This window comes from Vanessa tameamea, chromosome 16 (genome assembly GCF_037043105.1).
Source record: "Vanessa tameamea isolate UH-Manoa-2023 chromosome 16, ilVanTame1 primary haplotype, whole genome shotgun sequence".
Taxonomy (NCBI): Eukaryota; Metazoa; Arthropoda; class Insecta; order Lepidoptera; family Nymphalidae; genus Vanessa; species Vanessa tameamea.
Window position 1 is genome coordinate 2,519,505 of NC_087324.1, and position 1,033,540 is coordinate 3,553,044.

The 1,033,540-nt window shown below is 32.1% G+C and overlaps 24 protein-coding genes and 1 pseudogene across 33 annotated transcripts; 13 read left to right on the forward strand and 12 right to left on the reverse strand.

Annotated features, from left to right (window-relative positions):
• The first annotated feature begins 29,510 nt into the window (after window positions 1–29,510).
• Window positions 29,511–669,037, forward strand: LOC113393943 (prolactin-releasing peptide receptor-like). Of its 2 annotated transcripts, none has more exons than XM_064217318.1 (3): window positions 29,511–29,696; window positions 94,151–95,684; window positions 669,017–669,037. In XM_064217318.1, the coding sequence occupies exon 2, from the start codon at window positions 94,370–94,372 to the stop codon at window positions 95,672–95,674; it is 1,305 nt and encodes a 434-aa protein (XP_064073388.1). In that variant the 5' UTR covers window positions 29,511–29,696; window positions 94,151–94,369; the 3' UTR covers window positions 95,675–95,684; window positions 669,017–669,037. The 2 variants fall into 2 exon arrangements, with proteins under 2 accessions (XP_064073388.1, XP_026486850.2); XM_026631065.2 differs by lacking the exon at window positions 669,017–669,037 and adding an exon at window positions 100,489–100,945 and having other exon boundaries at window positions 94,151–95,680.
• Window positions 76,862–77,571, reverse strand: LOC113393944 (magnetosome-associated protein MamJ-like). Its single transcript, XM_064217313.1, has one exon. It carries the CDS (start codon window positions 77,569–77,571, stop codon window positions 76,987–76,989), a length of 585 nt encoding a protein of 194 aa, XP_064073383.1. The 3' UTR covers window positions 76,862–76,986.
• Window positions 212,327–213,559, reverse strand: LOC113393977 (myosin, light chain 1, alkali; skeletal, fast-like). The gene is made up of 2 exons (XM_026631126.2): window positions 213,304–213,559; window positions 212,327–212,955 (listed from the first exon to the last, which is right to left on the reverse strand). The coding sequence occupies exons 1-2, from the start codon at window positions 213,472–213,474 to the stop codon at window positions 212,377–212,379; spliced, it is 750 nt and encodes a 249-aa protein (XP_026486911.2). The 5' UTR covers window positions 213,475–213,559; the 3' UTR covers window positions 212,327–212,376.
• On the forward strand, window positions 217,089–221,766 carry LOC113393898 (SUMO-activating enzyme subunit 2). Its single transcript, XM_026631008.2, has 7 exons — window positions 217,089–217,362; window positions 217,435–217,589; window positions 217,825–217,972; window positions 218,612–219,106; window positions 219,534–219,705; window positions 219,921–220,088; window positions 220,685–221,766. The coding sequence occupies exons 1-7, from the start codon at window positions 217,219–217,221 to the stop codon at window positions 221,227–221,229; spliced, it is 1,827 nt and encodes a 608-aa protein (XP_026486793.1). The 5' UTR covers window positions 217,089–217,218; the 3' UTR covers window positions 221,230–221,766.
• LOC113393899 (phosducin-like protein) lies at window positions 222,939–223,938 on the reverse strand. The gene has a single exon (XM_026631009.2). It carries the CDS (start codon window positions 223,771–223,773, stop codon window positions 222,967–222,969), a length of 807 nt encoding a protein of 268 aa, XP_026486794.1. The 5' UTR covers window positions 223,774–223,938; the 3' UTR covers window positions 222,939–222,966.
• LOC113393900 (small nuclear ribonucleoprotein F) lies at window positions 224,417–225,218 on the forward strand. The gene is made up of 3 exons (XM_026631010.2): window positions 224,417–224,523; window positions 224,594–224,781; window positions 225,110–225,218. The coding sequence occupies exons 2-3, from the start codon at window positions 224,607–224,609 to the stop codon at window positions 225,199–225,201; spliced, it is 267 nt and encodes an 88-aa protein (XP_026486795.1). The 5' UTR covers window positions 224,417–224,523; window positions 224,594–224,606; the 3' UTR covers window positions 225,202–225,218.
• On the reverse strand, window positions 226,097–233,475 carry Tgs1 (Trimethylguanosine synthase 1). The gene is made up of 10 exons (XM_026631029.2): window positions 233,317–233,475; window positions 232,744–232,888; window positions 230,748–232,123; window positions 230,288–230,498; window positions 229,664–229,934; window positions 229,461–229,596; window positions 228,936–229,096; window positions 228,247–228,422; window positions 227,454–227,576; window positions 226,097–227,241 (listed from the first exon to the last, which is right to left on the reverse strand). Exons 1-10 carry the CDS (start codon window positions 233,445–233,447, stop codon window positions 227,146–227,148), a joined length of 2,826 nt encoding a protein of 941 aa, XP_026486814.1. The 5' UTR covers window positions 233,448–233,475; the 3' UTR covers window positions 226,097–227,145.
• Window positions 234,510–243,219, forward strand: Ns3 (Nucleostemin 3). The gene is made up of 10 exons (XM_026631030.2): window positions 234,510–234,717; window positions 234,901–235,124; window positions 235,201–235,422; window positions 235,698–235,818; window positions 236,065–236,655; window positions 237,325–237,477; window positions 237,972–238,110; window positions 238,388–238,587; window positions 241,006–241,094; window positions 242,988–243,219. The coding sequence occupies exons 1-10, from the start codon at window positions 234,622–234,624 to the stop codon at window positions 243,112–243,114; spliced, it is 1,962 nt and encodes a 653-aa protein (XP_026486815.2). The 5' UTR covers window positions 234,510–234,621; the 3' UTR covers window positions 243,115–243,219.
• LOC113393945 (THO complex subunit 1) lies at window positions 268,964–274,645 on the reverse strand. The gene is made up of 10 exons (XM_026631070.2): window positions 274,434–274,645; window positions 273,676–274,353; window positions 273,205–273,464; window positions 272,458–272,630; window positions 271,847–271,979; window positions 271,310–271,395; window positions 270,695–270,834; window positions 270,319–270,414; window positions 270,133–270,213; window positions 268,964–269,399 (listed from the first exon to the last, which is right to left on the reverse strand). Exons 1-10 carry the CDS (start codon window positions 274,476–274,478, stop codon window positions 269,088–269,090), a joined length of 2,004 nt encoding a protein of 667 aa, XP_026486855.1. The 5' UTR covers window positions 274,479–274,645; the 3' UTR covers window positions 268,964–269,087.
• Window positions 275,353–278,723, forward strand: LOC113393934 (uncharacterized protein). The gene is made up of 3 exons (XM_026631055.2): window positions 275,353–275,575; window positions 276,270–276,450; window positions 276,939–278,723. The coding sequence occupies exons 1-3, from the start codon at window positions 275,556–275,558 to the stop codon at window positions 277,092–277,094; spliced, it is 357 nt and encodes a 118-aa protein (XP_026486840.1). The 5' UTR covers window positions 275,353–275,555; the 3' UTR covers window positions 277,095–278,723.
• LOC113393933 (opsin-3) lies at window positions 282,046–294,485 on the reverse strand. The gene is made up of 8 exons (XM_026631054.2): window positions 294,268–294,485; window positions 293,533–293,724; window positions 291,194–291,409; window positions 290,788–290,918; window positions 288,856–288,995; window positions 284,037–284,230; window positions 282,860–282,961; window positions 282,046–282,650 (listed from the first exon to the last, which is right to left on the reverse strand). The coding sequence occupies exons 1-8, from the start codon at window positions 294,318–294,320 to the stop codon at window positions 282,536–282,538; spliced, it is 1,143 nt and encodes a 380-aa protein (XP_026486839.1). The 5' UTR covers window positions 294,321–294,485; the 3' UTR covers window positions 282,046–282,535.
• Window positions 317,997–701,800, forward strand: LOC113394003 (tyrosine-protein phosphatase Lar). 5 transcript variants are annotated; one of them, XM_026631162.2, is made up of 26 exons: window positions 317,997–318,255; window positions 338,993–339,043; window positions 489,832–489,937; window positions 586,489–586,605; window positions 594,391–594,522; window positions 602,555–602,734; window positions 643,801–643,995; window positions 657,662–657,772; window positions 672,465–672,590; window positions 673,038–673,187; window positions 679,921–680,054; window positions 680,277–680,427; window positions 681,111–681,134; window positions 683,132–683,232; window positions 683,512–683,574; window positions 684,214–684,343; window positions 685,075–685,225; window positions 685,958–686,094; window positions 687,045–687,341; window positions 690,829–690,968; window positions 692,736–692,938; window positions 693,071–696,200; window positions 696,499–696,609; window positions 697,076–697,245; window positions 697,827–697,962; window positions 701,302–701,800. In XM_026631162.2, the coding sequence occupies exons 2-26, from the start codon at window positions 339,023–339,025 to the stop codon at window positions 701,368–701,370; spliced, it is 6,285 nt and encodes a 2,094-aa protein (XP_026486947.1). In that variant the 5' UTR covers window positions 317,997–318,255; window positions 338,993–339,022; the 3' UTR covers window positions 701,371–701,800. The 5 variants fall into 5 exon arrangements, with proteins under 5 accessions (XP_026486947.1, XP_026486948.1, XP_026486950.1 ...); XM_026631163.2 differs by lacking the exon at window positions 681,111–681,134 and having other exon boundaries at window positions 317,998–318,255; XM_026631165.2 differs by lacking the exon at window positions 687,045–687,341 and having other exon boundaries at window positions 318,000–318,255.
• Window positions 701,801–717,816: 16,016 nt separating this feature from the next.
• Window positions 717,817–724,292, reverse strand: LOC113394004 (exonuclease 1). The gene is made up of 11 exons (XM_026631167.2): window positions 723,904–724,292; window positions 723,698–723,817; window positions 723,242–723,293; window positions 722,517–722,726; window positions 721,487–721,702; window positions 721,096–721,255; window positions 720,660–720,799; window positions 720,067–720,278; window positions 719,353–719,986; window positions 718,951–719,114; window positions 717,817–718,115 (listed from the first exon to the last, which is right to left on the reverse strand). Exons 1-11 carry the CDS (start codon window positions 724,062–724,064, stop codon window positions 718,097–718,099), a joined length of 2,088 nt encoding a protein of 695 aa, XP_026486952.2. The 5' UTR covers window positions 724,065–724,292; the 3' UTR covers window positions 717,817–718,096.
• A 241-nt stretch (window positions 724,293–724,533) lies between these two features.
• Window positions 724,534–726,073, forward strand: LOC113394005 (mitochondrial cardiolipin hydrolase-like). Its single transcript, XM_026631168.2, has 2 exons — window positions 724,534–725,020; window positions 725,165–726,073. Exons 1-2 carry the CDS (start codon window positions 724,675–724,677, stop codon window positions 725,578–725,580), a joined length of 762 nt encoding a protein of 253 aa, XP_026486953.1. The 5' UTR covers window positions 724,534–724,674; the 3' UTR covers window positions 725,581–726,073.
• Window positions 726,074–726,328: 255 nt separating this feature from the next.
• Window positions 726,329–727,677, reverse strand: LOC113394006 (mediator of RNA polymerase II transcription subunit 10). Its single transcript, XM_026631170.2, has 3 exons — window positions 727,411–727,677; window positions 726,984–727,067; window positions 726,329–726,639 (listed from the first exon to the last, which is right to left on the reverse strand). Exons 1-3 carry the CDS (start codon window positions 727,530–727,532, stop codon window positions 726,450–726,452), a joined length of 396 nt encoding a protein of 131 aa, XP_026486955.1. The 5' UTR covers window positions 727,533–727,677; the 3' UTR covers window positions 726,329–726,449.
• Window positions 727,678–729,015: 1,338 nt separating this feature from the next.
• On the forward strand, window positions 729,016–730,246 carry LOC113394000 (mitochondrial thiamine pyrophosphate carrier-like). The gene has a single exon (XM_026631160.2). It carries the CDS (start codon window positions 729,118–729,120, stop codon window positions 730,093–730,095), a length of 978 nt encoding a protein of 325 aa, XP_026486945.2. The 5' UTR covers window positions 729,016–729,117; the 3' UTR covers window positions 730,096–730,246.
• A 730-nt stretch (window positions 730,247–730,976) lies between these two features.
• On the reverse strand, window positions 730,977–735,621 carry LOC113393940 (uncharacterized). The gene is made up of 3 exons (XM_026631063.2): window positions 735,211–735,621; window positions 733,107–733,285; window positions 730,977–731,903 (listed from the first exon to the last, which is right to left on the reverse strand). Exons 1-3 carry the CDS (start codon window positions 735,296–735,298, stop codon window positions 731,067–731,069), a joined length of 1,104 nt encoding a protein of 367 aa, XP_026486848.2. The 5' UTR covers window positions 735,299–735,621; the 3' UTR covers window positions 730,977–731,066.
• A 7,089-nt stretch (window positions 735,622–742,710) lies between these two features.
• On the forward strand, window positions 742,711–746,820 carry LOC113393986 (zinc finger protein 25-like). Of its 2 annotated transcripts, XM_026631139.2 has the most exons (3): window positions 742,711–745,043; window positions 745,543–745,613; window positions 745,964–746,096. In XM_026631139.2, exons 1-2 carry the CDS (start codon window positions 743,372–743,374, stop codon window positions 745,590–745,592), a joined length of 1,722 nt encoding a protein of 573 aa, XP_026486924.1. In that variant the 5' UTR covers window positions 742,711–743,371; the 3' UTR covers window positions 745,593–745,613; window positions 745,964–746,096. The 2 variants fall into 2 exon arrangements, with proteins under 2 accessions (XP_026486924.1, XP_026486923.1); XM_026631138.2 differs by lacking the exon at window positions 745,543–745,613 and having other exon boundaries at window positions 742,727–745,043; window positions 745,964–746,820.
• Window positions 746,821–751,477: 4,657 nt separating this feature from the next.
• Window positions 751,478–758,549, forward strand: LOC113393982 (putative sodium-coupled neutral amino acid transporter 10). Of its 2 annotated transcripts, none has more exons than XM_064217342.1 (10): window positions 751,478–751,696; window positions 751,836–751,953; window positions 752,873–753,029; window positions 753,397–753,520; window positions 753,656–753,777; window positions 754,383–754,531; window positions 755,620–755,756; window positions 756,312–756,551; window positions 756,625–756,790; window positions 756,963–758,549. In XM_064217342.1, the coding sequence occupies exons 1-10, from the start codon at window positions 751,613–751,615 to the stop codon at window positions 758,426–758,428; spliced, it is 2,763 nt and encodes a 920-aa protein (XP_064073412.1). In that variant the 5' UTR covers window positions 751,478–751,612; the 3' UTR covers window positions 758,429–758,549. The 2 variants fall into 2 exon arrangements, with proteins under 2 accessions (XP_064073412.1, XP_026486918.2); XM_026631133.2 differs by having other exon boundaries at window positions 756,315–756,551; window positions 756,963–758,548.
• Window positions 758,550–759,420: 871 nt separating this feature from the next.
• Window positions 759,421–779,894, reverse strand: LOC113393980 (serine/arginine repetitive matrix protein 2-like). The gene is made up of 39 exons (XM_064217372.1): window positions 779,552–779,894; window positions 779,351–779,480; window positions 778,960–779,252; window positions 778,358–778,749; window positions 778,048–778,200; window positions 777,526–777,661; window positions 777,209–777,325; window positions 776,877–777,044; window positions 776,461–776,645; window positions 775,962–776,087; window positions 775,801–775,892; window positions 775,592–775,695; window positions 775,190–775,352; window positions 774,615–774,734; window positions 774,243–774,404; window positions 773,766–773,877; window positions 773,091–773,418; window positions 772,636–772,780; window positions 772,247–772,404; window positions 771,801–771,883; window positions 771,571–771,695; window positions 771,273–771,492; window positions 770,773–770,891; window positions 770,085–770,229; window positions 769,585–769,679; window positions 769,156–769,452; window positions 768,765–768,830; window positions 768,527–768,619; window positions 768,036–768,161; window positions 767,773–767,841; window positions 766,722–767,688; window positions 765,949–766,393; window positions 763,927–765,700; window positions 763,329–763,399; window positions 761,535–761,597; window positions 761,085–761,165; window positions 760,667–760,806; window positions 759,772–759,860; window positions 759,421–759,559 (listed from the first exon to the last, which is right to left on the reverse strand). The coding sequence occupies exons 1-39, from the start codon at window positions 779,646–779,648 to the stop codon at window positions 759,517–759,519; spliced, it is 8,292 nt and encodes a 2,763-aa protein (XP_064073442.1). The 5' UTR covers window positions 779,649–779,894; the 3' UTR covers window positions 759,421–759,516.
• A 2,321-nt stretch (window positions 779,895–782,215) lies between these two features.
• On the reverse strand, window positions 782,216–787,063 carry LOC113393985 (mitogen-activated protein kinase 9). Its single transcript, XM_026631136.2, has 8 exons — window positions 786,793–787,063; window positions 785,515–785,616; window positions 785,175–785,436; window positions 784,638–784,920; window positions 784,228–784,335; window positions 783,619–783,812; window positions 783,297–783,481; window positions 782,216–783,168 (listed from the first exon to the last, which is right to left on the reverse strand). Exons 2-8 carry the CDS (start codon window positions 785,581–785,583, stop codon window positions 782,224–782,226), a joined length of 2,046 nt encoding a protein of 681 aa, XP_026486921.2. The 5' UTR covers window positions 785,584–785,616; window positions 786,793–787,063; the 3' UTR covers window positions 782,216–782,223.
• A 25,125-nt stretch (window positions 787,064–812,188) lies between these two features.
• LOC113393991 (protein N-terminal asparagine amidohydrolase) lies at window positions 812,189–870,592 on the forward strand. 2 transcript variants are annotated; one of them, XM_064217308.1, is made up of 9 exons: window positions 812,189–812,206; window positions 845,709–845,761; window positions 858,219–858,269; window positions 863,558–863,751; window positions 863,922–863,987; window positions 864,436–864,618; window positions 865,970–866,187; window positions 867,243–867,404; window positions 869,169–870,592. In XM_064217308.1, the coding sequence occupies exons 4-9, from the start codon at window positions 863,565–863,567 to the stop codon at window positions 869,292–869,294; spliced, it is 942 nt and encodes a 313-aa protein (XP_064073378.1). In that variant the 5' UTR covers window positions 812,189–812,206; window positions 845,709–845,761; window positions 858,219–858,269; window positions 863,558–863,564; the 3' UTR covers window positions 869,295–870,592. The 2 variants fall into 2 exon arrangements, with proteins under 2 accessions (XP_064073378.1, XP_026486933.1); XM_026631148.2 differs by lacking the exon at window positions 812,189–812,206 and adding an exon at window positions 834,861–835,013.
• Window positions 870,593–873,530: 2,938 nt separating this feature from the next.
• LOC113393994 (membrane protein BRI3-like) lies at window positions 873,531–878,516 on the forward strand. Its single transcript, XM_026631152.2, has 2 exons — window positions 873,531–873,690; window positions 875,122–878,516. Exons 1-2 carry the CDS (start codon window positions 873,627–873,629, stop codon window positions 875,445–875,447), a joined length of 390 nt encoding a protein of 129 aa, XP_026486937.2. The 5' UTR covers window positions 873,531–873,626; the 3' UTR covers window positions 875,448–878,516.
• A 79,206-nt stretch (window positions 878,517–957,722) lies between these two features.
• Window positions 957,723–959,167, forward strand: LOC113393993 (uncharacterized; annotated as a pseudogene).
• A 2,672-nt stretch (window positions 959,168–961,839) lies between these two features.
• On the reverse strand, window positions 961,840–1,013,549 carry LOC113393989 (GTP-binding protein Rhes). Of its 2 annotated transcripts, XM_064217305.1 has the most exons (5): window positions 1,013,424–1,013,549; window positions 993,370–993,827; window positions 975,756–975,949; window positions 964,284–964,464; window positions 961,840–963,012 (listed from the first exon to the last, which is right to left on the reverse strand). In XM_064217305.1, the coding sequence occupies exons 2-5, from the start codon at window positions 993,720–993,722 to the stop codon at window positions 962,562–962,564; spliced, it is 1,179 nt and encodes a 392-aa protein (XP_064073375.1). In that variant the 5' UTR covers window positions 993,723–993,827; window positions 1,013,424–1,013,549; the 3' UTR covers window positions 961,840–962,561. The 2 variants fall into 2 exon arrangements, with proteins under 2 accessions (XP_064073375.1, XP_026486928.1); XM_026631143.2 differs by lacking the exon at window positions 1,013,424–1,013,549 and having other exon boundaries at window positions 993,370–993,912.
• Window positions 1,013,550–1,033,540: the final 19,991 nt, after the last annotated feature.

Consider the following 1,033,540-nt stretch of genomic DNA (forward strand, 5'->3'; position numbering starts at 1 on the left):
ATACTTTTACTTCCAATTTTTTTTTATGACATCACAATGAACCATGTACAAGAAAATAAAGAAAAACTGTCGAAAACAAAGCAGAAAAAGGTGCTGCCTTTTTGTCCTAGTCTATTTAGGTATAGATATCTAGATATAACTTGTGTAAAATAGTACATGTAATATAAAAAAAAAAGTAAAGCCAAATAAATAAAAGCCTGTAAATGTCCCACTGCTGGGCTATAGTATCCTCTCCCTTTGGCAAAGGATCGGTAGTAATTCCACCAAACAAAATAAAATAACGTTATTTTATACACATGTGGTAGACATTTATTGAAATTAGACACATGCAAGTTTTCTCACGATGTTTTCTATCAGAGTCAAGCACGAGATGAATTATAAACACAAAATAAGCACATGCAAATTCAGTGGTGCTTGCCTGAGGTTGAACCAGCAATTAACGTTTTAGATGCACGCCTTCTGAGTCTGTTCAATTTCCTAAACTATTATATAATAACTAAATGAACCAAAAATTTTTATTTTATCAGTAAACTAGAATATAATTCTCGAATTTTACGTTAACTTTCTTTGAGTTTATTTTAATTGAAGACTACGGAACATTTGTAATAGCTTTAAGGTAAATAGTCATTTGATTGTATTGAGCGTTTCAAATACAGGTAATCAGGAGAGATCTAAGCAGATCCCTGATCAACTGTCTTCTACGTTTCAGTAAAAACAAATTGAATTACGTCCGATTAAATTTCGTCAGATTTTCGAAATGAGAAGTGTTTCTTTTTCAATTTAGCATTATTTAATATAAATGTGTTCATCCATTTGATTAATCAAGATAATTATTTAGAAGTATTGAACCCTTCGATTTAATTCCAAATTATATTCTTGCTAAAAATTTGTCATTCGGACAACATTCAAGGCCTTTTTTCACTCCTTGCTAGCTCATCTTATTTATGAAATACATACATACATTACATTAGCGGCCTGTAAATTTCCCACTGCTGGGCTAAGACCTCCTCTCCCTTTGAGGAGAAGGTATGGAGCATATTCCACCACGCTGCTCCAGTGCGGGTTGGTGGAATAAACATGTGGCAGAATTTCGTTGAAATTAGACACATGCAGGTTTCCTCACGATGTTTCCCTTCACCGCCGTGCACGAAATGAATTATAAACACAAATTAAGCACTTATTTTATGAAATGTTATATTATTATTACTGTGATAAATATAGTATTTATTATAGAAACTCGTTGGTCTGGTGTTTAGCTTAGGTAAGCATAAGGCTAGCGTGAAGTAAATTGGTTATGACGCAAGGATTGTAGGATTTTTTTGACATAAAATTATCAGTCTGGACTCTGGAATACAGACATTGTTTACGTCAAAATTCGTATTTTACGTCAAAAAGGGATATAAATTCATGGGCCTTGTTTGTTCTCTATCTAGTTGAGTCAACTCAATATCTCATACTCTGTGTCTAGGCTGTTAGCTACTTACCCTAAAGAATGACTGCCTTAACTAAAATTAGACAAGACCATAATCCATCTGTAGATCATGAAGGTTTTACGCATTATATAATATTATGAAAAGTACAATTTTAAATGATTATATAAATGTATCTCCGATTAGGTCAGAGGTTACAAACTTTTCACGTTACGGTTTCAGATACAAATGTTTTTGAGGAGCTCAACCATATTTAATGTTAATTTATGTTATGTACTCGTAACTTAAGATTTGAAATTCTCAATATATTTATTTAAATATAATTTAGTATTATAAAATCACCTTTATGGGTCTGAGAGTTGAGAACAATCCACAAATCAATGAGGAAGCGACACGACCTCACTACATTTCGTGTTGACGTGCATCGAGATATAATATCGAGATACTGTATTGTTAGAATGAATATAACTATGTCTCGTGGGCATGGCTACTAGTCTCGGTTTTTCTACAATGTTGATCCCATTAATGTTGTTTCAGCCCCGAGCGCGAAAACCAGCACTGAATTATCGTCTATCAAAGCAAACGTATAAATTATTTCTTTTAAACTTTTGTTCTTTATAAAATTATGTATGTGTGTGTTAAGTAAATAATTATAGCGATACAATATTAAAACGATACATTGAAATGTGTCAACTTAATTTGTGGCTTTCAGTGGATTTTTGTTAATTCTTGTATGCTGTCTCAGACTAGATTATATTACTTGGTATGTAACACCTATTCATTAAATATTCTACCGCTAAACCCCAATGCTTAGTATTTTTGTATTTCGGTTTGATGGACGAGTGAGCCAGTGTAACATTGTATAGGTACAAAGGACGTAACAACTTAAATCCCAAGGTTGTTTGCGCATTGGCGATGTAAGTAATGGTTATTGGTAAATATTTCTTACAGCGCCAATCTCTATGAGCCATGGTGGCAACTTAAGAATGCCCATATGTTTATCATAACATGTCATTTTTTAAATATTAATTTGAAAAAAAGTCACAATTTCTTTAGAAAGTTTTTTTTAATATCGAAAAATGATAGTTATATCCTTCAATATTTTAAAATGCATTATTCATGTTTTCTAAATAAATAAAATTGTGAATAAGTAATTTATATATTTAGGTATGGTTTAAATGTGCGTAATCCTAAGAAATACTTTTATTGTATCTGTAAATGACGTGTTCACAGGAACGATAAACAACCGACTATCCAATCACGTTTCGCATCCCGTGAATCGTTTCGAATATAAATATTAAGGATTACAGTCACTTCTTCGCGTGTATTTTTCATTGATTCTTAAATATAACGTCTCCATACAAAAAGATCTCGAAAATTAAGCGCCTTAATCAAAATAATCTTAAAATGTGGCAAAGTTTCATTCAACTATTATGAATGAATGAATGATAGTGAACGAAACTGTTTTATTAAATAAACATTGAACTGTAGTAAATTTTTTCAAGAACACATTTCTTTCTTTTTGTCACGAGTAATTTGACATTTGAAAGAAGAATACAGAGTGTATTTACGACGATTATATATAAGGGCATTATAGTATTAGACGGTGAGTGAATTTCAACAAAAATTTGGAGGTAATAAGTAATGCTATTGACGTAAATGCATCGTAATATACGCGATATGAAAGACGTCACGAACACATCACTAAGCCATATGATGAACGAATAAAAGAACGACCATTGAGGGCATGAACGCAATGCAGTTCAACGCAAACGTATAATAAAAGTTTGCGTTAAATTGCCTGTGAATGTTTTATTGTCGGGCAGATGCAGGCTTTGTCATTATATTTACACAAATTAAGCACTTGAAAGGGTCTAACAAAGGTTTGTTCAAGGATTTGACAATCTAAATTTAAGATTCAGGTGTTTTAATCACTTGGCCAAATCGGCTCGTGAAATAATTTCATCAGATATAAATCAAATGTAATCACAAAATTTTTTTTTTTTTTCGTAACACAAATAAAATATAAACATTGTTTAAATAACATTTTTGTGATTTAATTTTTTTAATGTTATAATTCATACTCAGCTTTAATATTTTAAATTTTAAAATAAAACAAATCTGAGTATCGTTAATAAATAATATAGCGTCTGAAAAGCCGCTTCACTTTATAAACAGTGCGCAAAGTCCTCCAGTACGCAATATGCTAATTTGTTCGGAGTGTGTTTGACATATCAAATTTGTGTGGAAATAAAACCACAAAGACGAATACATATTCAAAATTTTGTTATAATACTTTCAATGGCCGTTAAATATTATACAGTATATGTATAACTTTACAATAACTCAATCCACCCACCATGAGATCGTTTCTAATCTTTACTTTTTTGAGTTCCGTAGTCCGAATATGTTTTTCATACGCTGTGTGAAGTCGCAGTTAATCCTACCAAATGATCCGAGAAGGCTGATGATTGAATATATTTATTGTCGACCTTGATTTCCTATGTATGTTCACCGCTATCTTGAAAAAAGGGTTGAATTTTATTTTTTTGTGATAACTCGGCTGTGCACTGTGACAAGAATTATGATAAGACACTTTTTGTTGCTAGTTCTACAATTGAAGTCCTATACATTTTTAACCTACTGTTGATGATTATTAAGATATCATTTTATTTCTCGACTTTTTTTGATTCGATTTTTTTTGTATATAATAACTGGACTAACACATCAATAAAAATGATATCATCTATCACATATATACAAGACATGAAATTAACGCTTGTTATTACCTGATGGTCTAAATTTAAAGCGGGTGAACTACGAAGGTCTTACTATTATAACTTAGGTCTTTAGGAAGTGATATAGCACGTTTTTTAAAGGAATTACTTCATACAATATATAAAGAAAAATATTATCTTTTAAAAATATATATTAATATTCAGTGCAAAATGTTTGACAAATGCAAAAGTATAATGTTTATTTAATTTCGTGATAAAATAAGAGTTGAATTCAGTTGTTTAGATTAATTTTAATATCAAAACAAACGAATTGAGCCAAGTTTATAAACATTTCAGGAGTTAATACTTACTCCCAAACAGCGCCATCTTACGACGCCACTTTGTACTATGAAAATTGGCCTCACGACGGTTCCTACAAATGCTATACTATTTTATAAATTCTCTTTTAACACAATGAGGTCGCTACGTGTAATGAGCCTTAATAAATGCTGTGATGAAAAATTGTGAAGGGTGCTGATTTGACGCTTTATTTATTTATGTATACCTTCTAAACGTTTGTATGTTATAAGCTCCTCTTTAAGCGGCTGGATTTTAATAAATATTTTTGTGTAGGTATATTTAAGTGGATCTTTGGTGGCTTAGATTGAACCGGGTAGGTGACGCTGCGATCGGGAAATTAATAAAAAATTTTAACACGTCAGGGCAGGCAGTTACTCGTATATACATTTTTTTGCTTAATTAACTATTTGTGTTTAATGAATAAAAAATTGTTCGTCTATTTTCAAAGAGAGTCGAGGCGGCGCGGCGTGGATAAACGCGTGAATACACGCGAAAACAAAAAAACATTCCGTTTCTGCTTTTGTGTAAATGAAAAATTATATTTGGAACATTCGATCATTGTGATCGTTCAAAAATTATTCACCGTTTAGTTTTTAAGTGGAATATTTGTTTTATTTTTGTCGTGTATCTAATAAGTGGCCAGTTGTCTTGAGTTAGATAAAAGTATTTATATATTATTTTTTATTTTATGTTTTGGTAGTGTTATAGTCATATATGAATTTTATTTTCGGTTCTATTATTTCAAATATAGTTCAATTAGTTATGTCGATCGTGAAATGTCAATGTGAAATGTGACATTGAATAGAATAATTGTAACACTTAACAATATTGAATTTTCTATACAAAGTGTTAAATAAATAGTAGTCCATTGAAATGTTACAATTTGAGGACCAAACTGAACATTATTTAGAGGACGCAATTTTATTTATGGGACATGTAGGGGGGCTCATCACAAGCTTAAACGCAATTTTGTGGGGTTGCCGATCTTGTCTCCCGGCCGGTAAAATTGCGTCCTCTGAAAAATGTTCAGCCCGTGTAACATTTCAATGGACTACAGGTGCGTAGCTTGTGACGTGAGTGATTACTGACTATTAATTTCCTAAAAACAAGGAAAATATATCGATAGGTCTGAAATAAAGAATTACCATTTTCGAATTATTAATACAATATAATTATTTATATAATAATTATTAACATTAGGCCTTAATTATAGATATACAAAAATAAAAATTAATAATTGTATCAATCATGAGGGCGCGTAGTTGTGACGAGAATGCTAGAGTATTTCCCCATCAAATCGATCGTCTTGAATTCTGATCCTCTTTTTTTTTTCTTTACTTTACTTTTTTAAAATATTATTTACCGTATTAATCAGAATAAAACAGTTTCTTAATTGATTAAAAAGACATAATTGTATGAAAATAAATTAACAATCCAATCATTTGTAATTAAATATCTGTTTAGCGGCTTTAAATAAAACAAGACTCTTGTACTAATAAATGGATAAAGTAAAGTAAAGTAAAGTAACTTTATTATCCCCGACGCTGCTCCGATACGAATTGGTTGATACACGTGTAATAGAATTTTATGTAAATTAGACACATGCAAGTTTTCCTTCACCATCGAGCTCGAGATGAATTATAAATCGTTCAATGTCAATTAAATATAAAATAAAATGCAAAATACTCATTACTATTTATTTATAAAGATCTGAACGATCTCAAGATGACAGACGTTTTGCACACATAATTTTGTTTATACGGTCATATCTTTTGAATACAAACCGTCCAAAGTTATATTAGAATAGTTTTTTAAGAAAATATCAATTGATTTATTTGTAATTTCAGTTTGATCTCAAAGAGTTTTTCTAAACAGATAATGGTGAGATTATAGCAGCTGAATATTATATAAATGTTTATATGGGTCAAGGGATTTTAGTTTGCTTTGCAGAAGGCTTCAAAGTGGAGTATGAGTGAATCATTTAAATTTTGTACATTTTTTTAAAATTTATTTATTCATTAAAATGCTTTATTGTACAATAAATAATCACACTGAAAACATAAGAGAAATCAAAAACTAATATTATTTAACAAATGGTGCGCAAAGGCGGTCGTATTGTTTATAGCGATCTGTCACATATAATCTTTGATGACAGAAGCATAGTAAGAAAATAATGGCAGATATGAGATTAGAGATATACCTGAGAGAGAGAGAGAGAGAGAGATAGAGAGAGAAAGAGAGAGATAACTATAAAAAATATATCTAAAAAAATGTATAGGCGGATAGGCAAATAAGTCAAATACTGATAAGTGGTCATCACTGCCCATCGTAATTGGCGCTGTAAAATATATTAGCTATTCAATTCCGCCAAAATTGGAAACTAAGATAATATGTATCTTGTGCCGTTTGTTTTGCTCGCTCACCCTTCAAACCGGTACACATTACTACTAAATATTGCAGTTTGGCTGTGGTGGTTTATGTGATGGATACTACCTACCCAGACGGGATAGAACACAGTTCAAACACTGAACTTAAGTTAATATTGTTATTTATTTCAAGTATAAATATAATACATTTACAGTTTCTTTATTTTTATGGATTAAAAGAATTATTTATATATTATTCATTATGGATTAAGTATATATTATTTTAAAATGAAAAAATAAACGGTCAGTGTGGGCCACGTCTTCCAAGAAATCGACAAGCTTGAAGTCCAACGAAGATCTGCTGATGTTCAGTAAAAATATAAAATACAAAACGTCAAAATAAAAGTAGAATGTAAAAAAAGGCACGTGCAACTGTGAGCCCGTGGATGTTTTAAATTAAATAATTAAAAAAAAAGAAGTTTCTTTAGTCGAACGGTCGAACGCAGGCAACCACCACTGAATTTGAAAGCAGCGGAGACCTTAGTCATTTATAGGCTGTTAGTTTAAAAAAAAAACTAAACTCCCTTCAATTAAAAAACAAAGTTATAAAAAAAACGATGGTAAAAACTTTTAAACTAATTTCGGCCAAGACGTTAATTCTTAACTCAAACGATCTTAAGAACAAATTAACTCAATCGTGAGTGTTAATACAGGCCTCTATTCTCTCATCATCGATGTCATAGTACATGGATGAGTCTTCACTATAATATCTATAATATCTACTTGGTGGTAGGGCTTTTTGCAAGTCCCTCTGGGTAGGTACCACCCACTCATCAGATATTCTACCGCCAAACCGCAGTAGTCAGTATTGTTGTGTTCCGGTTTGAAGGATGAGTGAGCCAGTGTAACTATCCGCACAAGGGATATAATATCTTAGTTCCCAAGGTTGGTGGCGCATTTGTGATGTAAGCAATGGTTAATATTTCTTACAGCGCCATTGTCTATGGGTAGTGGTGTCCACTTACCATCAGGTGGCCCATTTGCTCGTCCGCCAACCGGTATCATAAACAAAATAGTAATATATAAATACAGTAATTTCATGCGAAACGGATATAAGAAGCGCGGCTTTTGTGAATCCACTCTACATCATCGTATTAAATACTATCAATAGGCTACTTTTTTTATAGCGAAAATCCACGACCTAAATCTTAAAACCTACGACATTTTTTCATTTTTTTTTCACGCAGTGGAGACCTTCATTAAGGTACAGACACCCCAGGGGTGGACCGGGTTATGTGGGATTCCTACCCCCACTAAAACCACTGCGATAGCCGTCCGAAGCGCGGATTGGAGAGGCTGCGAGCACGCGTTCACGGCCCCAGGGTGACATCCTATCTTTTAAGCCCCTGACGTCTGTGGGGCTGTATATCCTACGACTAATCTTATGTGGAACCAAGATTTGAAATTGAATCAATATTTTACGTGCATTGCGTATATAGCTAACCGAGCGGACATATATAATGAAATTTCATAAGATAATAATGTCTTTATCAAATGTGAACACTCTGAAGCTCGGCACAATCCTTCATTCACATATTCATATCGGTGCTTCGGCTACAATTTAATCTCGACCAAATGTTACGCGTTTATCAATCATAACTTTTGCTGTTTAATTTTGAAACGTTTTCAATATCCGCTGTCGTACTGAAAGCTATCATTTATACAATGGATATGTATCAGTTGAACTATTTTAATATGATTTTTACATATGATTATACGTTACTTGTCCTCTCGTTTATTTATTAAAGTAAACATTATTTATTAGTAAAAGTAAAACGTATCTACAGTATTTAAAAAAAAAAAAAAGGAAACATCTCTAGTATTTTCATTCTTCATTTATATATATTGTTAGCGAGTAGCCCTAGCCTCCAATACGGTGTTACCTCATAGGATGTCATAAGTTATTGTTAAAATTAGTTGTTTTATAATTTGTTAAACTTTAATTAATACTATTTTATTTGGCACACTATTTAAGACTGGCACAAATAGATATACATACTTCTTTTTTTTTTTTAAATATTGATCTGTCACCAAAAATAATGAGATGACTGCAAGTTATTGAAAAATATATTTGTTGGACAATTATTATAAAACGTGATTTTATTTTGTCATCTTAAACTACTGAAATTAATTTTATATATATATGTGTGTGTAATATTGGACTGCCAAATACGATCAGATAGTAAATGGTCACCACTGCCAAAATACGCGTGGCGCTTGGAATGGTGGCACGAATGCTAGCAGCATTTCCCCGTTGAATCGCAGTCGCCCGTCACAGGGGCCACTCCTCGTTAGTAATAACATTAATAATTATAATATCAACTCATAATAGAATTATATTATTATCCTACTAAATTCAAATGAATGCACTGAATTAATTTATTGCATAAAATATTTATGAAAAGATCAGAGGATGTGTGACTTTTATAATTCGTAGGTAATGAAATTCAAACGATATAAATTTCACCAATAAAATATCACATTTGGCTCGCATTCAAGTTTTGTCACTTATGTGGAAGTGATAGCGAGTGGTTCCAATAAGTTGCTCGTCCATAAAACATAGTAGGAATATTTCATTGATTTTTTTCATTTCTTACTCATAAGTGCCTACAGTATTTGTCGTAGCAAAATAGTAGAATACATTATTCAATTGGTAGGCAAAAATAATAATATTGTTATGTTATATTAGTAAAAGCAAAAAAATATGTTATTTATAACGAGTGGCGTCGGCCACTTGGTTGGAACGAAGTGGCTCTCGCTATGTATTATGTTTTAAATAATAGACACAGTGAAATAATATTAACAACGTTAATGTTGTAAATGAAATGACAAGTAAAACATTTTGTTATTAAAAATCCAGTTTAAATTGAAATAATAACAAAAAATAAGTTTTAATAATGATAACTAAAAACTAATATATTATAAAAGAGACAGACAGACAGAGGCGACCTTTCCATAACGCTTTTACCTTACGTGAAGATTTCTAGCAGTTCGCTCTATTGTAAGTCGCTTATAAGAACTTCGTTCCAAAAAGCTAGCCAATGAAAGAAATAATTCTTACAACATTAACAGCCCGTAAATTTCCCACTGCAGGGCTAAGGCCTCCTCTCCTTTTGAGGAGAAGGTTTGGAGGAAGGTGTCCTTCACCGCCGTGAACGAGATGTCTGGGTTTGAACCCGCAATCATCATTTAAGATGCACGCGTTCTAACCACTGGGCCATCTGGCTCTAATATGGAATAAGTCTTAACAAATAACTAATTAATGTTTTTTTTGTATGTTATTCTTCAAAGAGTTCCTAAACCTTTCATGCGATCGTTATGAAAAATTTAAATGAAGGTTGCTTGTGTGTGTGAAGGTTGTATGTTTGTCCTTCAAAATAATATTTTCTGTTACTCTTATTCTAACCATGCTAAGCCGGTACGGTAGCTAGTAGCTAATAAAAATGATATTACATTAATAATGAACTTACTTTGTGGTAGGACTTTGTGCAAGCCTGTCTGGGTAGATAACACAGACTCATCACAATATATTCTAGCCCTAAGCAGCAATGTTTACTATTTTTGTGTTCCGGTTAAGAGTTAGTGGTAAACTAAGGGTTAGTGGGCCAGTATAACTAAAGACACCAGAGGCATAACACCTCTGTTCCCCAGATAGCTGGTGAGTTTTCAACGTACGAACCAGTTAATATTTCTTATGGCGCCAATGTCTATGAGCAGTGGTGACAGTTTAACATCAAGTAACATCTAATAGACCGTCCCATAAATATAAAAAAAAAAATCTTAATTAGTAAATTACTTAATATTAACCGTCTTAATACGTCATGCATGATGCAGCTAAAAGTAAAACGCAAGCAGGTGTACCATAGCTTGTGTCGATGTATTCATATACGAGTATAAATTCGTATCTATGTATATTGTTTATTTTTTAAAAAAAGGCATATCCTCCACATAGTGTCAAAACCGTAAACACTCGAAATGAATAAATAATTCATTGTTTGCAGAAAATAAACTGAACTGTGGACGCATGTCTTGTCGATTTATTCGTCTTTGCATCATATTCTGCAATCATTCATTTTTTTTTTTTTGTATCTGGATTGAGTATTGCTGTTGGCCCTACTGGCCTTTACAGCGTCACCGAAAGTTGGGGCGAGTGTTAAGACTCTGCCTTAAGGTGAACCCTTTTGGGCTCGAGAGTGACATTCATCGTGAGGGTGTCTCCTATGAGATCGCACCTCGGCTCAGAACGTAGTCGGTGGGGTGTGAATTTAAGCACTGATAGAATTTACTGACGTCACGGCCGCCTCCGTGACATCGCTAGTCTGGGTCCTCGTTTCCGCCGGCGGACCCAATCATTCATTCTCACCGTTATCTTTATATAGTATTAAACGAACACGTTTTTCACACATATCTGTCTGTACTCATACTTCCAAACTGTTAGATGGATTTCAATGTAGTTTTTAACATGATTCAAGTTCTTCGTTGAGGTTTATTTAATTAGTATTATTCGATCTCCGACTTGGGCCAGAGAATAGTTATTAAGTTTTTCTTTTAAGTAATACTAAATCACTCGCCCATTTAGAAGTTGGCAGTGTGTCCTCCCAAGACTCAGCAACCGCAACTGATCTTCAGACTATGAGAATAAGGGAGTGTGTACATTCTTACTTTAGTATTATAATATTGAGAAATTGGATATTTTCCGTGACCGAAAATTACGTTTAAGAAATCGAGGGTATCTAAAAATTATTTATCTTATAAATTTATTTACAAACGTTTTTTTGTCAGTTTGTCTATGTTTGATGGCGCACTAGGTCGACTTAAAAATAACGTCGATCCTGAAGTCAAACGTAATATTTTGAAGAAAGCTAACTAGTATATTAAGAGCAATACGAGGGCATGGAGTCGTAAAAATAAAATAGTTTATTTTAATAATAACACTTATTTCATGAACGCTAAAACCAAAAACACACAAACACTGATTATCGACTTAACATCAGTTAAACATATCTTACATAGATTTTAATCTCTTATCTGTTTCCGCTGATAAAAAAATTGTCATTCATTGTTTTAGAGATTTATATTATTTTTTTAAAGAATTTATTATACGAGATATTACTAACTTGCATACGAATAATAAATCTATTATGGATAAACGTCATATATTTGCACCGAGGAGTTAAAGTGTAGTGTGTAGTTATATGTACAAGGAGTCCAAAAAACTTTACTTTAAATTAATATAATATTTATTAAAGAAGCAACTAACTAATTTTTGGTATTTTCTTTTTCTTTAAGGTATAGTCCCTTATTTACTATATTCATATTTTTCAAACATATACATAAAGGAATGAGCAGGAGGCTCACCTGATGGAAAACCTGAAGAAAGACTGCCATCATCCATGCACATATTCTACAACACCGCGGAGCTTGCAGGCGCGATGCATGCCTTTGAGAAATACGTAGGCACTTTTCTTGAAGATATTTCCACAGAATGAGGCATAAAATGACTTAAAGTCGCGCTGTTGTTGCATATATCTAAAAAGCATATATACGTATCTATAAAGAATAGAAAAACACTGTTTTTAAATAAAAACTTTTTTGTACCTTGCCAAACATGAAATGTAACATAACATAACATAATCAGCCTGTAAATTTCCCACTGCTGGGCTAAGGCCTCCTCTCCCGTTGAGGAGAAGGTATGGAGCATATTCCTCCACGCTGCTCCAATGCGGGTTGGTGGAATACACATGTGGCAGAATTTCGTTGAAATTAGACACATGCAGGTTTCCTCACGATGTTTTCCTTCACCGCCGAGCACGAGATGAATTATAAACACAAATTAAGCACATGAAAATTCAGTGGTGCCTGCCTGGGTTTGAACCCGAAATCATCGGTTAAGATGCACGCGTTCTAACCACTGGGCCATCTCGGCTTCAACATGAAATGTAATATATTGTAAATAAAACAATGTATCTTACTATCCCATATTACCATGATGTCTCGTTTAGATTATAAACGTGCAAACTACTACTGTCCATTGCCATTGACACCGTAAAAATTTTAAGCATTCCTTACATTGGTAATGCGCCACCAACCATGGAAACTAAGATGTTGTCTCTTGTGCCCGTAGTTACACTGCTTGGTGCTAGAATATATGATGAGAGGATGTTGCCTACTGAGACGAGCTTGTAAATAGTCGAAAAATAAAATGGCCGACACCACGTACTGATACTTTTTCTATAAGATTTATTTATACATGATGTCAATTAATTTTAAAGACTTTTTTATCCCGGTCACAAAACTGAAATATCAGATAACTTAAAAATCATCATTTTTTACTGTTCTAATACGTTTTAATGTCTATAAACGTCGGTGAAAAGCCGTTCGCACACTGAACAATCGATGCGATGTTTATCAGGACTTAACTCTCATTATATAAGCTGCCTCTTTGTAGTACCTGCTATAAAATAATTAAATCGAAAAAATCATTTGTTTGTCCACGATAATTTCAGTAATTAAAATGAAGCCTAAAATAATGGTATTTATAAATCAAGAGATACTTTATAAAACCGCGAGGACAGAAGCTTTTTAATATATAATATATATATATATATATATATATATATAACCTTAGTTGTATATTTATTATTTATTCAATCATTACATGAAGGTTTATTGATCATATTATTGTTATTAGTAAATAAATGAATGCAGTACTAAAATAAAATAATAATAATCATATTAAATAAATTACACACACAATCGTAATATAAAAACTATAAGATATATGCTCACAGTAAATAAACAATTAAGAAAGATTACTCAGGAAATATTCTCGCAAACGATGTCTAAAACTGAGATTGTTTCAAAGTCTAACAGCACGAAAAATGAACGAATTAGATAGAAAACCAGAGCTATGTTCAGGAATCGAAAGATCAAAAGATAGAGTTCTAGGTCGAGCAAATAAAATTATGTCAAATCTACGTCGAGGAATTCTCAATAAGATGCAATTACATTATTGGGAAATTCGATAGATGTAAATAAGGTAATATTAGCAAAAAACGATGCGTCATTTCTGATATAAGCTCGCTAGTCTCGTGAAGACTTTTTTTAATAAGCTATAAATATTGACATAGAACATATGAAACGCGTGTTTATGACGAAATACAAACAAACATTGGTGACAATAGTTAATTTATTTTAGATTCTCCAACGGATTAGTATTTCCTAGAATACGAACTAATTTATGCGATGGTAATTTTATTTCACAGCTGTAAACATTTTTAATAAGTTACCGAATGACATTGAGAACAATTATATTGTAAAAATAAACTTGAGAATTGGTCAATAATTTTTCAAAATCAAAAGTATAGTTAAATATTGAATTTTTTACAACAACAGCTTTGAAAATAAATGAACATTTATTCGTTTCATGATCAAATTAAGATATTCTTTATTCAAGTAGGCTCATAGAAGCACTTTTGAATCGTCATGTCACTGTGTTTCTACCAGCGGAAAGTAGATTCTATCGAGAAGAATCGACAAGAAACTCAGTAGTTTCTCTTTTACAATATTTTAAATACAGAGTATGTCGATAAAGTAAAATTATATTTATAAATACCCTGCCTAGAAATCAATAAATGTTAACTCTTCGCTTTTTATCATTAATATAATTTTGCGTTCAGTAATATGCTTTATTAATAAATGTTTTATTGACATGAGCTCTAATTGTTTATTAGTAAAGTAATATAACCAAGTTAATAATAATGATGATAACAAAAACATTACGTTCGTACAATTTTATTTAAAGAAAATAAACTGAATGTAAAAAACGAATACGTTATTTCCTCAGTTTGTGGGAGATTAGTTAACATTATTACAATCCTAATGTTGCTATAATTCTCTTAATAAATGGTTAAAAGCTATATTCGATTAAAACAGATAGGTAACAACCTTAATATCTGATTAAAAACCCGGACTCTGTAAAAGTGCGTAATCACGTGCTCCAGGTTTTCATTGTAATATTCCCTTTGAATATTTTCAATTTAAAATTTTAATTATAATTTAATTACTTCATGAGAAAAATTTTACCCTTATTTTCGTATTTGATTTTCTTGATTTTATTTTTGTCGACGTCATACATCTTTTGACGCGTTTTGAGTGTGAACTTTTATGATGTGTGCGCACAGATGAACATGAAAACTACATGATGAATTGCTCGAGAAATCTGCAGGTCCTCAGGTTCTGGCTTCAAGCCCCGGGTCAAGTTGATAAAAGCATTAGGTTTATCTAGTCAAAGATTCCCAGAAGTAACTCGATGATTTACACTTCCGGGCCAGGGAAAGCAATCAAAGCGTCATTCTGCGTTTGGGCACTCTACTCGTGTCTATTTGTCATACTGTCCTGGTATAAAAGTGCGGGTATACAGTTAAATGGTAAATGATGATGTCAGGAAAATGATAATTCATTCTGAACGATTTCAAGGTACGCTTACCAACTGCGTATTACATATTATTATATGTAATATATGATAACAATTATGTATGACAAATGGGCCATTGGAGGGTAAGTCGTCACCACGCATCACAAAAATACACAGAATATACATATGGTGAGTCAGCGGAACCTACTCAGCGAGCTTGCACAGAGTCCTACGGACATATATACTTATTGTATAAACACATATCCAATGTGCCAGCGAGCATCATTATGCAGGGCTGTCTGGAGATCACTACTTCAGTGATAAAACCGCCCTTTGCATGTTTTTATTTTATATTCATGGTCCTAAGATTTTTTATTGTTTTATATATTTCTTCGTTTGGGTGCAATAGAGATGTTTACTAACTATTATTATAATTTCTAATAGATATATATATACAATTATTATTTTTTTAAATATAAGTTGGCAGACGAAAAATGGTCATAATTTCTAAATATAACTTATGAAAAAGAAGATATAACCTCAACTTAAATGGCAATGGATATAAATATATCTATTGAATAGACGTTTATCTGGCCGCCAGAGAGGCAGATAGATTTATTCCTCAGTTAGGGATATATGTTATCTGTGTATCTGTCAAATAAGTGCTATCTAATTGTTTATCTGAGAATAGAGAAATTGGAACTTATTGTTGAACAAATATATATATATATAATATGCATTTTATTCTGTGTATGTTTCTCATATACGTAAAAAAATGTCTGAAGGGGAACTTAGAATTGGTTTGAGTCATAAATTTCATAACATAAAATAGTTTTGTTTACTTATTGGAAAAAGTAATCAATGTATGCTCGAACTTTTATATCCAAAAAAAAAAACGAAACGATAATTCAACGCTTTCCTCCCTCGTCTCTTTAACATCAATAATAAACATTTGTTTGTTTTCGAACGTATTTTTATTATTTCTCTTAAATACAGACAAACTATCCTCGGAATACTTTTTTCACATAAATACAGAACTTGAAAACTTAGAAGTACTTTCAGTTCAAGTAATAAATTAAATCAAATCAAAATACACTTTAATAATAGCAGTTTCCTTTGCAAGTCCTTTCCCATGAGTATAGCGTGAGACCGAAAAAATTTTAATACTTGATTCGATCCATTTTACTGACGCTCATTTATGGTATGCGTTAGCTTTAGAATGATATAATTCTGTATACATTTATTTACTAACCAATAATCATAACCAAAAAAACTATATTATCAGTAAGTATCAATACTAGTATTTCCTGTCGTCGATTCACCAATATTTGCACGAAATACGACCAAAACAGTTCGTACACAACTATCAAGGAACAGCATGCTGCTGGCTCAAGTCTACCTCTCCTCACGAATAAATTTTTCACCACTGATTATGATATAAATATAAGAAAAAACACAGTAATTCCCGGCTATATACCCGTAAACTTTAAAACAAGATTTTTCTTGTAACTCTTTTTTTTATGAAAAAGAATAGGCGAACAGCGAAATAGGCTACCTGATGGTAAATGGTCACCACCCCTTTTAGACATAGGTGCCGTAAATTGTTTTAATCGTGTCTCTCATCTCCAACGCGCAACCAATCTTGGGAACTAAGTTATTATGTCCCTCGTGCCTTTAGATACACTAGTTCACTTCAGACCGGAACACAATAATACAACGTATTGCTGCTTAGCGTTAGAATACATGATAAGCGGGTGGTACCTACCCAGACAATACAAGACTACTCACAGAAAACTCTAGGCATAAGTTCGATTCCTTCTTTTTGTAGCTGATAATAGTAGACTGCATTTTTAGTACAATTTAATATTTAATTTGTATTACCAACACCCAACACTGAAGCACTGTAGCAGTACTAGAAGTCGAAGCCGCAATTACACTTGTATGGAAGCAAACTCCGCTGTTACACTAGAGATTTGTTTAACGCAATAGTATTGAACTTACAGTAAGACAATTGTTAAGTGAACTCCGTCTAGAAAGTTACAGTTTGAAATGGTAGTTTCAATTGTGTTGGGAAAGAGAACAGAAACATGATTAATATGTTAGTTACTAGCTTCGGTTCACGGCTTCGGTCGTGTGTAAGTCGAGGTAAGACGTCATTAGCAAAAAACGTAGCAGATTTCTTGGGACTCAAGGTTGCTTCACATGACATTACATCAAATTCGGATAAGTGGTTTAGCCTTGAAAGCGTAACAGACAGAAAAACACACAGATGAAGCATGGATTAAGCAGATCAAAACTCAGTAGTACTTACCAGATTCGAACCAGGATTCATCAGTTAAAAGTCACACGTTATTGCCATTGGGTAATTTCGGCTTATATTACAAATGTTAATATAATTAATGTTGTGACGTTACTATAAATATTAATTAATTCATGTCCCATTGTGTGAAAGACGATATGGTTAGAAAGAATGTTACTTGTGAGATGACGTCCGGCCGAGAAGTATGGAAGAAGAAGACATGCTGCGCCGACCCCAAGTAAAATTGGGATAAGGGCAGGAGGATGAGGATGATAATTAATTCATGTCATCATCATCATCATCAGCCCACATTCGTCCACTGCTGGATATAGGCCTCTCCAAATGCACGCCACTGTGGTCTTTCTTTGACAAATGGTAAACACAAGTAATTCATGTCGCAGTACAGAAATTATTCATAAGATAAGCTCATTTCCTAGTGTTGCCATCGTATCGTATTTATAAACTGTTTGGCTTATTATTTAATTTAGTTGAGGACATTCAAGACAGTATTATACGACTAATTGTTTCCTATTATCGAAACAATATAGAAAATATGAAAGGCTCACGAGATGCCTGACAGATGTAAAACATCGAAATGAATTATTGAAGGACTTATAAACCAAGAAAACTATTAAAAAAAAACAGTGTTTCGTTAGTAATATCATCTCAATATATATAATCAAGTTCTGTTCATTTCTCTTATTAAAACTTAAAAACGTCTTGACTGTTTTGGATTATTTTTGCCTTGTTGGCTTTTATACAGCTATAATCCAAAATAACAGTTAAATAATCGAAAAATTATAATTGATTTTCTATCTATATCGGTACATCATATTCTTACTAAACTAACGGTACAAAACTATCATTTCTTGTGATTGTATGTAAAATTGATTACATTATAAATAGTTTGTTGTTATTACGTAAAAAAGATAAGACTTGGTTAAAACGAATTTAGGTTAGGTACACTTTGTAGGCTTAGAAAAATTCCGGCGAAAAGACGAACATAATAAATTGAAATCAATCATATATGTCTTTGGAGTAGTAATGCAAAAATTTAAAAGTAACACATCGCCTTATTTACTCCACTGGCAGGAAGGTTGCCTATTTTATGTATACGAAAATAAATACCCAACTTTTCATTATAAAAAAAAAAAAAACTTATACCAATAAAGTACTTAGCAGTAGTGTTTACGAACAGACAGAGCATTAGAGAGCAGCAGCGGTCGGCGGAAACGTGGTATAACTGTTTTCCGTCATAGCAAACGAGTCAACCTTATCAATATAGAACGTTCGAAGTAAGAAATCGTATAAACCATAATACTCGTACTTTTATTTAATATTTTTATCTACAACGTCTGTTTCTATACGGATTCTCCCTAATGTTCCTTAGTTCATGGAAATTGGTCACATTCGCATTTGCACAAATTTCTTTAGAAGTTATACATTTCATTTGTTAGTAAGAAACAGTGTGATTGGCTTATAACAAGATACTGCGTAGTTTTAAGGTGGGTGATATGAATTTAGAATACACAATGAGAAAGAACTCTTTGCTAAGTTTCCGTCTGTTCCTAAGAAGTATAAGATCTTAAATCCCTTAATATTATGAGTATTATTCTCGTCAGTAGCGTTTCTCATATTCGTAATTAAATTAATTAAAATGAGAGGTAAGGTTTTATTTTCTTGATTATCGAAGTTCTTCTTTAGGAATAATTTGATTTTTCAAATATATTCAAAAATATTTTCCTTATAATGTCTAATCACTCTGTAGGCTGTTATCAAAATCACATGACATTAGTAGGCCATGCGTGTAATTAATAATTATGATTATTAAGAACTTTGCAATAGTTCTAAGATAGACCAATACTTTTTAATGATTACTAAAATGCAGATTGCATTTTAGTAATCATTAAAAAGTATTGGTTTAATATACCGTCAAATAACTATCATCTCTATAAAATACATTTATTATATAGATCTTTCGTATAGTTGTATTTTTGGAGCTATTCTTTGATTAATAAATAAAATGCTACTTGAATTGACTCGCGAATTTGATTTATAGCAGACATCAAAATGCGTTCTTCAATAATTTTCTTCACAGGTCGCGTTGATAGATTCTGCTTTTCTTGGAAGATCTATTATTTTGATTGCGTCTATAAAATCTTTGAGGTCATCGAGTAACGTTTACTGACTGTATGTGTTATGCGGTAATTTTCTTGTAGGTTTTCAATAAACGTTTATGACATTCTGTTACAATGCACTTCGTATATCATTCGTGAAATTTAAGGTGTAGGTAGTGTATAGTACTAGGTATATAGGTGTATAGTACTTTGTAGTTTTCGGGTTATTTTAGAGGCGTGTATGCTTAAGGGCGAAAACATGCACATGTCAACTCAGATTCCGTTAAACGTCACGTTATAGTGCTTACTGACTGATGAGCATTCATCTATAATTTAAAAATATAAGATTCGATTTTGAGCATTACGTTACAGGCGCCTCACTGACTGACGAGCATTTGTCTGTAATTTAAAAATATAAGGTTCAATTTTGAGAATTACGTTACAGGCGCCTCACTGACTGTCGAGCATTTGTCTGTAATTTAAAAATATAAGGTTAAATTTTGAGCATTACGTTACAGTACTGCCTCACTGACTGACGAGCAGGTGAGGGTTCGCCCTAATGTGTAATTGTCGCCTAATGTCGCTTATCAATTCCTGATATTCCATGATTGTCTTCAACGTCAATTTCCGCGTTTGTTGTTACAGAATAACTCGACAGTTCGTGATTGTTAATAAAAAAATAATATGCTATTCAGATTAGTTCTACAACAAAAGTATAATAAATTTAAGCTGCACATATTTAATAAACTTTATTTAAAAAAGAATAAAGCTAATAAAAATAATATTTTTTTTTTTATGAGATCGGCTGGCGGACTACCAAATGGGCCATCTGATAGTAAGTGGTCACCATCGCTCACAGACAATAGCTCTGTAAGAAATATTAACCACTCCTTACATCGCCAATGCGTAACCAACCTTAGGAACTAATTTCTATTCAAACCGGAACACAACATTACTGAGTACTGCTATTTAGCGCTAGAATATCTGATGAATGGATACCAAGTAAACTAATATATATATATATATATTAAAATCCTTTGTATACATTAATATGTACATTCATTTCAATCCAATATCGTGACGATTCAAGTACTTATAAATAACTCTTGAATGAAATATATTTTGATTTTGATTGATTTCATAATATTGATCAGTTGATAAAATCGATGGTGTTATCAGAAATAATCTGCTTCGTTGTAATCCATCAAAATATTATTATAATCTGTAGCTCATACATTATGAAAAAACAGCTTGCAAACAAACTTATCTCAATAATTATTTGCGTAATCAAATATGTAAAGCTACTACTTTTTACTTGATTTATATATTTATGTAATGGCTGTCTCAAACAGACATAGATTTTTTTTATTACGTTATATTTTAAAATTAAAAATACGTTAATTTTTACTCAGACTTAGGGTTTTTAGAAATAAGGATACTGTCGACTAACTTTTATATCATACTACCTAAACGTCCTGGCTTTACACGGGCACAATAAAGGTAGATAACCAAGTTTTTTTTTTTGAAATGCTCAAAGATGATTCAATATACAAATTGTGGTATATTGAAGATCATTTCTAAAAAACTTGGTTATTTTTTCTGGCTAGGAAATTTGAAATTCTCTACTACTGTAATATGCATGTACATTTGAACTTTCCTCTTGAATCACACTGTTTATTGAGGGAAACCGCATTAAAATCTATTGCACTGTTTAAAATATCTAAACGTAAAGACGGCGGGAAGCGACTTTGATATGTGGAAATAAAATTATTTAACGTAAATAACTTTTAGTGTTTGATTAAGATTATTTTTTTCTGTTCAGAGCATTTAAATAGTTTTTAAAAATGTTTTACAGTATTAAATCATTAATCAAAATTTATGATACCCTGTCAAACTAATACTGTAATACTCAAATCTACTGTAATCTGTAATAATCAGTAGTGACACTGTATTATATTAATCCAGATTTTGTACAATGATAACTTGTCAGATTATAATAGACACGATTCTTATTCATTATTCTTCTGAGATTTAAGACATTCTTTATTTATGAGGATAATTTTATCATAGTAACAAAGTAATATCTTTTAATAGCTTATGAGTCCATTATTTCGTTATTGAATTCATTGTTCTGTCGATCCAAACCAATCACAGTCATTTATAATATTTACATAGATGTATGGGATTATGCGTGTATTTGTATTAATGAATTTGATTGTGTGCGTTTATACTAATATTTATAATAACTATTGGTTCATTGCTTAAGGTTTAAGTAAGGTTTTAGAACTCAAAGTTCTCAATTCAAATTCCGAATCAAGTAAAAACTCTTGAGTCAAATTTCAATTCTCAGTGGCAGTCTGGAATTTGGAAGTTTGGCAGTACTTGCAGTTTTACCGAATGTATGATCAATTGCCATCTCATCATTACACAATTACAATAAATACACTAGTAATCTCCGTTAAGAATACCGTGAAAAAAAATATCAGGAAGACATCATCATATGTACGTGAAATAATAGTCTTATCGGAGTAAAAACATCGCTGACTTTTGCTTAATTTTTTATTTAAATCTCATTACTTACTATATCATCATTTTAATATTTCATATTACATTTATATATTCATAGCGTAAGACGATTTTTGTCCCAGTGATTATGGTACGATGGAGCTGCGTATAAAAAATCAGTTATGGTCTCATTTTGAAGAGCTCCAGCCGTAGATGTGCAGAAAATTGAAGAGGATTCTTGATTGCAATTTAATAAATAGTTACGATGTAAGAAATAATTAATTTTAGATGCCGCAAAAAGTTACAGGCGACTATATTCAAAATAATCAAATGAAATACGTGCGGACCTAACTACGACATACGTTGTTCTTTGTTTTGTATCTTAATAAAAATATTTTATAGGTTTATATAATCTGTAGTCGTTAGTGAAGATGTTTTAACACTACGAGAATTTTCGTCGCCAAATATGATGAGTGACTTGGAGCTTATAATAAAATAAAAACAAAACCTGACATAGGTTTCGAAATTTGGGGTACATGTCAGTCACCTCCTCGTGGTGTACCCTGGGCAACGGGGCCGGCTTGAGCTTGCTCGTCGGCCACGGCTAAGACTGGCGGGAGGGATGCCGCGGTGCCGCTCCTGGTACGTCCCTGATCGGCGTCAGGGCGAACCATGTGAGTGGCCTCGTTGGCTAGGAGGGAGTGGGAGGGCTCGCTACTCGAGCCTCCCAGGTGTTTTACACCGGCGGTCAGCGGCGGAGCCTACCATCTTATCCGCCGCAGGGCGTCAGCTTCGTTGACGCCCAGCCTCCAGTGACGGACTCGGGGGAGTTCGTCACATTCCCACATGGAGGATGAGGGGGAAGGCGCGCACTAGGCGCGCTTTCCATGTATATTCAGCCGCCTTACGGCGGCTGCCGCTGGTGGGGTCGCGGTTGCATGCCCTTGGCGATCCCGTAGCCTCACCACTCGGCGGCATGGTGGAAACCCGAGGATGGTTTTAGTGGGTAGGACAGGGCATTAGCATTAGCGTGCCCTGGCACGGGGCATTAGGCCCCGGTTGAGTCCCACATACCCGTCCCGGTCCCCCGACCGGGCGGCATGCGTAAATGCATTTTTCCTCCGCGTTAAACAAAAAAAAAAAAGGTTTCGAATTTAAAAAAAAAAACGTTGAATAAACGCGAAGTTTCGCAGGCGACTCACTGGTATAAGTAATACGAACAATAAATAACACGATACGAATTATTGTGTACATGCTTATTACGTATAAAATACATTATAAAAACTCCGTTTACATGTAGATGCGATGTACTATGGAAGACCTTGTTTAAACGACGCCCAGTAAGCGACCGAGTGCTCATGACGCAGAAGTTCACGGGCACAGATATAAATAAATGAACATGAAGATATGTTTATTTTTCGAACTAATTAAAAAGTTGCTAATTTATTTGCAATTTGTTTTTTTTATTTGAAATAAAACTTCTATTGCTAACATTAACGACGTAACGAATGCTATTTAAATTCCGCTTTTAAACCAATTAGCTAATGGTAAACATGACAGACGGAGCTAAAATAACCCAGCAGTGCTATTCTATGAGAACTCACTTATGAAATTTTACAATGTGACTTATGTTATTTTAATCGAATTCTTAAAAAAGGAGGGAGTTCTGATTACAATCCCGTCATTTATGACCCGATTTGGATAACTTTTTTGGTTTGAGAGGGACCAATTCCCGTTCCGTCGCAATTAAATTAAAATTAAATTTGAAATAAAAAGTACCACCGTAGGGATAAAAATACGGAATGATTTTTTTGGTAGAATCTAATTTTATTTGTAATTTATTATCCCCGGGAGAATACTTTGCTTAAGGTTGGTTTGGTTTTTTTTGATAGAATGATATTTTTAATTCTCTATTACGATAATTGGTTAGTTGGAGCAGTTGGAGAAAAAAATCGAAGTTCAGTCTCAGAAATAGCAATCATAATTAAAGGCTATCATCATTTTAGTCATGAGTCACATCGCATATATGTTTTTTTATATAGATTTAATTTTTTTTTTTTTTTTAGATTAAGTTAATAGTTTAAATTAGTTTATATGTTTTTTATTTCTGTTTTCTTTTTTTAATTTTTTATACTTTGTTTCTTTCATATCACAATCGTCTTACAGATTATATCATATACATTTTTCAGTTTCGAATCCAAACTAACATTTAGTAACTTTCAAATGCGCAATTTATTAACATCTATTTTACCGCATGAAAACTCTGACGGTACCTCCGTAATGTATAATGCTATTTACCGACGGCGAAACAATTTATGACGCATGATATTAAAAATACGTTGAGGTTTACTGTATCGTTGGTCTAGTGGCTAGATATCAGGCCGCAAGTCCCTAGGTCTTGGGTTCAAGCCGTAGGTTTGACCGATAAGAAAATATTGGGTTTTTCTATAGATTTTTTTTTCAGTTCAGCCCGCAGTCTATATGTTGGAAGTATGTGCACTCCTGCGTTCGAAATATGTGAGTGGAAGATGAAACAGTACTCCTGTGTTTGTGCACTTGTGCACGATAAGACGGCCTGTGCAGTGGTCAACCACTGTGGCAGAAATCAGGACGAAATTATTTTTATTATATTATTATTAGGTTATATTCCACCTTTAATTTAATAGTCAAAATAAAAAGTATTTTATATAGCTAACAAAAAAAAAAAAATTTACAAATATATTTTTTTTAATTTATATACGTAATTGACTTGATTATAAATGAATAAATAACAACAAATTAATTACCTATTTAAAAGATATGTTTTATGCATACGAACTTAATATTCACACATTTAATAAAAAAATGGGATGATGTATAAACAGGAATGAAACAAGAATGTTAGTACGAGTTTGAAATATTAAATAAAAATCGAAACGCATCGCAAAAGCGTATACATTCATAATAAAAGATAAGCCGAAGGATTAAGGTTTTTACGTGTTTTTTGATGTTCGGAAGTGTAGCAGGGAAAACTTTATAAATTACAGGCTGATACTATGAATTTCGGTCAACAATAATCCAATATATTTTATTGATTTGATCTCTAATTCTGATCTGCAATTGTTTAAACTCAGTGTTACACGAACGATGCATCCGCTTTCAAATTTATTTGTATATTTGCAAAACATCATAGGAAAAACCTACTTTGATTAGGACCTCTTTACAACGAAGTTTCGAAAATGTAATATATGTTTATTTAAACATTTTAAGCCTGTGACCGATTTCAGTTCATTCGTTTGTATCACGATTGTCAACGCACTTAAGATAAGTTGTGATATTAGCTTATCTTTTGATTTGTATACTTTAAAATATAATAAAGGCGCATGTTGAGTGAAAAACACCGAACATTCGACATTTCAAAAAGTAATATTTAAGTCGACTTCTTAAAAGAAAGAGTTTCTATATTAATTTATGTTTGTCACTGTTTATGTTTGTGTGAGTACACATCGCCGATAAAAAAAAAAAAAACATATAATTTAATAAAATATATGTCATGATACAAATAGATCATAATTTATTTTGAATTAAAAAAAGTCCAGAATCCTGCTCGAAATCGCCAAAGTCAAAACTTTCCCAATAGAGATAAAGTGATCTTAAAATCATCCTTGAAGAAAAGAGACATTGTAGTTTTCGAGGAGCTGATCAAACGGAGTGCGTGATGCCTAATTCAACCTTACTATACGTAAACGGGAACGGCGACTGTTTCACAAATATATACCGTCAAGAAAAATGTTATGTTATAAACGAATAAAATATAATAACACAAAACCTCTTTCTGAAACAGGAACGTTATGATAGAAAATTGAAAAGACTAACATATCAACAAAAAATGTTATAACGCTAAAGTCGTTTTTTATTAACTACTAGCAACCAGCAGTATACAACTTTAGATTGAAGAACAAACATAAAAAAATACATATATTCTTATTCTTTCCGACTAGGAAAGTTTCTATACTCGGCTATTTTATAATATGCATGTATCTTAACCGATGATTACGGGTTCAAACCCAGACTACTAATTAACCACTAATTAAGCATACTAATTATGTCTTTATTTCATCTCGTGGTGGGCGATGAAGGAAAACATCGTGAGGAAACTTGTACGTGTCTAATTTCAACGAAATTCTGCCACATGTGTATCCACCAACCTGCATTGGAGCAGCGTAGTAGAATATGCCCCAAACCTTCTCCTCAAATGTAGAGGAGGCCTTAGCCCAGCAGTGGGAAATTTACCGGCTGCTAATGTAATATAGAAATTGGTTACGTTTAGACTTGAATTACAATCAAGTCAACTTAAATATGTTTTTCTATGAATGGAATTCAAAAGATAGATTTCAATTTCAAATATATTTTTAAATTAGTAACTTTTTCTTATTATACAAGTAGGAGGACGAGCATGGGAAATGGTATACCTAATGTTAAGTGGTCACCACCGTCCATAGGCAATGGCACTGTAAGAAATATTAACCATTCCTTACATCGCCAATACGCCATCAACCTTGGGAAATAAGATGATATGTCCCCTGTGCCTGTAGTTAGCAGTGGGAAATTTAAAATGGGAATTATACATTTAAACATTCCTTTTAAATCATTATGTTAATTGATGAAAACCGTATTAAAATGCGTTGTTAAGTTCAAAAGATCTAAGAGTACGAACGGTGAGAAGGGACATTGTTTAATGTTTTGTAGAGATTATAATACTAAATAAAAATTGGCGTTACATTGGAACCCCACCCTCGAGGCGAACACATATAATACCCACCAGACCAATTGATCTTGTAAGAACATTTTTCGTTTTCCGTATAAATTTCAAGACTTTAATTTCGTGTACGTTTTGCTTTTAATCTCGGAATAAAACCTTATAATCTGTATGAAGGAAAGGGTAGGTTTATTTGTTGAGAGATAAATAAATATTTCTTAATATTAATAAGTATTTCTGATTTTGTATTCAAATGTAATTTATTTACATAATAAATATCAATATTAAGGCCTTATTTAGTATGTATTTTAATATATTGATTTGATATATGCGATTCATTTATTTATGTGTACGTTATCAACAGCGTAACATATCATTTTAACAATAATATATGTATATGAGTATCGGTATAACTTAATCCAAAAGGTTTACACTAATTAAAAATTACGCATTTTAATACGATGCTAATGACCAAGAACTATGTCGAACTAACTATATAACGGTTAAAATAAAACTAAGTATGTAATTGTATGTGTATGTAATATTCTTGTGTATGTAATATTCTTGTGTATGTATTACATATATATATGGTATGAGAATTTAAAGATGATTTCGCTAACCAATTTTGATTCTCGTTTCGTTTGGTTCGATTTTATTGTTTTTGTTAAAAATGTTTTACTGGATTTTTAAATTTACATCATTTGCTCATTATACTAAGTGGGTGTTTATTTATTTATGTTATTTATTATTATAACATAATTAGGTTATAAAGATTATGCAACCAATTCGGAGAAAATAGACAGAGACAAAAAAACAAACAGATAAACACTACAGCGATCGCACAAATGTTGTCTTTTTAATGTGCAACTAACGGAGCGAACTAATACGAGAAAATTAAAATAAGGCACGGTCGCAAATATCCGACGCGATAAAAATATTCATAATGAAAAATATTACAAATAACAATACTCGAATGCTGCCTGATCATATTTTATTTACGTGAACATCTTATCTCTGAGCTTTCCACCAATGTGTCAGTGATTCCGTAAAAAGGGACGGAAGTGTGTAACAGGAAGCCGAAAAAGCGCGCGCTATTTGGTTTGACCAATAAGTGCGCGGTAATAGTACCGTCAGATGGCACCAAACACTTTTCCAAGAGGATATAATGTTGATGTTTCTTTTAGATATTTGCGACAACTATAACAATATACAATTTGGCAAATAATTCTTATTTAATATTACATATTACGTAGTAGTGTTCGTTTCCGTAAATAAAACGTTATGCTTATCTCAAAAACGTTAATCTCCAGACAAGATTATAAATCTTACAAGAAGAATGAATTCAAAGCTAAGTTCAATACATAATTTTGATATCACCTTTGTTTATTTGCTAGTATTTGTAGTTTGTATTTGAATGTGATAACATTTTTCAAGGTTGAATTTGGGTGCAACGTTTTTCTTTAAAACGTTAAAAATGAAACGTTTCTAACGCTAAGAAATCATATATGTCTTGGCACAAGGTCACAACAATTAAATTTATAGTTACAGACATTAATATTTTATGAGCTCCTTGAAATTTCCCATTCATTTAAAATCCAGCGTAACTGTTTATAATCAACAAGATTTTAAAATAAAACCTGTCTGGTCTTTCAATGGCATTATACGGAGGTAAAGATAAACACTCGGCTTCAGATCAACTGTACAATGTTTTTTACGAGAGAATACATATACATTATAGTAGGGCTACGTGCTAGCCCGTGTGGGTAGGTACCACAGGCGTATTCTATCGCCAAGCAGCTTAATATTTTAGTATTGCTATGATCAGGTTTACATTTAATTCAATACTGTAACATGACGATTCAAATGTACTTATATGAGTTTACTTGAGTAAATAATATCTTGATTTAATTTCATTTGTTTGAAACGTGCATAAGTCAGTGTAACTACAGACACATAACATCCTGGATCTAAAGGTTGGTAGCGCGTGTAAGGAAAGGTTAAAAAAATTACGACGCCAATGTGTATGGGCAGGTATGACCACATACCACCAGATGCCATTTGGCATTCCTTCTCCCTATGATATCAAAAAAATGAGAAAAAGAAGCTATGCTTAGTCAATATTGCATATTAATTTCAAAGTGTTCTAAAGCGACATTTCAAACAAATAAACATTAGAAATCATATTATACATATCAGAATACGAATATACATAATGATGTAATGTCCAGAAAAAAGATTGAGCTCAAAAAAGTATTAACTTAATATAGAAGTACGAGATGAAATTAATAATAAAAGAAAACATCTTTGACTCCTCGAGCTATATTTCTAAACCAATAAAAAACTCAATAATTTAACTACGGCGTCAAGAAACAGGTTAATGCCTTTGTTGACTTCTATATCTTGATAAATGTTGACTATATTATTAGTAATTTATAACATTATACTACTATATTATTGTATTAAAAAATTAATATATTATCTCCAGTATCACTTGTAGACGGGCCAGTCTCATTCGGACCATCGCTGTGAATACACGACGCGCTTCGCAGTCTTTTCCTTCCCGCGAAAATACGTATGTTGCGAAAATTTTAAAAAAGGAACTTTTGTGTTGCGTTTTTTTTTTTCATTTGAACTGCATTAAGTTCGGGATTGTTTTGTGATTGCAATTTTATGAATAAAAACTTTTTGGTGAGTAATATTTTAAAATTTTATTTTATTTCAATAAATATCTTTGAACTCTAAATGAATTTTAGAAAATTAAACGACAATTTTATATAGAGAGGAAAATATTTATGAAAATGAAAAATGTATATTCATAAGAAAACATTATTAGGTACTATTCTAATTCTAGAAAGAGGTTTCGTCTCGCAAAAGATTAGAACTATAATTATATAGGAAATATCTTTTTTACTAGTAAATTCTTCAAGTAAATAATTTGATAATAACAAAGACAATAATAAATTATTTTCGTGAGACATTGTGGGCTACAGATTATCTTATCATTTAATGGTCTTTTTTTTCATACATTTTATGGACTGGGATAATATTTGAAGTCTTATTTTCCTTTACATTTAAGAAACAATGAATAACTTTTATAACCAAACGGTAAGAAATTTTGACAAAAGGAGCCATTTCGGTAGGGTTCAAAATACAGGTATTATTTATGTATACACAAATGATTTAATAACTAAATCTTACGATTTTAAGGTAAATTGTTAAATGTAACCAACCCGATAACAGAAAACTATGTTTATAGTTATTATTGCAGCAACATTCATAGAGTAACAATATCAGGACAATGATTATTAGTGTAAAGAAATTTCATGGCACCTTTTTGCTTCATAATATTGCTTTGCTCTTTCAAAACTCGATCGATTTTTCTGTGGATTGGTCTGCAAAACACGATCCATTATGCAATTTTTTGGTGTTCTTTTTTGTATCTTCTTTGTCCTAATCTTGGCTAACCACAATATGATTCTTTATTACTAGACTGAATATTGAAACATTTGATAAAGATTTATATTACCATCGGGACATAGTTCTGCTATTCTAAATTTAATAAACCGTTAATCGTAACAGTAGCAAAACTTTGTGCATTAATTTCAGCTAACTCGGCTTAATCAGCTCAAATGATTTAAAATTCAGTTGCAGAATTTGATCTACACTTACTAACTGTTGAAGTTAACGAATGCATATGTACTATATGGTATATAAACTCAGAATGAAACTATAAATCACAGTATGAAATAATATAATATTTTTCTTTCTTGTTGAAAGTCTAATCCTTCTCTTTAAGAGGAGATCACTTTATCCAATGGTGGGACTTTAACAGCTGCGTCTAATCGTAAAGAAATATAAAAATGTTTTTCTTAAATAACGTCATGAAACCTAAAAGTCACGCTGACGAATCGTTTTTATTTATATCGTATTGTACAGACCAGCTTAAAATATCTAAGGCGTGATCGAAGTCACTATTGAAATAGTTTTATATTATTTATCGCATTCAATGAAATCGTAAGTCTAAATCGACCCTTGGCTTTTGACTGTTTTATCGCTGGTACTTGTTTCATATCGACGACATTAGTTTTTAGTAATACGTTCCATTTGACGCTATTGTAATCTATAATAAATACATTTTGCTAACTTATTAAATAAAATGATTATTTATGATATTACTAGCGACCCGCCCCGGCTTCGGACGGGCGCAATGCTCACTATATACTACGGAATGCCTTACAACGTTCACAGAAAAAAAAACGCATCAAAATCCCTTGTGTAATTTTAATGATCTAAGCATACATAAGGACAGACAGCGCTAAGCGACTTTGTTTTATACTATGCAATGATGATGATTAAAAAAATTATTTTTATTATATTCGATTTTTTAAATTTTATATTTATTTTTTAATCTGTTATTTTAAAACTAAACTACAAAAGTAGTAATACTCTTTGTAGATAGGCATATGCTATCGAATTTTTCTAGACATATCGGAGACAATATATAATACAAAATCTTTGAATGTAGTATGTTATTTTAGCATCTTGGTTTCGAAGGCGTCTGGATCGACAACTCTCTGTTCGACTTCAGCATATTAAACGTTACCGCAACATGTCAGCATACGAGTACTTTAAAGCCTATGTCCGTAAAAACATTGTATAATATGTTATTGATATATTAATCGGATTCGTTTTAACGTTAATCAGTAGAAGAAAAACAAACAAAATATGCATTTACGTATTTTTATGAATACACGAAATTAAATACGGTTTGGTTTCTAGATACATATACAGCTAAACAACAATACAATCATTGAAATATATCAGTAAAAATATACTTATGTGTATGGTACACACCCAAACGGAACCTGCAGGAAGTTCCACCACCAATAATAGTTATATATTTGTAAAACAATAGCATAAAATAAAGTCGCTTTCCGCTGTCTGTTCGCTAAGATCTTTAAAATTAGGCAACGAATTTTAATGCAGTTTCCATCAATAAATAAATCTAGAGGAAGGTTTATTTGACAATTCATATTATAGTTTAAAAAAAAGACTAGAATTTCGACTTTCCTACCCGTAAAAAGAACAACTTCTCTTTTTATGTTTGTTCTTTTATCTAATACTTATATATAGACCGATATTACAAATTTATGACGCCGGAACAGTTAGCCAGTTTATTATCTATGCTTATACATACTTAGATACAAATAATATAGATAAAATTAGGAATTCATATCATAGCAACATTATTTGCCTTTCATTACGCGGCTATTTCATTATATTTGATTTCAAAATGCTTTACAAACATTTTAATAACAAATTTTTGGTGAATAAATGATCCGGAATAAACGTAGGCAAATTTTTAAATTACATATTATAGTAAAATTTTGCAACGGAAATTTAATTGGAAATATCTAATCATAATAATATTACATACGATAAATCGATAACCAAAGGCTTGATAAAGCCTAAAGGTTTAAGCCTACATAAATAAAATAGTTAATAATTCCACTGTAATCCGCATCTGTGGCGCTGATAGATGAATAGAGAGACAGGACCACAATAAGAAAATCCAATATTTTAAAATTAAATTTTAAGCTCTGCACAGAAAATCGCAAACTTCATAGACCGCTAAAATTTCAGTCTTTGCCGTTGAAATATATTTAAATTGATAAACAAGATTTATTTATTTTGAATTCGTAAGATCTCGGAAGCTGAGCATATTCCATCGCTTTGTATTTAAAATCATTTGAAAATAATCTCGAGTGAATAAATTTCTGAATTGTTTAACTATATTTTATAAAATACACGTTTCCTTGTTTTCAAGTGAATTTTCATATAACTTAGGAATTATATTGAAAGACATAATTATTTATCGTTTCAATATTAAAATACGTAATAATCAAGTCCAACGGTTTGTATTATTTCCAAAGCGGAATATGTTTTATTTTTTGTATAAATGAACGCAATGTTTATATGCTTCAATGACGTAGCTGGTACAAAACAAGATCATATTAATATGATGTTTCACATTTGATTGACTGGTAAAATTATTGGACTACTTACTCTCAAATTTAATTCAATCTTAATTCCAAATTTGAAAACGATAGAATTGATCTCCATTTTCCATAATGAGTTGTCATTTTTTTTTATCATAATCAATGAGTTGTGTCATTTGTTAAGTCAAAAACATGGTCAATATGTTATGTATATACATGTTATATATACATAAAAATAATGAAATTAAAACAAATAGACACATTGAAATAAATATGATATATTACATTAGCAAATAAAAAACTTGTCCTTTAGTTATTATAATTATTTCATGAAGCATTAAAGTTACATGAAATAAATATGTGCCAATTCTTATCGTGATCGGCCTAGAAGTATATTAATCACAAACAGACGTAGCAACATTAATTTATATATACTTAGTGGTAAGGCTTTTTTCAGGTCCGTCTGGGTACGTACCACCTACTCCTCATATACTACCCCCAAACAGAAATACTTAGTATAGTTGTGTTCCGGTTTGAAAGGTGAATTAAGGGTGAAACCAGTGTAACAGCAAACACAAGGGCCGCAAGATCTTCGATCCCAAAGTAGGCGGCGCCTTAATATAATGTAAAGGAGGGTAATATTGCTTACAGCGACGGCGACCACAAAGCATTAGGAGGCCCATTTGCCCGTCCGTCTACCTAATATATAATATATATCATAATCATATGTGTCAATGGCACAGATACGTACCATTTTATATACATTAATAATTGGAAAATATAATATAAAGTATATGTAATTTTCAATTATAATTATGATAAATTTTCAACTAAACACTAGTAGGAATATAGGGACTATATAGGGACGTACTATATATTCACATATAATACGTTCCTATATATTATATATGAAAATATAAAATCTATTATAAGTGGTATTATTGTATACCATTATGTTAATTATATGCAAGTAAATATTATGCTAAGTGTCATGTCATTGTTACATGTTTGTCTAAAATAAAAATAAAAAAAACGTTTCACTGAAAACGCAAAGGTCATTATAAAGTTATGAATAGAATCATATTTAAGTGTGTTCATAATTTAACTGGAAAAGACAATTTTCTTATGACGAATATGCGTCGTTTATAATTTTTCGACAGCCTCCAATCTTTGCTAGATTTATTGTAAACGAATGGTCCTTAAAATTATCCGGTAACATACGTAAATAACTGTGATAATATTTGTCTATTATTAAAGTAGTACGGAAATTTTATTTGACCTTGAAACTAAATCCATTTAGCACTATCCGAGATTAGTCCGAATGTATTTGTAAATAGAATATTTTATCATGTAATATTGTAAATACTATAACGTAATATTAAATAGACATTTAAATCTGTTGGAATCTAAACATAAGCATATGTTGGTAGTTGAACGAGTTTTTAATGAATCGCCGACGAAGCGAAAATTTAGATCCATGTGAGTTTAATTACAGACACGTGGCATTCATTTAGAATTTAAAAAAAAGCATTTATTTGAATATTCCACCTTCATGTACGACAAAGGTGATAGCTGACAAAGCAAATAATCTTTCAGTTCGTGAAATACAAAGAAAAATGAATTGTAATCCAAAGATTTTTTTTTAATAAAAATACAGATGAATACCTCTGAAAATTTACCTTATTGTTAATAATCACCATCGATCACACTCATTTGCATAAACTAATCTGCTCTAATCCTTACACTAAAATATTGTATTTTTAGTTCATATAGATCCACCTATCGCAGCCAGCCCGTTCGGCTAGTAAAAACACGTTAAGCAAACTGAGTTCAAATCCGATCAAACACCAGTGAATTTTCAGGCGTTTATAATTCATTCCCTCCCTGGCGGTATAGAAAAACATTTTGAGAATTACTTGGTTTGGCTTATTTTGTCTCCTGCGTGTGTTAGATGTGGAGTTCACTGGCGCTGAGTGTACCGGAAAACCCACTAAAAAGTCAGCATTAATCTCTCGGCTCGGGGGGAGCGGAGGGGTTATTGGTACAATGGAATCACTTACGTACACACCCGTGACGTTCCAATGGTTCGACTGCCTATGCGGGCTTACAATCTGCAAGGGGTTTCTGGAGTACAGAGAAACCCTAGTCCCTGCGTCGAGTTTTTTATTCAACCATAAAATCAGTACCAACTAAATACAAAGGACAGAAGAATAACTGGTTAGATGGTGGTACGTACCCAGATGCGCTTGTACAAAATCTTTCACCGTTAATTCGAATAAAATATAAAGTTGATTTTCACTCGTACCTACTCGTACACGCCGATGTAACTATGTCGTAAATACGTGACATCATTTGCAGCTTATCTCTGATATATTAAAGTGCTCTATTTGATCGATATATTTCGGGATAAAGACGTAAGCCTTTGATGCAATTTGAAATTAGTTTCATATCAGCTTGCGATTTTGTACTTGTCACATTTTTAACGATACGATTGAAACTATTTATCTTTTGAGTACCTATAAAAATATGACAATGCAACATTGGTAAATAACTTACGTATATAAATTGGAATTGGGAAGGAAGCTGCATAGCATTGTGTCAACTGTACTGGTGTCAACGGTGGTCATTGTTATGGGCTTTAGTTTTAAAACTAAAACCCGTACAATAAATTCCATTACGTTTTCATTCTATTCTGAACAATACAAGCAAGCTATATTTATATTTATTTAAAATATGCGAATATTATCTATATCTAATACATATATGTAACTGGAAAAGATGATAAGTCTCTTTTGATAATTCTTTATAAAATATTCCTTTGAATTATTAGATCCTGCTTCAAATGAAAACTGAACCATTTCATTGTCAATATGGACACTGTTGTAAAAATATCGTTCTGTACTTTCTGGAATAAATGACAGAGCAATTTCGAGAGTCGAATTGGGTGCGGGGTCATATAATATATCGCAATTACAGTAATTATTTTTTAGAATAATATTACTGATGTAATTTTTTTTTATAATGAGTAGGAAAATGGGCCACCTGGTGGTAAGTGGTTACCATCGCTCATAAACATAGGCGTCGTAAGAAATATTAACCAGTCCTTAAACATCAATGCGCCACCATCCTTTGGAACTAATATTTTATGTCTCCTGTGTATATTGTTAGACTGGCTCACTAACCTTCCAAACCGGATTAAAATGATAATGAGTACTTCTAATTGAAGATAGAAAACGGCAAACGAGCAGGAGACTCATCTAATGGAAAGTGACTACCACCACCCATGAACATCTATATATATAATTGGGATCAAATATAATTGTGGTTACGTATCAAGAAATACCCAATAACAGTTTGGAGTCAAGAGTTAATAATTTATTCCTATGTTTCAGTACGCATGTAACATCTGATCCTGAAGGCAAAGGTATCTGCTTCTTGTTTTTTCAATGAAATTACTGAAAAGCAATAACGTCATACTCGAAACGTCTAGATATACTTTTAGATATTTAAAGTTTTTGTACCAGTCTTCAGCTAGCAACTCCAATGTTATGTGAGCTTGGATTTCTCTTGGAAAAAACTTGACTCTTGGATTTCCCGACTTTTGGTATAATGCGATCTTTTATATGTTATAAAGATTGTTTTTATGTAGAAAGTTATCTCCGGAAGCAATGACCCAATTCTAAAAATGTTTAGACTAGAGAGTTATATTATTGCTGTACGCTAAAGAGTAAATTATAGTTATATATATATCTCTAGTAGCAATACAAAAGGGCTTTTTTCATTATTGATGCTCTAATTTTGATTACTGGAGTTAGAGCAGTGATTACAGGGAATCTAGTGTCACTGATTGTACACAGGGTCGGGCCCTTTAGACTACAGTTGGAAGACATTGAAAAATTGTCAGTCAGGGCGTTAAGGGCAGACGTTTTTTAATACTTCGTGTGAATTGGTCCTATATTAGACGTTAGATAATCGAAATAATTCACAGCTGTGTAATTTGGTTGTGTATAATTTAATTAGAGAGACTTAAGAAACTCGTTAATCTTCACAAAGGGTATGTAATTGCACTTTGTTCGATTATCTATTCTGTCTTCCAATTCGAATATAGACTTAGCAAGCTGTTAATCAATCCTCCTCTCAACAATGCTAGATACTATTTGATGTTTATGTTGTAACGTCGGTCAAACATGCAAATCTATCTTATGTTAGTTCCACCCAAATGTGAGATGTTTATTTGCAACTAATTTAACAATGCATAAATAATTATAAAATCTATAATAAATTTACGAACAGTAAAAAGACATTCAAAGTTACCCCTACCATTTTCATCGTCAAGTTGAAATTTTCCAAAAAATCTTTCGTATCAGATGCTTACAACGTTACGATGTAATTCATAAATATTTGTAACGTGATTCAGATAACTAGATTTAGTCGTTTTGATAGTGCATTGATAGTCAGACATAATAAACGATTTATGTATTATATCATACACTAGCTGAACCTTCGGCTATACCCGCGCGAAATTTACAAAACACAAGTTTTTTTGTTTCCAGCACGAAAATCTCGTAACCAATAGCGTGTGTACGGATTCTTTTCTCATTCATCGCTTTTAATTTAAAATCAAATAAAAGCATATAAAGAAACGCTTAGCCTTTAATTATTCCCGGAGACCTACATTTTGTTAATTAAAAAGTTCTAAATTCATTCGATTCATTCAATCTACTAATTAGCAATTGTAAATTAGAATTGCTAATTAGTAGATTTTCTGGTACTACATACACTTGAAACCATAGTAACGCCGTTTGCTGATTAAAAGGTAGCAACATGATTACACTTACTGTCCACTTTAACGCAACTTGAGTCGTACCCTTATATTAATGAACAATAAAATTGTTCCACATTTGTGTAAATAATAACGGCACAGTTGTAGTATTCAATAAGTAATTGTATAAGTCGCCGATATACATGTGTACGCAGCTTAATGTTATGAAATTTAAATTTGGAGCAAAAAACAATGTAACCCAAATCACGGAGTTAAATGTCTGTGGTATCTGTGGGGAAAATAATTAATAAAAAAACGGCTTACGTAAATGAAGATTATGTACCTAGTTCTAAATTTAAATTTTTAGTTGAGATAATATTAATTTGGGAAATAAGAACTTTTTTCTTTGTTAAATATTTAGTATCAGTGGAGGATATAGGCCGAGATACACTATCTTTGTTAAGTACGTACGTCTCTCTCCGGTCGAGTCGGGTTGCTGTTTGCGCAAATATTTACGTGTGTAATACAATATCTAAGTAACGATATAATGATTAGTCTCCGTTGAAAGTTGCCATCATGTCTAAAATCAGAAAATATTATCTTTACTAATATTATAAATGCGAAATTAACTCTGTCTGTGTGTCTGTTTCTTATTGCCAAACTATTAAGTAGAATCTATTGAAACTTGTTATGATGCTCTAACCTCCAAGGCTTACTTTTTTATGCCATAAGACATCAGGTTAATTATTGGTTTTATTATTAATTATTTTTGATTGAAAGTATTTTTTAATTAATAAGGTGATAATATTAAACCTTAGTTAACTGAGGATTAAATAATAAAAAGGAAACTCACGAAGACAATCAATATATGCTTTAGAAATTATCGATATTTTGGGATTCTAACTATAATATTTGCTAGCATTCCTGCCGTTTACTGTCATGTCGTACGTGTAGGTCGTACCATCAAGGCGCCCGAATAGATGTATCACTTAAAACACATCCATTTGTATTCGGTAGCCGCGACAATATTGACTTTCAAATACCGATAATCAATCCAATCTATAATATATACATTGAGAAATAGTTATCCGCGAACAATATAAAAAATACCGCCTTTCATCAGCTGAAATAATATCACTTTTCCATGAATAAAGATTATGCGATATGGCGTACGGTTTTCTATACAAAATAAACTCACCTTTTATAACTTCGGTATAAAAAAACTATATTATTTTGCCTATTTTGAGTGTAATTTATTTTGAAAAGTAATATTAAAATAGTACATATATTTTATAGTAAATTATAAAACAATTTATTTGTATTCATTAGTAGTGTCAACCGAATAGGCTCTAGATACTGAAATCCTATTTTCCCTCTGAATTTTGACATTGAAGTTTCATTTTATTTAAAATAGGTATACCGAATATACCACCAAAGTCACCAATTGTAGATACTTGTATCCTTATCCTTGTATGAAATATTAATAATCAATTATAACCAATGCTACTGTGGTTCTGTAGCCACACTGGCTCACTTTAAATAAGTCTGTACTTTATTCGATTAGGCTTTTACAAGCACTTTTGACTCGTCATTTTACAGAGCTGTATTTACCACTGGTTTTGAATGTAGATTTCACCGAGAAGAACTGCCATGAAATTTAACCTTTAAACCAGATTACAACAATGCTTAATTTTGCTGCTTGACGGTAGGCTATGAGATTTATTTATTGTATATCAAATTAATCTCAGTAGTGAAGAATAAAAGATTGCGGAAACATGCATCAACAAACAGCAGCAACAAACTCTTCCTTCCCCTTTAATAGGAAGGGAGACTCCACCCAGTGGTGGGACATTAATGAGCTGTCAGTTTACCCTGTGGGCTAGCAAAATATGCTGAGTTAACAACATTTTGCGACGTCATGATAACACTGCATTTAAAATTCAACTATTTTTACGATATTTTATTTAAAACTCAACTATTTTTACTATATTTTAATTTAATTATTTTTACTATTGTTTATTTCATGTAAAAAAAAGTCCTATAAAATATGGAAAGCTAGTTTCTTAACTCCGATTTTGGTAATCAATACATCCTGACAATTACCATTATTACCATACCCTTCCCGACTTCACATGGGTACAAAAGGGACTTATATACATTTAGAAGATTAAAGAACAAACACAAAATGAAAAAATCATATTTTTCTCCAGGTTAGTCAGGAAAGTTGATATTATCTGTTTTTCTATGATATAATATGCATAATTATATTTATATATGAAATCCGCATTAAATCTGTTGCGTTGTTTATAAGATCTAAGCGTACAGACGGCGGGAAGCGACTTTGTTTTATTGTAGAGATTTCTATCACCAAATCTAAGCATACACTTTGACACAATAATTTATAATAATAAAACCTCGGGTGCTTTGTTTAAATCTAAAACTCAAGTTCTTTATTCAACTAACAGTGTTCAATAACTACATATTCTTTGAAATTTAATAAGCGAATAATCAAACTTGTCAAATGCAGATTTTAATAACGGTATTGATGTATAAAGGCATTGCATTAGTCAATATTGTTTTTTTTTCATAATTCTGTTTTACGCGTAAAGTTCGCAAATATGCAAACTTAATACTGTCCAGGTTGAAATGGAAATGCATGGAGTATTTTCTCTGTATAACTTATTAAGTTCAGTTATTCTGGATTGGTTGTGTTATGTGTTGTTTGTGATGTGATGTGATAGTTTTAATTTTTTTTTTCTGTCTTAATTGCATCTAGTAGAATTAATTAGTTAATTGTTATTTTTTGTATGCATGTATTCAGCTTAGTTATTGTGTCAAGTTTTTCAAACGAAATCAATGAGGCTATATAATATCTTTTTTTTAGCGTAAACTCTGTTCTGTATGGTATATTTTCAGTGTGCTTAAGTATGTAATTATATCACATAAACTTTATAAATACACAATATACATATTTTAAGTCAACGAGACGGAACTAATGTCGAAAACGATGCCTTTAAACACGTACTTAATATTTTCTTTTAAAAAAGTTTGACTATAAACACATTTTTAAATTTTTTAACCAAATTTTTCAAAACATGTTCCGTATAAAATTTCATTTGCAGTTATTTATTACAAGATGCTTTGAATCGTGGGTTCACGGAACTAAATTTAAACACCTAACAGTTCAAATAGATTCACAAAGAATGATATAAGTTACTCTTTAAATTTCAAACAATATTAAATTGTATATTTACTATAAAAATATATTAACAAGATAAAACTTATTCAATTAATTTTATTATTATATTAAAATTCATTTATTTACATAAATATATGTAGAAACATAAAATCAAAATAGTTGGTGTATTAAGATAAAAAAAAACACTTCGTAAAGACATTACCATATAAAATAATTAAAATATACATTAAATTTTATAACTTTAATATAATTACACAGTTACGTCATTATAGTAAAAAAATTAACAGGCAATTATTATTAATAATATACACATATTGGATAATTTCACAATTACGATTCTCATTTATAATTTTAACGGCTTATTATTAGTGTCAATAATTACTTTGATATAAATAATTGATGAATGACACTAAGGATTCCAATTAAACGTGATAAAATCATACACAAACAAGCAATATGCTCTTGCTGTCAGTCATGCATAACAGGCTATTTGACTGGGTTTTTAAAATCCATTATATATTATTTAGTAGAGGTTAAGGAACCCAGTAAAAGTTGTTTAAATTCTAGTACATATTTGCTGAAAAACTAAAAAAATAATAATAAAAGAAAAAATCCATATTTAAATAGCGCGCGAAAACGCTACTTTGACAATATGGCGCTGCAATGAGGTCGGTGACGACACTACTTACGTATTGTAATCTGTGGCATATATAATCCACATACAGCAGGCAAACAAGGTTAACAAGCAAGTGACGTCATCATAAGCCCGACCAATCAGGAGCGTTTTGTGTCACGTGACAAACGTTTAAAAAAATGCATTTTTATTTATGAATAAATTAATTATTATTTTCAACTTTCGTTAATAAATAACCATTTTTAAACTCAAAATATATACTGGTTACAATAATTGACACTTTATTTTTTAATAGCCTATTATAATATCATACACAGAGTGCACATATCGCAAGCACATGTGCACTTTCTATTACGTTGTTATCTATTATCTTGTGCATTATATGCTCTGTGTAGTTGGCTGGTTTCCCTTGATATTGGCCAATGTTGTTGAAATCGGTCATCATCATAATATGTTCCTAAGCCATTCGTTCGTCTGTGATGAATCTGTAGTGAGTAGTTCTGGCCTTTTTTTCATTTGTCTTTCAATATAAGCGTATGTAACCTTATTCTTCCTGTGCGAAACCAGGACCAGATGCTGATTACATATAAAAACAGTTTAGCGAAATAATATTTAACGATTAAGTCGTATAGTTTAATTTATGCTTTTAATGCGCTGACATAAATATTTGCCCTATTTATGAATGTGTTTATCACAGTATCACGTCGAAATTTGTGGACGGATTCAAAGAAGGCTTGAGAAAGGCAATGCAGAGTTTGTTTTAATTATCCTATATAATATCACAATAGGTATATAAATTCTAAGGCAGTATGGAGATCCACCGAATTAGATAAGGCATATTGTTTAAGTAACTTAAATCTATTTTGAAATCTATCCTGGTAAAAATAACTATAAAATATGATGTACGAATGTAAAGATAATTTGCGTGTAGGTACGATCCACCTGATGGTAAGTGGTCACAACTCCCCTTAGACAATGGCACTGTAAGAAATATTAACCATTCCTTGCATCACCAATGCGCCACCAACTTTATAAAAATTTTGTAAATAGCAGTTATTTTAATATTACAAACGGACATTCCAATTTTATTATATGTATAGATTTATCTTGTGATTTGTTGACACTTAATAATATTCTACGCAATGTAATAAATATTACTTATTCTAAAAATAAAATATTAAAACATATTTAGTTATAATAATTCATTATTTTAACTAAAAATTTAATTATATTTCTTTGTTATTGAAGCGTGAGTTTTCAAATCTAAATCTCATCTATTTGAATAGACTTATTTTATTTTTTTTAATTAAATTTAGGTAAAGATATTGTTTAACATCGTCATACATTTAATTAAATATTTCAGTAATACAACATTGCTTAATATTCTAATAAACGAAATAATCTGATATTTTCTTAAATTAATGTCTGAACCTATTTAAATAAATACAGCCTTAACAACGTTTTCTTAATCAACACCTCCCCACAACTTACTATAAGCAACCCTCCTTATTTAAATAGGAAAGATAAATATATATCACTATCTTGTTGTAGAATAATATGTAACATATATTAGTATATATGTTTTAAAATAAATCCTTCCACTCAAGGGCGCATTTATGGCGCATCAAATTGTAATTTCTTACTTACAGTTACACTAGAATTAATAACATTAAGTACTTAAATATATACAAATATGAATTAAAAATAGTTACTGTATAATTCTTGACATAACTTGAAAAAATTCTTGAAAACAATTTTCTTATTAACGACGATATACGACTTATAGGTTTTAATCACAAATATATTTATATTTATGTTACGGTGATACGTAATTACCGTTTAGTTGTAAAATCTATTATATTCCAAATGGCAAATAATGATTGTAAATGAAATTAAAAAAAGTACAACCAAATATTCGGCACGTAAGCTTACCCGAATTATTAGGCAATTCAGATAGACATCGCTTCACCCCATTAGGCGTGTAATCACCAGAATTTGTGATTACTGCTTTATTAATATCCTTATCAGATTAATCCTTGCGCAAAACATCAATGAAAATGACATGAATGGGTATGAATGACACGTTTAATCCGCCTTTAATATAACGCTATCTGTAGGACTTTCATTACGGAATGTGTCATATAACTTTCTATGACTGACACAGGAAATTACTGACAAAGAAAAACCAACAGGTAGCTATGTTTTTTTTTTTTTAATAGTTAGTATTTTGTTTACATTTTTTTTTATAACTTTAGTTAGGTTAGGCGCACGGGCAAATGAGCCAAACTCAAATTCAAACTCAAATTCTTTTATTCAATATTATAGAAGCATTACACTTACTTATTGGTAGTCAAAGTAAACACAACCACCGGTTCGGAAAAGAAGATACCCCGGCCTGAGAAGAACCGGTGGTAGGAAAGAAACTCAGGGGGTCTTTTTTTCGTCAATTTTCTATTATTTACATATATTGAATATGAATAGAAATAGCCAGGAGGCGATCGTTTCCATCCGAAGCTGTGCTATCAATCATAAACTCACCAATTGTATAATAACCTTTCACACACAAGCGTTCCTTAAAATCAACAACAAAGATCATATTTAAATGATTCTTAAGTTGAAACATTACAACATCTAAAATATACTTATTATTATTAGTACCTTTTATCAGCTTTTAGTTTTTAGGGTTCTGTAACCAACGGGATCCTATTACTAAGACTCTGCTTCGTCCGTCTGTCTGTCCGCCTACCACCAGGCTCTATCTCATGATCCGTGATAGTTAGACAATTTTTTTTTACAGATGATATACTAAAAAATAAAATAAAAGAAATATTTATGGGGGCTCCCAAACAACAAAAGTATTTTTTTTTCCGTTTTAGTGTGTTTTGAGTGTTACTGTTTTTTTCGGTCACGACATTTTCTTGCGTCTGAAATGTCTCCAACTGTATCTGATATATATTCTTTCGGATTATAAAAGTAAGGAAATACATTCAGTTATGGATAATATTCTCATTTAATCGGCTATTTATTGAGATTGGATAATGTGGTTGAAATCAGGCAATTGGACTACACTAATCCACTAATATCTTCATTAATAGTCCGAGTCAATACATATTTACATTGAAAAATTGAAAAAATATACAACGCCGTATAATTACCAAACTCGATGTAAATAAAACACATCATTTTTGTTAATGTTAGCAATTATCTAGATGTCCTTTTAATTTTAACGTTAGATTCCATTCCGTGGCTATAAAATTTTTAGCCTTAATGGCTATTATTTGAGCCAACAGGCTACTTACTGAAATCGATATTGTAAATTTAGTTCTCAATAAAGAATAATACTAAGTAATGCAAGTTATGATTAAATACAGTCCTTAATACCAAAACATAGGAGTTGTATTCGTATGACAAAATCGAGCTGATTGGATTATTATTTATCAAAAAGCTCGATATTCATATTATAAATAAGGAATACAAGCGTCGTCACAATAACAAATAAATTTATTATTTAATCTTATATTCATGTTTTATGAAGTTAGTTATTTCATTTTCATTTCCCATAGCGCGGCCTTTTTAATAATTTAACATCTGAAAGTTTTACCCGAATAATTCGTGCCGCTTAAATATTAAAATCGTAAGATATTATCAAGCATAAAGTAATTTGATTATATTATTTTTAAGAGACCACTTAATGTAAAAACGACTGTCTCTCTCATTATAAAAACAGCATTTCACACAGAAGTTAAAAAAAAAAGAGCGAAGTAATTATTTTTTTGTGCTACGCGCAATTACCTATTATCATCAGTACGGTGGGTCTGGATACCCACAACAAACAACAACAATCATAACAAAAAGGATTATCATGTTTGCATTGAGCAGTAAACATTTTTAGTCCTTTTAATTTCAGTAATATGGAATTAAGTATTACGATATTTTTGGAACGTATTTATTTTACACAGCTTACAGCAGAGAACTAGCAGATCGTCACGTGAGACAAAAGCTTTGTTTCCCCTGTAGGACACCTTTGCCTCTCTTTCAATCTCTCCCTGTTTTTTTTCTATACGGTTTTATATAATAGTATTTAGTTTTATTGTTTCAACTCAAACGAGGTTTTAAATAGCAATCCTCACAATTTTCATTTAATAATTTTAAAATATTGTTCATTTATTTCAACGTGTCTGTAATTGAATACATAATATATAGCAAAAACAACTCTGTTTCAACAGTTTTTTATTTTACTGTTATTTTGCATACACACGACTACTAACAACTGTTCGTGGGCTTTGTGGTTGCTTGATAAAGTGCTGCATTAATAGCGTCCGCCCAACATTATTTAGTAATTAATTTTGTTGTGCAATAAATTATATTTACATTAATAAACGAGGTGCCGTTGGTTTGTCACACCTAACTGAAACACTATTCATTAAACTTTAGCAGAAGATGCAGCTCGTCTCGGAGAGTTAGTTTTAAATACATAGTTAAGCAGTGCAAAGTCGACAGGAGAGGTTTACTTGTGATTAAATAGAAAATTAGCAAAGCAAATTCATATTTATTGGTTAATATAATGATTTCATCGACTCCGACTTTATTGAGATATATAGCTAATTAATTAGATAACTTATTCTGACATCTGTTTAATTACGGTAAGTAATGTTTGTTTTATCTGTAATATTTTTTTTTATTTATACGCTGTACGCCCTGTTGCCTTGAACTGTAATTACACCATGGCTTTATAAAAAAAAATACTATAGTGCGTCAGTTTTATTTTGCCCACAACTATTTCGTAATAACAATAGAATATAGATTAGAAGCATTAACTACGGTGCTATAACTATAATCACTAAATATTGTTCAAAAATTGCTGACGTGGGTATACCATTGTTACTAAATTCACTGCTTAGATGCTCCTAACAGCTCAAGGAAGCTCACAACATTGTCCAGTCTTTGCCGCATATTATTATTTTAATAGTGTTGCCATATCTGGCTTCCAACAAAGGACTGATTAAATAATAACTAAGAACACCAAAATAATTGTAAATCCGTTTATTTAAAAGAGCAACTATGCGAGTTTCTTGCAGTTTCTTCTCTTATGATTTAAAAATGCTTTTTTGTAAAATTTACTTTAATAAAATGCAATTATTTTGCTGACTCCGCGCGTACGTTTTCAACATTGTCCCGTGTAATATACAATCAAAGTCTACTAAAATTATTTAGAAGCGTTTACTTTATACGATAGATATTGTTATTTGAACACTTCTTATTTTTCGAATATTTCCATGATGTCAATATGGTGTTTACTATCCGAGAGAAGATTAACCAGCTTTAGATTTGGCGCGAATGATAAAAATGGCGCCGAATAAAGTGTCTGTGATTCCGTAATTGTTTTGAACAAAATATTGTTTGTTCGGGATTTTTTTTATTTAACTTATATTTTTGATAGGCTTTTTTAATGAGTCAGTTTAATGTAAATCTTAATATTATCGTTACAATGTTGTAGTTTTAGCAGAATAGAATAGAGTCCGAAATTCACACACAATAAAAAAAAAAAAAGCTAAGTGTTATTTTTAATATTTTTTTATAATTTTTATTATCATCAGCACTGTGCTTCAATAATTTTCATGACGTTGGAACACCACAAACAAAATGAATGTTATATTATCGAAAAGTAATAATTTTTTAATACTTTTTTCTTGCAATGTAACATAAACGTAAAGCGTAAAGGTACAATCTACGTTCCGAAATACCGGTTTGGAATAAATAAATCTATCGAGAAAAGTTATCCAGTATTATTAGTTATACAGACTCAGTAATTAACTGATCATGATTACATTTTTTTTATGGCTTTGGTTGGCGGACGAGCATATGGGTCACCTGATGGTAAGTGGTCACCACCGCCCATAGACAAAGGCGCTGTAAGAATTAACCATTGCTTACAACACCTGAGAACCAAGATGTTATGTCCCTTGTGCCTGTGATTACACTGGCTCACTTCACCCTTCTAACCGGAACACAATAATACAGAGTACTGTTATTTGGCGGTAGAATATCTGATGAGTGGGTAGTATCTACCCAGGCGGGCTTGCACAAAGCCCAACCACCAAGTAAAACACGTTAGGGTTACATGGGCTACTAACAGCTGCCCACTGTGTTTTGGGAACACGGGCAAAGCTACTAGCCAAAACAAGTTTTTTTTTTTTTATATATAAAGCACACTTAGGTACACTTAATCGAGTAACTTACATAGGAGTGACAATATAAACATCCGATTCTAAAAAAAACTTAGGTAAATAAATTCGTTGCGGAAAATATAACACGCCAGTCATTTCTTAATCGAAGCTCCTTTAAGATTCATATGTTCAAATGAATTGATACAGCTACATGGAAAATGTATTTACTTCTAGAGTGGATATTTGAGTTCATTATTCGAAACCAACTAAAATACAAGAGCCTCTATATATCCTACTTGGCAAAGATCTTCCCTCCCCGAGGAGTGACTTGGTAGTACACCAAGCTCCTCTAATTTTATATGCTTGTCACGATGTTTTCCTTCATAAACAAAAATTAAACATATGAAAACTCATTGGCGCAACGGTATTTTTAAACCTAATTGACTAAAGAATATTTTGATTTACATTTTGAGTGGGGCTTCCCCGAGTTTTAATCCGTAATCTTCGGTTATCTATTCAACTACATTCAAGCAATATTACTACGAAATGTATATTAACGTTAATAATATTAATGTAACACTGTGTAATTTATCAGTCACTCCCCGACGAGAAAGATAGAAACACGAATATGATACAAATACGAAATAAATACGTCGAGGATTCCTCGATAAATAACGTTAGAGAAACCGGAAAACATTTAATAATAATAATCTTTGAGTATTTTCTTAGATTTGAGATTGAAGATAGATCAAACGAAGAAACGTTTCTTGGAGATAAAGTAATCTTATATATTTAATTTATCAATATCATTACATATTTAAAACAAAATCTCCTGGCCGCGTGTGTCTGTCTTAACGCAATAAACTCAAAAAATACCGAACAGTTTTTATATGGTTTACACTAATGAACGGATGATGATTCTTGCTGAAGGTCTTAATTCATTTTATGAAAATTGACTAACATATTAAATTGAAGATTAATTTAGTTGAAGATGTAGGAAAAAAACATTATACCGATAGTTTATTGGGGTGCGCCGTGTGAACGTTTAACCGTATCTATTCGTGTGAAACCGGGACGGTAGCTAGTGTATAAAATATAAGTTTAAAAATTCAGAAAAATTATAGTGAATTTATGAATTTTATTACAACAGTCTCTACGGGATCCTTAAATAAAATAAAAAGGATCGGACATTAAAGTTTTCGTTCCGAAGTATAACTTGCGAGCACGTATTTTATTTTGAACTCCTTGGTCGCTTGCTTTCAAACTTTTATAGTTTAGAAGCTGTACATATTTCCATTTAAAGTTTTTCTTATAACGTGCTGAGGAAATTTCTTAATACTAAAATAAGTTAGTTAACATTAAATTTACCTACATATTAATTATAATAATCAGTTTTAATAATAAAAAGTTTGCTTTTTATGTCACAGGCAACACAGATGTTTAAAAATAAAAAAGATAATAAATTTTAAAATAGAATACCGAAACTAAGATATCTCGAAATGAAATTTCAATTTATTAAGGTATTTAATACGTTCTTCAAGTAGTTTAATACGCTCCCAACAAAACTTACATAAGTATATATGTATATTAATATACATATATGTAATCACATATTATATGTAAGGTGTGATGATAATTTAATTATATTATTAAAAATAAACTGATAAAAAGTGTCATGTTTCAAGAAAATTAATAATATTATGTAAGCAATATTGCTGTTGTTAAAATTATAATTAATTCACTAGGGAACCATTTTCATAGACATTAAACAAAATTCATTCGTTTCAGACTCTAATATGAATAAAGGTTCAAATCAAATTTCTCTGTAAAAATTAATAATATTTTAAGGATAATAATTAGGACTGTGTAACATTTATTTACATTGGGTTTAACATTTTCTATTTTTTACGATTTAGTTAGACGGACGGGTAATTTATCTGATGGTAATTAGACACCACCGTCCATTACGCTGGCGCGGTATGAAATACCATTCCTTATATATACTAATGTCATTTGTATTCTCTGTAAGTAATTCTTAGCAAAAAAAATCTATTCCTGCTCCGATATAAATGATGAAATTTTTTTTTTGAAAGTTCATTCTCTGTAATCATTCATAAATTATTCACCGTTTAATTTTCCCGGGAAATATTTGTATTATTTTTGTCGTGTATCTAATAAGTGGCCAGTTGTCTTGAGTTAGATAAAAATAACTGATTATTACTGTTTGGCGGTAGAATAGCTACCCATACAGGCTACTTGCACAAAGCCCTACCATCAAGTAAAACGTTACAAAGTAAAAAAGGAGAAACTTATATAGCTACGAATTATAAAGTCGAATAGAGTCGTGGCTGTTTATTGCAAATTAATCTCTCTTATTCCGTCTTCTTTTCCTCCATTAACAAGTTGCTTGTTAAAATATATTGTATAATTATCTCCCATACGTGTTATAAATTTAAATATAGTTTTCGATTCCGAAGTTTCAGTTACAATTCTGAAAGAGAAAACTCGAAACTCGCCGCAGAGCACGATCATGAAATGTCTAAGTATATTCGACATGACAATAACAACTATTATATTTAAGGATATACTCGTGAAAATAGCGTATCATGTATCACCGTATGTCGATTTTTAACATTTCACTAATGAGATACGAATCGTTAATACAATAGTACTGCATGTTGATTTTACAGCTATTTATGTATATAGGTATGTACTTAACCTTCGGTTCCTTGATTCATTTATTCATCAATAATTAATATGTATATTCAAAGTTATATATAAAAAAAAAAAATTTATTAATTTCATATGAAATATATTTTTACTAAATAAGTAAAATTTATTATCTTTACCTTAAAACCATTCAAATTTGGAATATCAAACAAGTGAACAACAAAAATGTTTAAGAATAATTTCATAATGGATGTTTAAATTAATTCTTATTTGTAAAATGTACCAATCATATTTTTTTCACTTATTCTTGCACTTATAACCGTATTGTAAAGAACAGTTCCATTACGTCCGCTGGCAATATATATTTGACCTTCTTTCAAAGCAGCCTCTCCTGACGTTAGTCTGTTTTGTTGTAGGGATTGACCTAGAAATATTTATCAGTAAATAGCTTTTCAGTAGATGTACGAAGAAAAGTAAAATTGTTTTTCTAAATAAGTAAAGTGAAACTTCTTTCGGCATAACGAAACTAATATTTCAAGATCAAATGTTAAAGCAACGTTTCTATGTGTAACATTTCTGACAGTTTTTTTTTCTTTTTTATATTAAATGGCTCTGTGACCAAAGGTCCTTAATGTATATACGAGTATACTAGTGAAAACCCAGCTTCGTCCGTTTCGTCGTTGAAATAAATAAAACTATACAAATACGGTTTATTCTTTACTTTTAATATAACGTATAATTTTTTCATAAACTTTGATCTATTACTTATTGTAGATAATTTTCCATCGAGTCTACCGGTACCCCTGCACAAAATTATTATTTTTTGACTTTCTTGAACGCACCCGTAAACGTCAAACATGGCCGCCCGTTGAATTGTCATGTCATTGAATGTTATGAATTTAATATCGAAATAAATCGATTATTCGAATTTTGGGGATATATGTTGTCGCCTAAAAATAATTATTTTTTAACGATCTATAATTGTTGATAGGTTTCGGTAGGGTATATCGTAGACCTTCACTAAATTATTAATATAGATATATTATTAATGTTTCCACTATCTGGTTCTGAGAGAACATAGAAAAAAAACACTTACAATAAATTAATTACATTATGCTTTTTATAAGTTTTATAATTTCGATGATTTTTTATTAATAATATATAAAAGAACAATTTAGAAAAACGAGATTAACTTTTAAATTTAATTGGTATATAATCGTAAATACTCTGCTTATTGTCCGATCTTCTCGGTAGAACGGTCACTCCGTACCGGTGGGTACTTAAATTTTAATTCAAAAGTGCACGTAGTAGGAATTCTTGAGTAAAATATTTTTTCATTTTGTAGCTTAATAATTTTGATATGAAGTATGCAAGTCACGTTAGTTTAATGTCAAATTGCTGTCAGCGAGGCTTTGCAATTTGGGATGGGATACGGAGACAAGCTGTCGATTCTTGAAAACGGTTTGGTTTTGGTAGATTTCGGAAAAGCGATGAAAAAGCGAAAGACGGTTTCAATTTATTCTTAATAAAATTATTATTCAAATAAATTTTCAAGCACAAATTTACGCACGAAATGAATACAAAAACAAACGAAATTACTAAAACTATAAAATAATTACCTTACATTTTCGTCCACAACATAATAAAACGATCATTTTAGGTATTATGATATATTTATATTAATTACCTTTTAAAGAAATATTTAGATAACATATAAGAAGTTACTATTATTAAGATATATATACATATTATATTGTGGTGATATGAGAATTATATCGAAGACGATTTATATTTTGTAATTAAAAACATATAAAAATTTAAATTGAATAGGAACATTGAGGTGCCAGGACACATCACACATACAATGTATTTAATTATTATACGACAAAGAAAACAAACATGTTTTATTCAAAATATTAAATGTTTTGTATAGAACGCTTCAGTAGATAAAACGTGGCGATTGTGAAATCTGCTATAAAAACTAATTGGAAAATATAACGCGTCTGTTTCGCTAGAACGCGTTTTAAGTACCACTATAAAGTACATTGTACCGCAGGCGTTTGACTATATTCAACTCGAATATTTTTTATATAATTTTGAACATGAATGTTTGGTTGCTTGAATACACTTTTGGTAATAAATTTCCTGTAAATATTCGACTGCTGGACTATATGGCCTCTTCTCTCTCTGATGTTTGGAGTTTATTTCACCTCGCTGCTCCAATGAGGGTTGGTGGCTGCACATGTGAAGAATTTCATTGAAATTATACAATACATGTTTCCTCGCGATGGTTTCCTTCACTACCAAGTACGAGATGAAATAAAAACAAAAATCAAGCACATGAAAATTAAGAGCTGAAGTGAGTTTGAAGCCGCAATCATCAGTTAAGATGCCCGTTTCTAACCACTGGGCCCATCTCCGTTCATTCTTATAATGAAACATAATCGACATGATTTTAAAATCAAAAGGACAATTTTATACCTAGCAGGTTAGCCTTACATGCGTTTACAAGGTCGTAATCATTTATCTCTAGTATGTAATATTTTTACAAGATGAGGGGCACTGATGATACAAGTATGCTTAGTACTTTTTACATATTAATGTCTATGAGGGATGGGATATTTGTACTGCTCATTTGCCCGTCTTCGAATTTCAAATTTATAAAAAAAAATACGGTGCGTTTTTTAATAATAAAGCCGAACATTATTTTTAATTTACAAATAAATTAACAGTTTAGAAAAATAATAAAACTGACATTAAAAAAAAAGTTATTTGGTTTGTTTTTTATTTGTATAATATTTAATTTAATTTAATACTTTTTATAGAATAGTGTATATCATATTTTATTTTTATTTTTGTTTCAAGATACCAACTTATTGTGTTCGTATTATTGTTGCTATTGGGATCTCCCAATAGCAAAATCTTAATCTTATTAAGATTCTCACAACCAATATTAGCCTTTGTTACTATTAGTAACAAAGGCTAATATTGGTTGTGAGATATTCATAATAAATTAACACAATATCACAGGGATCTATCAATCCCATGGAATATTATACACTTTGTGGAATCAAACTTATGCATAAAGCCATTGACTATTCTATTTAGTATTTAAATAGTATTCGTTAACATTTAAACCACAGTTAAAGAAGTTAATAAGAATGGCACTTTAGAGATTTATTCTATGAGATTGAAACGACCTAACAACCATTTTCAAATTTTACGACGACTCCAATTCAAACGATTTGACATGCGTTAAGTGACGTTTCAACTGCGATGTCTTCTCGGAGTGACAGTTAACTTGTACTTAATAAGACTCCACTCGACTCTTACAAACGTTTTCAAGTGACATTTGCAAGTTGAAATCTGTGTCATAGCGACGTATGAATCTATTTCTGCAGTGAAAGTAATAGCGTACTTTATACAAAAGTTGTAATCTTAACGAGGGGTTATCAAAGTAAAGATTCAAAAAATAACAGAGCATTAATAAAGTAAAGGGGCAATATTTATTATTATGATTTAAATATATCGAACTTAAAAACTACATTTCGAACTTTATAACTACATTAAATAAATAAATAAAAAAAGATTTATAGTGTACAACGAAATTCAAAAATTAAACAATCATTCATCATAATAAAGTTCAGATTGTGGCGGGAAAATCAAAAAGAATATAAGAAAATGATAACAATAAAAAATATATACTAAATACATATACAAGTCTATGGTCATTTGAGAAAAATAAAAAAAAAACGACCGAGCCTTACAGTAGTCGCATATAATAATATAAAAGGCAACATTAACTTTATATGCTGTCGAAAAATGGCGAGGTATCGTCTGGCAGCCAACTGGCCAATAAGCGCGTGCGATGCACCGCAGCATTCGGTAGCACCGTACGCGCTTATTGGCCAAATCAAAGAGCGCACGCTTCATCGGCTTCCTGTTACAAATTTCCGTCCTCTTCGAAAGAAAGAGGAAAGATGTTACACACCAAAAATCATTCAAAAAAGTCCATGAAGACAAAGATAGCGATATTCTCTCATGAAGAATTATGTCTCCATAATTGAAAAGGAAGATCCCTACTGTATACTCTCTAAATAAGGTATGCAAAGTTATCGCGGATACAGTTATACTTGACAATCATCGTACCTTGCGATACGCGCAGTATATGAAGCCGCAGTATATGTTTGTGACCAAACTAGGATAACCGGCAGTAACTAAGTCTACAGATACGATTTACAATTAAGTTAATAGTCTTTTTTCCGAGGCATTTCTTCCCTTGGATGTTTCGGAGTGGCCAATCTAAGACGAACGTATCTTGAGCATATAATAATTAGCAAAAGGTATCTTCGGCAGTAAAAAAATATATTCAGTCTTTTTGCCTTTCATTGACCAACATCAAGTCAAAATGAGCAAAATGTATCTCATAAAATGATAGTCAATGATAGATACAGTTGATATTTTATCCGTATTATCAATGAAATAAATCACACAATGAAAATAATGAACGCACTAGTCCATACTAGTCCAGTCCAAAATATTATATATTGAATGTTTCATGCAATACAATGTGTTCAAGTTATACGATTCGAAGTGTAAAGCCATGAGCGACAGATTAAATCTCATTTTAATGAGAAACTAAAGTTTTAGTATGTCGAAGGTATTATGGAACACAAAAGCACACCTTCTATTAAACATCATGGATATTACCTACGAGCTGACGTAGCTACTTTCCCAGGAATATTGAAAATGAGGAAACTGCTTCTGAAATATTTCCTAGAAATGCATACGAGGATTAGGAATATTAGTAAAATTTTAACGTTAACTTTAAAAATATTTATTTGAAAAAATATTATACAAATAGAATACTATTTACGCTTTAAAATTAATTATGAAATAACATTGAATATGATGAATACTTGTACTCAGTAGTCATTAGAAACGTGTAAATATATTTTTCTATCCAGAGAAAAAAACGCCTAAGGTATTCAAAGTGAAGATTTTTGTTGAATTTCTCAGATGTTCCATATACGTAGGTAGTTCATATGTGCAGCATACGCGCCACGCATATATGGTGGACGCAGGTGGTACGCAGAGTGGTGGTGGTCATGACGGTATTAGAGAACGTACTGCTGTTTTTTTTGACGTAACCGATATGCGATCCGCTTTTATCCCCGAGGCAGACCAATAGGTGACCTGTAAATACGTTTTTGATGTTCGTATTATTTTCGTCAGTACAAAATAACATAAAAACATATAATTTTAAAAATACTTCAATGAATAAATAATTTTCATTACTACCTTGTTTTAAAGTATTGTAAAACAAAATTGAATCTTAAATTCAAAAACACATTCTGTATAAAAGTTTATATGTATACTTAAAACTTGTTCCATGCTCTAAACTAACAGCTCGCCTTCGGCTCTGCTCGCAAAATATAAATAAACAAACTGGAGAAAAAGCAAAAGTCTAATTAGGCAATGTAAACTCAAACTTTTTTATTATTTTTTACTTGGACGTAGCAAAAGTTTTTATCCTTTTACATAATATCGTTCCGCCTTAATTTCGCACGAGTACTGATTAATCTTATTTATAATAATGAATGTTGATGTATATGTTGAGTTACTTAGAATAGATCAGATCTGAGCCGAGATTTCTGAGTGGTTAAAACGCGCGCATCTTAAACGACAATTGCGTGTTCAAACCTAGGCAAGCATCACTGAATTTTCATGTGCTTATAATTCATCTCGAGCTCAGGAAGAAAACATCGAAATTAAACCTGCACGTAATTAATTTCCACCGACCATCATTGGATCAGCGTGATGGAATAAGGTCCAGTGATGTGTATCCACCATTCATTAGAGTAGCGTAATGGAATAAGTTCCAAACATTTTCCTCAAAAAGAGAGGAGGGGTTAGTCGATAAAACACTTACCGGCTGTTACTACTATGACAGATAGATAGACATTTCATAAAATGTTGTAAAGGGATTCAAAAGTACTTTCAAGAGCAGATATCACTGAAGTATATTAATTTTGACATTTAAATCGGTCTTAGAATACCAATGCAAGATTCAATATTAAGACTCTCCTAAAATGGACTCAATATAATAGGATACGTCGCTTTATTTGCAATTAGGTTTACTCATCATACAACAAACATTGCTAGTATATATTATATCAATTCTAATTAGTATTTAATGAACCCTACCATTATAAATCAAACAAAATAGATAATTCCCTTCTGTAATCAAGATAATAAACTTGAAAAACATTGACTTTGGGCAGCCCAGATAATTGTTATAACCCTCTTTGCCAGAGGAAAAGAGAGGAGGACGTGCTGTTGACAGGAGGGCTGGATTATTCATGGCTTTCGTTTCGCCGTTCAAGGTGTTCGTGAGTTGTATAGTAATTAATTTCTATAGAGTTATTTCATAAGTATTAAAATAATTTAATTATATTATAGTTATAAAAATATCACATATAATTAATTTTTTTTTTGTAGTTATTGGGTAAGTTTTATGAACAAATTTTATTTTCATCATAATAAAAAAATTAGCAACGACAGCGCTTAAGTTCCTCGGAACATTTGACATCAAAATGTTTATGACTATGTGACATAAAGTTAATTCGTGTGGTTTATTTAAACTAACTTTCCATATAACAAGTATTTAACATTATAACCTCACAAATATTTGTAGCACAGTTTTATAGCTACATGATGTATATTATCTAACGTCTAAACAAATTCATTTCGAAAGTTTGTATAAGCCCCAGATGGTCTTAAGGCTTAAGATACCCATACATATATTTTGTACCACCAAACAGGAATACTTGGCAATGTTGTGTTCCGAATAACATCTTAACTCCCAAGGTTGGTGGTACATTGCGACGTAAGGAATTATTTAATATTTTTACAGTCCCAATATATGTGTATGGGCGGTGGTGACGCATATGTCCGCTAGCCAACCTAAATATTAAAATTAAAATAGTCATTATTTAACATTACCACACATAATTCTATTTATATCATTCTAAATATAATCTTTAATGAAAGTACCTAATTAAATTTATTTTCATACTATTATTAAATCAAAATAATATTCATCCCACAGCTCACGAGGAGTTATACAATTTAATTAAGCATAATTAATTCTCTTCTTATAAGACATTCGGCTGGTGAATTGAGTATATCATATTATAATTGGCACATATTAATATCAATGTAAGAGCTGAGATGGCCCAGTGGTTAGAACGCGTGCATCTTAACCGATGATTGCGGATTCAAACCCAGGCAACCACTGAGTTTTCATGTGCTTAATTTGTTTTCATAATTCATCTCGTGCTCGGCGGTGAAGGAAAACATCGTGAGGATGCATGTGTCTAATTTCAACGAAATTCTGCCATGTGTATTCCATCAACCCGCATTGGAGCTGCGTGGTTGAATATGCTCCATACCTTGTCCTCAGAGGGAGAGGAGGCCTTAGCCCAGCAGTGGGAAATTTACAGGCTGTTAATGTAAATGTAATGTAATATCAATGATAATCAAACATTTACATTGTATGAGATTCTAGACAAGCACGAGGTACAATTATAAATACCAATTCCTCGACGTCTGTTAGCTCGACGTAACAGGTACAAAGGATATTTAATGCTGAGGTTGGTTGCGCAAAAACGGCTCCAGTTGTTAAGATCATCGTGTACATTTGTTATGAAACCTCGTGTATGTATGTTATATATAAAAACTCGTGTGTCTTAAAACTATATTTAAATGACTCATTTGAGTTGACGCTTTCAACGCCTTATTTCTTATTTAATTTCCAAACAAAATCCGCAGAACTTTAACAAAACATCATTTAACTTTTGTTTCCTCAAAAACAATGGACATTGATCAGGGACATTTCAAATTGTATTTTTCTTTATAAACAACTCAAAGAAAATAAAAGGAAAAAAAAAATCTCTTTCAGCTCATTCGCTTTGATATAAAAATAATATTAAAATAATCTAAACTGATTATTTTCAAACTTACAGATAATAATAACTTCACTTGGTGGTAGGGCTTTGTGCAAGCCCGTCTGGGTTGGTACCCACTCATCAGATATTTTACCACCAAACAGCAGTACTCAGTATTGTTGTGTTCCGGTTTGAAGGGTGAGTGAGCCAGTGTAACTACAGGCACAAGGGGCATAATATCTTAGTTCCCGAGGTGATGTAAGGAATGGTTAATATTTCCATCAGCGCCATTGTCTATGGGCGGTAGTGGCCACCAGTTACAAGTTACCAACAGGTGAGCTATTTGCCTACCGATATCATAAAAAAAAAAAATAATAAAATAGTCTGTCCTAGTCTTGCTATTTCCTGACCGATTTCGGACATAGTTATGTTAACACAGTCAACAGACTTGCTGAAAAACCGTATAATGGATTTGTTGACACGACTCGGTGATTAAACCTGAGACTTCTAAAAATGTGTCCTTGTGTGTCACAAGTTCTGGTCTAGCGGCGAGGCATTCAAAAGTTGAGACTGAGGTCTCGGTAAAAGTAATTAAATGCATTCCTTAATTTGTGTTTAAAATAAGACGACATAACGGTAATAAAAATAAATGAGATTACGTATCCACTTAGATCTCTAAGATACCTAAGAAAGAGGACTATTTTTAAATGTCCCACTGCTGGCCAAAAAAAGGCTAAAATTAGGTCAGGTACTAATAATGAAACTTCTTCTAACATAGTACTTTAGTGTGTGGCAGAATTCCTGCTTTTTTCATCACTAAGCAAAATCGTGATTAATATTACCTTTATAAATACAAATTAATCAAAATTAACATCAACGATTCTGTAAATATTATATATATTTATCAACGCGATAATCTTGGCTACGTTAAAATATATTACATTTATGCAAAGTAAACAATATCAAAATGTTATATAAACTGGAAGCTTACGTCAATGTGGCCGATAGACTTGTATTCTTAGTATACTGAGTTTCAAATTAATATATAGTTGCAAACTACACGTTTATATACTGTAACCACAACAACTGTTGACGCGGATCATATGTTTTAGCTGAATGGATCATTAATTTAACTCACAAAGCTTAGAGTCTACAACGTAACTCACGTTGCTGCTAAGCCTGAGGTCACAACATAATCTTGCGACTAAGTTAACTAATACGAATTCATTTGTTCAATGTAGAAACATTTATAAATAGTTCGTTTTCCACAACTAGCAATATGATTTTTTAAATTAAACACATGAAAATGCATTGGTGTATTCTCAGGTTCAAACTTGAGATCTTTGGTTAAGATTGACGTATTTTAACGACATCTGGCCCTACTATATCGAAGAAGAAGAACCGACTTAAGTAACTCAACGGTTTTTTTTGTGTCTAAGTTCGGAATTTTCCATATAAAAATGAAATAGGAAACGATCGATTCAGTCTCAAGGTGTGCGATCCATAGTCTTACATGAGTATCCTTACAAAAGAAGCAAAGAATAAATTATTTATAACAATAAAATAAAGGCGCTTAAAGAATACTCGTTTAAAAAAACAACTAGAAACGAAATACTTAACTAAATAAGAAATAATTAGTTGAGTATAAAGCTGTCTGGAAAAAAAAGAGTTTCTTTGTGGTAGGGCTTTGTGCAAGCCCATCTGGGTAGATACCACCCACTCATCAGATATTCTACCGCCAAACAGCAGTACTCAGTATTGTTGTGTTCCGATTTGAAAGGTAAGTGAGCCAGTGTAACTACAGGCACAAGGGACGTAACATCTTAGTTCCCAAGGTTGTAGGCGCATTGGGGACGTAAGGAATGGTTAATAATTCTTACCAACGCCATTGTTTATGGGCGGTGGTGACCACTTACCACCAGGTGGCCCATTTGCTCGTCCACCTACCTATATCATAAAAAAAGGAAGTTTGCAAATTTTGTTAACCAAAAGTTTCTGCAATGAACTCAAGTTTTGTATAAAAATATAACAATTGCGTTATTTATGGTAAAAATTTTGTGTGCACTTTTATTGAATTTGTGTTATTTATTTCGGCTCCCTTGAGCAGTAAACTTGTGTACGTGACCGAATTGAAAATAATTCGAAAGATGAATGAAAGATGAAACTCTAAGACTACGCTACTTTGGTGAACGACGTTCGCGGTACATTATACTATATACTAAAATGACTTGTCTATAATGCACGATTAACCAAACATATTATCTCATACACTCCTGCAAGAATTTTCTTTGCCAAATATTTGTTTGTGCATCGTATGGGTTGAGTTTTATTTTGAAATTATTTGATGATTTCGAATGAATAGATTGGTTGCTATTGTCAACGAGCATGAGGGTTTCCAAAGTTACTATGAATTATTATTGTTTGTCTGTTCATAGTATGTATGAACACTTGAAACTAGTATAACCAACTCACTAATGATGTTGGTGGAAACTTAATAAAGTTACATAACTAAACAGTCTCTGTACAGTCGTGTTTGCGCGTGTCAGAATAAGTTTTTTTTTTTTGTTTTGATATAAGTAGGGGTACGGACAGTAGTGGCCATTGGTCATTTACATTGGCGCTCTAAAAATATTAACCAGTCCTTACATCGTCAACGCACCACCAACCTTGGGAAGTAAGATGTATCCTTATGCCTATCGTAACACTGGCTCACTCACAACTCAGACTGGAACACAATAATACTAAGTACTGCTTATAAACAAAAACTTGTTACTCCTGTTGCTGGACTGCGTAGAGTAAGTAACTCTTTTGTGGGGCAATGTTTACGGTTGTACAACAGGATCCCGGAAAGCGTTCAAAATGCCTCTGTTACCAAATTTAAAAAATGTTAAAGAACGCTTGTGTGCGAAAGTTTATTATACAATTAGTAATGTCATGGTTGAAAGCACACCTTGGGAATGAAACGATCGCCTCCTGGCTCCTTCTTTTGATATTGAAAATTTGTAAATGATAAAATTGACGAAAAAAAATCGCCCCGATGAGTTTCATTCGCCGGTTCTTCTTATGTCAGGGTATTTTCTTTTCTGAACCGGTGGTAGTGGTTATGTCTTTATATTGAATAAAAAAATTAATTTGATTTGATTTGATTTGTGATCAGACATGACCAGTCTTTATAATTATTATACTATTGGTCCTGATTAAACCAGTTATTAATTATTAAAAATCGATACTTAAAATATCTTAACACATACAAGTGTCTTTATTTGAAATACTAAAATAATTTAAATAGGTACTTATGATTATAATTATCTTAACTTATAGGTTAGAAGGTTTATCAAATTAAAACCTTAATTGAAGCATGTATTAATATTAAAATTACAATTAACTCGTATTAGAAAAATAATTCAAACCTGCGTGATGGACTGATTTGAATACGTGCGCATGTCAGTCGAATTTATGTTTTAAGTAGATTCTGACCTTTATAACAATAAATTGAAAACTATAGCCATACACCGCAATTCTCTAAGAGACCTTTCTGTCCCTTAAAATTGGATTTTCTTTGTGGGAAAAAAATGTATTACAAAAGGACTTAATGTTTTACATCCACATAAAACATTAAGAGATTGTTTTTCCATTATGGAAAAGCATTTTCACAGAAAATCGTCTCCTTTTACGCCATATTGTATTTGGTGTGACGTCACATACTGGGATTTTTAAAAGTTACGCTCGAAAACGATTCAAGGAAACTGTAAGTTTTGAAGTAAAATATTGTCACATTTTGTGAACTCAGTTTCACTAAAAGCAAACGTTATGCAATGTGACTTAATATCCTACGGACTAAAAGTCAGTTTCGTCGGTCTAAAGTGTCAATTTAAACCTTTATTTTGTGTACAAGAAAATATCTTTAATTCCTTTTAAAACTAACTGATGTAAAATAGTATGAGACGTTTAAATTTAGTTCGGCAAGAAATGTACGAGTATAATTTCCTACAAAATTCATTGAAATCATGATGAAAAAAAAAACTTACGACCATTGTATTGTAATTTTTTAATCAAAAGTGAGATAATTTAAGTTATAATCTATTAATATTACTAATTAATTATTTATTAATACTTGTAGTCTACTAGCGAGCCGCCCCGGCTTCGCACAGGTGCAATGCTGATACTAAATATACTACAGAATGTCTCAGAACGTTCACAGTTTTTCAGTCATTAGAGTGTACAAGTCGCTTAGTCCTTCCTTTTTGAAATCTGTAATATCTTCGAAAATATTCATTTAAATTACATTCCGGGACAAAGGGCCATATTGTCTATATTAAATGCACAATGTATTTCAGGTACTAAATTGGATAATTAATGCTGTATTGCTTAAAATCGCTTCGAAAATAAGCCATTATTTCTCTTTTCTATATTTCTATTGTTGTGAGCCATCCCTAAGAGATAGACATATACCATCGCGGAATTTTTTTGAAGACCCTTTTAAGGTGTACAATACTGTAGTACATTATTTTGATCTATCTTGTTCTGCCAGCATTTGCAAAGTAAGCGCAAAAAATGTGTTTAATTACATCACTTCAGAAACCTCTAAAATAATCAGTGTTTCTCTACTATATTGTGCATGTATTATACATATAAATCTTCCTCTTGAATCAATCTATCTATTAAAAAAACCGCATCGTAATACTCTGTGTAATTTTAAATATCTAAGCATACTATGTAATGATACGATCACAAGCGGAAAAAAGGCAAATAAACAACATTTGACATCGGATTGACGCGATATCATAAGTTGGAGGAGTTGAATAATCTATGGATTCGCGAATAAATTGCATTTTGAATGTTGACAAAACTGCCTTCGGAACTAAACTAGAATTAAAATAGATATAGTAAATAAGTGAAACAGTAATTCTATATGACATATTAATCAAAAACTATTTATAGAGTACAATATAGCAGAGCTATGATCCAATACCAAGGAAAACGTTAATCTATGGTTTAGTTATATCTTTAATCCTTCTTCGATTGGAATATGATATCAATCAAATTCTAAATTCAAAAGATCCTTTGCCAAATATAGAATCATTTTTTTATTATAAATTAACCAGATTCTAATCTACACGTTTATACCTAGAAATTATTTGAAGTATACGTAACAGTATCATATTGGATTTAAATAAATTAGTACCCAATTGTTTATTACTTTGGTGTGGAAACAATGGACAACATCTCGTATTCGCTATGTCACTTTGAAGAGACCTACACTATCAGACAGACGATCGCCAAGTTGAAAAACCTTTCGAGTTTATATATAACCTTGAATATTTCTACTAACTTACATATGATTTAACCGGTCATTAATAGTATAAAATTCATCTTTTGTGTGGTGTATATCTCTAAAATAATTTGGTATATGGTATAGTTACCTTGAACACTAGTGTCTCTAATAGCGCGTGAAGTTGATTTGGATGTCTTTTCAGTTGAGTTGGATTGCCGTCTCATCAGACTATGAGTTAAAGAAAAATAAAATCCTATAGAGAATACACTTGTTTTTCCAACGAAGTATTTAATTATATCATTTAAAATATATATTTTACTGTAAAAGCTCGAACTACGGTAAATCTTAAGATTTTCCAGTAAAACCTAATATTTACCGATTATGAATGGTAAATCTTAGGATTTACATGTTAGGTTAGGTTAGGTTGGAATGGTAAAAGTCCGAAAAAGTCGTCCCTTTATAATAAATACTAACATTTAAACCTAATATTTACCGATTATGAATGGTAAATCTTAGGATTTACATGTTAGGTTAGGTTAGGTTGGAATGGTAAAAGTCCGAAAAAGTCGTCCCTTTATAATAAATACTTACATTTACCAACTCATGTCGGTAAATCTTAGGTTTTACTGGAAAATCTTAAGATTTACATTAGTTCGAGCTTTTACAGTAACATATACATTTAATATACACGACTGTGGCGGAGTTTAGTGAAGAGGACATTTTGACGAATATTTTACTTGTATAAGTATAATATATTCAGAATTGTAAAATACGATCCCTTCAAACAATTGCTTCCATAGAATACAAAATAATTCACAACAGATATATTGAATGAAATCGATTTATTTACTTTGTTTCTAATATTCTATCGAAGAACTTAAACAATACAATTACTTGAGGAAATGTTGTGTTTATATTTAAATTTAAATTAGGTCATAACATTATTCAAGTAGAAATTTCTCAAGGAGTTGCCATTTAAACTTAAAGCTAACACCAAAATTCTATATTAAATCTTTTCCATTAATTAAATTACATATATATTTGAATTAAATAAAATAAAATCATTATTTAATCTGATTAAAAATCAATGAATGCCTAACTCCATGGTTCATCATCTATAAAAAAATATATATCGAGCAATTAGCGATCATTATATTTTGTTTCAAATAAAAGAGTACCAGAGTAGTTTTGATTTTGCAGTTGAATATTTGGTGTTATAGATAACCTTACTGTTGAATTGACATGCTATAGATTCTATCATGCTATATATTTGACGACCTCCGTGGTCGAGTAGTGTACACCGGTTTTCATGGGTACGCTACTCTGAGGTCCCGATTTCGATTCCCGGCCGAGTCGATGTAGAACAAGTTCATTAATTTTCTATGTTGTCTTGGGTCTGGGTGTTTGTGGTACCGTCGTTACTTCTGATTTTCCATAACACAAGTGCTTTAGCTACTTACATTGGGATCAGAGTAATGTATGTGATGTTGTCCAATATTTATTATTTATTATTCTTATCTGAAACACATGCCAAGACGGACAAGGTTATGTAAATCAATGTAATGTAATATCCTTATTCAGTATAGAAACGTCTTTGTTTATTGATAATGAAAAATCAACCTTGGCAACTCAGCATAAGACCTTTTATACTAATGACTATATCCATATTAATACTAATTAAATGTATTAAGTAATAAATGTAACAGGCTGTCAATGTCCCCTGCTGGCCACAAACCTTTTCCTGCATGTTACGTCATACTAAATGGATTACTAAATGTGGCCTTACTTTGTTTATTATCAAATCATACCGATTGTAATTGTATCTGTAATAAAAATCTGAAACGAACAAGCGATCCAAATATTCGTCTCTTATTCCAAGTTATGTCTTGGTCCCATTTGCAATAGAAATACTCGGAGTTGTAGTGCAAAAACCTTCGATAAAACCTCACCTCTTTGCGTGCACTGGTGACTGGCTGGTTCATTTTTTTGCGCAGAGGATCGGAATTGCGATCAAATGGAACATTTCTAGCATTCTTATAGATACCATTTTATACAATTAAGGACGTTAATAATTCTTATGTCAATAAAGATTGTATTCGTAATATATTCGACATTCTGTTCAATTCAAATCAAAACAAAATAGAATATGTAAGTTCTTCAGAAATTTCCTCACAATTGTTTCAATCGAGACGTTACGTTATAATCATCCGAATTAAGCGATATCATAAAAAAAATATTCAAATTGCTATTTTTCGTGTTAGTATAAATAAATCGATAAAGAATATTAAGCATGGTTTCGGTAACAACTGGCTAGGGTTGTCACCTGCAAAAACGCTTCAGTAGTGCTATTTTCTAAGATATGTGGAAAATACGCTATGCTGATGCGATTACCACTGCGCTGCTGTAAAGGTATAATTTAATAATAGTAAATTTCGCAGTTTCTCTTATTTGACGATCTTGTGCGTAACGTCTTTGTTACGAGCATAATATTCAGACGTGATACTAGTAACAGAACTTAAAATTTACATATTTCATTTTGTAGTAAATATTTCGAAAGATCGTATCGATATGCCATAAAAAATTAAGGATCTTATACCTGCATCATCACAGCTATACAATTTCACTTGACTTGTTAAGAAAAAATAAATACTATGAATCCTTCGTTTTGGTATTATACTTGAACTTATAATCCTGTAAAAGATGTGGTTCTTGGGGAAAGCAATACGTCTCGCTGTACTATCAATACAATAGAATAGCTCACATTTTTGTTTATATATATTTTAACAACATAATTATTTACCATGCTATCTACATTTTCACACTTTATTATAAAGAAAACAATTGTGTTATGTGCTTCAAATATGTGCATTTCATAACGTAGCTGACGTTTCAAATGATTCTTAAAATAAATGATGAATTATTATATATGGCCGAGATGGCCCAGTGGTTAGAACACGTGCATCTTAACCGATGATTTCGGTTTCAAACCCAGGCAAGCACCACTGAATTTTCATGTGCTTAATTTGTGTTTATAATTCATCTCGTGCTCGGCGGTGAAGGATTGGTGAAGAAAACATCGTGAGGAAACCTGCATGTGTCTAATTTCAATGAAATTCTGCCACATGTGTATTCCACATTTTTTTACTGACAACCCTAGTAAGATCACAGCAAAAATATTCATTGAAAAACAAAAAACTGAATATATGAATACAAGTGGTCGACTTAAATTTACATTCAAAAACTGTCTTTTAAAAACATGAAATTCTAATATATTTTTTATATAAAAATAGCCATGATAGAAAGATAGACCATAGAGACAAATAGAGATCAGTCAATATTTGACCGTGGATTAGATTATGATTCTTGAATTGCCAGTGTATATTGACAAGGGTGACCATATTATTAATAAATCATTTTAGTCATATTCCCAAAAGTAAATTGATATTAAAAAGAATATGTTATATGGTTTTTGTCTGAGATGAAATTTTCTTTCCTTAAACAAGTATTCTACTATTATATGTAAGCCTATAAATTATTTTATATAAAATATTTATAAATAATCATTTAAGGTTGTATAGCTTTTAGCTATTGAGTTATATTCAATCACAGAATTATATAAATGTGATGAATACTTTTTGGTTTGACATTTTTATAATAAAAGTAGAGGAAGAATATTTTTGAATTTGACATGGGAATTGTGAATCTGGGTTGAAAAGCGGAAGATAATGGATGATTGTAACAAAACTGGAAAAATAAATATTGTAAACTATATTAAATATTGTTAATTATTTGACGTTCCTATATACTTGAAGCTGGGTCTTCATATATAACCCAAGTAAATTCACATGTAATGTAATAAGTTTATTTGTTATTTATTTATATAGGTAGTCGGTATGAAAAGGGCGGATCGTATGTGATAACCAACATAGGCGTTGTAAGAAATATAAGCTAATGCAATCTTGGAAAGTTATGATGTCCTTGAAATTATACTTATGATATTAAATATTTAAAAAAAAACATTCTATTTATCAGTTTAATGTTTTTTTTTTAGAAATTTGTGCAGAGTATTAAAATATACAGTTATAATCCTTAATATTTCTCCACGCATGTCTCAAAATAGCTGACGAACAATATGTAAATCATTATAACGATGACAGGAACATTTCAAGATAAACCAATCCTGACGTCGCAATATTATGTCAAATATTTATAACTCAGACTCAGAACAAAGTTTTACTTATAGAATTATAGACCTAATACATATGAAGATAGAGGCGTGTAACGCGTGTATATCATGAATGTAATTTCGTACACAGTATTGAATAAGAATGCAATTTGAAATTTGTACAGTAAAAAGCAATATTAATATTTGAATACATATTTGAGTTTACCACTGTCGCCAGGCCTGCCGTGGGTGACCCCAGATCCTCCTCCCATCGGATGATCAGGGCTTGCTAGGCTATAGCCCTGATTCGCCCGACCTCCGCCGACCCTGGACGGTCGCCGCCGTTCATCGCCTCCGCCCGGAACCGGTACACCTCTGCGAGCACCTCCGCTTGGAGTTCCCAAGGTGGATCACCCGCGAGAAGTGTCGCCGCAGTCCATGACACCGTACGGTACCCTTTTATACCTCTCACTGCTATGATCCTCTGCGGTTTCCGCAAGAGAGCCCGATTGCCAGCGGTGAGGGCGTCTATCCAAATCGGGACACCGTACAGCGCCAATGACCTCACTACACCGGCATATAGTCGCCGGCATAGCGATCCCGGCCTTCCCACATTTGGTAGGAGGCGTCCCAGGGCGGCAGCGGCGTTGATGAGCTTCGGCCCGAGTTGAGCGAAATGCTGCCTGGAGCTCCATCGTCCGTCCAGGATCAGGGTCATGTACTTCACCTGGGCCTGCACCTTGATCACCGTCCCTCGAGGGGGTCCCCTTCGTGGACCGTGGAAAAGGAGTGCCTCCGTTTTCGAAATGGAGCTTGACGAGCTCTCGATCGACCTGGCCGAGAGACCACCTCGGCAGCGTAGTTGGCACCCTCTGGGGTTCCGTCAGCCTGCGAGAGGTGAAGATCTCAAATCGGATATAACGGTGGTCCGATAGTCTCCACCTCCTCCTCTACTCTCCAGTTCTGCACTCTGCGAGCCACTACAGGGGTGGCGAACGATACGTCCACCACGGAACCCCCCTGTTGGCGCACGCAGTTGTGAACCTGCCCCTTGTTGAGGAGGGACAGATTGGAGAGTAGGGCCCACGCTTGTACGGCCCTCCCTCGCGGATTCGTGGCAGGGTTGCCCCAGGCACGCGATTTTGCGTTTAGATCACCGAGAAGTACTGTCTGTTTCGACGACTGCCTGGTCACCGCAGCTCTGACCGAGCCGAGATAGATCTCGAACTCAGCCAGGCTTCGGTTCGCGGAGAAGTATATTCCGACTACCACGTACTCCTCCCACCCCACCACTACGTAGCCTGAGCCCCTCTCAATGAGTGAAAGGGGTGGACCTATTCCGCTTCTCGTGAGGACCGCTACGGTGCCGTCCACGTCCCCTAACCAATGAGTTAAGGGAGGAACGTAATAGGGTTCGCAGGCCACAGCCAGGTCGATTCCTCACTCCGCCATGGACTGCAGCAGTAGGTCCTGAGCCCCGGCGCATTGGTTGAGATTCGTCTAAAGGAAGCTGAAGTCTGCGCTCATACTGACATTGCAGCTTCTTCCTCGGCCTGGCGCCGTCCAACGTTGGTGGTGGTCTGGGTATCTAGGACCACCTTACCTTTCGTGATGGGGGGGGTTCCCCTCCCTCGACCCCATCACGTGCCCGGAGAGCTTGCCAGCGTCTGAGCACACTGCGCAGCGCAGCTTCCCGGTGCATGCAGCCGATTTGTGGCCATCAACGCCGCACCGGTAGCAAAAGCCTCCTCGTTCCGCACTGAATGGGCAGAGCACCTTTATATGGCCAAGGCCCATACAAGTAATAATATATATATATATATATACATATATTATTAAAGACCTATTCCACGACAACAAAAACCAATCCTTAAACAAAACAAGTGTCCATATACAAAGCAAAAGGTCCAGATGTTACGCGTCTGAGATAACGAAAACCAGTTTACAAGCCAGGTGTCAAATCGTAAAATCTTATCGCAATATTCAACACAACCCCAGTCGAAGAGGTCCGAACGGCGAATCAATTACTCTATAGCCTATTCCAATGGAAGAAGGAAAAAAGATAAACAAATCTTAGATTTACGTATTTCATGCGATTTGCTAATAACTCCGCTATATTGTGCATTACTAAGAGTTTATAATTAATGTACCTTTATTTATAATACAACACTATAACACTTAACTACTTATTTTCACTTTAATTTTACTTCCAGTTTCGTTGGCGTTCAAAACGCCATTTTTTCGTAAATCCATAGTAAATATCATAGATTAATTAAGCTCTCAACCAATGATATTGCGTCAATTTGCTATCAAATGTTGTTTATTTGACTTTTTTCCTGTTATGGTTGCAATGGAGTGTAGTTCACTGATAAGGCTGGATTACAATAATATAAACATTGCTGTTTCTACCCAGAGACTTGTAAATTTTCTTAACATTTATTAAAAACTTTTCTTTTGTCTACTGAGACATTTTAACTTAACGATTATTAATAGGTTCAATCAAGTGATTGCAAAAAAAACAACCTGTCTCCTTTACGGGTTTTAACCCGTGTAGCAAGTGTTGGATTAAGCTTTAGCTTATTCCAACACTTGCTACAATGCAGAATGTTGGATTGATATGTGGTATCCGACAGGTGAAGATTTTCTCCCGATGTCTCGTTAGACCAGGTTACACCAGGCACGATATGAAATATAAACAAAAATTTTGAACATGAAAATATAATCGTGCTTGCCACTGTTTTAAACCATAATATACAATTAAAATTTATGTTTAACTACAAAATTTTTGTATATAAAATATATTTGATTAAAGATAAGTTATTTTTGTTAATTTAATTAAATAAAGTACTAAAAAGGTGACAATTTTTCTTTTTTATCATTTTCCATTTTCGAAATTTTATAATTAATATAATTGAGAGCATTAACTACATATAATCTATAGTTTACAATCTCGCGAGATAGATTATAATCTAACGCTATTTTATGGTAATATATATAAAAAAAAACTAACCTCTAAAATCATTAATAATACAATATAAAATAACTATTCACTCTGAATTTATTATTCACACTCAAAGATATACGTGACAGATTAATCAACATTTAATTTTCAAAAATTTAGTATTAGTTTCAAGTGTAACTTAATAAATTAAAATAAATTGGCACCGTTCGTATATTCTGCAACTATGTGTGTATAGCTCACTGGTTTTGATTACAATTGCTTGAAATACATACTCAAAGATGGCTGTCTCCTTTAAACAAAAGACGACATCGAAAATAGTTTACTTGAATTAAGCTGCACCACAAGTTTATTTTAAGTTGCTGTTGATTCTTTTTCGTATTCTCTATTCCAACTACAAGAGGAGAAAATCCAAATAAATAAAATTTGACAGCTAATTGACGCGATGTCTTTGGTTGATTAATTTGACTTTGTGACCAGCTTGATTAATCTACGACATTCACTTATGGATTTGCGAAAAAATGGCGTTTTGAACGTTGATGAGACTGTTATCGGAATTTTGGAAGTAAAATTAAAGTGGATTTAAGTAGTTAAGTTTAATAGTGTCGTATTATAAATAAAGATATATTAATAATAAACTCTCAGTAGTGCACAATATAGCCGAATTCTTAAGATATACGTAAATCTAAGGTTTGTTTATCTTTTTCCTACATCCATCGGAATAGAATATACGTCGGTTTGTTCTAATCCCCGTTAAATGAATGAGTTTAATTTGACAGCGGAGATGAAGCCTGTCAAACGTTCGTCTTCAACCATATATGCAACAACTCGCACTTAAATTACTCCAAGCGGAACGACCATGTTAACCGATACTACTCCTCTCTTGTGGGTAGTAATGTGTTGTCATTTAATACACCAGCTTCATCAGCCTTTCTGTTATTCTGCATTATTTTTCCAACATCTTCAATGATCATCATTTTATTTCAGCCAGTTTACAAATAACTTTAATGAATTATACAGCTAAAACTCTCTCATGAATAACCTCGTCCATTGCTGAAAACTGTATAAAAACACGTTCATTCGTTTTTGAGGTTATTGCGGCGACTTTTAAATGGACTATCGAACGATTTTTTTTTTCTGTAAATGGATCAATAACTTCTGAGATTAACGCAACCAAACAAACAAATGGTACTGGTTCATAATATTAGTATACTAGGCTAATTATGTCGATACAATCTTTAATTGATATATTTGTTATAATGAATATTATTATCACGGTATAAGATCTGTTACTATTCTACTTCCGGATTCCAAACCGCCAAATTAAGCCTTAAGATATAGAAGACATATTCGTCCATAAACATTGTTAGAATTTTAAATCATTCCTTATATAATCATTGCACCTGCACTTTACAATACAACCGTTCAAATTGTTATTTAAAATTAAATATCCAAAGACTGGGATAACCCAGTCTTGTAAACCCAGTTTGATTTTCACGTTACACGAGAAATTCTTGTCTAACAAAGAATTCTTTGCGCAACATATGAAAGCGCGGTGATTGGTTCACGTTTTGCTACTCTATTTTATGGATAGATCGCGGTTTTCCTTCGTGAATCATTAATGCCATTTTATTCTTAGCATGCCCTAGTTTTTCGTCATTTGCATTCCAAACACCTATTTCGTCTTAATCCCTCGAGATAAGGATTTGAAAGTTAAGAATTCCAGTCTTTCGTAAACGAACGGTATTCTAAACTTAAAACTAATTTCTTTTCATTTAAAATTCAGAAGTAAAATTTTCCACACGAGTGCGAAACGCAACGAACAGTCGTTTCAATCCAATTTGCACGTATCTCTACATTAGTTCGCCTTTAAACTGTTAAAGTAAACTCGGAGTCTTTTTATTACCACAAGTGCGAAACCATTCAATGAAGAGAAATGAGACTGTCGGACACCTAGCAGGTTTAATAAGTTCAGTTTAAATTACTGTTTTTTTTTAAGAAATTACTTCATAGTACACTTATCGAATTGGTTGAAACTATTATTAATATTCGCTATAACCATCATTTGCTATAACAATTTAAAAAGTTGTAAAACAAATAAATATCATCACTAGTCATTAGAAAGCAATTCGCTAATTGTGAACACATTTTCAATTTAATAAGAAACGATATTAAGTATATCGATATGAATGGAGCGGGAAATTTATTGCAATTTTTCCAATTACTTAGACAATGGCGGTGCATGTATGAAAAGTAGTATTGCACATTATGAAAACGTTTACATAATGTAAGCGAGTACTGTTTTTTCAGTAAATTAAACTGTCAATATTATAAATATCGATTTAAACGAGTACATTATGTTACATTTGTAATCTAATCGAATGTTTGAGTGAAATGAAACGTTCATTGCTTAAAATAATGTTGGATGAATAACATAATACATTGTAGTTGTATTCGTCTTCTTGTACTTCAGTTTGAGTACCTTTTTTTTTTTTTTAAATAAACCTCTTCCAGAAAACAACGGGCAACGGTACAAACACCTTATTCCTCACTATAATTACTTTTTTTTTGTTATAAAATTGTACACAAGTAAAACTTACCAGTATCACTAATATTATAAATGTAAAACTTTGGATGGATGTTTGTTTGTAACTCTCTCCAGAAACTCTCCAGAACAGCTGAACGGATCTGAATTATATTTGGAAAAGAGATATATTCTGAAATAGCATATAGTTTACTTTTTATCCTCCTCCTGCCCGCTGGATAATTGTCTTTTTCGTTATTTTTTTTTCTACTTAAAACTATCAAGACGCCATTTTGTTTTTGGTGTGTAGTGAAGTCCCTGGATGAGTTAAATTTAACACTGCAGTTGACACAGCATTAATATTTCTCCCGTTCGAAGTCACAATGTCTATCTAGTAATAATGTATTATAATTATATGAGGTCAATGTAGGGAAGTCCATTTGAAAAGGAATTCCGTTTACATGTTCATAACGCTCGGACATGCAGTTATCTATGCAGCAAATCTTACGAGTACATCTTGATCTGTAAAGCAAAATATAACGTTTCTATTATTAATTAAATAACAAAGATAAGCTATATTGTTTTATAAAAATGACTTTTCTCTTTTATTATATTAAAGTATTCAATACGTATATGTACCTAAATAAAATTTCGTTTTTCAAATTTTTGCCGTTGTATATTTTTATCTTCGATAATAATTCGTATTTGCTGACTTTACACAACATGACATTAAATTGCAAACCAAAAAACCGTTTCCTTCGTATTTTTCGGTCGGTTGACGAAAAAACACAAGTGAGATCCGAAGACGACTCTTACCATATTGCACTGCTAGTTCTGCTGTGATAGACTGGCAATTTCTTTAAATTTATATTGTTAAACTAGCGACCCGCCCCGGCTTCGCACATTCACAATGCTGGTGCTAAATATACTACAAAATGTCCTTATATAAACCGTTCACAGTTTTTCAGTCAGACAATACAAACCGATATGTGTCTGCGTTTAAAATCTGTAATTAGAAACTATATTGCATATATTATACATATAAACCTTCCTCTTGAATCACTCTATCCATCAAAAAACCGCAGCTCAATTCGTTGTGTAATTATAAAGATCATAACATACACAAGGACAGACAGACAGCTGTAAGCGACTTTGTTTTATACTATGTAATGATACAGACAATAGCAGCGTATGTGAAATTAGACTATTAGTGAGTAAAATGATAAGTTCTAAATGTATCTATCTAAATCTAATATACCTTTGACCCAAACGAAATTTGTAGTAAATTGGTAAAGGGTATTATCAAATTAAACTACTTTCTGTATTGATTTTATTTTACTTACCTTTCCCAAAGTTCAATCAAATCCTTGTATTATAAATTTTTATTTTAATAATTTTAAATAAATATAAAATTATATATATATATATGTAACGATCACTAGTCACTATGACTTATTTAAAAATTATAATTTACCGCTGAAAACTAATTTGGTTCGATAATTTTTCATTTACGTTACTTGAAATTATATTTTGTTTCCAAAATTTACAAAAATATTAAATAAATAAATGCTTACTATATGTTTCTTATGCTTTCCATATTATATATTTAAAGAAAGCAGAAAGAGCTTACCACCACGCTGTTTCAAAGAGCATTGTTGGATACACACAAATTTGTCCCTGACACTTTCTGGTTTCCTCATGATGTTTTCAGGTCTTTATCGTAAGCTAGAAAAAAAAGTAAAGTAAAATATTTTAAATGTCCCACTGTTAGGCAAAGGCGTCATTTCCATTTTGAGGACAAGGTTGTGCAAGTAAATAAAAGAATGCAAGATAATATGAAACATTGTTTGAAAACATAAATTTTAAACACAAATAATTGAAATAAACAAACCGTTCCACCACTTGTCACAATTAGTATAACACGTGGAAAACGCTGACGGCGTCCGCAAACGTGATCTAAGAAAAACAACCGAGTGTCTATTTAATTTTTTTTAAGTCACAATAAGTTAATTTTCATAAATTATCAGGCAATTAATTTCTTAACAAATTCTCCATAAAAGATTATAAAACTTACCACAGATTATTATAATTATTATTTGTTTTATATCAATATCCGGAATCCATCTTGATTCAAGCACCGATCTTTCTGTCTTAAATCAGCTTTTCCTACTTCCTCTCCGTTAATGGCGAGCCCTTGCTTGCTTTAAAATTGTTACTAGATTACGCATTGGGTGACGTTTTGTCATTATAGCGTCGTTACAAATTGCCAGATTGCCATTAATTGTCAACTTGTTAGAATCAATCGATGGAATCGTAACATACTCGTTGGTATTTCGGCGTTTTCCTATTCTACAAACGCAACGATTCGATTGCCGTTCAGTTTAAGTTGGATAGGAATAAAATCAGGATCGTATCGTAAACGATATGTACGATATAAATAAGTAGAATTGTAAAAACCTTAGTTACGATTGAGCAGAGGTTAATGTTTGTGAGGAATAGTCAAACTTAAAAAGATAGTAGAATTGCCCACAGTTCGCGTGAAGAACTGTGCCACCTACTTACTAATGAAAGCGCGTCCCGCTTCTTTTTCTCGCTGGTAAAACGCATTACGCGTGTCCCCCGTATGAAGTGGGGGGATATGTGGGACTCGGCGGTAAAAAACCAGCGGTACCCTCGCCGTCTTTTCGGTATACGCCATAGGATCGCTTTCGCATGTTACCGTGACGAGCGCGCGACTCCACGTCAACAATTAATTGTGTTTATAAGAATGTAAAGCGAGTTTGAATATTTTGCTCGATTACGACTAATAAATAAACAATATTTTATTTTATAAACCCAAAACATTCAATGCGAAATATTTATTAATATATCTCATAATAACATAAACATAATCAGCCTGTAAATTTCCTACTGCTGGGCTAAGGCCTCCTCTCCCGTTGAGGAGAAGGTATGGAGTATATTCCACCACGCTGCTCCAATGCGGGTTGGTGGAATACACATGTGGCAGAATTTGTTTGAAATTAGACACATGCAGGTTTCCTCACGATGTTTTCCTTCACCGCCGAGCACGAGATGAATTATAAACAAATTAAGCACATGTAAATTCAGCGGTGCCTGCCTGGTTTTGAACCCGAAATCATCGGTTAAGATGCACGCGTTCTAACCACTGGGCCATCTCGGCTCAAATATATCTCACCAAATCTAATTTTTAATAAAAAAATTAAAATCTCTAAATGTTAATTCAAATGTACCCACTTTTAAAATAATTTAAATTTGCTTTATATTGCGAAATGTTTATCAAAAATATTTTTTAATAAAATTTATTAATTTCGTAATTTCAATTATTACTACAAATAAAAATTCTTTATTAATTTCACCAAGTATACAATAAGTATCCCTAGATCGCTATAATTATTAAATTATAGCGTTAGAGATTTATTATTAAAATAGTATTTAAATTATTATAAACAAATATGTATTTTTTATGATGGGAATGAATAAAGACAATTTTAAGTAAAATTTTATTAGAGCTGAAGTTTGGAACAGATGTTAATAATCAAATGACGTAACATTTTAGTTGAGGATTTCGGGAATAATCACAGGGACAGGCACAATAGGAGCTACGATGATAGGCTCCGGCTCGATGATCACAGGAGCGACATTAACGGATTCGGACTAGACATCTGATTCCTCGGGGATGATCACAGGAGCGACTATGATGGGCTCAGGTTCAGCGGCGGATTCCTCGGGGATGATCACAGGAGCGACTATGATGGGCTCAGGTTCAGCGGCGGATTCCTCGGGGATGATCACAGGAGCGACTATGACGGGCTCAGGTTCAGCGGCGGATTCCTCCGGAATAATAACAGGAGCGACGATTACTGGATCAGGCTCGGCCATAGGTTCCTCAGGAATGATCACAGGAGCAACGATGACTGGGTCGGTTTCTTCGATTGTGTCCTCAGGAATGATTACAGGAGCCACAATAACAGGATCAACTTCGGGATGATCGACGGACACGGGTTTGTCAGAGCCAGACTTAACGTTAACGATGATCTGGACTAGAGGTGAGTTCACAGGCGAGGGAACGATGGCAGGTCCAACAGAGATGGGTTCGTAATCATCTTCCACGATTGCGGGTCCAACGGAGATAGACTCGTTTTCAATAACTTCAGGTACGACGATGCCGGGTATAGCGAAACGCGCGGGGCCAGCAACGGCCACGGCAATGCAAGCGGCAGCAATCAGGAATATTTTCATTTTGACTATAAGGAAAATATGAAAAGTATAATAACAGAGTATAAATGGTTCCGCTCCTGGAATAAGGCCTTGACTCTGCTTGAGAAGAAAATCTTATTCCACGATACTGATCCAATGTGAATCAGTACACATGTGGCAGATTATCATCTGACACGTGCAAGTTTCCTCACGATGTTTTCCTTCACCGCCGAGCACGAGATGAAATACAAATACGACATAAGCACATGAAAATTCATTGGAGCTTGTTCGGGCTTGACACAATTCATTGGGATCCACAATCTTTGGTCAAGATTTCGGTTCAACAAAGAAAATATAAAAACAATTTACTTTTTTTGTTATGGTTTTAAGACATTAATTATTATATGTTAATTATTATTCGAGTTCAAATATTTAAAATTATTATAATAGACTCGATTTAAAAAAAAAAAGAAATTATTCATTTAAAAAATAATAATACTCACTCTGTGTTGTTTTGCAGTATTTGAAAACTATAGATACTTAGGCAAACGACTAGAGTTTTATACTTAATTTTATCTCAATTTGATATTGTAAAAATAATAGATAAAATTTTAAATAATCTGTATCATATAAGCGTAATCCCCTATACAGAGAATTGAGATTATAGGCTACAAGTTTTCTCGTAATTATATTCATTTTATCTAAGGTTTTTAGAAATAAAGTTAAGTTTAATTCTAATGAATATTAAAATACTATTTGTGTTTATGTGCATAATTTTAGAATTAATATGGTCCTTATAATTATAATATGTAAAACAAGAGTATATAATATTATGTTAAATATATTTTTTGTGATATACCTTAAATTTTCTATCGTATAGATTTGTCTTCGGCTGCACGTTAAAGCGCGTCCTTCCGCTTAAAATTATCATCGGTATGCATTATACTTAGTGAGTGACGCTCGATGTGTTCGTGTGCATGAGACGACTAAGTAGAGACAGTTAAGAAATATACATTAGATTATATTTATTAAGTTTCTTTAACAAAAACGCCGACGATTTAAATTTTAGGTGAACGCCTTTGTGAGTGAATTAGATCTATATAAAGTTTTAGGGTCGGTGATCGGTAATCGGTAGGAATATATTTAAATGTTTGGAACAACACATACACACACACACATGGGAGATATATAGGGTAAACGAAAACCAAAGTACAGTGTAGCATCATCATATTCATCGACAGACAACAATGGAATAGTATTAAATATTCCAAAAGGTTATAAATAATAATTATTTCCCTAAATTTATATACGTGTTTGGATAAACTGTGAGTGTGTGAGTACTTTAGTAATTAGTATGACGTGTGGTGAGTGTCAAGCGTAGCTGTCACGCACACTAAGATAATCAAGTTGGCACGTTTGTTTTAATTATTTTCTAGTGTGACGCTCTATATATCTAAACATATAATAGGTATTTTTACACGTCTATTACTTTATTGCATATTTTTCCGTATTTCACTTTCATTTGACGTTTTATCTAATTACATTCCTTACGTTACCTTTATCTCAATTTTCGCTAAAAAATAAATGAAAACGGAAACGTGAACAGATCGTAGTACCACTTACTAAAATAAACAAGCTGAAACCAATCGTAAGCTTAATAGAGTTTTTATTAATCCGATGTAAACATAGCCCTTATACTAAAGGACATAAAGGTTACAATCGAATGTTATCTTTTATATTCTCGTTCTGAAGCTTTAACCCAAATTCGAATTGGTTTATAAGCGTGTTTTATTTTGCAACAATTTTTTTTTTTTATTTTAATGTTCAACGAGCACATCAAGATTAGGAAAAATTGTCGCCAAAGTATTTTGGTTGCATTTGTTTCTCGCTTTGAAAACACGGTAAATTGTATTTTGTACTTTTGTCTTTTAGCGTTTGAAGCTGAGATTATCATTTTTTGTGGGTCTGCGAATTATTGTTGACTCTAATCCCCTTTACAATATCACTGGACGGGGAAGCAAGTCATATATATTCAAACCAGATGTTGGGGGCTCACTTAAGGGCTCAGAATATGTGCGTCCTAAGGGTGGATCCTGTGAGGCGGATCGTTATTGTCAGTTATTTTAGTACCTTGTATACGAAAAAGATAACAAAGTTCATAAGTTTAATTATATAATGTTTCTTTTAAGGCATAATGAGAGACAGGTTAATTAAGTTCTTTATCAAATTTGCCAAGAAAATACGTAATAACTTACCCATCGTGACGCAATCGTCTGTTCTTGTCTCCAGTTTAATTTTTAAATTCAAATAATTTCTTTAATTTTATTTTATTCCTATTTTAAATGTACAGTCAGACAAATTCCAATCCACCTCGCATTGACCTAAACATGCTTTACATTGCAATATACATTGGTATCAATATTATCCTAACACCAAGTAAAATATACCTTCTAATTTTAAGTGTTTAAAAATTTACGTTTTGCATAAAATGTTTTTAAGATGTTACGTCGTTATTTTTTATAAAAGCATATCTATGGATGTGCTTGCGCTAAGATGCATTTGCAAAACTCCCGAGGGAATAAGCTTGCTGTCCTAATGCCGGTGTCGTGCAATCGATGGCCCTCTAAGGGGTGCCCGTTTAATTTTACAGATCATCGTCCGACCACAGAACTAAGCTCAAGGGTCCGCAGAAGCGCAGCTAAAACAGTTTACGCAAGGGTTTAAATGGCTAAGAATTCCAACGCCCCGCGCCTTTTTGACTAATATCTGCAGGAATAAAAAATTGTATCTATCAAACTTTTCTATTAGCTTCACTTGCCACACAAGTTAATCCGAAAAGGTACTATCCACTCATCAGATTCTACCGCCAAACAGCAATAAGCATCGTTGTTTGTTAGTTTTATAGGTAATTGTACCAGTGTAAGTATATACAGCCAGAACGGACATAACATCTTAGCACCCAAGTTTAATGGATGTAAGATATGGTTAATATTTGTTATAGCGCCAGTGTCTATAGGCGGTGGTCACCTCTAACCATCAGGTCTCCCATTTACTTCTGCATAACAGAACATACCAAAGGGTAATTAACTTCGTTAGAAATAAGTACTACGTGAATTTATCTAAAATTATTGGTAAAATTATCCTGATGTTTATTCAGAAAATTGGCCACAGATTATACTGTTGCAGTTTTTTCTATACATGTTTTAACACTTGCGATATTAGAGTAGCAGTAACATTAAGCTGACTTGCTTAATAGCTGCACATGAGATCTTCTGAAAGAAATTCCCTGAATCATAGTTTAATCGCAATTGCTTAAAAGATGTGAGAACATAGGACCAATGTGAGAAACATCTTTATTTTGAAATATATTAAGATTTTTTCAAATTTTTATATTATCAAAAGTAGCTTCAAGAATTTGAATAGCTTATTAAATATATATTTTCTAATCAAAATTAATAACTTATTCAAATTAAGGGTTTTTTTACGGGCCATTGGCCTCATGGAAAGTAGTCACCACTACACATAGACACGAAGACTAGACTGTAAGAAATTTTAATGATGTATCGAGCATATCCAATATGCCACTAACCTTGGGAACTATATTATCATGTCCGTTGTGCCTGTAGTTCCACTGGCTCACTCACCCAAAATACGGAACGCAGCAATATAAAATGTTGCTGCTTAGCGATATAATATATGACGAGTGGATGGTACCTACCCAGACGGGCTTGCACAAAGACCTACCACCAAGTAAAAATCAACCACTTAGTATTGCTGTATTCCGTTTATGTATAAATACATATTTTTTAACACTTTTATAACATGTGAACTTACCTTTAGTACGATATTTTCAATTTTAAACTTTATGACCTCTTTTATTATTTATTCTCAGTAAATAGAATTTGTAAAATTTCCGAAGAAAATATTAGAGATATGATAACGTAAGACATAACTAGATTAATAAATATTTATTACTAGCGACCCGCCCCCGCCTTCGCACGGGTGCAATGCTGATACTAAATATACTACAGAATGTCTTACAACGATCACAATTTTTTCAGTCATTAGACAATACACACCGCTATGTCCCTGTGTTTTAAATTTGTAATATCTTCGAAAATATTCATTTAAGTTACATGCAATTTATTTATGGTACTTAATTGGATAAGGATTAATGCTGTATTGCTTAAAATCGCTTCGAAAATCTAATTCTTGATCTATCTCGTAGGGTTCAGCCAACGTTTGCAATGTAAGCGCAAAAAAATGTGTTTATTTACGACATCTCTTCAGAAATCCCTAAAATAATCAGTGTTTCTCTACTATATTGTGCATGTATTATACATATAAACCTTCCTCTTGAATCAATCTATCTGTTAATAAAAACCGCGTCAAAATCCGTTGTGTATTTTAAAGATCAAAGCATGCACGGGGACAGACAGCGGTAAACGACTTTGTTTAATACTATGTAAAGATAATTATACTATATTACCCTCCATTCCAGTAGTTTTATATTGTAGTATACCGCATAAGGTATAACCTACACCTTAAGGTGTACACCTTAAGGTATAACCTGTTCGATTTAAAAATCGTTTTATCAGATTTAGTTGGTGCTGGTATATCATCCTCGTATAATTATTATACTCTTTTTATTACAGACAATTTTGCTACTTAAATTATTTTTCCTTGTTCTGTTTGAGATTTTATATAAAAAAAAAAGTTTTAAATTTACGGATATAATAAAGTTTTATTATTATTAATATTGTAAAAGCGAATAATTGCTTCAACACTTGTCTACTTCGATGTAGAATTCATGCCGTGATCGTGTGGTCCTGTTTCAGCCACGCTGGCTTATTCGGGGAGTAGCCAACTACGTGGACAATTTATAATGCACTAATGTGAAAGAAAAGGAGGAGACACAAATAAAGGTGTATAATACAATTATTCGTTTACACCTATAATAAAATAGTACGGGAAACTCCACACGACCAAAAAGAGTTGAGGCGCAAGACCAGCGGTTTTACGTGTTTTCCGAGGCACGTGAGTGTACAAATTTTCATCATCCCAAACCCAACTTACAATCGATTGGAACCCAGGAGCCCGGAGTCTGTGGCCTTATATCTAACCACTAGACCAACGAGGCAATCAGTTCGTGCCGCACTGTTTATACTAAATGTTAACAAGAATACGATAACTATAACCTTATCATACGTAATCATCTGATATCCTATATAAATATTATTGGAAGCAAGTTAACACATTGATTATTAAATTAGATTTCTTTGAAGTGAATCAATTTCGTGTAATCAATAAAAATTAAAGGTCTCCGATAACATGAAAATCGTTATCAATTACTGTAATTCATATTTTTTATCCTCAATTAAGTTTTAGAGATCATATTAAATTTAAAGATAAAACAAAAAGATACAAATAATACAATAAAAAAAATATTAGATTTTTACATTCTGGAAGAAAAAAAACAAAACGGTGACTGCACTTTTTTAATAATAATAATAAAATTATACATCATCATCCTCATCCTCCTGCCCTTATCCCAATTTTACTTGGGGTCGGCGCAGCATGTCTTCTTCTTCCATACTTCTCTGTCGGACGTCATCTCACTAGTAACATTCTTTCTAACCATATCGTCTTTCACACAATCCATCCATCGTTTCTTGGGTCTTCCCTACCTCTATATCCATCCACATCCATTTTCAAAACCTTTCTCACAACATGGTCCTCATTCCTCCGCATAACATGCCCATACCAAGGCAGCCGGTTTCCAGATAGCTTCTCGGTTACCGGTGCCACTTTCAAACTTCCTCTTATGTACTCATTCCTTACTCTATCCATTCGCGTAACACCACACATTCCTCTCAGCATTCTCATCTCCGCCACAATAATCCGCAATAATAATAAAATTATGATATTACATATTATGATACATATTATGATATAACAGCGTGGGCAACTTCGTGCTTCCTTAAAAAAAATACCTTTTTGTGTGAGTAAGAAGATATTTTGAGAGCAGGTAGGTATGATTATAGCCTATAGGCTTATATAGGCTTATAGCCTACTTGAATAAAGAATATTTTAATTTTGATTTTAATATATAGAATAAAAATATTTAATTATAAACACAAATTAAATAAATATATTTAATTTGTGTTTATAATTCATCTCTTGCTCGGCGGTGAAGGAAAACATCGTGAGGAAACCTGCATGTATCTAATTTCAAAGAAATTCTGCCACATGTATATTCCACCAACCCGCATTAGAGCAGCGTGGTGGAATATGCTCCAAACCTTCTCCTCAAAGGGAGAGGAGGCCTTGGGCCAGCAGTGGGAAATTTACAGGCTGCTAATGTAATAATGTTATATAGAAAATGGAATTCATAAGAAATATTACTTAATATTTTCATCGATATCAAATCAAGAACAAAATAACTACTCGGTTGAAAATATCACAAAATAAAAATCTTGGTTACGAAATCTCGAACTAAAAACCACGTAATATTATGATCGATAACGACTTCAGCGGCAACTGTGAACGGGGAATAGTTGAGGACAACACAGAAAATATTATAGACCACGAATGTCCGCAAGCACAGATGTGCTCCATAATCCATCATTCATAACATGATGAGCATTCCGAAACGACCGCACAAAACTTGGGCGCAGGACCAAACTCTACGCCCCTTTCAAACTCCGGGATGCTACTAAAAATCATAGAAATACTCAATTAATCTTTTTTTTATTGATGCGACCAATATTTTGATCGCAGCACCTCACCTGTAGCATTAAATACTAGCCCATAAATTTAGACGATATGCGTATCAGTATGAGTTCAAATGTCGCCCGCTCTTTTCCCGCCTAAATAATTACCACAAATGTATAAGATATAATCTTAACACTCACATAAAAATGTTGCAAAACAAATACATTATCGAATAGAAAAACACATCCATAAATTTGTGGAGTTATCTCGTATAGACTATAGTTATTCAACACACACAGAGACAACTAAGGGCATCTTAGGTAAAGCAGGTTTTCGTAATATTATCGATACTTTCTTATTTTTGCTTTGGATAAAACAGTACACAACAGGAATGAATATATTTTCTAAAAACATGATGTAATTATAAAATGAAAAGTAATTATTACATAATTTTTTATTTTATTAGATTGCTATTAGCAATCTATATCATTTATAAGAATGAATGGATAAGAACTTGACATCAGGAATCGAGCAAATGTATTACATGTATCGATAACATTTCGGTGCACTTCATTGCGCAACACAACTTTGGAGCGTTGAATAATCCGCTAAAAATGTTTAAAAATAGAACACGAATTTCACTGCCTATTAAACGAATAAAAACGACATTTCTGGTTAATATTCATATTTATTGTTATATATTTTTTTTAAATAAGATCAGAATGATTCGTCATTTAAGACGAAGGCAGCCCCCGGTATCCGTACAAAACTTCGTTTGAATTTTAATCACACAATCTTAATTTCTACATTCTCATAATACATACGAAATACTGTAAAGATATATATTATTCTTGCAATACAAAATATATAGTTCATAATATTGGAAGATGTAGAAGGTAGAGTGAAATGACAGAAATCGTCAAATAAGGAAAAAACATTATGCCCACAAAATAAAAACGTTGACGTTTTCTTTTTATAAGAAAGAGAAAGAGATTCATTTAAACTTATTTTTGTTATTGATTTAATTCACGTGTGAATTTTTTGTGTTTTTTTTCCGTGTAATTATTCTCATACGTTACTAATAAATAATTTATTCCATAGTGTTTGTTGTTTAATGCATGTTTACATATAAATATATAAATCAACCTCGTTCTCACCGGGTGTCCGACATATCTCTTTTTTTTAATAATTTTCAATACGTTACATTCGTCAACAATAAACTACCATAAAGCATTCGATGTCAAATCTAATTTCCTGACCACATTTTTGTGTCCTTATCTTATCACGAAACGTTTTTGTGTACGCAGTTCTTAATGCTGTCAACAGAGTGCTGCCCTACTTCATGAGTTCATGGGTACAATTGTCAGCGTAATTTTGTCTCTGCAAAATGGCATTCGTTACGACAAACATACTCTTTGACGACCTGCCAAATGAGTATAGAACTACATAGTAATTAGTTACTAAAGTAGACCTAAATGTATTCCAGAATATTGATCCAGCTTTGATAATCGATAGCACTTATTTCAAACAACGATGCAATTAATTAAGCCGACAGATCCAACCATTTCAAACTAATGAATGTCACAGGATAGTCTTTTGAATTTAATAATTATACTTTAGTATTTTACTTATCAAGCCTGTCTTTTTTAATTCTGATAGAACTAATGGTCCCATAGTGGTGGATTAATAAATTACCTGAGTATTAGCCGAGGATTGTGGCGTCAAACTATGTCATACTCAACAGCACACGTGTATGCCACATATGCAATAAAAAAAGAAAAAATCGCCAATGTGCCACCAACCTTGGGAACTGTGATCCCTTGTGGCTTTAGTTTAACTGGCTCATTCATCCTACAAATCGGGACACAAAAATACTAAGTATTGCTGTTTGTCACAAGAATATCTTACGAGTGAGACCAAAAATACGGGCTGGTTCAAAGCCCTACCACCAAGTAATTTTACACTGGTTGTTCGTGAATAAATGAGCATTTTAATCTACCTTATGTTTGTCTGAACCATTACATCACAGACAACGTAAGCAATAAAATTTTAAATATAGGTTAGTATACAGTTCAACCTTCAATAAAATAAATTCCGTTCGACGATTTCAAAGGACAAACATTCAACTCCGGCTACAAATTCACACAACTTCGAAGCTAATTTCCGTTAATAGTATATCGCTTCGATAAAAGTTTTCCTGTTTCTGTGTGGAAATCCCCTAAACCCGAGGATATTTTACTACCAATAAGAAGTCATCCATGACTACTGTGGCAAATACGGTCGTACTAGTGACATCGTAGTTACTAGTTAGTATTTACTGGTTATGTCGTTTACACGAGTATTTACTCGTATTATTCGACATTCACTTGTGATGAAATGAAAATAATTCTATATTAAAAATCAGACGATAAACTACAAAATGAAAATTAATAACTCATTTGAGAAAATTTATTTCACCAATGATCTCATTGGTTAAAAAAAAATATTAATATTTAAGAGTTGTACAACAAAGACCGCGTGTTTTTCACGCATTTTTGTTTAATTATATAATTTAGAAAATGATTAATTACACTAATATTTAACTCATTCCTTCGTTATTTTTTTAATTATAAAAGTCAGTACAGACATGTTGTCACTGACTTTGAATAGACATTTCAGAGATCCACAAATTTCCCATATAAAGTGTATCTGTTATAATTTTGGCAGCGGGCGTTTCAAAACCAACTATGTCTGAACTGAGATACAAACTAAAATTTTATGAAGGTTATATGTAAATCGGATTAGTAGTCAGAAATATGAAACTAAAAAAAAATACATTTATATAATATTGTTATATACGATATATGAATGCATTCAATATAGACAGTGTCGGATTAACCATGTAGCAAGAGTAGCAAATGTTATGGGCCCCGCACAAAAGGGCTCCCGCATATTTAAACCCTTTTTTTTTTTGTTTAACGAGGAGGAAATGCATTTACGCATGCCGCCCGGTTGGGGGACCGGGACGGGTATGTGGGACTCAACCGGGGCCTAATGCCCCGTGCCAGGGCACGCTAATGCTAATGCCCTGTCCTACCCACTAAAACCATCCTCGGGTTTCCACCATGCCGCCGAGTGGTGAGGCCACGGGATCGCCAAGGGCATGCAACCGCGACCCCACCAGCGGCAGCCGCCGTAAGGCGGCTGAATATTCATAGAAAGCGCGCCTAGTGCGCGCCTTCCCCCTCATCCTCCACGTTGGAATGTGACCAACTCCCCCGAGTCCGCCACTGGAAGCTGGGCGTCAACGAAGCTGACGCCCTGCGGCGGATAAGATGGTAGGTTCCGCCGCTGACCGCCGGTGTAAAACACCTGGGAGGCTCGAGTAGCGAGCCCTCCCACTCCCTCCTAGCCAACGAGGCCACTCACATGGTCCGCCCTGACGCCGATCAGGGACGTACCAGGAGCGGCCCCGCGGTATCCCTCCCGCCAGTCTTAGCCGTGGCCGACGAGCAAGCTCAAGCCGGCCCCGTTGCCCAGGGTACACCACCAGGAGGTAACTGACATGTACCCCCCGCATATTTAAACCCGCTCATCTCTGCCTGAGCATACAATTATTCTTTTCATATAAAAATTATTCTGAATTGCCAGGCAATCTCATCCCTGACTCTTTGCACTTGTCAGGGGGTCAGGGGTTAGCAGGGCCTATAGAGCTCTTTAAAATTATTTGCTACGGGCCCCGCGCTTGCTTAAACCAGCCCTGAATAAATAAGTTGTATATGGAGTTAAATCATTATCCGCTGATAAACTGTTCCATTCCATTTGAAATGTAACGCATTTAGTACTTCGTATTAGCCTGATGTATATACAGATAAAAAAAATAAGTTATAATATAATTCAGTCTGTTATCGACCCAAGATTTAAATTTGGAACCTCGGTATCTTTAGCTTTAAATAAGCGGTTGCTAGTTTATATTTGTACTTATAAAATAAATCAACCTTTTTCAACGTCAGTCCCTAGTCTACATTATGTTTTCATACGTGACATGCTACCTACGTCAAAAACAAAATCAACAAAACAGTATCTCCGTTTCCGACTTATTTATGAACTTACTGTGCAACTGAAAAGGATTGAGGGTTTAATTATTAATATTATGTAGTGGCATACGTTACCAATCAAATAAATGGGCTTAAATAATACTTTGGCTATATAATTTTGATTAAAAATAAATACTTGAATCAATTATTTTATGGTCATGTTTTCACTTAGGTCGTTGTATGTAACCTTGGAAGCTAAGATGTTATGTCCGTAGTACTTGTAGTTGCAGTGGCTCTCGCATCTCACTCAGTGCTGTTTGGTACTCACACACACAATGATTAGGTAGTTTAGAATCTTGCGACATAGATTATAATTAAACGATACAATTTTACGGCGTGATATAATTTATACAATTTATGTGAAACAAATACAAACCTCGGAAGAAATAAATCTCAATTTATCATCACCTAAGGTTATTACTGTTGAAGTTCAAAAAGAAATAATATCAACTGGGACATATTGGTATTAACATAAGCCATTATACGATTCCCGTCCCTTGTCATGTATATCGGCCGACACGTGTTTAAAACTGAGTCTAAGCCTACATCAACTATTATGGCAAAAAATTACACTGGCAAATATGACGTCACTGATTTACGAACTGATAACAATCGCTGGTCTATATATTTAGATATATTTTTTAGGCTGTATTGTCACTAGCTTAGTCCTTGGTAACGATGTTTCGTAATTTAAAAAAAGAGTCCAGCGAGCTGCAAATGTTTTTATTATAATATTACTAATCGATGTATATTAGTTTTGGTTAGAATTACTAAAAAAAAAAAATATATTTGAATTTCGAATGTTTCAATTGTAATATGATTTAGTAGAACAATAAAACAAAAATAGTAGTGTATTTTTAACGGTTACTTTTTTTACACTTTTTATTTAGCCGTTTTCAGCGGCATATAAAAACTATTTTATTTCCTGTATTTATTTGAATCACTTTTCTGAGTTTTTGTTACTGAGAACGTAGACCAAAAGAAAATTGGAAAAGTTTTTAATTCAGTCACACTTTGAGCAAAAGAAAATTTTCTTAACTATATTTATTTTAAAACGAAATGCGTCTGCTTTTTATTTTATTTGAAAAAAAAAAAACAAATATATTTAAATAAAGAACGCTTTTACACAGAAACAGTTTAATTTGTTTTAGAAAAAAAAAACATAATGGAATATTCGTGATTTTATTATTTTCATATAAAAAATATGGATAGATCATTAAGCTGTTTATAATCTGTATATCGCGTGTCAACACAGCACTGTTTGTTCAATTACAACACTCAGCTTGCAAATTAAATGTACGGTACACACTGCAACAATAACATCAATTATTACATACCTAGTAATTACACTATAATAATTAAATCGAAATCTAAATATACTTTATTCAAATAGGCTCTTGCGGGCACTTTTGATTCATTCTACTTGTATATATTAAATTAAAGCCACCACTGGTATAGAATGTAGATGGCTCCGAGAAGAACTGGCAAGAAAGTCAGTAGTTACACTATTCCGCCAATCAGTTACATAGATTATTAAATCAATTCATTCATTCATGACAGCCGAAGGACGTCCACTGCTGGACATAGGCCTCCCCCAAAGATCGCCACAACGACGTGTCTTAGACAGCCCGCAACCAGCGGCTTCCCGCGACCTTCACCAGGTCGTCGGACCACCTTGTGGGGGGCCTACCCACGCTGCATCTTCCGGTCGGTCGGTGACTTAGTTCTTCTGCGGATCTCCTCATTTCTGATTCGATCTCGCAGAGATTATTAAATACAATATTTGAATTAATATTTATCCATCGTCGAAATCAACGAATGCTATCCCCACACATTTCTTACCATCTGCATAATCCTTTATCCAGTAAAATGTCGATATATCTAATACTACTGGATTTCCGTGTGCCGAATTGAAAATGCCTTGAGTTTTTGAGTGTACCCATTTTTTTAATAAGCATAAAAATAACATTAGCAAGATAATGTTCTATTTGACTGTACATCTAAAATCAATAAGTCAAGTCAATCCCACAATTGAAATAATAAAAACTAAGATTGGGAAAAAATATTCTCGATTTGTTTGCCGTACGTAATTAATCAAATATCGGTATGATTGATGTTACCGCCTTCACTGATTATACAATGCTCGGTCTTTGTTAATATTACATTTGGTAGTCTGATCGAACGACTTTATTTCGTAATTGCTTCGACCCAGACGCGTAAAAAAGGGTTATGATCGAGGATAAAATGAATAATGATTAATATTTATTACAGCGCCAATATATCAACAAATTGGTGACCACTTACCATCAGGTGGCTGATTTACTCCTCCGCCTACCATTAAAACAACATAATAAAAAATTGTAAATCGTAACATACTGCATACAAATTAACCTACTATTTTTACGGCAGATTATAATGTATCGAAGTTAAATTGAAAAAATGAATAACAACTGAAAAGTTAAACTACACACTATGTAACTAATATTAGTTTACAAAATCGAATAAATTTAAACTTATTGGATTTTTATTGTAAGAATCGATTAAAAAAAATCATCAATTTGAAAATTAGCTTTTCATTAAATCGATTAGTTCAATCGATTTTGATAATGGTACTTGATCGATGAAAACCAACTCGTATAGGCGCAAATATATAAGAATACCGAACACAACAATTTTAGACTAATAGTTAAAGTAATAATAATATAAACGAATTTATAATAAAACTATATTAATACATTTGTATCGATAAATATTAAGCTAGCAGCAGCTACCTCACTCTACAATTATTATACAGAATATTTACTGGAAATAACATTACATAGTTACACTTAAAATTTAATTGCAAAACATTACTACAGAGTTGTTTCAATTTAGCCCGATTGAATCAAATCCAGCTAAAATTATTAATTAACTGAACAACGATAACTTTATAATTGTTAAAACAAAGTAACTTAATATAATTACCTTTTGAACTTCTAACTTAGTCTTTGAAGTGCCAAGAAACCCATATTAATATACCAATCGTTTTGATTACAACAACATATTAATTTATCTCAATATGACGTGTTTGTTACGATGCTGGAATTATGAACTTAAGATCATTTGTCTGACATTAAGGACAGTAACTTTTGATAGTTTCTAATTACAATGATAAACGTTAAAGTCTATCAGCGCGTAAACAATGCTAGTTTATGATAGTAAAATGACTTGACGATAATTCATAAATCATCGGTCATTAATTGAGATCATGTTGACAAACTTTGCTTAAGATTTTTGTAGCTATTAAGCTGGAGAACATTTTAGGTAGGCTTTGCTTGATGGTAGGGCATTGAGTGAGCCCGTCTGGGTAACACCCACTCATCAGATATTCTACCGCCAAACAGCAGTAGACAGAATTGTTGTATTCCGGTTTGAAGGGTGATTTGGCCAGGGCAACGACAGGCACAAAGGAGATGTGTGGGGCGCATTGGCGATGCAAGGAATGTTTAATATTTCTCACAGCACCAGTGTCTATGGGCATTGGTAACCACTTACCATCAGGTGACTCATTTGCTCGTCGGCCAATCTATATCATAAAAAAATTGTCATTGTTCAAGCCCGTCAGAATAGTTTATCCACTCATAACTTGTTCTGGCGCCAAATAGTTTTATTTTTTCTATGTACAGGTACAAGATCTTTGACGACCTCCGTGGTCGAGTAGTGTGTACACCGGTTTTCATGGGTACGCCACTCCGAGGTCTCGGGTTCGATTCCCGGCCGAGTCGATGTAGAAAAAGTTCATTAGTTTTCTATGTTGTCTTGGGTCTGGGTGTTTGTGGTACCGTCGTTACTTCTGACTTTCCATAACACAAGTGCTTTAGCTACTTACATTGGGGTCAGAGTAATGTATGTGATGTTGTCCAAAAAGATCTTAATTTCTACAGTTTATGTTTTCAAGAAATAGTTAATATTTCTTGCAATGTTAGTATATATAATTGATGACAGTTACCACTTGCCATTAGATGGCAAATTTGTCTGTTTTATTTCATATACAAAATAGTACTCAATATTTAATAGATTTTCGTATTCAATCCAATAACGACTCATTTTTGCAAATGAAATAATCATTAGAGATATTTAGTTACAAACGTTTTATTAAGTTCATTTAAAACAGATTCAGGTGGCTGTTCCAATTTCAAAACTGACCTCCATTCATATGATATCAGTATTATATACTAGTTGTGTATTATACTTCTGAAATTGATCGAATAATATATCACTTAATACAATAAGCTTAATACGACGATTTAGTTTGACAGGGTAATTTACAGTATTAACAGAAGCGTTATATCATTTACACGAATATGTAAATTTCCTTAACATCTCAGTAATTTAGTTGACAACTTGCTATCTTTACGGCCATTTAATCCGTCGTAAAATTGCACTTGTTTAGATTACCTAATCATTTGTTCCGTGATTGGTCGTTAGATGGAACGTATCGTGACTGATAGGTTAGTGAGTACAATTTAAATTGATAAAATCCTTTTTTTTTTTATTGAAACCTAGTTTTCATTTATGACTTTTTATACGTTAAGGGAAAGGGAGCCGAGTTGGCCCAGTGTTTAGAAAGCGTGCATCTTAACCGATGACTTCGGGTTCAAACCCAGGCAGGCACCGCAGGCAGCAAATGAAAGTGCTTATTTGTGTTTATAATTCGGCTCTCGTGCTCGGCGGTGAAGGAAAACATCGTGAGGAAACCGGCATGTGTCTAATTTCAACGAAATTCTGCCACATGTGTAATCCACCAACTCGCATTGGAGCAGCGTGGAGGAATATGCTTCAAACCTCCTCAAAGGGAGAGGAAGCCTTAGCCCAGCAATGGGAAATTTACAGGCTGCTAATGTATGTATGTATGTAATGTAATACGGTAAGTCGTAATCACTGTCCATAGATACTGGCGCTGTACATATTCACCAATGCGCCACCAACCTTGGGAACCAAGATGTTATGTCCCTTGTGATTGTCACACTTGGTCATTCCTTCCTGGCCTTGGCCTTCCAACCAAAATGCAATATTAAATATTCTGTTTGGCGTTAGAATATGTCCTGAGTGGCGGATGCCAAGACTTTGCACAAATTGAAAAGCTTTATTCGCATGAATGTTTAATATGTTACGTCATTGATGATTGTTGTAAATAAACCCATGTCCTTTCCCAGGAGTTAACTATCGCCATTTTAAATTTTACCTTCGTCTGTTTAGTCGTATATCATTAGATACTATCTACAAAACAAAGTAGCTTACCGTTGTCTGTCCCTATCTAAGCTTACATCTTTAAAACTACACAATGGATTTTGATACGGCTATATATCATTAATCCTTATCCAATTAAATACCTTAAATACATTGTGCATTTAATATAGATCAAAATGGCCCTTTACAGCATGTAATTTAATCTGCTTGTATTGTCTAACGACTGAAAACTGTGAATGTTGTAAGACATTCTGTAGTATATTTAGTGGCAGCATTGCACCTGTGCGAAGCCGGGGCGGGTAGCTAGTTTATAATAAAGAGACAGACACATGTCATTTATAATATTACTAAGGATGATAATTTAACAGTGATAGGTAATTCCGATGAATTCACTACGTACAAAATATCATTATTCGAAAGAAAAAATTCGGAGTGACTTTCAATACAAACTAGTACTCAAATTTTTCCTAATTTAAAAAAAAACGTTGAGCCGAACTTAACTTTTTTCTTTGTAATATTATTTCACAAAAAAATGTAAATAGGCCTTTTATAAAACAGTTATGTTTATTTCTATTTTATTGATTATTTTTATTTTGTTTCAGATATTGAACACTTGAAGAGTATGACTAATAGAATGAATAATATTTCGCTTAACTACTAAACCGCGAAAAAAACTACGTGAAATTGGAGGAAACAGCATGAAAAGCAAATATCTTCAAGTTAGAAATAAAAGTCTTAAACAGTACCACATATACCAACATGATAGTACCAATAACGAACCCAGACGGCTTATGATGCTAAATTAAATAGACAAACAAATTATGCAGAACGAATGGACAGCCAATGAAACGTGGTACAATTACAACATCAGCGCTTCCAGCAATAACAGCCAAAATGATAATATCACATCAACGCCAGACCCAATCGAGGATAAAGTGATTCAAGCCGCTTTTTGTACAGCTTACACGATTATTTTCGTAGTTGGTATCTTCGGTAATGCCCTTGTTTGCTATGCGGTAATCAGAAACCGAGCCATGCAAACCGTCACTAATCTATTTATCACGAACCTCGCCTTGTCTGACATATTACTTTGTGTATTTGCTGTACCATTTACTCCTCTTTACACTTTCTTGGGTAGATGGGTATTCGGCGGCTTGCTTTGCCATATTATGCCTTACGCACAAGGATGCAGCGTTTATATTTCAACTTTAACACTAACGTCTATAGCTATTGATAGATTCTTCGTGATAATATATCCATTTAAACCTAGAATGAAAATTAAGACTTGTATTGGCCTCATTGTTTTCATTTGGGTATTCGCACTATCAGTAACTTTTCCTTACGGTTATTACATGGCACTTCAAGATGTTTTTTGCGCGGAAAAATGGCCCTCGGATCAGATCCGAAAGGCGTTTGGAGCAGTTACGACTATCATGCAATTTGTTTTACCGTTTATCGTTATGGCATTTTGTTACACTTGCGTTAGTATAAAATTAAACGATCGACTTAAATCCAGGCCTGGCAGTAAGAATAGTAAAAAGGAAGACGCAGAAAGAGAAAGGAAGAGACGAACAAACAGAATGCTAATAGCGATGGTCGCGATATTTGGTCTGTCGTGGCTGCCTTTGAATTTGATTAACATAAGTAGTGACTTTTACTCCTTCGCCGAAGACTGGAGATACTACATGGTGTTATTCTTCATAGCACATTTTATAGCAATGTCTTCCACTTGTTACAATCCATTCCTTTACGCGTGGTTAAATGAAAACTTCCGCAAGGAGTTCAAGCAGATACTTCCTTGTCTTGGAGCATTCGTAACAAAAAAACCAAAGAGAAATTTCAACCAATCCGAGAGAACAGGGATGTATCGTTCAGAAAAAACCTGCAATGGAAACGATACGATCCAGGAGTCGTTGTTAACTTCCACCGTAACGAAACCTTCAGTTAGATATAAAATAGAGTTTAATGAAAAATTGAAGGTATATGAAGATGACGGTGAAAACATAAGTCCAGATGAAAAACCAGAGGACAAACCTAGTCCAAATGAAGACTGTGTTAAAATGTATATGTTTGTAAACAAGACCATGGCGACGTCAGATAAGGAGCCGATTGTTTCTGCTCTTTAACTTTTAGTAAGTATACAATTGTTTTAATAGTTATATTTTTTTATGATATAGATAGGCGGACGAGTAAATGGTGCACCTGATGGTAAGTGGTCACCGCCGCCCATAGACATTGGCGCTTTAAGAAATATTAAGCATTCCTTATATCATCAATACGCCACTAACCTTGGGAACTAAGATGTTATGTCATTTGTGCCTGTAGTTACCCTGGCGCACTCACCCTTCAAACCGGAAAACAACAATTCTGGCTACTGCTGTTTGGCAGTAGAATATCTAAAGAGTCGGTGGTACCTACCCAGACGGGCTCACACAATGCCCTACCACCAAGAAAATGTTTAGATTTTAATAGATTATTGCACATTAAAGTTAACATTTTTATATTATTTTTAAATATAATAAAAATGGTGACCAAAAACATTGTATGTATAATATATGTATATGAATCGATTTTCATCCAATTTTCTCTAAATTATAATAAAATATTTATTTTTTTTTGCTATTTATGCATTCAATAATGTGCAATTTATTTTTTCATAATTACATAAATCGTTTTATAGTTAACTTATTTCTTTTACGTGAAAAATACTCTACTAAATTTTTGAACAATTATAATTTTAAGTTAGGAATGCCTATTTGTCGTCCTAAATAAACTTTTTCTCATATTCATAATAATTTAAAAAAGTTTTAATTATATTATAATTTCAAACACAGACGTCAGCTAAGTTAATAAACGTAGAAAAAATATACCATAAAACAGAATTTTTAATGGAAGATCAATTCATAAAGTTCTGAATCCACAACACGGAGTACATTGTCGTATATTTCAAGTTTTATGGTAAAAGGCATTATAAGCAGAGTATATAGTGCCTATCCTATTCCCCTATAAACTGCCCTGAGGAGCCTATATTTCATGAAGTAGTGTTTGCTCTTAAGAAGACATCAGACCATACTAGAGGACGTATTTAGTTTGTACAAACTTTTCTTATTGTATAATAATAATTCTGCCAAAGATATATTTTCTGAGTTTTAGCATCAGTCTTTTATCTCTTTAAAGACGTTTTGCAATCTCGAATACAAAGAGAAGTAACAAGGAATGTTAATCGTTTTATTAGAAGATTTTATTTGCAGCTATTTTTTATTTTTTTATATGTAATGAATAGACATTTTTGTTCCGGAAATGCTTGATTTGAAAATATTGGATATATTTTCAAAATAAAATTTGAGAAAACTTTTTTTTAACAATAATATAAGTGGGAGGATGGATAAATGAGCCACTTGATGGTCACCGTCCATTGGCGCTGTAAGAAGTATTAACAATTCCTTACATCGAAAACGTGCCACTAACCTTGGGAACTAAGATGTTATGTACCTTGTGCCTGTAGTTACACTGTAGTTTAACTCAACCTTCAAACTGGAACACAGCAATACTAAGTATGCGATGAGTGTATGGTACTTAACAAAAAGCCCTACCACCAGTAGAATAGTAGTCAAAACACATTTATTTTATATGCCATTACAATAATTTAAATCTATAAAAAAGTTATGTTACATTTAATTTAAGTAAGATACAGGCTAATACTAATTCAGAACGCAATCCACGCTATGGCTATGAAATTCATTTACAAATCTTATTTGCTGATATAATCTACTTCGTCACCTCAGGTGTTATAAACACAATATTCACGTTTTACACATAGGGTTGCCAATAACATACAAAAATTATAATTTACAAAAAAAAGTATCCATCGCGGGATCGCCAACAGATGTCAAACATAGAAATTGATGATAAAAAAATTAAAAAAAAAAAAAAAAACATTTAGTGAGGCATAATAGACTGTCATTTATTTATGTTAGCTGTCACGGCATACAAACATTAATTAACAGACAAAAGAAATATGACTAAGATCGCACCAAAAGCCAAAATAAGTTTGAGCATTTTTATGACGCCGCTGCCAAAACTATAACAAACTATTTGTCAGATAGAAGGATAAAAAGACATTGTTGCTTTTGCATTTATAATGTTAGTGTAGATGTGCTTTGAGTTAATAATGATGAATTATATAGATCTAGATTCTATCGCAATTAAAAAACATAACACGCTTGAATGTTTCGTCACTGAAAACATTTTCTAATATTTCATTTATAATACCAAAACAAAATATATCAACTAGAGCATTCAATCATGTAACTAATGAAGACAAAATATCAACTAAACGTAAATACACTCTTCGGTTGGGACAGCTATCAATAATCATTACCGTGGACATGTTTTTCAGATGTCTCATGTTTATTTCAAGCCTGTAGGAATACATTTAAATCCGAGCGCTTTTTATCTTTCTGGCCCTTTTAGAACGTTATTCCCGTGAATCATACCGGATACCAGTATTTATATTTACAGCCTTATATTCATAAAACAGTCGAGGATCAAATATAATTCAGCTCGTCTGAAATCAGGGCGAGTCTTTGTCGATAAACAGAGTCAACAAATTTTATTAACTTTTCCTCCCTATAATCTATTTACTTTTTTAAATTTGCACTTATTCGTGCTTTGAATTATTAATTTGTTCCATTTTCAAAAGTCGACGACCCTAGATCGTCACGTTTTACGTATATTATTACTTCCTGGTATTTTTATTAATCCTGACGTTGTATTTTTGTTTTTACTTTTCCTCTCTTAATTTTATGAGCCTTAATTTAAATGTTTGAGATAATTTATCATTTAAATAAAATATGTTTATATAATATAATATTTAGTAAACGACTTATTTAGTTGAATGTTCTATAAAGACATTTTATCGAGGATATTTAAATAACCTTCTTTGCCATTTATTTGAAGTAAGATTAAAATATTTATGTTAATATAAGTCTCAGGAATAGGTATTAGGAAAATAATTAAAGCTAAATGTAACTAATTATTACACACCGATACTAAGTTTAAATTAACAAAAGTTGAATGAGGTGCAACAGGCGGCCTTATCGCTAAAGCAGCGATCTGTACCAGGCAACCATTGGGCAGAGGACTGATTGTAAAATAAATGTGAGAACAATTAATTTGAACTGCGAATAGTGCATTGCAAATATAATATACACATGTACACAATACGCACATAAATATGAATATAAATACATAAAAACATATGTAATATTAACACCACAAAACTGTGGATGGCAAAAAAGCACATACGACTTATTAAGCGTGGAAGTATCTTAGCGTTAAGGAAGTTACAATTAAATTCACCTTCAACTGCTACTTTCATGGTATCTAAAATAGTTATCAACGCGATCAAACGCAATTGGTATGCATTCGATCGGGAAATGTACCCGATCCGGACTGTAGAGTAGTTTCTGGATAACAAGGTATTTGTAACTGCAACAGTGGGTTCACGAGATGATAAAACAACAGTCAGATTATGATATTATTATTATTATTTCGACATGTTGCTGTACTACGCAGCTACAAAAGTAATCATAATAATTTACTTCATAATATTCTCTTTGATGCTGATCACGTCACTTATTCTAAATCGCAATTTCACATGCGAATAAATCACTTCAACTCTGGATTATCAACCGCCGATCTCAAGTTTAGATCCACTTAGAAATCTCGACTGAATGTAGAATAGATTCTCTGAATACAAAATTCCGTTTAACATCAATTTAATTTAAATTCAATTTAGAAATAGCATTACTTATTAATGTATTTGATTTAAATTATAGTTAACAAAAACTATCAGATATATATCATTATCAAAAATTTAAAGCAGCCTTAAGATCAACAAGTTAATAATAAAAAGGAGAGTCAAAAGTTGTCTTTTGGTCACTAAATTCTATGGAGAAGAAATTAGATAAAATTATATTTAAATTTTATTACATTCGAAATACGAACTTCCTCAACAATAAGCCTCTATGATCTCCACAGATTGGTTTCATTTTTAACAACAATATTTTTCCACCATTACCAAACCACTCAAAAATTACTCGTAAATTTTTATATGCAATAAAAATATCGATCGTCGATCGTATTGCGTAGTAAAATATGAACTCTGGTTTTTAGTAGCAAGTAAAAATAAATTTTATATTTAAAACTCGGCCTCCTGAAGGTTATGGTCAGTTTGAGGGTATTACGCGCCTCAATTTTATTAAATTCAAACACAAAAATGTATATTCAAGTAAGATTGTACAATTATTTTAAGCGTAAAAATATCGACAGAATTTGTGAAGCTTCTATGGGAGAGCTGAGAAGAAGTCTTCGGTTACTTTTTTGAACACATTTCAGTATATGACTTCATAGTAGATATATTATAACCACTATGCCATGCGGCTTCAGCTGCAGAAAATTAAAAATATATGTATATATATTACTACAATTACAGAGCAATAAAAAACATTCCATTTTTAGAAACTATATTTATTGTTTTGGTGCTAAAGATAAACACACTCACACGTTGAACGAATCTATTGGATGAAATTAAAGAAACGGATCAGCGTCCTTAAAATTAAAATTAGCAAGGTGGATATTAGCCAAATTTACAATCATATTCGAAATTTTACTAAGTCCATCTGCAATATCTATTTCAATTGCCACTTAAAATATCTATTTCAGTGTAATGTTCAATTATAACTAATTTATCTAATTGCGTATATAGATTTTCCTTTCAAAAGAACCGTTCATTATGTTACTGATCTATTTTCGATTTATCGAATCGAATACTCACCATGTTTTGGGAATAGGTGTCAGTCGACGTGATAACCACGCGCATGCGTATTAATGATGAGGACATAACACATAACTAATAACATTTCAATTTTATTTTCAGGTATTGCCATGGAAGCGAATTAAGAACACGAAGCCATTAAATGCGACTAATCATCACCAGCTTTAAGCTATAAGTAATGTAAAATATAAACGTAGTTTCATATTAAATAAATATTAATATATAACAATTAAAATTAATGTAACAATGTAAGGATAGTTAATCATGTCATTCGATGTTCACCCTTAAATGTATTTAGTACTAGGTCGAAAATTGTATATTTCTGTAAATAAAATATATAAAAAAGCATTTACGTCAATTATGTTCTGAGGAACTGTGAGCCCATTGGCGGATTTGCTTTTTGTTTAGAATTTAATGTTAGTGTAAATTATTTTTTTAAATATTCTCAAAGGATTGTTTAGAATTATCATAAGATGCCTTGTAAGTAACTAATGTGTCAATGATGGATGAAACTTGTGCAATTCGCTGTCATTATATTAATAAAGTGTACCAAAGATTACTATGACATTTTATTATTGACCAATCAACATCCAAAATTAAATGGAGATAATACAAATCAACCAATCAGATTTTACAATGTAATATAGTAATTATAAAACTAAAATTATTTCTCCAATTGAATTTCTACCAATCAAAACAGACCGATATAATTATAATGCCTAGTACTAATTTAACCAATCAAAAAATAATACGTGATATAATAGAAGGTTTTAAACCAAAATAAAGATATAAATACAGGAAATTCATCCAACGAATATGTTAAGCCGCAGTATTCATAAAAATATTTAAAAGCAATCTATAAGACTAGTTCTCTTATTGCAAATAAATCTTCGACGGTACAATTCCGAGGCCAATCCACAAAATATTTTAGGATGACGCCACGACCATTGAAAATGCAATTTGTATGAAAAATAAAAATCGACTGCAGCCGCTATAGCGACAGCAAACGCGTAGATTAAAATTGTAAAAAACAATTCTTTGCAAAGGCAGTTAGTTGACTTTTTAATAACTTTAAAAAAACATTTTTCGAAAATATTGAATTATACTTAAATTACATATATGTTTTCCTTTATAATATCCCCTTTTTTAAGATTTTAAATTAACATGGTTATTTTTATTACTACAAGTATTTAAAACGAGATACTTACCGTGTTTTTTATTTCTCGATATTTGGGGGGGCTCGTTCTCATGAACAAGACATTCGTAGTGTACATACATACATAATGTCGAAATGTTGAGCTCGACCAAATAAAAATAAAAAACACGGTAAATATCCTCTTTTTTTTAACGTAAAATACATTTTCTTTTATTTTTTCAAGATAAAATCTTACATGAAAACAAAGAAATAGTTAAATAAAAAAAACACCCTTTTTCCAGTTACCCTTGATACTCGCTACTCATTATGAATATAAAAAGCTTTTTTTACGGATGGTGAGGCCAGTGTAATTATAGAAACAAAGGACTTATGTCATACATCCAATGGTTGGTCGCGCGTTAATGGCATAACAGTGATTTATATTTCTCCTCAACAAGTTATGATTAGTAAAAAATATTTTTATAAACATTAGTAAATCAATGTTGTATTTCATAATTAAATGAAATATAAAATCAATTAATCTGTCTGAAGTCGATGACACCGCGTGAAAGATAAATTACTAGTGTTTTGCAGAGCCAATATTGTTGAAAAAGAGTAACTACTGAGCTTCTTGCCGGTTCTTCTCGGTAGAATCTACATTCCGAACCGGTGGTAGCATTACTTTAAATAGTTTGTTAAATGACGATTCAAAAGTGCTTGTAAAAGCCTACTTGAATAAAGTATATTTTGATTTGATTTGATTCAAGGGGAAGGTTTTTTTGTATAATACATGCACAATATATCAGAGAAGCACTGATTATTTTAGAGGTTTCTAAAGTGATGTCGTAAATAAACACATTTTTTTGCGCTTACATTGCAAACGCTGGCTGAAACCTACGAGACAGATCAAAATAATGTACTACAGTTCTGTACACGTTAAAAATAAATAAAAAAGGTCTTCAAAAAAATCTGCGATGGTACATATCTATCTCTTAGGGATAACCCTCTGTAACCATTTTTTATCCTTTACTTTTTACGAGAAATAATGGCTTATTTTCGAAGCGATTTTAGGCAATACATCATTATTCCTTATCTAATTAGGTGCCTTACATACATTGTGCATTTAATATAGATCAATATGGCCCTTCACAGCATGTAATTTAAATGAATATTTTCGAAGATATTACAGATTTAAAATGCAGGGACGTAGAGGTTTGTATTGTCTAATGTCAAAAAAGCTGTGAACGTTGTAAGATATTCTGTAGTATATTTTGTATCAGCATTGCACCCGTGCGAAGCCGGGGCAGGTCACTAGTAAACTGTAACTTGTAAAAATGTAACTCAAAACCCGTGAATAAAATTAAATTAATAATTATACAGACGTAAGATTCGTATAAATTTCTATATCATTGGTCTATAACCGAATAACCGGAGTTCGAAATTCAAATTTGGTGGAAATATCTAATATCAGGACTGAATGGTTACTAAACAGCTTCATATTATACAAAGCCAAGTGCAGGAATTTGTTACCTCGGTATTCGGTATCTGTACTTCAGAGAACTCGAAACTTAAATGCCTTTGAAGCTGGAGTGAATCGACATGTCAATGGGTTGACGCCATCGTCAATAACATCACATTAAAGTCTAGATGACGAAGAAATAATCTAAATTCTACTCAGTTCCTGGCCGGTTCCGAGAAGAATCAACTTTCCGATCCGGTGGTAGCTTTACTTTTAATACATTTCTGTAAATTGACTATATAAAATTGCTTGTAAAAACCTGGAATAAATAATATTTTGATTAAAAAACAAGTAACAATATAAATAAACTATCTTACAAAAATTTTAAATGCGAAGGATGTTTGTTACTCGATAACGCAAAGGCAATACAGGCAGTCCTCGTACTAACGGCATGTTAGCTTCTCGAAATACGCGACCTAAATCGAAACGACGTAAGTCGAGACATATTAAATTGCTTCGTTTTTTTTTCTTCTTGCTATGACATTGGCCTCGCGACAAGAGAATTCTCCTATGCCGGAAATCGTAACGATTGACGTATGCTTGAGGAATAGGGTCAAAACATTGTTCGACGTAATTCGAAACGACGTAAGTCGAGGGCTGCCTGTACTCATTAATAATGAATAGTCTGAATCAGAACACAGGTAATGTCAGTCTATAATGTCAGTCAGTCTCAGAAAAATGTATCTAGTTCACCTCCCCAATCTCTTCCTTTAACGTTACGCTACGTTTTTTACAGAGTTTGCTGCTTGTTTTAATTACAATGCACCATTGTTCCCAAGCACGCTGCATGTACCAAGCTAATTAAAGCGATCCAACGTTTTTGTAATAAACGAGATGCTGATCATTGTTTACACAAATAACACCAATCTTTATATTTCATTAGAAAATAAGACAATATTCAATTCTGATTTTTTAATTACCAATATATTACGCACAAGCATATGAAAATGGCGCTGTAAGAAATATTAACCATTTTTTACATCACGCCACCTGCCTTGGGAACTAAGATGTTATGTCTCTTGTGCCTGTAGTTACACTGGCTCACTCACCCTTCAAACGGGAACACAAAAATACTTAGGCCTGGTGTTTGGTGGTAGAATATCTGATGAGTGGGTGGTACCTATCCAGACGGAATTGCACAAAGCCCTACCACCAAGTATATTAGTTTAACTGTGTATGATTATAATGTTAATAAGTATCAATAACAATCAGATACTCTTACATCACCGCGTTACAGCGAGTGATGTTCATCCACCCAAATAAGTGCGATACAAATATATACAATTCGTTTTTGTCTCACAAATATTTAAAAATAAATTCTTTTAAAAATCGAAGGTTCTGGAAATTCCCGTGAACAAAGTTAAGTCAATATCCTTTTTAAATTTTTGAGCTAAAAACCTTTAATTTAACTTAATCTTTAAATTATCAAAATACTTATTCCACGTAAAAAAAACCTTACTAATCTTAAAAAATACAGTCCTTATCGCTAACTTTATTTCGTCTCCTTTATTTAAAACTTCGAACTTTCTTTTTTTTAAAGTCATTAAGCTTATCAGTTCGTCGCTTTGATTGCCTCGTTAATTCAGTACGTAGTTTATAGGGCTGCAAATCCGAAAGTTCTGTGATCGAATCCCGAGTGGAATTGATAACACTTTTAGGATTACACATCCCCGTGCTTCAGGATGTAGTTGAGACTAATGATTTTCCGACCATATCGAATTGCTACCATATTTATAATATGTTTAAAGTGTGCGGGGAGCACTTATTCACTGCTAAGTTTGGGATTTTTTAACCCAAATCGGTCACGAGGACCTAACGAGTCAATTTTTTTAACATTATTGTAGATAAATCTAAAATCGGCGTTTCGGTGTATTAACTTAATTGTAAGTACTGTAAACTGTAAGTTTTGCAAATAAACAGTGATGTGTGTCTATCTCTGTTCACTGTTCATCAAAATTCAATTTTATTTTTCTATTATTACAAGATATCATTCGAATACGATTCGCGAAGTTCGTGATTTTCAATTTTATTTATCTATTGTGAACCTAAGTAAGAAATTCCGCTCACGAAGTGATTTTAGATTGAATCTCAAATTTCAATAAACTCTAGTAGTAAAGTAAGAATCTCTTGTTGTTGTTGTGTTGTAGTTGTATCCCAATGCTGGGCTAATGCATCCTCTCTCACTAAGGAGAAGGAATTGGAGTGTGTTCCACCAAGGATTTGTGTTTAGTATATCAATTTTAATAAAATTATATTTGTACGACGAGTCTTGATGTGCTTAATTTGAGTTCATAATTTTTATCGTGCTTAGCAGCGGCAATATCGTAAGATAATCTGTAAATTATGTTGGATAAAACTCAGGCACATATTTGGCCACCAACCCTCGACCGCATATGATGAATTCTAGAAGACAAACTAATATTTGCTTAGCATTGAGATATTTGGAGCCTGAGATATTTGAGATATTAGGTTTACGTACATATATATCATATTCGGAATTTTCCCACGATCGTTACCTCTATAACAATAATATAAAGGGGTAATATTGGTTTGTCTAATTCTAAAAAAAACACTTAAAGAAAACTACATAATTCCTGAGCGTTATTGGGTATTAATTATAGTTCGCTGGTATTTTATTGTTTTATCACGTTACAGTTAATAACTTCACTAAAAAAAAAACATCCCATTTATTTACTAAAAATAAATTCTAAATAATATTCCTTTCACCATCCAACTAAGTCTGAAACTTGATGTAAGTGCGATAATTAATCCACCGGTCGAGTTCGAAAACTGAATTCTATGATATCACATAAGTTCAATCAGCTATAGAAGTATGTACCTTCTCCATGAAAGGAGACTGAAGACGTCTAGTGGGCTGTAACATTTTTCCTTTTCAATCAGTTAATATAACTTGGATTGGATTTTCTTTGCTGTTAATTTAGTAACAATGTAATACCTAACAAACTAGCTTTGTACATTGATTGAATCAAAATTGGATGAACACGAAGTTCCTCTTGTGGACATATTGAAAGCTAAGTATGTACATATATTTTCTTGAATAGTAATTCCTTTGAATTAAAGAAATCTTTTTTACTATTTAAAGAGCCTTACGTAAGTGTTCATATTATTATGTTTGTAATAATTTTTTACAGTTATTTGTGGAAATAGTTGTAGCGTACTCAATAAGGAAATCAGGTCGATTTCGTCCATATGCTCCATGTTGAAATGCCCTGCTTTCCTGAATTATACCAAGGATTTCTTAATAAATAACGTTACAAAAATTGGAATATTAAATGAAAATAAATGATATTTACTCCTATATTGTTGAAATCACAAAAGTAAAATGATATTGTTTTATAAAACATATTCCCCTTAACAAATAATATGTTTTGTATTTATATAAATGAATTTGTAAACCTATAAACCTCTATCATAAAAAATAAATAAAAATAAAGCGGTGCGATGCAATTGCGATCACCGCCGCGTCTGTTATAGACCGAGAGCAAGATATACTCGTCGTTGTAAGTATTACGTATTAAAAAGTAGCCTTCCTTGAGTTTCAAACTTGATTCATACTAAGTTTCATCTCATACAGTTCAGTGGTTTGGCCATGAAAGGGTAACAGACAGAGTTACTAAGTTACTCATTTATAATATTCGTATAAATTGACGCTGTCTTGACGTTGATGGAAAGTAGTTGTGCTCTCGTTCAAGATATTAAATTTGGACGATATAATGGAAATTGCATCTTTATTTATTTTTTACTGCGTGTTTACTGCATGTTTATTAAATATAAATGAAAATTTATTAAATATACTGTGGGTAGCTAAACTTCCAAATAACTGAACTAGTTAGTATTAAACAAAATGGAGATTTATCATTTCCAAGTGTTTAGAAATTTGAAGGAAAAAGTAAAATGTAATTTGAAAAGAATATATACTAAATACTACAAAATAAAAAAGTTCTAAATACAAATAAAAAATATCTTCATTTACCACGAAAAAATCGTGGAACACGTTACGAAAATGTAACATAAGCTTTGAAAAATTTCTAAGTCCAACATTACGACTCGTATATATAACTAAACCATTTTGGTTCCTAGACTATTTCTATCGCCCATCGCGTTGCCGGACACTCGTGCGCTTCGCGCGACAACATTCGCAAATCTCGCCGCCGATCGCCGCGCCGCTTACCGTGACTTGCTTAGTAAATTTCAACACCTTTATTTCAGTCGAAAGATGCGTTCGCAGTTCGCACCGCGCGAATATCCGTCACGGCAATTTTCCCATGACCTGGCAGTTAAAATTAGACAAGACAAGTATAAACTGAATATTGACTTAAAGTAAATAAAGTATACGTAAGAGTAAATAGAAATAATACATGATATGTGATGATACTAATGAGTTATAACTCACAGTTACATGATCTATTTAAAAAAACAACAACAATTTATTTTTATTAAATTATTATATTGAAGATATTATTATATCTCAATTTATTAATTCGAATAGTTAATTCGAACTGTCCCGTTGGTGGTTTTGGAGCCATTAATCTGTTCAAAGTTACTTACTTACTTTAAGTTTATTAGTCAGCAACTGCTTGCTTTAAAGACATTGGATACCAAAGTTTGAATGAATAATTACAATAGATTCACGAATATATGAATCTATTCTAGTTGTAACAGAATTCCATTCGAAAAGGGAAGAGGGAGATATTCTGTCTGCTTTCTCCACTGCTGATCATAGGCCTCTCCCAAGGTAAGTTAAAGTTACCGGTGCCTCCAGTCGAATGCTGCTATTTTCCCAAGTCACTGCTCCAACCGCCACCGGTCCTGTTAATCAAGATATCTTGAAAATTCCAATTCTTAACCGCATAACCAAATCTCCGGATTATTTATAATTTTACGCGCAAGTCCGTTTGCCAAATGCAAGAGACTTTCAAAAAACGTCTCAATAAAAAAACGTAAGTCCCATTGATGTCACGTATAGAAACGACTTTACGGTTCGTTACGTATCGTATGAAGTACATATATCGATAAAATCAATCTATACTTAATACACGGATAATAATAATATATTAAGAGTTTTTGTATTAACGGTTTAAGTAATTCTAATTGATATAATTAGTAGGGATGTGGATTACTTAAACAACTTGGTGTAATATTATAATATAAATGTTTAATAGAGTAAATTCGAAGAGTTTAAGAGAGTCGAAGTTCTATTAAAGAAAATGTATAAGATATCATTCCGTAATATGTTATTGAATTTAGACATTTAATAGTTTTACATTCCTACGAATAATTACGTTTTGTTTAGTTTATTTTCTAAATAAAATGTTTGAGAAGCTGATAACATTTCTGATTCAATTTAATAACAATCTAACCTATAATCCAATTTTCAAAAGGAATTTAATAAAAGCGTTTATTTTTATCTCAATTCAATAGATTTTGTGTTGAGGAACATATATTATTGTATATGTGTATGTTTATATGGATGTGTGCGTGTTTGTATTATGTGTATCTGTTGCAATGTAATATTTTACTATTATTGTCAATATCATCAATATTTAATAATAATTACCATTGATAAATTATAACTATGCTTAGGAAAATGTCGAGGATTAAACTTTGGTGTAGACATAAAGAATACTTGCTCTCTTTTTTAATATTAGTAAAAACTTAGTCATCTAGAGAATCCTTACAAATTATCAAATTATACATACATTTCTGAATAATATTTTTAATAGTATGTCGAATATAAATACATTTTTAATTATATTGTAGTCACTGAATAGTGTGTTTATATAAACTTGTTAGCAATTAAACTTTAACAAACGTTTAATTCAAGTCTACTGACGTCTCGCTCAAGTGTAATGAACAACTCTCTTTGTTCTTAATTCGATTCTTTAGCGAGAATTTCTCGTCTTGTTACCGAAGAATTTATACAAATTATAGACGATTGTTACGCAAGAAGTGTAGCCTGAAAGAATCACCAACATTTTCTCCTTGAAGGACTCCCAGCGGTGGAACATTTACTGTTGTAATATACTACTTGAAAGGATACAGTTAATTAAGCCTTAAGAATCATTATTCGGTTAACCTTCGTACAATTTGGGTATTGAGTCAATTGGTTTCCACCATATGGTTCTCGATATCAAAATTTACTTTATTCAAGTAGGCTCTTGAAGGCACTTTTGAATCGTCATTTTATTGATTAAATTAAATCAAAGCTAACACCAGTTCTGAATGTAAATTCAACCAAGAATAAGGACAAGAAACTCAGTAGCACTCATTTTTGGCATTCAGCTACATAGATAGTTGAATTATTACTGATTCCATATGGAAATCAACACTCCACACTCCTTCCTTTCTCAAGTAAAATTCTTGATCGAGTAAAAAGCCTTATTAATCAAAACTTTTTTTGACACAGTATATATAGGCAGTCCATTTTTAGGGTTCCGTAGCCAAATGGCAAAAAACGGAACCCTTATAGATATGTCATGTCTATCTGTCTGACCGTCCGTATGTCACAGTCACTTTTTTCCGAAACTATAAGAACTATACTGTTGAAACTTGATAAGTAGATATATTTTGTGAACCGCATTAAGATTTTCACACAAAAATAGATAAAAAATCCAATAAATTTTGGGGTTCCGCATACTTATTTATTTATATATATAGATATGACACGCATGGATTAAGATAAAATAGATTGATAAATTCTATGGCGATGGCGCCCGCCACGGCAATTGTATCACTAAATGTATTGAAAACGCGTAAAGGATCCATCCTTTAAAACATTGGTTCAAATAGAATTGAACGTAAACCTAAAAAACCACGTGAAATCCGACGCTTAAAAAGAGGAAACGGTAAAAAATATACTTTTTTCCATTGATTGAAAGTAACTTTTTTACTCTACGAACTAAATTCGAACCAAAAATTTAAACGATTCGATCAGGAACATGGTTTCACATTTGTTCAAAAGTAAGGATAAATTGTGTTCCTATTTGTAAAACATCGTAAAATGAACAGTTTTGTTTTATAACTTTTTTTATATTGACAACGGGAACGCATAATATTTGCCAGCCTGCCTTTAGGTGATAAACTCCGGTTACAGTGATTTTTTTTATGATTTAGGTAGACGGACTAGCAAATGGGTCACCTGATGTTAAGTGGTCACCACGCCCATAGACAATGGCGCTGTAAGAAAAATTAACTATTTCTTACACCGCCAATGCGCCACCAAGCTTGGGAACTACTTTGTTATGTCCCTTGTGCCTGTAGTTACACTGGCTCACTCACCCTTTAAACTGGAACACAATAATACTGAGTACTGCTGTTTGGCGATAGAATATCTGATGAGTGGGTGGTACCTACCCAGACGGGATTGCACATAGCCCTACCACCAAGTAAAATTAAAAAAATTGCATTTTATTCTTTTACTACAGTAATAATTGAAATAAATAACTAAACGATCAGCGTATTATGATTGTGTAATAAATAAATGTTGAACAACCAAGATGGTCCTGTAGGGATAAGTAGAGTATCCATGTGCTCAATTTATATTTAATTTTTTTTTAATAGCTAGCAGACATCGCACAGCCTAAGTTTTTCCTTATGCGATGCAAATTAAGGGGCTTGAGAAGAACTAAGGGGCAATACAATCGCCATTTCTGTAATAAGTATTTAGGTTTCAGTTCAAATTTAAAGACAATTGTTAAAACTTGCATATATTGGAACAAATTCAAATTGTATCTAATATAATAATATACAGAACACTGGACCATATCGGTTCTCCAATATATAAAATTTATTTTAACGCTACGTTTAACTTAGAGTTTAAATTTAAAAAAAAAACCGTTAAATAATTGAAAAAAAAAAAAAATTCTATCACGTTTAAAAATAGAATACAAGTCGCAACGAAAAAATTCAAGGGTCCCCACGTGACTCGTTACTTAGACGTTATCACTAAATGTCGTTCAAGCAAGAAATGATTCAGAAAAGGGTGAAGTCAAGTCAATTGAAAAAAAAAACCTTTTTAGTTAAAGGTGAATTTAAAATAGAAATGTTGTAAAAATACTCTAGGTACAATAAATATTCAAGAACACGTGATTCTTAATCATAAATTGTGGGTTCAAACCTAAGCATACACCATTCGTGTATTTAATTTGAGTTTAGAATATTAAAAAAATCTTATCCTCAAAGGGCTTGGACGCTCGAGAAGAGGTCCTTAGTTCAGCAGCAAGATATTCAAGGTTTTTTTTACATGAAATAGTTATTGACGATGTTGTTTTCATGAAAAATAAATTCGCAAATGTATAGATCATTTTTTTCGAGACATGTAAGGAAACCAAACTCCGATATGCTAATAAGCAAGTCTTTATTAGACTTTGAAGGCGACACAGAAGAAGACTACGGCCCTCTACGCCGATACCTGTGGATCTTCACTACCATGCTCGCATGAAGAATTATCATCAGACTTCGTGGATAAGCCACTGGATCAAGGAGGCAATCGAAAAGTCTTATAGAAAGAGCGTGTATATAAGAAGTTCATTACTTAACATCGTAATGTAAAATAAGTACATTTGCTACATAGTTTGACTACATTTCAAATGTACATTTTATTAACAGCAATTGAATGTCAATTAATGTAATGTAAAACTATTTAAAATTAATTTCAGCGTTTTATCCAAATTAATGTATTAATTCTGGCGTTTCGTAAAATTCGCGGTGAATTTATTTGATGAATGGATGATAAATGTGATCTCGATGAATTGAAAGCTTGCGGTACATTCAAATGAATATTTTTGGTCATTTTTAACGTCAATTTTATTCTTGTGAAAATAGTGAACTGAAAAATAAATCCTGAAGCTAATCTATATAAATACGTGAGGTATTTATGTATTCTCTTACTCCGAAAAACTACTGCACATAAGACTTATACTGAAAGAAGCAACGCGTTTCGAAAACTTTATCGATATAAAATACATGGCAGACGTCTGCCGGCGGTTTTACTTCAAATCATGCAAACGAATTGGTCGTTAACGATATTAAATGACGATGGCTTTATTAAAAATAAATAAATAAATAAATATAAATATTGGACAACATCACATACATTACTCTGATCCCAATGTAAGTAGCTAAAGCACTTGTGTTATGGAAAATCAGAAGTAACGACGGTACCACAAACACCCAGACCCGAGACAACATAGAAAACTAATGAACTTTTTCTACATCAACTCGACCGGGAATCGAACCCGGGACCTCGGAGTGGCGTACCCATGAAAACCAATTATTAAAAAATAACGCAATAGCAAAAAAACCTGCACAGCTAGTTACTCTTCAAGATATCTAACGATTACGTGACTAAAATTTCTTAAGAGAACATATATAACCTAATCCAGAAATAAATTACCGGCCAGAAAGAAAACCACTTGACAATCAACCAGGTTAAACCTGGGCGCCTGTGGTAGTATAATTTGGTGATACAAGAAAAAAATTCATGAAACCCGATTCGTACAATACAATATTTCTCATAATAAGTCGAACATGAATTCCTTGTATGAATTAAATAAATATGTTCAGCTAGATATTTGGTATGTAATGAGTGTCAATTTCTACCAAAAATTACGGCAAACAAACTGAACTGCAATTATCATTATGCCAATCAGTCAGTTAATAGTTGGTATAATTACAGCTTGTTTTAACAACATGATAGACGGATTAACCCTTTCAATTAAGGGTTACTTGTTTAAAGCTTTATTATGTTGTTCACAACACAGAAATATATATTGTACAAAAGGTGGATATTTACCAGGCAACCTTAGGAAGTGTAGGAAATAATGTTTTAGGTTGGAAACGAAATAATGCATTGAATTTAAAAGAAAACTAATTTAGTCCTAATTATAAAAGAAAAGTTATAGCCTGATAACGTCCCACTGCTGGACAAAAACCTCCTGTTCTTTTTAAAGAGACAATTTGGAGCTTAACCCGCCACGCTGCTACAACGCGGGTTACCACACGTGTCAGTTTCTCACCCACCACGTGCTGGTTTCCTCACGGTGCTTTTCTTCAGCGCCGAGCACGAGATGAATTATAAATACAAATTAAGCATATTAATACAGTGGTGCTTATCCCGGATTTGATTTCAGAATCATAGTTAAAGATTCACATTTAAATATATGTATATACAGAAACATACTCGTGATGTAACAAATTAGTATCCATACAACGTCACATTTTACAACAAATAGTTAAAAATAACATTGTTATACGAATGCTACTCATAGAACTTATGTAGGCATTTCTAAAATTACGATTTAAAGTACCATTTATACAATCCAATTAAATTGCTTAATTAACATTCCCATTGAAATAGTACAATGTAACAATCAACAAACCTGCCTTTATTACATTTATTGAAGTGTTAAATAACAAATGAATCTAAGAATTAATTTTTCGCTGTATTAATATACAGGTAAACGTAATAAACCATTACATTTTGTATCATTTACAAAAACATTTATTTCATGAACCCCTGACATGCTATTTTAAGCCTTAACCCTATACAAATAAACCGCTTATCCCACGTAAACGTAAGATAACTTGAGGGCGTAAATTACAAAGGTATATTGTACAATGAACACAAACGAAAATAGTATTTACAGCTATTGTATTAAGATTCAATTTAACAGCATAATAATATTTGTTAGCTCTAAAAGCTTTCAGAGTGTTGAATCATTCGTATACACAAGTTAAACAGTGTTACCATAATCTCAGATATTAATAACTGGCCTTTTTAATTATACCGGTATCTAAACTGACATGACAAATATTTTAACTATTGGAGGGTTTTTTCATTAGTAGGCGCGCTTTGATGTCATTCATTTGTCAGATCACGTCATACTGACTGAGTCGTAAGTAATTGAAAGTGTACTGATTTCAATTAATTTATGAATTATTTAAGAAGTTCTTTTCAAATTAGTTCTTCATTCATATTGTAACATGTAAGTGATGATACTACTGTAACTTTTAAGAAGTGGTTTCGTAGTATCAATATGTACATAGAAACAATGATCATCATTGTCAGCTATTCGTTGTCTGCTGGTCATAGGCCGTTCGTAACGTTCACCACAGCTTCTTACCTTACCGCTTTCCACATCGCGCCACCTTTTGCATATCCTTGTTCCACCTGGCTGGAAGGCGTCTTACGCTGTATCCAGGTCTGCACTGTAATACTCGTTTACTTCAACGGCCATTGATCCTTCATAATACGCGAGCAGCCCACTGCCAATTCATTCTGCTAATTTCAAGCTTTGTCGATAACTCTTATTCTTCTCCGGATTATCTAATTCAATCTGTATCTAATTTTATCCTTCAATGATTCTCTGACCATAGCTCGCTCAATAGAACGCTGAGCGCCCTTAAACTTTTGGACTTGTTAATAACCACGGCTCGGCTCTCTTTGTCATAATTATTCACTGGTTTGTAAGGCTTTGTGTATCTGAGAAGGTACCCACTAATCATATATTCTACTGCCAAACAGCCTTATTTAATATTGTACTTTTCCAGTTTGAAGGATGAGTAAGTGAGCGTAACTACTAGGGTAAGACTTAAGAGATATCATCTAACCAAGGTTCTTGGCGCCTTGGTATTATTAGGAATGGTAAATAAGTCTAACGGTGCCAATTTCGATTGGTAATGGTGACCACTTACCATCAGGTGGCTCGTTTGACCGTCCGCATAATGTAAATGTAGTTATTGTGACCGCTACAGTGGTCCAGGCCCAGATCTGATAAATAAGTATTTTATATTTTGTATATAAAAATGACTGAAACTGAATTCCTATAATTAAATAAGATTTTACAGTATAACAGCAAATGTAATTTTGGATAGGTCTAATAAAAAGTATATTAAAGTTCATACGCGTACAAACGTCAAAGAATCTAATAACTTTCTTGACAGCCGACAGCCGACATCCGGTCGTTAAGAAGGTTAGAAGATAAAAATTTTACGACTCCCCAACCGCTACTTAATAGGTCTTTTATTGGATTACAATCATTACAAAATAATAAGAGATCAACCGAGAAACTGAGATCTTCATTATTAATTTAATTACTGATTCACTGAAATCCAAAGATGGAGATTTATGAAGGATAAATATGCCATTTAGCAAATTTATGTATTTCAAGTCGTAAATATTTATGATTCTAATTGTTTTATTCGAAATGTTACAAACACATTGCAATTATTGGCCTTGAAATGTTACTACCAACAAATTAACTTTAAAGAAATATTTTGAAATTATGAAATACCATATTCGTACAAAGTTAATTGTGAGTATTTTCATACGCTTTCAAATACTTTAAATTAACCGTGCATTCAAAACCTGAGAAGCGCTACTGAGTTTTTATAATGATGAATTGAGATGTTTACAATTCATATCTTGTTCGAGGTTGAAGAATAACATCATGATGAATCCTGCTTATTCCGCTAAAATTAAAACGTTATTATTCCGAATTGTCAGTGAATCAAGCACCAAAACATTCCCATTTCTAAACTTTAACATTTAGCTTTGTAGTTTTAGTCGTTGTTCATTCAAAAGATTACCTAGGTCAAATAATTTACACTTGTTTAATAAAGCAAAGCATCGCACAAATCTTAAACTACATTGCCCACTTTCACAAATGTACAATGCTTATGATGAATATCAAAACAGTGTCGATCTAAATGTTACGTCCATTGCGTCCATGAAAAAGATCGTACTGGGCAGCAGAAATAATGTCTGAGTTGATACATCCTTGTATTTTTATTACATAGTTTTTTTTTTTTACTTTTATATACTTTTAATTAGATAGTTATTTAAACAGTTTTCAAATTAGGTTAAGATGTTGATTGTTTTCTTTTTGAGCATGCTGTGTTCTTCTTTAAGTAATTGTGACACTTAGAATATAATTTTACTTTGTTATATTATATTATTATAATCAGTGTACACATTGTTGGAGAACCAAATAAAATAAAAAAATTACAACTGAGTCTAGATACAGAAGAACTTAAAAGACTGATTATCCCAGTATTGGCATGTAATGAACGAACGAATGGACATATCATAATAAGATTGCTAGGGAAAGGTATTGGCTAATAAAGGGCAACAAAAAGGCCAAAAAACTAAATGCTATATGAAGGATAACATAACGGTCTTGTAATGTAAAATATGAATTGGTGTCAGATTAAATGCAAGATTTTAGTGGTTACCGAAACACGAAAGTGTAACGCTGACAACTTTTTGAAACTGGACTCAGTAGCAGATTGAGGAAAACGGTTATCATTCCTTTATGGTTACGCCAGTTTCTATCCCAGTGAGAGCCTTGCGAGGATCGACTTTAATAAAAATCGGGGAGACCACGGAATATCTACTAAATTACAAGGAATGGATGAATGAAAAAAGAAAATATACTATCCGCACCAAATACAAAAGCCTGTTGCGCGTCGCAATCCTTTATAGCGTTGAAGAAGTTTTTAATCCAATACTTCTCTTTTTCGTTAGAATAGTTCTGAAACCCAACCCATTACTTTATTCCCCAGGAAATTCATTTCCGCTTCACTTGATCCTTTAGCGTTTTTCACTAAAAAAGATCTGATAAATCACGGAATCTTATTTAGCGCATCTATTCAACCATTCACTAAAGTATTTGATATAAATGCAAATCCTTAACAGTAAAATGCACTTTTTAAATTTATTTCTTTGGAATCGAAACCTGTTTCTTCCAATATAAATGTAGGAAATTTTTCTCTTTAACGTTTTATAGAATTTCTGGGAAAGATGTTCTCGTGGTATATACCAAATGCTGTCTCGTATTAGATACATAGAACGTCTTAATATTTCATTGTCAAACGTCAAATAAAGTATTTCAAATAGAAGTACAATAGTTTTAAAATTATTGTTTTCGTATAATAATTTTGGTATCATTTATAATCCACATTCAACATCTGTATCAATATAGCAGTGGAAGTAACTTTTTAATGATGATAAAATGAATGAAGATATTCATTACTTATGACACAATTTATTTTGTATGTAAACATTCTTTGAATAATCTTAATTTAAATTTCAACGATGAATATGGCGTACAAAATATACAATCAAAATCAAAATATTATCGTATCACTTTTGAATGAAATGTTACAATGTTATACAAATACAAAAACATTTCAAGATTTTAATTACATTTCAATAAAGTACTATTAAATTTATATACCAAAAAAAATAAATCCACTTTTTTTCATTAATATAATATTTTTTTATATAACCTTTAAATTTTTCATAAACCAAGTAAACTTTCCTTTAAAGGCTTCCTTTAAATATCAATAATAACTTAGCATGGTGCATGCTATCTACTTAATAAAATAGTCTAAAAGCAATGTAGACCCGGGACAGGTAAAATCACATATTTAATTTTACAAGAGTATTTAAATACTCAGTGAGAGTCAGATGGCTTTGTATGTCAAAATATATTTTTTTCGACAAGGTTTAATTTAATGTAAGGCCCGGTTGAAATGTCGATTCAAAGTAAAAAATAATATATTTCATTATTTTATTGAATATACATTAAAATTATCCCTCAAAATAAATATCACTGTTGTGCCATCTATCAAAATGACTGACCACAGATAAAATATAGGCTTAATATCAATAAAATAAAGTCAATTCGGATTCACTCTAAATAAAACGTTTTCTCGCAAGGTAATTCATATAAAAGAAACATACTGAACTCAGATCCGATCAATGTTATTTTGAAGGGAGAGTGAGCCAGTGTTAGTTATACTATGCTTACTCTCCATTCTAACCGAGATAAGGGACATAACAAATTAGTTCCCAAGGTTAGTTGCGCATTGGAAATGTAAGGAATGGTTCAAATTAGTTAAGGCCGCAATGTCTATGAGCGGTTGTGACCACTCACCATTCGGTGGCCTATTTGCGCGTCCGCCCTATCTGTGTCCAAAAAACACGACGCTATTTCGTTATCATTTACAAATGTATACAATTGTTTTATAACAGATCATATTATAATTTGAATCCTATAATGCTCAAATGTATACAGTTATTTTTTCTTTTTTTTTATGCTATCCGGAAAGGCATATGACTCCCGGAAGCGGGAGGCGGACGCTGCTGCAGACCCGACCCGGAAACGCGTAATGCGTCCAGCGAGAAAAAAAAGGCATATGACTCCATTCCACTTGATGGTAAGTTAAAGTGGAGTCCAAACCCGAAGTCGCGCTGCACTAGTCGCCCACTGATATATATGAGGCTCCATTTGCGCATCCATTGGCACAAACTTGAAATTTGGCAGGTAGGTTCCTAATAGGGTGTAAGCATCCGCTAAGAACGGATTTTATGAAACTCCACTCCTAAGGGGGTAAAGCCTTGAAAACGCCTGGATGAAAACATTTTTCACACAACATTGACCTAATAAGCTATATTAAAATAAACAGACAACAGAACATGTCTGTCTTATAATTGAAATATGGATTTTAACTCAAATGAACCAATAGTAAATACTCCTTGAAATATTGGTATCATCGTAACCTAACTATCATTACGCTGACATTTTAAACGTTACTGAAAAACTCAAAGCGTATAACGTATTCTCATAATATAAATCCAATGCATGTATTAAGTACTTTTGACTTATTACAAGATTTTAAAAGGAAGACGGACCTCAAATAACAAACATTTATATTCTAAATTCAAAATTATAAATTACCACATATTATGCCCGAATACCGTTAATTTGAGATGACGTCGCCGTCGTTATCAATAATATCGTAAGAAAATTTCCTCATCTTCACGCTTGAGAGATGTTAATTAAATCACATGTCAAACTGTCGCTTATCTTGCGACGATTAATTACTCTTATTTATAGCTAATATTAATAACAATTAATTAAGTTATGACACTCGATGAGAACGCATTATTTGACTAAATTTTTCTCATTTACATAGAATCTAAATGTGAACTTTTTAAAAGTGATTGATCAGACAAATTAGTTTTCTGATTGTATCTGCAACAACAATATACCAGTGTCTGTTACAAACATACTGAGAAAACTTGCAACGGATATACTATAACGGAAATTCCATCTTAAGCGGTACATTATTATTGCTTTTTAACCCACGATAGCGTAGCAGTCTTCACGAATACGCTACTCAGATACAAGACCTAACTGCACGAATACAATTAATGTTTGAGTAATGTTCTTCCTAAGTTTATCTGAAAGCAAGTGTGGGTTGAAAATTTCTCTATAGGAATTAAGTAAGTTAAAAGGTTATTTTGATACATAGTTTTCGCATTACGCTTTATGATATCGAAACAAAAGAGTCGTCCGCAATTTAAAGTTACAATAGCTGAAACATTTCAAGCAGGAAATGTGCCTATTTCATAGCCAGAGGTTCTTTACAAATTCTATTTACGCTTGAAGTAAATAAAGAACAAGCTCTGCCTTTGTACCCAGAACTCTATCACTATATTAAAATCTTGACGAGAACAGAAATGTAAGATCTAATGTCATGTTACATGTTGAGCGTGAAACATATATTGCTTTCGTTTTTTAATCTTGCAAAGTAGTTGTACTTGATCCGATTCACCGCTTTTTTTTTAATCATGACTTGTTGTCCTTGTTTTTGATGTGTCTAATCTTTAATTTTTTTGTTATGTACCTGTATATTTTTATTAACAGGCCGCATCATAACTTAAGTTTAAAGATTCTTTTTTTTAACGATGCATATCATAATATTATGTCTGCGAAGAAGTCGTCGATTCTCTTTGAGTTTTAAGGCTTGGCTTTTATATTTAAATCTTTTTTTACTTTTGGGTAGTCCATGTGATTTGTTAATAGCACTGCTGTATTAGGCACTGAAACTGATCTTGATTATAATTATCTTTAGTTATAACACAACACTATTTCGCTTAGTTACTTATATAAACTTTTTGTTATTCTCAAAATTCAGATAACAACTTCGGTGACAGTCCAATGTCCATTCAAAATGAAATCTTTATTTCTACTATTGGTGCTTTTTTCTCCCGTATTTAATTGCAATTTAATAATTAATTTAATTTAATTAGTTCAATACAGTAGCTGTTAATGGAAATATTGAAAGGGATCATCTTCAGTAAGTTGGCTAATGGAACAAAATTTCGTCTTTTTCTGTCAAGTATTTATGGTCCTTCGAGCAGGATTTTTGAGAAATAAGAGAACTTAGGTGACGCATGTCAGGCCTCATATAGAGAGAGACAAAACACGGTCTTATTTCCTGACAGTAAAAGAAAACATTTACTTTTTATGTACAAGGGGAGCTAATGATAGCAAGCACAAGAATAAAGAAATAAGTACTGCCATGAAAGACGTTATAGTTCTAATAACAAAACCAATAAAATCACTTACTGGGCATCGTTTTAAGTAGTTTATCATTTTTCCTCTCAACTGTACGTTATTTCGTTCTTAAATCATATGTATTCAATATTGTATTTACCGAAAGTAAGCATACGTACTTACGTACATATATTTTTTCATAAAAAGATTCATTTTATCAATGTCAAATATCAATACGATATCAGCTATAGAATCGTAATCCTTTGATGAAACATTTGTGCCTACTATGAATGGTTTTCGAGGGTTTTCCCAGAGGATAAGGAATGAATGCAGTGTTGAGTGACGTTCGGTTCAATCGTCCTTCTTTAAATATTTAAACGACCGTATGTGTTTCACGGCTTTAATTCCGTTGTTTCTATTGGATAAATGATATCGTATTGTATTAGGGAATATTTACTTTTATTCATCCGCGATAGGGTAAAATTCCTGATAGCGATAAATAAAGGGCTCATAGTATTGATTTTTACGGGCTTTCCTTTACTAAACCGAGATGACCTAGTTACTAAAACACGTCCTCCTTAACCGAATACTACGGGATCAAACCCGGGCAAGCACCATTGAGTCTTCATGTACTTTATTTCTGGTTATATTATGCTCGGCAGTGAACATTAAGCAGCGTGGTATTAATCTCGAAACATTATCTTCAAGAGAAGAAGCTATGCCTAGCATTGCACATTTACAAGATGTAATTTTACTTTTTTTCGAAATCAATCCGGCACTGTTTATGGCATACGTTTTTTTTTTTTATTTCTGTCATAATAAATTAAATTTGATCTTTTCGTGGAAGTGTTAGCACGAAAATCATATAAATCTTCAAAACATCACAATATTTATTTTATTCTATTCGTTGTTGGTTCGTAACGTTGAAACGAACACTATATAGAGCTTAATAAAATTCACTTGCAGACTTTAAAAATAAAAGCAGACTACGACCAACGTGATGAGCGTCGTGTTGACAGAGCAGTTGAATCGACGTTGCTGCTTCACTTGAATGCGTTGCGCGCTGTAATAACCGTGGTGTATTTTTCAATATTCTCTGAAACGGAATGATGATATTGCTTACTCATAATATACAGGCTGTCTTTTAAATATATTCTTAACGCAGTATAGCTTATAGCCGTTCTAATATATAAAAAAAAATACTAGGATATATTTTTTTATTTACATACAAACATGAAATACTTACCTAGTATTATTGTACTCCTGTTTGAACTATAAGTGAGCCAGTGTACCTAACTGCAGAAACAAGGGACATAATAGCTCTTAAGATTATTGCCAACTTGGTGATATAAGGTACAGTTAATATTTCATACAGTGTCAATATAAATGGACGGTGGTGACCACTTATCCTTACCTGGCCCATTTATAAGGCCCACCTAGGCATGCGGTCGATTTTCGTCTGTTACGTGCATGTTTACTCATCACCACATATGATATTAAATACAAACAGAATTTAAGCATATGAAAATTAAATTATCCTTAGCAAGATTTGAACATAGGGGAGGATGGGGGAATTGCGGACGCGGGGTAAATACGGACTAGCAAGTATCTACTCATTCCCTCCCCCCTGCGGCAGCCCGGTGCTGTCGTCTGTTTCATTCCGCTATTTTAGTGTCACACAAAAACTTACGACAGCCGGCTGCGCACAGTTTGAAAGGTAGGTAAAATAAAAAAAAAAAGTGTGTATTGATCTAATTTTTAGTGTTTTTTAATTTGAGGGACAGGTCTGTATACTAAGTGATGCTAAAAAGTGATATTTTCTATGGATAGCTTTGTCAATGGAGTTTGAATCGCCAAGGTTTGTTTTTATGGAACGTTTTCATAACCTACAAATTTCTCTCTTTGATTTAAAAATACCCAGTTGGGTTAATTGCGGACACGGCTTGTGGGTAAATACGGACGTCCGCAATTACCCCTAATTCGATAAACTATTATGAAATTAATCAATAACTGCTCATTTTTAGATGCCTCGGAAATATATAAGAAAAACAGAACAATCATACACCATCGAATCATTACAAAAAGCTGTACAAGAAATAAAAGATAAGTCATAAGTCGAGTGGACCCGATGGCATCCCTCCAATCGTGCTACGGACTTGTGCTCCCGAGTTGGCGCCGGTTTTAACGCGTCTTTTCCGGCAATCCTACGCATGAGGCGTCGTCCCGAACTCCTGGAAGACTGCTTTGGTGCATCCGATCCCTAAAAAGGGCAACCGCTCAGACCCGTCCAATTATAGGCCTATAACCATCACCTATGGACTTCCCGGGAAATTACTCAATTGGATTACCAGTTTTTTGGCAGATCGGAGCATCAAGGTCGTTGTCGACGGTGCATGCTCCGACTTAAAATTCGTCAATGCTGGTGTTCCACAAGGCTGCGTTCTATCACCCACTCTGTTTCTTCTGCATATCAATAACTTGTTGCAAATCAGTAACATTCACTGCTATGCAGACGACAGCGCCGTAGACACCTCATACACCGGCCGTGTTAATATTTCTCGGGAAAACGTCGAAGAAAACCGGAACAAACTTGTGTCTGAAATCGAGTCTTCATTAAACAAAGTCTCGAACTGGGGTCGGCTAAACTTAGTCAATTTCAACCCCAAAAAGACCCAAGTTTGCGCGTTAACTGCTAAAAAAACACCATTTGTCGTATCTCCACGATTCGAGAACATTCCGTTAGCCGCCACAGCTAGTATCGGAATACTTGGCGTCGATGTTTCGAACCTCGTTCAGTTCCGCGGTCAATTGGAAGGTAAAGCCAAATTGGCATCAAAAAAGCTCGGTGTGCTCAGCAAGGCAAGACAGTATTTCACGTCGGCCCATCGTCTAAGACTATTCAAGGCGCAAATTCGGCCTCACGTGGAATACTGCTCTCACCTCTGGGCGGGTGCTCCCCAGTACCAACTCCTTCCATTTGACCGTATCCAACGTAGAGCGGCTCGAATTATCGACGATCAAGCCCTTTCCGATCTGCTTGATCCTTTGGCTTTGCGTAGAGATGTTGGATCGCTCTGCATCTTCTACAGAATTTATCACGGGCAATATTCCGAGGAATTGTTCGAATTAATCCCGGCTGCTGAATTTCACCTTCGGACATCTCGTCAAAATTCCAAATATCACCCGCACCACCTAGATGTCCGAAAATCCACAACAGCGCGATTTTGAAGACATTTTCTGCCTCGCACAACCACTCTGTGGAACCAGCTTTCGCCGACGGTTTTTCCGAACTGATACGACTTGGGAACCTTCAAGAAAAGAGCGTACTCTTTCCTGAAAGGCCGGCAACGCACCTGCAAGCCCCCCGGTGTTGCAGATGTCCATGGGCGGTGGTAGTCACTTTCCATCAGGTGAGCCTCCTGCTCGTTTGACAAGTACAGTGATCCACCCGCCGAAGACTGGATTATGTGTTCAAAGTGTAACAAGTGGGCTCATGAGAACTGCACTGCAGGAAGTTCTTCTAAAGGCTTTACTTGTGATTTTTGTCTTTGATTTTGACCTTGTCCGTAAATACCCCATGCTGTCCGTAATTAACCCAGGGTCAGTCCGAATTTACCCCGAGCGTTACGGGTAATTACGGACAGACAAGGTTTTGTTTTTGCTAAAAATATTCTATTTGTTGATTGATCTCGTTTAATAAGTATAATTGTTTTTGTAGATGTATAACTAAAGATTAATAATTAATAAAGACAGACTGATTATTACTAATAGTACGAATGTTGTGCGTTATTTCCCTTCAGCGTCCGCAATTCCCCCATCCTCCCCTACAATCTTCAGAAAATATTTACGTATACTAAATATTGGATCATATTGGCCTAAACATAACTAAGATTTAATTTACGCCGAACTAAATGTATGAGTAACAACTAGAGTGCTCATATAAATAGCCTCTTTTCAATTAAACATTTCTGTCAGCGAATTTTATATTTTGATTGCAAATAAAAAAAAAAGAAATTGGAATTTAAATGTAGTTCTATATTTGAGTAAATCAGAGATGACAGGCCATTTGCCTACCCAATGGGGAAGTTTGAAATAGCCTCACTCAATCACGAAACTTCATCAACAAAAAATATAAATAATAGCTTTCCATCGCTCAGAAATTTAATTTAAATGGCTTTAATATGAATTAACAGGGACTTCAGGAAATTTACATTTTAATTATACCATGAAATATTAATAATGTTTAAGCTATACTAATATAATCACAATTCCATACCGTCTGTCCGACAAAATCGTGTATTCTGAATACACTTCATGCATGTATATTTTTCTTTAGAATTCCGAAAGCGAGTGCAAGAGCATTCTTAACGAATTGGCGAAGTCCGGAAAAACTTGAAACGTGTCTGATTTGTCAATAGAATCCTACAGAACTTCACATGGTAATCCCGAATCGGAAATTGCATCATGGAAACGAATGTATTGCTGGCCTCATACTTTGTTATAAAATACCCTTGGTGAAGAAATCACTAGCGAATCTTGTTATGCTAATATTTGATAACGTCCAGTTTTAATAGACCTATCAAACTAAAAAGTGAATGCTATTGAACTATTTATCGAGATATGAACAAGAATCTTTATAAAATGGTCCGTGCAACCAGGATCGATGTAAATGGATTAAACCTGGCGGATAATTCCTTAAAGCGATTTAACGTTCATGAATAACGTAGCCTTTGATATAACCAATCGTTTAAAGTTATTTCTGAAGAGGTTTGATCAAGTTTTTCATCAGATAAGCTATTTATAATACATCATTTCGATGTCGCCTTCGCTCGCGTAAACATTGAATCTTAATAAGCTTATTGGAATTCGTTTTTTTTAAATTGTTAAAATCAAGAATCACAACTTCGTTGGATTGATTTCATCAAAATCTAAATCGTTTGTTGTTTTCTTAATAACTGATGAGGAATTGATTATCTTCTATACAATATGTATTTAACATTTTTTTTTCTTTGTTCGTCTCGTTCGTATCTAGATCGAGTCTATTAATTTTTTGAATTGATCCATTGATCCTTACCGACTTTTTATTTATTCCCAGCGAAGCCGATGGATCACTGTTAGTGTTTTATAAATTAAATACATTTAAAATACCATAAGTTAGCTGATGGCTGTAATTTTTTTTTCGAACTTTACTACTACGATATATAAGAATACTTATTTAAAGACCTTGCTATATTTTATGTCTATTGCAACACAAATATGCAAAATATCTTACATAACATTAGTACGACGAATTTACAAATATCCTAATTTGTAGTTTGAAATTGCTCGAAACATTTCTGGGTGCATGCCAGTACGCTGCACTGCCTGCTATGTATGAGGAAATTTACGACTCGAACGAAAAGCTCTCGAGCTATGTAATAACCTTCGTACTTTATTTTGTAATTGTTAAAACTAATGGGATTTTAAGTGGTCTATTATATTAAATACCTATATGTACATAAGTATTTTTTGTATTATATAAATTGGGCATGATAGTATTGCTGATCGGCGGTAGATTATGTAATGAGTAAGTATCTACCCAGACGGGTTTGCTAAAACCTCTACCAACTACCAAGTAGGGTTAAACATTCGTAGCGTTTCTTTCAATGGACAATTTTCGCTCCTGGATTGTATTATTTATTTCGTCGTATCAGTAATGTTTCTGTATGAAAGCAAAATGTAAATATCTCAAAATGTTGATGTTCCATGTATGATATCCCATACTTGGAATGTATGATATTCCAAATCCAAGAACGTCGCATTCATTTTAAAATCCTAAAAAATACGGTAGGTTAATCTTGATTTACATAAAACGTATTGTTTAAAACCCATTCGGTAAAACGGATTAATGGCCCCTGCATGGATAATAAAACACGTTCAAAAAAACACCGCGATTGTTTAAAAGGAATATTTTAAATAAAACTTTACGGTATTGCGAGATAAAATATGTGGGAGAATTATAGGCAGAAGACGAATAGGGCCTGTAAGTGGTCTCGTTAGTCTGCATTAATATTGTCTTTCAGCAATCATTTATATTAACTAGGGGGTAGACAAAATATATTTCAAGAATCGTTTTCGAAACGATTAATAATATTTTGACTTTCAGGCAGGGCATGTTAAATATTAAATAGCTTTGTATTTAAAATATTGGAAAAGAGTAACTACTGAGTTTCTTTCCGGTGCTTCTCGGTAAAACTTCATTCCGAACCGTTACTAGGTATACGTTTAATACCAATACTACGAATAATATATTCTGTAAAGTGAAGATTCAAAAACGTTTGTAAAACTTACTTGAATAAAGTTTAATTTTAATTTTGATTTTGAATATGAAATGTATGGTCAATTTTATTAACCGGGCAGCATATATATTTTTTATATAATACCTTTAGTAAATTTTATTAAGAACCCAGGTGGCCGTGGTTGGAACGCGTGCATATTAACCGATGATTGCAAGTTCAAACCACTGAATTTTCATATAATAAAAATCGTGGCGAAAGGAGAAATCGTGAGAAATTTTACATGTATCTTATTTCAATGAAATGCGTATGCACATGTGTGTGCACAATCTGCAATGGAGCAGGTTCTTAATGATCATACTAATATTATAATAAAGCAAGGTTTTTAAGCCATATACATATTTTTTTTTTAATAAAGCGTAGGATTAGGTCTCATAAATGGGGCTGGGCAAATTACACATCACATGAAATACTTATTAATTACTAGCTGTGCACGCGACTTCGTGCGCGCTTGTTTTTAACAAAAAAGTTATTATTGCAGCCTAAGTTATTTCTTATTAGCTCCTTATCCAGCTATCTGCCAGTGAATGTCTCGTCAAAATCGCTCCAGAGATTAGCAAAATAATAATAAAACAGAATAAACAGGCAGACAGAAAAAAAATGTAAAAATATTATTTTGATATATGTACCCTGTATGCTATTTTATTATATGTATAGATGTACCAACGAGATGACGCCAATCTATTGAGTGTCACATTAAAAAAACTGTATTGACTGATTTTGAATGAAATGATAATTTTATCATTCTTTTGAATGGTTTTGCGGTGTTAATGAAGTTTTGTTTGAAGCATAATAAGCTATTACAATATTTATAGTTTCCAAAGCACTCAACATAAATCTCGCTTACAAATAAAGTATATACTAAGTCTAGTTATTAGAACAAAATTATAAAAATATTTAAGTCTCTTATTTATTGTATCCTGTCATAAAAAATGTTTTAATGCCCTATTAATATGGTTTTAGGAAGGACTTAGTATAAACCAATTTAATTTCATTTGTTACCAATAAATCTCAATCGATAGATTCTAGATATTTAGTGGACACTATTTACACGGACGTCAGGAGTACTTTTGATAAAGAAGATCACTTAATATTACTTGAAAAGATCAAGTCTATTGGTTTTGATGCCTCAATTTTGGACTGATTTATATCGTATCTACCCGATCGCCCTCAAACGGTATCCATTAAGGGGAATGAGTCAGTTTTATATTACGATAAATCTGGAGACCCTCAAGGTTCGCATCTAGGACAATTGTTATTTATGGTTTACATCAGTGATATTGCTTTATATATATGCCATAGTAAATACTTTGCTGATGATCTCAAAATATATTGATCAATAAAAGCACTCGACGTACATTTGATTCAAGAAAGTTTCAAAGGAATTCAAAGATGGTTAACAACATGAAAATATTTATTCGTTTCACCAAAAAAATAAAAATTTATTCAACGGTCTATACTATTGAGACTCCGTTCAGGAGGTTAATGATATTCAGGATCTGAGGATTATAATTGACTCAATGCTTACATTTACACCTGATATTGAAATCATAATTAAGAAAGCAGCACGGATTAGTTGGTTTTATACAGAGAAGGATCTAAATATTTTAACATAAAAACTAACTCACTACACAATGCCCTACTTCCAAGCCTTCTTGAATATGTTTCCTAATTATGGAATCCATTCACATAAAATATACACCGTGTATTCACTAGACATCTATCCTACAAAACACCATATAAAACGTGATAGGAATTCTTTAAAATGGAAACTTTGTTTAATCGTCAACAAATGCATGATTTATTTATGTTTTGTATAAAATTATTAACGAGGTGGTTAAAAGTGAGCAACTACTATCGAATATTAATATTTCAGTTTCTTTTAGACCTAGAAATCCAATTGCGAAGATATTTTACAAAACGGTTCTCGTACAAATGTCGGCCATAATTGTCCGTGAACAGACTTTGTGACTATAACATGTGATGAAAATTACGAATTTTGCCATTTTTTCAGAAGAATTCATGGAAGAATTAAAAAGAAATTAAGAACAATTAATACTATAATTCATATTATTGTTTATTCTTAGTTACTTTATTTTCATTTTTATTTAGAGTCTAAATTATCGTATTAGTTATTTCGAGGACTGACCCTGGGAACTATCGTCCTATATCGGTTTTGCCCGTTCTATCAAAAGTATTTGAGCAGGTTTTGTACACGCGTATATATAATTATCTCACTGGAATAAATTTTCTTTATAAAGGTCAGTATGGGTTTCGTGCTAAATCAAATACTCTTGCAGCTACAATTGATCTAATTTCTAAAATAAAATTTAATATAGATCAGAAAAGGATAGCTTTAGGTATATTTATTGACTTGAAAAAGACGTTTGATACCGTCTCACATAATATCTTGCTTCATAAATTGCAAAAAATAGGTGTATCTGGATCAGCTTTTAGCGTCCTTAAGTCATACTTAACGAACAGACAACAAATAGTAAAAATCGAAAATTTCAGAAGCAGTTCATGTAATATCAATTGCGGTATACCTCAGGGGTCAATCCTAGGCCCTCTATTATTCTTAATCTACATTAACGATATTGGTAATTTAGGATTACACGGAGAAGTGTCATTATACGCAGATGACACATGTCTGTTCTTTTTTGGAGACTCAATACATGAGATAATATCGAACGCACAAACAGATTTAAATATACTAAATGAATGGTTCCAATACAATTTGCTGAGTATAAATGTTACGAAAACCTCCTATATGCTTTTTACTGCTAAAAATAAAAAAATCCCTAACTACGAATTCCTAACCATAAATAATATTAAACTTAAAAAATCAGAAACAGAAAAGTATCTTGGTTTACTCTTAGATTCCAAACTATCATGGCAACCTCATTTAGATTATTTGCAAACTAAAATAACATCACTGACTGGAGCTTTACGCAGGTGTGTCCGATGTATTCCATATAAAGTTCGAACTATTATTTATAACTCATTAGCTAAATCCTCACTTGAATATTTAATAGAAGTATGGGGATCTGCACACAAAACTAATTTAAAAGATTTACAAATATCACAAAACAAACTATTAAAAACACTACACCAAATGGACTACCGCTTTCCAACCAATGAACTTTACAAGAAAACTGATACACTATCTATAGCACAATTATACAAATACAAAACATGCATACTTATAAGAAAAATTCTCTCAGGATCTATACACACACAAACTACTTTTAAGACTAAATCACATAAATACTATACACGAAATATACATAAATTACAAATACCTAAGTCTAGAACTAAACATTATGGTAACAAAACTATACAATTTGAGGGAGCGCTAATGTACAATAATCTACCGAAAGAAATACTTAACGAAAAATCTTTTTTGAAATTTAAGGCTAAATTAAAAACATACTGTCAAACTTTATAATTATATTTGAATGTTTGTATAAATAAGGTCACCATTAACTATATATATATGTTTATTATTATGTTGTTACTAGTTTAAGTTTCCTATGTAAGTGAACTCTGTTCTTAATGGGAAATAAATCATCTCAAACCTTAAATTGTTTAGTTAATGAAAAAGATAGACAAAAAAGTTTTTAAGCAAATAATGTGTATATCTTTAATTGTCACTCACATCAGATCTAAGATTTTGTTGTAAGTGTGACATAGTTGTAAGTTTTTAATATGTTCGATGTTGATATACCTATAAATAAATTTAAAAAAATTACCTATGGGACGGCCTGTAGATGAAAAACTTCGATGGTTATTAAAATTAATTATAGAAAGCCAATAATAAATACAGAGAAAAATAATCAAATGCTTCAATAAATAGGTATACTTTTCTTCTGCAACTAGCGCGTCATGTATATGTAAGCGGACATGATGGCATAAGAGAACGCCTCGACGTTTCACATCGATAATTTGAAAATTTTAAATGGAAAACTTCTCTTTGTTTAGAGCACAAAGGAGAAAAAAAAAACAAAAAAAAAAAAACATGAAAATAGTGTAAGAGCGGTTTTAGACAAAACAAGCAACTTCATATGACCAGTGTAGCTTCCTTTATTTTCGTAAATTTATCAGACTATTTTAATCTTTGTCAAGAATGTATACAGACGATATTCGCTTGTACGTTTTTAGTTTGTCGGAACCTTGGTTACAGAAATATTGTGATTTTTTTCGTGTCACTATATTAAGCATCCTTCATCGGATACGCAAAGCACTTTATCACACACCCGAGTGTTCCTCCCCACTATCAATCTGTTTTCTTTCACCGCAGACAAGTGACAAATTATATCGAATACTTCAACTCTAGTTCATTTTTATTTCGCTTTTTAATTTGACGTTGCAAAAATTATTCTATTTTTAAAGCGAGTTCACCTAAATCTAACATTCAAACTATCATGATAACAATAGAAATGACCAATAAACTATATAATAATAAACTCAGCCCACCGCTTTCTTACTTCTGAATTTTCTGCCATTGCTTCCGCCCTTAAACTGTTTCCCTGTCAAAATCAAAATCAAAATATACTTTATTCAAGTAAGCTTTTACAAACACTTTTTAATAGTCATTCAACAAACTATATTAAGTGAAGCTACAGCCGGTTCGGAATGCAGATTCTACCGAGAAGAATCGCCAAGAAACTCAGTAGTACACTTTTCCAACATTTAAATATACAAATTCATATTAGTTAAACACAATTATATCTGTATGTAATATATCCTGCCAGGAAGTCAACAAGTGTTAGCTCCACGCTTTTTAATCATCTATATAATCTTGTATTGCATAATATGGCTTAATTGCCAATGTATTTTTTTAAAATATGATTTGAATTTATGAAACGGCAAAGTTAAAAATGTCTGTGGAATTTTATTATAGAAACGGATACCTTGCCCCCAAGAAGGATTTATTGACTTGACAGACATGAGACGGGAACAAGGTGTAAAAGCGATTTATTATAATTGGCATCCCATATTATATATACATATGTATGATAAAGATAATTAATTTACACGGGTATACGACCTCATTTATTAGAATGACAATAACACACAACGTGATTAATGTTTTTAAAGATTGTCTGTTGGGAGATGTCAATTGTAAAGAATATAAGACTGGCACGTATTATGTTACACAGCCGACTGTTGGAAATATAAAGATTTAATGGTATATCTGTCAGTGTGTGTTCCTTTGTTGAGTGAGGCCCTTGGTCTCTTGGTCTTGGGACACCGCCAGCGCCAGACGTGCGTACTGACTGAATTAGTACAATCAACGTCGGACGACAATAGTAATCGTTTAGATGTCTATCCATGTGAATCTCCGACATATACATATATAGTGCAAGTCCGTTCTCGAGAAATCAGCATCGATCAGGTCTCGACTCGCCACGACTAATTCCACACTAACGAATAGTACAGGAACGTCGATAATCACAAGAGCCTTTTTTAATTAAATTTATCATTATACGAATATTATATTCTAATATCACAATTGATGGAAGAATATAAATGAAGACACTGATTGACATTTACTGGATATAAACTGACCTCGTGACCGAAGACAAAACATCCTCTAGAACTTCATTTAGCATTAATTAATTTAACCAGTGCAGAAATAATAAATTACATAAATGAGCCGTAGAGCTGCTGCTATAAGCTATTCTATAAGAACAAACTCGACATTCACCACAGAACACGATCTCGAAATGTTAGATGTCACACGTGATGTACGACATTGACTATGATAATTATAAAATTTCAAGAATACATGACACAATATCATCACGATAGAGTAAAGTGTCACCCGAAGTTGGTTATCAACATTTCACGAGTGAGATACGAAATTAATTTCAACATAATAGTAACGTTATTATAATAATAACTTCGGTGGTTGCCTAAAACTAATATATATTGTAAATAATTCACGTACATAAATATAGAATTATTAGCAAAATAGCGAGTAATAATTGACATTGAAACATATAGTTTGAAGATTAGAAGATTTAGCAGACAAAGAAATGGTACGTAAGTTGACTTGGTGGTAGGGTTTTGTGTAAGCCCGTGTGGGAAGGCACCACCCGATCATTAGATATTCTACTCTTGTTGTATTCCGGTTTGAAGGCTGAGTGAGCCAGTGTAACTACAGGGGCATAACATCTTAGGTCTAAGGTTGGTGTCGCATTGATGATGTAAGGGATGGTTAATATTTTTTACATCACTAATGTCTATGGGCAGTGGTGACCACTTACTAACAGGTGCCCTATTTGCTCGTCTGCCAAACTATAACATTAAAAAATAAACTTAGTAGACTTAAACTTCCCGTCTGGGTAAGTACCACGCAAACTTCAGATATTCAAACACAATAATACTTTATTATTATAGTATTATTGTGTTCCAGTTTGAAGGATAAATGTGCCAAGCAGAAGGGACATAACATCTTAATTCCGTAGGTTAGTGGCGCATTACCGATGTAAGGAATGGTTAATATATCTCACAGTCCCAATGTCTATGGGCGGTGATCACTTTGAATCAGGTTGCCTTCTTACCCTTCCGCCTACCTACACTATAAAAAAATCGCCTTTGTCATATAATTATATATAAAATCCAATTACAATATTTTTAATATATATTTTTATACTCTACGGCTTTCCTAAATAATTAAACTAGTTATGATGAAACTTGGTTGAGTTATTCTGTGCGACCGCTGAAGTATTAAGTCCAAAAAGCAGGATTATTACTTTGAATCTTTTTAATTTAATATAAACATTTTATGTAAACCCTTATTCTACATTTGCGAAGACGATACAGGCTAGTTATAAATCTGACAATATGTATATTTTGCTCGACTCTAAATTTTATGTGGTTGTTTGTGTTTACGTCTTATTTATTTTTCTAAATGTGTACCTTTTACCTTCTTGAGTGTTATTAAAGAAATCTCTTTGTGGTATTAATATGCTTTTTATCCTTAGTAATCTTTTCACGTGTTTTGAGTGATACTTTTATCACTCAAAACACGTATAATAGACAGTTTTCAGTTTTTTTATTTAAACGTTTATTTTATTTATGAATTATTAAAATTGAGGCCTTAACTATATAAATATAAAAATTTGAAATCGTTAATGTACAAAGTTATGACTGTGTGAAATGGTTAATATATTCAAATAAATAATATTTTTAAATGATCTTATCTTATGAGGTCAATTAATTACATTAACACGTCACATTATCGATTTTGTGTGATCGCGTTAGGATTTTTTTTAAATCCCATTCGTTTTATTTTTATAACGACAAAAAGCTTTTGTCGCTTACAACATTTACTTAATGTGAAAAACCACATCTCTCGCGTGTCAACCGTACCTGTAACATACATTTTATATGTGTTACTTAAACCAGACGCTACATCACAATTGAGAGAGGACTACGGAATAAATTGCGACATTTATTATATATGATTAGTAATAACTCTCATATTATTCTTAGAAAACATCCACCATATTACTATTTGCCAGTCAGCCTACCTATTTACCTACCGATACATCTCACAAAAACATACATAAATATTAATAAATTAATATTTAATATATATGCACCAAACCGCATTAGAGCCGAGTGGTGGCGAGTAAATTCCAAACCTTCTTCCTGGAGGAAGAGGAGGCCTTAGCCCACCAGTGGGACACGGGCTGTTACTTTACTTTTGTTGACGTTTATGTTAATAAAATAATTACTTTGTTTTGTTGCCACTAGATGGCATTAGTAGGTCTTTAAATCGCGCTATAGTTGTCTTCGATTTGTTACTTGGTAAATCACTGTTCAAATTAAAAAACGAGTTTTCGTTAAATTATTTTTTTATTATCAACCGTATCATTAACAGGCATGAAATACACGTTTACCTACCCTGTTGTCTAACACTTAATCATGCTCATAATATATTTCACTGAAAAGATAATATTTTATCCTTGATAGTGACAAATTGTTGTATTACTAAAGTTACATAAACGCGGTCGTTAATATGTATTATATTAGCAAGTTAAAAGTTATATTTTTATTGTTTAATATAATTGTACTCAACATTTATTTAGTGGTTGGACTTTGTGCAAACTTTCTTGGGTAGGTACCACTCATCAGATATTCAGATATCGCCGAACAGGAGTATCCAGTATTGTTGTGTTCCAGTTTTAAAGGTGATCGAGCCACTAGCAAGGGTATCTACAGGCACGAGAGACATAACGTCTTAGTTCCCTAGGATGTAAGGAATGGTTGGTATTTCTTACAGCGCCATTGTCTATGGTCGATGATTATTTACCGTTAGGTATCCCATAGACCTGTCGGCCTCGAGAAATAAATTTAAAAAAATGTTTTTAAGGTTAAAATCTTCAGGCTACACATATAATAATATTAAACTAGATATAAGAATAAATTTTATCGTTTCTGTCTACTCAAACCAATATATATAAAACGTAATAGAAGTAATATCAACCTGCTATTGAGGCGTTTGAAACCACGTACTGTTTATTACTTTAATAAAAACAGGGTTTAACGTAAAATTTTCCACTATCCGCTGAAAATTGCAACTATTTGGTGCACAGTGTGCAATTAAGAGATATTATTAGATTTCTTAAATTGCTTACAAAGTTTCCTTCCAGAATGTTTAAAATTGATTCTAATATTATAAATGCGAATGCCTTCAGGCTTAAAACGTTTTAGATGTAATTTGGTATGGAGACAGGTGGTGTCCCGGAGAAGGACAAAGGGTACTTTTTTAATTCACCCCTCGAGGGGGTAAAATGGGAATGATGATTTGTGTACTATAGGTAAAGATTTATAAATTACCCACGGGTAAAGGCACAGGTTCAGCTAGTATTCTTTATAATACTATCAAGGTTTTAATTATATGAATTTTTAAACACTTGAAAATATTAAGAAATTATTTTGCGATGGACATAGGCCTCTATATTATTTAATATTTCATTTTTATGGGTTTTACGATCACTAGCAAATAAAATTTGATCAAGACAAGGTCTTGTCTTCGTTTATTTATTATAATTTTTGGTGACATGATGGAGGGCTGATTAATTTTTCCCCAGAAATCGAATCGGGATTGCGATTCAACAGAGAAATGCCGCTAGCATTCTTGCCAACATTCTACGCGGCTATGATTTGTACAGTAAATGTAAAAACATTTTTCATTTGTATATAGTTAAAGCCTTAATATTTATTTTAATTATTTTCCTCAAGGAGATGTTACAAAAGCCCACCAATAATAATAATGAAAACGAGTAAAAAATAAAATATTTTCTGTACTTGCTTTATTTACTTGCCTCGAGTTAATGTAAGTGCTTTAAGGTGACAAGTTAGGCATCAGAGTGGCTTTAAGAATTAATTTATTATTTAAAAAAATATTCGAAAAAAATGTAGCAAGAAGAAAACCGGCCAAGTGCGAGTCGAACTCGCGAACGAAGGGTGCCGTACCATTATCTATAAAAACTTATGATCACAAAAAAACTTATGAAAAAACATCACGTTTGTTGTATAGGAATCCTCCTTATATATTTATTTTAATTTAACTATTTATTTTTAAATTGAGCCGTTGCCGTTATCAATATCGAGCAAAAACGAGCAAAAAAATAAAAAGTCACTTCCGTTTTATGGGAGACCCCTTAAATATTTATTTTATTCTCCGTTTTAGTATTTGTTGTTAGAGCGACAATAGAAATACATAATCTTTGAATGAAATTTCAATTTTCTAACTATCACGGCTAATGAGCCTGGTGACTGGCGGACAAACAGACGGACGGACAGCGGAGTCTTGGTAATTTTGGGCGCCGAAACCTCATAATAATAGTGTATATTTAAATACAAACATTATTTTCCGTAATAATTAAATATTAGAACTATATTATTTACTTGCCACTGTTCTGTTCACGTGTGTCGAACAGTTTTGCTATATAGGCTACTGGTTATCCGTAAAATATAATAAATTTGAAGTTAAACAGAATACGGTTTCGGAAATCTCGTGATAAGATGACGGGCTATCTCATACACTATAATATCATATCTAATCAGACTGGTAGATCCTGAGTTTAGTGCATTCAAACAAATAAACTCTGAAACATTATAATATAGTCTATACTGTAATAGTTATATATCAAGAGTTCATGTTTAACTATTCAAGAGCATTGAATAGACAAGTAAAATCCCAGTACATTTCAAAGACCATTTAAACAGACGACGGAATGACGGCTTACTGCCGTGAACTGATCTCATAAATTAAAGATCCGCATTGGATCGACTTACTTGTGTCATTGTTGACCGAAATTAACATTAAATATAAATTAGATTTACTCGTTTCGAGAGAGAAACGAATTAACGAAATAATTTTATGTTCGTTACTTTAAGGTCACATAATTATTTACAAAGATTTACGCATCCTTTTGTTTTCGATACAATGGTAAAAGTTTTCTTGGTAAATTTCTTTGGTAAATTCTTTGTTATACTTTAAGTTAAATTTTTCTTGGTAAATTTCTTTGGTAAATTCTTTGTAAAATTTCAAGTTATGTAATGGAATTTCAATTGTTTCAGTCTAGTCGCTAACTTGTCTGGCTTCAGATCATGAGAACTCGGGTTCGAATAACGGTTACTGAAAATAATGCTATTGGGTTTCTACCTTAAGAAGTTCTCAGTAATAGTGGAATTAGAAGGTGGACAGTTGTTATTTTCCTCTGAAAAAATATAAGGCCATTGTTGGAGACACACTTGTGCAGTGTAGTATTTCATAAGAACAGTTGACATGACGAAATTTGGTCAGAAGTACATGATATATAAAATAAACAATAAGTTACTTGTCTCAGTAAAAATAACTATTGCCCAAGCGCCCAATAAATTGGACTATCCGTACTGTTTTGCTTCGCGTATAAATTCAAAGCTTAATTTACATAAGAAAGCGTTGTTAATTTTTTGGCTTCGATTTAAAAGAAATCCCCAATACTATATAGCTCCATTATTTAAGTTGATAATATAACTTACATGACAATCTGTATTATCCTTCGTTAAAATCCAATCAGTCATGAAATGGAAAGGAAATTACTGCTTTGAGAGTTAATGTATTCAATCTAAGCTGTGGTTTTAATTTGTTGGTCTGGTGGGATTGTATAATATATAAATAGAATTACTGACTATATATACACTAAGGCAGCTCGTTCGTTAATATCACGTAATTCAGTTGCCATTGGAACTATATACAAAGATTATCTCTGCACGAAATAAGGCAAATTAATATTTATCAAGATTTTCAATTTAATATGGTGTCATTGGATTGTGATTGGATATACTCGATATAGGAATTGGACTAGTCGTTGGAGGTATTTTGCCAAATAATTAATAGTCATTTGTAATAGTTTAGATTTGAATCAGTGAGCCTGTGAGCAGGCACAAGTCATGTAACATGAGAGTTTACTTGATAGATGGAATTGATTCATTCATTTCAAATATAAATAAAAAAAGAAGGCAAACAGAAGTTTAATTTTTTTAAATTAGTGGTAACAGAAGTATGAATATTTTAAACAAATTTATCTAAAAGATCAATCATTTTATTCAAGTAAGCAAATAAAAAAATCAGTCCCTGAAGTGTTCTCTGCTCGTACTCTCTCATATAATTACTCCTAACGAAGGAGGCACTCGAAGCAAACCTCTGATTTCTTAATACAGATGAGATTTTCAAGTACACACCATCTAAAATTCATCATGTCTCTGTCACTTAGGTAAGACTTGAACTTGCTTAATATTGCATAAAGAGCTTTTTTACTTAACACTTCAAATCTACAAATCCTGAAACGAAGTTGACAACTTAAGACGTCTAAATTTAAGTCTACTGACTTTAAATAATACCACAATAATTTGATTGTATTATAGACTAGCTGTGGCCGCAGCTTCGTGCGCGTTTGAATTTAACAAAAAATATATTGTTCAGTTCGCAGATTTTACTGTAACTTATTAATTCTGTATTAGTCAGCTTTTGTGATATTAAGTCGTTGGTAGGAGGCACCCAACGTGACGGCGGCTGCGCGCGGTACTGGACAGTATTTGGACATTGCAGCGTGACTTTATATTTTTTTATATATAATTCTAAACTAAAGTAGCTTAAGTTACCCTTTGTTACATCAGCCTGCCAGTGAATGTCCCGTAAAAATCGGTTCAGCTCCACAGGTAAGCCGGAATGTAACAGACAGACGGTAAAAAATTGTAAAAAAGGTTATTTTGGTATATGTACCGTGTATACATATATATGCATTTGGTAAAAATGTTTTTTTTTAAATTACAAACAGACTTCATTACTCTAATTTCATTATATGTATAGATATAGATGTAAACTGGAATTCTATTGTTATTTATTTTTTTATCTGTCATGTTGATGTTCAAACATTTTCAGAAGTTGTTTTTATGAAGAGCATGTTTTAGTACAAAAATCAGAACCTTCCTCAGAGCTATTAACATAATTTTAGCGTAAACTTTTACGATAGCACCCCGAGGACGTTAAATTATTGGTTTAATGAGTCGTTAGAAATATTACAAAGATATTTCACGTAATTATTACATAACAGATACATACTTTATTTAACTAGTATGAAAAAGTATTTCGAGCTAAAGTTATGAAATTATTGGATCTAGCTTACTTCCTTACTCCTCAAGGGTTATTTTACAACGAATTATTGGTTTAAAAATTGGTTTTGCATTAGAGATAAAAGCCCCTGAATATCCCAACACAAACCTATGGCAATGGATGGAATGATTTTGATTTTTCACCAATGCCATCAAACTTAGGAGCCAAGATGCTGTGCTGTATACCAGTATACCTGTGATTATACTTACTTACGCATCCTTCACTGGAACACAACAATACTAAATATTGCCCTACCAAGTAAAGGCCTACACCGAAGCACTTAACACCGAGGCAAGCACGGTTTTTTTATTAGTATCATTTTGCAATAAATACTCATATATAATATAACAATAATTATAATTGCTAACTACACATATGTTAAATCAATTATTATATATTTTCTGGTAATTGAAATTTAATAGCCCTTTAATTGCGGTAGAGCGACATTTGACACAACATAAAAATATAGACCACAGATGACATGTGTGTCGATCTGGTTTAAATATTAAAATATAATTAAATATAATTATAAACTTATTTAAAAATAATGAATATAATATATTTTTTTAATTATAATGATATTGCGTAAATGCATACCAAAAACACAAGCTTTAAACAAAATTCCTCTTATCTCTTTAATATATCGATCAATCAATATATTTTGAAAATACAGATAATTAAATATTATTATTTAATTATATATAAACACTTTAATGTTATGTAGATAATAAGACTAATTGCTATTAGTTTAAGCCGGAACAAATATAGAACGAGAACCATCGACTTCGAATTAATTACTTCTAGCCCACCAAGCGTAGATCTAATTTCCGGTAATCACTAGACGGTCGTATCTTATATACACAGTTTTGTGGGAGAACAATTATACTACAAAGATAAATAAAATTATATTATTATTGTAGCTACAATTGGAAGGTCGAAAATAAAAACAAATTTATATATACGTAATACCTTTACAAATTAACTGATTACTTACTCGATGTAAGTTATTCGAATGATAAATTATAATAACGCATTTCAGCTTCGATGACGACAACGTATGTTTATTATACCAAGCGAGGAAATAAATAAATCAGGGATCCTCACGGAGCATGTGTATGTATCCAATGATTTGTGTAACAATCAATTTAAATAAATATAAAGGATACACATCCGTTTAGGCCATACCGATCAATTTTCGATTGATTTCAATTTTATATACATACGAGTATGTATCTTGACGCGCAAATTATTAATTTACGTGTTTACCGCCGAGCATGACACGATTATTTTTAATGTTGCTAGTTAGGCGGTCAAAAAATATTACACCTGATGAAAAGTGGTCACCCTTACCAATACAATAGGCTGTAAGAGATATTAAACATTCCTTACGTGATGATTTATGTTATGTCCCTTGTGGCTGGTTGTGAAACTGGCTCACCCTTTAAAGCGGAACACAACGATGCTAACACATGAAAACACAGAGGTATAAGATTCACTTGACATGACCACTAGTCCATTCCACCATTATTTATTAATCATAATATATTTTATATATTTCATAACACTCTATACAAAACAAAATAACTAATTCTCATAGATCGTGGTTCGATAAAAATTTTATAGAGCATGTATTTGAACATGAACATTTGAACAAGATATCCTAATGCCATAATGAATTATTTATATCTTAATATTACATGAGGCATGTTTATTTGTAAGTATTAAATAAATAACTTAATGGTAAAATTATTTTCAACAAGTTAAAACTCAGCGGTTTGTAGGCGTGCAAATGAAAAAGGTTAATTAATTTAATAAACACGCATTACAATTACATATACACGCAGATACACATAAATAAGAAAAATAAAAGCCTGTATATATGCCCCAGCTGAACTAAGGCATCTCCAATTAAAGCGAAGATTCGAGGCTGACTCCACCACGCTCTTCCGATTGAGTTCATTCGTTCTTTGGTATTAATGAGGTACTAAATGAAGCTTATTTAATTCAGCCCGTACATAAAGTACCTGTTTGAAAAATCAATTTGTTCTTAATGAAATTCAGATTATGCATAGCAACGCAGTTGAAGAGCCAACTCTAAATTAAATCAGAGTCGAGTGTGGTAGCCAATATATTACAGAGATCCGTAGTAAAAAATATGCCTTTTAATTTCGTCGTCTCTGATTTGTTTATGCAACTGGCTGTCAAATTTGTATTTTAAATAAAAGAGTTTTTATATTTATTTTTATGAATAAACTTATTTTTTTATATAATAGGAAGGTTGCGGTTGGACAAATGGATCCAATGGTCCCTATGCCTTCAATATAAAACCCAACCACACGAAGTATTGCTGTTTAATGGTAGAATATGTGACTAATGGATAACACCTACCCAGGCGGGTAGGCGATAGGTAACCCATAAACTAACTTAAAAGAAACTAAATAAAATATTCAATATTTTATTGTCACGCGCATTACAATTACATATACACGCACACACAGAGATTTATACGTATATATATTTTGTTAGAAATTTTGACTGAGCAAGCAAGTCATTATCTTGCAAAAATGTACATATAAATACACTGGCACTCACAGACACATACTCGTAGATACTATACAGGAGAGCATTCTACACCACACAATTTAATGTTTTAATTTTTCATACATAGTTATAATTAATAACTATTGTTCTGTTGGAGGTTCTGAATAAATAAATACCACATAACAAGGATGAACGGCCTGACTGTTCCACAATGCAGAAGAGCATTCTGTTAAAGCAAACGCAAAACACACGGCAGAAATTACACGGTTTGTAATTCTAATTAATTATTGCCTTGGACCTCGCCTCCGTATAGGCTAAGAAGTAGAGGCTAAGTTAAACTACAGGCTAAGCTAAATTAGACTAAAGAGGTAGTTTGTTTTAACTAAATATTACTAACCGAGTTAATTTATATAAATATTTTTTTTAAGTAAATATTTTTTTACAACATTAACAGCCTTTAAATTTCCCAATACCGGGCTAAAGCCTCCTCTCCTTTTGAGGAGAAGGTTTGGAGCATATTCCACCACGCTGCTACAATGCGGGTTGGTGGATACACATGTGGCAGAATTTCGTTGAAATTAGACATATGCAGGTTTCCTCACGATGTTTTCCTTCACCGCCGAGCACGAAATGAATTATAAACACTAATTAAGCACGTGAAAATTCAGTGATGCTTGCCTGGGTTTCAATCCGCAATCATCGGTTGGTTGACGTCATAATCCCTCTTTACTCTCTATATAATTCGTTGTTACATATTATAGTTAGGTAGGTAGGCAGGTACCACCTACTCATCAGGCATTCTATCTATCGAAGGGTAAGTAAGACAGTTTAACTACAGCCACAATGGACATAACATCTTATTTCCATGCATTGTCGATGTAAGAAACGGTTAATATTTCTTACAGCGCTCTTGTCTATGGGCAGTGGTGACCAATTACCATCAATCCACCCGCCGGTCTTTATAAACCAAAATCATTTATAGGTTTCCTTTTATAATACATTATTTAAATCACCATTCAATTACTACAATTATTATCTGCCGGTCTCGTAACAGCCACGCTTTTTTTCAAACCAATAAGTTTATCATTCTTCCACAGAAGAATTTTATGCAAACTAATTATATGCTTAGAAATTTAATGATACAATCTAAAACCAGTATCAAAGTCTTTCACGCTTACATTCAACTCCCTTGACCCAGCGTTGAGCTCGCATACTACGAGCTGTCTATTTTCCTGTTCACTGCCGTGGAAGTAGCTGAATGTAAACGTGATGTATTGCTAACTTCATCGAGAGAGTTTCAGGGATGCAACATGTTGTTTATTTATTTAGAAGCCAACATGATGTACAAAATATCTAATTGTTTATAAACATCAAAATCTTTAATCGAATCAAATCAAAATATACTTTATTCAAGTAGGCTTTTACAAGCAATTTTGAATCGTCATTTAAAAAACTATTTAAAGTAAAGCTACCACCGGTTCGGAATGCAGATTCTACCGAGAAGAACCGCCAAGAAACTCAGTAGTTACTCTTTTTCAACGTCTAAAAATAAAGTCATATTAGTTGAATACAATTATATATGTATGTTATATTTAATATATTACATTGCGTGATTGTCATATTTCTTACAAGCTAACTCTTCAACAATTAAAAATAAAATGTTACGCTACTGTGACAAAGAGAAAACTATTTATTATACTTTAAATTGTACTTTAATATATTCTTAAGAATATTTAAGACAACCGGCAACAACCGTTTAAAGTTCACGTGTTCTAACAACAGGGCAAACTCGGATCTTTTTTCTAATTATTAATTTGATGTAAAAACAGACGAAATTTATACGATTTTTAAACATAAAATACGAAATTAATAAAGTGAGATTATCTTACTGCGCCTAGGTACTTAATTTGTATTTAAAATTAAGCCTCGATGGCTTAACGATATGCGACCCGTGAAAGTGGCCTGTTTGATGTCCCCCTCAGCTATTATCGTAGCCATTTTTATGGAAGATTAATTAAAGGTAATCTGTTAAATTAGGCAAAATATTAATATTATGAAAATTTTATATAATTTTTTCTACAACAATAATTTACAAAAGTATTGTAACATAATTATATCTAAAGTAATTAATCGTAATTTAGACAAAATTAATTTTTTTTTCATTGTTTCTGTTTATATATAAAGGACTTCGTAAAGCCTCAAGGAACGATGGCTGCCGGCAATGAGTACCCGACATGCAAACTTATTCAAAGGAGATTTTATAAATTATATTCAGATAATGTCCTTATGAAAGAAAATGAGGTAAATGTACGGTTTGTCGTGGTAAGTCGTGTTAAATAGTACACTCAATGCCTTGAAACGTTCTCATTAACATGCCAAAATATAAAAAAAAAAACGTGCGAGCCTTACAGTAGGCGCCTATGACCTTTAACATCTGACGTGTCACCTTGGTAATAAGCAACATTAACATATAATCTCGGAGAATGGATTCGTACTAACTGAAAATCAACACTAGTACCGCGCGCACTCATTGGTCAGTACAAATAAAGCACCTTTCCAGTTACACACTTCCGTTCCTTTTTATGAAATCACTCCCACGAATTGCAGGAAAGCCAGGAGAAAGGCTAAAATTTTGCAATCGTCTTAATATTATAAGGCTGAATAGTTTGTCTTTTGATTTGGTTATTTATTTTTGTTTGTTGGTTTGAACGCTCTTAGCTTAAGATCTATTTGTCCGATTAAAAATAAATATTTTATTTATTTAGCCCATTATTGAGAACATACATACTACACATGACATATAACATCACACTACAACCTGCGGATGAGCAACTAATGTGATATCATCATCATCAACATTATGTCAGCGGCTGGACGAATTACGTCCCCAAAAGGATGTACACCTATGTCGGTCTTCCGCTATCCGCATCCAAGGGCTTCCCGCGACCCTTACGAGATCATCGGTCCAACTTAAATGCTACATATTCCGCTCTCTGTTCGTGGTCGCCTCGGGTATTTTTCAGACTACCAAAGTATATCGTAGCCCGAATAATTGTTGAATTAAAGTATAGTACTAAAAGTAAGAGGCACATCACTCGCCGAACTGATATATGCATACATACAAGTCATATACGGAAGTATTAGCTAGAGATAAATTTTATAAGGTGTTTACATATTATAAAAATCTTTTTTTTTTTATGGCATTGATTGGCGGAATAGCATATGGGCCACCTGATGGTAAGTGGTCACCACCGCTCATAGACAAAGGCGCTGTAAGAAATATTAACCATTCCTTACATCACCTATGCGCCACCAACCTTGGGAACTAAGATGTTATGGCCCTTGTGCCTGTGATTACACTGGCTCACTCACCCTTCTAACCGGAACACAACAATAAATCTATTACAATTACAGTACGATTTCTTTCTTGTGTAAAGACATTTGCGCAAGATCTGAATCTACATGACAAACTTTATCTTCTGACAAATTAATCTTGATGCCCAACAACAATACTTCACATTTTTGTATTCCAGGATGACTTGACTATATTGAAAAAATAAATATACATTTAATATATTACATTCAAGTTTTAATCCCTTTTTGTTATTCTTTTCCTCGAACAACCGACAGAGCTGCGCTTGTCACGTCAATGTTGCTCGAACGACAAAAACGCTTTTGTTTTCAGACCGAACTTAATTTATTTGAAATGCTTTACGTTGGCATACCAAAGTGTGACAGATTTGGTTATTCTTATTTAGTATAAAATGTACACTGATTCAATTTTATCAGAACAAAAGATTGCATCCAATCGAATGATTATTTTACTCAAGAATAATAAAATATATAACATAAGCAATCGGAGAATGGTAGAACTATTAGAATGTTATTCAATAATGAAAATTCTATGTAGAGAAATACGCTAGCTATTCAATAAATATTTCTAATAATCAGTCGGTGAACCATCGCCTTCATGCAAATCATCTTTTCATGCAGACATTTTCTATAGCTGAACAAATATTGAGTCTATTGAATTAATTTCTTCTTCTGCACAAATTCTCGGAGTCGACAGTCTGACCTATATATTTAATATTAAGTTACACCACAACTTCCTCGAGAATTGTATTTCAATGAATTTTTACGATCAAATAAAATGATGGTATTGTTGAAACGTTCCTTCGTATAACCTACATTGGAGTCCAACGATTATAACATAATACTGAGCTTATTAACGAAGGTAGTCGGTAAAAATATTTCTAACCAAGTTTTTCCGGTTATTAAACGACATGTTTGGTCCCATATTGCTTACGAAAGTAAGCAATATGTGATATCGAAGGCTTCTGTATGATTCATCACGTGCATTAGTGGTATCTATGAGGTGAAAGATATGTACGAACTATAGTTCCAAAGCTTTTGATAAGGTACCCTTTTAGATTTTACTTCATGATTCGATGCAAATCTTGTAACATGATGAAATTATTCGTGGGTTTCCTTCTTACTTATGCAAATTACGTCGAGTGAAAAGAATAAAAGATATTACATTTGCTCGTCTTCTTTTAGAGTTTCTTAATAACTACCTCAGAACCGTAACAAACAATATAAAAGTTTGCAGTTTGCCAATTTTTTGCATTAATTTATATCACCAGCTGATTTTACATGATATTAAATATTTTTAAATACGTAGTGACGTATTTTTTTGATTAATAATACGTTTGCCTTTATGTAATTTATAAAAGTAAAAATTTTATTTAAATAAATGAAATTAACGTCTAACATAACTTTTGCCTATTAAAGATAACAAATTAAACTGTAGCCAGTTTGACTTTGATTCCCCAGTATTTCAAGTCAAAGTATATACATAGCATAGATCTAATTTATCGGTTCGTAGAGTCACGAAGCTCGGATCAGACTTGACTTTCAGTAGCGTAAGAAACGTAGGGTCCCCGTAATTTACAACACTATTATAAGACTTAAGAAAATTGAATTCGATAACATATAAACCATTTGCGTAGCCAAGATTAAATATCACACATCATCGAAATAAATATCACTTTAGACAACCTTTAGGGAACCCTGTAACAAAATTTCCTTAATGATTTTGTTCATATGATATAATCTATCCCTGATAAATATAATATCGAAATGATAAGTGCCCAGTGTAGCATAGAGAAACCGTTAGTTTCATGGAAGGCTCTTTGACATTCTCCGCTAGAATGTAATATTTGACCTGACGCACGAGTTTCATAGAAAGGTTACTTAACTCAATATTTCCTGGCTTCAAAGGAGAATCTTTTTTCAATATATAGGCTTTACACTTACTTCAATCCGAGTCGTTCAAATAAAATCAAATCGTTTCCGAACCGATGATAACATAGGTTCGGAAACGATTTATAATATGCTTATGCAAATATTATAGCCCAGGTATAAAAATATATTAATATTTCATAACCTAGCTAGAAGTACAGTCTTTCACCCACCTGATTGGAATTGAACTTTACAAACCTTACATTAGCAGCCTGTAAATTTCCCACTGCTGGACTAAGGCCTCCTCTCCCTTTGATGAGACGATTTGGAGCATATTCCACCACGCTGCTTCAATGCGGGTTGGTGGAATACACATGTGGCAAAATTAGACAAATGCAGGTTTCCTCATGATGCTCTCCTTCACCGCCGAGCACGAGATGAATTATAAACACAAATTAAGCACATGAAATTCAGTTTCTTTCTTGGGTTTGAACCCGAAATCATCGGTTAAGATGCACGCGTTCTAACCACTGGGCCATCTCGGCATTCAAACCTATTTATTAATATTTCCTACATTAAATCTCTCTGTTTTGAATAAAATGTTTTATTATAATCTTCTATAAAATGCGGGTTTAATATATTTATATACATATATAGATTTTAAAAACTCCGAACTCATTCAACACGATAATTTGTACAAATTCAAAGTAAGATTAATTAATTAATTTTGTTTAATTGTTCCTTCATGTCCGAGTATTTTATGTAGTACTAACATACGAGTTCTCAAACTAAAGCGGAAAGGTATCCTCAAGAGTAATTAGAATTAATGAACACATTTCTGTAATATATATTTGAGTAAAGGTATTTTTACTTTTAAAATGAACTTAAAATGTCAGTTCGTTTTTGCCTTCTTTTTTTTTAATATGCATAAAAAATGTCAACGAAATTGATGACTATTGAAAGTGTTTTATAATTAAAGAAAAACAATATTTATTGAATAAAATATGAAACTAAAATTTATTTATTTATTTATTTATTTAATCCATTAACAACTTAGTTTAGTATTAATATTTACAATAAATACATATAACAATTATTTTACATAGTAATGTAACTCTAAATTATTAAAAATATAATGTAATTTAACTAAAGCAATGCTAAGCAACTCAAGTTCGATGAATATTACCCTCCGTAAGAAGAATTTTCTGTTTTTTGATGAGTTAAGTTCTTAAATGAATATATTTTTCTTATTATTTTTATAATTTATAGCTTCGAAGTATACAAATGTACGATACACCGCCGTACACAAGAAATAGAAAATTGAGAGCAGTAAAGACGGGAACGACGACATCAGACAGAGATGCCGATGGCCGCCACGGCATACGAGACAGTCTCACTGCCAGAGCGTGCCAGTACATTATTCACATAAAAATTAGAAAAAAAAATATAACGTAAATTAGTGTACATCAAGTTTCATTTATATTGATGTTTAAACTTCATATATCAAACGGACATGCCATGCACGGGTAAACACAGAAATGTCCAACTGAAATAACAATTTTCACCGTGTTTGAGAACGCTGTGTTATATTTCAATATAAAGCGAATCTACCTAATGCGAAACAAACTGTTGTATGGGGCAGCTACGGTTATATCCACGTTATTAATAATACATAGCCTCTGGGGTATTAAAGCCCCATGTCGGTTCTTTTGATATAAAAATATTTTCGTTCGATCCTGGTCTCTATAAGTATCAAGGATCCCTTTGGTCCGATTAAGAGTGAAGTAAAATTACTCAGACTTGAGAAGAACTGCATAAAAAACTCACTGTTTTTTTGTCAAAATTTAAATAGTAGATACAAATAACCGAGAAGTCATCAATTAAGTCTCAGAGTGTGTTCTATAAGCTTATTAATTGTATAATAATATTTTACACAGAAACGTTAATTTTTATTAAATTATCTACAGATGTTTTCATTCTTGAAAACGTATTTTACATAATCTTAGAAGGCTTCAGTCGTTCAGACTTTGATAATTTATGTCTAGATGTCAATCTAGATGTATCTGTCAAAGCAGAGACAGCGTCGAAAAACATTGTGGCTAACCATTGACCACTACTTGTACACGCACACTATTAAACGTTTAGCGAGTGTCACTCACACCAAGATAATTATGTTGACTCTTTTATTTTAGCGACGCTCTATCTATAAACAGTCTAAGAACTCAGACTAAAAAATGGTAAGTCGAAATAATAATTCATTAAATTATACTTAGTTGATTATGAAATATAACAACGGGTATTATTAAATTCTACACATTAACCGAAGTTAAGCAAACTTTAATGAAGTCGGAATGAGAGCTCTTCACAGCCTTATCTCGTGTTATTGTTAGACTAAGGATCCTGTTGACTAGAATTGATTCAGATTTCAAATATATTGAATAATCGATTAATTTGAAGTACGATACTCATTTTGAAAAGATTCAAACATCCAGTCATTATTATCTTCTTCTATATATATAAAATAAAAAGTCCTGACTGACTGATTTATCATCGCCGAGCGTAAACTATTAAAGTTAGGACCTTGAAATTTGGTGAGTAGGATCGTTTAATTGAGTAGACACCCTAAGAAAGGAATTTTGGAAATTCAACCCGTAAGAGGGTGAAATAGGGTTCACGTAAACGTTCACGTTTGTATGGAAGTCCGTCATTTTTTAAGTTTACTTATATTTTTAAGTTTAAGTAAGAAACATGAAACATTATTTTTGGGATACTAATTAGAAATCAGTAGATATATATTTAAGCGTTTCTGCAAATTCTACCCCTAAGGGGATGAAATAAGGGAATTGCATAGAATATGATTCTTACAGTGCCAGTTACATCTATTGACGACAGTGCCTACTTAAAATCAGCATTTTTGTCTACTTTCCGAATAAATATATATATATATATATATGTATATCTTTGTAGAAATTCAGCTGTGGATGTCTAACCTAAAAGCGCCCACGTGCGTTTCCTACACATATCAACGTCTTCCCGAGATTGATGGCGCATCGGCGTTGTAAAACTTCTTACAGCGTCCATCTATAGGCAGTGGTCATCACTCATCATGAGGCCAATTTACCCGTCTGCCTATTTTATAACAAAAGTATAAATTTTAGTAAATTCTCCTTGAAAAATTGCCTACATGGATCTGCCAACTTTCACGGTGATCGATCAAACAGTGTCGAAGTTAAACGAAAACCAGTGGTAATTTTGAGACGTATAAATCGAATACCGTATTCCACGAAGAATATATTTTCTTGTGGAGTCAGTGATGCTCACAACATCAATTAAACTTTAAAGTACGTAAAATTAGTTTATTCAGACTTTTTTTTAAATTCGTTCCTATTGCTTGCCACTGATAACATACTCCGATTAATATAAATATCCAGGCAGTTTCTTTTATATTTTCTTAGAATGAAAATTTAATGCAATAAGGACAATTTCATCTTTCGTCTATCATCCGGTTTTGCTACTCAAAGGACAATAATTGCTAGAATTCTAATCACTATATTTTGATATGATCTTAAGTAAATATATATTTGTGAATTATTTATAAGACAATGTGTACTATTGAGTCGAGATGAACCAATAGATGAGCACAATAGATTCTATTCATCGAGGGTAAGTAAAATACAACGAATAGATATTAATTAATCTATTCGTTGAAAATGAATCTGAGGTATTATCGGTGGAGCTGTTTGTATTTAGCTTGGTATCTGTTTTCATATAAGAAACTTTGCAAAACAATATTACTACAAAATTAATGTTAACATTCATTTAACTATACAATGTTCTACTTATACATCACCTTAAAAAGAAATAAGAAACAATAAAAAATAAATACGAAAAAGGCGATATTTAAGAATTGATCTTTAACTTTCTTAAGGTAACTTTGGTTTGCACCAAACTTCTATAAGTGCGTCGGCGTCTTCGGGATAAAGTTGTTTCAAGTTTGCTGCACACGACTGGGAACTGGTACTTGCCATTGGTTGTTGCGTAGTGAGTCGTTGCTAATACAAGAGTAAGTACCGCTTCCATATTACTCCGCAACGTGTAAGTGCTATTTTCTTCCGTGGACGACTTACACTTTTCCACTTCTGATAAAGGCGGTTCTCCACCTCTATCAGGATAAGCCATTTGTTTGTTGTTTTTTATTAATAATTAAATTACATTTACATAATATAAAAATTATGTGGAATAAAGGCGATTTGTCTCAGATATGGTGGTGCATAATACTATAATCTATATAATTATGTATATTTCCCTAGTATACGTGCATTGATATATAAAATAGGTAGGCTGTCTGGTAAATGGGCTACATGATAGTAAAAGTCACCACCGCCCATAAACATTGCTGTTGTAAGTAGGTATAGCTTTTTGGCGGTAAAATATTTGATGAGTTGAATATACGACTCAGATGGACTTGAACAAAACTCTACCACTTTGTAAATATCCGAATATATAAATGAGATTCTACTTCTATCATAATGTGAAAATCTTTGTCACAGATATTAAAGGTCATAACTAATAAGTTAACTTAAATAGTATCATAAAGAGTATTGAACATACACCGAATAATATTTTAAAAGTATATAAACTAAGTTTTTTAAGACGACTAAGTATTCATAGTGAAGGCTTAACGTAACAAACAATACACTGTACCTGTACCATTTAATTCATTCCTTTATACAATGTTCAAAGCGTCCACAAGCACTTCGTATTATTTCACGAGGAGTTTCTCGGCATTTCAAAGGTATTTTGACCCAATTCTAACAGTATGCGAGATCACATTACTGGTACATTTAAGAGGACATGGAACTTATTATATCTCTCGTTTGAATTGACTTCCGATGTAAAGATGAAGATAACAGAAATGACACAGTCGTTAAAATTCAACGATCTTAACTGAAGGTCGCCAGTTCCAAACCAGATAGCATTTCAAGCAATTTCATTTGTTTTATTTACGTTTATAATTTACATTTCGTGAACGTGAATCTATTTATCTATTAACGTGAATTGGCAAAAAAGTTGAAAATGAGTCAATTAAGGTAAGTTATTTTTTACCGATTTGTGATAATACGTTAAATGGAACTTAATTATACACGTAAATTCCACTATAGGATTATAGTAGCATGGAAATGGCAAACCCATGACGTATAAAGTTTATTCAAAAAAATACCGGGTAAATTTTACCACGCACCTTGACAGTGATCAAAAACAAAATATTTCGTTACAAAGTAGGTACTTGGCAGGGGTCAAAGATTAAAAATATAATTTATTTGAAATGGATTCCCACTGTAAAATCAAATCGAAGATTAGGAATTTTAATAGCTCTTAAATGACTTGTATAATGGAGATCTTATTTATCGACATTCCGTGATGTTACTTAGGAAATTGACAACGTTTTATAACTCACAGACCAATTTATCCGGTTATTATATAAATTGAGCACATTTCAACTTTAGCCGTAACATGAATTATCATATACTTAAGACACTGCAGTCGTACATAATAAGATATGTTGCCGATCTCAACTTTAGAGTATCGTTGAAGTTCCATTAAGTATTCTACGCCTTCACGAAGTTCCTGATATTGTTGCTTATCTCGTTTGTATAATAATAGATTATTATTTGCCACAATTGAAGTCATTTGATGCTCATAAAGGGGATACCTGGAAAGTTTCCCAGGATTTTTGTGGTATTTTCATACCTTTGCTGAGCTGAGCCATTGGTTGGTTTTCAATACCTAATAAAAAAAATCATCAATATATTTAAAACGCATGTTGAAGTATAAATCTGTATGTTGTTTGCTGCAATCATATTCAGAAAATATTATTTTAAAAATAAAAGAGTTTTATATAATTTGTAACATATTTTCTTTAGTTTTATTTTTCTTATTGAAGTACTGTCAGAAACATAAAACATTCAAAGGATAATTGTAAAAAAAGCAAATTATAAAGGCGCTTGAACAATTCAATATATTACTCAAGCTGAATATAATAGTTCAAAGTTATTAAGTAGATTGCTTGTCAGCAATCACTTAATTTAATTGCTATAAAAGTATTAGGTCCTTACAAATGAAATTAGCGTTTTGTCGCTGACCACTTTGATCTGAAATATCTCCTCTTTGGTTAAGAATTCCAAATTCAAATTTATAAATTCATTTAGCTCGTGCATTTGAGTTTTGAAAACAATCATTCATTTGTTTTTTCCTCATTATTTATTTCTTTGGCGTCGCTTATTACCGCACAATGGAAAACATGAAATGTCGGTATATTCACGACTACGAGTTCTATCGTGGCACCAGTGCTGCAGAAACAGCTTGCAGGATTAATGATGTGTAACGGCGCTGGTGTCGCAAAATAAAGCACAGTACGTATTTAGTATCAACGTTTTCGTTCTGGAAATTTCGACCTTCAGAACCTACCCCGTGGACGGCCGGATACCAAAGTAAAGATTTTTGACTTTGACTTTGACAGGCGAAATCGCACCCAGGCCCCAAGTAAAGCTGACCATCATTATCATTTATATTTCACTGAAATGAGATTCAGCCATAATAGTAAATTCCCAAAATCACCGCACATTGGACGAAATCTACGAATTAAGATAGGAAGATTTAAAACTGCTATTGTTCTAAAGTATCTAATAATTTGTACACAAGAAAGAACATTTTGGAAAGATCTAAGTTATAATTTCATAAATCAACAATTTTTAAGAAGACCTTCTTAAAAATTGTTGACAATAATTCAAAATTATGGATGTAAAAAAGGTGATTTTAAGGTAACAATACTATACTGCCAGTATTTTTTTTTTTTTGAAAGGTTTTTCTAATTATCACCGGACTTTGATGCTGAACTTGCTTGAGCTTTGATGTATTTTTAGTGAATACTAATTTGTCCGACTTATTCGAATACGTTCCTTATTTAAATAATGTTTCTGATTTTAATAACATATTTACATCATAATTCTTGTTATTAAAATTTTTCTTTTTATGCTATTATTAAAGATCTGTTGTGTATTTAACAACCATGGTCTATATACACTTTTTTACCGTAAATTAATTAATTTATAGTCAGTGCCTTTGGGATGATCTTAGGATTCTCAGTATACTCCATACGTCCAAATATGTTTAGGCATTTGACAATAGTGGTTGAAAAAATAAACATTATACCTAATTTTTAAGCAGTCATACTAAGCAGTCATACGAAAATTATTATTGGGGAATGTTGATGTTTTCCTTTACCATCGGGTACGAGATTTATTATAAACACTTATTAAGAAAATGAATATTGAGTGGTGCTTGCCCAGGCTTAATATTAGAATCATAAATCTAGATTTACGTACTCTACCCACGGGGCCATCACGGCTCATATAATAATAATATATTCCAACGGCAAACGACATTTTTCCGTTTTTAACATAACACTAGTGAGATGCGAAATTAGTTCTTACATCACTGTTAATTGTTAAGGTTTTCTGTAAGAAGATATTCGAAACTCAACGGGAAAATTGAGCGTGAAATGTCAGTACATCTTTAGGATACACGTATCAAAATGGCGTATCACTGTAAATCGGTTGTCAACATTTCACGAGTAAGATACGAAATTTATTTTTACAGAATTGCACTGTTGGCGAAATAAAAATTTGGCTTTGTTTAATTAAGTTTTAAGAATACGTTGATTTGCAAATAGTTAAATAGATTATACCGAAATAAATTTTAAGGTATTTACCTATCATGAATAAATTATTTGTCTAGTAAATTCAAAGGTTCATTCATGCACCAACTAGCTGTGTGGCGGAAGTTTTAAGCCTCAGACTTCGCAAATAACATTTTTAATGATATGTTATACTATTATTTTTTATTAAATTTATTTTAAATTACAGTTATTAAAATTTCACCATAGGTACATAGGTATTTTTATTGCTTGAAGTTTACCAAATTTTCGACGATGTATTCGATCGATCAAAGTATTTTATTTTTGACTCCGTCCTCAAATAGCTCAACATCAGTCTAGACGCTATCGATCATTGCTCGTTATCAGTGCCCTTATAAGCCGTTAGTTTATGGCTCACTGGCTAAGCACTATAAATTCTATACAATGGACATTAGAACAAAAAAGGTATTTTGTTTAAAATTGGACATAATGTCATGTGAGCAATTTATCTATTGTCATTTTTATGAAACAGGACGTTATGTTTTCGGTTACAAAGGGCTATGTACTTATTTATATAATATAGCGCACTAAGAATATGGCATGTCAAAGAACCGAGATGGCCCAGTGGTTAGAACGCGTGCATCTTAACTGATGATTGTGGGTTCAAACCCAGGCAAGCACCACTGAATTTTCATGTGCTTAATTTGTGTTTGTAATTCATCTCGTGCTCGGCAGTGAAGGAAACCATCGTGAGGAGACCTGCACGTATCTAATTTAAATGAAATTCTGCCACATGTGTATCCACCAACCCGAATTGGAGCAGCGTGGTGGAATATGCCCCAAATATTCTCCTCAAAGGGAGAGGAGGCATTAGCCCAGCAATGGGAAATTTACAGGCTGTTACTGTGATGTGTCATTTGCAAAATAACTTCAAATGGCGACAGAACTGGTAAATACGAATTCAAACCAGATTATACAGAGAATGGCGATACAGGTCATTCTCAAGGTCAGAGAGGAGAGATATTATAGTGTTCAAGTACGCACAAAGTCGCCCTCTCTATTTTTTTACTCTTATAAAATAAAACAATATGACAAATATGAAAAAAGAACAATAATATGGTAAATATATAATCAGATACGACCGAAGTCGACCGAAACAAGAACAGACCTAAAATAACAACCAGAGGCAGAAAAAACCCTGTCAAGTTCCTCACTTTGCTACTGAGACTGACAATTTTACCATTTTTTTTAAGTTTACTCCTTCCAGAATTCACATCCGGGTCTCGGTATCTGTAGTCGTGTAAGCTAACTAAATCAATACATTACATATACATTTCTTAAACCTCACTTAGAATTATTTATAAATGCTATTAATAATGCAGACAATGGTGTACGCGTATATAATAATACAACGGAATATATAATCAATTTACCATTTAAAAAATTATTAATAAATCTTATTATTCATTAAAATAATACTTTTTAGGAAAAAAACGCCTGGATTTAGGCTCGGGTTCCATCACAGGACTGATTGAACACTAATTTTGAATTATAGCATTGCATATTTGTTCATTTGAAAAGAGCCACTATGCGAGTTTCTTGCCGTTTCTTCTCGCTCGAGGCTGCATTCCGAAACTATGGTAGTCTTTAAATATTGAAGTATAAAAAAATGCTTCATTGTATAGTTTACTTGAATAAAATACATATCTTTTGAACGTTTGATGGTATTCGAATCTATGCAGAAAACTATATTCCTCGTATTAGTTCCAAAGATTTTCAATAAGCTAATAGTAAATACTTGTAAAAATATAAATGGCCAGCTATGCACCTGAACTAACTCGGCTATTCGACCGAGGTCGTATGCGCGTGCGATGCGACGCATGACGTCTTTGAACCGAAACCGTTTTCAATTGTATTTATATCTGCGCACACTAGAGACAAAATTGTATTGTTAGTTTTTTTATATATATTATTTCAAAACGATATGAAAGATTGAAAGAGTTTTCATTAGAATTAAAAACTTGAATTGTGTTTAATATTTGATACGCGAGTTTTTTACCATTTCTTATCACTCGGCTGATTAAACTTTACAATAAAATATTTAGTTTATTAGATATTACAACTATTGCGTTCATGATAAAAAAAATGAATATCATGAATTAAATAGACAACCACCGCATACTTTTGATAATTAAGGTCCTAATTCTAATTTAATTTTTGGTCGGCGTTTAACCGTAACTTTGTGAAAAACCTTTTACGTGTCTGATGATAATTGAGAAATCTACATTCATGACGTATTGGGGAGCCGCCGCCGTGTGGGATTAAGAACCAAGCCTTCATAATATTTTAAAGATAGTTGGAGTCCGGTGAGTAATAATTCCCACTGCATTCAAATTGTTTTTAATAATACATAAAATATTTATTTTAATAAGAAATACCATGCTGAAAGGCCATGCTGTTTTAGGATACATTTTAATTATGGTTAGTTATAGTTATAAATACATATTATTACTTTTATTACTACAAAGAAAAAAGGTCGAGTATTATTTTTTTTCACGTTTTGCTGCATTTTGTTCTATTTTTTATTCAATTCATTTAAATTTATTATTCATTAAAATATTCATGTTGTTAGAATTTATTTCGTGACAAATATTAGTAATTGCAATTAACATGATAAAGATGTTATTAAAGCATTATTTATTAGTAAAAACTGTCTCGACGTGTGCGCACATCTTTACAGTAATTCGTGATAGTTGAATGAGTGAACAGTAGGTAATACTACAGTGGCACAGTTATCACGTGAGTTATAAAGCTATTATACATTTCTGAATATCCAGCGATGCGTTTTAGTTTACAGTTAATCGTAGTTTTTATTGTGCTCGCGACTATTGCGCAGTGCCAGGACTGTAAAGTTGGTGGGAAACTGGTAAATTGATATTTTTAGTCAATTTCAAAACGAAAATGTTTGCTCTTATAAAGATAATAATTCTTTGTATGTATGTGTTTGTGTGTGTACGTGAGTCGATATCGTCGTTGATTTTTATGATTCTTTTTTTAAATTGAATTAGAACCTGTATTTTATAAGATCCTCATTCTCAAGAATGGTCCATTTGAATTGAAAGATTATTTACCATTTCGGATAAGCATAAGTGTGCAAAAATTCATCACATATTTCCCGTAAAAATCGTCACTATAACCATATATAAAATATCAGCTCCCCTAAAATACAGCAAAATTATATAAAGGATACAATTGAATGAATATCAAGTATTTAGACTTGACCCATTAAAACAAAGGTATGTGAGAGTGACTTGTGAACCTGCACAGATTACTTAGCTCGTGGTTTTAAATGAATACCTCTTTACTTAGTGTGCCGATCACGAGCAGTGCTGTGGCGGATGCTGCTTTAGCGGAGAATGCATAGATAGTAAGTGATATAGAACTATATCTAACTAGAATAATAATAGTAGTAACATAGTTATCAATCAATATATTCATAATATTGACCGTGGAATTATTATGAATGAATATCGAATACAAAAATTTTAAGTATTGTCATTAGACCCAAGAATATGAGCAAGTATCAAGTCAAACGTGTTGAATGAAACTGTTATAAAGGGTATCGCCCTTGTGGGAACGATCTCAGTACCTTGATAAAGATCAAGGACGACCGTCGCAAGAGTTTAATTGAGTAAAAATCCCACATAAATAGATCCCTAAGCGAACAGAGTAGTTATCGAATTTAAATTGTAAGTTAGACATATACACATCCACTTATTAATATGTAATCCACTACAATGTTTTTAATTTAAGAATATTGTTTTTTTCCAATGTTCGACGAAACACGCCGCATCATCTGGTGTAAATTTAATATATCATATTTGCGAAACAGTTTCTTGAGTAAGTTATTACAAAAAGAACGTTTCATTTATTACCATACAACTTAGTGGTAGGGTGTTATATAAGCCCGTTTTAGTAGATACCACCCACTCATCAGATATTCTAACCGCATACTTGGTATTATTGTGTTCCGGTTTGAGGGTGTCAGCCAGTGCTATGGGCACCAAGGATATTAGTGCTGGTTCATTTTTTGTCCAGAGGATCAGAATTGCGATTCATAAATATCATGACTACGCGGTAATTATTTTTATTTCTTATTTTTAGTTTAGTTAATTATTCTTATGTAAATAAAGTTTTTTTACTTTCTAAAAAAACTTTATAACCTAAAACTCAATAAATAAGACGGCTGTTGTTCCTCAAACCTCGATCTTTGTTTTGTTTCAGCTTATCGATCGTGTCTCGGAGATTTGAATGTGTGCAAAGACCATGTCTGCAGAGGTGAAGAGAACTGCGTGCCCTACATGCCGAAAAGATGCATTGGCTGCGAACCGCTGCCGTTGTGTCGTACAAAAAGATAAATATACTGAAATGAAAGTTCATTTATTGAAAAGTTGGACTCGCTCAACTTAATAATCTCCCGTGGATATTGAACGTTTTCTTATATTTTTGCATAATATTTCATTGGATCAAGATGTTACAGCTTGTCTATGTTAATAATAATAATTAATAACACTGTACATTATATTAGTATAGCAAATATTCGAGCCAAATTTCACTAAAAATACGCCGAGAAATCAAATTACCTCTATTTAATATTTTGCTCTGGATAATACTGTATTATGATTTTTTTTTTAAATATAGACTGATAAAGATGAAATTCCAAGTAAATACGTACAAGTAGGTTAGTAATATAACTTTTTTATAGATTAAGATAGACAATATATTTATATTATGGCCATTATAAAGATGTTTGCTTCATGTTTTCGTATGTCTTTTATTTAGTAGAAGCCTTTTTTTTTAATATAGTCAGGCGGACGGGCAAATTTGCCACATAATGATAAGTGGTCACTTAAGCCATTTATATTTTATATATGTGTAATTAAAACCTGGGTTTATACAAATGAGGCGTGAAGAGTCATCTTGTATGGCATGGCGAGGGCGACTAGTGCAGTTCATTCTCTCTGACTGAACTGGCCGTGTTCACGTTTGGACTTCAGTATCACTTACCAGTGTAGTGAAGTCATATGCCTACTCGGTTTGTATAAAAAATAAAAATAACAGGTAGAATATTTGATGAGTTGATAAAACCTACACAGTTAACTGTTATCTGCGTTGGTTTCGTTTTAAATAAAACATACTTCAGTATACGTATTTCCAAAATGTACGGTACAAGATTATTTCCAAAAATGAAGGAGAAACACATAACGTGTTTGACGCACTTGTTCTCTTTGTTACCGATTACTCAAAAACGGCGAAACCGATTTAAATAATTTAAACTTCACTATTGAAATTGGCTCTAATGACTAATTGATCAAAAACAACAACAAGAACCATAAATCCAAAGTAACCAAAATTGTACGTCTCTTTTATTTCCGCTGTATCCATACTGTATATATTTATTTGATCTTTGTGGTGTACAAATAAAGTATAAAGTAAAGTTTATCCTTGCACATGAGTTCAAACGTAAAGTGAACACTGAAACAAATTTATCAAAAATCCATCTCCTAAAAGTGGTAAAAGGATACAGAATGGTATGTGGTAGCGTCAAGTAGGAACGTGGCAATATTATACACTGAACATTAAATACTAAAATATTATGTTCAGTATATTTGACTTGCAAATTAATGATGCATTAACGTCTGTCATGTTTCATTCATGGGCAATTAGTTCAGCCAAACGCGAAGACTATCCATGACTTCATTACAGACGTAACAAAGGATGATAATATTTAAGGTCATTTGAAAGATTTGCATTGTTATGAAAGTTTAGTAATACATGTTTCATAATTATTAGCTTTACAGTAAAATTTATCATTATTTTTATTATATACTAGCAGCCGGCCACGCCGTGCCATAGTTACGTTATGCGTCGAATAATATTGTTTAGGTTTCGCTTGCGTTTTAGGAATAGCTCGTTATGTTTTAGATATAAAAAGTAGCCTATGTCCTTCCTTGAAGTTTAAGTTCGTTTCATACTTCATTTCATCAAATTCAGTTCATTGATATGGCTGTGAAAAAGTAATATACGGACAGACTTACTTTTACATTTAGAATATTAGTATAGATGATATTTTTTGCCAAAAACCTTCTCTAAACACACACAGAGTATAATGTTTATTTTGTGTCAGAAACATAATACAGAGATCTTTATATATATATAGATAGATAAATCCATAGAAAATCAGTTAAAGGTCCTAGTGATGTGAATGATCCAATGATCGATCCTGTTTTTTACTTTTCTACTACTATTGTAAGTATTAGTAAGATTCAAGTAATATACTATATATATACTATATATAGCCTTTTCCAACCGAAGTAGAAATAAAAATAAACAAGTCTTAGATTTACGTATTTCATGCGATTTGCTAATTACTCAGCTATATTGTACACTTAGAAGAGTCTATGATTATTATATCTTTATTTATAATACAAGACTATTATATCCACTTTAATTTTACTTCCAAAATTCCGATAACAGTCGATGTTCGAAACGCCATTTTTTCACAAATACAGAATGAATATCATAGATTAATCAATACATCGCATCAATTTGCTGTCAAATGTTGTTACAGACATTTTGTTTTGATCAATTTCCCTTATTGTTGTTAAAAGTAAGGGTTATGCAAAAAAATCTCCTTAAGGTCATAAGCTTATTAATTATTTTTTAGCAATGGAATAATTTCCTAAGCAGTTTTTTTACCAAAAATTTAGTGTTAAATTCAAAATAAAGGAATGGCCGATATCATAATGATTGATTCATTAGTATTCGCAACATTAACGTACAAAAATGATTTAAATTATGTTTGTACCCTCATCTAAATGAAAAAGACTTCCCTTTGGTTCCGTTCATTTATTTTAGGAGTAATTCAGTGTTGTGTTTTGAGTTAGTCCATTATGGAAGGGCTTGTTAAATTATAGTTTTTGTTGTTTGATGAGTTTAGTTACAAGCTAATTTAGCGTTATTTGTATTAATGACGACTGTTTTAGGGTCGGTACATAATACAATATCTCCCGACTCTTGTCCACTTGACCGATTACGTAGTAACTAAAGAAGACTGACAGATTGTCTTGAACATTCTCTTTTTTATGAAACAGGTCGGCGACGGGTAATTTAGCCACCCGATGGTAAGTGGTCACCACCGCCCATAGACTTTGGCACCGTAATTTAATCATTCCTTACATCTTCAATGCGCCACCACCCTTGGAAACTAAATTATTAACTATACGCGCTATTTAGTTAGTAGCGCTTGAACCTGTAGTTACACTGGCTCACTCAACCTTCAAACCGCAACACAACAATACTGAGTACTGCTGTTTGGCGGTAGATTATTCAATGAATGGATGGTACCAACCCAGACGGGCTTGCACAAAGCCTTATTTACTAGCCATAGTTATAGCCGTAGCCGTATGCTTTCCGTGAGGTTTCATGATGATGTTATATTAATTAATTTTAATTCGAATTTCATATTTTATTTAAATCTTTAAACTAATCTTATATCATTGAATGTTTTAAAGTCATTATTATTGTGTCATCCTATATTTTTTTTAAAATAGTGTTTCAAAGAATCAAATAACTTTTTTTCGATTTTTTTTCTGAAGTGTATACTAAAGCTGACATATTTATTTAAATAAACAAAGCTAAATTGTAATTACAACTTTATTATAAGTATTAAAAATAAATTATTTTTTTCAGCACTATTGGTTAAATATATACCTATATGAAAGAACTACCAAGACAAGTAATTATAATTGTCTTGATAGTTATTTCGCTAAGTTTATAAATAAATAAATACTAAACACTTAAATCTTATATAATTGAGTTTTTGCTTAGGAAATAAACCATTGAATTACGTTCACACGGAAATTAAATCATTCGAAAAATTTAACGTTGATAGAACGCCTTTTTGTCGACATTCCCTCGTTCCTTGATAACAAAAGCCTTTAATTAATGACCGCTAATGGCTTACCGAATCGATAAACTAATAATGATCGGGTCCTTTTTTATCCAAATAACTAATTCAATTCGTGTAGTATTGAACCAAAAAAGTTTTATACTGTTTATAGATGGTACCTTATTTTTTAGTAAATTGGTATTGCTTTCGAGTATTAAAAATTGTATTTTTTTTCTTAATTAATAACATCGAATTGCAGACTTTTGATCTCCTTAGGTCTGACGTCATCATAGGATATTAATCTTATCTTGCTTATTTATATTTACTTTATGAATAAGTACAAACTTTTATATTAAATAAATATATTACAGTTTAAATTTTTCATGTGCCTTAATAATAAGTACTTACAATTGTGGAGCTGGCTGGCTCCCCGTCTAGTATATGAACTATTTATTTATTTAAATTTACAATAAATATGAGAAAGACTAAACGTAAGAAATACATTACATATAATGAAATAAAAATAAATTTGAATTTGTAAATCGTTCAAAACGATTGTAATTTCAGTAGTTTAAGATGTCAAAATAAAATCACGTTTTATAATAATGCTACAATATTTATATTTTATAATCCCTCCCAATCATGTTATTATTTTTAGTGACAGCTGAATATTTAAAAAAAAAAAAGAATATCTGTATTTATTCCAGTCTTAAACATGCCACACAAAATATTATTTAAAGTTCAACAAATTATTAAACAACTACTACAACAATAATTTTATAAGTACAAAGTGTAATATAAATAGTTTCGATTATAATCATTAAATCATGTTAGAAATACTTATTTATGTAGTTACATTTATATTATAATTATATATTTAATAAACTCATATTTTGTTATTGTATCTGATTTCATAAAAGTATAATCGATTTAAGAACGTCATTCGTATGGCTTTACAATATAATACAAGATGCTTTCCCGCGCAAAAGAATTATTAAAAATAAAAAAAGGGAGTCGCGCATGGAATGATATAGCTGATTTTTGTGAATTGGATATTTAACTTCATAACTATAATATTTATAAAATAAAACAAATAATAAATAAATATTCTGTGTACTGGTGTATTTATTAATAAGATATAATTAATTATGACATGTGACATAATTAATTATGACATTCTATGACGTAACACCGTATTGGGCTAGGGTTACTCGCTGACACGATAATAATCATTCGTCTCGGCGATGAAGGAAAACGTTGTGAAAAACTCTCTCCTTGTCGGATGAAAATCAGACACATTTTCGGGGGAAAGAAAATCATAAAGCCTTTAGCTTTATTAAACAACATATCGAAGACCCAGCTTCAAGTAAATATGAATATCAAATAATTCAAAAATATTTATTTTTCCAGTTTTTGTTACAATCATCCATTATCTTTCGTTTTTCAACCCGGATTAACAATTCCCATGACAAATTGAAAATATTCATTATACGATGTTACTACTTTTATTTATAAAATTGTCAAACCAAAAAGTATTCATTACATTTATATAATTCTGTGATTGAATATAACTCAATAAGTAAAGCTATGTAACCTTTAATGATTATTTATAAATATTTTATTTAAAATAATTTATAGGCTTACAGCTAACAATATATTAAACTAATAACGTCATGATTTAATTGTTAACAATACATTATCTTTTGGCTATTATAATTAGTATATATATTTGTAGTTATATTATAGTTTATAGTACACAATAGTCCAAAGTTTATATAAAGATTAATTAAAATTAGTCTAGTTACCTTGATAAGTAATTTAATTGCGATGCTTGAACTGCAAATGATGAAAATGTTTTTTTTTTTTTTGCTGTCTTTACTCATGACCGTCGTCTCACGCACACTAAGTCATCTGTAAACAAGAGTGTCACTCAAAACTAATGAATGCCAGTAACTTAACTGAGAGGGGCCTCGATCGTGAATTAATAGATCTAAACCGCTAGTTCTTGCAGTTAATTCTACCAAGAAGAAACGGATTTAAATTCCGAATTCATATCAAAATTGTAAGTAAAAATGTTATTTTTAAATAAACCGTACAAACCTCTTTGGAAATAGAAAGCAACTGGCACAAGCAGCAGTAACAAGCAGAAAGTCTCTGAAACTTTTATAGGGTGTAAATGAGCATGAAAATGACAGCGTCGTTTATATGATATATTAGAAAGCAATTTAATTTATAATAGAAAGCAACAACTTTGATATACGATTTCTGTATTTGATAAATAAATACTTTTACTAATATTTGCCTCGTTGGGTTAGTGGCGAGCATATATGGTTTCCAAGGTACTAAGTTCAAGCTATGATTATATAAAAAGTTATTCTACCTCACTTCACCTTTAATATTAATCTGTAAAAAAAACAAAAGTGATTTTTAAAATCTTGTTGAATAAAGTGTATTTTGGTTTTTAATGTATTTCATTCTTATTGCATTTTTTAGTAATAATTTATATTAAAAATAAATATATAATTTTTTTTTAGATTGCGAAATAAAAAAAGGTACAAATTGTCATTTAATGTAAGAAAAGAAAACGAAACATATATATGTTTCGCAGGATTTTCTTTAGAGGTCGTATTAATGTCGGTAAATCGCGAGCATCCGACTTAGAACCGAAGGATCGTAACGACAGCTTAGGGAACTCCAAGCGCGGGATCCGCGGCTGTCAATACGAAAACACAAAAAGTAATTTATTACATGCAGATGTCGGTATATATTAGTTAATTGGCTATTATCGAAAAAAAAAACCACAAAAAATGGCACAAGAATAAAATTAAATATAGTTACTGTACAAATCCGAGAAAAATTGAACCGAGATGGTCCAGTGGCTAGAACGCATGAATCTTAACTGATGATTTCGGGTTCAAACCCAGGCAAGCACTACTGAATTTTCATGTGCTTAATTTGTGTTTATAATTAATCTCGTGCTCGACGGTGCAGGAAAACATCGTGAGGAAACCTGAATGTGTCTAATTTCAACGAAATTCTGCCACATGTGTATAGCACCAACCCGCATTGGAGCAGCGTGGTGGAATATGCTCTATATATGTATATGTATATAACTATAAAGTAATGATAAAATCTCCCGACTCCTATCAAATTCATTACTTAGTACTAATAAACAAAATACTCGAACATAAAACGTGTTATGTGTATTTGCTTTTTTTATTATTATCATTCGTTCATTACACCTGTAAAGGGAATTGTCTATGGAAGATAAGAATCATTCATTCAATTGCGATATTATTTTAATAAGTTCATCTACAACTTTTAACTAGTTCAGCTAAATCACAGAAGTTTTTTTGAAGATATATCATATGTAGATAGCTTTAATTTTAAGAAAGAACTATTTATAACTACTAACACTAAGAATGTAAATATATTCTATTAAACCTAAATAAAGAACAGCTAATTAATTATCTTTTTACGCATAACATAACAATAATAATAATATAAGTTCATTGCGGAACGTTTTCTCGTTAATACTGTAAACTTCAATCTCCACAGACATCTGAGATGAACTGCAGGAACGTAACCCGAACTGTCTCAAATATAATTAAACTTAAACGTGTCGACATTTAAGTCAAAGCCATTTGCTGAATACATTATCGCACTGACGGTCCATCTGTCTCACTACAAGAATCCAAGCGGCATCGTCAGGTGAATAACGCTTGATATAAACGATGGTTTTTGATAGAATATTATAAAGTATTGTTAAACCATAGAAAAAAATTATATTCTAGGTGATAAATATTGTATATATGTTACTGTAAAAGCTCAAACTATGGTAAATCTTAAGATTGGTCAGTAAAACCTAAGATTTACCGATTATGAATGGTAAATGTCCATAAAACTTTGGGATTCGAACTTTTACCATCATTCACTTGGTAAATCTTAGGATTTACATGTTAGGTTAGGTTAGGTTGGAATGCTAGAAGTCCGAAAAAGTCGTCCCTTTATAATAAATACTTACATTTACCAACTCATGTCGGTATATCTTAGGTTTTACAGGAAAATCTTAAGATTTACCTTAGTTCGAGCCATTACAGTAACATATACATGTTAAAAGTTCTTACGTTTTAATTCGTGTGAAGGGCTTCTGGCGTAACGTTTATGTCCTAATTTTAAAGTGCTGTGAAGAAACCACTCAAAAAATGTTAGTCGTAAATTGACCAGGGTTAATAACACATGTGAGGCAATGTATAGGTATAATTGTATATAAAAGTTAAACACTACTCGACCACGGAGGTCGTCAATGAACCCTAACTATTAACATAGCTTAAGATAACCATTAATTGCTCTGGCAGGGCGCCAAATATGAGTAAGATTTTTTTCTGTGAAGGAATATTCATGCGGGCGGAGTTCGCAAGATATCAATATAAGTACTATACTCCTAAGGTTCAGGAAGCACGTAAGGCTATTTGGTCCTGCGCAAGAATAATCTCCGGTCGTGTCAGATTACCATCTCATTGGATTATGAAATTGTCGTGATAGATAGTGCGGTGCGTGCTATTTGCGTACACAACTGAGCTTTATATCTCAGTATTGTTGTCTCCGCTTAAAATGGCATAGCTGGAATAGATCAGTATAATCAAATCTAACAATATAATTTTAAACTTTAAATTTATCTGAATATGTAGTAATCTTACTATATATATACTAAATATACAAAATAAAAAATACTGTTGTCTGCCGGCAACACCGACCAGTTCAGTGTAGCTGTGGGGTTGCACCAAGGATCGGCTCTAAGTCCTTACCTCTTTCTGCTAATTATAGACGCTCTAACGGCGGACATACAGGAGGAGGCACCCGGGTGTATGCTTTTTGCCGACGACATTATACTGGTTGGTGAAGATGGACCTGAGATCCAGAGCAAATTGAAAGATTGGCAACAGAAACTGGAGAATGTTGGCTTGAAAATCAGTACAACGAAGACTGAATACATATTCTGCGATTTCGGCGGTCCTCCGGTCCTGAAGCCATAGCGCTTGATGGCGTGGCCCTTCCAGTCTGCTCCGACTTCCGGTATCTCGGTTCACTCATTCAAGGCGATGGCGATATAGATCGAACGGTGGAGCACAGGATTAACAAAGGGTGGATGAAATGGTGGCAGGTTACGGGAACAATATGTGACCCCCGTAGATCTATAAGACTATGGTCAGACCTGCTGTTCTATATGGATCAGAGTGTTGGGCTATAAAAGGGATGACTGAAAGACGATTGCATGTGGCGGAGATGAGAATGCTGAGAGGAATGTGTGGTGTTACGCGAATGGATAGAGTAAGGAATGAGTACATAAGAGGAAGTTTGAAAGTGGCACCGGTAACCGAGAAGCTATCTGGAAACCGACTGTCTTGGTATGGGCATGTTATGCGGAGGAATGAGGACCATGTTGTGAGAAAGGTTTTGAGAATCGATGTGGATGGATATAGAGGTAAGGGACGACCCTAGAAACGATGGGTGGATTGTGTGAAAGACGATATGGTTAGAAAGAATGTTACTTGTGAGATGACGTCCGACAGAGAAGTATGGAAGAAGAAGACATGCTGCGCCGACCCCAAGTAAAATTGGGATAAGGGCAGGAGGATGATGATATATACTAAATATATACATCATTAATGATATATTTAATGAAATGAACTTTATATATTTATAACTAGTTGTCGCCCGCGGCTTTGTTCGCGTTTTAGGAGTTGGTTCTCATGTGTTAGGCAAAAAAGCCTAAGTCCTTCCTTGGAGTTCAAGTTTGCTTCATACCAAATTTTATCAAATTTCGTTCATTGTTTTTGTAGTTAAAGAGCGACAGACTGACAGACAGACTTACTTTCAGGTGTATAATATTAGTATAGATTTATCAAAAGTTTTTTTTTAAATATCACACCTATGTAACAATCTGTTTTCGCCTGCAACTTTGTATTCGGCTTCGATAAATAAATAATTAGGTATATATTCTAATAAAAATATATTATTCTTAGAATATATATCTATTAAATATATTATCACCTTTTTTATTTTATACAAAACATTAAGAAAACAAGGACTGAATAAAATATTAGACATCGACAAAATGTGCTTAGGTCTGTACCTAAAAACAATTTGTAGGTATTTATTTGAGTCTGAAGGTTAAAAGACGCCGGTGAAATATAACTTTGGAGTTGGAAGGAGTTTATACACAAAGGCAAGTACGTTTGTTCGTAAAATACCTAATCTCACTAACTTTGATGCGGGCTACACACTACGATATTAGAATTTTAATAATGATGATTATATGGTTGGTATACGTGAATTCGCTAGGTAACAATTATCAGTCAATGACATTGTAGCTACGATAAAAATTAAAGTACCTTGTGACTTGTCAAAATATAAATAGTTTTTATAGGGACGCAGTTAGTCTTTATATTTTATTTTTTAGAAGTTCGGAGGTGATGGCTGGTAGAAAGGAGGACGAGATAATTTAACTGGTAAAAGATTAAGGGGATTATTATTAAAGCTCAGACAGTAAGTAAATATATGAGGAAAAAAATCAACAAGAACTCCTTGTGAATAAATCATAAATAAATATAAATTGTAAATATACGTCTTGTAGTGTGAAGACGGCGTTAAATCCAGCCACTTTCAGAACATCCTCCGATAGTTTTTGCGACCGATATTACGATCCATTTCGAAACCGTAAACTGTGTTATAACTTATTCACAACTTTACAAGCCTATGAATCTAATATTAATACAAACATTTGTAATAATACTTCGAAAGTGGAATGTTATATTTATTTAATGTATATTTATAGAAAAAAGGGTACATCACATATTATTTGGGTTATTATAGATTATTAGTTAATCATAGAGCTTTTTGTGTGCCTATTTGAATAGGTACCACCCACACATATGTGCCTATACGTATATTTGAAGGGTGAGTGGGTAAGTATAATTACAGGCACATAACATCTTAGTTTCCAAGGTTTCGGCGCGTTGCCGATGTAAAGAACGGTTAATGTCTCTTTCTGGTAACTGGTTCTACATAGTGGTGACGCTTAATATTTGGTGGTCCATTTGCATATCCGCCTACCTATATTAATATATATCTTAATAAATAGAACAAGAACTTCCGAATACATTGCCTGATTACAAAGGGTTGGTAGTTCTCTTGTTGCTTACGGGACAATACATGCTAAATATGCGTTTATAGTATTATACCAGAAAATGTTAAATTATTAATCAAACTATTTTTATAAATAACGACCGATTATACATAAGAGTAATAACAAAAAGTAAAGATAACGCCTCGTAGCCAATACCTTCAAATTCAACTAAATAGTACTGCAGATGTTATTGACACATTTGCGAAGGCTTTGACATAGAATACGCTAAAGGAATGATTTAGATCAGTATTCACAAATAAATTACAGTGTAAACAATAATAATGGATACAATTTTTGCCAAGTTTCATCTCATGCTCGGTTAAATAAAATGAATCGTCTTAGAACATAGAGCGGAAGACATCGCTAAACGTATTAAGTTTAGAAAAATTCTCTTTTAAAAAATTTATAAGGACGAATTTATTCCGTGTATACGTATTCTGTATTTAAAAGCTACGAATACGTTTTTTTCATTTTATAATCCAATTGTCTGACTATGGGGTCTAAGATTATTTTTATGAACGTAATCTAATAAACAATACTTAAAATCATAATTTTCCAATCAAAAGATCAGTAATAGTTGATAAACAATTCTAAATCTACGATTTCTGTATGAATGAATTATTTGTAATGAAATTTATTGGCCAATCAGCGTCTTTTCGAGCTGCAATCAGTCCATACTATTCATTATCACTTCGGAGAAATATGGCGTCTTAAATCGTGGCAAATTTACCGTCGGAAGTTCGCAATTGTACCTACAGTGAATTAATGCGGTTAATTGGTAGTAATTTGTTGTATTATTAATAAATATACATTGAATTTTTCTTGTTACATAATATAGCAGGGATTTACTTATCGCGTGATGTATCTATATCAAAGCCATCAATATATATAGGCAAAAATATACTGTATTCAATTGGGCATAGACAAAAGGATTAGGCAAAAAAAAAATGCTTTATTCATATTTAATACCAGACTTGAAAATTTGTAGAAGTAAGTTATACATTTATGGAACACTGATGTATTAGATAGGAGTTTTTTTTTTAAATTAGTTTATTATATCTGGCAACTCACGCACACAGAAAGTTGTTGGCTATTTTGCTTCATGCATTCATGCTTCAATAATCATTAAATGCTGCTACGTCTGGGGGACTAGACAAATTGCATTCGACAATCAATTGTCGAGGTGATTTTAAGCTTCGCATTCCTCTATTATTCAATTTAATACATCAATTCTTGAACACGCGATAAAACGAATATATGTTTCCATAAATTTAAGCCTTTTCTACAAATGAAATCGTCAAAAGCTATGTGACTTTGTCTAGCCCCTTAGTATCTTCGATATCGTCTGACGTGGTATTAACTATGAAATATTATAAAAATAAATCAACATAAAACAAATGATTATACATCGTCATCTTGTTTATTTATACTTGTCGGAAAAGAGTGTCAATGATCAGGGCCGGATCTACCATATGGCTTTTTGGACTTCAGCCCAGGGCCCCGTAGATCAAGGGACCCCTATCTAAGTCAAGACAAAGTCAAAAATAGACAATAATTAAACCCATTTAATTCAAATCTACATTCAGGTGTGTCTTCGGTGGCCCCCGAGTAGTATTAGCCCAGGGCCCCCTAAACTCACGGACCAGCCCTATCAATGGTAGTTGAACGGCGTTCTAATGAAGCCTCGCGTCGTTGGTGGCGGCCATCTTGGATCGAAGGTTACATTTAAGATTTTTCCCCGCACCACGTATGCGATGAATCGCTAATTTCCGACATTATCTTTAATTTTTTTGTAGTAGATTCTGTGATTTATATGTGTTTATGCGTATGTTATATTAACGAAACGCTATTGATGACTATTGTGAATTTATCTGTGTGATTGGTTTGTTTAATTAAAAACTTACTGAATTTTTGAGTAATAATTTGAATATACGTCCACTTATCATGAATAATCCTGATATTTTCAATAAAATGTCTACATTTATAATATCCGTATGAACGAAAATCAAAGGCTCATAAAGTGACTAGGCAAAAATCGCGATACCGTGACGACATTATCATGAAAAACACTAAAAGCATTTCGTTTTATGTTTTTACAGTCACATTCATTCCTTATGGCCACATTTTATGAGAGAACGCACATTTTTAGGATCGTTTGACGCATTTCATTTGAGAGCCAACGTGGTTTTGTTTTTCAATTTTTATATTATTTACGGATAACATTTATTTGCTATATCAGTCTGCATCTATGAATCTTAATGAGGAGTACATTTTTGGAAAGCACTTTTAAATGTCAATATGGAAAAGAAATTACTTCTTTCATTTCAAAAATATAGTAAAACCTTTTTGCAAAATTTATTGGTATGATGGTATTTTTGTCATGGTATATTGCAATGACGAGACGTCGTAACGTTAAACGATATCGAAACGTACTAAGTCACGATGTCGTAACGTGCTTAGGGACGTCGTTAACATGCTTAAAGGATTTTATTCCGTGATATTTTTTAACTAATTAGATATAAACATTCATCGAGCGATCTATTCACCCGTATTGTGCTAATGGGTTGCACTTTTTTAAGATATAGGTGGCAACGAGCAGAAGGCTCACCTGATGGAAAGTGACTACCACCACCCATGGACATCTATAATAGTGGGGCTTGTAAGTGCGTAAAGCCTTTAAGAAACGAAGTATATTTTTGTCAGTAACTCGAACTACTGGTTCAATTTGAACATTGTTTAAAACAAATGTCATTAATTTCGATAAGGATTAAAACTTCATCACAATCAAACTAATTAAATAATTGACGTTATTCCTGTCCCTCCTGTAATCTCTTTTAAACACAAAAATGTTTGATATTAATAAATAAATATATCAACATCTATATATCTTTCATACAAAAAGGTTTTGTAACGACCATATAAAGCATATTGTCTACATCAAACGTTTGTACTAACTTTGAAAAAATCATTTATAAGGTGACATGTTTGTATTTGTATAAATAAGCGGACTTAAATTAAACCTGCTTGTTCAATTTGTTACTTTTTCAAATTGAAAACTCTTTACATTTTATCTCTTTACGGATAAATATAAAATAAGTTGGAAAATGAATTTTCTTACACAAGAAACATTTTCAAGGGAAACTGTTGAATAATGCAAAAATATGGCGTCTCTCGGCACGTACCGTAAAGAATTTTCCTTTTTGAAGTTTCCTTAGTGAAGTTGCATCACGAAACTACAATTATTTGCATAGGTGGGACATGCGCCACATTTTTATGCGACATTGCATATGCTAAAAAATAAACAAGATACTGGTATTTTTAATTAAATTCTACAATAAAAAAAAAAAATCTTTGTTAGTGGTTGAATAAAAGCTTATAAAATTGGCACTTTTAAAATTAATTTTAAAATCAAAATTTTGAGCTCGTAAAAGTCCAACTGCTTCTCCTTGCTCAAGAAGTTTTGGGGCTCATTCAAGCACGCAGTCCACTTAGAATTACATAACATAACATAAACATAATCAGCCTGTAAATTTCCCACTGCTGGGCTAAGGCCTCCTCTCCCGTTGAGGAGAAGGTATGGAGCATATTCCACCACGCTACTCCAATGCGAGTTGGTGGAATACACATGTGGCAGAACTTCGTTGAAATTAGACACATTCAGGTTTCCTCACGATGTTTTCCTTCACCGCCGAGCACGAGATGAATTATAAACACAAATTAAGCACATGAAAATTCAGTGGTGCCTGCCTGGGTTTGAACACGAAATCATCGGTTAAGATGCACGCGTTCTAACCACTGGGCCATCTCGGCTTCACTTAGAATTAGTAGTAAACAAATATTGAATTTTAAAATAACTTAAAATAACTCGCAATTATTCTAAACCAACCGTTTCATTAAATATCAAATGATACAAAGATTGAAGCTGAGTTATTTACACAAAATAGTATACAAATCAAGATCACGTCCTAAATTATGATTTACTAGCGTCCCGCCCTGACTTCGCACGGGTGCAATTTATTAATAAAGATTGTGACATTGTATAAATAGGATTTATACCGTATAGCATGATTATGTAGCGTTCTACCAATGAAAGATTACCCCTACACACAAACACACAGATTTTACCTTTTTATAATATTAACACAGATTACTTAAATAGAATACTTAAACTATATATAAATTAATAATAGTGTCATGAAGATTTGTCACCTTTAAAAAATTTTAAGAAATGCTTTATTAATTTTGGGGATATTGGGAATCAGTAGTACCCAGAAATTATGGTGGATTTGGACAAGAATATATATGTAACGGAAGATTAATATTGGGCCGAGGTGGCCAAGAGGTTAGAACGCGTGCGCGTGAACCTTAAGCGATGATTACGGGTTCAAACTCAGGCAACCACTGAATTTTCATGTGCTTAATTCGTGTTTATAATTCATCTCGAGCTCAGCCTTGATGACAAACATCGTGAGGAAACCTGCAGGTGTCTAATTTCAACAAAATTCTGCCACATGTGTGCCAATGCCAACCCGCATTGGAGCAGCGTGGTGGAATAAGTTTCTAACCTTCTCCTCTAAGGGAGAGGAGGTCTTAGCCCAGCAGTGGGATATTTACAGGCTGTTTCTGTTGGAAGGTAGTATTGAAGAATATAATTAATATAATCCAATTTAATCATGACGATCCAAAAGTGCTTGTAGTTGTATTTGAAAAAGATTTTAGTTATTCCTGCTATGTTATTCTGAAACCACGACATGCCTCTACTAAAATAAATACCCTTGTCTGTATCTACGACCTATGTCAAGCCACTAATCGGTTTACCATTATATAAAGTAGAAGGAATATATACAAAGATGAATATTTATGCATTATTTTGGTGAATTAAATACAAGACCGAAATTCTCGGCCCAGTCACTAATCTGCTTAAGACCTTCATTAATACTCAAGGCAGCAGATGCAACCATCGATCCGTGATACATTAGTTGTGTTACATTCTAAATCCTTGGAGTAAAGGTGGAAAATGTTATTATTAAATATTTAAAATAACAAAGAATAAAGGCACAATTTCTTGAAAACATTCGAACCTGAAGTACAGGTACCTAAGTGAGTGAAATTCATGAGAAGAATCGAACCATCGCTTACAGATATGTATTAATATTTCAAAAGTATTATACGTACGACTCGAAGGTCCAAGTGTTTCAACTGCAAAACGGCACAAATGCATAATTTGAAATTAGCGAGGAATATTAACGCCGTTTATTCACTTTCATCGTTTTCCGCGGCGACTCAAAGATAGCTTGATATATTTTATTATCTTTCAACAGCAGCTGATTTTATCTAAATAAAAAAACAACAGTTTAAAAAATGGTTAAAAGTTAGGAAGAAACCATCCTACAGTCAATTGAAGTAGAGCAGAAGTTAGAACTTTTATTAGGCGGATCAGTTGAGATATTTTACATGAAGCCGGAGAGCGCTTCGTATGTAATAATATTTTGTGGTCCAAAAGTTCGCTGCCTAAACGGGCAGTATATTCTAGTTTCAGTTTTTCGGACGCATAACAAATAAAACTTCACCTCGTTTAAAAATAATATTGATACATAGATAAATATAAATTTAATCTCGTGCATTGTAATGAAGAAAATTCTCGAAACGAGTTGATAAACATATTTTGGATATATGTTTACCGTTGGTCCGCAGTAAAACAGTTTCAGCTTGTCATGGACAGGAAATGAGGTATTTATCCCGTCGATCATTTATAGGTTGAACATGGAAAATGTAAACGGAGACAATTTTGATACAAATTTAATGATATATGCGAATATTACCATTAGAATATTATATGACCAAATTAAATATCACGAGGAAATAATAAATAATAGTAAATTAATATGAAGAATGAAATAAATTATTAAATCAAATCAAATCAAAATACTCTTTATTGTACACCAGTAAACATAAAGTTGAATCACATTTAAGAAAGATGCACAAGAGGCGGCCTTATCGCTAAACAGCGATCTCTTCCAGGCAACCTTAGGGTAGAGGAAAGAAACAGATATAGAAAGAGGTAGGTAAATTAAATTTACAATCAAACTTCGAGCATTATTAATAATAACGAATCTGCAAAACATTTGTGAAAAAGGTGTATTTTGTAATCATATTAATGATATATTAAAATCATATAAAATCATTAAATTAGCCTATACGGCTAAGCTCATTATACTAAAATTCACGAATGTTACTTAATATTACATTAATATTAATTTGATCATTTCTTTTTTCATGTGTGTCACGACCTAGTAATTCGAACTCGAGAATCTTATCCGAAAATTTCGAAGAAAACCCCTAAATTTTCATTTGCATAATTCATTTGTGTGTATAATTATTTTACTCATGCGGAACGGTGAAGGAAAACAGCCATTTATTGGATAAAATTCTACCACATGGATATCCTCTATCCCGTCAGCTGTCACTGTCCCATCAATACACAAGCTGTTACTTTACCTCTTCTAATAAAATACAACTTTTTTATTCAATTGTTAAATTCAGTAGAATAGTTGGTAGGATTTGGAGAAGTATCCTTTTATATTTTTATCAGGTAACGCAATAACGGGATAAAAAGTCTGTTGCAAAGGGTTATAACAAACTCGCAACAGATGGTAACCTCAATATAGCTGTCAGAACTTGTAATTAATACCTACTGTTTCTTTAACTCGCACCATTTGGCAGAACCTCATAATTGTTACTTGATTTATAAGTAATATTTGTTACATTAAAGCACAATGAAACTACACTTGGGCGTAATTACTAAATAATGTTTTAATCTAAGTTTATTATTTGACCAGACTGACCGTCAGATCTCACACGACAATATCCTTTGATTTATTCTATAAATAAATATAAATAATAAGTCCTATTGTATGTGTACACATGAAAGAAGTTCTGAATTTCTTATCGTACTAAAACTTGTACAACAAGACGGCCTTGTCCTATAATGGCGATTTCTTAAAAACATTTTAGAGTTAGAATCTCGCAATACGAGATGTCATACGGTACAATAGAATTGTTGATAACATTTTGAAATATGTGTATACAAACAATACAAAACACAATATTTCAAGTACATATATTATACAAGCACATACATTAATAGAATTAGTTAAACTAATATTATTATACAATTAAAATCGCACCTAGCAACTTTTACCAGCAACCATTTGTGCGCTACAAACGCAGTACTAATACGTATTAAAATTTACTCAGTGCCTTATCTGTTTTTCATGAGTTTTTAATTTCCAGTACTGAAACACATTGCAAAATATATACTGTTCTATTTTAAAACGAAACGATGGCTACGTTTTAAACGTTCGCTACGTTTTACCCACCGTTCCTTAAAATAAAATAATCTCTGAGAATTATATTCTTCTCAAGTAAGAAAAATTATCAACTGTTTTGATTTTAAGCTTCTTCTATGCTCTATTGTTGGTACGACAACAGCACAAGGATTTATGACTGCCTGAGTAGGTTATAAATTTTCCTAATATATAAATTTACTCATACATAGAGAGATACATTAAATTCAAGCGAGTTGAAGAGAAACAATATCATGAATAATGATACTCGTAGAACACAACACGAACACATTCGAATTACATTCGTGACATGGATACATTCGTCAAGCATACATACATACATTATCAGCCTGTAAATTTCCCACTGCTCTGCTAAGGCCTCCTCTCGCTTTGAGGAGAACGTTTGGATCATATTCCACCACGCTGCTCCAATGCGAGTTAGTGGAATACACATGTGGCAGAATTTCGTTGAAATTAGACACATGCAGGTTTCCTCACGATGTTTTTCTTTACCGCCGAGCATGAGATAAATTATAAACACAAATTTAGCACATAAAAATTCAGTGGTGCTTGCCTGGATTTGAACCCGAAATCATCGGTTAAGATGCACGCGTTCTAACCACTGGACTACTTCGGCTCATTTCGTCAAGCAGTTGGACTTATTTCTCAATTTTTATTAATATTTTAGCACTTTAACAAAATAAATATACCGTACTGTCTTCATAGTAAGATTAAGTTGTTGTTCTGACAGCTAGTATAGGAGCTAACAAAGCCACAGATCCCGAGGGCTCAAACACCACGTCAATTCAAATGTTGAGTTTTACTTTCGAGAAATTTTTACACTATCTGGTAGAAGTCACGAATCCTTTCGTCCTACGCCCGAACTCCGCGAACTTTCCAGTCGTATTGAATTAGCTGTCCCATCGGATTATGAGAGTAAGGAAATGGAGAATGGACATCTGTCTGTGATCAAATGATCAGATGACAAGTATTTACTTGTTTTTTGGCTAGACTAGGAACTAGACTGGCTTTTCACTTGGTGGTAGGGCTTTTTACTTGGTGGTAGGGCTTTGTGCAAGCCCGTCTGGGTAGGTACCACCCACTCATCAGATATTCTACCGCCAAATAACAGTACACTGTATTGTTGTGTTCCGGTTAGAAGGGTGAGTGAGCCAGTGTAATCACAGGCACAAGGGACATAACATCTTAGTTCCCAAGGTTGGTGGCGCATAGGTGATGTAAGGAATGGTTAATATTTCTTACAACGCCTTTGTCTATGGGCGGTGGTGACCACTTACCATCAGGTGGCCCATATGCTCGTCCGCCAACAAATGCCATAAAAAAAAAAAAATGGTCATTGACCAATATTGGTCATCGCCAAAGTCATCCTTTCCATCTAATTAAAATAAATATATGGTATAGGTAGAAGGACGGGCAAATAGGCCAACTAATGGTAAGTCGCTACAGGCTATACTATTGTTAGAAGAAAATTAAAGTCACAAATGGCAACACTACGACCGGATATATAAGGACGACGGTTGGCGGCACTTGTCTAACCGCTTAGCTGTACGAATATAGTGATTGCCTGATATAGAAGAAAAATATCTGTTGGCCGCCATTAAAATATTTTTAAAAAAGATCATTTTCATTTTCTGTTTGTAACACTATATATATTATATATTGGCCAATATATATTGGCCCAGTAAAAAAATTAACTATTCCTTACATCATACCAATACGTCACCTACCTTGGAAGCTAAGATTTTACGTCCTACTTGTAGAATATCTGATGTGTGTATGGTACCTACCCAGACATGCATGCACAAAGCCCATCAAGTATTTTTTGTGTGTTATTTATTTATAGGCCATTATAGCTTTTTCTAATTGTCTCAAAAACGTTGTATTGTACTGTGAATAGTAGGTACAGAAGAATTCAAGGACCAAACCAATTACGACACCATCCCCGAAAATCCGGAATCGCTAACCCTATAAATATAACAAAATGTTTGTTTGGACCATTTCTCGTTTAAAAACGCAAATAGGACATTCTTTTTTTGTACAATAAAACACAAAATGTCTGCACAGTCTGTTATTGAAATCCTTGTTTGAAATTCCCAGTTATTTGATACTCGTATATATCTATCGTATCGGGTCTAGCAAGTGTTGCTTTGACGAGAAGTAACTGCATTCGAGTGTAGAATTTATCGAACATGTCACTGGATACGGGAAGAGTAGTTTCGATCTTTATTGCTAGAAAGTCTGAATTCAAGCGAATCTCAGTCGATAATAATTATTTTCCGTCTGAAATTTCTCTAACTAGTTGAATCAATTTACCTGCTTAAGGTACCTACTTGAATTCAGTTTATTTTGAGTTTGGATTGATGGTTATGATAGAGTGAATTAGTCTAAAAAATAAAATAAATTTAGCAATATAAACCTCATAATAACCTGCAAGGTAATCTATTTAACGAGTGACGTTTAAACGTCACCCTAAGGGTTCAATAATGTTGAAAATCTATGAGAAACTATTTTATAGATATTGTTTTAGCTTATCATTTTTATTAGAAGTGATTAAACCCATATATCATTGAATGTCATATTCTGTATTTATCTCGTAATTTTAAGCAATATTATAAAAATAATAATAATTATAAAATACCTTCTAAAAAATATATTATCTTTTCCTCTAATAATAGCTGTATAAAGTTTTGTTAGCAAATCAGTGCTGATAGAGATAGAATTTGGGTGATTAAAATTATATCTACAAATTAAGTTGATCTTCGCCCCGAGTACCTTTAGTGGATATAGTCTGTCAAGAACACTAGACGCCAGCTATCAAGGACATTTAATTAAAGGAATAAATTAAATTACCGCTAAGTTTTAATTTTTGATATGGAAGAGTCTTAATTAAGTTCAACTTATTACTGAAATCTTTTTATAAGGCTTCGCTTGAAAATTTTTCCTTTTTTTTTTTTGTTTTTCTTTTTTATATTACTTGTATGATCCATTAATTTATATTCTAAATGACTTTGTGTGTATATTTTACTGTAAAAGCTCGAATTACGGTAAATCTTAAGATTTTCCAGAAAAACCTAAGATTTACCGATTATGAATGGTAAATGTCTATAAAACTTTGGGATTCGAACTTTTACCATCATTCACTTGGTAAATCTTAGGATTTACATGTTAGGTTAGGTTAGTTTGGAATGATAAGGGGTGCATGTCAGTCGCCTCCTCGTGGCGTACCCTGGGCAACGGGGCCGGCTTGAGCTTGCTCGTTGGCTACGGCTAAGACTGACACTGAGGGATACATTACAAAAGTCATATTAATTACTACTTAATCACTAACACGCATCGAGCTTCTATTATCTAAAGATAAATGTGTTCCGAGTGTCATTGTTGCATTGTAACCTTTATTTGGTTCCTGGGTAATTTATTTTCGAAGAGATAGCTATTAAAACGTTTCAATCTTACTTGAAAACACGTGCTTTTGTCTGGCATATTCTTTTCATAATATTTGGTAAAAGGGCTTTGTCAAATCCCGTTTGAAAGCCACCCAATCATCATATAACCTCCCGCTTGGTAGTAATATTTAGTATTGTTGTGTTGTGGTTTGAAAGTTGAGTGAGCTAGGGTACCAGAGACAACTGACAGTTCACAAAGTTTATAGCTCATTTGTTATGTAACACATACACATAACATTAACTGTAAATTTCCCACTGCTGGGCTAAGGCCTCTGCTCCAATACGGATTGTTGGATAAACATGTGGCAGAATTTCGTTGAAATAAGACACACACAGGTTTCCTCGCGATGTTTTCCTTCACCGCCGAGCACTAGATGAATAATAAACACAAATTAAGCACATGAAAATTCAGTGGTGCTTACCTGGATTTGAACCCGCAGTCATCGGTTAAGATGCACGCGTTCTAACCACTGGGCCATCTCGGCTCTCGGTTATGTAAGAAATGGTTGAAATGGGAAGTGGCGACCACATACCATCAGATGGCCATTAGCACGTACACATACCGATGCCATAATAAAATCTTTAAAACTAAATTTCCGTTGTTTAAATATTATTTTAAATAAAACATCGTATCAAAATCGTAAATTAAACATAGTAGGAACTGCCTGCAAATGTCCCACTGCTGAACAACACTACCTTTCTCTCCTTTCTGAGTGGCCGTGGCCGATATATCTGGCACATGCAGGTTTCCTCACAATGTTTTCCGAGTAAACCCAAATTAAGCTCATAGAAATTCAGACATGGAATTCTTACCCGTGTTTGAAATGGGAATCATCGGTAGAGATTCAACGGCGCAACTAAATTAATCAAATCGAAAAAAAAAATATACTACAGTTTCTTATATATATTAAGAACCATCATTAGCTCACTAATGTACGGACCACATCGAAAAAAAAAAGTTCTCGCCTATATCGGCTACTGCTGGGCATTTCTCTACGATACTTCACGTACGTTAGTAAAAATGTTTTTCTATTTTTTCAGACACATACGAGTATATTCATGGTGTTATTCTTCACCGCCGATTTTAAAATCTATACTCTATACTAATATTATAAACGCAGATAAATCTGTCTGTCTATTGCACTCCAAGGAACCTCACGGGCGTCAACTTGTAGTTTTTAAACACATAATAAACACATGAAAACTAAGTTATCCTATCCCGCAGTCGAATCCGTCTCCTATCAAGACCCACGTACATTATTCACAAGGTCACCTCGACTGTAGATAGGTCCTAACAGCTGACAACTAGTGATGCAAGAAAATTCCTATCAAGGGAATTAATTAATTAGACTAAGTATTTAGGTGCGCTAGAGAATGCTAAGAGCGTAATTTATGAAGTGCTATTCATTTATATAAAGAATTTTATTATCAGAATCATGCAAGATATAAAGCATTGTTCGTATCTACTACATCAATGTTTTTTTTATTGGCATGACAAAGGTACAATGAATACATTCTACGAAATTTTAATAAATAAAAAAAATACTTTTAATTACTGTTAGCAATGTGTACACACTTATAACATAAAAAAGGCTAACTAATTATGTTAAAGTAATTACGGTTATCAACCTAACAACAAGGATCACGTGAAACTCTGACAAGAAATCTGCGCAATAAATTTATCTTGAAACGTTGCAATGAATTTATTGAAATATCTTTAAATTTTAAAACATTGACAATTTTTTTATTTGTTTTAATTTGGCAAAAAGAAAATCGGCTGTTTATGGTAATACTATACTTTAGGACATAATAAACGTGATTGTATAAAACTACGGGATGGCCAATATTACATATGTTCTCTATAATTTCACTCGCTTACAAAAACCGAAACACAGAATAGTTCGCGACAGTGTAATGCAGAAGATTGACTTTTAGAACAATAAAATCTATATTTAAGTTTTAAAAATAAAATTAGTAACATTGAAATTATTTACTTTAAAGGTATGTCCCGGAAGCGAAGGTTTAACATTACACACCGATGCAACTACAGAGGCCTACCTTTAGTTATAAAAGTTTCACATACACTCCAACCAGTAAAGTTGGTTCATACGTCAAATTTAGTTTGCACATACTTTATGAATACATTTCACTTTGTGGTAGGGCTTTTTGCAAGCCCGTCTAGGTAAGTTCATTCACCACCCATTCATCATATATTACTGCCAAAAAGTAATACTAAGTACTATAAACACAAACATTTTAAATAAATATCAGGAGTTCACCAATTTTGTTGAGTTTGTGGCATATTTAGTGGTTAAGTTTTTCGTTCGAAACCTTCGTTGAAACCAAACATCTTTTACGAATTCGCCTTAAGGAAATTCAAGTTTTCACAAAGCATTTATATTTTAAATCTAAATCATTGAAATAATAAATAACAATAGGCACGTATATATATCACTGATTTAATCGATCTTGTATTTTTAAGGTGGACAGAAAGTGACATGCGACATCTTATATATAAATAAGTTCGTGCAGGTCTACGATAGACCGAACCGAAACCTAGCCACAGGTATAGAACGTTAAAAAATTATGATTTTTTAGTCGACAGCGTATATCCGCAAAATTCGTACAATCGAAATACCTAAATAGAAAATATAGATGTTTGGTAATCGTAATGATGTTTAAGAAAAATTTATATCTATATACATATATGAAAAGTATGATAAATCATTTTTTTTTTAACTTTTTTTAATTTACAATATTTTATTTTATAATAATTAATTACATAATTGAGTGTAGTGACTGCTGAATTTTGATAGAATGGTTCTGGTAATCACCGAACAAATGTTATTAATGCTAACCAAAAGTTACGAAAAAAATTGATATGAAAATATTATGACAGTGTCAGAATTGACAGAAGCTGAATAATTTGTTTAAGAAAATGATCGGTTCGACCCCTCTCCAAACCGATATTGTCAGATTACCATACCTTAAGATACATAATTCCTATATATTATCTAAATAATATCAATTGTTCATGCATGTTTTATGATGATGTTTTGCAACCTTACATATTTGTATTTTAGTAGCAAGCTAATCTACTAGAAAGAAAGAACTAGTTCACTCCCTCATAAATAAATTTATATATGGAAAAAAACTCAAAAGGTCAATTACAAATACATTTACATTACAAACGAAATTTTCAAAATTAAATATAATTCACAACAATGTACCGATATCTTCTGAAATCTTCAGCTTGTCTAGTTTCTCTAAGACTTTTGCACAATTCCTGCAAACTGTCTGGCTGATAAGCGGTCAGCTCGGATAAGCAATAAGACGGGATCAAGTTCTACTTAAACGAGATAGGTTGAAATAAAATTGAAATGTTCTGCTTTGATATCTTAGGATGAATTGGTTTTTGGACTCTACTGTTATTTATAAACTAGCTGCACCTCTCAGCTTCACACGGGTGGAATAAGGGTTTATATGAAATTATTGTTTGTTTTTATCAGAAAATTTCCCGGTCACTCAGGAAGATTTCTACAATCGGCTGTTTACAATGATTAAACAATTCATAGAGTACAAACACACAAATATACTTTTTTGTTTATTTAGATGATAAATAAAAAATAATTTGAAAAATTTAACTCTCCGGTCATATCAAAATTATTATAGAATTTAAAGCACGAATTTACGATTTTGTTCAAATTGGACTCAACTTCAAAATTGTACAGGAATTTTAACCACAATTCCCCGATGTCATGGATTGTACTTTTTTTGTTGATCTAATTTAAATAAGTACGTACTTTAATTTTCAACTTTTAATTAATATAATTAATTTTATTTTTATTTTGACAGTGCAATATCGGTAGAAAAATATGAATTATGCATTTGGTAAAACATTTTAGAAGAAGTTCGAAGTTAAAAGAAGTTTTCGATCAAAAAAATCTTGCTGACATATATAAATGATAAGATTATCTTATTAATTTAAACAAAAATAAATAAACGATCCAAGAGTAATAATCGAAGTTTTAATTTAATAACTTTTTTAATAAACGTTATATGTGTAAAAAGTTTTTATTGAAAATAATATTATTCGCACAGAACAAATCAATTGAAAAATAATTCCAACAAAACACATTAAACGGATACAAACAATTATTGGCTTATAAAACTTGTTTGCGCGTAATATCGAATTGTTTGTTCGTGATGCATAATTGTTTGCACGCTCGATATATCCATGATGAGTAGCACAGTACGGTACAATAGCCGGCTAATTGATGACTCAATATGCAGGACGTAATCTGAAAGCTGTATTGAAACGCAATTTGATTGTAAAATGTGATATTGCTGTATAAATGCTTCCTTTGTAATAGTTTTTTTTTTTTTATTGAATCTTCAAAAGATCGTATTGAATGAATAGATAATAAATAAAATTTATACTATTTTATATGTTTTAATTCTTTTTATTATTCTTTAGAGCCAAAATGGACCAGAAAACATCCATTTGCCTAATTTATGTTTTTAATCATCTCATACTCATTGGAGAACTCTGTATTTCGTTGTTGTTTGCCATATGTGAATCCACCCACATTGGTGCAGCCTTGTGAAATAAGCTCCATATAAATTCTAATAATTTATACGTAGAAAAAAAAAGACTTATAAATTACTAATACCTACCTACCCTTTAATATATAATTTAAGAAAAGGACATTCTATCTCAGTACAAAAATACTTTGAAAATATTGCTACTATCTTTGTATATATTAATTATTTCATCTGTTTTAAAATATTTAAAGATAAGATAGATAGATAAGTAAATAGTATCTTAGAGGCTGAAAACAAATTTAATTTTGAGAAAATATGGTTACACCCAAAAAATGAGGAAAAGAAATTCTACTTGAATAAAAGTTTGTGTCCCTTGTTGGTAACAAAAATGTAACATCTGTCTCCAGTTGATTAATGAAGGCTTGATTTAGAAACGATATGCAGATCTTATCCAGATTATATTAATACTGTTTTAGAAATGCAAATGAACTTCAAACACTTCCCATATTTGCCTAAAAGTATAAATCTTATAGAAACGTATTCACGTACCTAAAATACAAATGTTTCTTCGTCAAATATCTTTGCAAGGATACAAAAAAAAAACAATTAAATTATTTAATAACAAAAGTTATGCCCCATTATTAAAGATGGTCAATTTTATTTTCTGCCTTAATATCTTATATTTAAAATGTAATCATAACAAAATACCCGACCATACTTCTCAAGTCCCAGTGTCATTGTTATATAAATTATTATCTGTAACAAAGGAATATATTAAAACTTTCAGCAATTCAGAGAACAACATTATATCCGTTACAAAAGTAATCCTTTTATACGGAAAATACATCGCTGAACTAAAAGAAGACTATCCATTATATTCTCTTAAACGATACATCTTTTACAAGAGTAGTGATAAGATATAAAATACGACAATCTCGTCGCGAGCCTTTGAAAGAGAGATAAACGGGGAAATCGAGAAACTAAAGACTCGCTTTGTGAGGAGCTGAGCTCTTGAATTAACGTCATTACAAAGTTATATGTGATATCATTTCATACAAATTATTTGTTATGTTACTTAATGACTAACTAACCTATATATAAATCTATATGAATACTATAAAGGTGGAGAGTTTTCTGTTTGAATGCGCTAGTCTCTATATTTTCATTGCAATATACAATATGATTTTTGATGTTTCATAGCCCGTACAAAGTCGACCAATTCAAGCTTAATGCGATTAAATCCACGGTATGCTCTATGCAACCTAATTAAAAAAGGAGGTTTGAAATGCTAAATTATCCTTAACAATAATTTATATAGCATCTCGTTTTCCTTGTTGAAAAGCAAAATCTTGAGAAAACCTGCATAATTCGGAAATAAATCGGATACAAGAACATTTATCTAATAAACTGCAGCAATATTTGTTGGTAGGTGCAATAATTGCAGCAGCTTGTTAAAATAATGCACAAATCTTTATTTTAAAGGGCAGTTTGCTCAGCATGTATTCCAAATTTTATTACAACAATGTAAGGCTAGCATCAAACCTGCGTGCAAAATTTGATCCTGAAACCTGAAAGGTTTGGTTAAAACTAGTTTTAAATTTGTAAAAAAAAAACGACAAAAATAACTTACAAGGAGGTCTAACTGACTGAATTTAATACACAGATAATCGTTACTGCATGTTTGAAACCAACTATAACTATATTGTTGAACATCATGATTAGTACTGTCAAACCTCAATTCCGAACCCTTATTACAGAACAAGCGGGTCTGATGATCCAATAAGATTACATGATTGAATCGTTTTGAGGACTATCTCTGAGGTATAACAGTAATTTATATTATATTATTTATGAAGTACGTACCTACATCATTTGATGCTAAAATATTTTAACAAAGTTACAACTATAAAAAAAAAATACAAAAAAATTATCGTCATTATTTTTTTTATGATAATGATCTTACAAACTCGACGTGGGATTTTAAGTAATCAGTGTGTATTTTTTAAGAATATATATTTTAATATTTAATTAAGAATTAAATGAACGCGAAATTCTAACGTAACTGCTGTAATTGACAATAATTAACTATGGAATTATGTGAGTACCTCCTACAAAGCAAACTATGTTATTATCATTTGTAAGCGTTTAATTAAAATGTCCCCGAGAACACAAGAACACAAGAAACTTCAGTCAAAGACAAAATAGAGAGATAAACAAGAGAGAGGTGTCACGTGACACCAGGTTGGAACGAAGTTTCTATCGCTGTATATTATCTGTTAAATAATAGACACACTAAAATAAATTAAGAACGTTCGGAAATATTGAAATGGCAAATACAAAATTAATATTTATTTATTGAAAAGAGAAAGAGAATAAGAGAAGGAAATATCGCCTAGATTGCATAACGTTTCTTTCTTAAGTGACCATTTCTGCCAGTTCAATCTTCTGTAATCCGCGTAAAAGAACTTCGTTCCAAAAAAGCAATACAACCTACAAAATATGTTAAAATAATATATACGATGTATACAAATAAATAAGTCAACTGAAGGTTTTAGCACGTGTAGCCTTTACCCCTGAACTTTCTCCGGTCGTGTTTGTGTAATAAAAAAAATGTCTCTTACTATAAGGTAGGTTACTGTTAGCAAGTAGGTCCAATATTTCTACAAATACATTTAATTCATTAAACAGCCTGTAAATTTCCCACTGCTGGGCTAAGGCCTCCTCTCCTTTTTTGAGGAGAAGGTTTGGTGCATATTCCACCACGCTACTCCAATGCGGGTTGGTGGATACACATGTGGCAGACACATGCAGGTTTCCTCACGATGTTTTCCTTCACCGCCGAGCACGAGATGAATTATAAACACAAATGAAGCACATGAAAATTCAGTGGTGCCTGCCTGGGTTTGAACCCGCAACCATCGGTTGAGATGCACGCGTTCTAACCACTGGGTCGTCTCGGCTCTTTCATTTAATTTCATGGGGAATTTCAATTCAATGGGTGTTTGTGTGGGTCGCATATAAAATTATTGTCTTGAAATTCTTATCTCTACTTGCTACTCTTGTCATATTAGAATTGGAAGTTTATAAGCAATGGCTGAATTTACTTACTAAATTTATAACATAATTTATAAGCAACTAGCTGATCTTCGTACTTCGTAGAGGTGAAGAAGTACGTCTACGAACTTACGAAGTCTACAAAGAAGTAGAAAGTCTCTCTCTCTCTCTCGTTGTCTGAAATGTTTCCTAACCCGTTCAAAACCATCCAGTGATCTATTATAACTCTCATAAAAAATATATCAAAATCATTCCAGACATTTAGGACACGTAAATAAATCAAAATATATTTTTCAATAAAGCTCTAGATAGTATTGAGTTCTAAGCATATAAAGAAATGTTTATTTCGTTATATTTCAAAAACAATAGAATGACAAAGTTTTCAAAATGTTGCACAAAATGAGCTTAGTTTTATTTTCGTTTCCGAATAAACTTCATATTATATCAATTCATATTGTAGATTTTAACTTTTGTCACGACGTCAATTATACTTTGATATACGCAAAGTCGAATTCATATTCGTGGAGGCACCGGGATAAGGTGGAGGTCCTAACTATTATTGTACAAATCAATTTGAACATTTTCATTTCTGTCAGTCAGGTTTGCCAACAATATGTTTAATTTAAAACAGTTAATAATATGATTATAATTTGACTATCTCTAGATATCTAAACATATATTGCATTAAATCTGTTAACTCGTCGGAATTTCTATTATGTAAGGCCCCGTTCTTGTAGAAGCCCCAGGGCAGTTGTTCCGGCTGCCATTCCCTAAACCCGGCCCTGAATTTACCGTCCGACGTTACAGATCTCAAAACACTACACGAAATTGCACATAGCCTTACCATCAAGTAAATTTACTCATCTGTTGGTCATCATGTTAATAAAGTAAAAAAGGGAACCTTCATGAATCTTCGAAAGATACAAAAAAACCCACGCATTCAGCGTAGCAGCCAAAAATAATACCTCCTTCATTTGTAACTTGGTATTAACCGTTACTTTTAAATTTCGAATAATGAATCTCTGATCATTTCTCATTGACGAAACAAAATAAAAAATTATTCGTATAATATTTCAGTCTTCAATTTGTAAAGCAAACTATTTAGTTTACTTTATAAATTGATAGTCAACAGTAAGTTTCTTCAACCATTAAAATCCGAAATTTTACTTCGATATTATTTATCATTTATGAATGTTTTTAAGTAGAAATAGTTTTTCTATCTTTATTAAGATCATCCGTAAATAATTCGGCAATTGATTATTGAATTAAACCAATTGCAAAAATTCAAAGCTATTTTTAAATGCGACGTAAACGTATTAGTAATTTCTGTTTCGTTTTTTTTCTCCAATTCAACCGAAAAATATTTTTATAAGGTAATGAATATGAGACAATTTTTTAACGACCTACTCAACGCATGCGTCTTTATAAATATACACTCTACACGAAGCAATAATTACGAAAGGTCAGGCTGAGATTATGAAAGTGATGAAAATTGAAAATCAGAGCCCTGGAGAGAAATTAAGTTTAACGTGCTTCATATTTATGTCACCCTGGTACTTTACGATAAACCGTTTTCGCGATCATTAACTTTTATTACATGCGAAGCAAATAAGAAGGTCATGAAGTAAAAATAACTGACTCACTTTTTATGTTAAATATTTTAGAATAAATTCCTATGTTTTCTTTTTATATTTTATGCACAAATTTTTTGTTGTTCTATAATATTCTAGAATTTATATGAAGTTGCTTTCGGTATATGTACATATATATACAATAACAGATCAATCAAATAAATTAACTTTTGAGATAATTCAATGACAATAAACTATCTGATGTAACACAATGTTACAATCAGACTGAATGAAAATGTGTTGCCACATAATTAACCTGAACTATGAAAAATAAATTCCCACATAACTAACTCGAAACTATGAAAAATAAAAGTGTCCTATTGCTGGCTGACGCGGCGCCACATGCCTTGCTTGCACTATACTGAAAGCTATGCAATATAACTAAGTAATAACCCAGGTGAGCGTATTGTTGTATTTATTATGTAATAATGTAATTTGACTTAATTATTTTATATGGAATTCATTCTAAACTGTTTTTAGAAATAAGTATAATTACCTGCTATTATATTAAATATACTTTGTTTATAAGTAAATTGATTTTACTATTTATTTTGCCTCGCATATATCCAAAGCCTGGACAACAACTTTCGGGTTTTACTAGTATGATATACACACTAATATTTGAAATACTACTATTGTACAATTAGTGTTGTTCGCTGTATGCGGGTTTTTGTTTATTATTAGCAATAAAAAATGGTCTACTTTTTTTATAAAACATTTTTATTAATACAAAACCAGCATAAGTTTTTAAAAAGCAGCATAGTACTCCAAAAGTACCTCATATTCATTAGTCAGCAAGCTAAACACCCCCTCGGGAATAAACGTATAAACCTAAATTTTAGGATGCCGCACAAGTTCGTGCTTTCAAGCTGATGTTTCAGCAAAGTGTAGGATCGCCATGATTTTTTCCGTCAGTTTATAATAAATTGTTTCATTTATAAGTAATCAACTATTTTACAATAACTATTGGTTTGTTTTTGCATTAATTTAGTTTGTTAATATATTAGAATCATTTGTCGCAACTGAATTTAAAAACAGATCTTTGTGACTTTCGCTAAAACTTTGTAATAACGATTTTTTTATGCGGTTTTCACTAAAGAACGGAGTGATTCATGAGTAAGGTTTATAATTCATTATGATTTTGCATAAATTGACTAAAATACGATGATTATTGAGTTGTATATTATGAAAGTAGAATGAGGTTCTATATAAACTTTTTATATAGAACCTTATTCTACCCGTGCAAACTTGAATCTAATAGCTAGTATATATTAAAATACGAATTATTTATATCGACGATTTAAATAACTAAACACTTATTTATTAAAAAATACTACCATAAAAATCATGACCACGTAGATTTTATTTCAAGTATAACTTTGTAAAAGCGTGATTAATTAAGTATTTTCCAATATAAATAGAGTGCAGTAGATTATATGTGTAGTCTATGACTGTGACGAGGAAAAATAATTTATTTATTGATAGATTTAACTTTATTTATTCTTAATTGCATACAACTTACCAAAAAAAAACTAAAATAACTGGTAAATTATAAAATATGCAAATCCCTTATCACTTAGAGTAAGTAACCTCTCTTCACTTCCGGGCAACCTGTAGTGGACTATTAATTGACTAAGTAAGAAAATTACCGTACATACTTTTATTGCATATTATTGAATAATTTAATATTATATATATTTAAGAGTTAGCAAAGCCGCTTACGTATATTATAAACTGTTCTCTGAGCACAGGCATCCATTCATCCATCCCATTCATCCATCACAATGGAAAGACGCTCTGGCTATTCCTGTTTATAAAAATGGAGATCGTAGTATCATTAGTAATTATAGACCAATATAAATCATTTCTGTGTTCGCCAAATTATTCGAACTAGCTGTCTATCCAGTTTTCTTCTCACAATTTAAGGCAAACATTGCCCCGGAATAGTACGGATTCTTGAAAGCGAGATCTACTATAACCAATCTTATATCTTTTGTCGAAGATCTTGTTGAGGTGATGGATGCAGGAAATTCTGTTGACGCTATCTACACTGATTTCAGTAAGGCCTTGGACACAGTTAGTCACAGCTTTCTGCTACAAAAGCTTGAGATGATTGTTGTGACTGGCAATATGCTAACTTGGTGTAAATACTATCTTCATCTAGAAAATCTATAGTTGTTATTAATGGTTACTCTTCAAAATCATTTATTTCTTCTTCTGGAGTACCTCAGGGATCTCACTTGGGGCCTCTTTATCCAGACATTGACATTTTTAATGATATTATACGTTGTTTTAAGAAAAAAACAATAGTGTATATAAATTATAATTCATAGCCTGTAATAATTCAGTAACTCCAAATGGTTATCCTGGTTTTAAGATGTTACATACAAACTGATAATTAATATTCCTATGTATAATTCAAACTTTATATTTTAATTATGACATTTTATAAATTCTAACATTGTGTTTAAACTCACAATCGACAATTTTGCTCAATTTAATTTATTTAATTTATTTTTATTAATTTTATGATGTTTTATTTTATCAATTACCTTTTTACAATGTTGACTTATATTTCAATTTCGAAGTAATCTCAGAACACCTGTAAAAAAGTAGGCAATTACCCATTTACTTGTTATGACTTTTGGTTTACTGTGTATTTTTGTTGTACTACTTGTTGGTGTTGTCAAATAAATAAATATTAAAACGTTTTTTTGATTTACTTAAAAAATATTAGTTGGGAATATAACGAAGACCAACGTTCGTGGTCACCCTATCTTTGTAAGATAAATGGGGTCAGACAAATCACGTGGACGTTATAATTTCCATTGTAAAGACCGAATTGACTGTGAGTATTTGTCAGGTGACATGGGATACTTCTGAAAAAATATTGTAGCACATCCATCAAGAGGATATTTCAGACAATCTATACTCGGAATTTTCGTAAAATATAGATAGGTTTTATGTGTAGTTGACTTATTATTATTTCGACATATAGAAATGGTGGATATATAATATTAAAATATATACACTAGTGTAAATATATATGCCGCTATTTCCCTTATTTAAGAAATTAACAATAACGTAATAAGAAGAGTCCAGAAAGAAATATGAAAAATATTAAATAATGCTGAAATAATATCAGGATATAATATAGAGAATAGTTTTTATTATATTAAAGATGAAAATGATATCCATGTAATAAACGTATCATGTAATTAAAATTAATTCTGATTTACAATCAATGAAATCGATCTCCATTCCACGAATGTTAAAGGATATTTGTTTTCTTTGATACTAGGGTACAACCACTTAAAAAATAAAATGATATAAATATAAATTGAAGAAATTTCAATTCAGCATGTGTTGCCTACACTTGGCATAAATTTCTTTGTCTTAAGACTTTTCAAGACTTGTTCATTGTAAGACTTTATACATAAGAGCTATTTGATTTAAACCTTTTTAATCTATTTGTTCACCCTCAAGCCAAGTCGTGTACCGTCAACAGCACTTGAGATCAAAAGCACTCTTTGCCGTTCATTTTCCTTAAACATTATAAACAACCCTCGAAAACCCTTAATACGGATCTGTTTCGAGCAACCTGATAAAGAGATGATGAAATATAACGATTGAAAAAATATATAATTTTATAATTTAATTTTTTAGGAGCTAAAAAATTAAATTATAAAATTATATATTTTACATGTATAAGACAGGTCATAGACACGGAAAATATGGTGAAATCGAGTCGGGATCGTTAAATACACTGAGTATTTCAACATGCTACTCCAATTCGGATTGGTAGACAAGTGGGTACAAGTGTTAGACCCACAATTTGAATGGGTCTAACACATACAGATTTCTGCACGACATTTTACTTAATATTCAAATACGATATATTTAAACAGATTATTTATGTTTACATGTTAATATTTGGTAATAGGGCTTTGTGTAAGCCCGACGGGGTTTGGCACTTGCGAGTGCTCCCTAACGACCCACTCATCTGATATTCTATCGCCAAACAGCAATACTTAGCATTGTCGTGTCCCGGATTGAGCAGCGAGTGAGCCAGTAGAGGCACATAACATCCAAGGGACATAACATCTTAGACCCTAAGGTTGATGGAGCTGTCGATCTAAGAAATTATCAATATTAATACAGTGTCAATCTCTATGGGCGGTGATGACCACTTACCAGCAGGAGGCCCAATGGCTGCCTACCTATATCATAAAAAAAGTGTTACTCTCACTTATAAAGAGTTTAAGCAATGAATACAGGACCGGACAGGGATTGTACATAATATGAAAATTAAACCTTTTATCAAAAGGAGATAATTAGGTTGAGGGTCACTTTCAAGAAAATATAATTAAGGGAATATTAGAACGAGTACACTGTTTTAATTATCATACAAATATTATGAAGAGGTTTTATGTAATTTTCTTCTGTATAAATTTGTTTATATTTTTTTTTTTTAATTTTCTGATATCATTATCGAAGGTGAAAATATTATTAGAATTTTAATTTCAAGTCGGACAAAGGTCATTCGTTGCATAATTACTGAAATAAAACGTAATATATTGACATAGTCGGAGACAAAATTGTCAGTCCAGAGGCTTTTCAAGCGAACGCTGCAAAAACTATTATAAATAACTTTACTTGAGATTTTTACATCGTCATATATACCTAACTTTTATAAATAACTGACAGTAACCATTATTGTGTAGTTCAGCTTAATCTCTCCAAATCCTTATCGAAATAAACTATGTAAATCATAATTTGAAATTCGAACAATTTTTTTTTTAATATCACAAGTAAATATCGCACGTGCCTTTATCGTACGATGCATGTGCACTATTACTAACGCGAATAGATGAATACTTTCGTGACTTAGTGAATTTTTTCAGCTCCCAAAGATACTAATGAACGATTTCTTTTTATTCGCTGATATTCAGTCCTTTTAGTTTGCATAAGCCAAAGTCAAGTCAACGTTGGAGAATATTAATTAATAAAGTTTTTTTTTTTTATGAGTGTGTTAGATGTTTTTATATAGACTTAGTACATTACGTTAGAAAATATTAAGAAGAATTTATATTTCTTTATTACTTTTTTATTTTAATGTTATAAGACAATAAAAGATTATATGTGGCACAAATGTTTATTTAACCATTATAACAGCTGTATATTAATACTAACTTTGTATCTTGATAATTGCGAAAAAGAATTAATATATTATCAATAATTTAACAAACAAAAACAATTATACTTTATCACAAAATTATACCATACCTTAAATGTTAACACCTTGCTGCTCCAGAAAAAAGTAAAGTCTTCTATAAGGAGCTCATCACTCACATATATAAGCCTCACTACAAATAACATGATTCACAATAATGAACAGAAAAGTACCCTCTTATTTAATATCATTGTTATCAATACAATTAAAAAATAATTTAAATATAATTATTATTATTTCAGAATTGATTAAAATATACAATAAATAATGTAAACGTTTTTTTCTTGTAATCGTCTAATTGTTTAGTAATTTCTTACTTAATCTGTCACGTGCATGGAACATCTTCTCTGTCGTGAAGGAAAACATTATGAGGAAACCTGCATGTGTCTTATTTAAATTCTAGCACACTTGTATTAATAAGCTGCAAAACTCAAACGGAATGCAAACCTTTGCGTGGTATATTTACTGGTTTAATGTGTGTGAGATACTTTCGTTTTTCATCGAAATCTACGTCTAGTTTCAAGTTTGTTCTTTTAGAATAACAAACAAAGCTGTTACATAATATTACGTCATATCTGTTTTGAATTCTGCATTGAGTTCATAATGGTTTTTGCGTCTTACTCTCTTTGAAATCTAAGGCATATTATTCGATACAAGATTATAAAAAAGTGTGAAGTTAATGCTTGTTCACTTCCAGGCAGGAGACATAAAATACATATATAATTGTATTTAACTAACATGACTGTATTTTTAGATATTGAAAATGAGTAACTACTGAGTTTCTTGCCGGTTCTTCTCGATGGAATCTACATTCCGAACCGATGGTAGCTTTACTTAAAATAGTTTGTTAAATGACGATTCAAAGGTGCTTGTAAAAGCCTACTTGAATAAAGTATATTTTGATTTTGATTTTGAATGAGACGTCGTATGTATATTATCCAACATATTGTACGTTAGATATTTGAAAATTAAGTCGAATCGATCGACGATGATTAATCGATAGAGTGAGTGATCAAAATTATATTTAGACTATATCTTTGGCTAAATCATTGTATAAAAAGTCGCTTCCCGTTGTCCGTCAGTCCCTGTATATGCTTAGATCTTTAAAACTACGCAACGGATGCAGTTTTTTTTAATAGATAGAGTGTTTCAAGGCGAAGTTTTATATATATCATACATACATAATATAGAAGAGAAACACTGATAATTTTAGACGTTTCTAATGTGATGTCGTAAATAAACACATATTTTTTTCGCTTACATTGCAAACACTGGCTGAACCCTACGAGATAGGTCAAAATAATATACTACACTATTGTACACCTTCAAAAGGTCTACAAAAAGTCCGCGATTACATATGTCTATCTCTTAGGGATAACCCACAATAATAATTTTTTATCCTTTACTTTTTACGATAAATAATGCCTTATTTTCGAAGCAATTTTAAGCAGTACTGCATTAATTCTTAACCAATTAAGTACCTTAAATATATTGTAGATTTAATATAGATCAATATGGCAATAATGCAGCAAGTAATTAAAAGGAATATTTTCGAAGATATAATCAGCATATGTATATATTTAATAGACTAATATATATACATATATTTGTAATAAGCAACCTCACGCCTTGTGAAATTCTTTGTTACATTTGTAAGATACACCTTATAACAAAATAAAGTAAAAATAAATACAATAAGCCTAAGAGTAGTACATATTCTGTTATTCATGAAAATGGCCGTCGTTCCAGTATCGCCGGTTACCCTTCGGGGCTTCTCTTTTACGACACATTAAGCAGATTAGCGAAATGTATTTGTTTTTATGCGAGAAACATTTGACACGTGTTTTTTATACTATTTAGATAAAGGAAAATACGAAAGTAATTTGATTTTTATGAACGATCTTTCAAACATGACGTTTCTTTTTTTTAATTCAGAACAATAAAGCAAACATAGTCGATTTGACTGCCTGATATTAAATACTAAATAAAAAAACAATCAACAAAAACTAGACCACTTTCTTTCAAAGCGAGACACAGAAATACTAACTAATATTTTTTTGTTGGTGGTATGACTGATGAGTGGATGGTACTTGCCCAGGGACATGTACAAAACGCTTCCACCAACAACAATGACATGTCTTTGTTTTATCGCCTTCGAAAAATGATGTTTCCAATTCGGCTATTTTATTTCTCTATGTTAAGCAATATCCATTCCGATTGTGAACAGACGTGCTATTCTGTATAAACTCACAGTAATATTTCTGCTTGGCCATAAAATGTGTGATGGTTGGGTGGTACCTACCCAGTGGGGCTTACATAAAGCCCCACTGGGTAGGTACCACCAAGTCAGTAAATAGTTTTTCTTACGAAATAGCTCTACACAAAACGGAGTATTATAGTATATATATGTAATGTACATTTAACAGTTTTTATCCGACTCATGCAGATTTCCTCTCGATTTTTTTCCGTACGAAATAAATTATAAACACAAATTAAGCTAATGAGAATCAGCGGCTCCTCTTGATTTCGGCTAAGATTCGTTCTTTCTAAAAAGTATCTCTATTCTTACCATAAATAAAAATCCTTTTTTTTATCAAATTTAATCACAATTCTTATCTTGTAATATTGTCTGAGCCATTTTGATTGATACCAATACAATTGGAGGCCTAATGAAATGAGCTGAACTAATTCTGTCATTTATACTGAAGTCTCTGAACGGTCAGCGTAATAAAGGTTCGTACTGCGAAAGCAAAACTGCTGAGATTTGAAAAAGAAATATTATTTAAATATTATGTATAGGATAGAATACTAGTAATATAGAATTATAGTGGCTACAAGGTATGCAAATTTTTCTTTTGCATGTATTATTATTATTATTAATTTCGCTTTAGAACTCTTATGATACAAAAATATTTTGTTAAAAAAATTATTACCTTTTTGTTTTTTAACGCTTTATAATTTTTCTCGTGGAACATTCGAAGTATTTTCACAGAAGACGCTTATTTTCATGATAAAAAAAAACTATTACAGATAATAAATTCGATATCGCTTCGCGACAATTAAAAAGATTATAATGCATTATTTTACTATGGCAAGGATGATGGACATGTGCTTATATACTAATTTAAAAAAAAACCTTAAATGTCAATAAACAAAAAAAAATTTAACCGTCGTTTTTATAGCACAACATAAAATATGTTAACGTAAATTTTTGTGCCTCATAATACCTGGTTTGAATTAGCGAATAACCCTTTTTAAGGCGACATGACATCAGATATGGTTATTAAACAGAAACTTAAGACCGAGGCAGCTTAACGACTTTTATTACTTTTAAGGTTATGTAAGCTATATAGCAATACATTGTACTGATGTTTGACATATCAATCATAATTAACAGAGATGGTTCAGAGGATAAAACATATGAATCTTAACCAAAAATTTTGGTTTATTTTTTCGGTAATTAGATGTGCAAATGCCTCATTTTAAATCGTCACCACAGCTCATAAACATTTGCGCTGTAAGAAATATTAATCATTCTCTGCATAGCCATACCACTGAGAGATCTCAATTTTTTACGCACGAGACAAGGAGATCTTTTTTTTCATCATTATTTAAACGCAAAATTTTTTAACCCAAATACCGAATAACGTTGGTAAATTATTTTCGATTATTATAAAGAAACGAAAAGAAACGTCACGGGACGCCCGGTAGATGTGAAACATCAAAATTGATTCTGATTGAGAGATAAATAATTAAAGAGATAAGTATAATTGGAGTCAAATAAATAAAAACATATAGTTTAGACATATACTTTAAACATTTTTCTCATTACTTTAGTATTATGTAGCAACGAATCTTTTTGAAACTAAATTTTCTTTCAGTCGAATAAAAAATATTTTTGCTTGTAATTCGAAAGAGGTAGGGGTGTACAAGGCAGATATAAACATAATATATGAATACATTACAGTGAAATAATAATATATTTAAAATAAAATAATGTACAGTACCTGGTAGCTAACAAGCATACATATTTGTATGTATCTCACTAGATATAAATTATATATAAAATGAAACTAATTTCACTGGAGTCTTGTCTTAACAAGCCGAAGCATCTTAAGCAGTGTCTTTTCTAGGTTTAGTCAATTTGTCAATGAGTTTGTATGCACATAGACTTTTGAGACCGATTCACTGCCATAAAATTCGCTACATCATGACGGTATAAAAAATACGTGTGCATCTCGGGACACCCGACAGAAGTGATAACTTAAAACGTCTACCGCTGCCATAAGCGTAAGAAAAAGGGAAGCCAGACAGATTGGCGCCGTAACGCGTTACGTAACGAAGAGATATACCTTCCCATAAGAAGTTATCACTTCCAAACTGTATCAATAAACGTTATTGTACAGATTTTTTTCGCGAAATTATGAAATCATTGCTTTAACACTATCAGCCGCAACAGCAACCCTTTTCTTGAAGGGACTGTCAGCGAATATAACATTAAAACATTGTAAAAACGTGCACTTGTACCACTCAAACCGTTTCCTTATTTAAAATTATCATCAATCGAAATGATCTTCGTCATCAATTATAATGTCTGTCGTTCAGGTATTCCGAAGTTCTCACGTAGATATTTGGCCTTAAAACGCATCACCTTCGCTCGTATTTACCCTACAGATAAAAAAGACAATCCATTTGAACTTAACTGCGTGGCGATGATATTAATCGTAAGCCAATGCAAAATTGGTAGTAAATATAAAAGCTAAGAGTTTGTAAAATCGGTCTAATTATTTTACATTCTAGACAAATCGACTGAAATTCATAAGATGTTATACAATAATATTGACCTACAACAATAAAAGCAAAGGATTTGCTTTTAGCGTTAACTTTCCAATAAACCCGTTTTATGGCGAACCTCCATAAAATAATAGCACATAAAATTTGTAGTTGGAACTAGGCAACTAAGTTCTTACTTCCTTTAATTGAGAACGAATCAATTTGCATAGAACAAACATATTCTGTAATATATTAGAATAATTATTATGTATGACGGATTCCCAGGAAGCGATACGTTGACATTGACCTCCAAAAATATAAACCAAACTAACCTATATAAAATAATGCAATTAAGACATACAAAAATAAAATACTATACTAAAGAAAAATAAAAAAAAAACAAAATTTAAATATATTAGTTGTAAGTTATGAGATTGAACTATGAGATTTCATATATTTTTAAAATAGACTAGACTAAATAGACTTAAGGTAGACTGATAAATTATCCACCTGATGGTAACTGGTCAACAGCTCATTGGTATTTTAGATTGGCACTGAAATAAATATCAGTAATCTCTTGCATCGCCGATGGGCAATCAATCTTGGGAACGAAGATTATATGTCCTCTAACTCACCTTTTATAATGAAACACAACAATCCTTTTAAACTGAAACACAACAATACTTAGTAGTTTGGCGGTTGACTGGTGATTAGTGCTTGTTACCTTGCAAAAAGCCGTACCACCAAATAAACAAAGTTTATATATATAGATTAATGTGTTAATTTTTAATATATTATTATAATTATTCTTACATCAACATAAATGTGAAATCGAAACAATAAAGTATCATAATACGAGGTAGGACGAGGTGTGGTTATGTTTGAGTAGCGCTAATTGTGGCTCGCCTTGAAAGCAAACAGCTACAAGCAAGACTATACACTAAATACCTAAACGATATGTGATATGTCTAGTCAAAAAATGCTGTTTAGTAAATTAGATCGATTTATACATATATGTGGGTCAAAATGACCCAGTTGATAGAGCGCGGTAATCACTGGTCAATAACTGAGTATCTGTTATGCCCAAATGACCTTTTATTTGCTTATTTTTGGTCGCAGTTTTATCTGCCTAACGGCGGAATTCTTATTATAATTTAATAATATATAATATAATAGATGATATATTTAAAATAATGTATATTATTCGTAACTCATTTATTTCCTATTATTTTGTTTTCCTTTAGCATTCTTTCTTATTTCTTGTTACTCGACTACCAAATTGTCTCGTGATCTTTATCCTATAATATTTCTCAATAAAATCAGAATATTTCAAATCCGACTCACAATACAGACTCTTTAACTTAATTAAATTATTATTATTATTTATATAATAAAATTAAATAATAAAAGTATCTAGATTTATTTATAATTCATATCGTGCGAAGAAGAAAACGTCATTAGGGAACTGCATTTTCCATCAATCCACAGTAAAATAGCGTTGTATAATAAATTCCAAATTTAAACGTTAAGTAGAACTTAATTAAGAATTGTAAGATTACACTTTTTTTTGCCTGTCTCTAAAGAAAATTAAAGATAATGAAATACAAACATTTATAATAATAAACAAAAACCTTCTTTGGACCTTAAAATACTTTTAATAATACTTCTAACAAATTTCAATTTTCTTTATATTTTGTATATAACAGTGTGTTTATATAAAGAGTGCCTTGGTACTATTACACTAGCAGAGTATGGCGTATATGGTATCGAGCCAGCCATCTGATTTTGTTTAAAATCGGAATGTCACCATCGCATCATAACAGCGGTCATTCCATATTTAAGTGTTTTTTATTTAAAACTGCAATAATCTAAACATATTGCAGTTTAATGTTGGTTAGTTATACTGATTAATTCCTGGGTCAGAAAAAAAACAAAAATGCGGTCCAAGAGTTAGTTTGGGGCGCCAGACAAGGGGTACATGTCAGTCACCTCCTCGTGGTGTATCCTGGGCAACGGGGCCGGCTTGAGCTTGCTCGTCAGCCACTGCTAAGACTGGCGGGAGGGATGCCGCAGGGCTGCTCCTGGTACGTTCCTGATCGGCGTCAGGGCGGACCATGTGAGTGGCCTCGTTGGCTAGGAGGGAGTGGAAGGGCTCGCTACTCGAGCCTCCCAGGTGTTTTACACCGGCGGTCAGCGGCGGAGCCTACCATCTTATCCGCCGCAGGGCGTTAGCTTCGTTGATGCCCAGCCTGCAGTGGCAGAATCGGGGGGGTTCGCCACATTACCACGTGGAGGATGAGGGGGAAGGCGCGCACCAGGCGCGCTTTCCATGAATATTCAGCCGCCTTACGGCGGCTGCCGCTGGTGGGGTCGAGGTTGCATGCCCTTGGCGATCCCGTGGCCTCACCACTCGGCGGCATGGTGGAAAACCGAGGATGGTTTTAGTGGGTAGGACAGGGCATTAGCATTAGCGTGCCCTGGTACGGGGCATTAGATCCCGGTTAAGTCCCACATACCCGTCCCGGTTCCCAGACCGGGCGGCATGCGTAAATCAGGTTTAAGAGTTTATTCTCAAAAAGACAGATTCACTTACATGAGAACAATATAATAAATGTAACAATAAAATATTCGCCTTATTGGTACTCAGTTAACGGAATAGAATATAATTAAATCGCTGTATATATTTTAATCGCTAGAAAAGTGGGTATTCTCTAAAATATATTTTGAGAGTTGAGACTTAAACTCAGTTTACATTTTTTATATAAGAAGGTAATTTGTTATAAAGTTGTGCTCTATCGAAAATATTTGTTTTTTTTTTGCAAATTTTGTTTCTAATTTTTGGGAGAACTAATAAGCTTGGTCTACGGGTGCTACGTTTACTGCTTTGTTTTATAAACGTCAAATTTGAATGTATCGATTTATTAATAATTTTTCTAATAAGAATACAAGAATTACCGAACCGTAAACCGTAATTATACCCATAAAGTTGTCGTAAGTTCATAATTTTTGTTTCCTTGTAAAGTGTAGTTGTTGATGTCAAGGGTGGATATCGAAAAAGTATTTTAATTATTTTATTTTGTTTTCTTTGAAGTTCTTGCGGTTTTGTTTTTCCAGTATTGCCCCATATTTCTATTAAATACAATAAATGCGATTTTACTAGAGTATTGTAGATGTTATACTTAATTTTTTTAGGTATGCATTTTGAAATATTTGCTAATGATCCAATTAAAGACGATTTTTTTTTTGTAGTCTATTTGATATTTGAAAGTTAAGTGATTGTCTATTCGTAAACCTAAGTATTTTTCACAGTTTTTCTGCTCCATTGGAAAATTGTCAACAGTTAATGGATCATATGGTGCAATCATTTTATTTTATAGTTTTAAATACAATGTAACAAGTTTTGGAAGCGTTAATAGTTAAAAGATTATGATTGAACCATTTATGCAGAACATCTAGATCACGTTGAGCTTGAAACTATATAAATTTATGTTACTACCGAAATAAAACAGACAGGTGTCATCTGCGTACAAAGTCAGATGACCATTTAGTTTCAAAGATGCAATATCATTTACATAAATTAAAAAGAGAAGTGGTCCCAAAATTGAACCCTGTGGAACTCATGTGGAAAATTCATTTCCTCCTCGTAAAACAAAATAAAAAAGAAGGGGCGCCAGACAAACTCTTCACAAAAGACGAGATCAAACAGTGCGATACAGGAAATAGAATGATTTTGACATATACATATACACGCTTAACAGGCAAAATAGTTTGTATAGATTACCTATATATATCAAATTTTCCTAGGGATATTGTTAAACTAGTAAAATAATAAACCTTGATAGAATGTAATGTATATAAAATATAGTTCGTTTACTTAGCCAGCATTATTGTAAAGGCCGAAATAAACTCTTAATTGAATCTGTAATAATTAGATTAATTTATCTGAACTATTTTATTATTTCTCAAAATAACCGTTATTGGGTTACTCGAAGACCCTGAGGCCCATTGAGATCCAAAGCCCTAGAGCATCGTCTTAATTTGCTTTAGGAAAGCTATACTAAATAAATAGACACTCAGTAGTAAATCTATTATTATTTGGACCAAATTGAGATTTATTTTAGAATTTTTGCCGAAATCGCAGACAGAAATACTATTTATATTGAGTGAAAATCAATCTGAGCAAATAAATAACTGTCTTTATGATAAATTGAAAATAATATAATTTGAATTTGGAAATCATAGTTGAATGTTGAATTTCAAACTTGTAAGTTTTCATAGATACACAGGTTCCTGAATATACTGTAATCACATAAAAATCATAAAATGTAAATTAAATTAATTTCATAAATAAAATCAATCACGTGTGTGGTTTTAATAGTAAAATTTTATTACAATATTGGCATAATTACGTAATCGAAAACATTTAAATAACTTATAAAAAAAGCATATATTTTTATATCTTACTAGCTTTGCCACCGGCTTTCCTCGTCGGCTTTCCAAACGATGACGTTAATGTAAGAAACAATAATTGACACATTCCATACTAATTATTATATCATAAATGGGAAAGTGTTTGCGTCTGTCTGCTGTTGCTCTTTCACGGCCAAACCACTGAACTGAATATGATGAAATTTGGTAGGAAGCACGCCTGAATCCCAAAGAAGGCCTTTTTTATGGCTAACGACCAACGCACGAAGCCGCAGGCGACAATTAGTTACAATAAAATATCTGACTTATTAAAGCCTCTCTGGTCGAGTGGCTAGGGTAAAAGGCAGCCCCGGGACCCCTCAATATCAACGAAACGAACGAACGTATTTGACAGTGCATTTGTTATGCTATAATAAACACATAATGCTTCACAATTCACAATGCATTGTGAATTACTTTACGCTGTTGACTAGTCCTACAAATTTAATCAGGCCTTCAATTAATAAAAAAAAAAAACAAACAAAAATGATCAGGTGTAAACCTGCTTTTGATTTGGCTCTAGATTGTGATAATTAAGAGAAATAACAGCTATTCAGATTCTTACCCCATTTTACCGTTTTACACCGGAATCACAAACCAAGCTATAAATTCATAAAATTGTCAGTAAATATACGACTTCACCCTGTTACGAGTCCACTTCTTAATTGCCTTTTTATTAGGTTACGGCCATTACAAAATATAATAATCGATGAACCGTGAATTTCATTTATTTGCCGATAAGTTAACGTTCCTTTCTATAGGATATTATATTTCTTCCATCTCTGCAACAAAGATAATTAAATGAATACGAATTAATTAATTCATTTTATTTCTCCTTATTGCAGTCCAATCAACTAAATATCTTACATAGTTGAATTAGCTACAGTATCCCTAAGGGCTTCGCTCCGCTCGGTGGAGACGAAGAAAGTGTCGTCTTGGCCCGCCCATTACCCCGACGCCCGGGGCTTAAAAGATAGGGCGTCGTAAACGGTAGGGGTCCTTACATTTCAGACGTCCTAAGGAGAACAGCAGCTGAAATACCCTTGTGCTATCATACGCACTAGCAAGTCATCTTCACCCCTAAAAAGAGTTCCACTGAGACACAACCAGTGCAAAGCAAAGGCCGTGGATACGCTATATCGACGTGATCCCGCAGCCTCTCGACTCTGTGTCAAAGACGGCCATCGCGGTGGTTTAGTGAGTAACGCTAATATAAGGTGATGCTGACTGAGGCAACGTTAAATAAATAAATAATCTATATAATGCGAAATCGATTTACATGCCCTTACTATCACCATTTAAAAGAAAATAGTCAATAGGAAAGGACTAATTATATGAGGCGGTTGATATTATCAGCTTCATTTTAGCAGCCAACAGGACCTAGTAAACTTCTTACGAGAATGTTATCTCGAAACCGTATATATCTGCCTCACATTGTTTAAACCAAGATTCTTAATGGAATTAAGATGTAGCGCGGTACTTTCTATGTAATTTTGAAGTAAATGCAAACATAGCGTGAGTCGTCGTGCGTGAGTGAAATTTAAAATGAAAACACCAGGCGATGAAAATTGCGTTAGACGATCCGAGCTTCGTGCTCAAATGAGACAATTAACACAATTAATATAGTATTTTTCAAATATGTACAATAAACCCAAAAACATGCCTGCAAATTCTCTTTAAAACAGATTTATTGATTACATATGTTGTCGCTACGAGTTTTGAAGCGGGCAACATTAAAAAAAAAACATTGGCGGGAAAGTTGAGCTCTCTTCTGGATACGCTGGAACCGGGACATTGTTATAAAATTATCTTATATTACTGTATTGTTTTACATTCATTGCTTAACTTAACCAATAAAGAAAAACATTTATTAATTAATTTCGACAGTGATACAAACAACTGATATGAATACACCGTACAAATAACTAGCAGAAATTAATTAACAAATAAATTTCTTTTACACATACATATTTGTAAATATTTGATTTAACATCATTTTCAATGTATTGCTGATAAACTTTTCATTGACAAAAAATATATTATATTACATAAATATCATATTATTCATACTTACATCAATTTGAAGGAGTAGTTATTCGACAAGAATAGTCGAATTATCGCCTAATTTTGTATGAATAAACTTGATATCTCTCTTGAAAAACTCCTATACAAAATTCTGTATTCCGAAGAACGAATTAGAATAATGACAGTAATCGACCCAATTGGCTAAATTGACGTCTATATTTTGGACGCCATTAGATTGCTGTCTAAATAACACTCTTGGGCTTTCCAATGTACCACAGTTCGAGTTTATTTACGTCTAATCTATCTATCGATACAACATATATTGCCAATGCGCCACCAACCTGTAGTTACACTGGCTCACTCACCCTTTAAACCGAAACACAGCAATGCAAAGTATTACTGTTTAGTGGTAAAATATATGATGATGGGTATACCTACCCAGATGGGCTTGATCTAACGACATACGCTTCCCCAATTCGCTTGCTTGCGAAAGTACGTATCCTAAGCAGATCACTGCGTGATACACCGGGCATCCGTACATTGTCCAAATTAAGATAGCAGGTAGCATAAGCCGTTCCGGGTATTATATGCCTATTGTTTGATTAGGTGTTTGCTAAACTTGCCAAAACTCACTTTGATTGTCGATACAAGTGTATCCGTTTCATATATTCACTTCTTTTTTTTTTCTGATCTCCGATTGACTGGCCGTGACTAACCTCAGACATTGAGTTTGTCTTATGCATTACATTTATTCCTTAAAGTAATAAAATTAAAATACAGATAATTTATTAAATTATATTATGAGTCCAAATTCTATGGGTTTACAAGCGGACATTTTAGTGTTAGGTCTCAGGCTTCGAGCTCCATGAGCACATAACTTCGGTAGTGGCGATATTATTGCATTGTCATTGATGTTGATTTATATCATTGATAAGTATGCATATGCTCAATTTAATCCGACGTTTTGAAGTAAGTGAAAATCACGGTCAAAGATTCCTTTATATACTTAGATTTATAAGTAGATAGATACATACGAAGGTAATAAAAACATATTTATAATTTAACTCTAAAAAAGGAACTGATAAAATAAAAGATAATTACAAATTTTATATATACAAAATTCATTAAAAAATAAATAAAAACAGCCACATCACAATTCTGTAATAATCCTGTCAATATTTTTGTGTATAATATAAGCTGCTTAGCACGACCTTTTTGTTCGTTTACTTTTATCATTCGACGTATATGTTTATATTGTGAATTATATATTTACTTTTGGTTCGAGTGAAGGCGTGTCAGCGGCCTTGCCGTGAGTGAATAGATTTATAAGTTGAGGAAATTTTGTTTTAATTATAAACTTAGTATTAAAATGAATACCAATATTGCAACGCAACGACGACGTTGATGGACTACATTGCTCGTTTTCCCTTCTAACAATAATTTAAGAAGAAAATGTTTGTAATAAAAAGGTTAATATATAATTTTAGTCGAAATAAATTATTATGTAATTAAAAAAACTTACCTCTAGAAATACCATTAAAATATTCAAAATCACGTCTCAAAAATTTCATAGCATATTCATAAGCTAAACACGATTCGACTTTATTAAAAAAACAACAAATGTATTTAATTAATTTATATTTAATCTGTGGTTGAACGTGTTTGCGCATAGTGTAAACTTTCTAGCAGTAAAATTACCATAGTTTTACATGCCATCTAGAAATTAAAATTTTAACCGTTGAAACATTTGCAGCTAAAAATAAATTCTGTACACGATCCAAAATTTAAGCCGAACTAATTATGAGAATTTTATATTTTTTATTTTATGTGTAGTATACTACAGTAGCTCTCTATTTTATTAGATAGATATAAGTACAGATATATGTAAATAAGAACGTGAAAATAAAATTAATATTTCACCCACATAAAGTCGGGATTAACAGATGATGGTAATTTTTTCCGTGGTAAATCTCTCAATCGCCCGGAGTCTGGAAATTAGAAATGTGTATAGTTCCGAGCTTCAGAAAATGCAAAACCGTGCCTAGGCTCTTTCCTATCCTGTCAGATTTGCAATTGTCTTATTGGATAATAAGAGTAAGGGAAAGAGTTCACTTATGCTTACGAACTCACTTGTCCACAGTAATATGTAGTTTGCTTACTTTAGATTGGCCGCGATAACCAAAACGATAAGGACGGTCGGTCAGGACGATCATCACATTCTCAAGTTTTAAGTAATAAGGTTAAATGTAACAATATATCTATAAAATGTGACCAATGCAAAACAGTTTCACTTATTTCATTGTTATTTTCAAAATAATTTTTGTGATACCAAATTATAAATTTAAGTTCATCATAATTTAATTTAATAATAAGTTTGTATTCAGCCTTAAGCCGTATCTTTTGTCTAAGTTTGTGCTAGTTTAAGCTTTTATTATTATTAACTTTTTATTGAAATTCAATAGTGCTGTAAATACCTACCTGTAGTAGTGTATCACACTGCATTGGTCCGTATACTTTTTATTGTATTGTTTTTGTGAATATGCCGATGGTGTTTCAAATAAATAAATAAATAAATTATACAGGTTTATTCAAGGACAATGAGTAGTTATTTCATTATCCAGTAGAAAAGCCTCTTAAACAATGTTTCATTAAGAATAATGTACCTTTCATTGTTATATATTGTTAGCGAATTCATGAGTAATTTGTAACTTCGTGTAACATACCTAGTTCGATCAAAACAAGCTTGTTGAATAAAACATTACTTATGAACTCTTACTTTGAATTATTTACTTATCTGAAAAATATACACTTAAATATAACACGTCACACTTTTCAAAATAGGTTTTAAGCCAATAATTGTTTTTGTGGTAAAGCTAGTCCAAATTCCTAGAAGCCATTATAAAGTTTTAAGGCATTTGTCTATTTATCTCTTAAAATTTTCATAAAAAGTACTATCTATATAATCATATACTAATTAAATATTTAATTCGGAAAACCGTACAATAATGTATATTTTTTTCCAAAAAACCCTGACTTGATAAGAACCAGCAAGAGAATTCGTTTTTGTCGATTTGTATCTGTCTATGATTTCGTTCCTATAATTGTCCGAATCCTCTTATTTTGCAGCAAGATTATTTTTAGGTTTAAAATTAATAATCGTAACCTTCTTATTATAATTTAAAATTCGCCGTATTGCTGTGTCTTATATTAATTACTAATACACAAAACTTAATATATTACCGATAATACGATGGATTCATACACCAAATAAGATTTTATTGATATTTATTTATTTTACGGGATATAGATTTTATGCGCAAACATCATAATATATTGAAGCCACGCATTTAAGATTAACTGTAATTAAATATTATTTTCAATATATAATGCGCAAACAGCAGACAATCAATAAAAAATGAATAAAACCGACCAACTGCTCAAATTCAATAGATTTTTCGTGGAGGTATTAGATTCTATAATGAAATTCGCATATGATCTTAAAATTTGCAATTAAATCTTACTTTTTTAAAAATATTTAATAAAATATCTTCGATTTTGAAATAACAAACAGGAGTTCTAATAAATTCTCCTAATCGGAAACGGAAACGCATCGTGATCGTAATAACTAAGAAGAATTGACATCCGTATAATCCCGGAAATTACACGTTCTTATTTTGGCTAAGCTATGGTTGATGGATAAATAGCGGTACAAAGGTTTTTTTTTTTAATTTTGAAAGGTTTAATTTTGAAAAGTCAAAATGAATAAAATATTTGATTTGTTTCGATATTTAGGACACAAATAAAATAATTCATTTTGATTACATTTTGTATAAATATTATAATCCTTTAATAACCAGTTTTGGATAAGCGTATAAGACACAAGATTATTTTCCGTTGAAAAATCTACGCAATCCTGTGTTATAGATTTGTCATAAACTTTAGATGTAAATAGAGAATTACGGTATTATTTATGCTAAAGTGTTATCACAACTTTACTTGTTTGTAGGGCCATCTGAGTAAGTACTCATCAGATATTCTACCTCCAAACAGTAGTGCTTTTTATTGCTTTATTCCGGTTTGAAGGGTGAGTGAGTCATTGTAACTACAGGCACAAGACGGACAAGACATCTTAATTCTTAAGTTTGGTGGCGCATTGGCGATGTATAATGGTTAATATTTCTTACAGCGCCATTGTCTATGAGTGATGACCACTTACCATCAGTTGACCCATTTGCCTGTCCTACCTATATAATAAAATAGATACCTACATAAATTTATTTTATTAGTTAAATTATTAACGTTTTTATACAATATTTCTCCACATTATTTAAAAAACATCGTTATCTTATTGTCTTTATTGTTAAATGTAATTTATAAGAGAAATGTCAAATATTTATTTTAGGAATATTCCTCGCCGAGGAAATACGATACGATAACCAAAATAATCATATATATTTGGAGTTAATATTGGCCAAATCGAGACGCGGCAAATCTATTTAAGCGTCAGTTCTAAAATGTAGGTTAGGTTAGTTAACTATTCAAATAAAAATAGTTTAACATATTACTCATAATATTTTCTAATGCAATAAAATATCAATTTCAAGCGTTAAGTATAAAATAATTCGTAAGTAAGTAAATCTAAATAATTTAATTTTAATATTTTTCCAAAAAAAATCTTATATTATTTTCTGCTAATAAAATTCCTTAATTTATTATGACAGATGTTTCGATAATTTTACGCCCTACATATCTTAATCACAACGTTCCATAATCTTCTTCTAAACAAGACGCGATGCGAAAAATATTCAAATTATTTTCGGTCCATTTCTTTGTTAGACAGAAATTATGCAGACTTGCTTTTAACGTTAGTATGAATATGCAAGTAATGGGTGTTACATTACGATATGGCTAAGTAGACAATACGATACTGCTATACAGCAATAGTGCTTGGCATTATTACTAAAAAAGCCGAGATGGCCCAGTGTTTAGAACGCGTGCATCTTAACCGATAATAGCGGGTTCAACCCAACCAAGCACCGCTAAATTTTCGTGTACTTAATTTGTGTTTATAATTCATCTCCTCCTCGATGGTGAAGGAAAACAGCGTGAGGAAACCTGGATGTCTAATTTCAACGAAATTCTGCCATATGTGTATCCACCAACCCGCATTGAAGCAGCGTGGTGGAATATGCCTAAACCTTTTTCTCAAAGGGAGAGAAGGCCTTCGCCCAGCAGTGATAAATTTACAGGCTGTTAATGTTATTAATAAAAGTATATTTTTAAATAACACAGCAAGTTATAATTTTTCTTCAATATGATACGTTGTTCGAACCAATAAAGAAAAGTCCAAAAAGAAACAAGAAGAACAGAAAGAAAAAAACCAAGAAATAAATACAAGATTTTCATGAATAACATTATCTTTGCATAAATGAAATGTGTATACATTATCCTGTACAATTTTAATCTATATAGATCAAAATATTATTATTTTATATTATTAGTATATATTATTTACCGTATTGAAAGGAAAATCTGTATTATTTCAAAATATTACCACCAAGAGATTTAAATGAAAACAACATCAAAGCAATTACAAAGTCATTAACCTACTGTCTTTCTCTTGAGAAACTGTCACGAAATTGAATCGAATACAAATTAAATGTATTCCAAGAATATTGCGATTAATGGAATGTGATATTGAATTATTTAAAAATAAATACATTTTTGAATTCTACTTTTATTCCCATTAGCATCGAAAATTATAGTCACCGTTTGTATATAAATAACGACAACATCTCTAATCTGGAGGTATTAAACCTTCAGCAATCATTTTTTGTCTTTTAGCTTCATCTTTAGCTCGTTTTTCTGCCTCTTTCTTCTCCTGTTCTTCGCGTTCTTCTTGAGCCTTCTTTATTGCCATCGCAGCCAACGTTTTCTGGTCCAATTTAAAGAAATTAATGGGCTCTTTTATATATTTCTCATCTTTGGCGTTCATATTCTCAATAAACTTTACATAAGCCAATGTTCCGTCTTCAGGATTATAGGTTTTATCCTTAAGGGCTAGTCGAAGCCAATCGACGAATTCTATCTCTAATAACGATTCTCCCCAAGTCATGAGCTCTTCGCGCAAAAGTTCCAAATCAGCCACACCAGTTTCAACATCATCATGACCTAATGCAGCAAAAGCTTTAGTTACTTCTACTTCAAAGTCATCACCCCAGTTCATCTTTGCTTCAATCATAAACAACCATTCATGATATTCAACTGTATCGACGAGATCATCTTCAAGAAATAATCTAAAAAGTTCTTTTATTTCGGCTCCCTTTGGATTGAAACCTAGTTTTCTTAACATTAACGGAATCGCTTCTAATTTAACCTGGAAATTATTGGTTGATAAGAGTTTGTAACATCAAATATGCTTCAAAACAATGGTCTATAATATATAAATTATAAATTATACTAAAAAATCTAGATTAAGTCTCAATCACGCTGGCAAATCAATCAATTGTACAAAGGATGACAATAATATATTTCTGACTTCTTTAGTCATGTCGGACATTCTCAGGGTATTATAATGCAGAAGTGTTCTTTTCTTGACAGAAAAACTCAATAGCACAACAATATACAAGCAAGCCACTAGAGTCTATTGAGACTATCGATGCGGTTAAAGCAGCAAAGACAAGTTCAGAAAACTTTAAATATTATCTAGGTGGTGTAAACATACTTTGTCAATATTATCTTCATCATGAGCTTTGAACATTTCTTTAAATTTAGCTAAATCATCAGGACCAAAGCAAGCAGGTGGAGGTGGAGGTTTCTTTGGTTTTGGTGGAGGTCCCATTGCAGCCTTTGCTGGTGGTGGTGGCTCTTTACCTTTTCCTTTCTTCGGTGCCATTTTGATATTGAATAAAAATATAACCTACAATTTACATTTCTATACCATCAACAGTTGTTTTATATACTACCAAAGTCCATATTTTATCAAGATTGATTGATTTGACATTCATAATTAATGGTACAGATTATTTAGAAAGACAATATACTATTGCCAATGAGATTATTTTTTCCGAACTATTCAGAAATTAAAAAAAAATTATGTTAGGTACCTGTCTACATAATTTTTAACATTATTGACATCATAACAGTTTTATTTGCCTTGGTATCATGAAATAAATTATTTTTAATTTATTTAAAAGAAAGACAAGACTTCTAATGCATTCACGAATTTTAAATCTAAGTGGCCTAATTCAAACGTTCCACCTCGAAATAACAATCACATTAGACCGGCGCGTCAAACCACGGGGCCGATCCGACAAACAGCCCAACTGGAAAATAGTGTTGGTCATTCCCAACAAATCTAAATGACCACTTTACTGTGAGCCCTAATTGTCAACAAACCTTACGTATTAGGCGGCTTAGACAAATTGGAAGCATTGGGATTGGCGCGGTTCTTTAATTTGATTGTCGTGGGCCGTGGCTATAACATCTCATTTCGCTTGAGGTCAGTGTGTAATTATAGTGAATAAAGTTCAATAAATTGGTAGGTAAGCCCGTTGCGTAGAAACACTGTCTTACTGAAATAAGTAACTATTGAAATATGATCGCAAATTAAAAATCTAGTAAAGTTTTTTTAGATATTAGTAATACCAATAGCAGAAAATAGTCAACTTGATATTCATCGAATCGATAGAACGTCGATGGTCAAATTAATTAAATTTGGGAATAGTACTAATTATGTAATGAAATTTCACAGACTCTGTAACCGAAAGATTTTTAATCACGAAACTATTCGGACACGAAGGTTTTTAAAATTAGCCGCTGTTGTTATCAAATGTTGAGCAAAATGAAATTCTAAAACTAAAATAAATTGCGTGCAAAGCCGCTTTTTCCCTGTAGGCGAACTCTTTCATACGACCTTGGGTTCTACCGTTACTTATTTAGAGATTATGTTGCAATGGTACGGGCTGGTTGTTTTTTTTTTTCAAAATCCACAGAATAGAAGCTTTGATGCACCTTGGAGAAATCCATGTCCTGCAGTAGATGGCAATTGGCTGGTAATGATAATGAAGTTCATATATACTAAGTTTTCCCAAAAATAATGAATCATTATTAACGGGCCCTGAGGCTCCTTCTGGCTATTATTTAATATTCTAAAGAATTACAGAACTTTCTAATTTGGCTATAACGCACAATTCGTTAATCTATCCTGTGCTTAACATAATACAAGTGTAAGCTACAGATTCAACTTAATTCAAAAAACATAGAATATATAAGAAGCAATAGATGCAAAAAACTAAAAAAATATTTACTTACTTCTACATATACTAGCAAAATAAATATTATTCTGGTGCTAATTTTTTATTTAAATTAAAATAGAGGTATGTTGTTCATCATTAAGTAAATGTCTAATATTTAGTTAAATATAATTGTTAAAATAACTTAATAAATTTGATATTACATGTTACTCAAACAGTATTGTAATACCATTTTTACGGTAACGGTTTTGCCTTAAAGTATATAAAAAACCTAAACAGTACATAATATTTTGTTTGTTTCAGATTTTTCTTTGATATATTGAATACTGTAAGAAATTACAAATTTTACAAGAAAGCCGCTAAAATTCTGCCACAGGTTCTTCTCAGATCATGTCATCATCTTAGATCATGGGGTATGTTCTTTATTTGAATTGACAATTAATAGGTAATGTTCCTGGCTATAATATTGGTTTTTTAAAAACCCTCATGGGAGACAAGAGAGTTTCTTCTTTAGCAATATTCTATTTTATTATTATTCGTTTGACTTATAAATAACATATTTTAAACCAAAGTCGATTTTCTCGTCTGTCACAACACAATTTATTTTGACGCGGGCTTTACTACAATTTCTACAATATATTTTCCTCTTTGACAGTTTTAGAAACTCAGGAGGTAAGGATTATGCTTGAGGTGTTTTACGAATATGATTAATTATTAGCTTGTGTGGTTATTTAACGGTATCACTACAGTAATAACGATATAGATACTAATGATATACTAAATGATAAATGATATACTAGCAGAAATTGCTGCCTGTTTTCTAATATAATTTCTCTTCTACGAAGAGCAAGCAAAAAAAAATAAGCTATAAAATTTACTTATTAATTATACGAAAAAGCGATTATAACCTTTGTTTGTTGCTTTTTATAAGCTTTACAAATTAGGTCTACATATACTTTTTTTACCTACCGTTGATCGTAAATGACAAAGCTGAAAGAGAACTTGACTTTTATTAAAGTAATAAGGACCTGAAATAGAGACAATAATAAATATTAAAAGAAAATAGGACTCGTTCCAATTTGGCTGTTGTTAGTTAGAGATGGGCAAGGTCTCCTCATTCGTTTTTTTATTTCGCTTGCAAAACGCGTTACATGTTTCTCCCACGTAGAAGTGCGCCCCGGAAAAATGAAACCCACTGAAAAGCTAGCGGTATCTCCTCCGTTTCTTCGGCGGGTGCCACGGGATCGCTTTCGTATACTACCGTGACGGGGCAAGGCCTCCACTGCCTTACTTCAACCAACAAACCAACGACTACCTATTATGCCGTATAAGTAAACGGACTGGCAAATGGACAACCTGATGGTCAACATTGACCATCGACATTGATATTGTAAAAAATATTAATCATTTCTCATATAACCATCATGTTTGATTATGACCGCTGTATCTGTAAATACACTGGCTCACTCATCCTTCAAACCGGAACACAAACACAAAAACGAACTGAGTATTGTCGTTTGGTGGTAGAATATATGATGTGTGGGTGGTACTTACCCAGACGAGCTTGCACAAAGCCCTACCACCGAGGCAAAAGTAGTATGTAATAGCTTTACTGTCTTTAATGACATAGTTATCAGTAGATTAATTTGACTTTATTCATAATTTCCGGATTATTTAAAAATGCACAATATGAATGGTCAATATTATAAAAAATATTGAAATAATAAATCGTTCGGCTTTTACGAATAATGTGTTTCACCTATGTATGTGTTTAAATTATTTTAATGATCTTATATTTTTTTACACAATAACAAAATCATATTAATAAGTCTTAAATAAAACGATAATATTTTCTAATTGATTAATTTTATGTAAATAACGTGAATAGTACTTAACTCTCAATTTCCAAAAAATTCAGTTTGAATATAAATCGGCTGTTTTTTTATAAATATTTAAAAAGAACAGATGTTTCATTCAAAGTTCAGTCAAGTTCAGTTTTACATGCATGTATAATATGCAGCAAATTGGTTCAGCACTCATAGTGGTTATTAATACTACATTATCAGTGAAACAGGATTTTTATTATCTAGGGAAATTTAGGAAGAAAAAAAACTTAGATGGAAATTCATTAATTTGTTTTAAAATATATAGTCTTGAAGTTCTAATATTTATATTTTATTCTGTATTTAATGAATAACTGCTTCCGGAACAATTTAGCAAAGCTCGTCTATGGTTCGATGAATACAAAGTAGCAACACCGTCTGACGCCAACTTTGACAGTTGTATTGGTGCCGCAAATTCCTCGTCGTCGTATTCAATTAATAAATATTTGTAAAAATCTATTAGAATTTGTAGCAACTAAGAGAAAATATATCGTAAAGAAAATGGTAGCACGGGTAGCAGGAGTGTTCGATGAGAAATTGACGGAAGCTATAGCAAATTCTAAGATTCTAGTTGTTGGTGCCGGCGGAATAGGTTGTGAAATACTGAAAAACCTTGTTCTGACCGGCTTCCCTCAGATTGAAATTGTATGTGTAGTATATAGTAACTTATTTACAGTGTTTTTTTAATAAATATATAATATTACGTTTAATTTTCAGATCGACCTTGATACAATCGACGTAAGCAACTTGAATCGTCAATTTTTGTTTCACAAGGAACATGTTGGGAAGTCGAAAGCTCAAGTTGCTAAGGACAGTGCACTTAGCTTTAATCCAACCGTTAATATCATTGCGCATCATGATAGTGTGATCAGGTTAGTAATTTATTAGGTTATAATCGTCATAAAGGTAAATGAACCCAGAACACTGTCACTAACATCCATTCTTTTTTTTATACTTAGTATGTTATTTTGTATTATTATTTTTAAATTAAGTATTTGTATTATAAAAATAGTTTGATTAATACTAGTTAGCAAATTTTCAAAAAATATATTCTGTACTATATTTTCTACAGCTAACAATGTATATACATGATTATAATGTTTTCAGCAATGATTATGGAGTAAGTTATTTCAAGCAATTCAATATTGTCATGAATGCATTGGATAATCGGGTTGCCCGAAACCACGTAAATCGAATGTGTTTAGCTGCTAATGTGCCACTAATTGAAACTGGAACTGCAGGCTATGCTGGACAGGTAAGATATTATTTTAAAATTCTTTATTTATTTGGCAAACAGAATGTGAAGAACATCATCGACAGTTCTGCCTGAAAAACAACAAAAGTCTAAGAATAGCATGATTATGTTGAATATATTTATGTCTTAATCAATATGCAACTATTACAATGTGAAAAAATATAATTAATTGATACACAAATTTTTGAACATATAAAAATATAAATCTTAATAGTATGTACAATGTACAATGTACCTGCTTAATCATTTTATTAGATTGGTATTAAAGATGCTTTAAATGCACAACTGTTCTTCATCTTAATCACGTGATAATAATTAAAAGCGAAAAATTCTCATTGTGTTAGTATGATGATTTTGAAATTTAAAGATACCAAGTATACAATATATTGGTAATTAAAATGTATCCTAAGCTCAAATTACCTAGAATCTGTCAATTAAAAGTTTATTTTTAATTGTATAATCAGTAATATATTTATCATAGTTTCACATGATTTAAGAAATAATATTATTAAGAATTAGAAAATCTAGTCAAATATCTGTAGAAACTATTCATAAGTATAATTATTGATGATATTTTGACAGTTCTCTGATGTGATAGAAAAATTAATGTATAATAATTTGAAACTTATAATTCAATAGGTGGAGCTTATCAAAAAAGGTCTAACACAATGTTATGAATGTCAACCAAAAGCACCACAAAAGTCTTTCCCTGGCTGTACCATCAGAAATACTCCATCGGAACCTATCCATTGTATAGTTTGGGCTAAGCATCTCTTCAACCAACTCTTTGGTGAAGAAGATCCAGACCAAGATGTAAGTCCAGACACTGCAGACCCTGAAGCAGCTGGAGATGCAGGTGCATCTGCATTGTCATCTGAGGGAACAGCAGCGGGCAATATTGAAAGAAAAAGTACAAGGGCTTGGGCTTCAGACACAAATTATGATCCGGAAAAGTTGTTCTCAAAGCTCTTTGGGGATGATATCCGTTATTTGTTGTCTATGGAGAATTTGTGGAAGAAACGTCGCCCACCCACTCCTTTAACATGGGATAATCTGCCAGGAAAAGACAATGCACCCACCCAACATTCAGGATTACCTGATCAAAGAGTCTGGACAGTACATGAATGTGCACAGGTAACTTGATATAATATAATTTGAAATGGGCCACTATGGTAAAATGCTATATTCAGAAAGCCACTGTAACAAATATCAAAATCAATTCTTACATTGTCAATATACCTCTTAGATTGTTATGTCTTGTGTTTCATGTTTCACTGACTTACTAATTTAAACATATTTAACAAAGGAATACTCTGTTTGGCAGTAAAACAACTAACATATAAAAAACAAAATATTCTGATACAAATTGGTATAACTGCATTGTACTATATCGCATACTGCAGTGTACTATCTGAAATGAATATATCTGAAAGTCAATCTTAAGTCAGTCAATACTTAAATTAAAGACTGTAAGAAACTTTCCTTTTTTTAACGAACCATCCGTCACCTTAAATTTAAATAAGATTATCATATTTATACAATTTATACTAAATTTGCACAGGTATTTGCTGCCAGCTGCAAAGCATTACAAACAGACTTGAAAAGTCGTCCTGATGGTGATCATCTTGTTTGGGACAAAGATGAAAAGAGTGCCATGGACTTTGTGACGGCCTGCGCGAACATTCGTGCCCACATCTTCAACATACAATTGAAGTCCCGCTTCGAAATAAAATGTAAATAAAACTTTAAAATCTATTTATTTATGTATTTTTAGTATTGTTAAAATTGTGAGTTAATCAGGCTCTGTTAATCACAGGTTTCACTATTGTTTAGTGTCAATAGTTCATTTATTATGATTAATATAGTAAATAAAAAAATGGTCTGGTTCTTCAGCATGGGAAACTTATAAATCAACTGTATAATACAATTTATGTAACCTTTTTTTTAGCAATGGCGGGGAACATCATTCCAGCAATAGCAACGGCTAACGCGATTGTAGCCGGGCTGGCGGTAATACGTGCCCAAGCCTTGCTCAAGGGAGAAATCGAAACATGCACAAGTGTTTATTTAAGACCCAAAGTTAATCATCGTGGACAATTGTTTGTACCGGAAAAAAGTAAGTAGAAATACTTTTGCAGCCTTATTTGATTAGTATTTTGATATAAATTTTGCTATAAATTTTGCTATAAGAATGGCTGAATGAGTTAAATGTGACGAGAAAGTTGACGCGGCTACTCAACGTGACGTGACGTAACGTTTTAAATAATTATATTACTTTTATTGCTTTATTATTTACAAAAATAATTTATATAATTTGACGAACTCCGTGGTCGAGTAGAGTGTACACCGTTTTTATGGGTACGCCACTCCGAGATCCAGGGTTCGATTCCCGGCCCAGTCGATGTAGAAAGAGTTAATTAGTTTTTCTATGTTGTCTTGGGTCTAGGTGGTTTTACCGTCGTTACTCCTGATTTTCCATAACACAAGTGCTTTAGCTACTTACATTGGGATCAGAGTAATGTATATGATGTTCAATATTTATTTATATATTTTTATTTAAAACAGAGAAAGAAGAAATCCTTTATTGAAGGAGGTATTGTCCTGAGTTGAAATAAAAGTTTTGTCAAATAATTAAACCCCTTCATTATAGATTAATAAACAGCAACAAGTGCTTGTGAAATAAATAAATTTAACACATTATTTTATTTCCAGCTTTAACTGCACCAAACCCTAAATGTTATGTATGCGCACCGAAACCAGAAGTCGGTCTTGCTTGCAATATCAAACAACTCACTCTTAAAGATCTGAACACTGCCTTTAAAGAAGGACTCAACATGCAAGCTCCAGATGCAACAGTTGAAGGCAAAGGTCTCGTAGTGTTATCTTCAGAACCGGGCGAAACAGACCACAACAATGAAAAAACTCTTGAAGAGATTGGACTCAATGATGGTTGTGCTCTGTTAGTTGATGACTTCTTACAAAACTACGAAGTTCGTGTCAGACTACAGCAAGAAGATGATGAGAAGTCATGGCGCCTCGTAACAGATACAGATACACCAATGCCAGCCCCAAAGGAGGACAAAACAGCTAATGGCTCTAACGGTGCAAAGGAACCAAAGCCTGGTCCATCTCGTTCTAAAGAAGATAGTGATAGTGACATGGAAATAATTGATGAAGATGATGATGGTGAACCAGCCCCGAAACCACCAAAGCGCAGACGTACTGAAATAAGTGATGAAGTAGTTGAACTCTGCTAGTTAAATATCACCATTGTGTGTAAATTCTTATTTTTACATGCAAATGATATTAACTAGTATTTATATTGAACTCTTTAAAGTGTAAGTACAGTAAAAATATATTTGTAGTAATTATATCTTTGTAAAAGTATTGTCTAAGATTATACATTTACTATGGTTATACCTTTCTACGAAGTATCAGATATTGATACTTCGTATTTTTATGATATTCGATTTTATTCATCAATTCAAACTATAATTGTTATTAATAATATAACATGCAAACACATGGTTTGCCTTGAGTATTGAAGCGAGTAAATTTTCTACCTTTGTGTATAGTTACTAAGATTGTGTCAATAATATTAAAAATATTGTATTAATTATTGTTCCAAATAAGCTAGCACAAGTGGTTCGAAATCAATTAACAATAGAATGATTCTCAAATACAATATTACTTTAAAGTTCAATTAAGAAAATATTTGTAATCTACTGAATGAACAACTCATAATTTATAAGCATTTCTAAATGTTACTTCTCAAAAATAAATAATTACAAAAATATTTTTTCTTATGTCATTCCAAAACCTGCTACAAAGTCAAAGATTTGTAAGTGATTGTTGATTTTGAACTATGTTATTAACGTAAATTTTATTTAATTGCAACTAATCTCTTGCATTAATGCATAAAAACAGTATAAACAAAAACACCATAATATTTATTTAGTTTGTTAAACCCAAATTAATCATTATACCCATATTAACTAATTTAGCACAAAGTAGTATCAATTTTATTATGACAAAATTAAATCGCTTTTGCCTTTTTAAAATTACATGCAATGGTTAATGTTGAGTAAATATTGTCATTTGTCAAATTAAGTATACATAGAAATCCTTCACCACTGAACTCAATTTTGTTTTAAAAAGTGTCTAATTTGAGAAAAAAATTATATTTAAAGCAATACACCTCACCAGAAGGGAAAATAAAACAATCTTTAGTTTTGACCTTCCATTACTATAGTAAACATGGAATTATTTGTGCACTGACCTGATTGTGATATTTATAAAGTGCCTACTAAATAAAACAAAACATTTATATTCATTTTTGTATTAATATCCTATTGACAAAAATTGGTGGGTTAATGTATTCATAATTAGCTTTTTTGAAATCCTTTTAAGTGAAATTCTCTTTGAAAAAAATTATAAGATAATAATACCTTATAAAATAATATTAATAAATAAATCCAAATTAAAATTTATTACATACACACACATCTTATCCCAAATCAGTGCCTGCACTGAAGCATATAAGATTGAGACAACATAAAAACAATTCATACATAAAACAAATAAAACTTTCTCATGACAATTAACATTGCTTAAGAAAGTGAGTTTTAGAAATACAAATATTTCATAGCTCGAGTGATTGATTACAGACATTAAGTGAGAAATTATGTTACTCAGAATTTAATAGCTAAATAAAAAGACTAACTTATATAATACTAACTTAATGCCTAAACTTTTATATTAAAAATGCAGATTGATTTTATTTTATTTTTATTATAACATTGCAGTGATATAAATGAAGGATGTGTTTTTTTTATGTTAATTGATGTGTATAATCTACTACTAAAGTAATAGCTTTCCAAATTTTTTTTGTATATTTTTAAAATCTCTAATATTATAAATGTTAGTAGACGCACAACAAAACTACATTTAAGTACATTTTCATTTATAAGCAATGTAATATTATCAAAAAAAAATTAGTTTTCTGGTAACATTCCATACTCTATTAAAAATTTCTCAACATCAGTTGCAAAGAAATCTTCACCAAGTTCATTTGCAAGTTTTACAAAATTACCAATTATTTGTCCCCCCTTATACACTAATAAAGCTGGTACTCCATCGATGCGGAAGTGACGACTCAGTCCCGTAATATCAGCAGCTATCCTACAATATTTCACAGCTGGATAATCAGGTGCTAATAACCGTAGACAGCCATCCATACTCTCACATGCTTTAACACCATTATTATAAATATGTACAATAATTGTAACTTTGCTGTCTTCTTTATCAATAGCATTTAAAAACTCTTCTTGGCTGTTTAATGTTAGTACCTTCCCAAATTTAGGTGCTTTTTGTAATTGAGCCATTAATTCTTGCATTCTCTGTTGCTGGTATTTCATCAAGAAATCCTCATCCATTAGCTCATTTAATTCATCCTCTAGCTCATCAATTTCTTTTGCTTCTTCTTCTTCTTGTGCTGTTTTTACGGTTAAGGTAAGTTTCTTAGCGAGAGCAATACGCTCTTTAGCCAATTCTTTACGGTTTTCAGCTTCTAACTGTTTAAATCTCTTCCAATCTTCAAGTACACCTTTTGGACCAGTGTTGGTGGCGGAACCGTTCCAGTTATTAATAGGTGGAGGTTCTGCGCGCACCGAACACATTTTAGAAGCATTCCCTTCCTCATCACCGCTTTGACTGTCTTCATCACCAGAACCCTCATCTTCACTGCTGCTACAATAGTTTTGCAATTTCTCACCCAGAATTTTATCTTCCAAAGTAGCCATAATGTAGAAAAATTCTTGATAATTCACCAATAGGGTAAAATTGTTTTGATAAAATTAATTACAAAAACAGCAATAATGAATTAATTAAGCCTTTATTATTTACTACTTCAACATTTACTGGTAATCACAAACTAATGCCAATTGCGAATGCAATAAACCATAATTAGCCGGACCCGTAAAAAGTTTATATTATAATTATACCAGAAGTAGAGAATCGAGAATTACTAAGTAACTACGATTATTAAACTCTTTGGCTATTGGCTAATGCTATAATATAGACATAGATAATACATATAGACAGGTACTGGACTGGAGAATAGATAACATATTTAATTAAAAATGTTAAAGTAAAATGTCATTTAGACAAAATACGATATCGAGAGATTTGTTGTATGTATAACATACAACAAATCCCTCTCGATATCACATAAGACATTGCCCACATCATTTTATTAAATAACCGGTTTCTCATTAAAGATTTATTAAATATTTTTAACAACCACAAAAATTAAGCTATCATTTAATAAATTTCAGCTATCAATTTCAAAATCGGAATCAAGTAAAATAAATAACAATCGGGAAATATGTAGTTCAAATATATGCGATATTCTCATAATTAGTTGTTTATGGTAATTTGTATGACAGCTACATCACTGAATATTAATTGTCATTGTCACTTTGTAATCTTTGCTTCCATACAAAACGACGCGGCTTTTAGCAATTCGCGGCTTTTAGTTCATTAGTACTAAAGTAAGACTTTTCTTCTAAATATTTATGTGCTGTTACATTTAAATAAAATTAATAAAACTTTGCCTTTCAGATAAAACACAAAAATGGCGGCGGCTATGCCTATTAACCCTAAACCATTCCTCAACAGCCTTACGGGCAAGTCAGTTCTTGTTAAATTAAAGTGGGGTCACGAATATAAAGGCTTATTGGTTTCAGCAGATGGATACATGAACTTACAACTAGCCAATACAGAAGAGATTGTTGATGGATCTTGTACAGGTTAGGCTATTGAAGTTTTAATAATTATTATAACCTCTTTTTGTTCTCAAAAGAATTTAGAGATAGATAGTTTTTTTTATGGGCGGACAAATTAATTTGTTATTCGAAACCAATTTCCTTTTATTCGTCCTTCATTCTGAATAGTGTGATTTTTTTTGTAATTAAAATAATTTAAAAATTATATTTTTATAAAGTGAATGATTTCAACACTAATGGCATATGCATTATCTTTAATTCAAATATAGAATACATTCTATGGTACTTATTTTGTGTACTAAAAATTGTATTAAAAGTTCTATTTATTAAGTTGTAATATCATTTTTTATAGGTAATCTTGGTGAAGTTCTTATAAGATGCAATAATGTGTTATATGTTAGAGGAGCGGAAGAAGAAGATGAAGAAGGTGAAATGAAAGAATAAATTTAGATATAATTTGTGTATAATTAAATTAGGAATGTACATTTGAATAATTTTATCCATACTACTCTCATATAAGTGAAAAAAGCCCTCTAATTGATGGAGAATAAGTTGAAATACCAAATTATTCAACAAAACTAACAATAGTCACTATTTGAGTGGTTGAAATAAATATTCTAAGTTGTTAGTTAGGTCTTTCATCAAGGTGAAAGTAATAATAATACTTAAGTTGTAACTCTTCAATGGATATTTTGAAAATGTGATTTTTCCACCTAAATATAAGATTTAAATATTGTTTATTTTTTATTTCTTCTATAATGTAGAAGGACCCAACATAAGTTATGTGCATGTGTAAATGTTATACTTTCATATTTTAAAGTAAAACTCATGGACATCATAAGAATATTGATAGAATAGTATGGAATCAGAATGGAAATTGTTTATCTAACAATTATCTGTAAAATTCACATTTCAAACTGATGATAACTTAATCCATCCATATTTACCAAGACTATTCAAAGTTTTTGCCTTTCAAACATAGCCAATGCATTACCAACCTTGTGAACTGAGATTTTATATCCTTTGTAGCTGTCATTATTTTATCTGGCTCAATCACCTTTCAAACCAAACACAACAATGAGTACTGCCATTTGGTAGTAGATTATCTGTTGAATTGGTTGTACCTTCCCAGACTGGTTTGCACAGAGCCCTACCACCAAATTAATGACAATGATATGAGTAGATACAAGCACTTAGTGAAAGTTAAATTTCAATTGGATTATAACTTTATTTGGCTTCAGTTACTGTTGTAACTATTAAAAAATGCTAGATCATCGGTTATTCAATATTTTATGTCATATTCTTTGATTTAATAAATTTGAAATGAGACAAAAATCAATCACAGTTGAAGTTGTATAATATCATCAACAAATATTTACAGAGATCACAACATTTATGGTCACACACACAAGGCCTACAAATAGGTATTCATCTATAAATGCATTCAATCACATACATATCTGACTTTAGTTATAAATTTTTAAATTTGAGTTTTCAATACCAGAATATCAATCTCATCAAATACACAATCAGATGTCTACGTGCCAATAGGCGATTTTCAAATTTATTGTTTACATAAGTACGGTAACACTTAAAATAATACACAGATAATTTTTGACACATGAAAATTAATTTCTACAGTGCATTACAATATATTTCTGCTAGATAAAATATCTATCTATTTACTAAATGCAAGTTGAAGTAATTTGATACACAATAGCTTAAGGACTGCGTAAAAAGATTACACATTGTTTTTTCTTCAAAAAGAGAACATATATAGCAAACCTTGATATAGATATAAATTGATGAAATTCTTAAATTTTATAATAATATAGTACTCTTATTTTTATTTATTTTTAAAACTGTAGCTTTCAAATTTTAAGGCAATTTACATATTGTTTTCATATTGCGATATACATCTTCTATTTAAATATATTTATTTTAAAATACAATGTTAGGTAAGAAAAAAGTAGTGTTAACCCTATTAGTATAGTTATTGCTTGTTACTTTTTATTAAAATAAAAAAACAGCGCTGTTATATGTACTGTGTAATATGTACAAAAAAAAGCAACATTGAGGTAATATAAAAATATTGTAAAATTACACTATATTCATATATTTGTTAAGACAGTTTAAATGCAGGTAACTCGGAACATTACAGAGCTATATACTGAAATATTTATTTGAATATATTTTAAATCTATTATAAATATTAATTATAATTTGAATAATCAATTAATTTTGAGACATATTATTTTCACTTCTTAATGTAATCATAAAATTTTAACAACATTTTTTATTGATGAAAATATGGGATGCTTAAAGCAATTCATGAAAATTGATATACATACTTGAAAATGTGTGATGTATTCAGTATTACAATTATTTCTAATAAAAATAAGCAGTAAGTGCTATAAATCTTTTATCTAAATAACTTTGTTCTATCTCTACAGAACCACCAACTTCTTGAGCAATGGAAAGTATCTGCAACAAAATATTATCATTATAACTTTTCTATAACCTACCTAGGTTAGATAAAATAACAGAAATATAATTTAAAATTAATTGAAACACAAATTATTGTAATTTGCAAACATAATATTTATTTCTTCTACTGATAATTTAAGTAATATCAAGTCAAGTAAAGTTAACAATTAATTATTTAGCTTTCAAATGTTAAACAAAAGATAAAATACCTGATCCATTCTTGTGTTTCTCGGTAAGTACAATGCTATGTTCGAGTTAATATCCCGAGCAATCCTCATTAATTCTGATGCAGGTTTGGGTTCCAGCATAGTTTCTATATCATATTCATAATTCTGAAACATGGAAATACATGTCTGTAAGTATAAACTTTACCTACAGTTAGCTATCATGTATTATAGTTACTTTTAAAAGTTATTTAGCATTTTTGTTAAATATTGATTTTTCTTTCTGTCATCATTGATTAGTCATTTGAAAGAAGAAGACATAGCATTATTTATCAAACCACTTGAACAACATTTAAAGGTAAAGTGGTTGTTGCTTAATATTAACAATTGTGTGACATAGTGTTGCAAATATTTCAAAATCAGAACATACTCTTATCAATGAGACTCTTACAAATTTTGAATTGTCATTTGATTAGAAAGGATAGAATGAAATTCTTCCACCGGTTTGTAATGTCGATTCATTTAACGAAGTACAACAAGAAACAAAGAACAAGTCATTAAACTATATTTCTTCAAAAATATATTATAAATAATTAATATACTGGTGGTTTTTTTACTTAAATTATTCAACTGCCAAGCATAAATAATTTGTGATTCTGACATGATCCAGTTTTAAAAAAAAATAAGCCATTGTAATTTTTGGCACTAGGATTTGCTATCCCTTAAATAAGAAAAAGACAGCATTTAGTCCTGTCGAATTAGCTAAGAAATTGTTTTGGAAGTATAAAATCAATATCTTAACTTAAGTTACACATTTCTATATAGCATAACAACTTACATCAGAATAATTCGGCCCTCCCCACGGAGGGCTTAAAAACACCATGTCCGCTGTTAGAGTTGGTCCTATTTCAAAAAAGTCTCCCACAATAAACTCTATTCGGTCTGCTACACCATAAACTTCGGCGTTGTGTTTTGCCATTTCTATCTTCGCTGGATCGATGTCTATGGCGGTTACTGGCAAAGTTAAAACAGGGGGTAAGTTGGTGTTTTTATATATTTTAGTTCTAAGTAGAGAGGGAGGTAGTAGTAATAACTACACTAACATTGCATCTTTTAGTCAAATGTTGTTATTATTTTATTAAAGATAATTTGTTTAGTAAAGTTGATTAGACATAGGCAAATGGACACAACATGACAACATTAACAGCCTTTAAATCTACTGCTGGGCTAAGGCCTCCACTCCCTTTGAGGAGAAGGTTTGGAACCTATCCCACCACGCTGCTGCAATGCGGGTTGGTGGATACACATGTGGCAGAATTTCGTTGAAATTAGACACACGCAAGTTTCCTCACGAAGTTTTCTTTCACCGCCGAGCACGAGATGAATTATAAACACTAATTAAGCACATGAAAATTCAGTGATGCTTGCCTGGGCTTAAACTCGCAATCATCGGTTAAGATGCACGAGTTTTAACCACTGGGCCATCTAGGCAAATGGACACAAACAAAACAAAAACGATTTATTTACCTCTCTTGCACGTGAGCGCGAACTGTATGGTGTTCCCGCCGGCGCCGCAGAAGGCGTCCACCACGTGGTCGCGCCCGCACTTGTCGGCGATGTGGCGCGCCACGCTCTCCGGCGTCACGCTGAACCAGCTCTCGCGGTCCAGCTGAATACCGTCGTCGAAGCTGCAATTGTAGACGCTTTTAGTAAACTATTTAATATATTATCCTATGAAACGTTTCGTACCGATTTTCTACTTAAACGGCAGACCAAAAATTTACTTTTCTTATTAAACTTTTAGTTACTTGGCATTCAACCGAGTTATACCCAGTCACTATATTCAAGATACGAATAAAAAAAAGGCGTAATACAGAATCTGATCCCTAATTAAATATTTTTCAATGCAAATTATAAATCTATGTCTAGTCAATTAAACAATTCTACTTTTTAAAAAATAGTGGTATTAGTTATTGCGGGTGTGTAACGACAAATTTGTACCTATAATTTTACAAAATAGAGAAAAGACTATGAAATAATATCGTTTCTTACCGATGAAACAGTGAATGTCGTTTCTTCCAATACTTAAACATTTTCTCATCTCCTTTGAGTTCAATTGGCATATCTGTTGTATCATAATCCTCCATTCGAGGATATCTTTTCGGTCGACGCCTGCGTTTGTTTAGACCTGAAAAATAATGTATCAGATTTACAATATTTGTTATTTAATGATAATATACATATAGAAAACTTACTTGTTATTTCGACATGAACATCCGTTTGTTCATCGTTTTTGCTTTCAATAACATCACTCTGCGATTGTTCTACGTTCTCTTGTAAAATATCTGCTGTATTTTCAGATGTAGCTTCGCTTTCAATCTCTTTATCTTTAGAATCATTGTTTTCTGTATCATTGTTTGTGCTTTCTTCTAATTTGATATCTGAGTTATTTTTCTCACCATCTGATTGTAGTTCTGGACCATCATAATCGGTAAGCATTTCGCCTTCATCTTGTGATTCTTGATTCTGAAAAATATTATAGTCATCCTCACTTGCTTTTATATGAAAAAAATTTTTGCTGAAGAACGCCCGATAGCACGTTTAGAATGCTTGCTCATAGTTGAAGTAATCGATTCAATTATGCTCTTTATATTATATCTTAATAATATATTTCTACTAAGACTTTTCTTCAAACTTTAGTTCAGAACAATTGAAAATATATGTGCTTGATTGATGGATACTCTTTACAAAAAGCTTTCTAGTCTAACTTTAAACAGTTCATACGAAATCTAGGGCTATTCTACTGTAATAGATTCCTAAGTATATAAGATAGATTATTTGCTAATTAAAAAGATTAAGAAAATAACGTTAATAATAACCTGTTCCAAGTGATACGGTTTTCCTTCATCATCAAAATATGTTTTCTTCGACGCTCCGGATCGCTTGTACCGTGGCGGACGCAATCTCCCTAACCGCTTTCTATAAATAAGCTGACCCTTCGGCATCTTCTCTGAGTCGAATGAGAAACCCATGATTTGGAATGTTGATTTTACTTTTTCTGAATTCACCTCTTCGTCATCAATTTCATGACTGGAATATAAAATAATTAACTGAATTATATACTTATTAAACGAAAAATGTTTAAGCATTTCATAAGATATTTTCAATCTAGCAATAATATTTATCCGAAAATAATAAAACTCGTCCAAAAATTTTGTTTCCTCTGCAACATTTAGAAATCTTCAACATTAATTATCGAAATCACTTTCGTAAATTGCGCGAGAGGAAAAATAAATGTTTTTATAACTAATTGAAAATTATTCTAATATTTAAATTTACCTTCTCTTTAATGAGACCGGCTTTTCTTCAGGCGGATCGTCGTCTCCGTCATAATAATCGTGTTTGGAAACGTTGCTGTTGTTTTGCAGATTATTTGATCCAGTTGTATTTTCATTCTTCTCCATTACCAATGACTCAGACTTTTCATTATTAGTTGTTCCATCTTCACCATCAAAGGCTTCGTCGAATGACTTGTCCTTTTGTTCTTTGAGTAAATTTTGTAGCAGTACACCCACGGAGCTAATGATACGATTACTTGCATTTTTAGTCCTCCTTTTTGGCTTGACAATCTTTTCTTCTAAGTTAATTTTATCGATTTGGGTTTGAACTTCAATAACAGAAGGCAGTTCCTGTGAATTCCCTTCACTATTCTCACACTCATTATCCAAACCTTTCAATTCTTCAATTTTACTTTCTTGTACATTCAAAGCAGATATTTCTCTGTTTCTTATTTCATGACATTCAATATAATTTGCGTAGTGCAAAGCATATTGTTCGCCAAAATGTTTCTTCCATAGGAATTGCCAATATTGTTCAGTATCTAAATCTTCAGATGGCATTTGTTCTGAATTATCATCAATATTTATGATTCTTGTCTGATCATTTAATTGATCGTCAGATGTGGAAGTTGATGATGAAACACTATAGTCATCTGTAGGCGTAGATTCTGAGGTTACATGACTGGAAGTAACATTATAACTCGAAAGAGTTAGTTTTGTTACATTTGTCATGGAATCTGTCCCTGGAAGTGTTCTGGGACTTACAATTCCATCATGTTCAGAGCAAGATCGTCTTCTACGTGCAGGAAGCCACATTTCATCTTTGTCACTTACTTTTTCACTTCGTTTATCATATTTATCTTCATAATTCTGGTCTTTACTAGTCTTTTTGTAAGGATTGACTTTTGAATCATAAGAGAATTTCCTCTCTCTCATAACCTTAATGTCATCATTTTCTCTGTAATCAACTATATCCTTATTACATAAAGGCTCAGCTGAGTGCTGTTTGGGAATGTTGTTATCATCCATAACAAGATCATGGTTTTCATCTAGATATGTGGGATTTATGTAGTCACTGTACTTCTTAATCCAGGAAGCCCAAATTAGTCTTTCACCATTGGTAGCCCAAAATTTTTCCCATGTATTATCTGATAGGTAATTCTCATTGGTTTCAATGATATCCTGTTCCATTCTTTCTATTTTGTCAAGTGTGGTGTAGTCAGAATGGCAGTCCTGATATGTGAGGTCAGCCCCACTGTCGCTTGGTTGAAGAGCATGGGATGGGAAACCATGTATTTGAGTAGGATCTAGTTCATCATTTGAACAATAGTTGTCTGTATGTGATGCACTACAGTAGCAACTGGCGCCTTCATCTTTCTGTGAGTAGAATTTTAATTTATTTTTAGTTATTTAAGAATCAAATGTTAAAATATAACATTTTGAATACAGTGTTAAAATATCTAAATAAAATTAAAAAATTAACAAATTTACCATAATATGTTATTACAGTACATATGATTTCTGTGTAAGAGTTATGTTTAAGTGTCAATAACGCAATAGTATTCTGTCCACTTGTCGGTCCTGTAAAAAGTTGCTGGATCTATCCTGACCCCTTGAGCTATTTTCATCCCCACTCCTAACACAAGTGATAAGCTTAAAGGGGGGTATAATAGTAATTTCTTAATTAATTTGGGGCATTGATATTCCTCTTTTGGTAAAAAAAAATGGTCAAAACCTAACTTTAATTAAATATGTATATTTTATTTCAATTTATAAAATGTCCCAAAAACTTGTATATGAAGAAGCACTGCAGCACTAAATGCATTTTAGGCTTGTTAAAAATCATACCACTTTATACTCTGCTATCTAAGCAGTTTTATCAAACGCCTGTTTTGAAAATATGTGGCAAATGGTTAAGAATAATGAATTATTATGCACTAAAAACTTAAAATCGATTAAAATATAAAATAAGAATTTTAATCATACAAAATACATACCTCACATTTAGTCTTGTAAGAAGTGTCAACAGAGAAATGTACGTGAGAATGATCGTCAATATCCTGTGATTGAGAGTCGGCTGCAATTTCTGCTTCACTTTCAGTGCCATATTCCTTTTCAGCGTAATAAGTTCTTATTCCATCTCTATGATTATTTTTTTAATTACAAAAAGTTTATTAATTTATTATGAGGATATTATCATCTGCCAATATTTTTCTATATTCATTTCTAAAATCTATATTAATTTTGTATAGCTGAATGTTTATTAGTGATAGTGCTCAGTACTGACCAATTTAATTATTCAAAATATACAAAATACTGATTGTATTATTTTTATCAACAACCGAAATTTTAGTACTACTTTGAACAAACTACTACACAGCTAAATATAAAAACCATTCATTGAGTAGCTACAACATAAAAAAGATTCATAATATTATTATATTGAAGTTGTTTTTAGGCAAATTTTAAATAATAATGGGAAATAAAGAATAATAACGAACTCCTAAAACAAACGTATCTTGTATTGATTTTTTAAAAACTATAATAAATATTCTAAATCAAGCACTAACCTTATTACAGCTCGACTACATAAACAATAAACGTAATTGTCGTCGTAAAATTCCTCATCATCGTCAAAAAAGAAATGAAATTCGGCTAAGGGCTCCCAACGATGGTAATGATCGTAATACTCCGACATCATCACTAAAAGAAATATATTTTTGTGAAGTTTATTGATATAGATTATGTTATAGTTATGTTTTTATTTTATAAATTAATTTAACTCGAATCTGCTCAAATTAAATCGAAACTCCCTTAGTACTAGTAGTAGTACCAAACTATCAGTAGAAGTACTTACTACCTGCTGCTTATTCTTTAATTTGACAGTTATTGACAAAAATAATGTCATCTACATATTCCACAGGTTAACTCAACTTTGAAGAGAAATCAAGGAAGTAGGTCAAAACTATATATAAAGATATTTTAAAATAAAAAATAAATTATACATCTATGTAAAATAATTATTTATCACTCTAATTTATTTTTCTTTCTCTTGTGCATTATCCTTTATTTAACCCCTTTTCTTACTTCTACTCTATTTATGTTGCTTAGTTAACAGCAGGTATAAAAAATAAAGGCCTTCTTTTACCATTTACGTTTAGATACCATTAAAAGAAACATAAATTTTAAGATAATAATTGAGATCAGAAATTATGGATCACAAGAATCAATATATTTCCGCTTTAATTGTGTTTGTTTGTCTGCACTGTGCCAATAAGACAATAATAACAAAATATTTTATTGTTAATTAGTGCGTACGATTGTTAGGTACTTGGAAAATTAAATATTTATCAATTAATTACTGTTTTTAAATAGAAGTTTATTACGAGAGCTATGTTAATATGAAATGATAAAAAATATCTAACTTTAGCTTTTGTTAAGGTAGTACGAAAAGGACCAGTTTTTTTGCAATATATATGATTTTGTGTGTGTACGCTGCTATCATTTCGATTACCCATATAATATTTTCTACCATTTTTTAATTTATTTGAAATTAGGTAACATTATTATATACATTTATTTTAAAAAAGTCTTTATAATTACTGCCACATGAAACAACAAAGCTATGTATAAATTTAAACTTACGATTACTAACATGAATTCCTATGGAGATGAGGTATTATATGCATCGATTTACGAACCAACATTAAACGAATGTTAAGCTGTCAGTGTCAAGTAACTGGACAGTAGACAATCTTGACATACCAATAACCAGACAGGCAGACTTTTCAGACATTAGTCAAAACCACGTTTATTTGTAACATTAAAAGTTTTTTAAAAGTTGTTGTTGCTATTTCTGTTTGCTAATTACTACAATGGGAAAGAAAAATAAAGAATCACTTGGTCGTGCTCTTATTAAAGACAGATTTGCTAAAAATCGACACCGCCGACATGTAGAAGACAATACTATGGTAAAATAATATTATTTATAATTATGCAAAAAAAGTTTTCCCATATTTTTATGTATATCAAAACCGTATATCAAAATGGCTAAATGTTACAAAATATTTTATTAGTTAAATAGTTCCACTTCATATACCTTTTACTTTTTTGTTATTTATGAAAATTATAATTTTCCCTTATTTTTAAAATAGCTCCACACGACAGAGGTTCAGGACGGATATGATTGGGGCCGTCTTAATTTACAATCTGTCACAGCCGAATCCTCACTCCAAGAGTTCTTGTCAACTGCAGAGCTAGCTAACAGAGAGTTTATTGCAGAAAAAATGAATGTTAAATATGTTAAATCAGCCCCCTGTGAAGTTGAACTAGCTACCTCACAACCAGACTTTGATGAACCACTCACAGTTCCCAGAAGGTAAACCAATATAAATAAATCTTATAAGAAAAAAAAACAGCTTCAGATTAAGTTAACTATATCAATATTTTTTCAGACCTCAATGGAAGCCAGGTATTACAGCAGAGGAACAGTTAACAAAAGAAAGGGATGAATTTCTTGATTGGAGACGCCATTTAAATGAACTGCAAACTAAACTGGGTGCAGCGGTAACACCATATGAAAGAAATTTAGAACTTTGGAAGCAATTGTGGAGAACTTTGGAAAAGTCTGACATAGTTCTAATACTATTGGATGCAAGGAATCCACTTTTGTTCAGGTTAAATTTAATTATAATAATTATATTGCTGTTAACAAAGTAATTTAACATCTTAGTTAAGAATGAGAATTTACAATGTTAGTTATGCTCCCTTTGTCTGTATACTGACTAAAACAAAAACTGTAAAGAAAAGTATTGAGATTTGATATTGGAATAAAGTAGAATGTGTTTTTTTTTCAACCCAGAAAATGTTGTAAGAAGCCCTCCAACATGTAACTCCAACATAGTTGTATCCCTTCATTGGTATAATATGTCATATCCCAATTATATTGCAGATGTACAGATTTAGAAAAATATGCAAGTGAGCAAAAATGCAAGATTTTTTTGTTATTGAATAAAGCTGATTTAACCACAGAGTATGGCAGGAAATGTTGGGCGGAATATTTTGCTAAAGAGGTAATTGTTTTATAATTTTTACACATAAAAGTGTATTTGTACATCACCAATGCACCTTGGGAGCTGTAGTTACATTGCTTCACTCACACTTCAAACTACAACACAACAATACTTAGTACAGCTGTTTAGTAGTAGAATATATGATGAGTGGTTGATAATTATTTAGTAAATTTATATTTATATTGATCAGAAATTATATTTTCTTTACTAAAGTTTTTATTCTATTTTTAATATATATATTTTTAGAACATTTCAATAATATTCTTCTCTGCTGCAAAAAGTACAAAGGAAAGGAAAATATCTGAAGAGAGTAATGCAGCTAAAGGAGTTGAGGATGATGAAGATTCAAGTGCAGAGTCTGTAGACCCTGAAGAGGAGTGTGACAATCATAATGCTTTAAATGATACACAGGATGATATTGAAATGTTTAAAAAGCAATTAGGAGATCTTGGTCAAGCAGTTAATAACACAGCCAATAGAATAGATGCAATTCAAATAGCTTTAGATAAGGTACTAGAAAATCTAAGAACAGATAAGCCTATAGAACCTTTTCAAAGTATAGAATTAACACTCAATAATGAAACATCAGCACAACCAACAGAACAATCAGAAAAACCAGATTCAAATACTGGTTCAGAAGCTGCTGATAAAGTAAATGAAAATATTGACCGAGTTACAAATTCACATGAAATTTTTGATCGTGATAGATTGATACAAGTTCTTAAAGAACAGAAGATTAGCCAATTGAAGAATCCACCAAGATTGACTGTTGGAATGATTGGTTACCCCAATGTAGGAAAATCAAGCTCTGTCAATGTTTTGATGCAAACTAAAAAGGTATATAAAACTAATAATTACATTCAAAGTAACATCCTATAAATGACAAACTGTTTGTCAAAGTTCTCTTTAACTCCTCCTCCACTTTATCCACTATACTTCTTCCTCATCCTTTTCTCAACCATAGATAAATTTTATTTTTTCTAATAATAAGATGAGTGTATTGCTTCTACATAAATGCTTTTTTTTTTCTATCAAATAAAAAAGTAAGTAGAGTAGTAACTAGCAAGTAAGCAGATCGCTAAATGTGTCACGTGATAGTAAAAAAATATTAGAATTAATTCTCTAGAACTAAATTAATTATAAAAGTCTACTTAAATAAATGTTTACTTAGAGTCGCCATACTATATAATAAAAATTAAAATCTCGTATATATATTTAAATATTATATTTATTTAATGATACATTATAAAATAATAAAAATTAGTCATGATGATATGTGATTACAACAACCCTTTGACATTGGTGCTCTAAGAAGTATCCACAATTCCTTAAATCGCAAATGTTTCACCAATATTGTGGATGATGTTGTGTCCCTTGTGTCTTTAGTTACACTGACTTGCTCACCCTTAGAACCAGAACACATTGATTCTGAGTAGTTCTGTTTGGTGGTAGAATATGTGATATGATTTGAATGAATTGAGCTTCGTCCATTTTTGTTATTAATAGGTTAGTGTCAGCTCAATGCCGGGTCACACAAGACATATTCAGTCTCTGATTTTGGATGATGATTTAGAACTGTTGGACTGCCCTGGACTAGTATTACCGGCATATGCTGTAGCACCAGATCTCTTGCTAACGGCTGTGCTGCCTATTGATCAGGTAAGTCCTATTGACCTATGCATTTATAGTCTGATATACATATTCAAGTATTCATAAAAATTTTAGTGCAAAAAATGCGAATTGATTGTAATAAAACAATACATTATTAATTATATTACCTTTTTTGGTTCAGTACTTTTCACTTTCTTGGGAAGGTTTGGAGCTGATTCCACCACTCTGCTCCAATGTGGATGGTGAATACACATGTGTTAGAAATTCATTGAAATTTGACACATGTAGGTTTGATCACGATTTTTTCCTTCACCATCGAGCATGAGATGAATTATCAATACAAAATAGGCACATGAAAATTCAGTGCTGCTTGCCTGGACATGAACCCGCAATTCAGATGCACGTGTTCCAACGACTGGGCCATCTCGGCTGTTAATTTTCTATATTTGGTGTAAAATATGAAAAAGTTGTAGTTGAACATGAATATTAGTGAGGTTTTCTAACAAGGTACATTTCCATATTTCATAGATCATCTGTTTCAGATGCAATCTCACGATGCAGCAATGGCTCGTCTGTGCCAGCTTGTGAGTCGGTACACATTCCAGCACAAGTATGGACTACTTCTACCAGAGTATGAAGGCAGTGAACTTGAGTACAGAAAAATATTGACTGCGCATGCTTGTAAGTTTTTTTTAAGTATTTAAATAAACCAACACATCATTATGTTACATTGCACAGTATAATTTATCCTTAAGTGATTTATTGCAGTGACAAATTATGAGTTTTATTTTAAAAACCAGGTTTTTGAGCATAATTTATGTAGTCCGTTTTTTATCTAGTGTCCAAATAAATTGTCATTTTTTTGAGTTACTTACTATTTTTCTATAGGAAATAAGCTTAGTAAAGGACGATACTAATACCATACCTTAGATTCTAATACGATTATATATTTTTTCAGTTAATAGAGGCTTCATGACAGCAGCTGGTCAGCCAGACCAGTCGAGATCAGCTCGACTTTTCCTGAAAGACGCAGCCAGTGGACGTTTACACTGGGAAGAATTACCTCCTGGATATGAACCACCTCCTGTGGATGATCTGATTGAAGAGAAGAAAAACGAGACCAGGAAACCAACGCCCAGGGAGGCTAGAGCTGTTGAGGTAACTTTTAACTAACTTTTTACTATTTAAAACATATTTTATCAGATTAATCCGTTACGTATCGTGTTGTAATCGGGAACGCATTTATGTTCCACGCGTGCTCCAATGAGGATGCCTCCCTGATCACTAACCTAACCTCCACAGTAAGGCTTCTCTCCAATAACGTTTCATCGGAACTATCAGGACAAAGATATGTGGACATATTTCTCCTTATAGTTCTCATAGTTTGTCACTTCTAATATCTGGCTTAAGACACGACTGGGGTTCGTCAGTGAGTAATTATCAATGTTGATACATTATCACAATTTTTCAATATATGTTAGATAATTGGACGGAGCTCTTCGATGACTTGTAGCAAATATGTCCCCATTCAAGCCTTTTCTGACTGTCCGAATACGATTTGTTAGAACTACAAAAACCTTCTGTCCTCCCCATTGCAACTTTGCCCGTGATTCTCATATACTCCAGTCCGCTGCATTTATATTTGGCAATTCGCAATGACAATCCATATAATTGTTAGCGTACAACAATTTATGATTTAAAGTTAATTTTGCCAAATTTGATCATTGCCGAGATCCGATTATATCACGAAACCAGCGAACTTATTTGCGCCTCGTATTGACAGTGAAAAATTAATTCAAAGTATTAAATAAAAGACGATCACAATCCGACATTTTTCAAATGATGTGAACTAATATTTTCCAGTACGTGAGATCATATAATTTCCATAATCCTTTATAACTTTAGGTGTATCCAGTCACTGTGTATTTACAGGTAAATACCACCTGTCATCTCTAATCCCTTTATTTGGTGAACCTAAAAAGGTTTCCGCTCTCGTAAATCTGCAGTTATGTGTTGTAGAAATAGTGTTATGCTAATTTGGATTATTTGGACGAGTCTGTAAGATGAGAAAAAATAAGTGTTTATTAGGTTGTTTAAATTAGTCTGTAGGAGAAATCGACATGTTTATTTGGATTAATTAGGTATAAAATCTTGACCATATCGCCGGTTGAAATTCTTGGCAGACATCACGATTTCAGTTTTGTACGCTTTTGTGTTTACAATTCGTTTCATTCGGGATGATTAAGATATAAACGTTGGAGAACCACTGGTATCGGAATAAAATCTGAGACATAACAGTGAAACCACAATTAAAGAGACTATAGGTTTTAATATATATTTGGATAAGTATATGAATATACAGACTCAGTATAAAAGTATGTTACAAATAATGGAGTATATATTCATCAAAGAAACGGACAAAATGTCTTTGTTTAACTGTGTCTGTGTTAAAGTTTAACAATAAAAAAATAACATATGTCCATATAGGACTTCTTGTTCTTGTACTTCAACAGCATGTCTCATTTTTGGGCTCTTCTGTTAACGAGAATGCTTCGACTAACTTGCTTGGTACACTTTGTGTTGTTGGATATATTTATTGCCGAACTTTGCAGGCTTCCGTACGATATTTCCCTTCACAACCGAGTACGAAATTTAATATTGTAAACAATTTTTGGACCGTGCTGTGCAGAAATGTACCAACCCACGACACTAATAAAAATTGTTTAGATTTATATGCGAAATGCAGATTTTTTTATTTGATGTCATAAAATGATCTGCACATAATATTTATATATACATGCAGATCCGGCCATGCGTTGCTATGGTTACGATAAACGTTGAGTTATGTTATATTATATGATAATTTTTATTTAAAAACCTACTCAGAAAGACGCTGATTATAATGATACGAATTTCGTGTTAAATATTCAGAGGTTTTAGCGTGATGCGCGTTAAAAACAGCGAGTTTTTTTATAGATATATAGCAGAAGTAACATATCAGGGTTACTGTGACTATATAAGTGGTTTTTCCCTTACAAATGTTCACAAGTTTTATTAGCGTCTCTGTGGGTCCCAATTATGAAAAAATAGTTGTCGCCCACCGCTTCGCTTATCTTCAGGGGTTGGTCGTCTGGCGTCAGGCGTAAAAATCTTTCCTTGGAGTTCAAACTTGTTCTATATCAAATTTCATTAAATTCGGTTCAGTGGCTTAGCCGTGAAAGACAGACAGTTACGTTCCCATTTATGAAATTAGAATAGAGGAAATTTCAATGGTGGACTTGCCCAGTTATCGTCCAGTTTTTCAGATGTTTGTGTAACATTCACTGTGTTGTCAATTCTGTCGTCGTCTATTGCTCTGTTGTTAACACACTTTGGAAATAAATCACGTGATTGAGGTTTTTAGCACAAGATTTTATTAAAAAAGTGCTCATCAACACCCACTTTAAACATTTCATCAAACAATTTTATTACGTAGTTTATCAAAGGCATTATTTTATTTAAAGATGTAGAACAACCTTGGTTTATTTCAACAGAGTATTGAGGGATCTGTTTTAAAGTGTTATGTTTTTTTTTTAGGGTTGGATGAATAAGTCCAAGGAAATCGACAATACGTTTTTCGCTATGCAGAAGGGCGGCGCTCACGTCAAAGGGAAACCAATTTTGGGGTACGTATTGTACAAGTATTTGAAAAATTTTAAATGGAATTTTTAATATTATTTTATGCAACACATTTCAATTAATATTTTTTTGTGTTTGTGATTTGTGAAAAACAAATAAAAGTGCGTGTTCGCGAAAAGTTCTACTTCATCGGGATGTATAAATATAGTTTTTAATTGCATGAAAATAAACTTGAAATAATGAAAATCCTAAGTAGTGTGAGCCCAGGGCCCCCTAAACTTACGTTCCGGCCCTGGGTATAATACAACTGATTCCTCCGTAAGAGAATTATATTATAATCCCGCGGACGTAGACGTTGTGCTGCAATCATTTACACGCATTGGAATGTGTGTATATTTAACGTTTCCGTTAATTTTCTGGTTTGTCCGGTACGCTAAATTGTTCATGTCAGTTTACCGTCGAATGTACTAACTGGTGCACTTTTGTTACTTATAAGATTCTGGATCTTGGTAGATGATGTATTTTTTATGTATATTTTTCTTTTAGGAACACAGACGAATAAATTAACCATTAGCCTATTCCAATCGAAGTAGGAATAAAGATAAACAGACATAATCATTTGATTCGCTAATAGCTCTGCTATATTGGGCACGACTAAAAGTTTTTGATATATATCTTTATTTATACAACACTATTAAACTTGACTACTAATATCCACTTTAATTTCATTTCCGAAATTTCGATAAAAGTATCGTCGACGTTCAAAACGCCATTTTTTCGCAAATCCATAATAAATATCATAGCTCTCTACCAATAATATCGCGTCAATTCGCTGTCAAATGTTGTTTATTTGACTTTTGTTCTCATGTGGTTAGAATAGACTAGATATAAGTTGTCATATTTACTAGACACACTGAAAAATGTAAAAACCATTTATTGTACCCTCTGTGATTTTGAAAAATATTAAACGCGGAGGAAGTTGGATTGGCCTCACACGTCCGTCATCAATTATAGATTCTGACCATGAATCGGTGAAACTTCACTTCGAGCATGGGACATGCAATTTGCTTTTATTGCTACACTGTCATGTTGCCCGATGCGAAAAAACAAAAACGAAATTTTTAGCGGGAAGCCTACGTCGAGTTATTTATTAATAATCTGTCTTGGACCCATGTCTTTACAAACTGTTTTAAACTAAGTGCAATTCAAAAGCGTTACCTTTAGTAATGATCATAATATTATCACCTATTTAAGTACGTCATTTAAATCAGAAGGGAAAATTATTATTATTTTATGACAAGAATTGCTTCAATCTATTGGAGATTTAAAAAAGAAACATACAAAACTTTCAAAATAATATATATTATAATAACCTACATCTATCCATATAAATTTCACATTCAAACATAAGACGGTGCACACATTATTGCGTCCGTATTTACTTTAAGAGCAATTTTCATGCTCGTTAACTCCCGGACTACTCGTAAAGCAGTTAAATTTTATGAATTAACGCTTGGCCTCGGTCCAGGGTGACTATTTCGTCTCCGGGAAGTTTATTTAGGTTTCCCTTAACTAAAATTGATAATTTTCGAACGAGATCTCTTTCATCTTGTTGTGGAAATGTTTGGTGAATCACTCTCGCTGTTTTGCAACTGTTGAAAATTTTTATGATTTAACATTTGTAACTATTGAAGATAAATCTATTGATTTTTAATTAATAATTTCAATGAATTCTAGTTATAATTAAATAATGATATGCTGCTCGTTTTAGTATTTTTATATGAACTCTTTTGAGACATGTAATTTGTGTAATGTACACAGAAAAATAAAAACAAAAAAACAAAACAACCTAATTTTATTATTTTAACGTACACTATATAAGAGAAACTAATTTAATTATAATACAAAAATATATTAATTTGTTCACATTTTCTTTTTAGAGTCACAGCGCCATCAGACGTTCAGAAGCCGATCGTTGGAAAACCCTGGAAACACGAAAAGAAACATGCAAATAAAAATAAAAGAGAAAAGTTGAGAAGAGTCTACGCTCATTTAGATGAACATTAAATACCACAGATTGAAAATTATAAAATACAGATAACAAATTTGTAGAATTAATTTATAAATGTGAGAAACTAATGTCGATATTTAATAAACTTTGTTACATTCAAATCGCTTTTAATTCATTTTATACTGAAGTTGTTTTAAGGATGAGAAATATCAACAGTTGTTTAAAATTAATGTTTTTTTTGTAAACACTCAAAATTTTACGAGTTGTAGAAAAACGGAAGCACAATTTGTATCTCTCATTTCTTAAAAAAATATCGAGTTAGTATTGGATTAATACATCATTCTTCTATCCGTTCCGATGTCAGCAAATCAATAAGGGTACGCCCTTCCGAGGTCTCAGGTTCGATTCCCGGCCGAGTCGATGTAGAAAAAGTTCATTAGTTTTCTATGTTGTCTTGGGTCTGGGTGTTTGTGGTACCGTCGTTACTTCTGATTTTCCTTAACACAAGTGCTTTAGCTACATACATTGGGACCAGAGTAATGTATGTGATGTTGTCCAATATTTATTTATTTATTTATAGTTACCTATGTGTATATTATATAAAATAAAACCATTTAGTAAAATACTTAAAATCGATTGTCACTCATAGTAACTGTAAATTTTACGGTGCTTACGATTTCTTGAATAATTTTAATATCAAATTTTGATTATAAATGGCATCTAAATTATGAGTTCATAAATTTTGTTATTGACTGCAATTTTAACTGCATAAGCAAGAACTAGCGTGTGCACGGGACTAGGAAATACGTTTTAAGTCTCCAGACATTGTACTGTGCTATTTTGGCATATTGAGTGTCACAGATACTGAATTAAATTCATTAATAACATGTAACGGTAACGATCAAAATAAATAAATATATATGGATCAATGAAATGTCTACTTTATGTGGAAAGCAAACATCGTAATTTAGTTGGAAGTGGTGCTTATAAAACAAACAAAGAATTTAAACGCAATAAATTTATGTCCGACGATAAATAATGGCGTTGACGTCATTTATATGACATGAATATCTGGGTGTTTTACCTGCGTGAAAATGGGTAGGAATACTTTAAAGACAATGAAATTCAATGAAGAAAAAAATTTACGTTAATTTTAACTTGTAATAACTTTTCAACATCAGTTGGATGCTTAATTTGTTCGTTTAAATTTTTACACGACTGCCTCAAAAAAGTAGGGTAATGTTTTCAGGACTTAAAAACGTAGGCATGTTTCTTTATTCCACCATAACTTTAAATTGTTTGTTTTGTTGTATGGTATATCGTAAGAATTCTTAAATCACAGATACTGGCGTTATCAAAAAAAAAAAACAATATGGCAATTTTTTTTATTTCCAAACATTTTCGTTATATTATTTTTCTTGGAAATTCAAAGGCATATTGTCTCGTCTTTAATACTCTTTTTCTTAATTCCAGTAAAATGTGAATTATTTAGCCAAATTTTCCATAACTTTAAATTATTTTGTTGTAGGATTTTTGTTAGCCAAACGTCACCTTAGCCCAAATCGTGGTATCTGACATACAAGTTGCGAACGTGAAATCTAGCACTTGTCTTAAATTAGCGGGCGTTGTAAATCAGAAGATTCTGGCCAACATTACGCCATAGGATTCCGCGAATATTTCAACAGCTACGCACAGAAAATGTTTATATTATGAATGGCGGGCTCAGGGTTAACCTTATTAAAATACTTAAATCTGTTCGATTTTAGTGATTGCAATTTTCACAACGATAAATTATTATAAACATAGGTTAAAAATATTTGTAAGATTCATTTCTATGGAATTTAATATGATATTGAAATAAAAATAACATCGTGTTCAATACATCTTAAATTAATTGATTTCTTATTTTTTAAATAAACAACAATTTTGTTTATCTTTCACAACCATAACCCTTTCATATGGGATAAACTATTTTTTTAAGCTATGTTTATTTTGTAGGTATTCATGATATATATACATTCCCTGCTATTTATATAATAAATTGAATGAAAAAAAAAACAAGAAAAAAAAAATATTTTTTATGTAATCATTAATATATTTGAATTATTAATATTTAAGATTACTAAACTTGGTAATGTGCCATATACCCTTAGTGCGCCATGTCGCGAGCAAACTGCCACGCGATAAAGTTTTCTATGCCGTTTTTAGCGCCGCGTCTTGTCGCGTATCTATAACGCGCATAGAAATCGCGCGCGGTGCAGAACCGCGTGCAACCTGTCGTGCCGTAGGTGGGTTATGGCTCTGACACATTGAAAAATTGTATAACAAATATCAACCTAAAATACAAATCGACGCTTTGTTTTACGATTTAGATTTTTTAAAATAAAACAATTTATAATCAATACAATCAACAATGCCATTCCACGCACAGACCAAAATGAAAATGTTTATAAACAACTTTAAGTGTAATTTATTACATTAACCAATTTGTTCAACTTATCCAAATATGTTTTTTTCAGCGGCGCTTCTGACGAAGGACATCTTGCAGAAAGCTCTGATAAAGGAGACCTTTTCACTTTGCTGTTGACATTCTATAACAATCAGCAGCAAAGCGGAAAAAGACAAATCTATCGAGAACTTCTTTTCTTCCGCTGTTTTCAGTTTGTTCTTCTCATGCAGAATCCCTCGAATCTTGCACTATTAAAAATATTTTCAAGCTGTAAAAAAACATAATGACGCTTTTATGAGATAAAATTAATTCAACAAACAATTGAAGTTCATAAAATAAGTAACTTGACAAAGAAAACAATTGTAGCATAATTATATAAACATATATACATATAATCGAATAAGGCAAACAGTAAAATAATAAGAATATAATCTATCTATTTAAGCACTAATTTCGTTTAAATGGAAGTTAATAACTGATAACTCTAATGTACCTAAAGGTTTAGATTATGAAATGTCTAAAACTAAACAGTACGTTTTTCGAACGAATAATATTCTGCCTTACTCGCCCTCTATACAGAAATATTTATACGTAGTATTTTTGGAAGAATTCAATTTTGTTATTTTAATGCGTCACACATCATCAAATGTTTTGTAAAATTAGGTACTTCTAATGATCATGATGTTTTAAGTTTATTTGCAATCAAATTCACACCTAAATTAATTTTCAAATTTAAAAACACTCTTGTGTCGTCCGCTAAACTTCGCGTTTATTCCAAAGATTTTTAGGAATTTCGAAACCTATGACAGGTATTATTTTGATTTAATTTCATTGTAAACTGACGACATCTGTTTGCACGTTTTTCATTTGTTATTTTTTATACCTACCGCCATTGCGGCGCTTTGTACGCGGCCACTAACTTTTTTCCGCTCTCTAAAATTAATTATTTGTTAAATCGTAACAATTTCTTAAATTGCAATTAAGAATTATCTTTATTTTTCTGCACATCTACAGCTGGAGCTTTAAAATAAGACCATAACCTATCTTACGTGCAACTATCGTGTCATAATCACTGGGACAAAAATCCGCTTACGCTATTAATATATATAACATTTGTGACAATCTTGTATTACCCACATCTAACAGACTAATAATAGTTAGGTATTCTCAAAATAGTAAGTATGCGTACAATAGTCGACTGTAGTCATCTTCGTAATATAGTGCTAAGTTAAAATCATAATTAAATATTCTAATATTTTTTTGAAAGATCTATAGAATCATTAATGAGGATATATTTACTTCTAAAATTACAGCATAAAGTACCTACGTACTAGCTAATTGTTTACCGCGGTTCTTAGGTCTTTTAGTTGAGTCTTGGCAAAGGATGTCAGTTATTTTAAACTCTGCTTTGTACCTATATCTTTGCATAGAAATAACATAAACAAAATTTGTGTTTATACAAATATAACGTCCAACTTCCAAAGCAGAATGTTGAAACACTTGAGTCTTGAATGTCATTTCTATTTAAATATGATTTAATTTTATATCATACTAAATTAATTAACGTACGATGTGTTTAACCGGATATCTAATAATTAGCTCCTATATCTCTTCTGTACGTAGATTGAATATACAATACGCGTCTATGAAAAACACTAATAAATTCAGTATTATAAATTTTAAACAATATTAGGTAATAGGTGTATCTGCACGTAAGATTCACCGAGGAAGATGATTTTTTAAATTTGGAATAAAAATATATATATTTTTTTACAACATGTATTTTGTGGTCGAGCAAATAGGGCACCGGATCATCAGTGGTCTTACATCAGTTATGCGTTACCAACCTTGGGAACTAAGATGTTATGTCCCTTGTACCTGTAGTTACATATTAATTAACACAACATTACTAAATATTGCTTTTCGGTAGTAGAATATAAATTGAGTGGGTAGTACCCACCAAGCTTTTACAAAGCCCTAATACCAACTAAATAATTGGATTTTACCAAAGAGTAATATTTTAATTTCTCACAGGAAAACTTGGGCACATAACTTTCTCGTTGATAAGAACTGTTTGGGGTTTTATACACTGCAGCAAATTGCAGCGGATTTAAATGGCTACGTGATGTGTTTGTTTGAAACCGAATGTGTTATCAGGATTCTTGAGGAAATACAAATCTTTACCTTTCGAGGTTTTAGACGTAGAATGAACTGATAGATAGTTCTTGGCAAACGCTCAAGTCGAGAAATCAAACATTGACTCGGGAAACAAATATGCGTATGAACACATTATCCATTGTTGTGGGAGGAAGTATTCTTGGAAATAGTTGATTGATAAATAATAATTCTGAAATACTGAATGCCGATTGAAAGTAATGAATGATGTGGGGACTCGGTTGCCGGTTTCTACTCGGATAATGTTTTTTTTTTTAATATAAATTCGTCTACAATTTTTAAACACCAAGTCGACTAAAAAAAAACTTTTTATAACAAAAATACGACAGATTATACGTTATCTTTCTAGTTTTTCATCTTCTAATGGCTATATTTTTTCAATTGTCAGTTTTCGGTATAGTCGTTACCGATAGGCAATTCGATTGTGCGTCAACCTCCAGCGTTGCAGTAGCATATCATAGCATATGATCCTTCAATGCTTTGAATGTACGTATGAGGTAGCATAACAGATACTTTATGCGTATATAGGTAGGTATAATATAAATAGTACGAAATCCTAGTGTACTAAAACAAAGCTTCATACGAATCATACCTTTTCTAAGTTATCGATAAATTTAAAACTGTAACATTACAGAGTAATGGGCTTTTATAAGCCTAATCGAATATAGAATATTTAGATTTTTTAAAACTGTTCCACAATATCTTTCTGTTAAATAAATGCATGATCTGTGATATCAACTTTATTTGTATAAGAATTATTAACAATAAGGCCTTATATACAAATAATAATAATTATGATTTAATCTTTAAAGTAATTATATTTTTTTAATTAGCTCAATCATACAAACGAAAGTCTAAAATTAATTAATAAACGCAATTTTCTTTAGGATTATCTTTGAATTTATAGTACGATATGGATCTATAAGTGAATGGGATCTATGTATTCGTCTATTTATATTTAATGCAAATACAGTTAGCTCAGGGGAAGAAAGAGACCCAAACAACAGATTAAATTAACAGCCATAGTAAATAAAACCGAATACATAAAACCACCATTTATCGCTGTCCCCTCACGATTGAAAGTCTACTCTGGGAACTGAATTTCAGTGAAATGATTAGTGATTTGTCGTTGAAATAAAGCTCTCAAGGGTCTTGCGTTAAATAAATATAAGTATATATATATTTATTAATATTTACGTGATATAAAACTCTGTTTACGTCTGCAAAAGACATATAGAAATAATGTTTAAATCTCAAAGCAGGTTTTGTGCAAAAAATATGCGTGTTCTTACATTTGGTTTTTATTTCGAGTCTGTTAAAATATGCATCGTTTAACAAACAGCGAAACGAGCAGTTTATCAGGTCATAAAGTTAAAAGAATTCGCATTGAGTTTTATAGAACAAAGAAAGATGTTTTATCACCGGTATTTATTAAAACAGGCAAGTTAATGAGCTGCCGAAAAAATAATACAGTATAATGTTGTCATCGCGAAGTTTATTTGGTTATGACGAAGAATCACGTCGAGTTTTACGACTAATTTAATTCGATTAATGTTTACGATTTGTCTCCAGGAAATTCTACAGAGGCGTAGTCGTAAGTCGACCTCTTTCTGACAACTTAGGGTGATTTTATTTTGGTTTAGGTGGGGCCTGTCCTTATTTAAAAACTGTATATACTCGAAATTAAATTTCAATGACAGCGTCTTGGGGAAATTGAATCGAATTAACATTCGCTGACCGTCAGTAAATGAAACTCGACATATTTTTTAAGATTTGGTCTGTTGCCGAATAGGTATTTAAATAATATATACTGACTTTTAACTTTAGTAATAATCTTTTTTTTTATTCAGCATTCGGGAAAATGTATAAAATAGTAACAAATATATAATGTAATAATTACAATTAGTTTAATTTGTATTATATGCTTTTTTATTGTTATATTTGTGTCTCTAAAGACATGACCGTGCCCTTGGTGTATCTTTTAGTGTACCATGCTTTTCTTAGCAGGAATCTTCACAGTTTTAAACTTCAATTATTATGTGGGTCATTTATATTAAGCATTAGAGCTTTTAATTAAATTACAAGTAGTATATATATTTTGCTTAGAGTATATTTTATAGATATTATTAATAATAATACATAAATAATGATTTTCTGAGAAGACGAATTTATCAAATGGTGTAATTCAGAATTGCTCAATTAGTGACTGAATTTAGTTTAGTTGTAAGCCATTAATACAAATGCCTTCAATTGCGGTAGTGACAGTTGTAATTTGTTACAAACTCCACTACAAATAAAAACCGATAAAAGATAGACTCAGAACATTATCAGGACTGTATCTTTAAATAGCTATGTATATAAATTTTCTGTACATGTGTCACTGAACTCCTACATGCTACACGGTTGAAGTAAATAAAATTCTTATTTCATCTGGACGACGTCGGGACGGAAAGCAGCTATTTATCCAAAAATATGAATGACAAACGAAAAATAAACTCTTTTTTTATAATGTTTATTTTAACTTAAGCTTGATTAAGGACTTTGGGTTGTGGTCTGTTCAATTTGTAGCCATGTTTCCTGTATAGCGTTATCGTGAGCCAGTTTTGGCCAGCCGTCATAGAAATTTCATCAGTTCATATTTTTTTAGGGTTGCTTCTACTTTTGGCCCATATACTTGATCGAGTGTCACTTTTTGTTTTCGTGAAGCTACGCACACGTTTCCATTTTAGCTTTTAATTATAAGGTAGGAATATTATTTGTTTCAAACATTTTCAACATTGATTCGACGTAAATTTCGTTTTTTATTTCCGTACATATTTATTTTTTTATAGCGGAATGATGCGACATTATAATTATTCTATTTAATGTATCTATAGTTATTTTTTATTTAATTATGTTATGAATAACACTTTGCGTTCTTTGGGTTTTTGCGTTTAAATATAAACTTTTATATAGGTAGTATCTTCATATTTTTAGGCATATGTATCTCTTATCAGTCTTGTCTTGGGTTTTATTGTTTACTATAATATTATATAAATTGTAAAAAACGATTCATGCCTTAGTTTTGAAAATCCAAAGGATAGAATATTTGTATTGTTTTAAATTGATTGTTTGAGGTAAGCAATGCTAAATTCTCAATGCGTATTGAAGTAAGAAATATTAGATATTAAAGAAAGCAGTTGGTCATCTTTTTGCTCCTCATATTTCCATTCGTGAAAGTGTTTCAATTGATAATTACTTATCAAGATAACGTTTTCCTATTATATAATGAACATAAATGATATTCGTTTTCTGCAAAGCTATTGTTCTGTTATTATTTGTACTAAATACCTAATATTGTTGGTATTTATTTTACATTTTAGTAACAAGTTTTTACCTCACCTTGTCAATCTTATTCTGTGCTCCTCTTGTCGGTTTTTTTGTTTAAACAACATCTACAGACAGACACTTGTCCGTGCCAATTTTTACTTTTACATTTATTTTGAATTGACGGTTTTATTATATAATTTGTAACTTAAAGATCTTATTGGTTACAAACGTTTTTTTATGGACTACACATCTGCAGTACTTCGCTGTGTCCGGAGATCTTTTAAATTACTAGTATATTATGTAGCATAATTCGAATAGTCATCATACTAGGTATATACATTTATATTAATTCGTTTGTTCATTAAAGTTTTAACGGGTTAACATTTTTTGTTGCGTTTAATCCATCTTAGCACTTTTGTCTAAGTTAATATAACAATGAAATGAAACATGCCAAAAATAAACCTTTTACTTCGCTTAATATTCACGCTAAGCTTGACGTCTGAATGTTTATGTCATCTGTCTTCTTCAACTTATATATCTGTCTTTATAAGAAAAAATAGATACAAAATATGTCATTCATATACATATGAACATTCTACTAGATCACAATCTGGGTCATGTTGTCTATACTAATACACTAGAACTTATATTAATAAAAAGTGGTACAATTTCTTCGTTTTTAGGGGGTAATCTTCGGAACTAAATATTCAATTTAAAAAATATATATTCCAGAGCAATATTTTTATCATTCATATTAGCCGATATATCACATATTTATCTAATCTCTCAAGTCGGGAAGTTAAACCTCTTAAAACTGTATATTAAAGCACCAATTCCAGATTACGTGCATCCAAAAAATTGTTCACTGCAAAACAGGCAGTCGGATAACTGTAGCACTAGGATTTTGCCGTTTCTTTATAAATAAATAGAATCTGCGCGAAGCCGGGGCGAATTTTCAATAATATGGAAACTAGATGAAATTGAGGCATGGGCATAGAATTTAATTAACACAGCAGTAATGAAGCGGCAAAATAACACATATTAATTGCTAGTAGGGCTTTATTATTATTGCTAGTATAAGCCCGCCAGTTTTTGACCAACCATTCAACAGATATTCTACAGGCAAAGAGCAGCACTCCGTATTGTGTTCCGGTTTGAAGGATGAGTGAACAAGTAACCACAGGCACAAGGGACATATCATCATAAGATGTAAATAATTTGGTAACTAAAAATATTTCATAACTTCTATACAATTCTGAACCAACTGCGCAACAAATGCAAAAGTGTGTGCGCAAGGAGAGGTACACTCTCTGTAGTTACATGGTGGTAAAGCTTACTGCAAACATATCTGAGTGACTACCCACTCATGAGGTATTTTACCGCCAAGAAGCAAAACTTTCTAACATTGTGTTCCGGTTTGAAATGTGCATGAGCCAGTGTAAGGATTTAAGGCATGATATGGCGATGTAAGAAATGGTTAATGTTTCTTACAGCGCCATTGTTTATGGGCGATGGTAACCACTTACCATCAGCGGCGGAAGAGCAAGTGAGCGACTCTTTTGCTCGTACGCCTCCTTACGTCATCAAAGAATAATTTACCATAAATTCGGTTACATGTATAATAAATTATTGAGAAGATTTTCTTTGGCAAAATTTCACTTCTAAATGTGAGTTAGTATTTCTTTGTTCTGTAAAAACGACCAACTACTGTGAATATGAAAGTTAATTATATTTCTGTCTAAGAATATAAATAGATTAAAGTCGTATTATCAGAATCTACTAATCTGAGTCAGTTACAATGTTCAGTTGAATCCCAAATTATAGTTCTTATCAACTGGCTTTTATCCAAATCGAGCCATTACAGGTGTCGGTTATAACGCATCGTGTCGATTTTATTCGTAAGCTTTTAAATTTGTTCGAATTATACTTTAGTTTGCGTCTGTTTTATCGAGGGTAGAAATAATACAAGGTCAGTCTCCAAATAACCAACGGCTGCGAAGAAAAGCGTAGGATTCGTGAGTGATATGTTGTTTGGGAATCAATTTGAAAAAGTAAATCGTGAAATCAATAACGACACAAGAAAACACAAATTTATTAAGATGATGAAGATGAATTGATAATTAATATTAATAAGTAATTCATCTTTCACATGTATAATTAGTCATCATGTAATAATAAAAATATAATTTAAAATCAATTGCAGATTTGTAGTCGTATTTTAGCCTTTTTGTTTTGACTGAATAGGTTAACTAAAACTACTTAAAGCCTATTCCAATGGAAGTGGGAAAAAAGATAAACAAAATGCTAATAACTCGGCTACATTGTGGACTACTAAGAGTTTATGGTTAGGTTAGGTTAGTACTTATTTCCACTTTATTATTACTTTCAAAATTCCGATAACAGTTTCGTCGACGTTCAAAACACCATTTTTTCGCAAATCCATTCATATCGATGATAATGCGTCAATTTTCTGTCAAATGTTGTTTATTTGGCTTTTATCCTGTTATTTTTGGAATAGAGTATAGCTCAATTATTTTCTGCTTCTTACTAGCTTTGGTATGGCCGCGATCAGAAGTTTTACTTTGAAAATTTGATATATATTATTAAACATTCCTACGAGGAATGTATAATTAAATTTATTCAAAAACTTCGATCCTATTGTAAATTTCGTAAACATATTTTTACAGAATTCTATACGGAATACTAGAAAATATCTATCGAAGCTAATATAATAAATCGTTTAACAGAAATAATACTAAAAACTATTTTAAATACATCGAACTATTTATAATTTCTAAACTGAAACTTGCGTCATTAGCAGTTTCCTCCGCAGCATTGCCAAAACATAGGAAAGAGGCGGAAGCTCTGGTAATTACTCGATTTGTTTCGAGTAATTAATATTTGTTTGTTTAAGAAATGTTGTAGGCGTGAAAAAAAAATAATGAAAATATTCTTATTTTTTTTAAATTAATTCCTATTCCAGCAGTAAATATTATAATAAAATTTTATTTACTTCTTCAAGTATTAGGAAATATATTATAATGTAATTAATTAAAAAAACGCAATTTTATCATCGTTTCCAATGTTCTTTAGTTCATTTACACGCATAAAATTATAACATAAAAGCTTTCCACTGAATTACATGTCCAAAACTATTTATAATGATTGAAGACAAGACACCATTTCAGCGGCAATAAAGTTTTAAAACCATAAAACTACGACGGCGGATGCATTTGTTGTTATAAAACATTATTTTTGGAAAAACGCGAGGTTGATATATTTTCTTTTAAGTTGCATTGTTTTATAATACTATTTTAAATATAATATATAGGGATATAATGATGAAGATGATCACGATTTCAGCCAAGGAGAAAAAGATGCACTCACACAATCCGATGGAACAACAAATCCGAAATATAGTAAATATTGGACAACATCACATACATTACTCTGATCCCAATGTAAGTAGCTAAAGCACTTGTGTTATGGAAAATCAGAAGTAACGACGGTACCACAAACACCCAGACCCTAGACAACATAGAACACTAATGAAATTTTTCTACATCGACTCGGCCGGGAACCGAACCCGGGACCTCGGAGTGGCGTACCCATGAAAACCGGTGTACACACTACTCGACCACGGAGGTCGTCAATATGTATGAAATGACTATGTATAATATGAAATGACTGGAAAGAGTTCAGGTGTTGGTAGCAACGGCTTTATGTGATTTCCGAGGCACGGGAGTGATCACATTTCATCGACCCGACCTGACAGATACAGAAGTCCCGACTGGTTTGAAGTCAGAACTTCTGGATCTGCGGCCTTAAAGGCAACCTATATTATGGTAAAAAATATATACACCTAGTATTCTCTAGTAGTTACTTAAATATTGAAGATTTTTTTAAGCAAAATTGAACAATGAGTAGAGAAAATATTATTTTTGAATAAAACCCGATTAAAATTAGTTATGGGTGTTCGGATTGGAAATTCTAAAAAAGGCAATGTGTATAAACTATTGATCGAGAGGATCCAGTTTGTAGAATACGTAAATCGTTATCATGAGCTAAAGCTAGTGTTTATAAGCCATTAAGCACTCGGCGGTGAAGGGAAACATCGTGTAGAAACAGACTGATGAATTGCTGGCACGTGCTTAACCACCAACAGTAAGAATGAACGAATAATAGAATACGACTTTAAGCTTCAATCTAATTATGAGGAAAGGAGTTTGTCCAGCTGTTATACTGTGTGTGAGTGGACTGTGTTTCTCTGATACTACAAGTCGTCACCCGCGGCTTCGCCTACTTTTTAGGGGTTATTCGTCAGGTGTTTAGCATAAAAAGTAGCCTATTATGTCTTTGAAGTTCAATTTTGCTTCGTACCAAATTTTATCAACTTCAGTTCAGTGGTTTGGCCGTGAAAGTGCATCAGACAGACAGACAGGATTACTTATTTATAATATTCGTTTAATTATTGACTATGTAATCGCAAATCATACAAACATATCTCGATCCTTTCTGATTTAGGATACATAAATTAAATATGTAATGAATAACTGATAAACTAATAATTTTAATCGATAATGGTTTGTCGTACTTCTTGACTTAAATTTGTGTACAGATTAACTTAGTGTAAAGGTTCAGTGGAAGAAGCTTGGCTTGAGGCGGCAATCTTCGGCTTGAGATGATAAAGACTAGCGCTATCTATGTCTATCTGTTTATAACTCGCTACCCAACCCCGTCTTAAACACAACTAGTGATGTACAACCAGTAAAATCCGCAAAAAATATTTGATAACAACAGTTGCTATGCTCTATCCGTAATAGCCCCATAGAAACCTTATAGGGCGTCTCACCGATGCTTTATTGCATCCCCGTAGCCTGGCTTAAGAGGCCTTGTTGCCATCCGGCTATTTTGTGTCCCAATTTTGACAACGAAGTTGTAAGTAAGGCGAATAAGAAATTCCACTTCCATTACACATTCCACGAGCTTGAAAACACTCTAAATGCAAAATAAAATTATTTTCTTTATCTTTGCCGTCTTCAATTTAGAAACATAAAATTTGTTTTAATGTAGGTGATCCTTTAAAATATCTCGTAACGTTTGTTTTCTTTACTTTTAAAGTGACATTTATAGACCATAATGTGGTGATACGGCACCCATTCGTTTTCTCGCCGCCAGAACTAGCTAACATCAATTTTTATTACATTTTAGCAATACTTTAAGACACATTTTGTATTTTACACCCAGTTAATTTAGCTACTTTGTGTTATTGAAGAATTATAATGAAAATATTCAAGCAGTATACATGACATAAGCCCCCCAAAATCGTCATTTTAGAAGATAATGGACGTTTTTGTTGCATCGGAATTTAATTGTAAATTAATGTATATTTAACATTTATTAACTATCATTTAAATTTTTCATTTAAAAATAAACTAATAATTTCTATCTTCATGCAGTTTCATCGGGTATATTCGAGAGGTACATAATAATATAAGTAGGTCAACATATATTATATACTTATATATAGAACCAATGAGGAGAGAACACTTTTACTTAAACCTGTAGAAGCATCAATATTAAGTTACTTGTATTTTTTAACTACATACGTAATTATTATAACAGAGCTATAATGCGAAAAAGACCCTACTCTTACAAAGCCTTCACACGTAATGTCAATTTGTCAAATATTCTAATCAAAGAGAATGAGATTTAGACATAGACAATTTTACTACTTTTTACTAACTTGACATAATATTAAAAAAACTCTAGTATAATATTATTATCAAGTACTTAAAAAAAATATCACTGAAAAATCGTAAGTCGGCTGAAATATAATAATTAGTACGTTATAAAATTAAAAAATAAAGTTCTATTTACAATATTATGAAAGTTTGGATACAGACGCGCGACTTATAAACGCTGTCAAACGAGGCTAATGATGTCGTTACGGATCTCGAGTTATATTTTAACGCCGTAAGTTTTATTCATTTTGAATCGGCTATATCTCAGTGTTCACTGATTTATATGCACCTAGTTTAGATTCGTAGCATAGAAATGTTTACAAGAGCTCCGGCGCTCCACTTTACGAAAATACACATTTGAAAATCGTTTGAAAAATGGGCTGCCGAAATTCGGTCTGCAAGCCCTCATCGACGGATGTTTGTGTGGTTTAAGAAAACTTTGTACCGAGGCTACAGTTCAATAATATACCCTACATTTATTAGTTTATGGAGTGAGATTTAACACCATGTAACTATTTCCGTATTCAAAGATCATAAATGTATATTTATTATTTATTACGAATTACGATACAAAGTTCATGTGTACCTACTTAATACACGGATATTATAGCGGTTATTGTTTAAATTTATATCGTTAATCTGACATTATTTACTTTGAACTGTTTAATATTTTAGTATGACTGTATGTGTTACTTAAATTAATGTTATGTTGCATGTCGCAAATGGCTGGATATATATCGTTGTATAATTTTCAAGACGATAAATAAATGAGGAGGAGGAAATTTGTAAAGCCTAACTGACATAACTATTTAACCGATACCTACATATAAAATACTTATACCAGAAGATGGAGCGCTTTGCAAGGGTTTTAGTTTACTATTTATATAGGTAGTTTAAAATTTAGACTATTGCCATGAAAAACGTAAATTTCATGTCCATATGTTTTGTCTATACTAATATTATGAAAGCGAAAGTAACTCTGTATGTCTGTTGCTCTTTAACAGCCAAACCACTGTAATGAATTTAATGAAATTTGCTATGAAACAAGCCTGAACCCCAAGGAAGGATATAGGTTACTTTTTGATGCCTAACATTTCACGCTCAAGCCCTATAACGCGACTGTAGCCGAGAGTGACAAGTGACAATTAGTGTCAAATAAATGGACTGTGAATTGATATTGTTTAATATCGAGACTTTAATAAAAATAATGTTACGGCGTATCGACGTAAGGATATCATCGACTGTAATTATCTTAAAAATAAAAACTTAGACATCTCAGTAACCCCTTATATTTTGTGATAATATATCAAGCTCGCCACTAAATAACGTAGGTACCTGGCAGACATATTCGCTTTAATTCGGATTGTTTGTCTTTCACACGAGACATACGATGTGAAATATTTATTTATACGAATCTCCACATTACGCACGATGTCTCGACAGCGTGTTATTTAAGTATATTTATTAAATTATTAATAATATACTTTTCGTGTCATCTCGGAATTAAAACAAGTTTTAAATATTATATGTAATATTTCTTTTGTTAATTTAATAATTAACAAATATTTTTTTTTATCTATATTAAGGAAACCAATCCTACAAATGATAATTGACACTTTTATTAATTAGGCATATTCCTAAGATTTAATTTATAAATGAACCATTTTTATTTTTTTATTTTAAGCAATTTCGTTTCGGCAAAGAAGAATAGAGCCGTCCCATCTCAAGCTCATCTTTGAATATTATCAGAACTCGAGGTCGGTGAAGAACGAAACCATAAATGTCGTCTTGAACGATTTCAGTTAGACGGTGTAGGAGATTATAGGGTTGAAATATACTAAGTGTACTATTTGTAACCATCTCATTTAAAAATTGGTGGTAGAGCTTTGGTAGTAGTAGTAGGTACCAATTACTCATCAGATATTTTACCATCGAACAGTATTCAGTATAGTCGTGTTCCGGTTTGAAGGGTAAATGTGCCAGTGTAACAACTAGCACAAGGAACATAACATAATAGAACTTAAGGTTGGTGGGGCTTTGGCGATGTAAGAATTGGTTAATATTTCTTACAGACCACTAAGCATCGGATGGCCCATTTGCTCGTCCGCCTGACCATATCATAAAACAAAATGTCTCATAATTTTCAGTCTGAGTCGGTACCGTATTCAGAGGATAGGTGCAAGCAGATTATTTTGAAACGATATCTATCTCATAATTTAACGATGTGTAAGCCGAAATAGCACAATAGTTGGAATACATACATATTGGCTTAATTTGTGTTTATAATTCATCGCGTGATCGACGATGAAGAATAACATCGTGAGGAAATCAGCGTCTGTATTAAAAGAGTTTCCTACATGTTTATCAGCTGACCATTTGAGCTGCGGGATAAGCTCTAAAATGTCTTCGCATAAATAGACGAGTCTATATCCCAGCAGTAGAACAGTTTTCTTAATTTAAGTAAAATAAATAAATAAATGGTGACAGACATTGGAAAAAAACTGCTAGGTTAAGAATTATATGGTGACTGCGTACGAATTTAGACAAGAAAATAATTTCAATGACGTTCAATCGTGTCCATACATTTCGTTTTGATATCGGAATTATTGCTATAACACCGGTTAATAAATATCGGCATCAATGTGCGCGGGTCTCACGATATAAATGCGTAGATGTAAACCGAATCAGTCTCACGCAGACCAGACTATAAACCTCATTCTTCAACATATACATGTCTAACGATTTTAAATCAAGGCGTAATCGTATTTGTAGGACAGGTAAACGATATAATTGTATAAATAAATAAGTCTCAGTAAATAGTCCTGTTTTCATTTTCTCCATCTGTTATTTACTTCGGATATAAATATTTATGATTTGAAACACGGTTTTGATAATTGAACATTCAATTTGATATCGATAACAATAATAGTTCTTATTGCATTTACTGCAAAGACGATTCAAAAAACTTTTGCCAGCGGTATTACTTAAAGGAACTAGAAATTCTAAGCCAATGATAATATAAGTTACTTTTAGTTGTGTCACGAGGATACGGATGTCTTACTCCAATTTCATCTTCAACGAGAACCAAAAATGATCATAGACAAGTCAAAGTCAAAAATCTTTATTCAATATAGACGTGTTTACACTTGCTTATTGATTGTCAAAAATCTACCACCGGTCCGGAATTTAGCACCTCGGACCTGAGAAGAACCGGCGAAAGAAACTCAGCGGGATATATATATATATATAAATATATAAATATATATATATATATATATATTTTTAACCATTATTATGTACAATGATAATTATATTTTAGTTATTTGAAGCAGCCTGGAGGCGATCATTTCATTCCCAAGGTGTGCAGTCAACTAAAAAGTCATTAGTGTTGTAATATCCTTTAGCACACAAACGCTCTTTAACGATTCTTTTGAATTTTATAATTGAATAATTTTGAACGTTTTCTGGGATCCTGTTGTAAAAACGTATACATTGCCCCAAAAAAGAGTTACTAACCCTGTGTAATCGGGTACTTGGAGTAACAAGTTTATTCTTGTTCCTAGTGTTAATAGAATGTACGTCACAATTTCTGGGAAAATCGTTTATGTTTTTGCGTACATACATAACATTATCAAAAACAAATTGAGAAGCGACAGTCATTATTTTAATTTCTTTAAATTTATCTCTTAACGAATCTTTTGGGCCCAGGTTATAAATTGCACGAATAGCCCTCTTCTGCAGTACAAGATTAAAAGATTAAACAAATGTTAATAATAAAGACAGCTCATGCAAAATACATGAAAATAAATTGTTTAGTTAATAGTTTTATATTTGAATAAAAACAATAATAAGCTTTTATAAGTGTAAATCTTAAATAGAGGTCTTCACAAATATTTTTATTTAAAAAAGTTCTTTTTATTTTCTGGACAGAAAATATAAATGGCATTTGAACATTACCGAGAAGGGATGTAATTAACATTTGGATGACTTTTTAATTGAATGACGCGCGCTTCTATGCCTCAGGAATCAGGCGCCAATTTCAACACACCTATACGCTACCAACTTTGGGAACTAAGATTTTATGTCCCTTCTATTAGTTACACTGGCTCACTCACCCTTTAAACCGGAACACAATAATACTAACTATTACTTTTTTGCGGTAGAAAATCTGATTGGTGGGTGGTACCTACCCAGCTGGGCTTGTACAAACTCCCAACACCAAGTATTGAATATATTAGCTTAATATTATTATTATATATTATAATAAGTGAAATATTAGCGTTTAGTTACTTAAAAGTTTTTTGTATTATTTTTCTTACATGAAATAAGTTTTGAAAAAGCGATAATGATCAAAAACTAAATAATTTTGCAATAAATCGTTATCACGGTGTGCTCCCATTATTTATCTGTTTAACAGTCAGTCGTGATGTCGCTATAAATAACGTACGTCTAACTGCATTGGCCAATAGCAATTGTCGGTTGAATCAATTTCTTCGCGAATGTTTATTTTCAGAGAAATTTCCTCCGATTTTTGTTATTTTTTCTCCATAAGCTTGCCAAAGAAATATTTTATTTAAGGTTAATTACTATTTGAATACATTTTGAATATATTTTTAATTATATTTATTTTGATTAAATAATTATATCATTGTGTAAAATCCGATAGACTTGGAGAGACATGAACAGTTTTCAAGTAACCTCCCTAGTCATTACAATGCATGGGCTTGATTTAGTAATAATTTTCATTGATCGGATTCGATAGGTAGTTCCATTATTTTTGTCGGGTTCGTTTTACCATTTGACGTAAAAAATTATAAAAAAATGACTATGAAGCCACCTGAAGCTGATTATCTTATAATTGTCGCCAGAAGTTGCTGCTACTAGATTTATATGATATCACTTCTATTGACATACAAAATAAAACGCAGGTTTTAACGTCCCTAAAAAGAGATGTCTTATGTAATATGTTAATACCCACTATATTTGGGATATAATCTAGTAAATCTATTTGGCACAGACTCCAGTAACACAAATTATCTTTGTTTGTTGACTACTTAGTAAAAAGGCTTTGCTGAGTGTTCCAAGTGATAACACTGGAAACTTGGAATTACAGAATTTAACTAATATGTAGTGCATAGATCTGCTATGAATTTGTTTTTAATATATTTACAAATAAACTTTAAACATACCGCAGCGAAAAATGCCGAAGTAAACGATCAGCGCAAATAAGGTCTCTCATTATTTCTAATTCCAAATTAAAGTCAACCTCTGAGTAATACGACAAAAAGGTTTCTTACTCATATACTATACATATATTGCCTACACTGGTGACAGGATCTTCGGAGCAATTTTCACTCAGTGAATCATAATGCGATTCAACTGGAAAATGCTAGCAGGCATTCTTGCCACTATGCCGGGCGGTCGGGATTTGTACAGAAGCTATTATTAATTTTGTTTTGGATAAACTTACTTAAACCCTCAATGTATATAGTTCTTATGTAAATAAATGCTTTATAATATACTTAAAATAAATAACACGCTTATAACATGCGCAACAAACAATCATCAACCAAACTTACATGCTCGGGTATGTATTGTTTATTTTCAACAACTTTAGTGCCAAACGTGTTTTAGAAAATTGGTTCAGTGTTGAAATGCGTTACATTATAGAATAACATTTTTGCAGTTATATAATTAATAATAAAAAGAGATAAATATCAATTTAATTCAAATTATGAGTACTTTTTATTTCGTTGATGGTTCAAATCCTGACAAGCATCGCTGAATTAAATAGCCCTCTTTATTTGCTCATCGTTTACTTTTAGTAGTATGTTACGTTAGCTTTTAGTTATTACTATAGAGTGTGGAATTACCTAAGGAATAATATCTCATGGTCTTGACCCGAAAAACTGTGAACCGAAATGTCTGAAATAAGGGTTCTATAATTTCGTTCCAGAATGGTACTCCTGTAGCTAGAGCGTAGGGTAGATACCCATTAGGTATCAGGACTAGATTTATAAAATTGATTTATAGAACACTTTGAAAACAGCGCTTTTACAGACGGTATGTCTAATTATTCTATAATTTCGTTTACTGGAGTATCTATTAACACATTTCAAATTCACCCTCTAGTTACGAGGCACCATTTTAATTTTATTCATTTCGAGGGACTTTTTAAACACAAAGCTATTTTTACTTACCTCCATAATTTTTGCAAAAGGTTTAGCTCAATGTTTACAATTTTATATCTATGAATACTATCCGTTTAGAAATCAAAATAGAAGTCTTATCTTTTATGTAATTTAATAAAATTAAAAAGTATTCGTTAATAGATTTTAATATGCCTATGTTCTACATAATTATTAATTTATGCATTTTGCAAATACTTACATTTCCAACTCTTTCAAAATAAATACATCGTGAATCTAGGGATCTAATTAATAGTTACAAATATTTTCACACTAAACCCTAGATGAAAATTTAAAAAACTATATTTTACATTGAGCTTGTTTTCACGCAAATGGCACGAACTATAAACAATTAGAATTACGAGCTTTTTTAATACCGTTTTTTAACGAGTTGCCGCCGTGTCGGTGTCGTTATTATTTTGAGGCTTTCTGAGTTTAAACTTTTACGTTCAACTTTAAATTTCTAATTTTTGACAGTCCCGGAATCCAAGATGGAACCTTCAGTACGTAGGTACATTAATTTTACTTGTAAGCATTATAATATATATTATTTGCCACAGTATTTTTTATTCTTTACATTAATAGAACGATGTAATGTACTATTGATGGGTTTTGGAATAGCTCAAATATTATGTTTCACGTATTAGGTACAATGAGTTTAATACCTTCAGAACTTTAGTTTGCGATTTTGACATGCAATACTTTGATTCTTATTAACTACCCATCCCGCTTTGGGTATAATAAGAGTCTTAATACAACGTTTATATTGCAAGAAAAACATAATAAACAAAGATTTTTTTTGTTTTTTAGGGAGTACATTCACTGGCGTACGTAGTTTAGGAACGCATTGAACAAGCAATGATTAAATTTTTTGTCAGATATTTGATATTATACATTATTTGGGATATATATTTACGATTAAGTAATTAATGTCAATTTCTGTGTATTTTATAATCGGTAAAGAGTAAATAGGCATATTTGTTTTACTTTAATATACCTACTAAACTCCCATAAATCAATTTATATTTTAAGTAAACATTCAAGCTATAAATTAGAATTGTTTTTTCAAGGTGATGCAAAATTTAAATTTACGAATTTAGTGAGATCATTATTATCGTAAAAAATTTATGGTATGGCGTAGGACCGAATGCGCTGAAAATATCTCAAAGCTTTATTCGCGAATGTTTTCAAAGTGTTTCTATGAATAAAACTAAAATCTTATCCATTTCTCTGCTCACATATTTGTCAGGGCTACATTTTTTAACATAACTTAATGACGAACATTAATCAACTAGATAAAATTGTAATTAATTAGGTGTGATTGAAAAATTGACAGATTCAAAATTTGCCCACGAAGTTTTCATTATTTACAGGTAGTAGTCGGAAAACATTCAAATTATAAATCGATACCGAAATCTATAGAGAAATTTCTAGTACTATACTTATAGATATTGTACTTTTCTTAGGACACAAATATTTGCTATTTTTCGCTAGTTTTTGAAATATTCAATTTATATGGCGTTAATGTATTTAATGCTAAAAACCCAACAAAGATTGTATTTACTTACAGCTATATTCGTATAATTCACAAATTCCGAGCCAAAGCAACTCTTGCGCACGCACGTCACGCCCGTTGCCGTATATTTTTAATATAAAAATATCTAGTCTCGTATCGAATCATAAAAATATAAATATTTTAGGATCGACCGCTCGCGCAGCACTAAGCTTCGTCTACCCATTGACGTATTCGTTTCGAACTAATTTCGGTGCAGCGACTATTCCGCGATTCTGTAAACATCGCAGTGGCGATGAAATGTGTCCAATATAAACTGAACCGTTAACCTCTGTATATTTCTCAGAATGTATCCTAAGCATTGAGCTACAAAAGACACTCCGTGGACCAATTAAAAGTGGTTGTTGTAGTGACTTACAACTTTATAAACGCGGTTTGTTTAGGCTTTAAATTAAGGTAGAAGAAGATGTTTTTGCATGTACGGCTACTTCAGCTTAATTTTATAAGTAATAAGTTCTGTTTTAGGCACACTGTGAGTCAGCCGCGATGAGGAAATGCGTGCAAGTTATAATTTCGGAACGGCCGACATTGTTTAATGGTTTTATAAATCTCCTCCGTACGCGTTTCCTTCGGAAATCAATGTGTGAACATATGCTATGCTAGCTACGCAATCTTCGTGTGATAAATATATCGTTTGTATGGCTTGGTAGACAGAAACATTTATAACAACAGTATGAATAATACCCGATCTCATATTGTGCACTATCATATCAGCAATATATCGATCCAAAAAAATACCTAATAATTATTTTTTAACGGAATGAGTATAATCTTGAAAATATATAGGTTTATAAATAAGCTTATAATTATAAACCGATTCTAAAATACTATATCATAAAATGTTTGCTCTCTAACTAAGATTTTGTAAGCACTATAAACATGCCATGTAACAATATAAGAGGTATTTTTCATAACAAAAAAATATGTGCTAACACACTTATACTATACCTAGTATTTAAAATATTATTAGGTGTCCCGGAAAAGGCTCCGACTGAGCATGCTGTGAATCTAACTATATAAGCGTTTTAATTTTTAAAAGTCAGTTATATAATCTTTTCAATAATAAATCTAGTGAAAATAATTCACGAAAAATTGTAGATAATTTTGTAGGGAGGTACGCAAACATACATTAGTTACAATATTATCTTCAGCATTACGATATTTGACATTCGAATTAAACTCGTTTAACTAATATTGTCTCGAATAGTATTAATAATAGAAAAAAAAAACTGTCAACTTAAACTGTTAGATAATATAATTTCCTACAAAAAACATACTATTTTTATCCTGTGCTTCCTGAGATATTTACCACACGTTTTTCAAGATGGCGGCTATTCGAATTGATATTTAAAAAATAATTCTGGTAAAAGACAATCAATATTAAATACGTATGAATTGGTTGTCTTTATTTATTTGTTTATGCTCAGTATATAAATAAAATTACAATCTTTATTGAACTCGATCTTAGATTATATTTTTATTACCAAACATCTAGTAAAAACAGATTTTTTAATTTGAGCTATTAAACTTTACGAGCTCTTTTTATCTTGAAAAAATTAACTGTCTATACCAGTGTTCGTACATAATAAAATGTCTAATATGATACACGAAGCCTGCCGCTTCACTATATAGTGTAAAACAAAGTTCCCGCAGTCTGTGCATAAAATGTACTTATATTTAGACCTTTAAAATTACGCAACGAATTGTGATGCAGTTATTTTAATAGAGTGATTCAAGAGTTAGGTTTATATGTATAATAAATGTACAACATAGTAGAGAAACACTGACAATTTTAGAGATTTCGAATGTGATGCGTAATTAAATATATTTTTTGAGCTTACATTGCAACAGCTGGTTGATTCCTACGAGATAGATCAAAATAATGTACTACAGTATTGTACACTTTAAAGAGGTCTACAAAAAAGTCCGCGAAGGTATATGTCTATCTCTTAGGGATAACCCACAATAACCATTTTTTATCCTTTACTTTTTACGAGAAATAATGGCTTTAAATAATCGAAGCGATTTCAAGCAATTCATCATTAATCATATCCAATTAAGTACCTCAAATACATTGTGCATTAAATAAGTGTAGATCAATATTTTCCTAAACTGACAGAAAAAGCTGAGAATGTTGTATATAAACACATTTTGTAGTATATTTAATATTAGCATTGCACCCGTGAGAAGCCGGGGCGAGTCGCTAGTGTTTTTATATTTCACTAAATAACTTACACCTCGTCAATGATAAAGCCTGATCAAAATAGACATTTCAATAAAATATAAATAATCATTATCGATACTACGTCTGTCTAAAAAATCTTTAAGGATAAAGATTTAAAGTTACGTAGGTTAAGACCGGATTAATATTAACAGTACGTCTGTATATCAGTCTACTCAAGCAACTTATGCTGAAGCAATTTAGGTATGCTTCATGCGAGAAACAATCTCGTTTTATATCAAACCGGGCTATTTTTGACGACTGTCCTTGTGATTCATTGATACTGATGGCAAAACAAAATTTTATAGGAAATTGCATTCGTCTGAAATAGAATGCATAATAAAATGCTATAAAAGTAGAATTATGTGTGGCGTATATGTATATATTGTAGCGTCTATTAGATTATCATAACGGGCAGGTACTCTTTATGTCGTCTTGTTGGCGGGTATCTTGAAACAGCTAAAGGATAGGCGTATAATACTTGAGTTTGACAAGACATGCTGGGAAAAAAAAGATTGGGAGTAAATTGGATAAAATAGACGATTTATGTATTTACATATACATGGCGACTCTCAGCACATCTATTTTTTATGCCATAGGTGGCAAAGAAGCAGGAGGCTCACCTGATGGAAAGCGACTACCACTGCCCATGGACATCTGCAACACCGGGCGGCTTGCAGGTGCTTAGCCGGCCTTTGAGAAATTTGTAGACTCTTTTCTTGAAGTCGTATTGGTTCGGAAATCCGCCAGTGAAAACTGATTCCACAGAGTGGTTGAGCGAGGATGAGGATTTTTGAAGATCTAGTTGGTGCGGATAAAATTCTGACGCGATGTTCGAAGGTGAAATTCAGCAGCCGGGATTAATCGAAACTATTTCTCGGAATATTCCTGTTGAAAAGTCAATAATCCGAGCCGCTCTGCGTTGCACATGATCAAATGGAAGAGGCTGGTACTATGGAGCTTCCGCGTAGAGGTGAGAGCAGTACTCCATGTGAAGTTGAATTCACGCCTTGGTTAGTTAGTAGTTTTAGGCAATGGGCTGATGTGAACCGTACCGTCTTGTACTGAGCCCACCAAGCTTTTTAGATGCCAATTTGGCTTTACTTTCCAATTTACTACGGAACTGAATGAGGCGAAACAGTAACGACAAGTATTTTGAAACTAGTTGTGGCAGCAATGGGAATGTTCTTAAATCGAGGAGATACGACAAATGGTGTCATTTTAGCGATTAACACGCAAACTTGTCTTTTTGGGGTTGTATTAGACTACATTTAACCGGCCCAAGTTTAATATCTCGTTAGCTTTCTAATAACCTATATATCGATGTTTATTTCATGTGTTAGAAAATTTGTATGTGTCAATTCCATTATTTAAATGTCTTTTTTATTTAAGTTTTACCCAATGTCATATGTCCAAATGCATAATGTGAGCCGTTCTACAGTCCTAGTATCATGACCGCCCGCTTGCTACCCTTAAATAATATGTATTTCACGAAAAAAAATGCCAATGTACGGTCAGCAAGCTAAACTCACTCGTCCACGTTCAAAAACGCAAAAATGTACACATTTTTTTAGGACCTCGTTGAAAAGTTTATCCGTTGAGATGTTGCGATTATTACAATGTTTCAGGGGATAAGGGAGCGGCAATCTATCATAGATCTAGAACAACGAAGTTATCGAGTCCTCCCGGTCCGTAAGCACGTACTTGCCAGACTTCATTCGCTCGTAATTGTGCGACTTAGAGTCGAGAAGACTAGAACAGACTTGTTCTCTGATTAAGTCAATATAACTATATGAAAAGGGCTAACGACGAATACAACGAAGACTAATAACTTACGAAATTATGTTTTGGTTCGCAATTATTTCGTTAGACTGTACAGGATCTTAATTAACATTTTTATTAACTGTACCGCATTTTTTTAGATAAGTTCGAAATCGTAAAATTGTATTGGTAATTTTTAGGCAGCTAATAAGATCATCGGCTACAAGAGGTAACGTTTTTCTCTCAAGATCACGCCTTGACATAATTATATGCAAGCGGTTATTTCAGTAAGAGCATAGGTGGGACCTACCCTCTTTGGTTCCGTTCAAAGGAATTGCCACAACATCGAAAACTCCATTCTGCTATTTAATGTCTTTTAAAATTTTACAAACTCTCTCATTCAGTCTCAAAACTTCTCTTTAAAAACATTTCCGGGCTATTCGTATTAGTTAAAGCATTTCTAAACAAAAATTAAAAAAAAAAACTAAAGTAAAAATAAAATTTTATTATCCGTCACAAGTTTTACCACAGATAAAAAATATTGTTCAGTTGTCACTTTTTCACCATATTGACATGATTTCAAACCTTTCTCATGACACTTCATGAATGTCATTTAACGGATTTAAGTGTGTCACAGGCTTCTGTCATTTCCAGCCCTTCCATGATATAAAGGAGATTCTCCACCGATGCATCTTCGTCATCATCAAACCACAACTGTAGCATGTTTTTAGCTCTAGCAATATCTGTTGCGTTTTCTGTTTCGAAGAATTGTATTTCATCAGGTTTGTAGCCAAGTTTCACCGCTAGCTTCTTCCAGTCCGTGAGGCTAGTAGCTAGGGCGTCTAGTTGAGTGGAAGTTATCATGGTGACTCTTGATCGGTCAACTTTATCTTCTTCTTCTCCATGTGTGGAGTCTGGAACCTGAAATTGACATAAATTAAATTATTATTATATGTGAAAATTTTAATCTTTAAATTTAATTTTACATAAGTAGAAAAAAATTTAATAGTTGCAGGTAAAACAATTATTTACACAAAATACTCATATGTGCCCCCATCCCCTATAAAGTGTACAATTTTGAGGATTGGAAGATTCAAGTCTTAATCGTAATGTCGAGATGAATATTACAGACTATTCTAGTGGCTCTGTGAGTCAACTTATATATAATAAAAGTATTCATTTAGAGCCAGTGACCATATCATCGACGTCATGACGAACTATAATAATAATAATAATTCGGACGACACGCGGAGTATCCACAACACGCGCAGCAATTCGGGGAAAGGCAATAGTTCGCTTTTCAAATTAAAGAATAATTATTAATAATTAAGAGAATTAATATTGTATTAATTTAAAAATAAAACATATTTTGTTCCTGTCTATATCTTAGTGTGTTCATACGAAAAAATATTTCATTATATAAGAAAACGTTTAGAAAACAGTAACAGTGCACCTTTCCGAATGCCTGATTTCAGAGCGAAAAATTTACAAGCATTGAACTATATTTATGTACTGAAATAGAATAAAACAGAATACAATTATTTATATTCAAATTTGTTTAAAATTAAATTACATGACTAAAATACATATCATACAAATAAATCAATTTTTTAAGCCACATAAAATATAACATATATGTTTTGTATGAGAGTACCTGTTCCATGTCAGTGGTATCTTCTTCCTTTATAATATCAGTTTCAATTTGTTCTTCTGCCATTTCTTCTTCGCCCGTTTCCTTTAAGAATAAACACAAACATACATTAAATGATTTTAAACTTTAGTTTTATTTAAAAAAAATAATGAAGATATATATCTTTAGATTAAAATTTGATCAATTTACCTGTTTAATAGGTTTCTCATTAGAGCCCCCTGAAGCATCTCCGTTTGTGTTGTTCGAAGCAGCATTTGCGGCAACTTCGCGGGTTATTCTTTTGACCTATTACATAATTATGATGTATTCCCACCAGTAGAAAATATGAACAAATCTGGTAATTTTAATAAAAAAAAGTTTACAAGAGCTCAAAAATCTCAAGTTCGACGCTAAAGGAGAATTAGTGCATTCATTTTCAGCCACAAAGAACATCTGACATGATCAAGAGATTCGAATATTAAAGGAAAACAGGAACTGACGAAGGTAACAATCGACTAATGTTTCTAAATCTATGTTAGATGGCAAACGACCCCCATTATATATGAGCGGGACGAGCGGGCCGCACCATGTCGTCGAGGTAGTCGGGCAGGCGGCCGATGGGGTTGTTGGTGTGCACGAAGAAGTGCGGCGAGCGGCGCGCCAGCAGGCGCAGCGCGCGCCAGCCCCAGCCGCCCGCGCGCGCCGCGCCGCACACCATGTACGACTCTGCGGGCGGGGGGCACAAAATTAAAACATGTATAAACACGGATAAATTAAACCTCTTCATTTCATTTGTACGATCATTAAACCGGTACACTCGTTCCGATATTCCCTTAATTATATTTTCTTGAAAGGGACCCTCGACTTACTGAATAATAATATATTCAATTCTTTATGAGAGATAAGAACTCCATTAATATACATCTTTTAATTCAGAAAAGTATAACTGAATTTCTAGTGCTGAGTTTCAATTAAGTTTACGCTCAGCGATGATGAAAAGCAGGCTCAAGTCAGTTGAAAATCTGCTAACTTTGTACGCAGCATACCATATACAGGAGGCAGCAATAGTGGTGAAATAAGGTATAAATACTAGTCTTTAGAAACTCTCTCCTCAGGCCTCTACCCAAAATGGAAGAGGTATTTTAACCTTAAAAATAATAGCAGCAGAAAAAACAATAGCAGCCATTCACAATACACTAACCTAGCGATGGCATAAAGTCCCTTTCTTTAGTTCGGCAAGCGGCGAGATTGTCCGGGCAGAGATTCCACAACTTTGTCAAATCATTGCTGAAAAAATAAACAAAATGTTTGCAATGAAAAATAATACATAGTTTTTTACACATAATTTTAGTCTTTTAATTTACTATATTTTGATAAACAAACAATTAATCAATCATTTAATTATAGGCTTTGCTTACCACATGTACAGTGTAAATAAAATATTATCATTATTATACTAGTAATAAATTATTAATTTAAAATGTAATGTAATTTATAATTTATACTTATTAATTATTTTGCACTGCATCAAACAATATAGAAAAATGTAGTCAATTAATTTGTATATAGTTCTTAATGTTAATAATTTTTTATAAGTGTTATTAATTTATATTTCTATGGATAAATAGTTATCATTATAATATATACTGTTAAGTTAAAAACTATATACATAGCATACATTACGTCCATTATTTTAGATATATCGAAAGTTCCTCTACTCTGTATATATATGACTTACTTCCCCATAAAGAATTTGTCTTGACTTTCGTACTCTTTTATTATGTCACCAACAGGACGCCGTCTTTTTTTCGCTCTTTTAACTTCCTCATTATTGTCTGCTTGAACTGGTGGTGGCTTAGGTTTCTGAAATTCTACGAAAAAATAATAATGTTAATTATTGTAAAGAAGGTAAGCGTAAAAATATTTGCAAATAATAATGTTATAAAGAAGGTAAGAGTTTAATGTTTTTGGTTAACTAGCACTTTTAGGCAGTGAACATCCAACATTAAAACCACGAGAGGAGTAAGCCCAAATTAATTACTTTGACATTGAATTGACGAGATGACATTGGTCTAAAATTGGAATAATCATTGATATTTAATATTTTCTCGTGAATAATATAGCATATATGTGTGATTTTAGTTATTAACACAAAAACATATAATTCCAGTTATATTCTTATGTATATTCTGGTATAGGATTGTTTATAAATAAAATACTCTCTAAGTCAAACTATTTACATTACCTGTATATGTGCTGATAAGTATATTTCACATAATACACATGCACATGGACAAAGTCATGGGCTAAAACCAGTTTTTTTTTTATATAAAATAAATTAGCACCAACCTGGACATCCATCATTCTTCCATGTATTCCAATGTTCCTCTCTCTTTAATATACTTTTCACACATTCTGCAAAACGTTTTCCGTTTGGCGGTGTTTCCGCTAGCAAGCGGTATACTAGTGCTGTTGTTTCTTTCACCCAATCGGCTTGATCAGATTTTAACTCTTGGGATTCCCTAGAATTAAATATAGTTAATTTTATTCATAGTTTAGCGCAAAAGGAGTTTATTCCTCTACTTTAAATAAAGTAAAATAATGCACTGACATAAAAAAGTTTAATATATTGCTTTTGCGCCTACAAAAGTTGCTATGTGTTTTTCTTATTTTTAGTTTTTAATGCCGTTTTAATCGTTATTTCAATTTATGTAGCTTTCGATGTATGAACGTCACATAGTTAAATTTTTAAATTATTGAAGTTATCACAAAACTGTTTTTACAGTATGTGTATATTGAAATAACAATTAAAATGGCATAACAATCTATAAATCCATAAAATAAGAAAAAAACACATGCGACTTTTGCTGGCACAACAACGCTATATAAGAATTAAATCTTATTAGTTTGTTGATAAGTGTATGTAAGTCTATTTAAAATAAGCAATTGTCTAAGTTAAAATATCCCTTTTTAATCGGGTTATCATTAATATCACTCCTTGAAGTACATAATAATTAGTCCTAAGTGTGTGGTGGTTATGTGGTGTACCTATTGTATTATAATTATTATAACAATAACAAATATAAAATACATTACATTTTAAACTTCACTGTAGATGTTAAATATTGAAACAGAATTAGAAATTGAATCAAAACGCATCTTCTGAAATTAGAATCTGATAATTGTAATTCTAGAAGTTTCTGGTTTGTGAGAAACTTGGCAAAGTAGTGTTGCTCTTTGCTTTCTTGCATTTCCACATCTGAATTGACTGCTTTCAATCTGTTAAGTTTTGATTTCTGTAGTTCGACAGCTTCTAGCTTGTATGAGGAAAACGCTGATAATACACTTCCGGAATGCTAAAACAAAATTGGATTCTTATATTAACATGTATCCAATCACAAACAATGTTAACAATAAAAATCATCTATAGTTTTCAATAAATCATATTATTAGCAATTTTGTGACTAAATTATAGGCTTCTTTGGTGGTGTATTTATATGAAAACAAACAGTAATTTATCAAGTGTTTTTTAGAAATGTTTATTTTCTGAATACACAGACTACTCACTGCAACAAATGTTTTCCATTGAATTTTATTGTAGCATGTATTCGGGTTACGGAAAAAGTCTTGTAAGCTCCAAAATCTGCAGTACAGATTGTAATCTATCAAAAGCTTATTCTTGTCATCATCAACTACCATCTCTTCATCCAGAGCGTCTTTAAGTGTGCTTGAGTTATCAACACCGAACTCTGTTAAATTTTCTAGGTTAAATTCCGATACTATGTTTAGACCAGAGCGTTCAGAAAAAGGAAAAAATTTTGCCAAAAACAATAATATTCGACCACAAAATACGGTATTCTGAGATCTTGATAGCCTTCGTAGCAAATCATTGCACATTCTCAGTAGATTATTCTTACAAGCTACAAAGAATAATTCTTCCCTCCAAATATTAACACCATTTTCCACATATGTAAACAACTTTTCGCACTTGTTCAAAGTTAGCGCGTCGAATATATCACCGAGAAGAACTACGGGCATTGTTGGCGTTACCATCTGTCGCCTACAAGACTCTATGCAAAAACAAACATAGTTCTCTAGGGTGTTGGGTTCTTCTACCAACAATTCGAGAAGTTTATCTCGAAATGCTTGGTCCATTGCAGCTTTCCGGTCCGTTTCATTGGCATTCTTTGAAAAAGATTCGAGTAATTCGATATTATTTGTCACGAAGGCTTTTGATAATACATCCTGCAAAATAAATAATTTGCTTTTACGTAAATGAGCAAAATATATTTAATGAATGTTATTAGTAAGGTTATATGAGGGACCTTATATTTCACCCGTAACTGATCAAATCCATTTTTTTCAGACATTGTTATTCCGTTATTAATACAATCGCATAGCAATCCTCAACACTGATTTGCACTAAAAAACTATTACAAACTTAATACAAAAAAAATGTTTTATTCATAAAATTGCTTCGACATAAACAAAAAACAAATTCTAAAAGATATTTTTATCATCAGATTCAGGACCACAGGGCACAGATATATTAAAATGTCTAAATGAGAAGAGACAGTAAATAATTGACACTATACATTAATACTTTATGGTAGCAACTTAGCAACTAGTTATACAGTAGATAATACTTGTAAGCGAGGGAAATCATTCTTTAATTTTATTTTTTAAGCTAAATTATTATTTTTGTCAACTGTGCTTCAATGTATGACTAAAATATTTTTTATTCGTATATTGCTTATTTTTTAATTTTTAAAATTATCTCTTATGTTGGGAGGAATAATTTATTATTATTTTTTTAGGTTTATTCAAATTTTGGGTCAATTAATATTCTTTTTCGAATTTCGCATCTTGAGCTCTAAATAGACTTCAGTACAGTATACTGTGAATAGAGATATCAAAGCAGGTTTATAAAATAGAGCCTCAAAGAAAAAAATCAATATATATAAACTCAATTAATTGAACCTGTATAGTTATATCATTTTCATTGAAGATTATACATATGTCGATTATGAATTAAGGTAGTAAACCTATCGTTAATTTAATAATAAAATTAACATTGATGTTGCTTATACAATTTTAAAATTATAATAATATTAATAATGAGTCTGTGAATCAGTCGATTTTTATATGGTGAATAATAATTGATCATGATTGGCTAAAAGGACTAAATGTTGAATTTTAACCAATCACATTAGATTAGTAATGGAGGATAGACAGCTGTAACAATGTTGACAGATAATTGAATTGATGTTTTCTTGTCGTATGTGGCGTCTTGTGTATTTATCTTTCTTTTTAATATTTTAATAAAAATTGCATTTATTTAGTGTTTTTTATATAACTTTACGTTTACTTTAAATGGTTAGGTGTAAGTGTTCATAATCATAAGGAAATAGTAAAGTAGCGCTTGAATTCAGTTTTCTAAGTCTAAAATGGATAGAAATAATATGAGGTGAGAACGATGCTTTGTTGTACTAACGTTTCTCTTGCAAGCCTTTCACATATATGTTACGTGATCATTGAGTTAAATGAGCTTACTTTTTGTCAATAAAGTCTATAAATATGAAACCTAATATATTGATCCCATTTTTTTGTCTCGCAACAACTCGATAGGAGGATCTAATGTATCGCTAATCGCTATTTATCCATATAACGTGCTTTTAGACAAATATTATCTTTTAAAAATAATATTTTTAAATTTTGTAACGTAGCCGTTTTCATACAGCGATTTGTTTTATTTATGTTGTTATCAATTCTTATCTCGTCACTAAACACGAAGTCACGAATAGTGCACGCACACTCCATGATATCATTAACCGATAGTCATATTCAATTTTATTTTGAAATCGTAAACAATTGTATTTTAAATTAATAAAGTGTAAATTTCGAGTAAGTTATTTTTCTGAAAGGATAATAAGTTCAAGAAGATATTTTTTTTTTGTTAAAAAAACTTGAATTAAATACTTTTTTAATACATACTTATTGTACATAAAACGTGTTACAGGAAATAAGTAATAATTACATATCAACTTTTTTTTTAACTATATTGATGATAAACAAAAATATGTTTTTGTATAAATTTGTTTTAATATTATTAGAACAAAATTAGTTTTTCAAAACATTGTATATTGTTATTATTTTTTCAGATCAAATTATGTGAATAGTGGACCTAGGTCTCTACCACACATGGGAGGTGGCAAGCGTCACAATGGCAATGGTCACAATGGGTCCCGGCTCAGCCCACCAGCACAGACTGCCAACAATAATCACAATAACAGCAATCACCATGATGATCTGATTAATTATATTTTTGAATCCTGGAATAAGGTAACTATGTTATGATATATATTATATTATATGTGTATGAATAATTGAATAACATTTTGCAATTATCATGAATAACACCTTTGAGTTAGCTATCTAGAATATGATTACTTTTATTTATAGATAAAATCAAAGTATGTTTACTTAATCTGAAAGTACTTTCTAACTTCTTATGAGGAGAGTATAAATTTGTAACAAACCTGCATAGGAAATATTAATATTATATAATAATTTAACTAATGAGAAGGACAATTAAACTTATTTAAAATAATTTTTTTCCTATAAAACTTAACTTGTGGGGATAGGTTTGATAGAAATATCAAAATAATGCTAAGATACTATCTGAAGTCATTGTAAAATTAATTCTTAAATAATTCTACATCATTTAAAATATAATAGAGTAATGATTGTGATCCTAATGCAATATGTAATGTTGGTTAGTTGGTTACTTGTATTAGCAATGTAAGTAATAATAATACTTTATTTTTCAGGTAACTCGTGAACTAGAAAGAGGCAACGATGAAGCAAAATACTATCAAGACGTTTTAGGTCCACGACAGCTGGCTAATTTTAGACCATTTAACCTGGAGGAGTGGTGGGGCCGTCGTGTTATCCAGAGCATAAATCGTAATAAGCATCGGTCTTAGTTCTTACAAAGTGGCGAGTTATTGATATCTCATTGTGACATCATGGCTTCACTATATTTTCTTCTGATCATACTTTTGGTACATTCTTTGACTAGTTTTCAAAGTTGGTATTGGTAGATTGAAATGTATAATATTTAAATATAATTACATCATTTTTCATATTATTATGTGGGACATATTTATTAGGCATTTGTTAAATCATGGGAAAACCATAAATGTGTTATATAATATGTTTTTAATAACTCTTTTGATGAACAAACAATTATTATAAAAAGAAGTAATAAGTTAGTATAATTACGTATGCTTTACAAAACTATTTTCTTCAATTAATGTAACTTACATTAATTTATTGACAGAAATAAATATAATTCAGGCTAAGTACACTAAACACATTTCTAGACACGATATTCACTAAAGATCACTATTGAATTTTTCTAAATAATCTTTTTTATTTGCACAATAATTCTCACATACAATATTTAAAAAAGTATGTACAAAATTTATTGTATTGTACACATTAAAACAAATTAATCAATTCTATTCTCACATTAATTACATAGAAATATTTTACAAGATGGTACATCAAAATTTTAATGCCCTATTATTAAAATAATGTAATTGTTAATAGAAAGACATTTGTTATTTGAATTCCATTTTTTTTAAACATATGACGTACAATACTTATGCGTGATTAATGATGGCAATAACATTACATTTAACTATTAAGATGTACAATGAGATATTTTTAACCTTATATAGAGTGTGTTTGTAACACTGATCTTCGTTTTCCAACATGTCACTACGAATGAAAACTGCGAATTATAAATTTACATAATGTTAAGTTCAAAAATTTTAAACTTTGATAATATTTCTCTGTGTTGGAAATATCCTGGATTTTTAAAGCACGTAGGAGATTATTAAGTAGGTTTTGTAAAAAAAAAATTAAGTTAGCATGAATATCTATTTTTACTTGTAATTATTATAAGGAAATGTGTTATAACCATTTAGAAACAGCTAGATATTTCGTGTTTTATTCGTGACTTGGTCATTTTAAATTGTTTTTTTTTTTGTGTTTATATAAATTGTAATTTGTCTATGGACAGAGGAATAGCAATATTTATTATATCTGCAATTTAAATGACATCACATAGTGTTTAAGGAGTTGTCACGGATGAATAGAATGACGTTCTTTAGTTGAGTTTTGAGTGACAAGATTTAAACTAACCCTATTGTTAGTGTATTCTGACAGCAATAATGTATTGAGCAATATCAATTTTTACTTAACATAATGATAACACCGAAATAAACTACAATAGAGTTACATTTAAAATATTGTAAATTTTAAACAAAAGTATTATTCATTATTTATATTATTATTATTTAAAATGTACAATATAAATATCCGATAAAAATAAGCAACTAATTGAAAATTAAAGGACGTACTTCTATGTGTCTTTTATCCGAGTTTGATAAATAATAATTTTTATCTATTACTTCAACATATTATTATTATACAAGTGACATTCCATTCATTTTGTCTTGTACTTAGCGTTTGAAATAATTGTAAATATTTTGAAAAACGACAAAACAACAGATCACGGAATTTAATAAAACATTTTTAAGAAAACTCATTTTCTTTTATTTAGTAAATTATTATGGTAACACTGATTTATATTACATTTTAAGAATATCCATAAATTATTCTAATGTTCATCAATACTTCATATTGACGTTGGTCAAAGATTATGAGCTTAATTTTATCATGCTGTTCAATTGCTGATGGATTATATACTCCAGTATATACTGGATTTAGAATTAGATTCGAAACTCAGTTTGGAAGTCTCAATTAATCACTTCAAGTTATATTGGTGCTTGCCGCGATTGGAATTCGATTTCACGTTACGCTGTATCTTGAGAAAGGTACTTATACTATTACTTATAAGTATATAATTCTAGTTTATAGTCAAACATTATATAATTATAAAATAACTACGTTCCGCGCGGGGGAGAGGCGTAGGAGTGAGGTACACTGTTATTTTCGGTACTCCAATACCTGATAACGCGTATGCAAAATTTCATGATGCTCGGTCGAATAGTTAGGAGTTGAAAGTGCGCCAAATAAAGACTCAATTTAGTATTCATAATATTAGCTAGGATAGCCATCAGCGCCGAGAAAAACAAACGATAATAATTAGCATTGAAAGTGGCCTATAAATTTTTATGAATCATGATTTATTAGCATAGACATTGCAATCAAAAATACTTTTAATATATTTGTGAAGAGAGTTATTTTTTATTTAATTGTGTTTACTCTTTTGAAACTTTTCGCGCTGACTTGTTTCTTGAAATTAACTTTTTAAACTTATCAATAAAACTAAAGTAATAGTCATGTAAATATCCCGTTTTAGTTAGGTTGGGTTTAGGGATTGCAATCCGGAAAAACGGATCCAGTAATCCGGCGGATCCGGCAACATTATACGTCTACCGGATCCGGTACCAATATACCGGATCCGGTGCTAGCAATTTTGGCAAAATAATAGAACTGTTGCATGAGTAGACACTTTAAATGCGCTTAATTGTTAAAAACTCTTTAATCTAGGCTTGATTAAATTACATCGTTAATGTACTGCAGAACATACTATCAGCACTGCTTAAAAAACTTCGGTTTTGATACTGAACTGATATTATTGGCATGAGCAAGAGTCATGGTCAAAGTAGGTAAGCTTATGAATTGTTATGAACAGCTGTGCTTCGTACATTAGCTATGATTAGATAATATGGTCGATATTTTATATAAACAATACATCTGCCTTCTCGGCAGATGACCGCCTAGCAACAACGCCAACACCATCAAATGAATCAGATACAGATGACGAAGACACAACGAATGATGATAAACAAGGAGTAACAGTTACAATAACTGATTCCCGTTATCCTTATCTTTCTAAGGCAGAAGTAATTCTTAGATACAATGAGTTTCTTCAATAAGTGCGAAAAGTGGTAAAGTTTTTCAAAAGATTGTCTACTAAAAACGATATGTAACTGCAAACGTATCTGACAGACGAAACAGGTAAAGAATAATGCCTTACTTTGGATTACCGCTAAATACCTAAATATTTTTTTTTTACCGTAAGTTGTTGAAACTGAATTTTTTAAATTATAATACAAACTCATCATTTTGGTAATTATGCCACTCATTAGACAGATTTATCAAATCGTATTTATCTGAACCGATCCGGCCGGATCCGACCGGACTGAAAATGACGTCGGATTGCAATCCCTTGTTGGGTTAGAATTAATTTTGGTTGGAGCTTATCATATCAAGCTGATCTGATGCGAGTTGGTGGCGAATTTCCATATATTTATAACGAAACACTTAACTACCACGTCAAACATAATAGGTTGTCGTAGTGTTGTTTTTTCAAGTTTAGTAGACAATGAGAGGCGAACAGTTTGATAACACTTCATTAGAAGCCTATTCTGAGAATTCATATGCGAGCTCCGGTCTTATGTCAAACAAAATGTACGTTCAAAGCGAAGTATTTATGTAACGGCCTCGAGGCTTACAGCCAACTACGACCTAATGAGTTTGGCGAACTTCTCATTCCTGAAGTTCAACAAGAAGATTACGTCGACTTTGCTGTTTTTGCGGTTGTGTTAGATAGTATCGTAGCAAAATTCATTTTTTAAATTTAATATTATTTAAGTGATTTTTGACTTTAAAATCTGCAAATTTTTGTTTTGTTAATAATTTTTTTTGGGATAATTAATGATGAATTAATAAAAATAAATACAAATCCGTAGTTAATTTAATATGTATTTTTGGGTAGTACATTTATATTATTATTTATAGGTTTATTAAGATAAGTTGATGATTAGAAGATATAAAATATAATTTCTACTTTAAAATATTTTTGTGAGTTAAATATTTGTTAAAATATGTCTTTGGAAAAAATAAGTAGACTAAGAAAATGTACTTTCCGTCTCTTTAAAGCTACAAACAAGGATTACGTAAAATTGAATGCTGTTATAAAAATGTCTATCGACGTCTTAAAGTTCATTAGAGTGGCCGGTGATTCCCCGATAAAAGAGCCTCTGTAAGCTGCTTTGTGCTTGGCTTGCTATTTGCAAGTCAATGCTCTTTTTAAAAGGCCAATGAGATATTGATAGATGCAGTTGAAAATGTGTTTTTTTTTTGTAAGAAAGCTTGAAAAGCTTATCAGAGGAAGTTCTTTCATGGTATTTTTTTTGTTTGTATAAATGCTTTTGGCCCTACTGACCTTTACAGCGTCGCCAGGCATAAGGGCGAGTACTAGACTCCGTCTAGAAATTTGATCCTTCTCGGGATCCGATGTATAGGGTATGAGATAAAATTCTCCTCTGAGAACAATCTCATAGAAGAATCTCGTCGTTCTGTACAACAGGATGTAGAGGATGTAGACAGTCAATGACACTGGCGTGAAATATCAATTAGCGCGTCTTGGGAAGTTTTGGATAAAACCGACTAGTAGACCGTAAATAATCGTACTAACGGTATGACGCTGCCTTGTGTGTATATGCATCTACTTTGTTGTCATATAATATTGTTGTAATAATAATATATTTTAATCTTCGTCCATAGATCGTTAAGATTTTAACTATAGAGTATTTTCATATAGATGGTTTTAACACAGAAATGGTATTTAAAATTAATTTATGAGAATTTCGCTAAGTAAAATCTTAGTTACATCATCTTATGTGTATGTAGACTACTGAAAAGATGTGATTATTGTGCATTTAATAAGTAATTTAAATCAACCAATATGAAGCAGTATTTATATAAAGGAAGTCACGTATATATATAATATGTACTAGCCATGTAGTACCTCAGGTTATACTTTTATATATATAATGATAATATGTTGAATGGGTATTATTTTATATAAGTTTAAGATAATAAATAAAACCGCAGTTTACAATAAATCTCTTTATTCGTCAATATTAAATATTCGCCTGAGTCGTTGGGGTCTATCCGATTTTTTTTTAATTTTTTAAATTGCTTTTGGCACAAATATAACGCAAAATAGAACGCTTTTTCACAAGATACTGATCGCTTAAACTAATAAAAAATTGTTACCTTAAAAACAACTAGAAAAATATACACGATTAATAATACAGTGTAAAAACGTTCTAATCTACTTTCCATTTCAGAAAAGTTTTTAATATAAAAAGAAAAAGGCGTAATCCGGCTATCGCGCCCTCATCATTGCTTCCATAAAACGAAACGTCAATTCAATTCAAATTTCCCTTCAATTTGTCAAATACTTCGACAGTTACTTACGTTTAAAAATTAAAAAAAATTTAATGTCACAATTTCTAATCGTGTCGTTTTACGAAAGGATTAATGAGTTTAAATTTAAATCAGCTTTATCATTGTTGTAGTAAGGGTCAGTTTAGTTTATTCACGCTTCAGCTGTTGGGTTCTGTGTCTGCGCTGTAGCGCCACTGGCGCTAGACACACTGTCCGGGTCCGATTCTCGAACTCCCATCCATGGTAATCTCTTTTGTAGCTCCGCTCTGAATAAGTGCAAAACAGTTTATCGTATTTGAAAATATTAAATCAAAATTGAATTATATTCTTAAACATTTTCTAAATATTGTTAACGTTTACAACATTTAATACTGTCGAGTAATTGTCTATAATTCGTTTTCGTATATCTTCAGTAGATGGATCCCTCTACGATATGTTACACAAAATCCTACTCGTAATAAGTATAGTTTATTACCTGTATCTTGGGTGGTTAATAGCGTATACCCATGGGTCGATGCATGATACGATTTTCGCGCACACTGCCGGCACCATAGTTGCCACTGGTGTTAACAAACCCCTAAAACAAACAGTATCCATAAAAGAGGTGATTGTATGAGATTGATGGTGTATGTATGTGTGACGCACATATCATATAATTACTAACAATAGTAGTAAGTAGATGAAAATTTTCTTAATATTTACAGAAGCCACACCTCGAGGTAGCTCCGAGAAGAGCTAGTTGGATATTGTAGAAGGACAATGAAGTTTTTAATGCTAATAAAAAATAATTTCAATAGAAATTATAATTTTTCTCAATTATTTAATGATCAAAATTACGTTTCAAAGTTATTTAGAATATAAAAGAAACGAACAAAAAAAAAAATCACTGCTCCGCGGTTCCATTAATGGTTTTATTCATTCTTAAACGTTAAATTACATTGCAATTATCAGTATATAGACATAGGTATGCGACTTGTCAATTAAAAAAAGTCTTAACAATAATAAAACGGCTACCGGTTGAGAGTACAGACTGACATTTTTATTTTCGTATCCTTTCGAAGGTATTTTTCGGTCTCACGTGGAGAGAAATTAGCATATTATTCTCATTACGTTGATACGAGCTTTAAAAGAAGAGATTATTACTAAATGTAAATTAGTGGGACCTGTTGGGGGAAATATAGACATGAAAGTCGCAAGGAAGCCGAAATGAGCGAAAGCAGTATGAATAAAATCTTCCAATTACGTTCATTACTTATTGCAAATGTTAAGGATTATTAACAGTGTTTTATTACCCAGTTATAATCAACATTCATTATCCGGAACAGGATTTATAATTCAGATTGTTTTGTTATTGTTTTATAAAAGTCTCCAACCAAACTTAAAATATCTGATTGACTAATGACTTGAAACAAATCTATTTAACTTTATATTTTTAAAAGTGTCTAAATTGCTATAGGTACAGTTAAAAGCTGTCAAATGTCTAACATCTAGGTAAAGATCTGCAGCTTATTCAATTACTTTCTCCCAATGCAATGACAATTGAATCCCACGCATACATGATGCAGGTTTACTCATAATGTTCTCTTTCAACGCCTTGTACGACTTTACTACAAACACCATTCGTTCAGTTTGTTTATTTTTATGAATATTACCTGTCTCCAAATGCGCCAGTCATCGTGACAAAGGCGTATGGTGTCCATGAGCACAGAAACAGGAAGAAGATCGTGAAAGCGACCTTCGCGATTCTTATTTCAACGCTCTTGCCCGAGTCCTCTTTGTTCGCGGCGAGGGATTTCACGTTCATCTTCTTGGCTTGTTCTTTTAGCATACGCTCGTGAAGACGTACCTGTATCGATTGTATGCACAAATTATTTCTTTAATCTTTTTTGGTTACTCTCCCTTCTGAATGGCTACCGTAACCGAAATTGGTTATGACGACATCATCATTTAGTTTTTGATTACCATGTTATGTTTAATTGATAATAATTTTGTAACAAGTTGCTGTCCATACATGATTGCGATTGTTTATTAAATTTTTAACAATTAAATGAAATAGCGTATACTTATAAGAATTGGTTATGTATTATTTAATTTGTTCTTAAAAGTGTATTTCTTATGAAAATTAATCTATTAAATAATTGATCATTCTAAGACAATATTAATGTGGAAATAATTTCGGTATATTTAACAGGAAACCTTTATAACTCAATGTTTTGTGTCCTTAAAACGATTAGGGCTGCTTCCGGCATAATAGCGCCCAATCCCTTTGATGTCAGAAATAAATTAATTTCCATGAAACCTCAGCGTTTCTGAAAGATGAAAACGATTTTTACGGCAGTCTCATTCCGTATGAAGCAATGATTTTGTTTTAATTAAATTTCAACAAAATCTTTATCTCAATATAATTCACTTCAACCTTGACAATTAAAATTTTATTTGCTTAAATTTCGCGACTTTCCTTTTAATGTGTTCCTTAGCATGCTCCTTATGACATTGATCATTAAAATGTCGTTTTATTTTCTTTCAACGACATTAAATTTATTATTTTATTAATACACCTAAAAATAATATACAAAGTAGTATTGTGAGTTTTATCAAAAGCAAAGATATACGACCCAGTCCCGCAAATTAAAAAGCGTTGAAGTCCAAATTGTTTGAATGTAATTAATAGTATTTGAAAACCGTTCTTTTTAAAAAAAGGGTTTTAGTCTTTAATATTTGTAAAGTATCTTTATTTGTAATGGTCTTGATATCGCTCCGCTATATTTATATTCCATAAGAAAATAGTATATTTTTAATCGAATATGCTTAACCAGCTCGGAAAAAGTATGGTCTAGTTTCAGCAGCTGCATATAGGTACTGACTCGAATTTCAATTCCGCAAACTTTCCTACCAAGAATAAAGTATATTTGAAAGCAAATCAGCCTGCAGAAATATTTGAACGGAAGGGGCTATCGGTCGATCGTGTGCCCCAGCTATATTGACTTGTTCACTTCACTGACCTAGTGCCCAAGATTTCTTGAGTTTGTGTAAATGTGTTAAAACTTTACGTATGTTCTAGAGATTTATAACTACTACATAAATATGATATTTAATTGTATTTAAAATGTATTTCTTTTCTAATTGAGTGCTTAAGTTCAGGGTTTATTTTACACTTTGATGAGGTGTTTCTCTTTTAGCGATTTTATTAAAATACATGACGAATGAAATGTTTTTATACTTTGGCATGGGTTATAGAAATATGTAGATTACAATAAATATATTTAGATTTTTAAAGATAAAGCAAAGCACTTTATACAATTAATCCATTAATAAAATATTTATATTTTGACAACGTATAAAAGTCTTAGTTTACGAGGCTTAGAAGCTACATTTGCAACATTTATAAGCCTTTTTAAAGGATATCCTGTAATTCGTTTTGAGAATATGTAAACGTTTTATGAATACTGATTCACAAATGCTTGGTTACAAAAAAGTGTAAATTATATTTGAAAAATATCACGTGAATGGATACTTCGGTATTATGAGATTTAGTCAAAAATCTGTATCAGTTACTGGCGCTCAGAATACGAACAAATAAAATATGCCGTTAAAACTTCGAGCCGAGTCAGTATTTTCCGTTTTTTATAACATTCTTTATCCATTCCGTCCGATTCTATTCGATTTCCTCTCGTATTGGATAAGTACGCTTTAGTAAATTCCCACAAATTGCTCTTATTTTAACTAGTTAATCCTGTATGAACATCTGGACGATACAATGGAAATATTGAAGATTCGAAATGAGTATTCTATTCGATATTTCATAGGCGATTTTTTAAGGTTTCAACATTCAATCTATTGTGTGTGAGGATTTGGATGTTTGTATGAATTGTTGCGAAAAAAAATATATATTTAAAAAATCGGCTTAGAATAGGTACAAGGTAATATAATAACGTATTACCAAGAAAGACAAAGGGCTAGACATGTTATATAAACTATTAATGCATCTTTCATACACTGATTCATTCAAATGCATACTTGTTTATGTTTCTACTAAAGGGAAATCTTTAAAAGAATTTTTAATTTTTATTTATTAGCATCTTTTAATCTTCGCGGCTTCAACATCTAACCGGCGAGGAGGAGTTAGGAACTCATTTAATTGTTACTCAACAAGTTGAAACTCTTTTGAGTGGATGCTAATTTAATAAAGGCGACGGGTCCGCGACTAATTGCAGTAAACCACTGTAGTAAACAGACAGATAGGCATTACTCTACCCCAGTATGGTGCTCCGTATATTCCAACATTCATCTGAAATAATAATTATACCTTGCCCAGCCAGTTATGTCTTAGAACGTTAATGTTTTTTTAATATATTTCGTAAAAGTTTATGTTTGTTTAATGCGTTATTGAATAAAAATATATAAATTTATTTTATTATCTTATTTAAAAATTCCTATATACAATTGTACAATCCTTAATTTCCTTATATTACATAAACAAGATTAATTTACTAATAATAAACATAATGCCGGCAGCATAATATAACCGGCAGCAAAACAAAGCTAATTTTTTTTTTTATTTTATTCAACGATCAAAATTGCTATCTTTACTACATATCCAAATTACAACCAAAATAATCAAAATGTTACGTTGCCGCAATCACTAGTTCCCTTCCGTTTGGCAAAAAGTGATTAACTGTTTGGACAGGATATAGATATTGCGATTATTACAAACACAAATGAAGCTGATAGATTTGATTACCAGTTTAATAATACTGTATTGTACAATCAAAGTCGACTTAGAGATAAATTAATATTTTGAGCCTTTGTAAATATATCATTTATTTTATAATATGTAATTAATAATATTAAATATATAATAAGAGTTACTCGATGTTTCATAAATTCGATCTCAGACTATCATAATTTAATCAATAAAGTTATTTGTGGTTTTATCGTATATTAATGTAGAGGTTTATTATTTTCTAGAATCGAATCCTTAATCACTATAAACTGTCAATTTTCAAAGTGAATCTGAAATATAAACAAGGTGACGCCGAAATGGAGAGCAAGATCGGTATCATGGCAAGAACCATTGTGTAACTTTAATTGAAATTTCTATGAAATGGACATTGGACTTGGATCTTAGAAAAATAATTTCCAATATATAATAACACATAGATGTGAAAGTAACTCTGCCTGTCGGTTTGTTGTATATTCACGATCAAACAACTAAAGCAAAGTTAATTGAATGATATTTGGTATGAAGCAAACTTGTACTTTTAAACACCCGATGTCCAAGCCTTAAAACGCAAGCGAAGCCGCGGGTCAACTAGGAATATATATTTTAATTAATTTTAGAACGTATCATTTGTTCGTAGCGTAAGGCCGTGGGGTTACGAGCAAATGTACTAGATTTTATTCGTATCCGTATTTTATTACGGTCCAATATTTACGGGCGTCAGGGGAGGTTATGAAAACTAATCCTTAAGACGTGTAAATTTAATTGGCATAAATTTGTATAAATATTAGTAGTATTAGTAAAATATTCTTTTTAATTATGAACTTTTTGGTAGTAAGTAGTTATCAAATAGTGGTAAATACATTCTATCCATAGACATTGTAACTACGAGAGGACTTGTTTATAATTGACATGATAAATTTGTATTTGTCGCCGGCAAAGAATTTATTGGAATTAAGTTCATTACTTGTTTACACATCTGAAATAACATGGTTGGCATTGATTTCCAGCTGTGCCAAAGTCTATGGGCGAAGGTGATTCCTCACCATTAAGTTGCCTATTTTCTCATCTTTTATTTAAAAAAAAAATGTTTTCAGTTTTAATATTTCTTACTGTTACTGTTACTATTTAATATTTTGATCTGAATGGATTTTATTTTGCCAAATAGATACGCCAGTAAATATAAAGTTTCCAAGTCATATGGAAGCGTATAACACTTTCGAATCATATTATACTTTTAGTACAACAAGAAACCTGTTCAAAAGAATAGTGACAATTCACTTAAAATAGGGTAATATTGAATAATGAGAAGCTTTCAAGTGCGCGATACCCTTACAGTAATTTACATATCCATAAAAAAAAAGGTTCGAAGGTGGCATTCAACGAATCTCTTAAGACGAATCTCAATCGGAATATATATTAGAAGCGAAGGGTTTTATAATATTTTGCATGTGAATATCTGAACCCTTACAGACTTAGCCGATCGCATTAAAAAATCTTACGTATTCAATTTTTTTTACAAGATTTTATTTGACTTCACCTCTCAGTATGAGTGTGACGTATCTTACAACTGAATCTTATTCCAGTTTTGTTCAACCCATAACCATAAGATACTTCCAACATACGTTTGGTGCAGGAGACGATATAATTTAGTAAACTTATTACTTTCTGATTCTGGAAATTAGTAAAGATATACCTTTGTGATCAAATATTCAAAAGTCATTAAGAAATGAAGATAGAAAAATACTTACAGCACCGAACAGTTTGGAGTAGAAGCAACAAATGAAAACCATCGGGATGACGTAGCTCCAGACGAAAATGCACATCACGAAGATTTTAGTGTCCTGGTCATCCGTTATGTAGTCAAAGGAACAGGTAGTGAGAAAGCCCTCTGTAATAGAAATGTGACACATTGCGTTATTAGTGTATAAAAAATATTTAAATTCGCATCAGTATCAAAATGGTGGCAGTCGATTTTGGTTAACGTGCCACCCGGTCTTGATTTCTTTCATAAATAACTCTCCATTTTCATTCTATCATAATAGTCATATTATTAAAAACTGTAATATCCACTATTTATGCAAAATTTTATAAAGTATTTAACGTTTTAAAAAATCTACCACTTTTTCTCAGCTTACGACTAATAAATTATTATTGTTATTTATATATAATCGTTACGTCCATTCAAAAATTTTACCAATTGTTTTACGATACATTTTGCTCGAACGGGCGATTACTCATCGCATTACGGTCAGTGCTTTGTGTTAAGCAATGGCCTTTCAGCGGATGAGCACAATTTCTTGCTAAATTGTTCATAATAAGTCGTTAATCTTGGTTTATATACGCATCGCAACGTAATCCTTTAATACGATGTATTATGTTTAAGTAAATAAACTACACTCGTTTAATTTTACACGTTATGATTGTAATCGATATTAATAAAGATATCTTGTTTGTATTCCTCTTAAATTAGATGCGATTACTGTGCGAGAAAGACATGATTAAGTCTTATTCATACACTTTTAACAGTAAGTGCTGATTTAATTATTGGGCCGACGGTTTTGTCGCTGGCTGGCTCTTAACTTCACACACGATTCATTTTGTCTGAACCTAATTGAGAACTAGATCGCTGTACTAATACTTTTTTTAATGATCTTATTGTAGCAAGCTTAGCATCTTATAATAGCAAGAAATATAGTTTGGTCACTTTCGGCCATATACACTGTAAGAAATACAAATCACTTCTTAGACCGTCAGTGCGCTCTCAACCATCGTATTTAAGGAGTTTTATATCTTGTACCTATAATTACATTGGCTCATTTAGCCGGAATGTGTTCCGGTACAGCAATACAGAGTGCTAATGTTTGGTGCTAGAATAATTAATGAAGGTGGTACCCATCCATACATATAGGCCCAGATCTACATAAAGTTTTACTAGCGGGTATATATTGAGCCAACTGGTAAATCATGGCAAACATCCGATAGATATGTCGGATGTAATCGGATAGTGTTATTGAAATAAATTTGCAAATACACATTTGGTCTAATCGAGCAGAATTGTGACATAGTGGTAGGTAAAGTGAATGTTACGATTTCATAGTAATGATATACTGTAATTATCATTTCAAATTTAACTTTAGTTATTCTTAATATTCATTTAAACATGTTAATGTTATATGAAAATTCTACCACAATTAATTCTATGACAAAGTTGAAATATGACGCTCGGCAAAGCGTAGAACATAAAACTTCAGAAAATTTTCCAGCATTGATATTTTATGTTTTGAAATATCACATCTAACGTATAAGAGTCACAGATTAAAATTATTTTAAATAAAAGTAATTTATCTTTCAAGCATTATAAATGGTCGTTTTTAAAATGTTGTCCTTTAGTTGGATTTAAGCACCCATTCAATAATTCATTCCATCTTTGTTAAGAACGTTTCAAAAGATTACGTTGCTCATTTTGCTAGACAAATAAATTATACTCATTACTCTTTTTCTTATAAAATTTGTAGCGTTTTTGAGGTAGATTAGTCCGTCATATTTATATGATCGCTGTTGATAATTATTTACTGTATTTGAGTATTAACTACAGTTCTTAGATGTAGATTTTCTGATATTAATTAAAATGCTTTACATCATTTTAAATTGTAGAGATTGTGAAAGATAATTCACAGTACCTGGCACAAATCGTCCCCAGACCTTGAAAGCAGGCAGGAAGGTGAACGGCAAGGCCCACAGCCAAGAGAACAGAATTAGTATAGACGCTTGGACACGGTTCAGTCTTCCATCTAGTGGGCTTGATATTGTCCTGTAAATGAAAAACAGTATGCACTTGTATATATTATAGCATTTACTTTCTTTTACCTTAAACTAATGATGATTTTGATAAAAAAAAACACAATTCAATACATAAACAAGGCAAATGAACACTGTATATTACAGCTCAGTTGGAGGTTGGAGAGGAGAAATGCTAATGGATTCGATTTTTAAATAAGTAATATTTCATGAATTATAAATAGTCTTAGAACTGCTCAGGGGTAGATATACAAAATCATTTAGCATTGGTATTTATAAAGTACTTACTTGTATCTATCAAAGGCGATGATGGCGTTCGTCATAGCGCCGCCAATGCCTGATAACGACCCTAATACTGCGTATACATCGCAGCCGAGCTGGTAGCCCACTAGACGCTGGTAGAACGAGTTTACGACGAGCAACGGCATTTCTAACATCATCATGAGGTCAAACACTGCTAGGTTGATGACGAACATGTTGCTTGCACTACGCAGAGATTTTGAGCTGAAAAACAATTCATTGAAAAAATATATCCCAAAATACAGTGACAACAAAATACCTAAAATCTGAATAACTAAAAATCTTATTCTTCTTTTATAATAAAAGTATGAGTCGATCAAATTTTGTAATAGAAAGAATCCCTTATTTTTCAAGCAGACACCTAGAGGGTAGGAACAAGTTGAGAGGAATGTAGTGAACAGAACAATTCCAATAACGTCAAACTTTCGCGCGATTTCCCATATCGACATGAACTATGTTATGTAGTTTCATAATGTTACTTTTACCATAAAAAGATAAGAAAGAGCATTAACGAATAGCATTTATAATTTATGTGCTATTCATAAATTATTGAAGTTAACTCTTTTGAAAATGAAATCTCTCATAGGAAATCTCTTATATTTAAGTTTTATTTAAAGTATTACGATGAAAGGATTTCATTCAGGTAAGAGAAATATAAATGTTGGTTTATTTCAATGTTAAATAAATATGATTTGCTTTTCATTTCCGATGGTTTTGTCAATTAGTATGTAAGAGCTGATTTTAGCTTATTGCTAATAAAATAAACAAAGGAGGTTACATATATGATTCTGATTTCAGCCCCTTACACGAAGCACAAATACAAAAAACACTAAGTATATTTACTTAGGATGGCTATTCAATTAAATTGGCCACTGTGACCAAATATGAGATATCTGGATACTCGTATAAGACCCGGTTTGTTCTTAACATTCAGACAATAGTTGATATTATATGTAGTCGTTAAAGTTAGATAAAATTGTAAGTAAGGTGTATAAAAACCTTTTTAATCACAAATTTAGTAGAATAATTTAAACTACTTTGAATATAATTTAATATCGAAAACACTAAAGCTAACCCTAGCATTAAGTACTAGAACGTTCGGTTGTTAAAACTAAAATATTAGTTATTTATCAAAAAACAAACAGCGATATTCTAAATTAGAAATGACACAAAATATCAGGAAACCTTTTTGTATTTATCGACTCCATACCAAATGACACAGATACGGAGCGAACTGAGGATGATAAAGAGAATGGAGTAAAAATGCGCGATGCCCGATGAACATCGGAAACGTTTTCCGAACTCGTAGAGCGGTTCACAACTTTGCCCGTGACACTCGTTTTCAGATTTACCTCGATGTACGAATACAATAATAATTTATATTTATATTTTTATATTTTATATGATCGTGTTTTTGACGACTTTTTAAGGATTTGTTATGTTTATTCGGGCAACTATTGTACATTAAATTATTATTCTTGTTACGAAACAAATATAACCTTTTCTGTGCATAAGTATTTACGAAAGTGGTTGATTTTTATACTTTTTTTTAATGTCACTGCTAATTTTCTATTTTAAGTAGTAGATATAAACGAATATTTATTACCGACATCGTTCATTTAGAATTCCGACGTTCTGTTGCGATCGGGATAAATCTGTTACCTTTGTTAGGAAATCATAACAGATAACAGATTTATTTATTGTTTATGAAAATTAAGATATTTTTTTCATGAAATGATATAAGCGTTTTTGTTGCCATTCCACGTGGTCAAGATCTTATTTACAATTTGGAATATATATGAATATGCAAATATAGTATAAATAAATAACAATATTTTTTAAGGTATCCCGAAAACTTTAAATTGAATGTTGATAGGTAACCAAATGTAACTCATCAATATTCAAACATACTTTTCTTTTTTTAACGGTATAAGGAAGTAATAAAATTATACAATAAGAATAATTATTATGCAATGTATACAATATAATTGTATATTTTCTTAGAAGCTCCATGATTTTCAAGATTTTCGCGTCGCGGCAAGTGCGTTTACAAACTTAATTAAATCGGCAGCAGTCAACGGCACTCGATCGCCGAATTGTTCCACGTTATTAACTTGAGCCGCTTCACGTTTTCGTTTGAAAACATTTAGATATTTAGAGATTAATAACGGATGAAATGATGGTGAAATTTTTCTTTAGATTGGTCTTTCAGCTATAGCGAGAAGGTAACGATAAGAACATCATCAGGCATGGCAGAAGATGACGATAAGAAACTATTCAAAGCACTTTTATTGGGAGGTGAAAAGTATTATTATTTTGTCACTTACGTGCTAAAAATCCATATAACGATCCCATTCCCTGACAACGATGCGAGCATTAGTAAGGTATAAATAAAAGCTAAACCGTAGTGCCAATATTTGCTGACCGCTGGAAAGTTCCTCCAGTGTTCGTGTACGAGGTCTTGATGGTCTTCAGGAATGTTCCATCCCAGCATATGTTCTACGACCTCTTGTGTTACCCTGGAAAGAAAAAGTATTATATACAAAACAAATAAATTAATAGCCTTAACATTTTATATAAAATATATTAAATGGTACGTTATAGGTATTTCTTTTAACTTTTTAAGAAATTCGGTGCATCAAAAATATGTATTAGTTATTCAGCCAAAAAAAAAATCCTGTAAAAGCGGGCCTTTTTTGTTAAAACAATTTGTAACATTTTCATCAAATTACAACTTTTGTGGCAATAATGCGGATATTTACAAAGTTTACTTCAATTTCAAGAAAGTCATTTAAATTAACCAATTTGTATTCGTTACGGTGTTGGGCGCAGCAGTGGGACCAAAGTTAAAGATTTTCTTATTTTGTTTTAAATATTTTAGAAATGAAGTTTACTTGAACTTTGTATCGCTTTTATGATAATATACAATTAAATATATAAGTGTTATACTAACTTGACAACAGTTAAGGTCAAAATCATTGAATTTAAAATATTTTTTTAAAAATCATATTGAACGAAATATTAATAAACACAAATAAAAATATATTAATATTAATACTAACATTTTCAATGGGTAAGCCACAGGGCCGATGTCATCTGTGTAGTTGGTCGCCATTTTGTGCACTTTTTACACCAAAATGGATAATGGCCGATTTTGTATGAAAACTATTTTTGCATTTGATAAAAAAATTTGAAAGTTGCTAATGTTAAAATGACTGTTGTTTTATGACGAAGTGAGTAGTCCGACGTAGGCAGTCGCTTCTCACTTGTGACTCCTTCTGATCAGGGTATTCTTTTATATCGTAGTAACGTGCGTGTCTCTTAATTCCTTAATTTAATAAAATACTAAAGCTTCTACTTTATTTGGTCAAATGTATTACATGTTCTGTATTCTTAGTGCGCTGTAATTCCCTTTAATTTGATTGTTTTTATAGAATTTATGCTTTAGTTCGATGAGGTAACGACGTACATTTTTAACTTTGTAAATAATTTCTATAATGTATTGGAAAAACAATTATAATTTTGAAGAAGATGAAATTATTTGAAGATATTTTGTGAGTATTGTTTTAGTGTAGATGTAGAACTGTGATACTTTGCACATTACAATTACACATTACTATTATGATTAAGTAGATGTAATATTTTTTAAAATGTTTTCCCGTTTTGAATTACGTAAGGATGTAAGTATAACAGCTAAAAGGTTTTCATAAAAAAAGTTTTATTTTATGTTATGTTTTTAATCTTTTGTAAAGTAAATAATAGATATTATTTTAAAAAAAATACGCCGTATTATAAAATTTGTTTATAATATATTATGAAATATACTGGTATACACTACAAAAATTGCAACATTAGTATAACAGGACGTAATTACAAAATAAATTATAAAATTACTCTTATTTTATAAAATTAATTTATATAAGTGAAAATATAGCACAATTTAAAATAGCTGTTTAAATTATAACCGCATGGAATGGTGGCATAAATGCTAGCAGCATTTTTTGTTTTTAAGCAATAAAAAGACTAAGGTATAATGATAAATGGAATGTAATATATTTTAGTTAATATTTTGTACAACCATATTACTAACTACTATTAGCCAAAAAGAATTTCAACTGCAAACGGAAAAAAAAAACATAAAATTTATACGAATATTTACGTAGTTTATTCATATCAATAATATTCTTCAGTGAGTATTATAAATCCTTGTTTAGATGGTGCTTTTAAAAATTAAATAAAATTAACGATAAAAACTATATTATAAGAATAATATCACATAATATGTCAAAACTAACGCAACAACGATCTCGTCATTACAATAATAACGAGATTGTAGCCAAGCCCCGTTCGGGCGCCATGAAACAGATCCTACTGCGGCACGTGATAAGAATGTGATTTGCTCAAAGTCGAACACACATTTATTTTATATACTTAAAAAAATGTTTCCTCATATTTGTTAATGATTTCATTCGTATATACAGATATAGATATTTATTAACAATTACTTTTGTCATATTTTTTTTTAAGATAGGCCCCAAATTAAATTGATTAGCGACACATCACTTACATACCCACGATGATATCTGCATAGTATAAATTAATTAACATCAAGATTATAATTAATCAGAAAAAAAAAATCATTGTGCATATGTTATTTCAAGTGATAGTTATTATTTTTACTTGTAATAAATTAGAAAATTAATTATAATTTTTATACCACCATTACGTAAGAGTTAAATAATTAAAAATTGGTATTCGTGTTGCGTGTTTGAATTTTAATTAAACAACATAGTCAAGTCATACTGTGTGCTATTGACGAAGACGTAATTAAAGTATAAATATTGGGGGAAAATGTCCTATAATTAGACGTTTTTATCGTTTGAAGAACAGATTTGTAGAAAATGAAAGAGATCGCGCATCAATTTTGTTAATATTAGTTTTAAAAAAATCTCCGTATTATGTACCTATATAGTCATCAATCATCATTATTCTACCGCCAATCAGCAACATTGTTTATTGTTGTATTCCGGTTTGGAGGGTGAGTGAGCCAGTCTAACTGGCTGGTAGGAATGATTAAAAAAATCTTGTAGCACTTATATGCATGGGCAGTGGTGACCACTTAACATCAGGTGGCTCATTTGCCCGTCCGCCCAACTATGGTATAAATAAATATATGTATATCACGATTACAGGATTGACTTGATCCTGAAAATAATTTCTAAACAAAACTAATTTAATTGGACTCAAAGTATTGATATGGTTTCTCATGTACCTATTAAGTTTAAAATTGTAGCGAGTGTTCTATCGTTAGAAATGAAATTATCTTCTCCAAACTATTTAAAATAAAAGTATAATTTTATGAACCATGCTGTAAAGCATACTGATGAAAAACAAATCTCGCTGAGTTTCTTTCGCCAGTTCATCTCGGCTTAGGTATTTATTTTCCAAGCCAGTGCGGTGGTAGGTTTCGGTTCATTAATTTTTATTAGTATATACACGTATGTAATAATTGTTATACTAACATAAATTATTATTGTATTTATATTTGTTTTGGATTGCAATGGTTATACAACCCTCCGTTAAAATAGTCGTCACGTAATTTTCAAAATTTTATGAAACAACTGCAAGATAGAATAAATAAATTTAAACCTGATACAGCGGGCTTGTATCGAGAAAAGTTTCGCTTTGTGAACGTTAGTTGCAGTTCTATATTAGATTATATAAAACAAGTATGCTTAATATATGGAAACATAATCTTAGAAGATAGATATCGATAATATCTTGGCACGTCATCCAAGAGCCATGGCAGTAAATCCAAGTCGATGTTCCCATATCGCTATTGTTGAAGCTAATCTCTATAACCATTAAAGACAGTGCCAATAGACCATATAATATGAGTACTATGTTTGATATTATATATAAACTTATTTTTTTCATTTACAATATTTAGAATAAATAATCTAAATTTCTCATGTAAATAATTGTTATTATTATGTAAAATTTAGTAATTTTATTCTATACTAATATTATAAATGCGAAAGTAACTCTGTCTATCTGCCTGTTGTTCTTTAATGGCCAAATCACTAAAGGGAATTTGTAAAATTTTGGTAAGAAGCAAGCTTCAAGGAAAGACAGACTAAACACCTGCGTCTTAGGGGTTGCCCTAAGACGCAATCGAAACCGCAGGGAACAACTAGTAGAATGAGTAGAATATAAAAATAAAATATCATCATTTATTTATTCACCGCTGGTAGGGTTTTGCGCAGTTCTGTCTAGGCGAGTTTCACCAACTCACCAATAATTCTACCGCCAAATAATAATACTTGGTCTTGCTGCGTTCCGGTTGGAATAGTAAGTTAGCCAGGGAATGTATTTTGTAACTAACCATATTTGAAATTTACTTGCAAAATATTTAATAGTATTATTGTAATATGTAAATAAAATAAATCTTATTCTAGATTTGTCTATTGTATTTTCTTTTGAACGATAGTTAGTTAAAAAGATTATGTAAACAGCCTATATTTATTAAAATAAAGTTTAATTTAAAAGATAAAACATAGTCGTTTACAGTAATTTTTAACTCTGGATACAATTATGTAATCCCGTTTAAATGGTAACAATAGATGGTAGCCTAGATTTTTCCATTAAGGAATCCCTCTTAAAGTTATGTCAGTACTCTTTTTTATGCGTTATACAGGTTTTATATAAGAGTTCATTTATCTATCATTCACACAAAGTCCGACCTACTGGCGCCCGTTATATGAATTGTGTACCCATAAGTATCTCGGATGAGAGAGCGAATATTATAAGTAGAGTAGAGTATTGTTGATTAGACAATATCACATTCTTGGGTACTTTGAATCGTATAAAATATGAAAATACGTGCACTATCTATAAAAAAACATGGATCAAATTAGCTCTTTCTTCGACAATTAATAAATTCTTCAAGGTATTTTTCGATTTTCATATTATTTATAGAATTAAATTGAATATAAAAGTATCACGAGTTCGGAGTGTAGATTCTACGGAAAAGAACCGACAAGGAACAGAGTAGTTAATTTTTTGTTAATTATATCCAATCACTTATAATAATTATAATATAATTTATGAAAATCAACGTAAATATTCCTGTAAATATTGAGTCACATGGCTATTTATTCATAATTTTTGTAAATTAGGATTTAAATGAATGAATTTGCAAATTTTATATCTAGCTAAGGGGTCGTTTCATTGCTAGTTATTATTATTATAATAAAACGATTGTGTATTTATATAAACGAGAACCTAACCAGTATAATGATCTAACTTTCCTAATTTCGTCTTAAAGTACAGAACTGGGCCTTAAGCCGTGACCTCAGTATATTAGCTTTCGTCTATGTACAATGTACATATGACAAACTGTAAATTGCCTGCGAAGTTTTGTTTACTCGTTTAGAATTCAAATCTCTATCTATTTGGTTTATGAATCAATTTCAGAAGTATGAAGACTAAAATCGTTATTAACGTATTTAGAACGCGTAAAAATATATTTAAATTTAATTTATTAAGTACAACATTTAATTAAATATTTAAATTAAATAATGTATATTATGTATATTTTAAAATTTTGCTCGTTATATTTTGTCTTTGGATCGGTGCAAAGCATCAGCATGTCATTGATCAAGAATATATGTATCTAATGACTTTGCCGACTTTTATTAAATTAAGGTAATAGTTCCATTATATACGGCTTCATTAGAAATCTATTATATAGATAATATGATTGCGTGAGTATATATAACGTTTCATAGCTTCTGATAACCTATAAACCGAATGTGCCATGTGCGAATATTCCATGCCAACATAGTGTCCAAAACCAATTATCTTCGCCACTTGGCACGCGATGTACGAGCTGCGAGAATTTATGAATCTACTTCGTGATCTATGATGTCTTTGAGTCTACATCGTTATTAGCTAAGAAATATTTTGAGGTCAACGTTATGTATAGTATTTAGACATATGTTAATTTTTCTTGTTTCTTATAGAAACTTATAAAACTCCTATACACGTCTGTTAATATTGCCAACCGCTGGTCAACCTCATCACCCTTAGGAGAAAAAATTAATACTTGGGAAGTATAGATTTATTTCTTTTGTCGTGGTTTCATTTGTTTCATAACAAAAATAATTAAAAAAATCGTAAAACATTGGATTACGTGAAGTAGTATAAACAGGTTTCATACAAAATATTTTCATTATCAACTCAAAAGAAAATAAGGTCACATTTTTTTGGAACAAAGCAGAGCTAATGAAAAAAAATATTCACAGAAATGTAAGTCGTAAAATAATACCGCCTTTGTAAAAGATCTTCCATTCATTAAAATGAAATGTACGAACTACAATGGGACCTACGAAACTGCAATATCTTAAGCTGTGAACAGCCGACGGTACTGTGAACTTGCGTTGTACCCTCGTTTTGTGTTTCATTAAAAGGTTTAGTTCGTTTGAACTTGAACTATTTCTGTTTGCATTATTATTTCTTTGCCTGTGGGTGTAGTATGGTGAGCATAATAGATTTACCTTGGCATTTCGCTTTTTCAATATTCTAAGCTGACTGCAAATTTGTATTATTATTAATGCTTAAACATGCAACTGAATCATGTTTACAATGTATCATTAACATGGTTTATTTTCGACGTCATTTATAGTTAGTTTATACCTTTGATAGAGCTTTGATTTGCCAGTCTGCCTGGGTATCGTCCACTTACCAGTTATTCTATCGCCAAACAGCAATCCTTTGTTTTGCTGTGTTATCCGTTTGGAATGACAAGTTAGCCAGTATATGTACAGCTACTAAAGACATAATATGTTAGATTCTGTGATACTGTGTTACTACATTAAGGGTGTAAAAGGTAGTATTAATGTCTTATAATTAACAGTGCTACTCTATGCACATTTATGGATCTAGGTAACTATTTACCACCAGGGAGTGCTTTTTTAGTCTGATAGTCTCAAAAAAAAAAATGGAAAGTATTTAATAAAGGTTATAATGGAATAAGGAGATAAATTCTATAAACATAAGTCTATAAATATGATTACAAATGTTTCTTGATTAACGAGACATCAGATAACAATATGCTTACTTATACCCTTACCCTTGTCTTTCAAATAGCTACCCTTCGTTATCTCACACTTTATAGAGAAAGGAAAGCAAAGAAATCATAACTATTCTGCAAATACAATGCAAGGGGTGGTGAACCATAAAAACCGCGATCCATTTACAAATTGCTCAGACGCTTAAATGGAAATTCAGCGGAATTCATGCGGTTGTATAAATTTGAATGAACGGTGGTTAGAGGTTTGTATGGTGGTTATGTTTTTCTGTATTAAACAATCTAGTGGTTTTGAATTGTAAAAGAAACCGTGATAGGTTTGCTTAATTTTTAAAATTAGTTAAAAAAAAATTGAAATACACCTTCGTATAGTATAAAATATTTTAAAGAATGCTTTGTTTAAACTTATATAATTACTAATTACTCAAGGAAAGTTATCTTATATAATACGTGATTAATTATACCAAAAGTAAAATATATAGCTAAAGAAAATATAATTAAAATGAGGCTAACCAACTAAATGAATCATACGAGCAATTTGTCACCGACAATCATTCGACGAAGTAGAAACGTAAGAAATTGGAGAAATCGTTTCGACTTATATGAGCGACGTTGACTTATCGCAAAATTGGTAAATAATTACTGCTTATTTTTACGTAAATTCGTAAAAATTATATGTTCATTAAATTTTTAATTGGACATTATTTTTTCCAATACTTATTATTCGTTGTCATCTAATGTCCAATATTTCCAAATGTGTTACTTAAACAACGACTTAAGTATGTTAGTAATTTAATTGTATGCTGTTTAATTTTAATAAGTTCTTGTGAAATGCGATTTTATTTACTTAACTAGCGACCCGCCCCGTCATCGCAAGGGTGCAATGCTGATACTAAATATAAGTACTACAGAATGTCTTACACAACGTTCACAGTATTTTTGTCATTAAACAAAAATACTTTAAATCTGTAATATCTTCGAAAATATTCATTTCAATTTCATGCTACAAAGGGCCATATTGATTTATATTAAAAGTACAATGTATTTAAGGTACTTAATTGGATTAGGTTTAATGCAGTATTGCTAAAAATCGCTTCGAAAATAAGCCCTTATTTCTCGTAAAGAATAAAGGATAAAAAATGGTTATTGTGGGTTATCTCTAAGAGATAAATATATACCATCGCGGACTTTTTTAAAGACCTTTTAAAAGCGTACCATACTGTAGTACATTATTTTGATCTATCTCATAGGGTTCAGCCAGCGTTCGCAATGTAAGCGTAAAAAATGTGTTTAATTACGACACAACTTCAGAAATCTCTAAAATAATCAGTGTTTCTCTACTAAATTGTGCATGTATTATACATATAAACCTTTCTTTTGAATCAATCTATCTATTAAAAAAACCGCATCAAAATCCGTTATGTAATTTTAAAGATCAAAGCGACTTTGTTTTATGCTATGCAATGATAAAACATAATTTGATAGCTGCTTATTTTCTTTCAGCAGACCTTTCTAGAAGGGCAAAATAATATATACAACGGATTAAAGTTTCTTATACAGTTTCAGTGGTAACAATCGCAATCTTATAACAAACTATTTAGAGTTTTAACAAACGTAATAAACTTGAAAACAGCCCTCGGCGCGGAATTCCGCAAGTTCTACTTAAACTTATAATGACATTTAGATATTCTTGTCATCAGGGTCGCTAGGAGGCGGGCGGGGTGGCGAGCCTCGTGAAAATTATCGAATAATATTTCTGAATTTTCAGCCATTTTGACATGTAATTTAGTAGGACTTCATCTCGAAAATGATTTGAGAGTGTTATTGTCTGACGTTGACTTGAAATAATGTTATTGGAACTTCTTTCGCCCGTTTTATTTCTTGGATTGAGTGAACGTCATTAGAGCGGGTATTTAATTTGAATGTTTTATCGATAAGGATAAGAAGAAAGAAATGCCGACTTTTTTCATTAAGCAAATTGTTCGCGTAAATCTTGACAAACGCGGTCGGTAATGAGCGTTAAGAGTCGCGCTCTTGAATTATGAGACGGAGATGATGTATATGCATACCTAGTATAATACTGTGAAGTTTTTTAACTCCTAAAAGGTTTTCCCGTCTGACGCTTCTGACACTAGGGGGCGTAGCATCCTGTTTGTCATACTGCCGTGATACACTTCGCCCTGCACACTAATATAACAGTCTACAATATTTACACCCCGTTCCGTGACGACGTCGACTTTAGTGTACCTGAGTCATGCTCTAATACATATTAATGGTGTTGTTGGCATTTTTCTGTCTGAGAACTATGTCTTTTAATTGAAACTATAGTTATAAGTTTGATCAATGTTGGGATTATAATTTTGTAAAATTCATTCATCATGACTTTTAAAAATAAATGCTAATGAATAAATCTATTTCTGAATAAAATAATGTTCCAATGTTTTATCTGGTGCTATATTATAATTATGTTAATATTTCATAGGCTTTATTTATGCTGTACCTAATTAGTTTAGACACAACAGATATTGCAATCAATTTTATATGTAATTAGATATATGTATTTATGTTATAATATATTAATGAACAAACGCATCTAGTCTATTTGAAAAAAAAGAAGCTAATTAAATTTTTTTTATCATTATTTTTTATTGTATTTTTGTGGTCAATGAAGTTTAGGTACGGTTCTTAGATGTACTTATCTGCTTTTAAGCGAAAGCCATACATTTAAAGTACCATGCAATTAGTTTGAATGCGTTCTCTAAAGAACGACTATGCAATCATAATATGCAAGTATGAGTATCAGTTTTATAAATTAAAACTTTGAGTTGTCTCTAGAATTGAAATTATTTTTATAACCAGTTCCAATCAAAGTAGGATAAATAAACGTTAAATTTACGTACTATATGCGATTTGCTAATATAGATCAGCTATATTATGAACTACTAAGACTATTTTATTAATATATCTTTATTTATAATACAACACTATCTCATTTAACTACTTACATTTACTTAAATTTTACTTCCAAAATTCCGATAGCAGTTTCGTCGATGTTTGAAACGCCATATTTTTGCAAATCCATAATGAATATCTTAGATTAATCATTCTCTTGACCAATGATGTCGCGTCAATTCGCCGTCAATTATTGTTTATTTGGCTTTTGTCATCTGGTCGCTGGAATAGACTACATATATACTTGAATAAATTAACATAACACATATATGCTAGTAATTTATTCTAGTAAGTTAAATTTTATAAAATATATATGCAATAAATGTTATAACATGCAATGATATCTAAAAGTATAAGCAGGTACTATAAATTTCTATAAAATATGAAGCTTTAAACTCAGTTTGCAGTTCAACCGCATAGCATGCAAACATTAGTTTAAAAAGCTTTTATCGGCCGTGATGTCATTGTTCCCGAAACTACATACTTTGGTTAAACGTGTCTGCATCGTTCCATCATACTTGTCCCATGAATCAATTCCGAGTGCATCCTAACATTACGTATAGACTAAGTAGCGAACAAAACTGTTATCGTTTAAACACACTGTTTTGAAATACATTGACGATATTGTTAGACTCGACCAAACTAGTGTCGCCCACAGTAAGCATTGAAATATTACCGCAACATAATGTAAAGAAAATATGTTTCACCTGAATACGGTAGTCGGCGAATGTGTTAGCAATAAATGCCAATATTGGGCGGGAAATGTGAAAAGCGGGGGAACATGACGTAGCTGTCCAAGGTCCGCCATTTTGTTTGTATCATATTGAATGGTTTGCGACCTCTTTAAAGAATATATTTATAGGAAAATATTATATTCTTTTTAAAATTAAAAATTGCAAATTAGACACACGAGATAAAAAAGCGTGTAATGATTTTTGTTTTTAGTTTATCTTGGGTTTCTTCAGAACTCTGACTATTTAATCATCTTTAAACCTTATAGAAAATATGGAATTCTTTCCCTTATAAGTCAACCAAGGATATAAACATTGATTTTTTATATATCCAGATAGATTGTCGAAGCTAAAACGCGTCGAAAATAATAGTAGCCAAGAGTTTGCAACTATGTACACGCACATTACATGTACATCAGTAAAGTGAGCCGAGATGGCCCAGTGGTTAGAAGGCGTGCATCTTAACCGATGATTTCGGGTTCAAGCCCAGGCAAGCACCACTGAATTTTCATGTGCTTAATTTGTGTTTATAATTCATCTCGTGCTCGGCAGTAAAGGAAAACATCGTGAGGAAACCTGCATGTGTCTAATTTCAACGAAATTCTGCCACATGTGTATTCCACCAACCCGCATTGGAGCAGCGTGGTGGAATATGCTCCAAACCTTCTCCTCAAAAGGAGAGGAGGCCTTAGCCCAGCAGTGGGAAATTTACAGGCTGCTAATGCTCAAATCAAGTTTAAAATTATTTACATATATCATTATATTGATTATGAAATTTACCAACTTAATATTTTCTAGCGAAGCTGACTTCTAATGACGTGTGTTTTTACTACACAATCTAACAATAATATAAATTTGAAATTTATTTTATATATAATAATAAAATAATCCATAATAATTTTGCACGTGATGAACGTTATAGATACTTATCTATTTTTTACATATTTTTTTCTTATCAAGTGAAAATGTAACGTATACGTTAATATGATAAAATCATGTTCACTTTTGTCGGAGACTTGTTTCGTAAAATATAATCATAGTAAGACGAGATCAGATCAACCGTTCTTTTTATTTTAAAGTTTCAATTTTATTAATCTAATCAGCCAGCACACAGTTGTGTTATTTAATCTGTTGCTCTAAAACGAACCAATCAATACTAATAAACTTTTACTTTTTTTTTGTAATGTTTAGCTGGATAAACTGCGCAACAAATGTCTTAAAAGTGACACCAGAAGATGCAGTTTTGAAGAAGGTTTTGCTGTATAACATTATTATATAAATAGCAACACTTTGTAGTTTCACCCGCTTCAAATCTAGACAATTCGCGACGAGCGTGAATTTCATGTACTTGTAAATATATATTTAAATTAACGTGGGTTGAGTTGAAGAGCTCACTTATGTTCTATGTATTATTTATATAAATAAATACATAATAAATTCAAATAATACATTCAAATTATAAAATCTATAAATAATATATTTGATTAGTTTTGATCGTTCATACTTCATCGTTCTGGAGTGAATGTCCATTTAATGGGAATTTAATGATTTACGATATTTTTAACATTTAACGCTCTTTAAATAATTTAAACCGGTGACAAGGATTTTAGCTTACATTATCTATCAGTTTTCCTTAAGTGGTTTAGTAACTAATTGGTATCTGGATTAAGTCAACATAAACCTCGGATTAGAAGATTAGTGTGGATTTCGTCAAGTGTATTGAAATCGTTTTATTTCCATTGATCGTTAAATAAATCCAGTCTTTTGTTGGATCGTGAGGTCATTCACTCGCGCTATCATTATGTCTTGGAGTGATAACAGAAGCTGTTATCTTGAATCTCACGGAAAATTCATCATTGAGAATCTTGTTACTACCTACAATATAATCAAAGGTAAAGTTGTTGCATGTCATTTTTGTCAATTGTCAAAATAAATAAATAATATAACATTCGTTACATTGCATTGCATAATCGATCTACTTTCTAATCGGAAACTCCACTTAAATACGTTAAATACGGTAAATTATTCAAACGGTTCTATACTAAAAAGGTATTTTTTTATTTTAATATTAATAAATAATGAAAAGAAAATGGTAAAATCATTATGATTTGAGTCACGTCCCGATACTGGTAAACTGCGGAGTAAGAATACTATATTATAATGATTAATATACAAAGTTAATTGGTTTAAGGAATAAGTAGTTTCAGGTTATGTCGCTAAATTAATTTTCTTCTACAAAATTTTACACTACTGCCTTTACAGTTGTGATTTATGTTTGATTGGTGGTAAGGCTTTGTGTAAGCCCGTCAGATTAGGTACCACCTACCAATCACTTATTCTATCGCCGAAAAAAGCTATACTGATCGTTGTTGTGTTCCAGTTTGACGGATGAGTGAGCCGTAACTACAAGCGCAAGGCTGTGTGCACAGGCAAGTTCTTAGTTCCCAAGGTGGCAGTGACGATGCACGGTATGGTTTATATTTCTTACAGTTCTAACATCTACGGTCATTAGGGTCCACAATGCACACATTCTTATGCAAATATTCAACCCGTTTTTACCCCCGTTAGGGTTCAGTTATCAAAATGCGTAACATGCGTAATGCGTACATCTAATTTTCATAACTCTAATTTGTTAACTAATTTCTAGCAGGCTCCGGTAAGCTGTATGTACTTTGCAGTATGTTCATATCATAGTAGGTATGGAATATAAATAATCATTCTTAGTGTTTATTTTGTTTTATAGGAATACTTAAGATGTCAACATGGGTGTTGATCAACCCGTCAATCAAAACATGTAAAAAAAATACCATTCATATTAATTTTTGATACGTTTTGTTTATTTTTTCTAATACATTGTTGAATAAAAAATATAATAATTAAATGAACTAACAGATATATTGAGTAAAACATGTTTGTTGAGACTATAAATACACACAGTTAAAAAAGTAAATGCTCTCTCTGTTGATGAGCATCGATTTTCTCATTTCCAGGACCCCGTCGCGTCACTTCTTAATAAGGATTCTTTCAACTTTTCATCTATCTCATCTCTTGAAACTGAGACGCTTAATTAATCATTTTGCTTTGCTTTATTCTCGGATGCTTTAATGAGAATTACATTTTTCTTTGCGTTAATACGTTACAATATGGACAAAGGTATGTATTATAGTTATGATTCAATATATATCATTATTATTATATATATAGTTATATAATTATTATAAACGTTTAAATTTAGTGTAAATTAACTGTTGCCATTGGTTAAGTATTATAAAATAGATAGAAAGATAAAAATGTTATTTCACTCAATTAAAAGCAGAGTTTAACGAAAAATAGAAAATAAAACTGCTATACTAATTGCATACAGAATTGGTGTAGTTTAGAACTCTCGTCCGGAAATGACGACGCTGACGTTGGAAATCTTATGAGTACTTTTAAATAAGTTCAAAACTGTTTACGTACAGTTTTATATTGTTATTAGAAAATTATAATAGTAAAACTTATAATCTTCTGCTCGGTAGTGAATGAAAATATCATGGTAAAACTTGCATGTGAGATTAGATCTCATCTCTCTCTGCAAATTTAGGAGGCCTTGCCGATCGGTGGGATATTTAGATCCTGTTACTTTTTACATTACACAGTTCGTTAGGTCAGTCGATTAAAAATACGCCTGACATTGACAGTTAATATAATCTGATCACCTCTCTAAGATACTAAGACAAATTGCATAAATTACTTATTCATATTAAATCGTGTCGGTAATATATATAGAGACTTGTAAGACGTGCAAGAACTTGGTGTAATAACTATAATAAATCATTTTTAAGTCTATTCGAGTCCTGTTGTAAATATTTATATTTATGCTAATACTGCTCCTAGAAAATCTCATCTATCAGAAGTCAGATTTGTAATATAAAATTGTAATTCATATTCCACGTAAATAAACAAAGAAATACAGAACGTATTCATAATTTATATTTAAATTGTCTGCTTTGAATTTCAGTCTGCAGTGAGACAGCGTGTTATCCAGAACTTTCGCTCCATTTCCCGATGGTTCCTGCCGATCGGAATGCAGAGACGCCATTTTATAAGGTTCCCTTGTGAAAAGTAATAAGAGCGCCTCTCGATACGATTGGAGACAGATCAAATTAATTAATTTGAAAGAAAAATACGAGCACAAAATGAACAAGCTCGATTAATTGGTTTGTTTGCGACCACGAAAAAGTAAACGAAAAACACACGCCTCTGATTGGTTATAAACATATAGATAAGAAAAATAAATTATAAATAATAACAATATAGGCCCTGTTGAATATAATCGGAATGAGAGCCCCTTGCTTGAAAATATGAAGTTAATACGAGCGTTGCAATATTATAGTGTTGATGATATATTTTATTTCAATGTTGATGATATATTTTATTTTACCTACATTGAATCGCCACAGGTAAGGTTTGTATCGATAATTTGACTTTATACTAAAATGATATAACTAATATATTATATCAAATGTTAAATATTTACATTTAAGGTTAAGCGACATCGACTTGACTTGACTACAAGAACAAAAAGAGCCCCTTTTATTTGGAGGAGTTTATAGCAATTGCATAAAAATGATTTCACTGCATTGGATTTTATCATTAAATTACAATTATTTGACAACAATTAGATTTTTCAATTAGAATTTTCAAATTATTATGTTAAACGTTATTAATTTTGCTATTTAACTGTCTTCAAATTTCGAAAAACCATGAACGTAAATATAAAAATTCAAGCAAATATATGTACTGTTTTGGTTATAAATGGGATTGAATACGTATTAAAATGGTATTTGTTTAAAACATGCCTTTGTAATATATCACGAGCTCTTTTAACCCCGTTTCTATTTGCTTACATCAGCCTTATTGTGTCTTCAATATAATATGTAAATTACTTAGATTAAATGATGTTCAGTGTAAAGTGTAGGCGGTATGTAGTAACTTATAAAAGTATCCTAAATTCTATAAATAAAACAACGTCGCAAACAGTGTAAAATGGCTGACGAATTATAATAATTATTTTGATACATAAAAGGATAATAAAGATAGTTTTGATACACGTAAGCAAAGTCTATAATTTCATACAGACTACCACGAGGACGTCCATATAGCTAAAATGCTTTACAAAAAACAAATGAACACAAAATATTTGCATTGTTTCACGCTAAGAACCTTGCCTAGGTTGTAAATCCGTTCAGATATGGAAACCAGGTTCGACGAGGAGCAAAATAATTCTGACGTTCACGCAATAGTCTAAGATGCTTCGAAACAATCTTATTTTAGAGACCACCTTCCACAGGCGGATTAACGAAATTCCACAAGAACTCTAAATACGTCTACCAACTGTAGACCAGCCAGTACAGTCTGGAAAAAGTGTCCCAGGACTTACAGCAAGTGGCGTGTCATTAATAAAAAGCCAGAAAAGCTAGAAGGAGCAAAAACTTTAGAACCTTATAATCTTTCCCAGCCTGCTAGCTTTACACAGAACATTTAATAAAAACATTTAATGAGGAAAGCTCATTAACGTTGAAATGTATACATAAAAAAAGTAATTCATCTAAGGATAAAAATAATCGAACATCCACAGTCCAGAGCGACAACAATATTCCCAATCAAGTCAAGCTCTCAGAAATTTGGTAAGCTCTTATAACGCACTTTTTAATAGTAATATTACAGTACTCAATTAAATGTGAAGCTACTATTGGTTCGGAATATAGAATCTACCAAAATTATACGATGAAAAATTCAGTAGATATCAATTTTCAACAATTTACAAAGCTATGTATAATGAAATACAGTTAAACGATTATTCATCCTTAATGGAAATCAACGAATTATTAGTCCAAGATTTTATGTCATCTATATTATTGTTATTTATCAAGTAAAATAAACCTTATATTTTAACAGTGGTTGTAACATGATATTTAAATTTATTAATAGACCAAGTCAAAAATATCGACGGAATCCAAATATAGAAAGAAATACTCCGGGAATGATGTATTGAGTTTCTAAAATCGGAAACTTGGTGTTAAAACAACCTTTCATCGCTGTTACCTTTAATACACTTCAACATAACATCTTACATAAATTAGTTTTTTTTCTAAAAGCGTATATTGCGTCGTTGAGTTTTTCTATCAGGGACTATAAATGAGGATTCCATTGCAGTATCGAGACTAAAGTGATTTCTAAAAATACTGAAATAACGGTTATATATTAGTCAAAAATTTAACTTTTCATATCAGCTAAAATAAAATTTAGCATTTTATTTTTTAGCATTTAGCAACAGCTGTGTATCGAATTTGTCTCCTTTTATCAAAATGAATACCGTAACATAGGAAGATCGTTGATTAGACTAGATAGAAAAGGAGCTAAAATCCTTATGGAACAGCCATCTTAAGAACGTATAAGAAGGTTTCATTTCTGGCACGCACAAAAGGTGTTAAAGTTGACATTCGAAGAAACTGATGCCACCATCCACAAAAGCCAAAAGGGCAATGAGAGTCAAAAGCAAAATCCTATTTTACGAACGAAATATGTATTACGAGTGTTGGCTGAATGTCATTTAGGCCGCTGATTGATTTTGTCCATCTCGGCTCGAGGCTCATCAACGCCGCCGCCGCTCTCGGCCGCCTCCTATCGAATGAGGGGGGCCGGGATCGCTATGCCGGCGTCTCTATTCTGGTGTAGTGAGGTCGATGGCGCTCTACGGTGCCGCGATCTGGGTCGACGCCCTCACCGCTGACAATCGGGCCCTGCTGCGGAAGCCGCAGAGGGTCATAGCGGTGAGAGGCATCAGAGGGTACTCTAGCCCAGCAAGCCCTGATCGCCCGATGGCAGGAGGATCTGGGGTCACTCACGGTGGGCCTGGCGACAGTGGAGGCGATCCGTCCCCACTTGAGTCGCTGGGTCGAGAGGAAGAAGGGCACACTCACCTTCAGGATGACACAGGTTCTTACCGGGCACGGATGCTTCGGTAATTACCTGCACGGGATAGCGCGGCGGGAGGTGTCACCCTCCTGCCACGAGTGTGGTGCGCCAGTCGACACGGCGCATCACACCCTGAGTGAGTGTGCCGCGTGCCCCCAAGTGGGCCCCAGAGGCACTCCTTGGCGGCGTCTATGGGCGGAGACCTCTCGCTGTCGAGCATCGTTAACGAAATGCTCGATTGCTGATTGAACTGCGCCTCTTAGTGATGAAGCTAGGCTGTTGAATAGGTAACTAAGCCCAGATTACTATGTTCACTATATTAATATGTAGAGGACATAGTCGTTTGGACCAAAAAACGAGACTCAACCATGGCAAGATAACAAAATAAAGAAAAAGATAAGGTTTTTTGATGTACAGAATATCTTATACGGTTACAAAAAAAATACATTTATAAGATTCAATTATTTTATTTTATTCAACATAATGATATAAATTAATATGACTTGTGTTTATGGCTTCTATCTGTGCATGCATATTTATCTCGGAATTGAGGGTAAACGTAGTTCCCCTACCCAAGACGTGTCTGCATGCTCATAATTAATTGTATGACGATGTCATTACATCGTAGTTGGTAATTTTACTTTAAAAATTAACAAACAATACCTACCATTGTTTAATAACATTTTTAAAATGGTAGTTTAAATATTAATAAATTTTAATAATTATGTCGCAAAAGCGTTAGACCTTGACGTACTATTTTATTTTTGATATATTAATATTATATCTGCTGCCTAGACAAGAAACTAATTAAATTTATGTCATACGTCATTTAATGTCTAGTAAACGTTTTCTTCTTACTTCTAGTCATGATTAAAGTGTTCTTTTTTTAATATAGTCACATATATATATTTTACAAATTCTATGGCCGTGCGTTCATTTACTTCGACAGTGAACTTTTGATATTATAGAGAACATTATTATTTTTTCTATTAAAATGTACACTTTAAACTTTGTCCAAAAAAATTCAGATTTTTGTTTAAATGTTTCATATACCAATATATTCTACAGTATCAATAATGAGTTCCGACAATAATCGCTTTATAATATGTAAGGCCGCAGGTCCAGAGGTCCTGGCTTCAAACCCCAGGTCAGGGCAATATAAAGTTGTTGGGTTTCTTTAACGAAAAATCGGTCAGGCCAACTTAAGTATTTAGATCACGATGACGAAATTGACATTACATAATAACTAAAACGAAAATTACACTCCTCGCTGTATAGTAGGTATTGTTCTAGATGTATGTAGGTTTGCAACTCAACTATGAGTGCAGGCAATATTGTCGAAGAGGGCTTCAAATGCAATTATGAGGAAGTGTGCATCGCTCGGGGACAATCGCGTCCTACACATTCACATAGACACGACCGTATGTGATGGTAAAGATAATTTAATTTATTTGACGTTTTTGCAGTCATAAATAAAGCCTTTCTATCCTGTGTATTATGTATCATTAAATCTTAGCTTAGGGGTACCTACAGCGACTTAATGCTGAAAAAGTAAACTTAACGTATGACGTACTTAGCGTAAGTATCGTCAGAGCGTAATCGACGGCTGTATTACAAAGCCTTAAACCTGTATTAATAAAAGTAATTATTAAATATTAATTTAGTCATTAATATATATATACAAATAATATCTAGTTACTTCATTGAACTATCAAATCAATATATAATCAAAAAAAGGGCAACGGACGTTTTGTCATTGTATTGATGGCGGACGAGCAACTGGGCCACCTAATGGTAGGTAGTCATCACCGTCCATAGACCATTGTCTAGCTGTAAGAAATATTAACCATTCCTTACATCGCCAATGCGCGACTAACCTTGGGAACTAAGATGTTATGTCCCTTGTGCTTGTATTTACACTCACCCTTTAAACCGGAACACAACAATATTGAATACTTACAGAATATATGACTAGTGGGTGGTATCTACCCAGAGTGGCTTGCACAAACCTCTACCACCAAGTAAAATATTTTTATAAAATATTTTGTATTTTCAGTTCTAAATCTTTGTCCTAAAACATTTGAAATAAATTTAACAACTATAAACTCTATTTAAAATTTACGTTACAATTTCCAGTTTTTCCATTTATAACTTTTAAATCTGAAGCAGTGCGCTGCCACTTGATCGACTTTTAAACAACGATAAACTCTGAAAACTTTAACGGCAACCCTATCTATACTTTTATATATATTTAATAGGCTATTGAATTTTGAAAGTTTTTTATTGGGTTCGTTGTTTTTACCGCTTTAAAAATGTTTAAAAATTAAATGTAATTTGATTTAAAGAACGACGAAAAATATCATCATCATCATCATCATCATCATCATCAACCCACATTCGTCCACAGCTGGACATAGGACAGGCCAAATGCACGCCACTGTGATCTTTCTTCGGCAAAACGCATCCCGTTGCTGTCAGCCGTCTTGCGCAAATCGTCACTCCACCGTGCCTGAGGACATCCTACACTACGTTTGCCGAGACGCGGTCTCCACTCTAGAACACGTTTTCCCCAACGGTTATCGGTTCTACGACAAATTTGGCCGGCCCACTGCCACTTTAGCTTATTTATCCGGTGGGCTATGTCGATGACTTTGGTTCTCTGACGGATCACCTAATTTCTGATGCGATCCCTCAGAGAGAATCCGAGCATAGCCCTTTCCATAGCACGCTGAAAAATATATTCACCTAATATTAATAATTCACTTTTACTCATTGGCTTTGCTCGAAATTGCATGCATTCCTCGCGTCAATATAACGCTAATCAACGATTTTAGGTGTTATTGTCCATGTGTACCCTGGCACATTATAAATTAAATAATCAATAGCTTCGGAAAAAAGTCACCTCCGATAGATCCTACGCAATATACCAGTCCCGGCTTCGCGTGGGTAGGATATTGCATTACATAAATTAAACATTCGGTAACTGATCTATAATCAACAGTGTATAAACAAAAGAGAACTATAGGTGGTGTAATTTGCCCCTTTTTATATATATGTATATAGACATATCAGCGTTCGTGCCTGTACCTGGACCGACAATTTTCGTTACGGCTACGTTAGCATATTAAGCTATATCTCACAAAATATGCAACATAGAAACATACTTTTATATATTATCCTACCCACGCGTTACTAATTACCCTATTTAAACCCTGAAACTATAAATTAATGTAATAAAAAGTTAGGTAGAAAACGAAAATAACAAAATTTACCTATATAGATATATATTTCTTTTTATTATTAGTAGGTATCTATATATTTTTAGAATTACCGATAGTTTGGAATATTACGTGAGTGTACATACGCGATACATCAAATATCAAGCAACGAATGGCTACAAATTCAAAATGTAATAAAATAATACCTCAGATACAAGTTCTGTAACATTTACAACAACTTCTGTAACATCTTACATGAAAGAGGTAAAAGGTCACCTCGTCAAAAAGGGGACGGCTCGGGACAAAATGTTTGATTGGATTGTAATATTGGTATCTATTTACCACGTTGCTTACTGGATTGAAATATTTGTAGCTTTCTAAAACAATAGATGATAGTATTATTTAACCGTTTCACTCATGCATGATCAATTTTGTACCTTTAATGGAAGTTGAGAGTATGAGCCGAGATGGCCCAGCGGTTAGAACAAATCTTAGGAATTGTGGGTTCGAGCGCTTTATTTTTCTTTTTAATTCGACTCGTGCTCGGCGTTGACGGAAAACATCGTAAGGAAACTTACATATGTTAGATGAAAACCAGCTACAGTGAGACACAACTTTAGGGTCATGATTAAATAGTTTCCCATACTCTAGCTTAGAAGATAATAAACAAATATACCCCTCGCCTACTCTTATTGTTATTTAAAACGACACGTTTTTCGATACGGAACCAGTGTAAGTTAGGGTGATACTTGGGCATATTTCCCGAGGGCACTATAAGCACAATATGAGAACGCAGGGATTCATCCTAACTAATGCACTTCAAGAGCTACGCGCAATCAAACGTGCTATGGTTTCGAGGAAAACCACTCAAAGACAACCTTATAAGAAGCTTGTATGATGAGTTTTTAACGAAAAAAGACGAAGAGAAAAATAATCATTAACGTTATATTCAGAAAAATACTTATATAATATTTTTATTTTTATTTCCAATATGGAGATTATGTACGTAGCGGAAATATAAAGCATATATTTCTTGTGATATATAGTGGCACCCTTTGAAAAAATTAAACAAAAGAAAACCTTTAGAAATTTGAACTTTAATCAAGACTCTAAAATTGCTACACCAGGCTACGGTTGTATACAATCATCACGGAAAATCTATTATATTGTTACTAATAAATAATAATATATCTACTACTAGATATTACTACCTAGTCTAATCAAAATGACCCACATATTACTAAAATATATATTTATTGGACTAATTAATATCGGATTCCCGTTATCGTATAAATTAATTAGGTATGTCCCGAAAGCTCGAAATGTTGTATCGAAATATAAAAAGGCAATTGATGTGTGTGTTTGTTAGTAAGTAACTTTATATCCCTTATCTTTTCCACAAATTTCTCCTATCGAGGCCGTGACAAATTTTAAAAATAAAAATAAAATTATCAATATGGACATTTCTGAACAAAAACAATGTAAGAATATTAAATCGATAGTAGGAAGGTCGTAGACTCAGATATCAATACTTTATATTATACTTTATATATATAATCACGTCACAAATTATATAAATGATAATCAGCATGGATTTATAAATAAACACTCTACTTTGACCAATCTGTCGCTTCATGTTTCTAATATTTCTGAATGTATTGATAGTGGCCTTCAAATGGATGCCATATATACGGATTTCTCAAAGGCCTTCGATACGGTTAATCACTGCATTCTTTTAAATAAGTTGAAATCATATGGTAGTTCAGATCGACTGCTGGAGTGGTGCAAAACTTACTTAATGGGTATAATCTCAAGAGTGGTAATCCATGGACACCACTCTAAACCATTCGTTGCTTTCTCGGGAGTCCCACAACGATCGAATTTAGGGCCATTGTTTTTCAATATATTTATTAATGATATTGTACCAATATTTAAGAATTGTCACGTGAGTTTGTACGCTGATGATCTAAAATTAACTAGAGTAATAAAACAATTTTCTGATATTGTTTTATTACAGGAAAATCTATGCAAATTAATTGAATGGTGTGATAATAATAAAATGATCTTGAATATTGACAAATATTATCACATAAAATTTACTCGTAAAAAGAAAATTATACCATCCAAATATTATATAAAAAATATAGAATTAAAGGAAGTTGACAGGATTCGTGACTTAGGCATCATATTGGATAATAAATTGAATTTCAAACCGCATATAGATAAAGCTCTTGATATAGCAAACAAATCACTAGGCTTTGTTCTAAGGTGCTCCAAAGACTTGAAAAGGAGTGAAACTGTTTTAAGTCTCTTTAATGATTTCGTGCGTAGCAGATTAGAATATTGTTGCTTAATTTGGTCACCGTGTTAAAAATTGCACATTAATAAAGTCGAGAATATACAAAAAAACTTCTTCGTCAACTATCATATAGATTTAGGATAAATTCTAAGTCTTATAATGAAAGATGCAATCTGTTCAATATACAAAGTCTGGAGAATAGACGAAAAATATTGTCAATGAAATTTTTATTTAATTTATTTAATAATAATATTGACTGTTCGGAACTTTTATCAAAATTCTATTTAAACGTCCCTCACATTAATTCCCGTAATATGAGCCATTTATTTTATACCAGATTATATAAAACGCAACTAGGTAGGAATTCCATCATATCGAGATTATCATTGTTATACATCACCATCAGTACTAAAGTAAAAGATTTAGACATATGTCACGATAGTCGACCTCCATTCGATCGAAAAATAAAGAATTTTATTTGTGCTCAATTCTAATCATATGGTTTATCTTATTAATTATTATTTATTATATAATAGTTTAAAAAATGTATTGTATTTCTTATTTTTAATTATTATGCTTATGTTTAATTCATATTTTCAATAATTACATTGTGTAATATGATAATGCATGATGAGACTACCTGTAAATAGTAGAACTTTTGCCTTGATAATTTTGAAATGTAATTTTTTATTTTTATTTTGGATGTGATATTGTATCTACTGTTGGTTGTCCTAATAAAAATAAAATAAAATAAAATATTAAGAAAAAAAAATATTGTAAATTAAAATAATCGTATTGGAAAAATGTCATGTTTATTCATTACTCTCGAGTTAAATAAAACCTACTCGTACGTTACGAGTGAATTAAGAGGTCAAGAGCGGAGTTCCAGATTAACGTAGATTTTTAAAAAGAGCGTTTATTTTTGGTTTCATAAAATTTTAAAAAGAAATAAGTGCTCTATTTGTATATAATTTACAGACGGCGTAAAAAAATAAAATTAGTTATATGTATAATAAAAAAATTTTAGCGGTAAATGATAAATGTAATAAACTTTAAAATGATATTATAAATATTGCAATCAATTATAATTAATTAGTTTATAAATTAATTTGTTTGCGGTTACATGAAGAGCGATATGAAAAAGCCACAGCTTAATAAAATGATAGCCTAGTTAATGCAGTATCTTCACAGAGGACGTTGACATAAAAAATATATTTCAGTCTGTCCCTTTCACTCATATATCTATACTCTTCCGTAAATCGAAATCAAAGCTCGTCGGGAATCAAGCGCTCTGAAGTTGATACAATATTATGAAGTGAGCTGCGAATCGGGGAACGTTCGGAATACATTTTCGTGAACTTCACTTCTATCCAACTAAAAAAGTTTATAATTTCTACGTAAAATTAATTACGAATGTCATTGATTTCATATACTTAGACAATTTTGTATCGAAAAATAACTAATTAAATACTTCATCACATTGCATTCAAAAATATTTTAGATTCGTTTTCATAGAAATGACAGCTTTCAAACGAAGTCACTTTGAGCCGAGTAAACGTTTTCAACAATCAGTGAATACTTTGCAATCTCGTATGTGCGGAACGTACCTGCATATGGCGGACGCTCAGTTTGTGTTTATGTCAATAAAAAACTGATTTTCGTTTGCGCGGGTGAGGATTTATTAAAATTTATACAATATTATGTGCAAGTGGAACCTGTGAATTGTGTGTATTTTTTGTGATAATGTTTTACGTAACTGGACTCAAAAGCAACTTCATATCTTCATTGGACTTATAAGGGTATGTATTTTGTATGTTTCTTTATATGTTTAAGGAATGACTGAAAAGTTTATGGGTTAGGGATTAGGTTGGTACGCTTAGATTACGCTCTGACTTTTGGATATCCATATTTTGTGAATACAACGAGTAAAGCAGAGATATTAGTCTTAGACCGATTGACCCTTTTCTCGTAGGTTATCAGACAGATGATAACTTTTTGCATATTATTGATGTCGCTATTGCAAAAAAGCACAAGATCTCAACGTATTTTAAACTTAAAAACAAAACACGACCTCTTGTTGGGATACCCTTGAAATTTAATTGTTTGTTATTAGTATGTTGGATGAAAACACTTATCGTATTTTCTATTATAATTTTTGTCATTTCGATTTTAAAAGAATTAAAATTCCATCTTATGATTTTCAGATAAAGTAAAATAAGCTATTTTTTTTAATTCAAATGAAATATTTGATTATTCCTTCTATATATATTACAATATAACATAATGATATGTTTTAATAAATTACTATTAATAAATGGGAATTGAACAATTATAAAACACACTAATGTTTTGGTTGGATTCTCACATAAGTAATGCATAGCAAGTCACAATTGTTTAATGAAACAGCTGTCAGTATTTCCAAATGAGTACTTAACTATGAAAACAAACAATGATAAGTTTTTATTTATACAAGAAGTCTAATATAGAACACTGGTATGTTTATGATTGGCCACATGTGTATCATGTCTTTATACTATGATTCATGTGCCATGTGTGGCCAGTGATTTATGATTACCTAGTTTTAATTTTGAATTTCAAATATGGAAGCCATTCAGGATATGGTGATTATTCAAATAAGAGATGGCATTCTTCCCTGATGTATCACCAATATGACAGTCTTTAAATTTTATTATGTTTTTACTAATAAATTCTAATAATGTTTAAATAACTATGCTACTTTAATAAGAAAATTATGGTAACCAAACCGTGTTTAAAGTCAGTGTATTCTAGGCATGTCTTAAATAGACATTACATATCAACTTGATGTTGTTACTCAACATACTTGAGCCAACATAAAGATAACTTCTATGATAGATTTAAACATTAGTTGAAGTAAATAAATGTAATGAAGATAGATAGAAAATATAATTGTTAATAATATGTAGTAATATAATTTGAACAAGCTATCCTGTATTGAGTTTTCTTATATGAAATCACATAGAATACTGTTTATTATAAGTTAAAAAATTAAAGCTAATCAAGTATATTTGTTGTTGTGTATTAAAACACTATTAAAATGAAATAAATGATTTATACCATGAACTGAAACATGTCAAATTTTGTTCTAGATTGTTTTGTCAAAAGTACTAATATTGCTAAGTTTTGGTTCGTTCGGTTGAATGAAAATGGCTTAAATTGAGTTGAAAGATATCACCCACTCATAATAATAAATATATGTAAATAAAAACTTGTAAATTATACCACAGTATGTAAATATTATTTGTTACATTCTATTTATTAGCCTAGACTGCGTTTGAAGCATATACCTATAAGTTATTACAGTTGTTTCCAAATGCTTTCAATTTAACAGTTACCATTATTTAAATGAGTTAGTGTTTCTCAATATTCTTCAAGTAGTTATGAAAAAATTGACTGATTCCGACTAATGTTTGTTGTTGTAGTTTATTTTTTATTTCCCTAGTAAATACAACTTTGTGTGTGTGAAGTGAAATGATTAACTAATTCTAGTGAAATGCTACTTTAAGGATTGTATTAAGCACTCAAGTATACAGTTACCTGCTTTTTTAGTATTACATGTAGAATATCATATCATCACATTAAGAATATCTATGTCTCGAGTATGTGTTTAAATATCAAATATAATATGTTTGACCCAAGTTTACGATGAATATCTATTCGTATTAACTTCATCACAAATGGTGATTGAATCCACGATCGTTCCCAGCAAAGCCTGTCGCAGTGATCACGTTCTTAATCAGTTATCTTTTATGCGTAATAACAGAATAGATCTCATTATAAATTATAAAGTTTAAAAAGTCTATATAAAAATAACGTAATTTTATTCTTTAGTATTCAAAGTTCTCGAGACTATATTCTAGATCTAGACTAGTTCCATCGATGAACTAAAATTAAAGAACACACACACGATAAACATTTAATCAATTCCCTTCCAAACGGAAAAGTAAATTGTGAACATGTTGAAATTTTATTTATTTATTTACTAATAGTTGTTGCCGGCGACTTTGCTCGCGTTTAAGGAGTTAGTCGTCAAGTATTAGGAGTTCAAGCTTGCTTCATACCAAATTTTAATCAAATTCGGTTAAGTGGCTTGGCTGTGAAAATGCAACAGACAGACATACAGACAGAGTTACCTTTGCATTTATAATATCAGTATAGACTTCAACCTGCTGCTTCGCCTGCCTGGAATACGTATACAAACATAAGAAAACAATATATTTTTACTGAATATTTAGGTGACAATTCAAGACATCATCTGTCTTTATATTTTCTGTTGTTTTTGTCGTTGTTGATAGTGATCTCACACTATTATATAGTTACTCAATTATATACCCGTTATTGTACTGATAGCGCATAGTAGATGTTACGTACATGAAACATTACTATAGCCGATTCGAATAGCAGAAGGAGTCAACATAAATAAACGATATTGACCTTGAACTGAGATGACACCATTGGACGAGGTGTTAAATAATCTATGATATTAATTATGTTATCGTGAAATGTTTCGCGAATGTTATCGGAGATTTGAAAGTAAAATTAACACGTTTATACACAAATAGTTCAACGGAAAAGAGGTGAGTTATATATAAATATGTATTAATGAAGTAGAGTTTGTAGTGCATAGCTATTAGCAAATCGCATCTAATGTTTAAATCTAAGGTTTATTTTTACTGCATTGCTAAGAACCATTGGAATCTCAACTAATAATTTATAATTAAATACGAATGTTAGTTTGTTGCGATTTCACGTTTGAAATACGCAATCAGACATGTGTTTTTTAAAGAATATAACGCAGGTTAATATCGACCGCGACCCCCCCCCCCACCGCACGCAGGGGAAGTCAAGAGTGGAAACTATACTAGTTTACAATATACAGTTATATGTTATTGTTTTTATTGATGTAGTTATGTAAAGGTTATTAATAGTACAACTACTGATTGCTTCGAAACAACATTCAACCTTTGACATTTCCAAGCATTAAACTTTATTTACGTGGAAGAAAATACTTCATACGAAATATTGAAACGGTGTCGGAGGTCGGAAATATAAAGTGATGCCTCCACTACACTCTTGCCGTCAGTTTTATAGGATTTCTCTCCACCTCTCTCCTTATCAAATAAATGGTAAATAAATCTGTTTGTATAAATTATGGAGTAAGCGTGTAATATTTTATGTTAACGTTTTATTTTCTGATTTGAATATCTTTTTTTTGTTAGAATTGCGGTTATAATCTATGTACATATGCTACACGCTAGAATTCTTAATAATAAACTATATGACGCTTGTATACTCCAAATTTTCAGCGCGCTAAACCACGGGGCACAGTTAGTCTATCCTTATGCCCATCCGCCAACTCATATAAAACAAAAAACTCAAATAATATGGGTTGGCCGAGAGGCAAATGTAAGTCACCATCGCTCAAAGATATTGGCGCTGTAAAAAAAGTTAACCATACCTTTCGTCGCCAATGCGCCGCCAACCTTGAGAACTAAGGTATTATGTCCCTTATTATGTCTATGCGTCGCTCACCCTTTAAACCGGAATACAACAATAGTAAGTATTGATGTTTAAAGGTAGAATATCTTATATATGAGTCGGAATACGCTCTAATAAACCTGCGGTACCCACTCTTCGGGGGGCATCACGGGATCGCTTGCGTGCTAGCGTGACTAGTCTAAAATAATAGCTAGATAAATGTACATAAGAAAAACAAGTAAATAAATTATTTTAAATACAGTTAAATCTTTATAACTCGAATCTCGTTAAATATTACTAGCTTTTGCGCAATTTCACCCGCGTTAAACGTTACTTGGGGCCGATATGGCGTAGTGGTTAAAACGGGTGCATCTTAACCTATAATTGAGGGTTCAAGCCCAGGCAAGCACTTAATTTCTTATCGATATTTATTGCGGCTTACAATATTATTTATATATATTTATTGTTGCTTATAATTCTGGGGTCCATATATAGTAAGTATAATAATATGGTAAATTGAAGGGTACCCAAGTATTATTAAAATATATTAAAATACTCGTGATGAATGAATGAAGTACAAATCGTAAAGTAAAAGAAATTTAACCATTTACATTAATGACTTATATTTTTTTACATTAATGACTAACTACTGTCCGCTTCGGTTTCGTACGTTTCCATAGCATTGAATTACATTTATTAATAGAGAAAATGATATAATATTTTTTTTATAACCTATAGCACTCAGGAATAATGTAACTTTTTAACAGTGTTTTTTTTAGAATCGGATAGTTATTACCCACCCCTACATAGATACAAACAAATTATTCCTCTTTCTAATATTAGTATAGATAAAAAATATCTTGCTTAAATATAATACATACGTAATTGCAACTCACGGTAAAAGCCATCGAATTTCCAAAATAAATGTATAATGGATTAGCTGCGACTTCGCAAACTAAGGCTTTTACGTGCTATTTTTTAAAGGATAAGATAGAAACATTCGTTAATCAATCGTATTTGGTCGAAAAGCAGCATCCTCCCCCTCTCTGTATTAAAATTCTAGTTCAGTAATAAATATCTAACATTTATAATACTCTGATATATTATAAACATCAAATACAAACACTTGGTTAATATATACATATATTTATTTATAAAGACGCTGTTCCACTTAAGTACTTTTATATCTTTAATTTTATTACAAAATGACAATTTAGCCGACATTCAAAATCCTAGTTTTTTAGGAAACCATAATTAATTCGATTTCGTCTAATCATATCAAGTCCGTTGAATTTCGGGATTTATTTATTTGTATTTACTTCTATGGCTAGCCTATATATAAAACGTTTCAAATTAGCATGTTGTAAGTTTTCCTTTTTTAACATATAAGTGGTTATTGTTCGATATTTTAAAAGATAGAAGATGTTTTGGTGAACTAAAAAGTTCTCATATACTTACGTACTATTTACGTAAATTGGGAAATACATAAACTTTCAGACTTCTTTATAATCCTAGTATGATATTAACTTTGATTAAACGTAGTCGTCTAATAAAACTGATGGTTCAATAATATGATCTAGTGATGGAAACTGAATTCCATAGAGAGCAATATATCGTACCCGAGAGATAAAAAGTCCACCCCTATGCTATATAAACAAACCGGTCCGTCAGTTAATTGCAACAAGAAACTATTAAATTTAACTAAGCTGCAAAATTCCCATCAGAGGAACTATGTACATAATAAACGGAAGCCAGCTTAATAAGCTCCCGAGTAATTGGGTTAAAGTACGTTGTGCGGGGCACTCTTCGCTGGTGCAACACAATAGAAGCATTACGCGATCATATTTTAGATTTTGTGTTTAAATGTCACCTTATAGTGTAATCAGTGCCTAATCTAAGTTTTGTTTCATAGAACTTTTTGTTCGAAGCGATCAGTTTAACTGTTCAGGATTTTCTATGTTATTTCATTGAATGTTTAAATAAATAGCCGATATAAAATGGGACCAAACGGGAAGTTTGCCCAAACATATTATTTTTTCAAGATTAGTTCATAAATGACAGACTCAACAGACAGAGTAACAAACATTTTAAAAATATACAACCGAATTGATAACCTTCCATTTTTTTAAAGTTGCTTTATAATTTTATAAAACTTGGGTTGTGACTAGTTTTAATAACGGCGTGATAATCTATCATGCAGGTAATCTTAATATATTGCTGTGTTTTTTTTGCTATTAACATGGCTACAGAACACAAAACTCAGTCTGACATCTGTTCTTATTTTTTTTTTTTATTTTGACAGCTGTAACAATGAAGTTTAATTGGAACTTTGTTATGGTAAAAAAACCTCAGGTTGAAGGATTATTGTATTAAAAAATTCAAATAAATGCAAGAAATGTTGACGCATGATTTTATTATCAAATTAAATTATTGATTTATGATTATCAAAATATAGGCTGATGATGATGATGATGATGATTATAATTATGTTTTATTTTAATTAGTGTACATACGTTTTATAAAACTGCTTAAATAATTATTACGACTTTTTTTTTCTTAAAGTTTTAAATAAACTTTTTGTTATTCTTATTACTATTATACCCATTATTGAAACTATATATGTGTGATCGGCGATAGGCATAGTAGTATATGCATTGATTTAAAGATATCGAAATTTTAAATAATTTCAACTTAATTACAATTGATCAATTAGAAATCACATTCGGTAGATTGACTTGCAGTATCTTCTAAGGCTGTAGTCTGATTGAATGTTCATACTTTACCTAAAAGTTGGTATTTAATATTTTAAATTGAAGAAAAATCTCTCTTTCGCTCTAATTGTCACAAAGGTCGACTTTTACGTTACAATAAAGCCACAGAGAAAAGCATTAATAACAATAAGTATGATTGTACTATTTTCTCGGAAGTCCCTTAGCGATTGATGATTATATTAGGTATTCTAAATATTATAGGTACATGGAACTACTAATTAATGGAGGAGGGAAGGGTCCATTTCAGTTCTATGACAAGTACATTCCAGGAAATTGAAAAGAAAGCTTTTATATCTGTATGATTGATTTGTTAATAGCCAATAAAATTATTAATTATTTATTTACAAGACCAAGAAGTAAAATAAAAAGAGTTTGACGAGTCAATAAAAAAAAGTGTTTTTATACAAAGACAATACGTATTTGTGTTGAAGCATCGCGTGAATTAATAATAATTTTAAGTCCCAGGTGTACATAAATATATGAAAATTCTCAGATAATATTACGCAGAGCATGTTCACAGAGTTCAATGACTACGATTGACAAATATATAATATGGTAATAGTCTACCAAAATCTAAATTGCTAATAATCAAAGTAAGTATAATAGAATTGCGTAAAAGTACTATTTAGCTTTTATGTTATATTACATGCAGCAGCTATGTAAATAACCGAGCCAAATCATAACTGTGTATTAATGGATTTGAAATAAACAAAAGGTAAGTAAAAAAGTAACATTGGTAACTACGATATACATAATATATTTCTGATCTATTTATTTAAACACCTAAATTATTGATGATGAGTTTTATTTTAAGTTATTACTTCTTGAATCTAGTAATATAGACCTCTCTTCAAAAAGAAAAACAAAAACTTTTATCATTTATTTCTACTTATTTTTACGCAGTATATTGTATTCTGTGTACTTAATATCGATAAATATAATAAAAATAACTTACATCAATATTTTGTTTCAAATTTAAATGGTAATAAACGGGAAGTTTTCCAAAAAAAATTAAAATTTTTTGGAGTTATTAGGTAATAAATATAAAAAACAAGTGAATTGATTACCTCCTTCTTTTTTTGAGGTCGGTGTAATTTTTTCATGTGTATTTCGTTAATAAAACAGCAAGGCTTACTTTCGAATGACTCCATTAAATGGAAAGATTCAATCATAGACTTATATCTTGAAGAAAGGGCAATATAGTTTATATACACACATATTCATTAAATAGTACATATTTAGATTATAAGATATATATACGATAACTGATACGTAGGTGGTTCTCAATTTAGACTAGACTATATATATACATCTATATATAAAATCATATTATATAATTTTTATTAGTTACATTATTTCATCGTATCAAATACATTTTTTTTGTTTTTATATCTATTTCGTTCATAATGTCACCAAGAATTAATATTTTCCTTGTTACAGTTTTATTATATGCTTGAGCGTATTATGTAGGTACGCCGTAGTTACCAATTATATTAAATAGCTCATCAAGTGTAACTCATCTCGTCTGTATGACGCTGTCAAGGTTGCGAGTTCCTTGTACAATCTTTCGGCTGTTTGAATATATTAATACGCTCGTTCGTATTCTTGAAAATATGTTTTTTTTTTAATGTAAGAAATAAGATTAAAAACCCACTGAAATTAAATATAAACAATAATAAAAAAATCAATAATATTGTTACGAGCCTGTGGGGAATTTATTGCTGTTGAAGTGATTTATTTGCAATATAAATTTGAGCGATATTCTCTTTCTCAATAGAGTAAATTTAAACTATTTATACGTTTATATGAAATACCTATTGAATGATTTATTTAGTAAATACGGCGGTAGTTCATTATAAAAAAAAATATAATGAATTTCACTGCATATATACCGACTATACTTTTGGAGTTATTGATGTATTAATAAATTCGCGATGGCCTAGTGGTTAGAACGCGTGCATCTTAACCGATGATTTCGGGTTCAAACCCAGGCAGGCACCACTGAAATTTCATGTGCTTAATTTGTGTTTATAATTCATCTCGTGCTCGGCGGTGAAGGAAAACATCGTGAGGAAACCTGCATGTGTCTAATTTCAACGAAATTCTGCCACATGTGTATTCCACCAACCCGCATTGGAGCAGCGTGGTGGAATATGTTCCAAACCTTCTCCTCAAAGGCCTCCGCCTTAGCCCTGCAGTGGGTAATTTACAGGCTGCTAATGCTAATAATTTCATAATTCAATTTGTTATTTAATAATAATTATTATATAAATAAAGGCTATTTTTGACTTGCACCCAAAAACATACACTTAGTTTCAGTTTGTTTTCAAGCTTAAATTTACATTTATATAATTTGTGATGTGTTTAAAACAAATAACATCTTAAGTCCTTTATATAACAATGTTCTCGTAGTTTAAACCAACAGCATAAGACTAACTTTAATGTTTATATGCACTGTTATACTGAAATAATTCTATGCGCTTAGCTTAAAACGATATCATAAACTTATAATAAACAAACTTACACATTTAATATCTCGAATGTACGAATTTGCTGGTGATATTATATGTATATATATTATGTAGATTAAATACCTTTTCGCTTTTTATGATAAATAAATCTTGAATCTGAAAAATGGTAACTTATATCTGCTGTTAAATTCGTTCTGGGGGCTACCATTCACTCGTCTCTGTGGGGTGCCACTCAATATCCGCTTATTTTACCACATGACAAAGAATCACCTCTTTTTGGGCCTCTCGCCGGCAGCAGTCGCCTGTAATTGAAAGATCTAAGATACGATTTTGAGCATTCGCTTGGTATCGAATCAGTTGCTTAGATAATGTTATTTACGTAAAACAAAAATAAACGAAATGATATTAGCGCCACAATTTATTTCAAAACTGTAACAAAGTATAGATTTTAATGATTGAACACTCAATAAATCTCAATCACACAATAATTCTCTGGACCATTTCTTAAAAATATATACTAACTACATATATATCTTTCTGACACCTCGCGTGTCAACTTTACAAAGTGCTAAATAAATCGTACTCTAAACGCCGAATAATTTTGAACTTCTTATTTCGACATCGGACGACCGTCCTTTATGTAGCATTAATTCCCGATTATTTTGTATTCACCCGCTAAAAAAGTATTGGCCAAGTGATTGCTTGTAGCCAATGAAATTTAAGCAATGGCGATAGTTTGTCCTTGGAGTTCGATAGAAATATCATACCTAATGGCGGCCATTCTTGCGACACGTGCTCAGGAGTTGACGGCACGCAATCGACGAGGTTAGTAAAACTTAAAATATTTTCATTAAATTCACTTGTTTTAATGATTTTTTTACAGAATTTCTAATTAGTAAATATTCTTTGGAATTGACGTGCTTTTGGGGAGAAAAAATAATATATTAAATAAACCGTCGTAAATAAATTAAACCTATAGAAAGTCACTTCGTTCGTTATTCATATTTTAAATATATGGAATTGATCTTATGTATATCACATTCGGCGTTAATACTAAAAGTAACGTAATATTATTTTCAGCGTTACGAACCAGCGATATCACGGAATTGTTAAATAACTCCGAGTTTGAAAACTCGAGTGAGGATGAAAATTTCGCTGAGGCTTTTATCAATGAATCCCGCTCATCGGCAGATGAAGACATGAGCGACAGTTGTGACAGCGTTGATAGCAATTTGTCAAGAGGTCGAAGTGGTTCTAGTATCCTCGGCAGGACTACTGGTCGCCGAGGTCGGGGCAGACGACGTGCTGGTTGTCGAGTTCGTACACGTGGTGGTACTCTCAGTCACGGTTCGAGAAGGCCACAAGATGGTGCTTCGTGGAAATGAGCTAAATTCGACGTTGATTTGCCAGGTTTGTCTTCTCCCTCTTACTTACCATCCATTCAGGATCAATCAAATATCCACGAGTATGTGGAAGAATACGTGGATGAGGAACTGTACAAAGGAATTGCAGAAAAGTCTAACCAGACAATTATTGAAAAATCTGGTAAGCCTCTTAGGTTATCTATTAAGGAATTCAAAACTTATGTGGGTATAACTTTGCTAATGTCATGCATCAACTACCCGCATTTAAGGATGTACTGGAATCGTAAATACGCTATTCCCATTATAACTGAGGCCATGTCTCGTGACAGATACTTTCAGCTACGGAACTCATTGAAGCTAGTATATGATCTCGATGTCACCACTGAAGTATAACAGAGGGATAAACTTTGGAAAGTTCGACCTATTTTAGATCGAATAATACAAGGTTGTCGCGCACAAAATCGAGAACAAAAAATATCGATCGATGAAATAATTATTCCTTTTACGGGTACTTGTGCAATTAAACAATATTTCCCGGGAAAACCACATCCAACTGGATTAAAAGCTTTTGTTCTCGCAAACCCTAATGGATTGGTATGTGATATTTTGGTTTACCAAGGGAGTACGACATTTGAAGAGTCTGGATTTAAACATTCTATGTGTGAGAACGTAGTTTTAAAATTAACTGAAATCTCGGTGCCTGGTCATATCATCTATTGTGACCGATACTTGACAACTTTTAAACTCATCGAGGAACTCAATTCAAGGGGGTTTATGGGTGCAGGAACAATCATGAAAAATGGAATTCCAGGATACCTGAGAAATACTCTCGAAAATGATAAATGTCTTTCACGCAAAGGTCGAGGTAGTTATGATGTCTTAGTGCGAGAGGATAAAGCCGTTGCTGTAACAAAATGGTATGATAACAAGCCAATTTTGTTTGCTTCGAGTGTCCATGCCGCGGATACCATAGATATGATTCAAAAGTATGATAAAAAACTGAAACAGTATATTTCGATTCCACGGCCAGAAATCGTCAAACAATATAACGCTAACATGGGGTGAGTGGACCTTGCAGACAGGTTGTTGGCTGTATGTCCGTCACGAATTCGTACCAACAAATGGACGGTGAGGTTTATTTCCCACATGCTAGATCTCACAATTGTAAACTCTTGGATAAAATACAAACAGGATAATCGAGCATTAGGAAAACCTATCCATAGAATATTTAAGTTACGAGATTTTAAAATGGAGTTTTCTGAGTTCTTGATACTCAAAAACACATACACAGATTTGACATATGATTCTGAACCTGGAGAAGAAGAAGAGTATCGAAAACATGGCAGATAGTTTACGAAACCCTTACCTCCCATGGCTAAACGTCTTCATGCAGCTAATCATTTGCCTGACATGCAATCAAAACAACAACGCTGCCGAAATCCTTCTTGCACCAAAAAAAACGGTAGTTTGCGTCAATTGTAATATGCATTTATGTTTGACACCAAACTGCAATTGTTTTCTGGACTTTCACAGTTCCTTATAACTTTATTATTATATTGTTTTTATTAATGTTAGAAACCGGGATTTTTCCAGAATATTCAATCAGACATGATTTAATTTTTATTTGGGTTTAATTTTTTATTTTACAATTGTTGGCAATTGGCATAATTTTGTTCCTATTTGTAACGAATGATCTCCATTTTACCAATGCAGAATCAAGTTTTGATAATAGATATATTAATATATAATTAAAGACATAATTCATTTAATTTTTTTATTAATAATATATTAGATACTTAGAATAACATTGTTCCTGTTTGAAAAGAAAGATCTCAATTAGATAGAAATATTTAAGTTGTTTTGTTAAAATAAATTATTGGAATTTAATTAAAAGTCTCATGAAAAATAATAAAAACTGATTGTTGATTGGGTAGTCTTATAACTATTTGTTATTATATTGATAAAAATAAATAAATATATGTATGTTTGGTACTTAATTTGTGACGTTACATTAAATTATATGAACAAATGTAATAATTTGTTTTATTTATACAATTAACCTGCTTATACCTTAATGACCTAAAGTCCTTTATGAAACACAAAAAATATCTAAACAAATGTATGCTCAATGTCTTTGTCAAATAATGTTAAGAAACATTTGTTTTAGACAAAACTCGGGAGAACCCTTAGTTTATGTTTTATTTAACTGACAAGGTCTCGGCCTTTGCAACAAAAACAGTTTATTGCTATGTAAAGTACATTCGGCCGTTGTTGCAAGTGAACTCAGTAAATTTTTAGGTGTCAGGAGGATATATATTGTTTAAGTTCTTAAGAACCTTAAAAAAACTATTAGGCATTAATATTATTTGTTTTGTTGGTTTTTCTTTTTTTTTTGTTATAGTTTTAAATACTTTTTTTTAATCAACAGTGAAAACTTTGTTGGCTAATGTAACACTTTTTTGGTATCAAATGTTTGTGTAGTATACTATGCTGTATGTTTCCCGAAAATAAAATAAAATAAAAACATAAAAGAAAGCATGCGATTGTGCCCAGTATTTCTCGTTTCTTCATTCTGTCGGATGTACTGTTACAAATTGTAACATTACAGTTTACGTATTGTAAAGCTCAGTTCTTCTCGCCCACTTATGTAATGCTCGAATCTAAACTGTTATATTACAGGCGAATACTCCCGTCGAGGGATCGATCTTAGTAGTAGTTGTATTCCGATTAACACTTGAAACATAACATCTTAGATTTTGTAGTTGATGCCGTATTGAGAATATATGTATGTATGTATGTATAGACGAAGGTAACCATCATAAAGCGAATTTGCTCGTATGTCTTCAAAATAAAAACGATACTCGATAAAGCAAAAGCGTATGTAAAAGTATCAAAAAAAACAAGGCAGTTTTTATTCAGTACTGATTGTATGCACGAAATATCAATTTAATTGTAAATAAATAATATGTGCTCTGTGATTGTTGAGTTTATTGTCGGTTCTCCGTTTCTTTTCCATTGAATTTGCTTTTCAAACTGGTGACTTCGTATTAAATCGATACGATAGATGGACTTTATATTTTAATTGAATAACGTATTCTTTTAATTTTATATTTATTGACAAAACTTCACTTACTACGTGCAAATTATAATATATAGTTTATCATTCGTTTAATTTTCATCTCAACATGATATTGTTTAGAGTTAAAATTATTTTTAAATATACCGGACGTCTAAGTTTAGATTATTACATTATAATAGTGATAGGAGCTTAATGTAGCTTTATCATTTAAGCCTGAGTTTATGTATGTTTATGGACGAGGATGTTACGACATAGACTTAGTACGTTTAGTTTTTGACGAGAAAATCTTAAATGCTTAGAAGATCAAACATGTCTGTGTCTTATTACATACTACAGATTATCAGAGATTAAAAAAAGTTTATATAACAAACGACTTCTGTTTATTCTTTAAAAACGTGGTTATTCTTCCTAATTATTTGTTTGATTTTAATTTAGGATAAATAAAATGTATTTGATGAACATACAAATGTAATTTTATTGTTGAAAATAGTAGCTACTGAAAATCTTTAATCCGAATAGATGCTAACTTCGACTTCAATGTGCTCGCAATCTTGCTTGCGTACTTGAATAAAATATATTTTGATTTGATTAATGAACTTCCTTAATAAAGTTTGTATTGAGATCGTACGGCTACACTATACAAACCTATTTCAGAATGTCGAATTAGAAAACGAGAAATTGCGTGTAATGTAAAATTTACCCGTTATATAGTTTAATAGGAAAACCGGAATTAAAATGTGCGATATAAATTCATCTTCTAAACCAAAATTAGCTGACGTTGAAAGCTCATTAAAATCCTTCCTTAATTGTGCGCAGTAAACAAATAAAAATCCTGTAATTGGTTTCTTTGTTTTCTGAACACAATGGACCTGAAACAATGGATTTATTTATAATTTTTGTTAATATATTTTTCTTATACTTAGTCCTTACAGAATGGTAACTCTTATATTGAGTTAAAAAATGTTTTCGAGTCGATTTATTATGTCTCCACGTAAATAAACGTATTTAAAAACTTTATAAAATAGTTACAGTGAGTAAAGCGTCTCGTATCGCGTATAAGAAAGTATCGCTATGGTTCCATTAACTAGTAGAGGTGGAGTAGAGAATCGCCCGTTCCGCACGTCCGCCTTGGTGACTCTAACATTCAGTTGGGCGTCCGCAGTTGCAGCACTAAAAAAAGCAAAGATCGTAGCGGAGAATGGTCATCCGCATAGTGCGGGGATATCGCATGATGTCCAATGTTTGCTGTGGCTACAGTCTTAGCGCGCTTTCCGCCTTTGGACATTCTGATGCGTGAGTCGTATCAGCAGACTTCGTTAGGACGGACAAAGCGCGTCCGAGTGCGATCGTGGTGTTGAAGCGACGGGAACACTGGAGAGCTCAAGTGACGCGTGACCGTCTTTGCGAGGAACGGCAAAGGCTTCGTTTCATCGACCGACTTACACAGGGGACCGGTCACGAATGTTTTGGAGAATATATGTGTAAGACCGGACACGAAGCGACGACAGTGTAACACCACTTTGGCGTGGACCAGGACAGCCCCCAGTATACGCTGGAGGCGTGCCCAGCGTGCAACGCGGAAAGACAGATCTTGGTTGACGAGATTGGACGAAATTATACACTTGAAAAATTTTAAAAAGTGTTGGCTTCAAACCCATAGGTTTGAACCCAACATCATCGGTTAAGATTCTCATATTTTAATAACTGCTCCATTTCGGTTCTTAGGCATTGTATGTTTTGTGAAAATAAGAAGACATAATTAAAAACAAACGTCAAGTGCTGTCGTTGAATTTACAACGATGATTCAAATTAAAACAAGTTGTCTGATGCATCCGTTAATATGAAAATTCCTTTATAAACATAACAGATACATTTTTAAGTCACTGATCTTGCACTATTGTTCAAGCTATATCTCAAAACCGACTACGAAGTTCATGTAAAAATACAAGAAGTAGTAAGTCATTATTTTGGCGGCGTTATAGTCAAAAGAACTGGTAAATGAAAACTCGACGCTGCTAAAATCACTTGTGTCTACACTTGTGCGAGGGTTTCCTTCAACAGCGTCGATTTGCAGAACCCCGAACCCTATTTCATGTGGGCGCCATTTTATTCCCCCAGGCGCTGTTAGACTGGAGTACATTCGAAAAATCCAGACGAACATACCTACCTATATGCTTGGAAACTTTTTATTAAACTTTAATATGCAAATGTCTGCGGTGAAATTACTTTACTAGGTGTTGAATACAGTTTTATTTATGTGTCTAAGTGACTTCAGACACCTCTTAAATATGATAACGAAACATAACATACAATGTCTCACAATATTTTAATTGTTTCGTACTAGTAAATAATGTAACGGTGATCAGTGTATTTAAAAGTTTATCTTTATTTAAGCTAAAATATTTTGTAAGCAATCTATATATATGTAAGATTAATGTAGTATTACAAAGCATTTTCGTTTGTTTGCTTACTTTAACTATCTAACTACTTATTCTTTACGGTTGTGAAACGTCGACGTAAAAACGATACATCTCGAACGAGATGATCACGTGTATAAAAATGATCGTAAAGCCGAAATTAATTCCGTTATCCTGTATAGCTGGAGACGGCTTCGAGATCAAACGAGAATAAATACACCGCTTATCTTTGTTTGAGCTTTTCTCGGTCAACTTTGAGATCACTGAGATGTGCTAGATCCAGCGTCTAGATAGATGTTTGTGACGTCTCCTAATGGCTCGGATATAATACTAAATACGGTTACATGTGCTGGGAATATTTATGGAAACGGTTTTATTTATAGCTATCATATGTTAATATTTAATAAATTTGAATTTGTTTACATGATTTAGTTGTGCAGTTTTTGATGAACGTGGTTGTATGTTTTCTTTGTGTTACGGACGGCTTATTACGTTTTAATTGGTTGTTAGCGGCTTTAAAATGTTATAAAAATTCAACCTCAAGTTTCGTAACATAATTATTAGCAATTATACATGGTTATACATGATTTTATAATGATTATTATTAAAAAGGCACGTAAGACTTAACCATCTAGGCGAAAATGGCCGAAACTCGTGCAATAAGATACCAGCGGAACGTTAAGAGTAGAATTCAGTTATCATCTCTTGGCAATCGAAACTATACGAAGTTAAAAGACAATTTAAATGATATGTAGGTTACTTTTATTAGATTTTTAATTCTATATTTAAACTTTAATTCTTTTTAAAAGAAATAATACTTTAAAATCCGCTTAATTTTGACAAAGTGTACCTGATATATACTTGATGATACTTTATACTTATAGGGTGATACTTTTTTATGGCATATATATATGTGTCACCATCCCACGTACATCGTATTGTACATATGTTAGCATTTGTCCGTGTACAAATGTTCCTCCTTCGTATCAATGTCCTTTAGAATTCTTTGTTGGCAACTAAAAGATATCGCAGTCTATTCTCGCTCTCGTTAGGTTTTCAGAAGTTATTGACCTCCATATAAAGCTTTTTGTTATTCTATCGTTTATATTTATTTGACCGAAGATTTTGTTTCATAAAACGGTTATTGTCGTATCGCCTGAGTTAGTAATGAATTGGCTCTTATGCTTTATTCATTTCAAGCGAAATTGGTACCGATTTGTAACGAAGGGAATTGTACTTATTATACGTGAGAAAGTTTATTCGTATGAATGTTCAGTACAATCGCTAAAAAAAAAACTTAAATTTAATTCCGTTAACAGCTATTAATTTAAGAATAAACTAGCTTAGTTTTATTAAAAAACATGTTCTAATATTACAAAACTGTTATATTTTAAAACACAAGATGATTCGCACACGCGTAGTACGTACGGGCGATAAAAAACAAAGTTTGGCTTTGAGCGGCGCCTGAAATATTTACTCTCATTGAAGATATTGGTGTGTATGCTTCAGTATTAATATAAGTTGGTTTTTGTTTTGGATTCAAAGTTAATTCTTAGTCCGTTACGTTTTTATCATTCATGAAAAATAAAAGTATAAATACCAGATTCTTATTTTGAATAGGTTGTACTATTCCAATTAAATTAGTTCATTTTTTATAGCAGTTGTTTGTTAATAAAATTATTATGTAACGCTTACTGTTATATATAATAATATATAAATTATAAGCGGAATCTTGAAAGTATTTGATTGTTATTGGTTATTTAAATTTTGTTCTTTGTGTTTTGTGTTTTCACGGAAATTAACATCACAGCAGCAAAACATTAGCAGGATCCTGTCGAGCTGTTAATACGTTTATTGATCCCGTACCCGGATTGCATTTCAATTTTAAATTGCAGATTGTAGACTATGCGTACATATATACGTTGGGTCTTTTCTTAATAGTATTTTTTTTTATTAATAACACACGAAGTGTTAAAATATTTTAATACTTTATGTAAATAAATATGTATATTGATATTGTTTTTAACTATAAACTGTATAATTAAACACACCACACACACACACAACCACAGGCGAAAGCTAGTATTAATTATATAATACTAGCTTTAGCCTGTGGCTTCTCACGCGTGGTCGTTTGTTTGAGGTAGTATAAAGCATATGTCCTTCAAATTTTATCAAATTCGGTTCAGCGGCTTAGCCGTGCAAGCATAATATATAATATAAAACGTAATGTTAGCATTTATAATATTGAAATAGATTTATAATACTTCACTGAATATGAAGAATACTTTATGGTTCTGATAAACATTATGTTTGAATCGTTATTTTGGATGAAGTTTCTAACGATACGGAACGTTGTATAATGGTTTCTTATCTTTTTTATTTATATTTTTTTACTAACACAGATATTGATCATCTTAATAATCAACTTTACGTATGCTGCACGATAATCTATGAATTATAACTTAACGCTTTGTTTTATAGTCTTGTATATAATAATATGTCTCTTTATTATTATTATTATTTATCGTAAGTTTTAAATTAGTTATTGATAAAGTTACAACTATCTGAACGGGATTTCATTATAAAATCGAATACTTTACTCGCTCAAGGAAGTATATATTGACGTTGCAGAGTCGGAAAGTTGGTGGTACAAGTTCGTATTCACTTCTCGTGTTAATACAAAGTTTATCACGGTTTCTATGTAAATAATCAACATTGCTGTGGGTTTAAGTAATATTGCTGTAAGTGTCTCGTACTATATTATTTCAAAGATCTCGAAAGGACTGTTCGAGATTGTAAACATACTAAAAATACAATTCAATACTCTTGCAAAGAATTAGTACAGTTAATAGTTTTGATGTCTGAAATTGTGCCCTGGTACCAAAACTGGTATCGTATCTATATATACTATGATAATAACTAAAATAATTTCATCGATCCGTATGAGTGTCTGTTAGTTTTTAAACTTTAATAACCTCGTAAGTACCTATGCTAGTTAACGCATTTTATTTCAATAGATAGACTGAGACAGACTGGATTATAATATTTTGTAAATAATTTGAAATGATCGCAATGCATTGATTGCGTTACAGTTTTATTTTGGGCTTGTCATTATATAAATTGTAATTTCAATACATATCTCATACAAAGGATAATTTATGTTTAAAAAAATGTTTAAGATAATGTCCAGAACACTTGTTTTCGTATACGAAAACTCGTTGAGTTATTTTCTTAAGTATGAACTAAGAAGCTTATGCGCATCCCAGCAACGAGACGAAGAGCTTTCCCTTTAACACCGTAATGGTTATCTAAGTGTGTTAGTATTCTCGCTTTTCCTACACATCGTTTCTATGTTTAACTTACGATATTTGCGTCACAAACCTGCCCTTAAAATTATGTGAGGAAAAGATTTGGCAGATTTTGACGACTCGTCAAGTTTATTTGAAAATGCTAATACTGGTGGGGTTTCCCATCATCGTACAGATCGATGAGCGCGTTTGACAAAACAAAAAATGCTTAGTCAGTTCTAATGACTCTCACGGAATATGATGGGGTGCCTATATTCTGCTCTTCCGAAACGAAACGGTTTTTACAGGTAAATCAATAATATTTGGAGACCTTTATTAAAACGCGATACCTACACTGGCAAAACAAATAAAATAATAAATATTTCTTTAATATAAGTTATTGCTATAAAACACGGCAATAGTGACCCTGTTTTGGTGTAAACGCTGTTTTCCAAGCGTTTGGTTTTTAACGAATATTAAAAATGGTGTTACATAAAACACAACATTTAAGAATAATGGTTTAAGTTTATTTCCCATAATATACATATGTGTACTAGCTGAACCTGCCGCTTTACTTGCACGAAATTTATATAACTTCACCTATATCACAGAAACCGTCACCCACCCACTTTTTCTTAGCTCACGAAAATTAATTTGTCATGTCACTGCGCTTTCGATGACGTTTGATGCGCGGGAAAATTTAAATGAAAATATATTTCATTTTTTCTTTACATACATTGTAAGTATATAAAAGAATATGAAAGATTGCGGTTGATATTTCGACGTTTTCTACATATATATTTCACATAACATCTTTATTTTAGAAGATATCGGGATCGTTATAAACACACTTGTAAAACAGATGGTAAAGTTTTTAGACATGTCAAATTGGCTCGTAGATCGGTACAACTTAATAAGACATACTGTTATGAAGGTTTAAGTTATCTAGTTAACACTTCAGTATTGAATTTGAACATTTCAAACGCTGGAATACTGAACAATTATTAGTGTATATATATATGTATGTTCAGTTAATATGAGGTTTAAATACTTTTTACTTATAATTTTTTTTTTGTGAGTTAGGTAGGCTAACTGGCATAGAGACCACTTGATGTTAAGTGGTCACCAACGCTCATATAAATATCATTCTTCACATGTCTGATGCATCGCCAACCTTGGGCACAACTCATTTCTCTAGTAACTATAGTTACACTGGCTAACTTACCCTTCAAACCAGACCACAACAATACAAAGTATTGCTGCATGGCGGTAGAATATTATGATGAGTGAAATTATTTTATTTGTGCAATGCTATGCGATGATTATGACTTTTCATTTTTAATCTGTTGAATTAAAGTTGAATAACATATCGTGTGTGTTTTTTTTAAAAATATGAATATAAGAATGCATTGACCTATTTGCCTGATGCCTCTCTAAATAATGAAATGCTGGTGTACTACGTGTGTATTTTATGTTGTCTTTTAGGGTGTGTAAACAAACCTTTGATCAAAAACAAAAGAGCGGTACATGCACTCCTGTGTCCAGCCTTTGTTCTCGATTACAATGACGCTTGCCTTTGAGGGCATTTTTTTCTTTTCGAAAATAACTTTTTTTTTTCTCTTTTCAGACATTTAGTTGAAAAACGGTGCGGGCCACGATGTTTTCCGAGACCACACCCGTGAGTATATTTTTCTTTTTAAATAAATTAATATGAAGAATTGCCACATACATATCACAACCCTATTTTAGAAAAATCGTACAGTGCCATCTATTGTAAACGTCAAGCGATGCATAAAGCCTTTATAAAAGCTTGGGTTTGACTTCGTAACTGCCGTAGTAAACGATAGATGGCGTTGTTGAAAAAGGTTCTCTGTTGTTGTCACTAGGTGGCGCGATTCGCCGACAAGAGTATTGTAAGGAATTTGAGGTTCAATTTTAAAATGTATTATTTTCACAACCCTCAAACAGATGGCGTTACTGTCTATGTTTTAGGTAGTATTTTAGAACGTACCCTAAAGATGTCACTGAAGTGCATATCACTGTAACTTATTAATTTTTTATTTTATGCAGCACATGTTAAATAAACGTCGGAATAAGTATCAAATAATTAAGATTAATGGGTCGAACTTGGTTGTAAATTTATATATGAAAGTTATATGTGAACTTGTACGAATCAAATAGGTATAAAAATATAAATACGAAATAAAACAACTTTGCAGTTTAAAACAAAAACAAAATCTAACCAGTAGCGTGTTTTGTAAAAAGATATTAGTATTCTATTTTGCGATTAAATAAGTTAAAAGATTGCGTATGAGCCAAGTCTCATGGGTGTATCCATTGTTCGAGGCGCGATAAACCATTAATTTATAGAAAGCGTTTCTGGTTCAATATTGTTCGGTATATTGGTTCATTAATAAAATAGAATATGCTGTTACACTGCGAACAACAATAAGCGTCGATAGGTTTAAATTGTTAAGTTCCATATGTATGGCGGTTAAAATATTAAACATTCGTTAAGAATCTTTCAGACGCGGTTCCAAATAACTAAAGTTTAGTATGCGCCTATTCACACTAGCATGAACGTACATATTGAATGAAGTCTATGCAATAGACTAAAATCCTACGTGTCTGCGAATAAAGCTTTGTCGTAAATTTAAGCACGGTGCGAGGAGCTCCGCCCCGGGCGAGTCGCAGAGCGGCACCCAGCACGCCTGTTCCGGATATTCAACGTTACGAATGGCTTTATTAAGACTAAATATTACAATTTCCCAGCAACTATTGCGATAGTTGGAATTGCTAATGCGACGACGAAGGAACCGAGTGAAAAGATGCGATTGCACCCGGCCCGCCCGACGCTGCCGGTTTCCTGTTTTATGAACGGCGAAATTGCAGTTTCACGCCGAGTTGCTAACTAAAGCGGGATGTTGTTCTTTACACTAATTTAAACTATTCATTTCCGCGGCTGACAGCGTTGAAATTGCTCAGTTCGGATTAAATGCTTAGAATTTTTCCGCGTCTGAGATAAAAAAGTAACATTACTTTTTTGTAATTCCACTGCAACTTATCATCGTAATCGCTGAGAAGAAGCAATAATAATGTCTTGACGCGCAGTGAGATAGTCTGTTAGAAAAGGGGCCGCGTTTCGCAACCACAAATTACTATGATTTAATATTGCTTAGTTATCTGCGGGTCGGTAATTTGTTAGCGCGCCTCTCGGGCCTGCGTTGGGCGCCATTGTTGCTCCGCCGCCGTCTTTTGTTCATCGCCTGCCCTGCACGATACGATCTTGAGTTATTATGATTAGGATTCTTTGCCGAGTGAAGCCGACTCGCTAATTCGCTAATTATCGCTTAAGTTTTACTAATTTGGAAAGTGTGCTGCTATTGTTTTACGATTGTGCTTGTTAAGCAAAGGAAAACTTTTTTTAATGTTTTTAAATTATATTACAAGTTATTTTTTGTCGTAATATAAATGAATAAATATAAATAAATGCACTAAACTGTGATACATGTTAAATTCATAAGCTATGTTTAATATTGAAGTGACCCTTCCATTTGGTTTTGAAAGAAATATCTCACTGAGAGATGTGCCCAAATTATAATACTGGATTACAAAAACTTCGTCTCTTTATAAAATAGTTAAAATATTCTTAAATGAAAATGAGCACTTGCAGTCAGTAGTTTAAACATATTAACTAAATGCACGAACGTCATTTATATGCAACACCGTGCTTACCTTAATTAAAACATAGATAGATAACGCGTGCAGCGTTAAGTGTCATTTCATTAACAAAACACGTATGTCCAAGTGACCGGCTGTATTAATAAATGTCGCCTTGGTTCATGAAGTCGATGGGGTTAATATATCAGCTGGCGTCACGCGCTCGACATTCATTTCATATAGTGCCTGACGAATCGATAGCTGGCTGGGTGGCTTTTTCAATTAGTGAAAACATCCAATTGTCATTGTGTTCATAGTGTAATTGCCGGTTTGTTATCCATCCATCTTGACCGGTGTAATGGGAGCCCATCAGGGAAATGAATTGCTCCGCCGTTCGTCGATCGAGCGATTTTGTATAAGTCTGCAAAATTGCTTTTAGTTTTAATTTCTAATGTCTAATGACATTAGCAAACTCGCATACTTTTAACACACACACACACACACACACACACACACACACACACACACACGCACACGCACACGCACACGCACACGCACACGCACACGCACACGCGCAGACGCAGACGCAGACGCAGACGCACACGCACACACACACACACACACACACACACACACACATATACATACTTTAAAATTCTTGTCACTAGCGAACTCTTAGTATCGAAATTTGTGATTGTTTATAATATTGTTTTTGTAATGGCCTAAATATTTCATGTCTGAATCTGAAACAATAGGAAAAGGGATTTCTATATAAAATTCTACCTTAACTTGATCATAATTTTGCGATGACACTATGCCGTAGTAAAAACCTAATAAAATGATATCAAAAAGAAGAATATCAAAGTGTTAATGAATTATTCTTGTTTATATAAAATACATTTTCATATACAAGGTCATATATAAAAATGTGTTTTATATCTAAATTCAGCTTATGTACCATCCGACAAATACTAATGAAATCATTTAAATTTACATAATGAAATCTTATAAATGTAAAATAATCGTTAATCATCCAGATCTGGATCTGATAGGTCGAGTTATAAATAAATTCAGCTTAGTTTATATTTTCGCAGGCAAATCCGTGACGTGGTTCGCTACTGAATGTATAAATTCCATATGTTTCGGCTCGAAGTATGGTGCTGCAGGCTTGCAGCCGTCGAGTGCTTCCGCGCATTTATCAATCCGCCCACTAGATGTTAACTTCTTATACTATATATATATATATATATAGATACTAAAATGCGTATTATAAATAAGATATTTAACATAACGTAATGTGTGCAGTTCCAGATATCTCTGACATGGCCATTAGATGTGCGACGTAATCTTACAGCTTGCTCGCCACTCCCATTCATTAGTCGTCGAGTGCTTCCGAGCATTTGTCAATCCACTATGTTTTATGTATTTACTTTTACTAAGACGAAAAACGTTGCATACGACTTTAAGTAGCCAATTTGCAACTCATTGTGATAAAGTTTAAACATCTTTTTAAATATGTATTTTGCTTGTTACTCGTACTTGATTTGAAAATTATTTTTTCTAAACATTTCTTTAAAACTTTCTTTTGATTTTTTATTGAGTCGAAGTTACAATAAAATATGTAATAGTAATAAATATATACAAAAATAGTAATAATATAATGTTATATTTTTTCATAAATTGAATTTAGCATAAGGCACGTTATCGGTGTGTGATTTGAATGTATGTTTTTGTTGCATATTATACGTCTTATTGAATATTCAAGCTCTGCACAGGCCACTGTAAACATTGACTATGCATACGCTGAAATGTTTATATGTATGTAGTAAGAAACAAGATATGGCGTCCCGATGTTTATTAAATATATCAATATTTGTTAGATTTAATCGTCAATTATAAATAAAATATTTCGTATAAAATATTCAAATTAACTTTATATTTTTAATCGATGATCATTTTTACACGATAAAATATAAATCTAAATATTTATCTTAATAGTACATAACACTGTTTTATATATATGTTACTGTAAAAGCTCGAACTAAGGTAAATCTTAAGATATTCCAGTAAAACCTAAGATTTACCGACATGAGTTGGTAAATGTAAGTATTTATTATAAAGGGACGACTTTTTCGGACTTTTACTATTCCAACCTTTTTTTTTTTTTTAGTTTTACGAGGAGGAAATGCATTTACGCATGCCGCCCGGTCGGGGGACCGGGACGGGTATGTGGGACTCAACCGGGGCCTAGTGCCCCGTGCCAGGGCACGCTCAATGCACTGTCCTACCCACTAAAACCTCCTCGGGTTTCCACCGCGCCGCATAATGGTGGGGCTACGGGAACGCAATGGCTTACCACCGCGGCCCCGCCTGCGGCGGCCACCGTAAGGCGGCCAAATACATGAATGCGCGCCCGAAGGCGCGCCTTCCTCCGCTGCCTCCGTCCCGTTAACGTAACGGACTCCCCCGAGTCCGCCACTGGAGGCCGGGCGCCAAGGGCTGACGCCCTGCGGCGGATAGGATGACTGGCTCCGCCGCTGACCACCGGTGCACTACCACACCTCCGACGCTCATAACGAGCCCCCCCCTTCTTGCCAACGAGGCCGCTCACACAGTCCACTCCGCTGGTCGGAGAAGTACCAGGAGCAACCCCGCGGCATCCCTCCGCGTCAGTCTTAGCCGTGGCCGACGAGCAAGCTCAAGCCGGCCCCGTTGCCCAGGGTACGCCACGAGGAGGCGACTGACATGTACCCCTTACTATTCCAACCTAACCTAACCTAACATGTAAATCCTAAGATTTATCAAGTGAATGTTGGTAAAAATTAGAATCCCAAAGTTTTATGTACATTTACCATTCATAATCGGTAAATCTTAGGTTTTACTGGAAAATCTTAAGATTTACCGTAGTTCGAGCTTTTACATTAACATATATATTGTTAATGTTCATGACATCGATATGCTTCTAATATTCAGATACTGTGGTATAAATCAATATCTATAAGTGATCTTCCGAGAGGCTGAGCGCTCTACCAGAATACTAATGAAGCGAAGAAGTTAAAGGGTACAGAGAGTTCTTATTAAATTAAATTCTAAATTATCATATTGTGGTGTACATTTTATTTAAAACGATAAAAAGTAATTTATAGTAGATTAGTTTAACCATTTCGCGAGAACACCTGCGTCAAGATTTTCATTGTTACCGCGTAAACCCGTAGATAATAATTGAGCACTACTCATTAAGGCCGCTTGAATTTGAGTAATCGAAAATTGATACTTAAATAATCGTTTACCCGAATTGTTTCTAAAATGTTTCAATGTTGAATAATTATACTTAATTGTAGTTTCCTTGAAGTCGAAGACAGAGGCATGTTTTGTTATTAATTTAGTTTTCTTGAATAAGTTTATAACCTATGTATATGTGCCTATTGGGTCGTTTTTACCCCGTACAGAAGAAAACGAAACTCAGACATATTCAAAACTTAAATTTAAGCTTAAGATCTTTTATAAACAATATGTGAGAAAACTTATAAAACTGACGACAAAAAGTTCTGGCCATCTTATATAGGTAAACATCTTTTATCTAAGTGTTCTTATAAAAATCTTAATTGTCCTTAAATTCATTATTAATCTGCTATTGGTTATTTTTAGTTTTTACGACCAATGACCAATAGAGCATATGCTTGATCGGATTGTACTCATCCAACCCAGTGACTCTTGTTAATAATTATTTCAACCGAATTATACCTTGAAGATTCTACATCAGCTTGAGATACGCTCTTATTTCGTAACCGGTTAGAGCGAAAGGACCACTTAATACCATCTGGTATGTTTTTAGCCTAGTCCTTTGATCAGCGACGTGTGTGGAAGGGTTGTGATTTGAATATGTGATTGACAAATACAGCAACAATGTTTATTTTGTGATGCAGTTTTAATTTAAAAAAAAGGGATTTTTTTTTTATTATCCTGTACAGTTTGAAATCTTCATCAACTTATTCTAAATGTATATGTTTTTTACTGAGGTGGGTATGTCACAAATGTTATACTTGTGTTTAACACACTCGGCTCCATTGACTCCTCTTGTAGTTCGTATAATCCTGAATAATGAATATTACTCGTATTACATTTTTCATTACTCAACTTCTTTTTGATTGCGGCTTTGTTTGTTGTTACCCTACAATCGTTCACAATTTCATGGAACTGTCATTCTTACGGTGACAGCGTATTTTGATGAATATATGTCATCCATGAAAAAATATTTCACCGTAAAAAGGCTTAAATTAAAATAATTTCAACTTAAAATGTAACGGTTCACACGAAATAATTTAAGTAAAGCTTAATGAATAAAAAAGTCATCAATTTTGGTTATCTAGTTAGACCGATTTGCGGGTAACCATTTGACCGCCACCATACTGTAGCCGTACGGATCATAGATAATATATTCACCGATTAAGCTCCGTTCGTTCTGAGCCCAACTCAAAGCGGCTGCACAGCTAATGGCACCAATTTAATTACCTCCTGGGGTTACAGGACTTAATTTCCGTCGTGAAATCTCAAGATCTCTCAAGTTGTAGTATATTAAGTTCCTTAATCGCCGCTACTTATTATCGCCAAACGTTATAATAACATTATAACATTATTACGCAACCATTTGAATTATACAAAGGATAGTAACATACATTCTATATTTAGTTTTCTTATGATATATATATTATCATAAGAAAACGAAAAGACGAAGCCCAGAGATCAGCACATCTGACTTCTGATATGTTTCTGTATAGTGTTGAAATTAGGTGTAAAGTAGATCAAATCAGTCTTAATAAAAAAATAATTAATCGTTGCCATTGGATTAATTTAATATAGTATGTAATTACTTGGTTTAATATATATTATATGGATTACGTATGTTTTATGCTTTAACTTGGATTAATAATTCGATTGATTACATGAAACAGAAGACTCAAAAAACAGTTTAATAACTCTCTTAAGAGCACTAAACATAATCCAATATTTAGCGCTAAGCGTTATTTATTCAGCCCCTACAAAGTAATTTTAAAGCGGTAATTTTAGTAGTTAGGCGGTTCATACTGGACACTATATCATTGTAATCCTACTCTCATAGTAGATTTTAATATCTATTGCCTGATGTTATCTTAGTTTCTGTTACCAAAGAGATACGATACAAGGGTCAATTCTCATTTAATATTCCTCGTCCACCTCGGTAATGGAATATCGTTGTGAACCCGACGCCCGATACGATCGATGTATATTTTATATTCGTAAATTGCACGAAATGATGTCCGTCCGTAACCCTTGTCAAGCCACTAAAATCCATCCAACGTATGCATTACTTTTCGTCCACAATCACCGGTGTTCGTTTTTTTAGCTGCCCCATATTGGGCGCCAACGCAACGTAGTTGGTAGAAATATTTTAATTGCCTGTACTAGAACAAATTGATTATTTTTATTTTTTTTTAATTTAAATACATTGATTATTTTGTATGTTGAAAGTTAAAATTTTAATACTTGGCTTAAAATGTATTTAACGCTTTATTGAGCCGTTTCAAAATTAATAACTTTATCAAAAAATTTACTACATTAAACGCTTCATTTTTTTTGTATATGTTATGTACGTGTAATAATTTTATTATAGCCTATCTACACGTTCTCCACATAATACAAATTATGTTCCATTCATGTTCTATTCTATGTACGGGAAATGTTCATCACATCGCATTGATACATCGGTTAAAAGAATTGTGTCCCGCAGGAGCCGGTCGCAGATAAATTATGTGTAAAACACGACTCGACTGCCGCCCGTCGAGCTCTTATTTCATACTTATTGAGCCACCATTTTTATCTTCCCATAAAGCGCAATAATGCAGGACGCTTTTAAAATTATATGCACTGCCGGAGGTGGGTTTTATTCGAAGAATATTATTTCACTAAACACGTACAATGTACGACACAAACGTTCGTCGATAAAAGTTTTTTGTCAAATATTTTTTGAAAGTAAGGTTTCGGTTAGTAAATTAAAAATATTTTACATATAGTAATTTTGTTCATTTTCCGTACATTTATATAATAGTTAAATGTTTTTGATTTAATGTTTAATTTTGAAATATATTGATTTATTAATCAACATTAGTATTCGTTTACTATTATTTTTTATATATAAAGACCTCCTTAATACAAAATCTCTTTCGTGGTATAATTTTAAGGATGTGTAAAACGTTACATAAGTAAAGAAAACATCCTCCTATTTCGTTCGTTTACAGGGTAAAAATAGAGTTAAATCAGAGGCGTTAACACGTCGCTCAAGTCGGGATTGCAGTGAAATTGTTTCGCTGTTATGTAGGGCGTTTAAGCGTTTTTACTCGGTTTGCTAATGGACGCGGACTTTACTTACCGCCGTTCCGTTGTGCGCTTGTTTAGTATTAATTGCGCCTTTTGTCGCTTACAGCTGCTGTCTCGACAGTTAGGGGATGCTATTGTGGTTATGGTGCGAGTGGGACATCCTTTTAGCCCCTTAACGGCGTGTAGACGAACAGTACAAATTGGTCCGATTTTACCGTTTTGTTTCTTTATATAAAAACGCATTATCGCCTACTTTGTTTACAGTACCGGAGGAGCAAGCCTATTTTTCGTTTTTAACTTTAACTCATTATTTTTGTCGCTTCTGTACAGCATCTCTTAGGCAATTTAATTATTTCGTTATTTTTGTTTGAACAAAAAGCAAAGACCATGTAAAAGACATTCATCTTCAGTACGGATTATGTAATTAACTTTTAAAAAGGAGTTTGTTTTTCGTATGCTTTTGTTTTTAACTTGCGGTGTCCTGAATGCGCAGCTGATGTCACTGTTGCTTTTTTCTGCGACAAAATAATTTTATTTATCGTCGCCAGGCTCCGCTGTTTCGGAGCTGTTGATACTAAGTTTTAATTAAATTATTCACTTGATAATTGTTGTACCGTTCCGATAGTGTCGTCGCTTATGCATTGTCGGCGAGTCTGACACGAAATACTGGGTCACGGTATATTATGTATCTTATAATTACATTTTTATAAAATTAAAGAGTTTTTTTTTAATTTTTGTTTGTTTAAAATCCTACTTTTCGGTGTAACACTCTTTTGAAATATATTTAAAAGACAAAGGATGTCTTTGTAAGAATTGTGGTAGCGTAGACTTAAATTATCAATGATTTTCATGTAGGTACGTTACTTAAATTTATTTGTGTATAGATGAATTATGTAATTTGATCGTTGTTAAGAGTAGGTACCTAATTGGCGTGGTAACTTCAAATTTTTAATTTAATATCATAGAATGATTCAATAGTGCTTGTAGGATTCGTACTTGAATGAAGTGTAATTAGATATTTATTTAAGGAGAATATTTAAAGTTTATTCCATCGCCATATTTCACCGCGGGTACGAAATTATAACGTTGATATAATATTAACTAGGTGTATCATTTAGTCTAAAATATCTGAATTTACATCTAAGATGATTAAGATATTTCTAATCTCATAAACCCTTTTTAACTTTACACATGAAAATGATAATTATATATCAATAATAAAAGTACAACTCTAATAATTTGTTTTCTTGATTAAAATGATATTAAAAATATTTTCTCAGATATTCTATAAACAGGTGCTTCTTGTTATATGGTATAGAAAATCATCAGGTCATCTTCGGGATTTTAATAAAGTAAAGCTTAAATCATAAAAGTTGGGAACGCTTTTTGAACATAAAACGTCTTCAGTATGAAGTTGGTTACATTTATTTTTTATTATCATTTATCGAGTAAGTATTTTTTAGATATTATATATAATTATTTGTTATTAATCAAATAGAGTTTACGTTATTGTTATAAGTAAATATTGTGAGGTAAACATTTTCGTAATAAGGAATAGCGTTTAACAAAGCCTATCACGTGATGTATAAATGGTAACTGTCGTAAGTTATTCCCGCTACCATACGAGTTATTGAGATGCTAAGTGGTGATAGTTTTGATGTATGCATCTCATATAAAAAAAATCAATTAGTTCGTCCCACCCTCGGTTTGAAATGCGACCCCGGCTCTGTTCTCCCTTGAGAGAGAGTTTAGCCGAGCTTCGAGCGGATCGTGGCACTGTGGGCGCAGCAAATGCGTACCTATGTGAAAACGATCCCGGAGTCTCTCCGATTTGCGCGATATAGTAAAATACATTCAGCGCGGTCGATATGGTATAAAAAAATCGTATACTTAGTTATAAAAACTGTTGACATTCAGGTGGAACTAAATAAACGATTACTTTGAAAATGCAACGGACATATATTGATAGCACATACGTAGGTTACAATTACAAGATTACAAGTTAAACACAGATTTAGACAGAACAAAAATGTTGCCAACTTATAATAAATATGGTTGCGTTGTTATATGCCATCTGCCATAAAATATATCAATGTAATTCACTTTTTAATTTGAAGTTGTCTTCTGGAAAGTGCATTTTGTAAGTGCAGGAAACTTGTTGAGCTAAATAAATACAAACTGCCGGCAGAATGTTGTCGCGATAGAATAATATACATTAACCGTATCCTGGGTTATTTATTAAGCTGTGCGAGTAATAGACTACACGGCCGGGTAATGGCGCCCGAGGAAAAAAAAACAAAATGGGCGACGAAGTCTGGACACCTGTCGCCCTGCGGATGTTACTTAGAGTTGCGAGGGAGGGAAAAAAAAATTGGTGTCTTATAAAGTATATTTGTCAAATGTACGCCGAGTGGTTAATTTATGTTGAATAGTTGAATAGTTAGTGTAGTGTAAGGAGATCGTATTAGATTTTAATGTTTATTTATGACGAGGTTTTTTTTTTAGAAAATATTATTTTTTAACATTTTAATTGTGATATGTACCTACTGTAAATATGCGTCCCTTTATAACTATGAAAGAGTATCATCAAACAGGACACTTTCGATTGAAGCAATAATTACATTTTCTTTTACGCCGGGCCGGTTATGTAGTAGTAATTCGATATAATAATCACTATATAATATTCTTTGTAAATCAAATTTATGTAAATATATTTTATTCAAGAATGATTTATGCTTCATTTAAATAAAATATTTAAGAATTAGTAGTTCCTGTTACAGAAGTCATAAAAAAGCACATACAGTATTATTTGTACAGTATAATTATCAATGCAAATTGTTCTTGCATATTTTGTAAACGGTAATGTAAGGCTTTGTGTCGGTCCCTTGTTCTCACTTACCAATTGGACCGTGTTGTGCAGATATGTTCCAAACCAAAGATAAATTAATTACAATTAAATGTTCATTAAATTTATTTTATTTAAATTAAAAGTTATTAAAATTTTTAAGAGGAAATGTTATGTCATCATCATCTCAGTCGGAAGACATCTACTGCTGGACAAAGGCCTCCCCCAAAGATCTTCACAAAAGCCTGTCTTGCGCTCCTCGCATCAACTGTCGTATACATTCCAAAAACCTTTAAAATACTCACGTACTGAATATTTCATTAAGGTTCTTTCATTATTACCAAGTAACGGAAAATATATATATATCAATATAAGTTGGTAGTAACTACGACAAATATATTTCGATGAAAGGCAGGTAAGCGTAAATTGAGCGTTTCACTCTTTATAAATTGAGTATTACATGAATATTTATCAACTAATGACTCTCTATAATAATATTAACATCTTAGCTTCCCTTTAAAATTTTAATGTCACATCAATGAAACGCTATCGCTTCTGGGAATAAGGGAATATTTTATAAATAAAACGGTCGGCTTTAAGTGCACTTTTATCTTTATAAAGATACTCTATGTCGCGCGCGGGTGGTTGATTGTTTGGTGTTAGGCATAAAAAAATCTATTTTCTTCGCCGGGGTTCAAGCTTTGTTTATACCAAATTTCATTAATTACGGTTCAGTGGTTTGACCGTGAAAGAGCAACAGACATACAGACAGACAGACATAGTTGCTTTCGAATTTATAATATTGTATATTGTATTGCCGTAAATGTTACCACGTCTGTACATAGTAATGTATAAGGAAAATAGTAACCGTTTTTTTTTAAAGTTTGCTCAAGCACGTCTTGTTTCGATCCACTTATCATATATTTTTAAGTGTGAAGGGTGAGTCATCATTAATTCCAATTTTAAAATTAAAATTCAGTTACAATCAAATGCTGATCATAGGCCTCTCCTAAAGTGCACTTAAGCTCCCAGTTCATCGCCATCCGTATCCAGTAGGGTCCCGCCATCTTCTTAGCGCCCTACGCTGCGTTTGCCGATTCACGGCTCATCAATGAGAATTGGTGACCACTAACCATCTGGTGGGCCATTTGTCAGTTTACCTACCTATATAACATTAAAATATACAAAGAAATACCAAGTTTTCCTAGGTTGTATGTTCGATATGATGTAAAAGCCACTTACATGTAGAAGCCGTTTAATGGAAGGTAATTACATTTTCAAAATGTTTCTTACTCAACTCTAGCCGGCGGTATAAAAGTAACATAGAACGATAACATTGTATTAAGACTGGTTAATGTTAAAGAACATCATACCGAGGAAGTGGGTACTACAAAGTAATTGCCGTCGAAAAGGCAATTAACAATGAAAGTTTGGGACATGAAAGGAAAACTTCCAATTAATTAATACAATGTAGGCTTCAAGTGTCGTTTGGCACGCAATGTTGTCTGTCGTTGAGGTTTCGATGACTAAACGACTTGTCGTACGACTTCTTTTAAATAAATTTTATATAAGTAGGACTTCTTTGTTTAAGAAATTCAAAGATATTTATAATTTACCTTTAAATAAACATGATACGTTAATAGTATCTGCTATATATTTCGATAGTGAAATAATAGTATTGTCAGTTTGTATAGTAACACGCAAAATAGCTCCCTAGATAGCTCGCCGACCGTACGTAATAGATGCAGAGCTCCATGATTGATTTGTTATCGTCAGACGGACGGCGTCGATCTAGGCTAATGATTTTGCCGAATTTAATACTTCCATCGATCTAGATGAAATTTGAACCTAATTACTGAGTATTTGTCAAGAAACTTTTATTTTTACTTAGACTCAGTTACTCCAAGAATGAGTTTTTAAAATATAAATTATAAAAAGAGAAAGAAATCCGACATTTAGTTGTTTTTTTTTTTACTATTTTATTGGATAAAAGGTGGCCTTAACGCTACTGTATTCTGCCAAACAGAGGCAGAAATTAAATACTCATAACAATGAACTAAAATTAAAATAACTCATTATGTACATACACATTGTAGAAATGAATTCGAAATGATTTATATGCATTTTATCTGCATTTTTATTACGGACTCTATAAAAGTTGTGGAAGTTTTTGTAAGAGCATCAAGTAATTTGTAGATAACACACATAGATAGTCGAGTAAAGAATAAACAACCAATATAGTGTAAAAGAATATTCACATACGTCAAACGACAAATCGTCGAGTGTGCAGAAGATCCGTTTGACAATTTCTGCAGTTGTGTTTAGGAAATGTTAGTGGCAATGTTCGATTAAACGTCGCCTTCGTGATCATCAGCAACACAGATACAGCGCAGCTGCCAATACGTGCGGTCTGGTCGACTTCGTAATCTTGTTGTGTTCGCCATTCGACGTACAATGGTTCCTTGTTGATGAACCTATATTCGTAACTTGTAGGCCCTGAATTAAGTTGACAGTATGTTTAATAACTTGATTTGATTATTAATAGTATAAAACTTGCTTATTTTTAATTTCCTTTCCTTGTGTTATGCGAATTAACTAAATATAACCTAACCAGGTTTGGGCGCAAATGATAAATGCCCATTCGACAGATGCTGAACGAGAACAAGAATAATCTAAATAATAAAAATATATTTAAAGTTTATAAAATTAAAACAATGTTAATGTATTATATTATTAAGAGTATATTAAAGTTCTATTTATCAAGTGGCTCCGTCTTGTACTCGCCTTACGGTTTATTATTATTATTACTTATTTTATTTCAATTATTGTAGCTGTAGTATTAAATATCAGAAGAATGTGACGTGCTCACAAACTTCTGTGAGTATAAGAATTATTAAATAATATATATTTAAAATATTAATATAACTATTGGGTATATGATATTTTACGTATTAATTATACTTTAATTTTAGACTAGACTAGTACTATCGGTAAAAACTTAATGTTTCACGTGCGAAGTAGTGAAGGGGAGCTGATATAAAAGTGTATCTGTAGTTCTTTCAAAGAGGGATAGTTGTTTTCTAGTCAGTTCTGGCTTACGATATAAATAAGGTGCTTTTAGACAACAGATGCGTGCTAACAGCCGACGATTATTTCTTCTCGACTCATCCATTAGTGCTGCATTCACTTCACTACGTTCCTTAAGATGTGTCCAGTTCAGGCGTTGTGTTATATTTGTACTAGTGTTTGAACTATTGTCATTTAATACGTCTGTGTGTGTGCGTGTGTTTGTATTATATTTGTGTTAGCGTTTAAACTGTTGTCTGTATTTAATATGTCTGTGTGTATATGTTTCGTTTATGTGTGATATTTTATTTTATAAATATATTTGTTTGTTTTGTTTTTTTTTTTGTTTGTTGTCAAGTTTATTTAATCTTTTTACTAAAATAATCTAGGACAATAAAGAATATAACGCATGCAGCTTAGTCTCATTCTGACAAGATGATGAAAGTTTAAGGAGTACCTAGACATTACGAGTTTTTAAGGTTTTCTTGCATAAAAATAATAGCATGCTAGTTTTTAAGGTAATAATACAAAATACTTTAAACATAATACAGATTAATATAGTTATTAAAAAAAAAGTTATCTCGATGAGACACAAATTCTTTAAGATTGTATGATATTGTGTTTCTGTTACTTAGTCAAAATCAAAATGTCCTTTATTCAAGTTGGCTTCCAACCAGTAAGTTGAATATGTAGAAGAACTGAAAACAATCAGCCAGAAAATTGTGATTAGTTACTTTATAAAATAAAATCTATCTAGAATTTTTAATTATAGGATCTCATCACAAGCTAGACTCAGGAAGAGGATTAATATTAGAACTATTTCCCTTATATATTAATATTCATTCTATGTATGTTATTATATACGTACTATTAAATATAAGTTTCACGTTGTCATGTTAACGTTACATCGAGTTGAATACACATCCATCGCGCGAAAACAAACACACTAACGTAATTACGTGTACGACGACCCTTGAGATCGTCGAGTTAATTAGAATTTTATAACGTCATAACAAACTTACATGTATACGACCGCATGCAAAAATTTAATACAACTGAAAACTTTACTAAAATACTCATTGCTGGAAATCTAGGATCTAATGGAATATGATCTACAGAAAGGTACGTTAAAATGTATATTGATTTTTTAGTTGTGGTAGGAATTGAAATTTTTATTAATGATGATGTCAAAAATGAAGCTTTGTAAATATTGGTCACGAAAACTCAGTCATCAGTGAAGTAAGTTTTAGTGGTGTATGTTACGTATGTTCGTGATATGATTACAATTAGTACTAGTTGTAGTAGGTACTATTATAGTATTTCAGTAAACCATTTTTAATTAGTAGTTCGTCTGCAGTTCTATACACCTCTAATATGCTGTAAAATATTTGACGATCTAAACTAGTATTATAAATGCGAAAATAACTGTCTGTCTGTGTGTCTGTTGCTCTTTCATGGCCAGTTCACTGAACCGAATATAATGAAATTTGATGCGAAGGAAGTTTGAATCTCAAGGAAAGGACTTCATATGTCATACCTAAAACACAAACTGAGTCGCGGACAACAATATTTTTTTTGTCGACTCAATGTGGACTCCTGGATTGTTTCGTAGAATAATTCAATTTGATGCTAAGATCTGTTCTGAATAATAATATGATCAAGTATTTCTGTAAACATAATATATTTTTCAATTGCGATTCAGCGGAGAAATTCTGCAAGCATTCTTGCCACGATTCTTGGCGGTAATGATTTGTACCGAAGCAATTTTAAATTTTGATCTTGTATACTTACTTATGTCCTCAATGTCTAATCATATTTATTTGAAGTTATGGCCTCGGCACTTATTATTAATTCAGAATGTCCTTTCGACGTTAACAGATTAATACATCTTATATGCTTTTACTAACCGAATATTCGCTATTTAACCTTTGACTCAATATCTCTTGATCGTTACACCCCGTGGGACGAATACCTAACGTCCTGTGCAGCCCATATATCACCCTCAACATTCATACGACACGTTCGCTTTAAAACGCGCTATACGGTTGCAGTTAACCTACGAACTGCGACACTTACAAAGCATGCAATACTTGTATATTGAAGCGTCCATTATCCTGATGAGACGCATCCACAGTTACGACGCAGATACTCGGATCATTCACATTACATGTTCTTACAAACGGAGCAACGTATGTGTTTCGTATTGTTCTTATATTATGTAACAACGAACCTTCCATTATTTGTTAAGGTTCGAAATCATTATTAAAATGTGACTAGTATTGAATGACTATACACATGAAAAAATATTTTTAATTCAATGCTTTTGTGATCATTTTGAACACTCAATAATTCATTTTCAAATGTCACTCAAAACAGTGAAAGAGAAGTAAAGTTGAAATTTATTATTATTATAATAAAAAAATTATGTACGAAATTACCTGATGATTATGTTATATATCTAAATATAGTCCAATAAAGAAATATTATGAATGACGTTTTCTATTTCTTTTCAATGTAGAATGAAAAAAAAGAAATTACTTGAGAAGTGTAAAGTGAAATATAATTATGACGTCATTATGGCTCTATTAATAAATGGAATAGTCAGTGAAAACATTTTGCAATGTTTGGATAAGTGACACGTTATATCTGTTCTTGACGAGTCTTGTGTTATTACAAAGGACAACCTTTAACTGAAATAAATATGATTAATTTAAAAAAGTTAAATATGATTACTTTAATAAATAAATAAGTATGGAAAAATATAATTTGATGTAAGGTGTACGGACTGCGCGTTATTCCTTATGAATTATGGTTCGAACAGTTCTTGTTAGTTATATCGTAACGAAGAATAATAGGTTTCTTCTACCGCGTCAAATTATCAGGTAATATTCAAATTTGTGTGAAATTATTTAAAAATGGTAGTGGTGATTTTTTATACAGAAAAAGCTGCAGTCGTATCCGATGAATCCAAATGAAAAGTTGCAACGTTTTGTATTACCGTTTATATTTACTCTTTTTAATGAACGTTTACTTTGACGGCGGGAAATTGTGTTTTTATTTATTTTTTTAAAAAGAAAGGAAAACAATACCAGTTTAATATACTGTGTAATTCTAGTATAAAATAATTCATTAACGTTATTCAATTCTTAGGAAGTTTTCTAATTGATATCAAAAATCTTTAAAAAAATTAACAGATTAAATCAAAAGCACGTAATAACATAAGTCTATATGTATTGGTACATGTTTGAGGAGACAACAGAGTGGTATAAACAATTTCTTTCCCGTACCCTTCGTGTAACATCACATCGGTGTAAACAAGACCCTCGAGGCGGCTAATTAAAACTTTACTCACATTAAACATAGAAAAGCGATTAATTGATCGGTTATACATATTAAATATTTAATTGTATTATAACTTAATTTTTTTTACGATACAGGTCGGTGGACGTCACCTGATGGTAAGTGGTCACCATTGCCCATAGACAATAGCGCTGTAAGAAATATTAACCATTCTTTATATCGGCAATGCGTCAGCAACCTTGGGAACTATGATGTTTTGTACCTTGTACCTGTAGTTACAATGGCTCATTCACCCTTCACATCGGAACACAATAATACTAAGCTAATATTGCTGTTTGACGGTATAATATCCGATGTGTGGTACTACTTACTCAGACGACCTTGCACAAAGCCTTAACATCACGTTGAATTCATTTCATCATTTGCCATTTACTTGCACTTTTTTTATAGCAATAATATTTATTTCACGAAAAATACACAGTCACTAATCGAAATATAAAACAGGTACTTGCTATCCTAGCTGGGCTAATTCTCTACCCTTAAGTAGAAATGATGACTAACATTCACATGAAGTTCTTGCTGTTTGCACAAAGCCCTATGACAAAGTAAACCTTATGCGTTTTATTTATATTTGGGAAAATAATATTTTATATTTCACATATAACATGAAAAGCGAAATCGTTATCCTGTACATAATTAATATGTAAAATTAAACGCACACACTACGTTGATATAAACACTTTGTAACATTTTGAAATCTTATGTAGAATATTAAATGATCTACTTAAACAAAATAGAAAAGTTTTTACAATTGCCATTAAATGTTATCATTATTTAGTTCTCTTATCCTTATAAACACTTAAGTATACCCTCGAGTCTCGACGAGCGAAACTCTTTACAGTAAGGTATAGTAACTCGGCTACTTTTTCTCAGACAGAATGGAATACGAATACACAATTATTATTAATTAAATTCTTGATAATTTTTTTTTTGTTTTAAAAACTTAACAGACTTCTTGAAATAAAGTGTAAATTATATTTTAGCATAGAAAGTTAAAGTGTGCTTACCTTTAAATTGATAATCGCTTGTGATATCAAACAATTTATATTTTATTAATGTGACGCATACTTATAATTTTGTAGTTAAATCGGAATGTCTTTATTTAAATATATTGTTTATTAATACTCTGGAATCAGTGAAGTGGTCTTAGTAAATGAGCGTTTTTTATAAAAACGTCACCGCAAACGCTGTCGCGTATTGCCTGTGACCACAGCCAAACGTATCTTAATCAGCTACATGATTAAGGGGAGCACGTGATCGCGGAAGCTGTTGGAGCGGTCACAATATGTGAGCCTGAATTAACACTTACGGTTTACTTAGTATCAGCGATGTAAAGTTGATTCTAACAATAACGGCAAACTAAACTCCTTGATATTGTCTTGGGAGAAACTTTGGCAAGACTTTTTATAATGCTTGAACATGGCCATTGAATTGTATTTGAATTAAAGTAATTTTGGGTAACTTTGAATTTGAGTGCAACTTTGAATGAAATGAAACAGACTGTTTAATAATTTTTTTCTAAGCTTTTTTTGTAATTTTTCCTCCTTGAATGCGTAAAATGGAACGACCAATAATATGTTTACAAGTCTATGGTAAATAAATAATACGTACCTCAGATTTATTTCTAATTTTTTACAACGGTAAAAAAATCGACTGTGGCCGCACCTAACAAAATATTAAATAAAGCTGATGGAAATAGCTGATATATGACAGCTTATACATTTATCGTATTAAACGTGTCTAACACAGCAAAAATCTATCTTAAAGCTATAAAAATAAGGTTTTTCGTCTCCAAAAATTGATGATTCAAAGTTGCAAAAAATTTGTGATAATTTTGAACCCCCATTTGAGATTAAATTTTCGGAAGTTAATCATCCTTTTTATGATTTTTTTCTATTGTGTGTGATTAACAAGCTAATGGGAACACCTATTAAATCATAAAATTGCTGTGTGCACATGATAATATAAAGTAAATCACAAAAAGTATTCAATGTTACCCGAATTGACTGTATATATAGTTAAAATAATTATTTTCATTATGAAAAGCGCAAGTATAGATGCCACCTCGCTCGGCGATCGTCACTAAAAGATGAATGGTTGATAGTCTGAACACTCACGGTTCATTCATTGTCTTATTCATTGAATAGCGTAAGCCGATTTTTGTCCCAGTAATTATGGGACGCTAGCTGCACATAAAAAACGGTTATAGTCTCATTTCGAAGAGCTTCAGTCGTAGATGTGCAGAAAGATAAAGAGGATTCTAGATTTGCAATTTATAAAAATTGTTATGATTTAACAAAGAATTAATTTTAGAGAGCGGAAAGATTTCTTGGCCATGTAGAGAGCGGCGCTTGGGCTGTATATAAAAAAAAAACAAGTGTAAATCGTGCGAACAGACATCGTCAGTTTACAGTGAAATTAATTAAAAAAAAAAAAACCTCATTTGTCTCGAAATTTGTAAAAATCTGTTGAATAAACGAGAATTTTCGCGTGCGACCCACTAGTTACTATATTAACTGCTTTTATTAGTATCATCTTGAAAAACGATAATTAAATCTATATTAATATTCTAAAGAGATAAAAAATTTTTGTCGGTATATATTGGGTCATATACGCAACTAATTATCCAATTCTAAAAATGTTTTCACTGGTAGAAAGCTACATTATTCCAGAGAACTATAGTGTTTAAATTATACTTACATATATTATATCATTTTCTTTATTAATAAATTGCACCCGTACAAAGCCAGAGCGGGTCGCTAGTAGCACGTAAAAGTAATGTAAGTATGTATAGGTAGTATGATTTTTTTGTCGAAAGTACCAAAAAACTTTATATTAAGAATTGCTCTTACAATTATTTCTTAATGCAAGTTAGAACATTAATCAACTTTAATCATACTGATGATTTGTTGTCTGCTGACAGTTATCAAGTCAGCGGGTAATTTGTAATAAAAAAAAAATATTACGTGTGAAACGGAATAGATTATTTTTTAATTTGGCCAAGTGCTCACACGCAGTAAATGAACTAATCACTCTTGGCATACGCAATCAGCTGTGTAGCGTCGCTTGATTGTTACTTTGCACGCTAATTCGTCGCAATTGTTACACATTTTAGCCTAGATTATAGAATTATGGTTAAATATTTATCATGGCTTTGTAATTAGTAATAATTATTCCCCTTTAATCTGCGGATATTACATCATCATTTTCTAAGTTTATTTGTAATTCGTTTGGTTGTAAATATATTTTGGTAATATGCATATATTTTAGTTTTTTTTTATCATTTCGAATGTTTTATTGAAGCCATGAAATAACTACGGAGTAAAATATATAAAAAGATATAGAGTTTCGAAATATTCACTCTGTTAGAATATGTAGTTTCACCGTAACAGTATTTTAATTATGATTGCCCGTGTCTATTTTCGGCATTTGAACCTACAAATTGTGAATGTAAAATTTTGTTTAGCCGATCAAAATCAATATTTCAACCTTAAACCTTAAACCTATTATCAAAATTTTCCTGAATAATAAAATAATTTTAATTCAAAACTGTTTTATTGAATTGGGGATAAAGTATTTTTAATCGTTGTTTATTTCTATTTAATATATATTACAAAAAAAATCTGCGATAGTAGTTTTGTAAGGCTCTCTCTTGATGTTAAGGTAACGCTACATATAGAATTCTGAAAAGACCAAAATAGGTGAAAATCGGAGGGTGCAAGATCATGATCTAAGCTTTGCGTTAAGTCCAAAAAAGAGGCGTTTTTTTCGTGGCTTAAGTCGCGTTTTACCCTTCTTTTGTAATAAAACTTCAAAATGTATCGAATTTCTTCATTATAATCACAATTTTGACGAGCAAAAAAACTATAGAAAATAGCGGAAAGTAGATTTTACTTTTAATTTTCCTATTTTTAAAAGATTATCTATTTAATGGTATCAAAACAGATACAAAAAATACAACCACTGTTTTATTGCAACTTTTTACTTATAAAATACGAAAATAGTTTTTGCCAGACCTATTATAATTAAGGGAAATTAAGATTTTATAACAGGAATGCTCCCATTCGCAGCAAACAAGATGTTTCGTATCTAATTATTGGTGTAAGAACAAAGCTTGTATTCAAAAGTCATTAATACTCGTATAAGATTATATAGGTTTAGGTAAGTTATTATTCGTCGATTTTCATGCGACGTTAATAAATTTGTTTTTATATAGTTGATGTATGTAATTTTATTGTTGGAAATCGTAACTACTGTTCCATGTTCAGTTTCTGCTCGGTATAATCGACATTTCGAATCGATGGTAGCTTGAAAACTTCTGCGTTAATTGACGATACAAAAGTCCTTTAAAAGACTTCTTGAATGGCGTTTATTTTTATTTGTTCGTTGAATTTATTTAAAACGAACGTATTGTTGATATTTTTCGTATGAACCTACTGAATAATTGTATTATGTTTTGATTTCATATGTAACTATTATATGGATGATAAATATATCCTCCATATAATAGTTAAAATTTTCTGAATAGGTACTTGTAAAGTTATAAACTTAAGATTATAAATAAATTTTTGATTGACTTGGAATGATGTATTGATATTTTTTAATTTATTTATATATTCAAGTCGTCTACCCTTTCATAAGGCATGCAATCATTTATCTTTTTTATTATTATTATTTAGCAAATAATAGCAAAGATACTTATAAGTTTTTCGATAAATATTTTTTGAGTCCAATGAATACCAAGTGGTTAGCCATCTCATGTCATGGATTTATAGCATAACGACATCTATTTTCATATGAATAAAGATCATAATGAATTGTACAAATCCATAAGGTGGACGATATGTTGACGAGCACTCTGATGGTCGGTAAACAACGTTATCTCGCGTCACTCCACCGTTTAATGTCAAGTGTCGTGATGTGACAGGGGGCCGGACGTCTCTGTCATTATGTGACGTAATGATAATGACATTTGCAGTGTCTCGATAACGTTCCGCAATGAAACAGATTCAGTAGTGACGTTTTAACAACGATCATTATCATTAAATAAATTTGATTGTTGTTAATCTTAAATTTATGTAAACTTTAAAACAATGCAAAAATACAAAATAGTAACAATTTTTTACTTATATGTCTAAGTGACAACTGTGTTATTAATTTCGTCGTATTTTATTAAGATTATTTTAATCTATTTCATACTGTATCTGTGCATATCAATTCGCATTATTTTATTAAAATACACACTCGCGTCCTGATATACTTGAATTATTATTGAAGTTGCTAAAAAATACTACAGAATAATTTTAAAAGTCTTCCCCATAAATACTCTTTGTACCTTATGTATTACTGGCTAGTTCAAGACCATTTTTTTTCAACTAATATTTTTTTAAATAATATTTTTTTGTTATTAGAAACATCCAACCGAAAAATGTTACTTCTCGTTTGAGTACTAAAATGTAGATATACATCTGGGAATTATCCGTCCGTTCTGGGGTTCTACGTGAGATGAATAATCCCGAAAGTTCTAACTTAGACGTTGTCATTGGATGATGGTTTCTCAGGCGGGACACGTAGCCTTATAAAGAAGTGAGGCGCGGTCGTATAACATTATAATAGTTTTATCGTATTATGCTACGCCTACAAATTAAGTGTCAAGTATATTATTCGCTGGCTCTCAGCGATCCTCTGCCTTGTAGTAAAATAAACTATAACTTAAGGTCTAAACGTACATTACGTTATAAAACTTTATTTTATTCAAATCTTGATATATTTTTCTTAAAATACTAGCGTTATTGTACATTTCGCGAAATCCATTAAAGAGATAGATTTATACTTACAGCTTTCACTTTTACAATACAACGTCTGTGATACATTTTAAGTGTATTAAAAAATTCTGTAAAAAGTTTCATAGTATCTTAAATAAAAAGCATGTAAAAAATATAAACATTGAACAACTTAAGTGAGGAAAATCTACACTGGTCGTTCACCTTTCAACGGCAGCCTCCTTTTCAGGTGCCCCGCAAATTTGAGAGCAGGATAGGTATTTTAAATTGTCTGTCTGCTCCCTAGAGGCCTGTGCCATTAAAGAGAGTGCGTTTGAAGGCCTCGCTACCTAGGGGAATACCCGGAATATGAATAAACGCGGCACGGATGGGTGCTTCTGCATTAATCTGCCTTGCCTACGCTATTTGGACGAAAACTGTATAAGTAAATATAAAGTATAATTAGAAACGTGACTATTTATTAAAAGTAGAAATATTTTAATGAGGTCTTATTTATTATAACAGATTTGTTTTAAGGTATGGTTCAAGAAGTCTACATTATGATTTTCCGTCCATATGTGGTAATGTACTCATATGTAGTAATATCTGAAGAAATCGTTGCTTCGTAGAAAGCTGTTGTAGATTTAAAAAATGCTATATCCTTTGTCAGGGGCTAACGTCAGAAGCTCGTTCGGCGTAACAAGTGTCTCTAACTACGTGTTGGAAATGTTTTGTCAACACACGCTTTACGTCCTTTGATATTATCTGTACTACTATTATAAATGTATGTTTGTTCGTTTGTTGATCGAAATTCCAGAACGTTTCCAGTTTTTGTATGAACTTATGAAATAATTAACTACGAAGTTGATTCTGATATTTTCAGAATTGATATATTGAAAACTAAGTACCTTAGTTTGGAATTATAGAAATATTTTCTAGAAGCACACGTTATTTCACAGACGGCTAAACGTTCTAAATCTTATTCCTGTACACAAGGAAATTGCTCGCTAAAAGTTGTCTAATTTATACGCTATTTCAGCTTCCGAGCGAGTGGAAAGGATTAGTCTTCTCGTTGCTTCCTGCGGATCGGTTGATAACTCCTCGCAACTTTTATCTTTATCACCTCCGGTATTTATGTCTCTCACCCTTGCAACTATATCACTAATACCTTTGAACAGATTGGAAATGGAAACTTCGACGTCCTTTAGTTCAAACGACTTAGTGTACTTTTTATAGAACTTGTTATGTTCTTCTAGCGTTTATTAACACAATGGTGAGCACCATCAAAACCGTGGACATAATGTTTTCAAATCAATGGTATTGTTGCCAAAAATATGTGTATAGTTTTGTGTTTATGTACAGGGAAAGGATAATTAATTAATCGTTAGAGTAACGTGATTAGTTTTTGTACTGTCGTATCGTCGTCGCGTCTATTTTCGCGTCGCGTTTATTTAAAACGATATTATTTCCGCACTATATTAAAATAAATGGCTAAGCTTTAGATCTATTACGGTTCCATATCTACGTTTATGCTATACTTATACTAAAGGTTTTTTGTGTTTATCGAATAAAACCATTTGTGACCAAATTAGGAATATCTTCTTTACTCAAGTAGCATTAAACGTTTTCTGAGACATGATACTTCTGTAGTCATCATAATAATTATACACCCATATACATTTAGCTTTTATGTCTACTCTCTCAAAGTGTTAAGGTATCATTTCAATCAACATATTACCGGATTAAATTAAAGTAAAGCTATCACCGGTTCAGAATATACTACCCATAGGAATCGGCAAGAAACTCAATAGTTAATCTTTATCTCGAATGAAATACGATTCAATTTATATGCCCTGTATGGAAATCAACGAATACGAACTCCACGGTTTTTTATGTTTATATATTCTCATTTTATGCAAAAATATTATTATTAGGCAAAGTTAAAAATATCTGCAGAATCTTATTATTGAAATGAATAAATTCCTGGCCAAGGAAAAGATGTATTGTATACATTGACTTTGTGGAGTCGGAAACTTGGCGTTACAAGTTTACTTTTACTTTTCGTCTTGTACAATGATTGTCCCTGATTGTATACATTGAACTGTATTTACTTATTTAATGTTTTTGTGAACATTTATGGTTAATATAGTCTTGAACATTTTTTGATGCAATTGTAACTATTCCCACAGTTAGATGAATGTTTAATTTGTTTATTGCCAAATTATAAATCTCTTCGTTCGTAGTTCGTAGCATCTGTGAGGTAATAAAGTCAAGTCGGAATATTCGCTCATGTCATTTCAACGCATAGTAGGTACACGAGCTAGATCATACGGCCTTGTCCGCCCGGGTTGAGTGAATCCAGCTATACTTGAGGGAACTCCGCAATTTACATAATTAACTAACTTCCTAGCGACTTCGCATCAACCTTCACTGGATAACATCTAGTCTTTTATTCCGTACATATTTTACTCGGGCGCGTCGTCGGGAACGTCATAAAATGTTTTCGGCTTTAGAGTGAATTTTAACGCATCTCGCATCTTTATGATGCTGTTTATGTTCGATCGAGCTTTTGGGATGCGGTCTTTATTTTGTAAGGATTATCTCAGGAATTTTCGTTTGAATACAAAATTAAGGATATACGGATGTGAAATTTTAAGTAAACCCTATTTTAGGGTATTTTTAGATTGTAGAGTTTGTTCTTCTTTTTTTTTCATTTGATAGAAAGGTTGAAGCGTGATCTTGTAAATGATTCATTTTAGTACGTCGAATTTTAGACATAGATTTGGAAGCGTTGACCTGAATGAGGATGCAACTTGAGTATCTATAAATCTTATAATATCACTGCACATGAAATTAGTCTACGTTATATCGTAATACAACGCTGTTTATATGTTTAGTACTATTGACATTACTACCGACATATTACCATATCTGGTACATAAGCGGGTACATACGTAGTACATAGACTGCATTTAGATTAAAGTCAACAGGTTAAGATAGTCAATATACAATATCGTATTGAAATAAAACATAACAGTTTAAACGCTAGATAATCGTAAGTCACGTATCCGGAAACCAATTTAAAATTCAGCATTGTCACGCTCAACTTATCCGGGATCTCGAAACAAACTACCAAACAAAATTTCGCCGCGACAACGAATGAGCGAAGTTGGTACTCATTCGCGATTTATGATTCCCTGAAAAATATATTTAAATACGGACCGTGATATACCGTCGGGGCGGAGTTTGGCAAAGTTACAGGAATGTCCGATGCCACGGAGTTACTGCGTGCTGGAATAGTAAAAACGGGACGATGTGGCAAATGTAGATTATTTATTGTTTTTATTATATCATTTAATATGTTTACTGTGTAGTTTCCATTTACCTATTACTGATATAACATAAGCGCTATTTTACACAAAACTAAAACACAACTACAATGCATCTGAAAGATCTAAAATATCTGATAAAACTGATTTTATCATAAAATTTCTTATAATTAAAGGAATAGGGACAGACTTTGTCTGACTTATTGATTTAGTGGCTACCTTAGACCCCGTTTTCGGACTCCGGGTCAAGACACTAAAAGTTATTTCCTTCCAATTGTGTCACTTGCAAACGGCACAATTATATAATTTGAAATTTGATTAGTACCGTTTATTCAATTCAGCATTTTCCGCTGCGGCTCCGGTTCTGAACATTGTTTCCCTAACATGAGACGGGGCCAATGTGTCAAGGCTTGTAGCGACCCTCGAAAGGGTTCGTCCCTTGTACCAAGAATGAGCGTCAGGCGATCGGATATTTTGCTCTCATCACATTATTTCAAAGAGCTCAATTAAAACAGGAATACCGATGGTAGTTACATACCTGATTAAAATAAAGCTGGAACTGCTGGAATGAAAAAGAGAAAAAGTTAGAATTACTAGGCTTAAGACCGAACGTCGTACAGCATTGTCCTGTACTTTTCAATACATAAATTATCATGCATATAAAATTCACCATTTATTAGTAAGATGTTTTAGCGTAAGCCTTATCTATGTATAAATGTAAAACTTTTTTAAATCTGTCTTAAACGAACTTACGTAGAATAATTTTGCGACATTCTTATTAAAGATGTTTCAGTCTCGGCGGCATTAATTTGGTAGCAACTCTCGGCTTTTTAAAAATTCATTCTTAATCTCCGTTGCGAGTGAAGCTGGCTTCGGGGCCGTATTCGAATCTCGCTGGGTATTCCTTGTTGAAATAATAGTACTGATAAATGCACGATACTATAATTTGTTTGTCGCTGAAACAGATATGGTTGTTAAAATAAATGCAATGCCTGGGAAATATACCTATTTATATCTTATGGATTTATTTAAACAACCTACTTAGATTTGTCGATAATTTCGCTTGTATATATTTAATAGTTTCTAACCTTTGTTTATGTTAACAGAAAATAATAGTGAAGTAAATAGTTTAGCCTACCCTTCAATGTGATATTGCATGATAATTCAGATCCAATTCGTGTTAATGAGCAATTAATCGATAGTAATATCGAGTAACATATATAAGTCTCTGAAGTTCGCCTGCCTGAGAAACTATCGCATTTTAAATAGTAAATATATCGGTCATTGACTATGAAAGTAATATTTAATCGCAGTATATACTTAGAGAGCTATGTGCATACTTTATATCAGAAGGATTCCCCTACAGCTTTTGTTTTTAAATACTATATCTACGCAGCCATTCGTGACTAATTTCTGACCGGCTAACTTCGCTCGAATTCCACTGTGGATTTCCTTTGTATATTATAGTAGAAGTATAAATCGTCCATTGTACATTTATATTTAAGATTGTAATCGATCGTGAAAAATGTTTAAATATTAAGTACGTAAGTTTTAAATTATTTCAGATCATTCGCCGGTCGGAATTGAAATTTTATCAAACCAACCGTTAAATTTGATACAGCATCGAGTTGATCTATTTTATTCTCCTAGGCAATTTGTACGTGACCGCTGATCTCAAATAGTAATAGATATATACCGATTGAAATTTTATATTTAATAAAATTTGTTGAATAATATTTGAACTGTGTTTTGTATATGGATTAAAAATATTCTTATATACGATATATTTTTGTTAGATATTTTGATTGAATCTCAACGTACTTAACTGAGATGTTTGTTGATAATAGAAATACACGTTCAATTGCTTGTTAGTTTATTGCTAAGAAGAATGTTTCCCGTAGCAACGGAATAACAATAAATACGAGCGTTACTCATAACAACACGTATGACATATATCACGTTAACGTTAAACGAACGTGTCCTTTTTTATCTCAATAGCTATTTTTTTATTATTAAGTAACATTGATACAAAAGTAACTTACGATTGAAACCAAATAAGCAGCTCGTGTTACACAATACGTCCCGTTATCGTATCATTTCGACAAAATTTTCTATAATCAGTACGTGTTATTATCGTAAGTGAAACCGAAATATTTAATGCTATTATTAGTAACGAGTGCGGTTTAATTAGTAGTATAGATATGTTAGAAGTCCTTTTGTTAATTGAGTTCCATACAATATATATTGTATTAATATTAATTTATGTACAATTTTCGAAGGTAATGTATGTTCTATTAGACTACGCAACACTGCGAACGCTTTGGATTTGGTTTGAACTCGGGCAGGTTGATATATGATTTTTTACTCTTATATAAAAATATAATAAAAATATCTAAAGATAATCTTAGGTATTAAATAAACGGTATTAGCTATATTGTAATGTTGTAAGCAAATAAACTTTTAAGAAGATTATTTATGTACAACACTATAATAATATTTATAACTATGAAAGCAAAATAAATGTTCTATTTATTTTATGTAAATATTATTATTTAAAGTGATTAAATCCAATGACAACGTAAAATTAACAAGTAATGTACAAGGTTCGTACCCTTTTAAAAACCAATCAGGCTCTCATTCCCGATTCGATGGGCCCCAATTTTTGACGTGATTTCGTTTTGAAAGGGTTCCACGTCGCACTTTTTGTTAATTTTTCGTCCGATTTGCTCTAAGTCCAATTAAGTGCTTATGAAAATTAATGAAGGTGCTTATTTAAATTAATCTATCGAAGACTTTATTTTAATTTATATTTTTAAATATTTAATAGAATACATCTATAATATTTTTAATGGCTCTTCACCTAAGGTAAGGTAAGGCTTAATAGCCTTTCTTAGTATATTTTAATTCTAATAAATACTTTTTGTTTTTTTTTTTAGAAAATAATTAATTTCCGAATATAGATTATTCAAGGTGGGTAGTTTTAGTACAAACCTGTATTTTACAGGGTAAAATTTGATGTAAAGCTAGTATGGAATATAAATTCTACCATAAAGACAAGACGATAATCAATAGTTACTTTTTTTTATAAGTCGTGTACATTGTACATACATGTTAATTAAGATATACTATTAAATGTATGTATCCTGTTTTAACAGAAGCTCGTTCAAAAATCAAAGAATACTTTATTCATTCCAATTCGGAAACTCGATTCTACCGAAAAGTACCGGCAAGAAACTCAGTAGTTACTCTTTTTCAACTTTAAAAATACAAAGTTATGTTAGTTAAATACAATTATATATGTATATAATATATCCCGCCTGGAAGTCAACAAGTATTAGCTCCACGCTTTTTTATCATCTACATATATAATCTTGTATTGAATAATATGCTTTTTTTATTAATGTATTTTTACACAAGATTTTAATTTAAGAATCGGCACAGTTAAAAAAATCTGCGAAATTTTATTATAGAGATAGAAACGGATACCTTTCCCCAAGAGAGAATATACACTATTTATTAGTTCTTTTTAAATTTTTAAATCGATGTTTATTTATTTACTAGTAAATGTAAAAATATAAAGAGTAGGTATTAGGGAATACAGTTTTACGTAGATATTATATGTAGCTTCGTTTGTTCCCTCGTTACATTCATCAATCGATTTATCGTACATTGAACATCGTACGAATGAAGTCTGTTTCTCTTTAATTCTCCTAATGGAACACTTCGTTTGTTATGTAAATTGTTTCCTTTCCACTTAATATAACATAGATCACTTTGTTTCATAGCAACAACGTAACAATTTGACTAACGATTATTTTTGTTGCTTTATATCTGGTATTTGTGTTTAATTCGTTTTAACAGTTGTAGGTATGTTTCGTCAGATCGTTTTAACAGTTGTTCATATGATCGATATATTGTAAGCAAAATTATATTATGTAAGTAAATGAAAGTCTCCACTAATAGTCTAGTCTCTTCTAAAATAAGTATAAATTAATTTAGACGTCATGCCTAGTCAAAATATAAACATCATCGCGAAGGCCTCATAGACAGCAAAATTAGTAGTGTTTGTTTGAATTTGATTAAAAATAATTTATAAATATGAAATTCGATAAACTTAATTCAACATATCCACAATATGGGTGGCCGTGTCAGTTTTTGTTGGTAGCGTTTCATAACAAACGTCAGGCCGACGTATGCGGTTAGTGCGGCGAACCCAAACGACACGGTGACCGCAACACTCCGATGTAGATGTGACCGGATCCGGCTGCTTAGCTTGTGTACTGTTTAATGTCTTGTGTACCTTGCAGTTGTGTTATATCATATTTTATTTTAATACTTATTGCTACAGATTTTCGTATGTTGATATTTGCCTTATGTATATGTATTATTCTTTTGCGATAGAAGAGCATGAAGTATTGATTATTTTGTCGTGTTTACCCTTATCAGATATTCTACCGGCAAACAGCAATACTTGTTGTGTTCCAGTTTTAACGGTTGGTGAGCCAGTGTAATGGCAATCACAAGGGACATCACATCTTAAACTTAGGGTGGTTTTGGCGCATTGATGATGTAAGTAAGATTACAGCGCCAATGTCAATGGATGGTTGTGAACACTTACTATCAGATGGCCCCTATGCTCCTCCGCCTACCTATAACGTTAAATAATAAATGTAATTATTAGTACCTATACTGTTTTTATTTTTACTACTTTTTGGTTGGGAACTATTTTTTATGAAAATTTCAACCCCGACAAATTGAAAAATACATAATAATTCTGTAACTTACGTCATTTTGCAGTAATTAATTGAATTTTCATTTTGAAATATGACCTGTTCCACCGACAGCGACGTTATACTGTTCCAAGATTCTTATTTGGTTGAAAGTTCTAGGTTCGATTTTGACGAAACAAGATTTACGCTTAGTAGGAGACGTCATTATGAATAGAAGTATTGTTAGTAGGCTTTAAAAATAATTATGTTTTTATTGCACCTACGCTTCAACTTTTCGAATTTGTATTTTATCTAAAAATAAGCGTCTATTTTTTATGTAAATTTTAGTGTAAATATGCACACTGTCCCTTTATCATGTGACCAAATATAAATCTGACGCTCATCTCGTTTTTGCGGCAACTTTACAAAAGAGGAAAATTCAGGATCCCACAAAGAGCAGCCGACCCTTTACCCGAAACTAGCCATGTCTAAAACACATTTCCTTTCACCCACCATAGGATTAGACAATGCATGCGGGTCGTTGAGGAATCATAAATCACGTCCTGATTAATGAACTGTATAAGAATGAAGCCACGCCTGATAATGTGACCGCGAGTGTCCTTTGCGTTACAGTTTTTATAATATGTCACGGTGCACGAAAATTTAGCCTGAGGGATCTGACGCACGATTGCGAAGTCACTTTGTTTTAATTATCCCGCTTGGTCGCACAGATGCGATCGTAGCTTTATAGATGTCACGACAGGATCGGTTTTCGCTTGATCGCACAGGTGTGATTACCTCTTGAATGTAACAATAAAGGATTTTTTTTTGCCCTAAACGCAATTTTATTCTAGAATAGAAAATTTTGCGGTCATAAACGTAATAAAATATTCTTATTTCAGATAGGCTCAAAAAGTACTTTTGAATCGTCTTGTCTCAATGTTGAATTAAATGTAAAGCTTCCACCGGTTCGAAATGTAGATTCTACCGAAAAAAACTGGCAAGAAACTCAGTAGTTCAAGCGTCAATAGTGCAATGGTTTACGGGCCGCCTAGCGATGTAAAAAGTCGCAGGTGCGATCCTGTCCGTTGGGCTGTAGTTGTCCGCACTTCTAATACAAGTGAAAAGATTAAAAGGAAGAGTAAATAGGAATATTAGTAATTCCTTAATTATGTTTGGGGCATTGCTACTATTATTTGTATTAAAAAATAAATAAAAATAGTTACTTTTTCTACTATTTTAATTACAGATTTTTTTGACATGAGGAAATAATTAATATAAGTAGATATTATTTTTTCTCGACTATAGTCGTATAAATTATGATTATATATATTTTACTACAAATTAATTATATCTTAATCATTCCTCCTACTAAATTATATTTGTCATGATTCTTTCACAACCTTGAAAATGTAGGTTAAATGTGTTATAAAAATATAAAGGTAATTTTCAGCTTATTTAAGCAATTGACATCGATGTTTATAATCAGAAAATTTATCTCCCTATATATTGCGTGTCAAATAAACAACGTTTTTTCGTCCAATTTCCTTTTTTTGGTAAAAAATAGTAGAAGATCATATCTACTTTTCTTTAGGCAAGTTTGTCGTTCGGGATCGTCCTATGTGCGTGTAATTTATACTGGTGTCAAAGATCTCGCCGGTCCCGCTCAGTTTGCCAGACAAGAGTAAAAGTTACAGCAATATATTGTTAAACTTAAGGTTCTCTAACTTTTCTGGAATGACCCTTTCCGTAGATATGAAAGGTATCGAAAATTTTATAGTTAAGAGATAAAAATGAATTTTAATTAATTGCGTTATAGTTTTGTGAGGAATTATATATGTTAAACTAATTTTATCGTAACTCTATTAAATATACCGCGAAAATATTGAATTAATAATCATATTTATTTTGCTAGACTATATTGTTAACATAACCAAAAGGGTGTGCAAAATTTTGGTTCAATCGGTTGAGTGGAGTGGTTTATGATTAAATTGCATGAGCATTCCGATAGTAAAAAAAAAAAAATACCTCCTACGGATACTAACAGGAAAATTTTATCCAAGCTTGCAATAATTGTATTCTAATTTTATAGTCATTTGTGACCTCTTCATATTACATACTATGATATATGATTTGCATATTGTTCTGTATTATAATCAAAACTTACAATCTCATGCAACGAAATCGTTAAGTTTAACTCATCAAGTTAATCGAAGCAGAAAGCAGACATCGATCGATGGAGAGACATCAAGCTATGCATTCGAAATCTATGAACTGATAACATTAGGTCTCTGTTCGTGTCGTCAATAATTCGAACGTGGCCGCCGTGACAAACAGTGGCGCTTCGGATGTTTCCAATTTCCTACTTCCGTCGCAATAGCTGCTAACGCTAATAAATGATTCGGCTTCGCCTCACGACAGAATTAAGTTATGTTAAATTGATTCAATTAATGTTACTGTGCTGATATATTTTATTATATTATATAGAAGCTAAGTAATAGATTAATTCAGAATATAGTTAAAATTATTTACGTGATTAGGTATTATATAAACGTAAATGACTATTTGTTGGCCTGGCAAACAGGAAATAAATAAAATAGGATAATCATATGATTTTGCGAACAAGCCTTGATTTTGAGAGGTGCAATAGCTCATTAAAATAGAAATATCGCAAAATATTCCTTACAATCCTACGCTATAAAAATAAAGGTCGTCTCCAATATTCAAGGTTCGTTTATTATAACCGTGTAACGATAATGACAATAAATATGAGATTATTTTTTCGAAATGCGAAATTTTGTTTTTGTTTAATAATAAGTTACATAATGTCCTTCGACATTCAAAAGCAAAAATCTTAAGCTGGTCCTTCCCGGAGATCGGATTTTTAAGGAATATAACGGAAAATTCAATATGAGCATGTTTTCGGTGGTATTCTTATTTATTCTTGTAATTCCTTACTCTCGGACAGATTCTCGTCGTAACTATGAATAGAATTCAAATCATATAAATTTTTATATGCTATGCAGCAATTTAAACGTGAAATTGTAAATTATCGATTTTTTTGAACTCTCAAATACTTACGTTTTGAAAATATTGTCCTCATCAGATTGAATATAGTTTGAGAATCACTCAGTATTGTAAACAAATTATCTAAATTGATGATTGATCAAAAAATAAATAACAATACTAAAACTAAAATGTACTAAGTAACGCATTCAAAATTGGCCTTTAAATTATTAAAAAATTTAGGACAGACTGGACAAAAGTTGCACTAATAAATAAACTATGGAATATAACCTTATTGACTACCAAAGAAAAACTTAAACTACATATTTCATAATAATGAACGGCTTTATCAAAGAAGTATTACTAATTTTAACCGAACTATCCGAGAGTATTTTTCACGATCGATGCGGTGCACAGGTAGACTAGGTTTTTGCCATTGGGTTACTCCCAATTAGAGTCTTCGATTTTATTTCAGGAAATTCCAAAACATAGTATGGATATTTCCGAGATGTATTACATTTACATTATAATAAGGTTAGTTTCGCTTCGAGTATAGATAGAGAGATGGGTATTTTATTTAACTTTAAAAAATTTTAGTCTGCAAGCACTTTGTACGCAAGTTATTCCATAAATTGCACTCCGTTTGATGGGCTGCGTTAAAAATTTAGGTGAACCTGCGGTATAGCTCTTACCGAAGTAGATGCTATGAAGGTAAACATTTTCGAAGCAATCTTTAAATTACAATTTTTATACGACTAAAAAATAACCCTTTCACCTTAGAGTAAAGCATAACTTTTTTTTTTAAATATTATTAATTAGATACGGTATTAACCGTAGTTTGTTTAGATTGTCGATGATTTCCACATCAGTTTTTTATTTCTCTCAAAATCTTAGTGTTTTTCCATTTAATGATCTTCGTTAGAATAAGTAGTGAAGTTGACTTCATTGCTAGTTATTGTAACATTCCCCAACGACGTCATTGTATTTCTATAATAAACGCTTAATTATAAAATAAATGAAATATTTCACTCTAACATACAATATTGTGTTTTTTCCCAGAGGATATTTAACACGATGAAAATCATTTATTTTCACACAACAATCGTGATGGGTCTATTTACTTTTAACACTAACTACGTTAGGCCTGATACAAATTGTATTTGTTTTGTTATACGAGTCTCGAGAATGTATGGAACTCGCTGGGGACCCCGCGACCTGATGACATAAATATGGAGGTAAATAACCCTTCCCACATGTGACATGGGATTATTTTGACACATGCCAAGTGTGATTTGTGAGGGCATGCATTAGCGTTTTAATTACGCATAAAAAACGCACATATATAGAACAAAATTAAAACACACATTCGATTTTTAAAATTAATAACTATATTTCATTTACGATTAAACAATATGTTTTAAATATAAAGATGATTAATGTATAAAACTATTGTGAAAAAAATATATTTAGGGATACGAAAAAGACATAGATATATGTTATATATATATATGTAAAACACCAAAGACCGATTTTATATCGCTCATGATCTTTTATCTACAGAGTTGAATAATTTGACAAAATTTTCAAATGTATTCAAATATTTATTTATTTTTTCTTGGCATAAGATATTTACAGTCTTTTTTGTCTTGTAATTTCTACCTTATATTTCGTGCAATTTCATCATAAGTTATAAAGTGATTTTAAACAAATTTTCAAGAGCGTAAAATAAAATTAAGGTACTAATTTGTTCCATTCAAGTTTGTCTTCGAGTTGAAATTGTGAATGTGTTAAACATTTGAGAAATAAAATGTCTAGTTCGTTACTTTTAAACTCAGTCTCTTGGTGTATTTTTTATTTTGTGTGTTTATTGGTGCTCGTGACTTTGAGTAGATTTTGGAATTTTTTTGAGTATTAATTTTGTTTTATTGGATTAAAGAGAATCTAACGTTAACTTTCAATACGAATTTGGTTTGCTAGATAATGTAAGATACATCAATACGTCTATACAACATACATGCATCATTTGAAGGCTCTTTATTTAAAATTGTTTAAAAATAGAATCTTATACAAATTTTCCGCTTGCTAGACTGATTGGAGCCGTTTAATGTTAAAAGATACTTATTGTTAAAACAGCTTAATATGACTCTATATTTATCTACTGAAAGTATATGATAATTTTAATTTAAATGATTTTATTGTATTCCGATAGCCACTCGGATAAAGAGCTTGAGGAAGTGACGCAAGTAACGAAATCGTTTTTTTCTCATAGGCTTGTGTATATAGGCAAAGATCGTAATTATTTTGTATTGCCATTTTGGTCCTTTGATGATCATAATCCGACATCTTTTCTTCATTCATTCTTCTTCACTTCCTCTGCCAACCACGAGATTACATCGCTGGTTCCTGTAATTACCTCAGTTCACTCACTCGTCAAACCGGAATACAGTTTGCTAAACGATTGCTGTTTGAAGAGCAACTGATGAACAGTAAGTCACAGACGAGTCAGACAAAGCGCTACCATCTATTGATTTACATTACAGCCTTTCGCGGCCTATAATCATGTCTTTCTTTATTGTAATGCGATTTTTAATATAACTGAGTTTCAATTGTCGTCTGTCCTTTGAGAGTTATCGAGATTGAAGGACTTGTTGTGTAACTTGAAATATATTCAGGTAAATTATTGGAAAAATATTGAATTAACTCCGGGCGTAGGTAGCCGTCTAACATATTTATCCTTTGAGTATTTATAAACCTGTTGTTTAATAAAATTGGGATTTCTATATTGAGGCGGTATTTAATTTTTTTATAAAAAATATCTTTTTCGTATCATGTAATATTTTTGTTTATTCTAGAAATCATTTTTCGATTCATTAATTTTTTTTACAGTGTCATGTAGGTACTAGAGATTTTTTATGGCAAACCATAAGAAGTTTGTGATGACTTAATCTTTTGTTTTAGTATAGTTCCACGTTCACTTCAGTTTGAAGAGATACAATCTGTCGATTAGAATCTGTTGTTCTTGGAACCATATTATTGAAAAAACATTTTTGGGCGAAACTTGTAGTTAACAAGATGTAATGCATCGTGCTTAAACATTATTTATTACAGACAATAAAACGAATTTAAAGCAGACTACAGAGTACTTGAGTGTCATCGAGCCAACGCGGATTCTGAATATCAATTTTAATAAAAATAAACTCAACGGTGTTCTTTTCTTACCAATGTTTTATAAATATTCTTTACCGGGAAAATACACAGAGTGTGTATAGTCATTTTTCATTACGTAAACGTAATGTGTGATATATTTGCTAGTATAGAATATGTTGGCTTATCATCTTATACGTAGTATTATTTTCTAAGAAATTGGTTAACACTTCTGGTGACCCACGAGCTGAAGACTGAGTCTTGCAATTCAGAGAGATAATAGTACTAGCATCCTGGGTTCTATGCCTCAGGACAATCTTTTGGATGGTGTTTTTTTTCTATAATTTATATCATGTCTGTATTGTTTTATTGGAACGAAGTTCTTTTACCTAACGAGAGTATCTAAAGCGAACTGGCAAAAATTACGTTATGTCCCTTCCAGGCGACCTTTCCGCCTCTTTCTCCTTCTCTATGTCCCTCTATTTTAAACGGTTTCATTAAATATTATTCAAACTTAAAAAAAGTTCGAATATAATTTTAATTTACAATGGATTTTTGTCATTGCCATTTAATTACTCTCAAAATTTGTTATTAATACATAATATACGTATATGCGAAAGTATCTTCGTTCTAACTCGGTGTCCGAAACGATATTTATTTTTTTGTTTAATTTAGTTTCGTTTTTATTATTATAAATTTCTATTCAATATTCTATAAGTTTAGGTTTGTTAGCAAATATTATAAGTTATAATTAATATTATAACGGCTTATCAGAATGTCTCACTAAACTATGTTATGTTTGTCTTGTTTCATCATAATCGTGTTAAAGCGAGCACGCCGGGCAATTGCTGCAATTGACATTAAGTGGATCACACATCGATGTGTTGTACCCGGACAAGTAGATAAATACTAGTAAATGGATTAACTAAAGTAGCTTGGATGTTTTGTTGCTTATAAAGAAAGGATTAAGAAGCCATTCTTCTAGAATGTTCGATGGGTTTTTTATTGCTTAAAAGTGGGTTAGACATGTGCGTTTTTTTAAATATTTACAATAAAAGTTTAATAGATAAATGGCCTACCATAACCTAGCCTATGGTGGTTATATACATTGGCTCTGTGAGATATATTAAGTAATATTTGTGTCTTTTGTGTCTAATTCCACTGGTTCGATCACGCGTCTAATAATTTTATCTAATGCTATAGTTGGACAGTAGAATATGAACTTTTTAGCGAAATATTAACTTGTTCTATTTGGAATTTAATAACAATTATGAATGAACTAATGCTTAAAAATGTGGTAAATTTACGACTATCGTTGATTTAGACCATATGTTATAGAGAAAGTGCATTAAAATTTATTTCTCTTTTATTAAAGCTTTTATTAAAAATCATAAATGGACGCGCTATATTTCATTCTACACAAAATAACGGATGGTAAAAGTGTTAAGTTAGTATTCGTTAATGGAGGATGAATAAAATATATCAGCAAATATACACGTATACATTTAAACTATTGTAATATACTAACGGCTGCGGCTATCGGTTAATATATTTTTTGTCAGTTTTTCTCTGTATGTTCGTAAAGGTTGAAACAACTCGTATCGTTTTTATATCTTTAAAGACGGATCGCTTTGAATGTTACCTATATCAGTTGTTAATTTTAAGTGTTTAGTGATAAGTTTGTGTAACTTATGTAATAAATAAATAAAGCAATAAATAAATAGCTCGTTGATATGACGCGACAGACTCGTAAAATTTGTCTGCTTGATATTCACGAACAGAGATAGATGGCTTAGTGAATGGAACGCACATAGATCTTAACCGCAGTTAAGATAAATTTTATTTGCTGAGAAGTAAGCAGCTCTGAACCTTGTAAATGTACAGAAATAACGTAATATAATTAATATATCCTCAAAGATACAATCAAATTCCAAAACACTCAAGGATAGAAAACCTATTAAATAGCTTACTACTAGAAAGCATTTCATAATAGACTAGGTACAGAGCTCCGAGCTACCACTCGATAGAGCATCGAACGCACTCCGAGCTATAAAATTTTGATGGCCCTATAAAAACATAAGTGCATTCATGTGATATGTGTATAACTTTGCATTCACGCTGTAAAGTACATTAGTGGCATTAGGAGTACTTTGTTGATTGCTATTTCTCTCAGTTTTTTCTCGGTTTTTAGAAATTACACTGTCGTTTCGAAATAAATTGTTGATTTAATAAGTAATTACTATTGGGTAGTTTATAGTGTTATGGAAAATTTTATAGCGAAATACAAAGCGATTTTAATGAGTAATATATTAATAAAATAATTGTAATAGTGTGATGAATCAAATCTTGGTTTTGTTACTGACGTGAATGTCTATTTTATTTGCGTAACTATTTTGCAATAAAATATTGAAATAGAATTATTTAATATATTTTGAATACACTTCTTTCTTTCTTCGCGTTTAATTTTTTCTCGTGCAAATAAAAGCAACGTGTGAATGTCCAATATGATTTAGAAATGTCGCTTTGGCGTAATGTTATTTTTTTTTTTTATTTTAATCACTTTTGCTCTTTGCTTTTGCTGCCTTTAAATGGAAGAAATATAATTATTTTTTGTACGATTTTTACATTAATCTCGTACAATGCCATAATAACGAAGGAGAGGGGAATGTTGTAAAATTTAACGGTTCATTAAGTCGGGAGTGGTTTGACGAAAGTCACATTAAAAGTTAAATGAACTGAGCCTCGGGCACGCAACTTTTGTCTATGATTGGATTAGAGGCTCACTGGGATACTGGTAACAGGCGATTTGTTATTGGAATTAGCTTATATTTCGTAACCGGTTACCGGAGGCGTTTTGCTTTGCTCCGATTACGTAGGTATCAATTGATGTTTTACTTTGCTATGTTAATTTTCATGCTATTAAAACTTTCCGTTTTCATATGACAGAATGCCCCGTTTTGACTAAAGAGTTTTTTTATTTATATGTATAATGATATTAAAAATGCTTCTATCACCAAAGGTTGTCTGTGAGAGATCGATACAAGCGATAAGACCGCCTTTGTGCTCCATTTGTCACGTGTTTTTCGTTTCTCTAATGTACTCAATAATTGTTGTGTTATATATGTTGGGCAATAAAGTATTTTAAATATATAAATAAATGTATTTTAAGTATATATCTTGTCGTGTTCATTTCAATGAAGTTTTTTATTTGGATTTGTAATGTTTGCACAAATATATCGATTTAAATACATACGTTTGTATTCGAACACTAGAATCCGACATTGAGTTATTGCTTACGGTGGAAACCTTGACATTTTCTAGACACTTACGAAGAAAACTGTCAATGGAAAAAAGGATCGACTACTACGTAAACTACAAACTGCCTAGTACGATCAAAAATGTTAGTTCAAGAGTATAAATCATGCTCTAGTTAGTTCGGGTTTGGTACAGATAGGCTGGCGTTATTTGACCGAAGCAACTCAGTCTGATTTCGCACTTAGCCTCAATGGTTGGTTGGGAAGACCGCTTGAAACATAAATTAGCGTATCCAAACCGCAAAACGGTGTTCATCTTAATTCATTTCACATTCTCAAGTCCTCGTTGAATCTAAAATAACTCATGGAACCCTCATCATAGCTAAATGATTTTAATACGTTTTGTAAGACCTAATAAATTATCACCTCGGCTAACATCGTTCTAAACCTTTATTAACACAACATGACATAACTACAAAGACATTACGCCATAAAGGTTTTTAATTGTATTAAAGATAAGAATACACTTAATTACTAATATACAATATATTGGGCCTAGATGGCTCAATGGTTAGAATAGAAATTCAACGGAAGCTTGCCGTTTCAAATCCGGGCAAGCATCAATGAAAATTGTCAGAAAATCATTCAGTTATTCAAGAGGTTATCGTGTATTTGAATATGCGTGGGTCATGGATGAATATGTGGGCAAAACGAATTGTCATATTTCGTCAATAAATGTAGTTCATTAATTATAGTTCAAATAATTCAAATTTATAATTAAATCAATATGTTTTATTGTACATCGATGATTTTTCTCTATGAATATAATAGCAATAACGTGATATGCCTCGTCATTAATGGGGCTATTAATATATTTATGACACTTTAAATGGGTCGCTGTGGCGCCTGTGAATAATAGATTCGATTTGTTAACAACATATTATTATACTTGACATTTATTACGGTTATCGCTGCGAAGATAATAATTAACACCAAAGTATTCCGAACGTACCATTTTGAATTCCTTACAATGAATGTATTAAACTAGTTTTGCCTCGTGGTTTAGCCGTATTAAATTTTGATTATGCATGCCCGTAACATACATGTTGCTATATTGTTTGACGTTTATGGTCACTGTTCCGCTTCTTATGGTCGTAGCGTGTAGTTATATCGCTTATACCTTCCTCAATAAAGAATTGTTCATATCAACGTGGCTGTTTCTGATGCAAGAGCGTTCGGCCATACAAACTATTCAGCTATTGTAAATAGAAATATAGATTAATTGTTACAAAAATGCAGCTACGAAGACTATAGCTATAAATTATGCTTTTTTTATACGTTTCTAAGCAGTTGCATCAATTTTCAAATCATCGTGGTCAAAGTCAACTGTCGCCAGACTATTTCAAGTGTGACGTTAACATAATATACTCTGGCGTTTCGAAGCACTATGTTGTATTAAGGCTGGATTAACCATGTCGGGGCCCCTAGGCCATGCACGTCTCGGGTCTCCATTACCATTTTCTTGCTCCCTACAATGTATTTTATCTTCCACAGCTCAATTTTGTTCAGAATTAGTTACGATGTTTTTTCCAAAGAAGAGAAATATTTCGATTCAATAATTTCATTAACAATGAGGAAATTCAAAAGAGAGGCGATACTATCTGGCCGATGCGAGCTTCTAAGCAGTATCCATTCTGCCTAGCTGCATAGAAGATAATCCTGTCCTGGTTGCATCATGTGTTATTTACAAGGATTATGGCGCTCCACTCGAAACATCAGAACACCAGAAGACCTGTCATGGTCAAAGTATCGTTTTTATTCGTTATTTCTACATGCTATGTTTTGAATGTGAGGATATTAATATTAAATAATGAATCAATAGTTCAATACATCTGAAGAAATGTGTTTCGGATATGACATCGGTATAAATTATTCGTTTTCAAAAAAAAGCGACGTCGAATTTCATGCTTCACTTAAAAGCGAAGTGACTGACGTCACCTTTGTGTGCCCTTTAAAGATTACTGGACACTGTTGCTGGCCGTTTTTTTAATGACTACATCGAATCCATCTATCCGTGCCTCAACACTGACAATGGATATAAAGGCTTATCTGCGAGGGATAAATAGCCCGTGGCGATGAGATGAAAGGGACTTAACAAGGACGTGTGAATTTCGTCCTGTCTGCATTTATATTATGTTCAAATGTTATTGTACCTTATCGTTGTAGATTGAAAATTATACAACGCTTTGAGGTGTACGGTAAATAGGATTATATTCCATCGTCTGCAATTTCAAACTCTGCCGGTTTAATATTTCGTTTCAACAATAATACGGAGGATACAGATGATTTAATTGCACATTTGATTTATGATTTCAATTATTAGCAATAAATTAAACGGAAATATCACTAAGCAACTAATAAATAAAATTCATTATAATATATAATTTTTTAAAAAATTTCGTATCTTTGCGTAAATTTTATAATTGATTCGCTTCTCTCTGAAATTAAATTAAATCATTAATTAAATTAAATTAAATCTGAAATTAAAAGATTCAAATATTGTTAAAAAAACGTACCTCTCATTAAAATAAATATAAAAAATAAATTAAAACAGCGGTTAAGGGCGGATATCACCGCTATATAAATCCAGTCAGGGGCAGGTAAACAAAATTATGGTTGTGGGCTTCAATAAAAAGTCATATCTGATTTATAGTGAGTATTACTTACGGGGTGCGGGCGTGAGATACAGCTACTAAATGTTGGTTTTTGCGTTAAATTGATAACGCACGATCTTTGGCGGTTGTGGGGAACCGACTGCGGTCTTTATGGATATTTATTTTAATGTTTTCAATTTAGTGTTTGTGAATATAATTCTTATATTTTCATAGTTTGTAATAGCGATACTTTATTGTTTATTAGTTGAATTATTAATAACGTGATTATGAATGTGCTTTTTAGCGTGCCTTGAAATAGGTTTGTTTTAAGTTGCTTATTTAATATTTGACATGATTTTTTAAATTCGAACCGAGCTCCCTCGAGTCATTTCGCTCAAATGTGCTTTGCTACAACATCGAAAAACTTTGTTAATTTAACTTAGTCGAAACAGTTTCTAATTTTAGTATTATGAAGGAATTCCAACCCTAGTTAGACGTGCAACTAGAATTAAAATAGTAATTACAAAGCACAGGTAAACGCAGGTGTAAACTACCTATGTTATTGAGTAACATGTTTGAGATAGTTGAGCGTATTCGTGTGTTTTATGAACATGTTAACGTGACCGTGATATCAAGTCACATACGGTAATTGCAAGGGATTTTTTAAATTTTCGAATGGAGTTTATTCACTTAGGATATCAATGTTGTGAATACATCCCGGATGTTCGGTTATATTTAATGGTTTTGGTCTCTGTATTGGGTATTTGGTGTAGGTATGAGTGAAGTTAATCAATTCAACCAAATTAATTAAAATGAAGGTGAAAATACGTATATATTGTAATAGGAAAGCACTGCTTGTTCGTGCTCAGCCATAAACAGTCTGTAATGATTCACAATTTCTCGTCCTGTAGCGCATTTGAGAGTCCCTTTAATGTTTGAAAAATATTACGACTAATTAGATATTCTAACGACAACACATTGTGTGCAAACCGAATAAAATTACGTCTCTCGTTTATCTTCGAATAGTAGCTGTTAATCTGCACTGGGACGGATTGTGTCCGTACGACGAAATTATAGACAATTTATTTTGGAAAAATATATTTCTATTTTATTTTTTATTTAACATGAAAACAGAGAAACATACGTGCCTTTTGAATTTGAAATGACTAATTTGAAATTTAGTTAAAATCAATTAATTATATATATATATATATATATATTTGTATTAAAAAGCCGGTAAAATAATAAAATAAGTTCTGTTAATACAATAACATACAGAGGGCACATTCCGCAAGCGCAAATTGCTGCGCTCATCATCCATTTCCCTTGCTATTATTATAGCGATGCGGTATTTGCTCAATGCAATTTGGTATTTAGTTTTGATTTAGTTAGCTCTTAATTAGAACATTAGTGTAACTTAATTGTATAGAGAATGAGTTCTTTTTGTAGCCGTTTGATATTTCTTTTATTTAAAATGGTCTACGATTTTGATCAAAATTAGATGTGATTTAATTTTTAATTTATTTTTGCATGTTTCATCTCTAAAAGCGAATATTATCGGAAGTTTTTTTGATGTCAGCCGTTCTTTACACGATGTATAATTTATAACTATAGATGAAATCATTATTTCTTACTACGCTGTTTTATATATTTTTTTGTTAAATAAATTAGGTCAAGTTCGATTACTTGAGTATCGGCGTATTTTTCAAACAATTCTAACGTAACAAGGCATTGAAATAGAGAAGGTTTTATTTTAAGTTAGTTAATTAGATTACAAGTCATTATGTATAATAATAAAATTTATTTTCGTAAGTATTGAAATAATTCCTTAAAATATTTTAATAAAACACATAAACTTCTTGTGGTGAAGTCCAATATCTAGCGAAAATATATTAAAATCTAAGAGTAACTGCGGTACGGAAACTCCAAATAAATTAAGTGCTTAGATTAATATAACGAACGCCATGGGATGTCTGGGACCTTAAACGTTCGGGATTCCACGGGCAAATGAGCGAACTATCGGGATTTATTGCAATTTCCTCGGTTTATAGCGGAATGCCGTATCGCTGCTGCTTACTTTTAATTTACGAAACCAAGTTTGCTTTGCTAGCGCCGAAATTTGTACCACGTTCTCGTAGTTTTTTTTTTTTGCGGATTTTAGAACGCTAAACGGTCTTTTGTAATATTTATGACCAGATTTCGTAATTTTTATGAGCGTGGTTTTATACCAGTCGGTGAAGTGAATTAATGAAATAATACCGACGGGTTGGAAGTTAATCGAGTCTTTAATAATAGTTTATTAGCTGGATTTGTGCTTTCTTATCGTTTCAGCATGCATGAATCGAATTTAGCTTTATTATATATGTGCTCTAAGAAATATTCGGTAAAAAATTCGGCGAATTCAATAGTACAATTTGCATTATTGCTCGTAGCATTGGTTTTGCTTTTAATTATATTTAACGAAAAATTACTTTTACGATAGTGTTGCGCTAGTCATCTACGAGATATCTACCTCGGTAGATACTTGTATTTATTTAATGAATAATAAGGTTGAAGTGACCGCTTCGTTGATCTAGTGGATAGTTAAATGGCAGCGGATCTCGTCTGCGCTCAAATCTCCAGTTGGTTATCGTTGGTATATTCATAGTTATAGTTGGTTATTATTTGGTGTTCTTAAATTAAGAAATTACCAGTGACAGCTCGGATAATTTGCTAGTATTTAAATTCCTGTGATCGTACATACTTACAGTCATAAAATCATTTGTAGTCGTGTCAAATTGTTTTAAAAAGGCACTTTAATGTGAATTATATTAATTTGATTCGATTGATAGCTTCATAAAATAGACAGACCATACAAGAAAAGTTTCCACTAAATTATAGGAACTTGTAACATACGTCTTTCGCTCAATTTATAATTTATAAGCAAACTCATCGCGGCAACTTGTACAATGGTCTCGGAATTAACATTTATATCCGAGCTGAGAGCACAAAGCGCGATCGTCGAAACCCTAGAACAAGTTCCCTGTCTTGCTTAAATTATAATGTACAGAGCCGTGGGACCCGGAGTAATACAGATTTGTTCCGGCTGCTGGACAGAACACTTTAGTGTTGACTCCGACTGTTTCCAAAAGTTTTTCCAGTTATCTCTAGGAGATTAATTCAACTTATTCAATTCAATTTTATAACAGATAGGTTTATAATTGACAGCCAAATTTGTGTCGTAACTTAAAATTTAAATTGTAACCCTAATATCATTTAGTATGTGTGATGTTGATATAAGGCAAATATGGCAATTAATATTTTATCAATCGATTTTATCAATTGATCAATATCAAAATTATAGGTACCAACAATACTACGGCTACACGTTATCGCCTCCGAGACGTTATTGATCCAAACATTTATAGCGACGATGATTTTATTGAATGCATTCATACGGTCTGAAGCAATTGTAGCGTATTCGCCGAATCTTTTAGTAACAAGGAAGAATAAAATAAATGAACTTTAGTATGTCAGAATTATGCGCGTGTTAGATCACTTGTATGTCTTCTTGCTAATTGCGTGTATTTTTTTTTATCATTTAGATGTAATCTTAAGAGTTAGAAATGAATGAAGTTAAGTGAATCGCGATTTTCATTTTTTATAGATAAACATAAGCAATTGACATAATTTATAAGATGCTTTTTGTATGACTTGCATATTTGCAATCAGTATTTGTCCTTTCCTAATTATGTATTCCGAAAAATCTAGTCAGGACTCAAGTAGGTACAGGATATTCGTAAGATAATAAAAAATATCGGACAGATGCATCAAGGTACATAAATCACGCAACATCCCTTTTTTTAATTCTTATCCTTTTCATTGTATTGGAGTGCTTTGCTGTATCTGAAATGGGTCAAGTAATAAACCGTCCACAATCCCCTTATGATCTCTCGTATTTACAATACTTTTTCTTTGAATCCTCAAAGTTGAATACGACAATCGGTCGGTTAGTTGTATAGCAGGCGACTATATAGTTTTCTTTATAATCTCTTTTATGAAATGTTTTTGCAAAATGCAATAATATTCTAGAACTATCGTCAGCCTGCAAAGAGAGTAACAATGGAAGACTTCTCTTTCTTCCTTTTGTTGTTTGAGGCGGAACTGATTTTTAATAGTTTTGTTTATAATTTTACGTAACTTGTAAGTTATTTCATTTGTATTCTGTATTGAACAATTGCATTCCTTACATTGTTTGCGTAAATTATTTGGTTAATTGAAGTGATATGCGGTTTTTGTAAAATCAGGTCAAATATATACATACATACGAATACAATGTCTTGTAGTTCCGGCAAATTCGATTAATCCTCACCGTGTGCATAGATTTATTTTTAGTATATTCAGAAATAGTATTTACATATGAAGGTTTTTAGGGGTGATTTGTTAACTCTTTGAAGAACAGTACACTAGACACAATAGCTAAGGTATTGTAATGATGTCTATATAGATGTTTGCTGTCTAAAAACACTATGTTTATAATATTATGTCTTCTTCTTTCGAATATCAAATCGATCATGTCTGAAAGATAAAAATCATTGTTTTACTAAATGCCCGGCTAAGCAAAGTTCATAAGGCCGTTAAATTTAAAGCCTAAGCTAAATATTGTGACGGTGACCAAACTAGCATTTGCATCAGGCTGTTGATTGAAATACGTGCAAGCGAATGATGATTATATTAGAAAGTATGTTAATTATAGGTATAAAATGTCACCACAATGTAATGCTTTCAATAAAATGGAAAAATCTAAATAGACCGAAACACTAAATAAATTAGCTCTATCTCATACAGATAATAAACAAAATTTCCTCGTTTTCATAAATTTAAACCCACTAAACTAATATAAAACAAATGATAGTATAACCAACATTCGAAGTGAATACTAAAATCAGCTTATGAATACACAAATAAAACCACATTGATCTTCATTTGACAGTTCATAATTAAAGTTGTAAATATATTTTACAATATACCCGTGGAACTATGGAAGGTTCCACATAAAAAAAAAAGTATACCGGATAATCATGATGCACGACATCTGGCTGCCATCGATCATTCCCTGCAATTTTCCAGAGCCGCCCAAATCTCGCCCTCGTCGGATTGGTCTGACGTATTAATGCGTCACTTTTACTCTTTTAACACGCCGTATATTTTACGCGTATTGTTTATATAACGAAGTTTTTATAAAGTTATTTAGATGCATTTTTCACTTTGTAATATTTATTTATTCATTAAGATTTCGAAAATCCGACCACTGTTAAAAAATATTGTTCGTTTTAACAGATTATTCGTGCTTTGTATATATGCGTTATAAATATTATATGTATTGTATATGGATTGTAGTAAACATTTTAACGTAAGTGAAATTTGTTTGTTAAAATCTAAAATCGCTGTAAAAATAACATTTCAGTGGTTATAGTGAATAGCAGTTGCGATAGAATATTCTAAAGGTTTCTCGTAACGGTCTAATTTCCACGCTCTTTGCAAACAAAGGCGTGTTGAAAAAAAAATGATTTAGTTGCATTTTATGTCCGTTCAGGGAACCATGCGAGAAATTATATTAAAACTAAGGTGTTTAGGGAGCCGTATTTAAAAGAAAGTAGTTTTTATGACACGGTTATAATTGCAAAAGCAAATTTTAAATTATACTAGCTATAGGAAATCATAATTATTTATGATGTTTTTTTTTTGTAAAATTCAATATATAAAATTGATAACATTCGATTTACGTAAGAATCGATTAATAGCATAAAAATGATTCGAGAATGAAGTCGATTTAACACAGCGTTCTTTGTTTGTAAATTTAACATCTCAAGTTGACATACCGTTTACCTCAATAATATACATATACGCCGTACATTAAACGATAATAACGTTTAGGATATTAGCATAATGTGTCGTGGACCATTTGGCGATTTGTATCAGAATTGAGCATTTCTATGTAAATACTAATCGTGATTGTTGCTTGCGTACGATAGTGGAATTGACTATGAGTCCTATTAATTACGGTGATTGAATATATTCAGGTTAAGTTATTGCGATGTTTGGACAATAGCGACGTGTGTTTGATCAACAAATTGCTATGTGATTATGATGTGCGTTAAATCCTTTTAAGTTTCAAATGATCTTACTTTTATTACTTATATTATAACGAGTAGGTATAACTTTATCTCAACGTTTTACTTCTGATGAAACAAGCAATATGATTTCCATGCACAGACTGCGATTGAAAGTTGAATTTACGCCGAACCATCAATATTCGTAACAAAAACAATTTCAACACTGGTTGAATTTTTTGCAGGAACCGCTCAATTATCGTGTGCTTAATTTGTGTTTATAATTCATCTCGCGCTCGACGTTGAAGGAAATCATCGTGAGGGAACCGGCACGTGTGGAGTGAAATTCTGTCACATGTGAATAGACGAAACGCCGATGGAAGTCACGTGATAGGATTAGATCCAAATATTATTTTAAACAGAAATAAAAGTAATTTTCCTCAGCAAGTTTACCTACTGTTAATTTTTTTTTTCGTAACTTTTAAAGCAACGTTAATTACCTTATTCCAAGATATGTATGAGTAATTAAAAGACCCTGATGAAATAATTTTTATAGTTTTAATGAGATGATAGAAACGATGATTCGAATTATTAACAATTTTATTCGAAGGTTGGTAGTTTTGGAAGTATTTAACAGCTACATTAAATTAGTAGCGCAGCGCGACGTCGTGCCTGCCGCCCTGTCTCGCCGGTGGCTGTCTTTTGCTTCTCAGTTTTCGTAAGAGTAGTATTTGAAATGATAATAATGGAAAGATGATTAAAAAGCGCTGTTGTGATGAAAATGTCTACGAGAAATTAAATACCTAAGAAAGTTCGAGACAGGCGTGTATGATGTTAGGGGAAAATGTAATCGATGTTTTAAATGAAGAACAATTAATAGAGAGACCGGAAAAGTATGTCATTATTATTATTAAATATTATGTTTGAAATATAAAATGTAAGAAATTGTTACATCTAGATATTGTTTACCATCGATCTACATAAATTGCGGACTGTTGACTGTTGCTTTTATATTTATTCGAAATGATATAATGTAAATGAAAACATTCGAAAGACTGGGTATTTGTTGACAAAAATTAAATGGCACTTGTGAGGGTCACAAGGATCCTAATAACTTCGGTTGACGGCTATCTCGCAGGGTTGACGTTTAAACTTAACCCGTAAATGTTTACAGCGGCTCCCAGTAGATGCCACTTACGGGACAACACATAAAACTGTCGACCTAAAGACGCTGGACAAGCTACGTACGATTCTTCACTGAACTTTAGTACTTGCTTGCTCTTGTGCGGTTGTTTCGTACATGTTTTTTTTTGTGTAAACTTGAATTATTAAAATATATAATAACTTGTGATTAATCGACGGTGAATCGTTTGAAATTGTTTAATAGTTCAAATTTATAATGATTATATACAGTCAAATGGATACGTGTAATATTTTATCAGGAAAAAATGTCTATTAATTTTAAATTAATACCAATATACATTATTTCCAACTCGGAATATTAAATATATTTTTTTACATTATTATGTAACGGATACGACGACTGATTTAAAAACATTTTCATTTTTAAACTGTGATTTCTTTAGTTACTTCCAGAATTATATTTCACTGTGGAAGCTTTAAGCAGATAATTCCGGCTAGTTGCGTCTGAGTCGTCACCTGGGGACGCCTAATTGCTTCAACACATTTCCCAAATGCTACACGCAGTGTTTTACTCATACTTGAAATATTTGAACGAGACACGGTGTACTTTGACGAGATTTCATATTTTTTATTCGAATAAAGATTGAGGATTATGTCGTATTATTAGCTTGTTTTATAAAAATATTTGACATGCAATGAAAAATTATAATAGTAGATCCTTTTTAGGTTAATAATTTACGACCCACTAAAATCATTGGCATTGCAATCCATAATACGATAGAAATACACTAGTTTACATTTTGACTGTGAAAGTATTAATGTAGGTTATATCGTTGATCTGTGAAGTCCAATTTCAAGTTTTAACATATATTTTCTTTACAAACTCTAGATAAACCAGAGGATACGCCAATAGCATTTTCTAATATAACGTCTCTTGATATGTAGTTTCAAATTTCGTTCAACGCTATTTTATTAGTAATATATGTTCAAGTTCGTTCAAGAAATAGATTTAGATTGCCATGAGAGAATTTTTATCTGCTAATATCGATATAAACAATTCTATATGATTTTATAGAAATAGTTGCTGAAATAAGGCGAAAAAATTTTTCGAACGAAAAGCATTCTCTGATGCTTCGTATCATGAGCCGTGCAATTATGTCATAATAAAAATAAATTATTTGTTTACTTAATGTCAATCCTTGTAAACGGCCTCTAAGTCTCATTGGAAGATGAGAATCCTCTTCATGAAGCGATAGGATTTAAACATGACAGCTTGTCTTAATATACTCTTATTTTATTAATGAAAGTCGAAATATACTTTATCCGAGTATCCTAGCGTAGGAAGCACTTTTATATCGTCATTCTGAAAGATTAAATTAAATGTTAAAACAGGTTCGGAATGTAAGAGATTTTACTGGGATGAACCGGCAAGAAGATCACTAGTTATTTTTTTTAATCAAACATATATATGTGGTAAAATGTTTATAATATTTATTTTTAGTGGAAAAATTTAATTGTATATAAGAATTCGTTTTGATAAATTCCTGGTTTTCTACTTCCTATTTACAATAAGCTCTGGATATTCCTTTGTAATGGAAAGCATAAATCTAAGAGACAATTTAGGGTCGGGACAGCTGAGGCGACCGCAAGCTAAAGACATGGCAGTGTCCAGCTTTAATGCTTCTTGACAACGCCTTACTCGCTACGCAAACATACTTACAATCGTTCCCTATTTTAATTGAGATAAGGTTTAATTTCGTATGTTCTCAAAACAAAACTACTGCATATTTTTGCAATTTGTTTTGATAAACGTATACATGTAGATATCTACAGTGTAATGTCAAAAGCGTTTAGACATGAAAGCACATTAACGATAGCTTGTTAGAACCTACGATTAGTGTAAGTAATACCGTTTGGGTCTCGTATCGTTACCCCTAGCACTGGTTCTTGACAAGTGGATTACCGTTGTCATTTCAGAGCTATAATAATAGTTCTTTTTTTGAATGTTTATTTTAAATTTTGTATAAATAAGCGTTTCAGGAATTGCACCTTTTTATTTTAAGGTTTGATTAATGAAAAGGTCACTTTTTTATTATATCATCTCTAAATACATGTTATAAGCGCACGTGACGTACCAGTGTATTGATTATATAATATAATGTTAAAAGTTACTCTTAGGAGTTTTTACACAAATTCGATTGCGATGCTTTTGGACAAATTGCATTTTTTCTCAAATAAATGGGAAATCTGTAACGAAGTTTTATACCTGTGGGAACAGGTCTGACGGAAATAAAAAGATAGAGAGATGCGGCAGTCCGTCGCTTTCATATGCTCCACCTTTGCGGCAATACCGCTGATTACGATGTAAGTCTAACAGCAATCCAGTAATCAAACGGTTAAACTCCGCATCGTATTTATTCTTTGTTTGTTTTCTAAATGTATACACACGTACAAACGATTATGAGGCTCAATCAACATGCACTAAATGTAATGTTACAATGTAAGCGAAATCAATATTGCCCTATTTTACTTAAAAATTGCTTTAAATTCTTTTGAGTTTCGAACAGTTATCGTCAATTTGACACATAACGTTGATCATGAAGCAGAAGACGTTCAATTTGGCGAAATTAGAGTTTGAACTGCTAGCGTATCTGCCTTCAAAGATTTCTAAACTGCGGATGTGACTGTAATTCACTATTAAACGTCATTGTTCTTGCCGTACTTTCACAAGAGTCAGCAGTTTCACTAATAGGTTGATGATCTTCAGTTCTGTTAGCTTCATAACTTTTTGGCAGTAAATTGATCATTTTTTATTAATTAATTTGCTTTCAAACTTCACAAAAAATGGAATGATATTTTTTTACCATAAATTGAATCGAATTATTCTTCTTTGATTAAGAAATCAATACTCTTTATTCGAGTGGAAATGTAATAACGTTATAAAGATTTTTTATTCCGTCGTGTCGTATTTAAAAATTATATTTGACATTATTATATAAGGATATCATATTTACTATATGATAAGCGTATCGTTGTACAAAAGTGCTTAACAAACTATAAGTGTACGTTTACGTTTTAGTTCACAAGTTGCATTATTCAACTATCATGCCCTCGGTGACGTAACTGAAACTCGATGTTATTGTCCTCGGAAGTTTTCTACTTCGTGAGTTGGAATGCGTTCCTTAATAGTGTGTCTCAAACGTGCTCCACTGGTATTTGTTAATTTCGCGGCATGTTTACTTTGCACGTTTCTCTGTATTAGATTTAGCGAATTTATCCGCTTCCATACGGCCATATGGCGCTAATTTCCTTTTTGCAAGATAATCTCGGATAGTACGTGTTTATGTTGTTTCGGGTTAACGAATGTATATAGTGTTACGGGAATGGATTAAATGCTAATTACGTAGCAAATTATAAATTTTAGATGTCGAAATTGCAACGTGCTACAGAATTTTACCGTGAAATTGCAATAAAAAATGATGAGGGTAAGTGATTCACCGCCACCAATCAAATCTTTAATAATGGGCTGGATTGTTGCGCGCTGCACTCTTTCCAACTATGCAACTAATAACGGAGCACTATTTATGACTGCCTCGCCGCAGTAATTGCAACTTATAATGATTTGTGGTCGCTCCTGTCTTAAAGTTCCTCCATAAGCTTACGTGTTCCCATTTAATGTGACGAGTTTATTCCTTTAGTTCATGAACTATTCGTATTAGCAAGACTACTCGTGTCAGTTATCGAAGTGTTTCGAGCATTATCGGTATTAATTGAGGACGGTTAGGGAGTCGAGTATCGACATTCGGTTAATGTAGCGTGTTAACGTTTACGTTTAAATTCTAGATCTCTTAGTAGAAGGTTCTAGTTAAAATAAAATTCGGCATATTTTTTTAATTGTTATATGAATTCAATTTAGACATATTAAAATAAAGCGTTTTCATTTGAAAAGGCAGAGAAACCGTCTTTCCCTCTCACTAATTCACTGGTTATACTTAAACAATTGTTCTGTGGGACTTTATTATGTTATCTTTCCCTTTCCATTTGCTACCCGTGTAGGGCTGATTGCCTCCCCATAAAACACCTCGTTCTATGGAGATCCTACCTGATACGATCTCTGATGCTCCATTTCGGTTTATTGACTAAATAATACCGCTTTGTCCCCTTATAATTGTTTCCCTTTCTGTCCTTTATTTGCGTGACTGCGAGCTTATGAGATGGAAGACGAAAGTTATTAGATTTATTCGTTATAGATAATCAGCGTTGATGTTTTATTTGATAAACTTGAATAGTTTTTTGCGCATAGCTTGGCAAATATATTCGTTATTAATTGATCAACATTGTTATAAGTAAAACACATTATTTTATACGTTAAGGACACAATGATGGTCATTTTATAAATGTAATAATAAATTAAAAATGTTTTCGAAATTAGGAGATTTTTCTCATGTTCTCGTCTGGTTAGGTTTTAGTTAACGATTCACGTGTAAAGCGGGTTAGGTTAAATGCAGCAGCTATCGGACACCTGCGCTTCGATCTATAGCGGGGACATGACTCTAATGTATTGGCTGGGCCACGCTTAGAACGAGTTTTTAGGATAATGGCTTAATTTAGATAATGCTCTGGACTTAATTTTGTCTTCTAAATGTACCATTTTAAGATAGTTTGCTTCTAAATTTTTAGACGGTGTTCCGTTAAATCTTATGGTATCATTTGTAACTATTAGTTGTCTTCTCTTAAATCTATAATGCTTATAATTTTCTAGTATTCTTAATCCTTCAACAGATCTTTATTCAATGCGAACAATCTCTTATTTTTTTATAGTTACTTGGTCTGCACGCAGTGAACGAAATTCGAGTCTAGCGCATTGCTAATAAAATAAAAATAGTCTTGACATTCATAAAAGATGCTTACTTACTGCATAAGATAATTTTTTTCCATATTTAATTTTGAGTTATTTGAAAACAAATTGAGGCTTAGCCAGTAAAAACTGGTATTTATGTAAGAAAAAAAAACAAAACAAATAAGTGATCCACAGACTATTATGTGTTTGACATGGTCATTATGAAGACTTAATACTTTTTTTTTAAATTCAATATAGTCAATGTAAAAAAAAATATATTTAAAAATTTTAGATCACTGAAGTTCTACGTATGTATAGACTTTAACCATACAAAATCTCACACTACGGTACGCGCAAATATGTTTAGAAATGGTTCCACTTTTCTCCTTATTTTAACATATGGTTTTCAATGTATGAATGTATCTAGTCATTAACGTCCTGGTAACGATTGAGTTTATGTTATTTGAAATAATTTATCGATTTCAAAGCATCCCTATTTTATTTATTAACAAGCATCTCAAACGTTCGAGATTACAGGACTTGTCTTCCTCGTTATGCCCTGTTATACTCGAACTTTTGAGAGTCATACGATCCACTTCTTTTTCATTTCAAATAAAATTTTATTTCACCTAAATTAAAGGAAAATAAACATCAAATATTGCTAAATCAATCAAGTTTTGTTTTTCTTTTACGGAGGAAAATAAATGATCATACATTACATGCGAGTCATACCTTCGTTTCCCAATATCTTAAATTGATATTTGACATAGTATCTTCCTCTGGGTTACGTCGTGACATTTACGGTTCCATGAATAGTTATACTTATATTATCTGAATTTATGTTTATATATTCTGATGATGTAAAACTAAATATGGTATTAAATTTATTATGGTATTAATGAAGTAAATTTAAATATAATTATTATGACATTTTAATATTATAATAAAAATAATTGTACATCAAGATGACAAAAAGTAAGAAACAAAAAAAGATGTGCTCTTACATGCAAATTTATAAATCAATGTTAATTAAAATAGCCGAATGTACCCGATTAATGAATTGTGATATCTAAAGATCATATTAATCCAATTAACTACGTTTCCCTTAATGTACGAAAAAAAAAAATAAGTTAGTTACCCAAGTTCAGATATTGGAATATATGAAATGAGTATATTTTTTCAGTCACGTACTGCTCTCGAATAGAAGTCACCTTAGGTGGGAAAAGTGCCAAAGATGTTTTATGAAAGAGATATCTAGAAGTGTATTACGATCGAGAATGCGCATTTCGATTCGAAACGTAAGGCGTTCATAAACATCACACGCGATCACTCTAAAGTTTCCCAATGCCGCGTGGGGCTCGTTATTTTCCTACTACGCTGCAAGCGCTTGCAGGTCTTGTCACATTCTACGACATTTCCTGTCCTTCTCTTCACCGTGCAAAAACCTGAAATAGTTGTTACTACACTTAATTTTTACTCAATTCTCGGCTCGCACACATTACGTTAATTCGTTCCAGGGTTCTCAACACTAAGTTAAGGCAGATGGGAAAGTTGTTTTTCTTATTTAATTATCCTTCCATTTGTACTGTAATCCGTAATTTTATGTATAGGAATATTGTAAAGGCGAAAGTAACTCTGTCTGTGTCTCTGTTGCTCTTTCACGGTTAAACCACCAAACATACGAATTTGATGAAATACATAGCTACTTTTTAAGCCTAGCATCAGACGACCAACCCTAAAACGTGACCGAAGTCGTCGGTGACGACTAGTCTTTACATAAAATTATTATATGCATTAAGTACAAATGTCTGTTTTCTTCTTTTTTTGCTTGAATATATTTAACTTTTTTTTTAATATAGAAAGAATATTAGGAGGGTTTTAATGGAAGGCGTTGAAGTTTTAATGCACAAAATGAACACAATCTAGGCGTAAAGCTTACGGCGTTCGTTGCACAGAATATTGCAACGCTCGATACAAGTACGTTGCAATGAATCTCTGAAATCTAAATGTTTTGGATAAGGCACGCTTGTGATTTTATAATGTTATTAAATAATAAATATTTGTATTCTATATTTGCGTTGGACACATAATAATTATTATTTAATATAATATATTTTGCGTCGTCTAAAAGTTTAAGTTAACTAAAATTATGAATATTTTTAAAGTTTTGCTTGTTTATTTAATGATTTTATTTTTCTAGATCTTTTTTCTATGATTCTTTTTTGAAGTAAAGTATCTTGAACATTTAGTTTAGTAACCAACGAATCTACTTCGCTCATATCTTGTCTAATGTTTTCTACCTCCGAGCCTGCTTATTAGTACCGGCTTCCGCTCACTCATAAACGGTGTTCGCTATTTTCTTACTGCACCGCGCAAAAATAGGTTTAACGTGCGTTCAACCCGGCTTACAGGGCGTTAAGTTTAAATGAGAATCACCTTTTAATGCGCTACGTTTAAACCACCTTGGAAGTGAGTGCACGGAGTATACGGAGTGTTAAAGCGTTCTGATCTCGGAGTCTACATATGGAGATGACCGCTCACCTAAAGGGGATTATCCTCTTGTCAGTTTTCATTTCTAATAAAAGTCTAATTTTAGACGTTATAAATGCGTGTGTGTGGATTGTTGTATAGAGTCACTCGATTGGTAGATCACATTGAACGATGAAGACCCAATGATTTCACAATATTTTTAATGCAGTTAATGCTATGTTATATTTTTGATCTGAAATGCTTAAGTCTATTTGTAGTTCCATGTGTGTATTCGACGATTACTTTATTTGGTAAAAATATTTTAAATTTTTTAATTTATAATCCTTTCCGGCTTATGCTTCATTAACATATATTATGTTCTAAGTTTATACACAATCGTGTGGTATTTAATCGTATGTTTTTTCCTTTTTATTTCGCTCTAAAGTAATTTATTAATGATAAATTAAATGAATTGTGATACTTTGAATACGTTCCAATAGGTCCTGCCAATACTACTGTTATAATCGTAAAATTTTATTGCATTTAAATTTTTATCCGACTGTGATTGTTGTTTTATTTTATGAATGCTTAAAGTTTATTTTTATTGTATTTCTACTGGTTTTACAAGTTCTTACTCAAAAAATTTAAAATGAATCCAGTCAGAAAAACGCAGTAAGTCATTTAGTTTCCGTATCATTTGTTTAAGGAAACTCCGGATAGATTTCTTCGTTTCAAAAGAAGTTTTAGAATAATACATCGACATTAAACTCGAGCCTTACTTAAAGTAAAAGCAGAGCTTGAATGCTATAAAAAAAAAGATTCATAGATCTATGCGTACCTCCGGATTTTCAATAGAGAAGCTCAGACGGCTAATGTGGGGTTTCGAATACACAAATGAAATTCTTTTGTTCCCTTGATACTTACAATGGCTATTATATGTTATCAAGGCCCCGTGTTACGTTGAATATGATCTTTTTATTTGCCGTTTGTTTTAAATGCCCTTTGCTCGGCATAAACTGTTATCGTGCAAGCAACAGGGACTAGACGTTTAGATTTTTTAATGGATTTAACATGATTTCGCTATGTAAACATTAATTGATCTTGAGCATTAATGTTGTTATAGAATAATAATTTAATAAATTTTTATCATTTCCTTTTAATGATCTGTGATTTTTAGAGTTATCATTTGAAATACTTTTGCTCTCCAGAATAAAAATGACTATAATTTTCAACTAGATCACAGTTATGATAAATTGCGGCGATGGCGCGGGATTAAAATATTAATTAGTAGTTCTTGGGAAAATGTAGGTACGCACAGAATAAAAATTAAAAATACTGCATTTGTTATTTGCAATTGCATAATTAATTGTCGACATTTAATCAAATCTTTTATATACACATAGCGTAGTATAGGTATCGTGTGGTTTCTTTAGGTGAATATATAATGAGTTAAAAGTGCTAGTATGCTACGTGCTAAAAATAAGTCGAAAATGGGTTAGCATTTTTTAGCAAATCCCTCTAGTTTTAATTAAAAGTTGGCGCTAGTTGGGCGAGAATCATATTCATTGCGTACCGTAACCGTCCCGGAAGGGGCATTAGATGCAACGTTGACATTTATTTCGAAAAAAGAGGGAATAGTTTGAAAAACGTATGGTTGTTAAGACTTTTTATACATTAACAGACGAGCAAATGGGTCACCCAAGGTTAAGGCATTTCTTCTCATATATATTGGCAGTGTAACGAACGTATAAAAATACATATATAAGTACCTTAAACTATCTACTGACGAAACATGTCGTAAATTGCGACAATTGCTCATGGCTCTTGGCTGCATTGCTGGGCTTACCCCTATCCCGTTTAGAAGCAAATTTAGGAGCATGATATGATCGAGGCAAGACGAAATGCTTTTTAAACCTTCGAAAATGAGATTCGAATTCCTGACATTCATCATATACCATCCATAATTGTATGTACAGAATGATATTGAATTCATAAATTGTGTTCTATCTACCCCTGTATGTTATTGTTTTCAATAAATAATTCATGTATAGATAACACTGCATTTTATGTAGATTTGAAGTAAAAATTCTAAACATTATAGCTATATGTTACGCAGTTACATGTTGTTATGGGCCGTTAACATTTTCAATAAAAAATAATGCGCCCGTTGTCTCTACTGTCCAGTTTTTGTTACGGTCTGACCGAGATTACGTGATAAAGTCTGAGCTTTATGTCTAGATTACGTCTAGATAAAAACGTTTATTATGAACATTGTGAGCCAAAAGGCTCAGTGGTTAGAACATCTGAATGTAAACCAACGATCACATGTTTGAATCTGGCACCACTGGAGTTTCAAGTAATTTTTCTTATGATGTACATTTGTTCTTGTGAATGAACCTGCATGCCACCGAGCCGCATTGGAGCAGCTTGCTGGAATAAGTTCCAAGACTTCACCAGTATGCATTAACCGAACCAACCATGTGTGCTATCGTGTTACAGTTGTAATATTATGAAATTATCCAATACCAAGGATAGATGATGAGTCCCGTCTCGCGTACCGAGTTGGGATTTCGTTTATGCTTCGTATTTTCGAACTATATCTAACATAGATACTGACAAATATCGATACTCCATACTGCTGTGTTCAGGTTTCAAGGGTGAGTGAACCGGTTTAATTACGGGCACAAGAGATATAAAATCTTACATCCCATAGTTGGCAGCGATGGTTGAAAAAGTAGGTTAATCCTTGTTGCGGTTCATAATTTAATATGTTCGTTGTCCTACGATATAAACAAAAAAAATTTGATTATTATATTGCCTTATTTAATTCAAGTTTTACCACTTTAATATTATATATACACTTCAACATTTTTTTTCTTATACAAACTTGATGTCGAAATTCGGCTATGTATTTTTTGTTGTTGTTTCATTTCTTAAACACATGCTGCTATTTAAATAGATTTTATTTGAATGCTGAGTTAGTCTATTATTGGTATATACTTTGTAACATTATTTTTGTATACGTTATAAGTTTTGTATTGACTTCCTAATAAATAAAACATTTACATAATTCAATACGTTAATATAAAATAAGACTAATTCATTTCAAGTATCAAGTAACAAACTCTCAATGCTTCTAAATCATTTAGATGAAGGGTAACATGAAACTGTTCTAAGCACTGTATGCTTAACCCGAATTCATTCGAGCCAATTTCCACTATATCAAAATGTCACGCACGTCCCCAAGCTAGGTTGCCTTAATTCATCAGGCACCAAGTACACACCGATGCTGTATAATGAAACAAATCCAAACTTGGAATACCTCTAGGCCACCCCACAAAGGACTGCCCAATTGTTGTCAAATGAAGATTCGATTGGGTCATAATAAATTAGTTCCCATCCAATGTCCCTTCGTTTACAATCGCAGGGACTTTAGATAAGCGTGTCTCATTGTTATTGGTGTACGCATTCGAACATTATTTATTGAATAGGTTTGTTACTTGCGCAAAGATCAAATTAAATTGAAATATTCAAATTCACTTGAAGTACTTACGTTTGAATCTTTCAAAGAACTCTATAAATTCGATCTTTTTAAAATACGTTAATCACTATTTACTCCACTTATTCAGTTTGAAATGAATAAAGAACCTTCTTTTATCAATCTGTATTTGAAATACTCGAATGATTCTTGACATTTATTAAATTTTTATAACTTGAGATTTTTAAAGAGACCCTTGCTTTTTATTTATTATTCACGAAATTCAGGTAATTTTCGAAGGTCAGTTTAAATTCAACGCATGTCGACATTTTGTTTTATCAAATACTAGGTGTGCTGTTTGTCGATTAATTTGCTTACATATACATATATGGTGAGCAAAAGCCTAAAATAATTTAAAAGCTTAAGCCATAAGTATTTTATAATCTTGTTTAATAGATACATTTCCTAGACCAAAAATAATCTTTAAAATCGGGATGTTAGTTGCTGAGATTAAGGCGTTCAGATTAACAAATATATTATGTCAGTATATATAACATTTATGTATTATAAAAAGAATGCGTGGCTTAGCTTAGTAAGTAGAATAATAGAATTTATTTATAGCTTAAAGTGAACGGCTTGTGTATTATGGGATCCGATATTAATGCTTTTGTCACATATGTGACAATGACAACTATATGGGCGTCGTCATATGTCTTTTTACAAATGTTTGTATGTATTTAGAGTATAATATATACGTAACAAGGGGTGGAAAAAGATATAAACAAGTATCACATTTAAATGTTAGTTTTTGATGTGGGTATGATATAAGTTTCATTGATAGAAAACCTTATGAAACTACAAATACTACTTGAGTAAGTGTACTGCTGGGAAAAGGCATCGCATTCACTAGACTTGGACCTTATTTGCCTAAAAAACGCGCATAGGTTATCTCTCCAATGCGGGTTGTTGGTTACACATTTGGCAAAATCTCACCCGGCGTTTTATAGTGATGTTTACCGAGTCACCAAATTCGAGATGAATTATTAGAACAGATTTAGCACATGAAAAGTCAGTTGTGCTTGCTTGGGTTAAGATTGTTCGCGTTTTCTAGGCGTTTGGCCAAAACGGCTGAATTTATCTATTTCTCTATTTGAAAAAGTTTGATCTAAATATCATTCGGTAAAGCAACATATTTGAGAACACAAATAACGAGTTACGTAGATTCGTATATTAAAATAATATTCGTTATAACGAGTCGTAATAATAGTATGTGTTATGGTAATGACGATTATAATAACTGCTTCGAACGTAATGTTTAGCGCTTTATATGGAAATTCGAAAAACACAACGCAACGCTCGGCTGGACCACATAAGGCGACAGACGAATTTATAGTCTATTGGCGTATGTATTTAAACAGCACTCTTCTCATTAGTGCAATCCGTGAAATTATCGGCCACTATACATTTGTCGGACGTTCTAATTCGATTTAAATGTTGTGTATGGATATTATTAGCAGGCTTACAAACTGCTATTTCTTAACGCCTGTTATCGGTAAAAATACATATGTATATTGTACATACGTATGTGTGAACTCGAAGTGCCGACAGTCGGTCACCGATAGATCTGTCGGCGCTACCTATATGTGAATCAACATTAAACATTAACAGCCTGTAAATTTCCCACTGCTGGGCTAAGGCCTCCTCTCCCTTTGAGGAGAAGGTTTGGAGCATATTCTACCACGCTGCTCCAATGCGGGTTGGTAGATACACATGTGGCATCATTTTGTTGATATTAGACACATGCAGGATTCCTCACGATGTTTTCCTTCATCGCCGAGCCCGAGATGAATTATAAACACAAATCAAGCAGATGAAAATTCAGAGGTGCTTGCCTGGGTTTGAACCGCAAACATCGGTTAAGATGCACGCGTTCTAACCACTGGGCCATCGCGGCTCTCATATGTGAATCGACTCGTATTTATTTAAACTTTACGATTAAAGGAGCGGTTTGCTTAATTAGTCGTTTTGTCACTTGTAAGTCAGATTTGAATTAATACCATTCAAATTCTTCGCATAGGTCTCTTTGCCTAGTCAATGGGGACGACGCCGTCCATTATTGCCTTTTGAACAAACATTAGGGGTTTACTTCGCTTAGTATTATCTCTTTTGTCCTCTATCCTGATGCTGGAAACAATTGCCTTTTCTATATCTAGTGGCGTCCGAAAATGTTACTTACGGACTTAAGTATCAAAAATATATATTAATACGACAAATAGATCCTATTATGGAGTCGGTATAGGGGTGAGATGTCTATTGGTACGTTTCGTACAGCTTTTCGATTTGTTTTGCATGATATATTTGTTTTTTAGAAGGCAAAAATTCTTTAAAAATATTATTAGTTGGTTTGTAATCGCTCATGCTGAAGAGGAAAAGTTTTCTTTTTTGTGAAGTTTTGAATATACTAACTATATACAAAATATATACGTTACTTGCCGGTTTTTCGACATTTCAATACTTTTTTAAATCCCGTTTGACAATTCATTTGCCGTTCCCTCCATGTTAACTTACACAGTCACTCACTGACCGAGTGCAAGAGTATTCACTAAAACCAGCAGTTTTCTCTCCGTCTTAAGCGACGTGACACGTGATCGCTTGCGCATGCGCCGAGCCTTATCAAACCTATGACGATCGAGGGATTGACAGTGCTTGTAATTATTGTACTTGAATAAATTATGTTATTGTTTGAAATGCGAGTTGTTATGCTTTGAAATTTGAACAAAGTGGTCGTCAGAGCCCTAGAATTGTTAGTCTTTCTAAACACTTGAATATACTGATTTAGTTGAGCCATTATTTTGTTATACTACGATGCATGCATGTATCCGGTTCATCAAAATTATTTGGTGATTCCATCGTATTAATTTTAAATATTTATCCGGAGCGAATAATACTTCATTCTCGTTTAAAATCAGCATCGTATGTCTGTTTGAGCGCGGCGGTAATATTTATAGCTCATAAAGCACGCTCCAGCAGAAATAATGACCGGTGTCGGGTTATATATGCTATGTCACGCGGAGCAGCGGTTTGTAATACACAATTCGCTTTAAAACAAAAATTGTTATTGTTATTTTTTACCTTAGGCACATTTGTTATCGAATTGATGTATTAATAGCGACTTAAGAAATCTTAATGCAAAGATTTATTAAATATTTTTTTGAAACTACCTCGGGCACCAATATCCGCAGATATATCATGTTCAGCTGATAAGACTAGATTTTATATCCTATGGGGAAAATAAATTGATTCATTTATTCATAATGCATGTACATGGCAGTGTATTACCCGCAATTATTTTAACCGGTGATTGCGGGTTCAAACCCAGGCAAGCACCACTGATTTTTCATGTGCTTTATTTGCAAACCTGCATGTATTTAATTTCAACGAAATTCTGCCACATGTGAATCCACCAACCCGCATAGGAGCACCGTGGTGGAATATGCTCCTAACCTTCTCCTAAACGGGAGAGGAGGCCTTAGCCCAGCAGTGGTAAAATTTACAGGCTGTACATGTGTATGTGTGCATGAGCATGCAATTCAATACGCGTGGCACGAAGTAACATATAGAAACGTTACAGTCAAATTCGACCTTGAAAGTATAAAAGAAACGGTATGAGAACCCTCTCAAAAAATGTATTGGATTCAATACTCAATAGGAAAATATATTTTTTAAAAACGATGAAACGTAAAGCAATATGTATGTGATAAACAAAAATAGATCAAAAGATCTCGACACAGACCGTTAATGAGGCCGTGTAGATGATTGGTAGTCTGCACTGTATTGCTTCCCATAAGTGAATTGTACAGCCCACTACGCCAAGAGTGATGAAAAAGGTTCCAATGTCAATAGTTGCCACATAAATATCAACGGATAAGTTTATATAGCTACTGAGATTCTGAAGAATAACTTCTTTGAGCGGAATGAGAGCGTTTCAAGGTCATATCGGATTCGATTTCGATGCAATGTTCTATGTTTATCGTTTTACTTCTGTGACGTATTTGATTATAATCAAGAATATTTACGGGTAAAAAGACACATTTTTATGAATTTTTGTTTAAAGTCCTGGTATTACTAAATGATATTTATTGAAATAGTTTTTGATGCAGGTTTCGCATTATATAATCGTTTATGTGAAATTCCTTCCGATAACTTAAATATTTTCTTTGACTTGTATTTAATATTTTTCATTGCTCATTTAATATTTCTTAAATAATAAATATTTTATTTGTAATAAACATATTTTATTACGTCGCGTTAACGTTATCGTATATTTTAAATAATTCTATCGTCTAGACAAATATATTATTTCGTTAAAAATACTTTTAAATTAAAAGTATTTAGTCTAAGGATAATATTTTATTGCTTTTCAGAAAGCATAAACTTTTTAAAGGTTTTTGGGTGAAATATATTTTTTGTTTCAATTTAAGGCTTCTTTTCTTATTGTTAGACAAAAAAGATTTTTTTTTTCAACTTTTGCCTTGTTAAACATGTTTTATTCATATAAGTAACTTTTGAATAGTTTAAAAATAGATATGCTAATACGGTTAAGCAAAAAATGTGTGTAATATTCATTATTCAATTTAGATTTTTGAAGTATTTTAATATAAGCAATATTATTATAGTATCAATACATACATGTATAACTAAAAGTATTTTTACGTTACATAGATATACGGTTACGCGGGATAAATAAATGTTGCGACGATGGTAGTGTTAAATGTATAAAAGTAAAGATTATCGTTACATAGACTGAATTAATTTGTTTGTAATTTAAACTCATTAGTAATTCGAACTAAATTCTTATTAGTAAAAGTTGTGTAGCGGGGAAGGAAACATTTAAAGACCGAGTTCTCTCTTTCTACTATGAGTAATTTTACATTCGATAGACAAAGATAAACCGTATATTGCTTAAACAATGGCTTTGTAAAATTTGTTAGTAAGTTAATACATAATGTCAAACAATAACGACACATTCTGCGATGTTATTATCCTGATGTGCTTATCTATAATAATCAAAAAGTAGTAATCTCCTTTTTGATTATTATAGATAAGTTTCTCTCAAAATGTTGATGGAAATGAGATCGCTATAAGGTCGCCTATGCACACTTTTAGCTTATTCTATATCCTGTGCTGATGTTGTATTTTGTTTGTGTGTAGTAAAATTTATAAACACAATAAAAGAAACAAATTTCAGATAATGTTACAATACACTTTAACTATAACAATAACTCGAGCTAATCATGCAATTCAGATAATATCAAAATTATGCGTGGCAGTGCCGCCATGCCTCACTCGGTATCGGTTAGGAAGCTTGCCAGTTTCTTTGCTGGTCGTACGTCGTATGGTAATTTTACCTTCCTTCCATGTGGCCGCTAACATAAATAAGGTGCCAGCCACTGGCCTCGTTGAAAAATTACCAACTTGTACGGAAACAACGGCTTAGTCTATCTCGATGCAGTCGTCTAATTCACTTCGTGTGATATATTGTTATGTTAATTATATCTATGCTCTTTTTAAACGCTGTATAATCAATACTAATATTAAAAGGCTGGAATGTTTGTATGTTTCATACTCTACTGATAGGGTATTCATAAATAGTAATAATCCGTCCAAATTTAAAAGACACAGTCCGTTTATTATGAGAAGACATAACTGGAGAAAAATGAACATTAACCAGTAAATTTTAATACACAGCTCGTACGTAAGTTATCGTGTGTATGAAATATCTATAATCTAATTTCAATGCGGTTGGATTTTAAAGCACAACTGTTAATTGTATATTTAAAAAGCAGTATCTACTATTTCATCCGCAAAGAAAAGAGTATTATAATTATCTACATACCTTAGATAAGTGTGATCACATAATTTAAATTAATTATTTAATATGGTTCTCAGAGGCAGACTATGTTATCGGAAGACGAGTCCACGACGATTATGTTGATTATATTTTGGTTAAGTCTCTAATGAAGGCGCTTTTAAATTTTACAATACTATGAATTTAAGAAATGGGAACACTTAGAAAGTAATAAAACTCAGGAGTCAGTATATACATAACAGTAAAATTCGAATATTTCAAAGCGTATTGCGAGCGTCGAAATGAAACAAATTCTATTTTTTTTAATCAATACTTTCGTAATCAAAATTACTCTCAATATAAACACGATGGTATTTCACAAATATGTTTGTAAACGTGTTAAATTAATGAATGAAAACAAGAAATAAATAGTTACTCTACAATTAAACAAACATGTATTTCAAAAGTAAACGTTCTCTTTTATCGTACGCAGCCTTTATTTGTTATAATATAATTCAATGAACACTCGTTTGAAGGTAATGATTACGCGTATAGAGTGTCCCATTTTGTATAATATGACAACTTTTTGATTGTTCAAAGTTCGTTGCTAATAAGGCAAGTTCGGTAAAACTTCGTTTCAGCCCTCTGGTTGAAGAGTTAACCAATTTTACGACTTGTAAATCAAAAATTATGGACTTCGTATGAAGTATATCCTTTGTTTAAAATATTGTGTTTCTTTTATACGAATATATAATAATACGTTTTCACATGATGTACTAAGTTAAATTATTTCAAGAGGTTGATATTTAGTTGTGTACTAGCTGCTCCGCGTGGTTTTATCCGCCTTAAAGATGCATTAAAATAATATAGATTATTTTATAAATAAGATACAATAAATACAATTAACAAATAAAAAGTTATGTTATATAGTCTCAAATATATTTCTTATTTTTTTTCAATTTTTTTAATTATTTTCAAATCGAAGTATGTACTAGATTCTGAGAGTATCTCGCTTAAACAAAAAACTATTCAGATTTATAATATTAATATAAGTCAAATACTAGTAAACTTCATATCTGATATTAAGATATTTACCATACATTCATTCCACCACTATAATATTTGCTTTATTGTAATCCCTATAAATGACTAGTAAACTGGTGGACCAGTGTAACAACAGGCTGATAACCATAGTAATATAATTGCTTATAACTAATACAATAACAATTATATTATCATGGGCTACATTAGCAATCACCGTAATACTGTAATAATCGTAAGAGTCATAATAATATTCTTGTTATTAACTTATAAAAGGATTTATCGATAAATAATATAATGTGGTCATCTATTGATAGTTTGGTATCTTAGTGAGGGATATATAAATAAAACTAGTTAATGAACTTCAATTATGAAGTGACGCCAAGTTTACTGAGATAAGAAAGAGGAGCTTCGGCCGTCCAAGGTAGGATGGGACGATATGACGACAAAGCCGAAGTTTAAATCTGCACAGGATTAGCGCAGAACTGAGTCTTCGTAGGTACATGGAAAGGGACTTATACCAAACATTGAGATAAGGAAGGCCTTTGCCTTCCTTATAGTAACAACCCTTTGGTTGTTATAATATTATTCTCATCAACACCTCTCATCACCTTTAAAAACTGTCTTTCCATAACTCAAGTATTAATAACTCAATTTCAGATACCCAATATTGTATGTCAATAATGAGGTCGGTTATAGGTCATTGATCTGGTATTCTTGTCGTTTGTGGCATAGATTAATATGTATTCATATATTATGTTTATATCTGCCTTGTACACCCCTACCTCTTTCTATATCTGTTTCTTTCCTCTGACCTAAGGTTGCCTGGAAGAGATCGCTGTTTAGCGATAAGGCCGCCTCTTGTGCATCTTTCTTAAATGTGATTCAACTTTATTTTTACTGGTGTACAATAAAGAGTATTTTGATTTTGATTAATATGTTGATGATTATGCAATTATGTTTTCTTAACTCCGTACATGTTAAATAAAGTTTAGTTTAGTTGAATCTCCGGCTTTACCCTCAACTTCAACCCTTACACCCTCAAAAGATGATTTTAAAAAAGTTAGCCTAGGTCGTTAGCCACTATTTAAATTATATCCATGTATGCAATTTAATCTGAATCGGTTCAACAGTTTAAGTTTGAAGAACTAACAGATGGAGTTATCTTCGCATTTGCAATATTAGTGCAGATATTATTTTTCTTGTAATGAGATTATGTAATAATGTTACCAGAGAGGCTTAAATTGGACGTAACAAGTAAATCATTGATTCAAGTAACTAATGACTTTAATTATATCAATTACAGTAATGACGGAGTTTTAGTTTCAATATTAACTAAAAGCACAATATAAAAGGACTTGGATCTATAAAAAAGGTACCACATACCATATAAGATACTATTACTATAAATAAGTTGTTTAGTTCCAAATCAAATTTATGTTTATTTTAATGAAGTAATACTAAAGTCGTCGAGAGTCGAAGGATTTATTACCCAAAGTAAAGACACAATTCCGGAAAATGCAGTTGTGTTTAGATTTATTTTGTAAGATTTTCATAGAAATTTACGCTACAACCAACGACATTCCAACTGTTATTAAGCGCCTTAAGAATATTCTAATGAATAAACATGTCTACATGACTCGCTGTATACACGTGCACGAATAATTCTATCTTAAGAAATAATGCTTTGTTAAAGATCTTCATTATAAAGTAAAATGTTCTTTACGTATAAGTATACACCTATTCTGCTAAAACAGATTAAATTAAATTTTACATTTTTTTGTTCAGTCTCCTTCTATTACAGTAGCGTCTTCTGTTAATGATGATGTCGTCCTGACCGATTTCGGTCACGGTGACTAATCTCAAGGGAGATCAGTCAACTGTTTCGACAGATCAGTCAAAAGTTTTTGCGCAAATACAGATGACTATAATCCGATGGGATGGCAAATACTAGACGATCGGAAAGAGTTCAGGCGCAAGACCAACGGCTTCACTTCCAACACATACTGAGATTTTATCGATTGAAAAATTTAATAACTTTGTATCGGCTCTGGGGTTTAAACTCAGGACCTCGGGATTTGCCTTATATGCAGCCATTAGACCAACGAGGTAGTCTCTTCTGTTAATATAGGTTATGTAAACATCATACGAGGCACTGGCTCTGATCCAAGCTTTCTCTCAATGTATGGCACAAAGAAAAAAATCTCCAATACATGTGTTACCGTACAGAACGTCCCACTAAAGTCGCCGATATGCAAATCTCTATTAGCCTTCGGAGATGCCTAGCGCTCGTTGCTTTTTACAGCTCCAACTGTTAAGGTTAACTGCATTTCTTTCCTGTTTAAGCAAACTTAGGCGGCCTTAGCATGAACGGTCCCTTTGGAAACATTCTCATTGGTGATTATGTCCATACCGTTGTAGGTTGAAAACTATCCCGACGCTCATGACACTTTCTAAGTCTTTAGCTTGTTTAGTTTAGTTAGTTACATTTATATCAAAAACAAAGTTTATATCAAATTATATCAAAACAAATTTTAAAGATGGTGATTATGATAATTTTACTAATATCTAAATGGGATTAATGAAGGTTTTTTTGTTGCAAAAAATGTCGTACGTAAATACTAGCGTAAACGACGATATATTTAGAAATAGATTTAAGAATAATTGCCTAAGTTTAATTTGCCTAAATTTAATTAAAACAAAATATACAAACTGTTTCTATTAAAGCGTTTGCAATTGCAATTCCAAATATAGTTTGGTATTGATCGGAAACAAAAATGTCTCCGTCGTGTATCCCAATTAGAGCTGACATTGATTCCGTCTGCAGGCTTCGGATGGCTGGACCGAAATAAACGCTGGATCGATACAACTCGCTACCGAATGTAAACTTTATGAGTTAGAAAATTCTAGCCGGGAGGCCAATATCCGGTTTTAACAACAGAAATAAAGAGGTCGTACCTCACATTTCGAACACACTTTTTACTTGGTTATGAGTAAACCGTATCGGATCTACAAACGGATTGCCAAGGTTTTTACTGCGTACAGTCGAGGCAACATTTTCGTTTCAAGTTTCATTTTAGTTTTCTGTCCGTATTGCGCAAAATATTAATTTTATATGAAAGCTTAACTCCTTGTTAAATTATCTGTAGCATTGTCCGTGTTGGACGTAATGTTAAAAGTTGTTTCGTCTACTTACAGTTTACATTTAAATTGTTCAGTTTTGTAGAAGTTGTAAGCGGTTTATTAGTTGCTCATTTGGTAGACTGCTGGTGTAATTCGAAATTTCAGGAATATCAAAAGCGTGGCATTCTTTACGCGCTCCACACAACCAATTGTTGGGCAATTTCTCATTCACGCAAAAAAAATATTCGAAGTTTGTTCAACTATGCTTTTTCATTGCGGATATATTTACACACATTTGTTTTATTGAGTAGAGCATTAACTGAGCACATTAAATTACTTATACGCCGACATCGTGACCTTCGAATAACATTAAATAAGTCCTTACTGGAGTTAATTATTCAACCGCCAAACAGCATCACACTCTGTATTGTCGTGTTGCGGTTTGTAGGGCGAGTGAGCAAGCGTAATTAAAGGCGCGCAGGATATAATATCTTGGATTCCATGTTTGGCGGTGCTTAATGGTCTAAGAAATTGTTATGTTTCAAACAGTTGGTGCTGAGTTTCAGTTGAGATCAGGTTGTCGTTTGGCCGGCTGTATTCAAGACAAAAATTATAAATATCAACATACCTCCAAAAATATTTCATTAAACTATGAATAATTTCATAACTTTTTGGATTCTTTATAACGCAATACTAAAATTCCCATTTTTTCTTAAAAAAGTTATGTCTTAGACGAAGTGGATTCGTTACATCGAAGAGATTATATCAATAGCAAATCACTACGTATGCATTCAACATTTCAAAGCAATGAAAGCCACATATTGAAGCTGAGTTTCGATTGGAACTACGCTGCGGTATATCTGGCTTACGTATTTGAACAATACCTTTAAAATACAAAGCAACTTGCAAGTACGATCGCCCATAGTTAACGCCAATATGACTCTTATGTTATAAGCTCTATGAAATATTTGTTTTGTTAAACGGAATTTTACGTTTGTATCGACAACATAGTCTTTATGTTGGCAATTACGCTACACTTGTAATGTTTTCTACGAAACAATTTTTAGATTACCTATTATTACCTACATTGTTATTTGAAATGGTGTGCCTTCGGTAAACTATTTCTTTATTTAAATAAGCTGATCCGTTTTAAATCGTTTGGAATATATTATATAAATGCGTATATATTGAGCACGGAGAAATTATCATGACATCAGGACTTTGGGCTACCAAATACGTTAGAACGTGTGGTGTATTTTTCAAACGATGTCCTCATCATCAAATTCCTTTCATCATTTGTCATTTACTTGCACTTTCTTTATAGCAATAATATTTATTCCACGAAAAATACACAGTCACCAAACGAAATATAAAACAGGTACTGACTATCAGAGCTGGGCTAATCCTCTACCTTTAAGTAGAAATTATGACTAACATTCACATGCAACATTCAACATTGTTGCTATCTACTATTATTTCTTGTATTTTCTTCATCTCCTATTTCTGTCACTGGAAAAACGAAATATGTCAAATCGATGCGTTTTTGCGTACACACAACATATATATACATAGTGTTATATATATATATAACACTATTGCAATAATTATATATCCAATGCAAAAAAAAACTGTATTTTTATATCGAATAATAAAAAGCAAGCACGTCATGAATACACATTTTACGATACTTACACAAACATTAAAATAAAAACATTTGACTTTATAAAATTGAATATTCCGGTCGCATCGTCACTGATGCAATTGTAACCACGAAACCACTTCGTTGTCAGCAAATTAACGTTCATTGTAACAAGCTAGTTATATTGTTATATTGTTTTAAATGTAATTATATAATAAATAAATATTTATAAAATACATTTTATTGTTGGTACGTATTTTGATTATTTAAACATGCAATTCAGTTTTGTAACAATGTTCTTCTTGCTCCACTGGGGACACACATAAGCCGAAATTTCTCTCTCCTGACACATGTCGTTTAGGTCTTTTTACGATGTTTTTCTTTAGCGGCAAACGCGAGTTGTTTTTAGTTACACCTTTTTTGCGCATCAAAAAGTCAGTGATCAACCTATGGTTGAACCCATTTTCATCAGAACTGATGTTACGTCATGACAATATTAAACGCTTCCCGTGATGTTTTGTTTTTATTTAAATGTAATAAGTGATTAACAACTTCAATATTTTACGCATTGTTTGATAGTGTCCAATTATATTATTAAATAATTATCGAAGGCCGTGTATTAGACATATTAAAAAAGAATTACTATCTATTATATTATCTTCCCTATTGTTTTCGTTATGTGAAGGCAACAGTTTAATTATATAATTTTATGATTCAGTGCTTAACGTCTGAAACATTAATTAGATTCCAGAACAGCATTACGCATCGGTACGACATCGGCGCGTTACGGGAGTCAATGTGGTTTACTTTTACTTTATCGATATTTGCTATTTCAGTTTCTGTACACGTTATACTCTATCTGTAGAGGTAACACTGTAGTACATCCATAGTCTATGATTTAATCGTGTAACAGTCGCTTCGAAATCACGTCGTCGTGATGATAATGGATTTCCGAAACTTGCTGCATATTCTTAGATAAACAACGTTATTGGAACTAGAACGGTCAGTAATGATAATATGAATTAGTAGATAAACTCCATAGTCGATTTTTCATCGATACTTTAAGTACATATAGCAAATTTAACCGATAATAAACCGACACGAGCGTTGTCGCTTTCGCAAACACTATCTAATACTTTAATATTAATAAGCATACAATTTTCATTATTGTCAATAGCGAAGTACTAAATCATTCATCCATATTTGAAGTTCCATAATAAATGAGCTACGTTAATATATCAGTAAATATTGCAGGTTATAGTGATCGTAGTTTATTTATCTAGCCGAAATATAATCCTCTATTTGTTATGTATAGTTTATTTAAATATTGCCCAGCCGTTTAAACAAAGATATGTCGTATTAAGCTAATTTTTTTAATTAAGTTTATTATTATCGTTTGTACTATTTGTATGGTCTGTAGAAATATCTATGCTGTATCACTGTATCTGTGTTTCACCAAACCATTGAACCGAGTTTGATTAAATTTGATATGAAGCAAACTTATACCCGAAAAGGCAGAGGCTATTTTTTTATGTACGTAGGCCATGTGTGGGCAATGGTAAGTGGTCACCACTGCTCATAGACATTGGTGTCGTAAGACATTTTAAGCGTTCCTTACTCTTCAATGCGCCTCCAACTTTGGGATCTTCAAACTTCCAAAGTTATGTCCCTTGTGCTTGTAGTTACACTGGTTCACTCACTCTTCTAAACCGGAACACAGAAAACACAAGCTATTGTTATTCAGCGGTGGTATATTTGACGAGTGGTACCAATCCAGATTGGCTTGAACAAAACCCTACAACCAAGTAATAATTTTATATTATATATAAAATTAAATTCATACAAGCAGATATTGTTTTTATATTTATCAATGGACGCTATTATGTAACTATCTATATTATATATCAGGTGGCCGATTGGCCCGTCCGCCTACCTATGTCGTAAAACAAACATAAATATCTCCTTATTTTACGCGAGTGTAACGGAATGTTAATGCCTTTGTAAAAAATATTTTAGACCTTCGTTATTGGTTTGATGGTTTTGACTTAAAACGATTACTTGCTACTGGTTGCAGTAGTTACTTAAAATTATTGTGTTTTATGCAGAAAAGCTGAAGCTATGAGTATTTTTTAAGGAATGATAATTTATAATAAAATTTAATTACTCACTTCTTGCTGGTTCTTCTTAGTAGAATCTACATTCCGAACGAGTGGTAGCTTTTACGTTTAAATTAATCTTGTAAAGCGTTGCTTCGAATTTAAGAGCCTTCTAAAATAAATTATATTTTGATAATGGTTTCTCATTTAAATTATTTATTTTGTTTATATATGCCCTAAAGCATATAATATATAAGTGCACTAAGAACAGTGTCAAAAAAAAGTTTCAATATATAAAATACTTAGTAAGTTCATTCACGTAACAACTTTGTGACGCTCCATTACCCACACTTTGATATTGTCTTTCTTTATATATAAACAAGGGCGTAATGTCTTTGTGATATATAAGAATACGTAATTTAATATACATAAATACATAAACGATCCTGATGGAATGTCGCTTCTAATATTTCATTCTAGGTTATGTGGGCGTGTTGTTTTGTGTAATCTCTTATCTTTACAATAAAATGTATATCATTTCTGAGTAGTTTGCTTTTTGGGTGAAAACAAACCAAGATTTTAATAACGTATAATGTTATAATACAGTACAAATTGGTTAAGTCTATTACGTCTCGACGCGTAGACAGTATTCTCTTTACAATGCTTTATATATTAGGATAAGCTTATGTAAATAAATTGTTGAAAGCAATGCAAGTGATCAATTTCAAGCAATGAAATGGTCATATAAATTATATTATTAATAATCGGTGGCAGAGCGTTTAGCAGGTCCTACTATTCTATCGCTTAGTTAAATCGATTGATCACAAGATAAAAATCAACTACTAACGCTGTTTATTTTAGAAAGATATTTGTTAGATTTTTCAGTTTCAACTCGATTCTCGTACGCTATTACGCTAGAGGATTGTGTTACAATGTTTTAACAATTTCAACAAGCATTAAGTATTTTATTTGTTAATGGGTTTATTGATCTGTCTGTTCAGTAAGGTTCAGCGTTTACGGTTATACTGTCGGTTTCAAAATTCAATTCTTGCCTATAAGTTGTATTGAATAAAGGCACTATACATATGTGTGAGTTCCTTTAGAAGAATATTCGAGATGTTATAATAATCAACGGGAACTAATATACCTATATATTTTTTATATTGCGATTTATGTTGGTTGTATATAAATGTAAACAAAACAAAATAAAACTTTTTTTAAATTAAATACATGTAATATAATGACATTAGCTGTGTATTTTATTTACGTATTTTATTTTCTGTTATTTAACTTTTTATATATTTATTTTTTATCTTATAATTAAAGCATTTTTTCCAAAAATTAAAAGAGAAAAATTGCTTGTAAATAATGCTTTTTCCAAAAAGAGAAAAACTGTTTAATATTTATTAATGTTAATAGAAACATGTGAGCGACATCAATTTCCAATTTTGTTCCATCTGCCAACATTTTTAACGATAATTTTACTACGAAATGGCAAATTTAACTGAGGATAGTCAAATATTGTATCTTCATATAAAACTGCGACGCAGTCTCGAGCACATCGCTCGTAGTCAAAACGAATTTGTTTAAAGTAAAGATACTACAAGTCAGTTATATGAGCAGTAATAAATTTAAAAACGTCATGTATGAATTATAGCATAATAACATTTTAATAAAACCGGTTAGAAAGCACCGCGTTAAATTCAGAAATGTTAGAATACTAGTCTTAATTTAGTGCATGCTGCGTTCCAAAATTGGAAACTTGCTGCTAATATCTCTCGCTGAGATTACCGATCTCAGATTAATAATTGAAAACAATAATCATTCTGTTTCGTGTAAATGTACCTTCATTTCAAAGGACTGTTTTTTTTTAATTTATTAAAATCGATGTGAAAGAAATTGAGAAGCTAATTATTATAGAATTTCTGTCCGTAAAAATATTGTTATGTGGAATAATTAATACTACTAATATACATAAGGTATTAGATTCTATTTAATTACGATAGCTCAAATATTCAAACATATATTATGTCAAAGGCTCGGGCTACAAATAGTACGTATTTTACTAAATTTTTAGAAAACGCATATTTTCTGCATAAATCTAGATAAATATATCTAGATAGATAAATCAAACTATGGCCTTACTGCCAATATATAAGAACAATTAAAATTTAAATTCATCTTCAGCTTTGGTTTATGTATTCTTATTTAAAATATTATTCTTCAATGAAAAATGCCATTTACACATAACTAAGCTGTCATAAGTCACCTGAAATTGCTTAGGACAATTCTTCTTTTGTGTTCTTTTATAGAAATTACCTTTTTTGGTTCCACTTTACTCACACTTTTAATTTAGTATGCCTCATTTATTAATTATCCTTATTCACCTTAACATTATATCACACGATAATTATGCTATAATATTTAAGATTTTGTAATAATCAACTGTTTAATTAGTTGACTGATTTAAACTTAAATTAAACCCAAACTAAATATAATGTTGTGACGTTTAATTTCACAACGTAATGAACTACCGGCGCCCACTGTGAATAGTGCATCAGTTGATATGTCACATACCGAAGTAGTGCATGCCAATAAATCATGTATTGCTGATACACAAAGAGCTATTATTGCATGTTTGTATTTGCTGTTCAGCTATTCCTCGCAGACTACAGTCCCAAATATAATTGCGTCGTTCGCAGTGCCGGTTTTATTCAGTTCTATCCGGTTCGTACTGGTTTAAACCAGTTCAAACTGGCCCGGAGCGGTACGTTGGGTCCGCGCGACTGCCTATCGGATTGACATGTAATTTGTGATCACACAACTTTGTTATCTACATGTCCTGTGAAAGGTTTACTTGGAAGGCGAAGTTTTTTTCTATAACATGTTTAAATAAATAATAATTGAATTGTTTAAATGTTTCTTTCAACTTTACGTTTCTTTTAACTTTACGTTTTTATTAATTTTATTGGTACGTAGAGTACTTTCGTGTTTGAGTTTAGTTTTCTTAAATACACTCGAGTAAAGACTTGAGATTTAGTAAAAATAAATCTTAAATCAACTGTTGAAGTTTTTTCATATTTTATTCAAATTATTTCTATTACTTATAAAACCCCAGAGACGACCTGTAAAACTGAAAGTTACAAAATTATGCCAGACTTATTTTTATTTCGATTTCTTTCATCGTTTGGGACTTTAATAATTTTCTTAATTTGACATTTAAATACTCATTTTATTAAACAGTATAGAATACAATGTTTTAAATGTCTTTATTACTAAGTAGGAAGAGTAATTTCTCATTTTCGTAAATAGCAATCCTTATTCCTTTCTGAACAGTCCCTACTACAGTCATAAGAAACGTTCCCTTGTACTGCGAAAAAATGAATCGACTCGAAAATGTTTCTTGTAGTTCATAAATTCTTACCGATAGTTATATATTTATATTCTAGAAAAGCTATTCTGGAATTTGCATGACCATAGAAGAAACCTAAGTTGCAATTTTAAATAAAATATAATAAGTGAACCTTAAAAAATAATAAGAGGATAGATATTTAAATAAAATGTTGTATAAGAATCATAAAAAATATTTTTTTGTCCAGAGGATCGGTATTGCGATTTTGCAAACGAAGAAAATGTTGTTGGAATTCTGGCCACTATTCCACGCGGTCATGATTCTTACAGTAACTAATTTTTAATATTTATTTGTTAAGAATATTAAATATTGTATATATTTTTTCCATTTTAGAATAACTTTGCATTGTTATAAAATTATATGAATGATTACAAGCTCTAATCAGTTAGAAATAGATTTTTTGTATAATATTGTATTCGCAGAAAAAGAAAAAAATATCTCCATGTCTAACTAGACATGGAGATATTTAAAAAAAATGTATTAGTTAGAAGACCTATGGAATAGCGTTATTTAGATAACGATATTCGTTTCATGGTACTACAGTTCCGTCACTAGTTGATCTATTTATGAATTAACGTAATTATTAAAAATGCATTCGTTCTAAAGAATTAATATTGAATCAAAATTATGCAAATATGTTTATTATGCTTTTTATCTTATTAACCACAAGCCGTACCTGCGACTTCGTGCGCGTTTGAATTTAACGAAAATGTTATTGTTCAGTGCAGATTTTACTATAATTTATTAATTATGTTGTAGGCAGCTTTTGTAATGTTAAGTCGTTGGTGGAAGAAACCCAACGTGACGGCGGTGGTGGTGGTGGTGGCTCGAAGGCTGTGCGCGATACTGAACAGTATTTGGACTTTGCAGCGTGACTTTATTATTATTTTATACATAATTCTAAAGTAAAGTAGCCTAAGTTACTTCTTATTATATCAGCTATCTGCCAGTGAAAGTCCCTTTAAAATCGGTCCAGCCGTTCCAGAGATTAGCCGGAACAAACAGACAGACAGACAAAAATTATAAAAAATGTTGTTTTGGTATATGTACCGTGTATACATATGTATTTAGTAAAAAGTGGTTATTTTTATATTACAAACATACACTCCAATTTTATTATATGTATAGATTTATAAACAAATAATTGATAAAAAGAAACATTCCTAATCTTAATGACACAAAAATAATTGACGATGTTAAGTCTGTTGATGATATTACAAGGAGTAAAAGCTATTCATTTGGAATTGGAAATATGGATACAAATGGAATAGATGGAAATTGAAATACGGTGAAATAAACAGTATAAATAAAGTAATAAAGCCTTTTTTCTTTACCAGTTTTTGTAGTACACATAGACAGAACTTCCTTTTATAAGAAAAAGATTCGAAGCTTTTCACTTAATCCTCGCGATATTTCTCTACGAGTTTGCGGCTATAAGAATGTTGAAGTTTTTAAAATACCCGAGAAATGCGGGTAGTATCATAATAATACATTGACCGACTTTATGGCCGATAATGTTATTCGAAAATACCAGAATAAAAAAAAAAAGAAAAGTTATTCGAAAATTGAAAAGAAAAACATCTTTGGATGCAATGAAATCAAATTCATGGTCACATTTTAGTAAAATTTTCTGACGCAATAAAATATCTCTGCAGTGATAACATGCAGTTTTTTATTATATTAAAATATAAAAATTTTTAGTTATCTCACTGTACGTCATGTTTACTTGGTTTTATGGTACACGTACGCCACTAATTATAAGTAAATTGGTAGGTGTATCTGGCATCGTGTATCGGTGGTAGGGGTGAGAGCATTAGGTGGATTACACAGAGAGCGCCCGACGCGCGAAATGACAACTTAAGCACGTGCGATGAGCAGTCTTAATGTCGAGGCGAAAACATATCCAGGGGAATGATAGAGAGCTATTAATAGAGGATTTAAAACACGAAGTAATGAGATAAACATTGCTAAATGCATTTGTTTATTCGTAATCGAACATCAGCTTCAAAGTTACGAGACGTTACACGATCTATTTGAAGTTGGAAATAGACACCCGTTAAATACTTTCGACTGATATTCATTATTATTATATTATTCTATTTATTTGTATAGTGTGATTTTTTATGAACCTAACTAATATTATAAAAGCGATCATGAAATTTTACACACACGATGGCAGGAGTACAAAAAAAAAATTGTGTACATAACACATGCATCATACGAGACCACTGCGATGCGGGCTAAGTCGTGGGCGGTTAGCTAGTTATAAAAATAAATATTGTACTAAAAATACCTAAATTTATACGTGGCTTATTTATTTTAAAGTTGACATACTATTGTACGTTTTCCTAAAATATAAATAAATATACAGTAATACATACTTAACCTAAGTTTTCACTGATAAAAGTTAGACAATCATTAAAATTTAACAAAGTCATCATATAACATACATCAAATCAAATAGGTATCTCAATATTAATACTCTTTAATATAATTTTGGCAGCCACGGTATAAGACGATAGTACCATTACTTTTCTTCTTTCAAATCGCTACATCAAATAATGGCTATGTTTGCTGGTCATAATAAATAAAACTTGTAACAATTTTTCTATAGGATGTTAAAGTACTAAAATAGCGTTAAGTAATCGAATTAAACTGTTATTTAAAGATAAAGTAATTAAGGTTCCTTTTTAATAGAACAAGTGCTAAAGCAATTTTCGTCTAAGTTGGGTTACCTTTTACCCAAAAGCCAGGATCCATTTACTATTGAATGTGAGGTGAGCTTAGACATAAGGTAGATAAATGGGACGTTTTGCTAAAAGCTAGGATGGTGTTCTCTTAAGTATATGTATATACTGAATTCGAAGTGTAAAATTTTAATCAAAAAGTTCCTCACGCCTAAAAAGACACATAAAGTATTACAAAATATGTTCATAAAATGTTAAATAAAATATGTTTTTGATGCTCGTTTTAATATTTAGGCGACCTGGGGTTGGTATTTAAAAATATTTCTAAAAAATATGATTCAAAGAGCGATCCCTAAAAACAAGATGTCTCATGCCTCGCAGCCACAAATATAAACGGTTCGGTTAGTTTTTTCGTCGTGTTAGTTTTCACTTTCAACTTTATTCGTTTATAAAATCGCACAGAGCGTGACTTTTAAATAAGATCGCGTTACACGGTGATATTTTCCGAGGAAGCGCCCTCTAGCGGCGTGCATTGTTTCCATATGCAAATCGAATGCAGCGTCGGAGTCATGACGTTTCCACTCTACTCTCAAATGCAAAGGATGATAGTTTTATTGTTAAAATATTCTATATGATTTGAATGAATTTAATTTTCAGATTAATATACTTTTAACATGATTCTCTTTATGATCAAAGTAGGAGTACTAGCCCAGCTGTGAAAAAATAATATGAGCAGTTGCTATTGTATTATTTTATGCAATGGCTCTGTGCAGATGATTTTGATAATTTGTATTTCAGTGTTATGTTTGAAAGTTGAGTTACTCAATTATAATAACAGACTTGACGGAGAAGAAGGAAGAGGAGACTCGGCTTTTCTTAAATAAATAACTAAAAAACACCGTCTGATATGTATGTATATACACAAAAGTAAACATTAGACAATCTGATATAATATAACTTTCACGTATTCTAGAACACGTGTAAACTCTGAACAAAAATGGTTTTCTCACGCAGTTTGTTTGTTCAAGTGCTTAACCCTTGCCGGATCAAATTTAGTTACAATAAATATTTTCACACCAACTTTTGGTACGCGTCTCGTGTCGGCTCTCAAGTATATATTTTGATGACACAATGATGTGAACGATGGAAATACGTATTATTTGTTTCCATGACAATTTCTCACCTTTGTTTCTGTTATATATTTCAGTAATAGTAGCGCTCTACACAACTTTTGTTGATCAGTCAATTTTAATTTCTAGGAGACGTAAATTAAGTATTATATTTAATTTCTTACTGTTGTATTTAAATAAATTATATAATTTAAAAATACAGTTATGTTTGTAATTGTTTTTCCCCTTTGTCTTCCATTGTTCCAGATTGCTATTAATATTAGTGTCATTAAATTATTAAAAATATTATATATGTTGTCAATGCTGATTTTTGAAATTTTTGAATATTTAAGTGATGAATGTTGCCGTAATTAAAATATGAAGTAAATAAGAAACTTGACATTAGTGCGGATGACATTTATACATAATATTTTTTTTTTCAGAAAAAATTCCATATATTTTTTTTAAGATATATAGATACCCATTATCGTTAATACGCTATATCAAACATCCTCGTCGTATAATTATATATTTATGATATACTTACACTAATTAAAAAAATATTGTTTCTTCATTCTTAGTCAAATATATTCGATTTAAATGTATGTCACGAAATTGGTAGATCGTTAAACGACAACTTTACGCTATTTGTAGAGTTGAATTTCAACGTTATCGAATTTCTACTACATCAACACGGGCCCACCCTGTACGAAAAACCTACAACTTTATATACACTGGTGAGGAAGTTGTTGAGCCTTTGACCTCCCATGTTTTAGTACATATGTATCTCCTCTGCGCAACGACATATTAGGATCATATTTTGACAGGCTTTAGTGGCTATCGTTAACTTTAAGTTAATGTTGTTAATAATCTTAAATAGGATCTTAAATAATATTACTTTTAAATATGTTATCCCGCGCTTTAATTTCGGTAAAAAAATATTTAAAAAAGTATAAAGTCTGTTAAGAAAACTTTCCCAACAAATAATAAATGAAAAAATAATTTCAAACTATTGTATTCGATTTGTGTATTTAGATAACCATTATCAAGAATGGACAAATACACTTTTAAAGTAGATCCTAAATTTTAAAGTTTTAGAACCTAAATGCCTGACCTAAGTGGGCTTTTACAAGCATTTATAAATCATCATTTGACAAATTATATTATGTGAAGCTACCACCGGTTCGGAATGTAGATTCTACCGAGAAGAAAGGGCAAGAAACTCGGTACTCTTTTTCAAAATCTAAAAATACAGTCATGTTAGATAAATACAAGGATATATGTCTATGTATCTATTTATCGTTAAGTAGTATAATCTGTTCATCGTTTAAATGGTTTAAAAATAGAGAATTTATTGAATTCATTCTATGAATGAACAATAATAAAACCATTTTTTAAAGTTCGAAGGTGCATTGCAAATTAAAAAAAAAAACGTAGTCAGTGAATTAGTCCTCATGAAGCCGGATGTCTGAAATTGAGTTAGTGTCAGCATTGGCGACTCTTAGATAAAGTTCCAGCAATATCGGATGCTGTAAGATCGTGTCTAATGATAAAATTGTTTTGTACAAAAAAAATGTTCTCATTAGACAATAAAGGCAATTATTAAAACTATTGTAGTAAGCATTTGAGATTAAATTATATAGTTTGTTGTTGCAAATAATGTTTAAAATTGGCGGATTCAAATAGCCGAAGGAGACATCATTGATTTTCCTTTCAAAGACTTTTAATATTTAAAAATATCCTGAACATAACAAAAGTAGCCTCTACATGACGCACTGTTCGACTAAGGCCTCCTCTTCCTTTGAGAAAAATATTTGGATATATGTAACTCCATCGCGCTGCTCCAATGTGGGTTGATGGATACGCATATGGCCGAATTTCATTGAAGGCAGACGCATGCAGGTTTGGTTACGATGCTTTCTTTAAATGACGAACACGAGATGAATTATAAACACACACGTGTAAATTCAGTGGTGCTTGTCTGGACTTAAACTCGCAATCGTCAGTAAAATACAACAAACAATAAAGAACAATTTCTAGATTGCGCTAAATACTTTCATTTCCTTTTTAATTTGTATTATTTATATATAAGTAAGGTCTTAAAGCAGCTTGGTACTTATCTACCTTACTAAATATATATTGGTAATTATTCTTTATTTAATAACGTTTCATGAACAGGAAACTTAGTTATTTAACTCGGAGCTTTCCTATAGAACTTTATGTATTATGGATGACGGGACTTGTAATAATTAGGCTATTCAAGCTCGCCGTAGGCGTACGTAAGATATCTTACACGGGAATTATTAAGAAAAATTGCTGTTTTAATATTGGACTGATGATTCTTATGGCAAATTATATAGACGGAGTTAAGGATGATTACATTTTTATAGCTTTTGTTTGATAAATTAATTTTGTATATAAAATTATGTTTATTTTTATTTTATTGCAATTCCTCTTTATTTTACTATGCTTTGCCAGAATTCTTAATGATATTGCTGATATCGTTACGATGTATCAATTAATCGTATGAACTATGCTTGAAGAATCGATACGAGACATTATATATATATTTTTTAATAATACACTTTGCTAAGCAAGATATGTAGTTTCAAACAAAACAGGGCAATAGTTACACGTTATCATATGGCCTGTCCACTCAATAATATTCACCGACTTTTGAAACATTCGTTTCACCAGTAATGTCGCTATCACACGGCGCCACCAGCTGTTTTTTTTTGTTATATGGCATCATATTGTAGCTTAAGCCCATGTGGAATGTGTATCAAACAATCCTCGCTGGTTCATTTTAAAGCATTTTAATTTAACACTGTGATATTTTAATAAAAAATTGGTAGAATCTGTATTTTTTATTCGACGCAGTTAAATACACGTGACAGATAACGTGAAACGCTAAACTTTACATATAGAAACATTGCACTGAAAACACCACAATACAAAAAAATAATACTTTGGAAAATAACGTACAAAATAAGATATAAAAAGATGTTTTATATGATATTTTTTAATTATCAAAATGTACCTGTTTTTTATATGTTACATCTTTCCTCGCTATCCTGCAATCTGTGGAAGTGATTTCGTAAAAAGGGACGGAAGTGTCTAACAGATTTGACCAATGAGAGTGCGCGGTGCTGGAGTTAAAGTGAGATGGTACTTACAAACCCAATGGTACTTAAAAACCCAAAGAGAATATGCTATCTTTATAATTGTCCTTTTACAAATAATTGTTAATATAAGGAAAAAAAGTAATAAAAAATTACCAAATCTGATGAAGAACCAAACCACAGTAAATAGAATCGTAGGCTAATTATCCTGTTTCAAGGAAGAAAGGTATTGGCCAATAGCCGTAGGGTGTTTTAAGAACTATAACAATAATACGATACAAAACCTTACAATATATTCGGTATTTTAAAAGAATAATCGTGGTAATAATTTATTCAACATCAGATAAAAATGTAATAAAGTCTACTAGTATTTAGTGCTGTAAACATTTTATTAGTAGCCTGTTTTGTATTTTTTTATTCATAAAATTGTTAGCCTACGTTTATTGAATGTGTATTTGTCTGTAAATATTTTAAAAGTTAGGCCACGTTCAGAACTCCTTATCATAAAGGACGCATGCATAAAATTTCTCACTGAATAAGGGGATTTATATCAGACCTCGCCGTTGCACTGTGGTCACAGCTTTACCGATGGGTCGCAATAAACCGCCGGCTAGCGCTGCATATCAGAACCGCTCTCCATTACCGCGCATTATGTATTAATGCCCCGAATCCACTGCCGCTGCATATTGAGCTCGACGAATATAACCCTTCATGATAGTGTTATTAATTGAGAACGTATTTTTTCATGAATATTCGAAATTTAAAATGTCATTATTTTGCTTTGAAATAAGCAAACGTTGATTTTTTTTTTTTAAATATTTGTTGATAGCACCATAATAGACAAAAAAATGTGGACGCGTTGCAAAATGTGAGATTTTTCATAGTATGCTGATTCAGTTGAATACCCCTTTGGAATTTTTCCGCCGAGAAAAACCATCATGAAGATTCACAGATTCTTCTTCTGTAGTCGACGCTTCACGATTATGGACAGTCATTCGGATGTCAAGTTTTGTCTCTCACGATCTCACGCGATTATTGACTTATTTGAGTTGCTGCAAGCAAATCAATGATGGTCTTAAAAACTCTCGATACTGAGTTATTTTAGAATATAAATGTTTGTGCGGTAACCTGAATATAACTCAACTAAAAGTATTAATATAAACTTACTTGATACTCAATAAAAATAAAATATTTGTTTTTCTTCAGTATACGCCCATTAAATATTAAACGCGACGAAAAAATGTCGTCATTGTTTTTAGCTTAAACAAATTTTCATGAAATATTTTTTTATTCAACGCAATGTGTATCGCTTTCAGCGTTATCGAAGGAACGGATGAAATTTCACATGTGATGTATTAAAAAGATGAATCGCCCCCACACGTCCCCGTGGAGGAGTGTAATAACGTCATTATACATTATGACTTGCATTATCCATCGAGATAAAATAATATGGATATAGCCTTCTTATAAAAAGGTGAATAGAAACAAGCTTAGGCTGTAGATCAATGTTTTCAACTGCTGTGCTGGACTTCTTCTGACTTGAACTGACTTCGCTCCTTTTAAGAACAAGGTGTAGAACGTATGCCTAACATGAAGTTTTAATACAACAAGTTTGTAGTAAATAACAATCAAAAATGTATTTTTATTCGTACGTTATTAATATGTTATATACATTGATTAAATAATTATTCCTTTAATTAAGAAATGTAATATTTTTTTTGTGTTGATAAAAAGATAAGTTCGTTGCGTTTTGCGTTTATTTTACGTAGAAATGAGTAATCGCACTTGGAAATGGCAGAGTATCGGTCATGTATTTAACGTCGTCGTCGTTTTATTAACATACAATATAATTTAATTGGTGGTAAAGATAATTAATGAGATTCTTGTCGGTTATTTTCGAACGGTCGTAACTATATCTATACTTGTATTTAAAACGCGAAGGTAATTCTGTCTGTCTGTCTGTTGTTCTTTAATGCGGCCAAATCATTAAACCGAGTTTGATGAAATTTGGTATTAAGCAAACTTGATACCCAAAGAAGGGCATAGGCCCTGACGACCAATCCCTAAAACGCAAGCAAAGCCGGGGGTGACATCTAGTATTTTATATAAAATAGTCTTGTAAATTGGCGATTCAAAATTTCACGAATAAAGTATATTCTGATTAATTGATTGATCCTATCGTAGCGAAATATAAATTAAAATTTTTGTAAATAACAATATGATCTTCCTATATAAATAGGAGGGAAAAGTAAATGCTAATTTTATACGTTTTGTTTACTTTTATTTCGTATTTTCTCTTATTATCCAAAATAATACTGTATTTTTAAATTAGAAATCGGACTATTCATTGGTTGTAAGTGATCAACATTGATAGTGAAAGAAATATTAACCCTTTCATCTTCAATATCAAGCTTATAATGGGAACCACGCTGGTGGTTGTGTATATGTACCTATAATCACGCTAGGTCACTCACCTTAAAATATGAATTTACTAATATATATTATTAATATTAAGCGCCAGAATAATAAATAATGACTGACCTATCTTCACCGAAAAAGATATATTTGTTAAATTATGTATATTGTCGTTTTTATACTAGCTCCGATTAGACAAAAATAAATTCAAATGATCAATGTATAAGCGTGACTTACTAACACGTTTTTTTTTCAGTTTTGTTCGTGTTAATCTTTGTTAATACATTTTTATTTGAAACGTATCAAATGGTATATTTTAATTGTGGCTCTAAGCATCCGTCAGTTGCTAAAAACAGTTGGTTTCATCTCAGTTTTCTATGTAAATCGGATCCGCGGAGCTTAGGCGGCGCGGGTAAACAATGAGGTTTCCTCCATATAGCGAGATGCGGAAAAATCGAGAAATATATGCCGTTGCTTTGAAACAGTTTTTTGTTTTCTGGGATTTATTATATAAATTTTTTTCAAGTATGACATAAAATCTCTGTTTAAATTCTAGAGTTGCACTGTAATAATATATTAGTATGTAAATTAATATATTGAAAATTAATATAGTTCTTAGCTCTAACAGATGAGGAAGCCTGTGTGTAAATTTAGAATATTTGCGGGGTAAATTAGTTTTTATGTTTTTAGTTTTAGTATACATCAATTATTACATGACTTTTTAAGTTATTTAGTGGAAATTAGAATCGCAAGTCGAACGCAAAGAAGCGTCGTGCTAAATTACCGTTATAAAACATAAATAGAATTTGTTATTTTTGTATTGTGGTGGAGAGAATGGAATCCGTATTGACCAAAATAGAATGTAAGCAAAGCAAAAATTTAAATTATTTTGATTGATTTGATTGGTGCAATAGTTAGAGCTGCTGGCTGCTCTAATAACTTTTGTGAGTTCAATTTTATTTACGCTGATGGAAAATACTGGATGCCATACAGTTGACATGGTTTGGATGTCAATGTCTGCTTTATACATATTTCGTTCAAAAAGACTGTAGGCATATTAGTCGACATTGGAAAATATATATAAAGAGCTGGGTACGGTTATACTGTTATGTAAGAAAGAGGCGAAATTATGCATCGAAAAATTGTATAATATATAAATAATCGTTGAATGAAATACGCGTGACATTTTCTAAGACAGGATGTAGTTTCTTTCATTTTCCTTGAAATTTGAGTCGATCGATCGAGTCGACCCTGAATGACGTCCATCTTGATAGCGTGCTACGAGGTCGCAACTCGGTTTACAAAGTGGACGGTAGGGTGTCAAGCGCATCTGCTCGTAACGTTCGGCAATCCCCGTAACGATTCATGCGTTCCTTTTGTTCGATGGTCTAAGTCATAAAAGTTATATTAAGAACCAAAATGGGTATTGAGTTTTAAATCGATATTATCTAGATCTCGATAAATTTATTGTATCGTTTTTATTTTTGTAAGCGTCAAGACGGTCAAGATATAGATAACGCATGACTGGAGTTAAATTCTGTTATTTTTATGTTCACCAAGCCATATAAGATCATCTTGAAATTAGTTTCAAACCTACTCTTAAGATTCAAGGTAAGGAAGCCTTAGACCACCTGCGAAAATATACAGGCTGTTACTTTACTTTACTACTTAGTTTAATTTTAGAGTGTGGAAAAAGTACTGGTAGTTAATGTTTACGTCAGAGTAAGGACTTATCATACGAAGAAGTTTAATGACTTAGAAGTAAAGTCGAGTGTGGGAAATACGTAATTATGGCGCATTATTAAACACGCTTATATAACATCTTTGGTAACTTTGAGCCTTTAAGAAGCGTTTATGGTACGTTACCTCAAATAAGATTCGAGTATTAAGAATTTTAGAATATTTTATCATAATAGCAAAAACTTATTTTGTGTATGAGATCTTGTAATGCGACTCGTAGTAAATGTTTTCGTAATGTGATTAAAGAGACTATTTAGTCATTAATTATCAGTATAACGAATGGTTTATCAGCCTTGGAAAACGTATTTACAGGACAGTAATCTTTCTATTATACTTTCTTGCCGGTTCTTCTCAGTAAAATCTACTTTCCAAACCAGTGGTAGCTCTACATTCAATTCGAAACTGAAACAAGACGATTCCAAAGGCTATGCAAGTGCCTACCTTATATACGGTCATATCCTCATGTAATAATATCATGTGCTTTCCAAATTCGAAACTTTGCGCTGATTTTAATTATTTCTTACTAGAAAAACTCAACCAATATTACTTGCCCGACCGGAAATAGTAATTAATTTATAGTATGCCATTATAAATATATTTTCATATAATAATACTGTATATAAGGATAATAAGGAATAATTTGATATTACACCTACACGTTAACGCGTCACCATTAAGCTAATGCATTTCGCGAGATTATATTAAACGCTACTTAAGCCCTCCGTATCCTGGTATTAGGTATCGGAGGTAAACAAATGGTGCATGTGACATGTTTTCCTAAAGAGCTTTCTGAAATGACAGCTTTATAATACGACGAAAGTGACGATGTCACAAACAATGAGATATCATTTCTAATTTATGATTTTTCCCTTTAGCTTAATTAGAATGTTCAAGTCATTCGTGTTTACGTATTGAATAAGGCGTAACAATAGTAGTAGTTTTGTTAGTTTATATACAACTTTAAGTTTAAATCTGAATATGAGATATACCTACTCCTATAATAATTATAATGTTTATGTTAAAGGTAATGTCAATGTAACGTAATGGTAATTCTGATTGCGATGGGTTACGTTCAATATTATTGTGATTTATTGTAACTAGCAAGTTTTTTGCTCTTCATAATATCGAGTGAAAAAGTCATTATTAGAAGGAATAGTGAAATATTAATGAATACCATAACTTATACAGGAAATTAAAACAGCTGTTCGCTAACGAACTCGCCGAGATAATGACCGTTGCATCAAGTGTAACGAACTAATAGTTGTGGACGTTTAATTGAAGATCCAATTCAGGAGCAAACTTCCCAGCTCCGGGCAAGACTATGAAAACTACTGGCTTTGCAAATCGTGAAGTTATCGGGTGAAGCGCTAAATGGTTCTTCCTAAAGTAAAACACTAGCAATTCAAAACCGCCACAAAAATTATTTCACTTAAGACTGAACATAAAGCCGAAGTAAAGGGTCAAAAGTAATCGTACGTTTGAAAGGATGAAAAAATATAATTTCAGGAAGCTTGTTTCGGCATTAGGTAATAAAAGATACTGTTATTATTAAAGTCGTAGTTATAATAATTTTGGTCGCATCTGCTCTGAAGTACGGCAACATTGTGTTTCTACCCTCGTATCGATAATAACTTTAAGTTTGTGAGTTTTAGGTGCCGTGGGCCGGTATATTATTATAGACAGAATTGCGTGAGGACGATAGTAAACATGTCAATGAATGAGAGTATGTTGTTAATGGTATTTAGTAAAAAAAATGATTTTATTGAGTACCGTTTGCTTAGAATATTTTATAGTAAACGTATTATATATAGGTATATATATCAGTTCGTTATACATCCTTAAAGGTTATTTATATGAAATACATTTAAAGTATAAAAATGTATTCTATGTGATATAATTTAATGTGGCTCTGATAACGTTTAAGACGCGAATCAAATCAAAGGATCGTTTATCATTGTCCAAGTGAGACACAAAGCACTCGTCGGTCTCGGCTTATCATCGCCAGTGATATGGCAATCTTAATTACGATCGTCATCTCTGAAATAGGATAGGAATAATAAATTACATTAATTAAGATACACAGATTTTTTGACTCATGTTATTATAGAAACAAAGTATTTTTTTTATGATATCGGTAGGCGGACGAGCAAATGGGCCACTTCAAACACAACAATACTGAGTACTGCTGTTTGGCGGTAGAATATTTGATGAGTGGGTGGTACCTACCCAACACACACACAAAGTGCACAAAGCTCTACCACCAAGTAAGAATAAAAAAAAGTGTAGGTTTATGTATATATATATATATATTTATTAGAACTTCTATTATTTTCCAATTGCGGTGTTAGTTAAAGAACATTTTTGAAAAAAAAAAACAAACTGAGGTTTAAGGTAAGCAAATTGTGTAATCGTAGTTTCTATGTAACCATTTTATTGATGTATTAACTCATAAAACCATCTTTCATGCATTACAATTATATTATACATATTACTCAATGTCGACTTTAGATACAAACACATATTTTCATATTGTAATGTTTCAAAATATTTGAGTTACGTAAATATCATAAAACTTTTTTTTCAATTTCATGAACATTATCATTATTATTTTATAAAACGTGTACACCAGTTGAGGTTACCGTTTTTAAGAATATCAGTCGGAATTACTTATTCAGTCGGAGTGCTTATTTTGTTAGTTAGTTTAGACCGTGATTCCAAGATTTCAAGTAAATATAATTCAATTACGTTGTGAAACATATTCGACAAGAACCTAACAGTTATAATTTATTCAGGCGTAACCGTCTCTCCTATCGTCTTAGTTTCCACAGTTGATGCCTGATTTGTACGAAATCACCCAAGTATATAGAATGCTTCGGGTGTCATAATGTTTAATGTCAGAATAGGTCTAATTTCTTATATATATATAGATATATAAGAAATTAGATATTTATATCGATATTTTTATATATATTTGCATATTATATAATATGATATTTGTATATATATTAGGATATTTTCCTAAAAGTCATAACTTACGCTATACCAGAGTTTTCCACCCGGTGGGTTACGACTCGGCTTCGGACGCGAATATGAAATGACAAGTCGAAGTTTTGTTTTTTAAATCATACTTGTAAATGTCCAAATTACGCTGGAAGGTGTTGGAGCATTAAGAAAGGAAATTGTTTTTGAATATTAAGCATCCAAATGTTTTTATACACACTAAGACATAAAACCATTAAAAAATATATATCTGGAAATGACTTTACAGTGCACAAATTCAAAATAATCTCAACTCAAGACTCTAAACTGACTCTAGTGATGAATAAACATTTGAAACACATTCATTACGTCTATATAATTATACATACGTAGTAATTTGGCACTCGGGGATCGTTTGAACGTTGATTTGATGTTATTATTATGTGCATAGTTAGCATTAGTGAACGCTGGCACAACACATAAAAAACAAACAGCTACGTCATAAAGCGATGGTTCACTCAAAATAATATTACCAATCTCTACATAGTATAAAACAAAGTCGCTTTCTCTGTCCCTATGTCCCTTTGTATGCTTAAATCTTTAAAACTACGCAACGGATTTTGATGCGGTTTTTGTATGTAATACATATTGTCTATAGTTAAGTAACACTGATAATTTTAAAAGTTTCTAATGTGATGTAAATTTATACATTTTTTGCGCTTACATTGTAAACGGTGACTGAACCCTACTAGATAGATCAAAATAATGTACTACAGAATTGTACTCCTCAAAAATGTCTACAAAAAAGTCCGCGATAGTATTTGTCTATATGTTAGTGATAACCCACAATAAAAAAAATTTTTCATTTATTTTTTTACTACAAATATTGGCTAATTTTCGAAGCGATTTTAACCTATACAGCACTAATCCTTATCCAATGAAATACCTTAAATACATTGTTGATTTAATATTGGTCTATATGGCCCTTTACAGCATATAATTTAAATGAATATTTTTGAAGATATTACAAATTTAAAAATTGCGGAACGTAGCGTTTGCGGTGGTACCGGCCGGCCGGGGCGGCGGGAGCGTACTATAGGCGCGTCGGAGGCCGCGGTTCTCTCTGTAGTACTTTGAATTTAGCAGCGATCGGACGCGGTTATTATCGGAGCTCTCTAGCGAGGGACCGTCTGTCTGTCTGTCTCGCTTTCACGCCAAAACTACTGGACCTATTTAAATGAAATTTGGTACACAAATAGTCTAGAGTCTGAGAAAGGACATAGACTTTTTATTTGGATAAAAGTGCTGTAAAGGGTTGAAAAGGGGGATGAAAGGTTGTAAGTTGTTGAAAGTATTGTCATGTTTAGAATTTTTAGAACTAGAAGCATAAAACTTATATTTTAGGCTGTACACTTATAAAATAACATATCATGACACCCATTCATGAGGGAATTTTAGATATTCTACCCCTAAATGGGTAAAATAGGGGTTGAACGTTCGTATGGATTTTTTTAAGTTAGAAACATGGAACTTTATTTTTGGGATACTCATTAAAAAGGAGTAGATAATTATTTAAGTGTTTCTGCATATTCTACCCCTACGGGGGTGATATAAGGGTTGAAAGTTTGTGTAGAAGTCCGTCATTTTTAAGATAGAAACATGAAACTTTATTTTTGGGATACTGATAAAAAATGAGTAGATACGTATTTAAGCGTTTCTTGATATTTTACGGCTAAAGGGAACAAGTAGAGGTTGACATTTCGTATACAGGTTAGTCTGGAAGTCCGTCATTTTTAAGTTAGAAGCATGAAATGTTTTTTTCGGGCTACCGATTAAAAATGAGTTGATTCGCTTTTAAGCGTTTTTGGATATTTTACGCCAAAGAGGAGAAATAGAGTTTGACATTTCGTATACAGGTTAGTCTGGAAGTCCGTTATTTTGAAGTTAGAAGCATGAAATTTTATTTTTGGCCTTCCGATTAAAAATTATTTGATACGTATTTAAGCGTTTCTGGATATTCTACCCTAAGGGCTGAAATACACACCGATGTGGTATACAAAGAGATATTACATTAACGTAACATTTTAAGTTAATTTGTAAATATATTCATATTCTACGTGGGCAAAGCCGCGGGTAACAGCTAGTTAAAAATAAGAAAGGTACGGAATTCAGTTTTTACTCTGTTATTAAAACTTTGTTTGTTTGTTTTTAGGCTGTGCCTTTATCTATTTTTTTTAAAAGTTTGGTCTTTTTTTTTTGTTATACAGATCTATTATATACAATACACTGCTTTTTTTTGTACCTACGTAACAAATCCGATTATTAGACTAAAATCTATTTTTTAATTATGTATTGTTTTTATTTTATCCTAGAGAACTAGGGCAAGCTGTAATTGAATATAGAATACTTTTCTCCGAGAAAAGTAATGTAAGGCTTCGCTGGAGATGGTAAAAACAGTATACGTTACATAGCCACATGTCTAAAGCTAACATGAACGAAGAACCGGGAGGTTGAATCTCGTTTTAATAGCAAAACGGTAAAGTTTATTGATTGATGAAAAATGCTTGAATGAAAATACACTATCGCAGTCTTCTTTACTCTTTTAAATATATTTTACTTTAAAGTAAAAGTAAATTTATAAATTTTGTATTATTATTTATACTTATAAATGTTTTAAAATGTGTTATTAAATGTCATGCCAAAATAACACAGCTATAATAGAAATTGAACACAAGGAAAGTATGTAAGTCCTCGGTTTGAGCTTTGCGCACCCCGAGTACTCTATGAGATTCAGCATAATATGAAACTTTCTCGTTACTAAACCGCGTTGATAATAAACAATAAGGACTTATTTGCCCGTCCGCCCGTATCATAAAATATTAAGAAAATAGCAGCTCTGAGACAGCACACTCGTTACTAAAGATCGAGTTTAATATTATAAATGCACATATTATAATCGATTTAAAACTGACAGCGATGAATATTAAATTATAGGTTTGGTTTTTTCTTATTAATTGAATATATTCGTATTACAGGCCGAGTCCGTTGCAATGCCTGCTTTTTTATTTAGTTAGTAATATTTAATATTCGTGCGCCTCCTATTTTACATTGATGGCATCAAAGGTCAACCACATCTTCAAATAATAACTAACTGTACATATTTTGAATTTAGTCAGATGAACGTGTCCGTTCAGAATTTTAATTTTATAATATTTAGAAAAACAATCATTTATAGTTGCGCCGTGGAATATTAGACTACCAAGTCATATGTTTTTTCGATTGAAATACTCATTTATAAAAATAAAGACAAACATTATCTATAAAATATGTATATAAAATGTCATACAAATTCACTCAGCTTTCGCGAGTGTTATTATTTTGGTAATCAAAATACGCGTTAGAAAGTGAAATGTGATAACACCATACACGGATGTATAAATACGCAAAAGCGAAACAGCCGAATTACAAAGATCTTCAAGGGATTCACTTCAACCGAAAATGGCTTCTGAGTTGAGAAATATTTCGTTTTCAACGGAAAAAAATCCGGACTTAAAATGACTTATTGTGGTCTCAATTAAAATATAAATAAAATACTCGGTAATTCCGTGGTCCGGTGAAAAAGGGACGCGGATTTTAATTTTTATACGGATTCCGAAAAAAAAATCACAATCCGCGGCCGCTGTATTTGTCTCAACAGTTTCTTACGTCTGTTGCTCGAAAAGCCTCTTTCCGAAAGCTGAGACTGACAAAAAAAGGTTTTGAAGGCGATTCTGTGATGGGCGTTCTTTGCGAATCGTTATTATTTTACTCGATCGTAAATATAGTTCCTTTGTGTGTTACGGAAGCTTGTCAAGGAAATCGTTAATCCTTTTGAAATCTGGAATTCTCGGATAGTGAAAAGTTTTCCGTAATCTGCTCTGATAGCAGAAATCGTTGAAAAGTCAATAGTTTTTATTGGTATTCTACGTTTACTCATCTTATTCGAAAAGGCAAAAAATGTCTAATTAAAATCCAGATAGGGTTATGTCGTTTATTTTAAGGCCTCTATATATATTTCTAGTAGAAATATTATATTAAATTAAATTATCATATTAAATTAAAAAAAAAAAAAAATTGTGAAAATAATTTTCTTGAAAACTAATAGCTAATATTTATGGATGATTGTGTGATATAATTATTGTCACCAACATTTTTTTTCTTCGAAAATATGAACGCTGAGCCGAAAGATAAGTTATAATAAATCCCTGAGCTGATCTTAAGCGCAGCTCAACCCATTTCAAATCGGCTTTTAACTTTTATTCAAAGAGTCCTCAAAACCGAAAAAAAACAAATTCTCTATTTTTACTGACACTGAAGTTGAGACGGGACTCATTAAAAACTCGCAGGTCAACGTCGGAAGTTCTATTTAAATCTATATCTTTCGCATTGAGATAGGCATATAATTGTAGTTCTTATTGCGATCGGCGTAAGAGGCATAATGGTGTAAAAAACGATACTGTTAGCAGAAAGTCTCAATCGTAGCAGTTAGTGAAAAACCGCAGGCGAAGTACAGGCAACCACAACTGACAACAAGATTATCGGGTTGCAGAGTTAAGAATTGTAATAGAACGGCCATACCAGTATTTATATTCATTTTATTTATGTATTCAATATTTCCGCGGTGATCATTTTATATTCAAAATTAAAGTTAGAAAACAATTACAGATTTAATCAGCAATATTAGCAGCAGCAGAAATATTAGTAAAGTTAATTTTCATTATTAATACTTGAAATAATTGTTTTTGTATCGATTCGATTTACTAATTAATACTAATCAATTTCTGTGGTAATAGATCTCAGATAAGAAAGATTTTGCTTTAATTTCTTGAATCTTAAGATGTCACTGGGTAAATATATCATTCGGACGGCTAAAACGTTCATCTGTCGTTTTTTCAGGAATTAGTGAGATTACTGAAAATGTGAATGAGGACACTTTGAAATGTTTTGTATAAGATATACCGAAGTTTACGTTTTATCTTGTTTTATTTTATACTATCACATTGATTCGTATAATATCATTTTAAAAATTCTGCAATATTTTTTAAATATATGTTTTTGTCCGTGGTAAAATTCCATAAAAAGATAAATATTATCTAAAAATATTATCAAAATATATGCACTGGATTTTTGACGAAATCGCTCTTTCAATGACACGAAGCAACAAAGCAGTTAATTGAAACAGTGAGCGAGCGAAGCTACGGGCTACGGGCGGCGGCGTCAGTGCTACGTCGCTCGTCGCGTGGAACGCACGCTGCTACGCCGTGCTCCTACGTAGCTGATAGAATAGTGTGTGAACGTGTTATTACATGTAATGTGCCAGTGTAACCGTGGTCGGAGTTGGAAAGCGCATTATTTATAACCAATTATTAAAGGAGGTTTTTGTTTTTTTTTTTAAATGTGTATATTAAAAGTGAGGTTCGATGTGTGATTTCGGATAGCTATCGGTTTTTCAATATAGGTATGATTAAATGTTAAAACTATATTCGTATAGTTCATGAGCACGTTCCCTTATAGGTTTTTTTTTTATTTAATTATGACGTTATATTCGACGTTGGGCATATTTACTTACTGATAAAGTTTTTTTTTTTAATTATGAATAAGTAAATTATATTCGATAAAATATGAATTACTTTTTTGTCTTAAGTATTTGATGGTTAAAATATCATATTTTATATAATTAATAAAATAACATAAGTTATGTTGTTTGAACAAACAATTTTAAAACATCAATAATCTAATAATGTCACGTTAGCTCTTCGATATTACTCATCAATTCGAAATTGCTAACACTCAATAGCAACGGTAACTGCAATCGGAACGAACGCCAATTATGGCGTGTCAGTGGCGATTCAAGCGCTGGCAAAATAGCGAATTACTTGAATCGCCTCGAAAATGTTACTAAAAAATAAATCACTTGCTATTCAAAAGAAATGGCTATAGGCTATTAGATAAATTAATTTTCTTTTACATTTATACCTTACTCTTAAAACGAAATAAATTGATACGATTTTGTTGTACATTTTATTTTAATATGCAATGGGTTAAACGTATAAAAGTACAATAAAAGTGTTCTTTTTTTAAAAATTATAAATTAGTCTTTCCAAAGTGATTAAAACGAATATATTTTATTCTTATATTTGGAAAGATAGATCGATAGTAATTTGGTTTTAATTTAATTTAAACAACGTTACGCTCAATGCGTTAGTACTTCGAACAATTTTTCAGACCTTCTGTTTGAGCTGATTTTTAATGTGGCAAATGTCAAATGCTCAATGCATTGATAAAATTGATAAAATTGTTACGATAAAATTACACAATTTTATTAATGTTCATTGATATTTCCAATCGATTTCGTATGAATTACAAATAAGAAAAAATAAAATAGATCTGCTACGTATGACAACTTATAATTTGATTATTTAGAAAAAAAAACATCTAAATTATTACTGCAGCTGTATACGCGATTCCGTAATTAGTAACGCAATTAAAACTCGTTCAAATGATTTTATTTCAAAGTGTAGTAATCGTTATTACCTATGGAAAATACTATAATTACTTTTATTTTATATGATGTTATGTATATTTGAAAAATGTTAGGCGGTAATTAACATTACTTAAAAAAAAAAACATCAAGTAAAATTGATTACATTCTAATGCATATTACTGTATTTATTTATATTTGTATATTTCGTTTTATATATCATCGTCTAAATCTTACTTCGTTGCGAAATTTAAAATATGTAATGAACGAAGATTTTTGTAATGATAAATGCTGATTTAAATATTACCGATATTTTTTTTTATTTAGACGTCAAAACTGTTTCTTTTATCTTCGTTGAATTATAACTATTTTCACCTTATCTAAGTACAACTATAATACTGAGAACAGTGAATAGGTCAGGGCCGGTACTTAGAGTCGAGTCAAGCACCGAAGGCGTTACTGAGTTGCTTTAGGGTCGATACACAAAGCACGCAACACTTGCTGTTAATCCTGAAAAACGATACGAGCTTTATTTCTTTAATTTTCGACGTATGTGTGAATTTAAAAATGAGAAGAGTAGTACCTGTAGCTTTTATTTAAAATGGTCTAAAAATATTCTTATATTTTTAAGTCCAAGTTCTTTGGGTACGATTTCGATGTCAAATTTAGCAGCAGCGTTTCAAAATAAAACTATTTTGAAGCTAAGTTTCACTTTTGTCACGTGTACGATAATTCGTACGTATGGTCTTTTTTATAACTTGAAGATCTTTTGAATAATATTTTATTTAAATATAAGATCTCGACTTTAACGTATATTTCTAACTGTCAGTTTACTGCGACACAAGATATAATGAGATAGATTTTTTTATGATGTTCGCCACATTTTAAATGTCAATATGTGAGCGTTGATGACGTCGAACATCATATAACCCATTGAAATCTATCTAGTGATTCCGTGATGCGTATACAGACACTTAGAGTTTACTTTATTTTTAAATAAAAAAAACGCAGTTAATTCGATTTCTATGTAGATATATATTATATTACTTTGTTTTCATAATTAAATCTTAAGAAGGTTTATAACATGACGTAACTTCTTGCGATTTAAATAAGTGGTTAAAGTCTGCTTAAATGATGTAACCGTGCAGATTTTATTTTGTTAACATTAAAATATTTTGTGGTAGTTTTGTCTCGTATTTTAAATCTACAAATATTTTATACATAACTTTCCACCATAAGAAACGATACGTCTTTCTGCATCTTATATTTTCAGTAACTTTTTTGCCTTCGTTAGTGGAATGGGCGCGCTCTATTTTTAAAATTGCAACTGCTTGGTAGTTGTTATGTTTATTTTAATTTTTAAATACGAAATTTTACATTACTTTTTTTTTGCTTTTATAAATTGGAGGTCCTTATATTTTTATCCACAAGATATTAATGAAAAAAAAAAACATAATTTGTTATTAAATGAAATGTTTACTTAAATAAAAATATACAATATAATTTAGATTAAAGCATGTACAAAATTATTTTAAAATTAGACAAACGAAAATAAAATGCGATTACTTTCCATGTAAACATGAATCCAATATATGTAGGTACATAGAATGGATACTTGACTATTGACTGAACGATAAGGAAAATATTTATAACGCAAATCTCTTCCAAGGAAGTTTAAATATACATACAAACTACTGAATACATTTTTATAAAGATATTAATACTAAATATTTACATAATATTTTTCAATTGTAAATAAAATTTATTATGCAAAAATTTTTTTTTTAATTTTGTTTATTCGAAGATAATCTGATTAAACATATGAAAACAAGAAAGAAAACATAATATTATTTTCATTTTGTCATGCTCTTAGTTTATATTAACGAATCGACAAAGGTCATCTTTGCCCTTTTTAACGCTTAATATATTCAATTATAACTTATATTTCACCATAGCAATATTATCTTTAGCAGGAAACTAAGAGCAGTTAATCGTTCTATATTTCGTAAACTGATACATTTCGTATAATTGGTATAATATTATAGTAAAAATTACACCGCTATCAGGATGGGGTCAGGCGTGATATTAGTTCATAACACGCAACTTACAATGAGACACGCGACGTTTCGAATCTCAAACGAAATTTGTAAAAAACGTTTCAATATTACACACATTTTAATAATTCATTTACTGAATTTTCACGCCTTTTATTTATCTGTAAGTAATTGCTATCACATTTTATGTTACTGTAAAATTTCGCCTCTTGGCTTATTAATACGAATATCTTTTCAAAACTATTCCCATGATCGATATCGGCCTCGGCAGTTATTCTTCGGAGAGCTTAGCCAACTATGAGTGATATAATAAGTTATATGTGTTTCCTCAAAGAGATGCACTATCTTTTCTTTACCTTCATGGTCCGGTTAGACGACAATTAACCACGATCAGTGAGACCTTACATACAGTTTAGCGTTACTTACTTCCGAGACACTACCAGCTTCAAACTAGGCTGCTACTAATGACTTATCGTCAGTAATAATAATAATATATAATAATAAGTTTACTGACCCGGAATTTGAATCCGGGACTACCAGGATCTGTGGCCAGTTAATCGATCGTCAAGGAGTCGTCTCGTAACTATTAAATACATTTTAAATAAACTTGGTTTGGTAGAAGCTTATATAATTGGTAAATGAAACACTTTATGGTATTGAAATAGTTACCGTGAGTTAAATATTTAAATCAACAAACATCGTATAGTATAAGAAATAAATATAAAATTTTGATTTTAAATAACACAAAATCGTTAAATAAACTTACATATTAAATATTTCTGAATCTTCTTAAGAATATTGTGTCTATAATGTTTTCTCTTTTTTTAATGTAGAGAGATTAAAATTTACTTGTTTCGCTACATAGAGTAGGTACGAGCGGTGTACAGTTAGCGGTAGCTTTTAAAGATTTTCTACTAACTTATTTACGTGCTGTGCTTCTTTAAAAGAGATTTATTGCTTCACGTTACTTTTTTCAGAGAACAATAATATATATTGGTTTTAAAACCTTTAGTTTTTTCTTTAAATTATTCTTTATAGGATAGGATTTTTGATAGTATTCGTTTGTTTTTACTTGGGATTTGTAATACCTAACAGTTACGGTATCTAATATAAGAGTCGATTGTGATGAAGTGGATGAGAGTTGAAAAAAGTTATAATTTTTTACGTCTAACAAAGCGGATGGCTCGCTAGCCGCCCTATTGCTAGTAGTGTTATCAATGTGATGATGATATTAATGATTAGCGAAGAGTGTTCTCTGGTAGTTGTAACTTGTAAATTGAATCCCTATCAGTCGAAGGATCGTTAATTAAAGGCAAATAAAGTGAAAAATATAAGTCTAACACGCATTTATATTTTTGTATTTTTACACCATGATGTTTTTAATGAGATATAAAACGAATTCTCAATAGAATCAGTATCGAACCAAGCGATTTATTTGCGCATAGTGCTAATAATAATCTTATCGTTAGCGCTTTTTTTTTACGCTTTTTTCGTCGTATATCCGAAAGTTCAGATCTAAATTGTTAAGTGGTTGATAAATGGGAATTTTTATGTTCAGAAGTCGGTATGTATTTTAACAAAAAAAAAATACTTTACATATAAGCCTAAAAATCTATGTATTTATAAAAAAAATCAAAAGCGAACATTTTTTCCATATATTTTTTTAATCTGTTTCTAGTAACCTATGTTTTAAATGTTTTATGTTAGATTAAAATAAAATATGTAATTCTGAATAATAATTTATTTTTTAAATAATTTGTGCGTATTATTAGTACTTCCGTTTATGTGAAGAATATTATAATAAAGTTGATGCTTTGATCAAACATTACATTAATTTCTCAAAAAGTTTTTGTGATTTACGTTTCGGAGATACGCTTACTCAGATTAAATCGAGTGTTTTAAGTTGTGAAATCGGACGCTTGTCAACAGATCGCTTTCATTCACAATCAGTTTTGCATACACACAATCTACTCTGCACACACATAAATTGTTCGGCGGGATCTTTGTGTGTTGAGGCTAATTGATTTCGGCTGGGCCCTTGTTGAATACAATAGCCCGATTGCCCTTCTGTGGAATAATTAACACCAGATTATGGGCGCGTTCCATACCCTTCGTTTACTTACTTAATGTATTTCAAAATTGCATTCTTTATGGTTGCTCTGGTCTTGTATTACTCTGTTATTAAAATGAAAGGATTTTCTTCATTTCATTTTGTAGTCGTTAATTAAGTTAGGTATGAGCGCGCTAATAAAGTACGTTTATGAGGGAAGAGATCTATTTTAGGCACTACTACACATTCTTGAAAAATATAGATATGTAGTTTTACAGTTACATTACTTTGGCAGAGATTGATGAGGTGACTAAATAAATACTAATTTTATTCATATAATTTTTTTTTTTAAGATATAAGTAGAAAAACTCGATAACATTAAATCTATATATTGCTATTCATCTGATATATATTTTATATTTATACAGAATTTAAAAAATGCAAATAAATTGTTATTTGTTATTATATAAAAGTATTTATTTAATAAGGTAAGTTATAAAAAGTTAAATTCGAAAATTATAAATAAAACATAATATATTTACTATATATAAAATAGTAAAAGTCGGAAAATATTATAAAATTGCATAAAATACCTTCATCATAAATTAAAAATAATTACAACGTAAATCATGACCGCGCGGAATGGTGACAAGAATGCTTGCAGCATACAATCCCGCCCGTTGAAACCCAATTTCGATTCTCTGAGCCAAAAAATGAGCTGACTCTTGACAAATAGTGACATTTTTTGTAATACTTTTAGACTTTAACTTTAAATGGTATAAAATTAAAGTGAAAATTACAATAAGTTCAAAATTAATTATTCATCCACCTACGTATGTAAATAACCCATTTCCATTGTAATTATATTACATTTCATTATTTTTTGTACAAAGCATTTTAAAAAACGACTTAAAAAATACCTTTTCTCTGAGGTTCATGACATATATAAAGCTTTGATAAATTTTCGTTGAAAAGATCATAATAATTTCGTTCTAACATATAAAAATACTTGTAAAAGAATGTTTGTGTGACAGCTTAGAAGGATTTTTTTTCAAAAACGTTGGGCCGCTTCGCCAAAACAGTAGTTATCGTTATATAATTTTCTCTGTTGCTACTATTCAACTCTTTCAAAACTTGAAAGTGTTGGTTTCTTGGCGAACCCCTTCTGTGAAAAATGGTTTGATTGATAAACCGACGAAAACGAAGTTTCTCATATCGTAAATCACAGTATGACCGTGATTTTTAAAAAACTACACGACAGACATAGATTAAATAATTGTAAAACAAAATATAAATCAGTCCTATTAATATATATATTAATTTAATTTAGGTTTGAACTAATTGTATTAAACGAACTACACGCGGTAATCCACATATCGCAATGAGGTACTCTGTCAATCAAAAGCTCCTCTGAAAAGCAAACATGTCAGAGATCCGACAAACCGGCTCTAAACATAGTATGTTTTGTACGCCAGTCACGTGCGATCATCTGTAACCGACAAAGGAAAGGGGACAAAAGCCAACCTTCTTTATACCGGGATGTAATTTATAAGCTTGAAGCGGCGCTTCGAAGGCATTTCTATTCGTTGAATGAATTTATAATTACACGAAAGCTTTTTTTATCGTGCAAATAGGGGTAACATAATATCCGTGATGTGAATTAATGTTTCTAGTGGTGTTCAAAAATGACAATTTCTATAATCGGAAATGTTTCCTAGTATCATGAATTGTTAATATTTTATAATTATTGGACGCGAAGGTGAGGCATTCGCTCTCAGCATCTTTCTCGTATTAAAAATAGACAAAGACTTGTCAAAATCACTTATGATGTTTAATAACTAAGTACCATAGTAGTTTATTAAAACATGTTTTAACAAATTTTTTTTGGCAGAATAGCGTATAGAATTAAATTATTTTACAAACTCGTATATATATACTCGTATGTACATACATTTTATTAATATTTATTAGACACTATTTTGCGAGCCGTTCAGTGTAAATATATATTTAATTTCTTAATTATAAATTTATAAATGTGAGACTACTCAAAAATCATAACCAGTGATTTATTCCTCGCTATCGGCTACAGCTCGGGCCGATTGCGTACAAATCCGCCCGCAGTAGGCACTTTTGCTCTACCTCTATACCGTCACGGTATTGTCTCTGCTGCATTATCGTAATTGTGAGCGCATCCTATGGGATCGACATCAGCCACCGACTCTGGATATATACACCATTAGTATAATAGAGATTGCTTCATTAAACGATGTCAATTCTCCCGAGGGTTAACTTCTTCGGTACGTTAACGTTTCATAAACAGTGCGGTAGCGTTTGGAATCGAGCTCCGGGTATCACACGCTTCACTGGGCATTCACAAATAAATGCAAATTAGTCAGTTATAGTTAATTATGTTCGGTTTCAAAATGAATTCGAAATGTGTTTTGAAAGTGAAACTTTGAGATGACCCATTCGTCGAGTGGGCGTATGATTTTATATTCATTTGTGGCCTTTGATGTCCGACCACGGACTTAATAAATTCAGCTTGTTTTCTGTATTAACTTTATTATTTTAAAATTTTTCTTTGAATCATCCTTTCATGCGTAACTCATCTTCGTTTGTGAGGATAAAGGTTTTAGAAAAATTAACAATAAATATATTTCTTTTCTTTAACTATAATTTTTGTTGGAAATATTTTTTCGGCTATGTATGTATATACTTCATAAAGCCTAAGTATAACCGTTTTTTATCCATTCGCATTTTTCAACAATTTGTAATGCACAGGCTGCGAGCATGTAGTTTCAGTAAACATGTTAAACTCAAAACAGGGTCGTTATTTCAGACGTATGTATATACGACATATCGGTACTTCGCAAAGATGGGAGCTAGAGACAGGTGCGCTCGCGTTCGGTCCAAATCGTTAAGCTTGAACTGCTCGAAATAATAAGTAGTTCTATCGTTTGAGTTGCGGAGGACGTCGCCGGCAATTCCATTCAAAGGTAGAATGAAGATAAATGGTGGAGTCGGCTCTATAACGAGCCGGAGTAGACTGTTTTCAATTTGCCCACGCTCTTGGTTCGATTTAGTGTAAATTCGGAAATTTTCTTTTCTGTATGCTAGATTTAGAAATTGAGTTTTAGTATTTTATGTTACGTTTGCGATTTGGTTTTGCTTTCCTTGTATGTTTTCTCTATGAAACCTCAATTAAAAAAAAATATTTTTTTCTTTATTCGTTACAACAATGCATGTAACGAATCTTCGGATTGTGTTTTGAATTCATATTCGAACCAGTATTATATATTGTTTCTTAGATAATACAAGACCTTTTTTCATGATCGTTCGTTTGAATTAATAATTAAACAATAACTTTATTGAATTGTATATTCATTCGACTACATTTGTAGTAATAGTTCTTAGCGAGTTCATTACTTAGTCGAAAAAGGCCAATTAAAACGAATGGGATCGACGAGGCGGATGAAACGTTTCGTGTCTCGGCTAACCTGGGATAGAATAAATGCCACGAACTGTGAATCGATCAATACATGTATGTATAACTGCTACGATAATTATTGCTCTCCGAGAGTATTGTTGCGATATTTTGACGTCACGAAAGTACTCGAGATATTTCAGCGATAAGACTAGTGCTTATTCGCATTTTTTATAAACTATTTAACAAAAAATAACAAAAATAAAAAGCTATAAAGTATGAACTTCGTATCGTATTTTAATGTATTGCGTAATAGTAAATAAATTTAATTGTATTGCATTTGTATGGGTTGATATTATTGATACGCATGTCCAATTCATAGTTATCCATCCATCCTACAATATTTTAACAAAACACAATATTACATGTTTAAAACAATTCGTTAAACATATGTTATTTTAAGGAAATATTGTTGAAAAGTAAAAATCGATCAGTCAGAATTATTCAGTGGGCACCCAGCTATAGTCTGGTGCATAATTCATCTCAATATGGGACGAACGGAAGCTGCTAACGAGATCTTTTTACACGTCTCGCTTTGTGGGCGTTCGTTTGTTTCTTTTTGCGAGTCTTGGAAACGTTTAGGTTTTTCAAGTAATTTTTATGTAGTATATTCTGTATACGTGTTGTAATAATTTATGCGTATATGAATATAGTATTGCTTGTGTCTTGTTATTTATGATATTCGTTTTTGTTTGTTTATTTATTTTATCATATACATTGTTCTGTATTTCTATATATTTAATTATAAAACATCTATCTCCGTTTGCAAAAATCGCTCTGTCGTATACTTCATGTTTATTGAAAAGGGCTGTATAAGTACAAGATAGTCGATCTACGACCCTCAGTAGCGGAACTGCTCTAATAGGGTAGTAACCCTAATATTCAACCAACCTAGCAAGCTACGCAAGTCCTCGTCATCTATAAGAAGGAATCATGAATAATAATTGAAATTTATCTCGTGTGAAACAGCTTTCGCTTATACACATTTTAAGCGATAGTTTGTAAGTCTAACGAATATGTCAAGTTAGTTCGATTACATGATTAAATATGTGTAATTCTTAGTCTACAAATGTTTATGTATTTTTTAATGTGAGTAATTAGTGATACCCTTTTGTGGATAAATGTCATCGAATGATCCAAAAGAAAATTTCATCAATTTATATTTACGAATATATAGTATGTAGTATGTAGCGCACAGGTGTTATGACAGTAAACATTTTATTTATATTCGTTTACATATTTAGCGATCGTTTTTAATTAAAAATTTAATCTTGTGAAAAATGATTTCGATTTGATTCAATCATAAATCATGCAACTGTGTTCAAACGTCCCCAAAATTCGTCATTTTTTAAATACCTCACCCCGTAATCCTGCACGCGATCATACGTGAAATTAAGCGCCACTTTCAATTATCAACGAAGGACTTCAAACGCCCTGGGCTTTTTGGAAGCTATGAATTTGACGTAACGGGTCCAATCTTGAAAACTAATGATCTGTAAAGTATCTCGTCGGATCGAGTAATTTTTCTCCGCGACCCGTCCCTTCGGCTTTTAATTAGGATTATTATGTTTTAATGGGTTCATTGTTATCTGAATAAACCACTGATTTAATAGTTATATTTCGTTGTACAAGCGTTACGCATGTTATACCTGTTCTGATTAAGTTTGCTAAAATATACTGCTCGTATGGCTTTGTGCTTGTGTGCGCTTGTTCGTCCACACACGTCGCACGATTAGTTTCGGTTTAAATTGTGAGTGGGCCAGTGCAATTATAGCCACATCGTGTGTGGTGCATAAATTGTTTTAGTAATAGTTTATATTAACACTTAAATATATCAGATCCCCATATGCTCAACTTAAATGAAAATAATGCTTAAGGGGGGTACTGAATATTAAATTGAAAACGTACTATATCCGTTATTTGAATGTGTTATTTAAAATTGTATGTAATGATTGCTGTTGTTTGGTGTTAGTTATGATTTCATTGAGATTTTAATTTTTAATAATAAATAACCATTTCACTGTAATCAGTAGAAGTACGCACTGTTTTCATGTAAGTCCTACAATGATGAATGCTCTCATCTTTTCCATTCGATCCCTCTTATAGTGCTCACTTCTATCATTGTTTCGCAAACGATTTTCAATCATATCATCACAGCATCGAGTTCATTTTCGTACACAGCGATGTTCATAAGTTTATTCGCTACCCCAGACATTGAGGCAGTTTTAGGCATTGTTATTTACTTAGGGTCGGGTTGGTAGCCTCAACAAATACAGTAGTGCTTGAATATTCGCTCCGGTAGCAAATGTCAAGTATAGTGTATGTAAACGCAGCGAAAACAGGAAAAGTTTGTATTGTGTTTCTACGTAATCGTATATATTCTAGAAAATACGGTTCCAGGACACATGAAGTATGCATGCATCATTCATTAGGTATTCATCGTATATTCATCAATAATATTTTTATGAAAATATTAGAATTTAATATTAAAATTTAATGTTACTAATTAGAGGGATGGCATATGACCGCTTCTCACTCTATTTTAATATACTGTAATACTAGAAAAAGTTAAAAAAAAAAATTCATATACAATATGCGGAAAATTAAAATAATTGGGAAGATAGTATTTTTATTGAGATGACTTATAATAAATAAATTTAAAAAAACTTTAAATTTACACGAATGTCGTTATAAGTTCTGAAAAATTTATGTTTTGAATTATAATGCCTATGAAAACAGTTGTTGAACGTAGAATTTTAACAAGGTTACTAACAAAAAGCTTAATTAGTGGAGAGCAGAGGTTTGTTCAGATAGACAATGGAGTCGTGGCCTAAAAACCACATTTTTTACCGCAGTTACCAAGCCCTGGGGACCACATACTGGCAAAGCATTAGCAGTGCGCTTGCTTTGAAAGACTTTTGTTCATTTGTCAGTATAAGACTTATGTGTATAGCGCTTCATGAAACATAACTACCTCACATCTCATTTCATCGATGAATTCAGTCTCAATACTATCAAAATATAAAACATAAACCCTATTATTTATAAAACGTCTGGAAATTTCGATTTGTTTCAATGAAATGAATTATTAATAGATACGAACGAGCTTCCTTAGTTTTGCGTTGTTATTTTGAGTCAGAAATACAAGTAATATTTTATTTATATTCGAAATTTATCGGGTACGTCGTCTGTTATTTTTAGACAATTCTAAAAAATAAGTTTTTTTTAATAAAGTAAATTATTAAAGTATATGGTTATTTTAAAAATATTTTTACAGTAACGTCTTGAGTTTATCGTTGATTTAAAACGAATAAAACGTTTTCAAGTGTAACTTTACTGTTTATTCATTTTCATAATGGAATTCGCGAGTCACGCTGAGATATGGAAGAAGTTGCGTTACTCTATGTCCTACAGAATATAGTTTAAAGGAAACTTAAAATATAGAATTTCATCTGATAAGTTGTATCAAAACTATAAAGTCATGATCTGTTCTTTTAAATCAATATTCTTTATTCGAGTTCGTTCTTAAAACTTTTGAATTGTCGTGTTGGATAAAATGGAAAGCGACGAATGTAGAACCGATTTGAAACTATTTTTATTCTTTATCTCAAATGTAATATATAGTAAGCTTTATACTAATGTTTTAAATAAGCCGAAGTGACTCTCACTTTCTACGGTTTTCTAAAAGTAGGCTCGAACCAGTTCTAAACTGAAGAAAATAAATCATTCATCGCTAATTTCGCCCACAGGGAAAACTGAGAAAATCCGAATTCCGTGTCGGTAATTAGGAGTAACTTGGTAACAAGTAAGGTATAGGCCGTAGTTACGTTGGATCAAACATTATATGTAACTAACTTTATGAACATCATCCTTATCCCCCTGTAATAAGAAACAAGAAGTTGCACGTACTCGTTCAAAAGGCACAAATCTGACCTTTTAGTCGGACACAAATGTGGGAACGTGGCTAATACTAACATTTTCAGTTGTGCGATGCTACTTTGGCTTTATGTTATGTATTAATTAAGAACGCAGCCAGTGGCCTGCATATTTTATTTCGGATAGTAGAAGGTTCGTATCTAAATAATCTTCTGTCTATATATATATAAATGCGAAATACCACTCACTGATTAATCACGAAATCTCAGAGACTATAACAGCTACTAACTTGAAATTTGGCAGGTGGGTTTCGTATACGGTGCAGACATCCGCTGAGAATTTTACGAAACTTCACCCCTAAGCGGGTAAAACGGGGCTTAGAAATTTGTATTTTATAAGTTTATTAAAGCGCGCGGGTAAAGCCGCAGGTTAAGCTTGTATATCATGTTTATATTTAATATTAGGGTGTGGTTATTTGTTTTTATGGAAACGCTACCAAACATATGGTTATAATTTTAGGATAAAAGTTCAAGACAAATTAATATTAATAAGATAATTTCCTAATCAGCGAAGTGTTTGACGTTATTAATATTATGCATAAAAACTAATATTTTTATTATAAATATTTTCATTGTTCATTAAAAGACCTGTTCGCTTTCAGCGAAAACAATTTACCGCGAACCCAGGAATAGTAACGATAGTCGTTAACGTTTACGACACCCACGAACGTAATAATGGCAAGTTTATTACGTTTTTACTCTCAGTCCGTTATCAAAATCATACTTAGCTTTATTAAGATAAACGGCTCATTTGCTTTTACGACTAGCATTGCTATTACAATTCGACACTTTAAATACCTTTCTGCGTTACTAAAATTTTAATCCGTAACCCAAATAATATCAACATGGATCATATATCGTAACTAGTCATTTGAAAATTAGAGCCGAAATTGAAACACGACTGAATGTTGAACCGCTTGTATTTCTTATAATTTTGATCTTTTGTTCAAACTTGAAAAAACAATTTCGAGCACTCATCATCACAACCACTTGACATCAATCAATCAAAAATTATTAAAAAAAAAATTTAGAATGTTTTGTATCCATCTCTCAAGAGCCAATTTGGTATGTTTACAGAATTTATTTTGGTTACAATATATATTACTTTTTATACCATGATATTCTTACTCGAAGTTTATCAAGATTTGGTTAAAATGACAGGTACCATAATATCATCATGGTTTGAATCTTTTGATAATGTCAAAACCTATTTATTCATTTTGTTTCGTTTAGAAAAGACTCTCAGTTTTGTGTTGTTAATTACTTGCGTAGTTGCATTTCATAACATGCACAAGAAGTTTAAGAGATAGTTTTCCTGTTTAACTAGCAACTCAAAATTGAAACTTAACCCGAAGGCTACTTAACTAAGCGTGTGCAAAATGAAACAACGCAAAGTAAGTATACTAAAAGGCAAAACATGATACGGCGTAAAATCTTCACACGTCCGCATAAGAAGTTGAGAGGCACCTCGTTAGTACCATTTTGTATAACAAAGGCAACAATAAGGCTACTAATATAATATATGTAACAAGAAATAAATAATTCATATTATGCCCATCATTTTTAGATAGTTTCAAATTACTAGTCATATATTCTTAGTATTGTTGTGTACCGGACTGGAATTAACTCTTAAGGTTGTGATTCGCATCGCTCACATCGCATTGGCGATGGCTGGTTAATATTTCTTACAGTGCCAATGTATATTGTTTGTGGTGACCATTTGCAAGTCTGCCAATCTATTATTATTCAAAAAATAAATAGTCAAGTTTTATTAAGAGCAGTCCTTTGTACTATTTTATTTATTGGAACGACAATCTATCTAATGGTCTGTTTTAATGGTCGCAAGACGTCAAAGAGTATGAGTCACTTCCACAAATGCTTTCTTATCTCTTACCTTACGTACATCACGTTAGCAAGAAGGCAGATTTTACCTTATTTTGTGTTTCTAAGATATCTTCATTCGAACAATTGAGTTTGTTATATTTTGTACATGTATGAATCAAGATTATGTGCGATTTTATTGATCATATTTTATTGTGTTTTTTTATTTGTCACGAGTAAATAATGGAGCCAAAAAATAGTTCGTTAGGCTTCGAAGTACGCTTTAAGATAACGAACAATTTCTCTTTGGTAGCGGCCGTAATCTCTCAATACCTACCCAAACAAATTACAAGCACAGGCAATACAGTCAGAGGAGTGAAAAATAACCCCGACGTAATCAGCCGGTGGATGGGACGAACCGTGCTTGAAAAGAAACAAATTAGATCCGTCTCAAGAACACTGCTTTTCAAATAGATCTGGGGAAAAAGACCCGCACTGCTAATGAAGGGTTAGCTGACGTACGTAACCGAGAAATACTCTTGTAATATATAACAAAAATACAGAAACCTTTTTTTAAAACCGACGTGAAATATCTTCTATCTATTTTTAGTAGGAATTTCTGTTATTTTTTTACTTCCCATTTAGGATATACTTGTCTGACCTACCCACTATCGTTATCAAAAATAAGTTTTTATATAAAATTCTATTTATATATATTGGAAACCTATCTCTTGTATCGTTTCGGTATTTATAATTGCTTACCCATACATCGTGAGTTGTAAAAAATCGTAACATTCGGAAACACAACGTCTTTATATTTATATCATAAACAAACCACCTAACGAGCCATCATTTAAAACGTTTGAGAAACAAATACGAGGGATTCGAACAGAAAAAGAAAATATTGGTTTATACTTCGAATAATATTTTATGTGGAAATAAGTTCTCAATTCCGGTAAGGCTTCGGCGTAGTTATCGGGAGCTAACGGGAACGTTTCTCACACAGGAGATTTCACGTCTCGATACATCGAATGACGTTCTTGATGTATTGTTGATGAAATCGATATCGTTACTTTGCTCGTTGAATTTTGTATTAAATATGTTATTTCTCGTATGCAGTGACAATTTTATTCGAAGGTGCATTTATGCAAGGATTGTCGATGTTATTCAGCCAAATATCGGTGGGTTTATATGCATTTATTAGCGTACCATATCACAAGTGTAATTTAGTGGTTATTAGATGTTTCGTAAGGAATGATGTCGTAAAAAGTAATGTCAGTAGAGTCATTCATTTCTAAAAAAATCATTACAATAGAATCAAATCATTTTCCTCTCGAAAGATATTGCATTCCGTTGAAAACCTTCGGATTTATATATTGGGTGGATATCGGGGCTGAATTACAAAAATGAGAGAGACGATTCTAAGGAAAGTAAGCCGGAATAAATTTAAAAGTTTGCCGAGGTCCGGCGGAGTCAATTCAATGGCGAATCATATCGCCCCAATTTGAGGATTTCTTTCGGATTTTGTTCATGAATGGAGTATTATTTAAACTCGCTAATTGAGCTACCCATTAATATTGCAAATTAAATATTATTTTTGCGGAAAAATATTGAACAACACTTTTTGAAGATTTATTTAACTATATGATAACATTTTCATTTTTATATTTATTTATAAGAATTTTATCGGAGCAGGGAATGTATAATTAATAAATTTTCTGCTTCATTGAGCGCAAATTAAACCGTGTGTACAATCAATCAGAAAATACTAACAAGAATACAACATACTACGTGTATGTGTTTCCCAATATCGTATACGTTTATTGAAGCTTATAGTCGTGTGGACCAGATGTTAGAAGAATCGAACCCTATTCGATGATACTAACTTAAAATCTGAGGCAAACATTGCTGAAAGTACGTGTTTTATTTGTTTTTATAATTCATCTGCTTGGCGGTGGAAACCAACATGAGTGCGATGAAAATCTGCTACGTATATCCAAACAACCCGCATTGGAGCAGCGTGGTGGAGCAGGCTCCGAACCTTTTCTTCAAAAGGGAGAGTGATTTGCCTAGTAGTGGAACATAAACGGACTTTTAAGATGTAACAAGATTGTTGACGAAACTTAACAAATATTCTAGGCAATTTATGTTTACGTAAAAAAAAAACTGTATCAAAATAATTTTAATGACTTCAAGTAACTGGTTTCCATTAAAATAATGCGATTCATGTATATTATTACCATAAATCAGTGTCTGATTGTATTGAGGTTTTCTTCCAACAATGTAAATTTTTACTAATCCGCCGAAGAAGATAAAAGAAAGATTGACGTGTGATTGCGACAGGGATAATTTTTACTTTGAAGAAGGTTAACAGCAGTACATGGCTCAGGACCGTAACCGTAGTGGAAATATTGAATTATTGTTAGAGAACCGAATAGCGTCCATTTTCGAATGCGCTGCGGTATGTATCTACTACCATAATAACTTCAGTAACTGAAAGCACAGACATTTTTTTTTATTAAAACACGTTGTAAATCCTATGTATAATACTAAAGCTGCATAAAAAATTTGGTTACTTTTATTTGACTGTCAAGTTTGTGAAATTATTGATTGATATTTTGTCGGGTGATTTGTTGTATCGATATAGTAATAAATCACGAATCAAGTGTCTTTTAATGAATAAAATGTATCTCTTAAAATTATTTTGAAAAATGGATTATTGATGCAATATTATAAAAGCAAACCAGATGAGAACAAATGTTGAAACGTTTATTATATGATATTGGAGTTTTGCACGAACCATCTCCAGGCTCTATATTTAGATTAATTCTATGAAATTGTATCATTATCCAAACCATAATGGTAAATGTATATTAACTCTAAATTACAATTAACTTTCTAGAATTCATTACATACATATGTATACGCATATATGTGAATAACTTGTTGAAATGTATACATTGTTATGAATTATTTAAATACAAAAATGAAAAGAAGATAAAATATAATGTAATATTAATAATAAAATATCACTACGTTCGTTCAAATTAACGTTAATATTTTAAAAAATCCATATGGAGTTTTTGTTAAGCTTGCTTAGTTTAATTGTCATATATTATAATTTCAACTCGGAAGTTGTTATTCTATGATCATGTGATGTAACTTTTTCTTAATTTCACTCACCTAAAGGTTATAGTCGCATGCTTCATGCTGTTGTCGTTTTATTTGACGTTTATGGCTTAGCTACTTTATCTTACTTACTAAGAATGTTTCAAAAATAACTTGTTCTATCTGAAATTAGCGTAATCAACGAAATAAAGTATCCAGCTTTGGAAAATAAATTAATAGTAAAATCTATAGAAGTTTGGTTGGTGTGACTACAAGGTTTTCAAAGGAATAAAGTTCAGCATAACTCAGCATGCGTAGATGTTGAATATAAAAAATATATTTTTGATACCAACCTTAGTATTAATTTTCTGTACCACCGTTGCTAGCATAAGCATTTTAACGTAAAGTTTTATTATTCTTTGACGAAAGAATCCGTACCTTATTGGGACAAACGAACTTAGAAAATGCTTAATTTAAATCAAAAACTCTTACATATCGATACTGTATTCACGGCTCACAATAAAATATATTTTACAAAATATTATGATTCGCGTGGCAACGACTACTTACCGCAGCGGACGGCCACCGGAGCGAAGTAGAGTGCAGGAAAGCTTCTAAAGTGAGCTAAGCCAATCCCAAATGATGTTCAACGTAGCCGTGAATTTTTCTCTAAAATATACGATATTTGCTCCACCAACTAAATTGTAGCAAACGTGTTTTACATCGTAACAATGTAAACTTTTGAATGAATGAATAATATTTTGTATAAAGAGTATACACTTGTAACATTTATTAACGAATGACTATGTTTATTTATTTACACAAGAATTATTAACTTAAAAATATACAAATATGAATTAAAAATAGTTTAATTAAAATAAAGATTTATACGGTAAATAAATCTTGAGCGCGTGGAATGGTGGCAAGAGTACTAACAGCATTTATCCTCTGGGCAAAAAACAGTCAATAACTTTTAATGACAATATTTGTACGACAATGTCATTATTAGCGAAGCCAACAACATTGCTACTTATTATCTCGGATTAATAAAAAAATATTTAAACATAATAATAAAATCGTTGTTTCAAAGTAGTAGCTCAACCTGCAGCTTTATAAAACTTTACCCATAGCACACATGCCGTCATCCACTATTTCACCCCCTTGAGGAGTGACTTAACAAAAGTACCCTTTGTCCTTTTCCGGGATTCAAACTATCGCCGTACCAAATTTCATCTAAATAGGTTCAGCGGCTTAAGCGTGAAAAACTAACACTGTTACTCTCGTATTCATAATATTAGTAAATAGAGTATTGATTTTAAATATCTTATAACGAATTTTCATTCATAAGCCAAAATCCGATTATTTCTTCTTAACGCTATTAAAAAAAAGATGAGAATATATTGAACCATCTTCGTAAGAGCCTTGCATATTTAAAATTTCATGCTTGTTTTATTCTAACATTTTAACCTTCCCGAGAATGTATTGCCTGGCTTCGTCAACTTAACGTTTAAGTACTTTAAAGTGGAATTTATGCGAAATTTTACTGTAGTTTATTTTAAATTAAAACTATAGTAATAATTAAGTAATTTTATGTTACTTTTGACGCGAATCTTTTATACGTATCATCTAAACTTTTAATTATAATCTAAGATATGGTCAATAAAGGGTTGATAACTTAATAAAAGCAACGACAAACACCCCCTAAGTTCACCGATTCACGATTCACGTTACTGAGGTTGTTTTAACTTTAGATTACTTACCTTCGAACAGCAATCTGTGTTACACAGTACTGGGCGGAGACAACGCTCGTATTTGTATTAAAATCTTGATTATATTTGTATTTATATAATTCTATTATTGATTCCAAAAGCATATTCGGTCGGTAGACTTGTCTTAATGGCATTGGAAAGATAGCAGTTATTAAAATATAATATGTCCAGATAAACCATCCCTGTAATTAAAGTGTTTCTTTGGAAAATACTACAATATTCGGTTTCAAGAAGTTCGGTACTTCATTCGGTTAAAGTTATTTTTTTGTGACTCTACCAATCTCGCCTATGGCAAAAATGAACATACGAAACATATTTTATACCATAAATACTAATTGGTACCCGGTCTGCGCTACAAAGCATCATCTTTATATAAAGTATTTTCCTATATGATTCGCGACATTTATTGTGCTTCGATGGTAAATAAAGCGTCATTTGTAAATGATTAAAGTAATGGAAATTTTGAATAAAAATGAATTTGTTATTTAACATCATAAAATATAACTAAAGACCAAAAATTTTTACTCTTGAAATTATATAATGATAATAATAATGAAAACTTCATTGCGTAAAACCAATTATGCACAGAAAAATGTTGCCCTAGCTCTTGAACTAGATAACTGTGTTTCAGGAACCAGTAACTTCAGTCAAGTTACAAAATTTAATAAATAATAATATTAATAAGCATGTGTGTGGTTGTATTATGTTGTTTAGTGATATTATTATTATAATTATAATAAATATAGTAATATTATTTCTTTCTCCCTCGAAAGTTAATATACAAAAAGTCGCAGATCTGATATCCATTTCCTCGCATTGACAAACTATTATCTCTTTTATTTCCCGTATCAATTTATTTTCGTATTACATTGATTTGGCTTCGGTTCCATCTCATTGATGACGTCTCTTTTATTTGTGTATTATAATAATTTTATTATTTCGTTCCTCGTTGATTAATATGGTCGAGATAATGGCTGGTGTATTTTTATAATACAAGCCCGGTTTTTGATAGTTGAGATTCAATAGTGCCGAGTACAGGATAAACATTTCTTATCATTGCGTTTTTAAATACTTTCTTGTAATCGATCGATAAATATAAAAATAAATCGATCTTAAATTTAATTTTAAAACTCTGATTCGTCATTAAATTTTTTTATATAATATATAAAATAAGAAATAAGAAAAAGAAAATCTGTATTTGCTATATATTATAATAATTTGATATTCCTATATAATATTTTTCTCATTTAATATTATATATAGATATATATTCGAATTATTTCCAAAACAATATTAATATATAATATATAAAATAGTGACTGTGCGTCAGTAATTAGTATTTTTATAAAGTTATCAAAAATTTTCATTTAAATATAATTTGACTAATGACAACAAACACACGTGTAAATGCGTTTTACAAGCTATATGGTTGTAACGTCAGGGGTAACTCGTTTGTACTCGTTTAATATAGAGGAAAAAGGGCCGATAAGTAAGGCAGCGGCAAATTGAACGACTCGTGTGCGAAGGATGGGTTACATTTTTCTTTTGCGGGGGTTTCATGCAATCTAAAATGCGTATACTGAAATGTAGCTATCGACTCTCAGATGGACGATGGCTCATTGTTTTAGTTAGTTTGTGTTGCATACTTAATGCAATAATTAATAATTTATTGTTAATGTAACTTTATTTTACATCAAAAAATATCTTCCAAGAGAGCAAAGGTTAGAGGAAAAATAGACAGGTTACATAACTATCTATAGTTTATAATTGTATACAAATAAATAAATAAATATATTCAGATAGAGATCTGATCTCACTCTGCTTAAGCCACTTTACCAACCCAATGGACTATATAGATCTGTTTGCACACTTTCTTCTTTAAGATCGCATCTCTGCTTGATTTGGATCGCCAAACCGAAATGAACTAAAGAGGACATTGTACATTTGAATAATTGTAAAATATATTTCTAGGTTAACGATATTGACAAACTTAAAAAAAAATCTTGTCGGGGAAACCTAATTTAATACTCTTTTAATTTTTTTATTGGTATGGCTTTATATCTTACATTTTTGAATTTATCAAACATGGGCCAGACGCGAAAATGTACGAAACAAATTAATATAAATAATAACCTAAAACCTTTTTGCATATGTTGGTAACATATGGATTGTACAACTAAAAAGTTATAAACTTGTCTTTCTGTTTAACGGTAGTATTTCAATCTAGCATGTCTGTGGTGCCTCAAAATCTAAGGCACACATAACATACATTATTAAAAGGATCAATACATCACGAATACATTACAACAGCTCACTAAGATTTGTGTTCGGGAATTAACAAAGTAATGTGATCCAAGATTTTATTCAAGAAATGATTTATGTATTGTTGTAAAATAAAAAATAAACTATATTTATTAACATTTGGAGTTTTGGTAGCTCAAGCTGACCGAAGCAAGCGATACAGAAGCTGTAGGTATTAAACGAGATCTGGACATGAGCAGCGTAGAACAGACAAGGGTTTAGTTCAATCCAGCGACAATCAATTAAGATATTATTTAAGAACTAAGATTTTATAGGTGGTATAGTATAATGTTCAATTCTTTAAAGTTTCGTACAGGGATTTATGCGTAAGATTAGATTAGTAGATTTGGAACGAACTTGCTAACAAAATTTAAGCGTGTAAATTTCTGACTTCTTTATTGCAAATTTAAAATATATATACCTATGTATATTTAGCCCCCAAAATAGTGTCAAGCTCTGTTTGGATTCGAAGTTTTGGCGCGGACTGAACAGTTGCAAATGCATTGGGTTATCGTAGTATCAATACGTCACTCGAGTTCCCGCCTGTCAGTTACACGAAATTGCGCAAGAATTCAGCGAGAGTCTTTTGGATTATGAATAAAAGACTTGAGTATTTTCTCGTTTTTGGACTATCCCTAAAAATCCTTTTAAATAAACTATTGTTTAAGATGGTGTAAAGAAGGGTCTCACTTTAGGCTCGAATTAAAATATTTGTTCTTTGATACAAAGCAGTTTAAGTGATACACAATCACCTTGACGAATAAGTACTTCAACAAACACTTTTTCAAATATTATATAATATAATAATAAGATAAATTAACAAAATACAAAAATATCATCAAAATATTTAAGATAAAACAAAAAACCGAAAACTAATTTACAATACAATTCAGTGTAAAACCACAGCTGCACTTTAACTCGCGCTTGATACGCGTCGATGTACAGCGTTTAATTTAACTTCGCTCGCAAAGTGTTCTCAAAGTTAGAGTTAGACTTGTATTAATTATTAGCAAACATTTCCTCTCTCTATTATTACAAGAGAATTAGTAAGATTTTCCTGACGTTTAAACAAAACACGATTCTTTAGGTAAGTGTGGTATCATTGTTTGTATTGCGAATGTTCCTTATAGTTATATATTTTTCACGATAAGAAAATAAATGAATAAATTCTAAGTCATTTAATAAGCAATTTTGTGTAAAGATCAATCACCAAATCGCAATATAGAAGCGTGATGGATTAGGCTCAGGCTAACTTGACTAGACTTGAAGGATATTTTACATCATCGTCACGGCTTACAAAATATTAAAATATAAAATCTCTTCGGACTTACAGACTCATGAATAACACGGGACACGCCTCGCTTGTTATGTTTTGAGCATTTTTTTTATTTTCTACTCCATTAATAGGACGCGAAACTGACGATTTAGCGCGGGACCCGATGAATAATTAGGCGGGATATCTTGCCTGTCACGTCTCTAATGAGTATAAGAGCGGTCTCGGTCGAAAAAAAATATTCGAAAAGAAATCAGCCGTGGTTTACCCAAAAAAAAAAATCGTTAATTAAGAACGCTGAAGATAAATAAGTCACTAAGCACAAATTTGTACATCCGTCCCGTTTTTGCTTCGGCTCCCCGTGTTACTTAGTTATTGGGTAATTTTTTTTCTCGGCCGCGGCACGATGAATTATATTAGTCGTTTGTGTGCGTCAATTCCGTTGAAACAGCCTATTCACTGTGTGTTCATTTAGAGTAAGGAAATAAACATTAGCGTTCTGAGTAACCTTGTTATAAAACCCAGCTAATAAAATTGCTCAGCCGTAGGCGCATTTCACATATTCGTGAGATCACATACGTGAGAAAGAAACGATACTTAAGAACGCACCTTATTTAATTTACTCGATACATTTGCCACAAACAGCACTGTGTATATTTAACAACATAACATAAAATAAAAAGTATTATTTTCTATTTTTATATACAAAGAAACCTAAAAGGGAGTTACAAATGCAAAAATAAATTATCATCAATGAAAAAATATTGGTTGAATAAATCAAACTGTCCCCAAAATAAGTTATCTGTTATCGTAAACCCCGAAGGTAAATAATATATATGAAGACAAACACGCATTCATGTTTGTAAAGGTTGGACCCGCAACAAAAGATCGTATTGCTATTATTACGTCATCGGACAAAGGGATATAGCCCGGCCTAACTTGAAAAGGTTGCCGATTATAAGTGTTTGTATCTATTCAAACTTGTCGGGATATGAATAAATAAAAATAAAAAAATGCAATAGAGATAGTAAATATTTATTGAATTTTCTTTACCTACCTTTAACTATTGAATGATCACGAATTATTTATAAGCGCAATATCAGTACAACGATATTCCATATTTGATTCTAATATCATAAAACAATGTCGACAGAATTTCATTAAACGATTTATTAAATAATAATTAAGTGTAAATATATATGTATATACTTATTATATATTTTTATGAGTGCGTTTATATATATATCTCGTTCCTCTAAACGACGGCTTTCCTGCTATCCTAAGTACGGGATGGCAACGCAACTAAAATTTCTAATACTGGATTGCTGCTGTGACTTTTTCTAGAGAGAAGATCACGCAATTTCATTATCATTAGGAAATCTATAACTATGGTCTCGGGATCTACAGCCTTATAATTAGTCACTTTACCAACTGGGCAGTTGAAATTTCAAATGAATATGCTTTATATAATTAAAGAGCTGGTATCAATATTTACGCAGTTGTCAATTTAGCTATTAAAATACATATAAACTAGCATTACAGCAAATGTTGGTATTGATAATGTTTGGAAATATTTACATAATTACACACGTGATCATTGTGAATATTATACGATTTTACAAGTTTTATTACATTTACTTTGTTAAAAATGTGTATCTGAGCAATTATTCTAACGATTGCGATGTTTTGACAAGATTTGGAGCAACTTCGAATGAAAAAACTTTTGGATATATCTGTGCGGTTACAGGCACTTGTTTTTTTTTTCTTTCGAATAAACAAATAATTTTTCATATTATTCTATAAAGCGTAAAGCTTGTGCTCGAAGAGAAGAAGACAATTGACGAACCTGTGACTTTTACATCGTCATGTTAGTTAGTTATTTGGTCTGTACCGAATGCTGTGATAATTTACCATCAGACTTGATATTTTTACATCTGTCTTCCTTAAATAAATTATTAAATTTAATTAATGGTATTGTACCAACGGGGCTGGGATTATTTCACCAATGTTACGCTGGAAAAATAAATCTTACTCCTCTGTGTATTTTTTCCACGACCTTGACATTTGAAAAACATCAATTTTTAAATCAGATTCTCGAATCGGTCCAACTGGGTCCGACTGAAGCTTTTCTCCAAAGTTATTCTCAACAGAAACATATTAGGAAGTTGAAGAGATCCTGTGCTTCAAAAAAACGTATAGCGCCTTACATTCTCCGGTCGTGTGCGTTTGTTTTTCTATCGGAGTTGGGACGGCGCCTGTGTGGGCGACACATTCGTACACTACATTATGGTAGTTAGTTTCTGCATGTTGTATAGTCGCCGTGGAAAAATTTTGTCAGGATGTTTATTTGATGTAGCGACATCACGTGTGTACAAATATTTGATAATCTGCTTGCGAACCCTTTCATACCTTTAATGAAAGTCATGTGAGTCGAATGTGAATATATAATGTATGGTACTCATTCACTAGTTTCATTTAAATCCGCAACTACATGATTAGATTTTAAATCCTATGTCGAATTCGCTTTTCAATCTATAAATGATCCAGATCTCTTTTGTTTACGGAGTTTACATACATATATATATTTAAATAAAACTTTAAATAATTTTCTTTTTAATCCTGATAATTGTTTGTGAACCAATGTTTAAGTTCGTTCTTATGAGTTATAGATACGTCAATATCTATACTAATATTGTAAATGCGAAAGTTACTTGCTGTTTCCGCGCTTAAACCGGTGAACCGATTTAGATGAAATTTTGTGTGAAGATAGTTTAATTCAGTGGAAGGACGTATTATGCTAGTTTTTTTAATTTACGCCTCGAGGGGTAAAATTGGTGACGGTTTGTCTGTATAGGTGAACTTTGATAAATTTCGTGCGGGTAAAGCCGCATATTCAGCTAGTAAAATAATAATTCTGTATAAAAATAATGTAGACCGTTGGTCAGATATTTTCCAAATACTCTTAAAGCTCAATATGTATATTATTATTTTAATATTACCTCACGGTTTGACAGCGACCATGTAAATTGATGGATGAGTTCTATTATTTATGAATACGCCAAACTTTTTGATGTAGACGTCAGGTTTAGGATGGCCTATTTACCGATTGCGTTGGTTAAGCCCAACGACCCAATTACTTTACAGTATGGGTCTTCAATTGTGGTGTAACTTGTATTTGTAACTCAAGGCTTAATTGCGATTGCCAGGCCGTAAACTCCGAGACATTGGCCAATAGGGCAAGGAGAATAAAAGATAGACTCAAAGATATTAAGGGGATGACTATATCTGTAAGACAGACAAAATAAGAATATTATTATCAAGCGGTTTCTTTTTAAAACGAAAATAACAACCTTTTCACATTATTATTTAATATTTATTACCTGCCATTGTTATTGTAAATTAAAATGAATCTTTTTTTTCTTTTGTGGGTAACATAAATTATCCTATTGTTTGAATTTCATTATCAATTTGAATCTCCTCAGCTCTTTTGATGTTCAGTAACGATATTCCAATATTATAAATGAGATAAAATCAGTAAAAACAACGACAAAACAATATAGAAACCGACATCATCCCGTAGGTGAAATAATTTATTTCAGCTACGGGATGACTATGTTAAGACTGGTCCAAAAAAATAATACGGATATTTTTATATCATCATACAAGATTTATTGATTCAATTATAAATTGTTAAAACATATATTTTCTACGGTATAAAAAAATAAACGCTGAGTAATCAATCATTTTTTCTTGGTAGAATCGACATCCGGTTCGATAGCTGTTTCCTATGTTATAAGCTCTTAAAATAAATTCAATAATTTAAAATCTTCTTGATTAATAATTTTATTTTAAAGTCTATTTCAATTACCGGTTATAATGTTTTGCGAAAGCGAATTTAGCGCAATTTATCTATATTAAATTTGAATAAAACTACAATCGAAGTATTAAATAATTGAGCACTAATATATTATAGATATATAAAATAATATATCTTGCTCTATAAATCAAGATATACAAGTCATGTACGGAAATGTTACGTGGAATACTAAATGCGAATTTCAATTTTTACTTTCAAAATCTTCGCTCCGCATAAATCTCGCGGTGAGCTGTCGTAGATAAACGTGTCGGACGTTACGTTTTGTGACGTCATGCCCGAGATACGGAGCCCTGTGACAATACATTTACAGTTAATTGATTAATGGGTTTTTTTTAATTTAGTATGATTTATTATTTATATAACTTTTGAAAGGATATTTAAAATAAATGCGGTTTAGCATCGGGATCTATTCCAACCGAATGATACGATTGAAATTATTGAATACTATCGAGTTGTAAATAAATAAAATATATACACGAGTATAGTCATTGTACATATAACCTGCGTACTGTTCTTTTAATAAATATGTGTGTGTGATAATACATATGACACACCAATAAATGACGACTTAATAAATTCCTACTTAACCATACAAACCAGTTATCAACGGACACTACGATATTTATACAGTTAGACTTGGATATCGTACTCTTCTAAAGAAAATGCTAGACCAACGTAAAACTTTTGTCATTACAAAAACAACGTCATAAACATCTTTTCGTCGCATCTGTAAGTATCATTATGTTTATCGTTATATTAATACAAGAGGTATTAAACCCGACACATGAATAATAATTCTCTTATGAATATGATTAGTACTCTTTTGTACTTCAGAAGATTATGTAAAGTAGAATTTATTTATAAAGTAAAATTTTTAGATCAAAGTTGAGGGAGCATGTTTGTATGCAAAGTTGGTAATTGCTTCAAGTAGGTAGCTTGATATATGTACTGTGTGGTTGTTTTGAAGCGTTAAGCATTTAAAGTATATTTGACGTGTATTTTTATGCTAAAAACTTATTGAGACCGTGTCATCCGTCCTTTGGTCATTTTATCACACAAAAGTATTTTAAAAATATAGTAAATCATTTTACGCAATACATAAACCTTGAGAAAAAAAAATATATTTGGGCTCACTTATGAAATTACTTATGAAAGTATTAAAGTACTATTAAATTATGGATTATATTTTCTTCAAACTTACAATAGGCGATTTAGTCTAGTGATAGATCCACGTGGATCTGAAACGAATATTACGGTGGGTTTAAACGTGCTTAGTTTGCGGTGCATCACGAGCGAGGCGGTGAAGGAACAGGTCGCGTGAAAAGTGTGTGTGAGATGTACTTTACCGTAGTGGCCAAAGTTCTCAACTCGAAATGTTAATGTGTATTTCCTCCGAAGAGACTAACGAAAACTTAAAAAAACTCGTCAGTAACCAACGTTAAACAAATCTAGCTCAACACGCTATTTTGGAACAAAAAGTTCACGTCCCGATGGAACCTCATTAAATAAAAGTTGGGTAAAATATCAGATTGCTCTTCAAGGAAATAGCGGTCAAGGATGGATAATTAGGTATATATTTTCAATTGGTTTTGGACTGTTATCCAGTATGTTGTTGCTATTTCTTCTTCTTCTTTCGAATAACAAATTACTTGTGATAGAAAGAGAGAAACAGTTGTGTAACGACTCACACACTTACAATTATTATTATTTTATTTTTTTATCAAGTTCGTAAGGTAGTTTAAAATTGAATACCACCGTTTAACTTCGTACTGGTTCCAAAATTAAAATCGAATATAAGCCGATATTTTTTGTCTGAAAATTTTACATGAACATGATTTTGTAGTTCAAAGTTAAATTTTTCATGTAATCTGAGACTTAAATTTTTGTTTGAGCCAGTCGATATTGCATACTTCGTATATTTCACACACAACAAAGATACAATTTCTATTTTTAATTTATTTAAAATGGACTAAAAAAATCGTATATCAATAATGATTGGAGTATTGTACAGTAAATAAAAGCGGAAACTTTTTTAATTACGTTATAACAGTCATATTTGTTCTGTCGATTCGTTATCAATATAATCTATTTTAACAAATGAATATTCAATACGAATGTTTTAACTGAAACTAAAATTAACATTCATCAAAAAAAAAACATATGCCAACGCTTTGGAACGAGTATAATATGGAATGATTCTCTAACAAAACTTAGGTACATCAACAACAATATTTATTAACGCCTATTATATTGTTAGTAATCCTATAATTAAAAATATTTATACGGTTTCAATTCACATTGATCGTTTGTACGCAGAATAATTTTGGTAGAATGTTCGGTATATTAATAATAACATCTGCTAGTGTTAATTTTTAAAATATATGGTCGTTTGTAGTCGTTTCCACATAAAATAAGCGTATTTACTTTAACGAGACGATAGTTTAATATTGAACAAATAAGCGTTGTGATCAAGTACAAGCTATTAACATTTGTTTAGTACTTTATTTCACGAATAAAGTATGCACGTGTCATTTTGGTGAATAATATAATATGTAAATGTGTTATATAAACATAAACCGTTTTCTGAGAGAGCATTTGAAGACGTAACGTTAATGAGAGAAGATTTTATACCTCATTACATAACATAAAGTCTTCAATGATCATTTGGAGCTATAAAAGCCTGTTTACGTTGCCTGCAACGTATTTCATTCCAACCTAATCTGATTTTATAGCGACTTTATACGTATACACTCGAAGGATGGAACACATGTTACTCGTAAAGCAGATGGCCCCATGGATAACATTAGTAGATTAGGTAGACTGCTTAAACAATGATCTGGCACATAACAGACGGTAGCCAATGAGAGCTGATAAGAAGAGCTTAGTTTTAAAATGTTATAAGACCAGTAATGTTGACCAATTTTTTTATTGTAATATTTTAGCGTTCGATAATTTTGAAATGGATTCTTATATTTTAACAACTATGACTAATCTAGCAATTGTAGTTTACAATAATAGAACTAACAGTTTTAGTTGAGACCGAGTTTACAAGATTAGTATTATTATTTAAAAATAAATCTGTACTCAAATTTATCAGATTTTTTATTTTAGAAAGATAGTACGCACGATCATACTAAAATAAATACATGATAATATATAAACATAGTTTTAGATGAAACATAACTCAGTGGAAATTCCATTTTGGGGAGTGTGTACCGTGTCTTGGATAGTTTTTAAGGAATAAAGTTTAGCGAATTTAGAGCATGTCTCGTGCCGAGTGAGATTCTGTGATCTGGGGCGTGCCACGAGTTTTGAATTTTGAATCGTGTTCGTTGAATACTAGACTGTGAGTTTCGTATTGTTATCGAGTTTATTAACTTAAAATAATTTAATTTACAAATAAAGGAAGACAAGGCTGAAAACCAAATGACATAAAATTTATTTAGCAATAAAAAAAACATTTTTATGATAATAAAACTTATTTTATTATTACCGTAAAAAATAGTCAGTTTTATGAATTTAAAAATATAGTTCATCGAACTTTCGTGCAGGACTCACGGCTATTTCGCATATTTGTTTTAACTTAACCCTTGAGTCCGAGCTGTAGCTAAACATTTGCTTGGACGTTTTCATTACCGGTCTCACACCAAGTTTCATCGCTTGCTCGCCTCTAAAAGCTTTCTCAATTGTGAATAATTAAACCTATTATTGCAAACTCCGAATTGGCTTAATGAAATCCTTCATCCCTTACTAATTCTCTTCTTTAATTTTTCCTTGTTTCGTATATTTTTTTTTACCGTCACGCAATTAATTTATCTCGTCTCTTGCATTAATCAATAAACGAAATTGATCAGATTAGAATTGAGAGTAAGTTGATGATGTTTTCTTGTTTTGAATAAAATTTATGTATATGTCTATGTATGTCTAATGGTTTCAATTTCAAGTACATAAGTTTGAAGACGTGTTTTTAAAATGAAGACGACATTTCCCATCGGTGTGAAAAGCAATAAAATTGTTCTATCTTATAAAGTAGAATTTTTTAAATATTTATTTTTAATACTTTTAGGTAGACGCTTATTCAGCGTCCAGAGCTAATTAAATTCTTGTCAGGTCCGTTGACACCCCTCTCCTAAGCCCGATTCCCACTTTCTTTTAAAACTCCATAACTTGTGTTTTAATTTAATTATGAATATTATAATTTTCGCCTCGGGTTCACTCTCGGACGTAAATTGGCAAAGTTTATTATTTATTGTCGTGATCCGTTATGAAGTTGCCGCGACATCAACGATATGGTGTCTTTGCCAGGGTGACGTAAACAACGATAATTTTTAAGTAAATATATACTTGATTACTATTGGCCTATTAAATAAAAATAACTCGTATACATCAGTCAATCTGTTAATAGTCAATCGTGTAACTTATTATTAATAGATTTAAATTTTATCTGGATAAGGATCCTGTATATTTATACATACTAAAGCTAACATCATGTGCTACTTTTGAATCAATTCAATGAATATCCCTCGAACGATCAATAGTCCTGTATATATTAGATATTATACATACATCGTATCAGCTTACTTTTATCCATCTTCCTGATTAACTAGGGAATAGAAAACAGACAGCATACATATTATACGTATGTATGTATATGCCAATAAGCTTTGAGAAGGCAATATCCTGCAGATAACACTGATGTATCCCCCCGTTATGCCCCGGCTGCTCTTAATGTAGGCCTGACAATTACTGTTGATATTCTTTATAGAAGCCTAAGAAAAAGGTATTATCTTTGTTTTTTTATTTTTATTTTATTTACTTCTTCTTAGTATTAAGTAAGACGAGCACTTCGCATTTAGGGTTTCCCTCCAGCTACTAGAACAACTGCTCTTATAAATAGGAATTGTAACTATAAACTACTAATGGTCGCCCGCGGCTCCGCTCGTGTATTGTCTTGGTCATCTGGTGTTAGGTACATAGAAGTAGCTTCCTTGGTATAACCTTGCCAAATTTTATCAAATTCAGTGCAGTGATATTTGGCCCTGAATGAGCAACAGGCAGACACACAAACAGAGTTACCGTTGCATTTATAATATTAGTATAGATTATGTTCACTGCACCTACACGTGTTCTGACCATGATGTTTGAGATGCGACAGCAATATTAAAATAAAATCAACATCTTGTGCGTTACTCATTTTTGTATTGAATTCAAGTAATTTTAATTTTAAATAATAGTTCGAATTCGTTGTAGAACCTCGACAAACGTCTAAATAAATATTTCTAAGATTACTATATTTAACTCATGCTATTTATAGTTAGATTAGTTAACATTTTAACTACTTTAGAATTTTATTAAAACGAATTAGCAGCATCAATTATCATTCGGAAAACTCAATTGAAGGCAGGCGAAAATATAACTGTTTAGAGTTTGAGATTCGCCGCGAACTGTCATACACATTCGTCATCGTCAATGTCACTCCGATGGCCAATATTGTTTCAAAACTATTCTCGTTTTTTTTTTTTTTTAATCTTTTACGGTTCTAATAGTATTATGAGTATTCCATAATTTTTTGATAAAGTTTTATTTATTATGAGTTATAGATAAAACATTTTGTTGGAGAAAATTTATCCATCGTTTATTATCGTTTAAAAATATTAAAAATATCGGTCCGATCACTCACAAAAATATCTCGATAGTACCAATAATATGTCTGTCAAAATAAAGTCTATTTTTATGGGTAAATTTTAACCATCCTATCAAAACCTTCCGAGTATATTTTTTGTCGGGGAGTGTTTTGTTTCTTTGTAAGGGAAAAGTTGAAGCTGGGCAGGTAAGTGTCGAGAGTTTATATAACTCATGGATTTATAGAGGCCACCCGGAGAGTTCTAAATCTATATATTTTCTCTTTTTCCTTACAACAACATGATGTACGATTCGAGTTCCGCGTCATTTGAAATTCTAATTGATCCTTTTTCTATTATTTATATATTTTTAGAACTCTCTTTTATTGTTGGTTATTTAAAATATTTAATCAATGTATTTCATTAGTTAAAATATTCTAGAGGACGATAAATAATCTTCAAAATGATTTTCCATTTACCTACGTTTCCATAAAGGTCACTCGGTATGTGAGACGTTAGCATAAAGTTAACTTCTTTATACTCTCATTTCCTTTTAAAGGCACATTAACTATCTCAGGCTGCCGTTATGTAAAGTAAAAATCGAGTGAAATCATTACACTAACGTAGCGAAAAGTCCCAGGGTCCCTCGTTATAAGTGTCGATGCATATAACTTAAATGACGATAGTTCCAAGTAAAGCTCTGGAAACGACCATTAGGCACCAAAGTTGGCGCATCTATGCGCTGCCTCCATTTTACCGTCTTCCTTCGTTCCCGTCGAAACGCCGACCAAGTTTTTGGAATAACTTTTAATATGGTTTCCTATAACTCTATTCTATCTGCATTACGCGTTGCTATGCTTTTGAAAAGTTAATGCCTAATTTTGTTTTGTATGTTTTCCATTAAATATTAATCCACTAACTTGTATTTCAATAACAAATCAATTGAATTGAAACGAATCGAATTTCGATTAATTATTAAGATATACTTTTGTAATTTATGTGTATATATGTATAATGGAATTATCATCGTAATTTTTAAGAATTGAGTTTGAATTAAATTTTATAGAATGTCGACCTTTCTGAAATGAAATATAACTCCAAATAATTATATTAAAATCTTGTAAAGTAAATAGGTTTATCTTTATTTCTGTGAGCAATTGAAAAGTATAGTAGTGTTGATATTTGGCTCGCGGCCACGGCTTAAGATCCTGCGCCCAATAATAAGCACCTGCAAGGAAGTTGTGGGTAGAATTCCATTTCAAATGTTCAAAATGCATGAACTGCTATATTTTATTGCTACTCTAATGCGATTACTGCCGGGCCAATAATTGTGCTAATTATATTTGTTATATGTAACATGCTCCATGAATTTGTCTTAGGATATAAATTGTTTTTAAAAATAGTTAACAAATCCAAAATTGGAAGTAAAGTTTTTTCTATCTTCAATGTGAATAATAACGTTCGAATCATTGTTTCACAACATTTCAATTATAGCAACTATAGCTAAGAACAACTTACCTGTAATTCAATTACAGTTTGCTTGTTGCAGTGTTGTTTGTGATAGGACTGTATCAGTTTTTGCTGAATAAGGGGAGCTCGTTTATTCTCGGAACTCGACTAATTGTTACGCCTGAAAATTTTCTAATTCTTACGGTTACTGAATCCCATTATTTGCTGGTAATATTAAATGTTTTCTGGTAGTTGTAATTTTTTATTTATAAAAGACGGATAGAAGGTCAAGTGTTTCTGTGTGTGTGTGAGAACAAAATGTTCTGCCCCAATACCCTACATTATAAAAGGATCTAAGTTTATTTCTCCAATTAAAGTCGATTATTTTCTTATTTAAATATTTTATTGTTAACAATTATATTCTACAACAATGGCAAGTGCCTTCTAGTTTATTCCCGCGTTGCCATAGTTACATAATTAAAATAATTCAAAGTCAAAGTCAAAAATCTTTATTCAATATAGAGGTGTTTACACTTGCTTATTGATTGTCAAAAATCTACCACCGGTTCGGAATTTAGCACCTCGGACCTGAGAAGAACCGGCGAAAGAAACTCAGCGGGATATATATATATTTTTTCTTTTTTTTTTAACCATTATTATTATTTATGTGACTATGGCCAGTTATAACTTATGAATTTGAAACTTATTTGTGTATATATTACATAGTATTAAATAAATACATCATAATATAATATCTTGGCTAATTAACCTTACAATTAGCCTATCCTCGAAAGTCACACTTCAAATCCGACTACGGAGTATCTATGTTCTTTAGCGGAATGAATAATGAGTGTGTGGTAGCTCAGCAGACATACTTGCATAAACTTTACCACTAGTATCATCCCCTGGGTTCATCAATACATGATTTCATTTTTAAACATTTAAATTTTTAATTCTTCATCAAATTAAAGGCATTTGCATTTCTGCAAATTTTCTCCTAAATCTGTCAATATGGTCTTATCGTTACCAAATTTTAGTTCAGTTGAAATTTTTAGTTCCACAAACTTTTCAAACAATAAAACATTTGAACGAGTTGGATCCACAGACACTAAGTCAGACTTATCGAGGCGTATCTTACTTAACCATTTATTTCATTCTCGCCAGAGATTCTATCGTGTTTGCGATAGTGTCAAACACGGTTGCATGCGAATTTCTTACCACGTACCGTATGTATGTAAATGGTAACGCTTCATAAAATTTACGTTTTAGTTTATTGCTCTGCTGTTGAAGTTTTAAACTATTCTCGGAATTGTTTTGAGTTTGCTTGAATGTTATAGGTCTGTTTGAGTGAATTGTACATTTAGTGAGAAATGACAATGTGTTTAAGTGTGCGTCCTGAGTGACGGCGCCGAACACGCGGATCCGCCAGCATAATGCAATTGTCCGTATGCGCTCACAGACCGGACAGGCTCAAACATTTCGAGTATTTGTTACGTTCGCGGCGAATTCGCATACGTCATGTGGGCAAATTTATATTAAATTATTTACAGTATATGTTTTATATAAAACTAGATATAAATATATGCCAAATGGAAAGATTATTCAAAAACTTGCATTCATTGCAATATTAAAAAATATGATTTAGTTGATTTGCTTCTGTTAATATTTTACATTAGTATGTGAGGATAATTCCAAGACTTGGTCTAAGCTTAATGCCTTTTTAAATGTATTTTATATTATTATTCATATAATGGTGCCTTTATGCTAGACGTACATTGAATGAGCACGTTATGGATATTAACCAGATTCACCGACTCGTACAATTATTAACATTACGCAAAGCAAATGTTAACAGCAAATTAACCGTTTGTTTCGAATCAAAGAACATAACAGTATCGAAGCAAAACATGTTCGGAAAATCTGCGTTATTGTTGTTTGTAATTGCTCACGATGGTTCGAACTGAAGTGGATACATAAGTACCATAGTAGAGTATAAACTCTAATTATACGAAAATTATGGAGCTTCTTAAACGAAATTTGCCCTTAGCCGATTTCAATGACAATTTGATTGCACATTATTATATTATATTATAATGTGCAAACGTTTGCTCGAACACAAGTGCACCATATGCGCTCACTTTCACAATCCGATGGGCAATCCGACGCGATCACTAAGAGATCCGACGCACGGAAGCGTCAAATTGCGATATGTATTGCCAACTTCGTTTCCCAGCTCTTGGGCCCTATTGTTAAATTTTTCGGCCAACTTGGCCCAACATAGAATTGGATCCAAGGTATTTAATCAAGCTATTAGGACAAAGAGGCAGTTGAATACACTTACACTAATGCATCCGTAAATTCTGTCTGTGAAGTCTTCATGGTTACATTACCGAACTGATATGAAACTCGAAATAGAAGACCTATTTGTTACGTCATTATAAATTCTATATGGGTGATGCAAAATTCATGAATTTACCTAGAAAATATATTTGGCGGTTAAATTACGAAAGTTGTACTATTGTAGAGCTTATTTTGAACCATATATTATAGGTATTTTGCTTCGATATAAATTAATTATGAAGAGATCTTACTTGGTTGTAGGGCTTTGTGTAAAACTATCTGGGTAGGTTATTCATAAGATATTCCACCGCCAAACAGCAATACGTGGTATTGTTTTGTTCTGGTTTGAAGCGTGAGTGAGCCAGTGTAACTGCATGCACAAGGGGCATATTATCTTAGTTCCCAAGATTGGTGGAGAATTGTTGTGATGTATGGAATTGTTAATATTTCTCACAGCGCCAGTGTCTATAAGCGGTGGTGACCACTTACCATCAGGTGCCTATTACATTTTTAAAAAAAATATACAATTACGTGATTAGTTGTTTCACTAAAATATAAGTTTAATATAATAATTATATATACAGTAGAACCTCGTTAAGTCAAACCTCGATAAGTTGAAAACCTCCAAATCTCGAAAAAATGTTCTGTTCCCTTCCCTCCAAACACCAAAACCTCCATTATTCGAAATCTCAACCCTCTATTAGTCGAAATAATCAGTATGTTTTATTTTACAACCTTTACAACACCATTATTTGATTTATGACCTCTTTAGTTCGAAAAAATAAAATAAGTTACCGAATTTAAGAATTCGCCGACAGTGTAAGTACACAATTGTTTTTAGAAACCAATTTAGAGGAGTATACAGTTAACAGAATAACCATGAATTTATGACTAACGTTAACACGTGTTTGCTTGCTTGGTGTCAGGTGTTGCATTTTATTAGTTTTGAATTTCATTTGAATTTTAGCAAAGCACAAGTCATTTGCAGTGAATATTGTCAGAATTAATTTGAATTAATTAATTATCTAAAACAAAAAAAAATTACCGATTTTATTAACGCCATATTTTTTGTATTTTAAGGATTTTAAGGATGTTGATTATATACAAATAATAAATAATAATATGTGTCACCTCTGCAACTTTAAATTTTATTTATTTTACCTCTCTAACTCAAAATTTATAAGAATGAATCACAACCTCTTTATGTCGAATCAAAATTTGCCTAAGGCGAAATTCTTTATAAGTCGAAAACTCTATAACTCGAATTTTTTGGGGTCTCCCTTGATGTTCGACTGTATTATATATATGTGTGTTATATTAAACGGTCCATGTAGGTATGTAAAGTCACTTCAATACTAGTATTAATATTATTCGCAATGGACCTACTGTCTATTTTACCCTGCCTCGTACTGATATATCAAAACAATGAATGCTAGCTACTCTGCTATTCAAGTTAAATGACATTATCGGGACGAGAAGTCTTGTTGTGTAAAGCGTTTATTGTACAGCCGCGAGTAATAAACATGCACGATTTAAGTTTATATGTTTAGAAATTTTCATGTATTTATTAATTTAAGAAAATAAAATATTTATTTTTGTTCTACATGAAGTTGTTTACATATATTTACTATATATATATTTACTTGCGCCTTTACCCGCGCGTTTTAAACTCGTCACCAGTCTCGAGGGGTGAATTAAAAATAGTAGCCTATGTCACTGGCTCTCAAACTATCTTCATACCAAATTTCATCAAAATCGGTTTCGTCGTTTAAGCGTAAAGAGGTAACAGACAGAGTTACTTTTTTTTTTCGTCATCGTCGTCGTCTTTAATTGTTTCCTCATTTTTTTTTTTGGAATCGTGCCTTTTTTGAGTATCCTTTTTGTTTTTGATTTTTACTCTGTGTATTTTTTCATCTACAGTAATATTGTAAACGCGGAAGTAACTCTGCTGTATGGATAATACTCAATACTAGATTATATTAAAAGAAAATAAATTAATGTTATGCATCAGTATGTAACCAGACTGCATTAATATTTAATAATTATCTTCGAACTTTACTTGCGTAACTGAACTTCCTGAGAATAGAGATATAATCTTCAGTCTAGTCCAAAGCACCAAAGGTTAAATCCTTAAATATAAGACGTTGGTTTTGGATCACGGCCCAAATTGTGTTACGTTTAATCTAGGCTAATATGCCACGAAAACGTTGCCTCCGGAACGACTCATTCTCAGTCAAAATTCGCTTTGCTCGTTCGCTAATTGTCAAAGTTGGTACCGAGACCTCGGGCGTTTCTGATATCAGTCGTATGCTGAATAAAGTTTGGCAAAATTATCGTTTGTATTGCAATAAATTCCTATAGCGTGATATTGGGAATAAATGATGCATATACACCTGAACGAGGGCTGATGAAGCTTTGTTACGCAACTCGTTTGTTGCCTTTTTAATTTATTGTAATCGAGCTTGTCCCCGCGACTACGCGAGCGAGCCTCGAATGCGAAAATGCATTTTTATCTTCGGAAGCCCTTTCATGGACCTATATATGTAATTCGCCTTCAACATAAAGTATTTTTCGTTTAATAGAAAAAAATTTTTTTTTTTTTTATCCATGAAGATTTTTGTGTAACGCATTTGACGTCACAACAATATGTTTGCAAGTATTTATTCATTTAAGTACACGTATTTTTTTCATTTAAATCAAGAATATATTAAAGTAAATTTGTTTCGTTAAACCTAAATAGTTGTCTAACACCGATTGACTTATTTTCTCTATGAAAATTCTCTATACTTGAAAAGTTATATAATACAGAGCACTCACACGAATTCTATACCAACTAGTAAAAAGGCCAAATGGTGTAATGATCGGCTGACCGCAATCAAACCGGTTTTATATCCCGCATATTGCTCCATTACCCGGTACACACGTTCTCACATACTATTTAACTACCTTACTTGTTGTAAATAAAATCTTGCTGATTTCGCAGGTTACTTTAACGTGAGAGTACTTCGAACTTTTATATGTAATACTTTTGTAACAAGGTTGATTATTATTTGACTTTTTTGTAAGTATATAATAAATGGAACTGAAATATTTATTTATTTGTTAAATTAAGCATTAATTTGAGATCGTATATATCGAACACATTTACGAAGATCTTATTTATAAACTGTCCGTATGCACCGCTACACTAAGCAAACGATCATCCGTAATCAAAAGTGCATATGCAATCTTGGATTTTTGAATAAAGTTTTCTATCTGCTCTATAAAACTATAAAATCTAATTTTATCCTCAATCCATCGTGTAGTAAAATTTTTAGCGTTCTGTCTTTGTAGCGATTTAGTGCGTTGATATATTTTTATTAAATTCAATCGTATATTTTCTCGCAACAATAGCGATCAAATAATAACTTTGGTGTGTTTTATTTTAATGTTAATTTTCTTATCTAAATTTATTTGTCAAGTTGTAATATATAATAATGTACTAATCTTAAGTACGTAGTTTTTAGTTTTAAAAGTTTACGTATTTTTGTTTGAGTTATAAGATATATTATTGTATTAAACTAATTATCCAGAGAAAATCTGAGAGAAAAATAATAAATAAAATACATTATCTTATTAGAACGACAATATACAAATTGAAGTCGTAAATCTTTTAATCTTAATATAACTTAGCGAAGTTAGCAGCAGCTTTTACGTGAGCTAATAATTTCACATGGAATAGTATATGAGAGTAAATTTGGAGCACCATTAGGCAAAATATTATTATCTTCATACGACCGAAAACAAGTGTAATTACGTGTTTGAATCGAGCAAGTTTCGAGTGTGTAATAACATTGGAGATTGTGAGAAGAAATATCATTGCCGTCGTTGAAACACCCGTTCAACATCACGACGTTATTATAATAATAATGTTTCCGTTTCAAAAGTTTTTTTTTTTTTTTTATATTCTTTACGCGTTTTTTCGTATCACGACATCTCTCATTAAAAATAAAGGGGGACACATAGATGAGTCCAAAATTTAAAAATAATATTCTTGTTATGTCTAAAAATTATCAATAAACACGTTGAAATAATAATTACGTCGTTTCACTCAATCAGACTTTTACAAAATGTATTTTATTAGGTGGCCAAATACTTTTGAGCGGTAGTGTACGTTTTGCTTAAACGTCTGGAATGTATGCAAAAAACGACGTCTTTTATTGTATTAAGTTTTAGTACTGAGGATTATTAACTTTTCAAAATAAAATAAAAATGTTTAGTATAATCCCACTCCAGAAACGTGACTCTCTTATCTAATATATATTATATATATATATCTCTCAGTATATCTCGTTAAAAATATTAATTTTATCATAAAGTCTTAAAATATGTTTTACTCTAATTTTATATGGATTTAATCATATATATGAAAAATAGGCATATCGATAATGTATATCGTGCGAATTAATTTAACCTGACGGTTAAGTTAAAGTTTAGCAAAAAATATTAAAACATAATATTAACTCTTAGAAAATATTAATTGATGTATTGGTTAAGAAAAATATATCTATAAAAGATAATAAAAATAACGGACGTAGACTAATGTAGCATCAGAACATGTTGAAATAAAGTGTTAATGAATTCATCATATGAATTATCAAGAACTCCACACATATTGTGTATTATAGTTTAATAACTAAAACTATGAATTCAGGTATATAATTAAATACGTCTAGTTGAAGGAATCCTCTCGGGTTAGCACTCGTTTAGCGAAATGTTTGCATACGAATACCGGGTCTCATTAAAATAACAAAGATCACGTCTTCAACAGACTTACTCAATTAATCATTGTGTTTACTGATTAACATTCGTATTCAGACAACTTATCTAGTTAGTGGATTTACATCCAGATGGAATATCTAAGTTGTTCTGCGATTCTCGAGCCTCAATTGTTGTGAACTTTCGAAATAGACACGGTAACGCTCTGTTTCAAACGCCGTCTCCGTCGTTCCGTCTGGTACACGTACATCCAAGTACTAAGAGTTTTATAATTAAAGGTTTATATATAACCCAATACAAAAAAAAGCTATAAATCTCGTTCCATCTCATTCGTACGCTATTCGCATCTCTCTTGCCCTTAGGATTCACATAAAAAGATTGCCAACATAAATCAGTTCGACTATGTGTTTCAAGTGCGACTTGTTATTGATACTTACTTATATCTTGCTTTCGGTTTGCTTGTTCTGTTGAGTTTTGTAATTTGTTATTTTTATTAATTTCTATTAAGACTCATTCCTTGTATTGTGTAGTTGAAGAGGAGAAATAAATATTTTACAAAGACAATATTACCATCCATGTAAAAACATTGTTACTAACTCAATTTATTTGATCGTAGATCCTAATTCAAAAACGCCAAAACCAGCACAAACTATTCTCAGAATAAGCGTGTACTATGAATTATAATATAATGCTATTTATTAATTAAATCAATAATGATAATGACAAGTAAATAATATTTAAATTGTTTTGTTGTCGCTTCTACTAATGAATATAAATAGTATCCATCATTTATACATCGTTTCAGTACAGTGGTATTTGTTTCATTCAAATACGCTAAAACGTTTTGTTATAATTATATATATTAATTCAAATTTTTATTAAAATTGATGAAATAGCTTATATTTAATCAGTACTTCACATTTAAGGTTTGTCATATTTTTAAATACATTTTTAGAGTCGCAATCTAGTCGTCCTCTACTGACACAATTAAAGAATTATTTAGGTAAAGTCTACTAATTCTATTAGGCGGCCCATAAATAATTTTGCACAGTATTTTTATTGTGCCTACGTTCAATAATATTTAGCAATAAGATTGACAAACCATTCACGTCAATATTTTCAATAAATATTAATATTTTTAAAATATTGCGCAATACTAACCCTACACAGTACAGAAAATATATATTGCGCAATTTTTCAATATTATCCCTACACTGTTAATAATATTGTACAATTAACTATATTTTGCAATATAATTATAGATGTACGAGCCGCTTTATAAAAACCATAAAAGTTAAAAAGGTATATAATACTGTCAAACGTGCAAAAGTTGGAATTGATTAATGCTGGTAAGAGTTGTAAGAGACTGTTTTGATGCGATTAAGACTTACTGTTCCGTTTTTCCGTTTTAATTTCCTTTGAGGTAAAATAACCCGACTGTTACCTCCTTTTACTTCTCTCCTGCCTTCAGGTAAGTAAAATGTTGCGTCCTTCACGCCCATGCTCCATCAATGGGTTAATGGAATATTAGGCAGCTTTTCGTCCGAAATATGCAGGTTTCTTTACAATGTTTTCCTTTACCGCCGAGAACGAGATGAATAGTGAACACAGATTGAACACACGATTACTCAGTTCTGCTCGTGGTGGTGCTGCGGGCTTAAACTCGCGGTCTTCGATCATGATTTGGGTGTTATAGATCAACTCTCTCAATTCCGTAAAATTCGTGAACACTGCTCCATTTCTTTCCTATAACAATTTATAGATTACAAGTAAAATGAGTTAATGATTTACTTTTCTGAAGTTTTGTTAAACGCAAAGAAAGTTGTTATTGCTTAAGGATACTTTACATCTAAAACATTTGTTCTTGGAAACTTTACTTAGACCTCCTCGAGATCTAGAAGTTTGTATAGCAAGTTTTGTATGTATCTAAAAAAAGTGTTTACTTAGCGTTAGTCAAATGGTATATATTAGACCAGTAATCAGGTAATTATGATTTATATATAAATATATAAAAAAAGTTTCGATTTTTAAAATGATCAAATACAAATATATATATTTATATGTGTAACTATTTATAGTATTACATGAGGCATACACGAAAGGACTATTTTGTTAAGCCCTCTGTTAGACAAATAATAGCCTTCATTAGTCTCTGAAACCAGTAATAACGTAAAGCAAGTAAATAAATCTCAATCCGTAGCATTGTATTTTTACTGCATTCCTCGGGACTCTTGGACGGATATTGAATTTTCATACAGATCGTTTGTTATTGCGATCGTTTTTATTTATCGTACACTTTAACCGGCACGAATGTTGACAGGAAATTAATGCATCGGCTGATTCAATTTGTATTAACGAATCGAAATTTTGCCTCATACATTTTAAACCATTGTATTTGATAGCGTTTGCTTTATATAGAGACGTAAACAAGAATAAACACATCCACACACAGACTTGTAATATGTAAACTATTGAATCTTTATTTATAATCAAACGCCGGTATGAGTTTGTGGATGGTTGAATTCAGAAATTAATAAAAAAATAATAATACGTAGGTACGTGTTTCGAACTCTGGTACCTCAATGAAAAAGTCCGTCCATCAATTGGCCAGAATGTCACCATACTGTAAATATAATATTTATGCGTTGAAATTATTCGTACGGATTATTCAGAAAGGCGTCTCCGAGTTTGAGAACTGGAGTGCTTAATTTAAATATTTTTTGCGAACTGCGGTAATAGCGAATACCGTGAGGAATTTGCATGTCTTTAGACTTAATCTAGGATTTGAACACGCCAACAGATAGTGGGTTAATGTTGTGTACTATTAATAGAGAAGTTTGTGCTTCGCTAAGATTAGTTCGCAGTTTACGAATGGAGTACAAGAAATAACATTATGTGTGAACTTTAAAATGATTATCATACAAGCATATGTTAGAATGATTTACTCTATGGTAGTGCTTTGTCCAAGTCCCTCTGGCTCGGTACTACCCACTCATTACCTTTTCTACCACCAAATAGATATATTTTTTTATTGTTGGAATATTCGGTGTAATTTCGGCAACACAAGGGACATAACATCTTTTTATGAATGTCTTTATTGATACTAGGAATTGTTAATATTTTTTGTGGACGGCAATAATCACTTACCATGAGGTGACCGGTGTGCACGACTACATTCTTATGTTCAATTAATAATAAAAATAAATTACTGTCTTTATAAAAACGACAAAATAAAGCTGAACTCCTTTGCGTTATACATCAATACCCAAAATTAATAATTTAATCTCTCACCTTAAATTATCAAATGTTATCTTCTACCTTGTAGAGATATTGTACATGCCTATTCGTAAAATATACCGGCACCCAAAATTGACGCACCAGTTAGTTCGGCCGATAGGTTGTTTTGTTAGACAAACAATAACAGTTGTTACTTCGTGTATCGTGAATGCATCAGTTTGGAAACGCTGTTAAATATATGCGTACAAACAGACCGCTGACGTGGCGATGTATCGAAACATGTCCCCGTTCCCACGCACGGTTACAGTGTTTTCCGAACCGGTGCGCACGTCGTGCTGTCACTTTCAATGGTAAAGGAATGTGATAACGGCACGCGCCGTCCGTAGTTTGTCATCTGCAGCGACTGTGTCCTGTTAATAGCGATCTAGATTCATTTCGTCACAAAATAATATTAAAATTATTTTTATAATATAAAAAAAATATTATTTCTTACTCCGTGTCGCAGGTATTCCTTAAACTTTCAATAGATGGTGTTTAGATACCTTGGATCGAGGCGTTTGACATAATACTAACAACCACTGAATCAAAATATACTTTATTCAAATAGGATTTTACGAGCACTTTTGAATCGCCATTTTAAAGGTATTTTTTCATACAAAAGTAGGTACACGAGACACGAAGTATCAGATTAAAAAATTACTCGTTTAGTTACAATATTAATTAAATTATTGTCAATAATAGAATAATATTAATATCATACGTATGAAACATAGGTTTCTAAAAAACTTCAAACGGTCTTTATCCGTCGTGTAACATTCAATGGCAACGATCAGTGTCCCGATCAATCATTTAAAGCGAATTGGTCATGCTGGCAATTACATATTGTCAATGGTCGTCTACCCACTTATACCTAGATCAACATTAACAGGCACGATCTCTTCAAACGCAACACCGCAACTAGGCCTCAGCCAGCTACAACGTATGTCATACCTCATTAAACACAAACAGAACACGGCCGCCCATGTGAGTTGTCTAAAATGGCTCGCATGTCTAATGGTGCATAAAATGGCTGCCAGGATGGCTATTAAACTACGCTGAAGTCGCTAATAGCTTATTACTATGACCTATTAAGATGCATATTGAAGATGGCTTTCAGAGGTCTTAGTCTCTGGAAGATTAGGGAAATGTGTCAGACCTAGTGAATAACGATGGAAACTTAAAACTTGATAGAAGAATGATGTACATTTATAATCTCTATATATTTATTAGATTTATCTTTGTTTCGTACGATGTACCGACTTAAATAATAAAAATATATAAATATTTAATGACTTATATTATGATCCCACTATATTTCGAAAATAAAAGGGATATTTGAGGTGGGTCAAATATTTTAGGTTTTTGACCATTACATTAGCAGCCTGTAAATTTCCCACTGCTGGGCATAGGCCTCCTCTCGCTTTGAGGAGAAGGTTTGGGGCAAATTCCATCACGCTGCTCCAATGCGGGTTGGTGGAATACACATGTGGCAGAGTTTCGTTGAAATTAGACACATGCAGGTTTCCTCACGATGTTTTCCTTCACCGCCGAGCACGAGATGGATTATAAACACAAATTACCATTTTTTGACCATAGTTAATCTTTACACTAAAATATTATAAGTACCTTCCAGAGTAGGTAAAAAAGTAAAGAAAAAAACTAAAAAAGTACAAAACTAAAAAGTTTTCGCTTCTTTCTTTCTTTCATCAGATCATTCTATACGAGAGTATAGAATTATCTGATTTTAATATTTAAGTACTTTCTATTTTCTATACGAGTTTATATGAATGATTGAAAAGCGTAATATTAGTAATGTTCATGCATTTTATGGAGAAAATATAGATTTAATCATCTTTAGTTTGATATATTTTAATGTGATGTCTGAAAAAAGTAACTTTCGAGTTTTTTCCGAATCAAGTTCCAGGAATCGGAGGTAGCTTTATATTTAATTTATCTTGTATAGTGAATATTCAAAAGTGCTTGTAAAAGCCTTCTAAAATAAAGTTTATTCTGGATTGCAATTACTATTATTTTCTAAACAACTCTTTTGAAATGAAATAAAAATATATAACACAATATTCCGAAAACTTGTTTCTGTAGCTTCATCGGTTAATAAAGCGACCCATACTCATATTAAATTTCTATCTCGTATTCCTATGCATTCCTTGGAAATATTTGCACCAAACAAACTTTAAACTCCCGTTTTACCAATTAAGGTTTAAATTTCAATAAACCCTTCAATAAACTTGGCTTACGTACAAGAAGCCTTTGTATAATTATCTGTTCCTTTCCTTGACCCAGCAATTTGGGATACCGTTAATGTCATTTAATCGGCCCGTCAAATAACTTATGCTATTATAAATATACTGATGTGTGCAAAATTATAGCTAAATCGGTGACGTAGAATTCATTCAGATTTGACATCCACATTTACTAAAAGTAAAAGTAAATAGTAAAAATATTTGTAGCGTTATAAACATCATTACGTACAAGCGTAGATGCAATATAAGATTAGTACTTTAAAAAAACAATATTATAACAATACTAACTCAACAAACTTGACTGAGTAAATGAAGAAATCGTCGTATTAGAGTTCAATGCAAACCAAATAAAAAAATTCGGATTGTGATGCGGCCTGGCAATAAAATGCAGGCACATTAACATCATAAATAATATCTACATTAATGTTGCATATATTATATTAACATCCTAAGATATACTAACATAATAAATATCTGGTTGATTATCTCAAACAAACGCTAAATCAAAACATACTGTATAAGTAACTAGTTAAAATTAAAAAATATAGAAAGCCTCTTGATTGCACTGCGAGTACAGTAATTATCGCGCGTAATACAGAAGTAAAGCGATCCTGATAACGACGATATCGAAATATTGGATTTATTTACGATTCGTTTATTTTTTACGCCCGTCATCAGCATCACCTGTCAGATCGACTACTATTGTCATTGGGAGTGTTTTCGATTTGTCTGCAGATTGTGAAAAATAATGATTCATATATTTGAAAATAGAAATATTTATACGATTCGGTTTTACCCCGAAAATTTCACGAAAAAAAAAACGTACGTACTCGTACGTCAGCCATCGTAGTTCCCGTATTTGCCCTGATAATACTGACAGGGAAGCCTAGGATTAGCCGCGGCGGTGACAGGTTGACATTTGTTTTCCACCACGAGATAATGTACAGCATCCCCGCGAACCTGCGAACCAATTTATCATGTGAAACATGCCTGACAGAAACAAAAGTCATATGCAATTTTAGGTTGTCGTAATTTGATTTATGATATAAATGTTGTGATTTTTTTTTGACATTTATTTAGTTGTGACGTCAGTGATTTTGTTTGCGTATATTTTTTTAATAACACTAGTAAAGTTTTCATTCGAGGCATTAATGTTATTACTTTTATCACTCCAATAACAACAGTTGGGAACTTAGGAAGCGAGTCGCTTCGCGGCGGCGGATTCGAATACCGTTGACCTATAGAGAACTATAGAGACTTCTTATTTCATAAGGATTAATAAATTTGGTACATTATTTATAGGTACATATAATAGATATGTAATAAAGGTCTAAAAATAATGGCTAAATCTGTGTGTCCTTAGATTTAGACAGAATCAGTCTACTGGCAAATGGGCCATCTGATGGTAAGTGGCCACCATTGCCTATAGACATTGGCAATGCAGGAAATATTAATCATTTTTCAAATCCCCAATGTACGACCAACTAAGGGGACTAAGGGACACATCCCTGAGATATACGTTGTGCCTATAATTACCCTGGGTCACACTCTTTAAACTGAAACAGAATATGATGAATGATACCCAAACGGAAGCTTACACGAAGTCTGCCATCAAGTAAAAGAAGAAAAGATGTATAAGAATGTATGTGGCTACGATGACATAATTGGTATTCAGAAATTTAAAAAATCAATTCGTGATTGATTAAATAAGCGACTATGGGATATCAAATAGTTAATACACTATCCTAAACGTCATAAGAAAATATGAAATCAAAAATGTAGTTGTTATTGAGGGAGTTCGCAAATGAGGTCGTTAGTCAGTTAATTAAGATCAGGCGTGATTAAACGTTTCCAAGTTGCCGCGTGATAGATGGCCTGAGCAGTTTCGTTCTTATTGTTAGGGAGTTGTTCGGTCAAAACTAGTTTTGACATCATATTTCTTGTTAGTTTTCTACATCATGTAATTTATGACTTTGATAAAAAATAATTGGTTAACGAATTACTGAACCAGTCATGATGTTTTTGTTTAGATTTACTTGCTCAACCCACAGGAGCTCAATTAAACTATACTGATTTTTATATGCTATCTGCATCGCGAATAATCTCTGAATCGTGCATAGATATAATTATTGATTTTTGATCAATATTATTTTAAAAATGTAATTTCACCGTAAAATTTTAAATACCATTAGATTGTAATCTATCTCAAGAGATCGTTAACTAGCGGAATATCGTTATCTATGATCTTAAATAAAATAACTAAAAAGTGTTGCTCAAATATAACTTAAAATTATTATTTATTATTTATTTACAGTGTCTGGCTCGGTTTATATAAAGAATATATATTCATACTCGTTGTAACCCGCTGCTTTGCTCGCGTTTTAGGAGTGGTTGTCAGGATTTATGCATTAAAAATTACTTACTTGCTTACTTCCTTACTCGGAGTTCAAACATGCTTCGTACCATATTTCATCAAATTCAGTTCAATGGCTTAGCCGTGAAATAACAACAAAGAAACAGACAGACAGAGTTACTTTCGCATTTATAATATTAGAATAGATTGTTGTAGATATCTACATAAAATTTCCATTCATTGATATCTTAAAATCATGTAAAAATAATATCTATTAAGACAAAGAAAAATAAATAATCTTCGCCACAAAAAAACAGCCATTTAGGTAAATTAATAACCAAAATATTTACCTAATCTAACGTTACCTTGAAAGAAGATCTCATTTGAACGACGAGGTCGTCTTTTGTAACATAATATAATTTTGTATTTATTTGTTTTCTCTGTAATTGTTTTGTCTCGGTATAAAATTAAGATTACAAATATTACTAATCTTTGACACACAGGCAGCAAACAAGTCATCCGAATATTGTTCGAATATTTACTTTAGCAGCCGTTTCGGTCGAGTACGTTTATAATAAAGGCGAGTTACTCCGTGCTATGCAAATAGCTCCAGTCGCCGGTCACACCTGGTCCGTTCTTATTGAAAGTTATAAGTCGTGCAAACTGTTTCTGTCTCTATCATTCAATATTTAGTTATATAACTGTCTCGTTCTAACCGTGAAACTGAGAATTCTTTATTGAATTCCAAGGTGAGTTTCGTACTCTCGCTAGCTGCATTTATTCAGATACGAGAGCAAACTTGGATGAATGGTGGAAGTTATTTCAACTCAAACTTCAGTTTCCATAAATTATGGTGTCATCGGAATAGTCCTCGATATTGAGAGGGTGAATGGAGAGACTTTAAAATATAATGCTTTTCGATTGCTTTCTCAAACGATTTCATATATCATTCGTACGATCGAGGGTACATTTTAGTTTTATTTTATGAGTCTAGGACTTTACACGTCCCGTAATACCCGTTGAGTGTTTAATTCTAACGTCCAAGTTGTTGAGTTATATATATATATATTTAGTATGATTAACAATTTGTAAATAGATTTTTTTATATTTTGCCGAATCACGTAATATTGAGAATAAATAAGATGTAATTTATTTTCAATATGTTGAAACATAGAGTAGAGTATACTTAGAGTATGAATGGAATCGGTGACGCTGATCGCTTCGAAGAGGTACAGTTGCACATTTTATTTGGAAATTTAACGTACTGGTCCTAATCTTGTTTTATATATTTAATTAACTATTTCACCAATGACAGGGCTTTGTAAGGAGACATATGTGTCAGTGGCTACCGCTCATTCATTAATTATTCTACTGCCATATATCAAAACCCTGTATTTATGTATTCTTTTACGAGGGGAGCGAGCTAGTGTAATCACCAAAGAGGTATGTTAGTAGCATCTCATATCCCAGAGTTTGGCAGTGCAGAGAGCCAGACGGAGTAGTTTATACATCTTGGAATACGATAAACAATACCTATAACCATAAATCTTATCATAAAAAATATTCTTATTAAAACAAAACGTAATAAATTTGAAATTTAATTAAAAGTGCAACATTTCGATTAAACAAACTTTGCTCATTATAGCGAAATAACCTAATAGTCGCGCGCCGCGATCACTGCCCTACTTAAGATCCATTGGGAACATTTCTGACTAAAACTTTCTTTAATTTAACTAACTGTTTCGCGTTGTTGTATACCTTTTTTGGAATACACCAGAAAGAATGGAGTGATGTATTGTTTCGAATACTTTTATTTTAAGTTTCACCCGCACCACCCAGATGCCCGAAAATCCACAACAGCGCGATTTTTAAGACATTTTCTGCCTCACACAACCACTCTGTGGAACCATCTTTCGCCGGCGGTTTTTCCAAACCGATACGACTTGGGAACCTTCAAGAAAAGAGCGTACTCCTTCCTTAAAGGTCGACAACGCACATGCAAGCCCCCCGGTGTTGTAGATGTCCATGGGCGGTGGTAGTTACTTTCCATCAGGTGAGCCTCCTGCTCGTTGGCCACCTAAGACATAAAAAAACATAATACTACGAATGACTTTTTACGTAATACAGCTAAATTTGTTTTCGAACCGACCTCTTGCTTACTCATTCATTGACGTCTCAAATTCTACTTCGTCGTCTTAATCTTCGAAGATAAAAAAAAACGAGTCTATGAAGAACTATAACTATATAAAATAAAGAGAAAACAAAGGTATGGTTTTGATAAATTTCAACTAGTCTTCAAACCAGAGTCGTAACAAAAACATACGTCAACTTATGTTAGAACATTTTAAATGAAAACATAATTTCAATAAACTACAAGATATATGTATGTTAATAATATATCGACAATTGTTTCCGATACATAACTATCTGCAAGTTGTAATTAACTGTCAAAAACTAGTTTTTTTATAGTTCTCGTTTCCATTTTTGGTAAATTATCGCTCTTTGTATGATTTGCGGGGTCTTATCCTATTTATTTTAGGAGTCGACTACATCATAAATCCCATTGCCAGCCTACATTGGGATTGCTTTTGCTGGTGGGTTTTTGAAACGCAGATAGTTTTGATGGATTTGTTTAACCGAAAAAACGACTCACCTGAAACCATATTAACGTTTCGTATTATATCTTATAATCGTGATCATCATATTTATTTTCGTTCCATAATCTTTACATTATTTTAATTTTAAATCATGTTTAAAGGTTTGTTGGCTGTGAAAGAGTACAATTTGTATTCACATTTCTTTGAATCTGACGGCACATATGTGATAAAATTTTATATTGAATAGGTTACGTCATAAACGCCTACGAGTGCTACGCACGTTGCTACAATGTATTACGTTGTAGCACATTGCTACAAGTGACTTATGCATGCGCTACTACGATTCAACTATTACCGATTTATGATTCAATACATGCCTTTGCAATTCATGCTGCCGTTCACGTCGAATTTCACTTTTATTTTATAAAAATCACAAAACCTTCAAAATCATTTAATTAAATAAAATATGAAACAACCATGTGAAAATATTGCTAAAATGTAGAACGTGAAAAAGCGCTTTCCAATTCCGTTTTTTTTAAATGTCACATATCAGCGAGAAACATGATCATTAATTTCTGCTGACGTGTTACAATCGGGTCAATCTCGTTACAGGTGCGACCTCAGGAGAGCAGCGCTTATGATTTTTATTTCAAGGAATAAAAAATGTGTTTGATGAAAAGAAGATTTCGCTGTAGTGTTAATAGACGAACGTACAAGTTTTCCGTGTTACAAAGATCCAGTTGAGAAGACAGAAACGCAATAACAATGGAATATGGTTGAACTATCGCTTTCATTTCAACCGAACTGTGCTTCCGGAAAATGATTACGCGCAGTGAAATACTCCAGCGTAAAACACGATATATCGAAGAACAAATAAAACGAAATGAAATATAGTTGTATATAAATTATATAGTTACTAATCGTTGTCCTTTACAATACTCTCTTAGCCTAATATTTCGAATTTTTTAATCATCGAAGCGGTTGTCGTATTTTTTGTGATATAATATTGTTAGCGTAAATTCTTGAAAGTTTATCGTAAGTGGCAAAACTCGGTTGTGATGTGTATAGTGTGTAAGCAGTAAGTAATCTCGGAGTATCATTATTTGGATCAATTTTGCTCGATTGGGGAAAAATTGGTGGGTCTTGGGGCAAAGCGTTTGGGAGGTTTGGAGCCTTAACGAGGCGCGGGAAAGCCGCGCGGTGATGTTGGGTACGGTGCATTGTCACGTGGTATTTGGCGCAGGCGCAGCCCGGCGCCAGTAAGATGCGAGAGCGGCGACGCGCGCACCACCGCACCGCCGCTCTGCTGATCGCCTGCCTATTCTTCCTCTCTCAAGCCGACGCTGCTGGTAAGTTCTATCCTATTTTAGTTAAGCGATGACTCTCATTGTTTTCGATTTTAATATCCCTTGATATGTATTTTTCAATTAATTACTGCTGTGTTACTGATGAAATGTATGTTTCATTAAATCTAATTGGCGAAAATAGTTCGTTGCACAAAAAAAAAAAAAATCTAATGAAATTCAAGTGGATTTCGTTAAATTTCCATGTAATTTGGGCTACCTAAATACATTTAAACGATCAAGTGAAGTCGAAATAAATGTGAGTCTCACTAAATCGCATGCTATTATTAAGTTGTTACAAAAACACTTTTGGTATGTAAAGAACGAACTGACGACGTAACAACACGACATTAAAATAATAAAAGTAATTGCGGCCAATCATTTAAAAATAACACACACAAACGTAAATTTAAAAAAAAATGTCAAGGGAACCAGACATTTGTATCAAATTAACAAATAAATATTGATCTGTGAAATGTTATTAACGTTACATTTATAACTGGTCATCGTTGAATTAATAATTTTAAACCTTGTAGGTAAAAAGTAACTAGACATAACTTTAAAAATAATACTTTATAAAAATCGGCCATTGGTCGTTTTGGAGGAGAAGAAAGTAATATTAATATATAAGGATGAATACATTAAAGTATTTTATTTGTCGTGTAAAATAGTAAATCACAGTACAGCCTATAAATATCGGACTCTGACTCTCCCTTCGAATAATAAAGTTGTGTAAAACTTTATTATTCAAAAGTATTGTTAAATGTCAAAAAATGACGACAATCGTCAGTAAACTTGAGACTAAATTCGACCATAAGCAATACAAGTATTCTATAGAATATTGGCTTCAATTCATTATTTATTCTGTTTTTGTTCGTAGTCATGCGGAATAATTGTTAGTAGAAATATTTTCTTCGATGAAATATTTTTACTTTCAGTATCGTAAATATCAAAAGATGTATCATTATTCTTTGCTATATTCTGAGAGATAATAAGTTTAATTTCCCATCTATAAAATCCCTTTCCAACGAAGAAATGCTACAATATTAGCTGAATAATAGAAGCTAATCAGTTCGCTACTTATAACGATGCTGTTTGAAAGTAATTAAGATATTACTTAATATAAGTGGATATTATAATATATAAGTATGGATATTGATATTTCTGATAAATAAAAAGCTTTGGAAATGAGGAATGCTCAGTTCTGCATATTTGTTCTGAAAAGTTTTGAATTGTTTCAATTGAATAGTTCATTTTATTGAACTTCGCTTTCTCCTTCATCGAATCCAAAATTAATATTACCTTTTTTAACTATATAATTTAGCATAGTGTTTCGTATGAAACGTCACTTAACAATTATGATGATATTCTACTGACTATTTCGGACACGGTGCCGTTTTTAAGTGAGACCAAACTGCACCGGACATATTATAGTGCACTCAGAATCCTATGAGACAGCAAATTCAACAAGACGGCTGGATGTGCTTTCCAAAACACGGGAGTGTACAGCAACTGAGAATTGTTGATGGAAAACCTTGATATTTTATATTAACCTGACCAATGACCCTAGTCACTCGGTATCTAACGCAATATGTGCTGGCAACTAGAACAACTAGGCAGTCAAACGTCCGATATTCACTCATTAGCATAGTGAGAAGGTTTTATTAACATAAAACTCGAACCAAAAATCGCATCCGTGTCCCGGGTCTACCCATTCCTGCATAATTATGTTTCACTGCTTTATGAAAATGATATGTTAAAATGGCTTCACGCTCTGAAATTAAACGTTGAGTTTCAGATACGAGTTACCTTGTAACGGATAAAAATAAATAATGGTCCCGGTCTCGTACACGTCGATTACATGTGAAACTCAGACCAAATGAAAATTTATATCACAACCAAAGCGGTAATTGGAAATTGTTATTCTTTATGAAATACTCATTTGCGATACTTTCACGCAAAGAATTCGACACTCGTAAATATTATTCAGAGAAAAGTAATGACATATATTATTCAAACGAAAGTTTCCATGATGGAATTATTTATAGTATCAACCGCTATTTTGCTGATTCGGAACGATAATCGTATTTATTTATTTATATTATTTTTTATTTATATAATAAGCTCGATTGTAATGGGTCCTTACATACCCTCGACATTGTTCTTTAAGAAATAATCGTTCCTTGCATCTTCAATACAACGCTTACCATGGCGATTAGGACGTTATTTTATTCATGTATCTTGTAACACAGGTTCAGTTGCTTGGAAAGATAATATCGTGAGAGATTTGGACCGGAGAGATCCAGCAGACCAGCTTGCCTTAAACCTCGTTAGCGCCAGAAGAGAAATAGAATTATTTCAGGCAGGCTCTCCAATTATAAGAAATACAGTACCAGTACCAGTGTATAGAGAGAACACTTATTGTTATTTTAGTTCTTAAATTGTTATAATGCCATCATTACTGACACGCGGTGTCTCGTTTGCATAAGCGGCCCGAGCCGCGGCTGTGTCGGCGATAAAACGACCCACACCGAACTTATGAACGCAATTAATGAACGAAATGATACAACAACGAAGCCAACTTCACTGAATTACCCTTTTTGCAAAACCCTATACAAATTACACTCAGTGCGGCTTCAACATTATTTTTCGATTAAGAATTTTATTGCGCTCGTAAAGGCCGTTAAAAAAAATTCTTTACGTGTGCTCACATTGGAATAAGTAAAAAAGATTTCGTATTAGAACTTTACGACAGCCAGAAAATATATTACAGACGTGACTATGTTCGTCGGTCTCGATTACGCCCGTCGATTCGATTCGACGAAAAAATTACGCGTCTGCTAGCTTTGATTTGCATTTTAATATGCGCAAGAGGATAACGCGGAATGAACCTGTCATATTGTACCAGAGTGATACATTATAGACCGGCCGATTACAGTTAACCGTGTGTAATTTATTGAACCGTGGACGGGTTGCGCTTGGAAATAAATTGTATGCAAATTTACTTTTATTTCGTTACAAATATCACTTTTGAAATCAGTAGCTTATATTTAAGTACGGTCGATTTGAGTTTGTCGACAATGTTATGTACTACGATATCAGTGAAGTTATGTGAACAGAACTAAATTTTACGAGTATATTCAGTAGTACTCAGTAATTATACTCAAGAGAAGGGGCGTCACGTTCCCCACATGAAGTAAAGCACAAGAAATCGATAAAGTAACACATATGTTAAAAAATGTATAAAGAATCAGTCACACGTGTGCGATCAAGGGAAGCGAACGTGGAATTTGTATAAATGCGAGTAAGTCCAGACTGTGGGACTCAGTATGTGAAGTAAGACTGGTAGGTGACAGAGTATAAAAATTGCATAGTCTATGTTTCCGTTAGGTATTAATTCGAATTTGTTACGGGACAAAAAAAGAGTGGGTTATCTGATTTTATTAGAAGTCACCGTTTAAAGACATTTTTTACAGTCAACGGGGAACTGCCAACCAAGAGGACCTAGATATTTTACCCCTTGTGCTCAAATACTATCTCACTCTCCCTCTAAACCCAAACATGCCAGTACTGATTTCTGCTAAGTGATGGTTCTAAAATAATTTAGAAAGTCTACTGAAAGAATAATCATATGTTTTTATCGGTTTATACATATAAAACTTTTAGTAGTTCTGGTTGGCGTGGGTTAGAATGAACTTTTCAACATATTTTTTTTTTTGTAAATAATTATTTGTACGACTCACGTAGCATATATTGTAATATGTCAAAAAACTAAACAAATGCTAACCAACAACTGTAGGAAGTTGTGACTATTGGATACATGGTATGTAGATATAGGAACGTGTACAGCGCAAATGAACATTTATATATATACATTTGTATATAGAAAATAAAGTCATAACCTGAATACGATACATTTTTCGCAATATATAAAGGTATTCGTTTTAAATGAAAATGATTAATACATTATATATGTATATAAAAAAATGTATCGGTGTGAAAATAATTCGTAAGCTAAAATAAAGCATATTCCAAGGAACGATGTGCGTTGCAAAGATAATCTAAATGCTAATACACCGTCACGTCGTATCAAGGATTTTGAGAGCCATCGACTGCCGCCTTGTTTAGACGTTTCTGAGATTTCGCGTCGGTACGTTCATTGAAATTCATTAATAAGAAAAAATATGAATATTTTTCATCAATGATATGGAAATATATTTGATTGATACGATCAATTGACGGTGATTGGACGGAAGGTGTTGTGGAATATGTGAGGAATTTTTGATGTTTTAATGTATTTGTATCGCATTGACAGCCAATATGTTCCAGTGGACCGAATACCAGGACTTTAACCGACGGTCGCAGATTTGAATCCTTGGAAGCACTATTATTTTTATATGTGATTAAATTTTGCTGATAACTTATCTCGAACTCGGTGAAAGCATATGTCAAATGTATCATCTACTGTGCTCTGGAAAAGTGTGGTTGAGTAACATCAAAAACTGTTTACCCAGTTACGTGTAGTTAGCTGAATTACTTATGGAGAATTTACTGATAGGCTGATAGACGTACAATTATAACTTTACAAATATAAAATAGATTATTCTGTGTAGAATATTTTTGACGTATCGAATAATAAAATAATGTAAATTAAAAGAAATAAATAAGAAACCACGAAGCTAATAATTCTAAATTCTCCATAAGCAATCACAGCTGTATCCCAAATATCCCCTAAATATACTTCGGGGGTCCCACGAGCCGCTCCAAGCAACAGATTCATGAATATGTAATAGCTATAATTTCGACGTACTTTTAGGTAAGTGTTATTGTTTCCAACACAAATCTCGTATCGATGAAGTGTACTCGTATTTTCGCTCGAGGCGAAATATATTGTTGTAGCGAATAATCATATGCGTGACTTTAGTCGTCTATTATAGAAAGTAAAGCGTGATCGTGTTAATCGAGCAACTAGACCGCACTTATGTAATAATAAATATTACTACTACTATACTATAAGAGCCTGTAAAAGTACCAATGCTGGGGAGCCATAAGTAATTCCATCAAGCTGCTCCAATGTTGGTTGGTAGAAATACATATAAACGTGTGGCAGAAATTCCTTGAAATTAGACACATGTAATTTTCATAACGACGTTTTCTTTAATTATAACCTCAAAATAAGCACATGGAAATTAAGTGGTGCTGTCTGAGTTTGAACTCGCAGTCATCGGTTAAGATGTCCGCGTTCTGATTACTGGGTTATCTCGGCTCCTAATATTACATGAGCTAGCAATGTTATTAAATTATTAATTGTACTTTTTTTCTATTATGGCTTCCAGCAGACTAATTAACCGAAAGACTGAATTAATAAATTAATTATTCTAAATGAAATTTTATAAAAATGATGTTAATATTCTCTGTTTGAGATTTCGACCCTGTCTGACCGATTACTATAAACGTTGGAACAGGTTTTTTTTTTATGAAGAATATTTTATAATATCCATTTTGTTGCAACGGTGAAATTATATTTTTTTATTAAGATTGAAAGAGACGGCATATAATTTAAATCTAATATCATCTTGTAGTTGCATATTATATATTAAAACATCACACTTATGTAGTTTTGTTTGCTAAAGATATTTCTTACACAAATAATGAGATATAAAATATAGAATGGTCGTGGATAACTCACGCGATTTAAAACGAATTGCAATTTATATTTTTAATAGATTTCTTCATTTTTGTTTTGTTAAAAATTAAAATATATTATTTTTAATATGTAACCATTATTTTGGATATTATACTACCAAAAAAAAAATCAATCTGTTTCCGTCAGTAAACTATAAATATTTGACAGTTCATATCTTAAAAGTTAGTTGATAAGTTTAAATCGTATTTCCTAAAGTATATTGGCGGCATCCAACCTCACAGTACACAACAATCTTGTCTAGGTTAAAAAACAAAAATCGAACACCACAAAGGATTTATCGTGAAAAATCTCATCTCGAGCGTCTGTCGGCACACCGACCGATAGATATTAATCCTGGCCCAATAATCGCTTCTGATAAGAGAGATTTCCTTTCAATCCCCAGTAATAGAAAGTTTCAGCTTGGATGGTCTTGCTTATGTAAAAAATATCCCGGAAAATCAGTTGACTGTGATATTATTTTATATTGATATTATAGATAGGTCGTTTGTTTACCCTTTGCTCTTAATTTTTTTGTTATAATAATCAGCTTTCGGAGGCGAAGGTCTTTTTATTTCCTCGTTATTGATGTACTATTATATTTATTTATTTAAAAACAAGTAAAACTAGCGGCTTTGTTTTCTTCGAAAGTGTGAACAGCGCATCTTTATGCATCATTAAGATAATAAATAATTTCAATGATAATATCAATAGTTGTGTGATAAAAGGTAAATCAATAACATTTTCAAGTGGCATTAAAATCTATTATCTCGCGTTCGTCTGCGAAGTATTACTTCCAGGCCATTAATTTTTCATTTCGTTCTCAAGTGTCCCATTGACTCGACTCGGTATTTGAGCGACAATCATCCCTATAACTTGTTTGTTTTAAAACGTCGATATTAAAGCGCTAAAATTGCTTAAGGCAAAATAGAAAATTATTCGTTTCAAAGACGTCTCTTCACAGATACTATCTCGACTTGCGTTCGTAATTACCAACTAACGTTGGAAAAATTGGCGAGCGGTGAAAAACGGTGGGTCTTTTACGGAGGCAGTGAGCAAACAAGCCCGGAGATAAGGTGCATTCAAGGCAAAATTGTGAAAGCGTTCAGAGTTCTTAACAAAGAATCTTATTAACCTTATACTAACTAACGAACAACGATAAGGTCACACAATGGTCCGAATGACGAACCAGAAGACCTCGGTAACGATAATATCGGTACAGTCATTTTAAAACCATCCCGACACACATTACGCCGACCCCTCTGCAGCGCAACGTTATCCAAATTAATAATATTCATTTTTAACGACGACTTTATTAGAACAGCGTTATCGTGAAAGCAATTTGTGAAGCAAATATTTAACTGAACAATATGTGTGACATGCAATTTTCCAGCGAGAAAGTGGAGTGGTCGAGTACATTGAATGTGATATATTAAAGGGTTAATAGCCGATAACTTTGTACAAAGCCTTCAGTGGTCCTCCATAATTCAATTTTAATTTAATTTTGTATCGATGCGCAAAAAACGGCAATATAATCTGATTGTTACACATTTTCCCAAAACAGCGCTGTTAATGGGTTCGATTAAAAAGGAAGAAAGTAATGAATAAATTCTTTCTATATACCAAAAACACAAATTCGTTCGAATAACTCATCTCATTACATGGTTTATATTTAATGAAACACATGAAATATTTTCTCTTGAGATATCTTGACCATGAATGTGCGATAAGTTTAAAGAATCGAATCGACCCCGCGCTTCCTCGAAGTCTTTTCAAACCGCGCTATTCAGCTTCACAAGTGCTCGTAGTGTGAGGCTTGTGGGTTGAAAGGAGATGTAAACACGATACATGCATAGTTTAAACTGTCTTCACTTTGCCAAAGTTAATGGGACCGGAGGTGCATCGCATGAAAGAGTGCCCTATCTGCCCAGCTAAAGAGCCTCGCTTGAGTTGTGTTGTCGGGCGTTTTAGTGCCTATGAATAGATGACTATGCTAAAATGTATTTTTAATATATATTTTTTTATAGAGATTCGTTGGCAGATTTGGTATCGATATTTCGTTCGTATTTTATTTTTATACTTGTAAGCTTAAAGTAATACACCGCAAGGCTTTGCAAGCCTTTGCAAGCATTTCTTATAGTAGTTAATATTTCTCACAGCGCCGATGTCTATGGGTGGTGGTGACCGCTTACCATCAGATGGCCTATTTGACCGCCTGACTTGCTATATCATAAAAAAATTGTAGAAAAATGTGATGATGTTCATGTATTATAAATAAGTTGGCACAATAATAATGTGATAACTATTTAATGTACGCTTACAAAAAAATATCGGATTTGATTCTATAGCGATATAACATACACATGTATGTAAATCACTATGATATATATATTATATATTTATATGTATAAATTATATAATTACTGAAGACCAAAATTAATAATAAATATTCTAATCTAAAATCGCTAGATTTATAATTAAAATTAATCCAAATATGTGCGTAGTAAACATTAGTGTACGTACAGCCTGCTCCAATCGAATAACAACAAATCCTAGATTTACATATTCCATGTTAATAGCTCAGCTATATTGAGCACTAATGACAGTTCTAATATATTTTTATTTATAATACAAGATTTTATTCCACTTGTTTTTAGTATCGATAACAGCTTCGCGCACGCTCGAAACGCTATTTTTTCGTAAGTCCGTTAATATATCAATTATAATATCATAATCGTTGGTTGGATATTAGGTTTTGCATTAAAAAACTTTAGTTTGTGTGGGATAATAGGATATCGATTTGGACGCTGAAAAAAATATATTCCTTATACGTTTGGTCTTAATTTTTTATATCTTATTATTATTAACTGTAATAATTTCTGTTTGATTTAATAGTAATGGAATATTTTATTGTTACTAAGATCAAATGACATCAAAGAAACGCTTGAGCAAATCAGTAGTTTACCGTATTAAAGTTGTTAAGATTTTTTTCTGTTGGGACGAAGATTTAAGATCGCTCTATCAATTAATTCATATCGAAGACCGATTTAAATCTTCGACATAACCTTCGTTTCAATAACGACTCGGAGAGCTCTTTGTGCTTGGCTTAAAGCCTTGTCATCTGTTGAGGAAGTTGTTGGAGCTTATTCAAACATATCGCTTCACTGCAGATAACACAAGTTTCAGAATTTCATAGAATAATGGTGAAATATCAGAGCTACTTACTCAGGTCTGTACCCGCAATGATCAGCTACAAGTTACTCGTTTAAACTGCAAGGCCATCACAGTTAAATTAATGAATATGATGTTAAAAGGAATTAACATGAGCAGTTCATTCCACGCGAACTATGTTGTTCGTCTAAAACTCAATATAACTTAGACGATAATATTTGTTATGCGAAGGTTATGTAGCTTAAACTAGCAAAACCCGAGGCTATAATAAAGTTTACAAAATAATATAGTCAACTGGTGAATGTGTTTCTGCCACCGTACCCACTTTCTGCCACAAGTGAATCTAGTGAGCAAATGTGATGGAAATGACTCGGAATGAAACTAAATAAAAAATCTGGCTTGAGTTGTGATCGTTAGAAGTTACAGACGTGTTAAGATTTGGTCGATTTTCAGTTTGTTAATATTGAGTATTTAGAAGATTAAATTCCAATACTTCGCTATTAAAGTTGTGGGATTATAGTGATTGAAACGTTTTAAAAAAAGTGATATTTCTTTAATAATTTCGGAATTAAAATTAACACGTCTTACCTCGGGTTACATTCTATGACAGCTGTCCAGTGCCATCATACTTATAAAAAATAAATCCTCTAGTAAGGAGGTGTAACATTAAAATAATTAACCTAAATATCTATTAAATACTATAATTGGATAAAGGTGACCTAATGGCATTAGAAGTGCAACTATAACTGGCTTGTAGTTCTAGTGTTTATAAGACCGTCGTTACTTCTGATTTTCCATAACACAAGTGTTTTAGCTACTTACATTGGGATCAGAATAATGTATGTGATGTTGTCCAATATTTATTTATTTATTTAAGACTATAGATCTCGAGGTCCCACTTTAGAGTCCCAGATTAGATTAGTTTTTCTGACAAAGGATTCTCAGTAGCAGCACGGAGTTTGGAAGTTGGCAATAATATCACATAAAAATTCTCTTTATAGAAATTTCAGTAAAATTTCAGGCGGTAAATTAATATCTTATTCTTCGCGTACCGTGTTACTTTTTTTAACGTTATCGCAATACCGCGCTAAAACCTCGGACGGACTTTATTAAAACGAAAAGATTAAAGTTTCACATAACATCTTAAGTTTCGCTCGAAATTCTTCCGTAATAGAGGGCGTAGATCATCTTGAAATATTGTCGGTTCTGTTCTCCGGCTCAACGAAATAGATGAAACAAGTGCTGTGCTGGTTGCGGGGAAATTTATTATTTAACAGGGAATTAGAATTGCTTCGACTGAACGAGGAACGGTCAAATAATCTAATTTGACAATATTTGCTATTCCTTTAACGCCATGCGTAAGATCATATTAATAATATATAGGCAATTGATCGTTTCGAAATTCTATACTAATATTATATAAGCATTATTAATAGTTCTTATATTATAAAATAATTTACTGTTACCTAAATAATAATGTGTAGATTACACAAATAAATGAAGATTTATTGGATTTTATCTTTATATCAGACGTTCGTATAAAAAGTTATTTGCTAAACTTAATATGTACATTGTACAGGGATAAACATATGTATGTATAGCCTTAGTCAATAAAGACGCACTACAGATCTAGTCATAAACCTTACATCTAAACGAATGTACGGATCTCTTTGTGCTTTAATTACATTATAGACTTCAATCGTACATACAATATACGGTACGTTTTTAAACCGATTTTAATGACATGTTCCGGCTCGAGTGAGTGGGTCCCGTATGCGGTGTTTATATTCAGTTATAAATACAGCCAGCGTTATTACATCCAGACAGGTAACATTTGTGCCTCAATTAAAACTTGTAATCATTTCGTGATTATTTTATTTTGCTTATTAACTGAACGAAGGATCCCTGTTGTAAAATATTTTTTGTATCTTTTAAGTTGCAATGACTATCGTCTTCCTAGTTGAAATGTTTTGGATACAAGATTACTGGCAGACAGCAAATCAATAGTTCAATATTATACGTATTTCGAGTATAATGTGCAAGTAACAGACGATTGACAATAACAGACAAAAAAAAAAGATTAACTACTGAGTTTCCTGCCGGTTCTTCTCGGTAGAATCTACATTCCGAACCGGTGGTAGCTTTACTTTAAATAGTTTGTTAAATGACGATTCAAAAGTGCTTGTAAAAGACTACTTGAATAAAGTATATTTTGATTTGATTTGATTCAGAGAAATGATTATAATTAAAGTCGACTCGTTTATGTATAGAACGTATGTAATTTCGACGTGGAATTATTTAAAAAAACTTTGCGTGTTTCGTAACGGATGGCTTCCAGACGAGTGCATCGTATATGTATTATAACTACGCCAACTACTATAGATGTAATGTGATTGGGTAGCTGTTGTTTCATTAATATTCAATTACGGTTTGATCAAGGTCCGCTTAACACGCTCTATTTATAACCGTAACTAGTCTTCCGTCCCGACTTTGTACGGAAACAATTCAAACATAGTTACCGTTCTCACTTTACTCCCTTGAATTTAAATTTAGTGAAATTTAATTAGTGATCGTCTTCGCGAAAGGAATAGCTGTGTTAAGTTTTGGGTCAGTCGTGCCTACAGTTCTGTAGATCTCGTGAGACACTCAATCGTATTCCCTTATACACGTGTACTAGCCTCACTCGCCTTCACACGGGTACAATAAGTATCTATATTATAACTTTTAGATTGAAGAACAAGCATAAATAGAAAAATTCTTTGTTTTTTCCAGCTAGGAAAGTTGCGATTCTCGGTTTTATTCTGCTAATATGCGTGTATTATACATATAAACGTTCCTCTTGAATCAAAATATCCATTACTGAAAACCGCATTAAAATCCGTTGCATAGTTTAAAAGATCGAAGCGTACAGATGGCGGCAAGACTTCCTAACGTTCTTGTTTTAATAATAAAAAGAAATGAAAGCAAAACATTGTTGTTCCCACCAAAAGAATTTCCTAAAGAACATGTCGTACAAACACCAACTTTCATAACCAACGTAGGAAAATTTCATTTACGACTTTATTCACAATGACTGTAGCACCAACTTCTAGATTCCTTAATAATAATTTATCTATCATAAGAATTTATGAGTAAATTTCACTCAAATGTTTTTAATAATCCACTAAAAACATATATTTTATCAAAGTTTTTATAACTGTTTTATAATATTAAAATTAAACGCTTGAACGTGAGTAACGTAAGAATTTGGGTTACGAGATGTTATAAATAAATAGGTAAATATTTTATTAAAAATAATCTCTATCACATAACACAGAAAGAGGCACGTCAGCATACTATCTAATAATTCCCCGTGCTCACGGCGCGTGTGATTGTTTACGTCACGGCTTACTCTGTTTACCCACTAGGATAAGGCTTAAACTTTACAATATGCTAAGCGCTTCTGAAAAACGTAAACTTAATTTAATCAACTATTTTATTATATATAATATTTCGTACAAATGAAGTATAATGTTTTTTTTTTTTTTATTTAAATTAAATATATGATTTTTTTTTAATCGAATAAAATTAGTAAATAATATAATAGTATGCCAACTGGATTGTGTTTAAACAAACCAAAAGCAAATATTCCTATATTCTCTTATTTTATTAATTTTCTCAACGTTATGTTTTGAACGGTACTCTTTAAATATAAAGTAATGTAATTCTTTTTTCTGTATTTACTAGTTAGTTACTTATTTAGGAATAGTAGTACTAAATAAATTGATTATATTATCGTTGTAAGTATGTGTAAACAACGCGTCAAACAATTTTAATTTTGCTAACGTAACTTTTATAGCACTAACTCAAAAAAATAGACATAAAAGTCTACGCAGTTTGATACAACCTTAACCGACAATATGTACCCAGTAGCAGCGATTAGCAGCTTTAATTAAAAGCTATTCCTTTTTAAAAGCTTCGTTAGTGATGAGCGTCTTGACCACGATTTTAATTATTCGTGTTTTTATTTGGATAATACAAAGTTTATGGTCAGTTTTAAAAGTAAAAATCACTTATTTAGAATATAAATTTCATCTATATTTTGAATATAAAACCTTTTTTTTTTATTTGAGACTTTCTATTTAGACATGTTAGCCACATAATACCTAAAACTATAAAAAAACAATTGTAAAAATTATAATAAAGAGTCGCTGCGACTAAGTAGCTATCGAACTTTTTATTCTTCTGCAGCTTCACAGATACAGAGTTCTTTACGCACTACCTATTGAAGACCCAGCTTCAAGTAAATAGGAACGTCAAATAATTACAATCATATATTATCTTCCGCTCTTCAACCCAGATTCACAATTCCCATGTCAAATTCAAAAATATTCTTCCTCTACTTTTATTATAAAAATGTCAAACCAAAAAGTATTCATCACATTTATATAATTCTGTGATTGAATATAACTCAATAGCTAAACGCTATACAACCTTAAATTATTATTTATAAACATTTTATATAAAATAATTTATAGGCTTACACTATTATTGCTTCCTATTAGAGCTTTTTCTTTATGCTTTATTCTTAGTATGTTTACTTGGATTTAGATCTCTGTGCAAGCCTGTCTGGTTATTTACCACCCTCTCATCATATGTTCTACCGACAATCCGCAAAATTTAGATCGTTTTGTTCTGGTTTGAAGGTAGGCAGGACTAGTGTTACTACAGTCACAAGGTATCTCAATCCCAAGGTTGGTGAGGCATTGGCGATGTAAAGAATGGTTAAAATTACATACGGTGACAATATCTATTGGCAGTGATGACCACTTAATACCGGGTAGAGAATAAATAAAAAAAAAATACACTTTTATGATATTAAATACAGTAAACACAAAACGTAAAATGTATATATAGCTTCGTATAGTTTAGTAGTTGAAATAAGTATGTTACTTAACATACGCTGTAACCACTTTTGGTCAGAGTACGTCGCACTCTGGAATTACCTCTTTCGTCGTAAGATGTATGACGTAGGCGTGGTGGGTGACCTATTTAATTATTTCGTTTCGAGTGATTACGAAGCAAGTCGTACGGAATAATTTGAGTTTATAAGATTTCCTTTATAAAGTTTTTCGGTTGAGTATTTTTTATAACATGTAAGTAATGTTCAAGGAAAAGTTTGGTACGATATAATCAGAATTTTTTTAAACATTTGAAATTTAATTTCCGGCATTTATTTGTCTTTTTGCATTAACAACAGGTTTTAAGAATTAAGAAATATTTGTTAAATTTTTTTAGTTTAAACACATGGATTCAAATTAAGTTTGGTTCCATAATACGCTTTTTATTTTATAAGGTTCTTTTTTAATGAGAATTATTGTGCATGAGATATTTTGTTGTGTAATGACCGCTTGGCCTCATGAGCATAAAATATTGACTTTGTGGAGCCGGAAACTTGGAGTTATAAGTTTATCCTTACTTCCCTAGTTTATCCAACGTTTCTTTCTGCTTTTATCTATGGTGTGTTGACTCCAATTTGTGTTGCATACATACTTACATATATAGAAGAAGAAAATATGATTTCTAAGACAAAAACATGAAAAAATAATATTGTCAGTCATATGTTACTTTTGGTATATATATATATATTAGATGCTATTTATATTAAATAATATTTTGTTCCTAATATCTCAAAAATAATAAATGTGACGCCAATCAATAATGTCCTCAGTTTATGAGTGACCTGACGTCATCGTTAGGAATGCATGACATCACACATCATGACAACAGACCAATTTTAGTTTCAGTCAACCAAATGAAAATCTATTCAACAATGCTAACTTTAATATAAATTTAACACTAGTTCGGAGATAATGTAGTTATAAACGTGAAGAATCAGTTACATATCTTTTTTTTTATGAAATAGATAGGTGGACGGGCAAAAGGGAAACCTGATGGTAAGTGGTCACCACCACTACAAAGTAAACAATGAAACTGTATTTTTAAATTTATTCCTTGCATCTCCAATGCGCCACCAACCTTGGTAAGATGTTACGTCCCTTGTGCCTGTAGTTACACTCGCTCACCCTTCAATAATGAGCACAACAACACAAAACATTGCTTACAAGCGGTAGAATATATGTTGAGTGGGTGGTACCTACCCAGACGGGCTTGCGCATAACCGAGTAAATCCGCTTTTAACTGTAGCAATCACAATATATACCAATTGTATATATCGTCTAAGAAAATTAACGAAACATAGCTTTACGTTTTACACATGATTTTAGTTTATTGAACGGTGTAAAATATAACTATCGATTATAAAAATAATTGTTATAGTTTTGAAACGATCATATCGTTGCAGATAAATGAGGTGCATTTGCAACGACAATACCGCCATTGACCAATACACGAGCACGTCAACGATCAAACACAGACTTGTATTAATATTAATCATTTATTTCACAATTGTTTTAAATTAACTTTTCATAAAATATGGAAAATTAATACATTTTAAAACTTGATTAACCAACCAAATATAATTAGCATTTTCAATATGCAAGCATTTATTATACTTACGTTATATTGTTTACTGAATGAGATTTAATTTGTTTTATACAAATATCTATAATGGTTTAATGTTATATTAATATTGGCGACGTGAAGAACGAAGATAATTTAAATACGTAAGTATTACTGCTTTCCGTACTGGGGACCAACCATTCCTCTTTTTTTTTTTTTTTTATGGCATTGATTGGCGGACGAGCATATGAGCCACCTGATGGTAAGTGGTCACCATCGCCCATAGACAAAGGCGCTGTAAGAAATATTAACCATTCCTTACATCACCTATGCGCCACCAACATTGGGAACTAAGATGTGATGTCCCTTGTGCCTGTGATTACACTGGCTCACTCACCCTTCTAACTGGAACACAACAATACAGAGTACTGTTATTTGGCGGTAGAATATCTGATGAGTGGGTGGTATCTACCCAGACGGGCTTGCACAAAGCCCTACCACCAAGAACTCCTCCTTACCTAATTCAAATTTTAAATTGTTATACAAGAAATTAGAAAGTATCTACGAATGTTATTTCTTAATTAAATCAGATATAAGAATTAATCAATTAAAATCTTAAAATTGTATTTTAAATAAATGCCGTTTTGTAAAAGGTTTAGTCTTACATCAGTATGCAATTTTACTTATTTTAATTTTATTCGCCTTCATTTCCCGAAGCCATCTACGAAGCAGTGAAAATAAAAAATAAAATATATTTTGTTTTTTTCTTTAAAGGTTTTTATTGTAAATTGTTTTCGCATGCATCAAACTAGGTTATTTCGAAAATTGAGCCAGTTAACTCAAATTTAATTTTATACTACGTTCAAATTTCGTCTACTTCATTTATGAAATTAACATCTGCTCGTGTTGCTACGAGTGAAAAATATGTAATTTTGTACATAGTGTATGTAGTGCTCAGACATTACAAGCCATTGTAAAGAGAAGTTAGATTACCCTATTTGTTCATCAAAATCTTCTTTCTCAGTTACACCAAAACTTTTAAACGATTCGCATGTTTTTACAATTTCTGTTTGAGTAGTATGTATTTGTATTGACTTTGAAATAGAAGGATAATGTGTTATGTAGATGTTAAGATTGTAAACAGATCTTGATGATACTTAGTTTATTAAATCAATCAAACAAGATCACCTTACAAATGCATCGCTTGCTGTATCATTTGGGTGGCGCTTCTATAAACTTATCTTCGGCGTAATATAGTTATATATTATAGTTTTCAGTTGTGTGTTAATTGATAAATTATTTGTATGTAACATGTTATATAAACCAATGGCTGAAATTCGTTACCTAAAACTATTTCATACTTTAGTATGATGCAGAAAATACTACGTAAGTCATTTGTATTGAGCACAATAATTACCTAACGTATAAAATATAAGTTGAGGTGAAACATTTAACCGGAAACATACATATATATGTCGGAGATTCATATGGATAGCCATCTAAACGATTACTATTGTCGTCCGAAGTTGATTTTACTAATTCAGTCAGTACGCACGTCTAGCGCAGGCGGTGTCCCAAGACCAAGGGCCTCACTCAACAAAGGAACACACACTGACAGATACACCATTAAATCTTTATATTTCCATCAGTCGGCTGTGTAACAAAATAAGTGCCAGTCTTATATTATTTACAATTCACATCTCTCAATTGACCACCTTTAAAACGTTAATCACCTTGTGTGTTATTGTCATTCTGATAAATGAGGTCGTATATTTATTATCTCTGACATATATATATATATTAATTCACTTAAATATAGACCTATTAATAGAGTTACGTCATCGTAATCATATAATAAAACCTTTTTTGTAGTTTTTAAAACAGTTGACATTTAGTCGCTAGTTTGGTGGTTTTTTTTTTGTACGAACTTGTTCGATTGAATTACACACGTGGAGACTTTTTTTATATAATTGCTACTCGATAGGCGAATGGGTCACCGATTACCACAGATATTGACACTGTAAGAAATTTTAACCATTCCTTACATCGACAATGCGTAAACCACACGAACTAGGATGTCATGTCCCTTGTGCCTGTAGTTACACTGGCACCTCACCCTTCAAACGGCAACACAACAATAATAAGTACTACTGTTTAAACTCGTGGCGTTTTCTAGTTTCTATTTTATTTTTTTTATTTTTTTATTTATTTATATTTTGGAAACAAACAGTGCTATTAATAATTATAAATGTTGTACATAATTAATCCTTAAACCAAAACAGTTTCCTATGACAATTAATACATAAATAACTTTCAGAGTGTAGAAAGCATATTAATAATTACTATTATAAATTATACATTATCATTATAAATATTATAATTAAAACTTTAAATTGAAAATAAAAATTATTGCAATATATAGTTAGGTATGTTAAAATATAATTGAGATTCATTCAATAGAAATTTTACAGCAGATTTAAATTGACGGAGAGAGAGATGAAACATATCCAATTTAAAGAACATCTTGTTATGTTGTTTTGCACTTCTAATAATAAAACCATTTCCTGCAAATTTAGTGCGGGTATATGGTATATTAAAAATAGGTTTACTTCGAGAATTTAATCTTGGACAGTTAAGATCCAGTCTAGAGAGAAGGTAACTGGAGTCGATTCCATGGTTCAGTATCTTGTATAACAATATTTGATCTCTTTCGATCCTTCTATTACAAGGCAGTGGCAGTTGCTTTATAGTTATATTATTACCAGAGGTTCTATATTTTAAGTGTTTTTTAAATAAATAATGGACTTTATTTATTTTTTCTATATAAGTTTCGTATTGAGGATTCCAAACAACTGAGGCATATTCAAGTAAAGGTCTAACAAGTGTTTTATATAAAAGAATAAGGGTTGACATATGCCTAAATTCCTTGGATATCCTCAACACGAACCCCAGTACTCTGTATGCTTTGGATGTAATATGAGTAATATGATCATCAAAAAGTAGTTTGGAATCCAAATAGACACCAAGATCTTTAACGACTGAAACCCTTCTTATGCATCCATCCTCTAATTTGTAGTCAAAATTAATTATACGCTTTTTACGGGTAAATGTTATAGAATTACATTTATTAAAATTCAGATAAAGTGAGTTAAGGTGACAATAATTATTTAAAGAGTCCAGATCTTTCTGTAGATCCAAGCAGTCCGTTTCATTTTTAATAATTTTGAAAATCTTTTTGTCATCTGCATACAGTAAGAAGTTGGAATGCCTAAAAATGGATTTCACGTCATTTATATAAATGATAAAAAATAATGGACCTAAATGAGACCCTTGTGGTACACCAGATGGTACTGGAATAAAAGACGAACAGTACCCTTTAATTGTAACTGCCTGACTGCGATTGAACAAGTAGGACTCAATCCATCGCAGGAGGTCGCCGCTTATGCCGATATTCTCTAGTTTCTTTAGGAGTAAAGTGTGAGAGATTTTGTCAAAAGCTTTTGAATAGTCGGTATACACGACGTCCACCTGGTAACCATCATCCATAGCTTTGAGGACATAATCCGTAAACTCGCTAAGATTACTTTCTGTTGATCTTCTATCAATAAATCCATGCTGTTCAGTGATAATTAGGGGGCGTATAACTGGAAAAATTTTATCATATATAATACGCTCAAAAAGTTTGGGGATACAGCTGAGCTTAGAGATAGGACGATAACTTTTTATATCGTGCTTATCGCCATTTTTAAAGATAGGAACAACAAAAGATCGTTTCCAGATAGGTGGTATTACACATGTGCGCAAAGATATAGAAAATAAAATATATAGTGGTTGACATATAGATTTATAGCAATTTTTAAGAAAAATAGGAGGGATTCCGTCTGGACCAGTACCTTTTTTAGGATTAATAGATTTTAAGTATTTTTGAACAGTTGACATGGATAAATTGATTGAAGATAAATTAAGAAGATGTTCGTTTACAAAATCCCTTTGATTATTACGATAAGCCATGGAAATGGAGTTATTTGATTGTTCAAACGAAGAGAAAAAATATTTGTTAAATAAATTGCTGATCGCTTGCCCGTCAGAAGACGAGACACCTTCCAAATACATCCTATCGGGTATTTCAGTGGTTTGCCTTTTAGATTTAACGAATGTCCAAAAATATTGAGAATTTCTTAAAATTTTATTTTCCGCCGTATCGATGTAATGTGCATAACATTGTGCCTCTACACGCTTTTGTTTCTCACGCAAGAGACTAAAAGTTCTGTAATCACTGTAGTTGTTATAAATCTTCCATTTTGTGTGAAATTTTAGTTTTTCTTTAATAATTTTTCGGAGAGACGCAGAATACCATACAGGATATCGATTATTGTCAAACACTACTCTAGAGGGGACATAAGTTGTTATGACATGATTCAAAATACTATAAAATGTCTCGACTGATTCTTCAATATCAAATTCGTTAAAGCTAGTTTTCCAGTCTGTTTCAAATAACACTTTATTTATTACATCATAATCAGCTTTGTGAAAAAGTCTAACTATGCGTGGGGCGTTTTTAAGGCAACAGTTATTTATTTCAGAAAAAGATGTATTAAGAGCAGGATGATGTACATCCTCAGTGATTAGCGGCGTACTACAGCGTGTGATAATGCAATTAGAGTTACTGATCACTAGGTCAAGACAACGATTATTCACATTAGGTATTAAATTATACTGTTTAAAATTATTAAATAATAAAAATGAGGACAAAGTGTTAACTAACATGTGTGAATTTACATTCCTGAGCTCAGCTGATTTAGAATCATTTGATAATGACCAGTCAGCATAAGGGATATTAAAATCTCCAATAATAACAACCATATCTTTAGGGTGCAAAATTAAAGTCTCAGAAACTTTTTCATAAAAGTCAATTTGGTCTTCCAACTGGTTTCCACATTGTGGAAAATAACAACAATAGAGTCTTAAATCCACGGTTTTGTTGGTATTTTTTATCCTAATATGTAAAGACAGTATATCACATGAACGAGTATCGTTTGAAGGCTGGTTACTTACCTCTTTTACAGTTATACCTTTACGAATTGCGATTAATACCCCGCCACCCATTTTGTCTTCACGGGACTCGTAATCACGATCACAACGGTATACACTATAACGATAGTCAAAGATTTCGGAATCGTATACTCCTGGTAATAGCCAGGTCTCAGTTATACATATAATATCATAATCTGAGTTCAAGACATTTGTAAAAAAATCTTTTGTTTTTGTACGGATACCTCGCACATTTTGATAGTAAATTCCTAGATTCATAAATTAATCATAATTAAACTATAACATGTATAAATTACAACAGATATAAACTCAACAATATATATATAATTAAGTTTAGTATGATTTTTTGTAAAATTAATAACTGTTACTAGTGCATAATAATCGATATCAACTTTGAAATATAAAATCATGAATAAAAGTTTCATCTCTCTCCACAAAGAAATTAAGCTATTTAATTTATAATGATATAAAAATAAAATATTAAAATTGATTTCTAAACTAACGCAAACAAGCATATTTAAATCACTTATTAAAGTTTTTTTAAATCATTTTCTGCGTGGATATGTAAAACAGGACTCGTATCGGTTTTCCTCGCCATTATTGCACAGTTTTTGACCCATACATAAACATATTTCTTCTCTCGCGCTAATTCTTTAGTTTTTCGTAATAACATTTTATTGAAGCTTGTAAGGTGGTCGTTGAAAAATATATGGTTGTTGTTACCTACGTATCCCAGATCGCATGCTCTCAATTGCTTTTTGTCTTTTAGCCTTGCCAGAAAATCGTCTTTTTTGCAACGGGACATAAAACGAATTACGATAGGTCTTGGTTTTTTGGTGTCGTTATGCTTTGGGGTGACTCGTGTAACAAAATCAATATCGCTTTTAATATTGTGTTGGTAATTGATAAGTGTGGAAAGTCCCGTAACGATGTCCATTAGGTTTTCATTTTTAGACTCCGGCATGCCAATAATTTCAATATTAGAACGACGAGACCACTGTTCTTTTTTGTTCATATCGGCCTGTATTTCGAGCGCCTTTGAGTTTAAACTATTAACGTCCGATTTTATCACCTCGCTAGACTTCGCCTTAGCTTCTATAGTTTCTATCCTTTTGATAAGAGAATCATATTTATCGCTCATAAAATTCAATGATTGCTGTAGTGACGAGATTTCACTCTTGAGGTCTTCCATAATAGTATTAAAGCCCATAAACGCCTCTTTAATTTCTGATTTTATAATGTTACGTATGTCATCTACCGTTACCGTTTGCTGGTTAACATTCGCGCTTTTGGAATTCGTAATTTTATCGGCAGAAACCATATTTTTGTCGCCTTTTTGTTTCATTCGCCTTGTTACGATACGAACAGGAGTTTCATCTTTATTATTTCGCGGCGATTTATTTTCACATGAAGGTGATGGGCAGCGCCAAGAGTCCCTTATATCCTCGGTTATTAAGGACGCTGTTTTGTTTGGAAATACACACGCGCGATGATATTTGCTATCGCATAATGTGCAAACCAATGGATCTTCCGGTTCATATGTTGTTCTATTACAGCAGGCAAATTCCATTTGCGATATTTATCTCAACAGTTAGTAATTTAGATATAAATATTTTTTAAATTAAAAATATATTGCGTATGGGTCAAAATTATTTTTGCCGATTGTACGAGGATTTGAACTCGCGACTTCGATGCAGACAGTAGACAGCGCACCACTAGGCCACGAGTTGACATGCATGTACTGCGAAAAATTGTGGTCGCTTACAGTGTGCAATAGTAGACCATTGCACTGTCATTTGTTCTTTACAAAGGTCAATGACATTCACACACAAGACACTGTCTGCGACGTAATGGGCCAGCTGTTATTACCTTAGAAATCACTTTGTTTATCTCACTTTGAATTCAAAATTTATTAATGTTTTGCACTATTTTGGTTACACACTTATGTAGTTCTGTTTAGTTTAAGTTTATTTTTATTATTATCTACAATATGTTTATTAATTTTGTCGATAACCGGGAATAATTATTTTTAAAGTTGGACAACAAAGAATATGCGTATACACTCGAGTTCTTCAACACAGTGACTTTAGTCTTATGTGAGATATGTATGTGGTAGTAAGTAGATAAGCCAATGGGTTGTCTGATGCTATTCGGCCAGTTTCGTCGTATACACTGGTACTACGAGACGTATGAACCGTTTCTTAAACCGACAATGTGCCGACAACCATTATATCTTATTATACTGACAAATTAATATCTATTTTGCGCTTTGGTACTAGGATAAATAGTAAAGCGCGGTATCCACCCAGACGTCCAAACGAAACGAAACCTGTACTATCGTTGTAAATCCGTTATGAAAAATTTAATATGACGACCTCCGTGGTCGAGTAGTGTGTACACCGGTTTTCATGGGTACGCCACTTCGAGGTCGCGGGTTCGATTCCCGGCCAAGTCGATTTACAAAAAGTTCATTCGTTTTCTCTGTTGTCTTGGGTCTGGGTGTATGTGGTACCGTCGTTACGTCTGATTTCATTGGGATCAGAGTAATGTATGTGATGTTGTCCAATATTTATTTATTTATATAATTAATTATTATCAGTCCGATAAGTGGTTACCGCAAATACAACCTTTTCACTTCGCTGCTCGACGCCTAGATATGCCACGTTTGCGTAATGGCGTACTGATATATCGTTATCTATTATTTCGTACATCCGGTCTAGATAAGTGGTCTATGCTCCACCTCATCGTATAATATACATATAATCAGACTGTATTATAATTAGTATCTATGAAATTTAATATTTTATCATCAACTACGACGAGCAAGGACACGGAAAGCTACTTAAATATAAAGTATTAATTAGGAAATAAAATAATACTCATAATTAACATGAAAGTTTCAGTTAAATTTTGTATAACATTCGTAATTTTATCCCGACACCGCTCTAAATAACAATAGCTTTAATATTTAACGCCACACCTGAAGTCTAGAATTAAACACACCAATCCATTTAGAACGAAAATAACTCGCTCAGCCATCAACGCGATTCAAACTCGTTTCCGCATCCATTAAAATTTATGAAATCACACAACTCAAATGTTACTCGTTCGGTGTGCCTTTATATTTATATACGCGGTTTAGCCGACTACAAAATACGAAAATTAAATATTCTATCACCGTTCGAAATATTTAATTACAAAAATAATTGCCCCTGAACGAGCGTAGTTAAAAAATTTAAGAAAGAATTTTAATTAGATGTTTTTGTAAGACGCTTCGAAATAACGATACGATACCAGTGTAGCTAATGAATTGGAAAATTTTGTAATTTTTTGGAAGAAGGACTTCGTTTCAATCTTTACTCATGATAATATCATTTAAATTCATGAATAAGATAAAGTTTAATGTTTCGAATTTTTTGAATAATTTTTTTTTTTAGTATTTTCAGTGTTTATTTTATTTCTTGTGTGACTTTTGTTATCCGTTTACTTTCTATCTTTGAAATAAACATATTCTAGTCTACTGCTGGATCTTAGTCGGTAGTCCGTCTTCTAAACTCAGTCGGAGCTCACCCACAGACATAATATACCTTCGTACAGAGTTTGATTGAAAGCAATTCAGTCATTTTGTAGCGATAGCATTGCCAACATGGAAATACTATTGCATTTATAATATTAATAAGTAAGATACGAAGCACTGTCGCAACCTTTATTTTCGAACGAATAAATCAGAATCTACTCACATCTATGGTATTCTTCTATATTTATCATTCTAACTTTCCATTCTGTAAATATCGCAAAGTTTTACTATTAAAATGACACAATGTTCTGAACTATTCCGTGCGGACGCTTGTAAACGAATTATACAATGCGCATGTAAGCGTGAGTATAACATCATATGGATTTATATGTGTGCGTTTCGCTTGTTCTATTGTTCAGTTACCAAGATTTATGTTATATAATATAATAAGATCTCCATAATGTAATATATATTATGTAGAACATATTATACCAATTATAAAACTTCTATAGCAACTCAGTCCAGGAAATTAATCAACCATAGTAGAAACAGGAATTATGTCAGAAATAATAACGCTAAATAATAATGCATTTCAAATACAAACGAATCTTCGAGACTCGTGTGAGGAGAGCGCGTTTTAAAATATGAGTCGGCAAGTCATATCTATAAAAGTTCACAACAGGTGGTAATATTATCCAGTAAATTGTCTGACGCCTCACTCCTTTGAGGAACTGATGATATTACCCTGTACACGCTCCTGAATATTATAGCCCATGTAAAATTCTATAGTGATAAGAGTCTTATTACTCTGTTTTATATACCTACTCCGTGCTACATAATAAATACATTTATATTATGTTCTAGAATATTCTAAATTGTTACAGTAATTTCTTTAATGGATATTTTTTATCTTAATAATTGTTTGTGTAACAAATATTATTTTACACGAGGAGCTGGTTACTATATGTGCTAAGAAAGACGTTTTGTTTTATAACATAGCTATAAAATGATTTAAAGTTTTTAATACATTGGTAAATCAACTAAAATAACAGCCAATAAATGACCCACTACTGGGCTAAGGCCTCCTCTTCCTTTGAGGAGAAGGTTAGGAGCTGATTCCACCACCCTACTCCAATACGGGTTTTGTGGATACACATTCGGCTGAATCTCATTGAAATTAGACACATGCAGGTTTCCTCACGATGTTTTCCTTTACCGCCGAGCACGAGATGAATTATAAATACAAATTAAGCACATGAAAATTCAGTGGTGCACGTTACCAATGGCACAACTCGACTCAAATTGGTAAATATTTATTTGAAAATAAAAAAGTAATAATAAATTAAAAACAAGGTGATAATCATTTTATAGCACATTTATACTTCCATTTTTCTGAAAGTTTACTCGACTGGGAGCCAAACAGATCAGATTTGATCTAAAATCTAGTCTGACAGTATCTGATATTAATGTTAAATTTTTTATTAATTTTATTTAAATAAAAATAATGCACCGTATATTGTCTGTATAGAATTTAACAAGAATTTCAAATATCTCGTAACAAAGGTAACTGCTTAATGGTATATTCGAAGAAGCGAAAATGTCGTTTAATATCTGTTATTAAAATGAAATTTTTAGTTTATAAAAGGAAATGTACATTCGCAAGAAAATTATTTAGTCGCGTGTGTCATTAGTTCTCGACAGGAAGACGTTGCCTGAAAAATTGCATGACTAAAAGTTTTACTCCTTTTGTCAGCTCAAAAGAGTAATGCGGTACAATTATGCGACTTTTTTATGGTTATATTTAGATATTATTTTAAATTGGTTCAAAATTACAAACAGTATATATATATAAACAGTAGTTTATTCAAGTAACATTTATGAATAATACATAAATACATTGTAAGATTACATTGTATATGAAGTTGCTTCGGAATTAAGGTCATATCAGGCAGAGTCGACAAATACTGTTGTCTAAGATCTAGATCTAGGCAGGCTCCCTAACCCCTCAAAATAAATACTTTCGGGGCGTACATTTCGCCTCTCCGCCAGTATTACATACCTATAGTTTAATTAAATTACATGTAATTCATTATTTTTTCAAAGAGTCCTGACCTTGTACATTGTTCCAAAGTATATCGTCATGATAAGTTTCTTAAATAAAATCCTATTGAAGATTGCAGAGACAATGAATGAAAAAAAACAGTATCGATAATTGCAAAATATTTGACGACGATTAATCTTTAAAAAAATATATTATGTGAATAAATTTCTCGGTGTAAATTATGTTAATTCAAAAATATTTAATTTTTAAACGAATCGGTAAAGGTTTATTGCATTATATCTATATCTAAAGATAAATAACCCAAGATTGTATTAGGTTATCGGAGGCGAGGTCGTCCGGTGATTTCCCGCCAGATAACCGGGTAACTAGGTAAAACTGTGTTAAGGGTTTAGCTAAACTCCTTATTGGGTATGATTACGCCGTCGACGGAATTAAATGTAAATATTATATGTCATGTTATATCGGATATATGAAACATGTACATGTACATTGGAAGAGTATAATTATTATATAAGTATAGTTATGGTTAATGTGTGGTTTTATATTTTGAAATTACAACGCTCTTGGTTATACGAATTATGTCTAACGCGTCTTTATGCGAAATTCAGTTCAGTTTATGGTGAACTATTATTAGGAATGCGCTTACGCGTCGAGCGCCAATCCATGTTGTCTGAGATAAGTTTACTCAATGCGAGCTGACGAATGTTGCATCACCAAGCAAAACACGTATGAGAATTCAAACATTTGGGGAGAATCGGAAATGCCGTAAAGCCTACAGGGAGTTTGAAATCTCGAAACGTTCGAATTTAAATTTTGCGTAAAATAATTCAAATGATTGGAAGAATTAGCCATGATTCAGCACCATTTTACTCGTTTAAATCAGACCAGTTACCAAAAGGATAAATGTCTCTTTAAATTTATAATCTATAGTTAGTGGCGGTTCGGCATAGACTTTTCCTAAAAAGCAAACACTATATACTCCATCTCACTTTTATTTTATAAAAATAAGTTAAGAAATGATCATCTGGATCTTCCGCTGGATCAAGTCGAGTATCAGAACTTACGGTTCAAAATTAGTTTTCGGAGCTCAGTTAAGATACGTCGCATTTGCACGCGGATCACGTATCGAGATACGGAGATACGAGTAAATCGGAAAAGCATATGGAGGTTTCTCGGGAGATAAGAATACGTCATCGACTTCTTTGAACCCGATGTTGCTTTAAGTGAGCGAAAACATTCAAAAACATTGGATATAAATTTTTGTGATAGTATCTTACTTGTTTGGTGTATTCATTTACTATTTGTAAGACACGATAATTGAAAGCGAATTAATCTCACTTACAAAGTAAGTAGTATTTACGTTTGTAAATACTACGAGACTTATAGATTTAAATGAATTGATTAGCTGAAAATATTTTTGTCTAATTTCAATACAATATGGGAATAAACATAGTAAAGGTTCAAATCCCGGGTCAGTAAATTATTATTGTTTTTTTTGTCAAAAAATTCTTAATAGCGAACTGGAGTTTCAAAGCTGTTATTCCACATTCCTATATCTTAAAGAGCACGAAAGCTCATTTTTGAGAGTGCGGGAACCGATAGCGCCACCTGTGTCTGTGCTGACACTTGTGCATCATAATATCACCTGCAGGCTAACATTATTTTTTTTATTTAGTCTAATTTTGTTATTAATATTGATATCTCAGAGATCTTAGAGTTATTTATCCTGCCTCAGTCTATATATTTAAAAGTTGCAATTTCCACGCGAACGAACACGGGGCAAAGCTTGTGTAAACACAAAAATTATATTGCTTTAATCTATCAAGAGTGACTTTAGAGCAAATATTTCAAAATTTGATGGATCACATTCCTCTTTATACGGTAAATTTTCTCAGATCTTTCAAATAGTTCCAGATTTAAAAAAAAAAACTATAATGTATCGTTTTTAAATAAAATTTCACGAAAATTATTTAGAAACACATATCCCAAATCAAATCTCACGTATTTCGTCGTTTGATTCGATATATTTTATAAAAGTTTAACTGAGAGTACACAATAAAGTAAAGCAAGCTAGTCGATCAGTCTCAAAACGCTGGTGACTAAGGCTGTAACGCGAAGCTGACGCAGAGTTTTCAAGTGAAAAGCTAAATAGCTGAATTCACAGTGGCTTTGTGAACATTTCACATATTTTCTCGTACAGTCAACGGATATTGTTCTCGATATAGCAGCTGAGCCAACTGAATTGCCACGACTTGACGAATGGGTAATGAATAGTTAACGCGTTTCGAAATGGATGCATTATGGATACGCTATTGTCCGGGGATTTACTTACCGATACGAATACAGTCGGAAGTTGAGAATTTTAATTTAGAAGATAATATTTTTTCTTAAATAAATTATATTGATGGTTAAATTACGAACGTTTTTCAATGTATTTTTTTTTTATGATGCTCTACCACCAAGTACGTCAAGTATTTAAAATTTAAATCGGTATTGCTGTGATATATCAACTCGGTCTGAAATTTAAAATTAGGCTCTAAGATCTAGTGAACCACAAGGAATTAAAGTAACAAGTTTGAATTACGATGTAGCATGACTTTAGCGTACAAATAATTTTGTCACTAAGCTATGTCGTCAAAATTTTTAAGACGATTAATTTATTCTTAGACAAAATTTTATTTCAGATTAAGCTTGGTCAAAATGTTTAATGTACCCGTGTTGATTAAACAAAATCCTCGCTCCTATAAATTTATAATAGGAATTTCTTATTAAAGACATTCCTATTATAGATTCACATATTGAACTCAAATTCGAAACCAATAGGCATACAGGAAAACCTAAAGATAAAATAAACCAGCAACATTTGCAGTAAGCTGAAATCTCGCACTGCTCGAAACCGAAATACTCGAAAATATAATTACTAGTGACGAGATAAAACAATGGAAACTAAAAATAAAAGTGACCAAGTGACCATTTTGCCACTTGAACGGCTTTTGTTTTTATTTCTCGTTAGTTTTATAGATCCACGGTTGGTCGGATCGGATGTTTTGCTTATACAATTGTACTTTTTCAACCGTGACATTCGAATAGAATATTCGGAATCCGTTATTCAAATTTTCAATATTAGACGGCAACGTTGTGGAACGCTTGGACCAGAGCCAGGTACGATTAAGTAATAGTTAGACCCGTATACATTTTTTTATTTTACTTTTTAATAATCCGCTTTTTAAGAAGCTTCCTTGTGCGGGACAAGTAAACTTCTACTAAGTTTTTCGAAAACACGATTAATTATTAATTTTGCTAATTAAAATTGTTTGTCGTCTTACTTATTTATGAAAAATGGAATCCTTTTCTTTTACTGTTTCTCTTTGACATAGCGAATAATAATTGTCCAAGTCGTTACGTTTATATTAGTCTTAAGCAGAAGTCGTGAATAAGATACTCTTATTAAATTTTATTATAGAACTGTGATTCGTCATAAACAAAAAGCTTGTGCCAAATTGCCCATCCACAAAGTCCTTACTCGTTTTAACAAAGTTAAATATTATATATTTTTATTTTGCTCTCTTCCGTACGCTCCGACCCTGTTATTACGAACTCTCGAGCATTTCGACACTTCTGAAGAAACATTACTTGACTCTTATTAATCACGTCCTGTTTCGCGATTTTTTTCTGACCGCAAGGAAGTAATATTTTTTGGCCTAATTTGCATTTTGGTTTTATTGAACAAATTTCTGCGTTTTTTGTCATCTTATTTTTATTAATTTTAATAACCACCTACATTCCTTATCTGGAAATGCTGAAAATATGTGTTACAATAAAATTTGAAGAAATAGTAGTTGTGTGAAAAATGATTGTGATGGAAATGTTTTTGAATTCATAGAAAACGGAATATGAAAGCTTACGTTAAACGTGCTAGAAAAATGGATAGAAAAATAAATTTTAGAAGCAAATCCGAGATAACCGGTCAGCCGTTCGATCTCATCAATCATTAGCCCGGCCCAGGGGCTGATAGATGTAGCCCTGGACGAGATTGCGGACCTCCTTTGACGTATCAATTTATAAGACAAAGAATGAACTGTCAGTCTCCCAGCGGATTAGCGTTGAACGTTCACTCAAACGACGCTAGTTACTTCCATCAAGACACTAAAATTTCATAATGCAATTAATTTTTCAGAACAATTTTTTTTTATTGCATACAACGAAATTAATGTCAAACTGGTTGACTCAATTCGTAAAAATGTTAAGTTTGGGCAATAACCCAAATCGAGTTGTGTAATTTTCAGAGGATACTTTATAATTCAAATATAAACTTTCTTTAAAACGAAGTCTTTGTTTCATTTTGTAATAATTAATCTTTTAATTTGTGTAATTTTCAATCATTAATATAATATTATTTTGTAGATCAAAATGTGTATCCATGTACCTAAAAATAATAATGTTTTTATGATAGCACCGTTTTGAACATTGTTACTATATTCTGAGAAGATACAAACCTTTTGGCTTCATCGCATATTATTGTAGAGGTTACTTGTAAAATATTATGTTTCCGCACTTCCGTGGCTTTAACCTGCGGTTTCATCTATAAACTTAGTTATTCAACAAACTCGAACTCGTAAACAGTGCTAACATTATTACCTATGCCGCACATAGTTCGAGAAAGCTGGTTGTATTAAAAACGCTTTTTAGTCGGAACCGAAGTTTGGATAATGTTCGCGTTTCGAACTTATTAGTATAACAGCAATGAATCATCAGACGTTCGCACTCCGCATATATCATCTATTTTATTTATCATGTAAATTTCAATTATTTCCAGAATTGTTCTATTTATTGTATTTCTATGTATACAAATACAATAAGTATTTGACTTATTCAATTATAAATAGAATAACGGATTATTAAATTATTATTATTGGAAACAGGCGGGATTTGGTAAACATCCGATATTTTCGAATATTTTCGGAATTATCGTACATGGATTAGGTTTCTATAAAGTTTGATGTTATCAATGCAGTGAAGGTAATTATACGATAAGGTCAAATTTTATTATGGTTACATGTGAATATTAAAATTATATAAAATGTTCGATTTTTGTTTAAATATATTCGTATTAACAGCGAGTTAACCCAAAACTAAATTAAAAATATGCGTCATCCCCTTTTTTTTTAAAAAGACAAAGTTTGTTCCGTGATCTGTCACTAGGTTGCGTTCCTTCAAATTTTGGTTCTATTCAAGCAAAGTATCCATTTAATTATTTACGCATCGCAAAATCAGTTCAGCTCCGAAACTATTTCAACGGTATAGTAATATCAATTCTATACCTTATTTTTTGAGATCTTAATTATCTTTAAAAATGTAAAATTTATTTTGTCATAGGGCTTTGTGTTCCCTCCTGGTGAAAATCGGCAGGCAGTGATGACCACTTATCATCTAATTACCTGTCAAAATTTTCAGGTCTCCTACTTAAGAAATAAAAAAAAAATCTTCTTATTTAATAATCCTCCTTCAAGTTCGATTATATTGTAATATTCCCTTTGTAAATTTTCCCATAGCATTTTGGATTCCAGCAATTTATGCCTGGGTCCATCCAGTCTCTTCAGATAAAAATTATCCTGTCTTACAGACAAAGTTGGCAATCAATTTTATTTAAAAAAAAAAAAAAAACATTAAATTTGACTGTCTATTTCAGACACAAATCGTTACTATAGTAAATCGGATTTATAGGAAATGTTTAAAAAAGCAATCAAATCTCAGCACATTTTGTAGACGATGAACAAGTTAGGAATAAAAGAAAGATGGTAATGCTACGGACATTTCCAGGAAATGTAACAAGGAAAGATAATTGTTTTCTTGATTAATTCTGAATACGAAACTGTTCTTCCATTCCACGAGATCTGTCTGTTTATACTGACTGAATTGAAAGAATCAAAGAATGTTTTCTTTGACAAACCAAAAATTTGTTTACATGAAAAGGCCATACCTTTTCATTCAGCCCGATATGAGTCAGCTCGGTAAAGAGTCTCGATACTACAGAATAGTTTTGTTCATTTCCTGTGATTCCTCTGAAGTTAATGCTTTTCCTGTTTTTTTTGAGTTGATGATGAACTATAAACGTTCGAAATTTAACGTTAAATCTTTGTTACCTATTAGTTTTTTTTTAACTTAAAACACCCACACACTCATCTTCTTATCTTCCTTCGTGTTCTGTGTGTGTGTGTGTGTGTGTGTATGTGCTGATATGTGACATGATAAAATATCGAAAGCAGAAATGTTCAGTTTGGTGTACGTAACAATACAAAAAATTGCACATTTCTGTATTTTGAGATCATATTGGATATTAATCCAGACCGACATTCAAATAACCAGCCAGCGACCGATGATTAGCCTTTGTTCAGCTGACTGCTGTGGTTGTGACTATTATTCTTTTCGACTCGAGATTGTTCGACTTTCGACTCGAGATTGTTCGACTTTCGACTCGAGATTGTTCGACTTTCGACTCGAGAATTGGAATCCTTTTTTGTAATCGATATTTGTATTTCTTTAAAACTATTCAACATTGTCGAAGTTTATTAAAGTAACAAAATTTATGAATGAATGTGAGTACAAAATGTAAACGGTTGGATGCTATTTAAATGTCAACGAATGCTTTCAGGCTCATTATCGTCCTTAGAATATTTCTATACATTATTCTCCATATACGTACATATATTCGTCAAGACACATTTTTCTTAAATGGAAGTAAGACGGCATTAATCTTATTTTTTCCCATATTATTTAAAATTATTCAAATAGATTTCCATTTCCGATACAATTTCGACGTTACTATAAAAACATAGCCCATTTGGCAATACAGTCTTTGTTTAGTAAGTTTTCCGTCTAGCTTCAAAACTTAAACTTATGCTAACTAAATGATGTCGTTGAAACGCAAGACTCAATATTTTGATGCTCGATACTTTGTGAGCGAAACAACTACGAAACTGTTTGTTTGTACGTGAAAATGGCTCCGTATCTGTATGATCAGAAGTTTTGCAAGCATATAGCGAGCTAAAATTATTTGTATGATGTTAACGTGTTTGTTAATTGTTCATAGCACAAAATTTAAATTGCCGTAAATTTTAAAGTCTCATTACATCTCCTATTATGAGATCTTTTTTTTTTTTAATTAAATTAGTTCTTCAATTGTCATTAGGGTCGTTCGAAATTCAAGTGTCCTAAAGTCTTTCACATTTTACTCACACTTTAGACAAGTGTAGTAGTCTTAGGTAATGTTAAAATAGTTTCAAGTTCATGTTCGCAAGATTAAATAAAATATTTTATAAGAAAAAATTAAGATACTAAAATAAGTAAAGTAAACGTAAATAATCCAGTCGAAAATAGAAAAAACTAACGCTTTTTTAGGATGATACAGGTGAATTCCTTGACTGAATCATACTAACTTTACCAAGGTCGGGTTCGGCTTACACTTAGCGTACAAATGGCGGGTAAATTGAACTTCCTAAAGGAGGCTGGAATCCGCAATTGAATGGTCAATTCAAGGGCTAGTTATGATACGGGAATAGTTAAACGATAAGATGCTCTTAATCTTAAATATTACCTCCAAAAGACTAATCACTTGGTCGTTACTGTTCATCTAGACAATAAATAACACATTTAATGGAAAAAATATTTTATTTTTATCGTGGATACAATACAATATTTTAAATCCATTCACTATGTAAATATTTCTATATGATTAGACTCAACTTTAATAATATTTGATTATTGTATTCGAATATCGTTAAGCGTAATTTTAGCGCTATCGCTCCAATTGAATGTGGCTGTAGATTTTTATGTGCTGTTTCGCGATTACTATCAGTTTTATAGTTACCGTTTGTATAAATAGGCCCTTATGTTATCTTTTATCGGTTGTTCCACTTTTGTCTACGTCCAATACGCTTCGATAAACATTATGCATTTTGTTTAAACTGTTCCATCGTGGTGTATCAATACATTAATTATTAATAGCTTTTGTTGTTACTAGTTGGTAAATTACCATTAATGCTGTTGTTCGATATGTTGTAATTTAAATGGTTAGTTTTGAAAATATCTGTTTCAGTTTCAATGAAACGATTTCGAATCAATCATAAATAATAGAAAATAATTACCAAATTTAAAAAACCTCAAAATTTTTTTATAAGAAAACTTGGTCGATCTTTCAGTCCTTCCGTACAGTAAGCATTGCATTTGCACGTAATGGGAGTCAGCAACGATTTAAATAAAGTTAGTCATAGCAACAATGACACGATGTGCAAGCCTCGTAATAACTACTATTTTAAAAACCACAATTAAGTTATAAATTGTCAATTGCCACAAAAATAGAAACAATTGCTGACCAATTGCCAATTCGTGCTCAGAAATCTCTAACCGTTAATTAAATTAACATAGCTGGTACTAGTTCAGCGTTTCGAGTAAATTTTTTTGCGGGTCACTCCTCCCTTTACGATCGCCCATAAAAGAGAATGGTCAATAGTAACTAGCTCGACCCGCGAGCAGTATCTAGTTTCTGTTGGAAAATTGCAAGTGTCCAGATTCAACTTTTTGTAGCCCAGCGTGAAATTTGTTACACAAAACTGGTACTGAGTGTTCGTATTTCGCTTCTGTTATCTCTTTAGCCATTAGCAAACGTTTTATTGTTTTCGACTGCATATTTAGTGCTCAAACTTATATTTGTTCTAACTTTTTATAGTTTAAATTTTTTTTATTCAATCGTTTGCATTCTATGTAACTACTGAGATTTTGGTGTTGTTTTAACTTATTACAACACTAGTCGTGTAATATCCAAATATACAAATCTTGATTTCCTATATTTATATTTAGACTCTAAATTCCTATTAAAATTAATCATCCCTTTGGGTTATGAATTTTCAAAAACGCAGTGACATCTGATTTAACTCATTAACACAAACCTAAATGATAATATATAGTATAAGAGATGACAAATTCCCATGCAGACTTTTATGCTCCATTTGACGTCCTTAATTGAGGAATTTCAAAAAATCCTCTCATAGTGCTCTTACTAACGTTCCTAAAAAAATCCTGAACAAAATTTCATCCAACGGTTTAGGGTGTGCATTGTATGTCAGTCAGTCGTTTTAGAATTTTATTAAGAACATAACCAGATGTATTATAATATTTAAGTCATAGGGTACCATTGGTTTTATCGTTAGCTACTGATGTTTCGGGTTTCCATCGCTAAATTAATATTAAATCACTGCCAACATTTCCCTGTTTTAATGAAACAATGCGATCTGCCATTACGATTCATTTCGCTTCGGTAACGTACTTTTTTTCTCCTTGTAGTGGTCGTTACGAGTGGCCATAAATGGAATGGCCACAGAAATGGGCGGTCGAAGTTGCCTTATGGACTTTCGATGAACTCAATCGTTCCGCCTTTTTCGTTTTCAGAAGAGGGATAGACAGTTCGAGGTGATAGCGAGTTGAAATATTAATACAGTAGAATAAAAGCATCGTCTGTACGTGAACGCAATTTTTGCAACTACTTTGGGAATCTAAATTTGACGTCTTTCTCAACATGAGAAACATTACAAAATGCCAAACCAACGCAGTATTTTATTGAGTAAGTATAATATTGCTTATTCCTGTGTTTACAGAAGAATGTAACGCGTCAAAATTGGCTTTAACATTAAATCAATGGCTTCTTGAATGTACAATATTTTTACTGTCACAATAAATGTGACTATTACATTATTTTTATCTTTTGCAAAGTATATAATAGCTTTATAAGGAAGATTGTTTTTAATGGCAGGGAACAGTAATATAGTCACTACTTATCTGATCAATGATTTGTATTAGTCTGTTTTGGCAGATGATAAGTGAACGTATTTAATGGCACCAGTAACATACCATTGCCATTGTTATAACGAAGACGTTAGAAATTTATATTTACTTTTAATTGTTTTCCTGATGCTTTTCGTCTTGAAATTGGCCTTTGTTAACCAAAAGTAGCCATCAAAAGTAACCAAAAACGCGGGAGATATTTTAGTTTTCAAATTTATGCTCCAACAAAGGTGCACTGTTTATTGTCTCTCATAATCCAGCGCGGCAATCCGATACGGCCCAAGATAGTTCTGGCGCAGCACCAATAGCTTTATTACGTGCTTTGCAAGGCTGGAAGAATAAACATATTACACTTCCAAATTCCATACGACTATTAAGAATATCACAGATAAATCCAATGATTTGTTACTGGTTGGATTCGATTTTTAAAACCAGGTCTTTAAGATTATGTCTTGTAAGCTAGCCACTAATGAGCCAATTATTTTTTACGGCTAATGGTTAAAAGAACAAGCCGGAACCAGTCAGAATATTTTTATGTTATTATATAGTACATTTGCTCGTCTTTGTCCGGCCTATAAATAAATTATTTAAATTATTTGGGCCAACCTTTATTTATTGATAAACGTACGTTTTATACATAGTTCACTCAATCATAGCATGCTTAGATTAATAAGAAAAGATCACTATTTCTAATGGATCGAATTAGAAAACAAGTGATATTTCAATTTAATTTTATATGAAGATTTTTCAAATTTTTTTTATAAAATTTACGTCGTTTGTTTTGTGCCTTTGCGGTTATATACTTTGCATATATATTAATAGCTTATACTCGGCACGTAGCCAATGTGTATCTCTTATCATTTGAATTCACAGTCTGAAGGTTGCATTTTAACGTTATCATTAAATGTATAATAAAGCCACCTGTCAGCTAGTTAACATATGACAAGGTATATTAATTTTGACAACAACTACGAACACGTGATCGTTTTAATTATATGACGTCACATGATATATATTTGATTCATCTCTCTTTCAATCAAAAGTACAATGTTTTTTCATTGTCTTTTTTTTATCAGGAAACATGATTTTAACTATAGCCCCTGTAATAATCTATAAACATGTACATAGGCAGACGCTATGTAAATATTAGAAAAATCAGTAAATACATTCTTGAAAGTATGATGTCGACTTGTACATTAAGCTAATTTAAAACTTTTCAAAATGAAAGTTACTTTTTCGTTAATGTACTGAATTGATGGAATGATGAAATGCTGTAATAAATCTCTTATCGAAAACTATACCGAGAACCCATAACGTCCAGTTACCACCTAATCAATTGGAAAAAGGAGATGGATTCGCCCTGGGGACTGTACCTTGCCACGAAATCCATTACGCACTTTGTACTCTGAGACATTCTAGTTGTATACGATCAATGTGTATAACCTTTATCTTTGAAAGATCATCCATTACTAAGATAAAAGGTTTTATTAAGAAAGCGAGATTCAAAGATACGCGTTTATGTATCGTATATCATTTCAATGATAGATTGTCAATTTACAGAAATAAGTTGGAGTACTACCTATTTGTTAAGAATATTCGAGTAACAGGCGAAAATACCCAGTTTTATTAATAATGGTGCTAGTTTTATGACATGACTTTTCAGTTTCGTTTTATTCATTCTGTGTAAATACCATACCAATAACTAAGTGTAAATGTAAAATGTTTATAAGTACTCGTAGCCCATATAATATATTCGTATTCACTATGTCACGCCTTTAGATATAATGTCGTTATTGACCATATTCTGCTACAATGCAAATCTGACAGAATGTCATAAACAAAAATTTACGAAGTTGCATACACGCTCTGGTGACTCGCTGCCTTATTCAATTTTAGTCTCGACTTTTGGCTCCGTGCCCAAATGAAACGACAACCCCGCGAAATCCAGTCGCATTTTTATTATTTATTTTAAAGAAATCCATCAGTCTATCTGGTTCAACATAACACATTTATCAAACACGTTCATTAATCATAAAACTGCAGGATGGTATAATCTATTTATGCAATAGCGTAGAACTAAAATGTTGATAGCAGTAAAGGGTTTTCTGCCATTATATATAACGTTATTATTAAGTAACGGTAAAAGTAAAATATAGTACATATGTATGCACATGTAAGACCTTACATAAGTTTATAATAATTTATCTGTCATACGATAAGATGTACAGCCGGCAATATTATATAATAACATTTTTTTTTTATATTATAGGGTAGGTTATATTAAGAAATTAGAATTTTGACGAGATTTATCCAGAGTCGAGTTCGCCGCGAAGAGAGAGCCTAAAAGATCAGCTTTCTCCTTCGCGCTATGGGCCAATGACTCACCGTCGCTGTGCAAAGATGGAAAAGAGGGCTGTCAGAAATTCCCTAAGACAACTTTAGCGAGAGACCAGAACGCACGTGTTCCTGAAGGGAGGCGCACCAGTCTCTCGCCAATTCTGCCAATGTACTCCGTCTTCGCCTTAGCAATCACGTTTTTGAAAGACCTAGAGGCAGAGTTATATTCCTTTCTGAATGCGCTGGTATTTACATCACGAGACGCCGATGCGTTAGCCCAGGCTTAGTAGCGTTCCGAAACGACCAAACCAGGGCTGGGACTTGCCACCGATGGGGACCGCAGAATACGGAATAAATAGTTTCATACCCTAAAGTACCACATCGGCGACAGAGTCAGCAACAACGCTCGGATCATCCGGCGAGAAACGAACTTGCCCCCGTGGGTAGGATGCAAAGAAGGACCGCATCCCATCCCAATATGCTGACTTGTAGTGCCACACGCGGTGGCAGCCCACGAAACGAAGTCGTGAGTACCGCGCAACCGGCACTGTACTTCGGATGAGACAGTGGTCCGACGAGCCCAGAGGGGGATCGACGATAACCTGATAGCTATCCGGATGGGAAGTCAGCAGAAGGTCCAACAGGGAAGGTGTATGATAATCCACGTCTGGTATTCGCGTTGGCGAGGTGACCAGTTGTGTCAAATCATATGCTAAAGTGAAGTCGAGAACAGATCTACCCGCATGATCGGTAGTACGTGATCCAAGCCATTCGGCATGGTGGGCATTAAAATCGCCAAGAACTACGATCTCTGCGGATGGGATCTGCTGCAGCACGGAATCTGTAGCCATTTGGACGTGCTCGACCAGTCGATCGGTTTCGGCATTACCGCTATGGGACCTATAAAGGCACGCGTAGATTCGCGGATGGTCGTCGCAATCTACACGCAGCCAGATAATCGATAGGTCCTGCCCTTCAAGGCTGCCGAGGCGTCGAGAGCAGATATCATCTTTGACGTAAACGCACACCCCAGCTCGTGGTACAAAGGAATGTTCCAATTTATACCCGGGGTAGGAAAGAAAAGTCGTTTCGGCAGGAGAAGATATCTGGGTCTCGGTAAGAAAGAGCAAGGCCGGCTTCGCCGTCTCAAGGTGAAAATGAACGGCGTTCAAGTTCGAGTTAAGTCCCATTATGTTGCAGCAGTCCACAGTGAGGGTGGTAGGGGTTGCCTTATGATGCCTGCTCCGCTTGCTCCGAACAAAATTGCCCCCCAGAATTCGGAGGGCAGCCTGGGCATCCCTGATCAGGTGGTGTACGTCCTGAGCATGGATGCTCAGAGAGGGATTCTCCACCGCAGTCGCTGATGGTACCCTCATGGGGTAATGTAACCAAATTCTGCACAACCATCATGTTTGGGGGGGAGAGGGGATCGGGCCTCCGGGACTCTCACATACCAGACGAAATGCGGTAGCATAGCTGCCACTTTACGCCGGTTTAAGTGAGAGAGTGGTACTTCCCCGGGCGTGCCGGCCCATTCGGTGACCCGAAGGTATGCAGTGTGGCACTACCAATTGACATGATATAATATGATAATTAGACGTAATGTAAGTGAGACTTGATTTAACATGCGTAATTACAAAGTTCATAGACGTCGTAGGAATGGCTACCGCAATATCACGCAACCCGTATTCCCAGAATTAACTTTATACAATAAGTTTGTAAAATGCCTCGTCTATCATCCGAACTCACAAAGCCTTCTCAGTACTTTAGAAGTATTTAATGGTATTTTACGGTACATAACTTCTAAGCGAATGGTTTCAATCTGATTTTTATGTTCACATTATAGTAATATCAACGAACCAACTACAATGTATTTGGAACAAATTAAAGATATATACCAATTTAGACGTACGAATAGCCAAAACGACCGCGGATTTATTGATTTCCAATATAATAATAACTTTGTATATCAGTTAATATTGCTTGCGTTTGACTTCCAATTACCCTAATGAGTGGTTACAGTGTGGTTTACATTGTTGCTTTCGAAAATTGACCGCTGCTTATATGATAACATAGTACCGTAGGAAATGGTATTACTTTTTATTACGTAAACGCAACGAAGTACGTAAGAAATACCAAATTTGGCACTTTATTTTTTTTTTTATCAGTTTAATGTTTATTTGAAAAGAAGACTAATTGAAAAACATTTAATAATCTATATCTAAAATTTTTGTTACATTTAAAAGATTCAAATAGTATAACGAAAGAAAACGTTGAGTTTACTAATCATACATATATGATTGCATAAAATAATCTTATTTAGAACGAAATTATTTTAACGAATTGATAATCGTTCTTTTATCAAATATAGTATCAATTTTTTTCCATACATATAAAGTACCTAAACCAGCGTTTCTTTTACAAACACTTATATTGGCGCCCAGACTGGGACACGCGTTAAAAGAGTAGATATTAATTCAATTAAAGTACTTCAAAAATATAATTATTTTATGATTTATTTTGATAGAGCCGCGGAAATTATTTAATATGTTATTTGAACTGAATTTACATTTGGATTTCCAGATTAATTGCTAAACGGTAATAAAACAGGAAACTATTAACGTCCTTATTGTAATAGAGTGACATTTTATTATTAACGCGTACAATTTACGTGATAATAGTTTTAATGTTTTGTAATAAAATGTTTGTACAGGGTTATTGGTTAAGGCATTTTTGTGAAAAAAAAAATCAAAAAAATATTCAAATAATATATTTTTCCGTCTCGCATTTATAAATTTGGACCGATAATTATTGTTTTAATATTGTCAAATAACCAGTGTTTATTAGTTTTTATAAATCAGAAGAAATCATATATTTTAGTTGATACTTTTTTTAAATAAATTTTTGAAGTTGCATTTTTGACTTATTTTGAAAAAATCTAAAAAACGTTATAACTCAAAAATGGTTCACTTTTGCACTATGCATATGGGGTTTAAAGTTATTGCAAATAATCACCCCTATCACCTCCTAACGGGAATACGTCGAATTACCAATAACCCTGAATAATCAATATGCTATATTAATTGGTTTATACGCTATATATATATAGTGGTAAAATTTTAACTTAATTTTTTAAATTATGTTAAAATTTTACCACTCATATTTTTTCACATAAATTTATTAAAAATGTATAGAAAGGTAATTAGAAATGAAACCGTCGTATAATCACATAGATTATTGTCGGTAGTAAAAGTCCAAGGACACTTACAATACAAGTTGAAAATTACGAGTATAGTTGTTTTATTTCACTGTAGTCGATCGCTTATTATCATATAAATAATATATCAATAGAACATTGTTATATTTATGAATATTACAGTAACAATAGTACTTTAAGTTTTATTAGTTTGTTTAATAATGCGAAGCGTCAATAGAACAATGTTTTACGGTCCGACGGTTAAAAAATCGCAAGTTCTATCCTGACCCTTGATGAATTCCTTGAAACAGAGGATTGCTGTTATTATTTTAAAAAATGCTAATTTTTAAATCATCTTTTCTCTGTCGTTTAAATCAATTATACTCCATACTTCATGATGATTATATGAATTTTTGATACGCCAAAATTATCGGGCACCATTAGGCAGTGCAGATATATATATGAGAACTAACAATTTCGGAAAACTGTAAATATACATCAACTGGTATCGCTGTCTCAAAGACAAGACCAACCCTTAGTCAAAGGTAAAGAAAGAAAGCGACGAATCTAATAAACGGGCCCAACGTCCATTCCGTTTGAACCGACGTCCACGATACAAAGATCTTTGGGTTACATCAATTTACTGTTCGTTAGCGTCTATCAAAATGACTTTACGGGATCGTGGTGGGTCAAGTTAGGTTGGTGTCGATACACGTCCAATTCTACGAAATGGAAGGATATACCCTGAGGACGGGCTTTCACAATAGACCTTTTAGAATGAGGTCCATTAATTCGCGTCTTTGTTTTATAAAACCCGATGTGACAAGAATCGACGTTATGTGAGCTCATTTAACGATAATTCAGGCTAAATGTTCTCACCCAAAAAAAAAACGTTTAAAGCATCCCTTTTGAATTAATCGTATCGAAACGCAGATCCTAAAAGCCGAGTTACACGGTCAAATGTTTTTCACGTTATTGTTGCATAAAACATTTAATGTGTCGTAAATCAAATAGAAACGAGCCAAAATATAATCTCGTTTTCAATATGTCCGTCGGAATTACTATATAAAATTATATTATATGGTACTCATTGACGGGCATAAATTGTCGTTATATTCATCGTCGACGGACTTTTCAATATTAATTTTTTTCGATTCGTGTTAAAACGCACCGAAAATAATTTTCCAATAATGATAATATTCATATAGTGCTTAAAATGTATTAAGAACAATTCGATTTTTATTTATTTACCAAAAATATTGTTCACTCCGTTTATCCAAAAAGTAACGATAGTCAAGACTTAATAACCCACTTTCCGAAATGATCAGAAATTATCTCAATACAAAAGTAATCCATTCGGAGATTATCTGTCACCAGAACATGCCATCCAATAGGACACGTTTATTGAAATAAATTACGTCCACAACGAACAATGCCGTTCCCGTTCACATGTATCCGTTTTTTTATTAAGCAGGACGACGGTCCAGGCCAATGTTCGGGGATTTACGACTGTTTGCGGAAGGACGAATCTGTTCGTACAGACCCAAAGTGGCCCACGCGAAGGAACATAAAATTTGAACTAAGATTGACTAATACGATAAAAAAAAGTTTTATTATCTTTTGGGACTGTGATGACTTATTCGGTATTGGAATCTCGAATATTTTTTATTCGTTTAATTATTTGTTACAGTGAACGTTAGTCATAATACAATTATTTAATCGTGTATATATTTAATCCTGTACTATCTTCTTTAAGAATCTCTTTAATCTTTTTAAAGAACATATTTTTTTATATTATCGTGTATTATAAAAATCGATATATATTGAATGATATACGAGAATATTCACATAATACTACTGTTTAACAGAAACGGAGAAGCGTTTAAATCTTTGTATTTAATGAGTTCGGAAGTTATTTCGAGTTAAAGTGAAATAAATAATGATAGAATCATAGTACTATATATCAACAGCGTGTAAGAATTATACATCATGTCAAGATAAGTTATGAATACCGTAGTAACTTGAAAAATGTGGAGAATCGAGGACATATTTACTGAGATCTCGGAGCTGAAGTTGAAATTCGATTAAGCGATTTCATAGAAAACATAGTTAATTTTTTTGATTTATGGTTTACCCTCAAAAAGACAATACTTGTAACACTATAATAGAACTAAAAGTATAACCCATCTGAATAAGTCAGTCGAGTTAGATGTATGTCAGATTCTGCGTAGTTTTCTTAGTAGAGTTCTTAGATGATATTTATTTTCAAAACTACATTCGTTGTTTATATTCAAAAACTATTTTTGAATATAAGGGATTTTTGCCTTTAAGGGATTTCGCATATAAATTGTAATGAAGATATAACATATCTTAGTATTCTGCTGATACAGGTTGCAGGTTATACAACTTGATGTCATTAACCAAATGCGAACAATAATAACGTAACCTAAGCTAAAAAGCAGAACAAATTAGGTATTTTATACACGTTTGCGTTTTGTGCAAGCACGCCTAATCAGATATTTCACTCATCAGATATTTTACCGTCAAATAGCAAAATTTAGTATTGTGGTCCGGCTTAAAGATTTAGTGATATAGTGTAACTGCAGGTACAAGGTGTATAACATCTTAGTTACGAAGTTCAGTGGCGCCATCTTACCATCTCGTGGCCTATTAGCCCGTCCGCCTACCTATTATATAACAATAGATAAATTAATAAAATACCATCAGGTAAATAGCAAATGATTAATTGTAAGGCAACAAAATAATAGACAGAATAATTTAGCAAACTTTATATATATACGAGTACTTATTGAATCGCATTTTTAAAAATCAGTATATATATATTTTTATTAACAAAACTCTTTCTGATCAGCTTGTATGTGTACAAAGTAGCGAATTTGCGTTTGTCCAAAAAACAGGAAATAGGACAGGGGTTGAATAAATTCCTTTTTTTTTCAGTAACATTTTCGCAAGTTTTACGGAGCAAGAATTTATTATCAAATGTTTCTATTTTCATACGATTATTTTCATTCCTATATTATTACATTTTGTTAAAGATTTCAAAAAAACAAGTACATATTTGTATTTGTGATTACAGTTTTAAAAGATTAACAATCGCACCGAGATTGTGAAATTATTATTATTAAGTCTAATAGCAAAATTTAGTATTGTGGTTTGGAAATAGAGATTTCTTTCAATAAGCGATTTACTTGTTTAACTTAAGCTAAAAATATTTAAAATTATCCGGGTTGAGAGGACCAAAAAAGATTTGTCTTTTTATTTAAATACAATCATAAATATAAACTATAGTATTTTAAATTCTTATATTACTTGTTGTCTTAGATTTGTATTTCAATCTTTAATTATTTAATTTCAATTTCAAATTATTTTTTACCGTCAAATTTCAAAGACTAAACATCTCTATGCAAATAAAAGACGTGGTTTATATTCTCTACATTTATGTTCCGATAAAATATATTTCACATACTCGTATGTATTTGTTTGCATAATTCTAATATTATCATATTCACTAACATACGCAAAGTTCTCCAATATGAGAGAATTCGATGAGATTGTTCTGAGAATTTATTAGTACAAATTTCACCCTTGAATCTACATTGAATCTCAGATTACTAATGAGAGGGTGCTAAAGGAAACGAGTTCGCATCACTTCCTACCTCGCATTCGATAGAGTAATGGAGCGTTGGTTTACGCTCAATATACGCCAAATAAGACTTTATCATTTCGCCAATATTCCACATCCGAGAACGAAATATGCTTCTTGACACACTGCCATGAATAAATCAGATTGAACCCGCAGTAACCTTACGTTTTCTGATCCTTGGTGTTCATTCAGTGTAACTCTTAAAACTCTTTTATTGTGTATGTTAAAATTTACATTGTTTTTCTTTTCGTTTCTTATAATTCAAGTTATAAATGAAAGTTCATGTATTTAATCAATAAAACATATGTAGGTACGTTAAATACTCAGTTTGAATTTGATTCAGAGCTAAAGAAAGCTTCATTATGCCGCGAGTTATTCCCGGGTTGTTACCCAACTATTGTGGGCATAGTCTGCATCTAGTGTGAATAACCACCAGATAGTATTTGCATATTGTTTTCACTTGTTTTTGAGAATTTACATTCCGCTTAAACAAATATTGTTGAACAGCTTTTATGTACTTTTCACAGTAATAAAGCGTCGAATGAATTGCACGAAGATCGCATTATCTATTGTATTTGTCTAGTTATGATATTTTAAATAAAATCCTGAGTAGGTAACACTCACCTATCAGCTATCTGCTCGAAACTTAGTAGTTTGTAGTGGTTTAGTCTGTAGTTTAGTTTTAGGGCTAGTAAGCTAATGTAATGAAAAGATGAAAAAAACTCAGATCTTATAGCTGGTGGTGGAGCATTAGCGGTGTAAGGAATGATTTATTTTTGACATAGGGCCAATACATACATATGTAGGGTAGCGGTGGCCACTTACCCTTAGATATTAAATTTTCTCGTATTGTTTTTATTGTATTGCTGTTGATTACTGATAATAAAAAACAATTAATCATAAATTTACTGTGGTATGGATTTTCGTTATATTTCTTTTTTATTTATCTCTAAAAATAATTTATATTTAGTCATAGTATGTGGTTGAATACATTAAGTTGCGTTTTAAGTCTATTATCAAAAGTGTTACGCGGGAAGTATAAATCTGTCTTTAATTTTTATTCATATTCTACTCAATGTAAGAGTTCCTTACTTTTTATTATTTTCAACATCAACACGAGATGAAAACTTTGCCGAGAGGCCTTCGAAACTTTTCACAGACTAATCCCGCGGCGACCTCGCTAAATTCACGATTTACTTTGTTGCACAGTTCGGGCTTAGTCGACGCCATATTTTTAAAGCTATGGCAGAATTTCTATCGCGGATTTAACGAAACGTTTGTTATCATTAGTTTGTAAACTTCGCTTCCTGTTACCGTCTCTACTTGCGTATCCCGTACAATAATTGATCGCGGTCGCAAACTTCCAACGCCGGCTCACATTTCATTTATACCTCACTACACACACCGAGCAATTTGTAAATATGTCCAACTAATAAAACTCGCTTCCGCTCGAGTTTATAAAGAGATACAGTCCCAAGGTGAAATTACTTTCGGACTTTTATTGAGAAACTGAGCGAATCCCGACCGTAACAAAGTTTGAACTGACCGGCATCCTGCTGTCCAACTTTTGCGCCAGTTCCCGTTATTGATATCGGGGAGCTTGGGAATGTGCCTATAAAGCTACAGATGCCACGGAAACGGTCCCAATACACGGTCTAATACCAACAATAAATAACGCGGAAAATTGTCTCCACTTACGCACCCCCCATTTATCATTTCTAGTCTATATCATCTCGTTGTCTCTCGGTTTACGTAACTTTGCACCCGGAATGTAATACGGTCTAGCAAATAGGGCGTAGTCTGTTTATTTTTATTCTGGTACATTTAACGTAAAAAAAAAGTTGCAGGATAGGCTTTTACGTATATGAGGTAATATGAAAGCCTCACATATCACGAACCGTGTCATGACATTTTTCACACACAGTTGCTGTACGTAAGCTTTTACGGAGCACTAACCTAGCTCCGCCGCCATTTAGCGATACTGAGTTACGGACTATTTGCGAAGAACATGCGATGGTTCTGCTTAGAAATAGGAAACGTACAATATTTGGCCGTATTTGTAAATAAAACAAAATACTTTATGATACAGTAATGGAAACAATTTTTCGTGTAAAACTTTTTTGGTTGCTATAAGAGTTAAATAAAATTGTATAGTCGAATTTTAGTGCAATTTTTCTGTATGAAACATTTATAAATAAATTTAACGAATAAATGTTCACTGAGTTTGCAACTACACGTTTTTTTTAACTTGTTGAAACAATTTTAAAGTAGAGAAAACAATAAGCAATCTTTGATCTAAATCTACAAGAAATTATATTTTCTGTTTTGTCAACGGTACCTTTATTTCTCACTTGAAGTCGTTCTGTTTCCCTGCCGCTTGCACGTGCCGATTTGATTTATGACCCACTGAATAAATAACTTGGAAGACTACAGATTTTTTTCACAATATTAAACGGTGTACATTTTTATCAACTCATCAACAATACAGTCACGCACGTTGCGGTAAAGCAGAATTCCCTTTGGAATTTGTGTACATGCCAAAATAAATTATGTAACTGAGAACGAAATGAATAAGATATTCGGTAAACAATTCGGTTTCAATATACTTTACATGAAGGCTTAGTAACATGCAGGCAATAGTACATAGTACATGTTCGTTTTTCATAAGACATTGCCGAAATTAAACACTTTGGCAGTCTTAACAGTATCAAATCATTTTAAATTCGTTTCGCTTTACGTACACTTGGATAGGTTTTTTTATGTGATATTGGTAGGTGGACTTGCAAATAGGTCATCTGATGCCAGCCAGGGTCACCACTAATATTGGTATTTTAAGAAATATTAATATGAATAGTTCAATTGTTTTACAGCTTCATTTCCGCAACTACCAGTATATAACCAGTTTTATAAAAAAAAAAACCGAAATCTTCAAATAAATTCACGTGTTGTAGCCGCATCCGCTCTTGTCGTTGATAAAACGAAGCATGTTTTTAAATGTGTACGATTTGCACTCATTGCGAATTCTAAAATAATTGAAACGTCACATATGTTATTGAAACAACATTTTCCAGTCAGGAAACAAGTGCTAACAAAACATTTGAACAACGTTTCACCTGTCATTTCATCGTATTCGATGCGGAACCGTTAAAATGTTTCAGATGGGCATTGTTAATTGATATCAGATGAAATGCCTAATAATTTAACCGAATATAATATCGCTTGGTCGCTCGTTAACCAAATCCGAATAATTAATTTACGTGGCGAATACGTCAGTTTAGCGCACAAAATTAATTAGTGCGGATGGATTGTTTCGATTTCATCACGAATAAATGGTGTTTTTTTATTTTATTATTTAATTCTAAGAGAATATGCGGTTGTTAAAATACTTTTATAAAATCAAAAAATATTTTTGTCTTATTTATTAAATTTAAGAAATATTCGTTTTTTACAAAAGGTTGTTTGATTGATCGAAATGTCTGTACTGTTTCTTTATATTTTATTATTATCATGATATTGTTATTGTTAACAATAATATATTTATAATAATTGCAATTTCAAATTCAATCAGATCTGCGTTAATTATATTTTTATAATGATTATTTATTAATGAATATTTGAAAAAAAGTATAAATGTTTTTCCACTACGTACAAAACATAAAAGGTACGCACATTAAAGATATTTCTTACATGTTATTACAAAACTTGTAACGTAATTTTATTTAGCAATTGATTTTAAAAATCCGCCGCAAAACGATCGTATGCATTTATACCGTAAATAATTCATAACTTGGCCAAAGCAAACTCGATATTGGAAGAGTTACTGAACCGTATCTAAATAATGTTTGTTTACTTTACTTGACTTTGCTCGACTTCTTCGAAATGTTCAATTTACTTTAAAGGTAAATTGCTTTTGACTGTTAAATTAAAAATATAAAGTTCAACCTTCTTTTAGAAATCTTTCCTTGTGTTAATATTGGTTTTATATTCAATTTTAAATAATTTATTAGTGTTCTTTATGTATATAAATAAAATGTATTTTTTTTTAAATTAACTTTGAAGCTAAAATCCAAATTTGTTTAAAGGATGTTTTTTAACAAAGGTTTAGTTGTTTGACATGAAATGCGGGTCACAGTTTCACAAAATATATCGCTTTAAATTCATTATGAAGCTTTTAAACAACATTAAATTGAAATTTGACAACACAGAGCACTTTTTTATTAAAGAGCGTATTTCTGAGAATAAATATTAAAGCATTTTCATTTGATCTTTGTCAAATAACATAACCAATATTAAGAATACTAGTTCTCAATCATAATATTGACGTTTGTTAGAACAGAAATCGTATTTAAAGGAGAAACTCTTTTTTTTTTAAATCATAATGGTATGGTATTATTATTGTTATCAGATCGTATGTTTTTTGATCATGTAAATTATAAATTGTTCGATTTATTTATGTAAAAATCAACTAGTAACTGCTTTTAAAATAAAACTGAATATCTAAAACGATTGCGTTGTATTTATCTTCGTTAGAAAGTTGAACAAAAAGAGCTGTTATAAAAATAAAAAATAAACCTTTCATACAGCGAGTAGTTGCATAAAACTTCATGTGTTACATTTACACATACATACGTGTCACTTTGGTAATGTAACATTAACTCATTCAACTCAAAATACTTACGCATACAGACGAGGGCGCTCATTGGTCAAATCAAATAGCGCGCGATATCCCGGCTTTCCGTTACACACTTCCGTCCCTTGTCACGAAATCACTCCCATTACAGGAAAGCGAGTGGAATGATGTTACATATCAAAAACATATTATAACTTTGAAATCTACATAGCGAAAAGTTTGAGGTGAAAACAAATTAACATTTACGTATTTTGTTCCCTTCGATCAATCTCAAGGATTAGCTTGCTAACTGCGCGCCAAATATTATGAAATATATTTTCACCACGGACCTCTCAATCCTCAGACTTATAAGCTAGCTAAATAATAACTAGGCAAATAAAAATATTAATATAATTAATAAATATTGATATATTTTTGATATCTATCTTAATCAGCAACTAACATGCCGAATGACTACAATACAATAAAACATACAGTTTGATTATATTAGCGATTTTTTCGAATTTGCATTAATCTACGTAACCCTAATTCATATTGAGTACAAATACTATTCACAGCATTGTCAGGTAAACGTTTTCTATTTACCCACCTCTTTGGGTGATTTAAAATATGTTTTGACACTCGTTTCACCACTTTGACGCAATTTGTCCCAATTTCCCCCAATACCTCTTATTCTTGTTGCCGGCTGTCGTGTCAACGTACTTATCTGTAGTAATATTTTCGACAACGTAAGGTTTTAGAGGAACAGATAATGTTTAAATATTATATCACATCGGCAGACATAACAAAATGCATTTTATTATGTGATTATCTGTGTATATAAATAAATAAATAGATGGCACATTTTGTAACTTTTTGATCGTAAATACTTTAGTAATTATTTCGTAATATTTAATTAAGATCAAGATAAATCTTTGCTTGAGAATGCTTTGAGCAAGAAGCAGTTTTCCGGTAATTACCTTGATTAAAATAAATATTAAGCTACGAGTACCACAAGCTCGGAATACAGATTATATCGAGTGGTAAAGTATTAATATAATATTTACTTGCTAAATATAACAGTTTCAGGAATTGTTTAATAAAGAAAAGAGTGTTTATTCTATTATTATTAATAAAATTGCTTAATCTTATATATATTTTGAAATATTCAGGTAGAATCAAATAAAAAACGATATTAGTTTAGTGAGAAAAAAATGTGTGATAAAACAAAAAACTGAAACGACAAAAGGAACATTTTTAAAAGACAATATAAATAAACAGTATTTAACGCAATGGAACCTTTCGAAATTTATAAAAATAAAATGACATTGAAAATTAATTTTAACTGAACAATATAAAATATAATATATGTACATTTAATAAAATGCTTATTTCGTTAGGTTCACAGCTAAAATTTTATAGCCTTCTTTTATACGTGACGGAAGGAAAGCATGCATTTTCAATTGCAATAATCGCTTCGTGGATTAACCTCATTGGCTGCGATATTGCCTCTGCACAAATATATATAAATCTAAGAAACATAAAATTTCGAAAACCAAGTAATACTTTATAAAAAGTTTATATGTTCCGCGTAAGTTATAGAAAATAATATTGTCAAGGGTTCAAACCTCGACAGTTCCCGTATAATTTTTAGAAACATCTGGATTTCGTTTGTTGCACATGCCTTCTTTAACTATTTAAATCGATGTCGTCGTTCTATTTTCGACTCTATTGTGTTGAAGCTACAGATTATTTTAAATTGGAAGTAAAATAAAGATTTAGACACTCTTACACTTGAATATTGAGTCTCGACTCGAGAGAATTGGTAGGATAAAGTTCTGCGTACATTGTTCAAGACCTACTTTTCAATAAGAATACATACATTCAGGTACGGAGAATATATCTTACTTTTTTTATATATATTGTTAGCTTGTAAGGAAAGACGTAAAATAATCTTATTGCTGTTATACTTATCCATACTTATCCAATTAAGCATAAAGCTCATTATAGGAGCGTTGGGTTGTAGCCCAAGGGGCCGGATTGAAACAGCAACTCATACAACGTAATGCGGCTCGTATGAAATTAAGCTCTTAAGATTTTGTTGCAACATATAAAAGAATTAAACTTTTTTTATTTAAGATAATATTTTAATAGTGTCCGACCGAAACCGAAACCGAATTTCGGCAACGGTCTCGGTTTCGGTTTCGGCCGAAACTTTCTTACAGGAGTCATGTTTAGAGGGAAAATAGAGATCTAAACATAATGATAATCAGTCTGTTTTAAGTTTTAATTTTTTTTTTGTTTATGACAAGTATGCTTGAATGGTTGTCTTAATTTGGGATAAACAATCACTGTTCTCCACACCAAAGGTTCCTATTAAATTACAAGTAGATTTATCATGGGCGTACCAAAGCCCTTCCGCCTTTTCGGGAGACGATATTCTAGATGAACAAGATGGCTGTGATTTTTCAGAATGTCAGTTTTCACTTATTGTATAAGTAACATCGTCCGTGTAAATCCTCAAATGGTTTTCTATTTCTAAGGTGGCAATGTCAACTTCATCAGAATTCAGATATGTGCTTCTAAATCTTGGATCCAGTAATGTTGCGGTTATTAGAACAGGATGTCCTTTGACGTATGCAAATCGTCGATTCATTGATTCATGCAAGCGTGTTTTCATGTTTTTCATTATTTCGCTTTCATTTTCGTCTCTAGTTTGCAGCTTCCTACTTAATAGTGATATCAAAGGAATTGCAAGGGAAATGCATGCGTTATCATATGACAGATCAAGTGTAACTTCATAAAAAAACTTTAGTACCTCAGTAAGATTCTTTATAATATCCCAGTCCCAACTCACACGGTCGTAGTTTCGGCAAGCTTACCGCCGAAACCGAAACTAAACCGAAACTCATTTTTTTGCCGAAACTCAACCGAAACCGAACTTTCGGTCGGACATTATATTTTAGTGATTTATGTAGTGGTTAGATCTGTGGAGACATTTCTTTACACAATACCAATTAATAATACTATTGTGTTTATTTTACGTTCACTGTTTAAAATATATTTGTTTATTTTTATCATTTTACAATTTTTCGTCAAATCATTGTTAGTTTATTATTATTTTATTCAATTGAAGCTATTTTTTTTTCGAAATTTCAGCTTCACCTATCACTTGTCAAATGCTCGTTAGCCTTTTTATCTATACATATAATAAAATTGGAGTGTCTGTTTGTAAAATTAATATAACCGCGTTTTACTAAATGCATATGTATGTATATACGGTACATATACCTAAATAACATTTTTTACAATTTTTGTCTGTCTGTCTGTTTGTTCCGGCTAATCTCTGGAACAGCTGGACCGATTTTGACGGGACTTTCACTGGCAGATAGCTGATTTAATAAGCAGTAACTTTACTACTTTTATTTTAGAATTATATGTAAAATAATAATAAAGTCACGCTTTTTTAATTAAATTCAAACGCGCACGAAGTCGCGGGCACAGCTAGTTTTATATAAAAAAATATGTTCTATAGTTCACATATTATACATATAACTATATTGTGTATATATATATATATATATATATATATATATATATGTACAATGTACATTGTTATATAAATTTTAATCGTTACGATGTCAACGTTATAAATTTATTGAACTAAATATTAATAGGTAACGCTGTAAATTGCGACGTATGTAGGTAATTTTCTTTCAACGTAACGTAATTATGTTCCTGAGCCCGGTAGAATATGACAGCAGGTCGCTTGGGACCACAGAGACTTCAATTGTAACGAGTCTGAGACCAGATTCGTATACCTGCGCTTTTAAATCATCTCTCGAACCGACCTGTATACTCAGCACGACTCTCTCCCATTGCCTCATTTCGCTTAAGCTAACAATTAAAACGAACGTTGTCTGTGTAAATGTTTGCACAGTTTTGTTTTTTTTTTTTGTTTTATAAGAGTTTTCAGGGAACTTTATGATTTTTTTACATTTATAGATCTTTAAAAATGCATCATTCGACTTTTATAAGGCTGGCACTTAAAGATGTTTAAGTATGATGCGACGTTTGTGGACGTTGGAATATTTATTTAATTTGAAATATACTAGACGTAGCTACATTTTCAACTAAAATTTATAGAAGCAAGATCAAGTTGGGTTTGTTTTTTTTAATATCTTGATATAATATTTATTTTTCTTTATTTAATAAATAATGCAAATATAGTTTTACAAAAAGTTTCTGTTGCCGAAATCATAATTAAAAATAATTCTAGCAAAGAAATTGATATATATAAATATATAGACACTTGAGGTCATAATAGTTAAGATTAATACGGGATATTTGTTTTTCGACAATCGGAATACTGAAAGCGGAAACCGTCAAACAAACCCGGAACACCGGTACATTCGGTAGCCGTAACAAAGACAAACGCAATTTCGGTCCATTTTCACGGTTGCGTACAAAATCACTCCGCACCGAGGACCGTTAAATTTATATTGGATTACCCAATTAATTCAGCGTAATCGCCGGACAAACTAATTAATATAGCACTTCATACACGGATTGAAATTTAATAGCCTACACTGATCATGAAGGACGTTTATCCCTTCAAAACTCGTAATGAGCTTTGAATGCGTTTCGTAATAGATGTAGACGATATGAACGCAAAGGATGTTTATTTTTAAAATCATTCATTATATCAAAGTTAATGATAATTTTAATTAAATCATTCGGATCGGTAATTTTCTCAAAACTATGTATGTATGTAATTATGAAAATAATAAAAAATAAATTCGCTTTAAATGACAATTAAAAAATTATTTACCAATTTTAAATGGTACCTTATATTATATAAATAACTTTATAATGGCCGCCGATGCAATCTCTGTTCTTTTTTTTGTGTAACTAATCGATACGACGCTCGTGCCTCTTGATATTATGCCAGAAACCCTCACGCTAATAAGATTTATAATTTTTTTTAATTTAATCCAATTAATAAAGCGTGACGGTATAATAGAAAAACCACTTTACAAACAGTAATATTTATACTTACATTATACGTCATAAGCAAAAACCCAGTTTAAATATAAATCAAGCATCGGACAAGCGTAAAGAAATTGACAGGCGTTTTATTTATGAACGCGTTACATAACATGTTCCGTTCCCGGAGTCTCTGAAACCCCCATTAGAGCTATTAGCTTAATTACAAGGTCCCTTAGTTAAATACGGCTAAAAACCGGGCGTGTAGAGGTTTGCCTAAAATAAAATTGACTCTTCCATTCCCTTTTCATACGACTATATTCGTGATAGACGTCACACGCGGAAAGTACTTCTGTTTTGACCGAATTCAAAAAAAGGAATACTCTCTATTTTTCAAAATAACTGTACTTGCGCAATTTTAACAGAAGCGATTTTTATTTTTTCTTTTCTCTCGTGTGATCTCTGCATTTACAACAATAGTATTCGTATAATATGATAATGTTATTCTATACTATTCATTCGTATAGATACATATTATACTTACAAATTGATGTTTATTATGTATATGTGTATGGTTACGTGATATACATATCGTAAAAATATTTTTTTTATAGATTTTAAAGCTACCATAATTTTAGTACACTGCATATATGTTTGAACAGAGTTTATATTAATTGCTACATCCATATATAATAAAAAGCAAAGGCCACGTGTAAACACATTTTTATAAAATGTTGAAATATGTTCCACTTTGTCGAATGGAATGCAAAACATAATAAAAAATAACCCTCGATAAAAAACGTAACTTTTTTTTTTATTTGCTTGTATAAAAAAAAATCAAATCTTTATTTGATTATACTGCTAATACTGTCTGTATTATGTAACTGTCTTTTTGGTCTAGTAGTTAGGTTATATCGCTGCAAATTACGAGGCCCTGTGCTCGAATCATGAGTTGTCCTAAAAAGAGGATTTTGTTTTTATTTTTGACAGCAGTAGTTACAATCCCGTACTTTGAAAAATACGTACAGCTGTTAGTCCTTTGTCTGAACTTTTCCCCGCGTGCTTAATTTGCTGTCTGATCATATAAGTGATATAGAGTGCATTCATACATGTCCTGCGCAGATGGCTTTAAATGGTCTAGGTGACGTTATCATCGGTTATGTACATGAAATACATGATGATCACCTTGGACTAGTACTTTTATAAATATATAAAGAAGACAAGTTCATAAGTATAATTTTATATCAAATAGTTATATAGACTATCTGAAATTAATTTATTTGAATATTTTGATAAAAGTGTAAACATTAAGATGGCTTCTAATTGGAGGCGATACTTTGGCAGATTTATTACTTAATTATTCAACCCTTACATGCTTCGGGAACTTGGGTAATTTGCTAGCTTTGTTCGCGGTGAATTTTCAAAGTTCCAACTTCATTTCGAAATTTAGAATTATGAGCAAGTATCTGTTCTGTTTAATAATATTAATGCAAATTGTAACGTGTTGTTTTATAAAATTATAATTTTATATAAAAAAAAGGGTTGAAATACGTTCTTTGCGATCTTCTTTTTATCGCAAATTGGTGGCACATTGTTGACGTCTAATGAGCAAATGTAATGCTTATTTCTATATTGAATGAAGAATATGCCTTTGACTTTGATATTCGGTTTTGTAAATGAGACATTTATTGAACTGTTCCGCCCATGTCTCGGGCGTTTGATATGAAAATAATGTTTTCTCTTTTACAATTCTATTCTAATTTTTTTTTTGTGTAATTTATACAGGACATTGACCTACGTACAAAGTATGAACCGACACGCTTTTACTAAAATTTAACCAGTGACTGCGTGATGCGTGCACAATAGTAAGGCAGACAATGTCAATAATTATTTCTTGACACGGAGCTATTCTGTTTTAGTATAAATGTTTCTTATAATTGCTGATTAGTTTGTCGAAAATACTTTTATCAACAACGTAGGAATGACACCTGATCATACTTCTTTTTCTCCTTACAAAAGGTTTAGAACTTTAGTGCGCTGTCAAGGACAAACAGCTTAAAGACAAATTTTATGACATTTAAAAAAAAATACAAAAGTGATATAATTAAAAATTTTTGCTTCAGTTTATTTTTATATTACATTTTGAAAAAATTAAATTCGACCAAAGAAGTTTCGCTTCTATATTGCGTAAGGTACGAACTAGTTACTATCTGCATGTGTCTTGTCTTAATCTTTAGATAAAATTGATTCAATTATTAAGTGAAACTATTTAATATCTTAAAACCAACTAATAATTGTCTAATTAATACAAAAATATAATCTTTCTCTGATGTCTGACATGAAACCGAAGATTATTATTTGTTTCGATAACACAAAATTAATCACAGCGACCTTCCAATTCAGTAAATGGTATTTAAGACATCTTAATTTATATTTAACGGCAGATCGTAATACAATTAAATACCTCTAGCATGAACCTGAGATAGTTTAAACAAAGCTATTTGACTATTGTTTGAGTATGGTCTGTTTGAATTTATGTATAACTCGCTGGTCTTCGCTGTTTCACTCGCGGTAAATTTGGATTGTAAATATCTGATTGGCTTTAGAGCTGTACCCGCCTAGCAGGGCCTGCAATATATATATGCAATATAACAAATGATTTACTCCCACATCTATAATGTTTCATAACAACTATGAGTATAATTTTTATTTCGATAACTCAGTAGGGAGCCAGACCAACTGGCGAATAGCTCGTCTAACAACTAGCGTGCCATATTGGTCCGTTTTTACTACATGTGTAATCTTAAAATAAAATTGTATCCTATGCTGACTTACTTCATTACTTTTTAGAATTGTTAAAATAAAACTAATGTATAAAATACACTGATGGAAAGTTCTATTACAGCTAATTTTGTTTTGAACGCTCATTATCAAAACAAAATGTAGTGCTTATCGTACGATAGAAATGGCTCAAGCCAAACCCATGCAGTTCTTTTAGGATAAAATTTGTTTTAAAACTACAAACCTCCAGTAGAGTTCTCACTTGATATTAAATCAGCCACATTTGAACTCAGAACCTCGGGTACTATGTCGTTAATTCCAGTCACTACCAACGAGGTAGTTTATATGCATATACAGGGTTATTGGTAATTCGACGTATTCCCGTTAGGAGGTGATAAATAAATAAATTCCTAGTTTTTATACATTTTCGAAAAGCTAAGTAAACGATTATGTTTTTAAAATAATCTGCAGAACAAGTTTAATAATGATTTTTTTTGTTTTTCAGGCATATTTGAGGGGAAAAAATAAAAAAAAAATTTAAATAATATCGTTTTCTGTCTCGCATTTTTAAATTTGGACCGATAATTATTGTTTAAATATTAAAAAATATCCAGTATTTAATCGTTTTTATAAATCAGAAGAAAAAAATAGATTTTAATTGATACTTTTTTTAAATAAATTTTTGAAGTTGCATTTTTGACTTATTTTGAAAAAATCTAAAAAAACGCGATAACTCAAAAATGGTTCACTTTTGCATCATGCATATGGGGGTTAAAATTATCGCAAATAGTCACCCCTATCACCTCCTAACGGGAATACGTCGAATTACCAATAACCCTGTATATAAATAATAATATTATCTATATCCACAATCGTGTGGTTAATGTGATAGAAACGGTGACAAATACTGTATGACCACGACGATTAAAAACAAACTCGTAACACTAAGTTTCCGTCTCTGCGAAGTTAATTTATCCTTTCCTGGGGAAGGTCCTCGCTTTTAAAATAAAATTCCTTAGATATTTGCGGCTTTTTATATTAATAAATTTAATTAGCATGTGTAATCTATACATATAATAAAATTGGAGTGTCTGTTTGTAATATTAAAATAACCGCGTTTTACTAAATGCATATGTATGTATACACGGTACATATACCTAAACATTTTTTCTTTTACAATTTTTGTCTGTCTGTCTGTCTGTTTGTTCCGGCTAATCTCTGGACCGCTTTTGGACGGGACTTTCACTGGCAGATATCTGATGTAATAAGGAGTAACTTAGGCTACTTTATTTTAGAATTATATGTAAAACAATAATAAAGTCACGTTTTTTTATTAAATTCAAACGCGCACGAAGTAGCTGGCACAGCTAGTATATAAATATAAACAAGGTGAATTATTATTCGTTAAATTCTTTTAAAGGACTTATGCTTGACGTTTGCATTTTATTTTTGTAACTCCAACAGTTTCACTGATTCTAGCTGTTTTCCACTGTCTTCTTTAGGTTTGGACCAGGGACATCCTGTGCACCTTTTTTCATGTCGGCCTTGAAAAAGAAATTCTTTAGACATATTAAGATCTTTTCGATTCGATGTTACTGTTGTATGTTATTATAATTTTTCCGCAGACGTACTGTTAATGCCGTTGTTATATCATATTAATCATAATGTTATTTTAACGTGTCTGCATTTTCCAGGCAACATCAAAATCAAAATTTAGATCGTACGTAACGAAGTTTTAAAAAAAATGTTTTTATTTGAAGTGAAAATATATATTTTAGGTATATAACGTTGAGTTAAAAAACAACTTAAGTATTTCAAACGTTTTTACTATTTCCATAGGCCGATGAAAATAGCGACGTTCGGAATCGCATTACGTCGGAAGAAAACGCGGATTAGGTAAACGAGATCGTCGTTCTATTTAAATTCTCCTCTCACTGTAATTGAAATTAAATTCCGGTTTCGACTTATCTCAGCCTCGGTTAGGCTGATTCAGAGGGACAGACAGCGAGGACCTATATCTAATAACGCTGGCTGCTGTTCAATTTTATGCTATTTTGAATGCAAAAGAGACGTGTGTTATATCAGATTTCATGCGATTGATATGTAAAATAAAATGTTTGAAGTTATTGCTTTAATTATAATAAAATGCTGGTGTATTTAAAATGAAATAATTATATTTATTCTAGTTTGAATTAAGCCTTAAGATAATAGTTAAAGTATTGCAATCGATTTAATTATACAGAAATAAACTATTTTGTTAATTGGGATCGTGTAATACTCAACTAGTTACTTGTTATATTCAAATCACTTGTATTTAATATATCACTTATTATTTAATATATATAATAATAATTATTATATACGTTTCACGCCTCATCGAAATGCAAATGTGATACAGACAATATACTTTAAAAATCGTTTTTATTTACGGTAATGTTTTAAAGGTAGCGCATCATTATACTTTGATAATAGATGAAAAAAAATACTGCAAATTAAGCTCCATTATTAGAACTAGACCTGCAGATATTTTAATTAAATTGTACTGGACGTTAATTGGTTAAATTAGATAATCGTTGAAACCTGCTTGCGATTCTAAATAGTTCGGACTGTTGCGTTATCTATTTTCCTACTCGTTTGTAATTATAGATTAAATAATAATACGTGATTCATATTATTTTTAGTTTGAGCATGTAACTATTATATATAAAATATGAAAGTATGAAATCGCGTCACTCAACATCAACATCGTCAAATAACAGTACACTGTATTGTTGTGTTCCGGTTAGAAGGGTGAGTGTGCCAGTGTAATCACAGGCACAAGGGACATGACATATTAGTTCCCAAGGTTGGTGGCGCATAGGTGATGTAAGGAATGGTTAATATTTCTTACAGCGCCTTTGTCTATGGGCGGTGGTGACCACTTACCATCAGGTGGCCCATATGCTCGTCCGCCAACCAATCCCATAAGAAATAAAAAAAAACTCAGAAAGTCAAAATGGTTAGACAAGAAGTTTCAGCGTATATTGCAGTATTAAAAATTAATGATCGCTTGACGCATAGTGGTAACAATGATTTTATTTTTAATACATAAACGTCATTTATTTTTTACACTCTCACTCTCGTAACTCAACCACTAGCCAACTAGCGATAATGTAATGCATTAATATGTGCCCAAACACAGGTGCGCTCATTATGTAGTGATGAGAAGGCACAATGGCCTGAGAAATTTTAGGCATTGGACTAAGAGCTCTTCGTGATTTTCGAGAGACGGAATTGACAACGCTGCCAGCTTATCCGGACCCCTACAGAGAATTGCCTGAAATTCCAATGACTTTATTATTTAATGTGAACATCTAATGCGGCAGGTCGGACCGACAGTTGGCGAGGCGACTGGTGGCCAGATCATACGTCGCCATGCTATATGATTATATGAAACATCTAATACGAGTCACCTGTGCAACTCTATTAATGTCGATGTTTCACATATGACGTAACTAATAGCCTGGGCTCACAGATAGTAAAATATTAAGAAGTCTTCTAAAAGAGATAAATAATATAATATGTATAAAAAAAGATATCAGTCCAGCAGCTTATCCAAAAAACCTCTTTCGATCCTTTTATTTGAACTTAAATATGCAACCTCTTTGTCTCCTCTCGTTTAATATCCTAAGTAAATTCCACTGTTCCTATGCTTTTTTCTCTTTATCATGCTTAAAATACGAGTATTAGCCTTAGCGTTAATGCCTTTCCCTAGAAATTTCGTTCATTCTTTCGACTAGCGCTTAATGTTGTTATTATTCACTTTTATACCGGTAATAATGGAAGTTTTTGCGCTTACTCACACGATGTCTTCACCTCAAAGCAGTTTTATTCAAAGATAAAAGTTCTTCTGTTTTAATTTATACCCGTTGTAGTGTTAGATATTGTCGTTCGCTTTTAGAGACTCGGAATAAAAAGTGAACTAAAATTGACTGTAGTGGAACACATATTATTTGAAACTATATTTTATACCTCATTTAGAACTTTTAAAACCCCAAACACAGAATTCCGTAAGATAAAGGTTGATAAAAATGTACTATATATAATAACCCTCTTAAAACTCATCGGTCGTCTAACGTAAATCAAGGAACACTGCTGTACAACATCATGTAGGCTCAATTATAAATTTCATCCAACATATTACATAACAGTCTTACTTACTGATTACTGATTTTTAGTACAACAATAAGAAATTGTCCGTTATAAACCTCTCTTATTATTTTTAAATGAATATTACATATTTTCATGTAATGACGTAAGACGGGAACCAGTAGTTTGTTAAATTCAAACGCCAAAAATATTAGCTTCGCCGAAAAAATATATCGCGCGCGGCTACGCATAAATTGCTATCATAAATTTGCTGCTTCGGAACAAACATCCCGAATGCTCTCCAATTATGGAGATCACTCCGTCTTTCTTCCAGATAGGTGTTTTATATCACCTTGCTCGCTATATTTTTCTTTTATCTTGTATCACTAACGAAAATAATCCATCGACCTTCACTTTCCGATCGCCTACCGTCGTTACGGTTACGGCTTACGGGTTTTGTTTCAAAAATGAATCAATTATATGAAACAATAATATATTTCATCGGTGCTATTTCTCTGCTCTCTAACACCGTCGTGATGTCTTAGTGACATCTATCGTAAATAAGTGACTATTCCGTGGCCATACATTGCTTGTAATGAAAACTATTGCAAAGTTAGAATGCAAAATTAGTTGCAAGATTTGAGTTGGCATAAGATCGATAAAAATATTTTTCTAAAGCATTCAAAATAATTCAAGCATTATATAAAATACTACTCAATATAGACGAAAGTTTGCAATTTTTTTCTTAATAACCAAGAGATATACGATGCAGTTTCCAACCTTACTTGATCTTCTTTCGATAGCTAAATTCAACGTATTGTATTCATATTATATCAGAGCATCCGAAACCACAATTTCAAAATTAAACAAACGAGTGCATAAACAACGTCTGCATATAATATTACACTATAATTTAAACGCGGACCAAAACATTATTATATAATAATAATTATTAATCGTGTTAATATATTAACTTATACAATGTCATTTTAAACACAAAACCTACCAAAAAGGTAAAAACTGATAAAATATCAGAGCTCTAAGACAAGCGTCTAAAATGTATAAGAAAATTAAATAGATATTGTTCTACTTTTTGTTCTTTTTTCAAAACAGATATAGAAGAATAAATTTTAAGATATGTTAATCTTTTGAATTTACGTAACAACACTCATACGTTATACCTTACTCCACTTGAGCGTGCTCTTTCCCTGACCAGTCCCCCAAAGCATAACTAAATTAAAGATGCTTATCTGAATTAATTGAATTCAAAGACTGAAGTTCGCGTGTTTACATTTACTAGCTATCAACGAAAATTTACATTTCGGCCCTTCTTGGGAACTCACTTGAGCCTCTATGAATTGTACTTTCGTTTTTTTCACGCATAAAGAATTCTATGATATACTTACTATTTTAATATTTTGGTAAATATTGAATGGTCATAAAAAATTGTGCGTAAATAGGCAAGATGATAACTACGTGATCCTGGTTGATTTTGACACTGCAGCTAGAAACGGTACATAACGGTGAAGGTGCAATGCAGTCATAATGAAGGAAGTGACATTAAAGTACATAAGTATGTATGCAAACACAGGGGACTTTCTATATACGTCAGTCTCTTGTTCTTTTGGGGCAACGTACCATAATAGCAGATAGATCAGGCACAAAGCACGACGATAAAAACATGTGCTACTGAGTTTTTCTTAAAAATAAAATATTCTAACTTTTCTTAATACCATTCGCAGTGCGCATTGTGGTACGCGTTTGTAGACTTTATAGGTACCAATACCAATATATACCTTTACATATTTCGCCCTGAGATTGTAGCATAATTATAGCCAAAACAGTTTTTTTTCGAACATACGGCTAGCGATGCTTTCACGATATAGAATATAGCTTACATTATATTTCGTCTAATTGATATTATTACTAGTAATAGAAATCTGGCGATTCATATCCGGCCACCGAACGGGAATTGATCACCTGACTATGGAAGGAGATGTGGCATTTTTACACCACGATGAATACCTTGGATATAGAAGAAGATAATGTTAATTATAATATTGCTTGTAACAGTTACTTTATAACATTTTATAAATGTTTACAAAACGTTTAAAGTATTATACGTTCGAAGCATTTACAAATACTAATCGTGTATTAAATTTGACATTTAATTTAAAAGGAAAAATATAGCTCTAAAAAAAAATTTTGAAAAACACTGAACTGGCCTTGTTAATTTCCTCTCCTCGGATTTTATAAATCTCAATACGGATTATAGATTTAATTTGAAGGGAGCGTTGTTCCGTTGCCTTTATCGGGAGCATTGTCGGTGCGCTTAGCCAAATTAAAGGTAAACTAATTCGCAAATGGAAACGCGAACGGTGAAAGGACTGAAAGATATGCGCCACATTTAATTAATAAATTTTCGCCGTCTGTTCGGAGACGTTCGGATTATTAAAAAATGAAGGACTGTCATTTTGTTCCGTTCCGTATTATTCGGTCTTCGATTTTCCCTTCGCGTTGCTTCGTAAATGTTTAATTAAAATATATATATCATAGAATTTATCGATCGGGACGTCGGGGTACTTCTGAGTTATTACGTGTCCTTTCTGTCACTTACGAACCTAACTGCATTTTGGAAAGCTTTTGTGTATTCGATAGGAAATGGTGCCTTTATTGCACTATCTTGAAGCACATCACGATTCCCGACGACGTTCGGTGGACTTCCTCGAAAGTTTACGATAGTAAACACAATAGATAAAAGGACGAGGTATTAATATATATATATTAATATTTTTATAAATTTTGATGTAGTTTCTTTAGAAGGTAAGAGATCGAATAATACGTAACTATGGCAACGTGCAATAACAATAACTATTTATTTACAATCATTTTTAATTAATTGGTAAATTCAAACAAAACTAAATAGCAAGTACTGGTCCGACTAAATCGGTATTTATTTCAATTCTGTCATTAAAACTACGTTGACGTTGACTTTTTTTATTTTGCAATGAATAATATAACTTATCAATACCAATACATTTGAAAACTTTTCGTATCGTTATAAAGCGGATTTACGTTTAAAGAACTTCATACCGGAAAAACCCGTATCGGTTGCAGTTCTCGTTGTATTGTAATCGAGAAATCGATACAAAAACTTTTGTTTTACCGATCAAATACATAGTATAGCATATAAATAATATATAGAATACTAATACAGTAGTATTTTATAGGTAGTTACGACATGCATTTTATTAAAAAAGATATATAATTAGTTAAACAATATATATATATATATACATTTTTAATATTTTTTCCTGAAATACCTACATGTTTATATTTATATTGTTATGGTATTTACCATACAACTGTAAATGGAAAATTGTATGTAGAAATAGATGTTAATACAACACGTGAGGAAGCGGGATGGATATATTAATGGTAGCGGTGTAACGAGATTTGGAGCTGAAGAACTAATATGCGCCTGACCCTACGCTATTCAAATAAATACCTATATAATTATACCTAAGAGTGAATGAGATGGATGTATCGTTGCTGATTGCTGTAGCTAGGCTGAGGCTTCCTCTATCGAGGAGAAGGCTTGGAATTGATTCTGTTCCAATGTGTAGATTTACATCAAACACGTACAAGTACAGGTTTCGTATCGACGCTTTCGCCACGGATCATGAAATTAATTATAACACGTTTAAAGCACATGAAAACTCAAAATCTGTCAAAATTGTCATCTTTAAAAACAAAAGAAAAAACTAATTTTAATGATCATTTAACATTTTGCATATAATTACTAATTTTGATCATAATGTAAACGAAAGTTATTTGTTAATTAACCGCTGCTAGTTATTTGTACGGTGTATTTGTATGAGTCGTATGTATCGCTCTCGAAATTAATTAATAACGTTTTCTTTATTGGTTAAGTGAAGCAATTAAAGTAAAACAATACAGTAATGTAAGATAATGTTATAACAATGTTCCCGGTTCCAGCGTATCCAGAAGAGACTTAAATTTCCCGCCAATGTTTTCTTTTTTTTTTAATGTTGCCCGCTTCAAAAATCGTAGCGACGACAATAATACAAAAATATTTTTCCGTCTCTTAAATATAATAAAATTTCTTAAATTAGATTCTCATTATATGATACGAAAGTATATACGTATATGTTTGAATATATTCATAATATTGTTGATAAGTGTCAAAATGTTAGTGACAATGTCAAATGTAAAGGCAACATGGCGCCGCTAGATACGGTAAATGGTCGTATTCTCAACGGCCTTAAGTGTGCTGAAGTTTAAAGCGCGGTTCTGTCTCACTTCGTGTTTAATTAAATCGGATAGTTGTAAGCCTTTGTCACGTTTTATGCGAGAAATTGCCACAGATGTTTTTATCTACTCAATTCATCAGTATTGTGTTATATAACGTCATTTAATACTTTGTACCCGTATGGCGTTAATTAGCCTTTTGTTATTATTGAGATTATATATGACGTTATTAATTTAAAAAACGTATCGTGTTTGTACGTACGTTTCATTGTTTTTATTTTGAAAGTTTATATTGAAATAATCGTTGATAGATTTATTTTAATAGCCTGAAAATATCTGACTGGGCTATGGTACTCCAAACCTCGAAGATGGGTGGTCTTTGAGGTTTGGAGTGAATTTCACCACGTTTTTGTCCAATTCGGGACACATGCATGCTTTCCCACGACGTTTTCCGAGTACGAAATGAATTATTAAACCAAATCAAGCACATGAAAATTCAGTGATACGCAATCTTCGAATGAGTACAGCTCATTATTATTATTGTTAGGGTATAATTTTGCACTTGTAAAATAATTTCCAATCACAGATTGAGCCAGAAGCATGAACAGATGAGATGAGACGACATTCATGAATTGCAAACAGTAAAATATATGACAGATTACAAAGCAATATTGAGACATAAATAATACTTTTTTTATATAAAATGATCACAAACGTAAAAAGTCGCACACACCAAGACAAAAATAAAATAATAAACAAAAAAGAACGTTCCAGAACAGGACATAATTTGACTCAAATAAAAAGTTTCAGAGCCGAAAATTACAAATGTGTTAAAGAAAACTTGACCGCATCTTCTTAGTAATTACGGTCGCCTCAGTGGCAACAATTTAAGTTTTTGACTCCAATTACAGTTGGCTCTTAAGTGAAGTTGTTCATTAAGCTAATTGTGGCCCGCGGCGCTGTGCACATTTTTCTATTAAAAATGTAGGACTACAGTCTCAAAGTTTTCGTGTCGCTTCAAAAACGCTGAACTTAACCATTAAATTTTCCATTTGTTTACTCATCATCGTGCCTTGAGTCGCTTAACTTGGAGCTTAATGCCAGACTAAAGCTAAAATACACTGTCTTATATAGCAAGAATGACATCCGATAAAAGCTAAAAGTTTAATTTTATATAACATAGTTAAAATGCATACTAAAAGAGATACTTTTTTCCGTAATAGCTAACTCTAAAAGATACAGAACAAATATCCATAAAACTTATACCGGAAGATGAAGCGATATATATGATATTATTTAAACGTGGAGTTTCATGTAATTGTGTGAAAATAATGCACGTGGTGAAGGAAAGGTCATCTTAAAAGGTATCACAGACGATCTATTCTGCAGAAAATACCAATGCTCGTGTTGTCGCTTTGTGTGAGAATGTAATGCAACTGAACTAAATACGAGGTGCAGTCTTGTTTGAATTAGGTATTGTGGCCAGCACTCCGACAACGTACGGCTAAACTTACATTGCTAACAACTTTTGTTAGATAATTAACGTCGAATCTGTTTTCTATTATTTTTAATATAAAAATACTACTAATCCGTGTATTCACATAATGATCAATTTAACCTGTTAAATTTCCTACGAAAGTAGAAAAACGAATATTCTAATTTTTCTTATTGTGTTAGTAGTAGACGACAACAGTCCAAGAGATTCGAATCGTACTTACGACTTTAATATAATCATTTCGCTAATGAATATACCATTTGGCTAATGAAGCTTTACATTGTAATATGATTTTTTTATATATTTTAAATTATGTCCACATTTTGAATTCTGAATAATAATAGTGTAAAACAATGCACACGAGACCATTAAGTATGCATATTATGCAGAAAGTTCTATTATATTTTACCATCGTACATTTGTAACTAAGTACCTAATATATGCATATAATAATTAGATCTAATAAAAAAGAAGGCGCGCACCTCAGAGTTGAAATATCGGCGTGAATTAACAAATATATTATGATATTTTGTTTTTTTTTTTTTGCTCACGTTACGTCACTCATCAAACGCATGTCGTACTAAATATTGTTGTGTTCCGGTTTGAAGGGTGAGCGAGCCAGTGTAACTACAGGGACATAACATCTTAGTTCCCAAGGTTAGTGGCGCATTGGAAATGTAAGGAATGGTTAATATTTCTTACAGCGCCATTGTCTATGGGCGGTGGTGACCACTTACCATCAGGTGCCCCATATGCTCGTCCGCCAGTCTATGCCATAAAATAAAAATAATAATTCTTACGTAAATAAATGACTGGTGATATGTTATTTCTTATGGATATTGGTCAAAGGACAAAGAAACTGCTTTCAAAGCGTTGTGGCATATTTAAATTAGTTACAAACATATGCTTCGTGTGTCTATTTTTTGAAGGATTTCCTTGTTTACTCTATTCGCTTGGTTAGGAGGCAAGGTTCTGATTTTCGGTACGAATAATAAAAAGTAATTCAGTTTTCCTGTTCAAATATTCTTAGAAGTATCTTCGAGTTCTGGAGTTGGCAGCGTACACACCGGCTCCTCTCCGATCTGAATCCCCATCGGATTGTGAGTTAGGGAATAGAGAATGCATGTGTGTTTGCGGTACACGTCGCTTGTGCACTAAAACATGCCTTCGCTCGCCTTTGTGATTGGCGCCCAATTCGTTTATGTGCCCTTTGCATGGAAATGCTTTGCTCTGAAGGAAAATGGATCCTTTTTTATATTAATAGTATTTAGTCTTGATATTGAGGTCCCTGTAAAACATCTCTATTACACGTCTTTTAACGGACGTTTCTGATAAACGGTTTGAATAATATTCATATATTTTATTTACAATTTAAATATATAATAATATAAACGAGATATTTTGCCCTTAAACTAAACCTTGAGGGTACTTTTAAGATTACATCACCGTCTCGATTGAAGTTTAATAAAAAAATTCAATTGATTTTGATAACGATGCTCAAACGAAAATTTGTCTCTGTATAATTATTTGGTCCGAGATTACTTCGAAATTAATTAAAAGTCATGTCCTATCCCGAACGTCCCTCGAGCAGCCGAAGTGCCTCGTACTTTACTTACATCTGCTTTAAGGTGATCGTCCAATACCTGCGCGATTAAATGTTGAGCAACGCGAACTCGCTACAACGTCGCAAGTCTCAAGAGACTTTCGTAGAACTACGTTTTATGCGCATTATTACTATGTCAATAAAAAAATAGTTCATAAAAATTTATTAGTAACGTCAAACAATGAAATATTGGTATACTGACCGGACAAAAAATGTTTTAAAGAAATGCATTTAGATTTTAAATGTTATGAATTTATTTTTATTATGAAAGCTTTTATAATTAAGTCACACTACGGTACGAAGAAAAGTGAAGTATTTGCATTGCGCATTTGCTGTCAGTGGATGTTCACCTTAAACAACATTGTACTCCTAACATTGTTAGACCTTACCCACGTCGAGAAAATTTTATTTTTTCATATAAAAAAGTATTCCCGTAAACACTTAGCTCTCTCTGTTGTTATAGGTTAGTTGTATACGTATTTATAAAAGTTTATTTTTTCTTTATTCTCTTATAAAAGGCCCTCGATCAAGTTTCTTGGCAACTTTTAATGTGTATGAAAGCATCGGCCGTCGCTTTTGAAAGTATGGAGGGAATATTTTATCGCCTTTCGCAGGAGTTGTTTTTAAGTTGCACGTTATTATTTATGATTCTTGTCTTTTACTGTTTATATGTTAAACAATGATACCGTTTATTTTTCTTTTTGGAACGAAGGAAATGGAACTAGAGTGTACTGCCAGAAATCGTCGCGCCCAGACGACTCCTCGACGATTTCGTCTCTTTCCTTTCTCTCCGTCTCTTTCTAATATAAATAATATAATTTAAATTTGTTTGTTGTTTTTGTTTATATTTATTGTATGATTATATGTATATATTGTATCCATAAGAAATATTCGGTAAAAAAAATTTTTCTTGTCTTGGAAATATTCTCAAACTATGTTTTTTAATTTAATTATTTTTTATTTAATAAATTATATAATATAGCGAACTCCCCTCTTCTTTAATATTCAAATGTTTTAATGTTCTACCGGGCCTATCGTCTTTAGATAATAGAAAATCAGAACGTTTGGTTGAAATAATTCAGAGGTCTATCTTAATTTGTCTTTGATAATCTTTTTCCTACAACGTCTGATCATTAAAAGTTAAATTTTTCTTAGCATTAAATAAAATTATAAATTCCAAGACGGAACCCCTGTTAATAAGAAACGACCATAAGATCAATTGAATTACAAGTTTCCGAACAGACGTTTGTAGACGTCACGCGCTGTTCGTCTTTACTATTCATCAAACAGAGCCATCTGACATACTGCTGTGTCAGTCCTTTTAAAATTCATTCTAGTAAAAGATAATTACGATACTTTAAAAATGTTAACTTGGTGGAAAACCTCTAAACCTGGTCTAGGTAGTTGTCATCCTATATTGTATTCTACCATCAAACAGCAGTACTTAGTATTGTTGTGTTCGTATAATTATAATAAGCGATTATAAAGTACCACTCGACTCGACTCGACTATTTAATTGAGAATCTAAGACTAAATTTATAAAGTTTCTATATAAAAAAGATATACTCTAACATATTTTAAAATTTAATAAATGTATTTTTTTCTATCGATAGACGTTAATCGATACGATTTGAATAGATGTTGTTTAAAAATATAAATACACACACAGGCATAAACTCAAAACTTAGATTTATGTAACGGTATGTAAATATATATGTACTATTTGTCGCCCGTGGTTTCACTCGCATAGAAGGGGTTGTTTCTCAGGTGCTTGCCATAAAATGTAGCCTATGTTCTTGTTTGGAGTTCAAGCTGGCTTTCGGTTTGTAGTTGGTTTGTAGTAGTGAAAGAGCTATAGATAGACAGGGTTACTTTCGTGCGTTCTACTTTCGAGCTGTGTGTATTTTATCTGATTAAAAAGGAAGTTTTTACGCAAGACAGGCACTCCTGCTTGTCAACGTTTTCTCCTAAAATCGCTCGTAAAACTTTCCTTAGGGGTGCCTTTCATCTAACTTGTATCCCTCTAATTAATTCTCTCGTTCGTTAATCCTAAACTTTTAACTTGGAAGGTCCATGACTGTATCGTTTTCGGTTCGTCGGATGATCCATTGAACGAATGTTAAAAGTCGTTTTTAGTAAAAATAAAAAACCTTTGAATCTTTATACGGGTCAACGTTTATCCTACACAAATGTTATTGAGTCGACCTATTTCTTGTCAATGATTAAAAGTGTATATCCAAGTGCAACGTCATGCAAGAATCTTAATTTGGTTATAATAAACTAAAATAGTGTAGCAGTTTTAGTTGGGTCAAAAAAATACTAGTTAAATACATTTTACAAATTACAAATAAAAAATGTTAAAATAGGTGTATATTTTGTAAATATTTACAATACAATTTGTTTGTTATTATTATATATAGTATTAATATATTACTTTAAGTTGAAAATCTAATTCTATCTTTTACCAATCTTATATTTAATTAAAAGTCCCTAAAAGTTCAAGATTATCATTTCCATTTATGAATTGTTTTATTTTGCTGTATAATTGACTGTGTGTAGTACAGCTTATTAAATACCTACATTATATCTAACGGTTCAAGTTACAGTGGTTTCATTACAATCTTTTGTATCTACAGAAGCTCAATGTTCAGCGCGATACTTAAAAAACGTAAATACAATCTTACATTTATATTATACTAACTATAAATCCAATAATTAATATGAATACTTTGTTGTTTTGTATTAGGAACCTGCAGAGCGACCTTTAATGGGATTGTTTTTCAATTTGAAAACCTTGGAAAATCAACTCCGCTTGAACAATAAGTTTCTATTAAAATGAGTACTACAAAAACATTCTAAATTAAGATCCGGAGCAAATCACATCGCCCACAATCCAAGTCCAAGAACAGTAATGAGTCAGCAGTTCTTTTCAATTCTAAAACATTTTTAACTTCCATTCTACATTCTACGACGTCTTAAGACTTAAATGAATTGTCTGGGACTACTCCGTTCCCGGTTGACAATCCCTTGACGTGTTTTATGTCCTAATTTAAATTGCTTTTTATCGCGAACATCGCAGTTATGCGTACCCGAAGCTCTTGGTTTAAACCTCCATTTTTCTCGACTTCCATAAGAAATCACTGTCGTTTTTCCAGTGTCTGTTTTGATATTGTTTTTTTTTTTCATGAGAATTGCTTTGACCTTCCGTTCCTTATTGTAACAGAAAAACATTTTATCGCTTAGAAGTCGAGTCCTTAACAAAAAATATGTGTTATAAAAGGTCAGTGAAAAATAGTATTTGCTTTTATTAAACTTGTTCAAGCCATACAATTTTTCCTCTAGCTTCAAGATAACATTATATACGATTTATTTCAAGAATAAGCGCTAAAACTCAGGTTATGACCACATATAGTTTTATGTCTTTCCTGATCTAGCTCGTAAAGATATGATATTGGGAGATAGTTATATAGGTACATAGATAATGTATCTATCTCATTCCAATCTTATAATATCAAGCGAAACAAAGTATCTGTTAAAAGATCGCAATCTGAAACCAACTCATACTTATTCATATCAACAGATATTTATAATAAAATCGATTTAAATAAAGTAATATCTATTACATAAATATTTATATTCAAATCATTAAAATCATATCATCAATAATTTTAGAAAATGACTTAAGTATAAATAAAGTTGTGTAATGGAAGGAAGATACGATGTCGTTGTCGATGGAGTAATTTCAAAATTTTCAAGATATATTTTATATGCAAAGTTGATACGGTATCAAAACAAACCTTGGCTTTTACATATCCTTTGCGAATATTTCCAAGCGGCGTAGATGTAAAGAAGGAGGCTCTAAAGAAACCTATCGGAGCGTGAATTCAGAACATACTTCATTACGGCCTGTGTGGGGTTCGCCTTTTTTTAATATCTACAACTACACGTAACCTACGTTCGCGTAGGATTGATTTCTTAAAAGGCGTTTTAATTTCGAAAGTCTCGTTCGACGTTCGTTCGATTTCTTCGTCATTAATTTCAATAAAACGTTTTATTATTTATTTATTACATGATTTTAAAAATAGAATTTATGTCAGATACGATGATTATAAAACTGACTCTGCTTTTTCTCAAAATAAAATTGGTACACAGACAGGCAAATGGACTACCGAATCGGAAGTAGTTACTACTGCCCACATTGGCGCTGTAAGAAATATTAACCATTAGGTTAGGTGGCGCGTTGGTAATGTAAGATACATTGCCAATGCGCCACCAACCTTGGAAACTAAGATTTTGCCCCTTATGTTTTTTTGATATCGGTATGCGGAAGAGCAAATGGGCCACTAGATAGTAAGTGGTCACCACCGCCCATAGACAATGGCGTTGTAAGAAATATTAACCATTCCCTACATCACCAATGTGCCACCAACCTTGGGAACTAAGATGTTACGTCCCTTGTGCCTGTAGTTACACTGGCTCACTCACCCTTCAAACCGTGTTTGGCGGCAGAATATCTGATGAGTGGGTGGTACAGAACCACAAAATGCCAATGCTAATTAATTGTCATAACTTAAATATTAATAAAATATTACTTGCCTTGTCAATATAAACGTGCTGAATTTTTTAAAGAATGTTATTTGGGATAGGTGTATTGCGATTCCATTATGGACCATGAAGACACATACTGTTTATGTCATAACACGTAAACGTTTTGTACAATTTTCATTTTACTTAGGAAAAGTCTCTCCTTTAATCAGTACTTTTACAATTCAAAGGCGAACAAAAGACGATAAAATGAAACATGAATATTTTGTACCGTTTTAAGTAAATGAATACACTGAGATTCTGATTAACGTCAGAACCCGTCAATTTCATCAATGGATTAGGTTTAATATTCGTGAAACCTTTTGTGAAATTCGAGATTTTATAATATACTTGTTACGTATATTTTATTATAATTTGATTTTCTTAATTAATTTCAGTCGCTAAAATTGTATTTTCATTACTTTCTTTGGATTCTTTGGATTCCAAAGAGTTCATATAAACTTTGCGTGTTACGACTTAAAGTGTATCAATCCGACCCGCTCCTTACTTGTACGGTCCCAGATGCTAACGTACGGAGTACGTAGTACGAAGTATGAACGAACAAAGGATCTCGTAAAGTAAACAGTTCGACGCAGGTGGCATGCAAAGCGCTTTTATATCGAGCACTATCGATTCCCTGTAGACGTTTTTAAAGCCCTCACATAAGGAGCAAGAAACTTGATTTACCTTCAAGTTTATGTGCCGGAAGAATAAAGTACCCCCTTGTATTACTGAAACGGTCCGTTTGATTGCTTTTTTTTAGACCTGCGGATATTTTTCCATACATGTGTTTTAAATCTATTTGCATATATTCCATCCAATCTGTAATAAAACCGCGTCGTACATCGACGTATGTACACACCTCACAAAATCGAACTAGCATTTGTACGATTTGTTTTCTTAATATAGATTACGGATTCCCTTTTAATATCTGATCAGCTCCATAAACCTATAACTGATCCCCGATATAGTTCGAATTTTGTTAAATTATAAACTTAACGTCATCAAGCCCCATTATAAAAAACGAATGGACAAAGTTTTGGGCGCCGAGCGACCTCAAATCCCGTTTGAGTTATGCTATCACAATCCTCTGCAGATTTTGGCTCAGTCGATATTAAACCGGGTTCGATCCTGATGAAAATATACGATCAAGCCAGAATTAGTGGCTTTGTTGTACCCGTTTTAAACCGTAAAATGTTTCTCTTCAAAATGTATTTGTATTCAACTAGATTTTAGAGGAGTATGTTTTTATCAGTCAAGAATGTTCGACCTACTTTCCGCCGACATTGTCGTTAATGTCATTCTGTTTAGTTATCTATTTCGTATCTCTAACATTAAATGTAATGACTGTCGCAGGTGAATTCGGCTTGTCCCATAAAAATGTAATTTTAATATCGACTCTGTTTTCACGAAGATCATGAAGTCGACGATATTAAAACCGTTACCTAATTTACTGGGTTAATTTATTCTGTGCGCTATTACCGTCCCTACTGATATTTTGCCTTGATTGGACCTGATATTGTTTCATTGTAGCCACGTCAAGGAGTATTTAAGGATTAAGTCATATCATTTCATTCAAGGTTAAATCATACCTTAGTTTCTTGTATTTGTTTAATTTGGACGTGATTCGTAAGAGGTGTGAATACGAATTGTATTTTAGTATTATTTGGAGTATTTGAAAAAATTACTGCTATAGGAATATATATAATTTAGTAAATGTGTTCTATGTTATTTGTTTAATAACTAATGGAAGGAATTTGTATGTAAATAATTTCTAGATTTTCATCAATGATAAAAACTCATCACATATACAATATATATGTGATATTTTATAAGTATGTAGGTATGTAATATTGGATTTAATAAATCTTTACTATTTTCAACAATTCAAAATCCGCTTTATCTCATACTAGCGAGCCGCCCCGGATTCCATTTACAAGCCGCACGGGTACAATTTATTATAATAAAGAAAATTATATGACATACATATAATTCATAACTTAGAGCACCAAGAAATGATTTAGCTTCCTGTCATTGGAAATGAAAATAGAATTGGATTATTAGTTTCGGAGATTAACCTCAAAATACAAACAAAAAAAAAATACCTCTTTATAATACTGTTACATATTTTGTTATTTTTTTTTGTGCTGTGTAATTCAATTAATGATGTCAAGGCAAATTAGACATAGTCAGCTCTATCCATTTGTTCCGAACTTTAATGCCGTCGTCCTTATTATTATAGTGTCGAACGCAACACCGCCATTTTTACATTCGTCACGGAAGATTTGACGTCACGTGATGCGATGATTATGTCGCTGTTATTCTTTGTGATTACACAATGTAATCTGACTTTACATAAATCGTAGCTGTAGTTTATGGTTGATTTTATTTTATAATTGTCTCCGGGGACACGCTTTCGTTATTATTATTTTATTTTCTTAGTATCATCTCGACTTCGAATTTGATTGTTCGCATATATTCGAATAACTTAATTCTTATTTGTACAATAATTACATCTACATATATGATTACATCTAATGTGCTTGACATAATATAATGTATATAAAATTTACGTTTCGTCTTTATGAATCTTGATTTTACATTCAGTGTTTTGATCTTAGGATAAATTAAGTAATATTAGTTAGTATGACCTCCCTTAGTTAGAAGTACTGTTTATGTGATAATTATAGGTCATTAGTTATGTATCTGTCGTGTCGAATAATCATTTTAAAAACATTGCGGGTGTAGTATATACATTAAATGTAATCAAGACCTGTTTTGTACAAATATTTGGAAATTACAAGTTATATTGAAAATAAAAATTTGTCACATATTGCCGACTGGTGGCACAGTGGCACTCAAGGGCGAGTGAGCCAGTGTTATTTCGTATACATGTGATATCTTTGATACCTTTGTTAGTGATTGGTAGTGTAATATATATCAAGGCAAGTAAATCTCAGTGTGTGCAGTCTTATCAGGTCTTATCAGGCTCATTGAGATGTCTGCTTTCTTGATATGATAAGTTATGACGTTATAAGCATTATATATACGCAGTATCGAAGATTTGTGTTTTTTTTTATCTAAGACTAACTACATAGCTGTACCCATCTATTTATTATGACTCCAACATTTTTATACATATCAAAGAACTCACTCGTAAATTTATAATAAACATATTTAACATACCTTTTGTTAAGAAAAATATTATTATATATTGACATTTTAAAATTCAGATAAGATATATTAATTTTGTCTGAAGGTGTTTTGTTATATATAAAAAGTAGAATCAAATCAAATATCTCCTTCGCACGAGTGTAAATAAAAAATCGACGTAAATAACTTCAGAGCTCCCCAGCTTGTATTCTAATGAGTTAGAGGAGGCTGGGGTAAAATTGAAACCGGTTCCCGAATAAACCATTTGTATTCAAACGTTCAGTCCGACCGGCCGCATTTTAATTTACTTACTCGAATTAAAACTGCGCGTGATTCGAATCCGATCCGATTTTTATTCGATACTTTATTTTTATCGTTGATTGAAGACACCGGGACTAGACTGTTATTATTGGAGGTTTTCTTAGGATTCCACTCGGAATTCAATTGTATATTCGACTCGGTCCGTTCCGGTATACTCGTCGAATAACTCGGCTCCGAGGCATATTTCGCAAATTGACTATAAGTCTTCCGTGATGAAGTCAATTGTCTTCAGTTCTTTATTCTTTCAATTTGTGTATTGAACGTTCTCCGCTGAGACGGCGGGCTTCTGAGTTATATTTCCAGTGCTATTCACTTTAAAAATAAACTCAGAATTCGATTTATAACAAAATCTCAATTGAATGATATTTAATACATACAATCGGTTTACTTTTGGTCATATTAAAACTCGTTTTTTTTTTGTTTCAATTAAAAATAATGATTGTCCGCGTAAGTATCACATAGCTCGGTCGTGTGAAATAATTATTATTCATATTACATTTTCACGTAAAGTAAAAGGTTAATAAAAAATAAACCTTCAAAAAAGCGAAGTAAACACTATATGTACATTGCACATATTATGTGGACGTTTCGTTTACGTAAACAAATTAGTTAGTAATTAAAGGGGTAAAGATATTAAATACGCTCCACTATCCTTCTAATATTATTAACGCAAAACAAAAGCAACACGTTTGTGCTTTCGGTGCCCTTTTTTGGTTTCCTTGTGCCGCTTTTATCGGGGAATTCGATGTTTATATTTGCACAACAATCTCCTGCAGCGCTGCCGGCGCTTTGTTGTGGTAATTTCATTAGACGGTCGCTGGCCGCTGAATATTAATTGATGCCAACGCGACTGTGCTTCCTGCACTTTTGCTTTTACGTTATCTTTTGTGAAGCGTTTTTTTTTTAAATATGAATTATTTTATGTGCATCGAATTGATATATTAAATCTGTATCTGTAATACTTTTTTTTTCTTGAATTACCGATAATTTAATTAAGCGTACCTTTGTTAGAAGGGCCATTATCAATAACTTACTTTTGGTAATCAGAACAGAATCAATGAACATATATTCGTTGTGTTATATGACATATGGGCATATTTCCGTAATATTGTGGGTATTGATAAATTTCAATTTAAAGCTTATGTCGTCTTACCACATATGAATTTATTATTTTTGATATGTTTTGGCAAATGGCAAAATGTGGTTTACTCAAAAATGCACTTTGGCCTTTTTAACGCCCAAGCCACAGAATTATTTTGAAAATTGTTTCGTTTTTAATACTGAGAATGAAATCAAATCGAAATAGGAAAATTATCATATTGAAATGTTGGTATATGAAACGTAAAGATACCGGTTCGAAAAATAATTGGAATAAAATTCAGCAGTTACTTTTAGCAATAGTTACCGAACAAGAGTTCGATCTATTACAGTTATTATTTATTAACCAATATTTGCAATTTAATTGCACGTCCTGCATAAAAGTCAACGAATAATAAATCCTTGCCACTTAATTGAATAACATTTAGTATCGCTTTTTTAATATATGATTTGAGTTTATCATGTGCGAAGTAAAATAAATGTAGTCCCGGATAGATTGTTTTGACTTGGGGAGTCGGAAACTTGGTCTTGAAAGTTTTTATGTGAACTTTTTAACTTCTCACGCTTAAACCGTAATTGTCACTATTTCTATCAAATGATGTCATTGTTGATATATAATATTATCTTTATATCCATTACTAATAATCTATATCAATAGATTTCTAGAGAAAATTATATGTGTATATATTTCACGATAGATTAATATAATATCTTTTGTCGATTGGAAATGAAGCTCTGGACCGCATGATCAACGGCTGTATAAACTTGCCGTTACCAACGAGATAGGCCGTGTTTTATGAGTTTCATGGACATTTAAAAGTCCGATGACTTGCCTTTTTTTATTAAAAAAGGCTTTTAGTATTAATGACTTCGTTACCGAATGATAATGATTATTTTAAAAAAGTGTATTTTTTTTTTATGAATACTTACTTAATGAATGTTAAGCATTTTATATTTTTAAAATATTGAAATTCGAATACATATTAATATATTGTTACTCCTTTTTTAAATTATTTTCATGCTTCATACGATTTTTTAAAAATTATATAATGAAATTAATTATTAATTTAATATTAATTTAATTTTAACAACGAAAGAGCGTGAGCCTTTTTTAAACATCATTGCAGAACACTATCTGTTTATATAATTTATCGGCAAAAACTTTTAGTCGGCAGACGGTTGTCTGTCGTGTATTATATATTTAAACTTTCTCCAAAATGTGATTCGTCTTCTGGTTTAGCGTGTATACGTACTGATTCAAATGTTGAACATAGTTTTTTTATTTAAACAATTATATATAAACACGTAAAAGTCAAGTGAATTTACTATTCATGTATGCTTTAAAAGACGGACATTATATTATTGTTAAAATTTATTTTCTTCACTCTATATCGACAGTGAAATGTGACGGACGATCTTTTGAATAATCATATAAAATACCACTCTTTCACATCGTCATCCTTCTGCACTTATCCAAATTTTACTTGAGGTCGGCGCAGCACGTCTTCTTCTTCCGTACTTCTCTGTCGGACGTCATCTCACAAGTAACATTATCTCTAACCATATCTTCTTTCACACAATCCATCCATCGTTTCTTTGGTCGTCGTCCCTCTATATCCGTTCACATCCATGCTCAAGACATTCCTCACAACATGGTCACTCTTTCACGTCATCCATAATATTTTGATGTATTTAACAAGCACGTGGTAATCGGTAACGTTAGCTTACTTACATTTTTGTATTATAGTATTCTTTATATGATTCATAAGCTAACAATATAATTTATTTTGTCATTGTCATGTCATTTTGTACAAAATCGCAATAAATCGATGTATTTGTTCGGTTGTAGCAAAAATCTAAACACATACTTTATTTATAATAAGTAACAGTGAGGTAAGTATAAAACGATGTTTTATAAATTAATTAATTATCCAACGCAAAAGTTACCGTTACGCTAGAATATCTTGAACGTGAAACATCCAATTAGGATTTTATGCTAAGTACAAAGAAGCAAGATGAAGAAAGATGAAGCAGGATGAAGCATGATGTATGATCTCACGTCGAGGTAATTACATTCAACAGTAAACACTCCAACAGCAGGTGCTCGTAATGTACCCATCACACTGATGGAACGCAACGATGTTTTGGTTCTTTTTACCCGATCTTGAGATACCAAGGAATTAAATTCCTGTCGGAAAACTAATCTTTATTAATATACCCGGGAAAAAATTAGGAACATAATTTCTGTGCGATTGTAAAAAAAAATCCTTATTTTTTGCTAAGATCATCGTGGTTAATTTTCAAAAATTACTTATTATACTTATAAATGAAAGTTTATTTGAAATACTTCAGTAAAAACTACTGATCCAATATAAGGTGTACTTATACTTATACCAGAAGGTGTACAAATTTTCGTTAGGTGCAACAGGTCCCCTTATCGTTAAAGCAACGATCATCTAGTTATGCGTAAAGGGGTACAATTTAAGATTAATTAAAATGGACAGTCACATATAAATTAAAACATCACTAAAAATATATATTAAAAACACATTAAGTGCATATATATAAATACAAATATTCCTACTAATTCTTTGCATATACATACATGCATTATTAGGAAAGTGACGTCAGCATTTTAACCCGACAAAAACGGGAGCAAAGCTACGGGTTAGAACTGCTTTAAAAATATATTACAATTATATTTTTGTTTCATTCATAACTGAGCGAAAGAGATTTTTTAATCAAAAATTTTAATATTTTTTTTCAATCATTGTACAAAATTTAATATGCTTACCTTACTTAAGTTGGTGTTGATGATGAGGAATGTTGAATATTCCCTCGTTTTAATTATAAACAGAGGTAAATATTTCGGTATCAGATGTTGCTAATGTACTTACGTCAGCTGAGCACATAACGGCAACGTTCAGGAGTTTTGAATTTCAATGGCCTTAATTGAAGGTCTTTCCTCGCTTGAATATATAACTTAGACTACGTTAGGTTTTTAATCAAAATTTCTTCAATTTACCTCTTAAATTAATGTGCTTATTAAATCTGTAACGGAATATCAAATGTTTATAAATTTTCGTTGAAAAAATAAAGTTGTGTGATTATTATTTTGGATGAAAATATTAATATAAATAGTAAGAGCTCTTATTTTACTTTATATTGTAATGTAAGTGTAGTCTCCATCCATCCATTTCTCAAATTCAATATACAGTTTATTCAATACAGTATTAAAAAGCTGTACGAGAATTTTGAATCGTCATTTTATACGATTATATTTAATGTTAAATCACCACCGATTCAGAATTTAAATTCAATATATAAATATAATAATAATAAAGATACTCAATAGTTTCTCTTTTTTTAACAATTTACAAAGTTATATTAGCCTTTAAATTTCATACGATGCTGTAGAATAAATGAAATTTAAAGTTACTTATAAGAACCTACTTGAATTTGATATATTTTGATTTCGATATTTACTTTTAGGTGTACAAAAGTCCTGCCTCGAAATGTCATTAAAATAATATTTAAATGTAATAAAACGTCACTAAATATGAATTTCAAATTCATCGTTGTGTGGGTAAATGAAAGATTAAACCGTCTGTGTCGTTAGGCAACAAGCAACCCTAAGATATGTAATTATGACTGTCTGATGAGGTTGTCTGTCGTGCAAGAGACGAATACTACGCGACCATCACAAGTTATCAGCGAACTAAAGCTATAATATTACGATCAAACCATTATAAAACCTCTTTGTTGTATAATTATATGCAACTCGCATATAATTGCGCACCGCGTTCGCTTTCATTCGTTAAAGTAAGAAAAAAAATTCATTCTTACAAATAAAATAATAAGTATTGGATTCTTAAAATAGTTAAATGTGCTTTTCTACTGACGATCAGATGCAAAACAGAGATATAGATTACGTCTTGGGATAGCTATTTTAATTTCAAATTGTTCTTTTCTGTTCGGATTTCTGCTCAACACAATATGTTTTATTTGATTTTGTTGGTTTGTACAATAAAAGTAAACAAACCTCGCAAGAAGAGTGAGACACCCAATTACTAGACGAGGAGGGGGTTATAGGCGCGCTGTGTTTTTGCGTCGGCGTATTAGCATGCATATTGCATGAGAGGCAATAAGGTGTCAAAGTTGGGAACCAGTGGAAAAATACGCGGTGAAATATCGCCGGCTGTTTGAAAAGACATCAGCAAATATGATTTTAATGGGATATCGGGAAGGAGGAATTAGATTTTGCAGGGATTTTTTTTGCTTTGTGTGCCAAGAACTCGTTTCGGTCATGGAATAAAAATTTTTTTTTTGCTGTATTTTATGATAGGACAGAATCAATATAAAACTCGGATTTCATTGTATTCATTACGTTAAATATTTTCTTCGTAAAATACAAATATATTCGTATATAATTGAAAACGTGTCTTACTTCTCGATATAGTCGACTTCTATGCAAAATATTTTTTTGGAATCCAGCGAGGTCGATTAACAAACAAACCGATGTTTGCATTGACAGAATAATTAAAGTTTTATATACATCACGAATGGACGAATCAATAAATGAAATCTCGACGGCTATTAATCTGTGGTCGGACTAAAAAAATATATCAAACATACATGAAGAACGATCCTGAAAATTGTTCATCAAACAAATGCAAATTTAAATAACTTGCAACGCTTTTTAACTGACTTCATAAAAGGTCAAAATTCAATTCGGCATGATTTTTAATGTTTATTGGTTTTATGATTGAGAATCGATTTTAATAATTAATTCTTTATTACATTAAAGGCGTCGTTGGTCTAGTACTAGATATGCAACAGATTGCAAGGTTCTGGATACAAATCTCAAATTGGGCCGATAAAATTTATTGGATTTTTCTGTCGTAGTGTCGAAAGCGCGTAAATTGGTCCTGCGCCTGAATTCTTTCCTGTCGTGTCGGATTTGCCATCTCAACTGATCATGAGAGTAAGAGAATATCGAATGCACCTGTGTGTGTGTGCACACTTGTCCACTATAATACATTTTACCTAGTTGCCTGGTCGCTATCTCTATAGGCCGCTGTGACCGCATGTGGTCAGGACGACATAATCGTCGTCATCATTATTTGCATAAATAATATTATGATAAATAAATAATAATTACACAACATCACATACATTACTATGATCCCAATGTAAGTAGCTAAAGCATTGTGTTATGGAAAATCAGAAGTAACGACGGTACGACATACACCCAGACCCAAGACAACATAGAAAAGTAATGAACTTTTTGTACATCGACTCGGCCGCGAATCCAACCCGGGAGCTCGGATTGGCGTACCCATGAAAGCCGGTGTACACACTACTCGACCACGGAGGTCGTCGATGATGATGATGTGATCTTGCTTACATATAGTATTGATTATATATAGTATTGTTATTCATAGTCCTAACTAGTTTAAAAATCCTTACTGATAATATGTCATGTCATACATATTTGTTGACGTTCGTCCGTGTACGCAGTCTGCAAAAACTATTGTATGAACTCGTGCGGTACACGTGGCAGAAAACTTTGCACGAAAAACGAATAGAAATGTTGTAAATTTATTCTGATCGCTCCCAAAGAAGTTTTACTTCAATATGAAAAAATATTCACACATTGTAAGTCAAAAATTTAATTTTGAAACTTAATCCGTAAATTTCATTTTCTACAAAAGTCGATAATATTTTCTTCGATAAATACGAATTTAAATCAATAATGCTAAAAATTTACTTGTTACATACGTTCTTGTTTGAATATTTAATATCTACTGTATTATTTATGGTAGCACTATTGACTTAAGTTTATTTCGTAATGAAAAGCAAATGTTTGTCGAATGAATCTACCTTTAACCTCGACTTATTTAAAAAATAATCAGAACCACTTTTTCCGGAAACTTCTCTATAACTTCGTTTGTTTTATTCGAGTTTGAATTGGTAGTAACTGGAGGCTAGAGCTGTCAATATTTATTTATTTTTGTTTTAAATCGCATTCCGACACTTTGATTGATACAAAGCGTAGTGTTTCTATATTTTATAGAAACAAATATATTTCATAAACAATATAAGTCGACCCAAAATATAAAGCATCGAAAATTCGATGTCTTTGAGGTAATACTATAACTACCATTGCTGACATAATTCTAATTTGTATTTTTATTTATTTTTTGTTCGTATGTTCGTTTCATGTTTAAATATTTATAATAATCGCACTCTCCCTTATTCCAATTCGAATTTACGGCGTCTATAAACCGCAGACAAAACGTGGTTAGATTTAATTTAATAATGTTTTAGAATATACGTAGCTTGCAATCCGGATTAGAGTGTAAATAATAATAATATTTTAAAAATGTTAAGAAATAAATCATATATAGGCTTAAAATAAAAATGTAACATTTTAGTATGAGGTTAAAATTAAATGCCACGTCACATTATACATACATTCATGTTCAAATAACAAAACCAGTGCATCAAAATGCATCTTCATTCATTCATGAAGTCATTGTTGCGGAACATAAAACTAGCATAAAATTAATGCACAAAAGTAATTTTGGCAGCGAATGTACACGTTCCGGTGCTACACTATAATATTGTTTATGGTAAGCAGAAAATCTTGTCACGCCTTTATAAGCCGTATATATTCGTATGTTTAAATGCAAAAGTCTTCACTTGAAACGGAGGGACGCGTCGAGTTGACTTTGAATACCTCTTTGAAATATTGCAATATCTTCTATTTGTATTTTTATTATTTTCTACCTCGTACCCCGCGACTTCTGGGCAAACTGTGCTATTTACGACGAGTATAGTTTTTTTACAACGTATTTCAATAGTTATATTAGATTACTAGGATCGAGGAATTACTTTAAATTTAAAATAATCCTTAGACCGTCGCAAATTTAAAAAGTCTTATAGTCAGTGATTGTTCTATAAAAACACAATGCGTATCTTACTTGTGATATGTTGACAGCTAAGGTGATATTCTATTTTGATTCGTAGGTCATTTAAATTTTGTAATTATTCTTTCTTTTTTTTTTTTGTTGTGGCTTTTATTTGTGCCAAGGGGACACAGATTATTTCGCCAATGTCACGTGCATAATTATTCTAACCAATATCGTATATCACTTTCTGACATTTCGCGGTGACTATCGAATTTGTTTTTACAGCATAGCTTTATTTATACAAACAGATACAGAATACGTTGGTTTTTTTTTCGATAAAAACTGTATTATTGGTATAATGATTTTCTTATAAATACATTATTTTATTGTAATTTTACTACGAATTCATTTTTTTTTAAGTTTGTACTAAATGGGTGGAGCGTAGCGTTTTAGGTATCGTTTTCATAATAACATAAAATTTGTTTTTAATTTTAAATATATTATAAATTTTTATATCCACGTGATACAACGTGGATGTAGTTGATGTATATGACTCCGTGTCAATATTATTCTTCAGCGTACATAAAGCGAATAAGCCTTATATAAAATATGGAGTGTACCCGTTTCATATTCCCACCATCGCTTTTTATTGTGACAATAAACAACCGACACGTAGTTCGTGTTACAGGGACGGAAGAAGAAGGTGTTTGTTGTATTTACATAATACTAGCTTTCTTCAGTCACTCTGTTTCAAAATTCAACTGATGTACTGCAAATATGTTCTAAATAACGACGTTTTCCTTCGCCACGAGATTAATTATGAATACAAATTTAAACTCTTGTCTGGATTGGCAATATTCACGCGGTCTATGTCCCGCCTAATAAATATAGTAATTGTTGATATAAATATTATTGATAAAAATTCAATAGTAAACTTAATGCTAGTGCATTTGTAGGTAGAATTCCAGAAGTACTGAGTGCATTAGTAAGCTCAGACATTGGCCGAGATAGCTGCCAGCTCTCGAGCCCCAGTTGACGCGATAAGTCGTTTTGTAACATTGTAATATTATGGTAGCATTAGATCACATAACCTCTGATGCTAATGGAAAATGTTATTAACCAACTTCTAAAAAAGGAGGTTACCAATTCGGTTGTAATTTTTTTTGTAACCTCTGAACTCCGCTATTTATGAACCAATCTGGATTTATATTTCTGTTTGTGATACTTTCCAAAAAGTTTATGATACAATAACTACCCGAAAACTCCTTAAATTATACCGTCAGCGTAAACTGGTATTAAACGAACGACACTTAATGTCACTATGATTGTCACCTAATACACACTAAATAAATATAAAAGTACAGAAACATTTTATATATATAAAAAAAAACTTTTACCGTATGAATAAGTTGAACGTTGTCAGTTCTGTTCTAGTCTTGTCTATTCGAAGTCATAACTTTGTAAATAAGTTAATAATTTAAGTTAGTTTGTAAGAAATTGTTCGTGCTCAAAGAATAACGTTATATATTAATGTGGACATTGTTTTGTAACATAAAAGGCGTATTCAGTTGATATATATATATATATAATTTATTATTTATATTCTTTATATTTATTATTATAATAAACTTATTTATTTATAAATAAATAAGTTATCATAATTTTATTTTATGTTTGTTCTTGAGTATTTAATTTTTCGTTTGTATAGTCATTATTTTTCAGTATTGTATTGTAGTATACAGTAGTGAAGGTAAAAATTACAACGTACGAACTTACACTGTAAAAAATGTTACTATTTCTTATAATATTATCAGGAGACGGACTCGTATTAAAAACATATCACTATTTATTTTTACTTGATATAAAATTGATTTGTAAGTATTATTCGGAATGTATTTTCCAAGTAATGTTTCATGTTTGATTGCATTATGACATTTAATACGAATCTATACGTGACGCTTATGTTCTTTTAATACTACGTTACTTTCTACTCCGTGATTTATACCTTTAGGTGAGGTTTAACTCTAAGTAACGTGTAAGTAATGAAATATACGCTTACTTACGTAATAGATTTAATTAAAATTGATGTACTTTTATTCTGGTCAATAATAGTGAAGTGATTTTAACTTGGTGATAGGAGTAGGCCGGGCTTTGTGCAAGCCCGTCTGGGTAGGACCCACCCAGTCATCACATAGTTTACTGCCAATTAGCAATATATAGTATTTTTGGGTTCCGGTTTGAAGAGTGAGTAAGCCAGTGTACCTACAGGCGCAAGGAACATAACATCTTAGCTCCCAAGGTTGGTGGTGCATTGACGATGGATGAAAAGCTTAATGTTTCTTACAGCGCTTGTTACTATGGGTGGTGGTGATCACTCACATCAGGTCGTACTTGCCCGTCCAGCTATCTATATCATAAATGTATTATACAATGTGAGCGAGTATTTTTTCGAAAAAATACTCGGTAGTATAATGTAATATAAAACATGAAATCTTATAAATTACAACGTATGTTTCCATGCACCTGATATTTTTTCAGCTACGCACTATTTCCTTGTTAAATCCAATTTAGAAACATATATGCATAGTTTGTCAGAATGCGACACTTTCCGTGCAGTTCATTGCACATATGAAAATAAACGTTAAATTCTTTAGTAACGGAGCCTGACCACGAACTGCGACGGACTGCCTTAAGACCATTAATCTTGTTGAATGCATATTCTACGCAGGACTATCTCACGGGAGACCGCACGTTACAGTTGTAATCTAAAGATAAACAATACGTGAGATGATATTATAGCATTTTTTTTAAAGCAATTCATTTTTATGCTCTAATCATCTCGTTGGTTTAGTGACAAGCTTGTGCAGTACAGCGTAAACATTTAATACGGTTTTGCGTTGTCCCTGAAAGAGCGACAGACAGACAGAGTAACTTTCGCATTTATAATGTTTGTATAGAAGTATAGATTAGCCGATATATATACTTATTAAAAAGATGGCACTGACAGCCGACCTCGAGAAGCACTTAGACTCATTGATGCTGTGGCAAAAATCTTCAGTCGTGTTATTTTGTCGTCTCATTGGACTATGAGAATGTGGACCTTATTAACTATTATTTTTAAATTTTATTACCAAACTTATGCAGAAATTAAACAATTTTTCAGAAACTGAAACAATTTGTAGAAGGTACATAACAGAACGTAACTAAATCTATTCCAGGTTTTTTATCTTAATACGTAACAGTACAGATAACATAACAAGTACCTACCACTAATATTATTGTATTCGTAATAAAAACGTGAACTTGCCTTGTCCACATTTGCACTCGATTTATTATTTTTACTTTTATTAATACTCCAGTAAAAAGGCTTAACATATTTGAATACATCAAAGCGTACATACACCACTAAAAGCATCGCTTACATCGTATTTTTATTGATAGCACTTTCGCAGTAAAAACTAGTTTTAAAAATTTCTTTTCTCTTTAGTGTGATATGAAACTATGTATACATTAAATTTACATTGGCCTGAAAAATTATAAAATATTATTATAGCACAACGCGGTATCCCGTTGTGGGGCTTTGTGCAGTCCCGTCTGCCTGTATAATTAATAATCAATTAATTCTATCGCTAAACATCTATACTATGCGTTGTGGTTTGTAGTGTGAGTAAGCTAGTCTAAAGCACAAGGAATGGAATATCTTAATTGAATAGTTAGCAGCATATTAACAGTGCAAGGAGTGTTTTAACTGCAAGGCAGTGTCTAAAGGTACCTCTTACTATAATCTAGTAGGCCTATAATTATAAAAAATTTAAACAGACAGACAAATGAAAACCCTATACTAACTATAAAATACTTTTGTAATGTATGTAATGTGTATATTTAAATATATTTTTTTCCGAAATAAGCTTTTGTGGGTAAAATCTAAAAACAACGTATCCACCCTTCGTCATCATCGTCCATTCTATCGATCTGAAAATTCATATCCGCGTCCGTATATACATATAGAAGTACGTAAATGTATGTTCTAATATATGAAGTTGAAGAGTTTCTTTGTTTAAACGCGCTAATCTCAGGATCAGAATCTACTAAACCGATTTGAACGAATATTTTGCGTTAGATATTCCTTTTATTGGAAAAGTTAACGGACTATATATGTATATATGTCTAACAATTAACGTAATTTTGTAGAGCAGCTAGTATAATATATTTTATTTCTGATATCTTCAAGGCATTCTTGCCTGATGTAGCCTGCTTTAATACTTTACATCAAGTTCGTTTACAAGTACGTAGAAAATGTAAGTGTTCTTACGCAAAATTTAATTTCTCTCATTGTGTGCATACTATTTTTAATATATTGTCTATGTAGCACATATCGGCCGGGGAATTACTGGATTGATAATAAAATATATTTTGACTAATAGGAATTTTTGTCGAAGAAATAGTAGGGCTGACTTAGTATAGTTAAATACCTATGCTGGTTAAATCCCAGGCTTGGCGATTGTTCAGAGAATATTTACGAAAAATATGTTTACTAACGAAAATATAAATGATATCAGGACTAACGTGTATGGAGAGAAAATTATGAAATGTTCTAATTGCAGAATAAGTTAATGCGAAACCTCGAAGGACTTGATTTTGAAAAGAAGCAATTATTTCGTCCGATTAATTAATTATATTATTAAATATTTGCCAACGTAATACGATAAAAATATGTATTTCGTAACTCATCATAATGTTTAAATCTATACATATAATAAAATTGGACTGTCTATTCGTAATATTAAAATAACCGCTTTTTACTAAATGCATATGTATATATAAACGGTACATATACCAAAATATTTTTATTTTTGTGTGTCTGTCTGTCTGTCAGTTTGTTCCGGCTAATTTCTGGAACGGCTGGACCGATTTTGACTACACTTTCACTGGCTGAAAGCTGATGTAATGAGGAGTAACTTAAGCTACAAAAGTAACTTAGTACGCGTTTGAATTTAACAAAATTAAATTCAAACGCGTACTAAGTCGCGGGCACGTCTAGTTTATATATATATGTACAATAATACAATAAGATAACTTGAAAATAAACCCTCACGTTGTCGATCATCCCCGGAAATTGACCCAATGAAGGCCCTGGCTCGTGTTTAATGGCCTCCGAAGACGGCTCTATTAGTTTCATACGATGTTTCTGATTTATGCGCCATTTTCTTGTATGTATGGAAATTCTTGCGATTTTCGCTCCGCTAGATGTTTATTCGAATATTCTAGTTCTTTTAGTCTTATTATATATGAATTATTTGGTTTTGAATGATTAAAATAATATTTTGAACACACTTTGTATTGAATTCGAAATAAAATGAAATTCAATAATTCGTCAGTGAATCGTCGTATAATTAATCTCAGATATAAAATATATATGTATATAACAGTCCGCAAACGTTCCGCAGCCGACATTTGCCAAAGACATCATGTCCTCTTAAACTTATCGCTCGTCGCTGGACTTCTCACTCACGGGACTTCACTTAGCTCGCTTGTGAGAATTCTTTAAAAAAGATAAAAAAATATCCCAAAAATGTATTGTATCGTTATGTACAAAAAACGTAATTTCACTCTGCAATCAATGTGTCTTCATTAAAGCTTCATATTTCAGTGTATTTTAAACGGACGCAAGTATTATTTCCTTCCGCGTCCGCAACACTCTGTGACGATTTTTCCGCTTTTCCCGACGTTTTTCACAACAGATGTCCTTTGATGCCCGCATTGTTTGCTATCCATTGTTTGTCCCTGTTTATTCCCGTGGTCTAACCACACTTTCGCCTGAAACGACGAGGCGATACCCGCGAAGGAACGCCGTCCAATTCAATTGCAGGCAACTTTATTTTTTTTATTCGGTTACAGTTTTTACTAAAACAAAAGTACTTGATTTTATATTTTTAAATAACCGTGGAACTTATTGTTTCAAATGTAAATTAGAAACACGTTTTGAATATTAATGTAATATTTTTTATGATTTTAAGTCGTGTTTTAATGCGTATATTTACGCTTATATTATAAATTCGAAAGTTACTCTGTCTGTCTGTCTGTCTGTCTATTGGAAAATATTGAATGGAATTTGATGAAATATCGTTTATAGGAAGGACACTAACTATACTGTAAATAAACTAGTCAGTCTATACTATAATCTTTAAAAAATCTACCAGAGTCTAAATCAAAATCAAAATATATGTTATCCAAGCAACTACTCCGTAGTCCCATAAAAGTAACAAAAAGAAACTCAGTAGTTAGTTACAGTTATGATCAATTATTTAATAGATATACATAATTTTATACATATATATATAAAATATATAGTATTTTCTTGTCTGCTTTCCTTTCGGCGCCTCGTAGAAAGTAATCTCACATTAATTTTTTTCCTTCATTCATTAGTGGCTTTGTTAGGCTTTCGTGAAAGTGTTTTAAAGGTGAAATATAACGTTCGCTGAGTTATGGTCATGACTACTTACTTATCTTGGCCTTTTCCTTTTTTTTTAAATAAACGACTCCTCGGAAAACGGAATTGTATATGACCCAAGAGATTGTCTTTTTCTTAAAATTATTCAAAATAATGACTTTATTTTCTTTACAAATATTTTATTTTCGCTACAAATTTTGTAATTATTACCTCATTGTGTGTTTTCTCGCATCGAACGATATATTTACGAAAATATGCTCACGTACTAAATAACATGGATTTTAATATTAATGTAAACCATGAAATAGTTTGCGCAACAATAGAACACCATTAAAAGAAAAATATCTTACACGATGTTGAAATTGGGTAACATTTCTATTCATTGAAAAATATTTTCTTAAATACAAACTTAAATATATTGTTTGCGCTGTTTCTCTCATTACGTGCAATTTCATATTGTTGGCAACCAAAACATGATTGCATAAAATGTTTAACACCCGAGTTCCGACATTTGAATGCAAATGAGAGCTAAAAACTGTGAAAACAGTTGAATTCTTTCGCTGGAAGCGAGAGGAAGTCTCCTCATATGTTAAAATGGAACTGTTTTATTACATTTACAATATAACAAAGGTTTTTTTTTTTTATTTATATAGAACTCATTTTCACTCGCTTTCTAATAAATAGGAATATATAACATTATATAATAAATATGTATATAAAAAAGACTACAATGTTTATAGGTATCACTTACAAAGTAAATGCCTGTATCTACACTTAACGGATTAATTAATCAAATTCGAAATATACTTCATTGAAGTAGGCTCTTACAAGCACTTTCGAATCGTCATTTCGCAAGATAAAATTAAATTTAAAGTTACTACCAGTTCGGGACTACTGAATAGTTACTCTTTCCCATCAATTAAATTATACAGATCTTTTAATTAAATACAATTAAATTATTATTTATCCCGTATAAAAATCAATGAATATTTTATCACACGTTTTAGATATTATATTGAGTTATACGTCGTCTCGTACTTATGTTATACGTGTATAATATACACTTTATTTTTTCGTCTTTTTAAGCAAAACAAATGTTCTAAAAGTGTTTTAAATAATAAAATTAAATTAATCTTGTTTTTATTTATTATTTTTAAATGTATTTATTATCGAATAAGTTTGCCTCACAACTTTCTTGTTTCGTTATTCTAAGCAAACACATGGCTCTAAGTTTGTGTTTGGTTCTGAGAGAAAACTATAAAGATTATCGATAAAGCTGTCCATCACTATTAAATATGTATTATAAACTAGCTGAAGATTACAGCGCTTAAATCGTTTTCACATTCTTCACTACGTTCCCGATAAAAGCAGCCTCCAGCCTCTAGTATTCTTATACACAATGGATGTATGAATAATGATCGAGCTCTCTTCACACCGAGATATAAATCTCTCAATAATCGATGTTATGTTGTTTATTTATTGTATCGATATCGTATCGAGAACTCAGTTTTTCTCGACTGTAACAATGGGCTGATTTATGATTTCTTATTCATATATAAAGAAAGAATAAATTTAAGGCAATGGCTGAAATATGAGAATTTATATTTATGATTTGAAATAATAGTGACCAATGTATTTTATTATTCTGTGTAATATAAGATACTTTGTAGTATGTCTTTGTACAGTCGGGGTAAGAAAAGTATGAGCGATAACCTGCTTTACCGATTGTGTATGACATATTGCGTCGCAATGTCATTATAAGTCGCATCTAGCAAAGAGTATAATAGCGTTTAAACGCTATAATAATAAGAAGAAGCCGTCAATCAGGATGATAATTACCAACTTTTCACGAAACCTCATAGCCCTTCGTGAATGCTCGTGTAACCGATGTTACTTATTGATTAGGACATTGTCTTGTCTCTTATAAAAGAGAGTGCATAGTAGTAATCCTACTTCCTACTAATATTATAATCGCGAAAGTTTGTGTGTATGGATCTGGCTGATTTTTCTGTGGTATGGATGGCTGTTTGTTACTCTTTCACGTAAAATTTACTAAACGGATTTGGATACAATTTTGCACACAGATAGAGTATGTACTGGAATAACATATTGGATACTTTTTATGCCGGGAAAACATAAAATCTTCGGGAACCTGGTTGAAACCGCAGGACGGAAGTAGTAAATAAAATAGTAAAAATAAATAGTAATTATGGTAAAATTTATACATTTAAAATCTTTTTATATATTTTATTAAAAACGAGTACCTATATCCGCCATTCGTATCAATCACAGCTGTCGCATTGATCCAACAAGGCGAGAGCATATGTCGGTTCCTCTGAAGCCCTCCCAGACACTTCGGCAATGTTCTACGATAGCTGCTTTGGTTCTATCGTTATTATTTATCCACCGCTGCACCATCAAACCCCACAAACTTTTGATGGGGTATATCCGCCGCTTTTGCAGGCCAAGGAATCGCTACCACTTCCCGGTGCCGATGGAACCATTCATCACACATCACGTCATTACATTAACCGTCACTCAAAATAACGGCCGAATAATATTACAAGCGTTTTTATTCTAATTGCTGTAAAATTGCAAGAAAATATATGACACTGACAGACTTTGACAATTCAGTAGAAGATATAATATCTAATTAAAATCTTGTAATGACTAATTAGGCCATTAAAAAGGTTTCATGTTGATATGACACTAGACGTAGTCCAAAGATGTTACACTATTTTGAAGCTATCATATTATCTTAGTTTAATTTAATATGCAGTTGTTTGTTTAGTGCTTTAGATTCAAAAGGTACTAAGAGTTTACGACTTGATAAAGGAATGAATTTGAAAACTGACGAAGGTTTTCTTACTCTGACTGTACAAGTCTGTCTCGGTAGGTACGATCCACTCATTAAAAGCATATCACCAATAAAAGTGTTATTGGGAATTTCTTTGTCTAGTAATGATTCGTGTTTGATTACACTATGATGTTTTAATAGGAATATATACGTAACGTTTACGTTCTTTTAATACTGAACCACGGAACAAAAATTATAATAATTTTTGTTCCGTGATTCATACTTTCAATTGGAGCTTGACTCTAATTTACGTGTAAGTAACGGAATATACGTTTACTTGAGTAATATGTGTAATTTAAATGTATGTACATTTATTCTGGTCAATATTATTGAAGTGATTTTAGTTTGTGGAAGGGTTTTGTGCAAGTCCGTCTGGGTAGGTACTATATCTTCGCCCACAGACATAAGTCTATGGGCGATCGTGACTTACCATCAAGTGGCTAAAGAAAAAATACTAGTAATTGATCTTCGAATCTTTGATAATATCTGTCACTTGACACATAGGCTACTTATCGATCACGATCGATTATAGATATATTCTTGAACATAAATGGTAAACGTGAAATGTTGTTAAAATTTTCATTACATTTTAGTTGGGGTGATACGTATTGATTTTACCGTCTGTTGATTTGAAGTAAATGTCAATTCGTCTCAACCGGTATTATCCAGTTATAACTTGCAATATTTGTTAGGCTATTCTGTATGAACAAATTCGAAACTCACAAGCTTGAAATGTCAGAATTCGATATACGACATTTACTATAATCATTAGAAAATTTATACGATACACGTATCAAAATGGCGTATCAGTGTAAGTCAGTTGTCAATATTTCAAGAATGAGTTACGAAGTGATTTCTTACAGAATCGCACTGCTGAAATCTATAGCAAATAATTTAATCGAATACTTGACCAAACTTCGTCAGTATCGTTTAAACGAAAGCTTAAAGTGGACAAGACTTCCAGTACTAAAATTCTCCGAGGATAACTTTATCATCGATACTAATATTATATAACCTCTTCACGCTCAAACCGGCGGACCGATTTAGATGAAATTTGTTAAGGAGATAGTTTGTGTTCCTTTGGCTTCTATTTTTAATTCTTCTTGGGGTTAAATGTGGATTGACGGCTTGTGTGATATAGGTAAGGTTTTATAAATTTCGCGTGGATAAAGCCGCAGGTTCAGCTCGTATAAATATATGTATGTAGCTGAATAAATATAATTTGTCTGTGTACAATATAATGCTAATAATAAACAATAATATAATAGATTATGTGTGAATATTATAATTGTGTTTATATATATTCCATATACTCAATAGCTCTTTCGAATGCATACATCGAGGCGTCACGAACTTAACCGCAAACGATCAGACAAAGACAGTTCAATCGTGTTCGATTCGAGATTAACAACTTTCTATCACCATGCCTCAGTGTATAGCTACTTGTTTCTTACGACTCGACTGTCTTATTCGTCTAGTGGCTGGTTTATATGACCGAAAAGCCAGGATTTGGGTCCAAACCCCGGTTAGGGACTATAAAAAGTAATCGTCGTAACATTCTCAATAGGAGCCCAGAGTCACAATTAAGTACGAAAGGCAGTGTCAACAATCCCACGTCTCGGAAATCGCGTATATACCGGAATAAGTTCAATCTGTGCTTATTCTGATTTTGTTGAATTTATTATCTCATTACACAACCCCCCCGCCGCCTTTAGATATTATCTGGTTCCTTAAAACGCGTTCGATTTTTAAATTTAATAAACTTAAAATACGCGTATATCTTTAAATCTTTGAACTCCCTCGATATTAAATGAGTCAAATAATAATGCGTCCTAAAGCTTATTACGATATATGATATGTATTAAACATATAATATATATGTTATGTATGTTAGAGTTATCTGGAAGACTCTACTGTAAAATATATATAATAATTTATATAATGTTGAATATTTCTTACAATTGTTCAAAATGTCCTCCACATTGTTTAAATAATAAGGTTGTGACACGATACCATAAAATGGACTCCTCGTAACTCTGCTTCTATAAGAATCTGGAATATGTTGCATTTTTTATAAAATCTGAATACGTCTTTTATGTTTTTGTTTTTTACGTTGTTTAAAATATTAAGTAGATACTTTAAGAGGAATAATGTTTAATTGTCTATTTATATTTAATTATAACGTAAAATAAGGTAGTTATATTTAAGATGTAAGATTTTATTTATAAATTATGAAAAATACGACAACCGCTATGTTTCACAAAAAGTTAATTATTCTGGGACAGACGAAGGAACAGAAGGAACAATACCTCCATTGGATATAGTGACAGAAGAACCAATAATCGGGATACCCCCCCTCCCGGTCAACGATACTGGCAATATATTTATACAGTACCTAACACGTAAGTTACATATATAATACATTCTTCTGTTTCAGAAATGTTTCGAGCATCGGTGACTACGTCTCAAGATGATAATGTTGTGTTTTTTTAGTTGTAAAAATAATTATTGTTGTATTTTTTTTTCAATGAATTTCAGTTACTTATACGAATGGTAAAACTGTTATCGAACGATCCAATTTTATTTTAAAAGCACGAATAAGCGTAAGTAACAAAATGTTGTGAAGTTATCTTTTCTGTGCGATTCCAAAAAATTTATATTTTCAATCTTTCGAATAATTTCACGCGTCACGTGATCTACCTCTCAAATTCGCAGCTCTAAAATATTGTCATTGAAATGATGAGTAAAGGCGTCGATAAAAGTTTGATAACCTATCGCGTTCAATTTGTTATACACAGTTAATGGATATTGAACTCGCTTTATTTCAGTCTTTCATAAAAAACTTCATGATACCTCTAAATTAACATCATTGACATCACTGCCAAGTTAATGTAGTAATATAAAAAATCTACTACGACTTTTATCATACTTCACTGATAAATTTTAGATCTGATCATCAATTTATAGGATAGGTTTTTTTATAGTATAGTATAGGTAAGTGGTCAACACCGTCTATAGACAGTGCTGCTGTAAGAAATATTAACCATTTTTTACGTAACTAATGCACCACCAATCTTGGGAGTTAAGAAGTTCGTCTAACTGGTTCACCAACTCTTCAAACCACAAGCATAGTAAGCATTTCTGCTTGGCGGTAGAATAATGAAGAATGGGTGAGGGGTAGTACCCACCAAGATGGACTTGAACAAAGCCCTACCACCAAGCCAACTATTTGCTGGAAGTACAATTTAGTCGCCTTAGCGCTTCTTCACTTCCGCTGATGATATGCTTAATTAGTAACATGTACAGCCTGTAAATAGGCTAGGCTAAGACCTTCTCTCCCTTTGAGGAGAAGGTTAGGAGCATATTCCACCACGCTGCTCCAATGCGGATTGGTAGCTTAATTAATTTTTATATTTAATTTTGCTCTTTGCAAAGTCACACATTATAGATTTTAAATTATAGAAGCATTACTTATTTACTGATTGACTAAATAAAAATTAGCGCCGTTTGTAAATGAAAACACACTGACTTGAGAATAACAGGCAAATGTTTTCGATATAACAAAGAATTAGCCAAGTGGCGCTCGTTCCATTCCATGAACTCAACAATTGTAAAATAACCCAATGGATACAAGTTCGTTCTCCTACAATTTATTTTAAAATTGCCAACAGAGGTATTTTGTACGCTTCCTGAGTTCCTTTTGTAAAACCGAATATATATGGTTTACAACATATGGATATATAATGATTAATTATTTGTATAATAATGGAATATAACAATAATTGATTACTGAAGTTCATAATCAATATTGATTGTGAATATGACAAACGCTTGCAAAGTGAATTCTCTTTGTTAATATCAATAAGGCAATACATTCTGGTGTCCACAACTAATGTTGATTCACAGTGACATTTGATTTCAGCGAAACGATAATCAAAACATACGACCGATATATTCGTTAAAGATTTACATATTACTTGCGGCAAAAGTTATATGTAAATTCTTGGATCCCAAGGTTGGTTATGTGGTGCCAATGTTTTTAGACGGTAACTACTTCACTGTCTTGTTGTCTTGTGACGGATTAAAAATATTTCAAACAATTGAATATGATAATAATTTGTAGATTAAAATTTAGAATTACTAAGATTATTAAAAACTAACTACTAATTCGGTTGTTTTAGAATGTTTAAATTTTTATGCATGAAGTTCAAGGTAAGTTATAAACTTTATATGAAAATAATAAGTATCTACTTATAAAGTATATAAGCTATTACTGGCGACCCGCCCTGGCTTCGAATGGGTGCACTTAATGAATAATGAAAATGATATATCATTATAGTTTATACTTTATAGCACTCGGCAATATGGTAGCCTCCTACCAGTGAATACAATTGTATCAATACATCCGAAGGTTACCTCTTCATAGTCTCAGTATAGATTTTGTGATAGACCTAAAGATACATGTCCCTAACATTATAATAACACATTTTGTTTTTTATGCCAAGAATTATTTTCTTCATAAAGTAAATTCAACACAAATCGCTATTTGTTAGTGCAATTTAATGTTCATTCATATATTAATACGAAGCTACTTTGTAATATAATGTAGAAATATAAATATATGTGACGTTTAAACACCAGATGGCGCTACCCGCTTGAAATATGTAAATGCATCGTCAATTTAATACCTGGGATATAATAAATTTTGCCCAATTTCTATTTGACCCTAACCTAACCCTGTGGCCGAGATTATTGTCATAAATTCTCTTTGGGTAGATTGCATTGTATGCAGGCCTAATGCGATATATCGAATAATTGCTAGTGCTGTGATAGTTATATCGATGTAAAAATCGATATATTTATAAATGAAAAAATTTAGAACGTCTACTAGAGGTTAAATGTAATATGTATTATATGTATTTTTTTTGCGATTATAGAGATATAGTGATATTAATGATTAGGTATTTTATCGATAATTAATCGATGTTTTGTTGCCACTTTTGATGCTCAATTCGGTAACCCCATTTGAGCTATAATTAAATGTTAGCCGTAAAATTAAATTAAGGCAACGATACCATGAATCGATTATCGGTGAATATTGGCTTTTGTGATTATTGAATCGCTTAACAACTGTAATGACAGCGTTATTTTAGATTTGCAGCAAAATCTAAAATCTAATTTGACAGAACAATACTTCCTATCCTTTCCAACAACGTGCGTGAGAAAGAGAGATTGTATTTTGAAGTCTTTTCGAGTATACTTTTTTATTTTTATTACGTTGAGCAATCCCTCGCGATAAATATGCATCGCGAAAGTTTAATGTGTGCAATATTTAGTGCGGTCAAGTTTTTTTAAGTTAATAAGGAATACTTGGACCATGGTTTGGTAAACTTCCACTTCTACCCAAAGTAATGAGCCATTCCATATTTAAAAATACTTCTAATGCCGCTAATGCATCTAAGATTATATAAACCCTTGTGTCTGTTTTAATTACACCGGCTCATGAACTCATTGAAACTGGAACACAACAATACAAATTATTGAACGGTAGAATGACGGATGAGTGGGTGGTACCAACCTAATCGGATAAACAAGTCATACCACTGGTAAAGGTAACTTTTTTCAATACAAATATTGTACAAGAAAGTCTCGTAGCTTAGATTTAGTGAACAAGTCATTAAAAAATTATAGTTGGTTATTTATATACATTTTTATAGAACGTTTTTACTATCTCACTGCAAAACTAATTAACTACCAACGTAATTAACTTCCAATTGAGTTCATAAATTAAATTTTGAGTACAGTCGGGGTAAGAAAAGGTTCGTCACCTTAAGATCTATTTTCGTGCGCTCAGTATGAGCGATAATCTGCTTTACCGATTGAGTATGATATATTGGGTTAGAAAAGGTTCCTCACCATAAGATCTATTTTCGTGTGCTCAGTTTGAGCGATAATCTGCTTTACCGATTGAGTATCACATATTGCGTCGCAATGTCATAATAAGTCGCATCTAGCAAAGAGTAAAATAGCGTTTAAAAGCTATAAAATAAGAGATAGAGTAAAATAATATATACTCGCATCTAGTAAGCCTCTAATTGTTCCAGTCGACTGTCGGTCGCCGTCAATCGGGATGATAATTACCAACTTTTCACGAAACCTCATAGCCCTTCGTAAATGCTCGTGTAACATTGGAGATTAGGACATTGTCTTGTCTCTTATAAAAGAGAGTCCATAGTAGTAATCCTACTTCCTACTAATATTATAAACGCGAAAGTTTGTGTGTATGGATCTGGCTGATTTCTCTGAGGTATGGATGGATGTTTGTTACTCTTTCACGTAAAAATTACTGAACGGATTTGGATAAAATTTGGCACACAGATAGAATATGTACTGGAATAACATATAGGATACTTTATATCCCGGGAAAACATAAAATCTCTCGGGAACGTGGGTGAAACCACAGGACGGAAGTAATAAATAAAATAGTAAAAATAAATAGTAATTATGGTAAAATTTATTAATTTAAACAAATCTTATTTATTTTATTAAACATGAGTATATCCGCCATTCGTAACAATCACAGCTTGTAGTCGCTGTCGCATTGATCCAACAAGGCGATAGTATATGTCAATTCCTCTGAAGCCCTCCCAGACCCTTCGGCAATGTTCTACGACATCTGCTTTGGTTCTATCGTTATTATTTATCCACCGCTGCACCATCAAACCCCATAGATTTTCGATAGGGTATATCCGCCGCTTTTGCAGGCCAACGAATCACCACCACTTCCCGGTGCCGATGGAACCACTCATCACGTCACGTCACGTCACGTCATTACATTAACCGTCACAGCGTTTTTATTCTAAGATTGCAATATATTGCAAGAAAATATATAAAACTGACAGACTTTGACAATTGACAATTAAGTTATCATATCCAAAATATAATTGAAATTTTGTAATGACTAATTAGGCCATAAAAAAGTTTTTATGTTGATATGACACTAGACGTAGTCCAAAGATGTTACATTATTTTGAACCAAGTTATCATACTATGTTGATTTAATTTTATATGCAGTTGTCTGTTTAGTGCTTTCGTTTCAAAAGATAGTAAGAATTTACGACTTGATAAAGGAATGAATTTGAAAACTGACGAAGGTTTTCTTACTCTGACTGTACATCGGCCTTAGTTCATAATTACACGTTTAAATTGTTCATTTATTTACGTTTAACACAATGTTTTCGTAACGTATATTTAATAACAAGAATGTATTTAACAGTAATTCTATTTAAATTATAAATTTCTATATGAATAACGAAGCCCTGTAAAACTTATTTAACTTTGATGTTATTAGGTATTCAGAAAAACCAAGCGGAATTTTTACGGTACAAGCTTTGAGAGTCAGCGAGTTGATCGAGGAATGCATTTTTTTTTTTAAATTACAAACGACCAACAACAAACGCAGAAAATGAATAAATATTTCAGAACTCTATTCTTGTTATTATTATTTATTCTGATTCCATTTAGGTTATTTATTGTAAAATGAATAGTAGGGCAACACAATCGGATTCGTCGAAGTCACTCGACGACGAGATGTCAAGTTAATTATAATATTGAAAGCGATATCCTCTTTACCCGTACTTATATTTGTGGTATTACATTGCCCTATTCGAATAAAGCGTAGCCTGTTTCAAGACTTTAGAAGTTTCCCAAATCAAAGTTAAGATTTCATTGGTTTCTTTGAAACCTGTTACAGTCAATATTATATTACATTTTAACTAGTAATATAACGCCGTCTATACTTTCGATCGTTTTGAAAGCCCTTCATAATAGTTACTTGAACAAACCCCTACCACAGGGGTTTGTTCAACCCCGTCTGGCTGGGACCACTCAGCATATATTCTACAGCCAAACAGCAATGCTTAGTATTGGTTTGTTCTGGTCGGAAAGGTGAATGAGCTAGTGTAACTACAGTCACAAGGGACGTAACATCTTAGTACCCAAGGTTTGTGGTGCATTAATGACGTAAGAAAAGATTATTTTTACGTTGCAATTGTCTATCTGGTGGTGACTAAATCACATCAGGCGCGTCACTTGATCGTCCGCCCGCGCCTAACTAAAGAACACAATAATAATAATAATGATTAAATTTAAATTTTACCCACAACGAAGACGATATGTAAGCCCAGTTATGTCAGAAAACATTCTGGATTCACGATTTAAGTCATGCTGATAAGGAGTTGTCGCGGAAACGCTATAATCGTTAAGGCAATTACTGACCTATTTGCCCCCAAGAAAAAGCGCCAAGATAATAGCCACAAACTGACCCAGTGACCCGTTGGTCAGATATGAAGGCTGGAACGATACAATGTTTGTTCTACTTCAGTTATGTGTGGTGCATGTAAACTATTTTACTTGCAACTAACTAACGTAGTGCCGTTACTTTGCGCCGTTATTTAAACTATAAATGCATCGTACGATAAAATATTTTTTATTGTATATTTAAAAAAATGTAAGTGGATCATATAATTGACTTTGTTTATTTTTATTTTAAAATAGAATAATAGAAGACGTATAAGATAATATCTTGTCTTTGAGGCTGACAAAAGCGTCCAGGTCTAGTGCTATGACGTACTTGAACCAAATCGAGTATTTAAATTTCTCGCCATTAGATAGCTGACCACCTTAAAAATGAGACTGACATTAATCTGATTATTATTATTTGCACCATTCAGCAAGTGAATAACAAGTTTACAAGGAAAAAGTGCCGACTCATACTTTGGGGGCGTTGAGCAAAGCGCGAAATCGCTTCCATGAAGCAATTTAATTTCGCACATAGCGACGTCTAGGCTTCGCGTAATTTAATCCAGCTTGGTTGGCGCGAATAGCGTAAAAAAAATGGGCGACTTTTATTTGTATTCCTGCGTCGGCACGTCCTGATGCCCGTTTCAATCCCGCGTACATATAAAACGTGACCATTCACATTCTCATCCGTCGAGGAATAAACATAATCTGTCACACATCACGACCGCCCCCCCCCCCCCTCCAATGCTCGACGTGATTCAAAAGCAAATATTTGAATCCTGACAATTCAGATAGTTAACGAGATCGCTATCAACGACTTGTAATTGGACGTCGAGTGGCGGTCATTAAGTCCGCGCCGTGACGTCGCCACGAATATAAATTGCGTTTCACTCGAGGTCGGGGACGGCAATTATGTATGTGTCGAAATCGCCCGATATGATTGTTTTGTTTTCGAGCTCAAAGCTTATCCATCTTTTTTTGATATCTCTAATCTCGTCCCAATCTCTGCGGTGGCCGCTCCATGAATATTTTAACTCTCTGTGTGACAGTCTCCAAAAATACGTTACTGGCGTTCGTTTATTAATGTCACATTGATTGCTGGATAGTCACCCCGGGGGAGAAGGCTCGGATACGTATAGAGAACTAAATGGGATTTCATTTTCTAGTTCAGGAATCAAACGCTCCCCGCGGCGCGGGTCCAATGTTCTCTCCGAAGTCCCTTTAGACATTTTTGTTCTGGTTCGCTTGATGCCGGGATTCGCATCGCCGGCAGAAATTCACGTATCTTCGCGAGTGTAATTGTTTCGGGTCTCGACGCGCATTTTTCGCAAAATACCAAATACAATTAATTTCACTCCGGGTAATGAAAATGTAGTACAGCGCTTGCACTCATTATGCATGAAGACATTTCTTTCGCAGAATTTTCACCGTCACTCATCCGAACTTTTGTTAAACTTTTAGGCATCTCGAGAGACAAAACTTTTTAAGTGAGGAGTTAAGCGTTTTTGAGATTTACCTGTTCGTATGATGATCTTAATGTGGTTGGTTCATGTGATTTGTTTACAGACGAATTAATTTTATTATGAAGGTCTTGGTTATAAATTTATTCGTAATAGTAAAATTAGATCTAATGGAGTTTGTAGTAGCGATCCGCTCGGGACTATATTTTGCTCCCATTAGGATATTTGAAGAACCAATTGTAAGCCAGTAAATAACTATAACTCTATACAGTATAACTACATTCGTATGAGTAAAGAAATATTTATTTGATATTATTTAAATTTGGTGTTTTAATTTTTTTTAAATTACATGACATTTCGTTTTTGATATTTAATCCAATTTAGTCTTTATACTGTAGTAATAAGGTTTTTTTTTCTTATATGCAGATCCGCCCGAGATCACAATCCGACCACGCAATCTGCAGGTTCGCGCCAACGGCATCGCCGCCTTCTACTGTGCGGCTCGAGGCGACCCCATACCCAACATTCAGTGGCGAAAGAACGGAAAAAGAGTTTCTAGTAAGTACACGATACATACATATTATATGTATATATTGCTTATAAAAAATTCGGTGCTAGAAATATTTTCATCAGTATCAATTAACAGGCAATTTATAAGCATACAAACGTCAGATGAAAATATACATAACTAATAAGAAGAATAATTATTTTTAATTTTTAAAGTATATTAAAAATTAAGTTAAGTAAACTTTCTTTTACTGACTTTTTCAAAATAACTTAAGCGATGTATTTGGAATGGAAGTGCTTGGCTACGTTAAATTTTCTGTGTTACAAAGTACCTAATATTCAATATGTATTATCCTGCCTAACAAAAGTCATTCGTTACGGTATACGTAACATATACATTTATATCGTCATCAGTCAAGGTACGGAGTGACAAACGCGCTACATAAAAACACAGACCATTGAATCCGGGAATACTGTTCGTGATTGAAATGTAAAAATGGCATTTTTAGGCCATAAATATGTGAGACCGGTAATGACGTCTATAAGCCCGGAGCAATGAGCTGGAAAAACGTATAGCCGCGGCCACGCACGCGAAAACCCCACCCATAAAACCATTCAAGCCCCCCCTAAATAGTTTCATCGCCCGCTATGAAAAATGTAATGTTATCAATCATATCCGGAGTGCGAGGAACGTGAAAGAATAAGGGTCACGATCACCTCCGCGCTTTCCACGTCCTATCCGCCTTATCAAACTTTATTCTCGATTTGTCTATCTGTCGACGCCAGTGATCTATCAAATCGAGTCCCTGACTCGTATAAGCGTGTGACGGAAAAACATTCGGGTAGTGATACGGGGACGAAGATATATTAAGAACGGCCCGACTGGAAACTCCATGAATTAATTATTCGCTGAGAGTATGGGAACGGAGTAGTCCAAGACCTAAGTAACAGATAATTGAATAACAGAAATGTGTCAATCTTTTGGACGGCGGATATTTTTAAATGTTTCAATGGAGGATGGAATGTAAAAAAAAATATTCATGCTTCGGTTACATTCCACAAAGCCTGCTCAATACAATATAGTATAAAGTTAATTAGTAAAAAAATCTTTATAAATATTAAATTTTAAAGACAACGCATTTTTGGTTTTATTATATTATTAGGTATCTAAATTAAAATACGACAAATAAATATAATCTTTCAGTAATACATGATCAGTATAATATATTTTTAGTTTATTCGACTCGTCATAGCCGTTCTAGAACTTTTGCTAATACAATTTGACGTAAACTTTACTGAGGTTTATTACATCTTTTCATGTCATAACTTCGACGATATGCGAAATAAATTATTCAGAAGTTATTTCTAAAATAAAATATATTTACGTGCATTTTTTTTTTTATATTATTAAATCGTAATATTTTTTTTATAATAGTAACACTTAACATATTAATAATACTATAATAAAAGGTAAATTTTTTGGTAAACTTATTTTATATTCACGTCAAGACTGCTAATCAAATCATAATAGGCCAGTCAATAAAGCCCGTGAAGGTCAAGTAATTAGTATCATTATGATTTTTTGATATGTGGTTTGGGAAGTTAAAATAATAAAAAATTAAAATTTTCAACCCTCTGGGGTGAACGCTAGGGGGTTGAGAGGGTGAAAAGCGTTTTTGCTTATAACTTTGTGAAAAAAATTGTTAGATGGTTGAAAATTGGACAGAAGGTGTAAATAATTATAACTTACCTTGTATTAAAATTTCAAACTTTTTGTTTAGTGCAAAATTAGTTATTAACAAAAAATAATGTTTTTTGAACAGTGGTACCTACGCCGGGTTTACCCACTAAAAAACCAGCGGTACCCTCTCCGTCATTCGGCGGACGCCACGGGATCACGGGAATTTTGGTATACAGAATATGACATACTATGTCTCTATAGTGAACGCTATCAAAACTATCAGAAATTTAACGAAATATTTGTATCAGATATTTAATATTAAAAACGTCTGCAGAAAAAATATTTTAAATATGTTTTTCACAATTAATTTTATGATAAAACGACTAAATCTTGATATATTTTGACAACATACATAAGTAATTGAATATTATCTGAAATAATTGTTCATTATTCAATAACGCTTTAAATGGTATTAGTAAGGGATCAATATGATTATTTGAACTAAATATATTTAACAATAGAAACATACATCACGTGTGCATCTTCATAAAAAACAGAGTTAATAACTTGTCGAGACTGAGTTTTTAACTTCTGTAAGTAAAATCGATTACTATTAACCCTGAATACAAGGAAATTAATGTATTTCATTAAACGACATTTATTATTAAACTATTTCAATATAAGACTTGAGCTTCTGTTTGTTCTAAATAAACAACGTGTCGTTTAATACTTGTTTTATATTATTTTGTTAACTCGATGTGTGCGTGTGTGTGTGTGTGTCCTGTGTGTATATGTGTACATACCTTCTATTTATATTTCCGAACTCGCGATGCGTATCTTAAGTAAATATTTGACCTGTTTCCTATTTGAAAGAAATTAATATCGATATTATCGAGAATATTACTTGTATATTGTATACAATATACTTATATCCTTATTAAAAAGGTTTTTTTTTATAATAAATACATTTCTTGAATAAATATTTAAGATTTTGGGTTGAAGAGATATAGGTTCCTTTTTAACGTGGAAAATCGTGGGTAAGCCCGCGTGAGAAGAAACTCAAAACTCATTTTAGAAGACGCACGTGTAATGTCAGAAATTGATGTACGACATTGACTATAATAATTATAAAATATATTGGACCCACGTATTAAAATGGCCTCACACGTTTCACGAGTGCGATACGAAGTGAATTTCTACAGAATCGCACATCGCACATCGTATTTGTAAAGGGAATTACCCAATAAATGGTTGTAATGGATAGAAACTAATAACTATCAAAATTTCTAAAATCTATTTAGAATGGACTATGAATAATTAAATTATTTTCAAGTTAGTTGAATTAGGGAGGAGAAAGATATATATGTTTTGGTAGTTCATTGGTTGATACAAACCGCAATGTTGACATTTGGCGAAACAGAAATCGACCTCAAACAAATTGCTTAATCCGTAGTCTTGAATACGTTTGGGTCCGGTTTCAATCCAACGTGTATATTCGTATACAATTATTCGATGATTTATTAATTAGCTTTTGATGACGAATGTATCAAAAATGTTTATGAGTATTTTCTCAGTTATTTAAACTTTATAATTTAAATTGTTTAGATGTCCTTCGATTTCAAGTAATTAATTTTTGTCCAACTCTAGTTTTTTTTTTGTACGGCCGTTGAGGAGTGCCCTTTTACCGCGGTTAATTTTGCTATGCAGAACTCAAGCACAATGGAAATACTATGATTGTGTCGTTGAGAATGCATAATGTAATCCACATTATGTACAGAAGGGATTTTTGATATGTTGGCCTAGATAATTACCCGATAACGCGTCTCATAAATTACTATTTTTGGCTTTAGTTGTATAAGAAAGCGTTGTAAAACAATATCAATTTAAAAAACGCATTATTGGTACTTAATATATTTATTAAAACTGTTCACACATTTTATTTATTCTACCGCCAAACATAGATATTTTTTTGTTACTCTGTTCCAGTTTAAAATGTATGTTAATCAGTGTAATTATCAACAAGGGACTGGACTTCTTGAATTCCATGGTTAGCAACGCATTTACGGTTTAGGTATTGCCTTATATTTCTTACCAGTACATATGTATGTTGGACTACAGGCGAGTCACTATCATATTGAATATTTATCCGTTAGTCTTAATATTTACTACGATAGTTTATCGACGAATATGAGACTATTCTAATGAATTCTTTAAAAAAAAAATGTGTCACTTAAATAATATGTATTTTAATACAAGAGACCGCATACATTCGGACGCTATAAGTAATGCTAAACGATTTCTCAAAGCGGAATGAAAAGTTTTATTAAGTACACAAAACCTCTGTTTTTATTCCCGAAGCAAGATAATAACCGTTGAAATAAAATAGAACTCGAGAATATGCATTATGCTTGGAAATTAACATATTTTTATCGTCGGAATGAATAAATCCTGGTTATGTTGGTTCAAATAAATTGTTGCCTCAGCTCCGGGTTGAAGTAAAAAGCGTCGTAAATACAACACGCCGTGTAGGAATGCAGGGAAGATTTTAGTGAGTTCATTTATCGAATTGTAGAATGTTTGCCGTATACATTAGCTATACTAACTTCCTTAATAGTAAGCATAAGATCACATATTTTCGTATAAAGAACGTAAGGCTGGCAAACAATTCCTGACAAAGATTTGAATTTCGAATGGCATTGTCATACGTGTGTCACAGTATAAAAAGTCTTTGTATATAATTAGAATTGTCAAAAAACAGCGGTTTAACTTCGCTTTGATATGTCATTCATTCAACCATTCGTCCAGTCAACATGTTCTTTTATAAACAGCTGACATCTCGTCGAAAAATACGTTTCGTATTGTTTTGTAATATCAAAGAAATAAAAGATATAGTTAATTTAAAACATGGTATATTTAATCAAATTCGATGAAACGACGATGACACGCGTATTTTCAAAGAACACCAAAGTATAGAGAATAATATTCATGCCTTCGATGGTATGTACATAGGTATATTTATTTTTTAATTCCTTATTTTCCTATCGTTATGTAATAATATGTGAAAAAATACTTAAAAGAAATAGGAAGCATCAGTGACTATATATAATCGTCGTCAAGCTGGAAGTTCTAACAGTATCTTAGCATTTTATAAGTCCACTAAGTCCAATAAATAAATAAAATAATACCTTAGTATTATAGTTTTATTAATGTGACGTCAAGTGTTTTAAAATATACGTTTGTTAAGATGATATTGTTTTAAATGTATGTACCTAACTACGAGTCTGTTGATTTGCACATAAGGTGCAGCGGTCAGATCTGATTTTAGGATCGTAAAGATCAATACAATCAATGAATTGTTTATGTCGTCATATATGTTATATTTATGATGAAGAATATATGGAGTGTAAAAATGTTCGCTTATAAAGGGTTTGATTTTGTTTGATTTTGTTTCAAAGAATGGAAGTACTTTCTGCGTCACAATATTTTTTTCAACACACACACTTCGTCGTAGCGACCTTCTACGATATCCTCTACGAAAGTGAATACCTTGAATTATAAAAGAGTATTGTGTGAAAATGATTATATAAAATGTTTCATATTTCTATATTGTTATTTTCTTTTTGCCTTACCATTACCATTTCTTAACAAAGAAGGTAAATCCAAGCAAGGCATTATCTTTTTAGCAGCGATTGTAGAGACAACGATTACTCTCACTTGTTGTGGAAATACATTTCTCTGGCACTTAGTACGAGTGGCGATTTAGCTTAGTCCCACACCAACTCGTATCCGACCAGCTTTAACAAACCCAACTCGTTACAACGACAAGCGAATATGAACTTTATGCCATTCGATTAAGAGATAAAAGATAAGAACGGCAAGTCTCTGGTGTTGTTGTTTTTTACTGTCTCGTGTTGCAAAATGCAAACGACGCTCTGCAATGAATCGCGAACATTACGTATAACATTATAAGATTCTTCATGGAGGTGCAATGGAGAATATTGTTCACACGAAACGATATACTTACATACCTTTTGAAGCTGCTGTATAAGTTTTAAAGAAAATAATATCCGGCAGGAATTAAAAATAAACACATTAGATAAAAAATATTGTATACTATTTTCGAATTTTATGATACGACCGTTGAGCTATGGTTTTGAAACGACAGAAGTGAGATAAGGGGTCCACGACATTAAGTACTTTGCGAAGCATGGGACTGTATCTCCGCCAACTTCCGTAGGCTTAACTTCGTTGGTCACCCGTTGATCAAGACCGTGTTGAGTTGTAGAGGTTTGAAATAGTTTTTATGTTTATTCGGTACTGGTACGTTATTGTTACACTGCTACGACTAAACACTTATTTTTAACTTTACAGTTATTTTTCTTGGCCTATCAATATTTAATTTAAAACTCATGTCGGCCAATACTCCTAAAGAATATATTGATTTGATGTCATTTTGACTAGCTAATGTGATAAGATACATTCAAAATCTATCTGTTACATAACACAGCAGATGCATGAAGTTTTTGTAAAAAAGTAAGCAATCAATGAACAAAAAATATTTGAAATCGTTTGAAATATGCACTAAATTAAAAAAACGTTTCGTGGTCGTTTCCAATAAGTACTAGTCGAAATTTGATTGCTGTATATTTTCTAGTTGACTTTTATATTTCCGATTCATCACTCGGCACGACAACCGCATATAATAGATTCGCAAAATAGCATTTTACAATTACGTTTTTTTTTTAAATCTTTATTGGTGTGATTAAACCTTGGTTGAAAGCGAAATAATAATATCATCGAAATATATATAATTTATTTGTTTATTGTAGCCGGATTTATGCGAAAATACTAATCCGATTTATATTAAACGCAGGAAATACACTATACAAACAATGTCCTTAAACGTTAGTCTGTCATAATCGACGCACTCGTTTATTAGTAGTATATTTTTGAGTTATAGCATATTATGTCAACGCAGTCGGGGTATGCCGATCTGGTTATTCTCCGGATCTCTCTTTCTGTCATCATTGATCTGACAATCGAAAGAAAAAGACACAGCATTGTTTAACTAATCAGCCCATAAAATATTTCATTGAATTTGACTTAATATAAATATTAATAACAATAGGTAATTGTTAAATTTGAGCTACACTGACCGACCCAGTATTATGTTTGTGTGATAGTAATTATTAGAACCGATTAATTGATAATTAATCAATTAGTTAATCAACTAAATAGATGTTCTCATATTTGGTGTATCATAAAATATTTAACTAATAATTCCTTTATGTAAACAAGGTAGTATTGCATGATAACGTAAGCATATAATTCCCAAACGAAATGCGGGTAATTTTTTTATCGGTAATATATAAGTAACTACACTTTTCTTATTGATTGAGATTTTGAAATAACTTTAAATCTTATACTCGACGAACACATTGATTTTTTTAATAAAATCACAAATTAACTTTACATAGAATCAAATTCTTATTATACTGAAGTTGCTTCTATAAAACAATAATTTCGTTATAATTGTATCTAGTTGCCCCTTCAAAGTGCCGTCTCTAATTGCACTACATAAAGTTGAAAATTCCAATAATCCTTTCTTAGCGGAATCTTACGTTATAAAATAAAACTATATTCAAATTATAGCATTCCATATTATGTAGTTTTGGCTGAGTGTTGATTACCATTCCATCAATTTTAAGAAAAAAAATTGTTTTTTTTTATTTTGATCAATTTTAAATTGTTATGTAAATTACCCTTAACTTTAAACCTTTCACTTGTGCGATTACTATCAGCTAAGCCAAGTAAGTAAAATCCTTGTTAAATAAAAAAACAAACAAATATTAACATGAACCATAAAATCACCTTAAATCATTTCTCCTATGTAACTTCTAACGATGGCAGCTTGGTGAGAAATTAAAGGCAAACTGAATAACTTTGCAGTTATTTTGACGACTGAAAATGTAGCTTAGTCCAAAATCTAATTATTTTACAAGGTTTGCGGACCTGCAATAGAGCAGCGTATTTCATTAATAAGCAAAGATAGACCAGCAATGAAATATTAATTTAACTTATAGCAAATAAATTTATAGTAAGATTTTCAGTATCAATATAATTACAAAATATATAAATCAAACGATACAATGTATCTCAACGGACAGATTGTCGAAGTTTTAAATGCTTTTAATAATTTAGATCGTGCTCAACGCTAAAGGCAAACACTGTGAGTAAAACTAGTGTGAGGGAAGTAAGTTACACATCTATGTAGCCAACCCTCGGAGTAGCCTGATGGACTGGCTTAGTTTAAATAAAAAACTCTTCAAGAAAATAAACCTTTGGCAAGAAGTTTTTTATTTTATTAAAATCGTTTACACTTAACTAAAAATATTTCATCAGGTATGCAGTCCCGTTACCAAGTGTCTGGAATGGACTCGGCTGCCGGACCGAATGCGAATGGCGCAGTGCTACGGATCGAGCCGGTTCGAGCGCAGCGGGATGATGCTACGTACGAGTGCGTAGCAGAGAACGGTGTCGGCGACGCGGTCACCGCGGTCGCTACACTCACTGTTTTTGAAGGTAAGTTTTTGCCTATAACTTTTGTAACTTATACATAAGTTGGTGTTAAAGTACATGAGATAAATTTATACATTATACATATTATACAAATTATACATATATTTTACATATATAAAAAAATTAAATTAATAAAATTATACTAGTAACGTTTACATAAAAATAATTCCAAATTGCGAAACGAATGGAAATATTTCTCTTATTCCCAACATATTAATAATTGCGTTAAGAACTTTATTTGATCATATAAAAGCTCATTAGTGCCCGTTCATCGCGTATTCGACTCCATGTAATCGGATTGGCCAAGCTTGCAAGCAACCACACGAAATGAATAATATATAAGACATTACCAGAGACAATACTTGAGTTCAGAAAATTTTCGCATAACCATTGACCGCATAAAACAGTCATGGCGACACTTTGATCCCGGCACTAACTCCGATGAAGACAACCTTTCGATAAATAAGCATTAAAACCGATCCGACTCCGATCGCCAGAACCCTAAATTGGGTAGTGAGATCCCAAGGAAATATCAAGACAATTCCGATAACGAGTTTCAGTTATTACAGTGGCTTAACGCTTTACTTCCTCGACGGGTAATAGACGATTAAATCGCGATAATTATGTCATAATTCAGCTGTTGGCGACACACTCCTTTGCATATATTTGCGTGGAATTACGACTACAGTTGCGGTGTATCTCGGAACGTTTGCGACAAGGAATTTAAGAGGTTAATTGCCTCGTTTCTTGTTTATACTGTTTGTTCGTGTTTTGTTACTGGTTACGCTTTAATATTTTGCGCTTTCGTATTCATTTCACGAAATATCATCTGTTCATGTTTCGTCGTTTTTTGGAGGAATTGATTTCAACGAACCTTGTAAATAGTATTATAAATCATATTAATTTCGAACGAATCAAAATATAATATTTAATTTGTGTGTTTTATACTAAAATATTCCTGAAATATACACACAATTTTTAGTGACGAAAGATTATGAGTCTGAAAATATTATTTGGTTTCTTTTTCTTGGAAAGTTAAGAAAATTTAGTCTCGAGACGAAATCTCGAGTCCACCTTCAGTATTTAAACTTTTTTTATAACAACATTTTATTTTGTCTACTAATTACAGCCCGAGGCTCTTATGCTGTAAATGTAATTGTGATAACAAAAATACTACTTAGGTACGAGTATTACCAGATGTGCAACTCGACTTTATCGGCCATACTTTAGAATTTCAGTAAAATAAATTTCAATTTCAATTTTCAGTTTTATTAAACAAACATTGATTTTTATTTGCAATTCTAGACCAATGTCTCGATTGGGAATTAATCGCAATTAATGTAATGAAAAGTTATTATTTCAATAAAATAAAACAGACGTTCTTCAACCCCCGTAGCGTATAGTCCATCTCCTTTTTTCTCTACCACTACGCTACCTGTTCCGAAATAATATCGTTAATAATATATTGAACATTAGAATAATCGTACTAAAAATATCTTTCAAACCTGTTCTCCTTTTACTTTATGTTACCATCAGAGCAAGACCACCCTTATCTATAATTATCTATACTAATATTATAAATGCAAAATTAACTCTTTGTCCGTCTGGTGCTATTTTACGATCAAACAACTGAATGGAATTTGATGAAATTTGGTTATTTGGTGAAGTATGAACTCCAGTAATAGACATAGGCTACTTTTGAATGCCTAACAGCTACAATGCGAACTAAGTCGCCGGAGACAAGTAGTTTCTTATAAATTAATTTTATTGACACGACTTTACGAATCTCTAACACTGAACAACTAGAAACAGTAGGTACCATAAACATTGCCTGAATTCGAATAACGCATGGCATATAATTGCGATATTATTATTCGGACGATATAATTATATATACTAACATTTGTAATGACATTCGGATATGTGTAATTACTGGCTGTGCCCTGTGTTTAATCCGCGTTAACATTGGGTTATACTAACCCAATGTTAACGCGGATTAAACACAGGTATGCCTGTTTCATACTGTTGGTTATGTCGATTAACGTTATGGTTGCAGTTTCGATTCTAAGGGCCTTATTTAAGTAGTTAGCAACGAACTATCGAACACAAAAATAAGTTTTTTTTAATCGGACTAGCATTAATCAATCGGAGTAGTACCTAGCATTAGCGAGTTCCAGCATACAAACTCTCTGAGATCTCTTCTTTTGATGTGAAGATTCGGACGTTTTTCCAGCAAGCTTCTTCAATGAGTGTGAAAGAAAACGTACCATATATTTTTCCGAGACGTGCATATTTTCTTACGAAGTTTTTACATTACGTGATGAATTATAAATACAAATTGGTGATGTGCTTTTCAGGGTTCCTCTTCGCCTACATATTCTGAGTCTGATTCTATTATATATGTATATATAATAGGTTCAGAACACGGTTGACTTCATACCTAAACAGTAATCTGTGTTTATATTGTATAATACAATATGCGGCCTTTAGCATAAACACGCAGTGATACAGTAATTAAATAAGTAGTACCTACGTCAATTCAATTGCACGCTATACTATTTTAACTTATACATGGCTGAAACTAAGAGTTTTAAACTTCAAACAGTAGCTCAGTCGAAAAGTAATTTTTTCTTATTCATATGTATATAAAACTAGTTTATATTCCAGTAGTCGCACGCGGCTTCGCTTTCGTTGTAGGGTTTGCTAATCCGTCAAGCCGTCCTTCCGTGGAGTTCAAATTTGCTTCGAATTAAATTTCATCAAATTCGATTCAGTGGCTTGGTCGTGAAGAGCAACAGACAAAGAAAGTTACTTTCGCATTTAAAATACTAGTATAGATTACAAAATTTTTATATTATTCTCAGAGTAACGGGTCTATTCAATGAAGTCTCAATAACTTCAATATAAAATGTAATGTAGATGTTAATATTTGAAATGATAATAATATTTTGGGACTAATATACTTCGATGACGTTTGATTGATCACCATGTAAGTTAGCACGTATATTTTTTCACGGAGCAAATTTTATCGTATCGACATCGTTAATTGCAATAGATAATTGCTATAAAAAGCTGTGTATATATGACCTCTGATAATATTTAATCGCAAGTCATATCTGATAACAGTTTACAAGATACATTGCGACGCACGCCGGGCACCATCTGGTGTACAATGAAACTAATCTCAATTTCGACGATAAATAAATAAACATAGATAATCTGATAATGTCCTCGCTGATCTATTAAGGAATGGCCTTATTCCTTCCGCTTTTCTCAATTCGACTTTATGTGACAGTCGAGTATAGGAACGAATTGTACCAAATAACATTACCGCTTGTTACGCAGCTGGTTAAGGAAGACGGGTAAATTTAATTTGAACCGCCGTTGAGTTAATCTTACTGCATTTATAACAAAGGCGCTCTTAACTGTATTATATGAGTTTGTGATTTATGGTTTATTACGTGAGTTATTGGATGCAGGTTGCTGATTATACAGTCGCGTGGACTTGCACAAAGCCCTGTCAGCAACTTCATATAGTTTTCATAGTTAATCGTCACCCTTATTTATATTTCTATTTATACTAAGTCACTCTTCTTTACTGAATGAAATTAATATTAAATAGCTTTATGTATTTAATGGCTGATATATTATCGGACAAATTCATCGCATTAGATACGCTACACATTCGCTAAGGTAAGTCGACCGAAGGGCTTATGTTGTCATGAATAGAGGCGATGGCGAATTTTTAAATAGCTAGTTATAAGACGTGACTGCAATATAAGAGGCGTTATGGCCCAGTGGTTAGAACGTGTGCAAATAAACCGATGAGTGCATGTTCAACGCCAGGCAAGCATCGCTGAATTTTTAGCAAACCTGCATGCGTCTAATTTCAATTGAATTCTGCCACTTGTGTATCCCCCAACCCGCATTAGAATAGCATTGCAGAATATGCTCCAAACCTTCTTCTTAAAGTGAAAGGAGGCAACGAAAAGGAGGATATGACTAATAAAATTGTTCGGTTAGATTTGCTTTTAAATGATCTTACGCCATACGGCCTTGTGAAATATTTCAATATATCTATATTAAATAGATTTAAACTTACAATAACCGTGTTGGATTTCATCGCCGCCTGCGAATGAGATGCGTAACCACTAGTTCGGCATCTTCATAATTTGCGGTGTGTGCATTATATTGCGAAACTTATAATTACAAAATTACGTACGTACGGACGTATATGTAATGATGTAGAATTCGAATGCAGATTACAAGTGTAAATTTATTATATTATCTGTCTCATTTCGAACTCGCTCATAAAATAAGTACAGTAACGAGCGTGAGTTTTATATTGAATAAAATATAACTTATCAAATACTTCGTCTTTTTCTTTCGAATAACAAATTACTTATGACAAAAAGAGAGGCGTGGTACTAATGTTGATTGGTAAGGTCGTAATGATTTTCATTCAATGGTATTGTTGAGTGTGTTGAGAAATATTATGACAACTATCGTACAGCAACTATACAATCCCACAATTATGATTCCAAATTCTTATTGAATCTATTTTTTTTTTTGCTCAATTTAATTGACACGATTCATTGCTTTCGATCATGTAGTCGTTCGACTACAATCGAGCCGTATAAGAATTCAAAATGTTATCAAAGGAAAAGTTAATATGAAATGTTAAAGTGCTCAACGAAAATAAGGTGATTGACCTTTTAACCCTAGACAGGATGATCGAAAATTACAGCAGGTCTTCAAAGCAGTTAGAATCTTTTTGTATGTATATAAAATATACAATGTTAAAAACGCTATACGAAAAATAAGAGGTTGAACAATATTTTTATAAAAATCACTTTTTAAATAAGAGTATAATGTCAAATTGTATAAAAATCAATATCTACGATAGGTTCTATTTACATAAGACCCCTCACTTGCGAAGTCGTGAGCAAGTCTAGTTAGAAAAATGGGAGAACTTCTGAAATCATAATATATAGGGAAGTTTTTCGATTTTGTACATAAAGAGTGCACACTGTATTCACTGGGGGAGGTAAAGAGGTAAATAAAAGAGGAACCGTGTATCTCCCGAAACCAAAGTTCTTCGCTTTAACTAACAAAGTAGGGAACGGATATTTTACGTACTCAAAACTTTTACTCCATAACTTCGTTTGGCTGATCAAGGCATGATTCTAAAGAACATGCTGTGTACCATCTTGTTTGTATTTTGACAACCTCCATGGTCGAGTAGTGTGTACACCGGTTTTCATTCGGATTCGATTCCTGGCCGAGTCGATGTAGAAAAAGTTCAATAGTTTTCTATATTGTCTTGGGTCTGAGTGTTTGTGGTACCGTCGTTACTGCTGATTTTCCATAAACAAGTGCTTTAGCTACTTACATTGGGATCAGAGTAATTGTATGAGATGTTGTCCAATATTTATATATTTATTGTATAGGTAGGCGTACAGGCGAATTGGCCACCACCATAGACATCGCTACTGCGCCATCAACTCTGATGTTATGTCCCTTGGACCTGTAATTACCTAACTTACTCACTCAAGTATTGCAGTTTGGCGGTGGAATATATGAACGGGTGGTACAAACCCAGACGAGCTTGCACAAAGCCCTACCACAAAGTTAAATAGCATGTAATGTGTATTCATTAAATTTATTATTTTACACTTTAATATTTTCGTTTTTCAAATATTCTGTATATACATGTGTATTTTAAAAGGATATTTGCTTTAAGGTAATTTTAATATCCATAGTGAATTATTTATTGAACATTGTAATTAAATTGCCCGTGATTTTGATTTAAAGATATTTATGAAAAGTTTAAATACTACAGTCGTCGTCGAAACATTAAATGTCAGTTGCTAGTTCGACTCGTGACAAACATTTACATGTAAATATTTGTATGTAAATAATGTGCGATATTATTTATATTGGTATTTGTCACAATGTTCTTGTTAAACACATATATAGGTACATATATTTCCGCAACATCAAAGTAAATATTTTCAAGTGTTTTTTATTACAACCCATTACTCATTTAAAAATATGTTACACAAAATGTAACCAGAAAAACATATTTGTGAGGTAAAGTTCTGATAGCGCTTTAACGTTACTAATATACAAACGCTGTATAGCGATCGTATGTTTACACAATATTCTATCTTCTTCTTTCGAATGTCAAATTACTGATGCCAGAAAGAGATAAATCTATTTTTGAATTAGAATTGGTAACGCAGTGTTCCTGTTATTATTATTTACTGTATATTATATGATTAATTTTGTAATTATTCAATATATTTTAAGCCCATTATCATATAAAGGCTGTTTATTACTCGGATCATATTCAAACTAAAGACACCGTGGACTAGAATACATAATAGACGAAGATAAATAACACTTGTGCGAACATTGCCTAAACTATTCCAGTGCTGGATCCCGCATAAATCCCAATAACTGCATATTGAAGTCACGTACGGTGTATAATAGAGAGCCGTAGAAACGCCACGCCCCGCCCACCTGGCTTTAATCTGAATATAAATTATCCATAATTAAAGAGGACTCGGACACGGGGAGAATAAATGCGACCACTTGAAACAAAGCCTCGGATAGCGGTGCAAGTGTGAAACGAATTGTTATGAAACTTTAATACATTTTAGTATCTTGCGTTCTGTGTCCTATATTTGAATGTGTCATGAAGTTCGATTTTTTTTTAATCTGTTTAATATATTCCATAGAGTTTTATTGAAGTATTTTAATAAAGTAATCATTAGTTATTAGGTAATATTAAGAACTGTGTTTGATTTATCTTATCTTAAAATTTTAGATATAATATTAAATATTCTTCTTCAGTTCTTATTTTTAAGGCTGTCGCATAAATAAAAATATTGAGATTATTTCTTTGGCCCTACCACAGTTGGCCTTGGCCTTTTAAATAAATAACACTTATATACTGTACTGAAAAAAAATTGTATCTTACATCAGTTACGTTGAACGAAATATAGTTCCCGCTTTCCTCTCTAGCCTTGTACCGATCATAACCGACTAGGCCCTTGTAACGCGAGCTCAAACGGCACCATATTTTTTCGAGGAGCTTTGGAGGGTAATGGTACTAAATTCAGCCTTATGAGGCTCCCTGGGTGACAATAAGATAGTGTTACATTGTAACTAAAAAGTCAGTCTCTAATTTGACCGTTTCGTACAAGCTTAAAATCGTTCTCTCATTAGTTTTTAATGAAATAAAATTGTTAATATGACTTCCGTATTTGAATAAGTTCGTTAATATTTTTCTTTTACGTTTTTAGATCAAGCTGGAAGTTTCGTAACTTAATCTCACTGAAATGTACGACTGCTTTAGTTAACTAGTCTTATTTTGTTAAGAAACTTTTTTTTCATCAAAGAGTATTTTTTAATAAAATTTCAATCATATTTAAAGTTCAAATAAAAATGACATAATATGTACCTATGTATATATCACTGCTGGGCGAGAACTGTCTTTCGTGTTAAAGAGAAAATTTTCAGTTTATTCTATCACGCTACTTTAATGCGAGTTGATGCATCTCATCCGATCACACCCGAAGTCTAAGTGAATTATAAACACAAATTGTATTAAATCAGTGGGTCTTTTCATTTGAGCTCGTGACCTTCGACTAAGTTCCAAAAACCATTGATGGCCCATTGATTACAACAAGGGCCATCATTGGTTTAAATATACAAATCACTCTAAATATACTATCTGTATATTCAAAAGTATTTTGAGATACATAAACGAATGTTAGGTAGCTTATATAGGTATTTATGTATGTGTAATGCCCAAAAAGGCAGCTGGTTTCCACGTTTCCACTCTGAATATTAAGGCTATTCCATTTAAAAATGTAACTATCTCTGCAGCAGATAACTCATGGAAATGAATTACATGATTATTGAATTTTATTTGGCGTTTTTTATCACGACTGCCAAACATAATGGATATTAATTTAAAGAGTTGAAGAAAACGGCGACCGGTTAGACGAGGCAGTGCAAATACTTATGCCCTGCTCAGGAGACGAACCTAAACCCCAATCGTTTTTGTTACTCTAGTCCAATTGATTTCACAGGAAGATTTGCTCGAGACATTTCCTTCATAATCAATTGATTAATTCTCAATCCGAAATAAAAGTCGCCATTGCGATTATTATATACACTGGAATCGTAACTTCTGATTTATTTACTTTGATCATTTTTTTTAAAACTATTTTTTTTTGAATGAGTATGAATACGCGTTCGAATGTTTGTTTTCACAAAAACGGATTGTAAATATTTTGGCTCTTAGATCCCCGGCGCGTTCCGAACGATTTCCATATAAAAGATCGAGTCAACAGCGCCGTAGTCCGTTACACTCCCGAGTCTTTTGTACGGAACAAAGTGTACATACGTGAAAGTTATCGATCGCGCGCCGAGCAAACTTTTAAAGCTGCATCTCTCAACATATTTTTCGAACAAATTCCCGCTGCGAAATGTAGAACAGTATCGAAACCGTCGTATTTTCATACGAATGTTTTTAATAATATTTTTATGTACGATATCTATTAAGTAACTCGAAAAATACGAGTACGTATATCCATCACTCGCTTTTCTGTCTATCTGCTTTGTATTTACATTCGCCACAAATCCATCGCAGTTCATGGAATCTTCTCGCGCGGTTTTACATACTCGAGAGTGTGTAAGCCTGTGCGGTTTTACTCCATTTCCTATGTAATTTATAATATGGCCCGACCGTCTAGTCGGTGGCTTACCTATTGACCTATACTTTTATTTTGGTCTCAACCTTACGACTGTTTTTTTTTCACATTTCATCCTCAATAAGGATATCTTATTCCAATTGTAGAAGATAACCAAACCAATGATTTATATATTTCATCATTTCATATTTGTTCTTTATGTAATAGGTATGCAGTCGGGAAAATAAGCCACCTGATGGTAAGTGGTCACTACCGCCATAGACATGAAACCAATGTGCCACCAACCTATGGAGCTAAGATGTTATGTCCCACGTGCCATCAGTTAAACTGTCTCACTCGCCCTTCAAACACAACACAACAATACTAAGCTCTGCTGTATTGTACTACAAACAGTAGATCTCTTCTGTAACACGAAACTCGATAATCACCGCAGAACAGAGCGTGAAATGTCATGATGTGATACACGACATTGACAGTTATAATTATAAAATTTATACGACACACGTATCAAAATGACGTATCACCGTGAGTAGGTTGTCAACATTTCACGAATAAGATACGAACTCAATTCTTGTATAATCGCACTGTAGTTCTTGATTAACATATCGTTATTACGACATTTCAGTGTCGAATTTATTTATTTATTTTTACTCTGGTAAGCCTATAGGCGAATAAGAAAATTTAAAATGTAATCGTATGATGACATTATTTGCCATTTTACGGTTATTTTTATCTGACGAAGGCGCAGCCTAGAGTGTTTCCTTGAAGCCTGAAAATGGAAACCATAATGAGTACTAGGCTATAATTCATATTCTCGTAAATGATCATTCTCTATATATTTAACGTATATACTTCTTGCAATCTATATAACCTACATAGAATGATCTATATATTATAATCTCTACTAATAATTATCTAAAGAAGTAAAATTTGTTTTGTCGGGTAATCCCCTGAACTTGATTTAATTCTAAAAAAATTAAATTTTAGAAAGATACGTTATTCTTAAGTGCTATACGGTATTAATTATATTTATGTAATTTTCTCTATTTATAAGTTGCACCCGTGCAAAGCCAAAGCGGGCGCTAGTCTTAAATACATTGAGAAAACGATTTAACAATATCTTCCGAGTTGTTTTTCAATCATGACTACCGCTGATCTGGTAAGTTTAGACGCCTTGGTTGGCAAAGTCATATCCTTCTCCTTTGCCTCATTACGAAGAAAACTCTGCTCAAGTCTTAGATTTTTGCAAAAAGGGGCAGATTGCAGTGTAAAGCCCACAATCACGCGTTTGAAACCTTTTTGTCGTGTCATGTCGTGTACACCTGTATTTACTAACACAATTGGTTTTTATTATATATCCAGCTCAGTTGACAATGCCCCGTTTGAAAACGATTGCTTACCGTCTAATATGTTAATATATCGATACGAAAAATCACAGTCTTTAGGTCGGGTCAATACCTAGTGAAGCGCGGTACAAAACATATTTGCTCAGTTTTTACTGACGGTGCACAATAGATGCATAATGCACAAGCTTGCTCGCGGTTACTCGAAAAACGAGCGATTGTTGAACGCTGTGCATTGATTTAATCGCGCCACCAAAGCTCAAAGTAACGCCTACGAGCTACGAGCTTACTTTAGTTAAACTTATTGTGCCGTCTGCTCTTATGCTTCTGAACGCTATACTATATATATATATATATCATTGAATATGTTATGTTAAAATAAATATCATTCTACTAGCACAAGTTTAAGGTTTAGTTTTTATGGTATGTAAAAAAGGCTGCTTGTCTGATAAATAATGCGTAAATGACTTTATGTCACCTTTTCGAACATAAATATATGTTCGAAAAGTGCAATGAATAATTGTAATACATACAATAGCAGTAAGTGAAAAAATATTCTTTAAAAATTATCGCATTTCGATCACCGAAATTATATCGTACCGCAGACAATGAATCAAATAAAACTAAAATCGTTCCAGCCAACAATCCCAGACTATAATAAACAATTTAAAAAACGTATGTATTTTTTTAATATTGCAACACCGTCAAATAATATTTTTTCCCGTTTTATTAGGTAATGTACGCAAAACAAAGAATATTCAAAATATTCACACTCGTACGTCGCAAAGTACGACACGTAGCTACAATAAAGCCGGTTTACATGTATATAAAATATGACCGCAACAAAATTGCTTTTCGATTGCATGCGGAACATCATCTCTTAAATTGAATATATAAAATGTGAATTGAATAAATGTACCACTTGTGTTTGAATATAAAATGAAAATGTATTTAGTGTAAATAAGTGATTTTATGAGATGCACTTTATTATAGGTATCTATTTATATTACACGGAGAATGGTCACTGGCCTGAACTTCTTTCTTACAAGTACGACCACTACACGTGATCCTTAAATGACGTTAGTGTAAACGAAGTTTGTACAGTATTGATTCCAATTTGTCTTTGGTGACATCTACTAAATAAAGTATGACATGTTTATTTTAAAATTTTAATAGCTTGTACAGATATTCAAAATACCGAGATTAACTCGCAAATATAAGAATGTATTGCTGAGTAGCTACTGAATAAATCTTTCTCGTAATTAAACTACGGTTATATCATATTTCAATATGACTATTCAAAGAGCCATTTAATAACTATCAAGACAAACCCGTTTTTATTATTATAATGTCTATAAAAGACTAACGACTCGCCCCGGCTTCACATGGGTTCAATTTAGTAATAAAGAAACTTATATGATATTTATATAATTTATAACCTATAGCTGTCAGGAATAATGCAGTTCTCCATAAGTGTTTATTTTTTGGAATTGTGTCATTCGTTCTGGAGCTTTCCTCTTACATACAAACAAACCAATGTTACCTATTTATAATATTTGTATAGATGATCACTAAAATGTAGTTTTATTTGATATTTACAATATTCATACAGATTTATAATATCTAAGCTCTACTTACATTTAGATATATTATTAAAACCTTACAATAGCTTGATACCTCGTCTTATTGCCTCCACTGCTGACAGGAAGTCTGGTTCATTTTGCGCCCAGAGACTCGGGATTGCAATTCAACTGGGAAATGCTACTGGCATTCATACCACAAATGTAGTAGCATCCATTAATTTTTATCTATATACATTTAGCAAATATTCTTTAGGTGGATTAATTTGACACTAACTCGAAGAAAGAGATGCAATTTTAATAATTTTGGTTCATTAATGTTAATGATTAAAATGTTTTTATTATATTATATACCTTATCATGTTTACATAAATCACAAATTAGAATACCTGTATACAGTATGATACAATTAGTTATATTTGAATTATTATTTGAGGCATAATACCTCTCTGGCCTATTTCCATTGAAATCATCTAATAAATCATAAACAACAATGACCTTTATGTGAACGTATTAACAACTATATTGATTGAACGCTTTGTTACAAGTGTTACGTATAACGTCGTCCTGTATACATTCGCTGATTCAAAGTAATTAATTCACAAACGGATTTCACATTAGGCAATGGAGTATTTAACTTGGAATACGCTTTCGTATTAACCAACATTATGTTTGAATCATTAATTTTATGCAATCGCCTTTACTAGGGATAGAACATAGGTTTGTTTTGAAATACTTCTTCATAGCAAATCAATGCAATCGCAGAACCGAAGTTGTTGCAGATATAAAGGACATAACGAAGTATCCCTAGATCGAAGGCGCCGTGCCAACGCTTGGGATTTGGCAAGTTTTGACGATTGCCTCTTCCAAAGCTTTAATATTACGTATCTTTGTTTTTAGAAATCGTAAACCTTTAAGAACATTTTTCATACAATTTCGCCGTTTCAAATGCTTCATTATAAATTCAATATTATTTTTATTGTCGCAAGTAACATAGAATTTATTGTATGTAATTAAGAAGACTTGTGGCGCGTACTCACATCCGACATGACTCTAGATGAGTCCCGTTGTAATAAAGAAAATAAAATTTGGGACACTATGATTGCAATTTAATTAAAGGCTTCCAATTACGCGTCTGCCATATCTTGTCACGACCACAAACCACCTTGGATGAAACTCAAATTAGTTAAATCCATATATACATATACTTGAAAATATTAAAATACGTAGAATAATTAAATTATTAATAACACAATTTTAACGGGAAATTGAATAACACCAGTAAAACGGATTAACGTTAATTAATCTCATAAAATGATGACACAGAATAACAGCCTGTAATTTTTTTTGCAATTTTTTTTTTTTTGTTTAACAAATTATTAAAACACGGTAGCTTTGTGAAATACTGTGAGATTTTATATTCATATATAGAAATTGATAGGTGGCGATGGACCAGTCGATTAAAACGAGTCGATTTCGAGCATAGTAGTCGCGTCTCAAATCTGGGTAAGCAAAATCGAGCTTCACACGAGCTGTGCTCATATTAACTCAAGTGGGTCGTTAGGAAGACTGCATGTGTCAAAAGAAATTCTGGGTAAATTCTATAATGTACTCATATAATGTAACCATTGGGGAAGCAGCTTTCTAGAATAAGCTCGAAATCCTTCCCCTTACCAGTAAAATAGCTAGGAGAGAGTCGTACGTCGTATCCAGTCTTGTCGGATTAACGTAACATCGGATTATGAAAGTACAACCTTTGTTTGCATAAACATGCCTGCACTAAAATATATCCCGAGAAATCGTTTTAATCGAGGGAGAACCGTGCTCGGAATGTCGGTTAGGAGTTGTATTCAATAGTAAGATATTTATTTAAAAAAATAATTTCACTTCACTAATCAAATGATTCGTTGGTACAATTTATGTTTTCACTACACTTCTATATTTTCTTTAAAACACATATTTTTCGTGATGTTGATATGTTAGCATGTCGTTTTTCAACAATATTTTACACTTGCAGATAGATTTAAATCTCTGAACTCGTGTCTAGCCGTTTATATCGTTATAGTAAAAAAGTATAAGATTTCAGAGAGATCCTTCAGTTACATAAGAATAATTTTCAATATTACTATAACCATGTTATAACTATCGTTTAACTTACTTAAAAATAAATACGGATACACATTTTCACTGTAAGAAAAGGAATTTTACTAAATTATACATTACATTTTTTTTTACATTAGCAGCCTGTAAGCTTCTCACTGCTGGGCTAAAGGCCTCCTGTCCCTTTGAGGAGAAGGCTTGGAGCACATGCCACCACGCTGCTCCAATGCGGGTTGGTGGAATACACATGCGGCAGAATTTCGTTGAAATTAGACACATGCAGGTTTCCTTACGATGGTTTCCTTCACCGCCGAGCACGAAATTAATTATAAATACAAATTAAGCACATGAAAATTCAGTGGTGCCTGCCTGGGTTTGAACCCGAAATCATCGGTTAAGATGCACGCGTTCTAACCACTGGGCCATCTCGGCTCATACTAAATTATATATTATCGGCTCATACTATATTATTTATATGAGCTCTTGAGTTACTTGATTGAATTCTCCAAAAACCGACAACAGAAAGGCCCGCATCACTTACTTGAAAATTATAAAAAGAAATAGGTAGTCTCTCGGTTGTTTTATAGAATTTTCCGTAAAAGCGAAACGTGAGATTGAAGTCAACCAATCCAATCCAATTTTCGTTAATGGGTTAAAAAAAAAACAACAAGGCGTGAACGTCGTTCACCCTTTGACGGGCTCGGTTATTGGAGACACCTTCCTTAGGATGTTAAAGAGATTTTCAAGCGAATGACAAAGTGTTATGTTGACTATATATTTTTTAAAATATATCTGTATTATATAAGGTCTATATTTCGATAATATGTTAAGAATTTCAAGACTATACTTTAACTACCTGACCTGAAGTAAGGCAAGTCAGCTTACCTAATCATTCCTATCTAAGTCAAATACATAACATCGACATTGATTTGATACGTTACCTTTTGTCGACATCTTGAATAATCTATGGTATTTATTATGCATTCGTGATAAAATGGAATTTTGATTGTACGTTAAGTCGCTAACAGAATATTTTAAATAAAATCTAAGTAATTAGGATCGCATGGAATATGTAGGCGTTGGCTTTTTATCTCTACTTCTGCGATTGGAATAGTTGTATACTTGTATATATTGTCGTGTTCCAGTTTAAGATACAATCGTTGGAAAATAGGACATTCACAAGTCTTTTTTGTACTAGCCAATTTCCAATAACATTTATTCAATATCCATAAATAGTGCAACAGGAATAATTAGCCGTTTTCTCTCATAGCACATATGCGTAGAGCATTATATTCGTTGGTAATTTCACTTGTATTTGCTTCTCGTTAATAAAATCGAAATTCAAAAATATTAATATATTACGTTTGTTCCCCTTTTAAATTATAAAAAAAAATGTACAGTACGTTTTTGCTTGATTCTACATCGTGATTAATGAAACGCGTTCGTTGCCTTATAATTTGTAAAGCAACTTATATAATATTCATAGAGGTAGATGTACGTCGGCATCTTTAATCGATTATAAAACGACGATTTACGTACCATTCGATGAGATCGACATTGCTTTTGCAATTTTTAGAATTTGTATCGGCAGCTCGAATCGTTCAAATGCTTTAAAGTACATTTCGAATAATCGTTTCCTTAATGGTTTCCTACTTCACAAAAATGTAATTGAATTTAGAGTGTGTGTTTAGCTTCATTAAATTGGTCTCTACTTTAATATACAATCGTTACGAAATAATTTTATACGTAAACTAGTATTTGCACGTAGTTATTCCCGCTTTTGGGGGGGGGTCTCAATATTACGTATGCTTTTTCTATACCCCTGACATTGTGTCTGATCATTTCAGTAGTAAAGACGTGAAAACGCAACAAATTCACGACACATTAAATAGGATTAGGATGAAGTTATAAAATTCACTTATCACTTAAATGTAATCTCTTTGAAGAAGTCAGATGAGCAAATAGGACCTTCATTCGTTTATGTTCATTGAAACTCAAAGAAATATAAAGCACTTCTCAGTCTTACACTACAATATATCATGTGGGCTCACTGGCCATTTCATCTGGAACATAACAAAATAAAATAAAGCTGTTTGATGGCAGAACAACTGATAAGTGGCTTTAAGATCGCATCTGATCGTGAACTTTTGTCTAGAACTGGTCGAGATCTTTGATTCTGAGTTTAGCGCAATCGCACACACGGCCGCGGTTGAAATCTTCAATTTTTAATATAAAAGATAAATACAACAAAAGACTTTATATAAAATAAGTAAGTCGCCAAATAAAATGCATAAATCTATTGATTAACAGGCTTGTTTTTTTATGAGTGACTCATTTTTCATATCAACATTCTGTCATAATATATGTATGTCAGAGTAATGTCGTTCGTACAAAATCATAAATCTCTCCTAACAAATCCGCTTTGGTTTCAACAAGACTATCCTATTAGCCTCTCGGTGACTTCAGTGTAATGTTTATTTATTCATAAATCTTCCTAACTGAGACTAATCGTATGACTAGGGTGCGTATATCCATAGTGAAAAATTTCAATGGCCTCCAGACTTAAATCTAAAGATTGTAATATTTGAAAAACTAAAAAGCGCGTACTTCTTTCGATGTCACCGTTTTGTATACATGTTACTAACGTTTTATAATTCATTACATATATATATTATGTTCATATCACAAATAGGCAAAGCAATATTCATTCGTGAACAATATTTGATTTCAGTAACAATGCTTTCAAAATACACACGAATCTAATAAAATAAAGTGCGCTTGATTGAATTTAAAATACATTTTTCAAAACGGAATCCGTTCGATGCGTCGAGTGCTCACTGTCAGCCAGTCTGAGGGTTTAGAGAGCAAACAAAACATACGATTCTAGTACAATTGTTGTCATAGATGTTGTTTTGATTATGGATGCGCGTCTGAATTTTATTTTTTTATTACACTTCCTTTATGTACACATTTATTATTTTCTAACAGAACTACCTTTCTGGAAGGAAAAAGTGCAAGGACATCTTTGCTCACAGGCATAAACACTGTAAGATGTGAAAAAAAAAAATGGAAGGTCAACATATCGACAATTACGAGAACTTTGTCGTAATGACTGTAATTATAATGACTTACTCGAATTTCAAACCATATGCAAATTCTTATATTTTGCGATAAAATAACTTACGAGTGGGCGGCTACCATCCTGACTAGGTTGAGCAAGTACTACCAATAAATTCTTCCAGCCCGCTACTCTATTAAAACTAATGTCTCGATCGTAAAGTTATTGGAAGATCGCCCTTTTAGTAATTAAATTGATTTTTACTTTGACTTCCGTCATTACCGGTGTACAAACTACTCGACCACGGTGGTCGTCAAATCTTACTTATATATATTTTACCAATGTGACAGTGTATACAAATATTTAATCATTTGTTCGTTCATTCAATAACGCGCTGATTTTAATAACATTCGACATATAATTCGATTAGTTAGACTATAATAAAACTGTGTTTTTGTTTATTTTTTTTTTAATTTTCAGATAAAATGAGATATTTTAATGTCGGTCATAGAAATCTTCAAAAAGAAATACCGTTAATATATTTTAGATTGGTTTCTTTTGTTCTCGAACGTACAGTCGAGTGCAATTGCGTCCGAACAAAATGTCTGTCGACGGCACTAGTTAACACTATCTCAATGGGAAGAGACGTGTACATTCAACAGCAAAACACATTAAAATAGGTTTTCCTTTTTTACAAGAAACTAAAAGATACTTTGTAAGATGTAATTTTAGGTTTTAGTCGGAAATGGTAAATCCATTTCTCGTTCTTTGATCTTTTACCGACAATAGTTATTCCATTGTTGTGTTTTGATGAAACCTTTTGAAAATCAAAGCTAGTGTCTGTATATTTTTATACCTATTTATTATTTGCGAGCTTCTATTTTTATTTTTAGTAACTCTATCTATTCTAGTAATGAAAAGACGAAGAAGAAGCTCTGCTTCGCAGTTACACACGATTTAAATTTAGACCATTCACATGACAAGATTGGATTCCGTGTTCTAGTTTTTATTAAATGAATATATTAATTTAGTCTCAATGCGGATACTGTTCATAACAAAAGGTTTTGCCTATCGATGTCAATTAGCGAAGGCAATCACTTATCATCAGATGGCTCGTCGTATTATATTACAGCGCCCGTCTCTCGTTCAATGGAGCTGACTCCGTTATAAACAGGATGTTCTAATAATAATCGATTTTAGCGCATTTCGTCTATCAGTATTTCAAAATACTGATTCTATGTTTTATGTGAATTTTGTCTAAAACATGTACATGTATAGTGCTAACGTTAACTATATGATCGATTATTACCAAAGTATCCGTTTGTTAAATTATCCGCAACGTTTTATTAAATATTTACATCGCGAAATCGAAAAAAAAAATCGTTGACATAGAAAATTCGTCACGGAGGCCATTGTTTAGGGAAACTAGGCAACTGTTTGGGTAATGTTACTGTGCACAAGTGTCTGCGGAAACACAAGTACACTCACCATCTGCTAAATCTCATAGATTATGAGACTTCAGTATAATGGCAAATCTATCAACCGCTAATGGTTTACGGCACGGGACACACAAAAATTTCGTTTATGCTAAATAACCGCAGCATCCTACGGAAATATTGACTATCTATATATTTATAAAATTATTGGTTATTTACACTTTGCAATTTTAAGTTGGAATGTAATGATTGAGCTAAGAAAATATAAATATAAAATTGGTAAATGGACCATCTTGTGCCTGCGGTTACATTGGTTCAATCGTCCTTCAAACAGGAACACAACAATACAAAGTATTGTCGTTTGAATATAGAATACGTGATAATTCGCAAAAACTCTAAAACAAGGTAAATTTGATTTAAAAAAGTACTACATTTCCAATCTTTTCGTAAATATTTTAATAATAAAATAAACATTTTATTCATGTACCAAGGCTAAAAAACGATATTTATAAAAATAAAATAAAAGTTCGTGATTAAAATAATTTGAAGTAAGATCAGTTTTTTTTTTTTTGTAATTTATATTTTAGTCTCACCATTATTAAGTTTATTCTTGACCTTAAGTCGGATTAATAAAACAAAAGTACAAAATAATTCTTACAGAATTAAGTTAAGTTAAAATTAATACTTATTTTTGTTTAATTCTACTTTAAACTATTAATACTATGTTAATTAACAGTATTTTACGTAAACGTATTTCTTTTGAATATGTATTCTAACTCACAATGGTATTCTTTAAACTTTATTAAAGTAAGTGAAAATACAAAAAAATGGTATAGTTCTTCACTGGCCCAACCCAGACATTTTATCGAGACTCACCTTTTAAGCTTCTATCTACGCCATCGCAGTAAACATACTAAACATAAACATTAAACACAGTAAACATACTGAACTAAATTATAAAATAAAATAAGCTTTAATTTCGATTTTATGATAACAAAATGGGAATTATTATTATTAAATGTCCACGAAAGATATACATTTCAATTGATTATTTCATATAAAACTTAACCAAAATGTATTGAATAATAGAATTTCCTCATTCCAAGAATATTTGCTTATTTTGTTACAAACGAAGTTTTCGGTTTCTATGTACAAGACAATATCATAAATTTCAACATTTCTATTTGAACCTTAGAAATATTCGATAAAGAAATTTTGTTTTACATTTTTGTTCAAAACAGTTGTTATGTTATGTAGACTCATAATTAAACATCCTTTTTTCGGGCAGATGAAGGCAATACGTGAATTTCCTAGAAAATATATTTAGTTTCGTAAATCCTTATTGTATGTATGTTTATTGTGCTTAGATTATTATTGAGAAATGTGTTTTTATATTACATATAAAATCGTAACTATTCTCGAGATCATATGAACAATGACGCTTTCCCTTAAGAGACACAAAGATAGAGCCGATGTTGTCAACCAAGGATATATATGTATAAAATAAGTTTTTGCCCGCGGATTTGCTCGTGTATTAGGGGTTGATTAACAGGTATTCACACAATATGTTTATAAATTATAGCCTGTGTGTTATTTCGATGTTTATGCTATATTATTGTAAAGTTTCAATAAAATCCATTCGGTAATTTTCGCCTGAAAGATTAACATACATACAAACTTTCGCTTTTATAATATCAGTAAGGATGTATAGCGTAATTATACTAAAATTAGGTTTTGACTTTCTACTTTTCTATTTCCCGGATCAAAATTAACATTGTTATCTGTTGACTCCCGCTATGCTGTCATTAACGGGAGTCCTTGAAATTAAATCAATACGTCCTCCATTCATGCAAGCCATAAAAAAAAAAATCTTGAATTGATTTTCGTTAAAGGAGGTCATCTATTTTATATCTGAATCACGTTTTTATTGTTGTCTGTGATGATTGCTGTATGTATAATTAACTTTTAAAGCCAGAGTTCTCTAAGTAGATATGTTACTGCACTGGGCAAATTAAGACATATATATTTTCGTATATACGTATAGTAATCGTCATAAAACTGTAAATACTAAATACATATGTATTTATTTTTACATATTAATGTACCTATGTAGTATATATTAATCAATCAAAAAGTCAATTACTTTCATATATTATATGTTAATTTAAGTAATGTCTGAACCTCGCCATAGGTAACGACGGATTGTATACCTACGTGAAATATTTTATTATTCGAAATGAAAAGACAACAAACATTGACAATATAAAAATCTACTTTAACCGGAGAACGCAAAATAACATTGGTTTGTTTTTTTATTCAAAATCGTGTCGATATATTTTTACGTATTAATGTTTTTTTTTTCCATATATTCCTTGCGGGTAAATTGAAGGTAATATTAAGCCTGTTTGCCGACACACCAACGCTTTCAACGAGGTCTGAGCTCATATCAGAGCTTTGCTCTGAACCGCTCTTATACCCAAATCAAATATCAACAGTCACGTTCCACTGTCTCGTCTCGAATTACATGTGTTTTAACTCATTTGATGTTTATTTAAATATTATCTGATGTAAACGCCCCCCACCTCTACTCCCTCCTTTGCTAATATTGTTTCGACAAGGAAGTACAGATTTTAGACTAGATAGAAAAGATAGATAGATAGACACTATTTTAGGATGTAGCATATATATCACCATTTCGTTTCCAACCTTGGGATGATGAACAAGATGTTACGCGCCGCAGTTTCACTGACTCGCCGGATCAAACCGGAACACAACGATGCCGAGTATTGCTGTTTGTCGGTAGAATATATATTGAGTGTTTGCTACCTATCCAGGCGGGGTTGCACAAAGCCTACAATTATTAATCAGTAAGTAATCGACTCAATATGTGCACTAAAGAACAACAAAGATAACAATAAAGATTATTAATAAATGTCAATGAACTATAGAAATGTATTTATTAATAATTTTTGATAATGTTTCAATAATTGATTAACAAATCATTTTTTATTTTATTATCTAAATATATTTTACAGTTCAGAATTTCTTACAAAGATATCCTCGTATGAGAGGCAATTGTATATTATTATTTGCATTCATAACATTTACCGAGACTAAATACATAGAAACAAGTAAATGTTTTTCGAGATTAAAACCACATGTGTCATTTGGAGTTATCGTAATATTATTTTTCTCTCAATTTTTCGGGATAAAACAAAATCTCTGATAATACGGAGTTTCAAGGCGTTATTATGTTTCCTTATCAAACCTATACCTACCTCGGGCGGGCATAAGCACATATTCATTTCCATACGAGATAATACTACAAGCCCCTCGGGCACGAACGTTTCGCTACAGTTGTACGTAATATGAATTAATGCAAACATTACTGAATACCGTGATAACAATATTATGCAGAGTTAGTTTTTTTTTTTACCGTTACGACTGAATCCTTATTTTTTAATGATTAAAATATTCTGTAATATTTGCTTTAGTCGCATTTGTAAATCCGTTGAAACGAAATAGGAGTATTTTTTTTAATACCATACAAATCTGATTTATTAAACTGAAGATAAGTACTCCAAGGATACATTAAGTCAGTAGTCTGGTAACCCACACAACAGACACGACGAACCGACATTCATGAATGGAGTTGAATCCGCATATTTGGTGAAGAAGCCAGTTGTCTAGCTACTCGTAGAAACTACTGTAACAGCTAATCAAAGTTCATAATTTTCCATAAATGAAATATAATTAATAATATCATAATTCAACATTCGCTAGCAAACCGTCGTCAAAGAAGTGTGTTTAAAAAAACTTTGTCGGCTCTTATGTTACTCACAGATTAAGTAGGGGTGGTTCTAGTCGTATTCTACTATGGTAACCGGAAACGGAAGCGGAAGCGGAAACCTCAAAGCCCATATATGCAATTTATATGTTATATATAAAAAATATATTTATAGCACACATATTAACCCGTTATATATTTTCAGGTAATGTAATAAAACTAAAAGTAGCTTTATATATTTGTAAGCGGAATCCTAAAACCTTTAGAAACAACAAAAAAAATGTAAATGTTTTATTACAACAAATTCGATAAGAACCAAATGTATCGTGTATACTAATAAAATATCACATATAAATATAAACCTTATATCCTCATAAAGCGAACTCATATTTTATTCTACAGCTAAAAGAGTAAACATTATCCAATTTCTGTCGAGATGTACAAAGACAATGAGTCGCGATATTGATGCCGTTCCGCCGAATTGAGTTATGCCTCTTCTTTACAAAATGGCGGAATGATGTCTACGTTATTTCCGCTGCGAAATCAGATACAAAAATCTCATTTAGTTATTTAGCTGAGATTGTCTACTTGTGTATGTCTTGATACTTTGTAATTTGTTTGTTTGTGATAGCTGTAGAAAAAAATCGTTAATAATAATCAATAATATTTTTTCTAGCTAAGCCTACTGTTATTCATTTTATATCACACATAAATAAAATATAACACAAACTCGAAATTTAGAAGATTCTCCATAAAGGCGCTTCAACGCCTACCTCGGTGTACCTCGATCTATCGACGGTTACTTGTAGCTTATGCGATTCTTAAGCTTCTCTCCAAGTTACAATCACATGACAACGTAATTTTATTGGATACCATCTCACGTAGGCATACAAGGGAAGGAACAAGTAGATGTACTAGCCAAAGAAGCTATATCTGACGGTGTTGAAATCTTTTTTACACCTTCTTTTGAAAGCTACTTGCCCATGCTAAAAGTGCATTGCTATGATTTGTCGAAAGAGAACTTTGACGAAAGAGCTAAGTAGAAAGGTATTTAGTACCGTACGATCCAGCCTCATCCATGCAGATATCCTTGGATTGAGAAAAGTAACCTCAATTTTAATGAAATTAAATTAATTCTGCGGCTTCGGTCTGGGCACATCTCGTGCGATAAGTTTGCATTTCTGATGCGAAAACATCTCCGAACTGCTCAACTTATAATGTACCTGATGATCTTTTACACGTATTGATGGAATGTACTTAGAACGAATCAGTTAGAACTAGACTTACTTTAGATGTCTGTTGGACAATGCAATGTTATTCTGGCAGATCCAACGTCAAATCTCACGAAAATGTTAACCTTTGATTAATTAAGATAGTTTTAAGTTTAATATATTTTATTTTTGTATCCTCATATAAATCCTTAACCAGGGCGGCATGTTCGCTTATGCGAAATTTTGAATAAAAAAAAAAATAGAAAAGATTCGTATATATATTACGTATATATTTTAATATACGAGCGCACTTTAATAGAATTTAGCGGACTTTTGGTTTTCCAAGGGGTAGACCCTTAAATCTTCAACTTCACCCAATCGATATTTGTAAAGTGTCTTTATTTCAGCACAACAAGATAAATAAATATTCTATATTTTCAACACGCGAATACATTTTTTAACTCACCGTATATTAAAACATTGATTAAGATAATAAAATAATGTGTCTGGAGTTTGTTTTGTTTATTAATTTTTTTATATCATCTGTGTAATATTTTAAAGAGAATATACTATTTAATTAACGTTAGAACACTAAATTACGACTGACAAAGAAGCGTTGTTAATACTGCCTACTTAGTATTGTAGATCCTTCAGTCCGGACTAAAAGCGCCGTTGCCGCGGAATTCGAGCGAAATGAGGTTATGAGTGCAAAAAGCAGGGGCTAATTAATTTTTCATATTCGTTCATAATAATGGATCTAATATATTATATTTGCATAAAAAGGGTTTTGTTATGTATCCTCGTAACTTAAATATGAACGCGCTCTAGTCTATACGATATTACATAAATAATATATTCCAATATGAAAATTTTACGACTTAACTATTCAACCAATCATCATAAAAGTTTTCACTTTGCATATAAGTTGTCAGGGGTCCAGAAAAGGTCATAGGGTACTTAACACCTACCCATCCCTCTTAGATGCGGGCGGAACCGACGGAACGAAAACAAGGGAAAAATATTTTGATACTCAATTAATTTACAGTCTTTGCTAATAATTTTGCTTAATAAAAATTATTTATCTGTTATAATTTAGTTAATATATTTTTTTAATCGTAAAATTAAAAAAGATGTTTAAAAATGGAATGAAGATTGAGTTCTTAATAGAAGTGATTTCATCCTTGCTTCCAAAAAAAACATTCAGCGCTTTCAGCTGAATCAAACATGACTGTTCAGGTATATTACTTATTCAATTATATTACTTGTACATTTCAATTTTATTGCTGCTGTTGAAAGTAACCTTAATTAAATCCGTTTTAGCTTACATGGATTATTTCATACTAAATCACAAACAAAGAAACATAAAGGATTATCAAGAACAAAGACAAAACGCGTTCACGAAATCTCTGAGATCTCGCGTTGAAAAGAATTTTAGGCGCGAAAAGCGTTATTAACTCTCACATACGTTTGTTTTATTGTCCAAGAAACAATTGTGTTCTGTCACATGGAATTAAGAAGCGATAGAAATATTTATATTATATATAAAAAGAGTAACATATGTAATAAAATGTTTACGTTTATGACGTAGACACTGAAATATTAAAAAAAAAAAAAAACAGAAAATATAAGACCCAATGAAAGCAATTTTACCTAAGGTGTGGCCTAGCTTGTAAAATATATTTCCGTCATCTTGTCATAAAAATATCGCGTCATTACACATCGACCCCACGTGAGGAAGGTATAACATACGACGTGTGTCTCCAAGAAACATGATATATACTTTGACACCGTCATTTCGTAGTGTCACTTGACTCGCTAAGCACGTGTATTCGTCATAATGTAATCCCTTGACGAGAGCCCTGAAATTGCTCTTCACGTTTCATAGTTATTGTTGAGATTTGCACCGGTACCTGAGATGACCCTAACGTGGATAGAGCGCCTTGCTATGCTGCGTTCGTATGTGAGGCAAGTGGAATGGAATAATAACCACTGATAAAGATTAAAATTATTAAATATAAAACATTATCACAAAAATATCCAAAACTATACTTCGAAGTGGCTATGATCACTTCGTTATTATCCAGTTCTTTTGATCTAATTCTCAATTGTCTTAAGTTTGAATAACAACGACATTAATATGATTCCATTGAAAATTGAGATTAAATTCTCTAGCCTGTAATCTAAATACATAATCTGGATAAATTCATATAAGCATTATTCATAAAGTTTTGCTATATGTACAAATTAACACTGTCCACTTGAAAACTGTATGCGACGCGAACGGAAGGGGAACCTTTCAGGCTTAAAACCATTATTCATTACAAATAGTTACCCTCACAAAAAATTATAATAACATTAATTGCTCATTTAAATAATTGTTTAAGTATGCTGGCTAGTTTGAACAAAGCATAACTATAACTATGTACGAGTCAATTGTATGGTAGAATATCAAGTTGACGTTGTACACATGTCGGGACGCCCCCATCGTTGCGACTGTAATGGACATATCGTTCTTTATATTACCCTACTGACGTGAATAGCTCGAAGCAACATGTTAGTGCTTTGTTTAATTTATTAGACTTTAGAAAGGAGCGAGGAAGAATACTTTCGTACGAGGCATCGTTTGTCGATTTTGACGGATAATTTCGAACTTCTTGATGTGACCGATTTAAATTGTCATATTGTCTTTTTTTAGTGTGCGTAACTTTGTATATATGCATATGTATTCGTGTGTATACTCATTTAGTTATAGTATTCGTCCGAAATTATAAGTATGGTGAGTTTAAATAGGCTTCATAATTAATTAATTTAATTGGATATTGGTAATTTTCCATTGAACAAATAATATAATTTCGGATGATTTTTATTAACTTAATATAACATTTATTTCAAAATTTTAATCAGCAAAGTAATCGTTTCGAAAAATCGCGGCATATTTTTTTGTAGTTTTAATTATTGTTTGTACGTTTGTATAAAGGTGACTGTACAGAGTTAATTATTTTAATAAAAATCAAATTACAAACGTAAACAGATGAGAAAAGCTTAGTACTTTTTGTCAATTGTTTTTTTTTTTTTTGGTAGGTTACTGCTCGCGAGCTATAGGCATTATCAAAAAAATATCTTAGAAGTAATAGAAGAAAAATATTTCGAAGCACGTTGAAATTCATATGTTTTCCTCAGATTTGAAACGATGATTACAGCCGTATTTCGAATTCTGCGCGAATACTAATGAATATATATTGATAAGTATCATCGAGCGTATGATATTATTTTATCTGTATCACAATATAAACTGAAACAAAAAGCTCACGTCGCTATTAAGCCGTGGAGAAGATGGCGTCACGATCGACGAAAACGAAAATTAAAAGTGGGACAAAATAAAATCGTTCCATTAAATCCCAGTAACGCGATGCCAACATCGAATTTGTCCCGACATTTTAATATCCAAATCCTTAAAGTACGTATCGGGTTGCGTTATTGTTAAGACGTACCTATTACTCGAATGTCGAATGAAACCCGAATATAAACCCTCGAAGAATGTGAGCCCTTGAAGTAATACGATTCCTATTGATCTGCTCGAAGGCATTGAATTGTATAAAAAGATCCTGCTACACGAATTGTTTCATCCTGTTCCATCGGGTTTGAACATTGTAGATGGATGTAGGAGAGAGTACATCCGTGATCGCACTAACACTTGTAATTTTTTTTTGTGATATTGGTAGGCGGACGTGCGAATGGGCTACCTGATGGTAAGTGGTCACCACCGCCCATTGACAATGACGCTGTAAGAAATATTAACCATTCCTTACATCACCAATGCGCCACCAACCTTGGGTAAAATTGGGATAAGGGCAGGAGTATGATGATTATGATGATGTGTAGCTGTGTGTAACCACCCACTCATCAGATATTCTACCGCAAAGTCGTATCGAATATTTCAATGTTTTATTATTATTGCTTAATACGTATAACACTTAAATACAAACGAAAAAAATATTTTATCTAAGTATGTATAAAACTATAGAGTTAATTTTTTACTCGATCAATTATAGGCATTGAAATGACACGACGTATAATTGATAAAGAGAAAAGCTCGGTAATTATAGCCTTTTAAAATTACAGGGTCTTGGTATAGCAGATAATCATAATGTCGGTGGACGCCTGTTTATAGGCACAGACATAAACCACTTGTTACGAGTACACACGACGTTTTACAATGCACAGTCAATGGTGTTTTATTTGAACTTGTTTATTGCTGAGATCTGCAAAATTATACGAATTTTCTTCGTTTAATCTTGAGATTATCTATTAAGGAATAACCAAAGCTTGTAGGCAACGATTAATGCAAAAATAAAGGATCAACCACACCTAAGAGACGCAGAAATGTGCAAATTAAGTTACATTTTAGACCGCAGCTTTATGTATATTCGCTTTAAAAGGGAGAGTAGTTAGCAATTACAAGAAATTGCTTCCACATAAGTCGGTATTAAATCTTTGTACTTAGTTATTTTTATATTAATTAATCAAATTATATGATATTTAAATGCATATAATAAAGTAAGAAATTGACAAATATTCAGATTAATACTAGAGTATGATTTTATTCGAACAATATAATTTTTTAATATAAAACAATATGTTAAAATTTAATAACCTCATCATCAGGGTAATTGAAATCGAGTTTCGTCCTTTAATAACTTAATTAATTTTAATAACCTAATTAAGTATACTTTTCATCGTATTACAATGTCGAAAATATTAATATAACAAATGTTAACTTAAAATATGTTAAAGCCATTATCTGTGTTAATAACAGGGGAAGAACCGTAAACGTTTTTTTATTCATGAATGATGTGTCAACAATCGATGTCGAAAAGTGGGTGAATTACCATAAAATTACTTTGAAATTTTAATTAAAGAGGAATGCACTCCATACATCGCAGAAATTAAATTGTATCGATCGGTTCCATTCTGCTAAAACATGTAACGTAGCCCGTATTGTTTATGACATAAAGTCGATAATGGAAACGATGTTCTCGCGGTGCTTACCATCCCTATTCATTTTTATAAGCAATATTATCGTAACTCTCCCAATGATAAAAGGTGATTCAAAGCAAAAAGTTTTTTTTTTTTTTATAATATAAAATGTAATTAGATTATCAATAATTTAGAAAATGTTTGATACGTTTTCTAGATAAATTTAAGTCGGGTATTCCCTAAAGATAATAATCTGATTTCTTGCTAGGTTCACCTTAGGCCGTTTATCCGATAAATGTGTGAACCAACACGTTGCTGGAGCTTATAAAGCCCGGTGGATAGAACACGTGAATCAAATCCTGGTAAGCTTTACTGCGTTTTGCTGAATGCGTGTGTTTATAATGTCCCACGCGACGAATGAGATAAATATAGTCTATTCCAACCGAAGAAAGATAAACAAACCACAGATTTATGTATTCTATGCAATTTACTAATAGCTCAGCCATATTGTATACTACAAACACTTCTTGATTAATATATCTTTGTTTGTAATAAAGTACTTTATCACTTAACTACTTTTATCCACTTTATTTTTCTTTCAAAATTGTGATAACAGCTTAGCTGACGCTCGTAACGATTTATTTTTTTCGCAAATCCATAATGAACATCATAGATTACTCAAGCTGTCGAACAATGATATCACGTCGATTCGATTTCAGATGTTGTTTATTTGGCTTGTGTCCGCTTGTGGTTCGAAAAAAACTATAGGACACATATAACTAACACCACCTATGTTGAATGTAAATGTTTTGAACGACTCCAATTCGCAGGCCATTTTATGGTACTAACTACCATCTTGCATCGTACCGCCCAGTTAAAATTTATTCCTTCACCACATAGCATCATGTCTGTTGGCTCCCGATTTGACATCTTCGAACCCACCGTTGACGACGTATTAACAGGGATAGTAATGGGGTTGATGACCTCATATCATCATACTTAAGTAAATATATATTTCATTTTACTATTAAGTATCCTTACTATATGTATAGTTTATTATGTATAAAACTTCCGTTACCTTTTAAAGTAAATTTGGACCTTATATATTTCTTTAAAAATATATATATATGTATAATAAAACATTTTAATCAGAATAACTTATTATACAAAATTTTATTTTATATAATATTGTATACAAAGAGATATAAAAAGAATAATAAAAAAATATAATCTCCCGCCAATTTTAAATTTAAAACCGTACTCGGTAGAACATTCTTTTCTAAATTAAGCCACGTCGTGCCGCAAAAGACGTTGCCGCCATTTTCTTTTTTCCACTCACTATCTGGAACTTGCAGCGTTCTTAGTATTTCATCGCTTTGTTCCGTTTCGTATTTCAACATTTAATTACTACTGTAAGTTCGACGGGAATTATTTATTTAATTTCAATTTATCCGTTAGGTTTCATTTTTAGGCTACAATTCGTATCGTACACGTTTAATCATCGTGTGTAGCAGTTCTGTAAGGAACAGACACTCGACGTTCGATCCGGTGGCATAACGTTGTAAATAGACTTACGCTATTTGAGTGCCTCGCATGCGTCGTCGTGCTATAAATATTATATTTGTTGAAGTTAATTTCATTTAATAACACGTTTGGACATATCACGAACATGTTGTTTTTTAAAATATAATTCATTTAAATCAGTGATTCCCAAAGTGGTCCAGGTGGACGCCCAGAGGTCCACGGGAGGCTTGCTGGTGGGGGTCTACTTAGGCGTGAATAAAAAATGAGGGTCCATACAATGTTAATGGGGGTCCACGAAAATTTATCTGCTTTTGATAGTAAAGAGCAAAAATGTAAACATAGTTTTTATAAGGGCCTACCTACATTGTTTTAAGTACCTAACTAAGCAGATAATATTTTAATAAGGCAAGCGACTGTTACTTGTCCAAACTTGCGTATTCGATATTACGTACAATTTCGTGTACAGACTTGCAAAGCGCTATCCGGGCGACAATGCTTAATGCTTGTTCAGACATGAACTTGATCACCACTATAAATACTTGATGCCAAACCTACCCCTTTTTTTCGTTTTTTTTTTTTCGTCATCAGTTTGAGAGAATCACTAACAAATTCATAGATTTTAATTGCATAAATACTCGTAGGGTTACTAAGGATAGAATTAAAAGCACCAATATTAAACAAATTTAAATTTAGTTCATATTTTAGTGTTTCTCTCAAACTGTGGTTACGGACGCATGCCAATAGGTGGTCCACGAGAAAAATAAGTTTGGGAACTACTGATTTAAATAATGACTGTCAATTAGTCGAAGTTCTTTCAGGCCGGTTTGTCACTGTGTTATTATAAAATTAATAAGTTTTAAATACGCTACACTTATATTTATTATAATTACTTCAAGTATTTTGTAAAATTGACTGATTTGTTGTAACGATAGCGTTTATGACTTTATACTGTTTTTTTTTTTAAATGTACATTGTAGATGATGTTGATAAGATTTAAGTGTAATTTGACACGATTTTAATTTTAATTAAAATAAATACGAAACCCTTGTTGAATGTGTAAATGTTCAAGCATGTGCCCTGAGAAACTAGTGTTTTTTTTTTATTTTTTATTAAATGGACCACCTGACGCTTAGTGTATCGCGGCAGTGTAAGGAAGGTTAATTATTCATTCTGTATAACACCAATGAGCCACAAACCATGGGAACAAAGATTATATTCCTTGAACCTATAATTACACCGCCTCACGTAGCCTTCATACCGGAATACAACAACACAAATTATTGCTGCTTGGCGGTAGAATAGTTGATGAGTGGTTGGTATCTAACCAGAGCATCTTGGCCTAGTGCGAAATGAATCGTATTTCATAATTTTTTTTAAACAAATACATAAATAAATAATATATAAATATTGGACAACATCACATACATTACTCTGATCCCAACGTAAGTAGCTAAAACACTTGTGTTATGGAAAATCAGAAGTAACGACGGTACCACATACACCCAGACCCAAGACAACATAGAAAACTAATTAACTTTTCTACATCGACTCGGCCGAGATTTCGAACTCGGGACCTCGGAGTGGCGTACCCATGAAAACCGGTGTACACCCTACTCGACCACGGAGGTCGTCAATATAATATTTATAGACTGTATTCTTGTATCCGTATAAAGTTTATAACAATACCTTCTAAGAATATATCCTCATTAACAATCACACAAAAACATTCTAATTGGAGACGATATTGATATCCTCACATGTATCAGAAAATTTAAAAAAAAGCTAAAGCTTCGGCTACACTAGCAGTGTCAAAGAGAATTTCAAGATCAAGTACTGCACATAGGTCTTTGTTGCGGCCCAGATGGCTCATCATTTTCCCTTTTACATACAAATTGCATTTGAATAGCTCAAGGCATACGAGCTTTTATGCATTAAATAGGTCATCATTCTAGACGTCTAGTTGTATGAAATATCTGTGTAATTGCTCGATATGTTATCTTACAGTGTTTGTCATTTATATGGATTTGAGATTCGAAGCCATTTATTTCTCTTATAAATAGACAATGCGAAAATCCACTTAGAAACTTCTATTAAAAGCCATATAAAGTTGAAAAAAATTGTCTCGGATACAGTAAAAAAAAATTTGTAAAAACTTTGTTTAAAGAAGGTTGTGATAGAAAAAAATATCATATAAAACTAAGAACGCAGCGTATAGTGGTGAGACCACATTAACTAAAAACTATTTTGTGGATATTTAATTGGGAGCTTCTTAAACGTAAGTAATATTTTAATATTAAGTATTAAATCGGGTAACTTATTGTGCGTTTACACTCCTTCGAACATATTTTTTTGTCCTCCCCTCCACTTATCTCCCACTGCTGGACTACAGCCTCATCTTTTCAGGATAAGGTTTGGAGATAATTGAACCACGCTACTCCAATACGGGTTAGTGGATACACATGTGGCAGAATTACATTGAAATTAGACACATGCAGGTATCCTGACGCTTTCCTCGATATTATTAATTATTAGGTGCTTGCCTGAGTTTGAAACCGCAATCGTCGTTTAAGATAAACGCGGTCATTTTGTCTTTTCTCTCGTAGTTTTAATGTTTGGCAACCCTTTTTTTATCAACTCATATTTTGTTTTTTTTTGTAAATAAGCGTATATTTGAGTATTTGCTGAGTGATTAATTATTTTCCTAATGAATATTTAAATGAATTCACTTCGAACTTTTAATCAATTTCGGTGTCCCTGTATATTTCTGTTCGCGACAAATAATTGTATTTGTTTAGTGCTTTAAATATTTTGTGATCTGTTGATTGATCTCTTTGATGTCACCTAGAAACATTATTATTCGGCATTGATTTTTTCCAGTTTGAATGTTGAGTAAGATAGTATTTTAATGTAATCGAGAACGTTCAAATCAAAGACTCCATCTTCTTGAAGTGTCTATTGTTATATGGAGATATAAAATCGATATATATATATATATGTATAAGTAATGTTAACGATTCCGAACACGGTCTAAGCGCATTGCGCCACCGAGATGTAATGTCCTGTCATGTAACGGCGATCACACTGGCCTTCTTAACCTTCATATCTGAGTACAGTAATAAAAAGTTAGACGATAGATAGATTGACGTGCAAGTTGTACCGACAATGTACATTATTATATAAACATATGTATGATATACATATGTGACACTACTAAATATAACATACCTCATATCGTACTCAGACATGTTTATCAATAATAACATACATTTTTTTTTTTTTACATTGGCAGCCTGTAAGTTTCCCACTGCTGGGCTAAGGCCTCCTCTCCCTTTGAGGAGAAGGTTTGGAGCATATTCCACCACGCTGCTCCAATGCGGGTCGGTGGAATACACACGTGGCAGAATTTCGTTGAATTAGACACATGCAGGTTTCCTCGCGATGTTTTCCTTCACCGCCGAGCACGAGATGAATTATAAACACAAATTAAGCACATGCCTGGGTTTGAACCCGAAATCATCGGTTAAGATGCACGCGTTCTAACCACTGGGCCATCTCGGCTCTCAATAATAACAACGTACGCTTTTTAACGTACACAATATGCACACAAATGTATCGTGTAAGTTTATTTTGAAAGCTTTCTCATAAATATATAATATAAAGAATAAATTTAACACAAAAATTTAATATATAAAAATAAAAAAATACTTATACGTAGGTTAAGTAGTAGGTTTCTACAAGCACTTTCTATTCGTCATTTTACTGAACTGTATTAAGAAAAGCTATCAATGGTTCGGAATACAGATTCTACCGAGAAGATCTGACAAGAAACTCGGTACTTTTTTCTTTGATTGAAACATGATAAGCTTGTCCTTTTTATATAAGGAAATTAACTCAATCGGAATCGGAAAATCTTAATAAAATCAAAATACTCAGTGAACTATAAGCTTTACTTTGAAGTTATTCTTTACATATCGTAGGTCTCTTCAGAAATAAAGATTGAATTTCTTCAATTAAAAAACCCCAAACCATCTAAAAAATTGAGAAGAGACTTAAGCCCAGCAGTGTGGTATCTACAGGATGCTACTTTATCTTATTTACTATATATATATACAAATAAATATCGTTCTTTAAATGTTACCCGCGTTGTTTGACTATTCCGCTGGCTATTTGGGACCTGTTAAAAAATACATACGAAAAATTTCGCATAACGAATTCAACTAAAACTTGATGTTATGTGATTATTTTATTGCTTCTTAATTTTCTTATAACGCGATATAATATAATCATACATCAGTGGTAACTCGCTTATGAGCTAACACACACACCCGCTCATACGCCCACACACGCATAAACAAACACGTTTATTTATTTTTAAAAGTCTTTATAGTGAGTCGCGTGATGCGATACCCGAACTCGTATAATGGAAGCGTTATATTGTCTACGTGTATACGAGTATGCCGCCCTATCCCTTTAAACCTTTGTATAACCCAGAAATACACATCCCCGGACCGTTACAGCGTTTCCGTGAAATGAGATGAAAATATTTAATGTTAAAAGCGAAACGCAATATTTCTCGCCTCATTTTACAACTCACCGACCCCAGCCTCGACCTTAAATTATAATATTGTGTAGTTTAAAAATGAACAAGAAAATGCTATAGATGTTTACTAGCGGTTAAAGTGAACGTAGCTCGGTTCGCACTTCATGTTCATAGGTACTATGGCTATCACACCGTGTCATGAATCGTATCGTTGTTATAATATTATACTAACTAAATAGCGATGTACAGTTTTCCTGCTTTTGTATTTATGTATACCAATTTTCATGACGATCGGTTGAACAGTAGATTGGTTGATTGATAAGCTGCAACACCATCTAACAGTGTTACATTAAATGGCATTCAAATTTTGAAATTAAACAATACATATAATAATAAAAATATATATATATTTTTTTTTATTATTATTATTGTTTGGGTTGAGTTTCTTCATTGTTCTTCTATTACTGTGTTGTATGAATCGCAAGACATTCTTACTTCTTTCTTCCCATATATGTATCCACCAGCAGCTAGTTTAGCTACAAAACTTCTCAAAAAGGAAAAACCTTAGGCCAACTGTGGGTAGGCAGTTGGGCAAATGTTTCATTCGACAGGAAGTGATCACACGATCGCCCTGTAATATTAACCATTCACTACATCGCCAATATGCCGCCAAACTAGGGAACTAAGATAGTGTGTCCGTAGCGCCTGTTACACTGGCTTATTCATCCTACAGGCCGGAACACAACATAAAAGTATGCGACGAATGGGTTGTACCAACCTGGGCGGGCTTGCACAAAGCCCTACCGCCGAGTAATTCCAAGTCCAAGTATATTCTAGGTGTCAACTAGTTATAAATGAATATACTTTGTATATTTGTATTTATTAATAATAACCGTATAATAATTGTATAATTGTACAATTTAGTCGACTTGTCTGTCATTCGATTAGTTTTGTCCACATTCTCAAACTAACTTTTGATTATTGGTGACTCCATATCGGTTCCATATATTATACTGTTTGGTATTTTCAACACGTGTCGACCATGATTTTAATTAATCGAACGGCAAAATTAATTTCACGTTAATTAATTTACGAAACCTATCAATTAAGACAATATTATAAATTTTCTTATATATCGTATTTACAGCTAAATTGTAGAGTATTTTTTAGTATTATTACCCAGCTGTGGGGAGTTTACGGATGGGTAGATTTACTTTATTTCGTCTGAACTTAAATTAATTTGGAATCCCATGTCAAATGAGTCAATTCAAATTTCAAACTTTAGACACATCGCACCGAACGTTGCTTAGAATGTAAATAACAAGAGTATACGTTCTTATATTTTAAAAACTTCAGTGATAATTTTAACGTAAACTTAGTTTCAAATATGCATCTATAACAATGCTTCAATATTTTTTAAGTATGAAATGCAAACAAGAGTTATGTGGAAGTTCATCATTCTGCGGTAAAATTCCACTCAGTCTATATTTTTAGAACCTAGTAACCACCACGTAAGATTCGACTTACAGTCACATGTAATAAGGATCAAGATCGCGTGATCGTTTAAATTTTTAGAGCTAAAGGTTTAAATTAACGTCAGCCTTATCATTAGGTGTTAGGGTGCATTATCATAAAACTTCGCACGAGTGATAAATTTTACCCTAACTTGATATTAATTACGCAGCCTGCTTCCAGACTGGCCGCAAATTGTAATATATAGTACCACGCGTTATATTAACTGGCCATATAAATTAATCTATGATTGTAACATTGATACCGTATTGTTTGATTTGTTCTTGTATTACAATAGTAATATTAAAGATTTTTTTTTTAAATATTAGGATTAATTTCATTTATGTAAAGCCAAATTGTTCTAAAGAAGTTTGGCGAGACAGTACTAAAGGTCGGCGCATCGCTTTAAACCTTCGAAGGTGCAAATTCGGATCCCCATGGAGTACAGTTGTCATCTTTGGGCGGTAGTTCTCCTGTACCAGCTTCTTACATTTGACCGCAATCAATGAAGAGTTGCTTGAATTGTCGACGAACCAGCTATTTCTTATCGACTTGATATGCGTACGTATGTGGGAGCACTCTGCTGATCTTTTATTGCACTTTTCACGGGGAACTTCCGAAGAATCGCGTCGGAATTCCAAATTCCATCCACACAACTTCGATGTCCCGAAATCCACATCAGCGAGTAGGTACCTTCCCAGACTGGCCTCCACGTAGAAATAAATACTCGTAATGTTGTCGACTATAATGAAAGACTCCTTAAAATTGCATGACGATAGTGACGTCACGTTATACATATAATAAATTATTTATAATTTATTATTTATAAATTCAATAATCTATACGTATCTTTGTTGTTCAAATAATTAAAACTTCGTTACATAAATATTCGACTAACATCATCGAATTCTTTTTTTATTTGACACAATAATATTTATTTAATCATAAATAAATATATCGCGACGAATATAATTATATTTAATTAATAATAACTTTATCGTAAATGTACTTGTATATTACTATTTATAACTATAATACGGTTTTCTGAAGCCAATTAAATGCTACTCTGACATCAGAAGGAATGAATTAAATAAATAATCCTTAGTAACGAAGGTAACTACTACGGTCATACAAGGAAACCAACTAAGAATTTACGAGAATTAGCGAATAAATATAGTTCGACTACTTCTTTATAATATATTTTATTTATTTTTAGTCAGTCGTTTTTTTTCATCTTAAAAGGATAGTCTGCACACGGACCATTCTCCTTTATTTTAACAATTCAGGTTCGAGCATTATATCCAGTAGACAACCTGTTAAGTAATGTAAATTATTCAATTTGTAATAAATACATCAGCGAGGAAAGAAAAGATCATTACAATGTAAAACCAAGAGACTGAACTGCAGGTGAAAATCTCAAAATCCATTCTTATATTGTTACATTACCGACGAATGTTCTTCAGGCAGTGAGGCGGTGCTGTAACGTAATGCTCAAAACCGAATATTAGTTTGTGATTGTATATTACAGGCGAGTATTGTCGGTGAGCGATTATAAGGTTCTTCTAAACATTAAGCATGCACATTATCACAAACATCAATAGCGCTTCCACAATCTCAAACTCTATATTGTTGCGGAATATCAACCCATGAAGATACATTGCACAGATTTTTATGCTTAAATATATTATTATCAATTAAACATGCCACATGTTAGCTTTAAAAGTGATGTATAATTGTTTAGTATAATAAGTGTATAAGTGTATTCAGAATTAAGCTATTTTTGTAGTAGTTCTGGTTTCTAACTGACGTATCGTACACAAAAAACCGACGGTTGATTGGGTTCGACGTCTATTTATATTAATATTAGACTCTATTTTCAAAGAGTTTTTTAATAATAGCATTCGTAAATATGAAATAGGTTTCGAAAGGATTAATCTCACTCCAACGCAAATTTTTTCTTCATAAGCAGCAGCTAATAAACTTCTCACTACCGGTGAAAGGCCTCCGATTGAAGTTTATTGCACCACGCTGCTGCATTGTGGGTGGGTACATGAAATAATTTGGCAGGTTCAACACTGTCACGTGTCGGGGCAATTATAGACACAAATTGAGAACTCGGTGCTTGTCCGGATTGGAACGTGATCTATCATCTGCCATCTTGTCTCAATCATTTCATCAGCGGATGTCTCATTTGCGTGTGTTAAAACTATCCTGTAACCTTGTCGATCTATGTCAAGGACTTACTTGGTGTCAGGACTTTGCGCAAGCCCGATTGGGTAGGTTAGGTTAGCCACCTACTCATCAGGTATTCTACCGCCAAACAATTATACTTTGTACGTGTTGAGTGAGTGATTAGCGGCGCATTGGCGATGTAGGAAGTAGTTAATTATTTTTTACAGTGCCAATATCTCAGGGTGATGGTGAACATTTACCAATAGATGCCAAAATTTGCCCGTCCGCCTAACTTGTAAAAAAGATGGCCATCAAAGAAATTTGAATGGGTACAAATTCCATATAATCTGGACCCTCCCGAACCAGAGGTGTATGCTGACATCTCCCACGAAAAAAAATTGTCCTCGCCGGCGAATGAAATCATTGTTATTAAACCTGCATGTGATGTGTGAACACATAGTGCCACACACATCTATATATCCACCAAAAGACACTTAAGCTGCAAGCCTTCTCAAAAAAGGGGTTTTAAACCAGCCGTGGAACATTCACCGGATGTTACTTTATGCGTTATTCCTATAACGCGCCGTTGTCGAGTAAAAAGTTTTCAATAACGAAGTTACGTGCACTTCACAAAGCACCGCGTAATACGTAGATTTAACCTAGTTATCCGATCAGTTGCCATGACAACGAAGTATACGTACTCACACGACTTTATCGTGTAGAAATTTGATTATCATAGATTGTTTTTGCTCAAGATTGTTGTTCAATATTACTTGTTCCTGTGTAAATTTCCTATACTTAATTAGTAAGCGGTCTATATCGCTGTCGTAATGGAAACTAACATAACTCGCTTATCAAATTGCGATTGGTTATTTTCATTTGTTTTTTTTTTTTCAATTAATTCATAATCTGTTTATTTTAACACAATTGTAAACAAGTTTGCCAGTACAGTTCGCAATGTACAAATATCAATGTTCATAATAATAATTGAGTTTTTAAACAGATCGTTCAGTTTCTCATCTTTTTTTTTTAATATTTATATACGTTGTTAGTATCAACATATAGTTATGGTATATATATTGTTTAAGTGTTTAATATATATCTGAAGCAAATCTTAAAAAAATGTAATATTTAAAATTAAATTTAGTAAAAACTATATTGACGAGGACCTCTTCTGAAGTAAGGGCGTATGAGCCGAGATGGCCCAGTGGTTAGAACGCGTGCATCTTAACCGATGATTTCGGGTTCACACCCAGGCAGGCACCACTGAATTTTCATGTGCTTAATTTGTGTTTATAATTCATCTCGTGCTCGGCGGTGAAGGAAAACATCGTGAGGAAACCTGCATGTGTCTAATTTCAACGAAATTCTGCCACATGTGTATTCCACCAACCCGCATTGGAGCAGCGTGGTGGAATATGCTCCATACCTTCTCCTCAAACGGGAGAGGAGGCCTTAGCCCAGCAGTGGGAAATTTACAGGCTGATTACGTATCCGTCGTTAATAATTCAAAAGTTAGTAACGATAAATCGTTAAGAAATTGCTATACACAGAAACCGCCTAGTTACAGTTTGATTATACGTATAGATGTAATTACATTGTACATGACCCGTTATGTTAATGATAGCCAATGACAATGGCCAGGATCAGGCCTACACGTTATTACCCCATTATATATCGTCACTTGTAATTTAAACCTTATACTCATGTCGTAGAGTCTAATGTCGATAACTCGAAATATTCTTCGGGTGATCGATTGTGAAATATAATTCAGAAGACATCTTTAGTTTTTTTACTTAAAATGAACCTAAAAACAATACGTATATGGTTTATATTAATTTTGAAGAATTTATATAGATTTAAGATTTACGGTCATTAATGATACCGAATGAATCAATTTGATTATATTCAATGAAGAAGAATGGAGAACGTATATTAAATTAGCCAACCATAGACTAATAGAGAAAAATTGTCAAAAATGCATTGTCTATATAATTAGTGAAGGCGTAATAACAACGTAGACTTACGTAGGCGACATTATTTTACTGAAGGATTAAAGAAGCATCCGCTGTTCTATACTAACTCATCCCACCTGAGCGCTATTTTTTTTTCTATAAAGTTGTTTTGTTCTATGTTTATCGATTCGTGAGATGTGTGTGTGCGTGTGTGCGTGTGTGTGCGTGCGTGTGTTCATATTAATTCATCGAACTCGGTTGGAGTAAAGGAGCGTAGAGGAATATTGACCGAAAATATGTTGTTTTTGAATTTTGTCGAACTGATGCCTTAGTATTATTGTAAATTAAAACCTGATTAATCTTTTAGTATTATTATTATGTTTCCATTGTCCTAAGTGAAATTCTTGCAATAAATATGATTATTATCATCTTTAGATGATATAGCTTAAAATATTTAAATTTATTTTTATAAATAAGGCACATGAGCTCTTTTAAAATTAAATATATGCAATACCTAAGTATTCATTACCATACAAAACTTTCGCCCAATCGACCAAGATTCGAAATTCAGTTCAATATATAACTAAACTTAACCGGTGGAAACGAGAGAAATAATGTCAGTTTTGTTGCTTAATCAAATTTCGTTCTGTTCGACCTAGGGTGGAATTTCATTTCGGGAATTAACATTTCACTATATTCATTTTACTGGCGTTTTAAGATTTGGGAAGATATTTCCACAATTCGCAACTCGATGTAGGATTGTCTTGCAAATCGCTTTTCGGAATTCATTGTTTCGCTCAAGGTTTTGTACTTTGATTATGAATTGTGCATTCTAATCGAGTACTGAGTTAAATGTAATCATAATTAGTTCACAAGATAAGAATTATCTATCTTCAAATTTACTTACATTCCAACAAACAAACACAAACATTCTTCTATAAACACATATTCAAACTTGTACGATCTGAAGACTTCTTGATTTCCAATTATCAAAGTCATTTTAAGTGACTTTTAAGTTTAAATAACTTGACAATGATACATACAACCATATTATCAATACATTTTGATGATTTTGAACTTTTATTGCTATGTTCTCGTTTTCTGACTTCACCGATTTTAATTTAACTAAAAGTAATTTCTCTTTACAGCCGATAAGGTTCCACCAGGATTCCCCAGCATCGTGCCGCCCTCGTCTATAATGGCGGTGGAAGTTGGTCACACCGCGACGCTGCCATGCCAAGCCAGTGGTAGCCCTTCGCCTCGTGTTCGCTGGCTCTGGAACTCGTTGCCATTGGACGTTGCGTCGAACCCTAGATATGCCCTTCTGAATGATAAGATGCATGGTAAGTACTTTAATATGAATTAGTTATATAGATTAATGTGGTGTTATGAGTAGATGTCGGAAGATCGTTCTTAAGGCAGACTAGCTATGCTGCTAGATAAAACGAGTACAAATTTATGCCGGACAGTTTGGAGTATCTGACACAGCACGATGACTGATGTTGTAATAATGTCAGGAATTGCAAAATAATATTTTATTAATTTTCATGCGTTATTTTGAAGCTCGATAATTGCTCGCTTGCTTTTCAGACACTTGACATCGAGTATTAATAAATTTTTCGATAAACATATTTAAACACGTTTTCCAGCCCATTAAATTAATTTAAAGAGAGAGACGATCCCTATACGATTATCCATGAGATTACGTAACTTTTTTCAGATTTCGTTAAATAAAAAAGCTGTCCAACTCTTTAATGACGAAAACATTTGCCCCGAGTCAACGTACAGAACAACGAACAGACTTTAGTCGGAGAAATGAAGCAGCTCCCGAAAGTTATACAAATGCCCATCACCACCGTCCGCGCCAACGCAATCTAACATCTCATTAAGAATAAAATGTCGTAAGCTGTCCCGTAATGAGACCGTCGTTATTAGTCCGGCACGATTAATGAATCTATAAAATTCCTACAAAGCAAAACCCCGATATAATGAATATTCTCTTGATGAGGTGAAACTTATTTTTAATCGAACTTCAAGTGATAACTCTGACTCTTTTGACCGTAATATTAAAAGGCTATTTAAAACGTTCCTTATTAAAATTCGACTTCGTCACCTTGTTTGATCAACGCCATCAATTAATTACATTTAATTAGTGAAATGAGGTATAAAAATGCCTCAGGACGAATTTAATTTTCGACTCCTAATAAAAGTCTGCCTGCTTTCGTGATTCCGTCGTAAGACGGAGACGACAAAATATTAATTATATCATGTTTGCGGGGAACAAGTCAGTCTGCTTTTCGCTTTGCGCCCTTTAAACGTTTACTAGTAAATAGAATAAAAATATAAATTTTAATATTCCAAATAAGCCGCTGCACGCCCGCTATGTAACATTTTGTACATTTTGGTAAATTACATAATCAACTCCTATAACAAAATTTCATTATAGTAGACACGTTCAGTCGTACGTTTCAAGCTTCATTCATTACTAAACGAACAAACATAAAAATCACATATTTTTATGCGTTTTCCATTCGTTTGGTTTTACTTTTTATAATTTTACTATATTAGATTCGAGGTAAGTGCAATAATATTATGGTAAATCAAATTCTTTGATTAAAATAATACTGGTTTTAATTTATCTTCAATAAAATATCGTTGAATAAAACATTCAATTCCATGTGAAAAAAAAACTAAAAAAAAAAAATGATACACCGTATACATCGACTGTTTTTCATTTAACGATAAATATTTATTTACCAGACATTCATTTAAATGATTTACGCGGCGCTCGAACTGAAGTGTCGAAAATCCGCCCCATATTCGTCGGAACGTTGATAAATTTAATTTTAATACTATTATGCACTTCACAAGAGGTAAAAGTAATTTAAATTCAGTTAGAGCAGGCCCACAGACTCGCCTTGGGCTCTTTTAATCTCATTAATTTTAATTTATTCGAGTGGATTATTTCTTCGGTCCCCAATATTTCATAGACACTTTATAAATGACTCGTATTAGATTGAAGAATTCACGTTACGGCCTATTAGTCCTAAATCCCGGGAGATAAAAGATATATTTGAAATGAACGATGTTTTAGATTGGATGTTCGAATCTTATCAATAAATTATAAAGATTGACAAATCATTCATCTCGATTCTAATACCGCGATCGGGGGAATTAATAAATTATTTAAATTAATATAACTCATTATGAGTTACAAATTGCTTACTGTAAACACGAAAGCGAAGCGATTAATCACTATCAATAAAAAAAGATGAATTTAAAGTGTATATAAATTATTTTGTTGTAAACTAAAATATAATTTAAAAAAATTAATAGTTTCTAGAAATTTCGTTAGAGATTTATTATTTTTTTGAATACTCATTACGTGTTTAAAAAAAGCAAATGACCACTACTAAACATGAGCTATGTGGGTGAACCAGTGTAGCTACAAGCACATGAGACATTATAGCTTACTATCATACCCATTTGCGAATCTGCCTCCGTATTTTAAATGAAAATAAAATAAAAACAATTTATTAATAAATGATTATTTTAATTAAACAATACAAACAAAAGCAATACATTGAGCAGTTATTGAATTAAACACGTAACGAGTAGAAATGTACGCCCAACATGGCCCCTTGGAACGCAACCGCCATTACTTTTATAGGGAATTATTATTTTATTATCTGTTATTGCGAGCCGTGTGTAAATTATATGCGGAACAAAGACATACTGGTTTTACGGTCTTTCACATAGCGGAATTAACATCTAAAGTTGTATACGGCTCTTATCCACGGATGTTGAGCCAATAGATATGTTAGGAATCTTTTACGTAATACTTTTTCGGGCGCAATGAGAACGATATTTCAAAGTTGAATTTTAATGCAACGGTTTTGTGTAACATTTGAATAAAACGTTTTTAAGATGAACAGGTATCATTTCTGTTTGTTGTTTTCATTGAGTGTGACTTACATATGAGTCAATTTATTTTTTGAAATATTTTAAGTGATAAAAAAATAAAATACTTATTGTATTACAGAAATTATTGAAATATTTACTTAATAATATATATTATTTAAAAAAAAAGGTATATAAAATATGTAAATAATTAAATCTCAAGGACGATGTCAGTTATCCACAAGAGTAACATTTTAAACTAAGCACTTATTATTTTTTAAATGATATAAAAAAATACTAAATGTAAATGTCACTTCTTAATTGAGCACTAAAAGCCAATAAATATTCCTAATTAATATTATTAATAACGCTTTATGATCGTATCCAGCCAGGTTATTATCATTTATACACACCCAAGGTAGGTAGCAGTGATTGCGGCCTACGGAGCGAGATTACAATTCATTTGCATACAAATGCCGAGTCCCTCCAAGTTTGAATGAGACGGTATGGTCGACTGTTGTTCTAGCAAAAAGCGGGTCTTAACTCGTACAACAATAACAGTGGCATGGGCGTGGTCTGACTTGATTGAGATCGTATGTCCTCGCAAAACCACGCCCCGTGCCGCTTCCAGATGGGGTAGTTTTTCTAAGCCTTTGTAAACTTTATAAGTGACACACTAGCTATAAAGGCTGAGTTCATTCGAGTTTGGACAGGGAATGGGACATTTTGATTTAATTACAGTGTCACTTAGTGGTCAGGCTTGGAAACATCTGTTCCCTGTGTTTATGATACGGCTATGTCGAGTTGATAAAGGCTCTCTCGGGGTTACCAGCGTAGTTTATAGACAAGACGTTTCCTCTCTCGAATATTCGAGTATGTAATATTAATGTTGTACTTCCTTGTCAAATCATTACAATTGCAAAGTACATTTATTTTAATTATTTAGTGTAATGATTGCTTAATATTTTTTTAATAAAATCTTTATCTGGCAAGCCGATTAAATCTACTTCTAAGTTTCCTGTTGATTTGAAACTTTGCAAGTAGTATATGTAATTCGTACGACAATAATTTGACGGTAGTGGATCGTAGAACTCTTCAATGACTAGTAAAGCCCTCGAGTTAGGGCTCGTTCAATTTGTTTGGTCGAATTAACGAGTCCCGTACATAAAAATCTGCGTGTTATTTTAGTTTATTTTTTGAACTAAATTTCATGATATAAATTTTTATATGACTCCATACGAATAAATTTTTGGTAATTTTATAATAATAAATGTAATCGGCCCACTAGTTACTAATATAAAACATTATCAAGGATAATATTATTTTAGATTTAGAATAACACACAAATGTGTAACTAATAACGGAGCGCGTTCGCGTTACGGGTTCGAAACGAGAAGTCACAATGAAAGATGACATTTTCACGCGAAAAAAATGGGAACCATAATCACAAACATGTCAGAGCCGGTCCAAATCGCGGGCGGTACCCCTGAGGCTTTCCCTGTAATCAAATAAAACAGCGACGGCTACGTGGAGGGACCCAGGGATTACAGTAAGCCACGAGACGTAGGAAACTAAAATAAAGAGCACGCCGCAATGGTCTGTATTTTATTTATCGTAAATGCCCGAATGGCTTTCACGATTCGACTATTTGTCACATTTCCGATGTGCCCACGCGCTAAGGTGATTTCGAGTTGCCTTTTCATGGGGAATTATTTAACTTGATTGTGGTTAAGCGGTCTTACTTTGTTCAATATTTTATTTTATTTATATATTATTCAACATTTAAACTTCTTTTGTTTTTTTTTTAATGAAATATGTAGAAGGACGGTCCAACGTGCCACCAAATGGTAAATCGTGACCACATTGGCGCCGTAAGAAATTTTAATCATTCTTTATATCACCGATGGGACTCCACGCTGGGTACTAAGTTATTATATCCCTTGTGCCACTTGTTACACTGACTCACTCACCCTTTCAAACCGAAACACAACAATACAAAGTGTTACTGCTTAACGGTAGAGTATGTATGTTATGTAATTATAATAAAAAAGAGAAATGCTAAATTGTCCATCAAATTAAAGCTAAGTCCACCACGCTGGATAAGTGTCCACCACGCTGGATTTTTTATTAAAAACACAAATTAAATACATAAAAATTAATTTATTCATTTATGCCTGTGCGGAATTAAATCCACCTTCTTCAGTTATATTTCACGCGTTCGATCCACTGCACTCGTCGACTCCATATCCGTATTTATATAATTTATATTTTATTGTATTTTTTTATTTTTCATAAATGAACACGGTTTTTTCTATTTTAATACTAAGTACTAATTTCGGAGTTTTTTATTGGTAGGGAATAGAATAAAGCCGTGTGAATATTTCGTCGTAAAGTTTATTTTATCGACAGACAGCCTATAAAACACCGGGGAGCATAGTAATAATAAAAAATATTTTTTTCGTTTCGTTTCGTTCTCTAAAACCGGTCGGCAGTTATTTTCATTTTTGACATGGCAGCTCGGACGCGGAGTACACTCGACCCACAAACAAACCAAGCCAATTGTGTGTCCATTGGCTCGCCTTCTTTTCAACACTTGGAACGTTTCTGTCTTTTAAAAAAAACTACTTTTAATGTTTTATTTAATGGGTATTTTTATAGTCGATACTAATGACATTTTATTTCAGTAGTCTCTTACAGTAACAATTGAATCATTAAAAATTAATTAATCATCTAAATTAAATAACCAGTAAACTTGGTATGTACGATGAGGATAAAACTAACCTTACAAGGCTACGAACCAAGAGGTCCTGAATTCAAATCCCAAGTCGGATCTTTTAAACTTCTATGATTTTCCGTCAATAAATTCTTAACATCAACCTGTAGTAGGTAAGTGTTACTGGCAGTTTTGCACTACCGTGCTCTGTAGAGCTCTTAAAGACGTTCTACGTCTGATCTTTCTCCGGCCGTGTCTGATTGCCGTCTTGTTTCATTATGAATGACACTTGTGCACTAGAATCCTTGTTACATTACGGAATCTCTGTTTGGTGTGGTGTAAGCAGAACGAGCTGTGAGCGCTATTTCGAAGGTGCTGTAGAGATTATGTGCATCACACCGACTTAGTATATAAAAACAAGACACCACAAGATCAGACAAGACAATGTATATGATCGATCGTATAAGTTTGTTTTCATTAAATCGTTTCATCTGTTATAGGTCCGTATCTGCATTATAAATATCTATGTATATTAAAATGCAATCTTAAGGGAAAAGTTCATAAAGGTATAACATATGATGGTACTGAAAAATTGTTAAAATCTGACTTAATTCCAATAATCTAGCTCATCTTAAAATAAAATATTCTGCACTTACACATACAATGTTGCAGTACTAGTATAGAGTTCCATTAAAATTGTCTCTACCTATTCATATTATTTGTTATAAATGAGCGAAATTTTTGATTGGTTATAAATAAATAAATAAAAAATAGTGATATGGAATTGGCTAGTTTATTTATTTGGGAAGCCAATGGAAAAATATTATCATGTACATCACTCTTACTGGCTAACTTATCATGTAAGACAAAAAATAAGTAAAGAAACAGACAAAAAATTCTACTGTGCTTATTAAAGAACGTATAAATAAATATACAAAACTAATAAACAAAACTAATTAAAATGATAAAGTAAACATCTAAGAAAAAAAATACATTATAAGAAAGTTGGCTGGTTAAAATTCGAACTTAATGTGACGTGAAATGCTGCCAGTTCAGATAAATATATAATAATTTAAATTTCAATTAATTCCAAAGTTGACAATGTTTTGTTACTGCTATAAATATCTTCAATACATTGTGGTAAAGAGGTATGTTTGAATATATATTTATATATTTTGTCACGATTAAACAATTGTGACGAATATTTCGTTCACGTTAAAAATATTTGAATTTTATAGACGGACTGCTTATTATTAAAAACGCCGGCTCATGAGAACTTAATATATAAATCCTCTTTTAGACAAACGAAAATAGATTTTAATTAATTGAAACACTGGACGGCTCTTTGTTTCTCGTTTAAAATATTTTCTCATAAAAGTGTCAAAACTGATCTATCTTTGAGAATAACTTTATCGAGAAATGCATGTTATATAATGAGTTCGGATTGAATTTAAAGCTAAACTAAAAATATAAAGATTAATTAAGCAAGCAGTATAATTTATTTGCTTTTTTCAGTTATATTTCGGTTAAACAACGCTTGTGGCAGAGATATTATTCTGGGGGTTTATTTTCAAAATATGTTTTCTTTGTATATCATACTATGTGTGCAAGGGCCTAATCGATATTATATAAAAAACGTATAAAAACTTCATTTGTTACAAAAATATTAATCATAAAATTCAACAATCACTTACGAATCGACATTTTACAAGATTAAATTCAGCACAGTTATTATAATCCCTTGTGTTTAATTATGGCGGCTCAGTCATCCTTCGAACCGTAATGAATACCAGAGTATTGATGTTTGGCGGTAGAGTAATATAATTAATGAGTACTACCAAGCCGAGCACAAAGTGATTATACATGATGTTTAAGTTTATTGAGTCAAAAAAAAAGTATATTCAATGACATGCTAGCAAAATTTTATCGCGAAAAATTTAGACGGCAAATCCTAATATAAATCTACTAATAATAACATCAGATCACATTAAAAATATTAATGACATACATATAATTTTTTATATCTAGTTCATAGAATATCACAACGGATATACAGATCCAGATAAAATGTCGTTAAATCGTTGAAATAAAACAAAGCTACATTCCATGACGAAAATCTTTTTCTCCTCCACGTCCCGAGTAATAGAACATATAATATTCAAGTATAGTCATATTATTTGCGCATTACTTTTCAATTCATCATCCCCCGCTGAGAATTGATACGCATAAATTTTATCCTCGTGCGCCTAGAAAAGGTCTTGTGCTCGCTCTCTATTTAAATAATAGTATAGCATAGCGTTGGACTAGCTTTTATTAAATAGAATAACTTTCATTTACTAGACGTACAGTTCCATGTAAGTTGTATAATTTTAATTGTATATGATTCTAACGTCTAATTTAAAATTAAATACATACGTATTATTCGTATAAGATCCTATATAGATAATGTATATCTAAATATAATATGAAATTATGTTATTGCTATCAGCAATGTAAAACGAGGCAATCTTTGATGAAAGGATTTTCGAAATATTGTTAATTTTATTGTAATTATTGAGTTTCCTGCTCGTTTTTCTATTTAAAATCTATATATTGTACAACAACGATTCACGGTTCTTATGGAACGGCTTGAATATTATTATCAGTGAACAAAAACAATGTCTTTCTGTCATTCGACGTTCATTTAGTATTTATTATAATAAGTTATTATCTATGTCTTGTGTATTTATTTTCAGTATAATTAATTAGTGATTGAAACTTTTTATAGTGTTATAAAAAATATACATATTTTCTGACTCGAAATATGTATATGTGATAAATAACATCGACAGCAATTTAAAATAAATATACGTTTTATTTTGTCAACAATATGTATTTTTATGGTCAACAAACAAATTATATTTGAATAAGCACGTTATTTGTTTATATTGCAACAGTTTTGAACATTTTAAAAAGTTGCAAAAAGTATAAATAATTCATAGCGATATTCCTATCTATCTTACATCATATCCGGTAGACGGCGAACCTAAATTTATTCGCTCCCGCCCAGAGACTACCATATTTTTGCAACACCTTCGCAATATTAACTCGGGATGAAATAGTGTACAAAACTTCACTGAGAAAAATTGTTATCTATTTACTTGGTGAAGGGGCTAATCAGAAGCGACATTTCTGAATATGAAAAATATTCAGAGTATCCTCTGGTCTAATTCTAGTTATTTCAATGTACTGGTATTTTTTTCTGAAACTGATAACATTTATTTGAGGTTGTTGTTGTAAAAAGTCACATCGAATCTTCCTTCTTCCTAAATACTTACTAGTTCCCGTCCGCGGCTTCGCCTGTGTGTGAGGGGATAAAAAGTACCCTAAGTACTAAACCAGGCTAAAATCTTCTTCATTTCATTTAAATTCGATCTGGAATGATTGAGTAACAAACATACATCCATCCAAACATTCATTAATGCGAATGTGTAATAATATGTTTGTAAACAGTTCGTCATAATACTATCTGTATGAATAGGAGTTTCATACAATAATATTATGTTGATAAATATAATAAAGAATCCTCAATATAAATCTTTTTGCTTGTTTTCTGTGTTTACGCAACGTTCATACAATTGAGTTAATACTTTATACAGTTATTGTTTGCATATTAGCGTTCTGCAGAACGTCTGGGATGTTTGAAATATTATACTTCGTTCGTAAAATATTCTTGTGTTATATTTATAAAAGATTACATTCTTATTTATTCATTTTTTAATATCAAACCTGATGTCACTCGTCTCCTTTTATGTTCAACTGTTAAAATATTTTATTATATCTTTTGATTTCTGGCAAAAGTTAAAATAAATACAAACAATTAATCAACGCCCTCACCATTATTGACTTTTTTGAGAGGCATTGTTAAAGATTTCATAATATTCAGTCATACTGAACAGTACACTTGAAATGAAAATCAATGCTTAAAGGTATTGCACCTGCAAGGCCACGATGTTGCAGATATCCATGGATGGTATATTGACTTTTAATCAGATGAGCCTCCTGCTCGTTTAACACGTATTCTATAAAAATCAATGCTATACCGTCAAGGGATGGTTTGTAGGTTAGTCGACCAGGCTCTTGTATAGCCTAGTTGATTTCATGTGTCAGAATATTATTCGATACATGTAGGTTGTCTTCCGAGCACGAAATTAATGATAATCACTCATCAAGAGTATGAAAATCACATTGATGCAGAAAGTATTTCAACAAACCAATAGTTTTTAGTTAAATTCACGTGTCTATCCTCTAAGCAATATTGTCTATATTGTATACATATAGGTATATTATTTAGGACAGTAAAATTTAATAATCAATATCAAGGTTGCTAAAACTAATAACTTTAATTTATTTAGAATTAAACAATGAACATGCGACATGATAATTTTTAAATTAATTCATTAATATAAAATATATTATATTTTAGTGTAACAAGCTATGTTTAAAATAAATTAAAAGTACTGGATATACATCGACATATGTATCTTTGTCTCGAACAAAGCATATATTGAATACTAATGATGCGGTCTTTAAGCAAATTATGACGAGATAGACTATAGAGACGGAACTAAGCACACAGTACCGATGCAATAACCGGCTTACACGTGTGTGTACATAAGCAGAGATATGGCAACATTTAATTAAATTGTCTACATAACATAATAACGCATCGGACGACGTTAATATGCGAAATGTACTGCCGGCCACGGTCTGAGTTTGCTTTCGTTGCATTTTATAGCTATAAATACTGTAGTTATTGCCGACGTAATCGAATTCTATTTGCGGCTAACTATAACGAATCTTTACGTTTGAGATCGAATGGAACGTAATTATTGTTTTCATTTTGTACTTTTATCAAAAATTTTAAATAAATTATAATATATTTATATTAATAAGTTATTTGTATTTATTATAATAAGTAACGTATCTATGAATTTCTTTTTGATTTAGGCGAAAACTGGATAACTATTAAATAAAAAACAATGTGTTGATTTTAAACAATGTTGCAAGACGGTTTTATGATTTTTTATATAAGCAAGTTCTGTAAACAAATTTTATAAGCAACGTTTCAGAGTATCGTAGTTCGTATCACATTTACGATTATTTTCGTACGTAATTGATCAGATTGATTAATACACTCAACTGCCTCTGAATGATATGCATTTGAATTACAATTAATATAAGCTCTTGCGTATATTTGTTTCAAATAATCAAACGATAGTATTATTTCATATAATTACAACTGTTGTGACTTTGTTGAACATTTGCCTAATTTAATACATTTTATATAAAATAATATTTAATCATTCTAACCCAATTGAATTAATTAATAATCGAATAATTCAAACACATAAATTAATATGTATATGTACACTCACGGTAGAGACAGCAGGGGACATATAATTAAAAGAAAAATAAGTGCTATTCATAAACGTCCAACGGAATAGCCGGCTCGTACTGGCATTACACGCGACCAGCTCACTTCGACCCGTGTCGGCCCTGTACGTTTAAGCAAACGGAACGTCGATGTTCGAAGACGTTAGATATCCCTGGCTCACGCGTGAATGGACAAACACGCTTTATCATTGAGGCTCATCTAACGTAGCTCTTAGGTCGACAGGAGGTAAGGTCGGTTTACTTTACCGCAGCGTTTGATTAAGTGGTTACACTGATCTCACGGGGACACATATGAGCTGCAGTAACTCCTAATGAATGACGTAAATGATTATTACGTGTACTGATTTATGTCCCGAGCGAAATCTTAAGACGGCCCTCAGAAGTCGTCGGCATTAGACGGTCGGCGCTTAAGCCGAAATGATTCGGAGCATCCTCGTCGGATTTGACTGTAGTCAGCTCCCATATTGTTGTCGGGATAATATGTATTAAGAACAAAGCTATGATGAAGGATAATTGTGTAATGAATAAAATATAAATCGTTCAATATGAATTTAGTCCTCTGGTTTTGGATTTTGAAGATTTGCTTTAGTTGCTATGGAAACGTGAGTGCTGTCACGAAGGACAAACTTAGAGCAGATTGGTGTTATTCGATTATATAACCCACCCGTCGTTGTACCATCAGAACACCTATATTGTTGTATTCCGCTTTGTCAGTCAATAGTAAGTCATTAATTAAAATTTTAGACATAATAATCATTTCAGATCCTACAGGTGCCGGTATATTGACAGTGTACTAAGTAGCTTATAAACTTACAGGACCAGTGTTTCTGGACAAATTCGATTAATTACCATTAGGTGCTTAAACACGTTTGGCTTACTTTCTAAAAAAATTTAATCCTCGCCTGAAATTCTAGGAAATTGTGTAATATAGGTATTGTAATTGGCCAACATTCGTAAAACAAAATGAAGTCAATGAAATCGTTAAAAGTTCTTGGAGTATAAAACTCAGAATTCGTTCGTAATTAAATTCCCTTTGTGAACACGGGTGGTACGTTGTTTACAACTCGCAACTTTTTATCCCTTTGACAGTTTAGTAGTTTCGCAGTTCTGGAGCACGTACGTCCCATCGATAAGCGCATACTAAATCGTCTGTGTGAAGACTACACGTGCTCCGTACTTATTCAATTACAAAGTAGACAGGGTCCGCGGATGTTATACAAATTTTGCTGAATGTCAGTGTTAGTTTAAGGGAGAATTTTAATGGCTTCTTGCAATGGGACGTTTAATGTAAACCTTTTCATTTATTGACGTGAAACAGCTATTGGTGCGCTTTAGCGGTAAATGCGACTCGTACGTCGTGACGGCAAACGACATTTTAATCTATTATTTATCTGAAATATCTATATTTATTGTATTAATTCAAAGTCTATATTTCTAATTATTCATCGATTCTCTTTCATTATAAATTATTTAAATGTTTGACCTTTTTTTTTTTAAATGTCTAATTAGACCCGACGAGATGATATTATATATCTAAAGTCTATGGTAAGTGATCACCCACATCCAAAGATATTATCACTATAACAATTATTACTATGTTCCCTTGTGCCTGAAATCACACTGGGTCACTCTCGGTCCGAACAGTAACTGTTTAGTGTTTGAATATCAGATGAGTGGGTGGACCACATCACATAAAAGAAGGTCACTCCACTATTGTAGTGTAGACTTTAACTAATTTGCAAGTCTATCGAGTCAATTTAACTCGAATCTAGCACTGATTCTATAATTCTCTTCTTTCTTTCTAATCAATCTTCTTCTTCTTCCTTTTTAATCAATAGTTTTGTGCATGAAAAAAGTACATACAAATTCTTCTCAACATACAGATATACAGAAAACATCCTCTAACAATTTTATTCTATTTCGTAATTAACTCATCAAGTGTCATTCGATATTTTATTATTGTAATGCGTGATCTCAGGAAATCTAGTTTTATGTGAGTCAGAAAATTGAATAATATACGTAGATTATGTATCGACAATTTTTTTTTTTTACTTGCATAATGGCGTTTTATAGTTTTCAGTACAAATATCAAATATGTCGAAATTAAATATTAAGTAAAAAAAAAAATTTACTGAAATACAAAATTCGTGGTAAATTCGACTCATATTCTGAAATCATAAAATATCAAAATTATTGTTAGCATTAAATTGTTAAGTAAGTCTAAACGGTCACGCGAACTCGTTGAATTTGCTACAATGTAACATAAATAACTCGTAATATGTATAAATGCACTTCGTAGCCTCGTTGGCTTTAGACTAGCATATAAGGCTGAAAATCCTTAGGTCTTGGGTCCAATTCCAGTTTTGACCAATAAAAAGTTATTGGATTTTTCTGTCAAATAATTGTCAGTACTTAGCACCCGGCTGGTATTTACTCTGAACTCTCTGCAGTCGTCTTAGATTGATGTCTCATAGGAATATTATGAGAAGTTATTGATATATTATTGTTAGCGGATGGATAAATAATTTAATAATAATAACAGAAAGATCGGAACACGTAAATCTTGACTCTCAAACTCCTCAAATAGAGAGGAGGCCTTAACCCGAAGGGAACAAGCTATAACGTGTTCTCTACGTAGAACGCTACTATAATTGTTGTTGACTTTTTAACCTCGACCTGATTCTATGAGTATCAAATACAATATAAGAATATTATATATTACTACTACTACCTATGCTAGCTATGCTGTGTAAAGATATCCGACACGACTCGCGTCAACTTCTAAACCTTGATAACATATTGTTCAACCTTCACGAAAATTTCAATAAAAATATTAACAAAGTGTCAGGCGAGCTATGGCTGAAAGATCACAATACGAAAAATTACTAATAATACAGTATGTCCATGAGAAGTTTATTTACGAATTTATCTTCTTACTAATTAAATAATTTTATTCGCAGGAACTTTACAAATAGTGAAAAGCGAGGAAGAAGATCAAGGCAAGTTCGAGTGTGTTGCCGAGAACGCCATCGGAACAGAGTTCTCTAAGCCGACGTCGTTGTATGTCAAAGGTAAGCCTATTAGTACCAATATTATAAAATTTGTTTGTTGTTTCGTCACAGCAACCCACGAATAGAGATTTTTAGTGACATGGGTTTATATAAAAGTGCAAAGCCGCGGGCTAATTTTATGACGCTGTTGAGATTATTTGTTCGTGGGATAAATTGATATAATAAATATCTTCTTAATATATTGTGTCATTTACCAATTTTATTAAAAGAAACATTTTTCTTTAGAAATATTCGATCCGTTAGCTTTCAGTTCATAACGAGTAAGTCACTCTTATAAATAACAAATGTATCGACTCGTATTCGATGTTTACTTGTTTACTTGCCTTCGCACGTGGACGAACGTCCGATACTTCGTAACAGGAAAGTTTCCGAGTTTCTATTTTTAAGCGCCATCGATTTCAGCATAAATGACGACAATAAATAAACCTATAGATTTCAAGCAAAGCCCTCATCAAGTTTACTCTAGTCCATAACACGCAATTTGAAACGGGGGCACCCAGTTGGCCGCAAACACTCATACGTTTGCGCCACCGAGCGCTGTTACGGCGCTGTTCAAAATTACATATGGGAGTCGTTATTTTCAACTGCAGCGCTTTATTATCAGACGGAAAGTAGGCTGCGGTGAGAATAATATTCGCAGTATATTCGCATGAGATAGCGTCGGTACGCTAACTATCTCGCTTCAGATTGCCGTGACTGATTGTACTTAAGTGCTAACAATTTATAAAGGCGTGTAGGAAAACCGTTTTTAGTTCTTCCATGAGACGCGTGATATTTTTTTTATATAATTGTTCTATTTAATGTTAGTAATTATTTTATACAATATCTGCTTCCGTCATTCGCCGCACCCGTGTGTGTGTGTGTGATGTGTGTTTTTCACACTCGTGTATAACTAACAGGATCATTAACAATAATAATTATTGAATTTGTCCCGTCGATTTGCCGTTTCTTCGTGATGATTTCGAGAAATAGGACATGACAGCCAATACGTTTTCGCTATAATAAATGGATAGGGATTTACTTTCTGAAGTTATACTTCTTTTGCGCGTTATAAGAAAATGATGAAAATGAATATGTTTATGACGCGCAAAGAATTACACGAAAACTACATGATTAATTTTCTCGCTAAGCCAATTTAAAGGCTTCACATACTATCTTATTTTACAATGTTTATTTTATCACTAATAAGTAATCGAAATCTGCTTTTAATTAGGTTCGCACCGTTTTTTTTTTATATTTTCGTTTTATATAATATATTTTCTTATTAAATACTTTTTTGCACGTCATAAAATATCTACCGGACAAAAGGCAAATTTAATGCAAAAAGCGTTCTCCACCTCCACCTTTGGAAGCCTTTCAAAGTGCAGGAAAGAATGCCAACAATGAACGAACGAAGTGTTCAACTTAGTCACATTTTTCTTACAAATACACATACGTATATACAAAAATATATAATATACACGTATGAAGCTATGTGTGGTGATATATTTAAACAACAAAAAAAAATCCATTTTTATGACATACAGATATTATTATATATATAATTAACAATTTACTTTTAGTTTTTAATTATACTATATACTTGAAATCTATTGATATATTTTAGATATAACGGATTAATAAAATTAAAAACCCACTGAATTCATAATTGATTATAAACCAAAGTTTCATAAATAACCCGTGAAAATATTTATTTCAAGAGCATCGATCCTGTAATCTGAATTGACTGGTAGTAATGGCTTAATACGAAAATAGACATACGCTACACATTCAACCGCAAAGCTCTCTACGGATAATAGTAATAACGGAAGGTGCTGTTCCTGTATATAAATAAAATAAAATGATGCAAAAACATCTTATAAATAAATTATATTTTAGTGTAAAAATAATTAATAAAAATAATAACAGTCTTTATTATATACAAAGGGAAAATAAAGCAGAAACATATATGACTGTGTTTTTAAATGTTGAAGAAGAGTAATTACTGAGTTTGCCAGTTCTTCTCGGTAGAATCGACATTCCGAACCGGTGGTAGCTTCACTTAATATAGTTTGTTAAATGACGTAAAAGCTTGCAAAAGCCTACTTGAATAAAGTATATTTTGATTTAGATCTTGAAAAACTATTAAAATAAAATAAAAACTTGAGCTAGTGGCGATCTTATTTATTTATTCGAAACACCATCGGCATATTCACAAAAACAATGCAATCACAAGTACACGGACCAATGCAGTGTGATACACGACTACAGGTATTGAAGGCACTATTGAATTACAATAAAAAGTAATGCACTCTTAAATTAATAATAGAAACTTAAACAAGCACAAATAAAGCTTATCAGGGATGTAGCGGTCTCCAAAGGTAAATAATTAACACTGGCTAAAGTTATTTGCAGGATACATCGGGCAAGTGCATTATATATATAAATATATAATGAACGTTGATTTGACGAATTAACTTATCCGTAAAAGGGTTATGTCGAAATGAAAATCGGCTGAGCTCAGTGCCGGTTCTTCTCGTTAAAATTTACAAACTCCGATACAAATTTCGATGAGAAATAGACTGCCTCGTTGGCTGATAAAGCTGCAGATTTGGCAGTTCTGGGTTCAAATTCTAACATCGATAAAAAATTATTGGGGTTTTCTGTCAAGAATTTCTGTGTTTTGATATTGGTAATCGGTCAGGAGGATATCGTTATAATTGCGAAAGTCCTTCTGACTTTTATTTTATGGCATATGCACGGCGAATGGGTCACCTGATGGTAAATTGTCACAGCCAATAGTATACATAGAGACTGATGCCTTCAAAATTTTTAATCATTCTTTACATCCCCACTGCACCACCTAAGGGAACTAAGATGATATATCCCTTGTTCCTGCAGTTACACTGACTCACCTCACCCTCCAAACCGGAAAACATATAATATAGTGTTGCTGCTTGTCGTCGGAGTATATGATCAGTGAGTAGGACCTACCTAGAAGGACTTCCACAAAACCCTACCACACCAAATCCTTATCGTCCCCACTCCCATTCTCACTCCAATTTAAAACGTCGTCATCGTCGTCAGTTTACAATGACATTAAATCGAAACAGAACCTGTCATAGTTTTCGAAATACCTAAAAATCTGTCGCATAAAAGCGAAGTTTCGCGAGCAACTTACTAGTATACTGATAAATATATCTATGGGGACACCCATATGTCCCTTCGCCAGTCCGCCTGTCTATAAGGCACACAAACAAAACTAAATAAAGCTTGAGACGTGAGGTCTATTATAACAACTTCTACGTAAAATAAACCGCGTAGGAAACAATTATAATAAAAACTATAGAAAATATATTCATATTACGGCTTTACGATTCATTGAATCTTACATGAATAATTAAAAAGTCGTTGTATACCTTCTATACATATAATAAAATTGGAGTGTCTGTTTGTAATATTAAAATAACCGCTTTTTACTTAATTTATGTATATACTGTACATATACCAAAATTTACAAAAAAAAAAAAAAAATTTTATCTTTATGTCTGTCTGTTTGTTCCGGCTAATCTCTGAAACGGCTGGGCCGATTTTAACGGGACTTTCACTGGCAGATATGTGTTAATTTCAGGAGTAACTTAAGCTCCAACAATAACTTTTTTTGTTAAATTTTAAAACGCGCTCGAATTGCGGTCACAGCCAGTTGTAAATATGATCAAATAAGTCTAAATAGATAAATATATCTTCACCTATAGAAATATCATTTCGTTTAGTCCTACTAAGGGTCTAGTAATATCGTATCGAATATAATAGTGTCGCATTATGTTACATAACTAATATTCTCTCTAGGATATCAAAGAAAAAAATGATGTTCCATTAAAGACGGTCCATTAGTTTGTGATATTAGCGATAGTCGGGGCCGGCTGGGCGAGAGGAGCGGCCGCCTTGAGTAGAACGGGATGTTAAAATCTATAGCTTAGAAAAATATATTTTATCTTTTTGTCTAAAGTTTTTTCCTGTTATATATTTTTTTACGTGATAATATTTCTTGGTATAATTTTATTAGCTTTTACCCTCGACTTCGATAATATTTACGCTTGAAAAGAAGTTTAAAGTTGAAAGCCCACTCTCAATCCCACAATTGGGCTCTCAATTCCACAGTCAATGCAGAGGTTCTTAAGGATCGCATATAGTTACTTATGTCATTAAAGCTATATTATTTAAATCTTCTCATACAATATCCTCTCCAAATCCAACTCATGCAAGTTAGAATGATGCTTAACTCGTTTGATTTTATATATTGATCATAAAAAACAGGCAGGTTTTTGTTGATGTTTATTCAGGACACGCGAAATAAATTGAATGACAGATATAATTAATTCATGTATTCTGTTTATCGAAACAAAGCTTTTTACGAAACGAAACTAACCGCCTTCAAAAGCATCTAGGATTAATATCGTCTCGTCTAGATAATAAAATAAATTAAAATATAAATATTTACTCTATGACTCTTAATTACGAATTAAGACATGAAAGATACGAAATGAATATAAATAGAATAGAATACTAAAAATAAATATGTAACTACGTGAGCGACAAACAGTTTCAGTTCAGTTTGTACTCCGGGTTTCAATTTATAAGTTAACATATTTATTTACAAATATTGCAGCGCTATACAATCGATTTTTGTGCCAAACAATATACAATGCGATTTAAAGGCTATTTTCATACATCTGAACTACGCTTTAAAATCTTACAATATCTCTAACACTATTACAAGGACTAGAATAGAGAATACTCGGATGGAAAACGCGATATAAGTACGAACGACAGAGAGAACGAGATAGATAGAAGAAAAAAGAAAAATCTCTTAAATGTAGTTGTGCGCAAAAAATATTGTATAGAACAGATAGGACGTAATCTATACGAAGCCGTAATAGAAGCCACTTCAGTTCAGCCCGAAATTTGGAAACATGTTCAATTTTCCGGAACCCGAAAACAAAACTGACATACAAGTTTAGCAGCGTCTCAAGTTCCTTAAAAAGTTCTATAGAATCAAGATAACCAGAACCAGCATTATCCGGAAGTTGGATTTGCACGAAAACTTTTATTTGGGGTGGCTTTGTAGTTTTTATTTTAATTTGCTGGAATGATGCTTTTAAACGGGGGCTCGACGGTGCCTAAAACGCCTAAAGCACATTCGGACACTGAAAAAAACTAGTGATGTCATCTACGTCTCTTGGGGGGGCGGCATGGAATCGCTTGCTCGTGCTTCCGTGCCGTCCCGACGGTCGGCTATGCGGGCGTTCAATTCTAAGGTCAACCCCCTTGTGCGTCCGTTTTGGGTACAAGTAAACTGAACTGTTTTAAATATTACTACATTATTTCAAGTAGGTGTTTTGTACCTATCATTTGATTTTTCAATATCTCTTTATTCTAATGAGGACCCTTTTTTTGTAAAGCCTTAGTCGAAAAACTATTAAACCAATATGAACTTATAACATCAGTAGATGCCGGGCGTTTCGAAGAAGGTTTTAGTTATCAAATCAGATCAAATGTATTTTATTCAAGTAAACTTTATTACAAAGCGTTTTCGAACCGTCAATATTTAAACACTACAACCGTTCGGAAAGCAGTTTGTAATATTTAATATTATGTATGACTGTGTAGTATGTAATATTTTTATATAGGTAACTACGCTTTACAGTTTAGCCCTCTTTAAATTTAGACTTAACAGGACAAGATATTATTTCATATTCTCGTAAATTGATATTCTAAATTCAAAAATAGACGGGGCGGTAAAATTGTTTAATTATATTTTATAATAATGGGTCGAGTGAAACAAGTAATTTGAGAATACTAATTATTTTCGTATTTGTTTAGATAAAAAAATTGTAAAGAAGTTTAATAATAATGGTTCTCTATTTACTTAAGTATATTATATTATGATACTTCAATTATTTTTTTAAATGATCAATCGTTGTAACATTATATTATTAATAATAATAAAGTAGTTTGTATGACAACATGATTTAATTGACAAATATCATTGATATGCCATTTTTTTCAGTATCCGTTTAAATATTGTTAATTATTTCAATTTATTTTATTATTATTTATGTTAATAAATTTATTTAATAAACTATTTACTGTCTCTGTTAAAGTCCTCGTTCTTCCTTGTTTTTGTTTCCGGATTGAATACCTTTTAAGAATAATAGACACAGTTGATTGAGACTTAATTTTGTAATGGGTCCGTGATGTTAAAACAATTACAAAGGTGTGACTGAGGTGACCGAGAACAAAACCTTATTATACTTTTGTATATCTATCGTGTAAAGTAAATAGTGGAACTATTGTCTATTCGATTACGACGTACAATTAATTACATTGTGGATACAACGCAATCGATGGAATTAAGTCGACTCGTTTATAGTTGGAATAAATACGATGCTGTTAGGCTTACGACGGATTAGAATTGAATAATCCCTGATACCACGTTTCCGTCATAAGAGTTGAGTGTTTTTTGCTAATTTTTTTTTTATGATATAAGTTAGAGGACAAGCATATGGGCCACCTGATGGCAAGTGGTCACCTGCGCCCATAGACAATGGTGCTGTAAGAAATGTCGCCATTGCGCCACCAACCTTGGGAACAAGATTTTATGTCCCTTCTACCTGTAGTTACACTGGCTCACTCACCCTTCAAACCGGAACACAACAATACTGAGTACTGCCGTTTGGCGTAATTAATTACAAAATTTCGATAATCATACGCATTTAGCGTCTCAATAACCAATATGTTAGCGGGCTACCAACCCTGCAAGAACATGCTTAAAATGTTTAATCCATTGGCAAGCAGGAAGCCGTCTGTAAAATCTTAGCAAATTCTATTAACATTACCATTAATAAATTCCCATTTGACGCTCTCAGAGGAAATGTTCATCTACTCTTTACACAGCGTTTAAGAAAACAGCAATTAAGCTTCGAATTCAATTGGTTTGGTATGGAGTCTATCATTATTTGTATACACTTAAGAGGTATGAACTTAACACACATATACATCCTTCTGAATCTGTGTTTGAGGACACAAATTTAAATTTAGAATTGCTTAGTTTCGGACTGACTACAGTATCTTCCAAATAGAAAGTTAATAAAGACTCGCTTAGTTTAGGATAGCGTTACTCTGAACGATGTGAAGCTGAATCTCATCTCGAGTAAAATCCACACGAGTTATGATTCCGAAACGAAACGTAACTTTGAAACGATGACGCATTCAACACTTAGCAAGTCATCATTCACTGTTCGTTTATCTTGGCTACAGTTTTGGTCACTTGCCAAAACATTGGTCGAAGTGTTATTATTGATGGCTGTTGACATTACGAGTTTGACAACCGTGCCTGCGTACACAGTCGATGCCGTAAGCCATGACGTGACCGACTTTGGTAAATCTTCTATATAACAAATGAGTATTATATTTTGTAGTGACTCTTCTATATTAATTTAATTTTTATCATACCGTACAATAGCTGTGCCGATAACACGACATTCGTGAGGTTTTTGGCAGAGTAGGTTACCAGTCAGGACCGTAAATATTATTTTACAAATTAATTCGAATATTTTCATTGCTGTTAGACAAATTTGTCAATAATACTTTTTGTATCGGTAACTTTGAAAACAGTAACTAGTAATATTTTTATAATTTGACTGTTTGATATCTGAATATATATTACATTAAAATTATTAACTCAGGGCAGATTGCCCTCCCCTAAATCCGACCCTGTTACCAGTCATCATATGCGGATGTCATAGAACCGGCTAAGGGTTTTTTTATGGGACGCCAGACGCCGGACTATCTATCGATGCCGTAAGGTGTAATTTATGTAATGTAAATGTATAGTGATGTAAGAAAACCAATCCGCTAGGCCAAACTAGGGTGGACGGCAAAATTAGGCAGTGTACACAAGAAGCTAAATAAATGGCATTAAGGCAATCAAGTTACGATCATACAAGTATAAATGATTTGTATTAATTTTTTTCGGCCAGGTTTATTTTAAGATTTAGATTAATTATTGTTCTCTTAAATTATTAAAACTGACATTTTTATGTGGTATATCTGAGTGTCAATACAACAGAAACATGCAATTCGATAATATGATATCAGATTTTCTACCCTTTTTTCAAATCAAAGCTGACCCAATCAAACGTTAAAAATGGACCACTTTTTAGTACGTCGATATGGAAATTCAAACACTCCGTATAAAAGTAGCTACGTCAAAATATATGCAAATATTTTTTTTTTCCTATTTGTTATCTTATTGTAATTTCAAACGCGCTCGTTTTACGAATTTTACTTTTTACTCACTAAATATGAATAAAATACGTAACGCGTACGAATATAAAAGGTTCTTCGGATTTATGAAAGCAAGGGAGATCGTGCTAATAAAGAATGAAACCGGTATTTTGGGGGAATTTTCGAATATATTAACCCTTTACCTTTTACCATTTATCTTGTAAAAATAAGTATATAATATTAAAATATTCGTTGATCTCATACATGACAATCTAGATAATACTATAAAGTAATAGAAATATTATTGTTAACTCATGCAGTTTTACGTAAAATGAATAATAGTAATGATCTAACCGGATTTCGAGCTGCTCGCGTAAACACAAGTACACTATGGCACTTCGGATTCCCTCACTCTCGTAAGTCGATGGTTTGGCAATTTGACATTATCAACAAAAGAACAGGCAGATCATCAGATCCATAATTTATGTCAACTAGCTGCTTATAATTTTTTCTTGGCAAAAATATACCCAATAACTTTTATTAACCCGATTCGATTAAAACCTCAAAATAATGGAACGATCGCCATCGAGAGGTGTCGAGGATGTGATTTCGTGAAATTTTCCATATATATTTTGTCTGCAACTGCACCAGTAAATAATAACAATATTATAAACGGTCACAACAAACGAAAAAAATAATAACTGTCGCCCTGAAGGCTACCAAAGGCATATTTTGAGCAAAGACTCAAAGTTACGTTGTTATAACACACAATACGGGGTATAAATTACCTTATTGCCAACGAAACGTTCTCAAACTTTAAACATTACCGCCCGAAGCTATAACTAATTAACGGAATAACTACCTTCGTTTCAGAATTACTCAGATTTACTAATATTTGCCCTCTTCAGGAAAGTTTATTTAAGGTAAAATTGTTTGCCTTTCGACTGAAACCTTACTGACTGACTCAAAGACGGACCTCACTTGTTATTTGTTCATTAACGTACATTAAATGCAATACTTAATCTGCAATAGTTCCATGTAGCGAGGATTTCGTAATCCCCGCTCATTTGAACGGGGTAATAGGAACCATAGGATACTAAATAATAGTAATACCATCGAGGAGTTACTGTAATGATGATCATATTCTAATTTCAAATATAGATTTTGAAACTTTTGCATCTAACTTAATTTGGTTTTTTCTTAATATTAAATATTAATGTCTTAATGTTCAAGTTGGGTTAGTTGGAGATGAAAAAGTATGTCGGAACGATAACAGACCCATTCGTCATCTTTCTAAGAGCATTGAAATCATCAGATAGAGAATGGTCCTATATACTTATAGTTCAATTGGCAAACACATTATTTTATACGTATGCGACATACATACGAAAAATTATGTAATATCGGTATGCACTAATGATAAGGCCGTATGTTGCTCCTAATGCAACGCTGAACCACTCTCAGGTTTAATTTAGATACGAAACTAGTGGGAGTACAATAAATAATGTAAATATATGGTTATTTTAAATAAAGATACTAATACAGTAAAAATATAAAAAAATAAAATATTGAGTAAGCAACTTGTAATTACATATATAAAATTTTGCACGAAAATCTTATAAGCATCTTGCAGATTCAATTGCAGAAAAATTATAATCACCCACCTTATGGACTTCTTTCCTCTTAAGGATAAAAGTTGGAGATTGTAGCGGAATATCACCTAACAAATGCAGGTTTCCCTTCACTACCGAACACGAGGTAAATTTTATTAAGCACTCAAAATACCACTGACTGAACTCGTGACTCTTCAAATACGGCCCTACTATAATTCGAAATAAACAAAACACTTAATCGGTTACGTTGAATTCTGTATTTTAATTTCTTACTTCTTGTTAAAACGAATTGCTCTTGAAATATTATTACACCTAAATGTCGTTTGTTTGTCACCGTCACGGCTCTCATGGAATAATCTACCGAAAAAAAAACAATTGCACCGGCCCTAATTATTCCGCTTTTAATACGGAAAATGGCATCTCCGGAACATTTCTCGTCTGGACTCATTTTAATTAAAAGCGAAAACAAAGTAGCGGAACGAGCCGGAAACGTTATACAAAAGAATAATTTTCCTCAAAACGATGGTGTAAATATTAAAGCGATTTGTGATAAAATTTGAAAAAAAGCCAAATTTTTTTGTCTAAAATTTATTAGATACGTAGTCGTAATGGTAGAATTTTCGAGGTCCGTTATTTTATTAATGTTATATTTATTTAAAAAAAAAATCGCTTAGTTTTGTGAATACGTAGTAAAAGTACAGGTAAAAATACATTTCATAAATCAAATTTTTAACTGAAATCATATTTAAAATAATATAACCAGGACTTGACTGCAATGGTCCAGATCTTAGAATACTTGAATCTTAACCAAAGATTGTAAGGTAGACCTGGATAGACACCGCTGTGTTTTAATCTGCTTGATTTGTTTTTTTTTTAATTCATATAAGTACGCTAACTAGCAAATGGGCCACCTGATGGTCAGTGGCTATCACTGCTCATAGAATATGCTACAGTAAGAAATATTGGTCATTCTTCATATCACCAATGTGACCCACCTCGGGATTTAAGATGTTATAATCCTTGTGCCTGTAGTGACATTGGCACAAAAACTAATCGGAAGACTACAGTTCTAAGTATTACTTTTTGGTGGTAGAATATATAATGAGTGGTTAATACCTACCCAGATGGGATGACACAAAGCCCTACCACTAAGTAATTTATTATTTATCTCGTGTTTGACGGTGAATGAAAACGTCGGAAACCTGCCTCTTAATCTACCCCCGATGCTCATCAGAGCAATCTTGTGGAATAAACTCCAATACTTCTCCGCAAAAGGAAAGAAGGCCTTGGCCTGCTGCGGGAATTAGAAAGAGTTACATTTATAATAAGACTTTATAAAGAGAATTTCTCAAAAATTAAGGAGTGCCCTTGAAGCGACTTAAAATTATTAAGTCACTGTAACTTTTATAATGTCTATCCTCGCGGAACAGATCCGTCAGTCAGGAATGTAATTCTATACAATTTGCATAATAACGATACGAACAATGACTGATGTTATTCAGCGGTTATGTATAAATTGTACGAAATATACATAAGGACCTGCGTTGTGATTGATCTACCTTATTCCTGAATTTAGTTGACTATGTTAAATTAAAATAGGTAGAACGACAAGCAAACGACCACCTGATATATGGTCATCACAACACATAGACATCGGTATTGTAAGAAATTGCCTAGAGAGATGGTCTAGTAGTTAGAACACCTTAACCGATGATTACGGGTTCAGACCCAGGCAAGCACCACTGAATTTAAATGTACCTTAATTTGTGTTCATAATTCACCTTGTGCTCGGTCAACGAAAACATCGCGAAAAAACCTGCATGTGTCTAATTTCAACGAAATTGTGCCACATATGAATCCACCACCCGCATTGAATCAGCGTGGTGGAATATGCTCCTAATCTTCTTCTCAAAGGGAGAGGAGGACTAAGCCCAGAAGTGGGAAATTTACAGGCTGTATGTGTTGATTATAAGAAATATTAAATATCCCGTACATTGGAGTGCAGCTAACCTTGGGAACTAAGATATTACGTTCCTTGTGCGAGTGGTCACACTACCTCACTGAAACCTCAACACAACAGTACTAAGTATAGAGTACATTACAAGTAAACAGTCGACTTCCGAATATTGAAAGGATTTTTAGCTTACAATATCTAGAAATGTCTTCGCAACATGCGATCCCGTCTAATACTGTCCGACGCCCTAAATTACACCTACCTACATTTTTAACGCCTTCACACGAAACGACCATGTTTGCTCGCAAACCAATTTAGGTCTAATTCCTTTTTGCTAGGGGCTTAAATTGTTTGCGTATAACAAGCACGACAATGAGGGCTCGTGACTGTAATTAACATAATGGGTGGCGAGTAAATGTTTTTCCACCTTTATCTTTTCTTATTCTGTGGCGTTTACAAAGTAGGCGCTCCAGAGTGAGTGCAGTGGCCAGTTACGTAATAATAAATGGTAATTACTTCCATTTCTACACCCGCTTCCTTCAGTCGACGTGGCCTGAGTGAAAAACGCTTTCGAAACAGCCGGCTCGAATTCTTATGTTTGAAATTTTCAATATACCGAACCTGATTGATAGTATGATGTTGTACTTTGCCAAGTCACGTACGAACTATTCGTTAGAAAACATGTGTTGAATTTTGACAAACATTTTTAAATAAATTTTCTGGTTAGAATCAAAGTCCAAAGTTTTCGGTTAGTTTGGGGAAAATTAAATTTCTAGATTTTTATAAACAACTCCATTACCTACTTTTTTAGTGTGACACATACCACATATATATAAATCGCATTCTTAAGCCAAGACAAGAGGATATTATAAAGGCAATTATTTTGCTAACTAATTTCCGTCCGCGGCTTTGCCGGCTCGTGCGATTGGGGGGGTCAGATACTAAGTACCCAAAGCGTATCGGACAAAGGTCCGTTTTTGTACCCATGACAATGTGTATTTAAAAATTCATAATCCGTTAAGTAGTTAATACGTAAAATCGTAACAAAAAAACTCACTTTGTCAATTATAATATTAGTACTGATATACGAACTGTTGCTAATACTCCATCAGTATAAAACAAGAAAGGGAATTATTTAACGTTTGTTTACTGACTATTACTTCTCTCGAATACCGTTTCAGGCAAAGGTTATATTATAATCCCAGTTTTCTCATTTACAAAAGCAAACTAAGCGCATATTCAGAGCACGTCGACGAAGATGAAACTACAAGCTTGCAGCTTAAGAGATTCAGGTGTTAAAAATAACCCACACGTGTTTAGACAGACAATGTTCTTGCGTGATATTGCGGGTTAAGCGTTGATAAATTCAAGCGACAAACAAGATCTATTTCGTGTGCGATGGAAGGACTATAAGGTTTTACGAAAGCGGGTTAGGAATTATGTTCCATTAAATCCAATTTGGTTTTGGTCACGTAGGATAGATTGTCGGTTTGTCGTTTTCACTGTGCGTTTGTGAACTCGTTTTTTTTTTTTTTTATTTCATTCTATTCTTACTCAAGAAGGACGAGTTTTAATCATATAAATTGGAGTATCCAACAAAGTATGACTTAAAAGACTTTGATTATTTATTTGTCTAGATAGACAAGATAGATAGATTGCCAAAGTTGAGAACGCATCGAAACTAATTGTAGCCAATGGTTGGCCACTAAGTACACATTCACTAGTAAAGTAGTATGATGTTTGGCAAACGTCAAGCGTAGCTGTCACGTACACAAAGATAATAAAATTGGCTCGTTCTTCTAGTTCTTTTGTACTACTATATAAATAATAATCAAAGTCTAGATACTTGAACAATATAGAACAAAAAACGTTGAGCTGCATTTAATCCAAATATCACTATTTGAAATTTTGATGCTAAAAATTATGTTTTTACATTTTGTAATCAAAGGACAAATAAGTATCTTACGCGAATAAACTTTAGGAAGTCAAGGAACTCTTAAATTGGGATTTTCCGTTGTGTATTTCGGCAGTACCTTCAAGTTTAAGGAGGATACATTTACGGATGAACGAGTGGAATTGACGACATATGCTCCGCAAATTGGTCCAAATACTTGAATGCACTTATCCTGTAAATTCACAATGTTCCTAGAGAATGTTGATATCGGGCTTATATATTTCTGTATCTAAAAATAGTAATGAAATTAAATATATAATAAAAGATAATCTGAATTAGCGGGTTGGAATCTCCTATCGAATCAATCACCGCCTAATTTCTGGTCTCCACGATCAGAAATTTACACGTATCGATGGTCAAAGATCGTTCAAACGTCAGTTCTTATAATAATAATACGATGGTAAAACCTGTAAATTTCCCACTGCTGGGCTAAGGCCTCCTATCCCTTTAAGAAGATTCGTCTAATTGCTCTGCATGTGTATAATTTCGTTGAAAATAAACACGTGCAGGTTTCCTCGCGATGTTTTCCTTCACCTCCGAGCTCGAGATGAATTACAAACACAAATTAAGCACGTGAAAATTCAGTGGTGCTTGCCTGGGTTTGAACCCGCAATCATCAGTTACACGATGCACGCATTCTAACCACTGGGCCATCTCAGTTCTTATAATTAATGTTAAGTATATTAAATATCTAATGTATTATATAATCCAAAGATAGCTTATTAAGATATCTTTTTCTGTGACGAGGTTTATTAAATGTTTGTATGTAAATTTTTTGTGATTATTTATGTGTGTATATTTTATTCACTCGTACTCGTGTTATAATAGTATATACCAGGTGCAGGTGCAAAGTGACGAAGTTTTCCTTTAGTTCGATCTTAAGTTAATCGCTTTTGTTTACAGTGAGAAGAGTTCCACCGCAGTTCTCCATCCCCCCTCCTCCGCGCACCGAAGTAATGCTTGGAGGTAATCTCACGCTGAAATGCGTAGCCTTCGGATCGCCCATGCCCACAGTCACGTGGAGAAAAGGTAACGAATTTAATTTTAAACTTTAATTGAAACCGATATTAATTTAACCGTTCATATTAATAGTTTGTATTGAAACTAGTGTAATTTATAATATGTTTATACAGTGTCTATAGTATTTTTAACAAACTAGAATGTTAATATTAATAATAAATAAATATAATTTCAAATATTCTTTTCGGTAAAGTAGTTTTTCCTTTAAATGTTGAAATAAATTATTTAGTCAGAATATATTGTGCGACATTACACTATAGACAACGAATAATTTCTCGATCGTGTAAATATATAATAAAAGTATGTTTATGTTAAAATATATTCGTGATAATAATAAGATGTAAAGATTAATTAGGCATGGATATCCATCATTGATGATTAAACATATATACTAGAATACTTAAATGGTTTTAAGAGTTTTAATGAGACGTTCATCTAATGTATGTTTTACGAAAGGTCTGACAAAATGGCTCACCTCAGAAGACAATCCGCCGCTAGGACTGAATACCCTTGAACTAGAAGATATCAGAGAGTCAGCCAACTACACTTGCAAAGCGGCCAGCGTGCTCGGCGTGATAGAAACTACGGCTGAAGTCAAAGTACAATGTGAGTGTTGTGATAAATTTGTATATTTTTATACGATTGCAATGCAATAATTTTTAATTTGTAATACATTTTGCGTTTATATTCAATGTTTTTATACGACTTTAATATTTAATAAGTATTATTCACTAAGTAAAATATTAGTAGCATCATAAACGATTTATTGTGAGGTGATCGTGAAAATTGTTAATTTTATCTCATAAAACATTCAAATATTTCACTTTAAATTTAAAATTATATGGAACATTTTGACATTTGTATAATACGTCACAATGAAACGATTTATACCTGAAGTAGTAGTGACCGTTAAGAAATAATAAACCTAACAAGGATTTCGAAGAATCACACTTTTTCAGAAAGTGTGCTCTATTTACGTTTAAATGATGATTTTTCGGTTGAATTGGACTTGAGAATGGATTTGATTTGGATTTGAGAATGAAAAAAATATCTAAGACTTTTTTGAACTACCAAATGCTTATTCGCATAAACAAGGTGAGGATTAGCACGATATAAAATTCGTAGGAAACACAATCAGTGAGCGAAAAAAGTCTAAGTCGAAAAAATATATTAAATGACAATTTTGGTTCTTTTAGAAAACATATCTTAGCAAATAAACCAATCTCTCAACGCAATATCCTTATTGCGATAGGTTTAAATTTTAGTTCGATGATAAAGCTTAGAATTTTTTTTCTCTGTTAATGTAATATTGAATTTTAAATCGATGGACCATTCACGAGAACTCATAAAATTGGAACGAACACGATTGAAGAACTGTTTTCATAATATTTTAATTTGATTTATGGAAGACTCGACAAAGCCCGGACTTGGATATAGTTCGGATAAATCAATTATTACCAGACTGTCTTAAGAGATAATAGGCTAAGTCGACGCTGCGTAAATAGTCGACGATATTGAATTATTTACCAACTTTGTGCATCTTCGACTGTGTATTATTGATTTTTCTCTAAGTGTGCTAACTCTAAAATTAATACATTGACATCCTGTGAATTTCCACATGTGGCAGAATTTCGTTGAATTTAGACACATGCATTATGAATTATAAACACAAATTAAGCAAATGAAAATTCAGTGGTGCTTGCCTGGTTTTGTGGGAATTTTTTATTTTAATCGCGTGCTCCAATAGTGATTTACGGCCTATAATTTGTCAATATGGACGAAGACCATCTCTCCGACTTATGTGAAAAATTAGTAGCTTGAATTTAAAAATTATATGGCACGGTTTATTTTTAAATTATTTTTTTAATCAACAAAATTAACACTGATTTAATTATTCTCTAACAATATAAGGTTTCCTCATAAGACAAAGGAAAAATGGTGTATTATTATATCTAATTAAATAAGAAAGCCTTAAGTATTATTTGATGCTTATTAATATTTTATCAAATGTTAACGACAGCCTCAGGGAATGTGGAGGGTTTTTTTTTTGTTGCCTATATTTTATATGATTTTATGAATATACAAATTGAACGAGATTTTTTGCACTAAAAATTCAAATAGTAAGTAAAAGTATCGTAAGTGATCACCACATTATAGATATTGCAGACACTGATTGGACAATCGTTACGCTCTAACTGTAACTTATACTATCAACACAGTGTTTAACATATGTTAAACTTATGTCGTTGGTCTAGTAGGTAGCGTTTAAGCCGTAAAACAAGACCCGTGTTCAAGTATTTTTTTTCGTCGAAAATTCCTAAGGATACATTTAAAGCCTGCCGCCTGATCTCTTCGCAGTCGCATCGGACTGCCATCCTATATGTTTTATAACAAAGAATAAATAAAGAGAGCTCTTGTTTTTGCGCACACATTTGTGCCCTACATCCGCAGTTGACTAGCCTCGCTTAGGAATGGCTGCTGTGGCCAAAATCAATCAGGAGTACATCATTATCATACTGTCAATGTACTCCCAATTATGCGAACTATCAAGTATAACCCGTATGTCTGTAATAACAGTGACTCGCTTGTCTTTTGAACAGCAGCACACAAATATAAACCTTAAACGAAACTATACGACCACACCAATACAGTTGTTGTTTAACAGCAGAATAAAAGATAGTATTATTTTTGAGTACCTATCTTTTACAATGAACAAAATATTTCACAAAGAATGTTGTTACCTTTTTACTGTGGGTATGGATTTGGAGAAAACAGTTTTGTTATATAACTATTTAATTGTAGAAACCAAAATTTATAAATCTTACAATAAGTTTAGTTACTTCATTTAGTTACAGCTTTTGTACTATAGATAATTTAAAAAATATATGCCAGCTAGACTCAGCGTGGATCACTTGGGATAAAAGGAATGTTTGAAAATTCAATGCATTATAATTTATCTTATTAAATATTAAAATTTAGGCGCCACTGACGAATCACAGATTGTATATTTAATGATTTAGTACACCGTTCGCCAGGCCGGTGTATAAGTTTGTGTAAAAAATTAAAGTGAGTTCATCACCAAATTTCCAGCTACATGTGGATATCGTTTTTTCCATTGTTTATATCTAAGGGAACAGGCATGCCATCCTTGGAGTTGCACCAGCAGTTATCTGGACACACTCAACCAGGAAACTGCAGCCGTCCACTACACTACACTTAATATTTCAAATCCGCATGGTGGGTAAAAAAAAAACCTCCTGCAATACGAAATATTCAGATTCAATAATCAAGTAAATAACCAAGAGATAAATACCTTTAACGAGGGATGTAAGCAGTAATTTACCTTTGGAGGTTCAAAGTCCTGCTTATTTAAAATGACGTTTTCAACTCCTGAGAATCATTCCAATGGGTCGAAAATCACTGTAAATCACTAATTAAACATGACTACGACTTTCTGAATTGCAAACCAACGCATATAAGTAAAAACAAGAATTAAAGACATAATTTTTTTTAAGGTCGGTAGAAATATGTTGTATAAAGTTTTATCAAACTTCAAAACTCCATTATTAATATATTCTGAAAAGATATATGCTGTTAAAGCACTGAAGTAATAATCAATCACAAATTAAGGAACTCAACTATTAAGGTAACTCACCGATATATTCAGTATATCCAATTTGAAGTTCGAATTCGTTGTTAAACCGAAATTGTAAAAATTCAAAAAGGACGAAATCGAAAGTTCTTGAAACTTTGAAAGGTGCGGGAGTGTGGTCAGAATCACCACCAAAATTAAATAGGAATTATATCCATATTTAAATCAAAGAAATAATTATGGAATAATTATTTTATTTAATAAAAGCCAATTATAGGCAAAATAAATCTGACATAACAAATTTCCGACATTTTCAAACAAATACTAATCCTTTATTGAATGACAGCTAATGAATTAATCTGAAACGATGCGAAATGACTTCCAACAAATACATCAAACGAATTAGATAATAAAATCTAATTGTAATAATGATTTCACAGCACTGATAAAATAAGTGTAATTTATTTTATTATTTAAATTCAAAGAAAATGCCAAAATGATGTATTGAGCTAGCAATACCGATACATGGGAAGTGGGAAATGGGTTAACGCCACGGATTTTAGCGAATTGACACTTTTGTGACGTTTTATATAATTTAAAAAAAAATTAAAATTATAAAAATAATTTTTAATGTAACTGAAAACGTTCTTAACTCGCCCGTTTTCATACTGTTTTTATTAAATGTACTGAACACGTTTATGTTTTATCTAAACCATTAATATTACTAAGCCGAGAACCTTATCCTCTATCGGCTGCCATCAAGCTTGTATAAGATGAGTAACTGAATCAAATTACGCTCATAATTTCTAAGAATAAATGATGCTAATTTATGATAATAACTTTAGGGGTAAGACTCGGGCCGACGCAAAAGAGGATAGATCGTTGATTTTATTATTTAAATCGCAGTAAATGCTCGGTCTGATAAGAAATTTAAAACAAAGGCTTAAGAGTATGCATCCTTGTAAATTAAAGAGTTTTTTTAAAAAAAGAACTTTTTGCTAACCTTTACAACGATTGTACAAGTCGGTAAATCGTTATAAAAATCGGACGACGCACCGTCACGTGCTCAAATCAATTTGTCGTGAACATGCGCCCTCATTCAAAGTCTTGTCGTCCGAGTAGTAAGTATAACTCGTATAATGACTCGAAACGGTCTATATTAACTAAATAAAAATAGTGTAATGTCTATTTATTTTATGACATAGGTACGGGCAAATGGGCCACCTGATGGTAAGTGGTCACAACTACTCATAGACATTAGCACCGTATGAAATTTTAATCATTACTTACATAACCAATGCGCCAACCTTGGGAACTAAGATGTTACATCCCTCGTGCCTGTAGTTACGCTGGCTCACTTACCCTTCAAACCGGAACACAATACTAATTGCTGGAAGAATATATTATGAGAGGGAGGTACCCATAAATATTAAATATAATATGAATCGAGGTCTGCAATGTGTTTTATAAACTTTAATATCTGTTTAGCCATAAAAGGTTAGCTGGTTGAAACACTTCGCTCAAAAGTAGAAAAGGCCATTATTAATCAACGAGACTGTTATAGGCTGTTAAACACGATGATGAGGAAACTTAAAGAGATCGTCGAAATTAATATAACAATAACTAATATAACTGCTTAAGTCTTAAATTGTTATCTTATTACTTGGTGGGCTTTGTGCAAGTCCGTCTGAGTAGGTACCACCCACTCATCAGATATTCTACCGCCAAACAGCAGTACTCAGTATTGTTGTGTTCCGGTTCGAAGGGTGAGTGAGCCAGTGTAAGTACAGGGACAAGGGACGTAAGATCTTAGTTCCCGAGGTTGGTGGCGCATTGGTGATGTAAGGAATGGATAATATTTCTTACTGCGCCATTGTCTATGAGCGGTGGTGACCACTTACCATCAGGTGACCTATTTGCTCGTCCGCCTACTGATATCATAAAAAAAATATATACAATTATAAGGCAGTATGAAAATAAGATAAATAACTGATTTGATTGAGAGACACGTAATTACTATTGGTAATTTAGAGGTGAGTTAGAGGTTAGATGGGCGCTTTGCTCTGTCAACAGCTGTTTTGCGAGCTCCGCACCAAAAGTGAAAATAAAAATAGTAAAAAGTGCTAATAAGATCTGATAATTATAGTAATCAGGAAGAATAGTGCTGGAAACAAACGTAATTAAATATAAATTGGCGATAATCGACAAATACCCGGCTTAACAACAAAGATAAGTGATCAAAAAAAATATACAATGAAATAGCAATGGTGCGAAATATCAGAAAGAAACAAGAAACCTGCAAAAATCAAAAAATAAGAACGAAAAACAATCTAGTAGAAGGCGACAGCAACACAAAATCAGTAAGGGAAATCAAACTTATAACAACATAATCTAACTTTTTTAAAAATAATTAGTCATTCAGTAATAAAACTGCCAATTAAAGCTAAGTAGCGCCATCTAGTATTGAGTAACCAAAAACATACAACCAAGATAAGAACCACAACAAATTTTAAACTGTACGAAAAGTAGCGACATCTACTGGCAGATAGCGAGCAACATGGAAGACATAATGAAAATGTTAAAATCAATACAAATCGATATAGCCGAACAGAAAAGAGAAAGGAAGGAAATGGAAACAAATATTACAAGTAGTATAAACACTATGAACATAAACATAAGCAGGCAACAAACAAAGAAACGCAACCTAGAAATTTCCCCAAAGCAAGACGGAACAACTGTCCAAATCCAAGCTCCGAAAAAGAATAAAATTACTGCCTTTATAAAACAAAGAAATCATTCCGAACATCCCACCAATACAAAAACTCCTAGACTCAGCTCCTAGCAATTAAAGGGCCCTCTACCACTCAAATAACCAACACGGCTGGTCACCGCGGGGGAGAAGAAAGAAATAGATTCTTCTCTTGACCACAACCCTTCAACACAACGACAAGATGCTTTAAAGAACAAGAAAAATGAAATTGATCTCCTCACTAGGAGACAAATGGCAATCAAAGGCGGAAAATAGAAAACAATGGACAAAGTTCAAGGAGGCCTTCACCCGAAGGAGGTTTCTCATCTCATAAATGTAATAAAAATAAGAAAATTATAATAATAAAAAAAAAAAAGAATGTTAATTAAAAATATAACTTACATACAAATACTGTAAAATATATATATATATGTGTTACTGTAATTGTAAATGAGAAAATAAAAAGGCTTATTTATTTATTGAATTACTATTGTTCATACGAAGAGATACATGCACATTTAGGATTCGTGAAAATCAATTTGGTAAATTGCAGTAAGTCGCAGACATCCATTATGAGTTGTGTTATAATTCATAATTGAAAGGGCTCCAAAGTTGCGCGAAGCCCAGGAGACAAACGAATGTCGGCTTGATTAATGATTAATTATTGTTACTCGGCCCATTTTCTCGATACTACTCGAAAGGGATTAAGGGCTAGATTTTGAAATATTTAGCCTTTGGGCCGCTCGTTCGAAGTTTAGAACAACTTTGGCTCCGGTACATATTTTCGGGTATATTTTGGATTACGAACAACTGAACTACTTAAATTTAACCAAAACAGACCGGGATTAAAGAGACATCAATTATTAAAGACTTTGTAATGACAAATAGTCATTAAATGAGTTTAAAATTGTACTGATTAGTGAATTTTGAATGGATTTTTTTTACCATACTCTTTTGAAGCTTTATAGAATTATTATATATAAACCTTATCTATTTAGCATTGCCTGGACCACCAACTGAAGTTCGAGCGTCAGAAATAACGGCGACAACCGTTCGATTAGCGTGGACCTACAGCGGCCCCGAGGAACCCCAATATTACGTCATCCAGTACAAACCTAAATACGCTAATCAGGTACGTAGCCAGAAAAAATATATTTATTTTAATATTTACTCTTGAAGTAGAACATTATCGGTGTAACTAGTGTTTGTTAAAATTAAAGATAAGGTTTGGATACAATTTAAAAAAAAATTAAAAGTTGAGTCCTAAATTCAATATTAAAGGATTGAAACAACTTCATAGGTTTTAACAATATATTGTACATTTACATTTTGTATTCCCATTCCGTTCCTTCAGGCATTTAGTGAAATATCAGGGGTCATCACGCAATACTATTCAGTTACGAATCTGTCTCCGTATACTGAGTATGAAATGTACGTGATTGCTGTAAATAACATCGGTAGAGGACCGCCATCGGCACCAAGGGTTTTTACAACAGGAGAAACTGGTATGTAGAGTAACTAATTTTTAATATTAAAGCATGCTTTAATTATTCGATATGTTATTAATGATGTATTTCATCATATCCTAAATAAAAAACATCACAGATATCAAGGTTATATATCATTTTATATAAGTTTTTAAAATTAAATTTTTATCTAAAATATATTCTTTCTTATTTTATGAAATCATTAAAATAAAATCTTTTTAATCATTACATCATAACATCTATCATTTGCTTGGTTCGATTTGATTCTATTATCGCTTACGATTTCGTACACATGAGTAATTGTTTTGATTGCTTTGAATTCGGTAAATAGGTTTTATTTTCTTGCGCTGGTTCCTCAGTTTTAAGGTTATTTTGATCGTCTTTTCATGCGAACGCATTAACGCGACGTAACGAACAATCGCCGCCGCTTCGTGTAAGTTCGCTTTTGAATGGTTTTTTATTGAGATTTGTTTATTTGTTTCGTTTGCACAATTTTTGTATATATTTTTTTATTTTTGTTAGAATTTAGTCGTAGTGTGCGTTTTTATTTTTCTCTTCATGCACCATTCCTTTGTGTTATTTATTACTTGATACCTATAGATGGTTCACGACTCTACCCGTTTCTGCTAAAGCACCGTGTGATAAATGTTTTACATAATTTTCACTCTTCGTTTAACTAATAGTATGTTTTTTCCTTCCAGTGGATTCCCTTTATGGAGGTGCCAGTAAGTAAACATATGATAAAAGATTGTATGATTATAATATTAAAGTATTTTTTTATACAAATAGTTTATATAACGTGTTTGAAGATTCGAAAGGAAGAAATTCTTTTTGAACGAAAAGCAAGCAAATTTTATTATGTGATCGCTAGTCAAACATAATATTCTTAATGGTTCTAGGAGCAATGAGTGTACTTACCAAACTTGAGATTTACATAATTCCTACCGTAACATGACAAAGTAAACTAGATTTACTGAATCCATTAACAAATTTGATGCGATGACCAAGACGATGCCCAGTCCAAATATACGCTTAAATATTCAGAACATCTCTATTACATAAAATATTGTTAGACCAAGCCGAATATTTTGTTACTTTCGTATACTTTTCACTGTTCTCACATATTTAACTTTGTATCGAAGTAGATTTTCTTTGTGTTGACTATTTTTTCAACAATTCCTGTATTAATTTTTTGATATATTAAGCCAATATTGTATCCAGTTAACTAATCTCTCAAACAGATTTTAATATTATTACATTAGCTTACCTTCTGTCGTGCATTACAATGTTCCCGTTTCTTTTCCTAGAAGCTATCACGTCTAATTTACTGGCATAAAATATTAAATTTGACTTGTCCCGCCTTAAATTACGCGCGGTGTCACAGGGCAGACAATAAAAATGGCGCCTGATGAGATGGTAATGAAAACGTCGCTACAGGCGAATAAAATTGTGTGCCACTGCTTTTTTTTCTCCTGTGAAATTCTCTTTACGTTTCTAATAAAAGAAAGTTTTGAGCCGGCGACCCGAGCTCAGGTCTCAACGAGATTATTGCGTTTTAATATTACACCGCTTTCCAACTTATATTGTTTCGTTCTACTGAGTATTGTAAACATCGAACGAGATCTCTCATTGAGCGATGTTCCGCTCGCTCGTAACGGGACGCGATTACAAATACTTTTAAGAGAATTCATCGTGTTCTGTTATTGTGTCATTTCTCGCTGTTATCGTGTTCCGTTTGTGAAAGTACTTAATTGAGACGAAACGGACCTGACTTAATTCGATATTGCGCTGTTTGAGAATTATTATGATTATTACAACAACGGCCTTTTAAATTCCGAATCAAATATTGGACGACGAGGGCAGTGTATTTCATTTTTGCTCGCCCTTTTCAATTATGAGGATAGAATTGTTGTTGCTTATTTGTTTTTGTGTTATTAGTCAACGATTAATGACATTTTAAATTGTTTTCTATGTTGCTGATTCATATCGGTAGTATATTTAATTTAATCTCGTAAAATGAATAAATTGCTCGTGAAAGCATATTTAAAGTAAATATGGCTATGATTTCGTAACGGCACTATATATGGATACTGAATATGTTCAAAGAGGTCGTCAACTTGTAGATCTGCCATATTTTGTAGGATACCGTTTGAGTTCCTAATTATTCGAATTAAAACAACTTCAAACAGATGATGATTTATTGATCTTAATTTGTCGAACTTTACTAAATTAATTATCCTTTAGCATCATAATGGCGTGAAGGCTAAGCCGTGATCGTATCTATTCGAAGAAGATATGCCTTTATTCTTCTATTGTATGATTAAATTGGTGCCGTTTATATAAACCTCGTTAATAGTCAATTGTGTCATAGTGATTTGACATTTCTAAGAGCTCTTAAGAACAATACAAGTGGTCTATTAATGCCTCTTTTCTTTATAAAAGTGTCCTGTAATAACAATGAAAGCAAAGACTTAACCCACGTTGGTGCATTAGCCCATAGCGTCAATTTCTAATCCCGATATTTTACCGACACATGCAGGTTTTCTTATATTTTTTTTTTCATCGTCTGAAGACAATTTACGAACTTAATTGTACAATTTGTATTTCGTACAATGATTTTGAAATACGACCGAGAAAAGGATACACTCGGTGAACTTCAGTTTGTTCAGTAGATAAATAATTTATACTTGGAAAAAGAATATATTTTACAATTTCCTTTCAGAACCTGGCTCAGCGCCGAAAAATGTTCAAGTTCGACCTCTGAGTTCGAGCACAATGGTGATTCAGTGGGACGAACCGGAGACGCCTAACGGTCAAGTGACGGTATGACGTCTTATTAACAAGCTACCTTAAACTTTCAAATTTTATTGTTAGTAATTTTTGTTCTTCCCATATGGTTCCCATGGAATCAACCGTATTTGTTATTTTAAGCAAATGTGTGGTAGTAGCATTAAAATCTTGAAAGTAAACAATTTAGATAGGTATGTATGAAATCGAAATTTCGATTAAAATAGCAAAAGTGATATATCTCACTGTAATCAATCGTACAAAAGATTTATATGTGCCAACATTTTGAAATTAAAATATTTGTATCTTTTCCAGGGGTACAAAATTTACTACACTTCAGATCCGTCTCAGCTTTTGCAATCTTGGCATTCCCAAATGGTGAGTTGGAAGAGGTTTTAGTTAGTAACGTTACTCCGCAGGCCGAAGTCCACGGCTCTCAATAAAAAGTTGTAAAAGAATAACATTTTATGTAATTATAATATGATATGAAGATGTATATATATATGTATGTATTTAAAAACACAAAAACAACCGAAGCGACATAAATTGATTGGTTTGATCTAAAAATTATCCTTTATTTGAGCAAGGCAAAAATCCAAATGACGTTTAACCATAATAAAATTATATTGAAAAAGATAATAATCCGGTATTTTCAAATGTATCAATTGGCATCGCTACTGCGTTAGAAATTTGAATTTGAACGTGTGAGTCACGAAGGAGTGTTTTGTGTTTCTTTCAGACTTAGGCTAAACATCAGTTCGAAATGCTATACTGAATTGTCTCGTGACTTTCTTCTAAATTCTCTTCTTTGATATTTCTTCTTCTAAAATAATCTATTAAACTGACATCATTCGATAAGATTTTTTAAAAGCTTTTTAATTACAAACAGAATTTCTTGCAAATTATGAAATCATTGTTTTCGAAATATGTTTCCACAGTCAACTTCCATAAATGGTGTATTAATAACGTCACGCGTACAAAGCCGTTACCATACCAGTGATTTCAATCTCGATACAGATGGACAATAATCACCTGACAACAATCAGCGAGCTGACCCCTCACACGGTGTACACAATACGCGTGCAAGCCTTCACGTCCGTTGGTCCCGGACCAATATCCGCTCCCGTACAAGTTAAAACCCAACAAGGTACGTATCGTACTTGAAATTGAAACACTGGGCACTGATGTTGCTAGTCGAATGTTTAATTTTAGAATATTAATAGATTTATTAAATTTTTATTTTATTTATAACACTACAAGTTTCCGACGATTTTAGTGTGTATCCACACTGAATACACAATCTTAACATTAATCAATGGAGGTGCTACAAGTTGTGTGTTCATACAATTGAAGGACACTACAGTGTGCACTATAAAGCTAAAAATATTTGTACACAGTTACGATAACAAGTGAAAAAATAATACCACATTAAAAAAATCTGTTAAAATTAGAATTTTAAGTATAAGCTTATTGCGATTTAGCATTTTTTATATCACAAGCTGAATTATTCGTTTAAAATTTATTGGTGATCATTGAGCGTAAGACTAGTAAAATTAGTTAGCAGCTAATAATAAAGTCGAATCTACAGAGCATTTAATTGATAAAATATTTTAATTAAAATAGACATTTATTTTTACAGAGGCATTATTTTAACTTTATTGTTTCATAGTATAGCATAACTCCAGTTTATTGTAAAATATTTTTCCCACTGAATAAAAGCAATGACAAGAATAGTCTACTTTCAAGGTATTTCTAATTTCCTCTTCAACTAAGAGCGAGAACAATTCCGAGGAGCGAGGATGAAAACTGCAACAGCCGTTATTAATTGACATTTCTTTGAAATAGCACAGTCAGTTTACAAATGTATGTCATACTCAGGTGTACCCTCCCAACCTTCAAACCTCGTAGCAGTCGAAGCGGGAGAAACTTCAGTGACTCTCTCGTGGAGAAGGCCAGCTCATGCTGGAGACAATATTGTTTCCTATGAGCTATACTGGAACGATACATATGCTAAGGAACACCACAGGAAGTAAGTCGGAATACGGACATTTGATTAGGTTTCTGTGTTTACTTTACTAATAAATAGAACATTTTATTATGAAGCACCACTTTTGTGAATGATAACAACTTACCGCTTACCATAAGTGGTAGGTTCAAAAGGATCCACTACCTCTACCAAGGAACCATCCAATCATTATTTTTTTATGTCTATGGTATACTTCGGCGGACGAGCATATAGGCCAACTGATGGTAAGTGATCACCACCGCCCATAGACATGACGCTGTAAAAAAATTTAACCATTCCTTACATCGCCAATGCGCGACCAACCTTGGGAACCAAGATATTATATCCCTTGTGCCTGTAGTTACACTGGCTCACCCTTCAAACCGGAACACAACAATACTGAGTACTGTTGTTTAGCGGTAGAATATCTGATGAGTGGGTGGTACCTACCCCGACGGACTTGCACAAAGCCCTACCACCAAGAAATATATACTAACAATTATATTTTAATGCTGTTGATATATTTAATGATATGATAAATATAATGATGTTTAATATAGCTTTATTTACACCTAAATGGTGTCTATCATGTAAAGTTGTGCGATTACAGACACTTCCGATTCCAAATTACAGCATAGTATCGAACTTCATTCGATTATATTCGATTCGTTATCAATTATAATCTGTTACTAGTATTTCATAATACTTTCCATTCGAAGTGAATAAATAATATTTGTGTGGACGTGCCGCGCCCAGACGGATCCCGATAACGGAGACGTACACGCTGAACGGGCTGTACCCCAACACGCTGTACTACATCTGGCTGGCGGCGCGCTCGCAGCGCGGCGAGGGCGCCACCACGCCGCCCATCGCCGTGCGCACCAAGCAGTACGGTACGTGGAGCCGCGAGCGACGCGCTCTCCCGCGGGGAGGGGCCTTATTGTGTTTCAAATATAATGGACCGTATTCTCCTCCCTCCGTTCGTTCCGGCCGTTATTGGTTTAAGTGGAATTTCAATGTTTGAAATTGAATTTGGTAACCTTAGAGGGATATTCGCAAACAGTGAAGCCTCCTCCCGCTCGACGCGATTTGAATATGAGAGAAAGTAATGTGTGAGTTTTTCAGGTAATTCGTAATGTAATATTTCACATAAAAGCACCTGCCCGGCACGCTGCCAGTAATATACAGCACAAGCACCAAGTTTTATATCACGATAATATGTGTTTTGTATTTGTAAATTCGTCGAATGGGGTAACGTGTACGCATCGGCGTACGACTCGATCGGCTCGAATGTTTATAAAAATTACGTCGAATGCGTACACTGTACTCGTAACTCTAGTAGCTTTATGTTGTTCGTATTTTATATCCGACGAGGCACCGCCTCGAGTGACATTTCGTTTTTATTATTTTTTTATACAACTGCCACGACACGAACAACATCGAACGTTAGTTTATTAATCGCGCTATTCGATTGTTTGAACGAACACTTCGATTCTGAAAAGACGCGCTTGTAATGCTGTTCGTGCCGTAATAGAACATAATGATCACAATTTTCTTCCGACAGGAGAAAGTGTGACGGATGACTCATAGAGATGTATGGGCGAGCGGATCCTACACTCACACCACACAAATTTGTGCATGCTCGACTTTGTTTTGACGATTCGCGTCGTTTTTATTCATTATAATTTCTGGGCACATTTCATTTTTTTTTTTTTTTTGGTTTAACAAATGGCATTCAGTGATTGCATCGGGTTCGGTTAGGGTCGCCGGGAAGCGCGACGTCATACTTCACAGGTGCTCAGGTCATGGAATGTTCCCCCCCTTACGAATTGAGCTTGTTTAGTTCCCGGAGCACCCCCGATGAATGTGACCGCCGTGGCTGTATCTCCTACCGCCATTCGGGTGTCATGGCAGCCCCCGCCGGCCGAGCAGGCGAATGGACGGATCGCCTACTACAAACTTCTATGCGTGGAATCCGGGAGGGGTGATTCGGAGGCGACTGTGGTGAAACTGAACCAGACGAGCTTCGTACTGGACGAGTTGCGTCGCTGGACGGAGTACCGCATATGGGTGCTGGCGGGCACCAGCGTTGGAGACGGGCCAGCTTCGTACCCGGTCACCGTCCGCACACACGAAGACGGTACGTTTCGATACAACACTACTCATTTAACTAATACGCTCAATTTTATGTTTTAACTACATTGTTTAAAGATAAAAAAGTCTATTAAATTAAAATATTATATACAAAACAAAATCCTTTACAATGAGTTTCTACATAAAATTGATCTAAAACATTCATTGGAAATTCTACTAATGATGAAAATATATTATACCTAACATACTGTGGTGGAATGTGAGAGGTTCAGTTTTGGGCAAAGATCTATAAGAGAAACAGACAAGAACGTAATATTACATTTAACAGTAAATGTGAATTGGAACCGCTGACATTTCATTTCTACTCTGATAATAATCAACCATGATAATATTCCTCATTTTAATAAAACAATTGTTGTGTTAAAGCTCCGGATCGCTATGGAGGGTGGTATAATAAATTCAACAAAATCATTCATATTGAAAAATATTTAATGTGCAAAGATGAAAATCGCACTCATAATTATGGATGATTTTGTAGCAATGATTTAATCAGGAACGACAGAACGGATATAATTTCGCGTGTTAAATGAATCTACGTAAATAATTGTAAGCAAATTTCGCATCTCAGAATAGTCGCAAATTATTTCCGTACCCGTCGTAATAATCTTGATATGCAAATGTTTGTTCATTCCGTAAATAATTCCGCAAATAATTAACTTCGTATCTGATTCTCGAAATAGATTTTACTACAAAGTTTACTAATATCATTCTTTTCTTTTGTTCCTTTTCTATGAGCATATAGCAGGATTCTAATCAAGGAGGTTAAATCTCGTAACCAAGTTTTAATATGCTTGCCGATGAATTTAACTGTATTATTATTATTATTATTTTGTCATTCGATATCACTGTATATTAGTCGCTATTACAAGCGGCATAGAGTTGATATTTACACTCACTTGTCACATGTAATGATTTTCATTCGATGACGCGTCTCATTGACTCGTCTTTATTTCGCTAAAGATGGCACTCACTGAAATGCAAAGTTATCTTGCACCTGGTATAGTGTCGACGGCACCGTTATATATTGATTTTGACGCACAGTTGTTAAGTATTTAGCAATATACACAATTTTGCATGCTTTCTTTAACGACACAGCACCATTTTTCGTTCAGTTGATTTCACTGGGCACCCGATAGGTTTATCTTGCGGAACACGTTTACACATGTTAATTTCAATTATACATATGTATATATTAAATTGTGTGAAGCAAGAACGGCACTTTTAGGAGCACTCAGCACCACTAGCGACGACACAAGGTGAGAGAGCGAGTGCGTGGCATAACATGATATGACAGGTCGACCTACTGAGACCCATGAACCAGTATTGCGATGCACAAGCCGGTGCGACGGAGCATCGAAATTCAGATGGCATTTACGAACGACCGCTAGTTTACATGGGAACGGTCCAAAGTGATCTCATGCAATTCAAATTCAAACGGTTGATCAAATTTTAATTTACCATTTTGCATAACTCTTCGTTTCCGTCTCCGTGGATCTTAAGGCCTTTGCATCGCAAAGCTACGAATCGGCTCACGTTTCTGAGTGGGTCCGCGGTCGTTCAGCCCGACACGCACCACGGCCCGAGCGCCGCATTTGAATACCAATACCGTCCTACACGACACGCGCGCATGCTATATACTACTCACAACTATTCTCTACTCAATACTCTCTGACTATACTCTTAGCGTAAAATCAGCGGATGAAACTTACAATGATCCCGAGGATACTCTCTCGTTACTTGGTCACACCCAAAAAGAATCCAAGGGATCAGATCCGCTATGCTCTGCACCTATATTCCCCAACTGCTCAGCTCGGTCTAGAATACGCGCTATTTCTACTTCTTTCCCTCTATCTCTATCTATCTGACTTACTGTAAAGCTACAACTTCTCGCCAGTAGACGTTTCTCTTTTCCTCTATTCTTCTGTATACTCTATCAAACTATCGTCGTGCATGCACACTAGAATATATTGTGACATACAGAATACTACGCCTAACGTACGCTAATGCCGTTGACGAGGAAAGAACAGAATCGAAGGGACGCTACGCGACAGTTCGGCCACAGATCATATAAATATATATATCTAATTTTATACTGAACAGTTTTCGAAGATATACAGCAACGGACAAAGACACAGACACCTTCACAAAACATCACTGTGGATAGCAACACAAGGTACAATGGACCACACACACAGCAGCAGGTGGCGCTCAAAGAAAACAAGACAACACAGATGAAGCACACACACATAGACCGGCGCCGTCGCCCTAATCAATACATGTGCGTGTGAGTGAAGCGCCTACGTCAAGGGACATAAAGCGGCCTCTAACGTGCCTTGTCTTCTACTGCTCACAAAAACCGAAAACGTCGAATATATTTATACTATAAGCTTCGTCTACTGACGCAACGTATGAGAAAATTTACGCCCCATGCGAGAAATAAATTTATATTCCCAGTCGTGTCATGTACATGTGAGCAGAAAAAGGCGATGCACGCGAGCATAGACCGGCACCGACGTCCCAAGCGGCTTAACCCAAATGCTCCTCCTAAAGAGCTCAAAATACACGAGGAAGTGAAATAAGAGTATCCCCTATTTGCCGACAAGCGTTCTACTCGTAATCTCTCACTTAGTAGTTCCGTTCGCCCTGCAATATTCGCACAATTTGTCTTAAATGTATTTGAATGCGTTTTTCTCTTTTTTCTCTCGTCACTGACTTTGTATGGGCCGCTGGTAACCCGTACAGCTATAAAGAGTGAGTATAAATTACTATAGTGCTTGTATTTACGTGCGTTTGTGCTTGTGCCTAAGCTTCATGTAGTTTGTTCTTCCTAGCACAATTATCTATAAACCTGTTTAAAACAATCTGCAAGCGGCAATTTCGAGGACGCATGTTCTTGTGTCTTTTTTCTTATAGCTAAGATTTGGTGTGTTCCCTACCTATAAACGTGGCACTGAGTCTTAATTGCAACCTGTGATCCCTTGCAGAATGTGTTAAGATTTACTGTTTAGAATAGTAATGCTGCCTCTGATAACAATCTTTATAGATGACTTACTAAATGTTAATTCTTTGTAAAGCTTGACGATTTTAGTTGATCTAACAATGTGGATTGGAAGGTAATTGATTTTAATTGGTTTTGATGATGTGAAAGGGCGTTAAATTTAATTTAATCTGTGTGTGTTGGTATTCAAATGCCCGATCGAGATGCTGAGCGGCGGAAAGCGTCGCGACCGAAATACTCTATCAGCATGACCGACGGGGACTACCGACCGCACATCCTGGACCCTTTTTTTTACTGATAAAATTTCGCAATGCTTACCGATAAGCCTACGAAGCTTTATTTCAATTTAGCCCTTTAAACGTTAAGCTTAAGGTAGTTTTCTAGCACGCTCCCTTAGATGCTGATAGGGCATTTAGGTCTAAATACAGAAATGTACGGCTCAAATTTTTCTAACATGTTGCTCGTATGCTCACAGTGCCCGGAGAGCCTCAAGATGTTAAAGTGACCGCGATCAACTCGACATCTATCCATGTGACGTGGAAGCCGCCTCCGGAAAAAGAGAAAAATGGTATCATAAGAGGTTACCATGTTCACGTGCAAGAAGTTAGAGAAGAGGTAAGAATCACTATCGCAGGTTAAAATTGATTTACTGAGACTGTGAAATTTCTGTAAATTTTCCATCGTAAACAAAAGATAAATATTCATATAATTTTTGTAACAAAATAATTCAATATATTTCATATTTAGTGCTTAACTAGTTTCTAAATAAAACCGGTAAGACCCAGATGATCTCTACGTTGGACCATAGAAGTAGTATTTAAAGTTTATATAATTAATTAATCATTCTTTTAATACTATTTTATCGCTTTCTTCCGGGTTACTGGGCTTAAAGCAAATTACATGTCGGAGTTTAGTGAAAAATAAAATGTCTCTGATATATCTATTTGTTTTTACTAGAATACGTTGTATGAGTTTTTTATTCGTGTATCGTTAACTTGCATAAGAATACTTATCTCTCATTATATTCTTCACACACACAAAGGTATTCTAATTATTACGGTTATCAAATCAAATCAAATCAAATCAAATCAAAAATCTTTATTCAATATAGAAGTGTTTACACTTGCTTATTGATTGTCAAAAATCTACCACCGGTTCGGAATTTAGCACCTCGGACCTGAGAAGAACCGGCGAAAGAAACTCAGCGGGATATTTTTTTTTTTTTCCATTTTGCATGTACAATAATAATTATATTTTAGTTATTTGAAACAGCCTGGAGGCGATCATTTCATTCCCAAGGTGTGCAGTCAACTAAAAAGTCATTAGTGTTGTAATATCCTTTAGCACACAAACGCTCTTTAACGATTCTTTTGAATTTTATAATTGAATAATTTTGAACGTTTTCTGGGATCCTGTTGTAAAAACGTATACATTGCCCCAAAAAAGAGTTACTAACCCTGTGTAATCGGGTACTTGGAGTAACAAGTTTATTCTTGTTCCTAGTGTTAATAGAATGTACGTCACAATTTCTGGGAAAATCGTTTATGTTTTTGCGTACGTACATAACATTATCAAAAACAAATTGAGAAGCGACAGTCATTATTTTAATTTCTTTAAATTTATCTCTTAACGAATCTTTTGGGCCCAGGTTATAAATTGCACGAATAGCCCTCTTCTGCAGTACAAAAATAGTATTAATGTCAGCTGCATTACCCCAGAGTAGGATGCCATACGACATTATACTGTGGAAATAACTGAAGTACACAAGGCGAGCCGTATCCACATCAGTCAAAAGTCTAATTTTTCAGATCAAATTTATTGATTTAATACAAAAAAGGAACATGCAGATAGGTTTTTAACTATTTTATGTGACTCTCGTGATGATCAAGCGACTAGTACGCCGCTGCATAAAAAAACTGGCTAGCTTATGAGACTACAGATTCCGAGTTTATAAGGTTTTGAAACCCGGTTCGCGCCATTAAGTTTTTCTGAACAAGAGTTTGGAAGTTCATCACACGAGTGTAAATACTGATATTTACACTCGTGTGATTCGGAGAGCACGTGTTATCGTTGATCTTGAGCTAATAATAAGTTCTAAGTAGACTCGCAGTCAAAGCAATAAAAATTGTTATTTCGTAGACAAGATACGAATCGTGATTTTATTTCTATAATACAAGAAAATTACAATAATCAGCATAGTATAATTAATCATATTGCTCATTATTGAGAATCTCTAAATTAGTACAGGCCTTCCATATAAAAGCATATATTTATATATCACAACTATATACAACATAAAATTGTTACATTTTTTTTTTTATTCTAATAAGAGTATATTATTCTATGTAAATAGTATTCTTAATATAGTATTTTATTTATTAGGGTAAAGGCCTTCTCAATGATCCGATGCGCTTCAACGTGATGGACGACACGACCCTGGAGTTGAACGTTTCCGGACTACAACCAGACACTCGGTACAGCGTGCAAGTAGCGGCTCTAACTAGAAAGGGTGACGGTGATAGGAGTGCTCCGGTATCAGTTAAAACTCCCGGTGGAGTGCCAAACAGGCCAACGGTTAACTTAAAGTAAGTCATCGTATATAAAAATATATCAAATACATGTAATTTGATTTATCTTCTCAGGTTTAATTCATCTTTTATAATTATTTAATGTACTTATTAATTACGGGATATTTTAAATGGCTTGTTTTGTTCCAGGATACTCAAGCAGGACCCCATAGTTTTTATTGAAATAGAATGGGCTAAACCCACTCAAACCTATGGAGACTTGCTCGGCTATAGGTTGAGATATGGTATTAAAGATCAACCACTCGAAGAAGTAAATTTTTCTGGAACCAAAGTTACCTCGCATAGAATAAACGATTTAGAAAGAGGAGTGCAGTATGAATTAAGAGTAGCTGGAAGGAATCAAATCGGAATTGGCCAAGAAACAATCAAGTACTGGCTCACTCCAGAAGGTGCGCCAAAGGGACCGCCCACGAATGTAACATATCACTTCCAAACGCCGGACGTTATAAGCGTCACCTGGGAACCACCAGTAAGAGCCGACCGAAGTGGTCAGATAAAAAAATATGACATTCAATTTTATAAGAGAGGCGATCAATCATCCATGGTTGAAAAAACGACTGAGTCAACAAAAGTCGTATTCACGAGTCTAGAAGAAGATGCTCATTATGTGTTCAAAGTTAGGGCTTACACAGATCAAGGTGCAGGCCCATATAGCAAAGATGTTACGGCTCATACTGAAAGGGATATCGGTAGAGCACCCATGTCAGTCAAAGCTGTAGCAACGTCGGAATCTGGTGTAGAAGTATGGTGGGAGCCAGTTCCTTCAAGGAAGAAAATAATAGGTTATGTTATATTTTACACTATGACGCCTGTAGAGGATTTAGATGAATGGCAGCATATAAATGTTCATGTTACACATTCTGCAAACTTAGAAAATTTAGACAAATTTGCAGAATACGCAATTGCTGTAGCAGCGAAAACTGCTGACGGTCTAGGAAGGTTATCGGAAAAGGTTACAGTTAAAGTGAAGCCCGAAGAAGTGCCTTTACATCTTAGAGCTCAAGATGTATCCACCCATTCCATGACTCTGTCATGGTCCCCCCCGTTACGCTTAAACCCGGTTAGTTATAAGATATCGTACAATGCTATTAAAGAATTTGTTGATTCGCTTGGAATGACGCAAACGCAAGAAATTCCAAAAAGAGAAATAATAGTTAAACATGACAGAACGTCATACTCTATAAACGACTTATCTCCGTTCACTACATATAATGTTAACATAAGTGCCATACCTAATGATAATTCCTATAGACCACCTACTACAATATTTGTAACTACTCAAATGGCCGCACCGAAACCAATGGTAAAGCCGGACTTTTATGGTGTTATTGAAAATGAAATACTCGTAATTCTACCTCAAGCGTCAGAAGAATACGGACCTATTTCACATTATTATCTAGTTGTAGTACCCGATGACAAGACACACAATCATAAAAATCCTGATCAGTTTTTAACAGAAGATTTAATTAAAAATAACGCTCGGACAGATGACGAAAACGCACCATACATAGCTGCTAAGTTTTTACAAAGAAATATCCTTTACACGTTCCATCTTGGCAATGATGAATTGTACGAAGGTTTCCTCAACAGAAAATTAAACCTAAATAAAAAATATAGAGTCTTTGTAAGAGCCGTCGTAGACACGCCTCAAAAACATTTGTACACGTCCAGCCCGTTCTCGGAATATTTATCATTAGACATGCGAGAAGCTCCACCCGGCGAAGAACCAAGTAGACCTGATCCTAAAGACATTAACGGGGATCCTGAAATCAGAATAGAAGAAAACAGGAAGGAAGCTGGTATGCTTTGGGTCGTCGGGCCTATAATAGCAGCATTAATGCTTTCTCTGTGTTTGGTACTTTTATTCATTGTCAAAAGAAGAAGGCAGCCTTGTAAAACACCAGATCAAGCGGCTGTTACGCGACCTTTAATGTCTGCTGATATAGGGTTCGGTGCGCCTTCTGACCCAGTCGAAATGCGACGTTTAAATTTCCAAACACCGGCCATGATATCACATCCTCCTATTCCGATATCGGAGCTCGCTGAACATATAGATCGATTAAAAGCTAACGACAATCTCAAGTTCTCGCAGGAATATGAAAGTATAGAACCGGGACAACAGTTCACATGGGATCATTCCAATATGGAAGTAAATAAACCTAAAAATCGTTACGCAAATGTCATCGCCTACGACCACAGTCGGGTCATATTGCAACCAATTGATGGAATACTTGGAAGTGATTATATAAACGCTAACTATTGTGATGGATATCGGAAACATAATGCCTACGTCGCAACTCAAGGGCCGCTTCAAGAAACGTTTGCTGATTTTTGGCGTATGTGCTGGGAACTTCGAACGTCCACTATAGTGATGATGACAAAATTAGAAGAGCGAACTAGGATAAAGTGCGACCAATACTGGCCCAGTCGAGGCAGTGAATCGTATGGCATGATGACGGTTACCATCGCAGAAGTTCAGGAACTTGCTACTTATTGTATTCGAACCTTCCAAGTCACTCGAAATGGGGGCGCAGAACGTCGGGACATCAAACAACTACAATTCACAGCTTGGCCCGATCATGGAGTACCAGACCATCCAGCCCCCTTCTTGCAATTCCTTCGTCGCGTACGTGCGCTTAACCCACCTGATGCTGGACCATTGGTCGTCCATTGCTCTGCTGGGGTCGGACGTACCGGTTGCTTCATCGTGATCGATTCGATGCTCGAGAGGGCAAGACACGAACGCACTGTTGACATATACGGTCACGTGACTTGCTTACGAGCCCAACGCAACTACATGGTACAAACCGAAGACCAATACATCTTCATCCATGACGCCTTACTCGAAGCCGTTATTTGCGGCGACACGGAAGTACCAGCTCGCAACTTGCACTCTCACATCCAAAAGCTAATGCGTATCGATACGATTGAAAACATCACAGGTATGGAATTGGAGTTCAAGAAACTGGCCAACATGAAAGCAGATTCGAGCCGATTCGTGTCTGCTAGCTTGCCTTGTAATAAACATAAGAATAGACTGGTTCACATCTTGCCCTACGAGTCCACTCGGGTCTGTTTGACTCCACGCGATGGCTCTGACTATATAAACGCTTCGTTTGTGGACGGCTATAGATATAGGGCAGCCTATATTGCAACTCAAGGTCCTTTGCCGGATACGACTGATGACTTCTGGCGAATGCTCTGGGAGCACAACTCCACTATTATCGTTATGCTTACGAAGTTGAAGGAAATGGGCAGAGTAAGTATTACAAACTGAATATATATATTTAATATTACTTGTTCTGTAAGAGCTTAGTTCAAGTCTTCCTCTTCCTGCTCTTGAGTCGAAGGGTTCCATTGTAATTTGAATTATTAATATTTCATACATTTGAAGGTGACTACTTCACCTACCTATCCACCGCCTAATATTTCTTAATTCAAATAAGTAATTCGTGGAAGCTTTTGTTTTTATTTTTGTTGGTAAATATTCAGTGCAAGTTGTTTGAATGTATGAAAACGAAAATAGTATTGGTTTTTCACTCAATTCATGGTTTAAGGAAAAATGTCACCAGTACTGGCCTTCCGATCGCTCCGTTCGCTATCAATGCTTCGTCGTCGACCCAATCGCCGAGTACAACATGCCTCAGTACATCTTGAGGGAATTCAAGGTCAGCATACGTTTATAAATATAAATATATGTATATATGTATATTAGTAATCTGTTTTACATTCAGGGCAGTCTGCACTGTGAAAGGTCTAGATAATTTCATGCAAATTTCAATTACATTGTTAAGTTAAATATAATTCCGATTGACACTGTAAAGATACGTTTTTATAATCTGGCCTTTGCATAGAAAACAAGGGGCTTCATGGCATAAGTACTTCAAATGAATCACACAATATTCCTACTAGAAACAGATCTAAACAGTTTCAGAGAGTGCATTTTTTTTTCTTTTAAGTGGAAAAGTAAAAAGTCATTCAGCAATTATTGTTCTGTGTCAGTAATGTGGTCTTGCGAGGTTATTAGAATATTACAAATAACCCTGTATATATATTTTTAGTTAACATGTGTTATTATTTTGCATCTGTATTATAGTTAACTAAATGATTTACCATTACATTTCGTTCGTCCAGGTAACGGATGCTCGCGACGGAGCGTCCCGGACGGTCCGTCAGTTCCAGTTCACGGACTGGCCGGAACAAGGCGTGCCCAAGAGCGGCGAAGGGTTCATAGATTTCCTCGGACAGGTGCACAAAACCAAAGAACAGTTCGGACAAGACGGGCCCATCACTGTACATTGCAGGTCGGTTACCGAGTATGAAAAAATATTTGCGTACAAAAACGGCAATGGTAGCTATAGTTTGAGTAAAATAAAAACCGGTATTTTTAAAATATAATTGCCATTCCTATTTGTTTATGTACGTTGTTTGTCCAATATTAAAAGTATTTGCTATTCTATTCTTATAGACCGAAATATTTTTTAATAGATTTTATGTTATTATTTTCGATAAGGGTTTCCCTTTTAGCTCATGTACCGAAATAACTCCAAAGGGTCAAGACCTGGCTAAGTCATCATATCCAAGTATTATAAGTTGGTATATCTATAAAATTGTCATTTCGGTAGCAGGCTATTTTCAGACCCCTGCTCAATACAATTAAACGATAATTAGAACATTATATTATGATAATAGTCGTTATCTTGGGATTCCACTAGCTAGAAATAGTTTACTACGAGCAATTTTTTTTCTTTGCAACTCGGCAAAAGTAACACGGGAAAATTCTAGAAATGTTCGTGTTAAACTAACGTGTGTTGTCAACACACGTAACAGAAGTTGTAAATTTTCCGTAAGTTTGTATGGTACTGACAAACGGTCGTGTCCCCAGCGCGGGCGTGGGCCGCACGGGCGTGTTCATAACGCTGTCGACGGTGCTGGAGCGCATGCAGTACGAGGGCGTGGTGGACGTGTTCCAGACCGTACGCACGCTGCGCACGCAGAGACCCGCCATGGTGCAAACTGAGGTAACGTGCACGCACACGCACACGCACACGCACACACACCTACACGATAACACAACACAAGGACTAATACCACGTGGTAGAAACTTAAACTGCAATTAAATATAAAGAAGCAAATTGAAGGCTCCAATTTAACACGATCGTTAATGTCGCCTCTGCCATGTCTAGTGTATTTCAGGGCATAAATAAAACTGTATTAATTCGATGTAAATGTTTTGCTAGCCAGTTATTTTGATTATTACTATTACACTGCACGAATACTGCATTGGAGATATTGCAGATAAATAAATTTAACCATATACTTCAATCGCATTTAATGTCGGCGCTAGTATGTTTTAAGTATATGAATTTCGTTGCCCGGTGTTCGAACTTGTTTCGTACCGAATTTCATCAAATTCGGTTCAGTCGTTTAGCCGTCAGTAACGGACAGACAGACAGAGCTACTTTCCAATTTACAATACCTATCGGTTTATACGACATATAACTTTGTAGCTAAATAATAATATAATAAATGTCAATACCGTGGAGGTACTTTCGCGTTAACAATATTGGTTTAGATTACATATGACTTTTTAACTCTAATATCAACACTTCGACAATCTCGAAGAGCAGAACCTCATAACTGTCAAAACTAGAATATGCCATAAACAAAAAAAAAGTTTTTTTTTTTTATTATTATAATTATATGTGTGAATGGTTAACAATTTGGGTTATTTAAAAGAATATGAACAAACAATATATTTAAGAATTATATTATTAAAAACACGAATAATGAGTGAGAATTTTGTATACACTGCTGGCCGAGAAAACTTAATTTACGCGCAAACCTTAACATCCAACGTGTATTCCCACTCCAAAAATGCATCCCGTAAAACGAGTTCATAAAAAATTCGTGCATTCTATTTCCACATTTTTTTGAGTGCTTCCCTCAAATGACCGCGCTTTTTAATTAAATTCAATGCGCTTAGCGACGGACACGAATTTGAGTGCATTAATTTTAATTTTCGCTTATTTCTATGTCGGTTGTTTGCGACTTAAGCTTTATTTTATAATTTGCGTGAAAAATAAGTCGTAATATTTAGACAAATACGCAATCAAGATATGATAAAAAAAAAGTATTAGATTAGAACTATAATTCGTTTTTTTTTTTTTGTTAAAAGCAACACTGAGTAGGAATCTAGAAGAATTACAATAAATTTCTATATTTTTTTTTTTTTTAAATAATGTACATCATCACATACATTACTCTGATCCCTAAAGCACTTGTGTTATGAAAAATCAGAAGTAACGACGGTACCACAAATAGCCAGACCCAAGACAACATAGAAAACTAATGAACTTTTTCTACATCGAGTCGGCCGGGAATCGAACCCGGGACCTCGGAGTGGCGTACCCATGAAAACCGGTGTACACACTACTCGACCACGGAGGTCGTCGAAATTATATAAAGTCGTTTAATGAAATAGATTATTCGATTCACATTTATTATAAATCAATCAAGTTAAGTTTTCAATCAACGAATAATGCCTCAAAAAAAACGAAGCAAATTCTAAATTAACTTGCAAAGGTCTGAATACACTTTACACGAGGGAATTTTATACGCCGATGGCTGTAAATTCTGCGTATCGACTAAGTAATTATTTTTAATGGAATTGGCTTACAATGTAAAGGTCGTTTGTAAAGCTGCCTTATAAATTGTTAGATCCGAACAAAGATAGCGAAGGTGTCTACAAACTCTATTACCGGTTAACCATAGACTAGTTTATTATTTTTATCAGACTGCCCGCGGCAAGGGTTTCGGTAATTTATTTTATAAAATATTTAAAAATAGAACTTTATCGAAGAAATACGCGAGTGTGCTCGCAGTATAAAATATACATTTATTTGGATGAACTGTTTTTACTATATAAAAAAATGGACGAAATATTGCGTCACCTTATTGGGTTAGTAAACACCACTGCCGATAGACATTTTTGCCGTAAGCGTAACCATTTCTTGAATTGCCAATACGCCGCCGACCTTGGGAACCAACATCTTGTATCTCTAGTGCCTTTATAGTTACACTGTCTCAAACAACCGCAACACGATGTTAGGTTAGGTCTGTTTGGCGGTATATTTGGTAAATAAAGTCATATGCCAGTTTAATTTGAATGCAGCCAATAGGAAACAATTTAAAAACAATATTTTTACAAAATAAATGTTAGTGGGTAACATAATTTTTATTGTATCATTTAAAAAGTTGTTGAACGAATATATTTACATTTACTGTTACATTCTCTCGGAATAACTACTGAACGGATTTGAATGAATAACTTAACACACAGGTTACCTAATACGTGAGCTCTTCAAATGCAAGCGTAACCAACAGTCACTTGCGGAAGCTTATAAAACTGTTGCGTTCAAACTCTTAAATAGTATTATTAATTCTTCTTCTTTTCCTGCCCGTGTACCAACGCCGCCCCCCTCCTCCCTCTACGCTCATCACTCTTTTAATTACATATGTCTCCTCTCTGCGCCTCACACGTCCATACCAACTCAAACGGTTTAAAATTAAGATAAAACTGTTGGTTGTACTAGAAAACAAATTGCGTATAAAATAAATATATATATAAATAAATTATAGGAACTGGAATCATTTAAACGTGAAATGGAAAGTCAACATTATTTAAATTAGATATTATATGATTACAAACTCGATCACTTCGGTCCTTTATAAAGTTAGTCAGAACTCGACAAACTTCATCTAATGGATTCATTAGAAGTATGTCTTACTAAAAGCATATTTAATTATGTTAATTTAATCAAACTATTTTAATTTGTTTCTTAATTTGTTGAATTCATTAATTATTTGAATTCTATTCAAATTGACATATAATTCTATAAAAGACTTTTGATAAAATAATACAGATAACTTAAAAATATTTGCTTTTTTAGATAGAAACAAATATCATATTATAATATTTTATATACAAAAATGTGTTCTTAGATATATGTAAGGATATGTGCTTACATATATCTAAACAATGAAAGAACGTCCAAACAGCTACGTCTTCTAAAATATAAATCAACTAAATGTTCGGATACGAATACACTTTAATTTTTCTCAAAAATTATGATGTGAAAACCGCATAAAGTGCGTTCAAATAACATTTAAAACCTATCCAAACACAATCTTTATATTTTGCTGTCGCTGTGATGCTATTTTTGCGTTTACATAAATTAAAAATAAATCCATAGGCATTATATTTGGCAAAATTATTCCTCCTTTGCTCACTCATTTGACATAAAATGGTGTTAATGTTTTGCGTCAAGCCGCTTTAAGCAATGCAACTATTGTTCCAGGACCAGTACGAATTCTGCTACCGCGCTGCGCTGGAATACCTCGGCTCTTTCGACCACTACGCCAACTGACGCTGAGACCGACTCGTCTAAACCCAACCTAACCTTGCCGCATGTATGTAAACGCCTTATTGAACGAAACAAAAAAATATTGTCTATGGTTAAATGTCATATTGGAAGATTGTACGCATGTCGTTAAAAATATAGAATTGTAGAAACGTATTATACAATCTTGAAATTGTCATCATACGATATAAAATGATATGGTAAAAAAAAAAATAGTTCTATGAATTCTTCAAAAAGATATTCTATATTCTAGCTACGTATTCAATTTTATAATAAGATTACCCTTTATGCAAGCGTCATTTTAATGGCGAACTACGCTCACAGCAGACGCTCTCGTATTAAAATTATGCTCTTTCAATTACCATATTGAGAACGACATTATAATACCGCGGATATATATATCTGGAAAAAACGAGCGTTTTTTTTTTTTTTAAACAATTTGAATATATCATTCGTTCATATCCATTCGAATGAAACTATATTATTAATGATATGCGTTATGTAGTGATATAAAAAGATTGAATGAATTGAATCTTTTCTTCGTTAGTTCTACGTTAAATTAGAGTCGGCAGGGCTTAGGTAATATCAATTGGACGCAGTGTTCTGACGGAACTGACTGATTTACCCACTTGTTCAACCCAGTGTCGTATACCTACCTATGAGGCTATTGTGTATGAGTGCCTAGGAAAAGTTACTTATGATGTATATTTACGAAGACCATTGTAAACATGATTGTGAGTCCGAAGGGTAAATATATTTAATGAATCATCAACTTACAACCCTATTATATTATAACATAGATAAAGACCTTAAAAGCACGGCTGTTCGAGCTATTTTTAAAATTGGAACAGTACATAATAAAAAAAAAAACGTTAATATATCAAATTTGGAACGACGCATTTAAATAAAGAAAAGAATTCGATAATTCGTATAAAAATAACTGTCTAATTATGCCGCGAAATATATTATTTAGCGAAATATAATGTAATTAGAAATTGAAATCAGTGCGCTTAGAAGACGTTACGCGACCTTATAATATTTTAATCTGATCGTCACATATATCTTCGACATATATTGTAAAATGTATAAATAGTTATTGCAGCTGTAATTAGAAGTTTATTTTTCATATGTGGTGTTAAATACGTTAAGTAGTGTAAATTATGATGACATCTTTCATTAATGCAATATAACAACTCCTTAGACGAATCGGCTGTGTCGTGTGAAATTATTTCATGTACGTAGAGTGTATTTTTTTTTTTGTAAATAGGTTCAATTTACGCCTCAACCTATCTTCTCTTGCCCGATTGTTCAATAATATAACGCCAATTTGAAATGACATACTGCCATCTTTAGGTTATTATAAATGAAGCGACGCTGAAAATAATTGTCAGTTTTGATTGTGTAGTTAATCGTTTAGTGTTTTCGTTTAAATCGATAGAATTAGAAAATAATTTTTCAATATCACTGCCACACTTTAGTGAAGACGGTGATTCGATGACATATCTATTATTAGGTAGAAAAAAATGTTTCCTCGGTGTGATGTAATGTTTTAATGAAATAAGGATGGATATTATTCGATTGTATCGAATTATAAAACTATATGAATGGTGTAATCGATTAATAAAATCGATCACGTTTTATGAAGAGTTTTCGAATACTGAGCGGAATCATTTCGTTCGTTGACGTTCGTTTCCTAAAAAACAACGACATCGTTCTGTTATAAAAAAAAGTGCGAACGCCCATTTTACGCGATCAAATTAAGTTTGCGCTTTTTCGCCTTGTAATCATCATACTTTGGTATCCTTCGTGTCGAGACACATCACACTATGTTAAGCTATCTTTAAGTGTAGTCGTTATATATTTTACAGTAACCCCTTCGCCTAGAATCGTATTAAGGTTATTAGGTTTTCCACTCGTTTTATACAAACTATACCTTGTATCAATCTTCGTGTAAGTTAAAGTTGAGCTTTTGACTTAGATATTATTATATGCGGTCTACGAAACTTATAAAATTACATCAACATTTTTAATAAATCTATCAAATAATCGTAAATTCAATCGTATCGATTAATTTTACGATAAAAATTAAAATAAATGAACAATAAATAGGACTATCATTCTAGATATTTCATTCATCCATCTGTTTTGTCTATGACAAGGCGACGTCTCTATTTGTTCGGTTAACATGGTCGACATCAACTGCCAATCGTTCACGTAGATATAATAAGGTATAACGCACATTGGAGATATTTTGTCGATAGCGCGATCGTTATGGGGTTTAGTTTTGTTTCCAACCGAGAGAATATACATTCTTATACTTGGGATTGGCAATTTTATAAAACTAAGGCGCGATAGAAGATCTGCACTGTGCGATAAAACTAATATGAAAACATATGTAGATTTTAATGAAGATATTGTTAAATTGAAGTTATAGTAAAATTTAATACTCGTTGAAGATACATATGTAGCGAGGTCTGCTTACACGCTAGTGGAATGGTAGCTATTTTTTAATTTCCTTGGCAGCCATTTTATTAAAATTAGACGACTATTATTTTACTATTCATCTGAAGAAAACAGTGTCAGCTGAAATGGTTCAATTATTGGACTTATTTTTAACTTTTCTTAAATGAAGAAATAAATTAAACATATACATCAGCTAAAAAGAGTTTTTTATAATCATGGTCGATGAAATACCTAACAAAGTTGCAGTTTTTTTAATCAACAAGTTACCATCTTACTATATTCAGCTCTAAATATGATACGCATGTTGTAAACTTATGGTTTCGTACGCACATATTCGATCTCAAAAGTCTCACCTAACCTTAGCTCCACTCCTAGGTTATATATTTAAATGCCGTTTATTGTGTATTTACAAACAGTGCATGCAAAACGTAAATCGTAATACCAGTGTGAATAGCATGGTATCATTTTTCGTGTAATTTTAGGAAGAATAACAAAGTTCTTGTCACTATTAAAAAAAAAAATCTATTGGTCTTACAATTTACGCGCGAAAATATGTTTGCCATAAAAGGTGCTGTTTGAAAGTAATTCCATGGTTTAGTACAAAATAATGTGTTAAATGAAATCAATGATTAATCGTTTTGTCCAATATTTATTAATATGTTTATATAAAGACTGATTTGATATTTTCGATTGTGTTATTTTAATTAATTTTATAATGTATCGTCCTCCTGTAAATCTATTGCTCCGAATATTTTAATTGTTTACCTTTTATAGTTTTAAGAACCATTGTAATCTTAATGTATTTTTTAATTGAATGACAATCACCAGCAATTATGGGGAGTTGAAATTATTTTGATTATTCAAAGAACGTACAATAAATAAATTTATGAAAAAAAAAATATCACATTCATTGTCGATAACAGCCCTAGATATAATATAAAAAGTATTTTTATAATAGGTTAAATTTTTTAAATCAGATATGAAATAAAATTTTTACGATATTTATATAAATAATATCAATTCCCCATAATACGAAATGTTCAACAATAATAATTTATATAAATAATTTCAAGGTAATGTTGCAATCCTTAAACCAAGTAGCCTTGCGTTTTGTATATTATGAATTGCTAAGTCGGCGGGTGTTGCCATAGCTTAAATATATTTTAATGTAATGGCGGATGCAATATGGCGGGACGGTGTGTGAATGTATTTAGGAGTTTGTAGACTATTATTTTGTAAAGGAATAAGTCCCGCGCTGCGTTCCGGGACACGGTGGATTCGCAAATTATACATAATGTATATGAAGAAATAAATTTATGTGAGGCGATTTTTAGTGTTTTTTTTAACCCTTCTAGGTACTTCATTTTATAATTAGTATTTCCTAATAAAATAAATATGTTTGGTCTCTAAGAAATTATTCAATTAAAAGCTAAAATTCAAATAGATATTACATAGATACCAGCATACCTATGTAGCCCGAAGTAATATAACCTCTGAACTCAATAAACGAGCTATTTTAGTCAAACGCAATTATTCAAATCGTACCTGTAGTTCCTAAGATTAGCGCGTTCAACCATCGAAATTCTGGATTTCTATAAATATCCCGAAGTTCTCGTCTCGTATCTCTAGGGAAGGGGTTTGCAGCAAATTGTACCACTCTGCTCTGGATACTGTGGATGAACATGCACCAAAATTTCCTTCGTTAGAGCCATGCAGGTTGCCTTAGGATGTTTATCTTTATCGCCGAGCACAAGACGAATTTTAATCACTAATCATTTTCATCCCACTAATTTGGTCTCAGCATTTTTTTTTAAAACACAGCAAAGAAAAGAGTTTTGGCGAACGAACGTAAATATTTCTCCTTGTGTATTTGTGTGTATATTTTTGTGTATTGCTTGGGTTATTTTCCTACCCACATCACATTAATGGATACACTTAACAAAAAAACCCTTGGTCGCCTGTTAACAACACTCACGGGTTGAGGTGGGCTGACCCCATACTTCTCTGTAGATAACACTAACCAATTAAAATTCTATTTTGATGTTCAAACAATGAAAATATGTAGATTAAATATATAAAGTAATCAAATTTTATTGTATGATTTTAAGTCAAAGTTACATGAAATAAAATTACTTGTCCCGATTTCAAACCACAATTTTCTTTTAAGATCAACCATTGAGTTATTTTATTACAATATACCGAGTTAAGCTTTTTCTTTTTTAATTTGATTTTTCTGAGTAAATTGAAATAACAAAAGACTATCATTCTTAAGAAAATAAACATTTCAATTTTTTGAAAGACTTTCACTTACACGGATAAAATTAATCAATAATAATAAGTCAATACAGATATACTATATGTAAATACATATATGATATATCAATTTTTTATCGATAACAGTCTAGCACGTCATTGCGTACGAAAGGAAAAGAGAAAATCGGTTTACGAACAAAGGAGAGAAAAAAATGTATTTATCTTTGTCCATTTATGTATTGATATAGATTATTTACATAATAAATGACCCTCAGGGTCACCGCCAAACCTGTTAGAAGTAACAATATTCGTAACACGTCTCTTTTCTACTAATATTATTACAAAGATAATAATATTATCTAGAATTGTATCAGCATAAATTGACTCAATGAAAACGTATTGTTATTAATTGTTATATATTGCGATATGGTTCCAAAGTTTTAAGTAAATTAGTCGACGCAGAACCTTAGACTACTTATAAAGCGATAGCTAAAATTATATTGTGGCGAGTGTTCATTTTAATCACATAAAAATAATAATCCGACCGATATAGAACAGTCACTTGGTAATAGCTTATAGTTTTATGATTAATATTGGTTATTTATAACTGTAAATTACGTTTATATGTTTTTAGTAAGTCTGTATATCAATGTAGTTTTATCCTATTCCATCAGTAATTCCATTGTAACCTATTCCAAGAAGAGAAGTATTCAGTAGTCAGAGATAATTGTGGATCCGGGCGCTTAATAAGCGAATAGCAGCATAACTTTAAGTAATGTATGATTTGATATCTTTAAAGATAAACAAATCTCTATACATTTTGAATATCTTTTATAGATAAACTACAATACACTTTAATATATTTCAATAAACGAAACGACATAACCGACGACTTTAATTTATTTGTGTCAGATAACTTGATCCTTATAAATAATTCCAATTAATAATAATTTCAATTCTATGTAAATAAAAAATACTATTACATTTATTTTTTCTGACCAAATAATAAAAAAATACGTGTGTTTTTTATAGACAATATATTCGGAGTATATTTATTTAAAATTATACAGGCAACATGTTAATGTAGCTAAAAATACAGTTCACGGTAAAAATACAATGAACCAGAACGCCAAAAGCGTGTCATGTGTGGATCAATGTACGGTCAAACTCTTCTACATTCTAAAAAAATTACCGAGAACCGAGATAGCCGCGTGCATTATAACCGATGATGGCGAGTTCTAGCCCAAACAAGCACCACTGAATTTCCATGTGCTTAATTTGTGTTTTTTAATTCATCTCGGGCGGTAAAGGAAAATATAGCAAGGATCTAATTTCAATGATATACATACCACATGTGTATCCACCAAACCACGTTGGAGCAGCATGGTGGAATTATCTTCAAACCTTCTCCTCATAGGAAGAAAAGGCTTGAGCACAGTCGTGGGACATGTACAGACTGTTATGTTTTCATATATAGATATTAAATCAAAATATTGAAAACGAGAATTGCTTTGTCGTGTGCCATTATACCGTTGAGTACTCAAAAGCACAATCTACAAGTACTACAGCTCGAAATCCTGGCAAATAATGCTCTCTATTGACAACGGCAACACAAAGCATGCCAACGGTAATGACTAGAGGTTTCCTCTTAGCATTAGATAGTTTCATTTAAATTGTTACGGATAGTCTGAGCCAAAATTCGAACTGTATTATATATAAGCAGTTAAATCCATAAAAGTTACGTTTACACTATATACGTTTCCAGTGTCTGATTTGCAACAGTTGTTAGCAATTGTTTACAAATTCGTCAACTTCTGTTACAATTTTCGTCACCGGATTAAATCTAACTAAGCAAAAAAAAAGTAATACTCGCTTATTCTTTTGTTTTCCTTTGTTGTTTACCGACGACTTGCAACATTTTGTTAACAATTGACGACAACTTAAAAGTAATTATAATTTTTCACTACAATACATATTGACAAGACAACATTTCCCGATTTTCGTTTTTGTGGAGACTTAGCCTTAAAGCGCTTATAAATCTTCGCTTTGTCTCGCCGTTAATTCATTGGCAAGCGTATCTCAGACTTTGAATGGAGCCGTATATTCTGTGACAGCTCAAACCGGTCAACTTAGAATACGTATTATGGTTCCTCCGATTGAAACGTCATGTTTGCATATCAATGCCCTGAACTGAAGTTTGAAGGTGACTCCCTTAATTAACATTATATAAAGAGATTACTGACTGTAGTTTTGAAATATGATCGATTTTATTGCATTGATGTATGAAATCAAATAAAGTAATTATTACATTAAACAATCAAATATATTATACCCACTGTACAGAATTATAGAGATGATAAAACTGCTTATAAGGGCCCATTTCAATGACTACTTACTTACTTACTTACCATTAAATTTAATAAATAGTATATAACATTTTGTAAATGTTTCTTTGGGTTCTTAATAAGAAAAAGTAGTTATTTTGATCTCATTGCATCGCATTGAATGTGGATTGGTTGGAATATTCCTCACTGATAGATAAATTCAAATTACAGCTAGGAAATAATTCTAGCGATAGCTTAATTTATTGTCTTTGAACAACATTTGTTTTGTAGGAATTTTTGAATAAATCAACGTTTAAAACACTCTTGCTCTGCAAATAAAATATGATTTTTTGCCGTCAATTTTTTATTAAAAAAGTAAAAATTAACTATGAACTCAATAAGCGAGCTATCTTAGTCAAACGGAATTATTCAAATCGGACCTGTAGTTCCCAAGATTAGCGCGTTCAACCATCGAAATTCCGGATTTCTATAAATAACCCGAAGTTCTCGTCTCGTATCTCTAGGGAAGGGGTTTGCAGCAAATTGTACCACTCTGCTCTGGATACTGTGGATGAACATGCACCAAAATTTCCTTCGAACGAACGTAAATATTTCTCCTTGTGTATGCTTTTGCTTGGGTTACTTTCCTACCCACATCACATTAAGGGATACACTTAACAAAAAAACCCTTGGTCGCCTGTTAACAACACTCACGGGTTGAGGTGAGCTGGCCCCATACTTCTCTGTAGATAACACTAACCAATTAAAATTCTATTTTGATGTTCAAACAATGAAAATATGTAGATTAAATATATAAAGTAATCAAATTTTATTGTATGATTTTAAGTCAAAGTTACATGAAATAAAATTACTTGTCCCGATTTCAAACCACAATTTTCTTTTAAGATCAACCATTGAGTTATTTTATTACAATATACCGAGTTAAGCTTTTTCTTTTTTAATTTGATTTTTCTGAGTAAATTGAAATAACAAAAGACTATCATTTTTATTAAAAAAGTAAAAATTAACTCAACATGATCGCATTGCGGATAAATGGTTTCCAAACATATTCCTAATTTGTTTCGGAGGAGCGCTTTGCAAAAGAAAACAATGGACGCGAACACTCCACCAGATTTGATTTAATTATTTCAGCCAACGAATAAAAGTTTGAACAAAGAGTTAATTAACTGCTGAAACATTTAAGTCAAAGAGAAATAGATCAAAGAAATAAGTAGTGTGTGCCTATTAAAATGTAAGGAAGTGAAAAATATATAATGTATAATTCTGCATACAGTAATTTCGCTAAATACTTTAATATTGTTTCAAATTACTCATTTATCTTATCAATAAACGCTCTTTCATAAATATATTTTATGAAAAATTCTTCACTTAGTTCTTCACGTAGGCTTTAAGCCTACATTTCATCGTTTTTAAACTTTTATTATAGCTTCCTTTCATCGTTGAAGGCACTTTACGTTTTTCTAAAGGAGGCTGTAATATGATTAATTACTTTCACGTTTTACTAAATCGATAGGGCTATATGTTTAAATCATCGGCTTAGCCCGCCGGGTGCCATATTGGCCACCGCACCCGCGAAATAATCCCGCCATAAATAACTGACTGACGTTTGTCTGTGGTCCACAAAGAACAGAATATATTTATTGCGGTTCATTTACACAATCGTTTGTGTTTTTAATTTTCTTAGAAATGAACAGAGTTAAATTAAAAATTCGTATTCTTAGAAAAAAGGTTCAGCCGTCACATCAAACGTTGAATAATATATATTTGACCGTTGTTCTTGTAAGAGAAGTATGCAATTTGCTGAGCCACATAATTACAGAGTAAAACTCGCTCCTTAATTCTTAAATAAGAAAGGCAAACGATGTCACGCAAAATAAGGCTTAATTTGACTGAAGTAATGGATATTACAGTGGGGTTCTATTTTGTAGAATGTAAGCTCGAATACTTGAAGCGGCGTGACAGCATTCAACTCAAATTTTATCCTAAAATAAAGGTTTATTTACTTTGTTTATAATTGATACGGCTACTTTAAATACAGTAATGACATATTGAGAGAATGACTTTTATATTAATTATTCATATTGAACTATTTTAAACTTTTTTTTTAAAATTGTCGCCACAAAATATACCATGTTTCCGTATGGATTTCATAGATTAATAGGCGATGAAAATGCCCTTTTTGAAAAAACTAAATCTCTACGAGTAATTTTACTTTAATTTTTACTTACTTATTTCTCTACTTACGCATCATCTCTATATGTTTTGTTAAACACCACCAACTATCCACCGAATATAATTATAACAGCGACTCTTTAAACCGTTTGTTTTTAATTAAAGATAGATATCAAAGGATGTTTATTTTAAAATCTTTAAACAATGAAATAACCGAATACTTGGTGGAGCATTAATTATTTATTAGTTAAGACCCGACTCCCTGTGGGGTGACGAAGATCTTTATTAAGTGGCACAATTCATTTGGTGGGGAAGGGAGAAAGATTAATGGCTTCGTTTATAATAAACAATATTGTCCTTGTAAATGAGTTCGTTTAGGTAATATCTGAGGCTCAGGTATGGTAGCCGCTGTGTTCTATTATTATTTTAATCGACTCGATTATGTTTACGTTCTGTTCTAATTTAAGTCACTTATCTGAACATAAACACACGCACTTTATTCAAATAGATATTACATCCACTATTGAATAGGAATTTTACATTAAATAAATGTCAAGCAAAACGTCTATATAAGTTTTATATAAATATGTAGGTACCTACTGTATTTCTGATTCATCTCTTTTTTATTGTTAAATTTTTTTCTCAACAGATATGTAGTACCTTAATTATTTAGACCTTTTGACTTCTTTTTTGTGCCTGCATATTTTTTTACCAGGCAGCGTTACAATTTAAGTTTGGAGATTATTATTCTCTTTTTAAAAATACATTTATCGGTTTAAAATGTTTGCTTAGGATAGAATATATTCAAATGTATGTAACAGTCCACATGCTCATTTACATGCCTAACGATATATATAAGTCTTGATTCCAATTGCGCAGCATTTTCCGCCTTTATTATTGAAACAGACTAATACAACTACAGAAGTAACAATGTTTTATTACGAATATGTAAGCTACGGTTACGGCTACGGCTGCTGCTACAAACGTCTACGGCTAAGGCATTTACAAGATCCTCGAGCTAAATTAATCACAAGGTGTTGTGATCTGTCGCCGTTTATATTGCTAGCAGAGCCATGAAGGTGTCCTCTTTAACCTATTAAAATTATTTGAATCAGAAGCACTGACGCTATATTCTAGTAATAATAACATTCACGCAAGAATTTCAGCGTTTTATCATACAATAGTGCGAAGGTGCCACTTGAGAACAAATGGCGAGTTGCGTTTTAAGCTCTCTATTGTAAATATAATCATAGCGAAACTCAGTACTATCATCCCCACTCACAGGACATTTTATAAGGTTAATTGCCGGGGGTAACTAGGGATATTAATGATTAAAATAAGGCATTCTTCCTATTCATTAAAAAAATATAATTAAAATAAATCTGTTTAATGTTTGTTAAATTTAAATAATTTATTTATTTAAAATTTTTCATGTGCCCAATTTGTGTTTATAATACATCTCGGGCTAGGAGGTGAAGGAAAACATCGTGAGGAAACCTGCATGTATGTAATTTCAACGAAATTCCGCCACATGTGTATTCCACCAACTCGCATTGGAGCAGCGTGGTGGAATATGCTCGAAACCTTCTCCCCAACGGGAAAGGAGGAGATATATTTTTTATTAAAGAAATAAATAGTCAATTTCAAAACGAGCTAAGGTATATTACTTAACTTAAAAATAGAACAATAAAAATATAATACAAAATAGAGTAAATACTACAGTATACAATATAGTGGTCGAACCGAAACTTTACAGCAGCGGTCTATAGCTATACAATTTAGTCTGCAAGCGAAAATGTTCAGAATTGTACTAGAACTAGCCCGCACCCTGCGAAACGCATATTTTTCTCATTATTGCATATAAACAGTCAGCATTAGCTGCAGGAAACATTTCTGATGCGCTAATTAAGCGAAGCAACCGGATCAGCATTCTGAACGCGTTATTTAACTGGACGCGGAGTGCGTGGTATAATTTCGATGAAACTATGTTTAACCAATGTTTTACCAATTACCAAAGAGTCAGTCCAACAGAGAGGTAACACGATATGAAAATGTATGCATTATTCGAAACTATGACAGTTGTAAGGGTTGGTAGTGTTAGCCCTGAGGCAAACGAGACGTAACCTAACGTAAACGAGATTCGACATTTTTTTTAACGATGACTAATCATCATCGCACACGCACTTTAATGCAATTTCTTGTAAAAGTAAACTTTATGTTATATTATTAGTTTTTATCTTAAAATGAAACTAATAAGTACCTACTAGATACTATATAGCTACGTCAACAACAATTTTTTTTTTTAATATGACAAGTTTTTTATGTAGAAAAGGCTAAGAAAAATAATAAAATTATTTCATTATTTTTATTATTATATATATTATAAAAAAAATACGCTATATATTTTATAAATACGAGACATGTTAGGTACATGTTTATTTATCTGTAAAATTGCACCTCCAGCTATTGATGCCACAGTTGGAATTATTACATTAGACCAGAACAAATTATTTCAGTTTATGTTAAAATAAATGCATACGAAATAACTACGTTTTTAACTTCAAGAATGGTTTTGATAAATCACACCGCATCGTGAACGTTTGTCTAATTCCAGTGTCATACAGCGAGCGCTAAATTTCATCGAGAGTCGTTATAGCGAGAGAAATTTTAATTATACGCTAAGTGGAAAATATTCAATTTAATCCGAGTACTCAACAATGGCAACATTAATTCGTGAACGGTTTAATTTCAGTTCGGTTGAATATTAATTAAACTAATTAACGAATACAAAATAAAAATAGAACAAATTATACAAAAAGGTATTCAATGTACGTAGGTTTTAAAAAAAAAACGACTTATTTATTAAACACGTAGATGAAAAATAAACAAATCAAATATTTTTATAGCAGAATCTTTTTTTTTTATGAAACTTGGCGTAATAATTGAAAAAACATAGTAGGTACGTGATGCTTGGTTTTTCTGATGGCACCAATGTTCGATAGCTTCATAACCTTAGAAAAATGTATCTCGAATAAATGAGACTTTCGTTGTCTAACCCCACCAGAGAAAATTTAACACCCAGAACTAACACACGTCTCATTAGAAACTTGGTGTTCCCCGCTACTCTATTCACATCACACGTAGATTATATTGACTATTATTAAAACACCTTTAAACAAAGCAGTTGCGATGATGTTATAGACAGCTGTACTTTCTCATTTTTTAAATATAAGTGTGATACGTGATCAAATATATATATATAAATCCACTTCTGGTAACCCAAGAGCTGCCGCTATGTTAGATGAAAGCCTATATTAGCAATCCGAAGAAGTATTATCAGTATCCTGATTACAATGCCGCTGGTTACGTTAAATATAATTTCATAACTGCGAAAAGTATGAAAATATTATAAAATATTACCTGTCTTTTACTTTTATGATATTTGTGATATATAACATTTTAATTTAACTTTAACTTAACAATTAAATTTCCGTTTCAAAATCCTGAAATGTCGTAAGTTGAATTTTTGATAAATTATTAGATAACAGAGTACGTACATTAAAAGGTTAGAATTGAGTAATAAATTAACCCTTCTATTCATAAGGTTACCGACGATCTACAAAGGATATGAATCTCATTATAATTGAGAATGAAGTTATCAAAACAATCTATATTTAGATTGTGTAAAACACGTTTCCGACACTCTATAAATATGGTCTAATATCAAAAGAAATGTGTGACCCTCGTTAAAAAAGGAATTATAATTGTGACGTTTCTTTATCAGATTAATTTTAAATAGGTTTTATTATGGTTGTGAGGCTCACGGGAGAACATAGACCAAACAAGCAATAGAGGTATACTAATAATTGAATCAATAAATAATAATCATTATTCATAAACGAGATATATTAAAATTTATATTTCAATTGAAACAAATTTTGATGTATTTTTAATGCAAAATACTGTAGATAACATCAATCAGTATGCATGTCTCGTTGACATTAAACTTTAAGCAAGATGAAGTTCTATTTTGATTAGACATGCCTATTTCATAGTTTAGTTGACGCAAGACGTTAACGATTACTGCTCCGTCTCTCATACCGTAGCTTCAAGTTAGACATAAACAGAAGGCCTAACTATCTGACAATTTATATAATATTAGCGCTTTCAACTATCGGTATTATCAATCAATAATAAATAAAAAACAATCTTATTCCTATTCCCGAACATCATTTACTTGCTGACTTTAATATGCATGGAAGAATTCATTTTATTATTAATAAAATTATTAATACATTAAAAGCTAAGCCTGTGGCTTGTTTATTAGCGCTTTCAAAAAACAAACTCAGATTAATGTAACGAATACTAAGTATTCCCACTCTTGTTAGGTATTATAATATCTGATGAATGTGAATCTGTGAAGCCCAGACAGGCACAAAAACTAACATAAATATATTATAAAACGTTTCTGTTGTAAAACTACTCTATACAAGAGGATTAATCGCATTAAGTAATGCATAATTTATACTCATTAATTATATGGTTGTGTAAAAACAAGTGGGCGAATAAAAGGGGTGAGAGAAAAGCAACATTTTAATCAATGCTTATTATTTCGTTCATTTTGAAACCGTGATAGTTCAAAAGTTTTACTGCGGTCGAACACGAAATATTTAATTATTATCAACGTTTTAAGTTTTTCACTCTCTCCGCTCGCAATAAGTTTTCGGTCCACATACAAATGCTTATATATTCAACTTTCGAAGGAAATTGTATCGATATTTTAGAGTATCATATTATTTAAGAAGCTAAGCTTATATTTATTTTCACACTTTATGTAAGTTATAAAGCAATATAATTCTAGAAACTTCTGGTCTGAATTTTAATTACTTTTGCGTTATATTTACTTTGGAAGACCAGATTCACATTAGCTACGTCTGTAAGGAGCGTAGTAATAACCATAAATGTCAACCAAACTGTAGACACGTACATTTACACGTGCAAGTCTGCAAATAATAAGGTAAATACAATCCAAATTTAACACGAGTGAAACCGTTAAGCACAACTAGTAGAGCATTTTCACGACCCATCTATCTCTAAAATATTGTATTAAATCAATTGACTCTAAATGTTAAAATGTATTTTCTTTAAACAATACTTGATATGTTTCGCCTTTTTTAAAATAAAAGCACGCGATTGTGAACGGATTTTGATGACGTTTATTTACTCAAAAGTTTCTATTTCCAGTAATCTAGTATCAACCAAACCAATTCCAAAAGGTTATATAAGAGCTCAAATAGCCATGGCAGTCGGTGATGATAAAAGTATCAGAAAGAAAGAGTATCGTTGATGTTTATCTTTAGCGCTGAGCACGATAAGAGCAGCAACCGCATGAAAACTGTCGTTTGCCCGGCACATCGACATGATATATAAAATTGCAATTTCTTAATATAATTGCAATATGTATAATAAATTAAATTATATAAATACAGCACTAAATTCATATAGCATTCTTAATATGGGTTCGATTTATTAAAGTACAAATTTTGACATATCTTCTCGTTTCGAGATCCCTCGAGTACAATTCGATTGTTTTTATCGGCTAATTGCTGTTATATTACGAAAATAAATCTTCCTTCTATATTTTTATTTAGAAAATTACAGAACTCACAATCACAATAAGAATACAGTAAATTCCGTCTTCTATAAAAAATCTACTAGTATTAAATCCATTAAAACTTTAAAATAAATTTAATCTGCATAATAATTTACCATTATTATTTTAGTTTACTCACACAAACTTAATATTAGAACTAGTTAGCAAAAGTACTTCAAAAGCTCAACAGACCTTGAATAATGATGTCCTATCGATGCCTCAACCTCGGCAGCCGTTTTCAAAAGAAAAGCCATCTGCGCAAGATAAATGCAGTGCACAAGATAACGTGTGTGTGCAACACATATCCACCCCTTATCGCCTTAAACTCAGTTCTATAGAACGACAGTCCACGTAGACCACGCGAACGGGATGAGTTCAGGCGCAGAACGAATAACATCCTATTACTTTAATTGAAAGTATAATATAGAAGAGACTAAGCAATTTGCAAAAAAAAATTAAATTATATATTTTTATCATACTTAGAGTAGTATACGGTATGGCTAACCCGGAAACTAGGGAGACCATTGCACAGGGCCAATTTGATAACTAGGCTGCCCTGGACATATTTACAACATTGTCACCAGACAGTGCAACTTTCAAGCACGTGAACATTTAATATCGAAAAATAACTGAATTGTCCATAAACCAGTTTATGTTTCACTCAACCGATTAAGGTGAAATTTTTAGTTCTTTTGATGCCAGTGACAAATATACATTAAATATAAAATTAATAGATCGATTTTAAGTTGCTTTAAATTTCACTTTGATTTCTTTCTTCTAGAAGTAGCAGCTGATAAGATGCGTTTCTTAACATTCTCATATAACTTGAACATTTTTCTTAGTCATTTTATAATTAAAAATTAAAAAACACTTCCGTGTGTAAACCAGCGACTAACCATTTTTAGCCGCCATACAACTGCTTGGAAATACAAGAGCATCTAACGCACAATAATATGATTTTTTTTTTTATTGACTATCAATTCGAAGGATGTTATTTTTTTTAAATTTCGATTTAATTATAACACAATGAAACAAAGGTCAGAGTATCATTTATTAAATAACAATAATTAAATAAAATCAACATAATTACAAATTAATGATAAACACATTAACATTTAATGCAAAAGCTTGTCTACACATCTTAAATGCAATTGATAATTTGTTTAACTTATAAAGAAAATCTTAACATCTATGGTCACTTCAAGATCGTGTGTAATTTCAAAGGCAGGATGAAAAATTTCAAAGGTAAGACAGCTCCTTCTTCTAAGATCAGGTAATGCTTTATTTTCAAAATATTAAAGCAATTTGGCTATTTTTTTTATTGGCCACTAGGCAAAAAATAACAACAGATCATATTAAAGCATATTCCTCACTAATAAAAATAAATCAAGGACTAAAGTAATGAGGTTTTATGTATTTATCTATATATTTATAAAACTATGAAGCCAAATGTTTATATATATATATATATATATGCATATGATTTATGGTAATTTGCAAGTTGTCTTTATTTCTACCTCTATCCATAGCTGCTATGTCATAGGCATTTAACAAAAACCACCCATAAGATTGCCAAAATATTACCAACCATTCCATGGTCTGATTCTATGTATGTTTTTTACTTGTATCGCACAGTTGGCAACACTGTTATTACAAATATGTTTAGAAAATGAATTTTATATAAATAAAATATCGACAGATTCATTTAAAATTAATACAGGTATATTAACACTTACAGAGTATATTATAAACACATAGTATTTTTAGAAGTGGCAATAATAAATGTCAAACTTAAAACAAACAACTTTTCTATATAAAATAAATGTCATGATCTTGATTTAAGTATTCATCTCTTCAATGTAGGTCTGAAAAAAGTTATAAATAATATAATTGATTTTACTACTAACATTTAACAGATATGCTGAACTAATGCCTATGAAATATTGTTACATAGCAAGCAAGTGTTGTGTCAACCACAATGAATATATTTTTATTTAGATTTGATAAGTGTTAATTGAATATCTGTCTTGTTGAAATAGTTAGCACTGCTACTGGCTGCATACAGACCCTGAGGTCCAATAGCAGCCCAGGATTTGTCTCTGACAGCTTGTAAAAGCATTGTTTTTGTCTCTGATAGCTTGTAAAACCATTGTTTTTGTCTCTGATATCTTGTAAAACCATTGTTTTTGCATCTGTTCTCTTTTCAATTGTGTAAGATTATGAAAGTGATGGCAAAGCAGAATATAATAGATATTTATTCATGGATTTTATTCGAAAATAGACTGGCTCGCTTGTTTATTAAATTTGTCACAAGGCCGATTTCTGTCAGAAGAACAATTACTACAAAGAGTTATACAATATGAATATGGTGCTATTGCATAAGGAAATACTATGGAAGTAAGCTGGTTTAGACAAAAACAATTTGATAATTGTCGAAGATCAGCTTTCTTTATCTACTAGAAAGCTTCTTAAAAATGAACAATATAAGATTCAATTTTCCATTTTTCAAATGCTAATGTGACATACCAAAACTTATTCAAATACATTTAAATTTTCATAAACTTTTATCGAATTCTTTATCTATGAGTTTAATTAACTTGCACATGGTAAAAATTGTCCAAGCTTTCACTCAAAAAAAGCGAAATGAGGTTAAATATTTTCGATAACACAAATTAATTAATAATAAAGTTTATTGCTTACTTTTTCTGAAAACCAAACATACTCAACAACGTAGGTTGATTGCTCGGAAGCGGTGTTTTCTTGATTACCGGACCTCGACAGGTCGATCTTTTAAAACTATTACTCCTAAACTTTACTAGAGAAGGCGGAGATACGGCTTTAGTAGGAGAACATTCGAGGGACATCTGAAAATAATAAAATAATTATTTGTAATATTCACCTATACTAAAAAATGACTTTTTTTGTAATGAGAATTATAAAATAGCTAAACTATATATGTATATATAACACCTATAACAGAAAATGCCGCAAGCAAAAATGAAAACCCATAAAAATAAAAATTATATAAAATATAGACCAACCAATGACGAATGGTGAACAACTAAGCTGTAGTAGTAGTAGGTATATATATAATTTCCAAACCTGAGAATCAAGTATAACATTTGAATCCAGTCCTTGTGAATCTTCTACCACCGACTCACTAAAGCCTGTATCTGTAGACATCTGTGTGTCTGTTTTTAACTTAAAGGGATTCCTAGATTTTGGACTAGGTTCCAAAATAGGACTCTTTTCAAATTTTACAGGACTAAGGGAGTTTTGAATAATTCCTAGTAAAGAGTCTGATCTTTCAGAGCATTCTATTACTTCTTCATCATCTGATGTGGTTTTTAATGGATTAACACATTTCTCTGGAGATTCTTCAATTACACAAATATCACTTTTATTGCTTTGTTCACAAGATTGATCTTCATTTGAATTAAAAAATTTACTCTCTATAACATTCTGATCAATAACTGTTCTTGGGAAGTGACTCAATTTTTTTAAAACAGAATAACTATTGCTTCTGAGACATTTTTTGAAAGATCTTCTTTTGTTTTCTAATATTGGTGATTTTTTACTCAGATTTTCGTCAGTGTCATCTTCGATAGAGGCTATATTGTGTTCATTTTGGCTGTCAATATCAGAGTATTGTGTTGGATTATCAAAGTCAATTTTCTGCTTTTTTGATGCCGGTTCCACACAACAGTACATGTTGCTTAATGTCTCTATTGATAAACTGTAAAAAATAAAAAACATGTATTGTATCAGTTTTAAATATAATAAAAACAACGCTAATAAGATAGAGTTAATAAGAACCTCTGATCCTGCGTCTCCGGTACATATTTGTTCACCAAAGTGACAACCTTCTTCCGAGCCCTGGTGTGAGTGGATGTGATGAGTTCCTGCTTCTTCACCTTCTTGGCCCAAGGACTAGGATTGCTTAAATACTCTCTAAATATCTTATTCCATATACTTGGATGATTAGATACACCCTTATCTTTCCAGCTATTTGTTTTTATATTTTCATTCTGTAATTTGAAAAAAAAATTGATGATGAGAAATGAAATGAGGATACTCTGAGCTGTTCTAAAGTCTGATAAGTAAAGTCAGCAAAAGTGCAATAGATAATTATTCGTATTTAGACAACTACACAACTAAGAATGCTTCTAATAATGTTCTACAGAAATAACTATTACAAACTATTCTTATATAAAAAAAGAATACTTGTTTTTGTATGTTTTTTTTTAATTGATTGACAGAGTTGGACAATGATATTTGGTGAGGTTTCTGACATAGACCAACAACTCACAACAGATGATGTGCAATTTTTAAATACCTCTAAGGACAAGGTTTAGAACTTATTTCACAGCTCTTCAGCAATTAAAATATAATTAATATGTAGTACTCACCACATTAATATTGCAATGATCAGGATGCCAGTCATCTAATTTCTTTAAAGTAAATGGTTCTAGATTTCCTAGAGCTAATTGAAAGGCAATTTCAGGCTCCAAAAGTTCACCCGCGTTTCCACATAAAGCTGTCTCTACATCTGCAATTTACAAATACGTACTTGTAATGTTTAAGGATATAATGTAAGATAATTTCTAACTCATACTTAATCACAACTTATGCACAAACATCCCTTAACAAACATGAAACATTTTTTTTTTTATCTATATTATTAGTAACTCTAATATTGTTAACACTTTTTACATGACTGATCAATGAATGGTGTATGGCGAAAATGCGCGTTCTAGTCGCCTGGTTGAAGACTGGCAGAGTTACTTGACACAAACTATCTTTGTTATATATAGGTAGTAAATATTAGTAATTACCCTACCCTACCTTCATCATCAGTTTCTGTGAGTCTCACCATTTTTCTTTCAATTGGATCGTAAACATACTGATGCTTAAAAGTGGCTTCTGCTTTTAAAAAATTCTCTCTATACTCATCTGATACTGTTAAGTTAGACCTGTTAAAGAAACTCGGTAACTTTCTCAGAGCCTGAAACAAAAAAACATTAAAAGTATAACAATTGTTTGTATATAATAACTAAAGTATTTTATCCTTCTGTCAACCAAATAATGAACTATATAGTGATTAATTTTTAAAAATTAATAGGTAAGAATAATGCATACATATATTTTATAAAGATTTTAACTTTAAAATGTGGAGAGAGCAAAGGATCTTCTTCCTAGCAGTTTAGGTTAATCTAAATATATATGTGATACTTACATTAGCAAAGTTCGAATCTTGAGTGGTCGTCACAAACTGCCTCGCTTTCGCTAACCCAATACCTGGCAATGAAGCAAGGTAATCACAACCCGACATTATGCACATCTGTCTGAATTTATCAAAAGTGTAATGTTCAATGGGACATTTCATAATGAGAGGTAGTTTAGCTGTTTCTACAAGTGTACCCATTCCATCGAGATCCATTTTAAATAATACCTGTAATATAAATTAAGTTTAGGAACTCAAACAAAAACCAATGATGGTTATGTTATGTATAAGCAATTTGAGCCAAGAGTTTAACTACACAAGAGATGCACTCTATTAATCCAAAGTAAACAAAATCTGATGCTCCTGGAGTGAGCTTTTGGCATTAACAATGGTTTAATTATTTGTTATATTTTTTCTGTGGCAAGGGAGAGTAAATACTGCAAAATTTCAGGTTGCTACTGTTAATGACTTCATGGTAAGGTCTTGCCCAAGGCTGTCTGGGTTGGTTCCACCCATTCATTACAAATTACAAATTCTATTGCCAAGCAACTATAATTAATAGTATTTTGTTCTGGTTTGAAGGGTGTTAAAGCGCTATGGAGCATAAATAAAAGTGGACAAGCATATTGAAAAAAAAACTTTTGCTAGAATCAACAATCGGTGATGGTATATAAAAGCGACCCTATCCTCCGGCTACCTCCTCTCACACCCCACCACAGCTGATGCAATCAGCACAATTTGATCAGAGAATATGTTGTTTAAACAAATGAAAAGTGGGCCAGTATAACTACAGGAGCCACTTGGGACATATCTTACGTCCCAAGTTTAGTGGCACATTAGTGTTATAAGGAATGGTTAATATTTCTGGTGGTCTTAATCCTGACTGAAAAACCCAATGAGTACATATGTTCTGACCTGGGCTCGGATCAGATCTAATAAAAGAATAGTTTTTATGTGGCTAACTGAAAAGGCTACAGATAATAAGCAATACACTTTCTTTTTTTTAAATATTAGTAATAATTAGAAAGAAATTTTAACCAACCTTTGTGCATCCAAACAATATCAAGTCTGAGTCTTCAGTAATAACCAACTGTGCAAAATTATTAACATTGAGGTAGGCTAGCTGTGCGTCTGCTTCATAAGGTGCAACTATGCAGTCCACATTTCGTTTTCTGCACTCCTTTATTAAAGCTAATGCCATTGAATGAGTGATGTCTACACTTCGTCTAATGAAGGACCTTGCTTCTTCAATCTGGAATTATAATTTTTAATATTATGTCTGTTAGTTTTTTTTTCATCTATATAAGGTTTTTATCTATGTAAGTCTTTCGTACATCTTAAATATGATGTTATAATTGTATATTACTCTAAATTTAAGTAACATTTAAGTTACTTTAAATTAAATTTTATTATATTAAATTTATATATTCTATAAAATAAACTCTTTTTTATTTCTGTTACACGAAGAAAGTTTTAGGAAGCCATGTGAGAATTTTTAAAAGGATATTACTAAATAATCCATCAAAAAATATTTCAGCTAACAATGCAACATTTACCATAAAATATTACATGATTAAGACTGATCACTAAACTTTACACAAATAGACAATTATTTATTTATTCCATTATACTTTATGTTAAATAATTCTAAGAGGAAGTAATAAATTAATTAATATTAAATTGTTGTTAACAATGAACATATAAAATTAAATAAAAATGAATACACATATTAAGAAACATAACTAAATTGAATTAATTATATTTTACCTTTCCTAAGCTCAACAACTCCGCTGCTCTTTTCTTAGATGTATGTCGAGACCTAAAAATATTTTTAAAAAATCTTAAAAAAAAAACAGAATGTTTAACAATGTGCATTTAGATTTATTTTATTTAAGAAAATTTATTAAAAATTTAGTTTCTGCCTTAGATTATTTATAATATTTATAGCTTTTTCTTTTTCCATTACTTTCATTGCCTGACATAAGCAACAGCTTTATGTACTGTATTTGTTGCTTCTAAGAAGCTTTTGAGAGAAAAACTTTTAAGTTTTTTTAAGATTAAGACCAGGAGCTCAAGCATTGATATAAGTTATATTGATATGCTAGTTACTAAACTAGCCAGGCAGTTAACAAAGTAATACATATTTTATATGATAAAGTCTAGTTGATAACTTAATAAACTAGGATCCCATGTTTTTTTATCTATGTAAGTACAAATACTTACTCTCTTCTTTTCGATTCGGTCATAGCTTTAGCAGGCAGATGTCGTCCGTCAAATACCAAAATTGGTTTGATATTCCTTGAGAGCAGCATTGCCACATATTTTAAACAATATTTTACATATCTGAAAGAGTATTTTGTAATAGTTCATTGATGAAAAGAAATATATAACAAATTAATTCGTTTTGTTACCATTCTTAATGTACTCACACATCAGTTTCTTCTCCACGAACTAGCTTCTCAGCACATGCGAAAGCACCTTTATGAAGCCAACAGTAGGTGTCTATAGCAACCGAGGAGCCACTAAATTCACTAACATTGGTTTTCCTTGAAGCCTTTTCAAGAAAAGGTATTAAACCTGTAATACCCATCTCGTGTTTCGTAAAATTTTATATTACCTCATAATTCTTAATATAACAGACATTAAAGTTTTAATTATTTATTTTAAATTTGTTTCTATGATTAATTACACATATATTAATCTAACTATACTAATTACTAATATACTTGTATTCAATTTAAGATGGTTCATCACAAAAACAAACGAGTTTTAACTTTTAAATGTCATATCTCATATTGTCAATATTCCCGCCATGCGGCCATGTTGATTTTGAAACAATTTTTTTGTACGTTCAGAAATACATTATATTTAATAAATACTAAAAGCACTACACCTTTACTGTAGACGGTATGTATTGCTAAATAATCATTTTTAATACAATATCACTTCAACTTTAAACAGCATGTCTGCGTTTACATTACTACTATATTTTTGCCAATAATATTTGATGTGTGATTTGAAATATTTTTTATTAAGTAATAAATAAAACTATAATGTGGGTAGATCTACTTCAAATCTGTACCTAATAATGTGATTAAACCAGCGCTATATTTTCATTTCTTCATTTTATTTCTAACTAAAAAATAATCCATTGTAGTGTAAGCCAAAAAATCTGTTTTTAATGTTTCAAATAACTTAAAATGAGATTAACTCCGCGTCTGGTGTCTTCAGCTGCTGCAGTATTCTTAACATGTGCTGTATCTGCAGCTGCATTATATTATAAAAGTAGAACCATTGAAATAAATGAAGTGATGGTGTTCTGTAAATTACAATTCAATGCTTACAATTACTTCGACAAGTTAGTCAGTTTTATAGAAAGTGCGAAACACAGCGTAAATGTTTGCATGCCGGGCATACACAATCCTGCAATACAAGCGCGTTTGGTAACTCTAATCAAATCGAAACATGTCAAGGTTCGAATTGTTATAGATCGATCAGGGTACAATGAATCGACTGAATTTTTCATCAAAGAACTTATAGAAGCTGGTATGTTTAAATTTTTTTTTTATTCAGTAGAATTTTTGTTTTACTTATTTCAATATTTGTTGTAGTTATCACCTTGATTGTATTATAGCTTAGATTTGGTTTTACACAATAATTCAATTAATAAGAAGTTTATAATGTTTTAAGGGGCAGAAATCAAATGTAAAGTAACGCAGTCTATATTTAGGATGCAACACAAATTCTGCCTAGTAGATGACAACATTCTGATGACGGGAACGTTGAATTGGGGAAACGACCGGTCTTTCGATCATTGGAATTATGTATACATCACAAGCAAACAACAATTAGTTGAACCTGTTAAGAAAGAATTTTATCATATGTGGAACATCTCGAGTGATGTGCAAACAGTATTTGATATTTACTGTGACAGTGACGCGGAAACAATCGAAATTCGTAACCCTGATGAAACGTCTATGTCAGATGACAGTGGTAAGGGTGACCATGATCATGAAATCAGTCATGAGGATACCCCCAGAGTCAATCAACTTACAACCGAAAAATTGAATTCTTTTCCAATTAATGATCATTGCTTAGAAGTGTAAATGTTAAGAGAATCGTTAAAATTAATAGATAAATAATTCATAATTAAAATAATTACCAAGCTCATCTTAAATTTATTACGCACTTAGAAACTAAGTAAATCAACAAAATACTTAATATAATTTTACAATATATTATTGTTATTTTGAAAATTTTAAATATTTTATTGCTAAGACTCTCTAATGTATTTTATTGTTATATGTAAATTAATAAAATGTCAGTCACATTTTCAATTCATATTTTATACACACTAAATTATTTACTACCATTTATTTCTAATCTTATTTTTCCAATTATTTTTAATTTCAATAAAACTGCAAACACTTTTTCTTTTAAAAGTGTTTTTTTTTTATACTATTCTCGTTAATCAGTAATATAATTATTATCTGAATACTATCTTGTATGTGCCCAGTTGTTTTTTCTATTCTTTGTTTGAATTTTTATAATTTCTTTTTTTTTTCAATAAAACAAATGCTTTCAATGGAGACTATTTATTTATCTAAAGTTCGAATTTTTTGTTACATCAATTAGCCTAAATTTTCATAACAATGAGGGTGCTTTATTTGATTATCATATAAATTATTTAACAAAATGTACTGCATTTAATTTGTTTTGACATATTTTTTTTATAAAGTACCTATATTGATATGATTTAAATAGATTGAATATATGTTACAAAAGCCCAATGTTCAAAAAGTAGTAATAATTACAGAATTACTTCTAATTCTAAAGATGATATTAGTATTATATTATTCACCAAAGATTTATATTTAGCAATTTCATAAAGAAAGATTTTAGAAAATTCGGGGATTAAGTTTTAAGTCATAACAATTACAATATTATCCCTAATTCTAAACATAAATGTCTTATACTATTCGCCACCTCTTATGGCTTTATATTTAGCAATTTCATTAGGAAATGTTTTAGAAAGTTCAGAGAGTAAGTGACTTTTAAATCTCTTGTATGAATCAATTTTTCCTCTTACTTCCTCATTTTTCGCAAGGGCTTTATCTATGCAATCTTTTGTGTATAATTGAGGATTACGGCCTTGATCAATGTAGCTGAAAAGAACATCACAATTAAACAAATGAAATAAAATAATTAAGTAATCACATAATATATATTAAATTTAGATGTGTTATGCTTAATGTAAGAACAGTTGTAGGTTTTATTTATGCATTTGATAGACATACTACTTCATACACTGGATGAAACAAGAATGTGTAATCCAAAGTTGATACAGATAAATCCATGATACATATCATGTGTTTTTAATAAATGTTATTTAGCATTGATCCATTTATATTATAAATGTATGAGTCTGTACCGTGTATACCTTAAGTAAACTAACCACACCACTAATATTTAAAAAAAAAATGTTATTTAAAATTTAATAGATACTTACTCAAATACTTCTGTAGGAACAAGAATATCATGTACTTGTGCCTTCAATTTATCAACTTCTTGAAGACCCGTTACCAATGATTGACTGTAAAACATTTGGAAACAAAATAAAAACATTTTGATGATTTTGTTCCTGAATCTTGCACATGTTAACATTGCTTTACGAAATAATGATTTCAATTATTGAATTACAATGTGAAGATGTAAGTTGCAACTTTTGTACTAATTAGATTTAGATATCAAAGAATAATAAGATACGTTTAACGATAAAAACATTTAATTTACAGAAATTAAAAATATCCTAACTAATCCTGCTTTTAAAATTAATATTTCTGAGAGAAGCTAAGAAAAATATTCATATTCCAAATTTTTATACGTTTGTCGTAGTGACTTTATGGTTACCGGTGGTATTAGAGAGCTGTACTTACATTTTCTGATTTAATACACTCTGGCCCTGAGGTTGAAAATCGCTTACGATGATACGAATCTGTCGAACATTTTCGATGAACATCTCGAGTTGAGTTTCAAGGTTTTCCAGTGAAGTAGACATTGTTTATATTGTTATTAAGAAATGTGCTATAAAATTTACACTTTTGTTTGTATAAAACAAATCACATCCTATCAAAAATAATAATGCTAAACTAATTTAGCTATATTGAATCGACACTGTTGAATTGTTGACTGAACTCTGAAAAGAAAATGTTAATTTGTTAAGCAACAACTACAGATTATAAAATTATTTATAATATCAACAGATATTTAAAAGTTCAAAATGTAATTAAAATAAATGCATTAATAATATAATTTTAATGAATATAAACTATATTTTCTAAAAGAATATTATTTTTTCATTGAATCTTGAAATATGTTATTAATTTTGCCGACTTAGTAGCTTTTTTTTTTTATTTATTTACCTTATATTTATGGGATTATTGTCATTCATTTAAACATGAAACTCTGTATTATTGAAAATCAAAATTTGGACAAAGGTTGCAACTGCACTAAAGTTGTGTGGAAAGTTTAGAACAAAGCTTAAATTCATGATGGAGTAACTAAAATATCAAACAATACGTTAGTTATATAGTATCGGATTGGACAGCAGATAATATATCTCAACATATGTTACCTTTCACTAATTTGTACGTGATATAGAAGTGGTTGACCTTTGATTATAATTAATTTATTCAAAATATTAATTCAATCTCCAAATTGTTCTTTTCTAATACTCGGTATCTATGGTGCATATATATAAATTCGCTCTTTCCTCCTAGCAAGCACCTCGTGGTTAACAGTACCCACTACCCACCCATTTTATATTTTACTTTGTTATTATTGTATAGTTTTAAGTCTATAAGTGTTGACAACGAATACCGATGTACGGATAAATCCAATAGGGTTTTTGTTACATTGTTTTTAATACAGTACAATATAAATAAAATGTATATTCACTTAAAATAAATTTAAAAAAATCCGTACTATAAAAGCGTGATCGAATAAGCTTACCAAATACCAATCCATATCTAGCGAAGAGCATTAACGGACTGTAACCTATTTTATTTTATTAGTTAGCGATATAAAATATCAAGAAATCTCGAAGTGCATCGAGATAGATATTAGAATATAGACGTCGAATGCCCAATCGAGGTTGGGTTATAAATAAAAAACAAGAATGTAAAAATCGTTTATATAAACGATTTTTTTCGTATATTTGATTATTATCACGTTAAGCAAGGTACCGATGAAAAACGAATTACTTATAGGCCTTTGGGTGTATTTACACTGGCAAATTTTCAATTGGGAAATTTAGCTAGGCGATATTGAGCAATATGGAATATATGGAACCAATTGCAAGCAATATAGTCAAAACAATTGCTATATTTTACAGAAATTACTGTAGATTGCTCCATCAATTACTCTAGATTGATCCTTACGTTTTACTGAGCAATATTTGCCCAAAATTTCCAATAATACAATGTATGAAATTTCGCAACGTACTGTCATCAACACCTTATATGTTGTCGATGACAGTGACAGCGTGGTGACAGCCAACACTACAGCTGTTTGTAACTTTGTATGTACTTTATAGGTCGTAGGACTGTATTTCAACAATGATATTATAAATTAAATCAAATAAAATGGTTAATTTAAGTAAAAACATTGAATCTAATGTGACCTTAACTCAAAGTGCAATAGCTGGAGGTATTGCCGGTGCGGTGACAAGAGCAATCGCTCAGCCACTCGATGTCCTTAAGATCAGGTTTCAATTGCAACTAGAACCAATTAAAAAAGGATCAAAATATAGTTCAATATTTCAGGCCGTATGTTCCATTATTAAAGAAGAAGGTCTAACAACATTATGGAGCGGTCATATTGCAGCACAACTTCTATCAGTGTCGTATGGTACTATTCAATTTTCGTCATATGAAAAACTTACTCAAATATGTAAACAAACCAACCCGCAGTTCTTCAATACACACAAACATTGGGTGAATTTTTCTAATGGAGCAATTGCTGCATCTGTGGCTACAGTTCTATCATATCCATTTGACACTGTAAGAACGCGGTTAATAGCAGAAGAGAAGACTAATAAAGCATATCGAGGATTTGTAAATGCCTTTATTAATATTATTAGCAAAGAGGGTTCTAGTGCATTATACAAGGGTATAGTTCCAACTCTAGCTCAAATTGCTCCACATGCGGGCATTCAATTTTTTGTATACAAACTATTTACTGAGAATATATTAAATAAAATAGATTACTTTCAAAGAAGATCACACATCACTTCAGTCATTGAATCATCTATCATTGGGAATTTATTAGCAGGAGGAATTGCTGGTGTTGTGTCCAAAACAGCAATATATCCCTTTGATGTTATTAAGAAAAGACTTCAAATACAAGGTTTTCAACAGCATAGAAAGTTTTTCGGTAAGCAAATGTACTGTAATGGAACTATACATTGTATAAAATTGACTATTTCCGATGAGGGTTTCTTAGCTCTGTATAAAGGATACGGACCTAGCTTGTTGAAGGCTGTAATAGTTTCTGCTTTACACTTTGCTGTATATGATGAAATAAAACATTTCATCTTAAAGAATACAAACCTGAATAAATAGGTATGTAGAAATGTTATTTATTATTAGTTTAGCTGTTTAATAAAATAAATATAAGATGTACCAAAGTGTTTTTATAAATCAAGGCCAAAAAGGTCTGTCTATTAAACCACATTTTGTGCCCAAAAGAAAAACAGTCTGTTGCTATTTGAATGATATTTTTTGAATTTGACATTACTTTTTTGAGTTTTATATATTACATTTTCAAAAAACGAGTGGCTGTCTCTAAATATATTTGATGTATTCATATACATCAAATATATTTAGACTTCATAGTTAAGATTTTGAGGTCAAATAAATTTAAAAATTAAATAAAAACATTTGACTTGACTTGAAAATTTAATTGCTTACCTACATATAAAACCAGTTATCTGTTTTCTTTTACAATTGATATTACATTATATTTATTAAAAGTGATCTGTAAAACTCATGATCACTTTTGATGTTCTAAATGTGTAAATGTAGTAAGTACACATTTAACTCATATTGATTACAGACTTTTTGTTACAATGTTATCTAGTGAATAACATAGCTTTGCCAGTTAACATATATATTTATTATACAAATAAATTATATATATTTTACACAGATACTTATTTTTATTAATTAAATTAATGTTAATATATATAATATTATATTAAATCATATATATCATAGACATGGATGGACAATATATATATATATATATTTGTTAAATGAAGATTGTGGGGCCTTAATATACTAAATGTATATCATTAATAATACATATTATAATATTTTAAGCTTTTTTTATAGCCATTTGCTCATATTTTCTTTCTATTTTGCTTTCGACATCAAAAACCAATATTTTTGGCTTCCATTACTTGAAAGGTGTTATTAATAATAAAAAAACAAGTAAATAACATTATATTTACAATATATTTTATTAAGAACAATAAAGACTTATATCCTATTATATCATTACGTATATAAGTTTCTACGTTTTATTTCAGTGGTTAACCATAAGATATTACGTATCCCATATTTCTCATCAATGTATCTTTTATAGCTGGCTGTAATTCCTTTTTCATATATGTTGTTAAGAGAGTTCTTATGCCCTTAGTGAATATATCCTCCATTTCACGTGATATATCTTCCACTTCATCTAAATCATCCTGAGGTCTGAAAAGCTTACTCCTTTCATAACTAAGTCTCGTGTTACTGGGCTCATATACTATATCCCAATTATTCGATCTGCCGTCTAAATTTTTCTGTTCGGGTACAGACTCCTCTAAAAGTGGATCGAAATTAAACTCGTCTGATCTTCTTTTGCGTTTTAAAGGGAGACTATCCTTGTTCTTAATAGAGTTTCTATTTATGTACTTCTCGCAGCCGTATGCGTATACGCTTATAAATCCAGGTTCAACGAACTCTGAATCAGTTTTAACATTAAATTTGCCAGGTTGCTGATTTAATGGTCTCGTATGGAATCCGATTCCAGCTTTTCTCAGTCTCAATATCATATTACAACCTCGTTCGTCTCTTATTTTAGAATATGCTGAATATTGGTCATATTGAGAATCGGCATAATTCCTTCTCAATCGCCTACTCGGTGGTAGTGTTCGATCAAGATCACTTGCTTCGTATAAGTCGACGTTACCGCTTATTGTTATATCGTGAAACAATAGCATCGTATCTAAGGAAATATTCCTTGGGTCAAAATAACATTTTTCCACACGAACCCAATTACTATTTTGCGGTAGTCGCACGCGCATCCTCGTAACGTACATATCAATTGGCGCACTCCTCATCGTTTGATATAAACTGTATCCATTCAGATCTATGCTCTGACTCTGTAACAATAATAGTATCTATTACTATTGAATAATAATAAATATCAATTATGAATAAAAGCTAGAAATCTAACGCAAAAATATTTATTATTCTTAGATTATTAATATTCTTGAAATGTTAAAACTACCATCTTTCGTTCTTTGACTTTACAAAATCGTACTTGTCAAAGCTGTGCGATTTTCAAGGAATTGCAGAAAATAATTTGGCAAAATCTCAGAAAAATATTGTGGATAAAAATGTATGTAAATCTGGCAATATGCCATTATTACTTCCGTGATAAAAAAAAATACTTATTATAATATAGAACCACGTTACTCAGAAAAAACGTTGAACTTGTAAATAAGGTTACTAGACCATTCGATCAATTTATAAAAATCGGCTCAGATGCTTTCACGAATCATTTTTTAAATTGTTTTGTTTTTGTTGGGTAATATTAGCCGAAGGCGACTGAATTTCTAAACATTGGCATTCTTCTTAAATTATTTTAATAAATATATACAATCATAAGAATTCATTCATCTAATCATAATAGATCACCTGATTCCCTTTTTAAATACGCCTACATTGAAATAGTAAAATGATTTTTTTTTCAATGTAGCCAGTCCTAAGCCTGGAAAAGTATGAAGGAATGGCGGAATCAAACTTTATACATTTTACCATTATCTATAATGTTTTGTATGTTACTACTTAAAACAGCATATTCAAGTGAACAAAAAAATTTACGCTTCAAACATACTGTCCAGAGTAATGAATTTCTAGATGTATGATATTTTATGTGAAGCTATACTTCCTAAGGTGCATTATAAGAATTTTTATAATATTCGCGCACAGAATGACGTTAAACTACATGATGAAGTTGCTCGCTAAACTGCCAATTATATTTAATTAATTCAAGTCAACTCGAAATACACGCCTTATATTTTATATAAAAATTTGAATTCTTAAATTTTCGAGTAGAAATTTAAACATTTAGTGCCTAAGTCCACGCTCCTTTTATTATAATATTAATAATTGAAAAATAAATATGAATTTGACGAGAAATCTAAATTGTCATTATGTGTTTATTGTGTATTAATAAAAAATATATTTTTTTAATTTTGTCAGAACAAAAGTTATTAGTTTTAGATATTTTATTTTAGACTTATACATATTTCAGATGTTTTTAAAATAACACTGGTAGCTATTTAAATAAATAATATTACATGTGGGGTATCCAAGTTCTTTGGTTGGTTTCTTTTTCTTCGCTTCAACTGGTCTAACGCCGTTTCCAGACGTGCTGAGCATCTATCTCCACTTACAGGTACAGAGGTTAAGGGTGGAAGACTTGGACCGATCGGTCTATCGTAGCGCTTCATTTCGAATAAAGGCAGAAATCTCGAATCTTAAAAAGAACAAATTTTATGAAATTTATCAGATGGCAGGTATTGTGCTAACAAAAGCGAATCCATAGCAGTCTTATAAAATTATAGTTAGTAGTTCGTTTTCATTTCCGTTTTTTTATTCTGTGTGTATTCTTGGACAAAAACAGATTGCTATATCATTAATATATAAATTTATTTGAATTTTCCTAAATACGTTTATATTATTTAGATCTACTCCAAGATCTATATTAAAATGATTTAATAGATAATTATTATTCTTGTTAACTAGCTAAGCTTAAGTATTCCTAAAATATTTGTACTATAAGTTATAGTATAAAAAAAAAGTTATAGTTTCTATTATATTTTACATTTATCTATATTAATTCTTACAAGTTAAAAAAAATAAACGAGTAAATTAACGAAGTAACAAAATAAATATATACTTTAGTCTGTAAATATAATAAGTACCCAACGATATTTTATATACCATCAGTCATGTATGGATAAAGCCATAATAGTTACGTAGAAGATTCATTCATATATCTTTGAATAACAGCCGTAAATATGTCACAGATCATTAATCAAAATTTGATTTTCGAATTATTTTGAAAATCTTTGATACAACAGTAATTTAACAGTAATCTTTAAAAATATTAATCTCAGGTCCTGAACGTAACTTTAGGGGGCCCTGGGCTAACACTACTTAGGGTCCCACCTAAGACATATCTGAACTTAGACTTGAATTAAATTAATTGAATGGGTTTGATTAACTGCAGGACTCGTAGGGCTGCAAACCATACGATCTTTTTAATTTAATAAAGTTATGGATTCTTTCGCGTTATCTGACTAGACTTAGCTGGGGCCCCCTTGAATCCACGGGGCCCTGAACTGAAGCCATAAGGTAGATCCGGCCCTGATTAATCTCCTTCAAACCCAATTTCAGCCATGGTGACGATGAGTGGAGGAGATATCAGTGCAAATGGTTGCTTTTTTTTCTTTCATAATCTGTTAAGAGAAATACCACCAACGATTTGACTTGCTTTCGGACGTTTGAAAGTGTAACACTGCCAAATGCTTAACTCTTCTATAATCTATTTCAGAAAAATGCCCATTTGGTCTAATAAACTAGCCGCTTCATCAACGAGACAGCTAAAAATATTCAATAAATACTTTATATTTATAAAAAAAATTTTGTCGTATCCCCACGAAGAATGCCATAAAAAAAAACAACATCAAGTATCTACAAATTACAAGTAATGATAAGAGAACTAAAAAGGAAAGTTTAGTCGCAATTATTTTCCATAGCTATAGACCATTTCACTTCCATTGTCTCGTGTTCAAGAGCATGACATAGTTAATTTGAACTAAAATATTCTAAAATAATCGTAATATATTAATTAAGTAGGAATCTAATTCCTATCGATAAAGCAAGACTATTTTTCAATGACAACATTTTTATGCGCCTAAGAAATATTATAAAATACTTAAATATTGTTCAATTTTTTCAAATCATGTGAATCAAGAAACTAATTTGGAAATGGAAAGCGTGAGAAGGAATTTAAATTGTCTTTAAATAATGTGGGTATTTTTTAAATCTCTGGTTTGAACAGTTACGTAATAAGTATTAATGGTAGCAGTGGAGGTAGCTTAGGTCAAATTTACTGCATCTACATATTTCTTTTCAGGATTATAGCGAAATATAATAATAATTTTAAGCTGAATACCCAGTTAGGTATAAGCAAGTTACCTCTAGATAATATTTATTTATAATTCAAATTTTTACCCGTCCGATTGTTTCGTCCAAGTATTAAGATACCTAATAAAAATAATGAATGACAAATGTCTGTTTGAGACAACAATTAGACTTAATCTGAAATCAAACTTTATTTTGAGTTTGTTAATTCTGTTTGGTTTGTTAAAACAACTTCGTTAGTAGGGTACTTACTTATCTCAGAATCCGATCCCGGCAACTCATTCTCACTAGCCGAAGCCGTTTTCGCGAACAATATGAACATCCACCAAAATTTCACCATTTTCACCACGACGAATAAACATGTAATTCACTAAAGAATTCAATGTTTGAGACAACCGTTTCTAGTGCAAGAAAAGCTGTCAAAATTTGACGCTATTCGTAAACAATGCCTTCCTCTCACTACGAATCCAAAATGTGAAATAAAATATGGAAGTCAAGAGACAATAAGAAGTGCAGCCAGTGGAAAACGATCCCCGCTCAAACTCGATTCGAGTTAATGTTCTTCTAGACATTTTCCGAGACAAAACTTTGTTGAGGATTCTACTTTTGCAATGTCTACACCATGGCGGTGAACGTTATTAGAGCGAGAATAATTCTTAGTTAAATGTATAAATATTTACAGACGTGCAAGTAATAATAAATTAGATTTTAGTTAAATTAGTAACCATTAAAATTTCTTGAATAACATTTTCTACTAACTAACATTCGTAATTGAAAATACATACTAAACTAAGAAAAGTTTCAGAAATAATAACATTATTATTCTATTATCAATGAACAACTTTTGTATTCAGTTGATTAGGTATATTAATTAATATAATGAATTAACCCTCTCTCTCTTTCTCGAAGAGAGATTAGATGTCTGCAAACATTATATCATCGTAGTACTAAGTTAACTTGTTTTCTAAATAACATAATGATAGTTTTTTTCATGATATGTATGTAAATTAAGACGTAGTTTTTATTATATTTCTGAAACTGTATTGATTGATACTGTACTTTAAGCAAAACCAATGCAATTGTACTATATTTTAAAGTATATAAGTAGCATTGTCACAGTCACCTATTTTTATGTGAATCAAATTATCTATCTTGGCGTCTTCGCGTCTTATCTTTTCAACAAGTAGAGTGTAACGTAATTATTAAAAGAAATTGGGTTGACGCATTTCAAATTTGTTCGTAATGTCACCTTAAGATCACTTAAGTTCACACAGAATTTTACCAGCTTAGTAGGTTAAGCTGGAGTCGGACTTATCTAAGAATTGAAAATTTGTTGGTGCAATCTAAGCTTTACGTCGAATTGAATAAGGGTCAAATTTGTGTCATCATAATTTCGTCATCCAGTACATAAATAATGTTATCGCTTTTGATAACATCATCTTTGTTTGAAAATGATTATCAGAAAGTATTGTTTAATGTTTTATGTTATTAAATTATAACGTACGTACGCTTGTTTTAAATCTAATTATAATTAAAATAGTTGACTGTTCCTGTTTTGTTTATTATTTTATTAATCATATGATACCTATGCTTACAATATACATACATATATTTCAAATAATACTAAAATTCTCAACGATGCATTCGAGATTACACGTTTGTCACAGTTGACGCTATCTCTCATACATTACATTTGCATAAACTCAATGGATGTCACCTATTGTTTTGCTAATTATATAAAACACAATATGCTTCTGTTAATTAAAGATATGGAAGCTAGAAATTTATCACTGTCTCTTTCTTTCTCTCTCTCTCTCTCTTTCTTTACGTAAAAGAGCACGCATCCCCTTACACAGATGTTATATAAGTCTTTTTTTACTAATCCTCGTACCAATACATTTTAATTCCTTGGTTTTGTTTTTATAACAAATGGTTTTGCATTACAACTACAATGTGATGAATAAAAGAAACATTTTTTTTAAATTAAAAAAAATGCTAACCATTAGTGTTACTATAATTTGAAAGCTACAATTATGTTGTCTGTCTAAATAAAGTATACTTAGACTATCTTTAACTTTGAATATTTGTTTCTCTACCTCTTGTGGTTGGCTATAAGTACCTAGACTACATTTCCCGAAACATATAAACAGACCAATATTATCTTCGATTTTCCACGTACATACAGATAATAATTTACAAATCAAAATACAAAAGATAAAAACAAATTTATTAGTAACCAGTTTGCGCCCGCATTTGTTCCCGCCTATTTGGCAGTCGTAGATTTTAGGTATAAAAAGTAGCCTATATTTATCACATCTTTAAGATTCAAACTTGGTTTATACAAAATTTCATCAATTTCGGTTCAGTAGTTTAGACGTAAAAGCGCAACAGACAGATAGAGTTACGCCTGCATTAATAATATTAGTATAAACTATTATAAAGTTCTTTGAAAATTAAACAAAAGTATGTTGTTAACGATATACAGCTAGCCCATGACCCGACACGACTAATCGAAGTCGGTATTGAATAATTGAGGAACTCAAATGACTCGCTACTTCTAACATCCGGTGGGTCAGTTTGACACAGTTTAAATAAAGTCCATTAATATCCGAGGTCGGTAAAATAAAAAGAAAAGAATCACAAAACGATATTCGTATGCATATATATATTTCTATATATATACATATGAAGCGCTTTTCTATGAGATCTCACTTCGTATCTCTCTCGTGAGATTTTGAAAATTAACGATGTAACCTATTTATTAATTTCACTGTCTTTCATTAGCTATAGTATTTATTATATTTTGACAGTACACCAGAAGGCTATGTAATATGTATGAATAGGATCTATGGTGGAGGATTTTGCTATAATAATAATTAGAAGTTAAACAAAACAATATCTTTAGTGTTAACACTACAGTAGGTAAATGTTATAATCATTAATTATTATGGCCATTAATGTTTCATTTCGATACAACTTTAATTTAGAGTTTATTCTCACACAATAAGCCTACAGTGTAACTGTCCTACATTCTGTAAGAATTCACTCCTACCTCACTCGTGAAGTGCTGACGAGTGTATTCTATAATTTTTTATAATGTTATAATCATATTCTCACATTACACGCTCGTGTTCTCCGTTGAGTTTCGAGTTTCTCCTTACAGAATACCTCTACTGTTCTTAAATGCTATGCTTCATCATAAATATGATGCCCTAAAGATGCCATTATAGCATTTATTTACTAAAAATCTTTTGCCTAACTATAAAACTTACCATACATATGTCACAATCAAACATGTAAAATGACATTGTTATACACAATGAAATATTTACAAGAGAATCCGTGCGTAACAAATTTTATAAAATTACAAAAGCGGTCGTTATTATGAATTTTAAACAATAACGTAATTATGTATTTTATACAATTGCACGTTCTCCAATCTAAATGTACTCATCTAAACATTTGTATATTGTGTTTTAATTAATTATGATACTGGCTTAAATTATTTATATGTATAGATATACTTTCAAAGCTATGCGTCGATATATGCCAACAGTTGGCAAATATTAGTAAAGTAGTATGACGTTATGGGGAGTGTCATGATGGCTGTTACGCACACCAAGATAATAAAGTTGTTCGTTTGTTTTAGTTCTTTTATCTGACACTCTATCCAGATATTCTAAGACTAGCTGTTATCCGCCTGCTTCGTAAGATATAAATGAAAATTTATGAAAGGGTCATGTGGATTTTTTTTTCCTGAATGAATTAGTGCTGTTGGTCCCACTGGCGTTTACAGCGTCACCGGACGTTAAAGGTTCGTGTGGATTTCATATTGTAAGATATATATGTTAGTCGGGATCGGTATTAAAATAACTTCAGAACGTTGATTAAATATTTAGTATATTGACAACAAGCACATATGATTGTATTATATACTTTTTATATTGGTCATTTGTAACTTGTCTATCGACGTCGAATATTTTTTCACTCTTAATCTATGTCATGTCGTCCCTCGTCTCTCATCATGGGTTCCCGTAAATTGTGGCGACACTATACGGGAAAAATAAAATACGTTAATTAATAATAAAATTTACAATTTCGCAAGCCAGTTTGAGTCACAACCAACTCAGGTATATCATGTGTATGTCTTGTTTCATGACATAACCGACTTATTAAATTAAAGCTTATTAGAATCTATCTAAGTCAATTGGTTAAAACCTTAAATAACAAAATAAACTTCTAAAATGCACACATACGCATTCGTTGTTGTTGTGTCTATTTATAAATATGTTACAGCAATATATACGTAGGTATGTGCCAAAGAGCTTCTGAGCTATTTCAGTTTATGCATACGTACCTACTTATCCAAACTTATATTTGTGTAATGTCAATTTAACTGTCTTTAAATAATCTATTCGTATAAAATAATTAAGTGTAAGCTATTTAAAATAAGTAATATATGTTGTACATAAATATGGTCATGATTTGACTATATTTATTAAAATGTGAGAAAATCAGCAAGGCAGGTAGACAAATAAATTGTAAATGTAAGAAGGGTTACAGCATTTAAAAGCACTGTGTGAATAGATTAGCTCTCAGTTCGTTTTGGGGCTTTAATGGCGAAAGTAATTTAAGGTAAGATTATTGTACTGATTATAATGTTCATTGTATTATTAAGTTAAATGTATTAATGTTTAAATGTGATTTGTAAAATAAATATACTGTATGATATGTGTTCTGTTTTATTTTAATATAAAAATAATAGTAAAACGTTAACATAAGTATTTTGGTCTTTTGTGATTTAATAACAAATAAAAGCATTTTTATATTACGATTTACCTATAAATTCTGTTAGTTAATACAATCGTTGGCAGAAATACTGTGTATATGCTAATATTACGGATAAATTAACATCCACGATTTAGTGCTATTAATAAAACTCAATATTAATTAACAGAACATGTACTACATTCTAATAAAGTTTATTCATGAACGATCGCATGAACATCAAGATGACGCATGCTCATTGATACCTACATTAACAAGCTCAATTGAAAAAAGTAAAGAGTATTTTGCTATTTGATCTTTGAACACAAATTATTTAAAAAAACAACATGCACACACCCATCTGAATATTAAAAAAATAATAAAAACAGATATTTTTTTCGAATAGTGCCAATCCTATAATTCTTATCAATCGTACCATACCATAGAGGTACAGGACGAGAGACCGCAAGAAATTAATAATATTACTTGGTTTTTCTAGTATATATATATATATATTAACATTATCTTTAACATATTCGTAACGGTCAGATTAAATGCCTTTATAAATCTCAATGTTGTAAATATAATTAGTGTATAAATTATTAACATCCTTAATTGTGCTACTTAACAAAACATTGTTATTTTAATGTTTAAAGTAAATTATAATGTGTTTCATTTTACATCATAAAAAAAAACAATGTCGCTGTGGTTGTGCAAGACATTGTACAGACGGCCTAATATTAAAAAATATATTGTGCAAAGTAAATTCAGTCCTTATTTGAATGCATTAAGAACTATTTAAGCTGAACAATTTTGACTTATTGTCAATTGTTCAAGAACTGGCAGATGGATGTGGTGCAAGTCGTCCATTGTGACCGAACAATGGGGAAAGCATCAGAACATAACAGGGCCGTGATTGAACATGGAGCCATTACATTGTAATATATTTGTATTATATTACATTTATGTACGCAGATAAGATAACACAGATTTGCGTAATTTGTGTTATTTTATTGTTTACCAAACTGTATAAAGATATCACTTCATTATTTATACGGAACACAGCGCAGATTACAATAAATTGATTTGACTCTGTATAGGAAAAAATCAATGTAGCGTTTTATTATCAAGATGATATTAACATAGAAAAAGGGTTGATGCGTACTGTGATAATAACAGAGATAAATCATTACTTTTACAAATGTCATTACTTGTGCTCTGATATTCTACTTTAATGTTTTTTACCATCATATTTAAACATCATGTTTCATGACTCCACAAATTTGTCGTCTCCGTTTACACGACTGTCATTGTCCTATAAACCATTGTCTAAACGGAGACAAATTCATCCGCATATGTAAAATTTTTAATCGTAATCAGGAAACTCTACCTTCAGTGATGTAATAATACTATAAAAGTTTTTGAATCAAGCAAAAGTAGTAGATAACACACGCATTAGATACGTGACTAATCGATTTAAATTTAGATTCTTATTACGAAAAAAAAAACTGTATTTATTTTTTTAACTGTATTAAATCGGTCCATAGATATTGTCACTGTAAAAAATAGTCATTGTCCCTTCTATCCTTTGTGCTTGTAGTTACAACCTTAAAACCGGGATGCATGCAATAAACAATAGTAAGTACTAAATATTGCTGATCGACAGTAGAGTAGGGTATCAATAAATAGATTTGATAATAAATATTAAATATTAATAATTGTAAGCTTATGTAAAAAATTAAGGTTTATGGCCTACTCAATACAAGAATGTGTGTGTGTGTGAAAATAACTATAATATTTAATTTGTCAAAAATAATTATTGAGTTCTATGCCGTTTCTTTGTAAATCCACATTACGAACCGGTAGGTTGCAGTTTCACATTTTACGTAAACAATATTGTAAATGACAACTATAAAGCTAATGTATGTTATTTGGTTATACCTATAAGGATTTGATGGAGTAGATATATTAAGTTAAAATTTTAGCATCAAAGTACTTAGTATTAAGAAAATGAATATAAGTAAGTAATAAAGCGCTAAAGGTTATAAAGAAACAGTGTTCTTTTCCCTAGAATTTGCATGAAATAATATTAATTGATAAGTTAGGTACCTATTAATATTACAACATCTTCGTAATACTTCGATGGCATCAATGTTATTCTTGAAAAATTGTTATCCAATTTTATTGAAACAACTCGTATTCAAATTTAATTTGTTTCAAAACATTCCAATAATAATTAAAAAATGCAATTTTATCTTACGAAGTTATTACTATATCGTTGATGTCTTTTTAATAGTAATTGTGTAGTGATAGTAAAGACTTCAACGCTTTTAAATTTTTGTTGAATTTTGGACGAATGATGATATTAGCTACAAATCAAAACAAATGTTTTTTAATTAAGTTGGTTTTCCTGATTAGCTACATATTTACAATATGTCAATTAGATAAGTATGAATAAGTCGTAATTGTAAAAATGTTTTACATATATTTTTATTCAATAAAAGAGATAAAGGTATATATTTCGAAACATCTGTGTTTTTTTTTCTCCCAACTAGAATATTATTAATAAGATTCTATGTCGATAATTTTTATTTAATGATCTTTATAATGCGTGAAAACAATTTTATGCAACTACATCGAGTCGAATTGATCATCTTTAATTCAAGGTTCATTTTAATTCAATAGCATTTAATTTGTATCTCTTTTCGTAGTACCTAAAATATACATAAAAACAAGTAATTAAGCACGTGATGTAAAAACAAATAAGTTGGATAATCTATTTTATTGTATAAGGTTACTTCGAGTATAGTTGCGTTGAGAAGAAGCATATATAAATTATAAGTAAATAATTTTCTACCAATGAGGAGTTAACGATCTGAACGCCTATTGGTAGAATTTAGTTCATTTCCATGATAAGACATAACTTCTTTATATTGTGTTTAAAATCAATTTTATTTTATTTAAGGAAATTATCTTTTGCTTTGTAGAATTATATAAAATATTATCTACACAATTGCTTAGTTTTTGTTTTAAGAGCTGTTTGAAACTATGTCTTTTAATAGATGTCACTACTATACATGAATATTTTGTGTCCGACGTCGGTACTCGGTAGCATTCGTCACAATTTTGACACCTTGTCTCTTTCACTCAGTAAAGGAATGAAATTCATGAAAATAGTGTTTAACTTCAGTGCAATCTATATATTTATGTTAAAAAAAATTAAATAATTAAGTGATAAAACATAAACAATGCCAACATAAAAGTTTTGTAATATTATTAACGAGGTTATTTATATTATTGATCGCTAGTTCATTGTTAGAAGATCGCACAAGGTAATCGTCTTATTTGTTTGAGACAAAAGGCAGAAGCTTCGTCCTTCACACATTAAAATATCGTTATCAATGCACGTAACTGATCGGTTTAGTTAGAGGTGATTATTGAAGTAACGAAACAGTGCATGTAAGTAATAAGACTGAAAGCACGTCACTTGTAAAATCACAATTATTAAAAGACGTATACATATTACTAATTTTGGTCTTCTCTCCGCTGGTGGTGGTTCTTTTGCTTTCTGCTACAAAGTATTACAGTTATCAGCTAAAAAACAAACAAGCTTACTAATGGGTGATAACGTGTATTAGTTTTCATCATGGCTAATGTAAAGATTAGAGTTAACTCACCAAAACCTACATCAAACCGAATCAAAGGGACTGGTAAAGTTGGTAAACTGAAAAAATTATTAACAGGTAACAATGACAAGACACGATCAGCTATCAAAAGTGCTAAAAAATGTAATGACAAAGTGAAATATCTTGAAAACAGTTTAATAAAAAATAAATTAATTGATACAGTGCTTATAAGGGATTCCAAACTTAGAAGAGAAATTCAGCTGTCAAAGGACTCATTGTTGACAAAGCACGGACGTATTAAACACAATAACAAGGATAATTTAAGAATTTGTAACAACATATTAAAAAGTGAACTGTTGATTGATGACAATAAAGAAAAAGAACCAAATGTATCGCACAAAAATGGCTTGAATAATAATAATTTAATAGTAAGCAATCAAAATGACAAAGAAAAAAATTCAACAACAAAAGATTCCATGATTAAAAAGGTATTGGATAATAAATCTGATGATAAACAAAGTAAATTAAATAAAAGCAAACCTAAAACTAGCACTAAGTCAGCTAGAAAACCAAGGAAAAAATACATTAACAAGAGAAAACCTAAAAAAGGACTTTTTGAATGTGATTACTGCCATAAACAATTTGATACTAAATCATCGATTAGGAGACATATGTATTTACATCTTCACTTCAAGACATATCCTTGTAAGCAGTGTAAAAAGGTATTTCGCAAACAATTATATCTGTCTGCACATGTTACAAGGCAGCATCCCAATTGGGAGCGACATTACATGTGCAATGTTTGTGATAAACCATTTTTACTAAAAGAGAATTTAGCTGTTCACTTGGCAAGCCATACCAGCCTAGAAACTATGTTTAAATGTATCTACTGCAAAGAAAAATTTTCTCACCAGAATGATTTAGTTAAACATGAAAAGAAACACTTAGTTAGTGGACGTTATGATTGCATTATATGTGAACAGAGCTATGATTGCAGAAACAAATTATCAATGCATTTTAAAACACATTTAAGAGTTAAAGATTTTATTTGCCAACATTGTGGTAAAGAATTTTTGCGAATGAATTCAATGAGGCGTCATGTTCAAATTTGTCATGCTGGAATAAGAATTCAATGTTCCATATGTAAGAAGTTTTTGAAAGGTCATTTGTCGGAGCACATGCGTACTCATGAGAAGCAACGTCCCCACAAATGCCCAGATTGTGGCCAATGTTTTACTCAATCTACTCAATTAACCGTACATCGAAGATCCCATTCAGGAGCACGTCCATATCCTTGTAGGATTTGTAATAGACCATTCTCTCATTCCAATGCCCTCATGTTGCACATTCGAAGGCATACAGGTGAGAAACCTTTCGATTGTGCAATGTGCCCCTTGTCTTTTTCACAATTACCTCACATGAAATCTCATATGCGGAAAATTCATGGTAAAGAAAATCCTTACAGATGCAAAAAATGTAAGCAATTCTTTAAGCTAAAAATTGATCTTGAAAATCATACTAAAAACTGCAAATTTGGTGAAAAAGAATTATCATTTGAAGAAAAAATTCAGGCATCCGTACAAGTAGAAGAGGAAGAAGTTGTGGAATCAGTGATGAGCTTATCTCGTATGAGATTCCTATTAGCTCTTCTTCTGACTATGATTGCTACCAAAGAGAAACTAAAATACTTAGGTGCGTAATAATTTTGTTTAATATTTTTCACACAAAAAAATGCACTCATTTTTATTGTTTTTCTGGTGTGAACTATATTGCTTCCTGTGTGTGCGCCCCATAATATGAGTGTTTTGGAAGTACCCACACAACATTCATTACATTTACCATTTTTATTAAAAAAATTGTATGAATGTTTGCTATTCAAACATTTATAAAAAAAATACCTATGTTATAGACATCAACGGGACACTGTCATACTGTTCATTGACCTCGGGACACTTAACAATGTTTTATGTGACATTTTATGCACTGTCATTGAAATACCAATGTTTAAAACTCATTCAAATACAGGTACATATAAACATTGGTCACCACTGATTTTCCTCATGGGTTGTGAATATGTCGTGCGATTGGTTTTGTGTGCTGATGGGATGCTTTTGTGAAGTAATGCGTCGATTTTCGACGACGTATCTTATTATTTAATCGGTTAGAATTACCGATATTGATTTTATTTTAGCGAACATTTATACCTTTGTATTACGAGACGAACGAGTCGCCGGATCCTGATATTGGGTAAAATGTCAATGAGTGAGTTCATTTATCATTGTTTATAATTTTTGGTGTTGGTGGGTGAAGGGCTTGGATGCGATGTCATCATCAAATGGTTATAGGCCAGTTTCTAGGTTACATAATAGCTTGGATTTAAACAAATATTTTTATTTAAGGGGTTTTCTAGGTGATGGTCAGCTGGAGATGAGATTTTTATAATTACATTTGTATGATATATAATCTTTTCCCTCTCTTTTTTATCATATTTATAACGCTGTACAATCCCATAAAGTCCTTTCGTAAATATTATTTATAATTTTGATTTTATAGCGATTGTTTCTCAAATCGTTGTGTTCTAAATATATTATAATACGTATTTTCCATAACAGGTTTCAACAAACGTTTGATAGACGATTTATTAGTGGAATCTCTTGAAGCTATGGGTCACACTCCATGTAAAGATGAATCTCTAGCGCCGTTAAAACGTCTAAAAACGAACATCGAGACACTATTAAAAGGCACAGTACCAAAGGAGCAAATGGCGAAATTTCGAAAGGAAAACAAAAGTATGGAAGACATTTTGGAACTCCTTACGAACGAAAAGAAATAGGTAAAAAATGTGTTGTTTAGTTAATAATAATAGTTTTAATTTTAAAATATATTTATTTAATATTATAACATAAATATGTTCTAAAATAGGTTGATGATTTTATAACATTTACATGTTATATACCTACGTTATAAAATTATGTCGAATCACTTATTTATTTTGCACCATTAGACATCACATTACATTAAGAATTTATATTTTTATTGATAAATAAGCCGAAATTTTGTATATTTTATCTGTAGAATTTGCATACACAATAGGAATTTTACAATTGATAGACGACAATAGTTTTGAAATAGACTTATAATTATTGGCTGATTGTTATTTACAATAAAATAAATAAGCTCACTAATCCATCCAGAAAATATAAATGAAATGATGACGTATGAAACATTACATTTTCGAAAGATAAAAAAAAGAAATGTTTGAAGCATAAATATAGTGTATAAAATTACTAGATGATTGGTTGAAGACAATGTTTAAAAATAAGACTTGCCATTTAAACAAAAAGTGATTATTCCAAAGCTCATAATTTATTGCATTTTAATTTTATTTATTTTAGGTAATTTATTTTGACTTTCATTTGCAAAATTTTGCGATAATTTTACTTACTCGCATCAATCATTAATTTCACTCTAAAAATCAAACCATACTATATTTTGTATGTATAAATTTATCAAGTATTTCATTTTTGCAAAAAAAAATAAAAATATTTGTGTCTTTACTATATATAGTCTTTCTTTCTTATTTAATAGTTTTAACTAAATATTTGAAAATGGAAGTCAGAAATAATAATAAAATTAAAAAATATATTTTTAATTTAATGTTATTAAGTTGTTTGTGCCATTATATGTTGTGATTGCATGTTTAATATATTTTTAGGAGATAATTGGTGTTTAATATTGAAAATTTTATTTGATAATGATACTAAATGTTTGAGTTAAAATGATATGAAAATTGATTTTTGTTTTATAGTTTTATTTTTGTACCAGTGCCATTCCTTGTTTCTTTTAATAATATGGAGGTACTACATTCCATTTCAATAAAATGAGACAAAAAAAATATAATTTAAATTATTATAATATTTCCATTTACTATTTTTTTTTACTTATTTACCTTGGCTTATTAATTCTATTGAAATGGACTGAAGGATGTAGATTTAATTTGAGTAGGATATCTGATGGCATATCAATACGCGTATGTGTGTTTACTTTAATGGCGTATGGGCAACTTTATATTTTTAAAGCTAAGCTAAATTTCCATGATAGTTCTAATCAATTATTATTTGTATTTTGATAATTTTTAATAATTTACATGCAACAAGATGTTGCCCAATTGTCATCAATTATCTTTGTAATGAACATCTATTAATCATATGTTATTGAATTTGATCATTCTCTATGAACATATAATGATCTTAATCTAGGTGAGATTCGTAACTTTCTTTCATTTAATAGCTTGCGATCTTATAATATTATTAGATGTCATGTGGAAGAAATCTTAGACGATTAATTATTAAAGATGCCGATGTGCGTGTTCCGAAAATATACATCTGTTACGAGCCAAAATTGTTTTTCTACATACATTCATTTGATATGGATATCAAATGCCGGAGGTTCAATTACGACAAAGTGCAGCTCGGAAAGTATTTCTTGCCTTGGATATTAATGCGTCGAGTGGCCCCGATTGCATTTCTCTAATCGTGCTTCGGACATGCGCTTTCGACTTGGCACCAGTTTTAATGCATCTTTTCCGGAAATTTAACGAATTGGGCGTCGTCCTGAACTATCGATGACTGTTTTGGTGCACCCAGTCGCTAAGGGGAACCGCTGAGACCCTGCCAACTCCTGCGCTACCTAGAGAATCATCAGGTTATTAATCGTCAGTACGATTTCCATCGGGATCGTTTAGCCGGTGATCTTCTAATTCATCTGTCGCATATATGAGCGGAAGCTCCTGGATCCAAGTGGGAGGTATTAGCATCCAGTTTTGACGTAATGAAGGTCTTTGATTAGGTATGGCACAATGCGCTTCTTCTGGTACTTCCTATGTTCTTCCCGGAAAAATGATGCAACTCAATCACCAACTTTTGGGCTCAAGGCTCGTTGTCGACTGTGTATGTTCTGACTTAAAATTTGTCTACTCCCACTGTTTCTTCTGCATATTAATAAGCTGCTGTGAATCAGTTAAATTAGTTATGCAAACAACAGCACCGTATACACCTTATACAACGGTCGTGATTTTTAAGGCATTTTCTGTCTTGAAAACCCTCTGTGGAACCAGCTTGCGTCGGCAGTTTTTCCGAACTGATACGACTTGGTAACCAACAAGAAAAGTTCCTACACATTTCTTAAAGGCCGTTAACGCACATACAAGTCCGCCGGTGATGCAAATGATGTATGTCATTTTTCATCAGGTGATCATCCTTCTCGTTGCCCCCCATACCCTAAAAAAATTCAAATTCATTCTTAAATGTTAGAATATATAGTAATATATATTGTACTAATTGTCTATTAATTACATTCAGCCTAGAGCTCTATATGTACTAATAAGTAATAATAACATTGTTTGTGTCTATGGTTGAAATATTATGATAAAATATAAAGCGTAGTTCAGAACTTTTAACACATACGCAACTTGTACGAGCTCTTCACTAAACTTAAGATCGGAAACGCTAAACGGCAATTAAATCTTTGTTACCTATAATTGACAACTAGAGAAACATTAGAATTAACTACTTACCTAGTATTTCTTAATATGTAGTTAATATTCAATGTCCTAACTTTAATCGCAGTAAATTATTCTTAAATCTAATCTTAAGAATTTAATGAAATGGTTCAAATCCTAATGATTTGTTATATACTAAATTTTATTTTATTTATCGTTAAGCGCGTGTTTTTTTTTTTTTAAGAAAACTATCGTTATCTTTATAAAATCCATATTATTATTTAGCAAAGGATTTGGCATTTGAACCACATTCAATTTATTTAACGATTAATTCATTTAACCATACAATGTAATTTAAAAATGTATTCAAGTTAATAAGCATATTATATATGCAAATATTATATGTTTGCAATATTTAAATGTCAGTATCGTGACAAGAATAATCATAAGGTATGGCATTAATCAGAACTGGCTTTAGACGACCAGGTGGCTCGGGCGATATGTTTTACTACCAGAGAACGGCTTTTCATAGCGTTGAAAGAGTTTAACAAATAGAGAAATTAATTATCAAACTTTCTATTTCCTGTTAAAACTTTCTGAGTCATTAGACTACTGTAGATAGTATAGATGGTCATAACAATTACTTAGCCTTTGTGTACTGTGTAGTGTCTCTAAAACTGATAGATCATTTTTCAATGTACACGTGGCTCAGCAACTAATGGTCCTCTTTGACCGTGCAAGAGTCGCCTGTCCCTATCGCCGCTGCTGACACCTAATATATTTATGGTACAAAACGTTATTAGGGAATTTCTTTCTTGCCAATATTTTTTCTAATCTGTTTAAAGGGATGGAGCCAAAGAAATATTTAGACTATCTTGGCATATATATCAGGATTAGGTTATGGCGTTGATATGTATGTACTTTTATTTATTTCGCTAGCATAAACAAGATATGTCATCATTCATTATTGTTATGACAATATTCTATAACGAATATTTTTCAAATGTCGGCTGAATTACCAAAGAAACACCAAGTACTAAAATAAATTTAAATGTAACTGCAAATTGTTTTATTTATTTTACTATATTTAATGAATTAGTTGTCGTTTTGTCTGTCTAGTAGCTAGTCAATATCACTATATTATTTTTAAAAATACTTAAGTATACAAAAATAACGGTTGCGAAAGTAGATTCTACCGTTACTTTTTTCACCATTTTAATTACAGAGTATATTAATAAAGTAAATTTATATGTATACTGCCTGAAATCAACAAAGACTAAGTCCACGCAGTTTTATCATTATTATAATCTTGTACTGAGCTTTATTTAAATATTTGAATAGGTCAAGTTAAAAATAACTGGAATCTTATTATAGAAACGAATACCGTTTAAGTTTATACAAATCCTGGAAAAAGTAATTGGGTTATTATGTCAAAAAATTCATAGTATGTTCAATGAAAATTGTAACAAATTATTTTTTAATACGTATGTGGTATCATAAATAATAGCAGTAAGGTAACCTAACCTAATCCAGTCTTTTGATAGAGCATTGAATTTATCTATCTATCTTTAGGTATTGTTAAAAATGCTCTTTAAACCACAATAATTTGTTATGACGACCATTGTGTAACGCACCGGCAATCTTTAGAAGACACCTGAGACATGAACGTGAGAGGACTTGGTCCAGAATCCTCTCGCGATCATGCGCCCTAAAATTCTGCCTTATATTTTTAACCCTCCGCAACAAATATTTGATAGCAACAGTTGCTATGCTATAACCATAATAGCACCACTATGCATCGGGGTTACGGGGGAGCGAGACAGAGCGAGTTGGCTAGATGGACCATAACGATTTAATAGTTAGTTTATAAGGCTAGAATTCGAGGACGGGTACAAATCCTGAGTAGGGCGGTAAAAACTACTTGTTATTTTTTGTTGTTGTAGCGACAACGACACTAGAAATATGTTACAATAGCAGCTCCTGAGCCTAAAGGTTACCAGTGTTAATACTCCAGTGCCTCGGTAAGCCTTCTTAATTGGTCAGGAAAACAATAAAGATTATTTTTTTATACTGCTACATTAAAACTGTTTATTACATTTATTAAATCGATATGACGAGTAGATAGTAGAAGAAAGCGCACTGTAAACATTGTTAAAAAACTCAGATGTAGTTTATTTTAACTGTCTGAGTTCTAATAATTATCAAATTATTATTTGAAACGTTTTAAAGGTTCGAATTTAAGAATTTTAAACAAATTACGAGATTAAATATATGATTGAAATAAACACGTACAAAAATACACAAAGGAGGCTACATTATATGACGCATTAGTATATTAATAAGGTTGGATGTATTTATTTGGTTAAAAACTAGGTTCAGGATAAAACTCATATTTTAATCGTGCGAAGTTAAAGCGCCAGATTGATAAAATAAAGACATCTATAAAATATGAAATTATTTAAATATAAAAAGTGGCACTGTCATTAAAATGTTTATATTTAAATGCATTAGTTTTGAACATTTCTCACTTAATGTTTTATGTGTTGATATAAAAAAAATAAGAAAAAATGTATAACTCCAAGCCATGAAATAAAAAAAAGAATCTAAAGTAACACGTCAAGCGTGACATTTACCGAACAAAACACAAATATGCCATTGAAAAAACTGTCATAACAATACCGTCATGCTTAGGACGATTTTTTGTAGACGTATCATATTCTTTAAAATTGTTTTAGTTGTAATTTAGAAGATAGTTAAAAACATGGGTACAACGGGCCAATCAATAACCCTCGCAAACAGTATTATAGGAGTCGGTATATTAGCAATGCCTTTTTGCTTCCAACAAGTAAGTTTTAGTGTTATTAAACTGCTTTAAAACATTAAAATCCTTCATCTATAATTAAATATCATAACAAATGTATTCCTTTTAATTAATACACTGATAAGTGGTCATAAAGAAAATTATAATAAAATATTTTTTGTAGTGTGGAGTTTTGCTAGCTACGTTAATATTATTGTCAATGGGCTTAGTTTCAAGACTTTGCTGTTATTTCCTATTAAAATCTGCCATTATTACTAGAAGGAGAAGCTATGAATTTCTTGGTAAGTGCAAATTTTTAGTTATAACATTTCTTTATAGAAAAACTTTTTTAAATAGTTAGTACATATTATCAAAACAAGAATAGAATTTAAAAAATTGACCTGCACTGTTTTTGGATACTCTGTAGGATAATCCTTTCAATATTATTAATACAAATGCAATAATATCTATATGTTACATATTCACAAGCAATCAATTAAAATAATGGCAAATATCCTTGGGGATGGCTTCTGCAAGACCGTATCAAGCTCTACATATTATACCTTACGAGACCATATATAAGCTTTTAGAGTAAAATCTGAAATTCTTAAGAAACTACTTTTAACAAATGTAGTTTAAGATATAAGTTCATTATTTCCTATTATGATAATTTATTTTTATATATCTTTTCTTAATCCCTTTATCTGAGATTAACTTTAGTAAGGCATATTTATTAGAATTATGAACATGTAAAAATAAAATATATTATGTTAAATAAGTACAATACTAACGAAAAGATAGATTTTTGTGAATTAAAATATATAATCTGTTAAAATAAGTTTATATTTTTAACTTCTAAATATTTTAAGAATTCTTTAAATTAAATATGTTATGACTTCATCAAATAAAATATGATATATATATTTTTGATAATCTATAATGAGCATATAATCTTATATAATAACATATATCTATTTTCTATAACACATAGTAAATAGATATACCTTATGTGACTCCTATATTTGTGTCAATCTCTATATAATATATAAATAGTGTATATTATACAAAGATGTATGCAAATATATACACAACTACTCAAGTCATTTTACAAATTTGCAATATAATTGTAATTCATTCAACTAATTATCAATATTAAGCATAGTTTTAAATACTGATCTTGATACTTCCAAATTAATAGATAAAAAAAAAACTTTATTTCAGCATTCCATATATTCGGCCCAGGTGGAAAGATGGCTGTTGAAATGGGTATTATAGGTTTTTTGATGGGCACTTGCATTGCATACTTTGTTGTGGTCGGTGATTTGGGACCACAGATAATTGCAAAAATGTTGAACATAAACCAGAGTGATATATTAAGGTGAATTTGAATTATATTATTAATTAATATGTTGACTGCGGTTTTATGTCATTAAAATCTTAAAGGAGAAATGGTTGAAATTTAATAAGTAGATAATTGTCTATGTAGTAATAATCAATCCTTAAATATGGAGGTTTGTTTGGGATATTTATTATTAGTTCTTAGGCACTTTAATAAAAAACAATTGAACATCATTCAACATTAAAATATAGTTGTTAAATTCAGGTTGAATATAGATAGAAGAATTTAAGAATAATTGTGCCATTTTAAGGATATATGTAAATATCTTATATGTAATAATCTTTCTATTTAATATTAATCTTGCTTTAAAATAAAAATAATAAAAGAATCAAATATGTTATTCCAGGACCTCTATAATGGTGATAGTATCTCTAGTCTGTGTATTACCCCTGGGCTTGTTGAGGAATGTGGACAGTCTTAGCAACGTCAGTGCAGCCACTATTGCCTTCTATTTCTGTTTAGTAATTAAGGTATTCATATATTTTTTTCTTAATTTCATTGAAAAGACTTGTAAATTATAGATATAATTTTTTTCTCATTTTAATATTACCTTAAAATCATTCTCATATTTAAAAAGTACAGACTATAAAAAATGGTTTTTATAGGTAATAGCGGAAGCAACTACTCAGTTGTTTACAGCAGACTGGACGTCTCGAATAGAGATGTGGAAACCATCCGGTGTATTACAATGCGTGCCAATATTCTCTATGGCATTGTTTTGTCAAACGTGAGTAAAAGGCACACTTCTATCAAGTCCTGTTCTTATCTAAACTTGTTCTGTTTCTTATTTTACAAATTTTGGCCAATATTGGCTTGTGTTATTTATGGTCGACACATATTGTTTATGGTTGCACTTCAATTTTTTTTGTACTTTGAGCACTTCAATGCATAAATTAAAAACAAACATAGATTTTGATTTTATTTAAACTAGAAGTCAAATTAAAGAAGACATTTTACCAACATAATTAGACAACTCTTCCGGACAAATCAGTCTGAGCGAAATTTAAATCATAATCTGTGCGGGTAGTGAACTCTACCTATGCAATAAACTTACAATAGATATATCGTATAATAATAATAATAATCATACAAGTTATATATAAATAATATATATAATCTGTAATAAATTATAGTAAATAAGTTTCATCTCTCGTATTATCTATGAGTCTAATGAGCTGGCTAATATACTGAATATAGATTAGACCATAAACTAAACTATTGAGTGAATGAAATTAATAAATGTTTACAATTCTTTATTTTTTGATTATTATTTCTGAACCATATTTAAACTGAATTTATAAGTAAATTTAATTACATTTAAATTAATTTCAGCCAATTATTCGAAATCTTTGATTCTATGCCATCTCTCTCCTTGGAGAAAAGTTGCTTGGTGACAAAGAATGCTATCAACATTTGTTCAGGAGTATATTGTACTTTGGGTATATTTGGGTACATTGCTTTCGGGTCTCAGGAGATATCTGGTATGTGTTTGATAAATTTAAATATATAAATATATTTACATATATAGGCATTTTTAAGTAGAATTAATAAAGTAAATTAATTAGAATATATATAGTATCTATCACATTATCCAGATTCTGGCAAATTTCATTGTGTTGAATTACAAGATCCAACAAACAATCGCCCTGTGAATACTCAAATTAACTGAATATTATAGAGTGATGAAATATAAAACAAAGTGTATTTTTTTTAAATTATATAATTGTCCTGTAATTTGGCAATAATACAAGTATTAGTCAAATGAATATGTTTATGAGTGTGTTAATAACTCAAGGTATCTTTACAAAGGCACCGACGTGACGCTAATTATGACTAACTACTGTTACGCAAAACAGACGCTGTATACTAATAATGTATTTGTTCAACTTGCCTTTGTTTTATGATAATGTGGCACAAGGTCGTGGATTTAAACAAATTGGACAATTTATTAACAGCAAAATGCATATTTTGTCAATTATCAAGAAAAATATGTATGTTTTCAGTTCACTCCTAGTTGTCTATGACCTAGACAACTAGTGGTAGTACCTTAATTATTATTTTACAAATTAATTGCCAGTGTAATCACAGGCACAAGGGACATAACATCTTAGTTCCCAAGGTTGGTGGCGCATAGGTGATGTAAGGAATGGTTAATATTGCGCCTTTGTCTATGGGCGGTGGTGACCGCTTACCATCAGGTGGCCCATATGCTCGTCTGCCAACCAACGCCATAAAAAAAAATTTGAACAAATTAATTTCTGTCAGTATGATTTGTCAATAATTAATTTATTGTTACAGTTACTTTTAAAACAGTAATTAGTGATATTATTATAATTTGGATATATTTATATAGATAATATATTACACGCACATATTTGTATTAATTAACATTGTTAATTCTTCGGAATCTCTATTATGAGGGCCCCCTCTCTCGTGGAGGCCCCGGTTGTCCTCCCCTAATTCCCTGGACAGAGCTTAACTTTACTTTAGGTCAATGTTTTATTCTATTTACTACAAATTGTTAAGTTTCTAAATTATGTGTCAAATTTAATAAAAATAATAATAATAGGTAATGTCTTAATGAGCCTGAGTCCCACAATGGCGAGTGACGTCATCAAGCTCGGCTTCGTGATGTCGTTGGCCTTCAGTTTCCCGCTCGTTATCTTCCCGTGTCGCGCGAGTCTGTACTCATTCCTGTATAGAAGGGTGAGTATTTCTCCATACAATTGCGACTTGTCATAAGTAAACTGTATATTTTTTCTACATAAATGAAAAAACTACTATTTTACCGATAAAAAATAGGTTAGCACATAGCCTTTTTATGAAAATCTCGATTTTTCTCAATAATAATAACCTAATCACAGACGATGAATATACTGTTGTATGATGTTATAATTGATCACAGTTTTAGAGTAGGCTAGATACCGTAAGCCAACAAGAGCGGCAGATGTTTTAGTTGGTGGCGATGTGTGTCGTCGAGGATATAAAAATGTCAAATTGTGCCGTTATAAAATGTAAAACTCTTCTTGGGTAGTAAATCGAGTCAACGGAGCTATTGCCTACCATCGATAAGGAATGCTGTTGCTTAAAAAGCTGTAAATGATTCATTATTTATTCAAGTATGGCCTGCGTGACGTCATCGTAGGTATAAAAAAGATGCCACGTTTAGTTTCCATACTATCTAAAAATACATAAGTCTGTTTTATTTATTATATTCTAAGAAAAAAGAAATAGTTTGAAAGTAGTATGTCCTGCGGCCAGCAGTCGCAGCCCGCTCACCACGAGTCGATGCTGACGTCGGCGATCCCCGAGCGCGCCTTCCGCGTGCTGACGCTGGGCATCGTAGCGCTGGCGCTGCTGGTGTCGCTGGTGCTGCCCACCGTGGAGCTGGTGCTGGGGCTGGCGGGCGCCACGGCCGGCGTGCTGGTGTGCGTCGTGCTGCCCGCCGCCGCGCTGCTGCGCGCCACGCACGGCGACACGGGCGAGAGGGCGCTCGCCAAGGTACGCTCCCCGAGCCCGACCTGCCGTACGCCAGGGCTGCCTCCATTGACAACCGTTTTCCGCATCTCCCCAGTTCGTCGTAGTCCTCGGCCTGATCATCCTAGTGTTGGGCACGTACGCCAACCTCCAGGCGGCAGAGAACTCGCGGGACAAGTACGATGAGAGGTACATCACTCAGGAGCGCATCGATAAAATTGTCGAGGACTTCTTTGAGAAAATGGAAAAAGCCGACGGAGACGGTAAGAACTTGTATAAATTGTTTTCACAAATATTCATTTTAAATTGTTTAAATTTAAAAAAAAATGATTCATTGACAATATAAATAAATAAATAAATTAATAAAAGTTCGAAAATCTCAAGGGGCTTTTAATAAATCGTAGCCCAAATTCAAAATTATGTATTTCTTTTCAGGTGTTATGGCCAAGCCTCGAATAGAAAATCCTTTACCACAAGACTTCAATCCATTAAATAATGAGGCGATTAAAGACTCTGAAGTGCAACCGCCTAACCCTGTTCCACCAGAATCCCACTCCAATGAAAAAAAACCCGAAGCCGATCTTGATAAGGATAAATTAATTAACGAAATATTACAGGAACAAAAAAATGTTGTGAATAAATTGGTACCAACTCATCCAAAAAATGTAAGGTTTCATTTAAATGATGAAAATATAGTTAATGGTAACACATACGATATTAAGAAAGATACTGCCGAAAAACCAATCGAAGAAAAACCTCAACCGAACCAAGAGAAGATTGATATGATGAAGCAACAGGAACTTATCGAAACAATTAAACAACACGGCGAAGAACAAAAAGAATTGATAAAAGAACAAAAGGAGATTTTAGATGAAATCCTGAAAACTAAGAAAGAATTGGAGAAAAATAAGAAGGAAGCCGACAATAATGAAGCAAAGAAAATAGCCGTAGAAAGTATTCAGAAAATAGCTGATGTGGCAATAAAAAGCTTGAGTGGAGTAACAGACAAACCAGCTCTAGCAGAAGATGCAAATCAAGGCAATGCTATACAGAAAAGAGCACATGAAGCAGTTAATGAAATTGCTAAAAAAACCGAGGAAACGCTAGATGCCCTTAAAAAAATAGATGATGCGAAGAATGAGAAAGAAAATGATAAATCAGCTTTAGAGCAGAAGTCAATGAAAGACCATAATGTTAAAATCGATAGTGATAAAACAAATAACCAACAAAAAAATGTCGAAACAAAAAAACTGAGTGAAGAAAGTCCAAATGTTGATAAACAGGAAAGTATTAAGCGAGTAGTCCAACAGAATTCTAATAATGGCCATCAAAATGCTGTACCATCAAACATTAATCCCCCTGATAATAAACAATATATTGTCAACGAACAAGTAGTTAAACAACAGAACGAAAATCCAATAAAGGAACACTCACACTTACCTGATGAACCGCAATCTTACAAACAAGGCGAGGATTTACAGAAAGATAAAATAAACATACAACACAAAAACGACGCCCAGAACGTGCCTTTACCGATAGCTATGAGTGAAAAGGGGAAATTAAAAAACAATATCAAGGATACTCAGAATAAACAAAATATAGTTAAAAATAATGGTGCTCTTAAATACAAAGATGATATACTCAATAACATTGCGAATGGTCAAAACATAATTCCAAGGAAAAAGAGAGAAATCATCGATTGTACTGAAAAAACGACACTTAAGCCAGAAGACAAACAAATATGTGAAGACAAAATCAATGCTCGAAATAAAGTTATGAAGGGAAATTTTCTGAAGAATGTCGACATTGGTCAGCTGGGCTTAGCAGACAGCTTGCCGTTACAAGGGATGGTGTTACATCACATGAGGTCTCTTAAAAGTATACAAGACAAAAAAAGATAGTGATGCGATATATTTATATAGTTTTTAATAAAATGTTTTTTTAAAAAAATAGTAGTATGTTAAGTGAGGGCTACCACACGTCGAGTGTGCGTCCCGAGTGACGGCGAATCGCACACGTATCACAATTAGGTACTCGAAATGTTTGCACGTGTCCGGATTGCGTGCGGGCGCGTACACGACCACTTGTAAAAGGCGGGCGAGTGCGCGTGCGCAGTACGCCGTCACTCAGGACGCACAATAACACTTTACGACGGCGTGTGAGACGATGCACATTGTAAAAATTGACGTCGTAATATCGTAACGTGCCACAGTATTGTTTATACTATAATGAACCAGAGATGTTATGGAGCTCCGTAATCGTAACCAAAACCGAAAAAAAATATTTATTATAATTTTGATTTTGCATATACTTAAGAAGAGTAGCTATTTGTATTTTAAAACTGTTTTTTTCTGTGGTAAATCCCTACAAATAAAGTGAAATTGATATATAGTAATTTTTACAATATCTAAATTATTCAATATCCGTAACTCGATAGTTTTCATGTCACGACGTCGTACCCTGGGCAACGTGGCACTTAACAATGTGCAACGCCGACGACTCGAAGTGGTGTAATAAAAAAAAAACTATAACTATCAAACTCCAAAAAAATCACGAATGTATTTTTACAAGTAATCACAACAAGCGAAATTTTTTATATTTACTGTTAGCCTTAATGATCATCGATATGCATTTATACATTTATATTACTTTAAACCAACAACAGCATTTATTTATTGGTTAAATAGATATAAGTGTAAAAATAAAATAAAATAAATTATTGTCTGTGATCTCAAGTAAAAGTGAGTTAACGTTACTTTAGAGATTTTAAATGTTTTGACTACACTGTATAAAAGTTATTTTTGGGCAATTGTATAATGCGAAGATTTGATTTAACTGAATTTTTATTTTACGATGTTAACTTCAAAGTGTTTCTAAATAAAAAAACCATAAATGTTTTAATATTTTCATTTATTTATGTAAATGCAAACCCGATACATTATCTAGAACATTAGTAAAAAGTAAAATAATTAACTAAATAAATAACGAGTTACTCCTTTGTTTCTTTGTTTTTATCTGAATTTCTTCGTGTTCTGAAAACAAAAATATTTAAATTGAACATTAATTATATCTCAATTTAATTATTCTTAGGTTTGATTTAAAAATTAGCTTTGTACTCTGCGGAAAATTTAATCAGGCCATAATATTGATGTTATGTTGCCAAAATGCGTTAAATTTCATTTTAAATCAAATTAAAAATATCAAGGTCCATAAATCTTCGAAAAGATAATAATATTTTACTCACTTCCTGGCCGACTCTTTGACTTGGCTGGTATCTGCCTTGCGAGTGGGAGTTTCTGGGGGAGATCCTGGCTGACTGATCGAATCGTCTTTCTGAAATTTAGTATTTTAAGATTTAATTTCGAAGGACAAGTGAATTATTATGTAATGAATGTTTTTTACATGCGTTGCATTGACTTGATTTTACTGTACATAAAATCAAAAAAAGTTTTCCGTTTTTTCTCAGTAAAAATAAAAAAAATCATAATTAATTATTAAGTTTTAATCGTCACCCGTCCGCCTCGCAAGACCTTAAATGAAAAGGAAATACAAGTTAAAAAAAGTGATTATTAATATTTATAGGTAATTTAAATATATAAATTTATTCTATAATCTATAACGCTGTAATCAATTTTAAATCGGTCCTGAGTGGATCGATTTTAAGTAATATTGGCGATAGAACGTAAACGAGTAAAAGGACATCAAATATGCAAAAAAAAAGAAATAATTGACTAGTAAGTTGTGTGTAAATCAGTCGGAAAAAATCAACGATTAAGAGCTTTACGGGCTTACGCCGCGTAAACTAATAGTACCTACAAAGTTATTAAAATGTAAACATGTATTACGACATCCCGATCCCGACGTCCTGTACACATTCAAGTGTGCACCTCCGTGCCTCGGTGCGCAAGTTAAGCCGTCGGTCCTGCGCCTGAACACTTTCCGTTCGTGTCGAATTTGCTGTCCCACCAGATTATGAGAGTGTATCTGTGTTTGCGCACACACTCGTGCACTACAGTATCTCCGTAGGTGGCTGGTAAGCCATGAGGTCGGCCACACGACAGCACGGAGACTTCCTACCCGTGCGAAGCCGGGGTGGGTAGCTAGCATAATATTTAGATAGATGGGAAAGGAGGCCTTACTCGCGTGTCGGTGGAGGAGCGGCGCGACTTGGGCGTGTGCAGCGCCTCGCACGCGCGCGCGAACGACACGCGGCGCGCGCGCGCCGGGCTGCCCGCCGGCGACCCCGCCGCGCCACCCGCGCCCCCCGCACTCGCCACCGCTGCCGCACGGAAAAGTCAGTTACGAGGTTCCGGTGCTCACGTGAGTGAGCCAGCGTGTAATATATATCCATATAATAATAGGGGACTGTTTGCCATCAGATGGACTATGTATAGTCCAGTTAAAAAAATGTATTTCTACTTCGAAGAAAAATATAATCACAGTTCCAAATTATTAGCTGTTGAAATTTCAACCAATTAGTCAGCAAAACGATTACAAAACCCTTGTCCGTTTGCAGATTGGTATTTTTTTTACAAAGATAAAGGAAAATATAATTACCGATATCTACAGACGTCCTTCTAGCGATTCTCGCTGGTTTCTCGCTGGTTTTCGTATCAGACGCGGATCTTGCGATGCGAGCTACAAGTTATAAATGTATTGTTAGGACTCTTCGACTATTGAAAGACAAATAATGACGTCGATTATGTTGTACACATTCTAAGTTTTATGACAGGAACAAAACATAGATATTTTTCCACTATATTGGTTTAAAATATCATAAGTATGGTAATATTGGCGTAGTTTGTGTTACAACACTATCGTCATCCTCTCATAGAAACAGCACTAGTGACTATAAAAATACTATCACTAAAAATAATAAAATTAAAACATTTTATTCATATATATTAACAGTGGTATATAAAAGTGATCAACTTCAAATGAATATTTGTTTGTAAGTTCGGGGAAGCCATGCGGTTTATAACATTTAATACCAAAGCTTATACTTACGACGAGGTCTAATAGCGAAGGAAGAATCTGGCGAGTTTCTCATTTCGTCCGGATCGGGTGAGCCTAGTGAGTTTCGAGGGATGCAGAGGTATTAGCGAGGGAGTAATAACATTAAAAATCTAAGCACAATTAAACTACAGGTCATTTAATATTGCTTATCACAATTCGCAGTTTGCCGGAGACGCTGCGACGTATAATTATCATGCAATTTTTTAACTAAAACACCAAATACATATACACATTAAAAAGTCACATATAACGAAGCAAATAAATAAAAAATTAAATTTTAAACATGCAAATTAAAAAAACAGGGATGTGTATGATTTTAATATTTTTAATGTGGCAACATTTGCTTCCTTTTATTTAATTGTTAGAGCACATGTTCTTACTTCTATTGTAAGGAGTATTTCAATAAATATTAACACAGTCGATACATGGCTTACGGCAATAGTAACAATTATTTTGATTTCATTACTCAGCACCAAGTATCGCGAAGAGCAATAAACGGATATTTTATATGATTCAATGATGTTTATTTATCGAATTGTTTTACAAAATATATTTTGTTTAATAATATGAACCAAAGGTTTTCAGAGCAAGATTTTACGTTCTAAATTTTTAATTTTCTTTTTCATATTGAATAATAAGTATTTAAAATAATAGATATGCTTGTTTGATTTTTCACAATATTTTGATTTTACAATTAAAGATTTTATTCTATTTTATGTTTCAGAACTTCTATAAATAATTCTAAAATTAGCTTATAAAGTATTCATTGTGATATTAAATGTTACTGACGTTAAATAATAGTTAAATATAATGAGTTATGTATATATATAATAAATACTTTATAATCACACGTGTTTTCTATAAATATACTATGCGACAATCGGTCGCGGAATGAGAATAATTTTCTACGTTGGCCCGTCATAGCTTGCCTCTGTTATTCGAGTATGAATATACTGGCCATTGCATTCGCAGATTTAAAAATTTGATTTCTTGAACAATAAGAGTTATACTAATATTCATGTGCACGTGTTATTTTGTTCAATCATTTCAGTTATTATAGGTAATCATTTATAAATACATTTTTTTGGACATTTCATACAGAGAAGGGCTACGAATTTTTTGTTGCCGAATTGTTAAAATTTTAAAAACTGATTAGTCAAATAGATCGTACTATTGGTTCGTTCATATAATTAACGTGACATATGACAGTTCTCCATACACCGAACCATAGTGATTAAAATGAAATATTCATTAATAACGGGATAACTAAACACTCACGCAAGGCGTACGCCTCATTTTAAATTATAGGCGTATTAACAAAAAGTGGTCTCTACTTTTGCAAATTGATTTACAAATTGTTTTTAAGTTTTAGGTGTAGTTTTACGTAGGGAGATAACGAGACACTTCGACTAGTAAAATTTGAATGTTATGAAATGTAGATTTCGGTTATTGTCGCCTTAAAATTTAAACGTTAAACCTCTGGAGTTTTATTAAAAAGCCAACGACCGAAAATATTCCTACTCTGTAACCAAACTATAGCGAAACTTGGCAGAAATACTACACGTGTGTATACCAACAGATCGGTCGAACCATAAAGATGTAGTGCATCGCCAGCTACAGGGCGAGTAATAAAAGAGCGAGTTAGAAATATAGTGTACAGTATACAAAATAAGATGAAGAAATAGACATATGTGCCAACTTTCACGGTGTCAAAGTGTATTGATCTCACAGATATAGATATAGAAGATATAGATATGCGTTAATCTCTGCCGGGCAGCGGCTTACCTTGTTCGTCGAGCGCCGACCGGCTCGGCTCCAGCCACGACTCCAGCACGGCCTTCTGGTTGCGCGTTAGTCTGCACAAACGGGGATCTTTATTAATACTTTCAATTACTTATTTTTCTAGTGTTGCCAATTTATAATAAACTTTGATTGTGAGTAGTTCCTTTTTTGAAATATAATTAAACCAATTATACAATTACAAATAATACAGTTTTTATAACTTCGTCATAAAATATTATATACAAATTTAGGTTCGCCTAGGATGGCAAATGGGCATCCTGATGTCAAGTGCTCACCACACCACATAGACATTGGCGCTGTAAGAAATATTAACCATTAATTACATCGCCAATGCGCCACCAACCTTGGAAACTAAGATGTTATGTCCCTTGTGTCTGTGGTTACATTGACTCACCCTCGAAATTGGATCACAAAAATACTAAGTATTGCTGTTTTGCGGCAGAATATTTAATGAGTGGGTGGTACCACTAAGAAAAAGTCTCTACCTAATAATATATATGAAATAAAAAACAAAAATACTCTGCTTTTATAACATAATTAAAGAAATGAATATAATTAATGATTAAAATTTAATTCTCACCTTCTGGTACCCAATTCATTAACAATATCCTCTGCGGTTTCCGATTTCGATTCTTCTGTAGTTACTTCTGGTATCACTGATAAATCAGGCTTGGTACTAAGTATAGACTTTCGACCTTTCCTTACTTGACTTTTAACATCCCCATCGTCACTAGCCTTACTTCTAGAGGACTTGACTGAACTTTCAGAAACGACACTAATATTATCGTCCTCTTTTTTACTTCTAGAACGAGTAGAACGACGCCTCGGTGTTAGCGTATCCTCTTGAATAATTGACTCATCTTCGCCCTGCTCCATTAGTTCTTTAGACGCACGACGTGTTAATATTCTCCTGACTTCCGTTGAAGTTGGTGTTTTAGCTCTTCTTCTAGAAGATGGGGTACTGACTTCAACATTACTTTCATTTTCAGGTGTTTGTTGTTCTGTTTCAGATTTGTTTGAGGCCGTCGATTGGGTTCTTCTTCGTGAAGGAGTTTTTGGTTCTTCTAATTGTGCTACTTCATCTCTAGCTTTATTTGAACTCGTAGACTTATTTCGTTTTCTGGAATGAGTGGGTTTTCCTTCATCATCATTTTGTTTAGTTTCCTCTTTCTTTTCTTGAAGCGATTCTTGTGGTAATGTTATTTCCATTTGCTCTGCCACTGGATTTTCAGATACAGATTCTATTTCTATGGGTGTATCAATCGATGCCGTAGATTGAGTTCTTTTCCGTGTAGAAGATTTTGTTTTCTCTTTTTTTTCAACTTCGTCTTTAGATTTATTCGAAGACGTAGACTTAGTTCGTTGTCTGAAATGAGTGGGTTTTTCATCATTAGGTTTTTCAGATTCCTCTTTCTTATCTTGCAGAGATTCTTGTGGCGATGTTATTTCCATTTGTTCTGGTACTGGTTTATCAGATACAGTTTCTGTGGGTGTATCAATTGAGGTCGTCGATTGACTACTTTTACGTGTAGAACTTTTTGTTTTTTCTAATAGTTCAACTTTGTCTTTAGATTTATTCGAAGATGTTGACTTAGTTCGCTGTCTGAAATGTGTGGGTTTTTCTTCGTTTTCATTTTTTTCAGATTGCTCGTCCTTTGCTGGACAAGATTCTTGTGGCATTGCTATTTCCATTTTTTCTGGTAGCAGCTTATCAGATGTAGTTGCTATTTCTTTAGGTTTGAGGTTCGTCGTTTGAGTTTCTTTTCGTGTAGAAGTTTTTAGGTCTTCTAATTGATCAGCTTCATCTTTAGATTTATTCGAAGTTGTTGACTTAGTTCGTTGTCTGGAATGAGGTTTTCCTTCTTTTACAGTGGTCTTTGATTCATCTATCTTTTCTTGAATCGATTCTTGCGGCAATGTTAATTCCTCTTCTTTTGGAACTGACTTTTCAATAATACGTTCGATTCCTTTGGGTGTATCATTCGATGTCATCGATTCAGTTATTTTTTGTGCAGAAGTATTGGCTTCTCCTAATTGATCAACTTCATTAGATTTACTTGAAGTCGTAGGCTTCATTGGTTGTCTGGAATCTGCAGGTTTTTCTTGGTCTTCAATCCTTTTAGATTCCTTTTTCTTTTCTTGAGGTGATTCTTGCGGCAACGATAATTCCACTTGCTCTGACACGGGATTATTCGAAACAGTTTCTATATCTTTGGGTGTATCAATGCCTGCATCGACCACATCCATTGTTTCAATATCAGATGATTTTTCAACTTCTATACCTTGAGAAAGAACTTCAGTGTTATTAGCAGGTTGCACTTCTTCTACTATGACGTCTATGTTAACAGCTTGATCTGAAAATTGCAATTTAGTTGTATTATTAATATATTTTTAATATAAAGATTAGTTTTAGACTGAAGCATGAGTGTTTTATATGTATGTATGGGTAACGAATGTTTAGTTAAGACGATTAGAGTTATTTAAAAAAGTATGAGTATAGTATAACCAATATTTTTATAAGTCCTATTGTATGGGCACCATGTTTGTTTTTGTTTCTGAATTCCAGGATTAAAGCGTGATGATAAACAATGACGGAACATACCTATTACCATTTCTTCGACATTTTCTTCTTTCTTATTATTTTCGACTTTATTTTCATCAGAATAATTTAAATTGACCGATTGATCAGATTCATTGATCGAATTATCGTCAGTTAGTATTGACATATTACGAGCTTCGTTCAATTGTTCCTTTGAATCTTCAACTGCTGTAGTTTCAATGACCATTTCTTTCTCTTCATTAGATTTTTGTTGTTCTACCTCTATTGGGTTTTCAACAATCGCTTCCTTTTCAGTAACTGGCATTTCAACAACCTCCTCGATTATAAAATTTTCTATTTCTTGTTCCTTTTCCACTGCGATTGGAGCCGCCTCATCTATTTGCAGTTTATTTGCGTCTGATGATTCATCGGAATCCGCGATAGAAATGACTTCATTGTCTTGTTCACTTTCAGAATCAGAATCAGAATCAGTATCCGAATCCGAATTCTGTGAAAAATAAAAAACCGTATTTATTACAGACAATATTCATGTTAAATGATGAATAATAGATAATATAAATACATTACAATAATATAATAACTATAATCAGTGTAACTATATGCACAAAGGACTTAATAAATTTGTTCCATTTAAGGTGGTGATGATGACGCATTGCTTATGGTAACCGGGTAATACCAAGTAGTAAATTTGCCAATTTTAAATAAAGCTAAAATATTCAAGAATATTTTAATAAAGAAAATACAGTAAGGAACAAGTTTAATTACGGTAGTCATTAAATTATGTTTATTTACGCTTATTAAAAAGAGTCACTTACATCTTCCTCTGAATCTTCAACACTGTCATCAGACTCTTCAGGGACTTCCTCACTAGAATCTTCAGTATCTTCACTCGAGTCACTAGAGTCACTAGAGTCAGATTCTACTTGACATTCGTCCGACATCTCTCCCTCTATCTCATTTATTTCCCTTTCAATCTCCACTATTTTCTCTTTCTCTTTTTGAATAACCCTCGCTGTTTCTGGCGTATCTACTTGGGACTTCCAGGTGTCTTTGATTTCTATTTCACTGTCACTAGTCATAAGGCTGGACTCAGCCAAGTTTTTAACATGACTCATTGAGTCGTCAGTGATAGCAGCACTGGTATCGTTACTACCTAATACAGACTTTCCTATATCTGTTTCATTGAGCTTAAACGACGTTGTTGGTAGCTTGGGTGTTTCATATACTGTATCCTTTTCTTGTAAACTAGATTCATTTATGCTACTTTCGAAGCTATTTAAAACCGATTTACCAATATCTTCGTTTATCGTGGTGAAGGCTGGCAGAGATTTAATTTGGCTTTGTGGAATAGTGTCGTCTTTTGTTTCATCTTGGGTAGTTTCAGCAATACTGCTTTGATAGCTGTGTAGAACTGACTTTTCTACATATATTTCGTTAATTGTAGTAAATGCTGGTAGGGCTTGCATACTAGTATTTTCATCACTACTGTGTATGTTCTTTTCAGTAGTCACAGATAAGAAGCTTTCCGTCGAACTTTGTAGAATGGATTTGTTGACTATTGGCGAGAAAGTTACGTCCATCAGACTGGTTACGTCTTTGGAATTTTTAACTGGCGTGCTTTCAATTTTTTCTTCAATAGATTCTGTTTCCATTTTTTCTACCTGCTGTTTGGTTTTGGCGAAAGTGTTTGCTTCGAGTACCATTCTAGAGAGAGATCGCTTACTTCGAGTGGAATGTTCTTTCTTAGGTGACATTAATTTCTCCGGTGTTTTAGAACGGCTCCTTTAAAAATAAAATGTTAATCAACATCAAAGGCATGGAATTTATATAAGACTATTTTATTTGTAAGACTATCATAATTCTTACCTTAAGCTACGTGGGCTGGTTATTACTGGTTGCTCTGTTGATTCTACTTCTGGAGTACGGGAACGGCTTCTAAGGGAAAAACACAAAAAATTATGTTTTAAATAATATAGTAGAAAATTAACCGATAACTAATTGCTTAAAATCTATTCTGATAGCTTAATACATCAACAAAAAGTTCTAAAAAACATGTATGACTTATTTTCAGAATGGTTGGATTTTAAAACAATAAGCATTGTTATTGAATGTGTATGTAACTATTTCACCTCAAACTACGTCGAGTAGGAGACGAACTCGGTGATTCTCCTAGTTTAGCAGATTCCTTGATGGTTTCTAATTTGGGCGGCACTTTGACCACTTTTTCCAATGTCTCCGGGGTACGAGATCTACTCCTACAAGAAACAAAAAAATAACTTAACTTATATGCAAGTGCAGCAACTCTTCAATTTCTTCCAAAACTATATTTTTATCATCAAATTAAGGGACTTAACTTAAGATATACAAAAGTTGAAATAGGTTTTGTACAATTTCATTTAAGTATAAGTAACGAACAAAAATAATTTTAACTTTTTAGCTCACTCCCAATGCTGAATTCACATATTCTGACTTCGGTAGAAAGGAGGAGCGCAATTTCATTGTCAATGATGGGAAGTATATATAGATAGTAGTGATAATTTTAAGTAATACGCTTTCAAGGGAGCAAATGATAAAATCAAAGAATCACCTAGAGTCTAGGATATAGGTCTGAGTGCAGTACCTGCGTGGGGGGGCGCTGTCCACTTCCTGCGGCTGCTCGGGGATGGGCGTCAGGCTCGAGCGCGGACTGAGCTCCGGCGTGCGAGAGCGGCTCCTGGGACCGCCAAATATCATTTATAACAATCGTACCCGGCGGTGAAGGAAAACACATCGAAAACTGAATGTATTGACCGCATGGCTTTGGCATAATGCAAACCCACAATGTTGCAGTGTGTGGAAATAAATTGCAAAGTCATTACCTGGTGGTTCTGTCGACACGCAGAGTTGCAGGTGAATCTTGCCTTTCTGGGGTCGTAGGGCGACTTCTGTAAACAATGATTGCGATGCCTTTTAAATTACTTTGTATGATTGGCCCTAAAATTTTCTATGTTTTCATTCATTATTTCTAATCAATGGAACGGTATAGTATTTGTTGTATTGAAGCGCCATCTAGAGACTAGTTACGACAAAGTAGATGGTAGACATAAACAAACAACACAAACCGCCATGAAAAGGCACATATCCACATACATGTACCAACTTTAATGGCTCTATCATTAAAGTTGGTACATATATGTTAATATTCATTAATATACAAGATAAATAAATCAATCAATATATAAGAATATATGTACATAAATGATCACTCACCGATTAACCAAAGGAGTACTTTCATTAACACCAGTCCGAATACTTCTTCTGCTTTTTGGAGTCTGTGGTACGAAATTATCTTGAATTCTATCTTCCATCTCACTCTCTACTTCCAGATTTCGATCTTCAACATTTCCTGTCTCTTTTTCACTTAAGTGTATCGGCGAGCATCTAGTATACTTCTTATCTCCCAAATATCGCGGATTAATTAAAGTGATGGGTATATCCGCTATGCTTTCTATTGACGTGTTAGGGTCGTCTGAGAGACTACTATTAGCTGATATCGATAGAGATTTTCTGAAAAAAAAAAAAAAAAACGTTACTCTTTGTCGGTGTACGGTTATTAGATATATTTTCAAAATGCTCAGCAATGTTAAAAAATATCTATTGAATACACTACTATATAATTATCGTTTAATATTTCATTACCTGGCTCTAACATTGTCTTTATACGATTTCCTTGATGGTGTCTTTTCTTCAGCGGCGAATTTCTTCGGAGGTGATTCCATCGGGTGTGATTCACTCTGTAATATTTACAATAACTCTATATACACTACGATTATTTAATCAGCAAAAAGCATTCTATTAAGCTGCAATCGTCGACCCAATTGTTATACTCGAACACAATAGACGCAGGATTTGCGCGATTCGTTAAAATAGATAGATAGCAGATATATGTGTGCGTTGATATAAGTGAAGTCATCAAATTAAAACCGACTAATATCAGTGTTTTTATGAAATCATTTTTTAATTTTAGTAACATTATTTTAATTAGTAATATCAAAACAATGGCTTTAAGGTTCTTATTTCAATGACGGCAAAATTATTACAAATGATGTTTTATAATGGGTTAGAAGCAAAGGTAAGTATAATGTACATTTTCATTCAAATATATACATTTAGTCATTACTTTCTCAGTCAACACCTACCTTATAAGAATGTTTGTCACTTTCTTCATAAGCCAGATCACTCTCTGAAGATTCTTCTTTCATCGCATTCATTGTAACAGGTATGGGCACAGGGGATGGAGTTGACCCAGCCTCAGACGCGGTAGGGATTGTGAACCTTAATAGCCTAGAAACAATAATAAGTACTGAAACCCAGACACCAACATCAACTACAAGATATATAGTTTAACTGTCTCGCGGATCTAGTCGCTGCCTTATAAAGTCGCAGACTCTTATGCTTTAGGGCTTAGCTTTTTTTCCTCTGTATGAACTCTTTTTGGTCTTTCTAAGTTTGTTATTTCATTGGGTTATGAAAGCGAGGGAACACTGTGCACTTGTGTTTGCGTTCACACTTGTGCCGTATAAAATGTCCCGTACACTTGCCTAGTGTCCATATCAAATGGTTGAGAATACCATCACAGTTAATAAAAATAATTATAGAAAGGTTTTATTTCAAGTAACTAAAAAATAAAAAACAATTCAGCACAACCATAGGGTGTTGTATACAAATTCGGCTTGCAAGTAATGATAAAAGTAATTGGCAAATCTATACTAATATTATAAATGCGAAAGTAACTCTGTCTGTCTGTATAAAATTTGGTATGAAGGAAGCTGGAACTCCAAGGAAGACCATAGACTTATACCAAAACGCAAGCGAACGTTAACTCACTTGTTCGAATCACTGTAATGCGTATGGTTGCTTGCAGTTTCTAATTCCTCATCGCTATCCAGGTAGCGAGAGTCAACGGGCGATGGAGCCTCTTGGTTGCGACTTTCTAAGCGACGATTCTGAAACAATAGAGGATTAATATTTTGTTCTTAATCTTGATTTTATAGGAGATTCATTAAAGATTTTACTATTAATCTATAGAATTCCAGAAACATTATATTAAAAAGGTTAGACTTCAAAAATATGTAATTACTTTATTTGTCATAGTATGTAGCTACAAGTGAGCTTCTATAAACGATGTTTTCGTGAAGATTAAAATCTAATTACAATGTTAATAAATCCGAATCCATTGCATCGGTAAAACGATCTGAAAACCGGCGAGTCTTATTTACCTTTGTTTCTCGGTGTGATAAATATTAAAAAATTAAAAACAATTACCTAAACTATGACGCAAACATACAATAAAAGCCCGAACATTTCACGATAGTTAAAACAATTACCTTCAAAATACTATGTGGAGTTTCAGCTCCACTTCTCTCGTACTGTTTATGAGGACTCTCTACTTCGGGCATATCGAGTAAGCTGGCCATCTGTCGGCTGAGGGTTTCGCTCACTTTGAGCGTGCACGGGTTTCTGGTCGTACGTGGCGTTCCCGTAAAGTCGAGTTTCGCTCGCTTCGGTGGTGTCGCTTCGCTGCCTTTTTGTTCTGAGCTTACAATGCTGGAAAGTATCAATTTTATGTTAATATATTAGTTAAAATATTGTTGTTAATTAGAAAACAATTTATAACAGTATCACCTTCTTGTTTTATATAACTTAGGAGTGCAAATAAATGGTGTTTCTTCTATATTTAGCGCTCGTTTGAGACCTTTCCTCATTTTGGGTTTGTTGATCCATGTTTCACTTGCATTTTCAATAGTATCCTGGAAATACGAATATGCGAATAATTATACAATTGTTAAAAATGCCTTTTCATTTAGCATTAGTAATTAGTAACTTAATTATATTTTTGAATACAATACAATTACCTGAATAAAAGTTGATTTGTACGTAAAAGTATTCTTAGGAGATGTAGCTTGGACGTAGACTGACATAGGTTTCGACTTTATAACTGTAACAGAAAATTTAAACATATCACTTATAATAGACTATTTTGTCTGCGGTTTCGACGACGTGTGAGGGATGAGTCGTTCGGTTGGTGAAGTAGACTTATTTTTATTTGATGCCGTTGCATAAAATATTATTTCACGAGTTACGAATACTCTCAGTTAAGTAATGCTTCAAGCGTATAAAAGCTCCTTTAGTATCTGTCCTACTAGATAGAATCAAAAAAATATCGAATCTAGTCTAGTAGCGTCAAGAGATAATTCTTGTAAAGACAAAAACGACGATGCATGACTCCGGAAATGAGGGGGGGTGTGTCAGTGCGGGGTCAGTATCTCCCGGGAGCGGCGAGGCGGTGGGGGTGACTGACCGCGCGTGTGGTCGCGCGCGGCGGCGACGCGCGCCACGTGCCCGGCGACGGCGGGCAGCGCGGCGCGCAGCAGCTCCACGAGCGCGTCCCGCGCGGGGTCGTCGCTGGCCGCGCCGCGCGCCTTCAGCTCCTCGTTGTAGCGCTCCGCCTCCAGGTACCTGCGAGACGGCGACGCGTGTCACTTCCGCTGGCCGATAGGAGGCGATATAGTCCCTCGTAAATACTACTGTGTTTTTTAGTTTCGAGGAATGTCTTAAAGTCAAACTGGAATCGATCGAGGGCTCGAGCGGTGTCGGTAGAAAGCGATCGAGATATGTTCAAAACTCGATTGAGTGATAGATGGAATCGGGTAGGTTATTTCGAATTCATTTTGTAGATTTTTTTCTCACCTCGCCTGTTGCAGATAATACATGACAAGAATATCTGACGTCTGAGGCTCGTTGCAATCTTTCAAATACTTTATGAACACTTCCTCTTCGAACGGTAGTAAGGTGACTTGCAGAACTTTTGACAGTTGACCGGTGTTGCGGCATCCTGCGCGAAATAGTAAAATAAATAAAAATATTGAGAAAATACAGACGACTAGTGGTCGGTATTAGGCATAAAAAATCCATCCTTGAAGTTCAAACGTGCTTAATAACTAATTTCGTCAAATTCGGTTCAGTGGTTTGACTGTGAAAAAGCAACAGACAGATAGACAGACAAACAGAGCTCATTTCGAAGTAGTACGAATTAGTAAATTTGCTTGAGATTTCTGTCGAAGCTTTTCTACTCATTAGATTACAATAAGTTGTTTAGAAAAGGACTTATATATATATTTTTTAATGTTATATGTGTCACTGACCTTTATAGAAGAAATTAAGTAGATGAATTTTGTCATCAGCTGTTGCAGCATTTTGGACGCACATCCTTATAACATCGAGGGCTTCGAACACCAATCCTCTCGCCAAGTACAGATCACAACACGACTGCCAATCGTCCAACTTATCGTGATCATTGACAGCATTTACTTCACCATCTTTAATGTTTTGAATGGGTGCGGGTTTCCTAACGTGCAGGTATTGTAGGGCCGCTTGCGTCTTCTTCTGAGCGAGTAGCGAAGACAAAACAACGTGATGTTGCCAGTCGGATAATGTATTGCCGGTTAGGCATTGGAGCTGGTCGAGTGCGAACTGTAAATAATGTTTAATATAATATGATTTTTACATATAAACACAAGGTAGTTTTTTAAATAGTAGATATAAACACAGTACAGATAGAAATTTAAAAAAAAAGTTACTAATTTAAATTTGCCAAAAATATGGAATATGTTTAATTTCAGCCATATTGGAAAATTGTGTGCTTAAATAATTGATTAAATATAAATTGATTGATTGATAGAGCACAGCACAAACAACAGATGTAATTGTAACTAAAGACCACCCTTAAGAGTGGTCTTAACGGTTCACCCTTACAACCCCAAGAAATTAACAATATAAATAGTAATTGTAAGTTATAATAGCAGGACAATTATCCTCACATCGAAGTCCCGATGGTCGAGATGCCAGAAGGCCTGTGTGGCTTTGATAGCGGTGTTGCTAAGACCGAACATGGTGGGGAACTGCATCAGGCGGCGAATCACCGCTTCGTATCTGTGGAAATTAAATGATATCATATATACTCAACAAAGTTTACGGAACGTTAAACAGATTCTAAGGACCTGGGGCACATAAATAGTTTTCCAAGAAATTTCCCGAAGCAATTCGGAGTTTCTAGAGGAAGTGTTAATACTCCAGAGCTTTAGCTGGCATAAAAATCCATTGGTTCGGTGCCTGTTATTTGTACGATGGTCGTATCGGATTTGCCGTCGTAGAATTTTGAAGAATAGGTTCTAGCTGTGGTTGCTTAGTGACACCTGCACTGTAATAGTCGGCTCGCCTTTTTGATAAAGACCAACTTGGCTTAAATCTAGGAAAATATCATTATCACCTGCAATAAGTATATTTTTGGAAGATACCTCATTTCATCATAAAGCATGGAGTAATCCAACAGTAGGTACAGCAACAGCGAGTGTTTATGTTCTTCGGCAATGTCGGGTAGAAGGTAAAGTCGCAGCAGAGCGTAGAGCGAGGGTGGGGGGTAAAGACCGCCACACTCACTACCAGCTTTCAGCCACATTCTACAAATTGTATAAGTTAATATTAAAAAATTAGGTATCACATTTAAAATTTATTAGGTAAAGGGGCTCCACTTGAGTTGAGAACATACTCTTACAATCTCATTTAAACCTATAAAGATTCTATGGAACCTTGAAAGAAACATTATCGAACCATTTTAACAATTGGGAATAATGTAAAAATTATCAAGAATATATTTCAAGCATACTCACTGATGGACTCTCTCACCACCAAACTCATTTTCAATGAGTTGATCGATGTAGAGCAAGGTACACGATTTGTTGGCCGACTCGTCCTCGGACTTGTCTTGCAATCGATGGAGTTTCACACGACTGTAACAATATGACGGTTCAAAATTGTTTTATGGTAGGGTTCAATACGAGGCTCGCTTAGAGAGTAACAATAATTAATGTTGTTATTTTTAGTGGTATATTCTACGCAGGGTAATTTCATCAATTTAATACAGGCACAAGTAACAACAACTGAGATATGTTCTTTATATATTAGACTTTAAGATTTAAGTTTAACTTTCTCAATGTATATTTTAAATTATATTTAATTTGATAATAAAGAAATAATAGTGAAGAAATTTGATGTTATGTAATCAGGGCTGACTCAGTCTATTCTGTAGATTAATTTGAATTAGATAGATTAATTAGCAAATTAACACACTACTGAATCGGTATATCGTCGTTTGACTCAGTAAAGTCAATATTTGTTCTTATTATTTAATACAATGTCGCGTTTTGAGACCAGATTTAGTACATGATAATAACGCAAAACTCACCGTTTATTATATGTAGCCTGCAGTTGATGAGCGGGGTAAGGTAAGGCGTTATACGAGTGAAGTCGCTCAGGCAGCAAGCCTACTCGAACAAACCACTGCACTACTTGGAAGTACAAAGACACAGTGCCTATACCTTTATACTTCTCTTCCATTTCGCTAAGTGCTGAAATAATTATATGTATGTAAATTATATCTGCTTAAGAATTAGATGTTATAAATTAACTCAGTAGGAAATGTGAAAGACTCAAGGTCATGTCCTATTTCAGCATATAAATACTATAAGTTTTTATGTTTGTAGAGGCAGACAATTTTTCAAATAATGTTTTGCATACTGTACCATAACTCTATTTGTGACAAAATAAAATATAGATCTAGTTTTGGTAGTGTTATAGAATATTATACCATCTGGCACGACGAGGTTGCAGCATTTCGTGAGAACAGCATCCAACAAGCCCGTGAGTTGTGTCAGCTGTTGGACGCAGTGTTCGAGACAACGTACTACATTTCTGTAAAAGAAATCAGCATTATTTAAAATTATAAGAGTACAAGTTATTTAGACTTATTCAGAGTAAATAAATTTTAGTTTCTAATATACTACTAAATAATTTTACCTATCTGGCGCAGTGGACGATGTAAATAATGGCGCAGTGAGTTCCTTGGCATTTTCTTTCAATTCAATAGCACGTTTCCAACTCCAATCGACCTGTAACAGAAAAAACAATTAGAAAAAGGTCAATCCACATTAGATACATTATAAAGTTAATATACTTACCAAAAAAGTTAGTGTACAGCCGACCCCGCTATGTGTGCCAGTGGCCCAATCATGCGCACAGCGCTTTAAAAAGCGGGAAAGCCGAGCTTCTAATGCGACCGAGAGCAGAAATCGCCTTTGTTCATCCTGTGAAAAATCGCTCATTTTATTAGTTGCAGTGCTTTATGCTGTTTTTTTTGCAAAAAAATATAGAATTCTACCTCTGTTTGTTTAAATGAAACTAATAGAAAGTATTAGGCCAATATTAGGTAGGTGTGTATATTCGAATGGTAGGTGCACACTTATTCTATGTGATTTGCTAATAACTCTGCTATATTGTGGACCACAAATAATTATTGATTAATATACCTTTTTAAAATACGTAATTATTCTAATTGACTATTTATATCCACTTTAGTTTTACTTCCAAAGTTACATCTTTAGATAAATGATTATTTAGACCTCGAAGTCGGTTACTCGTTTCCTCCCCCTGCGATCGCAACCGACTCCGAGTGCGTACCGTGGTGGGATGGTCCCGCGCGGGCGAGTAGAGCGGCGCGAGGCCGGCGGCGCGGCACAGCAGCGCGAGCGGCGCGGGCGCCAGCAGGCACGCGGGCCCGGCCGCGCTCACGCCGCGCACCAGCTGGCGCTGCACGCCCACCGTGTGCAGCACACTCGACTCCGACGTGTTCAGCCAGATGCAGTCTGGAACGTTGCCACGTCATATTTATTTTAAATTGACTGTCTGTGCCCCTTCTCATACATCCTCGGTTATACAGCGCGCGGCGTTAATCCATACCATACTCTGTATTATATTAAATTGTCACTGGATTTGTAAAGCTTATTTCTCATACATACATGATTTTTTGAACTTTATAATTGAACGTTAATATTACCGATTTGTCTTAAAAAAATTAAACAATAGATGTATCTCACCATACTGCAATGAATTAGGGTAGAAATGTTCTTCAAGTCTCGTGGCGTGCGAGTATGGAGATACTGAAGTGGGGTCTAGCCGCAAGTCGAGAGTCAGGCAAGAACCACGGTTAACTTCAGGACATCGAGCTGTACTTATAAATGCGTTGCTTTCGAGACGTTGAGTCGCTGCAGAAAATAAGGTAGATATTTATGGAACTTATATATTCATGTTTTTGTTGAGAAAGGCATTTACAAAGTCATGAGCAGATTTTTTATAAATTAAGTTTTTTAAAATAATATTCTTTACTTCTTAATATATTTTTAATTAATATAAGATAATGTTAACTTACCTGGCATTTGGTCTTTGTACCACTGATCTAAATCAAATAAAAGCATTCCATGTTGAGTCCCTGTATTCTGATTTTCGCCCCAACATTCCCAAACTAACTGACATAGATTTAACATTGCTGAAAAGATTTATTTTGTATTTTAATGTTAAGTAAAAATTAATAATTTTTTTTATATTATAAAACAGACTTTCAAGTTACTTAATAAAAAAAAACAGCTTTTTCTCAAATTGGTTCTCTATAACATAGCATTACAAACTACAGCCTACCACATGGCCAGTATCAATAATTGCCAGTATAAACCTAGATTCTATACTCACTATCTTCTCCTTCGTCTCCAAGAGTAGAACTAATAGAGTATGTGTGGCAGGAAATACATCTGCCTCCAATGAATTCGGATGTCACTTCAACAGCTGATAGTTCTATTTGGAAGCGAATAGTTGCCATTGAAAATTCCTAATAAAAAAAAAACTATTTAAAAAATAGAAAAATTTACATACATCTCCAAATCGCTGTGCAAAATAAATTTACTTAATTTAGTAAAATTAAGTAAAAATTAAGATTTTTTTATATACATTTTAAGTTGGACAATACTTGGAAATCAATATCAATAAAATGTAATTGTCTCCAATCATTTCACACTGCTACTCCAATATTGTAATATTTACTCAATCTACTCAATAGATCATCATGCAAATTTATCATACAAATTATTAGGGGTAGAGAAAAGGATAGAATTATATAGGCTACCTAATATCTGCTACCTCCCTTATATCATTGTATGTAATAAATAAAATATTTTATTTAAAAAATAAAACTGTCAACTTTAATTAAGCAATTACCTGATAGAGGCATTTAGTATCAGAAAGCATCCTCTTTCCCTGATAAGTTAAAGAATACATCACAGCCAAAGGAAATTCTTCCTCTTCAAATCTTTCCAAAACTGAAAAAACTACCCACAGATAACAAAATGCTCTTGGATCATCACATGGCTCCTGTAAAGAATGGAACAGGTTAATCACTATGCAAGTTTACATCACATTATTTATTAAAGCAACAATAACTTTAAAACATTTTTGACAATATAAATTAGATAACCTACATGGATGATGACGATAAAAAGCAATGAACCAATAATGATGGATAAATTACCTGGAATCCAAAATGTGTAACTGGCAGGCATTCAACATTAACTTGAGAAGTGAACTCAAGTTCTAAATTTAAAATATTCCAAATTTGAAATGCTCCAAAATTAAATCCCACAGCCAAACTTCCTAATTGTGGTATATACTGTGCGACCGTCACTCTTATATGACTTTGTTTGGCTTTCATACGGACTGTTCCATCAGGATTACGAAATATGAACTGGCCATCAAGGAAAGAGTCCTCATTCAATAGAAGTGCTAAATGATCGTCATTTTCAACTGCCAATTCTCTTTGACTCTCAATTTTATTTACTGCTTTAAAAGGCAGGAATATGAGATTGGCAACATTGTTCTCACCACGGACAAGTTGTTCATATCCTTGTGATAAATCTTTTAATGCTGAAATTAGTAATCATTTGTATTAAATAATTGTGTTAATAATTATTTTATTTTATTATGTACATTAGTTTTGGACTTTAAATGTGATCATTCTTAAGCCCCAAATATAATATATGAAATGGATAACATATCATAGTTATATATATTTCAAAACAATACTGGTAGTATTAAATCATTTAATCAATCTCAGATAACATGTATTATATTTACCTTGTATCAAACTGGCTCTATTAAGATCGAATATAATTATCTCTCCTTTACGAGTGCCAGCCATAACCAATCCATTAAAACACATAAGAGGTCCATTTGGCAATCTATCACAAACTGCCAGTTCTGTGATAACAACATCAGTTTGTATACAGCGTAGCAGCTGAGAGCCGTTTATGTGAAAGACACAAATAAGACTCGTGGTATCATCACATTCTAGGCTTATTATAAGTTGTTGAGAGTTATCTGTGAGTGGTGTTGGAATTTCGACAACACTTGTGACGGAGATGCGGCTACTGTAAATATAATCAATAATATAACAAAACAAATAAAATAGTACTTCGTCTTATTATAAATCAAAGGTCTACGACATCATATGGCAAATATAACATACCTTATACCATTACCAAATGTCCGCGCCGCTATTTTCAAACCACTTCTTAAATCAACAACACAAAATTTAGGCCCAAGAGCAAGCCACGCATACTTTGTATCCCGGAGAATACCCCCCAAAGGCGTTTTTTCTGAAAAATATTAAATCGTAAATGATTTTGTTTTCGTAAATTTCCCAGTAAACAATATTGAAAGTACGAACCTAAAAAATCCTCAGTTGGTTGTAAAAAACTAAAAACAGCGGATGAAAGACTAGTTGTTTTAACAATAGAAAACACACTCTCTTGTAACTTTTGCATAATTCACACTTATTTGATCCTACTTTTACTAAAACGAAACGGCTTTTTTATAATCCTACAGGTTATGCGACATTATATTAGTTCTTTCATTATAGTTTCATTGTTATCATAATAAGAAATATTTATAATTAAACTTAAGTCTACTTTAAATAAGATAAAATAACGTATATTTTATATTAATTATTGTTATTTGATGTACAAGTTCGGTAAGCGCGGTGTAAATTTAATTTTGACCTAACACTTTGACGTTTGACAACTTTGTGACTTTGACATTATTCGATGTTGTGTGAAAATTAATTCAATTCGATTTAAAAGGAGATCCGTCACTTTTAATGAGTTATACCAGTACCAAAATAAAGATTGTTGTACACTTGTAGACTCCAAATTTTACCTATTTAATACCTTAGTGTGTCAAATCAAAATCGAACTTTGATTCAGAAACTAGCAGGGTTTACGAGTTATGGCGATTTGAAGGTGTAGAAAAGCCAATTTTATTTATTTTGAATTATTAACAAATATAGAATTTGTAATAATTTTGCTAAAATTAGTGATTTTATAATATCATTTTTTTATTATTATTGCTCTTATTATCTCCTCTTTTCGTTTTGTAAAAAATATACTCAATTTGATCGTTATTAAAAAGTAATAAAGTAAGTTTTGAATAGTAATTCCCTTTGGATCGATAATATTACTAAAGATATTTCGGTGATTACGGATTAAAACAAACATTACGTGTTGACAAGTTAGACATTATATATTCATCTATTTATTTTTATTTTTAATACAACTTTTTGCATACTTATCGTTGTGATAGCAATTAAGTGTTGGAAACAGGGATGCTATGGAGCTCCGTAACCGTATCTAACACTATCGGGTATCCGAAATAAAAATGTATCCGTAACCGAAAGCGATAAAAATGTTATTTATGAATGTTTTGTTTTTGCATAGTGTTATAATTAAAGAGTGTAGCTAATTGTTATTTAAAGCTATCAGTTTTTTTCTGTGATTATACTTGATACTCAGTAATAGTCTACATATAAAGTCAAATTACTATCTTGTAATGTTCGTAACCGAAACTAACCGAAACAATCGGATAATCCGAAATAAAATTATTTATAGTATCCGCAACCGTATCTGAAACTGGAAAAAATATTATTTATATATCTGTATTCCGATCCGAAATGACATATACATAACAACCTTGGTTGGAAATATGTATTTCCTACTACTTCTTTTTTATGTGTTAGGTTTGTATTTACTTGGTGGTAAGACTTTGTGCAAGCCCGTCTGAGTAGGTACCATCCACTCATCAGATACTCTATCGCCAAACAACAGTACTCAGTATTGTTGTGTTCTGGTTTGAAGGGTGAGTGAGCCAGTGTAACAGGCACAAGGCACATAACATCTTAATTTCCAAGGTTGGGGGCGCATTGGCCATGTAAGGATTGGTTAATATTTATTACAGCGCCATTGTCTGTTGCCGATGGTGACCATTTACTAGTTCTGGTAGGGTTGATAGGTACGGTGGTCACAAACTACATCTCAACCATATTGTGGCTAATACGATACTGTTCACAACGTTGTTATTGTAATGGAAATTACATCAAACCGGTTTTACTAGGCTTTATAATTCTGACAGAAGATTTAAAATTAAACCGATTCAATTAAAAAACAGCGATCTAACCGGTTCGAAATGTTGCTTGTAGCACGTTTAGGCTCGACAAGCCGAAGCGAGCTGTGCTCGATTTCGTCTTTTTTTATTAGTTTTTAAAATGTAATATGATATAATTCCTAAATAAAACAAAGCTTCTTCTGACGCCTACATCGCAATACATTGTGAGCAAGCTACATATTTACGTATGACCGACATCCAACAACCAACCCAGTAACCCAATCCAATCCAATGACAGAACCGAGTCAACCAATTACCAATGAAGAAGGTTAAAATCTATTTTTTATGGCAACTTTGCAATACGTGTCTTAATTTGATATCAACCTACATTTTCGTATTGATCTTGATCATTTTGTAAGACTTTTGAGTTTTTAAGTAGTGATTTTATACTCTTTGGTTTTTACAACTAACAAGAGGTAATTTTCGTATTTGGAACTGCAGTTATTGGTTATAAATTAAGGTTGTTATTTATTTATGGAGTTTGAACAAAGTTGAGTTTTTATTTAGTTTTATTCATGTAAATAATATTCTTTATAGCAAATAAATATAAGTGTCTTTATTTAGATAAGTTATTTTGATTTTTTAACTATTATAAATGTGTGTAAACATAAAAGTAGTTACATGTATAAATGATTATCAATGGTATAAACGTACAAAGTTTTTATGCGAAATAAAACATATCAAAACATGGTAATAGATCATACATTATTATATTATCTTATTTCTAATATGTACAAATAATAAAATGAATGTTGTATGTGTGCCAATAAGTGTATGCAAAAGTTTAATAATTATACATTAAAACGCAAATAAACTTGGAATATAATAATGATAATACAATAAAAAGACATTTTGACCTATGTATTAAAATAAAAAAATATTTAATATATTATTGAGCAAAAACTATCGTTTATTATTGCGACTTACTTGTGTCACTGACACATTAACTACGTTTCTATTAATTTCTTTCGCATGTGGACTTATTTTTATTTGTCCTTGAACAATGTTTAACATTGAAGTGTATGGACTATCAATTGACTGATTATTTTCAACATTGTTTTCATTTCTTTTATATTTCGTTAATTCACTGCGTCCGTTAACATTTTCGTATACCGAATTTTTCATTGATACGTATGAAGGTGGTGATTGTGTGTTATTTGGTTCCTGAACCTTATGACCTGGGCTGAAACCATTTTGAGTAACGACAGGGTTTGGTTTTGACGGATTGGGATTTTCATTTTCAAGCGGTACATCAATTGTGTTTGTACTTTCAAGCGAGCTATTTCGTGTCACTTGGATACTATTTGATCTTGATGAATTTCCAACAGATTGAAGCGTCGATGTACTTCCTTTTGCATTGTCTAATTCTTTAGAAAATACTTCCTCACTTTTTTGGAATCTTTGAGCGTGAGAAGATAATGGTGTTGTATTTTGTTGAAGTGAAATGGCGCTTAATGATCTACTTGGTGAATAGTTTGAAACTCTATCAATTTGTAAGGTATGTTTGTTATCAGAATGAGATATGGTATTTTTGTTTGTAGTTTCCATAGATCCGTATGCACTGTCTTTGTTCGAACTGAGAGATGAAGATTCATCCTTTACGCCATATCTGCGAACAACATTTGCAGGTGCAACAGGTTCTATATTTTGTACATCATAAGAAAGAGGGTTTTTTTCGGTTGTTCTACTAACTCCTTCAATTATTTCTCCTGTTCTAGGATTAATGTGTTTTTCAGTGTCGAAACGTAGAGTAACTCTGTGACTTTCGTCGATTGGATGGGGTCGTGATCGATCTTCTAATTCAACATCACTATCATCATAAGGTGTAGGTTCTGGTTCATTTTCTTCCTGTAAGAAAAACAATTTAACATTTAAATGTGAACCATCTTTAAAATCAAAAGACATTGTATCCCAGATTGAATATATTCAATACATTATAGTGAAATTAGTCAATATAAATAATTGTTATCACTGACCTCTTCATCAGCTTCTTCAATGACACTGTTTTGAATCCACTCTCGAATCCTCTGCTTCTTCTCGTGACGATCAACTACGGTTTCAATACCATTATCCCTGAAATGTTTGAGTAATATGTTCTTTTCGTTAGGATCGCTGTGAAAACTATACATTGATGGACAAAGCTCATCAATATCTCCTCCAGCTGAAAGTAAATTTTCGTTACTTATTGTACGTTTTTTTGTTCTAAAATAAAGTAGAACAGCAATTGTATTGTATCGATTAACTTGTTTATTCAAAGTCTTATGCATCTTTTACAAAAATTAAATATATAAATATTACCAATACGATCTGTGTATCCTTTTGCCAACCACCGATCCTCAATATATCGCGACAGTTCAATAAAATTGGAAGCTCTTTTTTCAACTCTTGGCTCTACAAACTTCTTGAACATTTTTTGAGCTTTGGAAGACACCATCTTCCATAGTTTAGGTTGTTTTTTTAGAGGATTGGCGCTATTATACCAGTTGAAGTAGCTTAAAAGATACATATATTTTATTCTTAACATCTATGAACATTGCTTTAAATAAAATATCTTGGAGTCGTGGCAAAGATAAATGAGTATTTTGCACAAAGAAAAGTAAAATAACATCCCGCAAATATCTCACTGAAAAGCAAATGCTTCTTCTCCAAAACGGAAGAAGGTTTGGGGTATATATCAAAGCAGTTATTCAATGCGATCGGTATATATACATGAATCAGGATTTCATTTGACACATGCAGGTCTATTCACGTCGGTTTCCTTCAATGTCTATTCACGAGATAAATTAGAAACACAAATGAAGATCATGAAAACTCAGTGGTTTTTGCGTGAATTCAAAAACGCGATCGTCATGAATAACTCTTGTTGGGATTTTAAACTTAATATATATAATTAAACTTAAAGCTTACCTTAAATATCTAGGATCGTCAAAGGCCGCTTTCTGCCAGGGCAAGCAACCCGTTAGGCAAATAAATATAACTACGCCAAATTGCCAAATATCGTGACTTATTAGCGCTCTGGAATTAAAAATAAACACGATGAGTAATTCGTTCTGCTTTTTTTAAGAATTCAATTTCGTGGATATAAGTTATACCAATTCTAATACTATAATTAAATGTTGGGAAAGAGTAACTACTGAGAATTTTTTGCCCGATCTTCTCGTTAGAATCTACATTTCGAACCGTTGCTACCGTTACGTTTAATACAGTTCTAAAGTAAGTAAGTAACAAAATAAAATGACGATTTAAAAGCCAACTTGAATAACGTTAATTTTCATATAACATTTTTTGTTTTAAAATTGTATATAGAAATATATTACTTGTACGTGCTATCCATTGACAGTTTTAATACTTCTGGTGGTGAATAGGGTAACCATTCATTTCTTCTTCTAACTATAGATTGTGCTTTTCTCGTTTCACCGAAATCACACAGTTTTATTCTAGAAAAGTCCGATTTAAATATAAGAATATTGTCTAATTTGACGTCACGATGTACAAGATCTCTTTGATGTAAATGTTCCAAAGCTGCAGCTAATTGTTTTGCAACTCTTTTTGTATGGATTTCTCCTATCCCAGTATCTAGCATATTTGATGTTAAGTCACCTGAAAGAAAAAGTAAAAGCTAATAGAGTATATGAATTGGACATATCTTTCACACAATTTGCCGTCATCACTATCTACGATGTTATATAATTTCGATTTCAACGAAACATCCGTACTGGTCAAAGCAATGTGCATTTATTTTACGTTTGGCCTTTTTCCAATAAAGAGTAAATAGATATATGACTGTGATAATTTGATTGCCACAACAAAACTGAATTTTCTAATAATCCCGATATAAATAAAGAAAATCTTACCTAAAGGTGCATATTCTTGACAAAAAACATAAAAACCAGCAGTCTCAAAGGCAACATCGAATGTAGTTACGATGTTTTTGTGTGCACTTAAATGTAAGCCGTAATGGAATTCTCTGTAAAAATCTCGTATAGATACATAAGGTTTTGGCAATGCCTTTAAAACAATTTCTGTATCAGATGCTCTGTGTTCTACTAAAAGTATTTTTCCAAACCATCCTTCACCAACTATTTGCAGTATATCAAATTCTTCGACCAAACAAACCTAGGAGAATAATGCAAATTTGTTCAGATTAATAATCTTAAGTATAACTTAAGCAAGCAGATTTTAATTTTATCTTACTTTTTCCAATTCAAATTCCCTAATTTTATGTATTGAGCCAGTTAGAGCCCGCCTTGTACCACTATTCATCTTTTAGTTTTCATATGAGTCATTCTTTCTGAACTGAAAATAGAAGAAATGTTTTGTTAATATTGACCTAGTGACCTCGAATCTGCTCCATTATTTCTAAAAGTATTGTTCCATAAGTATTTGAATAAAGATATTTAACGTCGTTCTCATTTCATAAGAAATCGTTGAGTGAATGATCTTGGAATTTTGCCAGAGCATGATGTCTACTCCTGAACCAGACAGCTGTCCTGACGTCACAGTGACATCACTTATCGTTTATACCTCTTGAATGCTTGATTGCTTAAGTAAAATTGCTTTTGGCTTATATGATAGTTGAATTCAAATTATAAATTATCAAAATAGTATTATCGATAATGGCCATTGCGTTTAAGCATTATCAAACATTTACATTTAGTATTTTAATTTCGATCAATATATATATATATATATATATATGCGAGAAAAAAATATTAATTAAGAAAACTTTTAATATTATATATTATTATATGATTTTTTTACACATGTATATTGGATACGTCATATTTTGTATTACCTTTGTCGATAATAACTGTTAAATGTTTGAATTTAATTTAGGAGAAGATACTTAAGTATACGGAAAGAAAAATCAATAAAAACGATATGGCACGGATATAATGATCGCTAATTAGGTCAAGATTATTTGTCTCCAGCATCCGACACAAAAAATATCTTTTATAATAATATAAAAATTACTTATAATAAAAATGAATTTTATGATATATTTTTTTAATAATAAGAAAATCGTTTTAATTCATATATTATAAACACACATCTTAACAAATATAATTACGTACTTTATTTAATTCAGATTTGCAGAAAACATTAGGAACTTGTTTCTCAATAATACGTATATACTATATTTAAAATTTAAAATATTATTTTTATCTCATTTATACATAATCATTTAAATTAAATAAAAACAAAAAATTGATCCAATTTATTATTTTGAATTTTTTTATATACTATATTATTGCAAAGAATAAATATTTTTAATTGGTAAGTATTTGAAGATTTTTTTCAGCCACACTAATTTTAAATGACTGTAGAGGGTATTCAATGAATAAATATCTATCGTTTCTATTTATTTTATATTTCTTTATCTATGGTAACATTTAGTTTTACTAATGTAAAAAAGGAATAAATAAAAACAAAAATATCGAATAATAATATTTTAAAATAATTGTCAATTACCAAATACTAAAGGAAAAATGCCTGGTTACTGTTAAATTAATGGTTCACTTATATTTGGAGTCCATCCAACACTATCACATATGTGTCACATTGCAGTAAAGGGGCTAAATTATATCACTATATACTATCACTCATTAGCACTTCCACATTAGAATTCCGGTTAAAAACGTTTTGTTATATTTCTAGACTTGCGGGTAGGTCGACCGGCGCTTATATTTCAACTGGCGGCGCACACGCAGCGACACCCGGCCGGTTATTTTCGTGCTACGTATACAAGTAAAAATCATTTTATAACTGAAACATAACGATCAACGACCTGATGATTTTTTGTCTAAATTTTGTAAAATATACAAGAGGAGTAACTTTAATTATTTTTATACTCTTTTGAGTTTAAAACCAAGGTTATATCTTGTCACTGATAACATATAAAAGTCTAAGAAAAATCAATACACTTTTTTAAATATAGAAATTTGTCTTCTACTACATTAATTTCTATGAATTAGATTTAGACGTCACAATCAAATCACATTAATTAAAAATGTTTTAATTTATTTTTAGAATGAGCAAATTTCTAGACCTTAAATTGGCAAGGCGCCAATAATTCTAATTTCAATTAGACTTACTTAAGATTCTAATGAGTGAAATATCATAGAATGTTTTATTTGGTCCAAATATTTAAAAAAGCCTATTCGATACTATTGTAAACAATTAATGTACGCTTAAGGTTTTTAACGTAAACAATTTATAAATATCTTCGAGAATCCCTAAGATGCATTAGCAGGTTTTAGGTACTGCAAATAATTACTATTAACTGGATTTACTGTTTCAAGTTTACGTCATATTTAAATTTTCTTCAGTCCCCTTTTAATTTTACACTACTGTTAAAATAAATGTTTTCATATATTTTAACTAAATTCATAAATCGTGTAAAGAAAGAGATATATGTGTAATTTCCTTGCTTTCGTAACCTTGAAGCTAGTCGTAGGCTGCAGTTGCACCTTATAATTGAAAAATATAATAAATGAGTAATTAACTCTTCAGGTTAATTACAAAATAGAATACTGTCTACACTCATGATCTGGATCTGAGTTTACCAATGTTAAATCTTCAGTTAAATTGTAACTAAGGCTTATTAGACTGTTGTCTTTATTATGAGCGAACCACAGGTGCACCTCTATTTCGTTGCTCTGTATATTCTGATTTGTTCGAATACATTTTAGGTACAGGACTAAACGCTTTGATCAAATATTTTTCGAAGAAAGACAGTGTAAATATTGCCAACTTTCAAGTTCCAGGCCTCTACGAAATTATTGACAGAAAAACAATAACGACGAAACGATTAAAACGGCATAACAATCTAAAAATAAGAAAAAAATATAGAGCGACTTTTGCAGGCGCAACAACGATATGGACTATATACATTTTTCTATAACAATTACAATTGTCGATGATTATGTCAAATGTCGTTCTGTCACTGTCATTTATAAATCTATGGATGTTGACAGTTAAAATTTGTTTGTTGTGGTACTACATATTATTTTAAGTTTTTAATAATAAGTTGAAACGTTTTTTTTAGAGTAGCAAAACCTTTGTCATATTAATCGATCGTCGTATCTTAGCCTTTAGGTAAGTTAATATTTAATCTACTAGTGGTGACCTTCGACTACTTTTAGGTTACCTATGTTCCAAAATGTTCGACAACATTTGTTGCTTCAAAATACTAGTGTTTGCATTTACATATTTCTAGATATTTACAATCATATATTTTGTTGTAATTTTAAATATGCTAAGATAGGAATACAATACAAATACAATACATAAAATAATTTTCTTTATTATAAGTCAGTCAGTCATTATTTACTAAAATTATTTTTATAATACAAATAAAAAATATTTTATTTTTAAATAAAATATCTCTCAAAGATATAGGTATAATAGCTATCAATTTATTGTATTGAACATGTTATGTTGGGCTAAGTTGTCAACAACATTAAAACAGTCAGCCACTGTTCATCATTGGCCAATGATACGTTTTAATTATTAGTCTACATTTTACCAATTTTTACTATACACAGGTAGAATAATAGAATTTTCATTAAAATTTATTGTTTTGAACATTTTTTTATGAATCTTGCATTATGATTATCATCTTGCTGTTTTCTATAAAATACAATGTCAAAAAGATTTTAAGAAAATACAAGCTAAGAAAAATATCTACAATAAGTGAATCATTTTTCAAAATATTTATTTTTTAGGCAAACATATTATATTCAGTCAGTAACAAAAATAATTATTAGAGAATTTATATATGTATAACCAACAAAATGGTTTTAAGTTTTTCAACAAAATTTTTGTTTAATTAATTTAACAACATAACCCATTATGCATTGTTGTTAGTTACAGTTGTTAGGCTTTGATAAAAAATAATAAAAGACTATTTATAAGATATAAGTCATTATTAAACAAAAGACTGAAATGAGATTTAAGTAAATTAAAAAAAAAAAAATTGCGATATTTTAATCTGTATCATCATTATGATACTTTTGTATTATATCTGTGTTGCTTGTATCTTAAAAGCCTATAAGAACCATAGAAGAATTAAAGACAAATAAATAACTTTAACAACAAATTCATGTGATAAATAGAGAAAATTGGATGAAGAAATTTGAATGTTGTTTTGAATGTCGCTAAAATTGTTATTGGTTCTGTGGAAGTACAATTAAAGTAGATATTTAAGAAGTTAAGCATAATAGTGTTGCATTATAAATAAATATATATGTATTAACTATTCAAGAACTAACCTTAATGTTGTCCTGCATAATATATCAGAGCAGTAAATCTAAGGTTTGTAAGGCTTGTGTACATTTATTCTTCTTGCCATTGGAATACTTTACACTCGAATCAACCTTGACATTTGACTCTGATTGCACTTAAAAGAGTTTCACTTCAAAATTGACTGAGTGTATATGGATCCGGATGTATGTAAATCTCATAATCCAATTTATGATGACTATTTATGTGTCTGACGAGGAATGTTTATCAATTTAATTTGCAATGTGCTTTGATCTTAGTTGTGCCAAAATATGCCATTTTGTCGCCAGATTTATATTATTATGTTTCCTTTGCCTCTAATTACTGACTTTGTAATCAGAAAATCAGAAACATTTTTTTCATTTCTTCGCCTTAATTGATGTTACATATAATATTAATCTTTTTCAAATAAACATCGTAATCATTTTAAGCGTTGATAGAAGTGACGTTTATTCTAAATCAGTAGTACCACAGTACAGTCGGATCACTTGGGTCTATCCTGATTGTATTTTAATATCCGTCACCCGTCCGCTTCGCCAAGTATTAAATAAAAAAAGTAGAAACATAGAAATTCAAAATCAAAATTAAAATATACTTTATTCAAGTAGACTTTACTTTACAATTCTGTAAAATACGGCACAAAAGTGCGTACACAGGTTCGGAATGAAGATTATACAGGTAAGACCATGAAATAAAAAAAAAAACAAAAAGCACCATATCCGGACAGTTCCGTGGTTTTCAAGTGATTGATGCACAAAGAAAAAAATGTTGTTATGTATATAATATAGAAAATTTATTGATGTTTTGTTATAAAATGTTGTTATAATGTGTTACAATCTTAATTGTGCCCGTAAGATCAGGATCAGAATCAGAATCAGAATGTTAAAATATTATCTCCAAACAGAATTGGTGTACTTTACTCTTTATTATACTGGTACTTCAGATAACTTTACAAGTCGCATTTTGCATTTAGTTGTTTGACGGCTGCAGTTTATCACTCTGTGTAACAAGTTTTTCGTTGCATTTTACGTTAAAGTAGTTTAAATTGCATCCTGGTGTTAACAGACCTCGTTACTAAAGCAATAGTAGACCGCCCACAGACAACTCGGGTAACTCACCATCATATCGTAAAAACAAAAGCAAGCTTTAGGAAAAAAGCCCTGTTTGAAATGGTACGAGCGTTTCTTTTTTTGGGTTTTAGTTCTAAAATATTTTTATTAATTGATCATCGGAAATTGGTACCGAGCTATATTCCCGCATAGGTTGAATTGTTTAAATAAGTTATCATTAAGATGTTATTATAATTTGATTTTCAGTTCGTATCTGTAAATACTACCTATTCCAATGGAAGTAGGAAAAAAGATAAACAAACCTTAGATTTACGCATTTCATGCGATTTGCTAATAACTCAGCTATATTGTGCACTACTAGGAGTTTATGATTAATATATCTTTATATATAATACAACACTATTACACTTAACTACTTATTTCCACTTTTATTTTACTTCAAAAATTCCGATAACAGTTTCGTTGACGATCAAAACGCCATTTTTTCGGAAATCCATTGTGAATATCATAGATTAATCAAGCTCTCGACCAATGATATCGCGTCCGTTTGCTGTTATATGTTGTTTATTTGGCTTTTATCGTGTTATGGTTGGAATAGAGTATACATATTAACTTACCTTTAGCTTTATTACCTGAATCGGAGAAGGCGTACAAAGTAAACAAATCTTAGTTTTGCTAATTGTATTGTAATAAACTTTGCTATATTGTGCAAGTTAAACATTTCAGTAATATATCTTTATTTATAATCTAATTCTTTATTTAAAACACTATTTAATTTAGCTACTTATTATCCAATTGAATTTTCCTTTAAAAACTTCGGATGAATAGGTTACATACATACCTTTTTATTTATTAAGACAAACATACCTTTTTATTTACTAAGAAGATACCTAATATGTATTTTTTTGACATTTTCATTTCATTTTCCTTTTAATATCTTCGATTCAATATAAATATTGAAAAACGGGGAAGTTTTTTTGGTTAATCTCGTTAATCTCAGGAACTATCGGTCCGATTTGAAAAAATATTTGCATTAGTTTACTGAGGAAGGTTATAATTTATACGCTATACATATAAGAATAGCTTCTTAGAAGAGGGTCAGTAAATATAACCTTCAAAGTGAAACAATCTATCAAACTGTATGAAACAGGCATGTATATTCGAGATATATCATCACTTACAACATGAGGCTTTGTGCAAGCCCGTCTGGGTAGGTATTCCCTCATCATATATTCTACCCCTAAGCAGTAACAGTATTTTTGTATTGTGTATGAGCCAACTAAATACAAGTAACAACGTGTATAAGGGACATAATCTCTCAGTTCTCAAGGTTGTTGGCGCATTGGGGATGAAATTTCTTACAGCGCCAATGTTTATGGGCAGCGGTTACCACTTACTGTCAGGTGGCTCATTTACCGCCTAATAATGGGCTAAAAAAATAAAAAGATTCAAAATTACTAGCAATATGTATTTTGTATTGATTTTATTTAAAATTGATTTATGATAATAATCTGTTAGATGACGCCAGTTTAGAACTGGGTATGATATAAGTTTGGTTTTAGTTTAAATTAAATATAATATATATGCTAAATGTATATAGAGTAAATAAGGGAAGTGCTGAGCCTCTAAGGACTCTTTTTTTTTTTTTTTAGGATAAGCTTGAAAGATAATTCTACTGCGGTGTTATAATGCCAGTTGGTGAATTGCTTTAGAGATTGGTTGTAACTTATATATGTAAGAAACACTATCGGCAAATATAAACAAAATATCAAGATTTATAAGGCAATAGTAGTCTATAACAGTGGGCAAACCCTACACTTAACTTAAATTAATGAAAGTATAATAAAATAATATCCATCGCGTATTGAAGTTCTAAATAGGTCCCATATTGTGCAAAGCTCATGATTCAATATTTATCATATCGAACGGTGCGGACGTATTATATGACGTTTGAATTGCATCACGTGTCGATAAATACATGTCTACTTAAATCGTCGACAAGGCGGCGATATGCATTGCTTATGAAAATCACGTTGACATTTGTGTAATAGTCATGAAACTACTTTCTTGTTAAATGGTAAAAGATACCTGAAAGACAAATGACCTTATTAACGTCTTTTAGTGGTGTTTAGTTAAACATTGAATCCTCTTTTTTTCTGTCGTATATTTTACCTTCGTAAAACCATTGTTGAACACAATAACATCCCTTATAGCAACCGGTCTGGATATTAGTGGTATTTTGCTGTCCTGTGTTTCAGCACGTAAAACCGATTGTATTGAGCTTGAACTTTTTCCGTGGTCGTGTCAGAATTGTGGTCCCATCGGCCTTCGGGCAATGCACGTCTCGGGGCTCCTTTAATCTTTTCTAACTTCCTAGGTATTCTATAACTCTATTCAAATAGGAGATATATTTGTCTTTACAATTTCATTGGTCAGTAGAACATCGTGATCATCATTATATAGCCAATCTTACTTTATCTTACTCGTGAGCCTAAATATATCAATCGAGAATATAAATGTAATTTAGTTGTTTCCTTATATGTAAAACATTTATAATTAATACATAGTTAATATTCGTTGATAGTTTCGCATTAACGAAGTACCTAATGTTTGTGTATACCTTTTTCTATCTTCGTATAGGCTATGTTATTTATAACAGCCATTAAGTAGCTATTGCATATTCAATTGTCTTGAAATGTCAACGTGTAAGCTGAATTGCTATACAGGCTCAGACTTGGAACCCTGTTCTCGGCATTAATATTTTAATGTGCACGCTTTGACCTCTTATATAAGTACGCGCAGAGCTTCGACCATCATTATCATTCATACATACGTAATAGGACAAGTGACGAATGAATGATATATTGTGATTTTATTTTCAAGAATAATTATTTTACCGACTTACAAAATTGGTAGGACGCTTTAAATAAAAATTAACAACTCGTCTTGGGAGTTTACCACCAATAATTTAATAAGTAAATCGGCTTATAAACAGAATGAATTATTTGTTTCGATGAAGAAATATCTCACTACCCACATACGCTTTGATATAATGAAACTACAAAATGCAGCATGACTCAAATATTTCATATTTCATACACTCAATAAAGATATAACTTTTTATTCTGATAGTTTATATCGAATTTATGTTAGATAGTTATTTAAAAAAAAATACGCAGAACCGCTGACCTTGTTCTGGTCATCGGCTCTGCTATAGTTATAATAATTTTATGTTTATACTGAAAAGTAACTTTAAGACTTTATCGACGGCATTTATTTAAAAATAAAAAGGTGAGTATTGACAAAAACAAGCAATAGTTCAAAATAGTTAGTTCTATTTAATCAACAGAGCTTTTTCTTATTTAACTAACATAGATTTTACTTACAATGTCTTCTCCTCCGAAGTCGGTAGCAAAGTGTCTACCGTACTTAAATCAACCCTCTTTTATTAAATTGCCCGGCCCCCCAGAGGCGGACATCAACAACAAAAACACTTCATTATTAAACAAGCGGATGTTATAAAATCACTGTATTAGAAAATGGTTTGGCAATTCTTTTTATAAAACAATTCATAATTTTAAATGAAAATATTTAAAAGTAATTTAAACCGAATTGCAGTAGCATTATCTAATTAGTAACTAAATAATGAATTTTAACAATTCATTTACACGATTAATCAATTCTTATATTTTTTGCGCATTAATGTTCTCGCAGTCGATCGATTATTATATTTATAGACATATAAGCTATGTATCGAGTCTGCAGATTCCATGGTCTAGGGCTTGAACTTCCAGGTGGGGCTAGTTAAATGTTATTAGGTTTTTGTGTCGAGAAATTTTCAGTAGCGGCTCGGAATTTGGAACTTCGTGTTTTCACTCTCGAACCTCTGGAAGCAATATCACTAGTCCTGTGCCTGAACACTTTGCCGACCCTTTGTACCCTATATTCATTATATTATGACAAAACTTCATAAGCGAGCTTTACTTTTGTATGAAAGAGCCGTTGTACAGTGTTATTTGATGTAAACGCTTAGAATGTGTTTAAAAATATAAATTTGAAAAATAGCATGAGAAAATAGTTGATAGTACGTAATTATTATCATTGTGTGACTGATGACTGCGGTGACAGATATCACTAGCAATGATTACATTGCAATTATTGTATATGATTAATATACCTATGTATATTGGTGGAAATGAGTAACTACTGAGTTTCTTGCAGATTCTTCTCAGTATAATCGACATTTCAAACCGATAATAAATTAATGAAACGTATTCTATTAAATTTGCGACCTTTACCCTTTTCGTGTTAATATGTGTGTGTGTGTGTGTGTTATATAATGTGACGTCGCAGTGTTAAATACGTCCCTGTGATTGCTGATTCGTGTGATTGCGTTTATAATATTTAATTATTCTCATCAACATAATTAAATCATAACTTGTTTTGAGCAATTGTATTAAAAAAATTAAATCAGAATTATAAAATCCTTATAATAGTGTTATTATTTAAAAGCTACATTTATTATGTAATATACTAAAAACTTGATTGTGTCCGTGCTACTCAAAGTCCAGTAGCCGTTTTATATATATAGATATTTCTATTAACCATAAAATGTGTAGATTAAGTAATTATTTAAGCGCAATCACCGTCGTCGACACGTCATCAATTAAACCTACCTCTAGTAAATACAGTCTAATTAATTCGCTCCTCCTTCACCGTTAGTTAATCTACTGTTTGACGGTAAAAGTTGCCAATTAAATGGATTTAAGATAAAGTGAGTAGAATGTTCAGTGTGCAGCTTCCGTGTTCTACTGGGTGCCATTGTTGGCTTACTGTTTTGCAGAAGATTACTTTTAACGGTTCATTTACAAATTGTTAGTCTTGTGACTTTTGAGCCGAGCGATGTGTTGTTTTTTTATCAAGGAATTTATTTAGAATATAATATTAAGGATTTACTTGTCTTGGAATAAACTATTAAGTAATACGATTATATGGGATCTATGGTTTATTTTTTCAGAATATTTTTTTTTCAAATTCTTTAAGGATTTTGAATTTAAAAATTTATAGTCATCATTACAGAGACATTAGCTCTGTAAAAATATTAAGCAGTTTTTATATTGCCAATGAACTTTAGGAACTGAGCACTTGGGAGATGCTATGTCCCTTATGCTTGTAGTTAACACTGGATCAACCTTCAAACCGGAACACAACAATACTAAGAATTGCTGCTATTTGACGGTACGATATATGATGAGTACTTATCCAGACGGTCTTGCACTTGGGCATCAGTAGCTGAATGAAATTATAAAGCCTTTAATGATTTTTCAAATTACTAAGAAAATCATCAAAAAAGGCTGTTTTACGTACATCGCTATCATTATACTTAACTTTGATTACATTACGAGTTAAACAACTTTCATAGTCTATGGGTTACTTCTACTCGTATATATGTATTACAGAACAGTTTGAAGTCTGCCAAGGTCAAAGAATATACCTACGGCTATGTTAAAACAATAAAATATTATGGTTGAAATATACACAAGTACATTCTGAGTTAATAGCTTTTTAAACAAGACCTTCAGCAAAAATAATAAAGAAAGTTGATAGCAGTATCATACAAAAAAAGAAAAAAAATGCTACATATACATCTATAGAGCAATAATTTATGAATATTTTCATAAGAAAGTACTACGAACTCCCATTTCTTATATACTTAAACGCACCGTTTTGCTTACAGCTGGGATAAAGAATGAGCCGAGATGGCCCAGTGGTTAGAACGCGTGCATCTTAACCGATGATTTCGGGTTCAAAACCAGGCAGGCACCACTGAATTTTCATGTGCTTAATTTGTGTTTATAATGCATCTCGTGCTCGGCGGTGAAGGAAAACATCGTGAGGAAACCTGCATGTGTCTAATTTCAACGAAATTCTGCCACATGTGTATTCCACCAACCCGCATTGGAGCAGCGTGGTGGAATATGCTCCATACCTTCTCCTCAACGGGAGAGGAGGCCTTAACCCAGCAGTGGGAAATTTACAGGCTGATTATGTTTTATTATGGGATAAAGAATTAGGTCCTTTCATTTTCAATGTAAACAATTTTTAAGCATCATATTTGAATTACAGTTTCAATTTTTTTTTGATTGTTCGAGAATTTAAATGACGTCAATGTACAAATATTTAAAATACTGTGAATTTATAGTTTGCCGTTTCTTTGACAAATAAAATAGAATTTGGTTATCAGGTACCTACTTCAAAGCTGATTTCATATACTTAGTTCTAAGTATCTTATCACAAAACCAAAGTATTTTTTCTTACAAAATTATTTTCATATGACTAAGCGACGCGAATGAATTCTTATAATTTGAAATTTATTTTCAAATATATAAAAGTACATACTGATCTTAGTAATTTTTGTTAGTTTTTTTTTCTGTTTTTTTTTTATATGAAATTGCATATCAGTCTAATCCGATTGATATGCAAGTTTCATATTATTTCCGTTCATAATTTCCGGTCAGACATTGGCTGAATAGGGCCTACGTAAAATATCCCTTTTTTTATAAAGTAAACTCTAAATACTTGAAGCTCAATTATTTTACTCGACATTTGTAGGTCTCCAAAATGTCTTCAGAATTAACGACGTTATATAAATAACGACAAATTTAGTTTAATTATCACAAAAAAATTATCCTCATCAAAATATAATAGCATATTAATTGTAGATGTTTTACTTTGATAAACTCTTTCAAATTTTAAAATCAAATTAGTATTTTTTTTTAAAAGCGGTGCGCTTTTTGTCATGCTTTAATACAGGCGAATTGATCGTAAGACGAATGTTTTATCATTGTTTAAAAAATTACACCTGACAGATGTATAATAAGACAGGTAATTAATATACATAACATGCAAAAATTAACATATTGCCGTTCCTTTGGACACTATGGAGGTCTACACTAAGTTGCGAATATTTCTATCGTTTCAAAGCTTAATTACTGTAGGCGAGATACGGTCAGCAGTTTATATGGAAAGCAGCGAACAATCCATCGTGTCCCGTATTGCCTCGTGTGGCCCGTTAGCTAGATGCACGGCCCGCGGTACTACGACGATTTAATTAAAGTATTGTGCGCTCGCCGACATTAACGTGCCGTTCCAATACAGTTAAAGGGAAGCTATCGCGAGAAAAGTAAAAATGTTTTTTATATCCTTATTAAAAATGTAAAACGCCAGCTACTAAGTACACCTGTTAAGAATGAAGTTTCACTTCCCCGTAACCATACGTATAGAATCGATGTTTTTTTAATTCGACCTCGTATAAGTCTAATTTCGTTCAAAAGAGATTCACTTCAAGAAGGTTTTTATTTTCCATACAAGAGGAGATTTTGTCTACTAGCAAATATTTTGTAGCTTTTAATGGTTATTGTATGGTGCTATTACATATGAGATTTATTTATGATATACATTTTTTAGCCTTAAGTATTGTATAATTAATTGGAAATGTTTACAATTTCTTATAATTTTAATGAATAAACTCATTTTTGTGGTGAAATTTTTTATAAGCTCGTATTTGTATTTTATATCATCCTTAGATGATATTCGTAGAATACGATGCTTTAAATTTATTATATTTACAAATACATGTATATTTTATCTTTACTAGATGAACTTAAAATTTTATGAGTTTAGAAGACGAAATGGGCACAGATTTTTTTCTGGCTCTATTAATCGCACTTTTTAAATGAGTTTTTAGATTTAAAACCTTTTGTAAACAATAACACATACAACTCACTTGTCAAAAGCGATTGCTGTGACTTGAAAAAAAAATATGAAATATTATTTTTTTCAATGTCTAAGTTTTACTTTAAAGCAAGTCATGAATTCATGTACAATGTCGTGTACTTTAAAGTTATTAAGATACCTTCTTCGCTTTAATAGCAAACGCTCGATAAGGTATTATGCGCCATTATTATACAGAGCTCTTAGGTTTCGGGAACACAAACTCTCGTCAATTAAGGTATCGCAGAAACTCATCTTCTACCCATGCTGCAGTAAACCTATACGGCACAATGGAATAATGAGACATTGGACAAACCTCGCCTAGATAGTTCGTCGCTAGATGAAATGTCCACATGCGGACTCTAATAGATTTTAATGGCAACTTTGATTGGACGATTGGTTTTCAGACTCAGGGAAATTCTGTTTATGGACTTTGACCATTTTTAGTATATGTCATCTACTCATTTAAATAGATTGTTATCAACAATTTATTTTGATTCTTCCTTTTGAGACAATTCAAGATTTCAATGTTCTTTATTTAAATATATATATATATACGTTGTCTGCTAAATGTATTTAGATAAGAACAAATTAATCGATAACATTTTCGCGCAATGATTTGTTAGAACGCCATTTAGTTCCTTAACATTAATAAATACGCGTGAGTTAAATATTGTGTCTGTTTGTGTTATAAATAATTTGCTAAGAGAAATTCGAATGTTATCTGTAATTAATTGAACATTGGCGATAAAATTCTTCATTGCACCACCTCAGGAATTACCACGTACTAACTAGTTTCTGAATGTTGTGGGAAATTGCTAATGAGCTAGATAATTAAAGGGCTGTTGGAGAAAATTGCCACGAACTAAGCGATTTATATTAAACAGCGACGGTGCTCACATATATCAATATAAACTTGATTATTATCTACGCTCTATAATTTTATAGCCGAGCAAGAGTTTTTGAGAGATTATTATACGAATTATGTACTGAACTACTCCTATGTCATTATTTTAATTTGTTCTGAATGTTGTTTGAATTCGTGTAATGACCGAATTTTTCGAATGTTTTATTTTCCGAACTATGTCATCGGCAACTATTATATGTATTTCATCAGTTTTTTTTATGGAATTAGGTGCATAGTTTGTTTCTGTTTAGACAAGCAATTCTTTTGTCTTTAAATCTCATCATTTTATCTCGATGATTTTCTCTTTGTCACATTACATTAGCGAAGTTATCTATCTCTCAAAAAAGGGTATTAAAAAATATAACAGTGCCGGGCTAGTCTCCACTCCTTTTGAGGAGAAGGTTTGGACCTTATTCTACCACGCTGCTCCAATACGGATTGGTGAATACACATGTGACAGAATATCATTGAAATTAGACACATGCAGGTATCTTCACGTTTTTCTTCACAACCGCGTACAAAGGTGAATTATAAACACAAATAAAGCAGTGAAAATGAAATATTCATGTGCCTGGAGTATGCCTGGGTTTGAACCCGCAGTCATCGAATTAAATGCACGCGTTCTAAGCACTAACCTCTAAACACACGTTACCCCATCTCGGCCCCGGAAAAAGATATTAATAAAATTTAATATGTATTACATATGTTTTTATGTTTTATTACATATTTTACTTAAATTACTTAATAAGTAATAATATGTTTTTAAATAGTGTTATAGATTTATACAAGCGTTTATTTAGCTTCGTTGTTTGTATGTGCGGGTTAAATCTTGAAATAGAGTTTTAAAACATTTCAACAAACCGATTCCGTTGAAATTTGATACACTATTGTGGTGCTAGTTAAAGTACAATTTAATATACGTTAGTTATTTAATATACTTAAGTATTACGTGTTTTTCCACGACGGCCCCAAAAGTACTGTAAAGTTTTCAGAATTCATGTACTTATGTATGTGAGTTTCTTTATTCTACCACAACTAAAATATATGGGTATCGTTAGAATCCTTACATCATCCCCATTATCAATGATTAGTATTTTTTTAAAACACATAGTGCCTAGTCGTGCTAGTGATTATATTATTATTTTTAATATAAATTGTCTAAAAATTTCTTTTTGTTTTTAGTAAAAAATGTTTTATACTGAATAGATCTAGTAACAACTTTTTGGAAGTGTTTTTTTTTTGACTCGATAATTTAATATTATATAATTAGATAATTAAATGTCTGTATTATTTATCTGTAGCTGCGTTTCGACTCACAAGTCAATAGCATATTTGCCGCCTCGGGAGGAACATTCACGTCTGCCGGTGGGAATCAATTGCTGAGCACAGGCATGCGCCGGCGAAAGTGAATAACACAGCGATTGTCGTTGTAACACCATTCCTAGCACCGGTACAGCTATAAAAGGTTTTATTTGATGTAGAAATTATAATAATATAGCTCCGTTTACATGTAAAGTTACGCTTAACAATTGTTGAATATGTCTTATTAGTTAGTATATATGTTTATTTATGTAATCAGTTTTATACATAAAAAAGAAAAATGTTAATGTCATTGATAAAATTCGAAACTGAAGGTAAATTTGTATATCTGTATATCCAAGTTCTGTTTCTAACTTTTAACACGTTAAATTTACAATTCTGATCGTGAAGAGGCTGAGCTCAGTGCTAGTAAAGGAATGCTTGCTAACCGTTCCTTCCCATGTTCTCACGAGTCGCCGCTTGTTCGACTGTCTCCAAACGACACGGATTTAATCGCAACACCGTCATCGCTGATTTATACCCTGATGTGCGCCTTGGGTAGGTTTCCCATTTCTAGACCTGTTCTGTGTATGTCGTATTTGTTTTTAAAATTAACAGTTGTTGAAATGAAATCGAAATTATATATGTGTGCATGATGAACTTATATAATAATATATATAGACAACACATGTGTCCTATTTCAAAACAAATGTTAAATCGAATGTGTTTTATTCAAGAAAATTTTACAACAGAGCATTTTTGATGTACGTACATAACTCTTGATTCTATTTTGATTTTTTTGTTCTTTTTTTATTTGAATGGTGGATATTGAAAGGGCTGTTTGTTCCGACTCCGCTTTGTTATAGTTATTGTCATTTTTTTTTTAAATAAATCCCTAAAAATATCCTTAATTAAACCTTTGTGAAATAGGAGGTTGAATCGAAATAGATTGAATTGTTATATATGCAATGTATTTTAACTTCTATGAGCAGAAACATGATCTAAATGAACGCTCTAAGTAAGTAAGAAAGTTCAGATATTATATTGTGAGTAAATATTTCTTACATTGCTCATCCGTTCTAAGTTTCTCACGTGCCGTTTTGCGAGCTCGACCACGCCTCTACAAGGCTCTATCATGTCGGCCTGTCAGGCAACCCATTGTAGGGACAATGTTATCGCTATAAAAGTAGGTAAACATGTACTTTAAATTAAGCAAACGATTTAGGTACTGAAACTTGAGTAATCCTTTTATATTCTGTAGTGTTCTATTAATTCGTCGTATATTTATAATGATTAAATTAGATCAAATTAACTTGTGACGTAGGAGGAAATGTTTTATAACTTATACTTTAAAAAGTTTTAGTTTTGGAATAAAACGCGTCATTTAATCTTATTTATTCCATTCATTAATTTCGTTTTAAATATCATATATAGAAACAGAAATAAATAAATATTAGATGACATTTTGTCTTGTATATCCAAACTACGGTACGATCAAGACGTCTTTAGGCGTCATTACAAGTTGTTAAAGGCCCGCGGGTGTGTTCCTTAATCCATCAAATTACAAGCCGGCCATCATCTTAATATCCCCCGCCCCTCAAGCAGGCTTTCAATAAACCAGTACCGCATTGATAGACCGTAATTATAGTACGAATGCACATGAGCTTGCTCGCAGCGAATTTGCCCGGTAATACGGTGTGTAGTTTGCAGCGGAATTGTTTAGATTTCGTCGATACGAATGTATCGATGTTTGTTATTTGTTTTGATTGTTGAAATAATTTTGCAATGTTTTCTCTATAAATTTTTATTATATTAACATACAAATAATTTGTTAATTTTTTTTTGTAGATTGCGTAATCATTAACCCTATCCTGATAAAAGAAAACAAAGTCAATCCATACATAATTGTTTTCAAACGTAATGTTGTGTCTGGAATTAGTTTAAATGAATATTATAAGCAATTAAGAGGCACCGAACTCGGTTCTGTGAAGGAATTTTACAATAATACGAATACAGCTGCATTTCAATGATTTCGATATTAACATACAAAGTCACTTTGATGATTTCAATGTAAATTTTAATTATGTAAATGCATTCGATATCCTTTCACTGACTTTAGAATTGACTTTACCGAGGAAGGAAATGTGTCGTAAATACTTATTTTTTGTTAATGAATGATAAAATTTAGTTCGATAAACACTAAAAATAATCGTTAAGGCTCAGAACATTTGAATATTAGAGCAGTGTTTTGGAACCATATTATTCAAAGCATATATTATAATATATAGGTTTTCATTGTTGTTTTTTAATACAAAGCTCATAAATTTAATTGTGTATTTGAGCTACCCACTTACTTTACTTTACTTTATTTGACTTTGTTGTACACCACAAACGGAAAACAAAAAAACAAAACATGGGTATAGGCTAAAAAAAGTAGTATACAATTTTGGCGGACTTATAGTGCGCATAGTGATCACTTATCAGATATTCTTCCGCCAACCAGTAATATTTAGTATTGCTGTGTTCCGGTTTCAATGGTCAGTGAGCCAGTGTAACTAAAGACAAAATTTTATTTCCCAAGTTAAAGATGCTTATAGTACTTTTAACTTAGAGCTTAATAGAATGAAGTATGTTTGATTTCATAGATAAAAGGTCTTTCCTACTATAATTTATATACTCGTCGCATATCAATTATCACCTACTAGAAATATTGATCGTACAATGTCAGTACATTGTTAGATTAGACCAGACTTTACTTGGTGGTAGGGCTTTGTGCAAAGCCGTCTGGATGGGTACTACCCACTCGTCAGATATTCTGCAGCAACACTTGGTATTGTTGTGTCCCGGTTTGAAGGGTGAGTGAGCCAGTGTAACTACAGGCATGAGCGGCATAACATCTTAGCTCCCAAGGTTGGTGGCGCATTGGCGAAGTAAGGGATGGTTAATATTTCTAACAGCGCCAACGCCTATGGGCGGTGGTGACCACTTAACATCAGGTGGCCCATTTGCCGATCGGCCTACCCATTACATTAAAAAACCTGTATTAATAAAAATTAAACCGGTGTTTGTATGGTTGAACGCGTTTATCTTTAGGACTACTACTCTGATTTGAATAATTATTTTTTGTGTTAGAATAGCCCGTTAATTTAGGTTATATAATTTATAGTATTGCAATAAGGAGCGGGACAATAACTATGAACGTCAACCGATGTAGGTAAGTACCATGTATAAAATAAATAAAATGATAAAAGCCGTTAGGCTTATACCGTGGTATACTCGCTGTGTTCGATAGAGATACAATATGCTGGTAAATATAAAAGTAATGTTAAAATTATATGTCCCGTACTTTTATCTAATCAAGTTGAAAGTTAGCATTATGTTGTTTGCGACATACCACTTCTCACCGGCACCCGACCACTTAACTATCGCCTTGAGCGCAACAAATCGTCTACATAAATGTCCTATGAAATTGCATCGTGAGTCCCGCTCCAACCATAAACAATACGAGAATGCGTCGCGTTTATGATCCAATAATAGTGTTACGATAATGTTATCTGTATTATAAGTTTGACGTTAGAAGGGTTGATAACTCGTACTTAGTAGATTTCGAAAGATATTTAGCAATATTGTATTTATTACTAGACTAGCTAAACCTTTGACTTCAGCCGCGTGGAAATCAGTCCTTAAAGTCAGTAAAGGAAATCCTTTGCCATCCATAAATTGTCGATATAAAAATATAAATTATTTCGAAGAGGAGTTAGTATTTTCATAGTAGAGTTGACATTTTCATTTAAAATATTGAACATGAAAATGTTGAGACGTAATCCCATCTTTACCCCCCTTGATTAAAATAAAGTATGGCCCTAGGACAGACCTTGGGTTTCTAGCTTGATGTTGTTTAGCCATTAAAGCGTAACAGACAGACAGACCCAGTCACTTTCGCATTAGTGATTCAAAACAATCTCTTTCGAAAACATTACGTTGTTTGTTGTTAAACAAAGTCAAAAAAAGTCAAAAATCTTTATTAAATATAGAAGTGTTTACACTTGCTTATTAAGTATTTAAGAGTTAACACTTAAAGGGAAGACTAACGGTTCCTCTTTTTGTAACTGAAATACGCTCAGTAACTTATGTAATATAGCAACCGGATATTAGATGACGTATGTCTTAACGGATCCGAATATACGAAATTATTTAGTGAAATATTTGGTATGTAGATTCTACAGTCATTTCAAATATATCTCTTAAAAATTACACGAAGGACAGATTTCCTTATTTGCAAGACTAGCGTCTGTAAAACAAATAAAACATCACGATTTAACTTTAATATATTTTACATAACGATGGTATAAAACTATAATTTTCTACGTGCAACACCAGCAAGCTCGTATATTCGCCACCGGATATCTTATTACTGAATATCTTCTGCAGTATTACTGGCACTATTTATTAGATTGAGTCGTGAGACCGTGCGCAGTAGCCGGGATAAATTAAATAAATAGAATATTCTAGTAACAGGCCAATAAAGTAACGGTGTTCGATTTTGAAATGACTGGCAATTGGCGGCGACGGTGGAATATTTGTTTTATTTGATAAAAAATGTAAACAAGAAACCTTAAAAATGCTCAACAATAAAGTAGTAATAAAAGTCTTCTATTTATTTATATTTGAACTTAAACATTTATCAACATATGAAACTTGATACAGCAAAAATTTTGTTTTTAAAACTCAATATAATATATACAAACTTATAACAAACCGTAATATATGAAAGTATTGCATGAAATGAGAGCCGAGATGACCCAGTGGTTAGAACGCGTACACCTTAACAGATAATTGTGGGTTCAAATCCAGGCAAGTACCACTGAAATTTCATGTGCTTAATTTATGTTTATAATTCTATTAAAATATTGTGAGGAAACCTGCATTTGTCTAATTTCAAAAATTCTGCTATGTGTGAATCCACTAACCCGCATTGGAGAAGTGTGGTGGAATATGATTTACCTTTGCAAGCTTTACAAGCTATACACGTTTGTGGTATACAATAAAGTATAAAAATAAATGAAAGTAAGTGAAAGCCTTTAAAACTATTTTTTTTTTTGTATTTGTAAATCTAAGAACAATTATGATATTTAGGTTTTGTTATATATACTTATTTTAATAACCATTAGGTACTAATCAGCCTCCTGCCCTTATCCCAATTTTATTTGGGATCGGCGCAGCATGTCTTCCTCCATACTTCTCTGTCAGATGTCATCTGACAAGTAACATTCTTTCCAGCCATATTGTCTTGCATACAATCCATCCATCGTTTCTTTGGTAGGTACTATGTTATAGATATATTGTAATGCCGTGTATCACTACATTGCTATCTTAAGGAGATTCGGCCATAAATCAATAACACACGTACAACTCTCTTGTAAAGATTTCCATTTTTTGAGAATATTATATGGAATATTGTAACGAAGAGACGTCGTGTCTTAGCAGTTAGCAACATGAAGACGTACAGACGACAATTTATACATCACATAACTGAATTGCCAATCATGATCAGAATCTTGGGAAATAATCACAAAGTAAGCGAATAGAGCGCGTGCATTTTAACCGATGATTTCGGGCTCAAACCCAGGCAAGCACCACTGAATTTCATGTGCTTAATTTGTGTTTATAATTCATCTCGTGCTCAGCGGTGAAGGAAAACATCGTGAGGAAACATGCATGTGTCTAATTTCAACGAAATTCTGCCGCACGTGTATTCCACCAATCCGCATTGGAGCAGCGTGGTGGAGTATGCTCCAAACCTTCTTCTCAAAGGTAGAGGAGGCCTTAGCCCAGCAGTGGGAAATTTACAGGCTGCTAATGTATGTATGTAATGTAAAAGCGAATAGAAGATCGAGTCCGTCCGTAACAAGAAAACGCAAAAGTCAAAATTGAAACAGCTGTAGTAAAACAATCTAGTGTTAAAAGCGAATACAAAGTGTTATATACACACATATCTTAATACATAAATAAGCTATTGGTTTTTCGATTATTAACACAAATTGAGCATATGAAAATCAGTGGTGCTCTATATGCGTAAATTATGTTGATATGTTATATAATGTTGACATCATCGTACTAATAAAAACAAATTCGGATCAACTAATAACTTATATTCATAATTATATTTATAATTATACGTGTATTTATAGATTGTTAGTAACTTGTTATTATTAAATATATTATTGTTATCGACCAGGAAAAAATGAGCAGCGTTCATTATTTATTTTATATTATTATTTTTTTATTTATTATTAATGACGTGAAGTGCAATGTCCTTTAAAATTACGTATGATAATTGTAAGCGTAATATTGTTATACATGTACATAGTTATATTATTAATAACATTTCAACTTAATTGTATTAAATATATAAAAATAAAATAATTATTATCGAACTAGGTGTTAGCTACCTAAGGCATCAAATAAAAATAGAATCCACTTAAAAAATCAAAATCCTGTGCTCCGAAATATTCAACTTCTATTCCAATTAAAGATCATACAACATTCGAATTACATAACTGTGTGATTAAGTAACACACAAACAAACGCATAAGATTTTTGCGTTTAAAATTAGTAACATATTTTAAAATAAAATTAATAGCTACCTCGATAAATTTATACATGTGTGATGACAAGATAATTAAACCGCTAATATTTTAAATTTAGGTTAGGTTAGGTTTTCATATATCCGTGAATAAGATTATATTTTTCATCATAAATTTCAATTATTATCAAGTATGATAAAATGAAATTGTATATTGACAGTATTGTAGGAATATATTATAGATTGTAGTAGACCAAATGCTCAAAGGACTCCTTTGAATATTTCGGGGTTTAATTGAATACGAAGCTCATGGCAGCGGAGGAATGGAACACGTTATTTTATAAAGAAAAAAAATTGTGCCGCTTGTGTTGAATTTACAAGTTCTATACATGAGTGAACTCTTAACTTTAAATTCATACCAGAACACGTACCAAATTTGGGCATAACTAATCTGAGTTTTGATGTGCTTAATTTTTATTTAATAACTCCTTTCGTGTCCAACGGTGAAGAACATCGCGAGGAAACCTGCATTTTGTCGTGTCCTTTGTGAAATTCAGCCACATTAAGATACATAGATACATAATATATCCGTCGATGTTGAACATGGAGGAATAGGATCCAAAAAGTTATTCTAAAGACAAAAGGAAGCATTTGCTAAACATTGGGACATTTATGAGTACCTACCTTATTTTTTATAACTTATCCGAATGAAAATTATAGAATATGAATACGAGTGAAGCTGTCAGCAGATTCGAGTATAAGTCGTCTATAAAATATTCCAATAAGGAACGTTTTAGACACATACCATCAATAATATTCTCCGTTTGTTTGCCGATACATTAACGATTGATTAAATAGCATTTGCAACTGGCGCGGGCGCATAATATCGTATATAATACCCGGTTTATTGCTCCATTACACAGTCTCTATTTATAACTTATGATTTGCTAACTTTTAATGCGTTTTAAGGGTTCCGTGACGAAAGCAAATATTCTTAATTTTATGTCATGTCAGTCTATCTTGTACACACTGTAAATTAATTTTTGATTGATTTTAAAAACAAATGATAAGTGGATGATCTGGATAAATATTAATATTTAAAACATCGGATCACTGAAGTTCCATTTTTAATGTAAAGTAGAATAAAATAGGAAAGACCTGTCTGAATGTGAATGTCTCAAAGGCTTAAGGACTGCCCTGTCTGTCTTGATAAGAAGGTGTTAAGCTTCATAGAACAGCTAAGTTATGTGGAACTCCATATTAATATTTAATATGGTTTCATATAAATGTATATGATACATCCCTTTTTTATTTCGGCTAAGAAATATACAAACTTATGTAACAGTCTTAGGAATACCAAAAATACTGGAATATTTACGATGAACACAAAATAGGGGGTTAGTAACATTTAAATTTAATTAAAAAATAAGTAACTAAATAAATTAAACTCGAGAAACATGGAACCTCTTACGTCTAAATTAAAAAATACGACCAGCGAAGTGCCGTAAATAGTAAGCCGATCGCCAAGCACTGTCTCTTAAATATTGCGATTCTTGCACACATAGCTGCGTTTATAAAATGCTTTATGATGGCAACAAACATTGTCCGTTAATGTTAACTCGCGAGATGCCCCGAGTTTGCACGGGTTAAAATTGGTTCTCGATTTAAAATAAAGCAACATCTTTTAAACTTACACTTCTGTTTTTTTCTTTTTAAATTTGGATTTAGAACACCGAACAGCGTCGTGATCGTGAAAAATTAGACTCAGATTTCTTCAAATTTCTGTTTTCTTATAATATCCTCTTGTCATATTATGACTGTCTGTTTGACTTTTCTAAACAATCGAACGAACGACGACGATCAACACATAAAACGCGAGCGAACCCGCGGACGATAACTAGTTGTTAATGTAATGTGATGTACTTTCAAGTTTCCCTCTCTAATTACTTCTATAGATGGTCTTTATAATCTACGGTATAATTTTGTTTTTGTTTCAGTTTAAACACCTTCGATTTGTCTTTGATCTGATTGGTCTGACTGATCTGACTGATTTTTACATTTTTAAAATGCATTGCATGAACTAACTTGATAAAGTTAAAACAATTGTTTTATATATGTAAACAATAAGAGTTTCTCTGAATTAACTTTGAACTTTAAATCATAACTCCACGAACATAAAATGAAAAAGCCTAGAATATGCTTTATTTTACTTACATCAAAAGAGCAAAAAAACTACCACTAAGAGAGCTATATTTTCAAAACAAATATATTTTTGGCATTTTTGACTTTCGATAAAACCAATCGATCCGGTGTTTTTTTTCTTGAAAATAAAATAAACATAGAGTGTTGATATTTGTCTTTATACATACAAGAGTAAATGAAATCCATATTTATAAACGCAATCATTTGTTTTATTAAAATAATAGTAATATTTTTTGTGCGGATAAATCAAACGAACAAACGGTAATTTATCATAATGTTAATATGAATGTAATATGGCAATATATCTAAGTCTGTCTCATCATAACTTGCGTATTCCATCTTGCACTTATATGTTGCATACGTTATGCCTTAGTGCTTAGAAAATCTAATTTAATTAAAAGGCATTCCAAACTATTTATGGTGGGAATGCAAATCATTATCAAGTCTATCAATATTTTCCAATCATTAATGTCAGGTACCTCAGCATAGATCATTTTGATAGAATTGTGCATCGTTGCAATATTCTTACGTCAAAATAACCACACTGTTAATATAAAAAAAAAGACCAGCGGTTGTTTTTTTCTTTCCGACCTTTTTATAGGATTTTTTATGAATCTTACATGTTCATAGGTTTTTTTTAAATAGATAAATGGACTATCAAATTTTCCACCTGATGGTAAGTAGCCACCAATGCCAGTCGACATTGGCACTGTAAAAAAACATCTCTTACAGTTCCAAAGCGCGAAAAGCCTTGGTTACTAAGATGTTATGTCCCTTGTGCTTCTAGTTAGTTATACTGGTTCAATCGTCCTTTAAACCGGCACACAAAACCACCAATCAAACCTCATAACTTTGTATTGGCCCGAAATTTGAACCCAGGATAGTAGGATTCTACGACCTTATTAGCTTGCCTCAAAACCAACGTGTCATTTAGTAGCAATAGCATAGCATAGCAATTATGATTATTTAGAGGAAAGACGACTTAAAATCTTTGAAAACGATAATTTTTTACATTTAAAAATCTAATAACAATAAATCGCTGAAACATAAATATTTCCAGTAAATGAAATAGAAGCGATGTCGTTTGTAAATGGAAATTATTCAGATTTAAATGCCTGCAATTGTAATTGTTTCCGTTTTGTTTTGTTATTAGTTACACGATGTTAGAGGTTTATTGATGTCAATAATAGTTTTAGCGCAGTCATGTCATTGTTCGTGTGTATTAGCATAAAGATTAGTTGTGAATTGCTTCCTATGGTCCGCTATATAATCTGTGCCCCGTTGACACAACATAAAACCACTAGGCAATGAATTGAATGACCCGCTATTTTAAGTCGTCTAAGCCCATTGTCCTTGTATTTATAGTCAATCTACTATATTTTAATTTTATTTTGGTATGATAGCCCCTTTTGCTTTGGGGTTGTCAAATCGTGCAACTGAATTTGAAACCACTTCAACCTATCTGATTTAACTGTAATCTTGCATGCCCTTTTAGTTCTAGTTACAATATATACTAAAATGTCTTAAGTATTAGTATTACCTTTGTGTTGTTTTATTATTAAAATCTTTTTACAATTTATTGGTAAAGTATGGTAGTTAATTTTAGTAATTTTGTATTGTTGTAACATATTTTAATATATTTTTATCAGTTGACTAAACAATTGGATAAATTAATGCCAAAAAATATTGTGCTACAGTTTTTCGGTGAGTCAAATTTGTAATTGATTGCGAAATGTTCATGTGGTTTAACTTTATAATCATCTTTAATCGGCATTAAAAAAAAAAACACCGTGTGTAAACCTGCACTGGGCAGCGCCGTGGAATGAGACCTAAACCATCTCAAGAGGCGTGGTGGTTTTAGTGTAGCTGCCAGACTTGCAGGATTTTTTGTTTTATATGATGTGTTTGAAGTTAGCGTTTAGGATTTAAGGATTTTTTAGGAATTTCGAAACCTGTCATGGTTTTGTTTTGATTTCATTTCATTGTAAATTGCAAGTCACTCATTTACATTTGGCGCGAAAATGATAATACCTCTTTTAAATGATTTTTTTAATATCAAATAGTTATCATTAGTTCAGTTAGTATTGTAGTTTTTCGTAAAAAATCGTTTTAATTTTGTTTACATTTTTCATTTTTTTCTTATAGGTATTTACATCCATAGCCTGTCTCTAACCGGCCAGTAACATTTTCAAAAGAAATAATTTGTTAATTCGTAATAATTTAGTAAAATGCCATCAAGAATCCTCTTTGATTTTTTGCACACCTACGGCTAGAGCTCTTCAAAATGAGACCATAACTGATTTTTATACGCAGCTATCGCCCCATAATCACTGGGACAAACATCGGTTGCTATTAATATATATAATTGCGGACCAATATAAAATGATGAATAAGAAAGTTCACTTAGCACCAGGTTGCTAATATGCTTTTATGATAATTAATAAATAAATACTCTACTATTAAAGTAACAGTTGTAGCATTAAATAGTAAATTTATGAAAGTGCCAATAGTAAAGTGATGCAGAAATCTCAAGAATTTATAGGCAGATATTAGATGTGGCATATGTTATATTATGGTAATTAGACAGTAATTTCAATTACAACTTTAATCTATCCCTAATGTTTGTGACAATTAGCTTAAATTCTATACCGACTCTATGTTTCGTATGATAATGAGATTTTTATATTAATTGACAAACAAATAATAATATTTTAATTGTCTATTGTTACAGTTTTTATCACAACGACAAATCGTGATGTCTGAACCGTAAGTAAATGAACGAAGCCATCTCGAATTTTATTGAAAATTAGACTCACAGTCTGTAAATTTTTTCCATTGCTTGGAGCTTATTCCACGGCTCCTGTTTTGGTGGATAGACATGTGCAAAATTTTCCTCCAATACATGCAGGTTTATTTTTATGATGAACACAAATAGGCTCATGAAAATTCATTAGTACTTGCGCAGTATGAACCGCTGGGTCATCTCGGCAAAGTAAAATAAATTAGGTAAATTATTATCGTAAATGCAATGATTTCAAAACATCTAACATATACATTTGCGACTGCAATAGTCGCTACACCTGCTCGAATAAATTATGATGTGTCTGAATGTATTTTGCATATCTCCGTTCTCGAACCTCGGACTCGAGAATTGTTAGGTCGTGTTGAATGGTGATATTTATTTATGGGAGAGGGGGGTCTCCGGGTAACAAATGATGATGCTGGTATTATAGCTATTATTTTGATATTTTATTTATATAAACACTTTATTGTAGATACTGATTGTAAAACACATTACGTAGGTTAAAAATAAGAAATATATAAAAATTGGTGCATCATAAAAGGCTGATTTCTACTTTAGATAAGTAACCGTTGAGTAAGGCCATTTGTGAATTTAAATCAGTGTAGGTGTATTTATTTATATCTTCTTTTTTACAACTTATTATTGCTTCATTTTTTTTCTATAATTATAAAATTTCAATTGTAATTATCGCTGGGATTCGCTTGTAATAAAATATGCGCGTCAAAAACAGATTCAGTTGAAACAATAAAAAATATATACTACAATACGACTGTGGAAATTTGTTTATTTATAGTAAAACATCCTAGTATTGGAACTAGTGCGAATATGAGCGCCCCAAAATTTTAACTATACCAATTAAGCTAAAACTGTAAACACATATAAAGACCTTATACTCAAATACAGAGAACGCATCCTTTCACAAAAAAAAAAAAAACTAAAATAACACAAGATATTCCTCCATCATAATATCATATAACTGTTGAACTGTTTTGACAAAATATATTAAAATACTTAATAGTTTTCATCTTAAACTTTGATATGAAGTCATTTTCAAACCTAAGATTATAAATGATTCGTAAGTCTACTAAGCCATTTTACAGTTTAGGTAGCGCTTCTCATATCGATATGACATCACCCATTGACATCTCAATGTCTACGTACGTGGTAGTAACTCCCGTCCCGATGTCTACACCAGTATTCTATTCGATCGTGCCGCACGCCTGCATAATGCGCTTGAGCTCACCGAAGACCTATTTTTTGCTGTAGTGAATTTGAAATCGAACATGTCTACGAGATTGTGTATTTCTTGCGCTTGCGCTGGTGCCCTTACTGTTTGAACGCGTCTCTATGAATTGTATTATACTTTCTTACATTAAAAATATACAAGGCGGTAATTATGAGAGTTATTAAATTTAATGTATATCAATAGAAAAACTTTACTTTTAGAAACTGACTGTTTAAAAAGTAATAGATTCCATACTGTTCTAGGAAAAATTAAGTAATTTCTGCCCAAAATTACGAGTATGTTGTTATTATTGACGTTCATGAAAGAGGACTGAAGAAATTTATTATAAATTCATCTGTTTCGATTTGAGTTCGTGAAGAAAAAGAGTAAACAAACAAATGGTAGCGGTCTCATCATATAACGGTAGCCGTGGGTAGTATAATCGCTTGAAGTGGTTTTGTTTTAGAAATTGAGAGGTTGCCGAGTCGTGACATTTGTGAGCTTCTTTCCCGGTCTTAGTTTGTAGGACCTTTATGTGTTTGAGAGGTGAGCTGTTCGGTTCCATAGTTTCCTTATAGCTGTTGTATTGTTCAACGTTTACTTTGACGATTGCATGAAGATACGTTAAATTTATTCTGCATATGAAATTTCCGTCATAAGTTGTTTTATCGTAACTGTAAACCTATTCCGAAATGGAATGTCATTTAATAACACGATGTTAAAGTATTATTTGTTATTGTGAATTATTAAAATTAAATTATTGACAGTCATAGTCATGAGGTGTTTCTTCTATTTTGTCTTCATAGATATAAACATTAATAATTTTATTGTTTGAATTGCTTAAAGGCCTAAGCAAACATGGCTTCGCACAAATGGTTTATGTTCGGTTGATTTAGTATTTATTTCTTCTATGCCAGATGCAAGGAATCGAATTGTTTATTTGTTGCCTTTAACTTTACGTTCGATTCGACTCCGCCCGTCGGACACACCTCCTGTATCTAACATTTTATCTTCTCTCTTATGAACTGTATTAATCTCATAATCGTATAAATCACGAGATATATTAAATTTAAAAATAGCTTTTAGCGTTCTTGCTCACTATTTATCGTTATTTAAAATTATCAAGTGTGTCATTGTTACTTATACTTGCTGATTTTGTTTTTTTTTTGTCGTGTTATCTATCACTGATGTATTTACCATTTACACGATATCTTAGACTCCAATTATAGCCGGCTTTATTGAATGCTATTTCTAAAGTACTTGATACGAATTCGTATCGTAGATGCTATTAAGATAACAGAAGACTTATTAATTAGATTGGTTTCCGATTTATTATTGGTTGATGTAATATATACGTGTAATTGTTGTAACGTTATCTTATTGGCGATGTTTTATGTGACTTAAAGAAAATCCTAAATATATGAAGTGCATATCATTTGAGTACCATTTTCATGTCTTTCTCTGTTTATGATAGTTTCTATCTCTTTGTCATATTTAAATCCTATTGGCTCAGTGGTTTGTTGTGACGTGGTAATAAATGGACTTATGGCCAGACTAAGTACTTTAGTACTTACATAATATAATATTAGTCTGACATAAGGGTGTTTTATTAGTTGGTTAAACGTCTTAGGTAACTTATTATCCGGACTCGATACAGTAAATTACAAGTTTATAATAAAATATGAATTTACAAAGTAATTATAATATTAAACTGTTGCTAAGTCGATAATTAACAAAATTCATTAGTAACTTAATGAATACATCAATAAACATTGTAGATTGTATAAATTAATTACAGAATTTATGGAATTACCTGTTAACACCTTGTAAAATATTACCGAGCTCGGACCTTCTAAAGTTAGCGACTTTGGGTTAAAGTACGAAATAATTATTATTATTAATGATCTTGGTTAATTCTTTGTTAATCCTCTTACAACTGTCCCGAGTGTTTCGTAACTTGTAATTACTTGATTTGTAACAACCTAATTAATTGGTTAAAATCTAAATATATTTTATTCAAGTAGGCTCTTAAGTCACTTTTGAATCGTTATTTTACGTGATATTAATGTAAAACTATGGATTCGGATTGATCAATAATCCGAATATAGTCAATAGTTAATGAGTATTTTGTATTAAATACTAAGATATAGAATTATTCGGCTAAAAAGCTACTTTATTAATGGTTACATGTATTTTATAAATTATTCGAAATTGTTTTTGTTTGAAAATCTGTACCTAAATAAAGTAAAATAATAAATAGTATAAATTTTGTTGGGCAATAGCCTCCAATCGTTTTGAGAGAAAATTTGGAGATTATTATACCATGTTGCACCCATGTGGGTTGGTGGGAACACATTGCATTGCATGATGGTAGAATTCCATTCATAGACGAGGACAAGATGAATTTGAAACACAAATTAAGCACCTTAGAATTCTGTTTCGAACCTGTAGTCGTCTGCTGATATTCACGCGTCCAAACCACTAGGTCATCTCATAAAGCGCTCAATGCTGGTAAGCCTAGGTTTATTATTTATAGGATCTCACTTTTCTTGCATCTACTAGATGGAACGCTGGTTATGAGCATGGCGTGTAATCGGTTTAACTTCATTAATTAATGTCCCTTCGGATTACCGGACCGTCTATTGCAACAATATTTGGTCACCCGCATACAACGCACACACTTGAATATAACTGGAGTTCAGGCAGGGAATTAAAGTTAACAATATGTTCATTTTTTGAATGTATACGTACCGACTATATGTTGAACCTTAATTTTTTATACAATTAACATAAAGCAAATGAGCGACTCCTGATGATTGAGAATGAGATTAAAGTTTTTTTAAAGAACCATTTAGTTTATTATTCGTTTTAAATGTACAAAGATTATTTCGTCAACGTATATAATAATGTACTTAGAGTTCACGATAAAAATTGATCGGTTTGTTCTAATAGATTATAAAAATAATGGTAATTTGCTAATGTTACATATAAAAAATGTCTTTAGAAAATTTCAATTTATTATTTTACAACTACAAGTGAGGCGACTCAATAACTCTATCTTGTTAGAATATAAATAAACAGTTAATATCAAAGTAACAAACATTAATCGGTATTAACTTGATTAAGTGGAATCTAGCATAGTTTGCTAGTTTCGTGTTTTATGTAAATAAGGCAGGTAAATTGATTTGTTATTGTTATAGAGATACATTTGATGCTTTTTGTTATTGTAAGAAATTGACTTTATGTATATAGGTACGTGGGCGGTTATGAATTTGAAAGACTTTTGTGACTTATAATTCCAAATATAATCTATTCATCTCTATTTATACCCGACTATTATATATAGTCTATTTCAATCGAAGACCGAATAAAGATAAACAAACCTAAGATTTATGTATGTCTCGCGATTTGCTAATACCTCAACTGTATTGGGCGCCACTGATAGTTCTTGACTAATATGTCTTTGTTTATAATAGAACACTATTCCATTAAACTACTTAGATTATTACTCTATATTATACATATATTTTATATTATATACTCTCGACCAATGACATCGCGTCATGTCAATTCGATGTCAAATGTTGTTTATTGTTTTTTTTTTCTGGTTGGAATAGAATATCTGTATATACATATAGAAGAGGAAATACTCTCCATATTATTTTAGCCGTTATATTCATTCGTACGTAATAGTGTCACCTCTTCTCAGATAACTTTTTAACAATTCAGGTATCGTTAGAAAAGTCTTGAACGTCCACGGGTTTAAGATTTAATGTACCATGTCTCTCTTTTCAATATAGCGCAGATGATGTAACATGTATTTAAAAAGTATATTTTTGAAATGTTCTTTGTTTGAAATGTAACGTGTGTACGTTTCAAATATAAGTGCTAGTTGCTTTAGCTCGCATAAACGTAGTCGGGTTTTAGTTTTTAGACCTTTACTTGTTTATTAAAAATATTCTAACCAAAACTTTATGGTGATCTGTAAGCTCCAAATTGTAAACAAATGCCTTGATATCCATCAATAACCAGTTCAGATAAATGGCAGTCATTTGTTCCAACTGATTGGTCTGCTCCGGGGATGTATCCGACTTGATTGTTTTCCGCGAACCCTTCCAAAGTTCGTGGAATAAATGAAAACCGCTGCGGATAAGGGTAACCAATCTCCAAGTCGTATCCCGGTAATATTTCGTCGCTACTAAGAATAGCTTTAGTTTAAGATATAGAATTTATTGTTTGAATTCAGAAATTTTATCTTCTATCAGCCAAGAGCTATAAATATGGGCGTGTACTGCATCTACATAGAAATGTTAAATTTAGTTGTATCTCTGCCACATGTGTGATGAAACAATTGATTTCCTTTTATAGAAAGGCTATATTAGGAATACACTGTTTAAACATTTTGTATTCATTTGCTCTTTTGTTATTGTAAAATATGAACGTAAAACAAGTTTTAATATTCTCACATTACATGTAACAATGTGGACGATATTTTAAAACGTTTTTGCAATATTTCTCCCTTAGCTGGTTCATTTGTTACGAGCGGCGTCTAGGATTTATTTACAAGCAACATTATCTTGTACCCTCAAAGTGGCTGGAGTCGTGTATGTGAATATATACGTGTATTAATGGCGTTGGAGCGGTTTATTCATATTTTACGCGAGCAAACAGATTGTATGTAATAATTGGACATGCGTCAGGCGTGTCGTAGTAATGCGGTCGTAAGTTAGCCGGTGGCCCGGGGCAGGTGTCATTATGCCAATCTCGACAATTCAGCGTCGTCGTGTTCCGACGGTGTCCGTATGATCTATGAGCTCGTCTTATGAGCCGTTGAATTGGCTTCTGCGAATTAGCCCTCGGGCTGATTTAGGGCGCCATGATGTCCTTTCATATTAACATACCGAGAACAAATACGAACACATCTTGAAATTAGGTTAATTGCGCTGAAGATAATACCAAAAGTGATTTATTTTGTTGCAAACTTTAGTAGGTAGATCTCATGTTTCGGTCGATATTTAGTTATTTATGTTATAAATGAATTTAAGTATAGCCTATTCCAATCGAAGTAGAAATAAATATACTAATAACTAAACTTTAGATTTCCGTATTTCATGCGATTCGCTAATAGCTTGGTTATATTGCGCACTACTAAGAGTGCATGATTAATATATATTTATTCATAATAAAACACCATTGCACTAAATTACTTTAACTGTACTTCCAAAATTTCGATAACAGTTTCGTCGACGTTCAAAACGCACAAGCTGTCGACCAATGCTTTCGCGTTAATTTGCTGTCAAATGTTGTTTATTTAGGTTTTTTTCCTATTATGTTTGGAATAGAGTATAACTGTATATCTGCTTTGAATAAAAATGTAAAATAATACCGAATCCTGTAAATTGATAATGTCCCATGCAACAACTAATAAAGGCCAAGCGTCGACGCTGCATTTGATTAAGAGCGGCCTAATGAAATTAATCACCACAGCAGTAGAGCTCGGAGCTTCTTGACAAACGACCGAATGTAATTTCACACGCCATTATAACACGCTTGCTGGAGGTACAATATCCTATTAAGCGTCAATGTGTTCGAGCTAATAGATTTGTTCTGAAAGTTGATATAAGTACGCTAATGTTACCTCTGAATTTTCCAAAGTCAATGTTTTGAAATAAATATTTAAATAATTATTCAATTGCATTTATTTCAAATTATATGTTTAACAATATTTTTCCTTGTATGTTTCTGAAACAACTTATATCCATTATTAATAACCATAAAATATATTATATGCGAGAACATATTTACGATTTGAAGCATAAATGCTGATTATAATAAAATTGGAAATATATTGAATTTTACGATATATAATTGTAAACTCTAACGGGGTCGGGTGATTGCTTAAGCAATTCCGCAATTATACACTTAAAACCCTCACCTTAAGTCAGTGGTATCATAGATAGCTTTGATCATAGGAGTCTAGTCGGTATATATCATAGTGTAGTTGAAGGAAGAAACAAGATCGTCGCTAGGCGCGGCCCCACCGATAAATCTGCCGCGCTTAACTCGCAACCGGTAAATAACTATGGGATTTCCGCGTGCGAGAAGGCGATGCGCCCAAGCATAAATCTATGCCCGTATTGTGATATTGTGTTGCCATTATGGACCCCGGGAAGGCTGGACGTCACATAAATACGTGCGGTCTCCGCTGTTAAGACTTGTTGACTCTGTCTGTACCGCTCTCGTATTCGTGTAGAGGCACGCTTTCAATGGTCTAAAATCCAGTTTTTAATGAACAATTATCTTATCCTTGATTTTTTCTTAAGTACCGCAATAAAGCAAATATAAATCGTATTAATATTAATAATTTTCTTAAAATGAAAAAATATATAATACAAATTTCACTAAATAATCTTGATTTCGAGTTGTTTTACTCAGTTAACTTTCGCATGTCCTATTAGGACGGGTGTATCGAGATCGCAGGAACGATGCTACACGTGTTCAAGTAAAATTACCATTATTATCGATCATCTTGCTACGTCCTAACGACCAGCAATAGGCGCGAGCTAGACGTGAATTTTATCCGAAGATTCCGTACCAAGACCGAAGAGCAGCCGTCCCGTTACCGGCGTCCTGTAATTGTGTTTTGTTTACCTTTTCTGTTTTAGTAAGACAAGACTTTGATTAAATCTTTCTTCGTGTGGGAAAATTCATGGTAGACAATTTAATAAACTTGATTTACCAAACTAGAATATATTGAAATTTGAAGTAAATTAGAGCATTTTATTAAAATTGACTATCGCAATTTTCATATTTTTATTTTTGTAACCTTATCATGATAATTGAAAGTCAAATTAATATTTTTGAATAACTTATAACTATCAAGATGTTATATCTTAATCGTTGCGGCTTTGGACGCGTATTTTTAAACGAAATATGTTACTTTTGCACCTTAAAGTATATGACGTACATTATTAATGTCGGTGTGCTAACAAGAATGGATTTTATTTTAAGTTAAATATTGAGGAGGTGCAGCGAATCTCTTTAAAATTGAAATTTCTCATCGCGTCTTTAACATTATAAAACTGTAAGCCTATAAATTATTTTATATAAAATATTTATAAATAATCATTTAAAGTTGTATAGCTTTTAGCTATTGAGTTATATTCAATCACATAATTATATAAATGTGATTAATACTTTTTGGTTTGACATTTTTATAATAAAAGTAGAGGAAGAATATTTTTGAATTTGACATGGGAATTGTGAATCTGGGTTGAAAAGCGGAAGATAATGGATGATTGTAACAAAAACTGGAAAAATAAATATTGTAAACTATATTAAATATTGTTAATTATTTGACGTTCCTATTTACTTGAAGCTGGGTCTTCAAAACGTAGATTGCTTTCGTATTACAATTCCTAATTTCATAGTTTAAGATGTACGTTGATCAAGATATTGCCATTTACTCGTATAGATATATGTTATATTTGCAATTATTTACGAGATATGACAATGTAATTTACAAAATTACACTTGCACATGCGAACCTAAATCATGTAGATGATTAATGAGGTGAATCTTCTGGTGCAGCTCGTCCTACAAATTATCGATAACGCTCTGTTACTCTGTCAGTGCGGTGCAAATTTTATTTAGTGGCCGTAAAATTGGATGCTCTTATTGTACGGATGTTTTGTTCACGAGAGTTCTGTAAGTGTTGAGTTACACAGTAATAATAATATAAATGTTTATCGTTTACGAAAATAGCTCAATAATATTTTCTAACAGTAGTTATTTAAACTTATACAGGATATTCGATTATTATATGCCATATAAAGCTGTGCTAAGACATACGTTACGGCTATCAAGATCTACACCGATATTTATTATTAATAACTATAATACAGATAAACTATAAGACTTTCATGACTGGTTTTCAATCACCGAAACGATTAATTATGAAAACACATAATGAAGGTATAAGAAAATCAGTAGTGCTTGCATGAATTCAGAACCGAGCGTCTGTTCATTATTTATCTCTCTATTTGTGTGTTCTTGGATGAAAAAAATATTTACAAGAGTTAGGTTTTGAAATCGAGTTTCGAGAGAGATCGATTTGAAATAGGTTTTGAAAGCGAGATATTTAAACGCACGCGCGCACAATATTCGATGTTTTGTACATTAGCACGGTATGAGCCAATAGATCGATTATTGAATGTTTATATATAATATATATTTTTAAGAACTATGGAATAATATCTAGTCTGTAATCCTAGTTAGTCTGATTTTCTTATATTATTGATGTAGAGTATTTTTATTGTGATATTTTTGTGTTGTTAAACTGTTTTTAATATTACTGTATTTTATTACCCTAGGATGTCATCTTGAATATCTTATTCTAAAGGTTATAAAGTAAGTACTTTATAACCAACAGACTATAAATGTACCACTACTGGGTCTCCATTGCAGAGAAGGTTACGTGCATATTCTACCATGCTGCTTTATTGCTGGTTGTTGGATACAGATGTAATATAGTATTTTATTTAAATTTGAGACATGCAGGTTTACTCATTTTTATTTCATGATGTTTCCCTTGACCGCTGAGCGCAAAATTAATTATTATCAAGCACATGGAAATTTAGTCAATCTTGTCTGGGTTTGAACCCGCAATAATCGGTTAAGATGCACGTGTTCTGTATCTCCCTGTTCTGGTCTCATACTTTCCATATGGTATTCGTGCTCTATAGCTTGCTTATTTATACTCCGAGGTTGTACTCTACAAAGAAAAACAATACTAACAATAACATTTGAAGCAACGCGCAATGGTTATGTCCCGTGATATTCCCGCTCTCAATCCACTATATATCCGCACTAAAGCGTTATTTCTATCTAACAACGACGTTATGCTTTTATCCTTATCTAGTGGTGTTGGTTATCTGTTTTAATGGTAACGAAATATTTGAATAAACAAGCACATTTGTTAGTGGAAATAACATTCTTCGGTTTCATTATCTCGGTTTTTGTTACGATATATTATTTTTGTTATTTTCTTTTTAAAGTCATTGTAATGTAACGAAGTCTGTCACTAACTGTCAAACTTGAAAGCATTCTGCATATTTGCGTATATTTTATAGGGATAATTTATAAAAGATAAAATTTAATTCGAAGTAATAAAATTAGTTGGGTCAAAGTACTTCGTTGTACGTCGAGTTGAAATCGTTAAAAAGAAAGTTCGAAGCGACAAGTGTTCTATCGATCGCTAAATACCGAAGTTAATTATGTGTACTTTGATACAACAGTATATTTTACGTGTTTTAGTTTAGACATAATTGAAATTAAACTTTATTATGTACATTATCTTGCTAAGATGTCGGGATTCTGATGGTTGTGAAATAAGGAATACCTACATTAGAGACTAAATTCTTCGTCATCAAAATCGATATCGTAAGTCAATTAATAATAATTAATAATGCTCTGTTAATGTTCACTCTCTGATTATTTTTATCTAAATTCTAAATCTTATTATTAATATTGTATAGCAGCCTGTATTTTTGTCTGTCATTTCATACGTCATTGTTTAGTAATAATACAAAGCAAATCACATATAAAACGCCCGTAAAATAATAATAGAGATTCTATCGTTTTGTTTACATATATTGGAAATAATTATATTGTACTATATACCTTAAGATTAAAAACTGTATATTTTCCTTTTCGTAGATTTTAGTCGTGTTTTAACTGCGGTCGAACTTTGTATCTGTGGCCTACATCTTTGATCCAGACATCACAATTAAAGGACATCGTGAGGCCCGATCGGAGAGTATATCTGGTTCTTAGTGGGTAGTCTAGAATTCGAAATACATATAGTCTATACACTAACTGTCAAGCGCTGAGGCCACTTGAATCTTAACCACAGATCGTGGGTTCAAACGCGGGCAAGCACTAATGAATTTCCATGTGCATAAGGGCGGTTTTGTTGTGCTTAATTTGTGTTTATAATTCATCTCGTGCATGGCGCTGAATGAAAATATCTTGAGGACACCCGTGTGTCAGATAAAATTCTGCTTTATGTGTATTATTGCGTATTGCAATAGCGTGATGGAACTTCAAATCTTCTCCTTAAAATAATATTTTTTTCATCAAAGAACATATACAAGCTGTAACTAGAAAAAAGTATGATCCCGGTTGAAATCCGATTAAAATAATATCATCAAAAACTACAGCAATTAGATAGTCTATACATCTATACTAATATAATAACTGCGAAAGTAACCGTATTTAATGAAATTTGATAAGAAGCAAGCTCGAACTTCAAGGAAGGACCTACATTTTTATGCCAAACACCTGACAACTAAACCCTTAAAACGAGAGCGAAGCTGCGGGCGACAACTACTTATTTATATTTAGTTGCGTACTAACAAATTGCATACCGAGAATCATTTCCGTTTTTCTATAGGACATAAATATATTCTATATTTTTATGTGACTGTCTAATTTGACATATTGATGTTCGAATGTTGCAATTGATTTATAATACGAATTATTTTACACTCGGCAAACTTGTATGTTGCCCTTTACACGGCTTCCTGTAACCATGTAAGTCGTTCATGAATCGTCTCATGTCGTTGTACGCTAAGATTGCGCTATACTAAGAATAATGATTTTCATTTGTTTTAATATTTCATTGTACTTTGTAACTCTACTAACTAAAACGTTCGGGCTTCACATGGGTAGCATGAGGATCGATTTTATATTGAAAGATAAACATAAAAAAGTCTTCGTTATTTTGGGACGGACTTTTTTACAGGATTACGTAATAAAAAAAATTGTTCTTTGAACTTCCTAAGGCCTGAGTTACAAGGAGCTTCGAGAATTGCGAATCATTACTTGAATTATTATATTTGTGTTCCTTCGGGGTATTACCAAAATATAAACTTGGTATTTTTATCCGATTTATTATTGTTTTGTTTCAACAAGATACTTCGTTTCGATATAAATGTATATCATTTTGAGAATTTATTTGGAGTGTTTATTGTAAAACGATAAACGTACAAACTTATAATTTGTAGATCTAACCTTAGTATGTATTATTGCAAAAATAAATTATTAAGTACGAAATTCTATTATTTTTTTTTTATTATCAGTGTAAATATAAAATATTATTTATCAATATTTAATATAACATTGCTATCTGTGTGTCTTATCAAATCAAAATATTTTTATTGGAATGTAGTAATACTGAATTGTCAAATGTTATCAGTGGTTGAAAATGTCCTTACTTAACTTGAGATATTAACGATCTTGACGACCTCCGTGGTCGAGTAGTATGTACACCGGTTTTCATGGGTACGCCACTCCGAGGTCCCGGGTTCGATTCCCGGCCGAGTCGATGTAGAAAAAGTTCATTAGTTTTCTATGTTGACTTGGGTCTGGGTGTTTGTGGTACCGTCTTTACTTCTGATTTTCCATAACACAAGTGCTTTAGCTACTTACATTGGGATCAGAGTAATGTATGTGATGTTGTCCAATATTTATTTATTTATATTGTATGTCGTACGAGAATAATCGGACAACTTGGAGAAGTCAAAGTGAAAGTCAATGTCAAAAATCTTTATTCAATATAGAAGTGTTTACACTTGCTTATTGATAGTCAAAAATCTACCACCGGTTCGGAATTTAACACATCGGACCTGAGAAGAACCGGCGAAAGAAACTCAGCCGGATATATATATTTTACTATAAACTGATAATTTACAAGCCAACGTTCTGTTATACATAAAATATCGATGGCATCACTGTTTATGAATAACTCAATTCCTAAATCTTTTCCTGTCATTCCTTGAATGTTTTGGTGCACCAGGTTTACAAGTTTACTATTATTATTGTTTTGTTTATTTCTAATTTTAAAATTTAGGAATTTATCCAAGGATAAATTACTATTAGGTAAATTATTATTAGTATTAATAATACTTGAGCCAGAGACTACCGCTATTGTGTTAAAATTCAATTTAAATTACTTTTATCAGTGTTAATATAAATTAAATTATTATTTTTATTATACATATGATCCTTGGTAACCTTGGCCATAAAATAATTATTAATATTGTAAGCAATTAGGTTACCAATTTGTCTTCTGGATTTTATTGGTAGGTACATAGTACCCTCTGACAATTTAAATCTAAAGGAGAATTGCAAAGAAATTTTGCAATATCTCGAACGATTATGAAAATCGAAATCTTCGTTAAATTCCAACTCCGAATAATTGGAATTTTTTCTTTTGCAATCGTTCTAATATTAAGGCAATGATTTGATTTGTCTGATCCTACGGCAAAACAAAACTCTTACTATAACCATTACAGACATATTATTAAATTAAAATTACAAATGACAATTAGCAAGCTCCCTATACCGTTGAGACTTAAGATGAATAGTATTCTATCGTCGATCTTGTAACATAACTTGTAATAGTTTTCAACATTTATTTTGTTATAAATATGCAGCAGAGTAGTGGAGCTGCGGGCAGGATGCGAAAGTAAATAAATGTGTCCGTTTTATTTACCGACGCTGCCTTCACAACGTTTTATTGGATTCGTATCTTGCTACGGGCGGCTTGGGATACGTTTCACAACACTAATTTTATTACAAAAAGGATTAAACGTAAACCACTTCCCTTTTTATTTTGCTTTATGATCGAGATAAAATATTACTTTTCTACTTTTTTTTTAAACGACCAACATGTCGATTGATTCAATTGGTTGAAAAGTGACTAAGCACTTATTTGTATTATTATAGGTACAAAGATAATAGTTTCTTTTTAAATATAATTTTAAGTTATTACGTAATCGATTTGGAACATGAAATGAATTATAAATATTAATTAACTACATAAAATTCAATCGTGTTTGCGCAGATTAGAACTCGCTATCTTTAGTTAAAATTCAAGCGATCTACCCACTTTGGTTCAATGTTCTATCCAGCACATCTTATAAATAATAATTAAACTCGAAACAAATTGACGCAACATACACAATAAATTCATAAAATTATTTCATAGTCTCAGAAATCTTAGTACGAAATATTATATATCGTAATTTCGCCGTGAGAATTCAACCGGGGCCGCCATTACGGTATTGCAATGTGAAATGACATTTACAGCGATCGAACGTAACCATTCGCTTAATTAGATCGTAAACTCTATTTGTGCACTCATTACTGCGTTGTTGCCGTTGCTAAGCCAAATTCTATGGGGATTTATTCGGCTTTGACTACACGTGTTTTATAGTTTTCCGAATAAAACAGACTACGTGACCAGACGATGGTCAGCCGTCGATGTTTAAAGAGGTTTTATGTTACAATAAATGTTTCCTTTTTTATTGCTTTTTTATATATGAAACGTTAATGACTCCCAAAATAATATCAGAATTATTGTTTAAATCATATAAATAAATGTAAATGAGTAATTAAATTAACCCAACATTTAATACAATATTTTTGTTAAGAATCAATAGTTACAGTAATATGATATTTCAATCAACAATACATATATATTATAAAAAATATATACATATATACATAACTAAATCGTTCACCAATTTAAAAAAGTTTACATAGTTTGCAAAAGAGCCATAGGCGGTTTGGAAGAAATCGCTTCAAAAGGGAAATATTGTTACATAATGTAAAAAAACAGCAAATATATCTTTAAAATATGATATAATGCTACATGTCGCATATTTCATTTATACCGCCATATTTACTTCTAATAAGTTTAACATTAACGGTAGGTAATAAATTCCAACCTGATAAAGTCGACTCGATAACATTTTGTTATTAAACATAAATCGTTGTTTAATCTCTTATATGCGTAACTTAATGGTTATTATCAAATTATATACATTATTTTGTGTAAAAAAGTAAATAAATTAATAATGACAGTTGAACAAGTGTAAATATATTTGTTCTGAACTAGTATTCGTTTCTAGCTTCGCTCGTCTATGCAAGACGAGGAAGAGAATGTCGCTACCCATTTATAGGCAGTTCGCACCGTCTTCTCTTCTCCGTTGGTCGTCAGAATAAAATAATTTCCGTCAGCCAGACTTCACGCTGAGAAAACATAAACTTTAAATTTTTAGAAGGTGCTAATGTTTGCGTAATTTAGTTATCGAATCATATACCTACATATATATATGTATATAAATATATAGGTTTTTTTATTGAAAATTTTGTATTTTTAAATGGATAACATTTTCTACCTTCATAATATCGATGTATACAAATTAAAATTTTTGGATTTTATTTTAACTCGATTTCGTACAAACTTGTTTGGATTCGTACAAAACGCTGATAAATTATAATACCGCTGCACATTAAAAAAAATATGTATTTTTTATTTTAAATAAATAATAATTAAGAATATCCCATTGCTGTTTTGATGTGTTCAGGCTTGGTTGATGAGTGAGCGAGTGTAACATGTACAAGGGATATAACATGTTAGATGCGTAGCAGCGCTTCGATGGTGTAAGTGGTGGTTTTTACTTCTCACATTGTCAAAGGTGATTTACCGTTAGGTGATTACATCTTATTTGCCATTCTATAATAAAATAAATACATTGTACTCGGAGCATTATTAAAATATTTTTCTAATAACACACATATTTTAATATATTTAATCTGTCAAATTGATTTTGAGATTGTGTAATACAGATCAACGTCAATGTCATTCAAAACGTAATCGTACGCCAGTTTCAATTTCGTTGATCTGAAAATAACTGTCCCATTTGTTTTTTAATGTTCTAAACGTATTTCTTAATTCGAATTTTAAATCAAGTTTTTCAGATTTATAAACACGACACAAAATGCAATTATAGTCTGTAATGATATTATTCATCATATTTATTATGAAGTAAACAGAACAATGAGAACTTATGTAACAAAAGTAATTTATGAGTCTCAATTCCGGGGCCTTCCATCGTTCCCTCGACTTTCACACAGACAAGATTTGTTCTGATAAAAACATATTGGTGTCAGCTGCCCAGATTGTACGGCGAACCTGAAAGCGCATGTATTGCACCTATCTCCAGACACGGGCCATGGGCTAAGCAAACACTCCGAGTGAGTGGTCTAAGATGCAAGAAACTTTTGCGAATACCTAAAATAATAGAACAGTAACCTCTTATTGCAATTAAATTCTCTGTAGACTAAAAAAAAAAAATTCGTGAATATGAATATTTAATAAATTATTTGTTAATTAGTATCAGTAGCGTGATAGATAGTTGCGTAGCTATGCATTAGGATTCTGATTCTATGAGGCCCCAGCGAGCCGTAAACGATGTTGGATAAGTCAATATAATACTTTGGCAACACTTGATTACTTTGTTTTTTATATATAGTCTGTATCGCAGCGCTGTGTACTGTTGCTCCAGATTCTAAAATTTTCTTTGTTTAAAATTAAAAACTGCAAGTCAATTTCAAACTTTGTTTTACTTAATAAACGTACATACGATTTTTTGAAATTTAATTCGAAAACATTTTTCGGAAACTTTTTTTACTTTCAGTAAATTACGAAGATTACAAGGGATATGCTATAAAATAAGCTCAGCTTTCTATCATTACCATTAACTCTATATTGTCATTGTATTTTCTATTAGCACAACTTGAAATCATAAAGGAATTGAAATTTTTATACCCTTGGATTTTAAAATCAAGCTCTCAGATGTCGACTAGCCGGCTTCTTGTCTAACGATAGGTAACCGTGATAGGTGACAGAATAAGCACCAAAAACATTATCCTTAAAAGAAGTCTACTTTGTCCAATAGTGGGACATTATCGGTCTGTCATTGGAGATGCACAAACTTTTAGTTGCTAATCTAGTTCTTGTTATTACCTACATTGCCTTTTGCTGGTGAATGAATGGCAGTTACTTTGAGAGAAATGCACAAATCCTCACCACCATTGGTAATAAATTGATATATGAATGATTAGAATTTTATAAAATCTTAAAGTGTAAATAAATGTTTACAATATCAATTTATGTATGTATAATCTTTTGGGTCCTATTTTATTTAATCGCTACGACTACGACGCTACTGCCTTGTACCTTATTCATTTTACCTTTCACCGTGGAGAGATATTGTCCGTGCAGCCGAGATCCCTACGCCTCATTACCATATACTGTGCCCGTGACAGCATCGCAATTAACTATCTGTTTATTGTTGTTGAATTATAAACGACGTCGCGTGATATCACTCCCGTATGGCAAATGGAAAGCTAGGCCCGGCTTGTGTTCAGCTCGGATTTATTGTACTGTACTGTCAAGTCAAGCACTTCCTTAAGACTATCAGTTGAGTGTGCTGGATCTGTTCCCGTTTGCTTTATTTCGTATTTCACGGAGTTATTATCACCTTTATATGTTTTGTAAATAATAGTAGATTAACTATTAACAAATGAATTAAATGATTGGAGACTTATCACACTTATTTAAATATATAACACACATACATACAAATTCATGCTCACACAATTAAAATTAATTTCTTTTTTTTAATTGGTAATACTTACCTACTTTTAAATTAATATTCTATGGAAAGACACTTATTCACTTTTCGCACTATTTTGGAATATACTTCTGCCTAATTAAGACATGTAAAATAGTTTAAAAAGTATTTTTTGGTTTTATTGTAACTAGATAGTTACATTAAACACATGTTATATTAATTGAATAACAAACTATATCAATCCCACGAGACAAATCTCTAGACTCGACATTAGTTTGAATCGATTTTATTAGTGCGTTTTCATTGACTCGTATCTCTTTCTGTTTTGTTTATTATATATATTATTATTAGTTTTCCATAATTTTTCATAAATATTATAAATACGAAAGTAACTCTTACACGGCCCAACCACTGAACCGAATTAGATGAAAAATTGTACGAAGCAAGATTGAACCCGAAGCTTTAATTTTATTACCTAAGCTGACGAACAATCCCTAAAACGCGAGCGAACCCGCAGGAGAAAACTTGTTTTCCGTATAAGATATTACGTATGTAATGATTTACGGCTTAGAATTTCCACATTTTAAAGTGTTACAAGTGTGTGTTTGTACTTATTTCGGGTTTTTATATTTAAGTACTTCCTACGTCTATTAATTGCAGTTATCACTTGTGGATATGTATTTATTGATTGTTTGTCGAATTAGAAACGGCATTGCATCTACGATTCTACGAATAAGACAAGCATTATTTTCATAGTATTCAACTATTACATCATGTTTTAGAACTTCCCTAATGAAATCAAAGATCTATTGCTGCCTATTATTTATTTATCCCGAAAGTAGATTCAATTATAGTTTAATAAATGTTTTCTAGTAGATATGTATATCAACGCATGACTTACAATTTTATTGATTTTATTTCAGTTCTTGAGGATTCTGATAATGAATTTGTTGAAGATAATATTGACCAAGTAACAGAAGTACAGTGTATTCGAATAACTTTTACGTCGCTGATTGGTCATGATTTAAGAAGTGTTATTTAAGCAAAGAGAGATCTTCATCTTGAACACACTAACTGCTAAATTACATGCAACATATATTAGGTTCGAACGCTATTGTCTGTTATTTAAATCATTCGATCAAGTGATAACAAACCCCAACCTTTCACGATGTTTACACACAACCTTTGATACGTTCTGGTTGCGAAAACCGAGCTGGATTTACGCTTTTACATAAATAATTATAAATGTCAATTTGTGAACATTGATTTAATGTAGTATTGATTCGATACGAAATTTTTCTTCATACTTACATTGGTTTTTGTAGGTAAATAATCAACATGATATAGGAATTGTAAATTAAATAATGAATATTGATATTTGTAAATTAAATAATGAATATTGATATTTGTAAATTAAATAATGAATAATGAATATCGAAATCCCTTAGAGGTGGAATATCTAGAAACACTTAAATACGTATATAATAATTTTTAATCAGTATCCCAAAAATAAAGTTTCAAATTATTAGTTTAAAATATGACGACTTCCATAAAAACTTACAGCCCTTATTTCATCCCCTTAGTGGTAGAATATCATTTTTAATCAGTATCCCAAAAATAAAGTTTCATGTTTGTTACTTAAAAAATGGCTGATTTCTATACAAACTTTCAACCCGTATATCACCCCCGTAGGGGTAGAATATGCAGAAACACTTAAATAAGTATCTACTCCTTTTTAATCAGTATCCCAAAAATGCTTCTAGTTCTAAAAATTCTAAACATGACAATACTTTCAACAACACCCTTTTCAACCCTTTACAGCACTTTTTTCCAAATAAAAAGCTTATGTCCTTTCTCAGGATCTAGACTATTTGTGTACCAAATTTCATTTAAATCGGTCCAGTAGTTTTGGCGTGAAAGCGAGACAGACAGACAAAGTTACTTTCGCATTTATAATATTAGTATGGAAGTATGGATTGTTATTTCAATCGCTAGAGAGCTCCGATAATAACCGCGTCCGATCGCTGCTAAATTCAAAGTGCTACAGGGAGAACCGCGGCCTCCGACGCGCCTATAGCACGCTCCCGCCACCCCGGCCGGCCGGTACCACCGCAAACGCTACGTTCCGCAATTTTTAAATCTGTAATATCTTCGAAAATATTAATTTAAATCATATGCTGTAAAGGGCCATGTAGATCAATATTAAATCAACAATGTATTTAAGGTATTTCATTGGATAAGGATTAATGCTGTATAGGTTAAAAGCTTCGAAAATTAGCCAATATTTGTGGTAAAAAATAAATGCCAAAAATTTTTTATTGTGGGTTATCACTTACATATAGACACACATCATCGCGGACTTTTTTGTAGACATTTTTGAGGTGTACAATTCTGTAGTACATTATTTTGATCTATCTCATAGTGTTCAGCCAGCGTTTACAATATATGCGCAAAAAATGTGTCTTTTTACGACATCACATTAGAAACATCTAAAATTATCAGTGTTTATCTACTATATTGTCCACGTATTATACATACAAAATCATTCTCTTTAAATCACTCTATCTATTAAAAAAAAACCTCATCAAAATCCGTTGCATAGTTTTAAAGATTTAAGCATAGACAGGAAAAGACAGTCAGCGGGAAGCAATTTTGTTTTATACTATGTAGTGATAACAAATAGGTACAACGTACACAGTTTTCACTCATTAGGAAATACAAACCGCAATACAAATTATTTCTCGTAAAAAGTAAACGATAAAAAAATGTTTATTGTGGATTATCTTTAAGAGATAGATATATACCATCGCGGACTTTTTTGTAGACATTTTTGAGGTGTACAATTCTGTAGTACATTATTTTGATCTATCTAGTAGGGTTCAGCCAGTGTTTACAATGTAAGCGGAAAAAATGTATAAATTTACGACATCACATTAGAAACTTTTAAAATTATCAGTGTTACTTAACTATATTGTCTATGTATTATATACAAAAACCTTTATATTTATTATAAAAAAAAACCGCATCAAAATCCTTTCCGTAGTTTTAAAGATTTAAGCATACAAAGGGACATAGGGACAGAGAAAGCGACTTTGTTCTATACTATGTAAAGATATTTAAGATTGCTGGTGAAAATTAAGTGGAAATTCTTTTTATATTTCTAAAAGCTGCATTGACGTGTATTTCTTTTTTTTTTAGAACAGAACCTACCTATATCAATTAGAATTTTATTCTAAGTTCAAATCCTCATGACTTTAGATTTCGATCGCGAACGATTCAGACTAATTGTGCACGAAATATTATAGTCAAGAAACGTTTGAGAAAATATAAGTGCACTCTCGATTTCACTCTCATAAAGATGGGAATCCGGCACGACCGGATTAGAAGGAAGGAATTGTCATAAGGCTCATATACCACCATTCCCTAACTCCGGATAGTTATGAGAACTTCTTCACTGAAAATCACCATCATTTTTGGCAACCCCATATCCCTGTAATGTTCGACTCGGAATTCAAACACGAGACCTTATGATTTGCAGCCGATTCACTCTGTGACTATATTTATTCATATCGTTGATACTATTATTAATTGATTTTTACATATATAATTCGCAACTTGTATGTGATAGCACTGGGAAATTGAAATTTAACAGTCTCTTTAGAACTGTAAATAAATTAAAGACCTATTGACGCCTCTTTATAATGAAACAACATCTTAAATATATTTCATAATTTTCACTTTAATTTAACATACAATTTTTCAATGGTATTAAAGCAAAGATATTGTCTTATAAGATATTAATCGTCACGTCAAACACCGTTACTTTTGCAATTAGTTACGTGACATTCAATACACGATAAACATTGTGCAATAAATTCGTACATATGTACACAAAATTGTTCGTTTAATTGGAATCTTTAATTTTATTATACCATTTGTATTTTCTATACCAACGTAACTTTTGTCTGCGACTGTACGTACATAAACAACGCGAACGCTTAATTAACTCATAACTCATATTAATTTCGCCTCACTCAACAGTGCTGTAAACGAAAAAAGTGAAAAATGCTATAAATAATTGTACTCTCGACAATCAAATCGACGTATGGTAATGAAGGAGGTTCCACGATTTATTTCAAACGCGACCTCTATATATACTATGAATAATTGTGTTTACAAAATTCATTTTGAATAATAAAATGAGTTAGTCATTATGTCGTGTATTCGAACTTTATTACTTTCTAATGTGTCCTATTATTTTAATACTTTTAATATACATCGAAATGTCACGTTGTCATTTTTGCCATTGATTTTTTTTTTATTACATAAATAATATCGAAGGAGTTTTAAATTGTTTAAACGGCCTCTTTGGTTACTTTGTAAATTTTATTGCGTTTCCTAAAAGTATTGTTGTTGATAAAGCTTCAAACAAGCTATAAAAAGAAAGTTGTGGGTGCAGTAAAGCGATAAGATACCATCAATAGCATATTTCAAGAGAGACGCTCGTACTGTTTTTGTCAATATGTTAAGTATTCACATCCCGCATCAAGATAAGAAGCCACAAGATGAGGGACGCTCACATAACGTAATTAGTCTGTCATTCGGACGATTTTTTATCTTGTGTGCCATCGACAGTCATCAACACTATTCGAATTGTAAAAACAGCTGTCGAGCCGTTATTAATAGCACCTATGCATAGATACCGATGTCATACTTCTGACGAATAAACAATTAGCGGACTTTGAATGAATTCGACAACATTTCGCTGGACGCGTGACAGTGAGGCGTGTTCCAATGTTAACTTGCGCATACATCATCGTTCTCGATACACCTGCGATGCCCCGCCTACAATGTCCCCACCCCCCGCGCGCCTTGCAGCCCCTGTCTTTCGTTTGCCATCATCAAGACACCATTCCATGTTTAGACGTCATCCGGAGCGGTCGTCACAATTGTCGCTCATAATACGTTCAGTGATTTAGAACTGAGTGCTGTGTGATTAACTTTACGTGTTACAATTTTTTTTATCGTGATTCGACGGAAATTTTCAACGGTATAATCGTAAGTTAAATATATATTCATATTAATTTTCGATTTAATAGGTATCGTGTCGTTTAATAATATTTATAGTAGATAATGTAATTCGCTATCGACTCGCTAAGGCAATGAATCTTGGCCTTTATCACTAGCGATAAACAGCCAATATAAGACAGTTTAATTTTATACACATTTTATAGTTTAATAAGATAAAAATTAAAAATACAACAAAACATCGACACGAAATATACATACAAGACTCAACTTTTGATATTTGAATGTTTTTGCTACTTGTTGCTAAGAGGGTGGAGCTTAAGTTTATTCACGCAAGCGCAAAAACTTTTATGATAAATATTTACTCGTAATTTAATGTCACTATTGCGTAATAAAATCTAAACTTTGCGTATTAAAATTAGCCTTATATTTTAATAATGTTCTTTGTTGGATACATCATTACGGTGAAAGTGATTATCCCTGAAATTGATCAGTGTTAGATAACTTTTAAATAAACATCATAACATGTGGTATCAACATTGCAATCACAAATTTACCATCGAATATAGATAGGATCTGTCAAAGATGCGAATGCGTCAAAAGAATTAATGACCAATAGTTGGCCACTTGCGTACACGCACAATAGTAAAGGAGTATGACGTTTGGCGTCATAGCGCTTTAAGCGCTTGTAAAGCGTCACGCACACTAAGATAATAAAGTTGCCTCGTTTGATTTAGTTCTTTTGTAGTGCGACACTCTATCCGAATATATAAATAATCTAAGATACTAAACCAATCACGGTTATCCATAGAATAATAAAAAATCTGATATAGTTTAATATACGGTTATTCCAGTGTCAAGATTATTTCTGTCTTATCTTGTGGGTTTAGATAATAATTATTAGGAGATTTACATGAACTAATCGCCTCAAAATTATTTGCTTTATCGAAAATTAAAAGTAGGTATAGCAATATACCTATAAACAAGTTAAATGTAGAGTTGAGACAAATAATAATTCTTGGAAAAGGATAATTTTTGTGATATATATTTTTTCGATCTAATCGACTGTGTTTTAAGCAAAAAATGCATAAGCAGGTAGCAATACCAAGCCATATAAGGCTTAATTCCTTTTCTTCAATTATATTGTAATTCTTATGTATAACAAACATCGCAATTCAGTGGGAAAGTTATGCCATCATTATTGAGCGTGTGTACATTGCAAACAGCCATTGGACTGTCAACGATGTCCCAAAAGATACCACTGGAAACTATGACTATACAATGCGATGGGGGAATTCAACATTGACTATTATAACCGACCGCTCACCTCTTCGTCCGCATCTACGAATGCAATAAATGATTTTTTATATTATTTAGCTGACTTATACGTTTCAACTAGATTTGTGGATCGCCCGCGAAATTTATTCAATAGATTATTAGGAATTTCGAAACCCATGACAGGTTTTGATTTAATTTCAAACTAAACTGACGACGTCTGTTTGCACGTTTTACATTTGTTTTATAATTATGCTTACAAAATATTCTTATTTTCTTTATTTAAAGAGAGTATATGATGAAGCGATGTGCTTGCTTATCAAGTACTTATGACATATGGATCTCTGGGCAAGTTATTTGAAATGCGGAACACATGAACTTGGAGAGAAATTCGGACACATTATTTGTTAACAGAGTTGACCCTTTTATTTTGATATATGTGTTTTGTTTTGTATTGAATACGTTTAGAAATATTAATAATAATGATTTTATTTAAAGTCTAGAAAATGCTAGAAACAGATTCTTAAAATCGCAAAATGTAAGTTTTAAATATTAAAATAAAATTAAGTGACTTTTTAAAGTGTCATTTGTTAAATATATTTAATGTGCATATTTAAATATCCTAAGTTGACTGTACTTACGTTGAATAAGGGCTTGCTGTTCGCATGTCTTCTAGTCTTTAACCCTTCAGCTAATAGCTTCTACGTGACTACATATGTTCGGATCTCGACCGTTAATCTCAGCTTTTCTTTAAGCGAACAGACTTAATGTGTTGTCGCGAATCAACGTATTACATTTACGAGTTACTTTATACAAAACGGCAGTCTTTTTTCTCTTATTTTATTTTTCTATTTATCGTAACATGTGACTAACATTTCTGTATATATTATGTAAACTAATAAATCATTCTTTACTATTGAACGAACGGTGAATGACAGCTGATCTGGTTTAATATGATGTCGTATGTTATCATTCTTGTTTACTGCACTAATAACTACCTTGTCGGTTTTGTAGCTAGATATAAGGCAGATCGTGAAATGTTGGGCTTATGTCCTATGTCGAGCCAACACAACGTTTAATTTGATTTTTATGTCAATAAATCTCAGTACCAGCCGGAATCAAAGTTGGAAGTGTGTCAACTATCGTCCGTTAAAAAGTAGGAAAAGTCGCTGGTCTTGCGTCTGAACTTTTTCCAGTCGTGTCGGATTTGACGTCCGATCGAACTGTTAGTGACGAATAGAGAGTGCAGATATGTTGCGTACAGTTGCGCACTATATGCTCTAAGTATACTCTATTCCAACTATAGTAGGAAAAAAGTCAAATAAACAACATTTGACAGCAAATTGACGCGATATCATTGGTTGAGAGCTTGATTGATCTATGGATTTGCGAAAAAATTAAACTTATCGGGATTTTGGAAGTAAAATTAAAGTGGAAATAAGCAGTTAAGTGTAATAGTGTTGTTTTATAAATAAAGATATATTAATCATAAACTCTTAGTAGTGCACAACATAGCTGAGTTATTAGCAAATAGCATGAACTACGTAAATCTAAGAATAGTTTATCCATTTTCCTACTTCCATTGGAATAGGCTATAGTTGGTTTAGTCTCCCTTTAAATTGGCCGCCGTGGGCGAAATCGATGTACTACGAGTACTCTGATAAAAATATTACATTCTTTAAATTTAAAATCAGAATGAATGGCATAAAAGGTAATCCGAACTAACATAATGTATAATTGAAGGAATAATTAAATACTTCTAGTAATAAAACATCAATAGAATAGTAAAAATATCTTAGTTAAATTAGCGATTTAATTGATTTAAGTCCTGATGGAACCGGTCAGGGCGACGGGAAGTCTTTAATTACAATTAATGCAACTCCACACATTCGCACTTTGTATGTTAGTTTTTATGCGTGTCGTATAGATATGACTAACATCCGCTCGGGACCATCTGCTGCGAGTGAACGTTTGATGTCATCTTAAAGTATTTTATCTTCGTAATATATATCGTTTTCTGTAACTTGATTGTTATTTTATAGATTGAACGTTAAATAAATATCAGTACTTTGTAGTGTTTATTTGACTATGTAGGTTTTATATAAAATGTAACAAATCGTAATCCAAATATAACAATGGATATTACGTTCGGTATGTTTAAATTTTTAATAAGAAAATTAAGCGACTGTTTAAAAAAAACATTTTAATCAGTGTCATCTTTCATACAAGTCGGTACAGGAAAGCATTTTGAAGTAATTTGGTGCGTAATGATTTATCTACTTTGTACCCTGAGAACGAACGCTTAACTAAAGTTTGCTAATATTCGACGTTGACATAATAATATCGAGGTCAGAAGAATAAATTAAACAACAAAATATTTTACAAGAATTATGGTCTAAATAATTTCGCACATATCGTTATATTGTTGTTGCTATCACGTGAAATTGATAAAATTAATATCTACACGTCGAATACGTCTACATACGAGTAACATTATCACGACTACCAGTTGAGTCGAGTGTCGTTAAAACCAGATACTGCTATGATAGAGTCTTGATATCATTCGTCACAGTATATTTTAGAAACATTTGATAATTTTTAAAATCAACTCTGACTTGACGATGTCGTTGATTTATTGGTAAGGTTGCGTTTGGACGGTACTTTAAATATACTGAATGGTATTTCGTATGTTCAATATGGATTCTTCCTTATAATTATTTATTCACAGAAAATTTATATCGTCACAGCATTGACTGTTTTCTTTAGATTTACTCGCTTTCTTGCTTATTCGGTTATCAAAATGTTTTCGAAATCTCTTTATTATAGTACGGGTAGAGATTTTTGCAAGCCATCTGACCAGTTAGTATCCATTTTATAGTTTTTTTTTTTATGGTAAGTGAGCCAATGTTATTATTATTTATTTTTATATTCAAATGTAGTTCGTCGTATTTCCATGTTTTAATATTTAACCGACTTTACGTACTTGTAACTGAAGGAAAAAACGGTTTTATTGGTGTCACCCACTCATCAGATATTCTATCGCACAAACAGCAATACTATTGTTGTGAATGAGCCAGTGTAAATACGGACACAAGGGACGTAACATCTTATCTCCTGTGGTTGGTGGTGTATTGGCTATGTAAGGATTAGTTATTATTTTTTAACGCCTATGTTTATTGGCGGTGGTCACCACTTACTAAAAAAATGTTTGATCAATTTAAACTATTGCAAGTTGATTGGTGTAAGGTAGTGTTTATATTTAGAAGTATGTGTTAATAGGCGTATGGTTGCAATTGCACTTGCTATTAGGTGTACAATTTATATAACCTCATAAAGAACATAACACTAAAAACTACCGATAGTTACAACTTTGTATGGTTTTATCACCGAAACTGATATATTGCGTGGTGCGTGCGTGTGTGTGTAAGACGTGGCTGTTTATGAGTATATTTATTTGACAGAAGATGGATGCCTGGAGTCGAGTTCCTTATAGCTGTCGTTTGTTCTTGAATTTATTGGACACGAAGTAACGGTCGCGCCCTCAGCTGTCCTTCGGTTAGTGGTTCCCGTGATATATAACTGGAACGCATAGTTATTGCCAGTTGATAGCTTCATATTATCATATAATGTTATTTACCTATTCAGTATTTTATATTTATCTACGAAATGTAAATCTATTAAATATTTACCGAACAACAAATTTATAAATATTACAAAAAAAAAAAAAACAATTTTGGTAGTTTTAATTTTATATAAAATATTTATATTAAGATTACGTTCTTTTTTTTAATTTAATTTATTTTTATAAAAACGATTTTGAGGCTTGTGTTCCTCATTACAAGTACAAACTTTGGAAAGTTTCGAATTTACCCTATTAGAATCAGTTATAAACAAACACTAAACAATATATTCATATATTCACTGTATGTGAAACGCAAGAGACTTAGTATGTAAAGCCATTATTTATGTCATCGATATAACGAAGATTTATAAGATGGTTATAGTTTTAATTTATTAACTGCAACAAACGTTTGCGGTAAGTGACCTGGGTACTTTCTAATTTCCCAGAAGTTACTTCTGCTTAAGTTCCTTTAATAAATAAATGTACTTGTGTAGATAAATGTGTGCGTTCATCTTATCGGTCATTTGACTAATGTTGTAATAGATTAATTTAAAAGCGAGTTAGTGCCAATACGTCAGAGTTATCGACGGAATCATCGTCGTATATCTCTCACATGATCGTTAATTTGTCATCATGATTTGAATAGTAACTCTCTTGCTGTATTCCGAAAATTAATCCTCGCAGCTTTATCTAAGGCTTAAAGTAAAAGTATATTGTATTTGGTTTCTTGATTTTTTTTTCATTTAATGTATATTTTAATACAATAATCATTCATTTGTACTTCTTTTATAATTAGGCTTAGCGTAGGTATGCTTTTGATTGTTACTTATACGACTAGTACTTAATTGTAATTTTTTATCTTAATCGTTATTGCATGCGGTGTTTACCTATAAATAACATATCATTTTAGTTTTACTAGTTTATAAGCAAAATACTGTAATAGATATATACAAATGCTATATTGCTAGTGAACCGACAAATTAAAAAAAAAAAAAAATAGACATTGATATCTTCGTGAGCGGACATTTCGTTTATTGGTTAAATAATATGAACACTTCAAATAATACGATTATTATAATCGTATGTAAATCGATGTGATAGTTTATATCTATTTGAATGAAGTTGATTAAGTTTTATTGTTTATTTAATCCTTTATATTTCAAGTACGCGATACATTTGTTGCAATGAATGTGTACTAACTAGCAGTGGCGGTGTTATTTATGACGACCGATACAATCGACCCGGACTTGTCAATCACCTAGTACATACCAGATGAAGCCAGACGAACTTGGCCGTGGGACGCTCCGATTGATTTTAAATCCTACGTTATGTGTTATAAGTGTCACGATCGGAAAGCACGATCGTGCAGTGTTGGTGCAAGTTGACTGCGATGATCCATCATTCACGAGTCCAAGCGCGTAACGAGCCTTTATTCGAGAGTAGAAAGATGTGCTCGCGACGGTTTTTACACCCTCCTGCGTTCTTATTGATGGATCACGAATTTGTATTAGCTTATCGTTTTAAAATATACATCTTGATCAACGTCAGTCCGTTTCGTACAAAGGTCCCTAACCTACCTATGCGTAATCTGTGGTTTTATCTGAGCATGTGTTAAGTATCCTGTAATTGTTGGCTATTCATTTCTGTAAATGGACATTGTTATTCCGAAGCTTTCATTTCAATGGCATCAATGGGATGACTTTGAAAGCCACGAGTTGCTATCGGATCCACATAATTGAATAACTAATGAAATCGAGACTCCCCACGTGAATAAGTGACGTTCGTACGGAAGAGATCACCCTAACGATCGTCAGATGTTATCTTAACATTGACATTTCAATACTACACGGATCAATTGTGGTAGGCGAACGTTCACTGGTAGAAATATGGTAGCGTTTCTACATTTGGAATAGAGGATGTGTATGCGAGTGTTCGGCTTATACAAGTATAGACTTCGGATTTAATTTACAAAAGGTATCCTTTATAAAAGTTAAAAAAAAACTTTGCATTATTTAACATACTAATATCATCAATGATAAAATTTTTGTACGACTTATAACAAATCATAATACATTTACAGGTGTTTTTGAATTCTCTTATACTATTTAGAACTTCATTTAGTAGCTAATTAATATTATTTTGTATATAGATCAAATAAATGTTAATATTGATATTTTTTCATTGTTCAATATAGAAGCGTTACACTTAAATTGATTGCCAATTTAAACGGTTCGGAAAGATACCCTGACCTGAGAAGAACCGGCGTGTGACAAAATGAGATTGTTTACATATATTCCATATGACAAAGAAATAGTCAGGAGGCGATACAATAATACATATAAAATTAGTATCTGAATACGAATATTTTAATTACTAAGAGTATATTGCTGTAAAAATTAATAAATGTTTTCACTTATCTTACGGAAATGCCATAAAAGTAAATATAAATAGGTTTTAATTTGAAAATAGGAAAATCTGTTTGAATAATATAGTTATTTTATTCGATGTATTCCTAACCTGAATGCGATCGCTTTGATTAAAGTTTAACTACTGCATACGGTACCTTTGATCGCGTAATCGTCGATAGATTATATATTCAACATTACGACTGTCCTAATTTCGAGCATGTTCTATGTAAAATAAATACATTTCCTAATGTTTCTGCTTTTAAGGAATCAACTGCATATGTAAGTTAATAACAACCTGTAAATCTCCTACTGTTGGACAAAAGGCACCGTTGCTTTCAATGCAGATTTTCATGAGATGCATGTAAGTTTCCTCACGATATATTTTTTAACTACTGAGTAATCATCGGTTAAAATTCAAGTGTTATAACCACTGGGCCAACTCGGCTCTTTAAAAGTTAAAAATAAAGTAAGTCTCTAAATGTACTACTGCTGAGCTCATCACCTTTTGAGAGAAGGTTTTGAGGCTAATTCCACTTCACTATACTATGGGCTAGCGGATACGCATATGACAGAATTTTATTGAAATTGTAAATACAATTTTAACACTAAATAGACATGTTAAAAATAAAATTAACATCCCCGTTTCGAATGCTTGATTGTTATTGTAAGAGTTTAAATTACTGGTCAAGAATTGTAAGATTATTTTTATTACCATCCACGGTCCTTAAGTTTGTGTCTTGGTAATGTTCATAGTTCACGCAAAATGTTTACAATGTTTTAATTTGGTATTTTAAAACTATTAATAATGCCTTTAACGAGAAAAACTATAGTACAAGCTATTGAAGTTTTAGTGTTTTTGAATTAAAATAATTATTTTCGTATATTTTAAATATGACTCTGCTTATGTTTACGGTCTTTTGGACTGTCAAATCGATTATTTTAACAATCGCAAATTTTGAAATACAATCGTTGTAAGACATCTTTTATATTCTTAAACATTGTGTGAATGCTTCTCTTTGTCTGTTCCGTGTAAGGTAACCAAAACTCACATTCCAAGTTTATACAAAGCGGATATAGATTTACGGTTGTATAAATGATTTTGGATTTAATTTTATTTATCGTAACGTACTAGTACGATATATCTATCTATCTACGAGTCGTGTTAGTGTTTTATGTGCTATGCTAGCAATGATTAATAGTGTTGTCGATGCGATAGCGCGATGACTGAGAGACGTACGGCCTGACAATATTGTCTCATTTCATACTAATGACGTTTTGAACGTTTATTATCTGTATATTGATTATCTTGATTGTGCAATGTTACTTTCTAATGTAAACATTGTTCGTTGTGAATGTATAAAATCGGTAAATTATTATTTAAGTGAAACTTAAAATGTTTTTTTTTTTTTAAATAAACACAGTAACAAAAGTCATGACGTGCCGATGCGAATATTACATAAACGCAGGTCCATAGATCATGTTATTTTACAAAAACGTTGTAATACAACACCACGAAATTACTGTAATTTGTATTTGAAGCGTCGATACTTCGACATCAACATGCAATCGGTCTAAATTACTCAATAACGCGGTCAGTGTTGGATCTTCTGATGTTCTAATGCTATTGTTCTTACAACAATGTACCTCTCTCTATGCGTCTTTTAAAACGTCGTGACTTTCACTAAATAAATATGCCAACAATATACTTTTAACAGAGACAAGAGGTGTTTAGTCAAGAGTAACTTATTAAAAAACTTCAAGGCCGACTAACACAATGCGTATAGATTTAAGAATTCTTTAACTAATACGAATATTTATAAGTTTCGTAAATATATATTATTTTATTAGTCAAGCAAATTTCGACCTTATCTTGTTTAATACAGGAGTCAGTTTAATTTGATTCGAATACTGTACATTATCGTTGTCTAGACACAGCTATCACTCATTAAAAATAAGTTTCGTCGCGGTCTTTGCTTCAATATATTTTTTGTTTCATTTCTCGGAATTGAGATAACGCGTAAACTGCGTTCGAACTGTTGCTTTTTTTCACGCTATTTATACTATTTCAAGTGTATCAACATTTATAGAAATTCGATACTTTTAAAATTTACGGTTAAATGATAGATAGAGTTCTGTCAATAGCAAAAAATATAGATAAGATAAAATGAAATGAATCATTCCACAAATAATTTTACTGTGATGTTCTTGTCCCCGTTGATAAGATTCCATTTTACTTCGGTTAAACTTTTTCTTACAGACATTGCCTAGTAGATCTTGTAGATTTTAGTCAAAGCTTCCGGGTTTCAATCTGCATATGCATCACTGAGTTTTTATGTGATTAATTCGAGTAAATAATGTTAAATATGCATGTCTCGTTTGAATTTCTGACACATCTGTCTCTACTGTGGTGTACGAATAAGTTTCAAGTCTCTTATGAGATGAAGTAGAAGTCCAGTCTAGAAGTGTGAAACATTTTCAGACTCTTATTTGAAATCTTGTGACTCCACAATGATTTGCAAACTCCTTAAAATAAACTATTACACTACGCCTTTGAATTAATTTCATCTCAGTATCCGCAAGAGCTTTATAATGATCGTGGCAACGATCCCTTGCGCTCCGTAATGAAGATATCGTCTGATCTTCTTTATTGCAATAATAAAATATATAAATAGTTGGAGAAAGATTTACAGTCTACTTGAACATGCTAGTTAAAGCAGGAAATAAAGTATTGTTATCTTTGATTTCCTATTAAAGATGTTGGAGCCAATGCATAATGTGAAATATTATATATTTCTACGTATACTTAGTCTATTAATAAGTTTAAAGTTCATGTTGAAAATACATTGAAAAAATAGGCGGTAACTTTACATTACGTAGTCTACTTATATAAAGAATAATTAATTTTGAATTTGGATTTTTTTATTTTGTTGCGTTGTTAATTGATGTGATGCAAATTAAACGGCCAATATTTGCTACTCTTCAAATATTTTTATTGGTTTAATCAATACATTTCATACATTTGTTATTTCCTTTAGTTAAAATTTCGGTCGTGTTTTTTTGTTAATGTTTAAAAATAGGCGGTTTTGTCTGTTGTGTTATGTAGCAACCTGTTCGGTTCCGAGTAGGGCATTCACCGCGGTCGGACGTGCATAAATAATTGTATTACGTTTTTTTTTCATCGGTATGACAGAAATTACTAATTCTACGACTTTTATTCAGAGGTGTGAGCTTCTTACACAGATTATTAATTTGCATTTTTTCGTAATGAAATTAAGGATAGGTTGTTTATTTATTTTTTTAAATGTATTAATACTCATATAAATCGAGTGTGATTAAGAGTGAAATATTTATTAACAAAATGTCTTATTTTATATGAATTGATTTTAAATTTAAAACTCGATATGTTTTTCTTTTTTGCAGATATTTGATTTTCAACGAGTCTGCATATCGATGTTTCAAACAGTAATATAAATGTGAGTACTCATTAATATATTTTACGTTTTATAAAATTTTAAAAGATTAAAATCATGAAGTTTTCTATAATGTCCGATTAATTTAATAAAACAGTTATCTATTTCTTTTGTTTTAATAGTGAGCTAGTGTAAAGCGACTTAAAAAAAAAGAAAAGAGGTTTTATGTTCGGCCAAAGCTTTTTTGCTTTATCAGTATTAAACTGTATTCTATTGAATAATCTGAATCTATACTAAAATTGTACTACGATTCCATTTAAAACTCTTGAGCCTATTTATGTATCGACAGTTCGCGTATAGACCTCGCTAACGTTCTATTATATTAGATGAAAGCCTGCAATTACGTCGACGTCTCAATTACTGTTTTAGAAGAAAATGTAATTTAGGCTGTTTGCTGTTTCGAATTATAATTAATCGGTGGATCGTGGAAGATTAAGACTAATGTAGCTTACACATAGTTTTTATATAACGTTTGATATTTGTATGTGTTTTTTATTAACATGTTTAGGTTATTTCGGTATCATGCGTAACGGTAATATTAAATTTGCTATATATAGCTGTATTTTTTTTATGATTTGTCGAATATGTATTATGAATTCAATATAAAAAATTTAAAACGTTATAAGTAGATATTTTTGTTTTTAAATAATTTGTTTATTCTATAGATGTGATATAATTTTCCGATTTCGATCAGGGCTCTCTTAACGGAGAGTAACAAACTGTGCTGCAGATTGGCCAAGTGCACACAAACACAGATGTCCTCTCCAGTCGTTCTCATAATCCGATGGGACAGCAATGTCAGGCAATCATAGAGAGTTTAGACGCCGGAGCATCTCCTTTTACTTGCTCTCCGTACGGGCGTATTAACGCTACCAACTTTGTTCGGCTGGTGTCGAGTATTTATTAACAGAAAAACTTAATTCATTTTAATGTTTGGACGCGGGATTAGAACCCCAAGAGCTCTGGATCTACTTCACAAGCTGGCTATTAGACCAATGACGCAGTCTAATTATTTTTTTTTGTTATTTAATACTGGCTGAAGTTACTTATAAAACCTTCTTAATGTATGAGTAATTCTTATCATATTAGACGTGGTATTAATATATTAGAAGTTCCAAAACTATTGGTTTAGCTTTTTGGTCATACTATTTTTCCTTCCTGTTGCTGTTGAAGACAACGTACCAATTAGTTATTTTAGAAATTATGTTAAGATGGTTAGCTTAACCTCACAGTTTTATTAAATTGGTTATAAAAAGTAAAGTTGAAGTATTAGTTTGATAATCTGAAGTTGCTTGATTCTCGCGTGTGTCGTGTGTACTCATTGTAGGTATAATAAACCTTTACTATTTATTTGCGACATAAAATATTGCAATAAATAATGGTACGTTTAAAATACTAATATCCTAACCGCACTCTGATTTTGATCTCATCTGATATGCTTATCTTGATAGCTCTATCACGCTCCTTCCATGTCCTCTTCGTTATATTAGAAAGGGACAGTAATATTTCCTGGTTCGTTTTGAAATGTAATTATTGCTAACTAATGAGTTACAAGAGTTCTTGGAAGAGCAAATTGCGGAGGATAAGCGCAGGTTGTGAAATGAGTTTTAATAAACATCGCTTAAGCGATCGTCATCTTGAGCTATAAACAAGTAGTAATTTACGTTTTGATGTTTTAATTGTACGCCTTTTCATCTTTGGAATGCAATATTAATGATTATACTATGTAATGCGATTTCTATCTCGTTCTATTAATAATAAACTTATAATATAAGTGCAGTCAAACAGACGTACTATGAACTTCTAGCGTGTAAACTACCCAAGGCTGGGCGGTTCTGGGGCTAATACCACGCTGCTCTAATGCGAGTTGTTAAATACACATTACTATTTTTTTATCCGACACGTGCAATATCTTCATGTTTTGAGAACCATGGAAGTGGTGTAAATTAATTAATTTAAAGTGATCTCGGCACAGAAGAACAAAAGGGAAAAGAAAATCGACCGATTTCGAATTTCGATTTTCGAAGGAAATTCAATGAAAGTGAAAATAACTCACAATACACACAAACATTAGCAACCTGTAAATATCCCAGTGTTGGGCGAAAGTCTCCTCTCGCTTTGAGGAGAAGGTTTTGAGCATTCCACCACGCTGCTCCAATGCGGATTGGTGGAACTGCTCCAATGCGGATTGGTGGAACTGCTCCAATGCGGATTGGTGGAACTGCTCCAATGCGGATTGGTGGAAACTAACTCAATTGTTGTCATTTAATGGTTTTGTATCTACTATGAAATTGTCTAAAGCCGTCAAGACTTCGGACATGGCCGTACAAAAGATTTACGCGTTAAACGTAGCTCTGCCGTTTTTTTTAAGTGGGTTAATAAGCAATTGTCTACATAATTGTTCATTCTTGATCACGTCACTAATCTAATTTACAAATATAAATGTAGATATATTTTCAGCTTTTTCTATTGACACTGTAGTATGATTCACTATCTCTAAGATAAATATACCATTAAAAGTTATTCAATGTATCGTTCTAATCTAAACGGGCTTGAGAAATTATGTTGTTGATAGCATGTGTAAGTAATTTTTATAAATTTATTTGAACCGTTTATGTAGAGACGGCTATTGATAAATCAATCTTTGTCCATACTATTTATATATATTTAACTGCACTTGAATGTGATGCTTGAAAGAGAATAATTGATTCTAAAAACAAATATAGATAAAAAAATATATCATATATTTTGTATATAATTATCGTACCAACTGTTGTGATAGTTTACAGTTACACATAAATGGTTACCTCAAAAATGGTCTATTTTGGAGGCAGAAGTCTTTTAACGCGATGCTGGTTTAAGTATAGGATCAAATTCGAGTCACAATAGAAAAGTTTCTGAGGCAAAAATGAGTTTGATCGTTGTTTTGCAATACTCGTATTAGTTTTCAATTTTTTGTTATCAAAGACACTTACCGAAACGGATTTTGTTTTAAATTCTAATTAGAGAAAATAACGGGTTTACTTATAAACTTTATTGAACGGGCGATTAATTAAACGATGCGGTCTTCTTCTTTCGAATGTGAAATCACTAATGACAGAAAGATAAATCAGTCTATAATTAAACAGCCGCTTAAACTTATAAGGATATATTACTATAGCGAAACAAAAAGTAAACATTCCAAAAAACAAAACAGAGGGTATTTTATTCTGACTTATCACAATAGTCTTACGACAGATAGCTATTCGTTTACGTCTAAAATCGATTATCCACGGTAACGCCTCACAGATAGTACGATGTACCTACTTTGCAACATAGTGAGCTGAGTTTGCTTAATAACACAGGCGGAGTAGCGGATAGAATATTGGTTTTTGTTTTTGTTTAAGGCCGTTTCTTCATCGCAAGTTAACTTTATAACGAGTATTAATTTATTATTTTATTTTTGTCTTATAAAATAGTATTCAAATAGAGATTATTTTTCTACACACACACACATACATATATATATATATATCAAAAAACAAATTTATTAATCGATTTATATTATTATTTTAGACAAATTGGTTGTTTTCTAGAATTTATATTCTCTTATTATGTAACTAATTTCACTTTTGAATATTTTTTTGAATATATATATATATATATTTCTCTCTTTCTTTTATATAGAGCTAGCGACCCGCACCGGTTTCATTAAATTCAATTCAATGCTGATAAAAATTAAAAAGTAAAGGATAAAAAATGTTTATTGTGGGTTATCCCTAAGAGATAGACATATAGATAGCGGACTTTTTTGAGGAACTTTTTGAGGTGTACAATACTATAATACATTATTTTGATCTATCTCGTAGGGTTCAGCCAGCATATGCAATGTAAGCGCAAAAAAATGTTTATTTACGACATTACTTCAGAAACTTCTAAAATGATCAGTGTTTCTCTATTATATTAGGCATGTATTATACATATAAACCTTCCTCTTGAATCAATCTATCTATTAAAAATAAACCGCATCAAAATCCGTTGTGTAATTTTAAAGATCTAAGCATACATAGGGACAGACAGCGGTAAGCGACTTTGTTTTATACTATGTAATGATGTTATTTTAATTTATTTTTTCTTGTTGTTTTAATTCATGAGGGATTTTAAATAAAAATAATTTCTTAACGTTTTATTCTCAAACGTTGTTAATGTATATCATTAAATCTATAAAAAAAAAATTGCGAATGCTTATACTTAAGCGTTCACATATGTATAGTCATAAAATAAATATTTAAATTGTACATATTCTTATTTTTTTGTTCGTAAGTTTTATCTAGCCTAGATTTGACGTGATTTGTCCAGTTAAATGGCAACGAGATGTCTGGCTGAAAATAACGGGTGATCCCACGCGCGTGCGCAGGACACGTAGATCGCCAGCTGATGATTAGACACAAAAGTTCATTTACATTTGTAGTCTTATTATTAAAGACATAAGGCTTAAAATGTAATGACCTGGAACCGTACCGGTAGCCTTCTTATCTTCAGTAACTTTGCTACCTACGTGTAACTTGTAAAGGAGCCTTTGTAAGTATGAACTCAAAAGATCAAGTTGTTTTTTATTACGCGCTATGAATAATATTTTTTTTTTTTTTTAAATCTATATCTATACATTAGTAGGTTATGTATTATAGACAAGTTTTTAGATATTAATCTATACTGATAATAGATATGCTGTAAACTTCTAAGACAGACATATGCATTTTTTTTAAATTGGCTCTTTTAGGAGAGTCACTATGGGGATGAAGGGGTGTATGAAAGTTCTTTAGTTTTAAACATAAAAAGGGGTATGTAGGCTGTTGAAAAAAAGTTACAAAATACTTTTAATGAGTGAATTATGAACCCCGTATGGTGTTGCCATACTTTGTCATATTATGAACATTAATATTTACTATTCACTATTCGGTACAAATAACAAGCAATGATATCAGGTTTTTTTAATTAGGCCACAATAGGATTTGAATAGTAAGAGGATGAAATTCAATAAATTAAATAAATTTAATATTTGAAAATAGAAGGTAAATTGTGTTCCCGTTTATTTAGACTTTAAATATAACACGACTTTATAATTTATGTCAACTTCACCCTAAAATTATTTAAGTAGAGCCGAATGTTATTGTAGTTTACGGTTTGTTTTTTCGTCTTTACATATATAAATTTTAATAATTATTAAAATTCTTTATTTTAACAAATTATAATAATTACATATACTGGCAATTCTGGACATATGCCCCTTCTCAGTATTGGAAAAACGAGTTCTTAGTCCACCACGCTGGTTAGTGCTGGTTCAAGGCAAGCCTTAACTTCGGAAAGTCGCAATTTGTGCCGTGGAATTTTTGTGTTGTAGTCCATCAGTCTCCACACTAGGCTCATTCTACTTCCTAATATATTTTTTATCTATTATTTAAATCTATATGATCAGAACCTTCAAATAACACAAAAGTTATGGATTTTCGTGATAAACTAAATTCCACGCGGTCAAAACTGTGGGATCAGCTAGTTGTAAACAAACTTTATTTTAATTAACCCATTATTTAAAAAAGGCATTACAATTAATAATTATATTTGAAATTGGGTCGAAAACTACCCACTGTAAATATTATATCAAACAATACAAAATACATCTCCGACTGACTTAAACGGGAACGTGTATTGAATCGCCAACACTTCGAGTCACGATCTTTAATTTTAAATCATTTATGAGAAAGGCGTTCATAGAAATGCACACGTCTAAACTCTACGCTGAAATTCTATTTATGCGAATCAAATGCACGTCAGTTTCTATCGTATCCTGTCACGGGTCTGAGGTATAATGGATTTCATGTGAAATTGTTTTAAGTTTTCCCAAGATAGATTGGTTTGTCTACGCTATAATTTGAAACAAAAATATTTTAAACTTGATTTAATATAAACATGTTATTTTTGTACTTTACATGTTATATATAAATAAGCTCTGTTGTTGAGGTAGATTAGAGTAGAATAGAATTAAGCCTAACATAATACGTCAATGTTTTAAGGCCTGACTTAGGTAGTTTTTGTTTATAGCATCTAATACCATTAAAAAATTAAGCGCTTGAACCGCCACAGTGGCGGGAAGCCAACCTACTTATATATAAGTGAAATAAAATTTTAAAACATTCAAATAAACTAACGTCAATAATAATAATAGTTTATCTGGCACAACAGATTCGTAGCTATCTTGATACGATACTCTTTCTATTTATGGGTTATAACGGCTTCATAACGCCACCGAAGGGTTAAGACATTGTCGATCGATGGGTCGATTTTAAATGTTCAGTATAACACAATATAACAGTTTTAACGTGATTAAATGAAATATTTTATGAATTCTGATCTCCTTTCCGCCTTAATTCATTTGATATGGCTACCCTGGTCACGGTTATTCCCGTTTTGACGCGACATGTCGTGTCCGTTATGCGGGATATTAATCTATATGCAAACTGCCGGGCCTAGACTTGCGGCGAGATGTTCTCGTCTTAGTATAAAATATAATCATACGGAAGTCAACATTCGTTCGTGTATGTGTATTATTATCATGGCCGATGGTTGTGTCGAAACTTTCACGGAATTATTTACTGGTCTGTGTTTTCATATTTACTCGACCAGGTTGGGCTTTGTGCAAGTCGGTTTGAGTAGATCCTACCCACTCATCAAATTTTCTACGAACAAACAGTTATACTTGATATTGTTGTGCTCAAGTTTGAAGAGTCAGAGCCAGTGTAATTACACAAGGCACAGATATAACTTCATTATTCCCAAGGTGGGTGGTGCATTTGCGAAGTAAGCAATATAAATGAGATGGCCCTTTTTTCGAATCTGCCTACATACTGTTTTTTTTTTACTAATGGTATTTTAGAAACGATCATAATAAAAGTAAAAAAAAAAATCGCCAGACGTCATAATGTTTACTTAATTGATTTAGTATCGTCTGTTGAAAGTTGCTAATAAATATTTACTGCAAAATATTACTAATTCAGTATGATAAAACTCGTTATTAATGATTTTGACATTGGCCTTTAGGAAGCAGTAATGCAATTTGTGAGGTCAGCGTCAAATCGTTTCTCTATTAATATTTATGGCTCCAATTCTTTTTATTTTTATCAACGTTTCATATGAACAACGCTAAGTGGAATACATATTTTTAAATGTATCACGGTCGATAAATAAAATTTATTAATCTATTTATATTATTATTTTAGACAAATTGGTTGTTTTCTAGAATTTATATTTTCTTATTAGGTAACTAATTTCACTTTTGAATATTTTTTTAGTAATAATAATCAGAATCGATATTTTATCGTAATTGATTTCAATATTTCGTTTTTAGTGAAAGTTTAGTTTTCTTTCTGTCATATTCGTTTTTATTTGTGTTTTTATTTCATCTCATATGTTTTTCTATTTACATATTACTGACTGAATGTATGTCTCATGACCGGATTTGGCCATGGTTTCCATTTTCAACATAAGAGAAATAGGTATAAAGACCTTTATTCTCATAAGAATGTTACAGTTCACTTAAAATGAGATTAAATAAATGGTTTTGTATTTTCATAACAAATACAAAAACTATACAGGATGTTTGCAAAAATAATTTAACATTATTCTCAATAAACAATTTTATTGTCTTAATAATCTGTTTTCGTTAGGCAATTTATTATACAGCACAATTAAATGTTCTTGCATTGTGAAGTATTTAGTAACTTTTTTTTCAAGATACTGCTTTTGTTCAAAAACATCGGGGCGCTATCTAATCTATTTCTTCACTTTTATAGTTCGATTAGATGACAAGAAGTCGTGTGCTTTCCGAAGGACGGAAAACAGAGAATTTCTTCACCGAATAAAAAAACAATAATTTATACCCTAGCCATTAGACCAACAAGGTAGTTCCAATAAATGTATTACTTACTCGTAATATAAATCAGATATTTATAATATTGTATGTTAAAACTGAAATGAACGGTATTCGTGTTGAATGAACGTTAATATGGAAGCAAGAAGCTGCTTCGACATTATTCAATGTCTTTGTTAAATAGGGTTGTCAATATGTATTATTTTAAATTTTATTTATAATATTTTAATATATTAAACGAATACTTTAATAGATAATAGATTTAATAGTATATAAATTATTGAATTATATACGGATATAGTGTGTACATTTGTATGACATGAGTATATTCAGACGTTTTTGCGATACTCAAAGGATATTTAAAATAAAGAAATATTGTGTTAATATATGATCTTGTGACGGTTTTATATTAATTAAGATTGATATTAATTATACTGTGTTAAAATATTTTTTTATCAAGGAAAGTTCAGAGAATAAAATTGAATATTAGAATTAAATCTAAACATCATGTCAGTTATAGTACGCCACCATACCGTACCTCTAACATAGCAAAACGTGGAACAATGGAAAGAAATATTTGTCAGACGCGAGCGTATAATATTCTATTGATTTTTTTACTTTACATGACAATTCAGTGTCATATAAAAGTATGATTGGTGAAAAATAGGTCGTCCGGCGACCCGGTGACACTCAACTGTACTCATATTAATGTAATGATATTCATTTTTATCATCAGACAGTATTATAGTTGATAGTTTTACTGGGTTAAAATAACCTCACTTGTTTATAATAATGATGATAAGCTCGTATCTTACGTGAACGATAAATTATTTCATAAATAAAGTATAAATTTTATATGTGCCGTGATTTTGACAACCCTATCTCTGAAATATAATTCGAAGTGTATTAATGTAAATAATATAATGTTTATTACGTTTAATTTTATAATAACAGATTCTATTTGAGAAATATGTATGTCTTTTCATATCGTTAATATTTTCTTTTAACTTTGAGCTTTACAATTCAGAATATGTTTATGTCAATGTTGTCGGCTATAAATAAATCGATTTTATCTATTTTAATACATGTAACAAAATAGAATCATTTTTGTGTTTATTCACTGAAACGTTAATTTTTTTTCTTTATTTTTAATGTTTAGGTAGGCGGACGGCCAACTGGGTCACTTGATGGTAAGTAGTCGCCGTCTACATTGGCGCCTTAAGAAGTGTTAACTGTTCCTTATTTTGCCAATATGCCACCAAATTTGGGAGCTAAGATGTCCCCTGTGCTCATAGTTACACTGGTATTGCTATAACAGTACTGCTGTTTGTTGCTTGTATATCTGAGTCGGTGGTTCTTACTCAGACAGGAATGCACCGAGTTATATGTATTTTTTGTTGAACGCAAAGTTAAAAATAAAGAATTGTATAAATATTTTTCGGATACGGAGTTAAGTCGAATGTCATATCATTATTTGTAATATTTTTTTTGTTGTAATAGCTTTTATCTGATACGCAATTCGCAGAATTTACGAATTTCAGTTGCAAAAACCCTCTTATCTATGAACATGTAATATAGTACAGGGCTATGTCGAAATGTTTTAATACGAGATAAGATTTAAAATGCGACACTATTAGATGGAAAAATGAAATACTTTTTTTGGGCAATAGCTGTTTGTCTATGACAGTAGTTTGTGTACGCATAACTCGGAAACTAGATGTCAACAATAACAGTGATGGCGTTAGGATATCATAAAGAATTATTCATAAAATATAAAAAGGAGAAATATGGCAAAAAAATAACACGTTAAATAAATCGTACAAAAACCTTTGCCTAACAAATATATAAGTAAATTTTATACAGTCATAATATTGAGCAGGATGTTTCATAATATATATTTACTATATATTTAGTTTGTAGAATACCTATTCTATCGTTAATTATAACATTGGTGTGTTCCGGCTTAAAAGACAGGTAAACCAGTGTAACTACAGTCGGTAGCACATCTGTATCTGTGGTCGAAGGTGACTCGTCAGGTTGCCCATATGCCGTTCTTCTTTTGGGACAAAAATAATAATTTCATTACAAAAATTGTCAACACTCTTCTAATATCCAACTAGTATCATAAATCAAAAAACATATCTATGTATTGATACTATTTACTAAAAATAAAGGCATTTCTCGTGATTAAAAAATAAAATCAAGGGAAAACATTAGACGGGTAAAATACATCGGCATTTTATATTGCCCTCGAAGATAAATATAGTATTTGTTTATTACGGCTATTATAAACTTGAGGTAGAGTTACAAATGAGAACCTAAACATTACATAAGGAAGACGTATTGAAAGCATATTATATAATATCGTGAAACTTTATAACGAATATTGGCTTGTTTACACAAATATTTTTGTTTTGGCACGCGTTATTTGCATAGTTGGCGCTGTAAAGTAATTTGCGCATTAAATGGCTAATTCTCTTTATTTAATGCGTCGTTACCGCCTCGATTCTCATGTAAGAGATTACGAACCAGACAAACCGGGAAGTGCTATAAGTTTAAAGCTTTGCAATAATAAAATAAAAACACTAAAAAAAGATACTAAATATTTGTCATAAGTTTGCCAAAAAGGTTGTATATAGTTCCGCGTTATTAACGACAAATTTAATTTCAAAATATATTTAGGTACGTCTATGGTCAATCAATGGTGTCAATCAATGGGTTGCTTAAAGTGAAAAATACATCGTACATGCACAAATCATGTTTCTTCAAACATTTCTTGACGTAGAAGAGATTTTAGACATGACATTATCTGATCGGAACCATGCTTGTACCATGTACCAAAAAAGACATGAAAAGTATGTGAAAGTTCCTAACAATACATCATAAATTTTATGAATGATTGATTTAAAACACTTTTTATGTATGAAATTAACCAAACATACGACGTACGCTCTCTTGATATAAAAGACGTGAATTATTCGACAAATATTGCTTTCCATTACTTGTTGCAAATATACCATCGTAAAAGTATACACCACATAGAAGTAGACTCTCATACATAACGTCATTTATAGCATTTTCACTTTTAATTTGCATCTGCTCAAGTCCATTACCTGCTACTTGAGAGAACATTAAAATCTATCAGCTATTAATAGTGTACCTACTTATCAACTGTCGCCACTATCTTATAACCATTTAACTTTATAGCGTGTGGTAAGCCGAGGAAGGTTTCCTGTCTCAAGACAGCAATTGGCGTCACGTGAATCTTGGACTTTTGATCGCGATAAATATATCGAGATGTTGTATAATTGACGCTTTAAAGATTGATACGCCGATTGCGAGTTAGTGTCGAAGCTTTTAGTGGTTTAAGGTTTTATACGTTTGTCTCTTTAGTAAATATAAAAGATCTTAAAACGCTTTGTGTATGTTATATTTGTAGTTCCTCCAAGATGAAGATTCTTGAAGATTGCAGTTTAATATCTAGGCAAGCACCAATAACTTATCCCTTTTTAATTTGTCAATAAAATGGGAAAACTATTGTAAAAAAATGCCCTATAAATTGATAAAATTCATTCATTATTAGAGTCATTCAGTATTAGATTTCTCCGTGAAGTAGCGTGGTAGACCAACTTCTCAATCTTCTCCATAATGAAAGAGAAGCCCTTTGCTCAGCAAGTGGGATATTTAGAGGCTATAACTACTCCTATAGGATTTGGCCCGTTACCAGTCTTTGAGATTAAATTGGCATAATTAAGTCTATTACAAGACACGTACAATCGTTAACTGGCTTTCTTCGAGTTTCCACAATTAGCGCAATTTGTGTTAATGCGTCTGTGATTTCAGATAACGTCTTACAGATGAGATTGTTGTGTTGTTTATAAAGCGACGAGATCGGGCACCATTTGTCAGTACGTTTATCATGTGACTGTTTAATGGATAGGAAAAAGCTTTACCTAAATATTATGCTACCTGAATTTCTTAACCAACAATTTACGATTAATAAATGAAAGTAATTTATGCACACATCTACATAATATAATATATTAGTGCTCTTCAATCCTTTCCTGAACGCGACTAAAACTTTTATCGCTACCAAATCGACTGTCGTAAATCCCAAGTCGCGGTCCATTGTTGCCGTACAGCACTTATATGGGAGCGGCCAAAATAAATCACGAGCAAAACCATATCGGCACAATCGTTGACTATCGCTCGGATCGACCGCGGGCTACATCGAGAGATACGGGGTATTACGCTATTGAATTAGCATTACCGCTGTTCACAATATTGTTCCGGCTGAGTGCATGCCTCATTTATCATGGTCGTATTATTTTAATTTCTGTCGTGTCCGTATGAAGGGGACAGTCGGTGGGATCGTGCGAGATCTCGGCTCCTGATAGTATTAGATGCATAATCTTCACATCTTCGTTTGCTTCAAATTCTCATCCCACCTGTGGAACGTATGACGTGACATATACGACGCAGTCGTTAATGACTTACGTTGAATATTATAATCATAATTATAATAATCGTTTTGAACCAGTAACTTTTTTGTCTTAGGTTGATCAGCGACCTGAATGATCTTCACGTCACCGGCTCCACCTATTAAGTGTAAGTATTATTATTTTTCTACTATAATGTCGACGTAATTCATTAAAGTGTTTTCGATTTCTTAAATAAAATTTAGAAAAAAAGCTTTGGATACTTTACATTATTATAAATAATTCTAATGGCGATAACATTCGTACCAAATATATGTATATAAGATGTTGACCTGAATACTACGTTTCGGTAAACAAACTCCTTCATTCAACTCGTCTACATCGATAAAATATATACAGCCCTTATCGATCAGTATTTGATGGCTCTTCATTTATGACAAGATATTTCTTATTATCGATCAATATTATTGACGAACAAATAGAACTATTATTCAATTAAAGTTACCTCGCGTCACATTTCGCGTCAATTATCATTTGACCGCGGGCACCCTCGATCAATTGAAATAAACTCAATAAAGCAGAGATATGTCGAATCGGATGTGTCGGTCGGATATTGAATAATAATTGGTGCACACAAGGCGGTTCGGCCTGGCGTCACGATGGAGATTGTATCGGGGGAGCGTGCCGCATCCATCAGGTCGAGAGGGGCGCTATCTGCGCCGATATCGCGTACAAACGATAACCATTGTCTTACCGGTCGATTATATCGGCGAAATTTGTGCTCGCCTCCGCCGTTTGTCTTTCGCCGCAAATGAGACGGGTAATGGGCGAAGCGACGGCGCATAAAAGGCGAGTTTCTGCTAAACTTTTGCCTAGTCATTAATATTCCGTGGGAACTTAACCTTATCAATGACAATGATTAGGAAAGATTTCTATGTATTCTCTTACATTTCGAATGGTTGTAAATATTTGTAAACACAAAATCACTCGAACTTAGTACAATAGTGTACCTGCAATCTTCGACCATAAAAGGTGTAGCTTGTTAGAGTTGAATAGCAATTTTAAACAAGTTTCAGTAAATTGGAATTAAATATCAGATCGTTGATAATAAATTGGTAATTTATGCCCGAGGATGTTATACTTATACGGTCATTAATACTGAACCATTTGCAATTGAACGGACGGTAAAGTTCATCGCCGGCGATGGCCTGGACCACTTAATAGCATTAGCATCATTGTCTTGCGGTCATTAATAAGTGCTCGGACAGTTCTATTGGCCGCGCTCCATAATGGGCAGAGTTCTCTTCTTCTCTGATGTCACGAATTCGTATCCTAATAACCCTCGGGTGGTATATCGTCTAGTATCAGATATTCGAAATTGTTACTAGCCGTGTTATTCTCGTGCTCGGCTTAATTTATATTCGTTTATAATCTGATATATTACCTAATATTTCATGTTTGTTATTACTGAATCCTTTCATAAATAAACTTAAATATTAAATTGGAATTGCTTATTGTCTAAAGAAGCTGTCTTCAGTTGAAGTAATTTAAATGTTTTGAACTGGAATTCGTATAGAAAAATTAAGAATAAAAAATGATAGCATTTCGAATACACGCGCTACAAGTGTCATTAAATAGGTCTTATAATTATGTAACTGCGAACTTCCGTGATAGTTTCTCTGAATGAAAATACGTCAGAGATTTCTATGACGTTCGGGTAAAACCATTTTTTAAATGACCTAATTTTAAAGTATATTCATTGACGTTCATATTAATTTATGTTTACGATTACAATTTAATACACCATATCATAACCGGAATTATAAAATTTAAAGGATCTAACTAAAAAATTGATATTGTAATATTAATGACCATTGTGAAAAATATTATTATATTAACATTTATTTATTATTTATTTATTTATACTTTATTGCACCCAAACTTAAAACTAAAAATTACAATATTGAAACAAAAAGTTGCATGAGGTGCAACAGGCGGCTTATAGATAACGGCTATTAGATTAACAAAATATTAATATTATTATATTAGATTAACAAAAGTTGTTAAAAGTGTTATAATACAAAAGTGTTATATGATTATTCCCCGTTTTTTATTTCTCTTAAAAGCTATATTTTATTCCATATCACTTACTTTGCTGGTGGTATATCATCAACGTCGACCAGATTTCATCAATCGACCCAACAGCTGTAAATCCAGTTAGCTGCATCGGCGCAAGCGCACGCGCCTGTCCGTCAATTAGGCTCAATTAGCTCGTGATGTTCGCCTTTGATCCACCGACCCGTGTCATCTCGGGCTCCCTTCGGCTAAAATGTATGATTTTTTTTATGTAGACTAATTACGGTTCATTGGAATTTTGACAACACACTTGTCTTGTTTTGGTTCAAGACACGATATAGAGCTTAGAAAAATCGTCAGCTATCAATACTATCTCTGAACAATAATATCTCTGAGTACTTTTCTCTACTTATCCTATTTACAGAGAGACGTCTGATTTTTATCTTCTCGTAAAGTGTTATTTCACTTGTCTCCTTAAGCACTTAATATATAAAACAACTTCGCACGTGAGTTAGATGTAATTTGATTTGCACGAGCATTAAGTCATTAAAAACGCTTCTAGGAAGCGATGTTAATAATATTCATTATCTGAAGACAACAAGCGACATTCGCGGACGCCTGCGTTCATTTGTTATTACAAGCCACGATAAAGTTGACGGTATATTTCTTAATTGCTTATTGCACGATACAGGCACTATCGGTCCACTATTTCCAACATAATAAGCATTATCATAACAATAACATGCAAGTAACTAGCGACTTCGAATGCTCATGTCGCCTACGATAACCTATAGACCATCTCAGTTTCCTCTCGGTTCTGTGCGCGTCAACTTCGTTGCTTGTTCGACGATTTCATCTTTTACTTTAAATAATTTAAAGTGTGATATAATTTATATTATACAATTACGTTCTTCGTTTGCTGTTTTGTTTTGTTTTAGTGAGATTTCGTATGATATTATCGAATTTATATTAAATAGGTGAATGTTCTTTTTTTTGTGTCTCATAATTTACTCAAATATTCGTAAAAATAAGTTGTTTGTGATAATTAACAATAGTTCGATTTATTGATGAATAGATTTTTTTATTTTTCTTATAATGTTTTTTTTTTATTTAATTTTTATAATGAGTTTTTGAATGAATTTTATAATTGTTACTTAATAAAATCCTTGTCATCTCATGTATATGCTCAGCAATGCTTATAATTAATTGTCCCAAAATATTTATGTCATGTCCTCTATCTATTATTTTGCACAAGAAGTTGAAACTTTTAATTTAAACATGTTAAAAATAAAACATCTCTGTGCACATAAAAATAATGAATGATTTAAATCCTGTTAGAACTTTTGGTGTATAATTAGTCTATTGTTACGTCGAACTTTCGTGTGTATTATCGATGTTAAATTGACCGAGAGCGTTCGTACACGCATCATTGACATTCTTTACATTTGAATGAACGGAACGGCATCTCAATCTTGTAGCAGGTACCGTGTTGATCATTAATCACCACTAGTTTCTCCAAGGACGTGGGACGGTCTGTTTGATTTTGAATGCATAATAGTATCGTGGTCTTGAGTAGATTTACCTATTAATTTATGTAGACGACAAAAAAGCGTGGAATTAGTACTTGTTGAGTTTACTTATAAGGTTTACTATAACATACACATATACAGCCTTTATTTATTATAATCTTCGTATATCATATATCGTATTAATAGCGTAGGTCGATTTTTGTCTTAGTTATTATGGGACGATAGCTGTACACAAAAGAGTTTACGATTTAACAAAGAATTAATTTTAAAGATCGAAAGAAATTACTAGACGGGTACAGAGCGGCGCTATGTAAATATAATGCGCTATTAGAAAAAAAACAAATGTAAAACGTGCGACCAGACGTCATCAGTTTAGTTTGAAATTAAATCAAATCAAAACCTGTTTAAATTTTTTAAATCTGTGAAAATTGTTGAATGAACGCGAAGTTTCGCGTGCGACCAACTAGTTTCTATACTACAAGTAACTAGCGAGTTCTTGTATTATTTAGTGAGTGAGCCAGTGTAACTACAGGTACAAGTGAAATAAAATCTTAGTTCCCAAGGTCGGTGACGCATTGGCAATGTAAGGGATGGTAAATATACCTTACGATGCCAATGTCTATGAGCGATTGTGGCCACTTGCCATCAGGCCGCCAAATTGTGCGACGGCCTGACTTAAAAATAACAAATTATTACCCCCATTCTACCAATTTAAAGAAGATTTAAAAATGTATGTAATAAGTTAATAGTACTTATTGTATTTATTTATATATGGAACGCCTAGCAACAGATTATATCAGTTTCATTATAATTAATATTATTATTAGCACCAAATTAAGATGGTTGTCTTCAATTTTAATCACAAACATATGAACTTAATGTCAAATAGAATCAATGTTATTATGTTATGTATTATGATATAGTTGGATGTCCATATTTATTACTTTTGATAAATTATTGTAATAAAATAATTATAATGATTATAATTGTAATATACCCAAGATAGAAATGTAAGATCGAATAATTTACGATGTCTCTAACTTTAAAAATATTTACTTTAGAGTATAAATTTGTATCACGCTGTTTTGCCCTCGTGGAATCCATTATAATAATTGGTGTAAAACACGATGTTGGTTTAACAGTAAAGTTATTACGTTTGCGTATCTTTTCGTTCTTGATTTCTTATTGTATCATAGTATGTAATATATTGAAGCTATTTATGGACTTAAATATAAAATTCTATACTGAAGATGCTATTTCAATAATAACGAGAGGAATCCGCAAGGAATTTTTCGTGCCTTTTAGAGAATTTTATTTCTTGTGTTTGAATTCCGTACGCTGGTGTATGCATAGCATATGCAAATGTACACACGCCTTTATAAATGCTAGTGTAAAATAGAGCCGGTGTCACTCGTGTGACCCGCCGCCACTCGGAATATATTACCAAGAAAACTATTGTATTCGGTTGTGCGCGACGCCAATGGTAGCATTTTTGCCTTCAAACTTTTTGAATGATTACAATAATATGTTCGAGTTGACGTTGTTGTTCAGATAATATTATTATTAATATTTAAAAAATAGTCATTACTATAATTTTTTTTTTATTATTTATCAATTATGAACTAAAAATTCTTATCACAGGTATACTTTATTGTTTAGGTTTTATTATAATTAAAAAATCTAATAATAATAACATTTTTTTAACCCTTTTTGAAGATTCTATAATCTAGAAGGTTGATTTGATATCGTTTATGTGTTAGCTATGAAAAATAACAGTGTCGTCACTCATTAACGCGTTTTACAATAAGTGATACATCCGTCCCTCGTCAGTAAAAATATCCATTCATTCCAGAGTTAGCATGGTGGTGGTGCTGAACGGCGTCCTAGCGGACGAGTGTCCGACGTCTGTCCGGGCGTTGTTAGCAGCGCACCCTGGCTATAGAGACGCAGCGGCACAGTTACTGGCGGCCGCGGCTAGGGTCGTTGGCCCGCCTGGTCTGCTATATGTTGGGCAGAGAGAACTGGCGGCCGTTGTTCCTCATGACAGTGAGTTTATAAAATTGACATGTCTATGTCTATAAAATATTGTAACACCATACTATGGTTACTGGTTTTTCCTTTTGAAGTTTATAAACAAATTTTAGTTAAAGAAATTAGAGAAATGATTCCATTTATTGCAAATTCTAATCTCTTGTGTAATTTCGTTTTGTTTTCAGAAAACGTTAGTATCATAGGATCAGATGACGCCACATCGTGTATTATAGTTGTCGTCAGACACTCAGGTAATACATTGAACAAACAATATCAAAAAACTTCTTACAATTTTTCCTACAATCTTACTTCTAGCAATAAACTGACTATCAATAAAGTATAAGTGATTTCGTATATCTTATTTAACGAGTGCATGATTATAATTACAAAAGATGTAAGAATTCTCGGTGGATTTATTACTGAAATTGAAATTGTGAAACTAAACCAAAGATCGCGGGTTCGCATCTGGTTGAGAAATACTGAGTTATCAGTCGCTTGAAGAAAAATTCCCGCTATATTCGCTGATTTTGGTAGAGTAGCGTAGTGTAATGAGATACAGCTTTATTTTTCAGAAGAGAAAAGGCTTTTGTCCGTAGGTCATTTACATAACATTACTAATTATTATTAAAAAAAAATATCAATTATTCATTGCGAAAGTAATAAAAATATATTTAAACATACAATTATCGTCTATTCCAGGATCAGGTGCAGTATCACTCGCTCATCTAGATGGTTCTGGAACAGCGGAAGCAGCCGCAACTATGGTAGCTCGAGTGCAACAATTAGCCGTAGGATACCCAGAAGGTCGGCTGGAACTGCAGCTCGTGGGTGGATTCACAGATCCGCATCGATATTCAGACGAGCTGTTCGCTAACATCATGTGTAAGAAATATAATATACCTCTTATCATAGGAATAAAGAAATTGATGATGGTTTTGACAACTGCTTTTTTTAGTGTAAATTTGGTTGATGGTCCACTAATTGGTTAGTGTAACGGTTTTGAAGTATAATTAGTGGATTAACGGCGTACTTGCAATATTCCTTTTATTCAATCTGGTAACCCATATTTCAGTTGCCTTCCCCAAAATTCTTTTTTTGCGTTTCAATTCGCGCTAGGAACGATTACCTTCGTTTATCGGATGGATTTATATCTACTGACAACCACATCTAACTATACCCGTCTGGTAACTAAAACAGCTTAATTAAATAATCTCCAAGCCTTCTTCTTAATGAAAAGCAGGTCTATGTCAATTAGGAGCTTTCTGCAGATAGTTAGCTCATGCTTCGAATATTTACAGCGTCTGATTAATTAGTCAGTTAATATATTTAGGCCCTATCTTCATTTACACGCTCGTATTGAGCAATAAATATCTCTAACTATGAGACACGAAGGTCACTCCCGTAACACATCTGTCACGGTGCCAAACGAATGAAGCTAATTATTAGCAGAACGAGGCGTGGGCGTTCATTGTTAGGCCCTTATCATGTATGCATTCGACTTTTGAGATGTAATCATGGAATTATTAAATCTCCAAGTCGGAATGGACTGAATGAAATGTTGGATTCTTTGATTTTAAGACCTTTTGGCAATTAGTTATTTGTCTTCGAACAGAAGATTTGTGTACAATACAATTTTAATACTCCAAAGTTTTGGAGTAAATATGTCACATATTATTTACTAAGTTTCGCCTGCGGCTTCACCCGCTTATCATTGTGAATAGCCCATGTCTCGTATGCAGTTTCATGATGATCTTGTTAAGCGTAACAAAGAAACACACATTTGCATTGATAATGTTATTTGGAATGACGCAAATTTTTCGCACATCATTATATGTATGGTTATATCGTTATATTAGTTAAATGAAATAATAGGAGTTTATTATTTGTTGGTACATATTCTTGTAATGAAAAAACAAATCGTTATTTTATTTCTTCGTATATTATGGCGGAAGCCATAATATACGTAGCACTTAGTATTGTGGTTCCGGTTTGAAGGGTAGGTGAACCAGTGTAACTTATAAACTTGGATTAGGGTCACAAGATACATAACAAAATACATTAGCAATGTAGAGAATATTGAATATTGAAAAGTTTTTTTTTAAGTCACCAGTACCTATGGGCAATAGTGATCACTAACCATCAAGTAACCCATTTGCACGTCCGCCTATCAATGCCAAAAAATGCTTTCATATTTCTCAAAGCGTTGGCTAAATTTGTACATACTCTGTTACAGTATCGTTTCACCGTCTCTCCGAAGAAATCGACCTCACCCTCGCTTGCTGTTGCGAGTTAAACACAGCTCTAGGGGGTGGATCTCCGGCTCCCCTCGTCACGGGTGTCGGAGTGGACATTCGTGCTGGTGATCTGTTCCCAGCCAACTTTCCTGATAAGGGACCAGAACAACCCCTTCGCGGTGCTAGACATATTACTGGCGGACTACACTCCGCACAGGTATGTACGATATAATCGTGTTAAATTGAAAAGTCAGCTAATTGCTGGCATACCCATACTACTACTACTACACAATGTAATTTTGTAGGATAATTTTAATTTATAAATGGACATGCTTGATTGGAACTGCTTTAAATGACAGATTAATATTGTAGTGATTGCATTCAACCGACATTATTCAAATTTCGTAAAGAAAATGTCAAATAATAGGTTCTGTCAAGTAAAGTAATATAATACTCGAATGTATAATTACGCTGTACATTGCAGCAAAAGTTAAAGCAACGACATTATTAGTAAACCTGTCTAGCTTATACTAGGATGTATCTGTTTTAAACTAATAGTTGTCTTTTTAAATAGATAGATACTTTTGGTGCGTTATGAAAAATTATCATTCTGTATACACGCATTATAAAAATCACTCCTATTTTTATTATGCGCGTACGAAGAGTGACATAAAAACATGTTGAAATTGCTGGCTAAACCGCCATTTAAGTGTTAAGCCGCTTGAAATAGACAACCTCATTATTACAAATTTGAATGAATTGTGAATGTTTATATTTGTGAGTGAGTATTATAACAGTGTTAAACAAAATGAATAACGTTTATCATATTAATAATTTTATTGTTATTAATTATTTACGTGTTATTAAAAACTATTTTTAATGACGTCGAAGGAGTAGAACTTTTCATGCACGTACATTTTTTTTTCATTGTATCCCACAAACTAAAGAGAAACAGAAGTTAATATCGTCAAAGACAATTTTTTAATTTCATTTCTTCACAATTGTCGATTTAAAATTGATGTCGCTAGCATAAACAGACGCTTGTGAAAATTTACCAGCTAACTTGATAAAAATGAAAAGAGTATTTTTTCAAACCGATTAACAATTCGGATTCAGCGAGAGTTTTGTAAACTAAATTCTAGCTTATTATAAATTTCTGTTTGAATTATGTATAAGAAAAATAACAAACACACATATTAGCCTTAATTTTATGGTTACCTTGGTATATTTTATAATAAAGTGTATACTAATATCTTCATTACTTTGACACAGGTACTGGACATATACGACAATGGCGTAGGCATGTTACGCATCGGCCCATTTAACTACGAGCCTTTACGAGGCGTGGATCTCTGGCTGGAACAATCTGACGATTTTATACTCCAGCATCTCAGTACCACACCAGCCGTAGAAGGTCCCCACTTCGTTCACAATGTACGTATTGAACTACTAGAATATTTCTGGAACTCGAAAGCCCCAACAGACATAATATAATGTACAATTATTCGATTGAGAATACGGCTAGAAAAAAGCCGACTGACAAGTAACGATCTCATTTAAGAAACCAAGAAGTCTTTTGTTTTATAATTTACGAGTCTAACTACAATTTGACGATATTGTAAAAGATTAAAAGAATATTGAATATATAAATAAAAATCGTGATTGTGAAATTTGAATAAATATTTCTGACTAAGCATCGCTCACTTCAACTCACCTATCGTTACTTTACGAATCAACTGTTCTCAATATTTTGTATTGTTGTATTCTAGTTATAAATATTAAATGAGAGAGAGTGTATTTATAGACAGAGAGAGAACTACTTTTTTTTTTTTTTAAATAATGGTGAACACTACTCTAATAATCCTAACGGTATTGTTAAACTACTATATCTTACTAAAGTACCTAAAATCTATATTTATATTATGTCAAAGTAACATTGTCTCCGTTACTTATTAACGCTTAAACCGCTGAACTTAATTAGATAAAATTTGGTATCGAGATTCACCCCTCGAGGGCGTAAATTGGGGATGACGTTTGTGTGCTATAAGTAATGTTTTAAAAAGTTTGCGCTGGTAAAGCCGCAGGTTCAGCTAGTGGCAATGTAAATGAGTGGTATTAATTATTCATTATTAAGTATTATGTTTGCTTGCTTCCCTACCATCAATACATACATTACTAAAAGTATATGTTTTTATATTGGTGAACAAAACCTGGTAAATGTTCCACTAATAAAAGGTTTGATTTTCGTTAAGTTTTGGGCTCAATTCACGGCACTGTTCTATTGCGTGTTGGTGTTAAACACCACAGAGTTACATGCAGTTTACCTCACTATGATATCTTCCAATCGTATCATAAATACAAATCAAGTATATGAACTCAGTTATCTGAATTTAAAACCGTGATTTTTGATTTAGATCCAAGTGTTCTATCCGCCGCTATCTCGGCTCCAAGAGGACGCTTGAGCCAATAAGCTTACATTTATTTATAAACAGTATATTATATTTTGGAATTATTGCTGATATCTCCTATGTAATTCATATCTTTAGATTTATGCATTGGCACTGGAACTAGCAATTTAAATGTTTCCATTACCGAAGGTACATTGTACGTCCAATCATATGACGGATAGCAATGTTATTATGTATAAATCCAGAAATATCCGGTTATTTTAATTTGCATAAATCTACTATTCCTAATATCTGTCTCTATTTAATTATGTATGATATTTTAGTCAATTAATTCCTCTATTAGAAACTGTATATTGTAATATTTCAAATAATATTATTATCATAGCTACTAGTATATATTCAATTGGTGGTAAGGCTTTGTGCCTGGAAGGTAGGGTGTTGTGCAAACCCGTCTGAATAGGTCCCATCCACTCATCAAATCTTCTACCGCCAAACACCGGTACTCAGTATTGTTGTTCCGGTTTGAAGGGTGAGTGAGCCAGTGTTACTACAGGCACAATGGACATAACACCTTAGCTCCCAAGGTTGATGTTGTGACGCATAACATATGTTTCTTTCTGAGTACTTTTCGATTCTTAGTACTAATTTTTGTGATTTGAACGGTAAATAAGACTCCACGGATACAAGGGTAACATCTAGTTCAGAGCCAATGTCTAAAGGCGGTACTGACCACTTAACATCAGGTGACCTATCCATTTGAAATAAAAATCAATGTATATATCTCTTCCAGATTCGTGTTACTCTAAAATTCATCCAGCAACATCCGTTCCCAGCTGTAACAGTGTTCCCGGACAATAGACCTCACTACTACCGGCGTGACGAACAAACCGGTTGCTGGGTTCCTGTACGATTTTAGACCTTATCAATGCGTTTTACAGATTAAAATTGAAAGAAACAGATATAGAATGGTTATGAATGAAAGTAATAAGGAGCTATAGAAGCTGACGAAATGCATAATATCCTCCTTGTTCTTAACCTTTTTTTTCTTTTGTTTTGTTTTGACGTTTAATTTTATTACCTAAGGACTAAAACGATGCGTTGAATAAATTCAAATTTTAAACATAATTGTTTCGTTGATTGATTTGTTTAGACAAAAGTTTTGGCGCTAATACCGAACTAAGTATAATTGGCATTAACTAAATATTAATAATATATAACTTTGACATTGAAAATATATTCAAAAAAAATTACGCCTAAGGTGCCGTTCACTTGAAAAGATTTTATGCATGTATAGTTATGTGCTAAAACCATATAGAGATGTGCTGACTCAGCTTTGCTATTTTGACCTCTAAACTAAACTAATTTAAAGCGACTGTAAATATCGCTATCTTTTTCTTTTGTATGATGTTAAGAAAGGATAGCAGGTATTTTAGTTGCATCAAGTTTTTTTAGACACAAAACTAGTACCAGTGTTTTGTCGAGGATAAATTGTAATTATTATAACCTTGTTTAATAACGAGTCTGCATTATAATTGCATTCCATTGTGATAGAGTAAAATAGATACTAATTATGGTATAGCTTAATGACTTGTTTGTAAAGATATATGACACTATTGTTTCATTAATTTATCAAAAGCGAAGACCTTACTTTTTTGTGACATTTAAACATAAAATAAATTGATTTATACACAAAATTGAATCCGTATAAATGTTATTATTTTACTTTGAACGTAAGTAGGCGTAATGATATATTTTATTATTTGTAACATGTTCACTGGTATTCGGCTATTTTAGCATGATTTTTTTAAATAAATATAAATTTTTCATTTAGTATATTGTGTAAATATGTTTTAGGATTTTATTTAAGTTAAATATAATGTATATTTTGACATATCAACTTGTAATAAGAATGTTGTTAAAATTATTGTCTATAGCTATTACTTCATAAAATATTTTTTCCTGTGTGGTTTTAAATAAAAAAAGTAACTTCTTTCTGAAAATAATAATGTATGTTTTAAATTATGATTCGAATGTTCTCGATATTCTTTCCTTAAAATAATTATAATTAACAGTATAGATAGAGCATAGTTTTGGGTAATATTAACAGTTAAATAAAACGCTGTAAATATAATAGTTATTTAGAGATATTTAGATAATGGCGTTAATAGTTATTGTTTTGTGAAATATAATGAATATATTGAAAGTTCAATAGTTTTTTTGCTGTTTTATTTGTTTAATAATAATATTGCATTGACGGTTGAACGTTTTATATAAGTCGGTTTTTTTCATGTGTGTGTGTGACATTTGAAAGATCGATGAGTTTAGACTAAAGTTCTTTTAAATATGCATCGACGACCTACAAAATTTTGCCATGATAAATCAGTAATATAAAATTATAGCTTTCGCTCTTCTTCAGGGAGATCGCTTCATTTCTTTCAACTGCATTTAATATAAACCTTTTTATTGTATCATAAAATATCTATCTGATTTCAAATTAAAATTCTTTATTAGACATTACATTTTCTTAATACGAAAAAAAAATTTCAGACCTGATAAGACCTCGCCAAAGGAACTTACCGTTTTTTTAAACAGAAATGTAGGTATACTTTCTATAGGAAATATTATGCTATGATATGGGATATGGATTGTTTTTCCTAACTGCCTACAACAGATACTACATGTACGTCTAGGACGTTTTATGCAGTTAGTATTTTTCGTACGTTTTCTGAGATTCTGTTGTCATCATAAAATCATCATTTTAACAAACGTACATTGACGGTTTTGTTTTATTATACTATCGAAAATTTTTGAATATTTTCAGAGATCCTGTTTCTAAATCTTATTACATTGTCTCACTAAGGAATTATTAACTCTGTGTAGCCGGGTGATAGAAGTAACAAGTTTACGTTTACTCCTTGTAATGTTAGTGTAAGCATAATCATTTTAAAAAATCATTATTTATGTATTCGAGAACATGCGTTATATCGAAAAATATGTTGAGACGATAATGTCAATACTTGCTTTTATTTTCTCAAAATTCGTTCTTTAATGTTCAGGTTATAAATTTACGCGAATAGATTTCTTATGCATACCAAATTTTAACCTTTTATTTGAATTATGAGCAGCAAAATAGCATTTGGCTCTAGATAACTCTTATAAGTTTTTGAACTTCATCTTATGAGCCTTATTTAAATAGTTCACTACAAAACTAATAAATTTAATTAAATTTTGTCAGAATAAATGTTTTATCTTAGTATCTGCTTGTGCTCTGCAATCGTGGGCCAGGTCCCCTGTTGCCCTGTCAATTTGCCCTGCTCTATTGTTACGCCACTAAACAAATTGCATATACATGGCATAAAACATCTTGAACAAGGCTTGTTACAAGAAAAAGGTCGTCTATATAACGACGTAAAAACTTTAATAGTGATAATATAATTAGGTGGTCATTATGAAAGAAAGTCTGGCAACTTTATCTTAATTATATAACAAATAACGATGTTTTTAATTATTCATTTAATAAAAAATAGCAGATCAATATAGATCACGCATCAAGACGCAGATGGAGTAATAGCGTAAATCATAAACATGGTCAAAAGTACCGTAGAGCGTTTTTTTATACTCGGTGATTTTATAATTATCATATTAAAGCACAATTTGATAAAGTTGGCCTTAAGTGAATTTTTCAAATTGTGATATTTTTTTTCACAGGCAATTTATCTCCCAAAGATATTCGTTTCGCAACGGATATATTTAATAAAATTGCACCTAGCATAATAATTCTTCATAAAGGTACAATTTGCCTCCTTGGTGCACTATTGTTTGATAAAGGCTAAAATATTTTCGGATAATATCGCCAGATTGGGCATTTTAAATTCTCAAATAGCTTATACCATCTTAAAGCACTGCCTTTTAGTTCCAAAACTCATGTAATATCTTTATGTAAAATGGAAATATCTTTACCAATCAAATCGATGCCATCCTTAAAAAAACTTTTAAAAAGTCTAAATTTATTTCTTGATGAGTATTCTTGGATTCAAGCTACAAAGTGTTGCCCTTCCGGCCTTTCTTCTGCACATATCTTATACACATCTTCATTTCAGGCCTTTGTTCACAAATTTTAAGATCAAAATCAGTCAAAGTCACAAATATTACTGAGGCGATAGAAACCTGGAAGGTAAAGTGCCCTAATGATGATATCTCTAAGGAAGTTACAAAACAAACACTTTGGGATTCACCATTAGTCCACATTACACTACACAGTTTGACACAAAATTTAACAAGTGCCAAAACCGCGCAAGGCTTCTAGCTTCTTATCAACTAAAGATAGTCATTGGTTGAATTAATTACCCACTAAAAATATTGGGTCACTTTTAGATAATGAATTTTTCCGCATATCAATTAGTCTCCGACTGTGAACACCGCTGTGCTTTGAGCACAGATGCCCATGTGGAAAGGAGGTGGACTCTTTCGGTTTACATGGTCTCTCTTGTCCAAGGAGTTCAGGTAGGCTTTTTCGCTACGGATCTCTTAATGACACAATAAAAAGAGCTTTTGCCACCATCGACGTACCTGCTCTTACTGAGCTTCGTGGAATTAGTCGTGATGATGGTAAGAGACCTGATGGAGTTGGTTCCCTGGGAACGAAGACAATCCTCTGTGTGGGACGCTACATGCGTTGACACGTTGACCCCGTCTCATATCCGAGAAACAATGTTATGAGCTGGTGCCGCTGCGGAAAAACTGAAGCAAAAAAGCGATCTAAATATTCGTGTTTTATGTCAAATTACTTTTTTATCCCATTTGCTGTCGAAACTCTTGGCCCTTGAAAAAGTGGCGCAAAAAGCTTAATTAAAAGTATACATATAACACCTCGCCTTATTGCCTCCATTGGTGACAGGAGGGCGTGTTCGTTTTTTGCCCAGAGGATCGGAATTGCGATTCAATGGGGAAATGTTGCTAGCATTCTTGCCACCATTCCACGCGGTCAGGATTTGTACAGTATTTATAACTATTTTTAATTCATATTTGTATATATTTAAGGACCTAATGTAAATGATACAAAGATATTCATATTATAGCAACATTACACTATGGTTTTGAGTTTGACAGATTTACACAACATAACATCATTTGACAGCTGGTTTATAATATCTAGCGATCAAGTGGTCTAAGTTTATTGTTAACTTGCTGCTGTTGCATTGTCATCCATTATTGAGTATACGTTGTAAAAGTTATAATTAGGAGAAAAATGGAAAAACAAGCATATACAGAGCAACCCCCACCTTACTCGGCGACTGTGCCACCACCACCAGGTATTTTTTTCCCTATTGTAAATGTTATTGAAAAGTTACATGAATCACAATACTTTTATGATAAACAAGTGTATTATTGCGCCATCCTGAAATAGTTTGTTATATTTTAGTTAACTTTACTATTTAGACAGGACGTGTAGATCTAATAATAATAAAAAAACATTTCCATGTTTGAACAACTATAATTGTTTGACGGAGAATATATAATTGTTTGTAATTAGAAATTGCCAGAATTTTGCTTGTATTTGTTTGGATTAAACGTTTTTAAAACAATATGAAGTCTTCATGATATCACATATTTTGTTCATATATGTAATTAACTTATTACAATTAATAATACGCTGTTTCGAAAATATAAAATTATTATAATTTATTAACGACCTCGATTATTATTTTAAAAAGTATTTGTTTCCCAGAAATAGTCTTATTTTTTTAAGGAACAGTAAAATATAATGAAAATGGTTTTAACTTAGTACAGTAATGAAAAATTATGATATAGTGCCAATTTTTTTTGGAAAAATCCTTAACTATTCTAACAAGATTAAAGGCTTGCTATCCTTTTTTAACTTACACATTAGAAAGAGCAATAGCAATTAGTCCAATTTCAAGTTGGTATGCAATATAATGCATTGTTCTATTAATTTTTGTCAATTGTTAATGCTTCTCATTTTATCCTAATAATATATTTTACCTTATAATCACTAGTTATAAAGGTTTACAGAAGTTCAGATTTTCACCAAATTTTATTCGTAAAAGTGTTCAACACAAAATTTTTATCATACATGTTTTAGAAAAGCTAGACAAAATTATTTTTCTGTTATTTAGAAGAGTATGATTCTTAATCATAGAGTAAACTAATATTCCTAATCAAATGAGAGTTTATTATTTGCATGTTTTCTTGGTATCTCATCACCAAATACAACGAAAGAACACTTTACAAATATCCTTATCATTATTAGCATTAGAGCACTAAAAATTAATACATATTTGATAATCAATGTGGGTTTGATAAGAATTCTTCTTTTGCATTCTTTAGCTGAAATTTAAAGCATTGCCTGAGGACAATTAGTGTCTATTTGTGTCATATGACATCTAAAAGTGTAAGACTCTTTTCTACTTTGCCTGAACATAATATATGGTTATACAGAGAACTTGAACAAGTTGATGACATATCTATATTAATAATAATAATTGTTTTAACTTGGAGATTTGACAATGTTAATAATCGAAAAAATCTTAGTAATACTCACTACTGTATTATTTTCGGGTAATACAAAAGTATAAATGCGAATAATGTTACTTTTATTTAGTCTGGTTTTTCACACCCTTTTTATGTAATATATTATTAGAAAAATAAAACCATTTAAAACTTGTATTTGTTTATATTTTTAAGCTGTAGTCATTAATATTATTATGATTTTGTCATTTCAGGGCCACAAGCTTATCCTCACCCACAGCCACAACCACAACCACAACCTACTCAAGGAGCTTTCCCCCCACCTCCACCGGGCTACACACCCTATGGTACAACACCACAAGCAAATCCATATCTACCCAACTATGGTGCAACCAATATAATAATACCACCAGCCATAATAGCAGTTGGTGCTTGTCCTGCCTGTCGAGTAGGTATACTAGAAGATGACTTTACTTGCCTTGGCATTTTATGTGCTATCCTCTTCTTTCCTTTGGGTATCTTGTGCTGTCTCGCTTTGAAAAATAGGAGGTGCTCAAATTGTGGTGCTATGTTTGGATAGAATTGGGATACTCTAAAAACATCTCAAAGGCTCCATACTTGAGGATATTGTTTGTGCTGCTTAACATAGAGTTAGTTAAATATTAAGTTTGTACATCTTAATTTATGAATTGTTTATACTCGGAATAACTACACTTTCAATAAATTTTATTCTAATTAACATATCTACAATAGAAATTCAAGGACAAATTATAACATGTAACTCTATGTTAAAGTGCACAAACATGAATAATGTTAAAAAAATATTACCGTCCAACTTTTCATGTTAGCTAGATTATAAAAAAAAATGGGTAAAATATTTTTTTATCAAGTAACACTGTCAAATTATTAAAAAAATTGTATGGAGCCAAAAATGTAATCACATCACTTGTTTTCCATCACTGAAACAAATATATAGAAAATTATGTTTTTCATAAATCAGACCGTCAACCTATTATAAAATTTTCTTTGTTCTCCATTAATAGGAATAATGTACTTAAGAAAAAACTTGTACATGTCACACTGCCGGGCAATGACCTCGTTATTTTATGACAACTATTTACCTTGAAACATATTTTGTAAATTTATAATCATCAAGTACTAGGAGGTACAGTCAGCAGTAAATTGACAAAAGTATATGTAATGGGTCTATGTCATGGAGAAGGTGACAATATCATAAAGTGATTGCTTACTTATTGATATTCTAAGTATAAACATAAAGATTCAAAAGTTTTATAATTGCGTTGACGAAACAAGATTTAACCGATTGCAAAAATAAAAACTTTTAAATTCTAGAATGTTAAAATTTCTTAAGCTATTAAAAGGTTTTAACATTAATTCGTTTTGTGATATATATATATAAAATATGAATATGTTATCTAAATTGCTGATAGTGATAAACATGTCTAATATGTTTCTATTGTTTGATAGTAAGAAGCGTTTATCAAATATGAAGTAGTTTTCAAAGTTCCTCGTGAGTACTATAATAAATTACGATAGACAAATGAGAGTCCACAAGACGACAAGCATCGACTGACGGACCAATCGCTTGCAGCTTCGTCACCCCCGACTCCTTCTTTCCTCCAAAGAAACTTAAAAATGTACTGCGCAGGTCAGGATTATTATGCTCACGACTCATGCCGCTCACTACATCCATATTATTTTAGAATTAGGTACTCTTCTTACTATCTTTGGTTATAAAATACAAGTTGATTTTACTGATAGTAATTTTTAGTAATACTTGATTGAACTGATATTTTTCATAATCATTCCACATTTAAAAAGGAAAATAAAACATTAGTGCCATGACAGAAACAATAATATTAATTGAAATGTGATTATCTCCGTTATTAATACTTATTGCAATCAAATAATATTTTATCGAAGTTATTAAATACAATTTTGTAAAATAATAAGCAATAATTATAATGTAATTCTTAAAATATTTTATCTGATTATATATAAGAGCTTAAAATTGTGCAAATTTCAGTAAAAAATAACTAATGAAACCTACATTTCGATTGACGTCACAATGAGAGTTACTTTTATAGTTCACTTCAAAATCATTTTCATTTTCAAATAAACTGTATTTTACATCAACAAATGTAAAATTACATTTTATTTCTTTAAATGGACTGTAGTTACATACAGTGTATTTTTATTATGGTGCTAGCAAAGATAATACTGTCATATTTAAAACACTTGAAACGTCTGCCAATAATATATTGGCGGTTAAAACTGAATATAGTTGTTTATTTTTTTTTAAATACATTAATTTGAAGTACCCAACAATTGTGTTGAGAGCACCATAATTTTTTTTGTATTAGTCAGTAGATCACAAAATATTCTAAAACTATTTATGAAATAAAAATTAAATAGTGTCATTTTGAAAGGAGATCTTATGATATTGCATTATGGTTATTCGTAAATTTATATTTTAAGTTTTCATAGGAGGGTAAGGCTTAAAATTAAATGGTAACTTAATCAGATATTTTACCAAATCGTTTGGAATTTAGGCATAATTATTACATATATTAATGTTATTACAAAATTGTCATTCTTAGTTTCATTATTATAGAAAATATAAGTTTATATACTACACAATTATTGTTGCGTATTCATTGATTTATAATAGTTATTAGGAATATTTTAGTCATATCATAAGAGATAATTATATTGTTTATTGTTATAAATGTATTTTATTAGTACGTATATAATATTTTGTTTCTTTGATATATTCGCTAAATAAATAATATGTAAAGTAAAAATTGTTTACTTAAAAAGATAAAAATAGGTTTATTACATCACTAATAAGTCAAAATTTATAGTCGAAGTAATATAATAAATAACCTTTTAAAAATAGTAATTATGAAATATATTTACGTACATAATAAAGTATATTATATATATATGTTCGTCTAAATAATGGAAAAAATACTAACGTTAAAAAAATACTGAAGGCTTAATCATTAAATGAAATGATAATATTTTATAAATTTGAGATATTGTTCGACGTTATAATGAATATCGTTATTATAACGTTTAACAATTTTATAGTAAACACATGTTTTCAAAAAAGCTATTTATAGTATACAAAATATCGCATCTTTGATGTTGACCGGTGAGGAGTTCCTTTGCCTGGAATGGCCTTTGTCAGGGTGTAGAAACAAGTCGTGTTTAACATAAAATTGCATTATCACTGAAATTTAACCCATTAATTAAAATTTTAACTTCCTAGGTTCTAATTCAGCTTGCAAGATTTAACCTAAAAAATCAAACAAACATTGCAAGCTAAATAAAAACTTCTTACAATAAACAGTTATGTTTATCTGTGGATATTGATTTATTATTTATGAAATTGATAATCTATTACTTTGTTTTATCTGTGTTAATGTTGTTTAATTGGTTTAAATACATATTCGAGTGTATAAACGTAGAAGGTTACAAAACAGCCAAATGCCTTTTATTATAAGAGATGTTATAAGATTACATATATTACTTATTATAACTATAATATTATACAAATATGTCATTTATCAAAGTTACAATTAAATTTGTATTGTAGATTTTCCAAATAAAGTTTGGACATAAATATTGTTTTATTTTGATTACCATACCCTTTTGTAAGATAATGGTACTACTTAAAGAAAGTAATAAATGACTTAAAATAAAATAATTATTATTTAATTTTTTAAAGACATATTTTCTGTTATTCCTCTTGGAGCTGGCGTATTTATTTTTTATGTCCACATCTATCAGAAAAAAACGCTCAATTGAATTGCAGGTTTAGACAAATAATCTATTATACAAAATGTGAAATCTTTATTAGTAACATTTAGTCTGCTATTATGGTTAAAGTAAATTGGCATTGTATGCAATATAATTGTTAGTTTTGGTTCAAACTTGGCGGTACGAATTTATACAAACCCGACTAGGTAGAAACCACAAAATAGTTAAGTTTCTATTTGAAGAGTAAGTGAGCCAGTGTAACTACAAGCAGAAGAGCCATAACCATTTTAATTCCCAAGGTTGGTTGGGATGGACGCATAACGATGTAAGGGAAATACGTTTCTAAGACTACATCACTATTTAAAAAAAAAAACGTTGGACAGTCGATGGACGTTATAATTACAACCTTTCTTTTGCTTTCCTTTGCGTTTTACTCATTTCTTTTAATAATAATAAACGTGGGAAGGTTGTAATTTATTAATTATTCACATCATATTCATTGTAAATTATACACGCCACGACGGTACTAAGGCATTGCAATTTTGTTTAGCATTAAACCTAACAGTTGTGTTGTTTACATTTATACTTTTATATATATATATATGTTGTTTTTTTTAAAAATATACAGACGAATTGAGAAACTTCTCCTTTTTGAAGTCTGTTAAAAAATAAAATCATAATTATGTATCACCGTCATAATTCTACCGCGTTATACGCTCCTGATACGCCTTCGTGGCCTTTAGAGTTATGTTAACAACGATTCCCAAGAATCCGGTTATTAACAACGACTGGTAGCTCCAGAGATCAGCGCGTTCGAACAAAACCTTTACCTTAAAAAAATATAATTGAATTATTGTATTTATAACTAACAATAACTATAATTATTAGTTGCTGCTGGCTTGCTGGTTTTATCTTTAGATACTACATTCCAAACCAGTAGCAGTTTTATATTTAATTGAATATTGTACATTAGAATACAGGCTGAATTGAATAAATAATCTTCTGATTTTTAGTATTTGTTATACATTGCTATGATTTTTTATTAAATGTTATGTTTAAGGATACGGGCCGGTTAGTTTATTTGATATTATATAGTGTGGCTGCACGACACTGATAACGGCAGTTCATTGCGCGGATATATTGAATGAGGAAATAGTGTTGAAATAATAAATAGCATAAGAAAGGTAATCTTATAATATTTTTAGTTAGTCTAAAAAAAGAAAGCCTTATTCTAATAACGAATACAATAATAATAATAATATAAACATGTTATATCATTATCCTTTTTTAATTAAATTACGGACAAATAAAAAAAAATCATTACCTTTGTTTGCTATATGTTAAAGAGCAACAAAATAATAAACGAATATCGTTTCATAATATTATGTTTCACGCGGGTGTTATACGTAGGTACGTGTACTTTCGTGTTCATTACGAAGGCCAGTATTTTTTAATGAAGCCTAGCGTCGGCGTACGTTTGCTATGAATGTGCTCTCGTTAGAACGAATTTCGTCTTAGTGAAGAACCTTCGTGAGTCTTTAATTATTTTTTAAAATAATTTTGTTTAATGTTGAACAAAATAATGAACATTACATGCCTTGATAAGTCTGTTGGCATAATATATTTTAAAAAATCACCCATTACGTTTACTAAATACTAATATTTATTTTTGGGCTGAATTAGTGTTACATGTGTCTACATAAGATAAAAAAAGAAAGGAATAAGATTTCATTCGTTCAGAATTAATGGTGTGTGGTTAATGCACCTACTCGTGTGTAGTGAACATTAAAAATTTTAAAGTGAATATGTGTTAGTACGACTACAATGTAGGTCACTTTGTTATTTTTACCTCGCGTGGTTTGTCTAACCACTTGGGATTAAAACGCAATTTACAAAATTGAGATCACGCTACTGTATAGAGTGACGAGTGTTAATTTATTAAACTTAAACAATATGGCGGATTTCCCAAACAGGATATATTTTGAATATCTATATACTAGTCTTCACGAGATACAATTCATTCAAAGCGTCTACGTCGCGAAAAGTAACAATTCTAAACTTCACGTCAATTGGACCGTTACTTTCAGAGATCTCGTGATCATATTGCGATCGCATTATATATAAAAAATTGACGACAACACGAATACATGCCTTAAATACGATACAAATACCACATGGAAATTTAAAATATTGAATATTGTCAATGAATTGTCTGATAATTTATTTATTTCTCTTGACGAGTATTCTTGGACTCGAGCTACACTCCACATATGGCGTCATCGCCGTGGAAAAAATTTAAAGTGCCTTCCAGCCTTTCTCTTTTCTGTTCATAGCATTTTATGTCTTCATTCACAAATTTTAAAATCAAACTCAATCAAAATCACAAATGTTAGAGGCGATAGAGAACTGGAAGGCAAAGTGCCCTAATGACGATATCCTTAAGGAAGTTATTAAAAAAAGACTAAGATTGACTAAGGATTCACCATTACTCTAAGTTACATTACATAGCTTGAGCTGTCTGTGGTTGCATACGTTATCCTCTAAAAATGTTGGGACATTTTTAGACAGTGAATGTTTCCGTATTTGTCCGATTTCCGTTATTGTTCCGAATTGGCCTCCGACTGGGAACAACACTTTGCTTTGACTCTTTCAGATGTAATGGTCCCACTTGTCGAAGGAGTACAGGTAGGCTTTTGCGGCACAGTTCTCTTAATGACACAATAAGAAGGGCTCTTGCCACCATCGATATTCTAGCTCTTATTGAGCTTCGTGGAATTAGTCGTGATGATGGCAAGAGATCTGATGGACTGACATTCGTTCCCTGGAAACGAGGGGCCCCAGTGTTTTAACGTTCAAACACTGGCCCCATCGCAAATCAGAGAAACAATCTCAAGAGCCAGAGCCGCCGCGGAAAAAGGTAAAGCGAACAAACAATCCAAATAATCGTTTCTTATTCTAAATTATGTTTTTGTCCATTTTGCAGTTGAAACACTTGCACTAGTAGTGCAAAAACTTTTATTAAAAGTATAAAACCTCGCCTTATTGCTCCCACTGGTGACTTATTTTTTGCCCAGAAGATCGGTATTGCGATTCAACGGGAAAATGCTGCTAGCATTCTTGCCAACATTTCATGCAGTCATGATTTGTACAGTAACTATTCTTAATTCTTATCTATACATATAATAAAATTGGAGTGTCTGTTTGTAATATTAAAATAACCGCGTTTTACTAAACGCATATGTATGCAATGCATATACACGGTACATATACCTAAATAACATTTTTTACAATTTTTGTCTGTCTGTCTGTCTGTTTGTTCCGGCTAATCTCTTTTGGCTGGACGGCTGGACTGATTTTGACGGGACTTTCACTGGCATATATCTGATGTAATAAGGAGTAACTTAGGCTACTTTATTTTAGAATTATATGTAAAATAATAATAAAGTCACGCTTTTTTATTAAATTCAAACGCGCACGAAGTCGCAGGCATAGCTAGTTTGTATATATATTTAATGTTAAGGCCTTAATGTTAATAATTTTTATGGAAATAAAGCAATAGCTCTGTAGTTGTTATAATAATACTTAATATGTAATAAATTATAATGTCTATACTTAACTTTTCTACCCATTATATAATTTATATTACATATATTTTTCATAGTGCGAGTAGTCCGTTCTTTTATTTTTCTAGAGTATTTTTTCCTTTTTATTTTTCCAGATAAGACTCCACAGCTCTATGAATGTTAATAGCACAAAATGTATAAACTTACCAAAGTTATGTTCAACTCCACATAAAATATTTTCTAAGATCATGTAAACTAAAAGATGCGTAACAAATTGTTAAACTTTTTCATTTCGACGTTTTTTCTTATTATAATTATTTCAATGATTACATTGAAAAACAAAACAAACAATATAACTATGAAATTAATATTATTATTATATATTTTAAAATCTACGTTTTTTTTTATTTTTCAATTGCAATAGTGGACTATATATACTGCAATAGATGAATTCGACTCGACCGATCGGTCGGTTCGACTCTGTCGAGTTCTTGAATAAATCATTTATGAAATTCACGTCTCTGAATGTTAGCAAAGTTGTTATTTATATATTTATTTATTGAAAAAGTTACATCATCAACTTATCTTACTAAGCACTTAAAATTAACAGCTGATGTTGATAACATTCAATGTGATACGTTTTTAAAGGTGTAAAATTTAGAAGTAAAATTAAAATTGACATAAGTAATTCATTAATCAAGAACAATTTGTATATTGATATATTAGAGCTATTAGCAAATCTTATGTAATATGGAAAAATCCCCGTATTAAGGGCAACGAGTGCCAGGGTAATAGTGACCTGGCGATCTAAGGCGACCCCAAACGTTTTGTGGGGCACCTCAGCCCTGGTCTATGGCTTGACCATCATCGGCGCAGTTCCCGGTCAAATTACCCTATTATTTTTCCCCTTGCACCCTGGATCAAGACAGGCGTATGTAAATTGTAGCGGTACTTATCCGGGTCCGTAGCTTAGTTGTAATTCTTCTTGGGGTAATAAAATAACACTCATTTGCTTGTCGGATCGGAATGAATTTATGAAAAAATGTGTCAAAATATATGAACAAAAACTTTAGATATCTTTAACCGACAAAATAATTAAACAATATATTTAAAATTTGTTCTTCCAAAGTATAGGCTTACATTTCTGCCAATAAAATAATACTACACAATTTTATAAATTTAATCACAAATCAAATGTTATGTTTTCTACTACATGACAAAGACTTATTTTGTAAAACGCGACGAGTAAGGATCATATACGCTTGCCCGCTCACGTTCTATACATAGTACATACTATATACGAAATGAAGTATTTTGTTTGACATACTCGGAGCGCGTTTTAGTCATCGACGACCGTATGTAATTATTATGTAAATCCTACAAAATCTAAGCTTTGTTTATATTTACCCTTTAGAATAGGAATAGGCTTTAAACTGTTTGTAACTTTCCTTCTATATTTCAAGTGTTAGTACTTTTATGTTTTTAGATGTTATCAATGATAAATTTCAACAACTAAAAGGATTTGAATGAGCCAAACGTATGATAATTTCCGCGAATCATAAAAACAGGAACATTTAGATATTTTCATTGAAAAAAATGTACGTGCAAAATATGAAGAGTCAGATTACTGATTAATTTTATGAACTCAGTACCTTAGGATCCATAGCTACTTAAACATCGGGGCGGTTTAAGGAAAATCTATATATGCGAATAGAAAAAGAGCCACGATTTTGTCTTATTCTGCATCCATCCAAAGTAAATGAACTTACAATGTAAAAAAATCTCCGTTTCCCCGAGTCGTGATGCCTTAACATTGAATTTATGTATATATTCAATAAAGTCCTGTATTATTCAGAAGAAAACAGACATAGTGACAGCGATCTTATATTTCGAGGGTAAGATTACACGCGCGTTGGATCCGGGAATCCTTCGGGGCGAAGCGACACCATATCCATAGTTATGGCTATCTGGTTGGCCATTACTTTGATTTACTAACATTGGGTAAAAAAGAGTTTGATATTATTTTTCGTTTCATTTTTTTAATTTAAAGGATAACGCGTAATATATTCAGAATTATATTTTTTACGTGTAATTTGATGTTGTTATTTTCGACGAAAAAAATAAATATATATGTGATTTAGTATTTAGAAGATTTTTTGTTCACACAAAAAATCTTCTAAAAAATCTTCTAAAATTGTGAGCTTATAAAGTCATTTTTTTTTAACTACGTTGTTTGTTACTTAAAAGGTAAGAAACCAAATGCGTTTTGTTGTCAAAGCTCACAATTTGGATTGTTTTGTAACGTATTAGCTACCTACTAAAAGATATTAAAATATTAGTTCCATTATTGGTGTTTCAATACGTTATACCCAAAATAATATTTACAGAGTATTTACAGCATTTATTTCATACAATATTAGTTGCGTGGTTAATTATGTCAACGAAATCGGTGAGATAACCGTCAGACTGGGAGATAATTGTATGATATGTTTATCACACTAACTGTATAATATATCAAAATTCTGTTTAGGAATTTTTTAATCTGAGTTAAGCAGTAGGGCCGGTTGGAATAATAGAAGTATGGAAGTTATTATGGAAGTATGGATGGAAGTGGTTACCTTTATTTTTTAATAAGTATTTGCAGGTGGAAGCCATATGTATGGCCAGGGAGGAGTTTCTTCGGGGATGTGCGTGGAAATTTCCGCAACCGATGTGCTTCCGTGACGGAGACGCTGCCGCCGGAACTCCTCTTGATGCCGGGTAGGGGAACTCTTTTCCTATCTAAGCGAACAAGCACAGATATCCTCTTGCTCTATGATCGAAGATACAGTTGCTCCAACTTACGGAGCGGGAGATGGACGGTTCTCAGCCGCTTAAGGGCCAAGAACACATAGTAAGGTCCGGATGGGATTCCAGGGCGTTTTCTGTGCACCGCCTGGTATACCTAGGTACAAGGCTTCGGGAGCTGTTCGATGAATGTCTGTGCAGTCGACAATTTCCGAAACATTGGAAGGAGGGGAAGTTTGTGCTGTTGCCGAAGGAAGGTCGGCCGATGGATTCCCTTTCGGTGTACATGTCAATAGTGCTGCTGAACGAGATGGGCGAACTATTCGAGAAATCCTCGCAGTACCTCGAGGAGATCGATCCGTGTCTCTTAGAGGCCCAGTACGAGTTCGGGGAGGACCCTTCGATGGTCGATGCCCTGTAATCGGATGACGGTGGCCCGGAGGCAAATCATCCTGGCGGGGTGACACCACTGACGTGACGAATATTTAACAGTAAAACTTTAACAGTCACCCAATTGAACCCAGAAGGGAGGGACTCCGATAGCATGGGTAGCCGACCTATCGGAGGAAGCAGTTGGAGGCGACTTCTATGACAGAGGTCCTCTGGTTTTTTGTTGTATTAAATTGTTTTGTGGCGTCAATTTTAATTCATGACATGTATTTTTATTTGTGAAAACAGTATTACATTTCCAGTTCGAAATTAGTTTATTATTGACAAAATATCGATAGGCGGACTGGGAAATAAGACTGTCCATAAATATTGATACTGTAGGAAATATTAATCATTCTTAATGTCAACATTGCTTCACTAACCTTGGGAACTAAGATGTTATGTCCCTTTGCCCGTAGCTACACTGGCTCACTAACCCTTTAAACCGGTTTTTTTTTTCTGGCTTTTATTTGTGCCAAAAAGGCAGAGATTATTTCGCCAATGTCACGTGCGATGGAGAAGACACGGTAGAGATTGATCGGTGCGGTCGAGATTACAGGCTCAATTTAATTTGGAAGGCATAATAGTAGTAGACGGAATTAAAAACCCACAACCTAAAACAACACAATAATAATATTCAGATAAAAAATAATTGCTATTTAAATACAGAAGAACAATCACAAAACTATTTATAGCTTAATTTTATTACGTTCAATATATTTACATAGAAATTTACAAAATGGACTAAACACAAACATTAACATACATTCAACATTAATAGGGCGAGGTACTTTAGGAGGGAGAACGTCATATACGGGATAGAGGAGTTTGGGGCAAGAGAACAGTATATGGGGTAGGGAAACTTCGTCTAGGCCACACACTCACACAAAGAGTGATCTCTAACTCTAATTTTACATAGATGTATGGGAGTACATGCACGTCCAAGGCGTAGTCGACAGATAGTTGTGGTGATCCAACGATTAGCTTGCCTGTGAAGAGAAAACTTGAAATGTCTAGTTGTAGAGATGCGTAAAATATACCTTTAGATTTTGATGAAACTTTCCAAACACAGTTCCAGGATTTATTCAGATGAGTTTTCGCTAGAGCACACAAGTGAAGAATTAGGATGGGGAATATAAAGGGATAAAAAGGATATATTGAAGGCTTTTGAGCCTCGGCACTGATATGCTGGCTAAAAGGAGGTAAGGAAATTTGGAAGAAGGGAATAGAGTGCCTGATCAGGATGGCACTTCCTGCATACACATCACTTCCCGGAAACATCCCGGGAGACATAGACAATTAAGGGGCCCTTATCGTCATCGGCGTAACTTTTAGGGCCGTCAGTAAAATCGTGATTGATATAAACAGTCTGAATGGAAGGAGTTGCGATGGTGAGATGTACGACTGTTTTTTTTGAGAAGGAATCGGGAGTAGCGGATGATTTATCCCCGGAATGTTTGCGAGAGGAAGATTTATTGAGGTCAATAACTGTTTCCGAACCCCCGGGATCGGGTAGTTCAGGAGGAGGATCGACATCCGTTATTTAACTACTTTAACTTACCAACTAATATACTATAACTATAAAAGTAAATTAACCATTACCGTAACCGAATATAAAAAGTTAGTAAAACCCAGAAACCATACAAATTAACTATTTGTACTAAAAAAATTATAGAAAGAATAACAGAAAATGATTATAATAACACAGATATCTCAATAACACACGTGTCAACCAAAGCTAACCCAAGCGAAAAAAAAAAAAGAAACTTAAACCGGAATACAAAAGTACTAAGTTTTGTTGCTTGGCGGTAGAATATATAATAAGTGGATGGTATCTACCCACAGGGACTTGCACAAAACCCTACCACCAAGAAAATTATTAATTATGTGTTACAGTATATCTTTTATCTTACGTATTTGTTATGCCATTGAATATTCTGATAACAAGGATATGAGTATTAAGGTTAAAAGTAAAAAGGTAAGTATTAGTACTCCGCAAGAAGCACAAATAACAAGTATCTATTGAAAAAGAATTTCATCTTATGTCAATTTCGGAAAAATTCCAAAGAAAATTCTATCAAGTCTTTTGTGTTAAAGTATATCCTTTTTCAGTTTTAATAATGTATTGGTTTCGTATTGAAACCACACAGTTTTATTTTAAAATAGGTCAAACAGTTAGTTCAGAGAATGGCTGTCGGTACAGGAAGACAGATCGCCTCGTCGGATAACAGGAGTCTGTGCTCTTTGTTGTTGACAACATTGAAATGTCAGATGTAATGGAATCCTTTCCTTTATGATTCTATATAAATATATGTATATTTATATCATTGAGGATCGAAAACATAATGAATATATAAATAGTAATAACTATTAACAAAACGACATTACCATACAATATTAATTACTCGTTCGAAAGGATCGTTTTAAATTATTTTTGGTTGCTTCGCAATATTAAGTTATGAGTTAAAATTATAAGTGAGTAAGTTTGATTTAATAAAAACATATCAACTTCCACCTTTTGACTAAAATGTTACTTTTTTTTTCAGAACATACATTAAGGGTTTTCAAGCTATAGGTGCGAATATGTCGACGTAAATTTATAAAGATATACCAAAATAGATAGGCAAATAAGTTTAACTTTCTACTCCGAAATAAACAATAAAACCATAGATCTATTTCTCTATATTTTGTTTTATGATATGCAACCAACCATTATATTGTTGTAAAGCAATATCTTGCAATCTATTGTCATCAGTAAGACTTCTATGGCCATCTTCAGCTTAGTAATTTATTCATTTGTTTCAGCTATAAATTCCAAATTAACATATAGTATTTAGTCGATTGAGTTAAAGTCCTTTGATGTAGAAGCGTCAAGTGTGACACGGGACTTATGACTTGAAATAATACTGCATACTGCATTAAAAAAAAATCGCAATGTGATTTTTATTTTGCAAAAAAAATGGGTGATACATAAATTGATCCTGATTTGAATAGAAGCCCCCGTCCTAATACTACTTACTACTAATAAAATCAGATATTCTACCGCCAAATAATGACTCTGTATTTTTGTGTTCCGGTTGGAAGGGTGAGTGAGCCAGTGTAATCACAGGCACAAGGGACATAACATCTTAGTTCCCTAGGTTGGTGGCGCATAGGTGATGTAAGGAATGGTTAATATTACTTACAGCACCTTTGTCTATGGGCGTTGGCGACCACTTAACATCAGATGGCCCATATGCTCGTCCGCCAACCAATGCCATAAAAATAAATGTACTGCTTTATACTACATGGCTCAGATCGTTTATGATAATAAATACTTATTAGTTTCGCGAGGAAACCTACATGGGTCGAATGAAAATCAATCACATGTGTATCCAGCCGCTTTGGAAAAGCATGATATAAAGAACAAAAACCCTCAAAGGTAGAAAAAACCTATGAACAGCTATAGGATATTTATAGGACTTTTACTAATGTAAATATAAGGTATTTTATAATAATTGAGGATATTATTATTATGGACTTATTGCCTCCACTGGTGACGGGAGGGCTGATTCATTTTATTCCCAGATGATCGGAATTACGATTTAACGCGATTTAACTACTAGCATTCTTGTCGCTATTCCACGCGGTCAAGATTTATACAGTTTTAAATCATATTTTATATATTTTAGAACTTAATGTGAATATTCTATAAAGCCTAACTGAAGAAACTGTAAAGCCAGTATACATTAAACTTATACCAGAAGACGCAACACGTTTCGGAGAAGGTTTCAGTATATAATATTATAATATAAGTATCTGCGCTTTGCAGTTTCATCCGCTTTAAATTTAAACTATTGACGTAACAAGCTTTTCAAAGAATTCAAGTGCTATTTTATACATAATAAAAACATTCATAATTCTCATTAGACTAGATTTAAATTCTAATCAGTCAACTTTTAAGTGAAAAGTAGGCAAATTTAAGGCTACTGAGAATTTCTTGAGAGAAAAACTCTATAAATTTGATGTCTCGAGCCGAGTTTAAACACATGATCTCGAGATCTGCAGCCAGTATAACTATGTACTAGACGAGGCGTACGAATATTGTACTGGTATCAATATTCGATGGAAATCACGTCACGAACAGTTAGTTAAGACTTCAAATATATTTACGTCTAAAATCAACATGTTTCCGACATGTGCGTATGTTATATACATAAATGCTTGAAGCTTAATATTGATCATGTTATATTACTTACTATAATGATGTATTTAGTAAGATACATTGACACAATGTTTTACGAACCGAAAATGATGATCTCACTAACTAATATAGGCAAAAACAGACTTGACAGTAGCATGCAAAGGCGATCCTGCGGCGAAGCTGGTTTGGTTTTTTAATGTTAATTTACTTTATTGTACACCACAAACATAAAATTTTAGTGCGTATTTCGGTGTATTAGGGTGCACTAGGCGTCCTGGGTACCGGTGAGTCCCATATCCCCCCCCCCCCACTTCACGTGGGAGAACCGCGTAATGTGTTTTTCCAGCGAGAAAAAAAATGACAAAAGCAGTCCATTTATTAGAATGTGTCGTGCATATAACGAACTTCGCAATGTGTCAAATACCATTGATAGATTATCCGTCACCTTGCTGTGTTACAAGTGAATTGTTTGGCAAAAATAATAATTTAATTTAATATGTTTCCGTGCATTTTTTTTTAATTGCTTACATGATTATTTTCTAAAACTTTGTTTTTGAAAATTAGTTTAAATATATTTAAAAAAGAGACGTTGTTTTTTGTCAATAATGTCTGTAATTGTTACTTAAACCAGTGTTAGCTTAACCCTAGCCTCCAATACGGTTTTATGTCATAGGACGTCAAAATTAATTATATCACATTATTACATATAATTATTACAATCGAAACTATTTATTTTATATTATTATGTACTTGACGGGCCACTGTGTTTTGAGAGTATCAAGAAACGAAAAAAAGTAGTAATGACATTTTTGACAGTAAAATTGGATATAGTGCGGTTTGACGTTTCTTCACTCTGACGCAACTTCAGGCTCTTTTGTATAATGCATTTGCATTTGTGGTAAGCAAGACGTGCCTGGTGGAGCGTCGTTACTTTATTAAAATATCAAAAGTGCTGATTGTATTACTGTTATACTGTAAAACCTTCAAACACGTGGTTTTAATTCTCCTCGCCCGCCTACCATGATCGCTCGGCAGCCACACATGGATACAGAAAATAATGATAAAGGCAGTGTGTCGTTATATCTACTTCTAAAATTAATGTCGTAATTAGTTGTTTAATAATTTGTTGAACTTTAATTAATTTTATTTTTTGTGGCATGTAATTTAAGACTGGCATAAATACAAATATTCTTTTTTTAAAAATGATTGAGCTGTCATTAAAAATAATTACATGACTGCGTGGGATTATAAAATATAACGTGATTTTATTTTGTCATCTTAAACTACTGAAATAACACCAGATATTATCAAAATCAAAATATACTTTATTGAAGTAGGATTTTACAAGCACTGTTGAATCGTCATTTAACAAACCATATTAAGAAAAGCTACCACTGGTTCGAAATGTAGATTCTACCGAGAAGAACCGGCAAGAAACCCAGTAGTTACTCTTTTTCAACATCTAAAAATACAGTCATGTTAGTTAAATACAATTATATATGTATGTTATATATCCTGCCTGGAAGTCAACGAGCATTAATTCCACGCGTTTTTATCATCTGTTTATCTTTTTAACTTTACGCATATCTATAAATAATTAATTCATTTAGGTGATGTTAATATATCTTAACAAATAAATACACAATACAATATACGTTTTAAACATGATAATAAAATTAATAAAATAAACAAGTCTTAAAATTCGTCCCTGTAAAAATAAAGTATTTAAACAATATTGAAATATTTCAATCTACTCAGATTGTATATAAAGTTTTATTATAAAACTTCTCTCATCATTGGATAGTTAGTGATCTGCGAATATTAGTAGTCATATGCAAACATTGACCTTTAGCCTCAAAGCCACGCTATATTGAAAGAGTTTTCAGACGACCTTAAAATATATGTTCGACGTAAACACATATAATATATAAAGGGAGATCAGGTGGCAACCGCGGTTTCCGAAAACTGTTATAACGTCAGGTTTGGATTAGCCTGAGAAAATCTTGGCAATGTTCCAAAAAAATCTAGCAAGAAGGAATCGTTTCTTCTAAGCTCCCTATTATTCAAGATATAAGGTGTTCATTGCAATTTGAACCGAACGAAGTGAACCGACTCCAAAAATTACAGAAAATGCAACATTCTGAACGTATGCCTCAGTTTTGCGTTTAATAAAACATCGTATAACATAATAATTATATTATTCGAAATTACAAGTGCAAATTACGATGTGTAAACGATAATTTTAATTTACAGATCATATAATCTGCCAAAATTAATAACATATTATGTATTTCACGATTTCCTGAAAAACTCACGTTTTCGATGAATCAGTGCTTTAAAGTTAAATTATTCAAAATCGCTATAATAAATTTACTGTATATGTTTTGAAGGATCTGGGTTAAGCTTCGTTAAACCCGTTCGGACAGAAGTTAATGTTCCCAATCGCGGTCGCTAGTGTTACCAAAATGAGAGAAAATTCGAGACTGTCTTTAAATAATTAATAGGTACGAACATTTTTTAAATGTCAGTGTTTACGCCTCAAACATAATGAAGATTCCTTACTAAATAAGTTAAGCTTTTATTATATTATTTTTTATTTTATTTTTTATACTGTCGGGTAGGCATATGACTCCACTCCACCTGATGGTAAGTGGAAGTGGAGTCCAAATGCGAAGGTCAGTACAGTCAGCAAGAATGAGCGGCATTAGTCGCCCTCGCCTTGCCGATCCGCAAGATGCCTCTTCACGCCTCGTTTGAAGGCACCCAGATTATAAGAGGAGGGGAACACGTGTGCTGGTAGAGAGTTAAATTTTTTGGCTGTGCGACAAAGAAAAGAGTTGTCCAATATTTTCGTGCGCGATAAGATCGATGTCACAATTAGGCGTTGACCTCGCGAGCAAGCACGCGTACATTTGTGAAGGAAAGGGGAAGCAGGAATTAGAGAGAACAATTCCTCAGAGCGCTGCTATTTCTGAACGCAAGTGTAAAGGTTCGAGGGTGATTGTGATCTTTACGTCGCCATTAATGGCGGATCGCACGTCGCTGCAACCGATCCCAGGCTTTCATTAAGTACTTAGCGGAGCCATCCCAGAGGTGCGAGCAATATTTAACGTAAGACCACCGTAAGACGCACCTGCGTTTTGTTAAACAGGAGCCGAAGTTGTGTCGTGTAAAAACGCTGTACCTTGTTCAGGACCTCGAGTTTCCGTGATGCTGTTTTGATAGCAGCCGCGATATAATCCCTTGGATTAAGGTCGTAGCGAACTTCAATACCCAGTACGGGAATTTGGCTTTGTATCACTAGCGTAGTGTCACAGAGGGATGGAACAAGGGAAAATGGTGACTTTTTTGCTGTGAAAGCGAATACCTGCGTTTTCTTGGCATTATACTCGACAAGATTATCAGAACCCCGTTTGGTAATGAGTTCTAACGTCCATTCGAGTTCAACATCAAGATCCCTCCGCCTCTCTTCAATTTCGGCTCGCCCGACTATAGCGCGTCCGTGGTAATCCCCATGCAGCGTACTATCATCTGTATATCAATATATGTTCCAAAGTGTGAGAATATCATTGGTATGCAAAAGAAAGTTATTTACATTTAAGATAATAATAATAAAAAAAAAATATATTAACTGTTTAAGTAACTGATTATGTGTAATTATGTATATGTATATTTTATAATTACACATAATCATCGAATAAGTCATAGTCGAGTGTTTCCAGGTGAATGAATTCAATTCAATTACGTATAAGCCTAATTGTTCTTAGTAACTGAATCAATTAAACTCCGCTCTACTGACAACTTATATAGCTGTCAAATGTCATTGTCAACCCTAAGTGACGAATATACTAAAGGATATTCCCGTAACATGAGGCGCAACACTCAATTTATGACGCTGCAACGTTGCTTAGTATCCAGCAACATGCCCGCATAATTTTAAGTATCGCTCCAAAAGTAAGCGCTCGTGTCCAACGTCATTGTTAAGCCACTTGTCACCGAGTGTAGTCGTATACGCAACGTGTCTTTCAATATGTCTCGCAAGGTGATTACTTTTAATCATTCCCGAAATAAGTATGTACACAAAACTAATCACTACAATGTCCTCGGACGACATTTCTATAAACACTGACTACGAAATGTTTCGGAACATTCCACGTAGTTGTGTCCAAGGCTTTACAGTAAGTAAGCCAAATCTAAGGCTGTTTTTAATTTTATCCTTATTAGTAATCTATTGATTTTATAAGTACAAATTCAAATGCAAAGTCAAATTTGTTTAGTCGTTTTTTCATTAGTTTATTCGGTACGTGATATCCGAATTAAATCCATATTTGTGTAATCCCCAGAAATAAATTACTGTGCTCCGAATTAAATGCTTTGACTCGTTCCACATTATTCATATATGCTTAGAGAAAATTACTTCAATTACACGCTTCAACGACTTACTTATAATTTGTTTTTGATACTAATTAAAACGATGAATAAATCTTCCACAATACAGACGTCAATTGATTTGTGGAAACTGTTTTTTTTAGTATTAATAATAATTAGTACTGTTAAGATCAATCGCTTAATTGAATTTCGAAATTAATAATTGTTTTTTTTCTCTGTTTTCTCAGTAGAATTCACAATCCGAATTTCGAATCACGTAGCTTATTTTGTAATAAACTTTCAAACTATTCAAAAGTGTTTTTACTTGTACAGTATATTTAAATATTTTTTATTTCATTTTACCCTGGTACTTTGATTCAATGCAATATAAATTTGATGAATTTCTTAACAAGAGAATAAAACATAATTAAAGTATGTTTTTCAATAAATAATTCTTGATGAAAATTAAAAATTCAATAAATAAACCAAGCCGCGAACAAAACGTATATTAAAATATAAGTGTTCATGAATATTTCATGGTTTTGATTAAATCGAATCGAATTTGAAATATTTCTGATTAAGATTTCCTTGTTTCAATTTATTCGTTTAGTATTTTTAAATACTTTCAGAATTTTTCTTTTCAACTTAAATTCGGCCATTTCAAATCTGCCCAAAGCGTTAAGCGAGTTATATAAAAGAACAATGTATTTAATAACTTATTTTCTCGTTTCCGAGTCGTAAATTATATTTACTTGGTGGTAGCTTACACAAGCCCATCTGGATAGGTACCACGCATAATCACACATTCTACCACCAAATAGCAATATTTAGTATAGTTCTGTTACAGTTTGAAGGGCGAGTGAGCCAGTGCAACTATAGGCATAGTGCAAGGGACATACAATCTTAGATCTCCCAAGGTTGGTGTGCTAATTTATTATTACCTGTATTTCCTACAGCGCTAATGTCTACGGGCAGCGGTGGGTTACTATCAAGTGGCCCATTTGTCCGTCCGCCATCCTATAAAATATATATATCGGAGATTCACACGGATAGCCATCTAAACGATTACTATTGTCTTCCGACATGTTGATTTTACTAATTCAGTCAGTACGTACGTCTGGCGCTGGCGCTGTCCCGAGACCAAGAGACCAAGTGCCTCTCTCAATAGAGGAACAGACACTGACAGATACACCATTAAATCTTTATATTTCCATCTTTGGGCTGTGTAACAAAATACTTTCCTGTCTTATATTTATTACAATTGTCGTCTCTCAACTGACAATCTTTAAATCGTTAATCACGTTGTGTGTTATTGTCATTCTAATAAATGAGGTCGTATATTTATTATCTCTGCCATATCTATCATAGCATTTTATTTTATCGATGTCAGAATGCGCCAAGCAAAGTAAAATTGTCGCTTCCAGTTAAGTGCTAATCTATACCCAGTGACCATATTTATTTACCATATTTCCATTGACCATCCAACAATGCGAGCACGTTGCAAGTCGCATTTGGTAGAAGTATTAAGTATGTGGAACGGTACCACATACCGCTACTAACTATAGGACGATAAATATTCGATAAACAGGAAAATAAATGTAATGTTCCATGTGTATCGATTCGGTCCTCTTTGTTAATATGTCTATGAAGTTTTATTTAATATAAATATATTTTTCCTTAACAGAAAGCGAGTGATTTTGTACTCCGATGGTCCGGAATCAAACGAGTGGCATTACTTTCGCGTCCATTGAACCATGTTGATAAGTTCTTGGTACTTGGAACATTATTGATATTTGTTGAAATAATGATCAGTATTTCTGTATATGATTTATATTTTAACTTGTCTGTGGTTAAAATCTATGGGCAGGAAAAAGTTGTGTTTCGTTTTACATAGCCATTACCTTAACAAAATGCCAGTGTTCCCATAAACGATTAAACCTTGGAATGACTTTTAAAGAAAACAGAGAACAAAAACAGGACTGTTGGTGACACCGTTTTGACGACTGAATGATATTGTTTGACAAATGTCTATTGTCGTTTATAGTTTGACACAATCAACGTCAATGTTGTTAATATGGACAAATTGATCTATGTATTTTCTATAACATTTTACATAGTAAGCTCGAAGAAAATATTTTTTTCTTAAGGTACAAGAGTGCTAGGCCCTATGGTATCCTTTCCTGTACCTCTGACAACGTGTATTACAGAATTTCATGATCTATCGATTGAATAGTTAAGACGTGATAGCGTAACAAATAAATAAACTAATTTTCGCATTTGAAACAAATATAAGGATTTCATTAAAAAAAAAAAAAATTAACAAGGATTTCGTTTTCATCGTTTTCTGCTTTATTTTTATATTTAACTAGTTTTCGCCCGCGGCTTCGCTCACATGAAAAAATGTCACACGAATGTCCTTTCCTTAGGGTTCAAGCTTGCTTCAAAATTTTATCAAATTCATATCAGTGTTTTGGCCGCGAAACCGTAGCAAAATAAGTTACTTTCGAATTTATAATATTCGTATAGATCAGTTTAATATATTACTTTATAATCGATTACCGAACGAATACGTTATAAAGGTGCTACACGTGTAAGCGACTCCATCACGTTTTGAAATTAAATACGAGTTTGGTTTTAATTAATCGCAATCACTTTCACTTTCCTCAAAGAACAAACAAACTAACGGCAGCAAATTACATGAAGTAAATAAGCTTACATACAGAGTTGGAGTTATAAACTAACCGTTTTAGAGTGTTTTCCGCATGCAGAACCACTTCTATATTTGAAATTTCGTATAGTAACCGCTGTTCCACAAATAACAACTTTACGCTCTAAGTTTTATCCTTTTAGGTGTTGATTTTTCCAAATAAACTTTATCTTCTATCTATAACTCATAAATGTAAGCCTAACCATCGATTTTCATATTTCGAACATTTAAAATAATGAATTGTCATCCCACCTTAGGAAATTAATATATTTTTCCAATTCAAATTTCAACCCATTAGACTCACTATTTTAGGCTGTGTGTTGTGTGTCACTCACTCGTATTAAAATTTTGTATATAATACAAACTGCATCTGGTTGTGTGTTCATGGGTTTATTTTTCAAATAATATTATATAGTAACGTCCTTAAAGGCAACGGTTTAAACTGAAACAGTTATAAATGTTTGATTTACAAGTATAAATATTTTGATAAGAATTAATATTTCAGGATAGGTAGATAAAACATTTATAAATCATAATTATATAACTATGGCATTTGTAATTTATCTATTATAGATAGATACACGTGCGATTGCGTGAACGCGGAATGTAGATATAAAATAAATATTGGACATCACATACATTACTCTGATCCCAATGTAAGTAGCTAAAGCACTTGTGTTATGGAAAATCAGAAGTAACGACGGTACCACAAACACCCAGACCCAAGACAACATAGAAAACTAATAAACTTTTTCTACATCGACTCGGCCGGGAATCGTACCCGGATTGGCGTACCCATGAAAACCGGTGTACACACTGATCGACCACGGAGGTCGTCAATATATAAATATTTTAAAGGAAACAGTTATCCATTAATTTAATGAAAATTATATGTTGTATAATTTGACAATAATAAATAATTGACTGTATAACATATCAACGAAACAAGAGCTAAATAGGAAATTAAACAAAGTTTAGTTGCTAGTTCAATATAGATTTATACAATGGAATAGTACTTAAATTAACTTTATTTACTGTATTTCTATTTTCCTGTAAATTGGAAGAAAATAGTCCGTGTCCGACGACGATGGACGGATAATTATCCGTCTCGGCAATCAAACATATTTGGGGACGCTTCAGAATTATTACAAACATGCCTGACCATTTCCAATATGCTCGTTTTCCCTATTAGAGATGAATTTTAATTTAGAATTTAATAACATATTGCCCTCATTTGTAATAACGATGAACATATGTATAATTTAATGAAAATTAACATTTCCACAGATGTCTGTATAAATATTATTTGATATAAAATGTATTCTTATTTCAATTATAATAATATATTCGTCATTTTCCAATATACTCATATGTATGATATGGGTTCATTATAGGCGATATCTCCGGAGATCTGTCTGCGATTCTTTAATTTAAAATGCAAATGCGAGTCTCGTGTGGATGCTGACTTGATACGCATTGTTCCCGTCTCCTTATTTAAATGAATTCCCATATTGAGAAGTGGGACAAAACTGTGACGTTTAGCTTCTTACAAAGGACTTTGAGTTGAGATCGAGTATGCAACGTCCGTGATACCGGGAACGATACTGCAAAGTTTTATTGGCACATTCCGACATTTTTGTCTTTATTTTTCAATTGTTTTAAACGTTTGAAACCCTTTAAGCATTTGGCATAAACTAGATTTACTTTCTGGTCCATTTACACGTCTGCGTAATTATAAAAAATACAGTTATTCGTCGCTCTCACACAGATAAGAAAAGAATTTGCCATTTAGAATTTTCAAAATTGCGTCACTAGATCATCTAAATTGGTCAAGTAAAATTGGCTTAAAATGCATTTCGATCACATATATATACGTATGATATAATTTTTAAAGTATTTAATTGTAAGAACTACAAAATTTTAACTGTATTTTGTCGGCCGAAAATCAATTTTGGATCTGGTTATTTCATGTTAAAATTAAGTATTTATAATATATTGTTCGCATTTTCACTTGACAATAACTTTCCGTTTTAAATTAAATTCTGTTGGTTTTCCAATAAATTTTGGATGGAGTTATAGAATCCGTTTTATTTTTCAGAATTTACTATATAAGCTATCAGCGCAAGATTTCATCGAGCCTTTTAGAAATTTTAATATGAACTTACGAAGGTGCGCCCGGTAAATTATTATCGGCGTGCATTAGTATGAGTCAGTAACGCTACGACAGTAATACTAGGAACCTAATATCCAAGTCTACATTTTGCTATAAACAAAAAGATTTTTTTTTTTTGGCATAGGTTGGCGGACGAGTATATGGCCATCTGATGGTAAGTGGTCACCACCGCCCATAGACAGTGGCGCTGTATGAAACATTAACATCGCCAATGCACCACCAACCTTGGGAACTAAGATGTTATATCCCTTGTGCCTGTAGTTACACTGGCTCACTTAACCTTCAAACCAGAACACAACAATACTGAGTACTGTTGTTTAGCGGTAGAATATTTGATGGTGGTACCTACCCAGACGGGCTTGCACAAAGCCCTACCACCAAGTAAACTTATATTTATCTCGTTAAAAAACATAAGTTTATTTTTTAAGTCATGTTTATTGTTTATTAACAGTCCTATTTTTTGAGGCTTTAAGAAAAGGGTAGATGAACGTACGTTCATGCGAAATCGTATATTTTCTTAATCTTCGTCGTAAAGAAATAATGTCTCCGTTTTGGTAAGTATTGTTGTGGGTTCTAATGTAATGAGCGTCGCCGGATTCTGTACTAAGCACTGTCTGAAAATGGAAACCACTGTAACGGATTCCGAGTCTCTACACTTCTTAAGGGAAAGATCCTCGGCTTAGGATGTCTTTGAGAAAATACAACATTATGTTCTAATGAATTGAATGATAAATGTCTACTAACAAGGCAAGACGTGACGTGTGCTCAGCAAGTCACGACAGTATTTCACGTCGGCCCATCGCCTAAGACTATACAAGGTACTAATTCGGCCTCACATGGAGTACTGATCTCACCTCCGGGCGGGTACTCCCCAGTACCAGCTCCATTTGACCGTGTCCAACGTAGAGCAGCTCGAATTATCGACGATCAAGCCCTTTCTGATCTGCTCGATCCTTTGGCTCTGCGTAGAGATGTTGGATCACTCTGCATCTTTTACCAAATTTTCCACGGGGAATGTTCCGAGGAATTGTTTGGATTAATCCCGGCAGTTTGGATGAATTTCACCTTCGGACATCTCTAAATTTCACCCGCACCACTTAGATGTCCGAAAATCCACAACAGCACGATTTTTAAGGCATTTTCTGGCTCGCACAACCACTCTGTGGAACCAGCTTTCGCCGGTTTTTCCGAACCGATACGACTTGGGAACCTTCAAGAAAAGAGCGTTATACCTTAAAGGCCGGCAACGCACCTGCAACCTCCCTGGTGTTGCAGATGTCCATGGGCGGTGGTAATCACTTTCCATCAGGTGAGCCTCCTGCTCGTCTGCCCCTATAACATAAAAAAAACCAACAAAAACATCTTGTGATTAATAATCTGAATGTATCGTTATGCGAAAATATCTTACATGTAAATTTGACAGAATTTCGGCCATTCCCAACTTATATAATTAAGCAGAAGTTATATTATTAGACAACTATATGTGCAACTAGAGGCTCCTAAATACCTAACTTTCAGTCCATTGGGATGGCAATCCGATGACCAGATATATACGATAGATGATGAGGGAAAGTGAATATGTTTTCTGATGCTCGCTAGATTAATGCACCCATTTCCTGGAGCCAGATTAATATTAAAAATTCATTGAGAGAATAAGAAAAAAACGAGTGGTTGCGATTTCGACGGTAAATATAAAAAAAAAAAAAAATACTTGTATGAAAAGATGCGGCTCGTTTAATGTGTATTTAACGACATTTTCTTGAAGGTTTCCTTCAAGACTTCAAAGCTTACACGCTTCCTTGAAAATCGCGTTGTTGTGAATCCAACATCTGTACGCAAAACCAAAGGATAATTCGATAATTCGAGCCGCTCTACGTTGAATAAACAAATACTGGTGAGAAGGTGCAGGTGAGAGCGAGGCCATGTGAGGCCAATTGAGCCATGTATAGTTTTGCTCGTGGTTGTTATTAAGTTGCTGAATACACCAATCTTTTTAGATGCAAATTAGGCTTTACCTTCTAATTGACTGCGGAATACCATCGACGCCAAGTATTCCGATACTAGCTGTGGCAGAATTTTAAGATAGGGCCTGTACCGTCAGTGAGCGGTGAGCGTTGATGCGCATTGCAAATCCGTTTAACCTCTGACTTGCAAGTCCTGATCACCACACAATGGACTCGGCACCGACACAGTGAATCCATGGAATGATAGAAGTTCACCTCACGTCAAACAACGTGACTCAACTGTGGTCCTTGTTATTTAAATACGTCTATAACTGTTTGTGTATATACCCTTTCAATATTTAATGTATTAATGAATCGATTAGTAATTACATTTATGAATAATTCATCATTGAAAGTAATCGATCACGAATGTGCCAATAATTCATGTGAATATACAAATAACCTTTGTTAATTACGATGTAGCTGCCGGTAAGTAATATAACGTGTATTAAATGTCCATTATCGACCCTCACCTACCGAGCTCACCGCAAACAGCTATTATTAATTCAATTTCTACAAGTATTACGTGTTATTCTCTTCACTCAATTAAATTGCTGAAACTAAACCATAATTTTCGATATCTATTTAAATAACCGGAATTTTGATGGACAATATTTAAAAGAAATTTTCAGACTAATCTAACTTTGTTTTTTTTTTAGTTTTACGAGGAGGAAATGCATTTACGCATGCCACATACCCGGCTCTTTCGCGCGCCTTCCTTGTCTGCCTCCGTCCCTAATGTAATGTGACGGACTCCCCCGAGTCAACCACTGGAGGTCGGGCGTCAAGGGCTAACGCCCTGCGGCGGATAAGATGACTGGCTCCTCCACTGACTACCGGTGAGTAATCACACCTCGGAAGATCATAACAAGCCTCCCCATCTTCTTGCCAACGAGGCCGTTCACACAGTACACTCTGCTAACCAGAGAAGTACTGGGAGCGACCCCATGGCATCCCGCCGCGTCAGTCTTAGCCGTGGCCGACGAGCGAGCTCAAGTCGACCCCATTGCCCAGGATGCACTACACGGAGGTGACTGACATGCACCCCATGACTAACCTAACCTACCCAGACGACCTAGCACAAAGACCTACCACCAAATAAAAAAGATTAAAGAAAATGTTTTTTTTTTATTATATTTTATAGTACATCACATGAAAAAAGTTGAGAATTCGATCGATCCTATGTCTTATTAGGTATTTCTTCCAAACACTCAATCAAACTTCAAAATAGTATTTTGGTTAGTGATGGAATAATCAACTTACATACAAATATGAACAAACTACACATATCAAACATCCATACTAATATTATAAATGCGAAAGTAACTCTGCCTGTCTATTGCTCTTTCATGGTTTAGCCAGAGAACTGAATTCGATGTAATTTGTTATGAAGTGAGTTTGAGCTCCAAGGAAAGAAATAGGCTCAATTTTATGCCTACAACGTCATAACCAACCCGTAAAACGAGCCCCTAAGAGCGAACCTGCGGGCGACAACAAGTATAAAATAAAAACAAATTATTTATTTTATACCATGCACATGCAATTAATTTACATCTCCCAGATATTTATAATGAGTCTCAAAATAATATATTCAGACGATATTTTAATGAAGCACATTTGAGGTAGCGTTTACGTGGCTGAGACGAGTTTATTTAAACGATACAAATTCACAATAGGTCGCAGACTGCGCTTTTACGGTGCACTTTGTGGTAACTAACTTTCATAGCCTCATTATTTTAATTTTATGGTATGGTAATATGTGTTTACTGAAAATTAAAATAACGAGATACATTCAAGTCTTAATTTTTAAATAGTAGTTTTTTGTATTCAGAATACGCGTTCGATTTTTTATTCGATTGTTAAAGCTAGAACATATGATACTCAAAAAAGGCTTTATAGTATGTTTAAAAGTAAGCGTGCCCCCAATCTTCAAAACCATTACTGTTCGGCTGACAGTTAATTAAAAATGTGTCGCATAAGCGAAGCCCGTTATTTTAAATGAGCTATCAGAAATATATATAAGGATACATATATAAGGCTGCTGGCCTCAGGCCTCCTCTCCCTTTGAGGAGAAGGTTTGGAGAATATTCCACCACGGTGCTCCAATACGGATTGGTGGAATAAATATATGGCAGAATTTCATTGAAATTAGACACATACAGGTTTCCTCGATGTTTTCCTTCACGGCCGAGCACGAAATAAATTATAAACACAAATCAAGCACATGAAAATTCAGTGGTGCTTGCCTAGGTTGAAACCCGAAATCATCGGTTAATATTCACGTGTTCTAACCATTGGGTCATCTCGGCTCTATAAACCATTATAAGAAGCATAAACAATTTTATACAGTTTTTATGTCCCCTTAAACAGTTGATCAAATAATAGTAACTCCCTGGGGTTTAATTTTGCAAAAAGTTTGCGGAAATCTATGAATGTTTGTGTTGATTTATAATACAAATAATTATCAAATGTATTGAAGTTAATATTGAAGACACAGCTTCAAGAATACGGGGACGTTAAACAATTTTCAGCAACATCTGTTTACAATTACAATGCTTATTTTTTTTCACTTTTTCCAACAGATATAAGAATCGTTTATCAAATAAAATCCACATTCCAATGTCAAATTCAAAAATATATATTTTTTAAATTTATTTTTAAAGAAGACTTTAAATCAAGAAGTATCTATTACATTTAAATAATTCTATGATTGAATGTAACTCAAGGCTGAGAGTTATACCACCTTTAATGATTATTTATAAATAAATCTGTGTAGTCAAATAATTTAAAGGCTTACAGTGTGGTGTTATCAAATCAAATCAAAATACTCTTTATTGGACAACAGTAAACATAAAGTTGAATCACACATTTTGACTTTGCCCACGAAATCATCTTGATGTGGAGTGTTGGTTCAACGATCATTGTTCCTATTGTCTCGATCAATAGTCACTTAGCGAAAAGTCGACCAATAGTTTAAGAGGGTCTCGCTTGACAGTACTACTTGAGACGGTACGTATTGGGAGAAAGTACCTCATCCAGGAATTAAGACGTCTTAACCACTGGTAGCTGATAGCTTAAATCATACTGGTAACAATGGACTTATTAAGTTAATTAATTTTATTTATTATATATGATATAGCAAAAGTAATATTAATAATGTAACCCTCATATGGGACCAGGAATTAAAATGTCTCAGCTACGGGTAGCCCGAAGCACACCCCTATGTTAAATCGCAAATGTAAAAATGAGATAAACATAGGAATAATAATTATAATACAAAATATAAAACAGAATAAGAAATATACAAGAAGGCCTTAATTATGTAATCATTAAAAGTTTCTACTGTGCAAATAACCACGCGGAATGTTGACAGGAATGTTAGTGGTATTTAACCGTTGAATCTCAATTTAGTTACTCAAGGTAAAAATTTAACCACTACTAGTCATCGGTGGAGCTAATGAGGCGAGGCCTTAAACTGTTAATGAAGGTTTTTGCCCTATTACTCCAATTACAATAATCATAATAATCATTTTATTAATCCCCATTTGACCATTAACGAAATTACGAAGCAAACGAAACATTACTTTCACTTTTTATTTGAGAACTTTGGGATTGAAACGTTGGCTTCCAAGCAGTACAACAAAAGTTGATTAAAAAATAATTGAAATGAAAATTCACACTTAGATCACACTTAGAAATGAGTTTAAATAAGTAAATGTAACGTTTCTAATCAACATTATGACGTTAATTAACACAACTTCGATTAGAAGTATCACAGTAATTCTGCGCAGTAGTTCTGTTAAATATTCAGTGAATGCCTCCTATACCTAATGTAATTCAACGACTAACATTAGTCAAAGTGATGCCTTATACACAAGTCTGGAATTATAAATCTAGAGGAACCTATGCGTTTAGGTAACCGGATGATGTGAGTTCGCTGAGGCGGCACAAACTCAGAATAGTTAGTACTTCGTGGCCAACAAGCTACACTTTGTTGGTAAAACTTCCAACGCTGTTTGTTACAAGTTTGTGTCGCACGAATAAATAAACGGGCGTTATCTATTTTAATTCATGTTGTTTTCCGTTATTTATATAACATTTTAAATAGTATTTTTGTTTTATTTATTAGTTGAATAACAGAAAATAAATTATATTTATGACATGTATATTTTGTGATTTTGAAGAAACTTTGTAGAGCAGTGCGATTCTATAAGAATTCACTTCTTATTTTAGTCCATAATTTTTGACAAGCGACTTACGTCCTATGTTTCTATGTCTATAAATATTTATAATTATCAATGTCGTATATCACATTTTGACATTTGTTACTTTTATTCTGCGGTGAGTTTCAAGTTTATTTTTGTACAGAATAGCTCGACAGTTGGTTTTGATACTTGCGTAAAGGTTTCTGGAAAAGAACCATATTTAAAGAGGGCGAGAAAAAAAAATTAAAAGATTAATGGGACAGAAGGATACATTTATAAAGGCACCTCTCACATTTATTACAATAAATATTTGTGATGTGAATTATGCGGACATTAAAGAAATAGAATGAGCCAGTGTAATTAGATATGAGACAGATACCTAAGGGACGGAATGATTTAGGTCACACAGTTGACTGCGCGAGGCTGTTGGGTACGACAATTTCCATTGGGTATGTAAACACCATACCAAGCCTATTATTATTTGATTGAACTCGTATATTATTTTAACGTACGAAGCAAAACATCGTATAATCTGATTGGCATTTGTTTATTAAAATGTCTCGTTAATTTCTAAGCCTATTGACTTCCATTGTGCGTTGTGTCTGTAATTACACTGTTTGTTTGAAAGGTGAGTGAGTCACTCGCGTTTCAAACCGTAACATAACAATTTTTAGTACTGCTGTTTGGGGGTAGAATTTGTGGTACCTATCGAATCGGGCTTGCACAAATAAATAAAATATTTTTCCGATTTATATAGATGCTCAGATCTCACACCGATCTTGTTCTACTACCATCCCATCCAATTTTAAGAGTAAATGAAGAGAGCACCTTTGTTTGTGCGCACTAGCGGGCACCATAATGATCAAGCGAGCTATCTAGTCCGAGAGATTAGCCGCCGTATCCAATCATTACGACGACGTTCCGTTTTTTAAAAGGCTTAATTTGAAATTGTCGACCAGATTTTCTATAAGTTTTTTTTTATCAATTACCTACTATCGTTGGTATCGAACAAGATTAATAATTGCGAATTAATAAATACGTTTTCTTTTTTTGTTATATACACTGAAAACAATGTTTATTACTAGCAATGTATTTTATAAAGATTTCTGTTTAAAAGAAGATTATATCCTTTAAAAAAAATACCTAAATTTCAAATGAGTGCATCATTTCCTTCAAAATAGAGTCATTGTTATATAAAAAGCCAATATTTTATAACAATTTAATTGGTATAAAATATTCGCTTTAGCTTCAGTTATAAAAAGAAATAAATCGTGCTTCAGATAATTTGTTTTACATCCATGACAACGGTTCCTAACGATTTAATTAACTCGGAGTCACCGACTATTCCGACATGCGCTTAATTAAGACCAGTATTTTAAATAAGAATAAAAATAAAACCAAGATACTTATTGATTGGTCTACGTCCAAGAGCAACTGGAGACCGTCCATCTTGTAAAGCAGAGAAAAAGACATGCTATCATTTATTTTAGTTATGTGTATCTGTATAAAGGTGATACTATTTGTGGCCAAGGCTGTGACATAAATAGTATCAGCATGTAAATGCCCCAAGGCCAAAAAAATTTCGCTTCCTCTTTAAATTTGGATGCATATTTGACAGTTTTACAACCGACACTTGAAAATTTCCTTGCGATGTAATCCTTGGTCGCCGAGCAGGAAAATTATTTTGGTAAAAGTTTTGGTACATCACGCGTATACTTAAATTTTATTCTGTCACAATACTGTTTTCATTATAAATAAATTCTGTCAAACGTATTAAATAATATATTTTTTTCCCAAATAACATACATAATTATCTAGTTCGATGATACATCACTAGAACTCATAAATGTAACGTATACCTACAATTAGTTTTATAGAGTTATTCTGTAAAAACAAACGTCGACCTCACCGTGAGTGATCCAGTGTAAATAATTGCACAAGAGATATTTTAAATCCTATGCTAGGCAGTGGAATCCCAGTAGTTAATCAATCAATCAAAGTAGTATAGGATTTTTTTTATGAAATCGGTTGGCGGACGAACAAATGGGCTACCTGATAGTAAGTGGTCACCATCGCCTACAGACAATGGAGCTGTAAGAAATGTTAACCATTCTTTACATCGCCAATGCATCACTAACCTTGGGAACTAAGATGTTTTGTCCAATGTAGCTTCAAACCGGAATACAAAGATACTGAGTACTGCTGTTTGGCGGTAGAATATCTGATGAGTGGGTGGGTACCTACCCAGACGTACTTGCACAAAGTCCTACCACCAAGTATATATATATTATATCTATAGGTGAGGTATGTATCTATAATACATACGTTTACCCGTTTGTCTTCTTGCTTGCTTAAACAAACTATTTTTGTAAGCCTATTATGTCATAGTAGTTTCATATGATAAACGTGTCTTTTATTGATGGGCTGATAATGTTCCATATAAATCTTCTAAGTGATCGCTTTTCGCTAATCCGTCTCATTGATTGATCAGAAACTATTTTCTCTGAATAGTCTCACATTTTCTCTTATATGGACTAAGATTATAATATATATTTAATATAGTAATTATATATTTTAAATTAAAATTAAAAACAAAACACTACTTTTAAAATTATCTGGCGAGAATATACTGGTATTATCAACACTGAAGGCAACTAGACGGTGTTAATATTTCTTCGCACTGAACCAAGCCCAGCAGTGGGATTATGAATGAGGTGCAAGAGTTTCAACAGAACAAGAATATATTATTCGAGTTGAAGGGTATTTTCACAGGAATATTTGTGCCGTTATTGCTCCAACATTTCAAATGAACTCGAATATATTTTTTAAGAATTTTCGAATAAAAAAATATGGGTTATCGTAACTCTTGACCGAATTCTCTCACGGGATATTCATACACAAATCCAATAAACAGACCTTTTTGAATAAACTACCGTGAAAATCAATGAACAAAATCGTTCCATTTTTGTAACAGCGATAAAACTATTCAATATTTGCAGAGAAGAGCAGAGGATATACATATATTTATGAAGAGGTTAAAGGAGATACTATTATAAAGGAAATGCTTAACATGAATAGGATTAATTTTGTTATGGCATAACACCGTGATCCGAGATGGCCACGGGCCATAATGCACGGGCATCGTAACCGATGATTGCTGGTTCAAACCCAGGTAAGCATCACTGAATTTTCATGTGCTTAATTAGTGTTTATAATTCATCTCGTGCTCGGCAATGGAGGAAAACATCGTGAAGAAACCTACATGTGTCTAATTTCAACGAAATTCTGCCACATTTGTATCCGCATTCGAGCAGCGTGATGGAATATGCGTCAAATCTTAAAGGGAGAGGAAGCCTTAGTCCAGCAGTGGGAAACCTAAAGGCTGTGGAATTTATATAATAACCAATTAGATAATAAATTACCTGAAAATCTTGTTGCAAAATGTCTACACAAATGACATATTTTTTGCGTTTGCGAATAAAATAATAACACAACACTATTCGTACACAATTTTATTTCTAATGTGTGATTTTATTAATTAATTCCCTATAAATATGTATTTTTTGTTTTGAATCCAAAACTTGTCTAAATGCTTTCCTTTATTAAATTAGGTTTAATTTTTCAAAATCCGTTTGGTTCTGCGTCAATAAAATACCTCCTCTTTAAATTTTTAAATAATAAATGACTATAAGAACTTTCCTTGGACTTGGACCCGATTGGATCTGGAAAGCGGAGAACTGGAAGCCTTGGCGCACTTTGGGGTACACCTATGTCCAGCAGTGGATTGTGATTGGCTAATGATGATAATGATGATGAAATGTTTACATTTCTACTGTAGTTACGATTCCTTGATATTGCAATAAATATTATGTTCTGCAGTATATATATCTATATATATGTATTGGGAGAATAAAATTAGTTTCTTACTAGTTTCTTATCCCAGGCGACGAAAGTGTCTACACAGTTTCAATTCCGTATTACCAATAGTTTAGCACGTGTTCTATTACTTGAGTGCTAACGAGTTTCAAACTATTTCGCGTATACAATCGTAATCTTGTTTGAGAAGATCTTTAATAATACGCTGATTAAGCGAAAATTATTATTTATACGGGCTATATCATTCAATCTTGAACGAAGCATTTAGATGAAGGTATGAAAATAAAAATACTTAACAGTTTAACCTCATTCGTTTCTTTTATAACTTGCAAAAGATGATACAAATTTTATCTTTCATTGATTATTGAAATCAATCCAGTTGTATTCTGAATATTATGAAAATGTATTATTATCTTAATAAAAAAAAAATCTAAAGTGCTTCCTTTAGACCACAGATTAAAATCCTTCCTCAAAAACATTAAGTGTTTCGCTTAAGGAGGATGTAGTTCCCTTGTGTACTTATGATTAATTAAAAATTAATGTTTTCTCCCCTGGCGAAGGCAAAAATATAGATAACTGTTGGTAGAGCATTTAGTAGAGTTGCTTGTTATCGCAGTATAAAATAATAACCATTCTTTACATCGATGGCAATGTGTCATCGATCTTGGAAGCTAAGATTTTATGTCCCCTGTGCACTTGCTCACTGACGGTTCAAACTGAAACTCAATGGTATTATACCACAACTCTGTCTTTTGAAAGAGTTTGTCTATTTAGTGATCTATTGTAATCAGGAAAAAAAATATTGCGGTCAACTCAGTTTTTTTTAATTGTTTTATCTGCTCTGGATTCATGCTGGCCACTTAATAAATAGAATTTAAAGCATTATCGAATATAATGTTGCTATCCCTGATACGTTTGTCAGTATCTCAAATCGAAATACGAAAACCCCCATCAAAATTTCATTTAATTTCCATGATATTGAATGGGAACGGTAAGTGTATTTGAACGTCGACGTAAAAACGCCCCAGTCCCTTATCAATTTGAACCGCTAAACCCATTTGGCGCCACTTAGCAAATTCGCCTTCAAAGAGTTACAACTAATTTACTTTTTTTGAATAAAATGAAAATTATTCAAAGTATTTAAAATATCTACATTGCGGCAAATGTCCGTAGTGTAGGATTTAGACAAGGCTAGTCTTGCCCCACCCAAGGCGTATATAGTATACCACTTATCTAAAGGACGTACGTCTTGAATTTGAAACGTCGTCAAGGGATGACGTCTTTTCAAAACGTCATTATTGACCGATAGGTACGTGATCCATTTGTTAGGATAGAAGTTGGATGACACGGCCATCGTCTTTTTTTAAATTAAATTATTATAAATTATGTTTATATAAGATTTACAACATGTATTTAATACGGGATATTTACCAAGTTTGCGTTCCAAATTTGCGTTTACCAAAACATTCGTAAATAATGTCGAAATATCGAGCTCCACCAAATAAAAATAAAAAACATAGTAAATATCCCGTATTAAATAATTGTTGTAATAAAAATAACCATGCTAATTTAAAATCTTGTATAAGATTTATTTATTTATATAAATACTTTATTGACCACCACAAAGTAAATGGAACAAAAGGCGGATTGAATGCCTGAAGGGGTTCTGCCAGTCAACCTTTAGGTCAAACAGAAAACCATGAAGGCGGTAATTAATAATTGACAAAACATCAAAATATACATACATATTTATAAAAATATAGAAAAAACATATACATACATACACATATAGTATCAAAAAAATAAATATAGACTATACTATCTATAGTAAAACATACATACTACTTTGTAAGGACTACCTCTAAACTCAACACAGACGATGGCTATGAAATGTCAGAAATTGATTCGTGACATTGACTCAAATAATAGTTATTATAATGGTAAGAGAATATACAGATTAAAAAGTGAATTATCGTGAGTATTTTCAAACCTTCACGAATGGTATACAAAGCGAGCTCTTACAGAATAGCCTCCCCGTTCATTCTGAACAAACATTTTAGGGAACGAAGAGTATTTGCGTAGATATTATTCAAATATTTGAGGACGGATAATATACTGTCATATTGCTCTTTTTACGGTGATGAGGGGTCTATTTCTTGTCAAAGGAGCTCTAAAGAGTTATATTGTTCGTAAAATTACCAAAGTAAATTTTGTAACATGAGTCCAAAGCCCCATTACTTTTATTTAATTCGATTTGAATAAATACGAAGTCTAAACACATGAATTTAATCATTCGAATTCTCTTGTGTTAAACTATTTAACTGAGATAAAAAAGATTTTGTGATTATATTCCTATATGCCAGTCTTCAGCTCTGGTGCACATATATGTATTTAAACTAAAACACATTTCACTCAAATTTATCGCTGAACGTTCGAAAATGTTTACAATGCTCTCTGAAATATAAACATACACGTGAATTAATTGTCTCATTGGTCTAGTGGGTAGCTAATACGGCTAAAAAAAAAACGAGCGGGCCTTATAGTAAACGCAAATGTTGTATAACATCTGAAATCTCATCTCGGAAATAAGCAACATTCATTATATGCTCTAGGAAATGGAATAGGATCTCACGGCCAACTCAAGCACCGCGAACGCTCATTGGTCAGTTTAAAAAGCGCGCTTCCGGTTTCTTTTCATCAATTCCGTCCCTTTTCACGAAATCATTTCCACTGATTACCGGAAAACGGGAAGATAGATGTTAATTATTACAACACGTAATTATTAACAGATAGTTTTTTATGCTTTACTATAATGTTCCGCGCACCATACTCCCTTTCGTCTTTTGTCTTTTGCTTAAAAATCGTAAGGGTTTTCTATTAAATAAATTCAAAGCCATCCTACGCCTCAACTCTATCCCGGATTATGAGGGTGCATTTTTGTTTACGCAAATACTTGTGCAATATTAAATGTACGTACCTACACTCACTCGAATTCCCTTGCTCGACTCCCATCATCAATAACAATATATATTTTTTTATTTTCATATACATAAGGGAAAATGATAAAACATATATTTCAAGGTTAACTCTCGTTTGAAATATTATATTAATAAGAGCCAGTAGTAGTTCCGTAAAACCAACTAAACTAAACGTAAAATAAACTAATTTCGAGCTTTAATTTATATTCGGCAGATTAACATCCTACGCATACAAACTTGTCATATAATAAAACATCGAAGAACGTGTATTTTCTTAATAACTAACCAATCAAAATATATAAGTTCTACGTGCACCGGATTAGTAGTTTTTGCATATATAAAAACAAACAAACGTAAATAACCGACCTCTTTATATTATTTACATTAGCCTGTAAATTTCCCACTGCTGGGCTAAGGCTTCCTCTCCCTTTAAGGTTTGGAGTATATTCCAGTGCTCGCTGTTCCAATGCGGGTTGGTGGACACATGTGGCAGAATTTCGTTGAAATTAGACACAGTAGAATTTGATAGAATAAATGTTTAAGTAGAAGCTCAGCTCAAAGCAATATATGATGTAAAATATTTGATGTAACATTTGCTTGACAGCGAGTGGGCGGTACAACCTCTAAATATACATATGGTCACAAATTTATGTTTGAGAGACGGATAGTCTGCTTACGTTTAAAACTCATTTTAATTCGCTCGACGGTTAAAAGGACTTATGAAGATATGAAATATGAACCGTTTCAGTCCTAATTATGAATTTGAAGATATTAATGTTATATTTAACCAGTTCCCACCAGCGGCTCCGCTCGAGATAAAGATGTACATTGGTGCTAGGTACATTTTCGTCTAGATAATATGTAAATTATGTGCTTTTCTAAATAAATAGAATTTAAAGGATGATATTGAGTGTGAACGGTAAGTATATTTGAACGTCGACGTAAAAACATTCGGGATTAAAGTACTTACTCGTATTGTTCTAATTTTTGTCTAATATAATATAGATATTCTTACTTATCTTAAAATTGTACAAAACTTCGGAGTTGTGAATTAAAAAGGGTTTACTATAATAACAATATAATGTTTATTGTATTAGTAGCACAATGTTTTCTTTTCCGTAATTGCTTTTTATTTTTTTTAGTCAGTACGTTTCTACGCTAAGCTGAGCTAAGCTAACGCTACTCATTTGTCATTCGTAGACGTAGCGTTCATGAAAATAGATCGACTATTCAGTTAATCGTAGTAGGAAAAGTTAGTTTTACAATTCGAACCACTATTTGAGATTTAACATTTCACGTCGAAGACTACGTTGTTATGTTTATTTTTACTTTAACGTTTTTTTTTTTAAAAACTTAAAAAAACTGGAACAACCGGAATAACAAAAAAACAGGAATCTAGTAGTATCAATATTTTATAATATTTAATTTAAATTTGAAAACTTTATTTTTAATGAAATTTAACATTCTTTGGGTATTTCGCATAAATACGACTTTATTTAAAATAAACATGGTTGAAACGCTTTGCATTTTCAAATCAGTCATAGATTTTAAAAAAATATCATCATTATCCATTATTATATAAATTTCCCCATTTATCTTTTTGTAATTTTCTTTTTTCAATAAATATAATTTTTGTTGTATAAGGTAAAGCATCGATGCTTAAAGAAATTTTGTTTCATCTTAGGTATAATAATTAACATATATATTTTAATTATTTATGACTATGTACGACATTCATAAGATGAGGACTGGTAACTCAAAAATTAATCAAGAACAAAAAAATAAAATTTAACCTTTCTGACACCATTTTAAATCAACATACCTGATGTTCAAAGTAAGAAAAATAGGTATTTTCACGTAACAAAAACGTATTGTACACGTTGGAAACCTCTAAAACCACTACTCCTCTATTTTTACTAGTTTCCAATGAAGAGTGCCACTGTTCTCCTTATTGCTTTATAATCAGATGATATCGGCCACTATATTATTATATTATCAGAATTATAAATACGTAAGCTAAAAATTAATTTTGCGTAAAGAAGCCGATCCAAGAATTCGCTTGGGATTTGGCAACCTTCGTCAAGATCCTATGTCGCCAATACGGCATTGTTTGAAAACTAAAGTTTTGAACCAATGCGTCTTACCTGCCACGACTTACGGTGCCGAAACGTTGCTCGGAGTATCTTTGAAGGATAAAATCGTAACGAGGTTATCTGGAGAATAAGTTACTGGAGCTTGCACGATTAGCAGACTGAAGTGGCAGCGCGCTGGTCATATATGTCGAAGGGCCGATGATCATTGGAATACTCCAATCAATGTCATTGATAAAGTTACAAATTGACATGATAATTGGAAACATACTAAAATCGCCTTCCTAGATCTATTTACTTCGTATATTACATACAAGAGAAGCTAATGTAAGGCATGTAAAAACCAATTGCAATGACCGTTGAGGAAATTGATAGCCAATAACCTAAATACATTATCCCAACACTAATTACTTACGGCTCGTTAAAACTAAATCCGTGCCATTTGAGAAGGCAATCAAATCAAATCCATTAAAGATCTTACTTTGAACGATTCCCGCAGCCAGCTTTCATTTAGTTTTATTTAGTCAGAAACCAGAATGGAGAAAATTCTTTTGTGAGGGAAAATTCTCACAAGTGTTAATAACAATTAACTAATTTGCCTCTTAACATAGAATCAAATTAATTAATTGTTATTATTAACTAAACAAGATTGCAGTTGTTATATTTTTTTCATCATCATCCTTTGATCATCATCAAAATATATAATGCGTATCCATTATATTTCATTGAACTTTTTTATTTAAATAAATAGGCGGACTGGCACTAGGATATTGATACTGTAAAATGTTTAATATTTATTTAAGCATTTCTCATATTGACAATGTGTCACCGACCTTGTGAACTAAGACGTTATGTCCCTTGTGCACGTAGTTACACGACTAACTTGTCCTTCAAATAAGTATTTAACAAGAATACTAAGTATTTCTGTTTGGTGGTAGGAAGTGTAATGAGTGGCACCCTTCAGACGGACTTGAAACGGACGTCATTTTGAAGAAGCCTATCGTGGGTTTCTGCTTCATCGGATTTTTTTTTGTTTGGCAAGCGACTTGATCGTGATTCTATATAGCTGTAATAAAAGATAATCTGTTCTGCTTTTAAAATCGTGAGTTCCTTTCTAGTTGTTCAAGGAATGTGAGCATCTAAATTCTACACATCATTGCTAACATACGTGATATTTGTAGAATATTTAGTGCCCAGCTAGATATAAATGTTGATACATACCAAAATAAAAAAAGAATACATATATATACAATATACACATATATATTTTTTATTTTTTCTGTACTATATATAAAAACCTTCATATATAATTTATTTATTCACCTTTCGACAGATTAATAATAATTCAACTACGGCTCTAAAATGGAAGTCTATAATCCAAAATAATAGATCCAGCAGAAAGTCTATTCTCTCTATATACTTGAATAAAGTAAATAATTATTATAAAGTTTGAGTTGTCAACACGAATCATCTGCTAATAAATACTTAAACATTGTGTAGTTGTTGGAGATCAAATGTAGTATATAAACATACTACGGATATTGACTTTCTGAAAAGCCACACCGTAATATAAATAATAACGCATAAATCAATAATTTCTAGCACTTTCTAAAAACATCTGAAGTAACAAAAAAAATACTCAAAGCATAACATTATTTAAATCACTTAAAATTAAATTTATCGTTGTTTAGTGGACATAATTTAAAGCCATAAAGATATATGTATTTTCAATGTATTATCAAACAAATCCACTTGTTAAAGTAACTAAGGTAAGCTCAATCAAGCAACCCGCAAGAATTTGTTACGCTTATCTAAACGCGGTGTAACTTAAGAAAAACTTATGCAATAAATTGACGCTGTTGGCTCTCAGCCAGCGCCATCTTAGTTCCGTACATCTGGGGTCATATTACCAGCTTATCCGTTTTCAAGGTAAAAGGGTTCGGATATTACTGAGATCTTGCGGTTCATATGATAGGAAATCTCTTAGAAAGTTGAATGTCTTAAGAAAATTTCCATTTGCTAATGTATTTGGAATTTTGACATCTATGAAAGATTTCATGTTAAATATATGTAGATTATACTTGTAAACCAAGATATATTTAATGTATAAATAAATAATTTGTCGTGTTTGACACATAAAAACTATTAAATAAAGGAGTTATGTCAAAATTTGAAATTTGGAATGAATTTTCAAATAGGAATGCAACATTAATATAAATATTTCAACATAAATATTTCAAATGAGTGATATTAGATCTCTCGAAATATGTTTTCAGTATTTTATTTATTAAATAAAATAAAAGAACGGATTAAATTAAAAATAGTTTAAATAAATACAATTATTTTTAGCTAAGTATTTTGAAATATAAGAAACAAATTCACTCAGACACTGGATTTCCTTATTTTTTTTTTAATTGATTAATATACATATCTATATAATTAAATTTCCCGAATATCAATGTCATAATGCAACTTTAGATATCGGGTAAATCTGTGGTATTGAACGCGAATATCTGAGTGCAGCATCCATATAAACAGTTAAGTGCCGAGATGGCACACAGGAAACCATGTTAGCTGGTAATGAATAAATTTTCCGTGCGAATACTCCGATCTATGTATCGTGAGTTAAACTATGGGCGGATAATAATTCTATGAATATATTATGTCAAGGTGTATACAACGTACTGAACAGTAATAAATAAAATCAATAACGTCTTTTAAAAATATTAAATATTTCTTGTATTTTTAACTAACTTAAAGGTTAATCTGTCTGTCCGTTTGCTTGTGAATAATATATAATAATAATGATTCGGTTTTATTATACCGCCTTATAAATATTATTTTAAGGTAATTTTTTTATCAGGTTTTATACCATCATATAATTATGTCTTAGGACATAAATTAAAAAAAAATCTAATTTAATAAGATTTCTAAACGACTCAGGAAGTCAGCCGCGCCGCGTGCGCCAACTGCGCCGGTTCGTTACCGTGAACGGGACGATTAAATGTCGAGATCGGTACGCGCGCGAATATAATAATGGCGTCCGCTCTTGTCACGTTTTATCTGATTTGATTGTTACTTTAAGTTATTTAAATTTTTTATTAATTTTATAATAGTAAAGTACATATTATTAAAAACTATTTTATTATTTACGGAGCCGCTATAAAAGCAAAGTTTTACTAGACCTTACAAAATGTGAAATCTTTCACATATTTCATATATAAAATGAGATCGATTCAAAGAAGGAACAAGTAATTTAATCAAATTTCTTCCACCTGTTCTTGGCTTGTTGACGAATTGTTCGCGTTTCGCCTGAATCGCTTGTTTTGCGTATTCAATTTAATTTCAATTTACACTTCAACTTCACCTCAATAATTAAAACATTTGAAGCGGATATAAAGCAAAATTACTTATCTTTGTCTTGATTTTACATGAATAAACCTAGTTTAAAATAAAAATAAATTATTGTAATGTCACCACCACACAACATTATAATTTCAAGGCTCGGTTCGGTTGAAACATTTGTAAATGAACGACATTAAATAACTGACAACATAAGAGTAACAAAAAAAACAACAAAAGTAAAAAAATAGTAGTAGATAATAACTATTACAATAGAATATTTTTATTAAAGCATAACAATAAACTATACATATTTCTACATCCCAATAATACACACATATATTAATATGTGTGTATTATTGGGATATAGACCACATATTATTTCATACATACATACATGCATACATTATTTACAGATGGACAGATAATAACTTTTCAAACGATATTTAAAGATAGAGTAGAGCATTCCAAAATTTGACGGTTTTTACAGGAAAATTACTGTAGGTTCGTGTCGGACTGCAGTTTATATTCTTAAATATATTATTTATGATTTGGGTTTTCATCCCAACTCCTAGCGATCTATGGGCATAATTAGAAAATGGACTAAGGAGGCAACAAAGTAGACAAACGGGGTATAATTTCACGTTTAATTCAATGAAAAATAACAATACAAAAAAATCCTACTAGAATTTATTGATAATTTTTTATAGGTAATTCGACTTTTAGAAGAGTTTAGTAAAAAGCTACGAGAATTGGTAATTTTATTTATAATAAGATATAATGTAGACTGTTATAAAATTACAAATTCATGGATAGCCTGAGAGTTTACAATCCGGTTTCAGAGGGATACGAAAATTTTCTAATAATCGTATTGTAATTCTGAAAATATTATTCTAAAAAAAGGCGTGAAGTCAATTTTTAACTTTATGGTATCTAATAAAAATATACGTTGTGTATTTTTTTTATGTCTTTGAATCCCTAAGATTAAATGTTACTTTCTATTTTGAATCTGCGTACGTCGTAGTGTAATATTATATAGCAATACTCAATAAATAGACTATATTAAACGAAAAGATGATTTCAAATATGATTCCTAATTCTAAGACTCTTCATCTTTATATAATAATATAGACAATTAGACGAAACTTCTGAGCATTCCATGGATTCACCGTGCGGATGCCACGTCCATCGTTTGGTAGATAGGAAAACTACGAGAAGTTCCCGGAATTACGACCTCGGGTGTAGGTTTCAGCCTCCACCTCTTTGCAATGTGAATCAACGCACACCTTCACTGTTCATGCTATCCTTCCTGTCTGGTCAAATTTGATAGGAGCCTGTTAGCACAGCTTTGTTTATTAGTTGTAACATAGAACTTACTAAAGATATCGAAAGGTCTTTAAGTAGGTTAAAGAGAGATTTTGCTGGTAAACCACTCGCTCCCACGTCCCATGCATATAAATTATCCACATACCCATATTTGGTTAGCTCATTTAGTATTTTGACAATTTTTCTTTCTATATTTTTTTTTTTAAACAAAATTTACTCGAAGCTATAAATTTAATCCCAGAACGTTATCTCTACAATATAAATCATGCTTACAGCGAACAAACCCAGTAACAACTGTGTAATTATGTTCGTATTATTTCGAGTAATTCGTTTCTATTTGTCGAACATAAACAAACATGTTGATTTTAATTTTTTTATTATTTATTATTGTTTTAGGGTAACGCTATATCCCAGAAGACCAGACAAAAGGTCGATGAAAATATATTGTTTTTTATATAATTTTTCAAAATGAGATTTTCTTTTAGGTCAGGTCAAAATAGTCAAGTCACTGGTTTCATATGTTACCCTCTTAAATTCTCGGGACACTGTCTAAAAAGACAATGAACATTTCCGCATATCAAAAGGTCTCCGATTCAGAACACCGCTGTGCTTTGAGCAAAGATCTCCGTGTGAAAAGGAGGTGGACTCTTTCGGATTACATGATCTACCTTGTACAAGAAATTGTGGTAGCCTTTTCCGTCAAGGTTCTGATAATGATACAATAAAAAAGGCTCTTGCCACCATCGACGTTGGCAACGACGAGATGGTGGCATGAGACTTTTATTTTTTATTGTATATAGTTAAGACGTTAATTTTAATAATTCTTATGTAAATAAACACTGCAGTACTGGAGCTTAAGCGAGCGATAAACCGCACTTTGGTTTAACACGCCGAAAACTTAGAACTTGCTTTTATAAGCAAGCTCTAAGATTATATTTTGGCTCCATGAGAATAACATGCTAGACTATAAAAAAAACAGCAAGTTTTTAAGCGTTTATAATCTAAACATATAATCTCCTAGCCTAAACGTGTTTTCTCTTACCTGGAAAATGCAAAATTCCCGCGGGAACTCATTACCTGAAATAGCGAATGAAAGAAAGACTTTCAACGTTCATAGGATTAGACATGAATAACGTTATAGCTGGTAATCCTGAAATCTCCGAGTGAAAAGGAACAAATCCGATTCCTAATCTGCTATCAGTGGGTACGAAAAAAACGAAATGAAATTTTCAATATGTGCGCTAATTTTGTAAATCTGAAAACAGGTTTTATTATACATCTGTTTTTTTATTTATTGTTATTATTATACAATAAATTTGGAGGATTATTCTTAACGGATGCAATTCCCTTGATTGATTAAAACAATCTAGATTTTATACTATACCTTATTGTATTGACATTGCTTTTGTAAATTGACATACATACAGAAGTTCCCGTTCTAGTTCATAGTATTTGGGTATTTTAATAAATTTTTGTCGCGGTTTTTTTTTCAACCAACGAGATAAAACATTTACAACAAAATATTATAAAGAAAACTAAATTAATATAATACAATTATATACAGATCATACATTAAATTTAAAATTAAGTTTAAATTAGGAAGAAATTATTGAAGATACATACATAAATTACATTGCAGCTAAATTCTAATAAATATATTACGAGACATAAAAAAATTATTCGCAATACGGCGAAAAAAATAAAAAAATAAAGAGAGACTATGTTGAAATACATGAATAAATAGGCGAACGGTAAGAGTTAGATTTTAGAGCGAAAGTTTGATTTTATCCCAAATTTATTGTGATATAATATTTGTTTATATATCATAATATCAAAAATATCCTGAAATATTTTTTTCTCATATGAACTCAGAGTAGCTGGTACTAATATATACAGTAACGCCGCATTTAACAGAACTTAAATAGTACCTTAGGAGTAAATAAAATTTGCCTCCGTATAGGAGCTTGCACACTGCCAACTAATTGTTATGTTATTTCATTTCATACCGTATCTTATCGACAGGAAAATCATCACGTCGAGTCTATGCCCTAAGGTTGTCTGGAAAGGGATCGACTTCTTTTCGGTAAAACCGTACATACACCTTTTCTTGCTGATGTGTGTGTAATTGTTTTAGATGTGATGTTTGTGTTGATATATGATTAACATATTTATTACTAGCGACCCGCCTATTTTTGCACGGATGCAATTTATTAATAAAGTCAAAGGGATTATTCCTGCATATATCGAATATAAAGCCACGTGAATTGAGTGAAATTCGAATACATGGCAATATTTGAGAAGTCAAAATATGAACCGAGTACAGTTATTATGTAAGCCCTCATTTAATTGCTCTTCGTCTAAATTAATCTAACCATCTGGTCGTTTATTTCTCTGGCTCACCCAGCTGAAATAAATGAAGAAAGAAGTGAATACATAAGAAGTGAACAAAGTACTGTACTATTATAAAGTGTATTTATTAATGACAAGTCTGTATAATACATATCTAATAGAAATATTTTACGTAAGTTATTATGTTTTCTGACAAATAGTATGAGTAAGCATGAATAAAATGCCTGAGCGTTGTAAGTTTTATTGTATTATAAAACGCTGCATAGCCATTTTGATGCTTTAGGTGGCAAACGAGCTGGAGGCTCAGCTGATGAAAAGTGACTACCGCCGCCAATGGACATCTGCAACATGGGGGGCTTGCAGGTGCCTTGCATACCTTTAAGAAATGTCTCGGCTTTTTTTTTAAGATCATATCGGTTCAGAAAACCGCCAACCAAAGCTGGTTACAGAAAGTAGTTGTGCGAGGCAAAAAATGCCTTCAGAATCGCGCTTTTAGTTTTTAGTTTCGGACATTTAAGTAGCAGCCCTTTGGTAGATTGAATTATTTTAATATACCTAAAATACTTTGAAACAATTAAGAGTCCCAAGACTGGGCGTACTCTCTCTGTGTAGTTAGCTTAATTTACTACGAATACAGGTCGAGATAAATGATAAACACAAATTAGGTACATTAAAAATTAAGAGGTGCTTGCTAACAATAATCTACGTTTTATATTCTTGGGGCTTCTTTAAAATTGAATAGATTAAGGCAAAACATTATATTATACATATATATAGTAAACATTATTAACTGCAACTAAGTACTATTTAATACAAGAAATGGGTTAAACGTCAAATATTAACGCAAAATTACAGCACCAAGTACCCAAACTTCTCGAAGATCACACCCAAGATAGAATTTCATATAACCCGTCAATGCGAGGAATTCAAATGAATAAGGCTAGCGGCCCACGGGAGGTACATAGTACAATAGAACCTACTATTATTGTTAGTAGTAATCACTCAACTAATACTTGTTTTTTTTTTAATTTACTGTTAAATGGTATATCATACTTGGTGTAAACTAAATGTCCCGTTGTGTCAAATTTTATGAACAATAAAAGTAACCTTCTTCTTTTTTTGAAAGTATAGAGAAATAATTAGTCATTGTACACATTTTAGTGACACATCGGTTTTAATTTTGAAACTAGTTTAAAGAAATCTAAGAGCTTAGTAGGTCTACAAAGCGTCATAAGCGCAATGGTTTACGCCACCTAGCAACGTAAAAAGTCGCAAAATCTATCCATGGGTTATTCTCTTCCCCACTACTAGCTCAAGCAGGAGTAATAGTAGTACCTTCAATGGGATTCCTTCGTTGCTATTCATTGTCATAATAAAATAATTTCATACATTATATATAATTTGACATAAAATCTCAGTGGATTCTAAACCTAACTTCCGTATTATTCACTTGAAGAGTCAAACTCCCGAAACCGCCCATCACGAGACCCGACAGAATTCATATAGAATTTATTTATTATACTCTCTGTTTAAACTTTACTTTTGTCCATAACGCTTAGAGGAATTCGAGTTTAAAATTGATTATGTAATTTTAGGTGGAGGCAAGTTGTGATGTTAAGATTTTCTCAAAGGACATATTAACGTCTTATTTCCCAAGGTTGGCGCATTGGCAATTTAAGGTATGGTTAATATTTCTTACAATTGGAACGTCTGTGAGTTGGTTGTTTAACTAACACAACTTTGTATTTTAAATGTTGGAAAAGAGTAACTACTGAGTTTCATGCCGGTTCTTCTCGGTAGAGACTTCATTCATTCAGAGGATTGTGTAATGTCGAATCAAAAGTGCTTGCAAATGTCTATTAGAATAAAGTATATTTTTAATTGGTTGTGACTCCTTACCATTGGGTGGATTGTTTATCAGTACCCTTTTAAAAAAAAATAGCCAGCTATATTGGGTATATATTATAATCTTGACTTGAAATCATAAAATAACAACTTCCAATGTATATATGTATAATATGTCTGTATGTGTCTACCTATATATAATTAGCATTAGCAGCCTGTAAATTTCCCACTGCTGGGCTAAAGGCCTCCTCTCCCTTTGAGGAGAAGGTTTGGGGCATATTCCACCACGGTGCTCCAATGCGGGTTGGCGGAATACACATGTGGCAGAATTTCATTGAAATTAGACACATGCAGGTTTCCTCACGATGTTTTTCTTCACCGTCGAGCATGAGATGAATTATAAACACAAATTAAGCACATGAAAATTCAGTGGTGCCTGCCTGGGTTTGAACCCGAAATCATCGGTTAAGATGCACGCGTTCTAACCACTGGGCCATCTCGGCTATATATATAATTAGGCACAGATAAATTTCTATCTTATAATGTATGGCTAGACAAAAATATATTACTGATTTAAAACTGGTCCAGTCTCCAATTATAAGTTTATAATATTCTGCATTACCTGTAAACCAGATTCTAAGTTTCCATCACACAAGTTTCGATTTCCGATACATACAGGTTTTTTAATGTGACCTGTTTTGAAGAGGATTTTAACCAATTATTTATGATTGAGTTTTATATATCTACTTTTGATTATCTTAAGGTAGAATTTTGCATATAAGGAATAGTAAACGCAAAGAAAAAATTGCGTCCTAAATTATTGTAGAAGGAAAACTGAGTGCCGGAGTCAAGGAAGTGACGTCACCTTTCAGACGTAGTAAAAGAAAGAGGCATCCATCTTGAGTTGTCATGGTGGTAATAAGTTTGTAACTGTCAGTTGAATTCTTGATGAATTTTATAATATTTTGTTGATATTTATCTGAAACTTAGTTAATCAGTCCGTCAGGCCGTCGAAATTTATTTTAAATGTTTTATTGAATGGTCGACTATAGTACTATTATTGATTTTATAGATGGCAACAAATCTTGGGCATGAAGTAATATCGTACAGGCTATTGATACATTAATTATTATTATTAGAGACCTTGAATTTTTAAAAAAAGTTTTCTTTTTTTTTCATTCATGAAGCAAACAAGGGAATGTGGCTCCGATAAACACTGTAATATAAACCACTTCTTACATTGTCAATGTGCCGCCACGCGTATGATCTAAGTGTTATTTCCCTTGTGCTTGTAATTACACTGTAATTAAACTTTGTGAGTTGCTGCTTGTAACCTAATCTTTTTAATGACGGTGTTTCATTTGAAACGGAAGCTGTTTTTATTTTAAATGTCAATAAATTTAAGTTATACTTCCGGTGTAAATATTGTATTAAGAAATTATTTTGAGTAATAATATTTATAGATTCGATTTTGTTATTTCAGGTCACGTTGTTGTGCACAAGCGGACTTGCAAATTAGCCACCTGATGGTGAGTGGTCACCATTGTTGCATTGTTACTGTAAAAAATATTATTCATTCCTCATATCACCAATGCACCTACATTCTTTGGTAAGTGGTCACCTACAGCTTTGGGAACTACACTGGCTCACTGACCCTTTGAACCGGAATACAAGAACACTAAGTATTGGCGTTTTGTGATATACGATGATGTGGTACCTATCCAGGCGGACTTTCACAGTCTAAATACCAACTTAAAACTAACATCTAACTTTACCAGCTATTCCAAGCATTAAATTTAAAATACACGATGATCAACTTTCTAGCTTCAGCTGTGACGTCAACCAAAGCAGAGATACAGTGAAGTTGACTGAGATTAAATATGTTTACCTTTAATGTTTATGCCTCACGTAGCTGGAGGCAATGCTTGAAAGCAAACATACCTACACATAAGGACTTAAATTGTTGATTGGGTTACAAGCCTAATCTCATTACAGTTTGTTTAAATTTTATCATTTTGTATGTACATAAATATAAAGACAATATGGTTAGAAAGAATGTTACTTGTGAGATGACGTCCGACAGAGAAGTATGGAAGAAGAAGACACGCTGCGCTGACCCCAAGTAAAATTGGGATACGGGCAGGAGGATGATGATGTACATAAATATAAACTATAATAAGTCTTTTAATAATATTTAATCGTCAGCATTCCCTACACAGAAGTTTTGCTTATAATAAAATCATTTTGTAAATAATGTTTAATAATCAATTTTTAATCTTTGTTTTAGACCATCAGACACAATCGTATTTAGAGATTCGAAATGTAAGGAATGTAAATTTAATATCGACCACGTTAGTCCAATGGCATTTGGTGGATATACATCTGGCAGAATTTCATTGAAATTCAACATGCAGATTTGATATCGATGTTTTCTTGAGCAGGATATAAAATATTACCACAAATTATATTTATAAAATATGGTAACATCGGGTTGATCAGGCAGAATCTGGAACAAGGAATCATCTACTAAATTACCGCCTTCATTTTAGTTGTTTATACTATAATGTATATCATTTGTAGTCTGTTGATATATTATAAATAACAGTTTTAAAATACCCTGGACTAAACTTAAAATTGTATCTAGGTTTCATGTTTGCGAAATCGCTACTGATACGTAGGCGAGTTTTGCAACTCAGCTCAACCGAGACGAAGTGTGCAGGAACCAGGAACAGATGTGGGTAGGAAGCCGCCGGTCGACTATCACACCGAACTTTATTTAAAAGGTTATTTAAGCATTTTATCATGCACTTTTTTTTAAATTAACTGTTAATATAAAGAAGCTATTAACATTGTTTTTGGGATATGTTTAATTGTTTTCATGAACTTCATTGTTATGGTTAATATATCGTTTATGTATCTTGTGTAGAGAAGTGTTCCGGTGGTTATTTTATCATATCATATCATATCGGTTGACGGACAAGCCAATAGGCCACCTGATAGTATAGTGTAGTGTAAGTGGTCACCATCGCCCACAGACAATGGCGCTGTAAGAAATATTATCCACTCCTTACATCGCCAATGCGCCACAAATCTTGGGAACTAAGATGTTATGTCCCTTGTTATGTTATGCCTGTAGTTACACTGGCTCACTCAGCCTCCAAACCGGAACACAACAATACTGAGTACCTACAACTGTTAGGCGATAGAATATCAAATGAGTGGATGGTACCCAGCCAGACAGGCTTGCACAAAGTCCTACCACCAAGTAAAATATCGCAGCCTTAAACCCAGGCAAGATTTACTAAATTTTTTACTGGTTTAATTTCTATTTATAATCAGCGACGATAGGAAACATTTAGAAGTCTAAATGTTTGTTCTGAGATGATATTGTGGCACATGTATGACGTATGTGCCGAAAGTTTCGCATAGTAGTTTTGCTAGATACATATACAGTTATTATGAATAGCCGATTATTAAGTAATTTTTCTTTTTATCGTCTCTTGTAATGCTATAAACTATTGATTAGTAGAGTATATATATAGGTAGTATATATAGGTATATAGTATATATAGGTATATAGTATATATAGGTATATAGTAGGTACTTACTAAGATGGACTTGAAATAAATCCGCCTATAATTTATGTTAATTAAGAGCCGAGATGGCCCAGTGGTTAGAATGCATGCATCTTAACCGATGGTTACGGGTTCAAACCCAGTCAAGCATCAATTAATTTTCATGTGCTTAATTTGTGTTTATAATTCATCTCGTGCTCGACGGTGAAGGAAAACATCGTGAGGAATCCGACATGTGTCTAATTTCGACGAAATTCTGCTACATGTGTATCTAGCAACCTGCATTGGAGCAGCGTGGTGGAATATGCACCAAACCAAAGGGAGAGGAGGCCTTAGCCCAGCAGTGGGAAATTTACAGGCTGTAAATGTATGATGTAATGTAATGTAAAATATTGACATATATTTATTCCTCGTTTCGGTGTAACAGCTGATAGAAGACTGGCAGTTCAATTTAACTGAATAGTCCACTTTCAATAGATATCACCGTCTGCGGTCTCGCTTCGAGTGTACCGATACTTACAATTATTTGATTTTCACATTTTATAATATTTTTTGTTTCATTAATATTTATAACACAAAATGAAGCGAGAATTTGACTTTTTTTTTTGATCAGCCTTTTAAACGCGGTATCAATATTTACGCCTGTATTCATTTTTTGACATGTGCTAGAAAAATGCCTTTTAATTTTAATAGGTACGAAGAAGAATGATGGTCCATCAAACGAATATATTATAAAATAAATTAAAACATTTCTATATGTTAGTTTATTTCCTGTAGAATATTGCACTAGCTATTCGAAATTTTAATATTCTAATAGAATTAATCGCTTTGAATTAGCTTCAGCTATTGTTGATCACTCACTGATTCACTAATTCTTTTATATACCACAAAACATACAAAATTAATATGACTGTAAGTGGCTTCTCATTATCATATCCGTAATGTGCTGTGTAGCATCCTTAGGATCGAGTGAAATAGTTGTTCAATAAGCAATAATAACAATATAAGAAATATAATAAATAACAGAACAAAAGGTATACGCTTCTATTGAGAAGAAAACTTTGGCGTTTACCATGTAACTCCAATTCAGGTTCATCAACATGCAGATGGCATATTAAATGCAGGTTGTCTTACGAATTTTCCTTTTACCGCCAATCGCGAGATGTATTAAAAACAGACAAACAACTAGATAAGTCAATTAATTTACCAGCTACTCTATCGACTCGACCATCTAAGCTCTCATTGACTTCGTTGAGGACTACTCTCTCATCAGCTATTCGATCGCCCAACATCAATGTATGTATCGTGTATCGATTTTATACGTATTGCAGTAATCACTGGTACAAAACCATAAATACAAAATCAAAATGTATTCCTATATGCTCTACAAGCACTCATAAATTGTCATTTTTAATAATATACTTTCACTTGGATGATGTTTTAAAGTGAATTAAGGTTAATGAAATATGTTATCTGTACAAAAATGTCTAAGTAGTACCAATGTACTACAACAAATGATAGCCATGACTAAGGCTAACTTCATCATCATCATCAGCCCATATTCGTCCACTGCTGGACATAGGCCTCTCCAATTGCACGCCACTGTGGTCTTTCTTCGGCAACTCGCATCCAGCTCCTGCCAGCCATCTTGCGCAAATCGTCACTGCACCGTGCCTGAGGACGTTACGACACTACGTTTTCCGAGACGCGTTCTCCACTCTAGAAAACGTTTTCCCCAACGGTTATCGGTTCTACGACAAATATGGCCGGCCCACTGCAACTTCAGCTTACTAATCCGGTGGGCTATGTCGATGACTTTACTTGGTGGTAGGACCTTGTGCATGCCCGTCTGGGTAGGTACCACCCACTCATCAGATATTCTACCGCCAAATAACAGTACTCAGTATTGTTGTGTTCCGGTTTGAAGGGTGAGTGAGCCAGTGTAATCACAGGCACAAGGGACATAACATCTTAGTTCTCAAGGTTGGTGGCACATAGGTGATGTAAGGAATGGTTAATATTTCTTATAGCGCCTTTGTCAATGGGCGGTGGTGACCACTTACCATATGCCCATGTGCTCGCCCGCCAACCAATGCCATAAAAAAAACCTTTGGTTCTCTGACGGATCACCTCATTTCTGATGCAATCCCTCAGAGAAAGGCTAACTTGATCGAGATAAATTAGTTACACTGTAATAATAAAAAGTAAAAAACAAAAAGAAAAGAATAAAATCAACATCTTTAATTCCACGAACGGATAAATATTGTCTTTAATGAATAACTCCAGCCTATATGTGGATTTGTTTATCTTAATTACGTACGTTCAAGTTATACCCTTTAATATCGTGTACACTTTCGAAACAGGTTCATACTTCTCATGTAAATTTGTATTATCTTTGTAATACATATTTTACACGAGAACGGTAAATACTGTTAAGTTATAAAAAAGTTAAATTACCCTCATCCATGAATGTACCTTTAATATCACGCGTTAGAAAGTAATTATTTTATATACAAGTATATACAATCGAAAATTTACAAGCGAATGGAGAATTTTAGAAGCAATTAATTTTAGAGCCAAGATGGCCCTTTGGTTTGAATGCGTGCACGTTGTCCGATTAAAGCGAGTTCAAACCCTGATAAGCAGTACAGAATTTTCATGCTTAATTTGTGGTAACATATTATCTCGTGACCAGCAGTGAAAGAAAATATCGATAGGAAATCTGCATGTTGAATTTTAATTAAATTCTACCAGATGTATATCCGCCAAATGCCATTGGACTAACGTGATGGATTAAGCTCACCTCAAAAAGAGAGGAGACTTTATCCCAATGGTGGGACATTTACAGACGCCTTTTTCAGGGAAAATTTTAAAAATACTTGGGAAGTTTCCTAGAACTTAGGTATTGAACTAAATTTTCAAGAAGCAACAATGCTAGAAACAATTGGAGTTTTTTTTTTATAAATTAAGAGGAAAGATAATTCTAATTAATATTCTCTTGGTCTACTTAGATATAAGGTCTTATTTATGATGCTATGTTACATGACGATTATAAGTAAACAACTACCCCATACGTTTTCAACTATTAGAACTACAGACTATTATACCTACTTTAAATTCGCTACCAACCGTAAGATTTAAAAGCTACGCGTAATTAAAATACATACCTAACATAACATAGCAATTAACGGTTTTTCTCTGTATGTAAATAATTTTGGACCTTTCATGTTTCCCTCTTTAAAGAGAAACCATCGTAAATATTAGAAAATATTAAATGAAACCGTTGTTGTGTGCAAATGTATGAAGTGTTATTTGAAGCTAAGTTGTTTTTTTTTTACTTCCGTCCTTTTTACCCTATTTCCGAATCCACGGTTGATGCGCCACTCAATTCCGTGATTAATTGGAAGCTTAGTGTACTTTACATTTACGTATGGCGTTAGCGTAACTGACGAATGAGTGAGAGGTATGCCTAGCTTTACATAACAAGTATGTATATATAAAATTAATCTAATCTGGATATATTTGTACAAGTGATATATCTCAACCTAAATAATATTGCTAGACATAATTATGTAAATTCTTATCATGATATAAGGAATTTTTAGCAATAGTACGGTTTTGTGTCGAAAAAAAGTCCTAACAGTAGTACATCGTATTGATAGCATTTTTGGGTTTGGGGGTGAGTGAGCCAGCATAATTATAGGCAAAAGGTATATAACATACATTGAATTATACTATATTATATCTTCGATTCCATTCGTTTTGGTGTACTTGGCTATTTGATAAGTATTAAATAGTTTTAGAATATCATTACATTATTTTGTCGAAGTATGTACATTCTTCAGAAAACTTTATCACAAAATCGACCTCCACACTCCGGTTCCTTGCAAACAAAGTTGAACTCAGGAACACGTTTCATATATACATATATGCCAAATAACCGTATCTTTGATAGTAAATGGGCCCTACCTGAATTCAGTGATCCCTTGGAGATTTGCCTTGTTTATTCAAATCCAATTACATCTTAGGTTCAATTTTATATTGGTATATCTAGTATTTTAGTCATATATATTTGATGAAATTATTGCTATGATTATTATCTTAAACGAATTTTGAAAATAATGGCAATTTCAATAATTTGATAATAATTCAAATTTCAATAATAAATTTCAATGATCAATAGCCAATCACAGATCAGATTAACCAGATGTTACTACGTAGAGACCAAACAGAGCATAGGACCATCAGCTTTATTTAGTATCCGAAGTACGGGCACTATAGACAGTGAAGTTCCTACATCTGGGCTGGTATAGAGAACTTATTAAGAGAAAAACACAATCGGGATAGGTTCGTCTTATAAACTAGCCAGTAAAATGACGAGGTAGCTAAAAGAATTACCGTCGGCCTTACACGATTGGTCGTTACTGAAATTCTCCCTGCATCACCGTTCGTAATATGTATACTGATTTATTAGAAGAAAATGATGTAAATTAAAAACATTTCAAAAATAAACCGTAGGTTTTGTTTTCCTATTTTTGTACTATTATATATACCGTATCAATTAAAAATAATTTTATATATAGATTAGAAGTAAAAAGAGAATTACGAAGCTAATTACTTTACTTATTTATTTCTGTTACTTCTGAGCCGAGATGGCCCAGTGGTTAGAACGCGTGCATCTTAACCGATGATTTCGAGTTCAAACCCAGGCAGGCAACACTGAATTTTCATGTGCTTAATTTGTGTTTATAATTCATCTCGTGCTCGGCGGGGAAGGAAAACATCGTGAGGAAACCTGCATGTGTCTAATTTCAACGAAATTCTGCCACATGTGTATTCCACCAACCCGCATTGGAGCAGCGTGGTGGAATATGCTCCATACCTTCTCCTCAACGGGAGAGGAGGCCTTAGCCAAAGAGTGGGAAATTTACAGGCTGATTATGATGATATATTATGTTACTTCTGAATGTTTCTAAGATAAGAGTTAATGCTATAATTTTTATAAATTAGCAATTTTTAACTCTTTATGCAAACTATTACCGAGAAGAAGTTTTTAGGGCATTAGCCCATTTTGCACAATTACGTCAACGACTTAAATAAAGTTATAATTACCTTAGTGATAAAGCAATCGAATCGAGTGTGGATTGATGCTTTTTCAACTCTTCGGGGACGCGTTACGACGTCAAGTGAACATTTAATACTGGTCGTTACATCTTAGTAGATAAATGTAATTTAAAGTGCTCACGAGTTAATTCACACCGTTTCTCGATGAACAGTAGGAAACCATTTGTTAAATAAATTGCTTTCTAATGCTGTAGTTTATTAGATACTCTCATCCAAGAATACCGTTCATATCTCCTACAAAAATCGTCGTTTCCAACATTAATTACAATTTTTGTCATGGTCTGATAAGTTAAATGCATTGTATAATAAAATATTCTTAATATTCAATATCACAAACTTAAACATAAATAATAATTATTAACATTGAGTCCTTGAATATATACAAATATGAATTAAAAATAGTTACTGTATACACCTTGACCGCGTGGAATAGTAGCAAGAATTTTAGCAGCATTTCCTCGTTGAATCGCAATTCCCATCCTCTGGGCAAAAACGAACCAGCCCTCCTGTCACCGGAGGAGGCAATAAGGCGAGGTGTTATACTTTTAATGAAGCTTTTTGCACTACGATTCCAAGGCCCAAGTGTTTCAACAGCAAATGGGAAAAAAAAATAATTTGACATAAGTCTGATAAGTAGGTATTTTTCTTAATATCATTAATTTATTTTTACTCAGTGACTAGTAGTGTTTTTACAACTAGTTTTAAATAAAAATAGTGACCAATGATCTTCTATCAGATTTTGGTCACGGTGACCATTTTTTACCAAGAATAGAAGATATATTAGTGTCCCAGTGTATAAACAAATAAACATGTACTCTCTTTTTTCTAAATTTCATTGCATGATGGGACGGTAATCCCACTAGAGACAGTTTAGGTGCAGGACCATCTATTTTACGTGTTTTCCGAGGGACGGGAATGTCAACATAAATTTCAACTTCGACCTGCTCCTTAGAATTTCTGGACAGAATAGCCAATTTAATTTTCAATAGCCAAAGCTGGGATTAAACCCAGGAGGTACATATATTTGTCTAATAAATGTGATGCGAACATAACCAAATCCATTTCACTAATTACATCCAAATAAATTTGGAATGGTGTTTAGTTAGGAAAGGCATTACTAAAGGATAGATCACGAAATAATAAACCGAATTAAAAGAAAACATCGTCAGCTTAAAGGCCTATGGTATTATAGGCCTTTTAACTGTCGATACTGAGAAATACGAATAAAATCATGCGTATTTTTAACACCTTTTTACGTTGATCTCGATTCGTATACTTGCCTACATTTCGCCAGATAAATTGAGTCTTATGGTACTCAAGACAATTTTCCAAAACGGACCGTCAGTTTTATGTTTAGCATTTGTTATTCTTTGTTCATATACGAAACTCTATGTTTCAAAAACAAAAATCTGTTGTATCTATTATACGTATATAACTGAGGATATTGTTTTTTTTTATTTTATTTAAATATCTTAATATGATCACCTACCAGTCCGATTTGAAAAGATATTCTTACATTAAACAGGCTGTCTATTAAGGAAGACTAAAAACACGTTGTTATCGACAGTGACATGTTAATCAGGGACTTGTTAATTATAAATATTAAATTAACCCCGTTCTAACAATAGTAAGTAAGTAACGTCCAAATAACAAATATTATCTTATAAAATTATAAAATTAAATGAGCAAATTGTATTAATATGTAATTGTATTTAACTAACATGACTGTATTTTTAGATGTTGAAAAAGAGTAACTACTGAGTTTCTTGCCGGTTCTTCTCGGTAAAATCTACATTCCGAACCGGTGGTAGCTTCACTAAATATAGTTTGTTAAATGATTTAAAAGTGCTTGTAAAAGCCTACTTGAATAAAGTATATTTTGATTTTGATTTTTGAATGTCTATATATACTAATATTATAATTAGGAAAATAAATATGTTTATCTGTTGCTGCCAAACTACTGAACGGCCAAACCACTTAACTGGCTTTGAAGCAAACTTGAAGGAAAGACCAATTTGAAGGAAGGAAAGACTTATACTTTTCATGACTAACACTTGACGACTTACCCCTCAAACGGGAGTGAACAAATTTATTTCGTTAAGGTTGAAGGTGTGTTCTCAAGGGAGATGTGCAACCAACCCATACAAACTCGGCATCCAAAAAACAACTTGTATAAAATTTAGGTACAAGTGTTCTATTGTCCTATATATTTTTTCACGCTAAACGTTCGGGATTCAGAGATATAAAAAGCTGAAAGTGAATATGACTTTTATTGAATGTCTTCTGGGACTATAGGCGAGTTATTTTATGTTTGTATAAACTAAATAAAAACGAAAACTAAGTCAATACTAACAGTATTTAAAACGGGACATTTACCATGTTTTTTATTTTTATTTGGTGGAGCTCGATATTTCGACATTATCTACGAATGTCTTGTTCACGAGACTGACGTATGCGTCGTCTCGTGAACAAATTCTCGTCGTCGTCGTCTCGGTAAATATCCCGTTTTAAATACTGTTAGTAATAAATATAACCATGTCAATTTAAAATCTTAAGTCAATACTATTTGAACTTTTTAGTTAAAAAAAATAATTCTATGCATAACGATTAATTAATATCCCATCGATGTGCGATGGATAATAATAATCTTTTTAAAATGAATAGCAATATTAATATTAATACATAATCTTTTGTGTTTCTGTATTTAGACAAGCTTATCCATACAGACGTCCTTTGAGCAAACTCTTATAAACCTATAAGTGTAATTATTAGAACCAAGTGAAGTTTGGATTGATACTTGATACAATGTATTTAATACTAAATTACGAAATGAATAATATCCTAATTATTTTAATTTTAATAAAATTTTTATTTTACACTAAAATAAATTATGTTGTATGTAGGTGGACAATCAAATGAAACTTGATGATAAGCTCAAAGACAATCGCATTGTAAGAAATATTAATCCACCAACCTTGGAAGCTTATAAGATTTGATGTTTGGCGGTAGTATATCTAATGAGTGGTACCTACCCGAAAGGGTTTGCACAAAACCTTACCACGATGTAAAGATGTTAGGTTTTACTGGAAAATCTTAAGATTTACCTTAGTTCGAGCTTTTACAGTAACATTTTTTTAAACAGCCGGAAGGCCGCTCTCTTCGTGGCCAGTAAATTTTTTCCGCTCTCTAAAATTATTTCTTTGTTAAATCATAACAATTTATTAAATTGTAACCAATACACCTCTTTATTTTTCTGCACATCTGCGGCTGGAGCTCTTCAAAATGAGACTATAACCGATTTTTTATGTGCAATTAACGTCCCATAATCACTGGGACAAGAAATCGGCTTACGCTATTATAAATAAGATTTATATTATGTCGCTAAGACAGCTTTATATCGACAGGTCCTCGATAGATGGCGCTGGTTAGCGAAGCGTCAAGCGTTGTTTCGTCTTGAAATGACGTTTGAGTGCGGCTTGAGCTTGATTAGATTATTACCGGCAATTTGCTGTTAATGTTAAGCAAATAACAATTAAAAAGAGATTGGTGGTTGCCATGAAAAGAACGATTTTATAAAAAAGGGATTAATGGAAAAACGGCATAAAACTCACTGCTTTATCTATTTAACCAATCGTCATAAGAGAAGACGTCTACTCAATTTCTCTGGAATCGACGACTAAATATGTCTGATGACGGCGATGAACACGAGCAAGATTGAGGTCGGACGCCATCTTAGCGGCTCTTCGACACATATGTACATCAGCAAATACTAACGTCTCTAGTTATCTAAACATTTTTTTTTACACCGGTACAAATATGTCTTCCAAATACTCTACCGTTCATGTTGGTAGCTTTTACTAACCTAACGAGCTACTGTTTATTATTAAATTATCAATCTGTCTGACATTTATTCTAAACTAACGACCCGCCCCGTCTTCGCACGGGTGCAATACTGGTAGCAAATATACTACAGAATGACATTATATACAGAGTTCATAGCTTTTTTCATTGGAGAATACAAATTGTTTTACATCTGTAATATCTTCGAAAATACAGGTACATCAAATCTAAATTTTGAAGTTTGGCAGTGCATTGGCGATATGTGTGCACGTGCCTTTCTTAAATGCATATGTACCATGTACCATATAAATAGGACTTTATTTTATCCTATGACTTCAAATATTTTTTCATAACCTTCATTTTCTCTTTTTATTTTAATACCAGCTTTAATTAGAAAAAACTAAGAAACTTATTCATAAATGGGGACAGACATGTCGTCAATTGTGCCAAATTTCAAATCGATAACGAACGTAATTATTCAGATTAATTGACATTTGACAAGTGACACGACGATCGTGTAACCCAAAATACTGCCTTCGTGTACCAACTATTCTTTACATATATATCATAGTAAATTTAAATTATAATTATAAATTTGTTAGTTTGTTTTTTTACCCTTTATTGTCTTAACTGTTTGACTAAACATCGTGAAACTTTGCAAACACGACGTATATACTTATAGTGTTGAGTAATATTATTTATTTATCAATGTTTTTTTTTTGTGACATGTAATTTTTTTATAGGCTAAGTTAAAAACAACTGACATGTTAGCGCTAAAGTGTCGCCACAAACGTAAATCGATTCCTACATTCTCGTCAATCCGTTGAGACGGTAAGCCGTAAATCAATCGTGGGACTACCAGTTAGTCTTGCCTTCCGACGTATAACACTGCCAAATGGTTCGCTAATTATTCGTGAGAAAAATATATCACCGTTATAAATTAAAATTTTATTTAAATTTAGAAGCAAGGCTATTATAACCAACTGCTCATTGTTTATCTTCTTGCATCGAAATGTCAATACATAATCAGCCTGTAAATTTCCCACTGCTGGGCTAAAGCCTCCTCTCCCGTTAAGGAGAAGGTATGGAGCATATTCCACCACGCTGCTCCAAATGCGGGTTGGTGGAATACACATGTGGCAGAATTTCGTTGAAATTAGACACATGCAGGTTTCCTCACGATGTTTTCCTTCACCGCCGAGCACGAGATGAATTATAAACAAATTAAGCACATGTAAATTCAGTGGTGCCTGCCTGGGTTTGAACCCGAAATCATCGGTTAAGATGCACGCGTTCTAACCACTGGGCCATCTCGGTTCTAATGTCAATACAAAATTTTGTAATTTTCACGCTCGTATACATAAATTCGTTATCTTAAAAGACTAAATTACACATACGATTCGAAATACAAATCACATATCCGACTTATAAGAATCTTTATTTCTTTAACTCCTAATTAATCACAAGTTAATTGAAAATATTTAAATCATAATCATTAATTAACTATAAGGGCTAAATAGATTGTAGCATAAAAATAATAAATCCAGCTTATAAGTACGTTTGAGGCTGAATTCGAGCTGAGAAAATAGACGAGTGAGATCTGTTAATATTTAAACAAGAGATTAACACTTTTAAATTGACGAAAATAGTACATTTTCTTTTATTTTGTTTTGAGATAAAAATATTTGACTGTTGACGAACTGATTCAATAATAAAACTGTGAACGATCCCAAATTTATATTTTAATAAACTATAAATGAGGATGTTTATGTTTCAGCTGTGATTTTAATTTTTTATTATAATATGTAACGATTTTAAATACACAAATATTTTTTTACTATATCATACAATAAATTATTTTTATCTATATTTATTTCATTATTTATATGTCTAGATAGACTGTCAAAGACGCGAAAAAAATAGTGGCCAACTGTTGGCAACTAAGGACACGTACACTAGTAAATTAGTACGACGTTTAGCGTGTCAAGCGTAGCTGTATGATAACCAAGATAATGAAGTTGGCTCGTTTTGTTTTTGTACTTTTACGGTGTGACGCTCTATCTTGATATATGTATAAATCATCTGAGATATAAAACAAAACTTCAGAGTCTAATTTATTCTACCAATTTACCTTCCAAACATTCGCGAATATTAACAATCTTTATTTTGATCTCTTTATTTTTACGTACACAAGCAAAAATTATTATAGTTAATTTTACTAATTTTAACTCATTTACCACAATAAAGAAACGTTTATTCAAAAAAAAAACATGTTATACTTATATTCATAGCGTAAGCCCATTTTTGTCCCAGTTATTATGGGAAGATATAATATAGATATAATACGGAGATTTTATATGGACTGTATATAAAAATCGGTTATAGTCTCATTTTTGAAGAGCTCCAGCCGTATTTGTGCGATTTAACAAAGAATTAATTTTAAACAGCGGAATAATTTACTGACCCGGTACAAAGCGGCGCTATGGATGTGTTTAAAAAAATGTAAAACTTGCGAACAGATGTCGTCAGTTTAGTTTGAATAAACGCGAAGTTTCGCGTGCGACCCACTAATGTCTATAATACAAGTAACTAGTGAGTTTTTGTATTACTTCGTGAGTGAGCCAGTGTAACTACAGGTACAAGTGAAATCCTAAAAAATATTTTGAATAAACGAGAAGTTTCGCGGGAGACTAACTAGTTTGTCATAATTCGCGATTGAACTAGCGACTGTCTATTCAAAGTATAATGTTGCTACATCCATAATCAAGTGTATCAAACATAGGTACATTTTTTGCTTTCACTAGGAACGAAAATAATAAAAGCGTTTAAACAAGATAAAGTGATATTTGAGTATTACATAACTAGCGATTTACTTCTAGAAATCCATTTAGTTCCTCAAACTACGTCGCATTGTTTCATGAACATAAACACTTTGAACCGGCGCTATTTCTGCTCTTTCCCAGTGACCTAGCTCGTGTCCTGACAAAACTAGTTTCGTACTCCACTCAGGTGTTTATTTAGTTTTACAGGTGCTACGGAATATGGGTGAGTGGTTTGAATATACAAGCGCGTTACAAACAAAAGCTTTCAACAAAAAAAGACTAATAACGTCGCTTTTTCTTTTACAAGCTACCATTAAAAATATTAAATGTATTATCATGTAGATATAATATTATATTATTTTTATTATAATGTGTCATAAACACATTTAACATTATAATCATAGTCGAGAATCTAATTAGACCAGCGGTTAGAACATGTTATGAATCTATAACCGAATATTATGGATTAAAAACTGGGCACCACTGAGTCTTATGTGCGTAGTTTATATTTATAGTTCTCGTGCTCGGCGAAACGGGAAAACATCTTTAGAAAATCTTCATGAAATTACCCAAAATGTGTCTCCACCAACATGTACAATACATGTTGGTGAAATAATGTCAAAACTGAAGCTTTGTCCAGCGGTGGGATATTTACTAGCTTTAATATGTATATATTATTAATGCTAGTAAACATCCATATATATATACAAGGATTTATAACAAGGATATACTGACAGGAACTGCTACCCTTACCTCATGTGGTGAACCAATTTAATGATCGATCGACCCTATCTAGGTTCAGTCAAACGTTCGAAGGCTAGTCGATCAGGTTAGAGGTTAGTAATCACATTGAGCAATGGTATTAGATTCTTGTATAAGTCAAATAAATAGAAAGATTCACTCAATCGATCGTAATTAATAGAGAATCTGATGTCGGTTTGATCGTATTTTTAAGTAATTTCTTGTATGTATGTATATCATATATTTTTAGGTCACTTACAATGGTGTGCTTAGGATATAAATAAGACTATAAATAACTAAAAAGGCAGATGGAGCGTGGGAAACATTATCGTGAAGCAACGACAGCGAATACAAATCAAAAACGAATGCAAATTTCCAGTGATGTGTGTAGTAATTGATAAATACGTCAATAATGAATAATGAATTTTACAGCATTTTTTTACGTATAAACAAAAAGAGTCGTTTCGCATTACCGGGGAGTCGCATTTGTTTTTGCTTTAGTATTAAATTTTGCTCCACTACTGTTACGTACTCCATCTACCTTTTATTTTATAATCTGAGAACTTAATGATAAATGGCCAATAATGGCTCTTCAATTTTATCAGCTAAGCTAGGACGTAATTTGTTCCAGTACTTTATTTAGCTACCGTCGTTTCTGAATTTATATGTCTCGGTTGAAAACTTTTTCTCTTTAAGCAAATATATTGGATAATGGAGTTTTTAATACAGGATACAGTAATACAATATGTGTGATTTGATGTCAAGAAATATATCTCGTAAATTAAGAACGATTGCGGAGGAAACGCCGGAAATTGTCTTCAGACTCATTGAGTTTCTATTAGGATGCAAGTTCTTATTTTTCTTTGTTCATACTACAAACACGATTTAACTTAGATAATGAAATAAATCATTTCGTATCTGTATGTAACGATCATACAAGCGAAATTATTTTCAATCATATCTTAAATTTATATCGATCTGATGTCGGTTATTTGTTTTTCCTGAAGTGAAACCTCTTTTGATTTGAAACTCGATAAAACGGAAATGCATCACGACTAAGACAAATATAAAATATATGTTAATTTGCACATCTGCAGCTTTTTGTAGGTACATTTATTTATACATATTTTACAATTACATTAATAACGTACACTTTATAACGTCTGACAAAATACAAATTGTATATGACGTTTTAAAGGTAAATAAATAAAAATAAATATATATTCAAATTGTAATTTTTGAGTTTTGAATTTATTTATCAACAACATATTATAATATTGTAGAAAATGAAGAAAATGAGACTATAGGAGGGGATTGGAAATGCATAAAATGCGATGTCTCCCCGCCATTGTCCTCTTATAGTTTCGGCACTCATTGTTAGGCTGTTTCTCTAACTGCTTATTTTTGGAATACTGTATTGATAATATAAATACGGGAAATATTACCACTATATTTCCTTGAATCGCAATACCATCACCCATTTTTTATTTTAGACAATTGCTCGTATTTCATACATCCAAGTTTGATGACCCTATTTCAGCGCATGTGGCCCCCGGCTGTGTAGCTCTTCTTAAATCAATCTAGATACATATAACCAGCTAAATGGTCTCCATGTTCGATTTTATTATTCACACATCGACTTGTTTATTCATAATATTTATTCTACGTAGTTTCAGAGTTTGCTTTGAAAATTATTACTTTAAAAATTCCAAGTTCTTGAACAATCAAACAACTTCCGGTCTCTGATTACAAGAGCGCATGAAAAGTGAGTCGAGCTCCTTATTACAGCTAGACAAATACGAGCGTCTGTTTGTCTATTTTCTTGGCAGGATGCTTTGAAATAAAGTGAAGTTGTGTTTTTTCATTTAATATTGAAAGGTTTATTTAAATCTTCCGTCTGGTGGCTATAAAGTAAACTATAAAGCTGCAAATCGTGAGGTTCTGGGCAAAGCTTAGGACGGTTGAAAAGATATATTGGTTTTTTGGTCACCTGTGCACTAGGATTCTTTAAATAATCTACTAATTGTGAAATCAAATCTAAATAATTTATAGTTTTATGTTGAAAATAGGTAAGCTTAATGAATATTTAACTAAGCATATCTATTAATTAATACAATTCATTAAAATGAGACCTTTAAATAACAAGAGGGGAGAGCCGATATATCTTTGCGCCAAGAATCGAAATTGCGTTTCAATGGATAAATACTGCCAGCATTTTATCTCGGTGATATTCAACGTGATCACTATTTGTATAATTTGGTTTTGATCATAAATATATTATTTTTATTTAAGAATCAAGTAACGATGACTCAATCATTGAAGATAAGCTTCATAACCAAAAATACAGGGCGTCCAAACGGCCAAGCACCACTGAACTTCCACGTGCTTAACTTGTTTATATATAGTATAATTCATCCTGAGTTTATTTTGCAAGTTCAAACATTGTGAGGTAACTTGCGTATGGCGGATGAAATTTGCCATAGGAATACAAACCAACGTGGTGGCATAAAATACCAATCTTCGCCTCAGAGGAGATGCCTTTGCCCAAGAGTGATACTTTTACAGAATTTTAATTCACTTTTGTCATTTTGTAAGTGTAAGAATATAACTATAATATAAAATTACCAGCAAAGGCATCAAATAAGTAATCGCCTGTAATACCCAGCCAATTTATTTTTATTTTTTATATAACTAACTTTGCTAAGTAATATCAATGCCATAAGGTCAGACAAATGATGATACAGCTGTTGTTTTGCAATGTTAAAAACTTTGTTATTTTCTTTAGTAATTCTCTGTTCTTGAAATCACGAAGACAATTTAAAGTAAATTACGAGAACTAGAAAAATAAATTGCACGTTCAACCATTAGTCGTCGCATTGTTTATACTTTGTACGCTAACGTTGAAAATACAGTTGATTTTACAACCCTTGACGTTGCAACGTTTTTTTATTTTACCCAACGCATTTCGTTTTAAAGAGAATTTAGGAGATTTTCTATTCCACTTATTTCTTTGAGTATATAATTTGCACAATTTGTTCTAGCACTATGAAATTATAGCTAATGAATTCACAGAATTTATTTTGGAAAATTCTATTGGAGTACCTGATGGTAGGTGGTCACCACCATCCATAGGCATTTGCACTATAAGAATTAACTATCACTTTGATGGCCAATTCTCCACCAATCTTGGAACTAAGATGTTATGTTTAATCCTTTGTGTCTGTTGTAAAAATGGCTCAGAATCCCTTCAAACTAAAACACAACATTCTAAATATTTTTGTTTAGCAGTAGAATATTTGATTAGTGAGTGGTGCCTATCCAGACGGGTTTGCATCATTTGTTACAAAAATTTCATAGATTTGTTGAAAAAAATATGTTTAGAGTTTCCTTCGGTTATTTCGCACGTACTCGGTATATCTAAGTAACTGAATCACTGTCATTTTGTAACTCATCCAGACGTCTGTGAACTTCATCGACTACTGACCTTTGCTTACTTCGCTTCGATGGGCGTAATCGAGTTATCAGAAAAAAATAGTACAGCAGCCTCAAAATGTATAAATACTAGAAAAGCATACTCATAATAAAATAAAGTAATTAGAGTATCCGGGACAAAAATTCGTCAATAGAGCGATTGATCTTGCTCGGATTGTTCCACACAGATCTAAGTTTCGCCAACTGAACTAAGATTTATTTTTAAAATCTATTTCTAATATACACATACAATGCATGATTGAACGGTAATCTTACGCATTCGGAAAGAGATGTGGTGCTGGACCAGATAATTTACGTGCTATCCGAGGCACAATATTGTAACACTACCTGTGTTAACTTGTCTGTCCTGGATCAGCAGCTCTGTTGCTTTCCGATTTACGGCAATGTACCACCAGCAACATAGTTTGATTTTCGTGTTTACGGAAACGCAAATTACGGACCAAAAAATTCATTCACAATTTTCAAGGTTTGAATTATCAGCAGCCAAAAAAATTGGACACCAGTCCAACGAGACATGTATTATATTTAAACAAACCACATGAGAAGAATTATTATTTATCATATACATTTATACATATGTATACCTTATTCTCATAACTTCATCATAAACAGTGTACTTTGCAACAGCTTTGTAATCATGTAGTGCAACACGAAATAGGCCATGTTAATTGCCGTTAGATTGCAGCTAGCACCTAAATTAAGGTGCCCGTGTCAGGTATATGCAATTATGTGACGTTCGAAATATTCGGTGACAACAAGCTCAGCTATACGATATATTGCTTTGATATTGATGAATCGGGCAATTTCTAACACAGTCGTTGCACTGTTCCAGTATCAGGTTTATCGACACCAGTAAATGTGCTGGGCAAGAAAGTTTCTTTAATGGAGGATAAAGTTTTACATTGTATATAGTCGAATCTCACTGCAAAACACGGACATGATATGAAATGCGACTTTGACTGTAATAAGTATATATTTATAGGAAATACGCATCAAAATGGCTTATCACCTTAAGTCCGTTGTCAACATTTCACGAGTGAGAAACGAAATGAATTCTTAGAGAATTCACGAGTCATGAGATCATCTTCTTATATAGTAAGAGTGAGCCGATTTTTGTCCCAGTGATTATGGGACGATAGCACAAAAAAATCGGTGATGGACTCATTTCGAAGAACTTCAGCCGTAGAAGGGCAAAAAATTAAAGAAGATTATTGATTGTTATTTACTAAATTGTACGATTTATCAAAGAATTATTGTTAGAGAGCGAAAAAAATTGTTATTGGCCGGTTAGGGAGCGGTACTACGGCTGTATAAAAAAAAAATTAAAAACGTAAACAAAATAAAAGTAAATTGTTTTCGACAAAATCCAATTCTAACTGATCTTATGTATACTATATGATATTAAAACTTTAATTTAAAAGAGGTTTCATCATTTTGGCGCCAAATGGAGATGAGTGACTTGCAGTTTACACTGAAATTAAATCAAAACAAAATCTGTCATAGGTTTCGAAATTCCTAAAAATCATTTGAATAAACGCGAAGTTTCACAAGAGACCCACTAATTATTCATTATAAACACAAGTATGTACATGAAACACATTTAAAAAATCATACTTCAATTGAAATGGACTTATATTCAGATTATAAAATATAAGGCAGATGGAGCGCGTGGTACATGCAACATCAAAATCGAATCGAAATTCCCGGTAATGCAAAACAACGTGTCTTTTTGACTATACGAAAAAAGTACTGTCATTTTAATTATTAATTATTTATTATTGAAGTACTAACAAATGGTTAAATACTACAGACAATACTGGCAATTTTTCTTTACTTCACGATAATATCCCGCGCGCTCCAACTACCTTTAGGTCCACATCCTAAGTACTTATATATTTATATAATACTTATCTATCGTATGTGTAGGGTGCTTGAAATAAAGAAAGGTGAATTGAGCATCTATCGCTCAACGATAAAATGAGCGTAAAGATATGATATACAGTTCTGATCTACCTACTCATTTGAGAATGTAGATTATATCTTTCTATCAGCACGTAAACCTAGTTTGAGTGGTAACTAGAATTATACCACCCTAAGGAAAGACATTTTGACGACCTCCGTGGTCGAGTAGTGTGTACACCGGTTTTCATGGGTACGCCACTCCGAGGTTCCGGGTTCGATTTCCGGCCGAGTCGATGTAGAAAAAGTTCATTAGTTTTCTATGTTGTCTTGAGCCTGGGTGTTTGTGGTACCGTCATTACTTCTGATTTTCCATAACACAAGTGCTTTAGATACTTACATTTGGATCAGAGTAATGTATGTGATGTTGTCCAATATTTATTTATTTCTTCGCAAAAACTTTGTCTCTCACTAAAACATTGTGTAGTGATTCTCCGAATAGTAAATAATACTTTTTGAGGCAGTTAAGCGTGGTCTCTTGATTCTCTAGAAATGTTTTTGTAAATCTTTTTATCTCAAAATTTATTCAAATTAAAGTATTTTAATCTTGAAACACTTGGACCTTGGAGTAGAAGTGAAAAAACGTTTATTATAAGTGTAACACCTGGCCTTATTGCCTCCACTGGTGAGTGGAAGGCTATTTCATATTTTGCCTAGAGACTCGGAACTGTGATTCGACGGGAAAATGCTGCTAGCAATCTTGCCACAGTTCGACAGTAACTATAATTTTATTTTTTTAAACGTATATAGTTAAGGTTTTAATGTTAATAATTGTTATGCAAATAAATGATTTCATCTTTAATAATATCGAGTGAAAACTTGGATACCAAAATAAATTTATAAGATAAATCTAAATTTTGATTTATATAATTTCCCGACTCCGAAGCACTTCGGATATTATGAGATGAAACATAAGTTTCAAAGTTCTGTTGTTTCATTAATATTTATCTCTGTTAGTCTGTTTACAGGAACTCGCTGATATGTCACAGCCTGTTACTCTTCGCCTAACAATGTAAAGACGAATAGCTTAGCACGTGAGTAAAATTTTAATTTATTTTATATAAGATTCTCAGATAAATGGAACGAACGTCTGCGCAGTTCGCACCTGAACACCAAGTAATCCTTACTTACATTGTACGGTTAAGCTCGGTCTAACTTTAGCTTTACTTTAGAGTTGTCTCAACTCTAGATTGGTTAGGTAGCCTAGGGTCGATCGTCATTCAGAATTCTGATAATTTTTACTTGTACGTTTAATAGTAGTAAATACAGGAAGTAAATATACTATTGCTGGGCCAAGTACTCCTCTATATTTGCTTATGAGAGATACATATGTGACAGAATTTAATCTGATAAAAATGCAGGCTTCATCACGATATTTTTCTTCGCATAAAAATTGTAAAGCTCGAGATAAAGACAAGTCATGCACGTTAAAATTGTTACGAAAAGGTATCTATAAAGCCGGATTTGAACCTGCGATTAACGGTTAAGGAGACACTTTGCCTGTGACTGTGCCACTGCAATCAGACAGGCAGGTATGAATAAAAAAAAAATTATACTAAATTTTACATACTCTGTTATTGTTACGATGTACAGTGTAAATAATGTGCTGCCTGCTGACGATATCAAAATCAATATCAAATCGAACAATACATTATTCAAGTAGACTTTTACAAGCACTTTTGATTCGTTTATAAGATTAAATGTAAAGTTACAACAGACTCGGAATTTACATTTTATCGAGAAGAAATGACTTTAATTTCAGTACGTTTTTCCACGTATTTGGACGTAAATTCCTAAAACTATCCTTAAACTTAAATGTACAGTCGGGGTAAGAAAAGGTTCGTCACCTTAAGGTCTATTTTCGTGTGCTCAGTATGAGCGATAATCTGCTTTACCGACTGAGTATGACATATTGAGTTAGAAAAGGTTCGTCACCTTAAGATCTATTTTCGTGTGCTCAGTATGAGCGATAATCTGCTTTACCGATTGAGTATGACATATTGCGTCGCAATGTACACTATTTTGAACCTAGTTATTATACTATGTTAGTTTAATTTTATGTGCAGTTTTCTGTTTAATGCTTTAGTTACAAAATGTTCTAAGAGTTTACGACTTGATAAAGGAATGAATTTGAAAACTGATGAAGGTTTTCTTACTCTGACTGTACATTATTGTAATATAAACGCATGGTTAGAACGCGTGCATCTTAACCGATAATTTCCGGTTCGAATCCAGGCAAGCACCACTGGATTTTCATGTGCTTAATTTGTGATTATAATTCATATGATTTGATTTGATTTATATATTACAAGTACTGCTAAACTAGTTTATTTTAGTAATTTTTAGAGTCTTATGTCATATGGAATGTTGTTATGGGGTAATGCAGCCGATATTGAAATAGTATTTATTCTGCATAAAAGATTTACAATATTAGCTCTAGGACAACATTACGCGACAAATTTAAAGAAGTAGGTATATTAACGGCTGCTTCACAATATATTTATGATAATATAATGTTTATACAGAAGAATATACAAAAATATTCCATAAAAGCTGATATACATACTATTAATAGAAGAAATAAGAATAAACTTGTATCACAGGACACTAATCATTGTAAAAAACAGCGTTGTAAATCTGTTTATTTGAAAAGAGCAACTATGCGAGTTTCTTGCCGTTTCTTTTCGATGGAGGCTGCTTTCCGAAACGGTGGTAGTATTTTAATATCGACGATTCAAAAACGCTTCATCGTGAAGTTTACTTGAATAAAATTGATTTGATTTGATTTGATTTCGTGCTCGGTGGTGAAGGAAAACATCGTGAGAAAACCTGCATGTGTCTAATTTCAACGAAATTCTGCCACATGTGTATTCCATCAACCCGCATTGGAACAGCGTGGTGGAATGTGCTTCAAGCCTTCTCTTCAAAGGGAGAGGAGGCGTTAGTCCAGCAGTGGGAAATTTATGGGCTGTTAATGTTAATGTTAAATAATCATACAATACAACGGCACATAACAATGAATATTGCATTAAATACAATCAGTTAAGTTTTCATTAAACGTTAAATTATGAAACTCAATTGAGAGGGTCAGGAAGCTGTTAGCCTTACTTATCAAACCGGACACGTAGGTGGCCGCAGGAGATAAATTAATTATGAAGTTTTTGATGAGCTTTTAACCGCTTTAAATAAACGAAATGAAACACGAAGATATTATTCATTACGGTTTTTGTTAAATTGTTTTATGAAACGAGCTGTGCAACTAGAGATACGGAAGTCGTAAGTTTGATCCATACCAAGCCCAAGTGGGGCTATCGTCATCCCTACCTTCGACATAAGCTGACGTTTAATAATATAGGAATATTGGTAATTTCTTAAACATAGTATTATTGTGATCTATCTATCTATATAAATAAAAATGCTCATGCGCCGAGTAGATTCCTAGGGCAAATAAAATATCACTCAGTATATTTGACATTCAATTTAAATGTTTAATGTAAACCTTTATACCGTGCGAATTCGGGATTTGAGAATGAATTGGTAAACGAATTTGTAAATGGTTATTACGCTTATTCGAGAATTAGATTTTCGGTTATAGACTTTACATCAATATATCGGCTGTAGGGATGTTTCTGGCAAGCCTGTCTGCACTTCATCATCATACAATTTTCCACTGGTTCCGGTGAGTGAGCAAGACAAAGATAATTGGTGGTCCATTGATGATATAGCCAACGATATATATCGTTGGCTATATCATCAATCGCAAGTATATACTTGCCAGTATACGAGCGGAAGCGACCACTTACTATAAATTGGATAAAACTGTAGACCTCTTGTTGTCCGTTTCTATATCCCCAACGGTTTTCTAATCCCGATAAATGTGAAGCGTTTTATTTTATTTATAAATAAATCGCTCCTGTTTTCTTCTCATACAGAATTATAGGAAATAAATAAATTTTTGTGATAAATTATTGAATCCATTAAATGCGTTAATCATAGTTATCTTAACATGCGTAAAAATTGTTAGACCATAAAAGTTATAAAAATATTTTTTTCTTTAAATTAATATTTACTTAATAATTATCGAATCATTTTACTTGAATTAACTTTTATATCCTAAAGATAAAAACACCGCTATTTTGAGACATCATTCCAAGGATAAAATCGTAAATCACGCTCGAGGTAAGATAAAGGTAACCATGATGTATATAAGAAAACTTTTAAAGCTTTCGTACTCCTGGATTGTGTTATTTTTAAATCCTATTTTATATAATGAATGTCTTTATAATAAAGATTTAAATTTATTAACATTCGACGTCATCGTGACCTTCAATTCGAATTGATTTTTGTCAATACAATTTTAGCTGACAGTGTTTAGTTTGACTATCAGGTTTTAATTTAAATAAAAAAATGATACTTATGTAGGGATCGTGCGCTGAATATTTAATATGATAAATACGATAATTATACTTTGAATAGAGCTATAAATTACAGAGTAATGTTTGAACTCGCTAATTGGTATGACGCTCGGCTAATCAAGTGGAACTAATTAAAAATAATTAATCTAAATGAATATTTAACATATAGGAAATAGTAACAACCGAGTTTATAATATACATATCGAACGAGTAGTTAATTTCTAAATTTAATTGAATGTTGTATAATTACAAAACAAAAGTGCTTCAATAATGTTAATTAAATAAAATATATTTCAAATTTATTTTGTCATATAAATTCGGCCAATCATATTGGCCACGATGGAGTATATAGGGCTCAAGTTTCTGCTTGCGCACAGAAGAAGACGGTATAGAGAGTGCACCTGTGCTTGCACTCTCCATGCCGTCTGACAAAACTTCAATTCGACACACCCGGAGAGAGTTCCGGCGCAAAAAAAGCCACGAAGGAAAGCTTTGATGTGATCATTTAAAACCGTTATTGGAGGTATAACTCATCGTCCAAATATAAAAAATAATAATATTTGTATTAATATATTGTTATAAGTTCTATACTTGATGATTTTATAGTAGGACTTTGTGAAAGCCTGTCTGGGTAGGTACCATCCACTCATCATGTATTCTACCGCTAAACAGCAATACTTACGATAGTTGAGTTCTGATTTGAAGGGTGGGTAAGCCAGTGTGCTAAAGAAATACAGACACAAAGGACATAACATCTTAGCTCTCAAGATTGATATCGCATTGGCGATATAAAAAATGATTAATGTTTGTTGCAGCGCCAATGTCTATGGACGGTTGTGACCGCTTACCATAAGGTGGCTAATTTGCCTGTCCGCCTGCCTATATCATAAAAATAGTGGGCAACTGTTGGTCAAGTGTACCTGTCACGCACAGCAAGGTAATAAAGTTGGACTGTTAGTTTGAGTTAGTGTCCGACCGAAACTGGTTTTTACGACCGAAACCGAAATCGTATTTGGGCAACAGTCTCAGTTTCGGCCGAAACCGAAACTTTTTTACAGGAATCATGTTTAGAGGGAAAATAGAGAAAACATAATGATAATAATCAGTGTATTTTAATTTTTTTCTTAAAATCACATAGTTTTAAAAATGCGTTAAATAATTACTTAAATACTTATTTAAGTTCTTACCTAATATCACAATAGTTATAGGTAGGTACTTAATATTTAAGTAATAAATAAAACAATATAAATCCCACTTATCTTTAAAACAAATTAACTCCTTCTAAACTTAATTCGTCATTTTGTATGACACTTCAACAAAAAACTATAGCTAAACTACTAAATTATAAACTAATCGTAATATTTAAAAACGCGTAGACTTGATTCTAATAATTTCAAGCAGCAATCTGTATTTTTTATGTCTTATTAATATTCATAGTTAAACAATCTTATATTATAGGTAAGAAACAATAGTGTATCAACATTTTCGCCTCGCAGATTACTCCTTCTGTCTGAATAAATTTGTCGTCTACTCGTCGGTGGAGCTGATAAGAATTTCAGTGCTACCTTTCTCAAAGACAGAAATGGACTAGAATTCCAGTAAGAATAAATGTCTGCCCTTCTCTGTAACCTAGGTTCTGACAAGTATGCTTGAATGGTTATCTTAATTTGGGATAAACAATCACTGTTCTCCACACCAGAGGTTCCTATTAAATTACAAGTAGATTTATTATGGGCGTCCCAAAGCCCTTCCGCTTTTTCGGGAGACGATATTCTAGATCAATAAGATGGCTGTGATTCTTCAGAATGACAGTTTTCACTTATTGTATAACTAACATCGTCCGTGTAAATCCTCAAATGGTTTTCTATTTCGAAGGTGGCAATGTCAACTTCATCAGAATTCAGATATGTGCCTTTAAATCTTGGATCCAGTATTGTTGCAGTTATTAGTGCAGGCTGTCCTTTGACGTATGCAAATCGTCGATTCATTGATTCATGCAACCGTGTTTTCATGTTTCTCATTATTTCGCTTTCATTTTCGTCTCTATTTTGCAGCTTCCTATTTAATAGTGACATCAAAGGAATTGCAAGGGAAATGCATGCGTTATCATATGACAGATCAAGTGTAGCTTCATAAGAAAACTTTAGTACCTCAGTAAGATTCTTTATAATATCCCAGTCCCAACTCACAACAAACAAAACGCATTGCGAACACAAACAAGTCACGACATGATTAGACAATTACGGCTCCGATCATGACCGAGCACAGCGCGGCAACTCCCGAACGCAGTTTCGGTTTCGGTCGCAGTTTCGGCAAGTTTACTGCCGAAACCGAAACTAAACCGAAACTCATTTTTTTGCCAAAACTCAACCGAAACCGAAACCGAACTTTCGGTCGGACATTAGACTTTTAGTCCGTTTGTGGTGCGACACGTTATATAAATATATAAATAATCTGTCATATATATGTGGTATACTAAGATAATTATTAAAGAAATATCACTCTTTTTAAAACGTTTCACTCACTATAATCCCACATATATATGTTACAGACAAATTATTATTACTTTAATATATACATTAGCATTTTTAGAAAAACTCAGAACAAAAGGCCGGTTTTACTACCATTCATATAATATAATATACTGTTGCAAGTTTTAAGCAGTTTTTCCTTGTCCTTCCTATCTAGCATTTTATTAGCGTAATACTTTTGCGGAGGCTTAATGCTTTTTATATTTATGATCTACAAATCTTCCTTACACAAGTTTAGTATTCATAAACAAATTTTGCCAGTAAATCTGACCTCTTTCATTATTGAACCATTTCATTTATATTATAATAATATTATAAATGAAAAAGTTTGGATGGATGTTTGTTATTTATTTAATAACGACTGAACGGATCTGAATCCAATTTGACATAGATAGATTATAGTTTAGCACATAGATAACATTTTATTACGGAAAAATGAAACAAAGACGCAACTCTCCCTCACATACGAGAGCGAGGACTCGGCAGAAAACAAGTCACTCATCTGCTTAAAAAAATCGTAAGTCGAGTTTTTAAGCACTTATGTTTGAATAATAACTAGTTTTCTATTTTTATTTAAAAGTTTTACATTTACTACAAACATATCCGATGGGTAAAAGCATCCGATCCTCTCAAGGGTAAATTTAGAAGCTTTAAACTTCTACTATGTTCGTGGTTAAATTTCATCCCACACTTATAGGCTTTCATTCGGGTTTTACCTTCACCGGTAAGTACGAGATGAAATATAAACACAATTTTAGTAGACAGCTCCATTTTGCGTGTACATCTGCTATTATTGATTGAAACATCTGTGTCTATCCACTAGAACATCTAGGTCAATTTAAGATAAGTGTATTGTTATTGCTATAAAAAATATATGTCATATTTAACTACTAATTACGCCTCCGGCATTTTTAGGGTTCCGCACCCAAAGGGTAAAACGGGACTCTATTACTAAGACTCCGCTGTTCATCCGTCTATTTGTCCGTCTGTCACCAGGCTGTATCTCATGAACCTTGATTGTTAGACAGTTGAAATTTTCACAGTTGATGTATTTCTGTTGACGCTATAATAACAAATAGACTAAAAAACAGAATAAAATAAATATTTATAACGGTACGGAACCTTTCATGCGCGAATCTGACTCTCACAATGAGATTTAGACATAGATAATTTTATTTTTCTTGCTAATTACTATATTCCTAATAATAACGTACGTTGCATTTATATCCAATATATCCTATGAGCCTTTCACCAATAATAACGATCTAAATATCACATTTGGTCCGTCCAAATGTGAATAGACCTAAAGATCTATTTGACCGTCTCGACATCGTCATAGTTTGGTACAAAATCGACCAAATTTTCTCATTATCCGAGTCCAACGTTGTGGAAACTCAGTACAAGAGTCTTAACCCAGTTCTCTGATGAATTGAGGGAATTATGCGCTTACGAATGTAACTGGCATTTTTGTTTTCAAACTCCTAATTATACTTGTTATGTATTGTAGTTGACACACCTTTAAACTTTTTCATCTTCAGCCATTGTTTCCGTTGGTTTATTTTTACTTTCAATGCAATATATACACGCTAATCTTGGATACGAATGTTCGTTATAAAGTTGAGAAATGATTAAATGATTGTCATGAAATATTATATATATCGCAACAGCCTGTAAATTTCCCACTGCTGGGCTAAGACCTCCTCTCCCTTTGAGGAAAAGGTTGGGATCATATTCACCACGCTGCTCCAATGCGGGTTGGTGGATTCACATGTTCAATATTCGTTGAAATTAGATACATGCAAGTTTCCTCGCGATGTTTTCCTTCACCGCCGAGCACGAGATGAATTATAAACAAATTAAGCACATGAAAATTCAGTGGTGCTTGCCTGGGTTTGAACCCGCAATCATCGGTCGGGACGTACGCGGGCCATCTCGGCTTTATATCATGAAATATATAATAAGACATATGACATAAAGCCGATTTTACAGTCGCCAGCTCATTTTTATAAGCAGCGTTATTCCGTAAAAAAAACTAAGAACTCACTTCGTTTCTCAGTCGTGAAATGTTGAAAACTGAATTAGTGATACTAGTGATACGATAATATTATTATAATCGATATAGTCTGACATGAAAATTTATAATAACAATAATATTTTGACATTTGAATAAATTATTTTATATATTTTTTAATTTAAAACCTCAATATTATTCTGACGATAAAGGTTATCTAATGAATCAGCCATTGTTATATTAAACATTTTTGTTAGAAATTTATAGCTTTAATTAAGAAAAATATTTGTATATTTTTCTTTATGCCTATGAGGTATCGTCTAACGACTAAAAAACTCTTTGTTAAAAAGATTATATCTTTAATAATATCTGACCTAAAAGCTCGTAAAGAATTAGGAGATTTATTCACCATGCCAAAAGGAAGAGTTTATATAGTTGCGTCAATGGTTAAAGGCATTAATTTTTAGCTCACATTTGCACTAAAATGTGACGTCAAAATTTTACTGTAATCGCACACAACAAAGCTGTATTTGAAAACTGCTATAGAAAATAGTTCAACCATAAATCTAGTACATAAACCTGTTAATTATAATATTTTATAGTAACGGAACGCACTCACGTCGAAAAATACTTAGGACGGCTTATAAAACCTTACCTTACTCTGTCCTAAATATGTAGTTGAGAAAATGTAATTCAAAAAGCTATTTCGATTATCTGTTCCGTTAAATGCTTATCGGATTAATATATAATATATAATCAATAAATACCAATTACTATTGTAAATGCTAAAATAAACAATATCCAAAAAAATTAACAATCCATATTTCAGGCTGAATTTATTTAAGCTATTGAATGATAGATGGCGCTACGTCAGCCTCATCAAACTTTTATCCACTAATCATCACGAGAAGCATCGCGTCATTTTAACATTTAATTCCGCAATTGTTATGTATCACAACGCTTTACCTGCAAAATTTTATACGATTTATTTTAATTTTTTTTTTTAATATATACGAGTTCTTTTTTTGTAAAAAGGTTGATAAAATACTAAAAGAACAAATAAATTATCGATAGAACGATTTTCATCAGTAAATACAAAAAATATGTTTATTTCTGTGTGTTATAGTGAACATTGTCAGCAACTTTGGATTTTGGACCATCGAACGAATAAGGCAATAAACATCCGAAATAGAGCAGAAAGAACAGACGAACAAATCTCTAAGAAGAATCACTAGATGAACGAAATAACGACAATTGAAAATCAACGTTTCAAAACTGTTCCTGGATTTCATTCACATAATATTCAACTCATGCTTCCAAATGACTTCGTTTTGAGCAAGAGAAATCGTTTAATATACTGTGGCAAACATACCACAATCAAAGGTGTACCATATAGTAGGCCTCATTGCTGCTAATTCCAAAGAACCCTTTTTAAAATTTACTTCATGGGCGGTGACGACATCAACCGTGTGGATGCACGTTGATGCTACAATAACCTCATTTCGCCTGTGCCAGGTGCATCGCCAGCGAACTGGACGCTCTATTCAATAAGCACAATGAATTAATGAAAATCGTAAAATCACAAATTCACGAATTGCAGAGTGATAATCACGCTATTGTCATTGATCCTAATAAAACAGCTGAAAAGCACGTGCGTATATTGTTGACGACGTTTCTGTAATCATGCTTGGGGACCATACATCGTCGCGAGAGATCCTGTTCCAAAGATAAAACAATAATCTGGAGTCATCACACACACCGACGACTACTACAACGCTCTCCAATATCCGTTAATTCGCTGGACAAAACGGATATTGCATAAACATTTCATATGTTACATATTATCTCTTTACGTTTATATTTTAAGATGATCTCTTAACAATGAACTAGTGGCTCGCCCGCGATTCTTCGCGTTTATTGAACAGAATTTTTAGAAATATTGATTAAATTTCATTGTAAACTGAAAGTCACTCATCTACATTTGGCGTAATGGCACGTAGTTAGCCCCCAATGACGTAAAATACAGCGCGCTTTTGTACTACCTAACTTTATCCAGGAATTAATTGTTAAATAGTAACAATTTATTAAATTGCGATCAAGAATCCTCTTTAATTTTCTGCACATCTATGGCTGATGCTGTTCAAAATGAGACCATGGCCATTTTTTATTGTGCAGCTATCGTTCCATAATCACTGGGACAAAAATTCGTCCGTAATGCTAATGAAATAAATTGACATATGTCATAAAAATCAATAGCCATACAGAATCATAATACATTCGTTATATTTTATTTAACAACCAAAATGATGATGCAAAGGATCAAGATAAATAAAAAAAAATGTAAACAAACATGGTTAAGCTAGTTATCATATAAAATATATAACTAAATGAAATATATAACAAAATTGCAAAGACAATCTCGGTATCAATCTCTACAGTACAGAAGAAAAAAAAGTGTATTAATTTGTAGTATATTAAAAAACATATTTTATTATTATTTTTTATTTAGTAGATATTACAAATATAAAGTTTACACAGTCTATACAAACATGAACACCTAATATCTTTAGCACTTACACATAAAAGACTTATCGTTGTTGGTATATGTTGGACCCAAGTCTGAAAGGGTTGGTGTCAAACTACGTATATAATGGAATTGATTATTGACAGCATTATCCTCTCCATGCTCAGCTGAGCACGTATTCCACAATACAAGTTATAATCACTACAATTGACGGCCGTTCACAGTATGAATACGTAAGCGTGTCCCAGTAAACTTGTCTCTACTTAAAACCTTGGGGAAATTGGTATTTACAAAATTTTGGCAGAAAATTCACAGTCCGTTTTCATTTTCGAATTCACTTTCGATCCGTCCTTGGAATAAAAAAGCAAACGCATCTCAAAACACGCCGACATAAATATATACAAACATATACATATATTTATCAATTAATGATATGATATATATATTACTCATTAATTCATATTGTTCAATTAGTTACGTGTAAGTATTAGTACAAAACATATTAACTAATTTCAAAAGAATTTGCATTTATACGTAGTCGTAATAAGCGTAATAGGACCCCTCGCCGCTAAAACCAAGATCTCTTCCAAACTGTATTAATTAATAAAAACCTATATAAATAAATACAGTAAGATGTCGTATGTACATTATAAATTGTAAAATATATGTATAGTCATTTCAATAGAAGCATTCTTCGGTTATTCTAATGTCACGTAGTAATCAAAACAAAAAATGTAAATACTTCATGTTACAAACACTATTGATTCGAACAATATATGACGACCTCCGTGGTTGAGTAGTGTGTGCACCGGTTTTCATGGGTGCGCCGTTCCGAGGTTCCGGGTTCGATTCCAGGCCGAGTCGATGTGGAAGGGGTTCATTGGTTTTCTATGTTATTTTGGGTCTGGGTGTATATGGTACCGTCGTTACTTCTGATTTTCCATAACACAAGTGCTTTAGCTACTTACGTTGGGTTCAGAGTAATGTATGTGATGTTGTCCAATATTTATTTAATATTAATTTATTTATTTAATATTTATTTATTTAATATGTGTGATTTGATAATAATAATGGAAATCATTTTGTTTTGTAGGTTTTATAGGTATGGCGCCTTAAAAAGGATAAGCTAGAACAATAATTTCATCGGTCACAGGTGCATGAAAAAAGGTTGTCCGATTTTATTTACTTTTTTACTGCATCGAATTCACTACCGAACTTGCATCGTATACACTATACCTAGCTCAAAGCTTTAGCCTTCTTTACAAAATATTATAAGTAAATACAGATAAAAAATACTTGAATATTATACCAAATCAATGAGAGATCAATATACACGCTTGCACGGCACATTCGATTGATGATAAAAGCGTTATGTCAGTATGTATTACGGTATAGGGTACGAAAGAGGTATAAAATGTTTTCGTCGAAAGCCATCCTCGATTGAGTAAATAAAGTGTTTGCCCGTCTGTAATTAGGGTCAGGTGCACAGAAATAAAGTTTCGACACATATTTACGTTTTACGTACTTTTTACGATTTGTTTACAAATCAAAATACAAGTAATAAAGCAAACACATTGCAAATATTTCTTGGTGTTAACTTAGTAATAATGTTGTATGTAAGTGAAATAATAAATGTAAATGATTAACTTTTTAAGAAGTTTAGCTGCTTATATGAGTATGTACCTACATTGTAGTAGAAACTGGGACGCGTTTTAATACGATGTGCGCAATTGTATCATATTATTAACGCCTCTCCTTCACCTTGATAGTGTCAACGAACTGACTACGTCATGCGTGCGGTCCATTCTCAATTCCTCGGCTATGCCGAACGCACACGAACGGTACTCGAGTGAGACGCGGCCCTGACGCGACGCGGGGAGGGTGCAGCACGCTCGCGGCATGACCAATAGTCGACCCGCACGTTGAGTGCCAACCGCGCGCCTTTACCGCGTCGCGCCGCATGACGTAACTAACATGGCGTCTGAAATACGACTAGTACAAGAAATCGAAAAATACGAATGTCTCTACAACAACTATTTACCGGAATATAATCGTAAAGATTTAGCAGACGAAGCGTGGACGCAAGTTTCACAAAGTACAGATTTAACAGGTAAACAAACAGCATTGCATTAATACTGTATTATCAATTACAGCGTTGTAGACTGCATTCAAGGAACGTTGACGACCGATTGTAGACTTAATGTATTTGTAATTGAGATGATAATGGAACAGAGCGCTTCGGCCAAACGATCACCACTCTGTTCAAAGCTTTAATTCAAAATTAATGATTATTATTGCCTTGCGATTGAGAGTTATTTACGTCTTATAAAATATTAATATTATATATCAACTTCATTTAAAAATATAACACATTTGCGTTCTACAACATATAATAAAATCATAGTTCACAATCACGCACCGTGAATGCAAATTTTGCGATAATATTATTTCATAAAAACCATAAACTAAATATTTTATATTTCATATTTAGTTTATGGTTCCTTTTGTTTATTTATATTAAATTACGATTTTTTTTTCAGTTACTGAATGTAAAGAAAAATGGCGTAATATACGTAGTTCCCTTCTCAGATCTTTGAAACCCAGTGAAAAGACAAAGAAACCGTATTACTTAGCGCCATACTTACACTTCGTCCTACCATTTATGAAACCTCTTAATTGCTTGGAATATAAAGATGAAATTCACAGTGCAGGCGCTGTAAGAAACATTCGAAAAGATGCAGATATTCTTATATGTGCAGTGAAATCAGAAGACGACACCCAAAATATAGATGATACAATAAACACGGAAATTACTGATGAAGAAACAAATCTCGACCCGTTAATATCATCTCAACCGGATTCACCGATCCGTAAGAGAAAACGCAATGTTATCTCAAGTCGTAAAACCAGAAGAACAGAACAAAAATAAACTAAATTAACGGAAGAACAAATATTTAATCCAATACCTGATCCTCCAAGGTCGAGTGGTGAATCTATGAGGTATTTTCTAATGAGTCTGCTACCTGAATTTGAGACGATGACAGAAGAACAGTCTAGAATGTTTAAAATTAAAGTAATGATGCTTATAGATGATATCAAAACAAATTATGAAAAAAGGAAACAAAACGTGCCTTCTTCGAATGAATCGGATCGTCTCCAAAAACGTTTAATTAATTTGTTGTTAAAAAATCTAGAACATAAGTCATGATTGACACTGTTTTTAAATCGTAATTGTAAATAATGTATTATAAAAATATATTTGTTTACAAAATTATATTTGTTTTATTCAAATAGTTCTAACTTTTAACAAAAATTATATATGTATTTACCATTGGCGTTTTTTTTTTTCGTTTCTCTTATAATTTTAACGTTTCACCATTGTACGAAAATCTAAGTTTCGATTTAATTAGTACATATATTTTACAACATTAATGATAGGTATCCAATGCCAAGCTGGCCACTAGGCCGGCATAGGATATCATATATATTTTGCGAGTTAAAACCTAGGCAAGCACCACTGAATTTCCATGTGCTTAATTTGTGTTTATAATTCATCACGTGCTGAATTTAATTATTTAATTTTCGCTGAAGGAAAACATCGTAAGGACGTCTTCGAGTGTCTAATTCCACGTGTGTGTACCAACCCGCATTGAAGTAGCGTGGTGGAATATGCTAGAAACCTTCTCATAGAGAGGGGAGGCCCTCGCCCAGCAATGGTATACTTACAGGCTGTAACTATACTACGTAACTTTACTTAGAGAATAATAAAGTAGTGAAAATCCACTTAATACCGAGAAACAGCTCGTTAGTCTGATTTGTTATTGTTTATTTAAGACGGTTGATTAGCATTTCAGTTCTCTAATGGTAAGTGGTTTCCTTCGCGCATTTACACTGGCACTACGAGTAGTATAAATTAAAATTTACAATGGTCTTTGGGCCCGTAAATACACTTGCTCATTTACAATTTAAACCGGAACACATCAATACAAATATTGATGTATGGCGCTAAAGTAACTGAAGAGAGTTACGCTCACATACAGACACAAAGCCCGGTTCTATCAGTAGATGTGCAATATAAATTTTATTGCAATCTGATTATGTTATTTAGAATATATACCTAGACTAGTGGTCAAAGCATGTGACTCTTACCTTGACACAAGTTGCTGTAAGTACCAGTTTCTGACATCGGTTCTACTCAGGGTATTTAATTTTGCGAACCTGTGGTAGTTCTTTCCTTAATTATAATTAAGTAACAGCTTCAATGTATATTAATTAAATGTTTCTTTATTCTTCAGTTCCTTATATTATATAACATACGATGTCATAGAAGAGTATCTCCCTCAGACACGAGTATGTATTATGCTTACTAGACCCAACCTTTAATAATTAATTAATACTGTGATAAAGAATATATATATTTTTTTGTTTTTTTTTTTTACTATTGAGCAAAGGAACTTCAATTTGAATTACGAGTTCAAGCGTGTACATTGTACAACTGAATTTTCTTAATTTGAGTTTATAATAATGCTTACCAATTCTCAATGATTATATAATAAAACACTGTTCTGTAAATGTAAAATAATATTGCTGTTTATTTTCAATGTTTTTTTTTCTGTTCATTTAAAATGAATAATAAAAAAAGAAAAGAAAACTGTATTACTATTATTATATTAACTATATTTGATGATTTTCTTTAGATTTTTTAAATTGATTAATAGCGTGACAGGTTTTACAGATTTTATCGTTTAACATTATAAGAGTACTATGTAATTTTAGATAACATAAAATATGATTTAATTGATAAATTTTGACCTACATACCATCCACATTTAAAACGTATAAAATGTATAATGTATAAAAAAAATAAATTACGTCGATATGGAAACAATTTGCTAACTATTGTACTATGTTATGAGTTGAATGAGTTTGCGCAAATGTATAACAAAGACATAATTAACAAAACAATTGATGTCAACAAAGCTATATGCTTAAGAACTTCTCAACTCAACTTCAGAACTTAGGGCTGCAGGGAGATTAACGCGAGCGCGCTAAGGTGGTTCATGGAAAACTTATTTATGTGAAAATTGTTTAGCCACCCCGGTCACTAGATCTTGGACCCAATATTTACTTTTGTCCTTCTCTTCGAACTCAAGTTGTGCTTGATTGGAATAGACAACTCCTACCGGACTTTACTCTGAATTTTTTTTTTCCCTTTCGAATACACATTCAGATTAATTGATATCGGATATAAACACAATACTTCGATAAGAAAAGAAAATCCTAATATTTAAATTGTGATACTGCCAGGTCACGAAAACATATGGGCATACAAAAATAAAAAAATCGCGCCGCATGGAAATAATAGATCTTATACGGTTATGGTTTTACGACTAAATCCGACTGACACCTGTGACATTTGCATATACTTACTTCGTCATAATAATTCATTTTGTGTTTAACGACGACAAAAAATTTTAGAATTGTTATAATAGAAAATACTATTGATGTAATATTATGACGTTCTCCTCACTGATATCGGCCGCAGCAGTCCATCTCAAGGGAGAACAGCCAACTACCCTGGACATAATATAGTTCACATGTATGTGCACAGACACAGGTGTACTCTCTTTTGCGTTAGTCACGTTATGCGATCTGACGGCAAATTCGACACGACCAGAATGTGTCCAGGCATACGATTAATGGCTTTACGTCCATTTCGATGCACGGGACACATTTCTAACTTCCAGACTCTTGGCTGTTGGTGTTTTTATCAGTCCAACTTGGGTTTTGAACCCAGGGTCAGTTTTGTAGCCTTATAGCTAGCTACTAGTCCAAGGCAGCAACGTATGTATAGGCAGGCTGTATAAATGGAGAGTAATGATGATTAAGAAGAATATGAAAACTTAAAATAAAAAAAATACAATCAACTTTTTTACAAACATATTTATTTTCGCACGGACAAGAAGGTACAGGTAAAGATCACAAAGATACACAGTAGAACAAGAGAATATGTAATAAACGACACGATATATTGATACGTAAAGAGAAATTCCATATATTATATCTTCTCCCTATATGTAATTTTACATATATAACAATTATTTTTAATTAATTATTTAATAACAAAAATTGAAATAAATTATTTTTTACTTTAATGCAATTTCATTATGTTTATTCCATAGAAGCTTATATCCAACCCAACAGCGAGAACAATTTTTGGTCCCTTTTCAACGATTTATAATTTAAACTCTCAAATTATAGCAAAAATATTTTAATAACAAACGTATGATTCATATACAGAAATAATTTCGAAAGATTTACAAATAATACAAAAGCAATTAAGTAAGGTCGTTACACACATAGATGTAGTCAATGGTTACATGTACTAAGCTTGTTATATTTTATTATACACTGCTTTAAAATCCAACGAAGCAACACGACCAATTTATGTAGTTACCTTAACGGTACTTAATACGATCGATTTTAATATTCTATATTTTATCCATTGAGTGCCTTCTTTTAATGTTGGGGTTTCCTCAAAATCGAGTCGATCATCTACTAGGACGTATAATCGCCTTAAATCGACTTCATTTAGCACCTGACCAATAATCCTCTCAACATTTATATATCTACATTCATTTATTTTACTATCACTGTATCGCGCATGAACGTTTATCGTTTTGTGTGCTCGATCGTACTAACCTATTTAAGTTGAGCTTCGGACTTCCACTGCCGCTGTCTCCATCACCTTTGGCACAAGTTTTCGTTCTCATAATCATAAGGTCAGTGCGAATGCTAGGTCTTCGGACGTTTGGTGCGACGACTCCACAGGCGTCTGATAAGCGCCGCTTTATCGATAAGGTGCATTTCTTACTTCTACTACTTTGACTGCTCGTTGGGGGTAGGGTACAGGGACTACCGAAGGCGGTACTGACACGCTTGTGATGGTTAGGTGCCATTTCTAATGGTAGATTCGCCACTACGAAAAGATCATAGAAAAGATCGTCGACGTGAAAATTTCTTTTAGCTGATGTTTCGACGAACACGCAGGCGGAGTCTTGCGTCGCGCAGTAAGCGGTTGCCTCCTCTGGCTGTACAGTCCTGAACAAAATAAACCAATAACTAAATATTTTTGTCACTAACAAAATAACTTAATAGATATTGTATTTTCCAATTATCAAAATAATCTTGGAAATTTATTAATTTCCAAACAATCTTACAAAAATATGTTTCCTGAAATTCTTCTCGGACACAAACATCAAGACAAAATTGTTTCAAAAAGATTTAAGATTTTCAAATGATCCTAATGACAAGATACTAACAGTATTAATAAGTCATATCACATAATTTATAGAAATCTTAGTGCGGTCATCTATCATCTCTTCTCTATTGTAGTTCGCAATAAATTACATCTATCCATCTCTGTCGGGCGAGGCTTTCGTGATCCTCCCGGGTCTCGCAACACACTAAAAACTATTAAATTAAAAGTATAACTAAATTCATTAAACTTTGTTAACGTTACGAGTCGCGCGAGTAATATATAACTTCTTAATGATAAAATCTAATCCTTTATATTTAGTGAGTTATTTTTTTAGTTTACAGTATAATAGAGGCAAGGCAATCATATTTATTGACACAGACAGAGTACTCTAGACACCATAGCTAAGTAGTTGTAAACGTCTATAGGCGTCCACTGTGCCAGAAAGATTGGATCAGATGGTAGGTAATATTTGCTCGTGAGTATTCGTTTTTTGTAATATACATATACATAACAATCGGCCCTCATTATAATGACTTACCTTTTATAGTGATCTTAAATGTTATGGAATCTGCTTAACAACCGCGTATAAAAAATTCGTCACATATAGCACAGATTCAGACCTCTTTGAATAATACAATATTCTCCATTCATATGTCTAATGACTTTATAATAAAAAAAAAACGGGTTTAAAAAAACAGTAGGACAAAATGATAATGAAATGCAACATAATATTTGTATATCCTCGATATTTCAATACTTTAAATGAGAAATACTTCCGTTGTTTCTTTGTGGTCAATTGAAAAAATTATTAAGCTTACCATCTAGCTTATTCATTTACAAAAAAAAACATTATAAATCTATTGCAAAATGAAAATAATTTATATAACATACAATTGTATCGACACTTATAAATTTGGATACAGTAATAACTAATTTATTTAACCTGTGTTGTTTGTATAAAGTATAAATATGCGTACGAACTGAATTCCTAAACTCCAATTTGAAAAGCAATAATTTAAATTCAAATGCATCCAGAACGATAGCAATCTATCCAGTTACAATAATATGTTCAAATACTTTGAATATTAAATATAGTATAATATATACGTACTTTAGTTCTCTGTCGCATTTATTTCCAGCAATTGCCATTGGCACCCTGGGGGCTTGTTTCCGACCCCGGCTGCTTCCGCTGCTCGCACTAGCCTTCGTCTCCAGGATTTGCTCGCGAAGTCGAATCACCTCTTCGAAAGATTCACGACAGTCCATTGCAAATACTAGCACGAATAGATCACCTGTTAAAAAAAACATAATATTGAAATACATTTAAACATACTATAAAATACATATCTAGTACGAAGTAAGGAGATTAAGTTAATGCTAAGTAAAGATTACGTAGCTGAACTCAATTTCGACCTTAAAATTTAAATCTCAACGCACCCTAAGGAATTAAATGGATTTTAATAAGCTTTTGTCATTGTATATAGCGATTTTTAATATATAATACCAGTATACTATAAACAATGAAAACGATATAAAATATCTATCAAAATGTTATACAAACTAAGACTTAAATTTCAAGTAACGTGAAGTTTAATAACATTTTAAACTGCATAGAACTATACCCCGCCTGCGACGTTTGTAATCACCACGCCGTAAACCATCTTACAAACTAATAGGTAAGTTATCTGAGCACTAAATTTCTCTATAATGGCGCATGTTACACAAGATTGCATGCAAACTACCTCGCTTGGCGACCTTTGTTGCTTCCGTGAATCTTTTTCTTTTTAACATCCTGTATTGTCTGCCAGACAGCCGTCTCGCGGACGATATTATACGAATATTAATACGTCTCAAAACGGTCGTATCACATTCAAGAATATTCACAGTTCAGTGTGAATATTTACAAAAATATATACGTCATAAGACTTCCGGCGGGTGTGATCGAAATTGATGTTCATTGAAATAATTTATAATTAAAGTAAATGAGTGTACATATGTATAAATGTGGAGTTACATAAATGAAAATGTAAATTTTATTGATAAAATAAATCGCTTATTAAATATAATAAATAATAACAAAGTATATAGTATACGTCCCACGTACACAGTAGGAAGTGGAGCAGGCGGCGGAGACATGACAGTAAAAATAAGTCATGCCGTATACGACATGACTTTTCACGGCATATAAATTGGTCATACCCCCTAGATATAGATGATTTACTACAAATAGGTATCTTCTACTGTTGTTATTTTAAACGATTATTATTGACCAATAATTTATTTAATATAAGATAAATAGTTCACAGAGTCGGTTTATATTCACCCAATTTCAGAAAAAACAAAGGAGAGTCTAAAGCAAATGACTCTATTCTATGAACGGAAGGTAAATTGACTGATGTCATTCAGGTCGCTGGTTGAACGGCGCTGCTTTAAGTGACTTGGCGTTTCATTGAATGGCTAATTTTATTAGCTAGCTGCGACATTAATAAAGCGACTATTACCGGAATAAGATAAAAATAATAATCATATGTTCCTTAATTTATATCAGAGAGTAGCTTTTGTATTTTGCCGTTTCTTCTCGGTTGAATCCACATTCTGAACTGTTTGCTAGTTGTAGCTTCATTTGTAAGAAATGACGATTCAAAAGTGCCTGCAAAAGTCTTGAATGAAGTATATTTTGTTTTTAATCCGTGACCTTTATTTAAGACGGAGTACAAAATTCGTGTTTACTTATAACTTCGCGCTCGGCAGAAAAGAAAATCCTTTTAATTGTGAGGAATATACGCCTTTCCTCATAAGATTCGAAAGAATTATAAGAAATATATTAAATGGTAATCCGTAGTGTAGCACAGTAACAGCCTGTAAATTTCCCACTGCTGGGCTATTGCTTCCTCTCCCTTTTAGGAGATGATTTGGAGCATATTTCACTGCTTTGCATTTCGTTGAAATTAGACACATGCAGGTTTCCTCGCGATGTTTTCCTTCAGCGCCGAGCATGAGATGAATTAAAAACACAAATAAACACATAAAATTTCAGTGGTGCTTGCCTGGGTTTGAACCCGCAATCATCGGTTAAGATGCATCCGTTCTAACCACTGGGCTATATCGACTCCTACTGGGCCTTCTCGGCTCCGGTAGTGTAGCAAACTATTTATGTCTGCATATCGGGGTATAAAGTATCTGTCCAGCTGTGAGAGATTTCTGAACCATTACACACGTACCACCAAATATTCCATAAAATATACAACAACTATAATTAAATACTATTCGTAGGTAACTACAACTAGAAACTTTATACCGTAAAAAAAAGAATCTTACCATACCGCAATGAAAATGTAACTCAATAAAAAAATATCTTCTTCTCATAAGTCGACATGATCTATTAAATATTGATCAAAATTAGCGCATTCAAAGAGCAAGCATTGCTGAACTTTTGAGGTTAGTTTGTGTTTGTAATTCATTTCATGCTTAGCGTAGTAAAATATTGTCAAGACACCTGCCTGTGTTACATGATATATAGTCACATATACAACTCAAAGTGAACCAGAATTATAGTTTGTAGTTCTGTGCAATATCAAGAATAAATGAAACATTTTTATTGCAGGCAAGGGATATTAAAAAAATGAAACATTACATCTTGTACAATGACGATTCAAAAGTGCTTGCGAGATAAAGTCAAAGTGAAAATATACTTTATTCAAGAAGGTTCTTATAAACACTTTTGTATAACTTTAAGAGGCTTAATAAAATGTAAAGTAACCAACGGTTCGTAAAGCAAATTCATCGGAATTACGGCGAAGGTGACCTTATGATCATGTGTCTTATTTATCTGAATAATATTTTAAAAAAAACCAAAGACACCTAATGTGTTATAATGAAACACTGCCACATATACAATCCGCAGTGATCAACATGATGGAAAAAGCTCCAAACCGTATCCTTAACAAGCGTTTACATATTACAGTGGAATATTACGGACGCTCAGATTATAAAACGTTTTATAAAGAAATTATTAATAGTTAAAAGACAGCACTTCTTCATATTAACAAAATGATGCATCGTTTCCCACTACCGGGAATCTGTATTCGCTTTCGTTGCGTCACTAAAATTTTCCGTGCGTCTGAATCTGCCTTCTTTTATCATCTGTGGTATATAACTAAGATGTCGTAATCTAAACCAATATATATTTTACTGGCCACTATAAAACGCATTCATGTTTTGCAGAATACCTATTGTTAATTTGAATCTGTATCTATATTATTTATTTTCGATGATAAAACACAAGCGTTGACAAATTAGTAATTCAATACATAATTAACAGTGCTTCATACTGTAATTAAATTGTTAAATTTTAAATGGACATTTATAATACTTTAATTTAATTTTCAATAACTGCAAACGTTTTAAACACACCTGCATAGTAAATATTATTATTTGTCATGAATGCAATGAAATTATGATCACAAAATTAATGTTAACAATATTCCATTGGATTTTATATAAACATAAAGTGATTAAAATGTTTTTATTTTCAATTCATTTTCTTAGTTATGTATTTTAAACTATCCACACAAGACTTCAAGAGCTTAGTGGATAAAAATGAATGTCTGTATGTTTATCCTTTGTGAGCTACTAGACCATTCTTTCAATCATAATGAAGTTGTGGTTTTTTCTGTAAACGCATCCGAAGATTCCTGCCACAAAAAAAAAATAGATTTTTTTCATAACATACAAAAAAATATAAGATATTTTTTATATATTTGTTCTTCAATCAAATAAAATCATATTCCTTCATTCGATATACAAAAATTACACTTTCTTATTGATTGTCAAATTAAACTACCACTAGTTCTGAAAACGCCTTAACCTGTGAAGAACCAGCGAAAGAAACTCAGACTGTTTTTATTTTTGTCAATTTATGGTTATATACATATATTCAAATAAAATCAAATTCCTTCATTTAATATACAAAAATTACACTTACTTATTGATTGTCAAATTAAACTACCACTAGTTCTGAAAACGCCTTAACCTGTGAAGAACCAGCGAAAGAAACTCAGACTGTTTTTATTTTTGTCAATTTATGGTTATATATATATGTTCAATATATAAAAAGGGATACCCAGGAGGCGATATAAATTTTCTACCTGTCGGGTAGCTAGTATATTATAAGAATGAAACCTGCAAAACATTTGTACAACCTGCGTCTAAGTCTTAGCTGTGTCATTACGTATCTCTGTATTTGTGGGTGTGACGTTAGTGTGTGTGTTCATATGCATGTGTGCAAACAGTATTTTAATAAAAAAATATTAAAGCATTTATATTTTACAATTAAACAAATGTTTTACAATCTCTCGTGTTTTCATATTTTTATGTCAGACTTGGTTTAACAAGTACCGAATTAATTGGATAGTACGTCTCTGGAACTTAATCATTTCTACCTAATTGTTCATTTATAATAAATTAAACTTATCAATCCTTGAGGTTATAATTTATTTATAAGATTAATTATTTAGGCGTGTAAAGTAATTTCTTAGAATACTATAAATCATTCTAAAGAACAGAATTATTTGTTCATAAATTACAATTTCTAACCTAATCTTCTTAAATGAGAGAGATAATTCTAATATACAAATATTATTAAGTAAGTATTAGCCGGTTAAATATGGAAGGTAATAACTCGTAAGCCAGTTTACAGGTACAAGGAACATGACATTTTAATTTCCAAATTAGATGGTTATGTCTATGGATGGCAGTGGCCTCTTACTATCAAGCGGTCTTTTTCCCGGTTTTCCTACCAATTTTATTTTAAAGAGGAAGACCTGTAACGTGGGTCCTGGGGTCTTTCGAGAAATTTCGCGTTTATTCAAAAGATTTTATAGGAAATTCAAAAAATAAAATAAAATCAGTTGCTTTGATTTGATTTCATTGTACACTGTAAATCAGTCGTATTATACATTTGGCGCCAAAATGATGAAACCTCTTTTAAATTAAATTTTTAATTGTAATAGTATACATTAGTTCAGTTGGATTTGTTTACGTTTTCGTTTTTTTCTTATGCCGCTCTCTAACCGGCCAGTAACTTTTTTCCGCTCTCTAGAATTAATTCTTTTTTTAAATCGTAACAATTTAGTAAATTGCAATCAAGAACTATATTTAATTTTCTGCACATCTACGGCTGGAGCTCTTCAAAATGAGACTATAATCGATATTATGGGCAGCTATCGTCCCATAATCACTGAGACAAAAATCGCCTTACGCTATTAATATATAAGATAAGCACTGTGCTCCGATGTCAAGGATAAATGAGAGTTTTATTGCAGGCAAGGGATATAAAAAAAATCAAACATCTTGTACAATAACGATTTAAAATTGCTTCTGAGATAAAGTCAAAATCAAAGTATATTTAATTCAAGAAGGTTCTTAAAACACTTTTGAATAATATTATAAGACTTAATAAAATGTAAAGTAGCCGGTTCGTAAAGCAGATTCGTCGAAATTATGACGAGAGTGACCATTCTATCACGTGGCCCATCTGTCAGAATAATATTCGAAATAAATAAGTTTACTAAGTTTTTCTTGTATTTTGACATTCTTTCTTTGAAATATTATGAGAAATCTATTGTCTTTTAAATGATTGCGAGCCAAGAACGTAACAAGATCATTTATATATTCAATAAACGTAAAAGTTTAAACGGAATGAATGACATATGAATAATTCCATTAAAATATACATTTTAGTTGAACATGAAAATTAATTTAATTTCTTTGAAATATATTTAAAAAAAATATATACAGCGTTGTTTAATTCGAATAACCAAATATTCGTCGGGCTTTTAAGCTTTGTAGTGACACAGCAATTAATTTTAAAGCTTATTGTAAATTGTAGTCATTAAATACATTGCCGATTTGGAATTGCAAATGACTTTTGATCCGTGACATTTATCTGGATAACACCTCTATTGATGCTGTAAGGACAAAACGGGAAGCTGGATTATGTATATGCACGAAATCTATAAAATTTGAGCGTGTGTGAGCCACTATTTGTGGCACATTGGTTATGTTAGGAATGGGTGATACTCCTTACAGCACAAGTGTCTATGGGTGTCACTAACCATCACGGGCCGTCCGCGTTTCATTTTATAAAAAAAAACTATAATTAATTTTATAGATACACTAACATTTTATAATAAAATAATAATACATTTATTATAATTATTTTATAGTTTCACAGTAAATAAAAAAGTAAAGTATTTATTTTTAAAAAATTAAAAAATAAGTTAGATTTTATTAGAATTCCTTGCTTCATTTATATTTCATTCTTACTCAGAAACCTAACTGTTATTTTAAACATAATTGAATATAAAGAAAGAAGGTTTGTTCCAAACGGGTGTCCCGCTGACACCACTTTTTGTTCTCTTTTACGTCAGTCACACTCAGCGTAAAATAATTCACGTACATAAAAATAAAAACAAAAAAATAAAAATAAATATATAAAAATTTATTTTATTTTGCTTATTTTTTATGGTCTCTCATTTATTATTAAAATTCTCATATCTCATATTTGAACCAAATATTAATATTAATATATATACACCTCGCCTTAAATCGCCGTATAACACCTCGCCTTATTGGCTCCACTGGTGACAGAAGGGCTGGATCGTTTTTTGCCCAGAGGATCGGAATTGCGATTCAACGGGGAAATGCTGCTAGCATTCTTGCCACTATTCCACGCGGTCCAGATTTATACAGTAACGATTTTTAATTAATATTTGTATATGTATATATTTAAGGACTTCATGTTACTATTTATTGATATATATATCTCAATAAAATACTTCTTAACGTATACGTCACTATCACTGTACATTCAATGTTGCATTAAAATTCACCTCAAATGAAATATATAGCGTAAATCACATATATCTATTTTGTTACTTACAATCTCAGAGCTCGGGATTTCCTTCGGGATCTTTTTGACAAAGATGGAATACTTATTTTATCATTTATAGATCAGTAGTTGTTGTCCGCGGCTTTGGTTTTTAAGGGGTTAAGCCTGAGGTTTTAGGTATAAAAAGTGGCCTATGTTTTGGGGTTCAAGGACAATTGTGAAATATGCCCAAGGTAGCAACAGAATATTTGCCATCATTTAGTTGTAAAAATGACAAATTAGTGGTAAGGCTTTGTATCCGTCTGGGTAAGCAACCAACCTTCAGAAATACCGCCAAACAGCAATACTTAGTATTTTTTTGTTCCGGTTTGAAAGTTACGTGAGCCAGTGTAATTACAGGTGTAATTTTGAGAATATAACATCTTTGTTTCCAAGAATGGTTAACATTTCTTAGAGTGCCATTGTCTATGGGCGTCGGTGACCACTTACCTATATCATAAAGAAATGTCATTGAAATTTATTGATTGGCAAAGCTAAGTTAAAACTGCTTAGTTCTTAAATCAAGCCATCAAGCCACATCAATCGTATAGGTTACAGAAATTTGTGGCATAATTTGTTTAACTACATTAGCCGTAAACAATTATGTATAACTTTTTTAGTTTCCTATGTTTTAAAAAGTTTTTGTGGCAGTATTATAAATCTGTAACGGGTTGATTCACAGTAGACATTGTTACAAGTTTACCGTGATTAAGGTAAAGTGATTGGTACTGCGGTTTATCAAAAAACTCGAATTTCTTAACTTATTATGAAATGTTAGTTAGATTTCATTCTGCCTTTTTATATGAGATATATGTCATTAAAATTTCAAACACAATATTGCGTCAAGCAATCGCTATGCTAATATAGATCTAGGGCGTTCCGCAATTCCTTCAAAACCTTATTATCTTCAGATACAAAGGGTGAACGCGGTGCTTCACTTGGTATGATCTGTCATATCTAAATTAATTGTCCAAACACAACAATACCTAGAGTGTGTAGAATGTTTTTGTCAAAACAGGTTTATCCTAACACTCTGAACACCACCCCCTCCTCCTTACTATATTTATGGGCGAATTTGTGATTTGTAAATTGTAAAGTAGTCATTTTAAAAAGAAAAGGAATACTTATATAATTGAAGTCGTATTCTAACGACCCATAATCCGGCAATTTGATAAAGCTATGCCTTTCTCAAAATCAGAGTAAAAACATATAAAAAAGACCCAGAAAATTTTAATCAAAGTGCAAATTGAACATACGAAACAGAGTAGGTTAATGGTGTTTTAAGAATTCGAAAAAAATTGTGAACGGATTAACTAAAAAGGCATTAAAGTGGTTTCTAAAGAAAAATTGCTCTGTAGAAAATTCAACAAGCCGGCTTTGGGGTAAATATAACTTGCGCCGTAGAATTTGCCCAAACGATCCTCCCTTTTTATACTTAGTGCAAACACTTCAATTTTAAAACCGAGTAACGTGTACGTGGCATTCATTTTTTCGAGTATGTGTAGAGAATTTTCATTATCAGATAAACTTATAAGCGGTGAAAAAGTAAATAGCAAAGTCATTTTAATTAAATGAAAATAACCGTGGCTTTACTTTATAACATTTTATGCGTGTTACTATTAGTACTTATTAAATTAAAATGTTACTTTAAATGTATTTTATCATTTCCAAACTAATAAATTCAAAGCTTTAAAGATATGATAAAGAATTTAGGGTGATGTATGTAGATTTTATTTTGAGTTTGTGGTTGAGCTATATAACTTATTTTTCTCTCTTTAGTTCAACATACATCAAATACATTCCTAAGATAACTAGGGCACACTCACGCTGTGAATAATAGTTATATCACAATGGGTCATTTATATATATAATGGAATGTTCAGAAAACAATACGATGATTGATGTCGTAATCATATTCGGTAATTAAGGAGATGTGTTCGACACGGAACTCTGTTTATTTACATATATATACAGGGTTATTGGTAATTCGACGTATTCCCGTTCGGAGGTGATAGGAGGTGACTATTTGTGATAATTTTAACCCCCATATGCATGATGCAAAAGTGAACCATTTTTGAGTTATCGCGTTTTTTAGATTTTTTCAAAATAAGTCAAAAATGCAACTTCAAAAATGTATTTAAAAAAAATGTATCAATTAAAGTCTATTTTTTCCTTTTGATTTATAAAAACGATTAAACATTGGATATTTTTCAAAATTTAAACAATAATTATCAGTCCAAATTTAAAAATAAGAGACAGAAAACGATATTTTTTCAATATTTATTTTATTTTTTTCCCTCAAATATGCCTGAAAAACAAAAAAAAAACATTATGAAACTTGTTCTGCAGATTATTTAAAAAAAAAATCGTTTACTTAGCTTTTCGAAAATTTATAAAAACTAGGAATTTATTTCAAAGCAACCGAAATAAAATTATCAGAAAAGACGCTGGTGGAAATTCGTATTCGAACATGACCGAATTCGTACTAAAGGTCGCTCTTTAAAATTCCCACAAAATTAATTTAAAATAATAACCAATGTAAAAAAACTTACTTATTTACTTAAATTACTTACTTAATACAAATTTAAAATTAAATTTAGATTCATAAACAGTTCAGTAGCTAAGTTACAATTAAGATATTGACTTGCATTATAAACGCATTCATTTGGACTTAGTGTATTTCCCACCACTACAAGTAAATCTTATTGGCAGAATTGTATGCCTTCCTGGCAACCCTTCTTTAATACGAGTACTTATGCTGGAGTCATTGCGGCACTACGTGCTGATTGCTTGCACAATTATGTTAATTCGAAAGCAAATCACTTAAAACCCCTAAGTCGGCTCTTTCGATACAAATATCTTGAGAAGGAGTGGCTCTATTTTACCCCACTGGTATTATAAAATTTCTGTTATTAGCATTTTCTAGTTTTCTCATTAAATTAAATATTCATTAAAAAACTATTATTGGTGCAAAACTGATGTAAAGAAAGATCTTATTTTTTCAAAAATATTCTTAAAGAATTTCTTGCATAACGGTAAGATATTTAACAACAAAGAATGAAATTTTCATTTAGAACTAGAACAAACGTAAATCGTTTCATAATTTAAAACCACTCCTCACTAATGAGATAAAAGTTTAAAGTAGTTGTGAAGCCGAACTCAAATTTAAAATGTGCTCGAATAAAAAGACTTAACAAACTCCTATAAATCAGAAAGACTTCCTTCAAAGACGAGTAGAAGTAACATTAACATGCAAAAACGAGACGGCTATATTATTGCTATTTCGCTCTTAATAACGACGAAAATCTGTGAGATATCGTTAGAAATACTAGTAAGAGAAGATTATTATTACCAATTTACTGCGATTATTACGAAGAACTTAGCGATATCACCTACTCGTCAGATATTCTAATACCAAATAGCGATACTCAGTATTATTTTGTGTCCTTGGTGGTAGAACTTTGTCTTTGTCTTGGTGTTAAAAAAAAATACGGTTGAAGGGTGAATGTAACTACAGGCACAAAGGACGTAACTTCTCAACTTCTAAGATTGGCGACGCATTGGCAATCTAAGGAATGCCTAATATTTCTTACAGCGCCAATGTCTATGGGCGGTGGTGACCATCATATGACCCATTTGCTCTTCCACCTAACTACACAGTAAAAAAATGTAAAACGCTAGATAAAAGAGGAGAGTAAGGTTAGTGAGGAAGTTCTAAGAAGAAGTTAAAGATACTATTTGTTGGGGGTCCTTAACTGGCTAATTGTTAGGGGCCAAAAGCTTGCATCATTTATTTTGTATTATAACCCAAGCCAACCGGCTTGCTAATATTGCGAGCCTTAATAAACATGAAAGTTATGTTTTTCTTTCATAAATAAATAATTTAATAAATGGGATATTTCTGGCTTCTAGGTTACAATATATTGGAAATCGTGTAATATTTATTTTTTATAAAAAAATATATGACGAAATAAATTTCTGGATCACGCTTACGTTTGATCCTACGAACTATATATATACTGTATAAGAAATCGAACCAATTTACAATAATAGAGTTGGTGTTTTAGGATGGTTTGTTTTATTTAAATTACGACGATAGAGTTAACAACTATTAACTAGACGTGGTGTTAGATCCAACATATTTAATTTGATCCATAGTCTAGTTCGTATACGTTTAGTGACTTCACCACTATGAGACCAGGGCATTTATAGATAGAGAACAACTCTACTCTTAGCAATGGTAGATATGCGATTTGTGGAATCGAGCAAGAAGGTTAAATTGCACAAGGTACTAAATATCAAAGACACTTATTTGGTGGTAGGACTTTGTGCAAAGAGTCTGTATAGGTACCACCCATCAGATAATTTACCGCCAAACAACAGTATTTAGTATTGTTGTGTTCCAGCTTGATGAGTAAGCGAGCCGGTATAACTACAGACACAAGAAACATAATATCTGAGCTCCCAAGGTTTATATTGAAGTACAAATATATAAAGAAATTTTATTTTTATGACCATGAACCATGAACCTTTTTGAACTTACGCAAAAAAAATTACCAATAATTTTGAATTGGGTATATGGCATAAAAAGAGTATGTTTACTTTCAGAAATTTCAGAAAATTTGTTCGATTGTAATAATAAAAAAAAAATACCTGTCAAAAACGATAGTCGTCTCATAGCTGGGAATGGATGATTTCCAGATGTATCCAACAGGTCCAGTTGGTACACTTCGCCGCGGATACGGTACAGCTTTCGATGGAAGTCTTCTATCGTAGGCGTGTAGCTGTCTTCAAACCTTGTTCCGAGAAATCTCGCCACTAGGGACGTCTTGCCAACGCGAGCTGACCTGGATAGCACCAATCAAATGTTGTTATGAGTTTTAATATTATTAGTCAAGAAAAATAAAAACATTATTTTGTTGAAAAATCTTTAATGAAAGTAAATGAAGCCTCAATAAATCAAATTTTATTAAATATTGCTTAAAGTAATAACTACAACTAACTATCCTACCCAGACTTGAAAAGAACAAGGGAAGGAACTTCCGTGTTTCAATTTCAATAAAAGAAATTTCTTGATGGTTTTATTTCCAAAGTATGCTATTATCTATCAATTCACTAATCACTTAATGCACGAATGCAACCACAGATAACTGGATTATTTCATGAATATGGTATTATTCATCGAATATTTATACGGCTAAGTATTAGGCTGAATAACAGACGTCATTTTTCATTTAATTCATTGTGTTGATGTTATGAGAATAATTTACAGAAACGTGTAGGTACGTTGGTATTTTTTTAACATATTACATTATAGAATATGTACGTATATGTAGATGCAATCTGTTATGATCTAATCTCTTATAACAATGAAATAAGTTGTTACCACAGCCCCAGTGATGTATGTATATACAGGCTGTTACCAAAAAATATAAACCAATCGATATGTTACCGGTTTTTCTCGGTAGAATCTGTCTGAACCGGTGATAGGTTTCAATTTAATATAATCATTTAAAATGACGATTCAAAAGTGTTTTTATAGTAAAGGAAGGCGGACGAGCACCCAATGATAAGTGATCACGACCATATACAGTGGTGCTGTAAGAGACATCAACCATTCTTTACGTCGCCAATGCGTTACCAACCTTGGGAATTAAGATGTTATGTCCATTGTACATGTAGTTACACTGGCTCACTCATCCTTTAAACAGGAACACAACAATACTGTTTACGCTGTTTAGCGGTAAATTATCTAATGTGTGGGTGGTACCCACCTAGACAGGCCTGCACAAAATGGCCGTAAGATACTACAGTAATAAAATATATTTTGATTTGATAAGTATATAAATATACTTAAATCCGTACAAAGAAATAAATTAAAAAACAATAACAACTCAATAAGTTCTACAGCTTGAGACATTTAATAAATACGTATTTATTATTTTTTATCCGAATAAAAACTTTTATAAAAATCAAACGCTAGAGGTGCAATATTCATTATAATGTCCCATAAATAAAACCGAGCGAAACCATAAAACTGTTACATATAAAACTCTGTTCCTTTACTGTTATTCCAATCTTTTATCACTATAAGCGATATTTTACACCCACACATCAACAGAATATCTTCTCTTCTCTAAGTTTGAGATAATGTTACACGCTAAGACGTTATTGGTGGTGTTAAAACTCTTTGTTTTAATCATATAACATGTTAATTCTACGTATGTATGCGTTTAGATGTGTATGTGTATATTTGTGTAATAAACAATACTGAACCGGTAATTATATGTATTAAAGCCTTTATTTAGACTCGCTTGTTAGTATGTGTGGGTTAAAGCCACTGAATTTTAAACCAGTTCCATACAGGAGACTAAATTAAATATGTAACGATCTTGGTGTTAGTGACAATACAGTCTTGTGTTCTATTTTATACGATTAAGTTTACGGATTGAATAACAGATTGTTTTTAAAAGATTTTTATTTGAAAGATAAAATCAAAAGGTATTGACATGATTAAGCTATTGAAGACTTAGTCATAATATAAAGGCGAATGTTTTGTATGTATGGACGTTTGTTACACAAGCAAAAACTTCTGATGGATTTTAATGAAACTTTGCAATACAAATATACATCAGAATAACACGAAGGCTTTAATTTATAAAGATATTGTGAGAATTGTCCAAAATATATCAACATGTAAAGTAAGAAAATTTTGCTGTGAAGTAAACTTAAATGATAATCTTCAACAGATATTAGTCGTTGTCAGGATAACCAACCCCTAAAACCGAGTGCGAAAACTAGTAATATATATATCATTTAATGTATATAATGTAAATAGAATTTCTTAATTGGCTCTTTGTGTCGAAACATGCGACGACAAATTATCCGCTTGGATTTATGGACTTAATGAATATTTAAGATGTTAACTTAATTCCGAAATCGACGTATCGGTTAAAGTTAACTGAAAACGAGGGAGCTGTTTACGGCGTTACCTACGACGCAATAAAGACTTAAATGTCCCTCTGTTGGACTAAGGAATCATTTCTTTAAGAGGGGAAGTTTTGAGTACACCATCACGCTGCTCCAATTCGTGAAGGTGTGAAGGTGCGTGATACATGTGTGACCGAATCTTCAAAGATATTCTCAGTTCAATACGCCTTCGATACACTTTCACTAAATTTTATCAATATAATATCAATATTTTATACAAATCGTAAAATTGTTGTCAATCTATCTATCTATCCAAGTTTAAAATTGATATTATTGGAATAAAATTTAGGACAGATCCATTTCAAATGTAAGTTATTCTTTCGATTTCTTAGTCAGCTTTTCATGAGTTGTTTTTACGTTAAATTCACATGAAAAATCACGCTAAAAGGCTTAAGGATAATACCAGATAATACGTAAGAGAACAACCCCGACTGATAATGCTGTTGATTTATTGTCTGAACGATATTTTTGGGTGATGCCCATTTATTGAGAAAGGTTATAATATTATATAACATTGCTATTAATTCTGAATAAAAATGTATTATGTGTATATATATTTTTATATAATTATAATAAATTCATATATATGTTTAAATATATATGAATAGACAAAGCCCTAGCTAAAGCCCGAGCCACCTTCGCGTAGCTGAGATCTGTTTGGCAATCGCAGAAACTGACCCGAAAGATTAAAGTTAAGATATTCGGGTCCAACGTGAAATCCGTGTTGCTTTAGGGGTGCGACACGCGGAAGGTTACAAAGGACATCTCACGCCAAATCCAAGTTTTCGTCAACCGCTGTCTTCGTCGCATTCTCGGTATTTATTGGCCTGAGACCATCTCAAATTTAGAGCTGTTGGAGAAATGCCATGAGAGCCCGATCGACAGTCAGATCAAGCGTCGCAAGTGGAAATGGATTGGACACACGCTCCGAAGGGACCCCGACCATATTCCCAAACAAGCTTTGGACTGGAATCCCCAAGGGAAAAGAAAGCGTGGCCGTCCCCGTCAAACCTGGCGACGCTCCGTGTTGGCAGAGGCGGCGAGCATCGGAATGACGTGGAGCGAGGTGAAGGCTATAGTCCAAGACAGATCGCGATGGAGGACATCTGTGGACGCCCTCTGCCCCATCTAGGGGACAAAGGACATTCATCATCATATATGTTTAAAATACCGAAATTCATTAAGACCTATTAAATTATAAAATGAGTGAAAACTCACCGAAATGTACAAATAGCACATAAATTCTGCTCTATATGCAAAATTCAAAATGGAATCGCGCGGTATTTTCCGTTAGATTCCATAAATTGAAACAAATGGAAAACAGCTAAATAAATCTAGAACAGAGAATTTTGTTTTATTCGCAATCCAATTTATATGGTTTAAAAGCTTTTTTTTTTATATACGATATTCTGTTGCAGAATAAAAAATAATGTGAACGATAGCAAATATGCAGTTATCCAGTTAAAGTGTTTTATAAAATATCGAAGAGTTCTTTTTACGAAACATTATTTTATTAATAATAAATATTTATGCTTATTTTATCCGCTACGTTCGACAGATTAAAACCTAATAATCAGTTTTAAATTGAAATACTTAATTCGTGTTAAAAATAAAAGCATAAAATAATGCATATTATTCAATACAAGACTGTATAGTTGATAAATATCATGTGATATTGGGTCATTGTCATGCACGATATAAAACATAATAGATAAAAATAATGACATCGATAATGACTGGCGTAACTAGCACTATCGAAACTTATTCCTATTGAACTGACATTCCAAATTTGAATAAATTTATAGATAAAAAAGAAGAAAATATTAAAATAGATTTTATCGTATATACTCGTATCTGAATCGTTTACGATAATGAGTACCTACATATTTTTCCGAAATTATTTGTAAATGGTTCGTTAAAAAATGTTTCAGTTTAATTAATAAGAACTCATATGGTACCTAAGATGGGTAGATGTATATTTATTTATGATATAGGTTGGTGGACGGGTAAATTTACCATCTGAAGGTAAGTGGTTACCACCGCCCATAGACATTGGCGATGTAAGATATATCAGCCATTCCTTACATCGCCAATGCACTACCAACTACGAAAACTAAGATATCATGTCCTTTGTGTAGTTACACTGGCTAACTCGCCCTTCGAACTGAAATACAACAGTACTAATTAAAGCGTATTGTTTGGCAAAGTAATATCTGATGAGTAGGTGATAGTAACCCAGTCGGACACAAAGCCACCAAGTAATTATTTCCCCATTAATTACCATTTATGTTTATCAATTAGATTGCCCTATAAGTTATTACACGTATCAGATGTGCTTCCTATACAGATATATAGTTACTAAGGAGATAAATATATTCCTAACATAATACGGTTGCAAGAACCCGACCACGAAGAACTCCATTATGCCTTGGTATTCGTGTTTATTTAGGTTTCAACCTCTACTAAAGACCAAGCAAATCCTCAAACTTTAATATACTCTCATTAAATATATCTCAATAGTGATTGTTATCTTAATAACATAGTAGTTCTTTATTTTAATTGATTATAATTTATTTATTTATTAAGGACCATCAGCAGTCTAGACTTGCACATGTAATAATAAAAACATATTTAGGCTCAATATAAACTGTACGATTCTTTAAGACGGCAACAATATGCATCTTAAAGTACATATACAAATATTTTATATTATTATAACACTAATAAAATAATAATGAAAATACTGAGTAGATAATGTTATCTGTGCTTAAAACGTTTCGATTTCAAAAATCAAACGTAGTACTTACAATGGAACGTATTACCAAATGGTACACCAATAAACCTATCCGACACCGAGTATATACCTGTCAAATTAAATCAATATAAACTTTGCTCATAAACATAACATAAACATAATCAGCCTGTAAATTTCCCACTGCTGGGCTAAGGCCTCCTCTCCCGTTTGAGGAGAAGGTATGGAGCATATTCCACCACGCTGCTCCAATGCGGGTTGGTGGAATACACATGTGGCAGAATTTCGTTGAAATTAGACACATCTAGGTTTCCTCACGATGTTTTCCTTCACCGCCGAGCACGAGATGAATTATAAACACAAATTAAGCACATGAAAACTCAGTGGTGCCTGCCTGGGTTTGAACCCGAAATCATCGGTTAAGATGCACGCGTTCTAACCACTGGGCCATCTCGGCTCTTTGCTCAAGTTTGCTCAAGAAAACTCTATTAATAGACATTTTATAAGATTAATTACACGTATGTTACGTACTAACCAATTTTATAGAGCACGATAATGAATAAGAAAATCGGTAAGTGTACCTTTTTACAGAAATATTTAAAAGAAAAAACATGTCTTCGTTATTTATAAATTGAATTTATTATTCAACAATTACATCTAATCAAAGATACTCGTGTTGTGAAGATAGCTTGTAACATTCGTACGAATAAAACGCTGTAAATATTGTTGGGTTGTGAACGCCGCACAAACAGTCTTAAAAATAATAGTATGCAATGTTTTGAACATAAGTATGCTAAAACTAGAAACGAAATATTTAAATTCACGGCATCGACGTATGAAACTTAAAATAAAACCTCTTTCGTGTATATTTCTGGAAAATGAAATTGAAAAAAAAAGTTGACGCTCAGTTAACAGTGAAATTTTAAAATTATTTGTTTGATTGTAATTTATTTGTAGTGATATTATGTTATTCTCTAAGATATTTGAATCAGACAGATGAATTATTTATAATAAATAAAAAATATGTATATTAATATTCTTTAATAATGCATTATAGTACGTTTTATTAAAAAGATAACCGATTCAATTTCATGTAACGTCATTAAAAACAAATATGTTTATCGTCTGCCGTCATTGCTGCGAGCAATAAAGTGGATTGGGCCGAAAAAGTGTGTGATTATATCTAACTATATCGAGCCCCGGAATTATTCGTTATCTTGCTAATTACTAGAGCACTTCTACACATACGATACTTTTAATGTCCTCGTTAAACTACGATATGTTTTTTTTTTAATTATTCTAACTATCGAAGGCGGCGTCTTATACTCACAAATGATCAAAACGTTCATTGGCATTGCCATTATTGAAATAAAGTATTCCTTCCACAATCAATGTATCTTGGAAGGAAACTTAGATATGAAGGTGAGTACGATTTAATTTATATACTTGATGAAAACCCGGCTTCGCTCGGGTAAAGTAAATATCACTGTAAAATTCGGTTTATCCTTTACTTTTTACACGACGCACCCGTAAACGTCAAACATGGCCGCCCGTTTAATCAAAATATTTCGATTAATATGAATTTTGGATAGGTTTCGATCGGGTCTATCGTACACTTGCACGAAAATTTGAATATAGATTTTTATTTAATATGGGTATATCCGAGATGGCCCAGTGGTTAGAACGTGTGCATCTTAACCGATGATTTCGGGTACAAACCCAGGCACCACTGAATTTTCATGTGCTTAATTTGTGTTTATAACTCATCTCGTGCTCGGCGATGAAGGAAAACATTGTGAGGAAACCTGCATGTGTCTAATTTCTAAAACGAAATTCCGCCACATGTGTATTCCACCAAACCGCATTGGAGCAGCGTGGTGGAATATGCTCCAAACCTTCTCCTCAAAGGGAGAGGAGGCCTTAGCCTAGCAGTGGGAAATTTACAGGCTGCTAATGGGCATATTGTTATCAGACTAAGCGTCCGTGCCCGTATTTAACTTTTTTATGTGCCTGTTTTTATAGTTAGTCAAGTATTTAGTATGAATCTATATGCATACGGTTAAGAGGCTATATTCTAGGATATATACTACATCTGGTCCGTTTGCTCAAACTTCATTAATAGATATGGAGATTTTAATATGTCTGTTTAATGTAACAATGCTTAATTTTTAGTCAAACAATAAACTTAAATAAAAGAACATTTAAGTCGTATTTGCCGAAATATTTGACGTACAAATTAACAACAAGCGGATCGCCGCGAACGCCTATAGAGTCGTCTTACTTGAACAGCGTCTGTTTATGTAGGTGGACGAGCAAGTAAGCCAACTGTTGGTGATTGGTCACCATTGTCTATAGACGTCGGGGCTGCAAGTAATATTAACTATTCCATACAGCACAAATGTGCCACCAATTTTGGGAACTAAGATGTCATATCCCTTGTGTGTGTTGTTACACAGGCTGACTCACTCCCAAGGCGAACCACCTACCACCAAGCACAAAGCCTCGAATTCGTACCTATACTTATATCAGCAGCAAGCCTGTAATTATATCAGCTCGGTCACTATCCAAATTCAATTTGGCGGTAGAATACGGTGGATGATACTTACCCAGACGAGCATCAAGTTTTACGGAGTTTATTATTAATTTTAATCATATTGTATTACCTAGCTCTCGTTTTCTGAAACGATTCTCATAATTGGAGTGCATGTTTCTTTGTTTAACTGACGAACGTAGAACGGAAAAATGAACTTATTGGTTTTAATGAGGCCTCGAAACTATGACTGTTAAAAAAGCAATGGCAGCGTACCGCACATAATGATATTATATACGATTGAAACGAAATCTAAAATGCAAATTGTATTTGAAATGAACATTTGTATTGTTATAAGCATTTCACTATTTAATTTTATGTAATCGTTATTTTGTTTATATAGAAAATTTTGAATGGAAATTATTCCGTTATTAGATATATAAAAACGAACTGAACCTACGGCTTTGACTGCGCGATATCTATAAATCTTTACCAATAGCATACAAATCGTCACCGCATTACCCCCTCGAGGGTAACGAAAAAAATTAAATAGCTTATAACCCTCTGGGACTCACATTATCTCCTTACCAAATTTCATCTAAATCAGTCCAGTGGGTTTAAGTGGTACCAGATAGAGTTACATTCACATTTATAGTATCAGTATTGATTATTATTATTAATTATTTAGTTTAAAGTCAATATATTTAATAAAAAATATAATAGATCAGAGATTTACGATTTTGTTTTTAATTACTTCTATTATTGGAACGTAGATTGGTCCATTAATAATAATAATAACAAGATTAAGCGAAGTTTACGAGAGCAAACCTCCCAATCAACTCTGAATTTTCATGTGCTTAATTTAGGTATATTTATAATTATAAACTAATGTTTGGCAGCTAAGAAATATTTCGCATGGAACCTGCATTGTGTCGGTTTATTTCTACATGTGTATCCACCGAACAGTATTGGAGTGGCGTGGAATAAGTTTCAAGCGTTCTCAAATTTAATTTGTATTTTTTACTTAATAATCATATTACGGAAGTGTTTACTATTTATATGTTTTTAGGGTTTCGTAGATCTGATTAAAAAATTAAAACTCGTTTATCATCGATTTTGTATCTGTATGTAAATATGAGAGCCGAGATGGCCCAGTGGTTAGAACGCGTGCATCTTAACTGATGATTTCGGGTTCAAACCCAGGCAGGCACCACTGAATTTTCATGTGCTTAATTTGTGTTTATAATTCATCTCGTGCTCGGCGGTGAAGGAAAACATCGTGAGGAAATCTGCATGTATCTATGTTTCGTTGAAATTAGACACATGCAGGTTGCATGTGTCTAATTTCAACGAAATGCGCCAACCCGCATTGGAGCAGTGTGGTGGAATATGCTCCAAACCTTCTCCTCAAAGGGAGAGGAGGCCTTTAGCCCAGCAGTGGGAAATTTACAGGCTGCTAATGCCAAAAAAAAAATGTATATATGACTGTTCCGTCGGTTTTATTTTAGATATAGCTGTCCGTTCCGAATTCATACGGGTGAAGTTCGACTCGCCGTAGACCGGTGCTTAAATAGTCTTGAACGCATTAAAAAGGAAGAGGTATTATGCTATTACTTACATAAGGATTTTTCCCAAACTTTATAGCTGTCTTTTCTATTACTAACGAAGTCAGTATATAAATTAATTTAGATAAACGTTTCGTAAGCATGCACTCGAATGATATACCTAATAGAATAATGTCGATGCTAGTATTTACTTCCTTTTTTTTTAAATAAAGAACAAAATACGGTTTTTAATAAAATATAGCAACCCTATTGTGTGTACTTACGTCACACGTGTGTACATATTTATACGTTATCGTTCGTAGATCGACGCCTCGATGTACGAGCTCTCTCTATTAAACATGGTTGGAGGGTTTGTGAAGCGTTAGGGTTGTCGCATTTCTATTTATTTTAGATCATATTGCTATTTTTTATTAAAGGAATAAAATATCAGATTAATAGTATTAAGTTTTACATTCAAAATATTTATTTAAATCAGTGGTTTAGTTCATCATTTTGAAAGTATAAAATTTATTTGAACTTATTGCGCAGCCCTAGTAAAGTGGCCATCACAAATATCCGAAAATAGCGTTTTCATACCATTCGCATTTTGCTCCGAGAATATTAAGTATGAAACCGTCTATGAGCAAAATTTTCGGATCCAATGAAACTTTTGCCTAAGATGAAACGTTAATGTTTGAAGTTTTAAGATCGCCCGTAATTTGTGTAAATATTTTCGACGGATGAGTGAGCTGAGCGCAGTATTACCAAACTTAGGTAATATAGCCGATAATAATTAATCTATGTCACTGCGGAACCGTGACGAAAATAATTAAAACGGGAAATCGTTAAGGATAAATGATCCTAATACGAGAAATTCATAATAAATTTTTAGTAATGTTATCAGGAATGTTAATGATTAATTTCGATGACAATTTATTAAGGTATTCTCTTCTGGTGTTGCCGATAATTACTCTAATTATATTCTAGCACCAATAACCGATAATAGGCTTATCTAGACAACTAGCAATTTGTCAGCTGGGACCACACTAAAATTAAATTTTGTTAATAATCGCGTATGACCGGACCGGCTTCGCCCAGATGGAATTTATTAATAAATAAAATAACATGATATTAGTATAATTTATACAAAGTAGCACCTAGGAATAAAGTGGTAAGATTTTTTTTTAGAATTGGATAATTAGTTCCGAAGAATACAAACAAACGAATAAATATTACCTTTTTATAATATATGAATAGATTCGTATAAATATAATTTGGTATATATTTACTTGAGTAGATATACAAGTAAATTAAATAATTTCATGGGAACAATTTTATCTATTCAAATTTTGAAACTAAGTGAATACGTACTTAAATCTCGCGACAAGTTTTTATATCATATAAATTGTATCAAATGTGAAATGACGTTATAAGGTAACAGTAAAAGTTTTAGTGTAAAAGTTTTTTTTCTTTCTAGTACATTTAAATAACAGCTTGTTTTTAAAAAGTTTTTTTACTTTTAATTTATTATGGTTTCCTTTAACTTTACGCGTTAGTTTTCGGGTCAAATCTCGCAAATGTATTTTAAGATTGATCGATTAATTTGATTCAATCGAAGAAGATAAAATCTTGCTTATTTATGGTGAAATTTTAAAGGCGCCTGTTTTAGCTACCACGAATGCTTTTTTTATTGCTTAAGCACGACACTGTTATAACTTCTTAATCCTAATAAATTAATAAATCGGTTTCACCTGCTTTTAATAAATTTTCCTTCGAACTTAGAGTTGAACTTGTGCTAGCAGTAGGTATGCTTGTATTTCAAATGCTCAGCAAAACTAGTCTATAAGAAGCAAAGACCATGCGCGACCCAAGAATAGAATTAAAAACTCAATATCGTCGAATAAATAAAAACAATTTAATAACTGTCTTTGAACTAGGAGGACTAGCAAATAGGCCTGATGGTAAATACACATGGGCAAAAGTACTGTAAGAAACCTTAACGATTCCTTACATCGCCCCCAACCTTGGAAACTAAGAAACTACTTCCCTATAGTTTCAGTACTGCACTCACAATTCAAATGGAACCTTATACGAATATATAATATTTAGGCAATTAAAATAAAATATCTCTTATAACTTAGATAGAAGGGTACTTAAATGATTTTCTCATTTTTGTTTTAGGGGGTAATAACTAAAATCATTCCTCATAGGAGAGGAGAATAGACTAGGAGCGCGAGACTCCAAGTACACGAAAGTGATCCTCATCCCGTTGTAAAGTCGAGCTCCAATCCCAGCGAAGATCTGCTGATGTTTAATCAATAAGAAAATTGTAAACCGCCACTAACAAATAAAAATATGTTGTAAAAAAGGCACGGGCAACTCTGAGCTCATGGATGTTATTAATTTAAAAAAAAAAAAAAAAAATCATAAAAAGAGAAAACCCACGAAGTGAATATTTATAATTCGGGTTCAAATCAAATCAAATCAAATCAAAAATCTTTATTCAATATAGAAGTGTTTACACTTGCTTATTGATTGTCAAAAATCTACCACCGGTTCGGAATTTAGCACCTCGGACCTGAGAAGAACCGGCGACCTTGCTGGGCTACCTCACGATATTTTCCTTAATGAATAATAAACATAAATTGAGCATATGAGAATTGCTACTTGACTGAACTGAACTCAGAATCATCAGTCTTCTAACAACTCCGCCATCACAGCTCTCACGAAACGTAGCCGTAAATGTATTTTTTTTTACGAGGAGGAAATGCATTTACGCATTCCGCCCGGTCGAAGGGGGACCGGGACGGATATGTGGGACTCCCGGGGCAGAAGGTCCCGTCTTACCCACTAAAACCTCCTCGGATTTCCGCCTCACCGCAAGGCGACAGGGCTACGGGAACGCGCGTGGCTCACCACCGCGGCCCTGCCAGCGGCCGTCGCTGTAAAGGGTCGACTCGCCACGAAAGGCACGCCAGGTTGTTACGGCGCACCTTCCGACTCCGCCTCCGCCTGAACCGTGACGGACTCCTCTCGAGTCCACCACTGGTGGCTAGACGGCAGCGGAAGTAAAATTCCGCTGCCAACCACACTATGTCATTTAGGGTATAATTATGTCTCGTCCATGTCAAGGCATCCGGCCTAGATGGTCGCGGCGCCGTCGACCAGGTCTCCGTCGACGCAACGGGAGAGAGTTTGGGTCGTCCTCCCGCTGTCACTCCGCCTCCTCCTTTGCGGACATTACGGCTTCGCTGAAGACCCGTAATGCCGCCCACGCCTCTGCCCTCGCGACCATCTTACACACTAAGGCCGGAAGCGAGATGTCACATCCAATAGCCGTGAACAGGGCTGCGCGAGGCTCCGCCCAGGCTGGGCACTCTGCGCGCGTATTATCAGCCGTGTCCACGGCTCCGTCGTCGCAATGAAGACATACCACCGACGGCTCTCTCCCGACCACTTCGCACAAGTATTTGGCGAAGCAACCGTGACCGGTCATGAGCTGCGTCAGGTGGTACGTGAGTGGGCCGTGTTTGCGCTCAACCCACTCCCTCAACACCGGGCGAAGCCGTAAATCTATAGAAAAACCTTTACCAAGTCATTTGTACATGATTCGAGTTGCGTGCCTTTGATTCATTACGATGCAGAAATACAATAAAAAAACAACTTTTTTCTGTTTAACTAATTATTAGCGCTATATGTATTTTTAATGTTATTTTTTTATTAATCTTAGGTTACTTATATTATATAATTGACTGTTGTTATAAGTTAAATAACAATGTTTATTTTTAAATTATTCAAGTTATGATTTGTTTTTAGTATATCAGAGTATTTAATGACTTCTTTATCGTTTTTAATTATATATTATAGATATAAATCTAAAATACAGGCTATTTTTTTACTACTTTCGTCTGTCATCATATAATTAAGGAGCCTGCCATGTGTGCGTATCGAATTATACTTATTTAAAATCATAAAAAAAAGACCACTACAGACGTTATATATTTTTACGAGAAAATCTTGTAGCACTGTTAAATGACTTGGCAGCGCGACCATAGCCAAGGTAGGATGCGCAAGCGATCCTGTGCAGACCCCTGAAGAGACGGTGGGTACCGCCGCACTGGTTCATATAGCGGACATTCTGCACGATCGGCGCCAGTGAGTCCCACATAAAGCTCACTAGCTCCGAATTCATGTGAGGAATACGCGTAAATGTAATTATTCAGTGACATAAAATACAATGATATACAAAGCTTATACTCAATGTTTTTAATGTAAAATTAACATCTACAAGACAAGCAATTCTTAGTAAAATCTTTTGTTTGCATAAAGTTGATACTTGACTAAGATTAATAATATCATCACTTAACAAATGACCCTTTTAAAGAATATAATATGCAAACTTGGTCCGTATTATATGTAGATATAAACCATAAATTCTTCCTTCTGTTCGTTGTTCATCCGACCTGATTCACGTTCGAAATATGAATTTTTAGCTCAACGGGGAACCGTTTTAGATATCGTCTAAGCTATATAAATATTTGAGTAGATTAAAGGCCTCCAGAGTGAAATAAACTAAACGTATATTATTTTAACACGCTTTCTGTATTCCGCCGCATTTGAAAATTTTATAATACTCTTAAGTTTGAAATTTAAATTTTAAAATTTAAAAAATGTATACTCCTTATTTCGAACACTTATATACATGCTTCTTTTCATACTTTTCATATATTTAAACGATTTAATAGTTTATTTTAGTACATAAGCTATCTTATAAATAAGCTATATTTATATTTAACGAAATAATTATAAGAAGCTAAATGATCCAGCGGAAAAAATATTAGTTTCGTAATCCAAAGTCGCGGTTTTAATCCGACTAAATATAATTGATTTTTCATGAACTTATTTTCTTTTTATATATCTCGTGCTAAGGTAAATGAAACCTTTGTGAATAAATCAAGGCTGTTCAATTAATGGTTAATTTATTTATTTACTTCTTAATTATTTATCAACTAGCATTACAGTGGCGAGGTGAATTTAACCTAATCCTTAAAAAGATAGACTTTTACCCATAAATAAGACATTAACATACTTCTTTTAATTCATTATGGCCGATCCGATAAACCAATGCAATCATTAACATTTAATATATTCAAAAAGTATTCAAATATTCTGCCTAATCTCGGATTCGACATTTTAAAATGAGAAAAAATTTCAATAAATTTATATTCGTCAGCAGGCCTCTTTAACTTGGTCGGATTTTAAACAACCATATCAGATCGCAAGTAGGACAACTTATATTTGAAGCAATTCATTCGACAAAATTGAACTCACCAATACTATAGCAGAGCAGAGAACCTGTAATCCATTAATTTCTCGCCTCAATGATCAAAGGTGTGGGAACTAAAGAGTATCTATTCGATACTATAATTTACGTCATTACTTTATCTATATCTATATTAATTTTATAAATACGAAAGTCTGTCTATTATTTCTTCTCTTCACGCTTAAACCGCTGAAACGATTTTGATGAAATTTCGTATGGAGATAGTTTGATTTCCGGGGAAGGATATGAGGTTTTTTTGTGAGTGGGTTAAATGGGGGTTTATGGTTTGTCTATAGCTAAAGTTTTATAAATTTCGTGCGGTTAAAACCGCAGGTACAGCTAATATGATATATTTGTATATTTTGACAGACGATTTAATGATAAAAGACATTTATGAATATATCCCTCAATTACTTAACATTTTTAAGACATAAGTTAACTAAAAGCAATAGCTAATTAACTTGTATGACGTCTTTAAGTACATAGTGTCCCAGAAAGTGTTAAGTATAATTGAAAATGTTCAATTCAGTATAAATATCAAATATACTTTATTCGCGTAGGGTACACGTACTTTGAATTGTTATTTCACAAGATTAACTGCACATATACCACAGGTTCAAGATATAGATTATACCAAGAAGAAACTTTACTTTTACTTTTTCATACCTAATATCAATCAACCAAACAATCAACTAATCCCTAAAAAGCGAATGAAGCCTACAAGACAACTAGTATTTTATAATTATCTTTTTTTTATTTATTTGACCCTCAATCGTGTTGTTCGTGCCTATTTTGTCTAAAATTTGTATTATTTTAGTTGACTTTATGTGACGTCATTTGCTTTTATATGCATGTTCGTTTATTTCGAAACAGCATCGCAATCGAAATTTCAGGATTCGTAATGTGAATGACGATATTATTGATGATCTATTTTTTTTTTGTGGCCTAAGTGCCATTTATTTTTAGAGCGGTTTTATTTTTCTTATAATAATTATAAAATTAAAAACTATAACTTGCATAACTCCTAATTTTCTTAATGTCTTTGAATAAGAAAGAAAATAAATAAAATAATATACTAGCTCCACACTTCTTATGGTTCCGTAGCCAAATGGCATAAAACGGAACCCTTATTAATATCTATATTAACTTGTACGGAATAATATGCCTTATTTTTTTATGTTTCTTTAAATTTATTAAATGTACGTTATAAAACTTATTTAGAAAACCTGTCGCACGTACAAAATGTTATTATTATTTTTATTGTTATTGGATATGACCTGTCGAGTGATGCGTAAGCATTCGCATCGCAAACGCTAACATTGTTCACGTTATAAAATATGTTACCACGGAAACTCGAATTCAAGGCATGTATCGCAGATTCATAATTACCGCTTGCTGTCGTAACATCTCCTTTGTTAATTCTGCAAAACATTTTTAATTGGTGAAGAGAACACCCCGAGTTACTGTATTCACTGGTGACAATATTCATTTGCGTCAAAGCTTATTAGGGGTTTCATCTCGAAATAAAAGATAATGACTATAAATTTGTATTTCTTTGGCTCATCATTCTATAACCTGTACAATATAGCTTGATTTTTGACAGATATATTTTTTTCTGATCGATATAACTTTGCAATGACGAACATATTATTTTCTTAATTTAATCATTTTAAAAAATGTAAAAATATTTAAAAAAATACATATAATACAAAACTTCCTAAAGATTCAAGCGTTATCCGAAAATTTATATATTATTGCTTCAAAGTAAAATTTAAATAGAAACACTGAATGTAATAGACGCTTGTATGTACAATGTTACATCGGTCGGACGGTAGGGATCGGCGTCCCTATCCCTATCGATTACAAAAATCCTTATTAAAAATTATTGTTAAGTTATTATTACGAACGGTCCTTTTGGTTGGGGTCTCTTTGGCTAGTAGTTGGGGTCTCTTTAGCTGGTATAACTCTATTTAGAAAAAAAAAAAGAATTCTAATTTGAATTAAGCATTCCATCGTTCCATCGACTGTTATATGTTATATTTTCTGTTTCTCATGACTAGCCCGTCCGTATAATAAGGTCACAAAATATATTAATATGACATTTACATAACGAACGAATACTTAATAACAAAACACGTGGGCCGTTGTATTATTTTTTAATTAAAATATATACAAAAGTTTTTGCGATATTAATTTAGTATTTATTTCAGTGCTAATACAATGGCAAAAATAAAATATAAAATAAATTATTTACGACGTTTAATTAAAAAAAGTATGAAGTTGTACTTTTGCAATACGATTGAATTTCACGCGTGACTATGGCGAAACAATCTGAACTCTGATACAACAAAAAGTCATTAAAAGAAAATACAATCGAATAATGATCGAGTTGGGACAATAGTAAGAGCGCTGGTAGGTTATATATTCGACAACGGAGATGGTAATCAGAGTGAACGCTTCAACACGGAATTTGCAATTTGGTTCGTTGCGGATTGTCAGCGCTGATTTATTACTGGTTTAGATCTATTACCAACAGAAAGTTCCAGACGTATGAAGAGCCGTACGTATGTGTCACGCAATCTAAAATGGAATTCGGGTAAGTCGGTAATCAGTAGACGACAGTAAATTATGTTTACGTTCAAATTGAAACAAATTCTCGAACGGTTTTAATAAACATATATAATCAGGAACTGTCTGTAGCGCACAATGAAGCAGAGTTATTGGCAAATCGCATAGATGATTTAAATCTAAGGTTTATTTATCTCTACCCATTATTCGATGGGTGTAGACTATATATAGCATTATAATTGTCATTAGCACCAAAAGTGTGCGGAAAATTTATTCTTTAACTGATAGGTCGGACTTTTTCCGAAACCAATTTGTAATATTTAATATAAACTAAAAACTTCTAATAAAATCAAATAAGATATAACTCGTCCTGATATCATATTGAAATAATAATTTAATGAATATGGTGTTGTTCCGTTTTTAGGTATTTATTTATAAACCTATTAACTTCATAATATACTAACTATTAAACTATTATAATACATATTCATAGACGACTCAAATCTCTTGAGGCTGGTGTTTTTATATTTTGTAATTATATTAAAATAATTTTAACTCACCCTAACATTACCAGTCTGAAGCAGTTCTTGGGTGGTGGTGCTGATTCTTCACATGCCTGAGGCACAGGTGCGCTTGGACCAGGTGATTCATTCCCAGAATCGTCTCCAATTTCTGCTCCAGCACCTCTTCGACATAACCATGAAGTCCCGCATTTGTCCCTCGTATCTTCAGCTGGGGCTGCGAACTGGCATCGCCGCGGTGACTTCTGCTTTCCCGCAGGAGACAGTGACGACTTTAAGGGCGATGACGGCGCCCTCACAGGACTTGAAGAAGCCCTAACTGGTGAAGGAGACACTTTGACTGGAGACGATTGGAGGGATAGCCCCCCTTTTTCCGTGGTCCCGTTTAACATTTTAAATATATTAACTCTTTAAGCATTGCTTACCACTAAGAACACCGTTGGACACAATATTTAAAACATATTTTCACATTCGTATTGTACGTTATTGTTCGCACACTAAAACACGTAGTCTAAATTATCACACACAGATACAAATATTATGTTTAACCTGAATCAATGAAACAGTTTTAAACCACTTCAATAATTGTCTTAAGATTTAATACATTTAAAAAATATATATAAATAAACTAATATTATAAAACAAAAATGAGTTTATTTATTTGTTTGTTCGTAACACTTTCACGTAGTAACTACTCAACCGAAATTATGAAATTTTGCACATAAGTTCTCAAAGATACAGATAAGGACATAGGATACCCAACATCTCCCAACTCCTCAGACGGGGGAGAGACGCGAACGAAAACTAGTTTAAAATAAATTTATGCCCGTCGTTTTATCAAATGAGTCATAACGTTTAACGTTTCCATAAAATCAAAGCCATCGAATAATACATGCAAATTACAAATACCCTTTTCGTCACGTGATTGCCAGTACTTAATAGCACTCGGGACGGTTAGACCTTTTTTGTAACAATTCATAGAGGGCTTAGCGTGGGGGACAATTCACATTTCATGTCCCTTAAACGCTGATCGATTTTAAACACCAACCCTCAATTTACATAGAAACTGTTTAGTGTTTTTGTTTGATGTATATCGTATAATTATATTACTTGTTGATAATGTTAAATTGTTAAGAGGCTTGATGATATCACAATACTCGAATTACCATTTTGAGATGAACTAAGCGGAATCGAAAACAATGCAAATATACTTCGTTGGACAACAAAAAATAAAATAAAATAAAGGGTTTGATGTTGCCAAAATATGGCAAATAAAGGCAGTCTTATCGCTTTAATAGCGATCTTTCAGAAAACCTTTGGGTAGAGGCCTTGAAGTTGAATAAAGCGAAGTTGATTTAGGACGTGTACAAATATCCAAATAGTTAACGAATCAGTCCATGTCAAGGAATAAAAAAAGCTACCAGTTAGAAAAGGTGCTATTTTTTAATGAAAAACATAATCGATGCGAACTGCACGGATTTTTAACATCTACATACACTAATAATAATTATTATTTTTGAAGTTACACTTCTCTTTACTTTTTGAATTTTTATACTAAAAACTACATGACGAAGTTGCTAAGTTAACCACCAATAAATTTCACGTCGCTCGAAATAGACGTTATACCGTATCTTATTTTAAAATGTTTATTTTAATAAACTGAAATTGGTAATATCTACATTTCGTGAGTTCGTGATACAGTAAAATAAAGAAATTACCTTTATCATAAAAAGTACATTATTATTATTATTTTATTGTAAATATTTATACACTGACCTTTTTTAACATACGATTTATTTATTAAAAGCTACAAATATCAACGGAGTCTTATTATATAGTATTCCGGTTTCACTGAGATTATTTATCATGGCATCAAAATTAAATTAAATAGTTTCACTATAAATTCTGTTTTATTTAAAAACATGATCGTTATTTGTTTTTTTAAAAAAAGTTTGATTAAAACATTTTATATTGTTCAATAGCGATCAACAAAAACATTTTTACAGAAATGCATTCAAAAGTATTGTATTCAGAGACTGAGTACAGAGCGAAATCATATTAAACTTAATTTTATTGGAAATTTAAATGTGCTCTTTAATTCCGAATGCGATACGAGAATAATTCAGTATCCGTCATGCGTAACTGCTCGGTTGAGCGTTCATAATAATTATGAACTGAAAAATGGGTAAAATAAATCTTAAATTAGTTTATTTTATTTTTTAAATTTTGCATGGAAGCTATTGTAGTAAAATCGAACACGTTCGATTTTCGATAATTAATTTATGTTGACAATTCCTATTTGATAGTCTTTACTTATTTTAGTCACAAAAAAAAAACTTATCTAACATTACAGTAATCCAATGCGCTAGTTAAGTTGACTAACAAAACATTATTGTAATAATTTCTCAATAAAATTTAACAATATAAATCAATTTATAAAATCCCATAAATTCTATCCCATAAAGTCTAAGATCATTTGTGTGCATTTATGTGTGTGTGTGTATGTGTTAAAAAGAAATCCTTATCCTATTTCTAAAAATATATGCAATATATGTGTATTTTTCTGAAGTCTTTCAAATATAAAAAATAGATTTTCAAATTTAGAACAGAACACGAAATCTGATAGTGTCGACGGCATATTCTTAAAAATACATTTATTGAAAAAACGCTAAGTTATTTATAAAAGGTGTAATAATGTCGTGGATTCCATTTAGTGTTTGATAAATTTTACTTTGTATTTAGGCTTTTCACCGTGAAGCCACAGCTAAACGTTTTAGTTAATTTACTAACGATTCGATTAACTCAATTGTTTGCGACCGCTGGTGGAGAAACTTGATAATGGCAGCACTGAACAATTACACTATACAGATAATATAATGAAAAATAAATATCTTTCAAAAACGGTTTCTATCTTTTTAATAATAAATTTACTTCCCTATTAAAACATCGCCGGCGTTATATTTGATTTAAAAATATATAAAACCTCAGCGATATTTTAGCGATTCTATTTAATGTTAAAATATCGACCTTACTAAGACGTTGAGTTCGATAAATAATTATGTCGTTGTTTTTTGTTTCTCATTTTAGTTGTAACGAAGGAACGTTTACTTGGCTTTGTCTTAAGCTTTGCAAGTCCGTCTGGGTAGGAACCACCCACCAAACAGATGACAGGACCAGAAGTACTTATATTGTTGCGTTTCGGTTAATATATTATGTAAGCCAGTTTAAATACAGGCGCAAATGAAACATCTTACTACTCAAGGTTGGTGGCGCGTTGGTGATGTACTTCTTACACTGAAGATGTCCATGGGCGGTGGTGACCACTCAAGTGACATACAAGAGTCCGTAGACCGTTGAGACCGAATAGATAAATTAACAAAGTTAACGATGACCTTTCCAACATGTCTTAGTAATATATCTAGAGACGACCCTAAAATAAATAAATTTAAGCTAATCCCGATTGACTCGATTCTATAATTTGCCATATCAATAATCACTGATTATTTAAACACATACAAGCAGCACGCGATATGATTCCACATATAGCTTTGAGTGTATACGCGTTGATTGGAAAGTCCATCAACAATGGACTAGAAACTGTTGTATAATTATAGAGCTATCATATCTGATGTCTATTGATATTTGCTCTTTATTCTACTAGACGATTGTATTCTAAAGGATCAAGTGAATGACGTTGAAGTATTCAATTTTATCGGAATATATTGCAAGTTATTATTTATTATGAGTTGTATATTTTTCTTTCGAATTGAATCCTTAAAATTCGTATGAATTTAATTAATTGTTTATTATTTTATCTATACCTACAGAAATGTTTTTAGAAACTCATATTAATCAGATCCGTGGGTGGCTGAAAGCAATCTCTTTTAAAATAACATTTTCCTTTGAAAATTATGATGGGCAAATACGTCCTACTTATTTAGACTTTATACCACGATGTTCCTGCTTTTTAATAGATGTGGCATAATTTTGTCAGTCACATTTAAGATTTTCACTCATGAAAAATCTGTAGTACTTGTCCGGATTTGATTCCTACTATCTGCTGGTAAAGTCCACATATCAAATATTACCTCACCCATGCTACGATTAAAAAATCTAAAGTATAAAAATACAATTCAGATATATTATCTGTTCTTGATATTATTCTTTTTAAAATTCAATATATTTTGAAATTCGATTCACATCACTTTATTTTTGTCATTCGTGGATTGCGTAAGTGTCTGAAATTCTTCTCCAATTATTTTAAATGGTTAAATATCTTCGCCGCCAAACCCATAGGACCAACTATAATATATTAAATTCCCATATTAAAGGATCAAGGAATATTATACGGCTTTTTTAATTATTTCTCCGTCGCAAATAAGATTACATTTTTAATTAATTTTAAAATCTGTAGCGCTATTGTGTAAGAACAAAGTCGAAAATCACCGTACATGAAAAAACGACGGTAAAAAACTGAGCCGTTTCTTTACTACATATTATGTTATTCTTATTAGAGAAATACATATAATAATAATAATAACAATTGACCGCCTCGTTCGTCCAGGGGCTAGTCATAAGGCCACAGATCCCAAGGTTCTGGATTGGAGCACCAGGTTGGGTAGAAAAATTTGACTGATTTTGCCTGAAATACGTTTCCGATCGCGTATACACCCCCATACTTCGAAAAGCACGTATAACCGTTGTCCTGATTTGCCGTCCCACCGAATAATGAGAGGGAAGGAATAAAGAGTGCACCTGTGTGTGCATAAACATTTATGCACTGCAATATGTCCTGCGTAGTTGGTAGTTGGCTGTTCTCCCTTGAGATTAGCTGCCATGACCGTAATCAGTTAAATCGTCATCACATATGTCATCCAATCACAACGTCTATTTAAAATTCGAATGTACTTTTTTTGTCATCAAAATTAAAATACATTTTAATTTGAAACGATCAAAGTCATTATTACGTAACTCAACATGAAAATAAAATTATTTCAGTGAAATTCTTTAGGAACTCAATTTTAATAATACCTGACTCATTAATTGTTCTGAGCCAATTCACTCTGATTCGTTATTATGATACTACATCCTTTAAATTTAAAAGGCTACACTAGTACATTTCCCATATCACATTCTGACATAACACGAACGTATTCCAGGGTTTTCTCTTTTCGAAATTGCGGTACATTTTACGTTTCTATATTGTTAAAGGTATTCTAATTTGAATATTGGTATGCTTCGAACAGGACCAATCACCCTGGTACATAAATTAAACTTAAATAGTTTGTGTTTATATTTCCCAGTATAATACACAAGGGACATAACATCTTAGATCCCATAGCTGACGGTACATCACAGTTATAAGGAATGTTTTGCAGTTCCTACAATGCCAATGTCTTTGTGCGAAACTGGTTAGCTTCGAGAGGTTAGCTAAGAGGTTTCTTACCACCAGGTGAATTCATTTGTTCGTCCGTTAACGTGATAAAATAAAAAAATCAAATATTGTTTATTACCAGAGAATCTGTTTATGTTCAAAAGCGTTTACGATTATCTATGTTGCCTCAGGTTATGCTATCAACATGTTGATTTTCGTTAATCTGTTTTCGATTTAATACGTCCATAAAATAGGGGATTAATTCGTATTATTTGTATAATTGTACTTCTATAAAATAATACTAATAAGCTGTCATTGATAGCCTCGTTGTTCAAATGACTATCTCAGATCAGATTCCGAGGTCCAGGGTTCAAATGCCGTCAAGCACATTCCAAATTAAACCTTTTAACGTATAAAATACTGATCGTTATCGACCTTACATTACTTTAAAAGTATAAATATGTGTGAGCATCGAAAATAGAGATATTTTTAGTATTTATTAAAAGATTTAGTGTCAAAAATGTGTATTTAAAAATTGGTTGAATATCGGTATAAAATGTCAATCTTTTTTACATCACGCGAATCTAGAAAAAAATATTGAGTAACGGTACTCCTAAATTCAACAATATCATGGTATCAAAGAACGGCGTATTGAACAAAGACTTCGAAAGCCTTTTGTTCGAACTGTGCACAAACTACGAATTGTTATTTTCCGAACAGGCAGTTTATCGAAATCCGATTAAAACAGCGGTCGACCAGCACAGCGGCGTTATACGTAAACAAGAAAATTCTAATTTAGTTCGAAAATTTACCGAGACTGTTCTCTGCCGTCGACTAAATTAAGAACTATGCTATTGCTACAATATAAAATCATAATTAAAACTTAATAACTCATTATTGTAACCATTCTGAACAGATTGTGGAATAAAACATTTTTTTTTAAATTAGTTTATGTTACTACTACAAATAAAGTCGAGTCTTAGCCTAAGTTTTATTTTCAAATATGGAACGATCAAAGAACTATTGAATTTTTATGGCTATAATTAGCGTTTAAAAAAAAGTCTTGAGGATAGCGTCGAATGAAAATCTGTCATATGTTTACACCGACCTGTATTGGAGCAGCGTGGTTGAAACTCATGCCTTCTCAATAATAATTATTGTGCTTGAATTCGCCACAAGAGACGGTAGTATAGAGTGCTATAGAGATTCTAGAATTGTCAAATGTCGAGTTTCGTCTGTTGGACAGGTATGTCTTCCTTTTTTCAAGAAACGGGACAGCGCGACACTGATGCATGTTCAATATTTTATTTATTAGGTTATTATCAGTTATTTAAAATAATATTTATTAGCACTGCCGTAGTAACAAATACTTTATCAACTTTGCTGGTTATAATACCAGGTTATACTCATAATATTTGTGAAGGTTTTACTCCGATACTTAAGTATGAATAAATAATATTATAACATTCTTAATATTTAAGTTACCTGTAAGCGATCGCTAATAGCCACAAAGCCGTTTTACTAGCAAATTAATATTGTTACCTTTGTAATTTAGTTCAATTGAGATTCTATCTGAATTCTAACTGTATAAACAATTATAAATTAATATTCTTCAATATAATAATATTCATATGTCTACTTTAAGTCATGTACTATACTCTCATCCGTAATAAAAACCTAGGAAATTACAATACCAATTTTAACAAACGAACCAACTAGCTAAATACCTAAAAATAAAATAAACCGAAACCTTTTAAAAGTTAAGAGTTAATTTGCTAACGTTTCTATTTGATGAGATAAACTGACTATTCACTCCCAATTTGCACTTACATACGCTCAATCTATTGCCATAAATAGACTGTCCCAGGGGATTTAAGATTAAACCTTGCGTGAAAATTTCCAGAATCGAGAGAATATTCCTTTGCAAATAGGATCGCAACATTCGATCGGGTGCTCGATTCAAATATCGAAGTGACAGACGGTCCGATCACACAAGTTTTAATTGGCTCGTTTTCGCTGCGGACGTAACCGCGGCTCTCGGAAAATGGTAAACGTGTTAAGCCACGTTTACTTGATTGAAAAACACTATTTTGTATCGAGATTCCTCATTTTAGATGATCGTTATCTGAACACAGATAATTATAATTATCGAATATATACAGATATAACAGATAATTATAATATCGAAATAGAAAGGTTGTACGTGAATTATTTTAGGACTAACGTATTGAGATTTGTGCTTGAGAATAAATTGTGAAAGATAAAAAAAAATATTGTCGATAGACTCCCTTAATAGTCTAGTGGTCTTACAAGTCTTAAAACTTTCTTAACAGGTTTTATCAACAAGATATTCTCAATAAAACACGAATTTTGGAAGTTAGCAGTGTTTACAAAACCAACCCTCGGTCAGAATATAAAGTTGTTGGTCCAGCGCCTGAACTCGGTCAGGTATGTGACTATGACTGTGAGGAAATCTAGAATCTACCCTAAACCTGACAGATAACCTGGTATAAAATTTATTAATTGTTATGTTTATTTTTCTAAAAAAAAAAGTAAATACCCATTCCCACTATTGGGCAAAGGTCTCTTCTTCTTAAAAAGAAACTTCACCACTGCGCTGCTCACGTGCAGGTTAAAACGATAATTTTATTGGACATAATATGCAGGTTTCCTCACGATACTTTCCGCGTGTCTGAAACGCGATATAAGCTAGTTTCTCATAGTTTACTTTATAAAGTCATAAGCAAAGAATAACTGAAGATGTAAAAGTTCTGCTGAGTTAAGTGCTATACTTTGCCTTCCAAGTATTCACTTTATACCGTACTACTGATTATTTCTTATTATCGATAGTTTTATTTTACGTATAATTTGAAATCAAACCTAAGATCTTAAGTTTTACTCGATGGTAGGATTTTGTGCAAGCCCGTCTGTGTAGGCCACTCATCAGATATTCTACTGCCAAAAAATAGTACTCAGTATTGTTGGGTTCCAGTTTGAAAGGTGAGTGAGCCAGTTTACAGGCACAAGAAACATGACATCTTAGTTCTCAAAGTTGGTGGCGCATTAGCGATGTAATGGTTAATATTTCTTACAGTTCCTTTGGAAAGTGGAAAGGTAGCAAGAAATCTAGGAGCATTTCCGCATTGAATCGAAATTCCGAATATCTGGGCAAAAAATTAACTAGCCGCTTCGTCACCAATTAATAATTAATTTGTCTTTATTAATCTCAAATATAATTTGAATAGTCTCGGGTTTATTTTCATTGGATTTCGAATTTTATTGATCTACATTCGTGTACATTTATTCTTACATTTGTCTCAATTCCTTGATGTGCAAGGAGACAAAATCGAGACTCACTCAGACAATCTAGGCATTAATTTTTTGAATCGTTTAAATGGGCTACCCTATATAACGTGGTCACTTTCGACCATATACATTTGCACTGTACTAACAGTTCCTTACAGCGTTAATGGACCGACGAGAAAAGGAGAAAAGGATCTTAGACGTCATGTTAGAGCCTCTTGAGCCTCTAAGTACACTGACTCATTCGCTTTTAAAACCGAAACATAGCAATATAAAACATTCTTATCTGTTGAATAGTAGATGATATCGTACTTTCACAGATTCTACCACCAGTAAAGTTATTGGCGGTGAGTCTTGACCATAGATCATCAGATGTTACACAGACTCATTATTTATTTGTGTTCTAATATACAACTCTTTGACTATAATCATACAGTACACTTGACTGTAAACTATTTATTTTAGTTTGAATATTGTAACTTAACTTAAAGTTTAATTTATTTATATATTTTGAACAATTATATATTCGAATTCTTCTTCGATTTCATTCAATGCAAGTAAAGGTATTCCAATGTTAAATATGTACTCAAAACATTTCATTTAAATATTTGGATATTTTAGTTTTGCGGTATTAAACATAAGATTACTAATTTGGTAAAAAAATAATGACGATTTAAACGGATGCATTTTTAATTCTGATATCTCTTACATTTTAAAATGATTACTTCTATCTCTCAGTTTGTGTACTTTCGAATTTTTAATAAGATATTTACCATAATTTGGACTTCGATAATTACTTGTCTTATAACAAAATAGTTAAAACATATGGAAGTTTTGTGCGCTTACAGAATATGTGTTATGTAATAAATAAAGCAGTAAATATATGCTATGTATATACAAATGTACTTGTCAGTGGTCTGTTTGTGATTGTGTAACTTTGATTGAGGTCATATTCACATAACGTAATATTTATCGAAGCGATAGGCTGCCTTATATAAGGAGAATAGTATTTAGATCTCTTTTTTAAGATACGTTTAATCAATTATTGTTATTTTATCAGTATTCTTGTCTGCGATGTGCGCTGATGCAAATAAACTTATTTATTTACTACAATGCAAAATTTATTCTATCTTTTTTTTGTAACTGGTGCATGTCTTCGGCATACGAGTACTTTTGTTTAATTAAATTTTTTTGTATTTATAATCTCATTTTAAGTGAATAGTAAAATTCTTATGATAAATAAAGATCTTAACCTAAAATAATCGTGACCGAATTATTAATAAATTTTAATATTATTTTATTTTCATGAATAAAAAGGCTAAGTTTGCTAATCATTTAAAAATTGTTATTGAATACAATTAATTTGAACCAGGATGAGTGGATGTCGATTCCACCAATCCGCATTGGAGCAGAGTGGTGGAATATGGTCCAAACCTTCTCCTCAAAGGGAGAGGAGGCCTTTAGCCCAGCAGTGGGAAATTTACAGGCTGCTAATGTATGAGTGGATGACGAAATGAGTTAGAACACTTAACGAAGATTGGGTCTTCAAATCCGGTCTTCAAAGCTGAATTGAGCTTAATTTGTGTTTGTAATTAACCTCGTGCTCAGCAGTACACATCGTAATGAATGCATCTATTATATAAAATCTGACACATATTTATCATTGCAACTCAACACGCATTGGAGCATGGTGGAAGATATTCTGATCATTTCATTCAAAATACAGGAACCTTTAACTTAATAGTGGACTATTTATACCTGTACTTTCTTTATTTAAAGCAATATCGATTTTACACAATGAATCGAGTTTGAATTAGGTTGCTTATCGATTAATTATTAAACTTTTTAGTATATGAAAAACTGGCAATAGAAAAAGAAAATTTTCCTGAGTTTAGTCCCCATTTAAATCTTATCAATCTTTATACTTTAATACATTAATGTTTCATTGGAAAAAGCACTTTATTAATGAGATATCAGTGAAACCCGAGATACCTACATCAGACACTTGAAAAGTCAGTCTCATAAGAAGCTAAAACAATTACCATCACGGTGAGAGCCAGAGATAGCAAACATTTTGTTTATCGTTCAAGATATTTTTAATTTTTTTTTTCATTGTCTTTATTGCGGTTGCCTTTTAACGTTTCTGACTACAATTACGTCTGTTTCTGAAGTTAAAAACTCAAGCTCATATTTTATCTCATTTAAGCTCGGTCTTATTAAGATTTAGATTACTGTTTTTTATCTTAGTTTTATTGTATGTGTTAAAAGTTGTCTATTTTGGTCTCAACATTCTAAATGGAGACAAATATGATATCATATTACAAGAATGCAAAAACAAATGAATGAATTGTGTGAGTTATAAAAACAAAAAAAGTTAAAGTTTAAAGAATTTTTGTGTGTATTCGAGTGGATCCCCAGATTGTTTGGCGCTGCGATCGAAAAGTGATTAAATTTTTTATATCATCCGGACAAAGTCGAGACGGGCGGCTAGTGTTCTAAATATTAAAACATGTTTAAAAAATAGAAATTTAAATAGCCGGTATTAAGAATATTTATTTTCAAATGATTCATTTAGAAACAAAATAATTTGAATTTCGAATGCTCAATTTTGTTCGTTATTAATTATTCGTTTTGTTGGTTAACATTTAGAAAGCCCAGTTCTATGCTTAAAGATACGAGGATGTAGTGACGTAAATGTAATTTCCGCTGCCCTCTCAATATCGAGTTATTGAATTAGTTTGCGGTAAAGGCAATATCAAGGTAAACACGATCAAATAGGCTTTATAAATACGCTTAGAACATTCACTAAGTTTAATCTATTAGAACTAGAATATCTCATATTATGTAATTAACGTTATCGAATAATTTATTTTTTTATGAAATATTTTTTTACTCGTAAATGGTAACCACTGCATAGACATTATTGTAAAAAAATAATTAACATCCCTGGCTTGATGTTAAGTCCCTCGTATCTAAGATAAAAAATAAGTTACACTGGCTCACCGAATACCCGAACAAAACAATACAATGTATTGTTAGTGGCTGTTGAATATGTGTGGGTTACGTCATAGCAAAGACAACTAAATAAGAACAATAATATCAGCAACTGTTGTATTATCAACACTGAAGGGACTTCTTAGTATGGGAAGAGTTCGGTCATAGTCGCTAAAAGTTTGCTAACGTATATTTCACACATCTTTGCAATCTCTCATGCAAAATTCCTTACGATGTATACGGTCATTCATTGTTTCAGCTAGCGAAAAATAATTACTGAATAAACTAGAGGGTCACACGCGAAACTTCGCGTTTATTCGACATATCTTTACAAATTTCGAAGATATGACAGGTTTGATTTGATTTAATTTCATTGTAAACTGACGACATCTAAATGCACGTTATATATTTGTTTTTTTTTTTTTTTTTAACACAGCCAATGTGCCGCTCTGTACCCTGCCAGTAACATTTGTCCGTTCTCTAAAATTAATTCGTTGTTAAATCGTAACAATTTAGTAAATTGCAATCAAGTATCATCTTTAATTTTCTGCACATCTGCGGCTGAAGCTCTTCAAAATAAGACCAAAACCAATATTTTATATGTAGCTATCGTCCCATAATCAGTTACACTATTAATATATAAGAAAGATCATTTAAATATATTATATCTGTAAATCAAAAAATCATTATAATAATAATAATTAAACGTTGATTTGGTGGCTTAACAGAAATTAATGTATCCTTTCAAAATATGATATACTCTTTTCGCCCGCATTCTGGGGGGTTCGTAGGTTTTATATATAAAAAAGTAACCTATCCTTCCTTGGGTTCAAGTTGATCTGTGCTTCATATAAAATTTCAACAAATTTGATTCAGTAGTTTTACCCATGAAAGCGTAACAGGCCGACATAGTTCGTATTTTAGTATAAAAAAATTAAACGGCATTTTTTTAATATAACACAACTTATCGTGCATAACATAATATGCTTATCATAACTGTTAGTAACTGATTTAAAAACTTATATAGCACATTTAAAAATATAAAATTTAAAAAAATTAAACGTTACATAGGATGTGAAAAAAGATGTCTTCCCGGTTCTTCCCGGGTCCATCTATACTTCGAACCAGCGGCAGCTTTACATTCAATAGAATCCCTTGACATAACTTTCCAGAAATACAAACGCTTATTTAAAAAAAATAAATCAATTGTTATATTTCTAAAATAACATGCATGTAGGTTTTAATCGTCGTGATATTTTCCCTCACAGCCGACTTCAAGATGAATTAAAAACTTGGAAACTCAGCCTACGTTTGAACCTGTAATAGTCCGTTAAGATTCATTTATAATCACTGAGCCATCTTGCAAACGTAATATTTTTTGGCAAGGTATTGGATTATTTATATCATTTGGTAAATATATTCAACTTCACTTGACTATGTAAATATATTATGTGATAATAAATATCAATACGATAAAAAAACATGGAAATTTCTAGACATTAATTCAAATAATTATCGTAAGAGTAATGACTAAGTTTGTTGTCAGTTGTTGTCGGCAATCTACATTCCAAACCGACGTTAAAATGACGTCATATATAAATCATATCTAACACATTTTAAGATGACGATGCAAATGTAGTTGTTAAAGTGTACCTGTATCGATTGCTTGATTGATTGATACTTTTACCTGACTGGCACATAACTGGCACCGTTACTCTCAAAAATTGAGTAATTTGCTCAGTATCACTCACGATAGTTTGAATTTGGAATTCCATCCATCCATTCAATTTCTCACTCAAACAGAGAGATGATTATACACCCAATGCTGTCAAGGAACAAAGCCGTTATTTGTTGCCTGTAATTAAAAGTGTAATTCCTATCTAAATATTCATAGAATTAAGTTAATAAGTTTTGAAAGGAAGCAATAAATATTACAAGCCCTAACTAATTAATTCCCCTGAACGGGCAATGACCTTAATGAAAGAGATTAGAACTTAACCACCCACGCCAGTGAACGATAGAGGCTGCCTTTCGCGTAATTTTTCTTTTCTTTCTAATTAAAAAAGGCAATATTTGATATTGCGATTATAAAGGTTAAAATATCAAAATATCTTAGGTTATCTTCCATTTTTTTAGGTTTTTTTTTTTATTTAAATATGGGACAACATTAATATTTATTAGTTTATTTTATTTGATATTTAGTTAATCCTTAATTTTTTTCTCGCTTTTCCGCCTGCCGCTTCTCTTGCGTGTGAGAGAGAGCAATCTATGTCCTTTTCAGAATACCGAACAACGTCTCGGTAGAATTAGACAGCCGATTATCTCGCTAACAAACAAACAAAATGTTTTGATAATCGGCTGAGTAGTTAAGAGTAACAAACAAACTCAGTTTCAAATTTATAATATTAATTAGGATAAACCTATTTTCTTCTAAGGTGGTTATTTGAAAGCTAGGGTTATATAAGCAATCGATGCAATGAACAGTTGTTTACTTGAGAACTAAATTAATTTTGCAAAATATATTTACATTAAATACATTAACAGCCTGTAAATTTCCCACTGCTGGGCTAAGGCCTCCTTTCCCTTTGAGGAGAAGGTTTGGAGCATACTCCACCACGCTGATCCAATGCGGGTTATATGTTCACTAATTATAAAATCCGAAACCCTAAGAATTTATAATTTACATTAATCGTTTGATAAAATCCGTCACCGTTCTTGATATAGACAAATGTTTAGCGTAACATTATTGAAGTAATTCAATTATTCCGAATTACAAGAGACAAGATATCGCATCTTCGACAAAGAGAGAAAAAATGGAAAATGCAAAAGTATACGTATAGTATACATAGTATATGTATGGTATGTAAAGTATATATAGTATATGTATAGTATGTATAGTATGTACAGTATATATAGTATATATAGTATATATAGTATGTATAGTATGTATAGTATATATAGTATATGTATAGTATGTACAGTATATAGTATATGTATGGTATGTATAGTATATGTATAGTATATATAGTATACGTATAGTATGTATAGTATATATAGTATATGTATAGTGTGTATAGTATATATAGTATATGTATAGTATGTATAGTATATATAGTATATATAGTATATGTATAGTGTGTATAGTATATATAGTATATGTATGGTATGTATAGTATATGTATAGTATATATAGTATACGTATAGTATTTATAGTATGTATAGTATATATAGGATATGTGTAGTATGTACAGTATATATAGTATGTAACGTATGTATAGTATATGTATAGTATATATATAGTATACGTATAGTATGTGTAGTATATATAGTATATGTATAGTGTGTATAGTATGTACAGTATATACAGTATATATAGTATGTATAGTATATATAGTATATGTATGGTATGTATAGTATATATAGTATATGTATAGTATGTATTGTATGTACAGTATATATAGTATATGTATAGTATGTATTGTATGTACACTATATATAGTATATATAGTATATGTATAGTATGTATTGTATGTACAGTATATATAGTATATGTATGGTATGTATAGTATATATAGTATATGTATAGTATGTACAGTATATATAGAATATATAGTATATATAGTATGTATAGTATATATAGTATATGTATAGTATGTATAGTATGTACAGTATATATAGTATATATAGTATGTATAGTATATATAGTATATGTATAGTATGTATACTGAGACTAAAAAAAAATATTCTACTTACTAAATCTCAAGTAAAAACACCACAATTCCATGTTTTTTTTATTAATTATAATTAAGCAACACTGAGCAACATAACCATTCGTCAAAGGTGACCTACAATTATAAGAACGAATTTATAAAAAATATATCAATTAGTGAATTTTACCGCATGTTACAGTGTTTCACGTTTCACATTTGATTTATAGGAAACCTTTTTGGACCATTTTAATGTTGTTTTTTTTACATTTCTATCGCGTTAAATTTTGTACAAATCAAGTACAGAATTAATTTCAATGTCATTATATTTACAACGGCATTCAAACTATCTTAATTTCGTCATCTAACAAGAGTAAATAGTTGCCTAAGTGTGGTGAAAAAATATGATCCTAAATCACTCTCTGACAATCACATCATGAGTCGTACAATAGGGTAACTGTAGAGAGCGCATATTGCTGACCGTTGTACTGCAGGTGTAGAGTCAAAAAATATTTGAAAGGAAAAACATGAAAGGAGTTTATATATGCTGTTTGTACAAAATATTCTATTTTCAAATATTTTTGATAAGCAAATTCGATCTTTATAAAACAAACGAACTTCGAGTATTCTATGAACTGAACCGAACTGGTTTATTGTTTTATTTGCAAGATATATAATAATGTTTCATTTATATTGAATTTTCCCGTAGGAGTTCAGCATTGAAAGTAAATTGCTTTTTATATGTAGACCTTAGAGGATAAATAAATAATACATACCCCGCGCAATCGAGACTGATCCGTGAGCAGACTTATGCTTAGGAAAAAGGCAATACTTCAAAACATCTTGTAATAATAATAAGTCACTCTATAAACTGCAAGGTAAAATAAGCAGTGTTTTCTTGTACGAACGATTGATTTTGGTAAATCATAAATTAATGCTTATTGTTTACATATCACAACTATAACAACAACTACCAGCAACATGCTCACTCTATAGTTTGCGGGTTAACTTGTCTCGTTCGACGCGGTGCTGTTTATATATAGATATTCGTAGAAAATGTTGCCCCCAACTAGCGCAGAAACGACGAAAATAGTATTATTAAAGCCCCGACTCTTGATTCTGTAACATTAAGACTACAATCATTCCTCCGGGCTTAGATGAGTAATGGTTGTAGGTCCGATTAATTGATATAATGTACAGGAATAGAGTGACCACTCTAATGTAAAAGGAATTAATGGTAGAGTGAATGTATTTCACTGAAGCTTTTTTAAACTCGATATGTTAAAATGTATTAAATCCTTTAAAATATTTTTTATTTATGAAACCTGATGGTAAGTGATCACCACCGTCCATAGATATTAGCACTGTAAGAAATATTACCACTGCCTTACATGCCTGTAATTAAACTGGCTCACTTACGAATCAAACGAGAACACTAAAATACTAATTAGTACTGTTTAGCTGTGGAATAAAGTAACTTCTGAGTGGTAGGTAAATGGAAAAACAAAAGAAAACGAGAATAAAAAATAAAAGTAAAGTTGGTGATAAGACATTTGAGACAAAAAATGATATTTTTCAAGTAATAAATAAACTTAAGATAATGATCATAAAATAAATATAAATTAAAAAACATATCGTAACGGCAAGCATGGATATCACAGTATTTTTTTACTAAAGTTTTTTTTTACCTAATGACATAACTTCGGTGTAAAGCGTAATGCATAATTTAAAAGCGGCCAGCAATGTATTTACACAGTATACAGCTTTTTATATCAAGAATGTAGTCGTTTATGTGTATACTTAATAACATAAAACTAATGAATTTTAGTTTTAAGGTTTTTATAAAATGTCTTAACATCCTAATTTAATACAGATTCATTTTCTGTAATTTCACAGACATTGGCACTATATCGCTGACCTTTACCGTTATCTAAATGATTAAAAAAAATGTAAAATTTCTATTTTACATTTTTTTTTATTCGAACCATAAAAAATTGATATATCCTTATATTTTGAATAAAGTCCAATACCGACCACAGGTCATCATAAATGGCGGTGTTCAATAAATATAATAATATTATGCTAATTTTTGAAATGTTGTTCCTAATATCATTTATCCCAAAATTGTTTCATAACTTCTCTACAATACCCAGAAGGTTTAGAAGGTCCTATAATAGAACATAATACGGACCTTTATAAATATTTGCGTAAGATATGTATTCCGCTTATAAGTTGGATCACAGAAATTCTCTTAAACTTTGATTTGATTTCCAAACATTTTAACGATTCTTATAATCGGAAGCTATAATTTTTTACTTCAACATGTGTTACCTTTTATTTTGGATAATATTGAACTAGCAATACCTATAAAATTAAATATTATATTCTGTATATATTAAGTAATTGTCATAATACATTTAATATTTTGCTGTTTCAATTAGTTTCATTTATTTTATCATTATAATGGATACAAAAGTTATACACACATATATAAATACCATCTGTAACAGATGTTTAGAAAAATTTCAATTTATTAATGTGGCAACATTTGTTGAATTTATTGAAAAAAGACTTAATAAAACAATCACAATATCTTCGGACATTTATATTTAATGAAAGAAAAAAAAAGGATTTAGTCCTCAAATTAAAAATAACGTTCTCAAATTTTAAATTTTCACATGTTTAATCCTCTAAAATTCAACAGTTACACGTAAGGCTTAAGTCTTAAGGAAACCTAAATTATATTAAGGTTAAAGCATTCCACTCTTCCGAAAAGCTGAGAGTACTCTTAGCTGGCTTCGTCCTCGATCCATTAGCAGGACATTAGCGCCCGTTAAATTTCATCGTATAAAAAAAAAACCGAACGTAATTTACTGAAATGGTGTTTACGATCGACTTGGGGATTAAATTATATTTTCACCATATTAAGAAGCGTGTGTATCCCTCGTGTCATGTCTCATGAACACTGTGCATATGTTAAAGTAACATTATATCCGCCTCGTTGATCTATTGGCTAGATTTTAAGGCATGCAAGAATATATATCCTGTGTCAGGCAAAATTTTTTGAATGCCTCGCTCAAAATTTCTCAGAGTCTGAAGTTATGAAGTATGCAATGTTAAAGTGCTTGTTTCTGCGCCTCATTTGTCTGTTGGATTATCGTGTAAGATTGCCGACTCATCGTACTATGTAAATTTGTGAATAGAAAATGCACCTGTGTTTGCGAAAAACCACTTGTATTCGGTGCTGTAAAATCATTCAAGTAAATTAATCACTTACACTTAAAAAAGAAAAATGAACAGCCCAATATTGTCTCACTACTGAGCAAAGACTGTCTTTTCTAAAAGACCTCTGGAGCTCATTCTATTGCGCTTCTTCTGTCAGGCTTGGTATAAGTAATTGTGGCAGAAATTCAATCGATAGGTTTTCTTACGATGTTATCCTTCACCGCCATCACGAGATAACTTAAATGCAAATTAAGCAATTCGCGTCTAGGGCGCTTATTTCTCCGATAAACATAAACCTGTTACATCTAATAGTGAGATTCATATTACAAGTACAATACAAAAAACCTATACCGTATCCAGAACGGAATAAAACTTAAGTCGTTACTATTGAATGTATCAAATGACGTTCCTTCCGATAGACACAGTCGCGCGTAATATTCTACTTAAAATTCTAGTCCAAAAAGCTTAATAATCCGTTTTATTGTGGTACGTGAGCTCCTTAGAAATTGATGATTCCGTTGTATCAAGGACGTTTCGGTAAAAAAAAAAACGATAATCGTTCATTGGAATTGTTATCGCAACCGGCTCGTAGCTCTCGTGATAACATTTCGAGAGAAGAGATTTTATGCCTCTGTGACGTCATCAAACTTTTAGCGTATGTTGCTAATATTTATAGAACACTTCTACTTTTTTTAAAGTATAGCTAGGCGGACGAACAAATGAACCACCTGATGGTAAGTGATCACCACCGCCTATAGCCAATGGCACTGTAAGAAATATTAACCATTCCTTGCATCGCCAATGCGCCACCCACCTTGGGAACTAAGATGTTATGTCCCTTGCGCCTTAGGTTCCACTCGCTCACTAACCCTTCAAACCAGAACACAGCAAAGCTGACTACTGCTGTTTAGGGGTAGAATATTTGATGACTGGGTGGTACCTACCCAGACGGACTTGCAAAAAGAACTACCACCAAATACTCGTTTTACAGTTGCTTCACTTACTATGTATCTAACAAAGTCGGTATGTAAATAAAAATAGGAAGCCAGTGGGTTAATTTCGAGTCTGGAAGTTGGTTTTGGAATTGGAATTGTGGTATTGGAATTGGATTATGAGCCTGCGAGAATAAAGAGCACTCTTGCTTGTCTACACTCGTTTGAATAGCTACTGTGGCTGAATTCAGTCAGGACAATGCAACTGATCTATGAATAATTTTGGTCCGAAAATAAATATTTGTTGTGCCACCTTTTTGGTACAGCAATGTACCAATTCTCCATGATATAAATATATTGTGTGAATATTACCTCAATCGATTCAGGAGTTTATTAAACATAAATTATATAAAGTCTTGTACAAACAATACACAAATCTTATGTTAAAGATCATAATTATATTACTCCATACAAGATTATATTTTGATAGAAAAGTACGAAGTTAGTATTTTTTTATTTTCAAGTAGAATATAATTTTATTGTCTTTTAAAAACATACCTTTGTTATTTCATTCTCAATCTCAATTAGTTCACTAATTAGCTTATTAACGGCTGTTCTCAGTACCGATGCGGTCATCAACATATCGAAGCGGTGCCTTTACATTTATTATGAAGTTAGATGAAGATTTAAAAGCGCTTTATATCGATTTTTATACAACACGAAGAAAATAAATTAAGAAGAATACCATAACTTCAAAAGAAACGAGAGCACCAAATAAATTTAAGATATCAAATAACTTTCAGTATACTGCGCTACAAAATATTCGCTCGGTCGCTCGTGACTTTGGGAACCTGTCTCCGAATACCGTGAAAAGGTAGAGAGAGATCTTGCCTTGAATCAGTTGGGGAATCTATGATCTTTTTATAACTTTTCGTCACTTCGAGTATTCTCTATTCACAATTTTTGATTACCTTCAAATTTGAAGTGGAACGTGCGGAAATATTGCCATCCTTGTCTTATTTCTTCTTGTATATATGTATTGTACAGTTGATAAAAAAGAAAACCAATAAATATGGGTAAAAATCAAATCTAGCAACGAAGTATATAATATATACGCCCACGCAGATATAAGTAAAGAGCGCGGTGGAAATGGGAGATAACGGAATAATAACTGAAATAAGAAAATATACATTTATATACTTTACATAACGGATCGATTGAAAGAAATCTCTCACTATCCATATTTTTGGGGGGAAAAAGCAATCATTAAACCTCGTTGACCGAAACTAAATCGGTACCAATTAAGGATTAACAAGAAAGCAATAATTAAAATTATGAAAGTTTGCAATAAATATTTATTTAAAAAAAAATGCTTAAATATACGCTTCAAATAAAAATTTAAAGTGTCCAATTTCAATTAAATTGTCGTGGGACTAACTTGGAGCTCCAACGGGATTGACTTGATCCACCAACTCGCATTGGAGCAGCGTGGTGGAATATGCTCCTAACCTTCTTCTCAAAGGGAGTGAAAGTCTTAGCCCAGCAGTGGGAAATTTACAAGCTGTTATTGTTAACTTGGAGCTATGAACAGAACTCATACTCAATCAACTCAACTAAATAATCACGAGAGGGCGTCATATGCTTTGACACATTGGCGTCGCCTTTTATCAAGAAAACATTCTTAAAAACCAGAGCCATCGCAGAAAATACTACAAACATTCGTCACTAATTCAAAATTTGATCTTTATTCTGTTTGTAGTTGAAACACTGGAGTTAAAAGGTTGGACCTTGGAGTAATAGAGCAAAAACCTTTATAAACATATAACACGTCGTATTGCCTCCACTAGCGACAAGAGGACTGGTTCATTTTTCGCTGATAGAATTGAAATTGCAATGCCGTGGGGACATGCATTCTAGATACAATTTTATGGAGCCACGTTTTGTAGAGTAGCTATTGCATAAACCAAAAAATTATTCCCAAACACACTGAAATGCATATATATCGTATCGAAAACTTCCTTTTTAAAGACAGTCAAAAAAAAAACTTAATTCTAAACACAACTATAGTCATCAGTGTAATTTCAAAATAAACCATTTCGATATTGTATATCGATTCAACGCGTGCTTTCATGTCTAATTCGCCGAACAATGCACATGTGACGAGAAAATCATAAATATTTTGAAATTAAATACTTGTGTTCATACAAAGATCATCACGTGATTCTTTTCTATCTAGGTTTTATATAATTTAATGCAATATTTACTTTCCTTATTATAAATGGATCACTTTATTTGGATATTTTTTACTCCGGCATTGACTGATTATGATATCTTTGTGACTGATTTCGACTTTGGCGGTCCTAGTGTAGCGTGATAGAGTGCATAGCACTATTATACTCTGTTCCTTCAGCTTTATAATCCAATGGAACGCATAATCCAAAAGTTCAGATGCAAAACCTTTACTTGGTGCTAGGCCTTTGTGCAAACCCGTCTGGATAGGTAACACACACTCATCAGATATTCTGCCGCCAAGCAGCAATACTTGGTATTTTTGTGTTCCGGTTTGAAGGGTGAGTGAGCCAGCAACTAAAGGCAGAAGGGACACAACATCTTAGTTTCCAAGGTTGGTAGCGCATTGGCGAAGTAAGGGATGGTTAAGTTAATATTATTTTAACAGCGCCAATGTCTATGGGCGGTGGTGACCATTTAACATTAGGGGGCCTATTTTCCGGTCCGCTTACCGAATACATTAAAAAAAAAACCAACTGACACGTATACTTTAAGACGTGTTGACGCCGAGAACCGTGATTAGAAAGAAGCGTTCAGGATATTTAAGTCAATCGTTATGGATTTAGTCTAAGTTATTATTCATAATCAAATAAAAACTATAATTTAATTTATATCAAGAGCAGGCTGGAACATCTAGTTATAATATATTAAACCTCCCCAAAGTTTAATATATTATTAGTAAGTTTACCGATTATAATACTATACTGTCATATCAAAAGCTTATATTGTCAAATAGTATTCATAGCGTCATGTATTAATAACAAGTTTTTGCCCGTAGTTTAATTCTGCGCGGAATTTGTATTACTAGTTAAAACGGAATTTCAAATAACCTATATCTGTCTGCGTTTCTCGAACTATACGTGTTCATAGCGGTATCAAACTCGTCGGTCGGACGAAGCGTTCGGCCGTCAAAGGAAACGTTTTAAAAAAGTTGCATTATTACATAATGAGATTTACTTTTTTATTATTGTTAAAATAAAGGAATTTTAAAAATATTTTTTTTTTGCAATTTTGAAATCAGGTACACATGACGATGTGTACCATACGTATTGTACATTTATAACTTTATTAAAAGCTAATTATTAATTTGTTATGGTATTCATTTCTACAATACAACATACATACATACATACATACATACATACATACATACATACATACATACATACATACATACATACATACATACAGACATACATACATACATACATACACACATACATACATGCACACATACACACATACATACATATATACATACATACATACATACATTCATACATACAGACATACATACATACATACATACATACATACATACAGACATACATACATACATACATACATACATACATACATACATACAGACATTCATACATACAGACATACAGACATACATACATACATACATACACACATACATACATGCACACATACACACATACATACATATATACATACATACATACATACATTCATACATACAGACATACATACATACATACATACATACATACATACAGACATACATACATACATACATACATACATACATACATACATACAGACATTCATACATACAGACATACATACATACATACACACACACACACACACACACACACACACACACACACACACACACACACACACACACACACACACATACATACATACATACATACATTCATACACACGCACACAAACACACACACACACACAAACACACACACACACACACACATACATACATACATTCATACATGCACACATACACACATGCATACATACATGAGTAAGAAATTATAGCCCAGTTTATACGTATTTTTAAAAATAGAATTGAAAGACCGGCCGAGAGGACAATAGCATTCTAAAATACGAGTATAGACCCATTCCTTATCGATCAATGTGCTATTAGTCAAAGTCAAAGTCAAAAATCTTTATTCAATATAGAAGTGTATACACTTGCTTATTGATAGTCAAAAATCTACCACCGGTTCGGAATTAAACACCTCGGACCTGAGAAGAACCGGCGAAAGAAACTCAGCGGGATATTTTTTTTTTCCATTTTGCATGGACTATATTTTAGCTATTTGAAACAGCCTGGAGGCGATCATTTCATTCCCAAGGTGTGCACTAAGTCTACTAAAAAGTCATTAGTGTTGTAATATCCTTTAGCACACAAACGCTCTTTAACGATTCTTTTGAATTTTATAATTGAATAATTTTGAGCGTTTTCTGGGATCCTGTTGTAAAAACGTATACATTGCTCCAAAAAAGAGTTACTAACCCTGTGTAATCGGGTACTTGAAGTAACAAGTTTATTCTTGTTCCTAGTGTTAATAGAATGTACGTCACAATTTCTGGATAAATAATTTATGTTATTGCGTACATACATAACATTATCAAAAACAAATTGAGAAGCGATAGTCATTATTTTAATTTCTTTAAATTTACCTCTTAACGAATCTTTTGCGCCCAGGTTATAAATTACACGAATAGCCCACTTCTGCACTACAAAAATGGTATTAATGTCAGCTGCATTACCCCAGAGTAGGATGCCATACGACATTATACTGTGGAAATAACTGAAATACACAAGGCGAGCCGTATCCACATCAGTCAAATGTCTAATTTTTTTTACCGCATAGACTGCAGAGCTGAGTCTATTCGCCAATTTATTTAAATGGGGGCCCCATTGGAGCTTAGAGTCTATTGTCATACCAAAGAACTCTGTTGATTCTAAAACATCTAATGCTTCCCCGTATAAATGTACACTCGTTTTGACACATCTTACATTGGGAGTAGTGAATTTAATACATTTTGTCTTTTTACTATTTAACATTAAATTATTAACACTAACCAATTAATAATTAGATTAACGATAAAACATTTAAATAAATCACCTCATGCCTATAATTAAATTACTCAGAAGTTGCAAATGATCTGACTAAAATGTATATTATTAAGGAAATACATTGGAATCTTATACCGTGAAATGTAACAGTACTCAAGAGACGCTGGCGTCGTTTCCAAGGTCTAACGAACGTCAAGGCTTGAATAAAATCGCAAATAATACATTAAACTAAAAATACAAGAATCGCCAAGTCTTGATGGAAGAAAGTAATTACACTAAAAAAAGATGCTAGAAGTGCCGTCAACATTTGCCGTAATTAGCCTCATTTTTTCTTTTATTACTGTAAACTGCTACGCGAAGAGTCAGCTTTTAAATAAATATATTTCAAGCAACAAAAATAATGTTTCCTCTGTATTTTTAATAGTCTTTACCGGTGTTAAGACGTTTTTATTTCGATTTAGATATAAACCAATATAATTACAGGCACATGAGACATGAAATCTTCGCCTCCTACGGTTGTTGTCACGTTTATGATTTACGAAGTTATTTGTACTAGCAGGTCCGATGACTTATCGATCATATACCATATGTATGTTTGTTCGCTTGCAAAATATAAATAAAACAGTCATAAAATTAAGTCACATTTCTTCATATCTATTAGAAATAGTTATTTCTGATTATAAAACACTGTATGGTTTGTATACAACCTGTACAACTCAATCAAACGTAATATAATAGAAGTTCAAAATTAAGATTTTTTTTATACTAATTTAGTAGATAACACGAATTGAATAACAAACATAGTTAATTCTTTAAGACTATAATTAAAATACTCCATCCACACGTCCATAAAGACTTTACGATTAAAATTCCGCGCAAAGCTATGTTAATTTTATTTATACTTCCGCGCTAATATAGCACTGAAATGCGCATGGTTAACGTTCATAAATTAATAATAATAATATTTTTACAATGCTATTATTACTATAATAAATAATAAAATATTAATTACTTGCCCATTTTTTTGTATATTTGTTTTATTTTATTTGTTAATTTACGTTTATTTAATTGTTATTAATTTATTAAATTATATTTATCAAACATATATTATTAATTAATATAAATTCAATTATTAATATCCTGTCCTATCTTTTATTTGTTGATTTGATAAAGTTTACGTAATTCTTAATTTTAACCGAATTATGTTTCAAAACTACGTAAAAATAAGTGTTTAACGATTCTTAGAACAACTAGTAAATTCTATTTTACTTACAACACAAAAAAGTTTTTTTAAATTATTGTTTAATTTAAAACCACATTTATCTAATCAAATCAAACCACTTTTGCTCACTAAGCTACGAAATGGTCTCGTAGCCGCTACGCGCGAGTACGTAGCGAGTGTCTACGACCGCCGCTCAACGTATACTGAATCTTCTGGGTGGGGATGCTACAGCTTATCTTAAATTACCTTTATTACAGCCTCATTCATGTTTATTCTTATATTAAACAAGATTTTTCCACAATATTTCCTCAATTTATTAGCGTTTTATGATAACAGATAAATTTAGTTAATAATTCAACATATTATGTATCTGGAAAAATATAGAGGAAAAACATAAAATAAAACAGTAATTTCTTTCTCCATTATAAATAAACGTTTCTTGTTTTCAAACAACAATAGCAAATAAAATTGACGAATTACATTATATTCAGGAATAACAAAAAAATGCATATGTATAATGATTAGTTCATTTTGGTGTACCTTTGTTTATATTAGTAGACTACGATTTCAATTTGATCAATTAGATATAGCGATGACAGAAAAAAAACACTCTCCCAACACAGACTCATGGGTCATAGGTTAGTAACACGAATTATGTTGCTAAAATGTTTTCTCTATATTTTCGTTTAATGGAACTCTTTAGGGTTAGAGAAAATAGTAAATGTATAAAAAAATAATGCTGTCAAAAATATTTCTTACAAACAGGGTAAAATGTTAAATTGGCAACCCAGTCTAGTGGGTCAGACACTAGCAACAGATATCTGTTGCGCTGTCTACACCCTTGTTGTTTAACATTTGGCAGCCGCAATTTAGTTGCCCATTCGTACTCCAATTACAGAACGCGAGAGTTAACGAAAATAACATTTTTATTTACGGTGGGAAAAATATTTACAACTCAATTTTATTTGTAATTGTTTGTTTGTTTCAGCCAGGCTACAATGTTATAACTATTTAACTCGAAGCTTTTAGTTATTACTATTCGCTGTTCTGGTGTGAGGGTAAGTAAGAGTAGAGTACATACCACCCACTCATCAGAGATTCTACCGCTTAACAGCAGTATATAGAATTGTGTGTTCCGGTTTGAAGAGCGAATGAGCCGGCGTAACTACACCCCAAGGGACATAACATCTTAGTTCCCAAGGTTGGTGGCACATTAGCGCTATAAGTAATGGTTAATATTTCTTAAAGCGTCATGTCTATGTGCGATGGCGACCACTTACCCATGACCCATTTGCTTGTCCACCTACCAATAGGTTAAAAAATAAATAAAAGAATGAATCCTAATAAGAAAAGAGCGCCGAAAAGGCTTTGTACATCGAAATATTGTGACTTCAAGCCCGGGCACATATCAATGGATTTCCTTGTGTTTAATTTCTGTTTACAATTCATCTCGTGTTCGTCGGTGATGGAAAATATGTTACGGCTACATATTTATTCATAGGCATCATAACTTTGTCCTCGTATATCCTCGTATCGTAATAAAATATTCACTCATCCCAGCAGTGCGTACATTAAAGACACTTCAAAAGTTACGAATGTTGGCATTATTAATAACCGCATTCGATGACAATTCTGATTCTGTTGACTGTATCATTAATAGTATAGACTCAATGATTGATGTCTAATGATCGACAGAAAAAAATACTTAGGACTAAGTATTGTCTCTCTTACAATTATAATTAAATATTTTTATAAAAAAATGCAAACAAAAATATTTTTATCGACTCCATTTCCTGTTGCCACGCAACAAACGGAGGTAAATTAAAATTATGTGAACTCACATTTTTTAGCCATATTTCTATCGTACAAAAACGTTATCTGTAATGTGTTGTCCGTTGTTTTGTATTTACTGTATGTAAGAACAAACCAACATTTATATAATATTATAAGTTACTATCGTCTTTGGTATATTATAGGCAATTATATTTGCAGGCGTCTAGTGTAAAATACTTAATGGAAGCTCACCTCGCTTGTCATAGATAAATGCATTGATATTGTAAGAACTCATTTCGTATCTCACTTGTGAATATTGAAAACCCCTTTACGTATATACGCTTTATATTTTTGTATTGAATGTATAATTTAAATGTTATAATTAATATTGTTAAAATCGCATATCAAATCTTCTTAAGTATAGTTCTACAGTTTTTAAATCGAACTTTTGCTTACTAAGCTACGATATGTTCTCGTAACCGCTACGCGCTCGGATATACAAATATAAAGTAAATAAGCGTAAACGTACTATAATCTATTATACGTAGACACAACCTACATATACATATAGTGTGCATAAGCTCCTTGTCATACCCAATTCCGTTGTCTATATTTTACAAAATAAATAAAGCGCTACGTAGACTTATTGTTGTCAATCAATTGGAAAACTGATAATGTATTCGATTTTTGATGAATAAAATGTATTGCTGTTTAGTAATCAGTGTAATATTGAAAATTGTGTGATCTTTAGTAATGTAAGTGGATTTTATAACGTCAAATGCTATTTCATACGTTTCTCAGAACTAAAACTCCAATTTGCGTCAGAAATTCAATACTAAATTGGATTGAATATTAATGTATACTTTTGCTCTTTAACTTTCAAACCACTGAAGCAAATAAGATGATAATTGTTATGAAGCTAGAGAAAGAGAAAGAAAACTAAGAGAAATAGGTTACTTTTTTATGCTAAACACCTGACGTCTAGCCAATAAAACGCAGGCAAAGTCGCGTGTGATAACTTGTTTAAAATAAAAATCTGGCATTTACAAATTATACTGTTAAAAGTTTTCTTTAATTTTCCTTTGTCTTCGTTTTACATTTCAAAATACGAAATCGTTTAAACGTCACATTCTGTACCACGTTGTTGAATAAAACCGCTAATCTCATCGAGTTCAGTAGAATTGTTTTAGATTGAACAATTTTTTTTCAAGTAATTAAATAATTTAGATTTCATGACCATGTTTCTGTTCTTGTTAAATTAAACAATGATTAAAAGTACTATTTTCTTGTTTCTGTAGTAGTAGTAATTATCTTGTGTATAATCCATACTAATATTATAAATGCGAAAGTAACTTTGTCTGTCTGTCTCTTGCTCGCGCCCAAACCATTGAACCGAATTTGATGGTATTAGTTATGAAGCAAGCTTGAACCCTAAGGAAGGACATAGGTTACTTTTTGCCTACCACCTTACAACGCCCTAAAACGTGAGCGAAGACGCGGGCAAAAACTATTTAATTGTGTTATGTCGAAGGTTAATTGGCTCATTACTGTCATTTTTGGCGCAAAATTTAGACGAGTGACTTGTAGTTTACAACCTTGTCATAGGTTTCGAAATTCCTAAATAATCTTTGGAATAAACGCGAAGTTTCGACCGACCCACTAGTATAATATTAATACCTCGTTTATATACCGTTGGGTAGTCGTGGTAGAAATCATTAAGGAGTAAAGGGATCATCAATCACTACGAGACGAGGCCCAGTAGCGTTTTAGTGTTACAATGTATATATTGTTTATTTGAGGAAATAAATATGAAATTTGGCATTTAAAAACCGAATACCCATTACAGAAGGCAAGCCATTTTCTGTTTCCGTGAAACGTTAATAGAAAATTTGCATTCGAATCGTACTAAAATCGTACTATCTTCGCATGCAAAGAAGTTTCATTTCAATATGTAAAATATATATTAATAATAGTAACGATAAATACTGAAGAAACATATGTTTAACATGTAAGTGATTTTATCTACGCGGTGTGTAGTCATACAATGTTTATTTTCTGCGCGTCAAAATTATTTACGACGTAACCCTCGTAAGCGACGTTAAGTCGAATTAAATACATAACGTCTCCTTTAAAATTGCGCTCTCGTTGCTTTAATCAGAACTAAGAGTAATTGTTTCAGAGAACTCATTGAGGATTAAATGTCTTATCTTGATCATTAAGATCACCTTACTCTTCTTTAGATGCCTCTAAGACTAGCGGAGATTAGCAGAAAGTTTAGTTCATTCTATTAAAATTACCTACACGTATATATATTTGACTAATGATCTTGATATATTGAACAAATGGTTTAATTTTGACATTGGTGCAACTAAAGTTACTTTTAAGTTAGCTTATATGATACCGAGTTTATCAATGGATAATATATAAAAAATAAAATATCTAAATAAAAATGATTATATAAAAACCTATTTACTCACCATTTAATAATACAATATGTCTGTTTTAGCACATTATTTAAATTTATTTTAGCAAAATTCGACAGTGTGCGTTGTCTTTTTTTTATTTTCTCACGTCTTCCATTTATAGTTATTTATAATACATGTTATATTATAATAACATTTATTTTATTAAGAGTTGAGATGGTCCTGATAGACGAAGACCTTAAACGAATATCACAAGCTAAAATATTTATAATTTGTGTTTATAATTTATTTTAAGCTTAATTCAGTAAAGGAAAATTTCGCGAGCAAACTGCATGATTGCAAAGATAAGCAAAAGTCGATTTTGTATTTCAAGTGTATAAAAATGGAGTTATATCAAAATAATATTGTTCTAAATTATTATTTTGTATTCATAAAATTTACTAATATGTAAAATTTTAGAAGTATGTTAAAGATTAAATGAAGAGAGAGGGAGATCCATAGATAAACGACTCCAACAGTGGACGATTCGAAAATGAATTTGAATTCGGAAGGAAATTTTCAGAACAAGTTTTTAATTTAAGTAGATTGGAACTTCATTTGTATTTTATTTTTCACCAAACAATAAAATACAAATTCACTAAACATAAGAAAAATAAGAAATATTATCTTTTATTTTATAAGTGCTAAGAAAGTGCTATAATACACTTAGGGTGGAGTGACGTATCTATTACTTATATGTCCACAAAATACACATTAAAAGAGGGCACTTGCTAAAACCGTAATACTCCATCCAGCTACGAGCCTGTTCCTATTTATTCGGACTAAAACCATATACACCGATAATATTACTAATACAATGTTAATGTAATCAAATAGAAAACAGCATACATATATAATAAACACTTTATTATACGTCACGGAAAAAATAATGTTACAATAAATATCGAAATAAATCGGTAAAACTAAAAGTCATCCCTTGAAAATATTTCTTCCAAAACACCCAAGAATTAACCGTTTTATGTGTTAGCAAGGACAACAGATACAACCAGACTTAATCTAGAGATACTTATATATTGTATTATATATGTATGTATTAGCATATAAAATGCACATAATTTTTTTTTCTAAACTAAGCTAAACCCAGCAAAATACAAAATGCTTTTATAATTAACTCCATCGAAGAAGACAAGTATTAATTACTCGTTATATTACTTTACCACGACTCAATAAAGAAAAAAAAATTGTTACGTGTTTTATTTTATTTCAAATAAATTTTATGCGAAAGAAACATTTAGAAACAGTTCACTTCATGTCCAACTCTGACACAATAGTTGTTTTAAATTAAATTAACGAATATAAAGATCTTATCTTCTGAATGTGCTAATTTAATTGGACGATACAGTATGTTGATAATAATTAATTTGTAGAACAATGGCTGGAATACTTCAAATATAATTCTACTAGCTGAAACGTTAAATTTAATTAACATTTTACAGCAATAAGACCGTTTTAATAGTCACGTTAATTAATAAAATAATTATATGTTATGTTAATAACAGTATTTAATGAATTATTTTTCGTCTTACGGGTATTTTGAGTCAATGTCAATTAATGTCAATTATTTTAAAACGTTATAAGTAAAATTACTGATGAAAATTTTTGACATACAATGAACGGCATAAAACGGTGTTTCTAACGGGATGAAATTCTGGAATTCCTTATGAAACCTATAAGTAGATATAATAAAGAAAGGATTTTCCAAATATCATCTCCTTAAATGGGGGATGAAAGGTAGAAATAGAAATTCGTTATTTCTAAAGATAGAAATATATAAAATTGGTATTTAGACTTATGTTAATGTATTTAAAGAACAATTAAATTGAAGAAAAAAAAAATCGTCGTTCATCATCCTGTTTTTTTAATGCTTACAATTTAAAAATGGGTTTGACTACTATTTTCGGACTTATAATAAATGATAAGATATCTTTAAAAAATCACCCCTTAAGAGGTTGAAATTGAGGATGAAAGTATGAATAGAACAAAATGATCGTATGTATAATACATGTTACCAAAAGAGTTGAGAAAATTCGGTGGGCTAGTTATAAAAATAAATTAAAAGAGCTGAGCTGGGGTTATTTGGTTATTTTTCTTTTTTACCCACCAATAACTCTGGTCTCTACTTAGCGGAACTCGTTCTAGAGGAGAAAGGGAAAAGTCTAGTAAATCATCGTCTTTACTGAGCGGGACCTGTTCTGATGCCGCTCAGCTGTCTTTCTTCTGGACCATAACGGTCTTACACGAGAGTAAGAAAAAAGTGTGTTATTTTAAAAATTAAACCTTATAACTTTAATATAAAATAAAAATGTAAAATTTCACATCATACTATATATTTCATTCACAAACCACTCACGTCCTTGTTCTCCAAGGTAATGGAGTCCATTATAAACTGCCAGCTCTTGCGGTACATAGAGGAGTATCAGCTGATTAGCGACCGCCAGTATGGTTTCCGTCGGGGTCGCTCAGCTGATCAGCTCAGGTGATCTTCTAGTTTACCTTACTCATAGATGGGCGGAATCAGTTGAGAGCAGGGGGAGGCATTAGCAGCCAGTCTGGACATAGCGAAGGCCTTCGATCGCGTGTGGCACAAAGCGCTTCTTTCGAAGCTTCCTTCTTATGGGCTTCCCGGGAAATTATGCAATTGGATTACCAGTTTTTTGGCAGATCGGAGCATCGAGGTCGTAGTCGACGGTGCATGCTCTGACTTAAAATTCGTCAATGCTGGTGTTCCACAAGGCTGCGTTCTATCACCCACTCTGTTTCATCTACATATCAATGACTTGTTGCAAATCAGTAACACTCACTGCTATGCAGACGACAGCACCGTAGACACCTCATACACCGGCCGTGCTAATATTACTCGGGAAAACGTCGAAGAAAACCGGAATAAACTTGTGTCTGAAATCGAATCTTCGTTAAATAAAGTCTCAAACTGGGGTCGGCTAAACCTAGTCCATTTCAACCCCAAAAAGACGCAAGTTTGCGTGTTAACTCCTAAAAAAACACCATTTGTCGTATCTCCACGATTCGAGAACATTCCGTTAGCCGCCACAGCTAGTATCGGAATACTTGGCGTCGATATTTCGAGCCTCGTTCAGTTCCGCGGTCAATTGGAAGGCAAAGCCAAATTGGCATCAAAAAAGCTCGGTGTGCTCAGCAAGGCAAGACAGTATTTCACGTCGGCCCATCGTCTAAGACTATACAAGGCGCAAATTCGGCCTCACATGGAATACTGCTCTCACCTCTGGGCGGGTACTCCCCAGTACCAGCTCCTTCCATTTGACCGTATCCAACGTAACGCGGCTCGAATTATCGACGATCAAGCCCTTTCCGATCTTCTTGATTTTTTGGCTTTGCGTAGAGATGTTGGATCGCTCTGCATCTTCTACAGAATTTTTCACGGAGAACGGGGAACCAGCTTCCGCCGGCGGTTTTTCCGAACCGATACGACTTGGGAACCTTCAAGAAAAGAGCGTACTCCTTCCTGAAAGGCCGGCAACGCACCTGCAAGCCCCCCGGTGTTGCAGATGTCCATGGGCGGTGGTAGTCACTTTCTATCAGGTGAGCCTCCTACTCGTTTGCCACCTATAACATAAAAAAAAGTCCGATAAAAAACTTAAGATAATTAATTTAAATGTCCAAATAAATAATCTTTACATAAATCATGCTGCTACTAGTGATCATTGTAGGAACAAGACCACCCGCGTCGACACTAAGAGCTTTTTAGGATGCTACTGTCAATATATAGGAAGACGACATCAATTACTTTTTAAAAATAATTTTAATATATCATATTTACCTTAAATATATATTAAATTATAATATATTAGTCTTTATTCAATTTATTTTAAATTTGACTTTTATTTCTGAGTATCTTTGGCCGCATTTTCTCAAGTCATGGTATTTTCTTTTCCGAACCAGTAGTAGTTTTTCATCAAATCAGTAATTCTCATGTTTATATATTGAATGATGTATTTAATTTGATGTGACACTACAGTGAATAATAATATAAATACAAAAATAAAATCAAAATAAATTTTATTCTAAAACATAGTGCGTGAAAGTCACTGAGTACCTACTATCTTTTCGATTTTTTTCATGTATATAATCTTGTCTTGATTAATATGTTTAATTTAAAATGTTATACATTTGAACAGCATTAACTTATTATTAAAAAAACTTCGACATTCTTTGCATTTTACTCAACTTCTCTCCAAAACCGCCACAGCCCAAGATTTCATTTACATATTTCTCTGAACCCAAAAATTTAATTACGAAACAAAGATGAAAAAACTTAATTACACAAAATGACTGGAGAATTTTCATTATCTCGTGTCGATATAAGCCCCAAGTTTTTCACTGGCATTAGTGCTAATAACACAGAAAATAAATTACTGCAGTGACTAACGTTTTGGTATGTTATAGAAAAACGACCTTTAAGGGAACAGTATAAGGGACGTTTTGCTCTAAAGTAAATGTCGAAATCTATAATTATTGTCATCATCCATTCAATTTGACAACCCATCTTATCTTAACATAAGCTATTTATGAAAACGATTCTTTGAAGGATATTTTAATTATCAATTTTTTTTTTTTTAACTTCATGCTACCATTTAAATACCAAATTATGATAAAAAAGATGAAATATAACTAGTTATATTTTATTACGTGAGACTAGAAACATATATTGGCGAGCATTGAGTTTAAGACCGACTTGTATTCCGAGACAGCAACATGATGACGCTCTCTTACGGCCTAATCACGGAAAATTCGCAAATATTCGCGAGGTGAGATAAGGATCTTTGCAGTGATAAATTTTCATTTGAAATCAAGCTATTACAGCTATTTCGAACCATTAGCTAATAAAAAAAAAAATCATTTATCTCAGTATAAATAAATTAAAGAAAAATTTGTATATAAATATACAAAAGTTAATACTACTTATTAGGGCTTTTTGAGTTTTTTACGTTTTAAGAGTCTTTTTTCTTTTAGAACAGCTTGAGCAATTTGGTGGAACAAGCTCTAAAAGTCTAAACCTTCTTTTTAAAGGGCAATATACCTTTGCCCAACAGTGGGATGTTAAGTTTGACACTAAAAACATAAAATAATACATGTTCTGAAAACAATAAGCATTACTTTTTTTTTTAAATATTCTACATGAAAATGCGTTAAAGCAACAGTAAAAGTTTTTAGGTTGTAAACTAAAATGAAACACTAAGTACATACGTAATCCCTTTCCCACCTGGATATCATCATTTCATATTGTAAACTTATCTATATTGTTTTTTTTATTACATATCAATTTCGATTTAGGTAATAGACTTCGGGCAATAAAGTAGACGGGCACAATAAACGTACTCTATCATACGTTTCGTTTTTATTGGCTTTCTAGCATTTAAAGAATATTACACACTGAAGGATTGGATACACTTATATAACACTAATTGTATAAAAGCCGAGATGGAACATTGGTCAGAACTTAAAGAGAGTACAGAGATATAAAAAGTGTACCTGTGTTTATTCACACATACATGACCTATGATGTTCTGTCTAGTTGTTCCATTATCATTACATAGTATAAAACAAAGTCGCTTCCCGCTGTCTGTCTGTCCCTGTGTAAGCTTAGATCTTTAAAATTACGCAAAGAATTTTGATGCGATTTTTTTATAGATAGAGTGATTCAAGAGAAAGGTTTATATATATATATATATATATATATAAAATACATGCATAATAGAAGATAAACACTAAGAATTCTAGAGGTTTCTAATGTGATGTCGTAAATAACCATATTTTGTACGCTTACATTACAAACGCTGGCTGAACTCTACGAGGTAGATCAAAATAATCTACTAAAGTTTTGTATACCTTAAAAAGATCTACAAAAAAGTCCTAGATGGTATATGTCTATCTCTTAGAGATAATCCACAATAACCATTTTTTATCCTTTACTTTTTGTAGAAAATAAAGACTTATTTATGAAGAGATTTAAAGCAATAAAGAATTAATCCTTATCCAATTATCTTAAATCCATTGTGCATTGACTATAGATTAACATGGCCCTTTAGAGCGTGTAGGTAAATAAATGTTTATTTTCGAAGATATTACAGATTTAAAATGCAGGACATAGTGGTTTGTATTGTCAAACACAGCTGTTCAAGTTGTATACAAAGACATTCTTTAGTATATTTAGTATTAGCATTGCACCCGTGCGAAGCCGGGGCGGATCGCTAGTTTCCTATAATCGGTAGTACAAATGGAAATATTAAAATATAAGCTATGCACAACCATTGAAGTTCCTTAATAACAGCAACGTTATTTCATAATCTAATTATAATATTACAAGACGTTATTACTTACAAAGTATAATCTAAGAACACTGTTTACTGTCGCGGACAGGTTTATTATTATTCAGTTGGTGACTTCGGGCGGCAGATGGCTGAAACTTTCAACATCGAATTGTTTCTTAGCTGTTATTATTTTAAAAACGTTGGAAAAGGTTAATTTTAAGAGAAAAATTAAAAACAAATAAGTGAATTGATATTTCTATCATAGTTATTTACATAAAAATATATTAATGTTACTGTATAAACGGTTTTATATCATATGCAATTACTATCGGTGACACACACCAACCCATACATAAACAATATTAATTCTAGTTCAATTTAAAATGATGTCTGATTCAAGCAGTCATTCAACCCGAACTGTGCTAATATATCTTATGACCATATTAGGGCGTTGATTTAAATGCCAATCTGTTTATTTAAATTGAGCGCATTTGAGAAATGGTTAAAATTCCTACAGCACCGATGTCTATGGACGGTGTTGACTTACCAACGGTTCCATTTATATCCAGCCATATAAGAAAGAAATGAAATATCGTCTTAGATGTATTTGACAAAAATAAGAATCTAATTTACTCGTATGTACACCGCCTAAACGTATCATTGCCGGTGCGTTGAGTTTTATCGACGTCAATCAGTTCGACGCGATCGATTCAAATCAGCAGATTCCATTTACGACAAATAAAAGCAAAATCTTACCACTTTTGTACAAGAAACGTCGTTAAATGTGTATTTACTAGATATAAAATTCTAGAACGACTTGATTTAGTACTTTTCCTGTAATTTGAATGACTTTTTACTACGAAAGACATTTTTATCTTTGTCGTTTATACAGAATTATATTTATAGGAAAACTGGGCCTATGGGACATTTACAAGTATTACGTTACTTGTGAATTATGACTTTATTCTTTTTTTAAAACATTAATTCAGCATATTCAATTATTTTTATTAAATAGTTTTGATTTTTCATAAAGAAACAGAAAACTATCTTTGTACATGACACACACGCACACACACACATACAAATGTATTTATTATAATTACATAATAGCTAGGCATATTTTTGTATATTTTTTTTCTATTTATTTAAACATAAAATTTAAAGTTACTAATAAATCTAACAAATGTACGTACTGATAGGGAAGTCACTGTGGCCCCTAAGATACAGGCTCTCTTAGTTTATCATACACATATACAGTTACACCATTAAAAACATTTTTATTTCTTTCGAATTTAACAATTCTGTCCGCAATACAAATTATAATGTTCTTTTATAAATGCGTTAAATCAGTGTTTCAGTCTTGAAATAAAATTGTGAAGATCGTATTGAGTTTTGTTTTTATTCATGCAAATATATTCCTATCCAGTCGTGTTCGAAATATATATTTATAATATATGACTCTGTGAGTAGAATAACAATGCGTTCCATTCGAGTTGCGAATTGCGAGAAGGAAAGAAATTAAATTCTTCCCTGATTATTAATCTTATATATTAACAGCGTAAGGCGATTTTTGTCCCAGTGATTATGGGACGATAGCTGCACATAAAACAACGGTTATGCTCATTTTGAAGCCTGTATCGCGGCTGTATAAGAAAAAAATGAAAAACGTAAACAAAATTAAATTAATTTTTTTTTCGACAAAATCCAATTCTAACTGAACTAATGTATATTAAAAATTTCATTTAAAAGAAGTTTCATCATTTTGGCGCAAAATGTAGATGAGTTTCGCGAGAGACTCAATAGTATACTTTAATAAGATTTCGGGGCAAGAGTAGAGGAAACACCTACTGATCTCCTATTTAAATACAAAAGTATATTTTAACACAAGCCGGCTGTTAAAAGCACTTTTGAATTTTACAACATTATATTTAATGTTAAGTTACCATTGGATCTGATTCACATATTTAATTGTAATACCAATTTATATTTAATTATAAATAAAAAAATAGATAAATATTTAACATAAAATAATTGTGTTGTTTTAGGTTATGTGTTTACGTAGAATCTCCTACTATTATACCTTTAAAATGAAATTGAGCCTATATTTTCGATCGTATATTCACCATCGTATATTCTCCATAGCACGTGACATTGGCGAAATAATTTGTACCCTATCGGTGCAAATAAAAGACATAAGGAAATAAATACCATTGGTTCGGAAAGTAGATCCCACCGAGAAGAACTGACAAGAAATTCAGTAGACATTCTTTCCCAAAAAATAAACAACATACCTACGAAATAAAACTATGTAACAGTTGGAAGCAATAAGGCCGCCTTTGTACACCCTAAATCGAATAAATTAGTGTGTGTAACTTTTATGTTTTTCTTTATACAATAGGATTTTTTCCTCCTGGTCCTTTCCTTTATTCTATTCTCCTTTCCTATATTCTACGTGAAAATTAAACAATATTGATTCCACGCTTTTTTTATCACAATCTATATAATCTTGTGACTTACTTTGTACTTGTGTGTGAGTTATCTGTAATTCTATCGTCAACAGTGACCAACTGTTGGCCACAGTTTCTTTTCGATGCGTTCTCAGCTCTCGCAGTCTATATACGCATATAAATAAATAAAGCTCATATAGCTGTGTTCTGGTTTAAAGGATGAATATAGTGTAATTAAAGGTATAGGGGACATAACATCTTATTCCCATAATTGGCGGCGCATGGATGGTATTTGAAATGGTTCATATTAATTACAGTGCAAACTTATCGAATCTGTAAATCTCCCTTCTTAAACTTAATAAAGAGATAAATCTATGCACTACAATTCTTAGAGTGTTTTTATAATATACTACAAAATAAAATAAAAACAGATTTTCTTTATTACGAACTACTCTTTAATAAAATAAATACAGCTTGTTTGTTTTGTGTCCAAATATATTTCCTGTAAAAATAGCCTCGACCCCATGAAGCGACTTTATTGCATGGGAAACGATCCGCACTTCGAATTTATAACAGACGTGACTGACGCAATCATAAAAGATCCAGAGGCGGTATTATTTAGTTGTAGATGATATGAATTCAGGTCGTGTGTCTTACAAGACGCAATATATTGAAGCGGAGCCTTGATATATCGCAGGCGAGCATTGATTATAAGCCGCGGCCTCGCTCCTTCATAAATATATCGTCAGGGGAAATGTCGATTCTAATTTAAGTTGAAATTGTCAATGTAACATTGGAATTTTATAACGCCGAGAACACGTGTTAAGTGAATGAAGATTAACAAACGTAAGTCACACTATTATTTTAACACAGGTATATCGATAACAATATCATTTGAACAGTTGGTTTGTTCGATTCCTTATTATTTTATTATAAATCAATGATATACAATCACAATGCAATGAATATTTGATTGCTGATATAATGAATTATTATAAGCAATCAAATATACCATAATTCAATTACAAATGAAAAGATATATTCGAAATAAAATTATATTAATAACATTTTATAGTATAGTATTACAAATAATAATGAATGCAACACGTTATATTCTGTATAAAAATTTAAAAAATCTGGTTTAGATAAGTATTGCAAAGTCGATATGACATAAACGAAGGTCGCAGGTGCGTATCCGGACTAGCATCTTTTTTGAATTTGTATTTATAATTTATCCCGTGAGGAAACCTACGTAGGGCGGATTAAATTATACCACTTGTATCACCAAACTGCACTAGAGTTTTGTTATGGAATAAC

Coding starts and splice junctions, on each gene's coding strand:
- LOC113393900 (XM_026631010.2), top strand. CDS start 224,607: ATGGCGGCGGCTATGCCTATTAACCCTAAACCATTCCTCAACAGCCTT. Junction 224,782..225,109: donor TGTTGATGGATCTTGTACAG/GTTAGGCTATTG, acceptor CATTTTTTATAG/GTAATCTTGGTGAAGTTCTT.
- LOC113393994 (XM_026631152.2), top strand. CDS start 873,627: ATGGAAAAACAAGCATATACAGAGCAACCCCCACCTTACTCGGCGACT. Junction 873,691..875,121: donor GACTGTGCCACCACCACCAG/GTATTTTTTTCC, acceptor TTGTCATTTCAG/GGCCACAAGCTTATCCTCAC.
- LOC113393945 (XM_026631070.2), bottom strand. CDS start 274,478: ATGTCTGAAAAAAATGGATTTGATCAGTTACGGGTGAAATATAAG. Junction 274,354..274,433: donor AGTTACGGGTGAAATATAAG/GTCCCTCATATA, acceptor TTTATTTTGCAG/GATGTATTATCAAAAGCCTT. Junction 271,980..272,457: donor GAAGAATGATGGATGTCCAG/GTTGGTGCTAAT, acceptor ATTTTTTCGTAG/AATTTCAGAAACCTAAGCCA.
- LOC113393933 (XM_026631054.2), bottom strand. CDS start 294,320: ATGGCGACCAACTACACAGATGACATCGGCCCTGTGGCTTACCCATTG. Junction 282,962..284,036: donor ACTGGCGCATTTGGAGACAG/GTAATATTCATA, acceptor TGTTTGTTTTAG/GGGTTTGTTAACACCAGTGG. Junction 282,651..282,859: donor ATTAACCACCCAAGATACAG/GTAATAAACTAT, acceptor GCACTTATTCAG/AGCGGAGCTACAAAAGAGAT.
- LOC113394000 (XM_026631160.2), top strand. CDS start 729,118: ATGGTTAATTTAAGTAAAAACATTGAATCTAATGTGACCTTAACTCAA.
- LOC113393898 (XM_026631008.2), top strand. CDS start 217,219: ATGGTAGCACGGGTAGCAGGAGTGTTCGATGAGAAATTGACGGAAGCT. Junction 217,590..217,824: donor CATCATGATAGTGTGATCAG/GTTAGTAATTTA, acceptor TAATGTTTTCAG/CAATGATTATGGAGTAAGTT. Junction 219,107..219,533: donor CAGTACATGAATGTGCACAG/GTAACTTGATAT, acceptor AAATTTGCACAG/GTATTTGCTGCCAGCTGCAA.
- LOC113393982 (XM_064217342.1), top strand. CDS start 751,613: ATGGGTACAACGGGCCAATCAATAACCCTCGCAAACAGTATTATAGGA. Junction 753,778..754,382: donor ATGGCATTGTTTTGTCAAAC/GTGAGTAAAAGG, acceptor AATTAATTTCAG/CCAATTATTCGAAATCTTTG. Junction 754,532..755,619: donor CGGGTCTCAGGAGATATCTG/GTATGTGTTTGA, acceptor TAATAATAATAG/GTAATGTCTTAATGAGCCTG.
- LOC113393980 (XM_064217372.1), bottom strand. CDS start 779,648: ATGCAAAAGTTACAAGAGAGTGTGTTTTCTATTGTTAAAACAACTAGT. Junction 773,878..774,242: donor ATGCTTTATGATGAAATGAG/GTATCTTCCAAA, acceptor TAATTTCCACAG/ATACGAAGCGGTGATTCGCC. Junction 772,405..772,635: donor TATTATCTGCAACAGGCGAG/GTGAGAAAAAAA, acceptor GCCGTCTCGCAG/GTACCTGGAGGCGGAGCGCT.
- Ns3 (XM_026631030.2), top strand. CDS start 234,622: ATGGGAAAGAAAAATAAAGAATCACTTGGTCGTGCTCTTATTAAAGAC. Junction 234,718..234,900: donor ATGTAGAAGACAATACTATG/GTAAAATAATAT, acceptor TTTTTAAAATAG/CTCCACACGACAGAGGTTCA. Junction 235,423..235,697: donor AGGAATCCACTTTTGTTCAG/GTTAAATTTAAT, acceptor ATTATATTGCAG/ATGTACAGATTTAGAAAAAT.
- Tgs1 (XM_026631029.2), bottom strand. CDS start 233,447: ATGATGTCGGAGTATTACGATCATTACCATCGTTGGGAGCCCTTAGCC. Junction 232,124..232,743: donor CTTACAAGACTAAATGTGAG/GTATGTATTTTG, acceptor TTCTACTCACAG/AAAGATGAAGGCGCCAGTTG. Junction 229,935..230,287: donor AACCGTATCACTTGGAACAG/GTTATTATTAAC, acceptor AATATTTTTCAG/AATCAAGAATCACAAGATGA.
- LOC113393986 (XM_026631138.2), top strand. CDS start 743,372: ATGGCTAATGTAAAGATTAGAGTTAACTCACCAAAACCTACATCAAAC. Junction 745,044..745,963: donor AGAGAAACTAAAATACTTAG/GTGCGTAATAAT, acceptor TTTCCATAACAG/GTTTCAACAAACGTTTGATA.
- LOC113393944 (XM_064217313.1), bottom strand. CDS start 77,571: ATGAAAATATTCCTGATTGCTGCCGCTTGCATTGCCGTGGCCGTTGCT.
- LOC113394005 (XM_026631168.2), top strand. CDS start 724,675: ATGAGATTAACTCCGCGTCTGGTGTCTTCAGCTGCTGCAGTATTCTTA. Junction 725,021..725,164: donor CAAAGAACTTATAGAAGCTG/GTATGTTTAAAT, acceptor TAATGTTTTAAG/GGGCAGAAATCAAATGTAAA.
- LOC113394006 (XM_026631170.2), bottom strand. CDS start 727,532: ATGTCTACTTCACTGGAAAACCTTGAAACTCAACTCGAGATGTTCATC. Junction 727,068..727,410: donor AGTGTATTAAATCAGAAAAT/GTAAGTACAGCT, acceptor AATGTTTTACAG/TCAATCATTGGTAACGGGTC. Junction 726,640..726,983: donor GTTCCTACAGAAGTATTTGA/GTAAGTATCTAT, acceptor TGTTCTTTTCAG/CTACATTGATCAAGGCCGTA.
- LOC113394004 (XM_026631167.2), bottom strand. CDS start 724,064: ATGGGTATTACAGGTTTAATACCTTTTCTTGAAAAGGCTTCAAGGAAA. Junction 723,294..723,697: donor ACCGAATCGAAAAGAAGAGA/GTAAGTATTTGT, acceptor AAATATTTTTAG/GTCTCGACATACATCTAAGA. Junction 721,703..722,516: donor TATTGTTTGGATGCACAAAG/GTTGGTTAAAAT, acceptor TTTATATTACAG/GTATTATTTAAAATGGATCT.
- LOC113393991 (XM_064217308.1), top strand. CDS start 863,565: ATGGTGGTGGTGCTGAACGGCGTCCTAGCGGACGAGTGTCCGACGTCT. Junction 863,988..864,435: donor AGTTGTCGTCAGACACTCAG/GTAATACATTGA, acceptor CGTCTATTCCAG/GATCAGGTGCAGTATCACTC. Junction 866,188..867,242: donor GCGGACTACACTCCGCACAG/GTATGTACGATA, acceptor ACTTTGACACAG/GTACTGGACATATACGACAA.
- LOC113393989 (XM_064217305.1), bottom strand. CDS start 993,722: ATGTTAAACGGGACCACGGAAAAAGGGGGGCTATCCCTCCAATCGTCT. Junction 975,950..993,369: donor TTCAGACTGGTAATGTTAGG/GTGAGTTAAAAT, acceptor GGTGCTATCCAG/GTCAGCTCGCGTTGGCAAGA. Junction 964,465..975,755: donor ACGACTATCGTTTTTGACAG/GTATTTTTTTTT, acceptor TTTTTTTAACAG/GTGATCTATTCGTGCTAGTA.
- LOC113393977 (XM_026631126.2), bottom strand. CDS start 213,474: ATGGCACCGAAGAAAGGAAAAGGTAAAGAGCCACCACCACCAGCAAAG. Junction 212,956..213,303: donor ATGAAGATAATATTGACAAA/GTATGTTTACAC, acceptor AATAATTTCCAG/GTTAAATTAGAAGCGATTCC.
- LOC113393943 (XM_064217318.1), top strand. CDS start 94,370: ATGCAGAACGAATGGACAGCCAATGAAACGTGGTACAATTACAACATC.
- LOC113393940 (XM_026631063.2), bottom strand. CDS start 735,298: ATGGTGAAATTTTGGTGGATGTTCATATTGTTCGCGAAAACGGCTTCG. Junction 733,286..735,210: donor GGGATCGGATTCTGAGATAA/GTAAGTACCCTA, acceptor GTTCTTTTTAAG/ATTCGAGATTTCTGCCTTTA. Junction 731,904..733,106: donor AGAACTTGGATACCCCACAT/GTAATATTATTT, acceptor TTATTGTTACAG/AGTCAGAGCATAGATCTGAA.
- LOC113393985 (XM_026631136.2), bottom strand. CDS start 785,583: ATGAATAGTGGTACAAGGCGGGCTCTAACTGGCTCAATACATAAAATT. Junction 784,921..785,174: donor TCAAGAATATGCACCTTTAG/GTAAGATTTTCT, acceptor TTTTTCTTTCAG/GTGACTTAACATCAAATATG. Junction 783,482..783,618: donor AGGATACACAGATCGTATTG/GTAATATTTATA, acceptor ATTTACTTTCAG/CTGGAGGAGATATTGATGAG.
- LOC113393899 (XM_026631009.2), bottom strand. CDS start 223,773: ATGGCTACTTTGGAAGATAAAATTCTGGGTGAGAAATTGCAAAACTAT.
- LOC113393934 (XM_026631055.2), top strand. CDS start 275,556: ATGGATAGAAATAATATGAG. Junction 275,576..276,269: donor ATGGATAGAAATAATATGAG/GTGAGAACGATG, acceptor TTATTTTTTCAG/ATCAAATTATGTGAATAGTG. Junction 276,451..276,938: donor TTTTTGAATCCTGGAATAAG/GTAACTATGTTA, acceptor TTTATTTTTCAG/GTAACTCGTGAACTAGAAAG.
- LOC113394003 (XM_026631162.2), top strand. CDS start 339,023: ATGTTTTCCGAGACCACACCC. Junction 643,996..657,661: donor TCTGAATGATAAGATGCATG/GTAAGTACTTTA, acceptor TTTTATTCGCAG/GAACTTTACAAATAGTGAAA. Junction 680,055..680,276: donor AACCTAAATACGCTAATCAG/GTACGTAGCCAG, acceptor CCGTTCCTTCAG/GCATTTAGTGAAATATCAGG.